The sequence below is a fragment of the Crocodylus siamensis genome, chromosome 1 (assembly GCF_052110815.1).
Source record: "Crocodylus siamensis isolate JL-2025a chromosome 1, ASM5211081v1, whole genome shotgun sequence".
Taxonomy (NCBI): Eukaryota; Metazoa; Chordata; order Crocodylia; family Crocodylidae; genus Crocodylus; species Crocodylus siamensis.
In genome coordinates, this window is record NC_143395.1 from 361,698,360 (window position 1) to 362,752,191 (window position 1,053,832).

General features: G+C 43.3%; 5 protein-coding genes and 1 pseudogene across 21 annotated transcripts; 3 read left to right on the forward strand and 3 right to left on the reverse strand.

Annotated features, from left to right (window-relative positions):
* Window positions 1-190,421: 190,421 nt before the first annotated feature.
* EPSTI1 (epithelial stromal interaction 1) lies at window positions 190,422-295,760 on the reverse strand. The gene is made up of 12 exons (XM_090025217.1): window positions 295,491-295,760; window positions 272,072-272,130; window positions 267,493-267,576; window positions 260,800-260,873; window positions 260,135-260,218; window positions 244,855-244,928; window positions 221,101-221,194; window positions 213,851-213,934; window positions 207,732-207,805; window positions 203,734-203,839; window positions 195,682-195,723; window positions 190,422-193,379 (listed from the first exon to the last, which is right to left on the reverse strand). The coding sequence occupies exons 1-11, from the start codon at window positions 295,682-295,684 to the stop codon at window positions 195,703-195,705; spliced, it is 948 nt and encodes a 315-aa protein (XP_089881343.1). The 5' UTR covers window positions 295,685-295,760; the 3' UTR covers window positions 190,422-193,379; window positions 195,682-195,702.
* Window positions 295,761-317,713: 21,953 nt separating this feature from the next.
* DNAJC15 (DnaJ heat shock protein family (Hsp40) member C15) lies at window positions 317,714-421,660 on the forward strand. 4 transcript variants are annotated; one of them, XM_090025337.1, is made up of 7 exons: window positions 317,714-318,034; window positions 329,981-330,032; window positions 331,792-331,865; window positions 341,405-341,481; window positions 343,757-343,827; window positions 421,054-421,130; window positions 421,532-421,660. In XM_090025337.1, the coding sequence occupies exons 1-6, from the start codon at window positions 317,942-317,944 to the stop codon at window positions 421,086-421,088; spliced, it is 402 nt and encodes a 133-aa protein (XP_089881463.1). In that variant the 5' UTR covers window positions 317,714-317,941; the 3' UTR covers window positions 421,089-421,130; window positions 421,532-421,660. The 4 variants fall into 4 exon arrangements, with proteins under 4 accessions (XP_089881463.1, XP_089881470.1, XP_089881453.1 ...); XM_090025344.1 differs by lacking the exons at window positions 421,054-421,130; window positions 421,532-421,660 and adding an exon at window positions 367,654-367,705; XM_090025327.1 differs by lacking the exons at window positions 421,054-421,130; window positions 421,532-421,660 and adding an exon at window positions 350,497-350,758 and having other exon boundaries at window positions 317,718-318,034.
* On the reverse strand, window positions 413,712-950,151 carry ENOX1 (ecto-NOX disulfide-thiol exchanger 1). Of its 11 annotated transcripts, XM_090025266.1 has the most exons (18): window positions 949,840-950,149; window positions 845,319-845,387; window positions 780,341-780,418; window positions 779,072-779,238; window positions 633,083-633,215; window positions 631,735-631,872; window positions 571,715-571,888; window positions 567,041-567,247; window positions 557,046-557,279; window positions 530,683-530,895; window positions 512,326-512,432; window positions 506,981-507,098; window positions 471,562-471,746; window positions 447,503-447,610; window positions 438,693-438,749; window positions 424,958-425,060; window positions 421,527-421,612; window positions 413,712-413,967 (listed from the first exon to the last, which is right to left on the reverse strand). In XM_090025266.1, exons 5-18 carry the CDS (start codon window positions 633,090-633,092, stop codon window positions 413,836-413,838), a joined length of 1,872 nt encoding a protein of 623 aa, XP_089881392.1. In that variant the 5' UTR covers window positions 633,093-633,215; window positions 779,072-779,238; window positions 780,341-780,418; window positions 845,319-845,387; window positions 949,840-950,149; the 3' UTR covers window positions 413,712-413,835. The 11 variants fall into 11 exon arrangements, 10 of the variants coding, with proteins under 10 accessions (XP_089881392.1, XP_089881357.1, XP_089881365.1 ...); XM_090025231.1 differs by lacking the exon at window positions 779,072-779,238; XM_090025239.1 differs by lacking the exons at window positions 779,072-779,238; window positions 949,840-950,149 and adding an exon at window positions 949,121-949,727.
* On the forward strand, window positions 605,357-612,861 carry LOC149874964 (uncharacterized; annotated as a pseudogene).
* Window positions 950,152-1,001,140: 50,989 nt separating the features above from the next.
* CCDC122 (coiled-coil domain containing 122) lies at window positions 1,001,141-1,044,235 on the reverse strand. Its single transcript, XM_090025406.1, has 6 exons — window positions 1,038,188-1,044,235; window positions 1,014,390-1,014,440; window positions 1,013,810-1,013,925; window positions 1,009,676-1,010,074; window positions 1,004,726-1,004,842; window positions 1,001,141-1,003,441 (listed from the first exon to the last, which is right to left on the reverse strand). Exons 3-6 carry the CDS (start codon window positions 1,013,921-1,013,923, stop codon window positions 1,003,289-1,003,291), a joined length of 783 nt encoding a protein of 260 aa, XP_089881532.1. The 5' UTR covers window positions 1,013,924-1,013,925; window positions 1,014,390-1,014,440; window positions 1,038,188-1,044,235; the 3' UTR covers window positions 1,001,141-1,003,288.
* Window positions 1,016,267-1,034,396, forward strand: LACC1 (laccase domain multifunctional purine nucleosidase 1). 4 transcript variants are annotated; one of them, XM_090025377.1, is made up of 6 exons: window positions 1,016,267-1,016,715; window positions 1,022,353-1,022,974; window positions 1,027,082-1,027,263; window positions 1,028,505-1,028,670; window positions 1,031,668-1,031,893; window positions 1,032,685-1,034,396. In XM_090025377.1, exons 2-6 carry the CDS (start codon window positions 1,022,404-1,022,406, stop codon window positions 1,032,857-1,032,859), a joined length of 1,320 nt encoding a protein of 439 aa, XP_089881503.1. In that variant the 5' UTR covers window positions 1,016,267-1,016,715; window positions 1,022,353-1,022,403; the 3' UTR covers window positions 1,032,860-1,034,396. The 4 variants fall into 4 exon arrangements, with proteins under 4 accessions (XP_089881503.1, XP_089881512.1, XP_089881492.1 ...); XM_090025386.1 differs by having other exon boundaries at window positions 1,016,267-1,016,616; XM_090025366.1 differs by having other exon boundaries at window positions 1,016,268-1,016,591.
* Window positions 1,044,236-1,053,832: the final 9,597 nt, after the last annotated feature.

A 1,053,832-nucleotide genomic window follows, 5' to 3' on the forward strand; every position in this document is an offset into this window, starting at 1 on the left:
ACCCTGCATTTTTTGGTGTTAAACACCATGAGGTTCTCGTCTGCCCATTTGCTGAGCTTGTCCAGGTCAGCCTGGATCACCCGCCTATCTTCTGGTGTGGAAGCTTTGCCCCAAAGTTTGGTGTCATAGGCGAACTTGGCCAGTCCACTCCTGACTCCAATGTCCACATCATTAATGAAGATGTTGAACAGTATGGGTCCAAGGACAGAGCCTTGAGGGACCCCACTGGTCACAGGGCACCACAATGAGTGACTGCCATCAATTACAACCCTCTGGGTCCGACCACGGAGCCAGTTTCCCAGCCAGCGGATCATGGTGGAGCCAAAGCCACAACTGGGCAGTTTGGCCAAGAGGTGATCATGGGATACCAGATCAAAAGCTTTTTTGAAGTCAAGATATATGACATCAATCTCTTCTCCCTTGTCCAGGTGATAGGTCACCTGGTCATAGAAGGAAATGAGATTGGTCAAACAAGACCTAACCACAACAAACCCATGCTGGCTATCCTTTAGAATGTTAGCCTGGGCCAGTCCATCAGGGATGGCCTCCTTAATAAACTTTTCTAAGATCTTCCCCAGGATAGAAGTCAGGCTAATGGGCCTGTAGTTAGCCGGATCCACTCTCCTCCCTTTCTTGAAGATCAGCACCACATTGGCCTTCTTCCAGTCTTTGGGCATTACACCAGAGCACCAGGAGTTTTCAAAGATTCTTGCCAGGGGCTGGGCTATGACGCTCGCCAGCTCCTTGAGTACCCTGGGGTGCAGATTGTCAGGGCCGGCTGACTTGAAGGTATCCAGCTTCTCAAGGTGTTCCTTCACGAGGTCAGCATTTATGGAGGGTAGGGGATCCCCATCACCCGGATCTCCCTGTCCCATAGCAGGCATGGGCGTCCCATGGGACTGATGAAAGACTGATGCAAAGTACCTATTTAATATGTTGGCTTTTTCCTGGGTGTCAGTTGTCAGATGTCCCATCTGGTTTAGCAGGGGTCCAACATTGCCCTTGCTTTTCCTCCGGCTCCCCACATATCTGAAAAAGGACTTTTTGTTGTCCTTGATGCTTGAAGCTAGTTTGAGTTCAGTTGCAGCCTTGGCTTTCCTGGTTTGCTCCCTGCTGGACCCGACCAGTGCAGAATAATTCTCCGTGGAGGTGAATCCCGTCCTCCAACCTTTGTAGGCTTTCCTTTTTAGCCGCAGGAGGTCCACTAGGTCCCTGGAGAGCCAGGGGGGCTGCTGTGCCTTCTTGCTGCCTTTCCTCCGTGTTGGAATAGATTTAGCTTGTGCATTGAGGATTGCTTCCTTGAGAAGCAACCACTCTTCTTGAACTCCCATCTCCCTGGGGTCATGGTCCCTGAGGGCCTGACCGACTAGCCTCTTGAGCTTGTCAAAGTCGGCTTTTCTGAAGTCAAGGACTTCTGTGTTGCTTACTGACTTGCCAGCTTTACGGCGGATGGTGAAGGTGATTAGCTCGTGGTCGCTGTCACCCAGCTTTCCATTGACCACTAGGTCGCCGATTAGGTCATCCCCCATAGCCAGTACCAGGTCAAGCAGTGCTTTGCCTCTCGTTGGCCCATAGACTTCTTGAGTCAGGTAGAGGTCATCCATGCACAAGAGAAAGCTTTGCAACCGCTCGGATTTTGCTGAGTGATCTTCCCATGAGATGTCCGGGTAATTGAAGTCACCCATGACAACCAAGGTCCTGGAGCAAGCGGCCTCAGTCAGTTCCCGGGCAAACTCCTGGTCAAGCTCAGGACTTTGAGTGGGAGGTCTGTAGTAGACTCCCACCATTGTGTCCGCTGTGCCGTTTTTCCCACGAATTTTTACCCAGAGAATTTTTTTTTACCCCAGAATTTTTACCCAACATCAGCTTGCAGGGACATGTAGCTTTCCTTCACATAGAGAGCTACACCCCCACCCCTTTTGTCAACACGATCCCTCCTGTACAGGGTATAGCCCTCTATACCCGTGGTCCAGTCATGGGTGGAGTCCCACCAGGTCTCTGTTATCCCAGTGACGTCATAATTCTTTGCACTGAGCAGGAGGACGAGCTCCTCCTGCTTGTTACCCAGGCTCCTGGCATTAGTGTACAGGCAGGCAAGTGTGCCCTTGGGGGCTCTTGCCTTGCCCACGGATTGTGCCAGGGCTGGGGCAAGGGTGGGCTCCCTTAAGTGCCTTGGTCTGCTGGCTTTGCAAGGGTCGCTCAGCGGGTCAGCAGTGGCAGTAGTCCCCCCATCCTCCAGCGGGCTTAGTTTAAAGCCCAGTGGAGCAGGTCAGCCAGCCTGGCTGAGAAGAGCCTCCTCCCCAGGGGGGAGAGGTGGAGGCCATCTCTTCCCAGCAGCTCGCTGCCTCTCTCGCCAAAGTGTTGGCTGTGGTCATCGAAGCCAAAGCCTTCCCGATAACACCAGCTCCGCAGTCTTTGGTTCACTGCATGGATCCTCCTCTCCCTCCTCAGCCCATAGCCTGAGACTGGGAGGATCGACGAAAACACCACCTGAGCTCCCAGACCCCTAAGCCCCGCTACCAACTCCCTGTAGTGCCTCATGACCTGGCTGGGGGTGCTCCGAACTGTGTCATTGTTGCCCACGTGAATAAGGAGCATGGGGTAGTGGTCTGTGGGCCAGAGGAGCCGCGGGATGCTCTCCGCAATGTCTCGGATGCGGGCCTCCGGGAAGCAGCAGACTTCCCGGGCTAAGGGGTCAGGGCAGCAGATTGCCCCCTCAGTGCCCCGCAGGATGGAGTCTCCCACAACAAATGCCTTTTGCTTTGACTTGGGGAGAGCGGGGCCAGTAGCTGTGGTTGAGCCTGGGTTGCCTGCGGGAGCTGGCAACTGCATGGGCTCTGCTGGGGCTGCAAGAGGTGCGAACCTGTTGCTAAGCTCCGGTGAGGGAGGGGCCTTGGTGCGGCGGGCCTTTGGGCCCTTGACCACCTTGGTCCATGCCCCTGACTGGGCAGAGCGGGAGGTCCCAGAGTCCTCCTTAGTCATGGAGGGAGATGGTGCTCTACCCTGTGGCTCCTGGGGAAGAAGGTCCTGGCAGTAGGAGTCTATCTCCTGCTCGCAGTCCCTGATGGCACACAGTCTCTGGACTGTGGCCTGGAGCTCCTGCAGCTGGCGCACCAGGGACCCCAGTAGGGAGCAGACCCCTCAAGGGGAGGTGGCCATGCTCCCGGGCCCTAGAGCCTGAAAAAAGGACAGGCAGCCCCCGCAGCCAAGAGCCAGGGGCTCCATCTGCGTGGAGCCCGGAACCATGGGCTCCGTCTGGGTGGCCGTCTCTGAGGTGCCCAATGGGGGGGGGCCGCAGAGCCCGAGGGGACCCTTGGGGTGCGGTGCGTGCCCATCTGTGTCGTGCCTCTGGTAGGCTGGCTACAGCTGGGACTGACTACTCTGGTGGGGTCACAGGCAGGGTCTCGTGCCCTCCTGCGCCCTCTCCTATGCGACCTCCGCGCTAACTCGAGTGCCTGTTTACGCAGCCTGTTCACACGGCTCTGGTTGCGTGGCTCCCTGGGGGGCTGGGCCAAGTAGGGTCCTGGGCGGGGGCTTGACCCGGCCTGGCAGCAGGCAGCAGCCTCCTCTCAGGGAGCGAGGAGTTAACCCCTTCCCACCACGAGCCCGCTTACCTCCGGCTGTGCTGGGGGTCGGCAGGGGGCTCTACGGCTGCTGAGGGAGTGTCGGGGGTGCTTCGGGGGAGCGGGGGCGCAGTGGGCTTCACCCGCGCATCTCTCACCGCTCCGGTGCCTAACTGAGCTGTTTTTTTTTTTCCCTGTTTGGTGGGCCCTTTTAAACTGCATGCATGCGCAGTGGGCCTGCTGTCGGGGAACACTGGTTTCTCAGGCCAGGGGGGCCCTGCCCTACAGGAGGGGGACTGGTGAGTACCCCACTCTTTCTCTTGTCACTCCCTGGGGGGCTGGGCCAAGTAGGGGCCTGGGTGGGGGCTTGACCCAGCCCGGCACCAGGCAGCGGCCTCCTCTCAGGGACCGAGGAGTTAACCCCTTCCCACCATGAGCCCGCTTACCTCCGGCTGTGCTGGGGGTCAGCAGGGGGCTCTGCAGCTGCTGAGGGGGTGTCTGGGGGTCTTCGGGGGAGTGGGGGCGCAGCGGGCTTCACCCACGTGTCTCTCACTGCTCCGGTGCCTAACTGAGCTTTTTTTTGATTGGTTAAACCAGTTTATGCCTAATGTCTATCCCATACCCCTTGTTTGGTTTAAGTTAAATCGGACTCCCCTAGCATCTCAGCATGCTCTCTGGGCTGGGAGGGTTTTCTGCTCCACAGCAGGGCTGGCCCTTCCCATCTGCTCCCTGGCTGGAGCTCCAGCAGTGACTGGAAGCATCTGCCTGGCTTCCCCCCCTCTCCCTCCCCGCTAAGGCAGATAGGACAGTGTCCACTTATAGCATTTTGGAGCTAATCAACAGGTAGCTGGTAATGTCCCTTTCTTCTTTCTCTGGAAAAAGTAGTTTAAGAGCTTGAACTAATGAGAGAGTCTATTGTTTTGGTTGATGGGCTGATGCATGCTAACAACTCCCTGTGTAACTCCCTGCTGTGTAACTAAATACTCTGTTATCAACCCCTCCCTAATCTGAGTGTCCTGTCAGGGCCTGGCCACACCCTGCCTCAGCTCAGCACTATGAAAGGGAAGGGAGGGCTGCTCTTGTGCTCACCCTCAGCTTCTAGCCTGAGCCACTGCAGATATGTGTTTGCAGGTTAATTTAACCTGGTTAGGCTAAACCAGTTTGTAACTGTGCAGACATCCCCCCTGGACTGAAGAAATGCGAAAATTGAATCAATTCAGGCTCAGGCTTTTTTAATGTCTGTCCCTACCCATATACAATAACTCCAACCATGCACACTATTTACGTATACCTTAATACAAAAACTAATACAGAGACCACCATTTATATACATACAGGCCCCTTACTCCACAAACACATTAAAGAAATAACTGTTTCCAGTCCTTCTTTCTCCAGACAAGATCCATTTTCTTTTCTCCCATTTTCTCACTATTACACTTGTTTTAGAAGTTCCTTGTTCAACAGTAGCAGTTTCAGCAGAAATTGCAAGAGGATCAATAACACTTCATGCTTGGATTCCTGGAACAGGTGAAGCCCACCATGCAGACACATATTTCTCCCTGAGTCCAGACAGAAGAGGATGATAGTCATAAAAATAGGGCCTGATGATAAGCCCTAAATGTTTCTTGAGGCTTTCAAGTAGGAGGCTTGGATATGCCAATAGCCTCAGGATCAGTGGGCTACCAAGCTATATCACCATCCCTAATCAGGGAAGCTCAGGTAGTCTACTGGGTCCTGAGAACTGAGGCCACACAATATTGATATTATCAAGGCTGCCATTTTGGACTGTAGGGGGCTTATGAAGGAGACATTGGCACCAGGCAGAGCTGTTTCCCCCAGACTCTTGGTCATAAGCAGTGGCACAGCATATTAAAAAATTATACACCCAATGGCTTACCATAGTATTTCACTCAGCCACAAAAATTATGGAGTTGGTAATGTTGGAACAGTTTAGGTAAATATTGCCTATGGGGGCCCTAGAATAGGTTTGCCAACACTGAGCTACAGACCTTTGTTGAAGCAAAATTTTAAGTATAGGTGCTGCCAATGCATGAACTCAGTTTGACTGAGAGTGGAAAATTCCATACAGGGCCTGGACTACCCTTTCTATGACCTCAGGAGCTGTCAATCAGCCCTGACCCACTTTCAGCTCTGAGCAGACTCAGTTGCTATGCAGATCTTAGTGCAGAGCATGCCCAGTGTACGACTGGAATGAGGTAATACCTCTAGAAATTTCTCTTAGCCAAGCAGCCTGATTGGCTATAGGGCTGCTATAAAAGGTCTGAGGACCCCTCCCTCTGGGGGGAGAAGATCGTGTCACTGGAGACCGAGGCTGGTGTTTCCAGGGACTGTCTGGCAGTCAGGCTCTTGGGCCTACTGGTCTCCTTCCCCAGATTGGCACTCTGTGCTGGTTAGAGCGATTGCTGTTTTGATCTCCTGGTTCCCGATTCAATTTGACTGATTGCTGACTATGATTTTGGACCATCCCACTACGACTTCACCTCAACATTCTGGCATCCTGACCTCGGCATTACTCTACGACTACTCGATCGTCCACCAATATTGGACTGGCGTCACATCTCGTTTTCATCATTCACCGCGTTACAGTTAGTTTGTTGTTCGTGTTATCCACTCCATGAGCTGTTGACCAGCCCTGGGACTAGGTCTATGGACTGAACCTCGTGGGCCAACAGACCCCTTTGTTGTTCTTGGTATTCGTAAGTTTGTAAACTGTAACTGAAGACATTGTTTTCCTACGCACCTAAGCGTAAGTCAAATAAATTTCCAACTTGTTTAAGAAACCGCTATGCTTCCCGTGCCTCAGTTCTCCATAGCCAATAGAACCCGGCCTGTTACCGTGTCTAATTGCCACCCCGGCCCACCGTGACTCTGGGGTTTGGTTCCCCACCCCGGGACAACCTTAAGGAGGCAGTTCACCTCACTGAAGATTTTATGGAGGCTGAATCAAAGTACAAGTTTTTTGTTGAGCCAAAGTACAGGCCCAGAAAAGTATAAATCTAAGGCAGGGAAAACTGACCATAGCTTGAGAGCCATTAGTCTAAGAATCCTTCCTTGCTCCCCAAAATGACAAGGCTCGGCCCAACAACTTGAGGCCATAGAGATGGGGCCCAAAGAGGATCCTCTCTGGGCGTTGGTACCAGGCATAGGAAAAGGGGAGCTCTCAGTTTGTTTTTGTGTGGCCAACCTGGGCACTGGCTCCAGGATTATCCACTTACATTTGAAATTAGGTACAGTCTGAGATCTCTAAGATCCCAGTAGAGACTCCAGGGCAAAGAGCCCACCTACTGCTTATGACAATAGATGATGTCCAGGTCTGGGCCTCATAGACTCTGGCTCTGGACAGACATTTGTTCATGGGCAGCTCAGCTGTCAATCATGAAGTGCATACATGCCACTTGAATACATGGGGACATTTGTTCTTACTCCACCATGAAGGCGTGACTCTTGATTGGTGACTGAACTTGTTATAGCAGTGGCCAGTCAACTTTCCTACCTGGGAGTGGGAGGTCAGAACTGGACCCTGCTGACCAAATTGCTATACCTGGCAGCCTGAAATAGGGGTGACCCAGAGTTGCAAAATCAGATTAGGGGAGATCTTCAGATCCTAAACTGTGCCATGCTGGGTGTACTGAAGTGTTAGGAGGAAGCCCTTGAGGCAGAGAAAAGTCTTGGTAGGAGGCCTGAAAAAAGGGTCAGGGTTCAATGTGAGCTAGGTGGGCCCAGAGAAGACTTCCCAGAACCAGGTTTCATAGGCAATTTACCTGAGAGTAAGGCTGGGCCCCTAAGAGAGGGGCCTAACTTCATATAGCGATAGAGAAAAGACTCAGACCAGGAACTCTCCAGGTTCTTCAGGCCTGGGATTTATCAAGACATTAAACATTACTGTGCCTAATGCCTTAAGTGCCAGCTGGTGGCACAATGCTAATTGGTGCCATTACCCTTGGTGGGTACCCCTTTTGAATAGGTAGGGAAGATTTTGTTGGGCCCTGGGAACCACGTACAAGTAGGAGCTGCTTTATCCTGGTGCTTGTGGACTACACTACCCAGTACCTGGAGGAAGTAGCAGTCTACCATGCCTTGGTCTAGGCAGTAGCCATGGAACTACTTAAAATCTTCTCGCAGGTAGGCCCCCTTCAGGTAATATTGAGAGACAAAGGCATCAACTTTCTGTCCAGGCTCCTTCAAGAGATGTGGGTGCTTCTGAAAGTCCACCTAGCCAGAACCTCCATTTATCACCTTCAGCCAGATAGTCTGGTAGACAGGTTCAACTAGACCCTGAAGGGGATGTTAAGAAAGTTTATGGCAGGGGAGCCCCAGAATTAGGATATGCTCTTAACCCAGTTGCTGTTCATGATTTGGGAGATTTTCTCATCCTCTATGGGGTTCTTTTGCTTTCTACTTCTGTATAGAAGGCAGCCCTATGGGTTGTTAAAACTACTTTAAGAGACTTGGCAAGCACTGGGTGTGAAGATGCAGAATATCATCCAACAAATGCTCAGGATATGGGAACAACTCGAGTCTGTAGGAGCATTTATGAAGAAGAATGACAAGGATAAATAGCACATGCAAGAACAATACTATATCAACAATGTATGGCTCTAAGTCTAGCAGTCCAGAAATTAAATCTTGCTGTTGCTCCCCTCATCAGAGAGAATATTGCTCAATAAATGGCAGGGACCTTATGGCTAGGGGCAGATATTCAAAAAGCCTGAATTGATTCAATCTTTGCAGGTTAGTCTAACCTGCCTAGGTTGAACCAGTTTGCAATTGCACATGCATTCCTTCTGGACTGAGGAAATGCCATCAGCAGCCCTCCCTTCCCCTCCATAGTGCTAAGCTGGGGTGGGGGGGGGCGTGGCAAAGCCTTGGAAGGGTACTCTGATTAGGAAGGGGTGTAAACCCCCACCCTGCCTGTACCATCCCAGGCTTTTCCCTCCTCACTGCTCAAGGGGCAGGAGTGTTGCCAAACCCCAGCCCTGGGCTAGCACTCTGAGGCAAAGGGGGAGTGTGGAGTACATGCATCTGTTAATGATACTGAGCTTTTAAATTTCCCTCTCCCTGCTTCTTCATACTGTCTGCAAACCTGACAGGTGAGGGAGGGGGCTGATAACAGAATTTATCAGCCCGTCAACAAAACAAAAAACTCCCTCATTAGTTCAAGCTCTTAAATAGTTTTTTCAAGGAAGGAACACAGGAACGTTACCAGATGACCTGTTGATTAGCTCCAAAAAGCCCTAAGCAGGCACTGTTTTGTCTGCATGTCCCAGAGACATTGGAGATACACACACACACACACACACACACAGGCACCTCTCAGCATTAGCTAACATATCACATGCCTAAGGTTGACTGGGCTGGGGTCTGTGCTGTGGGAGATGAGAGGGAGGGGGAAATCCCTGCTTGAGCAGTGAGCAGTGAGTGGGGGCAGGGGGAATCAAGGCAGACCCTACTGTGCCTGCAGACTCCACTGGAGCTCCAGCTAGGGAGCAGAAGGGTGGGGCCAGCTCTGCTGTGGAGCAGAAAGCCCCTCCCAGCTCAGAGAGCATGCTGAAATGCTGGGGGACTCTGATTTAACTTAATCCAACAAGGGGCATGAGATAGACATTGCATAAACTGGTTTGACCAAAATCAGTTAAGTCTGATTCAACCAGGTTTATCTTAAATCAGGTTTAGTCATTTTCAGACTGCTTTATGTGCACTGGCCATCTGTTCTGTTACAGGTTTAAACTAGTTTATGATCAGTTAAACTGATTTATGTGTAATGTTGGTGCCTAGTTCAGGAATCTTTTCCCTGACCTATGGCTTGCTGGCCTAAGTGAATGATACAATGATCCTAGCTACTGTGGACAGTGAAGCATGTCTTGTAACAACACAGTATGAGTCACATATATCATGCAAAACTGCTAGAATTCTAGCAGACCCAGGAAGCATGAAATGCCTCAAATGCTTTCTCAGTGAATACAGGAGATGTGGGAAGCCCAGTTCAACTCCCAACCAGTGCAGTTATTCTGGGAGAAATCTTATCTATATCTCAACAAGTGGAAAGTGGTTTAGTACTTGGTTATGCAAGTACAAAATGACTGAGCAGTAACTGGTGTTACTGTGTAGTATTGTCCCAGCACAGTTGCCTAGTGACGCTTACTGTATGCTTGTTACAACTGAGCAGTGGATCATTCCTACTGCACCTGGAGATGCTACTACACAGTAGTAACGAGCTACTGTGCAGTAAGTATCTCGTGTAGATATGGCCACTGTGTACTATCCCTGTAGTGTACAGACAGACCAGACATCGGCTGTAAATTCTATAGGTAGGTGCCTTGGAGCAAGGCCCAGGGGCCCTTTCTTCCCAGGACTTTGAAGTTGGGGACCTGATCCTATATTTAAGCCAGTCTCCTTTCCTAGGAGTAGAAATACTCAGTAATTGAGACAGAGGGTAGTTCTATAAAATGGGCAGATGAGGCTCTTTTATATTATCTCTTAGTCACAGACCATGGCCCCCTGATCATAGTATCACAGTACATAGGGTCAGAAAGGACCAAAACAGATCATCAGGACTGACCCTCTGCCCCAGGCAGGAACGGGTGCAGAGATCATATCACCCCAGCCAAATATCTGTCCAGCCTACTCTTGAGGACCCCCAAGGTAGGAGAGAGTACCACCTCCATTGGGAGTCCACCCCAGAGCCTGGCAGCCCTAACTGTAAAGTAATGTTTCCTGATGTCCAGCCTGCACCTTCTCTAACAATTTGTGGCTGTTATTCCTAGTAACCCTGGGTGGTGCCCAGGGAAACAGAGCCTCCCCCAGTTCCCACCGGTCTGCCCTGGTGAGTTTGTAAACAGCCACCAGATCCCCTCTCAGGCTTCACTAGTGGAGGCTGAATAGTTTCAGGCCCTTTAGCCTCTCTTCGTAGGGCCTGCCCTGCTGCCCTTTGGCCATGCGAGTGGCCCTCCTCTGGACCCTGTCATGTCTGAGTTTTACCTATCGGTTAGAGTGCCGATGCCAGCAAAGCAAAAGACCATAATAACTTAGTAAGGACACAGGCCATAAAGACCCCTTAGCACTAGTAGCCTTTATTTCTTTGCTGAAGGTAGCATTACAATTGGAGTTATTAAAAGTTGTTCTCCACACTTAGAAGCTTGTTGTCTGCAGTGATAAGTATTGCAGGTGCCAATCACAAGGTTGACATTTTGAACCCACTGAGGGCAGCCAGATGAATAATGTATCTAGGTCAAATGAATAGGTATCTAGGTCAGATGAATATGTATCTAGGTCACTGTGTAAGAATATAATTGGCGGTCAGTAAATATTCACAATTGGCATGAAGTGATTGGTCACTGCTGACTTTAACTAAGAGCAGATTCCCGCCATTAAGCGGAGAACTCCGAGCACACCAAGGAGACACAGTCAGCAGATTGGCCACCTGTAGACATCTCCCCGCCAGCCGTTCTTCATTTGGTGTATCTCGTTCACCGGTTCGTCTGATCATCTCGTCAAAGAGCTCTCGGAAGTTTACTGATCGAAAGCGCATTATAGTTTTTCCCTGTCCATGAGCTGTTGACCAGTTCTGGGACTATTGAGCCGGGCAGCCGCACCTAGCCTCCAGGTTAGAAAGCAAGGGCTCGGCTCAGGAACCCCGTGAACAAACAGACCCCTTTAGACTGTTCTGTTTTATGCACTGTAACTGAACAAGTCAGCTATCCTGCCTACGCTGAGACCATCGGTAGCATAAGTACAATAAACCTTTCATACAACCAATACGCTTCAAGCCGCCTGACTCCTACTTGCCACTACTCCCCACCTGTCCGGTCATCTATCCCTTCTGCGCCAAGCCGGTCATGCCGACCCAGGCTCGCAGGTCAAGGGTACACTGGTTACGAAGTGCAACAGACCCTCACAATGTTAGCCACATCCCTCTTGAAGTGCAGCATCCAGAACTGGACACAGTACTCCAACTGTGGCCTGATCAATGCTGCATAGAGGGGAAGGATCACCTCCCTGGACCTGCTTGTGATCCACCTGTAGATGCATGACAAGGTGCAGTTAACCTTACTGACCGCTTCCTCACATTGGCTGCTGATGTTCATTCTGGAGTAAACAATGACTCCAAGATCCCTTTCTGCCACTGTGTTCCCCAGCCTATAGGTGTGTTGCTGGTTCCTTCTCCCTAGATGCAGTACTTTGCACTTTTCTGTGTTGAATTCCATCCTGTTCTCATCTCTCCACCTCTGTAACCTGTCTAAGTCTAGCTGGATTCTGTCCCTCCCCTCCAGCATGCCCACCTCACACCACAACTTGGTGTTATCAGCGAATTTGGACAGTGTGCATTCCACACTTGCATCCAGTTTGCTGATAAAGATGTTGAACAGTAGAGGCCCCAAGACTGACCCCTGGGGGACTCCACTGCCCATACCCCTCCAGGTCGAAAATGACCCATCCATCACCACTGTCTGGGTGCAACCATCTAGCCAATTTGCCACCCACCTGACTGCAGGCATCAGTGCCACAGTCACCAAGTTTTTTTAAGAGAATGTGGTGGGAAACCATGTCAAAGGCCTTTTTAAAGTCCAGGAAGATGACATCCACCCCGACACCCTCATCCAGGGACTTTGTGACCTGACAATAAAAAGAAACCAGGTTAGCAGGCAGGATCTGCCCTCAGTGAACCTATGTTAGTTGCCCCTGAGCATTACCTCCCCTGCTGGGCCCTTGGAGATGTGTGCCTTGATAATTTTCTCAAAGGTCTTCCCAAGGACAGAGGTAAGACTGACTGTCCTATAATTGCCAGGGTCCTCTTTTCTCCCCTTTTTGTAAATGCGGACCACAATCGCCCTTTTCCAATCCTCTGGTATCACGAGTACTCATAGAGCTGTGCCAGGGGCCCCAATATGACTCCTGCCAATTCCCTTAGCACCCTCAAGTGAAGAGCATCTGGACTTACTGATTTAAACATGTCCAGCCCCTCCAAAATTCCCTAACTAGGCCGTCCCTGACCCTAGGCATGGTGGTGCCTCCCCTGGATCTGTCCTCAGTTCTAGTGGGGGAGATGTCCCAGCCCCTGTTCAGGAATATGTGGCTACACACAATAAAAGAAGCCAACTTCAGGCTGATACACTGGTATTTGGTATTGCAATCCAATATTGTCCAGAATCTGCACATGCCAGCCCAGACTTCTTATGGGAAGCAGAGGGAACTCAATATGCAAGAGTGGGTCTCAGACTACATTCCTGGAGGGGGAGATACAGGACAGAATAGTCTGGATCATTAAGAGGGATTGGCCCTCCTGAAGAAGTCCACCTGTTGGTAAGCATTTAGAAAGTAAGGGAGTAAACCGCTAGCTGCTTAGAGGAGAGAACGGGGAAAACTAAATTGGATGAAGGAACGGTTTTCAGGCAGGAGAATTACACTATAATATTCCCTAGTTTGGAGATTAGGACACTCTCCTGTGATGAGAGAGATATGGGCTCAAGTCTTTTTGGGCAAGATATGAGTTTAACATCAGGGTTCCCAGAACCCTTTAAGTAAAAGAGGATGCCATTAGAAACATGCCTTTTTCCCTATGTCCCAGTTCTTAATATAGCCTGAAAAAAATCAATCAACATTTTATTTAGTGAATTTAAGCCAAAGTTGCAAATAGTTTGGGATTAACCAAACCAGCATTTTTTGATGAGCAGACTGCACCAAAACAAATTTGCATAGGCCTCATAATGAGCAGTCATGCTATTAATGTTGCATGATATTTATTCTTCATTACTAACAAAATTGTTCCCTTTCTCAGAGAGGTGAGAGTATTAATTTTTTTGCTTGTTGAGCCAGATGATTCTATTACTGTACTTTATTTTAAAAACTTTTTTCAATTCAAAAATACAAGAAAAAGTCACAGGAATGTTATTTTATAGTCAGGGGACCAAATAGAGCATTAAAATCTATTGTACTGCACTGCGGCAAACAAAAGACTGTTATATGTAAGATAAAATAGAAGAAAGAGTGCTATTCACAATAATGACAGCTGAGATAAGGTAATACAGCTTCCTCTGAAACTAACATATTGAGGGATGTAAAGATAGTTGAATGATGGTATCGGTAGTGTTTGGCAAGCTGCTCTAAGACAAGCTTTTCTTGTCACATATTGAGTCCAGACTCATTCCTTCCCTGGGGTTTGCCTTTATTAGCCAATTCACAATAAATTAACAATAGTTGAGGCTTTTTCTCATGCTAGGCTGTTCTAATGTTCTTACCTCAGCCTGTGCACACTCTTTTTTTCTTCCAGAAAGCCATTCACACTTCCTTTCTGTCTCAGTGAGGTAATGAGCCAATTACATTAGTGAGTCAGCAGGATCTACACAATTCTTTCTCAGCCAGACTGCAAGCTTTCTGGGGTGCAGGCTTTTTTCATTTTTTTACTACATACACTTTGCATATGTGCATGATAGGGCTCTGATCCTTAACAGATGCGTTTATGGGCTACTGTAATTAAAAAAAAATATATCAAGTAAGTTGCAAAGGATATTCAAGAAGTCTGTTGTTGCAGAGGCAAGACTTGAATACAGCTTCTTTGACATCTAGATTCATTCTGTGTTATTTGGTCATTCCTCTCAATTACTGTCCACATCTTTCCGTGTGCCATGGTTGGTTCAGCTCCAGTTATATCAGTGAACTTGGTTTAGAGCCTATGGAAATTATTGAGGTAAGATGCAATAGCACAACTAGTTGGGGAAAAAAGCTTTAGAAAACAAACCTTCCCCTCTGCCTGTTAGCAAAAATCATTTTACATATATTTGATTAAAGGTGCTTTTTGGAAATCATCCCAATGTTGACATATTACAGACAAAAACTAATTATAGATATTAAGCAATTTATCTGTATATGCCTTCTGGATCACTATTGTGATCCAAAGCCTAGGTGTCTCTGTAAAGATGGGTGTGATGGGTCATTTAATATGTTATTTCACTCTTGTAATTACCATATAACTTTGGACAGGATTTTGATTAGGTTAGACTAGATTAAAGATCTCAAAATCACCTGTTGGATTTTGTCTGAAAGAAAAATAAAGTATCATGTCCCATACCTCACCCATCACAAAGTTTTTGTCTGAAAGAAAAATAAAATATCATTCTTCTATGTTTTGAACTATTGACTTGATTCTGTGTGTTGATTCATTTATAATTTTTAAAAGGTTCTGGAAATTTAAGACATAGTACATAGTGTATTCATCAGAAGAACTGTCCCCAGTTGTTTCATTCTGTTTTAATTCTCCTCAAAATCAATAGGCTAATGTGTAGTCTAAGGCAGGCAGAATAAGAAAGAGTTAGATATATCCCACTATAAGTGAATTGGTCACTTGTGTGCATGGAGGTACCCCATGTGAATTTAATGTGAATACCTACACCAATTAGGAAACCAGCTATTTTTAGAGTAGTTGGAAGTTTCCCTAGGCCCCGAATACCTAGTATTTGAAGTAAAGGCATATAAACACACAGCACACTTATGATAGCCAGGGACTGATCTAAATCTCCTTGAAAATCTTCATTGACAGGGATCCCTGTTCCTCAGACATAAAAAGGCAGGCATATTGTTCAGAATTCAAAGTTTGGCAATGCTGAAGTCTACAGTACTTTCATTCTGCCAGGAAAGCTTTTAATGAAGCCCCCATGGTGGCAGATCCCTCCACCCTGCTGAGCAAGTTCTGTATGCCTGCAAAGTGATGTGAGGCCTGGGCTACTATAAGAAGTAATGTGAATGAAGATGGTTCTGCATCATGAACTGGCTGCTACAGTCTGGTTGGGGTAACAACTTCCCCAGAGTTCACTTTACATCCTAACAGCGCAGGTGCTGGGCAGAGCTACACAGAGCCACCAAAAGCATGCAGATGTGTGCATGCTCTGACAGGTCCGGGTAGCAAGAACTTTAGGAGGTAGAAGCACGGGGGTATAAACTTCATCTGAGTAAAGCATAAAAACAAAATACCTGAGTCCCCGGCCTGTTAACCAGCAAAGCCCTACACCTCCTTTGTACCATCTCCAGACATGCATACATAGCAATGTATTCATTATTTCAACTAAGTCTATTATTAAGATTTGACCAAAGTAATCCACATATACTAAAATATGCTCAGCTGACGTGAACTGGTCTTCCAAAAACGACAGAGCCTCATTGGCCAAGTACTGAATAAACATGTAGGGGACAGAAAAAAAAATTGCTCCCAAAAGCTCACAGTCTGATTGTGAAAGGAATTAAGGGTGTGTGCAAGGGAGGTTGTGTGTGTGTGTGTGTGTGTGTGGGGGGGGGGGTTGGGGGAGGCATGCTTTCCTGAGGCCATCAGTCCACCCATTATGTTATTCAGGGAAAAAGGATGTGTAAGTGGCTCTCTGGAGAAAAAGGATCTTACATGTATGATGGACAGTGCTGAGGTAATAATGTAAGAGCAGCCCAGTTTGATAAAATGACTTAGCCAGAAATGTTGTTCATTTCTTATAAATTGATTAATAAAGACAAAGCTCAGGAAGGGAATAAGTCTTCTGTACATTTTTACACCTACGAGTCACTACTGTATAACAACTTACAACCCATTCTCCTCCACACACAGAGAAGTCTGGTACAAACCTGGTTCTTCAATTGTTAACATTAGAAGAAGAAAAATGTATTCAAAATGATCTCCATCAAGCTGTTTTTCTGAGTGCAACTATTATTATTTAAGTATTTGAAAGGTTCCATAGCTTTTCTATTTTTAATTTTTTTTCTCTCCTGTGTTGTTTTGTTTTGGGTCTTTTTTAGCTAATTATATCAAGCCACTGAGACTGAAACAGTAATGTTCTCATCCTGTAAGCTGTCATGTCTCTCTGACACCTCTCTGTAAAGTCCCTTGTGTTGAAACATTCCCTGTATATTGATCAAGGTTTTTCTTGTGCTCAGTGCAGTATTTTGGACATGTTGCCATATTTGGATGCAAATATAGAAACACCATCTTCCTGGGGGTTCTGAATGTCACTGGAAAGCATGGAGAGGTGAGCTGTATTAGTCTGAAGTCAGACAGCAACACAGAAAGCAAGAACATCCATTCTTTTTCAATCAAAGGTTGATGGTAGTTGCAGAAGACTACTGCACTTAGATAATGTGTTTTAAGGCTGTATTAGGTGAAGCCTTTCTCAGTAGAGTTTTGAACAGTGTGCTTAACAGTCATATGGTACAAATTTAGGGTGACAAATACAGATAATTTCCTGTCTATTTTTCCCTTTTATTTTCATTATCCAAACAAATGGTGAAGACCTCTGTCACCCTCTTCTCTTCATTTCTGAAGGGCACCTTAAGCAATTTGTACCCAATAAGCTGTAGTTTTCTTTTCAAATGTAGACTCAAGAGCATTAAGTAGGAACACATTTTTCACTGTATGGATACTTATAGCTGTTATTTAGTCATTTCTTCTGTTCAGTGAACAATCTCGTGTCAGCGTCAGTTAGGTGTTTTTTAGTTTCCTTAACTTTTCCTCTCTTTCTTCACTTACAATATTGAACAATGAACCCTTCAAATTTAAACGTTGAGAGTGAGGTACTTGAATATCTTTTATTAAATTGCTCTTTTTCCCCCACTCTGTTCAAAGTAAGATTGTTAGCATAAAAGAAGCTTCAGAATTTCTTATTAGGCTTGAGTCCTTCCATTGTAGTTGATTTTATGGTGTCATCATTGATTTGACCTTGCTGTTTTCTAAGTGCTGAGGTGAACTGAGATTGCTCAAGAATGAAGCTGATGTTGGAAGGCCTGTTAAAAGGATTTCAGTGATGGTTGCAGCTATTTTTTGATTACAACAATAGCATATAAAAAATTCTCAGTTGTAGTATCATCAAACTCATCAGCATTCTGCTCTCCTGTTTCAAGAGACAGAGTTTCATTCAATGGCACACTTTGCCCTGAAGATTTTGAAGAAATTGATTTCGTCCTTTTTTAAATGAGCACAAATCCTTTCTGTCTTTTGATGCAATAACTCTTGATAATGTTTACCTTTTACTTTTAGAATGATCAATTTTTTCTTGTTCTTGCTACTACACTCAGTTGCTTGCTTCCTGTTACTTCATCTCTGGGCATCTTGGCTGTGTCCACATGAATGTGGATGTTTGTTTCCCCAAGCACAACCAGCAGCTGCACAGTGGTACTTGTCCCTGGGGAACGCCTGTGCCACGTGCCCATTGGTGTGTGGCAGGTTACCTTGGGTGGGGTGGGGGGGAATGGTCCCAGCAGCCTTACTTGGCATCCTGAGGGCCTCCTGGGGCTGCAGCAGTGGCTATCCTGCCACTTGGACCCTAGCCAAAGAGCATGGAGAGCAGCTGAATGTGTGGTATGTGGCACCACAGATGTGTCTGCGCCACCACATACCGCACTGTCGCACTGTTCTGGATGGAGCCATTGAGTCTAATTCACAAACTAACTTTTAATCACTAAACATTAATCACTCACCTCTTTTAATATTGATCAGCAGCTTTCTTATTTACAACATTTAGAATGAGAAGGAAAAATCTATGTGATACCTAAAACCAGCATACTGAAAACTTTTACCACTTTCTAGAGGTCTGTAGAGTCCAGAAGGCCAAATCTTCTGATGTCTTACAACTTCATCCATTTCCCTCTTTTTATCTTACGATGACAGCCAGTTCCAACCACTTCTGGAGTTCTGTTTCCCACACCTCACCAGTCAAAAGGATTCTACCCATTTCCTTCTGTAGGCAGTTTTATTCCTGATTGCTTCCAAGCTGACATAACAAGTGGATGGGTATTCTTGTTACTTCCCTTTTAACTTTTTGGAACAGTAAAAAAAGTTTTAATTAACAGACTGAATTTAAAACTTAATATTTTAGTATAAAATGTTTCAAATGTATTGTATTTATTTAAATACTTCAGAGGAACCTAGATGTCAACAAAGAAAAGAAAAGAAAAGACAACCTCCCCTCCCCCCCACCTCAAAAAACAAAACAAAACTGTTAAACCCCAAAACCACCTAATGGCCAGACAGACTGTAACCATATCACATACTTCCTTTTTTTAAAAACATATTTGTGGCTTTGAATTTACAAATGGTCAAATAATTATAGCTTTGCCCTTCATTGGGATAGAAGAGCAAAATCAAAGGCATAGCTGCACCTGGCAGAGTTAGTGCCATGGACGGCTACAGTCTGGGACACAGGAGAGGGAGGCAAGAGGGCTCTAGGCTCTGACTGTGCGGAGAGGGGGAAGAAGAGAGGGGTTGGCACTAGAGGGAATGTAGGATCCTAGCAACTGTTAGGGAAAGTCCCCCTCCAGCCAAGGAATTAAGCCCCTCACAAGCTCCACTGAATGTCGTGCTGAGAGAAGATATAAAACTTCTAATTTGGCAGTCAGAGCCTATAGCTGCCAGAGTAGTAGTGTACCTGTGTCCCATTCTGGAGTTCCTCTGTGTCCATTCTGGTGCCCTTCCCTCTCATAGTCAGTGTCCAGGGCTCATGTTGCCTTCACCTAGGCCTAGTTACAGTACTCATCGATAGATGATCAGTTATGTGGAAATGGGCATCCCAGAAAATACGCAGTAAGAACAAAAAAAAGCATATTAAATGTAATAGGAATTTCACCCACCAATCTTAATGGGAGTAGGAGCAGGTCAAAAGTCAGGAAGGGGTAAGTTTGTGCATAAGCATATGATTCTTAGTAGCAACCTGTTGCATAGTTCAAAGTGAATGATGGTATTGTGGGGCTGCACTAAAAAGCGATGATGCTCAGCAGTATGGCTTCTTTTATGTTGTTTCATCAGAATTGAAATGTCAAGCCACATAACCATTTTAAAGCTTAAGCATTTAAGATAGGAAATACCAAAGACAAGAAAAAAGTATCTGTTGTCTACTGAACCATACTCTGTTTATGTACTCGGCACAGTTTTTTAAAGGGAAACTTTTAATTGTTTCTTGGATATCCAAATATTATTACTTCAGCAGCAGCTGTTTTTTGGGTAAGCTGTTTCAAAGTTGAATTAACCTGAATGTACTTCTTCCCAGTTTCTGTTTATAATCTAGTTTCTCAGTGACTTCCTGTGTTGTGGTGGGGAAAAAACTTTGCTTTGACATTGCCTCTAACATTTAAGGTTTCTTATATTTTAAATAGGACATCTGGCAGCTATATTGCTTCTATAATATGTTTTAGAGCTCCAGTGTTTACCCTTTCATCTTTGCAGCAAACTAATATCTTTATACAAAGCCCAATATGTTTACAACATAGTTCCAAAAATTGAATACATAAAAATCAACCAAAACCTTTCCTTTACTAGACTAAACACTTTGAGAACAAGTACAGTGCATTTACAGTGCAGACCTGACTAAAGGACGTTGCACAGTGCAGTTGGTCAGTCAGTCAGTCAGCATGTCTAGCTAACCAATGTTCACCCAGAAAGAAAATCAGGCACATTCAGCTTGTTGTCCTGATATCTATTCCAAGAACTGACTTGGAGAGAAATATTTCATGGTTAGACTACCAGCTTCTTGCTTACTTTCTTCTCTGCCCCAGTTTGGCAATTCCATAATTGCCAAATAATGTACTTGTGAATATAGCATAGAATGAGAGATACAGTTAATAACAGCCCCTTGCTATTATTTCCTCTTCATAGGTCCAGACAAAAGGCTGTAGAAGTTAATCATAGAATCACAGGAAATTAAGGTTGGAAGGGACCTCAGGGGGTCATCTAGTTCAGCCCCCTGCTCAAAGCAGGGCCATCCCCAACTAGATCCCAGCAAAAGCTTTGCCTAGCCAGGTCTTAAAAACCTCCAAGAATGGAGAGCCCACAATGTCTCTGGGTAACCTGTTCCAGTGTTTTACTACTCTCCTAGTGAGAATTTTTCTTCCTAATATCTAACCTAAATTCCTCTTGCTGCAGATTCAGACCAATGAATCCTTATTTTATCATCTGCCACTACTAGTCTAACTCCCTCTTCTTTTGAACCCCCTTTCAGGTAGTTGAAGGCTGCTAACAAATCCCCTCTTAATCTTCTCTTCTCTAGACTAAATAAGCCCAGTTCCCTCAGCCTGTCGTCGTAAGTCATGTGCACCAGCCCCCTCACCATTTTTGTTGCTCTCTGCTGGGCTCTCTTCAATTTGTCTACTTCCTTTCTGTAGTGGGGGACCCAAATCAGAACACAGTACTCCAGATGTGGCCTTATCAGTGCGGAATAGAGGCTAATAATCACTTCCCATGACCTGCTGACAACACACCTATCAATGCAGCCCAGTACGCCATTAGCCTTCGTTGTAACAAGGGCACACTGTTGGCTCATATTCAGCTTATTGTCCACTGTAATCCCCAGGTCTTCTTCTGCACAGCTGCTGCCCAGCCAGTCAGCCCCCAGACTGTACCAATGCATGGGATTGTTCTGTCTTAAGTGCAGAAATTTGCACTTGTCCTTGTTCAACCTCATGAGATTTCTTTTGGCCCAGTCTTCCAATTTGTCTAGGTCACTCTGAATCCTACCCCTACCCCGTATCTACTATTCCACCCAGCTTGATGTCATCCAGAGACTTGCTGAGGGTGCACGCTATGCCATCTTCCAGGTCATAGATGAAGACATTGAACAAAACTGGCTCCAGGGCTGACCCCTGGAGCACTCCACTTGATACCAGCTGCCAACTAGACATTGAGCCATTGATTACTACCCTTTGAGCCCGATGCTCCAGCCAATTTTCTATCCACCATACAGTCCATTCATTCAGCCTGTACTTCCTTAGCTTGCCTGAGAGAATGTTGTGGGAGATCATATCAAAAGCCTTGCTAATCACCTTCTCCTTCTCCAAGTGCTTAGAAATGGATTCATTGAGGATCTGTTCCATGATTTTTCCAGGCACTGAGGTGAGGCTGGCTGGTCTATAGTTCCCTGCATCCTCCTTTTCCCCTTTCTTAAATAATATGGGCACTATGTTTGCCCTTTTTCAATCTTCTGGGGCCTCCCCTGATCTCCATGAATTTTCAGAGATGATGGCCAGTGACTCTGCAATCTCATCAGCCAATTTCCTCAGCACCCTCAGTTGCATCACATCTGGCCCCATGGGCTTGTATATATTCAGCTTTTCTAAATAGTCCATAACCTGTATTTTTGCCAATGTTGGCTGCTCACCTCCCCCCCAAACTGTTTTGCTTGGTGCAGTAGCCCAGGAGCTGACCTTGCCTGTGAAGACTGAGGCAAAAATGGCATTGAACACTTCAAAGTTAATGGAAGGGCTTCAGTTGACATCAGTGGGCTTTCCTTTTGTGTCTTTATACATGCATACATAGGTTCTTTTCTGCTTTTTTGCTAATAGTTTACCAGGTCAGTAGTGGTACATAAAAAGTATGACATAGAACCTGGGAAGGGACCTCAAGAGATCTGATCCAAACAGCAGCTCAAGTTGGTTCTCATCTAAGTCACCACAGACAAATGTTTATTTGACCTGCACTTAAAAACTTCTAGTAATGGAGATTTTCACAATCTCTCCAGGTAATCTGTTCCAGTGCTTAACCACCCTCATCATTAGAAAGTTCTTCCTAATAGCTAACCTAAATCTCCCTTGTTGCAATTTAGGCCCATTACTTCTTTTCCTGTCCCATGGGGCATACAGAACAATTGATTGCCAGGCTTTTTATAAGGCCCCTTTTTGTATTTGAAGGCTGTTATCAAATTATACCTCAGTCTTCTTTTCTTCTAACTAAATAACTGTACTTCTTCCAGCGTTTCCTTGTATGTCATTGTTTCCTAGATGGATAATATTTTTTGTTCCTCTTCTCTGGACTCCTTCCAATTTGTCTGCATCTTTCTTGAACTGTGATGTCCTAAACTGGACATAGTACTCCACATGAGGCCTCAAATGCATTAAAGAATCACGTCCTGTAACTTGCATTTGAGATTCCTCTTAATACATAGCAGTATGCTATAACCTATTTTTACAACAGTTTTACATGGTTGATTTGTATTCTGCTTGTGAGCTCAGTTAACTCCCAGATCCTCTTCTTCAGTATTATGTGATTTGCCTTCTGTTAAAGTACATAAGGCAGCAGAGCTTTAAAAAGAGCTACAGTCAGGAGGACTGGGACTATTGGAAAAGCAGTGAAATGAGATAACAGCAGGGCAAGATAACCAGCCCAATTGGAGCCAGTGTATTCAGGGCCAGGCAGCTGAGTTAGCCCCTACTATCCAGACAGTTTTATACGATCCAGACAATTTATAAATCCATCAAAAGCAGTAGTGGTAATTGGATCAGGCCCTAAAGAAATGTTAGCAGTCAGTATCAGGTTACACAGGAATTTTGATGGCAACTCTCTTCCTTAGGCTCATCACTGACAACTCTGTCACAGAGTTCAAGGGACCCAGACTTGGGCTTCAACTTTAAAAAAAATCTAGGCTTGGAAAAGAAATGGTCACTACCCAATTGGTCCTAAAGCTTACCTGTTCAGTCAACAGAGGTCTGATTTTCAAAAGTTATTTTGGATGATCTTGGAACCTATTTCTTCTTACATTTAAAAACATCTTTTCCTTTTAAAGGAGATTAAAACTATTTCATACCATCAGAGAAATGAAGGGTAGGGGAGGAGTGGGAGGAAAGGAGTTCCAGAGATCATCCACTTCAATTGAGGCAGAAATAGGCCATTCTCTAGATGTTTGTCTAATCTGTTCTTAAACTCCAGTGTGGGAGATTTCAAAACGTTCCATCAAATCCAGTGCAGGTTTTTCCCATTCCTACTAAAAAGTAAGACCAAGAGACAAAGAAATTGCTGACTTCCAAGGAACAGAGAAATAGGGACAGGAAGCCTAAGGTAAAATTTGAAAAATTGGGATCCTGATAATGCTTCCAGTGCAATTAATGTAATTTTGCAATTGACTGTTATTAGAGCAAGATCAAGGTTTTAACTTCCCCCTCCCCAAATAGGCAACTGTAGACAAAGGAAGGAAAAAGTAGTTAGAAAGTGTGTTGGGCTGTTAGTTGTGCATATACAACAGCAGTTGCAGTACATAATAACTTTATTGAACTTACAAACTTATGAACAAGATGACACTGTTATTCTTATATGCCACTAGATGGAGATCTTTATATACACATGACAATCCCTGGTTAAGTTGTTCCACTGGTTAATTCACTGATAAAAATGTGTGCTTTATCTCTAGTCTGATTGGTTTGACTGAAGCTTCCAGCCATTCAATCTTAAATATTTGTCTGTTAAATTAAAGAGCCTCCTTCTATCTGAAATCTCCTCACAACGTAGTTTCATATACATCATGCTTCAGCCACCTCTCAACTTTCTCTGGGTTAAACCAAACAGACTGAGTTTCTTCAGTTTCTGCTGTAAAGCACAAGTTAAACACATCTGAAATCATTCCTGTGACACTTCATAACTTTTTTGCATTTGTCAACACCATTTAGAAAACAAGGATATCAGAACTGGACAATATTTCAGAAGTTCTCTTCTCATTGCTATGTACGGTGGTAGTAACATCTCTAATACGTAACAGGTTTATATTTGCTGCATTGCATTGGGAGCTCATTTAAAATAACAAGGGATATTCTATAGATACAACTGCTATATACAGCTCTCAAAATGGCATGAAAGCAAGTAATTCCTGAGTTCCAGTTTCATCTCAGCCATTGTGATACCCTGGGTGTCCAGGATCAAGCCATGTAGGACCAGATTGTGCCTGACTTTGATACAAGATGAATGAAACATGGTGCAAGCATCATCATGCTCCCAGTACAAGGAATAACGTGCATTCATGCACTTTGGAGCACAAGGACTCTGCAGAGCTAGCACCACTGTTGATTGTAGCCTCTGCAAAGGTGCGGGGGGGTGGGGAAGGGAAAGAATAAAAAACACATATCTCTCCCTTCCATCAGCTTCCTGTGTTGGTTTCAAATGAAGAGAGAAAGTGAAAGCACAATGGTTCTCTCCCCAGAGACACCAGTTACATACACTGGGAGTTTTTGCATACTGCAGCAGCCTCTGAAGACGGCACCTGCATAGATGCTAGGCCGCTCAAAGTCTTTTGGGAGCTTTGAGCCTGCATTAACACCAGGCTCATTGATAATCCCATCAGCTGAGTGCTGCTGCCCACTACCTAATTCATACTGGAGTCATACTGGAGGCTAAGTACAGATGTTTAAGCAGCCCAGAGCAGAAGTGTTCTAAGTTTTGAGCTTTATGCATGTGTCTATATGTGCATTAATGTAGGTATTAGGTATTAAATTTAATACCTCTGGGTACCTATACAAGTGATCCGGGGGGGGGGGACTTTAATCAGAGTGGCTCTGAGAGCTGCTCTAATTAAAGTGCTTGCAGTGTCATGTGTGTTCAGTGACAAAATGGCAATGGGGGTGCTTGAATTACACCTCGTTCCATAAACTTTAGCAAATGACCCCACCACCATTTTGAAGCATGGGGACGTTGAATTGATGTGATGTGGGGGCTGCTAGAGTACATTAATTAATAGGTGTGTGCAAAATGGGCTGTATTTAATTTGGATTTGGCCTGAATCAGGAACAGTGATTCGATTAGTTGATTCAGATAACTGTCCCTGATTCAGTTAGGCCAAATCCGAATCTGAAGATTCGATGCTGTTTTGGAGAATCGGCCATAGACACAGCTGTAAATGTTTTTTCTACATTCCTCAAGGTGCCAGGTGCGGCTCATGAATGCTGCAATCCTGGGGCGAATGGAGCATCCCACATGAGCACAGAGGGACCACCCAGTGCACAGCAGTGACACCAGAAGTGGACTGGAAGTACTTCTGGGTCTGCTGGGGAGCGTGCTGGAGGCTCTCCCCATGTCTCCCCCAGCTCAGTGATTGGCCATGGGGGGATCACGGGTGCCCCCCCAGACCCAGGAGGCACCAGTTGCTGAGCCAGGGGGAGGGTGCGGGGGGCCCCTGGAAATGCTTTTGGTCCATTTCCAGGTTTTCTGCTGAGCATGCTGGGGACTCGCCCCCAAGCTCCTGTTGGACACTCCATTGCAACATTCATGAGCCATATGGTACCGTGAGGTATGTAGAAAAAACATTTATATATGTGTCTATGTCCAAATCGATTTGTAGGGTTCCGAGTCAATTCGGAGAGATTAAAGGATCTCCTGATTCTATTCAGATTTAGAGATTTGGCTACTGAATCAGGCCGAATCTCCACCGAATCGAATCAGGGACTGAAGCTTTGCATAGCCCTATTAATGCTTCGGCAGGCTCAAGTAATCAAGTCTGCTCTGGCACGTGCTAATTAGCATGCCTAGCAGCAAACTTCTGGCACTTGTTTAGGTGCCCTCCATTGTGAGGTACTAGGAGAATGTGCATTGGCCTTTCTTAATGTGCATTAACTATAAAGTATGGCTTTAAAGTGATGCCTAATGTGCATTAGCCTATTTTAATGTGCATTAGCTAAATAGCATGTTTTCTTTAGTGATACTTTAATGCGCATTAAAATAGGTGAATAATAATTAAAACACATATGTAGATGTGCCCTAAGTATCCAAGGTTAGGTCTGGGCTAAATAGAACAGATGTTAGCCCTGGAGGGCAGGGAGAAGGCTCAGAGCCTGCCTGCCGTGGACGAGGCCAGGAGGTACAGGGGGTTCTTGCACACCTTCCAGTGTATCCTGCAGGCTCCCCAGGCTGCCAAAGACTCCCAAACAAAGCTGAGTGGGTGAGCCACCCCTGACTGGCCACTGGGTTTGGGCCACGACACCCCCAACATCTTGCTGTCATGACTTGCACGTACCTCTGTGTCCGGGTCTGTGTGCACTCATGGTATCCCACCACCTGTGCCCAAACAGAGACCCAAGAGATGTGATGGGTCCTGTTGGTCATCTTGTGTGAGTCTTGCTGGAGGCTGGAGGACATCAAGGCTGCCCACCTGGATCTGATGTGGCAGTGGCTCTCCATGGTATATGCCTTTATGCCCACAAGCCACCAGCCCACTGTTCTGCACATGGCCACCCAGTGCACCCTGCACCTGACAAGTGCCCTGGACTGGGCTACCAGCTTTCACACAGCTGATGAGGAGGAGGCCCATATCTTGCACAACTCTCCGCTTCCCAGGCTGATGGAAAGTGGGTGTTATGCTGCTACGGCCCCTAATTTCATTATCAGCAATGTCATCATTTCCCCATTCCTCAGGGACTCTATCAACTGCCTTCTGTCTTAGCTGATGAAACTCTGTGGAGGGCAGCTGGACTGCTAGAAGGAGCACTTTTGTGCCTTTAGCCACCTGAAGGTGCTCAAGCAGGCTCTCAGCATGTACCTCAAGGTGGACAAGGAGAACCAGGCATGACTGATTGTTGTTGAAAGCATTCTACACAACATCTTTGAGACCAGGGAGGAGGTGTTCCATAAAGCCTAGGCCAAGGAGGCATGGCATGTGGATTAGGCCTGGCACTATCCACAAATGTGATGCAGGAATAGGGGAGAGGGCAAGCCCGCCACCCATGTTGGTGGCCCTGGCCCTGTACAACAACAAGCTGACTGGACCCACAAAGCCCTGATCAACTACTACTTTGCATCAGTTTATCACCAGTCCCATGGGACACCCCTGCCCACTGTGGGTCAGGGATGCCCGGGTGAGGGAGATTCCTTACCTTCCATCAAAGCTGACCTCATGAAGGAACACCTTGACAGGATGGATACCTTCAAGTTAGCTGGCCCTGATGGTTTACACCCAAGGGTACTCAAGGAGCTGGCAAACATCATAGCTCAGCCCCTGGCGTGGACTGAGCAGAACTCCTGGTGCTCTGGTGAAGTGCCCGAAGATTGAAAGAAGGCCAGTGTCATGCCTATCTTCAAGAAAGGGTGGAAAGTAGATCCAGCAAACTATAGGCCCATCAACCTGACCTCTATCCTGGGGAAGGTCTTGGAAAAGGTTATCAAAGAGGCCATCCTTAACAGACTGGCTGACGGAAATATCCTGAGGGATTCCCAGCACAGGTTTATTGTGTGTAGGTCTTGCTTGACCAATCTCATTTCCTTTTATGACAGATGACCCATCACTTGGACAAGGGGGAAGAGATTGATGTCATATATCTTGACTTTAAAAACGCCTTCAATGTCGTATCCCATGATCACCTCTTGGCAAAATTGGCTAACTGTGGCCTCAACCTCACCACAATCTGCTGGCTGGGGAATTGGCTCCGTGGCGGGACCCAGAGGGTGGTGGTTGGCAGAAGTCAATCATCATGGTGCGTGGTGACCAGTGGGGTCCCTCAAAGCGCTGTCCTAGGACCTATACTTTTCATCTTCATCAATAATGTAGAGATTAGTGTTAGAAGTGGGATGGCCAAGCTCACCAACAACACCAAACTCGGGTAAAGCATCCACACCTGAGGACAGGAGGGCGATCCAGGCAGATCTTGACAGGTTCATGAAATGGGCAGATGAGAACCTGATGGTGTTTAACACTGAAAAATGCAAGGTTCTCCACCTTGGGAGAAGGTGCATCCTGAAAAATCTGTAGGACGCTTATAGGCTCGGCAGTGCTACGCTGGTTAGCACTACTAATTCAAGGGACTTGGGGGTCATGATTGGCCACAAGATGAACATGAGCCTTCAACGTGATGCTGAAGCTAGTAAAGCAAGCAAAATGCTGGCCTGCATTCATAGATGCTTCTCAAGCAGATCCCGGGATGTCATTCTCCCCTTGTACTCAGTCTTGGTGAGGCCGGAGCTGAAGTACTGCCTCCAGTTCTAGGCTCCACAATTCAAAAAGAATGTGGAGAATCTTGAGAGAGTGCAGAGGAGAACCATGCACAAAATCAGAGGTCAGGAAAACAGACCTTAAGATGAGAGGCTGAGAGCCATGGGACTCTTTAGCCTGGAAAAGCGCAGGCTCAGGTGTGAACTGGTGGCCACCTATAGGTTTATCAGGATGTGAGGGAACGTCTGTTCACCAGAGCACCCCAAGGGATGACAAGATCGAATGGTCACCAACTCCACCACGACCAATTCAGGCTGGACATAAGGAAGAACTTCTTTATTGTCTAAGCCTCCAAGGTTTGAAATAATCTGCCACCGGAGGTGGTTCTAGCATTCACTTTGAACGCCTTCAAGACACATTTGGATGTTTATTTTGCTGGGATCCTATGATCCCTGCTGACTTCCTGCCCCTGGGGTGGGGATGATCCTTCGGGGTCCCTTCCAGCTTGAATGTCTATGAAATCTATGAAACTACCTCCACACCCTTATGGTCTGGGAGTCCTCCCTGCATGCCTTACCCTGGAGGGCTTCAAGGGTCCTTGTGCTGGCCCTAGGCCATGAGTCTCCTGCCATGGGCTCTTCTGGCTGAATGAACCTGGTATGAAAGTACCTGGAAGGGGCAGTGTGTTCCTTTCCTGGACTGGGAGAGAGGGTTGGGGTATGGTTTGTAAGGAGGAATTTTTCTCATTTCTGTTATACCTCAACTGCAGCAGTTGTCATACATAATTGTATGCTCCTATCCCTGACCTTTGGGTGCTCTCTGCCAAAACTGCTTTTTACCATTTGCCTGCTGAGCTCAATAAATGCTATCATTGCCTTTCCATGAGTGTACTGGGGGGAAGCAGAGCTGTTTATGTACAAGTTCTTAAGGTAACTGTGCTAAGGCTCAATTATTTGCAGCATGGCCCTAAGAGATACAGCAAGGAGGTGTCAATTTTTGTTCCTATTGAATAGGATATGGTCTCATAAGTAGCCAAGACTTAGGGGAGAGAAACCAAACAGAGTGCGAATAAAGCATTACAGACGGACAGACGGACAGACAAAGACTTTTATAATATTAGAATACTGTGTCCCAGAGGGTTCTTGTGTGATTGTTAAGTGGCTATAAGAAAGCAACACTAGATTAAGACTAGCAAGATCATTGGATATTATTCTTCATATAGTCAGGAAAACCATCTACTATAAAATGGTAACTAGTAAAACAAACAATGTGAGAGCTTGACAAAAAAAGAGTTCCTGGATCTTCCTGGCCTCTGTATTTATCTATGGCACTCCAGGCAGCATACCTCAAACTCTGTAACAGACTGTCTGAAACAGCTTTCTTTCAAGTGCACATGGTTCCAAACCATTACAAGAGTAATAATTATTACAAATTGTCTTTAAGACATGATAGCAGAGAAATACTTTCTGCTTCTTTATGGACTATTGAAGGTGTCCAAGGTTTCTGGGACTCCAGGTCTATAAGTTGGACTCATAGGTGTCTGGTCCTGCTGAATAGGGCTGGAAGGGACCTCATAGAAGATCATTGAGTCCAGACCTCCCGAGTCCAGCCCCCTGACAAAGGGCAGGAAGTCAGCTGGGGTCATAGGATCCCAGCAAGATAAGCATCCAAATATCTCTTGAAGGTGTTCAATGTAGGTGCTTGAACCACCTCCGATGGCAGGCTGTTCCAGACCTTGGGGGCTCGGACAGTAAAGAAATTCTTCCTTATGTCCAGCCTGAAATAGTCTTGCAGGAGTTTATAACTGTTCGACCTCATCATCCCTTGGGATGCTCTGGTGAACAAACGTTCCCCCAGATACTGGTGGTCACCCTGATAAACTTATCAGTGGCCATCAGATCGCCCCTGAGCCTGCGCTTTTCCAGGCTAAAAAGCCCCATGGCTCTCAGCCTGTCATAGTAAGGTCTGTTTTCCTGACCTCTGATCATGTGTGTGGCTCTTCTCTGGACTCTCTCAAGCTTCTCCACATCCTTTTTGAATTGTGGAGCCCAAAACTGGATGCAGTACTCCAGCTGCGGCCTCACCAAGGCCAAGTACAAGGGGAGAATGACGTCCCGGGATTTGCTTGAGAAGCATCTATGGATGCAAGCAAGCGTTTTGGTCGCTTTACTAGCTGCAGCATCGCATTGAAGGCTCATGTTCATCTTGTGGTCAATGATGACCCCCAAGTCTCTTTCTTCCATAGTGCTAGCCAGCGTAGCACTGCCGAGCCTATAAGGATGCTGCAGGTTTTTCCTCCCAAGGTGGAGAACCTTGCATTTTTCAGTGTTAAACACCATCAGGTTCTTCATCCGCCCATTTGCTGAGCCTGTCCAGGTCAGCCTGGATCACCCTCCTGTCTTCAGGTGTGGATGCTTTGCCCCAAAGTTTGGTGTCATCGGCGAACTTGGCCAGTCCGCTTCTGACTCCAATGTCCACATCATTAATGAAGATGTTGAACAATATGGGTCCAAGGACAGAGCCTTGGGGGACCCCACTGGTCACAGGGCACCATGATGATTGACTTCCATCAATTACCACCCTCTGGGTCTGACCACAGAGCCAATTTCCCAGCCAGTGGATCGTGGTGGACCCAAGGCCACATTTGGCCAGTTTCACCAAGAGGTGATCATGGGATACCAGATCGAAGACTTTTTTGAAGTCAAGATATATGACATCAATCTCTTCTCCCTTGTCCAGGTGATAGGTCACCTGGTCGTAGAAGGAAATGAGATTGGTCAAGCAAGACCTACCCACAACAAACCTGTGCTGGCTATCCCTCAGGATGTTGGTGTCAGCCAGTCCATTAAGGATGGCCTCTTTAATAAACTTTTCTAAGATCTTCCCCGGGATAGAAGTCAGGCTGATGGGCCTATAGTTTGCTGGATCCACTTTCCTCCCTTTCTTGAAGATAGGCACCACATTGGCCTTCTTCCAGTCTTTAGGCACTACACCAGAGCACCAGGAGTTCTCAAAGATCCATGCCAGGGGCTGGGCTATGATGCTCGCCAGCTCCTTGAGTACCCTGGGGTGTAGATTGTCAGGGCCAGCTGACTTGAAGGTATCCAGCTTCTCAAGGTGTTCCTTCACGAGGTCAGCATTGATGGAGGGCAGGGGATCTCCCTCACCTGGACCTCCCTGTCCTGTAGTGGGCATGGGTGTCTCATGGGACTGATGAAAGACCAATGCAAAGTACCCATTTAATAGGTTGGCTTTTTCTGGGTGTCAGTTGTCAGATGTCCCATCTGGTTTAGCAGGGGTCCAATGTTGCCCGTGCTTTTCCTCTGGCTCCCCACATATCTGAAAAAGGACTTTTTATTGTCCTTGATGCTTGAAGCTAGTTGGAGTTCAGTTGCAGCCTTGGCTTTCCTGGTTTGCTCCCTGCAGGACCAGACCAGTGCAGAATATTCCTCCTTGGAGGTGAATCCCATCCTCCATCCTTTGTAGGCCTTTCTTTTTAGCCTCAGGAGGTCTGCTAGATTCCCTGGAGAGCCAGGGGGCCTGCTGTGCCCTCTTGCTGCCTTTCCTCCAAGATGGAATAGAATTAGCTTGTGCATTGAGGATCGCTCCCTTGAGGAGCAACCACTCTTCTTGAACTCCCCTCCCCCTGGGGTCGTGGTCCCTTAGGGCCTCACTGACAAGCCTCCTGAGCTTGTCAAAGTCAGCTTTCCTGAAGTCAAGGACTTCAGTGTTGCTGACTGACTTGCCAGCTTTACGGTGGATGGTGAAGGTGATCAGCTCATGGTCGCTGTCACCCAGCTTCCCATCGATCACTAGGTTGCCGATTAGGTCATCCCCAGTTGACAGTACCAGGTGAGCAGCACTTTACCTCTCATTGGCCCATAGACTTCTTGAGTCAGGTAGAGGTCATTCACGCACAAGAGGAAGCTTTGCAACCACTTGGATTTTGCTGAGTGAATCTCCCACGAGATGTCCGGGTAATTGAAGTCACCCATGACAACCATGGTCCTGGAGCATGTGGCCTCAGTCAGTTCCCAAGCGAACTCCTGGTAAAGCTCAGGACTTTGGGCCTGACTAATCTAGTCTCTTTTTATGACCATGTTACAAAACACCTGGATGCAGGTGTAGGGGTAGGTATTGTTTACTTAGACTTCAGGAAGGCCTTTGATACAGTATCCCACCCCATACTGGTGAACTAATTAAGAGGCTGTGACTTATATGATTACACAGTCCGGTAGGTGGCAAATTGGCCAGAGGGTCACACCCAGAGAGTGGACAGGTCGGTATCGACCTGGAAGGATGTGGGCATTGAGTCCTACAGGGTTTGGTTCTTGGACCGATACTCTTCAATGTCTTCATCAATGATTTGTACGAGGGAGTGAAATGTACTCGGTGCAAGTTTGTCGATGATACAAAACTGTGGGGAGAAGTGGACACACTGGAGGGCAGGGAACAACTACAGGCAGACCTGGACAGGTTGGAAAAATGGGCAGAAAACAATAGAATGCAATTTAATAAGAAGGAATGCAAGGTGCTGCACCTAGGGAGGAAAAATGTCCAACACATCTACTGCCTAGGAAATGACCTGCTCATCAGCACAGAAGTGGAAAGGGATCTCAGAGTCCTAGTGGACTCCAAGATGAACATGAGTTGTCAGTGTGACGAAGTCATCAGCAAAGCTAATGGCACTTTATCGTGCATCAGCAGATGCGTGACAAACAGAACCAAGGAGGTGATACTTCCCCTCTATTGGGCACTGGTCAGACTGCAGTTGGAATACTGCATCCAGTTTTGTGCACCACACTTTAAGAGGGATGTGGATAACCTGGAGAAGGGCCACTTGCATGGTTAAAGGCTTGCAGGCCAAGCCCTCTGAGGAGAGACTAGGGCATCTGGACCTCTTCAGTCTCCGCAAGAGAAGGTTAAGAGGCGACCTTATGGCTGCCTATAAAGTCATCATGGGGGTGCAGAAAGGAATAGGTGAAGCTCTAATCACCAAGGCGCCACTGGAGGTTATAAGAAATAATGGCCATAAGCAAGCAGAGAGCAGATATAGACTGGACATTAGGAAGAACTTCTTCACAGTTAGAGTGGCCAAAATCTGGAATTGGCTCCCAAGGGAGGTGGTGCTCTCCCCTACCCTGGGGGTCTTCAAGAGGAAGTTAGATAGGCATTTGGCTGGGGTCACCTGAACCCAGCACTCTTTCCTGCCTATGCAGGTGGTCAGACTCAATGATCTATTGAGGTCCCTTCCGACCCTAACATCTTTGAATCTACCCCCGCCCCTTTTATCTACTTGATCTCTCTTGTACAAGGTATAGCCATCTATACCCATGGTCCAGTCATGGGTGGAGTCCCACCAGGTCTCCATTATCCCTATGACATCATAATTATTTGTGTTAAGCAGGAAGACGAGTTCCTCCTGCTTATTCCCCAAGCTCCTGGCATTTGTATACAGACAGGCAAGTGTCCTCTTGGGGGCTCTTGGTTTGCCCACAGATTGTACCAGGGATGGGGCAGGGGTGGGCTCCCTTAAGTGCCTTGGCCTGCTGGTTTTGTAAGGGTTGCTCAGTGTGTCAGCAGTGGTGGTAGTCCCTCCGTCCCCCAGCGGGCTTAGTTTAAAGCCCGGTGGAGCAGGTCAGCTGGTCTGGCTGAGAAGAGCCTCCTCCCCAGGAGAGAGAGGTGGAGGTCATCTCTTCCCAGGAGCTCGCTGCCTCTCTCGCCAAAGAGTGGGCTGTGGTCATGGAATCCAAAGCCTTCCTGATGACACCAGTGCCGCAGTCTGTGGTTAACTACCTGGATCCTCCTCTCCCTCCTCAGCCCACACCCCAAGATTGGGAGGATCAAAGAGAACACCACCTGTGCCTCCAAAAGCCCCGCTCCCAAATCCCTGTAGCACCTCATGACCCGGCTGGGAGCGCTCCAAGCCATGTCACTGGTGCCCACATGAATAAGGAACATGGGATAGTGGTCTGTGGGCTGGAGGAACTTAGAGATCTTCTCCGTAATGTCTCAGATGCGGGCCCCTGGGAAGCAGCAGACTTTCTGGGCTAAGAGGTCAGGGTGGCAGATTACCTCCTCAGTCCCCCTCAGGATGGAGTCTCCCACAACAAACACTTTACATTTTGTCTTGGGGAGTGTGGGGGTGGTAGCTGCAGTTGAGCCTGTGTTGCCTGTGGGAGCTGGCAACTCAGCAGGCTCTGCTGGGGCTGCAAGAGCTTTGTACCTGTTGCTAAGCTCCGATGGGGCAGGGGCCTTGGTGCAGAGGGCCTTAGGGTGCTTGACCACCTTGGTCCATGCCCCTGACTGGACAGAATAGGAGGTCCTGGAGTCAGACTGTGGTCTACCCTCTGGCTCCTGGGGGAGAAGGGCCTGGCAGTAGGTGTCTTTCTCCTGCTCACAGTCCTTGATGAAACGCAGTCTCTGGACTGTGGCCTCGAGCTCCTCCAGCTGGCGAGCCAGAGACCCTGAAAGGGAGCAGACCCCACAAGGGGAGGTAGCCATGCTCCCAGGTCCCAGAGCCTGAAAAAGGGACAGGCAGCCCCCACAGCTGTGAGGTGCTGGGGGTCAGTAGGGGGCCCGTGGCTGCTGGGGGGTCTCTGGGGGGCCTTCATCCGCGCATCTCTCGCTGCTCCAGGAGCCTAACTGAGACTTTTTTGCTATTGGTGGGCTCTTTTAAACTGTGCACATGTGCAGTAGGCCTGCCATCAGTGAAGCTGCTCTCGGGTTAGGGGGTCCCTGCCCGGGATTTGGGGGACCATGCCCCACTGGAGAGGGACTGGTAAGTACTCCTCCTACCCCTAAGATCATTGAGTCCAGCCCCCTGCCCTGGGGCAGGAAATCATCTAGGGTCAATGGATCCTAGCAAGATAGACGCCCAAATATTTCTTAAAAGAATCCAGAGTAGGTGCTTGTACCACCTCTGGAGGCAGTCTATTCCAGGCCTTGGCAGCTTGGACAGTAAAGTTTTTCCTTATGTCCAGCCTGAAACAGTCTTGGAGGAGTTTGTGACTGTTTGACCTTGTCATCCCTTGGGATGCTCTGGTGAACAGGCATTCCCCCAGATCCTGACGTACACCTCTTATATTCTTATATGCTAAACCAGATGGGGCAACTGACAACTGACGCCCAGGAAAAAGCCAACATCTTAAATAGGTACTTTGCGTCAGTCTTTCATCAGTCACACGGGACGCCCATGCCTGCTATGAGACACGGAAATCTGGGTGAGGGGAATCCCCTACCCTCCATCAATGCTGACCTCGTGAAGGAACACCTTGAGAAGCTGGATACCTTCAAGTCAGCCGGCCCTGACAACCTGCACCCCAGGGTACTCAAGGAGCTGGCGAGCGTCATAGCCCAGCCCCTGGCACAGATCTTTGAAAACTCCTGGCACTCTGGTGTAGTGCCCGAAGACTGGAAGAAGGCCAATGTGGTGCCGATCTTCAAGAAAGGGAGGAGAGTGGATCTGGCTAACTACAGGCCCATTAGCCTGACTTCTATCCTGGGGAAGATCTTAGAAAATTAAGGAGGCCATCCTTGAGGGACTGGCCCAGGCTAACATTCTAAGGGACAGCCAGCACGGGTTTGTTGCGGGTAGGTCTTGTTTGACCAATCTCATTTCCTTCTATGACCAGGTGACCTATCACCTGGACAAGGGAGAAGAGATTGATGTCATATATCTTGACTTCAAAAAAGCTTTTGATCTGGTATCCCATGATCACCTCTTGGCCAAACTGCCCAGTTGTGGCCTTGGCTCCACCACGATCCGCTGGCTGGGAAATTGGCTTCGTGGTCGGACCCAGAGGGTTGTGATTGATGGCAGTCACTCATCATGGTGCCCTGTAACCAGTGGGGTCCCTCAAGGCTCTGTCCTGGGACCCATACTGTTCAACATCTTCATTAATGATGTGGACATTGGAGTTAGGAGTGGACTGGCCAAGTTCACCGATGACACCAAACTTTGGGGCAAAGCATCCACGCCAGAAGATAGGCGGGTGATCCAGGCTGACCTGGACAAGCTCAGCAAATGGGCAGACGAGAACCTCATGGTGTTTAACACTGAAAAATGCAAGGTTCTCCACCTTGGGAGGAAAAACCTGCAGCACCCTTATAGGCTCGGCAGTGCTACGTTGGTTAGCACTACAGAAGAAAAAGACTTGGGGGCCATCATTGACCACAAGATGAACATGAGCCTGCAATGCGATGCTGCGGCTAGTAAAGCGACCAAAATGCTGGCGTGCATCCATAGATGCTTCTCGAGCAAATCCCGGGACATCATTCTCCCCTTGTACTCAGCCTTGGTGAGGCCGCAGCTCGAGTACTGCGTCCAGTTTTGGGCTCCACAATTCAAAAAGGATGTGGAGAAGCTTGAGAAAGTCCAGAGGAGAGCCACGCGCATGATCAGAGGTCAGGAAAACAGATCTTACGATGACAGGCTGAGAGCCATGGGACTCTTTAGCCTGGAAAAGCATAGGCTCAGGGGTGATCTGATGGCCACTTATAAGTTTATCAGGGGTGACCACCAGTATCTGGGGGAACGTCTGTTCACCAGAGCGCCCCAAGGGATGACGAGGTCGAACAGTCACAAACTCCTGCAAGACCGTTTCAGGCTGGACATAAGGAAGAATTTCTTTACTGTCCGAGCCCCCAAGGTCTGGAACAGTCTGCCAGCGGAGGTGGTTCAAGCACCTACATTGAATACCTTCAAGAGTAAATTGGATGCTTATCTTGCTGGGATCCTATGACCCCAGCTGACTTCCGCCCTTTGGGCAGAGGGCTGGACTCGATGATCTCCCGAGGTCCCTTCCAGCCCTAATGTCTATGAAATCTATGAAACTTATAGGCAGCCACCAGGTCCCCCCTGAACCTATGTTTTTCCAGGCTAAAAAGTCCCATGGCTCTCAGCCTCTCATCATAGGGCCTGTTCTCCTGCCCTCTGATCATATGTGTGGTTCTCCTCTAGACTCTTTCAAGCTTTTCCACATCCTTTTTAAATTATGGAGCCCAGAATTGGATGCAGTACTCCAGCTGCAGCCTCATGAAGGCCGAGTACAGTGGAAGGATGAATCCTGGGATTTGCTTGAGAAGCATCTATGGATGAAAGCCAGAGTTTTGCTCACTTTACCAGCTGCAACATCACATCAGTAGCTCATATTCATCTTGCGGTCAATCATGACCCCCAAGTCCCTTTCAGTCATAGTGCTAGCCAGTGTAGCACTGCCAAGCCTATAAGGATGCTGTAGGTTTTTCCTCCCAAGGTGGAGAACCTTGCATTTTTCAGTGTTAAACACCATCAGATTCTCATCCGCCCATTTGCTGAGCCTGTCCAGGTCAGCCTGGATCACCTTCCTGTCTTCAGATGCTTTGCCCCAAAGTTTGGTGTCATCAGCGAACTTGGCCAGTCCGCTTCTGACTCCAATGTCCACATCATTAATGAAGATGTTGAATAATATGGGTCCAAGGACAGAGCCTTGGGGGACCCCACTGGTCACAGGGCACCATGATGATTGACTTTCATCAATTACCACCATCTGGTGGTATTCCCATCCAGCAGATCATGGTGGACCCAGGGCTACAGTTGGCCAGTTTTGCCAAGAGGTGATCATGGGATACCAGATCAAAGGCTTTTCTGAAGTCAAGATATATGATGTCAATCTCTTATCCCTTGTCCATGTGATGTCACCTGGTGATAGAAGGAGATATCAGCCAGTTTGTCAAGAATGGTCTCATTGATAATTTTTTCCAAGATCTTTCCCAGGATAGAGGTCGGGCTTATAGGCCTGTAGTTCCCTGTATCTATTTTCCTCCCTTTCTTGAAGATAGGCACCACATTGGTCTTCTTCCAATCTTCAGGCACTTCACCTGAGTATCATGAGTTCTCAAAGATCCATGCCAATGGCTGAGCTATGATGCCTGCTGGCTCCTTAAGTACCCTGGGGTGTAAACTGTCTGGGCCAGCTGACCTGAAGGTGTCCAGCCTCTCAAGGTGTTCCTTTACATGGTCTACAGTGATGTAGGGTAACAATTCTCCCTCAGCCTGGCCATCCCGTACTGTGTTCAGCAGGGTGGTCCCTTGGGGCTGGTGAAAAACCTGCACAAAATACCCACTAAACAAGTTGGCTTTTTCCTGGGCGTCGGTTGTCAGTTGTCCCATTTGGTCTAGCAGGGGTCCAATGTTACCCTTGCTTTTCTTCTGGCTCCCCACATATCTAAAGAAGGACTTTTTATTGTCTTTGATACGTGTAGCAAGTTGGAGTTCGGTCACAGCCTTGGCTTTCCTGGTTTGCTCCCTACAGGTGCAGAATACTCCTCCTTTGAGGTGATTTAAGTATATTCCATTTTTATAGGTCTTTCTTTTTGGACACAGGAGGTCCACAAGTTTCCTGTAGAGCCAAGGAGGCTGCTGTGCCTTTTTGTTACCTTTCCTCTGAGATTGGATAGACATTGCTTGTGCTTTCAGGATCGCACCCTTAAGGAGCAACCACTCAACCTGAACTCCCCTCCCCTTTAAGTCTTTGTCCCTTAGGGCTTTGCCAATAAGCCTCCTGAGCTTGTCAAAGTCAGCGTTCCTGAAGTCAAGGATTTCTACATTGCTGACTGACTTGCCAGCTTTGCAGTGGATAGTGAAACTGATCAACTCATGGTCACTATCTCCCAGCTTCCCTTTGATCATTAGGTCACTGACTAGATCATCCCCCATCGCCAGTACCAGGTCAAGCAGCACTTTGCCTCTTGTCGGTCCATAGACTTCTTGAGTCAGAGATCATCCACGTACATGAGAAAGATTTGCAACTGTTTGGATTTGGCTGCCTGCTTTTCCCATGAGATGTCTGGGTAGTTGAAGTCTCCCATGACAACCATGCACCAGGAGTGTGCAGCCTCAGCCAGTTGCTTGGCGAACTCCTGGTTGAGCTCTTGATCCTGATTAGAAGGTCTGTAGTAGACTGCTAGCATTGTGTCCCCTGTGTCATGTTCACCATGGAGTTTAACCCAGAGGGTCTCCAGTCATTTACCCTGGGAGCCAATGTCAGCTTGCAGGGATGTGTAGCTTTCCTTGACATAGAGAGCTCCCTTTTATCTGCACAATCCTTGACATAGAGAGCTATAGCCCCTTTTATCTGTACAATCCCTCCTGTACAGGGTATAGCCATCTATACCTATGGCCCAGTCATAGGTGGAGTCCCACCAGGTCTCCACTATCCCTATGAGATGGTAGTCAGCCAGTACCACTTGTTTGTTCCCCAAGCTCCTGGCATTGGTGCATGTAAGTGTCCCATTGGAGACCCCAATCTTCCACTAATCTGACACTCCCAGAAGGACAGCATTCCATGGCTGGGGTAGTGGTGGATTCCCCTGAGTGCTTTAACCTGCTGGTTTTGCAAAAGTTGCCCAGTGGGCTTGCTGTAACGGTAGTCTCCCCATCCCGTGACGGGCTTAGTTTAAAGCCCGGTCATGCAGATCAGCCATTCTGGCTGAGAAGAGCTTCCTCCCTAGTGCAGTGAGATGGAGGCCGTCTCTTCCCAGCATACCACTGTTAAGCCAGGGCAGTGCATCTCCAGCTGGCAGGGGGCCCAGCCAGCTGGCCTGGGGTGCTCTACCTGGTTTAATGTGCTGCAGAGGGGCTGGATGGGGCACAAGGGTGCTACAGTGCAGAGCTAACTGGCAGGCAGCCACTGCACTCTAGGACCCTTGTGCCCCAGCCAGCTGGATCACCATTTATATGCGTGTTGCAGAGGTGATATTTACTCCACCACGGGATAGTACTTCTATCTGGCAGTACTATCTTGCTGTGGAGTAAATTAGTTTATTCCAGCCTAATATCATTGCATGTGTAAGTAGTGCTGATATATAACTGCTGAGGTAATCGGTCTACTTTGTAGTAAACATCTCATGTAGACACACCCACTGACTCAGAGACCTGGTGAGAATCAGTGAAAGTTTTCTGGTTCCTTGTGGATGCTAAGGGCTAAGATACAGTGCTTTCAGGCTTTTGAATTTTTAAACTATGCTTTTAAGTAGTAGTAATTCCACACTCAGTGCAGTTTCCTGTTAAAATGTTCTGATCTTAATTTAACACGTTCCATGGAGAGTTCAATGCTGCCTGGTCTAATTTAAGCAAGGTTACCTCAAAACACTAATGTTTATGGCTATGTATACCTGCTTCAAAGAGAGAGCGAGAGAGAAAAAAAAAATCAAAGGACAATCAGATCCTTCCATCAGAATCCAAAGTAATGTTAAAAACCTTGCTCATATCTTTTTTAAAAGTCTCTGGGCTATTATTGATTTTTAGCATTATTTTCACAGGTCTGACATGAATCTATTTCCTACCCGATATAGTTGTTCCGTATAGCAGTGATGGATCATTAGAGTCTAATGGAGTTAAAACCCACAAATAATAGTCACAACTGATAGTACATCAATATATTGCTGGCTGCAGTGTCACCTGCTGCCTTTAAAAGGTGTTTCGGAGACTTACAGCTGCTTCAGATCTAGTAATTGCAGTGGAAGAAGTCACGGTATAGCTAGTAGAGACAGGAGAGACAGGTGCCTACTGTCTCTGTTCTTGCTTTTCCAGATTCAGCAATAAGTAGGAGTGAGTTGACCCTTGGGGGTAATATAGAGTAGTCAGAAGGAGTTTTGAGCCAGGAGGCTTGCAGGGAGGACTCACAGTGGCAGGACATTGACACTCATCTTCCTGCTTTACCTTCAGCAAGTTAAAGGGTGTTTTTGATGTTTCAGGTACTGTGCCTGGTAGTTATATGTGAAGTATGATTCATAGATTGATAGATTCATAGATGCTAGGATTGGAAGGGACCTCAACAAATCATTGAGTCTGACCCCCTGCCCTGGGCAGGAAAGAATTCTGGGGTCAGATGATCCCAGCCAGATGCCTATCCAGCCTTCTCTTGAAGACCCTCAAGGAACAGAAGAAACCCATTCCAAATTTTGGCCACCCTTACTGTGAAGAAGTTTTTTTCTGATTTGTAGTCTAAATCTGCTTTGTCAGTTTGTGACCATTGTTCCTTGTTACCCCAGGAGGTGCGCTAGTGAACAGAGCATCTTTGATCTCTTGCTGTGCCCACCTAATGAATTTGTAGGCAGCCACACGATCACCTCTCAGCCTTCTCTTGTGGAAGGCTGAAGAGATACAGGTCCCCTCAGTCTCTTCTCATAGGGCTTGTCCTATAAGCCCCTAACCATATGAGTGGCCCTCCTCTGAACCCTCTCGAGTCTATCAACATCCTTCTTGAAGTATGGCACCCAAAACTAGAGGCAGTACTCCAAGCATGGTCTGACCAATGCCACATAAAGGGGAAGTATCACCTCCTTGGCTCTATTTGTCATGCATCTGTTGATGCATGATAAAGTGTGGTTAGCTTTGCTGATCATTTCGTCACTGGCACCTCATATTCATCTTGGAGCCCACTATGACTCCAAGATCCCTTTCTGCCTCTGTGCTGCTGAGATGGTCTCTTCCCAGCCAGTAGATGTGCTGGATATTTATGCACCCTAGGTGTAGCATTCTGCACTTGTCCTTGTTGTACTGTATCCTATTGTGTACTGCCCACTTTTCTAACTTGTCCAGGTCTGCCTGCAATTGTTCTCTACCTTCCAGAGTGTGAACTTCATCCCACAATTTAGTATCATCTGCAAATTGGACAGAGTACACTTCACACCCACATCCAAGTCACTGATAAAGATATTGAAGAGTACAGGTCCAAGGACAGAACCCTGTGAGACTCCACTACTCCCATCCTTCCAGATAGATACCAACCTGTCTACTACCACTCTCTGGGTGCGACCACTAAGTCAATTTGGTGCCACCTGCTGGACTGTTTCATAGTTTCATAGTTTCTAGGGTCGGAAGGGACCTGCTTCCACTGCCTATATGCCTTCTTTTTTGCCCTTAGGCTCCCCTGGATTTTCCTGTTTAGCCAAGGAAGTATTTTGGCTCCTTTCCCCTTTTTCCCTTGTACTGGGATCATCTCCCCCTGCACCCAAAGAATCACTTTCTTTAGGAACGACCACCCTTCCTGGACTCCCATCTCACCAATACTCTTATCTTGCAGTGCATCATTGACTAGACTCCTAAGCATGCTGAAGTTAGACCTTCCTAAAGTCAAGCACTTCCACCCTACTAGTTATCTAACTCACCCTATGCCATATGGTAAATTCAATTGATTGGAGGTCACTGTCCCCAAGGTGACCACAAATCTTCAGCTCCCCTACCAGATCCTCCCCCGTAGCCAACGTCAAGTGTGGGGAATGAATATTGCTTGGTTATGCAGGGATTAAATCAGGAAGGCCAAAGCACAAGTGAAGTTGCACCTAGCAAAGGACATGAAGGGTAAGAAGAAGGGTTTCTATAAGTATGGCAGCAACAAGAGGAAGATGATGGAAACTGTGGTTCCCTTACTGAATGGGGGAGGCAACTTAGTAACAGATGATGTGGAAAAGGCTGAAGTACTACTCAATGCTTTTTTCACCTCAGTCTTCACAGGCAAGGTCAGGTTCCAGACTACTTCACCTGGCAGCACAGTTTGTGGAGGAAGTGAACAGCCAACAGTGGTGAAAGAACAGATTAGGGACTATTTAGAAAAGCTGGACTTGTACAAGTCCACGGTGCCGGATGCAATGCACCCGAGGGTGCTGAGGGAGTTGGCTGTTGGGATTTGGCTGAGGGAGTTGGCGAGAGAGGCAACGAGCTGCTGGGAAGAGATGGCCTCCACCTCTCTCCCCTGGGGAGGAGGCTCTTCTCAGCCAGGCTGGCTGACCTGCTCCACCGGGCTTTAAACTAAGCCTGCTGGAGGATGGGGGACTACTGCCACTGCTGGCCCACTGAGCTACCCTTGCAAAGCCAGCAGACGAAGGCACTTAAGGGAGCCCACCCCTGCCCCAGCCCTGGCACAATCTGTGGGCAAGGCAAGAGCCCACAAGGGGACACTTGCCTGCCTGTACACTAATGCCAGGAGCCTGGGCAACAAGCAGGAGGAGCTCATCCTCCTGCTCAGTGCAAAGAATTATGACGTCACTGGGATAACGGAGACCTGGTGGGACTCCACCCATGACTGGACCACGGGTATAGAGGGCTATACCCTGTACAGGAGGGATCGTGTTGACAAAAGGGGTGGGGGTGTAGCTGTCTATGTGAAGGAAAGCTACATGTCCCTGCAAGCTGATGTTTGTGACCAGCATGGACAGCTAGAGACCCTCTGGGTAAAAATTTGTGGGGAATACGGCACAGGGGACACAACGGTGGGAGTCTACTACAGACCTCCCACTCAAAGTCCTGAGCTTGACCAGGAGTTTGCCCGGGAACTGACTGAGGCCCCTTGCTCCAGGACCTTGGTTGTCATGGGTGACTTCAATTACCCAGATATCTCGTGGGAAGATCACTCAGCAAAATCTGAGCAGTTGCAAAGCTTTCTCTCATGCGTGGATGACCTCTACCTGACTCAAGAAGTCTATGGGCCAACGAGAGGCAAAGTGCTGCTCGACCTGGTGCTGGCTATGGGGGACGACCTAATTGGCGACCTAGTGATCGATGGAAAGCTGGGTGACAGCGACCACGAGCTGATCACCTTCACCATCCGCTGTAAAGCTGGCAAGTCAGTCAGCAACACAGAAGTCCTTGACTTCAGAAAAGCCGACTTTGACAAGCTCAAGAGGCTTGTCGGTCAGGGACCATGACCCCAGAGAGATGGGAGTTCAAGAAGAGTGGTTGCTTCTCAAAGAAGCAATCCTCAATGCACAAGCTAAATCTATTCCAACATGGAGGAAAGGCAGCAAGAAGGCACAGCAGCCCTCCTGGCTCTCCAGGGACATAGCAGACCTCCTGCGGCTAAAAAGGAAAGCCTACAAAGGATGGAGGATGGGATTCACCTCCAAGGAGGATTATTCTGCACTGGTCTGGTCCTGCAGGAAGCAAACCAGGAAAGCCAAGGCTGCAACTAAACTCAAACTAGCTTCAAGCATCAAGGACAACAAAAAGTCCTTTTTCAGATACGTGGGGAGCCGGAGGAAAAGCAAGAGCAATGTTGGACCCCTGCTAAACCAGATGGGGCAACTGACAGCTGACGCCCAGGAAAAAGCCAACCTATTAAATAGGTACTTTGCATCAGTCTTTCATCAGTCCCATGGGATGCCCATGCCTGCTATGGGACAGGGAGATCCGGGTGATGGGAATCCCCTGCCCTCCATAAATGCTGACCTCGTGAAGGAACACCTTGAGAAGCTGGATACCTTCAAGTCAGCCGGCCCTGACAATCTGCACCCCAGGGTACTCAAGGAGCTGGCGAGCGTCATAGCCCAGCCCCTGGCAAGAATCTTTGAAAACTCCTGGTGCTCTGGTGTAGTGCCCGAAGACTGGAAGAAGGCCAATGTGGTGCCGATCTTCAAGAAAGGGAGGAGAGTAGATCCGGCTAACTACAGGCCCATTAGCCTGACTTCTATCCTGGGGAAGATCTTAGAAAAGTTTATTAAGGAGGCCATCCTTGAGGGACTGGCCCAGGCTAACATTCTAAGGGACAGCCAGCACGGGTTTGTTGCGGGTAGGTCTTGTTTGACCAATCTCATTTCCTTCTATGACCAGGTGACCTATCACCTGGACAAGGGAGAAGAGATTGATGTCATATATCTTGACTTCAAAAAAGCTTTTGATCTGGTATCCCATGATCACCTCTTGGCCAAACTGCCCAGTTGTGGCCTTGGCTCCACCATGATCCGCTGACTGGGAAACTGGCTCCGTGGTCGGACCCAGAGGGTTGTAATTGGTGGCAGTCACTCATCGTGGTGCCCTGTGACCAGTGGGGTCCCTCAAGGCTCTGTCCTGGGACCCATACTGTTCAACATCTTCATTAATGATGTGGACATTGGAGTCAGGAGTGGACTGGCCAAGTTCACCGATGACACCAAACTTTGGGGCAAAGCATCCACGCCAGAAGATAGGCGGGTTATCCAGGCTGACCTGGACAAGCTCAGCAAATGGGCGGATGAGAACCTCATGGTGTTTAACACTGAAAAATGCAGGGTTCTCCACCTTGGGAGGAAAAACCTGCAGCATCCTTATAGGCTCGGCAGTGCTACGTTGGATAGCACTACAGAAGAAAGAGACTTGGGGTTCATCATTGACCACAAGATGAACATGAGCCTGCAATGCGATGATGCGGCTAGTAAAGCGACCAAAATGCTGGCGTGCATCCATAGATGCTTCTCGAGCAAATCCCGGGACGTCATTCTCCCCTTGTACTCGGCCTTGGTGAGGCTGCAACTGGAGTACTGCGTCCAGTTTTGGGCTCCACAATTCAAAAAGGATGTGGAGAAGCTTGAGAGAGTCCAGAGGAGAGCCACGCGCATGATCAGAGGTCAGGAAAATAGATCTTACGATGACAGGCTGAGAGCCATGGGACTCTTTAGCCTGGAAAAGTGTAGGCTCAGGGGTGATCTGATGGCCACCTATAAGTTTATCAGGGGTGACCACCAGGATCTGGGGGACTGTTTGTTCACCAGAGCGCCCCAAGGGATGACTAGGTCGAATGGTCACAAACTCCTGCAAGACCATTTCAGGCTGGACATAAGGAAGAATTTCTTTTCTGTCCGAGCCCCCAAGGTCTGGAACAGTCTGCCATCGGAGGTGGTTCAAGCACCTACATTGAACACCTTCAAGAGTAAATTGGATGCTTATCTTGCTGGGATCCTATGACCCCAGCTGACTTCCTGCCCTTTGGGCAGGGGGCTGGACTCGATGATCTCCCGAGGTCCCTTCCAGCCCTAATGTCTAGGAAATCTATGAAATCAAAGTTACCATATGCTAGGTTTTTCTGGATATGTGCTCTTTTTGGATCCTCTGATCTCTGTCCGGGTGGTTTTTTGAAATCTGAACTGATGTCTGAGATTTTCCCCATCTCCACTAGGGGGAGCAGGGGAAGGGTGATTGAAGGCAGGGTCATCATGTGCATCTGTGTACACACACACACACGTGGCTGGCATGCAGTCTAGCAGTATGGTGGGAGCAGCCCTGGCAGCTCCTTGTAGGTAAGTATATGGGGAGTGAGGGGTGTAAGGCCAGGGCTGGGAGACTGTCCAGGAGAACAGGGTGTAGGGGATGGGTGTGTGAGCAGGGTCGGTGCCTGCCTGGGCAGTGCTGGGGAACAGTGTCTAGTCACAAGGGCTGTGACAGGACATAGGGGCGGGGGGGTCTTCAGGCTGCATAGCCAGGCTAGTGGCACCAGGGTCCAGTGCCCATGCTCATAGGGGCAGGGCAGCTGGGAGATGCTGCCTGGGGAGGGGGGTGGGACACGTAGCCAGGCCACCTGGTGTGGTGGGGGAGTCCTAGCTTGGGGCTGGGGGTAATACAGGCATCCCCTCCTCCGCCCTCCAGCCGGCACTGGGGCTGGACTCACTCCACTGCTGCCTGCAGGAGCTGGAGCCACTGCAGCTGCTGTGTTCCAGCTTGGTCAGCTGGAGGCCCCTCTGGCAGGGATGGGAGTGAGGGGCAGCAGCAGGGACAGAGGTCTGTAGGTTGGGAGTGAAGGGCACTGGGAGGGCCAGGGGGCTGTGGGTTGGGAGTGAGGTGTCCCTGTGACAGGTATCCTGTTTTTTTGGAACTGGAAATAAGGTAACTAGGGCTGTGCAAAGCTTTGGTAGCCAATTCAATTTGGAGGAGATTTGGTGCAATTTGGCAGCCAAATTTCCAAATTTGAATCCAATTAGGATACCTATTAAAAGGCCTGAATTGAATTGGAAGCCTCTGAATTGATTCAAAGAGATTTGGAGAGTTTCAGAGATTCGGAAGGCTTGTAGCAAACAGAAACTGAGAAGAGGGAGGGGGATGGGGTGATCTTTCATATATGGAAAAGGCTGAGAGGGGGTGAAAGACTGCTCTGATATTGACATCTGTAGCTAGCCAGTGATTGTGATCTTTCTCTGAGTTCCCTTCCAATCACAGTGCTCTTGGGGAGGGACATAGAAAAAAATATAAAGCTGTGTCTGAAGTGATCTGTGCCTTTTGTGAGCTATGTCTTTCTTGGAGCATCAGTGTCTGAAAGGCTCTGGCTTGCTAGCTGTTCTCTTGCTAGCTAGTCTCTCTTTTTGTAAGTTGTATCCAATCCTTTCCTATTTACTCTTGCCTACAATCCCAATTGTTATCCCTATCTATTCCTTTCAACTTATTCTTCCCCAAAATCCTCTTATTTGTTCTTGTTAGTCTGTTTTGATTCTTTTCCCCCACAAAAAGAAATGTGTGTTTTTCCTGACAGTCATCACTATGCAGGAAATATATATTACACACAGACACACACACTTTGCAGCACACCAAACATTATGAAATGTGCTGGAAAGGCAGGTGCCAGGTCTTCTGGCATGGGAGGGAGAGCTGCAAGTTCCCCCCGGCCCAAACGCACCCTCTTTCCTGGCAGCAATGAGTCTTCTGCTGCAAGTGGGAGCAAGGAGGTGGTAGCAGTGCCTGCACCTTCACCACCACCACTAACACCACTAACCAACAACAGCAGGACATTCTCCACCCCAATTTCAGTTTCCAGTGTGAGCCTTCCAGTGCCAGAGGAGGAGCTGGATCTGGAAGCAGAGGAGCTGAGGCCCATAACAAAGAAAATTCTGGGGAAGGAGGGAGAATCTGAGTTTGTGTTCTACACCTCTCAAAGTTCCCCTAGAGGCAGGTCTCCTTCTCTGGAAGGAACTTCAGAGGAGATTGTGGGGGCAGGTAGCTCAGCTCCTTCCGTTGTTGTGCCTCTGCCTGGTGAGGAGGAGGATAAGTCAGGATCCCCACCCTCAATCCAGAAGAGGGTAGGTAGTGTAGTGTGGAATCATTTTGAGGAGGCAGATGATCCTAGGTATGCTACCTGCCAGCACTGCTGAAGGCAAATCAGCCAGGGCAAGGGGCAGCACCCCCTTGCCCTTGTTTCTCCTCAGCCTGGCACCAGTGGAAACATGTCCAAAAAGAAGGCCCCCTCTCTCCCCAAAACCCCCATCCCCAAGAAGCAGAGGCAGGCCACGCTGGATCAGCAGGGGAAAGGTAGAGACAAAGAGGGCACAAAGGTGAGTAAAGTCACCCAGAGCATTGGGGAGATGCTTGCTCTGGATGGCCAGCCCTTCTCCTTTGTTGAGCATCCAGGGTTCAGATGGTTCATGTTGCTTGTGGTCCTATTGGAACAAGTGCTCACATGCACCACCTTTAGGAGGACAGTGGTACCCTCCCTGTATGAGGCATGCAGGGAGTACTTGAGGGAGGAGCTGTGCACAACAGGGCTGCAGGTAGCCTTGCACTTCACCTCAGACATCTGGAGCAGCCAGGGTGGAGATCATGCCTATCTATCCCTCACAGGGCACTGGTACAATCAGTCAGGGAATCCGTGGGCTCTTCTTCAAGTGGAGGTGATGGATGAGTCTCACACGGCAAGGGAGATTATGGTGGCCATGAACCGTATGGTGCAGGAGTGGCTTGTTGGGCAAGGCGAGCTCACCTGTGGCTTCATGGTCACTGACAACGGGGCCAACATGGTCAAGGCGGTGTGTGATGCCAATTTTGCCAGCTCATTTTGAAATGCAGGAAGGTGGCAGGCTACTTTCACTGGAGTATCATGAGGGGCAAGATGCTGCAGGACAAACAGGCAGAGCTGAGCATTGCATAGCACAAAATTATGCAGGATATGGAGACTCGGTGGAACTCCACATACCTGATGCTGAAAAGGCTGTTCAAGCAAAAGAAAGCCATCCCTGAGATGGCCTTGGTCGGAGGAAATTTGGATCAGTGGCACCCTTAACAAAGTAGTGGGATACCATCCCCCCCGCTCCCCCGAAGCCCCCCAGACACCCCCTCAGCAGCCGCAGAGCCCCCTGCCGACCCCCAGCACAGCCGGTGGTAAGCGGGCTTGTGGTGGGAAGGGGTGAACTCCTCGCTCCCTGGGAGGAGGCCGCTGCCTGGTGCCGGCCCAGGTCAAGCCCCTGCCCAGGCCCCTACTTGGCCCAGCCCCACAGGGAGTGACAAGAGAAAGAGTGGAGTACTCACTAGTCCCCCTCCTGTAGGGCAGGGCCCCCCAAATCCCGGGCAGGGCCCCTCTGGCCTGAGAAACCAGCGTTCCCCGACGGCAGGCCCACTGCGCATGCGCGCAGTTTAAAAGGGCCTGCCAAACGGGGGGGGGAAAAAACCCGTTAGGCTCCGGAGCAGTGAGAGATGCGTGGGTGAAGCCCGCTGCGCCCCCGCTCCCCCAAAGCCCCCCAGACACCCCCTCAGCAGCCGCAGAGCCCCCTGCCAACCCCCAGCACAGCCGGAGGTAAGCGGGCTCGTGGTGGGAAGGGGTTAACTCCTCGCTCCCTGGGAGGAGGCCGCTGCCTGGTGCCGGGCTGGGTCAAGCCCCCGCCCAGGCCCCCAGGGAGCCCCGTGACCGGAGCTGCGCGAACAGGCTGCGTAAACAGGCGCTTGAGTTAGCGTGGAGTTCAAGGGGGAGAGGGCGCGGGAGGGCACGAGACCCTGCCTGCAACCCCCCAGAGTAGTCGGCCCCAGCCGTAGCCAGCCTACCAGAGGCATGACACGGATGGGCACGCGCCGCACCTCAAGGGTCCCCTCGGGCTCTGCAGCACCCCCATCGGGCACCTCAGAGACAGCCACCCAGACGGAGCCCATGGTTCCGGGCTCCACGCAGACGGAGCCTGTTCACCAGCACCTCTGTTGAGTGATTGAGGGTTTACCTGCTGCAGATGCTCTCCTTCACCCTTGGGTCACACATGCCCACCAGCATGTGGACCATACTGAACTGCAATGGATCCAGCCATTTTTTAATGCCCTCTTTCAGCTGCTTCACCAGTGCCTGCATCTCTGGTGAAAGCAGCTTGTCCCAGTCAGGAATATCAATCCCCTGGAACTTCTCCATTTCTTTCTCAAGCTCCTTTACTACAGGGATCACCTGGCTAAGGAGGGTATCACCAGCACTGAGGCTCTCAGTAGCCTCGAGGAATGGCTCCCACCAAGATCTGGAAGATTTTCATAGATTTCATAGACATTAGGGCTGGAAGGGACCTCGGGAGATCATCGAGTCCAGCCCTCTGCCCAAAGGGCAGGAAGTCAGCTGGGGTCATAGGATCCCAGCAAGATAAGCATCCAATTTACTCTTGAAGGTGTTCAATGTAGGTGCTTGAACCACCTCCGATGGCAGACTGTTCCAGACCTTGGGGGCTCGGACAGAAAAGAAATTCTTCCTTATGTCCAGCCTGAAACGGTCTTGCAGGAATTTGTGACCGTTCAACCTCGTCATCCCTTGGTGAACAGGGTCAGGGATGCAGAAGGGCAGAAGTGGGGGGGATCCAATTTCCCATGCCAGCACTCCAACCACGAGCCAATCTTCTCCACACCAGCTGCTGCCAATGTGTGCTATGGATATGGCTTCCATTTTGGGGTCCAGAGGCACCAGACCCAACCATCAGGCAGGTGCGGTGGCTACCTATTTTGCCAAGGATGTGGATCCACTTCACTGTGACCCCTTGGTCTATTAGGCAACTCTAGCCAGGTGTGTCAGTATTTGGCCACAGTTGCCCAGGAACACCTGTCCTGTGCACCATCCAGTGTTCCAAGCAAGAGGGTGTTCAGCATTGCTGGGGATGTTGTGACACCCTACCACACCTCCTTGGATCCTGGTTTGGTGGAGCAGCTGGTGTTCCTGAAGGTGAACCTCCTGCTGCTGGGGTTCCCCAAGCTCCACATGCAGATGGAGTGAATGCCACTCACTCTGCACCTATTTGCTTTTTTAATTTGCTTTTGGAAACTTGAGGTGCACTTTCACCGAAACCCCTTTACCTATCTCCTTGAAACTTGGCAGGTTTCATGCCCTTAGAATGGGCTACCATCCCTGCTATTTTCATTAGCATCTGCAAAAAAAAGATGAAGTTATAGGCATTTTAGTGGTTTCCCATTATCATCTATGGCTGAATCTCTGAATCGTTGGCATTGGCCAAATCCAATTGGGACAGTGATTTGAATCACCAAATAAAATCACTGTCCTTCCACATCAGCAGAATCCAAATCCAAAGCAAATACTTGCTACTTCACACAGGACTAATAGTAACCCTAAATGGGATTGCAGGAGCTGCTGGTCATTATCTTTGAAAACACATGGTGCTTGGGAGAGGTCCCAGAAGACTGGAAAAGGGCAAATATAGTGCCCATCTTTAAGAACAGGAAGCAGGAGGATCTGAGGAACTACTGTCCAGTCAGCCTCACCTCAGTCCTTGAAAAAAATATGGAGCAGATCCTCAAAGAATCCATTTCTAAGCACTTGGAGGAGAAGAAGGTGGTTAAGAATAATCAGCACGGATTCACCAAAGGCAAGTCATGCCATATGATTGCCTTGTATGATAAGATGACTGGCTCTGTAGATGTGGAGAGAGCAGTGGATATGATATACCTTGCCTTTAGAGCAAGGCTTTTGATATGGTCTCCCACAACATTCTTGCAAGCAAGCTAAGGAAGTATGGGTTGCATAAAGGGATGGCAAGGTGGACAGAAAACTGGCTGGACTGTTGGGTTAGAAGGGTAGTAAACAATGCCTCGAAGTTTAGTTGGCAATCAGTATCAAGTGCAGTACCCCAGGGGTCAGTTTTCGGGCTGGTTTTGTTCACTATCTGTATCAACAATCTGGAACGTGGGATAGAGTGCACTCTCAACACGTCTGCAGAAAACACCAAGCTGGGGGAGTGGTGGATATGCTAGAGGATAGAGCTAGGAAAGATCTCAATAAATTGGAGGATTGGATCAAAAGAGATCTCATGAAATTTAATAAGGACAAGTGCAAAATGCTGCACTTAAGGATGGAAGAATGCCAGGCACCGCTGTGGACTGGCTAAGCAGCAGCTCTGCAAAAAAGACCTCAGGGTTACAGTAGACAATAAGCTGAATATAAGACAGCAGGGTCCCCTTGCTACAGAGAAGGCTAATGGCATAGCGGGCTGCATTGGAAGAAGCATTGCCAGCAGATCAAAGGAAGTGCTTATTTGCCTCTATTCCACATTGTTGAGGCCACATCTGGAGTACTCCAGTTTTGGGCCTCCCACCAGAGAAAGGATGTAGACAAATTGGAGACAGTCCAACAGAGGGCAACAAAAATGGTTAGAGGGCTGGGGCACAGGACTTATGAGAACAGGCTGAGGGAACTGGGCTTATTTAGTCTGCAGAAGAGAAGACTGTGAGGGAATTTAATAACAGTCTTCAATTACCTGAAGGGAGGTCCCAAAGAGGATGGAGCTGGACTTTTCTCAGTGGTGGTAGATGATAGAACAAGGAGAAATGGTCTCATGTGGCAGCAAGGGAAGTTTAGATTAGATATTATGAAAAACTTTCTCACTAGGAGGGTAGTAAAACATTGGAACAGGCTACCCAGAGAGGTCGTGGAATCTCCATCCTTAGAGGTTTCAAGACCTGGGTAGACAAATCTTTGGCTGGGATGATATAGTTAGGGATGGTCCTGCTCTGAGCAGGGGTTTGGATTAGCGTCTTCCTGAGGTCCAACCCATATTTTCAATGACATATTATTCTAAGGTTTTCAAGAAGTGTTTTAAAACAGATTGGACGAACAGTTGTCTAGAATGGTTTAGACAGGGATGATCTTGCCTTAAGCAGAGGGTTAGATTATATCAGTGGTGTTCAACCTATAATTCACAGGCTGGATCTGGCCCACAAAACCTGTGCAAATGGTTCGGCACTGACCATGGTAGCAGTCAGTGTGGCTCCTGTTATAGTTCTGCCCATGCATTGAGCTGTTTGAGCTCACCAGTGGCTGGCATGGGCTTCATCTGGAGCCATTGCTTTCATGCAGCTGGAGCCCAGAGGGTGAACATTGTCACCACTCATCCTCTCTTTTTCAATGGGGTTATGCAAAAGCTGTGGTTACAGCCAAAGACTGTACTGGCAACTGTGGAACTCAGAGTGCTCAGTGAGCATGTGGAACCCTGCTAATGCTTTTTTATGGGGTCTTCAGCCCATTTCTGATTTCACAGTCTGATCTGCTTGTAAAAAGGGTTGAGCCCCACTGGACTTGATGATCTTCTGAGGTCCCTCCCAGCCCTATTTTTCTATGATTCTATGAAGAAGAAGGGATCATATTCTCAATTAAGTCAGATGGGAAAAACTTTAGGGGTTGATGATGGTCTGGGAGAAGATTAATAGGAAGAGGAGGGGGCCTCAGCTTAGAGGTGCATAAAAATGAATATGAGTAAGTAAATGTATTGGAGGTAGCTGAGAGTGGTGGGTGCTGAGGTGGGAAGGAGGAGCCATTTGGTAACACTTAGTGCAGGACATTGGGAATCAAAAGTGAATTAAGTTGTTGGAGAACTGGTGGTGTGTGTATCCACTGGGATATAGGGGTTGGATGCTGCAGTAAGAAAACTGGAGGGGAAGAGATTGGCATTAGGAGGAATGACATGGGACACATTATGTTTCTCCCATTCTGCCCCTATAGTAAAATCTATTGTTTGCTTATCTTCTCACTTCCCCATCACATCCATAGTGTTCCAGCATTTTATTTTGACAGTAAGATGCATCTGAAGGTGGAAATGCTAATTCCACTTCTCTTTCAGCCCAGCAATGGCTGCCGCGCCCACCCCAGCTCCTGGCACTTTGAAAAGAAAAAGCCCCAACTCACCGGGTGCTACCATGCAGGGGAGCAATCCTCACTGCCCCCCACTGCCCCACACTGTGTGGAGGGCCCTGGCCCCCTCCCTGCTGTTTCAGCTTCCCCCATGGATGCCTGCCCACCCCAGCTCTGGCCCTTTAAGAAAAAACAAAACAAAAACCCCGAACTCACTGTTGCTGCCAGGTGGGGGTGATCCCCACTGCCCCATGCCACATGGAGCCATAGGGGAGCTGGGGGAGTGGGGAGGAGTCAGGGGGCTCATGCAGAGCCCCCTACACAGTGTGGGGCAGTGGAGGGCACCGGAAATTGCACCCCCCCCACTTAGCAGCACCTGGTGAGTCAGGCTTTTTTTTAAAGCACTGGGAGCTGAGGCAGGTGGGGCAGCCATGGGGGGGCTGGCAGAGCAGGTTGGGGGAACAGACAGGGGATAGGGGCTAGCAGAGGTCCCACCATGGTCCTCTCCCCAAGCCTCTACTTTCCAGCATGGAGCCTGGCTCCAGCTAACTGCTACAGTGGGCAGGGACTGCCCGAATCATCTAAGCTCTCCAAATCTTTTCCGAAGATTCGGAGAGCTTTGAATCGATTCGGACCTATTAATTGGTCCCCTGCTTTGGTTCGGATTTGGAGATTCAGCCACTGAATTGGGCTGAATCTCCTCTGAATCAAATCAACACCTGAAGCTTCACACAGCCCTACTATTTACAACTACAGTCCAGGGTTTAAGTAAAGCATTCCCACCTTGAAGGCTGTGCTACAGGAAGGGGATAACTGTTTTATGTTGATTTCTACAAGGTAAGTCCTAATGAAGTCCTGCTGACTGAAATGATCATTGAAGGTGCTCAGGACATGCCAGGATTGTTTGATAGTTTTACAGGTCTGCAGAAAACATGCAACCTTCAAAGGTAGCATTTGAATCAGGCTGGGGGTTACATCAGGAGATGGATACAAAAATTTCATAGAACTCAGCTTGCTGTAAAATTCCATCAATATTTTAAAAAGTCTTGACAAAAAATGGAGGCACATTTTACATATGTAAGGACTTCACAGAACAGGGAGTGTCTGCAAGGCAATTAGGGGAGTAAGGGTTTAGTTAGGACTGGTGTACACAAAGGACAGCAAATGCCTGGAGCACACTTCATACAGTAATAGAAGTTGTAATTTAAAGATGCTCCCTAACTAAGGAGACTGAAGAAGTTAGTAATTGGGAGATGGTCTCTCAGGTTTCTCAGAGGGTCAGGCAGTTTGGCTAGGGACAGAAATTACACATAAACCAGTATAAATGATCAGAAAGTGGTTCAAATAGGTAACAACAGAAGTTCAGTGCACATAAACTGCGTTCAAAATTGCCAAAACCAGTTTAAGATAAACCTGAATGGAAGTAATATCAGACTTATTGAACTTTTGTCCCAGATCCCCTCCAGATTCAAGTTGACTCATAGTTTCCCAGCATCCCAGGATGCTTTGTATCTACTTCAAGAGCCCCCTCCCCCCCACCGCCCCTTTGCTGGGTAGGTGGGCTAGCCTTGGCCCAAGCAGCGAGGTGTGGTCTAGCATCCCCTGGCTTCTGGCCTGGGCCACTGATTTCCAGAATCAAAAGTAAATGTGTGTTCACTTGGATCATTTTTACACATGCTCCAGGATGCAGCACTGGGTGCCTTAAATAGAGGGCTGCGCTAATTAAAAGCATCTGTGTGTCATGTGTATCAGTCTCTGCACATCCCCGCGCTGAAAAAATGGCAGTGGGGTGATTTGAATTAAAGCTCATTGAACATGTTTTATTTCAAAGTGCCCTGCCATCATTTTTTCAGCACAGGGATGCACAGGGACATGGATACATGCGATGCAGAAGGCTGCCAGAGCCTTCCATGCTCCAGCAGACTTGGTTATTTGAGTCCACTGGAATGTGCTGGATTTCCAGTGTGTCAGAACAGGCTTCCCACACATCTGTAGGAGCCCTTGTTTATCAATTCAGTCTACGCAGCTTAGACTAACTTGTGAAGATTGAATCAATTAGTCTTAGGCTTTCTGACTGTCTGTACTTAGCCTTTGTCAGTCACAGAGGAAAGTGAAACCTCCAAAAAGACTTATAGAGATGTGATAAAGGAGCTGCAGTAAAGGTAAACTAGGAAAGTGGGTAGTAAAGATTCACTTCAGAGTGATATGCTAGTGTGTAGATGAGTGTTAATCTCCTCTGTAGATAGGTGTTAATTGATTTTGTGTTAATTGATTTTTGTACTTGTTAAGAGGGACAATGTAGTGATAGAAGTTGTAATTTAGAGATTCTCTCTAAAGAAGCAGACTGAGGAAGTTGGTAACTAGGAGATGGTCCCTCAGTTAAGTAGCTGATTAGGTAGATAGAGGTAAAGGGATCTGGGGATCTACTACGCCACAATAAAGTTCATTCTCACTCATTCATGCATGTGTTTATTGAACCTGGTGGTAACTACAGTCCAGGCAAGAGGTGACTGAAGCACAGTACTGAAGCCTTAGAGACAGCCAATTTTTTCAGGAAGAGGAAAGACCGAAGGGCATGATGAGAATTCTGGACAAGGGGATTAAACTGAACCCAAAGAATGGGGCATGCTGACCTTCATGGTTTTGTTCTGGTGACATTTTTTGATGTTCTTAATATGGCTACAGAAAATGCAACAGCAATGTATTCATCCTCCATCATAATCTTATCAACCCCCTAAAAAGAAAGTTAGACAGGCATCTGATATTTCTGAAGGCTGCCTTTTCATAACTGTTTCCCTTTAGGAGTTTGTGAAATTGAATTTGGTTTGATAACCCTGCTTTGTTCACCCAGCCTTACATCCCTGGAGAGCGGTAAGAAAAATGAAAAGATTTTAACAAAATGTAATCAGAGCAATTCAGTACAATGGCATGGAGAGAAAGATAAGATGAGAAAAAGGTACCATTCCTGTGCCTTCCTTGTTGTCTCATTTAAGTGATAATTTTCATACCTTCGCTTTGAAAGATATAATTAGAGTAATTGGAATCCGACTATTTCTGAGAATTATTCTCAGCCATTATTTTTCCCCTTGACATTTCTGCCTTTTGACTAATGTGAGATCTTTAATCTACTGAATAAATACAGGGGCCCTGGTTCTCTGCTGTGCATGGGCAGGTATACGTTCTTCCAGCAGACAAAAGCTGACCTAAAGACAGCACAGCCAGCCACACAAAGACTCTTCCTGCAAAGAAAAGTTACGTGCATCTCTCACAGTACTTCCAAGGCTAGATACTATTGGTTTTTGCTGAGGCCCCAGCTAATTGAATCATGTCATTACTTCAGAATTTCATATTTCATTTAGGAGAAAAAAATGACTGTGAAAAAACAACTGAAAATGAAAGACAAGTGTAAATGCTGTGACGAAATCTATTTAAGCCTTTGTGAGGAACAGTAGCTCTGCAAGGACAGAACTATCCCACATCTTACATGGGATCATAGGAAAGTAGGGCTGAAAGGGACCTTATGAGCACACCAACTCCCTGCTCAAGACAGTATCACCCATGACAAACCCATCCCAGCTAAGTCTCGCAAGAACATTTTCAAGGATGCAGATGGCACACCTTCTCAAGATAACCTGTTCCAATGCTTTAGCATTTTCATGGTCAGAAAGTTCTTCCTAATCTCCAGCCTAAATTTCCTCTGCTGCAGCTCAAAGCCATTGGTCCTAGTCCTGTTCTCTATGGCCACCACTTGTCCTTTATAATCTACCTTCAGGTATTTGAAGCCTATTAACAACCCCCACTCCCCTCAATATTCTCTTCTCCACATTCAGTAACCCTAGTTCTTTCACCCTTTCTTCATAAATCATGTTTTCCAGGCTTCTAATATTTTTTGTTGATTTGTGCTAGACTTTCCCAAATATCCACATCTTTCTTGAAGTGTGGGACCCAAAACTGGACACAGTGCTCCTGGTGAGGCCTCACCAGTACCGAACAGAATGGATGGATCACTTCCCTTGACTTGCAAGATACACTCCTATTAATATAACTCAGTCTGCTATTGGTTTATTTTGTAACAAGAATACAATCTTGGTTTATATTATGGTCCAGTATAACCCCAGGTCATTCTCTACAGCACTGCAGCCCAGTCAATCATTCCCCAGTCTGTATTTGTCCATGCAGTTTGTATATGCAGTTATTCTTTCCTAATCCACTACATGGGGAAATGATGGATTCTGCATCATTTAAAGTATTTACTGCAAGATTGGAGATACCTCAAAATAAGATACCTCAAATACAAGTTATGGGTTTGATACCAAAACTACTAGGTGCAGGTTTTGGTCTTGACTATAAGGGAGGTCAGTCTGGGTAAGCATAATGGCTTCTTCTGATCTTCTACTCTGTGGGGTATTATCTCCAAGACCTACTTCTCCTAGGGCTCCACCAATACTACCCTAGCAAAGAGTCTCCAATTTTGTTCGTAGTATGCAGCATGGAGTATGATGTTTACTAACCAAGTAGATATGCCCTGGTTGTTGAAATAAACTTGAGGCAGACTACCTCTACAGTCCTGGAGAACAAGGGGATCCTGGCTACTGTTCCTACTGGTGGGGGAGAAGTGGGTCCCATGCTTCTGTCCCTCTTTCTCTGGAAGCGGGGGAAGGGCCACTCTGAACGAGGGATAGAGCCAAAGTGAAGGAACAGATCCATAAGACCTTTGATACCATTGCACACCTGGGCTTCAGAACGCCTTAATCTGGCCTTCAGTAACTCAACCACCAGTTGTTGGCATACTGAGAGGGGAAAGGGGACATGACTCTGCCATGAAGCGTAGGTAGCTGATATAAATGAGAGCAGTTATAATTTGCTTTGGGTACTGTACTAACGTTGACCCGTTAACGTTGGCACCAATAAGGCACCATGTGGGAAGAACAAATTTCTGGATTGGAGCCTATATTTGCAGTTGGTGCCCTAATATAAAAGAGATGTGATTATTTTCCCGTTTATCTCCCTTGTCAAATAATTTTGCAATCACTTTCTGCCCCACACAATTACTTTCAGTTTTTAGGGCTAAAGGCAACCCTCTCCTCATCAGTTAGTGGTTAATATTTTGCATTAATGACCTTAAAAAGTTAAATTTTTCAACATGGGCTGCAATATTTGCAGCTGCTAATTATTCAGTCAAGGGGACAAAGAAGTGAAATGGACTCAGGTTTTCCATGTATGACTGCATAGTCCTATCCTTCTCTTTCGTGGTACAGGTTGGTAGACACTGGGGAGACAATACTTTTGAGGAGGTCAAAGGGCCATCACTAGGATCAAAGGAGAAGGAAGAATCCTGTCTTCTGAATGGTTTTCTGTCCTTTCTCACGTTGCTAAATTACTTTAGTTGCTTGCTTAAAACAATGACATTTGAGGAAAAGAGTTTCTGATTGCAAGTGTGAGTCACTGATTTTTTTAAATCAATGTAAAACCATCTTGCAAGGCCTTTCGTTATTATAGTGGGGTAGCCACAGTTCATCCTGTTTCAATACACTTTGCTCTTTCTCCTTACAAGAAGTGTAGGGGCGCCTCCAGACAAGGTGCATGTGCAGCATGTGGTGCTGCAGACCCGTCTGTAGCGCTGCATATCACACACACCCCACATGCAGATGTTCCCTGTTCCACTTATGCAGTGCAGGGTTTTTTTTGACACTGGGAGGTCCCAATGTCAAAAAAACCTGTGCTAGAAAAAGTGGAGTGGCACACATGGCGGCAGCATGCACCACCCAAAACTGGAGCCTGGCTGGCTGGAGCCACACTCCAGCTGCTGGGCAGGTCCCTGCTTCTGGATCACCACTGCTGGAGCCCTGGGAAGCCCCCTGGACTCCAAGTAACTCTGCTGGGGCCAGCCCAGGTGCAGATCCCAGCCTTCCCTACTCCACCCGGGGCAATTTGCTACACGCCAGAGCGCGCATGCACGAGTATTCCCCAGGGACAAATAGCAGCAGGATAACTATGTGCCCCTGCTGTTTGTCCCTAGGGAAACACATGTGTGTGCCTATTTGGATGTGCCCACATCATCCAGCTAGGGTTGAATACTGAATTAATTGTGATGCTAATGATTCCTAAGTCTCTCTGGGAAATGGGAATGCTTCAGAGTCACAAAATTGGTATTACAAAAAATGGTACAGTTTAATTTATTTGAAAGCATTTCTTTTTTGGTAGCACAAACCTAAGATATCTGGCTATGATTATTCCTTTGAGAAGGTAAGTGGTATGCCAGGAAGGTTCCCAGAGGTATTGCATGTACAGTGATTCAACGGTTAGCTTAGTCAGAGTGGGTATTTTTCAGTGATTCCTCTTTTTAAGTTAATTTGAACTAGGCTGACTGAAGCACAAGGAGGTGGAGTGGCTTCCTTACAATCACACACTGAGTCAGAGGCTCACCTCCTTTTGGTACCCAGTACTTTTATTCCAACCACCAGGACCACATGGCTTCCTTCTGGATTTTTATTTTCTTATGTCATAGGGTTTCACAGCTAAGAGGTGTAACCCGCATGGATTTCAGAACTATAAAGTGTTGGTTTTCAAGGGAGTCAAAAGGTGAGCAGCACCAACCTACACTCGTTTCTGATGATTAAAAAAACATTCATACAATTCACCTATTGTTATGAAGTTTCCTTTCAACAGATAGATAGCTTCTTAAAAATCTTGCAATACTTATTCATCATCAAGCCTTTCCTTACCATTGGAGACATGAAAATCACAGTGGTTTTGGTTCCCAGACCTTTATATGAACCTTCTGCAGTTTTGGCTTGTAAGATTTACATACCCCTATTTTTTTATAGTTTCAATTTTGAATGAACCTAAAAAACCCAAAGTGAAAATCAGCTGAAATAGCCATTCTTGCTAGTTTCATGGAAACCATGCAAAACCACTGAGTTTCGCCTGGTGTCTGCCAGAAAGTATAAATATGTGCAGTCCCGATTTACTCAAGCCACAGCTCAGGCTCATGAGGAAGATTATGAATGCTGGTGAAATGTTTTGGAAAGTCTTGCTGAGTTTGGTGTTTGTAACTAAATCATGCTGCTAAGGTACCTGCCTTTATGGTTTAATTGCAAGAATCACAGAAATTTACTTACTGGTACTTAATTGTTCTAAGCTTGTTTGTGAGTCTCTGTCAGGTTTCCTTCATGATGGTAAGACAGCTGGGACCAGCAAATAGGTCACAACTAGGGACCAGGAAGCATGTTCATTTCTAGGTCTGCTATTTGCTTATTGCATGACCTGAGCAGATTTCTTTCCTTTCTGGTGTTTCTGTTTTTCTATTTGTAAAGTTGCTTAACCAAATTTTGGAGTCCTTTGATATCTAGTGTTGAAAAGTGCATACAGCAGCAACACTATGGGCATTTAGGAATTGTAGGGGGTAGGGAATGAGGGGGCACTTTAATTAGAGCAGATCCAAGAGCTGCTCTAATTAAAGTGCCCAATGCTTCATGTGCTTCATGTGTATCAATATCATCATGCTGAAAAATGGCAGTGGGGGCACTTTAATTATAGTCATTAAAGTCCCCCCGCCACCATTTTCCAGTGTGGGGACACTGATACACAAGATGCTGAAGTCTGCTGGAGCACAATAATTACCAGGGGTGTGCGAAGTGGGCTCTATTCGATTCTGATTTGGATACGGCCCAAATCAAGGACAGAGATTCAATTCGTTGATTTGGATCACTGTCCCTGATTTGATTCAGCTAAATCTGAATCTGAAGATTTGATGTTGATTCAGAGAATCAGTGATTCGGACATAGACATCGTTTTAAATGTTTTTTCTACATATCTCGTGGTACCAGGCGGCTCGTCAGCGCTGCAATGCTGGGGCACATGGAGTGCGGGCAGGCACCTCTATGTGCTTGGTGGCTAACCCAGAAGTAGACTGGAAGTACTTCCACTCCACTTTTGAGTCTGTTGAGGAGTGCACTGGGGGAACCCTGCACCTCCCTGGCTTGGCCATTGGCCATGGGGATGCCCCAGGCCCGCCCCCCCCGACCCAGGAGGCACTAGTCACTGAGCTGAGAGTCATGGGGGGCCCCCAGTGTGCTCCTCAGCACTGGAAGTGCTTCTGGTCCACTTCTGGGTCTGCTGCCGAGTGTGCTGGGGGGCTCCCCGCACTTCTGTGGGACACTCCATGTGTCCCAGGATCACAACACTCACAAGCCACCTGGTACCTAGAGGTATGTCAAAAAAAATATTTAAAGAGGTGTCTATGTCTGAATCAAATCTTTCTGAATCTCTCTGAATCGATTCAGAGGGTTCCGATTCGATTTGGAGAGATTAAAGGGTCCTTTGATTTGATTTGGATTCAGAGATTTGGCCACTGAATTGGGCTGAATCTCTGCCATATTGAATCAGGGACCAAAGCTTTGCACAGCCCTAATAATTACCACACTCCAGCAGACTCAATTAATTGATTAATTGAGTCTGCTCCAACGCACTGTAATTATAGCACTTCAGAGCAGCCTCTCTGCACATATATAGGCATCCCATATTATTTACATGAGTGCTAACTGTGAACTAATGACTTGTATATTGTTCTATTTTTTATTTTAAATTGGGCCTGCCCTAGGGATCTATGTACAGCCCAAAGTTATTAGTGAAGGAAAACAGTGTCTTGCCTTTTCCTGTTTAAAAATAATATTTAGGTCTTTGTCTTACTGAAAAGAAAATACTCAATTTTATGCAGAGATTCTTGGAACTGAAGTCTGTTACCTAGGTTTTTTGATTTTTTGTTATTCTTTCATCGTTCAAGAGACAACTAACCACATCCAAGTTTTAGTCTCCAATTTATTTTGCAGAAAGGATAACAGAGTTTTTGCTGGATAACATCCATCTGGGGTATTTTCATGGCTGACTCATTAGACTTTCAGTCTATCCTGAAATAAAAATGTATGCTTGTATTAGTAGAACTGCCACAGTTCATCTGATTTTTCAGTTTATTCTTCAGTCTCTAGCTAGTCAATATATTTTAATAAATTCATCTGCATAGAGGGTGTCATTCACAGTGACCTTTTTTGCTTAAACAGATTTTATATTTAATCAGATCTGCTTTCAACCTGCAGGCAGCTGTAGGTCAACTCTATTCAGACCACTTGTAACATGGTGTAAGTCATCAGGCAGGAGGTCTCACCTGTCACACAAGTGCTCTAGAGAAATTAATGTCAAGTCCAATTAAATTTATTGTGCATAAGTCAGGGAATGTCATAATAGGACTAGACAAGGCTCCCTAAATCCCTGTGTGGTAAGGACCCTCTGCATGTGAACCCATCCCATGCAGAAATGAGCCAAAAGAAAGCTGCTGAAGAGCTGGAGATCTGTGGGGAGGTCAGTATCAGCAATATAAATTGTTAATCTCCTCATCCAAGCCTGAAGGGAATCTGCTGAAAAATGCTTATAGACTGAATTTGTATGAACTTCTTCATTGCCCCATACTGTGCTTTTCATGTCCCTTTAGGAAAAGCCATCAGTGGAGAGCAGACCATGGCCATGTGGTGCCAACATGGAGTCACGTGGAAGCCCTGTAGGTGGAATTGGCTTCTACTGAGCTGTTGGGGGACATCCCGTGTGTGTTCTTTAGGGTGAGACACACTTCCCCTCCACCTCACTTCTGTGGAATGATTTTCTGGAACTGAGGAGGATCTTACTAAGCCGTTCTTTCCATTGACTTTTCCAGGAAAGGCTAATCAGTAATGCTGAGTCCTAGTAATGCTGAAGTGGGAACTCAGATGCTCCTTGACTTTTTTTCCTTATTTTGATTTTTGGCACGAATGAAATTGTTTTTGTTCCTTCATATACACTTCATATACAGAGCACTCTGAAAACAGAACTCTATGCCCACATGAGCACACTCCTTACCAGAGTCTGGAATGGAGCCTGCAATTTCTGAGACCCATCGTTCCTCTGCTACCAGCAAATAGCTATGAAGCCCACTGACAAATGTCCAATCTGTTTCTAGTGCCATTCAAGGCAAAGGATACAAACTTCTCATCGTTACGGTTACAATATTAGCTGAAATCACAGAGGTCTGTGAAGTATATATAAAAATTGCCATCCACCCAATGAAACATGTGACTGCCAATATGACGTCCCTGTTCTTTTGCAACTTACATAAATCTATTGCAACTTAGGATCAAAAGTATCCACTAATTCTGGGTGCCCAATGTGGGAGACCAAGGACTTAATCTTTCAGAATACTCAGCGTTGTTCATATGTTCAAAGCACAGTTCCAGTTGAGTTTATATGAGTGTTCAGCACTTTTGCAAATCCAATTCCAGTATCTCAGGTTAGGTACCCAGAAAATGAGGAAGATGCCAAAGACTGAAATGATTTGCTGACTATCCTTATTCAAAGACAGGAGATATAATCTAATTTTCTAGGAACAGGAACATTCAACATTTCTTTTCCTGCAATTCCCTGCCTCAATTACTACTCACCAACTAAATGTGACAGGGGCCCTGAGCACAGACTCATTTAACTTCAAAGCAGACTTCAGCTTGTGTGCTGAATGAGACAGGAGTCTTGTAAAAATAGGATGCACATATAATTAAAGAAAGCATTGAAATGTATATGTTCAAGGCGGTTGAATTAATGTTGCACAGGCAGTCTTAATTTTGGCATTTCTTAACTTCTGAGTACTTGACTTTGCAATTTTAATAATGTTCTTTTAATATAGTTTTTTGTGTTTATAAACAGCTGAGCTACAATTCTTCAGCAATAACGTTTAACGGCTAAGATATGCAAAAGGCGAATGCTAAAATAATTTGAGTGAATTAAATGTGGGTGAAGTGACCTAGACAAAAGGAAGAATACAGTCATATCCAAATTATTTCTTTAGGGGCCTACACTTTAGCCACTGGAAACGCAAAATTTAGATGCTTCACTACAGTTCAATTTGACTAGCTCTAACTGATCTATATTAGTAAGTAGGTACCTCCAAAAGGAAATTCAGAAAACTCACACCTCCTAGGAGTTTATGCACATGACTTAGGCTGCATTTTAGGTGCCCCTGTTGCCATGAGATCCTGAACTCCTGGCCCCACTTCATACCATAGATGGTAGTTTTGGTGATGCTGGCATTTTCCACAATAGTTTACAGATCAGAACTCTCTCCCAGAAGGCCTGGGTTATTGTCATTATTCCCAGGTTTATTCCTGTTTTTTAAAGTAACAACTATCTAATTAAACCAGATAAAGAGTCCTGACATTGGACACAAGAGTCCAGGTTTCCCTTCTCTTACATGAATGTCTTATTCTCTAAGCTGCAAAGCAGGGCTCTCTCTTTTATACATTTCTTCCGGCCCTATGACTCTTGCAGTGATGGCTGCCTGGCAGCCCAAATTAAGATGGAGAGGTAGAGGGTAATCTTGTTTGCTTCATCTTATTGCCTTGTGGTCAGGGCACTCTCCTGTGAGGCTCAGGAAGGCCCACTACCCAGACATCCCAATTCCTGGGTGAATATTCTAACCTAATCACTAAACAATTGCACAGGAAGTGCCCACCAGCAGCAACAGCACTTTTAATTGAGTACCGTACTGATAGAAAGGCTTTAGCCACACCCTATAGAGGGTGCTGACACTTTTACATAAAGTGCCATGAGTTAGAGCAGCACCCTAACCCAAAAGATGTACACCTGATTATATACCTTGACATTAGCAAGACTTTTGATATGATCTCCCACAATATTCTGGCAAGCTAAGGAAGTACAGGTTGGATGATTAGCCCGTAAGGTGGATAGATACCTGGCTGGATCATCCAGCTCAGAGGGTAGTAATCAATGGCTTGATGTCTAACTGACATTTGGTGTCAAGTGGAGTGCCCTAGGGGTTGTTCCTGCAGCTAGTTTTGTTCACTATTTTCGTCAACAACCTCAAAGATTGGATGGAGTGCACCCTTAGAAAGTTTGCAGATGACACCAAGCTGGAGAGAGTAGTGGATAAGATGGAGTGTAGGGCTAAGATTCAAAGAGACCTCAACAAATTGGAGGACTGGAGCAAAACAAATGTCATCAGGTTCAATAAGACAGGTGCAAAGTCCTGCACTTGGGGAGAACAATCCCATTTATTGGTACAGGCTGGAGACTTAGGATTGACTGGCTAAGCAACAGCTCTGCAGAAAAGGACTTGAGGTTTACAGTGGACAATAAGCTGATTATGAGATAACATTGTGTCTGTGTTGCAAATAAGGCTAATGGCATAATGGGCTGCACTGCTAGCAGATTGAGGGAAGCTATTATTCCCTGTATTTCGCACTGGTGAGGTCACATCTGGAGTACTGTGTCCAGTTTTGGGTCCCCCACTACAGAAAGCATGTGGACACAGATGACCTCCTGAGGTCCCTTCCAACCCTAATGTTTTATGATTTTCTTCAAAATAACAGCAAAAGGTACATCACTGCTACAAATGTAACAGCCTGGATACATTTCGAGTCCCTGTTTCAAAGCCCAGAAACACTAGAACTGCTTAATAAAGCTGAAGTAAGAATCAGTTTTATTCTGGAGAAAGCAACATGTTTTCTCCAGCTTCATGCTTAGAAACAGCTGAAGCACTTTTGCTGAAGTGTTAAAAAAAATCCACCTGGAGCAGGCATTCAAAATGAACAGCAAGATTTGACAACTGAAAACAGGTTCTTTTAACAGGAAATATTAGACAACTCAAAGTGTAGGCAGCTCTTATGGCCACACCTATAAAATTAATCTCTTCTACACAAGATTCCCTTGTGTTATTTAATTCAATTTAACTGTCTAGACTAGTCTTTTCTGAACACAGCAACACAACTGAAAGGAAACCAAACTTTGAATGCATAATATTAAATACTGAAGGAAAAGGCACTGGTAAGCCAGATGCAGAAATTGGTGACTTCTTTTTTTTTGCATGATCCAATGGGTCCTATGCAACATATCTGGTAGAACCACAACTTTTCTCCTTTTTGTTTAAAAAAACCCTCTTAAAGGGACTGGGTCATATGATCGCTGCCCAATTGATTACCAACTTCCAACACTGAGTCATTATTTTGTCTGTAACATAAAACAAAAATACACAGTGGAAGCCTAACTCAGCCTTTTAGAGTAACTCCAGGGACTTATTTTTCCATTTGTGGTTTCGTTTTTTTCAATCTTCCTTCAAAACATGAAGCACAGTGCAGGATGGGCTTGTACTGTATGCATGTGCAACAGCAGAAGGAAAAGAAGCAATTTGCATCACCTTTCCTTTCAGTCTCTGACTCTAGTTTGGGGTTCTGTAACTGTATCCTAGTCCATGTGCCAAACCAATAAGGGTACCTTTTACTCATGTATACAAGTAGCTGTATTTATTTCAGTTGCAACTAGTTTAAGTATTAACTACTTGCCTGAGTAAAGGTTTGCAAAAGCAGACTTATTAAGTATACACACACACACGTATCTGTCATGATTTATGTCAAATATATATCAAAATTATACTTTGAGAACCAAATGTTTTGCAGAAAAATTGATTTGAAATACTCTCTCTACCTTTCCCATGAGTTTAATAATATATGAAGTATATGAGCAAAAAATCTTTTTTTGCAGCAAGGGAAGTTTAGGTTAGATATTTGGAAGCTCTTTCACTAGGGAGGTAGTAAAGCATTGGAACAGGTTAATCAGCACCATCTGTAGAGGTTTTTAAGACCTGGGTAGACAAAACCTTTGCTGGGATGATCTAATTGAGATGGTCCTGCTTTGTGCAGGAGATTGGATTAGATGACTGTCTGAGGTCCCTTCAAACCCTAATTTTCTACAGTTCTATGATTCTACTTTGATTAGATTAATTTACTATTTTTGAATGTATTTAAAACACAGTATTTTCTGCAGGACATAAACCATTGAAAAATCACTGTGTTCCTCAGAAAAAAACCCTATGTTTCTTTCAAGATACTTCTTTCCAATAAGGCTGCATGCCATTTAATTACCAAAATGTAGGACAAAAATGCTCCTTTTTTCCTTTCATTAATATGTGCCTTTCCTCTGTGGTAGTTATAACCCTTCCCCCCTTAAATTCCTTTTAATAGTTATCACAAATCTTTTTGGTGTACACTAAACATTTGAATGTGTCTTTCAGTATGGAGTGTCTGTTACAATAGGAAAAATATTGCTTGACAGATTAAAGAGATTTTCCAGCTCTGATCAACATGTTATGTCACTTGGAAGAGGAGAAGGCACAACAGAGTTGACATGAGGTGGCCTGTGTGCTGAATAGTACATTAATTCAGCCTTTCAGAAACAACAAAGGGTTAAGAAAGGTGTAATTGTAGGCTAAAATCAGATATTAGGAGTGAAAAATTCTTTTTTATACAAGTTTCAATGTGCTCCTCTGCTTGACTGGCTCACCTCACATACTGTTCATGTCTATTTCAATCTAATGAAGAAAGTTTTTAGTTGAGCTGCACCAGCGATCCCTTCCTCCTGGAAATTATATGTACTTTATAGTCTGTATGAGAAGCAGAGGACTAATAATTTTTAAGTTCATCTATTAAAATATTTATTCCCCAAGTCTTTTCCCCCCTTTTCTTCTTAGACAGAGCAGTGACTGATTAAAAGAATTGCTATACATAAAGGGCTTTTGCAGGAAATCCAGAAATCTACATTATAATAAAATATTGTTTCCTGTGGTGAGGGTTTCTGAAACTCAAAGTGAAACAGATCTTTTCAACTGCCACCGGTGTACATACAGAGTTGACTAATTAGACACTAACTGGCAATATTTTGCCTGAATCTATTAGCGCACAGTCTGAGTGTCTCCGCTAGCTGTCTCAATAATGTCTCCCCTGATTTGAAGTGAAGCTGATTGCAGTTACATAGATCTGAAATAATGACCCAGCTTTTTGTACTCAAAGGCCACTCATACTGATCAGCTTCTCTTGCTCGATAGACAGACCATGGTTTTAAGCCAATGTGCAACAATTTAGGTATTTAGGAAAAGGTGGTGCCAGGAAGCAGAGACTTGCACATCCTTGAGGTGATTTAGTTATTGATTAAAAAGGGAGATGATGGGTTGAGAGGAAAATAAAGATTGAAGGAGAGGCACAAATTGTGATTCAAGACGTGTTTTGCCTGCAGGTGCACTCAGTGTTTTTCTGCCAGCAGCCATGACACTTAGAATTATAATGCAGGCATTTCTCCTGAGTGGTAGTCCCTATTTAGATCACTTTGAACTATCCAAGGAAAGATTTGCAAGCAGTGTTCATGTGCTTTAAAGGTTCTTGCTGCCAGCACCCTACCAAGTGCTCATTTTGTACCCTTTCTCACTTCACTAATATCCAGACAGCCAGTGGCCAGGATCACTTATGCACCTTCCCCTTTCTAATCAATCTAGTGAATCCTTTTCTGCTATGGCCAGCAGTTATCTCAGTGCCTAGTTAATCTCCCCTTTTAATCTCTCAATTAAACCAACCATTTTGAGCCATCAGCATAATACTCTGTCCATTTTCACTCAACTGGCTAGCTCCTTTGTCCTGGTTCTGCAGTCCTATGTTTAATCAGTTACTTAGTATGAATTGACAGGATGAATACACAAGTAGTTTTGGCATGAGAACCTTGAAAATCCCTTTCTAGGAATCTCCCTGCCAAGAAATTGGCTCACTTAAGAACAAAATCCCTTCAGGACAGAGCCTTGCCTTGTTTCATGTGTTTGTACAGTGCCTAGCACAATGGAGATGATTTTGTTGGATTTACTTGGGTGCTATCATAATACAAATAATCAATCATATTAGTAACACTGTTGGGTATAAAGATAAAGAAATATAATTCATGTGAAAGTCTGAATTCACAGGAAATAGGTTTGCATTAGTCATCTACTTGCCCTTTCTAAGGGTGTGTGTGATTTTACAGCTTCCATCTCCAGTCTGGCTCTGATAAATTAAGCCCTACCCACTCACTCAAGCTAAGTGTACCATAGGATTGAGACCTGGCTATCCTATAGACAAGCCCTAAAACCCTTTTTTAAACCTTGTTTCTGTTGCTAACACTGACTTAACTGAACTGCTGCCTGCAAGGGAGGGAAAAAGAATGAATTTTATTAGTAGATGTTAAGAGTTATGAATCCAAATACAGATCACCCAAGCAAGGGACTAACATAGGACGGATGGGGGTGAGGAGGGGGACCCAACTAGGTTACAGGAAATACAATGTTAGCCAACTAAGCCCAGGGGGTAAAGTAGTAGAGTAAATCAATCTTTTGCTGTTAGCACTCTTTTAAACTAAGAGTGCTTAAGAATGGTAATTAACATTGTCCTGAAAGCAATGTCAGTAATCACTATCAGTGTTAGCATCATGTTAGAAAAAGCTTCCAAGGTTGCTTTGTGTAGATACCACCCTAGGCAGAGGTTGACAGCCTAGAGCCTGCAGTCTAGATCTGGTCCACAAGGAGGCCTGGTTGAGCCCTCAAAGGTCTGATTTGGCATGGGGGATTGATGGCATTGAGCATCTGTACCTATTCTCATTGCAAATGACTTGGCGTCAGTAGGGAGTGTAAGCTCAGGCAGCAGGCCATGCCCAGGCCCGGAGATTTGTGGTCCACAATGGGAAGCCCACCCCCTTCCCTCCCCAGCAAAATGTTGCTGACCCCTGCCCTAGGGCAGTGGTAAAGAGAAACACATTTACCATTTCTCTTTGGAACCTGTAATTATCAATTCCTGCTTTGGGTTAATAAACCAAACACAGATTTGAGCCATGGGAATTGAAAAATGTTTGGTTTCTATGCAATTGACCCTTCACTCAATGGTCTCTTTCTTTGGGCCTCTGTTTAATGTCTACTTTTTTGCTAGTGTACTGTCTTGCTTTAACACAGGTACCTTTCCACACACACAGAGCAGGTGTTCTGCTACCCCACTACTAATTACCAATTGGAAAGTGTTGCTTCCTACTGTCTTTGCTGCTTCCCAGTACACTACCTTTACAAACAAGATACTGACAAAAATTACACTTCAGGACTAGAAAAGCTCTTTTACTGGGAAAGCTGTTGGCAGCAGCTCCAACACCTTCCAGTAATAATGAATCCAGTCAGGGCTGTGTGCAAGGCTTAGGGTATTTTATTACCAGTATGTGTATTTGAGCTTGTGCATTAATCATTACCTAGAGGCAAAGAGATAATTGCAGAGTTTCTTGAGGTGAAGATTGTATCCAAGGCTGCTGAGGGCTCTGTGGTGTCTTGTAGTGGTCTGGAAATGGAATGAACCTGAATTCATGTTTCAGCATGACCAACAGCAGTCTTTAGAAATGAATTTTTTGTCCAAGAAAGAGAAGAGCAGGGTCTTGCATTTTTCCTGCCAGATCAAAGATGAATCAATTACTGGGGACATCTGACATCCCTGTGGCATAGTGCCATATGTTTAGGAATCTTTGATTGATGTCATTTGTGGAATCCTGGGAGAGTTTTTACTTAAAGCCTATGTCATTTCACTTACAGTATTGATGTGTATTTTGGATAGTAGAGGTCAAAGTACTGACCTGACAAAACAACGTATTTCATGCAATGATTTAGGGATGACAGTTATTCCTATGTGTTTGCAAATTTGCATCCAATTCATGCAACTGTACTTGAAACTGGGCACTTGCACATGCAAACAAACAGTTACTAGATCTAACTTCTGTGTATCGGAAAAAGGACAAGTTAAAAGGAAGGCTTACAGGTTGACAATTCAAGAGTAACCATATGCCCAAATATCTAGCTGTGCCAACCTAATTGCCCATTTGTTTGTATGCAGCAGCAGTTGCACTTGCAACGTAAGGACAAAATTGTCTGTGGAATTAGAAAACTGTATTGTGTTTTCTCAGAGAAAGCTTTCATCAAAACTGTAGGACAAAGGAAAACTAGCAATTTATCTTGCAGAAACAGCCACTGACCTAATGTCACTGACTGCTTGAGGGGAAAGAACCCACAAGTTAGTAGGCCAAACATGTAGGCTTACTGATTGACAACAAAAACTAGCATGGGACTACCGCAGAGATCAGATGGTTTGGCAGGGCCACCTCCAATTGTACTGTCTCGGATTTCTCTCCAAACTGTCTGCAGATAGTCTGACATAACTATCATCAACCCTACCCAAATGCGTCCTCTGTGGAGGGAAATGCCCCCACTCCCTCCCGTATCGTGCACTACCACACAAGAACAAACGATGAAGACATTTCAAAGCAGAGGCAGTGACCTTATAAGGAGGCATGGGAAAACACCATGGCAAATTAGGTCACAGCTTCAAAACAACCCATCTCCTTCATCAGCCCTGATGTTTTGCTCTGGAAGTAGGCTGTAAACTTTCAGGGCAGAAACTCTCTTTTCTAGTGGATTTGCATTGTACTGTATTTGCATTGTACTGTGACCTAGCCTTATTCCTGATTAATGAATTATACATAAAATCATAAGGGTTCACAGCCAGAGTCAATAGGCTAATTTGTATTATCATAAGAAACCAATAATAAATAAAAAAGGATGGGCATTTTCATCACATTAAGGGCTTAAGGGAAACACCGGGTTTACTGCCTGAAAACCTGAAGGCCTTCTTCTGTAGAAATGCTACAGCAAACAGGGAAGTTCCTGATGTGTCTAAGAGGAAAGTATTCAAAGGTATTTAGGTCCCTAAAGATGCAGATACAAATATCGGACTAGGTTCCTGCCTGCCCAAGTACTTTTGAAAATTGGCCCCTAAACACTGACCTGGAAGCAGTACGGTCTGATGGCATAAGCCATGGGCCTGGAAAGATATGAATACTTCCCAGCTCAGCCTGTGATTCACAGTTTTAACACAGATCTTAAGCACTGAATCTCCCACAGTGCATTTTCCCCACTTTCGTACAGTGCTCCAAGGGCAATAGATTAAAAGAGCTAAATGTTATTTAGTCTTGGGGTAAGCTTGTAGTTCACTGCCTGAGGCCTTCTAGTCTCTAATGAGCTTGCTTGCAAATGTGCTATATTATAACCTGTTGCTAATTAGGTTTCTAAGGCATGACAGTGCTTTCTATGATGTGAAAAAATATTCACTTAGAACTAAACTGAGGCAACTGCCTTTGTTTAGAAAACTCAGAAGTCCCCAAATGCATAAAGATTTGTTTTCACATCCCATCAATATTGCTCCTATTGGCACAGGACGCGTAGAGCTTCAGATTCTTTCTGAAATTGGTAAGCTATTCCCTCCCCACCTCCTTCATTCACCATGCTTTTAATGAAATCCTAAAGACACTTACTCCCCTTATAGAAAATGCTCACTGTATCTGAACTAACCACATTCTTCTGCATCAGGGCCCTAAAACCAGGAGGAAAGGAGAAAGAGGTTGCTGAAAAATAAAACCCAGGAGTTGGGCATGTTGTTGACCAAGAGAGGTGGTGCCCATTCTAGAACAAGGTGTCTAAATGGTCAGCTCATTTTTGAGTCTACAAGGATAAATCTACAAGGATAAATTTGCTGCGAGTCAGGAAGCTTCATTGTCTAGTGGGCTAAGCATGTGGAATGAGTATCAGAGGTTCCTGTATTCTGACCCCAGTACCAATTCTACCACTGAATTATCATGTAATCTTGGGCAAACAGTTTAATCTCTGTCTGTCTCCCTTTCCACACCTGTAAAATGCTTGCTGTGCCTATTTTGTTAAATTTTGTACAGCAGGTATCCAATATGGTAAACCAAGATATTATTGAAATCATCAAATGCTGTCAGGTCATTAAGTAAGTTCTCTGCTTATGAACCATTATACTATACCTCTCTAATTTAGTTAGTCTATATATAAGGTTCAAATTTGCCCTGCCTTCTGCCGGACTTCAGATTCACACGGCTTTACTACTTCTCATTGAAATACTGAAACACTTACCTTGAAAAAGTATCTTCTGCAAATATATAACTCTGTCTTAGTATTGCTGGCATTCCCTCAAATCATTATGGAGAATGGCACTGATGCTGAAGGAATATTACATATTCATCTAGGATAACATTTAAAACTTCTTTCACCATTGCTCCAACCGATGGTGCTCCTCTGTGTTTATCACTGTTAACACTTGGGAGTGAAAAGCCTTGTTGTAGATGAAGTAACACCAGCTGCCACTGTTTTCACCATCTCCTCTGAGCAGATAACACAATGGCAAGTTGACAGTTAACAACTGGCCTATGTTGAACTTCCTACTATTGCTACTTAGAGGGGTCTATACACCAAGCTGTTTTGTCATCACCTAAATGAACCAAATAGTGCTGTGTACTGTCTCTTGCTCTGTGAACCTTTGCCAGTTCTCTAGGAAAAAGACACAATTGCAAGAGGAACTTCTAACTAACCAATAAGTCAAAGTGGTAAAGTGGCTTATAATTAAGAAAAACAAAATGAAAATGTTTGTTTACAGTGCAAAGTAATGGTTAGTAATTTTAACATATATACCAGCATAACAAGTTTTGTTTCATTTAGCAAAATGCCACCCTGTGGCATTCACAAAGCTTTCTCATCTGTATGTGTAATGATATACACATGACTTTTCCATATGATTTGTAGTTCCTTTTATGGTTATATTACAGTTCATTGAACTAGCCATTTAGCTGCTTAAAAATTAAAAACATTCAATTAGGTTTTCTTGAATTTATCTGATACTAAGAAAGGAAAATTTCCATGATTTAAAATGTGTGATTTGGCATGATTAAATGGTGAAATGAATAATGTTTTAATGAGTGATTTGTAATTATTTAATAATTAAAGAGCCCTCATGAATATTCCTGAAACCCCTCTGGAAAAGCTCAGTGGCATACTTATTTCATCAAGCATTCAAATTCAAATTTATTTTTATAGCATCATTTTTATAAACAGCTCTCAATTCAGTCTACAAGCAAGGCACTGAAATAGTTTTTTTGTGTTGTATTTGTACCATATGTATTAACATTTTGGGTTTTTAAAAATAAGGTCTTGATTTTTCTATAGAAAGTTACCACTTGATTGTGGTTGAACCATGTTCTAACCACAGTGAAAGTCAATCAGATTTCATCAGCCACTCTGATTTCCTGGTGCACATTAAGAGGGAATCAGGTTAACTAATACTACAAATCAAAACAGAACAATTATAAGGGAGCTTTTTCCATTCCTGTCATGAGATCATTCACACTCAGTTCCTGGAAATACAATTTTTCTATAGTTTGTGCATTACCAAAATATGTAAATTGTACTAACCAAAAAGAAGATATTATAACTAACCCTAAAAAATCATATTCCACATGGGATGGTTGGAATCTATTGGTAGAGCACAGCTGAGCAAAACTCAAGATCAAACAAACATGGTGATTATGTTCCTGTTTCAGCCCAGAAGTCAATAACGTAAGGATCCACAGAGCACAGAGTGGTAGAGCTTTCTGTGTGCATGTATATGTATGTGTGTACATGCACGTGTGTGTACACTCACATATTTTGGACAAACTCAGGCCCTGATGATCAGGGAAACTATTATTTTGAAATAGATAACATCATATTGTGGGGCTGGTTCTTTAGACTTAAATTCTCTTGAGAGTAAGACTAGTTCATTCCTGGTTCTCTTTACCTTTGAAATTTAAGGCCAAGCAGATTCATATGCTTAAGAGAGTATTAAGTAATCCACAAATGGTATGGAGAAGGGAGCTAAGAGGCCTCTGGATGAAACTCGTTAGAGACCCATCAGTCCATTTCAGAGAAAAAGCCTGCAGAAAAATAATGTAGAAGTTTAATGAGAACTGCAGAGCTCTGCTGAGTTTATGAGGGCTTGTGTATTCTCATACCCTGCTGGGATTGAAAATGACTGAGCGATGGCTACCTTCCATAGTGATGTGTGTATACAGTTATTGCCTATGGTAATGTTATTGTCCTGTGGGGCTACATGAATAATTCATTTTGAATAGCATATTAGATTAACTTCACCTCATCTTCCTTTCAAGTATTGTCCCCAAATAAAAATGATAATTTTCTCCCATATATATCTTATTCAGAATAATTTTATAGTTCACATTGCGGGTATTTGACATTCCAAATTTGAGCTGTTTACAATGAACATACAGGTCAGGTGGTACATTTCTTTTTCCTTACTATGGCTCGTGGAATCAGGCTTCGAGTTCAGATATTCATAATTATAAACCTGAAATTCACTTGCATTGAATTTATAATTAGTATTGTGGAATATTCACTGTGTCAGCAGAAGAACCAACCAGTGAACTCATAGGCTAGAATATTCATGAACATTCACAGCCCAAGTGAATTCCCTGAAAAAAGTCTGAATGAATATATGGAATATATTCATGGAAACTTTTTGTAACATTAACTCAGCTCTATTGACTCGACTTCGGGTTGGCAGAGTTTAAACAGAGAACCCATTATCTGCCATCTGCTTAATTCTCTAGGTGATGAATGCACTCTCCCTCTTTTGGACAGTGCCATTGGAATGTAAGCCTGGTCAAAATGTGTTCCATCTTCTACAGCAAATTCTGAATTTACTTCAAAAAACAAAAACCCTACAATGGAAAAAAAAAATCCAGTTTTGGCAGCTGACAATGTTTGTGTCTTCAATGACAAAAAACCCATTCTTTTGGGTCCAAAACTGAAAATGTTAGGCTGAAAGCAAAACAAAATAAAATTGACAGCTTTTCTGTGAGTTTTTTTCCCCCCAGTGAATGATTACTTTCATTCCTTTTCTTGGTATGCTTGCCTCTTGGTAATTTCCACCTGTCCAGAACTGGGCTGTCCTTTGGTTTCATGATGAGAAAGTTTCACAGGAAAATCATTCTCATCTTCACTACTGATACGGGTTAGGTGAAATTCAAGTAAACTCTCTGAAATGTAAAGCAAATTAAATAAAAGGCATAAATAGAAGAGAATGTTGTGATTCAGAAATGGGTGAGCAAAAAATGGAGAATGCTTGGAAAGAAAGGGAAGGAAATATTAGAGAAAGTAGAAGGAAAAGGAGCTATAAAAAGGGCTGAGGAGGATTAAAGAGGAAAATACTAAGCAGCAGAGAAAGTTATAGAAAAGGAACAAGATGAGGGGCAGAGAGCAAGAAGAGCTTGGGACAAAGACATTATGATAAAGGCAATAACCAGGAAAATTAAAATGGAGACAAGGGTAGTAGACAGACAAAAGGGAGGATGGAAGGAGATAAAAACAGAAAAGCTAAAAGCAGTTTAAAAATATGATTTACATTGTTTTTTTCTTCTGTCCTCATCCATTACTAAAGGGGGGGCAGGTGGTCAGGAGGTGATTTCTCCCCTCTCTATTCTCCTTAGATTAATGGGATTGTGACTACATTCAGGTAAGAAGATCATCTGAATCGCCACACTGGCAGGAAAGTCCTTTTGTTTGAATGCGTAAGTAAGGGAATGTGTTCATTTGACCCTAAGAGCCAGGGAAACTCTGTGTTTTGTCAGTACACCTTGAAGATAAAGGCATTTGTTTTCCCATTTAAATGAAGTACCATTTGGTTATGAATAGCCATAACCAAGGAAGGAGGTTATCATTCAGGAAATGGCTATGGAAATATTTGCATTTTGGTTCTGAAAAATATAGGAAATAATTATGTAGAGCAGTATAGTGCATAAGGCTCATCTGGTATCATTTGAATAGAGAGCAAAGTGAAGTCAGAATATCTTTTAACAAGCATCTGCTATATGGTGGAAAAGGATTTGCCCTTCAAAAGTGTTCTTTCTGAGTCATTTGGTGTGTGTAGTCATGAGCTTTACTGTGCAATAGATTAATTTACTGCACAGTATAGTTTCACCATCAGCACGTGTCCAGCAATTGGACCTGTGTAGTTTAATTTACAGCATCATCAGATAGTCCTGTGCTTAAATGCATGTGTAGACAGTGACATTGGGATTAAATTACTCTGGCTCAAATTGCACTGGAGTTATTCAGTTGCATTAATTGTATGTGTAAATGCGCTGACAAACATAAACGTTATGCCTGGTAGGGATGATTTAGCACATCTGGAACAGGGGTGGGGCTGACTTCATTACAATCAAGGAAATATCCCCTTTATCTTGCTACCAGGGTTTTAACAAGGAGGTCCCAGGATCCCCCTCTGGCTATCCTGTATGAGGAAAGCATGTGCTTCTAGAAGCTCTTTGGTTTATTGCAGAGTTTAAGGGAAGCATACCCAATGTTCAAAAGCTTTCTGACAGATTCTGAATCCTGACAGATGTGGGAGAGAGATGGGATTGAATGAGAACAGTTTGTAGATTCTGAAAGGAGAGATGTAGGCTAGGTACAGATATTCAAAAAGCCTGATGCAGATTTGAATTAACTTACTTAGGTTTCTTTAAGTTGACTATGTTAGTTTGGGAGTGAACAGAACACTAGTTCCCCCTTTCCTGGTATGGGGGAAGGCACAAAGGCTGCCTGCATTGGCTGAGGTCAGGAGCTTGAGGTTGCTTCAGCATGCTTCCCAACATGCTGGAGACTGCCAAGGGCAGCTGAATGCAGCCAAGCAGTGGGCCACCCCTGACTGGCTGCCTGGCACACGCTTAACTTATTCATGTTTCTTTAAGTGGACTATGTTAGTTTGGGAGTGAACAGAACACCAGTTCCCCCTTTCATAGTGTGGAGGAAGGCACTAAGGCTTCCTGCACTGGCTGAAGCCAGGAGCTTGAGGGTGCTCCAGCATGCCTCCCAACATGCTGAAGACTGCCAAAGGCAGTTGACTGCAGCCAAGCAGTGGACCACCCCTGATTGGCTGCCTAGCACATGCTTCCCCCTGCTGCCCTGCATCTGTCAGGCAGCTGTTAGCTTCAGGCAACCATTGGAGGGAGGCATGCTTGCCCATGCTCACAGTGGCATGGGGGTCCCTGGTCTTTGTCCAGGATGGGGGGTTCGGGGGTCTGCCCCAAGCAGGACAGAGGTGTGGGAGTAGCAGAGCTAGTGAGTTGCTGGGGGGAACCAGTGCCAGGAATGCACCCTGTACTCCTGGACCAGGCTGGCAGGGTGTTTCTCTGCTGTCCAGGTTCTGTCTGAGCCCCAGGACCATGCACTGGAGTGGCTCCAGGAAGGCGCTGGAGGATTTACTCCCAGAGCCAGTGCCAAGTTTCTGGTTGATGCCCCTTCCCCTGCAGCTGCAAGGGGATGGCTGCCCACCCCTGCCCAGGGACTGGAGACCCATGACAGAAGGGTAAGGGGTTTCAGTCAGGAGTTTGCTGCTGGATCCCTCATTTAAAGAGAAAGAGATATACACACATAGACACAATGAGTTACAAAAACTAAGCCAGATAAAGGGGAAGAATCCATAATCCCTCTTTAAAACATACTTACACATATTGGTTAGTTTATAAGGTGCAAATGTACCCTGCTTTCTACATTTCTGAAAGGGCCAGGATCCAGTGGGTATTTGGTCACTGCTCTAGCCTAGTAAAACAGACTGCTGCTCTCTGGCTTCATATTCCAAGACTGACTTCATATTCAGGACCTTCCATCTGCATTAACACATTGGGAAAACCAGAAAGAGTGGGGTGGGAACACATACAGTAAAGATAAAAGAAGAAAGGAGAGGAAGGAAGAGAATATGGAGATTTGCAGGTCAGCAGTATAGTGCATTAGCAAAGTCTTGTTGGGGAAGGTCCAGGGGCTGATACAGCCGTGAGAATTGCAGGTCAGGGCTGAGGTGCATCAACAGAGCTTCAGGAGAGAGGGAAAAAAACTATAACAAAACAGATTTGTCTGGCCAGAATTAAGATAGATTTTGTGAAAGTTCTGGGGATTGATTTCTTCCTGATGTCCCACTCAGTCGATTGTCAGCCCAGTTGGGTTCAGCTTACAAAAAATAATTGATTTTCCCCCTGAACTACAGATGATTCACTTTGTAATTTCCTTTGCAATTAGAGCAGGTGTTCTTAGAAATTGGTTTTATCTACTTAGAGTGTCATCCTGTAGGAACCCCATTTCTCCATCCCAAGGCCCTACGTGCCTGGCTGTCTGGGAGCAAAGTGGGAGGAAGGAGAAATAAACATTCTCTTCTACCTGTTCCCCTTTTTTGTATTTCCTGCCAGGAGATGCATCAAATCAGTAGTGTAATGAAGAGGAGTGATTGCACCAGCCCCAGGTGCTGACCCTGCAGTTAACGCTACAAAAAGAAATGGACCGGGTCTCTATATCAGAGGAGGGAGCCATGTGACTTAAGGAGGTAGCCGATCAACTGGGAGTTGGCAATAGCAACCTTCAGGAGAAGAACCAGAAAGCAAGGGAAACATTAGCTCCAGCTGAGAAACCATGTGAAGGAAAGCTGCTGGCTGCTACCAGAGCAAAGGCAGAGTTTGAGCAGCAGCTTGGTGTAACTCAGGATCTCAGACAGCAGATACTGCTTTCTGCTTTGCCAAAGGTCACTGTTGCTGCACAGCAGACGTACAATGAATGGCTATGCAAATTTAAGGAGAAGGCTCTGGGGATGCTGGAGCAGTGGAGGGCAGAGACTGAAGTACTTGCTTCACCCCTTAAGTCACTAGAGACAGCAGAAGTTCAGAGCAGTTTACAGGTGCAATGTAAACAGTGCAGGGTCACGCTGGTTGAGACAGACAAAATGCTTCAAGCACTCCAGAAAAGTATAGAGAGGGAAGAAAGGAAGTGGAGAGCAAAGCTAGCAGCAATAGAAGGGAAGGTGGCAAGATCATGTGAGGAGCTGGACAGGAGGGGATTGTGGGAGACAATAACGGTGAGGTTGTAAAATGGTATAGATAATAGCCTGTGCCTGGGATGCTGGTGAGCAAGAACAAAGGGTGGTAAACTGTTAAAATCTTCCTGAAACTATATGGACTGAGTTGGATCAAGGAGGGCTGGATCAAGGAAGGCCGCTGGGGCTGAGTGGTGCCAGGTTCTGGGTGACTGCTGGAGCTGCCCCAGCTCCCAGACAGTTTGTGGCATCCTGCTGAGCTGCACTGCTGCTGATGGGTGTCAAGCGGTGGAGGGGGGAAGCAATCGTGCTCTGTGTGTGTGTGTGAGGGGCTCTGCCATGAGCCCTTAGAAGCCCTGGTCCCCACTGCTGCATCTGGTGAGTGAGGGGCTTTTTTTTTTTTTTTTAAAGTGCCAGGAGGCCATGGGAGTTTCTCCCACAGCTCCCCCAAACTGGGGAGAGGCAGGCACAGCCGGAGGAGCTGTGGGAGAACCTGCAGCCACCTGGCTATGCTTGCCTCTCCCCAGCCAATCCGAATCTCTGAATCTCTCCGAATCTTTTCCAAATCAATTCGGAGGCTTCAGATTCAATTTGAACCTTTTAATGGGTCTCCTGATTCAATACAGATTTGGTCACCAAATTGGGCCAAATCTCCTTCAAATCAAATCAGCGACCAAAGCTTTGCACAGCCCTACTAGATACAGCTAGAGTTCAACCCAGAGAGGGTAATTTCCCCAGGTAGTAGCCTACCTTACCTGTGCCAAGGTAGACAGGGAGGCAGCCCCTGAGTAAAGAGTTCCAGGCAGCTGAGCTAAGCCATAGCAGGGGGAGCAGGAGGGTAACCAGGCACAAAAAGGTGAACACTTGTGATTGACTGCAGATTCACATGATCAGATGGGGCAGGACTTAGGAGCTATGTAAAGCCAGTGCCTAAATCCAGTCAGTCAGTTGGGACCTGCCAGGGAATGAGCTCTGCACTGTGGTGACAGTGGCTTAGAGACCGCCAGGGACTCCACTGCCCTGCAGACTACAAGTGAGGAACTGAGGGATTGTAAAAATCCAAACTCTGTTATGCAGCCAGGATGGTTTTAGTTATAGCCTAAGGGCTTACCTTTTTCATTATAGTTTATGCTTGAGGACCAGATTAGGACTAGCAGGGGATACTGGAGGTCCCAGCAGTGCCTGAGAGCGTGTGATTGCCTGGAGCCCTGCCGGTGGCTAGGCCCTAGGAGCAGAAGGTGGTTCCCTGGAAGGTTGGAAGCCTGAGCCCATGAAGGGTGTGACCAGAGCCCTGTAGGGTTGAATCTTGAGGCCATGAGGGGAGAGACCAGAGTCATGGCAAGTGAGTAGCACAGCCAGAGCCCAAAATCAAGATGTGAGTGATGCACACCAGAGCCCAAAATCCAGGTACAGTGGTGAGGACTGGGAAGGCAGGGACCCCTGTAAGCATATGGAGGCCTGATATCAAACTGGGGCTGAGTGCCCACTGAAACGATCAACTGGTAACACCTGCAAGGCATAGGCTTAGCTGTAGTGGGGGGGACGGGGTTGGAGGCCATGAAATTAGCCCTTGATTAATGATTAATATAGCAGTAGATGAGAGTCTGTTCTGGCATCCTGGAGCAGCCTCCTTTTTTCCAAATTAACTAATTACATCAAGGCATGGCAGATGAGAGGAAAGGGGATCTAGAGAGTCGGAGCAAAGCACAGTCATTGGGGGGCACCACAGCCACTCCTGGGGCCAGACCTGCTACAGGGGGATATAAAAATAGTAGCACTGGCCTGGCCACTTCTACACCACTGGCAGCACAGTTACTGATGCTGCCCAGGACACTCGAGTGTCTGGTTAGGCCCCTACATAACATTGTGGACCCTACATTCTCTTGCTCGCTCTCAGCATGACTGGGGATTCAATCTATCCCAAAGAGCTTGGGGTTGTGGAAAGGGAGGATTGTGGCTTCCTTGTCTTCCTTCCACCCCCCCCAGCCAACAGAGCTGGCCAGGTGCAGAGAGGGAAGTATGATTCACAACCCACAGCGGCAGTACAGCCATGGCGTGGTGGTCATGCTTTCCTTGTGTTCTTTGGATGTTTATAAGAGATCCCACCTGGAACACTGCCAGGAGTGGTGAAGTGCCACACCCCTATAAAGCCAAGCCAAGCCAAGCCAAGCCAAGCCAATAGCACAATTAACTCTTCCATATGTTGGCCAACCAGCAAACATCTGTTTCTCTTCACATGCAGCCTAAACAACATACACACAGACTCTCCCTCCTCTTCCCACCTCCTTTATGCCACTTAACACAGCTTATTCTCATTTTGGGAGTCCCTGTCATTATAATTAAGGGTGTGGTGACAAAGTGGTTAAGACATCTTACTATAGCTCTAGAGGCATGCATTTAAGCTTTGCTCTGGTCTTGCTCTAGTGCCAAAAGCTACCTCTAATCAGCCCAGCTGTAAAAATGGGCATTTGGATTGAAGAGTAAAAGGCAACACTCACCACATGGCTCCTTTGCATGACTGGCTGCAGGAATTGGTATACCTTAACTGTGCTATCTATCCCTTTGGGATATTAGGTATTGGTAACATGGTCTATTGGTTTTTTGTTATTAGAACTGGAAGACCTGAAGTTGAGGGCTGGGCTTCTATCTTTAAGAATGGCTGAGGACCTTTTGTAGGACTCTGCATGTTTGCAAAGGAGTGGATCACACTGGGTCTGGCTTCATCACATGCTGTCAATCATTGCCTTTAGGAACTGTAAACATTACATCAAATTCATTCTGCATTAAAACAAAAGCCCAAAGTCTCTGACTTCCTATTTCTGTAATGTCACAGGAATCCTGCATTACTAATGATTGCACATAATAAAAGGTGAGGAGATTAACTAATAGCAGCATTAGGCAAATATTCTAGGCATTTTAGACAAAGCAAGGGGCATGTGTGCCCAATACTTTAAAGCGGGCTAAATGCTTTTGCTCCTCTTTAATGTCGGCACCATATTGCACATTAATTACAGCCACTGTAGCAAATGTGGTGGCGTAACGTGCCTTAAATGACTTGGGGCACAACAAACTAAAACTGCAAGGGGATTTAGCATGCTGCCCCTACAGCCGTGGAGTGAAGCACCAGGCTCTGTGCAGCTCAGGGGCTCTGCAGAATGCCCTGCAGGCAGTCTGGCAGCAGCCCAGGAAGGCAGGCTCTACCCAAGAAAAGTGGCGAGCCTGATTTTTCCCTCCCCTCAGAGCCTGCCTGCCTCCCTGAGCTGCACGGGGGCCTGGTGCTTCCCTCCGCGGCTGCAGTACCTGTAGGTGAGTGCTGCCTGTGGGGGGAGGCCACTGCTGCCCCAGAGGGCCCTAAATTGAAGTGGTGTTTTTAAAAATCACCCCATTCTGCCTGCACACACCCTTACACTCACCTGCTAAGCCTGGCAGAACCAGAGCTGCTAGGATTAGGAACACCAATGGAAGTGCCTTCATTGCTAGAAGACCTGGCAATGTGGCTGCATGCAACCTGTGAATATCAGACAAATTCTGTTCAACCAGGCAAATTAGTGCTGCTAGAGATTAGAAATGGAAAACAGCTGTCCTTATAGCTCCATTGGCTTACAGCAGAGAAATGGTTCCAATTGACTTGTTATATCATGTATATAGAGTCATAGAAAGTTAGGGTTGGAAGGGACCTCAGGAGGTCAGCTAGTCCAACCCCCTGCTCAAAGCAGGACCATTCCCAACTATATGACTTCCATAGATGGTTTTCTCATCAGTATGATTCATCAGACAGGGTTGCATGTTCAAAAGTGACTCAGGAAGCTAAATATTGTTTCCAAATATAATTCAGTTGCCCTGAGATCCCTATATCTCTCACTAAGTTCTCTAAACTTGTTTAAGTCCGTGTACTACTCCCTCTTTCTACTGTCATGCAATTACTATTCCTTTGCCTAGATTAAAATGTCCCAAGAAATGCTTTGGTCATCTCACTGAATGTTATTTCATGTGCCAGTGCTATGAATTTTTCCCTGTTGTTCAACCTAAGTTTGCTCCTTTCCAATTCTCACATATCATCAATGGTGGGAGTCTATTACAGACCTCCTACCCAGGATCAAGAGCTTGGCCAAGAGTTCACCAGGGAATTGGCTGAACCTGAGCACTCCTGATGCACGGTTGTCATGGGAGACTTCAACTACATCTTGTGGGAAGAGCGCTTGGACAAATCAGAGCAGTTGCAAAGCTTTCCCTCATGCGTGGATGAGCTCTACCTGACACAAGAAGGCAACGGGCCAATGAGAGGTAAAGCGCTGCTTGACCTGGTACTGGCTATGGGAGATGACCTAATCAGTGACCTAATGATTGAAGGGAAGCTGGATGACAGGGATCATGAGCTGATCACCTTCACCATCTGCCATAAAGCTGGCAAGTCAGTCAGCAAGAGAGAAGTCCTTGACTTCAGGAAAGCTGACTTTGACATGCTCAGAAGGCTTGTAGGTGAGGCCCTAAGGGACCACGACTCAAAGAGGAGGGGAGTTCAGGAAGAGTGATTGCTCCTCACGGGAGCAATCCTGGATTCATAAGCTAAGTCTATTCTGTCTGATGGTGTTTAACACCAAAAAATGCAAGGTTCTCCACCATGGGAGGAAAAACCCTCAGCATGCTTATAGGCTCGGCAGTGCTACGCTGGCTAGCACTATGGATGAAAAGGACTTGGGGGTCATGACTGAACACAAATGAACATAAGCCTTCAATGTGATGCTGTGGCTAGTAAAACGAGCAAAACGCTGGCTTGCATCCATAGATGCTTCTCAAGCAAATCCCAGGACATCATTCTCCTGTCGTACTTGGCCTTGGTGAGGCCATAACTGGAGTACTGTGCCCAGTTTTGGGCTCCACAATTCAAAAAAGGATGTGGAGAAACCTGAGAGAGTGCAGAGGAGAGTCACACGCATGATCAGGGGTCAGGAAAACAGACCTTATGATGAGAGACTGAGAGCTATGGGACTCTTCAGCCTGGAAAAGTGCAGGCTCGGGGGTGATCTGGTGGCCACCTATAAGTTTATCAGGGGTGCTCACCAGGATCTGGGGGAACAACTGTTCACCAGAGCCCCCCAAGGGATGACGAGGTCAAACAGTCACAAACTCCTTCAGGACCATTTCAGGCTGGACATAAGAAAGAACTTCTTTACAGTCTGAGCCAAGGTCTGGAATAAACTGCTGCCGGACCTGGTTCAAGCACCTACTTTGAACACCTACAAGAGAAATTTGGGTGTTTATCTTGCTGGGATCATATGACCCCAGCTGACTTCCTGCCCCTGGGGCAGGGGGCTGGACTCAATGATCTTCTGAGGTCCTTTCCAGCCCTAATGTCTATGAAAATATTAAATCATTTCTAGTTATACCCCACTTTCCTAAATAAGACTCTCTCCTTGATGTTTGCTTACATCAAATATGCAGAAACAATTATGGCCTCTTCTCTCACTTTACCTTCTAATGATGTAGCCAAATTGCACTTTTTTGTCTCTTTTAATCTTTCTTTGTAATCCAGTAACTTCAGATCTGATGAGGATATAGATGAATGAATAAAGAACAGCAGCAGCAACCTTCAGGAGTAGCTCAGCAAGAAGCTTCCTTACAATCAGGGAGGAGAAGCAAGGATGAGACTTCTATGCCCTTATCGCATATAGAAGTAATGATGGACTGAATAAATGGAAAGAGGTGCAGTGCTACAATCATGGCAGCAGAGAAGTGAAATGGATTAATTAGATGCTAAAGAAAGAAAGAAAAACAGACCCAGACAAAGGAAGATTGTTGGCATAATAAATAAAGAGTTCTCCATGGCACTCGAGTTAACTTGAATGTAAGTCACACAGCTAACTGCTATGCATAGCAGGGGCAGTTCTGGACTAGGGACAGACACTCAAAAAGCCTGAACTGATTCAACCTTTGCAGGTTAGTTTAATCTGCACAGGCTGAACCGGTTTGTAACAGGACAAACATGCTCTCTGGACTGAGACAATGTGGGGACATGCCTGCAGTTGCTCAGGCCAGGCGCAGAGGGCACTAGAGCAGGCCCTTGCCTGCAGGGAAGCTGTGCTAGGCGGGCATGGCCAGCCCAGGCTGAAGTGGCCAGAGTGGGGTTTAATTCCCCCTCTCTGTGCCACCGGCAGGGACCTGAGCCGGGTCTGCCTGCACTCCCGCTCTTGCTGCTGCAGCAGGGGGGCACCATGGCCCCTGAGGCAGAGGTAGGCAGGGAATAGAGTTTCCCCTCAACCCTATTGGCAGCTGGGTGGCTTCCTGCCTGGAATGAGTCCCTGGCAATCTCCTCTGCCAGAGGACGAAGGAATAACCCAATCCCTCTGCCCCACCCCAGGGGCCCTGCCTGGCCGTACCCTGTCCCCACTGCTGTGGGAGGAGGGGCAGAGCCTTTACAGAGGGGGGCAGCCCCTGTCACACTGTGAGGGAGAGCGAGCCCTTTCCCAGCAAGGGAGCTGTCCTTGAGCACAGGGCAGCAGCAGCTGGGCTGGGCAAACCCAGCCCTGGCAGGCCCAGCTGTGGTGTGAACAACCCCTCTGTGCGTGGAGTGCGCCCGCTCCTGGCAGGAAGGGCCTTATTCAACTGCTGGTCGCTTGCACTGGTGTGTGCCGGATGGGCAGGAGCCTGTCATGGCTTCCCAGCGGGGCTGGGCTGTGGGGGCAGCAGAGCAGCTGTGGAGCGCGATGACTCTGCAGGGACTTGCAGGGCTCTGCCCACTCCACACTGCAGTGCTGCTGTGTGCAGCCCGAGCCCAGCTCCTTGCCGGGAAGGGGCTCGCTCTCCCCCTCAGTGTGACAGGGGCTGCCACCCCCAGTAAGGGCTCTACCCCTCCTGCCACAGTGGCAGGGATGGAGCATGGCCAGGCAGGGCCCCTGAGGGGAGGCAGGGACAGAATTATTCCTCTCACCTCTGGGAGAGGAGACAACTGGGGCCCTGTTTTGGGCTGGGAGCCACCAGTGGGGTAGAGGGGGAACCAACTCTGCTCCCTGCCCCCCTCTGCCTCAGGGGCCATGGTGCACTCCTGCTACATCAGCGAGATGTGGCGGGTGCAAGCAGACCCAGCTCAGGTTCCTGCCAGTGGCACAGGGAGGGGGAATTAAACCCTTCTCTGGCCAGACGCCTGTCCCTGCCAGTCCCTGCTCGCGCTGCAGAGCAGAGAGGCAGGGACACCTTGGCTGGGCTGGAGCAGACAGCCCCTCCCAGCCCAGACAGCATGCCGGGATGCCGGGGAGCCGGATTGAACTTAAACCAACAAGGGGTCTGAGATAGACATTGCATAAACTGGCTTGACTCAAATCAGTTAAGTCTGATACTACATTCAGCTATACATCCATCTTTCCCAACACTTTTATTTACATTATTTTAAGCACCTTTTCCTTATTTAGTATCACATTTCTGAAAAATGTATGTTAAACTGAACATTTCACTGGAAAATGCTATGAGAAGATAGAACAAATTCCATTTGCACCATGGGTGGCCAACCTTCCAGTGTTATAAAAATATGGCATGTAGCATTCAGGTCAATTCATTGTAAACTACTGTAGTACTCTTTATTAAGTCTGACATGACCTTTTCATAAACAAACTGGAGAATTGTGGCCTACAAGGTGGATGGACAACTGGCTCAATAGCTACCAGCAAGAGGTAATTATAAATCGATCCATGTTAGAGTGACAGCAAGTTCTGAGTGGAGTCCCGCAGGGGTCTGTCATATTTGATTTTTATTTTTTTAATAATTTTGATGGATAATATCCATGTTTATTTTTAAGCCTTCATTTTGATTTTTATTGACATGATTTTTCAGGATTGTGCAAAATTAAGGGCATGGGAGGCAGGCAATTTATTAATGACAAACCTAACTACTATAGGACTCCTGCCGGCTGAGTGGCAGAACTGCCATCAGCTCTGGCTCTGCTCCCTTGTCTGCTTTGTCATTTTCTCTTCTTTTGTTCCCAGTCCCCTGGGATTTCTGGGAGTTGCAGTCCAAACTACAGTTAGCACGGTTCTGCAGGACCGTTCCCCCTGTTGTCACATATTCCACCAGCCATCGTTTTTCCTATGTCCTCATTTTATTTCACCTCATACTACAGACTGACAAAAACTATTGCCATTGTTAATAATCAAAATGTGTAGATGTTTATCAACATTTACTCATAAAAAGCAAATCCTGCCAAGTTAGTCATAAGGAGTGCTTTACTGGGTCAGACCAACGGTCCTTGTAGCCTAATATCTTGTCCCTGAGAGTGGCAGGAATGCATGTTTTATTGGGAGACCTTTAGTATATCTTTAGTATCAAGGGGTGTATCTAGAGTGACATATCCCTTGTTCATTACCCTCCCTAGCATCCACCATCATTGGTTTAGAGCTGTCAGAGGAAACCTCTCTGACTGTGCTGTTTGTCCATGAATTTGTTTCTCTTACTAACTTCAGCATGCGTCCCCTAGTACTAGTATTTTGGGACTTGCTGAGGAACAAGACACTATTCACTTTATTTACACACTTCATGATTTGTAACTCTCTATCATGTCCCCCCTTAGCCTTTTCCTTTCCTGACTGAAGGGTCTGAAACTAGCCTTTTTAGTTTCTCATGGTATGACAGCCACTTCATGCCCTTGATCATTTTGGTTGCCCTTCTGTGTACCATTTCTAATTCTATTACATCCTTTTTTGAGGTGCAGAAACTAGAACTGCATGCAACATTCAAGATGCAGGAGCACTATGGATTTGTATACTGGCATGAGGATGTTTTCTGTTTGTTTTCAATTCCCTTCTTAATGATGCCCAACATTTTATTGTCTTTTCTGGTCACTGATACACATTAAGCTGATGTTCTGAGAGAGCTATCTACAGTGACTCCAAGGTCTCTTCCTAAGTCATCACAGCTAGTTCAGAATCTGGCATTGTGTACATATAATTGAGGCTGTTTGTCCCAGGTTTATTAACTTGCATTTGTCAACATTGAAGTTCACCTGCCATCTTTTCCACCACTTAGCTTAGTAAAATCTTTTTGCAGCTCCTCTTTATCAGCTGTATCATCTGTAAATCTGCTGATTTCACTCTGCCCCCATTTCCTCAAGGTTGTTGATGAAAGTATTGAACAAAACTGGGCCCAGAACAGCCCCCTGACAAGGAGTGACTGGTGCCTCCTGTATCTGGGGGGGCACCTGGAGGAGCCGCTGATGGTGGTGGCCCTTTCAGGGGGGGAACCAGCCCTACCGACAGGCTGTCGAGGGGGTGCTACCCCATCGGGGGGGGGCACGTGCACCCCCATGCATCCCCTACCAGTCGCCTATGTCACTGAGGGACTCTACTTTTGACCTCCCTCCGTCCTGAGTAGTGACCAATTTAGCCCTATCCTTTGCTTGCTATCTTTTAAGCATCTCCCAGTCCATGAAAGAAACATCTTTCCAAATCCTGTAGCAGCTCTTTTTTTAAAAATTTCTTTCTTAGTTTTTTTAAACACTTTGATGACTGACCTTGTCAAAATCTTTTTGAAAATCCAAACATATTATGTTAACTGGATCCCCCTTGTCTATGTGCTCAATGAACTCTAGAAGATCAGTGGGGCAGGCTTTACTTTTCCAAAACCATAGTGACTCTTTCCCACCAGATCATATTTGTCCATGTGGCTGCTGGTGTGTTTTTTAACACTGTAGATTCGATCAACTTGCCAGGTGTGGAAGTGAGACTCACTGATCTGGAGTTCCCAGGATCACCTCTGGAGCCCTTCTCAAAGTACATCTTGTATAACTTGGTCACCTAATGTTCCCACTTATCCTCTCACTAGCTTCTTGCTTCTGATTCTTTAAACAAGTATTAATTGTTAACTTTAGCATGTTTTTCAAGACACTTCTCAAATTCTTTTTTGGCCTTCCTTATCTCACTTTTTACATTTGACCTATCAGAAGTTGTGAGCTTTCCTGGTTTCCTCACTGGGCCCTGCCTTCCATTTTTTTTTTTGAAGGATGCTTTTTTGCTTTGAATGGCACCCTTAACTCTCTTAAATGTTACAGGGGTTTTATTGGACTGCTCGCTTGGTATCCTTTTTGATTTGCAGTATGCACTTTTCCTGAGCCTCTAATACGGTATTTTTAAACAGCTTCCAATCTGCCTGCAGGCCTTTTGCATTTTTGATTGCTCCTTTTAACTTCTTTCTAACTGTAGTGAATGTACCAATACAGTCCAGCATGTCCAAGCTCAGAGAATCCTCTTTATGATTGGTGGAGCCCATCCACCAATCAGGTAACTGTTGGGAGGGGCTTGTCCCACCCCTGCTTGGGGCAAAGAGAAAAAAAAAAAGAAGGAAACCTCGGACCTGGTTGGAGACTGGCAGAAATTTGGGGGTGGAGCCTCCTGAAGAGAGTAAAAGGAGCTGCTTGTGGAGAGATGCGTCAGGGACAGAGAACAGAGAAGACCGGGGCTTGGAAGAGCTGAGGAGAGCTGCTCAGCAGGGAGAAGCAGTAGCCCAGAAGTGCCCCTGAAGACTTCCATCAGCAGGGAACAGTGGACGGCTCCAACAGCTAGGCTCTTGGCGTGCAGCACAGGGTCCAGACCCTGGGAGCTGTGTGAGGCGGCTTGGGTCTGCAACCTCTGGCGTGTGGCCAGAGACATGGTGCACATGCCAGTACAAGGAGCAGGATCTCTGGAGCCCTTTGGGTGGCTCAGGTCTCCAACCTCTGGCATGAGGCCAGGAGCTCGGTGCAGAAGGCACCGCACATAGGGTCCGGGAGTGGATCGAGCCCCGGTGCTGTATGAGGCAGCCCAGGCCTCCAACCCATAGCAAAATTTTGAGTCCAGGAAGCCAGGCAGTGTTTGGGCTACTGAGCCAGCAGGCAGGGCTGAGCAGGGGCCCCAGAAGCCCTGCAAAGCAGAGCCCTGTTCCAGGGGACAGCAACCCCACCCGAAGTACAGGCGAGAGAGAAGCTTGGCGTGGAGGATGAGGGCCACCCTCCAGGCCTGGGGAGCCGTGGGTTGCAGGGAAAAAGGGATTCCCACAGGGGAGGGGGAGTTAGGGCTCTGCTGGGACCCCCGTTTGCTATTATTCACCTTTTGTTTATTTGTATTGTGGCTTACTTATTGTTCACCTATACTTATCTATAGTTTATTTGTTGGTTATCTATGTTTATTTTGGGATTTACCTTTTCAGATCAGATACTTACCTGTGACTTACCTGTATCTGGAGCATTGGTATAAGGTTTTATAGCAATACCCAGAGGGTATTGTTTATGCTATTTGTTTGGATATCATATATATAAAAGTATGTATATAACTTATATATATTGTATATAAGCTTATGCTGTTTGTTTCCTTGTGATAAGTTAATGTAAATAAATTTGTATATACAGCCAAAGCTATGTTAACCGAGACTTTATTAGCTGGAAAGCTCTACTAACCGGCATCCAAGGGACGCAGGAAAAGCTAAACTGAAACTAACAGCCCTTGCTTTACCTGTGGCAAGTTAGGCTGCTATTGGTGTTTTGGGACAACATGCCTTGTAGTTGTGTGGCAGGGTTGACTGTGTAGATTTATGAGTAAGTTAGATAGGCACTTGTATAGGATGGTTTGGTAGGAATGAGCCTACCATGAATAAGGGGTTGGACTAGATGACCTCCTGGGGTGTATCTCCATGAGCACACATGTTCAGGTATGTGCATTTCTTGCGTATTTGTGCTGCTGCTATTTGTTCCCAGGCATGCCCGTGCACACTGCTCTAATGCATGGCAAATGGACCTGTGTGGGGTAAGGGAGTCTGGGGCCAGCAAAAGTGACCCCAGCAACCTAACCTAGGGTCTGACCTGGCTGGCCAGGCTCTGGTTTCTGGTGGTGTACACTGCTGTCATGTGTGCTACGCTGCTTTTGTTTTAGCAGCATTTTTTTGACAATGGTATCTCTTTGAGGTGCTGCAAACCTCACATGCACACTTGTGGGAACTTGCCCCTCAAGTCCCTTCCAGCTGTATTTTTTCTATAGTTTTATGAAACAAAAAATGAGGTCTTCTAGGGGATCAAAAGTTGGGGAAGGGAGGGAGGAGGAAATATGGGTGGTCCTATGCATATATTGCAGGGCACCAATCTAGAGTTGAATGAACTGGAAAACTGCATCACTTTGAAAGAAGCTATGCCTTGAAGCCAAAACCAGGGCCTGCTGATAATGCAGTGTTATGAGACAGAGCTAAGAATCTGTGCAAGCTCTATTAGCATATATAAGCTCCTCCATTCCATACCCTTTCCCTGAAACTTCTTCAAACATCCTTATGAACAGCAAACACTTCTTGACTCAATTAAAGAACACTGGCTCATGTTTTTATATAATTAGTATAGACGTTTGCATTGATGCAGCAATTGAAAATCCAAATATTTAGCAATGGGGTTGAAATGGTCATCTTCCTGTTTTCTGTATGCAAATATGGATTCATTGCTACCGAATCCCAAGGTATACTCCTTAAAGCAATACCTAGGTCTTTTTAATTTTAAAAAAGGCATAGGGGTTTATGCTTTAGTTTAGACACAGCTCAAGGGATGGATTCTTTGTCCATCAATTACTAGGTGATTGACTCTGTTAATGATTGAGAGTTGAGGTTATACATGTTTCTTATGTGAGCCGCTTAAAGGTTCAGTTCCTCATATGGTACAGCTGTAGGATACAGACCCTAGTGTTCAAATTTCTCTTCTTTTTTTTTCCTTACAAATAGCATATAAAGTCAAGACTGTTACCCTAGCCCACACTAGAAGCCTGGTCAGGTGAGCTATGATTACAGAATCAGAGCCTTAATTAGTAGATTGTTTTACCTCCACAGTAATATGGCATAAGGAAGGTTATTCCATAGATTTGTGTGGTGAACAGCAGTGTAACATTGTGAGAATTATATGCTAAACCTATAGAACAATGGTACATACAGTTAAATCCTCTGAGTATTTTATGCACTTGTCATGCTCACCATAATGTATTTGTAAAAGAACCAGTACTTACTGCATGCTACTTACAATAAATCAGTCTCTTTCCACTACAGCCTGAGACCTAAACTGTAGCAATATTGATTCTATTTAATCAAGGGACTCTTGGTGTTTGTTCTTTGCTGCTGTATAAATCCAGAGTACACCCACACCCTAAATACTGTGTGAAGTTCTTTCTCCCTCGTCCTCCACTGCACACATACACCTCCATAACACACATACACCTCCAAAAGAATACAGGAGAAGTAGAAAATACACAAAAGGCAACAAAGATGATCATGAGTATGAAAGGACTTCTATACAAGGAGAGACTAAATAGGCTAGGACTTTTCAGTTATAGAAATCCACAGGAGGGATCAAATAAGAGTCTATAAAATTGTGACTGGTGAAAAGAGGTAAATAAACACTTTGAATTTGCTATTTTTCAGTGTGCTAGGACTAGGGAGCATGGAATTAAATTATTAGAAAGCAGGTTTGAAACAAAGAAAAGGGAGGTATTTTTCAGACAAAGTGCAATTAACTTGTGGAATTCACTGCCACAAGATGGCAATTTAGCCAAGTTCATATTCATGCAGATCCATCAAAGATTATAGCAATGTGTGAAACCTACACATTAGAATGTATTAGACATCCAAATTATGCTGGAAACTAATGGAAGAGGGGCAAAGAACAGAAGAGTCTGCACAGATACTCTTCCCTGTTCCATCCACTGTCAGACCCAGGATACTGGCTTAGATGAGCCTATGGTTTGACGAATGTAGCACTTTTTATGGTTTCATGAATTAATCATGCTTCTTTCAAATGCATTGATTATTTTCAGTTATTTAGAAAATACTTTCTGCAAATAATTCTTGGCCTGTAGAATCTTTGCAATCAGTTTTTTGGGAAAATTAAAGTCACACAAGACATAAGCCACATTGTTTGCTTCCATTTTCTGGCTGGATGAAATTAACTCTCAGAAGTAAGATTCAAGGTTGTGAATTTAAAATTTGCTTTCTATGAATATCCTGCAACATTCAGTGGAAAGATGCTTTAGCACTAAACATTCCTGCCTGAAATTTTGTCCACTCGAATATTCACAACTAGAGATATTCCCTGGGAGAGATTTCAACTGACTTAAAAGCACCAAAAGTCAAAGGGATTTTTGCCATGTTGGCATGTTTTCAAGTCTCACCTGCTAGCAGAGCTAAGGAATATTTGCTGCTAAATATGAAAGAAAATTCATAGAACATTTTTGCCAGGTTGATTTGGGTCCCCATTCCTTCTACCTCTCTAGCTGCCCGTCAGCCATCTGTTTCTCATAATATAGAGATGCTCTATTTCTCAGCAACCCTGCATGGAGTAATTGCAGGTGTTCTTCAAAACTGATTCATGCTTCATCTCCCAAAAACCCCAGCTGCCTGTGCACAAGTGTTTTATGACGGGTGAGAAAAGTTTCATTTAGTTGTTCAGAGAGCAACCAGGCCGCCAGGAGAGTAGGAATGGTCAGGTGCATTGCTATACAGCGAAGATGTGGACACTCTTAAGAAACAGTGTGGCAGTACCTAGGGGTTGCTCAAGCCACCTAGGCAAATACCCAAAGTTCTCTGTAATTCTCTTTCCTTCTGTGTTGCTAGGATATTTGTCAACACAATGAAAATGGCACAGTTCCTGGGTAGTAACTGAATTTAATATTAATATTCTCTTCTGTGGAAAAGCAAGGCTGCATTTCAGGGGTGAGTCAGAGCTGAATAGAATTTGTTTTATATGTGAAGTCTTTTATACTCAAGGTATGTCGAAATACGGGACTATAAACTTAATGCCAACAGCTCCAGAGCTGTGTAGGTAGCCACAGTGGGCATTATGTATTAAGCAGCAGCATACACAGCTGTAGAAGCAGTTTTGCTGAAAAGGGGAGGGAGAGGGAGAGGAAGAGGGAGGGGGGAGAGGGAGAGGGAGGAATGTTGGTCAGGTTTATCTTCCATGGGCAGTATTTAACATGTGCCATGCTGTCTGTGTGTGTGCCATGGGCAGAGATGGCATTATATCAATTTGCTTTAAGAAGCCTATGCTTTTCCCCTGTACCTGACTCCATACACCAGGTAACTTTCTTTCTCTTCTCCTTCCTTCTCAAAATTCATCTGATCCTACAGTCTATCCAGCATTGACACCTATGCCCATGCTGCCTTCTCACTTTCTAGGTAAAAAGATGGAAAATGACACAAAACATAAAAGCAGCAATTTTATCAGCTTTGTGTGTAACACCCCTCCTTTCCCTTGTTCCTCATTTCACCTTTCCTTACATTATGTCATGCCAGTTTAATTTATGCTGATTTAACTCATGACTGCACTGGGACTTATTGTGGGGGAACTGCTATACAATGTAAGAAAGAGTGTCAATATCTGACCTTAGACTGCAAACCCTTTGGTACAGAGGGTAAATCTGTAAAACACTGTACACTTACCTATGGAAAATAAGGATGCATTTAGCAATTCAGACCACCCACACTTGCCTGTGGGTGAAGAGAATCTGGATAGAGAAAGAGAGAGGTTTCCATTAGCACAACAGAGTATGAGGTCTTCAGGCTGTCTAAGTCTATTCTGAAGCGATAGCAGTTTGCAGTTCAGTTAAGGGATCAAAGCATTTGCACCACAAAAAGACAGACAAACAAGAACTCTGCTTTTGGTTTTTCTCTTTCTAAGTACTACACTCTGAATCCATCCCAGGTGGGTGAAGCAGTCCAGTTCTAATTCTTTCTTTATGCTTTCTCCAGCTGGTTGTAGGCACTGAGCTCCAACCACCGGGGCATCTGAAAAGTCATGAGTGATAATTGACATAGAGCCTTCTTTTCTTTATGTGTTTAGGGAACCCTTCTTTTGAGCCTGAAGGCAAGGATGGGTGAGAACCAGAAGAGGAATCCTGGTCGCCACCGTTCTCCAAAAGTTCTAGGCATACAGGCTCCTCCATCTGCTCAGAATACCTACTTATTGAAGGTAACCAGACATGGATTATCTGTATTCCATTCACTGCCCTGTGGTCCACTCACTTTCTTTCCTAAGATGAAACAGAAATTTCCTTTTCACAGAGTTTAATCGTGACTCAATTTTACATAGCATATAAGAACCTATTCTTTCCTTAAATGAAAACTTCTTCAATGAAACTGTCACCTTGGCATTAATGTTGTCATTCATTAAACTTTCTGCTGGTAGTGCTGTTGTGTTAGCATTGAGGGAATGGAGGGGCACAATGAGTCAACGGCCTTAGCATAATCTTATCATAGAGTAATATTAACCTATTAGATAGGGTTTGGAGAGTAGTGCTCTCACCTTTCTTGGTTACCATGGCAAACACAATATGAAACTGTATAGAAATTTGGTAGCCAACACACAGAATAAAAAGACCCAAAACAAAACATTGCAATTAGGTAGTTATATAAAATAAACTTAATCAAAACTCATCAATGTCCCAGAGAGGAAATATTTGTTAGTTTCTTAGGGTAAGTCTACACTGTATAATTCAGTGCCGTGCAGAGATACCCCAGCTGACACCAAGTAAGCTAGTTTAGCTACTAGAAGCAGTCTGTGCTAGCTCTGCTCTTGGCCCAAGCTAATCTATTAAGATCTTCAGAAGGACTAATCAGCATAGCTGAATGCCACACTAGATTGTCTCCAGTATGTGAATTAGGGAGAGCTTGGGTTCCTCTGCATGACAATGCATTGTGATGTGTAGATCATACTTGTTTCTGCCAAGCAGTCCTTCTTAGTGTGCAGGAAAGTTCTGTTCTTCAGTTCTGAGAATAACAGTTGGACACCACTCAGATAAACAGACACAAAGGGAGAAAAGAGATGTAGAAAAAAATGAGGAAAAATGGCCTCATATTACTCTTCTCAAGATCCAGGGTCACTCTTGGATGATTACTACTGGCTGGCAAGTTGGCTAGAACAGCTATTACTCCAGCTATCTTTTCTGGTGTGAGATGTCAACCAAGAGCCTTAATGAGGTCCCTTCCGTTTACTGGCAGATCAGAGCCACATAAAATGGCTTACTTCAGCCTTCTGGCAGTGGGCAGTGTCGGGATCAGTTAAAAAATAAGAAGAGCAAGAGAAAGAATGATTTAAGGCAGTAGACAAATAGTGATAACAAAAAGAATGCATTGGGGAAGAGAAAATACAGTGGGGTCTTGCATATCAAGCCAGGGTCCTTGCTGATGGAGTCGTGAAGGCCAGGCTGCTAGACTGGTGTGCTGAGGTCAGAGTGTCATATGATGCCATGACCTTTATGGCATGCAAACAAAAGACAGAGCTGCCAAAGTGACACAGACACCTGACAGCCTTTCCCTCTTCCCCGTGAATCATTCAACCTTCATTCTTCTCTAGAATTTTTTAAGGCCCCAAAAAAGAGAGATGGGTAGAATAGCCCATTTTCTCATTATTTATTTGTACTAATTTGGTCCCTTTCTTTTCCATTTGCCCCTTTCCCATCAATTTTTGGTGTTACAGGTGATTGGAATATTTGACATATCTTTGGTAATTTTTCCACCATTGAACTTGCAATGGATGAAGAAGGCCTAATAGACCCCAATTATTACAGCAGAATGCTTCTCAGGAACCAGATTCAGTATGATAACTAGCAAGCTAGCGACATAATATGTGCACCAGGACCTAGCAAAGGGCTGAGCCATGAGAAAGCATCAGACTTAAGAAAAGGAGCATCTGACTTTAAAAGGTCAGGGAAACTACCCTAATAGCAGGCAGCTAGAGGGTCAGAGCCTTTCCCCAGCCCAAAAAAATGGTGGTATGCTCTACCTTGTCAATACTTTGACACTGTGCAGGGAGAAATGAAGTAACAGTATAACGCCCATGAGTCTTTAACATTGACAAGTGCAAGGTAACGTACCTGGTGAAGACTAACCTCAACTATATGTACATATTCCTTAGTTCTGAACTAGCTGTTATGAGTCATTGTAGATAGTTTTTTTTAAAACATCAGCTCAGTGTGCAATGGTGATCAAAAAAGCCAGTAAAATGTTGGGTATTGTTCAGAATGGAATTGGGAACAAAATGGAAAACATCCTTATGCCATTATACAAATCTACGGTGCACCCACATCTTGAATATCATGTGCAGTTCTCATCTTTGTGTCTCAGAAAAGATGTAGTAGAATTAGAAAAGGCACAGAGAAGAGCAATTGAAACCATCAGGGGTATGGAGCAGTTGCCACACGAGGAGAAACTAAAAAGGCTAGGACTCTTCAGTTTGGAAAAGGGAAGGCTAACAGGAGGATATGATAGAAGCTTATAAAAACATGAAGGAAGATCTAAACAAGAAACTGTTTTTCACCAGGTCCCAGAATACTAGGAGCAGGGGAGACCTGCTAAAATTAGTGGGTGACAGGTTTAAAACTAACAAGAGAAAGTACTTTTTAATGCACCACATAGTTAACTTATGAAATTCATTGCCACATGACATGGTGGAGGCACATAGTATAGCCAGGTTAAAAAAGGAACTGGATAAATTCATGGATGATAGATCTATTAATAAGCATTGAACAGAATGGTTGGAGAAGTTTCCTTTGGCATCTCTAAACCAGTAATGGTGGATACCAAGGTGGATACTGAAGAGGGAATAGATCACTATAGAGATTTCCAGTTCAGTGCTCACTCTCTGTAGCAGGGTTGGCCAACCTGCAGTTCTGACACCATATGCAGCTCTTTGGTAGTTAATATGCATCTCCTTGAATCTTTGCACAAGCACATGATGTGATGTAATGGCTATGGAAGCTGGTCAATGTGTGCTTGTGAAAAGATTCAAGGAGATGCATATTAACTTCTGAAGAGCTGCATGCAGCTCCAGAGCCGCAGGCTGGCCACCCCTGCTCTATAGCATCCATTTCTGTCAGTGTCAGAGACAGAGTACTGGACTAGATGGGCCACTAGTTTGACCCAGTACAACACTTCTTGATCTGGTACAGAAGTATTATAGATCAGTCTAACCTAAGTTGCTTAATTCTGATACTACATCCATCCAGGTCTATGTTAAACCATGCTCCACCATTTTTAAACCAGTCTATGTGGACTGAACTTCTGCTTGGCTAAAGGTGTAGACTTATTGAAAGACTCCTCACAGTACAGGATGGATCAGTTTTGAATCACAGATTCACAGAAGTTTAGGGCTGGAAGGGTCCTCATGAGAGCATCGTGTCCAGCCCCGCTGCTCTGGGCAGGAAAGACTGCTGGGGTCAAATAACTCCAGCAAAGTCTGCGTCCAATCTCCTTTAAGTCAGGTGTAAATGTAGCCTTACAGTTAACCAAGGGTAGCATGCTGCCTTGCTCTGACAGGACCCAAAGTGGGGACAGAAGTGTTACCTCTACAGCATCATGAGAGTTTATGACAACAGACCTATGAGGAAAATGCTGTACCATCAGTATGTGCTCAACCTCCAGCACCAGAACTTGCTGGGTAAGTGCCTGCTGGCATTGCTATGCATATCAACAGCTGAAAGAAATTGGAGCCTAGAGAATAAACCTGGGGCTGGAGTGGGTTATGATGAGATGTTTATGGGCCATGCAGTACATCAGAGACCCAAGCAGGAGCCTGGACTAGGTTGCAGGCAGAGTACAAGAGACTCTAGGTGGCTGAGCTCTATCCTACTCAGTGGGGATCACTGGAACAACAGGAAGCAAAATGATGTGGGGTTGATGTTATTTACCTTATTCAATCACAGAGTCCTGTCCCTTTTAAGCACTACTGATAAAAATGTTAAATGCATCCAGTCACAAAATAAAGATCTCCAGTATCGAAATAGGATATCAAATTTCCATCAGGTCATTGCCTTCAGTCAGCCATCATATTCTGCATCCTTGGCTCTTCTCAAAGACTCGGAAGATTAGTTGACCTTTGCAGCACATTGTGAAAGTCAGCAAAGCTAGGTTCTGATGGGCAGTGAAGCTGTCATGAAGTCCTTTTGTAGAAACAGACTAAAGCAGCAGCAGCACTGCTGGGTGCTAACACCCCCTTTCAGATCCAAACAACTGTGATAGCTGAAGCCTTTGGTCACAGGTCAGGCAGTATCAGGTTGGAGGCAGTTTGTTAGAAAGCTGTGTACCAAATGAATTAGGACTTTGCAGCTCATAATCAACATCTTAAATTCCACTCAGATTACCTGAAGGAAATGATGATCCATAAAAAGGAGAGATTTGAAATGTAGACATGGTTAAGCCAGTACCCCTAATGTTTCAGATTTCTTCACTTCTTTCAACCCTAGCCATGCCAGTCTCCATCACATCTCAGCTGAGACAACAGCTGTCATCAGAAGGTTCTGGAGCTCCAAATGTAATTACAGATGTTATCTTCTGACTTCATAGTTCATGCATGACATGAAGTGCTTCTCATCCCATCAGCTTTTATAGCCCCACACTGCTTCAACTAGTACTACTATATCATTGTTCAGCTAGTTTTCTGTGCAGCTTGATGCTTTTCAAGTGTGCAGTCTCCCATAGTTTCATAGTTTCATAGTAGCTAGAGTCGGAAGGGACCTAGGTAGATCATCCAGTCCGACCCCCTGCCTTAGCAGGAAAGAGCACCGGAGTCAGATGACCCCGGCAAGGTGCTCATCTAACTTCCTTTTAAAAATCCCCAGGCTAGGAGCCTGCACCACTTCCCCTGGAAGCTGGTTCCAGGCCCTAGCCGCCCTGACTGTGAAGTAGCGCCTCCTAATATCTAATCTAAACTTACCCTCCGCCAGTTTGTGACCGTTATTCCTGGTCACTCCTGGCAGCGCACGGGGGAACAGGGACTCCCCCAATACCTGCTGATCCCCCCTGACCAGTTTGTAGCAGGCCACAAGGTCCCCCCTTAACCTTCTCTTGTGGAGGCTAAACAGGTTCAGGTCCCGTAGCCTCTCCTCATAAGGCCTGCCCTGCTGACCCCTGATCATACGAGTGGCCCTCCTCTGGACTCTTTCCATATTGTCCACGTCCCTCTTGAAGTGTGGCGCCCAGAACTGGACGCAGTACTCCAGCTGCAGCCTGACCAGTGCCGCATAGAGGGGGAGGATCACCTCCCTGGACCTGCTCGAGATGCATCTGTGGATGCATGACAGGGTACGATTGGCCTTCTTGACTGCCTCCCCACACTGCCGGCCCATGTTCATCGTGGAGTCAATGACGACTCCAAGATCCTTTTCCGTCTCCGTGCTGGCAAGAGGGGAGTTCCCCAATCTGTAAGTGTGGTGCCGGTTCTTCCTCCCCATGTGCAACACCTTGCACTTATCAGTGTTAAACCCCATCCTATTCTCATCCGCCCACCGTTGCAACCTGTCAAGGTCAGCTTGTAGCCTCACCAGTGATTTCATTAGTATGCAGCCTCATTGGCTGTCAGCAATGTTGCAATTAATCAGGCATGTATGTATGTGTGTGTGTATGTGCATGTGTATGTATATGTATAAAACATTTGATTTCTTCCCATTCTCCTCACCCCCTTACCCAGGTCATATTACTCAGCAAGAAGCCAGATCTTATGTCTCCTTCCTGGATCCAGCTGAATTGATGCCCCTAAGGAAGGTCTCAGATAGGAATGTGCCTCTATGATGTCCAGTGTCAAGATGAGATGAGCAGGCTATCGTCAGATCTGGGCCAGAGGAGGCAGCATAGGCAGATGGCTCAGTGGGGAAAGAGGTCTGGTATTTATCCGGTCTTCATTGAACTTTTGTGTTAGAATTTGACACACTCCCTGGTAGAATAAACTATACTACACATGATCTTCACCTGAGTCTCCACCAATTCCACTGGTTTATAGGGAGTCTCAGTGACTGAGTCCAGCTAAATGAACTCTTACAAACTGGAGATCTATGTTTCTATACGAAAAATATATTTCAACTTTAAAAAGTTTGCCATTCACACTGATATTTTCAAGCAGCGTGTTGGTGGGAGAGAGATCAAAGGAGCAAGATCTGTGACAAACGTCTGGATAACACAGAACATGAAGGTTTTGGCTATGGTAAAAAGGTTAAGATACCTGATGTAGTGTCTGAATCCAAAACAAAACAAGTAAAAAAAGATATTTGGGATCCATTTCTTTGAGCCTTAGATGACCAGGTTTGACCATTTGATGACCAGGTTCTGACTGACTTTCCATATAGTGATTTTTGGGATTTGACTTAAAATTTGGGGATGGAGGGGTGGGGTTTGTTTTGTTTTGTTTTTAATCAAAAGTCATAATTTTTCTTTTAAGTAAAAGCCTGCATTCTTCTGAGCAGCTGTAGTTAATCTGTTAAACATGGAGATCTATTAAAGAAAAAGCAAGGGAGAAAATCCAAATGGTCATAAGCATACATAAGAGTGCCTTAAAACAGCAAACTAACCATCTTATACAATTCCTTACTTGCAATTCCTAATTTGATTTAATTAGTGATTAGTTCTAATTATGATGCAGAAATTAACAACCTTTTTATATAAGAGTTCAGATAAAATAAATGTAATTGCATTTAACTTTATTGTACTGAGTAATGCATAGGAGTCTGATCCTATGATGAACCAAGCACCCTATCTCCTCTGGTGAGACAGTAGGTTCCTCAGCATCACTGAGGATGAGGCCTTCAGAGAGATCACAGGTAATAGGTAGGGCGGGACAGGGGAGAGGAACGTGCTCCCCTCTCCGAGATTGGCCCCAACTCAGCACTGCTCAGGACAGGGCAGGTTTTTTTGTCACATGGGCTGGCAGCGTGTTGTGGGGGAAGGCCACTAAGCTGTGGCACAGAAGTATAGGAGTGGATATGGGGCTTTTGGCCTGCCTCCAGGCTCCCCCACAAATTGTGCCTCCCCAGACTGAGAAGGTACCAGTCACCCCTGACAGAGATGATTGTTTTATGGTTTCATCACAATTTTCAAGCCTTGGAAAGGACCACAACTTTGTGAAGAGCTAATGAATTCTGTGTCTATACAATTATAATGGATTACTAAATGCATCAGAGCTGATGTAAATAAATCATTATATCAGGTTCATTTAGCCTGATTCCTACCCTCAGTTGGCTTGTAATACAATCCCAACTCTGAAAGCCAGCCATTCCTTTACAATTAGCTTGATCACTAATCAAAAATGGAAGACATCCTGCCAGCTTTGAAATATGCCTTGACCTACTGAATTGGGCTACAGCCTCAAACCAATAGTTATTTGTTTATTTTAAAAAAAGCCACGTGCAAAGATCTAGAAGGGCCCTATAATTAATTTTAAATATACACGGACTAGCCAGTAATATTAAATATGCAGCAAGTGAATCATAGCAACAGAAAAGTCCTTGCTACCCCACGGTCTCCTGGCAACACGTCTTTATTTTCCTCAAGAACACTTTTCTGTCAAATAAGTGGTTTACAGTAATCATATATATATGCTGTCTCTCAGACAATGTCTGATTACAAAGTAGATTCAGATATATTATTGAGGTCCACGTTTACAGTACCTGGAATGAACTCTTGCAGGGCACAGCTCCATGACACAGGGGGGAAAGCCAAACCTCCATGCATTGGCTGCCATGCAGAGGAGCCACACTGCCTCCAATGTATGGCTTCTCCTACACAGTTGAAAAGAAAGGAGGCTTGGAATGGCAGACAGCTTTTCATTTCCTGAAAGATCTCAAAAGTGCTTGAAACTGAGGGCTAGAATTTGCTCTTTGTGAAGGCACACATGTGACCCCCTCCACCATTCCAACTGAAGAAACTGAGGATTTGCAAAGGTGTATAGGCAGACAGGATTTAGCACAATGTATTTTTGGGGTTTGGGTAAACAAACTGTTAGAGGGGCTTTTGTATGAGGACAGACTAAAGAAACTAGGCATATTAGGTTTAGAAAAAGAGATTTTTGAGGGGGGACATGATAAGACTTTACAAAATACTAAATGGCGAAGAGATAAATAGGGATTTATTGTTTGCTATTTCTAACAATACAAGAAGTAGTTTCATAAAATGAAACTAGTAGGTAATAAGTTTAAACCTAACTAAAGGAAGTTCTTTTCACACAGTGGGCGCATCTAAATGAATGCATTTACTGCTCAGTATGGGCGTGTGTCTACCTGTGAATGCCCATACCATGCAGTAAATATGGCAACTTATGTCACCTTGAGCATAAATTTGATACTTACATTATGCAGGCATCAAATTTATGCCCAATTAGTTATTGTACAGTTATGCACATGTAGAAGCCTTACTGCACAGTTACACTGTGTGTGTGGACTGACTTGGGACTAAAGTTGGTCCTAAGTCAGTCCACACATAACATTAATGCACTTTAATGCCTGCACATGTAGACGCCAGCCTGTTCCCACTTACTGCAGAGTGATTTACTGCACAGTAAATTTAAACCAGCATAAATGTATGTGTAGACACACCCAGTGTGTAATTAAAGTATGGAACTCGTTGTCGGAAGATGTTGTGGAAGCTGATAGTTTAACTTGATTCAAAAATGGAATTAAACAAATTATTGGAGGAAAGTTAGGGATATAGCTCCTGAATCAGAGCTTCCTACACTCTAAATGCTGGAGGCTGCAAGTGGGAGAGAAAAAGTAGAAACCCCTCCCCCCCGGGTCATACCCAATTCACTCTCCCATTCAGCATCCATTCTCTGCCCTGGGTGACACAAGGTATGGACAAGATGGACTGTGATCTGACCCAATAAATGTCAGTTCTTATGTTCTTACATGTATGGCTGAAATTCAACCACTTGGAGAGCATAAGAGAATACAGCAACATTTTCATATGCTATGGTCATAGATGCAATATCAAAACCTAAGTAGAATAGAATAGCAAAAGTTAGATGCCACTTGAATGTAGGAGGTAGAGAACTACAGGAGAAAACTGGGGAAATAGTTAGTAGTGGTAGCCAGAATGGGGTATAACTAGGAAACTGTCACTTAGTTGTTTAAATTCTTCACTACTTTTTAAGTGGATCGTAGTGGCAACAATATGGTTCCTTCTGGATTTCTGCTCACTGTGAAACATTTTGCTTTCCAACATACATGCATAGCTAAAAGATGTTAAAATAGTTTTTTACTGCTGAGTTTTTAAAGAGAAGGAAGAATATTTGTCTGTGTTAGGAAGTTAACAATAAAGTACACTACAACCCTCGTTCACTCCACCCAGGAAGCCGACCAGGCTCTACTTACTGATGTCCTCCAAGGATATTTCTTTAGGAAACTATAGCTCTTTAACAACTGGAGAGAGATTCACACTGGGGTAACAATTCAGAATTCCCTCTTTTTCTTCCTAGATAATAATCTATTACCAGAATGGTAACATATCACATGTTATAGATTATTTTCCACAAACATTTCCTCTCTCACTAACGGGATTATATAAAAGTCAATAAAAACCAAAACCATTAATAGAATCTCAATATGAATTGTTGTCAAGCATAACATATCATATCATTTCTGCAATATAATTTTACTTTATTACAACATATTCAATGTAGCCAAGTTATCCATTACTATTGCTCTTTGGTATATTCTACTAATCAACTACTTTAACAAGCAGATCCTATCATGATAGATTATGTCTGGTTTTTATAGCCATGTAAGGCTAGCCACTGGTTATCCATAGAAGGCCTACCCAGAGCACTGAGTCCAGGTTTGGTAGTGGGAGAGAGCCAAGAGTTATCCTATCTAGAATATTGCTCAGTGCAAGCCACTGGGAGGGCTTATGCCAGATTCAAGCCATGGAGTTGGTCTCTTTTTACATGTCAGTGAGCAAATCTGTCAGGAGAGGAAGAAGAGACTATATTGAATCTGGCAATAGGCTGAGAACGTACTGTATAGAAGAGGAGAAATCCTCAGTTCCTTCTAGGGCAGTTTCACCATGAAGAATCAAGGTCTGAGGGTAAATGTTTAGTTAAGCCTGGAGCTGGGAAAGGCGAGCTTCAACATTTTCCAGCAAGAGTGATGTTGTATCAGAAATGAAAGACAGTTCTAAATTGTACCTGACTGGATCACTGAAATGAAACATGTTGTATCTGTATAGAGATGAGAAGTATAGTACAAAAACCCAACACCATGTCATGCCTTTAGTTTAGGAACTTACCATCGATCTCCTGTGAGTTCTGCTTACATTTTGATGACAATAGGTATGTAAATAGATTTGACCTATGGGCTAGGGACAGACATTACACATATACCAGCTTAAGTGATCAGAAACTGGTTTAAACCTGTAACAGAAGAGATGTTCAGTGCACATAAACAATTTGAAAATGACTGAAACTGGTTTGAGCTAAAGCTGGTTGAATGTAGTATCAGACTTAACTGATTTGGCTCCAACCAGTTTGTACAATGTCTGTCCCAGACCCCTTGCTGGTTTAAATTAAACCAGACTCCCCTAGCATGCTTTCTGGGCTGGGTGGGGCTCTCTGCTCCACAGCAGAAATGGCTGCTCCCCTCTGCTCCCTGGCTGCAATTCCAGCAGTCTCTGTAGGCATCTGCCTATCTTCTGCTCCTCCACTCCTATCCCTACTCTCTGCTAAGCTGGCATTCCCCTGTCCCTCACAGACACCTCTCAGCATTAGCTAGCAGACCACACGCTGGCTACCTCCGAGCTGTGGCACAGGAGAAAAAGGCAGAATCAACAGGTAGCTCTGGTAATGTCCCTCTGTTGTTTTCTTAATGGGGTAATAAACAATGAGTTGGGGTGATAAACATTCCCTGCTGGGCTGCTGGGGGGTGGGGGTGGGTCCCTCCCTAATTATAGCATCATGCCCCCCCTGCCCCTCAACTCAGCACTGTAGAAGGGAAAAGAGGGCTTCTCTAGCACCACCCGGCTTCTAACCTGAGTCACTGCAGGCATGTATCTGCATTTCCTCAGTCCAGAGAGAATGTCTGTCTGGTTACAAATCGGTTCAGCCTATCCAGGTTAGACTAACCTGCAAAGATTGAATCAATTCAGGCTCAGGCTTTTTGAATGTCTGCCCCTAGCCACGGAGTCTGATTCTTTGCCCTCTTACCAATGTGACACCAATGTAACTGAGTGATAAACGAGACCCATCATATTTAAACCAAACCAACCGAATACATTGGAATTAAGCAATTAAACGGGATAATATATTTCAAGAAATCACTGACTGTTTTATCCACCAAGAACAGCAGGAAATCATTTTATTTTATTTTAAAAATCCACTTTTTTATGAAAAAAGAATGTTTTAAAAACCCATAACAATTTGAGCAAATGCAAAAGGAAGTCTTTAGTCAGTACTCAGTAAATGGGAAAATGACTGATTTAAGATGCAGAACACATAAACTTTGTCTCTTTAGAAGTTATCAAAGCCAACAAATGATCTGAGGATAAAAGGGGCAATTAAAAAAGTACAAGAATGCAGCAGAATAAAAGAGAAAAGGAAGCTGCACACATTAAAGCAGGAATGGTTCAACTTGTTGTAGTGAAACATTATTTCAGAACTAACTTTAAATGCAATTTTGCAAATTTAGCACAAGTGGGAAAACAGTTTTGAAATCTCTAAACCAAAGCGGTACCTTGCAACTGCAGACAGCTGCCTTTGATCTAGGCTTCTGTTTAAAAAGCTGAAATGCTGACTATTGGTCCAGAATGTTCCATGATTTCAACTTTAGATCCTTCAACCCAGTCTCACCACAGATGAGCAGTCTATATGGTAACATTATAGTCCTGGTATAAAAAGTGAAAAGCCCCCTGTTTGCTGATAAAGCCAAACTCTATATTGTAAACCCACTGGTGTTAAGGGCTGCATAGGGTATAAGTCAAAAACAGAATTTTGCAGACTCTTATGATGTAATTTATTTATTTCCAGCAGCTCCATAATGTGCTAACCATTTCAAATACAAAAGAAAGTTTGGCCCTTGCCTCAAGCTTTTCTGTGATTTTTTTGTACCAAGTGAAAGATGACCTCTCCTAACCACACCCCCGCCCTTTACCAAAGGATAATCTCTCAAGGAAAGCGGTGGCGACAAATGGTCTACCAAAAAGATATGGGGAGTAATTCTGCATCGCCAGAGGAATGAACCAGATGACTCAATAGTTTTGGTTTTTGTGATATGCAACAATGTTAAATTCATCAGGAGAAGAAACAGCTTGTACAGCAGTAAGAGCAGCTGGGTGTCCTGTTGCAAGAGATATGGGGTAATACAGGCAAAGCAAGTCAACAGTAAAGTGGACTAGAATCCTAGTCCACTTCACCCCGGAAGCCAACCAAGCTCCACATTTGCATGTCCCCCAAGGATATTTCTTTAGGAAACTATAGCTCTGGGATAGCATCTCAGCCCTGGGGGCTCCAAGATAATGCAGGCAGAGTAAGTAGAACACATGAAAGGCATGTTGTCATGCCTTGACCTTTCCTTTGAGGGGTCTGCACCATGATGAAAATGTGCTGGATTCCCCACCACTGGTCTGTGAGCCTTCACCTGTCTAGATGATAGAAGCATCAGAGCATATAGCAAGTGATAGGATTGCTGATGCAAGTACCTCTTGGACAGTCTCCTCTGGAAGTTGGAGCTGTCTGTGAAGTAAACATGAACTATTTTTTTTCTCAAGCTTCTCGGGTAAATTCTTCAGCAGAGTGCTTCCTGTCCATCATGCTGTTTGAATGGACACCATTTATGGGATCACAGGTCTCTCCTGGAAGTAGGAGGGTAGAAGAAGGGAAGCTGGGCACCAGCTCTGGGAACTGGGCATGGTATAAGATGGGGGCAGTTGTTGGGAATTGCAGGGTCATGCCCAAAGAGCCAGAGGCCAGTATCTGTGAGGACAGGTGAGACCCTGGGCCATAATTCTGATGGTTAAATCTGCAGCCCACTGCTCCCTTTGACATCTTTTGCTGCCTGTTCTCTGTGGCTATGCACATATGACATGGAGGAGAGTAGACACCTGCTCTACCCTCTTTGATGCCAAAGGTTCATAGCCAATGCCACCTGATCAAAGCTTCCCTGAGCCTTTTCCACCCCCTACTGGAGATGCATGTTGTCCCACTGCCCTTTCTTATGCATCTCAGTGGTCCAACTTTGGGTCCCAGAAAATTGATTTGCTTCTCCTGGTCACCCCACAGGTAGTCATACATCATCTTTCCTGCTAGTTCCCTTAGGTGCTGAGCCATGAAGTCATTAATGGCCTGCAAATTCAGGGGAGGGAGAAGTGAAAATGGCACTTGAATGCCATTGTTTCTCCCTCTGGCCTAATGCAATGCAACAGAATCAGCTGTGGCACTGGGCATGGAGGAGCCACTTTACCTCATCATCAGCTGTATGGGAAGCAATGTAGAAACCCATGGCTGGCCAGCTGCCCAGACCAGAGTTGGCCAAAGACTGTGATAGAGAGTTCCTGGCTGTTTTCACTACGCGCTGCCAAACAGAGGCTGCTATCTGTGATTAACTGCAGAGCTGTTATCTCTGCCTTGTCTGTTTGTAAGCTGCTTTTGGAGGCTTGTAGAAATAGATGGGCTGACTGGTGAGACAGGACTTTGCTATTGTACACCTCTCCCCTGTTTTCTTGGATCCAATTTTCCCCTGTCCCTCCCTCCCCTCCCTTCAGAGTGGCCAAGCTGTGAGGGGGGTCTCTGTAGCTCAGCACAGCTTCCCTTTGTCTGAGGCAAAGGTAACACATCTTTCTGTACATCAGCAGAGCCTCCCAGTGTGGATATATTCTTCAGAGCCAGTCTACTTGTATGTTTTGGGAGTGTATCATGTGGACCAGTGAGGTACCCTGGAGTGGCCTAGGTGATGGGATGCTAGGAGGAGGCATAGGTATTGCGGCACAGAGGCAGGAAAGTAAATGGTACTAGTGCCCCTCTACAAAGGTTAGGTACTCCTGGCAAGACACATCCCTCAGCACAGATACCTAGGACCTACCTCTAGTATTCCTCTGGGAGGACAAGGTAGTAGTCTAACAACAGGTCCTGATGGGCTAAGATTAGTTTGAGCGGGAAGGAAACCCTAGTTCCATCCACTCCCCATCACTGCATTTTCACTCTCTGAGGAAGTGACATCCTTTTCCTCCCCTCCCCTCCAAGACTGTCTGAGGAGGTGAGCTCTCACAAGCCTCTTGAAGAGCTCTAGGGCATAGACCCACCAGCCACCTGAAAGAGGGCATCTTTGATGCATTCTGAGATGATATGGAGTGGCACCTCTCCCAGAATATGTGCCGGCTGGGGAAGTGAGAGGGAGAAACAGGTGGCAGTACAATGTGTGGAGCAGATGCTCCTCTCCACCTTCCTTTGCACAATATGTCACCAAAACAGTCTTCCATTGGAAGGCATCTGTGTTCTTGCATGGATCACACAATAAGAATTCATGTTTCGATTCTTCCAGGCCTGCTCACAACATGTGCTGCTTTACTCTGCAATAGACACTGTGAAATCAGTGGGGCTTGATAAGGCTTGTGACTAAGGCCAGATTACATTTATTTATATTAACTCACACTGAACCTACTTGCACTAGTACCCTTGGTATCAAATGTGAAGTCCTAGTGAAAGATCATCATCCCTGCTCAGGTCTTCTTTATACTAAATACAGGTGCCACAGCGGAGTGAAATGATTATGAAAGCCCTGCAGCTGTTTGGAGGGTGAAGGAAATTTTTTTTCCATCATGGGCACTGTAGGTAATAACCATTATTAGTCTGCCTTCCACAAAACCTCAGTTGCATGCTCTGGTATAGGGGGGTAAACTGGAGCCAGAGAAAGGTATTACAGGCAAGGCCACAAACTCAGTATTTCAGAGATTCTAGGCACTACTACAATTGACCAGACCACCCTAGGGGGACTATTCTAACAAAGATAGTCCTTGAAACCTCCTGAGCTGCAACTCTTTGTCATGGCTCTTAGAAGTGAAGGACAGATTCTCATGCCTTATTCTCGGTGTGATTAAGAGTGTCAGAATCAGGTCCTGAGTAAGTCATTTACCAGCATGAGTCAGGCTTACAGAATAAGTCAGTTTACCCTCCACACACCCACACAATAGACCTGCAGCCTGGTAACAAGATTACACACACGCCTACTAACACCAGCTAAAATGAAAAACAAGAAGTAATGAGGTGATTTATTATCTCCTGTCCATCCTGAAGACCTCAACATATTATGCCTCTGTTCTGTATGCCTTAGCAACTGATTCATGAATGACAGTAGTCTATTAGCTTTTCACTCTCAAAAATGCAACCCCATTGCTGTGCACAAGGAATTGAGAGAACCAACCCAGTAACCAATGTATCCAAACCTTTCTCCATAGTATGTATGGCTTTTTTTTCTTGGATCCCAACAATTAGAAAGAAAAGAAAAGCAATTTGCACTGTTTTCTACAAAATGGAAACATATCAGCCAACCACTGCAATGAAGTCCATTTAAATATAAATGTTTCAGAACCTGACTGAGATTGCCTTGGTCACAGCAATGAGCAATGACCCCCAGGAGCAGCCTCCCTGAATTCAATATAATTTATCTATCCTGACTGGGAATGAAGTTTGATGGGTCTACTTCAGCCACCAACTTGTCATCAGTGTGAGTATGGCAGGAGGTTCACAATCTATTCTTAATTGTTATTAACCTGTAATGTTACTAGAGTACTCAAAGGCCTCATTCAGAATCTAGGGCTGTGCTAAGCTAAGCTGAATGCTTCCTTTCCTTTCCTTTCCTTTCCTTTCTTTGTGACAAGATATTCAGAAGGATTCACAGATTCATTGGAATCTGACATGGCCACCCTGTGAGCACTTCTGCTATGACCCATACAAATACAAATGAAGAAATGGTGTCTGCCCCAAAAAGATTATACGGATATCTATAGGTCCATACAAAAATACATTTCTGAATATGATCCAAGGAGAGATAAAAATATTAAAGAATGGATTATCAAGTGCTGATTCACAACAAGTCAGAACCAGAGGCCTTTATGTTAACATAGCTTATTCCATCAGGGTTACATTGACTTCAAGGAGACTAGTGGTAGAGCAACACACTGCTCAATGAAAGCAGGGATATCTGATTTAGGTCCATTGGCAAGCAATTACAAATACACCAACTGAAATTCAGAATCATAGTTAGAGGAACTGTCTTCGTTATTACCTACTTCCAAAATGAATAAAAGATACATCTTTTGTCTCAGTTTGTTCCAAGCCTAGTGAAAGCACCTCATCTGAGACAGAAAACAGTAGTCTGTCTACATGTGATCAGTTTGGTTGAGGGAGGTTTTAAGAGTCTATGTTCACTCAACTAGCTAGATGACAATATTATCAAGTCACTTGTCTGGCAGCTCCTTCAAGAGGCAACACTGCAGAGCATGTCCTGAAACCAGGAAAAATACTACAAATGTAATCTGGTGTCTATTTGGAACAATAGGGATGCATCCAGATGGGTGCACACGTATGTTTCCCCAGGGGCAAATAGCAGTGGCACATAACTGTGCCGCTGCTACTTGTCCCCAGGGAAGTCCTGTGCACACGTGCCCTGGTGTGCGGCAGGTTGCCCTGGATGGGGTGGGGGAGGCTGGGGCCAGCACTTGAGCTGGCCCCAGCAGCCTTACCTTGGATCCTAGGGGCTTCCTGGGGCTCCAGCAGCAGCAACCCAGTGCGCAGAGCCTGACCGGCAACTGGAGTGTGGCTCCTGCTAGCCAGGGTCCAGTCTTGGGCGTTGCACACTGACCCCATATACACCTTCCTGCTTTTTCAGACACATATTTTTTTTGACACCAGGATTTTCCAGAGTCACAAAACCCACCACACAGCAAATTAGCAGCACAGCAAATGCCTGCATACATAGCACGTGCAGTTGGTGCCACATACCACATGTGCATGTTTGCCTGGATTTGCCCTAGGAGTTCTGTTAGTGGATGCAAAAAGAATGGGATTTTACCTAAAGTTCTGTAAAACTGTCATGGATACTGAGACAAGCTCTGAAAAAGAGATATTTCAGGACCCATGGCCACCCAAGGGTGAGTAGGAATCACTGTTCCTCACCACTGAACTCAGTTGGAATTACATTCTACTTTGGTAAATGGACTACAAGTTACTGTAAGAGGTATCTCTTACTACAGATTTAAAAAGCTCCTGACATAATTTCCCATTCAACCTTGAAAAGGAATTTACAGCAGCAGTTTGCAGAAGTAAGGGCTAGGGAAGCACAGCATCAAAAGAAACAAAACTCATGAGGGCACGTGAGGGTCATGAGAGGAATTTTGTGACTATTCAAAATAGCTTGTTCAAAGGAATTTAAGTACAACAAAGAGGAACATAGAACAAGTGCTCAGAGACACAGTCAGCCACTACCTTCTCCTCATTAGATGTGACTAAAACTATAAAAGGCCAAAGAGATGAAATGAGGCAAAGCAGAATTTCCCTGACTCAAATGTAAAGTGAACTGGATCAGTACTGAGGTGATGACTATGCCATGCCATGTGACAAAACACATTTTACTGGCTGGAGATTTAGTTTTAGTTTTTCCACTGAATACATTTAGTTATATAACTAATAGCAGAGGAGTTGGATTCTAAGCATTAGAAATGCATTGGATCTATACATGCATTATGCAGCAGCCAACAGTTCCATCTTTAAGACGTAGTCAAATAGTGATTTTTGCATAATGTGTCAGTATGATTGTGAAGAAGAGCTCAGCTGGATATTGAAATGGGTAACATAAGATACTGTAGAAGCAAAATAAGGCGATCTTCAAATGGTAAAGACAAACACAAACAAAAGGAAGTTCAACACAGTGAGGAGGGACCCATTATATACTCAGTGCAGGAAAAAAAGTTAAAATAACTTTCTACAGCATTTAACATATCTATATATCTTTCCCATATAACATTCATATTACAGGTCTTAAATATTTTGAAATGCCTATTTCTCACCATATTATTGCTGCTGTTCCTGTGAAGACAAGATAATTTTGCCCTAACTCGCTCTGCCAAGAGATGAGTTTTACTTATTTTTATCTGGGTTTCTTACCCCTGCAGTATATGACCATCATAAAACCATTAACAAATATCAACTCACAACAAGGTGAGGGAGGGAAATATTAATATTGCCAGTTCAGGAATGGAAAACTAAGGTGCTAAAGGCATGTTCTGATTTTTAGCTTCATAGCACCTAACTATAAGGCATTCAGCTTTCAGAAAGGGGTATACAGTTCTGCATTAGGCAATACATGAGGAGATTCAGATGCCTCAGAATGGGCTTCAAAATAGGCAGCTCACTGAGTGGAAGATGCCTAACTAACCAATAGTAACTGCAAAAGGGAGCATATGTTAAAAACCAGTCCTTGCCAGTGGCTTAGGCAATGCCTTCTGGGCATCTGTGTCAAACCAAGATTCATAGCCTGAAAGCATCTCCTAAAATGAGACACCTAGGTAATCCCTTTCCAAAGGGAAGCAGGAGTCATATTGTTCTCTTAAAATATGCAGGTGGTAGTGATGATGATGATGATGAATTTTAAATTGGATAAAAAGTGTCAAGATTCCTTTGTGCAAATACTGGAACTCTGCTCACGTGTCCTAATCATTTAACTGAGAGCCATGTCCCCTTTTTCAGTGATCTTGAACTCGCCCGTTGCAAAGTGGATTTTCTGGAGGAGTGACCAGCTGGAAGAGTGGAAAGTGGCCCTGTGGCAAAAAAGCCTCCAGCCAAGAAATAAAGGCTCTCTCTTGGGCGGTGGGAGATGTTGAATACCCTTAGGCTGAGAAAAGCCTATAGCACAGACTGCCCACTTCCTGGCTGGCTGCGCTAATCAGTGAGCTATTGGATAAATGGGTGGAGTGGTACCACTATTACCTGCTCCTCCTTCGGATATATTTTCAAATGAAAGTAGTGAAAGGACCTTTGTGCTTAGTGCAGAGTTCAATCATGTCAGTGTGTACTCATAATGTTATGGGAGTACCTACTGGATCAGGCTGCTCAGGTGACTGAGGAGGAAGAACCTAGTTCAACGGTTCCCATCAGGGAGAGACTCCAAGCTGCTCTGTTCTGCCCAGACGGCAGAAGTTCTGGACACGTGTACAAGAAGAATGAGATGTCTAGGAAATCTTTCTGGTGAAAACTTGGTTGCCTGTGGACTTAAGGGGCTCCTATGCACGTGCAGGGAGCCGGATCCAAAATGTTGGAAATCCACTGATTAATTGAGTCTGCTGGAGCCCAGAAATTAATGTGCTCCAATATGTTCTAGTGTTATAAGTATCAGAGTCCCCACACTGAAAAATGGTGGTAGAGTTCTTTGAACTAAAGCTTGTTTGATGAGCTTTGGTTCAAAGCACCGCATCACAATTTTTCAGCGTGGGGGATGCTGATATACATGGCGCTCAGGTCTTTTTAATTAGCACAGCTCACTAATTAAAGCACCTCATGCCACCTGGAGGTGACTAAGGAGATGAGCAGGGCTTTTGAGGATCTGCTCTTGAATTGAAAGTAAATGTGAAGTCCCAATACAAGTTCCTCAGCTCTTTTGTGGATATGGGCCTAAATAATATCCAGCATTGCAGAGTAACATGGAGGTAAAGACATGTTATGATTTACTTGTGCTCCATAACTATAGGATCAATGAAAGAAGAAATGAATGGATTTTGCAGTGGCACATCTACGCAGCAAACTAAGCATACCTGACCAACAAGGAACAAGTCTAGTAAAAGCTGTGTTAATTGGCATTCTGCTATCCAGAATACTCTATTAACTGGAATTTCCAGCCAGCTGGCTGGACACAGGGTTTGGGGTGGGGGGAAACTTGCATGCGGCAGCTGCTGCTGCCACCCACCACCCTGTGCTGCCACCACTCGGCGTGCAGCCACCATCACACCCCCACCCCGACTCCGCATGTGGACACTGACCCCCAACCCATTGCTCCGTAGGGGTTTTCAAAAAGGTTGAACACCCCTGCCTCAGAGAACTGGAATTTTTAGATACCCAGCACCTCCCTTACCCCACTCATGCCGGTTAACACACCTTTTACAGTACCTCTAAAATGGACAGGGCTATTAAAAGATTCAGCAGTCATTAAATAGTTATTAATCAAGTGCCCTGCATACAAGCTATTTTTTAACTTACCCATCATTTTAACCTTTTACAGGTATGGTAAAACATTGCTATGTGGACAAGCCATATAATACCATGTCTGTCATTACAAGTTCTATGGGACAAAGTGATTCTATTCGTCTATATTTTCACATTCAGCTGTGGTACTCTAGAAATAAATGTAAGCATATCAAATACTACCAACCATCAAAGGATGCTGGGTCCACTCTTGGACTGCATAGATGTGTACAGAAGTTGAAGGTATTCAGCATTTCAAACTGGTGCCTGGCACCTTACAGGAGAAGGCCCATTATTTCATTCACTTTTCACTAAGAATAGTTCCTGTTCTGGCAAACCACAGCATTCATCACCGAGAAGAGAGAAGCATATCAGCCACAGCAGACTCTAAATGACTGTGTTGATGACCGAGGGTGCAGTGACATTTAAAAAAGAGCACTGACTTTTTAGTGATCTATACACCAAGACCCTGATCCCATGAGGCCTCCATGTGTAGAATTCGCATTGGACTTGTTCACTGGAGGTTTTGAGGGATCAAACACTGAATATTAAATGTTTAATAGTAATTCCTGCTGCTGCTGCTCAGACACAGCAGTGCATGCTGTTATGGACAGTGATTTTACAAGTTTTTCATACCCGGGACTTGACTAAATTGAGAAGGGAATAATATTTATAGAGCAATTATTTCAGGAAGGAAATCTATGGGTTTTTTTGTATTTCCCCAAAAATATAACCTGAAAAGAGAACTACACAGACATCTCTACAAAGAAAGCAGTTACTAAAACAAATAGTCAATATTAATAAGAATATGAGGCCATCCAAGAACACCTCATCCTTATTAGACAGTCTAGACAAGCCAGCTGTAATAAAGCTAAGAATTTAGTTTCCTCAGGCTACAATTTACTGTTCTCAGAAATGAGACTATTTATCAGACAAGAGAAACGTAAAGCCAATATTTAAATTGTCAGCATTTGTAATAAGCAATGGAATAAATAAAGCAAATATTACATTTAAAGAAGGTGTAAGATTTAGTCAATGTTCTTGAATACAATAAACACCAGACAGAAGACAGATGGGGAAAACAGGGTCTTTGCACCAAAAGCAAATACAAGGCTTTGTGGTATGTTTAGGGTGACCATACATCCTGGATTGGTCAGGACAATCCCAGCTTTCGGAGGCTGGCCCCAGCTGGCCAGTGAAAATTAAAAGGAGTAGCCCAGGCACAGGATGTGGAGGCAGATCAGCGAATGCTGTGAAATAAGAAACCCCTAACAGAAAGCAAAATTGCCTCTTAACAGTAATTGTTACTTCACAGGTGATTGTGAACACCTGTGAAGTAAAGAACAAGGGGTTAACGGGGGGGAGGGGGGTGGCACTGTGTCCCCAGTTTCATATTGTTCCATATGGTTGCCCAAGGTATATTACGCTTACAATATACCCCAGAGTGCCCTACAGCTTTAAGGTCCAAATCTCATTGAGCTCAATTCTTGCTGAAGTCAGCATTGTACAAGATTAAACCCTTCCCTACAAGATGTTACTTTAAGAGATTCCAGGCTTCTGGGATTCAAACAGAAAATATTCATTCTACAGCCTGTTTCTTCAGCAGGACCCACCTCCCTATAATTGATGAGGACAGCTACAATTTTCCTTTTTATATAAAGACAGAGTGTGGTCCTTAGATTTCTGGAAAGTATCCAATGTGCTTTTCAGCATAGGAAAAATTATTCTGCCCAAATGAAGAAAAAGAACTAAGAAAAAAAGGCAGGGATAAAGCAAATGCTAATTGCTAAAACACTGAATATTGCAAATGTAATCCACAACTTCAAATATCTAGATACAGTGAAAAATAAAGTACTGTACAGCATCAGAACACTCTTAGATAGCGTTTGATATTTCTAATAAATTGATCATTTTCCACTAAAGGCAGTTTATTAGTTTTGTAAACACAAGTAACCCACAAGGTAAATTCTAAGTGCAAATTTGATAGATAAAAGACAAATGCTCTATAAGTATAAGCTATCAAAGGGACTAAATGTCACTAAATAGCAGAGATCTTGGATAATATGGAGGATATTTTCAATTTGAACAAATAAAAGTCAAGGAAATTAACTAAATATAGTCATCATGTAATGATGTATAGGTAGGATTTCTCACTAGCTAAAGTCAATAAGAGTTTTGTTTTGTACATCCTGGGCATGTCTACATGTGTGCATTTACTATGCAGTAACAAATTACTGTACACTACCGGCACGCATCTACATGTATACACCAGTGTACTTACTGCGCAGTAAGTATGGCAACTTATGCTAACGTGTGTGTAGATTTTATATCTGAACCATGCAGTTTACAAATTGACTCCTGATTAGTTACTGTGCAGTAGCACATGTGTAGATACCTTACTGCACAGTGACACTATGTGTGTGGACTAGCTTATGACTAAAGTTAAATGCATTAAAATGGGAGACCATGCTGCTATGGTGAAGTAGCTGTTGGTCACTTGTAGACCCACATCACCCTATTTAATCTTGTACAATGCTGACTTCAGCAAGAATTGAGCTAAATGAGATTTGGACCTTAAAGCTGTAGGGCACTCTGCTGGTGTAGCAATGTGCTACAGCAACATAGTGTGTTGTTACAGCGACATAGGGTGACTTGTAGACATGACCATCGTGTCTTAAATTGAAGATGTGGCCAGGCATCAGCTGATTGCACCTGGGAGGTTGGGGTTGGGAGCTGGCAGTCCCAATCCAATGCACCTCTGAGCCTCGGAATTGTGTTCACCTGCTGTTCCTAGGTTCAGGGCCACACCAGAACCAAAAGCTTGGTGTATCCTTGGGGCTGGGAGCGGCAATCTTCTGATTCATACTCCCAGGTTTTAGGGTGCATTAGATTCAAAGACTCTGATGCTCCCCAAAGACTGGGAGCATAGATTAGATGGCTGCTACTCCTAGTCTCGGGGTAGACCAAAGCCCTTGGCTTCAATTCCCAGCTGATCAAGCCTCCAGATTCAGAAGCACATGGGAGTCAAGGGCTTTGATGCACCCATGGGTCTGTGAACGGCAGTCAGATGGTCAGTCATTCCAGCCTTGGGGACCTATTACAGCCCTTAACTATGTATTCCCAAGGCTGGGAATGCTAATCAGCTGATTGGCTTCATAGTTTTATAGTTGGTAGGGTTGGAAGGGACCTGAGCAAATCATCAACTCCAGCCCCCTGCCACGGGCAGGAAAGAGTGCTGGGGTCAAATGAACCTGGCTAGGTGATTATCTAGCCTCCTTTTGAAGACCCGCAGGGTAGGACTGAGTACCACTTCCCTTGGAAGTTGGTTCCAGATCCTAGCCGCCCTGATAGTGAAGTAGTGCCTCCTAATGTCTAGCCTGAATCTACTCTCAGTCAACTTATGGCCATTATTTCTTGTTACTCCCAGTAGTGCTCGGGAGAACAGGGAATCTCCCATTGCCTGCTGGTCCCCCTTGGCAAGTTTATAGATGGCCACCAGATCCCCTCTCAGCCTTGTCTTGTGGAGGCTGAACAAGTTCATGTCCCATAGCCTTTCCTTGTAGGGCCTGGCTTGCTGCCCCCTGATCATGCGAGTGGCCCTCCTCTGGACCCTCTCAATGCTGTCCACATCCCTCCTGAAGTGGGGTGCCCAGAACTGGATGCAGTACTCTAATGGCAGCCTGACCAATGTTGGATAGAGGAGCAAGATCACCTCCTTGGACCTGCTTGTAATGCATCTCTGGATGCATAACAAGGTATGGTTAGCCTTCCTGACCGAGTCCTCACATTAGTGGCCCATGTTCATCTTGGAATCAATAGTGACTCCAAGATCCTTTTCTGCCTCTGCACTGATGAGAAGGGAGTTCCCCAGCCTGCAGGTATGCTGCTGGTTCTTTCTCCCCAGGTGCAGTACCATGCACTTGCTGGTATTGAAACCCATTCAATTCTCATCCACCCACCCCTGTAAACTGTCCAGATGTAGTTGCAGCCTGTTCCTCTGTTCTAGCTTGCCCACTTCTCCCCACATCTTAGTGTCATTTTAGAATTTGAACAAGGTGCTTTTCACCCCCTTGTCCAAGTCACTGATGAAGATGTTGAACAGTGCAGGCCAGAGGACCAAGCCCTGGGGACCCCACTGCCCACATCCCTCCAGGTCAAAGAAGACCCATCCAACACCACTATCTGGGCACAGCCCGCCAGCCAATTTGTGACCCATCTGACTGTGTAGGCTTCGACACCACAGTTGACTAATTTTTTAATGAGAATGGGTTGAGAGGCAGTGTTGAAGGCCTTCCTAAAGTCCAGAAAGACTACGTCCACCTTAATACCTGCGTTCAAGGATTTTGTGACCTGATCGTAGAAGGCAACCAGGTTGGTCTGACAGGACCTGCCTCTAATGAATCCATGTTGATTGCTTCTAAACCTAATCTTCCCTGCTGGTCCCTTGCAGATGTGCTCCTGCATAATTTTCTCAAAGAGCTTTCCCAGGACCGAGGTAAGACTAATGGGCATATAGTTTCCTGGGTCCTCCTTCCTCCTTTTTTTGAAAATGAGGACCACATTGGCTTTTTTCTAGTCCTCTTGCACCTCACCAGAGCACCACAAGTGCTCATAAAGGTGTGCCGGGGTCCCACAATGACCTCTGCCAATTCCCTCAGCACTCTGGGAACTCATTAGCCTTCTGTTTTTAAAAGTAGATGCACTGTGGTCTAGTTGTTAGGTTACTGGGATTTGAGTTAGAAGACCAGAGTCTTCTTTCTAATTCTACCACTAACCTATTGTGTAACCCTGGGCAAGTCACTTTGCTTCTCTGTATCTTTATTTCCCTCCTGGCCTTTTTCTGTCTTGTCTATTTCAATTCTAAGGTCTTCAGGATGAAGACCTATGTGTTTGTACCGTGCCTCTCCCCACAAGTCCCCATTTTGGTGGGTATCACTAAGCAGCATTGCAATATTGATGGTACTGTGACCCTGCTTGTGTTATAAGATAGTAGGCCCAAAGCAAAATACAAAAGAAAGAGACCTCATGAGGTAATCTAGTCCAGCCCTCTGCTCAAGGTAGGATCATCCCAGCTAAGTGTCTGTCCAACCTGCGTTTGAAAACTTCCAAGGATGGAGAGTTCATAATTTCTCTAGAGAACCTGTTCCTACACTTGATCACACTCAGAGTCAGTAAGCTTCCTTCTACTCTCCAATATGGATTAGCCTGCTGCAGCTTGAGTCCTGTCGCCTTCAGCCACAAAAAAAGCTTATCTCCATCTTCTTTATAATAACTCTTTAGGTGCTGGAAGACTGTTATCAAATCTCTCCTCAGGCTTTCCTGTTCCAGACTAAGTAACCTGAGTTCTTTCAGCCTTTCCTTATTGCCTTCAGGGTTCCTAATCATTTTTGTTGCTTTGTGCTAGTCTTTCCAAACAATTTGCACCCTTCTTGAAGTGTAGGCCCAAAACTGGACACAAGATTTCACATATAGCCTCACCAATGTTGAATAGAACAGAATAATTACTTTCCTTGATCTACAAGAGACACTCCTGTTGATTCAACCTAATACGCTATCAGCTTTTTTTTGCAACAAGAGCGCATTGTCAGTTTATATTCAAATTAAGGTCTACTGTAACCTCTACGTCCTTCTCTGAAGTACTGCAGCCTAGCCAGTCTGTATTTGTGCATGCAGTTTGTGTATTTAATTTTTCCATCCCACTCTACCATATAGGGAAATGGTGTTATGCAGTTTTGCAACTCTCTCCTCCCTCTGACTTCTGCTCCACTACACAGTGGTCTACTTTTAGCCCTGCCCTCAGTAGTGTAGTGATGGGGGGAGGTGGGGGCAGAAGCGGGCCATAGCCCCTGGGTGCTGGCCTGGTGGGGGGCACCGACCGGGCCAAGAGGCTGCCGTGCCTCCTGCATTTGGTGTGTGGCCCACCCACCCGCCTGGAGAGTTGAGCATTTGTTTACCTGTTAAAGATGGAAATACTGGCTGCTGCCCCTCGCCTGGCATCCAGCATGCCATGGTGTCAATTTCCCCGTGGAAGTGCCATGGGGTGGGAGAGACAGCTCTGCACCCTGTTGGGATCATCCCTGGAGGCGTGCAAATACAGGTGTTGGCCCCTGGGTGCTGGAGACCCACAGTACACCATTGCTTGCCTCTCTCTTCCCTGTCTGACCTGTTGTGTATTTGAATCCCCTAGGACCAAAGCCACCCAGTACAGGTTCTGGACCCAGTACACCTTTACTGGACATGCTGAGGGGTGAACAGAGAAACATTACTAGGAGATAACAGACAAGATCATTTTAAAAGAAAGGCTAGCTTGATTAGAGGAAGGTCAAGGGTTGTTAATACCTATGGAGTGAAGAGATTACCAGAAATCACGTAGACGTTAATAAAACATGAAGACAGTTGAAACCCTCAGCTTCACCTGAATAGAAATGGACTGTCCTGGCTGGGCAGTTTGTTTTGAATTTTCAGTGGAACAGCAAGGAATGTGTGATTGCACCTCTAAGCCTCCCTTAGATTTACCCCTGCTTGCCTCTTTGACTAGGGTGGGTGGTAGAACACCTGTGGATGGTTGCGCTGTGTGAGTCTCTCTTCTCAGCAGACTGAGCTAAATGACAGCTGTCTTGGATTAGCTTGTCAGTGACTGGGTACATCTACACATTCATTAATGCATCATAATTAGGGCTCATGACAGATAGTGACAGGTATTAATTCAATGTGCTGTAATTGGTGCTACTGCAAATTAGCACAGATTAACATTTTTTTAGTGATGGTACTACGCATTAGACTAAATCTACTGTGCATTAGTGCATTAGCAGGGGTTTGCCCACTGATTAGTCTTCTGTGCATTAAGCATCTTGTGTAAACACACCCACAGAGTGTCTTACATTTCAGTTAATGTTCAATAGGTAAGATTTCTTTAAGTTCATGTATTTGTTCTCTTTTCTCCTGCAATAAACTCTGTCTGAATTTAAAGTTGTTTGTGAGTAAGTTTGTTCACTTTAGAACGCAAGTTAAAATTTCATTTCCCAGGTTTCTGTGTGGGGGCTCAAGCCAGAATAGAAAGTTGTGTTAAACCCCTAAATTTGAACCTGGCCTTTGTTATTGCAGTCCAGTACCTAGCAAAAGGGTTAGAGTATAACATCAATGCACAATGGACATTGCTTCAGAAGACTCAAATCCTTGCAGTCCAAATTCTGCATAAACCTTTGAACATAGGATGGTTAGGGACAGACATTCAAAAAGCCTGAGCCTGAATTGATTCAGTCTTTGCAGGTTAGTTTAACCTGACTAGGCTGAACTGGTGTGAAACTGGACAGATATTCTCTCTGGACTGAGGAAATTCAGGCACATGTCTGCAGTGGCTCAGGCTAGAAGCTGGAAGGCACCAGAGCAACCCTCCCTTCCCTTCTGCAGGGAGCTGAGCTGAGGGGGGCATGGCCAGGCCCCAGCAGGACTTTCTCATTAGGGATGTCTATCTGCATGGTGCTAGGCTTTTCCACAGTAGCTGCTCAAGGGGCAGAGTGTTGCCAGCCCCCAGCCCCTGGCTAGCACTCTGAGGTAAGGCGGGGTGTGCAGTGCATGCATCTGTTGATGATACAGAGCTTTTCAATCTCCCTCCCTGCTTTGTCATACTGTCTTCAGCAAACTGACAGGCTAGCAAGCCAGTTGGGGGGGTGGGGGGAGTGTTGCTGATAACAGTCTTTATCACCCGATTAGCAAAACAATAGCCTCTCTACACATTACTTCAAACTTCTTAAACAGCTTACCTGCTGACCTATTGATTAGCTCCAAATGCCCTAAGTGGTCAATGTTCTGTCTGCCTATCCCAGTGAAATTGGAGAGGCACACATGCACACAGACATCTCTTGGCATTAGCTAGCATACCACATGCTGGCTACGGTCTGTGCAGTGGCAGAGAGGAGGAAAGGACCTCTGCTTAAGCAGCTAGGTGGGGGTGTGGGGAGAGGGAGGCACGGGGAAGCCAGAAGTCAGTGCTGAGCTCCAGCCAGGGAGCAGAGGGGAGGGGCCAGCCCTGCTGTTAAGTGGACAGCCCTGCCTAGCCCAGAGAACATGCTGAGATGCTGAAGAACTCTGATTTAACGTAAACCAGCAAGGGGTCTGGGACAGACATTGCATAAACTGGTTTGAACCAAATCAGTTAATTCTGATACTACATTCAGATCTAGAGTACATATATGGGTGAAACCACTGTGTGGCTGGTAACTGTTTTGTGGCAATGCTAAGGCAGGATCCTATTTCACTTAGTGGACCATCATTCTGCAGACCACTTTCCAGATGTGAAGTTGTTTCTTTATTCCTGTAGTGGTGAACTTGCGTGCCCAGGGAGTTTAAGAATCACTCCCAATAAAAGGATGGGATAACTAAGAGTTAGTCTCAAGCTGTACTTTTGTTGTCCATTATGTGAAACAGAATTGAGCCTAAGAGTTCACTTTTATAAATTTTCAGAACAGCACCCATTGGATGCATTATATTTACTTTGATAAAAGAAAAAGTTCTTGCAGATGTTGACTAACCAGTCTTCCCAATAGTCTCTCAAGCAGTATGACAGGAGAATGAGACTTAATTACTGTGCACCATGCTGCAAATACCCTACTCCTCTTACCCTAGTCCTGCAAATACCCTAGGGTATCCCTAGTCCTCTTACCATGGTATTTGGTTAGAGCTAGAGTCAAGGTAAAGACAAACTTCTCTTTTGCAGTTTCCCCATCTACAGTCCTCAGACTGCTGGAATAATTACAGTTCTTGGTGCTTGTTTGGCAGATATCCATACAAAGGAATGCATAGTAAGTTATTTACTGAAAAAAATCTAAAGAAGAAACTGTCCTTTAAAATAAACTTTGCTGGTGCTAGGCAAATAGATTTAGAAACATTAGAGCCAATGCAGCCGCTTCTACATAAAAGGATTTTTTTTTTTACTTACCAACTAACAGCTGTGCTTGGTGGATAAGGCCCAGCAGAAGAAAATGTGTCTGTAGCTGTTACAGCTACTTTAAAAGACTGTTGCCAATATCTGTTTTTTTGCCACTTTCTTCTGAATGTTTTGTAACTTTAGCATAAATTTTAGGTCTTTTCTATATCCTCTCAACTGGAAAAGCATATCCTTTAGGATTATTTTTTGACAATTTTCTGTACAGAGCTAAGGTGAACAAGTATATTCTACTCCATTCTAAGAAAGAATATTTTAATTCATATATGTTTGGGTTTGATAATCACCATACAATATACTTCTGACTGAAACACAGACTTTGGTGGGCTGAGTTCTTCTGGTAAATGTGTATATTTTACCAGAACATAGCATGGAATTTCAGACTGTTTTGCTCAAAGAAGAGTGGAAGTGGGGGGAAGCTGCATTTGTAAAAGTTTAGAAATATATTTTGTATATACTTTGAAAGGCAGTATACTGAAGTTTTGTATGTACTGAATATTGCAGAACTGTCTGATATCAGTTTCAATGAAGATCTTTGGAAGGAGGCATATGTGGCTCAATCCAAGTCTAATTCCCAGTGGACAGGTGTTCACATCAGAGAAACAGACCACCTCAGTAAGCATTCATTAGCCTGATTGGTAGCTGTGCTACTAGAGGAGATAAGGATTGAATTGTTTAGTGAGACCAAACACCTTCTCAGCATGACAGCAGTCTTTTCAAGTCTGTTTTCAATTGAGTGGGGCCATTAGCATCCAGTATAAATTGTGGTATTTCTCAGGCTGCTGCAATTTATGGTATAAGACTGGCACTGCATAGTGTCCCAGGGATTTTACATGAGCCTAATACCAGATGTGCATGTCCCTGCCCTAGTCACATTCCAGTTGACCAGACCTTCTCAAACTGGGCTTGCATAAATTGATTTTTTTTAATGTAGATTTATTTCAGCTTGACAGTCTGATGTTGGCATGTGTCATACGTCACATAGATGCCTTTTTGATGGAAGGTCATGTAAAAGCCTTGCTCAAATGTCCTTATGAGCATTTATGGTAAGAGACATTAAAACTTACACACTGGTTATGTTTTAGTGATACAGTATGCTGGAAACTGCACTGATTAACTACCAGTGGTATATGATGCTTGTTTGTGGTTGGCTGCCTCATCAATTTTCATTTGGAAACTGAAATGGAATATAGAGGTGGATATGGTATTAATTAGGAAGGAAATTGCCTGCAATATGCCTAGAAGTAAAAAAACTTTTCTGGTGGGACTATGGTTTTGCATCCTGGCCAAACTCTAAAAGGATCATTTTACTGGGAAAAAAAAGTATGCAGTACCATTACCACTCTGAAGAGAAAGAGTGAATAAAACATGAATATTCTTGGATTGTAGGAAAAAAAAAACATACAGTGAGAAATATCACCAGCTACAGTAAACTCTGGAGAATAAATCTATTATCTTGTATAATGAACATTATACCAAACATGACTTCCTATTCATGCCTCTCTGGGTGCTCACCTTCATGATATCCTCAGTTTATTTTGCATTTTTAGCAGGGACCTGGTATTATTAAAGGCACCAACATAGCCTCCTAGGGCAATTGCTACCCTCTTAGGGCAATTGCTACCCTAAGTCCAAAGGAACTGTTTGAGTAGATTTCATATAATAATAATAATAATAATAATAATAATAATGCTATGCTAGTTATTCTAAAAATCAAAGAAGAGGCCAATTTGGAAATAAATTCAGATGCAAGGTACTGTACCCTGGATCAAACTGGGACACCAAAGAAGAACTCCTGCAAATTTGGGAAAAGCTTAAATACAGTTCCAATTCTAGATCTGAATTTCATGGGTTGGGAGCAGCTCTGCTCCACAGAGTCTAACACACAGATGAAAAATCACATGGCAATTGTACAGTGAACAGAGCCATTCACAGAGCTAAATTCTGGAATTACACCAAGAACGTCTTTCACCTTGGGGAACCTTTAAGAAAGATCTAAAAGAACAAAGGGAGGTAACTTATCAGAAGAGAGGCAAGACATCTTTCCAAGAGTAAGGACCAGCGTAAGAGAAATCACATAATGAGACTACAAAAAGGAGGCAATGATTGCAGTGTGAGGAGGGAAGAATGCAGGGAATGAAAGTGGTAATGTATAGAGGGTAATATTCTTGAGAATGAGAATGAGGAATTTAGATCTGAGGCCATAAAAGATCATTAGAAGAATATAACGGATGACCCATTGCCTCTTCTGGCCAGAATTTCCAGCTGCCACCTATCCCGCTGTGTCCAGTGTGGGGCTTTAACTCCCTGGGGTAAGTATGCTGTGGAATGGGGGCAGCACGCAGGCTGCTATTGGGATTGTCTCTGAGATGGTGGAATCAAAGTGGGTATTAGCATGAAAACTGGAGTTACCCATAACAATGGGAAGTACTAAGGAAAGGAAACAGAGAAAGGCATCAAAGTCCCAGGACAAAAAGAGGACAAAAAGTTAATTAGTGGCTACTTGAAAGGTGTAAAAAACCCCAAACAAATGATTTTCTAAATGACAGGAATGGAAAGAGGAGGGGAATGCAGGTGGAAGCAAAAAGAGTAGAAAGGAAGATAGTCACCTTCAAAAATGAGAAAATCAATATGTTTTTAGCGAGATAGTGGAGGCATACATAGCAGGTGACAAAAATCAAGACAAATTGACAAAAACTATATAAAGGGACCAATGTGATTGCAGCCTTTATCTTTGGTAATCTGGGAAAAATGAAAACACTCTTGAGACATGGAATTTGACATGGCAAAGGAATGAGCTGTGGTTAGCTCAGTTTAGAGAGACATTAGGGGAACAACTTTCCAACAGTTTTAGCAGCTCCTGACAGAGGACCCTATAGCTCAATACCAGGAGGAGCTAAATAAACTCTTAAAGCAGCTACCTCTGGAAACACAACAGAGGATTACTTCTTCATCTTCTGAGAACCTATGCCAAGAAAATTTTACTTATTACCCAAGATCCACAGACCTGGCAGCCCATTGTTTCTGGCATTGGCACCATCACAGAGGGAGTTTCTGGCTATATTGACTCTATCGTATTCCCAGATGCCACTGTAGATGCCAGGTATTTGAAAGCCACCACAGATTTCTTAAATAAACTGGGTTCTATTGAAAGCTTCCAGCAAATGTTATATTAGCTACTAGGGATGTCACAGCTCTGTACACCAACATCCCACATGAGGACATATTACAAGCCATAACAAACATAATTCCTGATGAGAAAACTGCTTCTGTTTCTATTAAGCTCTCCAACTTTGTTCTCACACACAACTGTTTTTGGTTTGGAGATTCTCTATACCTCAGAACAAATGGCACTGCCATGGCCACATCTATGCCTTCCCCCCCACCCTTTCTGACAGACCTTGAAGTTTGTTTTTTCTGTTGCTGCCCTCTCATCTCCCCAGTACAGCTCAGGTGTATCATTGACCTTGTCATAATATAGACACATGGGAAGGAATATCTAGAGAAATTTCACCAAGACTTTAACAACTCCCACCTGTCCATCAGACTAATTCTAGAATACTCCATGCTGCATATTCATTTCCTAGACACTACAATGAAAGTTTGCAGTGGCCATGTTGCATACAATACCAACATGTGTACTAACCACCACCATTATTTTCACACCATCAGCTTTCACCCTAAGCACAGCACTGGATCCATTGTCTACAGCCAAGTTCTGGTGGATCTGCTCTGATCCCACCAAGTAGAATGAACACCTTAAGGATTTTCACCAAAGATTCCTACAATTACAATACAATCCCAAAACTGTAGTCACTCAAATCAAAAAAGCCCGACTCACACCTCACTCTGACCTGCTACAATACCAACCCTGGGGTAAGGACAGCAATCCCTCTGCTTATGATCTACAGCCCCCAGCTTGAATACATTAATTATCATCGAGACCTCCTGGAAAAGGATGGCTGTCTCAAGGTAGCCTTTGGGGATAAACCTGTCTTGGTTTACAGAGAGCTTCCCAATTGGGCATCTTCTCCAGCAACAGACTAATGAATTCCCTTCCTCACCAAGGCACCAGGCCTTCCGATGGACTCAGATACCTACTGTGTCCCCACATCAACACAGACCATATCATCACTAAATGATGTTATTAGATTCTTCATGTGAGCTTCTGCTGCTGCAGCTTCTTCTCCTTCTTTTTCTTCTTCTTCTTCTCATGTCCTTGTCATAAACTAAATGTTTTTCCAGGATCGTGCAAAAGTGATGGCTCTTTGCTGCAGTGAGGTCTTCCTTCATACAGGTCTCATCAAGGAGTTGGCAAGTGAGCAGGTACTCCATAGTCTTCACTTTACCACACTCACATATATTTATGTCATTAGAGTAGACTCATGTCTTTTGTGCCATTTGATCATGTTTGTTTTTGATCTTTCAATTTGCATGCATAGGCAATTCAGGCATCACCATGTTTGCCAGTCTAGATCTGCCCCTCTGGAAAAGTCCTCCTGGGGTTTCAGGTCCATTTCAGAGTACCTCCTTACACATAATCTTTCCTTCCATAACATCAGTTGTGACCTATCAGCCATCATGTCCAATGGCTCAACATTGGTCACAAAACTCTTTCATGCTTTAAGCCTTTTAGTTACTTCTGTGTGATCATGGAGTGGATGCCTGGGGTCTTCCATCAGTCTTCATCTTTCTGTTTGACTTACTATCTTTCTTCTGATATCAGGTGATGCAATGCCAGCTAGTAAGTGCAGGCTATACCTTAGTATTGCCTTTAGACATCCTGTTATTTAATGACAACTGTCATTTAGGACTGGGTTTCTTGACATGAACTCATCATTTCCATACTGGACATGAATACTCTGCAGTACAGTAACACAAGGCAATAGCAGGGGTCCATAATGTAGCTGGGTTCATTCCCCAGTTTTAGGTGACCAGCTTTCAAAGTATGTTGTTGTGGGCACTGATTTTCCCTTTCATCTTCTCTACATGTACTTTAAAGTCAATGTTTTGTTCAATGTAACCCCCAAGTACACAGGATTTGGGTGATTAGTCAGTGGGATTCCACCCCGGTGATGTTTAAATTTCTGCTTGACTTCGCTATAGCATAGATGAAAAACTGTGATGTACATCTTGGTTAGGTTAGTGCAAACTTGGTTCTTATTATAGTAATCTGAGGGCTTGCTCAGTGCACATCATTGTCTTTTCTACACTGGTGAAGTCCTTCTCTTGTGATGTGATGCATAGATCATCAACATATATGAAGCTCCTCATATTACGCTGCATGGGTTGGTCATTGGCAGGGATCCTGGTTTTCTCTGATTTAAAAAAATCCCCAATTTTCAGTTAAAAAAGTAACCCCAAATCTAATTTTTCCTTGATTAAAATGAAACACCTCTCTCTCTCTCTCCCCGGCTATATATATATATATATATATATATATATATATATATATATATGGTGTTTCATTTAAATAATGGAAAAATATGAATTTGGGGTTATATTTTTAAACAAAAAATTGGGGATTTTTTTAAATCAGAGAAAACCAGGATCTATGTTCATTAGTATATAGGTTAAAAAGGATCAGTGCTAGCATACTACCCTGTGGGAGGCTGTTTCATTGTCATCTCCAGTGGCTCCATTTCTTGCACAGCTCTACATAAAATGTCTATTGTCCAAAAGAGGTCAGATGAGATGCACTAGGTGGTAGTCATGTGTCATATTGTAGACTTTGGCAAGCAGGTTTCAGTGGTTGACTGTGTTGTATGCCACTGATATGTCTACAGACACAATGCCTGTTATCATCCCTTTCTCAGATCCACCTTCTATATGCTAGATGATGTTCAGTATTTGTATTTAGTATTCCAACTGCCATAATGGCTATAGCAGAAGCATTCATACCGTGGCCCCTGTCCAATTCCAATGAATCTGCTAAATTCTACTAAATACTTTGTCATCAATAATCAAATTATCCCCTATATTTACTGTATTTACTTGTAACCTGGGTGCACCCAGTATGTGTTCCTCTCTCCAAATAGAAGTGATAGGTGGCTAGGCAGAAATGCTGTGAGAGGGATCTGCAAATGCAAACCAGTTCCCTCTGTTCCCTATAGAATGTTACAAAATATGAGGTGCTCTCTCACAAAATATAAGGTGCATAAACATCAAAAATAAACTTGACTCTACAAAAGTCCCCAAAGCCCAGGCTGTTCCTAAGGCCTTGGCTGCACTCCAGTGATGAGTGGGAGGGGAAATCCCTGATGCCCTTGGGCCTTCCACAAACCCTAATGAAGTCTATGAACTCAGAGGGGCCCTCTCCCCCTGGGACCTCCCCTCCAGGAGCCCCATACTAGCCAGGAGGAATTTCCGCTTCCTGGGGGGAATCTTTTTCCCCAGGAACTCATGACTCCAGGGTCCGGAGTAAGTGGTCCTTGGTGTTGCTCCTCACTTGCAGAAGCATCCTGGGTCTTTGACTTCTTCTGGGCCACTCTCCCAGCCCCTCCATACTGCGCTGTTCACATCGACTGCCTGGCCCTGAGCCAGGGGTTGCAGACCCAAGCTACTTTAATTGGCTCCCAGGGTCCTGCTCCATGCACCTGCTCCATGCACTGTGTTCCTGGCTGCACACCAGTGGTTGCAGACTCGAGCTGCCTTGAGCAGCTCCTAAGGTCTGGCTCTGTGCACTGAGCTGTGCACTGCTCGCTGCACTTCTCCGTGGTGAGGTGGGGGACGCGGCTGCTTGCCGCTCCTGTTCAGTGAGGGGGACTTCAGGGCTCTTCAGGGCAACAGGTCCACCTGCTGGCCAGCTTACACCAGCTTCTTCTTTGCTCATCCTCTTCTCCATCCCTCAATGCAGCCACCCTTGTGCTGGGCACGCTACTCTTTTATACCCTCAGAGGGCTCCATCCCCAGATTGCAAATGGATCAATCAGGTTGAAGCAAGGTGCAGGCTTCAACTAGGTCCAGGTTCTCTGCCTCACCCCCAGTAGGGGTGGGGCAAGCTCCTCCCAGCAATCACCTGATTGGTGGAAGAGCTCCACCAATCACATTGAAAATTCTTTGAGCCCAGCCGCACTAGGCAGCTATTAGTAAGCCCGCCACATACTCAAATCCAAGGTGAGGGTTTTTTCTTCAATCAGTAGGCAGAGGAGGGTTGCCTTCATCTTGGATTTGAGTACCAGCCTGGGGCAGGTGGTGACTCAGCTCTGACCCCAGCCTCAGGTCTGAAGTTGGAGCTGAGCCACCACCTGCCCTGGGAAAGAATGGCTCATGTGATGAGGAAAGTGGCTTGCTGCTGAGGGGGTTGTGTAGGAGACTGTGGGGGAAGAAGGTTCCCCACTCCTCCCACAGTCTCCTCTGCTGCTGAGTGTCCTGAGGTGGAGCAGATCTTCTGCAGAAAGAAAGGGAGCGCGGGCATAGGGGGGTGGGGAGTGAATGGAAAGGGTCCAGTGGATGGTGGAGGCAAGCTACAAGGGGAAGCAGGGGGTGGAAGGAGAAGGGAGTGGGGGGCAGGCACAGGCACAGTGGGCAAGGGGAAGGGGACAGGAACAGGCATGAAGGGGCAGGCAGCGAGGGGAAGGCATAGGAGGGACAAGGGGCAGGGGAGCAAGGGGTAGGGGTCTGGCCCCTCACCCCACACTGTGGCTTTCCCTGACACGGGGAGCGGGGGGGAGTGAATTTAAGGCAAACTTCCACTAATTAAATTCTACACATGGAAAACTGTAGCAAAACCCCCAGTTTTGGGGGGTTTGTTTAAATTTAAAAATGCATTCCCTCCCCTTCCCCAACTCTTTCTGACTTGTTCTCTCCCCTTCTATTCCATATAGATAAGTATAAGTGAGCTAAGACATAGGATAAGCTTCAGCATTTTATTTTGATAGCAAGTTGTATTTGTTTCATTTTTTATCCTTCTTTATATTGTATAATTATTATGTTTATATTGATTTTTACAGTTTTATATTACTGTTTTACTGGTACTATATGATTTAGTCCTACATATGTAACTTAGCATAAGTCATGTCAAGTTTCCATTTTGTTTGTCAAGTCTCCATGTTGTCCCCATGCCCTGTTGTGTAACCCATGACTCACACCTACCCCTCCTATGTAACTTGGTTCCTAAATGAATGGGGATAAATGAGGGTGCTTGAGAGACAATGGCAGTAGGTTTAAAAATAGCTCCCTCTGAATGACCAAACCATCAAAACCAGTACCTGGACCAACAACCCAGCCCTTGGAACCACCCTCAGCATTCAAGAAATAAAAGATGAGGCAACCCACCATTGTGCCAAGGCTGCACATGCTCAGTAAGAATACCTGGAGCCTTCTGGAACAGGACTGACCTTGCCTGGACAGGCCCTCCCCATAGGAGATCAGAGGTAGTCTGCCCCATAAAAAGGGGTAGTAAAGACTGACTCCTTGGGACACCCTCTCCATTTGGACCAGCATCATGCCACACCAGCTATATCCACCCAGAGGCCCTGTCGGTGACCCCCCTCTGGACAACACCTGCTGGACAAAGCCCCCTTTCCAGCCTGGATAAGTAGCCATCACCCCCACCTCCTCTTCAACTGAGGACTTGGACTCTGCTTCTCTTCTCTACATGGACTCCAGCCCTTCTCTTCCCTACATGGACTCCAGCCCTTCCACTGCTTCTCTTTCTCCAGCTGCCATTGTGTGTGTGTGTGTGTGTGTGTGTGTGTGTGTATGTGGGAGTGCTTGTGTGAGTGTATGTAGGAACCAAGCTGTACAGTACAGTGTTCATTTAATAAAACTGTTATTTGGACCCCTGAGTTGGGTTTTACTTTACTACGGTTCCAGCCCTGCTCCAATCTCTACTCCTTGGCCCTCTAACTCCTGTCTCATTTCTCCCTCTCCTGCTTCTGGCTTACTGTCACCTCTAACACCTGTCCCATGCTCCTGTGGCTCCAGCCATCCTCAGCTCCTCTCTGCCTGCAAACCCTTGTTTCTTTGCCACTGTCTCGTCCACACTGCCTTTTCCCCTGATTTCTGCCACTGTTATTGCCTTATCCCCTCATTGCTACCACTGCTATTGTCTCATCCCCACTGCCTTTTCTACTGATATCCCAGCTTTCTTAAGGGGAAGGGGCAATAGCATTGTTTTTGGAGTGGAAAACATGTTTAGAAGCTGGGACTTTCTATTACCCATGAATAGTGGACTGAAGTGGATCCATCCTTTATTTGCACAGCTTGGCTGGCATGCTTTGATTGCTTTTACCCATAATGTTAAAACTGGATGCCAGAATGTGAAGTCAAACTTTTGTTTTTATCTAAGTTATACATTTTTAAAATATACCTAAGGAGGTACTTTGAAAAGGTTCATGGTTGAAAACCCAGCATAAATACTTAGCAAATCTGCGACCCAGCTTTATTTATTCATACAGAAATCTTTACTCTGCCAAAGGAACTTCAGTGGGTTACATTAAATGCTCAAAGATGCAGTGCCACCTGTTGGACAATATGGGGTCTTGTAAGGTCACGCCTGAGGTTACAGACTGTAAAAACAAATTGCAGATGACATTCAGAATGGAAGCCAGAACCAGTCATCAGCTGTGTTCAGTTGCTAATGTATAGCAGAAAAATGTATGGTATTCATATATATCTGGTTGTTTTCATTCTTGGATATTTGCAAATGTCCTTTGATAATGATTTTGCAAATATATTTAAGCACAATAAAATCTATCATTGAAAAAGCAGCATGGGTCAGCTTTGTAGCTGCGAATTTGTAGTTTACTCATAAGACTGGGCCTTGTCTACTGTAAGGTTAGACAAGTACTAACGATTTCTCCAGTGACTACAAATCTACAGTACATGATCTTCATGATTTAAGGAAGAGCCTTTAAACAAATATATATGCTACAGTCTAGATCCAAGGGGACCATCCGTCTAGTCTTCAAAATTTAGAAGACTGACAGTAGAGAAACAGTGAGTAGTTATGAACCAGTGGAGGGACTGTTTAAATGATGCATCAGTCAACCTCAGTTAACTGTGAAGTTTACATATTACACGGACTGACCAAAGCAGTAGCTAACAAAACTTGCTAACCGCATTAAAAGGTGTGATGAACTTTCTAGAAATGATGTCCCTACCATGCTATTATAGCTATCTGCAACCAATAGGAAATTCCCATAAGTACATTGTTTAATGGAGAAAATCAAAGGATAGGCTATAAATAAGGCACCTTGTACATGGATGTGCAGGGGAGTAAAGGTATGGGCCAAATTCATTCTTAGTATAACTCCTCTGGTTTAGCCCTAAGATGAATCTGACCCAATGTGTCCACCATTAGACAAAACTCTGCATCTTTTCTCTCGCAATTGGCAGTGCAGTCATTGCAGTAGTTTCACTCATTTAGCATTGTTCAGAAAGACTTTTCTGAAACACCAGCAGTTGTCATAAATGTAATAACTAACATCAGAAGATTATGATGGTTATGGTGGCATAGCCCTTTCTGTAAATGTTGTACGAAAATCTGCAGTTTGAGGCAGTATATTGTTCTTTTACCAGCTCCATTTTTCTTGGCAGTGCTGGAAAATTAAGCCATTGAGAGAAAATGCAGAATGAAAACAATTCTTTCCCCTTCCCAGTTTCACTGGCTATGGCAACCTCCTGTAGCTGCAGCGATACCTCTTTTAATTATCATCATGTAACCCTTGTCAGCATGCTACCCTCATGCATCATGCCACTGATCTTTCAATATGTGAGTTTGTGATTCTGGAGCCAAGTAGGAGTTTAATACAAGTCCCTCCCATGGTAGGGTACCTTTTGTAATTCCCTCTGCTTCTTCAAAAGTTGAGAGCAAGCAGCACAGAGAGCAAAGGTAGGCAGTTGAGAGCAGGCAGCACTGAGGTGAGCAAAGGTAGGCAGCCTATAGAACATATAAGCATTGCTTCCTAATGAGGCAGGATGGTTTTAAGAATGACAAAGATAACTCTCCCTGGGCTAAATCATCTGGCTTCTCAGATTTATTGTATTTGTGAGGCCTGAGGGTCTATGGAACTACTTCCCTCACTGACAGCAGGTTGAAATACTGTCACATCTACAGCTGTGTAAACACTAGGGCCTTTCATTTCAGCAACCAAGATGAGCCCCGCACCCAAATAACAACCCCCGCCCCACCAAACAAACTGAAAATATTCTATGTGGTTTCTTATCCTTCTTAAAAACTCAGTTTAGCTAACCTGAGCCTTAAAACATTATTTCAGCCTGAAAAGTCCCAGTGTTTTGTTTCGTAATGTCAAAATGACATAGATGGACTTTTTCAAAGGAATTTTCCCATGTGTTTGAGGCTGACATTATTCATAAAATTTGGGGGGAAATGATGAACACTTTCACTCAACTTGAAACTGAAGTATTATTATTATTATTCTTGTTATTATTCTTGTTGTTGTCAGATAAACTTATCTACAAAATGTCCATCTGTAATCAGATCTTTCAGTTCAAAGTAATTATGCTATGCAAGAATATCAGGCTGTTGGCTGTCGCTGTTAGTCTAAGGGCATAGGCAGACAAGGTTCTTTGGGTGATGTGATGTCTTTTATTGGACCAAATAAATAACTGGAAAAATTGTTCTTTGCAAGATTTCTATTCTACCCAGGAGAGCATACAATGCACCAGCAGACTCCTTCTATGCCTGAAGAAGGGTGTTTGTATCTGAAAGCTTGCAAAAACAATTTTCCCAACTATTTAGTTTGTCTAATGCAAGAAGATAGTTTTGTCCAAAAACACCCCTAAACAAAGAAGCAAACAAGAACAACAGGTACCACTGGCGACACTTTGGGGGTGCACACTGGTGCACATGCACCCCCTGAGATTAGCAGTGCACCCCTGTGATCGGTCGCCACTGACGCTGCTGGCAGTGCCTGTGGGCAGTTGCCACTTCGCTGCTGACACCGGTGGCGGCATCTGCAGGCAGTTACTGATCGCTGCTGGCTGCCGCTGCCGGTGGAATCTGCAGGTCGTCACTGACCACCAGTTGGCACTCGCCACCCCTCCTGCTGCCACCACCACCATGGCCGCCTGCGGGAACTCCCCACTTGCAGCCGCCACACCTCTGCCACGGCCACTGCCACCACCACCACTGCCACCACCACCTGTGGGCAGTCGCCATGCCCCCTGGCCTCCAGAGGCACGTGTCATTCATAACAGGTACCTTCAGAGAAAACCCTGGTCACCCTGATCGTAAAGCACATTTGCGTGCTGCCGTTCTCACTCTTGCTTGGCCCAGTCACATGTCACTAATTTGCAAGCCTCTGCAAATTATATCCTCCTTATGTCCTCCTTATGTCCTCTATGTCCTCCTTCCTTGGCACTTGCCTCTCAGGATGCCATGTTGCCATGTGTTGTGTTGCAGTTTATTATAACATATGACATGTTTTTGGGATGTGATGCAACATGGCAATACCGTTAAAATGTTAAAGAAATGTGATGGTGTATAATTTTGTATGCAGAGCAGCTGTCATCTGTGTGAAAGATTCTGCTAAAGAATGTTGAGTGGGAAATGTTGAACCTGAATATTCTGTTACAGCAGATTTATGCAGGCTCCACTGAAGTCAAAGTGACATTATTGTAATCCAGTGTATTAAAATGGAGATGATGGCTACTATCTTTCCTAGTAGGAACAAGTAAATCTCAAGTGAAAATACAAGCAAGTCCAACTTCCACCTTGTCAAGGCATTCAAATTTAGAGGAACTGAGAGGCAACTTTTAAAATGTAATAAAAGGAAAGGTACATATTGAAAAGTAAGACTAGCAACTCTCTGTGTGAAAAATTTGGAGGCATATGGCAGTACAAGGCTGGACATTTAGGGTACTGAGACAGTGTGAAATGTGGTCTTATGCCAGGCCCCATTACCAAATCTTTGTCTTTAGAAAAAAGAGGTGTGACCCACTTTCACTGATAGAATAGCAGCCCACCGAGTGCTTATGAAGAAAATAAAAACAAAGGAAACAAGGATTAATACGTAAAGTAGGGGGGAAAGAACCAATTTAAATCTGAGGACACAGTTTTTACTTACAAATTATTTTCTATTCCATGTAGTAAGCATGCCACTTGTGGCACCTGCCCTACAGGTTGCCCAGTCCTGTTCTATTCTATTCTTGATTAAATGCCTGAAAACCTTTTAATAATAATCCCTGGAACCTTCTCCTCCTCCCCTGCAGCTTCTTGTGACTCAGTCTTAAGGATAAGATGGTGATTGTCATAAAAATAGATGCCTTAATGATTTTCAGGGACCTCAAGCAGGGTAAAACCAAATCTCAGTTAGGTGCCTACATTCATTTAACACACCTAATAGGTGGAACAGACTCTGACCTGTCTGCACATCATCATGATTAGGGGTTGGATAAACATTTGACAAGGATGATTTAGGAACTGTGCATCCTGCATTTGGGCCTGCAGTTAGACTAAATGACACTTGAGGTCCCTTCCAACCTTATGATTCTGTGTTCCTATATAGTATTCAAGTCAATTTACTGCATTTAGAAAGACAGTTTAAGTAGAAGTGTGGAGTGAGGGGACCAGGAAGTTAAAGCTGAAAATGCTTGCTGTCATATTCCCATAAGTTCCATAAGGCTTTCCATAGGAGGGGGAGTGGGGGGGTGGTTGGCGGGAGCCTGCCGCACAACTCTGGCCCAGGAGGTAGCACTGATGCACTCAGGGGTGTCATAGTTGGATCCCAAGTGGTCTTTGAGCCTGTGCATAAACTCCTTATCCTGGAAGTGTGACTCTCTCAGTTCCATTGTGGCATGTGTGGCTTCCCTCAGAGAGGGGCTAGAAATCCATAGACCTCCTTCCTGGACCTTCACAGTGCATCCTGGGCCTGGGTGGCTTGTTCAAGTGCTGCAGCACTATGTGTGCAAGCAGTCACCAACCTATCTATTCTAACCCCCACATTGAGGGTTCCCTTTTGCCAGTACCACCTACACACATATCTCTGGTTCTCTGTAGGTGTCTGGATGACCATCCTGGATCCAGCATCTTGGGCTTTATGACCAGACCTCCTGGACACAAATTCAGAACCTACAGACAAGGCAGACACTGAGGGACCTCTGGCGAGTCTCCCGTCTGGACCCTTTTCCCTGCCTGAGGCCAGAAGCCATTTATCTCCTCATGAGCTGGTGCTGACCATGGCACAAAACACCTGCATTCTGGGAAAACCTAGACGCTTGGGTTCCTTCTCCCTGCTGCAGGAGCCAGAAAGTTTGAAAAATCCAAGTGTCAAGGCCCAGAGGGATGAGTCTTCTCTGCTTCTCCGGGAGGAAAGGGAGGGATGGAGTGAGGGCAGGTTTGCTAGGGAGAATTACTGTTTCCTGCTGCACCTTACCTGCATCGGTGCTCATTTGTAGCTGCTTTGCCAAATGGCACCTGGAGGATTGCCAGCAAAGAAGCGCCGATTTGCCTTTTGGTTACACCTTGGCTGAGGGTCTCAAAAAAAGCTTTCAGTGTATATTGGGGTCTGTTTGGGTTAGAGTTTGTGTAAGGTGGATCTGCGTTAACACACTGGCCTCTCTTAGGAAAGCAATGCTACCTTGCAGGATGGGGCAGCTAGTTGTCAATTACCCAGATTTATGGTCCCACTCAATGTAACACAGACTGATAAGCCCACAACAACAGTAGTGTGTCCTGACCCTGGTGCCTCTGCTTTGTTCCAGGCCCATGGTGCACAGCTGGGGCAGGGAGTGTTTTCAAGGCATGAGTTCAGTGAGGAGTATCAATAAATTGGTATCATCACTCTTCCACCTGAACAATCATCAAGCCAAGAGCACACTGAATATCAGAGTAGGAAACCACATCCTTCCCTATGAGCATACCCCAAGCTACCAAGGAGTCACATTAGACTGTTTGCTCACCTATCAATGTCGATGGTGCCTTTTATTTTTGCTGCAGGGGGCCCTTAGATGAAGGACATGTTCCCCTGCCCCAGCCCCGCAGTGTGTGGAGAACAGGGTAGGTGTGTGAGGAAGGCAGGGTGTGGGTACAGGTACGTGGGGAGGGGAGTGGGAAAGCATGTGCCATCCCAGAGTCCTGTGCCCACAGCAGGGTGTGGGGCTGCAGCAGGGCTGGGCCAGCTCCATGCATGAGCCACTTCCATGGCCCAGTGGGCAGGACCCGGCATGGGAGGAAGCACCATGGCCACCAAGATGAGTTACCCTGTATCCATCCAGTAGCAGCAGGGCACAATGACACACTGCCACCATTGCTATACCTCACCTTGGCAGCCAGAGCAATGCAGTGCTCCCTCCCCACGTTAGGACTCACTCACTGGGCGGCAGAGGTGGCTCCTGCCTGAAGCTGGTGGGGCCTCACTGTAACTCTATGGGTACAGAAATCTTGGAGGGAATGTGCCACCCATGTCACCTTGGCCCCCCTGCCCTTCTCAGTTGCATTGGCTGTGCTCCCTCACTTCATAATGCACCACCTGTGCCCCCCGCCACCCCATGACATGTCACCTGTGCCCCCTCCCCTCCACCCTCTTAGATTTACTTGGAGGGAGCTGCTCTCCACTGCTGCTCAGCTGCCACATGCATGTGCCCATGCACGTGGCACCCTCGCCCTGCAATCACCCTCCCCACTCTCCCCAGCCCCAAGCAGCCCTTTGCAGGATGGAACTCTGCCAGCAAGGGAAAACCTTCAGTTTCTCACATCCTTTAAAGGAGAAAATCCACATCTTCTCTGTTAAAGGAAAAAAATCCCATGTTTTTCCACATTTTCCATCAGCGAACAGAAAACCCAGATCCCTGGTAATAGCTCAGGGTCTCAGTCATCATTCCTAAGCATGTCACCTTACATCTAACATGCCCAACATAACTGAATCTATCTTTTACAACATAAAATAATATAGAAATATTAAGTAATTTTCCTCAGGCCCTGACAGCCCTTGACTGAGTGGGGGGCAGGGCCCTTGAGCCCCCATGTATTTAGTGCCTATGCCTATAAACATCACATTCAGAAAGTCAGCAGTAAAGTCTGCACAGGGAGCTGCCTTAAGATGTTTACCAGCACCTGGTGTGCCAAATTCAAAGTGCTCAGAACTGCCGCACTTACACCCAGAAATTTACTGTCTAGCAGTTGTCATACTAAAGTTGGACACTGAACTTAACAGTGTGCAGAGACTCATAACAGGTTGCACAACTTGCACACACACAGATGTATTGCTTGCACTCTAGGGCATTAGACCAAGTGACATAAGAAGACAGATCCTAACCTCTCCCCTGCTGGCAGATTTCTAGGCCTGTGAAGAACCCAGCAGGCTGGGTACTGTGGCCTTGTGTGTTGTGCTAAATTTAGATAAGGTGTGGGATGAATGGAAATGAAACGATTGTTCAGAGTACTCTGGTCTGAAATCCATTCCTACAGTGTTTTATATCAACACCAAGTGAGTCCCCCATTGGGCATGACCTTGATAGAGAAATGTGGGTCAAGCTGAACAGACTGAGATCTGGAGATGGATGTGTCAAAACAGCACTCTACAGAATGAACACCTTGGACAGCCCCCTGTGTGACTGCAGTGTCCAGCAAACAGCACAGCACTTAATCAAAAGCTGCAATTTTTACCAATGCCCAAATGGGATAAATGGAATCTACACATTGAGTAATAATGCTAGACAGTGGCTTACAGCTGATTGGAGGGAACAAGGGGGAGGGGGTGGGAAACAGGGGTTTTGCTGCATTGGGTCACTGAGAGTTCAGGGGTGGAGCCAGCATGATGCGCAGGCAGACCACACACACTCTGGTTGAGGCTAGAGCCCTACCCTGAGAGCTGGGGGTGAGCGGGATCTACAATGACCCATGGGATGTCAGCAGAATGTGACCTATCATGAGTCACCATGGGAGCTAGTACAGATGTTCATTAAGGCACTCTAACTTGGAGTGCTAAAGTCTGATATCACATCCATCCAGGGTTATCTTAGGGTGTCTACACAAGATGCTATGGCACTGTAGCATCCATTGGCAAAAACTGTGATGTCGCCGCTTTGTCTCTGTAGTAACGTGCTTCCTCGTTATAGTGCATTGCTACAGCGAGGTAGCAGCCAAAAATAAACATGCGTGGCTGGCATTGTACAATACAGACTATTACTGCGCCATGTTTTAGTATTTCGAAAAGGAAGCACTAAATGACAGTGCAGTAACAAAGACACCATATGGCCATGTGTAGACATGCTCTTGGAGTGGGATCCACCATTTTTACAGCACTTCATGTAGGGCGCTTTCTGCATACCTACTATGCAACAGATGTGTCTTCTGTACCTGGCCAATCTGACCACAGCTATACCAACACAAAGATGCCTATACTGGTATACCTTGTTTCTAATGGGGATTGGGAATCAGTTGTTTGTTTAAAGCACTTTCCCATTGATATAACTTCATCCACAAGACAATTTGTATAGATATATTTATTTTGTTAAAAAGCACTGTGCTCATAATTATACTAGCTGTAATTAATCCACTGGGGATAGGACAAGTAGTAACAGGTTTAAATGAGCAATAGGCTTAAATTGAGGTATGGGGAATGTAGGTTAGACATTAGGAAAAAAATCTAACTTTCCATGAATAGTTTAAAAGATTCATCCCAGCTGTAAAGAGCTGAAATTTCATTTATGTTTGTGGAATTGTATCCACTTAGAGCTAGCAAGGGTTTGACCTCTTCTTTAAGTTTTTAATTATGTGTACTATTTTTATTCAAACAGTTTTCACAGATTCCATATGTGAAAATTTCCTTGAGGTAATGCCAATCAGAAAAATTCTTTGAGGGTCATTATAAAATGCAACAAACTCCAGGCTGCTAAAATCTTCTTGTCATGACCTTTGTGGTTACTTTGTTTATTATGCATTAGGAAATCGATGGATAGGTCAGTGACAGGGACAACTCAGCAAAAATCACAATTCATTGGAGAACATGAACCAAGTGCTTATAAATGGAAGTCTGAAAGCTAAGTATGAAGTTTAATGTGTAAATCTGTTGCATGCAAAAGCTTGTGGGATATTCACACTTGCAAAAAGTCTACAACAATTGGTATTGCTGTCCAGTTCCACCCACTTGGGTAGACAAATGCAAATAAGGGTGTGTTCTAATGAAATGCATAGCTCATTCGGTGGCTTGCATGTCTTCGTTCACATTTAATGCTCAGGGATAGAGCATGAAACTGAAGGCAAGCTGACAGTTGCTGAAATGGGTCTATTCCTCAGTGAAGACAAACCTTAAATATCTCTGGATACAAATAAGTACCTGCCTTGTACATATAGCTGTGGTATTTGTGAATGGAAAATGTGGCAAAAAATGTATGTCCTCCTACGACCAGCCTTATGCATGTAGACAGATTTCCCTCTAAAGTTCTATATTCAGTGGCCTGCAAGAGTGAGTCCTGTATGGAAACACAGTTTTAGATTATTTTATAATCTCTCTCAGTTGACATTTTTAAAAATAAATGTATCTGTGGTATTATGCAGCATTTATAATGCAACAGCGAATGTGTTTTGGCAATACCAATATCTTCTATAATTGGTAAGAACCCAAAAAGTATGTACTTGACTGAATTTTTGAGTGGCAAATATTTTAGTAGAAGTAAACAACAGAAGATCTTCATCATCAGAGAGGCATTCACAGGAGGCAGACCAAGTCAGTGAATGAGCAGCAGATGGGGCTTGAGATTCAAAAATAAAGAGCACAGGCGACTTCATCTTCTAAATCTATTATTGATTAAACCATGAGCAGTCAAAACTCTCATTTTACTGATGTCTAGTACAGCAGCTCTGAGCTGCCAAGCTTAAAGAGTGAGCAACATAACAGGAATTAGAAAAAGAGCTGGATTGCATAGTTTATGCAGATGAAATGCAATCATATCTCTGTTACTAATAATAATTTCATTCATTGCTGAATCCACTCATCCAAGACTGGGGAGGAGGTGGGGAAGGAAAGAAATCCTGTACTGTGCTTGATGTCAGTAAAAAATGATTAATAGGGGTTGGTACAGCTGAGAAAAATTCATGGACAATGAAATGTATGAACTCCCCTCCACTCCCAACACCGCCTTGCTTTCCTCTCCATTAATATTTTCTCTGTCCCTTCATTTCATTGTTCCTGCCTATAATCCACATTCTGTTCAGATCTATATAGTCTCTTCAGAGAGCTGCTCTCTCTTGATTCCCTTTCGTCTCTTAGAAAGTGGTCCAGTTTATTAGATTTTGCTCCCTATGTTGCTACCTTGTTTTTTGTATTTGAAGCTCTTACACACCTGCTAAACTCTGCTTCCAGTTTAAACTGCCCCACCTTAACCCTGACTCACTAAAGATTCCCTCTTTATCGTTCTCTGGCTCAGGACATGATTCTTCTCTCCTCTCTCCGACTGTTCCCACCTTAAAACATCTTCGGCTGTTTTACATCTGGGTTTTGCTCCAGCAATAGTGCACAGGCCACATATATAATCCTGCATGGATCACTGAATCCTCCTGGATGCTTCAATCAGTGCCATTACATCTGATTCATCTTGATTCCATTTCTGCCCCTCCTTTTGAAATAACGATAGGAGCTGGCTGAAGAAAGCCTTCAGTCAATATATAGGATGTTTATTTCACTTTTGGCCTCTCCTTAGGGGGGCATGGCAGCACAGGCAGCAGCGGCAGCAGCAGCAGCAGCAGCAATGGCAGTAGCAGCTATCCAGGGCAGCTACCTAAAGTGTGTTTCAGGTAAAGGTGAATGTGGGGCAGGCAAGGTGCCTTTAGGTGCTGTCAGTGGGGGCGGGGAAGGGCCCACAGGCAGTTCAGGCCCTTTCCCCAGGCTGTCCCCTGGCCATGGCTTGGCAATGGGCTGGGCAGCATGCCAGAACAAGAGTGCAGAAGCTGTGGTGGGGTGCTGGGGTGTGGTGCAGTGTGGTGGGGATGTGGTAGGCCCATCCCCCCGGGGGGGCAGCGGCATGCAGCGTGCGGCAGAGGACCCCCCAGTGTGGGGTGGCAACAGCAGCAGGAGCCTGGGGCAGGAAGGGGTGTAGCCAACTTCCCTTCAGAAGCTCCTGTCTATTAGTCCATCAGATTACTATGAGCAAGGTCCACTAGGCTAACTAGTAGTCCCTTTTTATGGGGGCTAATGGATGAAAGAAACAACTAAATTATTGGGACAACTAATGAAAAAGACAGGATAGGAGTGTTGTGCGGGTCAAAGGGTCAAAACATGAAAATAAGTGCACCTGAGGGGGACACTGAGCAGAGCCCTCTGGTCCTCAAAGGCATCCAAGGAGCTGGTAGACACCTCCCACTGGTGCTCTGCCTGGAAACGTGCACAGACAAATGAGAGAAAAGTGGCCCCACAGTTTCCGGGCACGTTCCCAGCCAAAGCCTCCTTCCTGGTCAAATACAAGGGCCACTTGGCCAGGGCCAAGAGGAGGTTGACCAGGAGGTCCCAGGACTTCTTTGGGCTGTGGATGAGGTGACCAAAAACAAAAAGATGGGGGGTGAAATTCAACCAGAACCTCAAGGAGGAGGTTCTGTAGGTGGAGGTGGAGGAGCTGCAGCCTGGCACACTCAAGAGTCATGTGCGCCAGGGTCTTCCTCTGCCCGCTGAAGGGGCAGGAGACTGGGGTGTCTGTGAAGCTCACCACATACATGCCCATGGTGATGGCTCTATGGAGAAGCTGCCAGATGAGATCCCCAGTGGTTTGTGGGATTAGGGTGGAGTACAGACTCAGCCACTGGGGTGCTCCAGCCATGCCATCACTGAGCAGGTCTCACCACTTGGTGTCTGGGCGGGAGACAAGGGTGGCATGATGGATTGTACAGGACATGAGCATGTAGAGGTAGTGGCAAAGGATAGTGGAAAAATGGACAAGTCTGGTGTCCTTCAGCCAGCTCAGGTGGTGGAGCAGGGATTGCTGTGAGGCCCCAGCCCCACAACAAACTACGGTGGGTTGAATGACATGGGGGTGGGGCAGGGACTGCCACCCCACAGGACCTGGTCAACAAAGGCAAGGGAATCGGGAGGTAGGGCAAATTTCACCTCCTGGATCAGATGGCAGGTTGCACGTGTCATGAGTAGACCCGTGCACCGGGCCAGTGCAGCAGGGTCCACCCACTTCCACCTATTGTAGTCCAGAAGGTCTCTGATATGGGTGACACCAGCCAGGATCAACCTCTGTCACAATGGGGGTGCCTCTGCAGTCAGCACCTCTAGCTGGGGATTCCAGAGGAGGGGCTCGACAAGCAGGTCAGTGCCCTGGGTGAGTGTTGCAGGGGGCCTGGAGGCAGAGACCAGCCTCCAGGCAAGAGGAGGTCCTGGTAGAACTCTGGCAGCCCTCTCAGGTCCTGCAGGGAGAAACCTTGCAGGCCAAGGAGCTAGCAGTTATGTCAGAGCCCCTGGAAGTGGTGGAGGAGGGTGCACCCCAGGTGGCCCCATGTCATGTGGCTACTGACATCACCTAGCAGTCGCTGCAGAACCTGAAGGTAGAATGTCAGGACCTGGCTGCAAAGGCAAACAAGGCCCTGGATGCCCTCCCACAAAGGGACACTCAGGACCTCTGAGGCAACCTAGTGCTGTCCTACCAGAAAAACTCCAGCGCCCATTTCTGGAGACCTGCCAGGACCTCAGGGGGCACAAGGTGTGTAAGCAGTTCCAGAGCATGGAAAGGATCATCTGATTCAGTACCAGCACTCTTCCATGCAGGGAGGGACACCTTAGGAGCCCTGCCTATGTCCAGAGCCACCCTTGCCTCCAGCTGGTGCCAGTTCTCCAGTGGGGAGGGGTTTGTGGGGGACAGATAGACCCCCAAGTAGAGCCGTGATTACACACTGAAGTGGATCCTGTGGAGTGTGGGTGGGACTGATCCCATCTGCCACCCATCACCCAGGCCGAAGCTCTTGATTCAGTTGACCTGGGCAGAGGAGACTGCTGAATACAACACCTGACAGGCCTCCACCTTTGCCAGGTCACCTGAGTCCTGGACCGCAAGGAGTATGTTGTCAGCGTGTGCTGAAAGGACCAGCCACACCACCGGCTCTTGGGGCATCAACCCTACCACCCACCTCCACAGGAGGATGAGGAAGGGCACCAGGGCCAAGTCATACAGCTGGCCTGACTACGGGCAGCCTCTATGCACCCCTCTCTTGTCTGGGATGGGTTCCATAAGGGTCCAGTTGAACTTGACCAAATACTCTGCAGAAGCATACAGTACCTGAAGAGCCTGCGTGAAGTGGGGCCCAAAGCCAAAGGCCTGCAGCATCCCTGTGAGGTACCAGGGATCCACTCTGTCAAATGCCTTCTCCTGGTCCAGGGATACGAGAGTGAAAGACAGGCCCTCCCAGGTTGCTAGGTCCGGGAGGTTCTGAACCAGGTACAGGTTGTTGAAAATGGAATGTCTGGGTACCGTGTACAACTAGTCGGGATGGATCATATCCATAGCATGGACTGCAGGGACAGTGTGATGGCCTTCACTGCCACCCTGTAGTCTGTGCACAGGAGGGACATGGGATGCCAGTTCCTCAGGTCATGGGGATCCCCCTTCTTCAGCAGGAGGGTCAGAACAACCCTCCAGCATGACAGAGGCAGTTCCCCACTTCCTTCAGATTCATAGATTTCATAGACATTAGGGCTGGAAGGGACCTCGGAAGTTCAGCAAGTCCAGCCCCCTGCCCAAAGGGCAGGAAGTCAACTGGGGTCATAGGATCCCAGCAAGATAAGCATCCAATTTGCTCTTGAAGGTGTTCAATGTAGGTGCTTGAACCACCTCTGATGGCAGACTATTCCAGAACTTGGGGGCTCGGACAGTAAAGAAATTCTTCCTTATGTCCAGTCTGAAATGATCTTGTAGTAGTTTATGACTGTTCGACCTCGTCATCCCTTAGGGCGCTCTGGTGAACAAACGTTCCCCCAGATACTGGTGGTCACCCCTGATAAAATTAAAGGTGGCCATCAGATCACCCCTGAGCCTGTGCTTTTCTAGGCTAAAGAGCCCCATAGCTCTCAGCTTGTCGTTGCAAGGTCTGTTTTCCTGATCTCTGATCATGTGTGTGACTCTTCTCTGGACTCTCTCAAGCTTCTCCACATCCTTTTTGAATTGTGGAGCCCAGAACTGGATGCAGTACACCAGCTGTGGCCTCCCCAAGGCTGAGTACAAGGGGAGAATGATGTCCCAGGATTTGCTTGAGAAGCATCTATGGATGCAAGCCAGCATTTTGGTCACTTCACTAGCCGCAGCATCGCATTGAAGGCTCATGTTCATCTTGTGGTCAATGATAACCCCCAAGTCTCTTTCTTCCATAATGCTAGCCAGCGTAGCACTGCCAAGGGTATAAGGATGCTGCAGGTTTTTCTTCCCAAGGTGGAGAACCTTGCATTTTTCGGTGTTAAACACCATCAGGTTCTCATCCACCCATTTGTTGAGCCTGTCCAGGTCAGCCTGGATCACCTGCCTGTCTTCTGGTGTGGATGCTTTGCCCCAAAGTTTGGTGTCATCGGAGAAATTGGCCAGTCCACTTCTGACTCCAATGTCTACATCATTAATGAAGATATTCAACAATATGGGTCCAAGGACAGAGCCTTGGGGGACCCCACTGGTCACAGGACACCATGATGAGTGACTTCCATCAATTACTATCCTCTGGATGTGACCACAGAGCCAGTTTCCCAGACAGCGGATCATGGTGGACCCAAGGCCACAATTGGCCAGTTTCACCAAGAGGTGATCATGGGATAACAGATCAAAGGCTTTTTTGAAGTCAAGATATATGACATCAATCTCTTCTCCCTTGTCCAGGTGATAGGTCACCTGGTCATAGAAGGAAATAAGTTGGTCAAGCAAGACCTTCCTGCAACAAACCCGTGCTGGCTATCCCTTAGGATGTTGGCATCAGCCAGTCCATTAAGGATGGCCTCTTTAATAAACTTTTCTAAGAACTTCCCCAGGCTGATGGGCCTATAGTTAGCCGGATCCACTTTACTCCCTTACTTGAAGATAGGCACCACATGGCCTTCTTCCAGTCTTCGGGCACTACACAAGAGTGCCAGGAGTTTTCAAAGCTCAGACTGCAGCAAAGTCCAGGCCGAGGATGTCCCAGAAGGCCCAGTAGAACTCCATGGTCAGCCCTTCAATGCCCAGAACCTTGTTGCCAGGCATCAGGAAGATGGTGGCCAAAAACATGCCAGAGTAAGAAGAACTTCCAGCCAGTCCCGGTCACACACACTGGCCTGCGGAAGTCCCTCCCACAGGGTCTGACAGTCTTCGGCATTGGTCGGATCCAGGGAGAACAGTTCTTCATAGAAGGCCCGCATGCACTGACATATCTCACTTGGATCCGTGATGGGGCTTCCGTCACCTGGCAGAAGGCAGTTCATGTATTTCTTGGCAACCCACCTTCTCTCCAGGGCTTAGAAGAAGCAGGAGCTGCAGTCCATCTCCTGAAGGAGATGGATGTGTGAGTGGACAAATGCACCATGATAAGGCGGTCATCCAGAGCCTGAAGCTCTTCCCACCTCTCCCAAGATTCTTTGCAGAGGGTTGAGTTGGTTGGGTCAGTGGCCAGTCTCCATCTCAAACACTTCCCACTCGAGCTGCTCCTGGACTGCTTCCCTTTGCCAGGAGTGCCCCTGAATGTAGCTGCAGCAAAAAAGCCAGACACACACCTTCCCCATGTCCAAGCCCAGGGGAAAGGTTCCTGTTGTTCCTTCCAGGATAGCCAGAACTCCTAGAAGGCCTCCCTGAAGCCCACATCCTCCACTGGATTGACACTGAAATGCCAGTAAACTGACCCTGGATGCCCAGGCACTAGCGTGGCCTGGGACCAGACAAGGTGGTGACTGCTGAAAGGGGTTGGCCAGATGCTAGAGGACTGGGCCCAGGCAAAGTGCAGCAAAGAGATATAAACCAAGTCCAACTGAGAGTGGCATGCCTGTTCCTCCCCCACCTTAACATAGGTGAAGGCAGGGGGGCTGGTAAGATGACAGGTATGCCGGATGTCCACCAGGGAGTAGTCCATCAGGATCTCCCCATGGATGCCCATGGTGGCCTGGTTTCACTCCCTGCCCAACTGGTCTTGTGCATCTAGGGTAATGTTAAAATCCCTGCCAAAGACCAGGCACTTGCAAGGGTTAAGGGTACTGATGTAAGTGGCCACTTGAAGGAAATAATCCACCAACTCTGGGTGTACACATTCAGAAGGTTCAGGACCAGCCCCTGCACTTGGACCAGGAGATGCAGCAGGCAGTCCGGCATCACCTGAACATCCTGGAGAACCTCCAGCTGCAGGTCTGGGGAGAACAGGGTGGCAACCCTGCAAGAGGTGGCTGAGAGGTGACTAAAAATGACCCTGCCTCCCCACTCCACCTGCCAATTAGTTTCATTGGCCAGAGTTGTCAGGTTCTCCTGCAAGAATATGAGGGGGTACCCCTCTGAAGACCCTTCCTGTAGCCATGGACATTGAGGGTTATGATCTTAAATGACCTTATGACTGGAGGGGTGGAATGGACAGTTCAACAGTGGCCTTGTGCATCTTAATGCCCAGTGTGGGGTCCTCAAGTTCGCACAATGCCCTCCCATAAGTATAGAGGGTGTCTATGAAACTGCAGGCCCACCTACAAATGGGCAGCTTTTAGGCCCCTTGTCTTCCCCTGCCATTGCCCTTGCAGTGGCAAGGACACTGTCAAAATCTCCCCAGCAGTCCATGGTGAGCTGTACCTTGCTTCCAGACCACTGGGGGTACTTGTGATCAAGAAATGCAAGTAGCTTACCTTTGGAGACTGCTGGGACCAAAAGGTCCTCAGACTCCATGGAGCCTGCCAGTTCTCAGGCATCCTCCTTCTGGTCCTGGGGCTCAGTGGGCTCTTTAGGCACTGTCTGAACCCCCTGCTTTGCTAAGACCCCGGACTGTGGTTATGATTGGGAGATCTCTGTATTCCCTTGGGAATAAGGATGGGGGTGGGGCTCCTTTACAATATGGTAGGGTAGAGTGGAGTCCCAGGAGGGCCTGTGCAGGGACCCAACAAAATTGGCCTGTTGATCAGGGGACCCCACCCTAACCCCTTCTGGTGTGGGGCATTGAGGCAGGCTGGAAGTAAGATTTTTCTGGGAGGGGGAGGGAAGAGACTTGTTGGGCACCAGGGTGGCTTCAGTGTCTGCCTCAGGGTCCTGGGAAAGGGGACCTCCCTCCTCAGGGCCTACCAGAGTGAGCCCCAAGGCCCCTGTCTCACCCAAATTGTGAGAAATGGAGGGCTTCACTTTTAGACCTTCTTTTGGGTTGGCCTCAGCCTCAGCACTCATAGTTCCAGGGAGCGGTCTCTGGCCAGTGGAGTGAGAGGCTTCGTCAATGGGCTCCTGTTCAGGACTGTCCAACAGCCCTGAAACCTCCTCACTGGGATAACCCATTTAATCTTTCCTGGGGGTGAGGTGTTGGGTGCAGCTGGGGAGGCTCCCAGAAGCTGGGCCACTTATTCTCCCCATGGTCTTGGGCAGGTGTCAGGGAGGGGTGAGGAGTGTTCTCCACATCAGAGGGCTCTAGCTGCACCTGGGCCTTCTTCTTGGCTTTGTGCCCAGAGGGGAACTGCACCCACTCAGCCATGAGGTTGTCTCCAGGTGAACAGGCTCCAGTAAAAGGTGAGGGTTGAGGGGGTGGGCAGTTATATCAGGGGCACAGCTAGGGGTGGGAGGTCTCACTCCCTCTTCTCTCTTGGCTGATGCACCCCTCCCTGGGACTCCATCATACTTGATTGGGAAGGCGGGGTCCGCTGAGCTCACAGGGGGGCTGGGACTTGTGGCTGGGTTGCCAGGGGGGCCTGAGGGGGAAGGGGCACCCCTCTTGCTAGTGGGACCCATGGATTCCTTCCTTACCTGGTCCATGGGGTACTTATGTTGCAAGTGCCCTGGGGCATGGCACTAGAAGCATTGCAGATTCCCCAGTGTATACAAAATCCTCACTAGGGCCCCTTGAAATGGAATCACAAGGCAGCCCGTGGCCTTCAGCTGCACTCCTGCTGCCAGTTCGGAGCTGCGCTCCCTTTGGACCCAATGAAAGAATGCATGAACATGGCAAAGGCCAGCGTCTTGGCACCCCAGTGAGAGGGCCATTACTGGGACGATAACTCTCCCTAGGATTTGGAGATGGGAGAGCAGGACCCAATTGGGGCTATAAGGTGGGACAGAGCTGAAGACCCCTCTGGTCCCCAGCTCTTCTAGGGGCTTAAGGGGGACATACTTGCTTCTCCAGCATAAGCCAACTTTCCATTGCTTTTGGTGTAGTGGTCTGAGGAAAGGAAAAAGATCCCATTGCCATGAAAGCAGGAGGCCACCATAATCTTGGGGGCCCCCACTACCCGACGCAGGGCCTGCACTCAGGTCTCAAAATGCAGGTTCTCCCACTTGGGTAGTTGGCACTTAACCCCGTGCCTGTGGGTGAGTGCCAGAAAGGGGGCCCTGTTGCCCAAGCTGGAAGGGCTGGTGGTGGAAAGTCCAGGCCCTGCAGGTATGGGGTGTCCCCCAGCTGCAGTTCCCCCACTGTGGGGCTGCATTGTGGGTCAGGGGCTTGGGTCAGTGACAGGCTGAGGGGTGTGGTGGTTGGTGTGGTGCACCTGGTCCCCTCAGGTGCTGGTAGTCTAGGCTTGGGGATGGGGCCCTCACCCTTCCCACCTCCAGATGTGGAGGAGGCTAAAGAGCCCTTCTCACTGCTCTTGTCCTTGGTCCCTGATGGTGGGGAAGGGGGCTTCTGAACCCCTCCTGGAGGGACCTGGCCAGGGGCCTGCCCCTGCTGACTCTCTGCTGGAGCCTTGCCTGTTCCCCTCTCTCCCCCCAGCAAATGTCTCAGGCTTCTCTACCCCTGGAGGAGGTCATTTGGACTCGGCCTCTGGGGTGGGGGCTGCAGGGGCATGCATCTCCTCATGGGCTTGGCAGGGATGTGCCCCCATTTGTGGGGGCTGAAGGAAGTTCTATGGGGGCATCTGCCCCCCCATAAGGTTCCTGCCCTGCCATTTCTTCACATAAGGGAAAGGGAAATCAATAAAGCAGCAGCAGCAGCCCAAGGCAAGAAGGGGTATGGCCAACTTACCCCCGAAAGCTCTGAGAATAAGCCAGCAGCTAGCAGTAGCCAGAGGCAGAGAAGGGTCTGGCCATCTTTTCCCCAGAAGCTCCTGAGACCAAGGTTGCAGCAACCAGCAGTAGCAGCAGCCTAGGACAGGAAGGGGTATGGCCAATTTCCTCCCAGCCTCCCAGGGGAGCTTTTTATATTGCTGGCCCCAGCCTTCAGCTCCCTCTGGCTGCAGATCTAGGAGGAGCTGAGCATGATCAATTTGCCCCTAAGTGGCACAACTTGCCCCACACTAAAGTGCATGCTCAGGCACATGTGTTGAAACAAAAATCCCTGGCACAAATTTGTGCCACTCTTATTTGAGCTGCTGCAAGTGTGGATGCACCCATAAAGCTTTCCTGATGCTTTCACACTGGCAGAAGGGGGTAGTGGTAAAAATCTCACTACTTTGTCCACAGCTAGGAGAACATATAATAGATGTATTATCATTAGGGGTGTGTGAAGCGGGCCCTGTTTGATTCGGATTTGGCCCAAATCGGGGACAGTGATTCAATTAATTGATTTGGATCACTGTCCTTGATGTGACTCAGCCAAATCTAAATCTGAAGATTTGATGCTGATTGGGAGAATCAGCAATTTGGACACAGACACTCTTTAAAAGTTTGTTCTATATACCTTAAGGTACCAGTGCAGCTCATGATCGCTGTGATGCTGGGGCGCATGGAGCATTCCACAGGAGTGTGGGGGCCACGATGTGCTTAGTGGTGAACCCGGAAGTGGACTGGAAGTATTGCAGATTTCTGGGTCTGCCAGGGAGCTCACTGGGGGTTTGGAGGGGTGGGGGGACCTGCACCTCCTTGGCTCAGTGATCAGTTGCAGAGGGACCCTGGGTGCCCCCCCCCAGACCCAGGAGGCATCAGTCACCAAGCCAGGTGGGCAGGGGGACCCCTCTGCATGCTCCCTGGCAGACCCAGAAGTGGAGCAGAAGCACTTCCGGTCCACTTCTGGGTCCGCTGCTGAGTGCACTGGGGAGCCCCACACACTTCTGTGGGGCTCCATTGCCCCACCATTTCAGCATTCATGAGCTGCCTGCTACCTAGAGGTATGTAGAAAAAACATTGAAAGCTGTGTCTATGTCCGAATCGCCGAATCTTTCTGAATCTCTCCAAATCAATTTGGAAGGATATGATTCAATTTGGAGAGATTAAAGTGTTCTCTGATTCAATTTGGATTTGGAGATTCAGTCACTGAATTGGGCCAAATCTCCGCTAAATCAAATCTGGGACTGAAGCTTCACATAGGCCTAGTAATCATGGTTCCTTCTAATGGTTGGTAAACAGAAACCAGACTACTTCTGTGGTTAAAATTATGCACACACGAGTGTTTTGCTGGATTGGGACCTATAGGAATTCTCTTTCAGTTCAAGTAGGAAAACCTTTTGCCTCACTAGTCTGAGATACTAGTCTGACACAGAAGAGACATGTGTTTTATCCAGTAGCTGTATCTAAAGCACCTAGATTTGTTACAGCTAACTCTCTAAGAGCTTTTCATATTGTGATTCAGCAGATGGTGAAGTCTCTTCTAAGCTTGTAACAGCATTTACCCCAAGTAGAGCATGACCTGATATTCCTGCTAACTGCTGCATTTGTACTTTGTGTTCTGTTCAGTCTCAGGGAGGCTGCATCCTGCTTCCTGCTAGATACACATGGACACACTTGATTCTGTTGCATTTCTTAGGAGGTCAGATCTTTAAGCAAGTAATGAGATTTGCCAGTGGTGTCTGGAGATTTACAAGTTTGTTCTATATCCTGTAGGCTTAATATCCTTTGCACTTCTCCAGAAACTCCTGGGATAGATGACTGAGCTACTTTGTTTTTTGCAATAGACTCTTTTTCTTCCTTTCTAAACTTATTAACATGAATTTCAATTATTTTTAGAACCCTACAAGTAATTTATTTTTAATTATCTACACTATGTAGTTGTACGTCGCTAAATATTCAGGTCAATTTAAGGTCTCTCTCTGAAAACAGGTACTATAATCCCGTAAAGGCTTTTGATCTAGTTCTATTATTGTTATTAATTATAATTAAAATACTGCCCAATGCTTATTTAGCAATTTTATGTTCAGAGAGTCTTACAAACATTAACCAATTGATTTTCACACCATCATTGTAAAGTGGGTAGGAAAATACATTTCCTTTTAGTGAAGTACAGGCAGTTCTTGGACTTACGACACAATTGGTTCCTGAAAACTGTCTTAAGTCAAAACATTGTAACTCGGAAACAATTTTCTCATAAGAAACAAAGTTATAAATGGGGGATTGGTTCCTGAACCAAGGCTCAATATCCTATTTTCACTAAAAATACCCCAGAATTTTGTACTTGATCAATTATAGATGAGTAATATAGCTACATTAATGTATTTATATTGTAAATAGCAATCATATTGATTTGGAAGGACTTCTTTGCGGTGACTTTGCTGGACTTTTTAAAAGGCTCTTGCCTGGAGTCTTCTCAGGAGTCTTGTCTGCAAGTTTTTCTGGAGTCTTGTCTGCTTTCTTAAAGAAAGTGTCCAAAGGAAGTTTGGACAGATGTTCTCCAGGGAGATGAGCAACAGAGAGAACTTGTTCACTGGTATGGCATTGCATCTGATCAAGCGTTGCAAAGTCAAACCTGATGTCATAAAGTTGAAACAGTGTGTCAATTGATAAATGTTGTAAGTTCAAAATGTTGTAACTTAAAACATTGTAAGTTGAGGACTGCCTGTACTCTAGACCACAAAGTAGAAAGAAGAAAGAGAAGTTACTTACCAACAGTAACTCAAGTTCTTCTAGGCATCCTGTCTGAGTGCATGTTCCACTATGAGTGCACATGTACCTCATTCAGTTGAACTTGGAGACCATTTGCCTAGCATTGCCTGCAGGATAGACATTCTCTCTGCCTCTTTTCATGCTTTAAGTCATGGGGCATACATTCCTCTTGCTCTACCGCTTCCTGTCCATTGCAGAATCCTAGGATGGAGTCTAGGAGTCTCAGAGGAGGAGGGGATGTATGTGGGCATCACAGGGGAATTGTATATAATCTCTCTGAATCTCCACAGCCTGGTGTGTCAAGCCCTGGTTCCATCCAACTCGGACACCTGGCCATTCAAACCCTGACCCTTCTTGGATACCCATGGTCCTCCCTCAGGGAACTGCCTTCCATACCACCTCTTGAGACAGGGACTTCACCTCTTTGAAGGGAAAAGTAGTGCCCTTGAAATCCCAAGCAGCAAAGCAGACAGGCCCTCTTCAACAAAAGGTCTTTTATTGGGCAAAGGCAGCACTGCAAGAAGTTCTTGCCCCCTCCAAAGGGTTAAGCAGTACCTCTGTTCCCAGTACAGCCTGCACATCCCCAGGCACCCCAAAGTTGTAGCTCATTGGCCATTTCCATTCCTCCCAGTCCTGAGCACCCTGTAACTAGCTTAACTATTCCTTTTCCAGTTTCTGGTCTGCACAGCACTGAGCATCACAAAGTTAGCCTGGCTGTTCCCTCTAGCCTCTCTAGTTACCAGCCAACTGCCTCCTTTTCAGCTGCTTAGTCCATTGTTTCATGATAATCTCCCTCTTTCCCTTGATGCCTCTGGGCAAATGGATTGCATCTGTTGAGGGATGGTTGTCAATCCAACCTGAGGTGTCAGTGTGGTTATACAATTCTTTGTTGCTGGAGGTAAATCTTACCTTGTCCAACAGTAGGCAGCTCTGGGGCTTCATAAGGATCCTATTAATCCTTCTTCCCCCTTGTACAAGTTAGTCATAGAAATGGAGATGTTTAACATTATTACAGAACTAACACAAAAAAACAGGCATATTACAAAAAATGGAGTCTGTCTCATGTTGATCACAGGATGAACATGAGAGGCCAGAGCAATGCTGTAGTCAACAGAGCTAATAGTCTACTGTGATGCATTAGCTGATGCATCGCAAGCAGGGCTAAGGAAGTGATACTTCCTCTCTACTAAGCTTTGATGAGACCCCCCCAGCTGAAGTACTGTGTCCAGTTCTGGATGGCGCACTTCAAAAAAGATGTGAAGAATTTTGAAATGGTCCAGAGAAGGGCCACAAGAATAATTAAAGGCCTGGAGGACTGCAAAGGATGCCAGGCCTTTAATCACTACAAGGATGCCATTCCTATTTTTGTACAGTCCTGGGGAATGAGGCCAATGGTGCAGATATTATAGTCTTGGTGCTGGCTCAGACAACAGTGCTGCCAAACCTGCAGCAACAGGTCCTCAGTCAACCAGTCATGATGGCATGCTTCCTACCACTCATACTCCAGTGCTACTCATACTCCAGTGACACTGTGATGGCATAGCATTAACCTGAGCCAGGGTATTATCTGTTTTATCACTGCCCTGGCTTGGATACAAGAAGATTTCCACATTTTCTAAATAATGGAAACTTCCCAACACTATTTTCTTACTCCCTACACACTAGTTCCAAACACATCTTTTTTCCCTTCCCATCCATTTTTTCCTTGGAACCGAACATTCCTGCCCCCCTGTGCATAAATGGGATATGTGTTTAGGGCAGGATTGTATAACTGACAGAATGATAAAGACCTCCCTGTGGACAAGACATTGCTGTAGAACACGGTGTAAGGTGTTATAGTAAGCACTGAAGAGAAAGTACTGTGCTGCAGTTATTGCTATTACATGCACAGCTACCAAACAGAAGAATCCCAGAGAACTTTGCTCAGCTAAGCAATAGGGGTGTGCAAAGCGGGCCCTATTCAATTCGGATTTGGATTTGGCCTGAATCAGGGACAGTGATTCAATTTGTTGATTCGAATCACTGTCCCTGATTTGATTTGGCCAAATCTGAACCTGAAGTTTCGATGCTGATTTGGAGAATCAGCAATTTGCACACAAACACAGCTTTAACAGTTTTTTTATATACCTCAAGGTACCAGTGTGGCTTGTGATCATTGCAATGCTGGGGCGCATAGAGTGCTCCACAGGAGTGCAGGAAGGGCCCTCAATGTGCTCAACAGTGAACCTGGAAGTGAAACGCAAGTACTTCCGGTCCACTTCTGTGTCTGCCAGGGAGTGCATTGTGCCCTCCCTGTGCCTCCCTGGCTCTGCAATCAGCCACAGGGGCACCAGTCACTGAGCTGGGGGGGTGCGGGGGTCCCCTTATACGCTCCCCGGTGCACCCGGAAGGGGACAGGAAGTGCTTCTGGTCCACTTCTGGGTCTGCTGTCAAATGTGCTGGGGAGCCCCCTGCACTCCCGTGGGACAGTCCATACACCCCACCATTGCATCATTCACAAGCTGCCTACTACCTAGCGGTATGTAGAAAAAACATTGGAAGCTGTGTCTATGTCTGAATTGCCAAATCTTTCCAAATCTCTCCAAAATGATTCGGATGGTTCCAATTTGATTTGGAGAGATTAAAAGGTCCTAAGATTCGATTCAGCTTTGGAGATTTGGCCACTGAATTGGGCTGAATCTTTGCTGAATCAAATTAGGGACCGAAGCTTCACACAGCCCTACTAAGCAAGAGTAAAAAAAAAAAAATAAGAGGACCCCTTTTTAAAACATCCCCTTTGTTTCCTGAAATATACCAATCCTATTATATTTCCATTAAAGGTCCAAAACACTGATAAACCACCACATTATCTCTCATCAAAACCACCGGCATACAAACGCTGAATGTATGCCCAGCCAGTGTTAGTGATACTGATTACTATTTTACATGTAGTTTAGCAAATCCATTGTGACATGAGAAAAAGAAAATGTTTGATAGTTTCCTGTCTAGTGAACATTGAACTTAAACCTCATAGAAAAATCTCAGAAATTGACCTACTTTTTTGAACCACAGAAACAGCCTTGTACACAGGTCTCCTTTGAGTCAAATATTAGCTATGCTAGCCAATCTACTGTAAAGATAGATTCAGTCCTTAAAAGATAATGAGTTTTCAGGGGGAAAAACAGGTTTTAAAAAGGGGTGTTTTTCAATTCAAAAGTGCTCTGAATTTTTGTTCCTGTACCCTTGAACATTTTTTTATCATTTCTAGTGAAGACAACCAATTCATGGCCAGTATTAAATAAATTTCACTTACTTTTTCCATGTAGAAAAGCTCTTCGCTGAACAGCAGCACTGTGGAATTCACTATGTCAGTGAACATCAAGATATATTACAATCCAGTATTTATTGAAGGTAATGGACAGAATCCTAGTGACAGAGCGGGCACCAGTGTGGTCCCAAAACAGGAAAACTAACTAGCAGCATAGTAGATCTTCTAAAGAAGAAAAAGTTATGTATCAGGGAAAAAAAATACTGAAATAGCTTCTAACAGTCTATAGGTGGACATTTAGCAACAACAGGTTTTTCATTAAAGTTATGTCATTCTTTATCATAACAATTTTCAACAATTTCTAAAGTTTCAGCCAAATGTAGCTTTCATTGAAGTGTTTCACCTGCCACCCTGAAAACATTCTCCTTCAGGACTGCAAAAGTAAAGATGGATGTACAAAAAATATTTATCTATCTGTTAGGGCTGTGAGAAGCTTCAGTTGCTGACTCAATTAGGAGGAGATTTGGCCCAATCTGGCAGCCAGATCTCCAAACCTGAATCACATCAGGAGACCCATTAATCTCTCTGAATTGGATCGAAAGTCTCCAATTCAATTCAGATTTGATGATCTGGCCATAGACACAGCTTTATATGTGTGATGGGATAGGTGGCAGTGACTTAGCCCAGGGGTTTTGAAAGGGTAAAAGATGATTGGAGGGCTTGGGATTCCCTTTCCTCACCAATCAGACCCCAGAGACTCTCCCTCTGGGTCACCTGGAGGGGGATAAAACGGGCAGCGCTGCTGACTCAGGAGAGACCAGCAAGGGACCACAAGGAAGGAGTTTCAAAGAGCTGGCAAAGAGCTGAGCCAGCAGGGTGGGAGCAGTTGCCCCAGAAGAGCCTGAAGGAGTGGGACCTGCAGTCAGCAATTGGACCCTCAGCAGCACAGCATGAGGCCTGCAGGAGAGGCTCCCCGCTGGGCTCCAGGATCCCTTATGAGAGGCTGTGGCCAGCAGGAGAGGCTCCCTAGCTCCAGCAAGGATCTGAGCAGTGACCTGAGAGGTTCCCAGCTCAGCTTTCAGCTCCTCTAATAAGAGGCCAGGCAGCCTGACATGAGGCCAGGGCTCCAACTATGAAACTACTTCCAGTCCACTGCCGAGCATGCAGGGGACCCCTCCGCACTTCCATGGAATGCTCCATCCTCTCCACCAGCTCAGCATTCACAAGCCACGCCTGGTACCTCAAGGTATATAGAAAAAACACGTAAAGCTGTGTCTTTGGCTAATCATTGATTCTCTGAATCAGAATCGAATCTTCAGATTCAGATTTGGCCAAATCGAATCGGGACAGTGATCCAAATCAGTTAATCGAATCACTGTCCCCTGAATTGGGCTGAATCCAAATCCAAATCAAATACTACCTGCTTAACACACCCTGCTATCTATCTATCTATCTATCTTGCAAGCTATTGCATGCTTGCAATAGCTATATATATTGCTATTGAAAGCTATATATTGAATTTTATTTTATGGATCTATATAACTTCATCTTTGCACTATAACTGGTTGCTTCAGTATAAAATTTGAAAATTAAGACTAATAAAATGATGATAGTATGGATTTGGTAATGCCTAGGTTCATCCTGGCAACAATTGTTAGCCACCCACTAAAATCATGAACTTTTAAAATAGTCTCTGATTGAGGGGAAATGTTCTGTGCTAGTTTTTAAACAATAAGGCCACACTGTTAATCATATGGTGCTAAACTAAAGAATATGGTTTTCAGACAGTCATAAAAGGAGGGACAAGAAGAAACTTAGTTCTTGTAGTGTGAAAGCATCTGGTAATACCATGATTCAACCCATGACTGATTGCCAACTAGGGCCAGGAAGGATATTTTTCCCTGTCATGAACACAGCTGGATTCTGAAATTTTTTCTCAACTTCCACTGAAGCATTGGGAAGTTGGCCACAGCTAAGGTTGGGGTGGGGGGTTAACCACGTTGTATTGATACCTCTGCAGGTAGTTAAAAAGCCGCTAGGTTCCATGCTATTTTTCACAGGGACATGTTGATTGCCAGTTTTCCGGTCAGAAAGGAATTTTAACCCTAGGTTGGATTGGCATGGACCTTGAAAGGGTATAGCCTTCCTCAGGAGCATGGGGCCTAGTCCTTTCCCTAGGGAAATGGTTCTCAATTTTTTTCTTTCACTGACCACTTGAAAATTGCTGTGGGTCTTGGCAGACCACTTAAACATTTTTTTGTTCTACAAATCAAAGCACACAACTCATATTTTAATATCAGTAGTCTTACCTTACAGGTACAGATATCTCGATTGTTCCACAACCTTTCTGTGGACCATCTGAGTGGAGCTTGTGGACCAGTGGTGGTCCACAGACCACAGTTTAAGAACCTCTGCTCTAGGGTCTTCTGCTTCCTTTTTGTTGTAGAGTCCAGTGCCCTTTTCTCCCCTGTTTTTACCCCCATGCTGGTATAACATGTTCTTGTTGGTTTGAATATTTTCCTTGTAGTTGCAGGTGAGGGTTTCCAGCTTGGGGATTCCTTCAGTTAATGGTTACCTGCACATACCAGGGACTAGACTCACTGACTCAGAAGGCCCCTTCCTGTCCTGTGTTCCTATGAAATGGTGTGTAAAGATGTCACCTGTTTAACCAAAGAATCACAGGCACATAGAAGCAACTAAGGACCTGGGCTTTCTTTTCCTTTTTATGAAATATTTCACGAGACATTACAATGGAATAGCAATGCAGGGTAAGGGCAGCTCTATGTGACATTTCATTTCATTTCTGGATACCTGGGGAGATGAATGTACTGAGACCCCAGCCTATGCATTTCTGTTCCCATTTATCCAAAAATGAAATGTCATGTTCAACAACTTATTCTTTATAGCTTAATTTCCATGTGCCCAGCCAGCCAATCAGAATAATATACAGACAATGGCTGTTGTGGAATAAATCTGTATGTATATTATATAACAATTATATTAGTCTGAACTTTTGCCCCAAGTTTTTATTAAAGGTTGATGGAAAACTGAAACACAGCAGCACTTTTTGTTTATTTCTTGAACAAACATGATCACCTGATTGGACAATAAAAATTGATAGGAAAGTTCCCCTGAACATACAAAATTGTATTGCTGCAATTAAGTATTGAATAAATAATAAATACCTCAAGACAAATCTTTAAAGCCAAATAAGGAAAGAAAACTATGAAGAGTAGCACACATGCAAAAACCTGTTTTATTATTGGTGGAAGTAGCATAAAGCCCAGTGGAGTGCATCTCATGGACCAAAAAATTTTCCATATTGAAGCAATATTTAATTAACCTGTAATAACATATGTATTTTGGGACTCTCCTCCATCTTTGCTCTGGAATTAAGAAGTGCTTTCAAGAACTGCTTAGGGAACACATAAATATCATAATTATTGGCACTTTCTAGGGAGTTAGAGCATATAATATTTCTAGAAAGATGTGGGCAAGGGATGTCTTATTATTACTGTAGTATCCTTTTTATCCAAAGGGCTTTAAAGAAATTCAAAATCTTCACATCATCAAGACAGTCATCAAAAAGCCAATTCCCATTATTTTATAAAAAAAAAATACTGCACTACTTTAAAGGACACACAATCCAATAACACCTCATAATGCCAACCGTCCACAAGTCTGGCATCCATCTTCCTAATTCTGGGGGCGTGAAACCAGGGAATATTAGCACTGATTTCAATGAGGGCAAGATTTCATCCCTAGAGTACACCCTGCTTACTTAGTACTGTCTAGCCTTGGGAAAGGTTGCTTTCTTAACAATGCTCTGCATTTGAGGAACTTAGGGTATGCATCTACATGAGATACCTAACTGCACAGTAGACAAATCTATTGCACAGTAAGTATCACCATCTACATGTGCATGGCAGTTACTGTGCAGTAAATTAGTCGACTGTGCAGTTATCTAGTACAGTTGGGGGCTTATCAGCAGCTGTCTTGCTTATGGGGCAGCTGCTGGCAAGCCCCCTGCTGGGTGGGGTTTTCCTGCCCAGCAGGGGGCTGGCTGAGAGCTGTTTCACTCCTGGGGCTGCCTGGGACCTGTCCTGCTCCTGGAGCTTTTATTATATATTGCATTAATAGTACATGTAGCTGCACCTACGGTAGAGCAAAAGGGTAAAACCCTGCTCTCAAGAATATAGTTGGTGCTCTGGACATCTTTGAAGTTACCGTACTGTTAGCTTTCCAAGTTCATGCTCCTGGTGTTTATTTCAGCTGCTATTTTGTTCTCAGATTGGCTGAGGTATATTATAGAAGGATACATACATAAACACACTGTGCTCTCCCATGGGTACTTTGCTTGCTTCTCTTCTGTTGTTTCTTTAACCCAGAATAAAAGGAATTTTGGGCTGTATGTATTTTTCTGTGCATTAACAAAGAGCTTTCGTTTGGCTGGGGTTTGCTTTTCAAGATTGTTTTGTATATTACTAATCAATAAAACAGACAAAGCTACATAATATAGAAATACATTGATTTTTGCAAACAGAAAAGACAGCTAGTAATGATTTTTAAGCCACCTGCAATTGCCACTGTAATGGAACATCCCAAGCAGCTGCTCTCAACGTCCCCATTTGCCATGTGCCTGAGAATAAGTATAGGGAACACGTTCTGAGCAGTTTCACTGTTGCATTTCTCATTTTGACACATATTAGCAGGACTTGGTAAAGAGCTAATGCTCATAAGCAAGTGATAGCACTCCCCAGAAATGCCAGGGACATAATATAGACATACCCCACAAGGCCATGTGGCTCCACTGTTCAGTCAAAGCCAGGTAGGGTGCATTTGCATCATCTGCAATCACAGCAAGCACTGTAGTCTAATCTGTTCAGGCTGCAGGATAAACTTTGGGTTTGCTAATAATAATAATAAAAATAATGACTACATCTTGAAGTGCTCTTCCTGGCATAGAGCTTGGAATGGTATTTTAAAAAAGGAGTTCAATGTAATTTTAACAGATAATGGAACTGAGATGCAGGGTAGACAGTAATCCTGTGCAAATAGGGAAGTTTTCAATTCGGATTTGGATTTGGCCGATTCAGAGGACAGTGATTCGATTCTGAGATTCAGATCACTTTACCAAATTGATTTGGCCAAATCAGCTTTGGAAGATTCAGTGCTGATTTGGAGAGATTCAGTGATTTGGATCGGCTGGAGAGTGCTCCTGCAGCTCCTCCGGCTGTGCCTGCCTCTCCTTCAGTGGGGGAATTGCAGGAGAAGCCCCCATGGCTGTCCTTCCCTGCCCCATCCTCTTCCCAGCCCCAGCCTAGTCCTGGCACTTTAAAAAAAAAGAAGCCCTGCATCCACTGACTGCAGCAGTGGTGACTGGGACTCCTGGGAGCTCATGGCAGACCCCCCCCTGCCGCCATGCAGCACGGGGCAGTGGGGAACAACGGGGATCACCTTCTCCCCCCACTTGGCACCCGTGCGGCAGCTGTCGCATTGCCTGGGTGCACTGCGGCTCAGCAGGGTGCTGCATGCTGTCTGGGAGCTGGGGCCACTGGGGCTGAGCAGTGCTGGGCTCTGGCTGACAGGTGGAGCTGCCCCAGCTCCCAGGCAGTGCGCAGCATATTGTTGAGCTGCACTGCACCCGCACCACGGGGCAGCTGCCATGTGAGTGCTAAGTGGGGGGGCAATCTCCACTGCCCCCCACTGCACTAAGCTGCATGGGGAGTGGTCTGCCACAAGCCCTCAGAGGCTTTGATCACTGCTGCCAGAGCTGGTGGGTGTGGGCTTTCTTTTTTTTTTTTAAGTGTCAGGAGGCTGGGACAGGGGCTGGGGCCAGGCAGGGCAGTCACGGGGGCTTCTTCCACGGCTCTTCTGGCTGTGCGTGACTCTGCTCTGGTGTGGGGAGCTGTGGGGGTTATGCCTTGCTGCTGCTTGCCCAGCTGGCACGGTGTGGCAGGGCACGATGCAGGCTCAGTTTGCTCTGGATGGCAGCAGGGCATGTGTTGCCATGCCCACATCAGTGCTGGGAGCAGGGGCTCTGCCCTGCCGCTGCTTGCCCCCTTCCACCTGGAGCAATCCATGCCCACACCCCATGCCCTCCCCCTGCCTCTCTTCTCCCGCCCTTGCTGAGCAAGTGGCAGCAGGGCAGAGTCCCTGCTCCAAGTGCTACTGAGCCCACATCCCATGCCCCCCATCCCCTTCCCCAAGTAATGTGCCCCCCCTCCCCAGCTGGGAAGCTTGTCCCAGCCCCAGCTCCAATACCTCCCTCCCCAAAACCCCTTTCCTCCTCCCTGCCCCAACCCCAACAGACTTAACAGTTGGAGGCAGCTGTGTCAGCTCCCTGTTTAGTCTATGGTTGAACGTCTGAAGCAGCTGAATCTTTTCTGAAGCTTTTCCGAATCGATTTTGAATTGATTCTGAGCTTTTATTTGGTCTCCCAATTCGATTCGGGTTCGGAAATTTTGAATTGGGCTGAATCTCCTCTGAATCAAATCAGCTACTGAAGCTTTGCACAGCCCTAGTAGACAGGGACTTATAGCAGAGCCCAGGATTGAGTTTAGGTTATTTTCACAATCCTCTATATGCTAGTCATTTGGCATCAGTCCCTTCAAGCCCCCTTTCTTTCTAGCTGCCTGAGTTGACCCATGAGAACAACTGCCTTTTAGTTAAATGAATGTACAACTGATCAGTAATTCTAAGAGTCAGTTCTGCAATTTGGGTAACCTGCTGGTTTATTTTCCTGAAGTGTGCCAGCTAATAATAAAACTCATACCAGGTAAATAGTGCAGGGTGTGGAAATTGCTACTTGGACTTGGTGATGTAGATCAGGTTAGTATCTGGGAAAAAATCAGAAAGGCCTTGATAATGCCTAGGTCTGCCATAGTCTTGCAGCATGGAAACAGATCCTTTTTCCTCCCATTTCCTGCAGAAATCAGACTTTTAGCTTCTTCTCCTGTGGCAACAGGTGCGCAGGGTGTCATGGGTATTTCAGGAAAATCACAGTGAGTTCACTAGTATCTTGAATGTACACTTACTTAATATGGTTGTGCACGGGTGGCCAACCTGCAGCTGCTGGCACTGATGCATAAGTGGATCGGATGCCTGTTAATCTAGAGATTGTTTTGATTACTTGCTACCACAAAACGTATTAAATTCACATACCTCTGCAACTGAGAAAAAAAAATGATGAAACTGGTATTAGCTTAAGTTTGAATTACAGATCTTGTGGGAAGAGATTTCAATTTAAGTGTTTCTCATTTCCCCCCCAAAATGTCCCTTTGACGGCTGTTTACACTGTATCACATGTGCAAATTAATTAATTAAAATAATAATAGTTACCTTTAGCAGTTATATCAGACTTTGCTTCTTCAATGCCTTGAACAAAGGTTAATGAATCAAGGCCAGTTTCTGTCAACTTCAGACAAGGTGAATAAATAGCCCCTACATACTTTATGTGTGCATGGCCCTGGGATTATACTATCTCATTTTGTTGTGGTGGTCAGCAGTGGATGCAGCTTTGAGCAGCCGTTATTGAACTGATACAGTGCTGAATATAATTGAGCTCTGTCTACACCATCAAGACCTGTGCTGCTACTGCCAGTTACTAAAAACAAAACCACCAAGCAAATAATGAGGACAGAATGTACCAGTGTGGACCAAGCTTATTTAGGTGCTCAGTGCATTCACCCTCATTCCATGGTTCATAGCCAGTGGGTTAAACTACCATCTCCCTTGCTTAGGATTTTTATTTGGCAGCAAGGTTACAGTGAAACACAGAAATCCAATATCCTTTCTATAAAATACAGGAGGAAGAAATTACATGAACTAAAATTATGACTTAATATCACATTTAGTGTGTCCTTTGCTGTGATTGGTGGACTGTGTTTCAGTGCTTTATAATTGATATTGCTCATAACACAAGGGAAAAAGAGAATGAGGGCAGGCTATAAAGCAAAGATCAGAGCTGTAAGACAAGCATATTGTAAAGTGACAGTAGGGAATGAGGTGGTTTAAGAGATCACTAGATGGCAGTCAGATCTACTGCATGGATTGCAGATGTGGGAAGAAGCATGCTGGTGGAGAGAGAAAAACAAAGTGATGAAATTACTGAGATGTTTTTAGAGTCAAATTCTGTTCACCTGACTCTCACCAGCTGTTAGGGTGCAAATGACCTGATAATACTAATCTAGAGTAGCCTTGTGTCCTGCCACACATTTCAGCTTTGCTACAGGACAGTAAAATAATCTGGGTCGAATTCAGATGCCAATAAATTTTTGTGAAGATTCTGCATACATTCATGTGGCTTAAACAGTACCTATGTTGCCATACTTTTTTCTAGCTATCTAGTACCCCCATACAACTGCCTACGGGAGTTGTTAATGCTAGTTATTATTTCAGCTGTAGTGACCATAAGACAACAGACCTCAGCTGGAGACAGCAGGTGTTCTTTAAGCCACTAGGGAAGTTTGAGAGAACATCCTGAAATGGGTACTATGGTACTTACCACATGAATTTGTGTTCTTCTCACGATTTCATTGGGATTGTCAGGGTCTAGGAAACCTGTTGAGAGAGAGCTATGAAGTTGAGGGGGTGAAGTATTCGGCCCAAATGGTAGCTAACATTTGGTCCCTTACTTATTTTTAAAATGAACTATTTTGATGCTTCTTCATAAAAGGTCTAGTGCTCCCCAAACAGTTTCCATGGTTGTTCACAGACTTTTAGGACAGAAGACTTTATAGTCACCTGACTTCCTGCATAACAATAAAACCATAGAGTTTCACCTAGTAATTTCCACATGAAGACCAATACCTTGTGGTGGACAGAATACTATTTCTCGACTTGTTGGACATGGTCACAAAAAGCAAGTAGAGGAGGAAGTTACAAGATGTTAAAAATGTTGATACGGTTCTAAAGGAAAGAAAATAACATTTGCAGACTGATTTTGTGTCAGCCAACACCTTCCAAGTTTGTGATGTCAACTGCAATAGTTTTCATGTATATGGTTTAGTATCATTATCCTTGACACATGAAATGAAGGAGAGGGACTCATGAACATATGTGGACTTCAGTTAAACAGCAGTTGATCTGAAACGGTTGGATCACTGAATTGGAGCTTACCTTTCGTAGAAAGAAATCTAGTCTTGATTAAGGCTTTAAGTGATAAAGAATAAACTGAAATGTTTGGTTCATCTATCCCAGTAAGTATATACTGTTATTTATAAAAATCTACACTCAGTCTTCAGTTTGTTTTTGTCTCATTTTGATTTCCAGCCATTGGGTCTTGTGTAGCCCTTATCTAATAAGTAGCTCTTGTGTTGAATTTACTTTCCATATCAGCTCTTGTAGACTGTGAACCATCTCCTAATCTTAGCCATCTCCTAATCTTCTGTTTAATAAATGAAGGAAACTGAAACTCCTTAATCAGCTCATAGTTAAGGGATATTTTTCAGATGTCAGATCATGATCATGATTTTTCTTTGAACCATTTCTCTCCACTATCCTTTATAACAATGGTTAACACTAGGAGTGGACAAGTTATTTTAGTACCATAATGCCCTTCCTAGTGCCACAGATAGTCCCATCTCTTCTTTCTCATATATGTGAGAAATGGATGCCTTGGAACTACAGTGCTGGGAGTTTTCTCACAGAACATTTTAATAGAAAATGTGGATTCACTGTAGTCAATATGTTCATTGCAAACATATTGATTTTAATGAGACTTCTGATAGAAACCTACCTGATTTCTGGCAGCTTTCCAGATTCCCAGGAAACCTGCTGAAGAGGGTGCCTAAGAGATGTCACACCCATGCCTTTTAGCCCTTGGTCTCCTGTGCAACTTATCAGGTAGGGAGGTTGGAAACTTAAGGCTCCCGGGGCTTCTAACCTCCTAGAGGTTTGGCAGTCCAAGCAATGAGCAAGCAAAGGAGTGTCAGCTTTCATAGTCTGTTTTATGAAGCCTGGGAGCATATTTCCTTGAAAAATAACAAAAAATTGTTCCTACAGTGGGAATGATTCAATGTTTTTATAATGAGATATTTTAAAATTTCACTTTTGCAAAAAATATTAACTTTTGGCTCTTCATTCTCAATAAGTTTCCAACACCTTGACATTTTCCACAGAAAATTCAGCTTTCTGGCTAGCTCTAATAAAAGCCTGTGTCTGAATGCAAATCCTTTACAAAATGTATCCTTATCCATTCTGTGTCAGCAACCTCTTCTCATTGTTATTGCTTAGATTTAAAACTGTATTCTGGCACTTCAGCTATTGATATGAAATGGATTTCTTGATTATAAAGAGTCAGCTTCTCTGGAGACCGATCCTACTGCTATGAAAATCAAGTAGAGTTTTTCTACTTTCCTCCCTGGGAAATAGCTCTTGTGGCTTTGGTTTGAAATAAGCAGATGTTTTGCACACTGCTGATACAAGTACTTTAGAAACCTGGCTTTTATAGGCTTAACACTCTGGTACTGGATAACAAGAGAATCAGGCTCTGGCAATAGGCAAGAGCTAGGTGGCACTTCTGAGGTGCACAGAAGGGAGGGATAATAGTGACTCAAAAGAAAATTAAATCTATTAATCACAAATGTTAATATTAAAATTTTAAATGGCAAGACTAATTAACAATATATCTGCTCCCAGTTGAGGGCAGGGATCTTGCTACTTACCTGGTATATCTTATCTGACATAAAGTATTATACAAAATCACAATATTCTCCTAGAATACTAGAAAAGTAGGGCTGGAAGGGACTTCAGTGGATTATCGAACCCAACCCCTTGCTCAAGACAGAATTGTTTCTATATAAATTATGCTATACAAGTGTTTGTCAATACTATTAATTACCTATAGTGATTGATCTGACCCCGAATGAAGGGACAAGATCCTTTAATCAGGAACCTCTTTTTTTTTAGTCCCAGCAAAAGCATTGGCATATCCCAGTCAAAATGTCCAGCCTTGCTGCAGCCAACACCCAGTGCTTCTCTGGAAGGAGAAGAAATAATTTAAAAGATACCTGTAACAACAGGAGGGGGGAAATTCTATTCCAGTCCCATGTGGCAACCGGCAAAGCCTGTAAGCATGTGATAACTTGACACCCTCAATTCTGTGTAATGTTATTAATATGATAAGCAAAAAGCAACAGTAAAGAACAGTTCCTCACACTTTCTCCAGCTCCAGCAGGAGAAAGTGCTGACGATGCTGTTGCTTAGCTTTGTTGCCTTAAGCCAAGCTTTATCACATACAGGCTGTGTATAGGCGATGAGTTCTTTTCTTATTGGTCTCCATGTCATGGTAAATGTCGTGCATTTGCTATTTGTTCTTCTTGTCGAGTATTAAATTTCTCACAGTCTAAAAGGAGAGGGAGTCCTTTCTTCTTGTTTGCTCTATGTGCCTATGTTGCTGTCTTTCCATATAAAAGTCATTTACTTTATTTAAGATTTTAACTTTTGTTCCATCTTCTTGAACCGGGGCTCATATTTCTGCTGTACAGAGCAATTGGGATGAGGTTACATATTACACTTAGACCATGCTAAGGTCTGAAAATGTGAATATCTGCACATTAATGCTTGTTAACTCATGCTAAGTGCCCTCCCCACATGCAGGTGCATGTACTTGCAGTGGCAAAAAAAAGTAGCAGCACAAATTTTTGCCACTACTTTTTGCCATGGTGCATGCCCCTGCACATGTATTTTAGTGTGGGGAAAAATGGCCCACTTTGAGGAAACTTCCACTTCCCCACTCCTTCTGGCTCCCAGCATGCTGGAGGAGCTTGGGTGGAACTAAAGGAAGAGAGACACTCCAGCAGGCAGCCAGAGCATTTCCCAGGTGGACTGAGCCTCCATATCTGCTGGTGCACACTGATGTGGTATATGCCTCACTGCTTTTTTTTAATCCCCCCTGCCCCCTTTTTTTTTGCTACCAGGATTTCCCAGTAGCAAATTTTGCCTCTGCACTGAGCATTTGCAGTGCAGGACGTGTTTTAGTATGCCAACTGTGCAAAGAGATTTGAGGCACCACAAACCACACGTGCTTGTATGTCTGGATCCACCCTGAATGTCTCAAAGATATGCCACTTAGGGAGAGGGTTAATTCTGGGCTATGCTACACAGCTTATGTTAAGGTAACCTCAGTCCACTCCACAGAGATAAAATGAGTAATTTACAGTCCTCCAGCATCCCAAGAGGCATCACCGCCAAAGCATCTCCTCCTCCCCTCCCCACAGCAAAGAAAGAGCCCAGTCTCCTAGTCACATCCTTTCTCATGAGCCATCTAGTGGTAAATCAGAGCAGTGCAGAAAAGAAATGGCATTAAGCCTTAATACGCAATTGCTCACAGCACGTTCTAACTTTAACACTATTCAACTTTCCACAGATTTAACATGGTCTAAGTGTAACATGTAAGCTCTGTAGTGAGGAAACAACAATCACTTATGATATGAGACCTTGGATTAGAAAAATTATTCCTGAGCCTGACTGCCTTTGTGATTGATTAAAGCCTAGTGGTTCTTCTTACAGTCTATTTCACTAGTGGCCTTCTGGTATATAGGCCAATAGATCTATACAACTGGATACAAATACCAATATTTCCCATATTATAAATTAATGCCTCTGTTGCACTGTTCCAATTTAGGAGCATATTTTCTTTATTTTCATATTGATCCTTTGCCTTCAAATACAATGTATATGGTGATTTAATCTCTTTGAAGTGTTTTTTTCCTCCCGTTTTCATTGTTCTTGTTGATCAATTGGATATTTTTTCCCTTGTGCTTTCAATTTTCTTATTTAAAAATCCTGTGGTATTTAATAAAAAATGTAATTCCTTCTCTAGAGTTTTTGAACTATACTGTGGACTTTAATAGAAAAATGCATTTCTACAATAGAATTCCATATGGGATGGTTAAGAAAGAGTCTCCATATAGGAGACAACACTTTGTTAAATTATGTGGGTTTTTAAAGGAATTTCTATAATCTTTCAGGATTCTAACCATAGAACATTTCCTTAAGGATTGTCTTGTGATGAAGGTTCATTTTCCATGTTTCTTGCTGAATCCAACCTGACATCCTTAATTCTGTTAATACTTCATGCCCTGTCTGTTCCTTCATTTCCAACTCCATCTAACAATCTGCTCAAATTGCATTCTCTTTTCTTCACCTTCCTTCTTATTGCTTTCAGCTCTTTGTTTCCTTCAGTGTCTCCTTGATAAATTCAATATGCCTTCCTCCAATTCCTTTCTCTCTCTCCTTTATTAGGTTGGAAAGATGCTAGTTTCTCGTAGAGACTTTATTTAGACCATTAACATTTAGAAAAATCTGAGCATTGGCCAAACTAGCCTCTGATTCTTTCATTGCTGCAGGCATTTTTACACAATGTTATGTGCTTTCATATAACTAATGAAGTCTTCTTGTATTGTTCCAAGTTGGTTGTTTTAAATACTGAAGCAAAAATGTTTGCAAGGACATAAAGCATTAAAAGCATTAAAAAAATAATAAAAGCCTTGCATCAAATTGAGAGTTTTGTGCCTGTATGGGGCTTGCTTGCATTTCTATTTTAGTAAACCACAGAGGTTCTAATGAGAACTTGGATCCTGAGCTAAACATATTAAAAGATATTCTCTGCCCCCAAATCATTTACACCCAAAATGTTTTGGGGTTTGGCTTTTTGGGGTTTTTTTGTTTTGTTTGTGTTTGGTTTCTTTTTTGTTCTTACCTTTTTGCAATGCTTGGCATTGAGATACTCTCTAATATTTTTAAACTGTTGTTATCTATGAGCTCTCTCTATATAACACACACACCATGACACTCTACTTTGTAGTAACTAATAATGAAACATTTCAATGTTAGTAAAGAGAAATTTATGAGCATAATAATAGTTGCATTATTACTATTAAATATTACTAAATGGAATTCATTTTATGACCTCTCTTAGCTGTGGTCCAGTCTCATTAGCCTTTATTTTCTTCACCTACTGGTTTCCAGTTTTATTGTCAGTTCAGGGCAGACAATGTTGAACCATTCATTTCAGTTGCATCACAACAAGAAACCAGCCCCCATGTTATTTACTAGAGGAACACTCAAGGTATTTTACATATATTGAAAACAGACTGTGTCTAACATACTGCTTTACCAGCTATAAAAGATATTAACTGTTCAGAGAGCATGCATTTACCACCCTCTTAACATTTAACACAGACTGAAATGTATGCCCTTTGATGACTCACAAGTCCCAGTGCTCAGATGTAATCATCACTCAGAGAGGAGTGGAAGAATCAAGGGTATACAACTAATGCTGCAGTGCAATCTAAGTGGCAGCGCAAAGTGGGTTAAATTTGTAAGTGGGCTGAAATTTTCTAGAGAGGTGTGAACAGGTCTGACCTTATCTGCCCACGTGCAAGATCAAATAATAACAAGGAAATACACTGCTGTGCAGAGACCTATTTAGAAGGCTAATGGGGGACTTACGTTGGTCTTCTTTACATAAAAGAGTTCAACTTTGATGAATAAATGATTCATTGTTTGATGCTTCTGGTGCCAAGCATTGAACAAAATTTCCACAGATTTTATTTGAACAAGGCCCTTGCATAGCTTACCCTTGCCAGGGAAACATGGTAGCAGAATGATTAAGATATCTTGCTATACCCTGCATTCAAGCTTTTCTCTGGATATGTGCCAAGGACTGTCACACTGCAATGCTAGCCACATCACTCCCTTTTGTACCATTAGCCTTTCTGTGCTAGCTTGATTTAGGATGACCTTTAAACCTTGCCAGGAGGAAGGACAGTCTATCCTAGCAAGAAGTGTGGCCTTGTGACAAGGAACAGCCTTACTACTACAAGAAATAACCCTCCCAGGTTCTATCTACAGTGCACCTGTGAAATGCCTGTGGAGAACGCTCAGTCAAGACTTGGAGAGGGGGAAAAGGCAGAATCACAGTGCCTTACTCTCCCTGCTTTGGCTTTTGCTTTCCTGGCAAATGGGTAGATTTAAAATGCCAGGCAGAGTTAAGCCTCTGCTTATTCTGCTGCTGCTGCTGTTGTTGTTATTATAGTCACCATCATCATCACTCCCAGCATCTTCATCATCAACATGTCTATTTACAATGAAATACAATAGGGGAGATTTTTCTCTCAGCCACACAGACCATGACTGAGACCAGATTCCAGCCATACATTTTTACTTGTGCATGCTTGAATTGCTCCATGTTTTTCACATTTAATTTTGAAGGGTCAGATTTCACTGGAGAAATACCAGTTTATACCAGCTGCCCCCCCACACGCACAAAGGGTCTATGCTCTGTCAAACAAGAACAGTGGGCTCTATGACATAAACCACATTATGGCGTGTTTATAATTGCTGTCCCTTGTTCCAAAAGAACGTCTAGCAAATACAGAGCTGGTGTAATGCAGGGTAACAGAAAGGCCAAGGAGAATATTTAAGAACACAAAATCACCACAATAATCTCCAGGACAGTTTTCATCCTGTGCAGATGTCTGCTAGCCTGGACCTCTGTCCCTGTGTGGAATCCCATTGATGGCAAAAAGCAGCCTGAGCAGCCTCTGGGGCAGGAAGAGCAGGAGGAGAAAAGCGGTTCAGAGTGGCCCTCTCTTCCTCCTAGTATTTTGAAATTCAAAACTGTGCAGTGGTGACTCCCACACTCTTCCCATGAGAGACTCCTCCCCTCCCCTCTCCCGCACAGTCATGTGTACTAATGGAGAAGGATCTTGGCTCCTATTGCAGATTGGTTGAGTAGACAGAGAAGTTGCCATAACACTGTTGGGAAATGCTGAAGTCACCAGACCACTTCTAGACTGGACTTTCTGTCCACTGTGTTGGATGGCTGCCAGGTCCAACTATTTTCCACCCCCTCCTTCACTATCTCTTCCCTTCAATCACATTCCACTTGTCCTCCAAGCTCTCCTCCTTCATTACTTCTCTCTTCTGCACTACACTAGGTCTCCTTTCCCTCCCTTTTCCTATCCTCACTTCCTCCTTTGGTCTTTTTATTTAGCTAATCTATCTCCTAAGCCTCAAAAAAATAATTTTTTTAAATTCTGAAATTAACATGCTATTTTCAAACCATCACTTTCCCCTACCTGTAGTCCTATTTTAATTGAAATATTTAATTGAAATATTTTGGGGCAGGGGTTCATTCATTTCATGTCCACCATAAGATTGGTGTCAGTGCTGTTAGAAGAATCACAGATCACAAGAAATCTGATGGAACTTGCAATAAGAATATTTCTTCCATGGTTCCCATAAATAAACTAAGTGACCTACTCAGGTTGACATGATATGGCAGTAGCAGGACAGCAAACAGAATGGGAGTCTACCAGGTTCTAAATTATCACCTGGCCATCCTTCTTTCTCCAGGCCAGTAGCTGTCCATGTGTATAGTGCTTAGCACAGTGATCCTCAGCCAAGGTGCCTAACCTGGGGATGCCATAAGATCATTAAGACCGATGCAGGGTGCTGCAAAATATTAGCACGGTCAGGTGTAGAAACAACTAAGCATGATTCACAAGATAAACCCAGAGATTTTGAATAGAAATCCCTAGCATCAAAAACATTCTGACCTGATGTGGCCTTTGAGTTCTTTGAAACAGAAGAATTCTCTATTATTTTCTGTAATCAAGAAATGAATGGAAGTTAAAAGCCAGCATTTTCTGACTGGTGCTCTATCAAGGGGTGCCCTGGCTCTTAAAACCACTAGCTTCTCACAATAGGTAAGATCAGGATAGCAGTTGTCCCTTGGGTACTATTGTAATAATAACACAAAAAAAATCTGACTCCAGTTGATAGCATGAGACTTTTCCAATCAGTACAGGATTGTGAATTACATTTTAAAATGTGATGCATATATTCTTTTAAAAAATAGTGAATGAAATCTAGCAGTTCTATAAAAAATACAGGGCCAGGACAGATAAGTGTCCAGGACTCTTAACCCATGGAAAACTGTGTTCACATAGGAAAGTAATGTAGGAAAAATTTTATCTTAAAATCTTTGTTTAAACAATCAGACACAGTAACCTATAAAACTAAATTAGAATATAAAATTATATAAATATGCCACTTTTTCCTGTCACTAAACAAAGAAGTGCAGGCATTCCTTAAAATGCAGACTACCCTGGCTCTTAACAACAAATTAAAAGTGAAAAAAGTCACTTATTTCACCATGTAAAGGTCTTATATGTGTAGCCTGGGTGTATACCGGTAGGTACTCCCTTCTCCAATTGAAGGGGATTGCTAGCTGGTAGGGGTGCTGTGAGCGAAACTGCAGACTACTCAGTTTCCCTCTGTCCCAAAGGAGCCAGGCCAAGACAATCTGGGACTTAAGTATATACATTTTTATTATTATTTACATAAATGGATAAAAAATAGGCATAAATATAAACATATGTACAGATATATATATATAGCAGTATATATTCATATATATATATAGAGAGAGAGATCCTCTGCCCAGCGCACAGCTCCTTTTATTCTCTTCAGAGGCTCTGCCCCCTGAAGTTGTCAGACCAGCAGAGTGCAGTCTCGAACCAGGTCTAAGGCTTTTCTTTTCTTTTTTTCCCCCTGCTCTCTCACCCCCAGCAAGCATGGGGCATGGCCCCGCCCAACAATTTCCTGATTGGTGGATGGGCTGCACGAATCACAAAGAAGATTCTTCAAGCCCCAGACATGCTGGGCTGTATCTGTAAGTCTGCCACATATGAAATTTACTTCAGTAAATTAACAATTTTTTCCTCTACATTCATAGTATATAGCAATACTGTAAATGGAGGGGGGGAAAGCAAAGGAGGGCTGGGACAGTCCCCATTGTAGTGGCTTGTATAAAAATAACCTATCAGCACCATGGCAGCCAGCTCTGCCCAGGAGCCAGAGCTGCCCTGTTACGCCTCTGTTATATAGTCCAAAATCTGATACATAAGCCAGGATCATTCTCTATTGATATTGAGTACTTGATGTAATTTATTCATCTCCATGATATACACAGCTCCTATAAAGCTTATTGTTCCCTCCTGTTAAACTGAAAAGATAATAGGCGAGAAAAATGACCAGCATATAGAGCTTTTTTTTACAATATGCTACAAAACTAGTATACTCACATATATACAGGCTCTTTCAGAACAATAGTCAACATTTTAAAAACCAGTCGTTCATCTCTGAAAACACAGGCCTGATTTTTAGGGTGGGTCTGTCCTCACAACTCCAGTGTAAGTCAATGGGAGCTGTTGATATGGAGTATTTCTAAAGATCACCCGTATATTATTTAAGCCATATGCTCAAGTGTGGAGACACCTAAGAGTCAGTGATCCTTTGTGCTTTTTTTTTTTTTTTTTGGTCTCTGCGGTTGTGTTAGGCTAAATGAATAGGAAACAATTTCAATTCCAGCGTCTCCCATTGCTTCCAGCCTAGAGACAGTTGCCAGGGCACAAAGAGCATAGCAATACATTCTACCACATTAAGCAGTTAAAATAGAATGAATCACTATTTTACACATTTTTTTAAGTGAGCCAAGAGAGACATTGATTTAAAGAGTAAAGTAATTGGCACCTGGAGTTTTGATCTCAGACATAGAAATATAGAAGTTCAAGAGAACAAAGAATTCATCAAAAGTGATGCAATGTGACAGGCTATCACAGAACATCGGAAAAGGCAAGTGCAATAAAGAACACCCCTCCCCCCGCTCCAAAAAACATTCTGCCTGCCTATTGTTCACCTTTTTTACTCTGGATAAAATTTAAAAGAAAAAAACAAAGGACAAAGACTTTTGTTTGGCCTTTTTGCATGGGGTGAAAAGGGATGAATTGGCTCCTGGGTGAAATTTACCTGAGAAATTGCCTTTCTGTTCATGTATTACAACTCAGCAATTCCAATTAACTTGCCCTAACCCCTATGTAACAGTACAATCCAATTCTCACTGAAGCTGTGGAGCTGGGTCAGGTGCATCAATAAAAGCGAATGGTGACAGGGTATTTTCAGTGAAAGGCTTCAGAATTGAAGATCTTATTCCCTGCCTTGCTCTGCCAGCATCCACAGTAGACCTTCAGGATGCGTTACAAGGTCATCTATTTTCCCAGATGTTCCATGTGGTGATCAGCAGAATCAAGATGCATATGAGAAGGAAAAGACCAATAGCTAGGAAGATTTTATATTAATAAATATTTACTATATTTATAATAGCCAATGTGACCTAGACTTTTGAAAGCTTACTCCATTCAATAAAGAGCCTAACAAGCCAAAATAAGATAGAAATAATAAAGTGTAATTATAATACATAATATATAATGTAATTATCAGGTATTAAATGTAAATTTATGTTCTGTTTGGAAAAGAATTATAAAATTTACAATGATAATGTGCTTGTTCCTAGTAGTCACTAGGCAAGTTGTTAAATAGCAACTGCTAGAGTCAAACCTGTTTAAATCCACAAGCCCAGGTAACTGACTGGGAGGCTCTCTGAGCCATTGAATTTTAAATCTTGGAACACTGAAAATTACAGGCAGTGAAGCAAGCGAGTTGGAGAACTAATGTTTCTATATTAAGAAATCAAGAGACCTATTAACCTAACTGTTCCTAGGCCAAATCATTGACAGGTAGCCCCAGATATAATCAGTACAAATTTAAGAGATGGTAACATATTAACATGAGTCATTGTGCTTTTATTATTAAGGAGGTCTTGACAATCAAACCTGATGCCCTTTTGAGTTTTTCAGTTTGCCTGACAAAAGTTACCATGTTAAAATAATATAATAAGATAAAGAATACAATTCATGTAAGACCATGTGACATTCCATTTTAAAGCGATTAATACTACACAAAATTAATGTAGTGCATAAAAATGGATTAGCAACATACTTGATAGAGTTCAGGAAAAAAAACTGTAGATGAGGAATCATCTTCAAGTGAGAGCATATCTACTAAGGTTCTTATGCTAAAGATATTTCAATATTTTCAGTAATCTGGAAGAAAATATAAACTAATTACTGGGAAAATGCATAATTGTCACAGTACTAGTGGCTCAACAAAAACAGCAGGTTAGTTCTATAGAGCAGTTTGGGCTGCATGGTAATATAGGTTACATTTTCAAAACGGGAGACTATATCTGAAAAGCAGTGATTCCGAAAAGGATGCCTTTCACAGTGGTTGACTTACTGCACGCAGCATTCCAGAGTAAGGAATGGCGAAGAAAGCCAACATGAGCCTTAGATACACAGAGCAAAGAAATATAGAACAGAAGCAAGAAGTATCAAAATCAGCGGGTGTCCTCACTTTTTAAAGGATATTGACAGCTTTAATTTATCCAAAGGAAGGATAGAAGTGAGATTTATTATTTGTAGAGGAAGGTAGCTGTGTTAGTCTGAAGTCAGTCAGAAGGTAGGGTAGCTTTAGGCTAGGTACAGCTATTCAAAAAGCCCAAGGCGGAATCTATCTAAGTTACATGGTTTTCTGTAAGTGGTGTAGTTTAGATCAGTAGTGAACAGAACGCACATTCACCCTTTGGTAGGGAGGTGGGGAGGGAATTCTAGAGTGGGTTCTCCCATTTTTATACCAGTCTGTGTATTCCTTACTTCTGTTTTGTTATGGCATAGATTGCTTTCTGATCACTTATACCAGGTGTAGAAAGAAGTGACAATTTTCACCCGATCTGGTCACATAAAACAGTCTATAGCCATGACCAAACACAAGTGCACGGCTACAGACAGATTAAAAAATGGCCAATCAAGTGAAAATCTGACCCCTTGTTGCATGGCATATCAGCTAAAGATGTTTCAAAGGGTGCGCCTACACATGCAAATAAGCATGATTAAATTTAATGCATTACACTAATGTGCATTAAGCCATTTTGGCAGGTGTCTATATGTCCCTCCAGTCCTGCCATGTGCCCCTGTGGCCGGTGGGAGGAGCTCCAACCTCTGGCCACATGGCTACCAGCACTTGGCAGCCATCCTGGAAACTCTGATCCCTGGCCAGTCCCTTCCCTGCCCAGGAGATATGTGCCCAGCACAGGCACAGCATGCGCTAGCTCCCTCCTTGCCTACCCTCCCTTCTCACACCAGGGCTGCTCCATCCCCATGCCCCTGCCAGCAATGCTTTGCTGCTCCAGCCCGGCCCCTGCCAGGGACAACTAGCGTCCTGTGCTCCTGCTGGCCATGGTGCTGGACCTGCTGGCCGCAGCAGCTCCCCACCCCACCCAGGCCCCAGGAGATCCATGCACCCACCAGCGGGGGCCAGGGAACCAGGTGCAGAAGACCATGGCTCTCCTCCTGTATTCACTGCTCCAGCCTGCCTGCCCCGCTGCCCACACACCCCTACTCTCTGCACAACTCCTAGGCCAGGCACATGTTGAAATAAAAAAACTTTATTATGCTCACAGCATCCACCCCAATCCCTTCCCCCTCAACAAGCAGAACCTCTCTCCCCTCCAACCCTCACCCTCAACCAACAGTGCCCCCCCACAACCCTCCCCACCCACCAACAATAAAAAACCCACTTACAAGTGAAAACCTGTATACAAGTGGGAAACTATATACATATGGAAACCTATTTACAATAATTTGGGTGTCCAAGCCGGGTGGGGGGGCATGGCATGGCCTAGGGGGCAGAACCCTGGGACACCCCAGCACCCCAGCCCCTGGACATTCCCCCATAGGTGCAGGGCCCATGGCGACCCCAGTGGGTGGAGGCCTCATGCACAGTCGGGTCTTCAGCCATGTGGTGTGGGGAGACAGTGGTGGGTCTTGGCCCAGGCAGGTGGCAGCAGGTCTGGGGTGGGGCCAGGCCAGGTAGTCTGGTAGGAAGTAGGCATCTAAGGACATCCTCCAAGGGCCAGGCAGGGACCACCTGTGAGGCAGTGTGAGGATCCCAGGGACCCTGTGGGGAGATAGGCAGGGGCTGGGCAGTGGGGGACATGTACATGACTGCCAGAGCCAGGAAGGTATCCATGGCCTGGCATTCAGCATCCCTCAGCTGCTGGGGCTGCTCCAGGTGCTCTCACTTCAGGGCCTCCGTGCAGGCCCATTGGATCTGCTGTGCCTGGTCCCGCATCTCCGCCCAGATGACATGCTCTGCCCACCAGTCCTTCTTCCATGCCTCCTGTGATGGTTCCCGTGCCTCCTGCTCCTCCACCACCACCAGCAGCCACTGGAGCAGGAGGGTCCAGTGCCTGATGCACTGCTGGCACAGCCAGTGCATCTAGGTGCCTCCAGCAGTGAGTGGCGGTGACCCAGAGCCCACATCCCCACTGGGGCTGGTGGCCTCTCCCCCACATCCAGATGTTGGCCCCACAGACACAAAAGACAGAAGACTTCTGTGAGAGTTTAAAACTTTTCAGAGATATGATCTGCACCAGGGGCCGAGCACTGCCCAGCCTCAGATCAGGAGTTGGCTGTGCGCAGGTGTACAGGTACCATGGTAAACTAGCTGGGCAGGCCTGAGCCCAAGCAGTGCTGCTTGAACCCCCAATTCCCATGCACTCCCCTGGGGCTGGCAGCTCACTAGGTGCTAGCCACAGGCAGCTTGCCTCCCTTGCCCTCTTCCCCCCATGCTGCTGCTGCGCCCTGCATGTGCCCCTGCTTTGTGTGCCCTGGGCACTGCACAATGAGCAGTTTGTGCAGCTGGAGGGGTACCCAAGCCACTATGCCCTGCTGATTATGATTCTCCTGGTGCCTCAGGCACACTTGCACTCCTGGTTCAGAACCCTGAGCTACAATGGTGTGGGTGGCAAACCTGGGCTGCCCTGCAACCTCTGCCACTGCCTGGAGGGCTACCTGTGGCCATGCTATACAGCCTTGCCCCTTGCTACCAAGAAGGACATTGCTGCCAGCATCGCCACCTTACTCAGTGTGTGAGAGGCCCATGCACACCCAGCTGCAGGGACATGTAGACACATGCCCGTACTGTGTATTAACTCAAGTTAAAGCACATTAACACACCTCACGTAGATGTGCCCATCATGTAACATATTCTGTAGCTTGTGTCTGAAGTCCTCCCAGCCTGTCACTGTTTTCAGAATGGGAGGAGAGAAAGGGAATGGTGAGAACTCAGTCTGGGTGGGTTTCAGCACCCCCCTGGACAGTGGGCCAGGTGTATTGAAGCCTCCTCGATGTGGGAGGCTCCAGTTCACCCACCCCACCCTTCGGCACCAGGTGGGGAGCCCCAAGGATGAGCTCCCTCAGGTGACTTTCCCCCTCCCATTCTGCAAATGGCAAGCACTGGAGAGGCCTGGCTGTTGCTATGGGAAACTGGCTGCAGGCTCCCAGCCTGCAGCTAGATTGCCCTTCCCCCCTGCAGCCAACAGTGAACTTCTGTTTGATCTGGGGTAAGGTTGTAACTCCAAACACTTTGCAGAAAATGTTCTGAATTACAGCTGGGAGCTGCACTTCTGTCTGCACCTACCAGTAAGTGTAATGTCTGTGCCTGGCCTTATAGACTAAGCTATGTATACATAGATCACCAGCTTTCATGAACCTAAGTTCACTTTATCAGCCCATGTGAAAGGGCATGCAGAAAGCAGAGTACAAGGGGGGAGAAATTAGAATGCAAATAGAAATGAGGGGGAAGAGAGAGAGAAAAATGGGGAGGGGGGAACAGTGCTAGGAGAGAAAAACAAACAAGCAGTAAACCCTTAGGAACAGGGTGGCTCACAAAAGTTAATCCAGGTAATGAGATGAGAATATGTAGTCCCTTCTTAAACCATACTTAGCATGGTGCAGTGTTCCATAGTTTTCTGCTCAAACTGGTTTTTAACTTTTTTTTTTGATTGCCAAAACTGATCTGTCTGACATCAGCTGCAGAAAAATACAAAAGCCTGTGGCAGAACACAACCTCCTTGGACACTCCATCACTGACCTCAGGATTGCTGCTCTCAGGCAACCCCTCCCCCCCCAATAAAACTTTAAACCAGTTTGAATGGGGACTGAGGAAAAAGAAATCACCCACAACTGGACAGTGTTAAGTATGGTTTAAACAGGAACCACAGATTCCTGTCGCATTATCTGGATTAGCTTTTGTGCTCCCCTATGATCAAATGTGTTTACTGCTCTTTTGTTTTTCTCTCCTAGCACTGCACCCCTTCCCCCTATTTCTCCCATCATTTCCTTGTCCTTTGAATTCTAATTTATTTTTCCTTATTATGCTCTGCTTTCTGTACGTCATTTCACAGCATCTGATAAAGTGCACTTTGAACTGAAAATCCCCAATTTTCAGTTAAAAAAAAGTAAAAAATGTATATATATTAGTGGTGTTTCATTTGGATCATGGAAAAATGTAGATTTTGGGTTACTTTTTTAAATCCAAAAATTGGGGATTTTTTTTTAATCAGAGAAAACCAAGATCCTGTTGATAAGCATTCTGCAGGCATTATGGCAAAGGGGAGAAAGCACAAAGGAGCTAGTTTGAAAATATAGCAAGCAGGTAATGGAAATGAGCATTTTAGGCCATGTGAAGAAATTGCCCTTTTCATCTGTCTCCCTGCTCTGAGTCTGCCCAGCCCCTTCTGTTGCAAACTCTGGCTGCTGGATCTATCTGGTCAAGCTGGGTGACCAGGTTGTGGCAGGGAAGGAGCTTGCTCTCCCTTTGTCTTGTGCTTCCCACAAAACAAACCTGAGTAACCCTGGTCCCTCCACACCTGAGGATGCTGATGACTGTTAAAAGGATTGGTCTGCATCCTGTAGCCCCAGTTTCTGGTTGGGGTGTAGTGATGAGGTCACAAAAGTTTTAAAAGGGGTTCACTCCATTTTGGAAGAGGTCAAACATCTTTTGGGATCAGTGGTGATGTGTAGGGGGTGCAAGAATGCTGGTGCACCCCCTGTTAGGCTGTACTCCCTGTTTAGGTGATGGGCAGAGGGGCAGGCAGGAGTGCCAGTGCACCCCCTGTGAGTGCCAGCTGGGGAGCTGGGTCACCAGCAAAAGCGGCTGTGACACTTCCAGAACTGGCCACGGGACTTCCAGAAGCAGCACAGCCGGTTTTTGGTAAGTGAGATCAGCCACTGGGGGACCCCCTCCAGTCACTGACTGGTGTCAGGGGGGGCATGTGCCCCTCCTGACTCAAGAGGCACCAGCCTCCTATATTTGGAATACTGAAGCAAGCAAAAGGGCCTCCAGAGCTCCATCAGCCTCTGGATGAATATGTGAATAACTTACCTGAAATTTAGCTAGTAATTTAGAATGAAGTAATCTAGATGTGTATCAAAAAGCCGACAAGCCTATTCTGTTTTGCTCAAGGTGTTTTTTTTCCTTTTGATATTCTTCTGTTTTATGCCCTTTCCCCAGGCCTCTGATCAATAAAGCTATCTGTTATATCGCTGTATGGATGCTTGAGAGATGTGAGGCAAGCCTTTTGAGCTCCCTTTTGCTTAACTGGCTAAGGTGGGCATGGCTTTTTACTCTCCTCCCATACAGGAGGCTACTTGTGAATGCTTAAGGCTAAAAGGAATCACTCCAAAGTAGCACAGTGGGTTAAGCATCCCCAAGATCTACAGGGTACATGTACTCCGGGCTGCACAGAGCTCTAACAATGGCCCAGGGACAGATAGTGGCAGCAGTTACCCCTGGCTTCCGGGTGTGCTCCGGGAAGGGGGTTGGCCAGATGTAGGTGCCCCAAGGAGGAGGCACTCAAAGCCTGGTTTTTGGTCAGGTGCAGTGAGGTAGGTGGCTCAGTGTAGGAGTGCTCCCTACTGGCCTGCCACAGGCCAACTGGAGGTATCAGTCTATCTCTTGAACCTGAACAATATTCTAGACAAAGATGGAGAATGACAAAGAGAAGGAGAAGTAACATGGGGAAAATGGAATCACAGTAGCAGCAGGTCCTTACTGGGACTGCCTGGGTTCTCTCTCATTTCCTCCTTAAACAGCCTTATGTTTGTATACATCTTCTAATTGGTCAGTGTAGCAGGGCACCAGGGTGCCTGCTACTAGCAGTAGGAATAGGGCTGCTGAAGCTCCCTGAAGCAGCACAGATGTGGGTTGCTGGGGCAACCAGGCTGGTCACATGACCAAAAGGGGCAGGGCCAGGCCCTTATAAACAGCTAGGCCAAAGCCTAGCTAGCAGTTCTCTTCTGGCTGCTGCAGGAGCAGGGGTTCTGTGGGGAAGCTGAGTAGCCTGAGTCAATGGTTGTGGCCTGACTGGTTGCAATGATGTGGGCAAGTGAACCCTATAAAAGACTGTGACTAAGGACCCGAGTGAGTGTTGTGTTATAAGCCGGTAGGCTTCTTGTTTGTGTTGCAGCTGCTTGGCTCATGGTTTTGTTATGGTCAAACCGGAGGACCGGGTTAGGCTGTAGGGGTGTGAGAAGGCCTCATGGGAGCTCCCCAATAATCTGGGGGTTCCTGGTGCCCAGCGGGGCAGAGCTGTTTGTGCCAGTAGTGCATGTGTTGAGGGGTGTTAACCCCTGCCCTGTGGGGTGAGATGAGAGAGAAGCCCTAGTAGGGCAAGGGACTGAGACGGTGGTCCTGGGGGCCAGGCACGGCTGCAGCCACCTGAGCCCCAACCGGGTGTAGGACCAGGAGAAAGTCCAGGATGGCTCCATAGTGCTGGGGACTCTAGTGCCACAGTGGGCATGGCGAGCGAGTGCCATAGAGGCGCTCGGTGTATAGGGGTTGAGCCCCAAGGTGTGAGAAGCGCAGCATAGGCCCCAGAGGGGGCAAGCCCAGTAGGGTGTATGACCTGGAGGAAGGGTCAGGAGGCCAGGCATGGCTATGGGCCCCAGAGGGGGCAATGGGCATGAGAAGTGTGGCACAGGCCCCAGGAGTGGGTGCATGTAACCGTCAGGCATCCAGTGGGGTGTGGACCGAAGGGTCAAGGGGGCCAGGTCTGGCTCAGGCCACCTGAGCCTGACTGGAAGAGTATTGCCAATGGGCCCGAGAGGGCCAGCAAGCACAAGGGCATCAAAGAAGGGGCACTGGGTGTGAGACAAGCCCAGGGGCACCAGAAGAGGATGCCGAAGGGCAAGGACCTAAGAACATCCAGGAACAGCTGCGAGGCTTGGGGCGTGCTGAAGGGGAGGCAGGAGGCACGCATAGCCCTTAAGGCTGGGGTATACCGAGTCACCCTATAAGAGATGGGGAATAGTGCCAACATACTACTGTGGACAAAGGAGTCATAGGCAGCCTCCCTTACAGAACCATAACAGCAAAGACGTGGTGGGTGAGACAAGAGGGTGCTAGGTCGCCCATGTGACACAGTAAGGCGGAGCAAGGGGGATCACGGCTGCCCCATGACAGTTAGTTTAGTTAGGTGTCAATTAGAAAGGTGTCAGTTAGAAAAAAAATTGTGGCCTCGTGAAATTGCAGGTTTTGGAAGGGAGGAACTTTTATCCCTCTCCTCCATTCCTGGCCTGGAAAAATTTCCTTTTTCTTCTCTTACTTCATAAGCAAGCTAACACTAGCACATGTACAGAGATGCTTCTACCCACCTGCCCTACAATTTTATAACAAAAACATAGCATAGGCCTATAGCTGTAAATATAAATCTATACAAATCACTGCTGGTAGCTAATATATTTTCATTTCAAAGCCCAAATAACAAGTCTTTGCCTATTTACCAACAGCTCTTTTTGCTAACTGCTTTTGATGCCTAGGTCTTTCTCTTGCTAAATTTAAATTGAAGAATTGGGCATTTGCTTAACCTGGAAGGTTGCTTGACTCAAACATTTTTCTGATATACCATCTAAAATGCTTATAAGATTCACACTGATTATTTGGTGTTTCAAGATGGCTTGAAGCCCTACAGACTTGCCCAGTGTTTTTGAAACTGTCAAGGTAAAAAGGCTGAGAGAAGGGTGGGTTTCTTGTATATGATGGTTTGTATTTCACCATTAGAATCCTAGAAAATTAGGGTTGAAAGGAACCTCAGGAGGTCATCTAGTCCAAACTGCTACTCCAGGCAGGACCATCCCCAACTAGATCATCCCAGCCAAAGCTTTGTCTAGCTGGGTCTAAAAAACCTCCAAGAATTGAGATTACACAACCTCTCTGGGTATACAGCCTCACTAATCCAGTGTTTTACTACCCTGCTAGTAAAAAAAAAAAAAATTCTTCCTAATACCTAATGTAAACTTCCCTTGCTGCAACTTGAGACCATTGCCCCTTGTTCTGTCATCTACCATCACTGAGAACGGTCTAGCTCCATCCTCTGTCCAACCCCACTTCATGTAGTTTAAGGCTGCTATTAAATCCCATCAGTCTCTTCTTCTTTAGGCTAAATAAGCCCAGTTCCCTCAGTCTTTCCACATAAGGCATGTCCCTCAATCCCTCACTACTTTTGTTGCCCTCCACTGGACTCTCTAATTTATCCATATATAGCTTAATTTCCACTGTAACCCTCAGGTCCTCTTCTGCAGAGCTGCTACCCAAATACTCAGCCCCCAGCCTGTACTAGTGCATGGGATTGTTCCATCCTAAATTCAGGACTTTGAACTTGTCCTTGTTGAACCTCATGAGATTCCTTTTGGTCAAATCCCCCAACTTATCTAGGTGACTCTGAATCCTAACCCTACCCTCCAGCATATGTACTACTACCCCCAGCTTGGTATCATCTGCAAACTTGCTGAGGGTGTCCTTTATGCCATATTCCAGGACATTGCTGAAGACAATGAACAAAATTGGCCCTAAGACTGAACCCTGAGGCACTCCACTTGATACCAGCTGCCAACTAGACATCATATCATTGATTACTACTCTCTGAGCCCAATGCTCTAGCCAGTTTTCTATTTAACTTACAGGCCATTCATCCAGCCCGTACTTCCTTAGCTTGCCTGTGAGAATGTTGTGGGAGACTGTACCAAAAGCCTTGCTAAAATCAAGGTATATCACTTCTACCAGTCTCCTTGCCATAGAAGGCAATCAGGTCAGTCAGGCATGAATTGTCCATGGTGAATCGATGCTGACTCTTCCTAATCACATTCTTCTTCTCCAAGTGCTTCGAGATGGATTCCTTGAGAATCTGTTCCATGACTTTTTCAGGGATTTTTTCAGTGATGCTGAATGATCTGTAGTTCCCTGGATTTTTGTGAAATGAGCAGTTCCCCATTTGACAAACTAATACATGTATTATAGTACTTACTCCTCACACAGGGGCCTGGTGGGGGCAGTGGAAGGGGACTGAGCACTTACCTTCTTCTGCAAAAGTTGGGCAGGAACAAACAAGTGCTCACCTCCTTGTACAGTGCAGTAGCTGGGCATGCACTCACCTACTTGCACAGCACAGGGCTGGGTGGTTGTGGGGCAAGGGGGAGGAGAAGTCCGGCAGGGTTGAGCATGTGCCTACCTCCTTGCACCCTAAGCACCCTGTAGCAGGGCACTAAGGTGCGTGCTACTCTTGGGGGCAATGAGAAAGGTGCTGGTAGCCAGTGACTCATACCTGTTTGCAGTCAGCTGACCAGAAGGGGTGGGGCCTAGCTCCCACTTGAAACCCCAGGACTGAGGCCAGGAAGGCAGTTCCCTGCTGTTGACTGCAGGGGAAGGAATTCTGCCAGAGCCTAAATGCATGAGCAATTTGGTACAGGTGAGGGATGGGACACCCTTTGGAGTGGCTCAAGTGATGTTTTAGCCATGTGGCAGAAGTTTGTTATAGCCTAGGGGCTTGAGTTTTTGTATTTGCTGTTTATGACTGGAGGTTTGGGTGAGGCTATTAGGGGACAGAGGAGGCCTCATTTTTGGGGACCCCAGCGCCAGCAAGGGCACAGCTTTTGGGTGGGGGGGCACAGACCCCAGCACCAGCGAGGGTGCTGCTTTTGGGGGCACAGACCCTGGCACCGGTAAGGGCACAGCTTTTTGGGGGGGGCACAGTCCTTGCACCAGTGAGGGCACATTTTGGGATGACACGAACCCTGGATGATCTTAAAGAGGCCAGGGATGCCTGGTGCATCTGTGGGGGGTGTGCAGATAGATGGATTAGATTAGATAGATATAGGGTTTTTTTGTGTTGTTGTTGGGACTGGCAAGTAACCCCTGGTTCTGAACCTGTGGCCCTCTTGTTGTGGGACCAGCACCTGTGACCCTAGGCCAGGGAGGGCCCTGCTCCAGAAGGGAGCAGTAAAGGGGGCCCTGAGCCTCCAGGCACTTGAAGGAAAAGCTAGAGCCTAGGAGTCAAACCCTGTGTGGTGGGTTTGGATGGGGAGGCCTAGCTAGAATAAAAAGGGGTCAGGCCATTTTAGGTGAGACCCCAGCATACCCAATCAAATAGGCAGTCTCCCACTCGCATAAAACGTTCCATCAAGATGTGGCAGGAGAGATTAGAGTGGGACAGAAGGATTCCAGGGGTGCCCCACGTAAGGTGTGGATGGCCAGGAAGATGGTGCCGGGGAGGGAGACCTGTTATACACCCTTAAAAGGATCTTGCAGTACCCTGGTAAAGAATCACTGCTCTAGAGGCATTAAGCAGCATTTTGGAAGTGAATAGATGATTGCAAAGATATTTTGGGTGTAAAAATTAAATGAATTAGCTACAGAGCAGTTAACTGGCTATGTGCCACTCAATAGCAAGGAAGCCATATTCAAATGCATATTTGCCATCTGTTAGACTGAAGCTTCAGTTATGGAAGCTTCAGTCTAACAGAATACAGATTTATTTTTTTTCCTCGAGCCTTACACATGTGTTCATTCACATGCACACATAACATGTCGGTTTCCTTTGCTACCATTTCAGATCTCTAACTGTTTGATGTCGTCATAAATCCTCTCGATACCAAGACAGTGCATATATGTGAACTAGGAAAAGAAACAAAGCAGGTCTTTTTCAACCCCCCCCCCACACCCTGCAAAACCCAGTTTCAGTTAAATTGCTCATACAGAAGCCCCCTTCCCCCCCCCCCCCCAACACACACCCTTCTTCCATGACCACTTAAGTCTTGAAAGATTATTCTACAAAAAGTGACACCAGCATGGTATAAAATGATATTTTACAGTGAAAACCAGTTCACATAGACAAGGGACCCATGACATAGAAATACAAGGTTAGAATTTGAGTTCAACTGTGTCTTTCTCCATAGATCCTCAAGGCATTTTCCCTAGTAGCCAGGCACAACCCTAATGGAGGGTATGTGGCAATGTCTCCACCAATGCTAGTCTTATCCCAAGCCTGAGGAAAAAGGATTAGCCTTGGACAAAAGGGTCTGCAGAATGAGCTGAGGAAGGCCTGGGGGAAGCAGCTAGAATTCTTCTTAAGAATTGTGCTACATCATAGGCCCTCCTTACCACATCTATTGCAAGCCAGGTTTCTGTGTATTGATTTGTGCCTTGGGAAAATAAATATATGGGACAATTCAGACGCACACAGCCATCATGACAATAGAAGCAATGACAGTGTATTGCAGTGGTTGTTTATCTCAGTGAGAACAGATAGGGGGCAGGTGGGTAACCATCTTTATTGAACTAACAAAAAACTCTGAAGGCTTCCAAAGCAAAACAGCAGGCAGAAATAGGAGATAAACATCATGCAGAATAATGCTACCTACTAGCAGGAACACATAACATAATACTTGGTACATAACAGAAGGTCTGCAGAATGCTGTAGGAATAAAAAGATAAGAGATGCTGAGTACGTGGAAGCACTTGCAAGAATGGGTAACTTCTTCCTCTGATCAGCAGTCAAGATCATGTACAGTCCTGTTAGATTTACTACTGCTTCTGGGTTTAGTATAGCAACTAAACAGACCCAGAAAGGGCTGGGCTTGCAGGATAAAAGCCCAGAGCCTGATCTGGGCAGGCAGTCTAGTCCGTGTCCTTGCACTAAAGGGATGTGGGGATGCTTTGACTAAAGCTCAAACGGGATTTGGTTGGAGCACCCCTGCTGCCATTTTTCGGCAGGAGATGCTGATGTACATGATGCTAGAGTCTGCTGGAGTGTGGTAATTGCCGCACTCCATCAGACTCACTTAAATGAATCTGCTTCAATGCGCTGTAATTACAGTGCATCAGAGCAGCCTCACTGCACGTGTATAGGTGCCCAAAGTGCTTAATTATTTTGTTGTGCAGAATTATTTTCTACTTTGTGGATGAGCACAAGCAGTGTACGTGAAGAATCTTTGATTATTTTGCTCTCATAATCATGTAATTCTTATCATAAAAGTTCAGAGTAGTCACCATATAAGAAATTGTACATTAAGCTTTTATCTGTATGTAGCAGGGAGCTTGGGGCTCCTGCTGCTTTAAGGGAAGACAAGCTGCAGGTGAGGAAGACAATCAAATGAACCACATGACCCAAAAAGGCTGGTCTTGCAGGATATAAGCCCAGGGCCTGAGCTGGGCAGGCAGTCTAGCCCAAGGAGAGCTACATGCATGATTAGAGGACAAGAGAGCAGGCCTAATGAGGAGAGGCTAAGAGCCATGAACTCTTCGGCCTGGAGAAGTGAAGGCTTAGGAGTGACTTGGTGGCAGCCTATAAGTATATAAGGGGTATGTGTGAGGAACTGGGAGTAGGTCTGTTCACCAAAGCACCCCAAGGGAAGACAAGTTACAAACTCCTGAAAGACCATTTTAGGCTGGACATAAGGAAAAACTTCTTTACTGTCTGAGTCTCCAGAGCCTGGAATAGACTCCCCCCAGAAGCAGTGCAAGCACCTACTCTGGATACTTTTAAGAAACACTTATATGCTTATCTTACTGGGATCATTTGACCCCAGCTGACTTCCTGCCACTTGGGCAGGGAGCTGGACCCACTGATCTTCCAAGGTCCCTAATAGGTCGAATATCTATGAAATCTATGTTTAAGCTACAACAAGAAGGCCTAGTTAATTATTTCCTAAATAATTCATGCAGACAGCTGAGTGCCCAGACCACTTAAAAAAAGAAGGTGGGGAGGAGACTTGTTACTTGTAGAATAATAGGTCTTAGTTTTGAAGACATACTCCAGTAAGAGACCAAGAAACACTCGCAACATGATGTCAGCCTGGGGGGATGTGGAGGAATTCTGCACAATCTTCTTCATGGCAGATGCTTAATCCCTGCATAGAGATGCTGAGATATTACAGTCAAGTCACTGAGGATACATCAGGTAATGCCAACTAAGTCCAGCTACCTACTATTATGAACAGTTGGAGTGATTCTCTGAGGCAGAATAATGAGCTATTACAAAGAGAGTAACTCAAGCAAGGGAATCAGTGTAAGAACATCCTTGCCCAGGGAAAAAACTGGTTGAAGCATGTGATATTATGCAAGTCCCATGACAGAACAGTGATGGAAAGTATCAAAGGCACTTCAGTGCACTGGGAAAATTGCTAAGAAAAATCTTCACCAATTCATACATCACAACTTTAAATATAGCAGATTGTGTATCTGTACATTATCTGCCATGTATTGTAAGTACCAATTATACATTAGATAGATTTATCTAATTCACCTGAGTTCTGGAAAACGTGTAGCTTTTTACTGAAATAATGATAGTATGAAGTTAATGCAATTAGAATGGAGGGAGAAAGCAAAGACAAGCTTACAATATTTTATAAGCAAGTTACAACAAAGAGGATGCATCTACACATGTGCCCCACTGTGCAGTTGGTACTGCTATAGCAAGTATTAAATGACTGTGCCTTACCCGCTTATTGCTACTGAGCAGTAGTGGCGACATCACGGTTAGTGCCCACCAATGCTACATCACCATAGCTTGTCATTATGGTGATGTCACATTTAATGGAAACACGCCCACTGAGGGGTAAAATATATCAGTATATTAAAGCACAGCAGATTCCCCATATTTTAGATTACACTAAAATTATTAGTCAAAATTTTATTTATACTTTTTACCTGTTTAAATATCCGTGAAAAGTAAAAGTGATATTTACAATATATGCACACACAGTACTGTGTGTGTACTACATCTGCTCCCTGAATCTCAGCTGCAAAGCACCAAGTAAAAATTAACAGAAGCCTCCCAAGATGCAAGATATCAGACTCTTGGTTAACTATATAGTAGAATACAGCGATGGATTATTCCTGCAGCTCTTGGAGCCGCAGAATCTGCTAACATTTCTTCCTTTGTAAGATCCCCACGACCAATATAATTACATCCTGCAAAAGACAAAATAAATTATGAAAAAAAATAATGACACATTTTGCCGTCATTAAAAATTAAATATGGCTTTCAAAATCAACTGCTTCAAATATGCATGAATATGACAATGAGAAATCGGTCACTGCAGATTGCTCGCTGAAGTGGGTGTGAAGATGAAGTCAGGGGGAAATCAGAATTATAAGAGAAAACATTCTAACAAAGCCAATTAGCCAAGGTCAGATAGAAGCAGCACACATTTCTGCACCCCCTATAATAAAAGAAAACAGAATTTAAAAAGTAATGTAAGTAGCAAAACAACAATCACTCCTAAAGTTGCAGAATTAAGTCTAAAAATAAAAAAAGCCCTTCTTTTACACTGACAGGTTTTAATTATGTAAAACATTAATGAAAGGATTTCATTTTCTATCTTATTGTAAATTTGTTTCACAAAATTGTTCTAATTACCTGCAGACATATTAATAGCTCTTTGAATGATATATTAGCATAGCAGTCTAAGATGTGCTCTCATAGCAATAATAAAATGAGACTTCCAAAAAGTATACCAGCACATAACTATGATGCAGTATGTATATAAATACAGTACAAATGTTGTTCACTGTGTGGGTAAAAGCTGTGAGTTCCAACTATCAGCTGCACACCATCTAGAAAACCTCAGTATATTGTATTCTGAAAAGTAAGTGTATGAAATTGCTGCTCCCTATCCCTAGTCCCATACAGCACTGCTGACTGTGTCCAGTCAGTCATTCTCAGCTGTGCTGGCATAAAGGTCACCACTTTTAATAAAGATTTATTTTTACTAAATTAGCACTCTAGTACCAATATGGCAACAGGGCCCAGTTTTATTCTGGCTTATATTGATAGAATGAGAAGGGTAGTTGGGATAATACATGAATGAAAGAGACCCCAGCCTGATTTTCAAGTTTGAGATTGTTTGCAGGATTGGAATTATATAGAAGTGTCATCACTGCACCATCTATTGATTGTCTTTTGATCTACCCCACATATACTCAACTTACAAGTAAAAAGCGGACATTTTAGCCTCAATTTTAATTGGACATATTTTAATTAAGGGTAATAAGAAGGAAGTAACATGATAAGTGAGTCTGCATGATGTGTCAGGAGAGAAGGGAGGGGCTATTAAAAAACAATTCTGCAGAATTTAATACAAAATGGGATTTCTTTACTCCCTGTCTACACATTCCAACACTTGAAGAGAATTTCTGATCCCATTCCCAAAGTCATTAACTGGCATCAATGCTGGATATCAGGTACCTCAAAACTCCAATTTAGAAATCCTTAGGTCCTACAGTTTTTCACAATTTAAGTGGGGGTTGTAAATCAGGTGAGAGTAAATCTAGAGAAATACCTGTCCTTAAAAAATACAACATAACTTTCATGTTACAGCCTTCAAACAGCATCACAATGTTTTACAGAGAGAGAAGTATAGTAGAGACTAAAAAAAGACTGTAAAGTGGAAGAGTTTACAGACTCGACTGCAGTAACATATACAGGCTGGGGAAAAAAATACCAGTAAGAAATGGATAAAGTGAAATGCAGAAGTCAGGTTTATGAAATGGTCACTTTAAAAACAGTAGCTTGATTCCCCAGTCAATTACACTTGCTTTAGACCAATGAACTCTACTGATGCCAGTGGTCTCTCTCCATATTTGTAAAGATTTAAGTAGATGGAAAAATATAAGCCAAAACTGTTTAAACTTTCCTGTTCTTCCTTTTTTCCTCCCTTCAAGGTAGTCGGTTAACAAAGGTTTTCAAAAATAAATCCTGGACAAAGCCCAGGATTGTGTGACCACCAGGAACCAGGTTTCCCAAAAGAGGGCTCTTTTGGGTTTTGAACCAATAGTATAGTCACAGAGATAATACTAGTTCAGATTAATGCATCACATTTACTCTACGGAATCTTTTCAAGGGCTTAATTTGAGAGAGATATTCCAGAGTCAATTACAGTAATGTCACTCGATATACTTCCATGGGGTCATGCGAATCAGATTTGGCTTTCAGGTATGCCTGTACAAATCCACTGAAGGGAATGATACCAGATGGTAATAAATGGTTTCAGAATTTGTAACTGTATTATATAACCACAGTTGTGTTATGTAACTGGGTATGCTAAAATGGAATAAATGTCACATGCTTAACCCATAATCACCTCTTGTTGTGACATTTTTCATTAAAAAGTCCAAACTCCAATAATTTAGCATTCTCTTAATCAGTTTCATTAACACTGATTTTACCATGAGACTGTTTTTAAAGATTACTAAAGTAATTTATTATTCTTACCTTTTCCAAACAATTAATTTTTTACTCGAAATATCTGGACTCCTAAAAAAAAAAAAAAATGCATATCTGGATTAGTTCAGCATGAACACATATACAATAAAGTATTTATGTAAAAGCTGTGTTAACCGGCATGAGTGGGGAACGCAGCGTGCCTGTAATACAAAAATCCCAGGTACCTGAGGCAGGGGTTTTTGCTGGCAGGGGGTGGGGAGGGGGATGGGGATTGGCAGCAGCAGGATATGGAGCAGCAGCAGCACAGGGTGTTGGGTGGTGGTGGTAGCTGCCACATGCAAGCTCTGTGTCCGCCGCCCCCTTCCCCCTCTCTCTCCCCCCCCCCCCAATGTCTGGTTGGTTAACACAGGTTAAATTCCAGTTAGACATGCTGGTTAACACTAGTTTTACTGTTTTAAACTGATTACTAATATTAGTTGAGGGAATTTTCAAAAACACAAATGGGAGTTGGGTATCCATTGCTATTTTCTGCCTTGGAAAAGCTCCCTCGATGATATCCAAAGCCATTATCAAACTTTTCTGCAATGTAAAGGGGTTCATATTAAAAGCTACAACAAAAATAGTAGTAGTAGGTTTGGGTGCTGTTGTAGCCATGGTGGTCCAGGAAGTTATATAAGAAGCAAGGACTTTTTTTATGTTATCTTTTATTGGATTAACTGCATAGCTAGGAGAACTAGCTATGCAGAGTTGGACACACTCTCAGACACCAAATGCCCTTCTTTAGGTCCTTCTATAAAAATGTTAGGCAAATTTTACTTCAGTACAAATAGGCAGGATGCATCAACTTAAAAATAGGTATTTTTACATGGCTGTAGACATCTTATTCAATGAAAGAAGTAAATACAGGCTTTGGTAAAATGCTTTAAGACAGAGTCAGCCGAGGAACTGGCCCAGAGTTTGGATGTACCCTGGAAAGGTCTGGCTCATACCAGGGTGGCACAGAGTTGCCACCTGTCCCCACCACAGATCCATCCTGAAAGGGAATAGAATTTAAGGTGTTTTAACACTTTTGATTAAATAAATTGTACCTTACCCGTTGCATGAGACAAACCCACAAAAAAACTATGTTCTTATCATTTGAACTCAGGGGCTGTGTCCACACAAGCAAGAATGTCTTTGGTGCCTCAGAGCCTTTTGAGGTGCCACAAAATGCATGCAGCGCATGTTAATCTGTTCGCTGTACTGCATATTTGCAGCTCGGTGGCAAAATTAGATTCTGGGAAATCCCAGTATCTAAAAACTCACCAAAAATAGCAGGGCAGTGCATGTGGCTGCAGTGTGTGCCACCTGAAACCAGAACCTGGCTGTCCAGAGCCATGCTCCAGCTCCCAACCAGGCTCTGAGCACCCAGATTGCTCATGCTGCAGCCCCAGGAGGCACCCAGGAATCCAGGTAAGTCTGCTGGGGTAATTTTTCACATGCCTGTGCACAGTCTCCTAACCTGACCAATCATAATTTTTCTTTGCTATGCAACAGTAAACTTTATGGCATATTGCTTCTCTTGAAAAATCAGTAGTAAAATAGCACAGTCTCATCATTGAATAAATGTCTAGAGGAATTATTCCAATGCAACATGCTACAAAACTATGTTGAAATTATCAATTTGGTTCTTTTAGGAACAGTTTCATTTCTACCACATTCTTGTTCTATATATGGCAAGAAAACAGATTGTAGTTTCCTGTCTCAATGCACCTGTGCATTCATTGTATAAGCTATTTCCCTCTTCTAAATATCTGTATTAAAATTATGCATCACCCAAAACAGTACAGTCAGCATTCAAAAGAACATTCCTTACTCTTATGCATGACATAGAATGTAATGGAGACATGAAGCCAGAGAATATAATGTGTCACATTGCTTTCTAGGTCCCAAGTTTATTATAGCTCAGGGGGTTTCAACAAGACAACTAATATTTCATTAGGGAAGACTCTACACATAAATTTCAGCAGTTTGCCATGTTCTCCATTAATGAAACAGAGGAAAGGCTCTTTGATGGTTCTGAATTTCCACACAAAAATAAGAGCTCTAAAGAGGTGCTGTGCATTTGTACTAGGCCTCAAGAGTGCCTCAGTTGTTCAAGTACAGACACATTTCATCTGGAAGTGTACATACAAGTATGCAAAATATCTATGGATGTTCTTTCATAAAGACACAAGTAATTATTAAACTGAAGTTGAATATACCCTTTTGATCAACTATTTGTGCTATTACAGTTGAGAGAAGCTCCATCTATTGTAAATCACGATTTTCCCTTGGGATTTTATACCCTATGAAGTTTTTAATAATACCAAGGTGACATCTTTCCATTTGTCCAAAATAATTAATTAACAGCAATGTGCTGCCAGTGTTTTGATAAGGGGCTCCAATAAGGTTTCCCCATCAGCCGATGATAGACCATGTTCCAAAGGTACAGTAGCTTGCAGAGACAAAAGGGGAATGTATTGGTTCTCCCAAACCACAACACCCATATAGCATAACCAACAGATACAAAAAACCTCACACCCGAAGCCAAACCAAAATAACCACCCCAACTCCCCTGCTGTCCTCCTCAAAAGGAATACTGACACTTCATGAACACACTTATAATAAACTCCATTTTTAGAAATATTTATACTTTATATTTAAAAACACACCAAGGATATGGGTAGTATACCAGTGTTCAATTTAGGTAACTTGAGGAGAAAAGAATGGTATACATCAAGGATTCAAGCACGTAAAATCCAACACACAGTGGTGTTTCCTCTTTTAAACAGTTCATAAAGTCCTTGTCTCAGGACTCTGGTTCAGAGCTCCTACTGCATGCTAACAAGTTTCTAACTTAGATGGGCAAGTACCAGGCAGCCAAAGAGAGAGATAACCACTCCTAATGGCTGGCCTTAGACAGTTTCTAATCTTTCACCTCTTGCTCAGCTTCCTCCTACTCTTTAAAGATTCTAGCCAAGTGGGAATGTGAATTTCCCCGGGGACAAATAGCAGTGGTATGTAGTTGTGCCGCCCCTGCGCATACACTCTGGTGCATGGCAAGTTGCCCCAGGTGAAGCCCAGCACCTGGGCTTACTCAGGCAGCCTTATCTGGAATCCTGGGTGCCTTCTGGGGCTGCAGCAGCAGTGATCCAGGTGCATGGAGCTTAGCTAGCAGCCAGAGCGGCTCTGGCTGACCAGACTCCAGTTTTGGGTGGTACAAGGTGCAGTGTGTGCCGCCTCACTTTTTTTTTCCTGATTTTTTTTAGATACCGGGATTTCCCAGTATTTAATTTTGGCTCCACACTGTAAATATGCAGAATGGAGAACCTTTCCATGTGCACCACATGCATTTTGCCATGCCCCAAAAGCCTCAAAACGTGCCATAAAGCAAACATTTTCGCTCATCTGGACACACCCCTGGGGGGCAGATGTGAAAAAGAAATCCTGGTGTATAAAAATAGTGGGGCAGAAAAAAGCAGGGCAGTGCACATGGCTGCAGCATGCGCAGCCTGAAACCAGAGCCTGGCCAACCAGACCCGCGCTCTGCCTGCCTACCAGGTTCTGTGTGCTCGAATTTCTGCCACTGCAGATGCTGGCCCCAGCCTCTCCTACCCCACCCCAGGCAATTGCTGCACACCAGAGCGCGCATGCCTGGGCATTCCTGGAGACAAGTAGCAATGGCCTAACTATCTACTGCTGCTGTTCGTCCCCAAGGAAATGCACGTTCCTGCTCGTCTGGACATGCCACTAGATTGTATCCAGGCAGTTTTATTAGTTGATATCTTGTAAAAGGGTTAAAAACTCGCATGGGAGTATCCTCAGCCACCTTTAGTTCTTTTTGCTAAAACGCCTAGATTTAGGGTATCAACTGAATCCATCCAAAGACAAAATATTGCACATTAGAAACATTTGAGCCCTCAACATCTGTCATTTCTGGCAGCAAGAAGATAGCAATACCCAAAGAGGGGATGAACTCCCTCAGGCAATAATGGTTGATAGACTATCAAGAGAGAGACATGAGAGCCCAGCAAGTCACTGAAGATTTTCTCTCTATACTTATTTTAAGCCCAACTTGAGTTTGACAGAGTTGTCAGCCTTGTTTTCCTGAACCTGTTTCATTGCTTTTTTGCCTCCCCGCATCTCAACACCTTGAAACACATGCTGTTTTTTCAAACTGGACTGTTCAGACAGTAAGCCTTGACTGTAACTGGACTAATTACTAACAATGTACAGGTTAGAAACTCCCCCTCTAGAGAAATTTCTAGCAGGGCCTGAACCCTCCTCAAGGACTTCATCTGAAGCTCTGCCCTACAAAGATTTAAGCATGTGAGCTATGAGTAGCAATCCCATCGGCTTTAATGGAACTTTACAGGTGTGCAAGTGTGAGCATATGCTTATGCCTTTGGGTTTTAATGTTGCAGAAGTTATTCTCCCTTGTCCTAGCGACTGTTGCAAGTCATCTTTTTTACTCTTGCTATTGAACTATCTTACAAAGTTGGCAGTTTTAATTCCTTCCCATGAGGTATCATTTTATATATCCATTTTTCTTGATATTTGTCTATGCAGCTTTTTCTTCCACCTATAGGTTACTTTTATAAAATCCTTGTGCAACTTTAAACTTTAATAACTTTGGATATACCCATGATAGTAGCAAATTGTAAGCGGTGATTGAAAGCATAATTTATTAAGTTTTTTAGCATAGTGTAAACTATGCATAGAGTAAGGATCACAAATGTAGTTCATGAAATCACTCAGAAGCAACTGGAAAATGTTTTCTACAGGTTGGAAAATCCAATTGAATGATGTATCACAAAAGATGGTGGTTATGCTGAAATCTATAAATTTCAGCTGTATTGTGTTAAAACTTAATGAATTTGTGCTTTCAATCACTATTTACAACTTCTATCATGTGTACATCCAAAGTTATTAAAGTTTAAAGTTGCAAAAGGCCTTTATAAACACCCGGTACATTGGAACAAAAATAATCCTTTTTTTTCCCTTAGAATGCAATTTTTACCCTGGGGTTTCACTTAAATACGTTTATTACTATTTCTTTATATTGTAGCTTTGATTTGATTGTTTTTGTAAGAGAGAGGATAAATACAGTGGCTGCATGCAACAATAATAGAGTATTAAATGAAGTATGATTCAAACTACTCTAGCTTGGGTAACATAAGGCGTAGACTATGACAAATGGTAACTACCTTTCAAAACAAAGTCCTGCTCCACTGAAGTCAATACCAAAATTCTCACCAACTAGGTATAATGATAATCATGGGATTAAGACCTTGAACTAGAGCTCAGGACATTTGTTTCAGGTCCTATCTCTTATCATGGATTCCTGGGGGATGCTGAGGAAAGTCACTGTGTGCCCCTGCCCACAAGCTGTAAAATGGGGATAGTGATTTTTCTTTCTACTCATGGCCTTGTCATTCTCAAGACCTCTAAATACTATTTTAACACCAACAATTTTTGTGGGGGAAGGATTGCATGCTGCAATCCTAGTATTGCAAAGACATACACACAATTATCTATACACATGGGCCATCCATCCCAGTGCTGCCAGTGGGTCTGCCCTTGCACAGAGTTAAACATGTACAAGCCTTTAAAGAATCAAGAGACATAGATGCTTGAAGCAGACTAATCAGAAGGCAAAACATCTAAAAAACACATCAAAATCGTTAAAAAATGTTATATATTATTGCTGGAGCTAGTGATATTTTTCCTCATAATGCCAATCCATTTACTCTTGTGTCCCTTTCTGAAAATGTTAAATCCCTCTGCTAGATTGCCACTTCTGCAGTATGATCCCTTTAGCAGTTGCATTTTTCCACAATGGAAATTTCTGTAATGGAATTCCTATAAATATTTTTGGATCACTTAAAGATGCCATTATCTAGAACTGAAGAACATTAGTAGTTTTGTAGTTTCATAGTTTCTAGGGTTGGAAGGGACCTGAGTAGATCATCAAGTCCAACCCCCTGCCATGGCAGGAAAGAGTACTGGAGTCAAATGACCCCATCAAGGTGGTCATCTAGCCTCCTTTTAAAGACCCCCAGGGTAGGAGTCAGCACCACTTCTCTTGGAAGTTGGTTCCAGACCCTAGCCACCCTGACCGTGAAGTAGCGCCTCCTGATATCTAACCTAAATCTACCCTCTGCCAACTTGTGACCGTTATTCCTGGTCACTCCTGGTAGTGCTTGGGGGAACAGGGACTCCCCCAATGCTTGCTGGTCCCCTCTGACTAGTTTGTAAATGGCCACTAGAACCCCCTTATCTTTCTCTTGTGGAGGCTGAACAGGTTCAGGTCCCATAGCCTTTCCTCTTAAGGCCTGCCCTGCTGCCCCCTGATCATGCGAGTGGCCCTCCTCTGGACCCTGTCCATGTTGAACACATCCCTCCTGAAGTGCAGCACCCAGAACTGGATGTAGTACTCTAGCATGAACAGTGTTGCATAGAGGGGGAGTATCACCTTCCTGGACCTGCTTGAGATGCTTGTGTGGATGCATGACAAGGTATGGTTGGCCTTCCTGACTGCATCCCCACACTGTTGACCCATGTTCTTTATGGCATCAATAATGACTCCAAGATCCCTTTTTGCCTCCACACTGACAAGAAGGGAGTTCCCCAGCCTGTAGGCATGCTGCTGGTTCTTCCTCCCCAGGTGCATCACCTTGCACTTGTCAGTGTTGAAACCCATCCTATTCTCATCCACCCACCCCTGTAACCTGTCTAGGTCCAATTGCAGCCTATTCCTCCCTTCTAGCTTCTCCCCACATCTTAGTGTCATCTGCGAATTTGAACAGGGTGCTTTTTACCCCCTCGTCCAAGTCACTGATGAAGATGTTGAACAGTGCGGGCCCGAGGACCGAGCCCTGGGGGACCCCACTGCCCACATCCACCACCACTCTCTGGGTGTGACGCTCCAGCCAGTTAGTGACCCACTTGATGCTGTAGGTGTTGACACCACAGTCCCCTAGTGTTTTAATGAGAATGGGGTGAGAAACGGTGTCGAAGGCCTTCCTAAAGTCCAGAAATACTACAGCCACTGCTACGTCCTGTGTCTAAGGATTTTGTGACTTCGTCATAGAAGGCCACCAGGTTGATCTGACAGGATCTGCCCCTGATGAACCCATGTTGGTTGCCCCTAAGCATAATCTCCTCTGCTGGCCCCTCGTAAACATGTGCCAGGATAATTCTCTCAAAAAGCTTCCCCAGGATCGAGGTAAGACTAACTGGCCTATAGTTTCCTGGGTCCTCCTTCTTCCCTTTTTTGAAAATGGGAACCACACTGGCCATTTTCCAATCCTCTGGCACCACACCAGAGCACCACGAGTGCTTGTACAGCCATGCCAGATGTCCCTCAATGATCTCAGCTAATTCCCTCAGCACTCTGGGGTGGAGATCGTCCGGACCAGCTGATTTAAATACGTCCAGTCCCTCCAGAAGTTCCCTGACCAGATCCTCACTGACCCTAGGCATAGACATTAATTAATGTCTTAATTAAGTTTGAATAAAGTCTGATATCTAATATTATAAGTTTAATAGAGTACAGTCAAGTTCCATGATTTTTCTTAAAAAACTTTAAAGAAAATGTTTCTTAATTTAAATTGAATATACTAGGTCTCTTTCTCATTTCAAGTTTATGTGGAATAAATGAACAGCTGTATCTCTGGTATGCTTCCCCCCACCCCCTTCAAGAATATTAAAATGTTTACAGGATTTTCAAACATCTTTCATTCAAAGCTTTTCAAAAAGTCCCTTAAAACCTAATTATTCCTGTTCTGAACTTAGAAAAGCTGTGATAAAGTCTTGTATTCAAGGCAATCAAGTTCTGCAGTAAGGGCAGCTGTCATTTTTTTTTTATTTTGGGAAGCTTGTCAGGATTTTTCCTTGAAAACTATTGTAGAACTGATCGTAATCACACTGGCTGACTGCCCATCATGTAAACTACACTGAATACTAAAAGGATGCTATTTGGGAAGAAAGCAGACTACTAATTCCTTCCCCCCCACCTTTTTTTAACATCTGATTGTTTTCATCTTCAGGACTTTGACAGATGTTTTTCTAACTTACCCAGCTGTCACCAACAAAATGATCCATGCTCCCAAAATACCCAGATTGGTAAGTGCCACGCACTTGATTTTGGTTTTGCAGTCGGTCCAGAAAAGCATTATTTACCCTTAAAAAAACATTGAAAAATGAACATTAATAGAAGGTTGCTAAAGAGTTCAGAGACTATGAGCTTCACCATTCTATGGATAAATTTTTGCTTTTCTTGCCTAAAAACATCTGTGAACTTTGTTGCTTATTTTAAAACCCCACAGTGACTAATCATATGACACAGGCTATGGTAGGCTACATTTTCAAATCCCTGCATGGGGATTCAGCCTAACAAACTCCTAGCAATTTTATTGAAAATCATGTGACAATTATTTATGGGCTACTTTGAAAAGTGAACCTCCAAAGCTATAAGAGATGCATTAAAGTGGTTCAGGAAAAATTAGGCTGCCAGTACACCAATTATATTACCCGTGTTGGCTGTAACTATTTAGGCGACTTATGTGGCCTTTTAGCACCTTTTACACAACAAGAATTTCTAGAAGGTGCCAATTTTCTATGCCTTTGTAAAGCTATTTTAGTTTGTTGCCAATAGAGACATTACAAGTAATGTAATCAACTTTTTCATACACACATGCAGCCTCCGTACCCTAGTAGAGAGAGTTCCTCTGCCATTTCCTTTATTTTATCCATCTGAAAAGCACTTTCCTTCCAAATCATCTTAAATAGCTTGAAAGCTGCTTTCTCATTTATGCTTACAACTGATGGGCATGCTTATGATTTACACCTATTTTAGAGTGGTTTATGTCATTTTTTTTTTTATACAAAGGATATAAAATGCAAATGCTGTATTATTTCTGTCTGGGGACGCAGGGAGATGGCCTCAGTGATCTAAAAGGTCTTTTACTTCATTAGCTTCTGTGGTTTATAATCTTTCTTCATCAGCATTTGGGTACGAGACACACAAAGATATTGAATAGCATTTTAAAAAGATGCGTAAGTGGTTATTTTTAAAAATATTTGATGGGACATTTATTATGGAGAAGAATGGGGTTTTTTTTTATTAGGAAGGAAGTGGAAAGTAGACAGAAAATTGAGGTAGTTGCTTTTTGCCAAAAATAAATGGAGGGGAAAAAGTTAATATACCAAGATAAATGAAGACTGTTAGACCCAGAATTAAGACTGGAACCATTCAGCAGAAAGAGAAGAAAAGCAAAAGGGGTCATGATAGAAAATATTTCGTGGTACTGAGATAAGGGTCAGATTTCAACTGTCTCGTTAGGTACATTGTGACAGGGGTCCTCTTAGGACCAGATCTCAATGTTGGCCCACCCCTCTGTCTGCCCTGTCTCATCTGCCATGACTTGTTGTAATAAACTTGATGTAAAATGCGGGAGGCTGCCCATTTAGTGTCCCAATGCCTAGGGCATTACACATGGCTGCGACCTTCCCTATACTGTGTCCTATGCCTTACAGATGGCATCACAAATTGGTAACAGCTCTGGCCCAAGGCCAGGCTAAACTCTGCCTCTTGTTGGGCCTCTAGCATTCTACCCCTGCATACTGCCCCCTCTCACAGGGCCTCATTCACGCTGCCCACTTTCACCAGGCCACATTCATACTGCTTCTCACTGAGCTACTCTCAACCTGCCATGGATCCTTGCAGCCCCTTCTGGTCCCTACTCTACACAGCCCTTCAGACTTTCCTACTCACTTTATGGACAGCCCACACTCAACCCTTCAGGCCCTGTGGCCACCAGCCTTATGCCTCACATTGGGCTGAACTCTGCCACTAGCCCCTCTCCAGGCAACTAGCTTATATTGTCACTCTTGTGCTGGTTAGCCCATATGTAGTTCTTCAGGTTGCCTGAACAACCCTACTCTACATGCCCCCTTCAGGCCCACCAGTGCAGACCCTACTCTACACCCCACACGCACAGCCCTTCAGGTGCCACCATGCAACCTTCTCAGTGTGGGCCTCTCTATCCACTCCCGCCCCCTCACCAGAGCCCTTTTCTGTCCCTTTACTGGGACCAACATTAAACCCCCTCACTGGGGCTCAAGGTCTGATACCCCACAGGCTCAGGTGTCCACAAACACGCCTGGCCCCATTGCTCTAAAATTATCTACTGGGTAGTGGAACTGGAGTTATAAGGTATCCCTGCCCATCTTTTACTGAGGAGGCAACTGGCCTGGCATTTCTGGAGAAATGCCCCACCATGGGCAGTCCCACCAGAACATCCTTCCCCAGCAGGGCTTAGTTTTCAGTCATGCCCCAGGACCAGAAGCCTCCTGCCATCCCCATAGCTCCTGCCCTTACCGCCAAGATGTTCCAAGCAGCTCCAGCCAGGCAGTCGTCATTCCCCACCTGTTTGCAGCAGCTGCTGCTGCCTCAGCCCTGAAGGCCTTAGCTAAAATGGAGGCTGCTCAGCCCTCTCCTCCAATCCCTTGGTCCTCCTGCAGTCATGTGACCACCTCATCAGGGCTGGCCTTCACTTGCTGGCTGCTCTCCTGCCTGCTCTCAGCCCTTAAAGCGGCAGGCACCAAAGGTGCTCTGCCACATACATAAAGGTGTTTTGTCCCCTAATCCAAAAGTACAATTCTTTGTCACTGTGTGACAGCACCCCACACCCCTATGAACATCTAAAGGCAACGTGTCTCCATTTTGGAACTCAAAATTCCAAAAGTGCCTCAGCTTGGATTCATACACATGCTCAGAAGAGACCTAAAACAGCCACTTTCCTAAACTCTCATCTAAACTGACTGGTTACTGAAAGCAGAGAAAAGCTACAACTCAGTAGCACCAAATTATTTTCAGAATAGTAGTGTTAGTGGTTCCCACCTCTTGTCAACTAGATCATCTTTCCAGGACACAGGAGTCTTGAATTCTGGGCCTCCTTTGACACTTGAAAGTACCATTTTTTTTGCATACAATATGCTCTGGAATATAATGCCTTGTTTTGGAGGCAGAATGAAGAGCAAAATATGTTTCTTTGTAATAAGTAACTAAGTAGAAACAGCTAGGGAGCTGAGCCTGGTCATTATTCTACTCCCTGTGGATTACAGATTTGCAGATTTTACTTCCCATTTCACCTGTAAATGGCAGAAACTGCTCTTACCATATTTCTCGCATATAACATGCGCTCCAATTTTCAGCTGCTGGGAAATTGGAGAGAAAGGTACATGCATGCAAGAAAATATAGTATCTGAAGCCAGGTATACTTCTGAAGAAAATGCCCTACACCAAGTCAAAGAGTAAGCTAGTAGAGGGTCTACTCCATCCTTCCTGCTGAAGTACGGCAAATGGGTAGCAATCATGGAAGACTCACAGGGCAGAGGGAAAGTAAGCACAAGGGAGCCTGTTTCCATAGCTTAGTGGGGGAGATAGGAGTCTTGTTTCTAGGCTTATTTCTATTTTTTAACCAATAGTTGTTTAATATACAATGCGTATGAACTTCTGAGAAGCAGACACTGTAGAGGCAGATTCCATTGCTCTTACATAATACATTCAAGATGCATTGTGAAACACTTTTTTATAGAAACCCAGTACACATCTCTTTCAGCAGTGGGATTATGAATTGTGAATTACAAGGGAATGGAGACATGTAATGGTTACATTGAAAGAGGAAACAGTTCATCCTCACCACTCTGCTTTAGGTTTCCCAACCATTACGTCTGAGATGTTGGGCTTCTGAGTGGCTTCAGTAAGTAGGTCTGGAAAGGACCTGGTTTACGTGTGCTTATGGTCTGCAGAGAGCAGCTATTCCCCATTCTCTGTGCAGATCCTAAAACAACAAACCCCACTTTTGGAAAATGGCTAGTGCACTTGTACTCACTGAGTATAGAGAACTTGTGAGAATCATTATTGGATTGTCTGAGCGCAAAGTTGGGCCTAAAGATGTGAGTTAGAACAATCTCATTGGAATAGTGTTCTCAACCACTAACAACTGCAATTGCAAGAAGCCTTCTAGATAGGAATGCAATTTCAACAAGTTCTGTTTTCTCAATTTTACCTTCTATGTTCTCTTTGATGCACTTTTGTTCTTTCTTCCTCTTCCTGCTTTCGTTTGACTTCTAGTAATTCACTCTGGAAACAATAAAAAGTATAAAATAATGCTATTTGTCATTAATGTAATTAGGCTGAAAAGACCACTGACTACACAATATTAACTTTAACAAGTACTATATGTCATCACCTCAAATTTTCTTAATTTTAGTTCTGCACCCGAAAGAATGTTTCCTCTTCAGGATGGAGGGGACATGCTCTCTAGCAAAAGAAGCAAGGTTAGAAACAGGATGGCTAAAATCATAGATCTAGAGATATCTGCCAGAGGCAAATGCCATCCACATGGAGGGCTTTTACTTCTATTCTGACTCCTGGTTCCCAGACCACTGCTGCATCTTGGTACAGTCTGCAGTAATTTGTACCACTGCAGCATATAGGATTAGGAGGGAAGGATAATTATGTAGAGTATGCCTTATAGTCCTGCTCCAGTTCCCATTTTTCTCCTCATCTATGGCTCTGGCTTCCAAATGAAATATTATGAGGAGCATCCATCTGATTTAATGGCGTCCACATCTGCACAGGTTTTGGTTCCCCTCTGCTTGCATGTATGGAGAAGGAACTGGAGTAATTTATGATGTAACTAACAGCATTTAAAAGTTATAGATTTTTACTATGAAGAAGAGTTTGAATTCATTTTATTTATGTAAATTTCCTTGCTCTTTAAACTTCAAAACATGAACTTTTTCAAGTTTTTAGAGTTGCGTTTACCATACACTCTTTCCACGGAATTTGGAATTTTAATGTCAGGGCCCAGGATAAAGCAATTAGTATGAATATGTTTAAAATCCATTTATTCTTATCTTGCCCCATACTTTGTGGAAACTTTTTATGCTAGACAAAATGAATTTATAGGGCTGGATCCTACAAATCTCACATTAAGTAGTTCTAAATCAGGGCTATTCAACTGGTGGCCAGGGGGCAGTAAGGGGTTATGACCCCTGGGCTCCCATCAAGCCAAAATTCATCCTATTGTCTGATTGCAATAGCAGCCAGAATCTCCAGATTCCCCTTCCTCTTCTGGTTTTGATGTTGGGGGCTGAGTGCTGCAGTAGGGCAGAAGGAAGTGTGCAATGGGTGTGGGTATCCATGCCGTGTGGAACTGGAGGCCCATGCCCCCAACAGCATAGTCCCTGCTAATGTGGCACACAAGCATGTGGCCTCTACCTGCTTAGAAGTTCTAAATTATGTAAGTAAGCTTGACTAAGGTGCTCCAATACTTCCACTGGGCACATCTACATGAGATGCTAACCACGCAATAGCCTAATAATATCACACAGTAGCATACTGAGCAAAAACTGTACTACTATGCTACTGCACAGTAGTATTAGGCTACTGCACAGCAAGTATCACTAAATAGCCATGCACTGGTGCTACTGCACAGTAGCACACATTACTGTGCATTGATTTAATACTTAGTTAACCAAGTACTAAACTTAATGCACAGTAACTACAACACATTAATGAACGTGTAGATGTGTCCACTGAGACTCAACCCTAGAGATTCCTGGCTAGATAGTCTTACCCCTCAACCAGGGTCAAACCAATCACCGTATTTGTAGTCAGGAAGGAATTGTTACTCAATAGTCACATTGGTACAGACTGTAGGGGGTGTGGCCCTCTTCCTTTGATCTCCTGAGCATATTTTAACAATCCTCACAGTAGCAGGATATTTACCATCATTGTCTCACTGCCTTATGTGTGGCAGGCTAGGGTGTTATGCCTTTTGGTTGTGTCAGGGTTGACTGTGTAGTTTGGCTAATAAGTTAGACAATGGATTTGTAAAGGATGGTTTGGATAGGGAACCAGCCTCTGCCCAAGGGATGAACTAGATGACCTCTGAAGGTCCCTGCTAGCCCTACTTTTGATTCTAAGTAGTGCTACTGAAGTCAATGGGACTGTTCTCAGGAATATAAGTTGCTTACATATGGATTGCAAGACTGGTCCCTAATTTTTTTTTTTTAATGTAGTGATAAAAGTGCTACTAGATACAAGGAAATTCTGATGGAGGTTTAGTTTATGCATATCTGGAGGGCAAAGTGGTTTGAAGAATTTGTAAATGTTCTAGGAAGTTCCACATCCTAGTGCCTATGAAGCTAGTACAAAGAAGGAATGCAACATTAGTACTATTTAAAATGTTTTAGCCAGCATTACAGCATAATGCCTTATTTTGCCTCAAAAATGTTTCCTGTCAACCCTCCATTTTTCCTTGCGACCTATTTGAGAGTCAGTCCCTTGCAGGTTTTAGTAGAAGAATTCTAATATAATAAAAGCTGTGACACTTCTGTCTGTAGGTCTGTCTGTTCGTAACACTCCCGCCCAACTGCGCATGTGCTACCCAGAACTTATGGACAGACAGACATGCAGACATACAGGTGGAGGTGGTTGGGGCCAGACTGTGCTCCCTGCTGTGGGAGGTGGTGTGGGGAGAGCTCTGGGGTATGGAGTGGAGCATGCCGCCTCATGGGGTGGGGGCGTGGCTTGTGGCCATGTGGGGGGCATGGCATGTGGTGCACTGGGGGGCATAGCACATGGTCACAGGGTGTTGCACAGGAAGCAGGTACGAGGGGCACGGGCAGGTATGAGTGACCCTGCGCCTGCTTCCTCTGCACCATTCTGCAGCCGCAAGGCCCACCCACAAGGCCTCAAATGACTGTGGGACATGTGATGGCTTGGAGGAGCATGGCATGCAGGGACGTGTGGCAAGGCGGCTACAGGATGCCACATGGAGAGCGAGCATGGGCAGTTCCTGCCAGCTGCAACATGCAGCTGCGAGGCAGGGGCAGGGAGCAGGGCAGGACCTGGAGCAGTTGTGGGGTGGGGAGTGGGGCTGGACCCAAAGTGGGGGGAAGGGTGCGGGGCCAGACATGGGTCCCCGTCCTCACTCCCCCCCCGCCCATCCTTCATGACAGGCATTTTGCTAGTGCCTCATAAAATCGTTAAGAGGCTAGAGTTTTTATGGGTGATAATCTTTTGTTGGACCAACTGAATAATTGAGATAAATTTTAGACAGGCCATCAGGTATCACACATACTTAGAATAGTACTCTGATACCCCAAAACTTGTCTAAATCTATTCCAACCATGCAGCTGGTCCAATAAAAGATATCATTCACAATAACTTTTGGCTCTCACAGATTTCCTGGACCATCACGGCTACATCACTTCAATACTACCTGAGCATTGTTATGCCTTATGCCGCCTTCCTATACATTTTAATGTTATGATTACAGTGATGTTTATGATTAAAGGTAGTTACATGAGGCAGGCATGTTCCATATCTTTTTGTTCTGACTCACAGGCAGGCATTCTGGTAAATATTTAGTGCTAACCAAAGAAACATTAGCTCCATGTAAGTTGTTTGAAGTGGCTGAATCACTATATTTCTATGCAGGATGACAAGTCGTCTCAGAGACCAGTTGAATTACTGACATACTAAAGATCTCATATTATTATAGGTACAGGCAACATAAACTGGAATTACAGACTTTTACCAGGAAAAGTGTTCTCCAGGGAAAAATGGACACATCCTGCATATTTTTAATAGAAACTGAGTAGTGGTAAGGATGGCTTTTAAAAATAAAATGATGCATTTATAGAAAGCTTCGGTAACTAAAAAGAACTCCAGAAATAAAAACAAATGAAATGGAACATTAATAAAACTACACAATCAATATAAATCAGTCAAAAAATAAGTGGGAAAATGTGTTCTGTATCAATATTTGTCTAGCCCTACAAGCAAAACAAGATTAAGAAATAAAAAAGCCAAGCTTAATTTTCACTGTTTTAAATAACTGTTCAACCTGAAAATTAAAATCCGCTATCTGATTTTCCAATATGTTGAGCCTTCTCTTGGTGTAACGCTCTAAAATATACTGCTCGTATATGATGCTGTGCTTGAAGTGCACTGAAAATTTTAAATCAAGCAGTGCATGCTAAAACCTGTTCCAAAAAAGTACAACTGACAAAACCTATAAATTTTATGGCTACGTTGCACTAAGAGGTGCATGCAAGACAGAATTTACAGCTGCATGAATAAACACTTGCTTGAAGTGGGAAAGAGCAAACATCAATCTGAGGGACAATTATTGCAGCTTTGAAAATATGTACAACTTACAGCAGATTTAGATTAATTTGTCCAGTAGGTAAAACAGCAATTATTAAGGCAGGGAGTACCTTGGTTCTACTTATCAACACAAAAATATCACACATAGTCACTGCACTCTTAAAGATCTATGGAAAGCAATAAATAGCCTGAAATTAAGAGTTACCTTATACATCAGAAAGGCCCCAGCCCTACAATAGACAGGAGTTCATTTTCCTAAATTATTGCAGGTGATGGCCTACAGCTATGTATGAGACATACCCACAACTGTTTCATTTATAGAAGAATATTTTTGGTTTTCAAATACAGAAGAAAGTGTGCATACCCTTTGGGAAAGTAGTAAGTTCTACAATATATATATAAACATAGTTTAATGAAGGCATTTTATCTTGATGAATTCATAATTCCAGGTACTAAAACAATGGAAGGTTTTATGTTTAATGAAACAAAAAGTAATGTTATGCTTAATGATTTGAAATGTTTGGGAGTCAGAGGACCTGAGTTATATGTCCAGCTCTCGCACAGTGGAAATGGATGATGCCTTTTGTCATCTTTGTGCCCCCATAAACAATATTAAGGCAGCACAAAGGCCATATCATGCCACAAATGCCCAAGAATTGTGGGCATGACAAAGGTAGTATTAATTTGTGCTGCTTTATTGCACTGGCTATCTATTTGCTTTGTGGTCAGACAGTGTGGGCAGCCTGGAGCTGCTCTCACTGTCCAGTCACCCCGGGCAGTTGCTATGTGGGGCTTAAGGGGCCTGATCCTGCACACCCCAGGCATTTCCACACAGGATCAGGCCCTGGGAACACCTGCCCACCCTTCCCTGCTTAAAGAAATGTGCCCCAGAGGTCCCAGGGGACTGTTTCTGTAAGAGCAGAAAGCCAGGCAGGTACTCCCAGACCTCCAGGGACCTGATCCTGTGCAGGAATTCCTGGTGAACATAGGATTAGGCCCCTCAGGTGCAGGAGAATATGTGACCCAATGTGTGTTTTGCCCAATGAAGCAGATCAGCTATGCTGGGACAAATCCTGGAACAGCTAATCTACTCCATCTGGCAATGTCTGTTTCTAGCATCAGACTCATTAAATGAGATTGGGCCTATTACATAAGGATCTAAGAAAATGTCTGTGGGTTAATCACTGCTGCAGTGACTTTAGATTGTGTGTGTGACTCAGCATTGGTTGGGTAACCAACCATCAGAATATTTACCCAGCTATACAGACTGTTTTTTCAGGCTGTACTGAACTCAATGCTGCCATGACCAAATTGTTCCCAATACCCAAGTGTCCTGGCTTAAAGTGACTTTAGTGCACACAAACCTGCCTGCTTATTTCACCAGAAACTATAAGCATCCCTACAGTGGACAGGAGGCATTTTAGACATACATCAGTGTTACATGTACAGATCTGATTCATACAGTACATGCTTTTTAGCCAATCTTTATCATATTTAAATGATGCAGTGTGTGTGTTTCAGCTAAAGAACAGAGTAGATATATTGGATAGGTAGTGTAATAGTTTTGAAGACATTTTGACTAAGCTTTCATTTACAACTCCAGTTTGTGGGGGATTGGCATTAGTTCTCTAGTCAGAATCACCTTCACAATCTGAGGTTAGCATGGGTTCCTGAAACTCTCAGTAAGATTACAGTATTTCAGCCTGCAGGAGAGGAGGTTGATTAGCTGGAGTGCAAAACTGGGCACTATCATCTAAAATATTTTACATGGTTGTTTGAATGCACAAACCCATCATACAGATCCAAACCCCATGATCTTTGTTGAGGTTTGAGTCCTTGCAGTTTGGCTCATTCTCTGTCATGTCTGAGACTGGTCCAGAGCATTTTCCTGAGGACAGATTGCATGTATATGTCCCAATGATCAATGTATTTAATTGATTACATAACATGATTTTATGCTGAAATGCTGCACATAAAAGTGTTATGCTATTATGGTATATTTACCTTGCACCGTTGTTCTTCCCTCATTTGTTGTAATCTTCTGTTTTCAATTTCCTTTTGGGTTTCCCTATAGCTGTGGCTTCTCCCCTATTGTTCATCAGAGAATATAAAATAGATAACTGATAGAGGATCCCATTCTATCTTTATACAATTAATTAACATAACAAAAGTGGTTTAAGGTTCACTTAAGGATCTATTTTAAAACCTGGATATGAGTTTCTTTTGCATATTCCACCCATTTAAATGTTTTTATGCACAGTTTCTTTAGAGCCACATATTAAAGCAAGGACAAAGGCTGCTCCTGGAAATGAAATACTACCATTAGAAAAAAAAGAACACTTTTCAGGAGTCAGATAAGTTAACTTCTACATTTTTCACAATGCCATTGCTGGAGTGGTTTATTTTCCAAAGAAACTGTGCCTGCAGTATGTTGTAGCTAAAACACATTTAGGGAATTTGAGTAGGGGAAACCTGTGAATTAGATCTGAAATCATTAACAAGGGGCTGGATTTGATTATTCTTACTCATTATGAGTAAGTGTTTCATAGAGCAGGTTCTTCTATAGCTCGCTTGCATCTTTCGTTATATACTATAACCTCCTAGAGAAGAAAATGTGACTTCCTTTGTGTGTATATTTTGCTTATTAGCACATTAAACAACAACAACTAACATAATAAATTACAAAAAGGGGTGGTTATTGCATAGTGTGGCTTTAATAAGGGCTTTGGTACAATTCCATGCAAGTCTCATGCCTTGATAAATGTGGATCAAATTAAGCTACCAAACGACCGATGCATAGTTTGCTAAAAGGCTGAATACAGAGAGCAATTATTTATGGTTCACTCTTCAGCTGGGAGGAATTGTTACATGTGTCCAGAGAGACCCAGTCTGGGTCCAATATTATTCATTACTTTCAGTAATGACTTGGAGAAGTGTAAAGAGTATGTTAATCTAGTTGGAAGACAATAAAAATCTAGACCAGATTGTTAACACTTCGAAAGACAAGATTAACATTAATTATGAGCTTGACTTAAAAGTGGGCCTAAAAAGCCACTAATAAAATAAGGAGATTCACTTAAAAGAAAGTGACATTTTCTATATATAGTAGTCTGGAATAGCTGAATACAAATTATACAACTGGGTGTTTATTACTAGATGCACTGGAAAGTAATACCAAAGAAAGGATCTGCAGAATTCAAGGGTGTAACTTTAACAAGAACTTTCTAAGATATACATCAAAATAAAATCTATTGTTATTCCTCTTGAGTAGATGTTATATTTTAGAATCTTATAAAATTGTATCCTAAATTTTTTTGTTTCAACATAGGCCAGGTAAGAGACCATATCAAATCAACAAAATTAGAGCACAACATTTTCCCTTTGCGATTACACTTTAATTCTTAAGCAATTTTATCTCAAGTACACCAAGTAGTAACACACTGGTTGTGTGTTTTAGGTCCCTTAAATGAGTGTAGCAGCTGATAGTTTATCTGCTGATTGCTTCCACTTCCACTTGCTTAATCAGCTTTCTTTCTAGTTGTGTAGCTGTGCTATAACTGAAAGATAAATTGACTAAGGGGCCACAGTGGGATAGTGGCACAAAACATTTATATATTCTAATAGGGTAGTAATAATAAAGATATTACATAAAAACAAGCATCATAGAAATGATTCCTGTGTATTTGGGCAGTGGTTAAAAGGTGAGCTACAATGTAAAATGTTACTTCCACTTTTTTTTTTAATTTGAGAAACAAAATTGTAGAGTTTAACACAAGTAGATGTTTCAGCTGGGAAATAAAGGTATTCTTTAAACCATTTCAGATTGAGGAGATACATCCCCATTCCATCTCTGCCTCATTGTGGGCTTTCATATCTATTTCTGAAATCACAGCCAATGACAAGAACTTGCCCATGTCTTACTACTAATACAAATTAGTGAAATTGACAGGACTGTTTCTGCCTCAGAAAAACTCATGAAACCCAACTCTCCATTGTTCAGCTGCTGGTCTACAACAAGTGGGAATGCAAGGGTGGTGGTAAGTCATCTTTCTACCTGCCATATTTCTGGCTGTCTCAGCGCCCCATAACATGGCCTCATAACTTGGTCCCATAACATAGAACACCCTGATGCCATCCTAACTCATAGTCTGTTTTAGCAACCCACAGTGGCAGGCAAAATCAGCCAAAAAGGCAGAGTACATTGTGCTTCAGACACTCCCTGTTCCTGCACACCAATAGACCTCTTTAATACCTGTGGAAAATGTCAAGGAAGCTACCAACAGCTGGGCATAAAGAATTAAAAAAAGAAAAATCTGTGCACCACTTTCTTTCATTTTTTTCTTTCCTGGGGTCAATAAAAAGACAAAAAAGCAAGGCACAAGAGGAAAACCTGATGCCTAAATATATTCTCTTTAACAAGGTGATTTTCAAACTGGATGGCTGCGGTATACTTCCTGGGAGCCTGAAGCAAGTCTAAAGGAAGGGAGAGGCATTCTTTTTCCACCATAATTGCTGGCATTTAAGTTTGGGCAAAAACTAAAGCCTCTGACTATATATAAAATAATTAATAAAGATGTCCAAGGTCTTGCCAACCTCAGGCTACAGCTACCAATTATAATTTCTGCACATAACAGCTGATCTGCTGATTGCCTCCCACCTGTAATCTCCCAGGCTAGGTATGGTTCTACAAACATTGTCTTAGTACCAATACTCCCTACTGCAAATACATCCAGCAGTGGGGCAGCCCAAGGAGATGACTGCAGTTTAGGAGACATAACTAGTGAAAAACAGAGAAGCCTTTGAGGACATCTTAGGGAAGATGTAAGGAGTTATCATTTTGTTCAGTCATCTGGGTCTGACAGAAAAGCAACGGGATTAGAGCAGTGGTAACTGGGTGATACTTTATCAGGCTACTTCAGGAATGGGACAGGCTATCAAGGTGGCAATTGAATCACTTTATAGGACATGCTGGGCATATCCACATGAGATGCATTAATGCGCAGTGGACCGTTCTACCATGCATTAGCATGTCACAGCAAAAACCATGCTAATGCACTAATGCACAGTAGAATTAGTCTACTGTGCATTAAGCATCATTAAAAGCATGCTGGGATGGGACGGGCTCCACCTTTCCCCTAAAGGTAAGCGTGTGTTCTCTTCTAGGTTGGTGGACCTCCTCCGGCGGGCTTTAAACTAGGCTCGTTGGGGGAAGGGGAAGATGAGGGCAGAGGAAACATCAGACTGCCAGACCAAACAGCACCCACAACTACAGCCCAGCCCAGCCCGACAAGTGAAGCAATCAAACAGGTAAGAGGGAGGGGCCAGGGTAACGCTGGGACTAGGGGGTCAGTACACACACCCACAGGAGGCCTCAAATGCCTCTACACAAATGCTCGTAGTATGGGCAACAAGCAGGAGGAACTCACCCTCCTGCTGGCTGACACCAGCCTGGACATAGTGGAGATTAAAGAAACGTGGTGGGACGAAACACATGATTGGGCGGTCAATGTCAAGGGCTATAGCCTGTACAGGAGGGACAGGATAGGAAAGAGAGGTGGGGGCATGGCACTCTATATTAAGGAGGAATACACATCCTCGTTAATTAGCAAAGAGTCAGGGGAGGGGCACTCTGAAGTGCTTTGCGTTAGAGTACAAGGCAGTCGAGGGGAAAGGGACTAAACGGTGGGAGTCTACTACAGACCTCCCAACCAGGGAGAAGAGCTTGACCAGGAATTCTTGGGTCAGCTCAGAGAGGTAGTGAGGGCTAAGGATGTGGTAGTCATGGGGAACCTGAACTTCCCGGACATCTTCTGGGAAGAGCAGTCAGCCAGGTCTGATCGCTCACGTAGGTTCTTGGCCAGCGTGCAGGGCCTCCATCTAACCCAGGAGGTGCACAGCCCCACCAGGGGGGGCGCCTTGTTGGACCTAGTGCTGGCCGTGGGTGATGACCTGGTGAGGGGGCTGCGGGTGCTCGACCACCTGGGCGACAGCGATCATCGCCTGCTGGAATTCACCATCCAGCACAAGGTGGCAAAGGCATGCAGTAAGGCAGCAGCCCTAGATTTTAGGAGGGCAAACTTCAACGAGCTAAGGAGGATAGTTGGAGAAGTGCTGAGGTCCCGGAGGGGAGGGGAGCCAGGTGCCCAAGGAGAGTGGTCGCTCCTTAAGGAGACGATCCTCCAAGCCCAAAGGAAGGTAATCCCAACGAGGATCAAAGGGAGCAGGAGAGCACACAAGCCTCCATGGCTCACCAAAAGCATCCGGGAATGTCTCCTTGCTAAAAAGGAGGCTTACACCCAATGGAAGGAAGGAGTCATCACCAGGGAGGACTATTCTGTAGTTGCTCGGGGATGTAGGGGGGTAGTTAGGAAGGCCAAGGCAGAGATGGAACTGGGGCTAGCTTCCCAGATTAAGGACAATAAGAAGTCCTTTTTTAAATACATAGGGGGTAAAAAGAAGGTCCCGGGTAATGTGGGGCCCTTGCAGGACGCGATGGGAAACTTGGTCATCACACCAGATGGCAAAGCTAACATGTTTAACGATTTCTTCGCCTCCGTCTTCCTAAGTAGGGACCAGAACAGCCACCTCCCTGCTGGGCCCCCCTCGGGCCCCGGGGGAGGCACACCTGGGCCACAGGTTAGTGAGGATTTAGTTAGGGAGCTTCTGGAGGGGTTGGACGTATTCAAGTCAGCCGGCCCCGATAATCTCCACCCTAGAGTTCTAAAGGAACTGCCCGAGGTCATTGCAAGTCCCCTGGCACAACTTTACGAGCACTCGTGGTGCTCTGGTGAGGTACCGGAGGACTGGAAGAGGGCCAACGTGGTCCCCATCTTCAAAAAAGGCAGGAAGGAGGACCCGGGAAACTATAGGCCGGTTAGTCTCACCTCGATCCTAGGCAAGCTGTTCGAGAAAATTATGCTGGCACACATCCAGGAGGGGCCAGCAGGGGACTGCATGCTTAGGGGCAACCAACACGGGTTCATCAGTGGCAGGTCCTGTCACACCAACCTGGTGGCCTTTTACGATCAGATCACCAGATCATTAGACGCAGGGGTAGCAGTGGATATAATCTTCCTGGACTTCTGGAAGGCTTTTGACACTGTCTCTCACCCTGTTCTCATTAAGAAACTGGGGGGCTGTGGTGTAGACACCCACACAGTCAAATGGGTTGCCAACTGGCTGGAGGGCCGCACCCAGAGGGTAGTAGTGGATGGGTCCTTCTCAACCTGGAGGGATGTGGGCAGTGGGGTTCCGCAGGGCTCGGTCCTCGGGCCCGCACTGTTCGACATCTTCATCAGTGATTTGGATGAGGGGGTAAAAAGCACCCTGTTCAAATTTGCTGATGACACTAAGATGTGGGGGGACGTGGGCACATTGGAAGGATGCAACAGGCTACAATCAGACCTAGACAGGTTACAAGGGTGGGCGGATGAGACTAGGATGGGCTTCAACACTGACAATTGCAAGGTGATGCACCCCGGCACCATACCTACAGGTTGGGGAACTCCCCTCTTGTCAGCACAGAGGCGGAAAGGGATCTGGGGGTCATCATTGACACCAAGATGAACATGGGCCAGCAGTGTGGAGAGGCAGTTAGGAAGGCCAACCGCACCTTGTCATGCATCCACAGATGCATCTCGAGCAGGTCCAAGGAGGTGATCCTCCCCCTCTATGTGGCACTGGTCAGGCCGCAGCTGGAGTACTGCGTCCAGTTCTGGGCGCCGCACTTCAAGAGGGATGTGGACAGCATGGAGAGGGTCCAGAGGAGAGCCACTCGTATGATCAGGGGGCAGCAGGGCAGGCCCTATGAGCAGAGGCTACGGGACCTGAACCTGTTCAGCCTCCACAAGAGAAGGCTGAGAGGGGATCTTGTGGCCTGTTATAAACTAGTCAGGGGGGATCAGCAGGCATTGGGGAAGTCACTGTTTCCCCGAGCACCGCCGGGAGTGACCAGGAATAACGGTCACAAGCTGGCAGAGGGTAGGTTTAGGTTAGATATCAGGAGGCGCTACTTCACAGTCAGGGCGGCTAGGGTCTGGAACCAGCTTCCAAGAGAAGTGGTGCAGGCTCCTACCCTGGGGGAGTTTAAGAGGAGGTTAGATGCACATCTTGCTGGGGTCATTTGACCCCAGTACTCTTTCCTGCCATGGCAGGGGTTCAGACTAGATGATCTGCTCAGGTCCCTTCCGACCCTAGAAACTATGAAACTATGAAAAAAAAGTCTGCCTTTGTAGCTACCGCACCTTTATCTAGTATCTCATATTAGAGGTATAGAGGCTATAGCTAGAGGCTAGAGGTACTAAACTTAATGCACAGTACCTAAGGCACATTCATAGATTCACAGATTGTCAGGTGCTGGAAGGGCCCTTGGAAGATTATTGGGTCCAGCCTCCTTTACCAGGCAGGAAAGATGACTGAGGTCAGGTGACCCCAGCAAGGTGACCGTCCAGTCTTCTCTTGAAGATTTCCAGGATAGGTGATTGCACCACCTCCGGAGGGAGTTTATTCCACAGTCTGGACACCCTGACCATGAAGAACTGTTTCCTAGTGTTAAGCCTGAAACAGTCTTTCAGGAGTTTCTGACCATTACTCCTGATTTTCCTCAAAGGTGCCCTTGTGAACAGTTGTTCATCGAGCCCTCAATGTATGCCCCTGATGTAGCAGTAAGCTGCTACCAAGTCCCCTCTCAGCCTTCTCTTTTTTAGGCTGAAGAGGCCCAAGTCCCTCAGCCGTTCCTCGTATGGCTTGCCTTGCAAGTCTCTGATCATACAGGTGGCTCTTCTCTGGACTCTCTCAAGCTTTACCACGTCCTTGTTAAAGTTTAGCACCCAGAACTGGACACAGTAGTCTGGCTGCGGTCTCACCAATGCTGAATAAACTGAAAGAATCACTTTCTTGGTTTTGCTTGAGATGCATTGGTTGATTAGATTTTGTGTGCCCACAAAAAAAGCGGACTTATGCCTATGGCCAGTTTTTCAAAGTAGTGCAATACCCTTTTATGAATCTATATGAAATGGGCACATTTTCAACAAGGCTTAACACCTATTAGGTCCAGCTGCTCTCCACAAAAACTGCTAACTATTGTGCATATCTGAAAATCTGACCCCAACTGATGGTGAAAATCTGGTACTTCATTATCAGGGATGGTTAATAAACTAATTTAAAATATTCTAATGTTTTACTACTGGGAGAGAGAAACTTTAATGCTGGCAGACCTATGCAGGAGATATTACATATTTCATGGTAGCACTTACCCAGGCTGTAGATTCTGGGCCACGATTAGCAATTTGACAGGAGTTTCTCTTTGGCAACCCTAAGTCCAATCTGTTCAATAATTCATTGGTTTTGCTACAGAGAAATCCAAATAGAATTGTTAGTGCTTTCATAAAAAATAAATACAGTCTTTTATTGCACCCCTGGAGTCTAGCCTAGACTTTTTTATCATGTGATGACTGAAAAGCATCACAGGTGGAACAAAAGGTTATGCGGAGAGACAGAACGAAGTAGGACATCAGAAATAGAAGTGATATTGTGGACATAGGGCATTTATTGGGAATGATTTCTTTGAGAAAGAAAAAACCAGTTATTTCCAAGTTATTTCTATCACTATTGTTTTCTCACTCTTATGCTATTAAAAGTTAGATGCACATTCTATCAGCTTTCACCATCACCACCATGTAATTGCTTAATGGAATCCTCAGTTTCAAATCTCCAAATATCAGCTAAGTGTCTTAAATAAAGGATTATTGTTCCCCTTTGTAAAGTGTACAATGTACCTTTAGAACAAATTACTTTGTCTTGCTATTGGCTTAAACAAAATCCAAGTTCCCTTTAGCTGAAACATAGATGTACAGAATCATTTCTTCTCTTTGGACACTCCACTGACCCCTTCCCTCCCCTTCCACTCCTCCCCCACTGGCCATTGCTGCTTCCCCACTGTCCCTGGGGGAAAGAGAAGCTCCAGAGCAATTTGTGTCTGCCCCAGTTGGGTGGCTCAGGGGCTGGGTGCAGATGGGGATGGAGTCTGGACAGTAGCAGGAATGGATGCAGGGGTTCCCCCTCCCCATGCCTGCTCCCAGGGAAGTGGGCAGGGAGGGGAAAACTATTCTCCCACTGCACTGTTGCCACTGTACCTGGTTGAGCCCAGCCCCTGCGCAGCCTTGCTGGGGTGGGCAGAGCAGTTCTGGAGCTTCCCTTCTCCCCAGGACAGTGATGAAAGCAGCAGAAACAGGCAAAGGAGAGGGGGTGGGGAGGGAGAGTTCACCTGCTTTAGTGACTTAAAATTTTTTAGAGGCTCCTGTAGTGCATTCCAATTCAAAAGGGAGGTGGGTGGGGAGGGGGGTACAGCTGCACCCCCTCTGAATCCTCCCTGGGGCAAAAGCAATGCTGGAATATTGCCTCCTGTTTGGGTGACTGCCTTTTTAAGAAGGATATGAATACATGGGTGAAAGCACAAAAAAGAAAAATGAAGAGGCATGATTTGAGAAAGTGCCTTATAGCAAGAAACTTAGGAAGCTCGATCTGTTTAGCTTGCCAAAAAGATGATGGAGGGAGGACTTGATTACAGTGCTGAAATAAATCCAGAAAGAAAATACCCAACACTAAAGGGCACTTTAATTTAGCAGAGAAAGGTGTGAAGAGAACCAATGGCTGGAAGCTAAAGCCAGACAAATCGGAAATTAGGCATGAATTTTTGACAGTGGAGGTGAAACAGACCACTGGAACTAACTACTAATTGTGGGGTTGTCACATTGGTGACTTCAAATCAAGAATAGACACTATGCTAGAAAATGTATAACCCACTTGTAAGGGTGGCTCACAAGTTATTTTATGGACCAGACAGTAGAAAATATAAATTGTTGCCAACTGTGCTTACAGTATAATGTAAACGTCATGCTTTTAAGCTCTGAACACTCCCACTTCAGTCGTCCACATACAGGCCAAGAGGGGGCTGTCCCACATTCTCTAGGCGTAGCAACGTTCTTGGGATCAACACAGGGATAACTGGGTGAAATGTAAGCATCTGTGATATATGTGTGGCCAGATTACATGATGTAATGGCCCTTTCTGACCTAAAATGCTATGAAAATAAATTATTGCATCAAAACCTGGTTGTGTGGTGAGAATTTGTGTGTTTGGGGACCTTTTAAGTTAAACCTTCTACTAAACTAAATTATTTTGTATTTTTCATGTGTATGTCTGGAGGAATTGAGAAATCCTTTTTTTAAAACAAATTGAACTAGATATGTTTTTTTGGGATATGCTCTGGAAGATTATAGCTCCATAAAGAAATATTTGGCACACAGTCTGCTCTCATATAGATTAAAAGGAGGGCATATGTGGAGGAAATCTCTCTCCTTCCCTCTCTCTGTCCATCACTTACATACACACACACACATACACACATGCACGCACGCTCAGATCAGCACACTAAAAATTCAAAATGCAACTCTCAGCTTGAATACTCAGAAATTCAAATGCAAATTTGACATCTTTCAAGTTTTCATGCATCTGAGTTAAAATAAAATGGGCACATTTTAAGATTATTGTTGTCTATTTTGTGGGGCTCAACGCAACTGATTAAAACAGGGGAATCAAGATGAGAGGCGGTTGCAGCATTTGGTGACCTGTCAGGGGTAGGGCTGGCAGCTGCATATTAATTGTTTCACCCAACAGTTTGGTTATGGATGGACCCAGTCCCTATTGAAGGAGTACTTATAATAGGAAGAAGTTCTTCCTGCCAAGTCCTGCCAATTTTACCAGTTCCTGCTAGATACTTCTTTCTCTTCCTATATCTTACCCTTAAATGGTGTTGTGTTCCCTATACAGGCAACCCCCGCTTAATGCTGTTTCACTTAGTGCTATTTCGCTATAACGCTCATTTGAGATTTCACTTAGCGCTCAGCAAGTTTCATTATAACACTCATGGTCACTATCTTGGGTCATTAAAAACAATTGCGGTCGCCATCTTGCGTTATCAAATACTTTCGATTTCGCTTAAGGCTCGTTTCACTTAACGCTCAGTTTTTCAAGAATAAATTAAGAGTGCTAAGTGAGGGTTGCCTGTAGTACTTTGAAGATCTTACTTTCTGACATTGCATTCTATGTGTAGTCGTTTCAAAACTGGAAATTACCTTAACTATAAATAAGAGGATCCTAATCCAACAGAAGGGAAAGAGAGGCCAGGAAGCACAAAAGCAGCATCATGGGTGGTGTTAGGACCAAGTTCTCTACTCAGCGGCTATGTCTATATGTGTGGTGGACTGCACAGTTGTCACTGGACAATCATTTAGTATTTTCATACGCATAGTACTAAATGACTGCGCAGTAACTGGCATTACTGCACAGTATGGTCACCACACAGTTTTTGCCCAATGCTACTGCACAGTCACTCATTACTACTACACAGTATCATCATCACATGGTTAGTGCCCAGCAATACTACTGTGCCATAGCATCTCATGTAGATGCACCCATATTTGTGCCACTGCTAGTTGTCCCCAGGTATGCCTCTGCACGTGCACTCTGGTGCTCAGCAAATCGCCCCAAGTGGGGCTGACCCCTTACTTGGGGTCCTAGGGGCCTCCTGGGGCTCCAGCAGTGGCTATCTGGGCATGTGGAGCCTGGTCAGCAGCCAGAGCATGGTTCTGGCCAGCCAGCCTCCAATTTTGGGCATCACATGCTGCAGCCATGTGCACCGCCACACTTTTTTCTGGCACAGGGATTTTAGATACCAGGATTTCCTGGTATCTAATTTTGGGAATTACAGATATAATTTTGTGAATAGAATCACAGCCTCTGCGTATATTTTGCGGCACCTTGAAAGGCTTTGAGCTTCCACAGACTGCACATTCCCGCTCATGGGGACATGCCCATTCTGTTTATTATATTATCTGTAAGAGGAACAACCTGAAATTTAAAAAAAAATCACATGAAGCATTAATAAAAGGATAATTTCCTTACTTTTGCAACCAATAGTATGTTAGATTATTAGAAGTGAAACAAATTTTATTGCTCAAGCTGAGAGAAATGCCAAAGCGAAATGTCCAAATGGTTTCTGCCCCCTTTCAATTTTACTTTCAGGGTCTCCAGTCTTTGCAGAATCCTGCATTGTTTGGGGTTACCAAAAACCTCCCCATGTACAAACACAGGAACCTCCTAGTCGAGGACTGCATCAAAATGGGAGCAAGTGAGCACAGCTGTTCTGCAAGGAGATAGACAGAGAAGACGGGAAGAAGATGGAGGAAGACACATGGAAAAGAAAAGAATGGTACAGACCTCTGGAGAAGATGACAATGAGGAAGAGGAGACTGATGATGACACAGAGGAAGAAAATGATGAGGAGGAAGAAGATTGTGAGGAACATGGGGACTTGGGGTGGACCCATGAAGAGGCGGGGGAGAGAGGCAGAGGGGTTAGAGGAGGAAGAGTGCAAGGGGGAAGGCAGATGTGGAAGCAGTTTGTGTGATTATAACAGTTAAAGAAGGAGATGGCAAAGGGCATGTGGGAGTGTAGGTGTATGGTTGCATTTATTGTAATGGGGATGATGACAGTCAACTGTAGACATGCTATAGACTGTCAAGTGAACTGTAACTGTGTTGGTCAAAAGACAGGATGGCAAAGGTTTAAGTTATATATATTTTGCAAAAAAAATGTTTGTACTATATATAAGTAATTAACAAAGTGCTGCTTAAAAGTGTGTTCATGAAGTAGCTGTGCTAAAATTGGCAGCAGTTTCAAAAAAAGGTAACATGCATCAATTCTGGATGAACTAAGTCTATAGGTACTATATGCAAATTACTACAGTTGTGTTTAATTTCAAGGTCAGCGTTTTCAAATTTGCCCCTCAATTCTATGTGCTTGGGGACAGCAGGGTCTGACAGCAAGGAGGGAGGGGGGAAGGGGCTGCAAAGGTAAAGAAGTGGAAGGAGGGAGGGAGGAGGAAGACAGAGGGCAAGGGGGCTACCTGGCCACCCAAATATCTTTTCCCTCCTGTAGTAGTAGGCAGAGAACAAATTCAAGGCAAACTTCAAATAATTAAATTCTATAGCTGTAAAATTCTAACAGGTATATACATTTTCCATACATAAAATCTAATTATTGGGGTTTCATCATATTCAAGTAAACTCAAGGAGGTAATCCTCCCCCTCTATGCGACATTGGTCAGGCTGCAGTTGGAGTACTGCATCCAGTTCTGGGCACTGCACTTCAGGAGGGAAGTGGACAGCATTGAGGGGGTCCAGAGGAGGGTCACTCACATGATCAGGGGGCAGCAGGGCAGGCTTTATGAGGAGAGGCTACGGGACCTGAACCTATTCAGCCTCCGCAAGAGAAGGCTGAGGGGGGATCTGGTGGCCGTCTATAAACTGACCAAGGGGGATAAGCAGGGAACAGGAGAGACCCTGTTCCCCCAAGCGTTACCAGGAGTAACTAGGAATAACGGCCATAAGCTGACTGAGAGTAGGTTCAGGCTAGATATCAGTAGGCACTACTTCACAGTCAGGGCAGCTAGGAGCTGGAACCAATTTCCAAGGGAAGTGGTGCTTGCCTCTACCCTGGGGGTCTTCAAAAAGAGGCTAGAGAGCCACCTAGTTGGGGTCATTTGACCCCAGCATCCTTTCCTACCATGGGAAGGGGTCGGACTTGATGATCTGCTTAGGTCCCTTCCGACCCTACCAACTATGAAACTATGAAACATGGCACATCATTACATGATTAGATCATTAAAGATTAGCACAGTAATTTACAAAAACATTTCTTGCTACAAAGAGCTAAAAAGACAGGACCCAGTCCTGAAAAACAGAGGATTCTGTGAAGAATGAATTCTTAAGGGGAGGAGTAAAGGATGTGGAATTGGGCTCCTTGCTGGTTGCAAATTAGCCTCGAAAAGCCATTGTTAAATTTTCAGCCCAGGCGTACACAGTTTTCCTACCTGCCCTTTATAATGATGATTTTAAAAGAGCTCTTCTGCCTATCAGTACAATAAAATTCTCCATGGGCAAACAGAGTTTTGCAGAGCAATGTTAAAATATTAGTCTCTTAAAAAAAAGCTTATTGCAGTTTTCATTACCGCTTCCCAATAAAACTAGTAGCAGTTAATTTTGTTGCTTTAATCAATGGAGATTGAAATACCAATAACTATTTTTTAAGAAACATGCCAGTATGTTTGTTCTGCACTTTTTAAAGCACAATAGCTTCACATCCATCATAAATCTATTTTTTTCTCCCTTCAATTTTCAATATTATCAACCTTTGTTTTATAAAGTCATTCATTTCTCATTACCCAAGAATGGAAATAAAACAGCTTCGAACCTATTGTTTTCTCAAGCTATGGGATCTGCAGAAATACAGCATTACTTTAACAATGCCCAGAGGTGTGCTAGATGACTTCCAAACAAATCAGGAATACACAACCCTTGACCAGATAAGATAGCATACAAATCCCAGACATGAGGCAACAGGAGGGTAACAAGACAGTAAGTAGTGATTGAGGAGGAAGAACAGGGGAATATCAGCTTACTCGGCTATTCATTGCCAGTTTACAATGCTTGTCCTAGTCATCCTACAGTATCTTTTCCAGTCCAATAGAACAATCATTAAAATCCCTCACCATTTAGACCAGTGTAACTATGAAATAAATACAATGTATAGAATATAAGACTTTTAAACCATATTAAAGCAGCCTGGAATAATTCAATAGCCTACTTGGATAATAAAGTATTCTTTTGAACCACTTGATAGCCCAGCGGTTCAGTGTTGTGTATAGATACCAAATGTTCCATGACCTGGGTCTTGTCACACTACCTTGCTTCTTACTACTGCACTGGCTGCTCTGACACAGAGCCAGAACTCTAGTGCCTCGTCTTCCCTTTATTTTTTGTTGTTGGTACTTTTGATCAATGACCTCCATTGCACTTGTTGCTCAGTAAAAGCTATTTTTCTATCAATCAGCTGTGTCCTCACTCCCTACTTGAGTGTGGCCCTCCATGATGCCCTTCAGGCCCTGGGAACCCAAAAGTATCAGTCCAAGTACTCCCCTTCTCCGGCCACCCCAAGTCAGGCAAGCACACTGCAGACCTTGGTGAAGTACAAGCTATTAAAGTGCACTGAACTCATACTTAGGAGAGAAGGAAAAGCAGAAATGTGAAAATGACCTCAGCCATATGTCACCACCCCGCCCCACCCCCAGCATGAATACAAGCATTCCTCCACTCCCACCTCACCCACTGCAAGGCATGCTGGGCTGGGTACTCACTCCTACCCCCTGATGTCAAGGCTACAGCACTTTAATATCTAAAAGTTGGCTGTTCTACCTAGAACACTAGGATGCTCTATATGTGAACATTTCTCAGAACCAGTTTATAAGTATTGCAAGCCGATCAGTGACGGAATCATAGAAAATTAGGATTGGAAGGGACCCCAGGAGGTCATATAATCCAACCCCCTGTTCAAAGCAGGACCATCTCCAAATAGATCATTCCAGCCATGGCTTTGTCAAGCCGGGCCTTAAAAACCTCCAAAGATGGAGATTCCACCACCTCTCTTAGGTTACTTGTTCCAGTGCTTCACTACCGTCCTAGTGAGAACATTTTTCCTAATTCCAACTTACACCTCCTTTGCTGCAATTGCTCCTTGTTCTGTCATCTGTCACCACCGAGAAGAGTCTAGCAGTTCAATTGTTACATGTTCCTGCAAGTGAACCATTATGCATGAACATTTTATAATTGGCCTTCACTGTGTAATGGGACCTACTATTTTCTGCAATCGTATTTTCATTTGAATATCATTCTAGATGGCCCAGTTATACCTCTGGTAAGGACTGTTTGAAACCATAACAGCAGTGGTACATGAGGCGGAAACTGTAGCTGGGCTTCCAGCAGTGGCAGCCAGGCCAGCAGCACACCTCCCCCCACCAAAACTGGCACCTGATTCTGGTGCTCCAGCTACCTCCCCTGCAAGCTATGCTACTGGTCCTTACCTTACTAACAAATGCAGGTATGCTGTTTCCTGCTTTGCTCCACAGTAAAAACATGCTTAGTCCAGTTCTTTTACAAGTGTTATTGGTTTAGTCTCAGGCAACGGAAAATCTACCAGCAATGAGCAATCTACTAGTGGAAGGAAAACCCAATTACAGTGAGATAACTGGAACTGGCCATTGCTGTAGCCCCATGCTCTAGGCAAAATCAGATCCAGATGGAGTAGAGTTGAGCCAGATGGAATATGTATTGACTCACTGACTTTCCCTGGGAGCCTATATAGGGAGAGATAGGGAAACCGGGCTCAACTGGAGCTACAGATGCATTTTAAGGTTGAGATTTTTCTGAATGTGAAGTGTTGCTTTAGTGCTTTTTCTATTGAAGCTAGTAGGAAGAAAACTAGGCCAGTGCTGGCTGCTTGTGAAAAATCCCACCCTAAAGGCACATCAGTTGGAAAATTAGCCCATCTAACAAGTTACAAGCACTCTCAGGTCCTTACACCTGACTAAAGCTTCCAACTAATTTGTAGTTTTCAAGCATCTATTTTTCCCTCTTTTGTTGCAATGTGTAAACGACTTACACAGAAAGCTGGCTAACTGACAAATGCATAAGTGTAAACAACATGACAAAAGAAAGGAGCATCTTTTCCCTTTTGATTTCTTTTCATTCCCAGTAATCTATACGGTGCTACAGCGTATAATGCAATTTTAATTGGGCTGTTCCCCTTTAAGAGCTGTCTTGGCAATGGATATTTCTCTAGGTCCAGAGAATATGGGCTTTACAGCAACTCTACCCTCACTCTCCCCACAGAAGTGAGTCTATCTCATAGACTGTCAGTGCTGGTTAAAAAAATTAAAATGTGCCCCCCTTTGCCCCACCCCCACTGTATGAAGTGATTTGGACTTTTACAGTCATCTAAAAATTTAGGCTTGAAGTCATTAGATGAAACTGGGTGAATGAAGAATGAAGCTTCTACATGAGACATTTTACTGAACAGTAAAGTGTCACCTTTTATGTGTGCAGGGCATTTACTGCAAAGTAAATTAAGCTGCTGCACAGTTAGCTAGTACCTGTAAATACAAGTACTAGATTAACTGTACAGCAGCTACTGGACAGTACCACACTTCTAGACACTGGCTGGGAGCAAATTTGCTCCTGGTCAGCCTAGGCAGCAGGAGATTTGCTCCAATGGAAGGTTTATTGCGCAGTAAGCCTAAAGTGCACTAATAGTGCACGTAGATGTACCCACAGACTAACAAAAACCCTACTCAGCCTAATAAGTTATTGCAAGTGCTCTTTCTAACTCCTTTAGTACAAAAGTGTTGTCAACAGTTCAGCACCTTTCAAGAACAAGCCCATTCAGGAACTCTACATGCAATTCTAACCACATTATTTATGAAGCACCCGTTGACATTACTGAGCATCACAAACAAGTATCCAAAGGCAAAAATCTGGCCTATCATCACAGTATGATCAGATCATAGCATAATATTCCTGTACGTAACCAACCATTGCACACATATTTAAAATTGGCAGGTTAGAAAAAAGGTTAGAAGAAAAGACATAAAAGAGTTAAAAAAATAAAACCAACCATTCTGGTAAATTACTTTTTCCACCTCCCATTTTTTTCCACGCAGCTATTTTTAGCATCAGCCCCTTGTGTTAGTTTAATTTCTTTTCCTGACTGGCTGAAATAGTTTTGTCAGGTTTTTTTCCCCTCCCTTACTAATCTGATATTCTTGAAAGTTATTTCAGGCATCGAGTTTTATTTATTATTTGAAACAGTAAACATAAATCCAGTTTTCAAGGCAAGTACAGTTTTGCAAAAGAATACTGCAGAGGTCTTTCCATTCCGTATTCTCCATCTGCGTGTGCAATCTGCTTCGATATTTTCAGCCAGCTTACACGGGCAGATTAATGTGTACAATTAGAAAGCAACCTCACAGGCGTTCAATAAACTGCCTTCATTATTACACTCAGGAGAGTCCCTTTGGATGTCTATAAAAGCCTAGTTTTCTGCCTGTTAGCTAAATAATTGACAATGCTTAAAATAATCAGGAGCAAATGAACAAAATGAAGAACACTGTGGTGAAAGAGAGCAAACAAAAGATTTTTAAGGCTGAAAACCCCTTTTGTGCAATTCCTGTGAGCTCTCTCTCCTTAGCAGATTTTATTTACAGTCCAGTCGAGTTTGTGTTTGCACTTCTGCAGGGAAAATTTGTTACTGGCCTGCTATTTGAACCACACATCATAGAGCAGTAAAAACTGGCAAGGACACTGCTATGCATCTTGTAACAATAAATAAATAAATAACTCCTGTTTTGATTCATGGGGGTTTTTTTTGTGCTTTACAACTTCTCAGTAGACTGCTTTGGCAGGTAAGTATGTATTAGCTTGTGTTGGTGAAAATCAGGCATGGTGGCTGGCATGTTCGCCAGATGGTATTCTAGATTTTTGCATTTCTAACTCTAAATTCTAAACAGAAAATATTGCAAATGAATATATTCAAGAGAGTTACAGTAGCAGGAATTTATATACAAATACAACTTATTTAAAAAAAATCCTCTTCATGTATTTTTTTCCACAAGTTTTTCTATTTGACTCAATATTTTGAAGCTGTTGTTCCATATGTAAACTGTACACTCAAGCAGGCATCTTTTTCATAGTACAAATAGGAAGAAATATGTAATGGATAATAGACTGGCATAACCATCCATTGCTATAGTATCCAGCACTGTAAAATCTGGGAATCAAATACAAAATTCAATAGAAGCAAAACATTTTGTCAAAGACATGGGCTCCATAAACTCCAAGAAAAGTTAGTAAGGCATTGACAGCATGCATGATGGCCATAACTAAAGATGACAACCAGCATAACAAATCACAATGGGTAGAAACAGAAGTCCTGTTTGTGGTGGAACAACCTGCTCTGTCCTGGGACAGTGCAGTTCCCATTCAGACATACCTCACAGGTGTCCTAGGACAAAGCCCAAAATCTGTTGCCACAGAAAACATGGTAATAGTTTATCCTGGGACATTGTAAAGTGAGTCTGAACCCTTTTCCCCAGCAACATGGCAAGGAGGAGAACCCAGATATCTCACAAGTCACTGTTTCTGCCCCAATCCTAGGGGCTGCCCTCTTCTCTTCAGGGTGCATGTCTGCAAGCATAGAGTAGGGAACCCTACAGGGTCCACCCTTGCAGAAGTGCATTGTAGGAACTCCTTTGCAAGGGATTCCAGAGCATTTCACACTGCAGAGAAAGTGAACCCCCTAGGGGTCTCCACTTCACATCTATAGATAGCCAGACTGTTTTGCTTGACAGTGTTCACATATTCTTCTTGTGATTCACAGAAAAGCTGAAATATACTCCCTTATTTTCTATTTAGGAATAAGGGTATCTGCAAAGCAAGCCTAAGAGGGGAGTAATATAAATAGGCCAGATTATTATCATTCTCTATACTGAGAAATGAAATGACTGATGAACACCCCCCAAATTTTACAGTTGCTTCAGAATACAGTGGTCTTTTTGTGCAATAGTACAAGCTACTAAGAACATGCCACCCTGGTCACTCCACTAGTTCTCCATTGAATAGCAGGTTACATTCAATGCCCCAGCCTCATCTTCAAAGCTGTTGTAGGAATTTGCTTTAGGTACCTTAGGTTCTGCCTAACATGCTATGATCATGACCTCCTCTAAAAAAATGACCTGTGATAAGGCAGCTGTCAGTCTCAATCGAGTGATCTATATATGCATGTGATAGTTTTCTCAACAGTGGGTCTGTCTGTGAACCTGGAACTCATTCCCAGAAAAGGTCAGAGTGTACCAGCACTTTCAAAATAAAAGCCCATTTTTTGTCAGTCCTTCTCACAGTACTAAACGAGTCAGTCAGGGAGAAAATGCTGGAAGGAGGAACTTGCATCCTGCTACTGGCGTCTACAGCTGAGCTGAACTCCCCAGACAATGGTTCCCTGAGGTGTGGGATAGGAGGCCAGGAGAGGCTCTGGGGTTGGTTCTCCCCGTGCCCAGATCAGTGAGGGACAACAGCAACAGGGGCAGGTGCATCTGCACCACACCTTGCTCTGGACTGGCCCCTGCCTGCAGTCAGAAGAGGAAGCAGAACATCGCAGGGAAGATGGAGGGATCCACTTGGCCAGGAAGGGGTGGCATAGAAGCACCCAGGAGCTCAGCACGTGGCAGCAAGGGGCCTGCCACAGCAGAAGCACATAGAGGCAAGGGACATGGCAGGGAGCAGGCAGCAGCAGGGAAAGCAGTGGGTTACAGTCCGTGACTGGCCAAAATATAAAAACATAGGAACTAACATCTTCAGGGCAAGCAGCAGCAGCCAATCCCTCAGTATTATCATGACAGATCACTTAGAAAAAAAGAGGAAGTAGTGGTGCAAATTAAAAGATACTGAAAGGAATGAGAAAAATACGAGAGCAATGAAGAGAGTGAGTGTGAGGTTGCATGTGAAAATGATCAGTCTTAAAGTTTCAGGATCTAAGACAAGGGTTGGCCTCACCAGGATTTTCTGGACAGAACCTAACATAGATTAAGGTAATGATTTAATTTATGAGTTATTAGTTTTCATCAGTAGGTCTGCTTATAATAAATAATTACACATGTAAAAACTGTCCATGTGTGGAATCTAAGTATTGGTGCAGTCTTGAACTGAAGGATCATAGAATCGTAGAAGTCGGGTTGGAAGGGAACTTGTAGATCTTCAAGTCTGACCCCCCGCCTGGGCAGGATTAAAAACCGGGGTCAAATGATCCCAGCTAGGTAGGCATCAAGCCTCCTCTTAAAGACCCCCAGGGTAGGAGCCAGCACCACTTCCCTTGGAAGTTGGTTCCAGATCCTAGCTGCCCTGACTGTGAAGTAGTTCTTACAGATGTCTAATCTAAACCTACTCTCCTACAACTTGTGGCTGTTATTCCTTGCTATGCCAGGGGGTGCTAGGGGAAACAAGGTCTCTCCCAAACCCTTCTGGTCCCCCCTAGTGAGCTTACAGATGGTCACCAGGTCCCCCCTCAGCCTTCTCTTATGAAGGCTGAACAGGTTTAGGTCCCGCAGTCTCTCATTGTAGGGTCTGCCCTGCTGTGCCCAGATCATGTGGGTGGCTCTCCTCTGGACCCTCTCAAAGTTGTCCACATCCCTCCTGAAGTGGGGCGCACAGAACTGGACGCAATACTCCAGCTGCGGCCTGACCAGTGTCACATAGAGTGGGAGGATCACCTCCCTGGCTCTACTTGAGATGCACCTGTGGATGCACGACAAGGTCCAGTTAGCCCTGCCAACTGTGACCTCGCATTGTCGGCCCATGTTCATCTTGGAGTCAGTAATGACTCCAAGATCCCTTTCTGCCTCCGTGCTCTCAAGAAAGGAGTTTCCCATCTTATAAGTGTGCAGCTGGTTACTACTGCCCAAGTGTAGCACCCTGCACTTGTCAGTATTGAAACGCATCCTGTTTATGTCAGCCCACCCCTGTAACCTATCCAGGTCTTGCTGCAGTCTTTCCCTCCCTGCTAGCGTGCTCACCTCACCCCAAATTTTGATATCATCAGCGAATTTAAACAGGTTGCTTTTCACCCCATTGTCCAAATGGCTGATAAAGAAATTGAACAGCGTGGGCCCAAGGACTGAGGCCTGGGGGACTCCGCTGCCCACTTCTCCCCAGGTCAAATATGACCCATCCATCACCACCCTCTGAGTATGACCCTTCAGCCAATCTGCAATCCATCTGACTGTGTAGGCATCAATGCCACAGTCACCCAATTTTTTAATGAGGATGGGGTGGGAGACCCTGGATTTGGGTAAATATGTTATATTTGGTAGTCAGCAGTAACATGTTCTGCTATGAACAGATGCAACTTGTAAGCCATAAGCCATATGCATCTTTTGGATCAAACAAAAGGCAGGATTCTTCAGATGTTTCATAAACAGAGATGCACCGCCTGGGCCAGACACTATGAAGGGAGGTAGATGGGATGAAGAACAAACTCTGACATAACATCCCAGTGTTAGCAATAGATGGTGGGGTAGGAAGGTTTTCATCAAAGATGGGAATGACCTCACTGCAGTTATACCTGCTTATGTCAGGGCTAGATAGAAAAGAACAGGCCAATCAGCAGCTTTTCTATTTGAAACAGTTACATGGGACTAGATTGTCAGAGAACATAATTCTGCATATAGCATGTGACATGAGGTACTGTTCCCATCAGCCAGGGGAAATGAAGAATATCAAACCTCCCCAGTGAATACTGCTATAGATCAGTGCCACCTCACAGTTGTTTCCTATTGCTCCTGATGATAAAAACACTCCAGTCATCTGTTACATACCAAATGCATGCAGGACTGAGCCCAACAAGAAGTATTTATCTAACCATCTGCCAAATGGCTGAGTAAAGGTGATACAATAACCTAAATTAATGTTATGCAACAAGATACGAGATGTTACACAGTAACTTTACATTGCTCTGTGGAGTTGTATGTGCCATACCACAGTAAAAAGTATCTTAAAAGATACATTCCTGCAGCAGCATCCAAGGGTATATTTATTCTTTTCCCAAGTTCCTTGCCCTCTACACAGTCGAGGATTCCTTTAACAGTTATGATCTTGGGAAAACACCAATGTCATACAGTAGACTATATTTTTTCATTAACTCAATAAATATATATTTGTTAGATATTATGTATATCTATCTCATTGGAAGCATCTACATATTCGTTAATGCACTTTGGCTACTGCGCATTAAATTTAGTATCTCTAATCTGAGGTACTAAATAAATAAGCATTAGGCTGCCCTAATGCACAGTAGCAAAAGCTTGTTAGTGATACTTAATGTGAAGTAGCTTATTTTTACTGTGCATTAGTGTATTAGCATGCTTTTTGATGTGACTCTTTAATGTGCAGTAAAATAAGCTATTGCACATTAAAGCACACATGTAGATGTGCCCATTGTGTATCATTTTCTGTCCACTTTCCCCAAGTACAATATTCAGTAAACCTTCCTGATACATGCTTGGTGTACAAAATCAACCTTTTTTTATCATCACACATAATCTTTACTGTAATAAATCTTGACAAAGTCTGAAAATTCTTCTTTAGATACATTTATCCAGTGCTCCCAGAGGGAACAGCATTTCTTAACAGCCTTTATTATGCTTTTTGTAAAAGAGAATGCAACAAGGAAAGAATCATAGAAAAATCAGGGTTGAAAAGGACCTCAGTAGGCCATCTAGTTTAACCTCCTGCTCAAAACAGGACCATTATCAACTAGATCCTCTCAGCCAAGGCTTTGTCTACCCCGATCTTAGAAACTTCCAAGGATGAAGATTCTACAACCTTTCTGGGTAACCTGTTCTAGTGCTTTACTACCCTCCTATTGAGAAAGTTTTTCCTAATATCTAACCTAAACTTCCCTTGCTGCAACTGGAGGCCATTGCTTCTGGTTCAGCCATCTGCCACCACTGAGAACAGTCTAGTTCCACCCTGTTTGGAAACACCCTTCAGGTAGTTGAAGGTTGTTATTAAATTCACCCTCAGTCTTCTCTTATCTAAACTAAATAAGTCCTATTCCCTCAGCCTCTTTTTAGAAGTCATGTGCCCCAGCCTTCTAACCATTTTTGTTGCCCTCTGCTGGACTCTGTCCAATATGTCCACATCCTTTCTGTAGTGGGGGGCCCAAAACTGGAGTACTGTGCCTCATGAGTGCCGAATAGAGGGGAAGAATCGTCATCCTCCTGCAGTACTCCAGCTGAGGCTTCACCAAGGCTGAATACAGCAGGAGGATGACATCCTGAGATTTACTTGAGAAGCATCTATTGATGCAAGCCAGAGTTTGGTTTGCTTTACCAGCTGTGACATCACATTGGTGGCTCATGTTCATCTTGCAGTCAATCACGACCCCCAAGTCTCTTTTGGCCGTGGTGCTAGTGAGGGTAGCATCACCAAGCCCATAAGCATGCTATAGGCTTTTTTCCCCAGGTGTAGTACCTTATATTTGTTGGTATTCAATATCATCAGGTTTTTATATGCCCACTTTTTCAGCCTATCCAAGTCAGCCTGGATCACCAGCCTACCCTCAGGTGTGGACGCTCTACCCCAAAGTTTAGTGTCATTAGCAAACTTGGCCAGTCCACTTCTGACACCAGCATCCACATCCTTGATAAAGACGTTAAAGAGAACAGGTCTAAGGACGGAGCCTTGGGGGACACCACTGGTCATGGAGTGCCATGAAGATTCACTTCCGTCGACCACCACTCTCTGAATCTGGCAATTCTCTCTGAGGTGAGAATCTTATTCATGGGCATGATGTTTACAAGAAAATACGGTGAGAAGGGATAGCATAAATAAAACAGAATCTAAGTCAAAATTACTTTAGAGAAAGATGATAAAAGAGGTAGCACTGAGATAGTGCCAGAAGTCTGCTACAGACCCTCAGGATTGGATCTGAATATAGTAAAATCTAGTAATTTAGAGAAAGGAATAATTTAGGGAACTGTATCTTTATGGGAGGCTAACTTCTCAACTATATATTAGAGAAAAAATGCTTATAATCATGGTAGCATCCAGTTATTTCTAGATGTCTTTGATTTCTTCAAACCACTGAACCAAGGAGGAGATGCTGTTTTAGACTTTGTTCTGGCAATAAGTGCAGACATTATAGAAGACCTGTTCATATAAAATTATGTTAGACTATAAGAGATCATTACTTGATTCACTTAAATATAAAGGGAAAGATAAATAAAAATACATCTAATAATTTAGATTTTACACTTCTAAAGGGAAAACTGAGAAGTGAAGAGAACTAGTTAGTAAAATTGACCAGAAGGAAGAGGTCAGTGACTTGAATGTGTAGAAGGCAGGGTAGAGATGTAGCGTAATGTATGAGTAGTGTAATGTAATGTACTGTGTACACTGACAATGTGATATGACTGTATGACAGAAGGGGAGCAGCCTGGTGACTGATCATGGACTTCAAATCCTAGAGGCACCTGGAAGCAGGAGAGGAAGCAACGAGAAACCCTGCAGAGCCCGGCTGCTGGACTGCAAATCCCAGAAGACCTGGGGGACAGGAGGACAAGGTGGCAGCCTCTCAGCCCTTGGCTGGGTAGGTGCCAGATTTTCCTGGGGGCTATTGTGCCTGTTGTTAGATGCACTGAAGGGGAGGGAAGCCTCTGCACAGTACAGATGAACCACAGACCAACTGTACATGGTCCCTGACCTACAGATCTACACAGAGCAATTCTGGATGAAAGGCTGGTTCTTGGGAACACCTCTGGAGGTAGGTGAGGGACTCTATGCACTCAATGTATGTATGCCAGTGGTACTCATCACTACCTGTTTACTTGCCCTCTAAGGGTGCAGCTACATATGCAGGCATATGCACTTACAGCAGTTCAAATAGAGGTGGTACAAACTTGAGCTGGCACTTTTTGCCTCAGCACACATATCCAGGCATGCACTTTGGGGCAAATTTAGTGCTTAGAGGGCAAGTAAACAGGTAGTGGTCAGTACCACTGGCATAATTACCCGGGCAGAATAACCCTGCCTGGCTCCTCCTAGATCTGCAGCCAGGAGAAGCTAGAGGCAGGGGCCAGCACCCTGCACCCCCCACCTCCAGCCCCCACCACATCCTACTTACCAGTCCTGGTCCCTGAAGCCTGCACACTGCTTGCCCTGCATGGGCACGCGGTGTGCTTCAGCATGGGGTCAAGGGCCAGCCATAGAGATGCTTTGGCTGGCTATCAGAATGTCTCTGTGGAGGACCGAGCCTCCATTTTCCTCAGGCCATGGTCTGGGAATTTGCCCTGCCCTGCTTTTTTCCCCTGGGTTTTATTTTGTTACATGGATATCTAAGCACCAAATTCTGCAATGCTTTTTTGTTCCCACACATGCGTCTTGCAGCATCTCAAAGGCATATGTGATTGATGCCTCCTGAGTCAAGGTGGGGGGGGGCATCTGACTCCCCAGCAGCCAGTCAGCAACTGGGGCTGTGAGGTAATCCCGCCCCCCCTGCAGTTGGCACGATTGGCCCTGGGGGACCATGGGGATTGCTTTTCCTGGCGCCCCCACTCCGTGGCTGGTGCTCTCAGAGAGGGCACCAGCCCTCTCACCTGCCCCCCTGCCCACTGCCTAGGCAAGGAACACTGCTGTCAAGGGGTGCACCAGCACTCTTAGGGGGTGCACATGCATCCCCATGCACCCCTTGTGTGCTGCCACAGCTCAAAGGGGTTTGAGACACTGCAAGAGGTACATGCATGCTCGTCTGGACGTGCCCTAAGTGTATGTTGTTATACTGTGAATGCCTATTTACCTATATTTGTCCTTTCCCATTGGCCTGTTGGCCTGTGACCCTAACCCCTAGGATACTCAATATAAAGTAATCCCTCATTGGCTGTAGTGATTGGCTGCAGGGATTTGTTACAGTAGCTTATAAACTAAGTGAAAGATGTCTAAGCTTTTGTGAGTCCAAGTTCACTTAATCAGATGTAGATGAATGTATAGATTCTATATTGTAGAACGCTTCCAATTTCTTCTGGTCAAAGATGCAGAAAGTCATATGGAACTTGTTCCCCATTCAAAGGGGAAACAGCTGTAGAAAAGGGCTCCTGAAAATGGTAGAATCATGGAATACTTTGACTGGAAAAAAATAGGCTTGTCAGGAAATATTGTCAGGCCCAGATTAAGCTCTTAAGTCAGTTGGAGGGGGAGAACAAAGTCTATGCAGCCCTTTGCAGCTACTAAATTTAGGGTCATGCCTATTTTTATTTTGTGCTAATGCTGTATTAAAGGACTCACTAGACCCAGATAAACTTTTTGATACACAGCCACTTGCATGAAAATATCCCTAGTGATTCAAATTAATATTTTTACAACAATGACATTGTCCTGCTATGCTTCTTTTGAAATAGTAACAACTGTTCATAAATTAGTATTTGAATATCCAAAAGGAATGCTTCCTTTTCAGATGTTGATCTTTTATCTTCAGTGGTCATGGCTACACACGTAACTAATGTAAAGCAATACAATCTGGAGACTATAGCTCCCAGGCATGCTATTTGAATGTGCACCCAGGAACAATAAACCCCGGAGTTTATTGCCATTTGAATATGCACCTGAGAGCACAGCACATTTATCTGGGTCAGAACAACCCAGGCTGGCAGGGGGCTCCAAGGTTCAACCTGCCATCCCAAGGCTGCTCCTCCCAACTCCACATGCTGTGGAGGGCTGGCTGAGGCACAAGGATGCTTCAGCGTGGGGCAAGCCAGGAGGCAGAAAAAAATTAGCATTCCTCTCTCAGTGCAATGAAAACTTCATCTGAGTCCACAAACAACAGCAATCCATTACTATGCGCAGGTTTGAAAGTAGAGTCCGGGGTTTCCAATGAGTTTTGCCTCTGAAGCTATAGTATTCCAGTTGTCTCTAAAATGCTGTATTTCCTATTTCAAGTCAGATATAATTTCAACCTAATGTCTGTTACCAACAAAATTTCAAGAATCAAGCTCCCCTCCTCAACATTCGGAAAGACTTCTACACCGTCCAGTGTAGTCAAAGACTTGAGGAAATCTTCCAGCCTCCTTGACTCTGACTGAGTCTCACTGTCTTGTTGAAGTAAATGACTGCAGCAAGTACACCAGTAATGCTCAGAAGATAGCATTCAACAGAACCAATAACTTGAATGTATGCACTTCACTTTACCTAGCTAACAACTTGTATAGGAAGAAGCCTATTTTTTTCCAGTCAAAGTATTCCATGATTCCAAACTTCTACTGAAGAGAATGTATAGGAGATTCGCACATCCAGAAAATGTATTCTTTAATCAGCAGTCTCCTTCACTTAAGGCCCAAACAAAAGTGCAGCTCCTGGGTGTAACTCATGGCAATTCATAGAAATGACCATGAGTTAGACTGATCCTCCTGATCCAACATATGTTAGCTGTTGGATCGGCAGCATGGAGGATTGGCTCCATTTGGAGCCAATACAGAGAGAGAAGCTACATCTTCCTATGGTTCCACCCCCTTTCCTCTCCAATATCCAAGAACCTATCCAACAGAATAATATACTGCTGCCTGAATTCATTTAAATTCACTATTGATACTTTGGCCACCAACAGGCCTCTAAATGTTTCTCCATTGCCAAGAATAATCTTTGTACTGACTACTTTGATATTCTGAAAGTCTTTCATAGATTTTTTATGACTTCTCACTTGATAGTGTGAACCCTGCCTTCTAGCAAAGAACACTACCTGATTTTCTTTTCTTTGCACATTGGTAATAGCAGACACTGTGCAGTGTAAAGCATTTTAATCCTGGCTCCACGTGAACTAAACTCTTTCTGATCCATGTGATAATTTGGAGTACAGGAGACTGAGAAAATTATGATCCCTTACCATCAACCAGCATTATTTTAACCATTTCAAACAGTTCACCCTCAGTTTTTAAACTGAATCTTATAATCATTTCCCATTCCAAGTCTCTGATACACATGCACATTCAGACTGAAGACTGTTTTCAGCTGTGAGGTTTTCCTACCATTTTGGTTTTTTTTGAGTTTCCATCATTTCTAGAAAATTCTGCATTCCGTATGTGTGCCATTTCCTTGCTCTTTACTTCAAAAGTTACTGCATTTTCTTTGTTACCCAAAATAATGTAGTTAAGTATTTAAAAATGGTTTTCTTCCATGGACCTTGCTCATTTTTCTTATTCTTTTCTTTCCATTTCTGCACCTCTAACTTATGATACATTTTTCTAGCTTTTGGATTCTCAGTTATTGGTGAGATACCAACATAGGCTGAATCAACTGGTAATGCACATCTCGTGTACAGTAGCATAACTGTAGGGGTGGGGCAGTAATCAGGGCAGCAGCCCTGGACACTACTTTTGCAGTGGGGGAGGGAAGGAAGGGAATGCAAAAATAGTCATGGCTGCAGCAGCAACCGAGTGTGCCACTATCATCAGCACAGCAGCAGACAGCTGTGCATCGTGGCTGTCCCAGATGCAGCATTATCCTGCTGTGCCTTAGCTCACATAGCACAAGTTTCTCTGATATGCATATCTACAATTCAGGGTTTTCTTTCACAACTATGACTATTTTTGCTTTGATTTCATCTTTTAAAGGAAGAGTTATTTAAATATTAATGATTTTAAAGTAAAAAAGTAGTAATTTTTATCTGTAAATCACTTGTGATTTATTAAAAGTGCACCGACAAGTGCAAAGTGATGCACTTGGGGAAGATCAACTGGCACCATACCTACAAGGTTGGGGAACTCAATTCTTGTCAGTACAGAGGCGGAAAGGGATCTTGGAGTCATCATTGACTCCAAGATGAACATGGGCCGGCAGTGTGGGGATGCAGTCAGGAAGGCCAACCTCACCCTGTCATGCATCCACAGATGCATCTCAAGCAGGTCCAAGGAGGTGATCCTCCCCCTCTATGCGACACTGGTCAGGCTGCAGCTGGAGTACTGTGTCCAGTTCTGGGAGCTGCACTTCAGGAGGGATGTGGACAGCATGGAGAGGGTCCAGAGGAGAGCCACTCGCATGATCGGGGGCAGCAGGACAGGCCTTATGAGGAGAGGCCTCGGGACCTGAACCTGTTCAGCCTCCACAAGAGAAGGCTGAGCAGGGATCTAGTTAGTGGCCTGTTACAAACTAGTCAGGGGGGATCATCAGGCACTGGGAAAGTCCCTGTTCCCCCGAGCACTACCAGGAGTGACCAGGAATAATGGTCACAAGCTGGCAGAGGGTAGATTTAGGCTAGATAACAGGATGCGCTATGTCACTATCAGGGTGGCTGGGGTCTGGAACCAACTTCCAAGCGAAGTGGTGCTGGCTCCTACCCTGGGGGTCTTTAAGAGGAGGCTAGATGTACACCTTGCTGGGGTCGTTTGACCCCAGTACTCTTTCTGCCATGGCAGGGGGTCGGACTAGATGATCTACTCAGGTCCCTTCTGACTCTAGAAACTATGAAACTATGAAAAAAGAAAGGGCCAACTTGGGGTCACTGGAAAAGCCAAGTCTGGGACAAACTTCCCAGTTGATACCTCCTCACCATTTATAGTGTTGGCTTTAGATCTTGTTGGATGAATAATTCCCTCAAAAAAAAAGATGAAATTATCAGAGAGCGTAAAATTAATGGGAAAAGAGATCGATCAAAGAAAGCTATGTCATACAGTTTAGGAAATGTAGGGATAGAAGGAAGAATTGCTAAAAAAAATCTAATCCTATTAGACTTTGCAATGAAAGGAAAACATTGAGGCAAGAGATTCCTCAACTATATACATGAAATCAAGGGACGTCATGGAGCTGCTCTGAAGTGCGGATGGGGTAAGAATTTAAGATTAATTCAGGCCCAAAAATAAGATACACTTTGCCCCAATTTTCAGTAAAGACATTGTATTAAAATGCTGGAATAATAGCACAATGGCTTATTGCCACCCAGTGCTACCACCTCAGTGGCTTCCTCAGAGAGTAGTATTTGAAGAAAACCCCATGAAGACAACTTTGTTTAATCCTCTTACCAGCCCCAACATTATTTCTGTTGGCGGTCAACATTTTTTCCTATATTAAAAATAAAAAAATCACATTTTTATATAATAGGCAAAAGTTACAAGGATTCTTAAGTACCAAGTGTAAAATTGTGAACAAAACCCATTATCCCAACATACGGAAAGAGTCTTTTCCATTGTCACATAAACAAGACAGCTACAGACAGTTTGAACTTTCAGAACAACAAAAGAATGAGCAATCCTGCACTAAAATCAGGGAGAAATCAAGGAGTAGGCACTGGGCAAGCTGTTGCAAATGAAAAAAGGAGTTAGAATAACAGCATTAATTTTTTAAGCTTTGCTGTTCCTATAATAAACCATTAAATTATGCTCTCCACTTAGCAATGCATTTGTAAGGCAACTAGCACCATGGTACCTCTATAATATTCTGTCATGAGATTTTGTCCACAAAGGAATAAAAAAGTGTTTCAATTCTTGCAGCTGTTTTTCTTGGTTACCTATTCTCCCCTTTCTTTCTTCCTTTTTTTTTTATAGAATTACCCAACAGCTTTTTCTTTTTGACTTTTTCTTATAAGTTCTTTATTCTATACTGATTTGGTGAGCTTCTAAGCAAAATGTATTTAGTTATTGAAACTAAGAATAGCATAAAGTCAAAACTATTTTCTCACAGCTCAAACACTGAAAATTCTAAGACTCAGAAATCAGAGGCAATCTCTTTAGAATAATGATTCTCAACTACGGTACTGTGGCATCCTGGGATGCCTTGAAATCCTGTTAAGGGTGCTGCAGGGTGCAATGAAATGTTAACTGTTAGGTGTGCAAACATGATTCATAAGATAAACTCAGAGGGCAAGTCTACATGTGCACTTTACTGCACAGCAAACTAATTTGTTGTACAGTAAAGCATCACTGTATACACGTGCATGGCAATGCAGACCAATTTATTGTGCCATTAGATAGTCCCATCAGACACAAGTACCATCTGCAGGTAGAGTAAGTTACTGTGATTTAAATATATATATAGATGGTGATATCCCGATTAGTTTACTGCTCCTCAGACTGTGCCAGAGTTTATTCAGTCTCATTAACTGCACATGTTGATATACCCAGAGATTCCAAATAACAATCCATAATGTTTAAAACATTTTTCCTTTTTGCAGTCTTTCTGAGTTCTTTGCAACAGAAAAAATGCTCTATTATTTTTCTTTAGTTGAAAAGTTAGTGAAAACTATGAGCTGGCATTTTCTGAGGGTGCCCTGGGCCTAATGAGATTGATAACTGATGCATTAGAAGGTAGAGGATATAATTATTCTAGCCCCTGAAGTCTGATCATCACCTGACAGCAAAGGGTCTATTTCAGAACGATAGCACAACAGCCTGGAGCCATGACCAGTTGTCATCACTGGAGGAATCTCCCTATCTGCTTGTCACCTATATTTGCAGATGCCACCTATGTTTATGAAATAACTGTGACCCCTTTCAGACTCTTAAGTAGTCAGATTTAAGTTTTACTTACAGACTCCGATCTTCATCAAACATTTCTCTTCTTTGTTGTTCTTCTTGCCTCCTTTTTTCTTCCAGTTTCTCAGCCTATAATATTAAAGTATCAAAAACTGAAACTTAAGATTTCATTAAATATTGTTATGAATGTTTGCTTTAAAATGCAAAAAAATGGCCAGTCTCATCTAACTTTAGTTCACCTAGGAGGTGAACTATGTAGATCAGGCTAACTTGTGCCTGATCTAACCACAGCAGCCCTAGACAGGCAGTCCCCCTCCCATCCCGCCACCCATGAACCTGTCAACTCTCCCCACTTCACAGACTTGCCAGCTTCTTCTTTCTCCCAGACCCACTAAATCCCCCACAGACCCTAATTTACTTAGACTGCATTCCTGATGTGGCTCCCCATTTCCCCAGACCCAACAACCCCTATGATCCTGCTAATCCCCCTTGTGGACCCACTGGGCCCTGATCCCCCTACTCCTCCCCCCAACCTGTCTTCACTCAGGCCCCCAATACCGGCGAATGTCCGTACAATACAATTGGCACCCAACCTACAATCGTGCTATTTAAAGCCACACGATTGAAGATCAGATCCTGGAAACTTCTGTATGTAGCCTTAAACTTCCATCTATGTTCTTACTGCAGCTCACATACTGTCCCCCAAGCAAAAGTCTACTGAAATTCTGGCACAGAAATCCCATAGTAAATTCAATACGCCACAATTAATAGTAGACCTTCAATCTAAAATTGCATACTACATTGAAAAGTCTCTAGTATGAAGCAGCCTGAGGAGAGCTGTAAAAATCAAGCAGTATAAAATTTTAAAATAAAAATCAATAATAGAACCTTGCAGCAGCAGAAAAGAAATATGCAGCTCAAATTTAATTCCAGTGAAAAGGTGTACTGCCTAGTTTTGTTCAGTGTGTCAGCTTTGTGTAAGTCCGGTGAGATGACCAGTCAAAAAGCACATATTCCAAGCACATATCAAAAGCATCAAACCTGGATTTTAATCCTGTCATATTTTGAAGTGTTTGGTATTTTACAATTCATTTTTCACACTGATGCTACAGTTTCCCTTACATATATTTTCTAATCTTCAAAGTGATGGATGTGCATTGACTAATAAAGCAATGAAGTCCAATCAGAGCTGAATTATGTTTTTAAGAAAGTAGCTAATAAGAGAGACAATTTGGAAAAAGTTGTTGAAACAAGCCATTGCAGTAGATTAATTTTTCTTCAGCCTACACCAGGTAGCAATTTAAAACCGCCATTAATAAAATGCTTTTTGAAGCAGTGAAATCGCTAAATAATAGGAAACTAACCCATGAATGTAGCTCAGTGGGAGATCTGAAGAAACAAAATGGAACTACTCTTTGAATAAGGCACCTGTTAGACCAGCTTAGCAGATTAGAATTCAATATTAATCAGTACAGTACTTAAATGAATAGAAATACTGGTGAAATTAAAAAGTAAATATATTGATGTAGATATCAGACTGGAGATCACATTGAAGTTATTTATGATTGCTGCCATTATAAAAATGAATCTAGTGCTCTTATGGCTGGGATGTAGGGGTGGGAAGGAGTATTTAAGCACAAATATCAGCTGTATTTGTGAAAACAAAATTAATGAAAACTCCCCTTCATGCCTCCATCTTAACAGTTTTCCCAACCAGTCTTACCCAACTGTTATTTGTCCTTTTCTCCAACCTAGACAAGGCCTTGCAGCAAGAATTGAAGGTTAGCAAATTTTAGTTCTGATTAATTTTACATAAAGTGGTGGTGAAATGTCTAGCTGAAGACACCCTTGAGAGATACCCTGCTTCCACCTTCCTCACAATTAAAATGGAGGGGCTATTACCTCAGCTAATATCAACTACACCAATATGACACAAGATTTTTATCTATTGATCCAGCTCTCATCAACACAAAGTCATTAGTCTCCATGCTGTACCTGGCACTAAGATAGATTGACCAGCATTGAAGGAAATCCATAAACCTTAGTTATTGCCAGAGAAACTTCAGATACCACCTATCACCAGAATGATAGTGATACTGACTCTCATTAACAAGGAAACTGGCACCTTGGCTTCCCACAGGGAGCCCTTGACAGTCCCCTTCAATAATGGATCACTGCATGAATTTTACAACCAGAAAACCTGAGAGTCCAAAGCTCCCCACCACTGCCAGGACCTTTATAGATAGTACTGGATGAAACTCCATCAGGGACAACTATATTTGTCCCCTCTATGGACAATTTTGTTTCCACAATTTTGTCTATATTATAGGATTATATTTTTTGCAAAATACAACAAGCACACACTGCAAGAAATATCAATGATTACTGGAAAATGCAGTAAGGATTCTCTAGTTATTCCACCATCCAGAATGGTACTTGGAAAAAAAGTCAAAATACAGGCCACCAGAGAAGAGATACGATGCAACAGTGCAGGCACTGATCATTGGGGCATCTGGAGTATGGAACCTGAACAATGAGCCTGCAGAGTACTTAGTCACTACATTAAATAGATGAGATGTCTCATGGTATCTGATACTATCCAATGGTCAAGGAAAATTTATGTTGAGCATGTCCAAGGCCAGTACCAGTGCAAAGACCACCCACTAGAAGAAAGAGTAAGATGATGGAATGAACCTCCTTCTTCCCTGCACTCACACTCCATGGACCTGCATTCATGCCCAATGACTGTCTATGCCTTTAAATTCCTCACACCACAGAAATTGTACACTGCATGCTGAAACCGTCGCCTTACCACATTACAACTCTTGTATCAGTGCAGTTAACATGTGCTGGGTCTTACCTCTCTTCTTATCAAAGTATGACATTGGAACTTCTTAACCCCTTTGCCCTAGGTTAATGTAGGCTGCATGACTATCTTCATGTTTTAGATCATTTCAACATATACCAGCTATGCACCCATCTAACTACCAAGACTGGGATCCTATATTCTCCTCCAACTCTACAAAGACATATAATAACCAAAATTTTAAATATTTTCTAATAAAGTTTTATTGACCCCTGCTTAGTGCATTAAGTCTGGCTTGAAATCCTTGCTTTGGACACAAGCAAAAGAGTTGGATCTTATCCCATTTCCCTTACTAGTGTCTATCAACATTACCAAAGCACTTCAAAAGAGAGCCACATACATGATTAGAGGTCAGGAAAACAGACCTTATGATGAGAGGCTGAGACCTATGGGACTCTTCAGCCGGGAAAAGCACAGACTCAGGGGTGATCTGGTGGCTGCCTGTAAGTTTATAACGGGTGCTCACCAGGATCTGGGGGAACACCTGTTCACCAAAGCGCCACAAGGGATGACAAGGTTGAATGGTCACAAACTCCTCCATGACCGTTTCAGGCTGAACTTAAGGAAGAACCTCTTTACTGTCCGAGCCCCCAATATCTGGAACAGCCTGCCATCGGAGGTGGTTCAAGAACCTACTTTGAACACCTTCAAGAGACATTTGGATGTTTATCTTGCTGCGATCCCATGACCCCAGCTAACTGGGGTCAAGCCCCCGCCCAGGCCCCTACTTGGCCCAGCCCCCCAGGGAGCCCCGCGACCGGAGCCGCGCGAACAGGCTGCGTAAACAGGCGCTTGAGTTAGTGCGGAGTTCGCGCAGGGGAGGGCGTGGGAGGGCACGAGACCCTGCCTGTGACCCCCGCCAGCCATAGCCAGCCCCAGCCGTAGCCAGCCTACGAGAGGCATGACACGGATGGGCACGCGCCACACCCCGAGGGTCCCCTCGGGCTCTGCGGCCCCTCCACTGGGCACCTCAGAGACGGCCACCCAGACGGAGCCCATGGTTCCGGGCTCCACGCAGACGGAGCCCCTGGCTCTTGGCTGCGGGGGCTGCCTGTCCCTTTTTCAGGCTCTGGGGCCCAGGAGCATGGCCCCCTCCCCTTGCAGGGTCTGCTCCCTACTGGGGTCTCTGGCGCGCCAGCTGGAGGAGTTCCAGGCCACAGTCCAGAGACTGCGTGCCATCAGGGACTGTGAGCAGGAGATAGACTCCTACTGCCAGGCCCTTCTCCCCCGGGAGCCTCAGGGGAGAGCTCCGTCTCCCTCCGCGACTAAGGAGGACTCTGGGACCTCCCGCTCTGCCCAGTCAGGGGCATGGACCAAGGTGGTCAAGGGCCCCAAGGCCCGCCGCACCAAGGCCACTGCCCCGCCAGAGCTTAGCAACAGGTTCGCACCTCTTGTAGCCCCAGCAGAGCCCACGCAGTTGCCAGCTCCCGCAGGCAACCCAGGCTCGACCACAGCTACTGGCCCCGCTCTCCCCAAGACAAAGCGTAAGGTGTTTGTTGTGGGAGACTCCATCCTGCAGGGCACTGAGGGGGCAATCTGCCGCCCCGACCCCTTAGCCCGGGAAGTCTGCTGCTTCCTGGGGGCCCGCATCCGAGACATTGTGGAGAGGATCCCGCAGCTCCTCTGGCCCACAGACCACTACCTCATGCTCCTTATTCATGTGGGCACCAATGACACGGCTCAGAGCACCCCCAGCCAGGTCATGAGGCGCTACAGGGAGTTGGGAGTGGGGCTTAGGGATCTGGGAGCTCAGGTGGTGTTTTCCTCGATCCTCCCAGTCTCGGGCTATGGGCTGAGGAGGGAGAGGAGGATCCACGCGATGAACCAAAGACTGCGGCGCTGGTGGTATCAGGAAGGCTTTGGCTTCCATGACCACAGCCCGCTCTTTGGAGAGAGAGGCAGCGAGCTGCTGGGAAGAGATGGCCTCCACCTCTCTCCCCTGGGGAGGAGGCTCTTCTCAGCCAGGCTGGCTGACCTGCTCCACCGGGCTTTAAACTAAGCCTGCTGGGGGATGGGGGGACTACTGCCCCTGCTGGCCCGCTGAACGGCCCTTGCAAAGCCAGTGGACCAAGGCACTTAAGGGGGCACTTAAGGGAGCTCACCCCTGCCCCAGCCCTGGCACAATCTGTGGGCAAGGCAAGAGCCCCCAAGGGCACACTTGCCTGCCTGTACACTAATGCCAGGAGCCTGGGCAACAAGCAGGACGAGCTCGTCCTCCTGCTCAGTGCAAAGAAATATGATGTCATTGGGATAACGGAGACCTGGTGGGACTCCACCCATGACTGGACCACGGGTATAGAGGGCTATACCCTGTACAGGAGGGATCGTGTTGACAAAAGGGGTGGGGGTGTAGCTCTCTATGTGAAGGAAAGCTACATGTCCCTGCAAGCTGATGTTGGCAACCGGCATGGACAGCTAGAGACCCTCTGGGTAAAAATTCGTGGGGAATTCGGCACAGGGGACACAACGGTGGGAGTCTACTACAGACCTCCCACTCAAAGTCCTGAGCTTGACCAGGAGTTTGCCCGGGAACTGACTGAGGCCTCTTGCTCCAGGACCTTGGTTGTCATGGGTGACTTCAATTACCTGGACATCTCGTGGGAAGATCACTCAGTTAAATCTGAGCGGGCGCAAAGCTTTCTCTCATGCGTGGATGACCTCTACCTGACTCAAGAAGTCTATGGGCCAACGAGAGGCAAAGCGCTGCTTGACCTGGTACTGGCTACGGGGGACGACCTAATCGGCGACCTAGTGATCGATGGGAAGTTGGGTGACAGCAACCACGAGCTGATCACCTTCACCATCCGCCGTAAAGCTGGCAAGTCAGTCAGCAACACAGAAGTCCTTGACTTCAGAAAAGCCGACTTTGACAAGCTCAAGAGGCTTGTCGGTCAGGCCCTCAGGGACCATGATCCCAGGGAGATGGGAGTTCAAGAAGAGTGGTTGCTTCTCAAGGAAGCGATCCTCAGTGCACAAGCTAAATCTATTCCAACATGGAGGAAAGGCAGCAAGAAGGCACAGCAGCCCCCCTGGCTCTCCAGAGACCTAGCGGACCTCCTGTGGCTAAAAAGGAAAGCCTACAAAGGATGGAGGACGGGATTCACCTCCAAGGAGGATTACTCCGCGCTGGTCCGGTCCTGCAGGGAGCAAACCAGGAAAGCCAAGGCTGCAACTGAACTCCAACTAGCTTCAGGCATCAAGGACAACAAAAAGTCCTTTTTCAGGTATGTGGGGAGCCAGAGGAAAAGCAAGGGCAATGTTGGACCCCTGCTAAACCAGATGGGGCAACTGACAACTGACGCCCAGGAAAAAGCCAACCTATTAAATAGGTACTTTGCGTCAGTCTTTCATCAGTCACACGGGATGCCCATGCCTGCTATGGGACAGGGAAATCTGGGTGAGGGGGATCCCCTACCCTCCATCAATGCTGACCTCGTGAAGGAACACCTTGAGAAGTTGGATACCTTCAAGTCAGCTGGCCCTGACAACCTGCACCCCAGGGTACTCAAGGAGCTGGCGAGCATCATAGCCCAGCCCCTGGCACGGGTCTTTGAAAACTCCTGGCGCTCTGGTGTAGTGCCCGAAGACTGGAAGAAGGCCAATGTGGTGCCGATCTTCAAGAAAGGGAGGAGAGTGGATCCGGCTAACTACAGGCCCATTAGCCTGACTTCTATCCTGGGGAAGATCTTAGAAAAGTTTATTAAGGAGGCCATCCTTGAGGGACTGGCCCAGGCTAACATTCTAAGGGACAGCCAGCACGGGTTTGTTGCGGGTAGGTCTTGTTTGAGCAATCTCATTTCCTTCTATGACCAGGTGACCTATCACCTGGACAAGGGAGAAGAGATTGATGTCATATATCTTGACTTCAAAAAAGCTTTTGATCTGGTATCCCATGATCACCTCTTGGCCAAACTGCCCAGTTGTGGCCTTGGCTCCACCACGATCCGCTGGCTGGGAAATTGGCTTCGTGGTCGGACCCAGAGGGTTGTGATTGATGGCAGTCACTCATCATGGTGCCCTGTAACCAGTGGGGTCCCTCAAGGCTCTGTCCTGGGACCCATACTGTTCAACATCTTCATTAATGATGTGGACATTGGAGTTAGGAGTGGACTGGCCAAGTTCGCCGATGACACCAAACTTTGGGGCAAAGCATCCACGCCAGAAGATAGGCGGGTGATCCAGGCTGACCTGGACAAGCTCAGCAAATGGGCAGACGAGAACCTCATGGTGTTTAACACCGAAAAATGCAAGGTTCTCCACCTTGGGAGGAAAAACCTGCAGCACCCTTATAGGCTCAGCAGTGCTACGTTGGTTAGCACTACAGAAGAAAGAGACTTGGGGGTCATCATTGACCACAAGATGAACATGAGCCTGCAATGCGATGCTGCGGCTAGTAAAGCGACCAAAATGCTGGCATGCATCCATAGATGCTTCTCGAGCAAATCCCAGGACGTCATTCTCCCCTTGTACTCAGCCTTGGTGAGGCCGCAGCTGGAGTACTGCGTCCAGTTTTGGGCTCCACAATTCAAAAAGGATGTGGAGAAGCTTGAGAAAGTCCAGAGGAGAGCCACGCGCATGATCAGAGGTCAGGAAAACAGATCTTATGATGACAGGCTGAGAGCCATGGGACTCTTTAGCCTGGAAAAGCGCAGGCTCAGGGGTGATCTGATGGCCACCTATAAGTTTATCAGGGGTGACCACCAGGATCTGGGGGAACATCTGTTCACCAGAGCGCCCCAAGGGATGACGAGGTCGAATGGTCACAAACTCCTGCAAGACCGTTTCAGGCTGGACATAAGGAAGAATTTCTTTACTGTCCGAGCCCCCAAGGTCTGGAACAGTCTGCCAGCAGAGGTGGTTCAAGCACCTACATTGAACACCTTCAAGAGTAAATTGGATGCTTATCTTGCTGGGTTCCTATGACCCCAGCTGACTTCCTGCCCTTTGGGCAGGGGGCTGGACTCGATGATCTCCCGAGGTCCCTTCCAGCCCTAGTGTCTGTGTGAAATCTGTGTGAAACTTCCTGTCCCTGGGGGAGGGGGCTGGACTTGAAGATCTTCCAAGGTCCCTTCTAGCCCTAATGTCTATGAAATGTCTACGAAAAACTGGCACTACCTTGAAGATAGGGCTAGAACTGAAACAGCTGTGGTAATGAAGGCACATATGTTGAAACACATTAGCAGAGAGGCATGAAGAAAATCTGTAAATTGCCTGGCTTTAGCTAATACTAAAACAACTTGCTCAAGCTAAAATATTCTAATAACACAACAAAATCACTGTCTACAAGGTTTTATCAGACAAAATTCCATTTTATTCTTTACATTAAAAAAAGAGTTCCTACCATGAAAAGTGGATTATATGCAAATAGCATTGTGTCATGTACTACCTTTTTACTTCAACTGTTTTCCATCGTTTTTACACTTAGCTAATTTTGAACTAGATGCTGAAGTACTAATGGAATGACTTTAAGACTAGGGGCCAGACAATGTCTGCACAAGAAGCTGGTTCTGTGAAAGACCATGGAGATCCTCCCTTCTCCTGATCAGAACCTGAAGAGGGATAGAGACAGGGACACCCTGTTCTTCCGTCCAATGGCAAAATCAGGAGAGAGGGGGGATTCTACTTTCCATCTCTGAATAAAGATTACTTTTTGCATTAATAGGAGGGAGAGGATGAAATTGAGTAATATCCCATGCAGAGGCTGTGTCCATAAATAGTAACATTGATTTATGAGGCATCATCCTTACATATCAAATTAAATGAGTTGTACATCTCAACACAGCTATCACATATTATTTTGTAGATCTTTGCGGTTCACATTTGTTGGGGAAGTAGCTTTCCAGCTGTGAAAGTTTCAGTACCCCTGCTGACAAAACTGACTAGCTATTATCTCCTTTCAAACTGTCATATGGTTTATTTTTTATTGAATGAATAATGCCTTTGATCAAAAGAAGGATGCCCATCAAACAGGAAAAAGGGCTTGTGATTTTTCAGGCAAAGACATGCACCTAGTTAATGTTCTGCAGGTGCAGTAGGCAATCAATCTAGCTTCTGGCTGGATTAGCTATCATTTGCAAAAAAAAACCCCACAAAAACTGTTCCATAGATAATCAGGGCCAAAACCTGGCCCTACTAAACTAGTCAAATTTCTGCAGAATTGGAAAGCTTGTTCCTTTCATTATTTCCCTCTCTATCCCTATGCCTCAATTTTCTTCAGCTCTGAGCAGTGATTTATTTGCAGCCAGGCTGAGGTTGCCAGGTGCAAAAAGCCAAATCAACACCTTTTGATGGCCTTGTTGAGTGCTGCAGATCTTTTCTACTAAACAACACTGGTTATTCAGTATGTTAATATGTTATTTCAATCAAAATCCCTGCTGGCTCCAAGGTCGCTACAAAAAACACAGATTAGTTCCAATTTTTTTAGAGATCCCTTTGATGCCTCTTTATAGATTTTCACTTGCTTTATAAATATAAATTTAATTCTAGTAAATAAACAAATTTGTATGGCTAAGATATTTGCCATGATACTGCATTTTCAAAAGAAACTGCTATTTAGACTTTACTGTCTACACCCCTATAAACATTTTATGCACTGTGGATTTGAAGGCAAGAAAATTTAAGAGTAGGAAAACAGAACTGCTACATCAATATCTTTTCTAGTCATAACTGTAATTATAGCAGTCTTGAAACAGTCCACTTGTCCAGTTACCATGGGCAAATAATATCTATTTAATGTGTAAATAAAGTATAATTAATTCTTGCCCTCCCTCCCCATTTTCATCCATGCTCATACTGTGCATGAGTGTTCACAACCACCTTTTAAGACTGTAGTGCCAGCTGTTTAAAGCTATCACGAGTTACTGCATGTGGGCAGTTCCCTGTCAGTGTCCACACCTCTAGCATAGTGGTTCGCAACCTTTTTCTTATTGTGTACCCCCTTCCAGATTTACCAGCTGCCCGCATAGCATACATTTTATATTTTGACCTCTTAAATGCGAATTATTATCATAATGAAAATTAAATTTTCCTTTATACAATTTCTCCCATGTACCCCCCAGAGATACCCCCGTATATGTACCACGGTTTGGGAACCCCTGCTCTACAGGGTTCTAGGCAGGGCTAAGCCCCAATAGACAGTTGTGGGATCAGGTAAAAGCCATGGTAAAAGTCAAAATAAGACGTGTTTACTGTGGGATATAAAAACAACCAATTAACACAAGAATTTCCAAAGCAGCCTTTAATCATTAGTGTTTTTAGTTTCTATGTGGGGGATTAGTCCATATAATTGCTCATCTTCATCACACAACTGTACCTCTATGAATTTCCTACTGTCAGGAGATCCCACGTCTTTATCTTATCTTCTGAACTAGTTGCTGCCTTGTCTCCAACAATAAAAAAGTATGAAAGTTCCCTCAGCTGCCATATGTTATCATCACAAAGACTAGAAGCATCTCAGAAGAAGAATCTATAGACAAGCAGTGTGTGTGAAATAAGTGGAGGATTTGGTAATGAACTCTTGTTGGTATCATGTGGGTGATGCTGAAAGAGAAGGTACAGTATTACTCTTTTTGGCTGACTTCATACAGAGGCTGTGCTAATCAAGTATTAATCTCTGAAACTGTAACATGGTTATATTAGAAGACAAAGGGGTCTGTAGCATCCATAGTTTTAGGGTGTCTTCATTCTTTGAGGAGAGGAGCGGCAAATTCAAAAGAGTTGGCAGGCTGGATTCAGATTACGGGACTTTTCTCAGGCCAGACAACCAACCTCTAAATCTGGTCCACAGCGCTTTTCCCTGAGACTGCCAGGACCTCTGCATCAGTGCTGACAACCAAAGAGTTACTCAAGCTCCGTTGCCACAGTTGCTGGAGCCACAGTGGGCACACCTACATGAGACACAACTTTGCACTAGCACAGTTTACTGTGAAGTAAGCATGTGCATCTACACATGCACATGCTTACTTCACAGTTAAACCTCCCTAATCCTGAGTTAATTTGCTACCTCAAAATGTAAGTAGCAAATTTACTTGGGGATTAATAAAAGCACTGTAGACTCATGTAGATGCCTGACCAGAAACAAAGGGCTTCACCAAAGGATCCTGGGTGGGGACTATGTTCCCCAGCCCGGGCAGCAGGTTGCTCCAAGCCCCCTGCTCCTGGATTGCAATTGAGGAGCAGAGGCTGGGGGACTCTTATCTGCCAGACTAAGCCCCACAGTCATGGGGCTCCAGCAGGAGACAGCCCCCCAGAGCCAGGAGACAGCTGTCTCCTGGCCCTGTGCTCCCAGCCAGCCCCTGAGCTAGCACCCGGGGGAGCCTGGAGCTCCCCCGGTGGTGGTAGGTGCCCATTACAGGGCTGCAGGGAATGGTGTAAATCTGCTTCTTAATCCCTGCATGTATAGATGCCTACCCAAAAACCCTTATTCCATAGTAAATGCATATGTAGATGCACCCAGTGTCAGGATATCCAGCACCCAGAGGGCAAATGCCACAATTTCAGTTACTAGTAGTGACCAAAATACACTGAATAAATTCTGTGGCAGTGTTCTTCTGGGTGCTGTCTACATTTACATTGCAACTTCAGCAGCCATAATGACACCTTCTCCTTGGCTACTGGCAGCCACAACAAAAAGTCTTGAGGACCACATGACCCACCTACATGGGATGGATTTGGTCCATGAGCTATATGTTTAACAGCTGTTTCAGGAAATAGCTGATAGACTGAGTATACAGTCAAGAGCAGGGGTTCCCAAATTGTGTTATAAATGTCTCTGGAGGTATGCAAGATATCTCTGAGGGTTACACAGGAGAAATTGTGTAATAGCGGATTTAATTTTCATTATTATAATAATTGGCATTTACAGGATCAAAATAAGATTGAAGGGGTATATGATAACAAAAAGTTTGGGAACCTCTGCTATAAAGGCCCAAGTCTTGATTCTAATCACTCTATGACCATTTTAGATGTTGGAGGTGAGACAAAGCAGCAACAAGAGGCCAGGGTGTATAGCCAGGGTGAGCAGCTTTAACTGTCCTCATTGTGGTTCATAGTACAGGGGCATGACAGGAACATGACCACTTTACAATCTAGCAGTTGTGGCTAGGAGAGAGGTTATTTGATGATCGAGTCACAGTAGTCTCCACAGCAAGCAAGTTCTTACGATCCTAAAAATGCAGCAGAAGCTCTGGACAACTACTTTGAAGATCTGCAAACCAAGAGCTTGTTACCATATAACAAGGTATACAATGCAATTATTCATGATTGAAGGAAAACAGAGGTAGGTTGAAAGGAGGATTTGCTATTTCCAAGCCAGACTTTCCATATGCAATAACATCAGTTCTGTTTTCTCTTTTATAAGTAGCCATTACATCCTGATTTGTACTATAATTTGAATGTTGTCATTTCATCTCCTAATTCCCTTAGTACTTAGTCTTTTGAAAAAAGCAGGTGGTAGCAAATGTTTCAGTCTATGTATAAGTTAAGGGCAAGTGAGAAAGCTAGTCTTTCTTCCACACCAGGGCCAAAGAAGGAGAAAAATTAGCCAAAATTTTCCAGGCTAGATACCTAAATATCTGGCAGAAGCTAAGGTTAAATTGGGAGGGTGGAAACAGGGGCTCATTTTTAATTTCAGCCCAAATGGCACAGCAGATTCAAAATGTTTCCCAGCTTTCCCACCAACACAAAGCCTTAATCTTTAACTTTCAGCAATTTATTGTTTGAAAAGTCCTACTGCTCCACTCTGTAGCAGAAACTTTACATTTTGCAGAGGGTAGTTTTTTGTCAGAAATGTTCATTTTTGTGTTCTCTGAAAAAAATCCACTCCAAAAATTCCAAATGATAAGCATTTGCATTTTTTGTTTGCATATGTTAAGTAGAAACTTGCTACAATTTAACCACTAACTTGCTTTAATGAGTCCATCATCACTGAGTATATTGGGGATATCACTATATTGCTATATGATGAACTTTGTACTTGGTTTGCTTTTTAAAAAATCTAGCAAGTTGCACAAAGAAAAGGTTGTATAGTCAAGCACTCAGAAGTTAGTGTGCCAGAATTAGAATTGCCTGTATAACTGTATTGTATTCTAATGGAGACATACAAGAGGTGCAGAGTCTTCAGTACCTCTATATAACACAATAAAGAAGGAATTCAGAGAAAAGCAACAGAGGATTATGAGATTGCAATTCAAGGAGTATACTTACACAATCTCATAACATTTTCCCACCCTGCTGCCTTGATGAACCTGGGTCATGTAGTTGAGGGGGCTACTGTCTGCATGACAAACATGTTATTTTTTGCAAAGTTGAGAAGTATTAAATGAATGAGGCTGGGAGACAGGAATAAAGGATAGTTTCAGGTGTTGGAGAGTTGGACACTGTCCTGGAAAACTGGATTCTATCCCTGCTTCTGCTTAGGAATCTAAGTGATACAAGAAAATGTCTTAAACTAAAATCTTGTTGACAGGTGGTTTCTAAGTTTTCTTTAATGTTTGTAAAATGGAGAATTATATCCCTTCAATTCACAGGGGTGGTATGAAAATAGATTCATTATTATCTGTGAAACCCAGAAACTGGAATAATAAAAGCTAATGAGGAAGTTAATGGTTGTGCTCCAGAACAAAATTTGACAAGCATGCAATAAATATGGCATAGGGTCACACATTCCACGTACTGATAACAACATGCTCATTAAGCAAGCTCTGGACATTTTGTGCACTGAATGGGGTGGAGGCCCTATGGAGAACAACGTAATCCTTACTTGTAGTTAAATATAGTAGTAGCTAATAAGCATAAAGGGGCCAAATTAAAATTGCATTAGCAACCTTCCAGCACTTGTTAAATTGACGTGCTTTACTTTTGCAACCTTAGTATTATTTTTAGCATTTCCCCCCATGTCGGTGTACAGATATATAAACTACAGTGGTTCTCTACACACCTTACATGGAACAATATTTTCAATATAGGTTTGCATCTCAAGTAATAAAGAAGTTGGAGCCATACCACCTTTTTCTTTTGTATGGCAACTTAAAAAGCAACACTAATGGTCAATTTCTGTTTCACTTTGACTCTGTGACTTCACTTTATGACTTCCTTTGACAAAGAAGGAATCAAGACAAATGGAGATGAATCATGAAGTGCAGCAATTCAGTAGATGCCCCATTGTTTGGGTATCTTTTTTATTTTTGCATATTGGGGCCCTCTTTCATTTATCATTTGTGTAGCCAGTGTTCACAACAAAGATTGTTGTGGTGGTGTTTGCTGTGATCCATACATAAAATGCCATGATGGAATCAGGTGGTTGATCTATAGGGTCTTTAATCAGGTCTTGATTCTTGACAACTTGTGAGGTCCCGTCCAGCCCCTAATGTCTATGGGAGTGTGTAGATAAAATGGGGGGCCTAAACTGAAGCAGTAGATTTTTAAAAACACTGCTGCAATTTAGAGCCAATTAAGCCCCTGTGTTATGCACACACCAGACTTACCTGCCTCTCTGTGGTGGAGCAGTCCCTGGACTGCAGTGCGGGGTTGGAGGAGCCGGTGCTTCCCTCTGCAGCAGTGGTGGACACCCCCCCAGGTGGCACCCACCCACAGGCACCCGGCTTGGGTGATCCCAGGGGGGGCACTGCAGCCATGGAGGGAAGCACTGGGCTCCTGTGCAGCTCAGGCGGGCAGGCAGGCTCTGGGGTTGGAGGCAGTGGGGGTGAGATCAGGCTTGCCACTTTTCTTGGGCAGAGCCTGCCTTCCTGGGCTACTGCCAGGCTGCCTGCAGGGCTGTGGAGGGCTGCCTGCAGGGCTGTGGAGCTGCACAGAGCCCAGTGCTATAGGGGCAGCAAACTAAAACTCCTCAGAGAAGTTTTAGTTTGCTGTACCCCAAGTCATTTAAGGCACATTATGCCACTGAATTTCCTACAGGGGCTGGAATTAATGCGCAATACACTGCTGAGGCATGCAAACACCGACACTGTTAAGCGGTGGAAAAGCATTTAGCCCAATTTAAAGTGTCTTGCACACAGGCCCCTCATTTCATCTACACATGGCCTATAGTTCTATGAATCTATGAATTGTTTTTGCTTGTAGTCCTTCATTTGTCTTGTGGGGACAATTCCAACATTTTGAGATTTTAAGGTGCTGACCTGTAAGGTTCCTAAATTGAAAGCTGTACCTTGGGAGATTTGCAGATTTACATCAATAGGCAAGTTTGAGTTTGTTATAACATCAGAGTCATAACAACAACACTCCACTCAGCACAGTCTACTTCCCTTCCACAGGCATAGCAAGCTTGCAAGCAAATGAGAACACCAAATGTCAGTCCACATTTCATCTCACGGCATATTTGAAACTTGAAGATGTAGTTTTTCATCTTATCTGGTATAAAAGTATGAGCAATGCCATGGATCTTTCCCATAGGACTCAGTGAGGTAAAGCACTGCTGTTCCAAGGAATTATTATGGTTATTCAGAAGTCTTACCTTTTCTCTTTGAATTGCTTTCTTTTTCTGGATTTCAGCTTCTTCAGCCTCTCTCTTGATTCGTGCATATTCTTCTCTCTTAAGCTATATAGAATTAAAACATCCACAGAGATGGCATTACAGCTTGTTTTTTGATAATGTATGTCTTTCAGCCCTAAGTCCTGGTCCTGATGAAAATTACATAGAAAAACAAAAACCCACTGCCTGTATCTTACTGTAATTAGACAACAATGCCATGGACTATATAATAGCTCTACCATTAATTAACAGTAAGTTACCCAAGAATCTACACTGCTGAATGACAGTTTACACAGGTCTATATATTTTATAATGGGAATAACACCTTGATCCCTCAAAGTCAGTTGTTATATTGATCGGTTCGTTAATGTTTATGCAGCATGTTGAAAAATACAGAAGAGTGCAATATACATGGCATTATTACTATCCTGGTTGCCATTTTATAAATGATCTGCAATATGATTTACTACATATTTATGGCTAAACTCCTCATTTTCTGTGTTTTCAAGCTTTCATTTGACTCCCTTCTCAAGTTTCATGCCTTTCTTTTGTCACACAGCTGAGAATTCATTTTATAGTCATAATGAAACAGTGACATGAAACAGTCTTTCCTGAATTACACTGAAATCAGATTCATTCTTCCTGACCTTTTGCTGATATTTAGATTGCATGAAGTTGATTTGTTGTTTTTGTCTTACTTCAGCCTCTGATATTCTTCCACCTAAAAATATAAATTACATTTTATATGTTAAAATATTTTAAACTCACAAGGTTTATCATTAAAGACACCATAATACAATAATTTAAATTATGCAAAAATAGGACCATTTTTATATTTATAACTGTTTAACATTAATTTATAGCTAAAAAGGTCTTTTTGACCATTTTGTACTGCTTCTACCAGCCCGGGTCTTATACAATACTGATAAATATCTCAAGTCCTGAGAGTTCATCATTTTATTTGGGTGATATTCTACCATCTAATAACATCTTGTCTTATAGATGAGTTTTCAGATGTTCAGCCCAGGTTTTCCTTTTGCTCAGTCAAAGTTATATATTAGCTTGGTCAAACAGCATCCATTTTATCTAGAAGTTTGTCACTGAGATTTTTCACTAGCTTTGTGTGAGCATTAACAAGGCATGCAAATCATTTAATACAAAACAGTTCTCTCCTTGTTAACAAAGGAGAAAAATCTCTATAATGAAATGCAATCAAAAGTTCAGTCAAGCTACCCTCATACAGCTCAGTAGAAGCAGGAGTTGTTTCCAGAGGTCTGGGCTTTTCAGTACCAATATCCAGCCTCAGGCTACGTAAAGCTTTGAGGACAGAGCACAGATCAGAAGCCCAACAGAACTTTACTCCTGCTGTACTATGAGAGAAGCAAAATAACTCATTTAATCCAATTGTTCTCAATTCTTCTTTTCCCTATCGAGTCCTCTATTTAGGAAAAGCAAACTTTTCTCCCCTAGTTCCTGTTTAGACACGTTAAGTATATATGAATTGTAATCCCATAATTATCTGTTGCTTTTCTCTGAATTTCATCTTTTCTATGGGCATGTCTACATGAGATGGCTACTGCACAGTTGTTACTGTGCAGTCATTTAGTACTTGCATAATAACCAAGCACTAAATGACTGAGCAGTAACCGGAATTACTGCACAGTAGTGTCCCAGCACAGTTGCCTGGTAATGTTTACTGAGGAGTAGTTCATTACTACTATGCAGTAGTGTTGCATCACTGTTCATGCCGGGCAACGCTACTGTGCAGTAGTAATGTGCTGCTACACAGTAAGCATCTCATCTAGATACACCCTGTGTGTCTACACAGAGGTATTCAGGCCTTCATGCAATATTCCAGAAGTAGTTGCCTATAAAACACTAACACAACCATTACCCCCCTAGTAGGGGTAGAGATGCTAAGTCTCTGAAACTAGAAGGAGATATAAATGCATTCAATTCCCAGCAAAAACTCAAGGTGGTTTACAATAAAAGACAGACAGAAGAAAAGAATACAGTGTGAAATAAAAGCACCTTAAGCAATATCCCAGCTTGGCTTGCTCAAATAGGAAAGTCTTCCAGTGAGGTCCAGGCCTCAGTGTTGGGGTCCTCAAAAGGGAGGGAATTCCAAAGCTGACGAGTAACTACTGAGAAACATCTCCCAAGTGATTTTATCAAGCAGTACTTCTGATGGTACTAGAAGTACAGGGATAGCAAACCCATGGCACATGTGGCACAGCTGCTTTGTTTACTTAGCACACAGCAGATCTGGCAGGGAGAATTATATCCCTCCCTGGCAGGGAGTACTTCTCAGATAAGGCAATGAAGAAGGAACGGGGCAGAGGGATGAAACTGGTACAGTAGCCAAAAAGGTTGGTCCTCACTGTAGTGGAAGGTTGCTCTTAGCAGATCTTAGTGATTTTGATGGAGCACAAGGGAGAGGTTGGTCCCTTAGGGCCCAAGCTGTTTAGGTCTTTTTAGTCAAAACCAGCAACTTGAAAACTATTGGGAGCCAGTGCAGACTCTGAACCACTGAAGTTATGTGCTCCTACAGACCTATCCCCATCTGAAGGCAGGCCACTACATTCTGCACCAGCTGCAGCTTCCAAGAGGTCATCAAGAGCTGCCCCAAATAGAGCACGCTGCAGTAGTCTAAACTCAAGGTTACAAAAGCATTGATGATGATGGCCAGCTCCAAGTCCCAAAAGAAACACACTCCTGGCCACTGCCATCATCTGAAATTCTATGTGCAACAGAGCATCCACAAGCACACCAAGGCTGCAAACTTGAGTCAGAAGGGGAGGCTGAACTCTATCAATGATGGATGTCCCAAACCCCCATCCTTGCTCCCATGCCTCCTCCCCCATCTCCCTACAAGCCAAGCAGTGTGCCCACCAGCACTACCACCTCTGTCTTGTCTGGATTCAGTTTCAGCTGGTTTACCCACTTCCAGCTGCCAACTGCAGTCAGGCCCTGGGAAAAGATCAAAACAGTTGGGCCTGGGGTAGATGAAAGAAAGTGATAGAATTAGGTGTCATCAGCATACTGATGAGATCTCATGCCAAATCTCTGCATTTTCTCACCCAGTATATTCATATACACATTAAACAAAAGAGGTGACAAGATGGAGCCATGGAGAATTCCACAGGAAGGATCCCAGGAGGGACAAGGAGCACTTGCCAAGTCACATAAAAGCTTTATCAGCCTGTCATGGTTTTCAGGAGTCAGAGCAGCAGTCAGACTAAATTGTCCTCAGCTGGCTCCTTGCTTGCATGGATGTGGCTGCCTGTTTATGCACTGTAGCCCTGTCAGTGCCTAGGATGCTCCAGGAAGATAGAGGACAGGTTCCTCTCTGTTTAGCTTTGGGCTACTGACTCAATGTTCTTCATTTCCCAGTTCCTAGTTTCCTTAGGTCCTGCTTAGGTCCTACTTAGGTCCCACCTTCTTTAGGTCCTGCTTCTTTGTTCCAAGTGTCTTAGGGCCTGATGATTTGTTCCTGGTTCCCTGTGCACTGGATCCTGCATCCTGGCTTCACCCTGGTCCCTGCTGACTCTCTGTTCCAGACTCTAGCCTTGAGCCTTTGTGTTCCAGACTGCCTTGCTGTGTCCTTGACTCTTTGTGCTCAAGACCCCATTCCAGACCCTTATTGTTTGACACCCATCTCCTAGTTTGTGACCTAGTTTGGCTATCATCTACATCCCAGCTCAGTGCAGGTATGGCTGCCTGCTCTATACTCCCTGCTAGTGACTGTAGTCTGGATCCCTGCTTCATATTCCTTATGCCCTTTGACTTGTGGATCTATCCAGGTTAACTACCTACAGACTTCACCCTCTTGACCCCCCTGTTCCTGCACCACTAGCTAATTGGGACCCTTGGTTCCCTTATCTTGCCTGCTTCTGATCTCCTGGATTATGACTGTCACATACATCCTGATGTATCCCTGGCAATGGTGAACTCTATCAATGGCTACTCAATGGTGCCCAATGGTGGCCACTATCTTGGGCACAGTTTCCTTTGTTCATCCAAGCAAAAATCATTGACCAATCCCACAAGTTCAGAGTGTGCTATACTCAGAATGAAAACCAACCTGACAAGTGACCAGGAATCCAGTCACATCCAGATGTATCTGGAGCTGTCAGAAAACCACCCATTCAAAAACCTTCCTCTAAAAAGGGAGCTTGGAAACAGGATAGATGCCTAGGTAGTCAATGTCAAGAAACTGTTTCTTGACTAGAGGCTGGACAATTTCAGATTTAAGAATGTTGGCACCTTACTCTCTTGGACAAAAGTATTAATAACCCTGCCAGCAATGGCGTTAGTCTATGGAGATACGTTCATACATAGGAATTTGAGAGACTCAAAAGCACACAAGCCAACATATTTATTGCATGTGAAAAGTAGTTGTCACATGAATGACCTACATAAACAGTTTTTTCCTCACTCTGAACATTTTACTGTTCTCTAACCATATTTCTAGCTTCTCTTGAGCCTTTTGTACAGGCAACCCCTGCTTAGTGCTCTTAATTGGTTCCTGAAAAACAGAGCATTAAGTGAAACAAGCATTAAGTGAAACCAAAAGTATTTGACAACCCAAGTTGGTGACACAATTGTTCTTAATGACCCAAGATGGTGACTGCAAGTGTTATAATGAAACTTGCTGAGTGTTAAGTGAAATCAGGTATCAATTTTAAATGAGCGTTATAGTGAAATAGCACTAAGTGAAACAGCATTAAGCGGGGCTTATGTTTTTCCACGTCCTTCCTTGACGTCACTAACTCCTTGTATTGTAGTGTTCTACGAATTTACACTTGCTCCCAGTTCTTTATGTTAAACATAACCACATGTATCGTCAATCTCCAAGGCAAACATTCTACTGGACATCAGCCACATCTCAATATATTACTGTTCATCATTACAGTTTGCTTAGAACCTTTCAACCAGTTTTCAATCTACTCAACAGTGCTCAGACCTAAGCCAGCTTGAATTAATTTTTCAAATAAGATTCTGTGGAACATTATATCAAAATGTTTTATTAATGTCAAAATATATTATGATTTGTGCATTTGCTTTATGTAATTTGATCAAAAAAGCAATCGAGTTTGTCAGGCACAATTTGTTCTTTGTACACCTGCTCTATTTATTGCTTAGAGTTCCATTATCTAAGGGTAAGGATGGAACTTCAATTATTTGTTCTTATCATCTCTCTACGGTACCTGAAATTACCTAGTACCTGAAAAGATTGGATTTCTGCCAGTCACACAAATATTGCTGATTTGAAATTCTCACAATATTTATTCAAAGTATAGGCAAAAAATGTTATAGAACTTCAGCTTAGAGAACTCTCCAGTGATTTGGGTATGGTATGGTCTCTTGAAAATGATTCACTCTCACAGAAAGATGCATTCAAAGAATTTTCATTACAACAAGCACCTACAGTTGTCACAGTAATGATACCGCTTGTATTCTCTCCTACCCTTAGCCTCTTCAGACTCAGTAAATTTAGAGCTAAAGTTTTTTGCCTTTTAAGATGTTGAATATAATATGTATTTCTCACTAATCCTCAGTTGTCATTGGCATTGCAATCTGGTAAGTACCAGACCAGGTTAGAAGGGCAATGGGTAGTCCTCTAATGTCCCTTTCTATCACCATTCTTTCATCTTTCGTATTAATTCAACCTTGGGTTACTAGAGTTAGCTATTAGATGAGTGGTCTTTTTTTTCAGACTCCACAGTCCATTTTTACTGTTCATTCCCTTCCTCACCCCTCTATTTTATTCATATCCAGTTTTCCAATTCTGAAAGATTCTGTTCCAGTTTCATGTGATATTTTCCAGTTAGGCGAGTGTTGTAAAAATATTCCATAAAGAAGGTTAGATTGTGAAAGAATTAAAAAAAAGCAACCAAAATGATCAGGGGCATGGAGCAGTTGCCATTCCAGGAAACTAAAAAAGTTACAACTCTTTAGTTTGTCAAGGAGAAGGCTCATGGGGGAGGTCTATAATGATAGAGTCATGAAGGGTGTGAACCAAGTGAACAGGAAACTGTTTTTCACCAAATCTCATAATACTTGAACTAGGGGCCACCCACTAAAATTAATAGGGGACAGGTTGAAAACTAAGATAATGTACTTATTTATGCAATGCTTATTTAACTTGTGGAATTCATTGCCACAGGAGGTGGTAGAAGCAGATAGCACAGACAGTTCAAAAGGGGACAGGATAAATTCATAATGGATAAATCTATTCATGGATATTGAACAGAATGGTTAGAGATGTTTTCTCTGGATACTAAACCAATAATGGTGGATGCTAGGGAGGGTATTGAATAAGGGATAGATCACTCCAGAGAGATCTTGTTCAGTACTCTTCCTCTATAGCAGTGGTCTCTAACCATTTTAAGTAGGAGATCACCTTTGGCATTTAAAGCAACTCAAGATCTACTATGCACTGCTATCACCTCCTGCCCCCCCCCCCAGGAAGTAAGTCTGTGGGGAGGAAAGAAGGGGGAGCAAATCAAAGCAGAGGGAGAAAAAATAATTTGAGGGCATGCCTCCCAAGCAAGTAAGTCCCACCAGGCTGGGACCCCACTCAACTTATGCCTGTTCCTGCCTCTGTGCCACTGTCCCACAATCTACCCCCCGCCCCTTCCCTCCCCCACAGACTGACCTGCTGGGCTGGGGTGCATGCATGCATGCATGTGGGCACTCATCCCCCCACCCCAGCCTCAGATCAACTCCAAGAGGCTCCAAGACCTACCACAAGAGGCTCTGAGATCTACCACTGCTCTATGTATCCACTTCATCCACTGTTAGAGACAGGATAATGAACTAGAAGGACCGTTGGTGTGACCCAGTATGGCACTTCGTATTGTCCACCTCCTCACCTACTACAATCTCTATACCAGGAGTCACCTTTAACATTCTTTGACACCTTAAACATAGGCTTCCCTCACGTGACTCACCAAGAACCAAAAAACAAATGGCTTCCTCAAATATTTTTATAGCCAAATAAGTTAGTTTTCTTTACAAATAAGTTTGTTTCATATTCCTCCCTCAAGGACAAACTGACAGAATCTGGTATTTGGAAGTCATAAGACATAGACACTTTTCATTTGTATTTTTTGAAAATAAGAGTTTCTGCAAGGCTCAGGAGAGATTTTACAAAGGAGAAAATGAAACCTTTGTACTTGATGAACCTCTGTATAGTCCAGCTTGTTAACCCACTAGGTATATATAATATCTCTTTAGTGATATTAACCTACAGCACATCTTAAAAAGCAGAGCACAAGATAATTCTTGTTTATTTTTTTGTAATCCACCACTTCAGTTCATATCTGTAGTCTTACCCAGTCTCTGTGGTGTCAAATTAATTGGTCCTGACCTGTGCTGTTCCTTCCACCTCTCCAGATCTTCTAGTTCTTTCTTAGCAACTGAAAAAGAGAAAGAAATAGTGGGCCTAGCCTACAGAACATAGGGTACTTCTAAAAAGTGTAAAACATTTAATACCCAGGGCAGAAACATGGTTAGCATACACTAATGGTTTGACCAGAAGTTAACCAGTACAAAACAGATATCAACTACTGAGCAGCTTTTCTTGCTGAAAGTCTTCAAGTTCAAACCCCATTAAAAATGGTTTAAATGGGCACAGTTATGATGCACTGGCTAGCATCACTATCCAAAGGTAAGTTTAAATAGGAAATTTACTCTGGACATAAATACATGCAAAGAACACACAAGTCACGTGTCACCCTTCATTGATCATTCATATTTCTTCCTGTGTTTGTTTAGTTCAAAAGTGGTGGGAAGAGGCATAACTAGCAAAGTTTGTTAGTCTGTGGAGGGGGGAGCGTCACTGAACACTGAAGGGAAGGAGTTGCTGAAGGCAGCGGTGTCTTAATTTTCTCCAGGGACCTATACATTCCCTGGATGCTGATGCTACTGGTCTGCCTACCCTGCCTGCCACCTCTGCAGCTGGCTGTTGCCACAGTAGAGACTCCCCATCTGGTGCCTGAGCTGGTATCCTGTCCCCCTCTATTCCCTCCCCCTCAATCCTATGTTAAGCTACTGACTGTGGGAATATCATGAGAAACCAAATCCATACTGAAGCAAGCTAGCTGTATGGATGGAAAGTGAATGCACACCCTGTAGCATGGCACATTGGTGTATAGTTTGCTTCACTATTTTTCTGAAGGGGTACAGATCAGAAGCAGACAGGAGAATATAGATCTGTGTTGTGGCAGTCCTGCAACTTGGGGTGTGGACAGAAGTGCAGCTCCCAGCTGTAACTTAGAATAATTTCTGCAAAGTGTTCTGAGTTGCACTGTTACCCCAGACCAAACAGAAATTCACTGTTGGTTCCAGGGAGGGGAGGGGGAATCTAGCTGCAGGCTGGGAGCCCGCAGCCAGGTTCCCATAGCAACACCTAGGCTCCCTGCCAGTGCTCGCTCTTTTCAGAATAGGAGGGAGTGCATTCTTGGGGCTCCCCAGCCAGTGCTGAAGGGTGGGGTGGGTGAACTGGAGCCCTCCCACCTTGAGAAGACTCCAATATACCTGCCCCACCCTCTGAAAGGTGATGAAAAACCCCAGACTGAACTCCCTCCCCTCTCTTTTTCCCCTCTGATTCTGAAAACAGTGACAGGCTGGGAGCTCTGGAGATGTAAGTTACAGAAGATGCTATATTCTGAAATGTCTTTATCTGATACTTCATGCAATGAGGGTTCATATTTTCACCTTATCGTCCATTTTTAAGCTGTTTGCGGCCATACACTTGTGCTTGGTCACAGCTACAAACTCTTTTCTGTGGCCGGATCATGGAAAAAGATTGTTGCTTTGGTCTGCACCCTTGGTGATTTCCCTTTGTAGTAAGGCCTATACGAGCTATGGTAACAGCACAATTTAGCACAGTATTTAGGTTCCTCTAAGACAGGGTGGGCAAAATATGGCCCACGGGCCATATCTGGCCCGCCAGTCCATTCCATCTGGCCCAATGGGTCCCAAAAAATTTAGAAAATTAATATTAATCTGCTGCCTGTCAAAGATAACAGGATACAAGAGCAGTAGGACCCAGGAGAAGCTGGCAGGACTCATCAGCAAGGCCAGTCTGGCCCTGATCTACCCCACCCCTCAGCCCCCTCCCATACTCACCCCCCTACAACTGGAAGTCTGCCACAGACTTCACTGCTTCCCTGCATGTCAGCCAAGCACTCCAGCACCATGTGGCCCCCAGCTGCATCTCCAAACTGTGATAGCATGGGGATCACGTGGTTACCCCAGGACCAAGAGTGGGAGGGTATGGGTGTGTGTGCATGTGTGCTTCCGTGTGTGTGTGCATGTGTTCCTGAAATGAGGGAAGGGGACAGAGAGACAGAGAGAGCAATGAGGGAGGGAGAAAGGGAGAGTGTGAGTATGTGTGTGTGTTCATAGGGCAATTCCCACACACCACCCCACCATACACATGCACCCACATGCCCCTCACACTGCTATGCATGCAGACCCCCATACCCACAACCCCTCATACAACCCAGCCACCCTCCCCCACACACTCCCCACAAACCCCATTCCCACAGCCCACATATCCACACACACCCCTACATGCTCCCTCATCCCCCATCCACATCCCTATCTATCCCCCACAGACACCCACCCCCACATACCCACAGCCCCCCACAAACCTATACCCATGCCCCCCACACCCTGCAATATACAAGAGTAAGACTTCATTTTAAGATATTGTGCAGTCACCTCTGTGTACACTACACAAACACATGTAAATCAGGACAAAAATAATTTTTGAAGTCAAATTAATGAATGTTGCAGATGTTTGATTTTTAGAATATAATTTGGTATTTTTCTGGTTCTGAGAAGGCAAAACCCCTTGCTGAAAGGTATATTTCTGGGGGCAAGGGAAGGGACTTCTGGTGGCAAAGGTCAGGAATTAGGGGCCAGGATTTCCAGTCACAAGATGGCAACCAGGGGGTGGGGCACCTGTCAAGGGTTGGGGCTACCAATGCAGCCCTCGGCAGTTTGCCAAAACTCAGTAAGCAGCCCTCCACTCAGAATAGTTGCCTGCCCCTGCTCTAAGATGTTCTGGGAGCCAGCTTTATCTTTGCCAGCCTCAGAAAAAAAAGAGTAAACGTCCCCCTCAGGTAATGTGTACACTAGTGTAGGGGGAAAAAGTATTCTAATTTACATGTGTAAAATATGTTTTTTTCCTAAGAGAGAAAAAAGCTTCAGTCACTGTGCAAGTCTCTGCATAGGTGCAGGGACAAATATCTTTCTTGACTGCTTGACTTGACTATCAAGTACTTAAACCCAAATCCACCAAAGTGCTTGTATCCAACATTGAATCCAACAAGACTACCTACATAAGCACTGATAAATTGAAGCCTAGTATCTTCTGGGCATAAGACAGAAATGCCATTTTATTATAGACTATGCTGCTACTATTAGACCTAGCTTTCATTCTCCTTGCCCTCAGCCCATTTATTTTCATCTTGGGCTGATCACAGATTGGTGCTGACAGGCCTTCTGGCTTTCTCCTTGCAACCAGAGGAAAACCAACCCCACATCAGCAAAACTGAAGGAAAGGAATTGAAACACCTTAGCCCAAACCCATGATCATCCACTAACTCTTAAGAGGCTGTTAAAAGCCATGAAATTAAACTTTAAATGTATTCCAAGTTTAAATGTATTTCAAACCTGCACACTGCTGATCTATAGTATGCAGCGATGGTAGTTCTGGGCTAATATGAAGATTATCAGTGTAGAATTACAGTGCATAGTTACTCTTGTTTTCACTGCTATTAAATTAAACTTCTTAGTGTATTTTTATTTCTTCTTGTGCATATTTTGTATGTATTATTTTGTATAGTTACTTCTATTAAGTCTTTTAGTTGAAGCCAAACAACACAAACTTTTTCAATCCAAGGATACACCACATTGCCATCTAGAAGAGTTTACTCCATGTATTCCTGTATACTCCAACGTCACTCTTCAGTTACATTTGTTTATGAAGTTTTATTGCAATTACTTGTGTTGCGAAGCTTATTACTAAATAAGCAGTTTTCATTGCTGGATTCTGTGCAGAGTTCTATCTTCTAATTCACCTGAGCTTTTCTTCATGCAAAACTTTCAGTAAAAAGGCAACCATGGTTCTTTAAGTGGTTAGTGCATTTTAGCTAATAAAGAATAAGATACCCTTGCTAAAACTGGTAGACTTGATTTGGTAAGGCAGCAAGTGCCTACAGCTTCTACTGAAGCTCCATGGAAGCTGTGCATGTTCTGTGTTGCTCAAAATCAGTCAGTGCACTGAAGGAATCTTAAACAGTAATGGAGAAGGTACTGGTAAGAATTTCCTGTACACATTTTCTAAGTGGACATACATTGTGTATGCAAATATACAACTTTCTGGAAGCACTACAGCCATATTTGAACAAGTATGAACTTTTCTAAGAGAACATTTTAACCATATAAACATACAGTATGCACGTGAGGTTTAGGGTGACATCTGAGAAAAATTAACCCATTATGGCTAAACAAGGTTCAAAATTGAATCCTCCAATCTAGATGCAAGACATCCATGTGGGAGAGACGAACCTGAAGAGAAGCATCAACCAAAGGTATGTTATGGAATTTAATTTGAACAGTCATCGCATTACTTTTACCAAAAGAACATCATTTAATAGTTAAATGATGTTCCTGTATTTTTTTGGTCAAATGCAAAATTAGTTCTAAGAAAAGCCTGCATGTTGATGGACAGTGGCTTTTATGCTGTGGTAGGTAGGTATATCATCATGGCTGCCCATCTGAAAGTAATGTAAAGGAAGTATAAAGACTCCAAAGGCCATGAAGCTCCCCAGATAAACGCTGAATTTTGTGAAATAAATCTATAAAAATATAAGGGAGTTCAGTAGATAATGCACTTACTTCTCTGTAACTCATTTCTTCTAGTTTCATTTGGTGGTACCAAGACATATGCATTGCAGCTGTAAAACAAGAAAAAGACTTTTCATATCATCATATGGGTCTATGAATACATGGGAACGTGGGAGTAGAAGGAACGGCTTTGGGTCACTGATTTTCCTGCTACCACACTTAACAATGTCATGTCAGTACTAACCTTTATTTCAGAATAGAACTTTAGATTTATTATAGAAATAGCACTGAGAGCACTTTGGATTTGATTTTGCCGTAGATATAGACATAGGGATATTTTTACCACAAGTCACCTGGTACATCATGAACATCAAGGATAAGATATTCAGAAAGGCATAGTCCTATCCTCACTTTGTTTCTGAAAGTTCCTTTATAAAATGCCAACATCTAATACCCTTAATTTCATATAGCAGGTAACTCAGCTATGAAAGTACAGTATGTCCTGTCCAGGAGCAGGTAAAGAATATTGTCTGCTGGTTGTGGCATGGAAGCTGACAGTTTTGTATGCTATTCCTATATCTAGCTTCCATCCTGGGTGCTTAGTGCCCATATTAATGAGTACTGAATCATAGAATCATAGAAAATTGGACCTCAGGAGGTCATGTAGTCAAACCTGCTGCTCAGAGCAGGACTGTCCCCAACTAGACCATCCCAGCCAAAGCTCTATCTAGCTGGGTATTAAAATCTTCCAAGAATGGAGATTCCACCACCCCTCTGGGTTACCTGTTCCAGTGTTTTACTACCCTTGTAATGAGGGGTCTAAGTTTCTCAGGACTGTTATGTAGTGTAGTAGTAAGTATACTTGAATCAAAACACTTTGAATATGTGAAGCATGAAAACTAGGGCTGTGCGAGGCTTCAGACCATGCTTTGGATCCAGAGAAGCTTTGGATGCTTCGGCATCCGAAGCAGCACGTCCAGATTGAAACGCTGACTTTGTTAGGCTTTCTGAAGTGGCCTGGAGCTTCCAAAGCGCTTTGGAAAAGCTTCAAAGCCACTTAGGAGATCCGGACATAGGGTATAATGGGGAATCAATTAAATAGCTATAACTTTGTGTTTTTTTTATCTGTTTTGGATGAAATTTGCAGGGTTGTAGCCTCTGCTGAGAGTGTGAAGCCTGCCAAGTTTCAAGAAGATTGGTGCAGGGGCTTGGGGGGAACTGCACCCCAAATTCATGAAAGCAAAACTCATTTCATGTCTAAGTGTTATGACACAGGATGATGAAAACTGCAGGGGCAGTAGCCTATGCTGTGGCCACAAAGCCTGCCAAGTTTCAAGAAGATCAGTGCAGGGATTTGGGGGAAACTGCACCTCAAGCTGCGGACAAACAAAACTTGTGACATGGGTGATACTGTATGTGTTAAGGCGCAGCAGGGTGAAAGCTGCAGGGATAGTAGCCCCTTCTGAGGCTATGAAGCCTGCCAGGTGTCAAGGAGATAGGTGCAGGAGGGTTCTGGGGCCCTGCACCCCTAGCTGTTGACAGACAAAACTCGTGACATGAGTGCTTGTGCACTGACTCTCTGTCTTGGGGCAGTTGATTGTCTGTATTGATTATTTCCTCTCCTTAGTGTATAGTTTTGTAGGTGTTCATTGATGCTAATTAACTGGCTGAAAATGGAGCCTTCTGCACCGCCAGCAGTGTCACTGGAGGGATTCTCTGCTCTAAGGGAGGAACTGTTGACATTTTTCCAGGCACATGCAGGGCTGCCGGCATTTACCTCCCCTGATCATGTGACCTAGAAAATCCGGCTGGTCCAACCCCCAAGGAAAGGGGCCACCATGGGGGCGGTAGCAGGCTGGGAACTGGTATCTAAAGTTAATATTGGCCTCTTAATTTGGATACCCATACAGATTCAATTGTGTAAAAGTGAAAAGTCAATCAATACGCTATTAAACACAGGCACCCTGTGTGCGATGGAACCACCCACTTGTCCACATCTTAGGGCATTCATGTAACTAAAAAGAAAGCACAAAAAATAGTTGATGCATGCATCACCTGCCGAGAGGTCAAGTTGAGACTACAGCCTTTCCCAACTGTCCCGTTGTCATTGCATAGGAGAAAGGTAGTGTGGCAAGTACAATTTTATAGGCCCCCTCCCTCAAATTTCCCATAAGCGACAATATGTGTTTGTAGCTGTAAAAGTTATCGCAGAAATAACCTTCGCCCATGCTTCAGTGAGAGTTACTGCCCAGGACACTTGTGCAGCACTGAAAACTCTGCTAGCTGTGTATCCACTACCCATAGAACTACAGAGCGATAATGGCCCTCACTTCCTCAATCATCTTATGTATGACTAGACTGCAAAACATGGCATGTTATGGACATATCATATCCCATAATATCCACAGTCTAACGGATTGGTAGAGTGAGCCAATGGCATCCTCAAATATAATTTGTGGTTGGCTGCTGGCCCAGCTCTTAAAGACTGAGACTTGCAACTGAATCAAACTACCAATTGGGCCAATAACTGACCTCATTCGGAAGGTAGCCCTATGCAACAGGCCTTTGGATTGGGTAGTCCCTGTGAGCCGGCAGTAAAGCGACCATGGGGTGGTGACACAGAAAAGCTCCAGGCAGGAGATCGGGTAGTAGTGAAGCATCCTCAGGAAGATTAATGGGAGGGGACACTATTAGCAAAAGGTATGTATAATACCTGGTGGGTATTTAAGTCAGATTCATCTAATGAGAGCCAAGCTCCTTGTTGTCTTGTTCCTACAGATTAGATCTGTCCACAAATGTGGCTGTAGTCATTCCTAATTGAGCCCACTATTGAAAACAAGTCCTGCTCTATCACCTGTCTAAATTGACTGGCACCGTGAAATGGTGGACTGTTATAATTGTATTCTTCTTACTAATGCCTTATTGTGTTTCCTTCTTCTTACCCAGATATTAATGAACTTACTCCTGAAGATCTAAAGGAATGGCCTGACCCAGAGGAGCATTCCCCCAAACCACGTATGCACTCAGATGACCTTCACAAAGTCCAACCACAGTATCCATACTGAAAAAACCCGCCACCCTGGAGCACGTAAAATCCTGGTCTCTAAGTAAAAGAAACAAAATAGGTGACTGGCAAGGTGGTAACTGTCAGTGCAACTGTGGCACCAGTTATTATCTTGGGTTCATTCCCTACCTGAAAGTTGAAATGGCTAACTGTGGGAGGGAAGGTAATTGTTGTAGCTCTGCTTGTTTATGGGTTTGTCGTTACATACTTCCTGAGGAAAACCCCACTAAGCTCAACACCCCTAAGTCTGTGCCCCCAATAGTGCATTCCGTATCTGTTCAGCCTCTCAAGCCACTGCATTTATGGGAAAATCCACCCCCTCCCATTCTTATGGCTAACAACACTCTCCAACAATTGTGTGAAGCCCACCAGGTGGGAGGGCATGCTACAGGATAAAACAAATTCATTACATGGCTTATAAATCATACATGCCAGAGGCGTGGTAGAATGGTATCCACTTTAATACAACTAAAAGGGATCTGCAAGTCTCTACCACTTATCCCCATCCTTTTATACCAGTGGGATTCCTAAAGCAAATTAGTGCTATGATTCTGCCAGGGCAATACTTTTTCACCAACCTGGTATCATATCATCCTCATGAGCGACAGTGGGAACTCTTCTGCTCTTCAGGAGGTGAAGTATGATTACGGGCTCCCAAGGAGGGAAGGATAAATGTAAGCTGTGAGAGAACGGGGTGTTCACTATTGTCTCTTGCTGCTCCCCCCGGGAGATCCCAATACCACCTGTGTATAACTCCACACCCTGGTGGCAGTCACAGGTTAAAATCCCAACCCTCCTAAATGCTTCATTGTTCACTGCCCGGGTATTGTTCAGACCAGAACAATGGTATGTCTGAGCTACCTTTCCAAACTGTTCAGCAGGAGCCTGCATAGCTGAAGGGTTACTTAGGTGGGAATGGCCAACCATTTTCTGTTCTACAAATACAATTAGGCCCTGCCATCGAAAAAATACTCCAGGTTATCTTTGGAGCAGACTTAACTCAGCTATGAATGTATGGAAATTAAATAAGTCCCAGAAAAATACTGAAGAAGTAGTCAATCTCCGACAGGTGGTAGGGCTGTTCACTAGGGGAGGCATGCTAGAGGGAAAAATTTTGGAGCACACTAAACAATTGCTAACTCATGTAGAACTGGAGATAGCCCATCTCGCCCACGCCATAACGGACACTGCTTTTAGAGCAGACAAAATTCAAACTTGGAGTACCGCTTGTGCACAAGTTCAGTTATCATTAAACATGCATTTTTCCCAAGTAATAAACAACATTAAAAGTAGGGAATGGCCCCCTGGCTTACAGCATCATAAAATGCCTGCAACATTTAAAAAAACATACCCCTATCAAAGTACCTGAATTACCACTTGGGAAGGCTGTAATAAAGGAAAGTGTTCATTGCTAGTGCAAGGGGTAAAAAATAAAAGCTGGGCCACTGCTTATTTGCTTAGCACAGTGCTAGGAGGAGGATGCCTTCGGAACTGGAATCTGCGCCGCCCCACATGGGAAACAGTTACCCCAGATGGCCCTCAGTATGTGGCACAACCCCACTTAGTTCAAATCAGTAACACCTTAATTGAATTAGGGACCTGTGACAGAAGTGCCTTTTCTGGAGTCCATCTATCGGTGACCCCACCCTCCTGTTATGCGCCAACTGCCTGCGTTCTCGCCTGCCATGCCTTGAACTTAATAAATTACTGGATGTTAATTAGTGGGAAGCTGCCCATTTATTGCCCCGGTGCCGGAGGCACTATCTGTGGCTCCTTTTCCTCCCCTACACCGCAGCCCAAGCCTCACAGAAGATACTGACATGGTTTGATCTGGACCTTTTTGTAATTTGGCCCTCCCCTTGTCCTCCCTGGGCTTTCCACAGCCCTATATTGCACTTGGGCTCACTGGCACTTGGGCTCTCTGCAGCCCTGTCTCACACTGAGCCCTCACTCGCACTCCGGCTCTCCGCAGCCCTGTCTTGTACTGCGCCCTCATTGCTGCTTGGACTCTCCGCCATCCCCTAATAGCCTCATGCACTGTGAGCTGTATGTTGCTGCTAAGAGTTTAATTAAAGTAAAAGATTAGTGAGGCCTTGTAAGTAGTGATGCAGTTAAAGTCAACCTGATCAGAAACATGCAAAGGCTTATACTGCGATTGGTCAGTCATAAGAAAAGTTTGTAATGTAAGAGTGTGAGTAGCTGTGAGTCAACAGCATAGCTCAAAAGTTATAAATTACCTAGCGCATCTGGAAATCAGCAGAAGGAAGACACAGCATTGTGAGAGAAGCTACTAATTTAAAAATTAGCTGCTGACATGGGTTCAGCGGGTCAGTGCATCTCGAGAAGCCTGAGGACTGAATACCAAGGTCTTTCCTGGTAACCCTCAGACAGCACAAATCGGGGATACCTGACTTCGCTGAGCTTTATAGAAGAGGAACTTGTCGTACATCAGGCATCAGAGGGGAATGCTGATAAGTTGCCAACGCAAATTGTTATTGTCTGTCATTGTTGTCTTGTTATACTATGCATAGTTGCATGTTTGTTAAGTCAATAAACCTTTCTTACCTCTTCCCTCCCCGCCCCGCCATCCAGCTGCTGCCACCAGAAGGGGTACACTTACTTTAAAAGGTTGAAAACCCCTGTCCTAGATCAGGCTTCCTGCACTCTCCCTGCTGGCATATGCCTTGAGTATGCCAGGTGGCAGCCCCTTCACTATCTCCTCAAATATCTTGCTGAGGTTCTGCCTGCAGTACTTTCCACACCTTTTCATTTATGCACTCCCATCCATGGCCCAACCAAGTCCCAGGACCCCCTGATCAACTTCCTCCTGGTCCTAGCTAAAGTTAGCCATTGATCTGACCAGGAAGGAGGCTCTGACTGAGAGGTCCTCTAATGATCGTGAAGCTATCTTGCTGTACCTCATCTGTTCACATCTCCAGGCACAGTTTCACTGGTATGTGTCCACAGGCTCCTTGGACTCATTTGAGGGCCAGTGAGCACTGACCCTCCATGCTCTGCTCCAGGTGGCCCCTTGGAACACTCATTATTAGCCTTTGACTCCCACTCCTGTCCCTGTTTTTGCATTAGTTGTCCCAAGAATTCTGTGGTACCCACTTAGTGATCCCCTCCCTCCCAGTACCAGAGAGGGCAAACAGTTTCAGTATGGGCCCATGCCTATGCTCTCTATATGTACCAAATGGGCCTGCTCTCTCTCCCTGCTTGGGCTTTAAATTACCAACTAGTTCCTCATAGCTGGGCTCCTACCCCAGGGTTGTATGCCTCCCTTCAAAGGTCAGACTGCCCTGTTACAGGCACTTTAAATTATAGAATGCCATTTGGGGTTGAAAAGTCCCTTGAGAGCCTAGACTTAGGCTTCTAAGCATGTTCAAAATTGATGCAATCACCTGGGAAAATAACCTGCGGTTAAATCACTCCCAGGAGAGCTTCTCTTGAGAGACCAAAGGTCTGTAGGTGCTGTAGGTTCTCTCAGAAGAGAACATAATCCTCCAGATCCCCCATTCCTCCCAGGAAGACAGTACATTACTCACTAGACTCTGCTGCTCCAGCAAAGAGTAAAACATGCTCACTCCACAATCCCCACATTTGCTGCAGGGAAATCCATGGGCTGTCTGGGTCAGCCAATCAGCCTGAAGTGGAATCGATCTAAATTCCACAGTTTTCTGGAAGCTGTATTGGGATGCACTATGCACTGCTGTTGTCTGTCACCTGGCAGACTAAGGGAGCCTGCAGGGCTCACTGAGATGTATGCACAGCCTGCTGCCCCCCTGGTTGTACAGCATCAGCACTGCAAACTATCCAGCCTTCAGGGCCTCAGCATTCAAATGTCTATAATCACAGCTCTGGGTAAGGTTTTCTACCAGAAGAAAAAACCTGAGATAATTCTCCCAATTATTTGAATGAATGCATGTACTCAGCCAAAGCCTCTTTAACTTTCTCTTACCATGGTGTAGTTGCAGCCACATAAACAGTTACTATGGATCAGTCAAAGTGTAGTAAGAGTCTGCCCCTGTTCACTGAAGATGCTGAAATAGTTTGCCCACTTACAATTACACTGCAGTAAGTGAAAACTAAACTGAGGCAACACAATCCTTTTTCTTTCCAGGGACTGAAACTGCTCTGGTTAGCTCTCATTATGGGAAACAGAAGACATACAAATAGCTACTATAGAGCAGCTGAGGTGCAGTAAATCCCCATGATAATTAAGGTCACAGGGACAGATAATGATTTTCATGTATCCTCAATTAGGAAAGAGTGGAACAGCAGCTCCATGGGAACTGTCCCCATGCTCACTTCTAAACTGTGATAAGGAAAAGCTAAATTAAGGTAATTTAGCCTTGTCTCATTCAGGGATAAACTGCCTGGCTTCAGCTTCCACCGCAAAAGTGGACCCATGGATAGTTATCACAGAGCAGCTGAGGCTTGGTAAGTCCCTACTCTATTAATATAGGGCACATGGTGTGCATCTACACATGTATTGACTCCAGTCTAGATTTACTGTGCAGTAAGCTACTGCACAGAGGGCAAATCTACTCATGTTCTGTGGTGCCATTGTTATGGAACTGTCATGTAGTACTTCTTTTTGGAAGTACTAAATGATGGTACAGTAACAGCCTGTACTGTGCCATGTCAGCAGCACACAGCTATTTTTAGCCACTAGGTCACCATAGCAGCACACTTTAGCAAGGGCACACATTGGTAACGTCTCATGTAGATGGACCCATTAAGGGTTTTTGGGTAGGTGTCTAGGGAGAAGATTTGCTCCCAGCTCCCTGCAGTGTACCCCCTGCCACCATCAGGGAGAGCTCCAGGCTCCTTCTGGGTGCTAGCCAGGGGCTGGCAGTGAGCTCCAGTCCAGGAGATGCTCATGGAGCTGGGCAGTCTACACAAGCACTATGGCACCATTACTAATTCCATGTAAATTTGCTACTTGCATTTGCAGATAGCAAATTTACTCAGGATTAGAGATTTACTGTAAAGTAAGTATGTGTATGTGTAAACACATGTGCTTACTTCACAGTAAACTATGCTAATTCACGATTAAGCATCTTGTGTAGATGCGCCCATGGAGTAACTGCATGCTTGGAGGAAGAATTAAGGACACCATGGGACTCATACTCTCACTGCTACATCTCCACTTGGGGTTGCAAACCTCAGTTAGCTTATGTGTTGTGGATCTCCCCTTGGATGTATTCACCTAGTGACATAACTAAGGGTGGGGGCGACTGGAGCACCAGCCTCAGCCACCAACTAATGGAGGGGAGGAAAGGGTGTAAAATAGCAGCTTCTGCCACTGCCCCATGTACCAGCACTGCTGCCTTTTCACTGGGAAATTTCCTCTTGCCAAGTAGTGTGATAATAATATGAACAGGATCACAAGTCTACTCATTACAAGCTAATACCAGGTGCCTTTGCACTTACCTCTTTCCATTGACTTATGCAGCATACAAGGTATCTAACTCTGTTGATTGGTCACGATCCTTCCTGATCTGTGTCGAGGAATTGTTCCTGACTCAGGAGGTGCATGGGCCAACCAGAGGTGATGCTCCACTAGACTTGGTCCTTGCCAAAGGAGGCAACCTGGTGACCAGCTTAAATATAGAAGGAAGTCAGGGTGACAGTGACCATGAAACCATCATGTTCACTGTCCAATGTAAGGTAGATAAATTGGATAGCAGGATTGAAGTCTTGGACTTCAAAAACGCAAATTTCAACAATCTTAGGTCACTAGTAGGGTAAGTATTGTGGGACCAGGGACTGAAGGCAAAAGGTGTGCATGAAGAGTGGTTGTTTCTTAAGGGTATGATCCTTGAAGCACAAAGGAGGTCTATTTCCATACAGACAAAAGGTAACAAAAGGGCTGGGTTTCCTTTGGCTAAACAAGGAAAATATGGTCATCTTAAGAAAGAAGAAAGAGGTTCATAAACAATATCCTTGCAAGGAAATTGAAAGATTGTGGAATTAGCTCCAACACAGTCAAGTGGATGAGAAATTGGCTGCAGGATAGAACCAAGAGAGTCGTAGTGAACGGATCTGTGTCTTCCTGGTGACAAGTAGACAACAATGTCCCACAGGGGTCAGTGCTCAGTCCAGTACTTTTCAACATCTTTATTAACGATTTGGATGTGGGGGTGAAGAGCTCACTGGCCAAGTCTGTGGGGGAGTGTGGTCACGCTTGAAGATAAGATACAAGCAGACCTAGACAGGCTAGCAAATTGGACAAATCATAATCTGATTAAGTTCAACATTGAGAAATGTAAAGTGCTCCACCTCGGGATGAGTAACCCTAACACACCTACAGGCTTTAATAAGGACATGGACAAACTTGAGAGAGTTCAAAAAAGGGACACCCATATGATCAGAGTCTTAAAAGGCAAGCCATACGAGGAAAAGTTGAAGGATCTGGGACTCTTCAATCTGAAGAAAAGAAGGCTGAGAGGGGACCTGGTAGCAGCTTAATAGGGACACTAGGGGACTACAAACTGCAGTTTGAATTTCCCGCCTCCGCTGTATCCGTCAATCAGGCACTCCGGACTTACCGGAAGTGTGGCGATACCGCCCCCTTGCACTCCCTCACTGGGGGGACCCGGCACCTCTGGAGCCCGCTCCCTGAGGGATACCCCTGGGGGTGATCCCTGGCTTGAGGGACAGTCCCCCCCCAGCCCACACCTGTTTGCGCACTCTTTTCACGCGGCTTGGGAGCGTGGCTCCCTACCGGCTCAGCTAAGAGGGATCCGGGGGGCTTCCCCTCTGGATCTGGCTCAGCTGCATCAGTCCCTCTGCCCCACTTACCTTAGGGGGATCAGCTGCTGCTGCCCCCACTGCTGCTTCATTCGCTTCTGCTGCTCTCGCCTCTGCTCCGGGTCAGGTAAGGGGGCACACGTGTGTGTAAGACGTGTGTCCTTCCTCTCCCTGCTGCTCCTAGCTCCTGAGGAGGAATCTGAGGAAGCCTCACCCTCCTGCTGGCTGACACCAGCCTGGACATAGTGGGGATTATGGAAACATGGTGGGACGCAATGCATGATTGGGAGGTGAATGTCAAGGGCTATAGGCTGTACAGGAGGGACAGGATAGGAAAGAGAGTGGGGGCATGGCGCTCTATATTAAGGAGGAATACACATCCTCATTAATTAGCAAGGAGTCAGGGGAGGGGCACTCTGAAGTGCTTTGGGTTAGAGTACAAGGCAGTCGAGGGGAAAGGACAGGGTGGGGAAAAAAAGGACAGGGTGGGGAAAAAGGGGGGAGGGGTTGCGCTCTATGTTAAAGAGCAATATACATCAACCCTCATCAAGACAGAATCAAAGGATGAGGAAGTAGAAGGACTGTGGGTTAGGCTACATGGGGGGCAAGGAGAAAAGGATTTGGTGGTAGGGGTCTGCTACAGACCCCCACATCAAGGGGAAGAAATAGATTTGGGGCTCCTGAGGCAACTCTCGGAGACCATAAAAGCTAAAGAGGCGGTGGTCATGGGGGACCTAAACTACCCGGACATCTGCTGGGAGACACAGACAGCAAAGTCCCACCGCTCACGCAGGTTTCTAACCTGTGTACAGGACCTCCACCTGACGCAGGAGGTACATGGTCCCACTAGGGGGAATGCCTTACTGGATCTGGTATTGGCAATGGGGGATGACATAGTAGGGGACCTACAGATCGGTAGCCATCTGGGGGACAGTGATCACCTAAAAATACAATTCAACATAAGGCGTCGAGTGGGTAAGGTAACTAGTAGGGTGAACGTGCTGGACTTTAGGAAAGCTGATTTCAGTGAACTCAGGCGATTAGTGAAGGACGCACTACAGAGTAGTAGTTTTGAAATGATGGGAGCCCAAGAAGGGTGGTTGTGCCTTAAGGAAACTATCCTTCGAGCACAAAGTGAGACGATCCCCGTGAGAGGTAAAAGAGGGAAAGGGGCCAGGAGGCTTCCCTGGCTGACCAGAGAAATCCAGGGCAGACTAAGGGCCAAAAGGGGAGCACATAAAAAGTGGAAACAGGGAGAGATCACCAAAGAGGAATATACCTCTTCTGCTCGTGCTTGTAGGGAGGCAGTTAGACAGGCCAAAGCTACCATGGAGCTGAGGATGGCAACCCAAGTAAAAGACAATAAGAAATTGTTTTTTAGATATATAGGGAGTAAAAGGAAGGCCCAGGGAGGAATAGGACCTCTGCTAAATGGGCAGAAACAATTGGTGACGGACAGAGGGGACAAGGCTGAACTCCTCAACGAGTTCTTCGCCTCAGTGTTCCTAAGCGAGAGGCATGACAAGTCTCTCACTGGGAGTGTAGGGAGGCAGCAGCAAGGCTCCAGACTTCCATGCGTGGACCCTGAGGTGGTGCAGGGTCACTTGGAAGAACTGGATGCCTTTAAGTCGGCAGGCCTGGATGAGCTCCATCCAAGGGTATTGAAGGCACTGGCCGACATCCTTGCAGAGCCACTGGTGGGAATATTTGAACGCTCGTGGCGCATGGGTCAAGTCCCAGAGGACTGGAAAAGGGCCAATGTGGTTCCCATTTTCAAGAAGGGGAGGAAGGAGGACCCGGGCAACTATAGGCCAGTTAGTCTCACCTCCATCCTTGGCAAAGTCTTTGAAAAAATTATCAAGGCTCACATTTGTGAGAGTCCGGCAGGGCAAGTTATGCTGAGGGGAAACCAGCATGGGTTCGTGGCAGGCAGATCGTGCCTGACCAATCTAGTCTTTTTTTATGACCAGGTTCCAAAACGCCTCGACGCAGGAGGAGGGGTGGATGTCATATACTTGGACTTCAGGAAGGCCTTTGATACGGTATCCCACCCCATACTGGTGAACAAGTTAAGGGGCTGTGACTTGGATGACTGCACAGTCCGGTGGGTGGAGAATTGGCTGAAGGGTCGCACCCAGAGAGTCGGTTTCGACCTGGAGGGGTGTGGGCAGTGGGGTCCCGCAGGGCTCGGTCCTTGGACCGATACTCTTTAATGTCTTCATCAGCGACTTGGATGAGGGAGTGAAATGTACTCTGTCCAAATTTGCAGATGACACTAAGCTATGGGGCGAAGTGGACACGCCGGAGGGCAGGGAGCAGCTGCAAGCAGACCTGGACAGGTTAGACAAGTGGGCAGAAAACAACAGAATGCAGTTCAACAAGGAGAAATGCAAAGTGCTGCATCTAGGGAGGAAAAATGTCCAGCACACCTACAGCCTAGGAAATGACCTGCTGGGTGGCACGGAAGTGGAAAGGGATCTTGGAGTCCTAGTGGACTCCAAGATGAACATGAGTCAGCAGTTTGACGAAACCATCAGAAAAGCCAATGGCACTTTATCGTGCATCAGCAGATGCATGACAAATAGGTCCAAGGAGGTGATACTTCCCCTCTATCGGGCGCTGGTCAGACCGTAGCTGGAGTACTGCATGCAATTCTGGGTGCCGCACTTCACGAAGGATGCAGATAATCTGGAGAGGGTCCAGAGAAGGGCCACTCGTATGGTTAAGGGCCTGCAGGCCAAGCCCTACGAGGAGAGACTAGAGAAACTGGACCTTTTCAGCCTCCGCAAGAGAAGGTTGAGAGGCGACCTGGTGGCTGCCTATAAGTTCATTGGGGGGGCACAGAAGGGAATTGGTGAGTATTTATTCACCAAGGCCCCCCCTGGGGGTTACAAGAAATAATGGCCACAAGCTAGAAGAGAGCAGATTTAGATTGGATATTAGGAGGAACTTGTTCACAGTTCGAGTGGCCAAGGTCTAGAACGGGCTCCCAAGGGAGGTGGTGCTCTCCCCTACCCTGGGGGTCTTCAAGCGAAGGCTAGATGTGTATCTAGCTGGGGTAATGTAGGCCCAACACTCTTTCCTGCTTATGCAGGGGGTCGGACTCGATGATCTATTGAGGTCCTTTCCGACCCTAGCATCTATGAATTTATGAATCTATGAGAGGGACTTAACGGTGGGAGTCTACTACTGACCTCACAACCAGGGAGAAGAGCTTGACCAGGAATTCTTGGATCAGCTCACAGAGGTAGTGAAGGCTAAGGATGTGGTAGTCATGGGGGACCTGAACTTCCCGGACATCTGCTGAGAAGAGCAGTCAGCCAGGTCTGAACACTCACATAGGTTCTTGCCAGAGTGCAGGACCTCCATCTAACCCAGGAGGTGCACAGCCCCACCAGGGGAGATGCCTTGTTGGACCTAGTGCTGGCCACGGGTGATGACCTGGTGAGGGGGCTGCGGGTGCTTGATCACCTGGGCGACAGCGATCATCGCCTGCTGGAATTCACCATCCAGCGCAAGGTGGCAAAGGCATGCAGTAAGGCAGCGGCCCTAGATTTTAGGAGGGCAGACTTCAACGAACTAAGGAGGATAGTTGGAGAAGCGCTGAGGTCCTGGAGAGGAGGGGAGCCAGGTGTCCAAGGAGAGTGGTCGCTCCTTAAGGAGACGATCCTCCAAGCCCAAAGGAAGGTAATCCCAATGAGGATCAAAGGGAGCAGGAGAGCACACAAGCCTCCATGGCTCACCAAAAGCATCTGGGAATGTCTCCTTGCTAAAAAGGAGGCTTACACCTAATGGAAAGAAGGGGTCATCACCAGGGAGGACTATTCTGTAGTTGCTCGGGTAGGTAGGGGGGTAGTTAGTGTCAAAGATCAAAGTCTTTGATTTCAGATGCCAATGGCAAAAGGTCAGATGGCATAAGGTCAGAAGCAACACAACAAACTCTGTAATTGTAATTTATCCCTCTGTATTAACAGTGTTGCATATACACACCCCATCTGTGCGTCATTTCAAATCGCTTGAGCTTCTCATACGAGAGAGAGAAACTGGCCTTGACAATTCAGCACAAGAGATATCTGTACCCATAGTGACCAGATAAAAATGAAACTAATTTAATGGAGTTGTAAAATTAAATATGCTACGCGCGCCATCCTGTGACCAAACAGAACCAGTACCACCCAAGTAAAAATAACCCCCCTTTTTTCTGAAACCTGAGCAAACAAAGAAAGCACAAGTGCCAGCTCATTAATTATTCATATTTGGCGTATAGTAATTGGTCACCTTCGCCCAGTATAGCTTTGAAAGAACTTCCGCCCAAAGGGGAGAACTGCGTATACACTCAAGAAGAACAGATCGTGCATGAATATTTCTCTCTGCCTACGTTATCTTTCTGGTGTATCCCCGGTTATCTCTCTATCTCTGTTGTAATCTTTCTTATCAGGAGCTCTCGGTAATCTGCAAACTGCAACGGCTTATGTGAATCGCTCGGAATCTGTAACAAGCAACTCTCTTACCCAGCCTGTAAATGCTGGGTAACATGATATCTGCATGCTGTAACTGAATAAATCAACTCCTCTGCCTACGCTGCAGCACATCAGTAGCGTAAGTAAAATAAACTTCCTCTATAACTAATACGCTGTGTTTAAATCCTCCTGACTCCTGCTCACCGTTATCACCCACCTCCCCGGTCATAAATCCCCCTCCTCGCGCCAAGCCGGTCGTGCCGACCCAGGCTCGCAGGTCAAGAGTGCACCAGCATTAGGGGCGCGACAGTTAGGAAGGCCAAGGCAGAGATGGAACTGGGACTAGTTTCCCAGATTAAGGACAATAAGAAGTCCAATTTTAAATACATAGGGGGTAAAAAGAAGGTCCTGGGTAATGTGGGGCCCTTGCAGGACGCGATGGGAAACTTGGTCGTCATGCCAGACGGCAAAGCTAACATGTTTAACAATTTCTTTGCCTCCATCTTCCTAAGTAGGGACCAGAACAGCCACCTCCCTGCTGGGCCCCCCTCGGGCCCCGGGGGAGGCACACCTGGGCCACGGGTTAGTGAGGATTTAGTTAGGGAGCTTCTGGAGGGGTTGGATGTATTCAAGTCAGCCGGCCCGGATGATCTCCACCCTAGAGTTCTAAAGGAACTGGCCAAGGTCATTGCAAGTCCCCTGGCACAACTTTACGAGCACTCGTGGTGCTCTGGTGAGGTACCGGAGGACTGGAAGAGGGCCAACGTGGTTCCCATCTTCAAAAAAGGCAGGAAGGAGGACCTGGGAAACTATAGGCCGGCCAGTCTTACCTCAATCCTAGGCAAGCTGTTCGAGAAAATTATGCTGGCACACATCCAGGAGGGGCCAGCAGGGTACTGCATGCTTAGGGGCAACCAACACGGGTTCATCAGTGGCAGGTCCTGTCAGACCAACCTGGTGGCCTTTTACGATCAGATCACCAGATCATTAGATGCAGGGGTAGCAGTGGATATAGTCTTCCTGGACTTCCGGAAGGCTTTTGACACGGTCTCTCACCCTGTTCTCATTAAGAAACTGGGGGGATGTGGTGTAGACACCCACACAGTCAAATGGGTCGCCAACTGGCTGGTGGGCCGCACCCAGAGGGTGGTAGTGGATGGGTCCTTCTCAACCTGGAAGGACGTGCACAGTGGGGTTCCGCAGGGCTCGGTCCTCGGGCCCGCACTGTTCAACATCTTCATCAGTGATTTGGACGAGGCGGTAAAAAGCACCCTGTTCAAATTTGCTGATGACACTAAGATGTGGGAGGACATGGGCACACTGGAAGGATGCAACAGGCTACAATCAGACCTAGACAGGTTACAAGGGTGGGCAGACGAGACTAGGATGGGTTTCAACACAGACAAGTGCAAGGTGCTGCACCTCGGGAGGAACAACCGGCACCATACCTACAGGTTGGGGAACTCCCCTCTTGTCAGCATGAAGGCGGAAAAGGATCTGGGGGTCATCATTGACTCCAAGATGAACATGGGCCGGCAGAGTGGAGAGGCAGTTAGGAAGGCCAACCACACCTTGGCATGCATCCACAGATGCATCTCTAGCAGGTCCAAAGAGGTGATCCTCCCCCTCTGGGCACCACACTTCAAGAGGGATGCCGACAGCATGGAGAGGGTCCAGAGGACGGCCACTCGTATGATCAGGGGACAACAGGGCAGGCCCTATGAGGAGAGGCTACGGGACCTGAACCTGTTCAGCCTCCAAAAGAGAAGGCTGAGGGGGGATCTAGTGGCCTGTTATAAACTAGTCAGGGGGGATCAGCAGGCATTGGGGGAGTCACTGTTCCCCCGAGCACCACCAGGAGTGACCAGGAATAACGGTCACAAGCTGGCAGAGGGTAGGTTTAGGTTAGATATCAGGAGGCGCTACTTCATGGTCAGGGTGGCTAGGGTCTGGAACCAACTTACAAGAAAAGTGGTGCAGGCTTCTACCCTGGGAGTTTTTAAGAGGAGGTTAGATGAACATCTTGCTGGGGTCGTTTGACCCCAGTACTCTTTCCTGCCATGGCAGGGGGTCGGACTAGATGATCTGCTCAGGCCCCTTCCCGCCCTAGAAACTATGAAACTATGAAACTACATCAAGGGCTCGGTGAGCAACTGTTCACCAGGGCACCTGAGGGGAAAACCAGGAGTAATGGCCACAAACTCCTGGAAGATCAATTCAGGCTCAACATTAGGAATACTTCTTCACAGTCAGGGTGTCCAGACTGTGGAATAAGCTCCCTCCAGGCATGGTGCAATCACCTACCCTGGAAATCTTCAAGAGGAGACTAGACAGCCACCTTGCTGGGGTCACGTGACCCCCAGTTGTCTTTCTTGCTTGGTGCAGGGGGCTAGACCTGATGATTTTCCAAGGTCCTTTCAGGACTTACCACCTATGGATCTATGAATTCCAGATCACTTATGGTACCAATTTCCAGTGCCAATTTTTAGACACTACCTATAAGGGACCTATTTGGATTTGGCTCACAGCTAGAAATTATGATTTTGTCCAACGTACATTTTTTTGCCCCAGAAGCAAAGTACATACACACACACACACACACACACACACACATCACCATTAAGTAACCTATACCACCATAGCTCTGCCATTCAGCAAGGCTCATGGGTGGGTACATAGGACCATGATGAGGTGGCTACATTATTCTAAGTGTGGGGTATAGCACACAGGGTATGGGCACGGAGTCTCAGTAATCTGCTGCCTAGAACCATACAGAAAGCCTTGTTGAATCTCCTAAAAATATGTTACCTTTGCATATACTATGAGAAAAGGACTACATGTAGTGGCAAGTAAAATATTTCAACTAGGAAAGGAAAGCAAACCATAAGAGAAATGAGGCTTTCAGTTTGAGATGTGAATTGCACCAACGATATGCTTAAAATTTATGTCCCAGTTTTGCAATTCTTAAACATATATGTAACTTTACTCATTTGATTTGTCCTGATTAACTTGCACTTGAATACTTCAAAGACCTGGAACAGAGTAACTGTAATTTTGCTCCCTATAAACATGAGTTGCAATAGGCCCTTTGATTATATAATTAAACAGGCTAAAACAATTATTTAGTTGCAGATGTCCTTTCTGCAGGGTTGTACCCATCAGTCATTTGCATAATTATGCAAAATTATTACTTTTGCACTTTCACTGGGAAATTTCCTCTTTCCAAGTAGTGTAATAATAATGTGAACAGGATCACAAGCCTACTTATACCAGCTAATGAAATAAGAGCTAATAGCCACTACTTCAAAATGCTATTAGTCATTTCCATAGCAATTATTTCCACTTTTACTGCATATACACCAATGCAAAAATGCTACATATGGCTGTAAGCTAATTGTTTCACTGCCTGGCAGTGGTAAGATTTCTCTTGGACTGTTGTGTTCAATATGGAGCGTGATATTTTTTAAAGAGATAGATGCTGGGGAGAGTTCAGTTGAAAGTAACACAAATTACTGAAGATCTGAACAGTAAAAGTGGGCAAGTTCAGATGAGAGGAGAGACTTGGGGGAGGCAAAAATGCTGAATGTGCAGAGTTCTTCTCCATAAAGAGGAAAAGGATCATTTATGTTCATTAGTCAATGAAGAGAGAAGTAGGAAAAATGGGCTTAGGCTTCAACAAGTAAAATATATTGAAGTATTGCGTTAAGAAAAATTTTAAGGCTTATTGACTTAAACAATGGAACAAACTTCCAAGGACAGTTGTAAAATCACTTTGAAAGACATTCAGGGTTCAATTTAAAATCTGGGTCTAAGGAACTGTTTAAGAATGGTCAGATCAATCCTACCACAAAAGCATTACACATGGCTACTTCACCATTCATTGTTAGGCACCATTCACATATAAAGCTGCCAAGTCAGATGTCTTCACTGTGCTGTGATGAACAACTCCCCTGTAGCTGTCTGTATTTCATAGTGGACATGAAGCCAGTTGCCAAGGATAACAAACAATCAAAAGTCAAGGCCTCAATCTGGCAATAAGGTCTTTGCCTCGCTAGAATGAAGTTCAAGAAGCTCTATAAGGATGCAGTGGTCAATTGGCATGAATCCAGTTCCAGATTTGGACCTCTCAAAGTTGACCATCTCTGAACTGATTCTGAGACCACTGCAAAAATTAAGGCCTGGCTACTCACTCCTACTCTGTAAGGGACGCATGCTAAAAAGATTTTGTACGATTACTTTTTGGAGTGTGCCCATGGACACTTCTAAGATTTCCATCTGGGAAATGTCCTTGAAAGTGATACTAAGTTCACCCACCACTGCTTTAACAGGTAATACACAACACTTTTTTGGCATTTTTTCCTGCTGGTAGTCTCAGGATTGCCCGGAGATGGTACAGATATACCCTTAGTTTATCCTCTGAATCCATGACCAAATGTTGCTGTCTTAAGCCTAAGAATGAACTGCAGGGTGCAGCCCTATGTGGAGAAGCCTTTTGCTCAGGAAAAAAGTCAGGGCACAAGCAACTACAGAGACAGAGATAAAGTAGACTAGGAGAAGTGGCCCTCTCATTATACTCACTCTTTATACTATTCTGCTACAAAGGTCAGTAAGACAGACACAAGGCACCTATGCACATTGAATTGGGGCTGAATGTCTGCCCCAATGTGTGCTAATTAGAACACATCAGAGCAGACTGGATTAATCAATTAATTGAGCCTGCTGAAGCGTGCTTATTAGTATGCTCCAGCAGGCTCTGCCTTACATCTATTCAGTATCCCCATGCTTCAAAATGACAGTGGAGGCACTTGAACTAAAGCTCCTTCAACATGACCTGGCTTGTTGTTTATGCCTTCCCACAACATTCTCCTGCACATTTAGTTCAAGTACCCATGCTGCCATTTTCAAGTGTGGGATGCTGAATACACATGACACTGTGGGCACTTTAATAATACTGGCTCTCAGAGGGGCTCTCAGAACCATTCTAATTAATGTTCCCCACCCCAGAACATGTGTATAGATGCCCCAAAAGCTTAGAGGTGTGCAAAACTGGAGATTGGCCCAGATCACACTGGGGCTCAGATATGAAGGTCTGGCTTAGATCCATTCCTAATAGTTTGGTTGCTACTCCATTAAACATTTTTGCTTCTCTTTTTTGGTCCTCTGTCCTTCACCTGGGCAGGTTTTTGAAATGCACATCTGGGATTTTGCTTTGCCTCTGCTTTTTCCTGGCACTTCTGGCTTAGCTGATTGGGACTGGGGGCAGCAGGGGGAGAGTGATCGAAGGCTGGGGGATCATGTGCTCTGTGCACAGTCCTCACAGCTGCAGGCAGGTAAGAGAGAGTGAGCTGCATGAGCAACAGGGCTGGCAATAGGGGGGAAAGGCGCTGCAGGTAGGGTATGAGGGGCACCGGGAGGGTTGTGGGGGACAGAGGGCTGCAGGTCAGGAGTGAGGGGTATCAGCAGGGACAAGGGAGCTGCGAGTTGTGAGTGAAGGGTACCAGCAGGGTCTGGGGGGCAGGGTACAGTGAGTCAGGAGTGAGAGGCAGCAGCAGGACTGGGGGGGATGTGGCTTAGGAGTAAGGGGAGAGGCAGGGCACGTGCATATCAGTGCCCCCTCCCAATCATAAACCTCTTCCCCCTCTCCTACCCCTCCCTTCTTTTCCCTTCTCTCCCCCACGGGTGTCCTCTTTTTTGAAACTGGAAATATAGTAACCCTAACTAAACTACAAATCAACTAAAAATAAGAAGAGAAGGGGAATTACCATATCTTGAAATTAATCTGGTAACTCAAGTTGTCTTCAGTTTCATACTAGTTATGCAAACAACAGTGATGAGGAAAAAATATTTACTTCTACCCTTCCATAAAACCGTGGGAAAACTGTCACAGGGAGCAGGTTAAATGATCCTCTAGATATTAACTGCTATGAATTTCATCCTGAAAATGTAATGGTAAGAGATTTTTCTTATTTAAATGAATACAGACTTATACCCTAAATAATTAGCTTGTAATTCATAGGATTCTCCAACCCACTGAATAGCATGCTGCAGGTAAAGAAGACAGTAGCCCGAAGAAACAATGTGATGAGTGTCTTGACTCCCATTTAATACACTGATTTTCAAGGCCTTTAAAATCTGAGATCAAACAGATAGAAAATCAGTTTGCAGTCCTCCTTCAAGCACACTTCTATCAGTAACAGACTGAAAAGTATAATAGCACTATAGATTTTTTTATTCTGGATGACGATAAAAAAAGTGTGATATATTTAGCAGCTACAGTTTAAGAATAAGGACTCTGAAAGCAAACGTTCCAGTGTTTCTTTTTCTTTTCAGTCTAGATGGCAAGGGACTTTTGTTCCCATTTGTACAGCAATCTATCCTTGGATTTTATGATAGCAAGTTTGATATTTTTTAAAAATTGATTTTGTTGGACACAATATTATACCTTGTCAGATTTTAAAAAGGCAAGGACAAGTTGCCAAACAGAAGAGGCCATCATAACCTTTTCTTTCTTTGTCACTTGACTACAGTGCAAACCATTCACTTCTCCCTGTCTTTTGATTTCTTTTCAGTATAAACTTTTGTTTCAGGTTAGTTCTGAATAGATGCAATTTGGGAATCAACTTTTACAAGTTAATTTAATGCCATGACATTTTACAGACTGGAAATGAAGAAACCTGAAAAGCTTGAACTACTTATAATAAGTGGTAGGTATTTTCAGGCTCTCGTCATCTGTTGATTTACCATTTCAGGCTATGAAAGGCATGCTCAAAGGACTTTGCCCACTCATTTGAGTTCATTTTGATAATGCATCCATAGGAACACTGTTGCTGGCAAGGTTCTTGAGAAATGATTCACTCCCATTACAAGGCATCCCAGTGGAACAGAAATCTCAAACTTTCCAGATTATTATGAACTTCTTAGGTCTGTTTCTTCATTTGCCAAAGTCCTTCTGTGCCATCCCAGTGGTACGAATGGATTGAAAACCTGTTCAATCTGCCTCTCCTTCCCTTGGCATTAAGGGAATTTTTTAGGAAAAGAACTGGAGGGTGTGTGTTTGGGGGGCAGGGGGAAGAGTACTAATTATTCCTAGTTACAAGAAAAGCTGCTTTAGGTCACAGTCACCTGTGTATTTCTTAATGGATGCTGAGCTCTTCTATGTCAGCTATGCTACTATCAAGTATTCAAACTGGCTAGTTTAAAGCCAGCTTGGGGACACTAACGTGTAGAAGTGAGTACAGCATAGGCATAGAGTGATAGATTCATAGATGTTAGGCTCAGAAGGGACCTTGATAGACCATCGAGTCCAACCCCCTGCATAGGCAGGAAAGAGCGCTGGGTTCAGATGACCCCAGCCAGATGCCTATCTAACCTCCTCCTGAAGATCCCCAGGGTAGGGGACAGCACCACCTCCCTTGGGAGTCCATTCCAGATTTTAGCCACTCTAACTGTGAAGAAGTTCTTTCAAATGTCCAGTCTAAATCTGTTCTCTGCTAGCTTATGGCCATTATTTCTTGTGACCCACAGGGGCGCCTTGGTGAGCAGAGCTTCACCAATTCCCTTCTGTGCCCCCATGATGAATTTATAGGCAGCCACAAGGTTGCCTCTCAACCTTCTCTTGAGAAGACTGAAGAGGTCCAGGTGCCCTAGCCTCTCCTCATAGGGCTTAGCTTGCAAGCTCTTAACTATATGAGTGGCCCTTTTCTGGACCCTCTCCAGGTTATCCACATCCCTGAAGTGTGGCGCCCAAAACTGGACTCAGTACTCCAACTGCGGTCTGACCAGTGCCTGATAGAGGAGAAGTATCACCTCCTTGGTTCTGTTTGTCATGCATCTGCTGATGCACCATAAAGTGCCGTTAGCTTTGCTGATGACTTTGTCACACATATGCTACAAGAATGGTGAAAGGCAAGGCAAAGGGTATTTGTTATGTTGGGAGGAGCAGGAAGTAGGTATTTCATCTGAAACATGACTGCTATTTTCCCCAAAAATAAAGGCATTAGGCAGTTAACGTATCTGAAACTATCCAGATCTAAACATCTATGCACTGTTACTATGAGAAGCTCTCTAGGTATCCAGTCATTTAAGGGTTAAAGTGTGAATCATCCAGTTAGTACTTTATCATCTCAAATTAGCTTTCCTGTTTTCTCCACCATTCCCCTGCCAACTTTGTCAGGCAAGAAAGGAAACTGAAAGAGATCATGGTGGGCGGAACTAGTTTACGTCAGCTGTGCTTTGTAGGAAACAGAAATTGCAATGTCAGTGATAGTTAACAACATGTTTAATACTGTTAAGAACAATTTGGAAACAAATTAAATTTGGAAGCAAAGAAGTGGCTAATATTTTTGTTCAGTTAAGCAAATATGTATTCTTTGCATGCATGCGCACACTTACAGCATAATCTGCTTATAGCATACCATTATTTATCTAGACCTAGTTACGGTGTATCCAAAAAAAGTAGCTAGAAAAGTTAAAAAAAAGACATGGTTAATATATGGATCCCAATTAGGTTTATACTCAAAGTTCAAGTCTATGCTTCTTGGAATTAGATTTTTCACTGTCAAGCTGTTCTCCAATTTCTGCCATCTTGGTTTGCATCAGGCCGGGTAGGAAAATTTATTTTAGATTCAAACCTAACCTGCGCATGGTGTTTTTAGATCTGAGGGTTGGCATCTTTGCTTATGATGAATATGGGGAAGGGGGAAGTGAAAACGAGCTGCATTGTCTTTGATATTCCAGCTCAAATACTATTTTAAAGTTAAAAATGCATATCCATGTCATTATAACATATGTAATACCATCCTCCTGGAAGCAGACAAATCAGACTCTGCTAAGATTTTGAATATAGCAAGGACATGTACTGTATCTCTAATAGACCTACACATAAATGTGTGCCCAGCAATCTTCTTTGAGCCATATGGCCAAATTCATTAGAAGAGTTCATCTCTTACTATTGGGACTATATTTACCAGTCATAATTTGGATGAACTAATCATATATTGATTAACAAGCACTTCTGAAAGTCTGGTCCCAGCTATGAACGATGAACATTTAAAGATCTGCTGCTTTACAGTTAGGTCTGGTATTCACAATGATTATATAAATACAAGTATGTAATATGCCCTCACAGAGGTTATGTGGAGTGTAGGAGTAAGTGTGTGTATAAATATATAGATTAGCTGCTACTTACTATTGTTCCTGCTGCTTTTGGCTGCATGACGTTTGGCCCCGCGGTTCTTCTGCAGAAGTTAACTGGCTCTGGGTTTCAGCTCCCCCTGTTTCCTTGTCAGTCTCCCACTCTTGGTAATCCCTAGAGAAGGAGTTGGCATTGAAGGCAGCTGCCCTGCGCTTACTGCCTTCACCCCTTCCTCCTGTGCCATACATAGCCTCAGGAGTGTGCAGTCTTGTCAGAGAAGAGTACAGACTGAGTCCTGTTGAAAATACCAGCAAGTTAGTTTCATTTCCTTGCTTCTAAGAAGACACTCCCTCTCTGACACACGCAGAAGTAATTAGCTTTCTTCCTGCCAAAGTCCATTGTCTAAGTTCAAGTTGTCAAAAAGTATCATGCAAATTTAGTGCTGGAGTTTATTGACAGATTAAGTTGTTTTGCTGCTTCCCATGCTAATGGCACAGATCTGATAGTCTCAATTCTTTTTTTAAATTAACACCCCTGAAAAAATAAATAGTCTAGATAAAAGCTAGAACCCTGCTGGTTTATAACCTAAGCAACCAAAATTATACCATCTGATTGAAAAAGTGTACCCTTTTTACTGCACTAACCCCCCCCCCCCACACACACACACAGACCTTGACAAATCCTGAAGCAAAAATACTGCACAACTTCTGATGTAGTGCCAGGATTTTTCTAGGTCCAAAAAAGAATTGGAAAAAGGCTTTCTAATTTTGCCATATAAACAGAGAGCAGATGTAGGCACTCCTCTTAAACAATAACTAACAATTAAAACAGAATCCAATGTTCCTAGCAGTATTGCAAATATGCACACCTGGCATCCTAGGATCCTACTTCACAAGTTTTACTGTTAAAGTAGAAAAGAAGTTGAGCCATTCTTAATCCAGTAAACACAAATGCACTTAAAAAACACTGGATATCAACACATCCTGATTCAACAGATCTGGGGAAACAGGCAGCTCTTGCCATTTTTTGGTCCCAGTTTATGAAAATACACTAGCTAAAGAATTAGCTTAGTTGCTCCTAGTCACCAGAAGATATCTGCACATTCAGTGAAACAGCACCACCAAAATCAAATCCCAACGTCTGGACTCTTCTTGACTGAGTCAGGTTTTGGTTCTAACCACCCAAGTTTCAGTACTTAGATAGGAAATGGATCATTTGGCCACTACTGTTGTATCTTCTAAGCCAAACCAGTGCAATAACATAAATGGAGACCTGGCATCTATCTAGATTCTGCAGAGTCTCACCAAGTCTGGGCCACAAACATAGCAACTCTATCATCAAGAACAGAACACAGGCTGCTTCTACATGCCTCCAAAACCTCGAAACACTAAAACATAGTGCTACAAAAAGCTACAATATCTCAAAGTTGGTACCTATATTCCATTGGATCCAGCAAATATTGTGGCTGCCTATTCATCATCCAGCTTCTCAGATCTAATGAAGAGTATCTTGCATTTGAAAGCTTGCCTTACTTTATGCCAACTATGCAGTTTGTTCAATAAAAGATATCACCCCCTCACCAAAAAAAAATCCTTGCCTCTCACACATCTAACATTTTTACATTTTAAATTTATGCACATATGTGGCTTCTTCTAATTCCCCAGACTAATCTAGATTCCTACACAAGGCACACAGCTTTGCAATAAAATGTTTTGGGTTGATGTGTTTGCTCTGTAAAGGCACCTGCCAGGAGTACAGAACACTTCTCTCTGTCAGGTGGCTATTCCTTTCCAATTTGTTTTTGCTACCATTTGGCACATCTTGCCTGCTTATGCAATGTATATGCTTATGAATAAATAAAATACAGGCACTTACTATGCCTTCTGAGTTCCAGCAGCAGTAGGATGCTTTGAGCTTTTTCTAATACCAGGACCCTTTCTGTATCCCAACCCTGTCTTGTAAGTGTGACAACAGCTTCTTTCTAGTTTCATGGCTTCTACCTGATAGCCAGCTTCTTCTATCTTCTTTTACTTGATTCTAACCACCACGTTTCTAGAATGTATGCTCCCATTCTCAGCTCTCTGTGACACCTCTTCCCAAGTGCTACTTCTCTCAAGATGTTCTTTCTCTTCACTACCATCTCCCGCTTGGCCTGGCTTATCGGTGCGATGCCCAAGTGCCTATAAGAAAATGACAAATTATTTAAAGCAGTTCTATCTATCTTCATTCACTTCAGGCCTGAGAATGGTATGCTGTTTTTGTTTTCGGTTGCAGATTAAAATATTTAGAACTATTTTGATCTTATCTGATACTAGTGCTCAAGGCATCTAAACAGGTCTTGCTGTGTAACTTGAAAGCACTAAGATTTAAGATAATTCCAGCCTCAAAGGGGACCATGAGTTGGCCCTCGTACAAATTCTGTTGCCTAATCTTCCATGTTTTATGTATTGTTACCATATTTTACATTACTATAGGGATATACATAATGTATGTTGGGCATCATATATAGTAGGGGTGCACGAAGCAAGCTCTACTCGGTTTGGATTTGGATTCGGCCCAGATCAGGGACAGTGATTCGATTCATTGGTTCAGATCACTGTCTCTGATTAGATTCAGCTGAATCCGAATCTGAAGATTCGATGCTGATTTGGAGAATCAGCAATTTGGCTATAGGCACATGTTTAAAAGATTTTTCTGCATACCTCAAGGTACCAGCAAGGCTTGTGAATGCTGCAATACACCCCCACCTTTCCTCCCTGTCCTGTCCCTCCCTGTCCCTGTACAGCCGATAACCCTTGATATTCACCACCCAGTCATGCAGAGGGTTCTAATTCGATTCAGAGAGATTAAAGGGTCCTCTGATTCAATTTAGATTTAGAGATTTGACCACTAAATCAGGCTGAATCTCTGCCAAATCAAATCAGGGACCGAAGCTTCACACAGACCTAATATATAGCAACATATATCTGCTTTACCTTTAGCTCCCCAAGCTGAATGAATGGCACAGGGCCAGTCTGCAGGCTGCATTGGGTCCCAGGAGCCAGGATCAGACCCCTGCCACCTCACCAGAAGTGGACCTGCACCCCCCCACACTCATCACTGCACTGTCTTCCCTGTACCCACACACCTGGATTGGGCCTATCGCCTAACTGGTCTCATGCTGCCTCTGCCCAACCGAGCTTACTGGGAGGGACCTGTGGCCCCTGCCCATACTGGTGTACCAGAATTGCGCCCCACACTGCCTCTGTCTGGCCCGATGTGTCTGATAGAGCATGCAGGGCCAATTTCATTAGAAGAGTTTCTCTCTTACTATTGGGACTATAGTAAGAGAAACAGACCCCCGGTGGGGTGTGACTTACCCCCTGCCAGGCAGCCAGCACAGGAGCAAGGACCGTGGCCACAGCCACGTGAGCCAGCGTTATGCCAGTTGTTTAATCAGCTGTTTCCCACGCGGGAAGCAGCTGGATCAATCGCAACAGCTGGTACAGCTGCCTCGGGAAAGTTTAAAAGCCCTGCCAGAACCAGGGCGGGGGGAGAGCTGGAGAGGGAAGACGCTGGTGCGCAGCACACCAGGGCTGCTGAGGCTCCAGTATGGGAGAGGAGCGGCACAGCAGATGCAGCTCACACATGCCATGCAGGGGAAACTTCCGAGCCCCCTGCAGGAGGCAGAGAAGGGGAAGCCTTTCAGCTCCCTGCAGAAGGCAAGCCAAGGGAAGCCCTTGAGCTCCTTATAGGGAGCAGGGCAGAGGAGGCATTCGAGCCCCCTGAACAAGGCTGGGATTAAGGAGGCAGTTCCACAGCTCACTCCTCCCCAAGGGAATATCTCTTTTGAGAAAGGAAGAAAGAGGAAAAGGGGAATCAAAGAGCCCGGAGAAGGTGGACCGTACTTTGTAGCCAGAGGGAGGAGAGCCATCAGCAGCCACACCAATGGGGAACCCCACCTGAAACAAGCTGCGGGCAACCCTGCAGGGGCCGAAATCCCTACTCTATGAACATCACATCCAGTTGGTGAGTGGACAGGATGTAGGGGAGGCAGAGCCCCGCAGAATATCATGCCAAGCAATCGTGAGTACTGGCATTTGTTGGGAGGCCCTCCCAGGAAGATCTGCACTGAACCCCCTCTCTTGATAAATCAACATCAAAGTTGTGGCAGGCGAGTTGAGGAGCAGGGCTACTCACCCGACAGGCTGTTCTACACGAGAGGCCCCAGACATGACCGATACCCAACCCCTCTGCAGCTAAGATAAACACAGTGGAGCAATAGGCTCCAGGTGCGGGGAAGTGATGCAGAGGAGATAAGCAGCACAGAACAGCTCTGTGACACCAATTCCTCTGTGCCAGATTGGACCTTGGTGGGCCAGGTTGGAACTCTTTGTTGACCAGATCCAGCCCATGGGCCATAGGTTGCCAATCCCTGCTCTAGCCTAGAGTCATCTAGGCACATTGTTGGAAGTACAACAAATACTAGAGGAAAAAGAGGGAGAAAGTTAAAATAACCTAGAAAGGAAGGAGAGAAATAGGAGGAATTAACCACCCCATTTACATTTTTCTACATCTTATGTAGCAAACAACTGCTAGGTTGGTGAAAGTGAAAAAAATGACTAGGAGACAAAGGGAGAAGAAGAAATGGAATAAGCAAGTAAACAAGGATAATGTGGACAGATTAAAAGAGGAACAAGAAAGAAAATAGAGCTTGAAATTGACTTAAAGATAAAATGACAAAACTAGAAATGGGCTTTGTGATTGAATGAGGTTAAAATGAATGCAGAACTGTGGTGCAAATAAAACAGAAAGGAGATGGCTTTAAACTCATCTACCGCTATAGGATGCACATATAACCCTCTGAACATCATCCAGACTGCTCCTCTGGTACCTATAAAACAGTGCAAATACTAGTGCCAAGGAACCTTTCACCAGGGATTCCCAGCCCTGCCCAGACAGAGCACTCTCTAGCCCCATGCCACATTTTCTTCTGGATTATAAAATCATAGAAAAGTGGCACTGGGGGAAACCTCATGAGGTTATCTAGTTTAGCCCCCTCACTAAAACATCCCAGCCAAGTGTGTGCCTAAGCTGCTCTTGAAAATTTCCAGGGATAGAAATTCTATAACTTCCCCAGGAGCCTATTCACCCGCATAATCAGAAAGCTTTTTCTGATGAACCTAAATTTCCTCTGCTGCAGCTTGAGGCCATTGCTTCTAGCCCTGCATGAGTGATTGGTGCCTCCTGAGTGTGTGTGTGGGGGGGGGGCACCAGATTGCTGACGGGAGAGTGGTTCCCCCAGCGGCTGATCACCAAGCCAGCAGCAAAACTGGTAAAACTGGAGGTGCACTTCCAGTGGCACTTCTGTTTTCTCCTCCGGCGCTTCCAGGGGGTGCATGGCTGATCTCAAAGGGTACACGTGCACCCATGTGCACCCCCTATTCATCGCCAATGTAGTCCTGGCCCCTACAGTGGGGGTTTTCAACCTTTTTAAATAAGTGCACCCCTGACAGCTACATGTGCAGTGGGGTGGCACACAGCAGCATGCAGAGCGGAAGCAGCATAGGATAGTGGGTGGCAGCGGCTGCCACTGCATGCAAGCTCCCCCGCTGCATCTGACTTGCCAGGCAGTGCCTGGGGAGCCTCCAGAGCAGCGCCACTACCTTTGCCTGACCCTGGCCTTGCTCCTGGGAGGTGAGAGTGCAGGGTGGTGGGTAGCGGCACTCCATCTCTGCCCACTTGTGGATACCCCCTAGGGCCTTTTCAAGTACCTCCAGGGGTATGTGTACCCCCAGTTGACAACCCCTACCCTACAACCATGGAGAAAAGTCTATCTCCATCCTCTTTAAACTCATCCTTAAAGGCTGTGCACTGCACCCTGCTCCCTTCTCCATGCTGCAGTCGCAGCTGCCGCTGCCCCAAGAGCCACACAATGCCACATCCATCCCACCATGGGCAGAAGGTGCAGCATAGCTCGGCTATGGCAGACATGTGGCACCACTTCACTCCTGGGCAGCTGCAGCTGGAAGCAAAGCACAACACACAGCAGCAGCCACCCTTGTCCTGCACACGGATGGGGGGCACACCCCCCCTTGGCCTCTAATGAGGTGCACACAGGTGGGAGCCCCCCACCCCATTGCCCCTGGACAGGCACTCAGACCCCAACCATCCCACCACCCAGCCTGGCCAGGGCCACACACACCCCAGCCCCCATCTCACTCCCTCCCCCAGCGCCAGGCCCTGATCTGTGCCCCCTCCCCCAGCCCCTTTCCCTTTCCACAGTAGAGTGATACTTGCCTGCTGTGCTGGGCAGCCAGTGATCCCCATGCTGGACTGTGATCCTGGCTGTGTGCGCACCCTTCCCCATCCCTGCTGCAGCTACCCGGAGCCCACAGCTGGGCTGTCTTCTGGCCCTATGCGCTGCCCCATGTTTGGGTGCCTGAGCCCCCTTAGCCCCAGACTTCCACCACTTATGTCTGGGAGAAAGAGCCTGGGGTGGGGGAAGGCCATGAGGCTAGGCAGCTCTGTTCCATTCCCCCTCACCATCTCAGTCCCGCAAAGCCCAGCCAACAGCTTCATGCTTCTCCCTTCCCCCTCCCTCTCCTACTGACAGCCCTGCTCCCACACAAAAAATTAACCCTCAAGGGAACACAAATTCCTTAAGGTGCTCTGCTTTAGAGCACCTTAATTTAATACCTGATTTGACAAGGGTTAATTTTTCATGCAATCAGCCATTTAAGAAGTGCTCTGCAGCTGTGCACATATGTTACATCATAGCTGTAGAGCACTTTCAGGGGCCCAACTGCACAAAAAATGTAACTTCTGTAAGCACTGTTTATTCGTGAAGTAAAGAAAAAAGCATTAAATGCTTTACCCTTTTCTGTGTCATCTAGAATTAGGTTCCTTTCTACCTGTACAAATGCAAGGAGTATGGGGAATAAACAAAATCATCTGGAAGTCTGAGTAGGTGGGACAGATAGACAGCATGCTATAACATGCATAACAGTACATAGCACAGTGTGCACTATGAATTATTGTGGAATATTGTTGTGTATTTTAAGACAATGACTAAGGATAATAAAATATGCCTAGGAGCATGACTATGATCAATTATGCAAATGATGGGGTTTTATACTGTGATTACAAACTGCACACAGTATTTTCCAAGATTTATTTGTGTGATTTTACTGTTCTTTTCCTCGTTCTGTGTACTGGAATCATGTACAGTTAGCCACAAACTGAACGCTTTATATTAAGTGAATATAGCAAAGTTTAGTCCTGTTTTTAAAAATACTTCATCCAAAAGAATATGTTACAGCTCCTGGAACATTTGTACTTTTAAAAATAGACCAATTATGCAAAACATTAATGTGAATTAATGCTCTAATATTTGTTTGGTTTTGGGGTGTTTTCAACTTTGTGCAGTTCAAATAGAATGTTCCATTATGCATAAGATTGTGCTCTTCTGGGGATAGAATATTTTCAGGAGCTGATAGCACCAATTTTAAGAGCTCATGATGCTGAAGAAAAGAAATTTCAGTACTCCCTGGGGAAGTGGCCCCAGAAGAAGGGTGAAATGTAACATTCAGCCAAGATTTATTCTTGTTTTTATTCACGACTGGAATTTGTCAGGCTCAGCAGAAAAAATGCCATTAGTTTTGACAAGTGTGTGTGTCTATGGTAGGTAATCTATTTAGGAGGTGAGAAATGCTGCACCCACTTTCTGTTTTGTGGCAAAAGTCTGAAATTGACAGCATCTGTCAAAAATCATCATCCTCCACTCTTTGAAAGGGAATTGACCCTCACTTTTTCTGCATTATGCCTCCATATTACAGCATGATCCATACTGTACTAGCTGTTAACACTCAGTTAACCAGGGGACTGAAAATTATGTTGACCTGAGGTCCAGGACTTGCTACATTCAGTCTTGAAATAGTACTGAAATAGCATTGCTATATGTAGCAAATACTATAGTCTTTTGAAGAAGAAAGAGTATTTCATACCTTGTACATTATAGAAATGATACAGTAGGCCTGCTTTAAAAGTATGAGGCTTTGAAAATGATCAGAACTAGAAATGACTGTTCTTCTCCATTAGAAAACCCTTGTGAGAGATGTGTTGGAAAATACTATTGCAAATCTAATTAGTACAATGAACAAATGCTTCAGGAGCAATGAATGTTCCCAACCACTAATCCTGGTACAGGGTTAGACAGGCCCTGAGGAACCTGTCAACATTAAAATCATGTATTTGAATAGATTTTTTTCTTTCTTTTTTAGAAACTTTGTTACTTCAGAAATTGAAATTTTTATGTTTAATTAGTTTTTCCTTCAGAGCTGAAATATTTTTTCTAAACACTTCTAAAACTGGTGGAGTTCTTTTGTACATACATTGTTATACACTCATTCTCATGCACACAGAAAGGTTGCATCTCATACTCATTCATCTATACACTCATTCCCTTCCATTCCCCAAAGAAATAATAGAACCACTGTAGTTCTTGAAGGCTGAATAAGCACTGGCTTTCTGGTTTAGGGTTTTGTGTAGTCATATTTTAAATAGATTAGAAACTAAAGATATATGTAGACAGTTATCAAGATAAACATCTCAAAACATCTAGGCAGAATAATGTCAGTTTTTAAAAAGAAATATTAAAAGTTGCATTATTTTTATTTTTTAAGTGTTTTAAGGAGTTATGAACTTCCCCATCACTAGTGCTGGTGCAATGGTCAGAAAAAATCTATGGGTTAATTTATATACATGCTATAATTAAGCAAGGCTCAAATTTTGACCCTGAAATTGTTAAATGCTGCACATTGGGTTAAAATGCTACATGTGCGCTTTACTGCACAGTAGGTTAATTTGCTGCATATTAAAGCATCACTGTTTACACGTGCGCAGCAATTAGGTCTGATAATTCCATCAGGCACAAGTAGTATCTGACAACAGAGTAAATTACTGCACTTAAATGGACGTGTAGATGGCAACATGTGGATTAGTTTATTCTGGCTCAAATTGTACCAGAGTGTATTCTCACATTAATTGCACATGAAGATGTACCCTCTATGATTTTCTCTACAATTTCTGATAACATTAAATTATACCTCCTTCTCTTACCAAAACCTTAGAAATGTTAAGTTTTCATGCCCAAATTCTAGTCTTCGTAACCTTAGATCCCCAATGCCCTGATACCCATCACCAGGGATCCTGGTTTTCTCTGATAAAAAATCCCTAGTTTTTGGATTTAAAAAGTAACCCAAAATCCACATTCTTCTGTGATTAAAATGAGAGAGGTGTGTGTGTGTGTATATATATATATATACATACATTTATATATATATGGGGGGGGAGAGAGAGGGGGAGGGGAGAGAGAAGGAAAGAGGGGAGAGAGAGAGAGTAGGGTTTCATTTTGATCATGGAAATGTGGATTTTGGTGGGTTTTTTAATCTGAAAATTGGAGGGGGGGCGGTTTATCAGAGAAAACCAGGAGCCCTGTCCGTCATGATGGGTCATGGACATTTTACAAATTCTTAGCAGTTGGCAGCAGTTCCTAACAGCTCTACTTATTGCTGTTAGGCAACTTCTGATCCTAGATTTTTCCTTTGCCTTTCCAAATCTTTCATAGATTTCATAGATTTCATAGACATTAGGGCTGGAAGGGACCTCGGGAGATCATCGAGTCCAGCCCCCTGCCCAAAGGGCAGGAAGTCAGCTGGGCTCATAGGATCCCAGCAAGATAAGCATCCAATTTACTCTTGAAGGTGTTCAATGTAGGTGCTTGAACCACCTCCGCTGGCAGACTGTTCCAGACCTTGGGGGCTCGGACAGTAAAGAAATTCTTCCTTATGTCCAGCCTGAAACGGTCTTGCAGGAGTTTGTGACCGTTCGACCTCGTCATCCCATGGGGCGCTCCGGTGAACAGATGTTCCCCCAGATCCTGGTGGTCACCCCTGATAAACTTATAGGTGGCCATCAGATCACCCCTGAGCCTGCGCTTTTCCAGGCTAAAGAGTCCCGTGGCTCTCAGCCTGTCATCGTAAGATCTGTTTTCCTGACCTCTGATCATGCGCGTGGCTCTCCTCTGGACTCTCTCAAGCTTCTCCACATCCTTTTTGAATTGTGGAGCCCAAAACTGGACGCAGTACTCCAGCTGCGGCCTCACTAAGGCCGAGTACAAGGGGAGAATGACGTCCCGGGATTTGCTCGAGATACAAGGGGAGAATGACGTCCCGGGATTTTCTTTCTTCTCTATCAGATCCCTATTCAAATACGGATCCCACCCCAATGTACTATAAAGTGTATAGCAGGAAATCTGTCATATATATGGAAAATAAAACCCTTGTACACATAAACTACACTATGATAAACTAAAAAGGAAAATACAATGCCTTACATCAGCATTTAGAATACTGTACTTTCTTGAATGCCACAAACCACCAAATAAGACATATACCTTGTTTTTGGAAGGGAGAATACAGGAGGAAAGATTTGTCTGGAGTAATGGCCTGGAGCTGGCTTTTTCCTCTGTGTTAGAAAACTCTGTGTTACAAAAAGGCCACCAGCTTCTTTCTCCCTGCCAGCAAGCAGGGTACAAGGTATAGGGCAGGGGCAGGCAAATATTTTGGGCAGAGGGCCACTTACTGAGTTTTGGCAAGCTGTCAAGGGCTGCATTAGTAGCCCCACCCCTTGACAGGTGCCCTGCCCCCGGTCGCCATCTTGTGACCAGAAATCCCGCCCCCTAACCCCTGATCTTTGCCACCAGAAGTCCCTCCCTTTGCTGGGGCTGCAGCGGGGTGGGACTGGGCCAGAATTGCTGCAGTGTCTGTTTAGTTCTGCTGCTGGCTCCACCTCAGTCCTACTGCCCTTGGCTCCTGCCATCTTTGACAGGCAGCCAGGGGCAAGTAAATATTAAATTTCTAAATTTTTTAGGGGCCACATGGGCCGGATAGAATACCCTGGCAGGCTGGATCTGGTCCACGGGCTGTATTTTGACCACCCCTGCTATACTGTATACTAGGGGTGGGAAAAATATTGGCCATGGGCCAGATGTGGCTTACCAGGTCACTCTATCTGGCCATGGGGTCCCTTCAAAATTAAGAAAATTAATATTTATCTGCCCTGTCTGCCTGTCAAAGATTACAGGAGCCAAGGACAGTAGGACCCAGGGGAAGCCAGCAGGACTCACCAGCAAGGTCAGCCTGGCCCTGCCCCACCCCACCCCACCCCACCCTATCCCCCAGCTCCCTCCCATCCTTCCCCCTACAACTGGAAGTTTCTGCCTGCTGCAGCTTTCACTGCTTCCTGGCATGCCAGCCTGCATGCCAGCCACCTGGCCCCAGCTGCATCACCAAACCGAGGGAGCATGGGGATCATGCAGGTACCCCAGGGCCAAGAGTGGGAGGTGGGTGGTGTTGTGTGTGTGTGTGTGTGTGTGTGCACATGCACACATGTGTTTGTGTGCATGTGTCCCTGCAAAGAGGGGGGGGGAGAGAGAGACAGACAGAGCAGTGAGGGAGGGAGAGACTGCGTGTGTGTATGTTCATAGGGTCCCACACCCCACCCCACCTCACCATACATATGTACCCACATGCCCCTCACACTGTCATACATGCAGATCCCCACACCCCCTCACACAACCCCGCCACCCTCCCTCCACACACAGCCTCCACAAGCCCCATACCCACCTACACCCCACATATCTACACACACACCCACAAGCTCCCTCACCCCACATCCATACTCCTATCCACCCCTCACAGACACACCCACCCTCATACACCCACAGTCCCCCACAAACCTATACCAATGCCCCACACCCCCCCACAATATACAAGAATAAGACTTCATTTTAAGCTATTGTGCAATCATCTCTAAGTACATTACACAAACACATGTAAATCAGGACAAGAATATTTTTAAAAATCAAATTAATGAATGTTGTAGATGTTTAATTTTTAGAATATAATTTGGTATTTTTCTGCTTCTGAGATGGCAAAACACCTTCCTGAAAGGAGTATTTCAGAAGACAAAGGGAGAAACTTCTGGTGGCAAAGGTCAGGTGTTAGGGAGCAGGACTTCTGGTCCCAAGATGGTGATTAGAGTTTGGGGCACCCATCAAGGGGTGGGGCTACTACCCATGTGGCCCTTGATGGCTTGCCAAAACTCGGTAAGCGGCCCTCTGCCCAAAATAATTGCCCACCCCTGGGATATAGGGTTAGGGCAAGAGTACAGTCCAGTGTTAACCCTATTACAGCTCCTTTCAAATAAATACCAGTGTTGGGCAAGTGTTATCCTATAACCAGGATAAAAGGGATATGTACCTATCTCTCATGCCCTTATTATGGGATAAAACTTGCCAAGAACTTGTCAATTTGAGAGCAGCACTGATACGGAGTACACTGAATTGTATCCCCTTCCTCTCAGCCTTGCTGGCAGGGAGAAAGAAGCTGACAGCCATCCATTAGCACAGTGTCTTTATGATTCTACACCTCCATGCAGTCAAGTTCTAGCTAAGAACAATCTGCTTACCTGCTTAAGAGATGCTCCCCCATTTTGGGGGGCTGAATTTGGGTAAACAGTGTGTGTGATCTACAAGTAAAAACAGTAAAAGAAAAACATTAAGAACTAGATTTTGGCCTTCAGTACTGTCCTGTGTAAGGAGGAACTCAAGGATAAGACAATGACCAAAGAAACACAATTCTTGTCGTCCTCCACCTCTTTTCAGGAAAAAATTCTGTTGTTTTCCATTCTTCACAGCAGATGTCTTCTCAGTTGGGTGGCCTGGCTGGTGCAATGGGGCTCTGTTTAAACTGCACTCCTCTTCACTCACTCCCTATCCTCCTGCATGTTTAGAGAGGGAGCACATTAGAAGAGGATGTTACATTTTAGCATGTATAGCGAGTTATATTGCCCCTAATACCTTTGTATGACTATATACAACTGGGCACTGTGTTTTTCAAGGTCAGTTTCTGCCACCCTTACTCACATTGAGTAATACTGTGTGCTATAACTGGGCCCTTCAGTGACCTATTTACAGAATAAGTTGTTTCCTATTCATGACAAAGGATTTTGGATTTGACTCAATGGAGCACTTACTCAGATGGTGTAAATTGGTATAACTCCATTCTCTTCAACTGAAGATCTGCCCCAGTGTGAGTGTGTGATCGACTCTGGCCCCAAACTATTAAAATGCATACATTAGAGAAAGGAAGAACTATCATGTATAAAGCATATAGTCAATAAAGATATTCTAGACTATTAAACAATAAAGAATCCCTGGCAGATGTTTCTCTAGGTGACTCTTAGACTAGTGTGGGTTATGAACAGTAATCCTTTACTACAATCTAATCTTCAATACTCATACAAAGGAGCACTTTGCTGTTTTTCTATAAGCTTCCCTCAACTTGATTTTGGTTCAAGTACTTTGGCAACCCAATAACTAAACTTATATTTTGACATAAAAATCAAAGACATGTTCTTGTCTGGCTCAGTTTCTTTTCTTCTGTTCCAGCCTACATTCCACACAGAGAATAAGGCTTTTTGCATGTGTAGCTAATATGGTGTATTTTGGTAGCCTTTTGTTAGAAGCACCGAATAAGAGACCTCAGGGGTCATTTAGTACTACTCCCTGAAGTGATGCAGGATTCCCTGTTCCTAAATCCTAATTTGTTGTCTACAGCTCAGATCTGCTTATCAAAATATACTGAGTTTTAATCCAATCCTCCAAACCGTTTGCAACTAGCTCCTACCTGCTTTTGTTTTGTCTGTATATTTGATAATTAGTTTTCTATTCCTGTATCCAACTCATTAACAAAAGTGTTAAACAAGGTTGGACCTAGGAAAGACCCCCATTTAACCACACTGAAGATGATCTTGTGTCTGACATGGTTATTGTTTATATCATTTATGGTAATGATATCTGTTACATAATTACATCTAGCCCTCTGGATCCTTCTTAACTGAGCCGGCAGGGGGCCATGCTCCCAAGCCATGTGTGAACACAGCGTGCAAGCAGGCGTGCTCTGTAAGGGCATGCCGGTGCTTGCGCTAGGCAAGCACATGGAAGTAAGCCAGGAGGGAGTCTCCAGCAGAAACAGAGGAAGACTCGGAGCTCCACGGACATGGTAAGGATGCAGCAAGCTGTTGCTAGGGACCCTACCCTGGTGGCATCACTTGGCCTGGGCTCCTCTGAGGCCTCCACCCAGATGGAGGCCATGGTGGGGTTGGTGGCCCCCAGCCCCTCTGTCTGTGGGGGCTGCCTGGCAGGGGCCTTGTGGTCAAGGGCAGGAGAAGGGTCTGGGGGCTCCCTCACCTGTCCCTCTTTTAGCCACTTACTGGCCCTGGAGGAGCAGGTGAGGGAGCTTCAGGCCAAGGTCAGCAGGCTGTGGGGGATCAGGGCTGCAGAGGACAAAACTGGCAATTATTTCCATTCTCTTCAGGGTCTGAAATCAAGTGGAAAGGCCCCCCAAGTAGGATGCACTGCAGAGGCATAGCAGAAGGTACTCACCAGAACAAGGCCTGCCCAGGCTAGCGCAGTGTCAGCTCCCCAGGTACAACTGGGGGGCAGATACGAACCTTAGGGGAGGGGGCTGATGTGGATGCCTCCGGAGGAGATGAAGCCACTCCAGGCAATGCATGGACCGAGCAAGGATGGAACGCCAAGAAGAGGAGATGCAGAGTCCTGGTCATCAGAGATTCTGTCCTGAGGGGAACAGAGGGACCCATCTTTCGCCCTAATCCCATGGTACTTGAGGTCTGCTGCCTGCCTGGGGCCCAGATTTGGGATGTCACAGAGATTATTCTAGACCTTATCTGACCCTCTGACCAGTACCCCGTGGTCCTCATACATGTGAGAACAAATAATGCATCCAAGAGCAGTCCAGACCATATCATTAAGGACTACAAGGCTCTGGGGGCCAAGCTCAAGGCCAGGGGGGCACAGGTGGTATTCTCCTCTATTCTCCCAGTGAGTAGACACAGATGGCGCCATGAGGTCTGCATCGGTGAGGTCAATCAGCAGCTTCAGAGCTGGTGTTACCAGGCAGCCTTTGGGTTCTTCGACAATGACCCGCATTTCCGCGCAAGGGCCATGCTCTGGTGGGATGGGCTTCATATTTCCCCAAAAGGTAAACTTATCTTTTCTTCCAGGTTGGCTGACCTCATATGGTGGGCTTTAAACTAGTCTCACTGGGGGACAGGGCCACAGAGACACAGGAAGACACTTCACCATCAAGCCAGGTGTCTTGACACAGGAAGTACCCAGGTAAATGACAGGGGCCACGATAGACTTAGGAACAAGGGAGTGGCACGAACACCCACAGGAGGTCTTAAATGCCTCTACACTAATGCTAGAAGTACGGGGAATAAACAGGAGCAGCTTGCTCTTCAGCTAGCTATCATAAATCCAAACATAGTAGGGCTTACAGAAATTTGGTGGGATTCCACCCAAGATTGGGCAGTAGATACTAAGGGCTACAGGCTGTACAGGTGGGACAGAGCAAGGAGAAAAGGAGGGGGTGTAGCACTCTATGTCAAGGAGCAATACACATCCTCAATGAGCAAGGTGGGGTCAGAAGAGGGGCTGACTGAGGTGCTGTGGGTAAGAATACAAGGGGGTCATGGGGAAAGGGACTTAACAGTGGGTGTCTATTATAGACCACCCAACCAGGGGGAAGAGCTGGACTGGGAATTTTTAGGACAGCTTGTGGAGGCTGTCAAGTCAAGAGATGTGGTAGTTATGGGTGACCTGAACTACCCAGACATCTGCTGGGAAGAGCAGTCAGCTAGGTCTTACTGCTCACGTAGATTCCTATCTGAGATACCTAACTCAGCCAAGGTACCTCCACCTAACTCAGGAGGTGCACAGTCTCACCAGGGGAAAATGCCCTGCTGGACCTGTTCTTTGCCTCAGGCAATGACCTGGTGGGGGAATTGCAGGTTCTCAGCCACCTGGGCAATAGCGATCATCCCCCCCTGGAATTCACTATCCAGCACAGGGTGTCAAGGGCTAGCAGTAAGGCTGAAGTCCTTGACTTCAGGATGCCCAACTTCAATGACTTAAGAAGACTAGTATGAGAGGCATTGGGATCCCAAAGTTTTGGGGAGATGGGAGTCCAAGACAGGTGGTCGTTGCTCAAGGAGACAATCCTCCGAGCCCAAAAGGAGTCAGTCCCAATGCATATCAAGGGGAGTAAGGGTGCTAAAAAGCCCCCATGGCTCAGCAAGGGCATTCAGGAATGCCTGAGGACTAAAAAGGACTAAAAAGTATACATCTGATGGAAGCAAGAAGCTATTACCAACGAGGATCACTCCTCTATTGCTCAAGGCTGTAGGGTGGCTGTTAGGAAGGCCAAGGCTGAGATGGAACTGGGGCTGGTGCCAAGATTAAGGATAACAAAAAGTCCTTTTTCAAATACATAGGGAACAGTAAGAAGGCACCAGATAATGTAGGGCCCCTGCAGGACATGACTGGCAATCTGGTGACTGCTGCAAACAAAAAAATGGACCTCTTTAACAAATTCTTTGCCTCTATTTTTCTGAGCAAGGACCAGGACATCTCCCCCACCAGGAGTATAGAAGGACTCAGGGGAGGCACCACCAGGCCCAAGGTTAGGGATAACATAGTTAGGGAACTTCTAGAGGGGCTGGATGTGGTCAAATCAGCAGGTCTGGATGCTCTACATCCAAAGGTGCTGAGGGAATTGGCAGGGGCCATTGCAGGACTCCTGGCACAGCTATACAAGCACTCATGGAGCTCTGGTCAGTTGCCAGATGACTGGCAAAAGGCCAATGTGGTCCCCATTTACAAGAAAGGGAGAAAGGAGGACCCAGGTAATTATAAGCCTGTCAGTCTTACCTTGGTCCTGGGGAAGATCTTTGAGAAAATTATCAAGGAGCACATCTGCGAGGGACCAGCAGGGGAGATTTGACCCCAGTACTCTTTCCTGCCTTGGCAGGGGGTTGGACTTGATGATCTGGTCAGGTCTCTTCCGACCCTACAAACTATGAAACTATGAGATCATGCTCAGGGGGAACCAACATGGGTTCATTAAGGGAAGATCCAGTCAGACTATCCTTATTTCCTTTTACGATCAGGTCACAAAGTCCTTGGATGAAGGCATGGGAGTGGATGTCATTTTCCTGGACTTTCAGAAGGCCTTTGACACTGTCTCTCACCCCATTCTCATAAAAAAAACTAGGTGACTGAAGCATCAACGCCTACACAGTCAGATGGGTAGCTAATTGGCTGGACAGTCACACACAGAGAGTTGTGGTGGATGGGTAGTTTTCAACCGGGGGGGATGTGGGCAGTGGGGTTCCCCAGGGCTTGGTCCTCGGGCCCGTACTGTTCAACATATTTATCAACGACTTGGACGAGGAGGTAGAAAACACATTGTCCAAGTTCGCTGATGACGCCAAGATATGGGGTGAGGTGGGCATGCCAGAAGGGAGGGACAGAATCCAGCTAGGTCTGCACAGGTTACGGAGATGGGCAGATAAGAATAGGATGGAATTCAATGCAGACAAGTGCAGGGTACTGCATCCAGAGAGAAGGAACCAGCAGCATACCTATAGGCTGGGGAACATCCTTCTTGTAAGCACAGAGGTGGAAAGTGATCTTGGAGTCATTGTTGACTACAGGTTGAACATGAGCTACCAATGTGAGGAAGCTGTCAGAAAGACTAACCGCAACTTGCCATGCATCTACAGATGCATCACAAACAGGCACAGGGAGGTGATCCTCCCCCTCTATGCAGCATTGGTCAGGCCACAGTACTGCATTCAGTTTTGGGTGCCACACTTCAAGAAAAATGTGGCTAGCGTTGAGAGGGTCCAGAGGAGGGCCACTTGCATGATCAGGGAGCAGCAGGGTAGGCCATACAAGGAGAAACTAGAGGACCTGAACCCATTCAGCCTCCACAAGAGAAGGCTGAGGGGGGATCTGGTGGCTGTCTACAAAATCACCAGGGGGAATCAGCAGGGAATAGGAGGTGCCCTGTTCCCCCAGCCACCACATGGGGTAACGAAGAATAACAGCCACAAGTTGATAGACAGCAGGTTCAGGCTAGACATTAGGAGGAATTCCTTTACCGGTTAGGGTGACTAGGACCTGGAACCAACTTCCAAGGGAAGTCGTGCTCGCTCCTACCTTGGGGGTCTTTAAGAGGAGGCTGGATAGACATCTGACTGGGGTCATACAACCCCAGGATCTGTTCCTGCCCAAGGCAGGGGGTCAGACTTGCTGATCTGTTTAGGTCCCTTCCAACCCCTGCTACTATTCTACTATGATATATCTCCAACTGGCTTTTGAGAATGGCCTGTGGACTGTATCAAAAGCCTTTCTAAAATCCAAGTGTACTATGCCCACTGTATCACTCCAACTTCACTCCTTTGAGGCTAGCTTCTTTTGGTAACACTTATGAAACACTTTTGAGTCATGCTTTGTCATCTTCAGGCAGTTTTTATTTTAAATATTTTTTTAAAATATTTAAAAAATATTAAGTAAAGCAGATAGACTTGCTTTAGAATTTCTCAATTTGAAAGCAACCAAATGATGTTAGCACAAAAAAACCAGCTAAAAAGAAGCAAATTTGAAATGTGAGTATAAAGGATAGGTGTTTTTACTGTGCATAATGCAGTAGTTAGCATAAGTATATCTAGCGTAATGAAGAAAAGCATGCTTACTGTCCAGACAGATGCACTTCATACCCAAGAAAAAATATAGCTGTAACACCTGTAGTTGAAGCAATACTACTTAGCTCAAAAATTACACTGAAAAGTCTTGCAGCATCAGGCTTCCTCACAAGATTTTTTATCCAGAACAGAAATATTTTGAAAATAACATTTTTTTAGAATATCTGTTCTTTCAGGAGGGAGAGAGTTCACTTCTGAATTCTGGTTTATTTGTCTGTGGGTACTATATGAGTGTGAGTATTAACCTGAGTGTCCTGAACAAAGTTATATTTAGATAATTATAGTTTTCAACCTGGAATTTCCTTTTCAGTGGGATACAGTATTTTTCTTTGCTTCTTATCCTAAACTGTAATTTAACAATGTCGTGGGCTGTTAGACAGCCTTCTTTCAGTTCAATAGATCTCTTTGGATCCCTTATCTGCTGTATTCCACAAGGATCTTGTAGTGTTTAATTAGGTAGTATTTATAAATTTATTTTGTATCCCTGGATTAATCCATGCAAATTGCTTTGGTATTTTGGAGCTACAGAAGCACAAAGAATTATTAAAATATTTTATTATGGAATGTTCCCAGAGCACTGATTTTTGTTTGACAAGTCTTACTAGTGCTTTAAAAGGAATGCAGCTGCTGTTGTTCATCCACAAGTATTTTAAAATTAGATTTTTTTGTAAATGTGCATTTGAATAAAACATAATGCAACATTCAATGTAACACTAATAATATATTCTGTAATCCTCACTCATGTAAAGCAGTAGGTACTTACATGAATGGCCCTAATGAACAAAATGCAGCTACTTGCATGAGTAGGCATTCTCATTGTGAGTAACACAACAATGACAGCAGAATCTGGACTTAAGCTGAAAAAATCAGTCAATGCAGCCTCTTTCATTGTGGAATTGTCCCTTGCATTCCTCTAATCTCACGTGTTTGGGTTTTTTCACTTCCCCACAGTCCAAGTTGTTTCTCCAAATACATACAGCTGCATCTTTCCTATTTTACCTTATCTGCTGTCCAAGAAGATCAGCAGTAGCTTCAGAAAATGTTTAAATTTCCTAAACGAATCATCATAAACTGGAAGAAGGCTAAGGTGTTTATACATTGTTAAAGATGCCAATACTTTTAATTTATCATTCGTGTTTTAATTTGGATTTACTAATTGAAAGAATAAGCAAACAACGTGCTCGTCTTCCTTATGTTTCTGTGAATCGATGAACAGAAAAATGATTAGGTAGGGACATTTTTATTGATTTTAAAATAGGTTTTACAATGACGAGTAATTATTTCTGTAGGTTTAACAATTAATCATATGTGTTCATATAGAGTAAGTAATTATAATATTGTCTAGATTTGCAATGGTATTATGGAACTTTGGTAGAAAATAGTGTTGTAAAATACATGGTATTTAAATAACTTGCCCATGTCCCCCTGGAAATCATGAGACATGAGGACAAAAGGCCTAGTAAAGCAAAGACAAGCAATACCTAGCACAAGGTATTTGCAAAGGAGTCTTCAGCTCAGCAATTAGGTTTCTTGTTTCGTGTGACACGCTCTGAGTGTATGAAGCTTCAGGGTCCAAGGCAAAGAGCACCCTCTTCTCTCAGGTTTAGCCAGAGGTGGGAAGATGTTTACATTGATCACTGCAGGGAGAAAGAGGGTGCAAGTCTTACTGGTCACGTCAGATAAAATGGTACACACATCTTATTTCCCAGTCTCATAATGTGACTGCAACACAGGTCAGTTTGAAGGACATGGGGACACGGAGAGTCTGTGTGAGGCTGACCAGTCAGAAAGCGATAGCAAGGGACTCTAAGAAGAGCTAAATTGTGGGGTGATAGCCATGATGGTCCAGGAATGATGCCAAAGACAGGGCTTTTTAGTGCAGTCTCTTTTATGTGACCAGCTGGGGTTGGGATAGAGTTATAGAAGTGTGATGGACTTACTGATAACAGCCAGGCATGTCTGGGCCCAAAGAATCTCCAGTGTGCTTGGTGGAGCCCTTCCACCAATAAGATAATGACAGGGAGGGATTTGCCCTGCCCCTACCCGTGGTAAGGTGAGGCAAAGAGCCCCAGACCTGGTTTAAGCCTGCACTCTGCAGGTCCAGCAGAATTTAAGGGGGGCAGAGCCTCCAAAGAATAAAAGGAGCTGTGTGCCCAGCACATGACAGATGCATCTGGGGATGGAGAAGGGAGTGGGGCAGAAGAGCTAGAAAGTGCTGCTCAGCAGGCAAAGCCCACGCCCAGAAGAGCCCCAAAGATTCCCCATGCCAGTCCAACACTCCAGTCCCAGCCGGTGTGCGGCGTGGTGTACGGGGCCCAGACTCTGGGAGGTGCTCAAGGCAGCTCGGGTCTACAACCCCGGCAGGCAGCCAGGAGCACACAGTGCATGGAGCCAGAACCCTGGGAGCTATTCTAGGTGGCCTGGGTCCCAATCCCCCCGGCAAGTAGCCAGGCTTTTCTGTGCATGGATGGTGCACAGTGGGTCTGAGGCCCTGGGAGCCTTTTGAGATGGCTCAATGTAGGCTTCCCCGCACAGCGGGTCTCCAAGACCCTTGGAGCCAAGACCCTTGGAGCCATCTGAGGTGGCTCCCGTCTGCTGCTGCTGGCATGGGGCCAGTGGCTTGGTGCAGATAACATTGCACAGAGGGTCCGGGAGCAGACTGAGCCCTGGTGCTGCAGCAGGCGGCCCAGGCTTCCAACCCCTATCAGAAGGTCGAGCTCCCCGGTGCAGGCATAGGTGCCCAGGGCCCCAGCAAGCAGCAGTCCATGGGGAGCCATTGGCCCTGGAGTCCTCGCAAGTGAGGAGCAATGGACCAAAGGGATGCCGTGATTTACCCAGGGAAAAGGGTCTTTTCCACAGGGGAGCGAACACCCCAGCCAGGCCCTCCCAGGTGAGCTATTTGGGGAGTGCATCCCTGCCAGGGCCCCAAGATCTGCCTGTGGCCTTGGGGTTTAAGGAGTTAAGTTTAGCCTGAGGCCGAAGCATCTTATATTGTGTGATATTTTGTAATATTGTACTTTGTATTTTGTGTACTTCTATATTTGCGTATTGGTAGTTTAAGAGTCTGTAACCCTGCCTGGGGGATCCTCTGGGATGCCTTGCTATCACTTACTGTGTTTACCTGTTACTTACCTGAAACCCCAGTGGTGTTGACCCATTGTAGAGAATAAGGTTTATAGTTTTATCTAGATCTGAAAATATACTGCTATAGATCTGTACATATGGTTATATTTATGTTTCTCCACTTATGTAAGTAATAATACATTTGTACATAGGTTAAGTTCCAGATTGCCCTGGCCTGGCTTTGTTTGGGACAGAGGGAAACTGTGAGTAGTCTGCAGTTTGGTCCACAGCACCCCTGCCAGCTAGCAATCCCCTTCAATTGGAGAAGCGAGTACAAACTGTGTACACAAACTTTCAAATACAAGACATTCTTCCTCAGGCCGAAATCCCCACGTAACAGGGGGAAGTGGGTGGACATAGGGCCTGTCTGTGCCAACAGCCCCTCTCTTCCCAGCATGGTGATTGGGGGCTGGCTCTACCCATGTCAGAGCAAGGTGCCCTCCTCCTCACTAAACGTGTGTGCGCGCGTGTAGGGTCAGACGCAGCCCTCCTCAGAGAGGGAGCGAGCGGACACGTTTCACTCCACACGTGCAGCCGCCTCCAGCACACGCGTCCCGAGCTCTCACTCGTGCCCGGCGCAGCCCCGCCCCCTGGGGCGCTCGGCTCGCGGTGACGTAGCGGCGCGGGTGGGGGAGGGGAGCGCGCTCGTCCGCGCTCGAGTGTTTTGGTCCCTCCTAGGCCGTCATCCGGCTTTTCGCGGCCCTGTCATGGCGGAGGCGGGGGCTTCGTCCGAGAGGCTGCGCTATGTCGAGTACGGCGGCAGGGGCCGCGCAGGGGAGCCCGACCTGGATCGCGGGCTGGTGAGTGACGCACGGCCCTGCCCGGGCTCGGAGGGGCTTGGGTAGCCAGCCAGTGCTGGGGGCGGGCTGGAGACAAGCGCGAGGGCCGGGGCGCAGCCGGTTCCCGACCGGATGGGAGCTCCCGCCCGCGCCCCACTTCAGCCTGGGAAAAGCCGCTCGTTTCGCTGCAGGGCGGTGCTGCCCGGCCCGCGGTACGGTCATTTCACCTCTTTTAGGATGTGCCATCAATAATAGCACAAGTGCTCAAGATGTAGGATCGTTTTTGAGGCAGCATACATGAGACCCAGGTCAGTCTCTCAGAGAGTTTTAACCTACTTTGGGGCTTTTAAAAAAATTAACATACTTCGTATTCCAGGTCAAATCGGCTCCAGATCGTAGGGATGGAACAGAAGTCAATGGGCATTTTATACACAGACCTTTTTGTCCTACAATGCGCTGGATATCTGGTGGGTTGGAGCAGCCCTTATTACTCGTGTCTGCTCCGCACACGAGCTCACGCACCGCGCTGCTTCGTGTGAGGTTGTATAAGCGGTGAAATGTGAGCCAGCACCCAGAAAATGGCAGTGGCGCGCTTTTGAACTAAAACGTCTCTGATGTGTTTTAGTTCCACAGTGCGCCACCGCCACTGTCAGCACTTTGCTGCTTGTACGACTGCATGTGCCGCAGCTCTGGGGACTTTTAAAAGCGCCCAGGGCTGTGGCACAGCCATGTGTACAAGTGCCCTGTGGTTCCAAAAATCATATTAGTTGAGCAGACAGAACTCAGTTGTTCTAAACACCATGGGGGCTGTTCTCAATAATCTTCCGAGGTCTCTTCCAGCCCTAATGTCCATAATGTATATGAAACCACGTGTGGTACTACAGCCAGCCAGCATCCTCCATCCCAGGCTCTCACCCTGGGACTTCAGATGCTCCCAAATCCATTGGCAGGCATCCTCTGGAGGTCCCTTCTGGCCCTAGTTCTACAGGACGGTGACTGTGATGTGCTGAGAACCTGGGATATTCATAACAGTGCACTGGGCTGCATTAGTAGGAGCGTTGCCAGCAGGTCGAGGGAAGTGATTGCTCCCCTCTGTTCGGCACTGGTGAGGCCACATCTGGAGTACTGTATTGTTTTGGGCCCCGCTATAGAAAGGATGTGGACAAATTGGAGAGAGTCCAGCAGAGGGCAACTAAAATGATTCAGGGGCTGGGGCACCTGACATCCGAGGAGGGCTGAAGGAACTGGGCTTATTTAGTCTGCATAAGAGAAGACTCAGAGGAGAGCTTTTAACTATGTGGGGGAGGGGGAGGTTCCAAAGAGAATGGAGCTAGACTGGTCTCAGTGGTGGCAGATGACAGAACAAGGAGCCATGGTCTCAAGTTCCAGCAAGGGATGTTTAGGTTAGATATTGGGAAAAAGTTTCTCACTAGGAGGGTAGGAAAGCACTGGGACAGGTTACCCAGAGAGATGGTGGAATCTCCATCCTTGCAGATTTTTAAGACCCAGCTAGAGAAAGCCTTGACTGGGATGATCTAGTTGGGGATAGTCCTGTTTCAAGGAGGGGATTAGGCTAGATGACCTCCTGAGGTCCCTTCCAACCCTCATTTCCTATGATTTCCAGGGTAGCAGGGCAGCCAGTGGTGCCTCCAGATCCCTATGAATGCTCCCACTCTGTGCACTTATTTTGAAACTCTGACCTTCACTCCCATCCCTGTTTTACCTTATTTGTTCCAAGCAATCAGGGATGTGTTCTTAGTGGCCCCCCTCATGAAGGGGACTTATAGCACTGCTTGGTGGGCTTTGGCCCAAGTTCTGGGTTGGCACCTCAAAAGCCAGGCCCTTTGAAGAGTGGACAAGGTGCAGGAACATAAGCAGAGAAAGACAGACCGTTCTTGAGTGTGTCCCTGGCCTCGCCAGTCCCCCAGGTCCACTGCCTGACCCCTCTGCAAGAAGGTCACCACTGTCATAGATCAACCTGGTTTTGAACTTGGGTGCTATTCAAGTCACAGAAGATACAGTGTGGGGAAGGAGTTTGTGTGGCTGGAGTCATCCCTGTTTGTGTGTTTTTGGTCCTTCCTTGCACACCATCCAACCCAGGAGGGAGCCTTGAGGCCATTGAGCCTGAAAAGGTAGAGAGCCACTGAAGTAAACAGGTGTCAAGCTTAAAACAAGCCAAAGAAAGTTTTTTTTTTCACATAGCATGACATTGAAGCATGGAACTCATTGCCACCAGATATTGTGGCAGCTGCCAGTTTAGCCAAATTCAGGAAGGGATGGGACAAATTCTTGGAGAGATTCTTGGGGGAAAGTTGCTTCAATTGCTAGTGAGTGTGGTAGTTAGGGATTCAGCCTCTGAATTAGAACTTCCTAGACCTATAAGCCCCCCTTGATGCGGGGGCCACTAAGGGCACATCACTGATTGCTTGAAGCAACTAAAGGACGAAATAGGGATTGGAGCAGAAGTCAGCAGTTCAAAATGAGTGTGCAGAGGGGAGGGCACCAAGCAGAGCACACAAGGGCTTGGATGCCCTTAAATGCATCCAAGGAGCCAGTGGACTGTATGAAACAGGCCTGTTTGTTGTGCCACTTAGCCCATCATGGGAAACGATGAACTTCCCTTAAGGGAGGCTACTGAGGACACATTAACTAAATACGTGGGACAACAAAAACAGGAACGGGGGTGAGGTCATAGGTTAATAATTAGGGCTTCAGAAGTGGACACCAAACAGAGCACACCGGACAGTGCCCACTGACCCTCAAACTCATCCAAGGAGCCAGGATACTGGGCCAGATGATGCAGGTCTATTTGATGTACCTTGACACGATCATGGGCTGTTGCCCATCACGGGAACTGTAAGCCTCCCTGAATAAGGGAGGCCACTGGGGACACATCAACAACAAAAAAGAAAATAGGAATGGGAGTGAGGTCATAGGTTAAAAAGTAGGGCATCGGAAGGGGACACCAAATGGAACACATTGGTCAGCACCTACTGGCCCTCAAACGCATCCAAGGAGCCAGGATACTGGGCCAGATGAACTTATGGTCTGACTCAGTAAGTGGCAATTCTTGTATTCGAATATGCCCTCTCATCTTTTGCTCCTATCATTTTTTATTTATGGAGGGAATACATTTTCTTATAATAAAGAGGAGAGTATTTTTTTTAAATTACTTTTCAGTGAAAGAGGCAAGGATTTCTTAGGGTGATGGTTTTGTTGGACCAGGTTAATATAACTTATTTATTCATCCATTGTTACAGGCTAAAATTAAATTAGCTTATTTTTCCCAACTCTTCATTTTGTGGTTTAGATAGTTTGAATGTAGTAAACATCACTGTTTGGTTGTTTTTTGTGTAAGCGTAAAGCTTTGTACTGCCTGGCAGTGGTATCAGAAGTTCTTAGTGAACTTAATGGGCATGCTCACACCACCTGCCCTGTTGAGCCCAGAAAATGAACCCCGACTTAACTCCCACTAACTGCAAGACCAGGTACTCAGTCTCAAGAGCCTAATTTTCTCCTGAACTTTATTCTTTAACTAGAGTCTCCCCTCAGCTGAGATTCTACATTTTTTCCTGGGTTTTGACTTGCACTATCAGTGCCCTCCTGTCAAAGGGATACAGAAGTCAAAATGTAATCTTTAATGGAGCTGGAAATTAGGACCCTAAACTGTCAAGGAGCCATCAAGGACTTGAGTAATAGCTTAATATCCTTGTGGGTAGCTGCATTTTGTACCAGATGCAACCTGGGAACTTTTTTCATATTTAAAATTCAGATATACTAAAATGTGGTAGTCCAGCCTGGAGGTCACAATGTCTAGATCCTCATGGGGGAGCAGCTTCTTAGACAGTAAGAGGTTTAAGATGACTTTTAGACACATGTTACCAGATCATCTAAGCTTCTAAATCTAGTGCTTTTTATATAGATGCTGAAGAGAAAAAGAGATAAAAAAGAGTCCTATGGGACTCCATAGGTGAGGCCCTGCAGAGAGGAAGATGTAGTTGTCACCACTCTCAAGAGTGCTGTTGAAGAGGAGCAGCTGTAAGGCCGTGCTACCTACTTTTATTGTGTCATGTTGGTAGCTAGTAAGGCCTTGTAGGGTACTGTACCAGAGAGATCCAGCGTTCTGAATATTGTGTGTATGCCCCTTTAGGAGCCATTAGGACTACCTCTGTAAACCCTGGTGTAAAGCATGCAGAATGTCATCTAGCTCCATATTATTTCAAAATTTTAGAGTTACCACTGTCTCTAATTCTAGAGTTATCACTGGGTAATAATTTGGGAGTTATTTAAGGTTGAATGGGGACTTGAGGACAAAGCCAGTTTTTGACTTTTCAAGGAGTTTAACAGAGGTGCTTTCCAAGAAAGGTACTTTATCAATCAGCAGGGATCCTGGTTTTCTGATAAAAAAATTCTCTTTTCAGATAGAAAAAAGTAACCCAAAATCCACATTTTTCCATGATTTAAATGAAACATCACTATATATAGGTCTTTATATTAGTGGTATTTCACTTCAATCATGGAAAAATGTGGATTTTGGGTTACTTAATCTGAAAATTGGAGGGGGTTATCAGAGAAAACCAGGATCCCTGTCAATCAGTTCCATTCGTTTTGGTGTGAAAGAAGCATACAAACATTAACAGTCTCTAAATAGGCAAGTGGGATTGTGAAACTATAAGAATTAGCATCGGAATTTAGAGGGTGCTTGAAATTATTTGTTTGCTTTTTGAAGCCTGTTGTATTCATAGGAATCTTAAATTGAGAAGAGACTTTCCCCTCTCTTCCCCATCATCAAGTATGATCCTCTGCTGTCACAAGCACCCACATCATATAATTCCACCCATAAATTTATCAATTTCTAATTTAAATTAATTAGGTTGCTCACCCATCACTTTTTTAGAAAAAGCTCTTCTAGAAATTCTCTCCTCTGATGGTTAGAAACCTTCTAATGTCCAGCCTAATTCATTCATTCCAAGATGATGTTCTTTTAACTTTTTTTAATAATTCAAGAATAGAATAATAATTTATACTTATGTTCAATTAGCTGGATTAAGATGATTTGGATTATACAAAAGTTACAAACTAGACTTTAATTTAGCAAAGAATTTAGGGCACATGGCTTCAATTTAAGCCAGTATTGTTTGTCTGTCAAAAAACAGGAAAAAGTGAGAGCTGCTTTTGGTTCTTGTTCCATTACATTGACACAAATTTGCCGTATGGGTTAATGGAACACTTCAAATGTAGTTGCATTTAAAGCCTGTATTTTATAAACTTATTTTTGAAAATGGAAACTTGTATGTATGCACACCACTGAAAATTGGTCCTTTATTGCTTTTCCACTGTGCTGCATGCAAAATTATTTTGAAACAATGAGAGTAAAAAATAGGTATAGTTGTGCTAGTCTAACACACGTGTACTTTTTTCTGTCTCTGCTGGTGAGTTGCTTTCCCTCTAGCTTATCCAACAAATCATGATGGATACAGAATTAACATCTGGAGTGACTGTTCATTCTTCTGAAGATTGCATGTTCAGTGATCTAGTCTTTCATTGTTGTGCATAGATGTCAATTCAGCTTGGATTATATGGAAAAATATAAAGTTGCTGATTTAGATAGTGTATTTTTATAGCCCAGAATCTTCAGTTTAGCAGTATACATATTGCATATATAAAAGGAAACCAAGGACTAAAGTAACAAATTAATTTATGGAAGATTTCAACGATATACTTCCTTTATTTACTTGAACCACTTCAACAGAATTACTTCCTAATTTTAATAACTAAATTACTAGGGCTGTACGAAATGCCTGTGTTTTGTTTTGTTTTGTATTTGGCGTTTCAGAGGGACAGTGGTTCATTTAGGTGTTTCAGTTCACTGTCCCATTTCGTTTCCGCCAAAACAGTTTCAGACCTGTCTAGGAATTTCAGCAGTGTTTCGGCCATAGGCTATAATAGGGAATCACAAAACTGCCTATAACTTTGTTATTTCTTGCCTGTTTTGGATGAAACTTTTGCCCCTTCTTAAGGCTAAGAAGCCTGCCAAGTTTCAAGGAGATAGGTGCAGAGGTTTCTAGGAAACTGCACCACAAACTGTTCAAAGCAAAACTGGTATCACTTGCCGGCAGCAAGACCCCGGGAAGAGTCTGGCATAGCCCCGCAGCCTTCCCCAGGAGGTGCAGACCCCTGGAACTGCGTGTGGGATGACAGCAGGCTGCCGCTGCTGGCTGGGCCTAGCATTAGCACTGGGTTCTTCACGGTGCTTGGCGTGGGCTGTGCCAGGCAGATTCAGGTGCTGGCTGTAGCCCCAGCCAGCAGCAGCAGCAGCAGCATGCTGTCATCTGCGTGCTCTGCACCTAGTGAGTGCGGAGCTTTAAAAAAACCCCCCAAAACCCTGCCTCACCAGCTCTGGCAGTGGCAATTGGGGCCTCTGAGGGCTCATGGCAGAGCCCCACCCCATGCAACCCAGGGCAGTGAGGGGCAGTGGGGATTGCCCCCCTTGCGTGGCACCCACACCATCGCAAATGTGCAGCGTAGATCGGCAGAGCACTGTGCGCTGCCTGGAAGCTGGGGTGGCTCTACCTGTCAGCAGCAGCTCCTGGTTTGATTTCCCAACGCTCTTATCATTTACCAGCTCTTCCCAGGGGGCACATATCTACGTGCAGGGTTTCAGCAGGATGCTGCTGCTGGCTGGAGAAATATCCCAGAGCTGCTGCCATCACCAGCTGGAAGGAGCAGCCTGCTGTCACCCGCATCATCTGGGGACCCAGGCACCCCAGAAAGAGCTGGGGAAAGTGATCAGAGAGCTGGGGGAAAGATTGGGGAGCTGGGGAATTGAAACTGGTTCAGTTCCCCAACACTGGGATTGGAAGGGACCTCGGGGACAGATCATTGTCCCTGGCCACCAGCTACAGATGTCATAGATTTCATAGACATCAGGGCTGGAAGGGACCTCGGGAGATCATCGAGTCCAGCCCCCTTCCCAAAGGGCAGGAAGTCAGCTGGGGTCGTAGGATCCCAGCAAGATAAGCATCCAATTTACTCTTGAAGGTGTTCAATGTAGGTGCTTGAACCACCTCCGCTGGCAGACTGTTCCAGACCTTGGGGGCTCGGACAGTAAAGAAATTCTTCCTTATGTCCAGCCTGAAACGGTCTTGCAGGAGTTTGTGACCGTTCGACCTCGTCATCCCTTGGGGCGCTCTGGTGAACAAACGTTCCCCTAGATCCTGGTGGTCACCCTTGATAAACTTATAGGTGGCCATCAGATCACCCCTGAGCCTGCGCTTTTCCAGGCTAAAGAGTCCCATGGCTCTCAGCCTGTCATCGTAAGATATGTTTTCCTGACCCCTGGTTATGCGCATGGCTCTTCTCTGGACTCTCTCAAACTTCTCCACATCCTTTTCGAATTGTGGAGCCCAAAACTGGACGCAGTACTCCAGCTGCGGCCTCACCAAGGCCGAGTACAAGGGGAGAATGACGTCCCGGGATTTGCTCGAGAAGCATCTATGGATGCACGCCAGCGTTTTGGTCGCCTTACTAGCCGCAGCATCGCATTGGAGGCTCATGTTCATCTTGTGGTCAATGATGACCCCCAAGTCTCTTTCTTCTGTAGTGCTATCCAACGTAGCACTGCTGAGCCTATAAGGAAGCTGCAGGTTTTTCCTCCCAAGGTGGAGAACCTTGCATTTTTCGGTGTTAAACACCATCAGGTTCTCGTCTGCCCATTTGCTGAGCTTGTCCAGGTCAGCCTGGATCACCCGCCTGTCTTCTGGCGTGGATGCTTTGCCCCAAAGTTTGGTGTCATCGGCGAACTTGGCCAGTCCACTCCTAACTCCAATGTCCACATCATTAATGAAGATGTTGAACAGTATGGGTCCCAGGACAGAGCCTTGAGGGACCCCACTGGTCACAGGGCACCACAATGACTGACTGCCATCAATTACAACCCTCTGGGTCCAACCACGGAGCCAGTTTCCCAGCCAGCGGATCGTGGTGGAGCCAAGGCCACAACTGGGCAGTTTGGCCAAGAGGTGATCATGGGTACCAGATCAAAAGCTTTTTTGAAGTCAAGATATATGACATCAATCTCTTCTCCCTTGTCCAGGTGATAGGTCACCTGGTCATAGAAGGAAATGAGATTGGTCAAACAAGACCTACCTGCAAAAAACCCGTGCTGGCTATCCCTTAGAATGTTAGCCTGGGCCAGTCCCTCAAGGATGGCCTCCTTAATAAACTTTTCTAAGATCTTCCCCAGGATAGAAGTCAGGCTAATGGGCCTGTAGTTAGCCGGATCCACTCTCCTCCCTTTCTTGAAGATCGGCACCACATTGGCCTTCTTCCAGTCTTCGGGCACTACACCAGAGCGCCAGGAGTTTTCAAAGATCCGTGCCAGGGGCTGGGCTATGACGCTCGCCAGCTCCTTGAGTACCCTGGGGTGCAGATTGTCAGGGCCGGCTGACTTGAAGGTATCCAGCTTCTCAAGGTGTTCCTTCCTTCACGAGGTCAATATCAGAGCAGTCCACCCCCTTCCTCTTTCCCTGCAAGCCCTCCTCCAAAATAGCTGTGAAATGTTTCAGAATTTTTCTGAAGTGTTTTGGATGGCCTGTTTCATTTTGGAGCTGTTTCAGAGCCCTGCGTCTTGTTTCGGATTCGGTGTTTCAACCATTGAAACATCCAAATACAAAATGAAACAGCTGCTGAAATTTTGCACAGCTCTGTAAATTATATTCTAAATAATGTAACAACTCTGCGTCTCTTTTGTCTTTTAAATATATGCCATGTGTTACATCTTCCAACACACTTGCAATTTGCTTTACTACAAAATAGACTTTCACAGATATTTTTATACCTTTCTTTCTAAAATTTCTGGAAAAATATTTGTAAAGTTTCACACTAAGACTGGTATTGTTTATTAATTAGACGTGGTAAAGGATAAAATAGAAACATTGCAGATGCCAGAAAAAATCGGTGTATTAAAGAGTAGCACAAACTCTAGATAGGCAAAAATTGTTGTAGGTAATCTCACTAGCTGCATGGTTGGGATAGACGTAGGCGAGTGTTTAGGTATCACAGAACACTGTGCTCTGGGCACAGCTGAGTAGCGTATGGAACAAAAGGTTATATAAAATTCATATGTAAATAAAAACAGTATATAAGAAAAATTAACAAATGGCCAACAAGCAGGAGAGAGGCAATAAAAACCTGATAATGGAAGAATAAGATTGTTTAGGTGCATTGTTATTACCTGATAACATTATCACCTGATAATCAGAACCAAAAACTTTAGGGGGACCTAGTAAAGCTGAAAAGTGGTCAGCACAATAGCAGGTTAAACTTAATTTTGATAAATAAAATATAATCAACATTATGAGAATTAATGTTAATCACTTCACACGTTGCTGCACTCCTAAGTACTGTGAGCACTCCAAACAAGATTTAGCTGTCATTCTGGACAGTTCAGTGAAATTTTTAGTGAATATGAAGCAGTGGTCACAAACCATGAAAAAAGGAGGAAAACAATCTGCAGGAATTATGAATCAGGTTTACAGTCTCACTTCAGTGTTCTTGTCACCCTATTTCACAATAGAAGAGACTCGGAGAAAGATGTCAAATAGTAAAGATTTGACAAGACTTTCATGTAAAGAGAAGTTAAAAAGATTTAGCTTAGGAGATATAAACATAATAAGGATACAGTGAAGTTAAGTTGGGCTCTCATATTTAATCTTTTTTATGGTCCAGGAACAAGAGGAAATTTTGTAAAACTGAAAGGCAACAAAATATAAAACTAATTAAAACGAACACTTTTCTAAACAGTTAATCTGCAGAAGTAAAAGCTGACATAAAAAATTTAATTTAACATAGGATCACAACCTCTCTACCATATAAACCCATTTGCTTCAGAGCAGAAGCATATCTTACTTTTTGATAGGGGCTAGGAACTAGCTTCTTTTAAGTTTTTTTTTTTTTAATTCATATCCCTCTGAAATACAGGCAACACTTGCTTAGCCCTCTTAATTGGTTTCTGAAAAACTGAGCATTAAGTGGAAATAGTGTTAAGCAGAACCAAAAGTTTTGATGAACCAAGGTGGTGCCTGTGAGTATTATAACGAAGTTCGCTGAGCACTAAATGGAATCGGGTATGAATGTAAAATAAATATTATAGTGAAATAGCACTAAACAAAACAGCGTTAAGCGGGGGTTGCCTGTATTTGCTACTGGACACTGTTAAAGGCAGGATGCTGAATTAGATGGGCCACTAATTCAGTATAGCCCTGAATTAATTCCCTTCCTCAGGGGAAGAAAAAATCCCTTCCCTTCCTCAGGGGGGGAATCCTATATGGCTGACAATAGAGAATAGGATTTCAAGGTTTGACACAGTGATGCACTTTACTAGCTGTTTCCTGCTGCTTCATGTGGCTAAGGGGTTGGTGGGAAGAAAAAACTGGCTGGGGGTTGGGTCTGTCTGGGGAGAAGCTGTAAGGCTCTAACATCCGTGTGGCCTCTGCTCCTGGCTTTACAGAAGGAATACCAAGTATGGCCGGGAGCTCTCTTGGTTATTGTAAGTCTAGGAACAGTGCTTGAGTTATCCTTGCTCCTTCTCAGGAAGTCTGTCACAATGAGATTCCCATATAGTGATTTGATGCAAACATTGATCCCCTTGTAATCCCAATCCAAATCTCCAGATTTTCTAGTTATTAATTCTGTGGTTGCTGTTTTCTCTGTTCTTTTAAACTGAATTAGAGTTCTCCTATATGAACTATTTCAGTTCATCTTAGCAAAATTGTTTTGTGTGTCATGTTATATTATCTGCTTAAAAAGTTTAGTTACAACTATGTGATTTGCTAAAGTGGCAGTAGGTAGCTTCAGAGTAATCATGAGGTTTTGTCATGGTTATTAATGGTATTGAACAATTAAAGGTATCTAATTTATCACATCAGGTGCAGAATTTCCCACTGCCTTCCAAATTCCTAATTTTGTGTTGTAAAATTTACCAAGGCTTTTAAAAAGGGCTAAGTGCTGCAAATTTAAAATACATGGAGAAATGGTTATGATTTGCTTTTATGAACAAGTCATAAAATATTGAATGCGTTAGGAGCTATCGTTAAAGCAGGGGCATCAAACACATGGCTCATGGGCCAGATTCAACATAGAGGTGTTTCCAGTGGTCTGTGTGGCTCCTGGCAGACCAGGGAATTCAAGAGTCAAAATAGCAGAATCTGGGGCACAGAATTGAGCTTCCTACTGAATTCATGGTGGAAGTGGGGTGCATTGTGGCTCCTTTAATCTGTATGTCCCTCTCCCCTCTTCTGATTGGTGGAGGGGCCCCACTTGCAGCTCACTCCTTATCAGCTGGGAGGTGAAAACTGTGGTTTTAAAGATGGTGTAATTTTTGCCTTCCGCCACTGATTGGCTGAGGGGGCCCAGATGGCCCTGCTGTTTGCTGCTGACTGGCAGGGTGGCAGAAACAGTGCCATGTTTAAAACTGTACTTTTAGTTTCCCTGCTGATCAGGAATAGCAGGGTCCTCCACTAATCAGCAGTGACAGGGGCAAGAGGCGACGTGTGTGCAGGGGAATGTGCAAGATTAAAGAAGCCACCACGCCCTATTTCTGTAAATTTGGTAGGTTCCTAGGAATGGCCATTGATAGCAGGAAGCTGAGTAAGGGCTGAGGCAACACAGACCTGCTCACTCCACAGCTGGTTGGCCTATTACTTGCCCCAATGTCTCTGCCACCTCAGCTGCTGCCACAGCCATTGGCCCTGCTGCCTCCACCACTTGCTGTTGCCACCAGGTCCAGATTCAGCCCACAAGAAACCTTACAGTCTGGATATGTCCTGGGGCAAAGGGAGAGTTGGACACCTCTGCTGTAGAGTATTTACAGAACTTGCACACTTGAGACTAAATCCATTGCTCATAGAATGGAATGTGACTATAATTAAAGTAAGTCTGATTTTAAGCTTTGTATTTCTGTTGTAGGCTGGAACTATGATAGCAGTTGGCCTGGGTGTTGCAGCTGTTGCATTTGCTGGTAAGATAAACAACAAAGTGAATATGATTTACCATGGTAAAGCTCTGTTTAAAAGGGCTAAACACAATCCTTGGCTGCATCCAGATGGGCACAGCCGTATGGTATGTGTCACCGCAAACAAGTCTGCCATGTCACACACAGCACATTCAGGTGTTCTCTGTGCTGTAAGGGAACGCTGCCTGTGTATGTGCTGTTCCACCATTTTTCCGTGGGTTTTTTTTGACCCCTGGATATCTGCGCAGCAGAATCACCACTGCTGCAGCTCCAGGAGGCCCCCAGGACCTCAGGTAAGGCTGCTGGAGCTAACCTAGTCCTGGCCCCAGCCTCCCCCACCCCACCGAGGTTAATTTGCCGCATGCTAAAGTGCAAGGTGCACCACTGCTACTTGTCCCTGGGGAACTAAACGTCCACACGTGAATGCAGTCCTTGGGTATATAAATAGGGGCAAATGTGATAGGAGTTGGAAGAATTTACATGCCCTTGATGAGACTGCTGCTGAAATATTGTGTCTAATTTTGGGGTTTACAATTCAAAGTAGATTTTGAAAACGGAGAGGATACAGAAAAATATTACAAGAACCATTTGTACTGTAAAACCTGTTATAAATTAAAAGATAAAGAAGTATCATCTATTTTACAAAAAGAATGAAAAAATACGACTTCATCCCTGTATACAAGGGTAAGATTTGAGAGAGTAAAGGCTCTGTACTCTAGCATAGAAAGCCATAACAATATCCTCTGACAGGAACCTGATGCTGTTAATCGAAATTGAAAAAATAGTGCAAAATTTGAATAGTTAAGAGCCATTGTATATGCCATATTAGTAGGACTTCTTTATAAACCAAAACATGTTCTGTTACAACTAAAATGACCTGTTTGGGCATGGCAGTTGTTAAAAATGAAAAAGCAAAATAGTATGTGACAAAGAGATTGTTTTATTTTTTAAAATAATAATAAGAATACATATCAGACATAATTATGATTTAAATTGCTAGTATATAATTAAAGTAACTTGGAGAAAATTTCTACTACATAGTATGTGATACAGGTTCTGTTCCTGAGCTTGGTAAACCTTCTCCACCTTCTTGGCCCATAATAGAATTCACTGGCTTGTGGAGGAAGCACTATCAAGCCTAACTTGACTACAAATAGAGTCTTTATTCATGGTAAGACTGCTTTTTTCCCCAAGCAAATAAAAATGCATAGTTATTCACCGAATGTGATACTGGAATGAAGCTGTAAGAACCCTGTAATAAACAGGTTAAAAAAGGGGAGGAAAAAAAGCTCTTGAGTAATATTTAGGGAGAACTGCATTGTGCTCTGAGTACGTTAGTGAATATAGCACTTCCAAGCTAAGATTGCATGTTGCTGTTTTTCCTAAAATTCATGAGGCAAATAACTCAGTTCATCCTACAAAATGTGTCTGAATACATTGAGCTTGTGAATAAGCACTGTAGGTCTTACAGTTCATGTGTTTCATTTTAGATAAAAAAAACCCCACAGCATTGTTCTTTTTCTTACTGTAAAGATTGAATTGTGTGAACCACTATAAACTCATCATCGAACTGTTGCCATGAGGTTAAGAAAATATGAGAATTTAAAAAATGAGATTAAGAGAATAAAACTGCAGAAGACCTTTTTTTTTTTTATACCAAAATTCCTATTATCTTATGATATTTTATTTAGCAAAAATGAGTCATTGAGGCGAGATTTAGGAATTAAGTAAGTAATGGTTGTTTTTTTATGACAATATTTTTCAGGTCGCTATGCATTCCAGCTCTGGAAACCACTGGAGCAAGTAATCTCAAAAACAGCAAAGAAGATTTCCACTTCTGTAAGTTAGAAGTTGTTTTATCTTAAGCATTAATTCTCTTTTATCTTTAAAATAATGACAAAACACTGATTCAAATAGAAGAGAATCTTACTTTTAGGGCAGGACTAAAACTTCTGAGTGGTCGAGGGTCACAAGCCCCCCAGTCATACACTACACAGACCGCACACACATTACACTGTGCTCTGAACGCCACACCACAACATGTGCTAGCCATCATTCCACCATGCTGCATCATGTGGTGGGTGCAGTGTACCCCCCGCTACTGTGCTGGCACTGCCCCACTGTCCTACACCACCCTTTCCACAAGCTGCCCAACTGGGGGCTCCCTCAGCCTCATTGTCCCTGCCTCTGCCTCTGCCCATGGAGTTTGGGTGGGTATGGAAGCCAGGTTTGGGGGAGGGGGAGCCCAGAGTAACAACAGCAGTAGTAGGGGGAGCAGACTAGAAATCTTAGGAGTTACAGTTTAACCTCTTGGAGTCCAATGTGCCAGTTGGACAGCCCTGTTTTAGGGTATATAGTTAACTTTTTCAGTGCAGGATTATTCCCTTCAGTTCATGCTCCAGTGCTTCTTTCAGTACATTTTTTTATGTCAGGAATAGGTTTGAATATATCTTTCATAGGATGGATAAGATATTTCCTATTCAGGATACTGAAGCAAAACTGGTATTTTTCTTTTTTTAAATTGTAGAAGAGTAAACAGTATGTTAGCATTTTCTCCTAGATCCAAAATTCCCATTGCCCAAAGTACATGATGTTGAGATAGTATGTGATTTTGGTGAGATGATTTTAAAAGCTGGAAAACAGTCCACAGAATATTGCATTCCAGTGCCTCTATTGCCCTGCCTATGGTATTATGCCATCCAGACCATGTTACCTCATTAATATCAAAGCAGATAATATTTCTGCTGGAGTGTGCCTTAAAAATGGATGCCAAGGGTTACTGTTGCTATAAGACAGTCACTTTTTGGGACCCTTCGGATATATGCTAGAGTTTGCTGGCATTCACCTTAGGTTCTTTATGATTGGAGGCCAATACCTCTGCCCTCCTACCTATGTGGAAAGCTGTGTCATTGGTTCATAATTCTAAGCTATCAGATTCCCCAGGTTTTGGGGTTGTTTTTTTTTCCTTTTTCTTTTTATAACAGTTTCCAGTTAATTGCATTCACGGAAAATAATCAATATGTTGTTTACTCTTTCTTCCAGATCACTAATAAAGACGTTAGGTAAAACTAAACTGAACTCATGCTGAGTGATTATTAAATGATCATTTAAGATGCCTTTATTTCTGTCTCTCATATCTCTGACGCCTTCTTTGTTATTGCTTATGTAAGCAAATAACATGTAGAGTCAACAATTCTGTTAATCTATTTTTTAATTAAAATGAGTAACTGAAATATATTAAATTTTACTTTAAAATTCTGCCTCCTATTTAACTTACGGCAGTTAAATATATAGTCTTTCTTAGTATAGTACTAGTGTAAATACTAGTACAGTTTAGCCTTTATGTTTCTACTGTAAAATGTTATTCCAGTGAAAGAATTAAATACCATGTTTTTATTTATTGCTACCTTCACTAGTTTTGTTTCCAGAGAAATATCTCTTTTCTGTTGGACCCAGCTTTTCAAAAAAGTTAGTGTGCTTATTTTATTCTGAGTCTGTTGTCACCAGAAAGAGTGATGATCTAAGTTTACCTTCCTCACATTGTAACGTAAGTGTGACAGCAGTATTAAAATGGGTAATTAGTAGAGGTGCTCTGATACATCAGTCCGATGTCAGATCGACACTGATATAAAGAAAATTGTCTATATTAGAAAGCAGCCTGAAGTGGCCGATAATTTGGCCAATAAATGGCCCGTGCACAGGCGTAGGCACAGCGCAGCACGTAGGCAGTGAGGAGCACAGCTGGCAGCATGGAGAGCTGTGTGCGGCTGATAAGTGTTGTGGTGGAAGGGGAGTGGTGTAGGGGGGCTGATCAAGGTCCCCATGGTGAGAAGGTTGTGCCCCCAGATCTGCATGGGGTGGGCAGCGACAGCACTGGGAGGTGGGCTGTGGGGTGTATACGATGATTTTTGGGGTGGTTGCAGCCCTCCCCCATAGCCCTCTCAAAGCACTGCTTGTCTGGTCCACCCCTGGTGTCAACCCCAGCCCGCAGCTGCAGCCCGCCCTGCCTGCACCCTGCGCAGATCGGGCACACCCCCTGTCACCTCATGGGATGTGCACAGCAGTGAGAACTGCCCCACCCCAGCTGGGCAGCGCTTGCCCAAGCCCCAGCCCCACTCCCTCCCTCACTGGGGGGGGCCTTGATCAGCGCCCCCACGGCCCAGCCCTTACCTCCCTAGGGAACCTGTTCCAATACTTCGCCACCCTCCTAGCGATAGAGTTTTTCATAATATTCAACCTAAGCCTCCCTTGAGAACATTGCTCCTTGTTCTGTCGTCTGTTACCACTAAGAACACTCTAGCTCCATCCTCTTTGGAACCACCCTTCAAGTAGTTAAAGGCCACTCTCAAATCCCGCCTTCTCTTCTGTGGACTAAATAAACCTAGTTCCCTCAGCCTTTCCTCATACGTCATGTACCCCAGCCCCCTCACCATTTTCATTGCCCTCCGTTGGACACTCTCCAATTATCCATATCCTTTCCATAGTGCGGGGGGCAGAACTGGACACAGTACTCCAGATGTGGCCTCACTAGTACAGTATAGAGGGGAATAGTTGCTTCCCTCAATCTGCTGGCAAGGCTCCTACCAATGCAGTCGAGTATACTGTTAGCGTTCTTGGCAACAAGGGCACACTACTGACTCACATCCATCTTATTGTTCACTGTAACCCCCAAGTCCTTTTTTTCAGAGCTGCTCCTTAGCCAGTCAGTCCCCAGTAAATGGGATTCTTCCATCCTAAGTGCAGGACTTTGCACTTGTCCTTGTTGAACCTCAGGAGATTTCTTTTGGCCCAATCCTCCAATTTGTCTAAGTCACTCTGAATCCTAGCCTTACCTTCCAGTGAATTTACTATACCCCGCAGTTTGGTGTCATTTGCAGGCTTGCTGAGGGTGTAATCCATCCCATCTTCCAGATTATTAATGAAGATATTGAACAAAACCAGGCCCAGGACTGACCCTTGAGGCACTCCACTTGATAGTGGGTGCCACCTAGACATTGAGCCATTGATTATTACCCGTTGAGCCCAACAATCCAGCCAGTTTTCTATTCAGCTTACAGTCCATTCATCCAAACCATCTTCCTTAGCTTGCTTGCAAGAATGCTATTGAAGAAGGTATCAAAAGCCTTGCTGAAGTCAAGGTATATTATCCCATATCCACAGAGCCAGGTATCTCATCATAGAAGGCAATTAGGTTGGTCAGGCATGACTTGCCCTTGGTGAATCCATGCTGACTGTACCTAATCACTTTCTTCTCCTCCATTTATTTAGAAATAGATTCTTTGAGGACCTGCTCCATTATTTTTCTGGGGATTGGGGTGAGGCTGACTGGTCTGTAGTTCCCTGGATTCTCCTTCCCTTTCTTAAAGATGGATACTATATTTGCCTTTTTTCAATCGGCCAGGGCCTCCCTCCAGGATCACCACGAGTTTTCAGAGATAATGACCAGTGTTTCTGCAATCACAGCAGCCAACTCCCTCAGCACCCTCGGATTCATTGCATCCAGCCCATAGGCTTGTACACGTCCAGCTTTTTTAAACAGTCCCTAACCTTTTCTTTCACCATTGATGGCTGCTGACCTTTTCCTCAAACTGTGCTGCCTACTGCAGTAGTCTGGGAGCTGACCGTGTCTATGAAGACCGAGGTAAAAGAGGTACTGAATACTTCAGCCTTTTCCTCATCTGTCACTAGGTTGCCTCCCCCATTCAGTTAAGAGACCCACACTTTTCCTGACCATCCTCTTGTTGCTAACATACTTGTAGAAACCCTTCTTGTTACCCTTCATAAACCTTGCTAGCTGCAACTCCAGATGAGCTTTGGCCTTCCCGACTTCATCCCTGCATGCCTGAACAATATTCTTATATTCCTCCCAAGTTCTTTATCCAAGCTTCTATTTCTGGTAAGCGCCCTTTTTGTGTTTAAGCTCACCAAAGAGTTCTGTCCTAAGCCAAGCTGGTTGCTTGCCACATTTGCTGTTCTTCCTATTCATCAGGATGGCTTGTTCCTGTGCCAGTAAAGCTTCTTTAAAATACAACCCACTCTCCTGGACCCCTTTCCTCCTAGACTGGCTTCCCAGGGGATCCCGCCCATCAGTTCCCTAAGGAAGTCAAAGTCTACTTTTCTAAAGTCTAGGGTCCATATTCTGCTGCTCATCTTTCTTCCTTTTGTCAAGATCCTGAACTCAATCATCTTGTGGTCACTGCTGGCCAAATTGCCATCCACTTCTATATTCCCCACCAAGTCTTCCCTGTTCATGAGGTCAAGAAGAGTACGACCCCTAGTTGGTGTCTTCAACACTTGCACCAGGCAGTTGTCTCCAACACTCTCCAGAAACTTCCTGGATTGCCAGTGCACTGCTGTATTGCCCTGCCAGCAGATGTCAGGGTGATGGAAGTCCCCCATGAGAACCAGGGAGTGTGATCTGGAAACTTCTTCAGGTTGTCTGAAAAGAAAGCCTCTACTTCATCCTCCAGTCTGCTGGTCTATAGCACACCCTCTAACCTTAACCCAGACAGTTTCAATAGGCCTATCTCTACTTTTATACTGGAGCTCTGAGCAATCATATGGCTCTTTTACATACAGCACAACTCCTCCTCCTTTTCTCCCCTGCCTGCTCTTCCTGAACAGTTTGTACCCGTCCATGACAGTGCTCCAGTCATGCAAGCTATCCCACCAAGTCTGTATTCCAGTCATGTCATAATTCCTTGACTCTGTGAGGACCTCCAGTTCTGCCTGCTTTTTTCCCAGGCTTTGTGCATTCATGTGCAGACACCTAAGGTGACTAGCCAATTGCCCTACTTTCTCAGGAAGAATGAGGCCTCCCCTGTTGCCCCCACTTGCTTCTGTTTCCTCCAGGTCCCCTACTTACTTCAGACATTTGTTCTCCACCCCCTGGCAAAAACTTTAAAGCCCTCCTCACTAGGTTAGTGAACCTGTCTGCAAAAATGCTCTTCCCTCTCTTCATCAGGTGGATCCTGTCTCTTTCTAGCAATCCTTCTTCTTGGAACAACATCCCATAGTCAAAGAAGCTGAATCCCTCCTGGCAACACCACCTGCAGAGCGATGCATTGATGTACAGGATGTGTCTGCTTCTGCCAGAGCCCTTCCCCTTGACCAGAAGGATTGCAGAGGGCACAACCTGTGCCCCCATCCCCTTCACCCTTGCACTCAGAGCCCTGTAGTCACTCTTGATCTGCTCAGTGTCACCCCTGGCAGAATCATTGGTGCCCAAATGGATAAGCAACATGGGGTGATAGCCAGAGGGTTGGGTGAGTCTCAGTAATCCTTCCATGACATCTCGGATCTGGGCTTCAAGCAAGCAGCAGACGTCCCAGGACGACAGTTCAGGCTGGTAGATGGATCTTTCCATCCCTTGCAGAAGGCAGTCTCCAACCGCCACCACCCGTCACTTCTTCTTCATGGCAGTTGTCTCAGTCTTCCCCACCTTGGGGATTCCTGCCCTGGCCTCTTCCACCGATGGAATGCACTCCTCCTCTGTTGCTAGTGCTCCATATCTGTTCTAAAAGGCCAACCACCGCATGTAGGGATGACAAATTCTTCTTTCTGCCAAAAGATACAAGCTTCCAACTTCCTGGATGTTCATGCCCTCTTACTTTTCAAGCACCACCTCTAGCAGTCCTTCCTTCACAGTCCTACAGGTCTCTTCCAGCATGGAATCAATGAAGTCCCCCCATGGCCAAGGGTGCTTCAAAGCCTTGCTGCCTCCTCTTGTAGGTCTCTTCCCTTCTCTCTGAGGGTTACCACTTATATTGCAGGCATTCCCCCAACTGACTGACACCAGAAGGAATCTGCAAGCCTCAGTCTGCACAGCACCAAATCAGGACCTGGGTGAAAGCATCAATGGTGTCTAATCCTTCCTGGACAGAGACCTCACAGGTGGAAGCAGAGGAACAGCTGGAAGCGGCAGTGGTTCTGGCATTGTGACATCCTCCAGCCATGCCTCTGGGTCTTCTAATCTGCTGCCTCACTTCTTGCCTTTCTTTCCAAGCAAACCTTCCCTAGCAAACTCCTCTGTAGCTGTCCTGTTGGCTGTTCCTTGATCTGAAGGGTTCCCTTTTCCCTGGAACCTCTGTCTTCTTAGCCACCTTAAAGTAAAGGAATGTGAGAGAGTTTCCAAGAAAACTCCCCCTCGCTCTGGACTCTGGTTAAACAAGAGGCTTAAATCTTGGTCTAGCTGCTGAGTTTTAGCTGCTAAAATAAAACTATGTAGTTAGTCAGTCCTAATTACATATATAAATAAAAGAATCTTACCTTTCAGGCTCCCCTTCAAAGAGAGGAGTGGAAACCTGACTAGGAAACTGCTGGCAAACTGTCCTGTCTGCTTTTCCCTATTTGCCACTCTCCTGGTCACTTGGACTGCCTCCTTATTTATCTCTCCTAGGCCTGGACTGGCTAGGGCCCTTTGTCACATTGGTCCACTCAGCTGCTCAGAGCACACACCCAAGCACACAAACCCACCAAACAGACCTCAACAAGCCAAGCACATAGGCAGCGCTGGCTCAGTTACCTTCCCAGAGCAGGATCTGGTGCCTGTTTCCTCTTCCCCTTCCTCTTCTTGCTTCCAGCAACCTGCTGGCTAACTGTCCTGTTTGCATCTCCTTGTTCGCTGCTGTTCTCTCAGAGTATCATAACACTGATGCTAAAAATCAGATTGGGGGTGAGGGGGAGGGTCAGATCATCTGTGGTTCAATGAAGTTAGAGTAATCAAGTTTGTAATGGGCTTCTCCGAGTGTCATAAGGTGAAGAAGGTGAAAAGTCTGTGAAGATGAAGGTGATCTTGGGATTCACAACTTGTACAGTACATTACAACTCTAATAACTAGCTGTTATATAATGTCTGTTTTGTGGCGTTTTCTTGTGTCATCTTTTCAATGAGAGTGTGTTTGGAGATGCTGAGACAACACTTAAAAAGAAACAGACACAATGAACGTGTCCAGACGAGCATGGACATTTGTTTCTCCAAGGACAAGAAGCAGCGGCTGATAGTTGTCTCTGGGAACACCCGTGCCACATGCCATCTGGTGTGCAGCGAGTTACTGTGTGTGGGGTAGGGGAGGCTGGGGCTGGTCCCAGTAGCCTCCTCCTTTTGTAGCTACTGGGCTGGTCCCAGTAGCCTTACCTGGGATCCTGGGAGCCTCCTAGGGCAGCAGCAGCAGTGATCCTGCCGCTTAGAATCAGGCTGGCAGTCAAAGTGTGACTCCATCTGGGCAGGCCCCTGTTTTGGGCGGTGTGTACTGTCCCCATGTGTGTCACCCTCCCTTTTTTTGCATGCTACCTTGCATCACAGAGAACACCTGAATTTGCGGTATGTGGCGCTACAGACATGTCTACAACGCCACATACTGCACAGCCGCACTCGTCTTGACGTGGCCAGTGTGATGCTTCGTCCACATACAGGGATATTTGGATATACATGTATAATACATATTTAGTCCACATACAGGGATAATAATAATACATGCATAGTCCACATACAGGGATGGATACATATATATACACACATACACACAGATACACATACATACACACACACACAGATACACATACATACACACACAGGTGTATATAGATAAATATAGGTAGATATATCTTAGTGGTGTGTCATTTTAATCACAGAAAAATGTGGATTTGGGTATATTTTTTAATCTGAAAATTGGGTTTTGTTTTTTTTTTAATCAGAGAAAACCAGGATCCCTTGTGATTACAGTGCTAGGGAAAGATTTTGTACGTATCATAGCCAAATTGGCAAGAGAAAGTACATGCTTCATAGACCAAATCAAAACTATTTAATGTTTTCTTTACACCCTTTAATAGGGCACATGCAAGAAACAGTTAACTTGCATGACTTATTAAACCACAACATATAAGGGACCCTGGTAATAAGGCTGCAGAACTTGAAGTATCAGCAGGTAGACAGCTTATTTATTCTACTATTAATAGCATGCGTAAAGCAAAATGTCTCTTCCTTAATGTTTCAAAAGCCGCCTATCAGCTCTTATTTTCCAGAATGCCTTGACCTCTATTAACCAAACCCTCATGTAGAAAAAACATGACTTTTATGTCCAATTTCCTTTTGCTGCCTATATATGTGCTCATTTGTGCTCTAGTTAGAATGCTCCAGTGTAACATCACTGTCATGTGTATGAAGTCTCCCACACATTTTAAAATGGCTGCAGGGGTACTTTAGCTGAACCTCGTTGAATGAGGTTTAGATAGTGTCCCATGGCCATTTTTAAATTTTAAAATGTAGGGGTTTAATACATATGACTTGAGTCATTTTAATTAGAGAAGCACTCTAATTAAAATGCTTCTTCCCCCATCCCCAAGCATGTGTATAGGCAGCCTTTGATTTTAAAAGTGCTGCTGCAAATGATGCTTAGAATCAAGGCTTTTGGTAAAGAGGTTCTCACCGTGCACTTCCCCAAGAAGAAACGCTTTCCTTAGTAACCAAATCTTAGTAAATTTCAAATTTCTCTCAAGGTAAAGCATTTTTTTCTTGAAATAACATCAAGAAGCATGTTTTAAAAAATAAAAAAGAATTTGTATTTGAGCCTGAAACCTTACAACTTCAGGCTGATAATTCAAGTAAATCTGCATTGGTCACTACTTCAAGTAAATTCTAGCAAAATTTGGGAAAATGTTCTATATTACGTAATGAAGGTAATTCAAGGAGGAAGCACTCTTTTCCCTCAGCACCAGCCTAGTACTGTACAATTCTATTAAAGGTGTGGGACAGAAATGTTGGGCATCACTTTTAAAAGCATGTAGGTATATAAGTCTCTTGAAAATGGAACACCAGCTTCTGAGTTGCTTAGGTGTTTTTGAAAAGGGCACCTATCACCCTTTGAACAATCCTGATATTTCGCTCCTTGCCAGTTGGTTTTGTTGTTGTTGTTGTTGTTTGAAGGTTTTTTCATAGTACTAAAGATGTTCTTGTCAGTTTTGAGGTAATAATACATACCAGATCAAAAGCTAGTCCCAAATGTCAGGGAGGATGAAATCATGAATCTGTATACCACATACATTAACACACTTTTTCTCTCTGTGCAACATCTAGACTGTAAGGTTCCCCTGATTAAGGGCAGGAACTCTCAGTCAACCAAACTAATGGCTGCAGCAATCACTGTCCTTTATCATTTTTCTAACATTATAAAATACAACTCTATAACTTCTGTGAGGTTCAGATTTTCTGTGAGTTAACACTATAGAATTCTTTTCCGCCCATATCTGTTTTTCAGTAGATTTATCACTTTAAAAGCTGTTCTAGTCAAATGCAGTACCTTAGCTAGGGTCAAATAATAGGACTGAGGTCATGACACATGCATGGAACTAATTATTTTCTGGCTTTTCTCTTCCCTGTAGAGTCTTTCATCCTACTATAAAGGTGGATTTGAACAGAAAATGAGTAGGCGAGAAGCTAGTCTCATTTTAGGCATAAGGTAGGTGTGCTCTATTAGTACCATTTTTGTTCTTTGACCAAACTTGAATGGAAAAATTCTTGGTGCAAGAATTTGTGGCAATATCTGGCCATAGTTATAACTTCTTTTTTGAAAACCATTTTAAGATTCTATTTAAGCTGTGAAGATGATGATGATGATAAAAAATAAACTATACAGTTTGTTGACACTCTTTCAGGCCAGGCACACTGCTGCAGAGAACTTAATGCTACTGATAAAATCAAAATAGCACGTGGTGTGCTAGCATGATTACCTACTCCAATCTCTCTAAAAAATGACATCTGCAACACTGTGGATCAGTGTTCCCAGACATTTATATACCAACAGAGCATTTTCAAAATCTCTAGCAGGCCATCAAGCACCCTTATCATCACAATTTTACTTGAAAATTGGAGAGACTGGGTGTGAACTGTGGACCAGTGTAGTAACACTGCTCTAGATTGTGTTAATATATCAAAAAAATGCATTAACAACTTTTATTGTCTTTCTTTCAGTGGATCCTTGATTTGCTTTTGTTTTATTCTGTTTGAAAGAGCCAAGGATACAGAACAGGCCCATGTGCCCATATCAGGCAGGACTAAAGATTGAGACTTGAGGCAGGACTTAAGTTACAGATATCTTAAGGGTTCATAACTTAAGGGTCAGGCACATTACAGGGATATTGTAATTATCCCTAAAACAAAGCATTGCAAATCCATGCAGTTGAAGACTTAGGTTACATTTCAAAGATAACACCATTCCTCTTCCTTAAGGTTGTGGGTATGTATCATCAACAAGTATATTTCAGTGTAATTTTTCATGTTAATATTTTAAATGTATGGAAATTCTAGCAGATATTTAAAATATGAAAATTAAGAAAGAGTCACAAAGGGAGTAATACCATCAAATATTTCTAATTACAGGTAGTTCATTGCCAACTTTAAATCACTTATTAAATTGTAATTTTAGGAGCAGATTCATTGACACAGTCACATTGCATGATGCAGAATTTACTGATGGTTTAACCTCATTTTGCACTGGCAGAATGTTTAAACAGTCAGTATATACTGGTGATTTTGATCTTTGAAATACTAGGGGGGCAAGAGAGCCCAAACGCCAGGTTTAAATATTTGTGCATGTCCTGATGCACAGTGGAGAAAAAGCAAGAGACCTCTAGGGTTGAAACTCTTGAAATTAAGAGTAGAATATAACTCTGCTTTAACTATAGAGCAGCTACTGCTGTCTCTACTGTAAGGGAGGGAAAATTGTTTCAGAGTAGTTTATTAAAAATTAATAATGGGTTTGGCCCTGCAACTGAGTGAGATAGCTTAGCTTAACTATAGGGGTTATTGCCAGATCTTCTGCAGATCTGTAGAACTCTTTTAAGAGACTGCTTACAGGTTGTTTACTTCATTAATATATTTAGGCTGAGACTTTGCATTCCAGCACAGACTAGGGTTAAATCCAGAAAGATAGTAAGTGATTAATTAGATTGTTGCTGATTAACCAGGCATCTCAAGAAATGAAAAACATTGCAAATGATAGCTGCATTATCCATGCTAACAAATTCAAACAACTAAATCATGCAGATTTAAATATAAACATTCTTCTGCACACCAGAGCCTGTATTGGTCCATTGCATCCATAAGTGGTTATTTGTCTGGTAAGGTACATATTTAATTTAGTTGAAGTGTATATTTTATCTACCTGTCATTGAATGGAACAACATTATGTAGCACTTGTAAATCAACATGTCCCCAAGTGTAACACATTGAGCACGTTTGCAAAAATAATAAATGCATGGTTTTCAGACCTCACCAGGATGAGGAATTATTTAATATTACTATATTTTATACACTTGTATATAAACATGAGACACTTAGTCATTAGTCATACAAATAACCATTTTCCAGGAAAGCAGTTTTACTGGCACTCTTAACAAATAAAAGGGAGGAAACAGGCCTTATATATGTTTCCTTTACATATTGTTAGTTATATACATTATATTGATTAACTTTAATAGGGGAGTAACTTTTTGAATTTTTGAAGAACCAAAAGCCATAAGTATTCCTACAGTCTCCTGGCTTTTTAAAAAACGCATATTTTCTCTCCACTGTTCTTTAAATATCTTATTACTTCCTTGAAGATGCAGTTATGTGTTTTGTCCACAAGATGGTGAAAATCTCTAGTTCTAATTTTGTGAAGCCCAGTACAAATTGTTAATTTTCAGTCAGAGTATGATACTATTTATGGTAATCACCTCAATTTATTTTTACAGTCCATCTGCTAGCAAGGCCAAGATTAGAACAGCTCACAGGAGAATCATGATTCTAAATCACCCTGATAAAGGTATGCCATTCTTATTTTTCTGACTATTGGGTGAAAATGAGCACACCATGAGGTCCTTTCAGTTTTTTAGTCTCATTCTAGCTAACCCTTCATATAATCATGAAATCTTATGCTATACATCTAATTCGTAAAAAATTGGGTTTATGTATGGTTGCCTCTTGTAAATAAAACCAACAAGCTTCATGAACTATAGCAGAGGTAGGTTACAACTCTTGTCATTCGGGTCATTATTTAGAACAACACTGTTCCAGTCATGAAATTTAGCTCATGGCCCAACAGTTAATGATGCAAGCAGTTGACCAGAAAAAGGGAAGATAGTAGGTTTGAAGGCCCCTTTAATGTTAATGCCATTGAGCTGCTTGAAGTGAGTTTGCACAGGGAAATATTTTGCAGTCACTAAGTATATCATGAATGGATTTTTGGTTTTGTAAACTCATTCTGGAAAACTATAAAGCTAGGCACAGTTGCTTTGCTGGCCAGGTTTTTTAATGTAAATTTATCTTACAGAAAGGCTATTATTATAACTTTAACTACACTACAGCTGGTTGAGAAAGAAAGCCCATATGTTCATTGCTGTTTCTACTTTAAAATAACAGATGGTAAAGAGTTGCACTGTATTTCAAAAGTCAAAAGGGGGAAGTGAAGGTTTTTATATCTTGTTGATGGATTTACAGGTTTTCACCCCTGTCTTAACAAAATAAACAAAAAAAAACCTGGGCCTGCTGGTAATGTTAGTGTTTATTTTAGCCCCATTGTTTCCTTAGTTTAATTCTTAAACAGTCTTACTAGACAACCCCTGTCATTCTGCTTTGTATGTTTTCTTTTTTAATGCTTTTTCAAATGTATAAACTCTGGAGCCCAAAATAAGGAAAATAATTTGATATTGTATATGTAGAGCATATATATGTATATGTATATGCCATATATTATGATGGTTCAAATGCTACATTTGCACCTTACAGACTAACTTAATTGCTGGAACACCATTTTAGACTGGCCATTAGGAAAAATTTCTTTACCGTCTGAGTCTCCGGAGTCTGAAATAGACTCCCCCCACCAGTGGTGCAAGCACCTACTATGGATACATTTAAGAAACACTTGGATGCTTATCTTGCTGGGTTGATCTGACCCCAGCTGACTTCCTGTCCCTTGGTCAGGGAGGTGGACCCAATTATCTCACAAGATCCCTTCCAGCCCTAATGTCTATGAATCTATAAATCAGAAATGCATAAGCTTTCATAAACAGCAGTTTACTTCACCATATAGCATCTGATGTTATATGGTGAACAGGGATCCTGGTTTTCTTTCATTAAAAAAATCCCCAATTTTCAGATTAGAAAAAGTAACCCAAAATCCACATTTTTCCATGATCAGAATGAAACACCGCTATAAGAGACACACATGTACATGGTATTTCATTTTAATCATGCAAAAATGTGGATTTCAAGTTGCTTTTTTTAATCTGAAAATTGGGGATTTTTTTTATCAGAGAAAACCAGCATCCCTGGTGATGAAGTCAGCTGCCATTTATGAAAGCTTATGCATCTCTGGTTTATTTTGTCTATGAGGTGCAAATCCAGCCTGCCTTCTTCCTGACTTCAGACAAACATGGCTAACTACCTTTCTGTGCTCAAGTTCCACATAGCATTCAGTATGTTAAAATTTAGAATAAAATAATATTATAATTTCTGTTGTGATAGCACCCAAAGACTCCAGTTAGGATCTAAGCTCCATTGTTCCTGGGGATGCACAAACACAAAGGCCTTGTGTATACACTGCCTCCACACTGTGCCTAAAAGCACCAATGAGAAGCATGCCATGCTCACTTACTCCCACTCACCATGTGCCAGTGCCCAAAAATTAGGCAATGTAGCAGATCTAATGCACATACCAGGAAGCATGCCTAAGGCAGAGGGCTTGAGAGCAGGTCTAGACCCTGCTAAATTACCTGCATTGCTTACTTTCCAAGCTTTGCCACGTGCTGAGTAGGAGTGAGGAGGTAGGGCATGCTTTTCAATAACACTCCCAAGCCCACCACAGGTGCTGTGACATACCCTAAAAAATATAGTCCTGCTCCCATAACTGGAAGTACAAGCATAGATATTAATTATTGCACTTCTAGGCTCAAGAACTCCCCTCTATGCTTTCAGTTTTAAAATGGGGCCATAGATCCTAAACTCATAACAGCATCTGCACAAGGAAAATTCATACGTCCATGTGACTTCTGTAGCATTCAAGTGTTAGGATCAGAACGTAAAGCAGTGTACAGTCACAGAAGCCAATTGGAACTAAAGGAAAAAAGGACAGTAATGGCTGAGTAAAACCTGTTACACATACTATTTATGAAAAAAAGAATGGGAATTTGAGGACATCAAGGGGAATTATTCTGGCACATGTCCACGAGGGGCCAGCAGGGGAGATTATGCTTAGGGGTAGCCAGCACTGGTTCATTAGAGGCTGGTCCTGTCAGACCAACCTGGTGGCCTTCTACAACCAGGTCACCAAATCCTTAGATGCAGGGGTAGCAGTGGACATAGTCTTTCTGGACTTCCGGAAGGCCTTCGACGCTGTCTCTCACTCCATTCTCATTAAGAAACTGGGGGACTGTGGAGTCAACACCCATACAGTCAAATGGGTCGCTAACTGGCTGGAGGGCCACACCTAGAGAGTGGTGGTGGATGGGTCATTTTCGACCTGGAGGGATGTGGGCAGTGGGGTCCCCCAGGGCTCGGTCCTCGGGCCCGCACTGTTCAACATCTTCATCAGTGACTTGGACAAGGGGGTAAAAAGCACCCTGTTCAAATTTGCTGATGACACTAAGATGTGGGGGGATGTGGGCACGCTAGAAGGAAGGAATAGGCTACAGTCGCACCTAGACAGATTACAGGGGTGAGCGGATGGGAATAGGATGGCATTCAGCACTGAAAAGTGCAAGGTGATGTGCCTGGGGAAGAAGAACCAGCACCATACCTACAGGCTGGGGAACTCTGTTCTCATCAGTGCAGAGGCAGAAAAGGATCTTGGAGTCATCATTGATGCCAAGATCAACACGGACTGGCAGTGTGGGGATGCAGTCAGAAAGGCCAACCACACCTTGTCGTGTGTCCACAGATGCATCTCAAGCAGGTCCAAGGAGGTGATACTCCCCCTCTATGCAGCACTGGTCAGGCCGCAGCTGGAGTACTGTATCCAGTTCTGGGCGCCGCACTTCAGGAGGGATGTGGACAGCATGGAGAGGGTCCAGAGGAGGGCCACTCGCATGATCAGGGGGCAGCTGGGCAGGCCCTATGAAGAGAGGCTACAGGACTTGAACCTGTTCAGCCTCCACAAGAGAAGGAGGAGGGGGGATCTAGTGGCCATTTACAGACTAGTCAGAGGGGATCAGCAGGCATTGGGGGAGTCCCTGTTCCCCTGAGCACTACCAGGAGTGCCTAGAAATAATGGTCACAAGCTGGCAGAGTGTAGATTCAGACTAGACATCAGGAAGCACTACTTCACTGTCAGGGCGGCTAGGATCTGAAACCAACTTCCGAGCAAAGTGGTGCTGGCTCCTACCCTGGGGGTCTTTAAGACAAGGCCAGACAGTCATCTTGCTGGGGTCGTTTGACCCCAGTACTCTTTGCTCCTGTGGCAGGGGGTCGGGGGTCGGACTTGATGATCTGCTCAGGTCCCTTTCTACCCTACCAACTATGAAACTATGAAAATTTAAAATAAAGAAATAACCTCCCCACCAAAGCTACCAAAATAGTGGATGCCAGGGAAGGTATTGAATGATCTTTCTAGAGCAGGGGTGCTCAATCTCTGGTCTGCAGACCAAATGCAGCCCGTGGAGCCTTAGCATTCAGCCCACAGACTGTCAGGACATTTGGCTGTGGAGGAGAAATGGCAGTTAATTTGGCCAGCCTCCCGTGGTCCAAATTCCCAAACCTCAAGCGGGCAGTAGGTTGGGGCCAGGCCAGGCCATCCCCTCCCCGAGCGTGGCTAGGCCACACTGTCTTCTGCCCACAGGGCTGGGCCACCTCTCCTTCCCCCGCCCCCACGGGTCTGGTTTAGGGCTGTCAAGCCCTCTTCCCCCTTCTCATCACCCACAGAGCCAGGTTTTGGGGCTGGGCAGTGCCCCTTCCCCGTACAGGGTTAGGCCATCCCCCTTTCCTCTGTAGGGCCAGGTTAGGGCCAGGCCACCCCTCTTCTCCCACCTCCACAGGGCTGGGTTTGGGTTGTGTCAACCCCCTTCCCACCTGTGGACTGACCAGGCACTGCCCATCTGGCCTGCCAGGCAAAAAATTTGAGCACTTCTGTTCTAGAGAGATCTGATTCAGTACTCTCCTCCTATGGCATCCCCTTCTGCCACTGTCGGAGACAGGATAACTGGGCTAGATAGACCATTAGTCTGAACCAGCATGGCACTTCTTAAATAGTTTTGTTTTTTTAAAGGAAAAGAGTTCAACATCTAAAGCATCAAAATTAAACTCACCTTGCCCCAGGGCCTGCTCCAGACCTCAGGACTCCTCTTGGGCTACATCCAGTGACAGAAGCGCAAGCAGGTGCTTAACGCAGCAATCATTTGCCCCTCCCTGCTACCTTCATGAATGCCCAATGGGGCTCCAGTCCCAGAATTTAGGCTACAAACCCTCTCCTCTAATTTTTATCCCTTCTACCATCTCTGCAGACTAAATTTTATTAGTAGATGTTTAGGATTGTGAATCCAAAAAGATGACAAAAGCCAGTAGGGAAATACAGATCGCCTGAGCAAGGGACTAGCATTAGAGGTGTGGAGGTGAGGAGGGGAACGCAACTAGGTTACAGAAAATACAAAGTTAGCCAACTAAGCCCAGGGGTAGGGGAGGGGGGAGAACAGATTGACTTTTATTAGTAGATATTTAGGATTGTGAATCCAAAAAGAAGACAATGGTTGTGGGCCATACATTTGACATATCAGATCTAAAGTATCATTTTTCTTTTATAAATACTTAACATTCCCACAAAGAGGAACTCATATTATCAAGAAATACAGACCTGCACCAGTATTAAATAATTCAGTTATGTGATTATGTGAGTGCTGCCCTCATTGATCTTGCATTTAAAGGTATTGCATGTTGTAAAAACACTTTCAAAAATGTTAATCTGCTTTGAGTAAAAGCACTCTTGGCATTTAAAAAAAACAAAGGCATAGTGAAAATGCCTCTGCTTTTGGTTTTTGCAGTCTGTCATCTTTTATTGTTCAATGCTCTTGTCTCTTCCTCTTTGAGAAAAACTTTAGTAAGTTTGCTAACAAGCCAAGTAGAAAAATATGATTTACCTTTCTGAACCAGGGCTGTGCAACTTCAAAGCTCCTGTGAGCCACACCAGTGAAAACTGCGTGTTGCATGGGCCAGCATACAAACACTCCTGCCCACTGCTGCACCATGCGAGTGTAATCACCACCCCCCAAGCATGGCCCCAGTTACTCTCAGCTCCTCACATTGCCCTGTCCTCCTGGGGCAAAAGCAGGAAGCGGCTAGAGGAGGAAGCAGCCAGAGCAATGCGAGGGAGCAGTGGTCAGTGAGAGCCCAGGGGCTACACATTAACGTCTCACGGGTTGCTAGTTTGACAGCCCTGATCTAAGCATTCCCATCCCACATATTTTACTAAATATGTTAAAACAAAATTAAAAGAAAAAACACTTCCATGACTTTACTCAGTTGTTACAGTTTTACATCTGGAAACATGTAAGTGGCGATTCAAATTTCTGATCTGAAAGTCCCAGTGAAGTTCTTAAGATTTGCAAGCTGCAGCTCTGTCTTCTTCTAAAACTGCTTTTACTTTAAAAGTGATACCTATAAGTGTCTCTAATTTTTTATTCATAATTTTTCATTCATCAGAACAAATGCATAGGACAGGGCTGTTTAGAGCATACTGCTGTTGAAACCATGTTTTTAGGTACAAGAATATAGGTGTGTTCTAGGGAGTGGTAAGTACTACTACAGACCTTTTAATGTTGTTTTCAGTGGCTGTAGGCAGATGGCTGGCACTCAAGGGGAGAGTAAAAAAACAAACACAAAAAGACTGCTGAACTGTAATCAAATTGTTAGATGGAGCGTAAAGCAATGACAGTGTTCAAGACTTGAAGTTAGAAGGCATACCGTGTTTAAATAGCTTTAATGTGACAGTTTTTGGCTGGTATTTCCATGTCTCTAGAACGGGATTGGCTTGGTGTGTGATCTTAATGATTCCATGTCAGAAACTTGTTTATAATTGTTTTTTTCACAGATAATTTTTTAAGGAAAAGAATCCTAGCTATTAGTATTAAATGTACTGTTCCAGATAGAGGGCCTTGCTTCATGTGGCTACCAATAATGCAACTCAAGTCTAAATCATGTAGGTTGATGCTAGTGTAAGATCATCTCAGAAGATAATTAAGACATTTTTTTAAGACTTCCATTTCTTTGAAATTACTGCTGTGCATTATTTTTCAGTGACTATGATTTTGTCTGTATATTTATCACACGTCTTCAGCCGGTATTTCAATTTATATTAGTGACATTTTAAAATTAAAGTAATCTTTTAAAGGATTTTTAGGGGGAGAGAACTAATAAAGACATCGCCAGTAATTAAAGGGATTCCTTAGACTGCATGATATCATCTTTCATTCTGACATATAAATCTTCTCCCCCATCCCTTTTCTTTCAGGTGGATCACCTTACTTAGCAACAAAAATAAATGAGGCCAAAGACTTGCTAGAAACCAGCACCAAAAATTGATGCTCAAGGACTTCTGTGATTAGGAAAAATGAAACCTTTTATATATTCTTTTCTACAGGAAATCCTGTGGAGATATTTTGGGACAACTATCAGCCACTCATTTTACACAATTGTGTACACTGGATCAGATGATCTGTTATTTATCTTCATAATTAAAGATCTAAGACTATTTAAAAAGTGAACTGAAATATTTCATAGCAGTCTCTGTCTTGCATATTTTCCTTCTATTTATTGTGACCAGTAAAAAGCTTAAGAGAGGTCTTGTTCAACAGTTGTTTAATACAGGCTGTTCAGTTGGACTGGGCTTCAGTCACTTTTGTGTTGCATTGAAAAACTTGTCTTGAATCTTGTATAGGTTTTCCATTTATTTCAGGGAACTTTGTAACAATAATAATGTGCAGGTCTTTCACTTGTAATATAGCAGATCCATAAGGTAAGACTTAAAAAGCTTGCTACACACTGCGTTCCTTTACCTTGTAAGCATTAGGATTTGCTTGTAGGTGTAATTTCAAAGCTGCTGCCAGGCTCAGAATGATTTAAAGGTGACTCCAAATGCAGTTTTCCTTCATTACTCACTCCTGAAGAGATGTACATTTTTTTTTTAATCTAGATTCTTTTCCATGTTAAAATACCTTTTGACAATGTAAACAAACTTTTGGGGACAAACTTGTAATATTGACCTTTTTTGCATCAGATGAGTCTTAATCTATCGCCTTGCTGCTGAGCTTTGGGAAATCTAGTACCACAGTCCCTGAGGAAACCAAATAAGTTTGCCATTAAGGAGAGTGGCACCTAAGGTACCATAAATGGTACTACTGCTGTCACAGGTTCCCTTCAGTGGCGGCAACTGAGTTAACTCTCCTGACCAGCCCACATCACTTCTTCTCAAGTGACAGAATTTCACAATTTATTAGTGCAGTGGATCTATTATAGGACTAAGTACAAAGGGGTGTTCTATGGTCCCTTTGTGACCACAGTCAGCTCACTTAACTGCTCTCCCTTAGGTTCTGTCTGTGAAATGGGATGATCCCTGTGATCTAGCCATAGAAAAACAGTGGGGAAAACATAGTAGGTAAGGTTTTGTAATACATTGTGCATTAGTATTCAGCAAAATGCATGCACATCCAGTGCAGAGTACTTAATAGTTCCTAAATCTCCAGCTCATTGATTTTTTTTTTTTGAGATGGGGGGAAGCCAAACATTTTTCTTCCAAAAAAAGTACTGGTAAACAGAATAACTCCCAACAACTTTCACGCTTTTGAAAAAAATCAACTCTTTCCATTCTTTCCTGTGCACACATTCCCAAGCATGAGTACAGACAGATATCACGTGCCTTTGTAGCACTACAAAAAGTTGAGCATACAAAGATGTATGCAGCCTATAGTGCTACAAAAATGTTCCTGGATGAAACAAGAAATTCTCTGGAGTGCTCCATTTTGTAGTAATAGCCACAGAGGTGTTATAGTGTACCACAGAGCTATTATGGGTCTCTAGGTCCCCCAGCATCCCAACATGTTCCACACTGGATGGTCACTGAGAGCAATACTGGTAGGGTACAGCCTGCCCGCTCACAGACTGGCAACATGCCAAGCCACCTTCCCCACAGTGAGGAAACGTGAGGGGGCAGCAGGCCTGGGATGCTGACAGTTGCTGACAGCCTGTGGTCCTGGCTGAGCTGCAGTTGTCAGTGACTGTGGGACTTCCCCCCACAACCTCATGAATCCAATTGAAACAGATGCTCTTACCACAAGTACTAGAAGTCCAGCCATGAGAGAGAATGCGGAACTTTTGCCAGTGTACCTCCCAAATGACAAGGCTAAGGCTAAAACTCCCAACGTGAAATCATCTAGTCACTCTTCCTGCCAATCCCAGATGTATGATGCATTGGCTCTGTTAGTCCCAAGATATGGTTAAAACTAGAATTGATAGTATGCTGAAGAGTATGTTCATAACACTTGGCATGAACACACTTAACAAATAGAATTCTGCCATTTAAAAGCAAGATGTGAGTGGATCTACAAAATCAGCTACATTTTAAAGAAATTGGCCTATATTTCATGCTTGAGTCTTTAAGCACTTGCTTTTAAAAGAATAGCAGCCAATTAATGCACATTTAAGATTAGATATTCTTTTCACTGATTTAGTGGTGTGCATTAGCAGAAAAATCAGTGAAGGTTTCGGGTTTTTTTGGGTCCCTGATTTTTATAGGTAGACTCTGTAAGTGATCTGGACGATTGCCCAAAAGCAAAATTGCTCTGCATGGTAGGCAGCAAAAATGTTCCCTCTAATGACTTTACGAGCTGACTAGCTATTGTTCCCAGATGAGTGCCTTTTCTTGTTGCTGTGCAGAAAGAAGAAAACCTCACATTTTAAAGTATCAATTGAAACATAAATACATTTAATACTGTTAATTTAAGGATAGAGCAAGGCTAACTTCCAGTTCCTTTGGTTCTATAAGAAGTACAAAATACTTCTGTATTTTTTAATTCATTTTAGCTTGAGTGATTTGAACCTCATAGGCACCAGGTCTGGCAGGAAATAGATTACTCTGGTGACAGCAATTTGGTCTTATTGTTCAAGTGAGAGGGAAGGAGTTTCCCCGTCTTTTCTTTTACCTCTTTCTTCAGAGTTCTGTTGTTTCTACTTTCTCTTCTTTTTTCTGGAGCCAAATGACTCTCATTCACTACGAGACACAAGTCTGGTACCTGGTCACTCACTGAAATCTCCCATTATTACATGCCCAGACCTGTGCAAGCTCTGTATGCAACAACAAAAGTGTGTAAAGTGAAGCAGCTACTTGGCAATAACTGCATATTGGGATGGACAGTAGAGGAAAATTAAAGCCTATGTTTTGTCTATTAAATCACATGAAAAGTAAGAGCAGGGAAGTGGAATGAAATGGTTTAGTTGAGGCTGTCACTTCAGCTACCAGTTTCTTATAGTTGATTTGCATGTAGGTAATTTTTCCTTGAAACTTTCTGGTCCCTGCATCCAGAAATGTTTCTGCATTTTATCCAAAGATGGCTTAATGCAAAAAGTATTCAATACTTAAATTGCTTCCTAAAATGAGTGTAGTTAAATACTTCAATGCTTTTGAAGCTTTTCTCATAATTGTGTTTGGAATAACCTCTTCAGAAGCAGAATGTCTCTTCTTTTGGGGGCTTTTCCTGTGTGCTTTTCCCCTATGGCTGCACAGAGTTTTCTGTTTTATTGCCAAGAAGAGGAGACTGAACTTGGCTTGCCCACTGTAGCCTCCAGAACTTTCAGTTTGAATGGAGATGAAATTAACATTGCTGTTCTTGGCTTAGTAACAAAAGCTTTGGTCTGTAAATTGCTAAGCCATCTTTGATTGTGAATCAGCACAATCATCGATGTCAATGCAACCCTGAGACTTGTTTTGTCATTTAACTGCTGCTGTCAACCAACAGAATCCAGAAATACATGACTATCCAGGACCCATGAAGAGTTTATTTGGTTCTAAAACAAATATCTATCTTGTTATCTTTAGCAGCATTAAATTTAAAAATACCAAAAACAAGTCCCTCCTCTGCCCCACACACACACACACACACATAGAGTTTTAGAATTCAGTTGGAGTCTCCAAATCAGATAATTACAGCATATAGGGAACAAAAATGTTGACATTAAGCCATAATTTCACAGGCATCTTCCTCGAGCCCCCAAATGCTGTTGAACTAGTTAAAAAACTCAGTAGCTCAGTAGCTAATGTGCAGTAAAATAGGCTATTGTCCTGTTTTTGTGTTTGTTTTTGTTTAAAAATGTATGCTAGCTTATGTGTCTATATAGAGAGATATAGGACTGGAAAGGTCCCTTACAAGGGACCTCATCTAGTCCCACCCACTGCTCAGTGCATGATCATCCCTGATTGAACCACCTCAGCCAAGTGTCTGTCCAGCTCACTCTTGAAGAATATCCATCCTTGGAAATTCTATAATTTCTCTAGGGAACCTGTTCCAATATTTGACAACCCTCAGAGTCAGAAAGTTCCTCTTAATCTCTAACATAAAATTACCCTGGCTAAAGCTTGAAGCCATTGCACCTAGTTCTGTCCCCTACAGCCACAGAGAGAAGCCCATCTCCATCCTCTCTATAATTGCCCCCCCAAACCTCCTCAGTCTTCTCTTCTCCAGACTAAATAACCCTGGATCCTTTGGGAATCTTTGTCCTAAAAATGACGTCTTGGGTAAGAGCATGGTGCTGCTGTCGGGGAAGTGGTGCATAGGAAGTTTGCTCTGCAGATTAACCACTGCCTTCCTTAGGAACTTTGGCTCCCAGTGCCACCCATCCCTATTCACTGCCAAACAACTGAATGAGCCAACACATCCTGATTTATGCGATGTAGCATTGGCATAGGCAGGTTTCACTAAGCCCTGCAGCCAGCCGGGTATTGATGCTCCATGGGAGGGCACTGTAGGCAGTGTGCACTAAGTACATACCAATGAGGCATGCCAACATCTACACCGTAAGCCACTCCTTCCAGCTGCCACACATCAGGCACAGGAGTGGGCACAAGACAAGCAGGTGTTAAGAACACAATCTCTACCATGCACTCTGCTTCACTGAACACCACCTTGGGCAGGTCAGCGGTGAGGAGCAGAATGTGTACAGGGGCCTCCACTCCACCCGCAGCCACATGTTTCAGCACATGGCCAGTGCCAGCAGCACGAATACGTCCAGTGCCAACACCAGCACCCATGGTTCCATGGAGCAAGACATGCTGGCAGAGGAGCAGAAGGCAGGGCAGGGCAACAGCAGCAGACATGGGCCTGCACAGCCTGTAGGTGTGGGGGGCAGCAGAGAATCCATTCCCAAGCCTCTGGCCACAGTGCTGCCTATGGGCAAGACAGACCTCCAGGAGCTAACCATTGCAATTGTAGCACTTCCTTCAAAACTAGGGAGATGCATAGTGGGTGCATCTACACGTTCATTAAGTGCTTCTGCTATTGCACATTAAATTTGGTACTTCCAATGTGAGGTACCAGCTAAATGTGCATTAGGCTGCCCTAACACACAGTAGAGAAAGCACACTTTTTTTTTTAGTAACGCTTAAATGTGCAGTAGCCTAATTTCACCATGCATTAGCGTATTAGCACGGTTTTTGAAGTGACACCCTAATGTGCAGTAAAATAGGCTATTGTCCATTAAATCACACATGTAGACATGCCCAGCAATACTTATTGTGGAAGACCAAAAAACCTAGTTTATCATTATAATAATCAACATTACTTCTAACATCCCAATATTGTAAGGAAGCTAGAAATTTATTGAACATTATGTATGTGCCATACTTTGTTACGATTTAAGAGATTAAGATAACGTTATATTACTGTAGCAATTCCTTGTCTCTTTCTATAGGAGTTAATATACAAATAAGACTGACTTTTTTAATGCTATATGTACATCTTAGCTTTTAAGCAGTTACAGTACCTCTCTCATAGAGCAGATTTTGTGTTTAGAAAATGTATAAAAGTAAGAGATGGCAGTTAATGGGAAGGCATGTATATGCTAGTAGTAATATAAATAATGCCTTTGGAGTGCATTACAGTGGTTATGGCCAGTGATACAATAAAGTAAAAGCCAGAGTTAAGACAGATATAGATAGTATAGCTAGCTGTTGCAGAATAACAGAGCCAATTTGCCTGGGAATAAAAATTCCATACAACTATATAAAGGCTTTGTTTTTGCTTTTTAAAGTTTTATGCTATAGTCTCCAAGATATCAGTTGAATTTGAACTACTGTTCTGAAAAGTCTAAAGGGTTTAGAAAAAAAAAAGAGAGAGAGAGATGAGAGTAGCTGAGATTTGATGGGTTGGTGCAATAATTGAGTTGTGTTTTAAGAGCCAGCAGACTCTGAATCAAGGCTTAGAACTGCTGGTCAGGTCAGTACTTTGTTTTCAATACCATGCGGTATGGAGGTTTCTTTTTTCCTAGCTTTGCTTAGAGAGAGGAAATCTTGCTTGTAAAGCTGCCATTGGCCTAAAATTAACAGAACGTTGGAGTCATGGGCACCTAGTTAGCGGAGTTCAGCAGCAGGCCAGCCAGTAATTGTTTCGCGCTTCCCTCATTGGTGTCGGTGGGAATTACTGCAGTATAAATTGCTTTAGGGGACAAATTGATCAACTAAGAGAGGTTTAAAGACCTCAGTGTTTTAAGTTACTGACAGCAATTCAGGATTTTAGAATCAAGTGGTGAAATGCAGTTCCCTCCTTTGAATTTTCTGTAGCTAGAATAGAGGGAGAGATAGTTGGAATCCCCCTTTTACAAGAGCCTTAAAATGAAAGCTTGCTAGTGTTTGTGCTGGTTTTTATATAATATTTAACCCCCAATTGACAATGTTCACAGCTCATAGAAACCATTTCAATAGAAGCATTAAATAGACTGTGAGCCAGGTGCTAAACCACAGGATAAAATTTGCAAGTTGCTTACATGCTCAGCTGGGATCTTCATATGGTGATTTTACGGTTAGGATTTTTCACTCTGCAGTGCCTTAGCCCAAGTCCTGTACTTCACCCACTTCGTTAAGAATACAGCTCTGCAGATGTTACTGGGACTCCTGCCTTCACTTCACCTATGTTCTTGCTAACTGCATAACTGTACTTCATAATCTAGTTCTCAATGCAGTTGCTTTACCTGTCAGCTTATGAGACTCAAGAATTCAAAATACTCCTTTTTAGGAAGTATACAGAAATTGCTTTAGCTCTTCCTAACTTTTTCAATTGAAGAATAATCTACAGATTATTTCTATGACTACAGAAGAAACTGGTCTGTTCATTTATTAGCTTTTCAGTCAAGCTTTCACTAAAGATATGCTACAATTATGTATTAAAATGGAAGTTCAGCTCCTGAAAAAATTACTATGTAAATAAGCACTTGTCATACCTGATTTTTGCCAGTCTTTTTCCCCCAAAACTTTCTCATACTATTTAACTGCACTAGTGTGACAAATTTAACCCTTAATGAGCTAAATCAGTGGTCTTCAAACTTTCTGAAGTCACAGAACCCTTTCATATCACTTTTTCTGCTGTGGCCCCCCTACCCATATCCTAAAGATTGATGTGGAGCCAGGTGACCTGTCCCAGCAATGACTGCACTACACCCTGGCCTACTCTGCCATTACCACCAATCTCTCAGTAGAGCCCCTGATGACTTAGCACAAAACCCCTGGGTTCCATAGAACACAGTTTAAAAACCACTGAGCTGGATTCAAGTCCTCCATATACCCCTTTGACAGAAAGGTTTACTTACCCATCAGTCATACCTGATAATTGTTGCTGAAGGACACCAGACGTCCTGGGACATAACTTTATAGAAAGAAGTATATGCAGGCATAGCTGAGGACATATTTTGACCTACAGAAGTGTACATAGCAGTATGGTATCTGGGAAGGAAATGATCTGCATGTTTTTCAGACTCCCCCCTCCATCCCCCAAGTAAGGTTTTGCAGCGAGTAAATAAAAAAAAAATAACTGTGAAATAACCAGGGGTCCTAATACCTTGAGCCCCAAATCTGTTCCCCATACTGCCTGGCCATTGGAAACAAGCTGAGATTTGCCACTGGTCCAGTTTCTTAGTCCAGCTGTCCCAGTCCAGACCTTGGCAGCTCTTGCAGAGGAAAGCTTGCCAACATAAAGGTCACAAAAATCTGGCTTGTGGAAAATTATGATAGGTCCTTGCTCTTAAAGGAGTGACCAGCCTGTATTTGTCAATTGCTCTGAAATCATAGCACAATTACCAAGGTGCAAGAAATAGCAAAAAGATATATGAACAAGAGAAATAATTAAAATGATAGCTGTATGTTGAAAGAGACAGAAATATATGGAAAATAATTGTAAAGAAACAGTTGAATTCTTGCCCTGCACTACTTTCTAGAATGCAGCATCTGGCTAACCAGTTCCTGCAAGCAGCTTGTCAGTTTCACCACCCAGCTGCAGTTATCTGAAGCCCATGAATCCTTAGACCAAAAAACTTGCTGTCATGGCAATTCTTATGTCCCCAACTTTATCTGCTCATCTACATTCTTCAGTCCTTAGGAAGCATATATCACGTAACTTCCTCCCCCCAAATACACATTCTCCTCCTGGATATGTATTCTTCCCCCAGATGTGTCTGGCAGGTCAGTTGTAATTCCTGATCCAATTATATCAAGGAAATAGTTACATCCTTTCAGACATGTAGGCCACTAATCCAATATCCTTAGCTATCCATTTTTCAAGATATAGATTCTATCTTATTCGGTTCAAAGGTTACAGATACTTATCTCTCAAGATACTTGTAACTAAAGGTTTCTTAAACCACATATGTTTGTAGATAGGTCTTGGCTTATGTACCTACCCTCTTGGCTAACTAATAAACTGTCACCTCCGACACAAATTCTCAGCGTTTACTCCTCGGATGTGTGAATAGTATTGTCTGGAGCAGAACACTTAATCTAACCAACGCTATGGCCTATTGCCAGTCAGACCTTATAAAAAGACAAAATTGCAGTCATACCCAAAACCAGGGTTCATACAAAAATAAAAGCGATAAAATTAAGCACAGCTTAACATTAGCTAAAAACAGAAACCAAACGCTATATTAGTATATCAAATTTGGAAAAAATATTGATTTATGATACTCCACAAATCCTAAAACAGTCCTGCTTCCAGGTGAGTTTGTGACAAGCATTTTGGGCTAAATGCAACAATTAGGGACAAGTTCTGAATAAGAATGTGCCTGTCCAAAATGGGTCTTAAGTGCCTAACAAGTTCTAAAACTAGGTCTAAAAAGCCTCTTCTTGGCTGCTGCCTATACCCAGAGTCATCTACGCTCATCAGGCATCTCCCTCCCCCCTTCTCCTCCCTCACTGAATCTGAAACGGCTCCTGCAGTCCTGTTTCCAAGCCATGCAGAACCACTCTAATCTAAGCTCATTCAGGACCCAGAAACCAAGTTCCACTTGAGTCTGCTGAAGTGGCATATCTGGTAAGTGTAGCCAGGACATCCTAGTGCAAGCTTACAGGAACAGGTCCCTCACAAAATAAGCTACTTTCATTTCAAATATAGTCAAAGGAGCAGGTACCATTGCCATCCACCATTTATCTATTGACACATTAACTGGAGCATTATCCCAGCATCTTCTTTCAGTGTTCAGGCTAAGCAGCCACATTCAGGCAAGCAGGGGCATGCAGTTGCAGTAGTACAGGTAGTAGCAGCACAAATTTGTGCCACTACTTTGTGCTTCAGCACATGTCCCTGCACACATGCTTTGTTGCAGGACACATTGTCCTGCTTTGGGTAAACTCCCTTTTTCCAGCTACTGGTTCCCAGCGCGCTGGAGCAGCCAGGGCACAAAGGGAGCAGTAGAGATGCTTTAACTAGCAACCAGAGCATCTCATTGGAGGACCAAGCCTCCATTTGTTCTGGCACACACTATTTTCATGTGGTCTGCACCACTTTTTGTCTCCCCTGTGTTTTTTGTTTGGGGGTTTTTTTTGCTGCCAGGCAATCCCAGGAGCAAATTTTGCTCCCGTGATGCAAATTTGCAGCACAGGGCACATTTTAATATTCCAGTGTGGTGCCACAAACTGCACATGCCTACATGTTTGGATGTAGCCAACAGATTCAAATCTACCTCACCCAGTTCCCAGAAGGTTGCTCTGATCATCAGACTAAAAGCTGCACTGGCACCTTTTACCCTCTTTGAAGTAGTGCCACTAAACAGCAAAAAAGGCAAGATTCATAGCACCAGAAAAAACCTGTAAGTGGGCTCCTTGAGATACTCCTCAGCTAGTCTTCCCAAGTAAAATGATCTTTAAGCAATAAACAAAAAAAGAATACCCCTCTGCCCTGTTCTGGGCACTAAGAGAGGAGCCCTTTGGCCTTGACCCCAACACAGTAGCCTGGCCTCCACCTGGTAGTAAGCTTGTTCTGCTCACAGCATACCTCCTAGCTGTAAACTGTTCCCTCACCCTATGCTTCTTTTCTGCTCTGCTCCCCTGGGGTTTTAAGCAGACACTCCCTCATCCAGCTGCCCTGCAGCTGGGCTCTCTGAACAGGTCTGACCATTCCCTCTTAAAGGGACAGACAGCCTAGTTACAGAATCCTAATTGTTAGGGCATCCAACTGGAAAGGAGAGAGGGACTTTGGCTTTCTGTCCTAAACCTGGGGCACTGAATCTACGCCTCCCATTTCCTTGCAAGTGCCATAAGCACTAAAACAGTAGGCAGTAGCACTGCTTCTGCTACACCACCACTGCAAAACAAAATAATGAACCCTGCTCAGACTTTTCAAAGACTAGATATAAACTCCTATCTCAGGGAGGATTTTAAGCTCTGGATCTGAAACACATGGTGGCCCCTGCCACAGCCCTGAGTCAGCTGCACTTTTTCATAAATTCATGCATTGTGGGGCTGGAAGGGACCTTGGAAGATCATCAGGTCCAGCTGCCTGCACCAGGCAGGAAAGACAGGTGGGGTCAGGTGACCCTAGCAAGGTGACTGTCTAGTCTCCTCTTGAAGATTTCCAGGCTAGGTGATTGCACCACCTCAAGAGGGAGCTTATTCATCGGTCTGGACACTCTAACTGTGAAGTTTTTCCTAATGTTGAACCTGAAATGGTCTTTACTCCTGATTTTCAGTAAAGACAGTTGTTCACCAAGCTCCTGATGTAGTGGTAAATTGCTACCAAGTCCCCTCTCAGCCTTTTCTTTTTCAGGTTGAAGTGTCCCAGGTCCCTCAGCCTTTCCTTGTATTGTGCAAGCCTGTAATCATATGGGTGGCTCTTTGGACTCTCTCAAGTTGTACCACGAACTGAATGCAGTACTCCAGTTGGGGTCTCACCAGTGTTGAGTACCCCGGAAGAATCATCTCCTTGGTCTTGCTGGAGATGCATCAATTAATGCATGCCAGAGTATTATTTGCCCTGCTGGCAACAGAGTTGCACTGCTGGCTCATATTCATGCTGTCATCTATTATTACCCCCAGGTCTCTTTCATTTGTAGTGCACGTCAGGTTGGTGTTGCCAAGCCTGTAGGTGTGCAGGGGATTGTTCATCCCTGGCTTTGCCCCAGCTCCTTGCAGTGGTGACAGCCTGTTTCCAAGCCATGGAAACAGAGCCATGGTCTAGAGCTAGAGCAGAGCTGCAATCCCTTGCTTGTGCACCTCTGCCCAGAGTGTGCAGGCTACAGGTCACAGCTCTGCCCTGGCTCCGGAGCAAGTTGCCCCCATCCCAAGTTCCCAACAGCTCTGGAGCAGCCCCCTACACTGCTTGGTACGCACGCTGCCAGTGCAGTGGAGGCTGGTCTAGTGCAGTGGAGGCTGGTCTCAATGGCAACCCCAGCCTGAACTTTCCCACGCAGGTGTGGCTGGGGTCTTCATGGAGACCAGCATAAGCCATGGGGGCAAGGGCAGCTGGGGAATGGAGTCCCTGGTCGACCGGATCCAGCCCGCAGGCTGAACTTTGCCAGTCCCTGCAGTAAGGCATAGCCTTACAACGCCCAGAACTGCACAGCCCTGCCAAGATGGCAGCACTTCTGCACATGAAGTCAAGAACTGAGGCATATACATAACGTAGGCAGCCACCACATAAAAGTTTTGAAGATAGAAATTTTGGATGTAGGTACTTAAGTAGCATTTAAGTTGCATTTTAGGGACCAACTGTTTTCTAATCTACACCCCACCCCTATTTGATATGGAAATCACTGAGTCAGTAAGCAACCCTATAATGCTTTTTTGCCCAAAGTGAGTTGTTAGCATAGTAACATGCTTTAGCATTTTTTAAAATCATTTAATTATGTCTAACATCAGAGACAGCTTTAATACATTATCAAGGTGGTCTAGCATTATGGGCACTCCACCACAGGATGTAGACAATGCAGTGAAGGTAACTTTAAGAAAAAAGTTACAGGTTTGGAGGGAGTAACACTCAAAGATCAAGACTTCTGCAAATTCACTCTTGCAAATCCTTCCTAGCAGGGGATTTCTTTCAGATCCTGGACACTTTATCCAGGTCTTGTTTTTGATGTTGGTGCTGTCTGGAATCAGTAAGAATGATGTCTTTTGGATTTTTTTAACCTGTAAGTCTCTGGCTGCTGCTACTCTAATTGCTTATGTTATATATGTGAAGCTAGATAGGGATTTAAAAGAGATGCTTTGTCAGAATTAAATGGGAAAGGGACCCCAAGTATAGCAATACTGCTTGTAATAAATATATTACCCATTTTCAGATCATGTCAGTACTTTCTGATCTAAACTGCAAGAGGAGTTATTCTCAGTCAGGGTACCAGAGTACCCTGGGATGCTGCCATATTCTTTGAAGGGTGTTTCAAGGTGGGAGAAAGCAAGCAGATAAGCTAAGCAGATAAACTAGGCTGGTCCCTGCCTAGACAGTCCCCTATCCTCACTGCCCAGCCCCTGAGTAAGGAGGTAAACACTTCAATATATAAATGAGTTTTTGGAATTAACAAAATTATGGAGGGTGCTTCAAGTTTACTGAGTGGTACCTCAAGTCCAAAGAAGACTGGGAGCCACTATACCAGAGCCTTAAAAGGCAGAAACATATTTAGGGCTTGATATGAAACCCATTGGAGTCATCAGTGGCTGCTTTCCTGTTGCGGCTGGGCACTTCGGAGCAGGCCCCTGGTGCCAGTTCACCTCTCTTCAGCTGGTATAGGATTGTTTTCCCTCCAGGCATTGCTTGTCTGTTTATACTGACTGCCACCTCTAAAGTGACAGTACTAGCGGCAGCACCTAAAGTCATGTGTGGAAGAGAATGAAGAATCTTTGAAAAGGCTAAGACAGGAGTAGGATGTGAGAACAGCAGTGCAGGCTAGATATTTGGAAACTTAAAAGGCAGGCTCATGCTATTCCAGTGCATTTAAGCAAGGTTTCCTGAAGTACATAGCACACCATCCTGAAAAGGAAGCAGGGGGAGAGGAGAGGCATGTCTCCATTATTCTCCAGTCAAATCAGTGTAGTATTGTCTGCCTGGGTTTGCAGAATCTGAAACAACAGCACACCGACATGAAACTGCCTTTTCCTTCAATGGGATCAAATTCAAAGGATGATTTAAATGTCAGCAGTGTTAATGATTCTGTAATTGCTCCTTCAAGATCTGCATGAAAGGTGCAGGGGTATCATAACAGGAAGAAATACTGGCTAGGAGTACCTAGACAAAAACCTCTACTCTCAGAAAATAGCACTGCAAGAGCTATGGAATGGAGATTTGCCCCATTGAAACCTGGCCAGAACTTATTACCTTATCCATTTAGCAACACAACAGAATATAGATTAGTTTATACAGCACAGCTGAGGCTTCTGAGTGGTCACTACTTTTGGAAATAAGGCTACCTAGTTTGGTGGCCACATGCAGATTTCTGAGCCTAATTAATGGTACCCAGTTAAGTCTTGCCGTATAAAGGTGAGGGTCTTACTTCAAAGCTCTCTGAAAATTCAGTTGCACAGTGCAACTTCCTCAGAAGAATAAAATGTTATGCTGGTCTTGCTGGCATTTGAAGTTGTGATGCCAAGGACATTTACAAGAGGGGAAATCTGATGTTAAGCCTGCTAGCAATGCTGAAATGGCTTTAGAACCACGGACACAGCAAGAGCTTTCTAACAGATGGCTAATGTTATCAACAATCCCTAATAAATGTGTGAATATAGCCGTCAGGTTCTGTGTATAAAATTTTAAAATACAAAAGTCATCAGCAATAGCAGTTGGCAGAAAACACAGTTCCAAAGCAAAGATGACACAACAGTGCATGTCCACAAAGAAGTTAGAAGAGCAAAACCATTTATTCACACATACCTTATTCCCTAAACAGACACGTGATGAGAAATATCCTCAAACCTTTTTAGTGATTCATTCTAAGGAATCAGTGACAAAAATATGAAGGAAAAAGAGAATCTCATAAAAGAGAGTGAGAGAGAGGAAAAAAAGAAATCATTTCAGTTACAGACCTAGTCTATACCAATAGTGCTATTCTCTGCATCACTTTTTCATCACATTCGTAATCCAGTGCTAAGTTAGCTTTTCTGGAGGTGGATAATGATTCTAATCACACATGATCTAATTTTCCTTTAATAGCTCTAAGTAGCAAGAGGAAGCTGCAGCTTGTCAGTGAATTGCCCATCTCCTTGTCCCCATTTGCAAAGAGACACTAATAGGCCTAAATACTTATCACTGCCAATCCCTAGTAGCCTTGTGCAAGAGAACTGTTTATTTTTGCTTCTATACAAAACACTAAGCTTTCATTTTTACTTTTCATGTGACCAGTGATTTGTTAACACCTTACGACTGCCAGTCAAGATAGCGTTTAGCTAATTGTTAAAGCTCTGTGGGCTTATACCAAGGTCTGAAGAGAATTCTCACACTCTGACTGATAGATGGGAATATTGTCAGATGTGGTTATGTTTTCACAGGATTTCCTGATTTACTTCCTTCAATGTTATATTGTTTCCTGGTTAGAGAAAAAAAATCTTGCATCTTTCTCAACACTTTTTTTCTCATCTTCAAGTAATACTTGAATATTACTCCTCTCAATACAGATTGGCATGGCAGAATTCTGTTTCAGTTGAAATGTCTATTCTGCTTTTCTTTTTCCATCAGCTTTCCACCTATTTCTTTCCCTGCATCTGCAGTCTTACTGAACCTCTGCTTTCAGGTTAAGCAGGAAAACATCAACAGAACACTTCTGACAGCCCTAAAAATCCACTGAAAATTAAATATGGTGAAATTCACAAAAAATTGTTTGGGAATTTAAAGTTGCGGACTTATTCCAATTTTCCATCATTTAAATATGAACTGTGAAAAGCAGTAATCAGTCCCTGCAAAATGAGAAGTATGTGTGAGAATGAAGGTACTAAAATAAGACATAGGGCTAAAGCCATCTTTGCCATAGCTCCCTTGATTTGCAGTTAGAGAAGGGATGAATTTGCCTTATAAATCATGAAGACTTAAGGGAAAACAGCATTAAAATCTTTCTGCCAGAAATTCCAACTGGGTTGTAAGGAGGAACAGGAATACTACCCAAAAACTCTGCTAATATTTGCTTAAATGTTGAAATGAACACACCTCATCTATGCTAGTTCATTTCTGGGATTCACTTTCCATTACCAGTTGGGAGGCCTAATTTTCCTGGCATAGAAGTTTTGGGGAAAGTGAACTTTTCAACTTAACATGCGTGTTAATTCTTTTTTCTTCTATTCCAGTAACAGAAATGCAAGGTGATTTATCTATCAATCATCAATTAACAGAAGCTTAACTATTCAGTACTGATTATCAGCACATTATGTAGTAAATCTAGAGATTTTTAAAAATGGCAAGTGAACAAATCGAACCAAGCATGCTACCATCTGCTCAGAGATATAGTCTGAGAGCAAACAGAAAAAAAACAAAAGAAATGAAATTTATCAGTTAAATTTGCAATTGCTGTTTCTTTACTTAGTGCCAGCGAGGACCTAGCCAATGTAACATTTCAAACATGACATATGTATGTAATATGACATGGCTGATACATGCTTTTATCCATTAGCATAAACTTAAAATATGAAGTATTTGAAATTCCTAACCACATTTTGAATTTTGCTAAAGCGAAAGATTAAAAAATGTGTGGCCTAGCAGCCTGGTGCTAAGAGACAACTAGGAAACCTTGATGATTGAGCTATTTGTGAATATAGTACAATAAATTATTCAACAAAACAGTTGCAACATCTTTAGAGGCACTAAGCTTTAGTTCCTGGCCTGATGCTGTGATAAACAAGATGCAATCTACTGTATTGTCCATCTCCTACAGATTCCTTTTTTCATGCCCATAATTGAAAAAATTACTGAGAATTGCTTCAGCATTATCTTTCTGGGATTGGGTTTTAACCAATCTGCTGAATAATTTAAATTGAAGTGAGTGGTTTTCTGTAAATGCTTTTGACCTTTAAGGTGAAATAACCCCATACATAATCTTCAATGCAAATGTTTATAGCTGCTAAACAATTTTCCCATGCAGCTGGCCATTTTTATATCTTGAAAAACTAGTAATGATACAAACGGTTGATTATGGTTTACAATGGCAATAAACCTCTCAGAATTGGTTGTTACCAAAATAAACTGCCATTCTGTTAAATGTTAAATAACAAGTCATAAACAGCTGAAAACAACCCATTTCTTGTGGATTATTGCCTGAGTAAATTTCAGTAGGAAGTGCAGATCATTAAACTCTGAACAGCAGATCAGGCCTAATGAAATTATATATTCACATATATGTATATTAAAAAAAGCTGAAGAATGAACAGAACAGCAAGACACATTTTAAACATGAGGTTGTCTGGTGTTTTATTCATGTAAAGACTACGGTTATCTCCCAACACAAGTTACTTTCCACTATTTCTATACCTGCAAAGAAAATATCAGTACTCAGATTAATCTCTTTATAAAGGTAGAAGACAGTGTACTCAGGTGGAAAACAGATCTTCAGCGGAACATGCAGGTTAGTGTCAGTATTAGAATAATTACTACTGCTAATCTCAACAGCTAGAAAGAAAAGGGAAACAATTCATAACAGAGGCACCATCTTCCCGACAGTGAGTGACAGAAAGTTTCCTCACCATAGCAACCAATGTTATCTCCTAAGAATAACATTAACCTCCTCCGTTACCAGTTTTATATTCTTTTACTATGAAAAGCAGTTACAAGGCTTGATTGTATTTTCATTACTTAATATGTATGGAGTACGTCCTAACTTAAATAACACTAAGAAGACACGAACAGAAACTAAAAACTTCTCTTCATGCATTAAAAAGCCAGGCCTGAAAGCAGGATCACAAATAGACAAGGAGAGGTTTCTTTTCTCCTTTCATGAAAGTTAGGCCTTTTTAGCTACTCCCAGTGGAACAGATGATCTTCGAATGGATTCTTAAAGGCTGCATGTCTGGAAGGAAATAACGGGAGACGGGGGCAGGCATCCCTTCTGAACTCAGATATTGCATTCCATCCCTCTCTACCCTGTCACCATCGTCTCAGGAAAGACTGAAATAAAGGCACTTGTACGAAATATTTAGGTATTTTAAAATAGAATGATTCTTTTTTTTTTTCAGAATGTCATCACAACTTAGCAAGTAAATGATCATCACAGCTCTATGGGATAAGGTAATGTCCTGGGAATATCATGAAGGTGCCATATAGGCTTAGTACAGACGTTCAAAAAGCCTGAGGAGGAATTGATCTAACTTACACAGTTTTCTGTAAGTGGCCTAGGTTAGATTGGTAGCAAACGGTATACACGTTCGTCCTTTGGAGGGGGTGGGGCATGCAGGCAGCCTGCACTGGCTGAGGTCAGCAGGTTGGGGGTGCTCCTGCACACCTTCCAGCATGCCCTGTGGGCTCCCCAGGCTGCCAAAGACTGATGAGCACCTGGGCTGCCCTCATTGGCTGCTGGGCACAGGCAAGCATGCCCCCAATGCCCTATCATGCCACCACAGGCCTCCCCTCACACCCAGCCCTAGGCTTCCAGAAAAGCCCCAAAGCAAGCACCCTCCATCATGAATTGCACATGCTTCCATGTCCCAGCTTGCCCACATCCCACCATGGTGTTCTGCCATCCACTCCCAAGCAGGGCGACCCAGGAGCTGCAGTATGTCCTGCTTGTTGCCCAGCACAACGCTCACTGGGGGTTGTGGGACATCACATATGCTCGTGGCTTTGTGCCCCTTAACCAAAAGCTGGATGGAGGAGGTCAACCCACCACACGCCGTTCCCATTGAGTGTCTTGGATTGGGCCACCAACTTTCATGAGGCCAATAAGGATGAACCTACCTAGGACTCCATAGACACTAAGGCTCCAGAACTACCTTCATCAACCTCCAGTTGTGGGTCTGTGCCACCAGCATCATCCTGGGCACCTGGGTCCAGACCTTCCATATTCTCTGGTGAACTTTCATGGACATTGTCCCCTAGCTGCCCCCCACCCCCTCGCATTCCGGTATGTCTGCATGTGGCCACCCCTCATTCCGAAAAAGTTGGTGGTCATCATGAAGCTGGCCACCCCTTGCAGGTTACTGCTGCTTCACCAGCCAGTTTGGTGGGAGCAAGACCATGGTCAGAGAAGGTCTGGGAGGTGTGCTATGTCATCCAGAACGTCCTGGCCAATCTCTTCATCTGCCTTGTCAATCCACAGAAGGTGGTCGCCGGCTTCTGCCACATGGGCTTCCCCAACTGTGGGGGCTGTGGACAACACCCAAATCCCAATCTTCTACCTGGTCTGGACAACCTAGGCATTCATCAGCAACAAGGGATACTTTTCCATCTTCCTGCAGGGCATCATTGCCCACCAGGGCAACTTCACCCACATATTTGCTGGTTGGGTAGGCAACAGAAGATGATGCCTGCATCTTTTGCAACTCCCCACTTCTTGGGCTGACAGAGAACAGTCACTATGCTCCTGGGGCCCCCATTTCATCATCAATTATGTCCTCATCCCTCCCCCTATCATTGAGGAGCCAGCTTACACCATCCTGCCTGGCTGATGAAGCCCTATGTGGAGCAGCTAGATCACTAAAGGGAGAACTTCAAGTACTGCCTGACAAGGTGCCACATGGTGTCATACTGGTGGGCTCTCAGTGTGCACCTAGAGGTTTCATAGTTTCATAGTTGGTAGGGTCTGAAGGGACCTGAGCAGATCATCAAGTCAGACTCCCTGCCATGGCAGGAAAGAGTACTGGGGTCAAACGACCCCAGCAAGGTGTTCATCCAGCCTCCTCTTAAAGACCCCCAGGGTAGGAGCCAGCACCACTTCTCTTGGAAGTTGGTTTCAGATCCTAGCCACCCTGACAGTGAAGTAACACCTCCTGATATCTAGTCTGAATCCACTCTCTGCCAGCTTGTGACCGTTATTTCTAGTCACACCTGGTGGTGCTCGGGGGAACAGGGACTCCCCCAATGCCTGCTGGTCCCCTCTGACTAGTTTGTAACAGGCCACTAGGCCCCCCCTCAGCCTTCTTGTGGAGGCTGAACAGGTTCAGGTCCCGTAGCCTCTCCTCATAGGGCCTGCCCTGCTGCCCCCTGATCATACGAGTGGCCCTTCTCTGGACCCTCTCCATATTGTCCACATCCCTCTTGAAGCGTGGCGCCCAGAACTGGATGCAGTACTCCAGGTGCGGCCTGACCAGTGCCGCATAGAGGGGGAGTATCACCTCCTTGGACCTGCTTGAGATGCATCTATGGATGCATGACAAGGTACGGTTGGCCTTCCTGACTGCATCCCCACACTGCCGGCCCATGTTCATCTTGGCATCAATGATGACTCCAAGATCCTTTTCTGCCTCTGCACTGATGAGAACAGAGTTCCCCAGCCTGCTGGTTCTTCCTCCCCAGGTGCATCACTTTGCACTTGTCAGTGTTGAAACCCATCCTGTTCTCATCCACCTACCCCTGTAACCTGTTTAGGTCCAATTGCAGCCTATTCCTCCCATCTAGTCTGCCTACATCCCCCCACATCTTAGTGTCATCAGCAAATTTGAACAGGGTGCTTTTTACCCCCTCGTCCAAGTTGCTGATGAAGATGTTGAACAGTGCAGGCCCGAGGACCGAGCCCTGTGGAACTCCACTGCCCACATCCCTCCAGGTTGAAAATGACCCATCCACCACCACTCTCTGGGTGCGGCCCTCCAGCCAGTTAGCAACCCAATTGACTGTGTAGGTGTCAACACCACAGTCCCCCAGTTTTTTAATGAGAATGGGGTGAGAGACAGCATCAAAGGCCTTCCGGAAGTCCAGAAAGACTATGTCCGCTGCTACCCCTGCATCTAAGTATTTTGTGACCTGGTCATAGAAGGCCACCAGGTTGGTCTGACAGGACCTAACTCTAATGAACCCATGTTAGTTGCTCCTAAGCATAATCTCCCCTGCTGGCCCCTCATGGACATATGCCAGGATAATTCTCTCAGAAAGTTTCCCCAGGATCGAGGTAAGACTAACTGGCCTATAGTTTCCTGGGTCTTCCTTCCTCCCTTTTTTGAAGATGGGAACTACGTTGGCCCTCTTCCAGTCCTCTGGTACCACACCAGAGCACCATAAGTGCTCGTAAAGCCGTGCCGGGGGTCCCGCAATTACCTCAACTAATTCCCTCAGCACTCTGGGGTGGAGATTGTCTGGACCAGCTGATTTAAATATGTCCAGTCCCTCCAGAAATGTCATGACTAGATCCTCACTGACCCTTGGCCTAGGTGCACCTCCCCTGGGGCCTGAGGGGGTCCCGGTGGGGGGACCTGATCCGGTCCCTGCTCAGGAAAATGGAGGCAAAGAAGTTGTTAAATAGGTTATCTTTGTCATCTGGTGTGACGATCAGGTTTTCTAGCGTGTCTTTCAGGGGCCCCATGGTATCCGGTACCTTCTTTTTGCCCCCCACGTATTTAAAAAAGGACTTCTTGTTGTCCTTGATCCGGGTGGCTAGTCCCAGTTCCTTCTCCGCCTTGGCCTTCCTGACTGCCCCCCCTGCAGCCCCGAGCAACTGCAGTATAGTCCTCCCTGGTGATGGCCTCTCCCTTCCATTGGGTGTATGCCTCCCTTTTAGCTAGGAGACATTCCCGGATGCTTTTGGTGAGCCATGGGGACTTTTGCACCCTTCATCCACCTTTGATCCATGTTGGGATTACCTCCCTTTGAGTGAGAAGAACCTACTGTGATTTATCATTGTCCCACATGTCGAGAACAAGCTCCCTGCTGATGTTGGGAGCCCCAGCTTTGCACAGTGGCAGGCAGCCCAGATCTGCGAAGCCCTGGCTGACTGCTTCCTCACACCTGGGGACCAAGAGCCCTCCCCAGATGAGTAGGGCTGCAGGGCTTTGAATGCCTGTGGCCCTCACCAGGCCCTGAGTCTCCAATCCCAGGCAATTCTGGTCCTGCATTCAGACAGCATTCCCCTTCCCCTCTCCCAGGGGGCACACACCAGGATGCGTGGGAATTCTGACATAAGCAAGAGACATGCCTCAATCTAAAATGTTGCAGCTGCCAAACTTTTCTCGTTTTGTATAAATAAAATCAGTTGAGCATTGCTTATTTCTCAGCTTGGTCCCTTTTCCCATTGACAAACCAGCAAACCTTTGGAGGGGTAAGGAAGGGTTGTGAAAAGGGTGAAATAACCTGGAAGGGGTGGTTAGGACAGAGAATAGGGAGGGGATTGTGGTCAGGGGAAATGCTACAGGGACTGAATTCAACAAACACAAAACCTTGTAGGGGAGGCATGGGACAGGGGAGCTTTTGGCACACTAATTCCTGGACTCAGGAGTGGAAACAAGGGCCTTCACCATGAAGGAGTTGGACAGGTACAATTATAGAATAATAGAAAATTAGAGTTGGAAGGGGCCTCAGGAGGTCATTAAATACAATCCCCTGCTCAACATAGGACCATCCCCACCTAGATCACCTCAGCCAAGGCTTTGTCTAGCTGGGACTAAAAACGTCCAATGATAGAGATTCCACAACCTTTCTGGATAACATGTTCCAATATTTTACTACCCTTCTCATGAGAAGGTTTTCCCTAATTATTTAACCTAAACTTGCTGCAAGTGGAGACCAGTTCTGTCATCTGCCACAACTGAGAACCATCCAGCTCCATCCTCTTTGGAACCTCCCTTCAAGTAGTTGCTGCTATTAAATCCCAATCTTTTCTTCTCTAGACTAACCTCTCCTCATAAGTCACATGCCCCAGCTCCCTAACCAATTTTGCTGCTCTCCACTGGACTCTCTCCAATTTGTCCACATCCCTTCTGCAGTGGGGATTAAAAAATGGGCATAATACTCCAGGTGTGACCTTACCTGTGCCAAACACAAGGAAAGAATCACTTCCCTGGATCTGCTGGCAATGCTTCTACTAATGCAGCCCAGTATGCCATTAGCCTTCTTTGCAACAAGGGCACACTTGGCTCATATTCAGCTTATTGTGTACTGTCACTCCCAGATCCTTTTCTGCAGAAATGCTGGTTAGCCAGTCGGTCCCCAGCCTGTACCTGTGCATGGGATTATTCTGTTCTAAGTGCAGGACTTTGCATTTGTCCTTACTGAACCTCATGAGATTTCTTTCAGTCAAATCTTCCAATTTGTCTAGGTCTCTCTAAATCCTAGCTCTCCCCTCCAGTGTAGCTCCTACTACCCCCAGCTTGGTGTCATATGCAAACTGACTGAGCATATACTCCATCTCATCTTCCAGATTGTTGATGAAGATACTAAACAAAACCAGCCCCAGGACTTGGGGCACTACACTTGATACCAGCTGCCAACTAGACATCGAGCCATTAATTACTACCCTTTGAGCCTGATGATCCAGCCAATTTTCTATCTGCTTTGCAGTCTATCCATCCAACCTGTACTTATTTAACTTGTTTGCAAGAATGGTGTGAGAAACCATATCAAAAGCCTTGTTAAAGTCAAGGTATACAGGTTTCCCTTGCCAACCACAGTTTTGAGTATCCACACTTCAGAGGAGGGGGGTACAGTCAGAAAATACCCCCCATGGGCCTCCTGGCCCTGCTCATATCTCTCGCTTTCCACTCCACTCCAGCCCCAACAGCTTTGCTGGTGGCCCTCACCTCACACCCACAGCCTCTGCTCCCCCAGCCCTGCCAGTTTTGCCAACCAAGGTTTTGCCAACCTTGAACTTTTAGGAACCTAATCCCCATGGTTGGTGAGGGGAATCTGTATCACACCTGCTGCTCTCCCCACATCCACAGAGCCAGTTATAGAAGGCTCAGGTTGGTCAGGTATGACTTGCCCTTGGTGAATCATATAAATCCCTAGTAAGAGTCAGCTGGGCCTGGAGGGACGAGCGTTACCACTACTGGGGGAACACCAGCTAATACATCAAGAACCTGCTACAAGACATGGTACCCCAGGAAGTGCTCAAGAGCTGGAGGGGGGCCACTTGCTTTGACGGTATACCGGGTCAATGTGAGAATCCACCTCATATGCTACCTATGGCTTCACTGTGATGAGCTGACACCCACAGATGAGTTTGTGATTGCCAGTGCTATTGATGCTCTGCTGAACCCATGACCTTACCCCGGGAGAGGTTCCCCAGACACTGGCTGCCTAAGAAGAGTTCTATTGTGCACTGCCCTTGACTTTCCAGCACAATTCTCCAACTGTCAATATACCAGGAAGGGGTGGGGGTTGCTTTGGTTTCAAGGGTTGGGGAAGTGGAGACTGTCCAGGACCAGGATAAGACTGGGATTACAGTGTGGGGAGGAGTTTGATTTGATGAGTTGGTAGAGTGACTGCCTGTGCCATGTGCAGCTCACATTGGCTCCCACTCAAGGGGTGGGGTCTCCATTTTGGGGTCCAGGTGGCAGGGTGCCTGGTGCTGGCTTCTGTCATACTACATCTCCTGCATTATGAGATGTAGTCTGCAGGAGCAAAGGTTGGGCTCCATGGGGCTGTAGTATGCTGTGTCCCTGTGCAGGGATGGTAGTCTTGGGCTGGATGTGTAGGAGTGAGCATCAAAGCCTGTGGGCCTGTGCCTGAACACAGGAACATGGGAGTCCCTGGCTGGGCATGCAGGAGCCAGGGCTGGGGGTCCATGGGACTATAACCAAGCACAGGAGTTCTCCTGGACTGACTGTCAGGTCTGTGTGCACATCGTGGGGTGCTTCATAATGGGGTGCAGGGACATAGCCTGGAGACTCGGGTGCCCAGGTCCTGGGGCTTGTGCAGATATAGACACCTCCCTTCACCTCACTACCTGCTTGCAGATGACAGATAGCCAGGGGCAGGAGGTGGAGCTGTGCTGGCTCAGGTCTGGGAGAGTTTGGGGCAGGGCCTGCTGGGCATTTGGCTGGAGCAGCTGAGTGCAAGGCCAAGTGCTAGCATGCCTCCCTGTGGAGGTAGCAGCAGGGCGAGGCTAAAAGGAGACTGGAGTGTTGTAGGACAGCAACTTAACTTGAATTGATAGGGGAACTGGTACAGAATTGCATGCAGCAGTTTAACCTAATTGTTCTGATCTGAGTGTTTCTGTTTCCTCCATTTTTAGGCTGGTCTCTGTGTGCCGAACTTCTGTACAGTTATGGGTTTAGATCGATTTCTGATTACTTAGACCAGTCTAAGTATAATGTCTGTACCTGGCCTGAAAGATGTTTCATTCTGGCCTTTGAAGCCTCTGCACTTATCTGTTTTGACTTAAAATAGGCAAGAGATGAACATGACACACAGGTTGTATTGAATGAATGCAGAGCAGGGAAGACAGATTGTAAATCAAGACTTGCTAGAGCTAAGTAATGCTCTTTCTCAATCTCTTATATGATAACTTTCATCCAACAGGTATTGGGGTAGCTAATTGTAACTGCTAAGATGAATCTTTAAAAAAATATCATTCTTCACAGCTTTTTCTTTAACCCTCCTCCCCTGCAGTTTTGAGGCTCCAGGCACAGTTATAGCTAGAATGTTCTGTTCCTGACACTCTCCGAAAAGAACAACACAGATGGAAAAAAAATGAGAGCTTCTCATGTGGAGGACTGAGGAATCGATACAACCAGAGGACTCAAAAAAAACCAGAGCAATATGCAAATCTTTGACTGGGAAAGCTTAACGTAAAAGTGAATACAAAAATAGTCTGTGGTTTTGTTACAAGACTGAAATAGCATGCAAAACTCCCAGATTATGGATAGGCATACATTTATGGTATAAACTGCACATTATCCTGATCAATCTCTGGGGATACAATGTGGAATGACTTCCACAAGCACTGCCTTGCAGAGGCAATTTTAGTTCTTAGAAGACAGCTCAGAGATGTAAAATGATCATGAGCCTTGAAACCACAAGCACCAGAGCTATAATAATGGTTCTGACATAATATACTATGACTTTGAAAAAAGTCACCAAACTTCTGTGTTTGCCATTATACTCAAGAGGGGACCTGTGATGAGAAGACTGTGTTTACACCAGACTTTGGACAGCCAAAGGGCAAGTACGACTCTCCTGAACTTGATGCCATAGCAGCACAATAACATGGTTTTACCCATAGCCAATGGATCTCAAAATATTATCAGGCCAACAGCTCAGTACTTATTGTTCCTTAAATTATAAGACTAATTAGAGTCTGGTAGCATACACATTTGTCAGCAAAACTAACTTCTGCAGCTGTTCGTAAAGATCAAGCTGTACCGTGAGTGGAAACAAAAATGGTTGCAGACAGTTCCTAGGGTAAAGAGACTATTGTGTAAGACAGGGGTGCTCAAATCCCAGTTCCCAGAGCCATACTATCCAGCTTACAGGGGTCCCCATGGGTTGAAAAATTGGCGGCAGGGAAGTGCTGGCAGTAGTTGCTGTTCCCCAGCTGTCAGATTTCCAGACCCATGGGGAGCCCCAGGGCCAGATAACACACACACAAGCTCAGTGTGCAGAGGTGGTTCGGATCCAATCCAGGCACATAATGGCTGGCTAGAGGCACCACAGGCCCCAGGGAGACAGCCTGCGGTCAAGGGAGGTGGCACAGGGCCTAACCCCGGCACGTGGAGCCCCATCTGGTCCATGGACCAACCCACACACTAAAAGGTTGAGCACCACTGCTGCAAGAGATCTATTCCCATAATACAGTGGAAATTGCAGGAGGCTGGCCCCGTGTGCTTTGAAGCCTACAAATGCCACAGTAGACTGCTGGTTTTGATTTTGGACTAGGGACTAGATCCCCAAAACTCAGACACCTAAAAATGGAGCTCATGTGGAATATAGGCATCTAAGTCCAACATTTTGAGCCTCAAAACCCCTACTTAGCTGCCTCTTAGGTCAGTGGGCAACTAATGTCCATAATGATTTAAATATTTCTCCTTAAAGTTTCTAAGGCATTTACAGCCTTATTCTGGGCACATTTTGATAGGTCTGCTAAGTATGTAGCTCCCACCTAAGCTTTATAAGATGCACAAGTCTGGTGTTCTTCGGCTTAACTTGCTTAAGAGGCCTGATCTGTTGATTGCAGAGCATGCTTGGCAGCTCAGTAGTCTTCACCTGTATGTAATAGTAAAGTCTTCACCTGTAGAAGTCCTAGTATGCTTGCAGTCCTCACTCATGTACATAAGGTACATGAGTGCATTTCTTTCACTGCCTCAGGGATTTCAAGCACTCCTAAATTTCCTGAGTCAGCACTTTAGATTCTGCTACACTGGCTAAATACTCAAAAATGTCCTGTACAGCAGCACTGAGCCTTGTAGCATGCAAGTCGCCTTGTGGATCCAACCTCAGGTCACCACACAGAAAAATAAAATAAGCTGAAGGCTTATCATTGGCTATGTGAAATGAGTTGGCCTCAGCACAGCTGGTAGTGTACAAATGACCCCAACTTCCAAGACACCATAGTGATTGCACATCACAACAATGGAATTTTGAACATTTAAATAAAATCACGTAAATTAACATCTTGTTGAATATTTCAGCAGAGAAGCTAGATCTGAATGGATGCGGAATTTAAACTCATTGGTTAGCACCTTTAAATCAAGTGTATTTCCTATTTATGACTGGCAGACAAAGGAAAAAGGCTCTGTTCTTAAATAAGAGGCATTCCCAGGGGTCGTAAATATCCCATCCCACTATTATTTATGGCTAGATGGCAAAAGGGACACTCTGAAACTTCTCTCTGGTGTCACTTAGAAGTATAGAAAAGACTGAGGAAGAACCACTGGCTTGGAAGATCCAACTTTAAATCTGTCTTTGGTTTGGTTTGTGAGCAAAACTACATTCCTATAATTGCACAAGCAAGTATCATAACTGGCCACCCACAGGCAGTTACACAAGTGTCTGTCTGTGTAACATACAAATCTCCATGTGCAGCTGTGATAATTTTTTATATATAAAAAGGACAAATAATTGCATGTTTTGATCTCAAGCTTGGATGTAGTGACTTACTCCTGTTTACAAACTGTGTTTGTGACCGAGTAGGAATTAAAATGTAGAAGTTTCCAGTGTCCAGTCTGATGGTGGAAATACTATGCAAGGCTGTCTAGTGGAGGCTGGGTCTGTGGGTCACTTGCTGTGGCAGTGGCTACAGTGGCTGGGCAAATAGGACTGTGCAGTACAACTCTTACTCATCCCTTGCCACCAATGGCCATGTCCAGCAGGGCCTCAAGGCCCTGGACTCAGCAGCAGGCCTCACCCCCAAATTCCTGCAGGCTGTACTTTTGACACCCCTGATCTGATGAATCAATCCTTCAAGGAGTGGGAAGTGGGATTTCCCTGCATGTCCATGTTCACTATTCATGTGACATTTTTAGTCTCAGCATACCTGACATAGTAACCAAGAAGCATTATGTTATTTCTGGATACCATCAGCAAACAGGAATTTTCACGTAAGGGGGAAAAAAGAAGTGCTGTTTTGCAATCCAAATAAGACAGCTAACTCAGCAAAAACAGCAAGTAGGAGAGAAGTGGGCAAAAAAGTTGCAGGTGGTATGAGAATAAACAATAATAGCTGGAAAGCATTCCTAAATGAAGACTGTAAAGTTCTCTTTTCATATTGTTTGGGTTAAAAAAACAAAACAAAAACAAGCAAGAGTGATGTAGGGACTGCCAAGTAAAGATTCATGGTGGAAAGCTGGCCAAAATGAGGGAGTTTTGCTTACAGGATCTTCATGTCCACACAATGTTTTGTTTGCTCATAGTCTCAAGAGCCGTTACAGGGCTGGGGTAATAGGTCAGTGCATAAATACAGGCTGTTTGTTTTGAAAATACTTATCTGTGAATATACTGCATAATTTGCCCTGACAATTTCTTTACACAAAATTAGCTGCAGTTTATTTTTTCTTTTTTATGTACACATGCAGCTAAGATGAAAATAGGATAAGCTGAATTAGAAAGACCTCAGACGCTTTCAGAGAGTTATACTGTCCCAGCAGTGCTGCTGGTAATCACAAACAAGTGTTTTTTTAAAGAAAGAATGCACAGTATGTCCAGTATCAAGGCAAAATATTTCGTCCACCTTTATTACACCCTGGACATGTCTACACAAGGCGCTTATTGCACATTAGCCTAATACCACTGCGCAGTAGCATGGCAGTTAAAAACCATGCTGATAAACAATTGCATAGTGTTATTAGGTTAATGTGCAGTTAAGGTATCACAAAATAACCATGTGCCAGCATTACTGTACAGTAACTCTAGTTAGTGTGCATTTAGTACTTTGTTAAACAAGTACTAAAACTAAATGCACAGTATCTAAGAGTACGTTAATGAACATTTAAACACGCCTCTATGAAGCATTAAGAAACAACTAGAACTTGGAAGTTTGGGGTGACACATTTTCCTTTATTTCCATTATCCTTTATCACTTTTTGCTGCATGTGTCTAAGTCAGGAATCAGGTTTCTTAGGGTCCTCAACAGTTTAAACCTTCACTAGAGTTAATCTTACCTTTTCCAATATGTACAAGAGCACCAAGCTGTTGCATTAATGTTCACCATATTGCTTATCTCATTGTTGCTTTGCGTTTGAGTGATAAAAGGTGGGATCTCTAAAAGCCATTTACATCCATTCTTCTCTATTATCACCCCATTCTTCCATGATCTCTGGAGAGATCTAGAGAGTTGAGGTAGCAATCACCATCAAAGATTTAGCCAGTATCCCTCTTATTTCAGCAGTGCCATCTTAACATAAGGGCTGAGGCCCTTGGTTTGAAAATGGGACTAAGATCTATAAGTCAGTGTCAAAATAAGGTATGTGTAGCATGTACCCACTACACAGGATATGTACCTTTAGGGCCGCAAAAAGAGAAAGCTAAAGCACAAGCACACCCAAGCCCCAAAACCCAAATAGGCAATCACATGAAATGCTGGAGGCATTGTCATGAACATCTAGCATACCTACCACCATACCTGTCATGCGATGGACTGTCTGTCGAGAGCTTTCAGTCAAAGCTCTGTCCAGAGCCTCCAAAATCTGTAGGACAGCCCTGGAACCTGTATCTAATAGCAGCAAGCAGTAAACATTAGAGAACCCTGGTACTGGACTTTTAAGGAATAATTTACCTAAAGGGGACCTTTTTTAGTATGCTAAACTACACAGACGACTGGTGCTTCCTGAGTCTGGGGGGGCACCAGATCGCCGATGGGGAGAGAGGGGTAGTGGGCAACCACCAACAGGGTGGGCAGGCACTTCCGATTTCATGGCTGGCACTTCCAGGGGGGACACGGCCAATCTCAGGGGGTGCACGTGCACCCCCTATGCGTCGCCAGTGCTAAACTATATCAAAGAGGCAGACCACAGATATAGAAGAGTTCTAACCAGCCCTCACCTCCCTTTGGAGGGGGGCAAAAAATATAGATCATCAAAATTAATCTGATTTTATTCAGATTTGTAACCAAGCTTCTTGCTAGAAGCTGCTGCTAGAAAGACGGAGCTTTCAACTAGTCTTTGGTATTTGGTTCTCCGTCAGTTACTGGTTTTACAATCTAATTCCCCTCCTCCTCTTCCCCCACTATACTGTGTCTTTCCACAACTGCATATGCTTCCTAGTCATCTTTACTGTTGTGGATTGCATTAGGATAGGGCTAGTAAGAAATGCTGTCTAAAATGAACCAGCCTACTCCATTAGAAATCTTCTGTGCATCTTCCAGCAAGTGAAAGTGTGTATGCTGATGGGGCAGGGTTTGAAATATTTTTTATGAACGAGATTTGTTGTCCATGTCCTATGGACATTGTGCATTTGAGAGTTACGGTGTCCTGCCATACAACATGTTTCATTTGTTCATCTCTGTTGTTGCTTATAAATATTGGTTCATTTTAAAATGTCCCTATAGCACTGTAAAGTAATAGCTCATATTAGCAGTCATTTAGCCATAGCTGGATCTAGATATTTTTAATCACCACAATAAATATAAAAACTCCAGCTGATTGGCAGAAAATCTTCAAGTACCTGAAGCTGTTAGCTTTCTCCCATCAGAGGATGTGCTGAAAGGAAGCAAGGTCAAATGAGCTCAGTTAGAAGCAATTGCCAGGGACAGCTATTTCGTGCAAATTAACATGCATCCTGGGATGCAGAAAGGTGGTGCCATTTTGATTACAAGAATGTTCTTATTATAGGTCTAATCATGCAAGAGGCAGAGTGTCTTCAGCTTCTGATCGTGTCAATGGGCACTAAGTGTACTTCAGGCAATTGGCAGGATTGGACCTTAAATCAGTATCTACTTTGTTTTTTTCCCCCTTAAAGTCACTTCACATAGGAAGTATGTTCTGCAGTGCAGGAACCTCAAGAGCATTCCCTTAATTATTGGTCTCCATATCCCTAGAAAGCCAACAGACCAGATGTTTTCCCTCCTAGAAAAAGCCTATGGGAAAAATTAAAACTCAGCTGCAAACTTTGCTGGATTCTTGCAGTGTTTCATCCAGGATACCATACTTCCATTATCAAAAGAGAGGACATCTGTGGGGGGGAAAGAAGTGGGGAGGGGTATCTGATTGTGAGGGGAGCAGTAAGATGCCCATGCCCTGCTGGTGCCCCTCCCTCCCAACCTGCAACCCTCTGCCCCCAGCCCTGCCAGTGCCACTTCACTCCCAACCCGCAGGACATGAGGACAGAGGGGCCAAAAAAGAGGACATGTCTGGAAAAACTCAGATATATGGTAACCCTGTCACCACAGTGAGGAGCACTTGCAGCCTGCACTGATTCCTGAAGTCAGTAGGTAGCTGCACGCAGCACCACGGCAAGGAAGTTTGGCTCCCAGGGTAAAGCCCACAGCAGCAGACTGCCCTTGCCGCGAACACAGATCTGTGGGACACTCCTCCACCCCATGCTTTCCCAGAAGTGCATGCAGCAGCAGGAGCCCCCCTTCCCCTGTCCCTGAATGCCCCCCCCCCCCCAAATGAGCCACTTATGGCTTTGTCCAGCACCCTGCAGCGGCTGGGCAGCACCTGTTGGCATCCCTTCACTTGGCACGCGGGGCAGTAGCCCTGCTCCCCCCCTCCTTGCTACAGTACTGGCTGCACAGACCAGGAACTGTCCCTGTTGGCTGAAGCTGTTCCCTCTTCCATGCTATTGCAACTTCTTAGAAATCACCTTGGAGCACTGACTCTACCAAACTGTCACCTTGAAGCACTGACAGTGGGTATTGTCCTGACAACTTAATCATGTTAGTTTTAAGACAAACAAGACAAAGACAGAGCATTTTGTTAGCAATATACCAACAATATTTACTAAGCATGGATTCTTATGATCCAAACTAAACTGTTTACATGGTGTGTGTATAAATCCTAAAAAGTAAGCAGGGCACTTATCAAATAGATTATTTTCCAAAAGCACCAGGAAAATTATAGTAATTACCTGCCCTCCTGCTATATTATCTATATTCCCAAGAAACGTTATAGCTTCATGCAGAAAAATAAATAAATATTTATGCAAGGGATTAGAATAGCTGAGCAAAGGTTCCAGTCACTTCTCATGGAATGAGCACTTCTCACAAACAGCAAATATTCCTCAGCAGTGTGAATATTTCATTTGAGGTAGTATGTTCCTGCAAATGAAAGCTATGTCAGTGAAGTTATCTAGATAGGTGCTACTAGGTTTAGAAGGACTCTAGGTTCTCTAGACTACTGCCACATTGTCATGCCTTTAGGCGAGGCAGGAAACTTTCTTAACCTTCTTAGTTTGGCAATAGGTTGCTTGGTCCAGTCTACTAAATAATTACAGCCTATTTTCTAGGAATAATCCATAAGGGTAGCACTCATCATGAGGGATCCTGGTTTTCTCCGATTAAAAAAACCCCCAATTTTCAGATATAAAACACCCCCCAAAATCCTAATTTTTCCATGATTAAAATGAAACACCACTAAGTGTTTCATTTTAAAATCACAGAAAAGTGAGCATTTTGGGTTAGTTTTTTTATCTGAAAATTGGGGATTTTTTTTTTAAATCACAGAAAACCAGGATCCCTGTTCATTGTTAATGTAGGTTAGGCTTTTATTACACTCTATCCCGCCACAGCATTCTTTACTTTTTAGGTCCCGCTCATGTAAATATGTTTGTTTATAACCTGTGAAACACAAAGAACAAATCTGTGTGACTGGCTTTAAAGTAAATCAGTTTAATCTGTAAGGCTTGGTTCAGTTGATCTTCTGGACCCCAAAATAATCAAACGGTATAGATCACAGGATAATTACAATACTAAGCATTTCTACAGCATCTCCAAGAGCTCTACGTACAAGTAACACTTTTAAGTCTCACAGCACGACTGTGATGCAAGCACTTTTATCCCTATTTTAATTAACCTTTTTACTTAAACATTTAAAAAGATATTTGTTTTAAATATGTATATGGCCCCCATTATCACAGTATGGGAGTGCCTCACAGTCTTTAATGGAATTATCCTCACTATATTCCCATAAACTCAAATAAAAGTACCTCTTTTATATGAGGGGGATGAGGTTAGAGGGATTCAAAGACAGGTATAAAAAGAGAATTAGGTCTGGCCATATTCAGCCCTGCCTTATTCTTAGACATCCACCTCTAACAGCACAATTCCCAAAACAATAGTATTTTGCTCTAACAACAAAATTCTCAAATCAAAAGTATACCCAGTGCTATGTCTAAACCCTTATTTACAGTCAACCATAAGGGTGCCTTCAACTAATGCAAGCCAAATTCCTTTCCCAGTATCTGCGGCTGGGAACAGAATTGAAATATACTGGAAGGAAGAGGGTGAGTTAGAAGGTGAGTGGTGGGAGGTAGACTTCATTTCTGGAAGTTCAGAAATGCTGCCAGGAGTTGAGCTAAAGGGTTTACGGCATAGATGGTTGTTGAGTATTGCATTAGGATTGTCTTAAGGTTGGCCGCACTGTCAGAGGACATGAAGCCTAAGTTTCCTATACAGCAAAGAGGAAGAATTTGGTGCAATTCACAATAGGAAGTAGGCCATGGTGCAGAGGGGAACACACTAAGTCTAACTGAGCAGAAATACTGAAGAGTGGGGTCTGCCTTTCTGTAAAATTGAGTTGGCTATGTGAAGCTGATTGTCATCCCAAAATCTAGTCCTGAAGTTACACACCTAAGTTATCTGTTTAGATATGGACAATTGGCTTATTCTTTTCGTTTAGAAGTTTCATGGATTACACTCCTGAACTGAGCTCCTAAATTCTGCCTAAGTTGCACTTGAGGCACTTATGTGTTTTTGTGGCCCTAGAGTGACTTCTTCCAGGGGCACAAGGGAAAGTCAGTGAGGAGCCATGAATGGAGTCCATCTCCCCAGCTAGAAGCCTATTCACTGAACCATTTTGCTTCTCATTTTTGCATTTGGAAAACTCAGTTACAGACAAGCTCAAATGTCTACTCAGTGAGAAAGCCAGACATGAGTCTAACTCTAATCACCATTCCAGTGTTTGTACCACCAAACTATCCTTCCTCCAATAAAATGACTGCATATATAGCAATAAAGGCATTGCCATCTAGATGTTTAGCAGTAAAACTGGGACCTGTTTCAGTGACTGCTGTCAAGCCCAAACACTAGATAGGGTTTAGATATGAAAAACTGGTCTCCACTTCTATCTAAGGTCCAGATTCAAACAGATTACATAGGAATGCAGATAACATAAAACTGGAAGAAACCTCCTGGGTCATCTAATGCAATGCCCATGTCATACAAATCCCTTTATAAGCTTATCTAGCTTAATTTGAAAAAGCAGGTGGGTTTTTTTTGTTTTCTCCTTTCCAATTTGAAGGTTATCCCCAAACCTCTCATAGGGTATTTTAAGGGTTTGCGGCGGGGGTGGGGAGGAGGGGGTTGTTTTGGTTTTGGTTTTTTTTAAGTTTTTAGCTCATGTTTATTTGTGGTCAGTTATACCCACTGGTTCTTGTTCTAGCATTGTTCTGTAGCTTAGCTTTTTTCTTACCTGGTGTTTATTCCTGCTTTGTATTTCTAGACAGAAATCATATCCTCTTTCAGCCTTCCCTGTGACAGACTAAAAAAACCAAGCTCTTCTAGTCTCATTTCATCTAGCAGGGTCACCATTCACCTCATCATGCTAGGTTTTTTTCCTAGATCTATTTAATTTATCTCTTTTGAACATGGGTGTACACAGTTCTCCAGCTGAGGGCTCCCCAGGGCTTTCTAGAACAATATTAATATTTCCCTATCTCTAAAACTACCTCTGCAACCCTCAGATGCAGCAACATTTGGCTTTTCAGAGCTAAATCACTTTGGCAACTTAGGTATCCTGTGATAATATCTGGATATTGAAAGCATCCGCACATTTAGGATAGAAGTAATTCTCACCAGGAATCCACTACTTTTTTATACCAAAGTCATCAATGAAAATATCAAACAAGACTGGCCCCCAAACTAATACTTGAGGATTCCCACTGATAATCTCCTTCCACTCCTTTCAAATTTACCTGTTGCCAGCTTCTTACTCCACCTTCCCATGTCTTGCCTAATCCTCATATTCACTAATAGTTTTCAGTGTGATGCCACTTAAAACTTTCCTGAAGTCCTGATAGATGAGATCTACTTCACTGCCATTGACTACAAAAATAGTTCTCTTATCAAAGAAGCTATAGGCACTATCCAGCACTATATACCTTTGATAGATTTGTGTTGCATTTTATCCTATTTTCCATTTACTTCCATGTCTTTAATGATCTTTCCCTTTAAGATATGTTCTGAAGCCTTGCATGCTATTGAGACTTGCATCCACCTCCTTGGCTCCTTTTTCAATGGAAGTTCTACATTAGCTAACCTCCCATACCCCTCATGCAATAGGTTTAAAAATACTTGCTGTGGGACCAAGGATGTCTATGTGCCAATTATTTCCAAAATTCTCAAACTGAGTTTATCTTCTCCCACCTGACTTGAGAACATTAAATTTATTGAGTATTGCTTCTCCCTGGATATGGGAGGTCCATTCCAATTATATATTTTACTTTTTGTCCCCATTCCCTTTATTGAAAACCAAGGCACAGATGTTCTTTTATTATCTGGGTCATGCCTACATTATCCTTAATCTCTTTTCTATCCTCACTTCATAGCCACACAACTTATCTACATGAAACTTTCTGCTATTTAACCTCCTTTGTCAAGGTCTAACTCAGTTTGAATTCTGGGCAATTCTCACTTCATTCCTATCCTTCCTGGAGGTTTCCCTTCCAGGTTCTCTTGTTCAGCAAAATGACTGCAATTCTTTATACTGTGCCTCCTCCCCCCTTCCCCCCCCCCCACAAAAAACCAAACACACAAAACAAAAAACCAAACAAACAAACAAAAACCCCTCTCCCAGTTATTGTCCTGTTCATGGGCAGGCAGTAGTGTTCAGCTGCTTCATTTTTTAAAACACTTTACTCAAGTCGGCCATCCCCCCTCAGTAGGTTCAGCTATCATCAAAAGCCGAAATGAGACCTATTGTAGAAAAGTATCTACTGCATTCATAATATGCATTGGATGTCGTAGATGGTGCACACCACACATCAGTAAGCAAGGGAATGCTTCTTCGTATATTAGGAAAGATCCATTAGAACATAATTCAGTATCACTCTCACAGAATACTGATGTTATTAGTATAAGGGGAAATGGGTGTACTTATTTAGCATGAATGAAGTAATCCGTGTTAGGAATACAGCGATCTACAGCTTGAACTCTGGTGCCTACCAGTTCAGGGAGTTGTACCAGAAGAAGGATGAAATGTTGGATGCTTGGTGAGATTCAAATGAATCTATTATTGTTATTATTAGTAGTATACACTTGTTGTATAATGGTCTTAAAGACCATTATACATAATGTATAGAACCCTGAGTATATTTTTTTACCTTCACATGCACGGGTGTGTATTAATATTTCCAACCCAGATAATTTAGCATTTCCCTTAAAAACCTAAAATCATGATGCAGGGGTAGCAGTGGACATAGTCTTCCTGGACTTTCGGAAGACCTTCGACACTGTCTCTCACCCTGTTCTCATTAAGAAACTGGGGGACTGTGGTGTCGACACCCACACAGTCAAATGGGTCGCTAACTGGCTGGAGGGCCGCACCTAGAGAGTGGTGGTGGATGGGTCATTTTCGGCCTGGAGGGATGTGGGCAGTGGGGTCCCCCAGGGCTCGGTCCTCGGGCCCGCACTGTTCAACATCTTCATCAGTGACTTGGACGAGGGGGTAAAAAGCACCCTGTTCAAATTTGCTGATGACACTAAGATGTGGGGGGATGTAGGCACGCTACAAGGCAGCAATAAGCTGCAATTGGACCTGGACAGGTTACATGTTACATGGGTGGGCAGATGAGAACCAGATGGGATTCAACACCGACAAGTGCAAAGTGATGCACCTGGGGAGGAACAACCAGTACCATACCTACAGGCTGGGGAACTCCCTTCTTGTTAGTACAGAGGCGGAAAAGGATCTTGGAGTCATCATTGACTCCAAGATGAACATGGGCCGGCAGTGTGGGGAGGCAGTCAGGAAGGCCAACCATACCTTGTCATGCATCCACAGATGCATCTCAATCAGGTCCAAGGAGGTGATCCTCCCCCTCTATGAGGCACTGGTCAGGCCGCAGCTGGAGTACTGCGTCCAGTTCTGGGCGCTGCATTTCAAGAGGGATGTGGACAACATGGAGAGAGTCTGGAGGAGAGCCCTCCGCATGATCGGGGGGCAGCAGGGCAGGCCCTATGAGGAGAGGCTACGGGACCTGAACCTGTTCAGCCTCCACAAGAGAAGGAGGAGGGGGGATCTAGTGGCCTGCTACAAACTAGTCGGGGGGATCAGCAGGCATTGGGGGAGTCCCTGTTCCCCCGAGTGCTGCCAGAAGTGACCAGGAATAACAGTCACAAGCTGGCAGAGGGTAGGTTTAGGTTAGATATCAGGAGGCGCTACTTCACAGTCAGGGCGGCTAGGGTCTGCAACCAGCTTCCAAGAAAAGTGGTGCAGGCTCCTACCCTGGGGGTGTTTAAGAGGAGGCTAGATGTACACCTTGCTGGGGTCGTTTGACCCCAGTACTCTTTCCTGCCATGGCAGGGGGTTGGACTAGATGATCTGCTCAGGTCCCTTCCAACCCTAGAAATTATGGAACTATGAGACTCAGCTTTCATAATAAAAGAGCAAAGCTGTAGTTTGAAAATATGACCCACTAGTTCCCTAAAGATTCAAAAACCAGAAAGGTATGTAAAAAAGAACCCCAAATAAGCTATTTTTTAAAAAAGGCAGGTAATGTTTTGGAAAGTGTGTTGAGGTTGGCAATAGAGACTCATCTTGTTAGGGCCTCTTGTTACTGGCATGTGTACAGGGGCACACTTTTTTGGCAAATCAAAGGAAAGATCCTAGAGGAATAATATTTTTTACAGCAATTTTGTGGAAAATCTATCTTCACTGAGGTATGCGGTGAAAGAAAATCCAGTGCTTTATGAACACTATGTTTCAGTCCAAAATATATATCAGGCCACTTAGATGTTTAGCTCCATTTTTTATAAAATAGTTGATTTCCCTTCTAATGCATTCTAGGATCCTCCAACTCTGAGGCTCCTAAACATATTTTTATCTCATTTCTAGTCACTTATGCTCCCAGTGAGAACAGTTCTCTTCTCTTCCACTTTTTCTCAGCAATTTATATTTCTGTTTCATGCTGCAGACAACTGAGGAGAAGCTGTTGCTTTGAAAATACCAGTTCTCCCCTTCCTACAATAACTTTCAAGCACTTAGTAAATTCACAGGAGTGAACGTGCATGTTAGAAGAACATTTTCAGGCAAGTAAAAAAATTGTCCCTTTAAACTTTAATTCTTTTCTCTAAGACTCTTGCTTATAAAAGAAAGAAACTTCTTTTTTCCACTAGTTAAAAAAATAATACAAACACAACAGGAAGGCAACATTTTCCTGCCATCCATCATGGATGGATGAACTTTCCTTCAATAGAAAGACTCAGAGGTGAGGCTGTGGGTAAATCAGTACTGATCTTTTGTTCAGTATATAGCCTGACCACAGTACCCTAAGAAACAAAGACATGACTAACATCAGTGACAGCAAACAAAAAGAAAGCACAGCCAAATTAAGCAAGCTTTCAGGAGAGGGTTGGCTTAATTCCTAAACCAAAAACTTCATTTGAATTTAACTCACAATACAGACTGGTCAGGCAGTTTCTCACTGTAGTCTGTTTCAAAATCTAGGCCAGAATGTAGAGAGGTCTTTTTGTGGTGAAAGTCAATTGTGATAATCAGAAAGCTAGAAAGTTCAAAAAAAACATGACGTTGCATTGGTGTAGCAATGTACTACAGCAATGTAGCAGGCACATGACCAGCAACTACTTCACCATAGCAGTGTGCTCCCCTGTTATAATGTGCCACTACAGCAAAGTACCTGTTAAAAATAATCGTGCATTGCACATAGGGCGCAGTAACAATGTCACTGTAGGGAAAGTGGAGATGGGCCCAAACAGTTCTAGATTTTCCCGAGTCAAATAGCTTCTGTAAAGAATGTTCTTCAGATTAATTATGTAGCAGGCTCACTTTTCAGAGCTTGGGTTGAGTTCCAGGCTTGAGATCCTGCTGTTTTGATTGGTGGAGCCCATCCACCAAACAGGAGGCAACGAGAGAAATAAAGTCATGCCCCTTTCCTGAGGGGAGGGGTAGAAGAGCTCCTCCAGACCTGATTGAAGACTGTAAACTGTCAGGTCTGGAAGACTTCAGGGGTGGAGTCCTGAAGCGTATAAAAGGACTTGCGTGCCCAGCATGAGGGGCAGATGCAGTGAGGGACTCAAAAAGAGCGGAGCCAAGAAAAGCTGGGGAGCTCCCCCCAGAGGGCAATAGGTCCAAGGCTCCTGAAGCTGCCACTGGAGGAGCAGGCTTGGGAGCGGTGCGAGACCTCTTGGCTGTTGACAGCATACAGAGACAGTGCACGGGCATGGGGAAATAGTAGTGTTTCAGGGTGAGGCCCAGCACCCAGGAGTCAGCAGCCGTGGTGCAGCAGCTGAGAGGAGCTGAGCCCTCGGTGCCCAGAGCAGGGCACAGGGTGGGGAGGAGCCCAGCAGTGCAGGAGAGGCTTGGAGAGGTGCTCCAGCAGAGGAGACTCCATTGAACTGCACGCTGACCACCACCGCCTAAGGGAGCGTGAGTCATTGGGCCCTTGGTTTCCACAGGGGAAAGACATATGGGGTGGGCAAACCCAGACAAGAGGGTGGGTGAGCAGCCCCTCCCCCTGCCTAGTCAAGGCTCTAAGGGGAGGGGCCCCTGGTGCTTCCTGGTCATCCCCCCCCAAGGGACCCCACTGGAAGGAGGACTCTCTCTTGCCATGGGTCAGGGACTATATTAAGGAATAAGTGTTATTAAGATTGTTCCTGTCTGCGCCTTATATTTTTGACATTAAAGTGTTTTATTGTGATGGGTAAATAGTATTCTTTAGGGTTTGACCTTGATTATTGGTTAATGTTCACTATGTAAATATATGTATATGATATTTACTTTTATGATTATGTATATTATAACTCAATAAATTGTATATAGTTAAAAACTTTGGGCTTGGGCTAACTCTATAGAGGAAAGAGGGATCTGCTTGAAATTCTGCCATCCTTCTCACAGCACCCCCTCCTACCTACCCATCCCATCCAATTGAGAATAGGGCACACCCTTGGGTGTACCTAGGTTACAATTATAATGGACTACATGAAAACACTTAGGTCCCTAGGATCCAGAGAGGGATAGCTGTTCACAGGCACCTTTGAGCTTGGTGATTTTCTATTGGCTAACTATAAAAGCCAAGATCTAAGTTTTGAATGCTACTCTATGGGTTGTTCACCTAAAAGATGGAAATTGCAGCATGTAACTTATAAGGGCCTAAGTCATGGCTATCAGCAAATATCTTTATCATAGAAAAAATAGGGTTGGAAGAGACCTCAGGAGGTTGTCTAGTCAACCCCCCTGCTCAAAGCAGGACCATCCCCAACTAGATCATACCAGCCAGGACTTTGTCGAGCCAGGACTTAAAAACCTCCAAAAATGGAGATTCCGCCACCTCTAGGTAACCTGTACCCGTGCTTCACCGCACTCCTAGTAAGATAGTTTTTCCTAATATCCAACCTAATATGCTTTGCTGCAACTAGAAACCATTGCTTCTTATCCTGTCACCCACTTAGAACCCTGAGTCTAAAGTCTTCTCCTGGGGGTAGTCACCTACAAGTCTTCTTGAAAGAAAGGAGCAGACATGCAAGTTTTCCACTGCTGGCAGTGATGGCACTACTAATGCCTACTTTTCATATAATAGTGAAATAGTTAGAATACTTTCCCAGCAAGCATGAGACCTGGATTTGAAGCCTTCTTCAGCCAAAGCCAGGGTCATAGTCACATCTCCCAGTTCTAGGACATTGCCCACATTACAAGGCTATAGGTTAGGCACTGTTTATCCACCTTTGGGAGATGTGCTATTGTTCAGAAAAAGAATGTAAACAGAGAGCATGAGAAAATGACTCCTCACTCTAAAGGTTAGGGTATTCAGCTGGAAAAAGAAACTTCTGGTCCTTTCTCCCTAAGCTGTTTATGTATTGTATAGTAACAAGTTATTGAATAAAATATCCAGCTGAGTGTCATAACCACAAGATTACAGCTACAGTCCCTCTTGTGCTTCTTACATTCCTTACTATACAATGACACCACTTGAACAAAAAGGGTTTAGAGCTCTTCTCTCCCCATCCCCTCTCTCTATCCCAAAACAAACCAGCCTAGCATATAATGTGGTGGTTAGGGTACTTCTATAGGGGAAAGGGTTTGGAATCTACTCAGGCTGATGAAGCCTAAAACCTAGATCTCCTACTTTCTGGAAGAGTGTGTCCTGGGAGCAGGCTCTTCTGTAAAAGTCAGCCTCTCCTCTTCTACCAGCAGGCCTTTTTAAAAATAAAGCATCTGTGATGGCATTTCATGGGGTATTTCATCCTGTTGCTATGTTAACAGTATCTTCAGGTCACATACAACAGTTTAGGTCTCTCAGGGGAGCAGATTTAGCTACATCACAAATAGGCACTCTTAGGCCCCTGGCAGATGTTACCTTTATTGTGTGATTAATGCAAGTTTTTGTGTTAGATAGTAATGTACCAAAGCATCAAGGGAAAAAGCCTGAATCCACTACAAAGAAGTGATTCAGTGAATGCAGAACTTTCTGTGGTAGGTGCACTTCGTGCATTAATTTGAATGTCAGGCATGTTATTTAGACATAATACCATCCCAAAATGCCCTGCTCTCCTTCTCCAGGGCAGCTGTAGCAGTGGATCCCTGCTAAGGGTCTGCATCTCCCAGCAGCTTCTGCCACTACTTGTGTCATTCTTGCCCGTCCTGGCAGAGGCTGACTGGGGCTGTGACCCAGGAATTTTAACAGGCTGATAGTGCTTGAACTTTAAAAGGTTCCCAAGCCCAATCTTGTACTTTAAAAGGCCTCAAATCACTGACAGGCACCTCTGGGGTGGGAGGAATGTTATGGGAAAGCTCTCTGGGTGGAAAATGTACCTTTGACACATCCTAGCCAGGGGGCTTTGACCATGTGGCTGTCCATAGTGCTCTATTTTCTGTGGAGATACAGATTTTGTAAGTTGACCAAAATAATATCTGCCAGGGGAACAAATAGAGTACAGCAAGTTAGAAGTGGCCAGGGACTTACTGCAGTAAGTCTCTTTGGCCACTTTTATATGTTACTAAATCTTGGCCAGTTAACTTTGTTTCTTTGGATGTGTCTACATGTTCAATTAATGTGCTTTAGGTAATGTGCATTAATTCTAATACCTCCATTGTGAGGTACTAGAAAAAATTGCATTAGCCTATTTTAATGTGCATTAAAGAGCACATTTTTTGTGATGCTTTAATGTGCATTAAAATAAGTTAATGCGCATTAAAGCACACATGTAGATGCACTCTTTGAGTACTAAGATGCCCCGGTTTAATTATCACTTACTTCATGGTAAAAGTAGGTAATGCAGAGAGCTGATATGAGGTAAACCCCTGCCCCACTTTGAATTCATTCTAACTTGTTTATTTGTGATGTGCTTAGTTTAGACATCCACATGGGGCACTAGTGCAGCATAACTTCATTCAGCATCAAGTATTCCTAGGCTTTTCCCCCACAACTGATAAGCCCCTAGAATGAGAGCCAATGAAAAGATTACATATGAAATTAAGGTACAGCCAAGCATTCTAGGCTATTGTCTTTAAAAGTTATAAGAAAGATATGATCCTGAGATATGGGCTAGATATACTCTGAGTTAGTCTTCACTGATTATTTGTGAAGTGTAGTCTTTTTGGCTTGGATTTTACCACATAATCCAGCCATTCGCAATAGATTTCTTCCCCTTTTAGTCTTTTGATCTCCAAGTTACTCTATATGGAAGAGATACAGGAAAAGATATCATTTCCATATCAACTAAACCAAGCTCCCTTTTATCTCCTAACCACTACATAATTATTTCCCAACTGTTGAAATTGCGGGTTAACACATGATTGTACAACTTAAAGCACGAGGCCACAAAGTGCTGGCATCTCTCTAGAATGATTCTAGTTTTAAATGAAGTTAAAGATCAAATAATATGCTTTAAAGATAGTACTCAGATGCACTTGACTGTGATGCTTAAACATTAAACAGACATTCTGACTGATATAACAAATACATACATTTTAAAAAACCAACATTTTACTTGTTGGACCCCAATTTCCTTATGTACAAGATAGACACCTATCAGAAGAGATAAAGTAATATGTGCAAAAAGGGGTTCTGGATGCATTATTTTTGCCCAGGTCTTTAAATTCATAGTTTGCTAGGGAGCAAGGGAATGACGTTAAAGGTTAAACCTGAATTCTATTCATGCCTTCGAAGAGGAGTGCAGTCTAATGAATGCAAAACAACATAGCCAAAGGGACTAAGTGAAGAATTAAAAAAAATCTGTTATATTAGAGAACTGGGATCACATGCTAGTCCAACAGTATATAGTGGAAGCTTGGGGTCAGTCCATGTGACGCTATGCTACTCCATTGGCAGTCTGTACTGCAGAAGAGCATATAGGGAGTTTGGTAAGTCTGCTTAAAATCACAGTGGCTTCTCAGGCTACTCTAACTCATAACTACTTCACCTCTAGAGTCTTGGTGGTGTGAAGATAATTTAACTAGTTTCATTCCTTTGCAGCTCCTCCCTTGGGCTTTGACTTCCATTGTGCTTCTCCTTACAGGACTGATGCAGAATCTGGTCCTATTCTTATTCTTTCAGAAGTGACCATCTGCAATCCCTGTTATTGCAAGAAAATTGATTGTGGCAGTTCTTATATGAGGCAGTAAGGACTCCAAGAAAATGTCAAGCTACAATTTGACCAACTGTGGGGAGCCCAGTGTCACCTTCATATGAGTCTAGGTCAACTGACTACTGGCTGCATACATGTAATAGGACTGGAGAGAAGGATGATCCTTTTGAAAGTGGACAGCTAAGAAGTGTAGTGGCAGTAGTATTGTTTTTGCCTTCATTACTCTTCAAGAATGTTCTTCAGAAAAATTAAAGCCACTTTAGTATATTCCCCTGGGCTTCTGCCATTTGTCTTTTGCTAGACCTCTCATGAGACAGTATGTTCCTGCAGCTATCCAGCCTTACGTAGTAGCCCTTTAGCCTACTATACACAATTGAGCATAAATGTCTCAACTTTTAGACAGGTCATTCACTTAAAGAATATTAGCTGTAAATCTAAGGGATGGGAGGGGCTGAGCATGACACAAGAATAAACAATGATTAGGGAACTGTTTTCAGACAATGATTGCCATATTTTTGGTATTATAATACCTACACAACTAGGTCAGAGAAGAAGCTGGCATTGTATACAATTTAATAGCATTTCTTTTTCAAAAGCCCCCATCAGGTTGTCCAGCCTTCTGAAAGAAAAGTAATTGAGCTATTTTTTTAAGTTTGATTCTTATAAACAATTCTGATCCCCATCAAAATTAATCTTTCCACCTCTCAGAAATTCTTAGATTCTATTGAGTTATTTGGGAAATTGGATTTTGTCAGCTTTCTTTCTGGTTGCCGTCTACCTTCTTTTTATAATTAAAACTAAAGATGTGTGTCTAATATGTATGAATCTAAGAAAAGCACAAAGATAATGTGTGTTTGAGCCTGCAGAACAAAAACAACAGCTTGATGAGTGTCAGTGTCACATCTGAGTGCAAAAAAAATCTAACTATTTTTGGCAAAGTGCTTGGAAAATGTCTGGGCCATCCAAGAGGACTCTCATGCATCTGAAAATTACCTTGAGAAGTTTTTGTAGCTGCAGTAGGTGTTGTGAAAACAGTCACATGTAAATCTGAATTACTGTGTCTTAGACACATGCTAAAATCCTTTGCTCATTGTTGCATCCTATATGCAACAATTTATTTTTATGCCTGGGGTGGCGGCAAGTCAGAGAAATCCCCTCCCAGATGCATCCTCTAAACTATATTTCCCCTGGCTCAAAAGGTTTAATCCATTTCAAGCCAGAGAAAAAATGCACCACCTTCTTTCTATGCCTTCCTTATAGTTTACAATGTCTTGCATTTGTTAAATATATTACAGCACTCTATTTACCTTGTCTTCAGCTCCAAGACCTTTATGTGACTTGCCTTTTCTGCAAGTGTCACAAATAAATCACTGCCTATAGATGTCAGCTGTTAGCAGTGTTCTCTGCTGTCTGATACCTTCAGGAGGCAGGATTAGTTCTAGGGGGAAGCAGCAGGGCGGAACTGTGCAGATTTAAGAACACCATGAGCCACAGCCATCATGATCCATGTTACTAGAAAACCCATTTAAAATGGCAACATTTACCAGATGTTCCCTTGTTTTACATTCAAAAGGCCTTAGGAAACCTGACAAGATGCAGCGCAACACTGTCCTGGGCTGCAACTAAAATGGTTCCATAAATTCAGTGGCCACTTGCAGCAAGTACAACACAGTGTGGAAGGCAGGGAGCTTGGCAGCGCACCCCTGAACTGAATACCAGCTTCTGAGAGAGTCTCCGATCAAACAGAAGACGCAGTTTCTGAACCAGCATGTGTTGCCCATCCATACTCTAGAGCTCTATGTTCTGGATCTCTGAGTTACTGACTGCATCAGTGATTGGGTTACTGTGACCTTGACACTTGGAGCCCTTTCAGAAGGGCAGCAGCTGGTGCCTTCTAATTGTTATGTATGAACAAGCTGAGAATAAGTCAAATGTGGTACAAACCAGTTCCAACTTTAACCCTGATGAAGGAGGGTTAAAGTTGGAGCAGGTTTTACTGCATTTGAATTATCCTCAGCTCCTTCACACAGACCAGCTGCTGCCCTTTTGAAACCTTTTGAAAGGGCTCCAAGCTTTCCTGTGTTCACACCCTTAGTGACCACACAAGTTGGAAATCAAGTTCTCCTTTCTGCATGACTGATGTGATGTGTCCACTGAGAAATAATGTACCAATTGATCCATATTTCTTGGAGAACGGTGAGTTATTTTCCTTCTCCAGCTAGTCTGGACTGTGAATGAGAGCTAGCCCCACATGAATTGTACTTGGCTACAGTAGCTCAAATAGGAGAAATCTGAACTAAGATTTAAATAGCTGTGAGGCTTTCATCTGTCAGGACAAAATAACTGTGAGCAAGTAGCCTTTCATCTTTCATGACTAATTCATATTGTGCATTTATATAAATCTTTATGGGTTCTCATTGTAATTTCTGGCTCCTTACTTCTTCGCAAATTAGATAGATTGTCATTTACATGTAAATTTGCCCTATGTGCAAGATTGTCATTATACATATTTTATTATGTGGATTGATAGATATTTTTCCTTTGCAATTCCCTCTACCCATATGACTTCCAGTAAAATAAACAGAAATTACATAATGAACAAATTTAAAGGCATGATGTGCTGATGAGACAAGAAGCCAGAATCTAGCTGATGGTCTTGCCAAGTCACAAATATAGCATGAAAACCATGTGCAAGAATGGGTTTGAGTAAAACTGGAAGAGGAATACCCCAGTGCCAATAGCTTTCAAAAGGCTCAGACTAAATTGCACTTTCTTTGTAAGCAAGATATTTGAATGCCTACTTTTTTCTTATGTTTCAGTTACTGAAAATGAAAAACAAATGTGTGACTACTAGAGTCTTCACACTATGTTCTGCTCTCAGTGACACACTGTGCTTCCCGCTAAGGTCAGAGTATTACTGAAAACCCAAAGAAGGATGTTTTTCATGGTTTCTTGCCTGCAAATAATTAAAAAGAAATACTTCAACATAATCTTGAAGTAATAACTTTAAGAAATACAATACAGCTACCCAGCATTCAGTTTGCTAATTGAAGTGAAAGAATTCGCTTTGCTTAGGGCACCTACTGATGTAGTTGGAATAAAGTGCACTCAGTTTTACAGGAAGTGAAATTTCACAATTGCTGACACTTCCTATTTGCTATCTACTATCTCATAATTGATAATCATGGAATGCAGCCTATAACTAAGTGTCTATAATGGGGGTATTCAAGCCCTAGTCTGCAGGCCAGGCCCAGCTCACAGAGCCATGTGATCCAGCCTACGAGTTTCTCCCAAGTCTGGAAAATTGGTGATGGGGGAGCAGTGGAATTAAAACTTTCACTACTGTCCCCCTTCTAGACTTCCAACCCCAACATGGCTGGTTTAGCTTGGCAAGGCTACCCCCCTGTGGAGGGATTGGACCATACCCCTAAACAGCTGGATTAAGCTGGGACCCTATGAAGCTGCATTGGCTTTGGTCAGGCTCTTTTGGCCCCTGGACATTTCCAAGCAGCTGGAACATGACCCATCTGGGCCAGCACAGCACAGCACACCAGATTAGGCCCACAGACTGGACCCAGCCTGCAGACAGACCTGACACCCTCATCTAGCCAATGGCCAAAAAGGTTGGGCGTCACTGGTCTAGGACATGGGGGCTTTGAGCCCAATCTTGCTATATTGACTGGAGTCAAGGTCCACAAAAAAGGCCTTAAATGCTCAAGTTCAAAATGTTGACCCTCACTCTCCCTGCCCAAACTGTTTCCTACCCATGGCTGTTAGGAGCTGGATGTGCCTAAATTTATAAGCGTCTAAGTACATGCCAGTAAAGTTCACTACGTGACCAGGTGTACATTATCTAGAGCATGGCTGGGCATGCCACATTAGCTCTCAACCTGGAAGCAGCACAGCCAGTTATTGGCCACATGTAGTGCAGCAATACCATGGTTATACTGTCTCTGATTATTCCTGGTCACTCCTGGCGGTGCTTGGGGGAACAGTGACTCCCCCAATGCCTGCTGATCCCCCCCCGACTAGTTTATAACAGGCCACAAGATCCCCTCTCAGCCTTCTCTTTTGGAGGCTGAACAGGTTCAGGTCCCGTAGCCTCTCCTCATAGGGCCTGCCCTGCTGTCCCCTGATCATACGAGTGGCCCTCCTCTGGACCCTCTCCATGCTGTCGACATCCCCCTTGAAGTGCGGCGCCCAGAACTGGACGCAGTACTCCAGCTGCGGCCTGACCAGTGCCGCATAGAGGGGGAGGATCACCTCCTTGGACCTGCTCGAGATGCATCTGTGGATGCATGACAAGGTGCGGTTGGCCTTCCTTACTGCCTCCCCACACTGCCGGCCCATGTTCATCTTGGAGTCAATGATGACCCCAAGATCCCTTTCCACCTCTGTGCTGACAAGAGGGGAGTTCCCTAACCTGTAGGTATGGTGCCAGTTCCTCCCAAGGTGCATCACCTTGTACTTGTCTGTGTTGAAATGCATCCTATTCTCATCCGCCCACTCTTGTAACCTGTCTAGGTCTGATTGTAGCCTGTTGCATCCTTCCAGTGTGCCCACGACCCCCCACATTTTAGTGTCATCAGCAAATTTGAACAGGATGCTTTTTACCCCCTCATCCAAATCACTGATGAAGATGTTGAACAGTGCGGGCCCGAGGACCGAGCCCTGCGGAACCCCACTGCCCACGTCCTTCCAGGCTGAGAAGGACCCATCCACTACCACCCTCTGGGTGCGGCCCTCCAGCCAGTTGGCGACCCATTTGACTGTGTGGGTGTCTACACCACAGCCCCCCAGTTTCTTAATGAGAACAGGGTGAGAGACCGTGTCAAAAGCCTTCCGGAAGTCCAGGAAGACTATATTCACTGCTACCCCTGCATCTAATGATCTGGTGATCTGATCGTAAAAGGCCACCAGGTTGGTCTGACAGGACCTGCCACTGATGAACCCGTGTTGGTTGCCCCTAAGCATGCAGTCCCTTGCTGGCCCCTCCTGGATGTGTGCCAGCATAATTTTCTCGAACAGCTTGCCTAGGATCGAGGTAAGACTAACTGGCCTATAGTTTCCCAGGTCCTCCTTCCTGCCTTTTTTGAAGATGGGAACCACGTTGGCCCTCTTCCAGTCCTCCGGTACCTCACCAGAGCACCACGAGTGCTCGTAAAGTTGTGCCAGGGGACTTGCAATGACCTCGGGCAGTTCCTTTAGAACTCTAGGGTGGAGATTATCGGGGCCGGCTGACTTGAATACGTCCAACCCCTCCAGAAGCTCCCTAACTAAATCCTCACTAACCTGTGGCCCAGGTGTGCCTCCCCCGGGGCCCAAGGGGGAGTGTTCAAGTTGTGACAGTGATGAGGTTAGTCACCAGGCTCATGTCAAAGCTTTGTCAGGCTTTGGCATCAACATATTTCTCCTACATGTTTCACCTGTTGCCCATACAACCCAACCAGGTAGATGCTCTCCAAACACGCCTGTCTCTTTTATCCAATAGTTGAGTGATTAGTATTCTCACCAGGGAAGTGGAGATAGACAGGAGGAAAAAACCTGTGCTCTATTCCCTGCTTCAATGAATATTTAAATATTTCATGCAGAGTCCACCAGCTTTAAGAGGAAAGACTGGGAGCATCAAACCCTAGCCAGGGAGACAAACTCTTTTTGTTTGTTTAGTCTTCTGTCTCTATTTGAGTTAAATTCCTGTTACTGGCAGCCTCAGGGAAAGCTTTGGCTGAATAAGGACTTTAAGATCAGGTTCTTGATGGGGAAACAAGGCAAAGCAGCCAAGTAATACATTCAACCAAGGAAAGAATTCTTCCTGGCTTCAGCAAGGAACCAGAAGCCCTGAAGTATGGGATTAATACAATAAAAACTAATGCAACAGGCTTCGTAAGCATGTTAAAAAAGTCAAGAGGGAGGAGGAACAAAAACAAAAAAACGCCCAAAAAACAAAAAAAAGGGAAGGAAACCTAATCCAGAAATGGCTGTGAGAGCTTGGTTTTCTTTGGCCTGCATGAGGTCCAGATTTCCTTGGAATATTCCATTTTACCCTGAAACCTCTTTCTTTAGCTTCAGCTTCTGCTACCAGATCCTGCCAGACGCAGAGTAGCTGTTTTCAAGATTTTTACATAGGAAAAAGGCCTGGAGCTCAGTTCTAACCGTAGAATTTTGTATCTGGTACGCAGCAATGCAGAGAGGAAGCACATTGACTATTGTCTTCATTTAGCTCTTCACAGCCTACACTTGGGCTGTGTCCTTGGAGGATTCTGTTTTATTTTGCTGTCAACATAGTTAGAATTCCTACCCAGTTTAGTTTACAATGCATCAAGTAATGAGAGTTAATGAAAACCTCACTTCAGATTAGTTACACAAAAAATGCTAGCACTGATCTTTGAATAGCTCTCACAAGGGACTCTTTCACAACCGTCCAAAGGCATTGTTTTATTTGCACTATTTAAAATTAAGTTTCTGACTAACATACATGGGTCATATTTCAGTTGAAGACCATGGCATCATGAGCCAGAAAGGTCACTGCCTTGATTGCCTCGATTGCTATTGGAAGTCTTGCTATAATTATCTAGAGAGATGTAGGGTGTCTATACACGAGTAGCAAGGCTGTTCTGATGTGCTGTAATTACCACGCTCCAGCTGCCTCCAGTGTCTTACATATCAGCATGCCCACACTTCAAAATGGCAGTGGGGGCACTTTAACTAAAGCTTGCCTTAATTAACGTGCTCCCATCGCCATTTTTCAGTGCAGGGATATTAATACACAAGATGCCCCAGGTGCTTTAATTAGAGAGGCTCTCACAGCCAATCTAAAGAGCCCCACTCCCACCCTCCCAGAGCACATGTATAAATGCCCATATATATAATTTGATTCTCCAATTACACCCAAACTGACAATCAAAGTTGTTTTGGAGCCTTCAGTAAGCCAAATACTCTGAGATCCTAATTATCCACTTATTTTGTGCCTCATCCACTCCCTGTTAGCCAATGTAAAAGCCTTTTACTGATGAATAAGATATGCTTTGATCCAAAGACTTTCAAATCACCTTGACCTTTACTGATGCCAAGAAGTTTTCACAGGTGTGCTGCATATTGCATCAAGCATGTTCTAGTCATTTTTAAAATATAAGCAGTCATTAGGAAACATTGCTAACTAATGAGTCTGGCCTTCCTCTCATTACCCAGTAATATTTCACTGAGCTATTTGTGATAAGCCATGCTTAAGTTTCATAAAAAGATCCTAAGACCAGTTCTGTTTTGCCCAAACCATCCTCCATTTGTGTTTTACCTCGATTGATTTTTCCAAGTTTTCTTTGACTTTATGAATTGAATGGTCCCTAAAACTCGAAATGATAGTCAGTAATGCCAAGATGTTTCTTGGTTTGGCTGTAGTCACGCCAAATCCTGGAGTTTGGCGTCTCAATAACCTATAGCTTGACTCTCACAGACAGGAAGCTGGGTCATGGTCAATGAAAACATTTGCCAGTATAAAAACTTAAAACTGATTGAGAGAGAAATGTAAATAATTTTTCTCTCTGCTTCTAAAGCTTTCACATACACAGAGCATTAACATTGTAACTCTACCTGAGAGAAAGTGAGTTGTAAGGAGACACAATTTGGGTGGTGGCGGTGATGATGCTAATTGTTACAATAACAATAATAATTAAGTTGAAGTGACCAATACGAAATAAGACTATAGTACTACTACTATTACTGTTACAACCTTATTGCTCACTGATCACCTCTGTTTTACAAAGTCTCTCTCAAGGATGAGCTATGGAGGTTTTCCTTTAGGTTATAGAAAGATTGTCAAAAAATGATATCATGTTCTTTTTTTCTTTTAATGAGGTGGCTTCTTTAGCAAGCCCGAGATGTCCAAAAAAATTGTAGTGTCGTTTTTGGGAGCACTTATGACTCTGCCTCCTCTCCTGACAATCTTGTGTTCAAAAAGAAATGGCTGCTGGCTGGCTTAGGGACTTAATAATAACATAGAAAGCCATGCATTTGTAGGTCACAGGTTCAAATCCAGCTCTGGTTGATAGTGACTAAATGTTCTAACTGACAGATGTTTTGAGGCCTCAGAGCAGGGCCAAGTGTATACGCTAAAAATGACTCTCTAGTCAGCCATATGTACAAATTGGACAAGGATTTAATGGGGATAGAAATGAAACTGCAAACGATTCCTATAGGTCTTGGCTAGGGTAGTATTTGAATCTTGTACTGTTGCTCGTCCTGCTCTGTGGACAAACAGAACTTCAGTTTCTGAGGCTGTCAAATGCAGTCCCTCTCCAGAGCAGTAAATTCACTTTAGTAAAAAAAAACAAAAAACCCCACTACTGAGCCACCATCTGGCTTCATTTTCATCAATATGTTTTGCTACATCAAATAGACTTTGCTGAATCTTCTCATTAAACAATTCCCACCTTGCTCTACAAATAAGTAATTAAACAGGAGACAAGCAAATCTAGGACTGGGGATGTGGTCAATCGATCAACTAGCCGCTCATCTCTGGAGAGAAGTTTAAATTCTGATCTGGTTAGAGAATTGTTTGGCTGTTTCCACTGTTATGTATGGGACCCGATAAAAAATCAGCAAGGGGACAGTAACTCATCATGGATGATCACTGGCAAAGCTGCAACATGCTTGTACATGCCCTATGTAAAGGTTTGGCTACTAGTCATTTATTCATGAGCAGTCATGTCATTTGCTAACCTTCAAAATACCCACCCACAATTTGATAAGCTAATAAGGCCTCACTCTATGCTGCTAGAGAATGACAAAAATCTTATTTTTTTCCTACAACAGCAGCAGCCACCTCTATTGTAAAGCATGCCCATAGGAAAAGTTTAATTACAGAGAAAATGCAGGGTAGAGATGCACCTTATAGGCTAATTCAGAAATACAGACATTTTCATGAGCCTGTTCTCACTTCATCAGATGACGTCATATAAAGGCCATGGTTTTTTAGCTAACTATAGTCCATGGATACTGCCTATGGAAGCTCCCACCCACTGGTGTATTCAGTTGCAGATATCTTTTTCTAGGACTAAGTAGGCAAAGCTAACTCTCCCCCTGCTTTTTAGTTTATGTCTGACTTTGGGGATGTCCTTGTTTGGCTGAGGTTTGGTTTCTTTGTGTTTTTTGGACAGCACACCAGGTTCGGACAAACTCCCTCAAGTTCGTATTTTTAATCCTGTTATCTGGTGTTTCACTGCTTTGCTCTCCTTTCTCTTATAAAAAGAGTGTTTTGTGCTCTCCCTTATGGCATGAGAGTTAACACTAATAGCTGCAGACTATGAGTTCCTCTTCTGCCTCCCCAAACAAAAAACAAAGATCAACTATATTCAGCGGGGATGGAGGGGAGTAGGGGGGGAGGTACAATTTGCAAAACTGTAGTGTGGCCAATTGCAAAAAATTATCAACAACGGGTTTCCCTTAGTAGGGAAGATGAAAGCTTTCTCTCACCCAGCTAACTACAACACCATATAGATGTATGCATGGCTTTCTTTAGAAAACAGTTAAAGATATATTGGTTAGAAATCTTTAGGCCTTGTGAACATGAGGAAACTGAGATGCCTACATATTTTGACATGACTCTGTCGGCAGTCTTATTTTGGAATAAGAGGATCTACACAGGGAGTTATTCTTGACTAGCAAGAGTACCTAAAATTCATGCCCTATCTTACTTTAGAGTAGGTCCCCTTTGTATACAAACCCTTAAATTGTCATTTGTGAGATTGAAGACCCCATGTAGATGAGGCAGGACAGACTAGTGTTTTTAGGGCTTACCTCAGCCAATTTATTTTAAAATTTATTTTAGCTAAAATGTTAGCTAAAATGCAAGTAACACTTTTTAAAATTTTGATGCAACCCACCTCTTGGCAACTAACACTGGAAAAAATGCCAGAAAATTATCCAGCCCTTTCTAATAAAGGAAGTGGAAGTCGCAAAGTTCACATATACTCCTCTCTGATGAAACTAATGACACAAATTCAAATGTGGGCTGCAGTGCATACCATGCAGAGAGATCTTGCATGGGCAGATGAATGAACTTGATGACCTCGAAGCTGTTTCTTTGAAATATTGTATTAATATTAGCAAGAAGGTTCTAGTTTCTTAAGAAGAAGAGGCAGAAGAGTCAAGGAGTGGGGATGTGATGTTTGCCTCTGGATACTAGCACTGGTTGAATCCATACTGGAATATTGCACACTATTGTAATTTTCAACAATAGGAAATTAGAAGATTGGAAAAGGTGCAATAAATAAATAAGCCTCTAAAAGGATTTGAGGACTGAAGAAAACACCTTACAGTGAGGGATTTTGACAGCTGTATCTATTTTCTTCATCAAAAAAGAAATGACTTGATTACTTCCTCAGAAGCTTCACAGTGACAAAATACTAGAGACTAAATAACTATTAAACGTAGTGGGAGAAAAAAAATCTAACCCCTCCACTTGCCTTCCAAGAATCCCTGGGTAGAAGTAAAAGCAAGACGGACTGTAGTTAAGAAGTTGATAAGTGTTTTCTTTTATGTTTTTAAAATGCTCAGTTATTGCAACAAATAATCATGAATGCATTAGCTCTTGATGCATTAGCTCTTGATGTTTTCATGTGGAAGCTAGATATTTGGGGAGCACACTAGTCACGTGTAAGCTACTCAGGACAAAGATAACTGCAAAATGTCATGGCATGTGGAAGAGCAAGTCAGAGTAAATGATCTAATGATCTCTTCTAGCCTTAAATGCTATGAATTAAGGTGGACATAAGGAAAAACTTCTTTTCCATAAGGGTATCTAGAATCTGGAACATGTTCCTAGCAGAGGTGGTACAGTTGCCATCCTTGGAGACGTTCAAGGAGAGGCTGGACAAGCATCTCTCTGAGCTCGTCTGAGCCTAATAACCACCTGCCTGTGGCAGGGGACCAGACTTGATGATCTTACAGGTCCCTGCTGGTCCTTTGATTCTATGGTTCTATGACTATGAAAACAAGTGAAAAGGACTTAACAGCTGAAAAATGTTGTAACCAAGTACAGAAGGACTGTATTCTATTTAAAAAGCTAGCCCCCTCCAAGACATGCTGGGGAAAAGTCATAGAAGAACCCAGTAGAAATGAGGTCATTATGAAAGCAGATTCACCTGCAGAAAGGGGCTACTGCATGTCTATCTCACAGAGACAAACAGGTGCTTTGAAATGTACAAGGGTTTTTTCAGAAACAAACGGCAATTTTAAAATAAAACCATTTTGTATACGTCTACCTGCTCATGTGAATGAGTGAAAGCTAACTCTGCATAATAATCAAATTAAATAAAATAAAGGGTTTACCCTTCTAACACTTGCTACCATGTGTATGGCTTATTATAGAATCAATGCAACCATTAGGGCTGTGCGAAGCTTCGGTTGCTGATTTGATTTGGGGGAGATACAGCCCAATTCAGCAGCTGAATCTCCAAATCAAAACTGCTTGATAGATTAGTTAAAAGATCTGAATCAATTTTGAAGTCTCTGAATCAATTTGGAGGTTCAGACAGTCCCTGCTTGCCGCCATAGGGAGCTGGACCTGGGCTCTGTGCTAGTAAGTGGGGGGGTGGCTGGGGGAGGTGACCATGGGGGGAATCCCACCAGGCCCCACCCCCTTTCTGCTCCCCCAGCTCCCCTAAGTGCTCCCCAACCCCCATCCACTCTCCCAATCCCCTCAATGGCTGCCCTGCCTGACCCCCGCCTCCCAGCACTTAAAAAAAACAAACCAAAAAAACCCACCTCTGCATTCACCAGCTGCTGTAGTGGCCATCGGGGCCTCTTGGAGTCATGGCAGAGTCCCCCCATGTAGTGGGGGACAGCAGGGATTATCCCCTTACCTGGCAGGAGCTGTTGAGTGTGGGGCTTTTTTTTTAAGCCGGGGATGCTGGGACTGGGTGAAGCAACCATTGACAGGGCTGGGAGAGTAGGTGGGGGGATGGGACCTGTTCAATCCGGAGATTTGGCCAATTTGGCAGCAGTGATTTGAATTGCCAAATCGAATCACTGTCCCTTGAATCAGCCAAATCTGAAGCAAATACTAGCCACTTTGCACAGGCCTAGTAGCTATGCTCCTTAGAAAAGGGTAACTTTGGGATGCTCCAGCCTTAACAGCAACCACAGAAAGTCTGTACTTGCCTAGTGCAACTTCCACTATTAGGCAAAGCCTTATCAAGAAAGTTGAACCAGGTAAGTGTATCACCTTGTGTAGATGCTCTTAAAGATAGCTTTAATTTGTTACATCCATTTAGTTTACTTCAGCACCTACATTGAACCTAAACGCACCTACATTCAACACCTTCAAGAGTAAATTGGATGCTTATCTTGCTGGGATCCTATGACCCCAGCTGACTTCCTGCCCTTTGGGGAGGGGGCTGGACTCGATGATCTTCCCAGGTCCCTTCCAGCCCTAATGTCTATGAAATCAGTAGAGAAGAAACTTTCCTCTGGACTTCCCAGTACATGGCATTGTCTGCCTGTTTATTTCATCAGCTCCCTGAAAACAAATATCTTCAGTCATGCCTGGTCTAACCACAAACCCATAATGATAATATATGAAGGAGGGTATTTTTCAGCATGTTCAGCAGCAGCTGTCTGAAGAGACTGATTGCAGAATTCTCTTGCAAGAAAGCAACCAGTTTTCTGCTAATTCCTCTGTGTTCTTTCAGGGGATACAATTAGGTTACTGTGCAAGTTCCACACAGGTTTTCAAAATGAAAGAGGAAAAGTGGCATTTTCCTTCAGATATGAAATAGCCTTGGAGTCTAAATCTAACTCCTCTTATTTAAAACCCTATCACAGGCAGCTCTGGTCCTGCAAAAGTGTATTTGTTTGTTTTTCCTATTTAATATGTAGAGTTCTGATAGGAAAATTTTCCATAGTAAAACTCTCCCGTATGATTTCCATTTTTTGTGCATACAGCAACGTTCCTGCTTCTGTCCTATTCTACCTTTCTACCACCTGAACTGGGAGCTTTGCAAATGCATCTAGTGGTTTGACCTTCCCCATTGGCCAGCTAAGTACAGACGGTCAAAAAGCCCAAGGCAGAATTGATCCAATCTACACAGGTTTCTCAAAGCTGCATAAATTAGACCATTAATGAACAGAAGTCACATTCACTCTTCCCTTTGGCCAAGGCCAAAAGATGGGAGATGCTCCCACATGCCTCCCAGCTCTGTATGGCAGTGAATGGCCCAGGCCTACCCCATTGCTTCCCCACCCCTACACACACCTCTCAGCCCTCCCCCTGCAGGGGGAAAGGAACCCCTGACCCCAAACCCCCCACCTGGGGCCTGCACAGGGGGTGGTGGGAAGCCCCTGAGGCAAGGGCTTTTCTGCAGGGTAATGAATGCCCCAGCCCTCCCCCTGTCACCACCAGCTGGCTGGGCTGGGGGGCAGGGGTTTTGCTGCCTTAGCTCTGTGATAGCCATGGGGCAGGGGTGCCTGGCTTGGCTGAAGCAGATGAGCTAGGATGGAAGCAAGCCCACCCTGCGAAGGAGTGTGAGGTGGCCACAATGCAATGCATCCTGGGATGCTGGGGGAACTGCGACTTAACTTGTGTCAAAAGGGATCTGGAACAGAAGTTCAATAGACCAGTCTAAACTAGTGATTCAATCTGATACTACATCCATCTATCTTAAACCACTTATACTGGTTTATATATAACTTCTGTCCCTAACACTTTTATGATATGAAACTAGAAATGCCACAGGTCAGCAGGCAGTGCTCCCTATACCTGAGCATAGCTATTCCTAAGTGAACATGATGGTTTGTGGAAGTCACAATGATGTCAGTTGGGCTTGAGATGCATATACTTCAGTGAAGAATCAGGTTCCAATGCAAGTGTCTAGACTGCTTCTAGGGCTCTCCCCAGAAGCATAGCCCTCATCTACTAGCTTTAGCTCTTGCTCTTCTCCTACTGAGCCTAGAAATGAGACAGTAAAGCTGCTTGTGGGCACCCCTTGCTGCCACTCTCAGGCCTACCAGTGCCATAGAGCTCAAGAGTGGTGGCAGAGGTGCTCCTAGGAAGACTTCTGAGTTTGGCAAGTGTGGTGCAGGAGTGGGTGACCAGGGTGTACTTAGCAGAACTCTTGGGAGTGCTGTGACAGTGGTACAGACAAGCCCAAGAGCAGACCCAGGGGGAGTGCAGTGGTGCAGCACCACCTCTCCTTCACTCAACCATGCTGTGGTTACAACACCTGAGGATGATTTTTTGTTTGGGTTTTTTTTTTTTTTGAGTCCCCAAAACAAGTAAGAACCACATCTCCCTTCTTTTTCATGCTCAGTGGTACCTCTCCTCCCCTCCTCCTCACTGTCCTCCCATGCTCACTGTTACCACTGCTGCTTTCTCCAGCTGCCTTGAGATAGAGATGCCAGAGCCACTCCTACTCACTTCATCTAGATGCTGCGAAGAGCTGGGCTCTTCAGGGGCAGTAGTAGCAGTGAGTGGGTTCCTCCTATGTGCCTGGTCCCCCTGGTGTTCCCTGCCAGCCTAGGAGTAAGTAAAAGGGAAGGAAATCTGCTTCCTGCTGCTGCCATCTCTAGCCAAGCCTGGCTTTACATGTAGCCCAGCTGGAGAAGAGAAGGAATAGTTTTGGAGCTACACACTCCCCCTGCCTCTGGGTCAGCTGGGGACTGCAGCAGTGATGGGTGAGGAGAGGAGGGATGAATGTACTGCTGAGCATGGAGGGGAAGAGACGGGGAAAGAGAGACTTAAAAAAGTCCCCTGCTGCTGCTCCTGTGGTGCAGTCGGCCCACCCTGATGTGGAGGGGTGGGAGGCTGGAAGCTGGGGTGCAGCCACCCCTGCAGCATAGGTGCTACTCCCACATCCCCTTTTCCAGAATCCTGGATCTGCCCATGGACAATCCCTTCCTGCAACAGGTCCTGAGCCTGCATCAGAGCTTTCTTTTTTTGTTACCAAACATAGCATTACACAAAGCTTATGCATCACCTAAGCCCTAACAGAGGCATTCAGTATTGTTTAGTTAATACAGGACTTATCCACACCATAACAATGCTGTCTCTGCTTGGCTGTTCCCAGCTACAGCTTGCCCTCCCATTGCTTCATGCCACTCCAAACCCAGAAATACATTGGTAAGGCTGCTTCGGATTCATCCCTATGTGGCTGCTCTTGAGTCCTCAGTCCGTAGCATACATGAGGGTGACCTTGGAGCATCTTCACCACCAAACTGCTATGTGTTGAGTGTGCTGTCAGGTTATTGTGATCTTGGTGTTAGTAATGTGCCCTTCAATTCCAACCTGTTCAAGAATCTGGACATTAGTCTTCCCTATATATCACTGGGTACAGACATTATACTTTTACTGGTATAAGCAAACAGAAACCAGTCTATACCCATGAAAAAAAGAAGATGGGCACACCAAACTGGTCTATATTCATAACAGAATTCAGACCTAGACAGGTTACAACAGACAGGTTACAAGGGTGGGCGGATGAGGACAGGATGGGTTTCAACACTGACAAGTGCAAGGTGATGCACCTCGGGAGGAACAACCGGCACCATACCTACAGGTTGGGGAACTCCCCTCTTATCAGCACGGAGGCGGAAAAGGATCTGGGGGTCATCACTGACTCCAAGATGAACGTGGGCCGGCAGTGTGGGGAGGCAGTCAGGAAAGCCAACCGTACCTTGTCATGCATCCACAGATGCATCTCGAGCAGGTCCAAGGAGGTGATCCTCCCCCTCTATGTGGCACTGGTCAGGCCGCAGTTGGAGTACTGCGTCCAGTTCTGGGCGCCGCACTTCAAGAGGGATGTGGACAGCATGGAGAGGGTCCAGAGGACGGCCACTCGCATGATCGGGGACAACAGAGCAGGCCCTATGAGGAGAGGCTACGGGACCTGAACCTGTTCAGCCTCCACAAGAGAAGGCTGAGGGGAGATCTTGTGGCCTGTTATAAACTAGTCAGGGGGGATCAGCAGGCATTGGGGGAGTCACTGTTCCCCTGAGCACCGCCAGGAGTGACCAGGAATAACGGTCACAAGCTGGCAGAGGGTAGGTTTAGGTTAGATATCAGGAGGCGCTACTTCACAGTCAGGGCGGCTAGGGTCTGGAACCAGCTTCCAAGAGAAGTGGTGCAGGCTCCTACCCTGGGGGTTTTTAAGAGGAGGTTAGATGAACATCTTGCTGGGGTCGTTTGACCCCAGTATTATTTCCTGCCATGGCAGGGGGTTGGACTTGATGATCTGCTCAGGTCCCTTCCGACCCTAGAAACTATGAAACTATGAATAGAAGTTTGGTGCACACAGGGTGTGTCTACATATACACATTTAATGCACCTTTGCAGTATTTAAGGTGCATTATGGGCACACACCTACATATGAAAATGCTTGATGCATCTTAAAATGGTGATTTCAAGCTATTCATGCCCAAATTTGATGTCTGCATAAAGCAGGCATCAAATTTAGGCGTGACTAGCTAAGTCGCATTAGCAAATATGTAGATGAGCTAATGTGAATTAATGTGGTGTGTGAATGGATAGACACCATGTTAATGCACGTCTCCATGTGCACTAATGCAACTTATCTATTTGTGCCTAAATTTAATGTGTCTTAATGCACATTAGCGTGTCCATGTGTAGATGCACACCTAAATCACTTTACGCAAAGGCACATTAAATTTAGGCACATGTAAATACATGTAGACATGCCCACAGACTGGTTAAAAAATGGCAGAGCTCAGTCTAAGATTTGATCCCCGCCACCACAAAGGGCAAATGTATGTTCTGTTTGCTACCAGTCTAAACCAGGCTGCTTACCAAAAAATGTGTAATTTACATCTATTCTGCCTTGGGCTTTTTGGTTGTCTGTACCTACTGTAAGTGAACAGCGTATTCTGGAGTGACTCCCTTTATGTATTCTCACTGATCCCTGGTGCAGGCCAATGTTTGTTCTCTACTGTAGTCCTGTCTGGTTTTGAATAGTAAATCTAAACATAGAGGTAAAAATGTTAAAAAAAGAGAATTGTATTGTATACACTTTATCATAGAATGTCAGCAATTTATCTATTATTAATTATGTGTACTATAGCAGTGTCTGAAGGCTGGCCAATACCCTATTGTATTTGACATTGTATGACTCAGAAAAGTAGGGAGTGCCCCCAAAGAAGTAAACAGCGAAAAAAGGATAAAATGTAGGGTGAAAAGGAAAAACACACAAGCACTCTGACAAATATGAGGGTTCATGCCATGATTTATTTATTTTTTGGTGGTGTTTTACTTAAGTGAAGAGAAGCTAAATGGAAAGGTAAGGGACGTTAGGAGAACAAAGAGGGTTGCGGGGCAGGTGAGAAACAAAGGTGAAGTGAAGACACTGTTAGGGTGCCCCCTAAAGCTGCCTGCTCAAATAGCAAGTACTTATTGTCTGGTATCCTATCCATACAAATTTGTATAAGAACTGACGCGTACAAACCTTCACATGCATTATTCAGGCACCTGTACATGTACACACTAGTGCAGAAAGAGGTGCTGCTTTTTGGATGGGCCTGATTAATTTTCGTTAGCATAACTAGCATAAAATTGCTAGAGTCACTGCCACTTGCTTTAACGTGGTTACTGTAGCAGCTGTAAGAGATGCAAATGGTTTCAAAACACAATTTTTGCCTGTTTCGGCTGAAACTATATATATTTTGCTCTGCTAATGTATTTGAAGATTCTGTTGTCTCCATTTTTACTACACAATTAATATTTCATTTGGTATTTATGTATTGTATATAGATCCCAGAGTAGATGCTGACCATTCAAAGTGGCAGTAGGCTAGCAGCCATATACGATCATTTCTTCCTGGTTGATATTTGACCCTAGCTATTCTTTAGTGGAAAGATAAGAAGAATTCCTCTACAGCCTATCTATAGAACTGGATACTTCCTGAGCCTGTTGTATTTTGTCACATTTGTTGTTGTAGATATATAGGGTTGGAGTAATACTTGGTTCTTTAAAGATTGATTTTTTGTCATAACCTCTTCTGCCCACTTAGTGACATGTCTTTGAGAGAGCTTTCCAACCACTTACACAGCTCTGTGTAAAAGTATATTTTGCAGTTGTAGAACTTCAGAGTGATTCTGCAGAGACGTGATTTTCTGCAGTGTTTTCCTGAGTCAGTTTTTCTGTGCATAAATGTTGTGTGTAGCCTATTGCTGGCTTCTAAGGGGATGCTGGAACACTATATACCATATTTTCACACATACAGCATGCCTCCACATATAGTATACATCTTGTTTTTGAAGGGCAGACTGAAGGGGGGGAAAAAGATCTTTCTTTGTGATAACTGAATAGCAGCACCTCGGGAGCCAAGTTAACTGCTAGCCCTGTATGCTGGATGGGGCACGCAGACCGACCTGGAATGTTGTTTCCAGTGCTGCACTGTGGGCTCCAGAGCCAGATGCCAGGTTGGATCTGGCACGCCAAGTCCAGGACCATGTGCTGGCTCCAGGGCCGTGAGACAGCTTGGACCTGGTGTACTAGGCCCGGTCACAGATTGACCCCCATGTACCAGCCTCATCCAGCATTTAGGGTCACGTCATCCGACCAAGGTCCAGAAATTTGGTGTGAGAGGAAAGGTGGCAATGTTAATTACTGTGGCACCCAGCGTCATGGGAATTAACACTGCCACTACTCCCCCACTGCCAAATTTCTGGACCTGTGAGGTGGGGGGGTCGGTTTTTCTTGAATATAATGCACACTGCTATTTCCACCACATGATTTTGGGGAAAAAGGTCTGGGTTATGTGTGAGAAAATATAATATTTTAAAACAAATACATATTCCAAAACTGTAGTCAGGACAGAGTCCTTACTTTTCTTGCAAAAAGTAAGAAGAGAGTTCTTACTTTTTGCACAATTAACAGGGCACTGCCAAATGTGAATTCTTTAATTCCTTATTTGACTCGCAGCACAAAAGGATTAGCTAGGAGTTAGGAGTAACTAATTGGCTGCATTGTAACTGCCAGCTGAACACTGAAAATGTGAAATTTATATACTTTTTAAACCTGGGTGCTTGTCTAGATATTTTTAAAATAAAGTAAAGTCTGTTTGGTTTAACACCATGAAATTTCTGGTGGCATCAGTTTTACTTCCTTTGATTCATGCTAATTCCATAGTATCTTCTTTGATATCCACTACCTTTCATCAACAAGTATGCAATTATCGGCATTGGCTCAAGAAGCAGTGACGGCCCCTGGCTGGACTGTAATAAGGTAAAACAGCCAAAGAACACCATGTAAAAACAATAAGGTAGAAGTCATATTTATTGAAAAAAATTAATATATTTGCTATAAAATCTGTAACAGTAATGCAACTGAATATTTATTTTGATGCATAAACCTGAATGTTACATACCAAATACAATACAGTAACACTGGTTTCCTCTTTATTTACATGTTTATGAAAATTGATATGCAATCCATGTCAAAAGAACTTATAATGGAGAATAGTTACATTAGAAAAATAATATTCTTGATAAAGCATTCTCAAGGAGTCCAATCACATTTTTAGGCCTCTTTCAATAAGGCAAAAATCCCTGGTACAGCATATAACTTAATTTACAAAATACAATAACTGTTCAGACACATCTTCAAGTTTTCTTTTGGTATGCTTTTCTTCACTGTAAAATTACTTAATTTTCTTACTAAACGGAAAGACTTTCAGCAACATAACTTAATGAGTTCTACTATATATTACATATACATTGCTGTAGCTTAGCAACCATACCTGGGCAATCTTGTTTCTTAACTGTTTGCTCAATGAGCTTTCCCTTGGATGTAGCACACATTAGTATCTTGACATTCTTACAATTGTGATCTCTTTCTTCAGTTTTCATAGGAAACAAATCTGTCACATCTTGAAACGCCTTTTAATTTTATTTTTAGGAACTGGTGCACAACTACATTTCCACTCACAAGAGAACGTCACAAATGTAACTAAAATAGGGTTGGATAACTCTGAAAATGTACTTCTATGTGCCAAAACCAAATTTCTTACTTTTAATACTTTGTACCCTGCCATGCTCTAGGATTTCTTTTTCTGCATAGCTCCATTACTACTAAGAGTCAAATTGTTTTAATTCCTTCAAAGGCACAAAACTTCCACCTTTTTTCCAGTGTTGCTCCTACACCAGTGAATTCTTGTTTAAACATGCGTGGCAGTCTCATCAAAAGCATTTCTATTTCATTTGCAGAGATCTGTGGAAGAGGGGAAAAGCAAAAATACAATGAAAGGTTACCCTGTACATAGAAAAAGAAATTTAGAAAGTATCATTAAAACTGTTTTCTAGGTAATTAAAAAAAATCCTCATATTTGTTAGTAACAGGTATTTATTTTTTCTTTGAGAGATCATAAAATGTTATGTCTATATACAGAAAGAGTCATGTTCCCACCATGCTATATAAGAACCTGCTATCCATTTTAGACACTGTTAGACAGATAGTCTGTTCTGGAAGAAAATGTTAATTTTCCAAAAGGCTGGGGTAGATGGGACTCCAAGTGCTTTTTGTACTGGAAAGAGTATGAAGGGAACTTACGCCATTCCTAGGGTCCCCTGGAAATTTCCACACAGTACAGTAGCATTGTTTAGACTCCTCCCATCTTCTGTTAGGAACCGAGCAGCCTCCAGGGTACTGGGTGGAGCTATCATCCCTAAAAGAGTTCTGGACAGTACCTTGTTTATGAGCATTAAATCTCCCCACATCTTACATGCCACCATAAAGCTGGCAAGTCAATCAGCAACATGGAAGTCCTTGACTTCAGGAAAGCCAACTTTGACACACTCAGGAGGCTTCAGTGAGGCCCTAAGGGACCATGACCTCAGGGGGAGGGGAGTTCAAGAAGAATGGTTGTTCCTCAAGGGAGCGATCCTCAATGCACAAGCTAAGTCTATTCCATCTCAGACGAAAGGCAGCAAGAGGGCACAGCAGTCCCCTGGCTCTTCACAGACCTAGCAGACCTCCTGAGGCTAAAAAGAAAGGCCTACAAAGGATGGAGGATGGGATTCACCTCCAAGGAGGATTATTCTGCACTGGTCTGGTCCTGCAGGGAGCAAACCAGGAAATCCAAGGCTGCAACTGAACTCCAACTAGCTTTGAGCATCAAGGACAATAAAAAGTCCTTTTTCAGATATGTGGGGAGCCAGAGGAAAAGCAAGGGCAACATTGTACCCCTTCTGAACCAGATGGGGCAACTGACAACTGACATCCAGGAAAAAGCCAACATATTAAATGGGTACTTTACATCGGTCTTTTATCAGTCCCATGGAAGGCCCATGCCCGCTACAGGACAGGGAGGTCCATGTGAGGGAGATCCCCTGCCCTCCATTAATCCTGACCTTGTGAAGGAACACCTTGAGAAGCTGGATATTTTCGCGTCAGCCGGCCCTGACAATCTACACCCCAGGGTACTCAAGGAGCTGGTGAGCATCATAGCCTAGCCTCTGGCATGGATTTTGAAAACTCCTGGCGCTCTGGTGTAGTGCCCAAAGACTGGAAGAAGGCCAATGTGGTGCCTATCTACAAGAAAGGGAGGATAGCGGATCCGGATAACTAAAGGCCCATCAGCCTGACTTCTATCCCAGGGAAGATCTTAGAAAAGTTTTATTAAAGAGGCCATCCTTAATGGACTGGCTGACACCAACATCCTAAGGGATAGCCAGCATGGGTTTGTTGCAGGTAGGTCTTGCTTGACCAATCTCATTTCCTTCTACAACCAGGTGACCTATCACCTGGACAAGGGAGAAGAGATTGATGTCATGTATCTTGACTTCAAAAAAGCCTTTGATCTGGTATCCCATGATCACCTCTTGGCCAAACTGGCCAGTTGTGGCCTTGGGTCCACCATGATCCACTGGCTGGAAAATTGGCTCTATGGTCGAATCCAGAGGGTAGTAATTGATGGCAGTCACTCATCGTGGTGCCCCGTGACCAGTGGGGTCCCCCAAGGCTCTGTCCTTGGACCCATATTGTTCAACATCTTCATTAATGATGTGGACATTGGAGTCAGGAGTGGACTGGCCAAGTTCACCGATGACACCAAAATTCGGGGCAAAGCATCCACGCCAGAAGACAGGCGGGTGATCCAGGCTGACCTGGACAGGCTCAGCAAATGGGTGGACAAGAACCTGATGGTGTTTAACACCAAAAAATGCAAGGTTCTCCACCGTGGGGAAAAAAACCTGCAGCATCCTTATAGGCTTGGCAGTGCTATGCTGGCTAGCACTATGGAAGAAAGAGACTTGGGGGTCATCATTGACCACAAGATGGACATAAGCCTGCAATGCGATGCTGCGGCTAGTAAAGTGACCAAAACGTTGGCTTGCATCCATAGATGCTTCTCAAGCAAATCCAGGGACGTCATTCTCCCCTTGTACTCGGCCTTGGTGAGGCCACAGCTGGAGTACTGCATCCAGTTTTGGGCTCCACAATTTAAAAAGGATGTGGAGAAGCTTGAGGGAATCCAGAGAAGAGCCACGCGCATGATCAGAGCTCAGGAAAACAGACCTTATGACGACAGGCTGAGAGCCATGGGGGTCTTTAGCTTGGAAAAGCACAGGCTCAGGGGTGATCTGATGGCCACCTATAAGTTTATCAGGGGTCACCACCAATATCTGGGGGAACATTTGTTCACCAGAGCACTCCAAAGGATGACAAGGTCGAATGGTCATAAACTACTGCGAGACCGTTTCAGGCTGGACATAAGGAAGAATTTCTTTACTGTCTGAGCCCCCAAGGTCTGGAACAGCCTGCCAGCGGAGGTGGTTCAAGCACCTATATTGAACACCTTCAAGAATAAATTGGAAGTTTATCTTGCTGGAAGCCTATGACCCCAGCTGACTTCCAGCCCATCAGGCTGGGGGCTGGACTTGATGATCTTCCAAGGTCCCTTCCAGCCCTAATGTCTATGAAATCTATGTGCGAGGTTACTCAGGCCACAGCAGGTTACCCAGGAGCCCTACCATTATCAGTTATGACACATCCACACCTTGGACCTAAGTATGAACTTGCTTGCACAGAAATTACATCAGTAACTCAGAGTTGTTCCTGATGTGAAATCAAAATCAGCATATTTTCAGATTTTTATTGAACTACTACAGTTCAAAAAATATCGCTTCTCGGCCTCTTGAAGGCTCAGATCAAGTATATGGGCTAACAAGAGAGCTTTATGGTCTTCCTATGTGACTGGCCTGGAAAAATATCCTCTAGCTTTGCATTGAACTACTGAGATATATTCAACTAGCAGGGCAACTTTTTGGTTAGCTTTAACATGGTACACCTGAATTTCCTGATGTTAAATAAGTGTAAATTCCTTGCAGAAATATTCTTGCATTTTTGGTAGCAAGACTCTTCCCACATAAGGAGTATACTATAATACTGCAAGACCACTATTTCTGGGCTGCTAAGTGCTCACCATGTATTTCAGTTTCTCTGAGAAGTGTATGTCCCTTAATGGTCTAAAGGTTCAGACTGTAACTGATTTGTAAGGAACTAAAATATTCACTTCATTTTTTGGTTTCCACATTTACAACAAAAAGAAAATGGATAAAGTCTCCCTTCGTACAGTCTGTCAGGTGCTTTTACAAAAGCTAAACTACTGAAGCAGTATTTAATGTAGTTTATTTCATTAACTGTAGTTTCAACACAGCAAGCAGCCATTAAAGGCCAGATTGCATGGGACCCTGTGTAGGCCTGTAAGCAGGGACAGCGCCAGCCTCTTCCCAGTGGAGGGCTGAGGTGGGCTAGACAGAAAATTGGTGGTGGTTGGGGGGGAAGGGAGGGATGACCGTGCAGACAAAGGCCCTGTGGGCCAGGCTGGGCCAGTACCATTCCGCTTCTACAAGCAGGAGTAGGGCAGGTGGCAACAGCCTGAGGGGGAGGGAGGTGCTTTGGCCAGGGGTGGCACTGGGAGGGGTGGCTACAGGGGGGCTAAGGCTAATTTTGAGGTGGCCATAGCCCCCCAAATCCCTCCCTAGTGTTGCTCCCATCTGTAAGAGACGGGAAAGGGCAGAGAGTCAGTCCAAGTCCCTTGGATTCCCCAAGTGAAAGGACTGTACAAAGCTAATGTTCAAAGGGCCTGTTCAACATTGGCAACAGGAGCTAATCTTTTGCAAATCAGAGGCAGCTAACACTCTCTCTGTATTTGGCAGCAGGTCCAGGGCTCCAGAAGGCATTACTCCTGCCTCAGAGTCTATCAGAATATTTGTGTGCCTTGGTGATCCCCATGGAGTGGTTGCTTCAGTCAAGTTCCCATTGGAAAGAAGTCCTTCTCACCAAGAATCAGTGTTACAAATGCATCTTTACTAGAATGATCAGTAAAGAGGACAGTAACTGAACCATCCTTTTTCTTCCACAGGCTCAAGTTCATTGTTAAGGCACATGGATGTTACGAAAGCAAAAGGAAAAAAAAAAGAAAGGAAATAAATGTAGGAGACAAAGAGTAATGCATGAGATATCTTTTTAAAAGGGAAAATGGACAAAATATATTGCAGGAACAATAGGCAAAGCCAAATATAAAGTAAGACCATCCATGCACTCTACCCCAAAGTATCACCAGAATTCACAGAAAATAACTGAGTTATAAAAACTTCTGTTTGCTTTTCCTTCAATCACTCCACTGGTATATTGTAGTTCTTCCTTCCACTGGGCACTGAGTCTGCCTTGCTATGCGTTTGTATGGTACTTAGCACAATGGGGCTCTATTGCTGACTGCGTCCTTTGAGCGCTCACTAAATACATGGAATACTGCAGACATCTGTGCTGTTGCCACCTGTATAACAGACTTGTTTATACAAAGCAGTATCTGGGGACTGCATGGATAGGAAAGTTATGGCAAATCTATTAATATTATTAGCATGCTCCTGTGGTAGTAGTTTTCGTTTTCAAAGCATCTCACAAATACGAAGCATGCTAATTTAAGCCTCACACCACCCTTGCGAGAAAGGGAAATAGCCATCCATCTTCCTTTTTTCTTCCCCGTGCCCAAAGGAGTTACTGTGGAGTTCTGAGGCAGGAAGATGAGGTGGTTTGCTAAAGGTGACGCAGAGGATCAGTATCAGAACCAGTCAATCCAGAGCCACAACACAATTAGTTCCACATCTTGCACGCTTTCTTGCGAATGGAGTGAACAGCAGGTTACTGTGGTGTCACGTGTGTGCGTTCCATGGAGACAGCTCAACAAGCATGGGTTTCCCTGAAACTATCATTCCTGTTTAGACAAGGGATAGCAGGGTTCCCATTGAAAGTAACTGAAATGAACCACTGAGATTACCTCTCAGGATTGCACTATCAATAAATACACAGTTACTAAAATCAGTTACTTCAACAGCTACACTGGTTAGGTCAAATTCTGCTGTTTGTACTCTGCAGCAGTTATGGAGCACTGCAAATGCATCTAGCACACTGCACAGAAACAAAAAGGGGCAGGGTCCCTTTCATGAGCAGTTTCCAAATTTAGGGTCTGATTCTGCAGCCCTGACCCATGGGAGTTGTCCCACTGAAGCCAATAGGATTTGTGTGACGAAAAGTTGCAGTCTCGGGCCCTACCTTAAACAAAGGAAGATACTGCAACTAAAAGTAGGAGAGCAAAGATATGGACAACTGTAATCTGAGTTGTATTACGTTGCACAGGCAGTCTGTATTTTAAATGTTTGCCAGTGTAAATTAAAGAGAGCAGAAGAGGAAGGGAAGCTGGAGAGAGAGTCAGCTGAAACCTAGCAAAAGACAGTGGGTTTAAGAAGGGGTTTGAAAGATGACCAGGGACCTACTGAATTCATGTTTTCACAGATTTCATGGAAACCATGAAATCCAGTATTGTCCATGAAATCAGCAATAAAAACAACCCTCCCAGGAGGGTCCCCACTGCCAGAAGGGGAAGGTGGCGGGGCAGCACAAAGGGCAGTAGGCAAGATGGCAGCTACCCCGTTGTCCCCCCCCAACCTGCCAGGGTCTCTCAGCCAATCAACACCAAGGGCCAGGGCTGCAAAAAGGGAAGCCAATAGTCAAGATGACAATTATCCCCTCATTTCCTTCCTCTCTCTATCCGGGCCGCTCTGCCAATCAGCACTGAGAAGCAGGATCTCTCTGCCAATCTGTGCCAAGGGGCAGGGCCGTCACAAGATGACTACAGAATTAGAGCTTTAAGCTGTGATCAACCTGCAAAAATTAGTAAGTTCCTCTGTGATTTAGGTGGACCTCTAAAGATGAGTGAGGGCACTGTGTAGTTCCATGAAGAGCATGAAAATAAAGTGTACAGGCATGAGTAGGAGAACACATGGGCCAACACAACACAGCATCAAGCTAAGGCATAGGAGGGGAATAGGGGCTGAGATCTCTGCAGGGGAAAGGGAGGGCAAAGAATTTGAACCATAGACACATATTTATTTGGATTTGTATGGTTCTGCAATGTAAACATTGTCTGACACTTTGGGCACCCCGGACAACCTTTCAAAAAGACCCAGGATGGCCAATTAACTTGACATCAGATAAACAAGCAATAACATAACAAAAATTCCCACATAATCTTCTCTAGAGTCCCACAACCATTGCTGCCTGACTCCACTTCGAAACATCTTGTTATGAGGAAAGGAAAATGATGCCTTGTGAGGTACTAACAAACTATGACAGGAAGTAAAATGCCAAAGGCTTGGGGTCCTTTCTGTTAGCAATGGGCTTCTAGCTCAGGAGTCGACACAGGTTTAATGACACCGGCAGGATCCTGAACGAAGACAGGAAAAGGATTCTAGGGAAGTGTCAGATACTCAAGTAGCAGGCAAGGCACATTCCCCTGGCTACTGTCTGAATGTCAGTCAGCTGAAGTAAACACGAGATCTGATCCACAGTATCCAACTAATAATTCATATTTTAACAACCATGTATGCAAATCACTGTTAAAGTATATAATGGCTACTTCCAAATTATGCCATTGCTGGTATTTATTTCCTTATTTTTGTAAAGCAATGGGAGATGCTATGAAGGAGGAGACATAATGCTGATTGTACCGACAAGATGTAGTGGTAATGGGAATATGCGTTTTCAGTTGGCTTTTTTTCAATTAACGATTTTCCTTGCATTGACACAAGTATCCCCATCTTTTCCCACCAAGCAAACAGAGAACTTTCTTTATAAAGAAAGAGGGAAGACACACAGTTCTTCATGGAACGCATTACAGTATGTTCCCCTGGCCTTCCTGCAGGTTATGCACTGCTGTGGTCAACTCTCTAACTCCCCATAGCAGGCCTCCAGCTCTGCTAATGCTTTATGCTCCATTCTGCCTTTTCTGCATAGATGTCACACTTCAAAGCAAGCAGGGGGACCACTGATGGAAGCATCAATTCTCAGCTATCCTGAGGGACAGCAGGAAGGTAAGGGGAATACAGTGCTTGGTTCAAGGAGCTCCAAAAGACACAGGTGCAACAAATGGGCTGTCTGCTCCTCCTACCACATCTTGGTGACAACAGTGAAACTTACCTTTAATTTTATTTCCTGAATCCTAGTCATTCAGGATTGTGCTTCATGTAATCAGTCTGTGCCATTTAAGACAACAGCATTCCTTGCCATGAAATACAGCAAAATAATACACGGCAAAAGACCTCAATATAAACACACATTATATAATTTCTGAATGAATAAAGGCTGCAAACCTCCAAGCCCCACATCCTATTATCTCTCTAATGAAAACTCATGAAGAGTTTAACCTGAAGTGAGGAATAATACAATATTTCTATAGAGAAAACAGATTTTGATTAAACTTTTTTTACCCTAGAGTCCAGCTGCTGCATATAAGACCAAAGATATTCTATATTGGCTCCAAAAGGATGGACGTGAAGAAACGTGGATATGATACCTGCATTAAAGCAAATGCATAGAGTCTTGAAATTACCTGAGACAATATATCAGACATCTTAATAAAATAATTCTGAATAAGTTTCTCTGCGTGTTTTTCCACCTGATTTATGATTCTCATTTTTCATACACAACCCAATAAACTAATGAAAACAGCACATTTTTTTAATACAGTCATAATAACAGGGTAAACACAATCCCTCATCTTCAGGAATGACAGCAGTTTGCAAGTAAGTGACCAAGATTATTAACTGATGAATAAAGGGATTTCTAAACAAAGACTTGCTGGAAGCATTTCAACTACCAATTTTATGCTTGATTTACCAATGTAAAATTGTGGATATTGCAATGGTAAAATTATGGTTTTTTCTCCTTCAGTGGATGTTCTGTTGTGAAAATGTTACATAAAACTGTGTCACAAAATGGACTCCCATGAATTTTCCAAATAATCACTGTGGGCACGTGCAGACGTGCAGCATGCAGCACTGCCGAACTGTCTGGGGTGCCACATACCACACACACTGCACATGCAGGTATTCCCTGCACTGCTACTTTGCAGCATGGGGGGAGGGGAGGATTGATCTTGGGAGATACCAGGGTCAAAAAACCCCATGCCTAAAAAAAGCGGGATGGTGCACATGGCAGCAGTGCATGCCACCCGAAACCATAGCCTGGCTGGCTGATGCCACGTTCCAGCTGCTGGCTAGGCTCCCTGCTGCAGGACCACTGTGGCTGCAGCTCCCAAAGGACCCCAGATAAGGCTGCTGGGGTCAGCATAGTTGCTGGGCCCATCCTCCCCTACCCCACCCGGGGTAACATGCCACATGCCAGAGCATGCATGGCCCGGGCATTCCCTGTGGACAAGTAATAGTGACACACAGTTTGCTACTATTGCTTCCATTCCCTTTCAGCCATTTTCTTTGTCACAGGCAGATGACAATACACTGTTCTATTCTATAAGCCCTTGTGCTGCTGTTACTTGTCCCTGGGGAAACGCACGTTCCCACTCATGGGGACGTGCCCAGTGTTGCTAGTTATGAAAAGCATTTAATCCATACTACACTCAATTGCTGTTTGAAAGAAACACAAATCCTTCCTGAGGCAGCCAAAGTTCTTTGGGTAAATGCAATATCTTTTATTAGACCAACTAAATAGTTGGAAAAATTGTTCTTTGCAAGCTTTTTGGTACAAACACCCTTTCTTCAGGCAGAGGAGGAGTGCCTGAAGAAGGGTGTTTGTACCTGAACACTTGCAAAGAACAATTTTTCCAACTATTTAGTTGGTCTAATAAAAGATATCGCATTTACCCAAAGAACCCTGTCTGCCTATGTCCTTAGACCAACGTGGCTACAACCAACACCCTCAAATCCTTTCTTATTTACTTATACTTTTTTCCTTAAAAATGGACAGGTCTGTCTGTCTTCATTGTAATTTACAAGATCATTTGAAGAGGTCTGGGAAAAAAGGGTTTGGAAGGAGTCAGATTCTAATTCTAGAGTTTTTCCCATAGTGAAAATCAAGTGTCAGCATAATAGCGATGAATAGAGAAAGCAGGATGTTGGATGTCAGCATTGCTATTAAAAGCATTAGCTTTAGCTGATTCCTCCCCATAAACAAATGGAATAGGAAGTGGTATATATAACATCAGTATATATATAACTATTTGCTCAAAGTTGAAGTAAAGGATCCAGGAACAATATTTTAACCCACTTTAGATGGGCTTCTTAACTAAGAAACCTAGGGGGAAGTTCCTTATATTTAAAAACCAAGATTTATGGTGTATATACATTAGAATAACAGGTTATTATATCTTGTATAATGTAAATCCCACTACTAGTGTTGAGAGTGAAGGAACCAAGATACATCTTGACTAAAACTTCTCCAAATATTGGCAACAGTACAAGAAGACAGGAAATCTTTTAATTTTGTATTAGCATTGCAAAGAGCATCTGTTCCACCTTCATACTTCCAGTTATGCTTGCATTATTATGCTCATGGTCTAGATCACGGCTGTTCAACTTCTGGGCAACCAGGAGTCCAAGCTGTGTGGGCCGCAGTCCCAGGGGCTGCATGAAGCTTGGGCCACAGATTGAAAGCCGCTCACTGTGCAGGCAGCTTAGCATACTCCCTACTACATGCTATTTCTTTGTGGGCTGCCATCTGGACAGCTCTGGTCTAGATCCTGAAAAAGAGTTACTTTATATGATGGGACTCAGAGAGATTTCCAGTGCACTGTGCTGAACATGAAGTACATCTCTAAGTCTTTGCTGGATCAAGGTCTTTTTCAATCTTCCTAGAGCTGATTCTGAACTAAAGCCCACCAAACCTTGGAAGGAAGATAATCCTATTTTTCTAGTGACACCATTTTAATACTAAATAAGCCAAAATGTCAAATCCAAACACCTCCATGTCGGGGTGTTCAAAAATTCAGATAACTTTTCCATGCTTTTTTAAGGCATCTTTAAGTAATGTGAATAAAATAAAAGCTTCCTTGAACATATGCTTATAATTACTGAGTGGGGTTACAAAGATGCTAACATATTAGGAACTCTGCTTTTGGGTTTTTTCTTGAGAAGTTTAATGCTTGTGAAATACTGAATGGCAATACCAATGGCAGCTTTACCTCATCACGTACTTTAGGGAGTGCATTCTCAGTAGGTGAATAGCCAACCCCCCCTGAGCTTAATGGTAAACCATGCAATGACTTCAGGAGACCCAGGTTTTCATCCACTATGTCATAGGTGAAGAATTGTACAACTAGAGATTTTTAGTTGAATAATGTCAGGGAACCTTAACTTTCCAACACCAGATCGTACCCTTAAACTATTTCCTTGAAGTACATTATTTTCATATCCTCATGCCAGCTATCTGGCACCTATTGTGAAATAGTAAATGCAACCTTCTTAAGGTATCCATTATACACAGTTTTTTTGTCAACAGTTTACTAATATTGCTTCCATTCTCTTTCAGGTATTTTTTTTGTCACAGGCAGGTGATAACATATGTTGTTCTAGTCTATAAGCCCTTGCTTAGTACAAGTACATTCTGCATCTATCTGTAATAATGATACGAGCAAAAGAGCAGATCCTGCAACTCTTTCTCATATGAGCAATCCTTATGCTAAATTCAGTAGGAATATCTGGCCGAATAAGGTTTAATTATGCAAGTGAGGATTATAGGAATGTTCCTACTACAACCACTATGCATCCAAGTGAAAAAATAAGTATTTCTGGTACAGTGAAGATAGAAGCAAATATACACGGATGACAAAACTTAGTTTCAGGTTGCTTACTCTCATAAGCTGGGTTGTCACAGGCAGTGCTGAACTAGCGCTGAGTTGTCTTACCTATTAGCAGTGCTTCCTTCTCTGATTTTAGACCTTGGTTTCGCTTCTCAGAATTTTTTTCTCTGTCTTGGTTGACCAATGCTACTGTCAATACATTGACTTCCTATAAAGTTTAAAAACAAAACAGATGCTTATGTAGATTTCATTCCTTTCAATTAAACCTGTCTGTTCCATTTAAACTCTATAAAAAGATCATTACTTAAATTTACACCTAAAGACAAGACAATTATAAATAACTGATTTGTTTGCAGAATATTAGTCTTCTGAAGCACTGTTTCTCTAGCAGAGACATTTCCTGTATGTCATAGGTGCCAACTTTGACTCTACTGATTCATTATTAGATAATACTGAAGAGAGTTACCTACTGTGAGAGAAGTTTAGAAGAGCCCAGTTTTTATCAAATAGAATTGGGACCTCAAACTCCTATGAAGATTTAATCTTAAGGAAAACATTCAGGTTTTACTGTTGGACTGTTTTTAGTTTTCTCAGGTGGCTTTGTGGCAGGAGAAGAGGAAAATTAGACCTGTGTAGTTGTTGGGGATTTCAGGGGATGTGAATAATCCATATTTTAAAAAGAAAAGTCACTCCTACCCGTCTGGTATCCTAGCAATTGTTTTACGACTGAAAGCTTGCCAGCAGGATAAAATGATTTTGAAAGTTCTTCTCTCTCTCTTTAAAAAAATTTAGGTTAGCTTCCATTTTTATAGTCCCCCAAATTGAGGAAAATTTATTACTACACTCTCTGTGAGATTCTCCAACTTGTCCAGATCCTTTCGGGGGGGCAAAACCAGACACAGTACTCCAGATGTGGCCTTACCAGTGCAGAATAGAGGGGAATAATTACTTCCCTCGATCTGCTAGCAACACTCCTACTAATGCATGTACAAGAATGAATAAACATGGATCTGACAGTCATAGAAGAACGCAAAAGCCTGTAACAGAACACATCAACCACCCTGGGCACTCAATTGCTGACCTCAGGATTACTGTTCTCAGGCAGAAAAAAAAAATTAAAAACAGTTTGAATGGGAAATTTCAAAACAAGAAATCATCCACAAACTGGACTGTGTTAAATATGCTTTAAACAGGGACTATGGTTTCTTACCTCATTACCCAGATGACCCCTTTGTTCCTATCAGTTCTTTGCTTGTATGTCTCCCACAGCATTCCCCCTCCTTATTTCTCCCTTCTCTCTCCTTCCTGCTTTCCTACCTATTGTTTTCTAATTACTCACTCCACTTTATATTCTGCTCTATGCTGCCCTTTCACAACAACTGATGAAGTGAACTTGGGTTCACTGAAGCTTATGCTCTATATTATATTATTTAGTTAGTCAGTAAAGGTGTGCATCTACCCTGCCTTATGACTGACTTCATACTAACATGGCTAATAATCTGTCTCTTATTTAAGGATCAGTGATAAGAGACCTGGCTTACAAACCAGCTACTGGGCTGAGAGGAAGATTAACAAGAATATAGGATGGGACCCAGGAGATCTTGTCTAGAATGCTTCTAAAAACAGTCAATTTGGAGAGAGGAATGAGTGACTATGGAGATGTGTTGTCCCCAAACACACCAGATTAGCAGTTATGGGTGGGACTGTAAAGTTTTGTCTAGTAGTGATGCAGGGAAAGTAACTATACCACCCTTGGGAACAGAGAGCAGATGGAGTTTCATTTAATGGCTAGATCTGAGAGTGTACAGAACACATTGCATAATTTAGAATTGTGTTAATGGACACTAAAGAAAGTCACATCAAAACTTCCCTGGCTACAAGGATTTTGGGGGTATAAAGCCTGGAAAAACTGGTGTTGGGAGGTGCTGAGGACCGCAGTGAAAAGGAAAGTGTAAGAGGGAGATTGCATGCAGTTAAGCAAATAAGAGCAAATGGATTTGAAGACAATTCTTTGGTACAAGACTAGTTGCTCTATGGAAGATGATAAAAGGGAGATATTGAGCCATTCCGAAGAGTTTGACAGCCAGTACAACAAGCCTGGCTTAAAAACTCAGGCTGTGGTAAAAATAAGAAGTGCTAAGAACTGTAAAAGACCAGAACGTTGGTAGGAATAAGAACGCTGGTAGGTAAAATATACCAGAGCTTTGGTAGGAATTAACCATGGAAGTCAAGGGAAATGAGCATATCTGCAGAAAACAAATCTTGAAATTTGTAATGTTAGTAGCTAATTATGCTGTACTTTAGGTGCATATCTGATAGAAATTATACCAGTAGGATTTACACCTGTGCAATATATTTGTGTTCAGGGGGAAAAGGTGTGGTTTTTATAGGTATAACATTTATGCTTAAATACAAAAAATAGGCCTCAGAGTAGTTGGGCAGTTAATTTAGGAGTGCTGGATGAGTCTACAACTTATAGGAAGTGCCACTGATTGAGACCTGTCGGGTATTTCATCCCTCTGACATGAGCACTGGTGTCTATTATTGGTGGTCCGTTGAACATAATTTGAAAACCACTGCATTTTAATAACACCTCCATTTTCCAACAGAGTTCTTTAACTCTTAGTAAGAGACCATCTCTGCTTGGCAAATGATATTCTCTGAGCCCTTAAGCAGTTCCTTTAACAAATTTCATTATAGAGGGAATTTTTTGCAACCAGCTGTCTGCTGCTTCAATAGAGGACAGAGGGTGGCTGAACAAGTGAGAGAGCAATATTCATTAGAAATGAAATGACCTTGAAAGGACTAAATGCACTACATGGATAGCAGAATCCAGATTAAACAGTGCTTGGAAGTCATTAGGGACTAGGTCCCCAGAGTACTCATTATGCACAAATAACATCCAGTGTGACAGAACAGGAAGGCATGATTAGAGTGATACAGTAAAGGTTAGACAATATAAGAGGGAAACCAAGAAGCATTGGGGAACTTTTCTTAGCATGGGTGGACTCATTTTTTAGGATTCTGTCACAAGTACCAGTCACAGAATTTCCATACAAATAGGACCAGATTATCACCTTGATTTTTTTCCCCTCAAATAGGTGATGACAAGTTATGAATCCCACACCCAAATTTTGTTAGAAAGATGTCACTGAGCCAATCAAAGAATGTCTGATTCTGCAGATGATGCTTTGGGTGACCTCTTCACATCTGGGGCTATGGCATCTGGATCAAAGAAGGAAAGGCCAGTGGAGTGTCTCTCTCTGGAGAAAATCTCCCTCCGGGGTTACTATGAAAGATAAGGCTGCCATGTGAATCCTTGTCTCTTACGGACTCCCTGCATTTTGGCTCTTGGTTTTGATATGGGTAGAGAACTACTATGATTCTGGCACTGCCAAAGGAAATATAGAGGGCCAGAAGAGGTTCTGGGTCTCCATACAGTTTCCGTGGAGGTCCTCTGAGAATGGTTGATTCCTCTGGAGCCCATGAGATTTCAGCAGGTTAGGAGGACCCATCTCTGTGGATAAGACAGAAGCTTTCATACCCCACTACAGGATGATTTTGAAGAAAACTGGAGAGTTTCCCAACTATCCTAGAGGAAAGCACAACATGGCCCTTTGAAACCAATTGCTAGACACCACATATCACTTACAGAGTTAGAATGTGGCCATCCTCTGTTCTTGTACAGGAAGGGTAGGTGCAATGTGAGAAGTCTTTTCTCTCTCCTGCTTGGCTTGGCAAAATCAGACCCTGTATGCTTCCATGAGCACAAGATGATCTCTGAACTAGCACCCACATGTTTCTTAACCGCTCCCCTGCAGTGAGGAGAGACTGGGCCACAACTCACTTTGCCCCCATACTCCCTTCCACACACACCAGCCAACAGAGCTGCACCCACCTAAAATAGGCACAGTTGCTCAGCTACCCTGGAGTGGCTCCTGTTGTGATGCAGGTCCAACTTTACCACTTGTTCAGGGCTGCGCTTGACAGGCACAACTGGGACCGTAATGCTTGTTGCTTTCAAGACTCTGCTACTGGTTGCGTGATCTGGATGCAAATTTCAATTATCCAGAGACTTTTAACATGCCTTCAATTATCTGGATAATCCAAAAGCCTGATAATTGCATGAAAACTATTGCTTGCTGAGTGTCTTAAAAATGCTTGTTTCCTTTGCTGCAGTGTGTGGGATTTTGCAGGATTCTGAGGGGTGCTGAGGATATTATGTTTTGTGACGCACCCAAAAATTACCACAATTTACATGAGTTCAGAGCTTGTGTTGCCACCGGCGCTATATACACGAAGTCCAATTAACAACTGCTTTGCACAATTATGCAAGCAGTGGCAGGAGGAAAGGAAGCAGAGTAGGAAGTTACTAGGTGTTGGGCACAGCAGGCACTTAAAGGAGCAACTGCAGAGTGCTGGCAGTGCATAAGCAATACACTACAATTTCTTATCAGCCCGAGGCCTTCTCAAAAGAAGGATGAGTAGGAGGTGAAAAGCTGTAAATCTGAAACATGAGCAAGAGGCACTCAGGTCATCAGAAGCAGGGTGAGAGATGGTATAGGCAGAGAAAGTAAAGGTGATTTATGCTTTGAAGGAGAAAAAACCATGGGGCTAAACTCAGCAGTTCTTGGTTGAGCAAAAGTACTTATATGTGGACTACAAAATGTAGTTACTTTAAACATATGGGCCAAATTTTACTTATTTATACTTGTGCATTGCTAGTTATTTTATGGTGAAGAGAATTTGATTTTCAGTGTTAACTTCCCCTCTTTTGTATAATAAACAACTCCTTTGGATTTGCAGACTGGTTAAATCTCTTTCTATAATCACCCACAATAATAATTTAAACTTGGTGTCCAGCTCATCTTGGGCCTAATTCAGTGCCTGCTGAAGTCCTTGGGGGTCGTTCCTCTAACTTCATTTTACAATGGTTCAGGGCCAAGTTCAGTGAACACCCAGTTGGAGCTCAAGGTCCAAACAATAAAAATATTTACACAGTTCTGCTTTTTAACTTGTTCTCTCTCTTGTTTTCTGATTCTATGATGGCCATTCTTCATAATTACTTGACTAAAGATACTCTGACACTTACAAAACCTCTATTATTATTAGTGTGCTCTTTTGGCAAAGTCTCAAGTATCGTTAGTTTTACTTTAGCAAGGGAGCTGTTTCAAAGTCTACTCCAGTCTGGTACCTGACATGGACAAAATGATCACTGCAAAGTTACATGGTCCTAGAACTGCAGGGCAAACCTTTGCTGTGTATCTGGAACATGGACGTCTATCTTTGCCTAAGACATCAGCTCCAGGTACTTATGGAAACAGCTTGGTTTCTTCCCAGTGTGTCAGACATAGGTACCTTTCAGAGATGTAAAAAAGAGGCAAGACAATAAACTCCAGAAGTCCAACCAACTTGAATGTAGCCAGAGCTTCTAACACAACAGCTGCTGCCAGCTGAACTAGTGATAGGTTGCACCACCCACCGCAGGAACATTGTTTCAATCTTACTCACTGTGCCTCTCCCAAATTTCTTCATCCATAATCAGCCAATTAGGAAGGAATAGCTCACTGCTTTGCTACTGGCCCATTTCATAATAGTGTCTACTACAGACTGATTTATCATTTGAAAATGTATAAAAATAGCACACTTTTATCTCAAATCAACCTATTATTGTTCAGTTCTTCTACCATGGCATACTTTAATTTCTTTTCTTGACTGCAGTAATATAGAAAATAATATTAAGTATATTAAATAAATTCATTGATACAAACCAACTGCTGATGACTGTTTGAAAAATTAACTGGTATTAAAAGTATATCAACAGCAAAGAAGAAAAGAAATTAAGCAGAAAAGAAAAGACCTTGAAAATGATACACTTTAAAATGTATGTCTATGTATGTAAGATTAGTCTGTTTGATTTATCCCACATGATAGAAATGTTTTCAAGAGTAGCGATTAATTGTATTATAGAACTCTTGACATGCTATTTTTCCAATCCATTTGCCAGAGAGACGCTGTCTATTTTTCTGTAGCAAAGCATTTATTATTATAACGTTCACCTGCTGAGTTTAGGCAACTAGCAATAATGTAAAAATGTCTGTCTAATGTAAGCTCTCTTTTTATATGGTCCCCATTATCCCTGTACTTGAAAACATACATCTCATGTCAATGTTCAGCCTGAAAACTGCATGGGATGACTAACTTTAAAAGTCACTTTGTATTTTTATTTTTAAGTATATGCATGGTCAGCTAGCACCATTTTCTTATGCTCTGAATGCAAGGATTGGGGTAAATTGATGAATTCCCAAATATTATTCTTCATGCAACCTTAAGGTGACGATATTAGTTTAAACTTGTTGAAACTATTTTAATTGGATTTGTTAGTATGCTACATGCAAGCATTGTGGCCTCAAGGGAGGAGGGAAGTCACTGTTGACGCCCATGGGTAAGAAGAGTGTTAAGGGTAGTCTGAACTCTACAGATGGATGGCTGTTCCACAGAGGACCCCTCATATGTTATCTGTTGGTGAGCAAAGGGAACTGACAGGCTAAGCCCGTTCTCAGCTGCATTTCTATTACATGGCAGTTTGAGCATATTTTTTTTTTGCAAATAAAACAGGGGAGGGGTAAGGGATACCACTATCCCTGTTGGATAAGAAAAGGACAACAGGACTATATCCAAAGTGCCTGGGGTGAGAAAAGGTCACCCTAGATGCTTTATAATTTGGTGCGGTGGAATGAAGGAGACCCACACAAGAAAGAGATAGAACAGCAAAAGAAAACTGTTGTGCAAAACCTAGCATTCCGAACCCTACGCAAAGGAGCAGCAATAAGCATCACCTTTTTCAAACAAAGGATTAGACTTACATTATGATACTACAAAAATATACACATACTTGTTCATTTTCTTTTATGACCTTCTGCTACTATCAAAAGGAAGAATGCAAACAAATTGCATAAATGAGTCGGACTTTGCCAAATGAATACTTGCTATCACTGAAGGCTGTGAGCTGTACAAACCATGTAAACCAGGAATCAGTTGCTCCTAAGGTACTGTCTATTCTCAACTCCCACTGACATCAGTTCAGATTGAGGGTGTTCAGCATGCTGTAAGAAGCGCTCAGTGTTGCACAGGTTCAGGACCTAATACTGTGCTCTCAGAACAGAGGCACAGTGATGCATTAAAAGGAAAAGAATGGGAATGAAAGGAAGCAATTCTATTTTAGAAATGGAACTACTAGGTTTGTGAGATGGTCCGATAGGCTTCCTTGAAGAAATAAAGAGAAGAAGTCATAAAGCCGCTTATGTATCATATTGTAAGAGGGTGAATGAGTTTTCATCAAGCATTTGGATTTCTAGAGATACCAGCTTTGGGGGCTTGAAAACTCTATAACCAAAAGCAACCTCCCCACTCACAGAATATAAGCTTTTAGCATTTCTGAGAGCTACCTGAAGCATCCTCCTCCTTCATAAGACCTGGACTAAAGCAATAACAACTTGCCAAACCTATGCCTCTCATGAACATCCACTTAGCTTACCTCCACTACCCCCACACACGTTACTGCCTGTTCCATTAGAAGGTAGTAGTATGATACACTGTAGGGCTATGGGACCTAGCAAACCTTTGCACTAACAGTCCTAATATGCTTCAAGCAGAAGCAAAAATATCCCATAATACTGGGGTAGGGAGCTCTAGCAACTCTTGAGAAGAATACAGAGTTGTGATAGAAGGGAGCCAGACTGTATAGCTTTCTATACAATTAACAGGATTTCCGTACCAATGCATGATTAAAAATGGCTCTATTTCAGTGATGGCAGATGTGACTTCAGTCTATGGGCTTACATATTTTGTACAGTTGCTTGGAATGAAATGGTAAACATAATTGTTAGGTATTACTAAAATGCCAGGTGTTAGAAATGTCTCCCTGCAGAGTTCATGAAATATGGAGTCAGAAACTTCCTTGCTTTGTTAAGAGTGGGTGGCTGAATGTGTTTTATTGTCTTTCTCCCTTCTCTGCTGAGGTTAGATGAATCTGTTTCAATAAAAAGCAGAGTTACTATACCATTGTGGCATTTGCAATTAGAGACAAGGGAAGTGATGTGATTTGTTGCACTATATCAACAAAACGGTAATTGCAAAACCCTTGAGTCTGATACAGACAACATAGTCAGTGTTAGTTCATGCTTCAGCCCACTGTGATAGAGATCTCCTTTGAATAGTTGGACTTCTGTGGAAGCAGTGTGGCCAAAACCACAGACTGTACTTCTGTGAGGAAAGAGGCCTAAATGTTTCACCGTAATGAACCTGCTCTTCTAATGGACAGCATCAGAACTGGGAGGATGAAGCTGTGAACTGTTCGAGTATTACAATCTAAAAACTTCTAAAAAGTGAGGAGGGCAACTGATAACACGGCGGTATAAAACCAGCAAGTATGTATTATTTTTCAGTCATGGTAGTGTTGAATTTATTACATTAGTAGTCTCCATTTTATGTCCATTTAAAAAAAAAATGGAGGAAGGAGCAGCTTTGAGGACTGTGTTTCACAACAGGAAGGATGGAGAATGACCCAACCCTCCAAAATAGCTTTTGATAAGGCAGTCCCCTGGGAGGTGAGGGTTTGAACCCCTTAGCTAGAGGAAAGAATTGGACTTGGGTCTCCCACATGCTGGGTGACTATTTTAACCACTATGCTCTGGAAGAGAAGGTGAGGATGGGACAACCCCCCCCCCCCCACCACCACCACTTTCTTCTCTTACTCATTCTTACAAGGACTTGGTGGTTGCCACAGTCCTCTTTGAAGAGTCTGATCTGCTATGTATGCTTTCAGAAAAATTACTGGATCAAACTCCTTGGGAAAGAAAAAGGGAGAAGTTGCTAGTCTGTAGCTCCTGAATGGCTCAGTTGTGAGCTAAGTGCCAATTGCTCAGATCTGTCAAAACCAGGATGCTTCTGGGCAAATGCGGAACAGAGCTTTAGGAACTTGAGGACCTGCAATATAAAAAAATGTGAGGCACTGGCCAGCAGTGGGGGCTTTCAAGACTGTAATTTTAGACTTAAGTATCTAAATTCTGCCTATGCTCCAATTCTTGGTATCTGAAGTCCCTTTCTGGACCTGACTTACAGTTCTGCTCAAGTGAAATGTAATCACAATGAAGAATTACCGAGCCATAACAAAACACTTATGTTAATTTTAAAAAATGCAGACAATCACTTTCTTTTGGTTCTTTTGCATCAACAGTAACTTTGTCAGGGGAAGTAGAAGAGCAGCCTCCTGATGAGTTTGATGATCCTGCACTGAAACAACTTGAATGGCATCATTATCCTTGAAATGCAGCTGGCATAATTTAAGCCCCTGTTAAGTCTTCCAACTAATCTTGAAAATCAGTTTAATTTAAGAAGCTGATTCTTTTAGTTTTGGACAAACCAAAAATGGCAAAGATCATCTGGTGTTTATGTCGTGAAAACATCTGCAATGTGAAGGCCTGCACTCTATAAGAGATTACATTGCCCCTGGCCTAGTAGTAACTATATGAGTTGTCAAAATGGTTGAAGTATTTCACTCTAAACTCAGCCTCAGATGGCTACACCCAAAAGTGGCAAATGTAATAAAGGGGACTGGAGGAGAGGGGTAGAATAAAAGTATCAGCATAAATGTTGGATACCTGGCTGAACATGAGATATGCCCCAACAATGGTTAGGTATCCATAGGAAAAATGTACTCTAACTTATAATTGTTGAATTTATATCTGAAGGAAAAAAAATACAGCATACTGTATCCAAGTGGCAGGAGATGCTAACCAAAAATAACGAAAACACAGACTATGGCAAGCTTTACTACTTGTTCAGACAATGAAACTAAAATATAACAAGATAATAGAAAGTCTCATCTCCAGTTGCTCAAACCTGCTGAGATGTGGATGATTAATATGTTGAACTGGGCTGAAAGAGACATAATTCTTAAAGTCCATTAGTGAAATCCCAGCCCCATTAAGGTCAATGGGAATTTTGCTACTAACTTCAGAGGCCAGGATTTCAACCCTGAAATATATTGTAGCTATTGAGAAATTCTTCTTCAACAATCATCGGTCTCATGGATGTTGTCTGAAATGGGAAGATCGATGCTCCAACTTCCCAGAAGTTGTGTCAAAACATTCACATCCAGCAGCCAAAGTTAATTAAGTTTTATAGTGGGCAACAGGATGAGGTTGTGGTGAACCACATAATCTATTTTTTTTTGTTTTTATTTCATAAAATATTTTATTTAAGAAAATATTCCTTGCCCCTCCACTTTTTCTCAGAAAAAGAAGTACTTTTTTACACGTTGAGACATTAAGATCAACAAGAGACCAGGAAAAGATAAAAGGATAAAATCTGAACATAAAACTGCCCATTGGCTAATATATTTCTCTTTAGTTAAGAAAGTGATATGAATTAAATATCGCTGTGACCAGCAATGAAGGGGAAATAAATAAGATTTTGTATGAATTGGTCAGAACTAAAGACAATGAACACTCTTTTCCTAGCTACTGGGCCCCTGAAAATGCACGTTGCACAACAGCTCTTCTGTCAGCCTTGGTTATGGGACTGTTGAAGTCACTGATAATTCAGATTTCCCACAGGGACAGGATTTTTGCTGGGGACAGTATACACATTATGCTGGTGCTTTTCTTCTACATAGTGTACCGGAGGGAAAAAATGGAACTCACAATGTATTAAAAACCACATCAGTCATCAACAGTAACAATTACTACTACATGCAACTAGAAAATCGTTTATGACATGCTCTCCTAGCTGTCTGCAGGGCCCAGCACATGTTACAAGGAACATGTGATTTGCTGACTAACTAGCTCCGCATCATCTACATGTGGGGTGCTTTTAGGCCACAGCAAATGAATTAGTAAACAAATTAATACTTTATATACAAGTGTATTTATTTATTGTTATAGTTAATAATTATATAAATTATATAGATTATATATTGTGTTATATAAACAAATTAGATAAAATATAAACAAATTATACTGAATTGTATAAACTTATAACAATATAATTTATAGTTTATTTATATTTAATATGTTTATTATTTAATAAACTAATTAATATTAGCTTACTGGGACACAAGTCCTATCCTACAGCAGAGTAGTACCATGCAGTGAAACACGTGTAGATGGTGACGGAGCTGGCTGGGGTACAAGGGTGCTACGGTATAGATGCTGCCGGTCAGCTAGCTCTGCATTATAGCATCCTTGTGCACAAGCCAGCCCTTCTCTAGCATGCTGAGCCATGAAGGAGCAGCTCTGGGCTGGCAGGCTGACCACCCTCAGTCAGCTGCATTGCCCCAGCTTAACATGCTGCGGTCCTGGGTTCATGTGTAAATGCTGTGTCTGTGAGCAATAAACTCTGGTGTGAATTTATTCTACATTAATGTTATCTACATTAATATAACATGTAGATACACCCAGTGAGCATAAGATTACTTTTGTCAAGCCTTTGATATGATTGTGGGGCATGCTCTGGGCAAAAGGAGGTGAAAATCCAATACTGGCTCAGTAGGTGTGTGTTAGTGATTGGGACCCTTTCATCAGTGGTGAGTATTCATTTCTAGAGATGTTTCAATTTCCAACATTACTTTTGGTATGTTCTGGCCATGAGAAATTCTATGACCCATCCCTGCCTATGGCCATATAAGACGTATAATATTTTTATCTGTTTTCTTCCCTGAGGAAAGATGTTTCAATCTTTTGTTTTAACAAACAACAATATTATTACATAAAATACATCTAAATTAGTGACAGGGCTTCATGACTTAGGAGAATTATTTTGGGGGGGACTGCAATATGGACAAGTCTTTTTGAAGTATAAGACTCCAGTAAATATGCAGAGACCGTAATAGAGGCTTCTGCAGCCCTTTTTAAGATGCTGGTTTTCACTAGCAAAAGATGTAAGTGGTTCAAGCTTAGTTGTAGAGAGATAGGTCATATTCTGTTCGGATAGCAAACAGATATTGTCATAGTTCCTTGCCAACAACTTTCAATCATACCTTCAATGTGAAGGTATTTCATTTGCTAAATTCAATCTGTCAACTGTATCAAATATGTACTAATCCTATTTTATGCATCACAGTCCACTAATAACCAAGTAGGAACCACCAAATCTTTTCCTCTTTGATCAGCTCAGATTTAGACACTGGCTAAGGGCAAAAACCATAGACTCCACTGGTAATGAAGGTCTGGATGCATTTTTCAAAGAGCAGCGCTTGGGTATTAGATATTCCACATAAAGTAAAATTGCACTGATATTTCCAACTTCCTTTCCAACATTCGTTGTTTCCATAAAGAAAATCACATTTCCTTTCACTATTCAGTCTTATAACATATTTCTCTGCTACCGTTTGTGTTAGCGCTTTTGTATCTCTTCCGGATTTTACCATGGAGTGATTTTTAAACTCATTGCTTCATTGCAGTGGTCTAGCTTCCTTTACTATCAGTATTTTAGGAATGGTGCTGATGCTGTTCCTTTTGAATTCAATCCTACAATCACACACAACTAGCCATAATATTCAATTTCCTTTACTGTAAAGTGCTCAACACACCACACCGAGTATGTGAAAAAGAAAATGGAATTTCCATTCTTTAGGAAGTTCAGACACTCTCAAATCTCATCTTGAATTAGAATAAAATGTAATTTTTGGAAAATGTACTTCAAAACAAAACTACTGAACTATTTTGTCTTTGATATTTCTAAGTGAAATTTTGTTCTGATAAAGTTGAAATATTTTGTCATCATTTTTTGACCTACTGTAGTGGGAAGGTGACAGTTCTCAGGCACCAGAGTGACAAATTCAGGTTCATCAACTTATCTCTTCCCCATTCTATTGTAAAAACAAAATGTTTCAAGGCTGCCCAAGTGCTACCTAGAGATAGCAATTTTTGCTTTTATGGAGCTTTTAAAGAATAATTAATTCCTCCTGCAAGGGGCTGAAGGCTCAGCAGTCCAATTGACTTCACTGATGAATCAGACCATAATGCATAAGGTTCAAAGAAAATTATAAAAAGGAAGAAAACCCCTTCTTTAGTCAAACTAAGTTAAAGAGTCCCACAGAGCTTTAAAGACACATTTAAGAGTTAAAATGAGTCCTTACCTGTCTAACTGATACTATTTTAGATCATTAAAACAGCAATAATTTTAAAAAATCATGCTGTTACTGTTTCGCTCTGCCAAGACAAAGATATTAGGCCAGCCACTTGTTTCAAGCCATTTTCATGTTCAGATGCTTACAATGAAGCACTGTATTGCAAAGTTTGGATTACAAAAATAGCAGGAAAATGTACCCATTAGTTCTCTTTACAATGAATAGCAACGAGACAATAGGACTATTTCTATTGGTCTTAATTTTTTATAAATTATGACCAGACACAGTCCCTTTAAGAAACTTAGTACTGGAAGGTAAAGTGACTCCATATGTGCCTATAAAGCCAAAATGCAGTCAAATCTGTGGTAGAAGGTAGCAGTCGTGATGACAGTGTAGCATGGTAGGATGGGCAATCTTGGCTACTAATATAAAGAAGTTTTCTTACAAACATTCCTGTGACATCTTTAATATCCATACAGAGCAAGCAGGACTTTGGCTGTTAAGATCACATCCAAATAATCCCAGAAAGGAAACTGAATGGAACTCAGTTCATCTATCTCAAAATGAACTTGGCAGGGATTTGAACCTGCACCTCTAGGAAGAATAGATGTTCCAAACCTGATTTTTAGACCATTTAGTCATTCTATCAACTTTTGAATGCAAAAAGCAAGCTTGGGAACATAAACATGCAAATACAGCTATACCTACATTTGCCTGAGATTCGTCATGGCCATTGATTTCTGCTAATTCCTTGGCACTTTTTAACTGCAAAGATTAAACAAAAAACAAAACAAAACAAAACAAAAAACAAGCACATTACTTGAGTATTTCACAGTTATCTTTGATTTATTTGAAGTAGCATTTTATAAAGCCTCCAATGAGAAAAACAGATGGAGCATATAATTCTAATGAGTTTTTGCTCAAACCATTTTGAAACCAACATGTTTAATGCTTGAAAGGTTGGCAAAAAAAAAAAAAAAGGAAAATAGTAAGGCTGGGTCATTTTTTAAAAAAATAATAAGATTAGAAAGTAGTTTCAAGGCATAAAAAGTATATAAAATTGGCTCTCAAGAATAATAAATGATTTCATTTCCCATCTTGTTTCTATTAATTTAAACTTTGCAGTGTTTGCAAGTTGCCAGTAGCTAAACAGTGTTTTGCTAATGATTACTTCTGAATGATGTATTTTGAGCTGCTTAAAATGCTGAAGTATTACTGTAGGTTTCCTTTGTGGGGATGTATCCAGAAAACTGACGTGGCTCCTGGGTATGATGGAGGAGGAGAAGGAGGAGCAGCTCATTTATTTGGCTTATGGGAGAAAGAGCTGAGAAGACATTGTCAATTTCATATGGAGGTTCTGAAACTTTTTTTTTTCAATAAGCTTTTTAATCGCAACTCAGGATTACTTCAGGGGAGGCTCTCAAATACCCATAATCAAAAGAATTAAAGAAATTACCCATCTGACATCTGGGGCCAAATTTTCAAAGGTTTGTGCACATACCACTTATGGCTGAACAAGCATACAAAAAGGTATATGCCACAATGTTCATGTGCCTGAATCAGATAACTTTACATGCAGAAAATTGTGCTCATGCTTTTAGTACACCCAGAGACAACTGCACCTGCCCACTTTGATTCTTGGTTCACCCAAAGTTTAAAATCAATTTCCTCCCAGTGGCAGCAGCATTTCTATTCAGGCAGCAGTGAAGGACTCAACTGACTCCATGGTTCATTATAATACACTTGATTCTTTCTAAATTCTCCATTTTGTAGGCATTAATGACCTCCTCTCCCTTTTAATGTCTTTAATGAAACTAATCAAACTATCCTTTGTTCTGCACTTCTTCTGTCTGTTACCTAATCTGGATGATGTATTTCCTATATCACAGTCCCGCAGATTGCTTTTAACTCTACACAGAAACATTAACTCACATGTGGAAATAACTTCAGTGATTCACTGGATGGACTGTCAAGATGTTTAAGAAGGCTAGATTTTGTTTTATAAACCTGAAAGAGATGTATATTCATTCTAATGACTACAGGATTAATTAAATGTCTTTTGATTATTTTTGGCCTTTTATTGTGGTTTTTTACATAATATATGATACAGCAAATTCATGCACATTCCAATGAAGTTATAGTTGGTTTTTTCCTTGGATCTTAAACTGACTAATACAGCCCTAGGCCCCTAAAGTTTCTAGGTTTTTTTTTAACTGCAGAAAAACATTTGTTGTGTTATATGTGATAATGCACCACACTCTGAACACTCCTTTTCAAAATACTAGATTTGCCCCAAAAAGTTGGACCTTTTTTCTTACCTAATTCAAAGGAGATATTTGAGAATGGTGATGACAATGATAGTAAAGAAAGTTTTCTGCTGGATGCCTTTGTTTCCACCTGTTTTTGCTATGAAGAAGAATTTTCTATAGGCATCACCTTTTATGCATGATACATATATACTTAATTATGTAAGGACAATTCTAAAAGTCTGATGAAACAGAACCTGCTCTGTTTGATTCAAAACATTTGATATTTATAGTGAAAGCAGTCCGAAATTTTTTATGTGAATGCTGTAACTTTTCAATGCAACGATAAGCAACTTTGTCAGTGAAAGCACAATAAAGCACAAATGAGCAGTAGGAGGTACTCAAGAATGGTGCAAATTGTTTTTCCCTCATGGAGACCAAGAATGTAATTTCCACAGAGCAACACTAGTTATGAATTTCTGTTTTCAATTGTATTTCATGGTAACTTAAATAACTAGCATATTTCAAAATGAATTTTCATCCTGTGTGCGCAAAATCTTAATTCCACAAGTCATCCTTACATAAGTAGGATACTGAATAAGGCAATAGACAGGACAACGCATTTCAAATCATCACTTACCTTTCCCCTCCCAGCCTTTTCTAGGTTCATAAAGTACAGTTACCCTATGACCACTAACTGCTCCCTGGAAGGTGCTCCATGTACATGTGTCTTGCCAGTGACTCCAAACTCACCACTGAATCACATTATCATTCTGTTAAAGGCTAGAATCTATTTCTAGGCACATATCTATCCTAGACACTTCCCCTTACACTTTTCTGCCATCATTAGAACTGATTCTATGTCAGCAATACCAGGAGTGGTAATGGATGCCAGGGAGGGCAATCAACAGGGGATAGATCTCTATAGATATACCCAGTTCAGTGTTCTCTCTCTCTAAAGCATCCATTCCTACACTGTTGGAGCAAGTATACTGGACTAGATATACCATTCATTGGTATGACCCAGAATAGCATGTCATATGTTCCTATGAAGATAATTAGAGTAGACAGTCACAGACATGAACAGCGTGTCCTCTAGACCTGCTCTAAGCAAGATTAAATACACAGAGACCGCTATACATGAGGGCGAATGTTTGGTTCCCCGGGGACAACTAGCAGTGGGACATCTTGTGTTGTCACTAGTTGTTCCCAGGGAATGCCTGTGCCACATGCCCTCTGGTGCATGGCAGGTCACCCCAGGTGGGGTGGGGGAGGGCAGGGCCAGTACAGGCAACCCCTACTTAACACTGTTTTGCTTAGCACTATTTCGCTCTAATGCTCATTTTAAATCAATAGCTGGTTTCACTTAGCACTCAGAAAGTTTTGCTATAATGCTCACAGTCGCCATCTTGAGTCATTAAAAACACTTGTGGTCACCATCTTGGGTCATCAAATACTTTTGGTTTCACTTAACGCTTGGTTTTTCAGGAACCAATTAAGAGCTCTAAGGAGGGGTTGCCTGTACTGGGCTGGCCCCAGCAGCCCTACCTGGGATCCTGGGGGGCCTCCTGGGGCTGCAGCAGCAGCAATTCTGCTGCTCAGAGCATGGCCAGCAGCCGAAGTGTGGCTCCTGTCAGCCAGGCTCTGGTTTTGAGCGGAGCATGTTTCCTGGCTTATTTTTTCCATGGGTTTTTTGACCTCTGACTATCTAGGGGTCAAAAAACACCCCTGCACTGCCCCCTTGCAGTACAGAGAACAGTTGAATGTGTAGTACGTGGCACTGCAGATGTGTCTGTGGCACTACATACCACACGGCCATGCTTGTCTGGATGTGGCCAGAGGGTGCTATGCTGGCAGCCAACAAGGCCTTATCTCTCACCACCACAACCGATAGTAGAGATTCATCAGTACCAACAATGGTAGAAAAATGTAAGGAAAAATATGTCTAACTCTAGACACAAAGACTAGGGGTAAAGTCCCTTTTTTCCAATATTGTGCTTTTTGGTTTAAATTAAAATGATCATCTCTTATATCCTAAATGGTATGAAAAAAAGAATAAAAGCCTTGGAAAACATACAATATTGGAAAAAATAGGACTTGCCTTACCCCAAAGGCAGGCTCCATCGCAGTTCAATGGCGAGTGTGATGTTACCAGCAGAGAGCATGGTGAGGCATCACACTGAACTAGAGCCAGCAATCACCCAGGGCCTACCCTTCATAGACCTGAAAGGAAAGGAGAAGGGTTAAGATTTCAGGACTTTGCCAAAATACCCATGTTTATCTGAGGTGCTTGTTCCTTAGGGACAGTTACAAGGGACAGGAACTGCACATGTAAAATATATGGGATTTACATGTACAACCAAGGACCTAAATTTAGCAGTTTGCAACATATACTTCTGCAGGCTTTCCAGGGCAGGCTGAAAATTTTGTGGCAGCTTTAAGTAAAAACAAAAAAAATGTGGGTATGTTGATTTTAATACAGAAATAAATAATGCAATCAATGCAGTAGCTTCAGTGCTATTTTGTTCTACATAAAATGTCTGCTTTCATGTGACTCTAACCGTGATTTTCAAAATCCAGGGCACAGGCAATCCAGAAGAATGTATAAACATGTCTGTACACTGTAGAAATTGTTGGAGGAAAACAACATGTTTTGTTTCTATTGAAAGATTATGGTTACCTAAACTATCATTTAGGGGCACATTTCAAGGATAATTCTTGTGATGAATAGGGATACATCCCACCTGTTTTTTTTATCCTTACGTTGTCTGAAAACTTGAGAAGACAGTACTGCACCAATTTACAATTAGTGGTCCTGCTAAGATGCAAAGGTCTATGTTAGTAGATGTTATTTCAGGTTTGAGATTGGATCTTTCTATGTGCTTTTATAATAGCAATTAATTATGATGACTATCCTAATGGTACTCCGATTTGGAAGGGATAGCTGAAGATATAGCAAGGTAGAAAGAAATTGCACAAGATAGGAGATGGTAGACAGTTATAGGCCCTCAAGGCTTGTGAGACCAGAGAAAGAGACACAGAGAGAAATGGTAATTGTAATAAGCATAAAGAATTGGAAGTCCTAATACAGTAAAAGCAGCATGATCCAACTGGGGTAACCGAGATTTTGTTGGATAGTTTCCATGACTGGAATATTAAAAGCAGTATTTCTTTATATAAAAATGAGACATACATTTGTTCTGAAGTCACTACAAGATGGGCAGGAGATCTGTTGAAAATATCTGGGTCAAGGTAAACTGGAAGAATTGAAAGAGAGATGTCATGATGGATAGGCCATCAAACCAGGAGAAAGGGTGGACAAGCTTTTTTTTCAAACAACTAATTGAAGAATCTAATTCACAGGGCCTCATGCTGAGGGAACTGGGCTTATTTAGCCTGGAGAAGAGAACACTGAGGAGGGGGATTTAATAGCAGCCTTCAACTACATGAAGGATGGTTCCAAAGAGCTAGACCATACTCTTGGTGGCAGATAACAGAACCAGGACCAACGGTCTCAAGTTGCACCAAGGACAGTTTAGCTTAGATATCAGAAAGAGCTTTCTTACTAGGAAAGCACTGGGACAGGTTACCCAAAGTAGTGGTGGAATCTCCATCCTAGGAGGCTTGTAAGACATGGCTAGACAAAGCCTTGGGTAGGATGATATAGCTGGGAATGGTCCTGCTTTGAACAAGGGGTTGGACTAGATGCCCTCATGAGATCTGTTCCAACCCTAATTTTCTTTGATTCTATGATCTGTTGGGAGGGTAACTCGGCCCTGCCTGGACAGTCCAGCAAGATTTTGGAGTATATCAGAGATAATCCTGGAGTGTGTCAAGGCAGCATGGCCTGTGGGAGAATGTAGCCAGACAGGTCAGGGTGACCCATGGGCAGCAGCACAGTATGGTGGGAGACGGAGAGTATGTGGCATCGTGGGCAGGGTGGTGGGTCAGTGTTCGGGGGGCCACACAGCGCAGCATGCTTGGCCTCAGGGTGCTGGCAAGGTACAGGGTGCTGCCCATCACAGACTGCGTGGTGTATGTCTGGGATGTCTGTGACCTCCAACCACTCAGAAGTTGGCCAGCCCTAATATGGAGAATGGGATTGAGTGTACAGTTAGCAAATTTGCTGGTCATGCCACACCATATGATGTTGTAGACACTTTGGATGATATAGTCACTTTGGAGGATAGGGTTAGGATTCAGTATGACTTTGATAAACCAGAAAACATCTGAAACTTACTGAACATAATTAAATAAGATTAGGTATAAAGTCCTACACTTAGGAAACAATAATCACATACACAAATACAGATTGGGAAATGACTGTCTAGGCCAGAGTACTGCACAAAAGGACCTAGAGGTTATAGTGGACAACCAGATGAATATGAGTCAACAGTCTATTCTTATTTCAATAGAAGCCAATAGCATACTGGGCTGTGCTAAAAGGAGCAACGCTTGCAAATCAAGGGAAGTATTTCTTTCACCCTATTCAGCACAAGGGAGGCCTGTAGTATGGAGCTGTAGTACTGTGTCTAGTTTTAGGAACCACACTTCAAGAAAAATGTGGGCAAATTAGAAACAGTACAGTGGAGAGCAAAACAAATGTTTGGTGTATGGGCAACATGATTTAAAGAGAAAAATTCTGGGATTATTTAACTGGGAGAAGAGATACTTGCGGAGAAGAGGAAAGTTTGATACCCGGTTTTCAAACACCTAAAGGGTGATTATAATAAGGATAGTGGCTGCCAGGTACAGAAGAAGAAATAATGGTGTTAAACTACAATAAGGGAAATTTAAAATAGAAATTTGGAAGAACTTTGTTACTACGAGGGTGGTTGAACACTGGACCAGATTACCTAGAGAGGCTGTGGAATCCCCATCCAGGAAAGTTTTTAAAGATAGGCTAGAAAAATAGTTTACGGGAATGTGTTAAATAGGGATGTTCCTGCCTGGAGCAGGAGGCTGGAATAGAAAACCTTCTGAGGTCCCTTCCAGCCCTATTTTTCTATGATTCTAATGTATGTTAAAAAATGTACTTTTCTATTCTTAAGGCAATATTTTATGATGCCATATTCTAATATTAAAATATGTTAAAATAATGTTTCAAATGGGAATGATAGAATCATACTATACAGGCGTATCTACACATCACCCTGTGGCAACGTAGCAATGTTGTATATCAACATATGGTGTGCAATGGCAATGTAGTGATCCTGTGGGTCTAAATATAATCACCAGCTACATCGCCACAGTGGCGCACTCCCAAGGTATAGCAGCACTCCTGAGCGACGCAGGGAGGAAATCCAAGCATGCGCTGCCCGCATGGTGCAGTAACCACCCCTACTGCACCATGCTTTAGTTCTTCCAAAATGAAGAATGAAAGTACGGCGCCATAGCAACATCACTGTAAGGCGCAACGTGTAGATGCACCCTACCTGTTCCATTTCTTTTATATTCTCTGTGTCCTTTAACTCATTCCATCATCTGAAATTGTATGTTTAAAAAATACTGTAAAAAAATCCATTCTTCCTCATATCCTTCTGCTTAAAACTATGTTACTTCAATTCACATTGATAACTGTAACCATAAATGCTAGAGAGATTTTTAACGTGAAAACTATTCTGAAAAATCCCAATTGTCAGACTGTAAAATACATTTGCCACTAAATGCACTTGATGACAAATGGCAGATATGCAACAAAGGCATAATTCTAAAAATAAACAGTAACAAAATTTTGGATTAAATACAACAATTCAATACATCAATATTTTTAATACATCTATAAATACTTTTTATACTTTATCAACACCTGGTATTGAGGCAGAATGGCTGAAAACTTATGAAAGGTGCTTTTTTAAACTAACCGTCTTAGTCTTTTTGAAACCTTGCTACGTAAACAACTGAGATTCTTCACTTCTACGAAGTGTTTAAGAAAAAAAAGGCTGGATGCTTAAAATAATAACCCCACTGTTTTGACTAAAAAGTTAGGGAATGTTAAAACAGAGGTCTTATAATAGGGCCACTCCCATGATCAGGGGGCAGCAGGGCAGGCCCGATGAGGAGAAGCTATGGGACCTGAACCTGTTAAGCCTCCACAAGAGAAGGCTGAGGGAGGATCTAGTGGCCTGTTACAAACTAGTCAGGGGGGACCAGCAGGCATTGGGGGAGTCCCTGTTCCCCAAGCACTACCAGGAGTGACTAGAAATAATGGTCACAGCTGGCAGAGGGTAAGTTCAGACTAGACATCAGGAGGCACTACTTCACTGTCAGTGCGGCTAGGATCTGGAACTAACTTCCAAGCAAAGTGGTGCCGGCTTTAAGACAAGGCTTGACAATCACCTTGCTGGGGTCGTTTGAACCCAGTACTCTTTCCTGCCATGGCAGGGGGTCAGACTTGATGATCTGCTCAGGTCTCTTCTGACCCTATTAACTATGAAACTATGAAATAGAAGAGATGTTGTAACTATGTAGTACAAGTATTGAGTTGTGACTGCTATCTTCACAACTATATAGCCTACACACCCAGCTCACATTTGCATACTCTATATGTGTGCACAGTATGGCACTTCATCTCTCAGCATAGGTTCAGATTTCTCTTTGCTGTGAAACAATCCATCTTGCCTTGCTTGTAAGACAATACTTTCAAATACACTTATCAATGCCACACAGCACTTTAGCATCAATGAAAGCTAAACTGAAACGATCAGATTTGCAAAGTATATAAGAGGTTCTCGTCTTCCCACTAGAAGAAGTGCTAGATAAGTGCACCAATGCACTGGGAGTTTTTTTTAGTGTCATCATTATTCAATCTTTTGTAAATTTGTGTCTGCATGAATAACACAGAAGATGTTAAACTCATTTTCCCTGCTTCTGGTCTTAAAAGAAATGGCTGCTTTCTTTGAAATATGTTTACTTTTCTGGCATATTTAACTATCCTAAAATTCATTTGTCTTCAGATAGAAAACACTCACACATCACTGGTATCTGTATAGAGGAACATAACAGAAAATGTTACACAAGTTGTGAAATTCAGTATTCTCAACTGCAAAACTGACAGATTTCAATCTCATTTTGACAGTGTTTTCATAAGCTATAGTATACATTACCTTCAACTAGCATTTGCGTATGCTAGATAGAATAGACACACAGGTCATATATATTGTTATACCCTGCTTATAATTCAGTCAATAGCCCACTTCCCACTCATTTATAAGTGACCAAAAGAACTATAATGCATTACTAGAGGATTATTCTATTAATATAAACACTCACCTGTTCCTGAAGAACTTTAAGCATTGCTTGTGTATGTGTTTGTTCTTCTTTCGCTTGTTCCAGTTCAGATTTCTTATTATTTAATTCTTCCTGTATACTCAGCAATTGCTGCATAAATAAAAGAAGTTTCTTATTAGTATTGTCTGAAGCTGATCAATTTTAAATATTATAAAGCAGCACTGCAAACAACATTTTTCAAGATACCTCTGTATTTATTGTTGTTTAGCCTATTTTGTCTAAGTCGATGTAAATTATTTCCACCTGCATTTCCTGCCACAGCTGTATTCCACAATGAAGGCATTTGTTAATGTGGGGTTAAACTATTTGTTAAAAACCCCTGGTGTACTATATCACCCATAGAAGAACTGTCACAGCTGTCTGAACCAAAATCTTAGTTACAGAGGTTTTAATAATACTAGGGTAAAACATTACAGTGCATAAATAATTTAAAAGCACAGCACTTTAATATAATTAGTCACTGGCCCAAAGCCATTTCATTCTACACAAAGCAATATTCTGGAAAGCACTGGCAGTTGCCAAGAAGACTAAAGATTTCTTTTTTCCTTGTTCTGTGATGGTGATGTTTTATTAGATCAGCAGGACTCAGGCCCTACAATCAATATATCAGCGAAGAAAACTGCTGATACGAACTGTCAAAACAAAAAAGCTATGACCAGAGAACTATTCTGATGCACAGAATTTCTGGGATGCAGGGACATTTTTAAGGGCTGGGTCTTCTGGTCTTAGCCAACTATAAATTATACACAGACTCACTAGATACAATTATTTCAGAAACTAAACCATATTTCTGAATAAAGGTGTCAAGTGCTACACACTGCTAAAGAGCATGAAAATGAAGGCAGGGTACTAAAAATAGCTCCCTTAGTAATCAGCTTAAGAAAGTTTGATTTGCTTTGGAAAGATGTTGCTCTAATTAGCTTTTGTATTAAAAAAAAGCTTCTGTAATGAACAACTGCTCCAACAGCAAGAAGACATGGTTATATCAGTGGGGACCAACCTTTTTGCCAGACATACTGAAACCTCTCCAAGTGCCACTTTGATCCCACGCTGCTCCATGCCCTACCTACTGCTCTGTTTCCTGCTTCCTGCCCTATATGTCACTGCGCTGGCTGTCCCCTCCCTGATCTGTCATATGAAGAGCTTCCCATACATTTTGTGGCATGCATGCTGCATGTTGGCTACCTGTGGGCTATATTATACTATGTATAATATTATATGCATAATATTATGCATGGTATAATAACTTGATATATTATACACAGTAAAAATTAAAGGTCTAATTTAACCAGCTGCTGAACACTCATAACTCTCTGACTATAGCTGATGCTGCAGGTGATCGTCACCTAGAAAAATCAGTCCTTCATGCGCTAATTAATTGAAACAAAATAGCAATATTTATGCTGTCATTGGCAGTCTCAAGTATCAAGGTATCTGCTTCAGAGCAGTGTCCAGACCACTTTCAGAGCTGCTGGGAAATGTGGGAGGCTTCAAGGCTTGACTAAATATTGACAGTGGATTTCTGATAAGGGCTGACGCAACTAAATGGAGTCAACTGATGCTTGAAAAATCCATAGCACTATCATGGGGGAGAGGGGGAAACTGTGTATGTGTGACTATATTTTACCTAAAGACCTTAGACAAATGTCCTGAATATCTTCCAATTAATTTTAGTCACTGTCCAGAGTACTCCCGAAACCCCAGGCCATCTCAGGAAAGACCGTCTCTGGAGATGGATGGATGCTATTTAAAGCAGGACTAGGTTACATTAATGGCCCTTTTAATGTGTACATGTTTTAAAAGCTTCCAATAACCCATCTCATCAGAAAAAGTTTCTGGGCCAACTATGTCGTTTCCTGCAACTAAGAAGGTTAGTATGAACCGACATAACAAGAACAAGGGAACTGTGTGCACTCAGTACTATTGTATAACTTTTATGTTTATCAGAGATGGCTGGAAACTTCGTATTAGCATGCATTTTTTTTGCTGGAAACTGCCCATACTGGAATACTTTATACAAGCAAAATTAAAAAAAATTCTGATGGACTGACAGGTAATCTCATGTGATAGATTTCCTGTCAGTTCATCTGCTTGGATGATAGTAGCTCATTCCAAGAGCTGGAACTCCTAAAACCCCTAAGGGCCTGGAGGCAAAATCTAGCAGGGCCCCAAGGCTTGAAAACTGGGGGGCTAAGCTGTCAGATGCCCAGAGGGACACAGGCACCAGTTCTCCAGCTGCCATCCGTTCCATAAAAAAATCCAATATTTTTTCTTTTTTTTCCACTATGATATGGAACAAAATTACATTTCCAAACCCTTCAGAATTTTAAATGGAGCAGAAAATCCCCTTCTGCTCTAGCTGTTACACAGTTATATATTGCCTTCAATTCTGGCATTTTCCTACTTTTCAGTGATGGATTTTGCAACCTGAGTGCTATTTTAATGTACTTTTGGGTGTAATTTCCTGGGCTTTTACATCACATGGAATCATGTTGGCACCCAAGATGTTCATCAGCTGACCTGGAACCTTCACCTAGCCTGACAAGGCCATTTTATCACAGTCCATAAATTTTCATCCAGGAATTCCTAGATTAAACCCTAAGACAATGACTTGCAGACCCCTAAAAAAATCTAAATGGAGGTGTGGACTGCTTTGGAAATTTTGAATGGAGGTGCAGATGCCCTTGAATTGTGAGTGTGAGTATTCACATACTTTCAATTGATCATAGTCATCTCTCCTGGACCCCTTAGACAGTTTGTGGACCACAGGCTGAAAACCACTGACTTAAGGCTTTAGTCATCAAGGGACCATTTTGTTTGCTCCAGACCAGCAGGAAAGACCAAAAGGCCAGCAATAATTGAATCCTCTTCAATGACAGGAAACTGCCCAAGTGAGATATTCCCAGATGTTCCCAGCAGATGAAGTGCACTCTGTGCTGCAGAAGAACATGAACTCCCCTGCCCCAAATTTCTACCCATTTGTCCCAGGCTAAAATTAATTCTCAAACCACAAATCTGGCCATCAGTTTGTTGCTGAGCAAGATTCATGTACCAAGAATTCAGGAAAAAAGATTATCTTCACCAGCAAAAGTGGTTGTTTTACCCTGCCCTATGAACAGGGGTGATCTGACCCCAGCTGATTTCCTGCCCCTTGGGCAGGGGGCTGGACCCAATGATCTTGCGAGGTCCCTTCCAGCCCTAATGTCAAAGGGCTAATCTGCGAAGCTTCATAGGCAGGATAAACAAACATGCAAACAAAAAAATAACCCACAGAATTACGTTCAAGCCAGCTGTGCACAAGGAAAAAATATTCCTTCCATCCTCCTGAAGTCAATCAGCTGAAATCTTGAATCATGAGATCTTATTACAATCAATGTCTCAGTCCACATCTGAAAGCACTATGATCAGGCTGAGGACACAATTGGCACTTCTCTTTTCTCCAGAGCCCATGAAGGAATGAGATGAGGGGGAGTATAGATATGCTAGAGGGTAGGGCTAGGATTCAGAGTGACTTAGACAAATTGGAGGATTGGGCCAAAAGAAATCTTATGAAGCTCAACAAGGGCAAGTGCAAAGTCCTGCACTTAGGACAGAACAATCCCATGCACCAGGCCAGTCTGGGGGCTGACTGGTTGGGCAGCAGCACTGCAGAAAAGGACCTGGGGATTATAGTGGACAATAAGCTGAATATGAGCCAGCAGTGTGCCCTTGTTGCGAAGAAGGCTAACGGCATACTGGGCTGCATTGGTAGGTGTGTTGCCAGCAGATTGAGGGAATTGATTTTTCCCCTCTTCAGCACTGGTGAGGTCACATCTGGAGTACTATGTTCAGTTCTGGGCCCCTCACTACAAAAAGGATGTGGACAAATTGGAGAGAGTCCAGCAGAGGGCAATAAAAATGGTGAGGTGGGCTGGGGCACATGACTTATGTGGAAAGACTGGGCTTATTTAGTCTAGAGAAGAGAAGATTGAGCAAGGATTTAATAGCAGCCTTCAACTATCTGAAGGCTCATTCCAAAGAGGATGGAGCTAGACTGTTCTCACTGGTGGCAGATGACAGAACAAGGAGCAATGGTGTCAAGCTGCAACAAGGGAAGTTTAGGTTAGACGTTAGAAAGAATTTTCTCACTAGGAGGGTAGTAAAACACTGAAACAGGTTAACCAGAAAGGTGCTGGAAGCTCCATCCTTGGAGTTTTTCAAAACCGGGCTAGACAAAGTTTTTGCTGGATTGATCTAGTTGGGGATGGTCCTGCTTTGAGCAGAGATTGGACTAGATGACCTCCTGAGGTCCCTTCCAACCCTAATTTTCTATGATTCTATGAGCAGTGGCACGTGGATCTAGAGAGTCCGACACCTGAATGGAAACCCAGCTCAATACCCCTCCCCACATCCACAAGGGCTGTAGGATTTCTCTCAGAAGTATGCATTTCAGAAAGGTATCTAATCCCATTCTAATAAGCAATAGTGAGTTCCTTCATCTCCCCTTGTAAACTCTTTCAATATGTAATTACCTCCAGAGATAGGAAACTGCATCTTATTTCCAGGATGAATTTGTCTAACTCCAATTTTCAGCCCTTGAATGTTGTCAGCAAGATTGAAAAACATCTCCCCACCCCCATTAGATCACTTTCCCAAATATAAGATCAAGTCACCTCTCTATCTTCAGCAGTTCACCAATCACAGTTTTTCTCTTTAATCACCACTCCTCTAAGTTTCAGTCTCATCATCATTATGATTATTTAGATTTACATCCCACCTTATCTAGAAAGGCTCAGAGCTGCTCAAAATAGATGAGACAAGCCACAGATGAGAAATAACAGATGACTCCCTAAATGACACCCTAGAACATGAAAACTCCCTCTTCCCCCATCACCCTCTGTTACTCTGCCTTTCTCCCAGGAGAACTCTGTCCCCATCTCATCCTCTTTTCCCCCCAGGCCCCACTTATCCACTCACTCCCACACCTCAAAACCAGAGGAGATCTTTCAACTCCTTGTCCCTTCTGTACCTGAAGCTTCCTCTGTCATACTTCTTGGACCTCAGAAGGGGAGGACACTGAGACACACAGGCACCAGTGACACAAGCTCCTTTGCTGGGAGTGCTGGTACCTGACTGCATCATCACCCAGAGCAGTAAGTAGTTTTAGCTTTAGGAAAAATCCACCTCATCTCTGTAGATCTGGGATGCAGCAAGCTGAGCTGTTCTCAAGGCTGCCCAGTCCAGTTTACCCTAAGAACTTAAGACAAACTCTTAAAGGTTTTAGAGGCTAGACCATAAAAAGTCTCTACTGAACATGACCAAACTGAGATCTTTTTTAAAGGCAGATGTATATTGGCTGCATTAGTTTTTCAAGAAAATGGATGACAACACAAGAGCTGGGAGGAGCTGGCTGCTAACCAGTTCCAATGGCACTGCAACCTCAGCCAAGTAGCAGCCTAGTTTGAGGTAAAGTTTCTTGCCCTTGAAGCACAGAAGAGAGAGTGGAGGAAAGAAAAGGAGAGAAATCCCAGCCTACAGCTTACCTTCCCCTGTGGAAAGATCTACAACTTCTGTGGACAGATCTATGGCTCAAGGACTGGACTCTTAAGTCACCTTAATATCCTGTAACCTCTTTCTAAAGGTGTGGCTTTAGTCACCATCCTTTTCTCTCCCTGGCTATCATCAGTATCTGAAGCATCTTCTCCCCTCATGTGGCTCAGGTCAGAGACTCTTCTTTTCTTCTTGTATCCAGCTAAAGAAACTTGGCATGTGTTATTCTTTTGCCAAACAACCTTTTTCTTCTATGGCTTTGTTTCTGGAAATGACCAAATCATTTGGGTTGAAGCCTCCCAACAAATCCAGCTTAAGGCAGACGCCTGGCATGAAAAGTTTCAGGCCAAACAGTTGAAGTTTTTCAAAGTCAACAGCAACTGAAACTGAAACATGACCATGCAACAGACAAAAATCAGGCACCCTTAATAACAGATGGTGCTACCTGCCTGCGACAAGGCAAGGTTACAGTCAGTGGTGCCAAGATTATTATAGAGAGTTATTCTGATTTTTTCCCTTTTGACATTATTGTGCTTATTCATGCCGATGACATAGATATATTTCTTCTCCCTCCCAATCACTTGTAAATTGCTCAATACAACAAATTCAAATACATATGTATTACTTTTTATGGTGATGCTTGCATTGCTATGCTTGTCCCTGCATCCCTTCATCTACCACAACTCCCTGCCACTGCCTTGGCTACCTCCCCGACTTATCAGCTCGTCTATTTTATACATATCATCTCTTCCTGCCTGTCTCAGTGTGCTTGCTAAGTTCTTTGTAGTATAACTACCCAACTGCCTCCTTGCTTGTGTAACTATCAAGCCCACTATACCTGAAGATTGGAAGAGGGCCAATGTGGTCCCTGTAAAAGGAAGGCAGTGACCCTGTTACAGAGCTGCGTGAGAACAGCTACCCATTCGTACAGAACCCGCAGTTCAACATAGGAGACGAGCTACAGATTTGTTAACTGCCAATAAAGGACTTCCTGCACAGGGGCAAGCCACCAGGAAGGTGTTAATTGCTTGTTAGAGACATTGTATAAAGAAGCTATAGTCTGAGTGAAGACCTCCCCCGGAAGGGGAACCAGAGCTGAGGTGAGTAACGAGCTGGAGCAATAGACAGTTTCCCTGCACAGAGGCACAGGCTGGGGGGAGAGATAGGAGAAGCCCCTCCCCAGGATGGTTAGCAGTGGTGCCACAGGAATGCCGAGAGAGATCGTTACAGTAGACTGAGGTTGGTGGCGGCTGGCAAAGACACTTTTTCTTTGATGTTGTGGAAAAGGGGCGGGATGTTGATTCAACGCCTGGGCAACTGCACCCCACCTGACAGCTTACCTTGGGCCCAGGAGAGGTAAGGCAAGAGAGAGAACCAGCTTCCAAGAGAAGTGGTGCTGGCCCCTATCCTGGGGGTGTTTAAGAGGAGGTCAGATGAACACCTTGCTGGGGTCATTTGACCCCAGTATTCTTTCCTGCCATGGCAGGGGGTCGGACTAGATGATCTGCTCGGGTCCCTTCCGACCCTAGAAACTATGAAACTATGACTAGCAAACAGATGTACATGGCAGTGAGCTTGCAGGCAGCTCTGGCAGCCGAGCGGGAAGCAATGTGTTGTAGTCCTCATTAAAATTGGTAAGCCTCCCCCTTGTTCAGTGTTACCTTATCCACCCCCAACAAGATATGGCAGGAGAGACAGACATGAGAATGGGGAGCAGGATTTAACACTTTGTTTTGATCAATTCAGAAATCTTGCCCACAGTGCCCATCTTTAAGAAAGGGAGGAAAGACAACCCAGGAAACTACAGGCCAATCAGTTTGACCTTAATCCCTGGGAAGATTTTGGAAAAAATTATCAAAGAGATCATTCTTGATGGGCTAACAGACGGCAACATTCTGAAGGACAGCCAGCACAGGTTTGTTGCGGGTAGGTCTTGCCTGACCAATCTCATTTCCTTCTATGACCAGGTGACGTATCACCTGGACAAAGGGGAAGAGGTTGATATCATATATTTGGACTTTAAAAAAGCCTGATGTCCCATGATGTACTCATGGAAAAATTGGGCAACTGCAGCCTTGACTACTCCATAGTCCAATGACTGGAGAACTGGCTCCGAGGTCGGACCCAGAGAGTGGTAGCTGACAGAAGCGAATCAACATGGCACCCAGTGACTAGTGGTGTCCCCAAGGCTCTGTTATCAGACCCGTACTCTTCAATGTTGTCATAAACCATCTGGACATTGGTGTCAGAAGCAGACTGGCTAAGTTCACTGACAACACTAAACTTTGGGACAGTGTCCACATTTGAGAATAGGCTGGTGATCCAGGTCAACCTCAATAGGTTTGCAAGGTGGGCAGATGAAAACCTGATGCCATTCAATACAGAGAAATTCAAAGTGCTTCACCTTGGGGGAAAAATCCCTCATCACACTTACAGACTCAGCAATGGCACACTCACCAGCATCATGACTGAAAGTGACTTGGGGGTCATGACTGACCACTACATGAATATGAGCCACCAGTGAGATACTGCAGTTGGCAAAGTGAACAAAACCCCGGCTTACATCTACCGATGCATCTCAAGCAAGATCCAGGATGTCATCTTCCCACTGTACTTGGCCTTGGTGAGGCCGCAGCTGGAGTAATGCATCCAATTCTGGGCTCCACAATTTAGGAAGGATGTAGAAAATCTTGAAAGAGTCCAGAGGAGAGCCATGTGCATGATCAGAGGGCAAAAGAACAGGCCTTATGAAGAGAGGCTGTTTGCTATGGGACTCTTCAGCCTGGAAAAGCATAGGCTCAGGGGTGACTTGGTGGCAGTCTATAAGTACATAAGGTGTGTGCATCAGGATCTGGGGGAATGCCTGTTCACCAGAGCACCCCAAGGGATGACAATGATCACAAACTACTGCAAGACCATTTTAGGCTGGACATAAGCAAAAACTTCTTTATTGTCTGAGCCCCTAAGGCCTGAAACAGACTCCCCCCAGAGGTGGTGCAAGCACCTATTTTGGACACTTAAGAAACACTTGGATGTTTGTTTATCTTGCTGGGATTCATTGACCCTAACTGACTTCCAGCCCCTTGGGCAGGGGGCTGGATCCAGTGATCTTATGAGGTCCCTTCCAGCCCTAATGTCTATGAAATCTATGAAACCATTCTATTTCCAGTGAGGCCATTTGCTCAGTCAATTTCCATAACTTTTTAATACATCTACTAAGTCTTTCTTCTCCCACAAATTGTGAAATTTTCTCTGTAGAAGTGGGCAGATTTTTACCAACAAGAATTCTTCATTGTAAATTCATGCGATTTATTGATTAGGCCTCTGTTATCTGCTAGATGTTTGCAGGGCATTTAAACACCCTAGTAACTAGTCTGAAAGCTGCATGAGTCAAGATGGAATCAAAATCATCTTCTGCAGATGGTTATTTGGTAGTCATAGAGAGATGAATTTGTGGAATAAGTCCAGGGGACTGCTGTCCAGATCACAGCAGGCTCCCATGCTGACAGTTTCAACAGAAAGACTGAAATGGAAATGGAAACTGACTAAATCAAAAGGTGGTCTCTCTCCAGATCACAGTTCAGGCACTTTGTGTGAACAGCATAAAGAAGCTTACTTATATTGACACTGACTCTCCTGTATCTGCTTTGCAGATAAATAGAAAACTTCAGTCTCCAGTGCTATTAATCTAGTATTAGTCATGAAGACTAAAATAGTTTTTAGAAAAGCATTCCTGCATATTGTAAAAGGTAAGCTGGGGGTTTTTTTTTTGGTGGGTTTTTTTTTAAATTCCCCATCTCCAGTGTAGAAATTCTTATAGCAAAAGTTCAATACCACCCATCTTGCATAGATTTCAAAAGTGCAGACAGAAAATTACCATCTTAAACCAATCTTCTCTGCTTCTGAAACATTAAATATAGAAGGCATTATTGAAGCCAGCTGAATTACTCAGACCGTGTGCAATGTGGTGCCAGCATGGCTGAGAATGCTAACAACCATATAACACAGGATGTCTCCAAATATGTGTAAATCCTCACAGGGAAAGCAATAGGCTTGCAGTTGAATATCACTATACAGCCATGAAATAGTCTCCCAAGATCCCTGCATTCCCCTCCCCAAATCAGTGTTACATGTACACATTTAAATATATCTTATGAACACGTATACATGCAAACAAGTGCATACATGACTACATGCACACCCAGGAACAACAAGCTTGCATAATGAATGGTTCCACCAAGAAAGCATCTTTTAGAATCAGCAATCTCATTATGCCAACAAACATGGGTTTAAACAATGTGGCCTAAGAAGCGATCACAATGCCAAGAGCTATGTATAGGGCTGTGAGTTGGTTTGAATAATAGAAAGTCAGTTGTTCCTACATATTTAGCAGTCATACTACTGAATGGCCTACCATCAGTATTTCGGTGATCACCTTGTTCAGTGCTGCTAAATGTCCAATGCAGGATAATAAAAAATAATTTAATTTTAAATAAAAAATAAGTAAATTACTCTTGCTATTTGGTACAGCAGCTTAGTTTTTCAAGGTATCCATTAGAGCAAACCTAGAAAATTCCATCATAAGGAAAAGGATACCAAGTCTCCTTTCAACTTCTGGGCTATGGGCAGGTATTCAAAAGGCCTGAGCCTGAACTGATTCAATCTTTGCAGGTTAGTCTAACTTGGCTGGGCTAAACCAGTTTGTAACTGTTCAGACATTCCTTCTGGACTGAAGAAATGTCAGAACATGCCTGCAGTGGCTCAGGCTAGAAGCTGGGGGCATTAGAGCAGCCCTGCCTTCCCTTCCACAGTGCTGAGCTGAGGGTGGGGCATGGCCAGGCCCCAGCAGGATGCTCTAATTAAGGAGGGGTTCCCTCCCTCCCCCCCCCCCGCTCTTGTTGTTGATAATAGAGCATTTAGTTACACAGCTGGGAGTTACACAGGGAGTTGTTAGCATTTATCAGCCCATCAAACATATCAAAGCCTCTCTCATTACTTCAAGCTCTTCTTAAACCACTTTTTCCAAGGAAGGAATGGAGGGACATTACCAGCTACCTGCTGATCAGCTCCAAAAAGCCCTAAGTCAACACTGTCCTGTCTGCCTTTGTTTGTCTCCCACAGCACAGACCATAGCCAGCATGTGGTATGCTAGCTAATGCTCAGAAATATCTGTATAAGGCAGAGGGGAGGAGGAATCACTGCTTGAGCAGGAAGTCATGGGGGGTGGGGAGCACAGGGGAGCTGAGCAGACATCTGCAGTCTCTGCAGGAGCTCCAGCCAGGGAGCCGAGGGGAGGAGCCAGCCCTCCTGGGCTGGAGCAGGGAGCAGAACCCTGCCTAGAGTTACAAAGGAACTGGGATGCTGGGGGACTCTGATTTAACTTAAACCAGGAAGGAGTCTGGGACAGACATTGCATAAACTGGTATGTCCCAAATCAGTTAAGTCTGATACTACATTCAACCAGATTTATCTCAAACTGGTTTCAGCCATTATCAAACTGGTTTATGTGTACTGAACATCTGTTCTGTTTCAGGTTTAAGTTTCTGGGGTGGGCTTAAACACTTAAAGTGGTTTATGTGTAATGTCTGTCCCTAGCCCTGGAGATCACAGAAGAGGGTATCCAGTGCACTTCAGTGAAATGACACTCCCAAACAGACCTCAGAGGGATCATTTTCAGTCCCTAACAACTTAGGGCCTGGACTCACAATGCTTGCTCATGTTAGCAGTTGAAACTCATGCATGGATGAAACCATTTCTCCTGGCTTAAGCGAAAAACCTACAGGTGCAAGTTTCTGTTACAAATTCCACAAGCTGTACAGCCTAGTGATTTCTTTTTGTTTTGTTAAAGCAAACCTAGTTGTGTCAAATTCAACTTCATTCTACAAAAACAAAGAGAAGTCAGAGTTTGCCATATAGCAAAGGACAAAATCAGCAAGGGAAAATGCTATTTACAAACAATGGAAGAAAAGAATGTAAACATCTCTTGGCAGAATTCTCCTTAGGTAAAAGGAAAAAAGAAAATGTAATCACTCACACACATACACACACACTTTACCTGCAAAATAAAGCACAAACGCCTCTCACATACAGACACCTTTCCCAGTAACATAATGGACTATTTGTGATATCACGCTTGTATACTACTATGGCAGACAAGATTTCATATCACAAATGGCCAGCACATGGCAGGCTTGAATAATGAGTGTGCAACTTCCCAGCTGAGCAAATATGCATTAGTAACAAGACACTGATGAGGCCAGACAAATCACCAAGGAAACAAGAAAATGTGAAAGACAAGTCAAAGGAGCTTTCAAAATGAGTCCTAAATAAAGCTAGCCACAGCGTAGTTTGTTAACAAACAACCAGTGTTAATATATAATTGGGGATGATACAGAAAAGGAGGATTGTTGAATTAAAAAAATAACAGTGAAGGGAAATGTGACATACCATCCATCTCAAGGCTGTGGCAGTTATCCTTTACTTCTCCTAGCCAGTTCCTGGGTCCATGGACGAAATTCTGATTGCAGTGATGGTTCACAGAATTTGTAGTGCAAGAAGCCTCTAAATTCTGACCTAGCTGGTACATTGTTCGTTAAAAGCCCTGCATATTCTTTCCCGAGTGCTGGTGTGCCACCCTGTGCAGTGAACTTTGACCAGGAGCCAGCTGCATAGTCACCATTTGCTGATTAGCTCTTGCTGCTAATAGCAACATGTTAATCAGTGAGCGGGGGGAAGCTGAGCATCCCCCCATCACCTCTGAGCTAGGGAGGAATTCTGTCTTGCTGTTTCCACAGGAAGATGGTTCCTATCCTTTCCTCCCCCTGTTATCACCTGTATAGAAGTCCCAATCCTGCACTGCAGAAGGGAGGACCGAGTCCAAGAAATACGAACATGTTATTTGTGTGAAATGAAAACAGACACACAAAGACTAACACCCCCTCGCCCAGCCCATGAAACAGCACCTGAGACAGCAATAATTAGACTTCAATCTCACATGTTTCTTTTAGAAGGGATGAAAATTTCAAAAGGAGTGTTTTTAATTGTATAAGCAAATGGCTCCAATTAGCACAGAGGCACGTTCCCTGTAAACATACCCTACTCACTTGTAAAGACCCAAAACAGATTTTAGATTTTGTTTCTTTTTTTCAAAGAGAAATATTTCATTGATTTTCTTCAAGGAAAGTTAATAAATAAAATCAGTAGCAGCAAGGCTAGATGAAGCACAAATATTGGTATAAAGCCGTGAAATAGGTCAATTTGGCATGAATTTTAATCTCACTGCTAAATTATAAAGAAAATAATATCTTGTGCTAGGATTGGGACTTTCAAAAACCACCCACTGGCTTAATTTATTTCTACTAATTTCTTTGGAGCTGAGTTAGGAAAGCACCACAATTCCATCCTGAAATGAAGAAGAATGTAATAACCAGGAGAGGTCCTATGCTTAGGTTTATGTTATGTTATTCTGATAAAAAAGTCAGACTGTAATCCTTATGAGAACTAGATTTTACTAGGACTACCCTGCAATTTTCGTATAGATATTAGTGCGTTTCTAAGGCAGCTCACATTCAGTGAAAGGTGTGATGGGATCTGAACTACAATCCCAAAAATTGTGCCAAATGCTGTGCTAGCATGGCAGGATGCCTGATTTGAGGATGACGGATCAAACCCCAACTGCACTCTACTTGTCAGTAAAGGGGGAGCCCAGGATTATGATCCCAGGCTCTTTCTGTGCTAGCAAAGTTGCTCAGCAATCAGGCGACTGTCAGCTGATTTTGGGAACGTATTAAAGTGGTTCAAACCCCAGACCCAGCCACTGATCACCTCTGGTATTAGTATAGGGACCACACCAGGGCTTGAAATGGGCATGGAGCACAGGGCAAGAAGCAGAAAGTAAAGCAGTAGATCAGGCAGGAAGCACAGTTCAGGGAGCAGAAAGCAGAGCAGCTGACTGGGCAGGGTGGGAGGATCAGAATGGCACGCAGGGAGGGCGTGGAGCTAATTTGTGGCATGCCATCCAAAAAGGCTAACCTCCTCCCTTGCTACCTTACAGATGCTTAATTTGGGAGACAACTTCAGTTTGCAACTCTGTGATAAAGACAGTCATGAGGTAATTGATTTTTTGGGGGGTAATATAATCATCAGCAGTTAACTTTTAGCTTTATCATCAAATAAGTAAACAAAAGTGCTTAAACATCTTTACTGGGCCACTTCCTCCCTGTCCTAGAAACAGGGATGTTTGGTCAAAATTCAAATGTCAATCAGAAGAAAACAAGAACATAAAACACAGAACCGAAGGGGACCACCCACATCATTGAGTCTGGTCCCTGCATCATGTAATCCCTCCCATAAATTTATCAATGATTATCAGTGCTGACAGTTTTTTGCCACTGCAGTTGCTCCAGGCAAATTTAAAGATCAAATTAGAATTCATACAGTGGAGAGCAATAAAAATATTTCCAACTTAATTACTCTAGTCTATTTATTCAGCAGGTAAAAAGGCAAATATAAAAGTAATATTTTTCCTCTCGTTTATTTACTCTGCTCTTTAATACTGCATTTTAAAAAGAAGCATTTTATAACTATTCATGTGTATGCTGGGCTACATGTTGAGTAACTGGTTGGTGAGTGCTGAGTAGGAAGATAAAACAGAACACGAAGCTTTTTTGTTGTCAAGATAAACTAATGAGTGCAATTCACAACGAGCTCCATGCAGCTGACAGTTAATGTGTATCTTGGTGCTTAGCTTCTGCTGAAACATCTAAACCCAAGGGGAAGCAGTTGTTATTGTCCATGGCAGTCCTATATTCTGTGTGTTTTCAGGCTTTTACCAAAGCATCCAGGACTTTTGCCATTTGGGTGATAGAAGGCAGGGTAGATTTGTACTTTATTTGGGTGATAAACAGCTTGCTTGCGGGTGAAGGATACAAAATGATGGAAACATATGAGCAGAGGGTAAAATCCTTCCTGATCCCAAATATGGCAATCTGTTTGACCCTAAGCAGAGGGGCAAGACCCTTTAGCAAGGAACCTCCAGGTTTTAATCTCAACAGTTGCACTGGTGCAGTTAAAATCCCCAGACTTGGCTTCAGCCAGCATGTAATGTTTCTGAGGAAGGTAAAAAAAATCCCTGGCATTTGTTACAACAGAAGGGAAAAAATATTCCTTTTTGCCACCATGGAAAACAAAATTCCAAGGCACATGAATGGCAACCAAGTAAGTATAATGCTAGCTTTTTGGAATATGAAATAAGTATATGCAAAGTTATGACAGTGTCCTCAGTCTTGTTCCAGATACATCTAAAGACATGGTCCATATTTCAAGTAACCTACACAATAAGGATATAATCTAACTCTAATGATCAAATCTGCATAATCCACATAAATTTACATAATCCACACAATCTATATAACTTCACATAAATGTACATGTTCTTATTTGAATAATAAGGGCATAATCCAACTCTTGCGAGACTCTGAAATCTAAGCAATGCTGAGCATTGCTAATTCCTATTGCCTTTGGTAGGAGATGTACATGCTCAGCACTGCTCAGTCCAAACAACCCAAATTAAACTGTCCTGACAAGCATGGGAAAAGTTCCCTCTAATACATGTATTCATAGTGCTGGCACAAGTGCTGTTTGAATGATTTCCATGAAAAATATCAGAAAAAAGGTAACTTCTGATGCAAAACATTTGAGTCTTCATATTTTTGTTACATTTTGCTTTTTTCAAATAACTTTCTTGTGGCTTTTCCTAAAAATGGCCAAGTCAAACTGTAATTTTTTCTTTTTAAGTTGTGCTACCAGCATAGTGTTTGGGCCAGCAGTCTCAGCCTGTTCAATATCTACAGACTGATGTACTGGCCAATTTTATTAATGATATGATAATATGACACCCAAGGGACTCCATACTCATCTGGTATTCATCGAAAGGAGAATTAAGTAAACTTCCACATCGTTCTCAGAATATATATATGATTACACACAACAATGAAGATAAAAAAACAATGAATAACTGCTTATTACCTGAGTACTGCGCCATGCAGTGCCCTGGGCAAGGCAGTGGTCTTATGGCAAACATAGCTTATATGTAATTAAAGACTGGATGATAATGCACAGGGCACCTTATATCTACTGCTTCCTAACTTCTGAGTACTTGGCTTTGTGATTCTAGAAACTTTTTTTCCCACTTTATCTCTGTGTATGTGTAGTTTCCTAGATCTCTAAAGAAAAGCAAATTGAAAAACTAGAAATTCTATCATGTGGCAACAAACTGACACTTGAACAGGTCATCCGCAGGGTTTGAATCTTAAGCACTGCATGGACCTCTGCCACTAGAACTAGAAGAGTAACTGATAGCACCAGGAGTGTCATTCTCTGTATCAATGGTTCTCAATTTTTTTGGACTCAGAACACCTCTTGCTAAATTTGAGCAAGCTGTCATTTTCACTTGCTTTTTGACTACAGAAAAATAATAGAGCAATTATTTTGTTGCAAAGAACTCAGAAAGATGACAATAAGGCAGAATGTTTTTAATACTATGGATTCCTATTTGAAACCTCTGGGTTTATTATGTGAATTGCGCTTGCACGCCTACCAGTGCTAACATTGCATGGCACCCCAGATATTTGCTGACAGCAGATGAATAGTGAGACTCGGAATCTTTGATTTGACTTCAGATTTTGGAGGGAAGTGCATTCTAGTGGGCACAAAGTCTTTTTGTGCATTTCCTTTAAGACTGACAAGCTCCTTGGGTTTCATCCCTACCCTGACCAGAAACAAACTGAATTTTATTAGTAAATGTCCAACCAAAGTCATGAACCAAAAAATGACAAGCCATAAAGGAAATACGGAGTGCCGGAGTGAGGGGCTAACATAAGAGGGATGGGGGTGAGGAAGGGAATGCAGTGAGATTACAGAAAATACAATGTGAGCCGATTAAGCCTGGGGGTAGGAAGGATGGGTGGGGAAAGGGGGGAGGGTGGGTTGTGATGCTGAGAGAGAAAGAAGATAGATGCATGCCGGGGTAGGTTGAAGAAGTTGCTCAGGTCTATAGAGTCCTATCGGAGGGGTCTTTGCCAGGTGCAGTGGAGTGGTCCATGGTTAGACAGTGGCTCTGAGAGTCCAACAGGTGCAGAGGGGGTTTCAGGCAGTCCCCTCTAGATCCAGTTCGGTGGTGGTTGGTCTGGTGGGGTTGGTGTACTGGCAATGGTCTGTGATGGGCTCAATGTAGGTGTCATGGGCCAATGGATGGTGTCGGACACCATGAGGTGGTGCATCAGCTTAACGTAGTGGCGGGAGATGCAGCAGGCACACAGGATGCTCTTGTTGCTGGGGTTCCAGGCTCTGAGCGTTCTCCTGATGAGTGTGTTGACTGTCACATCACAGTTTCAGTTTCTAGGGTCGGAAGGGACCTGAATAGATCATGAAGTCTGACCCCCTGCCCTGGGCAGGAACAAGTGCTGGGATCATAATAACACACCCAGATATCTATCCAACCTCCTATTGAAAACCCCCAAGGGAGGGGAGAGCGCCACCTTCCTTGGGAGCCCATTCCAGAGTCTGGCAATCCTAACTTTAAAGTAATGCCTCCTGACATCACACCTGAACCTGCTCTCAATCAATTTGTGGCTGTTATTCCTTATTATCCCAGTTGGTGCCCAGGGGAACAGAACCTCACCTATTTTCCACTGGCCCCCAGATCCTCTCTCAGTCTTCTCTTGTGAAGGCTGAACAGATTCAGGTCCTTCAGCTGTGGCCCCTCAGGATGTCGGCCAGTGAGGCATACTTCTCCCACTTGTAAGCCCGGAAATCAGTGAAGACTTGGCACCAGTTCTCGAAGGGGATTGTGACGTCCACAATCACAACTTTCTTGCCCCCCTCATGGGTGATGATTATGTCAGGGCACATCCGGCTCTCTCAGCCTGGGACGGTGCAGTTCATGGAGATCTCCCACACTGTGACCGGGATGGCCTTCACCAGGTGGTCCTGGACAGCATTGTGGTGGAGCTGCCAGGCTCTGGTATGCAGCCTGCAGCTGCACAGCACATGTGGGAGTGTCTCCATCATGTAGCTGCACTGCCAACTGAAGTGAACGGCCCCATTCAGAGGCAGGCAGTTGAGGTGGGCACGGTGGAGGAAGTTCCAGTCTGTGAAGCTTTTGAAGCTCCTGCTGGGCATGAAGTGGTTCCTGGAGTCCCACTTCGAGGCAACGTTGAAGACCTTGCTCTGGTCAGGTTTGGCCCTCAGGTCACTGGCGTACTTGTTATGGACAGTGTCCTTCAGGAACCATTCCAGGAAGGACCTCATGTGGTGCATCACAGTGATGCAGTTGGCATGTGGAGCTGGCTGCAGTGAGACTCCTAGCTCCTGGTGCTCCTTGGTCCAGGTCCAGGCACAGCCAATGCACTTCCTGAGGTGACATGTGGCATTGCAGGCTCAGCTCCGCAGTGAGGCAAAGTCCCTGCCGTCTCTGCTGAACTCACCCTCCAGCGAGCCACCGAGGAAGGTGGCCAGGTCATGTCTGGCAGGTTGCCTCATGATCCTCTTGCAGATGGTTTCCTCAAGGGTGCTGGCAGCGTACTACACTGAAGATCTTTCTGAACTTCTATAGCCCTAGGCTGTGCAGAACTTATTAAGACACTCTATGGCCATGATCTATTCAGAGGTTCTTAGGAATGGAGCTTGCTCCACTGGTTTGTGGGAATGGCACATACTCAGTCTGATCAGAACTAGGGATGCACCGATAGAGATTTTTTGAGCCAATATTGATGGCCAATTTTTAACAAGCCATATCAGCCAGTGTTGATCTGATATGCAGCCTCACAGTGTGGAGAGTGGCATCCAGTTGGTAAGTCTTTTGTGGGGGGGAAAGTGTGTGAGGTAGAGAAGGGGCATTGGGGGTGCAGATTGAGGCCCCCATGGTGAGAGAGGGAGTAGGGCTGGTGCTGAGGCTGGGACAGGGGAAGGTGCTGCCCCGCTGGGGTAGGGCAGGGCACCAGATGGAGCCGCGGACTGTCCAGGAGGCATGGGGAAGAGCAGCGCCTGCTGCTGTGAGCACCCTGGGAGGCCATTGGGGGCTTGTGTCCCCAGATCTGTGCATGGGGTGGGGTGGGCTGTAGCTACAGGCTGGGGCTGGGGCTGCACTGGCCTCTTCCTAGTGGGTGGTTGCACAGTGGCAGCACTGGGAGAGAGGATTGGGGAGCTACAGCAAATTTTGGGTTGGTTGCAGCCCCCCGAACCACCCTAGCCCAGCCCCCCACTGGGAAGAGCCCAGAGAAGCCCTGGCCCCAGCCCACAGTGGCAGCCTACCCTTGCCCTGCACAGATCTGGGAACACACGCCACCAACCCCATGCCCTCCCAGGGTGTGTGCAGTAGTGGGAACCCCCACTTCCTTGCGACCTCCCCGGACAAGCCATGGTTCTGTCCTGTGCCTCACCCCAGCTGGGCAGAGCTTGTCCCCACCCCAGCCCCAACTCCTCCCACTTCCTCTCTCACCATGGGGGCTTCAATCTACCCCCCTACGCCCCTTCCCTTCCCCCTTCCTCCACAACAGACTTACCAGCTGGACCTGGCTGTTCTCCATGCTGCTGGGCTATGCTTGTGGCCACCTGTGTGCTACACTGCATGCATGCACGGGGCATTTATCAGTCACATTATTGGCCTCATCAGACAAAAAAAGCCAATTGTCAATACTCTCAACTTTCCTCATATCAGTGCTGATTCAATATGGGACCGATTTATTGGTGTACCTCTAGTCAGAACTGTAAGTTAGAGGAAGGAATGTGCTTAGTACCTTAACTACTAAGCTCTAATAAATCTCTACTTATCTTATGTGAACATAAGTTTTTCAAAGCCTTACAACTTGCCCCAATTGAGTCCATTTTCAAAGCAATAGCACAACTGATGCCCTTGACACAAAGGCCACTTACTGCCAATTTTGATGTCTCCAACACAAAGCAGAAAAGAAAGAGTCACAACAATTTTCTTAAATGGGCAAAACAATGTCTCATTCTCTTCAGAATGGAATGGTTTCACTTGAGGCAGGGACTGAGTAAGGAAAATTTCAGCCCAAGTAGTTTAAGTTTGGCAAGCTGTAATCAACCTTAATAAGGCAGAGCTGCCAGTCCCACTTATAATAATGTACATGGTAGAAATAATTGTGCTGTTATGTGAACATTTTGAATCATTTCAGAAAGGAAGAAAGATTAAAAAATACTGAGTGATTAAAGGTGTATGCTAAAATAGCTAACCCTTTCCTATGATTACAGAGTTTTCTTACACAATTTCCAGCATTGCAAAAATACCAAGCCTTTTGAAACGTATATGCTTTAAGTGTATATCCTTATATAGAAATACACTGAAGCTCTGGAGCAGTGACAAGTTAATTTAATTTCCGTCTTAAAATCAGGTAAAGTCTATCTCATTTGTTACCATGGATACAAGACATTATTTCCATTTGTTTGGGATTTTATAGTGGCTATGAAATTAGGCTATGACACATTTTCATGGATGGAGTTGACTCAAAAACATATAACTTCAATGCCTGACCTGCCATTGTTCCAATGGATTTTCATTTTTAGACAATGCATGTTGGCAGATTGCTACTATTGTCCAATGCATGTACTTCAGGAGCAGATGTATATGTTTGCTGATGCTGCTTTTGAACAGTAGGAGTGAGAGGAGAGAAAAAAATCATTCATTTAATCACTATGATAAGAGCATGAAAGAATCCTGAAAAATGGCCGGATGTTTGGAGTACATTAAGAATATATCAATGTTGTGTTATTTGCTACAGTTTGGTAGCAAGTCCATTTACAGAAAATTCCTTGATTCGGTAAATGCATCCATTTTTCTCTGCAAGACCTGTTCTTCAGGCTGCAGCACCAATAATTATTCTTTAGTTTTCAAAGTGAGAGGAAGGAGGGGGTTAGAAGAGAGTGGGTGTGAATTGAGAGAAGGAATACATTTTTGTAATACAGACTTATATGTAGGACTCAGGAACTCAAAGGAATCTAGTTTATCTTGTTTTAAATTAACTTTAATATATGCAACAGGATAAAAGGGAATGAGAAATCTTTTTGTTAAATCATTACCAGCAAAGTCCTGGGTATATGTTTAATATTTCATATAGAACCTGATTTTCATAGATGCTGAGCACCTGCTATGCTGATGGATTTCAACTGAAGCTACCAGTCCTCAGCATTTCTATAAGCATAGCCCAGAGTTCTACAGGTTCTACATAAATCAAAGGCTGATCTTAAATCAAAGGCTGCTATTTACATATTCATGGATAAAGCACAGGGAAAGTGTAGATATCCAGGGATAGTATGAATGCTACTATTAAACGAAAACTGTCTATCCAAAGCCACCCCCATAATCCACCTGGTCATTGAATCTGCTCACAACTTTACAACAAATATCATGGACTCCACTTTAATAACACCCATGCTCTCCTTTAGCAGGCACTACCACTGGACTGCCAGCACCCTTTTTTCCAATTCCTTGACCCATCTACATTTAGAAAATGGGGGTGGAGGTGGTCTGCCATATCATCACATACCATATAACACATCTTTTTGCCCCAATTAAAGAGAAAGTAGATGCTTCACAAATATGCTAGCACTATATTATTAATCTTAAAAGCAAAGTAAAAGCAGATACAACTATTATAATGTGCACTAATTTGGTAGATAATATATGAAATCTAAAAAAGCACAACAAACTAGGAAAAAATAGTCAAAACAGTCAAAAGATATTGTGTCATTAGATCTGAAGTTATTACAGTTAAATGTACATCTCTTATTCAGATTTGTAAAACAAAATCTAGCCTTCTTGAACAGCTTGACAGTACCTCCAATACTTCACTGCTAGTCATTACTATGCCTGAGTTTAATATTACCACTTAAAGTTTTTAGCTGGAGCCTAAAACAGTCTGCAGGTCTGTGAAATATTAGAGTGACATTATTGGGAGTAACTAAAAGACAGCAAAATTGAGAAGAAAGGATAGTTTGAACAGTAGAACGTCAAGACCATTAGAAAGTATAGAGGGCTGTTAAGTATTGGTGGACGGAGAGAGGTTAGCAGGAATCAGGGAGATGATAATGATCCACAAAGTTAATTGACTCCCTCAGCACTGCCTGAATAGAAATGCCATTGCCCCTCCCAGGCAGCTGGTTTTCAAGTTTGGATGGAATAGGAATCAAGGGGGGCTCCATTGCACCCCAACCCCCAGGTCTACCCCTACCTGTTTGTATTCATGTACCATAGAAAATTGTTGGGTTAATTCCAAATTAGCAAAAATTCACTGCCAAGGACTTTAAAATCAAGGCAGGGATAAAATTCAGTGTCATGACTACATAAAACAGATAGAAAATGATAACGCACTGTATGGTTTTTCTTAATATTCTTGGTTAACAATATTAACATTTAATCAACTTTCCCACAGTGATTCACTTACAATTCTGAGGACCTGATCTCCTTTGCTTTGAATCTTAGGTAGGTTCAGAGCAAATACAACAATGCTGAATGAGTTGTAAAAGGCTTACCATTTTGATTTGGCAGCATTTTATATCCACTTTGTGTTGCTGTGAATGACTTGACAAAATTCAAGGCAACAGAGATCAGGCATCAAGTCCTACATATAGCAAAGCACGTGATTGATGTATGCTATTAATAAAGCATGAGATTACTGACATGCTTAAACTTTGTGCTTAAGTGCTTTGAAGTCAATTTTTGCTACCAATTTTATTCCTGAATTAGAAGAGCAGCTAATGCCAGATTTGCCAACTCTCAAGTATTTTGTTTAGAAGTAACATGTTTGCGCTTTAAATTATCCCAACTCAGAAAAGTTTTTGGACATAGCTGTAATCTGTGCGTTCACATATCTGCTACTGAAATTTTCTCTTGATCGGGAGCTATAAATCTGGAACCTCATAGCCATCCCCACAACTACCAGTTGCACTTTCACAAAGGCAGGATTTATGATTTCTAGTGGTGAAATCGGAAGTAGAAGACTGTTAATTTTTTGGACACAAATGCTTAGAAATAAATTCCCAGTTTCTAGCATTAAGTCACTGTCAAGAGTGGTGGAGGTGACACTGTGCTTGACACAGGCACATCAATAGCTCCATTGACTTCAAAGCAGTTTTTGGCACTGGAAAGGTGTGTGGTACTATTCCACAAAAAGCACTATACTACTTTTGTATAACTACTCTTTTCTAAATTTAAAAGCTACCTCCCTCTTCCCCTGCCCCAAAGAATCATAAAAATCTCACTTGACTTATATGCAGGGTTAATCTAAGGCAGGGCCTTCTAGAGTCCTGATTTTTGTACCTGCTGTATTTTTTTGCATGCAATAAATATACCAAGTGAGAAATAATTTTCAGCCCAGTTTTTAGCTTAGTATGTTTAGTCCATTTAACCCTTTGGATCCTTTCTTGGGTTAGTTGATTCTCCTGTGGGATTTTGTGAGAGCAAAAGCAGCTCAAAATCCTTTTTCATACTTATTAACTTATTAGCCAAGTGCCTGTCAAGAATGATGGGAGGTGGGGCTGGGGTGGGACAAAGGCCTGTGTCCGGCCCCACCCTGTGCTTTGGGTCTGGCCCTGCTCCCATCTCACTTCAGGGCCAGGGCTGCCGCTACTCCCCCACATCGCCACGCTCCAGGTCCATGTGGTCTGTATGCCGCTCCCTCCCCGCCTCTCCCCCCCCCCCGGTGGCTGTTGGCAGAGCCCGGCAGTGGTGGTGGAGTGCCATCACCATGCCCCCCTCCCCCTCCGTGGGGGCTTTTGGCACGGTAGGGTGGCAGCACCCCATCATTACGGTGGGTGGGGATGAAGCCCCGCATCTGGCCACAACCCCGCTTCTTGTCCAGTCAGGGAGGGGGTGAATGGGCCCGCTCCCCCCACCCTCACTGCCTCTCCTGCCTTCAGGGTGGTTGTCAGGGTGTGGTAGCAGTGGGCCACCACCACTATGTCCCCACTACCCCTCGCAGCCAGCTTGTGTTGGGGCTCAGCATTTCCTTGTCCCCCCCAAGTCTGTGCTCCGCCTGCCCCTCCCTGCCCCCCCCCCCTTGTCTGGTTGGGCAGGCCAGTTTTCCGCATCCTCCCCACCCACTGCTGTGTGGCCAGGGCTGGCCGATCTTCCCCTCCCCTGCTGCTTTAGGTCTGGGCCAGTTCTCCCCACTCCCCTCTATCACTGCTGCCTGCATGGGACAGGGGGCCCTGTGTCCTCACTGTCAGGGCAGTGCTCTGCTGCACTGTCTTCTGGCTGAACATTCATGGAGCACTCTAATTGGCTGTTTGTCAGCCAATCAGAGTGTGAATAAAGCATTATAGACAGATGGGCAGACAGACTAAGGCTTTTTATAATATTAGAATGTTCAGAGGAAAAGCTGTTTTTCCTAAAATTGAATTTGAAAACATGTAGGTAACTTTTAAGCAGGGTTGAATTATAATTGGAATAATATTGCATATTTCTGGGAAGTGACATTAAACACTTCTCATGATACCTGTTGCATGCCTTGCATTGTCTGCTGTAGAAATTGTAGCTGTTGGTCCTTTGTAAGGCTTTCTTCTGTACGAAAGAGTTGCCCTTTCTCTTGTTTTAGAAGCTCCACCTCATTTCTATAAGCATCCAACTGCCACCGGAGACTGTCATTTTCTTCCTTAAGTGCATAAGCTTGGGCAGCTAGAGCTAAAAGAAAATTAACACACCAAGAAGTCAGTAAAATGAATTATTGCTGATAACTTAGGTGGCACTGGACAGATAAAAGAGGACACAACATCAACATTTACAACATAAATACTCCACCCTTTTGCTTAGTCTACATTAGAAGAATTCAACTGGTAAAAGCCATTAGCACATTTGTAGAACATCTTGTGACCAAACAAAAAACATTTCAACTTGTCCACTAACGGTTAACAAAAAGTCTAATAAGCAGTTAGTATATGCAAGTCAAATAAATGTGTCAAGTTTAACCAGTTCAACTGCAACTAGTTTAATGTCACTGTAGACAGAGAATTGGTTCCCTGATTCCTTCTCACAAATACTGCTCCATAGTACACTCATAGCCTTTTGAAATGTGCTGCACCTGAGAGGTACTTGCAGACTGTTCAAGAGACAACCAGAGGATACTACAAAGGAAAGAGTTAAGGACAGCACAAGTGTGAACACAGAACAACCCTTTAAACTAATTCTAATGGCACAGTAGATCGCTTACACTTGAAGTGATTCAATACCAAATGGTTCAGTTCTCTGTCACTGACAAGCCCAGATAAATGGATGGCTTTTTCAACCTTGGGTAGGGCCAGAAGAGCAAGTATAAACAAAAGTTCAGGAGTTGTGGAAACCCTGCTCTTCGAATGTTACTTAATGGAAAGATGGTCCTGGGTTGGTGTGCAATGGCTAGAAGAAAAGTAGCAAAGGCATAGAGAGATTGAGGACTGCTGCCTTAGAGAAAGTACCTGAGAAACACCGTAGCAGAGTCAGTCTAATTTGGGAAAATGAACTATTACTACCCATGGATACCAGCACTGACTCTCTTCTATCCTGCCATCCAGAGCTGTGAAAAGAGTTCAGCTGGGAGTGTATGTAGAATAAAATGGCTTCCAACTGATTGGGGAAGAGGACTAGAGCTCTGGCCCAAAACGAAGCCAATTATGCTTTTGATTAGGGGTATGTACAGACATTCAGGGAGGCTGGGGTGTTGAGGTTAGATAGAGTTAAAAATGGCCACCCTATCTGAGGTAAGTAGAGACAGGGTGGCTGTTGGGGGCTTGGGAAAATCAGAGCAAGGCAAGCAGGCTCTGGTGGGGCAATTGGGGGAAAAGTGGGGTTCTCATGGGGGATCTGGGGGCAAGCTGGGTCTGCAAGGGGATCTGGGAGACTGGGGGGCAAGCAGGGTCTGTGGTGCAGATTGCAGGGGCTAGCACATTTTGCTGGGAGGGGAGGTTGGGTGCAAGTGGGGTTGGTGGGGTCCAAAAGAGTTTGGTGGGATCAGGGGGACTAGAGGGTGGGGGTGGGTGTTGTGGGGACTCTCTCTTCCCCCCCAGGCCCAGAGGCTATTTTTAGCTCCCCGACCACCCCTACCCCCAGAAGAAAAACCTCCCCCCACACTGAACCACCCCTCCCCCAACTCTGACCTACTTCCTTGGCTCCCAACACTGGTGAATGCCAGTAAAACCAGCTCCAGTAGCAGCTTATCAGGTGGGATATTTGGCAGGCTGGGGATGGGATAAGGGACCAGGGGCACTAAAAAGAGTCTGGGACCAGGAGGACAGATAGAAAAAGTGCAGCCCCAAAGCTGGGGCCAGTGGCTAGGGTTTCTTGGTCCCAGGGCTGTGCTGGGAATGGTATAGAAGTTCAGTTAGATTGGTCTCGCCAGACCCAAACTAAGTTCAATTACCTCAAAGTTACAATTAACTTAGATTGGATCAGCCATTTTTAGACTAATCTAAACTTCCTAAACTTCTGTAGAGTTTGCTTTTAGATCTACTTAGCCAGGGATCTAAGTGTAAGGTCTGCATCTGGGTGATCTAAGTTAGAGCAGGTGTCCATGTTTAATGTGATCTAACCTCTCCTCAACCTCCCTGAATGTCTGTATGTGACTTAGGTACATCTATACTTGGAAATGCATGGGTTTTCTCAGCAATGGTGCAGTTAGACTGGTGCAACTAGCTCCAGTGGAGTCAGGCTGCAGGCAGCTTTACTACCAAGTCATATATGGAGCTAATAAAGCTGGCATTTTGTCACCACTGGAAATTCATATTCCTGAAAACAAGCAAGACATTTCTGAGTAGAGGCAAGGCCTAACAGTGTTGAAAATGGTTTTGTTCTGGCAACCACTGTTAACAAGATGTTATCTCCCAGTGTAGGTGGAATTGCTAAGTGCTGCTGTAGATATCCATCCCTCCTCACAGTCTGGCTACTAAATTTAGGGTATATTTTAGGTAAGAAAATGACATTCAATCCAAGAGCAAAACTGTGAAGTTCTTACTCCATCCTTAAATTGGCAATGACTTCACAGCATTTCCCAGCATTATAATAACAGTAACTGAAGCTAGTGTCTGTTTAATATTTATACCATGGTAGCACCCATAGGTTCCAATTGCTTTTTAGACCTTTTTGTTTGAAGGAGTTTTGAGTCCTTGCAGATTCGGTTCCAAGAGAGAAGAAACATGGAACATCCACTCCTGCCCTCCCGCAAATTGCTTCATAACAATGGTTATAGGACTCATGTAGAGAGAAAAATGATGTAACAGAGCAAAACTATATAAAATGCAAATGTTCAAAAAAAGTGTTGGCACTACAAGAACATTAGTACATTAGTAGCATTGAAAGACACTTAAGTCATTTCCTTAGGAAGAAGCTCCATTTGGCCCCTTTTCAATTTAGAATGGCATTTTTATTATCATAACTGATAGCAGGTGTTTGTGAAGAAATCGATTAGTATGCAGGGATGGAAATTACATTTGCCAAATGACTTGCACAGTCTGCAATGTAAGCTGAAATTTGTGTAGCAAAAGGCAGAATGCTATAAAGCATGTACTAGGAACATTATTTAAATAAATTATCTGAACATAAATACATGTAGGGAAGTGTGGCATCCATTATTTTAGGGATGCTGTTATCATCCTATAGAACAACTTCGCTCTTGTCAGTATTTATACTTGGCAGCATCAGTGGTCATTTGGCATACCAAAGTGTATTACAATAATATTTTCATTCTTGGAATCTGATAACATAACATCATTATGAGACCACTGTAATTAAAAAAACAAAAAAACACCGTAGCCAATTCCATCACCATTTTGTAATTGGGGCACATAACTGATTTACATTCCTGATTAAGTGATTTCAAGCTTAATATTACAGAATTCTTATTTGTCCACCTACCATACCGAGGTGGGTAAATTCCAAATGATAAGAAATTATTCACTTGCCTCTGAACTTCAGGCTTTTTTTTAAAAGACCACTCTTCCATAGTGAGTCTCTGACCCCCTGTGCAACATGACTCACTAGTTAAACTATTTTGTTGCCTGGATATGAAGTCTTTCTATATCATTATAATAACAATAATCTACTTTTGATTAGAGAAATTGCTGACCCAATTTAGTTTTGTTATTCTGACATTTACTAATACATTATTGAAAAAAATTGCAATGGTTATTAAAATACACATATAAGTTCATTGTTGCATCCTTCTGGAAGATTAAACTGTAGCTATAGCATTGTTGCATCAAATTAAATTGTTTTGAAAAGCATGTAATCAACCTTCCATGAAAGAATTTACCCTCAAGAAACCTTTGTGATGAGTCCAATGGGCAAATAAGAGACTTAAATCTTTTTTTTCCCACAGCAGCCAACTAGCTATGTTAAAAAAAGCCGACTGAGCAAAAAACAAAACGAAAAACAAACAACGCCCCATCTCCACTCGAACAAAAAGTAGTTTTCAAACTTTGCTCTTCTAGTTCAAAGATGGACTAGAACCAACGGACATTATAGCTTGGGCATTCCTTCCAGTCTTCCAAGGAAAAATAAATGCACAAACTAGCATTTTCACATGGAGCCAAAGCATGTTTATTGTTAGCTAAAATCATTATATAAAGTTATATAGCGTACTACAGGATTGGCACTGAATTCCACTCAGACGTTTTAACTAAACTAGAGGCAAGTATTTGTACTCTCTTGATGCAGAAGGACGCAGATGAAGTAGAGTCAATACTTTTCCAAGGGGCTGGGAATGCAGGATGCAGACGTGCATCTTGTGGGTATCACTCCGCTTAACCTGAAGTGAATACTCTAAACACTGTGGAATGGAATAAGGCCTGTAAATCTGTTGGCCTTAGTCTCCAGTGGAATTAGGCATAATGCCTCTAATTGCCTGCCCTGGCTGCAATAACGGTTCTGGAATATTTCCCCTGCCCTTCTCTTCCCTGATTGAACAATTTCTTCCTCTCCATTTACTGTGCTGAGGCTTTGGGAGATGAGTTGGGGCCAAATAAGAAATGGAGCAAATAATAGAAATTGGACAAGAACATGTTACATATTTTAAGGTACCAGTCAGTTAGAAAAATGGTTTTCAATTGAAATGATGGGTAACATTTTAGAGCAGTGCCACCAAATCCTTTGAAGGGTTCCATGAGGTGTGAGGAGATAAGATAAGAAAAGCAGATAAACACAGTCTAAGGCTTGTTCCTCCCTGAATCATGGTTCACCTGCCACTGCCCAGCCTTTCTATAAGGAGGTAAGTACAGTAATAAATACACTGGCTTTTCAAAATGGGTGTCGCTCAATTGACAAAAGTTATGGAAAGGTGGTTTGAGTCCAATGAGGGGTGCCTCAAGTCCAAATAGGTGAGAACCACTGGTTTAGAATATCTGTCATCCTCAGCAAAGTTCAGATCTTTCAGGTTTATGAAGCAAAATCTAGCCTCCTTGTGCATCTTGACAGTGCATCCAGTGCTTTACTGAAAGTTATTTCCACACATGAATTAATAGTCACCTGAATTAATGTTTCTACATCTGAGTTAATATTTTTAGCTAGAGTTAAAAACAGTTTGCAGTGTGGTGAAATAGGAGCTATGTTACCAAGAGCAGCTAATAGCAGAATTTCAGAAGAAAGGGTAGCTTGATTAGTGCAACATCAAGACCATTAAAAATAAGTAAGTGTCATTAACACTGGTGGAATGAAGAGTTTAGACAGAATTAGGTAGATTATAATGAGCCATGAAGTCAATTGACTCCCTCACTGCTGCCTGAATAAAAATGCTGCTGCCACTACCAGAAAGTTGATTTTAAATTTTGGGTGGAGCAGGAATTAAAAGGGATGTGGTGCTACTGCACCACTGCATCCTACCCCCGGACCAACTCCTGAACACAAGCTATCCCATCAGATCCAAATTATTACAAATTAAGGAAGTTTGTTGTATGGTGCATGGTAGCAGTAAGTCTTGAGGAAGGATTCGAAGAAAGTAAAGTGACTTTACCGACTGATTAGGAGAGAGCATTCCAAGTATAAACAGTGACATGGCAGGAAGCGCAAAGGCACTCATGAAGATATAGAAAGATGGATGGGTGAAGAGGTTTTCATTGCTAAAGCAAGTGTGTGGATAAACAGAACTATAAGGTACAGGAGTGGATAACGGGAGAGCAAAGCTGTAAACATCCTTCATTTTTCCAGTTAGAAAATGTAATTGTAACACAAAAGAAGAATCTCTTGCAGGTGCACTTAGGTTAGTAATAAATTAAAAACACCCACCCAGTTAATTATTCTTAAACAAAAATAACACTGAATTTGGTGCACTAGAACTATCCTACACTAATCCAACAACTTGAATCATGCACTGTCAAGCAAATTATCTCCCCTTGCTGGAATTACATTAAACAAACACAAACTTTCTGAAAAAACAGATTTTAATACTAAGGTATTAATATTAATAATTTTTCTAAATTAATTACAATTCCTACAAATAATAAACTCTGTTTCCTTCCAAATATATAGACTTCAACATGAACCCTCTTCCTTCAAAGTAAGGAAGAGATTTTTTTCCCCAGATGCATCAGCAATAAGAAATGAAATTATTTTTATTTGCCTTTGGTGCAAATTATTGCAGGGCTAGACTTGATACCAACAGCCAGAATGAGCAGACACTAAATCCAACATATAAAGGAATATACTCAACTTTTGCACCCTGACTTCTCTCAGGGAATAGGAGGTCAGGAAATAAAATCTGGTCTCTTACCATCACTCCTCTGGGTTACAACTTTATTACTTTACATCTTGTTACTTGTATTGCTTGGGATCTCTAAGCAAACTACATCTTTGGCAAAAATGGCACTGGGGTGATTAGCATGACAGAATGATCTGGGAAACTGGAAATAATTGTCACAGAAATGTTGGTTCTGAATAACCTGGGTTTAACACTATCCATGGCTAATGAGAGAAGCCTTCTTTTAAAGTCTGCATATTATTTTGGAAGGAAACTTTATTATTTCCAGGCATCTGAATTCATCAGATAACATTTTTCAAATCTGTTTGGACCACTAACAATATTCTATGTAATAACTTTCTCTTATTACCTTTGCCCTCCTCTTCCCTCTTGTATTACCTCATACTGTGTGTGACGCATACCAGGAATAGTTTATTTTAAACTGTAAACTCATTGGGACTTGTACTTTATGTTCCTATGCCAGGGGCAGGCAAAATATAGCCCACCAGATCATTCTATCTAGCCCATGGGGCCCCTAAAAAATTTGTAAATTAATATTTATTTGTTCCTGGCTGCCTGTCAAAGATGACAGGAGCCAGGGACAGTAGGACCCAGGGGAGCCATCAGCAGGACCAAGCATCCCAGCCCTGCTCCATCCCCAGACATTTCCCTGCCTTCCTGCCCCTGCACAACGTGGCCATGGCTGCATCACCAGACTGGGGGGCACAGGGCCGCGCCAGTACCCTATGTGTGCGTCTGTGTGTATATGTAGTGGGGGGGAGAGTGTGTGTGTATATGTGTAAAGAGGGGCAGAGTGTCTGTGTGTGTGTGTGTGTGTGTGCGCGCATGTGTGTATTCATAGGGTGAACCCCACATATCCCCCCACCATATACATGTACACTTCCCCCCTTGCACTGTCATACACACAGACCCCCCACACCACCTCATACAACCCAGCCACCCCCTCACACAGGCCCCCACAAACCCCATACCCACCGACACCCCATGTATCCACACACTCACATGCTCCCTCACCCCACACACCGACAGCATCCCACAAACCTATACCTACACCCTCCACAATATACAAGAGTCAAACTTCATTTTAAGCTATTGTGCAATCACCTCTAAGTACACTATGCAAACACATGTAAATCAGGACAAAAATATTTTTTGAAATCCAATTCACAAATTTTGTAGATGTTCGCTTTTTAGAATATAATTTGGCATTTTTCTGGTTCTGAGATGGCAAAACCCCTTGCTGAAAGAAGTACTTCCAGGGGTAAAGGGAGGGTCTTCTGGTGGCAAAGGTCAGGGGTGAAGGGGCTGGGACTTCCAGTCACAAGATGGTGACCAGGGGGTGAGGCACCTGCCAAGGGGTGGGGCTACTCATGTGGCCCTTGAGAGCTTGCCCAAACTCGGTAAATGGCCCTCCAGCTGAAATAATTGCCCGCCTCTGTCCAACGCAGTGGTGTCCAACCCATCCAGCCCTGTGATCTGGATGAGTGGTGCAGAGCCAGGCCACAGCTGGACTGTGCCTGCAGACTGACTTTGGATGCTGAATCAAGCTGTGGACCAATCCTGTAGCCCAACCCTGTGCATTGGATTTGACTGTGGACTGGTTCCACACACTGCCCTGATCCTGTGCACAGGGCCATGTTATCTGGCCCACGGGGCTCCCCATCAGGATTGCTAACCCCAGTTGTTGTTTTTTACTGACAATCTGCCAACATTTTACTGAAAACCAAATGTTTTTTTACTTTGGTTGTTGTTAAACCCCTAAGTTTGAACCCAGCCCTTCTAACTGCTATCTGAGGCCTGGCAGAAGGGTTATGTTTACATTATGTAAAACATGCCAGTAAAAACAGTGGTCATTAGAAAAAATTTTGCAAATTGTCAGTAAAAAACTTTTATTGGGTTGGCAACCCTCAGCACCATGGTGTAAGAGAACTTTGGTGGTGGGGAGTAGAGGAAGGCAATCCTGGAAAGAGGGAGCACAGCCCCTTTGCAGAGACAGTAGATACTGGGCTGGGTGAGGTGGGGGGCGGTGAGCAGAAGCCAACACTGACCTGCAGGCACACCCTTGTGACCAAGGAGATTTTGAAGCAGAGACACCATTCCATACTTGTACTTCTCTCACTCCAGACTAAGTATTTGTGGTACTGTGCTCTGAAACAGTGCCTTGGGGAAGGGCTGGCACAGCTGGCTGAGGTGGAGCCCTGGAGTTCACAAGAACTGGGCACTGGCTTAATCCATCAGCTTCCTACCTGGCTGGGCTGGGCTGGGCCCTGTTACTGGAAACAGTGGAGTAAGGAGGATGGTGAGAGGTTGAGCCCTGACCCTGGCAGGGTCAAAGGGTGGCAGGAAACAACTTTGTGGTTCATACTAGAATCCACAGAGCTGGCAGCAGGAAGCAGGTACAGACTTCAGTGCAGCATAGCTCTTATAGGGAAAGAGGGTGGGAGCCACCATTCAGGCCATGTAGGCCGCCTCTCAGAGAAAGGTTCTCCCTACCACAAGACAGAATGACAATGGGTCCCTACGCCAGCCATGCTGCACTACACAACAGCTTAGGACTTGCCTCCCCAAGGTGGGGTGGGAAGTGGCTGGGTTCCCATGGGTAAAGCTTCTACAACATCCCCCTTAGGTACAGGGGACTCGCATTGCCACCTGACCCCGAACCTCTGTCCTTACCCCTAGAGGGGCCACTGCATTAGCGCAAGCAGAAATCAGCACTACATCTCCTACATTGTTGCTTCTCCCACTTGCACTGCACTAGACCCATGGCATCCCCCAGGGTATGCACAGACACCAGCCTTGGCATCATCCAGTCCCTGACCTGCCCTGCCACCTCTTGTCGCATTTCCCAGCCCTGTAGCTCTATGCCAGCTGCACAGCCTCCCATCCTGTCCTGCCCAGCCTGGGGCTGTGCAGCCCTGCATATTTTTGAGATGAGGACTGAGCAGCTGTTACAGAATGGGACACGCAGTGGGAGCACATAGCTGGCACACGAGGTTAAGATACTGGGCTACTAATGAATACAGAAATTTGGCGGCAGTAGAACAATGGAAGGGTTAATTGCCATGGCTTTCAGAGCCATGGCAATTAATGGGTGCAACTGCTTCTCTGCTAAAATTTCCAGACCCATGGGGATCCCCACAGGATGGATAACATGGTTAACAAAATCCACTAAGGACTCTGCTATTGCTATTGATATTACCTGAAAGGTGCACAGATACTGTAGTGATGGACGGAAGTATAAAGCCCTAAGATAAGGTCATACCCTATTCTAACTATTGTGTGCCTAAATGTGATCCTATTCCACCATGCTCAAGATCCTGAAAAAACATTAGCTGCAAAAGATGGTAGGTCCTTTGTCCTTTTGTGACTCACTGTTAAGGCTAAGATGATAGTGTGTTACAAAAGCAGATATATTGATGGTTTCTCATATACTTCAATGGGATAGAACAGCATCATACTTAGGTGCCTATTCACTTTTAGATGTCTAATACGTTTAGTAGGACCTGGCTTATAGATTTTAGTTGCTATAAGCTCATATAGATTGTAGCCTGTGCTGCATGATGGCATTTCCTTCCAAAACACTGACTAGAACACTTATGGAACTACACTCAGAAGAAACAGAACATGAAATTTTGATAAAAGAGGTGAAAAAAGATGTTTCTGAGCAGAAATCTGTCAAGGTTGAAACAGATCAGAAAATGATGGAAACCATATTGCAGAAACTGTTGTGCAAGCTATCGCACAGAATTCAGAAAATGATTACAAACATACAAAACTACTTATTAAATGTGAGACTCCAACCTTGGTTAGGTGCTTCTTATGCAGTCTGAACTTTCTGAGATGCATACAATTAGTGAAAGAAAAAATCTGAAGAAAAAGCAGCTTTAAGTAAAATACGACTCAAAATTCACTAATATCCAAATAATATTTGACTAGCTCAGAACAGAAACACAAAATGAGCCAACTTTCTGGATGGACGGGCAGCAGAAAAAGTACAGGCACTTCCAGTCATAAAAATATATTAGGACTAGAGACATGAAATTACTCAATATGACAGACTTTTGTCTAAAGATTTAAGGTCCAATGCAAAGTATACTGAAATCCTATTAACTTCAACGTGCTTTGAATCAGGCTCGTAGCACCATACTGCACAATATGAGATGGTCTAGAGTTCCAGCACAGGTACTAAATAATGTTCATGATTATCCTTAGGTACAAGTCTAGCAGATACCTATTCAAATTACGCATGGAAAATGACCCCTTATTAGTTGATTACAACTCAAATGTTCTTGAAATTGAGCTGCTGTACAACATGTACAATAGCAGCGTAATAGCACATTGTAAATTGCCAGGGGGTTCCAGCTGAACTAATTACAAATAACAGACCATTATTCATAAGTGGTCCATTTCGACAATTCTTTAGGTGTATTGTTCCAAGCACAACACATAAGATTCTTACAGTGTTTGGTCAAACAGGTTGGAAGAAAAATCATTGCAAATGGAAAAGAAATGGATTAAAAAGCCCCAACAGGCCCCAGGGAGATGTGTTTAGCATCATAGGAATATATCTTAATTAGCACTGTGTGACTAATTGATTTACATTTTTGGGGGCAATTTTAGTGAATAAAAAAATTAAAAAGTATTGTTTTGGTTTGCCCTACATGAAAACATATCAAGATGATTTTTGATGACCTGAAAAGTCAAAAGGAGTGCATTTCAGGTTAGACACAATGTTTCTTTTGGCAAAAAAATAAATAGATTGAAATAAATTCATTTAGATTTTCTATACTTTTACAAGTTTTCAATAAGACTGAACAAAAATGAAAACAAAAAGTTATTTTGATTTAAAATAATATAACATTTCAACTTTCCTCTTTTTTGGTTTGTCTCTGACTCAATCAAGTTAGCAAAACCAAGATGAATTTAGTAAAATATACAGTTTTGCTGGATCTCCATTTTTCACTGAAATAAGGAAATTTCATCTAACTGTAATTTAAGAGGAACTCACTGCCTGTTTTCTTAGCTCAGTAGCTGAGGACTTATGGACCAGAAATACCTTCATTACCAATTGCTAAAAAGCTTCCTAAGGCAACAAAAACTAATCCTGAAGCAGATAAAAAGACCTATATATGTAGAAACCAAATCAGAAGCTCAAACAATTACCCGTATTGCAAGCAGGAGAGGAATTTAGATTCTGCACAAGAAATGTCTTGCATCATGCCAGCGAAAACACTATACTATTTGCAGCAAAGGGATACATTCTAAATACCCTGGACAACAGTTGTAGAGGAGAAAGATTACAGATGTATACAAAGCCAAGGGGGAAATTGGCAATTTTAATGAATAAATAATAAAAAATATTGTTTTTTAGGTGAGACCTACACTTTCTCTGCTTCTATCCCATCCTTGCAATGCAACTCTCTGCAGCTCAACACTGTTTTACGAGGACATTAAAGGTATACCTAGAGGATGCAAAGCGTTGATGCTGACAGAAACCCAAGGTAGCTTTAGGAATAGTTTGGTTTCATTAATCTGAACACAACATCCCACTAACATGGCTACACTGCTTCTGATTTTAAAGCTAGCACATGCAGAGCTACCTGGACAGTACAACATACATAGCCTTGTACCATTCAGACTCTGGTTAGCTTGGGTATTTCTGCCTGGTACTACCTTTTATGGTAGACACACACCTTTTATACTACCGACTGTGCTTGTGTTCAGAGAGGAGTAGTGTGTACTCATCAAGGAAGAGACCAACAAAAAGCACAAGGCACAAACATAGGTTTGTGTGCAGCTCATAAAAGCATCTGAGTGGCTGAATGGGCCAATGTGGAAAGACATTTTTGAGAACCATAATGGACTGAGTAATCAGAAAGCCTCTGAGGTTCACAGACAGCACTTCCAGCCTGATGTCCAAAACGAGCTGAGAAAATTCCTACTTTTCTGTGGAATCTATCTGTTTATCTTAACATCCATGCCAGATGATATTGCTATGCGTTGGTTTTTATTAACAGAGGGCACGTTCACATATGCAAATAGTGCACATGAATAAACTCTGGAGCTTATTACTCTGGAGCTCATTACACTGGAGTTTTTTGCTTCCAGGCTCATGTTCAAACGGCATGCCTGGGAGCAAAATCTCTGGAGCAATCAGCTCTGGAGTTTATTCATGAGTAGCATGTGGAGCCCGGTCAGAGCAGCCCTGACTGGTAGGGGACTCTAGGAGTTAGCCTACCAGCCCAGGACTCCTCCAACCAACCTCAATGTGCTGTGGAGGGGCTGACTAGGACAGGAGGGTGCTTCAGCATGGGGCTAACCAGCAGGCAGCCCTTGCATGAAGCATCCTCGTGCCCCAGCCAGTTGAGTCAGTATCTACATGTGTGTTGCTGTGCACAAAAAAACTCTACAGCAAACGTCTTGTGAAGACATGCCCACTTCATACTAATTTGTACCTGTTATTCTTAGTTGGTATGTTTTTATTATATCCGACTTTAAAAATGTAATTTAGCCATTGAAATCAATATGTAATGGGCTCTGGCATGTGATAGGAATATAACCTTCTGCAACTCTGACATATTATGTGACTGTGGACAGGAAATATAATATTCATACCAGTGCTCCTGCACTCCCACCTATATTGAAGACTTAAAGGCAACTGCAAAAAAGGACAGGATTGTTGCCATGCAAACTGAACAGTTTTATGAGTTAACCCATTATGGTACTTTGCAAAGTCTTCTGGTAAATATATCTAAATCACAATTATGAAGCAGTTGACAAAAGGTCTAAGATATGTGTGCTAGGTGCATAAAATAAAAGGTTAAAGCAACACTTTGTCTCTGCCTGTCTCCCATCCTTGCAATCCAACCCTGTGCATCTCAACACTACATTTGTTGCTGACAGCAGTCTTTAGAATCAAAGTCAAAATACCACTAATGAGGCCTCTGTCTCTCACTGTTTTATCCTGGTCTCTTCTCTCATCCCCAGAACCTTTGGCTTATAGCTCTCAGAAAAGAGATGTCTGTTCACCTCAGACGTTGCGTCTGTTTTTATTCCCTCGGTCTCTTATCTGGTCTTTTCTAACTGTTAGACACTTGAAAACCATGAACCTTTTCAGTTATATATTTTTTCAATGTTGTATTTCTGACAAAAAACTGAAATCTTGGAAATCTGAACTTGGTCTACTAATCATACACTCTTGTCTTGCCAGGCTCATAAGAAACCCTTCAGCAAACCTGATACTAGTGCAAGGGTCTGGCACCATCATGGCTCTTTCAGCAGAAATGCCTTTTTCATGGTTGTTCTACATAGAGTTTGTAGCAATGTAGAGATCATATTTCAATGATAAAAGGTAAATCTGAGACCTCATTTTCCATATACTTTCCTACCAATGTTTCTTAATTTTTTTTTAAATATCTGTTTTAGAGAATTTGTCTGTTCTTAAGCTTCAAATATAAAGCATGCATATTTGTCTGTTTCAGAATTATGACCTTTATGCTTTATAATTTCTGAAGTCTTCAGAGCTTTAGCCAATGTGCTAAAACAGAGACACTGGTCAGAAAAGAAGAACAAGGAAGATTTTCATTCTGACAATGCTGGACAACAAGGAGATAATTCTTGAGCCTGTATGGCATGTGGATTCTGCTAATGTCCATGTCATATTATCCTGATTAAAAAATAATCAGAATTATATGCTTTGAAGGGGGGGAGGAAAGGAACCTGACAAAATCTAGCTGTTTGCTAAAGGAAGTCTTAAAAGAAAAGTTAGTCACTGATAGGCTATACATTTTAGTAAAGTTAAAGAAGTTAGAGTTAAAGATTTAGCTTAAATAAGGGCTTGACTAGGCCTGGAAATAGAAATAGAGGATAAGAGAAAATAGTATCAATTTAGCAGTGCTATGTAAAGCAAAAGTAGTGTAAAATAGAAAACAGAAATGTTTCAAGACTATCAGAATACAAAACTGATATGGGAGAGATGTTGAGAAATAAGCGATATAAAAAGCCCATGGGTATGAGGATACAGAATTGATGGACTCTGGGAAAAGACTACATTTTAGTTAAGATTGAACTGCAAAATATTCTAACTCTAGAAATCTGGGGATCATTCGCTGGTTACTATTAACGTGAGAGGTTGGAAGAGGATGGTGTCTATGAGTGAGCTTAATATGAAAAGCCCAGTAACTTAAGCACTGAGAATAGCATAGTATAATAAAGGGTGTGATTTTAAAATCAAGAAGTGCACTCTACCACTCACTTTAGAGTACACTCATTCCCATCTGAGCTAGCTGATTAACCAAGATTTGTATAATTGGTTAGCTAATGACTTTTACCATAACCATAGTCTTCACAGAATTTTTAAACTTAGCACCAGATGCATTATAATGAAGATTCTAAGAGTTTTACATATTAATGTTACTATTAAGTCTTTCAGGGTCTTCAATATAAACATGTTTTTAATCAAAAGTCAATTTGGAAGCTGAAACCAACCACTGAGATAGCAAGAATGTAAACAATTAAAAAGAAAGAAAAAGTAAATACTTTGGTAGCAGTTATTATATTATTTATTTATGTATATAAATGAACTTACAATGCCCAAAGTTCTGTCCACAGAAATGGGAGGACAGTCTCAGAATTAAAATTATTTAAAGCAGAGAACTGAGTTAATTACAGAAAAGAAGATAAAACACATAGGGTGCCTATACACATGTTCTGGAACGGGGGAAGGAGTGGGGAGAAGGGAGGGCATTTTAATTAGAGCGGCTCTTGGGAGTGTCTCATGTATTCAACATAGTGCATTTCAAAACGGCTATGGGTGTACTTTAACTAACAAATGTGCTTTAGTTAAAGCACCCCCATGGCCATTTTGAAGCACAGGGTGCTGAATACTTGGGCTGTGTGAAGCTTCGGGTGCTGATTCAATTTGGAGGAGATTTGGCCCAATTTGGCGGGAGACTCTCCAAATCCTAATTGAATCGGGAGACCAATAAAAAAGGTCTGAATCGATTTGAAGCTCTCTGAATTGATTTGGAAAAGACTCAGAGAGATTCAGAGATTTGGGCAGTCCCCACTTGCTGCTGCAGGGAGCTGGACCAGGACTCCATGCTGGTAAGCAGCAGGCAGGGGAGGGGACAATGGGGGACCAGCTGCCAGGCCCCATCCCCTGCCTGCTCCCCCAGCCACCCTGAGTGCCCCCCAACCCTTGCCCACTCTCCTAGCCCCGTCAATGGCTGCTCCGTCCAGCCCCAGCTCTTTAAAAAAAAAAAAAAATCCCCTGCTGCCCTCCACTGCCCCACACTGCATGGGGGGCTCTGCCATGCTCCCCCACCCCCTGTGCACTCGCCCAGACCCATCAATGGCTGCCCCATCCAACCCCAGTGTCCCGGCTCTTTAAAAAAAAAGCCACAAAGAAAAGCCCTGTACACATTGGCTGCTGCAGCAGCCATCAGGGCTTCTGAGAGCTTGTGGCAGAGACCCCCTACCATGCAGTGGGGGGCAATGGGAACACTGGGGATTATGCCCCCACCTGGCAGAAGCAAGTGCTGGGCTTTTTTTTTTTTTTTCAAAGAGCCGGGACGCTGGGGCTAGGCAGGGCAGCCACTGATGGGGCTGGGAGAGTGGGCAGGGGATGGGACCTGTTAGATTTGGAGATCTGGCTGATTCAGCAGCGGCCAAATCTCCAAATTGGATTTGGCTGAATTGATTTGGGACAGCAATTGGAATCACCAGATCGAATCACTGTCCCCTGAATCAGCCGAATCCAAAGCGAATACTAGCAGCTTTGCACAGGCCTACTGAATACATAAGACACTGCAGCATGCTGAAGCACTGTAATTAGAATGCACCGGAGCATGTGTGTAGGTACCCACAACATTGAAAACTGTAATACACCAACAACAGCCATTCCCTAACTGATCTTTATCTGACTAGCAGTGGTAAAATGGAGTGGGTGCTGGCCACATAATAAAAACAAATCATCAGGGAAGGGCAAAAATGTGAACAAAACTTGATGATGTAGAAAACGGAGTAACAGAATCAGTGTGATATGGGGATCAGGAAAGAAGACGATCTTAGAAAAAATGTTCTCTATTGACTTGAGAAGTGGGGGAATATGGTACCAGAGAGAAGGAAGTTGCAGTTCAAACAGGAGACCATTAGATTTTGTATGGGAATTTTGACTATCTGAATAGGAAGGTGATCTCAGAGTTTTTAAAGATTATGGGAAACGAAATTAGAAGATTTAGATGCAAGTTCAACATGTGGAAAAACAGAAAGGAAAGTCAAAGACAATGCCCCCAACATGTATGCCAAGAAGGAAGATGTATATTATTAAGAACAGCACAAAATAACGCTAGTGAGGAAAAACTGAGAGGAAAACTACTGAGTTCAGCTTCGTTTCTGTTGCATTTGAGTTGATAGGAAGCCATACAGGAGGAGATATGAAAGAAAGAGGCTGAGATTATGATTGCTTTTAGGGAGGCAGGTTTCACAGTGTTTAAAGCCAAAGAGACCATTAGATCATCTAGGTCTGATAACATACGCCATTAAATTTCCCTCATAAATACTTACGTTAAACGGAGGATTTAAGTTATACTAAAGCATTTCAGTCCTTAGGAAACCAAGTGGTGATTCACTCCAGAAACAGGAAGAACTGTGGATCCACCATTGTCCAGCATCACCACAATGGCAGGGAAATGATTCCATGAGATGAGATGGGAAGGTGAACAACACCTGACTGGGCGGGAAAAGGTTGATTTCTGGAATGGCAGTTTATAGATATTTTGTGCTGTGCGAGTAACTGAGTTTACTCAAAGAAAGGGCATGTAGTATAAAGAGCAATGGAGGAAGCCAGAGCCCCTGCCATTACCCTTCCTCTTTTGAGACTGGGAGAACGGAGGAAAAGGACCATCCCAAAAGTCACATTAACCTGTGTCAGGAAAATCAGGGAAGAACGATGCCATAGCTTCATGTGAAAGTAGAGCTGGAAGGGATCTCACAAGGTCACCTAGTCCAGCCCCATCCTCAATGCAGGATCCCCAACTAAACCATCCCAGACAAATATCTATCCAACCCTCTCGAAAATTTCCAAAGATGGAGACTCCACAACTTCTTTAAGTAGTCTGTACCAATGCTTGAGCATCCTTGTAGCCAGAAAGTTCCTCCTAATCTCCAACCTATATTTCCTGTGCTGCAGCTTGAGGCCATTGCCCTGTAGTCCTGTGCCTAGAGAAAAGCCCATTTCCATTCTTGTATTCACCCTTGAGGTATTTGAAGACTCTTAACCTCCTCCAAACTCCTCCTTAACCTTCTTTTCTCCAGACTGATTATCTCTAGTTCTGTTAGCTTTTCCTCATAAATTATGCTTCCCTAGCTGCAGCACTTCCCTTCACATCTGGCCACTCTCTCCATGCTCCTCCTGGAAAAGAAAGACACACAGGACCATTTCACCTCTCTCTGTTTCTGGGAGATGTTGTGCAGGGTACAGCACAAGGTGGTTCTCTCCTGCCTGCTTTCGGATGATCAGGGAACCCTAATGCGGAAGAAGCATGCATACATGCCACAGACCATCCTGGTCTGATCGTACAGCAGATGTGCAGGCCAGTTTTATCCAGTGCTACTGACACTCATTTCCGAACCATTGAGGTAAACTGAGCACAGCAGTTCTCAACTGGGGCTGCCACTACATTTGACATTGTGGAGGGGTGCCCTGACTCTGACACTGCTTTACACCCATCCCAAACACCACAACTCTGCTTCAGACCTTCAGCTGGATGCCAACTAAGTGCTGAATATCTGTTCTTCCTAGAGGCATCTATCTCAGAGATGATCTTTTCTAATACTTCACCTTAAACACTGAGCCCAGAAAGAAAGTTTCAGCTATATCTCCTTTGTGTAGATAAAGGGAGTTAGAGGTTGACATTTTTTAGGAACTGCTCGTGCCTCTGGAATTTGATTTCACAAGAAATAAGACTGAGCTCCATATGTAGACATCTCTTCATCCAGATTCTCTATGAATGTCAGGCTCCTGAATCCTTTGATAGCTGATATGAGTTGTCCTGAGTGCATCAGAAAAGCATAATCACCTCTGATCTCCCATCTAGGTTTTTTTCTCAGTATTGTAATATAAATGATGCCCAGAGGCCATGAGGATGGTCAGCTGATAAATGCTTCTAATAAAAATAAATAAATAACAGCAATATTATTTCTACACTTAATTCTCTGGCAAAGGCCTCTTCCAACTGTACAATTATGTTTCCATGGAAATAGATTGCACTACGCTCTATAAGTGAGTGATTTGGTGAAAGCTTGGAAAGGGCTAAGTAACTAGCTTGAACTAACTCTGAAAATATAATTAGCATGATAGTAAAAAAAAAGTCAACAAGCTAGTCTGGGGTCTTACAGACTATTCTAGCAATATGCAGTTCTTTTCCCTTCATCTTCAGACAAAATTTAATGAAAAAATGAAACAAATGAAATATTTTCTCTAAATTTATGCTCACTTAAGCCAAGTTGTCAACTCCATGGGAGTTAATTATTCTCTACATGTGTGGATGTAACTGTCATCAATGGGAGCAAAAGTTAGGCTTATATATTGAGAGAAGAATGTGCTCAAGCTCAGCACAGTTACATTCATGATCATGCCAGATGTTCACAGGGATTCTTCCTCATGGGAATTATTTTAGAAATTTCTATTTGCAGAAGAATAGGATGTTAAGGATCATCACACAGAAGCCCCTGGCAAATGTTAAATTTATAGTGTGATTAATGTATAAACATGTTAAGTGCAAGATAAATGGCCACATAGGCAAGATATTTAAGATGTGGTAACATACCAAACCAGCCACAAACATGTTTGATATATAATGGTTTGCGGCTGTTCTGTTTTATGTTTAATTTTCAATGCGTGACATGTAGGAACTGGCACGTTCACAGGACCAAGGTGCAGCTGGGGTGCACTGCACCTTTTAAAAATCCTAGGATGCTGTGACCCCAAGTCTCTCTCTGATGTTGTGTTCCTAGTGCACAGAGTCCTGCAGCTAGATCCTGAGTGTAAGGCCCTGGGACAGCTTGAGCCTAGCTGCACACCCACTTTTTAAAGGGACAGCACAAGTCCAAGATCAGGAGAAGTTTTCCAATGACAAGTTCATGGCTCCCTCAGACCTTTAAAAAGTGGGCAAGCAGCCTGGCATGGGGGAATTAGTTCTGCCAAGCCATGCTCCAGGCTGCATGGCTTCATTTTTAAGTTGCTGGCAGGCAGGAAGCTTGTATCAGGGACCAGGTCCCAATGCCAGGCTACCTGCACCAGCGGTCACACAGTTGGGATCAGAAAATTTTTATCTATGATCCCAAAATGTGTGCATCCTGCCATGCCTGTCTGGGATTTTGGGGGATAAAATTCCTCTGATCCTAACTGTGTGATAATATTAACCTCTTCTGGAGGGCAGAGGAATCAGCATATGCTTAAAAAAAACCTGTCTTCATTTTACATTTGATATCACCCATTGTTTACACATCTTGACCAATAAAAAAAGGAAGACTCAAGGAAGACTCAAAGCATTTGTCTAAAGAAATTCTTACAAATCTGCTTAGCAGCCCCTAAACAATGGGATTAATTAGCCTCTTCCTAGTTTTACTACACATCGTGTATTTCTGTAACTTCAGTAGTTTATGAAGGGGCATTGCTGCTTTTGTAGTAAGGACTCTTCACAAATCGCCGTGTTAAGGTAGAGGAATAGGAGAAAGAATAGGCTGGTGGTTGCAGTTGCTTGAGATCCAAAAGGTTCTACCACTAAATTAGTTATATATACCATTGCTAATGCTTGTAATCTTATCATGTGTCTTATAATATTTGCAGTTTTTTGTAAAGCCCTAGCTCCTGGAGACAAGTGATTAGGTGAGAATCACAGCTTTAAATTTCTAGCTTTCGCAGCTGCAAGGAAATGCTTGGAAATGTGACCTGCATGCTTGTAAGTTAGGAGGCAAACACAAAGCTGTAAAAACACATTTAGAAGAAACGATCTCATTATTTTAAAACTAATTTAGTGATATTACCAGACCTGACATGATTTTGGAACACTTGGGGTTGGCAAGAGACACACACAATATGATCAAACCAGGGAAAAAACTAAATTTATCATTGCCTTCTGTTTTTACTATTTTTCCCAGTAGTTGGCCCTTTCATTTTTCTCCCACCTTGTCTCTTTAGTTCTAACACTGTGGTAAGTGTCCCATTATAAACAAACACGCAGGGGCATACACAGCATTCATAAAAAGCAATGTAGAGATTTCCCAATGGAGATTGTTTTTAAAAACTTGGTGAAAAATAATTCCTTCTCTTCCCTTGCCATTAGAATAATTTGTTTTCTGTTTCTGATAAGGTTAATTTTTTAGCTGGTAATATTTTATTCTTACTAGTAACTGCCTGAAAAACCTCCGAAAGTGCTTAAAGCACCAGTTAAGTGCCATTAATCAAACACTAAAAGTCCTTAAACAGCTCTGCTTCTTTTCTAATTGAGAAACAGCTGTTTAGACAGTTCTATATGGTGACCTTGCTTGAATTAAAAATGCTGGCAAAGAACCAGGCTCTGGCAATAATCGATGTTTTTCAAGAAATTACTGTATTCCTGTAACATTAAAAATGATCAGGACATATTGAGAAGAGAAGATGTGAATTCACTGTGAGTAAGAAAAGCTGTTGAAATCCATTAAATGGCATTCATGATTTAGTTGAGAGCAATTCTTTCTGAGTCAGTATTAATATAAACATACCTGAATGGTAGGTGTGCTACCCTGTTACATAAGATCTCCTCTGGTCTGTATCAGTACATACAATTATTCTATCTCAAGGGCAGGACTTTGTAGCGCTCCTTGATAAACTTTACCTGCTTTATTGTGAACCATTTCTCTTGCCTGTCCAGTTTATTTTGGATCCTGGCCCTACTCTACACTTGCATCAATATAACTTAAATATATGTAAAGGAACAAGAATTTATATAATGTAAGGCATGACAGTATTGCCTTCTGCATTAAATTATTGCAATATTAAGGGCTATGACTGGCAGCCTCTCTAACACCTAAGTTCAGCTCCCAATTTTAAACAAAATAAAAGGAATTCAATATTCTTAAAGAGAAATTTGCAGATGTATTTCATATTTTACAAAACAAGGGAGCACATAGTACTCCTGGCATTAATGTCAGGAGCAATGCTAGGTCTACTAACAGTAAATGTAAAATTAGAAGCTGAAGAAGGTGTTAATGAGACCCCACCCCCACCCCCGGTGGCATTGCCACTCCATCTCTCCAAAGGCCATGTTCATTAGGGAATAAAAGAATGGCCATGTTCATTAGGGAATAAAAATTATATTTCAGTCTCTGATGTGACTGATGTTTTGGGTATTTCTGATTCCTAACAGAATAATTTATTTACAAAAATACAGTCCTTTCATCATGGCTAGTATGAATTGCTTTCTTTCAAAACTCTCAAACAGCAGGTATTTACAGTCATTCATCAAACTAATTTCATGACCTGACATTAGACTGGAGTGGAATGCTGATTATTAAAATTTGTTAATGAAGCTGAAATATATCCTCTGCTAGTTTGGGACTGGGTGAAAAAACAAAAAACTCAAATATGCAAAGAACTTGTGCACATACAGGAATAATATTTCCTTCCCTTTGAATGACACAGAGTTGACTGAATGTATCTTGGAGTTTCTTGAATTTTCACCAGTTCTGTCTGTCCCAGACCCTTTGCTGATTTAAGATAAATCAGACTCCCCCAGAATCCTGGCATGCTCTCTGGGCTGGGAGGGTCTCTCTGCTCCACAGCAGGGCTGGGAGCTCTGGCAGAGACTCCTCCCCCCTCCCCCCCCAATGCTTGCTGGACAATCAGGGATCCCCCCTCTCCTACCTCCCACAGCACAGACCCTAGCCCCACAGACCCTAGGCATGTGGTATGCTAGCTAATGCTGAGAGGTGTCTGTGTCTGAGTGTCTCCAATTTCACTGGGACAGGCAGGCAGAACAGTGCCTGCTTAGGGCTTTTTGCAGCTAATCAACAGATCAGCTATTAAGCCACTTAAGAAGAGTTTGAATTAATGGAGAAAGGCTATTGTTTTACTGATGGGGTGATAAACACTGTTATCACCTCCCTGCTGGCTTACTCACCTGTCAGTTTGCTGACAGTATAAAGAAGCAGGAAGAGGGAAATTGAAAATCTCTGCAACATCAACAGATGCATGTGCTGCACAACCCCCCTTACCCCAGAGTGCTAGCAGGGGGATGGGGTCTGGCAACACTACTGCCCCTTGAACAGCCAGCGGGGAAAAGACTGGGATGGTGCAGGGAGGGTTGGGGTTTATACCCCTCACTAATTAGAGTGTCCTGCCAGGGACTGGTCATGCCCCCCACCCCTCAGCTCAGTACTGTGGAAGGGAAGAGAGGGCTGCAATAGCGCCCCCTGGCTTCTAGCCACTGCAGGCCATGTGCCTGAATTTTCTCAGTCCAAAGAGAATATCTGTCCAGTTACAAACCAGTTCAGCCAAGTCAGGTTAGAGTAAGCTGAAAAGGCTTTCTGAAAGTCTGTCCCTAGCCCAGAAGTTCAGCGCACATAAACCACTTTCAAAATGGCTAAAACCAGTTTATCAGTGTCAGATTTATGTTAAATTGGATTATTGAACTTCTGTCCCAGGTCCCTTACAGATTCAAATTAACTTACAGTCTCCCAGCATCTCAAGATGCTTTGCACCTTCTCTATAAACCCCTGCTCACAGGGTGGACAGGGTAGCATTGGAAAAAGCTGTCTGCTCCAGCAGAGAAGGAAGGCATGCTCTAGCACCCCTCACCTTCTGTCCTGGTCCACTGCAGGCATGTGGCTGCATTCCCCTAATCAAAAGTGAGTATCTTTTCAGTTGCTTATTGGTTCAATCTACACAGCTTAGACTAACTTGTGAAGATTGAATTGATTAAGCCTCAGGCTTTTTGAGTGTCTGTACTTAGCCATCAAGTTGAAGAGGAGGAAAAAATATAGTATTCAATTCCATATGATTATACAGAAATCCAAGAAAGTCTGATGCTGTCCTACCCACCCCATGGTCAAAACAAGACACTGAACAGTCCTTTCTTAAGAGCTCAGTCAGCATAAGAGTCATGAAGAGCAGTCACAACCTCTGGGGCTGAGCATGGTGCTTCATTATTGCTAAAGCAACAAAGGGATCTAAGGCCCCTGACAGGTGCTCAATTAAAGGCGTCATGGACTCTGATTCGCAATCCCAGCAGATGAATGGTAGGGAGTGCAACTTTGGACCTGATTCTCAATCCCACATTGTGCCCTGCTACTGGTGCGGGGAGAACCCAGAATCATAATCCTGGGCTCCCTCTGCACTGATAAGTGGAAAGCCTGGTGCCTCGTGCGCTCTCACAGCCAGAGGCCCGTCAGCTGATCAGTGCTTTCAGCCTTGGAAAAACACCAGAGCCTTGAAGGGCTTCAGCATGCTCCCAAGGCTGGAACCACCCAGTACCTCAATCCCAGGACTGGGACTGTTGGCTAGTTCCCAGGAGCTCACCAGCCCCATGTTGAATTTAAGGCATGATAGGAACCAGACACAACATTATTACACATTTTGTATAATAACTTGTGGTTTATTCCCGATTTTATCACACCATTAACTTCACGAACGTGTGGCCTGGTTGCTACTTAAGACATGATTAGCAAGTTAAATCATGCCCTAAGTATAATACCTGCCAGGGTACACCTATAAGAAGGGGTACATGTTGCAGGTTGGTGATGGTGCAAATACTACTACCCATTATAATCACAAGAACTGAAGAGGTGGCTGGAAAGCAGAATATTTCTAAGGAATGTCATGAAACACTTTTGTCAGCTGATTTTCCCATTCTCACTTCTTTTCATAAGAGCACTTGCATGAGACACTTCTCCTAGCTGGAGGCAGAATAACTGAAAATCCTAACAACAGTCATTATGCACTCCTCCCTGAGTTATAATTGATATCTTTACTCCTTCCACATCTCACCTCATGTTCTCTTTTACAACTAACATTACCTAGTATGGATGCAGGATTTACTCACTTTGCTGAGTCCTGTGTGTATTTCTCAACACCACAGAACTATCTCTGCATGCAGACAGGAAGCAAAAGCTGAGTGCTAGTACATTGGCACGCTGTACTTCTTTCAACTGCATCCAGAAGCCCACAGGATCAAGCTCTATATTCCAAATCAATCAATAAAACACAAGAACAATGACAAGCTGCTGATAGAACAAAATGGAGCATCTACCACCCAGTACCTCATTCCCCACAACTACTAAAAAATGCCCATTTCCTGAGAATTGAAACATTCTGGAGGCAAAAACACAGCCATGTAGGATCTATAGCAAAGGACTAGTTTAGATGTAGGTGAGTTGGAACTGCAACTAGCCAGCACCTGCAAGTAGGAAGATCTTCATCAGAGGCATTTCAGGTAGATATCTGGCAGCTCTAAAAGTGATACAACAATTGCTGGAATATGAAAGTCACTGCAAAAACACAATGGAAATTGCATGCCATAAAAACTTCAAAAAATAATCACGTACTCTCCCATGGCAAAGTAAAAAATAAAAACTTGGCAGCAGTTAGAAGTCCAACTCTGAAACTCTGGAAATCCTACCTTCAAACGTTTAACAAATGCCTTTCTTTTAACAAAAAGAAAACTCTTAGCATCTTCAAAGGGCTCTAGAAACTGTGTATACAAACTGGAAAGAAGCAAAGTAAAATAGGATGTCCATTAGGTTTTTCCCCTCTGCCTCTTCTCTGTGTAGTCTCATAATCTTGAACAAACAAACAACTCACCTTAAAGTAATCACATCCTATCTTAATGATTTGAATTTAAGAACCAAATTCTTCAACGTACTGTTCACGGAAATGTTTAGTGGCACACATGGCAGCTGAATATAAGCAGGTTGTTCCAGATAGTTGTCAAGCTGACAGCAAAGAGTAGAAAATCCCATATCTCCTCAGTGTCCAAAGTTCATTTATCAAAGCAAACAGCAATACCACCCAGTCTCAGTAGCACTGGGAATTTCAAATACCATCCAATTTTGAATCCTGGCTGTGTTCATTAGGTTCTTAACTCTTATAATGTGAGTATTTCCCAGTCACCAGGCTGCTGAACGTGTAGGGAAGAGGAATCTGAAATCTTTGGAGGGGTAAGGTCTCAGGATTTTAGTCAGCTTGATACATCAGTGCTCTCAGTTCTCTCCGTCTGATTCTAAATCTTTGCATTAAGGTTGAAATCAATGTGTTTCTGATTGTTACCTTCCATGTTATCTTAAAAATGATCAGGCATTTAATGAACATGATCTATTTCTATTGTAGATTTAAATTTGAATGAGATTTTAAAATACAAGATCACATGTTAGGAAGTGTCCCTAAGGTCAAGAGAGGCGGTGCAGCATTATATAGCAGACAGTACTAGAGCTTAATTTAAGTACCGGAACTTAATTTAAAAAATAAAATGATAGAGCCATATAAATAAAATTGTATTGCCAACTCAAAAATGGAGAGTCAAAGAAGATGCTTGTTCTTTGTCCATATGTGATTTATGGCTCAAGCCAAGGATTTTCAGTGTTATAAATAGGCCTTATTCTCTTAAGGTTTAAATGAAGTTGGGAGTCAAGACAAAGCCCTGTATCTAAGAAAGCATTATAACAAAATGACTTTATACAGGGGGTGGGGTGTAATTGTGAGAATGATGCTAATAAAACCTACATCAGATTGTGAGGAAGGTGAAAACAGCATATGTTCAATATTGTCTTTCATTGATTTTGCTGCCAACATCCCACTTCAACAATGTTACAGCCACACTTCAAGATTCTTAATGGAGGGGCATGGAAGAAAAATCAATACACAGAACCTGCTTGTGCTCCTGTTGAAGTCAATTTGAGTTTTGCTATTAACTTCAGTGGGAGCGGGACAGGGTGTATACTGTCTCCTTTTATCTCCAACAAGACAACATTCACTGCTATTTTGCATTTTAGGGAGGTAAGATCATGCTATGTAAATAGCACAGTAAAGTACCAAGCTACAACTGTGCATTCAGATATGTTGCCCTGTTTTATGAAACCTAATGAAAAATTATAGGCTGTGTCCTGAACTATGAAAGCTGCAGTAAAAGGTATAGGATTTGAAATAAATTGTGATTACAAAATCATTTCTTTATAAAGAAATATTTTCATTTAGATATGAAGAAAATAAAAACATTTCAACTCAACACTGAGTCTCAGAAAATATTTTTGTTTTTTCTTTACTTTTAACTTGCAAAACTCGTTAGGATTACATATAACTTAAGGCTTAAAGATTAAAAGATTATGAAAGTGAAGACATAAATAATTAGAGCTTATATGGGGCACCTCCAAAACACACTTTTCACTGTTTTTAATAATAAAGTGAAACAAATCTAAAATTATCTTAGGAAATTATCTGAAATATTTAAATCCAACAACATACTGTTAATTTTGTTCAAGCATGAGCTCAAAACATATTTTAACATGCTGTCAAAATGAGATGCTAAGAGTGTCGATAAAATGACACTAAAATAAATGTAAATTTAGATTGCTGTCACAAGTGGCTGCTTGGTTTTGTGAAGATGTTAGGTTGCTATAGCATTTTCCATAGCAACTTTGCATCTTATTACATAAATAATCCCTCAGTGTCCTTAAAGCTTACTAAAAAACAGGATTAAATCTATTCTCATATGTAATGATCCTGCATAAAACCTTATCAGTATGAAATACCCAGGAAACATAATAAAATGTAATCTAGATAATAGCATTTCTAGCAGTTGAAAGGCATCAAAGCAACATGGGCTTTATGCTGCATCTTATAGTAAACTGGTCATTTTTGTATAATCCTTATTAGGTAAATATAACTGAAAATTCTGTTTTCTTTTAAAAACAAAAGTATAGCTCTTTACCCCTTCAGTGACGCGTACTTCTGTGGAAGGATGCTAAATTAACACCGCAGAGGAATGCACCTGATAAATAGCACAAGACTTCCATTTTATTTCCCAAAAGGGTTTGGAAGCATTGTCTAGCATTGATTTCGGAAGTGCAGATGTGACTAAATTCAGCCACATCACCACATCTACTCACAGGCTTTATATAAAGGTAGGCTTTTGTGCTTCCTAAAGCAGATACTGCTATTTGGATATGCTATGCAAAAATGCAGTGTACATTGCAGCATACAAACATGTCAAGAAACCCCAAGTTGGGGCCTGTCTTATGAGATCTCAGTTCCAGACTAGCTGCTGTGAAAGAAATTGGTACAGGACCTTCCCTAAGAGAAAGGAGCAAATATCTTTTGTTCCTCCCTAGTGATCATCTCTGGCTGGAGTTGCATCCTGACCTTTTCTAATCAAGGGAAAATTGTTTTAGTCTTTCATATTTAAAATAGTTTCTTAGCTATTGCTGACAAAACTTCCTAATTAAAGTGTGAGAAAAGCAGGATTTCTTCCAAAGGTATCTTCCTCTTCACATAATCATTAATTTATTATTGCAGGGATACTTACAAATTAAATGGCTAAATACATTTTTTTATGCATTTCTCCAAAGAAAAAAGGATGTGCACTATTCATTTTTAAGGGATATAAACTATAATATTTTATGTGACCTTTGTCAACTTTTTTTTTTCATTATCATCACCCAGATCTGGGGCCTGTTAACTAACAGTGTTGTTTTCACAACATGTAGTGGTAAAAATAATAAAACACATAAGTCAAAGTTCAGTGGTCCCAAGTAAAAACAAGATACCCGATTTAAAGAAAGGGGACAGAGAAATCTCCATTTGCCAGAGGCACACCGAAGAGTAAAAAGCCGTAAGTTTTAGATGAGATTTCAAAATAAAAAGAAAGAAAGAGCAGCATTAAGTTCTGAACAGTGGAAACAGACATTTATATTCAAAGTTGCACTGATGTATCCATACAAGGTTTTCTATCAGTTTGACTAATTCAGCTTAAAAACCACCTTTAGCTAAACTTGTGCAATTTCAGATCTTGATAAGACCTTTGAAATAAAAATAAAAGACTGCATTTTCTGAAGAAGTTTGTGAGAAGATAAATAAATATTAGCTGGATCACTTCTGCACTTATTTGGGCTTTCCATCCAAGTACTGACCAGGTCTGCAGCTCTTATATATGGATAGCATTAACCCTAGAAAATTATTATTATTTTCATAGAGGCATGATTTTCAAATGCTAACTAACTTTCAGCGGGATGGATACTCAATCACATAGATGCTTTGGAAAATCCCACAAAAAGGCCTAAGTTGCAGTAGTTTCATGGACTCATAGAAAAGTAGGCTCAGAAGGGACCTCTGAAGGTCATGTAGTTCAGAAACAGACTTGAGGGTCATCATTGACCACAAAATGAACATAAGTCTTCAATGTGATGTTGTGGCTAATAAAGGGAGCAAAACACTGACTTGCGTCCATAGATGATTCAAGCCAATCCCAGGACGACATTCTCCCCTTGTACTTGGCCTTGGTGAGGCCACAGCTGGAGTACTGCATCCAGTTTTGGGCCCCACAATTCAAAAACGATGTGGAGAAGCTTGAGAGAGTCCAGAGAAGAGCTACGTGCATGATCAGAGGTCAGGAAAACAGACCTTATGACGACAGGCTGTGAGCCATGGGGCTCTTTAGCTTGGAAAAGTGCAGGCTCAGGGTCGATCTGATGGCCACCTATAAGTTTATCAAGGGTGACCACCAGTATCTGGGAGAACGTTTGTTCACTAGAGCGCCCCAAGGGATGAGGAGATCGAACGGTTATAAACTACTGCAAGACCATTTCAGGCTGGACATAAGGAAGAACTTCTTTACTGTCTGAGCCCCACAAGGTCTGGAATAGCCTGCTATCGGAGGAGGTTCAAGCACCTACATTGAACACCTTCAAGAGAAATTTGGATGCTTATCTTGCTGGGATCCTATGACCCCAGCTGACTTCCTGCCCTTCGGGCGGGGGGCTGGACTCGATGATCTTCTGAGGTCCCTTCCAGCCCTAATGTCTATGAATCTATGAAACCCTCTGCTTATGGATCATCCCTACCTAAAACATCCCATAGAAATCCTTGTCAAACCTTTTCCTAAAAATACACAATCAATCCTGTCACACAACTACCAGAACTATTACTTAAAGACACCAAAAGCACCCAAACAAGAGGTAGAGCAGGGGGATAATGGGGTTCAGTGTGTTGTTGCCACAAGAGTTATTAAAACCTCTCAAGAGATCCAGAAGGCAAACCCCCCATAGTCTGTACCGATCTGACCATTCAGTATACTTTGTTCTTGATCCCATATGTGGTGATTAGGCTGACTGTGAGCAGAGGGGCAAGACCCCCTAGCCAGGATTCTCCAAGTTTTTATCTTCAGCAAGAGCATTGGCACATCCCATTCAAAATCTCCACCTATGGCTGTAACCAACACCCAGCGCTTTTGAGGAAGACAAACTCTGCCACCCCTCCCTTCCCTCTGCTCCCCACAATACCTCTAGCAACAGGATAGGTAAAAAATCCCTTCCTGGCCCCATGTGGCAACCAGAAAACCACAGAAGCATGAGAAATATCAAATACCTTCCAGTTTGCTCTGCACCCTCGAGACAGCTAGTATAACTCCACACATCGTAACTTCTTACTGGCCAGCCAGAATTCTCCATTCTGTATCCCCTCCATAAACTTATAACAGCTATTTCAGTGCTCTTTCATAATTAAGCGAGTTGTGGAGAAAGGTGTGTCTGTATTGTGCGCACAACTTGCAGTTCATTGATTTGGTAGTATGCATGCAATGGCCAGTGCTAGAGTATACACTGATAGAAGCCACAACTTCCTATTATTTGCATTACAGTAGTGACTAAAGACTTCAATGAAACCGGGGCCAGCCAAGTGCTGGGCACTGAACAAACATTATAGAAAAAAACAGCTCCTACATGGAACCCTAGATGGAGAAGAGAGAGAATGTTTCAAATAAAAGGAAACACCGTTGCCTCCATTTACAGGTAAGGATCTGAGACACTGAAAGATCAACTGAGTTGTTCGCTGTCACCCAGGATGTTTTTGACAGAGCTGGAATTTTCCCCCGATTTCCTGAATCCCTATCAAATGCCTTAACCACAGAAACCACCTGGTGGCCCTTGGCAAAGAAGTCTATTTCTTTCTTTTATGCACTACTTACAAAACTGTCAGCCACCACAGTTGCATTCACAAGAATTCACAGCACAGGAACTGCAAAAGGAAGAACAGCCCTCCCCTCCCACTTGAAAGGAGCTTATAGATAACTTCACAATGTAAAACAAGCCTTTTTGCTACTGCTAAAGCTAGTAGTTTCACTTCACTAATTTTTAAAATTACTATGAAGTCTTCTTTTGGGCGGATTTTTGCTCACGGTGCCATCACATGGAAGACCAAGCACCCAGAAATTCTGATCGTTCTAAAGATTTCCTGTATTCTCCAGGCCCCTGTGGAGGATGCCACTTTTTCTGAACTAATGCTTCAATAACTGTACCTTGACTTTCAAATATAATATCTAAGCCAGTTACCAATTTTTTAACAATCTTAGTTTTACATCAGAAAACTTCTCTTTTCCCTTCCAGCTCAAAAATCTGAAATGCAAATAAATCAAGGTTTAAATCTAAAGCTTGAGGTGTGGGAAATAAAATATACATGTAACAGTTGTATCCTTCAGGCCAGATTTAGTGGGTAGTTGGTGTCTGTTGTCTTTTGCTACCAGTCCCAGCTTTATAAAGAATGGAGGTCTGAGGGAATATATCATCCCTCCAGACATTTTTGTTCAGTTTGTTCAGAATGCTGTGTCTCTGCATTGCAGCACAGCCTGAAACAAGGGTCTGACAGGCCTAGTTTTGCTATGGTTAACAAATATGAGAAAAAGGATAGTTTTGCATGCAAAAGAAGTACATTTGAGTTGAAAAATGAGTTGATATACTTTGTGGTGAGTTATTATTAGGCTGTAATATTAAGGAATAACAGTATGCTTTGGTGGAATCTGGCTTGTATCTTAAGAGGGATTAGTACAATCTGTGATCTGCAACAAAATCATACCTGACTTGAAGACCAGGCCTCTACCCCATAAGAAAAGTACTCAGTAAAAAAAAAATCTAAGCACCTGCTTCAAAATGCCCAAATTCAAAGTGTACAAGAGATAATATTTAGCTTAGTGTTTTTCTGGGACTTGAATGTCACCAAGTTGTAGCTAATTCTCACATGTTAGGATGCCCGTGCATCCCTAGCCTGCAGGTCTGTTTAATGCAGATGGAAGTGATGGGGATGATATTCATTTGTCTTTATCTCAATAGACTGAAAGTTTTGGCTTCAAAGAACCTACCACATCTTTTTCATTCTATATGATCTAGCTGTTAGGTATGTTTGTCATACTCATCACCAGAGTATCTAAATGCTCTTGGATGTCAAGTTATTTTTGCACAGGAAAAAGAACAATAGCATTTGATTAGGAAAACAAATGGTTTCAGGAAACTAAAACTGTAACTTTAACAGTGTGAACTTTTAGGACAAAATCCAAGTAGCCAAACAGATTGGGAATTATCATTTCTTACAATAAGGCATGGTAATTGGGAATTATCATTTCTTACAATAAGGCATGGTATCTTTCTTCTTTGTGGTCATTCGCACCATTTTTCACACATGCAGAATCAGGTACTTATTCTATAAATGGGGGGAAACAATTAAAAAGTTTTAAGGATGAGGAATATGTAAATATCTGCCTTCTCAAAAAATATGCACCTTTACAATAAAGTTTTAAAAGGATATTTTTTCTGTGGAACAGATATAAGACAACATAAATAGATAATAAATCCAAGAATGAAAAAAGATGCGTCAGGAATGCAGATTCAAGTATTAGAATCCCTATGTTAGGGTTAAGAAGTAATTTTTTCCTCTCTCAGAAGTTTTCTGGTAATTCTATACTTTAGGGCTTTTTCTGGTCACCCCTAATGGTCAGCAAGAGATTTCTTCCCCCCATTGATGCTTTATTGCTTTCTGTTTTTTCTTTCCACCCTTCTTTAGAAGTGTTTGATGCTGGCCAAAGACTAATATGGGAGTTCTGACTGAGGTATACTGGCATTCAGAAACCTCTTGGTTATCTGTCTGGTAGACCTTGCTTTTCTGCTCTTGCTCAAAATGCTCACCAGATTCGGTCAGAAAGGAATTGTCCTTTCCAGAGATTAGCAAGGACTCAGGGGCTAGGTACAGACTGTCAAAGAGCCTGAGGCTGAATCGAGTCAGTCTTTGCAGGTTAGTCTAACATTCACAGGTTAAACTGAAACAGAATTGAACAGACATTTACCTTTGATTGAGGAAATGTAGCCACATGCCTGCAGTGGCTCAGACCAGAAGCCAGGGGGAACTAGAGCACAGCTCTCTGGCTGTGTGTTCACTTCCTCTTCCTGCTGCCCCTGAGGTCTCTGGTATTTGCAGTCCAGAATCACAGCAACTGGACTCTGCAGGGTTGCTCATCACTTCCTCTTCCTGCTTCCAGGTGCCTCTGGGATTTGTAGTCCACAGTTGCAGCCAGCAGTAAGTTTGAGTGGGGTATTTAAGCCAGGGGTTTGCCCCCATGGACTGGGATGAATCCCCACCTGGGCTCACCCCCACCCCACCACACCCCCTTGTCAGTCAGCCCTCGTTGCTCCAGGTAGGGAGCAAAGGGATGGGGCCAGCCCTGCTCTCTGTAGGAGACAGCCCAGCCCAGGGCTGGAAAGCATGTTGGGATGCTGGGGACTGTGATTTAACTTGAGCCAGGATGGGGCCTGGGGCAGAAGTTTCATAAACTGGATTGACCCAAATCAGTTAAGTCTGGTATTACATTCAACCAGGTTTATCTTAAACCAGTTTCAGCCATTCTGAAACTGGTTTATGTGCACTTAGCTTCTGTTCTGTTACAGGTTCAAACTAGTTTCTTATGACTTAAACCAGTTTATATGCAACTTCTGTCCCTAGCCTGGGGACCGTACATAGTCGTGTTTTCTCTGCAAATGTAACTAAAATTACTTCTCTGTCATTTCAGTGGCAAGGCACTGGTCCTTTCTCCTCTACCTTTTACCAATGGCATGTTGTAGTGTTCTTGGTTTTGTTTTCATAAGGTGCTTTGAGGCTCTGGTCTGTGAAGAGTTGAAGTACATGATTTCACCAACTCTTTGGATTAATGCCACTCCTTTAATGTATGTAAGTTAAAAAAAAGAAAAAGGTCAAGCAAAGTCATGTAGAGAAAAAATGAATCACCAAAGAGATGGTGAACTACACTAGTCAATAGAAAAGGGTCAAAAAATAATTATTGTCCACAGGCCCTGATTTTGCTTTCACTTTTACACTGGGGTACCTCCATTTGTTTCAGAGAAAGTATGCTTCGTTTACATCAGTGATGGTGAGGGAAGAATCAGATCAACAAAGCTTATTTGAGAGTTTGAGGCTAGAAGTAGAAAATGGTAAAGAACCATGTCTTTGGAGAATCACTCTATTAGAGTTATATTGTGAAGTACAGACTTTGTATGTGATGTATTAGCAGGGTTGTTCAGGTTATAACTAATGCAAATTATATGTCCAAGTTCATAGGTAAGTAGATGAAATTCAAATAAGCCAAAATAAGTTGAGAGAAAAAGCCACAGAAGTCATGGTTTTCTGTCAAAATGTGTCCCTCTTCACTTCAGGAAAAAAACAACCATATTTTCCCATTTGTAACATTATTAATTTGAAGCATAGTGCTTGAACTGTACCTTTGCTTAAGTAGCATTTATTAAACCCAGACAAAGTGTTAAGCATGACAGGTCAAAACTTAATTATTATTTTTCTTGAGTGTGGTGAGTAGGCATTTCTCACCGTATATTGTTATTGTTAATTATCATTATTTATCTCTGTGAGACTGGCCATGGCCAAAGCCAATGATTACATCTCCATAAATATCTGTCTTTGCCAGCAGTATTTTTCCTGAAGAGCCACTGTGTCAGTTCCAATCATTTTACTAATTAATTCTGGAAAACTCAAACCCATACTATTATTTTAGGCAAAAATTAAAGCTGCCACTAGCAGGGTTTATTGTGCAAACCTTTCTTTTTGAAAAATATTATATCTCCTTGAAGAAAAGTGGCCTATTCCTAGCACATTCCTGCTAACAATGAATGTGTTTATATATTTGAAGAATGGAAACCTGCTTCAACCTTTACTTCTGGAGATCTTAAGTCTCATAGCCACCATCGCCTGTGGTAAAAGAACTTTCTCTTGCATATATGTAAGAACACGTACAGTTACGCAGTCATAAAAATCCAGTCATTAAAAGAGTTATGGTCATGGAATATGGTGCTTGAGTCCAGTTCTAAGTCAAATTCTTAGCAATACTAACATTTAGTTTTTCTGCATATATCTTGTTTCATTTGTCCACATATCTAAACTCTTATTAGTAGGACCAAATTAAGTTTGGTCGAGAGCTTTTATAAGCTGTTTATTTATGAAGCTGAGGAACACAGGGGTAGACACTTGTTAACTCCTCACAACTCTCTATACCACAGTTATTTGGCAGACCCTGAAATCAAAGGAAAGATTGCAACCATATCTCTGTAAATAGTGCATGCCAGTTACCATGAGTCACCAAGCCAGTCCAATATCCACCTTCTGAATTGCTCACCTTGGCAGCTGACTGTTCTCCAAAAGCTGGAAAAGTTTTTTGCAAATGTACCAAATGTACTTGTTCTCTCTTTCAGAGTAGTTATTTAATTTACTCCGATTAATCTAACCTCTTTAGGAGTTAATTCCATGAACAACTCAGTTAATTAGCAGGGTCATACACTGTAATGTATTTGCTGAAAAGGTTCAGTGTATAGAAAGAAACAGAACTTTGGCTGCTTCCATATTTAAATAATATTACCATGGAATCAAATTCCATTTTGCAAGGTTGGAAAAACCCTTTTGAAAGAGCCATAACGGTTCCAACAGTGGAAAAAACTAGAGAGTTTTTCGACCATGACAGCTATCTAGACACAAGTAAAAGTAATTCAAAGAAAATACATACATGGATGATTCAAATGCAACAGATATCCCATGCTATATAGCCATTGCCTAGTTCTACCAATAATGTAAGATTTTAAAAGACAAGGGTGACATATTACAGGACACTGCAGGGGCTCTCTGCCTTACCTGATTCATCTACTCGCAGCTTTTTACTGGGATTGTCACCACTGTCATCATCAGACATTTCCATCTCCTCTTCCCGGCGGATTCCCATGAGCTGTTCGCTGTGAGCATTCCGGAGCTCCTAAAACCCAAGATGGCCTCTTATCAGTATGGACTTCCATGAGCTGATCTCGCTATTGCTTAACTATTTTAGGAGTACTCTAATTTAAGAACAGTATTAATGATCAACTTCAGTACTGAACCAGTGCATGTGTTAGAGTTAGAAGAGGGGAGTTCTTCAGGGTAAAATATTTAAAGAATTGTTTGTCAGCTACAACATGTGCAGGGGGAGGATGGGGGAAAAGAGTAGATGAATTCCCTTTGTTTAATGATTATTAGTCCTGCCTGGTGGCAGTCATAATGCCACACATGCAGTACTTCATAGATCATTTATCAATCAAAGAGTATATAAAGGTGTTATCAGGTTGGGCAAAACACAACCCTGCTCCTATATGCCACTTGGTTTCCCTGTCTGTATATCATAAACCCAATTTTCTCAAATTCTAAACACGTTATTGGTATCTTCTGCATCTTGATATGAAATACATGTCAGAGCTAATGGCCCATTCTTAGAGAAGTCTTTACAAGGGCAGAAGAAAGGCAGAAAGCCTGTATCTGTGTAACTAAGTAAACGATAAGCAAGCAGAAACCTAGACAGTCTTTGTTCGCAGACAAAAAGGACAGAGCTGGAATAATGGCTGGCTTTTTAATGGTAGCACAGAAAAGACTGAGAGAATTCCATTTTGTCCTAATAATACTGTCAGGTGTACATGGGGATGTTGCACAGTGATTAGTGTAGTGCTTTTCAGTTTGCAGACAGCTAATTTTTCTATCGACAAAGAGCCTAATTCCCAAAGAGGTGGTTTAAAATCTTTGAAACAAGAAGTAGCCACGTGGAAGGAAGAAATGGTGCTGAAGGTTCCCACTATTTATCCATGCAATTAACAACAAACTGTCATAGTGGGATTGAAAATAAAAGGAGGGTGTTTCCCTGAGGCTGCACCCTGAATTCATCAGTAAATCTGGAATACTATAATAAAAGTATATATAGCCATTAATCACTGCAGAGGCAAGGAGGCTAATTAATGGGTGTTTTGCACTGGAATAATTCAGAAAAAAAACACTAAAACGGTAAATAGCAAACCTGTATTTAATGAATTAAAAGCCATTTAAAGCAGAAAATTATTAACCACTTTGCAGTTCCATACTATAAAGGACCCACAAGCATCATTCACTGGGGAGGATTCTGTATCTACTTAGGTAGCCGCATGGGTAACTTATTTTTGGTCATTACTATCCCTGCAGCATCAATTTCCACATTATCTTTAACAGCCAAACTAATAATGTCTCATAGAATCATAGAAGTAGGGTCGGAAGAGACCCTGTAGATCTTCAAGTCCGACCCCCCGCCTGGGCAGGAGAACAAACTGGGCTCAAATGACTCCAGCCAGGTAGGCATCAAGCCTCCTCTTAAAGACCCCCAGGGTAGGAGCCAGCACCACTTCCCTAGGAAGTTGGTTCCAGATCCTAGCCGCCCTAACTGTGAAGTAGTTCTTAGGGATGTCTAATCTAAACCTACTCTCCAACAACTTATGGCCGTTATTCCTTGTTATGCCAGGGGGCGCTAGGGGAAACAAGGTCTCTCCCAAACCCTTCTGGTCCCCCCTAGTGAGTTTATCGACAGTCACCAGGTCCTCCCTCAGCCTTCTCTTGTGAAGGCTGAACAGGTTTAGGTCCCGCAGTCTTTCACTGTAGGGTCTGACCTGTTGTCCCCGGATCATGCGGGTGGCCCTCCTCTGGACCCTCTCAATGTTGTCCACATCCCTCCTGAAGTGGGGAGCACAGAACTGGACACAGTACTCCAGCTGTGGCCTGACCAGTGTTCCATAGAGGGGGAGGATCACCTCCTTGGCCTTGCTTGAGATGCATCTATGGATGCACGACAAGGTCCGGTTAGCCCTGCCAACCGTGACCTCGCATTGTTGGCCCATGTTCATCTTGGAGTCAGTAATGACTCCAAGATCCCTTTCTGCCTCCATGCTCTGCAGTCCCCTTCAAGGAAAACCTGTAATGGCCTAAAAGCGATCAACTAAAACACAAACACAACCCTAAGCATGTGCAAGATAAGAGCCTGTAAGTGATAAAGGACCGTTAAAAAGCTTTAACTACAGTACTAGTCTAGCCAAATTTAATCAGATCAGTGGTCCATCAAATCCAGGATTCTGTCTGACATTGGCCAATACCAGATTCTTCAACTGGCCACGCAAACATTTTTACAGTGGCCAATTAAGAAATAATATTCCCAAGGGGAGAAGATTTACTTGTAAAAAAAGCCTTTACAAATCAATCTACTCTTTCTGGATAAATTATTAACTTGTAGATGACTTTATTAATTCCCACACTCACTGCCTCGAATTATGTTTTCTAACTATGAGATCCACAAACTCACTCCCTTTTAACAAATTTGGGTTTGTAGTTAGCTGGTGTCATTTGAAGCATCTTGTAACGCAAAGTGACTGAGTGTTCAACTTCCTCCCACCTTACTGCTTATCATGTTGAACTACAAATCTTTTCAACTTCTTCATAATGCAAAGTTTGAAGAGGGACTGGTTGAACAAGGACTATAGTCCAACTTCATGAAGAGCAGATCTGCTGATCAAGACAAAGCTCCAGAGAACATTTTATGAAGTGGCATTAACAGATCGCTAAATACGTCAGCTGCAATTGCAGATAAGTAACAGGACTGCATCAAATGCCCTTCTATTTATGGTAACTGAGAAAAAACAATAACAATTTTTTTAGGACTCAGGCCAACGCTCAGAGTGAGAATACACTTTAAAACACAAAATAATTAGAAAGGAAGCAGAAATGTTCTCTTTAAGCCAGCAGATATTTCCATCAAATAGGAATGATCTGAATGGCAAATATATTCACAGAAAGGTATAGTTAGATGCAAGAGCAGTAAAGCACCCCACACCCTTTTTTAGGGATTTTTTTTCCCTACAGTTAACTAGCCAGAGCTCAGAACTGTGGAAATGCCCTTTAGTTCCTTTTTTCAGGCTGCAGCTCTTCTCTTGCAGTCCTGTTAACATGAGATCATGCTGGGATTCTCATTAAAATGACAACCCAGGGGATTAAGCAGCTGCCCAATGCATGTTCTGAAACATTCAGATGCCTTTTAACTATCAGTTGTCATTTTCTTGCATTGTTTCTTTTCTTCAAGTGTGTAGTTCAGCTTTCCCTACAGAACCTGCAAAGTACAGTTTTACGTGAATTTACCAAAAGCAGAATTGCCTGCCGGAACTTACACTTTAGCACCAAACAAGCTATTATTCAAGGTTCAACTACAGAAGTTGGCAACCACACAGGAAATTCAACTGTATAGAAAAGCAAGGCATTTAAGATGCAAAATGTGACAATCCAATTAAAAAGTTGGGATCATGAAATTTAATAGTACAGTCAATTTTTCAAATAATAAGACATCACGTTCAAGGTTCAAATAATAAGAACCTTAGTAAGGCCTTTCATTTGGCTTGCTTGCAAAGCTTACATAGTGAGAAGATGGGCAAAGGGAAGGTTTCAAGCGAATTAGCAAAGCATGGACTAGTCAAACAATATGATTTAAATTCAACAGAGCCATTTGTTGACATTTGCATAGCATTTTACACCTGTGACATAAGAGCTTTCTAAATAAATTGGTTCAACCCGAGGCTTCATATCCTTCTAAATTATTTTTATTGTTTCCTTTCTTTAGAAAGGACAACAAAATGCAATAATATTTAAAGAAGCAAAGATGTTTAGTGAATTAACATTTATGGAAAGTCCTGCTTTTATGCAATTCATTCTATTAAAGATTTAGAAGCTAGCAAATGAATGCTATGATACATCCCTTTATGAAAAGCTGATTTAAGAAGGGACACTTTTAATACAGTGAATGTAAATTAACAGAAAATGTTGTTTTCACACCTTTCTAAGAAAATAGATAGGTAACAGCCCCAATGTCTCGAACTTTCAGTTAAAGACTTTATTTGCCACTCATTTGAAGTATTAGTGAACAAAATGCAAAATATAGCTCTTACCAATAAATTATGCTAACATTTTATTTTAAGTGTCCCATTATTGTGAAGTCATTTGGTATTCACCATAATAGCAATGATAATAAAGAATTCATTTGGTATTCATGTGGATGTTACATCTAGTGCCATTGGTATTCAACTATAATTTAGCATTAGTTAATGGGCACTTAAAATGTTACCCACATGATTTATATCAAGGCACTTTAGTGTTTCTCAAATTAAGTGTACAACACTTATTTTACAAGTGTACTACAAAATAATTAAATAAGTGCATCTTACCTTCTAAAGTTTTTGTTTTGAGACAGGGAAAATCATTAAGAAGACTGCAATGTTAACAATTAACATACTGTACTACATGGAGATAAGCAACTTGATATAAATTACTCATATAAAGTAAGAAAGAAAACAAAGACAGTGGTACTTACTTTTTAAAATACAGGCTCATAGCGTATCTACTGAATTAAAAACGAAAGCTGGATGACCAAAAATGTAAAGTGGGGCTACTACTTCCTTTGCTACCAAACAGAAGTGGAATCTCAGACCCTTTTCCTTCATTTCTTATACTCGTGCATATGACAGATGCACAGGCATGATTTCATATAGCTACTGCAATGTCAACTATTGTTACATTTATTGTGTTTGTAAACCATGAATTTTAAGTTAATGTGAGTATTTACTTTTTAAAATAAGGACACTGAAGAGATGGGAATGACTACATCCCAGTTCTGGACTGAATAAACCTTAATAATATTTTTCAAGAAAATTTTATTTTATTCCCTAGCAAACTTATTATGTCCATATAATAATGCAACTAGAAAAAATAATCTGCATTATACCCTGCTTTTTCCCCACCAGATCTTCCTGTATTCTTAAAAAGCTATTTTTTCATATAAAAATGTAATTCTGTAGATATTTTAAAATATCTTGACTAATTTCACCACTTTAGTTCATTATGTTAGAGTAATTAACATATTCCTCCAATGAGTTCCCATTTCTTGTATGAAAAACATCAACACATTGCTCTCCATCCTAGTGTTATTTAACAAATTTTATTGTAATGGGAGCAATGGGAGCAATTCATACTGTAAATGAGACTGTATAATGGCTAGTTGATTAACTGCTAAAACTGGTCATAAATATTGTGGAATGCAGTATGTCCAGCTACAGTCACACTTGTTCTGTGTCAATCCAGCTGTGAGATGATGGGTAAAAAGTAATAATAAAACCACCAACCTCAGAATGCTTTCGCCAAATGTCTATGTTCTTTCGCTGAGCTTTCGAGAAATGGTCCCAAGCTTTTTGTCTGGTAGAAGCGTTGAAAACGGCCACAATCTGCTCAACTTTGGTGAACAAGGAAGTCAAACAAGACAAGCAATTTATGTTGTGATCACTATAGAGAAGCCAAGCAAAGACACTAGGAGTCTATGGATGATGTCATTACTGAAACAACATCATCAATATCCATCCAATGACGTGTCTTTTGTACTTACATTTTAGCAATGTTGGAGATGTCTCCCTTCAAGTCTGTCTCCATAACTTTAGTCTATACAATTTATAAATATATACTTAAGATTGAACATGCATTTGCCTCTCAATCAGATTAATTATAATTGTGTATACCTTTGTGTATGTGGGTATGTGAACATATATATGCATGTGTGTTTTTTTGTGTTTAGTGACTGGAGGGAGATGAACTACAGGCAGAGTAGGTTGGATCAGTATTTGAGTCTGAGGCTTCCCTCATACTTTTCTAACAGAATCATCCCAAAGAGGCCTCCTTTAAGCTAGAATCTGATATTTAGGGATCCTGGTTCTTCCTAAATATCCCCAATAAAAAAATCCCCAATTCTGGATTTTACCCCATACCCACATTTTTTTCATGATTAAAATGAAATGCCATTTCTAGATATATGTATATCACACACATGGTTTTTCATTTTGATCATGGACAAATGTAGATTTGGGGTTACTTTTTTTAATCTGAAAATTGAAGGATTTTTTTTTTATCAGAGAAAACCGGGATTCCTGCTGATATTTAATCCCAATTCCAAATTTAATAAATTTAACCAAATTTGCTCCTTGCTCAACAACTGCTTCATCTTACATTTCCATTTTATCTACATCTAATCCCATTCCTCTCTTTGTCTTAGCTTCATTCCATATGCAATATATTGTTAATGTGCACTAACCTATATAAAATGCTTCAGCAAATGTGTGATGCTCCCAAATCTTGACACTAGGGCTTGTGAGCAAACAAGATTGCTCACAAGCCCAATTTTTGACAAGTGAATGGGCTGATCTTCCAACTGAGCTTTTATGTTGGTCTATCTGTTCAACTGGAATGAGTTCCATTTCTGTTTCATGGTTCTTTGCTATTTATTCTGTTGAATTCTCTAGCTAAACTACCACTATCTGTTTCATAAAGTTACTGATCTTTGGCTGTCTAATCCTACTACACTTTGTGGGTGTCTACACGCGATGCTTCATTGCCATAGCAATGTGCTAAGGTGATGTAGCATCCATAGGTGTCTGCACATGGTCAGCAGCTACTTTGCTGTAGTAGTGCACTTCCCTGTTATAGTGTGCAGCTATAGCAAAGTAGCTGCTAAAAATAACCATGCACCACACGTATGGTGCAGTGCAGGCAGTTACTGTGCCATGCTTTACTCCTTCTAAAAGGAAGTAGTTAAACATGGTGCAGTAACAATGTTGCTGTAGGACAATGTGTAGATGCACCCTCTGAGAAAGAACGGAATGATCTATCTCCCTTTGAATGGGCCAAATGACCCTCTCTTGAACTACCAGAGAGAGACATGGATGCTTCTGTTTAAATGATCAGCAGTGAAATGGGTAAAAAGGGTGATATTTCATCTTTTGACTGAGGACTTAACATCAAAGACATAAATGGGGGTATATTTTTCTTTTTGCATTACTATTGCAGGCTTCTTTCAGTCCTAGGAAGACAGCATTAATTTGAGTCACATATGGAAACTTTCCTTTGCAACAATCAGGACTTGTTAATTAATTGCTAAAACTATAACATTAAATATATTTTAAATGATATTTTCAACTCTCCTTAAATTAAACAGGCTGCCTCAAAACTACTGCAACGATTACCTGTCCCATTCCTATTTAGTTCACACTCTGGCAGGAGATGCAATAATTTCACTGTGTTAACAACTGCTTGGCTCCTGGGGTGTATTGATAAAAGACAGAGTTATAGTGTATGTATATTAAATTAATTTGAAAAAAAATAATGAAAATACATAAGTACTTCTCATTTCAGATGTATATAAATTACTGATAGAATTGAATTATTATGTTGCATTAGTGATGCAGGTGCATGGACTATCTTGCCTAATTAACAATCTCTGTTTAGTTAGCAAATGGAAACTGAAGTATAAAAGGTTCACAAAGATAGGAAGAAGTGCTGGTTTACCATCCTCCACTAGAAATTAATTAATAAGATCATCTGAATTTTGTAGAAACCTTTGAACTTTCAAGTATTTAATTAAGAGTTTTTTCTGCAGGTGCTAATATTTATCAGAAGACTTTATCTGATAATTTTAGAAACTCGTTTCAGTGAAAGCAGAAGACAAGAAGAGGTCATTAAGTTTTTCTCCACATCTTTCACAGTGTGCTGAGGAGTGAAGTGTGCTGAGAAGACCTTCTTCAGTGATCAATTTCTCAGGTGTTCCAAAAAAGAAAATCTAAAATGTTAAGTGTGTAACATCACAAAAAGTTAAGCAGTTAGAAGAACTATTATCCAAACTACCTCTCCAGATACAGGAGAAAATGTTACATGCCTATTCCAATCAATGTTACTCGGCACATACACGGAGAGACACATCTACATATATGTCAAGCTAACATATATGACTTTTGAATTTCCTAACATATTTCTCTATTAGCTCTTGTTGTACTTTTTTCATTTAGAAAAAAAATAATTTCATATGAAACCCAGCTGAGTAGTCCTCACTTTGGCAGATACTCTATTGACTCATTTCCCTGAGTAAGGACCTTGAATCCATATTTTCCTTAGTGGAATTCTTTTATATCAAAGCTGATAAATTCAGGTGGAGTGATCTTCACCATATGTAAACTGCACAGTTTGCATACAGCTCCTTTGACTACACACCAAAGAATTATAGGTGGAATGATGGACTATGCAGCAATTTAGCTTAGGCGGGTCTTTAAAAGCAGAAAGCAGGGTAGAGTTAAACCTTGTAGACTCATAAATTCAGAGATACATACGCTTTTATAAGCAACATCTCACTTCATCAGATGCTATGAACAGATGCCCAAGGAGCAGGAAGTCCTTTCATAGCACCTGACAAAGTGAGCTGTTGCTTCTGAAAGGTTATGAATCTCTGAATTCATTAGTCTATAAGGTGGAACTGTACCCTGGTTCCTGCCTGACTTCAGACTAACCCAGCTAACTACCTCAATCTTTAGAAGCAGGGAAGATGATAATGGGGAAAAAAATCCACCCACAAAACTAAGTTAAAAGGCAACTGAATAGAGCTCTGAATTATACCTCCATTGCTCGAGATTGTAGGGGGGCTGTTAGGAAGGCTAAGGCAGAGATGGAACTGGGACTAGCGACCCAGATCAAAGATAACAAGAAGTCCTTTTTAAAATACATAGGAGGTAAAAAGAAGGTACCAAGTAATATGGTGCCTCTGCAGGACATGCTTGGTAATCTGGTGGTAGCACCAGATGACAAAGCTAATCTCTTTAACAGATTCTTTGCCTCCATTTTTCTGAGCAGGGACAGGGACATACCCCACACTGGGAATCTGGATGGTCCCAGGGGAAGAGCAGCCGGGCCCAGGGTCAGTGAGGACCTAGTCAGGGAACTTCTGGAGGGACTAGACTTGTTCAAATCAGCAGGTCCTGATGATCTCCACCCCAGAGTGCTGAGGGAATTGGCAGAGGTCATTGCAGGACCCCTGGCACAGCTTTATAAGCACTCGTGGTGCTCTGTTGAGGTGCCAGAGAACTGGAAAAAGGCCAATGTGGTCCCCATTTTAAAAAAAGGGAGGAAAGAGGACCCAGGAAACTATAGGCCCGTTAGTCTTACCTCAGTCCTGGGGAAGCTCTTTGAGAAAACTATCCAGGACCACATCTGCGAGAGACCAGCAGGGGAGATTATGCTTAAGGGCAATCAACATAGGTTCATTAGAGGCAGGTCCTGTCAGAGCAACCTGGTTGCCTTCTATGACCAGGTCACAAAAGCCTTGGATGCAGGGGTCGCGGTGGACGTAGTCTTTCTGGACTTTAGGAAGGCTTCGACTCTGTTTCTCACCCCATCCTCATTAAAAAATTAGGGAACTGTGGTGTCAACACCTACACAGTCAGATGGGTTGCAAATTGGCTGGAGGGCTGCACCCAGAGAGTGGTGGTGGATGGGTCTTTTTCAACCTGGAGGGATGTGGGCAGTGGGGTCCCCTGGGCTTGGTCCTCCAGCCCGCACTGTTCAAGATCTTCATCAGCGACTTGGACAAGGGAGTGAAAAGCACCTTGTTCAAAGTCCCAGATGACACTAAGATGTGGGGAGAAGAGGGCACACCAGAAGAGAGGGACAGGCTACAACTAGATCTGGACAGGTTACAGGGGTGGGCAGATGAGAACAGGATGGGTTTCAATATGGACAAATGCAAGGTGTTGCACCTGGGAAGGAAGAACCAGCAGCATGCCTACAGGCTGGGGAACTCCCTTCTTGTCAGCACAAAGGCAGAAAAGGATCTTGGAGTCACTACTGATTCCAAGATGAACATGGACCGCCAATGTGGGGACATGGTTAGGAAGGCTAACCACACTTTGTCATGCATCCATAGATGCATCATGAGCAGGTCCAAGGAGGTGATCCTCCTCCTCTATGTGACATTGTTCAGGCCACCTATAAACTTGCCAAGGGGGACCAGCAGGCAATGGAAGAGTCCCTGTTCCCCAAGCACTACCAGGAGTAACAAGGAATAATGGCCATAAGTTGACTGACAGTAGATTTAGGCTAGAGATCAGGAGGCACTATTTCACAGTCAGGGCGGCTAGGAGCTGGAACCAACTTTGAAGGGAAGTGGTGCTCGACCCTACCCTGGGGGTCTTCAAAAGGAGGCTAGATAGACACCTAGCCGGGGTTGTTTGACCATAGCATCCTTTCCTGCCCTTAGCAGGGGGTTGGACTTGATGATCTGTTTAGGTCCCTTCCAACCCTACCAACTATGAAACTATATGTTTATACCTGTTGAGGGTCATCTCCTCTGAGTTCCAGTTTCACTTGATTCATTTTTCCTTCAGGGAATGCAGAGACTTGGCCCAACACCAGACCACTTCTGATATTGGTTTGATGCCTACAAATACTGGGGAAATCTACAATGTTCTTTGTCTAGCTACTGACCCTGTCTCACCTACCACACAACACATGACAAGAACCCGAACTCTCAAAAACAGTTAATGATTGATACACATCTTTGTAAAAGTGCTTTGAGCTTTATGGGTGAGCTGTACTGTAGAATACAAGAGCTAAGTATTATTAAGTGTCATTAAATATTCATTGACAAGCATCTGTTGCTAAATACAATGTTCTATAAAATTTTCATTAGCCATATGCAAAGTTGTTTGCTTATAGAGAACATAGGGATTGGCCAAATTTTTTTTAAAAAAAAAAACCTGAAAGGGTGCACCCTCCACTCCAAATGTTTTTTTACCCATCAATACAATTCAGTTTGTTTGCAGTCTTCCTAGAAACTTACATTAAGGCTGATAATCAGCTGACCTGTTTCAGGCAAAGGATTATTAGCCTATTGTTTTTCTGCTGATTCATAAACTTGTACTATTGGATGTGTAAGTGTCAGCTAATCCTTAACAACTGCAGTGTTACTGTAACCTACTTTATTATAAGTGGAAGCTTGTATTAAACCTATTAAATGGATGCTTACAGCACTATTCCTCAAGACTGTGGCCATAAAATAAAGCAGCACCAGGTTGTCTTAAATGTAAATTTTAAAAACATCAAGCAGTAAATTTGAGGGGCTAGGCAAACAAAAAGGTGGATCAGGGGATGATCAGGGATACCAGCAGAGGAGAAGACAATGCAGAAGAATGGAAAGCATAGGGATTGAAAAGAAAAGAGATGGGGAGAATGAAAGACATACAGTTTTGTAGCTTGGTAGGCAATAGGAAAACATTTCCTTTCTGCTGTGTTCTTTTTAATAAATTATTTCAACTATATAACTAAGTTAAGGCATCTTGAGATTCTTGTGACAAGAACAAGCTACTTCAATTTTGCTTTACTTAATATTTCATCAATTGTTATGCATACATGAAGGCTTCTTATTCCTTTTCTCCAAAAGTGCATAGCTAACTGAATGCCTCATAATGCCTTTACAACAAAAAGGAATGATGAACAAAACAGAACAAAACACCAGACCATAACAGAATAAAATCCAGTGTGGACTAAACCTGAAAGACAAATCTTTACTACAATAAAAATTCAGAATTCATAACAATAATACCTGGATATTTACAAATAAGGGACACGGAATTAAAGATCCAAATACCCAAGTATTGTGGGTAGAATTAATAAGAATGTAGCAATTTAAGGTATGGACAAACAAGCATTTTAAAAACTTTAAAAGGGGAGGGTGAGATGCTGCTTAGGAGCACACACTCACTATTACAACATACCCCTTAAGTCTGCATGATCCTTTAGTGCAGGGCTCTCCAACTTTTCACTGGCTGTGGCCACATCCCACCCCACCCCACCCTTGCAAGCCACATGCAGAGAATTTAGAAAGATGACAGCAGGTCAGAATACCTTTGACATTATGAATTCCATTTTGAAATCACTCATGGGTAGGCATTTCCACACCTAATATTGCACAGTACCTAAAAAGGATCTCCTGGCACCCCAGATTCACTGCTCAAGTGATAAAAATGAACTAAATAACTCTAACTTTTATCCTGAATGAAACCAAAGTAAGGTTGCACAGGTTTCACTACATTTGTATCATTATATACCAGCATTCCCAACCAGAGTGCTGCTGGACACTGGTGTGCCATCAGGCACTTTCAGCTGTGCCACAGCATTTTGGCTGGAGCCAACCTCCCACCTGCTGTGGGCAGCCAGACATAGGGGGGGGCATGGCTCCAGCCAGTGCTTAAAATGCCACGCCACCTGCTTCCCACCACTCACTACCCCCATGTCTGTGGAGTTCAGCTGCTCGCCACCCAACCCCCTGCCTCTCCACACCATTTGGCCACTCACCATCCCAACCTCTGTCTGCAATGTTCAGCCGCTCGCTACCCCATCTCTCCCAGCGCTCGGCCGATGTGGCATGGGGTGGGGGAGGCCATGTAAGTGTGCCGTGGAGTGAAAAACATGCTGCTATAGGTTCATACAGACATAACATCATAACAGCTTCTACTGGTATCACTTAATACTGATACAATTGTTACATAGCTTAGAAAGGTTTGAAAAAAGCATTACAGGTGACACTATCAAAGGAGCCCACCCACAAGGAAAATTTTATGATCAGTGGACCATGTGATTTTGGAATAAGAACTTCAAGGCAGGAGGGATATGCCATTAGCTTGGTCCTGTTCAAAAGCTTGGCTCTTGAGTTCTGAATAAGCTAAAGTCTGCCAATCAATTTGGCAGGAAGCCCAAGAAACAAAGAAATAAGGTAGTCAAGGCTAGCTTTTATAAATGAATAGATTAGAGTCTCCAGGTCAGCTCTGGATAGAAAAGGGTGTATTTCTGGCAATACTCATGAAATGTATTTGGTGGCATAACTGAATAGATTCCAGCATTGAGTCCAAGTCAAAAAATTACACCCTGACCTCTAACATGCGAAATTGACACAGTATTTGAGTGAAGTGGCAGAGAAAATGAAAGCTGCGGAATTTTATAATTAATTGAGACTAAAAAAGTGGTGTTTAGTAATTAATGCAGAAACTGATTTACCTTCTACACATTTACATCTTGACGCTTGAGCCCTTTCTCTTTACCCAATACATATTACTGTACAGAGAGAGACAGATGCGATTGTCATCAGCTGAACAGGGAAGGCAACCATAAAAGTTAGAAATATCACCCTTGGGAAGCGTGTAGATAATGCAAAGTATGGAACCTAACGTAAAATATACTGGAGTTGGTTAATCAATTAGACAAACTGTAACATAAATTAATGTCATGGTACACATATACAGTGCAGACTTGCATCTTACTGGCAGTGCAACATAATGCATTTACCACAAGTCACCAGAAGTCTTGGTTTGCAGAAAACAGGGGAAAAAGACTAGTTGCTTCAACTCAGACTACCCTACCACTGCAAATTTATTACTTCATTCTTGATTCACAATCATTAAATTTCCTTTGGGATAAAGTCAATCCATGGGGAAGGGAATTGCCAGAGGAGTCTACTACCCTGTGAGAAACATGTGAGGGGCTAAATAAATGGAAATTCTTCCTGGAGCCATCTGTGGAGCTCTTCCCAAACTGTTTTGTCACTAGGTAAATAGATATATTTGCTCGTGGAAAGAATAAGCTATGGTTACCTATTTCCAAAGTTCCAGAAATCTCAAAGGATCAATAAGGGTGCTGTTACAGGTTACCATTAAACTGTGGAATGTTAGATGAGTTAGCAGAGTGTCACAGCAGTCACAGGTTGATAATGTCATCTCAGACTTACACAACTGTGACTTGACACTAGAGGACCTGGTGTGCATGGGCTTGGACTGGAGCCAGGTCTCTATCCCTCCTCTGGGGTGGGAGAGGAGAGGGAGAATAGCATATAACTCGGAGGTGGAGAAACGAAGCATGGGGTCTGTGGCTTCTTTCCTTGGCAATAGCAGGAGAAGAGCTGGAGCTATGGGTGGAAGGAAAGAAATCTTGAAAAACTGTTTGCAGTGAAGGGAGGTCGGGGTACTAGTAAAAAGAAAGGAGTGAGAGAATTAAAAAATTCAAGGATCAAAATCTTGCATGTGACTCAAAGAACTGGTGCTAGCTCCTACTCTGGTGGTCTTTAAGAGGAGGCTAGATGAATACCTTGCTGGGCTCATTTGACCCCCGTACTTTTTCCTGCCATAGCAGGGGGTCAGACTTGATGATCTGCTCAGGTCCCTTCTGACCCTACCAACTAGGACTGGGTCAGGGGAAGGGGGAACTAGATTAGGGGCAGCAGGGTTTGTGCTGACTGAGATGGGTGGTGGGCAGGGGCTGTCCAGGCCTACAGGGCTGGGAGAGAAGGCCTGCTCCAAGGAGCCTTGCAGAGCCACTTTCAGCTCCTCTGAACCTACTTTGGCATGGGGTCACCCATGTCATGCTCCTGCTCCAGACAGTAGTACATGTCAATTCACCCACTATGGAGGTTACAAGTGGTTAATTGAATTTCTCCCATGCTACCTCATTAGGATAGCTTGTCACATTTAGCTTTAGTTTCACCTGCTTGAGTGGTGAATTATACTATTATTTGAACTTTTCTTTTATATTCAGCCTTATTTAACCATTGTTTAACTTTTTGTATAGCCTCATTATTATTTGAACTGTTCTTTTGCATTTTGTGTCTGCACTATCAGCTAGCCTTGAGCTCACTTTCATAGGGAACTTATGGTCCAGTGTTATCAACATAGGCGGGTATAATGTAAGCCTAGCTACTAGCACAAATTAACTGACCTTGGCACTAACTGACTAAAATAGAAGAAAGAAATGATTGAATATGTTAATGAAAGGCTATGGGACAGTGGGACGGTGCCCAACTGCAGAGCCCTTAGAATTTCCAGAGTTGGTGGACAAACGGAATTAGGAGTCCAGGGCATGCCTAAATTCAGACACCAGTAAAAGACCAAATTAAGATGTGTGCACGTGGTGGCCTTGTTGGAACAAAAGAATATGCTGACAGAATAAAAACCATGAACACTATGATCATCACAGGGAAATCAATCAATGGTACCCAGAAATGAAGAGTCATCAGAGGACTAAAATTAAAGAAAAAACATAAAAGGGGGGCAACAAGGAAGTTCGATGTGTGTAATTCTTCAACATCTGCACTGAAAAACAGCCATTACACACAGATAACCACTCTCTACTTCCAGGAACCTATTCTGTGAAGTGGAGTAGCATCTGGGATTGGGTGAGACCACTTAACTGTTTTTCTCTCTCTTTATGTAGAAACTATTAATACATTTAATGTGTTAAATGAGTTAGGTTTTAATTAAGTTGAATAGTGTGAGGTGTATTTTATATTCACTCTGAGTTGATCCTTTAGCACCATGGGTACGTAACAATCTGGCTGCCAGTTCCATGCTCCATAGTAATCACACCAGGGCAGAGTTGAGAATCAGCACACTTGTTGCATGGTGCAGACCACAGCACTTACACCAGGGCTCAGAACTGAGAACCAGAATGCTGACAGCTCAGTACAGACCTCATCACTCACACCAGGGCAGAGCTGAGGACCAGCATGCTCACTGCATGGCACAGAACATACTGTTTGACTGGGCCAGTACTAACACCCCCAGGTGATAGAGGAGAGTTGAAAGTTCACTCATGGAGCAAGCATGCGGGGGTGGGGGGGAAAGAGGGGAGATGGGGATGGTTGGAAGGCCAGGAGTGGTACTACCTAGGATGCTGGAGGACTGCAAATTGAGTGCTTTATTTTTGCAGAGCAAACTATTAACATTTTACCTCAACCTGTGTAGAACAGATCAAAAATAACCCTCATTCCAAGTGGTGTAACTTTAAAATGCTTAGAGGCTACTTGGAATGAGTTACAACTTTTAATGCATGAATGCTTCTCTTCTAAGTGCCTTTAGAATGGTCTAAAGGTAACTTGTTAAATGCCACCTAAGAAACAAATGGCCTCTGCATAGAAGTCCTGGCCCCCTAGTGTCTATTGGTTTCCTGGAAGCAAAGCTTCAGTAGAAACCAGCAGACTACAGAAGCCCTCAAGACCACTCTTTAAAGGAAAATCTGCACCTCAGAAAGGGCTATCTGGGAAAGGACATATTAAACCAAGTTGTACTACATTTCTTGGCAATCTCTGAGGTGCCAACAAGAAATGATGTACATCTCTTAGACTGTCCTACACCTAATAGAAATCTGCCCACTTACTGCCATGAGCCTTACCAGTTTGCATCCCCAACCACAGGATAAAGTTCAGCTTTGCAGAGTTATTAGCAGGGTTCTGGGGAGAAGGATGCTGCCTTACAGCTACTAGTCCATCCACATTGTGCATGGGAAAGGTGAGAATTGAGCATGAATCCCTTGTCTCTGCATGGATCTAAGTGGACCTCATTAATCAGCTCTAATAAAATTGAGATTAGGACATTTTCTTGCAGACAACATACCGCCAAATAAGATAGTTTGTTTCTGGAAGGCCGAACGCAGAGAAAAAAATCTTTCCAGAGTCACGGCCTAGAGCTGGCTTTTTCATGAAGATAATATGCTGCCAGTGTTTACTCTTTCACAGCCATTGTGCTCAGTCAAAAACTGCTTCCAAATTAAGAGTGAAAAGGTTAACTCTGGACTGCTGCCTTCCTGCTTGCTGACACGGACAGAGAAGCTGGCAGCCAACTTGAACCTTCTTGCTTTTGCTTTAGCAAAGAAAATCTGATTCCATGCTTAAGATATGCACCCCACTTTTGGAGGGCTGTTTTTTTTTGGTGAAAAAAGTTGTGTGTGGTATGTGAGTAAATACAGCATTACAGGGTATCTCAGATCATTTAAATTGTTCCCATCCATTTTACACATGCACACACAAAAATCTAGATACTAAAAATCTGCCTCTCCCTACATCCCCCAGACTCACTGATTTCAGCTGTACTAGTCAAAGTTTTTTGATCAGTCAACAAGAGGTTGAGAGACAGGCAGTGGCATTACCAGAATTTTACAGGAGCATAGTTTCTTTTCCAGGTTATAATAAATAGATTAAATTCATATAAATGGAGGGGGAAAGGGGAAGAGCGAGGGACCCTATACACATTCCACAGCCATAAATTATAATCCCTCTCTTACCTCCAGAAAATCTTCTAGTTCACTATCTATGTGCCAACACTGTTTTTTTTTTTAATCTTGCTTTTCTTTTAATAAGAAACACGATGAGGAAAAGCGAAACAAGGAACATCATGGGGATACTGAAACTTCCACATGGCTCAGAATTTAGAAGACGACATGCACAATGCTTGTTCGAAGCATTTATATTAATAATTAATAACATATACTTCTAGAAATTTAAAAACTCTTCTTGTTATACTATGAAACTACAGAATGTACACAAATAAAACACAGCTCAATATGTCCTACAAGGGATTGCCAAAGAAATCTGTCTAAAAATAAACTTAGGAAATCTTTTAAGATGTGAAATGTGGTTTAATTCACAACAAAGGAACTGTCAGCCCAGTGTAACAACAGACTTTGGCACAATGCCCTGTGATAAATCACTTGAACTTAACAAGACCACTATACCTACATGTCATTTCTCAGCAAACAGGAATCTGACATCAGGCCAACATAATACAGTAGGGCAGATACAAATGTATAGTACTTTCTCTTTCAATGCTAGCATCTTGTATTAAGAAAAATACATCATGGACCATATACCAAGTCATGAAAAAAAATAAAGATTTGGTAGATGCCACTTACTTTACCATGTTGACTATATTATGGTTTGACTTCAATTAACTGCTCTCCTTAATAACTGAAAATAATGTTTTTTGGGTCAGTTTTAAGAATAGTTGTGAAGATACTGCAAGGAGGAACAATTATTTTTGTGTCCTTATCTCATAAGAGCTCCCTCATGAAGCCCTGTGTGGAAAAGGCATCAAAATGTATTTGGACTCTGTGTCTCAGTAAGTGAAGTAACTCTCAAAGGTAATATGCTCTAATATGTTCACCCCTGGAGGAAGTCTAGTGGTCTGAGGGCTGCTTTTGACCACCCGCATGCTCAGCAACAAGAGTCCTCCAACAGAGCAAATGCAAAAGTAAAATTTATTCAAATTCTCCAAATACAAATACTGGTAGCACATAATAACATATCTAGATAAGCCTGTAGGGCCTACCATGTATCAATTTAACAAAACATTTGATCAGAGTGAAACAAAAGCCACAAAGGCAATGTGGTTGGTCATAGTGTGGTCAAGCTAGAACATACTGGGCTTCACTAACCAAGATCGGATTGAGCTAGCCTCTCCTAGAATTTCTCACTTATGTCTTATTTAGTTGGATGGGCCCTGAGGGCATCTGTGATGTCCCCCTAGTGATCATCTTAATCCTGACCTGCTTGCCCATTCCAGCCTCTTAGGTTTTCACCATGCTGCCTCGCCTGTCATGCCTTGATGGTAACAATAAAGAGAGGAGGCTGCCCTCAGAGGCTGGTAAGCTCTGGATGCTCTTCCTATTCTCTTTTCTTCCTTAATTTTTACTTGGCCTGCCTGATTTTGGCCTCCACCCCCTGATGACCTCAGACTCTTGGCCTGGAACTCTGACCCCTCTAAACACTGGTCCTCCCTGTGGGGGTCTGATCCTTCTGGACACTGGCTCTTTTTGAGGGGCTCAGACCCTTCTTCATTGTCTTAAAGGGTTCAAATTGTGGCCTCCATTCACTCCTACAGCCGTGCACATGCTTCACAGATGTTATTCTGTCAGCGTTTTGGTCTTCCTGTAGAGACCCCATTCCTCTTGGTTTTAGCCCACTGTTATTATGGCTGCAGGTCTCCAGTCCTGGACCTCTTGTTCTGGCCCAGCTATTTTGGCTTTAGGCCTTCACTTTTGGTAATGCTAGGCTGAAGGCTGTCTGCACTTTTCACCTGCCAATGTTGTCCTCTCCAGCTCAGGCTCTGACCCTCTTGGCCTCAGCCTGTCTCTGTTCTATTCTCTGGGCCCTTGACCTGACAAGGCTGCTCTATACTGGGTGCCCCTCTGGTGCCCCTGTGGTCTCCTTACCACCCTGGTAGCCACAACCTGGTTCTCTGGCCTTCTTCCAGCTACAATTCACTCATAAGCCCCCTCCTGTGTCTCTCAGGGTTCCAGCAAACTTTTGCCCTTTAGCTGATGGCTTTTGCAGCTTCCTCAGCAATCTGTATTGCTGGGGTTTCCCTCCTGTTGCAACCCATGCCAGCAGTTGTGTTCTCAGCAGGAGTCAGGGCTGACTGAGCACTGTGGTTGAGAGGCTAGGCTTTTAGTAGGCTAGGCTCCACCTTTTTGAGCTTTTTCCTTGTCCAGCAGTTTCTAAATAGCCCAGTACTGGGCTTGTTCTCACATGTTGTAGTTAAAACCCTGAGCTGTTCTCTCCCCTGCTGCACTTTAACCCCTTGTGGCTTCCCCTTTCTTCATGTTGCTCAGTAGCTGGCCCTTGCTCAGCTGCCTACTTAACTGTAGCCCTCCATTGCTGGTTTCCTACTCTCTACGTAGCAAGGGTTATGGTTTTCTCCATCTCTCATTTCCTTTTATACTACTTCCCTGAGCCTCAGTTATGCTGACCTGGCCTATTTTAAACTTAATACAGCCTGAGGCCTACAAAAACTTCTACAATGCAAGTTAAAAGGATTCAAACTTAGGATTATAGAAAAGTAGGGCTGGAAGAGACTTCATGAAATCACCTTATCTAGCTCCTGCTCAAGACAGGACCATCCCTTGCTAAATATCCCAGCTAAATGTCTGTCTAACTTGCTCTTGAAAATTTCCAGGGATGGAAATTCCAAAGCCTCCGTGGTTAGCCTGTTTCAATGTTTCACCACCCTTATAGGAAATTCTTCCTAATCTCTGGCCTAGATCTCTTCTGCTGCAATTTGAGGCCATTGCTCCTTCTCCTGTGCATCGCAGCCACAGAGAAAAGTATATCCCCACTTAGACAAGCTATATATGTAGGGTCTGGCCCTCTATTTATAAAGAATAAGAAACACTGACTTTCAGGAGTGCAGGCATCATAATGTGGGTATAACCACTGAAACCTTGTTGAAGGTTATGGTCTAGTTCTGTACAGTATTCAGCATGTCCTTAACTCCATCCCTGGTCTACAAAACACTTAAGCATGTGCATTGACCTCAGTGGGACTTCAGCATATGCTCAAATGCTCTAAGGCTTGATTCAACCAGGTGTTAAGTGCCCTGAACTCCTAGCTGAGTCAACAACTTGCAGGATTCAGATGAATAGGGGCAATTTGGGGCCTTGGATTGAAAAACTTATAGGTCAGGCTTATCATTTACTGGAAGACATCATGCATATTTAGTAACCCACACTGAACAAAGCATAGAATAATAATGCAAAGTCTTTAGGTGATATCCAGATCCCAAAGAATCCAACAGTAAACCTCAACTGACTTCAGTGATGCTAGGATAACATAGTGTGCTAGAAAGAAAGGATCCCAAGGTTGATAAAAACACAAAGGAAGAAGCCATCAGAAACACAAGAGGTTGAGACTATAGATGACATTGTTATACAGCAGCATACAAACAAGGAAGGAGGAACAGTAAAATACAGAGCAAATGCATGGAATCTTTCATCTTACAAGACGGCAAAAATGTATTTAAAAATATGAGATGGAAAATGGGGAGGGCAAAAAACAAACAAACAAGCCAGAGCTCCAGTTGAGGCTTATTCAAAATTTATGAGTGAAAAACTGCCCAATAAAATCCAGAATAAATATGCTACTCAAACATGGCTAAATGGAGCATAAGGGTCCTTAAAAAATATATCAAGGTAAAAAAGAACCCCACCCCCCCAGAGAACAGTAAACTTAATGACTGTTTTTATTTGCATTATGGAGGCACTTCATGACAACAACTGATATCAGGGCCCCTTTGCGCTAACCCTGTACACTACATGAGACTGTCTTGGTGTTGTAAATAGCTTAAAATCTAAATAAGGCCACCTACAAAAGAAGTCTATGCTATAAGGAGCAAAACCATTGAAGCATTGGAGTGAACACAGCTCGTTAAATTCTCAATTTTTGTGTAGTTAAAAAATCCATTTTTTATTATCGCTCTAGCTATCATTTATTAAACACAAGTTTTAGGATTTATAGGCTTCAGGGAGGAAAGCATGGTTTTAGGAGGAGATAAAAGGGAGTGGGTAGAAAATTTAGAAGGGAGTGCCAGGTGCATCAGTCCAATGGAATGACACAAGTGTGCCTCCCAACACAAATCTCCAGGAAAAACCCTGTATTGTAAAAAGTGTTTTACATCTGGAAAAACTACTAATCTAAAATAAAAGCAAGCAAATAGCTATTTTTCTCTTGCTTTATCCTTTTAATAACTGAAAAAGTCACATGAAAAACTATGACCATCTGTAGTATATAAAGCAGGGGCAGTAAACTGGTGGAGTGACAGCTATTAAACAGTTTATTTTGATGATTTCACTGGCATAAGCAGTCAGATAATTAGTTCATGTACTAAGCACTTGACTCAAATTCTGGTAATCTTCTAAGTACATGAAGATAGAAATTTGTAGCAGGGACTTGAATACCTGTAGGCCTTTTGTAGCTGAGCCATAAGCTGAAATGTTCAGGTCACACTAAACCTCATTAATAGGACAGTATTTTATATTGAGACCCACATGTAGTCTGTGTGTGTTCTGAACATGTGCACTTTTAGCCATCTTTCCTTTCTTTACTGCATTACTCATTTTCCCCTCTTATGTTGATATTTTTAAGTAATCTTCAATTTGTTCTTTTATGCTTCTCTCTGTGGAAAGGGTAACTATTATACCTGAGGTTATTTCACATATGTGTGTGTACACACACACACACACACACACATATGGGATATGTATGTGTTTTTGTATATACGCACACAGAGTACATAGGCTGCACTTCACTTTATACGCATACATACATACATAAGAATGGCATTTTTATAGCTAAAAATGGCATATAAGTGAAATGCAGTTTATCTGTTCATAAGACACATTAATGCTAATATGGGGGGGCAGTCTGTGGTGTTGAGAAAGTAACACCTTGCAGCATATGGCAAGCACATACACTTTGTGTTTATTTATATAAGTATGGGGATTGTGACATCTTTTACCCAGACTCTCTCTTCACTGACTTTCCCCTGAGAAACAGACCTGCCAGGGGGATATCTCCCTCCAGGGCATTATTAAGAGTTTGTTGGTCTTGCCTAACTAAGTCTCACATTTGAGGGCCAGCCCTGGGTTTTGAAGATCACAACTCTATACATAATAAGAGCTAACCAGACAATAAGACTGAAAGACTGACCCAAAACTACAGGGCTCTCAGTTTCCAAGTGACAGATATTCCACAACAGTTGGTGTGAACTGGGATAATTTAAATGCATTTAACTGAGGTTCTAATTGCTGACAATAAGAGATTTTTTGACAGTGCTAAACAAGTCATTTTTAAGTATTAGACTTGGTTGTTATACACATAAGTACTGACACCCTGGTATGCACTGAACAGCAGGACCATTTGTGATACTCACATTCCTCCTCATACTGATTTTCAGTCACAGAGGTGAAAGAAGAATTTCCTATCCCAATATGAATATTAATTGACCTTGAAAACTTACCAATTGAACATGTGTCCTCAGATAACAAATCCCTTTGTCTTTTAGCATAGCTTTTTGGAGATAACCCACAGTGTTTACTAAGTTACATTTTAAACAGAGGTCTGCTATTAATTTTAACGTAAACATCAAAGGCACAAAAGGACACTAAAGTGAAACATGCAGATTGACCTCATTCTGGTAAAACGTCTTAATTTTTTTGCCTTGCCTGTTTATAAAGGGCCTACCCTTTTGACTATTATATGGCTCACTCTTTGGTTTGCATGTGGTAATTAGAAACTAGCCTCTTTTTCACCAGTTTGGGTGAGAGATTTAATGAATCAAACCAGGTTTGTAGAGATGTTAGACATATTAAAAGCCTGCATAAATGAAGCACATTATTTGGAGAAGAAAAAAAAAAAAGAAGAGCCTAGGCAATTATACTGATTATTGTTTTATGAGGAAACCCCATTAAGGTAACTTCATTGATTATACTTCTGTGCTAAGAAAAAATTGCCAACACTAAATATTTAAGGCACTTTATCTGCCAAATGAACACTGGCAGAATATCAGCCAAGCACTCATGCTGCCAGCAGTAGTGCAGTATGTTCTTTTACTGTGAGGGTGGCCTCAGAGCACTATTAATAACTCCCTAAAACTTGTTCATTTCTATAACTTACTTTTACTTAACCACTGCCCAAAAATGTATTTTAATTGTTCTCTAATTCTGTAATTACAAAAGGATGGTTAGAATTCCTTATATCTACCAGTCACAAATTAGAAATGACTGCTCTCCAGACAAAGTGTGATCTCTGTTCCAGATCATGGAGGCATTTGGTTCATTTCCTGAAGAGTTATGGAGCCTACAGTATGTCTTAGTCTAGAAATAAAAAAACTACTGAAACTTTGCTCACCTTGAGACATAAGCTCTTAGGAATGGTCCTTGTTCCTCCAAATTGCCATAGAGTATGAAATAGGATATGAAAGTAGGATGTGACATTATTGTATCTACTTACCCCCAAATAAACAAAAAACACTACCACCACTACCACCATCACTACAACACTGGACAGAAAAGGGGTTACTTACATTGTGTGAGGATCCCTGTTAAGGCATTTTTAAAACTCTCCTTGGCTTGTTCCATTTCTTGCTCATGGGCTGCTTTTTCATTCATGAGGCGGCGGACGTGACTATTTGCTGACTGCACCATTGAATAGAATTGGTTTGCAGAGCGACGATTCACCTCGCCTCGCTCAATCCAGGTAAGCAGTACTGTGATGGCCTCAGAAAATTTGCTATCATCTAAAACAGTCAAACCACAGGTTTAAACTGACGGCATAAATATCCTAGTACAAATACATTTTCTGCTTTATGTCACATTAAAATCACCATAAATAATGTTTACACTGTATCATATTGGGCTTCACTTTTTTTGGTCTGTTGCTCCATCAGGGGAATGGAGTTGAAGTTATCATGTGAAGCTCCATAAACTGCCTCTCTGATCCTTTCTTCTGTTTTTTTTAATGTTTTTCTCTTTCAAAAAAAAATGTGACTTGAATCCTTGCTTATGCTAAGGCCCCTTTATGCTGCACTGGCAACATAAAGTGATCTTGAAAATGGATTAAGCACATTTTAAGGGGCCTTCGCACTTCCAGGGCATGAGTATAAATGAAAACCTGGTCTTGTCTCTCTGTTAGTGGAAGGATCTGGTTTGGTCATACTTGTGTCAACTGATTTCATGAAAATAATATTCCTTTTAATCACACAATGACTGAACTCAAATGAAAACACACAGATTAATTAGGATAGCCATTTAAACAGTTGCCTTTTTAAGAGGAGCTCCAAGCCATTATTCTGATTATTGTTTTATGAGGCAACCCTATTAAGTAAATTAATTGATCATATTTCTGTCCAAGTTGTTCAGCAGAATTCCATGGCAAGATTCTGCAGAAACAGTTAATACTTGAATTACAAAACTCATCTATATACTGTTCCAACAGTGCAATACCTTCTGATTGAATAATGTTTTAACTTGCAAATTTTGTAGTTTAATTTGAACTGAAACTGAGATAAAATTTCAAATGTTCTTCTGTTCCCCAGTATTATATGAAACAAGCAATTTTTAGCTGCAGAGTAGCAAGAGAAATAATTTGCAGTTTGTATGCCCTTTATTCATCTCACAAAACCCAGTCTCAAAATTGTACAGTTTATTACAAAACACAAAATTAGGGGGAAAAGACTTTTGTTTCTATTTGGAGGAAATGAGGTGGGAATAAGGGTAATACTTAGTATTGAAAAACAGCTAGTAATATGTTATGATTACTTTTGTCACTGAAACCTTGTTTTTGACCAAAAGGGGGAAAAAAAGAGGAATTAGTACTGCAAAATATAAAATAACAGTAGAAACAATTTAAAGCATGTTAGTAGCATTCATATGTTCAAAACACTGTATACACGTTGCTAATTTCACTTCACCAATAACCCTAAATAGGACCTGACTGAATATTACTGTCCCTCTTTCAGAAGTCAAAAACACAGGTTGAAATGACTTGGCCAGGACCACATGGAGAGGCTCATATAGAGCCACAGGACCTGGATACCCATCCCTGTGCTTAGACCACACTGAAAACTATGGCAACATCTACTATTATGATAGAGAATGGAACACATCTTGCTGGGGACCCAACGATCTGTAAGGCCCCTTCCAGCCACTAATAAACTATGAAACTAGGAAATGCCATTCTCCTTTAAAGAGCCTAATATGATTGGATTATGTGTTACATCTTTCAGGAGGCTCATAGGAAGTGTGGTGTATGGCAAGACTTTTTTGTGATTTTTACTATTCATCCGTGCCTGAAAGTCCCAGCAGATCATTATAGATGACTGGTCATACTTTTTCTCCCCCAGGTTGCACACCAGGGAATGACATGTTATATACCACATTGATATGCATGATATGAAACATTCCTTCCAGACAAAGACTACCCTGTTTGAAAACATGTTCATTGGTTGTAGTTAACCCTACAGACCACCTGAGTGCATTTAGCATCATATTAGTGAACAGATGATAAACAGAATGCTACTGTGAAGTGCTGACCACCCTAAGAGCTTTCTTCTCTGGGTTACTGACAAAGTTAAATTGCACTGATTATCCTCAACCAATGTATATCTGAGGTCACAGAGAGTGACTGTGATAATGAAATAATTTAGGTTGCAAATTTACATCTCCATTTCATCAAACTGGATTCCTTGGTATCCCTTGTCATCTATGAGCTGTGATAGGAACCTTTATAAAACTAATATCTAACACTAAAACCAACTGGATGGAAGAGAGAACAGAAAGCAAGGAGGAAAGCATCCTGATGAAGGGAAAGGACCTTGTAATTATTTCAGACTTTCAAGTAACATACAACTTTCTGCAGTGGTTTGTAATTAGTTGTTACCTCACTTCTTTTGGATTCCCAGGTGACAACAGGGACCTGGAGTATTTTCTGTCATGCTGAGTTGTCCTACCATCATGATTCTTACTGCGGCACATGGGCTGAACCACAACAGTTCATGTCCTTGTTACTTCTGCATGATATACTGCACTATCTAGGCATTATCATGTACTACTGGAATTTAGGGGCCCAATTTTAGGCAATCAAGTTTCAAAATGATGGCCTCAATAACATCAAAGTCTTCTGACATTAGAAACCATCTATCTCTGTGCTGACTTGTAAAAACGAACATTTTTAGTTAAGTTGCCCTTATTCTGGAATTATCTATTTTTTCCTATGTACCACAGCCCATGTTTGGCAGAGTACAGGATATTATGTGTGATACAGAGATGCATCTGTGCACTATGGTATTTTAGTCAATGTGGTATTGATTAATAGTGGATGAAGAGTGAGAAGCAGTAGATTTATTAAAATGTATATGGAATTTAATGTTGGAGGTCAGTGAAAGTGTTTAGATAAAACTAGGGACTATTTTAGTTCTGTGGCTATATTGCTGAGTCTTTAGTATAGTTCATTTAAATGTCTGGTCATATTCCCAGAGACTGAGATATATACATAATAAACATTCTAATAAAAACTGACTTTAGATCTTTTCAAAGCACCAGACCAAATTCTACAGCTGTATTAATGCACCCAGAATCCTCCAGTGGCACAGCCCCTCATTGTGTCATTTGGACACTAAACCATCACACGCACTTAATCTTTATCAGGATACATGGAAAATGAAGACATATTGTAAGAACACAAGAAGTCAGATCCTGGAGACTGTACAAAATAAAAACTAACAAAAAAGAATTATAATCATGAGGGGCCTGTTTCCATCACTTGTTTAGTGTGAGTATTTACAAGTATGGTACTCACCATCAATAAACAGAAGAACTGGGTTACAGATTATAACTGGAAAATATCTGGTAGGCCACCTTGTCTATCACACTTTCCACTGCAAAATTTTGGCTTGCAGTTTATTTTTTAATACTTTACCTAATCTTATTTCCTGTGAGGATGCCAACATCTGTTCCTCAAGAGACTGTTGCAACAAAGTCAACTAAACTGTGGAATAGTGGCTGTCACGAACCCATCCTTGTGGTACCATGGAGCCCCCAGTTTTCCCCACTTTTCTGATGCCTGTCCCAAGTTTTGACCAAGGTTTGCCCTGTGATAACTCCTTGTCCCCACAAGCCTCAGTTCCACTGATTTTATACCAGATCTTATAGTTGTAGTAGAAAAATCTCTGCCAGCTCTAGGTGGCCTCCACTTGGACTGTGAGAGAAATTTTTGGTCCCCTTTACATAGAATGGGTTAGCTTGGAATATTACTTGCCCAGAGATCACTCTTTCCCCAGGAAGTCAGTAAGGAGACAAAACAACAAAAAGATGCATTATATAAGAGAAGAGAATAATACAAGAAGAACATCAGTTTGAAGTAGGGGTGTCAAATGACTAAAAAATCTGATCGCAATTAGTTATACAATTAAAAAAATTAGTTGCAATTAATTGTGATTTTATTCGCAGAGCTAAAAACTCAAAACTGTGTGCAGAAAAACTCAAAATTATACAAAATTATGCAAGGTACTTTGTATGGTTGAGGGTGTGGTGTGTGTGAGGGGTGGAATTTGTGAAGTTGTGGGGGGCTGTGGGTGTGTGGGGGGGTTTGGAGTCCCCACATGTCCTGGCAGAATGCAGGGTACTATGGGTCAGGAGTGACGCGCAGCAGCAGGGCTGGGAGGGCTGTGGCTTCTGAGTGAGGAGCAGAGGTAGGGCATGGGCATATCACTGCCCCCCCAAAAAAACATATTGCACCCCCCCACACAGGTGTCCTCTTTTTTTTTGAAACTGGAAGTATGATAACCCTACACAAATGCAGTCTAGAGGTGTGTAGAGCGCTGCCAAGCAGGTAAGTCTGTGGAGGGGAAGGTGTAGGGGGAGAGGAAAGGGACAGAGGGTAGATCGAGTTCCCCACAGTGATGGAGGGAGTGGGGCAGCAACTGGGGTGAATGGGGTCCTGAGGCCAGGGTGGGTCATGGGACTGAGCTGCAGAAGGCTCATCCAGGGAAGCCTGGGGGGCGGGGGAGGAGGGTGCAGCTCTCTGCCACTGCGTGTACCTTTGGGGGAGGCATGGGTGGCATGTGCCACCTAGATTTGTGCATGAGGCGCCCCCCACCTGCCCAGTGGCAGGAGGCACAACAAAGCACTGCACAGTTCCTGGAGCAAAGGCAGCAGGGCGCAGAGCCCCAGCCCACAGCAGACAGCCCACTTCCACCCTACACACAAATCTGGGGGGCACATACCCCACATGTCTCCTCCACGGGTGTGCGCAGCAGTGGGGAGCTGTGCCTCCCTGCACCCTTGGACAAGCTTCCCATGGCTCCATCCCACAACCCACCCTAGCCCGAGAGCCCCATTCACACCAGCTCCTGCCCCGCTCCTCACCATGGGGGGCCTTGATCTGCCCCCCCCCCACACTCTCGGAAACTGCAGGCTTTCTACTGGCTAATGGACCATTTCACTCAGCTGCCTTTGCTATTGTGAAGTTGTTTTTCCCATCACAAGTACATAAAAACTTGAGTGCTCATTCCACCACTGGCCCCTTCTGTCTGAGATTAGAAGTGGAAATGGTCCTCGTCCTAAAACATAACAGCAAGAGATACTTAGCAGTTTTGCCAACTAACTTTTCCTGAAGTATGCATCCCTTAGTTCCTTTGATTAAACCATTTCCAGAATCATAAAGATACATGCAGACAACATAACATAATCTATACAGCGATAAAAGCAACATAAATTGGTAAACCGTTAATATGGGGTTTTCAGTGAGACCATATATGCTATATCAATACAAAAAACCAAGAAAATGTGTATGGCACTCCATGTACCCACAAGATGTGTTGTGGTTTATGACAGTAGCTTAATTAGGATTAATAGGACAAACTTATACATCACTGCATCATGTGCATTTTTTATAAGCTTAAATGCAAGAAAACTTTCTTAAGAGGTCCATTAAACTGTGGAATACAAGTCTTGCAATTCAGTTTAAACGTGATTTTCTTTTTAAGTCATATATCCTGTTAAACTTCAGCGATTCATTCTATATAGTTCATTCTGATTTTTCATGTTACATCCTTTGAATATTTTGGATGATTAGAATGAAGATAACAACTTTCATACAGATAGGGATAGTTAGCCATGTTAGTTTGAAGTAAGGCAGAATGCAGGGTTGGGTAGCAGCTTAGGGCATTTTTATATGTGCTCTCAGTGCCACTCTAATTAAAGCATCCACAGCAGTTCATACCAGTATACTTGCTTTTCAAAAAGGTGGTGGAGGCACTTTAACTAAAGCTCGTTGAACCAGCTTTAAATAAAGCCCATCAAACAAGCTTTAGTTAAACCACCCCTACCACCATGTTGAAGCACAGGGACACTGATACATGAGACAAGGAAGCTGGCTGGATTGTGCTAAATAGCATACTCCAGCAGACTTGCTTAATCTAGTCTGCTCCAACATGCTGTAATTACAGTACTTCAGAGCAGCTTCCCTACATGTGTATAGCCATCCTTAAAGACTGAATCATTCAGAAAGGCATAAACTATAGCTTACTTCAACACATGTTGTGAATGCATTCATAGCATAGCATGTGACCAAATATGCTTTAGCCTATGAAAGCTTATGCCTTTGTGAACAAGCTGGTCTTTAAGATGCCATCTTGGCTTGCCTTCTTCATATAAATGATGATGCTAATGCACTGTTCTAGCTTGTAAACACTCAAAACGCAGGTGATGTTGAGCGTTAAGTAAACGGAATTGAATGGTTTCTTCTCCTTTTATTTGTAGATATCTTGATAGTTACAATTTAACATGTAGAAGAGACTCAATACCTAATTTCGGTAAAGAAACAGACGGAAGTTAAGAGATATGGTAGGTAGCTGCTGCTTACTCCAGATACGACCTCTGAATGTATAGTTTCATAGATTTCATAGACATTAGGGCTGGAAGGGACCTCAGAAGATCGAGTCCAGCCCCCCACCCAAAGGGGAGGAGGTCAGTTGGGGTCATAGGATCCCAGCAAGAAAAGCATCCAATTTGCTCTTCAATGTAGGTGCTTGAACCACCTCCGATAGCAGGCTGTTCCAGACCTTGGGGGCTCAGACAGTAAAGAAATTCTTCCTTATGTCCAGCCCGAAACAGTCTTGTAGTAGTTTATGACCGTTCAACCTCATCATCACTTGGAGCACTCTGGTGAACAAAGGTTCCCCCAGATACTGGTGGTCACCCCTGATAAACTTAGAGATGGCCATCAGATCACCCCTGAGCCTGCGCTTTTCCAGGCTAAAGAGCCCCATGGCTCTCAGCCTGCCATTGTAAGGTCTGTTTTCCTGACCTCTGATCATGCATGTGGCTCTTCTCTGGACTCTCTCAAGCTTCTCCACATCCTTTTTGAATTGTGGGGCCCAAAACTGAATGAAGTACTCCAGCTGTGGCCTCACCAAGGCCAAGCACAAGGGGAGAATGACGTCCCAGGATTTGCTTGAGAAGCATCTATGGATGCAAGCCAGCGTTTTGGTCACTTTACTAGCTGCAGCATCGCATTGCAGGCTCATGTTCATCTTGTGGTCAATGATGACCCCAAAGTCTCTTTCTTCCATAGTGTTAGCCAGTGTAGCACTGCTAAGCCTATAAGGATGCTGCAGATTTTTCTTCCCAAGGTGGAGAACCTTGCATTTTTTGGTGTCAAGCACCATCATGTTCTCATTCGCCCATTTCATGAGCCCGTCGAGGTCCCCCTGGATCACCCGCCTTTCTCTTTGCCCTAAAATTTGGTGTCATCAGCAAACTTGGCCAGTCCACTTCCGAATCCAATATCCACATCATTAATGAAGATGATGAACAATATGGGTCCGAGGACAGAGCCTTGGGCGATCCCACTGGTCACAGGAAACCATGATGATTAGCTTCCATCCATTACTACCCTCTGGGTCCGACCACAAAGCCAATTTCCCAGCCAGCGGTTCATGGTGGACCCAAGGCCACAACTGGCCAGTTTCGCCAAGGGGTGATCATGGGATACCAGATCGAAGGCTTTTTTGAAGTCAAGATACATGACATGAATCTCTTCTCCCTTGTCCAGGTGATAGGTCATCTGGCCATAGAAGGAAATGAGATTGGTCAAGCAAGACCTACCCACAACAAACCCGTGCTGGTTATCCCTTAGGAAGTTGGCGTTGGCCAGTCCATTAAGAATGGCCTCTTTAATAAACTTTTCTAAGATCTTCCCCAGGATAGAAGTCAGGCTGATGGGTCTATAGTTAGCTGAATCCACTTTCCTCCCTTTCTTGAAGATAGGCACCACATTGGCCTTCTTCCAGTCTTCGGGCACTATACCAGAGTGCCAGGAGTTTTCAAAGATCTATGCCAGAGACTGGGCTATGACGCTCGCCAGCTCCTTGAGTACCCTGGGGTATAGATTGCTAGGGCTAGCTGACTAGAAGGTATCCAGCCTCTCAAGATGTTCCTTCATGAGGTCAGCATTAATGGAGAGCAGGGGTTCTCCCTCACCTGGACCTCCCTGTCCTGTAGCGGGCATGGGCCTCCCATGGGACTGATGAAAAACTGACGCAAAGTACCCATTTAATAGGTTGGCTTTTTCCTGGGCGTCAGTTGTCAGTTGCCCCATCTGGTTCAGCAGGGGTCCAATGTTGCCCTTGCTTTTCCTTTGGCTCCCCACATATTTGAAAAAGGACGTTTTATTGTCCTTGATGCTCGAAGGTAGTTGGAATTCAGTTGCAGCCTTAGCTTTCCTGGTTTGCTCCCTGCAAGACCACACCAGTGCCGAATAATCCTCCTTGGAGGGGAATCCCATCCTCCATCCTTTGTAGGCCTTGCTTTTTAGCCTCAGGAGGTCTGCTAGATCCCTGGAGAGCCAGGGGGGCTGCTGTGCCCTCTTGCTGCCTTTCCTTCAAGATGGAATAGAATTAGCTTGTGCATTGAGGATCGCTCCCTTGAGGAACAACCACTCTTCTTGAACTCCCATCTCCCTGGGGTCATGGTCCCTGAGGGCCTGACTGACTAGCCTCCTGAACTTGTCAAAGTCGGCTTTCCTGAAGTCAAAGTCTTCCATGTTGCTGACTGACTTGCCAGCTTTATGGCAGATGGTGAAGGTGATCAGCTCGTGGTCGCTGTCACCCAGCTTCCCATCGATCACTAGGTCTCCGATTAGGTCATCTCCAGTAGCCAGTACCAGGTTGAGCAGCGCTTTACCTCTCATTGGCCCATAGACTTCTTGAGTTAGACAGAGGTCATCCACGCACAAGAGGAAGCTTTGTGACCACTCAGATTTTGCTGAGTGATCCTCCCACAAGATGTCTGGGTAATTCAAGTCACCCATGACAACCATGGTCCTGGAGCATGCAGCCTCAGACAGTTCCCGGGCGAACTCCTGGTCAAGCTCTTGACTTTGGGTGGGAGGTCTGTAGTAGACTCCCACCGTTGTGTCCCCTGTGCTGTGTTCCCCATGGATTTTAACCGAGAGGGTCTCCAGTCATCCACCCTGGTTGTCAATATCAGCTTGCAGGGATGCGTAGCTTTCCTTAACATAGAGAGCTACACCTGTGCCCCTTTTATCTAAACGATCCCTCCTGTACAGGTTATAGCCATCTATACCCGTGGTCCAGTCATGGGTGGAGTCCCACCAGGGCTCCACTATCCCTATGACATCATAATTATTTGCATTAAGCAAGAGGATGAGCTCCTCCTGCTTATTCCCCAAGCTCCTGGCATTTGTGTACAAGCAGGCAAGTGTTCCCCTGGGGGCTCTTGCCTTGCCCACAGATTGTACCAGGGCTGGGGCAGGGGTGGGCTCCCATAAGTGCCTTGGCCTGCTGGCTTTGCAAGGGTTGCTCAGCAGGCCAGCAGTGGCAGTAGCCGCCCGTCCCCCAGCCGGCTTAATTTAAAGCCCGGTGGAGCAGGTCAGCCAGTCTGGCTGAGAAGAGCCTCCTCCTCAGGGGAGAGAGGTTGAGGCCATCTCTGCCCAGCAGCTCGCTGCCTCTCTCGCTGAAGAGCAGGCTGTGGTCACAGAAGCCAAAGCCTTCCCTATGACACCAGCGCCACAGTCTTTGGTTGACTTTAGTCTGCAGAACAGAACTGCATATTTAGTTGAGATGCACTGAGATGCAGAACTACTTGTTCAAACTGAACAGCTCATTGATGCACATTATTTCTCAATAGAACCTACAGGAAATAAAAGCACCCCCTTTTGTTTTGGAGTTATTAAACAAAATTGATGTCTATAAGAGGTATAACTCATGAGAAAGAATATATTTATGAAAAAAAATATTAATATAGTACCCATCCAGTGAGCTGTCAGGACCTTTGGGCCGGTTATGTTTAATTGTTGGTTTTGTACACGGTAAAAATAGGTCTTAGATTAAAGACCAGACACGTTATTGGTTATGTAATTAGTAGATATGTTTTTCTAAAAAATTAACCAATGGTAAAGGGTTATACATACACATCAGAACAACATTACTTTATAAGAACACTTCTCTAAAATATTCTTCAATTTCATTTTCATTCTTAACAATTTAATTAATTTACCACCAGTGGCTGACATATAGCAACTCAAATTGAATTAATTTTCTTCATTCCCAAATACAGTGCAACACTTTCTAAGCAAGCACAGGCTGATCTGAAAAAACAGATTTCAATACTGGGTAATAAATTTAATTTTTATTGAGCAGAAAGATAGAAGAGAAAACAGAAACAATAGAATCTAATTTAAACAGGACTTGGACTGCAGCCTTTTTAAAGCCATTCATTTAGGAGGAAGCTAATTTTGCTCACAAGTATTGTTAGACCCTGATTCCATGTGGCACCCAACGACAAGGAAGATGACGATTCAATTGCCCATGGATCCTGGTACTCATTAGCCAGAGCAGAGCAGGGAGAAAACACCAACAAACATTGCTCGCAATAGCTTTAATCAGAATGGAGACAGCTCCAGACTAGCTCCCTGTAGCAGGATGGAGTCTTAGGATCGCCGTGCTGTCCCCTAGGGCTCTCCATACCATGCCAAACGTAAGCTAAGCACCCTCGGAATCTTGCCCGCCACATCTTTGATATTATGTAATTATTGTAGGGATGCTGCCCTTCATTCCCTTGGCTATGGTTCTGCTGCTACCCCGCGTCTCAGCTCTATAATGGGGTTCCAGGCACCCCAGCCTTGCTCCAACCACCCCTGTACCATGCCTCGCAGATGTACCAGACAGACATTGTTTGGTCAATTTCACTCTCCTGCGCCCCACCGGCGCTTCTGGCTTGCCTCACAACCGTGCCCTCTGGCACTCATCAACAATCTCCTCCCCCGCTCTGGGGCTTCTCGCGCCACCCGCTCTGGGGCCTTGGGGCTCAGGTGGTCGTAGCCATGCCTGGCCCCCACCCTCAAATCTCCTCCTCGGGTCTTAAACCTCCTGTAGGGCTCAGGCAGCCTCAGCCTTACCTGACCCCTCAAATCCTCTGCTCCCCTTATCAGGGCTGTGGTCACCACACCCCTGAATATCGTGCCCTCTCTAGAACCGGGGTCCCCATGCTACCATGGAGCCCCTATGAGCCTCCTCCAACCCCTAATAGCCTCACCCGATCCTCCAGTGTAACAACAACAAAAACAATAACACAAGCCCCTGGGCTATAATGCAAATCCATGCCTCATGGCTAAAACATCCTCCAAATCACACCGCAGGTGTTCCATCGCTCACCCGCGTCACTAGCTGCTTGCACATCTAGGCCTTTTCTCTTTCACACATTCAGGGCCGAGCTCCATCCTCCTTGGCCGCAGGCTTCCCTCTCCCTGGGCTTTGGCCTGCGATTTATATCTGAGACAGGCCCTGCCCCTTCCATTCAGCTGAGTAAACAGGTGCGTGTCCTTAAATCCCTCTGGTTGCCCCCTAGCAACCAGCCCCTGAGCCACTACTCTGGCTTTCCAAGTAGCAGGCATCTTAGTGTCCTGCTACACTCTCTCACTGATAGAATATGGAGAGCCACCCTGAACAACAGTTTTTTCTAATATTTATACACCTTGGTTCATACATATTAACATTTACCCTGCCTTGTTCCACCTCCAGTTTCCCCCTTTTCTCCTCCCATTTCAAGCTCCTCCTCTATTTACTGTTTACTTCATTAACATTGAATTGCCTATGCATTTCCTTCATTTACATGCCTCTCTGCTAAGAGCGCATGCATAAGACCATGTACTCGGGTACTCTCAGTCACTTGCTGGCTCTTTCTTGTTCTTTGCTGATTTCAGCACCATCTCCAAGGTTTGGCTTCTGTCTCATCTCCTGATGATAGCTGGTGGGCTGCATCTTGTTCTTCTTACACAATGGGCTCTAACACTACTTTGTTTAGAAAATTGCTTGCCTATGCATTTGCAAAGTTAGTTACTTTTAATATATCATCCAGCCTTGTGACCAGCAGCTTTTTGCTGAGACATGGGAAAAAGCCTTCATTCAGCTGCACACTCAGCACCCCCAGATTCCATATCATTCCCCCAACATCCAAAATCCATATCATTACCCTAACAAGTATCACTTCAGAGGTACAGCAAAAAAGATGCACAATCCTGTTTAAATACATTTTCTTAAGATAGGTTTCATTATATAATTGTTCCATTAGAGCAGGAGTGGGCAGAATATGACCTGTTGTAGACTCCATTTCCTGGCAGCCCCTGCAGTGCTGCCACTTTAAGACCCAGCCCTATTGCCCGTTTGCCCTAAACCCACCACTGAAGCGGGACCTGCATGGGCAGGGCACATGGTCAGGTGGCTGGAATGGGGCTGCAGCCAGGAGCAAGAGGGGTGGGCAGAGCTAGGAAGACCCCAGGATCTTGCGGTGGTTAAGGGGGGGTGGCGTCAGTGCATAGCCGCAATCTGCTGCCTGCATACCCCTGTGATGAGCACGGGTTCTGCAAGCACAGGCATGCAAGGAACACATCATGGTTCTGCCCTGGTCTCACACTGCCACTGCCCCAGGATCCTGGGATCTCCCCGCCCCCACCTGCCCATCTTACTCCCAGCTGCAACCCCATCCCAGCTACCCAGCCATGCACCCTGCCTCTGTGGGTCCTGCCCCTCTTGGTGGGAGCAAGGCAGACAGGCTTAGGTGCCCAGGCAGTGGAGATGGGTCTGGCAGCAGCAGCACAGCTGGGGCTGCTGGAAAATGGAGTCCAGCTGTGGGCTGGACCTGCCATTTTACCCATCCCTGCATTAGAGTGTACCATATATTCTTACACTCAGATAATTCCTTCTCCAAAGTTACAGTGTATTTTAGACAAATTATGCCTATGATGACAATGCATCAATTACACAAGCCTACACAGTACTTATGCACTGTCTGTTGGGCTTTCAGTTGTATTGAAAGCAGTGATGTATATCTTTTAAATACTATCAGTCTACTGATGACAGCAAGCTCCTATCTATTGCTTAAGATTTTAGGTGTCTTCTGGATTCAATCAAAGGTCTCCAGAGATAATATATTTTAAATTCTTTTTGTGTCAGTTGAAAATATTTGGCACTTACATCTTTGTTCAAAAGTGACATGAAGGGAAAAATAAAGAAAATACATCCTTAGGCATGAGTAGAAAAGTGTTGTCTGAGCTCTTCTGTGGAAAAGCAAGAAATAATTCTTGAATCATTTGCATTTTTCTTTTCTGAGACCTGAGTATGTCTAAGCAACCCAAACTGGCCACAGCTCTGGCTAAAGTTGCTTCAAAACACTAAGTGTGTGGGGGGAGGGAGGGAAGACAGCTTATGGAACTCTTGCAACTTGTAGCAGGAGGCAGAATTTGCTTCAGAGGAATCTGGAAGTTTGTGAGTACTCATCTCTTCAAAGTTTAACATGTACGTTGGTTTTTACAGAATCAGAGCAACAGTTCCTACAATCTGAGCCATTACAAAGAGATATGCCAACCCATTACTCCAAAGACAGGCAATGAAATCCTCTAGTATCACTAGCACTTCTAGTTATAAAACTATGTCAAACACTGCAACATGATACTTCTGTATTTTTATGATGAGATTATATTACTGTACCTCTACTAGGCACGACACAAGAATAGTAGAGTGGGAAGACAGGGGCTACATTGGCTTTAAGACACTTCCCAATCTGGACTGCATGGGTGCATCCACACATGCAGGCACATGCGCTTGCAACAGCTCAAATAGCTCGCAATAGCTCAAATAGAAGTGGTACAAATTTGATCTGGGGCTTTTTGCCTCAGTGCACATGCCCAGACATGCACTTTGGTGTGGGGCAAATTGTGCCACTTGGGGAAAAATAACCCTGCCTGGCTTCTCCCAGATCTGCAGCTAGGAGGAGCTAGTGCTTGGGATCAGCACCTATTTTGGCTCCAGCAATATAAAAACCTGCCCTGGTAATCAGCTCAGGGCTACTCACTCTCAGGAGCTTCTGGGGCCCAGCCAATTGATATCTGGGGACACTACCCCTTGTGCCAGCTGGACTGCTGCAGCAACATGCCAAATCCATTTTTTTAAATACCCCAAAATCCATGTTATTCCACAACTAAAACAGAGGACAATGCTACATATGCATACACACACACACACACACACACACACACAGATCAGTTGGGCAATGCTTTATTGATATATTTACAATGTTAAAGCAATTTAGAAGCCTACCAGTGTCTCTATCATCACGATAAAATAAATTCTAAATATCTATGTGTTGATGTGTGCTTTTGGTTTTCTTCTTACATGATGCGTATGTGATGGGGGGATGTGGGGTTTGCAGGAAGGGGGTGGGTGGGTGTGGAGGGATGTGGCTTGGTGTGTTGGTAGGTGTGGGACAACTTGGGGGAACTGTGGGTGTGGGAGGACCTTTTGGGGGGCTGCTCATTAGGGGCGACTCCCCTGGCCACCACAAGGTGCAGCCCTCCCACACAGCACATGGACTGCCCCATTCCCACAGGGCCCCAGCTCCGCCCTGGAGGGTTACATCCCCTATCCCCTGCAGGAGCCCAGGCAGCCTGCAGGGCCACAGCCCCCACCCAGAGGGTCTCAGTCACCCTGCAGGGCCACAGCCCCCCACATAGGGCCCACAACTTACCCCCTGCAGCAGCAGTGGAAGTGGGACACTCAGAGTGCACTGCTGCCAGCCTCCCCATGGCACAGAGTGGCTCCAAGTGGCTCAGAGCCACTGCTGCCTGTGTCACTCATAGGGGGCTTGCACCACTTGCAGGGACTGTGTGTCATGCTGAGCTGGATCCTGACAGGACTGGGGCCACTTGCACTGCCAGACTGGGCTGCTTCCATGGTGGCAGGACCCAGCACGATGGGACAGCTTGCACAGAAGCCGTGCCTCTCAGAGCTGCGCATCCCACTCTGATGCAAAGCCAGACTATGGAGCAACAACGGGCTGGGCTGGGTCAGGTCCTACCGCATGCCACCGGCTCTGCCATGGCCACCACACACCGCCAGCTTCACTGCAGCTACCGCACACCACCAGCTCTGTACTCTGGCCGCTCGCACCCTTCCTGCCTGCTCCCCCAACATGGGCTGATATGCCCCAGGCCCTGCACACCGCTAGGGATGGCTCTGGGGCTGCCACATGCCTGCTCCCACAACTGGTGGCTGTGGCACCAGCGGCATAAGGCAAGCTCTCCTAAAAGACCGACTCCCAGGTTGCCTCCAGGCACACTCCGGGACCATGCCTTGCTCTGCTGTTTCCTGGCATGTTTTTTTTTTTTTTGATGTCTGGATATCCAGGGGGTCTAATTTTGTCCCCATGCTGCAAAGTTGCAGTGCAGGGAATTTTTTTAATTCCCACATGTGCCTCTTGCAGCACCTCAAAGGGCTTTGAGATGCTGTAAGATGCATCAGCGTGCTTGTGTGGATGCACTCCATGAGGGCTAAAGAAGCTCATGGCATATAGAGTAGACACTCTGATAGGCCTGTCCATATCTGGCAGTCTCCTGAAGCTGTCCTCTAGGCAGCTAAATCAGATGCATAAGCTTTCATAAAATGCTACTGCTTACTAAGACTTAAACATCTCTGTTTTAGTTAGTCTGTAAGATGCATATTTACCAAGCCTTCTGAAAGACTCCAGACTAACTTTCCCTGCTCTGGACAGCTACCTTGTTTAAATGATCTGCAGTGCTGTAGGTATCTTTCATGGCCCTATTTTCCCCAGCTATGCACTCCCTAGACTTGGGCTCCTAACTACTCTTGGCTTGGGCTCTTGAGGAAGTCCTTCCAACTGCCCCAGTGCCTAATCCTCAGAAAACCTCAGAGACAGTTTATTTAGGACCTCTATTTCACTCTAGCCCTTCTATGTGGTGTAAAGGGACTGACAGAGGAGGTGGGGAACCTAACCCTGATTTTTATAATTCCTAATCTTTTGATCTTTATAATACCTAATATCTCATTAAAGTATACTCCCTGTTTATTTGTGTACTTAACCACAGATGTGTCACACTGTTTTCATAAAGCATGCATCAGTTTGCCACTGACCTAGAAATGTAAGTATTAAGTCTACTAATCATCCCTACTTCTCTTTCTTTTCCTGTTTAAATGCTGCATATTGTGTCATACTGAACACAAATCTCAGTACCAAGGGCTCCCTTTGAAGACCAATTAACATCCATCTTAGTTGTTCTTGAATTATCACAATGACATAACATATCCAAGACTCTTTTTGGGTTATAAACTAGAAGATTACTAATCAGTGTAAACTAATTTTAAGAAAAAAGGCATGCTTACAGAAAGGTATCCCAAAATGTAATCCCTCCAAACTGTCTAATCAATCACTTTCTTCCAGACTCAAATCACAGAGGATTCTTCCAGAGATGGGTGTTTAGTGTTAGACACAGAAATTCATTATCTTATCCTGCTGATGCCATTATTTCCAATAAAATGTAATTATGAGGTTATTGAGTTTCCTCCCTATTTCTGAAAGTTGTACTACAAACTTTTAGATCTGTGAGTTTCAATTTCCTAGTCAGCCATAATTAATTTGAATAATTTTTCAGTGCTGTACACTTAATCAAGTATGATTATATTAAAATTCATATGGATGTAATATGGATTACATGGATCAGGACCCTACTCAGAATATGCCTTACTGTGATTTCATTTCTTTTAAGGCTTGCTAGCTAAGCCAAGCAACCAAGTAATTGGGGTATCAGGCCACAGATGGCTGAATAGGCAACACTGCCTTCATAACAGTTTTTGCTAGTAACTTCTACATGAAGCTATCCCAGCTAGATGTATGGTGTTACAACAGATGACAACAACACATTAAAGAAGGAAGGGAAAAATTATGATCTAAAATTGGGAAGGGTAAGTAGACACTTGACATGAAAAGGCTGAAACATGTCTATTATGTGCCTGTGTCTTGAATCTGCTAATAAAAAAGTTGACAGAAATAGTATCAGAACCTTTTCATCAGCAACTGAATGAGGCAGTCCTCACTTTGATTAAAAGGGCCTCTATGCTGATTTCCCTTCTGATGCAAGTCTACATTAATTTGAGTCCCTACTACATTAGATTTGCCTTTCTGGATAACTGCACCTCTTCTGCAATGCTCAAAAGTCTGGCTGTAAGCACAGAGTAATAATGAAAGCAGAGTGGATTTCTTCTCAGTGAAATATCCTATTTCCTAAGCAATTAAATGTTGTTTATATTTCAACTCCATGCAAGAGTTGAGATTGTCAGGCTTGATGTTACCTGAATTCTGTACAAGATGCATCCCCAGTTAGTTCACTCTACTGTAACTGCCATCTATTTATTTAAATTTCCAATCTGTTCTCTCTTCAGGGGATAATACTGTGCCTGGCAAAGACGCAGCTTTTGAATTTTGCAAATTACATTTTTTTAAATGGAAAAGCATGTGAATAATTTTCCTGTGCTCATAAAAAGACAACACGTTTAAAAGGGAAGTAAATAACAGAGTATTGTATGAGATTTACAGATGTTTATTGTGCCCTTTCCCTAAAATATTTTTAAAACTGTTATTCAGATTTGATGAGATGCCTTTGTTAGACAGTAGAACTACTTGACTACCTGCAGAAAATAAGATAAATGCATTATTTCAAAAAAGCCTATTTGCAAGAAGTGATTTGTAAGGATGACAGCATTCAGTACAGATGTGCTTGAATTAGGAATATCATAGTATTCAAGGTTCCCCTTTGGAACCCAAATGCCATAAGCACACAGATTAAAAAGATTTGTTCCAGTGCACCTGATAGAACAGTATTAGAGTGGCATTCTGTATAAAGAAAGAAGGTCAACCTATTCACCCTATCTTTAGTTGTGCCTCTGTTGTCCTGGATACAAAATTGCAGTTACACATGCCCATAAAAGAAAATGCCAATGTGTAAACTGTAATCTCAAATATCTATCAATACATCTCAGAAACTTTTCAACAACAATGTATTTGATTACGAGAATTTGTTACTGCTTATTCCCACCTACAATATGCTAAGGTCTCAACATCTGAACACTGTAAAACAGACAAAAAAGAAAGGAAGGGAAGTTCAACAAACAAGTAGCCATTTTCATAATACCCCATCTTATGACAAGTATTTTTTCTTGTTGAATAAGATCTGCAGGCTACCTTCAGATGCCTACAATAACTACATTCTGCTGTAGAAAACCTTGATGACATAGGATTTCTAAACTACCTGCCAACTTGCTACCATGCTTCACAAAAATGAATAAGACTCTTACCACGTATATGTGATTGTCTCTCAGAAACAAGGTTGAACGCTTCATTAAACCAGTTCAAGGTAGGACCAGAGTTGGCCAAAATGTTTGGGTCTAATATTTTATTCATCAAAAAGTGAAAATTTTGGTTAACTAAAACTATTAAACTACTAACAAATTTGTGTGAAATTTGTCACAAACCCCACTTCAATGAAAAATAGTAAAAAACACTCCCTTCAAATCAAAACGAAATGCTACATGTTGAATTAAACCTTTTTATCTGAAATACATATTTATTTTGCGCTTTTTTTCTTGTTTTGTTTTGGTCAGCCAATGATTAGAAGAAAAATTGCCGTATTTACTAATATCCAAGACAACTTCAAATTTAAGGCAATCCAGTCCCCCACCAATTAGATTCCAGGCATGGAAAGTTTGTAAATTTATCTATTTCATGTAGAGAACCTAGGGGCGTGTGTAGATGAAACAGAGGCCCTAAATTGAAGTGGTGGGTTTTAAAAAACACCGCTTCTACTTAGGGCTAATTAAACCTCCACATCATGTACACACCCCATTGACTTACTTGCCTCTCCGGCAGAGAGGGGAGGGCGAGCTGCTGGCAAGCGGAGCGGTCCCAGGGGGAGGAGGGGGATGGTGATTATGTCCATGGCACAGGCAGTCCCGGGGGGCACTGTGGCCGTAGAGGGAAGCACCAGGCCCCTGCACAGCTCAGGCAGGCAGGCTCTGTGTGGGGGTGGCAGGGTGATCAGGCTCGCTGCTTTTGTTGGATGAAACCTGCTTTCCCAGGGCTTCCTGCAGAGCTGTGGAGCTGCACAGAGCCCCCCTGCAACCTGCCCCCTGGTGCCCCCCTGCAACCTGCCCACTTGGTGACTACCACCCTGATATCTCTACTCTCTAATACCTGCTCCCCTACCCCTGCCACTTACCTTCCTGTTGCAGCTTCAGCTCTGGCTCCAGTGGCCATTTAGCCACTCAGCAGCAGTTGTTACGGCAGTAGGTCCACCACTAACGTAGGGCCAGGCAGGGGCTGGAGCCAGTATGTGCTCCATGCTCTGTGCCCACAGACCTGCGGAGGTGGGGAAGAGAGGCTGCAGGGGGTAGATGGTAGGGGGAGCAGTAGTCTGGGGCCAAAATCAGAGCCCCAGCACTACCCCTCCTCTTATACTTGAATTCAAGGTAAGGGGTTTTTCTCCCATGTGGAATGGGAATGGTGGGGGGAAGACCTCATCCTGGATTTGAGTAAATATGGAATTTGCATTGCTCTGAACAGGCTATTTCACTACAATTTAGACTGAATGCTCTAGTGCAGGAACTGCCAACCTGCAGCACAGCTGCCACAAGTAGCACAAGCAGACTGTGTGGCACACAGAAGACTGAGAAGGGGACAAAGCAGCATAGTGGCAGACAGGGCAGGAACCAGGAAGCAGAGGAGCAGATCACCTGGCAGAATAGGGCAGAAAGCAAAAAAAACCAGATCAGGTAGGAGAAAGGGATCAGGGGGCACTTACAGAAGTGACATTTTGTTGCGTGAACGGCCTCCCAAAAGTGGTCTTCAGCCATGTCCTGACAGAAGTGCCTGGCTACGGAGTGCATTAAAAGTGCCCAATCATCTAACAAATGAACTCTCATTACATGAGGGTTCAAATGAAGGCACTCCAAAGTGGAGCACCTTCGTTAACTTCTGTCAGTCCCTGCTAGGAGTAGGGCTAGGCTGACATGCCCTACTCCTAGCGGGGGCTAGGGGGCTCCAATCCACCTGACCCCCACTTCCAACAAACCTTAGATAGAGCTCCCTCCCCTCCCTTCCCACCCTCCCATCCTGAAGAAAGCAGTGGAGCTGAGGGGTGGGGGGGCTCAGGGAGGGAGACTGCAGACACTCAGCCACCTCCAAAGTGGAGCTTGATCCCCCCCCACCTCCAAAGGAAAATATCTGTTGGGTTAGGGGGATTACTGCAACTCATGGGTCTTCCTGTGAAGTTCCATGAGTTAGAACAGGGAGCTGCACATCTGTCAGCACCCAGAGTGGCACCCTGCAAGGGTGCTGGGCTAATTTGTGGCATGCCTGCCAAGCAGATTGGCCCCCACTATTTTAGTGGCTATATATTAGAGGTCTGAGATTAGACCTGTGTTCCTCACTAATGAGGTGTTAGCAATGTGTCAGATACTCATTGCTGTCACATGGATACCACAGGGTGATTTAAAATAAAAATATGATAGGCAAACAGTGTTGGAAGCCACATACTCAGGCATTCAGAGACAAGAAACTCCATGAAGCTCTTGCTAATCAATACAATTACTGGTTAATGTCAGATATACTGCAGAAATAAAACACCCAGGCTTTGCCAGCCACAAAGAGTTTTACAGGGAAAAGAATGTGGAGAATACAATTTTTCAGAGTTGTGTAGAGCTCTGTGAAAGAAAAGAAAGTGGCATGCTTTGGCATGTAAATAAAAGCAGTGAAGGATTGAGCTAGTTCTTGGTGGTCTCTGGAGTGGGTCTCCATTGGCAGCCCTATCAGTTTATGTATTATTTAAACTTTCATTTTAAAAATAAAAAGTCAGACCATGGAATTGTAGCCTAATGGTTGACCTAAAATGATGCAGCTTCAAATGTGAACTAAAACTGGAAAGAAACTGGAAACTATTACTGTCTCCTCATGCTCTATGTTGTGCAGGAGCACGAGGCCTTAAATGTTGTGGAACTTACCTGTGTGAATTGCACCCGGTCCCATTCTTTACAATAGGTACAATCGTTCTAAAGATTACAGACATTAGTTTTGTTGTTGGCCATGATAACTATGTTATTGTGTTGCCATTTTAGCAGAAATAACCATTAATTCTTGGAATTCAAGAGAAATTTGGGACAGTGGGTGACATTTTCAAACTGTGAACAGAGCTTGTATCAATACTTTGGTCCAGCCAAAATATGATATTGATAGAATGTGACCACAATATTTCATGAAACCTAGGAGAGATATTGGTAATGGGGAAGCAGTGCAGAAAACCAATGTGTAGTTTCAGCAAACTTAAATCAAGCCATCCCTACAGCTCAGGAGTCCAATTCTCATTTATACTTAAGGCATTTAATACTGCTGCGGCAAAGTAAAGGGACTTTAACATGAGAGTAAATTACTTTTACAATGACTTTATCACCTCTATACACTGTTAGGATGGTGGAAAGGGACCTTAATGCAAAAGAGAATCGGGCCTTGTGCATTTAAAAGTTTTCATGGAGCTGTTTACTGTTTGGAATGCTTTAGAAGAAGATAAAACAGAGGACAAAAGCATAGTAGCAACTGCACTAGCCCGTTTCCTGAATACAAATCTGGATACTGTCTTAGAAAGAGCACACAGTGGTCATGGAAAAGTGTTTGCAGCTGTTTCAAGCTTCATCTAGCACGGCAGACAGATCTTGATTTTCAGCAGAGATTCATCCAAACAACAAAAGCATTGGTTACAGCAGTTCTTAAAACCTCACCACAACCTTTCCAATAGCAGTGGCTGATGTTCCTAAAAGCAGACGAAAAAGTGGCTGTACGGGCAACACCAGCAATAGCTCAGTTCCTAAAGTTCAAACAGCCCAAGCATTCTTTTCTTGATAAAGAAAAACAAAGAACACAAATTCAACCTCTAGTTATGCCTTGGGCATTGCCTGAGAATCCTGCCACCAACTGCTCTTTCAAGGCTCAGCCCGGGTCTTTGCTTAAGAATGGAACAAAGCAATCTATTGTATACACCATGTGCCAGCCAAGCATCCTTGAACCAGAAAGACATTTGTATCAGCAAAAATGGCATTTTCAATTCCATACGTTATGCTAAGATGTGAAAGTATTATCAATCCTCATGTTCCAGAGTATAAGATGAGCACCAGCTGGGGTCAAAAAAAATATATATCCCCCCATGGTACAGTAATGCACAACTATGTGAGTTATGAGATTTTTTGCCTTCCTCTGAAGCATCTGGCATTGGCTGCTGTCAGAAACAGGACAGCAGATGAGATGGACCATTGGTCTCTTCCATATGGCACTTTTGATGTTTTAAATGTTTAGCACAGCAAGAGAAGAGGTTGTTCCTTCTACTGCAGGCTAGACCTGCAGCATGATCAGTCCTTTGTGTTTATGAGATTATGTGTGCAGTTGCAAAATTTTAGTCTTTAAGCCTAAAAACAGGCATTATTGTCACCAAGGAAGGAAGAGAGAAAAGAAAACACAGTAACTGAAACAGACATGCTTACATACTGATTTAAGATTTTTTTTAATGTTAGCTCAGTTTAAAAGAATTCAACCCACAAAACCTGAGAAGTAAAAAGGAGATGAATGACTCCACTACATGCTGCTAGGGATGCAAAGCTTCAAGAGGGAAAGGAGAGTTGAAAAGAGCTCAGATCTTTTTGTGATGGGGAAACCAAATAATATTGTGTCAAGATTTAAGCATAATAAGAATAGGTTGAAATGTACAGTTTTAATCCATTGGTGTTGCTTGGTATTTTCTCTCACGAAGTGGGCATTGGACTAAAGTACATCCTGTATTTGTTCAAGGATTGGACTAGGTTACCCTTGAAATTCCTTCCAAACCTATGATTCTACAACAGGGATCATATTCTTCAGTTGATTCTGCAAGATCAATATATTATCAATAATCAAGTTCTCACCAACAATAATTAAATTAAGGATGAGGTCTCTGACCAAGATTTGTCGGATGGCACTACAAAGTCTATGATGGCACAGTTATTTCCAGATGGTTGACAATAGTTAGGCTGTTCTTGAGCTGTGACTATTGTCTATCACAGTAATATTGCTTCACTGTTTCTTTGTATTCCTCCATCTGTCTATTATTGATTTATAGTCTTTATCTTATGTTTAGACTGTACGCTCTCTGGGTACGGGACTGCTGTTTTGTACAAACCTTGCACTTTGGGATCTTGCTTCATAACTAGGGTTCCAAGACTGTATTAGAGCACAAATGATATTATTAAAATTCAGTTTGTTATAGTGTGCCCATTATATTTGTACCAGGCCTGTAAAGTCAGCGGTTCATTTTCCTCCAAAACTAGATCCTCTTGATCATATCCATTGCATGCGAATCCCAGGACGTAAATACGATGGAACCCATGCTAGCGTACAGAAAGCCACATTGCATCACCAACCACAATGATCCTCATTTGATCTGAGTTCTGTAGTGGTGACAAAATCTTTGATCCATGTCCATGATACCTTAATTCTTTGGGGTTAATTAAGGATCTTATGGTCACCTGACAAATTCTTCTCTTATCCTTTAATCTGCTATGTTGACTTCACTTCCAGATAAAGAGTTCCAACACTAAGTGCCATTTTATCCAGTGAGTATTCCAGCTGATTTCTGATAACTCTCACAGCTAAACAACTTCTGGATCTTGTGTTCACACAGGGCTTTATGACTCCTGAGCTGTATTAATCATCTAATTTATTATGAACATAAGTACCATACTGGGTTGACCAATTTAGCCTAGCATCCTGGCTTGGGCAATGGTAAGAGTAGATACTTAGAACACAGGGGCCACAGAAGGGTTAGCCTGCGGCTCGCAGGCTCCTGCCTGGCCCCTGCCCATTTGCATTTTGCTACAGCAGCTGGGAGGGGGCTGGACTGCCCAAGCTGTGTGCATGGCAAAAAAGGGAGCTTGCCTGCACTGAAGGCAGGTGATGCATAAGGCTGGAAGAGGCAGGGGTAGATGCTGCACGTATAGCACGGGAGAGCTCAGATGCCATTGCTGGGGAGGCATGTGAGAGAGGTGGGGATCCAGGCTGCCTACAATAAACCCAGTGGATGGGTGGCACTGGGTAGCCTGGGTCTCCACGCCTCCAGTCATGCATGCTGTGCAAGCAGCAGCCTCTCTCTCCCAGCTGTGTTCAAGGGCCTGGGTTGCCTGTGCTACAGAGTTGACCATGTAATGCACACAGTGAAGGGAGATGCTGGGCAGCACAGCTCCACTCCCCCCAGCTGTGTATGGCACATGTGCAGTAATGCCCTCCTCCTAGCTGCACACATTGTATGGGAAAGCCCAGGTTCCTGTGCTGGGGGCGGAGGGCAGGCTGTCCATGTTGTGTGTCCGTGTTGAGGGGGTGAAGTGGGCAGCTTGTACACAGTAGCAAAGAGTGTGTGGGGGGAGGGAAGGGCAGGTCTGTGGCCTGCATGGCATGCAGGCCCAGCTGCCAGGAAATTGGACTTCCCTGTTTTAGTTGGAGAGCATTGAACCAGGTATATCTACAGTAATCTCTCTCTCCCTGGCAGCCACCACCATTGGATTAGAGATGCCAGAGGGAACATCTCTGACTCTTCTATTTAATAGACAGTCATGGATTTATCACCCATGAGTTTGTCTAGTCGCTTTTTGAACTTGGCTGCTATATGCCTCTACAGCCTAGTGTGGCAATGAATCCCACAAGTTAAGTACACACTGCATAAAAAAGTACTTCCTCTTGTTAGTTTTAAACCTGGCTCCTGCTAATTTCACTGGGCCACCCCAAATTCTAATATTCTGGGGCTTGGTGAATAACAGCTCCCTATTCACTTTGTCTGCACCATTCATGATTTTTCAGACCTTTATTATAACCTCTGCTCAGCCTTTTTCTTCCCAAAGTGCACTTTAAGTGCTGATCATATCAATACATTTCAGGATGACTCAGAGGCAGAGTAACATTCCACTCTATCAGCTGCCTAGGATTATGCAATGTATTTTGTTTTCAGCCAGTATGAAGTAGCTCTTTATACCCTCTTCCCCATATTGTTTTGGAGTGCAGGAAATGAGTGGGAAGAAGTTTAAGATGCTGGAGGCAAAGTTTTTCTACCAGGTCCAAGAGGCTGCAGCAGTGATTTTTCTTTGAAGTCTTACATTACAGTTATGCAATAGGCAAAGAAAGTTTTTGACAGATCCACCACAGATTCTATAAGTACTTAAAGAGCAGAACTGTCCTGGGCTGTGGACAAGTCAGTAAGATTAGTTTGTAGCTACTCAGTTGTGATTTGAATTGTGCAACCGACAACCATTGTGATTTCATAGTGCCCTGCAATTAATTCCACATATATATTAGAATTGTATCTGCATACATTACAAATATACATGGCAGGCACCATATCTGCAGAGACAATAGAGTGCACTGTCCTTATCCTACTTTCTAAATATGTGTTTCATAGTTAGCACAATGTGTCAGTGTATTGACAGCAAGATAGTCCAAATCTAATCTGGATATTTGCAATTCTGAAACAGCAGCAAGAACCATATTTTCACATGACCTGGCACACAGCAGAGGCAAGATGCTCGGCTGCTGTTCAGGGGAAAGGATGCCAACCACAGCTGCTAAAAGCTTAATATTGAAAAACAAAAACAGAAACAAAGTTAAGAGGAAGGGATGAGCCATTTGCTTTACATTTTCCCATCTGATTCCAAGTCTGATTTATATGTTAACTATTAGGGGCTGAAATCTTCAAGCCTTACCTTGAGTAGTACTTACTCAGCATGTGTACACAGAACAACATCAAACAAGTAAGCAAGCAAGCAAACAAGACAAAACCCTACCAAAACAAAACACTTCCTTGAACATGCAATTCTTCCCCTCGGGAGAGGATGAAAGAATGAACTGCCTGCAATAGATGTAAGTCCCATCGCTAAATATAATAGCAAAAGATGTTCAGGTTCTAGTGATGCAAGAGGTACAAGGGCCTACATAAAGCAGAATATTCACATTGAATAATCCTACTAAATTCAATGGAAGTATACCGCTACTCAATGTGGTTGTAGAATTGGATCTTAAGTATAAAAGATGGCCTGTAACAAGTTGTCATGTTAATTACTCCAAGAGGGATAATTATGATTTTAAAGGATTGTCTTATTTGAGGTGGATTATATGTTCAAGTTGGGTATTTATTTACTATGTATTTTCATGTGTAACAAAGGAAAAGAAAGATGTGTAAAAAGTTTTGTAAGTTAAGACCCCATTGTTAAAATGAAAATGCAAGTATTGCTAGAAGGACAGCTATTAGATATAGCTGAAATGTACATGCCTACCATATCATACATAGCAGTAGCTGGGGGATGGAAGGGAAAAGGAGGAATAATAAATTATATTAAAGAGAAATTAGTAGTCTGTTTATGATGAGGTTGTCTTTATCAGTATTCTTATGACTGGATGGTTTCTGCTCTTATGAAATAATATAGTTAAAAATACAAGCCCCCCCACTCCAACAAATGTCCATTACCTTTCAATTTTTCAGCCAGCAAAGCAGCTTCGTGTTCAGAATAATGCATTATTGCTGGAGGAGATGGAGGCCGTAGCCTATCTTCTTCCATTTTGCGCCTATGACGTTCTTCTCTGGCCAGCATTCTTTGTTTGCATTCCCACTCGTAAAAGTCATCTCTTGCCTGAGCAAAATCGACATGAAGGCGACCTGAATCTTTTTTGTCCGTGCTAGATCCTAATCTCATGCGGTAACCTGAAACCAACAAGCAGAACCGTTGCAATTTTTATTTGCTGTTTTTAATGTAGTTAGGAAAAGATCTTGAACTACATTCACTTATTCCTACCTATTGTTGTAGTAACTCTCAGACTTTTTGCCTGCGTACAAAGATCCACATGCATCTGTACATTCATCCTTTGTAAATCACGTATCGCTGCAGTAGGTGAGTTGAAGGGCTAGGCCCAAAATTTAGGTCTAGACACACTCAAATTTTGGCCGTATTCTAAGCCAAGGTTCAAAAAACATATGAGCACAGAGGTCATTTGCAAAAATTTGGATCCAAATTAAATTTGGAGTTTGAAAGATCCCCTGACCCTATGAATGTTTGGATCAGGCTTGTATCTCCATTTTGGTACGATGATTTAGACAAAAGGTTGAAATCCCTGAAATCCCTTCCAACACAAATGAGCAAGCTGTGATATAAAAGTCAAAAGCCTTCTTTCATAGACAAAATGGCACCCCACCCTCCACTGAAACTGAACCTTTCATAACTGTAAACATAATATGATAACACCATGATAAATAAATATATGATTGATTTTGGTCCATGAAGGAAATAATTTGAATTATGTAAAATGGTTGTAAAGATATGCAGTGGTTTATTAGAAGCAAGCAATACTTTCTTATGGGTGAGTCTAACAGCTATGTCCCACTTTTGAAAACACCTTATGTATTCATAAATGGGTCAACACTGCACATGCTAAACCATAAGAGTTTGTAATTAGTTTTTTTTTCTTGTCAGGGCTGTCCAGTGCCTAGCACAACAGGGATCTGATCTTGATTGAAACTCCCAACTGCTATTATAATATGAATAAATAATGATAAACTAATAAAGGTAACCTACTGGGACAGTATAGTTTAACAGCATCACCTTGGCTGCTAGTGTATATCATCTTTTGTTCAGAATTATTTTCTCAAGGTATACTTTAATAGCTGAAAGAAAATCTTAACATAATCCGGACAGTTCTAAACCAATGATTCAAGAAAAATTTGAGTGAATGGTGTGTGGAAAGCTGTATATACTGGATAAAACCCCATGAGATACTAAAAATTGGAGAATTCTCTAATTTTCATGGGACATACACACATCTCTCTATACCAAACTACTGCAGAAACTCTGAAAATGAACAGCCCCATACAGCCCTCTGATACCCTTGTCCACACTGACTCGGGGCAAGCTGAAATGTGACAAGCTTAGCCCTTCAGGGTGGATCCAGTGCAAGGGGACATTGTGTTCAACTGTAGCCATACATCTATGAACATCCGTGGCTGGTTGTAAATGGCATGAAAAAGACTGCAGGAGGAAAAACAACTGCTAATTTAAACAGCAGCCACAGGGGAACTACCATTCAACTGTGCTGACTGTCTGTTCATGCCTTGAGCTTTGATCCTGTCCCTCCCAGCTATTCCAGGGGTCTGAGCTGACATTTGGGCTTTACAAAGTGAGGGGAAAAACTCAGATTTGAATGTGGAGGGATGAATGTTGTGTTGGGTTTGGAGTGCCTCTGTAAGAATTTATATTGGGAAGTGTTAATGTATGAGTACAAGGGCTGCACTTACAGAGAATAAGACACGACAGCTTCAGATAGCTATGCATTTACTGATGTGTAAAAATAATGAAAGCTGCTACTTGTTTTCAAGGTTTACCTTTAACACTCTGTTCAGTGGTCTAGCCTAGCAAATGGGAGTGGCAGGGGGTGGAGAGGGAGAGGTAGGTAGCTCAGCTTCCACAGTGGGCAGAGAAAGATACACCTAGATATGAGGGTGGGGGGAGGAGGGGAGGCTTAGGTGAGGAAAGACAGTAATGTTTTAGACAAGATATAAACTACTTATTGTTCTAAAACCCTGGTGGCTCAACCTTTGGGCCCCATGAGACAGATGTGTGGGGCCCATGTTACCCTGATCAGGCTCTGTGTAGGCTGGACTGGGCCCTGCACTCCTAGATTAGGCTCCATGCTGTCTTGGCTTGGCCCCATGCCACCCTAGCCCTGTACACCCAATCTAGCATGCTGGGCCACATTATCCAGCTCACTAGTATGTAAATCTGGCAGGAGGCAGCAGCAATTAACACTGCCACCACACTGACTGCCCAGTTTTTGGACCCATGGGGATCCCAGTGGATTGCATGACATGGTTCTGTGGTCAGACAGGAGATGAGCACCACTCTTCTAAAAAGCTCTCCTTTTATGCTTTGTCTTCTTCCAACTGTTATGATTAAACAATACTTTTCCTGAGAAGGCTGTTTGCAGTCACCACATTCAGTAATAGTCATGAGTTTATAGGATTATAAAGTAGGTTTGGAAAGGACCCTGTGAAGTCATCTAGTGCAGCCCTCAGCTCGAGCCAGGATCATCCCTGATGCTCTCAAAAAGGACCAACCAAACTTAATGGGATATATTAGGAACAGGGAACAGAGGATCTAGAAGGTGCTGAAGACTGGGACTGAGACAGTCCATCCCAGGAAGGCAAAGAAATGAGGCCCCATGCCTGAGGGAGTTTGGGAAGAAAGAAGAGTTGAGAAAAGAGGAGCAGAGGTACAGCTGTCCCTCATAACTGTGACAAATATCACCCCCAAGCTTATTCCTGGCACACATTCTTCTAATGACTAATTTTATAAACTAAAAGTATATTATCAGTAGTGCAAAGGGACATTGTCAATGTGCCAAGTCTCAGGAGCCTAAAATTAGATTTCCCAGCTGTGCTGTGTTTTTCAGTAGGACACAAACACATGGTACGAGTACAAGCATGCTTTCCTTCTGCTCTGCCTATTATAAGAACAGCGCAGAAATACAAAAAACCTTGCTCTTCAGAAAGGACTCCTGATCATTTCAAAATATCTTCCCAGTCTTAAGAACAAAAAAGAAAAAAAAGGATAGCTGGTAAAAGCGTACCCATCCAGCTTCAATGAGAAGCTGATTTTTTAATCAAAGTAACCGGGAGCTGACCTAGGATTTTGAAAATGGGCGTGCAGAACATATGGGAGCACTCACTGCAGTAGTAGATAGAGAGCTCAGTGTACACGTGCCGCATGGGCAAATGTGGCTGCACCACCACACACCCTGGGCCCACTGCTAAAAGCAGCCTTTGTTTTGGGAGAAGACAGAAAGAGTAGTGTAATCTGATCACAGAACTTGGAAGCAGAAATTCCTGAGTTTCATTCTGCAGTTTGGTGCCTGTTATGGCCATGGGCAGGAGGTTTTTCACAGGGCTTCCTCTGGAAAGCCACTTCTGAGTGTTCCAAAAATATATATAGACATTTTCAAAATTGCTTTAGGTCAGTGTTTCTCAACTTGTGGGTCACAACCCAAAAGTGGGCTGCGAGAATATATGAAAGGGTTGTGAGCAAGTCTTGGAAAAATGTAGGAAAGTGTAGGTTTCTTCCTGCAGGCTGGCAGCATTCCAGTCTACAATATGCTGCTTGGGATTACTGGAGGCAGTGGGTGCACATGTGTCTGCATATGCACACGTATGTCGCGGGCATGCAGCCAGGGAGGTCATGGGAGCAGCCCCAGCAGCTGAATGTAGTTAAGTGTATGGGGAGTAGGGGTTGGAGGGCCAGGGCTTGGGGACTGTCTGGGGGGGAGAGGGGGAGGTGTTTGTGGGTGTGGAGGGGATGGGTGTGTGGGGGGAGGTGGGTCCCTGCCAGCATTAGGGGAAGGTGGCTGGGCACTGAGGCTGCATCCAGGCAGGCGGGAGGAAATGAGGGGAAGAGCATGGAAGGGGTCTTTTGGGGGCAGTGGGGAGCTGCATGGCTGGGCTGCCAGCACCAGGGCCAGTGCCTGTATTCACGGGGCGAGGTGCCTGGAAGATGCTGCTTAGGGAGCACGTGGGGCCATGACCAGGCTGCAGGGGATACCACAGGCCTCCTCTCCTAATCCCTCCAACCAGAGCCAGGGCTGGATTCACTTTGCTGCTACCCGCATCAGCCAAAGCCACTACAGCCAACACACTCAGGCCTGAGTGGGATGGGGCACCCGGGGGCTCCCTCCCATAGAGCTGGGGGCTGCAGGTTGGGAGTAAGAGGCACCATCATGGTGTGGGTGGAAGGCAGGGCACTGTGGGTTGGGAGTGAGGGCACTGGCAGGGCCAGGGGGCTGCGAGTCAGGAGTGAGGAGCACTGGCAGGACCAAAGGGCTGGGGGTCAGGATTGGCCATTAATGTTTACAAATGGGTCCTGGTATAAAGAAGGTTGAGAACCACTGCTTTTGGTCATCCAGGAAAAACTGTAAAAAATCATATTTAATGTTTATCCCCTCAGAGTGCAGCTGGGTAACCAGCCAAGGGGATTTCATAAACATTTTATCTTAATGTCACAGCTAGTCCTCTTGGTTTTAAAATGCCACAAAACATCCCCCTTGGCCATGGTGAATCAAGTTATTTTAACACCTCTAATGTGGGATGCTGGGACAGGGTGGCACAATGGCCTTAGCAACAACCAGATTCAAAGTCTCATGAAGCAGGAAGAAGGGTGGTATGAACATTTGTGGGCTGCGTGTGTCTCTCAGACTCTGCTTTAACTATGGGGCCCTTCTGCAAATCAGCTAATATGGCAGCTATGAACCACAGAGAAGTCTCAATGGCTATTATTTTCCTGTATCCTATGATCAGATGTTCAATGGTATTTAAATGGTCAATAGCGCAAACTACCATTTCAGAACCATAAAGCCTGTGAAGTGCATTCCCTCTCTGCAAGGCCTATGAAGTCACTCACTCTCCCCACTGAAAGTCCTCACTAACTGAATCCAGCAAAAAGCAAAGGAAAGCATTCTGGTCACTTACCAGAAACCTAACCTTAAATGAACAGCATCAGGGAAGTGAACTGCCATGCCATACAAACAAAAGATGGTATTTCCACATTCCATATCCAGTATATGCACTATAACTTGACTTACCTTCTATGACCAGGAGCTGCTAAAAAGGGGGTTGGCTCAATGAATGTCCCCAGTTTGGGACATAGAGAAAAGGATGCTTAGATAGGAGGATCCAGGGACTTAGGTGCCCAATGAAAACTTAAGAAAGGGAGTTCAACCATGACTTGCGGAGCAAAATACAGACCTCAATTCAATTTCCCTTTTCTGCAATCAAAATCTAATACAGTTTCTCCCCTCTTCCTCTCACAAATATCTATGGGGGGGCAGAAGTGAAAGAACTAGTAATTAAACCACTTAATGGATTTTATAATTGCATAAAGTACTATGGTGATAAGCATGGGATAAATACCCAGATAGATGAAATTAGATTAGACAGACAGATAAAACCGATTAGATAGACAAACATCATTATATCACAGATGTCAAAGGCATGGTTTCCCCCTCCTATAACAAGTATACTGTAGTTATAATAAATTATACATTCTATTTTTATGTCTCTTTTGTGTTTGTAGGCAGGGGGAAATGCTTTAACAGTATGATTTTCTACCACCATTTCAGAATGCATTATGTTTCAAAACATTTATAATGTTCAGTTAGAAAAACATAGTAATTCAGTACAAATTAAAGCGTGCAGCAATCCAGTGCATGGCCTCCCTTCTCTGCAGTGCTGAAATACAGACTAGAGCTAGTTTATTCTGCAAAATCCCATAGAAATCAGAGCTGACAATACAACGTAGACCTGGCAGCAACATTCACCTGTTGTTCTTTTTCCTCCCTCCAAGCCCTCTGTCCCTTCCCTAATGTGGCTGGAAACAATAAGCAAAAATTCTCTTGCCTAAGAAAAACAGGAATGGGGAAAGAGAAATGTGAGACGAGAAAGAACTATGGAAGGAAGTGTGAATGCAAAATAAAAGGAAGTAGGGATGAGAGAGTAAAGAGGAGAGAGCTGTGGACAGCAGTACAGTGGAGAGGAATGAAGGAAAAGGGAGAGGGAAGGATAGGATGAAGAGTGTCAGAAAGAGAACAGGCAGGGGAATTAGGACATAAGCCTGAAGACACTGATGACCATTTACAGTGCTGCAGTACTGGGTCCTACAAGGAAAGGGCTAAAAATGCTCCACCCAGGTGTGCTTCAGATCAGGAATCCAACCAGTAAGGCTGTTCCAGCCTCTTTCACATTCACCAGACCTCTTGAGTGGGTGCTGGAGTCAACTCCAAATCAGCCTTACTGATGAACTTCTAAGTGTAGAAGTTATTAATGACCAAGTTTCCACTTCCTATAGGATTCCTTTTTTGGCATTTCAACTCATTGAAGAGATCGCTATTTAACCTGGTTGGTTTCCTACAGCACTTCCCATTCTTCTTTTGCATGAGGATAGTGGACTTCTGCACCTTTAAAAGCACAGGCAGCTATCCTGGACTCCTATTCCTCTTAGACTTGCATCCCAGGCTAAGTACAGAGAGTCAAAAGCCCAAGGAGAAATTGATTCAACCTTTGCAGGCCTCTCTAAGCTGCACAGATTGAACTGATAATTAACTGAACTCATGCTGAGTTTTCAGTCAGGAAAGGCAGCCAGATGCCTGCACTGGCCCAGGCCAGAAGGTGGGGGGTGGGGAGCTACAGCGCACCTCCCAGCCTACAGGCAATTGCTGAGGCAGGCTATCCCTGATTGGCTGTCCAGCACATGCCCCCAACCCCCTGCTGTCTCCCCCTGCAGGCGGGCAGTCCACCATCCTGGCACCAAGAGCGGCCCACATGGGCAGAGCTGCCTCAGGGGTTTTCCCCCAACATGCCCAGGGTTCCCCAAGCCCCAGCCTCCCCTGCTTTGGGAGCCTTGGGGATTTCTCCCCCAAAACCCTCCCCGGCATGGTGTGGTGGCTGCTTAGCCAGCCTCAAAGCCACAGGTGGGAGGAGGGGAACAGTCCCCTGTCCCAGTGCCAGGGGGTCCCTCTCCATGGGCAGCCCCCTGAGACGAGGACAGGGGACTGCTTCCCATCTCTCACCTGCGCGGGCGGGCCGAACGTGTGGGAGAGGGTGGGCAGCTGGGCAGGTCAAGACTCAGGGACGGGGAGAGGCTCTGTTCCCTACACCCTGCCCTGCCAGGCTGGCAGGCACAGCCAGGACACAGAGTAAGGAGCAGAGGCTTTGCTGCCTCAGCTGTGTGACAGCCCAGGTGCAGAGCCGGGTGCAGGCTCAGATCTAGGTCTAGAGCTGGTCTAAAGCAGACAGCATAACTGCAGAGAACAGCAGTATCCAGGTCTACAGCAGATGGCACAACTGAGGCTTGCCCACCCGCCCTGCAAGAAAAGGGCTGGGGGGGGAAGGGCACAAGGCCTCCTGGGATGTTGGAGGACTGTGACCTAACAGCCAGGAGGGGATCTGGGACAGAAGTTTGGTAGACTGGCTTAACCTAAATCAGTAAAATCTGATACTACATCCATCCAGGACTACATTAAACAATTTTGGCCATTTTGAAACTGGACTATGTGCACTAAACTTCTGTTCTGTTACAGGTTTAAACCAGTTTCACTTGTACTGTTTTATGTGTAATTTCTGTCCCGAAACCTAGTGGATCCTGCCCATCAGTTCACTGAGCTTGATAAAATCTGCTTTGCTGAAGTCCATTGTCTTTATTCTGCTGTTCTCTTTCCTTCCCCCTCTTAAGATCTTGAACTCTATCATATTGTGGTCACTGTCACTCAAGTCACCTTCACATTCTCAACCAATTCCTCCCTGAAACTTCTCCCCAGATACTGGAGCATATCAACAAACAATTGATTTGTAAACTCCAAGAGGATAACTAAGTGATAAGCAACAGCTGACCTGGCTTTCTCAAGGGTAAGCCAGGTCTAATGAATCCGATTTTCTTCTATGACAAGGTGATAGGCTTTGTAGATGGGAGGTGGAGCGATACACTCCGACTGATATCAGTGAAAGCCTTGAGTGCTTACCACCTCATGGGATCAGATTCCTATAATGTAATTTGTTCCAGGCTGGGAGATGTGCTGTTTTTATTTGTCTGTCAATGGCCACACTAAGCCCTCATGATATGGAAGTAATAAATCAGGAAACAGAAAGGAATAGGGGATAAGCAGATTGTGAATAAATGAATGAAAGTATGGTATAATGGTAACAGAAGAGAAGAGAAAAGGAAGGAATAAAAGGGAGAACAATACATACATTGTTTAAATATATTTAATTCTTCTAAAAATGAATTTCACTTGTCCCCAAGGCTCATGCAACTCTGGGGTGAGACAGTCACTTTGAAAATATTTGTATCATGAGTTTGCAAATCCAAATATATTCGACAGCTTAATAACTAAACATACAGAAACAGCTGTCTTATAAAGGAGATCTTTCAAAACAACAGTTCTGCAACTTACCAAGATTAAAGGTGTGAAACATGATTTTTTATTTTTAACAACAGTAGCTAGAGATGGTCTTGGGAACATATACTGTATTATACTGAATCAAGTTACTGACAATTTTACTCTGTGGGAAACTTCATGGAAATCAATGGAACTTTCAAGGGGAGGAGGGGGAGCCTGGTTGTTACTTTATATGAGTAAGGGTATCACAATCTGACCCACAATGAGGTAAGTAAATACTTGTGTGTATGGAGGTAGAACTCTTTAAGGCCAAACTACAGAAACTACAAAAATATGCCAATGAAACTGGAAACCCTGTCACAGAAACTGGCACTTACTGCAGCACTGCAGGCCCAGCACCCTTCCATAGTTTCATAGTCAGTAGGGTTGGAAGGGACCTGAGCAGATCATCGAGTCCGACCCCCTGCCATGGCAGGAAAGGGTACTGAGGTCAAACGACCCCAGCAAGGTGTACATCTAGCCTCCTCTTAAAGACCCCCAGGGTAGGAGCCAGCACCACTTCTCTTGGAAGTTGGTTCCAGATCCTAGCCGCCTTGCCTGGGAAGTAGCGCCTCCTGACACCTAGCCTGAATCTACCCTCTGCCAGGTTGTGACCATCATTTCTAGTCACCCCTAGTAGTGCTGGGGGAACAGGGACTCTCTCAGTGCCTGCTGGTCCCCTCTGACTAGTTTATAACAGGCCACTAGATCCCCCTCAGCCTTCTCTTGCGGAGGCTGAACAGGTTCAGGTCCTGTAGCCTCTCCTTGTAGGGCCTGCTCTGCTGCCCCCTGATCACGAGTGGCCCTCCTCTGGACCCTCTCCATGTTGTCCACATCCCTCTTGAAGTGCGGTGCCCAGAACTGGATGCAGTACTCCAGCTGCGGCCTGACCAGTGCCACATAGAGGGGGAGGATCACCTCCCTGGACCTGCTCGAGATGCATCTGTGGATGCACGACAAGGTGCGGTTGGCCTTCCTGACTGCCTCCCCACACAGCCGGCCCATGTTCATCTTGGCATCAATGATGACTCCAAGATCCTTTTCTGCCTCTGCACTGACGAGAAGGGAGTTCCCCAGCCTGTAGGTCTGAGTTCCCTAACCCGTACGTATTTCTGTGACAGGGTTTTCAGTTTCATTGGCATATTTTTGTAGGTTCTGTAGTTTGGCCTTAAAGAATTCTACCTCCAATCCGTGAGCAAAACCATTTAAACCTATATAAAACTTAAAAAGAAAAAAAAAACCTGTGCAGTAGTGAATTCTGAGTCTGCTGAATTGTTATGGGATGTTGAGAAATTTCTCTTGGGTAAGCAAAATTCTCAGAATCACATGAATCTTGGCAGGCACAGAAAAATGTGGAAATGAACCCTTATTGCTCCTACCCAAAGGTGCCGAGATAGAGAAATACTTGCTGAGGTAAAAGCTAAGAAAATAAACATCTATTAGCACCACAAAATACAAATGAGGAGCCCAGGAAATCCATGAAAGAATGTAAAATACCAGAAAGGAAAATGGCTTTATCAACCATGAACTCCTCTGCGAAACGAATGTGACAAAAATTCTTCTTGCTTTTTCGAATTGCTGTAATATCTCCACACTGCTCAAAGACCTCCTGAATAATTTCTTCTGTAGCATTTTCTGGTAATCCTCCAACAAATACAGTCTTACACCCAGGAGGTCTCTCTCTCGTTGAAGGTGGTGGAAGATCTAAGTAAAAACAAAAATCATGTCGGAACACAATGTTTTGTCTCGTTATACTTGTAAAGTATTCCCACAATCAATTTAAGCAACAGAAGTCATTTTTAAAAACATTTTTAGGAGGAAGGGAGAGAAATAATTACATATTTTAGACATTGACCGAAGCTGGAACCCCAAATCTAAACTGTTCCTGCATTTTGGGTACAAGTCCAAACTCCTGCTGTTGTGGCTTGCTGTCAGGCTAGATCCGGAGTGCAAAAGAGGTCATTTTTCTGCATGGATTCGGCTAAAATCTCACAAGAAAATACTGTAATTTTTTGGAGCACAAAATCCTTAGTAGTGGTCTGAGACTCCTTAGTGGTTCTCATGGGGGACTTCAGTCACTCTGGCATCTTCTGGGATAGTAATACAACAGTGTACAGGCAATCTAGGAAGCTTTTGGAGCCAACTTTGTGGTGTGAGTGTTGGAGAAGCCAGCTAGGGGCCATGCTCGTCTTGACATGCTGCTCACAAATAGGGAAGAATTGGCAGGGAATGCAGAAGTGAATGGCAAGTTGGGAAGCAGTGACCATGAGATGACTGAGTTCCAGATTGCAAGGAAAGGAAGGAAGGAGAGAAGCAGAGTAAGGACTGTGGTCTTCAGAAAAGCCAACTATGACTTACTCAGGGAACTGATGTGCAGTATCCCCTGGAAGGCCCACCTGATGGGAGAAAGGAGTCCAGGAGCACTGGCTGTATTTTAGCATAGGAAGGAACCATCCCAATGTGTAGCAAAACTAGCAAGTATAGCACAAGACCAGCTTGGCCTAACAGGAACTCTTCAGTGAGCTAAAACACAAAAAGGAAGCTTACAAGAAGTGGAAACTTGAACAGACAGCTAAGGAGGAGTATAAGAGTATTCTCCTCCTTAGTTGTATACTCAGCCATGTAGAGGTGAAATCAGGAAGGCCAAAGTGCAATTGGAGTTGCAGCTAGCAAGGACATGAAAGGTAACAAGAAGGATTTCTACAACTATAGCAACAAGAGGAAGTTCACGGAAAGTATGGGTTCCTGAATGAATGGGGGAGGCAACCTAGTGACAGATTACTTCACCTTCACAGGCAAGGTCAACTCCCAGATTACTGGGAGCATATTTTGGGGAGGAAGTAAGCAGCCAACAGTGGCAAAAGGACAGGTTAGTGACTACTTAGAAAAAATGGACATGTACTAGTCCATGTGGCTGGGCATGAAGCACCTCAGGGTACAGAGTGAGTTGGCCAGTGTGATTGCATAACTGCTGGCCATTATTTTTGAAATCTTTTGCTGATTAAGAGAATCCCCAGATGATTGGGAAAAGGCTAATATAGTGTCCATCTTACCTCAGTCCCTGGAAAAATCATGGAACAGTTCCCCAAGGACTAAGTACTTGGAGGAGACAAAATGATTAAAAACAGTCAGCATGAATTCACCAAGGGCAAGTAATGCCTGACCAACCTGACTGCCTTCTATGATGAGATGACTGACCCTTTGGATGCAGGAAAAGCAATGGACAGGCTATACCTGGACTTCAGCAAGGCTTTTGATACAGTCTCCCACACCATTTTTTCAAGCAAGGTAAGGAAGTATAGGTTGGATGAATGGACTGTAAGGTGGATACAAAACTGGTGGGATCACTAGGCTTGGAGGGTAGTAATCAATGGCTTGATGTCTAGCTGGTAGCTGGTACCAAGTGGAGTGCCCTAACAGTTGATCCTGGGGCCAGTTTTGTTCAATATCTTCATTAACAACCTGGAAGATGGGGTAGAGTGCACCCTCAGGAGGTTTGTGGATGCCATCAATCTAGGGGAAGTAATAGGCACACTGGAGAGTAGGGCTACGATTGAGAGAAACCTCAACAAATTGGAGGATTGGACCAAAAGAAATCTCATGAGGTTCAATAAGGACAAGTGCAAAATCCTGCACTTAGGACAGAAAAAAATCACATGGCACCGGTACAGGCTGGGGGCTGACTGGCTGAGGAGCAGCTCTGCAAAAAAAGGACCTGGGGGTTACAGTGGACAATAAGCTGAATATGAGCCAACAGTGTGCCCTCGTGGACAAGAAGACTAACAGCATAATGGGCTATATTAGTAGGAGCATTGCTAGCAGATTGAGGGAAGTGATTATTCCCCTCTATTTGGCACTGGAGAGACTCCACTGGGAATACAATGGACAAATTAAAAGGATGTGGAGAAACTGGAGAGTGTCCAGTGGAGGGCAATGAAAATGGTTAGGGGGCTGGGGCACATGACTTTTGAGTAGTGGCTGGGGCTTGGAGGGGAAAAGGAGGATTTAATAGCAGCCTTCAACTACCTGAAGGGTAGTTCCAAAGAGGATGGAGTGAAACTGTTCTTAGTAGTGGTACATGACAGAACAAGGACAAGTGGACTCAAGTTTCAGGAAGGGAAGTGTAGGGTAGATATTAGGAAAATGTTCTCATTCAAAAGATAGGAAACATAGGAACAGGTTACTCAGAGAGATTGCGAAGTCTCCATCCTTGTGGGTTTTTAAGACCCAACTAGACAAAGCCTTGGCTAGGATGATCTAGTTAGGGGTGGTCCTGCTTTGAGTAGGGGGTTGGACTAGATGACCTTCTGAAATCCAACCCTAATTTTCTGTGATTCTCTAATTTGATCTTAGACAGTAAGCCCTGGCTCTGGTGTAAATCTGATCTGAACTCAGCTACTTTGTCCCATCTTTAATTTTTGGACAACACTCACCAAAGACAAGGAGTTATGTGCCTTCAGCAGCTTTGGAAATCAGGTGCCTAAACTATGGTTCTAAATTCCTAAGCCTGGGCACTCCATTTTGAAAATTTTACTCAGTCTTAGCATAATTTCATTTTTCTTTCATCACACAAAAGCCCAGAAACAGAGTGGGAAACATGATGAAATGGCAATATAATGAAAATTCTCTGCTGGTTATCTACTTTGTCTTGTTGCCAGATAATAGAACAGAGGCCAGAACAGAGAAAGGCTAACTTAACCACATGCACAGTACTCATTTGGCTGTGAAACACCACTGGATGAACAGACTTTTTATATTTACATTTAAATGAGCAAAGTATTACATTTTTGGAGGCTGTATAAAATATGAAATGTACATTGTCATAACATTTCACCTCGTTAATATGTAGATTAATAGAGGATTCTTCTAAAAATAGCACTGTTAAAAACTAGCACTGATTAATATGAATTAGACATTAGTTACTTAAACACAGTGAGAGTAAAGTTACAGTTTTAAAATAATTTTTTTATATCTCACCTCTATGATTGTGAGTAAATAATGGTCTGAGTACATTGCAAATGCAAAACAATATATTTCTTTTTGTCTTGGTGAAAAAAGACACGTTGGTGAAAGTTGCTTTATCGATGGTCCTAGCAATCACGGTCCTCTCGCTTCTTTATAGAGAATAAGATTCTGCCTTGCAGGTGGCTCTGAGAAATACTTCTACTTGTCTGGGGCCATAATGAGGTCATGAGGTACTCAATCCCTATCCTTAAGAAACCACAGAACTACTCTTCCTATGGGCTCCCAGGAGGGTAGAGAGCAGGAGCTAGGGGCACTTACTTTGTCTTACATCAGAATTAGCCACCAATTTGCATTGGGTATGCTGACTACCATGAAGTTAGCCATGAATATAGATTCCTCCTGCACATGGGAAGCTCCTGAGCAATTCCTTTATGTGCAGCCAGCTCTTCACAGTCCCCTTCTATAGTTATTTGCACAATCTAGCCCCAAAGAGGCACACAATAGGAAGATCTTGTGCAAGCTTCTTGCCAGTGCCTCATCAACATGCCTTGCCCATGACTTAGCCAACATCTGCAGGAAATGAGAATACAGGCAGTTTTTCATGCTTACCTTAACTTAGGCCTTCTCCTAATGAAGTTTTCAATAACTAAGCCCATTTGTGGTGGTGTTTTGATGATGAAGATGCCTCATCAGGGAGTTAAACTACAAGCACCAAACTGAGTTCATATAGGTCAATGAATGACCATCAAATATTAACAATTTTCAATCGCTTCTGACTTGAACTAGATTTTTGTGATGCAGAGATAAAAAGGAAATCTACATACAAACACTACAAATAACTGAGATGGCTGCCTCCCTTTAGCTTCATTGTTTAAATTTACTTTCTTTCTTTTTAATTTAAAAATATACATCCCTGCTTCTTCTTTGCACTCGTAAAGATGAATGAACTTGTTCTAATACGCTACTGCACTTTATACACTCAAGCTGAAATATGTTTTGGTTGGAAACATTTTTGCTACCAACATGCATCTAAAAATGATTACCTTTATTAAATCAATTCTCTGTCTTGTGTGTATACACCACTGTGGTTCTTTCTGCATTTATAAGAGGACTGAACTCAAATATGGTTCTGCACCTAGGCCCATTTCATGCAAAAAAAATTAAGAAAATAAGATTACCAAGCCTACTTTTCTCAGAGCCACTTACTTGGGTTTGGAGGGAACAGTGTACAGCTTTTGCAGTGAATTATTTCTTTGACTACAGGCACATCAGTTGGTGGTGGCGGCGGTACTAACCCCATGCCTGGTATCATTGGGTTAATTGGAGTTATTCCAGTCATCATGCTAAGGCTTGGATCAAAGCCTGATACGCAGATTGAATCTGTAAATATGCAACATAAAATCTCAGTTTATAAATCTTGAAACTACTTCTTGTTACCATTCTCTTGCACAAACTGCTTTGCTTTGCACTTTTTCAGGCATCACTGTTAAGGTTGCATTTTGTTAAAAAAAATTAAACTATGCATAAATGTTATGTACTTTAAAATATTAATATGATTGAGTAGAATAATGCACATTAAAATAAAAAACCATGCACCATGAAGATGTGTTATTATTTGGAATGTAATTTTCTGTTTCATAATGCCACTGTGTTGTTTACACTGCCTTCTGACCCCGAATTTGTGAAGAATATCACTTAACACTGATTTGCCCTCTACAGCTAATTGTCAGACAGTTTTATCAAAACATAGCCTTCTCACATAAGTGACCTTGATTTATGAACACCACAGAAAAAGCTCCACTTCTAAATGTAGTTTATATAAATCTAGCATCAGAATTCCAAGCGTTTCTTCTTGGAAAATAAAGTTCCTGGTATACCTAATAAGGTCTTTGAAGCTGAAAATGTGCCATTCTGAAGGTGGTACTTAGGTGGCTGAGTCATTTCTCTTAAACAAAGTAATTATTAAGTGCATATTTATAGCCCCATAAAGAAATTCCAAATAAAATGCATACTTGGCAAATTGTGTTTGGGATTTTTGCCTCCCTGATTTCTTTGCCAGATCTTACATACATATTAACACTGATTTGTGTTGTATAGCACCAGAGTGACACCATCATGAATTATGATATGCAGATGTTTTAGACAAATATGAAGCCAACTTTTTGCATTCTCTCTTTTCTTTTTTTAAACATGGTTTGGGGTTTCCTGGGGCACGATAAATAAAATATTTGAGAGAGTGATCTATTTGTTGGCACAACACTGCTGCTATTTGATTTAATCAATTATTTAAAGACAACGTTCCACAGGTTTTCTGCAGAGCTTTCTAGATAGCAACTGAGAAGTATTTAATGATACATGTAAAGTCAGGAGTTAGCAGCTTGGGAGTTTGTTTTGCAAAAACAGAGAAAACAGCCTTTGAGTAAAGAGATTAGGAAATTTGAACTACATATTTCTATGAGGCAGCAAATAGACCCCAGCGTTGGAAATACCTTAAGTCTTAAAATTGCTACTAATGGATAAATCCACTGGAACAGAGGAACTTTGAACAGGAAGGGGCCCACTGGGCCATTGAGTCCAACCCCTGTGTTTGGACCATTTTTTTTATCCAAAAGGGCCAAAGAAAATATTCACTCTGGTCCCTCTTGCACACTACAGATACAAAGCACCCTCCAAAAAAACCCTGACAATACAAAGGGTAAAGAGGAGGAGAGGCAAGGGTACTGCCGATGCCCTGACCACTGCAGCGTCAATGTAATTTATTTATTTATTGGATTTATATGCAGCCCTTCCCAACAAAGGCTCAGGGTAGATTACAATACAAAAATAGAATAACTTAAAAACAGGAGAATGACAAGAGGGCCAAAACAAACTTAAAAGGGAACTAGAATATCAAGATAAAACAGAGACTCTCCCAAACAACACCTCATCCTAGTTTTGTTGGGTAAACGACTGCACAAATAAGAAGGTCTTGCAGCACTACTGTAATACGTCTAGGCTTGGGTCTGGCGAGCCTCAAGAAGAAAGGAGTACTAGCACGGAATAGCAACTGTGGAGGACTTCCTTCCACATGTTTTCACCAAGTGGACTTGGCATATGAATGGTACTTGTACACCAGCAGTGACTTCTCTGCATCTCAGCATTTGCATTTGTAAAACAAGAAGGATATTACACTTACCTTTGAATATAAGCACATAATGACTTGGCGTGTTGAGGGTCTGGAGCATATTGCTAGTGGTAAATACTATCACTGTGTTAATATTTTATTAATATTCACTGAAATATGAATAATTCTCTTCCACAAAAATCACATAAAGAAGATGTGCTGTGGCAGAGAACTGACATTTTCTGTGGCAGAGAGCTGACATTTTCTCTAGCTCTGCCTTATGCTCTCCATTCTCCTTATACTATGTTGCTTCATTGCTCCCAGGCAGTTCTGTATCATAGCAAGCACATGGCAAGCAAGGATTTGCTCTAGGCTTACTGAAGACTAGTATTAATGAAAACTCATGATACTACATTACTTTTTTAATAAGTGGGTTTATGAAGAAAGGATTTTCCTTTTCTTCCGATGTATGTGCATTGCTTTTTAGATTATCCTTTGAAATTCAGTCTGTCATTTGCTTCATGAGATGTGGTAGTTGCTGTATTAAAAATTCATGTTTAGTAAATGCTAAGAGAGAAAGTCAGAGGTGAAAGGGCAGGATGCAATTCATAGAAGTCCTTAGGTTATGCTAATTTGCTTACTCTTATTTTTAGAAGTCAGACTTCTGACAGTCACAGTAGGCCCATAATTTCCCACAGCTAGCCTGCTGTGGATGGAAGCCCATCATTAAAACTTGCTGCCAGACAGCTTGAATAGTTCCATTTTAAACAAAAATTAATGGCACACAGTATTGAATGTGATATGTCAGATCACATCATACCCAGACATGTAATTCTACAGTGTCCACAGCAGATTCAACACCTTCTGAAACAGGGGAGGGGCAGATAGAAATGTACAATAAAGTGGGAATAAGGCAGACTTCTTCCCATCTCTTAGTCACCTCTCAGGGCTATATGGAACCCAAAGGAAAGCATTGCCATTACTGTTATATTTTGTGTGCAACTCCTGTCTTTTTTAATGTAGTTGCAAGGAAGAGTTAACCTTGTTTATGGAATCAGACCGCTGAAACAGTAACAGCCTCATCTCAAAACACAGGCACACATCACCACCCAAAACAAAGGAACATTCAGGCAGAAGAGTTTCACTGGCTATGGCTTTATTAATATGTGCATGTCTGTGACAGACAATTGCAAAGACCCAAGAAACAGAGCGAATGCAAGAAGACACAGTACAGAAAACCTGGTGATGTGGCCCTTAGGAAAAAAAACAAAACAAAAACAATCATTAAAAGCAAGAGGTTTTTTGCGACTTAGTGCTGGCTGCAAGGATCTTGAAGCTGGGAGCAAAGAAACTATCCTCTGCTGGGTTCAGAAAATAAGACTTTGCACATTCTTTGTAAAACGTAGGACTGCATCAAAGAAACACTTGGCTCTGTCAGCAATTTCTCTTTCTCCTCAACCCATAACACTCAGATGTGGCTAACTGCTCTGGTCAAAACAAGATAAATAGTACACAAGAAAGCTTCCTGAAGAATGCATTGGGTCAACATTTTTGTGATGTCCTTTCACATGTATTAGAGAGAGAGGCGAATAATCAGACCATCTGATACAGGACTCAATCAAGAATTCCTAAATGATAACTCACTTTCCCACAGATGTGATCCAAAACCCGCTGAAGTTAATGGGAGGACTCCTAATGGGATTTTGATCAGGTCCATAATTACTGTCTCTGCACCTTGAGAAAGTTACTTAACTTTTAAACTTTGGTTTCCCAACCTGTTAAACTGGGAATGAAATTCTCACGTGCATTACATGAGCACTGTGAGCATATATCAGGCATGTTTGTAAAGGAGACTGAGAATGAAAAATGTTGTCTGAATGTTAAAAATGATAAGTAATGCCTGTAGTCTGCAAAGCTCTCCCAAACTTGTTATTTGCACTTATCTAAATGTGAACTAGGGTTTTATAATTAACCTCCTCTCAGTTTCTTACAAAAAATCTCAGTGGGTCCCAGAAATAATATGCCCCTATTACAATTACATATCCAAACAACACATATCTTATTGGTTTTTCCTAGTTGGCTTTGTGTCACTATAGGCAGTGAACAGTTTTGAGATATAACCAGCCAGTTAATTATTTGCATGCAGTGGGGGGGGGGGGGGGAGGGGGGTATTTTAATTAGAGTGGATTTTGGGAGCCGCTCTAATTAAAACACCTACAGCATCTCATGTATTCAGCATCCTGCTTTTCAAAGTGTCCGTGGGAGCGGTTTAACAAAAGCTGGTTTGATAAGCTTTAAAGTGTCCCTGCCACCATTTTGTAATGTGGGACACTGAATATGAGACACTGCAGCATTAATACATGAGACACTGCCTTAATCAAGTCTGCTCCAACTTGTTCTTATTAGACCACATCAGAGCACTTGTATAGACACCCAATGTGCCACACAACGTGAGAACTTGTCATTTTATTTTCCTTTTGGCTACTCCTTTCTATTTTGTGGGCCATTTCCCCTGCAAACCTCCACAATAGGCATACAGAGTCTCTTTATCACATGCTGTCACAGGCTTATTGTCATATTTGTTTTGCAGTCTATTTCTGAGAAATTAAAGTCTTCCAATCCACATATTATCAGATGGTAGTGTTTTTCTAATTGCATGTAACATTTTCTTTTACTCCTACCTGTCCAGGTTCCCAGACCTTTTCAAAACATGGATAACTGAGGGAAATGTTATATAGGCAGGGAGCTTTTTGTAGAATATCTCCCTTCAACAGAATCACTTCACTACTTCCTGGATCTGATTTCAGTTGGATGGTTTTCATATAGCTCCTGATCCTGCTCAGCCCCTTGGACAAGTTGTCACTGTTTTCTTCTAACGAGATGATGATGAATATTCCCTATGTATTGCTGAAAAATCCTTCTAAAATTCTACAAACGAGGTGCTGGAGCAAATGCCCATCATGATTCTTCAGCGCAGTTTGAAAGGAATTAATAAAGTCATTAATAAAGAGTAGTGCCCCTAACTCCTATCACAGCTCTGATGGGATCTAGAAACATCCCAAGTTTAACTGTATTAGTGTTGCTGAGGTGCCCAGCAACATGAGCCTGGAGATACAGTTCCTGTCTAGGGACTAGAGATGACCATCCATCAGTGCCACCAATGCAGTCTGTTTCATTTCCTAGAACAATGTCCATTTGGATTAGGTCCAGGATACTAAAGTTATCTAGATGGAGAATGACACTCTCGTTGAGCTATTCAGCTAACTTGTTTGCTCTTCAAAGGAGGACATACTGATAAAACTATCCAGAATAGGAAAGAAAATAAGAACTGACCCAAAACACATATCAGTTACTGGCAGATATATGTGGATGTGTAATCATTTAGGTATTACAGTCATGAGTACATTGGAATAGCTACAGATAGATAAATTATGTATATATATCACACCCTGTAAGAAGGAAAATATGATATATTATGTATCCATTGATTCTTAGATGTCTTAAAGGCAGGGAGGTACTCACGTTGAGATACAAAAATCTTTGGAAGTGTTGAAATGACAAATATTAACATTAACTGTGTTAAGAAGATACAATTTAAAATGCAAAAATAAACATGTCTGAAGATATAAAAGCATATTTTCAATGTATTTACACAAATTACCAAATCAGTTCATTAAAATGCAGAGTGTGTTGTGTTGATCCAGAACTTTAAGTTAAGCATGCACAAACTCAGCTTTACTTAGCTACAGGCATGTCTATACTGCTTCACTGTATTCCTTAGAGGGCTACTGAGGACCCCACCCACACACTCCCACTGCTATTGTCAAGTACATTATGGAAAAAACAGGGAGGATTGGAGAGAGGTACTTTTAGAGCATTTTCACAGTCCAGTTCCTACGTCTAAGGTTTGCTTCTTGGAGGTACTCTCAGGAGTGCCATAGAAGCAGTTTAGAGCTGTGCTTGGAGCCCATCTGGTCACCACCAGAAGGAACTGGCCACCAACGTTCCTGGGTCTGCTTGTGAGTTGAGAGAAACATCAAACACTAACATTTTCAGGCCCATGCTCTACCAATGGCTTGCAAAACAAAAGTACTCCCCTCTGACAGAGATCACTGAAAAGCTTTGAAGAACAAAGTGTTATCTGAAAACGGAGGCTAATGAGGCAGAGAAGAAAAACATTTAGAGCAACCCTGAAAGTTCCTCTCTTCTTTTCTATATGGGGACACAGAAACAAAACCCCAAGGCAATCCCCTTTCACATTAAACGTTAGGCCCTGAAAAATGCAGAGGGAAGATAAAGACTTTCTGGAAATGATGTAGTGCACAGTTTAGGTCAACCTTCTAACGTAGTCTGCTAGTCTAACATTCAGAGAAAGAGAGATTGCATTCTTCCATCCTTCGTGACAGATTCTTGGTGTGTTGCTGTCTATCCCTTCAAGCCAACTGTTGCTGTCCAAATGAATCTCAGCTCTGCCAAGTTAAATTTTTGCTTAAAATAACAAGGGCTCACAATTTTGTTAACTGTGGACTTTGGGGGACGTGCTTCCTTCCCTATATTGTGCTGCCACAGCTGCTGCTGCGCTGAGTTTTAACAAGTCCCAAGTTTGCTCAGTATAATTTTTAAAGGGAATAATGGTGTAGTTCCATTGCTAAGGTTAGTCATTTAAATGTGACGTTTGTTCTGCTTGTCATCACGGTGTTTTACAACAGCTGCCAAGTTATATATTTGTTTAATTAAGAAGAGCACCCATTTGTAACAACAACAACTCTTCCATGCATGCACATGAGCGGGCAGGGTCTTGTCTCAAATAGGTTTGTGCCAGCAGCACTTTGATATGCTGTGTTTTTATACTATGAGCATGTTAGTGGTGAAAACAATTAAACATCTCTTTTTTTCACCCTGTCCCTCCAAATGATGAGCAACCAAATTACATTGCTTATTAGTGCATGTGGTCCTAGCAGTGATACTTTTACATCTACTTTTGATTCAATACAAAGAAAAAATAAAATCCAGATTGAGGAACCATTTTTGAGCAATATGTACTGGGCTGATTAGGACAGTGTAGGCAGGAGCTGGTAAACGAATGCAATATCACACACATCACACTCATGTTTTTGCAGAAGAACAAATGAACTGCTCCTCATGAAGGGGGAAGTTCTGCAGCTAGTGCTCCAATAATCCAATGCAGTTACTATTGTTACTATACTGAGAATGAATGTGGAATCAATTTTTGAAAAGAGAAAATTAGTTACTTTGGAAAAAAGTCAAGTCTAGTAGCCTCTCTGTTGCTGCTCATGCCAAAGAAAATAACAGCAGTACTACATGCCATATGACAATGGCAGAGAATGACAGAAAGAGTAATTTTCTTTTAATGCTGAACAAGGAATTTTACAAGAATAAGTAAAACTTCCAAAAATTACTTTGTCTCTTCCTAAAATTCTTCCCTGTATCCCACAGAGCCAAGCCAGTAGTCCTGTCCTCATACCAGTCTTCTGTTTCTGCATAAGCAAAAAGAACAAATACTTGACCATTGGTTAAGTTCTAGATGAATCATTAGTTATAATGCTATCCAAATCCAGGCATTTTTTTTGGCCTTCCAGGATGCATCCAGATGAGCGTGGACGTTTGGCTGTCTGGGGACAACTAGCAGCTGCACACTGTGCACCACCACTATCTGTCCTCGGGGAATGCCCATGTCATGTGTGCTTTGGAGCATGGCAAGTTAACCTGGGTGGGGTAGGAGAGGCTGGGGCCAGGATTATGCTGGCCCCAGTACATGCACAGGCAGCGCTTCCTTGCAGCAGAGAACATCTAATGTGCTATATGTACCACTGCACATGTTTGTGGCACCACACACTGTACAACCACACTCATGCAGAAGTAGCCCAAGAGAGCTTTAAGTCACTTGCTGTCATCTCGTAGGTATACCAGTTGATTCATGATTAGTATGTTCAGGACTCTTCTCAATATGACTAACTCCCTTCACTAAAGAAATGGTGCATGCACCATTGACTTACGCGGCTAGTGTTATCCAAAGATCACATGCCAGTTTGACTAAATTTGGAACCAGCTGAAAAGGTAACATTTTTCTTTTGTATAGAGTGCTTTGATCAGCCTCAACCAGGTAGGCTGAGATGAGATGCAGTCATGTTCTGTGATAACATCTGGCACTCTTCCAATATATTTTCTCATCAAGTTTTTTATGGGCATTAGATTTTTTGGTAAGCTTCCAGAAACATTCCAATAAAAAACAGAAAAAAAGTCTGAGACCTCTTCTATTCAGGATCTCAGTCTCACCCTGAGACATACACTTGTCTTTAATGTTGGCAGCTAGTTCTGATCTATCTTCTGATAAGCAGCTGAGCTGAGTTTACTCCAGAGGCTGACTCAGTCAGCAGGGATAATCTGAGGTTTTTGTTTGTTTAGTTGTTTTGTTTTTAAGTAGAAGTACCTTTTCAAACTGTGCTGTTCTTTCCACCACTCCATTCCCAGATGGGAACTAGAAGTAAAATGCTCAATATGTTGTTTCTCAAAAATTTAGAATTAAGAATTGGTAAATTGTGGCCCCTACTATTTCTTCCAGAATGCTATAATGGAACAAATGTCTGAATTTTACAATAACCTGCTGACTTGTGCAGAAATATAATTTCTACAATAGTAGAAAAATAGCCACTGGTCACCAGACAGGTATGCCTTTTCCTTCACATAGTAATAATATAATCTTTTATTACAGCTATTTGGGTAATGCTCTGGATATGAAAAGTTCTTAGAAGTTATGCCAGGGGTGGGCAAAATGTGGCCTGGGGACCAGATGCAGCTCACCAGGCCATTCTATCTGGCCCGTGAGGCCCCTAAAAATTTAGAAAATTAATATTTATCTCCCCCGGCTGCCTATCATGTGGCCCTCAATGGCTTGCCAAAACTCAGGAAGCAGCCCTCCGCCCAAAATAATTGCCCACCCCTGAGTTGTGCCTTTCTCTTTTTTTTCCAGCACTCATCTGTTGAGGTTCAAAAATATATCAAACACCATAAACTCAAATCATGCAGTCACCAGGAAAGATCATAGAGATTTCATTACTAATATGTGCATCAGAGATTAGATTGTATTTTTAAATCTACAGCTACTCTTGTCATTTACAAGACCCCATGGACAATGGACCTAGTTTCATTTTTTTTACAATTTAGATCTTAGTCTGACACAAACAGTATATCAAAGTTCACTTATCTAAAGGTTTGGATGCCCTTGAAATATATTTTAAAACACAAGTAACTCTACTTAGCCAAGTTAAGAATTTAAACTGTGTTAGCAAGATGAGTTTAAATAAAAAAAATAATGAGTGCTTCTTGGTCGGCACAAAGACTTTGGAGGCAGTTTGCCAGGCAGGCCACTTACTGAGTCTTGGCAAGCCACCGAGGACCACATAACAGGCAGCCAGAGGCAGATAACTATTGTTTTCTATATTTTTTTAAGGGGCCCCGCAGGCCAGATAGAACGGCCTGGTGGGCTGCATCCGGCCCCTGGTCCGCATTTTGCCCACCCCTGGGGTATGCTGGTGATAAGAAATACATTATTAGCGGACATAGTGAAGGGGCTTTGCCTGCATTCAAGGTCTCACATCTCTCAGTTCATGAGCTGCCAGAAGGCAAATGGCAGGTATAGAACATGATGTCAGCTTGTCCCCCAGAACTGCAAATCATGTCCCCAAAGTCTTTGAATATTCTGGTCAGCTTTCAGAAAACAAAAATCTATTATGAAAACACAAAACCCCGACCCATGGTGTGCCTATACATTAAAATGTGTGTATTGGACAAAAGTAGTTATGTGTGAGTTTGGCTTAGCCTTAGAGGATAATCAAACTACCTTATTTCAGGGGAATGTGGGGAAAGTAGGGTTCTAGGGAAAGTTATATAATATCTTTAGCCATACTGAAACTGGCAGAAGTGGTACTCCTGCTTTAAGAGCCATCTTAAGTTATGTGATACTCCATTTAAAGCTTCCTGATCACTGAAAGGCTCTTGCAAGGATAGCAATTCAATAACTTAAAAGTATATGAAGCAAAAAGAAGATGATTTGCCAACAGTAAGGGTCAGCAAAGTTCAACTAATTGCAGAGTGATGAAACATACGATCAAACTTGCTTGCTTGCTTGCATTAAGATGCATATTGTATCATGACCCAAGAAGATTGAAGAGAGACTGATACACCCAATAACTACCTCACTGCAGAACCTGCAAATGCAGACCTTTCTAGAGGATGCACAGAGATAACTTCAGTGCAAACCTGGTAACAGCCTAAACAAACGATTCCCTTAACAGTGTGCTGTTACCTTGCACAAGGCTTTTAGAAAGCCTCTTGCCCTCCCACCCCCAATTTCTAAAACAGTGACCAATGGCTTTGAACTGATCAGTCCAGAATCATCAAACAGCAATGAGGTGCCTCTGTTTCTTTATGGACAGCTGTATAGAAACAGGCAAAGGAAGCACACTGAGCTCTCCCTTGTGTGAAAAACAGCCAAAAGCAAGAAAAGAATAAGGAAAACAAAACAGGCAGTGGAAGACAACTGAGGTGCTGGAAGATGGCCATTTGTGAATGTATACAGTATCCTGTCAAAGACCATTTGTGGAGCCCACAATTGTATTAAACATATGACATTGCCTGTTATTAGTCAGACAAGCATTCAGCAGTTCTGATTTCATATTCAGACCCCAATCTACACTGCAGTTTGAACTGCCTAAGCCAGGACTAGATCTAGATATTTACTTGCTACCAAGGCGGAGGTACAGTTGCTCAAGCCAGGGACAAAATCTCATGGATTTGTAAAAGTGTTTATAATGGGATTAGGCCCTGTGTAGGCTCAGAGCTAGCTTCTGGTGCCCAGGACGCCTGCAGTCCTTTTCTCCTGTTTTGGGACAACTTCAGTGCTAGCAATTGTCTTAACATTTATCACTTAAAAAATATTAAGGACCCTTTTTTGAGGCAAAGAGCTTTCACAACATAAAGTGGTTATCAGGGTGGAAAGTACATCACAGAGAATTTTCATTAAAATAACTAGCGCTTTGCAGGCCCTCATATCTTCCATTCAGGAATAGTCTTTGGGGAACATGGAGCTTGTGGCTGCGAGTCTGTAATTCCTAGTAAGTGGATTCCTGCCTGATTTGTGACTGTGCTGGAGCTGCCTGAGCTTCAGCTGCTACAAAATCCCCTCCAGTTGCCAGCCACCTCCTCTGAGCTGCCAATGTGGCCTCCAGCCACAGTGGGCGTGAATGTGAGAGTAAAGTAAGGGATCCAGCTAAATGGAGAAGCTAACTGAGCAATAGCCTTTTAGGATATAGGATGGCAGAGAAACTATGGCAATAAATAGAAAGATGATGTGAAACTGGAAGGACGGACAGACAGGTAGCGGAGAGGACAGGTAGGTAGCGGAGAGGATCTGGCTTTGCTGCCCGGTCTTGCCAACAGGAGACTCAGTTGCCTCTCTTCTCCCTGCTTCTCTGTGCAGTGGGAAGGAAGAATATGAGAATATAGAAAATTGATCTGGAGGGATCATAAATCCCAATGATGAAAGAAGGAAACAGGAGGATCTCTGGGGGTGGATGGGAATAAGAAAAAGGCAGAGAAACTCACGTGGGGTTTGAGGACAGTAAAGGAGGAAAAATGAAACAGAAGTGGAGGGGATGGTAGGGAAACAAAGGGAAGAGAGTAAATGAAGAGAGCTCTGGGCTGCAGGCATGTAGGAAAGAGAAATGTGAGAAGAACGGAGACACATGCCACAAAAATTGCACTGTCACAAAAAAAAATCCCCGCACTACAAGGGAAATGGAGTGGGTGATGTGGTAGGTGTTTTCCATCTGACACATGTGAGAGAAGAAAAAAATAAAGTGTAGAAAATAATAAAATGGAAATAACAGAGAAAATGCTGTGGTGATGAATCAGATTTGGATTAGGAGAAAAAGGAGGGGGACAGAGTGACATGGAAGAAGGGAAGAAGCAAAAAAATAAAAACCCAAAACAAAACAAAACACCTCACAAGTGCAGCTGGTAGATAGTTCAGTTTCAGATGATGTATCTGTGCTCCTATATTTTATTGTCTCTCCTGGCAGGTTTCCTGCATCTCTGAAAATCGCTAGAAAGGGATGGGAATAGGTCTCCTTTAAACACCTGTATCAACAACAGTGCTGACTCTGGATTCTCTATTTAAAGAGCTAAAGAAAAGGAAAGACAATAACAAACTCATGTACAAAAAAGTCATTGGTGAATGCTAGTCCAGCACCCCCTAGGTCCCTAATTTTTTTTTGAGAAACAACCATTAAGGAAATGTTCAGTAATTGGAAACTGCCTGTAGACAGCAGCACAAGCCAGCGGGGCTCCATGCAGGCATGGCTGTCTGCCTACATGGGGCTGTCCACAGGATGAGGAACTATGTCTGGAATACTGGAAGCTGCTGGTTGCAATTCTGGAGGAACTCCAAAACTGGGAGTGAGCAGACCAGCAATTCACCTCTTAGCTTTCACTCCTCAGGCTAGCTCTGCTGATACCAGGCTGGTGACCCATGTTAATATCCCATAATATGAAGTGTGTAATGAACACAAGTCTGTAAGGAGACTTTTTTCCTCCAAATTAAGGAAAAATCTAGATATAAACACAGGAATATTTCTCACTGACAATAAGCTACGTAATTCACACAAGCTCTACAATGCCCCTTACACTTGCTCTATAAATAAAGACATCATAGCCTCCTCAATAAAACACTTTGCACTTGAAAATTACATTTATGGGACATACATCACCAAACAAGGATTCAAGTTGAAGCCCTTAATCCTGGCTTTCTCTAGAAATGTTTCTGGGGAAATATTTTACAGCAGACTGTCCAAAAATTTCAGTTGCTCGCTGTATCTGGCTTTGTGGTAGCTGAGAATATACAAAAGCAAACCTGGCCTGCCCTTGATCTCAGCTCAAAGTCATACTGTGAGCATCACTATACGTGGCAAAGACTGAATTAAACACATTACTTCCCCTGGTTACAGAAAAATCATAGAGCAAATCATCCCTGGTTCACTAAACCCTGATAGCTAAAATGCTTAGCACAAGATCTCAGTCCTGCATGGGACTTCTCCCTCAGTACTGTACATGATAGCAGCAACAATAACACAACAATAAGCTACCACAACAGACCTTGTCCTTGGTATCTGACAGCAATTTTAACACTACTCTGGAAAAAAGCCTGGTTATTCCACCGTAACATTTATTATTTTACTCCTTATATAGTTATTGTTCACAAACAGTGCACAACTTGCCATCAAAGGGGCATGTGAAGCCAACTGCAAAGGGCAAACCTAATCAGTTTCCCTTTGCAACAGCCCCTGCAAAGCTGAACCTGACAGGGAAACCTGAACCTGAGATGGAAAACTCAAAGCTTGATGCTGAGGGAATCTGACTACAGTTTGTCAGTTTTTCATTGCTGACAGCCCCGAGCATTAGAAGTTTGACGGAGACAGAAACTGACTAGCGCTAGTTGGTTTTCCTCTACAATCTGCTGCTCTTCCATGTGTAAAAGCTGCACCTGCAGACATAAAAATTAAAAGGGGGAGAAGGAAGGGAAAAGAAAGAGACAAAAAAGGATACTAAAAAGGACAGAGATAAAAGTAAAAGAAAGAAGTCACAGAAATGCAGGGAAGAAGAAAGAGCTGGAGGTGAGGGGAAAGATACATAGAGAATAACTTGGCCTAGAAACCTTTGGGGTGTTTATAGCAGTGCCTCTGCTCATGCACCTTTTCAACCAATACTCAGGACTCTGGAGCACACTTGTGTGTAACTCAGGGGGTGCAGGACTATTTTGGCACAGGAAACTAATATCTCTAGTGCCATCCCTGTTCAAGAATCAAGCACTTCATGAGGTTTTGTGCTTCCTGTTTCCATGGGGAATACTCATGGAAAATTACAATGTCAGCCAAAGAATCAGTCAGAAAGCAACCACGAAACCACAAGCTTCATACACATTCACATGAATTTCATTTAAAAGTTGAAATCCTATATGTAAAAATATGAAAACAGAGAATATATAACATCCAATATAATATAATGGCCATAACATGCAAAATGCAGTTCTATTTCCTTCCTTATTTTTAAAGCACTTTTCACTTCACACTGATCTCAAGACATACATCTGCTTTTTTTCTGCCAACTCATCCTATTACTCCAGCTCTGGCTTCTTCACACACTGTGGGCAGACCTAACTTTGAATCGTAATTAATTTTTTTCAGTTTAACTTACCTCTGTCTGTTCCTGTAGCAAAAGAACAGTGGAACAAAACTATGGTAACTTTAACCCTTCTTCATTCACCTAAAGGTATAGCAATTTAGCTCAGTTACACTGCTATAATAATAGACAGCTCTAACAGTGAAATTAGAACAGTGGATGTGTGTTCCTGATTGGCGAATACCCTTACCACTTCTAGAACAGTTCTCTGGAATATCTATCCACAAAAATGGTTTACTTGCTGATGATTCACTTTATTTGCTGTACTTCTGTTCTTAGGCACTTATGGGCTGTCAAGCTTACTTAACATCATCTTTGTCTCTGTGTTATAAATTATTTTCTGTTTAAAGTTTGAAAGTGTCCAGAGTAGCTGCTTGCACCACCTCTGGGGGGAGTTTATTCCAGGCCTTGGGGCTCAGACAGTAAATAAGTTTTTCCTTATGTCCAGCCTAAAATGGTCTTCCAGGGGTTTGTGACGATTGATCCTTGTCATCCCCTGGGATGCTCTTGTGAACAGGTGTTCCTCCAGATCCTGATGCACACCTCTTATGTACCAAGTCACCCCTGATCCTGTGCTTTTCCAGACTGAAGAGTCCCAGAGCTCGCAGCCTCTCTTCATAATGCTTATTCTCATACCCTCTGATCATGCATGTGGCTCTCTTCTGGACTCTTTCAAGCTCCTCCACATCCTTCCTAAATTGTGAAGCCTAGAATTGGATGCAGTACCCCAGATGTGGCCTCACCGAGGCTGAGCACAGCAGGAGGATGACATCCTGGGTCATGCTTGAGTTTCACTGGCAGATGCAAGCCAGAGTTTTGTTCGCTTTGCCAGCTGCGATATCGCATTGGTGGTTCATGTTCATTTTATCGACAGTCATGACCCCCAAGTCTCTTTCGGTCATGGTGCTAGCAAGTGTAGCATTGCTGAGCCTGTAAGTGTGATGGGGGGGTTTATTCCCAAGGTGGGGCACCTGGCGTTTCTCCATATTGAATGCCATAAGGTTTTCATCCACCCACCTTGCAAGCCGGGTTTAGGCACCTACATGTTGGCTTCAATCACCAGCCTACCATCAAGTGTGGAGACTCTTCCCCAAAGTTTGGTGTCATCAGTGAACTTGGCCAGTCTACTTTTGACACCAGTGCCCAGATCGTTTATGAAGACATTAAAGAGTACAGGTCCAAGAACAGAGCCTTGTGGGGACACCACTAGTCACTGAGTGCCATGTTGATTCAGTTCCGTCAACTACCACTCTCTGGGTCCGACCTCAGAGCCAGTTCTCCAGCCACTGGACTATGGAGTAGTCAAGACTGCACATGCCCAATTTTTCCATGAACACATCGTGGGACACCAGGCTTTTTGAAGTCCAAATATATGACATCAACCTCTTCCCTCTTGTCCAGGCGATACATCACCTGGTCATAGAAGGAAACGAGATTGGTCAAGCAAGACCTACCCGCAACAAACTCATGCTGGTTATCCCTCAGAATGTTGTCTTCTGTTAGCCTGTCAAAAATGGTTTCTTTGATAATTTTTTCCAAAATTCTCCCAGGGATTGAGGTCAAACTGATTGGCCTGTAGTTTCCCAGGTCTTCTTTCCTCCTTTTCTTGAAGATGGGCACCACATTGGCTCACTTCCAATCTTTGGGTACGTCACCTGAGTGCCACGAGTTTTTGAATATCCTCCCAATGGCTGCGCTATGATGTCTGCCAGTTCCCTTAGCACTCTTGGGTGCAACTTATCCAGACCAGCTAATTTATAGGGGTCTAGCCTCTCAAGATGCTCCCTCACAAGATTCACACCAATGTCACACCAATGGTGGTGTGACAGGAGGCAGCTGGTGAGGCCAGGTCTCATGCCGGCCTGCCCACCTGTCTCTATGGGACACTCCACCCAGACTTGCCTGCCACAAATTTGCTGTTCCATAAACTGTTGGTATAATGTGGGAGACTGCCCATTACTGCCCCAATGCCACGGGGCATTAGCTGCAGCTCCAAACCTTCCCTACACTGCAGCCCATGCCTCGCAGATGGTATTCAGATTAATATTACCCCCTGGATTAAGACTGGAAGAAACCTAGTCCAAAGTTGGGCTTCATACAACCACTCATTCACGCTGCCTTCCCTCTCACAGGAGGCCCCTTCTACTTCACCCCCCTCTCACCAGGGCCTCTGGCATACCACCCATTACTGGGTCACACCCCACTGCCCTTGCTTCTCCTTTAGTGGCCCCCACTACTCCCACATGCTACCCACTCTGGGGTCTCCAGGATCTGCATCCCTGCCGGGTTTAGGCACCTACATGTGGGCATACCTGGCCCTCACTACTCCCCCAGATCTCCGAATTACCCATCAGATGGTAGGGCTGGGGTTAAGCGCCCCTACTCACCTTTCACCAGGGAGGTAACTGGCCTGACATTTCCTGGGGGCTCACATGCCACTAGGAGCCACAACAGACCACCCTTCCCCAGCAGGGTACAGTTTTAGGTCATGCCCACAAGCAAGAGCCTCATGCTCTCACCTCTAGATGTTCCATGCCGCTTGGCCAGGCAACGTTTGTTTCTGCCTGGGCTGGCAGCAGCAAACTGCAGCTTTTATATATATAGTGTTCCCAAAATGGCTGCCCCCATTAGGCACCTGGTAGCTGACTGTCTCTGCCCTTAAAGTGGCAGGCACCCAAAGGTGCCCTGCCACAGATGGGCATATATTCAATTTCACCCCACATCATGCTTGGCACAGTGGTCCCTTTGAGCTGGTGAAAAACTGATGCAAAGTAATCAGATGGGCTTTTTGCTGAGTGTTGGTAGTCAGCTGCCCAAGCTGGCTTAGCAGGGGTCCAATGTTGTCCTTATTTATCTTTTGACTCTCCACATATTTGAACAAGGACTTTTTATTGTCCTTGACTCGTGTAGCCAGACGGAGTTCAGCTGCAGCCTTGGCTTTTCTAGTTCACTCCCTGCAGGTACAGACCAGTGTAGTATACTACTCCTTATTGGTGTTTCCTGTCCTCCATCCATTATACATCTCTCTTTTCAGACATAGGAGGTCCATAAGTTCCCTGTTGAGTCAAGGGGGTTATTGAGCTATTTTACCACCTTTCCTACAGGTGGGGATGCACTGCCCTTGTGCTTCTAGGATCACTTTCTTAAGGAGCAACCAATCATCATGGATAGTGAAAGTTATCGACTCACATTCACTGTCACCCAGCTTTCCTTCAGTTCTTAGGTCACTGATTATAACATCCCCTTTGGCCAGTACCAGATCCAGCAGTGCCTTGCCTCTTGTCAGCCCATAAACTTACTGGGACAGGTAGAGCTCATCCATGCATGTAAGCAAGCTTTGTGACCAATCGGTTTTGGCCGAGCGCTCATCCCATGAGATGTCCAGGTAGTTGAAGTCTCCCATGATGACTGTGCACTAAGAGCGTGCAGCCTCAGCCTGTTTCCTGGAGAATACTTGGTCAAGCACTTGTTACTTGTTTGGAGATCTGTAGTAGACTCCTACCATTGTATCCCCTTTACTACATTCCCCTCATATACTAACCTAAAGGGTCTCCAGTCATCTTCCTTGGGTGCCAATCTCAGCTTGTAGGAATGTGTAGCTCTCCTTCACATAGGGAACTACACCCCCATCCCCTTTTTCAGCACAATCTCTCCTGTGCAGGGTATAGCCATTTATACTGGTAGTCCAGTCATAGGAGGAGTCCCACCAGGTCTCCGTGATGCCTATGAGATTGTCATTTCTGTTTATCAGAAGGATCAGCTCCTCCTGTTTATTCCCCAAACTCCTAGCATTAGTGTACAGGCATGTAAGTGTGCTGTTGGAGGCCCTAGACTTCCCTGTACTCATGGAGAAGCTCTGTTCCTTGGCTGGGGTAGGAGTGGGTTCCCTTGTGTGAGGGAGCGGCAACTAGGGGCGGCCGTGAGCTCCCTAGCGCTGCCTACCGTCACGTTAGGGTGACGTAGCACCCTCAGAACCTCGCCCGCCACAACTTTGATGTTAAGATATATGATGTGGAGGCTGCCAGTTTCCCTAATGGACGGTCTAGTTCTTCGTCCCTACTCCAGACTGGGGATTTAATAAGCGTCCTGCCTTAAGGGCAATGCGTGCCTCCAAGCCTCCCCCTTAGCACGCCCCAAGCCTCGCAGCTATTCCGGGGGACGCTTGTATGGTCCCTCGCCCCTCGGGTGCCCTTGTTCGCACTCTCGGGCACCGGGGCTCTTCGCCCACCTGGCGCCTCCTTGGGTCGGGCCCCAATCTCTGGCCCGTTCCCCACGCCCTGGGCCTATCACACTGGCGCCCAGCCACTTGCTGGCGCCTCCTGTGTCGGCTCCACCAGCGCCGCTCACTACCGGCCCCCCCTGGGCCGGGTTCTAGCCGGCGCCTGGCTAATCGCTGGCTCGGTCTGAGTCTGGAGCACTCTCGCCGCCCTAGCCTCAGCGCCCTTGGGCCGGCACGCTCCCTCTCCCGGATCTTGGCTCTCTCGCCGCCCTAGCCTCGGCGCCTTCGGGCCGGCTCACTCTCGCCGCCCTAGCCTCGGCGCCTTCGGGCCGGCTCACTCTCGCCGCCCTAGCCTCGGCGCCCTCGGGCCGGCTCACTCCCTGCGCCCGGATCTCTCGCCACCCTAGTCTCGGCGCCCTTGGGCAAGCACTACCGCCGCCCTCGTCTCGGCGCCCTCGGGTGGCTAGCTAGGCTGCTCTCGCCGCGCTAGCCTTGGCTCAATCGCCGCCCTAGTCTCGGCGCCCTTGGGCCGGCACTACCGCCGCCCTAATCTCGGCGCCCTCGGGTGGCTGGCACTATCGCCGCCCTGGCCTAAGCTCTATCGCCGCCCTGGCCTCGGCGCCCTCGGGCCGGCTCACTATCACCGCCCTAATCTCAGCGCCCTTGGGTGGCTAGCTAGGCCGCTCTCTGTCTCTGCCCTGCTGCGAGGGCCTTGCCCTCTCGGGCTGACTCTGCGCCTCCTGCGCTCTGTCACTGCTCCGCTCCAGGGTTAAACACCGCCCTTCTGGGCTGGGGTCTGTAACCCACACACTGCGCCTCCCTGGCGCAATACCATGCCCAGCCGCACTGACACTAGTGCCACCGGCACTGTGCCTCAACTGGGCCCTGGGAACCCCCAAGCTGTTGGGGAGCTCCCCTGAGGCCTCCTCACTCCCCTACAGCCTCCCCGGTCCTCCGGATGTAAACTATAACTAAACACTCAAGCCATCTGGCTATAACATAAATACAAAGGCTCCACACGCCTAACAACTCCAAGCCCCACCAGGGCTCTCAATCCTACCTCCAGTTAGGGCGATCCTGTTCCCTGCATCATTGCAGCCGGTTAGCACGATGAAGTAGTAGCCACTAACCCCGGCCGCTCAGCTCAGCCGCAGAGCTCCTGCTCCTGCGGCAGCCAGAAGGGAACTGTGTGTCAGGCTCTGGCCTGAGCTGGTTATAAAGGCCTGGCCCTGCCCCCTTCCGGTCATGTGACCACCTGGTTGCCCTGGTAACCCGGCACCTGAGCTGCCTGGGTGATTGGCAGCCCTGCCAATCAGCCTCAGAATCACGGGGCACCTCTGTGACTCCGTGACACCTTGAGCATCCTAACCTGCTCATTTTCCAGTTGATGCTTGGTGAGCTTGCTCCAATGGTTGTCCGCCCATCCCCCAGTGAACTTAGTTTAAAGCCCATTTGAAGAAGTCAGCCATTCTGGCTGAGAAGAGCCTCTTCCCCAGTGGAGTGAGGTGACCCTGGAGGGGTCACAAAGACCTGCAGAAAAAAAAATTGCAGCAGCGCATGCAGTGCACAGTATGCTTAACTGTACAGTATGTGGTCCTTCAGATGTGTTTGTGGAGCCACATATTGCACAGCCACACTCATCTGAACACGCTCATAGTGGTTAAGAGTCCAGTAGAAAATAAGATTGACAAATCCTGAAACAGTGTGCATGTGTATTAAAATGAGGTCACCATAGTATGGTATCCTGGAAATTTCTAAAGCTGCGTAGGCAATTTCTCCCATCCTCCAGGGTCAAAGAACTGAGAAGAATTTTGCTGAAACTATAAAAGAAGCTGTAGACTTGCTAACCCTTCCTTTGGTGTTAAAAGGCAGAAGCAGAACTGAGACTTAATTTTAGATTGTGGACGGGTCATATTCGACCTGGGGGGAAGTGGGCAGTGGAGTCCCCCAGAGCTCAGTCCTGGGGCCTGCGCTGTTCAATTTCTTCATCAGCGATTTGGATGACGGGGTGAAATGCAACCTGTTTAAATTCGCTGATGATACCAAAATTTGGGGTGAGGTGAGCACGCTAATAGGGAGGGAAAGACTGCAACAAGACCTGGATAGGTTAAGGAGCGAGCTGACATAAACAAGATGCGTTTCAATACTGGCAAGTGCAAGGTGCTGCACTTAGGCAGTAGAAACCAGCAGCACACTTATAAAATGGGAAACTCCCTTCTTGAGAGCACAGAGGCAGAAAGGGATCTCGTAGTCATTACTGACTCCAAGATGAACATGGGCCGACAATGCGAGGTCATGGCTGGCAGGGCTAACCGCACCTTGTTGTGCATCCACAGATGCATCTCAAGTACAGCCAGGGAGGTGATCCTCCCCCTCTGTGCGACGCTGGTCAGGCCACAGCTGGAGTACTGTGTCCAGTTCTGTGCACCCCATTTCAGGAGGGATGTGGACAACATTGAAAGGGTCCAGAGGAGGGCCACACGCATGATCCGGGGACTACAGGGCAGACCCTACATTGAAAGACTGCAGGACCTAAACCTGTTCAGCCTTCACAAGAGAAGGCTGAGGGGGGACCTGGTGACTGTCTATAAACTCACTAGGGGGGACCAGAAGGGTTTAGGGGAGACGCTGTTTCCCCTAGCGCCCCCTGGTATGACAAGGAACAATGGACACAAGTTATTAGAGAGTAGATTTAGATTAGACAGCCGCAAAAACTACTTCACAGTTAGGGCTACTAGGAGTTGGAACCAACTTCCTAGAGAAGTGGTGCTGGCTCCTACCCTGGGGATCTTTAAGAAGAGGCTTGATGACTACCTGGCTGGACTCATTTGAGTCCAGTCTTTTTCTCCCGCTCAGGCAGGGGGTCGGGCTTAAAGGTCTACAAGGTCCCTTCCAACCCTACTTCTATGATTCTATATATTTTTGTGTTCTTTAACACAGACAATTAAAATGGTATCTTGTTAAGTCTGTGTGTGAGATTTGGGATGTTTTACTTCATAATGGTATTGGCATGTTTCTCCTTAAAAGCCTTAGCAAATAGGCCTGAGTCACAGCGCGGGGGGCTGCAGGAGGGCTGTGATTTCCTGAAGGCCCCCTTCCTGTGCCAAGTTGACCCAAAGGGCACCCTCGATTCTCACCCGCCACGTCTTTGATGATAAAATATATAATAGGGAGGCTGCCTTTACATCATCTTGGACACGGTCTTGCTGTACTCTCTGACCCCATGGGCTCCTGGACCCCTTGTGGATCCCGCTTTGCAATGGGACACCCTAGCCTTATGGGCCATGCATGGCTCCAACCATCCCTTTACCACGCCCCAAGCCTCACAGATGGCACTGATGTTGTTCAGTTTGGGCCTTATTATAACCGGGCCCCCTGGTCCACCCTGGGCTCCCCGTGGCCCTGCCTCGATCTGCGCCTGCACTGGCGCTCAGGGTCCCTGCGGCCCTGCCTCGATCTGCGCCCGCACTGGTGCTCAGGGTCGGTGCACCCCAAAATGCTGCACCCTCTCTGGTGCTGGGGTCCCCATGCTGCCGTGGGTCCCCTATGAGGCCTCCTCTTTCCCCTAATAGCCTCACCCAAGCCACTGGTCTTAAACAGCAAACAAAACACAAGCCCCTGGGCTATAACATAAATTCTAACCACCCAGCTATAACATTATTCGGGCCACACCAGGGGTGCTCCGTCCTTCACCAGTCTTGGGGTTGTACCTACGGTCAGGCCTCTCCCCTTTGCTTGCTCTGGGAGAGCTCCTTCCCCCTTGGCTGCTGGCAGGGAACTGCCACCTTGGCCTCAGCCCTGGGGTTTATATGTGAGCGAGGCCCTGCCCCTTCCAGTCAGCTGACCGTTGGCAGGTGTGGGCCATTAGCTCACTCTGGTTGCCCTGGTAGCTGGGGCTCCTCACTTTAAAGGAGCAGAGCACCTAAATGCTCTGCAACACCAAGCAAGACTTAAACAATAATTTTAAGCCATTGCTCTTGATATTTTATGCTAGTTCCACTCATGCTAATAAATCAAATTGCAAGGACCATATTCTTAAAAAGTACCTTAGGACAACAGAATCTTTCCTGTTTGGGGTAATAAATTACTTATTGGAATTGTCATAAGTATGTCAGATTCTTTGATTACCAATTCTTAAATACCTCTAAGTAAATGTATTAGGAAATCTTGATAATTTGTATTGTTCTCTGGTATAAACTGGCTGACCTCAATACTTTATTTACTTATATCCCACACGAACCTTTCCCCAAAAAATCAACTCCCCAAAATTGGGGTGCACATCTTAATGTGGGGGAGACATTGATTTTTCTTTGCTGAAATAGAAGCAGGAAGGAACAGAAGCATGCAGACACTGTGCTCTAATGGCTGCCGAGATGGATGTTGCTTTTCTCTGGTCCCAACAAGCAGAAGGAACATAGTATGGTTAATCCCTTTATGGTTAATCCCTTTATAGTCACTAAGGACTTTTCAGTAGCTATTTGTTAAACACTATAGTATGTGCATTAAGTAGCCTTTGAGTTGCCTCAGGGCAAGTGAGGTGTCGCACGCAGTCTGTAGTACTTGAATGAGGTCTGTGGTGTGGAAACAACATTTTATTATTTAAAAGAACTTATATAAAGAATGATTTACTGTAAGAGAAGTAACACTCCTGCTACTGCCCATACAAGAGTCTGGAGCACAGTCTTGTTGCTGTTCTGCCATATCAGGAAGTACCTGTTGCCTCACCCAGGCTGTCTCCTGGGATGCCACACTTCTTCACCATTCTGTTTCCAGGGTGACTTACTCTACATCACAGTCACCCATGACTTTGGAATAATCCTTTTTTTTTCTTTTTTACCTTCTCCCTTCCAAAAACAAGGTATGTGTGGTATGAGAGAAAATATCGGTGCTGTTTATGACAATGACTTGCAAGATTATAAGCCATATTCTATATACACACAGTACATTGGCTCCATCTAAACATAACCGATGAAGAGCTGGTTAAATATTTATGTTGTCCTGAGTGAATTAAATAACTGATGTTTGGTGAAGAGTACAGATCCTATTCCACCTCAGATGACTAAGTGGTATTCAGGCATCTGAGTACAATCTTATTCCACTCCATTTGAGGCCCTGAGAAAATACTAGTGGAAAAGCTGGGTGGGTCCTCCTCACTATTCTTTGCAACTTAGTGTTGAGGTTAAGAGGAAAGTGCCTATGAAAGCTTTTCACAGAATCAAACAAAGTGGAACAGGATTGCCATTAGGGTATGGTCACACCATGGCAACAGTATGTCCTGGTAGAGGTGCTCCTACTTATGCCCTACAAACCCACTCCTGTTCATGGTGGTAAGGCTGCTCAGGGGTCATCCCCAGCAACCAAAGACAAGCTCCTGGCACAGCCTCACCAATGTATTTCTGGATTGGAGCATGTAAGCAGGAGCAGGTAGGTGGGGAATGCTCCAAAGACCTGCTTCTGCCATGGTCTAAACATACCCTTGGGCATTTACAGGGCAAAGAAGTGCAATCCTGTACTGTGTCCTGATTTGAGAAATACCATTCAAGGTAAAATTTGACCTTGAAAGAACTTAATGCTAAAAGCACTGAATGCCAGTAAAGGGGCCACTGGGATAGTGACATACCTGCTTTGTTAGATTCCAGCTTCAAAACCCAAATTGTACCTCAACAAAATCATGAAATTAATCTGTATTAGCACATTGTTGAAAATGCTAGGCATAACCATTGGACTTTGCTTGAGGTGGCTGTGAAAGTCATTAAGCTCCTTTATATACACCAGTATCTGAAATAATAACAGTCTCCAAATGGAAAGCATGGGCAACATACCTGTGCCCAAAACAGAGGGAGATGAGAGTTCACTGAGGCATTTAAATTGTGCATATGGAGAGGTTATGACTGGGTACTGTTATAGGGAGGGGAATACACATATATATGTGCAGAGGAGGGACAGCTCAGGTAGAGAGGCTATTGCACAACATAGAGAGATAGAGAAGGGCTAAAGCTTGACACAGCATGTGACCCTAAGAAAAAGCCTAAAGAAAGTTTTTAGGCTAGGAGAGTGCTCGCTGAAAGAAGCTTGGAGCTCTGAGCAAGGGAACTGTCTTCTTTTGTTTGATTCATCCTGTTGTTCAAGAGAACAGGATTTTGCTCATTCTTGTAAATAAATAAAATTGCACTGAAGGTACTGTAACAGCCACTAACCATTTCTCCTCCTATCTGGAACAAAAAGCAAGACCCCAGAGTTCTGACTTGCCATGGAGTCTGAAGGGGCAACAATATTTGCTATGATACAGGACAATGAAAAAGATGGGTTATTTTTTGTTTGGCTAAAATAGAAGTAAGTATTTTTCTTCACATTGCAGTTGTTACATTAGTGTTTTGTCTGCATTTTCCTTTCAAAAACAGAGAATAAAATCTGAACTGTTAAGTTTCCAGATGTTAGTGCTACCTTAAGCCACAGCTGGAAAGCTTATAAATTTAAGAATTTGTTTGAACTAAAGATATTTACTTTGATGTTTCCTGAACCCAATCTTCATTAAATGAAGCACCCTATGCCAATCCGTCTTTAACTGAGGTCTTTCCAAACTTCACATATGAAATTTCCATGGTGCAGTTGTTAAAGTCACCCCAGTTCCAGATGGTGTATGCTAACTTCTCTTTTAACCTAGGAAACCAATTTTCTTTACATTAGTCGGGTAGGAATGTGAAGAAAATCTCAACCATTTTGAAGTTCCCATTGTAAGCAGCTACATCAAACAATATAGGGAGCATTTTTCTGAACTGCTCTCCCAAAGGAAACTATAGAGAACCTAAAGAGATGCTAAACTGGGAAACCTCTCACCATGTATTGATCAGATCTTCATAAAAAAAATGTTCCTCTTCTTTCTTGAATTCCCTGCATACTGTGACATCATGTATCTGTCTTTGATCAGCTGTAGAACAGTGCTGGCCTTTAAATAAACACCAGGAGGATCCAGAGGTGAACAGGGGGAAATTTATACATTGTTCTTTCAGGCTTTCTGTAAACTCAAATTCAGAAGGCTATTTATGTCTCTATTCACATTCGAGTTACAATTTGTAAGCTTTCTAACACAACTCTTTCCACCACCCAAATAGCAGGACTCTCTTCTCATCTACCATCTGGGGACTTCTCTGGGGATTTCTTGGGAAGTACTTAGCAGATATAGATGCCAGAGTAGCCAGCTGTTATGCCAGCTCTAACCCCAGGCTTCAATGTAGGAGGTATACTGATAGCGTGGCCAGAGAACGATGTAAAGTCCATTGGGCAGCCAGCTCCTGTAGGCTAAAGCATTCAAAGAGTCTTCTAACCTCTACCGGAACTGATGTTCCTTGAGAACTAGGAAACTAATTGACTCCTAAAGGATTGTCCCAACTTTCCTATTCTTGCAGCAGAGGCGAATACAGGCCTCAATTTTAAATACACAATAAGTAAGAGTTTGAAAGAGTAAAAGGTTTATGGAGCTGCCATTAGCCAGCCCAGCTGGACCAGGTCTACAGTCTTTGTTGATTTGCACTAATAGTTTTCAATTAACAGGCAACTTTAGCAGGAGAACTAAATATACCATGAAGAAAAACAATATCAAAGCCAACAAAAAAACCCCTCAGAATTGTTACAAAAAAGATTATGGCTCATCAAGCAGTTTATTATGACAGTCACACAGCATTTTTTGTACAACAAACACACACCTCTCATCATCTTTACAAAATAAAAGACTAAAAGGCTGATAAATACTTGTAAGAGGGAGAAAGCATCTCTTTAAGTGCGCTTGTATGTTAGTGCCTCCAAAGATATTTAAAATATAGGCACTGCTTTTGGCTTTCAGGAGATATAAAGGCATATTTTTCGTTAAAATGGACCAATCAGTTTGACAGCATTCTTACAATGTAATATTTCATTATCCAGCTTAACTGAGGAAAGATCTTGTTTGAAAAGAAATCAGGAGTCTTTATAAGTGAATGACATACTTTAGGAAGCAGAGTGAGATACTGTGTTCTCAAAATTATTTAACTTCTCTGTCGATTAGGGCAGACACCAGGCTTTGTTGTTCATATATTACACATATTTTAATTTAGAGTACATCAGTGACGCTGTACAAAACTGTAATCTCAGAATGCTTGCTGCTAGAAAATTTCATCTATAATTTTTGGCAACTTGCAGCAAAGATCCATTTGTTAATATTTCAGAGTAGCAAACTAAAAGCATAATAATTTAACATGCATACACACAAAACCAACCACAAGCTTCAAAACTAAATTAGCCTTTCTTGCTGTTTGCAATTTACTATAAGAGTCTTTAACATGTGACTCACTTTGACAGTGCTTTCAACAATGAGGCAGATTTATAAATGCTGAGAACACAGCAGCCATTGGTTACTTTAAGAAGAATTCTTTTCTTTTTTTTTTTTTTGTAAATTAAAGATGAAACCAAATGGTGTCAGAGAGGCTTCTTTTGAAATTATAATGCAGCTTTTTCTCAGTTTTAAAGAGAAACTGTCTTTCTTTATGCCTTTTATGGACTTGAAAATGCTATCCACATGATGAGGCCTCTTTAGCCTCTCATCAGCATGGAGATGCATTTGTGCCGTTAAGGTTGTGTCAGGACTTCTATTATAAACCTCTTTTGTCAGAGATTTGTAACTCAACTGTAAATAGGTGCTCCAGACTGAAAATGGGTAGAGAGGTCTCGATTCAAGGATTTACAGTATTTTTAGCATTTTTCCCTCAATAGGGGAGAGGGTGGGATTGCTTTTTGCGATTTTTACTTACAGGAGTTTTAAAAAGAGAAGGGCTCAAATGCACCAGAGATAGTGCATTGGGAGGTTTAAATGGGTCAGAAAAAGTTGTAAGTAGCACAAACTCAAGTAATTTAGGATGCAGCATGAGTATAATTATTTAACCTGCCAAAAGGCCTTTGACCAAGTCCCTCCAAAAAGGTTATGAAAGACACTGTGCAGTCTTGGGCTGAGAGGCAAAGTATTGTCTATACTGTCATATATCAGAAACCAGCTAAGAGACAGGAAAGAAAGAAGACAAAAAATATCAGTTTTATTCCCAGCTAAAAGCTAACAGAGGAGTACTAAAAATGTAATGTGTTATTAATTATAATAAAAGAGTTAGGAATGAAAGTGGTAAAATCTTTGGATGAGGAAAAACTGTTTAGGACAATCCATATTAGGAAAACATGAGGCATTTCAAAGAGATCTCAAATGGTTTTGGGGAATGGGAACCTTGATGGCAAATTAAAATCAATGTTGACAAATGCAAGATCATTCACAATGGAAGTGCACAACTGAGGCACAACAATCCCCAACATACTTACAGGCACAGTGACTAGCACCATGACTGAAAGGGACCTAGGTGTAATGATAAGCCATAGTATGAACGTGAGCCATCAGTGCAATGTTGTAGCCCGCAGGGCAAACAATACTCTGGCATACATCAACTGATGCAACTCAAGCAAAACCAAGGCGGTGATTCGCCCACTTTACCCAGCACTAGCGAGACTGCAGCTGGAGTACTGGGTCCAGTTCTGGGCACTGCACTTCAACAAGGACATGGAAAAGCTTGAGAGAGTCCGGAGAAGAGCCACCCGTATGATCAGAGACTTGCAAGGCAAGCCATATGAGGAAAGGCTGAGGGACTTGGGTCTCTTCAGCCTAAAAAAGAGAAGGCTGAGAGAGGACTTGGTAGCAGCTTACCACTATATTAAGGGAATACATCAAGGGCTTGGCAAACAACTGTTCACCAGGGCACCCTTGGAGAAAACTAGGAGTAATGGCCACAAACTCCTGGAAGACCCTTTCAGGCTTAACACTACGAAAAACGTCTTCACAGTTAGCGTGTCCAGACTGTGGAATAAACTTCCTTCAGAGGTGGTGCAATCACCTATCCTGGAAATCTTCAAGAGGAGACTGGACAGTCACTTTGCTGGGGTCACCTGACCTCAGTCATCTTTCCTGCCTAGTTCAGGGGGCTGAACCCGATGATCTTGTGAGGTCCCTTCCAGCCCCTTACAATCTATCAATCTACAGGGCACCTTACCTTGCAGTGTTCTAAATTAATTGGTTCAGCAGAGAAAAAAGACCCATGAGTTACATGAGACAACTCAGTACTGAAAAGAAACAGCCTGTTAGCAGACCTAAGTAATGGGATGGAGAAAAGTGTCAGGAATATTATATAAATCAAAGATACATCCTCATTATGAATTCCGTAGTTTTAGTCATTCCACCACAAAAATAGATATGGCAGGTGTACTGGATTCAGAGAGGGGCAACGAGAATGATTAGAAGCACAGAATAAGTTCATATGAAAAGAAATTGAAAAGATCAGGATAGTTTATTTTAGAGAGGAGACAAAATGAAAAGATGCAAAATAATGAATCATATACAAAAGGTAGCGGGGAACTTCTAGTCACTCTATTTCTTAACACAAAAAACCTATGCACTATTTATTTAAATCTAAAGGTGTTCAATTTAGAACTGATAGATGGCCATATTTCTTTATACGACACACTAAGCCTGTGGCATGCACCATCATGCTTTAGAATATTACAGAAGTCAAGTCCTTTGCATATTTACAGAAATGGATTAGATATTTCTAAGTAGAACAAGAACATCCAGAGACAGAATTATAGGAGCGGGTCATGGTACTACCTATTATTACAACTGCAAGACACTTCCTATTAAAAAAACATTGCTGTCAGTTGCTTGTAACTTTGCCCAACATTAACTGTCAGCTAAAATTTTACATTGTGGGTGTCTGTTTAGGCTTTTCTTTTCTCCCTTTTTTTCTTCTTCTTTTTAAAATTTTAGTCTAAGCCCATCTGCTACCTCCTCCAAGAATGAATAAGGGGGAGACTATATTTCTTTGGTCACTTTACAAAACATTGTTGAACAATTCTAGCATACACATGCTTGGAAAGAGAGACTTGACTTCTGGGAGAAGTAGGCTGTATGTCACTTTTGTTTCCCAGTGAAAGTCTGCCTCAATTCAGCCTAATCACATGACTGAAAAATCCCCGCTTGCACATCTCCTCTTGTACTTCCCCACTTGCTGCTAAAATCTCTCTTCGTTGTACATGCTTGAGCCTCGCACAGCTACTAGCCCTGACCAGACTGTATATGTGTCATCTCCAAAGGGCAACTGATCTTGCTCCATCCAAATGCCAGGCACAAAGCCTGATCTTCCCTTTGATCGCTGGTACTAACCAGGGTGTGGCTGGGCACTGGAACAGAGAATAGGACTAGAGCTTTCATTGATCTGCCCTTTGCTAGCACTCAGGGCCTGTGGAGAAAGAACCTACCTAATTCATTTCCAGAGGGCACAACAGCTATATGAGGAAGAAGGAAAAAACTAGACTGGGATGAGAATCCTCATGAGATCAGGGTTAAATGCAAGGAAGAGAAAAATGGCACTGGTTGAAGAAGGAATGATATTACTTGACACTTCTGTATTTACTTCGGCCCAGTTCCCTTACACCTCAAGCAGGATCTTGAAATACTTAAAAAAAACAACCACAATTTCCTATCCTTCATGACCTTCATGCTGTAGGTAAGGGTCATGGATTCAAACATGGAGGAGGAAACAAAATCTTGAGTTAGTACTCATTAAACGTCATCCAGCCTCTCCATTGAATGAGACAACGGTTCTACATAAAAATATCACAAGACCACGTTAGTTAGAGTCTGTGTTATAATATATGTATAAAAGAAGGGGGGTTGTTCATGTGAGCAAGTCATTGTTACACAGGCAATTTTAATTCTGGTATTTCCGAACTTTTGAGTGATTGATTTTACAACATGAATAATCTTTAAATGGAGTATTGTTCATAATTTAATACAGTACTACACACACATTTTTAGAAGACAGATATACTGTCACAATTCAGAGCATAAGCCAACCTCTAAATATTAGAGTGAAAGGAAAATTGCTCCGAGGACAGGGTGTTCCATAACTGTATGTTGTTAAATCCCTTCTAGTTTCCACTAAAGTTTTTTGTACTAGCCACTGTTGGTGACAGGATGCTGAATTTGAGGGACCAGTTATCTGATGAGTTTAGTTATTCCTGATGTATATGTCAACATTGTATCCAAGTTAGAGAACCAGTCCCTTGTTTTGTTTGATCTGAGAAAGGCTGCCGGTACTGAGCATAGTACGAGTGAATTCTCTGTTGTACCAAAAAGTGGGATCTAAAGTTCTGAGCTTTGCTTCTGCACAAACCAGTATTGGTCAGTGCTGCATAGAAGACTAACTTCATGGTGAAAAACTTGCAGCATTTTAGCTCTTTTCTGGTGCAGGCTTTTATGCAAAGTCATAATACAGTGAGCGCATCTACACGAGAGGTTACTGTCTACATGTGTGGTCCTATTAGGTTGCAGTAGATTAATAAATGCCACTGCAAGGCAGTCCAGCAAAACACAAGTACTACTGTGTAGCAGTGTTGTTTTGTGTGCCCAGGGATGTGCAGATGGTGATGGGGCTGGCTGTAGCATGACAGTGTTTCAACGCAGGACTAGATGACAGGCAACTGGGGGTCAGCCTATGACCCAGGGCTGCTCTAACCAGGCCTCATGTGCTGCGGAGGGCTGGCTGAGGCATGAGCAGCCCCCACACTGAAACCCCCTGCCCCCTCCCTCCAGCATTTGGAACCTGATTGAAGCAGCCCTGGGCTGGCAAGGGGACTTGGGGGGACAAGGGGGGGGCTGCATCAACTGGGCCCCATGTGCAACGGGGAGGGAAAGGAGGGAGGCTGGCTGAGGCACAAGTGTGCTTCAGCATGGAGCTGCCAGCTAGCTAGACATGGGTTAAGTTGTAAGTTCTTGACCACTGCAGTGTCTTAAAGTATTCATTTCCATTTGTGCAGCCTAAAATTTAAGAGTCACTTTCTACTCCCCTTCCCTCTTCTTTCTGTTTAATACATTTCTGGAATCAGAGTAGCTAAATCTCTGCAGCTTGATCCTATTAAAAGTTTGCCAGGTCTGAAGTAGCTAATTGGGTCTTGGCCTATATGCTCTGTCTGTGATTTTTCTGTAACTGAACATGAATCATCCTAGCCAGAAGGTGGGTTTTTATCTTCTGTTATTCTTTTCTCTCCCTTGCCACTTGTGAGTGAAAAACTATTTCCCCCAACATGCAGCTGCGCTATACAAAGTTCTGAAATACTCTCCTTTTTAATGTACTTTAGTCATTTTATTTGTATCTGTCCATTATGCAAGAATTATATATTATAATGTACTGTTTATAAAAACATCCATATGGGGTTGGCAAACCGGTCAACAGACTGGTCAAATATTGTCAATTGGCTAGTCAGTTGACTGCATTTTTTTGACTGGTCAAAGATTATAGCAATTTTACCAAAAAACTCCTACACTTACGGGTTTTTTTTTTACACATTTCTTAATAGCAAATTTGTGCTTTTTCTGTGTATTATTTGGACCGATTGGCAATGTTTTACAATTTTTGACTGATATTCAATCAGTCAACTGACCAAACTTTATTTGACTGGTTAAATACCCAACCCTACATCCCCATTTAGACACTTCATATTATTGAATGGTACTATAATTAACCCAAGTTTTCATAAGAGTACAAACTGTGGGCCCCAATCTATGGGTCATATCCTCACCTGTGTCAGAGCTATATTTAAATGAAGCTAAGGAGAGGAAATCAGCTGTATCTTTAAATTAATGTTACAGAAATATAATCACCCAGGCTAGTGGAGACTGGTTTGCCTCCAGTGTAATTTAAATCAGCCTTAGGGCAGGTAATGTTTTGTTGGTTTATAGCACTTATTTAGTAGCTGTCACACTGGCCATGCTCACTTTCACCCTGACATTCCCAATATGGACAGTGAAGTGTCAATTAAAATGTCTGCCAGGCAGGTGGATCTTTAACTTTTGCAACAGGGCAACTTCATGACCCTTTATACAACCAAAATGACATAGAGGTGACAAAGTGACAGCCTTTCCTAAATCTAGATCTTATCTTTTCTTCTTAAAAACTATGTGTAGTCATGTAACAAGTTTACGATCTAGGCTTCTTTTGAACAGTTATTTTGGTCTCTGTATTACAACAATGACACTATTTGTAGTTCACTATTTGTAGTTCACTGTATTGTATGTAGTTGTACATATTTATATCAGGAATGTGTTATTTAAAGCTTCACAGAAAAGTATATACACTGTAAAAATTAAGGTCAGGAGCTCTATGCTTTGTTGTCACTTAAGAATTAAATAGCTGTAAGGTCCCCAATATAATACTCAAAAACACTTACGCTGCTGATATTACTTACACACTATTAAACGGGGTGTGTTCTTGAGAATGAAACTGCAGGGTAATAATGGTCTTTGGGCTAGTAATTCAAATCTACTGATTTTGAATTCACCTTTCTTAGCATTTCAGCAGCATTACAGATGAACATTAAGTATTGCCAAGGCTGCCATAACCCCCCAAAAATCAGAATCAATATCATTATGGATTACAACCAAGATGTAGCCCACCCAGGAATAAAAACACAGTGGCTTGAGTAATACAAACACCTCCTCACTTTAGCTGCCACTTCAAACAGCTGACTTTATTCTTCTGAAATTCTCTCTCTGAGGTTGGTTAAAATTGGTAAATGGAATATGAAAAGCAGAGCTACTAAACTGGTAGCATAGGAAATCTAAATCACACAACAATACTGTTTGAAAGCCAGATAAAACTGAACACTATTTTGTGATTTAAAAAGAGGGGGAGACAGGGAAAAATAACTTTTATACATTTAGATAAACAAGCTCACCTAAGGAAAAAGTCATCAGATACTCATTAAATACGCATCACACACTCATTAAAAAACAAAACACACACACACACACCTATGTAGGCCTCAGTGAAGTATGGTTAATACAACCATTGATCAGTGCATATGCAAGTCATATAAAGGCCCAGGTAATAGCACAAAATGAAGTAGGCTGGAGATCAGCACTACACATCTCATACATGGCTTAAGAAACAGGGTTGGTTTATAGATTCCTCAGAAGCCAAACAGATGGAAACCAATGAACCAAGCAGGATCAGAGTGACCTAGTAAATAGTGTGACCTTTTTACCAGGTTGGGGGACCTATCTCATAAGAACTGGATGTGAATGATGTCACTTAATGATGTGCTAATGATTTAGGATGCGTATGTTGTACATGAACTTGTTTTGATTGGTGTATAAAAAGGGGCCTGGGAACTCTGGGAGCACTTTGGGGCTATGTTTCAAGCTGGTACCATGTACACCAATAACCCAGCTGAATGGTCACAGATGCTGGTATTTTGGCTTGTTTGTAGACAATAAAACCTGGCTGAGCCGTTTGTATTCAGAACCAAAAACTGCAGTCAGTCTCTTGAGCATAACAATGAATTGTTAGGTGTAGTAGCACAATTGTGTGATGGTATCCTTACAGTACACCCACAGACCATCCAAACTGAGGGAGGCTCACTCACATGACTAGTAATACTCAACTCCTGACAGCACTTGACATGTTTACAACCTACTTCAAGGTTCCCTTTGAATGAACACTACCAACATGTCTTAGAGAGAACTATATTCCCAAATACATATTACCAAGTAAATTTTGTATTCAGTTCCATCAGTATAACTCCCCAGGATTTCATCAGTGTAACTGAGAACAGGATTTGTCCCATCCTGTATATTGTATATTGGCGCACAAAAAATGAGTGCCATACATAGTAAGAAAAACATTCACCTTGCTACTGAATGACAAGGAAGGAAAAAGCACGTTTGAATGATACTCTAGCCTTGATCCTCTCAGCAGGAGACAGTGAGGCATTTGGACAAACTTCAGCCACAGGTTAACATAATTTATACATGTGAGGAATGTAAAGTGCTCAATGAATGCTCTAAGCTCCTCAGTCACCACCAGATACACTTTTAAAGATTAATCTGCTCAAGAGACATAAAAAAGTCGATTTGTACTTTCAATTCCATACACCTGCCCACAAACCTTTGTTAGAGAAAAAAAAAGGTTTTATAGTTGCACCAGTGTTATAAGGAAAGAAAGTAACCAAAACAAAAAGGAAACTGTTGAAGTTCATGTGATTGAGGTGTTAAGGTGGCACTTCCCCCATAAGCCTGAGAATCAAACTCAGACTAGCAGCAGAAACTTAGCACTGTCACCAATGATTTGCAACACTACAGTATTATTCTCAGATTGAGAAAAATTGCACAAGGTTAATTTTTGTTTTTATTTCATCAATATTAATGTACAGTGCTTTTTCTTATAATTATGAACAAATCTTAACTAATAACCTTTATTTATAAACTGTAAAAGATCCATTTGCACCTGGTCAGTCACTTAGCGTCATCTCTGTATTTGGTTTGTGCAAATTCCAGAAGTGGTAATCATATATTATAACATTTCCTTGGGCCTGTCTTTCATATTTTATAGCGAAGGGACTTCCCAGCTCTCATTTTTACAGTTCATCTCAAGTAAATCCAAGAGCTTAGTTGAACATATTTAAATGAAAGAGCCACTTAAGAGAATGATGATGAAATTGTTGTCTTGATAGTAGGCCAATTGTCCAACTCCTGTGTATGAACATAGTCCAATTTTACATGCCATTACTAGAGAAATGGCATAATTACCCATTTCAATCTTCATGTGAGAGTTATCTCTACATTTATGTATGCAAGGCTTTCAGTCTTCTTGTATTATTAATGATGTAAAAGACCTTAAGAATCAATATAATTTCCTGTAATTTGCTGATTACCAAAATGCAAAGTTTCAACATCTGAACACCCAACTCCTAAAAAAGGAGCAGGGCTTGTGTGCTTTGAATTTAAAAGTTGGGTTTCCTCATGAGTTGAGTAATAGATAGAATAGATAAACCAGACGTGGATGTATGCACGGAAAGTGAATCTGTTCTGGAGTGCATTTTGATCTATACTGCAGCTGCTTTGCAAGAAGCCAAACTCCTACTGCTGAGTTACACACTTTACTGGTACTTCTTGATGCCCATTCAGAGTAACAGGTGATTATTTTTCCCTCCCTAATACCAGATTAAAGTGTTGGCTTTTGTTGCAAGGCAGACTGAAGACTGTGGTGAAGAGTTAAGAAAAACACAATAGCATGTGGTGCAAGTGTGACCTCATAACCTGGATCCCCTTCATTTCTAACTTCAGTTAAACACTCCAAACATCGATATGTGTCCCATCACCTTCATTTCAATGAACTGACATATGGGGCAGATGGCAAGGGAATTTCCTCACTTTGTTAAAAAAAAAATCTTAAATTTGCCTGACTGAAATGATGTCCCTGCAGATTCCACTGGGTTTGCAAGATGGAAACACAGATCTAGCAGGATAGTGATAGGGAACCAGGAATGGGTAAAAATGACAATAACATTCCCAAAGCTCTGGTTCCTCCTCAGATGGTTTCTGAAGTCGATTGCTGCCTACAGCAGATCATGCCCTTGAACCCACCTGGTCTTGAAGCATGGGAGGGGGAGGAAGAATCATGCCCTTCCTTCTGTCTGATTATTTCAAAATAACAGAGATTGCCACCTTTGTCTTCAGATGTTATGGACACCTGAATCTATACCCCATGCAAGTCTTAGGAGGGCATGGCTGGTAGCCCCCTGTATGCCCTACTCCCTAAATTTTACAAAAGCTCCTTCCCTCAGTAGTAGGCTGCAAATTTTCAGAAAAGTCCAAATTTTCTCAGCCACTTGCAAAGTGTCAAAAACAGAATTTTCAGCCTCTGAACAACTTTAATTAGTTTGTCACAGACTAACTAACCATCCTACAAAGGCTCATGGAGAATCAAGCAGGCTTGCTAGTCGCCTTTTAGTGCTTGATGAATGTAGGCCTCAATGCTTGAGGGGAAATGGAAGACCTTCAAAAAAGCCTCCTAGGTAGGCCAGTGGACCTTCTTAAGGTGTGGTAAGAGGTACTCTCCATCAGCAAACTTAGGGAGGGACGCTACACAGGGGATTCTGTTTTTATTTACACTTTTCTCCACACTGAAACAGCTGCTTCACCTTCTTCTTTTTCCTAACCACTAATTCCTCAGGTTCTTAAGAACAGTGTTCACTTTCCAAGAGTTGTAGGAGTTCAGGGGAGGGGATGGAGGGACAAAATGAGTTGGCAGTGGCAGCATGTTCTACATTCTCTATGTCTTGATCAACTCTCACACAGGAGACCCAGCAAGTGAAAAACATTTTTGGCCAACTACTTCCCACTGCTTCCATGGCACATTTCTGGAGATTCTGATGACCAATATAGCACACAGGAACCAAATTGCCACAGCAGTGTTCCCAATTCAAAAGCTGGCAACTTAAGAAATCTGCTACATTAGTCTAGCTCAGAGACAGGCAATTATTTTGGGCGGAGGGCCACTTAGCAAGTTTTGGCAAGCTGTCGAGGGCTGCATGGGTAACCCTGCAGCCCTTGACAGGTGCCCCACCCCCTGGTCACCACCTTGGGACTGGAAATCCCACCCCTGACCTCTGACCCCTGCCACTGGAAGTCCCTCCCCTGGCCCCGGAAGTACTCCTTCAGAGAAGAGGGTTTTTGCTATCTTAGAAACAGGAAAAAGAACCAAATTATGCACTAAAAATCAAATACCCATGATATTATATTTTAATTCAATTAAAACATATATTTTTGTCCTGATACCTGTGTGTTTGTGTTTTATATTTAGAACTGATTGCATAATAGCTCAAAAATGTAGTCGTACTTTTGTATAGTGTGTGGGGTGTGCAGTAGTATTGGGGAGGGTAGGGGTGGATGTGGAGAGCTGTGGATGTGTGTGTGGTATTTGTTGGATGTGTGACTGTGTCTGGAAGAGGGTGTGGCTGTGGGATTTGCAGGATGAGTTGCAAGGGGAGAGCCAGCCAGGTGCTTGCCCCAAGCCTCATGGCCGTGTTTGCACTCCAGCGGCTCCTGCTGCCGCCAAAAGGCTGGGGGCTGCCAGGGAAGGGCCTGTTAGGCTTGGGGGCAGTGTGGGGGGCTCCTGGAGCCACTGGAGGTGGCACAAGTTGGTGGACATGTGGTCCAGGACATGAGAAGCCCAAGGAGGTGGTGCAGAACTTGCATCGCATGCCTAAGGCTTGAGGTAGCAAAGGCTTGGCTTCCCAGGGGGAATGGGGGATGGCCCAGCTCCTCCCCACCCCTCAGGGGCCTGGCAGCCTAACAGCAGCTTGTCCCCTGGCCCTGGGACAGACAGGGAGGCTGTGCCAGGAGCTAGAGCAGAGCCGCAACTGCTTTTCTGCTTTAGATGCTCCTGCAAGTTCCAGGAGGCTGGAGGGGCCAGGAAAGCTCCTGGCCAGCCCTGGGGGCAGTGTGGGGGCCTTCTGAGGCCTCTGGGAGTGGCACATGGCCCAGGATGGAGAAAGTCCAGGGAAGCGGCACGGAAGTTGCATCCTGAGCCTGAGGCTTCGGATGGCAACCGCCTAGCTATCCCCGCTGGGTGTCCCCAGCGGGTGCCACCACCCTGGGGGGGAAGGCCTGGCCCCTTCCGCCCTACAGGGGCCCAGCAGCCTGGGAGCAGCTTGACCCACCAGCCTAAGGACGGGTGGGAGGCTGCGTCAGAAGCCAGAGTGGAGCCACAGCTGCTTTCTTCTGAAAGCTCCTGCGGCTTCCCTAAGCTTCTGGCACCCTGGGCCCGGACCCTGCCAGGTCGTGCCACTCCCAGCAGCCTTGGGAGGTGACCCATGCTGCGCCTGGGGCTGGCCAGGAGCTTCCCCAGGGCCCCTGGGCTCCTCATGGCCGCAGGAACTTCTGGAGCAGAAAGCAGCCGTGGATCCACTTCTGTTCCTGTTGAAGCCACCTGCTCATCCTGGGGCCATGAAGCAAGCTACTGCTGGTCCCCAGAGGGGCAGGGAGGCCTGGGCCTTCTCCCCAGGATGGCAGCACCCACCGGAGCCTCCCAGGATGAGGGCAGCTGAGCCGTTGCTGCCCTAAGCCTCAGGCACAGGATTGAAGTTCTGTGCTGCCTCCCCCCATGTCCCCACTGGGTCATGCCACCCCCACCAGCTCCAGGCACCCCCCCGTGCTGCCCCCAGGGCCAGACAGGGGGGTTGGGAGCCAGCAACAGCCATGTATTTTTGTCCTGATACCTGTGTGTTTGTGTTTTATATGTAGAACTGATTGCATAATAGCGCAAAAATGTAGTCTTACTTATGTATAGTGTGGGGTGTGCAGTAGTATTGGGGTGGGTATGGGTGGGTGGGTGGATGTGGAGAGCTGTGGTGGGGCCAGTGCCAGCGGGGCCCAGAGCAGGCTGGCAGGAACCCGGGGTGTAGCTGCCTGGGCCCTATGGAGCTGGGCTGGGCTGCCCCAGCAGGGAGAGAGGGGAGCCACCCTGCTCTGGGCCCCACCGGCGCTGGCTCCAGTGTGTCCCCTTGCTCCCAGCCCCAACCCTCTGGCCAGACAGGGACCAGCATGCTCCCCGACTCCCTCTTACCCGAGTTTCCCACTCCAGCACTGGGCGGGAACAGCCTCATGATCCCTCCAGCTGGGGGGGGGGACAGGGCCGGGTACGCCCTGCTCTTCCAGGGGCCTGCTCTGGCTTCTGCTGGGTCCTACTGTCCCTGGCTCCTGTCACTTTTGACTGGAGCCAGAGGCAAATAAATAATAATTTTTAAAAAATTTCTAGAGGCCCTGGGGGCTGGACAAAATGATCTCGCAGGCCAGATGTGGCCCGTGGGCTGTATTTTGCCCACCCCTGGTCTAGTTGCTAGCAAGTCACATTTTCATCTCTCCTATGACAGCAAATGGATAGAAGAAAAGCTAGAGGAGTTTTGAATTCTGGACACTTTCCTGGTTAGTTATAATTCAAAAACCCTTTCTCTAATTCACTTCTAGATCTGTGAAAGTTCCACCTCACTTCCCAGACTCCCCTGCTAATTTTGAGGTAGTTATTATATTTCTTTCCTTTGCATACAAAAAATTCATTTACACTGGAAGACAAGGTCCTTTTGGTAAATGTGATATCTTCTTTTTGATCAACTAAATAGTTGGAAAAATTGTTCTTTGCAAGCTTTTCATCACAAACACCCTTCTTCAGGCATAGGAAGAGTCTACTTGTGTTTGTGGCTAGAGACAGACATTACACATAAACTGATTTAAATGATCAGAATCTGGTTTAAACCTGTAACACATGTTCAGTGCACATAAACCAGTTTGAAAATGGCTGAAATCAGTTTGTGACAAACCTGGTTGAATGCAGTATCAGACTTAACTAATTTGGCTCTAACCGGTTTATGCAGACCCCTTCCTGGTTTAACTTAAGGAGGGCCAGAGTGCCTGACTGGCTGTTGAGGCAGCAGCTGGAAATTTAAAAGCCGCAGTTTGACATAGCCTGTGGCACTAGGGAGCCAGGAGCAGGGAGGAGAGAAGGGATCCAGGCACACATGTGTCCCGCAGGCGTTACCTGACCCGAGGCGGAGGTGGATGCAGCAGCAGCAGAACCAGCAGCGGGGGCAGCATCAGCTGATCCCCCTAAGGTAAGTGGGGCAGAGGGACTGGACACAGCTGAGCCGGATCTGGAGGGGAAGCCCCCTGGATCCCTTTTAGCTGAGCCGGTAGGGAACTGCGCTCCTGAGCAGCTCCGTGCGAACAGGGTGCACAAACAGGCATGCTCTGTAAAAGCACGCTGGCATTTGCACCAGCGGGCAAACAGAACAGGCCAGGAGGGATACTCCTGCTAGGGTAGGGTGGAGGCACCACACTAAGCTCTAAATAAACAGCAACTTATATGATGGTGTCGACTCGGAGTGCTGCTAGGGCCCCTGCCCGGGGGCGGGGGCACAGCCTACCCGGGGCTTGTCTGAGGCCTCCACCCAGACAGAGCCCATAGGGGAGCTAGCGTTCCCCCCCCCCCCCCCGGCCTGCAGGGGATGCCTAGCAAGGCCAGGGGGGCAGGGATTGGGGGCACCCACACCTGTCCTGCAGATGCCTGCCTTAGGGCCCTGGAGACACAGGTGAGGGAGCTCCAGAAGGAGGTTAGCAGGCTGAGGGGAATCAGGGACGTGAAGGATGAAATTGATGGTTATTTCCTTTCCCTCCAGGGCCATGCACCGAAGGAAGAAGCACCTCAGGAAGTGCCCTCCACTGCAGAGTGGCAGACAGTCACCTCCAGAACCACAGCTGCTCACAATGTAACAGTATCAGTTCCTCCAGTTCGGCTGGAGAACAGGTATGAGGCCCTGGCAACACTGGAGGAGAAGGAAGGAGAGGAGACAACCAGAAAGGAGGCAACTCCACACTCTCCACGCTCTGAACAGGCCAAAGGAGCTAAGCAGTCCTGGAGGAGGAAGTGTCAAGAGATCGTCATAGGCAACTCCATCCTGAGAGGTACAGAGGGCCCCATCTGTCGCCAGGACCCCTCAACACGTGAGGTCTACTGCCTGCCCAGAGCAAAGATTCAGGACGTGAGGGAGATGATCCAGGCCGTGATCCAGCCCACCGATTACTACCCCATGGTCCTAATCCATGTGGGTACCAATGATGTGACCAGGAGAAGTCCTGATAACCTGATGGTGGAGTACCATGCTCTGGGGGGCATGTTGAAGGAGATAGGTGCATAGCTGGTATTCTCTTTTGTCCTACCAGTGAGTGGACATGGAAGACGACATGAGACCTGCATCACAGAGACCAACTGGCGGCTTCAGGAATGGTGCATCGAGGCAGGCTTTGGCTTCCTAGACAATGACCCTCACATCATGACGAGAGACATGCTCGGGTGGGATGGGCTCCACCTTTCCCCTTAAGGTAAGCATGTGTCCTCTTTTAGGCTGGCAAATCTTCTCTGGTGGGCTTTAAACTAGGCTTGTCAGGAGAAGGGGAAGACGAGGGAAGAGGAAGCCTTGGACAGCTAAACCAACCAGCACTCACAAGTACAGCCCAGCCTAGACCGACAAGTGGAACATACACACAGGTAAGCAACAGGGGCCAGGGCAATGCTGTGATTAGGGGGCCAATGCACACATCCTCAGGAGGCCTCAAATGCCTCTACACAAACGCTCGTAGTATGGGAAACAAGCAAGAGGAACTTACCCTCCTGCTAGCTGACACCACCACAGACATAGTGGGGCTCACTGAAACATGGTGGGCCCAATGCACGACTGGCTGGGGAATATCAAGTGCTATAGGCTGTATAAGAGGGACAGGACAGGAAAGAAAGGTGGAGGTGTGGCGCTCTACATTAAGGAGGAATACACATCCTCATCAGGTAGCACAGTCAGAGGAGGGGCACACAGAAGTGCTCCGGGTTAGAATACAGGGCAGTCAAGGGGAAAGAGACTTAACGATGGGGGTCTACTACAGACCACACAACCAAGGGGAAGACCTAGACCAGGAATTCTTAAGTCAGCTAACGGAGGTAGTTAGGTCAAAGGACATGGTCATCATGGGTGACCTGAACTTTCCAGACATCTGTTGGGAAGAGCAGTCAGCCAGGTCTGATGGGTCACGTAGGTTCCTAGCCAAAATGCAGGACCTCCATCTAACCTGGGAGGTGCACAGCCCCACCAGGGGAGACACCTTGCTGGACCTGGTCCTGGCCACAGGCAACAACCTGGTGAGGGGGCTGCGGGTGCTCGACTACCTTGGCAACAGCGATCATTGCTTGCTGAAATTCACTATCCAGTGCAAGGTGGCAAAGGCCTACAGCAAGGCAGCAGCCCTAGATTTCAGGAGGGCGGACTTCAATGAGCTAAGGAGAATAGTCGGGGAGGCACTGAGGTCCCGGAGGGGAGGGGAGCCAGGTGTCCAAGAGGAGCGGTCAGTCCTTAAGGAGACGATCCTCCAAGCCCAAACGGAGGTAATCCCAACACAGATCAAAGGGAGCAGCAGGGCACAACACCCCCCATGGCTCACCAAAAGCATACAGGAATGTGTCCTAACTAAAAGGGAGGCATACTCTCAATGGAAGCGAGGGGCCATCATCAGGGAGGATTATACTGCGGTTGCTCGGGGATGCAGGGGGGCAGTCAGGAAGGCCAAGGCGGAGATGGAACTGGGACTAGCTACCTAGATCAAGGACAACAAGAAGTCCTTTTTTAAATACATGGGGGGGGAAGAAGGTTCCAGGTTATATGGGGCCCCTGCAAGACATGCTAGGATATCTGGTCATCACACCAGACAAGAAAGCTAACCTATTTAATGACTTCTTTGCCTCCATTTTCCTAAGCAGAGACCAGATCAGCGCCCTCCCCCCACCCCCCGGGCCCTCTTCAGGCCCCAAGGGAAGCGCACCTAGGCCAAGGGTCAGTGAGGATCTAGTCAGGGAACTTCTTGAGGGACTGGATGTATTTAAATCAGCTGGTCTGGATGATATCCACCCCAGAGTGCTGAGGGAAACAGCTGAGGTCATTGCGGGACCTCTGGCACGGCTTTACGACCACTCGTGGTGCTCTGGTGTGGTGCCAGAGGACTGGAAGAGGGCCAAAATTGTTCCCATCTTCAAAAAAGGGAGGACAGAGGACCCGGGAAACTACAGGCCAGTTAGTCTTACCTTGATCCTGGGGAAGCTTTCTGAGAAAATTATCCTGGCACATGTCCACGAGGGGCCAGCAGGGGAGGTTATGCTTAGGCGAAACTAACACATGTTCATTAGAGGCAGGTCCTGTCAGACCAACCTGGTGGCCTTCTATGACAAGGTCATCAAATCCTTAGATGCAGGGGTGGCAGTGGACATAGTCTTTTGGGACTTTAGGAAGACCTTCGACACTGTCTCTCACCCCATTCTCATTAAAAAACTGGGGGACTGTGGTGTTGACACCTACACAGTCAAATGGGTCACTAACTGGCTGGAGGGTCACACCCAGACAGTGGTGGTGAATGGGTCATTTTCGACCTGGAGGGACGTGGGCAGTGGGGTTCTGCAGGCCTCGGTCCTCGGGCCCGCACTGTTCAACATCTTCATCAGTGACTTGGATGAGGGGGTAAAAAGCACCCTGTTCAAATTTGCTGATGACACTAAGATGTGAGGGGATGTGGGAACGTAGAAGGGAGGCATAGGCTGCAATCAGACCTAGACAGGTTACAGGGGTGGGCGGATGAGAATAGGATGGGATTCAACACTGACAAGTGCAAGGTGATGCACCTTGGGAGGAAGAACCAGCAGCACACCTACAGGCTGGGGAACTCCCTTCTCATCAGTGCAGAGGCAGAAAAGGATCTTGGAGTCATCATTGATGCCAACATGAATATAGGCCAGCAGTGTGGGGATGCAGTCAGGAAGGCCAACCATAACTTGCATGGCATCCACAGATGCATCTCAAGCAGGGCAAAGGAGGCGATCCTCCCTCTCTATGTGACACTGGTCAGGCCACAGCTGGAGTACTGTGCCCAGTTCTGGGCACTGTGCTTTAAGAGGGATGTGGACAACATGGAGAGAGTCCAGAGGAGGGCCACTCGCATGATCGGGGGCAGCAGGGCAGGCCCTATGAGGAGAGGCTCAGGGACCTGAACCTGTTCAGTCTCCACAAGAGAAGACTGAGGGGGGATCTAATGGCCTGTTATAAACTAGTCAGAGGGGGCCAGCAGGCCCTGGCCCTGTTCCCTCAAGCGCCACCAGGAGTGACTAGAAATAATGGTCACAAGCTGGCTGAGGGTAGATTCATGCTAGATATCAGGAGGCGCTACTTCACTGTCAGGGCGGCTAGGATCTGGAACCAACTTCCAAGTGAAGTGGTGCTGGCTCCTACCCTGGGGGTCTTTAAGACAAGGCTGGACAAACACCTTGCTGGGGTCGTTTGATCCCAGTACCCTTTCCTGCCATGGCAGGGGGTCGGACTTGATGATCTGCTCAGGTCCCTTCTGACCCTACAGACTATGAAACTATGAGAGTCCCCCAGCATCCCAGATGCTTTACAGCCATGGGCAGTGCTCTCTACTTGAGTGAGCAGGGCTGTCCACTCCCCTCTGCTCCCTGCCTGGAGCTCTGGCGAAGACGGCAGACACAGCAGTGTCTGCCAGACTTTCTCCTGCCCACGCCCCGCTCACCACTCCCTGCTAAAGCAGGGATTCCCCCTTCCCTCTCCCACACCCACCATAGCCAGCATTTGGTATGCTAGCTAATGCTGAGTGGTGTCTGTGTAAGGCAGACAGAACGCAGGCAGAGAGAACAGTGCCTGCTTACTTCTTTTTGAAACTAATCAACAGGTAGCTGGTAATGTTCCTCCATCCCTTCGTTGGAAAGAACTGCTAAAGAAGATCTTGAACTAATGAGAGAGACTTTTGTTTTCTTAGTGGGCTGATAGACTCTGAGTTTGGGGTGTTAGACACTGTCTTATCAACTTCCTGCTAGGCTATCAAGAACAATGGGCTGGGGGGGACCCCCGCTCCTTAATCAGAGCATCCTGTTGGGGCCTGGCCATGCCCTTCACCCCCGCCCCCCACTCAGCACTTTGGAAGGGAAGGGAGGGCTGTTCTAGTGCCCCCCAGCTTCTATCCTGAGCCACTGCAGGCACGTGCCTGCATTTCTTCAGTCCAGAGGGGATGTCTTTAAGGTTACAAACCAGCTCAGCCTATCCAGGTTAGACTAACCTGCAAAGATTGACCCAATTTAGGCTCAGGCTTTTTGAATGTCTGGCTCTAGCTTGTGTGCACACAAACATCAGCACATAAACACCAGCATACTCTCCCTATGCCTGGTGAAGGGTGTTTGTGTCCAAAAGCTTGCAAAGAACAATTTTTCTAACTATTTAGTTGGTCTAATAAAAGATATCACATTTACCTGAAGAACCTTGTCTGCTAATGTCCTTAGACTAAAACGGCTATAACCAACACCCCTTTACTCTGGAAGCTCAGTTATGACTTTACAGATCAGTCCCAACTATGCCAAAATTAATTTAATTCCAGAGAAATAGTTCTTCGCCTTAACTGGATATTTGGGAAACTTCATAAAACAAAAAGAATGTTTGGCCTTGAATTCAGCTTCTATGGAAAATATACTGAAAAGAGATCAGGAAAACAATTTGGAATGATCAGTGTAATTTAGGCAGGTCATATTATAAAATAGTGGTGATATCTCCCCCACCTATTCCACATACAAATTCAAGTGAATGCATATGCCTATGATGCCAAGGGTAAAATGATCAAACATGCCTAAGCCTTAATTTAGGAGTTAAACTGACTGCAAGGCACAAGATGGGGAAAAACGGGCTTTAAGAAGTATAGAGGAAGGGACCCACAAAAGTCAAATTTGATTAAAGCTGAACAAGGAGGATTAAAAGGATGATGGGGAAGGGATGAGAAGTCAAGCTTAACTATTCTGCTGAAATTCTTTTTGAAGACAATATTGTTGAAAATGACAAGGGACGTAATTGTGGAAGCAGAACATTTGTTTAGGTTACCAAAAGCATTTTCAAGTTTTCACAGTAGAGATTAATGACTAAGAGTCATAGAAGAGGAAGCAGAGAGTACTGGGCATGAAACTAGCTCAAACAGTGACTCTACTCTGCAAAAGTGACTGTTAAAATGGTTCCTTCTGACTCATGAGATCTACTCCCTGTGGGCCCAATTCTGAAAGTAATGCACAGGCCTGAACTGAGAGCACTGCATTAACAGAAAGAATACCCTGCCTGAACCAGGAGTGTACAGAATTCACTTCCTTGCAGAGTGCATGCATGTGTGCACGACTAATAGAGGATCTGGCCATGATCCTGTCTCTTCTCTACTCCATTTAGGGTACCTGGAGCTTTTGCTCAAAGTAGTATTTGGATTTCAGCTGGGCTGAGCCCTGGGAAGGAAGGCAGCAGGGATATGGGCAAGAGCAGATTTGAAAGGTTTTTGTGCAAGAGCCAGCCCTCATCTGGCTTATGTGTTCACAGCCACTTCTGTTTATTTTAGTCACAAAAAATAAAAGTTTTTACAATGTTTTATTCCCATTGGCTCTGCAGAGGTAATATAGTTGAGAGAAGTAAAACTGGGTTCTATTCAGGTTCATGTGTCGCCAGCAGAATTGCAAACTCAGTCAATTGGCAGAATCAAAATCTCCTTTTATTTACACCTCTGGAACCCCAGGGGAGACTATGAGGTTTCCAAAAACAAAATGTTATTACTTGCTTTTTACTGATGAAGAAAACAGGCAGACAGAATACAGGTTACCCTTTAGCTCCCAAATAAGTTTGCTGTACTTGTAACCTGAAACCATTTTACATGGAGTCATTGGGACACAATAAAAATGGAGCCTCTGGCATTATTTTTATAACAGAATTACATTTTAACAGCAGTTTTGTCATTTTCCAATTGTAAATATATTATGAGGGAAGCAAAGTACTCCAGAAGACTTCTTTTGCTTCTAATTTACTGCATACAAATATGGATGCATCATAAAAACAAGAACTCAAAGGTTACAGATGAAACAAAAATGAGAATCTCAGCAAATAATAAGAAGCAATGTGATCAGGCTCCAAGACATTTGAATCACTTAGGGGACTGGACCTGCAGAAGTCCAATGCAATTCAGTGTAAAAAAATGTAAAGCAATTTACCTCATAGCAAGAAACCAACCTATGGAGCATCTGTTAAATCTAACAATTTTGCAGACTTCTAACAAGGAAAAGGATTTAGGAAACAGTGAAAAAATAAGGCAGTAACTCACTGTGAGCAGATACAAGAAAAGAGGACCAATATAATAAACGAACAGTAGGACAGAATATAAAATTAAGTGAGTCTCATACAATGTCTCTGTATGAGACTCTTAGAACAGTATAATGCTTTTTTTGTTACTATTCCCTGTAGCTGCAAGGTGCTAATTCTCCTTAGGAAATATATGCTGCACTGGAAAGTAAGATTGTATTCAAACCTTCCCTGTTGCTCTGTTGATAGGAAACTCAAGATCAGGGGAATGAAGTGGCAGTAAGCACTGCAGAAAGAACACAACTGTTAGTTAGTAGTTAAAGGAGTTACAGTAAAAAAGCCCTCTACTGAGAATTTCCAACCTCAATCCCCTAGATGCGCACTTCAAAGGACAGCAAGCTCAAATGTCCCAGCTGAGCTCAACTGCTGCTGAGGTAACACATGAGAAGAGAGGCAGTCTCAAAGGTACACTATGTGGTTATTACTTTGTTTTCCTTGCATTGCACCTTCATATTTCCAAAGTGTGTATTTGTATGTATGTAACACTGCCTGCCATCTTGTGAGGCATCACTGATGCAATTCGTTACACAAAAAAATGCACTGACCTTTCACGGAGATTCATATTCTTAGGGCCAGCTAGCAACTAGGTCACATGAGCTGTCTTTTGTACAACCTGGTATTTGACCAATAAGTGGCCATTTGACTGGTCATATTAAGTTCAGTCAATTGGCCAGATAATGGTCAAAAATTGTAAAAAAAAAATTGCCAATAGGTTCAAATAATATGCAGAAGAAAGCACAAATTTTCCATTAAGAAATGCGTCCAAAATAATTAAAAAAATCATATTTCTGTCAAGAAAACGACAAAAAAAATGGAGGGGTTTTTTTTTTGTAAAATCGCTATAGTCTTTGACTGGTCAAAAAATACGGAGTCAATTGGCAGGCTTGCCAGCCTTAGTCTTTTGTCATGTGAGCAGTCCCATTGGCTCCACTAGGACTGTTCATGTCATAAGTACTGGTCAAGAATCTTCTGCATGCTTAGGCTGGTCTGTTTTGCCCTAATTCTAAAATAAATTCCAATTTGATTTTAAAAAACCATGAAATATGTATATCTTGTATTTATTAAAAATATAACCTGTGTCTTCTATGATGTATTTTGATTCAAAACTCAGCACAAATACCTGGAACTATAGCCAGAAATGCTTTTAGTCTTGAGACTGAAAGTCTTTAGTTTGGGGAGTTGATAAATCAGTGGTGACATGCCTGAACTAGCTAAGGTTTATTATAAAATTAAGCTTTATTATCTGCTTGAGGTAATTAGAATGGAATGAAGGGACATAGAGTTAAAAGGCAACATATGTAGGCAAAACTGAAGTAGGTATTTTATTTTACACGGGGTACTGAGTAACGAGAATGAACTTTCCAGTCAAGACCATTTCATACACCGAGTTCTGGCTAATAGCAAGAAAGGACCCCACTCTAATTAAAATCAGCTATTCCAAGAGCTGTTCCAGCTGCAGCTTCCATTCTTAGCCATCTGCACACAACACTGACTTTCCAGGTGCATCCTTTAAGCTATTTGCTCCTGCAACCCAAAATGTTCCCTCCAGGTTCTAGATAGGCTGCTAAAAAGAGAAGTCTTTTTAGTTCAATTAAGGGAAAAATGGACAACTGCCTGGAATTTAGTCCACTGAAGAGCAGAAGTTAGTTTTTCATGTAGAAATAGGCATTATGGGCCACACTGAAAGGGGCATCTCAATCGCCTTCAGAATCTGGCCCTGGGTATCAGGAGTAATTTCAAACTGGCCATGGGTCTCTCTCCTGACCTCCTCATTTGGGGGTTTATTGTTTTTGTGATATTTGTTGTTTTCTTTCTACTGTTTCCCTCTTTGGAATAAGAAGCTTTAAATATTTTATATAAAAATTTTAAAGGTTAAAAAATAAGGCTTGAAATAGCATAAGTGTCAAATTTGTCCCCGACAAGAAGGTCCTGTGGACCACATCTATGTAAAGGCCCAATCCTGCAAATGCATAATTCATGCCTAAAACTCTAGCCCTATAAAATCTGAAAAGGATAAACAAAATTGATAAATACCTCTCTAATGAAATCTAAATATTAGGAAATGTATAGTGAACAGGGGAGCTGGCCATAATTATTTCATACTTTATTCTCTGGTGAAATAGGTTATAGAGCAGGAATATATTATTAATGCGACATGAAGCACGCCTAACATCACCTCACCTTCTCTGTGATGTCAAAATCTTAATCCCGATCTTTGTTTGGTAAATTATGCCTATCTTGATTACTCATTTAAAAGTTTTCCAACAGGCATGGTTGTGCTTTCTCCCAGGCTGCAAGGAGCTCCTTCTAAATACCTGCAAAGCATTTTTTTCTCTCTTATTGCCCTCCATCAAATCCCTCCTAACAACTATTTCATTCCTTAACACCTACAAAACAAAACAGAAAACACTTATGCAGCTTCTCTACTTAACTGCTGCTTTCCACAACTTGTCTCATTCTTTTCTTGTGTCCTTTCACCTTTTTTATCTCCTTGCTTACTGTCTTGAACTTAGATTGTTGTTAGTACTAGTACTTGGCCAAGGTCTGAGAGCTCCTCCAGACATGCAGGTAAAGGCATGATGGGATCTGATGAGCAACTGCACTTCCTGCCATGCCATACATGCATGGCAGAAGTGATTGTGGAATTGCACATCAGACCCCATCACACCTTATTGCCAGTGCAGGGGGAGCCCGGAATTGTGATTGTGTGGTGAGTAGCAAGCTTCATGGCTGGGAGTCCCTTTAGCTGATGTGGTTCCTAGCTGTGGCGGTGCACCAAGTGCTCCTGCAGCTGGGAGCCCCATCAGCTGACCCTGTCTCCAAGCTGCAGGGGTGCTTGGTGCATCCCCATGGATGGGAGCACAAGCCAGCTACAGGCTCCCCTCTGCATTGCTGGGAGTCAGGATCAGCTGCAGGCTCAGCTGATGGGGCTCCCCACTGTTGGAGAGCACAGTGTGCCCCCATGGCTGGAAGTCCCAGCCGCTAACAGGGCTACTAGCCAGTGGGCACACCCAAGCATAAGTTCAATTAATTGCATGACAGGACCTAGCCATAAAGTTATTACACATTTTTTTGGAATAATTGTGTGGCTTATTCCTCATTTTATCATGGCATGATTGAACATGTGGCCAGGTTAAAATTCAAAGAGTAATTAACTGGTTAATCACTCCTTAAGTGTAATGTGTAGCAGGGGCCTGACTCTTACATGTTTGTGCACTGCCTAGTATAAGGCACTGCCCTTAAAACAGTTTCCTAATACAAATGATACATAACATGGCGAGGAGAATAGGAAGATTAATTAAAAAGCATTTAGGTTCAAGATGGCTTTTTTTCCAGTAAAATTCCTTATGTTCCTTATCAGTCGAGAACAGTGACTCTGAGTTTGCCTGCCTCATTATTGTACAAGATATTATATCAAAGTTAATGAAACCATGGTAATACTGTAGCTTTTAATATTTTAGAACAAAATCTAAATACATGGTAGGGAGTATTTCAGTATAATTGATATGCTAAATTTTATTTTTTTCTCCATTGAATCCATTAAAAGCAGTCCTGGTGAATTCATGTTCACTAAAACACTATCTTTATGTACTCTGCTGGTGATGTAGGACATTTACTACCACAAAAGCATGGAAATTGGTAAGAAAGTGAGGTAAATCCATTATCTTTCTAAAACAAAACCATATTAGCAAAGCATTGGCTTAACCAGTACTTTATCTCACCATAAGGAGGCTAGAAAGCTACAGACTTCTTTCCTGTAATTAATCTGTATTCCGTTATGAATGTTTGGTATGAAGCTATCACAATCAGCATGCTATCTTATTTTATGCAGTGGTGGTGGTTAAGCTGGTGATTGGTTGGGGTGGGGGTTGTTAGTTTACTGTTTTTTTAAATTAAGAGTGTAAAAAACCTAGGATAAAAATTTAAATTGAAAGAGATATTTCCCCAAATGATGCTAAGAATGAAAAAAAATATTTATAAATCCTCAACATAAAATAGAAGTTTTTTTCTATATAACTTATTTTTCATTTTAGCAAAAAAAACCCAACCCAGAATTCTTGTGTTGTAAATAATAGCAGACTGGAATTTAAAAAATATTTTTATGTGGCATCATAAATGTACCTGATAGTTTACAATGAGAGACCTGTACCAAATATTTTCCTTCCCCCAAAAAGAGTTTAAACTGTCTTGACAGAAACTAGTAGAACAACAGCAGAAAAGTGTAGGGCAACATAGTTCAAAAATACACAGTTTGGGGCTTGGCGCTAAATTCCTCCCTTCAGCTGACAAATGTGCTGAGATGCCCTTGCTTGACCCTCTCATTTTGGTCTTTTGGGCCATTCAGCCCCTATTAACAAAGTTTCAATATAAAACAAACCACAAAGCTCATATTTGAGTGCTTGACTAATTTTAATCATTGTCTTTATCCTTCACCTCAATTAAGGACTAATATAGAGGACATACTTCACATGACCTAAGAGGTACACTTTACACTGAATACTGTGTCAAAGACACTTACTTTCTCAGCCACATTTTTCCTCCCTTTGGACCTCTCTCTTTGTGTAACCTAGCTGTGTTTGTTCTTAGTACTTTAAAGTCTCCTGGTGTGAAGCCTCCTTGAGTAACACTCACATGACAGAAACTGTGATTAACTCGGCAGGTGCTTTTCAGGTCAATGAAAAAACCAACCAGTTACACTAATACAGGACAATTTCTTTAGTGAGGTTCCCAGTGATTCTACATATTGGGATTATGTCAGTACCTCTTCTCTTTCATTCCTAGTGCTTTTTCAGTTCTTGACAATGTAAGAATAGTTTTAGTAGTATGGAGGCTTTATATTTCTATACTCCTTTAGGGTACATTTTGTGCCTCTTTCCTTTGATTATCCTCATCGGCTATTTGGGAAATAGACACTGTCAATCCTTGCTCTTCCTCCCCTTTAATAAAACTGAACGTTTCCAGAATAATGATTATAAAGGTGCAGAACTGGAATAGAAAAAGAAAACTATACTCATTTATTTTCTGTAGCGTTCCTTTGGGGTTTTCTGCTCTGTAACTTAGCTCATTTAAACGTGGTGTCAGTAGACTGCTGTATTCCTATCCAAATAAAGCTCACTGCAATCAGCAAGATATGAGCAGGAGGGTGCACAGTATTTTCATCAGATGTTTATCCTCTTAAAAACATACATCTGGTATGTGTTAAAGTATGGTTGCGAAACCTGGATGCTCAAACCATCTTTTGTAAAGAAAATTCAATGTTTTAAGTTATGATGCTACAAAAACAAAAAGAATTTGAAACCTCCTATGGATGGACCATGTAGCCAGTGAACAGATTGGATGTTAGTATTAAACAAGGACCTTATGAAAAGAAAAATGCCTTTTACCGAGAATGTTTCACTCATAGCAATACCTCTTTACAGGTAGTGGAAGACAAAGGTGACAGCAGAACAGCAAATGCAAACAGAAAAAGGAGATCTGGATTAACAATATAATACTGTGGGCTGAATAAAGGAACTGATCATCTGGAGAGAGAATAGCTGAGGAACATATACAGTGGCCACTGATGACCACAAACTTCAACTATGGAGATACCACATAAGAAAAAGAAGTGATTCCATTGGGATGAGGGATAGCATTCTGGCCAGCTGTGCAGGTCAAGTCACCTCCTCTCAGAGTCTTCAATAATGCTCACTCTATATTATCCTTCTCTGGGGGAATTGCTAGGCATGATCATTTTGCCATGATTATTAAATCCCTTTTTCTTTCTTTCACCCCCTTCATTCAATTTACAAAAATAGGACAATATCAAAATAAGGAGTTAATTGCTTCAATAACATGTAAATTAGTAAAACAGTATTACTTGACCTCACAAAAAATGCTTTGTGGTCCAGAATCAATTTAGTGGTCAAGCTTCGGCAACCACATTGTAGAAGAGGGGTGAGGCCTCATGGCCTCTTTGACATGGCAGAAGCCTGAGGGAATTTTTTAAGTCAGAGCCTAGCTGAGTCCACTTTTCATGTTTGCAAACAGCACTTGAATCTGCTTCTCATTTCTTCCAAAATAAATTTCTTGGATTAAGTGATCTTTAAGCCCATGGGGGTGTGGAGTGGGCAAACACATTTCTATGCCAGAATGGCAATGGTGATTCACATTATGTAGTAAAATATTTTATAACATTTGGAACCTGGAACACCAAGCTGCTTTCCTAGGCTAGGGACAGACATTACATATAAACTGGTATAAGTGATCAAAAACTGGTTTAAACCTGTAACACAACAGATGTTCAGTGCACATAAACCAATTCTGAAACTGACTGAAACTGGTTTGAGATACACCTGGTTCATTATAGTATCAGACTTAACTGATTTGGGTCAAACTGGTTTATGCAATGTCTGTCCCAGACGCCTTCCTGGTTTGAGTTAAATCAGAGTCCCTCAGCACGCTCTCTGCACTGGGCACTCTGCTCCACAGCAGAGCTGGCCCTGCACTTCTGCTCTCTGGCTAGAGCTCTGGCAGAGACTACAGGCATCTACCTGGCTTCCCCCTGCTCAAGCAGGGATTCCCCGCTCCCCTCTGCCTTACACAGGCACCTCTCAGAATTAGCTAGCATACCACATGCTGGCTACGGTCTGTGCTGTGGAAAAGTGGAAAAGGCAAACAGAACAGTGTTGGCTTAGGGCTTGTTGGAGCTAATCAACAGGTAGCTGGTACTGTCCCTCCATTCCTTCCTTGGAAAAGGGTGTTAAAGAAGAGCTTGAACTAATGAGAAAGGTTGTTGTTTTGTTTGATGTGGTAATAAATACTAACAACTCCCTGTGTAATTCCCTGCTGTGCAACTCAATGCTCTGTTATCAACAGCAGTGGGGGGAGGGGGAACACCTCCCTAATCTGAGCATCCTGCTGGGGCCAGGCCATGCCCCACCTGATCTTAGCTCTGTAGAAGGGAAGGCAGGGCTGCTCTAGCACCCCGCCCCCCTCCCCCAACTTCTAGCCTGAGCCACTGCAGGCATGTGCCTGCATTTCTTCAGTCCAGAGGGGATGCTTGTATGCTTACAAACCAATTTAGCCTAGCCAGGTTAGACTAACCTGCAAAGATTGAATCAATTCAGGCTCAGGCTTTTTGAATGTCTGTCCCTAGCCCTAGAGTTCTAGCCCTGGTTATGTATTCCACCGTTATTCGAAAGAATTGGAGAATGTGAGCTAATAAAATTTTGGAAAGCATAGTAAACCTTTTGCTTTATGATTCAGGGATGAAAAGGACCCCTGGTTATCCCATACATGGTTACTGTACAGAATGAACCTCTGAACACTATCAAAGGAAGGATACCAAAGTAGGTGGTCTGATTCACTATGACAGTTTCTATGTTCCTCTGAAATCTGGTCAGAAATCAAGTGTGGGACTAAAAAGAAAGAGGATAAATCAGAGACTTGCTTTTAGTATCTAATATTTCACAACCTATAGTGCCTAAAACACATGTCTTAAAACCAGCCTTTAAATGGCATAAGATATTTCTACACCTTTTGGTATACCAGATGCTAGGTTTCAAAACTGTCAGTGGTCTCTTGATTTACCACTGGTTCTATATCACTGGTCAAAGGCTGACTAAGGAAAAATCAAGACTGGGGACTGCAGTAAATGTCCATTTCTTGGTTTGAGGTTCACAGTGGGACTGATGTAGGGAAGCCTGCATTACTGTTACCCCACGTATTCATTATATTGATGATTAGAGGACATCAGTTTTCAGGCAGACAGTTTAACCAATAGTACAGCATGCAACAGAAGTCTTCAACTCTGAATCAAGCTCTCTTCAGAAATGTCTGAACTTGTGCTTTTTGCTTGTGCATGCTGTATGGTAAAGATTAGCTGAAAGAAGTTTAGAAGGCTTGTGACTTTTACACACCTGTAGCAATCCTCACTTTTATTTATATATCAAAACTTTTGCCTACCTGCCATCTTAGATTCACTTAATAGGAAATGTTTGTTAACCAAAAGTCTAAACCAGGGATGTCAAACATATTCCCCCCAGAGCTGTTCCATGTGGCCCATTGGGCTATTAGAGGACTACTAGAAGCTGGCGGCATGACTAGAGACAGCACGGCATGCTGCAGAATTTGGAGTTCCTGGGCCCTGCTGGACATGGCCATTGATGGCGGAGGGCATGAGCAAGGGCTGTGACACAGGCACACTCACCCTGCCACACTGGACCCCAATCTGCCAATGCTTGGCCCTGCCATTGCCAGATCCAGCTGCCTTTGCAGCCACTGCCCCTGCAGATCCAGCTTGGGAGGAGAACCACTGTCCAGATCCAGCCTGGTGCAGGTTTGATACCACTGGTCTAAACTTTCAAAATCACTTGTGATAAAAGAATTTCAAAACTACTTCATACTTTACTACATGATGACTCAGGGAAAAAAACAATCAGAAAGAAAAAAAAGTAAATTGATCATCAGGCAGCCTGTCTTCTTTCAAAAAACAGGGTGATCTGATGCCAAGTGCTGAGACAAATGTGAACATGAGGACAATATTTAGCTAAAATGACCCTGCAAAATTCCCACTACAAAACTAAGCTAAAACCCTCTCTGATTTGAGATTATTACCCCCTGTCCCAATATCCCTGTAAATATAACAAACAGTAAAATAAAAAAGAAAGAAAGAAAGAAAGAAATATTAAAGGATGTATTTCCCCAGAAAGTATTTCTCAAAGTCTCATAGCATGGAAAATACTAATTTTTACACTTGGATAATTCAAAAGCTGTTTAGCAGATTTCTCGAAACTTTCAAGAATTTCTTTACCTCTGGGCTCAGACTAAGCATGAGAAATTTCGCCCCAAAAGATAATTAATTTTATTTTTAAGTACATCATTTATTGGAAAGATGAGGTTTAAAATGAAAAGGCCTATTTAACCATTAGTATGCCACATCAAACTTGAACAATTGAACTAAAATGCATTATTAAACTATAGTTCATTGCATAAATTGTACACAAATAATGTCTGAATGGATACATTCACTCACGTGTAGTGTGGTTGCCAAATATTATCGAGGAAGCTTTGTGAGTAACATGACGTAGAAGCAAAGGATATAGGAAACATGAGACACTATACATTTATTAACAAGAATCCATCTTTACAAATGAAAGGCTCTGACATCTTCCCAGATCAAAAATCCAATTTTACAGCACTAGGAGATAAAGAATTAAATAGAGTATAGATAACATCTAAACTGGTATTAAAAGGTTAGCAGTGCTTAAAATTGATTAGTCACCAGGAACAGACAGCCTACATCCCTGACTGTTTTAAGAATATTGGCCAGATATTGCAGAAGCTTGAGCTGTCACTTCTACAAACTCAGTTCAGGGGAGAGCCCTGCAGACTGCAAGGTGGTCAGCACAATTCTACCACAGGCCAGAAGGTCCAAACTATTGCACTACATTTACATTAATACCAATGGAAGAAAAATGAGTAAAACACTTCAAAAACTTTTAGCAGATGAAATGTAGGAACAGCAGAGGGGGAACTCTGCTCTGAAGGCAAAATGAAGGGTACAGAAAGCAATATTTCAATGCTAAAGAAGTCTACTCTGTTTGTAGGATTAATAAAAACAATAAACAATAGAGTCAGGAAGGATTAAAGATTATTTCAACACTTAGGCCAATACAGTGGACGTAAATTGTAGTTCAATGCTGGTACAGCAAATGTACTATAATGAAATATGGCTGTAATTCTTTTCATGGTGAATTGTTGCAAAAATCATGGATCTGCCATGGTGAAAACTGTCAAAAATTTATAAATCATAGGGAAAAATGTAAGGGTGAAGTTACATGTTAACTTGCTATACTAAATCTGCTGAATGTTATGTGGTGGTAAAGTTAGAATGTGCTGTGAGCTGCTTTGCATTAAGGTCATGTACTGACATCAGGGGTGGTTATATCGATTCCAAATTGTTGCCTGATATCAGGTAAGTTGGGACAGAAGGGCTAGCAGTGGGGTATCTGGGGTCCACCAGGGGATGGGAAGGTATGTGCAACCCACGGGTGGTGTGGAGGGGCACATGCAACCCATGGGTGGGGTAGGGGGTCAGGTATGACCCACAGGTGGAGTGGGGGAGGGGCAGGCGTGACTCACGGATGGGATCGGGGGCAGACATGATCTGTGGGATGTTGCCAGGGTCTGGAAGTGTCTGATAGGATCAGGGTGCTTGCAGGAGCTTCAGGGCAGCTTGGGGGAATCACAGGCTATTTTGCACCCCCAATGACCCTGGTGAACCTACACCCTTGTTCATCCTCCCACTGTTATCATCCCCCCATACTTGTTCAGCTCTGGCAGTGGTGAACACTGATAAAAGCAGCTTGCAGAAATGGGAGGGGGGAAGGGGAGCAAGGGTCCAGGGGCCAAAAAACAGCCCAGTGCAGGAGAAGGGGGCATGAAAAGTACAGCCTCAGGGCTGAGGCCAGTGACTGGGTTTTCCCAGCCCCAAGGATGCAAAGGGAAGTGTATAATAGTTCCATGCACTGGTTTGACCTAAATCAAGTTAAGTTTTATACTACATCAATCCAAGTTTATCTTAAACCAGGTTCCACACTTTCTAGACTATTTGTACGCATGGAACTGCAGTTACAGGTTTAGATTGATTTCTGGGCACTGAGACTGGGTCTGTAAGTGTAAGGTCAGCACTGGGACGAGCTAAATTTAAATTGAGTGGTCATTTTGAACCCAATTTAACCTCCCCAAATGTCTGTATTTAGCCTACATTTTCAAAAAAGCGCTCTTGCCTACACAACTCTGACTTGCCACTAGAGGGCTGGCGAGCAGGGGCATAGCTAAGTGTTAGACACCTGGGCTCCAGCTCTGCTCTGGGTTGGGAGGGCTGCAAATTGCTTCTTTGATCTCCATGGAGCAAACTGAAGTTACACTAACTTGAGCATGGGCCAAAGTTAACCCTTGCCTGAAGTGGCATAAGTTTGAGATGCTTAGAGGACACTTAGCACAAGCTAACGAGCTTTAACCTGCAGACACTCACATTTTAAGTGCCCTTAGTACAGTCAAAAATAACATGCGACTTCACCCTAAAATGCCAAAGCACAAATTTACCACAGGATGTACATAATACAATGTTTTATACAGTGAAAAGCAAAGTGGATGAGAAAAGGGAACTGTTCTATTCCTAAACAGAAATAAGGAGATGTTCCTCTTAAGTCATAAATATTTTTTACTTATTTCACACTTACTCAGTAGTTAAGAAGGCAAACAGAATAACAATCAGGGTGACAGTGAAATCTCTGGGATCCTCCAACAAAGGAATTATACAAATTTCTGCCTGTGAAATATCTTTGCCTCAGTGATTCACTGACTGCATATGAGAAGCCGAGGGCAGAATCTGCACAGAACCTGGAGCCACAGAAAGAGGGGGCACATGAGTTGATGGGCTAAAGTACAACTAGAGAACTGATTAAAGGAAGCAGAAGAACATGCCTCTGAAGTCAAATCAAATCATTTCTAGATTTGGAGATAATTCTGTCACAGTTTAGTAAAATAAATCTAAAGGGTATTTTAATTGTTTGTTTTGGAGGGAAGAATATGTTTGAGGCCCTGTCCTCATCTTGATTGCATTTCTTTATTAGTCTTTTGGTCTGTCTGTCATGCAGTAGCTCTAAATCATCATATACAATTAATTCCAAAATTGCAGGATTGTTCTAGGTCCCATATAGGCAGAACCCTAAAAATCAGAAAAGTGGAAGAATGCAATTTCCATTGGCTTAGGGAGGGGAATCTATATGATGCACTCTGTTCCTGCCTATCCATTTCACAAGCATTAGTTTAATATGCTGCTCTCTCAAAGGATGTACTGCTCAGACTACCGTGTAACCCTCTGGCTTATCTACAGACCTCAGCACCAATGCAGTAAAAGGAGAAAGTGTCTGAAACAGGATACTGTTGTATACTGGAGATGTTGGATAGCTAATGGTGAGAACAAGGACTGGGAATCCACTCATGATCTGCACCAACTGTACTCCTGATCTGGACCAACTCACTGTCACCTTTCTGCACAAGAACTAATTCTGAGCCAGACTGTCAGCTGCCATACGCTGGCTTAATTCCATTCAGAAGGGAATGCATTTGACCAAATTTAAACTTCACAACTCCATGATGAGGCAGACCCAGAGCTCTGCTGAATTATGACAGCTGGGAACCTGGCTCACCATATCTACTTCGTGGGAGGGCTCTGAATCTTATTCAATGCCAGCCAGTCCAGCTCCTTGTAAAATCAATTGCAAAACGTATGTAGACTTTAGTGTGAGCAGGTTGAACCTGAAATATTTCTAATGTGCAAAGCATTCTGTGTATTATTGTTGGAAAGATTAAGGGATCCATTTCAGAGCTCTCATAAGCTGTAAATGAAATAAAGTCAAACGATATTAGCCCCTGAAAATTGATTTATGGAGGTATAAAACAGCAGAAGCATGATGGGAGGGCTTCTGTTTTACACTCAGCAAACGGTATCAGTTGACGTGGAGAGCAAGAGATTCACATTTTTTTCAGCATCTATTTTTATCTGCACTTTTCTTTTGTCAGCATAACAACAATCTTCCTCCAGTCAGGAGGTTGCAGCCAGTGCCCATGCTATTCCTTGGCAGAACCTCAAGAAAAGCTACTAGAAAAGACTATCAGCCCTTTTTTCTCAAGGACTAAATATATCCCATATGTGACCCTCCCCCAGGCCTTGACCCAGTACAGAGCCTGGAGATCGATGGTTTAGCACTCTAATTTCCCCAAAGAATTCTGGCTGTTTCACAAGGTTAAAATACAGTATGGATTACGTACATATTATACATGGAGACTAATACATAGCATGCAATATTAATCAGAGAAGCTTTGCTCCTCCAGAATTTGTTCTCAAAATATACAAATACATGTCTTCAGAAAGGTTTTCAGATGTTTTATAAAAGAGCATAAAAATCCAGAGACTTGCACAGCAAACCTTTACCAAAATCTTACCCGTCACAAGCTGTTGTCCTGCTAATCCTACTGGAACCATCCCCAGGTTATTCATAGCAGTAGCCCAAGCTGTTGGATCAGTGACTGACATGTTAAGTTGCGTGGTGTCTATAGCGATACTTCCCAAACCGTCAGCAGCTGTCGGAAAAGAATCCAAATCTGAGTTTAAAAATCAACATGTTGCAACGTTTTAAAAAAAAGAAAACCTCAATGAAAGCAAAAAACGATAAGATTTTTTGTTAGTGTGATTCATGTTACTTAAGCAGATGGAAGGCGAGGATCAGCAATAAACGAAGATATTGTTCTGTTCAATTGGGCTTATCATTTAATTCTGTCTAATCAGTAGCAAATACTCTGTGGAAGTAAAGACTCTGGGGGCCTTGTTACACCTTATGCTATAAGCTGCACAAATGCTAATAGGCTTCGTGTTGTTCGGCTTAGTGGAACAGTCACACCTTAAGATGCAAAACCATCTTCGACTGTCACTAGAGGCTGGGTGAGCTGGGGCAGAACGAGGAGCTAGGTGCAGGACTGGCTCACTGCTCCTACTGGGCAAAATGAGTGCTGCAGCCCTGGACACTTGGCAGCTGCAGTATCTCCTGCTGCTGCCCAAACTGCCTAAAACAAGGCACCTAAAATTACAGTGTAACAAGGCCCTAAGGATAATGGTGCTCACTGCTCAACCTCTGTTATTCAGGCTAGATCAGGCCCGTGGGTCTCTCCATGGGTCTGGAAATTTGGAGGTGGGGGAACAGTGGGAGCGTTGATTGCTGTCCCCCTGCTGCTAAATTCCTGGACCTGCAGGGTGCCCCATAGGCCAGATGATGTGACCCTGTGCACTAGATGCACCCACCAGCGTGCATTCTCAGGGTGGAGCAAGTATACCACCATATCTGGTATGCAGGGTTGGGCCATGTGCAGGGTCAAGCCAGCACACAGTCAGATCTGGTGTGTAGGGTTGGGCCAGCACATGAGATCACAACTGTAGATTAACCCCTCACATTGATCCTGGCTGGCAGACAAACAACATATGTGGGATCTGGCCAACAGACTAGTCCTGCAGTACTCATTTGGCTATTGGAACCAGATAGATTGAACACCTCTCCTCTAAGACTTCAAAGCAGACAAAAGCAGGACACATTTTTCATTAAATACAGTTTATGACAGAAATCTTAACATTACTTAGGTACTTAGATAAGAAGAGCTCAAATCAATCTGATTTCTCTCAGTGAATTATCATTAAGTTCCACCTGAACACAAACATCCATCAAAACTAATGCTTTCCAGGCAAACAATATTAGGTTATTAATGATATTTTTCATGAATATTGCAGAGTACAAATATTTACCTGCAGCCATTGTTTTATCAATCCTTTTGTTGCTCTTTGACTTCTTCAGCTAAGAATGTGTTAACTAATATATTAGTAACATCTTGAGACTCGATGTCATTGAATGTAGGGTCCACAAACAGTTCATTAAGTGCTGCAAGAGGGGGCAAAAAAGTCATTAAAGGTTTCTTTCAGAGCATTATCTCAAAACAACAGATGACAACTAAAATTTGCATGAAGGTCCTGTACACCTACAACTGGATCTCCAGTCCCGTTTTAGTTGCGCACCATTTCAACTAACCTGCATTCTTGTTGACTGAATTAACAGTGCCATGTATGAACCTGTCAGATGTGTTGCCTCTGGCTGAAAAACCTTCACAAAATAGGTCTTATCAGTGCCTACACAGCCTCCTCAGTATACAGGCATCAATTGAAAGAATACAGTTAAGACTGCGTAAGAATGTTTAAAAAACTTAAAAATTAATTGATGATGGGAGTTTTGAGGAAACAGCCTCCTGTTAAATTTATCCCTAGATGAAGGAAAAAAAATACTGAAGAACGGTTTAAAGAATGAGCACAAACTGGGAAATGAACAGAATTGAAAAGTTATGGATAACACCTTTGTTTTGAACAAAAGTGATATCCTGAGCACACTAGTATGGAAGTGAAGGTGGAGAGTCAGGCTCCACCTGTAATGTCTTTGATGCTGTTAAGTTGCTGTAACAACATTAAGTTTTATGCAAAGGTAGCATCTTTTGTTTGTGAATCTCACTGTGACCATGTACTGCAGATAGTAAAAACGATTTGGAAAAAAAAGCGGGTAACCCAATATGTAAGAGCTGTCATTGTATGACCCTTACAGTAAAGAAAGCATTTTTTTTGGTTGAGATAAAACACATATCTCAGGTTATTTTAGGTCTTTTATGAACATTTCTTATGTAACCAACGGCAGTGAGTTCTTTAGAGCCTTTTCAGTCTCACGTTTGTCTGGCAAACCAGTAGCTTGAAGGGCCCAATCCAGCACTCAGTAATGTCACCAAAAAATCATTATATATGTTCACTTTACCTTACTGAAAAAATCTTTATGAACAAGTTACTGACAGGTAGGTTAGGGTCTGAACTTTCAGTTTTAACTCTGTGGTAACTGCCTCTTTGCATCCTCTGATCTCACTGAGTTACCCCACAATAAAAGTAAAATATGGTGCCTTTCACTGGCATTGGAAAATGTGAACGCAGGCAGCTACTGCAGGGTAAGCCCATGCACTGTAAGGTCCCTTCCTTGCTTGTTCCCTGCCACCAACTAGCAACTGTCAGCAATGGCTGGGTGGGGAAGAGGGAGGGATGGAGCCCCCCTGCCACGTGACCACCCCCAACTTCCCCTGATGGGGTTTTGGGAAGAGGCAGGTCAGGCCTGTGAGACAGGGGGGCTCTATTGCCCTCCCCACCCCAGCTCCAGGCACAACAGCCAAGATGCCCACATGCAGTGGGAGAAGGGAGCCCCCTCCATCATGTATGCTCCCCCTCAGCTACCTCTGCTGGGGTGCCGTGGGGAGCCAGACTGGGCCTCCACAGTAGACCATTGAACCCAACCCAACCCAGCTATCCCCAAGATTGCAATCTGGGTAGTTGGGGGGGAGGGGAGGGGGCTCCCTTCCCCCATTGCACAGGGAGGAGACCAAGGCTCTGTCTCCTCTCTGTGACAGCCCCAAGGGCAGGGCTGGGATGGTGCCCACCAGAATGAACCCCAGCCCAGCCATGCAAAGCCACATGGGATGTGGGCATATCTGCCCAAATTTAACCCTCATAGGGAACCCATCTACATAGTTGCTAAGGTAGTCTGCTTTAGAGTGCCCCTGTCTGATACTTCTTCAGCAAGGACCCTGGTTTTCTCAGATTTTAAAAAAAACAAACCAATTTTTGGTTTAAAAATAGTAACCCCAAATCCACATTTTTTCTGTGATTTAAATGAAAACCACCAATATATATAATAGTGTTTCATTTAAATCATGGAAAAATGTGGTTTGGCATTAATTATTTTTTTAAACCAAAAATTGCGAATTTTTTTTTAATCTGAGAAAACCAGGATCTCTGCTCATCAGACAAGGGTTAAATTTTCATGTGATCGGCCATTTCAGTAGCTGCTCTGCAGCTGTAAATGTTTGTTACATTATATCTGTAGAGTTTTCAGGGGCCTCATCACATAAAAAAATGTAACTTCTGTAAATGCCCTCAGTTAACATGCTTTTGACTGGTTGAATTATTTGGTCCATAAGTTATCTAATATTTAGTACAGTCCTCTTCCTCTTCACTTATCATTCAGAAATTATTCCTGATTTTTGCATGTCTCATACACGAGCATATGTTCAGCCTATTGACAGCTTGCAGACCATTTGTTTTGACTATGTCTTTTACCAAAATGTCTGAAACTTTTCAGATATGTGATTATTTTCACGAATGAACCATGAGTTGTCAAAATTTCTGTGAACAACGAATAAAACAGTGAACCTATGGTTCTCTGTTAACTCATTAATTCATAAGTCAGCCACCTTTTTAAGCCGTGGGCTCTTGTGACCTAGTTCAGGTAGCTCCCCTCCCTCTCCCCCCCCCTTGCTGCCGTTATTTTTCCCTACAGCAGTACAGCAGCCCTGGCAAAGCATCCATTGCTACCAGTTTTCCCCATGGTGGAATGGGGAAGAGTGCCCATAGCTTGTTCTTTTCTACATGATGGTATAGGAAAGTGATAGCTGTTGATGTCCTCCCCCACCACCGCTGAATGCTGCCAAAGCTACATATCTGCAGACCAGATCAAATGGCTCTACAAGCTGGATATGTAGGTTGCTGACCCCTAAATTAATTCACCACAAATTACTAATGGTGGTAGTCTGCCAGTTTTATTCATAATGCTGTGGAAATCCTGTTTTTAAAATGTTCACTGATGTTCCCAGGTGTCTTTGGTCTGTTTTGCTTTCTTTCTGGCTAGGAGGACTGCAGACCATTAGAGGGAAGAGGCTGCAGGGCAAGCTGAACAGGATAAAGTCGCAAGCTGCTCAAGGTGAGCCAAAGCCTGAAGGAGAACTGGTCCTTTCTAACTAAGAGTTGCTGCAGGCTATTTTGTCAGTGAAACAGAGCTGAATAACAAACACGTGCACCTATGATGATCACTGAACATTCTGCAGAATAATGCACATAAAACTGGTGACAGCAGCAAAAGAGAAACACAGAATTAGGACTGGGGAAAATAGCAGCTTCTAGTTCGAGTTCAAACAGTAACAAACCTTAAGGAAAACTCTGATCGTCAAGATGCAAATTCCTTCCAAAAGTGATGTACTATATAATAATATCAAGGCTGTAGATACAGCACAGTAAGCAGCAGAGGCGCACCGATACATCGGTCCAATACTGGATCGGCACTGATATAAAGAAAATTTACTATATTGGAAATTGGTGATATCAGGCCAATAATTTGGCTGATAAATGGCCCATGCATGTGCGTGCAGCTGCAGCACAGCATAAGCGGGAGAAGCACAGCCCCACATCTTGGAGAGCTGCCTCCAGCTGGTAAGTCTGGTGTGGTGAAAAGGGAGCAGGGAGGGAAGGAACTGTGGGGGCAGATGAAGGCCCCCGCGATGAGGGAGGTGTGGGGTTGGGGCTGGGGCAGGTGCTGGGGAAAGTGCTGCCCAGTCAGGGCAGGGTGGGCATGGCACGGTGCTGCAGCTTGTCCAAGGGGGACAGCTCCCACTGCTGTGCGCTGCTTGTCCAGGAGCTGCTGATCCAGAGGCTCATCTGGCACTCACCTGCTTGTGCAGTGGCTCCTGCCACTGCTTACCCCACTCATCCAGGAGGCGGAGGGTGTGCGCCCCTGGATCTGCATGGTGTGGGCTGGGGCTGTGCCAAGCTGTTCCTGGCAAGGTATGGCTGTGCTGGGAAGGGGCTACAGCGAATTTGTGACTGCAGTACATGTCCCCCCACCCCGGCCCCTTCCCAGCGCAGCCCCGTCCCACCAGGAACAGCTTGGTGCAGCCCCAGCCCCAACCCAGCCTGCACAGTTCTGGTGGCACACGCCCACCCCCACCCCCTGACCTCCTAGATGGAGGCAGGAGCAGCAGCAGGAGCTGCCAGATGAGTGGACAAGTGCTGGACCAATGGTTCCTGGCTGAGCAGCATGCACTGGCAGAAGCCATGCCCCGCCCCCCACCTTACAGCTCTGTGCCATGTCTGCCTCACCGTGGCTAGCACTTGCCCCAGCCCCATGCCCTCCCTCACCGCAGAGGCCTTGATCTGCCTCCCCCAGCCCCTTCCCTCCCTCCTCCCTTTCCACCACACCAGACTTACCAGCTAGAGGCAGCTCTCCACTCTGCCAGGCTGGGTATTGGAAATCGGATTGGTATCAGCCAATACGCCTCCTTAAAAATCGGCTGTTGGTATAGGTCCCAAAATCTCTATCAGTGCACCCCTAGTAAGCAGTGCTGTTACAATAAAAGAAATCAATCTTTCTTATTCTTACTATGACTGGTTGTCAATACAGATTCTTGACATGAGAAAATTTCATAGATTAAACAAACATGGTGGAAAACTATATTGCTTAAAATCATCTTAAGAAGACACTCAACACTGCAGTTAGGCTCAACAAGATTTTGTCAGACGTTTTGAAAATCTTAACAGAAAAGGTTATGTTAATATTTTTAATGAAAGCAGCTTTGCGTAGATATAAACACTTCTCCGTAATTTTTGCAACCCAGAACTGTGCTTTGCATGAGTGCCAGAAAGAAAGATGGTAGAATTGCAAGGAAAGCAGACTACTTGTTTTCACCATTCACAGGTTGTGGGACAGGCAAACAGTTAAGACGTGATTAAAAGTATATTTGTCTTTAAGTGTACTGCCATTTCTTTTTTCTTTTTGTTATAAAAGGTGTTTCTGGTAAGATAGGTAATGACATTTATTTAAGTATATGCAAAGCCAGGACCTCAGTGTACAATGCCAGTGTAAAATGGCGTTGTTCCACTCCCTTCCAATGGACCTATGTAGGTCTAGATGCTAGCTGAAGATCTGGCCCATGACTTTAAGGCCATAAGAGTGCCGTTAAGTATTAGTAATAAGCAGGTATATAAATAAATAGTCCGGGTATGTAGACACTCTAGTATGTAGGTAATTTTACTCAGCTGTATGGGTTGTGTCTGGCTGTTATTAAAACACAAAGGAGAAAAATGGAGAACATCTTTTCCTTTCTTTAGCACATTTTTGTTAGGAGGTTTTTGATTAACACACGTTTAATGTCAAATGCAGTTAACAGCACTCCAAACAGGAGAGTCAGAAACCAGTTCTTTCAAGATTCCATTTTCTAGTCGCACAGAAAATACCAGTTGTCAGATGGTAGATTGTGGTAGGCATTCTGACTTTCCTCCGACAGGCTGTCAAGAAGATGAAGCGCCCTCAAGTCCATATGAATGAGCATTTCTCAGTCATAGCAGATTGCACTTAGTACACATATTTTATACCAGGCAATTAAATGCAGTTACCCAAATGAATACAGAACTTGGTTATATATTGTGCATCAATTATCACAGGCAATGAATGCCATGAGACAAAGAGATTAACACAACATAAAACTAATTCAATAACAGAGCTGATTGCCAAATTAAAATCCTACCCTTTAGATATCCGTAACACCACAGACGACTGAATTATGATGCAACCCAGCAGATTAAACTCCCTACTGCTAAGGACTTTAGCAGAACCCACAGGTCACTGTGGGTTTATTTATTTGCAGTTGTAGGGCTGCAGGACTGGCCTCAAATGAAAAGGTAGCTGGTGACACCTTTTCCCACACATAAACAGTATCTATTTGGCCAGCTTTGGAAGAGGGAACTTTGAGAAAGAGAAACTGCAACCGCAACGAACAACATGATAGTAATTTTTTCTCTTTCTCTTCCCCCATGTCTTTCATATCTACAAAAGACACATCTCACAGATGGCCTCTGCTCAAACTTTTGTGAGGGCAGCACCATGAGTGAAAGTGGTTTTCTATATTTTTTCATGTTTCAAGATGGGAAAAAATGTCCTGGTTCTGAAATACAAAAATCTGGAGAGGCTCCAAGTGAAAAAAAATTTTCTGGGACAATTTACTAACACATGCTCACTGCTTTCCCTCAGAGCTTGAATATATAAAATACCAAAATGAGAGACTGGAGCAATTTTTGAAAATAAGGCCATAAACAGCTAAAAGGTCCCAAATCCTTCAAAAAAAATTAGTCCTTACTTGTGGGTGCTGAACCCTAGAAAATCTGGATCTTATAGAAGTGTTGGGTTAAGCAAATTGCATTTTGTGTAAAATCCAGTCTTCAAACTAAGTCAATACAGACTGAATTATTTGTAGGTTGAGTTCATCAGTCTAACAGTATCTGTTACAGAGGGTGGCGGGTGTCCGAGAATACAAAGGAACTTTGGGACAAACCAGAGAAAGGAGAACTAACATATTCAATGTGTTCTGTACTATATATATGGAATCAAAATCATACAAATGAAATTAGTCTTCTGATTTCCAGTCATTTGGGATGAACTATGATACCGTTACTTACTCTGAACTCTGTAATTGAAAAACTATGATATCATGTTATAAATTCAGAAAAAATAAAGCATTGTTGTGCAATGTTTTACTTTATATCATACTGAACACTGCATGCATGTGTTTGTATATAATTTTTTGCATATGCACACACACAACCCTTTATTCATTGCAATGTAGTCAAACAACAAATCATAACTGTACCGATGGGCCTAAAAGAAGTCAGGGGGGGAAAAGTCACAATATACTTTCAGTTTGCTCTTAAATCTAATATAAAGCCAATTTGCAGAAAATGTATCTTCTGGAAGAACTCCGCATTCAAGATGCTGTGTTACTAAATCCTCTCTCCTGTCCATTTTTGAAAATGCTATGTGGAACACACAATGGGGAGATTTACTTCAGAAAACATTTTAGTCAGAAACAGGAAGATTTCAGGAGTGTGAGAATAAAACAAAGGTCTGTAAAATAAACAGGTGTTCTTTTGAGATGCTGTTTTAAAGGTCATCCAGTAATATTTTATACCAAAATCCAGAACTTCACTGGCAACCAATGGAAGGTCTTAAGAGGTTACAAATGTGATTGTTCTTTTGTGAGAATTCCAGCAGCTGCAGCCTGAATTCGCTGAAGTCTATAAATAACAGAATCTGGAGACACATTAAGCAAAGCATTATAGAAGTCCTGCATAGTGATAAAATAAGAGAGCGGGGGAGAAAAGCATAGGCAGTGCTAAAGTCATCTGGAAAAAAGCAGATTTCCAGACAAGCAATGCTGTCCATCCCTGCTAAAAGCCGATTTGATTATTGCTCAAATACAAAATGCCATTGTCAATCAATGATTATGTCTGTGTTTGTCACTTTGTCTAGGAGCTGATTTTAAACGGTGATGACTTGCTTTCCATTTCATAAGAAGAATGCTTCCTGAATAAATTACACTATTTCTTCAAATAGCAGCATTTTAAGAATTCCAGTATAACAATATACTGATAATTCCAAAGTCTTCAAATCTGCTTATAATAATTTATATATTTAAAAGCTCAATATAATGCTGATTTTTATCCAAGGCCTTCAAAATCCTTTAATAACACAACATTTCCCTAAGACGTGTTTCAAACAATAGAGGAAGCACATAGAATAACCCAATGTACAGCATAGAAATAAAATATATTAATGAAGGTGGCGATATTGTGTCAGAGCAGTAGCTTGTATACAATAGACACATTGGGAAAAGTTTTTTGTTATGTCAGTGTTCCCTTTTGGTCTTTTTTTTTTTCCCTCTCTCCTTCTTCAAAAAATAAATGAGAAACTTAAATTCTCTCTGTAGCAAAGAAATACAGAAAATAAATGGAAAAGGTCTGTTAGATCAGGCAGTCTTATTGAATGCTACTGGGCCAATCCAAACTCCCTAGACAGATGTCAAGAGTGCAGTTTCCATATCCATATCTCCATTTTTATCTAGCAAGGGTGTTCAGATATCACTGAGGTTCCTTTCTCTCACCTCTGGGCACCAACTTGCAGTCCATTAGAAGCTGAGACTTGTCAGGCCACTCATAGATACCACCTCCTCTTCTAACCTCATAGAAATTACTCAAAACATAATGCAGGCTAAAATTGTATCATCTTTGCTTCAGATCCTGCAAGAGGAAGGGGTGCACCCAAGGGACAAGGATGCCTAAGGAGAAGCCCTGGTTTACTGTGGGCCAAAGTACAGGCAATTTAAGATAAGGAATCTCACAGGGTTGCAGGGAGACCCTCAGAGATTTATCAATGTGGGAGGAGATAAATTGTATTAACCAGAGGGAATGAGGAAGGTGTTCTCTTTGAAGGAAACCTTACAAGAGAGATCTGCCCAGGGCCTCCTTCCACAAGGTTTTCTGCAGTACAGGATAATGTAGGCCAGGAGTCAGCCACCCTTTCCCAGTGCAGGCCACTCATCACAACCTGGCCTCTGCTGCATACTGCAAATCTCTCTCCCGCAGAGTGGCCAGCTGCTTGTGCTTACATTCACTACTGATGCCCATCTCTGCAGAGAGGGTAAGCACAGGTGCAGTGAAGCAGCAAGCTCCATTGTGAAGGAGAGCACTGTTGAGGAGATATAGGCAGCTTGGTGCAGCTCTACACCCGTTGTCAGATCAGACCTATGGGCTAAGTACAGACATTCAAAAAGCCCGAGCCTGAATCAATTCAATCCTTGCAGGTTAGTCTAACCCCATAGATTGAACTGGCGAGCAAGTGAATAGACATTCACTTTTGATTCCTGAAATGCAGGCACATGCTTGCAGTGGCTCAGGCTAGAAGCCGAGGGACACTAAAGTGAGCCCGGGGCTGGAGGGGGTGAGGCCAGGCCCCGGCAGACTGCGTATGACTGGGAAGGGATTTAAACCCCCACCCTGGCCTGCATGGTTCCTAGTTGGGGTGTGCCTGGAAGGGGAGTGGGAAGCAGCCCCTGCCAGGCATTTCCCCCCTGACCGCTCAACCAACAGGGCGGTGGTCAGCCCTGGCAGCAGCCTGAAGCAAATGGGGAGATGGAAGAGGGTTTAATTCCCCCCTGCCTCCCCTGTCCCACTGGCAGAGACCCAAGCCAGGGTCTGCCTGGCCAGGGCATATCAGAGCCCCCCACCTTGCTGCTGCAGCAGCAGGTGCAGAGGCATGGCCAGATGCCAGCCTGGCATGGCTTCCTGAAGCAAAGCATGGCCCCCAGCAGCAGCCTCAAATGAACGGGGGACAAAGGAGGGTTTAATTCCCCCATCCCTCCCCTGTTCCAACAGTACAGCCGGCAGCAGGGGGGGGCATGGCCTTTGCCTCAGGGATCTATGCTAGGCCAGCACCCAGCCACACCCCTGCTGCAGCGGCAAGGGCTCTGGGAAGGGGGAGGACCCTGACAGGGGCTGCTTTGCCCTGGCCAGGCAGACCCCAGCTTGGGTCTGTGCTGGTGGGACAAGGGATTTTGAAACTGGTTAATGTGCATTGAACTTCTGATCTGTCACATGTTTAAACCCATTTCTGATCACTTAAACCAGTTTATGTGCAACTTTTATCCTTAGCCTTGCAGGCTAGATTAAACCTCTTCATCTAGGGCTGGATCTGGTCCATGGGCCAATGTTGCCAATTCCTGGTTTAGCTTAATGTACAAGATTCCTTTGGAAGACTGAATATATTATGTTGAAGAGCTGAATTCAGAGTCCTCACTGATGCCACAGATTTTTATGGAAACTTTCTAGACCCATCTTCTTTTCTATCCACAGCTATAGGAACACCAATGTAATAATTGCATTTATCACATACCTTTGCCTTCCCTACAATACTGTGTCTATTAATCTATTTTTTCATAAGTTAGTCCAGATAGCTGGAGATGCCCATTAAAAAAAAAGTCCTGCAAGAGAATGTTTGCTACCTTGCTATTCCACCACAATATGAAATTCCTTCTGTATCCACCTACGATAAAACTAATGTAGTCCATCCTCTACCTATGACTGATATATGGTGCATAATCTCACAAGCTAGTAGGAGCTTTATCATTACTGAAAAAAGGAGGGATTCTAGTTTTCCAACTGGCCTTCCAACACAGCGCTTGCTCCTAGCCTTGGAAGATGAGGAGGTAGCTGAACCTTCCATAGCAACATTATAAATAGAAAAAGTTACGTTAAGCAATTTTTATAAGTTTCTAAAGTGTATTCATTATCATTTCCTTCTGCTTCTGAGTCCTGGATAATTGAAGTCTTGGATTTAAAACAGCCTGATTTAGCAGACAGATATGTATGAGAAACCATGCCAATCAAGTCATTTTGCATTTTATAAAATCCTTCTTTCCCCTACGAAATGGACCATACACAGAATATGTGATGGTGTCACACGATAGAAAGGTTTCCTGGTTCCTAGCTGGAATGATTCCCATTACTCATGTGTGCCTTCTTCACTGAGTAAAGCAACCATCATAGAGTCATATCAATCACAACTTCATACAACATCACTTATTCTCCGTATGCTGCTTGTTGAAAGAGATTCTGGAAGATATTTTTAAGTTAAGATTTCTCTCGATAATGTCACCTAAAAATAATAATAATAAAAAAACCTTCTCGATCTCTTGTTCACTCTGAATCCAACAACTGCTTTTTATCTTTTTATCATATCTTATTCAGGATCCTTGCCTCACTTCTTAGGACTCCAGATAGTCTCCCCCAACTATCTCCCTTGTCTCACACGCTCCTACATCTTCACCCCCTCTGCATATCTCCTATACACCCTCCCCTGATTTACCTTTAAACTTTTCTTTTTTCTATTACTCCTCACTTCATGCTTCCTCTAACACTACTTTCCTTGGCTGAATCTACCAGTCCACCTTCCTTCATTCAAGCGTTTCCTTTTAACTGGGAAACAATGTGGTCCAGTGTACAGTGCACTAGATAAAGATGAGTCTAATCACATTCTGCCACTACTCATTACTCCACTTCTCTAAGACTCTTTCCTCTCTCACTCCTTGGATCTGTCTAGTCCACTTGGATTGTAAGTTCGACATAGACAAGCTTAAGAGATCAAAAATCAAGAGTCAGGCCCCTGCAATATATATTCAAAGAAGATTTTTAGATATCTTCTGATGTTTTTGTGTCCATCCTCTTTGCATGTGCATAGAGACAGAGAGAGAGGACTGATATTGCTCACTCAGCCAAGTTTATTGGGAAAGCTAACCCTTCCCCTTTGGTACTGCATGAGCCCTCACTCCCATATATGCCTGTTCCTCTCTGAGCAATTTATTCATCTCTCCAAACAAGCAATCCTGTTCTCTCAGTCCTCAAAATAGTTTTGTCCCTGACCCCAGCAGTTCTGCTTTCCAGATCTGACCCAGAACAGCAGTTTTGACCCCAGGTTCCAACACACCTCCTAGGCTCCCAGAAGGTCTGCCCCTCCAACATCACCCCTGCTCTCCCTGCGTGTCTTGATCCCTCTCCCCCAACTATAACAGGAAAAGTTACCTTCTCTTCCCTCCCAGTTCAGGGAAAAGATCATTGGCCCTTCTTCCTTTCTCCCTTCCCAGGCTGTATCTCAAGGGGAGATAAAGTAAACTGTAAGCCTAACAGGAAGGGAGAAGAGAGCAGTGTCACCTTGAACTGCCAGCCTGCTTCATTCTCCTGCTTCAAGGTTGCCAAGAGGAGGTAGAGAGGGTCCAACCTACTTCCTGAGCAGCCTTGAGTGACTGCTTTCCCCTGAGAGATGGGCAAGTAGCTTCAGCAATGAATCAAAGTTGTTTTCCCCCAGTCAAAAGTCAAATTTCCAAGTGGGTCCATGTGTCTCATGTAATGGAGAAACTAGCTCCAGCACCAGTCAAAACCATATCTTCTCTTTGCTATGGAAGTCTAAGAATTGGCTATACTGTAAACCAGGGGTGGCCAACCTGCAGTACATGTGCTATAAGTGGCACAAGGAACTTCTGTGTGGCAGACAGCACATTAGGGAGAGGTCAGGCAGTATAGGAGGAGACAGGACAAAACACAGAAAGCAGAATAGGCTCTGTGCACAGGACAGGAAGCAGAAAAAAAGAGCAGCAGATTGGGCAGGGACCAAAGGGAAGGAAGCAACAAGCAGAGCAGCAAATCAGGCAGGTGAAGGGGATCAGAGTGTTACTCAGGGAGGCCACTAGGCCAATTTATGGCACAAGTCTCAAAGATTGGCCCCCGCTGTTATAAACTCTCTGGGATAAGGATTGTCACTCACAATATTTTTGTAGGCACCTGATGCAGTGCTACCCCCAGATGCATTTGAAATCTACAGAAGGCAACTACAATATAAAATTATTATCAGCTACAACCCCATTCTCCACAAGGAATCCCTCCTTCCCTTTTCCCACTGTTAATAATCTTTTTAGCCTCCTTTTCCTGAAGCGCAGTCTGGTGTGTTTGTCTCGTCTAATTTGAATTATAAGCTCTTCTGGGCAGGAAACATGTCTTTATCTGTGTTGGTAAAGTACAGTGTAAATTTACTGCACTATATAAATGTTTTGTAATAACACCAGCAATAACGAGAATGATTTATTTACTATAAATACAATATTTCCAGTCTTCAAAATACAATCAGAAACAACCCAGAATCAACAGCGAAGCCAAAAAGATTTGCAGAACCTTTCATCATAAAGTGTGAGCAACCAGCCTTGAAGTAGCAGGGTGAAACTTTGGTGAATTAATTACCAATATTCATAAATAGCATTTGTTACTGCAATAAAAATCAAGGGAAATCTTCCTGCTGGAAAACATAAAACAGAAAATAACCAGTGTAAACCAGCAGCACACTGCTTAACACATGTATTAGAAGGGTCATAAGCAGTATATTCGTTACTTTTTAAACAAACATGATGTTAATAATGCCACTGCAACATTATGAATAAAGAATTTGGCCTGTAGCTATGAATATGGTAACTCATAGCTTTTCACTTGTTTATTTGAATTGTCATCTAGCAAACTTCTTTACCAGTGTTCTCCTGAGACCAAATTCTTACTTCAGTCTATGAATATGCATGTGGCATAAATGGTACAATGAGGAAGGAAACTGTGAAGTGCAGTTATATTCACACGGCTTGCTGGCCCTCTGCTTGACCTCCATACATAAAGCAGCAGAGGATTATTCTGAGACACGGCTTTGATATCAAAGAGCAGAACTCATGCATTCAACCAGACCCACATCCATTTGCACTTTATTCTTCTCATACAGGGTGAGATTAGATTAGTAGAAGAATGGATTGTTATTACTTATGTATATCCAACATTGCACTAGCTGGTCATCTAAATATGCAATATGTAGACTGCAATGCTTTAGCTTAACTAAAATATCTGGGCTTAATGTAGCAGTGTCTGGGTGAAACTTAATGGCCTGTGATATGTAGAAGGTCAGCCTCCAGGATCTAATGGTGCCTTCTGCCTTGAAAGCCAGAGCAGCAGCAAGTACAGTAGTAGGATCGTCCACATGTATTACTCTTTTAATTGCCTGTTAACATTTCATGGATTGAGAAAGACTGGCTGCCTGCTTTCATGCTAACTGAACTCTATTCTGCCTGTAATGGACTCCCATTCTTCTTCTTTAGGAAATGTATGGGCAGTACTGAGTTAAGACACTTGACTGAGAGATAGATATTGAACCCACATCTCCTTGATCTGTCAAATTCCTGAGGAACCACAGGCAAGACATTTATGCCTCTGTACCCCATCTGTAAAATGGGGTAATGCTACTTCCCATTCTTTCTCTGCCTTGTCTAATTAGATTGCATTGCTTTTATGTACCATGCTCAACACAATAGGACCTCGATCTACACACACAAAGTAGACTGCAATGGATTATGTTGTGTGAATTCAGGTTTCAGTGAAAACCACATAAAACCAAGAAAAAAGGCACTTATAATTTTTCAAGATATGTGAGAGGGAAGGGAGGGAAAATTCAAGTTTCCTTTAAAGGGGCTTCCAATGAAATTCACACTCGGTTAGCTGCAATTTAAAGATTGTGTCTCAATACATGCATTCACTCTACACTTATTTCTTAGTCATGCATAACAGAAGTGATGTAAAATATTTTAGTATGTTATTTAAAAAGTGTGGGTTCATGAATGTGAGCAATAAAAAACAATGAAAAAGTCTCACTGGTATTTTTTTTTTAAACTTCTGTAAACTTTTATGACATTTCTGCTCAGGAGACAGAACTAGAGATGTGCCTTTTCCCTTTGGCATGATGATATTTAATATATTACTCTTAGTTGATGATCATTCAAGATACTAATATTTGCAGAAGCCTTCATTGTGTTTGCCTTATCTATGCCTATCTTTTAAATTGTAAGACCTTCAGAGCAGGGAAAATTTGCATCTTACACATTGCCAAGAGTACTATCTATGCCCAACTAATAAGTGACGTAGAAACAGTCACCAGATAGTACTATTATCCACCGTGTGGTGAGCATTTTCTTGAGTGTACAAGCAAGATGTCAGTCTTGATAGAAACCTAGTGTTGTTGGCTTTCTCTAACATAGTTTCTCTGGGAAAGCTGTAACAACCTGCTAAAAGAAGTTAACACTGTCTTTAATCTTTCCACATAGACTTAATTCTCAGGGCACAGTTACTCCATGGGAACAAGGCTGTGGTATTTTGGCTGAGACCTTTAAAGGAGTGCGCTGCCTGTAATTGTTTAAGGAATTACATATATATCAAATGTAAAATAAACACATTGTCAATTATTTCTCCTGCAACAAAACACTGCTCTGCAAGGTCCTGACATGTTCCACTGGCCAGCTGAGATACAACAATAACTTTCTGGAAATAAAGCTGATGATGCTAGTTAAAGAAAATTTAATCAAGAATCTCCTCTTTTTGTATCACTCTTTTTACAAACGTGTTTGTATGATTGCCTGGTACATTTCTAAGGAACTTTTTACCCCAGTCTCTGGGGTAAAAAGTAACTAGATTAAGATTTATGAAGAAATCTTTTTCTTCATAAAGTCTGATTTGCTAGATATTAACCAAGCAAAAAAAATCTTGTTTAGACTAGCAAATATCTGTTTAAGGTATGCTATCCTTACACAACACATTCATTGGCTTTCTTTTAATCTAAGCTGTTACAGTTGTGATAAATCATCGGTTATGTACTCTTTAATACAATTAAATGCTTTGGGCATAGAACTAAATTTAATTTTTTTTAACATGAAAAGCAAAACCACTCTCTTTAAATGCATTCCCATTCCCCATGATGAATTTTATCTCTGAGATTTGATCCAATGATTTAACTACCTCTCACTACTTCTCCCATGAATTGTTTATACAGCAACTTGGCAGCATGATTTGCATATCACAGAAATGATCCTGTTATGCATTCCCAGAGGTGCATTTTCACCAGCTTTATCACTTTCTGCCACCTATGCATATCCCCCCAAGAACAATGTCTAGCTAATATGAAAAGGCACTTCTTGGCTGCCAATGGCAATTAAACATTAATGGGGCAGTTGCAAAGATTTCAAGAGCTGAAAACTATCTCCCCTTTTGTCTTCCAAAAATATGCAAACATATACTTTCAGACATTTTTGTCATGGATCACTATGCATTGCATTTAACTGCATTCTATTCAATTTATTTCAACTATAGCATAAATAATTAAGCAAGGAACAAATGTATTGAAACACAAAAGTTGCAGTCAAAGAGAGAAATCATGTTTAGATATAGAATAGTACATTGGTATCATGGAAAGTTCACTGTATCCTGACAGTTCAGTGCTGGAAACTATATTTTGGTTTCATTATTATTACTTGTGGGACTGCCACTAAAGTTACAGTTAGGTTCTTGGTCTTGCAGAGTTAAAATTTGGAATGAAACGTTACATGCCATTCTGGATTATTCATTCAGACAAAATGCACACTAACTGTTGGCACTGGTTTAGCTTTCATTGTTAGGAACATTTAATCTAAAAACACTCCTAATAACATCAAGGAATGGAACAGTTAGGAAGGGACTGGAAATTAAAGGGGAAGTGAGAGTACATGTGTGTTAGAATGAAACAGAGAGAAATTTCCTTTCCATTAACATCTGTTGACATCAGATAGACTCGTAATGTATAAACTAATAACCTATAACAGGGGACTTGTAGCCCCTACTGATTTAAGAGAGGGTGAAGGCAGCATTATTTGGCTGCAAGACTGTTGGCAACTGAATTGGTGCCAGCTGCAAAGAGACAGGCAGCAGAAGGGAGTTAGGAGTCATAGCTGCAAGACAAAAACAAGCTGCAAACCACTTACCTGGAACAAGCAGGAATAAGATAGGGAGCTGAATTCCAGGCAGATATTTAAGTAGTGGCTGTGGTAGAGCTGAGGATCTAAGAAGAAACCCTTAGGCTCAGTTAAGAGATCTAGGGTCATGTGACCAAAAGTAGGTGGAACCCAGGGCTCTATGGCTAGGGACAGAAATTACACACAAACTTGTACAAGTGATCGGAAACTGGTTTAAATCTGTAACACAACAGAAGTATAGTGCACATAAACCGCTTTCAAAATGGCCAAAACCAGTTTATGATAAACCTGGAAGTATGCAGTATCAGACTTAACTGATTTAGATTAAAACATTTTATTACTTCTGTCCCAGATCCCCCCAGATTGAAATTAACTCACAGTCCCCCAGCATCCCAGAATACTTTGCACAACCCCTGAAAACCCCTCCTCTGTAGGTAGGCTAGACTTGGCCCAACCAGTCTGCTCCAGCTGAGCAGGGAGGTATGCACTAGCAGCCCCTGGCCTCTGGCTTGGGCCACTGTAGACATGTGACTGTGTTTTCAGAATCAAAAGTGAGTATCTGTTCACTTCCTTATGAGTTCAACCTACACATCTTAGACTAACCTACAAAGATTGCAATAATTCATCCTACAGCTTTTTGACTGTCTGTACTTAGCCATTAAGCCTGGCTCCTGTATTTGAGTGGGGGTATTCAAGCTCAGGATGCAGAAAAGAGAGGATCTCCCCAAAAGCTGCTCCAGTGCTGCCCTTGCAGCTTAGAGAAGGAGTCCCTAAGAGTGAGGGGGATCTTGTGAGCATCCCAGAAAGTGGGCTAGCACCAGTCAACAAGCAAGAAACTCTAAGGTACTGGTGCAAGTTGGAAGAGCATCTGGGAAAGGCAAACCACACAGAGTGGGTGAGAACCTACACAAATTGGAGGATTAGGCAAAAAGAAATCTCATGAGGTTTAACAAAGGCAAGTGCAAAGTCCTGCACTTAGGACAAAACAATCCCATGCACTGGTACAGGCTCAGGACCAACTGGCTAAGCAGCAGCTCTGCAGAAAAGGACTTGGGGGTTATGGTGGACAATAAGCTAGATATGAGTTAACAGTGTGCCCTTGTTGCCAAGAAACCTAACAGCATACTGGGTTGCATTAGTAGGAGAGTTGCCAGCAGATTGAGGGAAGTAATTATTCCATTCTATTCTGCATTGGTGAGGCCACATCTGGAGTACTGTATCCCGCTTCAGGCCCCCTCAGCACAGAAAGGATGTGGACAAGTTGCAGAGAGTCCAGTGGAGGGCAGTGAAAATAGTTAGGGAACTAAAACACATGACTTACGAGGAGAGGCTGAGGGAACTGGGCTTATTTAGTCTGTAGAAGAGAAGACTTGAGTGGAGATCTGATAAAAACCTTCAGCTACCTGAAGGGTTGTTCCGAAGAGGATAAAGCTGGACTGGTCTCAGTGGTGACAGATGACAGAACAAGGAGCAATGGTCTCAAGTTGCAGCAAGGGAGGTTCAGGTTGAATATTAGGAAAATCTCTCACTAGGATGGTGGTGAAGCATTGGAATGGGTTACTTAGAGAGGTGGTAGAAACTCCATCCTTGGAGATTTTTTAGGCCTGACTTGACAAAGCCCTAGCTGGTCCTGCTTAGAGCGGGGGGTTGGACTACATGACTTCCTGAGGTCCCTTCCAATCCTAATTTTCTATGATTTTATGACTCTATAAGAGAGAAGAGCCTTAGGGAAGGGCAAACCCCAGGATCCAAAGAAGCATTGATGAACAGGTGCAAGGCATGGGGTGGCTAGTAAGGTGCAAGTGGAGGGCACTAGGGGCTCACTGGTGAGGGTGCTGTTGAGTTTCTTCTGCAGAGAGTGGTAGCACTACAGAACCACTCCAAGCATCCAGCTGAGGGTGCTGCACTATACAGAACTGAGGGCAGTCATTAGTGGGCATCTGAGCCCCGGGGGCTGCAAGAGACAGCTGGGGTAAGACAAGAAGTCTGGTGAGCAGAGAAAACGCAGACAAGAAGAGGCCCAGAGGACTGCACAGAGGGGACAGCATGTCCTGGAGAAATTGCTGAAGGGGCGGCACACCCCATACAACTGAGCCTAAAGTGTAAGCTCAAAGCACTGTTTTGGGGGAAGGCATACTCTAGATAACTATGCTGAGGGCAAATAAGCCCAGACAACTGGGTAGAGGGCCTAACAAGCCTGGGTGACTGTGCCAAGGAGGAAAAGCACCTATGAGGGTGCTTTCACAGGCAGCTTCCCAAGTTTATCATAATATTTAACGCCCAAGGTCTGACAAGCAGGAACCAAGAGGTGCTATGGAGGCTGGAAAGCACAGCAGGCAGATCTGACCGCCAGGGATTGTCAGAGTCTGGGGTTGGATTTCCCAGCCTTCTGCGTACCCACACTGATTTGAATGACTGTAGGTAACTTTTTTTTAAGGGTCATCCTATACATTTAAAGTGTTTACCTTCCCTTTCCCAAACGTAACCTTCACTTGCACCCAATGCAACTCCCAGGAATAAAAAGGTCATACAGGTAAAATTTCAAGCCAGTTGATTCAGTTTGGGTAAAATGAACAGTGCCAGGTCCAAACTCAATTTAAAGAACTTTGACTAGTGCTTTGAAACCACCCAGCATCTATTCTCTCAGCATTCTGGAGGATTAGAATTGGTTAGCTCATTTGAAATATAAGGGGATATAGAGTAACTTGTAAGTTATAACTCAGAAACTCAACCCCAGAGAGTAGGGAGTGAATGCTGCTACCATCTAATGGCTAACACCATGGTAGCCATGTTAAATGGCACCCACATAGGTAGTCTCAGTGGGGCAGTGAAGGACAGAATAGGCCTAGTTGTCCCCTCATATCAGAGTTGAGAAACTTGTTCATGAATGTGCTTTTGCTACTGGGATGTATTTGGTAGTAAAAGATACATTTTTTGTGATTTATTAGTTGGTCTAATAAAAGGTCTCATCTCTGAACCAAGAGTTCTAGAGTTTTGCATTTCCTTTTGCTAATGTGCATTAAGTTTAGTACCTCTGTGCACTTTTACATGTGCTGCAGGGGTGAGGCAGCACTTTAATTAGAGAGGGTCCAAGAGTTGCTCTAATTAAAGCACCACCACCTCTCCTGTATCAGTCTCCAAGTTTAAAAATGGCAAGTGGGGGCACTCAAACTAAAGCTTGTTCAATGAGTTTTCTTTCAAGCGCCCCCACTGCCATTTTTAAGTGCAGGGATGCTGATACACGAGACACAGAAGGCTGCTGCAGCACGGTAATTGCCACGTTCCAGCAGACTCACTTAATCAAGTCTGCTCTGACGTGCTGGAATTCCAGTGCATCAGGGCCACCTCCATGCTCATGTACAGGCTGCCCTAATGCACAGTAGCAAAAGCCTTTTGTGACACTTAATGCTCAGTAAACTAATTCTGTGCATTAGCGTATTAGCACTGGTTTTGATGTGATGCTTTAATGAGCAATAGAATAGGCTACTGAGCATTAAAGTGGCATGTGTAGCTGCGCCCACTGATGATTATTATGGGAAGCTTGTACTAGTCCTCTGTGTCGTCCTTGTTCAGTGGAGATGATCATCTCAGAAACTATAGGCCTGATCTCTTCCCTAAGCATACATTCACAAATGCTTCACCCCAACATACAGAATTTGGAAAATAAAAGGTAGAATGAGGGTATAAAATAGAATACAAATAAAGAAGTTCTCAGCATATTGAAACAGTATTTCCTCAGAGCACTAGAGACTCAAAATGCAACAGCATGTGAACCAAAACCCAAAACTAACCCAAGTTTCATTTTTCAAGTGTGTGGTGCAGGAATTCAAAACTTGCATTAAAATAAAACAAAACTTTCAGTCCCTTGAAGTGAACACTTTTAACAAAATCTGGAACAGTTTAGTGAAACAGAACAGTGTTGAGGTCTATGTGTCTGACAAGAAGCAATGCTGCCTGGGGAAACTGAGCTAGTGACTGTTCATTATTAAGGGCACAGGCTAGAGACAGAATGTCTTTAAGTTCCTGTACTTAACACTTAACAGTAGATCTGCAGCAAGGTAGGAAATAAACAGCAGTGAGGTAGGGTTAACCAGAGACCTGCTGGTTAGAATCTAGGAGCATGGCAAAGGAAACAACAGCACTGAGAAGTCAGAGGTAGTTAAACTGTTCTCAATGTGGGATCTGCCACAGAATTATGAGCTGTAGACAATGACAGTTTTAAAGATCAAGACTTTTTTACTGCTCACATGGGTCAAACTACTACACATATTCTCCCTTTCCCAGCACAGAAAAAATGCCTCTCAGCATTTCCTGTTATATCCTCTTCACCTCTGCACATAGGAGCCAGAGTACCTACCAACCTAGTGCCAACAGCTGTGCAATGAGTAAGGGAAAACAGACAGAGGGGATGTATCTTGGGGCTTCAAGCAGCCAACTCTGAATGAATTCTTAATCAGAGTACCCAGGTACCATCAACCTCTTTAAAATGTACTATATTCTCTATCCCCTTCCCTCCACCCACAGTTCTCTCTCAACATAGAATTACCTTTTCTATTCAACCCCTGGAGAAATGTCCCTGTCCTGCACCCACCATAAGTGAAGATCTACCCCTTACCTTGCACCCTAAATGCAGAAAGCCCATGGTCACCATGAGCTGTGGTGGTAAAACTCACTGAGGTTTCCAACGGTCTTCCCTCATCCATCACAACTGTGCTGATAGATCGGAGAGAGGTAGTTGATGAAATAACTAGAACACTACCCACTGAGGGCTTTAAAAACATCCGGTCCCTACAGTGCATCTGAAATAGGATGGGGAGCTGAGCAGAGAGGGGGAGAGGATTGATTCCCACCTGGAACTCAATTAGTTTCATAGTTGGTAGGGTCGGAAGGGACCTGAGAAGATCATCAAGTCTGACCCCCTGCCATGGCAGGAAAGAGTACTGGGGTCAAATGAACCCAGCAAGGTGTTAATCTAGCCTCCTCTTAAAGACCCCCAGGGTAGGAGCCAGCACCACTTCTCTTGGAAGTTGGTTCCAGGTCCTAGCTGCCCTGACAGTGAAGTAGCGCCTCCTGATGTCTAGCCTGAATCTACCCTCTGCCAGCTTGTGACAGTTATTTCTAGTCACTCCTGGTAGTGCTTGGGGGAACAGGGACTCCCCCAATGCCTGCTGGCCCCCCCAACCAGTTTGTAAATGGCCACTAGATTCCCCCCTCAGCCTTCTCTTGTGGAGGCTGAACAGGCTCAGGTCCCTTAACCTCTCCTTGCAGGGCCTGCCCTGCTGCCCCCTGATGATGCAAGTAGCCCTCCTCTGGACCTCTCCATGTTGTCCACATCCCTTCTGAAGTGCAGCACCCAGAACTGGATGCAGTACTCCAGGTGCGGCTTGTCCAGGTTGCATAGAGGGGGAGTATCACTTTCTTGGACCTGCCTGAGATACATCTGTGGATACATGACAAGGTACAGTTGGCCTTCCTGACTGCTTCCCCACACCGTCGGCCCTTGTTCATTTTGGCATCAATAATGACTCCAAGATCCTTTTCTGCCTCTGCACTGATGAGAAGGGAGTTCCCCAGCCTGTAGATCTGCTGCTGCTTCTTCCTCCCCAGGTGCATCACCTTGCACTTGTCATTGTTGAAACCCTGGAGACATTCCTGTATGCTTCTGGTGAGCCGTGGGGCCTTTTGCACCCTCTTGCCCCCTTTGATCTGCATTGGGATTACCTCCCTTTGGGCTTGGAGGATCATCTCCTTCAGAAATGACCACTCTTTCTGGACACACAACTCTCCTCCCCTCCGGGACCTCAGTGCCTCCCTGACTATTCTCCTTACCTCATTGCAATCCACCCTGCTGAAGTCCAGAGCTGCTGCCTTGCTGCAGGTCTTTGCCACCTTGCGCTGGATGGTGAATTCCAACAGGTGATGATCACTGTTGCCCAGGTGGTCAAGCACCCGCAGGCCCCTCACTAGGTCATCACCCATGGCCAGGACCAGATCCAACAAGGCATCTCCCCTGGTGGGGCTGTGCAGCTCCTGGGTTAGATGGAGGTCCTGTATTTCGGCTAGGAACCTACATGAGCAGCCAGACCTGGTTGACTCCTTCTCCCAGCAGATGTCTGGAAAGTTCAGGTCATCCATGATGACCACGTCCTTTGACCTAACTACCTCTGTGAGCTGACTTAATAATTCCCAGTCGAGCTCTTCCTCTTGGTTGGGTGGCCTGTAGTAGATACCTACCATTAAGTCCCTTTCCCCTCAAATTCCTTCTATTCTAACAAGGTTGAATTAGGTTGGAACAACTTTCAGAGAGGGGAAGAGGGAGGTGAGGAGGGGAATTTTAAAAAACCATTGTAAGACTGGCAGATCTACAGGTCAGTGCATGGAGATCAGTCATAAGGAGACTGTAAAACAAAGATATTGGCAGGGATTCAAGGGAAGTGAAAGTCTGTTTGATACATCCCTGATTTTGCCCAAAGAAGGGACATGGGTATCACTGCAAACGATGAAAAAACCCTACTTACAGATGTAATGCTTGGAATATTTTGAGAAGAAACCCCATTCAGATTTGCTTCACTACAGTAGAGAAACAGTTTAATGTGTGCATAACATTGTAGCGCACTGTTGCATATTGAGGATTTGTAGACATGCTAATTCAAGCAATTTCAAATCTCCAGATATTTATTTTATGCTTACAAAATGAAAAGGTATTTTCATCCCATCTTGACTGGAGGAAAGAATGGAATCGAGTTATAAATTGGTTTGTATTACTTGTTAATGCTGACAGCTTTTCTATATCTGCTTGTTGAAGGGCCAACAAGGAGATGGGTAATGTTTTAAATATAAAATCAAAGAGTAGTGGAAACATGAAAAGCTTTATTTTCAACATGGCATTTATGTTTAAACTGTTCAAATTGCATGCATTGGTTACCTTGGAAACAATCAGCAGCTGTATGAAACCCTTCACCTGTCCAATATATGAAACATTTATTATCTGAGGCTGATCAGAGATCCACTGAGACTAAGAATAGGACAGGAAGGTGGGGTATACTTTGTCACTCCCAAGAATCTTGCAGTACTTGTGACAGAGTCAGATTAGATTTGGCCACAGAGTCCAGTTATGGAACAGGTTGTTAGGGGGAAAAAAATAAGAGTAACTGCCATTTGCCATTCTACAAAAGGCTTAGTCAGGATTATTCGGCACATCGATGAGCCTTCTAAATTGTGTGGAGGCTGCAAAATGCTAGTTTCCCACCCCTTCTTTCTTTACATAACTGCTTTTTCACAGTGCTGCTCTTGATCACCAGGGATCCTGGTTTTCTCTAACAAAAAGAAAGTCTCCCAGATTTTGGATTTAAAAAAGTAACCAAAAATCCACTTTTTTCTCGTGGTTAATATGAAACACCACCATGTATATACCTATATACTAGTGGTGTTTGATTTTAATCATGGAAAAATGTGGACTTTGGGTTAGTTTTTTAGGTCTGAAAACTGGGGATTTTTTTTTAATCAGCGAAAACCAGGATTCCTGTTGATCACTTATTTCTCAATAAATAATGCCTGATTTTTTCCCTTCTGTAATTCTAGTTTCTTTTCTTTTGTGGTTTCGAAGCAATTTATTAAGAGGATATAACTTGGAGGTGGTCCAGAGAAGATGCTCTTTTTGATTATTCTATTCTGAAACATATTTATATAAAAATGCTACTGTGTGATTCCGTGTTTATTGTAACTAAGTGGCTTCCAGGGAATTTGTTTCAGCAAACAGGGATTTAGTTTGTGTGCAACCTGGAATGTGATGCAGCCACTCTCCCACACTTGCTTGCAAGTAAAAATTAGCAAAATACTTTTTTCACCAGACTAAGCAGACAGGATATAAATGCACACACAAAACAGATCTGTTGTTTAAACAACATGTCATTTTGACATAGCCACATCAGAATAGAATTAGAATTTTCAATTAAATATTTTCCCTCTGCTGTGTTTCTCTCTCTCTCCCCTAAGTCTGGATATCAGAGGTCCCTGATGCTACTGTTTTATTATAAGCAGGTTATATGTCCATCTCCAAGAGGAGCTACAATTGTCAAATTATATTAAGTGGAGAAAATATCAGGCTTAGGTTGGAAAAAAAAATCCAATCCACCACAGCAGAGGTAAAAATTTTCACTCTCATTTCTTTGTAGAACGATAACAACATAAAAATGCACAAGTTCAGTTCAGGTTACTTTCTCCCCACACCCCACTTCACAATTTCATCAAGGTTTTAATAAAAAATACTGGGTCAGATGGCATTGCTAAATATGATTTGAAAGACACCACGGCAAGTTCTCAGATGATGCCTGCTAGGCCTGTGTGAACCAGCTAGTATTCACTTTGGATTTGGCTGATTTGGGGGACAGTGATTCGATTCAGTGATTTGAATCACTGTCCCAATTTGATTCAGCTGAAACTCCGAAATACCCAGGCCCGCCCCCTGCCCACTCTCCCAGCCTGGCAACAGCTGCCCTGTCCGCCCCAGCTCCTGGCACTTGAAAAAAGAAGCCCCAACTGAGCAGGTGATGCCAGGCAGGGGGATGATCCTTGCTGCGCCCCACTGCTCCACCCTGCATAGGGGGTTCTGCACAAGCCGCCCCCCGCCCCCGCCCCATGGCTGGCCTGCCTCCCATGCCTCCAGCCCTTTAAGAAAAAAAACAAACAAACCAGGAACCCCCCCACTCCAGACTCACCATTCCTGCTGACAGGGGAGCAATCCCTGCTGCCCCTCACCACCCCCCACCATACGGGGGGCTCTGCACAAGCCCCCTGAAGCCCCAAGGCTGCAGTAGGAGCAGTGACTTCAGGAGGTATTTCTCAGGTTTGTTTTTTTCCATAAAGGGCCAAAGCTGGGGTAGGCAGGGCAGTCATGGTGGGGAGCTGGGACAGTGGGCAGGGGGCTCATGCAGAGCCCCCCCACACAGTGTGGGGCAGTGGGAGGCCACAGGGATCACCCCTCCACCTGGCAGCACTAGTGAGTCGGGCTTTTTTTTAAAGTACCAGGAGCTGGGGCAGGCAGGGCAGCCATGGGGGATCTGGGGGAGCAGGTGGAGGTCAGAGGGGCTGGGGGAGTAGGGAGGGGATGGGGCCTGGCAGGGGTCCCCCATGGTCCCCTCCCCCTCCCCCAGCCCACCCTCTCCCACCACCTACTTACCAGATCTGAGTCTGGGTGCAGTTCCCTGCTGTAGCGGGTGGGGACTGTCTGAATGAATAAAGCTCTCTGAATCTTTTCCAAAGATATGGAGAGCTTCAAATCGATTTGGACCTTTTAATTGGTCCCCTGATTCAATTCAGATTCAGAAATTGGGCCATCAAATCGGGCCAAATCTCCAAATTGAATCACCACCCAAAGCTTCGCAAAGCCCTGATGCCTGCATCAGACTCAACTATAACCATTCTTGAGAGAGGGGCCTATAACATCAAGATGGAATCAAAGTGCAGATTTGGAGGAGGGAGGAGACATGGAAGAAGGCAAGATGGTATGATAATGAGACTACACAACAGAATGATGGCACTGTGTGAAGTCCCACCAAAGTTAGAAATTGCTGTATATGCTGTTTCAGAGTAGGGATTATTAGCAATGATGGGTAACACTTACCTCCATCACCAGCTACTCCCAATACAAGAAAACTTAAAATGGTAACTGGTCCTCTGTTGCTGCAATGGTCTTAATATCGTAAGTTTTAATATCATTTTTAATAATGCTATTAATATAGTAAGTCTTAATAATGTCTGGTATACGTGCCAATCCCTGAGGTATATTAGTTAGGTGTGAGCTCAGAAATACAGGATGTCCTAGGCTATATCTTCATTTTCATTCCTTCTGAGTGAATTATTCCTTTCAATTTAAATATAAGGTATTGTAGTAACTCTAGACTCTAATGGTTCATCATGCTTATACCTTTCCCAATTAGCTCACTTAGGGAGGTTGCTGTACTCCAAGTTCAACAAATGGTGCTAAATGCCAAAAGTGACTTCTCCCATGCTACTCCATATGCTTGAAATATCCTCCCTTCCTCCCAGTAGTGGTACATCAAGTACCTTTCATTTTCTTCAGAAAATTGAAACTCCATCTGTTCTGCAAAGCATCCCATCTGCAATGACAACACGTCCAGTGATATGCTGCCAATATTTTAACAAAAGGCTCCCACAAAAACATTCCCTTGGGCCTGAAATAAACTGCATGCCCCAAGGGAGGGAGGTGTGCTCAGAACTAAGAGGGACTGTGGAATCTATTAGTTGGGTTTTCCCATTTTGAGCATGTTTTCCCATAATCAAAGAAAAAGGTAGTAGTGATTGAAAAGCAAGTCACTGGTATAAGGAGTCCCTGAAAAAATATATTGAGTCTACTGATAGCATAGAAGAGCGTTCATCCTGAACAAAGTACAATGGATGAAAGCAGAGGGTTCCAAAATGAACACCTTTTAGAGTGTTGGATTGATGTCCTTTGGAAGTGTTTAGGAACCACAGAGATAAGTAATTGGCTGGGATGATCTAGTTGGGGATGGTTCTGCTTTGAGCAGGGGTTGCACTAGATGACCTCCTGAGGTCCCTTCCAACCCTAATTTTCCATGATTCCATATCTAAAACAATTTAGTTGCATCAGTGGTGGAAAGAGACCACAGTTACAGTTGTAAAGAGGGAAATGTGCAAATCCCCCTTTGTCACAACCAAGGTTGATCTCATTAAAGGCCAACATTTGTAAAAGTCATTAATGGTTTCTTGGTGCCCAAACTGGCTCTCAATTTTTAAGAAGGTCAATGCTCCATACTCTCTGCAATTTAGGCCCTTCTAAATTTCAAGTTGTTCATCATGAAATAGCTAATCATTCTCACATACTTTGGTCTCTGGATTTGTCTCATGCTGATCCTGCTACATTCCTTGAGTCTGATCATCAGGGATCCTGGTTTTCTCTGATTTAAAAAAATCCCCAATTTTCAGTTAAAAAAGTAATCCCAAATCCACATTTTTCTGTGATTTAAATGAAACACCACTAATACATAAATATGCATATAGTGGTGCTTTATTTAAACTATGGATTTGAGATTACCTTTTGAGCTGAAAATTAGGGATTTTCTTTTAAATCAGAGAAAACCAGGATTCTTGCTGATCATGAACTGTTCAAAAGCTAACTTTAATGCAGTGGGGTCTCCAACCTTTTTAAGTAAGAGATCACTTTTGGCATTTAAAAGCAACCTAAGATTTAGCATGCACCACCACCACCTCCCTGCCACCCAGCAGGTAAGTCCTTGGGGAGGGAAGGGGGGCAGATCAAGGCAGAGGGAGAAAAAATTATTTGAGGGTGCACCTCCCCAGCAGTAAGTCCAACCCGGCCAGGGCCCCACTCAGCTTACCCCTGCTCCTGCCTTTGTGGCACTGTCCCTCACTGCGGGGGCCTCAATCTAGCCCCCATCCCTTCCCTCCCCCACAGACTGACCTGTTGGCCTTGGTACGCACGTGCATACATATGGGCACTCAGCCCCCCACCCCAGCCTCAGATTGACTCCAAGAGGATCCAGGATCTACTGCAAGAGGCTCTGAGATGTACCAGTGTGTCAAAATCCACTAGTTGGTGACCACTACTTTAATGGGAGGTTCATGCATGCAGGATTGTAGAAATGGGTTTGCTGACTGACACCATAGGAGACTGGGAGGAGGTGCAGGAGGTGCATATGCCCCCCGATGGCCAACACTGATGCTGTCAATAGGGCTGGTTCCCCCCTGACAGGGCCGCCATCATCAGCTGCTTCTGCAAGTGCCCTCCCAGATTCAGGAGGCATCAGTCACCCATGACTGACACCATAGTGAGTCCCCACCGCTACTTTTCATGGCCCATTTACTGATTTAAAAGCATCATGTGAGTCTAAGCCACTCACTGAATAAACCACATAAATTGTGAAAATTACATCAGTCCTAAACATTTGCAGATGTAACAGTCTAAATTGTTATTTGCTGATACCTGATCCTTTAAAAAAGATGATTTTATTTCAGTGTCTTTCAGATCCATACACACTGTAATTCATAATCTTTACACTGTCAAACTTTTGTCTTTTGTATTTGTCACCCTCTCTCAATGCACATGTAAAACATAATCATTTGGACTCTCAGCTATTCAATTTAGCTCTAATGAAATGTATTGAGCAACTAAACAGCAGGTACTTCAGAATAAAAGCAGGCAGATTTAAAACTGGAAAATTTTGTTGTTGTTTTAGCACAACAGGGAACAAAATTAACCTCAAAGATTTCTCTTTACATATAAAAACTATATTACTCTTATCACACCTGTAAAAGTTCTAACAATTGCCAAATAAGCAATAATTACACAGCAGGGAATAATTTAAATAATATTTTTAGGTTTTTCTTGATTTAATTGCCACAGGAACAACAAAGCGTCAAGTGACTCAAAAATACAGGTAGCACTGACCCATACAGCTCTATAGAGACTTCTCCTGTAGAGAAACATTGATATAACTTCCTTTTTGGCCTCAGTTTAGCAGAGTACAAAAGAACATTCTTCAGTTTAGAGAGGAGTTAAAGTGCTTTACTGACCAGGTAGGGATTTTAGCATGCACTCAAAAAGTTTGCTGAAGTGGGGATTTGTTTCTTATGGTTTATACAAGGCAATCCAAGATACTTTCTTGAATAGAATATTTACTATGATGACACTTTCTTCACGCTGAGATAAGAGAACTTTCAGCAGAGTCCCCACTCATCCAAGCACAGTGTATGCCAAGGCTAGATTTTGAAAGATGTCTCCAGGTGTTCAGTGCTCAAATTCTAGTCTTGCTATTAGGAACACTGCCTGCTGAAACTAGTAAGAAAACCGTAAAGAAACTAATTTTAAAATATTTGAGGTTGAATCCCTACATCATTATGCTTCACAGCTCCTAGCAGGCCCAACCAAGATTGAGGCCTCACAGGGCAAAAGCTACAACCTAAACTATAACCTGGTGGTTAGAGCACTCTCCTGGAAGATGTGGTTCTGGCCCTAGTGGCTTCGCATGGAGAAGGACCTACATCCACTAAGCTATTACGTAAGCAGCAGCATCACCTTCCTGGCTGTGATTTTTAAATAAAAGTGACTGTGTCCTTGCCCTGTGCCAAACTGGATGCCTTTCGCATGTGGTTCCCCTTGGGAACTTGGAACACCTAGTTTGTAAATGATCTGATACGTGAGGAGGGTGTCATGATATTCACCACAGCTATGGCAGTAGCCACAAGCAGTAGCAAAAGTTTAGTAACCTATGAAATGTAACTTGCAAAAACTTTGGTGCCTACCCTTTTAAGCACCAGAGAGGCTACACAAGACAGAAAAACATCACAAAAATTAATGTAAAATTCCATTGCATGTTCCAGCCAAGGAATTCAAAGCAGTCTGAAAACACCTGTGAACTACCACATGGAAAAACTGAAGCATAAAGTATGTCACTTATCCAAAGTCACACAGAAAGTCTTGGGGGCATCTGCCTTTAGAAACCAGCTCTAAACCACTTACTCCTGCCCCTCATCAAGGTGAGAGTGTCCATATGTCTGCCATATCATAAAGAATATAGGAGGAAATAGGGAAGATCCAGGTGGCTCCACCCACAACTTCTGGTAAGGAAATCTCCTTCTTCACCTACTACTTCAGCCTGAGGAAATGAAGGCTGAGAGGGGACCTGGTAGCAGCTTACCGCTACACTAGGGGAGTACATCAAGGACTTGGTGAGCAACTGTACACCAGGGCACCTCAAAGGAAAACCAAGAGTAATGGCCACAAACACCTGGAATATCAATTCAGGCTCAACATTAGGAAAAACTTCTCCACAGTCAGGGTGTCCAGACTGTGGAATAAGCTCCTTCCAGAGGTGGTGCAATCACCCACCCTGGAAAACTTCAAGAGGACACTAGACAGTCACCTTGTTGGGGTCACCTGGCCCCACCTGTCTTTTCTGCTTGGTGCCGAGGGCTACCCTTAATGATCTTCCGAGGTCCCTTCCGGCCCCTTACAATCTATGAATCAATAAGTGAGCACCCAGTGCAGCAGCAAATGAAGAAAAATTGCGATGTCCTGAAATTTCTTCAGTCAATTTTAGAGAGGGATGATCTACTGAACATTGGGACAGTTTTGGAATACCTCCTGGTTTCTGCAACTTTAGATTTGGCAAGAGGGTTTAAATACACCCAGTATACAAGCAAAACACATAATCAGAGTTTATATCCATTTTTGTTCCACCTAAAAAACTAAGTCAGGGCAGGAAAAATATGACCCATGGGCCAGATCTGGCCTGCTAAGCACTTTCATCCAGCCTGTGGCACCCCCCAATGAACTGCATCCTGCCCAGCCCTTCTGCCCACGAGGGTGGAAGCAAGGTGCCCACATGTACACCACCCCCACATACTTTATTGTGCCTTGTTCCCACCCTCATGGGCAGAAAGGCCAGCAGCAGCTTCTAAGCTGGGCTGCTGCTTCCCCTGGTGCAGCTGCCCCCACGGGAACCTACTTGGCTTCTCCAGCTTCCAGTTCACTCTGGGCAGCAGGTAGGGAAGCAGCGGTGGCAGGGCTGGGGCCCAGTTGGGGGTGGTGGAGCTGCAGCTGGGTAGAAGCGCAGAGAGCAGTACAGAGTGTGCGCCCAGGGGTTTAGGCTGGGCAGGGTGTAAGGGAGGGTAAGGGGTGTGAGGACCCCTCACACTCCTCCACATGGCACGCAGGCCCCCTGCCCACAGCAGGAGCAGGCAGGGAGCTCAGGGTGCTCGTGCCAGGTGCAGGCATTGGCACCTACTGGGACAGGTTCCAGCCAGCATTGTGTGTGAGAGCAAGGAGCACAGCCTGCCTAGCAGCTCTGCTCCACACCATATACCTGGAGCTCTCGCACTCACAGTGGGGGAAGACACGTACTGGAGTCAACTGCCTTCCCTGCCCCTGTCATGCAGGTCCGCAGACTGGGAGTGGAGGGAGCCTCACCCCGTGTTTCCCTGGGAGTCTAGCACAGGGCTTCCTGGTGCAAGTGTGGGAGCCCTATGCGCAGCATTGGCTGGAGCCACACCCCACTGGGCAAGAGCACCCAGCCGCCTCTCTATCCCCCACCTTCCCTCATACCCCACACCCTTCCCCCACAACCCCCACTGAAATATACATACACCCCAACATACGCTATGCCCCCCACGCCCACCACCATACACACACACCTCCCAAACACATTCCCCAGCATACACCCCTGCACCACACGCATGCACACACACATACCATACATACGAGCATAAGACTTTATTTCTGAATTATTATGCAATCACTTCTATATACAGTACTCAAATACAAATCATGACAAAAACATTTTTTGTAATAAAATTAAAATACGTTATAGTCAGTGTTTGACATCTAGTGTACGATTTGATTTTCTTCTGGTTCTAAGATGGCAATCCTCCCTCCCAGAAGGAGTATTTGGGGGGGGGGCTGCAGAAGGGGGGCAAGGGAAGGGACATCCAGTGGCAAAGGTCAGGGGCAAGGGGGCAAGACTTCTAGTCCCAATATGGTGACCAGGGGTGCAGAGCAACTGTCAAGAGGCAAGGCTACCCATCCAGCCCTCGATAGCTCACCAAAACCTATTAAGCGGACCTCAAGTTGAAATAATTGCCTACCCCTGCACTAAGCTCTCAGATGTTACTCCCACCTTACCTTTAAGCTAAGACTCTCCATCACTCATGGTCTCCCTACCTCAGTAAAATCACTGTAGCCGGTCTCTGCTTATCACAGCCTTCAAGGTAAGAACCTAACCATCCACTTGGGTAAGAGTCCCTGGTATAGGCCCTACTGATATACTTCCCTCTATAAACAATGGTTTTTTAGCCTCACTACACAGTGGTTTCAACCAGGGTGATGCAGCATCTAGGGGCACCACCAGATCGTTTGAAAAGTGCATCAAGGTGTGAGGTCATAAGGGAAGTATGAGCAGATAAGAGTAGGCTCAAGCTTGTCCCTGCCTGGCCAATCCCCCACCTCCACTGCTTGACCCCTCTGGAAGGAGATAAGCACTGTAATATATAAATTCATTTATGAAACTGGGTGCCACTCAATTCACCAAAATCATTGAGGGTGCATCAAATTGACTGAAGGGTGCCTCAAATCCAAATCAAATCATACACTAGAAGTCAAACACTGACTATAACATATTTTAATTTTATTACAAAAAATGTTTTTGTCATGATTTGTATTTGAGTACTGTATATAGAAGTGATTGCATAATAATTCAAAAAAAAAGTCTTATGCTCAAATCCAACAAGGTGGAAAACCACTGCACTAGGGAATACTACCTCTACATACATACTAGGCACATCTACATGTGCAGTTGTTATTGCACAGTCATTTAGTACTTGCTTAAGGGAAGACCTCTATTAAAAGAGCCACTGGCTGCATCTACATGAGATGCTGGCTGTGCAGTAACTGTCACCGAATGGCTTTTACTGCTCCTAAGTAATGAGCTCCTGTACAGTCAGCATTGTGTGTAGACACAGCCACTGAGGATTTTAATACAGGATATTTTTCAGTGGACATGACTACACGAGACGCCATGTCTCTGCAGGAATGAGCTACTGCGCCATAGCAGTGCTGGGCACAAACCATGACAGCAACACTACTGCACAGTAGCATCTAACAATAGCCATGTGGCAACAGGACTGCACGGTAATGCCAGTCAGTTAAGCCAGTTGCTTAAGCAAGAGCTAAATGACTGTGCAGTCCATTGCCGCACGGTTTGTGCCTGGCGATGTTATGTCACTGTAATAACCAGCTAGGGTGCACAGTGATGTAGCCTCTTGTGTAGACACACCCGCTGAGAAATATCCTGTATTAAAATCCTCAGTGGGCATGTCTACACAAGACGCTGACTGCACAAAAGCCTGTTACAACTGAGCAGTAAAAGCCATTTGGTGATGCTGCTGCGCAGTAACTCCAGTTACTGTACAGTCAACATCTTGTGTAGATGTAGCCAGTGGCTCTTTTAATAGAGGTTTTCCTTTAAGATGATCACAGAGCTACAACTGGAAAACAAAGCATTTTGCCAACACTTGTTGCACTTGCTATGCTAACAAAGTCTCTTAACTAAATCAGTATAAACTCTCTCCTAGTACCTTTCTTTAACCCTTAATTTGCTGGTAGCGTGTGTTAAATAGCACTTTTACAAAAACCCATTTAAAACTCCCTCAAATTTTCCAACAACTTCCAATTGAATACCAATTGTTTTACGTTTTTTCATAAGACAATTCTGGGACTCAGTTGAGGTTTCACGTTAATCAGGCAAACTAGGAAGAAGTTTAAGACACTTCCGTAGCTTAGCTCACAATTATTCATTAAAGCAGGTCTCCAATATTATGACAATTCAAAGAGAAGATACTCTTTCTAGAGTTCCACAAAGAACAGATGATAGAAACTCGGAGACAGAACATTCTGATGGAGATAGCTGAGTATCACATTTACTATGATTAGAGTCAGATAAATAGCAAAAAGGGTTGGAAGCATTCAGCCCGATTTAAAAATGAATTTGCTGTGCCTTGACACATTCTCTTCTTCTGTTTACTTCCTCCAAAGATGTATGCAAAGCAAATCTGAAGCTTGCACGGTCCACAATTCACTTCCAGAACTGGCATGACTGCCATGTCATTACATGGTTTCACAAAGTAAGGGAAACAGGGTTCCCAAAAACCATTGGCAAAGACATCACACTTGGGTAATACAACAAGTGAGTCAAGAGCCTGACTTACTGCACTGTTCTTAGCTAGAACCACATACAGATACATATACACACATCTAATTACTGTTTGTCATTGACTGAAGTAATGACAGAAGTTTGCCATCAGGATATTCACAAACCCCATCCCTCCCCCCCTGCCCCCGCCGTGCAAAAAAAACACCTAAAGAAAACCATTCCATAAGCAGAACAAGAGACTTCATTTGATTTGTCAGGTAAATTATTCAGTTTGCTTTAATTGCTTCACACAGAGTATATGACACTGTGATATTTCAGTGACCAGATAAAAGGATGCCATCTTCTCTCCTCCCAGTGAACCATGAAGCACAGAGAACAGATGAGCCATCCCCCTTGACTGCATTAGAAGTGTGCAACTGAATGGGATTTCTTTGTTGGATTTGAATCAGGCAATTTAAAATCAACTCAAACTCAATCAGCTCTTTTGTGGGTGGCAAGACTGACAGCAGAAGTAACTGTTGAGTACTTACACGTTGCAAAATTATTGTATGCATTTTAGTTCACATATTGTTTCTTATTCTACTGTTCAGCTTAAATTAAAATGCTGTATTTTTCAGTACACTTCAACTATTATCTCATAACTAAGATAGTACAGTCACAGCTTATAATGTCCCGATTTATATCACCACTGTACAAAAGTTCACATTTGTGTTCATTGGCGGTACTTTTTATTATATACTTTTTGTTGCATATGATTTTCCACTATGAAGCCAACAGTCGCCCATAGACACTACACAACAACACCTCCTTGCGGCACTTAATTTCTGTACCAAATATGAATATTCCATGGTACCTTCAGGCTGAAACTCTGTTCTGCATATACTAAGGTGCACTGTGATAAACAGGGATCCTGATTTTGTCTGACACATATATACATACATATATACACATATACACACACACACACACACACACACACATATATGTACACACACACACACATACACACACACATTACACGGTGGTGTTTCATTTATCATGGAAAAATGTGGATTTGGGTTTACTTTTTTTAAATCGAAAATGGAGATTTTTTTTTTTAAATCAGAGAAAATCAGGGTCCGTGGTGATAAAGATGGAGGCTATGCATGAGTGCATACAAGATTAAGCTTTGGAGACAGTCCTCTGCACTGAGTGACAGTAAGCTCCAAGCCACTCAAGTACCAGTCCCACTCACTTCCCTAAGTCTAGGGAAAAGAAGGGATAAAGTGTGGATGGATAATGGGTGCACTCAGGAGACATGGGTTGAGGAAGTGGCACTGTCAACTTTAAACCTAGTCAATTAACAAGTAACTGTGAACAAGCATTCTGAGGTACAGCTATATGGAACTGAATGTAACTTTTCAAACGGATGTTACCTAATACTGACCTCTATACTAAGGTAACATTTGACATTTTTCCCAGGAACACTCCCTGAAAATGCTTTATGAACAAAGATACATTGCCCCATTCAATCTTTTGAAAAAATGTTATGATTGCTTGCAGGACAGTTACATTATACAAAAGGAAGTAGAAAACTACGTTTATTTAGTTTCCATGGGAAGTCAAAGCTTAAGTCCCTATCCTGTTACATAGCCAATCTCGCCAAAGTTCAGAAAGACAACAGGGGAACTTAAATAAGTGCATCTGGGGCACAGCTACATTTCCCCCTTATAAAACAGAGAAATATGTATTGTATATATGTGCTGATATACAATCCAGCTGATTAAGCAAACAGACTGACAAACTCCATTTGGTCTTCAGAGTACACATATGTCTTGTAAGAGTAATCTGTTTTCATAAGGATTTTTTACATCCTTCCAAACCCAGCATCCTTTCAATTAGACAGGACTGTTGGGCCTAGCCCAAAGAATAAAACTAATAGATATAAATAGTAGTTACAACAGAATTTGCAGCATGATGCATTAGATAGCTATAACCATGTATTACAGTATTTACCTCAAACCTATATGTAGGGACCTACTTAAATCGTGGTTTTGCAATTTTCGTAGAAACTGCAGAAAACGGCTGTTTCTGGAATCACCACAAAAAATAGTGTTTCCCCCAATTTTGTGAAAAATCATCTAGAAAAAAAAGCTTACTGGAATACAAAGAAAGGGTGAAAATCCCTGCAATCGTAGAGCATGTGTTTTGAGAAAAAGCTACTGGAGGCTGAGCTAGTGACAGACTCAGTGAAGGCATCAGTCAGGAAAGCAAAAGGGTTTTGGCACCAGCTTTTAAGAAGCCAGATGCAATGCTGCAAGATGACTGATTAGCCGCCTGGCCAATTGCTGACGAGGGGCTTGCCAAAAAAAGACTGTGAAATTGGCTCCATAAGCTGTGAATAGGCCATGAAAATCCCTTTGTCTCACCATGATTTAGGTAGGTCCCTACTTATATGGTTCTGCGCTTACTCCTACTCTATTTGTTACAGAAGAGCACAAGTGTGTATGCATATGCATACGGGCAAGGCTCTGTTGCAGAATTCTTCTTGTCCAGTTTTTATGAGCATGATTATCATTTGTTGATCAGATTATTCTGTATTTAAAAGTAATTACAAGGGTTGCATTTCCACATGGCTGAATTGCGTTTTAGTCTATTAAGATAACAAGGTAGCAAGATAGCAGCTTTCTTTTACTTGGGTCAGGCAAACTTTTCCTATGTCTATGTTTCTTTTACTAATATGGCTGTTGTGGACAGCGTCAGGAACATAACAGTTGCATCATTTTTCACTTATTCCACAAGGTAGGATATATACACACTGAAGAGTCTTGCTTCACACTGGCTTGTTTCTAAGGATCTTCCTTCTATGCCAAGGGTATTAAACATGAGGCTTGCAGACCAGTTCTAGTCTATAGAACAGTGATTCTCAACCAGGGTGTCAGGTGCCAGGACACCCTGGGTACCACCAAATCCTCTGAAGAGTGCCACAAGGGGAGAGATAAGCAAGGTATGAAGAGATAAGCAAAGGCTTGCCCAAGCCTGGATGAATCCTCACCCCATTTGTCAGCCTCTCTTGTCGGGAATATAATATATAACTGTAATATAACTGCATACATAACTGCATAGCACTGTATGATGTATAAATATTAATATAATATAAAACATACGGTATACATATGTATTATATAATGTGTAAATATATGAGATAATAAAAATATTACAGCACTATATCACTGTAATTGTTTTTTTTTAATTAGATGCCACTCAGTTCACAGAAGTGATGGAGGAGTTAAAGGTTGCGAACCCTTGCTGTAGAAGCCATTTCACCTAGACAACAGAGGGAATTCAGGGGTAGAGTAAGCAGGGACCAGGCCTGCCAGTAAATTTACAGGGACAGAGCCCCAGTGGGCACATGTGTCAGCAAGACCTTCCTGCAACAGCTACTTTGACCCCCATGCTTCCACTCATCCCACCAGATCCAGCCTAGGGGCACAGGTGAGTTTGACACCCCGTGCTAGATTTCTACATTTAAAGTTGAGCTCTGCCATCAGTTTATCAAGGAGATCATATAAAAAATCCATTAGCTATACAGCTGTCCATGCATTTTCAATAGCCCTGTATTAATTAGCCCTGTACTAATTATAAGCCAAATAACAGCATTGGCTGTGTACCGACCAGTCATCAAAAGTTTCAGTGGAAACAGGGTATAAAAATGGGCTCTAAACCTAATCCGGTATTCCCTAATAGTATTTTGTGGGGGGAGAGGTGGAGGAGAGGGAGAAAAAAAGAATCATATTCATATTTCAGCTGCAGATTTTATAAAATGCTGGAGTACACCTCAGTGCCTAGTGGTTTTCCCATTCCATAAGGGGATTTTTTTGAGATTTCAGGTTTTTTCCTGTTCCATGTTGGGACAAAAAGATGAAAACCTGAACGTGACTGAACTGAAAACTGATCCATCCTAATATTTCATTTTGAATGCATGCTTTTTTTTTTTACTTTATCAAATGGCTAATTAACATTCTAAAAAAAGTCATTTTAAAAACAGAAATAGCTGAGAAACATGTTGAAGGGGAAATTGTTTATCAAAATGGCAGATTAATTGAAACCAGCCCTTTCTCACATATGCTTGATGTCTGGAGCCTGTTTGAACTGGCATCTTGCAACAAATAATGTTTTGTCAAAAAATTCTCAACCATCTCTAACAGTAATAGTAGGATTTTTTTTTTGATTGATATGTAACACGCTTGGTGCAAATGGCCTGATGTACACAAGATCCATTAGGAAGCAGGAATCTGTGCACTAAATAAAAGCTGCTAAAAGCAGGTTTACTTTAGTTTTCTAAAGAGCAGTAGAACATTTTTTGTTTATTAAAGCCCCCTCACCCCCCCAACTATATTTTATTCATGGCCGTGGAAACCTCAGCCCATAAAAGCATTTTGCACTCAACATACACTTTCCACTGGGTACTGTAAACCAAATGTGCAAAATGTATAGTGAAGTAAATGATTTTACAACCCACTGAATTCTTTGTCTAATGACCTTTTCATTGGTTATTTGTGTAGGGAACTTGAGGACAAAGAAAGCAATGCCTCAAGCACACAAAGCATGCATTTATTATTTTTAAAGAGTTCAGTTTTCTTTCGGATGAACAAAATAACAAGAATAATAATATATATATAATAACAAATACCCTGCATTTAAGAAAAATGTAGAAATAAAAATTCATATAAAGTTGAGATAGTTAAGTATCATTACCATTTTAACCCTCCTCCCTCCCCCAAACAAATAATACTAGGTACTTTACGGAATAAATGTAAGATAAGACATGGTCCTTCCCCCAAAATGTTTAAAATCTAAGGGCCTGGTTCAAAACCCAGTCACATCCATCATCAGATTTCACAGCCTTGTGTCAAATCCTATTTTAAGATATCATATAATGATGTTGCATAATGAACAATCAGAGTGAAAGGAAAAGGATGAGGTTTGGAGTAATTAAATCATAGAGCTATTTTGTTCCATCTGTCTCCAGTTTACGTTAAATGCTGTTTTGTCTATACTTAAAGGTGATGTCCTTTAAACAAACCTTATTGTAGAAAGCTATGGATCTTCAGTTTATCTTGTTTCAGGGGCATGATGTAGCCATATCATCAGATAAAAATGGCACTAAAATTGTTGAACACTCATGCTAGTAATTCTGTTTTCACCTGAACCTAGCAATGAAACATGCAAACATATTTTACAGGAAGACACATTGCCCCATTCTCTCTGGATTTTGCATGCCAAGTGTATGGTATAAATCATCTATTCTTGGTGGTATGTCCAGTGACCCATACAGTGAGTACAAGTAGTAATTCACTGCCAAAAGAATGTGCTGGTAGAGGCTGGTGACTGACTGGCTAAGCAGCAGCTCTGCAGAAAAGGACCTAGGAGTTACAGTGGACAATAACTTGAATATGAGCCAGCAGTGTGCCCTTGTTGCAAAGAAGGCTAACAGCTTACTGGGATGCATTGGTAGGGGTGTTGCCAGCAGATTGAGGGAATTGATTCTTCCCGTCTATGCAGCAATGGTGAGGCCACATCTGGAGTACAGGCAGTCCTCGGACTTAAGACACAATTGGTTCCTGAAAACCACCTCTTAATTTGAAATGTTGTAACTTGGAGCCAATTTTCTTGTAAGAAACAATGTTATAAATGGGGGGGGGGGGTTCCTGAACAAGGCCCGACACCCTATTTTCATTGAAAATACCCCAGAATTTTGTACTCGATCAATTATAGATGAGTAATATAGCTACATTAATGTATTTATATTGTAAATAGCAATCATATTGATTTGGAAGGACTACTTTGAGGTGACTTTGCTTGACTTTCTTGAGTCTTCTCAGGAGTCTTGGCTGCAGGTTCTTCTGGAGTCTTGAATGCTTTCTTAAAGAAAGTGTCCAAGGAAGTCTGGACAGGTGTTCTCCAGGAACATGGGTGATGCAGTGACTTGTTCGCTGGCATGGTGTCGCATCGGATCAAGCACTGTAAACTCGAAACTGATGTTAAAAAGTTGAAACAGAGTATCAATGTATAAATGTTCTAAGTGTGAAATGTTGTAAGTTGAGGACTGCCTGTACTGTGCTCAGTTTTGCGCCCCCACTACAGAAAGGATGCAGACAAATTGGAGAGAGTCCAGTGGAGGGCAATAAAGATAGTTAGGAGACTGGGGCACATGACTTATGAGAAGAGGCTGAGGGAACTGGGCTTATTGATTCTGGAAAAGAGAAGACTGAGGGGGGATTTAATAGCAGCCTTCAACTACCTGAAGGGTGGTAAGAGAGAGGATGGAGCTAGACTGTTCTCAGTGGCAGGAAATGACGGAAAAAGGAGCAATGGTCTCAAGCTGCAGCAAAGGAATTTTAGGTTAGATATTATGAAAAACTCCTGCAGGGAGAGTAGTAAAGCACTGGAACAGGCTGCCCAAAGAGTCTGTGGAAGTTGGAGGTTTTTAAGACCTGGCTAGATAAAGTCTTTGCTGCGATGGTCTAGTTGGGGGTGGTTCTGCTTTGAGCAGGGGTTGGACTAGATGACATCCTAAGGACCCTTCCAACCCTAATTTTCTATGATTCTACAATTTTATGTAGTTGGCAACAACCTGTTTATCAAATGGTTAAGAAAACATAAAAAAGAGAAGTTTAACATCCTGACATTCAGCTCTTCAAGGGCAGGAACTCAGCAATATCTCTAGCTTTATGCTTTTGACATTATGTAACTTCCTTTCAGAAAATGGGAAGAGGAAAATTATTTACAGAAAAATGACAGGGGGGATGGAGAAATGTATAGTTAATATGATGGTAATGTAGCAAATGGTACAGTCTAACTTTAAAGTGATGTGAGACTTAGGCTAATAAGCTCAATAAAGCCAAAGGTCCAGAAGCTAGCGAAACTGGGCAGGGAAACCATTATTTAACTAGACTGGCATTTTATTTTGTGTCGAAAATGGGTAAACTTGCTCTGAGATGGAGCTGGCACCACAACTACAACACTGATATTCAACAAATTATTAGTAAACCAACCAGGGTGCAAGAAATTTTACAAATGTTTTTTCAGAGGTAGCATATCTTTCTTCCAGGAAGTACACTTGTGACTTCCATCATTCTCTTTTACTAAAGCAGGGATGACACTTGCTAGCTATTAAAACCAGCATGGCCCTTATCCCTGAATATTACACTCTGAAAGCAATCTCTTTATTTTTTGTTTGGTGTTTTCTCAACAGCTGGGCAACATCATTTACCATGTAATAGAGATGGGGAAAAAAACCCAAGAGTACACAGAAGTATGCCAATATTCAGGCAAACCACAATAAATTATCATTAACTTGTAAATGTCAGTGATCTGCTCACTGCAGTATTATTCACAAATAAAGACATTCCATGCTCTACACAGCTTAAAACAGACACAATTAAGATAAGGGACCATTATAAAGGGTAAGAGGTTTATTTACAGTAATTTCCATACAATTAGTAGTATTTCTCTATTTTGATATATTCTGTGCAGAGGCAATTGACTGACATGGGCAAGGAAGTCCCACAGAGAGAAAGAGTCTTTGTACAAATGCTTTGTCTGAAGAAAGAGAAAGTGGATTAATTTGAATGATGGGAGGTTGAAGGCTCGATGCACCAGAAAGGGAAAGCAGGAAACAAATGATTTGTTTAGCCTGGCATTGTTGCTGTGTGATGCAGTAATGAAATCAGACATGAAGCATGGAATTGAGCAAGGCTCCATGGGCATTTTCATGGGATGGTTAGGACAGTGAGTTCTGGATCTGTGCAGGAGGTAGGACTCAATAGACCTTGAGGTTCCTTTCAATCTTATGATAAAGAAGGAAAGTTTAGCTGTAATACTTTGGGCAAAAGGCAATGAGAGGAAGGATTCAAAGAAGGTGGTCACAGAGGGGTGAGGAACACAATTTTATTAGCTCTATTTTGGACATACTGAAGAAAAGATGTTTGGGCAACATGGTTTAGTCCCTTTTAAATCCTTCATGCCTCCCTCAAGTAGGGTAGAAAGGCCTTAAAGCTGCAGTTGAATGTATGCAAATTTTGAGCTAGCACCAGCACTATGGCAGCCCTTCTGTAAAAAGTATTTGTCAGAGGGAAAATGAGAAACATGGATAACAGGGCGCAAAGCCAGCATGTGTGAGTTAGAGCCACAGAGATTAGGGATGAATCTATGCAAACTGATGAAATCACCCAGGCAGGAGGAGCAAAGGGAGAATACAGCATCGTGCAGGACACCAACTGAAGAGATGGAGTGGGAGGAGGAGGAGGCATCTCAAAGGAAATGTAAGAGTGATGACAGAGGGAGGATGTAGCCATAAAAGCAAAGGGAGGAGACAGGGTCAATGAGGAGAGAGTGAAATTGATGTGAGGTGCACTTGAAAATTATTATGGCTATTACATAAATTACATACATTATTCACTACTTATATAGCTGTTTCAGGAACAAATGAGCTATTAAAATCAATAAATTAATGCCACAGGATCTCACGATGCTCTACAAAGACAAAGTTGGACCAGCTCCCTGCTCTGCAAAGTTTATCATCAAATTAAGCACCAGTAGTGAACACATGCAGGGAAAAAAAAAAAAAATCACCTCCTTTCAACTGTTCATGGTAACTGCTCAAGCTTTGAAGCATGATTTTTCCACCAAGCCAGCGCTGTTTATCTCCAAATATAGGCTATATTTATGCGTCAATAGGCTGACAGTTGACTAGGCTTAATTAAGGAAATCTCTCCAAAAAGACATAGCTTCATATCTACATGTTTCCTACATCCAAAAGGAAAAACACAAAAACAATTTGAAATGATTACCATCAGAGAGCTGCTGTACTCTAAAAAAGTTATTGTGAAATGGCAGATTTTATTCAGACGTGCTCTCTGCTTTTGTTCGATTGCTGACTATAGGAACTAAAATCATTTTTTCTACTTTTTGCTCCAGTTAGCACCACAAAACTCATATAGTGAGAGTGAGCCAAATGCCATTCCAACTTGTACATCTTCAACAGGACATTTTACTTAGACTTCTGAAGATTTTCACCTGAACAAATCCATTGATGGCCAAAGGGTTCAATAGATGTGTCCCTGAAATTATAATGAGAAGGCAGACAAAGGCAACCAAAATAAACAGCTATTAAATGAGGTTTATATTGTGGCCTGTACCACCCTTGGCATTGGCAAAGGTACCTGAGAAGAAAAAGATATAATAATGACTCTTATACCCTGGTTATGTTTGCAGGTTTTAGTTATTTAAAAAAAAAAAAAGATAAAAAAAAAGATATGGAAATCACTGGCACACAAATATAGAACCCCAAAATGACATTTTTACAATGCTACTTTTCAGAGTAAATCCCAAATGGAGATTTTTATAGTTTTGCCTTGGTAAGTAATTTGGGTAACTGATAATTAGATTCCCTAATCTAAGGGAAGGGAATACTGCAAATGTCACAGTAATTTTAATCACTCACAAAGGCACTTGTAAAGATTTTAATGTCATCTACTGTATTTATATGTTCCCATCCCATGCAGTTAGAGCTGGAAAGAACAGTTTTATTGTATGCTAATGCTAACCTCAGCTGATATAACCAGAATTCCTGAAATACTTCAGGTGTTAGTTAGTAAAAATGGACGGTTTTATACATTGTTCATCAAAACAAAATATATGGAGATAAAATGACTCCATAGGTCAAATTCTGTGCCAGGGGTGTCAAACTCATCTGGTCTATGGGCTGGACGAATGGCATGTGGCTGACCCCAAAAGCTGGACTGGGCCCATGGACCTGCCATCCTCATCCCAATATACATGCAGCGTTTGCTCTGGCCAGTGCAAACATCCCAGACCCTGTGCACAGGGACAATTCAGCATGTGCCATCTGCAGCATGTGCGCCAACTACAGATCCAGGGGCAGCATTGGGGCCAGATGATGGTAGGCTGCCATATCTTTGCCACCCCTATGCTGTGTCACCTATTAAGTGTGCAAATGAACTAATGTGAGGGGCAGGGATTTTTTTCAGGGTGACATCTTTTGTTGTCTTAAAGTTAGACAAGCTTTCAAATGCAAGGCACTCTTCCTCAGGTCTGACAATTTCTATTGTAAGGGATGGCTTTCCTTAGACCTGAGGAAGAATGCCTTACATTCAAAAGCTTGCCTAACTTTATTCCAACCAGGCAGTTGGCCCAGTAAAAGATATAACCCCCCCAAATCCTTGACTCCATCACTCTAAGATTACCATATGTTGACTTAAGTGCCTAAGTAAAATGCTGTTCCATTCTGTTCAAGTTTTCAAAATCCATTAATACATCTACTTTTGTAACACATCACCATCTATCTTACCCTTAAGACTGAGTCAACAAAAAGCAGCTAGGAGGAAGAGGACTCAGTTGCATTTTGAATTTGCTGTTCTTCACTGACTCAAGAAGGGTTGAAAAAAATTGCATTTAGGCACCTAAATCCACTTAAGCATCTACTAGATGTTACAGAACCTGGCTTTATATGAATTGTGGATACCCCCAGGATTCTGGATTCAATTAAAATATGAAAATGCTTATACTTCATTGTAATATGTGGCAGGTGAAGGAAAACTTCCTCAAACCAGCACATCACAATATCAAAAGACAAGCAGTGTGAAACTGTGTAATATACGCACACAGACCCACACAAACACAAACATGGTTACACAGGTAACTTCAAGGTAACCATGAAAACAGCAATTCATTAGGCAGCATATTTTGAAACTTTAGGACTAAGCAAAATGCTAACAATTTTCTGCTAAGTCTAGTAGCACACTGCAGGTCACCAAGTATCCCATGAAAACTGCTAGTATAAAAATGTGAAAGACTGGAACAGTTGTAGCACAAGCATCAATGACACAAAATGCTACATACCAGGTTTTTTGGCGTGACTTTCCGCAAGTAATCATTGTTGGGAACCAGTCTGATAAGAACATATATGACATAGCTAGTGCTTCACTGAACCACATGCTAAGGAAAGCTGCAAGCTGAAGTCCCTGCCAGGGTGTAGATCAGCAGCTCTGCTAGAGGGCTCATCTTTTTCACGCTTAGTAAGTGCCTGATAAATTTGAGGCTTTCACAGCCCCCATCTGGCTGCTAACAAGCAGCAGTTTCCTCTTGCTTTTCTTTTAATCCAGAGCCTCTTGGCTGCTGCAAAGCATATGGGGGAGAGTCCACTTCCTCTATCCTTTTTTACTACTCCAAGGTAACCCCCTAAGCAGGGATGAGAAGGCAAGCCTCTACTTTGCTACCTTCTCCACAGCTGTTATTTGGGACTTTCTCTATTAAAGTATTCTAGTACCTGCCTATCCTATTACAAGTAACTTTCTCTTAGCCAGCAACTGAGGGACAGTGATATAATTCTGGCCCTTTTTTCAGTATGGCCCAAAGCATTCTGAATAGCAGCAAATGGTTATTATCTAAGATAATCAGACTCTGAGTAATCTGGCACTAAAGTAAGGCATAATGACAGGACGAAGGCATCCAAGGTATCACTTCATAAACAGAGCTATATACCTCTGAATGATGATGATGTGTTTCTGAAGTGCTTGTGTAACCATCCCACAACCATCTCTATACACTGAAATCCATGCTGCAATACAAGGAAAACTTATTGCAAGTTCTGTTGTCCTAGCAGCCTTCAGAAATTCCCCCCAAACATTTAGCTCTTTTCTGCATATACAAATCCCAGGTATAAAAGGTAGCAATGAAGCAGACACACCCACATGAACAGGCAATAGGTAGCTTTCCAAAGTTACTAAGAGTACTAATTTATGACTCTTGCATTAGTGCTCTGAAAATCTGTTACTTCCTTGCTGTCTTGCTGGTACTATTTGAACTCTTAGACAAGAAGATGAGAAACATATTCCCATCACAGGCTACAATTAAAATAGTCCAAAAACTTGACAGCACTCCTAGTACCTGTGAAAATAGTCTTTAATTATCTAGTGCCATATCCTACTCTCAGTCATGATTTACACCCACTGCAGTAAGGGGAGCTATGTGCATATATTGATTGCACAATACTGAAGCAGTAGCTATGAAGTATTTATATAAAGGTGGGCTATATATGTGAGCCAAAGTAACATTACTTTTGGAGGCTAAGATGCTGTTTCTGTAAAACCTTTGAACATGCAGAGAGTGAAACAGATAGAACCAGAAGCCTTAGGAGAGTCCAACCAACCTGAGCACCTGGGTGGCATGAGTAATAGAAAAGTGCTAGGCATTCTCTCAAGAGACACCTGACTTACAAGTTATTATTAAACACCATCCCTATGGCCAAAGTTACTCTATATCAGCGCAGTTAAACAAAATAGTTCCCAACAAAGCATTACATATTGCACAGCCGGAAAATCTGAACATGTGGCTAGACTCATCTATGTTCATCATTAAACCATTAGGAGACTGCTGTAACTGGGAATGCAACCAGGTAGAAAGAGAACATGTCCTTGTACAGCTCCAAAATTCTGTTAATTAAAAATACTTTTACATTTAATAAGGTAGATGGTAGTGGCACCTATAATTGCCATTCCCCATTTAGGTCCCTGCTTTCAACTAGGTTACCACTTTAATGGCTGTGCTTGAAATTTTCCTAGGCTTGGTTTCCAAGTTAGGCTGTATTTTTTGTTAGTGATTTGACTGTTGTTACAGGAGGTTAATTTATTATAAAATTGGTCACTCAAATTAGTCACCAGTAATATTTCTTGGAAGATAAACCCTAACATAAATTTACTTAAAATGATATACAGTGAATATGATATATACCTAACAACAGCTTTAATATGAGTTAACCCTATTTAAATAACAACATGTTTGGAAAGTAAGCAAAATACACTGTGTTTTATTAACAGGGCATGAGCCAAAGTCTATTGAAGTCAATGAGGAGATTCCTATTAGACCACTTCTCTGGTGACAGCATGAAGTACTTCAAGACTTCTTAAAGGAAGGGCAGAAGTCAGGACAGGGTGGTACCTTCTAGACTAACTCATTCAAAGAGGCATGATCTTTCATTGGCTATAGCCTTTGTCAACAAAACAGACTTGGAAAACAATACATAGCTCTACATTGTTGTAAAACTTACATTAGAACAATGTTTAAAAACAACCATGAATCATGATGACAAGTATAGTTGGCAGCAAAGATAAGGAAGCAGCAGACAAACAACCTAGAGTAGTAGAAGAACATGTTAGGAATTACTTCGAGAAGCTAGATGCTTTTAAAGTGGCTAGGCTGCATGGGATGCACCACAGGGTACAGAAAGAATTGGCCAAGGTAATTTCAGAGCCATTAGCTATTCTCTTTGAGAACTTGTGGAGGTCAGGCAAGGCCCTAGATGATTGGAAAAGGGTAAATATAGTGCCCATCATTAAGAAGGGGATGGTGGAGAATCCTGAGAACTATAAACCAGTCAGTCTGACCTTTATACCTGGAAAAATCGTGGAGCAGATCCTGAAGGACTATATTGTAAAGCACCAAGAGGAGAACAGGGTGATCAAGAACTGCCAGCATGGATTCAACAAGCGCAAGTCAGGCCTGGCCAACTGAATTTCCTTCTGTGATACAGTGACACGCTCTGTGTATGAAAACAAAGCAGTGGGTGTCATCTACCTTGACTTTAGCAAGACTTTTGGCATAACATTCACATTAGCAACCTAGGGAAATATGCATTGGATCATCATGCTCAATGAGCAGTCATCAACTCAAAGAATAGTTGGAAGAAAGTGACAAGTGGAGTTCCCTAGGGTCTGTCTTGGGTTGAGTATTTTTAAAAATAACTTCATTAATTATTTGGATGGTGGGAGTGAGTGCACACTTAGGAAACTGACAAAATGACACCAAATTAGGAGGAGCTGCAGACAACTAAAGGGCAGGACAAGAATCCAGAATGACCTGGAGAGACTGGAGAAATAATCCACAATCAGTCAGATCAGATTCAGCAAGGGCAAGAATGAGTGTGAAGTCCTGCACTTGGGACAGAATAATTGCATGCACAAATACAGACTGGGGAATGACTGGTTAGGCTGCAGTGTGTTCTCACTGCAAAAAAGGCAGATGATATTGGGCTGTATGAAGTCTCACTTCCAAATCAAGGGAAGTGATTGTTCCACTCTATTCAGCACTGGTGAGGCCCCACCTGGAATACGTCCTCTTGTTTGGTGCCCCACACTTCATGAAGAATATGGACAGTTTGGGAAAAGTCCAGCACAGAGCAACAAAAATGATTAGGGGCTTGGGAAGCAAGACTTACAAGGAAAGGCTGAAAAAAATTAGGGTTATTAAGTCTAGACGAGAAGACTGAAGGGTGATTTGAAAACAGTTTTCATATATCTGAAGGGTGATTATAAAGAGGATGAAGATGGGATTTTCTTTGTGGTTGCAGGGAACAGGACTAGGAATAATGGCTTCAAGCTCCAGCAGAGGAAATTTAGGTTGAAAATTAGGAGGAACCTTCTGACTCTGAGGGTGGTGAAGCACTGGAACAGGCTTCCTACAGAAGTTGTGGAATCCCTATTCCTAGAAATTTTCAAGAGCAGGTCAGAGAGACACTCGGCTAGGATGGTTTTGTCAGGGACAATCCTGCCTTAAGCAAAGGCTGGACTAGATGACCGAGGTCCCTTCCCACTCAATTTCCTATGACCCTCTGTTAATGTTTTTCCTTCCAAGAAATGTATCCTGGATCTAGTATTTATCATAATAATTCTGAAATAAGTGCAACTATAATAAAAATAGCACCACAATATCAGTTTGAATTTAAAAGCGTTATAATATGAATTAATTGCCATTATATCCTGTTATGATAGGTACTTCTATTCAACGTGTATTCTGTCCCTTCTCGGTACGTGAAGCTCAACTCCAAATCTGGAGTTTTGGGGTTGGTACTACTCACGATTAGGCCAGCCAGTGCCTTTGGGAGGGACGGGGGACTAGGATTTCACTCCAGGTAGCAATTGTTCAGAGCTGTCCCATTACCATTGTTCCATCAATGGCACTATTTGGAAAGTAATGTTTTTCTGATGAGAAGTATTAGAATCTGGCCATGAATGATTTTACTCAAGCTAACACCAGTCAGAAGAGCAAAGATTAGAAATCAGAAATTCCCATTTCTCAGACTTGCCCTCTGGTTCCTTGACCATTCTCCATCTCCCTTTCACAAGCTGGACAGCTACAGACTATCTCTTAGCTTAATCCTATGGAGGTAAACCTCCAACTGTACCTTTTCATGTGATGGCACAGAAACAAGGCTAGGAAATGAAAAAAATCCCCATGCTATTTTTCAACCTTGATCTCTTTTTGCTTTCTCCTTCTTGCTGAACCTCGCACATTGTACAGTTATGCCAAAAGCCAACTATTTTTTCTGCAAATTAAAAAAAAAACAGCAAGCAAGCAGTGAGGTGTGTTCACTTATTATATTGTTCTTCCATCCAGATTTTTCCTTTTATTATCTGCATGACATCTCTGCTGGCACTTTTTCGTATTCATTTTAAGTTCAGCAAGCATTTTAAACCAGCTGAGACAAGTTCTCTCTTTCACTTAGACAATACATCAGCTCACCCTCTCTGAAAAGGGTAAAATATTTATTATGATTAATACAAAAGGCATTACAGATAAAGCATTTCATGAACATAAGAATGGATTAAAGTTTAAAATAATAACGTTCCTAATAGCTTTTTCTACCTGCAGAACTAGAGGGCTGTATCAAGTGTCTTGTACCATCTTAAAAATGAATATTAAAAGGTATTATTATAGAATTTGCATGCAGGACTAGCCTGGAGTTGAAGCAAAAGGCACACAGAATTCAAATTATAAATTAAAAATGTCAGTATCAGCAAGAAAATGTAACGGTGGGACTGATTTTAGCAAACACTGTGTCACCTCAGGTCTTAATTTTACCTTCCTTACGTGCAAGCAGAGGAATAACCCTCGTGCACTCAGTGCAGCTCATATTATGCCTGCTTAGCCTGCATTGTCACTACATTCCATTGTTAATTTCTAACAAATTATACTATTACCTTAAATGCAAGTGATTTTAACCCTTTTTGAGACTCCTCTCTAGCACTACTGTCATCTTTGAATGGCTATGACGACACAAGAAGTTTTACCACAGTGGCTGCAATATCTAGAATCATGACATTTGTCACTGAACTGAATCCAACACTAAGATTCTCTACATGAGGCAGAATCAACCTGAATGAATGTAAAAGAAGCACATTCTATACTCCTTTAATCTTTCAATAAGATTGTTCCACTTGTCAATCTGTTTCTTCCTCAATGAAGAAAACTTTGTTATTAATCTAACAGCTGGTAGAAGGCTGGCTAAGAGTAAGAAGCATTTTTTTCTTTTAATTGAACTGATTGTATAGCCAGAGTATAATCAAAACTAAGGGTTGATCTACAACTGTTTTCATTGAGTTTCTACAACTAACAAGTCAGCAGCATGCAATCTCTGCTTGTTTTCACTTAGTCTGAGAAGGCTGTGAAGGAGAGCAATGCTCAAGTGATCTCAGAAATCCTTCTGATCCTGTAAGCAAAGGGAGACAGATGGCAAAAGATTCTGGAAGCAAACCACTGGCTGGCTATGTTGTATAGGCAGAGGGTTTTTTGTTTTGTGCAACACTGGTTGACTTTCTATCAGGAAAAAGGGCTGTACAATTTGGATGGCCTCCAGCTCTGTAGAAGGGGAACAATTCGTCTAGGTGACAGGCTGGCTAGACTAGTCAAGAGGATATTAAACAAATAAAAGGTGGGGACTAATGAGCACTCATGGAGAACAAAATAAAGATGCTGTGAACAAAAGCAAGTCACCACAAGATGTGAAAAGAAGAAATCCTCAGTTGCCTCATAGAGTGGTACTCTGTCAAAAATGACATCGCCAGTTTCCAAGCTGCCAGCAACCCAAAAGCAAGTGATCTGGAGTATGTACGGAGCAGTGTTCTAACAAACAAAATGCAAGACGAGGTGCCAGCTGGTGACTCCAACAGATGGTCCAACCACACTAGGGCCGAGCAGTCAGCCTTCTCTAGCCCCTATTCATAACAGAAGTGGGGAGGAAATACATTACTGTTAAAGGCTTCAGTCTGAGTAACATGTATCCAAGGTCTCACGCTAACAGTAGTATTTTTTGTAATGTTTTTTAAAAGATACACATGACAATTATGTAATGTAAAAGTGACACCCTCCATTCCGGGGAGTCTGTACGAAATGTCATCTTGGCAGATAGAGTAATTTATTGCAGAACTAAAAAACGGATGGTTGCTTAAGTATAAATGATAGTAACTCAACTGCAGTCATAATGTGCTACCAGAATAAAGGCCAAAACAATATCATCTGCACTTCCTGTTTTAAAATAGCCAATTTAAAAGAGCACGAATGAATTCAGATAGAAGAAAGAATGAAAACAGAAAAAGTGTGAATGGTAACTGGGAACTATTTAAACCAGTTTTTCTCGGTCACCCTTGTTTTCCAGGTTTTCCAGGTAGTGCCCATGTCTCCACTTGACAAAGAACATGTGCTGATGGCATATTTAAAGTGCGCTCTAAATATGTCTATCATCAGCTTTCTGACAGGACTGATACTTTAGGTTGGTTTGCTTTACTTAGAATTTCTGATATAATTCATATCGTTGATAACAAAATACTTTTTGATGCCAACAGTAACTTAGGAGGAAGTTAAACACCAGCTATTAAAGGCAGACTTTTTAAATCAACAGGTCCGTGTGCTAACTTATGTGCTTAATTTTTAACAGATCTGGCTGAGGACTCTCTGTACCATTACTATCGATTTTCAATTACTCTGGGAGCAGTGGGGAAGTTCCCAAGAACTGAACAAAAGCTATCTTTATGCCAATATTTATAAAGGGTAAATGGGATGACGCAGGTTAATTGCAGCTCTGTCAGCCAAACAAGATCCCAGGCAAAATAATGAACTAGCTGATATGGGGCATACATGCTCTGATACTAGTATTAACACTGCCCAATTAAGCTTTTTGGATAGCTTGTCAAACACTATCCAAACAAGAAGTATGATGTACTGCCTCAATCTGATTGGAGCAAACTTTAGCATGCAACAAGCCTCAGCAGAACCAGCTCAGGACATGTACCAGTTTGCAACAGACTGAAAAGCAACTCAATTATTTCAAAATGAACAACACAAGCTCATCCATCCCAGGTGAGATTTTGTAGCTATTTAAAGGCTATAAGCGGGATCTCCGGTTAGATTTAGATTATTAAAATCAAAATGGAAAACAGTATGTACTATTTACAATAAAAAGTGTTCTTAAAAATAAAACAACTAAATAAATGAGATCTCATTTTGTATTATAAGTTTGTGTCTAGCAGGATTTTTCTTTAAAAACATTTTTAACAAAAGCCCAATCCTTTGTAGAACTCATATTTCTGTCATTTTATCACGTCAAAGAAGTCTAATTTTAAAAAATGACTGATAATACATGCTATTTCCCACCTCAGTGTATTTCTTCATGAAGTCCAGTGATTCAAAATCTAGGAGCCCCTACTATGTCTGGTCTTTATTTTTTTTTGTTTTTTTTTTTCAATACTTATATGAGCTGCAAATTCAACTAGCAAGTTAGAAATAAATACAAGAGGAGTGGAAGCTAAAAAGAAATTATAAAACTTTAAAAATGAAAGTTTTACTGCTGTTGTTTCTCTACAAAAGGCAGAATTCAAGGTCTGTTGCCAATATGAAACTACAGATATTTTATAGACTGTATCTCTAATTTGTTTGCAACATATGTCTATACTGTTATGAAATAATGCAACACAGGTAACTGCTGTATATGACATGTTTTCTCTTTCCTTTCTAATTCTTAGCCTCATGAAGATTATTTGGCTCCTTAGGTAAAATCATCCTGTTATCTTTTGTATCCTAATCATTTAGAAAAGTAGCTACAGAAATGTTCAAAGGCTGTGTTTAGAAAGTATTATTTGCCTATAACAGTCATAGAACATTAAGCAAATTTACAAACTGGTATATAAGTTATGCTTGCTAATCTTTACTTAGAAGTAAGTTTAGGCAGACACAATGGCTCAGCAGCCTTTGATATTCTGTTCAGTTTGGCACACACCACCTGCGATTCTCTGGCTTCACTGAGCAGAGTAACATTTCTTCTGTCAAATAACAACTTATTGGGATCTCAATCCAGCTAGTGTTAAAAAAAAAGAAAGAGGAAATGAAGGAAAGCAAGCAGCCAAAAAGTTTTCAGTGTCCTCTAAAGAGCAACAATTCCTTGCCATACTGCTGGCTCCCATGCTGAACTCAGCAGCAGAGAAGACTCAAAGCAAATAGCTCTCCTAAAGAGAACCTGAACTGAGAGTGCTTAAAATGTATTTTGTATAGAAATGGCTTTTGTAGATAATGGCACATAATAAATGTACTAATGGATATATTTTCAAAATACCCCAGAAATTGCCTTGCAAAAAGGGCAAAACTCACTACAAATTTATAGAGAAATTACTGACCAGTAATGGAAATTCTTTGAGATATGCTGCCCATATGCACACATTACTGCGGTGCATATGCGTCTCAACCACTTGAGCTGAGATACTTTTTTGCCTTGGCATTACTCGTACAGCATGCATATGCCCTGCCTCTCCTGCACGTCTTGGCCAAAAGGCAGCATGCATTTTCAGCCCCTCAGTTTCCTCTCAACAACAGAATCACAGAATCCAAGGATGAGGGGATGGAGGGCAGGATGTATGATATGGATGTGAAAAACATATTTGGAAGAATTCTGGTTACTATTAATTTCCTTTTTCCTTCCAAGTACGTTCCATGTGAACACTCCACTGATGACTCCAAATCAGTATCAGTTCATCTTCAGGCAGATCTCAGAGACTTATGCAAACAGCAACAGGAAGACTGCAGTGCAAAATGAAACATCCACACTGAAAGTTTCTATAATGGTACAGTTTTAGTGAAGGTGCTGCCTTGCCAGTGTCCAGAATAGAGGTGTTCTAAGGAAGGCTACAGAAATTGTTTGTTGCAGTGTCTTTTGATCTTTTAGTTATGGTAACAGTTCACACATGGGTCTCCTCATATCTAGTGTATGCAGAGAAGCCTCAGCTCTTGAGGAGAAGATTTTGGGAAGAAGACTGGTAGATGCCTCTGTCACAAAATGTAATCTTAGTTAAATCTCAGATACAAGCTTAGGGTGAGTTTAAAAGGACAGTTTGTCCAGATAAAATCTAGCATAGGGGACATATACCATCAACACTGGATCCTACCTCACCCTTCCTGCTGATCTGAAGGCCACCAAATAAGTCAGCTTCATGGACAGACACAGATAAGCAGGCTGACATAGGTTCAACTGGTAGTTCAATCAAGGTAATGAAAATTAGGTCAAGGCCTAATACAAGACCAGATCTCTCATTGGAGGGAACACTTTAGTCAGACCTTTGAGGAACTTGAGACTTACTTTTCATGGATGGAGAATGAGCTGATAGAGAAGCCTACTGCACCTTGGCAGAGATGAGGGACACCTGACTATGTTTCAACTCCAGCAGGTAAATGTAGAATTCCTGAAAAAGAGTTCTCATAACGAGAGAGATCTTACATAATGCCAGGCTGAAAATCTAATCCTTTTCTTCAGGTGTCTAGTACAGTCTTTCCTGCTACTGATGAGAATGCCTCTGCCTGGGAAGTGACAGTTCTATATGATAACCAGCCAGCATCCAGGCTGTGAGATAAAGAATATGTAGAAGAAAAGTATGGATATATACATATATACATATGTGTCCTCCCAACGTTCTGGGAGAGGAAGTATGCAGCAACAGCAGAACTGCTCACTAACTAGCAGGTCCCAACTGTTTTTGCCAACTGAGCCTCCACCTGCACAATGACATCTAGCAAGAGCCAAAATCGGTCTTGATGACGGTATGCTCTGGCTGATAAAAATCCAAGAGGAGGGGTAGACAATAATTTGTGCCCAAATTGCCCCCGCAATAGCTCACCAAAACTCCCCATGTGGGATGGGGCCATGGGTGGCAGCTACAGGATGGGTAGATCAGCTGGGGCCCCCGCCACCACCAGTGCCATCTCCAAGCGAGGGGCTTAAGCAAACACCCCAGTCACCAGTGGGAACCTGCTGGCTGTGTCCACAGATCATACCGGCACCCACCCAGTGCTGCTTCTGATATGCAGGCTGGGAGCTGGTGTAGTCTGTGGGGACATGCTGTAGGTGGGGGGACAGAAGGGACACAGGCAGAAAGATGGTCTTGCTCATGATATATGGTGGCAGCTGGTGCTAGGAAAAGACAGGACCTGACCGTGAGTGTGCACACTTGCTGCTGCCAGGGCCCTTCTGACTGCATCTGCCCAGAGCCCATGCTGGAGCTGCCCTGTACTTCTTCCCTGCCACCACAATCACCACCAGCACCACCTCTGGGTAACCCTGGGCCTGGGGGGTGGCAGCAATAGCAACCATAGTGCAGGCTCTGGGTGGCCACAGCCAGAAGGGCAGCAGCAAGAAGGTCCCGCCTTTCCCCTGCACCCAGTACCAGCTGCCGTCACTCAGTGCTTCCTCTCTCTGTCTCTGTTTCTCCCTCCCCCCATGTGAACTATCCCACATATACAGTACATCCTGCAGCTGACATTAGCTCTGGCCCAAACGCTGGAAACAGTGCTGCGCAGGCACTGGCATCAGCTGTGGACACAGCTGGCAGGTTCCCACTGCTCGGGGCATCTGCTCGGGTCCACAGATGCTGCTGCTGCATCAGCTGTGGTCCCATGCAGTCATTCTGGTACCTGCCAGCAGGATCTACAGCTGATGCTGGAGCGTGCCCAGGACTGCTTCCAGTGCACAGAGCGGGAACTGGTGTAATCTGCAGACAAGGCTGGGATCCACCCCACTGCCTGGCATGATGCAACAGCCAGAGCCACCAGCTCCCACGGGCCAGATCCCATACCTTTGTGGCCACCCACCAGCAGGCCAGATACAATCAGTTGGTGGGCCGGATCCAGCCTGCAGGCTGTACTTTGCCCACCCAAGGGCTAGAGGGGCCCCAAAAATGCCTGTTTCTGAATAATGATTGGGTTCTGAATGCAAGTGCTCCTCATACCCAGGCCGGGTCAAACTGGGTGCTAATGACCTGAGCTGACTGCAGTAAACACATACCCGAGCAGATAAAACCTGAGCAGATAAGAATGTGATTTGCCAATGCTATTCCTTTTTTGGGCCACATCAACATACTAGTTTACTAAGTTCCAATCAGTTACCTCCGTTCGATCATTCAGAAAGCAGTGGAGTTGCATGCGTTTCATTGAGGGCAAAACTGAAACAGTGCGACTGTGCAAGAGTGAACAAGGTATCTTTATAATAGTGGTGATAAATGTGATAGAAAGAACCTAAACTTGTCCCTCAGACCCTGACGGATGTTCCAACAGTTATGACAGTCCACAAAGAAATAGAGGCCCTCCCTGTGAGAGACCAGGGCACAAACTACTTATGCCTCCATGGATCAAATGAAACGTTCTTAAATGCACCTGGACACAAACTGTAACACTATATGCAGTTTGGAAAACAGTTGAAGATGTTCCCTGTGACTGACACTGTCAGCAACAGCATTCAGCCAACCAACTGTGAAGGAGATTATCAGTCACATCTATGATTGATGTGACAAGCAAGCTCCTACTAGATACGCCCTTATTAATATGTTGATTGCATATTCTGGACAAACAAAGGAATTTTTTGGCATCACTAATATTTTAGAACAAATACCTAGAAACCTCAAGGAAAGGATTTTATATTCAGTATCACTTGGATATTTACCACTGGAAACTTATACTCTAGACAGCACATTCATTCAGTTTCTGATTATATAATCATAAAATCACAGAAAAGTGGGGCTGGGACGGGCCCCCAGAGGTCATCTAGTCCAGCCCCCTAGAGAATCATCCTTATCCTAATCATCCCATACCAGCCCTTGTCTAATCTATTCCTAAAACTACACAATCAACCCTGTCACACTATGGGCATATTAAGACACTAAAAACACCATAACCTGCTAGAGGTAATGCAGGGAAACAACAGCACTCAGTGTCTTGCTGCTGCAAGGGCTGTTAAAATGTATCTGAGAGATCCAAGGATCTAATATAATGGATGTATATTCAAATATTCATTGCTGTGAAAACCAAATTCATCTCCTGTCAACTAGGATTTGATAGGCCTCCCAAGTTTAGTTTCTGAGTGAAGGTAAACCTTGAACTCAGAAGCATTGCACAATTTGGCTTGCTCCTGAACAACTGACCTATAAATGTGAGTTAGGGTGGGGGGGGAAGTGAACAATTGAGGTTGATCTACTTCATGTTATCACATGCCAGACAGGTCTGAATGGCAGAAGAGAATAACACAAAATAACAGGAAAAGAAATTATGTGGGACATACTTTACCTTTCACTCCAATCAAATATCATTGTTTTGGGTACATAGTCTGGCAGCATCTTGTACCTTTTCAACTCTGAAAAGATATAAGATCTGACAAATGAATAAAGTCATTTTTCTTACTGAAATTGAGACTGAAGATACTTATATCCAAAATTAATATAAAGGGATCATTTCCACCTTCTCTGCTACGAAAAAAGCCTCATAGTATTGGTCATTGCTAAATCCTGTCCATCTCAAACATTTCTTAAAACTAGGTGAAAAGTTACTTTTCTTTCACCTAACTTTCCTCAAGAGATGTTTTCTAAATAAACAAGATGTATGTATTGTTATCAACACACACAATTTTTTTTCATAAAAGGAGTGATTGTTAAATACTTCTTTTTTTTTTTTTTTAAATAATGAAAGATTTCTCCCTCCTGTCATTCTGAGTCACGAGTGACTAGGCCTGGGGCCAGGTGGGGATTGACATGCCGACTGAGGTTGAAAAGAGCAAACAGATTTTGAGAATACTGAAGTCAGGAATCCAGATGGTCAGTCCAAGAACAGGGTCTAGGAACAGGCCAAGTCAGGAAGCCGGGAGATCAGGCAGAGAGCAGAGCCAGAAAGCAAACCAGGTCAAAAACCAGAAGATCAAGCAGAAAGTAGAATCAAAACACAAGCCAGAGGGAACAGCAAGGCAGTCTAGGATCACACTAGGCACTTTGTGTTACCTGAACACTTCCTGTTTGGGGTCAAGAGCTTATATGGGGGAAATACTCCACTGCCAGTGAGTGGTCATAGGGGTAAGCCCTGCTGGAAGCTTCAGGACAGCCTTGACCAGGCTGGGTGATCAGCTGTAGGATGCAGGCTCAGATGAGTGGCTGTACTGGTCAGGCAGTGGCCCCAGGTTTAAGGCTGTAGCCTGACACTTCCCCATTTGGCAGTGCTTTTTGGTGAACCACTTGACTGTGACAGAGCACAGACTTTACAAAGCTGTATATGCCACCCTGCTCAATAGTAGAGGGATATGGCATATTTTTAACAGCACATTGAATGTTTTCTTTCTTTCTTCAACTTATTCCCATCACTCTGCCAATTAGACCACTGAAAGGAGTAAGACTAGGAGGGGAAAAAAGAATCACCGGGTCAATCATTTCTCATCATTGAGAAGGAACATAACATTTTCCCTTGAAGAAGCTGGGCTCCCCTTTCTCCTGAATTCTCTGTTCTTTATACTTTTGCTCCAGCTGCTCCATGCTCAATGTGAGACAAATCTAGGATCCCACCTCAAATACCATTTTTGTTGTTAACCAACTTACTGATAATTTTCTCACACACCTTTCTATTTAGTTTATTCCTTTGGACACTGCTCTGGGTATTACTTGTTGGAGTTTATTTCAGCAAGCATCTGTTTAAAACATTTTAAAATTAACAAAACAAATGTAGTGAAATTGAAAATGTATACATTGCCCTCAATGTATGTTATCAACCTATAGATACTATGTCACCATTAACAATACAGTAATTGTTTTTCTTTGTTCTTCAACAGAAAAAAACTTCCCCTTCCCACACACCTGCCTTATTAAACGTGCAGTCTTCATGTCCAAACAACATACTAACTACAGCGCAATGGATGAGCTGTATATGCACTAACTCAGGAAGTCATTTGGTAAAATTAACATTTAGAAGCAAGCACCACTGGTTATTTCACACATTATTAACTTATATTACAATTCAAATAAGCTTACAGCTGGCAAAAAAGTCTCTTCTGTAAAGTGATCTCAAACATAATAGGCTTAATCAGAGATAAATTAAATTAGGCAGTCATGCATACTACAGCATATTAGCACTGAGTAGTTATTAAATACATTTTCTGTTATCAGTTGCATGAGCAATATTGTAGGCAAACAAACTGTACTAGAAACTATTAAATAAAGTTTATGTTTGGGAGGCTACCTGCTTGACATTTCCAATTCTTTTATCAAAACGTTACATGATCTTTACCACTAATACTGACACCAGGTTAAGTCCCTATAAAAGCTTCAACTTCACTCCCAGGCAATTAGCCAAAGGCACAGCAGACAGGACTAATGAATACCTAGACAGCAGATGTTCAGCGTGGTTTTGTGTTTTTGAGGGGAACTTTTCCATGGAGATTTTTCACAAAAAGGCATGAATGAGTCAGAGCTGGTACTCGATCAACGAAGTGTAGTTAGTCAATATGTTGATTTGTTATTAAAACTAATCTCTATAGTTAGGGCTTTTCAAAGCATATATTTCCTCCTAAACTTCACAGTGCAACAGTTTGCAAAATGCCTTTTAAGTGTATGTAAATACAGAAAGAAAATCAGTTTCCTTTGATATGATGATAGCATTACCACTAATGCTGTGAGATGAGCCAGCAGTATCATCTTTGTGTTCAGCTAAAAAGTCTTGTGTGAAACAGAATGAGACATGAAATCACTCACACTCATTTTACAAGAGGAATTGCTACCTTCTGTGATAGGATTCTGGCACAATACCTTGTTCTTTCATCAATCTTTCAGAAACCTATCAGTACTGTACCCAGAAACATCGTAACTTACTGAGCATGACCCAAAAGTCTTTGGAACGCATCTGACATTCTCTTATATTCTGCACATTTAAAACTCAATGTAAGGTGACAAGAACATTAAGCTGCCCACAGAGCAAAATGTGAAACTAATCAGTATCTGTTCTGAGCCACAGGTACAATAATTGGAAAATTAAAGTGCCCGTGAACTGCTAGGCTGGCTGCATCAAAATGCAACACCTTGAAATGATTAATGAAGACAAATGTATGCAACTATTTCTATTGACAAGTACCTCAGACAATTGCAGACTAAAAGAATAACATTATAGTTCCCATTTATTTTCCTGTAAAGCCCACACCTTTCCAGGACTGCCTATTAGAAAACCTATAAATACACATCAGCTAAAAACAATTTAACTGCCAGCTTGTCTTGCCTGATGGAATATAAAATCTTGGTCCCTTGCTACATTGGTTAGTAAACAGAAGCCCTAACACATACTGAACATGAGATGTCAGATTCATGAGAATAAGAATGAACATCAGGTACCTCTCTTGAAAATGCTGAAGTGACCTGTAAAAGCAACTTTACTGAATACGTGCTGAGCATCCTCAGCCATACTCAAGAGGTTGCCTAAGAAGATCCTTCAGTATAATTTTACTTCAAAATGTAACTTTCCTCTTAAGTCCTTCTGCTCAACCCCATTACTGATAGGGTCAAACCATAGCACCCTGTGATACTGCTGCTACCACATGTGCACTAGAAAAAAAGGGGTCAATTTCTTGAAATGGTTTATGGTATGAGAAGGATCAGATGAGCCCCTTAAAGATGCATATAAAGCATTAGATACTTCAGTTATTTTGTTTAACTGTTTGGTTTTTTACAATAAGTCTTTTTAAAAATTTAGTTTGCTATGATCTGGTCACTTACTTTCCTGATTCAACAGGTGTTTTCACAGAACCTCTGTCAAATCATAGCTCATGCTGAATATCACAGTGCAATGAAAGTTAACCACATGGGAAAGGATTTCAGTGGGGTTTGAAAACCTTAGAAGGTAATTGCACCAAAAAACCCTGTATTAAGAGAATGTTCAGGCTGCATGGTTACATGCTCGAAAGCCAAGAAACATTATTAATAATTGTGGCTTTACACAAAAAACACGTCCGTCTTGACAGTCCATCTGCTTTATATTCCCCTCCTCAGATGGATTATTCATAATCTGTTTCAGTCAGGTCCTTCCTAGGCAGGATTTTTAACAAAAGCCATAAAATTAGTTTGTAACCAATTTGCAAAACTTTACTACATGTAAGTGTTTATTTCTATTTTTATTAGTGCTGGTGAAAATGCATTTATGATGTAGGTAGCTGAATGAATGATGTTATCACGTACAGGGCCTATCCATTCCTGTTCCACATGGAGGGAAAGTTAGTATATTAGAAATTATTCTCATATTTAAAAATCAGGTTTAAAATACAGAACATGATAGTAAAATTCCTCTGTGAAGATACAGATCCACTTGCTACCTCTGTTTAGTACCAATGGAAAAGAGAGAAAGGTTGAAATTATGCTTCAAGCACAGGATTGAGATTGTCAGGAACTCTGGATTTAGTCTGGCATAGACTTGCTCTGTGACCCTGAATAAATCAGAGACAAAGCATGCCAAAGTGGCCAGGGAGGAGGGAGTCACTAAAAGCCACCAAAGCTGGACAGTTTTTTAATAATAAAAAATGACTATATAAACAGATCTGGACAGATCATCAAACCTATACATACCATAAACAAGAAGGAATCTGAGTGCAGACACACAGGTTTTATTTTACAATCAGAACGTCTGCAAGTATGCTGTTTTCACAGATCACGATCATGGAAGTCACGGGGAGCCCTCGGTGCTTGGCACTTCTGAAAATCAGGTCTAGTTGCTGTAGGTGGGAATTGCATGAACCTGGCACTCAGAATCCCCTCTACATTGAAAGTGGGTGAATCTACACATTTGATTACTGCAGAGCTGCCTAGTTCCACAGTAAAGTGTCACTCAGTAAAGTGTGCCCGTACCAGGGCACAGTAAATTAACTAACTCTGCCGTAGGATAGTACTGTCCAGGATAAGTACTACCCTACAGTGGAGTCATTTAGTGTGCACAAGTAGACAGTGAATGGGGCTGGCCAAGACAAAGGTGCTACAGTGTAGGGGCTGCCTGCAGCTAGCCCCCACACTGTAGCATCCTTGTGCCCCAGCCAGCCCCTTTGTCGCCCACCTGTTACCACCACCTGGAGCATGGAGCTGACTCCCTCCACCCCGCACAGTCCGTGTCTACTCTGCCCTGGCTCAACACATAAAGATGCTGTTTCTGGGAGAAGCTGACTCCAGCACGAACTGCACCGGACTTTATTGTTACATGCTAATTGCACGTGTAGATGCACCCAGTGAAACTATAAAGTGCCTCCTACTACATTCTCCTTTGTCTGTCCCACTCCTTCTGGGATTCTTCTTCCTTCAGATGGCCTCATTTCCTTCTAGGGGATTTAAAAAGACGCTGAAGCCAACTACTTCTCACAGTCTGGGTGGTACAATGGAGAGTCTGACCTTCCCCCTTCCTGGAGGCAAAGTAAATTCCCCTTCATAAGCTGTTGCATATGCTGTATCTCCTTCTTACTGGCAGGGTTGGGGAAGGAGGCTATCGGACTTTTCTCCCTCACATATAAAATAAAAGCAATTATCATAATAAAATAAGAGAAATATCTTGTGCACACCCACTGGCACCCACACACAAACTCTAGCTAAAGATAGAGATAGAAAGTTAAAAAGCTAAAAATGAAAGGGAGGGAGTGGAAGGTGATAATGGAATTGGGTATGGAATGAGGAAGAAGGCAGAATGAATCACTTGGAGAGAGGGAATGAGTGAATGAAGGGTAGATGAAACAAGAGCAAAGATGGAGTAAAGGTGTGGATGCAGAGAATGGCAGGGGAAGAACTGGGCTCTTTAGGATTTTAACTTGAACGCTGCCATTTTTTCCACCCACAGAAAAAAATGAAAGAGCTGGGAGACTGGAGGATAGTTTTAAAAATAGTATCTTAACTTCTCCTTCTGCATGAGTTTCCTTATTTCATAGGATGATGTCTATTTAGGGGTCAATTCAGTGTTATGTGTAAGGTGCCTCATAGCTTCAAAATATTAAGACACAGAATTGAAATTAAGTTGTTTCCACACTGTTTTATAACATTTTGCTTTCCTACAGATTTGGGGGACACCTCCATCACTAGCATGCCATTTAGCATACTGTATGCTTAAGTCTGAAAACCATGACATGAATGGAAGACAGGGCCCCTCAGTGTAGTGGTCCTGAAACCTCTCGGACTATCATTGTTACAATACTGGCAGCCAGCTAGGAGTGGAATGAAAAATAAAGTATTTTAAAAGCCTTTAAGACTATCTTAATGGCCTTCCTATCCTTCCCTTTCTATTTATTCTTTCATGTTCATTTTGACATTTTACCCAAGCTTATTCTTAAAACTACACAGGCATACCTCTCTTTTTTCAGAATAAAATCTTTCTCCCCTACAGATACTGTAATCCAAACAACCTCATTTCCATAATTCAATTGACTCATCTCTTCTCCCTGAATCCTTCCTTGCTCAAACTTGCTTTTCTTACTGTGTCCTCTGAATGTAACTCTCTCATTATTCAAAAGTGTGTCATTGTCTTCACTTTGCACATAATATATTTTCCCTTTCTTGGCAAAACTAAAGAAAAACATCTTTAACTTCCCTGTCCTCATTTTTTCTTTGCTCTAGAGTGGCATTTGTTATTATTAACTATGATGTTTTTTTCTTACACACCTGGAACAGTCTTTAAAACCCTGCACTCCTCCTGTCCTTTCTAGAGATCCAGTAATTTCTGTTTTACAACAGACATACCTCTGCTTTTAGATATCGGAATTTAAGTATACCCGAGGGTTCAGAGATGAAGCATTCTGTGGAATATTGTATGAACAATACAGAATAAAAATTACTCTATAAACAGGTCTGGATAGATCATCAAACCTATAATAACCATAAACAAGAAGGAATCTGAGTGCAGACACACAGGTTTTATTTTACAATCAGAATGTCTGCAAGTATGTTGTTTTCACTACAAAATCAATATCACTGTTATTAATCTTAAAATAGCATTATCAAAGATTTTTTTAAAAACCTATCAAAATGAAGGAGCTAATAGATGAATGCACTGATTTTTAATACAAAGTTGTTTCATGATTTCCATAAAAACCCGTTTTTCAGTGTTTGAGAAACTGGCCCTAAATAAGCAATGCAGACTACACTTGGCATAGAAGATCTCAGCCTGGGAATACTTTCTTGTCACTAACAAATTTTCAAAACAAATGAAAGCTGAGCACTTTCCTGTGGCAAGGAGTGCAAAAGACATTTCTAATGCTTGTTAGGAGTGCTGTAGCAGAAATAGCTTTTGATTTTTAAAAATAAACAACTTGGCAAGTGATAAGTCAATAGTCCAGTTCCTTTGGGAACACTGAAAAATGTTAAACAAACAAGAATGTGAAGGAGCAACCTTCTCCTTTTTAAAATATCTTTTGATTTCATAAGCATAGAGTTATTTTTATTCATGGGATTTCAGTTATTTGCATTTTCCATTGGAGATTTAAGACAGTTTTAGCACACTACTTGCCACACTGTACCTAACATGTCCAAAATTTAAATATAGTTTGGAAGTGATGATATCTAGAATTAATGACTTGAACAATGATACACACAACCCTAATTGTTACCTTAATAAGCAACACAAATTACAACATGTATATGATGGATTTAACTAATAAACCATACTAAGTAAAGCTTTATGCGATAGCATATTTTTGGTCTTTGGGGGCATTTGTACATGATTGCACCACAGTGCCAGGCACTTCTAAAAGTGTTCGGTGCTGAGGCATATACAGTTGTATAAGAGCTGAGAAAATGGCGGCAGCATGCTTTTGAATGAAAACACAAAGGTTTTTTAGTTCAAAAGCACACCACCGCCATTTTCTGCATGCTGATGCACATTTCACCACTTATACAGCTGCATGTGATGCAGCTCAGCATGCATCAGCTCACGTGCAGAGCAGACTCGATTAATCAAGTCTACTTCAATGTACAGGTCAAAGCACAAAAATGTATGTGTATAAATGCCCTCAGTGACTTCATGACTTCAGGATATGGAAAATGGGAGTGAGAGGCATGTTATTTCCACATCTGAGGTGACGTTCACCTGAGTAAATGTTTCCACACCTGAGTTAATGATTTTAGCAATAATTAAAAAGTCTGCAGTGCTGTGAAAAAGGAACTGTGTTAAAAGGAGCAACTGACAGATAGCAGAATTTCAAAAGAAAGGCTAGCTTGATTAGTGGACCCTCAAGACTGTTAACAAAGAAGAAAAGGTAGTTAACGCCTGTGGAAGGCAGAGTTCGAAGGAATCAGGTAGACTATAACGAGACATGAAGTCAAGTGATTCCTTCACTGCTGCCTGAATAGAAATACTGCTGCCATAGCCAGGCAGGCAGTTTTAAACTTTGGATAGACCAGAAATCAAAGGGGGATGCAACTGCACCACAGCTCTTCCCCTGAACAGGTGTAAATGATTGAAATAATAAACAGCTCTGTTCCTACCCAAGAAGAAATGGAGTCCATCCCCCTCTTCCTTAACCAGGTTCCTTCTCTGAAACTAACCAGGGTATAAAGCACAACACTATTTTAGGGATATAGGTTGTAGCCATGTTGGTCTAAAAGGCAAAAGCAGTCAGAACTCTTGTGGTACAGGTGATATCATTTATTAGACCACCTAGACAGCTACAAAAAAAATGCTTCATTTGCAAGCTTTCAGGCTGAAATGCCCTTCCTCTGGCAAAGGAGAATGCAAAGACTGTAAAAATTTCTCCCAGGTAGAAATGATTGCACAAGAGAACTGGGGGATAGTATAAGTTCTCTTGGGTGGGAAAGTTCTTTTTAAAAAAAAAGCTGATCTGCAAGTATGCAAATTACCTTTGAGTAAGGGTTGGAACAGTCTATTTACCTCCAAGTTGTCTGATGGCAAGCAGGAGGTGAATTTCACTTCTTTCTTGTTAAGTTGGTTCATATTGTGCAGGAAAACCGGTCAATGTAATGGTTCTCCTGGGTAGGGAAGTTTACTTGTGGTGAAGCTGCTGTGTCAGTATGAAACATGGAAGATATCATAACTAGCCGCTTTGAAATGAAAACTTCACAATTTATCAAGAAACAAAATTCAACCCCCTGAGACCTGGAAGGAAACACCCTGCTTCAGTCCTTTGTTCGAGCCTAATCTGCACACAAACAGAGCAGATTCTCCAAAACTAAACTTCCCTTCCCAACTCTTACTCCAGCCTAATTTGCATACTCGCAGAACAGCTTTTTTTCAAAAAGGAACTTTCCCATCCAGAACAATTTATAACATCCTCCAGTCCTCCTGTGCAATATGAAGTTTCATTTCTACCCGGAAACAATTTTACAATCATTGCATTCTCCTTTGCCTGAGGAAGGGCATTTGAGCCTGAAAGCTTGCAAATAAAGAATTTTTTTTTGCAACTGCCTAGGTGGTCTAATAAAAGATATCACCTCTACCACAAGAGTGCTGAACATTATTTTAGATGCTTAGGTAAGCAGGTATGATTCTGGATAAACCCAAGATAGGAAATGCCATTTTTCAATGTCCAGCACAGAATTATGCTTTAGAAAATTTGAAAGTGGACCTCTGAGCTATATAGAACAATAATGGTCGTTCTTGAGGAAGTACAAAAATTCTACTGTGATAAAGAAATTCTGCAATCATCAGAGATGTGCAAAGATATTGTATGAAATCAGGAGGCACATTAGCAGCTGGACGCTCTTTGACTACTTAGTCTCTAGTCTTTGCGAAGGAAGTGAAAGTAGATGCTGATGAAATAAAGCTTAGAAGGATGTCCTTACTTATAAGAGTATATATGAACAAAGCAGGAGTTGACAGTTGTCCTAAGGAGCACTTCACCTTAGCCAGAAGCAAGAAATGGGAAAGCTTACTAGCAGCTGTAACACGAGTTACTGGTGGTTCAGAGAAAAGAATCAGTGGATGTGCTGGACAGAGAAAGGGACTGAAATGTTTTCAGACATTTGGGGAATAAGTTGAGGTGAGAAGTATCAGCAGAGTTTGAGTGGCTGGTGGATGTGTACTTTGAAACTTTTGTATCTTGGTAAAGGTGACTAAGCCTTTTTGGTTTGAGGTGCAACAGGCAAACTAAACTTTTAGACGAGGAGGCACTGTGTGCATTGGTCAGCATGAGTAGGGTTGTTTCCTTAGGCGTAATCAAGGCAGAAGTAGCATGGTGTCACAAATTCACCATACATTGGGGTGCTCATGGAAATGTCACACACATTTTTCTTGAGTTTGTTTCCTGAGTGTGCTTTACTGATATGGCATGTGTACGTCTTAATGTCAAGCTGTATTTAGTCTTATTTTCCTTGTTTATAGGAATTGTATTATTTGTTATAAATATTATTTTGATGACATTTTTATATGTTACCCAATGATAGTTAGTAGGGCAGTGATTAACTTAGACATTTCTCACCTATTCGCATATGGGAAAAGTAATTCTTGAGAATTAGCTCCTACCATGAATTTGTTTACTCATCAAATAGGCCGGTGTGGATGTGGTTAAGATATGTGAGCTAGACCCTTCCAGTCAAGGTTGAATTTGTATTTTAAAAGAAGAGACCTGTAACAATAACACCTGGTTATTCAGGCAAGGACATTTCTCTCACTGAGGAAATTAAGTGACAGAAACTATCCTTGGGATATTTCTGAAAGGATGCAACTATTCTCCTGGTCATAAACATATCAGAAAAGAAACTTGTAGTCTGGTAAAATGCACTTTAGGAGCAGGAAGTTATAGGCATAGTATGGGCTGCCCATGAATCCAGTAAATAATATAAACAGGCAGATAAAAAAACATACTTAAGCCTTGCCAAGAGAGCAGATCTTTGTCTTTAGTTTCCCTCAAGTTATGGGAAGGTTTTGGGCCTTCATCCACCGACATGAGTATTCTGGCTCACAAAGAAGTGGCAGGAGGCTCTGGCAGAAAGGATGGGGCAGAAGCTATAAAATGAAGGATAAATCCAGATTACTACTTGGATGTTTTCTTTTGTTGAAGCAAAAGCACCACTTGTCAGGGAAGTGACCTCTGGAGCAGCTCAGCCTTTTCTCAGGTCAACCAGCAAACAGCAGGAAGAGGTTTGCAGCTGAAGGGAATCCCTGAAGGTGCAAGAGGACTCCGGGATTACCTCAAAGACTCACCTGACTGCATCCAGGGCCAGGGTATGTTACACAAGGAATATTAACTGTTATAGTCTTGTGGGTATCCCCAAATTACTTTAGTAGCAATATGTCCAAGCTTTAGAAAAAAACTACTGAAAATGAAAAAAATTCTTTCTTAACATGTTTACAATAACAGAATTTAAAAGTCACTTTACATCTCCAGGCTATATTGAACCTTATTTAATATTTATATTATAGTAACACAGGGAAGCCACTCAAGATCATTATGTTTCATTATGTTAAGTGCTTTATGAAGCCACACTGTTTAGGGCTGCATGCAATCCAATATAGTAGCCACACTGTGAACTATATACAATCATACAGAAATCCCCACTATATTGTTTTAAGGTTATCTGTTTTTTTTTTAAATTACTGCGTGTTTGCATAGTGCCTCTCATCATTAATATGTGGTTTGGTCTTCGTACTAAGTGATTCACAGCTGAGTACACTGGTGGTAATCATGTTCACCAAATTTATAGGAAAAAAGAAGACAACTGGCCTGATCTTTATATCAGGACTTTCATCTCCCATGGACTTCGGTGGAAAACAGTGAACCTAACCACCTGGAAAAAGAAACCAGACAACAATCTCCCCCACTCTCCTCCTGTCCTTCCATAAAAACATATAAGCTGTGAAATCAGAATTGAAAACTAAAGATTTCAATATGGTACAGTGGCAAAAAAAAAAGCCTAAAATGTTTCTTCGGTGAGATTACTTTATAGTCATTTAAAATAAATAGGTAAAATGAAAAATGAAAATAGACTGAAGACAAGTAATACGCTATTATGCGTTTTTCCTAGCAAGCTGCTGCTATGCATAGATTATATATATGCCTACAAGGCGAGAGAAAAAAACCTGCCTATAATTGTAAATATAATACTCTTGTGTTTTTATTATATGCTATTTGTCAACTACTATTAAAATTCCCTCACACAAAACTAATATTTATTCTTCCATTATTTCTGAGTTGGCATCAAATGGCACTGCATCTTTGGAAAACAGAATATACAGCAAGACATTCATGTCTCGCCTCATGCACATGTGAAATGCGAGCTGTTCTCCATTTGTTGGGAATATAACCCAAGGATGGGGTCATTAGATTTTTATTTTTTTTAACTACAAGCTAATTTTCTATGCTTCTCTTCTACAGTAATGCAGTTCTGACATATGCAGGGGGTGCACTGCTTCATTCTTTGGTTATTTTATTTAAAAAGTCATCTTAGTATTGGTAATTTGTTAAGGAGAGGCAGAGTATACACAAGAAAATGAAACTGCACAACATTTGCCTGCCTTGTAATGAATCTCCAGGTCCTAGGCAATTGCAATTACAGTACCCTTCTACAGCAGGAGCTTCTGTTATTATTGATATATTTTACTGTTCACAACATTTAAAGAGGTGTGACAGTACAAGGGCAAGGTAGGTTGGATTGAAAGAGTGGGTGGAAAGCCTACAACTCCTGGTAGGCTTCACTGCTTCAAGGTCATAAAGGACTTCACAATGCAAGTTATGGGTCAGGATTAGTTAAGGTGTTGAACAGGCTGCCTTGAAATCTAGGCCCTTTTCTCACACCTCTAATTGCACTGAAAAGAAGCTATATATGGTATGTTATATGTGGAATGGATAGTGACAATTGTAGTTAAGATATCCTAACACCTCCTATTATAAGACTGTTTTAGGAACTTATAATTTTTCCAGGCTTTAACCATTTAGGCAGAATTTTTCCATCCTGAGTTTTTGCTGCAGGTTGGCTTCTTTTCTCGGCCTGTTTTTCTATTTTTAAAGCTCAGCAAAAATTTAAAAAACAGTTGAATCATTTCTGAGAACAAGGTTAGGGGAAAATGTTTTGGTGCAATTTATTAAAAGCATACTTTTTGTTGAGAGAGTCTAGAGCCTCCATGCTCTGGAGCAGAAAATTGACATTTCACAGAGTGCTTGCTCCAAAGTCAAAGTAGTCATCTGTTGCCTTTGTGAAAGTCCACCCAAATCTGCCTGCATCATGAGCCTCTGAAGATTCTCGTATCACATGCCCCATGAAGTGCTTTTAGAGCGTAGCAAAAAAATGTTTTGTGGATTCCACCCACAATGGGTATGCCTTGATTTTACCAAATTCCATGCCAAAACTTATGCTTCATCTCTTGACAATGAACTACCCAATGGCTGACAGGATAATATTTGCAATTGCTTTTTCTAACAACCATGGTGCTGAACACTAGAGATTGCTTCTCCCATGTAATCCTACTTAAGGTGTCATGGATGAAAAGAAGGAAGCATCGTGACTTGATTAAAAAGAAGTGATGATCAGGGGGATGCAGGCTGAGGTCATAGGTGATGGGAGGAGTAGATTAGAAGGGACATGGAAATTAAGGGAGGCATGCTGGGGTTTAAGACACAAATAAGGCAGGCTACAGAGAACAGAAGCAAAATGGTCTCCAGCTACTAGAGTACTCACAAGAATTCCTCAGTCCTAACACTGCTAGCAAATATCTGAGGAACTTACTAGCACAGAGTGGGCACATCTACATGTGCTATTAATGTGCAGCAATAAACACTGGCACATATTGCACCAGAATTTATTGCTCCCGGGCACCACATTTGAATATGCACCCAGGACCACAGCACAGTGAGTTGGGTCGGAGCGGCCCTGGCTGGAACAAGACCCAGGGGGTTAGCCTGCCAGCCCAGGGCTACTCTGACTCAGCTCAACATATGGCAGATGGGCTGGCTGGGGCATGAAGGTGCTCCCATGTGAGATTAGCTGGCAGGCAGCCCACACACTGAAGCACCTTGGTGCCCCAGCCAACCCCACCAGCATCTACATGTGCATTGCCACAGAGTAAAAAACTCCACTGTAGGATAGTACTCATGTTTACAAGTACTAACCTACTGCAGAGTTAATTAGTTTATTCTGTCCTAATAATATTGCACATGTAGACACTGAGACATTTACTGCACAGCTAACTGTGCACAGGTGACTTTTTAGTAAACTTCTCATGTAGACACGCTGCTTGTGTCTTATACTCCCCTGTCTGGCACTAATGGACAATTCCAGCTATCTGGTATACCATTAACTCAAAAGGAAGATACTTATACTGTGAATCTAAAGGTTCCACCTCTTCAGTTCATCTAGGTCTGCCTCTCCTAAAAAGTGTCTGAGACCTTGGGTAAGTTACATAAACAAAAATATTCACCCACATGGGTGGCTACTGTGTATTCCCTAATTTCTCAGTCCACATTAAGACTACCAGGATGAGATTTGCAGAAGTTCAGAGTACTCACTTCTGCAGCTTGGAATCAGTGGGCATAGTGCCTTGAACATGCTGCTAAAAAATGCCAAGTACTTAAAAATATCATAGCCCAAACTGAACTTCTAAATTAGCGACGATTCAGGCCTTAATCTCTCTGTGTCAAAGTTGCCTTTTCTGCAAAGTGGAAATAACAATGTTTCCTTTATTCCATCCTTTCTCTGCCTCATCTGTTTAGATGGTGAGTTTTAAGCAGGGAATTTATTAGTGTATAATGCCTAAGGCTAAAGCTAGTACTACAAGTCACTACTGTAAAAAAAAGATACTAAGACAGGCATTTTTAAAGTAGAGTCCAAAGTCAACCCTGGCATGACTATACTAAATTAAATGACATTATACCACGGTAAAATTTTCTCAATATATTTAGCTTTTATATCTATCTATCAATCTATCGATCTATCTACCTTCCTACCTAAACACACACACGTACATAAAAACCCTTTAAAATTTGCCATTCCTTTTCTTTCTGTAGCCCTTATCTTAGATTTAGAATATTGGACATGCACAGATAAGGCTTCCAAGCCTACATATTTAGACAAATACACAGATAAGAAAACATAGTTCTGGTGATTTAGCATTAGTGAAGTATTTAGCTAAATCTTTACAGGTGCTTCCAAAGTACTTCAGTGCCACTGAGGAATCATTAAAATCTTTGCATTTTTTTCCTTTTCTTAAAAAATTAAAAGCAGAGCAATTAGAAGAAAACCCAGACACCACCAATTCAAATCTAACAAATCAGAAACCAAGAACAGAAACATTAAGACATGATCCTTATTATTCTTTTGCACTCCATACACATTTTTTTTGTTGTTGAATGCAAATGTTCAATTTTTACTGTTTGTATTATTTTAGCTATGCCATAAAATATACAGGATATGCAACCATAGAAAATGTATGTGGCAAAATCTCTGAATCTTTTCTATTCCTTTGTTTCTGAGTGCTTGATGTCTCCCCCTTATATGCAAGGGTGTGCACAATCTTGAGGTCCTTTTACATATCAACTGCTAAAAAGAGACAGATTACAGTACCTATTATTGTGGCTACTTACTGGCCATTACCTTATTTAAATGAAAAACCCAGATGTGGACTGTGAAGGTCCTAAGGGAAAATGAAAACCTGTAGAAAGATTACATTGCCTTCTTTTCAAAACCTGCCTGTTTTACTTGTATTGCAGAAGGCTTGGGAACACGCATAAACTCATAAAAACTAGGGTATGTTAATTTACTCTCTTTTGTAAGGAAAGCTGTCTGTCATCTTTATTCAAGTCCTGGGCTTTTCATCAGAGACTTCTAATCCCACACAGGTGGGGACAATTTGGGAACATCTAGAACAATTTCTCTTAAGACATAGTAATGTATTCTACTTTTTAGAAGATAATATGGAACAATGCAAATACAAAAGGAAACTTTCTTTGATTGTTCATAACCAGATCAATATGGGTTTCCTGCTTCTCCCACTGCATGACCCCGCAAATAATTGCCACAAAGATAGCTGGGAAAACGTTTCTGAGACTCAAGTACAAAATACATTTTAAAGCAACAGTGCCCAACCTTTTCTGCCTGTAGCCTAGATGAGTGTGCCAGGTCTAACCATATCCTGGATCCAGAATGTTGTACTTCCCAGATGGGGCCCAATCCAGCTATGAGGAAATGGTGTAGCTATTGCAACAGAGTAGCAGCTGCATCCAGCCCTAGCCAGGCAATTCCTAGGCCCCCTCTCAACTCAGCCATGTGAGGCCATGGCTCCCACAGCCCAACTAGAGCTGATCCAGCTATGTGAGGCTTGAAAATCTGGTAGCAGTGTTAACTGCCACCACTCTCCCACTGCCAAATTTCAAGACCTGTGAGACAGATTACCTGAGCACCGCTGTTTTAAAGGCTGCCTGGTTGACTGAGGGGAATTTTCTTTTGGTATCATTTTCTAGTTCTCTTTGGTTATGAACCAATGTTGCATCTGTGCCAGGAGAATCCATTTTCTTGCAGAAAAAATTGCAATCATTCAGACATCCATTTCTGCAATCCCAGGACAAACCCCCAAAAGGTTTGTGGGATAAGATCTCCTAACAGTTTGTCCTGAGACATCATAAAGTGATTTGAATTGATGTCCTGGGATCAATGTGAAAAAGGCAACAGCCACTCACAAACCCCAACTAGAAGGGCAACATGTGTATACCCCAATCCCATGAAGCTTCTGTTCCAGGATAAACACAGGCATAACTGGTCCCAGGACAAATGCAATATCTGATTGTAGCTTTTGTGATGGAACCCATTTTCTGGATTAGGAATTGAATGTGTCTAAACAAACTGGTACAAGTACAGTGCCATTCATTTTGGGGAAGAAGATCAATCCCCGATGTGCCTCCTGCTCAAGAGAACAAGATGTGTTTGCAACAGAGATGTTGGGCCACATGAAAATTCCACCACCTGCCCAAGACAAGAATGAGAATCTTTCCCCTCAAACAGAACTGGAGTCAAACTTTTTTGGTTTGTTTTTTTAACAACATAGTGATACTTAAGTGTAAGGTAAGTGAGACAATGAAATAAGCTTCCTAGAGAAGTTGCCGAATTTCCTTTCATTAAAAGTTTTCAAGACGACAATGGATAGGCTGGTATAGGATGGTGCAGGAAGAATACATCCAGAACAGAATCAGGAGCTGTTAAGGGGCCATAGGAGCACTTTCAAATCTATGATTCTACAGATTTCTCTAGCTCACTACTTTATTTTATTCTACAAGAATTATTTAATTTTCTAATAACTTTGAACCATCTATTATTCTAGACAAGACATGGTTTCATTTGAAATAGTATCTTATAAAGCAACTGTTGTGCTGATGCGCGTGTATAAACTGTTACAATTATGGACACTGTACTTCTAATCCAACTACAGACCATGCCTTAACTAGAAGAGTCCCCCAGAATATGTAAAGACTTGAGTAATAAAAGCTAAAATCCTTCAAAAAATTTAGAAATGTTAGTCCCAGAGGTGCAAAATAAATCTTGTTGAGTATCATAAAGCTTCACTGTGCTAATTTATGACAATGCATACATAATACATTTGCAAAAAAGCCATCCACAAGAGAAAGGGATCTTCTGGCATCATTGGACACTTCTTACAAATGGGGGGATAGGACGGAAGGAAGGAGGGAGTGGGAGTTATATATACAAACTTCTAATATCATCAACATTTCTATGTTTCTTCATGATTCTTTAGTTACTGTTTCCCAATCGAACCTGTGTCCCTGTTGGTGTATCACTAAGAATATAAAAACAACAATGTTCTCACATGCATACAAATGAATTATTTCATTCACCCTGGAGGGCAGTACACAATTTTTTTTTAATGCCGGGAAAAACCTTCATACTTACTTACGATGGCACCATGTAGAAGGCTAATGCTTGCACAAAACATTTATGAAAATTACTACTGATACTGATCTTCTTATACGGTCTGCAACTGCTTTGTGATTCCTCTGCCTGCAAACTAAATTTATCTTCAAGCTAAAGGTTGCTACTGCAAAATCAGGAAAGGATTGCTACTAAAACTCATCATGGAAACCTGATTAGCATTTGCCACAAGGTGCTAATGAATATCAAACTGCAACAGTGGAGAAGGAAAATTAGTCCTACACAAACAGCAGGTGAAAACAACTCCAAAGACAATTAAAAGTGTCAGAAATTCCAGGTCCACAGCAGACCTAAGAGCAAGAAACTGTTATTTAGCTTTGTGGGAGTTGTAGTTCTTTAGTGTGAGTTGTGTATATGTGACTACACAGTTGGTAAGTTGCAGTGCTGAGTGCATTTGAGATAGATTTTCTGGCCAGCAGAGTCCACTGGGGCAGTGCCCATGCCCTGAATGTCCTTCCTAACCAAGAGCAGAACAGGTGGAGCAAACCCAATCTCCTCTTTGCCATATGGAATCCCTGTGGCAGTTGGCTTCACAGGAGAGGGAGGGTGAGATGTGTAATGTGTATCTGGATAACATCTTGCACAACCACAGGTAACACAGAGGAATGCAACCTTTTTTCCTTTGAAGCTTGACCACATAAGTGTCCCACTGTTGGTCACTCCTGAGCCGTGAGCCTTTTCTTCCAGTGTCTACAGAAACGGTGACTGTGGCACAGCCCTGCCCAAATTCCCACCCTCTCCAACAACAACAAGGAGACTGTTTAGCAAATATATGGATGGAAGGCCATGCTGCTACATCATAAATTCCCATGACTGTCAAGTCTCTAAAAACAACAACAACAAAACACTAAAAAACCTACTCAACCAGTTTGAGCCCTTGTTGTAATGGCCATTCACTCTTAATGATGGGACCATCCATACCAGCCAACACATAGCATAAATTGTTACAGATTAAAATTCCATTAGAGTTTATTTGGGTTGAAGCATAGTCTGGACTTTAATACATTCACCATACACTATGGGAAGTCTGGGAAACCTTCCAAAATGACTGAATAGAAGGGAAGCACTCTATGGCTGTTTTTCTTTGACTCACTTGTGCATAATTTTGGACAAAATACTGACAAATTTAATGATGAGATTGAAATGAGACTACTTTTAATAAGAATTTGAGTTGAGTTTTCAAGTGTACCAAAGTGATTGTAAAATGATCACATCTGATAAGGCTTTGATTTGTATCATTCTCATTGGGAAGCAGGCATATATACTCACACAAATCTGAGGGCTGGTCTTGAATCCTCAAAGCAGTACAATGCCTCACTTGCCACTGAACAAATTACACCCCTCAAAAGAAAAGCCTCCAACTGTTGTTTGTCCTTCCTTATGTATGATGTTCCTGGGTTATGGCTATTTATGTATTTTCTATTAAATAGTTACTAAATATGTTACAAATATAGCATTGGGACAGAGCACCATGACTCACTTCTTTCTTCGGGAGTATCCTGCTCAGCTTTCTATAGAGTTATATTCACACCTGCTTTCCTTTCCTCATGCCCCAGACATCTTGTGTGCTTTGTTGCCAGCATGCCAGCTTCAGCAAGAAGGTGGAAGGTGACCTCACCCCAAGTGCCCATTGTCTGCTATTAGGGGACTCTCCTGGGAAGTGGGAAATGCGAACTAAAAAACCTGTCTGGCTGAGTGGGACCTAGAGCCTAGGGGCATGTGTAGACGAAACAGGGGCCCTCAATTGAAGCGGTGGGTTTAAAAGACACCACTTCAATTTAGGGGTGATTAAACCCCCCCTGTGTCATGCACACACGCTGCTGACTTACTTGCCTCTTCGGCAGGGAGGGGAGGGTGAGCTGCCAGCAGGCAGAGAGGTCGCTGGGCTGTTGGGGGGAGCTGGTACTTCCCTCTATGGCAGTGATGCCCCCCCCTGGTGGCACCCATCTGCAGGCCCCTGGCTAGGGCAGTCCTGGGGGCCACTACAGCCACAGAGGGAAGCACTGGGCTGCCACGCTGCTCAGGCAGGCATGCTCCAGGGGGTGGAAAAACAAAAAAGATCAGGCTTGCTGCTTTTCTTGCATGGAGCTGCTTTCCTGGGCTGCTGTCAGCCTGCCTGCAGGGCTTTCTGCGGAGCCATTAAGCTGCGTGGCATCTGGTGCTTCTCTCCCTGGCTGTAGGGGCAGCAAACAAACTCCTCAGAGGAGTTTTAGTTTGTTGCGCCCCAAGTCATTTAAGGCGCATTACACTGCTGAATTTCCTACAGTGGCTGGAATTAATGTGCAATACGCCGCCGAGGCATGCAAACACTGACACCATTAAAGAAGTACAAAAGCACTTTAAAGCCCACTTTAAAGTGTCGTGCACGCACACCTCTTGTTTCATCTACACATGGCCTAAGGCTCCCACTTTCAGCATATGCATCCTAACAACCGAATTACTGGCTAAAAGGTGGGTGGGCTGTCCCCTCCTCCTCTGGCTTTCAGCAATGGAGCCTATGCAGAGTTTTCAGCTTATGAATCCACATAAAAATGCCTAACCCAGCACTTCAAGGAATACCACAAATGCTATTTTACCCCAGAAGTGGGGCAAGGTTTCAGATAGAAGTCTTTTTTGTATTTCCTGGGGGCTGACCCATACACCCTCTGCACTGCATGCTGCTATCTGTAAATCTCATTCAAAAGGACTGGGTCTCCTCTCAAAGTATGGCGACCTAGGATATAAAACTTGGTCTCTCTGAATTCTACTCATAGGTAAACATATCTACATTTCAAGTGAGATGATACACAGCATCACCCACACCTAGATGCCTTTTGGGATCTGGCCCCTGTTACACTTTGTATAAATAATTAAATATTTAGTGGAGCAGGAACTTGAAACTCAGGCACTCATATCCCAAGGGAGTTGTCTGACAAGTGGGCTGATGGACTCCCCGCCTTGCCATTCCCCAGAAAGCCCCTCTTTACCTTTGAAATCTTTCCTCTTCAAAACCAGTACATTCCTATGAAACATTTTGTTTGTGATGATTCAACGTTTCCTGATGAAAAAATTAAATTTCATTGGAAACTTTTGAGCAACTCTAAAACAAGTAAATACTAAATAGTAATGATAGCTTTAGCTTGTGTGACTCTTCCAGATTGTTTGCTTGTAATACAAATGAGGAAACCCCAAAAGCATTCTCTCACTTTTCCATCTGACAGGGATGAAAGTATAAAGCTTGCACTGTATTACTTATCTGATATGTCAAGTTCCATTTCCCTTTCATTTGCTTCCCAATGAAGCAATGGAACAAATAAAACTTCACAGATGACACTTCCTTGCTGCTTCCAATATATTGCTCATCTGGATTCTAAAATGCATTCATTGAATGGATGTCATTTCCTCTCGTAACACTGACTCCTGTCACACGTGTGCATATGTAAAGATATTCCTAAATTAGCCAGAAAGCCCTGATCCAGCTCACATTGTCTATGCTCCTAGACTCCTTGCTGCAAAGCTGGAAACAGCCCAGTTAGAGCCGGAGCTTGGATCCCATTTCAGCCCTGCCATGGGATAGCTGTTTCAGAGCCTCAAACCTGGAAAAATCTATGTCCCCAGCAGCCTGCCAGGATCAAAGCAGGGTTCGCCCTGCATTTGATTTGCCAGAAGTTCATCAAAACTTGTATTTTCCAGCCAGAACACATTGGGTGCAACAAATCAGCATTTTCTGACAAAACAGTTTTATCAGAAACATTCTGATCAGCCCTAGTTCTCAGCTGCAGCTGCATGAGTCTGTTGTGTTCATAGTTTGCCCTTAAGTAAACTTACACAACCATGGTCCCTTTAGTTCTCTCTGTTATAATTGTATTCTGAGACCCAGATGCTTTGCTAAAAACTACTAAATGAAGAGTTTGTCTCTGCAAGTAGAACTTAGGATATATACAGACATTTGGGCAGGTTAGATCACTTTAAAAATGGCCAGCCAAGCAAGGTACGTTGGGATGTGGGGATGGGGGCTTGATGGAATTTGGGGAGGCTAGCAGAGCCTGCAGGGGGCTTGGGAGGGATCAAAGGAGTTAGCAGGGTCTGCAGGGGAATTGATGGAGTCTGGGAGGGTTTGATGGGATCAGGGGTCTAGAGAGGTCCATGGCGGGGGCCATGAGGGGAGTGGGGAAGGGGAACCACCCCCTCCCCACCTCCAGCTTCCATCAAACTACCTCTCAACTCACAAAATGCTCCTGGGATTGGCTTTATCAGTATTCAGTGGTCCCAGAAGCCTGACTGAAGTAAGTCAGAGTGAGGGGAAGGGGCAGGCAGAATGGGGGGAGGAGTTGGCTGGTTCACATGGGGCCGGTATCTAGGGGTAAGACGAAGGGCTGAAGGGCCAAGCTGATGGGGAGGTGGCAGGAAAGGTGCAGGCCCAGGGCCTGTGTACAGAAGCCCAATTAGATCAGACTCACTGCCCCGCTCTAAGTTAGACTACCTCCAAGGTGCAGCTAATTTAAATCAGGTTGATTGTTTTTTTGACTGATCTAACCTACCAGGAACTTCTATACAGTTTACACTTAGATTGGTCTAACTAGGGATCCAAGTGTAAGAGCCACACCTGGGCAAACTAAGTTAGATTGGGTAGCCATTTTTTACTATCTAATCACCCCCTAACCTTCCTAAACGTCTGTATGTAGACTTAGATAACTGGATTGACACCTAAAAAGAAATGGAACTCACACTTCTAACTCTGGTTAGCTGCGAGCTTCAGTGCTAACACAAACAATACACAGATAATAAACTTATTTTTTTCACTAGTGTTGGAACACTGCATGTTGCATATGCACAGGGTTTAGGTCTGTTGAGTAGGATGATACCATATTTACAGACACTTTTCAGAGACAAGCTGCACATTATGTGACACATAGCAACATGTACCACACAGTCTGCAGCTTCAGTTAGCTTTGACAAGCTGAACACTGACTCTCCATTCCTAGTATAAGGCACACTGGAGGACAATTTTATTTATACTTTGAATGACAGTGTGGCCATTAGCCAGAAGAACCCCTGTTGTGGTTTGTCACGGTACTTAGAGAGATACCAGTCTCACCACCGCTATCTCAACACCATGGTTCCCGGCCACGCAGCTAAGGTTAGGCGTTATTATTTAGCTCTGCTAAATAATATCAGTGCTATCATATTGTTCACACGCTGTTCAGGAACAGATGGCTATAATGTTATATGACTGAGGATCAAACTATTACAGCCAACAGGAGCTCTAGCTGGAGAGGTGCTGACCACCCAGAAATCCCAAAGAAGTTGTGGCTGCTCAGAACCTTACAGGATAGAACCGCCATACTCTTTCTGTTTGACCTAAAAACCATTGGCTAATGGCAATGCCATGGCCCTGCCAAGGACTGAACAGCTTTATCTGCTGAGCTTATTAGAAATTGCAGGTGATCAGTACCTTGAAGGTACTGAGAACAATGCTGGCCTTAGCCATTAACAAGAAAGAAACCAAAAACTCAGCAGTAGGAGTAATTAGTTATCTCTGAGCTTTGAAGAGGCTGAGTAGAGACTAAAGTCCAATCCTGCTCTCACATTACTTTTATACTGGTCCAACAAAGCCAACTTCAATGCAATTGCTGAATATTTTCACAGATACGAGAGATAACAGAATCAGAGTCTAGAAAGGAATCAAAGAGAAACACTATGGCCACTGAGCAAAAGCGTTTCAATCCACAAGGAGTAATGGAAGAAAAGCAGAAGTCACTGCTAAACAGCAAAATCAAAGCTCTCTTTCAGAGACTAAAATCACAAATATTTTTGGTTTTCTTCCTCATCGTATAACAGAGATTTAGAGTTCAGTTATTAAGCAGTCTTCTTTCATTACAAGCAAAATACATTAGAAAGATTTTTTGGTCAGAAACACCCATCAAATAAGATTTGTTTGCACAATACTTTACCTAAATAGAGAATTCATGGGAAACCAAACTCTTTTATAATAATATATATTGGAAAGGTATGCAAGAAAAATCCATATGCATGTCTCAAGAAAGTAAAATTTCCCACTAAATTCTGTTCTCTTCAACTTAAATCCAAACTAGCACTGTAGATTTTAATGGCATTTGGCAACCTGCAGATGCATCATTTTCTCAAATCCTGTGATACAGATTTCCAGTGTGACCTTTCCAGGGGTTTGTTTAGGAATAAAAAGATTTGTTGCTATATAAAGAAAACTTACTTTATGGCCAAGAGATATTGTTGATGGTGAAGTGTTACAGTATTATTATTGCTTTGTTTCTTCAGAATTAAGGGAAAATAACTACTGGTGTGCATTTTGTTACTTCAATTTGACATAAAAAAGGTCTTTTTTCTATTTTTAGGGCTAATGGTGAGATTTACAAGAGGACTCTACGGTAACAATTTACAGAAGCCTTGCCTAATGCTTTAGGCACCTGAAAGTATTCAGTAGTTTTACATGTTCACCAGAAAAAAAAATGAGGCACCTAAAGTTCAACTAGTATGTAGGGCAAAGGCATAGATATTTTGATGGCTCAGAGCATTTACATACTCTGTCACGCATAAGATAAATTGGGCATTTCTGTGAATAAGTGTCTGGAACAGCCCATCTTGGTGGTCCCAGCTTCCAATAATGTATATATTTATTATCTAATGACTCTTTATAGAATATAAAACAGGGTAGGAGCAGGGATGAAAACCCTGGACCTCCGCTCTCCCTAAGAAGCCCCCTCATCTCCGGATAGGGAGTCATGCTTCCTCTTGTTACCTATTCTTTTAGCCCCACAACTCTCATACTCTTAGCTGTACAATATTCCAGCATCAAAAGGAGTAATAGACTGTGGTCCCAATCCAGCCAATAGCATGATGGATAGGTACTTTCCTAGGAAGTGAAAGATATGGATCCAAATCCCCCCAGGCTAAGAAGAACCCAGGTCCTTCTGCTACTTGGACAAGTGCTCTAACCATTAAAATATTACAGAAAATGTAGGGAGCCACTCTATTGTCACCTCTTTCCCCTCCTGCAGCTGTGGAAAAAAATAAAAGAGCAAGTCAGGTGTCCACACACAGAGAGAAAACTTAACCTTGGCAGGGGGCTTTGTGTTGTGCACCTTGGTCTGAGGGACGGGTAAGATTTCAGACAAACCCTTCTCTTCAACAGCTCCTACTGGCTGGATCAGGGGTGGTTCTGGATTGGGGCTGGGTCATGCCCTCTTCCCTCCCCACAGAGCTGAGCTGGGGCCTGGCCATGCCCCCTTCCCTCCTGTTGGGCCTGGGCCATACCCCTTCCCCACTGTGGGGCTGGATTGGGCCAAGCTACAACCCAGCCCCATGTTGTTGGGGGAGGAGCTCTAAGCTCCTTTCCCCTGTGGGGCTGGTCTGCCCCCTGCCTACCTGCATGTGGCTAGATAGTGCCCACCCAGGCACTGAATCGAGACCACCAACCATGAATGGACCAAGCACTGCCAATCCAACCCACTAGGCAAACTGGTTGGGTACCACTCACACAGATTAATCCTCCCTTCCTCAGTATGTCTGGCACTGTGCATCCCAACCTTAGACACAAGGGGCATTTATACATGTGCTCCAGGAGTTGGGGGGCGGAGAAGGGGCACTTTAAATTGAGCGGCTCTCAGAGCCACTCTAACTAAAGCACCTGGAGCATCTTGTATATCAGTGTCCTTGGGCTTAAAAATGGTAGTGGGGGCACTTTAAAGCTTGTCAAATGAGCTTTAGTTAAAGTGCCCCGCTGTCATTTTTAAGTGCAAGGACAGCAATACACGAGACACTGGAGGCTGCTGGAGCACTTCAATTACCATGCTCCAACAGACCCTATTAGTTGAGTTTGCTCTGACGTGCTGTAATTAAAGCATGTCAGAGCAGCCTCACTGCTCATATACAGGTGCCCAAAGGCTTTATTTAAGGAACGTAAGGACCTAACGTCTATGAATTCCATTTCTGAAGCTGGCGCACCTAACTTTTGAGTGTGGGAACTCTCAGCATCAGCACGCTGAAACCCCATTGTGAATTTCAATATAAAACAACTCAGGGACTTGGTTTTCTACATGCTAGAAAGGAGACACTAAAAATACATGGCAAGCAGAAGAGGCTGATATGTGTACCCTCCCAAGGTCTGATTTAATGAGAGCTGTGAATATCCAGCTTTTCCAAAAGTCCAGCACCACTTAGGATTTAGTCTTTTAATGAACATCTAAAATTTCAGGACTTTGGCATATGGTGATTACATTTTTTCTCTCTCCCTCAGTTCATAGGGCATGAGGAGAACATTTAGCCTGAAAAATCCAACATCTGGCTGTGCTGCCCTGTAAAACATATTGTAGCCATAGAATGTTCTTGCATCTTACTTCCTTTGTCCTCTAGTAAACAGTACAGACAGACAGGGCAGTTGAACTGAATAACTTTGCCATAAATACATTAAAAATTAACAACAAAACTTAACTGTAGATTTATATGCAAAAGATTAGACCAAGTGGGAAGGGGATGAAGATTTGCAATCTTTTGTCTAGTGCACCCAAAGCTATAAGGCAAAGAAAATGGATATACACAATAGGTAATTGTTTAAAATAGTTTCCTGATGCAATCCTTCTTTAAGAATATACTATAATCATCACATATTAGCTACTGTTCATGAAGGCTAGCACTAATCTGGGGGAGAAAGATTGTTATTGCTATATACCAGTTTATTTGATGAGAACTGGCCAGGATAACTCATTTTCATAATATAGCAGCACAGAAAAATAAATGGCTATTTCTTTAAATTAATTCTTTTCTCTTTTTGTCTCCATCTGTTTTATTTACGGATGCAACACTTCAACTCTGTGAAAGCAGACAATCTGAGAGAGTGTCCTAGTCCATAATACAAAATAAAGACAGCCTGTCAGACTTTTAATCCATAGGCGGAGGGGAGCAAACCGTGATGCATCTAGGGTGGGGAATAAGAAACGACTAGGCCAACTGCATATACTTTCTCCATTCCTAGGCGCCTGCAGCACGGCTCTGCCAGCACAATACAGAATTGAAGCCATGGATATGAAAGGAGGCAGTGCACTGAGGTTATTGATGAGCAGCAGCTGCTCTTCATGACATGTTTTCCTGGGGACTTGATGGACTCCAATCAGAGGGTTGAAAAGGCCCCTCTCATAAAGGCTTTGATGCCATAGTGGCACAGATCCCAGAACACACTGACAATCTTAACAATGATGCGTGATCTGTGGGGTTTGTAGGCTACTCTCCCACTGCATTCAGTAATGCTGGGAAACCCTTCTTTGGAATGGAAAATACAGCTCTAATTTTTACTCAGTGAATCTAACAGTCTTAATAGTAAATATTCCCACTCTATGGGGGTTTTATATGGGAAGGAAGAACTGAGGCAAGAGTTATATGATCTACCAAGGGAAATATACACTACATGATGCTCATTTAAATTATGGCAAAATTTGAAGAATAAATAATAGCCTCCAGTATGTGCTCTGAGTGGTGGAGAAATTAAGTATAATAGATGCGATGCCTGGAAAGATTCACTGTTGTCCTATTTAATGGATCATATTTAAATGAAGTGTATTCAAACATGACTTAAGGTTATTATACAGCTCTGAAATCATTTCAATCAACTGAATAATAGTAACATTTTATGTACCTTTTATTAATGCATAAACATGATTAATTTGCAATTTACTGATCTGAAATATTAAAACATTTAAATTAACATAAAAATCATAATTTACTGGACATTTTTGCCGCACAGTGAGACAAGCAGACATTAAAAGCCATGAGCAAACCATGACCTTTACCCATTAAACTAACACCTCTCATCTGCCATGACAATTCAGTGAAAAAAAGTCCTAACAAAACGGCCTGATCAATTGCAATCATCCCTTTAGAGCAATGCAACAATCATATGAGAAAAAAAGTGTTCCCTTAAAAGACTGCCCCAGCAAAGTGGCTGTCTTGATTATTTGTGTCCCACTTACATGACTTATGCTGCATCTGCTTTTACTTGATTATGGTTAGATTAAATTAAGATCTAATATGAGGTACATAGTGTACCACGTAGTCAATCCCAGCTGAGATTGTCTGCAGTATTATTAGAAATATTTGATTTTCTGAAAGATGCTGTGCAAAGACTAGCTTCTGACATTCTAATTCATCTGAAATGTATCTGAACCATTCCTGAGTTTGACAAAATGAATTCTGGTTCACACAGCAAGTTGAAAAGGAAGTTAGAGAATTTCTCTTTTCCCTTCCCAATTGAGTGTTTTCCAAACATGCTGGAAACAGGTGTTAAGCTAATCCTCTTCTGGACTGAAGTGCTTGAATTTAAAGAATGGGCAGTATGAACTCCAGGATTCTACTCCAAAATGTGAAAAAAAAAAACACAAGCTCTTGTAGCAGCAGGTTTAGTAACAGAGACACAAATGGCATGACATTACAACACATCTGAGTGTTGCCATGTTGGGAGTGTTTTTTCTGCTCCTTAGAGAGATGTACCCATACAAAAATAAGCAAGTTGTTCTGTCATCTAGCACCTGAAAAGCCTCTTCATCGCTGTAAGATTTTTTTTTTAATTAAAAAAAAGCATTCTGACTAAAACCAAGGCATTAGGCATGCCAAGACAGATCCAAGATCAAAACAGACAAAAGGTTTATTTTCTTTTGTTTGCAGATGACATCAAGCAGTATGACAAAGAAATTCTTAAGAATAAGAACAAGTTGAAAGCTTCCTGTATCTTCAAAATGGCCAATTCACTCTCTGCACTGTTCTGAGTCACTGAGTATTTACTCTCTCCTTCTTAGTGTTTTAGGAAGCTCCCTGTTTCTTCCCCAAACCAGGCAGTCCCTGGATTCAGGAAGAGGCAGAGGGCTTTGCTGGCTCCTTGCCACCTTACCTCTCAGCTAAGAGAAAGGGTAGCAATATAAAATCCAGTGGCCAGAAGCAGGGCTCCAGGAAAGTCTCCCTGACCCAGCTCTCCCTTGCTGACTTGACAGCTGGAGGCAAATATTAATGCTGCAAAGTCCCACACCAGCTGTTGCTTTTTAGTTCCTGTCCCACCACTCAGCTGGGCAGCAAAGGGAACTGGCAGGAGCTGGAAGATGGGCTAGAGAAAGTTTCTATGCACCCAGCTCCTGGCCTTTTTGGTTTTCAATTTGTCACACTGCTGCTAAGCTAAAGCTCTGGCCCCTCTGGATTTCCCTTGCCACCTGTACTGCCAAGCTGAGCAAAAGCAGGGCCAAGCGAGGCAGGCTGCTGTATTGCAACTCCCAAAGCCAAACTGAAATACCCCTGTGCCTCACCCCACACTGCTGTGCCCAGAGCTGGGGCCCAGGGTAGAGCCATGATCTGCTCCCCACATACCCCTGCCTGCAGAATTGGTGCCCGTCACAATGATATGTGGGCAGATCATGGCCCCAGCCCCATGCTGTCACTGCTTCATGATCTCAGTCCTGATCCTAGCCTGGCCAGGGCCCCAGCCCTGCCCAACAGCCCCAATCCCAGACACCGCTCCCCACCCAGCCACAACCTTATCCCATTTGCTCAGCCACATGCTCTGCCTGCACAGATCCTGAGCTGTTCTCTATAAAGACCTCACCCACTTGCTCAATCTGGTGCCGCTAGTGGTGGGTGTGGGGAGGACAGGCCAGAGTGCCCAGGCAATGGTGCCAGGTCCAGCAGCAGCTAGAAGGAGCTGCCACTGGGAAGCGAGTCCAGCCACTGAATCGCCTCAGCCTCTCTGCGTGCATGGGGGTGGCAGAACTGACTGTACGCACCATGGCCTGGGCTGCCCCCTCATATTGGGACAGATGGTGCCCTGCGGGACGGACGAAACCCCTTGGTGGACTGGATGCAGCCTGCAGGCCATATTTTGCCCTGTCCTGGGCTAAAAGAATGCCTGTAAAGTTTGGCTCCTGTGCTATTTTTCTACTGGACTGAATAAAAGATATTCATTTCTACTGAAAGAAATTTCTTCTGGTAGAAATGAATGTCTTTATGCACCCTTATGAACAACACTGGTATGCCAAGTACTGAACAAATTCAGAGACTGAGGTCATTGTCTCTTTACATATGAAGCATATATCACACCCTGTAAAAAGAGATCAACACTGTAGCACATGCACTCTAAATTCATCCCAAAAGTTTTTTGCTGCAGTGCCCCTCCAGTACTGGTTTTGGTTTTAAACTCATAATTAGGCCCCAAATTGGTGCAATAGTTAACTATTTTGGACCTTCACACTGTTCTGTACCTTATCTTATCCTGTGCTTTAAAAACCCATTTTTTTCCATTCTAACAACAAAATAAATGAAGTCAGCCTTTCATAACATTTAATAGTTATGAATATGCAACCAATCTATATTAATACAATTTGGATTGAAAAATGGCACATACCTCTGAAACTATTCAAAACCTTGCTGTAAGTTTTACAAGCAGACTGATAATAAGGGCTTAATTTATTAGTGGTCTCTCATACTAATAAATTGAAAAGCAGCTCAGTGTTATGGAATACAAACGTATTTTCATAAAAACATATTTCTTTAGTAGAATAAATATAATAGTTTTATTTGATTTTCTTCATATTCTGAATCTCTCTGACACTGAGAATTTTCAGGGACATGTATCTGAAAGTGTCTTCATACTAAACATAGTAGATTGCAATTTCAACTTGACTTCTTTACACTAAATTGTTAAAAATTGGACACATCAAGGGGTAGAGCATCGAAGTCTTGTTATGTTTATTAGGAGAAAAAAGAAAAGTATAAAATTGCTCAACGGGCTTGATGTACAAGTGGGAATGGATGGGTGTAATATATGGGCACAGTCAAACTGCCACCGGAAGTCAAACACAAGGTAGAGGTCTGTGAACTATTAAGAGGATTAAGTTTTTTAATAGCTAGAAATGTGTAGAAAGCAGAAGGAGCTCTGATATCATTGTCCTATATATAAAAGGGACTAGCATCACATACTATTCAGTGCTGATTCTTAACTATGGTTGTTTTTCATTCTAATGGTAGTAGATATAAAAACTACTGAAACAACTTCAGAAAGTTAAGTTAATATGTAATAATTACACATTGTCAGTTTATGCATTTATCTTACTGTGCAAGCCTAGAGTTGAAGGAAATGGCTGGAAATTTCTGGCTGAAAGTATGGAAATATTAGCAACATTTTTTTAAGAAGTGAAATGCTTTGTCAAGAATTCTTAAATATAAGCCAGATAAGATTAGTTTCCATCTCAAAAAGTGCAGAAAGTTGGCTTCTTCAGACCCAAAATCCAATGTGCCAATGAATGCGACTTTTTCTTCCTTGAAATTGTGGCCTTGGGTTCACCACAATCCACTGGCTGGGAAATTGGCTCCGTGGTCGGACCCAGAGGATAGTAACTGATGGAAGTCAATCAACATGGTGCCCTGTGACCAGTGGGGTCCCCCAAGGCTCTGTCCTTGGACCCATACTGTTCAACACCTTCATTAATGATGTAGACACTGGAGTCAGAAGCAGACTGACCAAGTTTGCCGATGACACCAAACTTGGGGGCAAAGCATCCATGCCAGAAGACAGACAGGTGATCCAGGCTAACCTGGACAGGCTCAGCAAATGGGCAGATGATAACCTGATGGTGTTAAACACCGAAAAATGCAAGGTTCTCCACATTGGGAGGAAAAACCTGCAGCATGCTTAAGGGCTCAGCAGTGCTATGCTGGCTGGCACTCTGAAAGAAAGAGACTTGGGGGTCATCATTGACCACAAGATGAATATGAGCCTGCAATGCGATGCTGCAGCTAGTAAAGTGAGCAAAGCACTGGCTTGCATCCATAGATGCTTCTCAAGCAAATCCCAGGATGTCATTCTCCCCTTGTACTCGGCCTTGGTGAGGCCGCAGCTGGAATACTGCGTCCAGTTTTGGGCTCCACAATTCAAAAAGGATGTGGAGAAGCTTGAGAGAGTCCAAAGAAGAGCCACGCGCATGATCAGAGGTCAGGAAAACAGACCTTATGACAACAGGCTGAGAGCCATGGGGCTCTTTAGCCTGGAAAAGCGTAGGCTCAGGGGTGATCTGATGGCCACTTACAAGTTTATCAGGGGTGACCACCAGTTTCTGGGGGAACATTTGTTCACCAGAGCGCCCCCAAGGGATGACGAGGTCGAACGGTTATAAACTCCTGCAAGACCGTTTCAGGCTGGACATAAGGAAGAATTTCTTTACTGTCCAAGCCCCCAAGGTCTGGAACAGCCTGCCATCAGAGGTGGTTCAAGCACCTACATTGAACACCTTCAAGAGCAAATTGGATGCTTATCTTGCTGGGATCCTATGACCCCAGCTGACTTCCTGCCCTTCAGGCAGGGGACTAGACTCGATCTTCTGAGGTCCCTTCCAGCCCTAATGTCTATGAAATCTATGAAATGGAAGGGCTGAATATTTAGGAATCTGACAATCCTGCAACTAAGGTTTTACATCATCACTATTAAAAGGTTGTTATGATAATTCAAATAATTTAAAATTAAGTTTTAAATTATCTGGCTTCTTACACGCTCTTCAATATTGGTTTCATTCAGGATTTGTTTGTCTTTCTTTTTCATCAAACCAAATATCTAAAATTATGCTAAAAACCACTGAATATTGATCTCAATGTTGAACTGTGATTTTTGCCTCAGTGTCTAGCAGCAAGACAACCCTAAATTTGAATTAATTCATTTCCCAAAAAGATCTTGCCTATTTTGGAGGGGGAAGGGCTCCTAAGTAACCAAGAAATAATGGTAGCAGCTTTTGTGCCACCCTTCTAACTAGGTATCAGTACAGGTGTGCCATTCCCCTCTCCCCTGCCAGCTTCCAGTTTTTGTGGGACCTTGGTTCCACTCTGTCCTTTTAATTTTCAGCTGCTTTAAAAGCTTCAGAGGGAACTATGGTATCTAGCAAAAATCAGAACAGCATTCAAGCTACTCTAATCTGAGGGTGGGAATTCTCTTGATACAGAATTGTCCCAAGATCAAGGGAGTAATTGTAGCTTCCTTCTAAAAGACAAGGAGTTACACCCTATTTCTGGGTTTAAGTTTAAGATCTGTCCAATCACAGCCAAGCTGCTGAAGATGTCTTCCAAAAATGAAAATTATGACCTGAAGGGCTTTGTGATTTGCTTCGAAAACAAAAATAAAATGGATTAATCTAATTACTAAAGAACCGGAACATATGGACAAAATTACAAAATAATTCACAGAAGCTATGGAACTTTTCCATCACTTAATTAATGTGATTCATTGCAAAAACAAAAACCATAAACTGACTCCAGAACAGGAAGAAGGTTGAAAAGTAAGACTCAGATTTCTAATTGAAATTTGTTTGCAAAAAAGAGGTTACATCATACTGCACCACATCATAGTGGCAGGAAGTAGTAGTAAAATCGGAAAATAACTTCTTGCAAATTCAGAATTTTGTCAGTTTTTTAAAATATATATGCTTCATATCAAGCAAGCATTTTTTGCATATTCATACTGACTGACTTAATTTTTTTCACAGCTGATGAAAAATGAACACATCCAAAACTATACTGAAAATAGCATACAAACAGGTAAGGTAGACTGAGGAATTATTTATCATATTCTTGTGCATGTCATAAGGAACTGCAAGCTCTTAATTTTGGACAATGTGTGTGCCTCTTTATGCATAGTGAAAACATATTCTGATTAAGTCAAAAACATCATATTAGTTCTGTTTCTGGTTTAGATGCCTTTGGAAAGAGATAAACACTTCACTGTTTTTTGTTTGCACTTTCTCATGTCTCTTCCACAATCTGAGCCAAAAGGAAGGGTAGAGCGATATGGGCAAGAGAGGAAAACCACAGTTTTTGAAAATCATGCAGCAATTTCTCCCATATAACTTTTTTCTAAATTATCTATTCCTGGTCTCCTCTGCTCAGAGCTTCTATATATATACACACACATACCCCCCCCCCCATATACATATATTTGCATTTGGCATCAGGAACAGACTAGTATCAAAAAAACTTGGTCACAGTATTTTACAAACTTCAGGAATTTTAAGCTTTTTAGTAGAATCAAGAATGACTGCACATGTTGGCAGGGCATCGCTAATGATAATAACAAGTGCTCTCAGCTGCCTTTTCTTTAAATACAGTTTAAACAAGATGAACTGAGGCTGCCACTGTTTGGCTTTGATGTGTTACTAGGATAATAATTTATGACCTGATTAATTGTGGACAGAATTGCTTTACTCAACAACTGCCATGTATAAAGCAGTAAACTGTAATTACAATTATGATTGCCTTGATAAAAAAAATACTCTTGGCAGCAAATATATACTTTTAGCAGGCTGGGATCTGTCATTTTCTTTTGCTTTCCCTACTCACTGCAAAAGCCCAACTGAATTTTTTAGGTTTATTTAGTCATTATAACAGCCAGGTACCTGTTTTCTTAGGAACTAAATATACGCCTCACACTTCATTATGATAAAATAAGCCACACAACAAAAAATGATTACTCCTTCACATGAACTCACAGGTGCTGCCTCTGATTTTTACTGGTGCATGCTTGTAGATGAAAAAAACAACACCCCAAAACCGATGCTTTTCTTTAAACTCAGCACATTCCTGCACTGAACCCAATGCATGCCCAGAAGCAGCACATTGCTTCAGCCCAGCTCACCCAAAGTCTGTAAAGATCAAGCGCATTTAGTAAAGCTGTTTTGGTGCTTTTATCTAACAGCTGATTGAATCAGCTTTAGCTAAAGTCACCAAAAAGCCTGCTGTAGCCCCCAATCTTCCAATAAACTGTGTTTTTTGATCATTTAAAAATAATAATAATTTTTTTTAAGTTTACAAGCAGCCCAGTGCATGCTGAGCACCCACTACTTTTTTTCAGTGGGTGGTTGAGCCCCAGAGTACCCACAGAGTCTGTGTCTATTCATGAACTGGCAAATTGTAGAACCTGAGTATAAATTCATCACTTAATAAATGAAAGAGTTTGAAAGTAATCAAAATCAAGATTTTTGGTCAGAAAGGCCCAAAATTCTGTTCTCTTTTACCTAATCCAAAAATTTCAAGCAACAGAAAAATGCCATTTTTTTTGAAGCTGAAGGAAATACTCCATTTCTAAAAAAATGAGGAAATACAAGGTTTAGAAATGCAGTTATACTCCAAAAAGTGACATTAAAAATGGCATTGTTTGACTCCATGTTTGTTATCTCGCAGCAGCTTTTTCTGACCTAGGAAATTAACGTGTTGCTGACAAGGAACAGTTGCTGACAATGGGGTGCCTGAATGCATGTTGTATATAATTTAATTTCAGAACAAATGTGGACAGGATCAGTATCCCAGGTTCTATTTGTGACAATCATTGTGACAATGGGTATCTTTTTTCCACTTCAATAAAAAATGTGGTTTATTTTACACGGAAAAAAATCATGTTATTGTTTGGTTTTTTTTAATTTAGGATTTGAAGGTCAAACTGAGCCCCTGCCTACTTGCAAATCACTCCCAGTAGTAAAGATTCTGCAGGCTAAATTATACTCCCAGATTAACCTGTGCAACCCCAAGCATTTAGAACTTATTTAACAATTCTTCTGATAATGTGCGAGGAAGAAGTCAATCCATTTCACTCTCTCTGAGAGTACAACGTGTTAAAAGAGCAGAACAGGGGTAAAAGACCAGCTAGGTCTTGTAAATACTGTATCATCTCTCTCTCAATCTGCTCTTCATAGGTTGGACAAGCTCTTAAAAATTCTTAGGAACTAGAACTAAATCTGCCTCTGTCACCTCAGTCCTCATCAGGCAGAAACAGATACAATGATGTCTCAAAAAACAATTCAGCGGCAACTATAAGCAAGCACTGACATATTAATAGTAACCATTTAATTAAATGTAGATAACCATTCATTTTTGGGGCCCCTATTCTATTTATGTCTATTGAAGTTTCTTCCCCTGATGACTACTAAGACAATTTTCCCACATCAACTTCAGTTTTTTTTTCTTGGCTTGTTTTAGTCTGAATAATAAAACATACTAATTGAGCTGAAAAATTCCAATCCAATTAATGGACAGAGTGTTAGCTCATATTAGACCCAGTTCACAGGCATTCCCAGCTAGTCACCCTGCTTCCCCGTTTACTGTTGAAGTTCTCTGCCCAAGAAAGCAGAGGAAAAGTCCATGTAGTAGACTTGGTTCTTGGCACACCAGATTAGCAAGAGCCAGAAAAGAAGTACAAGCTGTACACTCAGCCTCTGGGAAAGAAAGGTTCTCCCACTGGTCTTTGGCCAAAAACATGCTGCCATTCATACCTGTAAACTCAACTATCATGACACAGATATTTTAAATGGTGTCAAAATTAAACATAGGCTAGTGCCAAAGGAAGTAAGAAGTTACTGTTTTCTGGTCAATTGCTGTTAGTCACTTATCTCTATTCCAGACCCATCCCATCTGGCTACACTGATTCTGGATATTACATCAACTCTCAAAAAATAGTGATGAATATCTGCTTAACATTATCTTTATCTTTTTACGCTTGCTGTTCTGTTATATATCTCTGTTTCCATTTCCTCTGACTCCAATTCTTGCCTCTTGGTTTGTTCCACAGAGTGTTATTTGTTGTTTGGCATAATCTATTTTACCAAATATTTGAAGACATCTCATAGCTTAAGGCTGTTGCTATTACAGAGAGAGACTCTAATACATCTACATTTATTTTGGTAAGGCTACTTCATAACCTGCAGAACAATGTTCACTAGATACAAGCCAAGAATCCCACTATTGCAACTTGGTCAACTCCAGGAGCTCTGATTCCACAGGCAGTGATAAAGGGCCATAACTAGAAAAATTCAAAAGGTAAGGGCCAGGAGTTCTGATAAGTCTTGAATTAATACCATCTCTTACTTACGCAAAGGGAAGAGAGTGTTAAATATTTTCCTTGATGCCGGTTAAACACTGGATTATATATTACTGCTTCGAGAACAATGCATCCCAGTTCTGAATTTCAGTAAAAGCTGCGTTAGCCGGCATTCTACTATCCTCTACTAACCAGAATTTCTGACTAGCTGGCCAGATGTGGGGAGGAAGGGTGGGGGGAGGAAAGCTTGCACACAGTGGCCGCCGCACCCCACCCTGCGCTACCACTGCTCTGCATGAGGCTGCCACCACCACCCCCGGGTTTTCAAAAAGGCTGAAAACCCCTGCCTCAGATAACCTGTCTTTTTAGATACCCAGCACCCCCCTGTGCCGCTTAACACAGCGTTTACTGTATTTCAGTATGTGCATCCATGCTTTCTCAACAATCTTCACTAATACTAACCACATCTGAATGGTCTAAAGCCTCAATACAAGAACTGAAATGGTAGCTGCCCATAGCGCTAACTTTTGTCATTTCCTTATCAACAGCAAGTAGAATAAAGCAGCTGAGATATTCTATTTCAATGAAACCAGACCTGCTTAGTGCTTACAACTTTGCACTTTGGAGGAAGATAGTAAAAGTCTGTATTTCATACCTGATACAGTCAGCTTGTATTAGGGATATAAATACTGTTTTTAAAAACTGTTTAAACTTACCTAATTACAACAGTTAAATTGTTAACTGATAACATTGCAGCTCTGATACAGCTGCTGCTGGGAGCCACTCTCAGGGCATTGGGGGGGGGGAAGGATGGGGGGAGGTGGCAGTGGCAAGCCCAAGACAGTACAGCCTACATGAAGCCCTCTGAGACAGAGCACCTGTGAAAGAGCAACTAATGCTTAATTAATGAGTCATTAGGCCACCTGTTGTTTTCCTCTTTAACCTCATAGGCTAGGATACTAGTCCCCCTTGCCTCTCCCCTCCTTCCTGCCCTGTAACCTTCCTGCTGAAGCACTGGCAGCTTCCCTTTCTGCCTTCCCTGTCAGACTGTGCCCGGCCCTACACTAAACAAAAACTGGTAAGATAACTGACTGGGATTTTTGGTTAAACGATTAATCCTTTAAACTTTCACATCCCTATTAGTCATGTTTTTCTGTCATTTCAATATTCAGCCATGTTCCACCACTTTATCAATGACATCTACAGGGACATATTCAACCAATCTGTTGTAATGTATCCTGATGACATTCTGATCTTCTCTGGAAGCCAAATGTTTCCATGAATAACATATCATCTTGGTGCATAAATGCTGCAAAGAACATGACCCATACAGAGAACCAAAGAAAGATAAACTTTATTGGATAACAGATGATTTACTTGGTTTGATCATCTCTGCCACTATGAAAAGAGTAGTTCAAAAAAAAAAAAAAGAAAGAAAGAAAGAAAATAAAAGAAATCAAAAAACACCCCACCCTCCAGCATTTCTTTGGTTACACTAATTTCTACAGCCACTTTATCAAGCACTTTCAAAGATGGCATTTGTAATCATAGGTGCTGACTCTGTGGGTGCTCCGGGGCTCAAGCATCCACCAGAAAAAAACAGTGGGGCTCAGCACCCATGGAGCCATGTTTGCAGATGTTAAAAAAAAACAAAAACAAAAAACCCTGGTACACTTTACCGGGAAAAACAGTGTGTTATTTCAACCTGGCTCTACAATGTTTGTAAAGATCAGGCACTTTAGCAGTACTTATTGGTGTTTTTAGCTAAAGCAGATTTAATCAGCTATTAGATGGAAGTGCCAGAAAAGCCCCACTAAACACCTGATCTTTACAGTTGTAGGGTGAGCTGGGTTGAAGTAACGTCTGCCTCTTCTGGACATGTGCAGAGCTCAGCACGGGAGTGCACCAAGTTAAAACTAAAGCATGGGGGCAGGGGGGCGTGTTTGTTTTTTAAGACCACAAGCACCCAACCAAATAAAACAAAGTTGGCACCTATGCTTGCAATTACTCAGCTGGTGCAAAAAAATACTAAAAGCATCTGCATTTAGGAAACCCAGTCTGCTTGACCAAATAGACTAAGCGTAGTCAAAAAAACCCAAGGAGGAATCTATTCAATCTACACAGGTTTTTATAAGCTGTGTAGATTGTATCAATACTGAACTGAAATAATGTCCAGCCTTCCTTTGGCCAAGCCAGGCAAATACCTGCACTGGCCACTTCTAGAAGGAGGGGGATGCTCACAAACACCTTCCAGCTCCCCCAGGCTGGGAACACAAGGACCCCACCTCTTTGCCAGCTGCAGGCCCATCAGGCTGAGGTAGTGGGCAGAAGGGGAACGGACCCTGCTCCAACACCTCCCCCCCAGCTGGGCTCTGACAGTCGGCTGGGGTGGAAGACCCTAGGTGCAGTTCCTTCCCCCCCTCCCCTCACAGCCTGGCTCTACCACCTAGGAATGGGAGGGCCCTGTCCACTCACCAGCCCCTGCCAGGGGGTGGTTGGAGTGGGGAATGGACCTCCTCTGGGACCAGGGCCAGAGAAGGGGTCATTTCCCCCCCACTCCCACTTGCCATGCTACCCACAGGCCTATCTGGGGAGCAGAAGCTTTGCTGCCTCTGCTGTGTGACAGCTGTGGGCAGGCTGCGCAGCTCAGCTGGAGCTGACCACTGGGATCACAAAGCATGCTGACATGCTGGAGGACTACAACTTAACTTGATTCACTATGGGATCCGGGACAGAAGTTGGATAGACCGGTTTACCCTAAAATCAGTTAACGCTTATACTACATCCATCCAGGTTTAATCTTAAACTGGTTTCAGCCACTTTCAAAGTGGCTTATGTACACTGAACTCCTCTTCTGTTACAGATCTGAACTGGTTTCTGATCACTTATACTGGTTTATGTGTAATTTCTGTCCCTAGCCATAAAGATGAAGTTCACATCAGCTCTTGAGCTAAAGCACCCACAAACCTACAAGACCCTTCACTATCAAGACACACATATCTACTTCTGCCATCAGAACTATTCCTACAATAATTATGGGCCCCAAAATGAATGTTATCTATGCACTTTCCACTCTTGTAAGGTCACACCATGGAAGAAGAATTACAAGACAAGTAACAAAGAATTCTTGGTCATAGAGATGTCTTCAAACAATGTCACCAGGTCAAGGGTGTACAATATCCATTCTTCGTATCCACAGATCACAGACATTTGCATTTCTATGTTCCACAAAGCTACAAATTGACAATTCCAGTAATCCTTGTTCTTCAGTTGCAACTTTACTATGACATACTAAATACGGTAAACCTAACGTTTTATTCTGTCTCAGTGAATTACCTTGATCTTGGATCAACATTCAAGAACTCTCCACAATTTTGCAATCCTGTTGCTTCATCAATATTATCTTCAACAGCAATTCAACGAGTGACATCACATTCAGCCTACGACAAAATTCATACACTACCAAAATCTTATCTGGCGATTATAATTTGAGTCCTAAACCAAACTCCAAATCAAAAATGGATTTTTGTGTTTCAAGTATCAGATCAGTGCTCCATATGGTCAAGCATGACTTGATGTGCTAAAGTTATGTCATGTTTCACCATTAGCTGATAACTTTGATCATTTTAAAATATGTTCAGGTTTGCCTTCCGGAACTTCGGTGACCAAAGATGCAGTCATACATTTTGTCTCAGTTGAAGAACTGTGGTACAAAACCCTTTGGCATAGCCATCATATGCCACTGCTGATCCCATCTCATCAGTGATCACCCATTTCCACTGATTTCAGGATAACAATTTTCAGGAAGTTGATCAGTTCATAAAAATGTTACATTCCATCCCATGTCTAAAAATCTCCACTGCCAAGGAAGCAGCACATGTGCTTTTAGGTCACATTTTCAAGCTTTAAGATTTACCATCCAGAGTTATTGCAGACTGTAGATCCAAACTGGCCTCTCATTTCCAGTAAGAATTGTTCAAACTATTGACAGGGAATCAACATTTCATCTGTCTGTTGTCAGAAGATGGACAGTCAAGCTGAACCATGTCAAACAGTCGCTTATTCCATCAGTTACCATGAAGACAACTGAATTTCACTCCTCTTTGCTGATTCTGAGAATGTGCCTACAAATCAGAGGTCATTTAATGCCAATTATGATTTAATCTGAAATTTCAGGCTGCTTTGCCAAACATTTCTCACATGCCAGCTTCTTAAAGCTTTATAGTTTAGTGGGGGCCTTCACACTGTCCACACAAAACTAATAGAAATACCCCAAGGTTACAAAATAAGCCTACAACCTAAACTGATTAACACTATCCACAGGTTTCCACTATCACTGTCAGAAATAAAGTCTAATTATCAACACAAAATCTGGATTGAAATTATCCTGTGTGGTTCATCAACATTTAGAGCCATTGTAGGTCATTCAACAAAATTAACTCTGTAACTGTCCAAGTGGACTTCCCAAAACTGATGAAAATCCTTTCCAAGTTTTGTGTGCTGCTAATGAAAAACTTTGCCAACCCAACCTTCCAGCAAATCATATTCTCAACTGTTATGGCCGACAGACATGGGGAGTTTCTTGTCGAATGCAGTGTGGATGCTCTGGTCAACTGGGAAGGGTATGGACTGCCAAAACATTTTTGGAATCAGCTCAGAACATTCAAGTGCCCGATATACTTTCAAGAGATTCCACCTATCCTATACTTTTAACCTGACCCCAAGGTGCCTAGAATTCACCCTTTGCAGATTGGGGGATAACGTAGGGACCTAGTGTTTTCTGACCAGTTTCTTTTAGCAACCCATCCCTGCTCATGATAATCACTGTTTAGACCCATATTTACTGTGGACAGCATACATAAATCCTCAGCAGATGTCAATGAATGTCTGCTCGGCACCATCAGTTACCTGTGTTGTTCCATTACATGAGTCTGTTCATCATCTCTGGTTCCATCTCCCTTGACTCTAATCGTGCCCCTCGGTTTATTTTTCACTCACTGCTGATCAGTGTTTGGTATGATCAGTTTCAAGAAGCAGCTGAAGAAATCTCAAACAAAGGGTCAGCCGCAGTCTAGTGTAATGTGCTTGTAACTAAGAGCTAGGAGATCTGGATTAACTCACACTAGTAAATTCTCTGTGCTGCATTTCAACACTTCAGTAGAAGCAGGTATAATGATAGTTAACACGGTGGGGATAAGTGCTTAGAGACCTGTTGTTGCCCTTATATTGTAAGACAGGAAAAGCATCAGTAACATATTACATTTATTAGCAAAATCTCATGTACTCCTCAGCAAGATATACTTGAATTCAAAGTCAAAGGCCCTGAATTTGGCAGCAGTTTGGTGCAGCAGACCACAGGTTCTATGGCTGTACATAATTGTCCAGCTTCATTATACATTTGTTTCAGGGGATTTTGCCTTTCTCTGAGGTAATAAAAATAGGTCCTGAATGAAAGCCACACATTATCCTATTCACAGAGTTTGGAACAGCAAATGCATTATTTTATTTGGAAATTAGGAACTGCATCTCAGAGATAATCAAAACCAAGGCAGGAAAACACAGAAACAGAATCTTTTCAGACAGAGCTGTATAGTTCCTTTAAAACTGAACCATTCAGTTGCAGAGAATTCATTGTTAATACATCTGAGGTCTAAAATATACCCACTACTTAAATTTCATAAAAAAAGGATTTGGAGTTTTGTTCACATCAAAGGAATTATAACAAAGAAATAAGAGACTGAATTTGTGATTAAAAAAAGATGACACATTCATTTTCCTTTCCAAAGGAAAACACCATGAAAAACCAAGGCTAAAGCTGCTAAAGTTATTCAGCGATGGAAAGTTCAGATTAGCATGCAAGCAAGAAAATGTTTTTAGTACCATGACTATATTTTATGCAGAAACTAGTTATAAAATTCCCTGTATAAATTATTCTTGTGGGGATAATTTAAACAAAATAGTTTGAGATATTTACGTACCTGACAAACACAGACGACTATGAGAGATTTTCTCATTGCTAGTATGCCATATTGACTTAGACTGTTAGTTAGCAAAAGTGTTGAATATTTTAAGTGAAGACATTGCATTTTTTCATGTCCTCTTCCTTTGCCTCATTCACCGTTAGAGTGGACAACTTTCATTTTTTAAACATTTTTTCATAAAATTAAGGACAGAAGGTACATTTACTGGTCATCAGAGGTAAGTACTAAAATGAAAATATTAAAACTAGACTGCTGTTTTTTGGGGGAAAAAACTACTGTTTTTTGGCCCAGTATAAGCTGCTACAAGGCAGCATCAGATCAGTTCAGGTTATCCAACACTTTCCTGACAACACACATCTTTCCTAACCTGAGGAACACTACAATAAAATTCAGAGATTTGTGGGGAGAGGGAGGTGTGAAAAGGGGAATGAATGTAGTGTAGGCAGGAATCAGCATTTACTAGTCCTTTCCTCACCATTTTATTTCCTCTCAAATACAAAGAAGGAAAACTATGGCAAATCTCAGGTATTTTGTCAGTCATTGGCTATTTAAGTGTAGCCATTATTATCCATCACCATATTTTGGTATTTCTACCAAAAAAATTGACAGTTAGCATCAACTATGTTAGTGTTTTATAGGGTAGGGTTCACTTCCAACACAAGCTTGACTGAGACCACTAAAAGATCACCTAAATTGCCCTCAAAAGGCAATGACATTTTATAAACCAGCTTGGGCAGGCTTGGAACTTGTCACCTAGGTCTTGTGTAGATTAAATGAGGGGCGTTTCTGCACAACACTTTAAAGAGGGCTAAATGTTTTAATGGCGTCAGTGTTTGCATGCCTCGGCAGTGTATTGCACATTAATTCCAGCCGCTGTAGGAAATTCGGCAGTGTAATGCACCTTAAATGACTTGGGGCGCAGCAAAATAAAACTCATTCGAGGAGTTTTAGTTTGCTGCCCCTACAGCTGCAGAGTGAAGCACTGGGCTCCGTGCAGCTCTGCGGCTCTGCAAGAAGCCCTGCTGGTAGCAGCCTGGGAAAGCAGGCTCTGTCGAAGAAAAGCGGCAAGCCTGATCTTTTTTTTTCCCCCACTGGAGCCTGCCCGCCTGTCTGAGCTGCATGGGGTCCGGTGCTTCCCTCCACGGCTGTGGTGCCCCCCAGGACCACCCAAGGCAGATGTCTGCAGGTGGGTGCCGCCTGTGGGGGGCCTGTTGCTGCTGCGGAGGGAAGCCCAGGCCCCCCCCACCCCAGCCCAGGGACCGTGTCACTCCCTGGCAGCTCGCTCTCCCCTCCCCACTGGAGAGGCAGGTAAGTCAGGTGTGCACACAACACATAGGGTTTAATCAGCCCTAAATTGAAGCTGTGTTTTTTAAAACCCACCACTTCCATTTATGGTCCCCGCTTTGTCTACACATGCCCTAGAAACAAAACACTACATACCTCATTTCAAACCTACACAATTCCCCCCTAAGATCCACCACAAACAGCCCAATCCATCACCACAGTACATGAGGACAGATTTGTAATAACAACAGCAAGTGAGTTTATGTTTAAGGTGCAGGTTTTAACATAAAAATTATTTAAGTCTAAAATGTAGCCTTACACTGATAGTGCACCTGTTCTCTGCAGGTCTACTACAATGACAAGCTTTACTACTGAGTGATGGCGTGATCAGCTCTCTTGCATGCAACATCATCCATATCCTGATCACAATCACAATGACATTCTATATTTACAGTAGAAGTCAACATGGGAATAAATGTTTATTTTGAATGTTGGATGAGACCCATTTGGCACGTCTGAATTGTTAAAGGATCCCACTGGGGAACAGGACAGTGTAGCATCATGTACCTGCTCCACACATGCCACACAGTTGGCATTAAGGCATCATTTTTGGGAGTCTCAGCAAAAAAAGCCCCAGCACTAAAAATGTGTTGATATCTCGCTATTCTCTAGAAGTAGTTCCCTCAAGATGCATTTGAAGCACAAATGAGGCAGTGGTAGATGTAACCTGCTCCCCTCCTCTCAAGTTACTTTTTCTATGGCTCAGCAAAAGGCTTTCAAGTGTGTATAAAATTACAATGTCCTACACCAATTTCACAAACTTTTATATTCCCTTATTAACTATGATGTCTGAACTACTACTCTTCCATCAGAATTATTCACCTAACATTAGTCAGCTGAGTATCCAAGAAGGTTTAATTGTTTTTCAACAAAATGTGTTTATGCACATTTTGTTAATCTACTGGCATACAAAAAACAACTGATTGTTCAAAGTCACTGGTTTGAAGGTAGTTTCAACTAGCTATTCAGGTAATTTTATATTTTTTCAGCAGGAAAACAGACCAATCCTATGTGCCTTCCCTTACAACCATATTTGGTGCCACAAAATTTAATGACTATGATATCAGACAGCTTCCATAAGATTGGGCTACAATGCAAGGATACTTTAAGGACAAGCTATTAATGAGAAAATTGCAGATAGTTCTGATTTAAGCTCTTTGGAGTGTGGGGACCATTTTTTTGTTCTAGATTTATGATGAAAATGGAATCTGGTCCATGACTAGAGCTATCACAGTGCAAACAGAACAAAACACAACTTCCCTGTTTTTCAAAACAATACTGCTGTAGCGGGATTTCTAAATGCAATAGTGATCAATATAGAAAATGAATGCAGCACATTGCTGAGCCTTGGTGACAAACCTACTCTCCACAACAACCACCAACATTTATTGTGGCAGGCAGGTGCAACAAGCAGGATAGGAAACCACAATGGCCTGTACAAGACATTATAAAATACATACATATGCCATTATTGCTCTCTCTCTCTTTCATATATATATATATTGCATTTACACACATTATCAAGACAAGTGCATTAGTCTAAAGTGTCTGAAGCCATTCTATAGCTGAGAGTGTACAAAACCAATTTCCTACTACCCAGACGTAACTGTAATGCTGGCTCACCTTCAGGGGAGAGGAAAATTGATGCAATTACAGCAACTTTACTCTGATAGCAGGGGGATGAGCAACTGATTGGTAGTACCATTGATTGGTTTTCTTTGTTTGTTTTTTAATTATCTTCCTTTAGGTGCTTGATTATGGTTTAATGTCAAAGTACTCAGAAATTAATGTGATGATCATGTCCTGCAGTCACTCATATCACTGTGAACATTCAGAATGGGTTTTAGGAGGAGAAATAAAAAAAGAAAAAGAGAAAAAACAAAGTGTTTGTATATGAGAAACAGGTAAAGGCCTGATCCTGAAATCTGTTAAACATTCTCAGGTCCCTCTATCCCACAGAATTAAACCCTAAATGAAAAAGAGAATGAAAATATTTCTATTGTCAGCTATTTATGAGGAACTATGAGGGACCCCGCATCCCCAAGTGATATATACTGTATTCAAAAAAGTACGTTTGTCACAAACTAATGCAAATGCATATTGGCTTCCATTTTTTTAAAAAATATGATTAAAATACCATAGTAGCACAGTGAATTTTAATCCCAGAAATAGCCAATAATCCCCTGAAAACTGGGGTTTATAATAAAAAATATTCTCTGACCCTCAGACAAATCAAACTGCAGTTTATACTATCACTTCTCTTTTATGGAGCTTGACAAATTGGAATACAATTGTTAATTAAAGGCACTGAACACCACATGATTATGAATAAAATATTCCAGTTGACTGGAGCATAATTCCAATAGCAGTTGTGGGGAATTAACTAGCATTATTAAAGACACTGAAGGCTATGCACTTTTGTATCATGATATAATTAAAATTTCTGACGCAGGCACTCAGAAATGTTCTTAATTTTTATTTAGCAGTATATTGAATGATGGCCCTAAAGGGACATCTTGTGGGAGGGAATCTTTTAGAAGCCAACTACCCCACTGTGATAATCAGAAGAATAGCTGAAGACTAAACACAATATTGGCTAGGGACAGAAGTTACACATAAACTGGTTTAACTCATCAAAAACTGTTTAAACCTATAAGAGAATAGATGTTCAGTGCACACGAACCAGTTTTAAAATAGCTGAAAATGTACTAAATAAGCTGGCTGAATGTAGTATCAGACCTAAATGATTTGGGTCAAACCAGTTTATGAAACTTCTGTCCCAGACCCCTTCCTGGTTCAAATTAAATCAGAGTCCCCCAGCATGCCAATATGCTCTGCAGCCCTGGGCTGTGCTGTCTGCTCCAGAGAGCAGGCCAGGACCCACCCTCTGCTCCCTAGCTGCAGCAGTGAGGACTGACTGACCGGGGAGAAACCCAGTTGGGGATGCAGCCCAGTCTCCAGGGGGGCAAACCTTAGCTAGGGTCTGGGGCCAGGGAGGGGGGTTAAACACCCTTTTCCCCAAACTTACTACTGGCTACAACTGTGGATTACAAATCCAAGAGGCACCTGGAAGCAGGAAAAGGAAGTGATGAGCAACCCTGCAGAGTCCTGCAGCTATGTTTGTGGACTGCAATACCTAGAGACCTCAGGGGCAGCAGGAAGAGGAAGCAAATACACAACTCATACTGGATAAATACCAGAGAGCTGTGTTCTAGCACCCTCTGGCTTCCGGCCTGAGCCACTACAGGCATGTGGCTGCATTTCCTGAATCAAAGGTAAATGTCTGTTCACTTCTGTTTCAATTTCATCTGTGCCACTTAGACTAACCTGCACAGACTGAATCAATTCAGTCTCAGGCTTTTTGACTGTCTGTACTTATCCAATGACATACTTTCTTACTAAAAACTATGGGAATCCATCCTTAAAGTTCTTTCTTATCACTAGCATTGCATAGGGATTGCTTCCTCTCACTGGAGTTGCACCAGGGTTGTATATGCCTACCACTGACATTTCTTTTCCCAAAATAACTGAGGGAAAGGTCAGAGACATTCCCAATGATATTAGTGGTTAGCATGTAAGCAGCTCATTTATATGGAGTTCTTCATTCCCTTGAATAGGAGACGTGCAGAGAGCAGCTGTACTGCCCCCTCCTCCACACCTTACATATCAAACCAACATTCTCTGAATATACAGGCTCTGTGCATAGGCTTCACTTCATGTAGCCATTTATGTTCCTTGCACTTCTATATTCACTGTGATTCAGCTCTATACTAGATGCTGTAGAACTGTACACAAGGCATTACTACAATAAGACAGACTACCCCAATAAGAGTGGGATACTGCAGAGACAGCTTAAAACATAATAAAATTACAGACTTTCAAAAAAACCATCAGACAGTGGATATAATCATTTAAAGGACAAACACTGCAATATCATTGTGAAAGGGCAGCAAAAGAGAGCCTTTACAGAGGTAAGAATGACTGAAGTAAAAAGCAATTCAGAAATTATTGTTGCTATAGGTTTAATAGAAAGGAATTTAGCGTGATGGGTGTCCAAGGATGTAAAATTGTCAGGAAATCTCTTTTCTACAATCTTTTTTTTAACTATTATTTGCTTTTTCGAGCTCCAAGTCTATAGTACACACAAAACAAATGACAGTTATGTAGAAATACAGAGAGTTTGCAGAAACCAAAATCTGTCCTCAGGTTTGACACACAATTCTTTTAAGCTATGTTGCTCATAAATATATTCTACAATCATTGTGAATATTTTAATAAATTGGACATGGACTTCAAAAATGTAAAAAAGACTCATAGTCTACTGGTCAAAGGACAAGACTAAACCACAACTCTCCATGCTAAGCCTAGTTCCTTCTATAGCCCTGGGCATATCACTTAAAATTCACAGCTCCTCCATTTAATGGAAAAAAATGTGGATAATAATACTTGCTCATACTGCAGGACTCTTGTAAGGACTAGCTAATATTTGCAAAACACTTTAAACAGTGCAATGTAAATGAGTACCATCATCATGATCACAATTGTGCCTGAAATGTATATGCTACATATTACCAAGCAGCAAAACTGACTCTACTAACTAAACATTTGCAAATAGAACAGATAAAAATAAGCTGCTTAAATACAGTCCAATCTTAAAGAACTTTATATTCAATAAAGCTAATGGTTTTAGTTTAGGCTCAAGATATAATCCAACAGAGTAAGGCTAAGCTCATCAGTGGACAGAAGTATTTTAATATTCAGCTAAATACTTTGTGACCTAGAGACAACTGCAAACGATCCACACAGCACTTCCCTTTGCAGTACATGTTACATATGATATTGTCCCAATCAATGTCAAAGCAATAGGGGCAACACAGTACAGTGAAGTGAAACATATACAAAAATATGACAGGAGATTTTGAGATAAACAGAAATATTGGAAATTCCCCCTAAAAAAAAATCTTCAAAAAATCAAAAACACAGAGTCCGATGTACAATTTCCACATAGTCACTACTGTTCATAGAAGTCCATTATGACAATATTAAGGTAATCTTTTACTAGTGCCAGAAGGAGCTCAACAGTAGATTTTCAGGTGCTCAGCAGCTCAGAAGCCAGGTATTTCAAGAGAAGTCAGTCCCAATTAGGTACCTAAATGAAGGATGAATTTTCCAAAGGGCATAACAAAGACCAGGTCAAAGTGATCCATATGTGTAGGTTCTCAAAAAAGCTCAAAATGCTATGTGCTAAAGGTCCCAGGCACTTATTTAGTATGCCAAGACCGAAACAGAGGACTTCTGAAATCTTATCATTATGGACAGTGAGTCCTTTTCAAAATAAGACCATAGATGACACAGTAGCTGGGTAATGGGGACTTAGTTCCATATTCTAGGGGGCAAAGGAGGTTCTGCCATTCATTTAAATTTACATCAAATCTCAGGAAAATCTTCCTAATGTTAAAAACAGTGCAATGATGGAGGAAGGTGCTTAGAAAAATTCTGTAAGGTCTTTTGTTGGAGGTTTTCAAGAACAGGTCAGATAGGCATCTTTCTCAAATGGTTTGGGAACATTAAGTCTGAATATGTACATGATCCCTGAGGTACTTTCCAACCATAGGGAGATTACATAATGAACATTTCAACTGGCAAACATTTTTCTTCTAAAAAATGAAAAAAAAAAGAAACCCTTAGTTTTCACGGTCTGCAACCAGCTGTGACAAAAATTCAACTGCAACTCCATTTGATACCATATATAATTTATTAGACATATATTCTGAATTATTTATCATTCCTTGTATGGTAGACAGAGTACTAGAGATACTAGAGACAGGAACATAACTAAACAATGGGTTTCTTGAGACAAGAACGTAACTGAACAATGGGTTTCTTAGAAGGACATGATGGAAGAGGGCACCTAAGCTTGACATACAGGATGAGAACAGTGTAGAAAAAGGCTAGAAGATACAAGTGGGAGAAAAACAAAGATGAAACAAGTCACCAGAGCAATACACAGTAATACTCTAGTTGAAAATCCAGGCAGATTTATGTGAATAGGTAAGAAAAACTCTAGATGCTGATAAATCTTGATTTATCTATTTTTTGCATAAGAAGTCTTAATTACTAAAATTAATTGGCTCTGTTTTGTAAATACAATAACTGTTCAGTTTGTCCCAGAGCTAAATCACTATGTGGTTCATCCATGCAATGCGACATTGGCAAGTGTTAATGAGTAGCCTGGAAAACAATGTTGTGAGCATAGAAGCACAGATTCAGAGTGATTCATACATTCTGTACATGAGCGACTGCCCAGCCCACACTTTTAACTTCTATTTTGCATTAAAAAGAAAATAAAAATGTTGTTAGCATTATATCTGAGGAATTTACTTTGTTGAACTTCACAGAGTTTTTTAATCCCCAAATAAATAAAAACACACAGCCCTGAAGAATTCTCAGCACTATGCGTAAATGTTTATTATAAAGAGTCAAGCTGTCTCTGCCTCAGCTCATTTTTCATCATAATTTTTACAGGCTGTGTGAAATGTTTCTTCTGTTTGCATCAAATCCTGGATGGTATTTTCAAGCTTCTTAAAAGTGAATGTAAAAGCTCCTCATTTTCCTCACCCAACCAGGCTAGAAAAGGATATTAAAAAATAAAAAAAATATATATAAAAGTAAATCCAAATTCTAGAAAAGCCAATTTTTCCCCACTCACAATAAATAAACCAGCAACAACAAAAATCAATAACAGCCCACTAATCAATGTGTTCCCAAGAACTGATCACATGGCATGTTTTGTCATTTCCATCCCCCCTCCTCACCCCCATCAGACTCCTTGATCTTGAGTTTTTCGGCTCACTCTTTTCTCAACAAACAGACTTGTCCTTCTCAATGCAAGTCTGATGCCAAGGTTTCTTTACAAGACAGGGTCCTCCAGATCATGAGGATTTTTTACAGCACCCCTATTTGACAACCACTGAAATTAGAGAATGAACTGACCTCCCACTCCTTGCCAGTGTCAGTGCATTCTCTAGATATTGTTCCCCATTGCTTTGTCCAGACTAGCTTTAAAGAACTTTACAGATGGGAATTTTACCTTTCCTTGGATGATTATTCTACAGGCTAACAGATCTCACCATTGAGAAATTCTTATGCTTCTCAGTTTATTTATTCTCCTTTGATTAACTGTATCCTTGTTACATACTGCAATACCTCAGTGTTCAACCTATTCAAGCCCTCTCCCTGTTACTCCATCTTTCTCAAATATACGCATCACTGTGAGACCTGAGCTTTCTTTGGTTTAAAAGAGGAAATAACAGTTTCAAAAGATATTACCATTTCTTACTGCAGAAATAGTTGTGATATCACATTCAGCAGAATTATGACCTCTAGAAAGAAAAAAAAGATAGGAGGAAGGTCTGCTTTATATAAATATGCCTAAGATCAGCAGTTTGGGGATGAGAATTTGCAGTCTATGCTGTATAGTATGATATACATTCCAAGAGCTACAAAAATGTATTCCAAGTTACAGAAAAATAAGAATTAAGAGATAACATTTTGAAATACATGATGTATATTTTTCTTTGATCTAAACAGAACTCAGATCATTTTAAGTTAACACAGATCCACTGTAGAAAAATGAATCATGTTTTAATCGCCATAATATTGCATCATTTACTAAAACTGCAAATGATTGGTAAATCAGGTTTTGTGCATCTCCTGAACAAGCCAGTTAGTACTCAGAGTAACTCTTGCAATCACTCTCTAGCCAATTGCTTCCTATAATTTTTTCATAAAAATTGTCTGCACTCATATTTCTTAATGAAGCAGGTAACTAGTTTTGCATCTCAATAATTCAGTTCCTTCAGCTAGAAAAGTTTACAGCACTTGCACTCATCCAGGCTCCTGCTGATTTACTTCCATGCAAATCAAAATATAAATTTTACTAAATTGTCTCTAATGTCAGCAGAATAGGTACTTAATATGCACGTAGGATTTAGACATTAGTGGAAAGTGTATCACTACTTAGAAGATAGTGTCAAGAAACCTCTAGCTTTTAACTGAACGCTGTTGTAACAGCCCAATCATTAAACTTGTGAATATGCTTTTTCACTAGAATACATGTTTTCCCATTTTGCTCTCAACTAAGTAACTATGGGCCAAACCCTCCACTTCTCACAGGAAATAAACTGAATAAGTAAGTATGCACATAACTATTTCAACTTGTATATACATCTGTTTTGACTAAGTTCAGAATCCTTTTGGGTTGACTTTATCCCAAAGCTGTAACAAACAAACGTACTGGCCAGAATGTTTGTCAAAATAGTGACTTCGAAATTAAATTTTGCTGAAATTTCACCAAAAGCAGCTTTGCAAATTTAAACATATGCATTTCAGAAACCTGATATTCTCATGCAGTTAGGAGAAAAAAAATATTCCACGTGTCCAATTTAAAACATCTCAAGCTGTAAACATTGAATACTCAAAGGAATAAGTCATTAAAGTTCATGAGACATTTATAGGCTGAAATATATTGTTATAAAACCTTTGTTAAATTCTGAACAACAAATAAGACTACGGAAATCATCTGACCACACACAATTCACAGACAGGAAATGGGACTGAACTGATGAATGCACTGTTCATTGTAAAGTCACTGTATTCTACTGCTTGCTCAGGCAAATTCCCCATTTCCTGCAGTCCATGCAACAGCTGGGAAACTGCTCCCTTGCTTTCAGAGAGGCTAACTATAGTGAAAAAAAAGACTGCAGGAATTTGTCTCAAAGAAGGGAAAATAAGTTAGTGCCATGCTCTTCAGAGAATCCTGATTTCATGTTAATAAACCACAATAAATCACATTTTCTTTGCATGGTGGACCTTTAATTTGTGATGTGCCCCATTTAACATTGTTATTAAAATAGGCTTCAAGGCTTTTAATTGGTTTCCTTATCAGAAACAGAAAAACAGTTTATTATAACTAGGAAAGGAATAACTTGTTTTGCTTAATTTCAAATCCATTCAAACATCATGGCTTTGAGAGTAAGACTTAAATATTTGGATTCTTTTAGCTTGGGCAAGAATGTGGAAGAAAAACTGACATGCAAGGAAGAGAAGAAAAATAAATGAGACTAGAGGAAAAGTCTGGTGAAAATGAAAAGAAAGAAATGTTACTATAATATTAACCTGCCTATATACCCTATATAGCCAGGGCAGGCAATTATTTCAGGCGGAGGGCCACTTATCCAGTTCTGGCAGGCTGTCGAGGGCCACATGGGTAGCCCTGCCCCTTGACAGGTGCCCTGCCCCCTGGTCACCATCTTGGGACCAATGTCCCAATGTCTTGGGACCAATGTCCCAGGACCAGCACTGGTGGGGCCCAAAGCAGGGCACAGGCTGGCAGGGGTCTGTGGAGCCGGGCTGGGCTGGACCAGCAGAGAGAGTGGGGAGCTGGCCTGGCTCCATAGAGCCACTGCCACTCAGGACCCCTGTACTCCTGCCGCCCTGCTTTGGGCCCCACCTGCACTGGCCCCAGGACACTGGTGCAGGCACCGTGCTCCCGCTGGCTCCTGCACCTGCTCACTCCCAGTGCCCCCCAGCCCCGCAGTACAGGTGGGGGGCAGCACACAGCCCCGACCCCCTGCTCGCCAGCAGTGAAGAAACTGGTGCTGAGTGTGGGGAAAAGTGGCCCCTCACCCACTACATGGCTAGTGCTCCCTGCTGCAGGCGCTCACAGCTCATGAGGGGCTGTCTGGAACAGGCACAGGCACAGGCATCCCCATCTGGGCTGTGAGCACCTGCAGTATGGGGTGTTGGCCACAGGGCAGGGGAGTGGCCGCTTTCCCCCCTACCCCATGCTCAGCTTTTCCCTGGGCCACTTTTCCCCAGGCTTCTTCCCTGCCTGGGGTCCTCCCCTGTCCTTTCCCACCTCTCCCCTTACCTGATGTTCCACCTGGGTGGGCCCTGCTGTTATGGAGCCCGCCAGGCTTCCCCTGGGTCCTACTGCCCTCAGGCAGATAAATATTAATTTTCTAAATTTTTTAGGGGCCCTGTAGGCTGGATAGAGTGGCCTCGTAGGCCAGATCCAACCCATGGGCCGTATTTTGCCCACTCCTGCCTGCTATATAGGGTACCAGATTGCCCATGGTAGACAAAAATGAGTGGCACGTCTTAGCAACTTGAGGATAGCGAATCATGGTGAGGTACAGTGAGGAAGCCTGTTCATCACAACCACAAAGGGCTTTAGATCACGTTACCTATTTGGTAGCATTAATAGATAAACAGAGAAGAGCTGGAGAAGAAGTCCAGCTGTTTTGGAAGAAGCAGGAACAAAAGAGCTGTGGTTGTCAGACCTATCAGGCCAACAAAACAGAGCACACCTTTCACATATCACCAGTGCAGGTAACTCACTGATTATATTGGGACAAGGCTTCAATCTTACCATCAGGCAAAAAATATCCTTTGTGGGATTATTGAGAGTTGTGATTTTGCTAGACTTAGTTTCTGTTCTTGCCTGTACTACAAGCAACCCATATCATCTCCCAGAATAATTTCCACAAATTCTGGCATGGCAGGTCTGCACACAGAGGCTCCAGGACAGGTAGTCTTAGTGCAGTTGCATTGCATTCCTTTGGGGGTGCAGCTCCCTTCCCAGCTCCACTAGCCAGCACTTGGGAGAGAGGCTAAACCACTGCCACTTTTGGTAGGGAACTAGGGAGCAGAGCAGACAATTCTGTTGAGTTTATAAACCAGTTCTGCAACATAGGGCAGGCTCCTTACACCATCTTCTTGGGCTGCATGTTATGGTAAAGCAAGGCAGAATCTGGCCCTCAATGAACAGCTAGCTTCTCCAGCAGCAAATATACAAAGGCAAATACAACCCTTGTTAAGCAAGTTATTATACTAGAATAAAACTGACAGAATTAAGCTTTTCCTAGATATTTAATAACAACACTGCTAATGCAATAAGATATTGCATTGTTTTAGATGATTTGAAAAACATACTAAAAAAAATCCATTCATTATGAGCAACTTTGAGGTCTATAGAAAAAAGTAAAATATTACATGTTCTTTTAGGGGCATGATGACAGACTAAAAGGAGAAGCACTACTCACTTTGAAAAATTCAAAATTTAGATTTTGGGTTTTTTTATGTATCAGAATTTTGTATTTTTTGCCCTCTCTAGAAAGTGAACCCACACTAGTGACATTGAAAGCTTTATCCAAATGGTTGCATTGGTTTGTCTATATCTAAAGCATTTAATTATTCTGAAAGCTAAGGGTGCAGAAGAATTTGCAAATCCCAGAATTCTGATGGGCAAAGAACTTCCATGTTAAAAAAAAGGACTTGAATGAGACCCTCGTTCCAGCTCTGTCCCCCATACACCAGAAAGAGGAACTGGTGTAGCATCACGGAGGGGCTCTGTAACACCATATCCAGCCAGGGGGCGATTTCCCCAAAGCAGAGACTAAGAAAAACAGCACAGACTATCTTCTGAGAACTCTTGGCTCCAGCCTATGAAGGATGTCAGGATAAGGCCAAAGCCCTTATCAGGATATTGCTTTCCCCCATTTATGTGCAGACATGATGCTGCTATTTAGGTGACCCTCCAAAGCCCAAGTTACATCAAAGCGTAACATTCTGGATTGCCCCTGGTGCAACCCAGAATTGGGACAATATACCACTACCTTCCTTAGCTGCAAGTTATGTGCTGTGCCTCCCCCAGCAGTCTCTCACTCCACATTTTCCTGGTAATTTATAGCCAGTACACCAGACTACAACTGCTACTTGAACCATATCCCCAGTATCATTTAGCATTAGCTTTTTTGCGCCTTCACAGCCACTGACATCAACCAAAACCTTCCAAAGCACGTAATTAAATTAAATACAGGATTGCTCAGAATGAGCATGGCAAAGGCATGGCAACAACCAATCATCAAAACGTATACATGTATCTGTACAGACCAATTCATTACAGATACATAGTTCCTTTCACTAGTACACACAGACCTGAAACTAAATGAAATTGCCTAAGACAACTCCAGCAGAATGAAATTTAATTTTTCTGTGACATATAAAACTGCCAGAGATTTCAAAACAAATAATCCCACTTGGTGATGTTTGACCTCTATGTTTGGAATGATACATTGCAAATAATTTATCAGACTTGATCTTGCATTCAGTTTTGAGATTTTGAGACTTGGGGCAAAAACAAATGCTGCCATGACTTAGCTCTAAAAAATTGAAAATGTCAGCTTTGGGTGTGAAGTCCAAGACTATTGCCAAACCTATCAAAACTGGAGGGCAGAGAGCAAATTTAGAAAGAGTGCCTTGAAGTGAAAGCCCTGTATACCTAGCATTGACAAGCAGCACTAGAAAAGCGGCAATATCTCTACTTAAAGCAGAAGGTCCCACCATTCAATACAAATAATATATCTGTGAAATTTATGATAATAGATATAAGTTATCAACTGAAATTGCCTGACTCCTGGGGAATGGATAGTGTGGATGGATCAGAGAGTAGTAATAGCTTACATAGCTTGTTTCTTATGGGACAAGTTTCCAGCTTCTAGTTGACAAATACCTGCGCAGTGAAAAATGCCATGACCACAAACAGGCAGTCTCAATAGAAAAGCTAAGAATTGAATAGGCATAGAAGTTATATTAGGCTCTAATTTGAACGTGATGGTTTTAAAAAAGGTCTTGAATGAGACCCTTGTTCCAGCTCTGTCCCCCATACACCAGAAAGAGGAACTGAAGCATCACCAAGGGGCTTTGTAACACCAAATCCAGCCAGGGGGCAATTTCAGCAAAGCAGAGACTAAGAAAAACAGGCACAGACTGTCTTCATAGAATGCTTGGCTCCAGCCTATGAAGGACGCCAGAATGAAGCTAAAGCCCTAAGCACTATATAGATTCTTGTCAGGATATTGCTCTCCCCCATTCAACTGCAGACATGCTGCAGATGCTGCTATTTAGGTGGCCCTCCAAGGCCTAAGTTACACCAACGGGTAACATTCTGGGTTCCTTATGAATATTCCCTCCTTTATCACATTCCTGGACTTTCCAAAAAGGTAGCTTGTACAGCTCAGTGTGAAAACAACACAGAAGCAAAATACTTACACTTTCTTGGTCCCAATCCTATGCCATGTAGGAAGGAAAAAAATATTTTCTACCTAGTCATATTTATGTTTTGTAATAAAATAAGCTTTGTCCTTAAATGGAAACTGCTAGGGTTACATCCTACCACTAAGAGGAAAATGTTGAACATTTGAACCTTTAGCAGCATTTAAGCCTTCAAAACCTACTCTACATATCTTGAAAACCAATTTTAAAAGTCCCATGGACTTCAGTGTGAATAGGTTATCACCCCTAGGTAAAGCTACCTAGACTATGAAAAAGCAAGAAATACACCCTAGGAGAGAGCACATGGCAACCTTTAAATAGTGCAATGACTTGGAAATATTATTCGGAGCTAAACCAAAGAGCCATTAAAGAAGAACAAGTGTCTAATTCCCATGTCAACCAGGTTTCATAGATTTCATAGACGTTTGGGCTGGAAGGGACCTCAGAAGATCATCGAGTCCAGCCCCCCACCCAAAGGGCAGAACGTCAGCTGGCGTCATAGGATCCCAGCAAGATGAGCATCCAAATTTCTCTTGAAGGTGTTCAATGTAGGTGCTTGAACCACCTCTGATGGCAGGCTGTTCCAGACCTCGGGGGCTCGGACAGTAAAGAAATTCTTCCTTATGTCCAGCCTGAAATGGTCTTGCAGTAGTTTATGACGGTTCGACCGCGTCATCCCTAGTTAAATGATCTTTTTCAAACCTACCACCCTTTAGGACTGTTATCAGTTACTCTGCCTTGGCCCTGTCTTAAGAATTGTTTACCACATCCTTTTTTTCCATTTTCCCTCTCATACCTTTTCAACTGCTCCCAGAAGGAAAAAAGTTCCTAACTTTTTATACTTTTCTTTATTTACCCAAATTGTAAGATTGTGAATATATTAGTTGGGCTATGCTACTGACCTCAAGACCATGCAAAATAAGATGAGTGCACAATACTGAGAGATATCAAAGAAGCAAAGTTTAACAAAATGATAATAATTTCAACCACCCAATTATACACACGTCAAACAGCTCAATAGGAGAATTTAAAAGAATTTTTCAATAAGTGATTGCTTCTTGGAACAGCTAGTTCTAGAGCACACAAAAGGAAAAGGCCATTCCTGACTCAGTCTTAAATAACTTCCACAACCTAATTCAAGAAGCAGCAGCATCTCTGCCAGTAAGTGGGTGAGTCTACATGTGCATTTATATTGCATTAATTTACTGCGCAGTAAGTGGGAATAGGCCGGTATCTACATGTACAGGCAACCTGAGACTGGATTTAGTCCCCTGTGGTCACCAAGGGGAGCTCCAGACCCTGGACACATGGCTGCCAGCACTTGGCAGCCATGCTAAGGCCAGAGGCAGCTGCAAATGGCAGCCATCTTAAAGGCTCATCCCTACCCACACAGCCCTGCTCAGCCCCTCCACTCCCTAGGAGTCACATGTTCAGCACAAGGCCAGCATATGGCAGCTCACTCCCTGCCCCCCCCCTCTGCGCCACCCCTGCCCCTTTCCCTGGTGACCAGCATCCCACACTGCTGCTGCCCATGGTGCTGGTCCTGCTGGCCCCACAGCATCCCTCCTCCTCCCCCCTGTCGAGGCCCCAGGGCAGCTGTGCACCTGCTAACCAGACCCAGGGCACCAGCTGTGGGAGACTCTGGCTGACCCCCTCCTGTGCTCCCCACTCCAGCCCACCTGCCCCACTGCCCACACAATGCTGAGCCCCTGCCCATCCCTAGCACCACTCCAGGACATATGAGAAACAGTACAAATTTTATTAACAAACCCCCTTCCCTCCCCCTCAACAAACAAAGCCCCCTCCACATACAGTGCCCCTTCACCAACAATAAAAAGCCCATTCCCCAAACTGCAAAGACACTTCAGGTGTCCGACTTTCCCCAAATCCACCTGCAAGGGGCTCAAGGCTGAGGCTGCCCAAGGCAGAGGGTCCAGCCACAGGAACATGAGGGTCTAGGGTTTGTGGTGGAGCCTGGAGATGCCTGCGGCTGGCAGGCGCTGCACTAGCTCCTCAACAAATGCAGTCTTGCCCTACTGATATCCTTCCAGAATCTGCAAAAAGATAATTTTCTAAACCTTTTGCTTTGACCGCAGGACTTCTCTTTATGCATATTGCTGCTGATTTCCCACACAACAGTTTCTCACTCCCATAAAATCCACGGCAAATAATCCACATGCATGAATTAGTAGATTATGAAGGCAGGCAAGGTTTTTTGGATAGATGTGATATCTTTACTAGATCAGCTGAGTAGATTATGAAGGGAAACTGCTGAATATTACTACTTCACAACAACACTGCATGCTACTGACAGTCTAGCAACTATCCACTACTTAACTTTTCGTGTAATCAACTAATTCCTAACATTTTTGTAGCAGAGCAGATCACCAAAACAGCACACTGATGTTCTATATACAACAGTCAGGATGGAAAACTGATCTCAGGGAAGTGATTAAGCGGTCATTAAGTTGGTGTTTGCACTTACACAGGCCAGGCAGTTTTAGGAATCCCTAAATCTGTTTGTGCTCAACATACATAACCTTGACATGATTTTTCTCTTTTGGCAATCAACACACTTCCCTAACAATGCCAGCATGGCAACCTGCTTCGAGTCCCCAAAGCCGCTAAGAAATTTATCAGCATGCAGTCTCCCACACTATATCTGAATTTCCATTCCATTTAAAGTGACTTGCCAGACTGCATCATTTGATCTGAAGGGATGCTAGAGGATCAAGGAAGTTTGCCTGACTCATTTATCCTTTCAGAGGCACTAATACAGTGCCAACAATTCACTCCCTAGCAATGGCCATGGTCAGTCTCTAGAAAGTTTTCCTGCAATAGTGAATTCGTAAATGCAGGTGCACCTACGGGACTACTAATATAGCTAAAATTACTTGGAAAAATGAGTCTCAGGTTGTGCTATAGATTTTTGTCTTCTCTTTCATTCAATATATAAAATAGTTTGATACGAAACTAATAACCGTCACCTCACTGATTGGTCCTCAACCTTTTCTTTTTTCTAAATGGTTAATTACTGTCTCATCCTTCTGGAATTCTTCTGTATTGCTGAGCCTTATTCCCTGGACACAGAACAATGGATAAGGGGTGTCTATCGGATATAATTTTCCATGCTGATTGTAGCTCCCAAGATTAACTACTACAAAGAAAATCAAAAGTTCGGGTGGGGGGAGGCTCTTACACTAGGAAAATAGGATTGGATGCTCCAGAGTTACCTCTCTGCTACTCTTAAAACAATAATGGAGCAGTCCTTTTTCTTAAATGACTATCCTGTGCTACTGCTCTTTCAGTGACATCTTCTGTCATTTCTGTCTATAAATCTCACCCTCAGAAACAATCTTTCTATTGAGTTTTTTCTCACTTTCCACTCTTCTCTACTTTTCTGTGAGGTCAGAGGAGGGGACAGAAGATGGTTATTATAGTTATTGCAATGAGAAAGTGATTGCTTCTCTATTCACATTGAGCAAACCTGAGGCCAGTCTCTGTAGACAATGCAGGGCTAAAATTAGATCTCATCAAGGAAAATTAAGCATTGCCATCATTTCCTGAGAAAGGGATTTTGAAAGTAGCACTTCACACAATGTTTTTTGGTGGTTCAAAGGATAAGAATTGACAAGAAACTACAGTATTTTAGAATTAATGTCCACGATGTATACGGATGTGAAGGGATGTTACAAATGAGAAAAAGAGCAATTCAGAAAAGAAGCTTCCTCCAACAGAACAATATATTTCTTAACTGCTGACATCCATTGACCTCCTCCTCTTCAGACTATAAATCTTGCCAACTAACCTGACCCGCAAAGACCCTTGATGGAAATACAGTAATTTCAATCAGTCGCAATCCATTCTTTAATGATACAGCACACAGAATGAGCTTAGTTGGGTTTGGCTGTACATGTAATTAGTAGATCAGGAGCAAAAATGAATTTCTATTTGAACTTTGACCGATTCATAGAGATGAATACTTCTTTAATCCAAATTAAAATCTCCCCTTTCCTAAGTGATGATATATTGCTTGTTGCTCCTGCCCAAGTACTAACAATGACACAAAATTAGAGCTAACAGGGAACCCAAAAAACTGTGAGATTCCCCACTCCCCCCGCCCCTCCCCCCCAACTGCTACCAGGATAAAACCAAGACCTTTGTTTATTTCAGAAGAAATCTTGAAAGAAAGACTACCCATACTAGAGTTTAGGGCATACAACTGTGACGCCAGAGACTCAGATTCAAGTTTCTACTCTGCCCTTAGCCAGTAGTCTATAAAGGCAGTGTGAGGTACGTGTTGTTGTTTTCATTTACTCACACTCTGGTTTTGACCCGAAATTATATCCAGGATCTACAATTACATTTTCATTAAAACTGTCTCAGTACCATGACAAAAATACGTTTTGAAAAACTGGCACGTTCCATTGGCAGGGAGGAAAGGAATTAATTTTTTAAAAAAATTATTGACCAGATCTACAAAAGTCAAGCATCAGAACGATGAGTTTGGGAGCTACATTTGCTTCATTTCACATAATTTTCAAATTTATTTTTTAATTTGAAGATGAGATGGAATTGCCACGGCAAGGATTAACACACTCTATCATTTCCATGCCGCGCATCTGCATAGGTGTTCTTAACTAGTATGAATGAGAGAGCAGAGACGTTTGGACAGAAATGATTCTGACGGCAGAATGTGTTTTTTAAAAAAACAGCGTTATCTTAATGCACAGAACCAGATGAATGCAAAATGGGTTTGAGGGGGAGCTAGGTACAGAAAGTGCCATTATTCTGGCTCCCTAGGAATACAGTGAAAAGCAGTATCTTCCCGGTACTTTTTGGGCAGCAGTTGACAGGTAGGATTTCCTGTAAAAAGGCATGACAACACTGACCTTTAGAAAATTATCACCAGATAGCAGAGAAAAGCTTTTCTCTGTTTATCCTCGTGGGACTAAAGGAATCACTTACAGACAAGATACCAAAACAAAACAAAAAACCCTCCTGCATTTCTGAGTGTGTTAGTGGAGCTACATTGTGAGGTTGCCAGCTTCAGAATGAAACTCCACAAAAACAGGAAAATAGTCTCATTAAATTTATAGGCTATGCAACCACTACACCTTGCAGAAGAATGCTATTTCTAAAGCATATCTATGTAATGGGGCCTCCACTAATCCGTGCTAATATCTCTCTCTCTCTCTCTCTGCCCCCTCCCTCCCCACCCTTGGAGGTGACTGACAGATAAGATGACAAATCAGAAGGGAGAAGGGGGTCTTGGCTGCTTATGCATACAGAAACCAAGGGAAAGACATGCCTAGAATTAACAAGCTAACAAAACCCATTAATGTCATACAGCTACATTGCAAATAATTGACTGTTAAGCTACTGCAGAAGTTATACTTCTTACCAGTACAGCCAGCCCATTTTACAGACAGGTTAACAATTCCTTTGTATGCAGTCGAGTTCCAGCAGTCCTCCAAGCTCTTTGGCAGGCAAGGCTCAAATGCCCACTATACAAATGTAACCTCAAGCAGTTTAGGCATACAGCACCTTCATTATCAGGGTGCTGACCACTAGTAAAAACCCTCCTATTTCTCCATTTTCACTATTTCTTCTGAAAAAGAACAGCTCTTCTGAGGAGTTATAACCCAGAATCTGCTCCTTAATGAAACAGGGTACAGATGAGTCCATATTTCCACTAGCAGCCGTGACCCTTTGTGAGAGGAGTTTCCTCCTGATTCGTAAATCTGCCTCTCTCCACATGTGGCTGAGAGGACACCTCATCGATATGGATTACCAAAGCTACAGGCAAGAAATAAACTTGCAGCCAGGTAAATTAAAAAAAATAAATAAAACAGAAAATTCCTCTGGGATGTGACAATTCCTTAATCCCAGTCTCAGATCAAAATATAACCCTGAAATGGAGAAAAACAAATTGGACGACTGAGATACTGAGAGGAGAGACATGTCATAAGAGAAAAAGCGTCTTAGCAACAATGCTTGATCCATTCTAATTCAGAAGAGAGTTTTACTTTGTAGCTCATTTTTATGACAGTAACCATGCTAAAATTGTACATTTCAAGGTTGCCTCTACATTCCAATTTACAAATCCCTAAACTTAAGGGTTTTCTAATTCCAGTATAAAATCTTGGTCAATATGACCACAGACCAAGAGCAGTTTTCTCCCTCACTGCAATCAATAGTGAAAAAGTTTGATCCTGGCATTGATCATCACAAGAGTGTTAAAAAGAATTTAAAAAAACAAGCCAGGAGTTTGACATCGCCAAAGGCTTTTTAAAACCTAAACAATTCAAAACTATTAATTCACATATTTCTTTGTAAAAAGCTCTGTTCCACTATGTGGGGTGGTGCCTAAAGGTGGATATTAGAGATGTCAAGTTAGAAAAGCTTTTTTTTTTGTTCCTGAACATCAATGTTTTTCAAATTAGATTTGTTAGCACACAGCTGTACTGCTCTAAAGGGGAATTCTATCCAGTCTGGCTCAATTCAGTGGCCTGTATGAGAAGCACTGATGGCAGCAGGATTACAGGAAAGAAGCATTCTCCAAGGCCCATCTATACATTACAGGCAGTGCGCAATTAACTAGATAATTGTGCAATTACATGGAGACCAGCTACACATGCAAAGGAGCTATCACACAATAAAAAGCTCCAACCAGCCATAAAGTTAGACCTTGAAAATGTGTATTAACTTTATAGCAGGTTGCTATTGAGCTTAATTTGTACATGTAGCAGAGTCTCCCCTCCAGCTAGGAGCTCCTCAGTTGACAGGGATCCCAACAGCAGGGGTGCACCCTTTTCAGCATGAAACCCCAGGGCCTTAGGGATCACAGCTGCCACAATCCCTAAGGTTCAGGGTGAAGGATACCCCTGAGGTCAGAGAACTGCTGCAAAGGCAATCCTCTCCTCTGCCCTGAGGGTTTCAGTCCCCCCACCCCAGGGGCATATGGGGTGTCCCTATGCCTGAGAGCCCTCAACTGGGGGGAGTGGGACTCCCAGCTGCAGGAGTTTGCTATTTGCTAGTGAAGGTAATTAGGCACAAGGAGATCTAATGCGCAATCCCACAATCGCACCTCCTAGCTTGCACACATGGCATGGCAGGAGGCACGATTGTGTGAATTACACATTAGATCCCATTGCACATTTACCTGCATGTGCAGAGGGCCCCAGGTAAAAGAGAAGAAGATTGATTAATTTTTTTTAAAAAATTGGTGAAGTCCTGATATAACTGAACGATCTCTGATTAGAACATTATAAAAATCTTTGATTGATCTGACAGTATACCAACCAAAGTATGTTAAAGGGGCAGCAGAGGAAACCTTGGAATATTTTGCTTCATAAATTATCTATTCAGCTGTTAAAAAGGAGAACAGCTTCCCTGTCTGTCCAGGTGGTAACCCTTCTCTGCAGACAGCATCCTAAAATATCATTTTGTATAAAGAAAGATTAGTTTTTAAAAAGTCTAACTTTAATTTATTCACAAAGGCTGGATTGACAAAGCCATTTAGGCAGCTAACTCCCACTGATTATGCTGAGAGTTAGGCAGTTAAATATCTTTGTGGATCTGGGCCAAAGTGCTTTTCACTTTCAAAAAAAAAAAAAAAATCAATCTACCCTTAAACTTTGCTTCATAGTTTCATAGTAGCTAGGGTCAGGAGGGATCTGAACAGATCATCTAGCCTGACCCCCTGCCACAGGCAGGAATGAAAGCTGGGTTCACACAACCCCAGATAGGTGATCATCCAACCTCCTCTTGAATTTTCCCAAGGTAGGGGCGAGAACCATTTCCCTGCAAAGTTGGTTCAAGATTTTGGCCACCCTAACTGTAAAATATTGCCTTCTGATCTCTAACCTAAACCTGTTCTCCATCAGCTTATTACCATTGTTCCTTGTCACCCCAGGTGGTGCTGGGGAGAAAAAGGCTCTACCTATTTCCTGTTGATCTCCCCTGATGAGTTTGTAGGCAGCCACCAGGTCCCCCCTCAGCCTCCTCTTGCTGAGGCTGAACAGGTTCAGGTCCCCCAGTCTCTCCCCATAGGGCCTGTCCTGCTGCCCTCTCACCAAGCAGGTAGCCCTCCTCTGAACCCTCTCCAGGCTGGCCACATCCCTCCTGAAGTGCAGCGCCAAGTACTGGACACAGTACTCCAGTTGAGGCCTGACCAATGTCGCATAGAGCGGGAGTATCATCTCTCGACCGGCTTGAGATGCATCTTTGGATGCGTGACAAGGTATGGCTGGCCTTGCTGGCTGCTGTCTGGCATTGGCGGCTTGTGTTCATCTTGGAGTCAATAATGACTCCAAGATCCCTTTCCGCCTCTGTGCTTTCAAGAAAGGAACTCCCCAGCCTGTATGTATTCTGTGGATTCCTTCTCCCAAGGTGCAGCACCCTGCATTTAGCTACGTTGAAACTCATCCTATTCTCATCTACCCACTTTTGTAGTCTGTCTAAGTCTATTTGCAGCCTTTCTCTCCCTTCAAGTGTGTCTACCTTGCCCCACATCTTAGTGTCATCAGCAAACTTGGACAGCGTGCTTTCCACCCCCTCGTCCAAGTCGCTGATGAAGATGTTAAACAGTGCGGGCCTGAGGACCAAGCCCTCGGGTACCCCACTGCTTACATCTCACCAGGTTGAGTACAACCTGGCCACCACTACTCTCTGGGTGTGCCCCCTCAGCCAATTTTTTACCCATCCAACTGTGTAGGCATCAATGCCACAGTCGCTTAATTTATTGATGAGGATGGGGTGAGAGACAGTGTCAAAGGCCTTTTTAAAGTCTAGAAAGATTACGTCCACAGTGACACCATCAGCCAAGGATTTAGTTACTTGGTCATAAAAGGCAATCAGGTTGGTCAGGCAGGACCTGCCTTTGATGAACCCATGCTGATTGCTCCTGAGCATGATGTCCCCTGCTGGCCCACCACAGATGTGCTCCTTGATGATTCTGCTCAACCTTTCTTTTTTCTTTTCTTTTCTTTTTTTTTTAACAAGACAGACACATTTTAAAATCATAAATGGGCCAAGGGCTGCACACAGAAGCATTGCCAAAGCTCTGCATACATAGCTCTGAGCTCACCAGTTGCCAGCACAGGGTCTGATCCAGAGCCCAGAAGCTGAATGCTGTCACCATTATACTCTTTTCCCCTACTATTGAATTCACTTAGTGGAGACTGCATTCAGCATCAGGGGAAAAAACTAAGCAGTGCGGCAGTGGGTCCAGAAATTCCAGTCAAATTGATGGATCTGACCACAGCCTTCATGGACATGAGGTGAGCTCAGAGTGCTCACTGTACTTATTGATCTTCAGCAAGGGCCAGGCTGACATGCTGATGACCTCAGACAGGGATGTGGTGCTAGTTGAAGGGCCATTAAAAAGAGCTTTGTAGGCAGCATCTAGCTCACAGGCCATATGTTTAATACCACTGCTTTAAACCTTTATGACTTTTTCCTCCATAAAGTATGAAAATTTAATATGAACACCAGAGCCTTAGCTGTAGCCAGCATGGATCCATTGCCTTCAATAGGTTATGCCACCTCACATCAGCTGAGGGTCTGGTCCAAGACCTTGCAAATATTGAATATTTTGACTTTTCAGTTTGTGCACCAGTGCTAACATAAATGTAAAGATACCAACATTTCTTTTTCTTCTCAGAAGCACTTTTCTCTTTGAATCACAACAGTCTGAATCACAGGAGAAATGGAAGATTTCTAAATCAGCACAGGAAAAAGACAGATAAGAACAACTGGAGATATTCAGGGATACCAGCTATGTATCTAAAGAAAGCATTTAGCTCCTAGTACTGGTGAAGGACAGTAATCTTAAAGCCTATACAACAGTGATGTCACCCATTCTCTTCTTGGCAAATTTAAAAACTTCCCAAATTAAAGGTTTGAAAAATGTTTCTCTGATTATGATAAGTGACTCCATCCAATACTCACGAACTAGTTTGTAACATTAATTCATTAATGTTCACTAGAAGCCTCAGTTGGTAGCTATTACTTTTCTTCATTTTACAGATAGGAAAATTGTGGCACAGGGATAGACTTGCAAAAGGCTACACATCAAAACAATATATTGAAAAGTGCAATAAAATGCCAGAAAAGTCTAAGTCCTTGTATTTTCTGTGCTACTGAAAAGTATTATAAAAGTTTCAAATGACATAAACTACCAATCAGTACTTTAAATGGTACTGGCAATTACTCAGTAATGTTAACTATTTACTATTTAAACAATATAAATGCCTTATTTCAAATGTTCTATTTTTACACGTCAACTTAATACAATCCTGCACTTGGTGTTATTTCACCAGCTTATTTCTTCACGTCTTAAATGAAATCCAGGTCAAGCCAAAAATCAAATAGCTCTGAACTCTTGTGTTACATTTTGATCAAGTTTTCACATGAGAAAGTGAACATATATGGCTATGGCAGCAAAACAGAACACAACGTGTCCCAGGCTTTGAAAGTTTAAACATTACTGTATTAAGGCACAGTTTTCTCTATAAGCTTATCTGAAAAATCGTTGTTTTTAAATTATCTGACTTTATGAGCCCTTCTCATGCAAACAGCTTGATGAACGCACTGAAAGAGCTTGCAGCTATAAAGATTATTCATGTAAGAATAGGATCAACAAGTGACATGTAGTTCACATAGTGAAGCAGATCAGCTGTGCTGGCACAATACAGCTGATCCACTTCATTTGGTGAAGTTTGTTTATAACCTGAGAGACAGGGCCTATGCATTTGTGTGTAAATAATTTTATATAAAAATCATTTCAACCTATAAGTTCAGCACTTCTCACTATATGTATGATTTACCTGAATTCCTAAACTATTACCATCCAAGTAACATAGGCAAACAAACCAAGAAGAACAAGATCTATACTGACATAGTTCAAATCCAGAGCCTCTCATTAAAGGGTCATATTCCAGTAGCATTATTCACAATGATTAGCCTTTATCTCCATGAAAAGTCTTGTTCATCCCAGTGTAAAACAAGGCACTACCTAATATGACCAAAGGTATCAGAATCTGGCTCCAAGTTAGAATATTCAGCACATTAAGTGAAAATCATATCTGGGATCAAGTTGTGATTAATGCATTAGAAGCCAGTGTTGATGGCCCACAGGCCAAAATGCACTAGTTGCTGCCTAAAAGACTTCATGGCTGCCTGATCCCATTTAAAAAATGCCAGAGAAAAATAGGCATAGCAACCACCTTTTCACTTATAGGGGAGACAAAGCAATCTCTCTAGGTCATCTGTGAATGACAAAGAACCGTCTAATTTTACCTCAGGACAAAAAAGGACTCAACCTTCAAGGAAGCATTCTCCTCATTACATATTTTATATATATATATATAAAGAGTTATTTAACTGGAGAGTTAATATTTGGGGCTTTTATTCGTCACTGTTTTCAAAAACTAGCAAATGTTTGTTAATGATATTTAGACATCATAATATATAGCACACTCGCTTTAGACACCACAACCTCAGCAATTATTTGTATTTCCTTTAGCAACCTGTTTATATTGTGAGAGAGAAATTTCAGACAACTTTATTTTTTAAATTAAAAGCATGTGTTTATGAATTTCACTCTTTACAGCACTGCTACATTTGAACACTATCTTCACACGGAACAGTATTTCTTCAAATCCTCAACACACACAGACAGAAAGCAGCTGACATTTGTTCATACTTAAAGATGGAGCAATAAAACTGAGTCATATGGGTTGCTATCTTCACAGAATTACATGGCATATTTTTTCCCTTTGAGGTGAATGACCTTTGTTAAACACCAAATCAGCTATATTCAATCAAAATCTGTTTTCTAAAATTAAACTTAATCACATTTGTTTTACACATGTAACAAGGTCTGAGGACTGCATGTTATGTACACTATAATGTGTACAAACAAAGACTGCATCAAGTATCATAAACAAAATTTCTATTTTATCTAAACTTCCTGATGTAACAATTACAGTATATTGTTCTGCAATTCATTAGCATTCCCTTTCTCTTTTTATAGTTATAATACATAATATTTGCAGAGAAACACCCATATAGGCAGCAGACAAATGTTATTGGAATACATAATGAATATCAAATAATTTGAGCTAAACATAAAATACACATCATAACCTTAGTCCTGAAAAAACTTACAGATGGATACCTCTATACATAGTGTTAGAATGATGTTGCAGTCAAGATGGTCCAGGAATTGTGTGAAAGGCAAGGATTTTTTGGATGATATCTTTCTATGGACCAAGTGCATAGTTGGGATAAAGTTAGACAAGTTTTTGAATGCTCTTGAAAGCTTGTCTAATTTTATTCCAGTTGTGCAGCTGGTCCAATAAAATATATCTCTATCTTTTAGATCACTTAGTCCCAATGAGTTCAATGGGAATAAATCTAATTATTCAAGTATGTAAATATTTGGAACACTAAAACCAATACGTATATTTTTGTTGCTCTCAGTTAAACTAAAATTGGATCTATGACTACTTCACCTTAAACTGTGACAAGGTAGAGCCATTTAAACACTGACTTAAATATTGTGAACTACATTATAGAAGACACTCTACATAAATAAAGAAAAATAATAAAATCCCATTTATAATTGGAAAATGTCCATTAACAATCCTGATGATGAGCCCACTAAAATCAATGGGGGAGGGGTTGGCTTCTGCATGTCTGTATCCAGCCATATGATGAGAATATGGTATCACAGTATGATCCCACTGGGTGTAGTATGTATTACACAACTCATAGCTTCTAGCTATGTTGAAAGAAGCCCCAAACTGTAGTCCACCAATCACAATTCAAAATATCCCAGAAAACTATTCCTATGTCCATATCTTTGTGTTCAAGGATTCTCTCTCTTTCTGGTTTTATAGGCTCCCACCTATCTCTTCCCCCTCCTTATACTCATTCCCTCTGCTTTCTCAGGTCTGATTTCTTCTTAATTTCTCACCTTCCTACCCTCCCCTTCTTCAATTTTGTTGCCACTGAAATAGTTACAAATACCAGTTACAGCATAAACAAATCCCTTAAACAGATTTTGTATGCCCCAATTTTGACATTAAAATTCACTTGGGATGTAGAATTAGGTATAATTCAGCTTTAAAATTGTTTCCATCCAATGGGTCAGATCTTCTGCTGAGACACAACTGTACAGGCCTATTGACACTGTTAGATGAAGAAAACTTACACCCACTCAAGCCTCAGATATTTTAAATTAGGTTTAAATCAGACAGGGCCATGAAAACTTCTTCACATATCAGATACTCCATGTCATAACTTAAAATGATTTGGTGATCTATAATCCAGTTCCTACCTGACTGGCGAGCATATTATGAATAATAGCCTCAGAGCAAACATTAACTTCAATGGCAATAAAACTGAAAATACTGAAAACAATGTAATCTGAAGTCCAAATATTCAATGAAAGCCGATTCTGAACAATACAAAACAGAATCGCAACCCTCCACAGCCCTGCCCAAATAAGACACACATCTTGATTTTGGAAGACAGCATGTACAAGAGAAGTCATGGCCTAGAATTGGTTTGGTTTTTTTTTCATGAAGACATTGTGCTACAACATGGCTGCCAGCTTCAATCTCCCTGCCAGGCAGCTGGAGGGGGCATAGTCCAATGTAATGGGTACCACCTCAGTACTACATATATCCCCCATATACTTGTTATGGGATCAAACTTGCTGAAATGGGTACCAATTTAAAAATGGTTGTGAAAGAGTTAACACAGTCTAGTATCCTCTCCTGCTTCCTGGCAGGAAGAGAAAGCAGCTAATAGCCATCTTGTAGCACAGTGTCTTTATTCTTCTCTACCTGCATGCACTGAAGTTCTGGCACAGAAAATCAGCTTCCCACTTACATATGCACCCCAATTTCAGAGGGCTAATTCTGGGAGACAGCATGCATGTCATATGCAAGCAAATGCACTCATACTTGTAAAATCAAATTGGCGAAATGTTGCTAACCTACCAAAACCATCCAATTCCGCAACAAACCAACACAGCACACAGTGCGCTTATTCACAAATTACAAGAAAATCATTGCCTGAGCACGCTTATAAATAGCAGCTGCATCTGAGACTTCACGATGAGTCTTCACTAGGAAATAGGAAAAATGGAAATATATGTTTAGAGGCACTATGCTGCACTTAGTTCCTGTGATCAGACCTGATAAAGAATATCTTGCATTCAAAAGTTTGTCTAACTTTATCCCAACTACATATTTGATCAATAAATTATACTACATATTTGATCAATAAATGATATCACCCAAAGAAATCCTTGCTGTTCATAAATTCTGGAGCATCATGGGTACAGCCTCATTCTTACACTTCAGTATCTCTTTAAAAAGTTATTTATTGTTCATCATTTCTTTAGAAGAGGTCAAAGATTGAATGATTTGCATCAGAGGTAAGCCCCAGTGTTGAAGCAGTACAAGAAGCATTGGTGCACATTAACTTTCACGTGTGTTAAGGGCTCTTAAAATGGGAGTGTCCACATGTTAAGGCAGAAAAATATGAGCTAAGTATCCTCTCCTCGTCTTAGAGAGTTCTCTTCAGGCGAATATTATCTTTAACCAGTGTTACGGAGCTCATGTTACAGTTGCATCAAAGTCCTCTACATGGCTAATTTGAGTTGGGAGTGGACCTCCAGTATCCCACAAGATACCACTCCCAGTTCTTCTTCTTCTCCTCGTGTCTTTGTCATAAACTAGATTTTTTTTCCCCAGAATCTTTCACATCTGAAATTGTTGATAACAAGGTATTTAGCAGAATATAGCAGATGTGTTGGAACCCAACAGGGGCCTCAATGTGAACTCTTCTGCTATGGCTATTATGGGCTGGTAGGGCCCAATCTGGGCCAGGGGGGCACTGGCAAAGTCCTAATCATGGAGCCTATACTGCCCTACAGAGCCAGCAAGAAGAACAGACTTGGAGCATACTGACAGCTCCTAGCTAGGGTTCTGCTCACCAACCGTCTAAGGGCAGATCAGTGCAGTCCACATCACAGAGGGTATTAACCCTTAACATGCGACTGCTCACAGCATGTGCTAATATTACCAGTTTTACACAGTCTAAAATTCCTTAGAATAAGCATATACTAATTGCAATGTGCAGCAACACCCTTAATTGCAGCCTCTCCCATTGTGCCCATTCTTTGGGTGAAGGATCTTACTTTTCTGTGCTGCTAACTTGGCACCTTTCACAGGCATTACATTTGCTATTAACGAAGAAGGAATTGTACCATATGGTATTTAAATTAGGCAATAAAGTGAGTTTATAAACAGAAGTCTCAACTGGGACAACAATACAACTTTGCATTTCCATAATACCTTACATCCAAAGCTATTTTATAATATGAAAATTGCCATGCAAAATCAGTCTCAAAGTTCATCTTGCCCAGGATCCTAGGTGCTTCAGAGGAAGATTGGTAGAAAGCAGATGTGGGCAATCTGTAGGCCTGCGAGAAGTGGCTAGTATTCGTTTCAGATTTGGCCAATTCGTGGGACAGTGATTCAATTCACTTGAGGGGCTGGCGGCGTGGGCAGGGGGCTGGAGCCTCCCCCCATGGTCCCCTCTCCCTTCCCTGCCCTCTGCTTACAGGAATGGGGTCCAGCTCCAGCTCCCTGCTGCAGTGGGTGAGGACTGTCCAAATCATCAAAGCTCTCTAAATCTTTACAAAGATTTGGAGAGCTTCGAATCAATTTGTACATTTTAATTGATCCCCTGATTCGATTCGGATTTGGAGATTCAGCTACTGAATCAGGCCGAATCTCCTCTGAACTGAATCAGCACCTGAAGCTTTGCACAGCCCTAATAATCTGCTCCCCCTTTCCCCATACACTAGTACCCTTCCTACCCGTTAACATTCAGAATAGCTTAAAAATCAAAGCATGAGGCTGAATCTCTCTTCTGGATGCATTTTCATTAGCTGTTATAACTCGGGTATCCTGATTATCCATATAACCAACCATCCAATCCTTTTATAACCTTGTTGAATTCTCAGCCTCACCATCCTGAGGCAATTACTTCCACAGTCTAATCACACATCTCATGACAATTTTTCAGTTTTTAAAGAAATCAATAATTAAGCCTCACCAAAACCCTGTCTGACAGTTAATTCCATGTCCAAATTACTGGAAGAGAATTTGAAGCAAAAAAGGTTGGTTAAAACTAAATCAATTCAAACAATTGTCTATACATTTTTAATTGTGAGCCCACAAACTGACAGACCATGGGTTAGGTTTTCAAAGACAGAGCATATATGGAGACTAGTTTCACTTCACTTCAGTGAATAGAAGTGTGTGAAATGTTGTCCTTTAAAACCTTTGTTGTGTATTTTTCAGACAACTGCCCTCTATTTCCTTGCAATGTTGGTGGTTACCATAAAAATAATGCACTTTCCAAGGTGAATAATCAAAACTGTAATAAAAATGAGCTCCAGACCAACATTGATGCCTGCACCATCTTCTTATAGGCAATAACACTAGAAAGCTTTTTCAAGATGGAGGATGCAGGAGGAAGAACTAAAAGGCAAATAGCAATATAGGGTAAGCATAAATGCCATCAATGAATCATAGTCATAGTGCATTACTTCACCTAATAACCCTGAAAATACAAGCCTAATCAACAATATAAGTCTTCTGACTCTGTCCACTTGCTTTTAAGTTTTATACAACCACTCCTAATTTCACTGCGCTATCCAGTGATTCCTTGTATTATGTAAAGTACATTATTTGGACATGTTGACTTCTCTAATTAGTCTATAAATACTTGACTTTTACCCACTGCTTTGGTAAGTGTGATAATTGCTGGGGAAAGGCCAAAGCATTTATGGTCAATCAGAGAATGGGAGAAGGAATGTGGCCCTTTCAGCTAAGTAAAATGTAAAGCATTATGTAGCAAGGCAGACGCTATTAGCAGGATCAATATTTCTCCTAGTACCTTAATAAATCATTATATCAAAGAACACTTGCAGAATGAAAAAAACCTCATTCAACCAATAAGGATGCTTCCAAATCAGCAAATAAAACAGCATTTAAATTATGAAGACATAATTGGTGTACAAAAGGAAGTTGTAAGCTCAGAATACAGCCCTCTGATGCTAGACAAGTAAGCATTTTGAATCATTAGAGAAGGAAGAAAAGCAGAAAGACAAAGAACAGCTATTCTCAGAGCTGCCTATGCATAATTTGCAAGTTGGTAAATATGTATGAACCTGCATCACTAGTTAACTGATGACACTGTGGTTGGTATAGATATCATGGATGGCAGAACTGAAGGGAGAACTGGGAAGGAATGGTGGTCTGTGGCATCTTAACTACTGTACCAAAAGGAATCCATTTCCTACTAATCATAACACCTTTTCTTTTTTCTTCTCTTCGTCTAGCTCTATAGTTACCTTTAAAAACACAAGAGGTTTTCTAATAGCTGTTGAGTACTAGAGCAGAGGAAGGGAAAAATATTCTAAAGCCTTATTTTAGGGTAAGAATTTTTTTCAAACATACCTGTCAAATTTGCAAAAAATAAACATGACAGTTTTCCCAGTACAGATACCATAATGACTTCTAGCTGTGTAATTCCTATGAAACAAACTCCTAGTAAAGCTAGTGGGAGTTTTGCCTAAATAAAGACTGAAAGATCATGATCTACTGTTCATTACCATAGCTGACACACTGACAACATACAGATACAGGTCCCAGAGGTAGTTGTAGCATATCCATGTCTGGATCATTTGGATCATTATTTTATAATATTATAAGATGAAGTATTACTAGTAGCCACAATAGAGCACAGCTGGTGAACTGTAACTGCAGTTTTGGGGTGTCTATTTAAAATATTTAGATACTGTGGTACGATATTTTAATCCACAACTACAGCATTAAATCACCTGAGTCTGCTGGAAAAAAAGGTTTTAATTATAAGAGAAGAGGAACATCATCTTACTGAATAAGGGACAAAATATGATACCTGGTTGCAACCAATATTCTAGAGTAGACCACTGTTTTTGTTGGGCTGGGATTTAGCTCAACTGAAAAGATGTTTACAGAAGAATTTACTTAGCTACTTAGAAACTACTTTCAATCCCTATCACAGGCTTAGAAACTTGTTCTTCGTTCATGTATTGTACAGTTAAAATATATTATAGAAGTCAAAGTGGGTACTTCCTGACTCTTCTATTCATATTTATAGGGTTTAATTCCATATAGCTGATGCTTAGAAGTTCAGCAGCCATATGGTTAGAAAGCTGACACCTCAAGAAAGTAAATGCTGCCTAAAAGGGAGAGGAAAGTTAGCATCATGTTGCTAGGTGACAGCTTCTCTCCTCATTCTCCCTGCTAGCTTTCCAGGGATGCAGGCTTTTGGCCATATGGTTGTCGACCTTACAGGCTGTTGACCAGATGGGTTTCAAACATATGTTTGGATCCCCGAAACAAATGCATACATAAAAGTGAACAATGCCTAAATGTTTCATACTCTAAACTCTTTCTATAGATGTATTTTCCCAAACTGTAATTTATTCCAGAAGTAAAGCACATCAGCTTGTCCGTAAATTATGCTTCGTATCAGTTTGCTGGCTGAATCCTTGCGTTGTACAAAACAAATCAATCCTGCTTTATAGAGCATAATATGACAACTTTGATAATAAAAAGCATTTGTGTATACACTTAACTGTTTGCATAGCTCCCAAGGGCTCCTCCTCCTTTCCTAGGAAGAGATATATTCCTTGCCTGTCACGTCAGGCTCGTTAGCTCACATCAAAATATCATCACTACCATCCCCAACCTTGCATTTTAAAAGGCAATCAGATACCATAGTTTTCCAGATTCCATGGTAGACTTTCATATTATATTTGTCTTGACTAGAAACAAAAAGGCGGCAGGAACCACCTTTGGGATCACTTTTGATCTTCTAACTTGTTGCTGACCATGCTATCAACAATTGACAAAGACTAGGTAGCAAACCAGAAAGGCTCACTGAGTATGACCTAAAACCTATGGATCATGTCCATGTTATCAACAGAGGCAAGATCAACAGCAAACAGACTGGTTATTATTACCATGAACCTCATTCTTCCAGTCAGAGGGCCAGCCTTTCAAGAAATACACTAACTGACTCTTCAAACAAATAATCAAATGCAATTGAGAAAATATTAAATGCTTCAGTAAAGATTTAGGGTTTTCTTATTCTAGTCAGTCTGAACAATTACCCAACAGCTTCTCTGTTTGTCATTAATTTTGGTTGCCATAGTAGCCTTTTTAAATGGTCTTTAACAGAGAAGAATTATCTTCTAACTCCAAATCGATCAGAAAATGAATGATTTTACATTTATTTGTGTTTCATTATTGCAAGTAAAGCATAACGGATCATTACAATAAGGATTTCTGAGAAGGATAAGATGTCATTTTAAAACACAAAGGCAATTTTAAAAAGAGGACACAAAGATTAAAATGACAATGTAAATTCAATTTACATGAACATTTAGGGTTTTATATATTTTTTTTTATCTTTTAGACCTAAGATCAATGAAAGTGTTTTGTAATTTTTTTTAAATTCTACTGAAAACAATATCTGGCTTAGATTTAAAAAGTCTTACACAGTACTTGCAGTCTACACCTTATAGCATTGTGTTAGTGCATTACAGTCAGAAGGTGAAACAAACTAATAGAACTGCCTACAATCAAAGTGAAACCAACCAGTGAAACTTATCTACTTCTGACAAGGCTGCTCAATTTGGAAAGGGACCATTGGCCTACATGTGGATATGAGTATCAGGGACTGAATGTAGAGTCTTCTTTAAGTTTTAGTCATTGTTACACTCTGAAGTTTTAGATGTGCCTGGGGAGCTTCAGGCTGTAACCTGCAAACTAGATCAATATGTTTCTTGACCAATAAATTTCAGGAGGGAGATACTAAGTCTGTTATTGGAAAAGATTACCATTATCTTCTTTGTGGAAGACAAGGTGACAACATCCCTTAAAGTAATTGCCCTGTATTTGCTCAAGCATCTATGTCCTGAAAATTAGAATGAGTCCAATTACTGTTTTAACATCTCTCATTCTGGAGGAGAAAAGGAGGACTTGGGAAAAGATGAGGCAATCCTGAGAGCTGGTAGCAAAGGAATTCCTGCTCTATCAAGACTACTCTGATTTCTTGACACTTATCAAGTCCTAATCTAATCTTCTTGGTGAACCACCTCCTTTTGACCACACAAACATACTGAAAAAAGTCAAAAGGACTTGAGCTCCAAATCATACCCTGAAAGTCCATGTTGATAAATATCTTCAATACCACTAATTTCAAGGTATCAAATCCTACCCTGAAAGTCCATGTAGACATATATCTCCAATACCACTAGTTTCAAGGTACCAATGATGTAGCTCAAGGCTGTCATGGGGACAGATAGAATGAAGCTCAGTTTTAATTTTTTTTTCTTTGTGAAGATCAAAACACCAGTATTTAGCAGTCTCTCATGTAGTCTGAAGGTTACCGTATTACCCGTGAGATACTGAAAGTTTTAATTCTAGCCCCTCCTATTTAATGCAAGTTTAAAGATGCTGTAGCAAGAATGAAGCAGTACAGACTGTGCCACTGTCTATATGGAGAGAGGTAGAGAACATGGGACAGGGGTTTAGGTAGGAGTCATGTAGATGGTAAGCATAATTTTGTTTTGAATAAACAATCAAGGACTGACAACCTTGAGCTACAGTGGAAGACTAGCAACTAGATATTAACTTTCAGTATCGTGCATCAATGGAGATAGAACGTATCAAAACAATGGGACTCGGGTTTAAGACAAAGACTGAAGCGTCAGGACTCTGGTAAAATCACCTGCTGCCCAGTGCAGCAAGAGAAATAAAATTCTGGGGCATTTATACATGTACTCTGGAAGGCAGGAGAGGCACTTTAATTAGCACAGCTCCAAGAGCCATGCTAATTAAAAGCACCTGAAACATCATGTGCATCAACATCCCTGCACTGCAAAATGGCAGCAGGGCATTCTGAACTAAAGCTCAACCAATAAGCTTTAGCTTAAAGTGCCCTGCCACCATTGTGCAGCATGGGGATGCTGATACACATGACACTGGAGTCTGCTGGAGTACGGTAATTGCTACGCTCAATTAATCGAGTCTGCTCCAACGCGCTGTAACTACACTGCATTGGAGCAGCCTCCCTACATGTGTATAGGAGCCCCTGACACTGCTGGGCAGAGAGACCATAATGATTTGTAGAGTCTTTCAGTAGAATTTAGGAATTCTACCTGAAATCATGAGCTCTGTACGTAATCAGACTGCAAATTCCATTTTGATTATAAGGCTGGTCCCTGGTTACCTACTGTTTTTCACCCTCCACCTTGGAGTATAATTTCAAAAGGGGCTGGCAGAGAGCTAAGAATAGAGGGTCATTGACTTAAGTGCTATACCACTGAAATGTAATCAGCCTAGACAATAAGCTAACTCCCGCTGTGGAGAACTGGTTTGTCAGTGGGAAAAGGTCGCCTTGGCAACAAAGTCTTTGGGCAAAAGTGTGTTACTACCTGATGGAAGCTGATATGGAAGTCAGCTGATGGAGGGGCTGGGAAGGTATCAAAGGGCAAGCCTAAGCCATTTCCCTCTCAGTCCAAGGTCAAGATAAGGGGAGTGGGTAGGAAGACACTTAGGGATTTTCCAAGGAAACGGTAACCTACAGTAAGGAGATTGTGTTTAGGAAGTTCATTGCATTCTTTGAAGATTTGTAAACTGCTGTGGTTAGTTTTAAGGATAGATGTGATCAGAAACTGTGCAAAGTCTACCTATATGTGCATGTCCATGTGCTCAAACCTCTCACCCTAGTCTTAAAGAGTTAAGATGCAAGCCAGAGGACTCAAACATTTGGACGGAGTCTGGGAAGAGGTCTATTTAACTTCTAATGGGAATCCAGACTAAAGCCAGGAGCTGGATTCCAGCTCTCAAGAAGAGCTGTTCGAGGATATTACACCAAGAATGTGCCTGGAAGACACAACACTGAAGGGCTTAGATTTGGTTTAGATTTCAGAGGCTTAAAAACACCTATGGATCTAGCAGTTGGGTCTCTTGACAGCAATCTGGTAAGTAGCTAAGAAGTCACTTTGCCAGATGACATTCCAGAAGCAAAATGCTGTCGACTTGAACAAAATGCTGCCAATGTGTTTTCCATTACTAGTTTGGTCTAAAGACCCTACAATTCTGGCTGACTAATATATGCTGACTTGTTTTGAAAAAGCTACTCCATGTTCCTGCAAAACATCTACTTGTTATTCAACTTACAAGAAGTGTAAACTTTTGACAGAGATCTAAACTAATTTGGCCTACAAAAAGAATTGTAAAGAAAAGAAGTGCTGAAACCAGGGACCCACACTTAGGGTACTGTGGGTCTATCGGGCCCTAACGTTTTAAGAAGTAAAGGCTAAAAGCTTGCTCTCAAGATGTAATCTCAGTGGAAAAATAGAAAGGATACAGGCCTGGCATTCCCTATGGAACCATGACAGGGTTCCCGCTCTCGAGCTCTCTCACTGCATCCAGAGAGTGTCTTTGGCTGACTTTACTAATGTCTGCTGAAGATAAAACCTTGATAAGCAACTGATCTTTACAGAACCTCAACAAAAATAAGAAAAAGTATGCTGTCAGGCCATAGAAAACAACTGAAAAAAATGAAGGTTATAACAAGCCACTTCATTAAAGAAGCTCTTGTAAGAAGTCCCTTCAACCACTGCCTCCAAAAAACACCAAGTTGTAGGAGGGGGAAGGAAAATAAAAAGAAGACTCTTGAAGGTTTCATGAAGTGATTAAACACAAAATACTGTGATTCACTTCATAAGCATACCTGGTAGCCCTGAAACAGAAAAAGAAACACTTTTTTAATAGAAATGAAAAAATTGCAGTTCTCCAAGTAAAATTCCAAAAATCCAGTTTATAAATAAGTAGCCACATTTCAGGTTTGTCCTGCTATTGGATTATGACCTTTGTATTTAAGACCAGAAATAGTTCCATGGTTTCTCCGAAACATTCTTCAATGTTGTTTGATTCCAGTGTTTTGTTATTTAATTAGGTCAAGTCAGATTTCCACTGAGATTGTAACTATAGTGTCAGCCTGTTATCTGTCAAGACCTTCCAAAACTGTTTTCAATTGCTTTGATGCATTCACAACCTCTGTGTAGTCCTTTGGCATGAAAATTGTGTGCCTTATTTCAATCAAAATCCACTCCCATTCAGTTAAACATTTCAGCATCCTGAAGGCAAACATGTAAATGTAGAGGATCTTCCGAAGAGTTCTCCCACGCATCACTGGGAAACATCCTGTGACTGGGGGCTGTGGAAGAATGTTGCAAATTCCAGGAGATGCTTTTGGGCTGTTGCATAGTTTTGTTGTAGAGCAAAGTTTTAGAATGACTACACCTGGAAAGTTCTTCCCCCTTTTTATTTTATTTTTATTGTCTGAGCCAATGGCAAAATCCTCTTGTCATACTTTTTGCTATACTCTAATAACACCTCTTGGAAACAATATTCTGCCATCATTTCTCAAGGGTAGAATCAATAACATTAAGTAGGAACACATTACTCCTTGAATGGTTGCCTATAGCCATTATTGAATCATTTTTTCCTATACGATCAATCAGTTTACATTAAAGTTGATGTACACTCTTTTTACTTCTGCTTTTGTCTTCATTTGCAGCAATAATTAAGCCAACAAATCTAAGTCTGTCTGGACTGCCATATCCCTGGAGTGACATATCCTATGAGCTTCAAAAGTCTCTCTGAAATGACCACTTTATGCCATGCAGACAGTGATGATAGTGGTCTAGAAGCTGGATGCAACTTTCCTTCCAAATTCAAGTCTTTGTTTTTCTTGACTGTATTTTGCTGGTTTTTGCATAGCAGATATATTGCTCCTGAATAAAACTGAAACCAAGAAGTTGCTGGGAGGCCTGAAAAAAGATTTAAGTTGAAGCTAAGTTTTAATAACAACAGTAGTACTGCAAATGTATCTATTTGATTCAGTTTTTATCCTGCAATGCTCCATGTTGTCTTCTTCCTCTTTAGTGCATAAAGTTCCTTTCAAAGACATTTAATGTTAAAACTACCAAATGTGTGTGTGTAGGGGAGGGAGGGTCAGATAAACTGCAAGAGAGAAAGGATTCGTACTTTCCAACATAGTTTCTAGGAGCAGGAAAGGATAAAAGATTTTACATAGCTCTGCTGTTTTGAGAGAACCTAACCATCTTTAACTCAGTAAGACCCTTGAGTTACACAGCTGCTTTTAGACATGCTGGACAATAGCACTGACCAAGAGAAATTATTCTCCTCTCACCTGGATGAGGTGCCACCATCACATTTGAGACTCACCCCACTAATCCAGGACTTTCTTGCCTCTATTTTGATTTATTGCATCACACTCCCAGTGGAGCTATATTTGAAGATATGTGATCTTGGTGGAAAACCTGATTTGCCTGAGTGAATGGCTGATCACTTCTTGGCAGTGGATGAAGATCAGGTGTCAAAGCAAATATTATTAAAGGCCAGCAGCTATCTTTCATATCCTAACTCATGACGTAGTGTTGATTAGCCTGGGGATCCTGGCAATAGCGGACATAGCTGTTCATTCATTTTTCAGAAGAGCTCTGTAGTGTGTAGAGTACTACGGAAGTACAGTTCTGTGCCCATTCCTGTTCAAACATGTGATGGGACTCTTAGGACAAATACAAAAAAGACACGAGTTGTGGTGTTTTCAATATTCAATTGACAACCAACTGTATGTTTCTATCACATCACACTCAGACAACGCAGTTTAGCACCTCATATGATATCTAGGTGTGACAAGAGAAGAATGAGACGGTCAAGGCTCCACCCAAAGAAAACTGAGGTGATTATAATGAGTTGGAGGAAGCTGTCAGAGGTGAAAATGGCACCACCACTTCTTTTGGTTGAAAGTATACCTTTACCATTAGTAACCAGCTTCACAACTTAGAATTGATTCTAGACCTCTGCCTTCTACTTGACAAAATTTTAAATTGGTAATTTTGTACCACAGACACTTGGCTAGGAGGCTACCACACATAGCAAGATGAAGGCCAAGCCAAGACAGCCCTGAGAATAAGAACAAGAATAATTTTATAGAAGCCAAAACCGATGGAGAAAGGCTGAAGAAAAAGTGTTTGTTTAGCCCAAACAAAAGAAGGGAATCCATGATAATCATACCTTCCAGTGCTATTATAGCAGCTATAAAAGGCTGCTATAAAGAAGACAGTGATTTCCATGTCCACTGGGGTTAGGACAAGAAGAAACTGGCTTAGTTTGCAGCAAAGAAGATTTAGGTTTGATATTAGAAAAAAATGTTTCTAACCACTAAGGCAATAAAATACTGGAACAGGCTACCTAGTGAACTTGAAGAGCTCTATCACCACAAGCTTTTAAGCATTGATTAGAAAAACATTTTATAGGGATGGCCACAGTATACTTAATCCTGCCTAAGTGCAGGGAATTGAATTAGATCTGTGATTCTCATCCAGAGTCCAACAGCAGCTTCTGAAGGGTGCTGCTAGAAGAAAGGAGATAAGTAAAATAAACGCAAGCTCTCGTGAGGAAATAAGTGCCGGCTCTACCCTCCCAGCCATTCTTCCTATCCTCTCTCACTGCAGTACAGGCTCTTCCCTGCCAGCTGCTCCTCTTCCTTCCTGGCCCCTTTTCAAGCTGGAAAGCACTATCATAAATAAATTCGTTTTTGAAAGAGGGTACCACTCAATTTACAAAAGTTAATGGGATGCCCCATGTTTAAAATGGTTGAGAGGTACTGACCTAATTATCTTTTATGATCCTTTCCAGTCCTACAATTTATGATTCGCTTTTGAAAGTGGCCTTCATCACCATTTTGCTTGTTACCTCAAGATTATAATTTTGCAGTACATTTTATAAATGGCTATACCTTAAAAATGTTTGGAGGCCAAGACTGGTGCAGAATGTAACTTCTTGTTGACCGAGGAAAGCCTATTATAATACTTGGCAGGACATCTCAGTATCCCCAGAGCGTAGAAGTCTTAAATGGCCTCAGTTTGGCTTACCTAAGCCCACCTATTTCCCCATGTCATTCTGACACAACTGCAGCCAGAAGAAGTTCTTGAAATGAATCACTCCTCCCCACCCCCAGTATAAAAAAGAGAAGAGACCTGAAAGTGATCTCTGCAAGGCACAAGTACTCTGGTACAATCCAAAATCACATACGTAATAGCGGGTTCATTCTAGAGCAGTGGTTCTCAGCCTTTTTAGACTCAAGTTACCCCTGGATAGACTGTGAAAATGCAGGTTTTGGTTTTCATTCTTTTTTTTTTATTACAGACAAATAATGGAGCGACTTTTCTGTTGCAAAGTACTCAGAAAGACTGCAACTATAGGCTTCCATTTGAAATCTCTGGGTTTATCTTGTGAATCATGTTTGCAAACCTAATCATGCCAGCATTGTGTGGCACCACACAGCATCCTTGAAAGGATCTTGAGACACCCTGGCTCTGTGGTATTCTGGCTCAGAATAATTAGAGCAATGAAAATGAGAGAGAAGGAACTCCTTGTAAAGAGCTTGCTTAAAAGATTCTTTTCTGGCTGATTATTTTAAGAATGGTAGGTTTATATAGTAATAATTAATTTTCACGGCACCAGCAGCCTTTTTGTTATTTTTAAGAAAATCTTTAACTGTCTTGTGAGCTAACTACATTAAAGACAACTTCTCCTTCATGAGTTGCCATGACAATATCAGCCAGAGCGCTTGGACATGACAAAGACCACTGGAAGATGGGATGGACTGCAACCTCGGCAAGTTCACGGAAGACACAAAGCAGGGTGGAATAGCAGATACACTGGAAAGTAGAGTTAGGATTCAGAGTGACCTAGACAAATTGGAGGATTAGGCCAAAAGAAATCTCATGAGGTTCATCAAGGACAAATCCAAAGGCCTGCACTTTGGACAGAACAATCCCATGTATAGGCTGGTGGCTGACTGGTTGGTTGGACAGCAGCTCTGCAGCAAAGGACCTGGCGGTTACAATGGATGATAAGCTGGATGTGAGTGAACAGTGTGCCCTTGTTGCCAAGAAGGCTAACAGCATACTGGGCTGCATCAGTAGGAGTGTTGCTAAAAGATTGAGGGAAATAATTATTTCACTCAGTTCTGCACTGGTGAGACCACTTCTAGAGTACTGTGTCCAGTTTTGGACCTCCACTACAGAAAGGACCTGGACAAGATGGAGACAGTCTAGTGAAGAACAATGAAAATGGTTAGGGGGCTGGGGTACATGACTGATGAGGAGGGGCTGAGAGAACTGGGCTTATTTAGTCTGTAGAAGAGACGACTGAGGGGGGATTTGATAGCAGCCTTTAACTACCTGAAGGATTGTTCCAAAGAGAATGGACCTAGACTGTTTTCAGTGGTGGCAGATGACAGAACAAGGAGCAATGGTCTCAAGTTGCAGCAAAGGAAGTTTAGGTTGGATATTAGGAAAAACTCCCTTACCAGGACAGTAGTGAAGCACTAGAACTAGTCATCCAGAGAGGTGGCAGAATCTCCATCCTTGAAAGTTTTGTTGAGCCAGGCCTTAAAAGCCCTGGCTGGAATGATCTAGTTGGGGATGGTCCTGCTTTGAACTGAGGGTTGGACTACATGACCTCCTGAGGTCCCCTCCAACCCTAACTTTCCATGATTCTAAGATGGAGGTACAAGTTTATTTTGGGGGAACTGAGATGTACAAAGGCTGTTTTCCCAGCCTTTGAGTCATTTTCAGGGCAAAGTTTTAATTGCCAACCTAAAACTTCAAGAAAATGCTGAAACTAAACAGTTCCTTTACTCACCATGGGTTACAGGTACCCATTTTTTTCTCTGGCCTCTCATATGCCTGCATAGCGTATGTTAGCATAACCTAAATCCAGAACCAACAGTAGCTAATTAGCCCAGTGAGTGCCATGCTGATGCAGTTATACTACTTCTGGGACCTGAGCTAGTATCTCTGCATAGTACTGCACTGTACCAGTATATCCAGAGATAGCATGAGCATTTATGCACAGCGCTGCACTGTGGAAACATCATCCCTTTACCCGCTCCCAAATTCCCTCCTTCGGGAAGTAATTTGCTTCGTCCACCCCCCCTTCACCCCATACTCACTTGTTTTCTTTTAGCTTTGTGTGATGACTGAACTAACTGGAGCAGCTGACCCCAGAACCCCTAACCCTTAAAGGAGAAAGCAACTCTGTTACAAGATGCCTTAAAGGCTGGCTTTCTTTAATTCAAATATTTCCTGTTCAATTTTTAAGAGTTAGATCATGCAATGAGTTAGCACTCTGGAAAGGTCCAGTTTTATGATGTGACAAAGTCTATTTTTACTGCCCATACTACTGAAATGCAATTGTCCTTTTCAAAGAAATTTAAAAAAAAAAAAAAAAAAAAAAAAATCAGAGAACCTGGTTTTCTGAGGGGATTTCTGGTTTTCACTTTCTTCTGTGCCACATTTCCTTTGAGCATCTGGTTTATAGATTTTCTTCAGCAAAGATGCTGCTTGGTTTCCATCTGTTCAATAATGTAAATACATCTATCTATCTGTCTGTCTGTCTATACCTCAAATGCACACACTCTATGGGAAGTCACATATACCTTTTCCTCTTCTTTAGTAGATGGGTAATTTCAATGTAAGGCAAAAGTAGATAATATGCTCACATTTCCCTCCATGATGATTCTGTTTAGTGCCATGCTTTCCCCTGTTTTTTATTTGCACACTTATTCATATCTTGCATGAGAAGCCATTCCATCATTCCTGAAGCCTCTAGTAGGAGAGCTGAGCTGTGAGCAGCCATCCTGAAAAATCCCTGAAGTTTCCAGTGAGGGAAGAGACTGGCTGCTCTGAATGTCTCGCATTTAAAGTAGCCTTGTACACAGCAAGCATGCACATGTATACTTGTATATAGTTGTAACAGCAGAAGAGTGCTTCAGATAAATCTGTGGTTCTGACAGATACAAGGTAGTCAACTGCCCTGAATTTATATTTCTTGGAAGAAACCTGTTCTCCCCAGATTCTTTCTTCCAACTTTTGAGAAGGCAATATTGTTGCTCTTCCACAATGAAGGAAGGTTTGCTGCACAGTAACTCCACCCTTGAGTTCACAAACAACTGAAATACATTGGACAGACTCTAACTTCTATTTTAGAGCAGGATTATAATCAATCTTGGTTAACTGCTAGCACATACAGAATGAAACACCAGGGGAAGGCAATGAGAGAGAGTGGGAGATGCACAGCACAAGCAGAAGTGAAGCAGAAAGAAATGCAAGTCAGAGAAATGGGAGGAAAGGTAAATTAAAAGAATTTCCAATCATAGCCCTGTAATGAGTTTCTTGACTCTGAATTATGTTCAATGCCTATACCTTTCCCACTCCCCCTAAAAATTAAAATACACCTTTTATTATACAGATACCAGACAGAGGTAAGCCAATTCGCAAGACAGTTGGAGAGATGTGTATTATTTGCACACAGCACTCATCAGAAACTTAGGAAACTCGCTCACTCGATAAACAGTAAAATGTAAAAATAAAAACAGAATAAAATGAAAGTAGAGAGTAAAAGGGGTTTAAGAAGGAGGACCATGAAAAAGATTGCATGCAGGACTTCAAAATAAAGAGGGGAAGAAAAATTAGGACTGTAGAAACGGAGGGAAGATATTCACAGAAAAAGTTCAAAGTCTGCAAGAAAACATTAAAACAACAAAAAGCTGGAGGAACTGGCTTTGGTCTGTCTGTTCTCTCCCATCATTCTCATTACCAGATGCCTCAGAAAACGGTGTAATGGGCAGTTAAACAACAACATATCTATGACAGAAGCTGTTTACTAAACCTAGGACAGTCAGTGGTTGAATGTGTAGGCTGATATCACTTGTAAATGTTTAATGTAGATAGTGTAACTGTGGACAGAACTCATACCTGTGATAAAAGCATCTATTCCTTTTAAAGACTGTAGTACACACCTTACCTCAGTTATACCATGGGGTCACACATTCCACAGATAAATTATACACTGTGTAAAGATGTACTTCTATAATGTTCAAATGTCTTGCCTTTTAATGTAACTGCTTTCCCCTTGTTCTTGTATTACAATAATGGAGTAAATAGGAGTATCCAAATCACATCATACCACTTATACACATATTAAAATAATGTAATTTCTTATTTTTTGTCTCTAAATGAAATGCTCATTTATATATTATTTATGATATATGTGTGTATAAATGTATGTATATACATGTGTGTATATTATGATTTTTACATAAAAATTATAAAATCATTACTTTTTAGTAACCAGACTTCTGAACAAGTAGCTTTCTTAGAATGTGGTTTTAGACAGACAAAGGGATAGTTTGCTCCATTTTCATAGTCATTGCCTTAGTTTTGCATCAAATGTGTTAGATACACAATCCTAATCACATTTTGCTTAAGTAGATTTAGCAATTACTCTTGGAAGACTTTAGTGAATTATGACCTAAATACCACTCATAGGCAAGTCTGGAATATGAGATTTTACAAAATCACCATTAAAAGAAATGCCAAGTTTCCTTCTTTTATCTCCAGTTGTTTACAACATCCCTACTTTTTGCCCCTCCGCCCTCAAAAAGTATAAACATAAGATTTGCCCAAGGGGATATCAGGGTCACAGCTTGCAAAAAAGCAGCAGAGACTTTGTAGAGCCTGAGAATGACACGAGTCACTGGTCATTAGGCAATTTTCCATAACTCTGAGTAATCACAAGCTCAAAACATGCAACCTTGCATGACATATGGGTCTAGGGCACAACATTCAAATCTGGGTCTAAGGAATCTCAAGTGCATTTGGTTTGGGGGGGGGGGGGTTCATGCTGTTATACATGTAAGAGTCACATTTGATATTCAGATCCAGATCTGAGCTGCCTCTCAAGTGTTTTAAGTCTTGAGTCTCATTTACTTAACCTAGTTAATTTCCAAAAAAAGAACAAAAAAAGTAGTTTCAGAAACTAATTTCCAACTAAGTCCCCCATCTAACGTTTGTAGTCTATAAGCCTGGTTCCCTATGAAATTCGTACATAGAAATGGCAAACCTGACTATACAGAGGAAACACTGAAAATGACTTGTACCAACAGTGTATTTGGTAATGCATAATAAACTGAATAAATATAACACATTTTGATTGTAAACTTTCACTTGCAAATCGTGCTCATTAAAGTCCATCACGCTCAGGTGCTTGAGATGGACGGTCCAATGTCTAAGCCCCTGGGGACCGTATCAGTGGGGCTATCACATGCCACACAGGCCACACCAGCTGACCTACAAACAACTGTGCCACATAGATGCTCCCGCACCACTGCTCTGCACCTTCACACCACTGTACTGAGTGCCCCTCCCAAATGGTGCACTGCAGGCATCCCTTCCCCCACTGTTGCACTGTGCGGTGCAATTCCTTCACCCCGTTGCAGATTGCACCCATATGGGCATCCCCCACCATCACTTCCTTACATACATGCAATTCCCCCCCTGCTTTTATGTGTGACCCAAACTCACCCTCAACTCCCCACATGGCACCATGCTGCCTTGCCCTTTGGGGTGAGGGCAGAAAATGGCAGCACGAAGGAGGGGGAACCTTGGGCACTTACACACGTGACGAGCCTGCCCCGATGCACTGGAAATCCAGTGCATTGGAGCAGACTTGATTAATCAAGTCTGCTGAAGCACGTAACTTGAGATGTTCTGGCGGCCTCGTGTGTCAAGTGCATCAGCGGCACAGCGCACCTTCATGCTGAAAAAATGGCAGTGGCGAACTCTGAAATAAAACACACGCTTCAGTTGAAAGTGCCCCACCACTGTTTTCTTAGTGCAGGGACACCCTGCGCCACTAATACATGTAATGTGTGGGCACTTTTAATTAGTGTGGCTTGTTAATTAAAAGCACCCAGCGCCACATCAGGAACACATGTAAAAACACCCTTAAAGACTAGCTGCTGCTGCAGCCCGAGCAATGAGGGGGTGTGACAGTCAGGTGAGAGTCCAGGGTTGCAACTCAACCCCACCAACTGGGCAGCCCTAACTAAATAGCTAAATTCCCAATCAATTCTTCAGCCAAACAAAAACATTTTCACTAAGAATGGTATTTTACACTACCTTAGAAAACAACTTGGAAATGTGTTTTCTCATTATATACTTGCATATAAAAATGCATTGGGAAGAGGCTGGTGTTTTCATTCCCTTAAATAATTTTGATCTTAGGCTATAGTAATTTATAACACTAGAATTGCATCTGACACGAATAAACTGTTAAGCAGTAGGGTCTTCCACATCCCTTAGCGCACCTATCATCGCAGGAGTCAAACCACCATTGCTATCATAATTCACCACCAAGAAGCTTCTCTTTTGACAGTCTCTTAAAGGATCAACAAAAAAGATTTCATAAACCAGAGCTCACCATGACACCTTGCTAACCTCATTTCTAGCAGCATCTGCATTTTTAACTACAGAACAATTACTCACACATTAGCCACATGGATGGGAGAAGAGAGCAACTAATTGTGATATCTTAAAAAATAATGCATTTTTACCACGTACTCAAAGATACACTGATGAGGTGAAAATTACTTGTAGGGCCAATTATGCTCTCTGCTGCAATGTGTAAATCTGGAGTTACAATTTAAAGGGCAAATGAATGGAGCGGCTTCAGATTTACCCTAGTGTAACAGGGTACTGTCACATCCTAAATATTTTGCAAGACAAAAACTATTCTGTCCCACAACACCTAACCTTTCTGAATAGCACTATAATTTTACTCAGCTTGTATGTATTAAAGATCTGAAAGTAATAAGCAGGTAATGTACAAGTTAGTACAGTAATATATATGCTGAAATAAACAGGATGCAATTCAATTTACAAACCGTTACAAAAGAAGATTGCTTATCAGCAGCCCCATTAATGTACTTCTGAAGGAAGGTTACACGTTCTCATGACGAATCCTAAAGAAGAGAAAACAAAAATTAAAAACAGTGATTTCCTCAAGAAGGGAAAAAGATGTCTCTCCATTTGGGGACACAGTGCTAAAAAGCAACCTTAGCATTAGTTTAGAAGTTGCTCAGCGTCTTAAACTATGGATGCAGCAAGATCATTACAATTATTTAAATATAACAAAGTCCAAGTTCACTATGATTCAGCAAGGAAAAAAGAATATGAAATAACAATAAACCATTTTAAAAGAAATGTTACTGAAAACAGTTTTGATAAAATTGCAGTGGATACATGAAACTGGAGTTGAAAAGAAAGAGTAAGAATGCTGCACCAATTTAAATTCTGTTTGAAACATCTATAATACAAACCTTAAAGTGCATTTTCAAACATACAGCAAATCAAAGCAGCAGACATTTATTTCCAGCCATGGCACTTCCAGGCTCTTAGTTAAATGAAACCAGAAAGAGTCTAGTGGAGCTGTGCTATGTGATAAAGAATGTACTGATGGGTCCTGCCCTACATCAGTAAACAATTGTTTTCTTCTTTTAACTAAAGGAAAGAATTTCAGTGGTAAACAAATGCCTAAGCCTTGCATGAATTCTTCAACACAGTTCTGGCAAACCTGCGTCTTTACACCTCCTGTGTATACTATTCGGAGTCAAAATACAAATTCTATTCCCCAAGATGCATCAGTTGCTATGCTTTCCATTATGACAACTATGATACACAAGGGTAAATCCAATACACTATAGCTTTCAGCTATAATCCCCCTGGAATTCACACCCGCTGTTGTGAAGATAATTATCTGGGTATCCCTGAGGCCAATTCTTGCAGTTTTCATATAAAAATCACCTCTTGCATAAGAAATGAAATTTAAAATCATCCCCTTTGCAGATATCATTGAGTCACTCCATTACCTCTGGGACAGATATAAATTATGCATTCTTTGATTCTCTTTAAATTTTTTAGATGCACTAGGGGACAGAGAAGCATCTAAATGGTACTAAAAATATAAAGCATTCAAGAAAGAAACAATAACTTGTATGGTATTAAGTGCTACAGTGCTCCAAAATCTCCCTGCCTGGTCAAGAAAAGCACATAAAGCACTGAAACATAACAGCAGGCTTGCATACTAATGGCTGCTAGTGACAAGGACTCATTGAATGTCACTGCTTCACATACTGCGTACTGTTCATTTTTCTTATCTATGTGACCTCTCCTTTGAAATGACTGATGAAACTCCTGTGAATTAGCATCTCCGCTTCTGGGCATTTGCCACCAAGAAGGCACTCTGTAACATCTATACCACTAAAGCACAAAAATAGCCAGTACAAATGGTAAAGGATACTTATCTATACTGTAAAAGGACGGCTTTATGGAGCTTCAGCCTAGCTAGGAAAGCTGTTACCTCCATGCCCTTTAAAAGCATTGGCTTGTCACAATACATACATTCATATTTCAGACTTGGCTAACATTTTCATAATTGGTGAGAATAAAAAGGAATAGCTGCTCCTGCAAGAAAAAAGAAATTTCTCTGTTCTAATGCCCTGCTGCTATGTTGACCTATTTCACACTAGCATCTGTTCTGTTCTTATGAACCACTCCAGATGTAAGCTGGCAAAATAGCACCGCTAGTATGTTATCCAGCCGTCCACTGAGTACTGCAGATGCTCTATTCTACAATTTGCATCTAATGTGTACCTGATTAATCTTTTTCTTTATTTTTCCAAATATTCACCTCTGAGAACTTCCTGAGAAGTTTTGAAAACCTGGGATCTGCTCTGCAACCACAAGGACCTCACTATAAGAAACTGGTTTTGCATTAACAGGTTCGTTAATATGTCCAGAATAACGAGCCAAGCCATCTCCGCTTGAGTTGCTGAAAGTTGCCAGTTAATTACAAATTCCAAAAGGAATGTAAACTTCAATAAACCATTACGCCTTTATATTATTTGCCTGCAGATTAAATACAATACTCGTTTCAGCTTTAAAATTACAGGCATCTGCAATACTCAGATGCATCAGTATGACCAAAAATGTTATGCCGGCTCTCTGCCTCAAGCCCCTGACCTAATGAGGTTAGTGACAGGGATATGAATGACTCGACCAGAAAACAAAACACAAAAGTAGTTTTATCCTGAAGTACAATATTTCTTCTGTCATTTAACCAATTTTTTTCCTCTCAAAATTACAGGGTAGACTGCAAATCTTCAAGGCTAGCAGCAGCTCCAACAGCCTAAGTGCTATTTAAAAGAATAATAATTTATGAGTTGCCTTGGTAGAATAGCAGAAGTCACATGGGAGATTCCTCAGGGAGGTGAGGATGACAAAGGTTACAGAAATGACTAAGGGCTTGCCGACATGTGGGAATTTATTTTGAAGTGTGATGCTTTGCTGTAACTGCTTCAGACTAACTGGCACGCAGCAGCTGTGTCCAAACCAAGTCGGGTTCTGGTTCACTATGAGTCACTGCTTCCACCCAGGAGGAATTTCCTCCTTAATATGTGGTCAGCGTTGTGGCTGGCTATCCCATGCTCCTTTGTTCAGTTGCCAGACTGTGTGCATTCTGGGATTGTTCCCATAGGAAATGGGGTCATGTCTAGAGGAAGTTAGCTGGGAGACAGTATGTTCCACATCCAAGAGTCACCATCTAAAAGTCCTATGTTCCTTCTCTCACTGTACCACAATCCACTTCCTTTGGGTCAGCTGAAGCCATTTTTAAACTCCTAACAAACTATTTTACAAGTATATAGGTTGTAGCCGTGTTGGTCCAAGACCATAGGCCGACAAGGTTCTTTAGGTAAATCTGATATCTTTTATTAGATCAAATCAAATAGTTGGAAAAATTCTTCTTTGCAAGCTTTCGGGTATAGATATCCTTCATCAAACTGTTTTGGAGGCCAAAACAACCCATGCTGTAATGCTAGCTGTTGACCTCACCAAAGGGCTGCAGCTTTGTAATCCTACCACTGCGCTACCACACAGTTTTCACTGCCAGCAGCTACACCTAGAAAAAAAAAATGAATGCTGACAAAGATGGGGATGGAGACAAGGACAAGACTGGGCAGCTGCTCAAGAGGAAACTTATCTTGGAACAGCTTAACTCTGGGCAGCACCATTTCCAGGCTTGCAAAACAGACATCAACAATTGCAAGAGGTTTGTGCTGCAGAAGTGGGGTGACTCAGCAGTGGCTGCAGAATTCCTGGATGATAAAGGCACTTTTCTAAACAGCTTATCACAGAGTGGCAGAGTGAGCATGCCCATATAAGAGCTTCCTTTTCCTGGAAGCCACAAACCCCTAATTGTTACCTGCCCATTCCTAGCCAATTTGGCTAGGGCACTATGACTCTGAAGCTGTTGTGCTGATGGCACACACCACTATTAAAAAGGCAGTCTCGTGTCATAAGCAGGGATCCTAGTTTTCTCTGATAAAAAAAAATCCCCAATTTTTGGATTTAAAAAAGCAACCCCAAATCCACATTTTTCTCTGATTAGAATGAAACACCACTCTCTCTATATATAAGAGAGTGGCATTTCATTTTAATCAGAGAAAAATGTGGATTTGGGGTTGCTTTTTAAATCCAAAAATTGGGGATTTTTTATCAGAATATATATATGTGTATAAATAAAATGGTGTTTCATTTTGATCACAGAAAAAATATACTAGCCAACTGTCCATCAAAAATGATGGGGGGAGGGGCGAATGGTGATGGAGCACCGCCACACACCACCCCACGCTATCACCAGTCTGCCACCAGCCCCATGCACCCACCCTCACCCCCCACTGATCCACCCTGTGTCCCCACTGCCTCCCAGGTTCGGGGGAAGAGGGGAAGCTTGCACTCAGCAGTTGTAGCCATAGCCACCACCCAGTGCCCCACACTGCCACTGCTGCACATCTGGCCATGCACAACCCCCTCCCCACCCGCTCCCCTCCCTCCCAGCTGTTCTCAGGGCCCAGTAGCAGCAGGCCACTGCCAATATGCGCCCCCTCCACTTCCTGCTTCCTTCCTCCCCGCTGCCTCCCTCTCTCTGCCGGCTTTTATTGGGGCCCTGCGGCAGCAGCAAATCCAGAGCAGGGTGTGAGGCCAGCACCGCACCACCAGCACCCAGTGCTGCGACCTCCAAGAAGCAGGGCCAGGTGAGGGGGGTTACCGGCAGTGCTCCACCATCCCAGTCCATCCCCACTGTCGCCCATCGTGACTGACAGGGGCTGGGCTGGGATGGAGTGCCACCACCCAGTTCTCCAGAGTGCCGTCGCACTGCCTCTGGCCCTGTATGCCTCCCCCCACCCCCCATGTCTGGCCCTGTGCACCAGAGAGGGGGGGAGGGGGTACGTCAGTGCTGTGCTGCCAGCACCCCACGCTGCTGCCTTCCGGGAGCAGGGTGGGGGGGACAAGGCCAGCACCGCTGGGTTCGTCTGCTCCGTCCCCTCCATCTCTGCTGTCATAACAGCACTCCGCCGTCCCAGTCCATCCCCATCATGCCCCTATGCCTCCAAGGAACAGGGCTGCTGGCCTCGCTCCTGCGCTCCAGCCTCTCAATCCCCTTTCTCATGGCAGCACTCCACCATGTGCATCTTCCTGTGCAGAGCACTTTGATTGGTTGTTTCAGTGAGCATTATGATTGACTGCTGAGACAACCAATCAGAGTGCAAATAAAGTGTTACAGACAGACAGACTAGGCTTTTATTACATTACAACAATGGTGTTTCATTTTAATTACACACACATATCTAGATCTAGATCTGGTGTTTCATTTTAATCACAGAAAAATGTGGATTTTGGTTTACACTTCCAAAAATTGGGGATTTTTTTTTTAATCAGAGAAAACCAGGATTCCTGGTCATAAGGCTTACCCTTGCCTTAGGATATCAGAGATGACTGTATGCATGGGGTTCCCCATTTACACTGGGGCATTTATGTACTTTTCATGACCAACAAGGGAGATTCATCTTATTGATGCCCTTACACCAAACTTCAGAGTTCATAAATACAAAAGGGCAATTTTCTGTTGCGCTCCAAGGCCCTACCATCATGACTAGCTAAACAAATGTTAATGTGGATTGTCCTAGACTAGTTCTGGACACTGGAATTTTCAGGCATTCTTGGCTGTTTTCCTTACTGAAAAAGGGGAGATTTGCTAGTACATTAAATACTGTGGATATTAATGATGTCAGTGTTCCTCCTTTTATTCTAAGAGACCTCTACCACCAGGACAGATGAAGACTTTTAATGGATACTTAGATGGTAAAAAGAATGACTGAACCACCTCAATTATCTGAAGGATGACAGTGAAGATAGGCCTCTCTGGGAGGCTGATGGGTAGAGGGTGGATGCTAACTGGACAGCCTGAAGCTGTCATACAATACCTGCTTGAAATTAAAACTGGTAGTGCTTCACAACGTCTGCAGGATAATGGAAGACAGCAACACCAAAGACAAAGGTTTGGAAATTTTCAGGACACTTTAATCAGCTGCAAAGCTTACTTACCTAAATGACATTATCTGGGATGTTTTGCAGACTTATGCTAAGGAAGAAGCACAAGAGTTTAGATATGTGCCTTGCCTAGCACTTGAAAAATAGCTTATTGTAGCATGTGGAGCACGGTAACTCTAGCACAGAGCTGCAGCCTGCTGGGCACCTTGTAGTACATTCTGCTCTGAGGTGTTGGTTTTGCACGCTCTGTGTGCTTCTTTAATATTAAAAAGAATAGTAGATGCTAGTTCACTGTTGGGAATATGCCAGTATTCATTAAATAGGCTCAGTATACATTAATTACCTCTGTGAATTCCTGAAAGTGGGGAATCTCTGCTCTCAGTATATGGGCAAATTCAGTGCCACAACCTACTAGCCTGGAGGGGTTCATTGTTTCAGGACTGGTTATACAATTTATATATCCTGTTTATATCTCTGTGAATTTAAAAAACTCTAAAAGATATGGGCATTCACTGTACAGAACACCTTGTTTATGGCGGAAAATAAATTTGTAAAAATATTTTCCTAAAAGTGCAAACAGTAAAGGTTTGAATGTATCTATTTATTCAGATTTATATCCTATCCTACTCAAGAGGTATTTCAGTTCATAAGTTTTGAGTACACTGCAAAAAAGCTCATGGTCACTGTAACTAGCCTATCGTCATGCTGGCTGCTCAGGAACCTTGAGTGGCACCAAACCCAAGTTTAGGCTGAAGGGATCAAAGGAACTTGGCTCAATAGACGGTTCTCACTTCCATCCTGCCACCAGGGGGTGGCAAACTATTGCTCCTAATAAGAGGAGTTCTCGAGAGTTTGTAAAATCAATCAAATCTGATTTATCTCAAGTAAAGATACCAAGGAGGAAGGAAGCAGAAGGTAAGCTGCAGTTTTGATGGAGAATGCTTTCTAACAGTAATGTCAGAAGTTCACCGTTTTGTCAACTACCACTGTATCACCTTGTCCATTGCCAGTCTCCTGAGTTATTGCACAACTTCCCTCTGTCACCACAAACCCTTTTTTATTTCAGATCATAACAAACTCCTTCTCCACCTTATAGCTTTTTCCCATCTCTTCACCTCTTTTTTCATTTGCTTCTCATTCTTTTGAAATGCCCTCCACTTGTAAGCCTCGACCCCATGTTTTCTTTTTCACTCTCAAGTTTGCCATATATTGGGAGGTGATTAACTGTGACATCCTTGAGAGTTTGGATACTTCAAATATGAACCATCCAGCATAAAAAAAATCTTACAAGAAGTTATCATTTATTGCTCAGTTTTCCTGGTAGCAAAAACAGAGTATTTTCTATCCCACAATTTTGAGTTAGTATCAGAAGATATTAACTCATCTTCCACTTTTCTCCCACCTGTTTTCAAACTGCAGCACAAAGAATCTCCAGAGCTCAGAGGCCACATCTAGACTGCGCAAGAGCAGCAACCTCAAAAATCATGTAGCTCTATGCGTACTATCTCCTAGACTGGAAGCATTGTAGCTCAGTGCCGTGTAGGTCTGAGAATGATCTAATGGGCACTGACCTTCACCAGTACTAAGTAGCCTGCTCCATGTGATGCTTGGACTTGGCTATCTTACTTCAAATCCAAGAGCCACATGGCATCTAAGGGCACTGCTGTCTGGCATAGTAAGTTGGCACTGTAGAAATGGCCAAAGATTGTTTACTGCCCATGGCATGCTGGATTGTGATTCTCCTGTACAAAGTTTGTACTTGAGGAGACCAGCATGGGGCAAGAGGCCATGAGGCTAGGATTCTAACAAAAAGCAATTCCAAGGCATTGCACTGGGGTCAAGGGACCTGGTAAGGCCGCCTTCTGAGTCTGCATTTCTCTCAGCAACACTAAAGTTAGAGGACACGTCCCTGATCCACCTCACCAAACAGCAAAGGACCTGTTTACAAAGATTAAAGAGATTATGTTCATGGATGAAAAGGTTCCACTTTTCTGGAAACATGGTGGAAGCTTGCCCTGTTGTAATACTGAATCCCTAACTAAAGCACTTTCTGCATCTAAAATTCCATTTCATATCTCCTGCAAACATCCTCAGGAGGTCAGCATGCCATTCCTGCTACTTTGCAATGAATCTGGGACATAATGGGAGCTAACAGTGTTGGTACCTTGTTAATAGTACTGTGAGATGTGTTTCCTACCTGGAGTTTGCCTATTGCTACAATGTTCTTTCTCTCAGTACATCTGTACTGATTTTTAAACATGCATGTTGTGAGAGTTTTAGTAGTGTAAAATGCCCATGTAAGACCTGTACTGATAAATAAAAAGACTTTCTAGGATTTATACTGATAAAAAAATGCCTCACTAAGATTAGTTCTTATAACAAACTTGCACTAGTAGAACTGAATTAATTGCCTGCTTCATCCAAACATACTATGTACTTGAAAACTGACTTTTGAATGCTCAGCTCTTACCGAACACATACACAATAAAGGTATTCTTCTTCAAAACTGGTGTAGTAGCATGTATTGTGTGGTAGACAGGTAGGGTAGAGAGACCCTGCACTAGGACAGGAAGGGTGGCCTGAAAATAAGATGACTGCTGGAGGAGTCACCATTTTGAGTACCCAGCAGGGTTGGCAATGACTCAATTGGGAAAGGAGAAGAGAGAATTAACGAAGAAATGAAGGGTGGGGGCAAGACAGGAACTATGGATGTCAGAATACACTTGCATTTTAGGTATGTAACTCAGAGGGAGGGAGGGAGGGAGAGCTGGACTTGGAAAAGGTACTAGCTCACAATGCCCACACAGCTCTAGAACAAAATATTTTTAGTAAAAACTGTGATCGTCTTGCTGCCTTAGCACGTGCTGCCTTAGCCTTGACAGTGTAGTAGCGCCTCCTGATGTCTAGCCTGAATCTACCCTCTGGCCAGCCTGTACCCATTACTTCTCACCACTCCTGGTAGCGCTGGGGGGAACAGGGTGGCTAGGATCTAGAACCAACTTCCAAGTGAATTGGTGCAGGCTCCTATCCTGGGGGTCTTTAAAAGGAGGATAGATGAACACCTTGCTGGGGTCATTTGACCCCAGTACTCTTTCCTGCCATGGCAGGGGGTTGGACTTGATGTTCTGCTCAGGTCCCTTCCGACCCTACTAACTATGAAACTATGAAAGAGGGACTCTCCGAATGCCTGCTGGTCCCCCCTAACTAATGTGTAAATGGCCACTAGATCCCCTCTCAGCCTTCTCTTGTGGAGGCTGAACAGGTTCAGGTCCCGTAGCCTTTCCTTGTAGGGCCTGCCCTGCTGCTCCCTGATCATGTGTGTGGTTCCTCCTCTGGACCCTCTCCATGTTGTCCACATCCCTCCTGAAGTGCAGCACCCAGAACTGGATGCAGTACTCCAACTGCGGCCTGACCAGTGCTGCATAGAGTGGGAGAATCACTTCCTTGGACCTGCTTGAGATGCACCTGTGGATACATGACAAGGTACGGTTGGCCTTCCTGATTGCATCCCCACACTGTCGGTCCATGTTAATTTTGGCATCAATAATGACTCCAAGATCCTTTTCTGCCTCTGCACTGATGAGAAGGGAGTTCCCCAGCCTGTAGGTATGCTGCTGGTTCTTCCTCCCCAGGTGCATCACCTTGCACTTGTCAGTGTTGAAACCCATCCTGTTCCCATCTGCCCACCCCTGTAACCTGTCTAGGTCCAATTGCAGCCTATTCCTCCCCTCTAGCATGCCCCCTTCTCCCCACATCTTAGTGTCATCCGCGAATTTGAACAGGGTGCTTTTTACCACCATCCTAACCAAGTTGCTGATGAAGATATTGAACAGTGCAGGACCGAGGAACCCCACTGCCCTCATCCCTCCAGGTCGAATAAGACCTGTCCACCACCACTCTCTGGGTGTGGCCCTCCAGCCAACTACTGACCCATTTGGCTGTAGGTATCAATGCCAGTCTCCTAGCTTTTTAATGAGAATGGGGTGAGAGACAGTGTCGAGGGCCTTCCTAAAGTTCAAAAAGACTACGTCCACTGCGACACCTGCATCTAAGGATTTTGTGACCTGGTCATAGAAGGCCACCAGGTTGGTCTGACAGGACCTGCCTCTAATGAATCCATGTTGGTTGCCCCTAAGCATAATCTCCCCTGCTGGCCCCTCACAGACATGTGCCAGGATAATTCTCTCAAAAAGCTTACTGAGGACCGAAGTAAGACTAACTGGCCTATAGTTTCCTGGGCCCTCCTTCTCCTTCGTCCCTTTTTTGAAAATGGGAAACACATTGGCCCTTTTCCAGTCCTCTGGACTGGATTTGGCAAATTGCTCTGATGCTCCTGGCAAACTGCGCCGGCTCCAGCTGTATATAAGTGCAACTCATGAACCGCATGGGGTCTGCTCTTTGTTCCTTCAGTGTCCAGCGTTGTGTGACAGGTAAATAGTTTCCTTTTCCGGGGTTTTTTTCCCACAAGGTGTGTAGCCCCTGCCCTGGGGTCCCCTGCGGAAGGGTATCTAGCTCCCCTGTGGTTGTGCCCCAGGGACAAAAACAAATACAGCAATGCTTAACTGGTCCCCTCTGTGGTACTGCTGGCAACCTGAATGCCTTCAAGGACAAGAGGGTGACTGGCAGTGGGGTGTCAGATCCATCTCTACAAATCTTGGTTGTATCCCTGTGTCAAATGGCTCCTGGCTGTCCAGCACGTCTTAGTGTAAAGCGTCGCTAGAGTCATAGTGTTTAGCATTCTTTTGTATATCAGCCATGTCCTAGACAAATGTGCAGGTAGATATTGACATCCCATGTCAAAATCCTATTCATCTCTTCATGATATGGACAGGTGCTGGAGCACTGATGGAGATCCAAAGTCTTCCTTTGTTGTCTTATAAGGCATCTTCAGATGCTTTGTTTTAAAATCAGCATTACATGTAGTTCTACTTGTGGCCTTATCAGACATTGCCCCGATTACTCCCTCAAACATGCTTCTTTCTATGTCTGGAACTCAACAGGCTCCCTGCACTTCCACTGTTCCCCAGTAAGCAGATCCAGAACCCCAGCATGACTCCAGCTGGAGCACAAAAAGGAAAGCCAGGCGCCGGACTAAAACAAAATACTAGGTGCATTTATTTGGTATACTGACACTTAGTATGTGTAAGCACAAGCTGACAGAACCTGGATACATGTCAGTATTTAAACATGGGAGGTGATTCCAGAGCAGCAGAGGTAGATAGACTGGCTGGTCAGGGCAAGGTGCAAAGGAATATAGAAAGGTAGCTGGGAAGCTGCCAAAACAAACCAGAACAGAGATGTGACCACATGGCCATTACTACAATGTAAATTACTCTGAGGTTAACTTCCTACCATTCCCAAAAGGAATAGACATCACAGCAATTTTCTAGTTACAGGATATCAAAGAATTGTATCCTGTAGACACAGAGCTTTTTTACATCTACACAACCTGGTTTACAAATGGTATATACTGCCCATGTTGACAAGTCCAAAATGAGACAAAAATGGTAAATCCAGTGATTTCAATAGCTATTCAAAGCATTACAAGGCTGTCAGAGAGAAGTACAGTATTGTCCAATCATATGATAAAATTCTTCTCTTTTATCCAAATGGAAGAGGAGGAATTTGTCATGTGCTTAAGACAAAGTGATTATGCTTGTCCTCCCAACTTGACTTCCCACATATAGAATAGCAACCTGTCCAGAACCTGAGTGTAGGAACATACAGATGGGAAGAAGTAAGAATTTCAAAGAGGTACCAGAAAGCCAGACTGCATACAGATATCCGTAATGCTAGCTACAGTTGCACTGGCTTTGTAAATAATTCTCATAACAGCTATTTTCATTTCTGTAAAATGGTGTTCTCTCATATTATTGCCCAGCATGTAAAACATGAAACATGCTACAGCAGATTGTTTACTACTACCAAGCCTTGGGAAGAGAAAGGAAGTGCACTAAGGAGGCAACACGACACAACCTTTATGCTACAGGTAAGAAACCTGTAGCATAACAGGTTGTGGACTGTAGCATAACAGGTTGTGGATCCACAAGGACTCTGACAAACATGAAAAAGCAAGAACCGAAGAGGACACAGAGTCGCTCATGTGGGGGTTAAACATAAGGGGAAAACATAAGAGTTTTTTGTTGGTTGTTTTTTTTTTTGGGGGGGGGTCTGTTTTGTTGCGGGGGGGGTTGCTGTGTTTTTGCAGAAAAATGAGAAGTGAATGAAACACTGCTTACAGGAATTATGACTCCAGAATGGAACAGCTACTAGAAGTGCTTGATGACTGTGATGATTTGGGGAATTATGTAGGATAAAGAAAGTCTGGTTAATATTATGAAAATATTACAGAATTGTTACAGTTGCGTTATCTCTGTTAATATATATCCACTTCTGTGGACAGGACCTCAGTCATTTCCCATGTAAGTACTGTACATGTCCCATGTAAGTACTGATTGGATCACCATACTCAATGAGTAGGCATCAACAACTCAATGTCTAATTGAGTGGAGTTATGAATACTTAACATCTTCATTAATGATTTGGACTATGGGAGTAAGTCTAGGCTTAGCAAATTGGTGGATGGCACCAAGTTGAGTGGAGTTGCAGACAAATGGATGGTAGGCCTAGGATCCAGAATGGCCTAGATAAACTGGAGAAAGGGTCAGCAATCAATCAGATTAACTTCAGCAAGGACAAGTGCAAAGTCCTTTGCTTGGGACAGAATAACTGCATGTGCAAATAAAGATGGGAATAACTAGCTAGGCTGTGGTACTGCACAGAAGGACCTGGAGCTTGCAGTGGACCAAGAGCTGAATAAGAGTCCACAGTGTGTTCTTGTTATTAAAAAAAGCCAACAGGATAATGGGTTTATTTAACAGGAATATCTCTTGCAAATCAAGGAAAATTATTCTTCCATTCTACGTGGAACTGATGAGGCCTTACCTAGGGTACTATGTCCAGTTCTGGGCCTCACACTTTGCAAAAGTTATAGACACATTGGAATGAATGTGAGAGCAACAAACACACTGAGAGGCCTGAGAACCATGGCTCATGAGGAGAGGTTGGAAGAAGTAGAATTATTTTGTCTGGAGAAGAGAAGACCAAGGTGGAACTGGATAACACTCTTCAACAGTCTTCTGAAGGGTAAGGATGGAAGTGGGCTTTTCACGGTGGCCATAGGGAACTGGGCTAGGAGCAATAACCTCAACCTCAAGCAGAGGCAATTTAGGTTGAAAATTAGGAGGAACCTTCTGGCGGGGGGGGGCAAGCATTGGAAAAGGCTCCATAGAGAAGTTGCAGAATCTCCACCATTGGAAAATTTCAAGAGCAAGTTAAACAGATACTTGGCTGGGATGATTTAGTCAGGGATGAACCTACCCTGACTAAAGGCTGGACCAGATGGTCCCTTCAGCCCTACTTTCCCATGTCACTCCTAGATTAGGGACAATAGTTGTTAAAATGTAGTAGCAGACTGTTAAGGGAGAGAAAGCTTTGAGCAATGAGGTCTGCATAACTAAGTTAGATTCGGATTGCTAGGTTTGCCAGAATTTAAAGCTACAGAAAGTTATCAAAGCCTGAAAAAAGGAGTCAGAGTTTATAATGGAAACATACATGGGGAACCTCACAGAAACACAGAAAACATTAGGCAGATGAGGAATTGATAGCCATTCACAGTATGGAAAATCTTGGTTAGCAGTGGGACCAGCCAATGTCAGAGAAGATAAACAACCACCTGTCAGGAAATAAACAGTCCCCAACAATGGTCAAGGAAAGGGCAAGGTAAAGTAAAGGGCACTATGTCAATATAACTGTTGATTTCTAAAATGGCCTGTACCCTTTTCTGCTTTAAGTACAGAGGAATGCTGTGTTCAGAAGCTTTAGAAAAAGCCTCTCCTTGACTGCCTATTTGCTTACACTGATCATATGGCCCTTGGAAAAGAAAAAAGAAAAACTGTGAACTGTAAGGTTCAAGTCTTCAGCCAGATTCAGCCGGATTCTGGGCAAGGGTATGCTCAAGGATATGCTCAGCCGGGAACCAGCTGAGGCCGCATGTTGCACGACCATGGTTGTCATGGGTGACTTCAACTACCGAGACATCTCATGGGAGCATCACTCAGCAAAATGCAAGTGGTTGCAAAGCTTCATATCATGCGTGGATGACCTCTACCTGACCCAAGAAGACTATGGGCCAATGAGAGGTAAAGCACTGCTTGACCTGGTACTGGCAACTGGGGAGGACCTAATCAGTGACCTAGTGATTGATGGGAAGCTGGATGACAGCGACCACGAGCTGATTACCTTCACCATCTGCCATAAAGCTGGCAAGTCAGTCAGCAACACTGAAGTCTTTGACTTCAGGAAAGCTGACTTTGACAAGCTCAGGAGGCTTGTCAGTCAGGCCCTAAGGGACCATGACCCCAGGGGGAAGGGAGTTCAGGAAGAGTGGTTGCTCCTCAAGGGAATGATCCTCAATGCACAAGCTAATTCTATTCCATCTCGGGGGAAAGGCAGCAAGAGGGCACAGCAGCCCCCCTGGCTCTCCAGGGAACTAGCAGACCTCCTGAGGCTAAAAAGAAAGGGCTACAAAGGATGGAGGATGGGATTCACCTCCAAGGAGGATTATTCTGCACTGGTCCGGTCCTGCAGGGAGCAAACCAGGAAAGCCAAGCTTGCAACTGAACTCCAGCTAGCTTCAAGTATCAAGGACAATAAAAAGTCCTTTTTTAGTTATGTGGGGAGACGGAGGAAAAGCAAGGGCAACATTGGACCCCTGCTAAACCAGATGGGACATCTAAAAACTGACACCCAGGAAAAAGCCAATCTATTACATGGGTACTTTGCGTCGGTCTTTCATCAGTCCCACGGGACACCCATGCCCACTATGGGACAGGGAGGTCCAGATGAGGGAGATCCCCTGCCCTCCATCAATGCTGACCTTGTGAAGGAACACCTTGAGAGGCTGGATACCTTCAAGTCAGCCGACCCTGACAATCTACACCCCAGGGTACTCAAGGAGCTGGTGAGCATCATAGCCCAGCCTCTGGCACAGATCTTTGAGAACTCCTGGCACTCTGGTGAAATGCCCAAATACTGGAAAAAGGCCAGTGTGGTGCCTATCTTCAGTAAAGGGAGGAAAGTGGATCTAGCAAACTACAGGTCCATCAGCCTGACCTCTGTCCCGGGGAAGATCTTAGAAAAGTTTATTAAAGGGGCCATCCTTAATGGACTGGCCGATGCCAACATCCTGAGGGATAGCCAGCATGGGTTTGTTGCAGGTAGGTCTTGCTTGACCAATCTCATTTCCTTTTACAACCAGGTGACCTATCACCTGGACAAGGGAGAAGAGATTGATGTCATATATCTAGACTCCAAAAAATCCTTCCACCTGGTATCCCACAATCACCTCTTGGCAAAACTGGCCAATTGTGGCCTTGGGTCCACCATGATCTGCTGGCTGGGAAATTGGCTGTGGTCGAACCCAGAGGGTGGTAACTGACAGAAGTCAATCATCATGGTGCCTTGTGACCAGTGGGGTCCCCCAAGGCTCTGTCCTTGGACCCATATTGTTCAACATCTCCATTAATGATGTGGACATTGGAGTCAGAAGTTGACTGGCCAAGTTCACCAATAACACCAAAGTCTGGGGCAAAGCATCCACACCTGAAGACAGGGGGGCGATCCAGGCTGACCTGGACAGGCTCAAAAAATGGGCAGACAAGAACCTGATGGTGTTTAACACTGAAAAATACAAGGTTCTCCACCTTGGGAGGAAAAGCCTGCAGCATCCGTATAGGCTCGGCAGTGTTACACTGGCTAGAAAGAGACTTGGGGGTCGTCACTGACCACAAGATGAACATGAGCCTTCAATGCAATGCTGCAGCTAGTACTACTAGCTACAACTAGAAACACTGGGCTTACTGGCTCAGTTCTCTTCATACTGTAGAGGTTGAAAATACATCAGATATGCCCAGTATACAACAGTATGGAAGTGTGCAAACTTAGGATGGTAAGCGAGGAAGATAAGCGTCTCACAAAATAAGCTCTATGAGCTGTCATAGCTCAAAACTAGACAAATTATGACATTTCTCTGAAACACATAGCTTATATTTTCATATATTCTAATCAATTACATATTTTTTAGACTTATTTAGTTTATAACTATTCTCAGAGTGAGAAATGACAGTGAAAATTAGAAAGGAGAGAGGGGGGGAGAGAGAGAAGATTACGGATCTGCTAATGACTTTTATACAGGAAGCATAGAAGTGAATTGGGCAGATACAGGACAAAGTTTTTCTTATATCAACTTTTGAGGAGTCCCTGGGGAATAAAAATAAGCATACTAGAAACATCCAATTGCTTATATATCTTTCACACCAGAAAAAACAAATAACACAGCCCTTCAAAGATCATTTCAAATATGGCCTGAAATTCATGTAGTTTATTTAGATGTCCAATCCAAAAAGGAGGGGAGGCTAAGGAGGGTAAGTGGGGGAGTGTGGGAAATGGGAGGATAGCAGTCTGCCTTTTTTGGCATCTGTCATGTTTAAAATCTCTTCGTTAAAACTGCTTTTGTGGCTGCTCACTACATACAGGCTGGACCCATGCCTCAAGGAAATGGCTAGTTGCCGTTTCAATTTTCCTCTCATGCTCCCTACACTATTCTTGGAGGGGAGTGATTGCCAGGGAGGTGTGGGGATGGGAGAAGGAGTCTGCCTTCCTCTGAAGCCTGGGGTTTTTGACTAAGACAAGCTGATGCCTCTGTCAGTAATTAGAAAGTGGAAAACCCAGAAGTTCCTGGCAGAATGGTGTCTTGCTCAAAATACCAACCACCAAAATTGGAGTCAGGAAGGAATTTTTCCTCTAGGTCAGATTGATATGAACCACAGGGGTTTCTGCCTTCCTTTGTAGCAGGAAGCATGGACCTTTACCCAAGATCTACCAAGCATGTGTTAACCAATCATACCGTTGTCATGACAGAGACAAAGCATTGCCAGGGCCCTCGTCCTGCTTTTACATATGGAACATCATAGGGTGCTGTTCATGTTTCAGACACTGTTTGCAGGAGCTGTATGTGAGGTCAAAGTGGTAATTTTGGGGGCTCCTTTGGTTAACAATCACCTGTGAATGCAGAAGTCTGGGCTCAGAGGCTCAGGAGTCCCCTCTTCCAAGCCTACATTTCTGTGTATTTCAAACACAAAATGACAACAAAAGGGTACAGCAATCCATACATGAGTCCACACCGCCCTGTTAGCAACTAAAGTAAAAGGAGCACTCAGGCATAACCTGATCCCAGGCCAACAAATCAATAGCAGGAGTCAGGTTAGGGACAGCAGCTGAATCAAAACCAGAGTTAATTTCGCAGTGAAAGCCAGGCCCTGATCTCTGAAGCATGGTAGGATGCTGCTCTCAGCAGAAACCAGTAGTTTTAAAATACCGTCTTTAAATCTTTTACTCACAGTCAGGCCGTAAGAGGATTTAAGTATAAGACACAAAAAGCAGTTCCAAAATTTGCACTCCCAATTCTAAGAACAATTACTCACGGATACAAATAATAGAAAGTGTACATGAAGGCCCAGCCCTGCAAAATGTTCTACATGGAAACTGTCCTGTTAATTTTCGTACAGCTACCAACATGAGGAAGGGCTGTTTCCAAGGGCCACACTACAATATTAAGCCAGAACTACATGACCTCTGTGAACTAATTTCCACCCAGGCAATCAGATAATTAGAAATGCACATTCTATTCTTCACAACCAAAAACAACCATGTGGGGAAAAAATGGACACACGTAATTATCAACTCAGATTTGTAGCCAAGCTTGAGGAACCCCTTTGAAAATTGGTCCTTTTAAGTCTTCCCCTCGCCGGCCCTCATCAAACTGCTCAGAAAAAACTCTCCCTACAAAGGCCCGTAAGGAGCCAAAACATTGATTATTTGTTCTCTTTTGCTCTTTACAAATGGAACAAAATACAGTTAATGTATTATGCATTCGTGTAAGCATGTTTTTGTTTAGCCTATTTTTTGCTTATTGTGCCTTGGGAACTTTGGGGGGGTTTATTTATTTATTTTTGCTCAGTTTTTTTCTGTTTAATAGCACAACTGAAATATTTGGGCAGAACATAAGCCAATGTTCAGCACATGGGATTTCCATAGCCCTTTTTTACCATCAGAGAATGGGTCTCCCAACATCCCTTTTCCATTTTTTTTGTCTTAACGGGCACTAAAATATTCTCAACTATGTGGTTCATCACAACACTGAGACTGGTCAGTTGCCATTAGTCACATTGGGCATTTATACACATTAGGCATTTATATACACCAAAGATCCGCCACTTCAGAGCTGCAGTGTGCACAGTTGTATAAGCAGCGAAATGAACATCAGCACTAAGAAAACGGCAGCACCACACTTTTGAACTAAGACACCCAAAGGCGCCTGGTGCTGTGACGACTGCATATGTAAAATGTCCTTTGTTTCCTATTATCTATTGTTTCACCAATACAAGGCAGACTTCTGCAATAATAAGGTGCAGATGCTACATGGAGACTAGTTCATGTAAACAGTCTTGAATGATGGGAATTACCATCAATATGGCATTTAGCGTATGTACATATGTGGTTCACATAAACAAAAGACAGCTTTTCTGCCCCAAAGAGTTTACAATCTAATTCTAAAAGTGATGTAATAAGAGAGAAAAACAGGGAGAAAGCAAAAAAAGGACCAAGATTGGATTCCATGGTTAATTAGTTCCATTTTATATGTATCTTGATATTATGGGGGGAGCTTTTCCATTTAGCAGCAGTATGCATTACAGTAAAAATTGAAAAGGAAAAAGAAGGATGAGAGGGAGTAAAGCAGAGTGTCAGAAGCAGGAATGAAGGTGGGACTTATCAAGGATGTTGAAGAGCTTTTGATCATGCCCATACTAGGAACAGACTTGACAGACATCAACAGTGACCAAGGATGAGTTACTAAAAGAAAAGCTATGGCAAGATGAAAATTTGTGAGAATAAGGTTTCCCAGAAAAACTCCACCCTCTTAGAAATGATAAAGGAGGATATTTTTAAATTTGAAAATTAAATATCATTCCTCCCCCCACCCCGCCCCCCCAACACACAGGTAAATATCAACATTTCCTGCTCCTTGGCATTAGCACAACAGGTAAACAGTGCCACTTCAGTTTACATAGGGCTGCTCAGCTCTCACTCCTCATACTACTGCTGTCCAATCGCAACCCTGTTCCTGAACCTGTTCTCTGACCTGTAATCCAATCAGGCAAGAAGCAAATAACAATCTATTTACTACCTACAGCTAAAGCAACTAAACTACATTGGACCAAGCAAAGAATTATATTCTCATCAAGCAGAATGGGGAAGAGGAAGGTGGTACTTAAGCCCAGACCTCTGTTCTATATAAGCAAAATGCTTCTATTGGGATGAAGATAAGTCAACTTGTTCAGGAACAACAGACAGAGGAAATAAAGACACGGTGGCTTTCTACGCCAGTGGTTCCCAACCTTTTTTATACTGTGGACTGGAAAACTCACTGCAGACCAACAATCTAATTTACATATTTGAATTTAATATAAAGCGTTGCTGTTGGCACCTGCTGCACACCAGGGTGGCCTCACGCACAGGCCAAGCACCCGGCCGGATCTCCCCCTCCCCCTGACCCTTGTGCCATGACCCAGCAGCCAACACTTCACAGCCCAATACCAGGCCACAGACCAGTGGTTGGGAACCTCTGTTCTATACATAGCAGATATGCCCAGAGATATAGTATGAAATAGGACAAAAACCCATTGACAGTCTCTCATCAAGGTAAAAGGGGAGAACAGAAAGGGTGATATCATAGTGGGTATCTGCTATAGACTACCAAACCCAGAGGAAGATCTGGATGGGGCTTTTTTCAAATAATTAACTTAAGTATTAAAAACAGGAGAGGTGCTAATGGGAAATGTTAATCACCATGCATTTGTTGGGCAGGTAACTCAGTACAGTCCAGCAGGATTTTGGCAAGTCAGAGATTTCTGGTATAAATGTCTGAGAACCTAACTAGGAGGGAAGTTCTTCTTGATTTGCTGTTCACAGATAGGGAAGAATTGGTTGAGAATGTGAAGGTGGAAGGCAACTAATGTGACAGTCACCTTGAAATGACAGAGTTCAAGACCCTAACGAAAGGAAAGAAGGAGAGCATCAGAATAAAGACACCAAACCCTGGAAAAGCAGACTTAGCAAACCCTGTGAACTGATGGACTGGATCCCAAATTGAAATCTAACAGAAAAAGGAGTTCAGGAAACCTGGTTGAACCATAAAGGAGGCCATATTAAAGGCTCAAGAGCAATGTATTCCAATATAAATGAATTACAGGAAGGGCAGCAAGAGACCAACCTAGTTAAACAACTCTTTAAAGAGTTGACACTCAAGCAGGAATCTCACAAAATGTAGAAACTTGGCTCTATTACTAGAAAGGAGCATAATGGTATAGCACAAGAATGCAGAGAGAAAAATCAAGAAGGCCAAGGCACAGATTCAATTAGCATGAGACATAAAAGGCAATAAACAAAGCATTATATGAGCATATTATTATACATATTATTATTACATTTTACAAGTACGGGAAAGACCAAGGAATGAATAATACATGATGTGAAGATGACTGAAGATGACATAAGTATTCCATGTCTTTTTTCACTTCAGCCGTCACAAATCATTTCAGATATCAGATGACAACAAAGATAGGGAAGGAGATAATCAACCTAGAGTAAAGGAAGAACGTATTCAAGATTACTTAGAGAAGCCAGATATTTTCAAGTCAACAGACTTTAGCACTGTAGTCTGACATATTCCTTCCAAATGGTTGGAGTGATGATGACTTGGATGACAGCTAACACTGGCACTTGTTTTATCTGGTGTTGGGTGTCTTGAGAATCTATTCTGGAATCTGTCACTTGTTGATTCCTTTTAAGGTGTTGCTGATCATTTCTCAGTAGGGTGACTATTTCATTGTCCTCCTCATCCATGTTTTTGGACATATGCCTTGTTTTTCTGGAGCGGGTATATGCACTGGCAGATTTGGCGAAACATATGCCCAGCCACTGTTTATGTTACATTAATGGGAATTTCTGTTTAGTGTACACATCTTGTTTCCAAGTGCATAATTTGTCCCTGGAGAAAGAAAAAAAAAGATTGATCTTGACAGGGTCTCACAGTTGTACTACTGGGGAGTCTTTAGCCTATTGGTCATGGTAAGCTTTGTTCTTTGCATGCATCTGTCATTTTTCTCCATTACTCCTTTCACCACGGCCAATGCGGAGGCTGTCAGTGGCAAGGTATCTTTGAATTTCAACATCAAGTATGCTCCTGGGATGCTATTTAGTCATCCTTGAGTGTTTATTCATTCACAAATATTTTCATTCTTCTTTCTAGCTCTGCCTCTTTTAGCATCTGAGAATATTAGCATCCAATTCTGGTTTGTTTTTTGACTTGCTGCGGTTCAGCAATGATGGGATGGAACTGCACAAAAATCAAAATGCTTTTCAGTATTTTACATTTACTTTATAATGAAATGGCTTCCCATCCTTGACATCAAAGATCACACTTTTCATATGCGAATGGTACTACAAAACACAGCTTTTCAATTTGCATGCATCTTGTTCCACTGATTATTCCAGCTGTTGTTTTTTTGTTGTTTTTTTTTTAAGAAAGTCCCAGACCAAGCCTCAACTCAGTGACAACGATAGATAACTGCCTTCTCATTCACATGATGGTAGTCCAGATGCAATGGGTATAGCTCGGTCTTTAGCTCCCTGTGGAGGTAATAGTGTCTATGCTACATCTTCGTTCTATAGTTGTCTCACTCACCTGAAGGACTTGAAAGAAATGTTCTCTTGTCTACAAAGTCTCCAAATGCCTTAATATCTTTAGGTTTGGTCATATGCGATACTGTTTTTACTGTTGCAGGGGCAGGTTACTGCCCTTAGGAGCCCTGCAGTGCATGATACTGCTGTATGCCAATGGGTTAAAAAAACTGTAATTAATTTATGGGTTAAGTCAACAATAGGGGGTATGAATATAGTATGTATGACCAACAAAGAAGAAGCACATAACATGAAGAACACGAACAAAGAAGAAGTTGTGATGTCAACAACCAGAAGCCGCCCGTTGAAGGCAAAAAGTCTGTGCAACAGCCTGGATAAGAAGACCAGCTTCAACTGGTGAGATAAGGGGGAGCTCGTTATGAGCCGGCAGAGCAGCGCATGCCTGAAGAAGCATCCAGAAATCCTGCCCAGCACCATAAACTGTATAAAAAGGGGTGAGAGAGAGAATGATGTGAGGAAGAACCTGCCTCACCACCAGACTGTGCCTGCCAAGTCGGATACCCCCGCTCCATCAACGGATAGGGACTGGCCATCCCTATCTGCAATGCCCTTGGGATTAATTATGTAAGTGTGTCATCTGCGAGAATGTATGTATGTATGTATGTATGTATGTGTAAATGTGTATGGCAGGGTAACACAATTTCTAATAAGTTAATGGTCTCTAATAAGTGTATAACTTCCCAGTACCCTTAGCAATAAACTAGCCCGCTGAAAAGAAACCAACTTTTGTCAATAGTCTAATTTTTAGGTAACACTGCAGTCAACTGCAATTTCAACTTTTGTTTAAATTTCATTTTATATTTACTTCACTTGTTTTTTTCAGCAGATAAACAATTGTGTTGTTGTGGATATTGCATGCCATCTCTGAGCACAGAATTTTATCAGCTCTAATTCTGACCTCTAGAAAGATAGTTAACAGTTGGTGGATATTGCTGATATTCTTGCATTGTAAGTCTGGTCCCAAAATAGCACTCTCAGCCAATTTATCTGCCCAGAATGTAGTGAGATACCTGCTTTTCCAATCCAGAAGCAGTTGCTAATATGAATCTCTAGCATGAAATAGTAAAAATTTGTTTTGGTTTGGTTTATTGTGTTTTTTTGTTTTGGTTTGTTTGGGTTTTTTGCTATGGAGGGTTATATTTCTTCTATTGTAGGCATCTGATAGTGAACACCTTTTAGTGATTTGTTTAATTTCCTTGGGTCCATACAAATGTGTTACTTGCCTGGATTCCCAATGACTGCAGTTCTGGTTAACCAGCTTTCCTTAATTGTATCCAGTATTTTTTCTCTTAATGCAACTTTGCAAGATAGCTGTTGAACTGACTCAATTGCTTTGTCTGTTTTCAGGTATTACATCTAAAAGACATCCCAATCGTTAAAGCATGTTGTGGTAATTTTTTTAGCAGCTTTCTTGTAGACACTGTCTGTTCTGTCTAGGCTTTTGTTTTCTTTGAGTGCCTCTACACGAGATGCTGATTGTGCAGTAACCAAATAATACTGCGCTGTAGCACCTCACAGCACTAACAGAGCTAATATGCTACTGCACAGTATTATTAGCAGTGCTACTGCTTAGTAGCTCTGGTTACTGAGCATTTATTTAGTACTTGATTACACAAATACTAAATAAATGCACAGTAACCACTGTACAGTTGTGTCTAGTGTAGACATGCCCTTTGTGTTTCTATTGCACAAATTATTTGTCCCTGGTTTAGAGTTGCTAGGCTAGCTTCACATACTCTGTTGTTTTAGCTGACAGTACTAGCTCCTGCATTGTCGGCACTACTTGAAATGTTAGTTTGCATACTTTCCTTGGTATTCTTGTTATAATTTATATTGTTTTATTGGTATTATAATCGTGTCACTATATAATTTTCATTTGGCTTTGCTTGGTTGTAATTTTGCTTCCTTCTCTTGCATAATGCTGAGATAGCCTTTGCAGCTGACATTCAATGAACCTATATTGGCAATTTGGCATTCAATTTCCTGTTGTCTGCATGCTGCTGCTTGTCTTTGCATCTGGTGCTACGGTGAACTTTACAATTTATTTTTTGTTGTTTCAGGCTGCCTTAAAATGTCATAAACATGCAAAATCCAATTTTCTTCAATATGGTGCAATTCTTCCCATTTTTCTTGCCTGAAAACTTTGACATAATGATTCCTGATAGGTCACAATAAGTAGTTAACTTGATTCTCCCCTACCCAAACAATCCTACTTTTTGATTTCATCTACCTTTAAGACCGAACTCATCCTTTGACATCATGGTCAACATTCAAGCACAAAAAGAGACTTCCCAGACAGTGCAAAACAATACTGGTTTTATACCTGTTTTCATACATATTATTGAGGAACTGCTTGATATGACACAAAGAGGGGCATTTGAAGTTTCTAGTCATAACCACACCATAGCATCCCTACCGGGAAGCTATTTAATGTAGACAAAGGCTAGGTACAGATGTTACATTTATTGCACAGTAAAAGGTCTACCGCTGTAATCAAACAAAGTTAGAGCAGAGAGAGCACTGTAAAATAAGATAACCCTGGATGGATGTGGTAGTAGACTTTAGCGCTACAGGTTACACAGCACTGTACCGAACATCTGTACCAGATCCCTTCACAACTCAGTTTAGGTTGCATTCTTCTGGCAACCCATGGGGCTTTGCAACACCCCATTTACCACCCCACCCTCCCAGGGAGGTACTCTAGCCTTGACCAGAGCTCGTGTTGTCTGCCTGAGTGCCAGCCATCCCCACTCACAGGCTGTCACTAGCAAGAGTCAGTGAAGTCGCTGTCCCCAGGCCTGCCCATGTCCTCTCTCCAATTAGCATAGATCCATCTACACGAAGAAAACTGCTTATTGCTGAATTTCTCCTACTGCATATTGTCATGGGTCCAGTTAAGCAAGTGCAGAATGTGGTTCAGCTTCTATTTTAGGCTCAAAAAACCTAGGGCTGCTTCCGCTCACCGTTAACCTGTCTTAAGAATTGATTCATCTGTACTGATTTCTGGCAAGGGGCAAGTTCTCTAATGGACATGAAGCTTTTGACATAAAATCATGTTTAACTCCTGGCTATTTTAACATGGTTCAGCATGGCATCAAGATAAGTCTGGTGATGAAAACACCCTCTAACCCCAGCCTCTACCAAAGTACTTAATAATTCTGTTATGCTGTCAAAATGTACTGAGGCTTTCAACTGCTGTTACAGAGTCACTGGTGTAGAAAGGAACCCCAACTCCTATTATAGTATAAATTCATAAATACAGAATTCTCAAAAATCCAGCGCTTTTTAAACTTCCCCCTCTGCTTCCCCAGACATGGAGGGGGAAGCCTGCACATAGCAGCTACCGCTGCCATCCACCACCTCATGCTGCCGCTCTGTGTGGGGCTGCTGCTCCGAGACTGGATGCCACTCCCCCTTGCCCCACCCCGGACACGAAGGAGGAAGCTTGCATGCAGCAGCTAACACCACCATCCACTACCCCGCAAAAAAATGGAATATTCAAATTTCTAGGAGGTGCTTGGTCCTGAGCATGCCAGATGTATGAGGTTATACTGTACCATAAAAAAAATACCTGAGCATGCCCAAATGTATAGTAGCACACTTACACATACTAATATGTAGCATTGCTATTTCCCAACTTGTCTTGGAAAACCAAATGTATTGTAAAATGTAGATTGTGAGAAGCGTTTAGACTGCTTATGCTCAGAACAGGATACAGGACCAGAAACTCATGAGTCCAGCTCATAGAAAAAGTTCCAGAAACTATGGATCCTTTGTACACTTGCTCACAAAATATCCTTAGCTCAACCTAAATTTAACTTTGTTGCACACAAGGCACATGTGACAGACTCTGCATTCATTCATGTATTGTATTCAGATCATGGCCAGCCATAACATGCAGCCTGGCAAAGTGGGGAAAGCAGGGTAAAGGGGTCTCTGTCCACACACCTGACCCAGCAATGGGCCACCCTTGTATCCAGGCCATGCGCCTTCCCCCTCCCCTACCCCATCATGAGTCGCCCCACAGACCCGATGCAGAGTCCCTGAGAAGCCCTGGTGCGCTGGCACAAGCCTGCAGAATCCTGGCCCTGGCATCCAGAAAAGTATTCTAGGGAGCCCCAGGGGCAGCCATCCTGCCATCCAGACCACAGCATAGCCTCCCTTCACCCCCCTGCTGAACAGAAGGCAGATGGCAGGGTCCAGGAGATTAGGACTGGGTCTGCACTGGGCCTACACAGAGGCCTGTGAGCTCAGCAGCTTGGGCAATGCCACCAGGCACGTGGGCTACACGCAGATGGCATGCTAAATGTTTTTTGGCCACAACTACAGATTCCTTTACTGCAAGAGTGCATGGGGGGATGTGGTTCATGGGGCACTAAACCTCCAAGCCAGGGCGAACACACAGATACCCCTGGAACCTTCAGAACCACGTGGGGCATGGCCAGCCTCCTCCTTGGTTGGAGATCAAGGACCCTTGAATTTTACAATCCAGGCAGGGCATGTGGCATTGCCATAATCACAGGGCATCTGCTGAATGCCCTAAGAATTTTGAGATTGTGGAGGTGACCTGAGCAGCAGAGCCCAGGTTCTGTGGGAGCAGGGGCCACAAGCCTCTGAAGTGAGAGCGAGAGCCACACACCCCGAACAGCAACTTCACATCTCTGCTACTGCCTCCATCCACCCTCTCACAGCCAGACCCTCACCTACCCATGGACATTAAGACCCCATGGGCACTGCTACGGATCATGAACAAGCCTGCTCTGTCCACTGCCACCAGCCAAACCTGGGCAAAGAGGAAACCTGGACTACAGGGAAATAAAGGATCTCACTGCCCATCTGGGGTGAGAAAGATATTGAGCACCAGCTGCAGACAGACATCAAATCAGAGAAGTCTACAAGTGCATCACCCAGAAGATATGTATATCGAGGCACAATGGAGACTGATTGTAGTGTCTTGCCAAGATCACATTGATGAAGAGGCATTATCACTGTGTATTTGGTGCTACAAAGCATGCTGGATGCTAGAGACAAAGCATGCCATTCTACAAGGACTTGTGCTGCTTCCTCACCAAGAACAGGCCAGTCAACACCCTCCACTTCCACAGGACCATGGGTGATCTGGAGGAGTTGTCCACAGGGACCCCACCAGAGGAGGAGGTACAGGGAGGCCCTGAGATGCCATTCCCCATGGCTGTTCTGGAACAAGCACATGCCACTGTACCCCTCCCAGAGGTGCAGAGCACATATCAGCCTACCCCCACCCCTCCCCTGGTACACAAACCACAGGACCTGGCAACACTCCCCCTAACACTTCTCCTAACAAGTCAGGCCCTGAGTGAGGATGCCGTGCAACCCATGATGGCAAGATTCACCCCAGGTCCATGCGACCGTAACAGGGACCCAGGCCCCAGGAGAAATGCAGAGCCCCATGGCAGGAAGCAGGGCTAACCAAAGGCACCACAGGCCATCCCCTGTGGTCATAGCCCTCTCAGACCATTATGGCCGAGAAGCCAAAGGGGGTGAAGCCAGGGGGAAGAGGGCCAGGAATGCTAAGATGTAGGGGATGGTGAATCACCCTCCCCTGAATCCTGGAGCCCAGCGAAGGTACCTAGTTCTCCCACCACCCCACCCTGGCTCTTGGTCACTTAAGAGAACATGTCTCATTCAGTGGGATCATAAATCTGCATAACTGACACATCTTTGTTGTATCTCTCAAAGCCATGATGTGGTCCATTGGAGACTGAAGCCTAAGCACAGATACCCCAGACACTTGCACATAAACAGCTCTCCCCCTCCCCAACACTAGTGAGGGGCTCACCCTCTCCCCTATCCATGCGCCATGCATACTTACAATGCCAAGCCCAGTCTGTAATTGAAGTGCTCCTTCTGGCGGTCCAGCTGCCCCCCATGGGGCTTCATAAGACAGGTTAGAATGGGGTAGGCTGGACCCCCAGAGACTAGTGGGAAGATGATGTCACTAATGATGAAAATCGAGGACCCCAGGAGTGTAGCACTCACTCTCTATCACCCTGGAGAACGAGGAGCTATGAGACATGCGGGTATCATCCTCATTGGCCATGTGAAACTTGGTGGCCCAGTCATGCCCTGTACACCTGTTTTCTGCCTGTGTGCATGTGTATGTGTGCGCGCCCATACACACATATGCACACACACCAGGCATCCAGGACACACACATACCCCCCAAAACTCAGGCTTCCACAAGGTGCACACACACCTGGGAGACACACATAGACGACTGGAATCATGCTCCCTCACCACAGAACCCAGGTGTTTGAGATGCACTCACACATGCAAAGCCCAGGCATCTCACACACACACACACACACACACACACACAGAACCCAGGTGTCTGAGGTGCATGCATGCACACACGCACAACTCAGGCATCCAAGACACATACATGTGCATGCACACACACTCATGGGGCACCCTGGGCATCATGCAAGAACCCCACCTACCAGCTGGGCTCAGCCCATGCAAGCAGGCTCCAAGACCTGCTCCACCAGCATCTGTTCTATTTGTTCTCGACCTAACATTGAAAGCTTAGATAGAAGTGCTTTAACTTTTGAGCTTTAATCTCAGGCTATTTGAACGTCTGTACTTAGCCAAAACACCCACAGGGCCTGTTCACCACTTCAGTCTCGTCTACAATTCAAGTCTCACCTTCAGGCATGGACAGAAGCAGGCGCAATGCCTATGGGTGAATTTACTTATAAATACATGGAATGCTAGAAGTAAAGTAATTTTGAAACGTGGCAGAATATTACAGTGAACCAAATAAGGCAGACATATTCCCCTGTAATCATCATGAAGAAGCAAACTCAAAAAATTGCCATTCTGACAGCCTGTATATTAAAATGTGCACCTGTACCTGGGTATCAATCACCAAAGGGAAAAAAAATTCTCACCAACAAAGAAAAGAAAACCAAGTTAATGCAACAACTTCAACCTTTTATTCAATGCACTAGAGATTTCCCCTGCTATCTAGCAGACGTGGCAACAACTGTCTACCTACATTTTCAAAACAATCACACATCAGTTCTTTATACCATATTTCATTTCAATGCTGGGATATACCCTATTCAGAGTTATACAGGAAGAATAAAAATTCAGACTGCTTATGAAACTACTTAGTATGTCTGAGAGCTAACACTTTCCAACTTAATGCATTATTATTGGGAACATTAGTTTCAATATGCAATTTTCAAGGGACATGAAATGTTACTAGACATGCAAACCCAAGTGGAAGGGGAATTAAATTAGGGAAAACACTCAGAAATGTGATTCAAAACAACCGTCTTCCAGTTGTATTTTTATTAATCACCAGTGCATAGTTTCTTGACTCTAAGACATAAATATCCCCTTTTTACCATTCACATTATTAGTCACTCCTCTCTAGATAAACTGACCAGTTTGGGAAAGAAAAACTTTTTATGCAATTTATATATACTCTTTATACACACACTTTAGCTCACTGTGAGTACTGTAGTTCCATAAGGGCTAAACTTTTCTGTATATACAATATGAAGTCTTAACAGTATATTTCCTCAAATTCCTCATGTTTTGCTTTCTGCTGGAACCTTCCTTAAGTAAACCACAATTTTCCCCATATAAAGATACAATACAAAGAGAAAGAACAAAAGGAATATGAGTTGCTAGCTTTATAACACTGCAGTACTGCTTCATACAGGGAATTTTACATTTTTCTCTAGACAGCTGTCAGAAGAAAAACAGATGCACCGCTGGCACCAGCCCAGTCTGCACTGGGCCTGCCAGTGGTGCCATTTCACCTTTTTACGCTAGCAGAGATTCTGACTAAAGAGTAGATGATTCTAACTAGAGAGCTGGTCAGTCATACTAGTGCTGCTATTTCAGTGCAACGTTTGGTTTTTTACATTATCAGTTACTACGACACCAGAATGTAATGCATTACAAGGAAAAACGGATAGATATTATCTGCTTATAATATACAATGTTTATCTCTGTGACTTCTCACAATCTTGCGAATGGCTGGCACCATCTAATGGCTGCAGCCAACAGAAGATACGAGACCTACTATTCCTACCTAAGGGTGAAGATGTCAGGAATTTCTTCTAGTTAATAAATAAACCATCACAAAGACCAGGTTGATCAGCGCTGCCTTTGGGAATGTATGGTTATATTAAAAAACAGGATACCTATCAATTCACAGGTGAAGTGATAATAACCATCGTCTCCTGGCACCCATGCTTCATAAAGGAGATTGAAAGCCTATTTATACTGCTTTCAAATCTTAAATTGTTTCTGAAGAAAACCACAGAGGGCAGTTAGGAAACCTTGACCCATTTAAATAAAGGCAGCTTACTTCTTGCCTTGGTGCATACAGGAACAAATGCTTGAGCATAACAAGAGTAATTAGATGTATCATTTTTTTTCACCAGTTTTGTCTAGGGCAAATTCATACTCTAGTAGGTAAAGGCAACTGTTGGGAAAAATTCTAAAAAATTCTAGAAGGTATTCAAAAATCACATCTTTGCCTGGTAAACATGTCAAATATCCAAATAATTGTGATCAACTTTTGCTTCATGGTGTACATCTGACTTCATAATCTCTAGCTAGGTCTTTGATGTTCTAAAAAATACCAGTAGCTATCATAATTAAATCCTCTATAGCTATTCAGCTGCACAGCTCAAGTAATATTTCACACAATACCAGCAAAATGAAAGCTTGCTAATTCCCAGGCCTGCTAGCGTAATTGGATTAAAATTCCTAATAATTATTATTTTTAAAAGGGAACTACAGATTGAAGTTTGTTTCATTGCAGGAGCCACCATTTCCCTCCTGTCACTGCAATAGCCCTCATGTACAAGAAGTGTGAAGGTCTCACTCATAATATAAATATACAAATCATACCCAGATTAAAGTGTTTGATGGGTATATCATCTAATATTAGATACATTACTTCATTTCTTCAGAGCAATTAATTTAAATGGATACAAAACCACAAAACAATATTAAGAACCATTTACTAAGTGGCATCCTCTTTCTATGTGCTTGTTCTTTTTTACAGAATAACATCAACAACTCCGGTGCTTTTTTCCATATCCATAATGGGGTTCTTGTAGTATTACTAAGCCAGGGCATTTGTGTGCATGTGTTTTTAGTAGCCAACAGTGCATATCTTACTGATTTGCATTACATGTTTTCAAGTGTCAGCACTACCTATTAGCCTCCCCAAAACTTCACATAACACACAAATATTCCTGTGGAAATATATTTAAATTTAGCTCCAACATCCATGGAAATGCAACTTAACATTTGAAAAGCTCTTTGGTCAAGCCTACATGGTAAAAATAATATGGGTTTGGCTAACTGACACAGCTGAGTGACAGAGCCAATTAGCCTCCCATCATGCTAATGAACCCGTCTAGGATGTCATATGGATGGCAGCTACATTGCTTTTGGGTTTAAGCAACAGCCCATGTGAACCAGTACTACTGTAAATTTGCCATGCACATATGGCCTTTAAATCCTCTCATGACAAGCAATCGCAGGACCACATTTTTAACATGTGAACAACAAAACTACAATATTTAACAATATGCTGATAGTGGGAGTATAGTTTTCATAAGTAATTGTATCACTTGGGAAAGATGTCAGGAAGGTTTTTAAGTCCCTGAAGAAAGGGCACTGATGCCCAAAATCTAAACAGCCAATATAAGCACACAAAATTATTCATGATAGAAAGAATTAACATGCAATAAGGAGCATCTAGAAGTTAGAAAAGTACATTTACTACATCAATGTCTGTTGGACCGGCATCCTTCCAGTTCAGGTCACATTAGTTCAAAACATCCTATACAATGCAACTTCATCTCGAAGAATTTAGAAGCACTTTTACACATGCACCTCTATACAGGTGGAGTGGAGGCACTTTAACTAGAAGAGCTCCAACAGCGGCTTTAATTAAAGTGCCGCAGTGTCTCAGGTATTAGCGTCCCCACGCTTCAAAATGGCAGCAGGGGCACCTGAACTAAAGCTCATTCGACAAGCTTTTGTTCAAGCACACCCACCATTATTTTGAAGCACAAGGATGCTGACACATGAGATGTGGAGGCTGGAGCGTGTTAATTACCATGCTCCAGCAGACTCGATTAATTCAATCTGCTCTGACACTGTAACTACAGCACATCGAGCAGCCGAGCAGCATGTCTACAGGCACCTTCAAGTAATTTGCAATCATAACAACTCTTACAGTATCTTTGAGTTGTCCTATCCCTCCCATCATTCCTGAAGAAATATCATATTTTTCTCTGTCAGTAACGATAGGAGTAAACTGTTATTAAAAATAACAGAGGAAAACATGAATCATGTACACAGTAGGTAAATCATTGGGAAGCCTGGTCTCATCCTTGCTCTATTTTTTATATTATTCCTAAATCAGGCCACCTTAATGAAGTCTTTACCAGCAAAGTTGGTGTTTGCCTTCTAACTCACCTTGCTTATTTTAATACGCTCATTTCAAACTTCTGATTTATTTTTAAAATGTTTTACTGAAGGACAGTCCTTTATGGGGTAACTTGCTGTTTGGTAAAGAACCATTAAGATTTAAGTGTCATAGCTGGATGACAGCACCAGCCTACGCTCTGCGATTTACACGGCAGCGTTCAGTAATGGTGCAGGTGAAAAACGATGAACGATGGTTATGCCATCTGAGTTAGGAGAAGGAACAGAGTTAGTATCCAAATATGAATTCTGATTTTGTCTATACAAATTGGGTAATTAGCTGCCTATCTGCTTATCTAAACAAAAGTGGCAATTATCCTATAAGCTGTGTATACCATTGAGAAGCTGGATTGTAGCCAGAGTGAGAATTTGATCAAAAAAGTCTTCACTACTGCAGATTTTTGTAGGAGGCTCTTCTATACTATCATGAACAAAGAAAAGTAGCCTTATGATACTGGGTCTCCTTACACTGTAATTCCATGCATGACTGCAGCACAAAGCAGGCATATCCAAGTTAGCTTTTATCTAGTGTGGGTAACAACAAAAGCAAAGATATAGCAACACAACAGTATGGGCTAGAAACCCAACTAAATACTGAAATCCCTGACAAGTTTTGCTGATCCCTCCTTCACAGGCTAATCCAGTGTCTGACAGGATATTTACTCTGGGTTTTTCCTCCATGTGCTGATGGCAGCCCTCTGTCTCTTACCCATCCCCTCACTATTTCTTCACTTGCAACTCACACCACCTGTTGTTCTCCATGCTTTTTATCTTTCCCCACTTATCTAATTATTTTTATCCTCTTCCCTTCACTGTCACTTTGGTCTTCTTTTATCCATCTCTTCAGCTAATCTTCACTCAAAATACAAAAACTGTGGCATTCAAGATCTCATTTGCAGGACTTCCCATTTTTTCACTCCGTCTCTAAAGTCAGATTGCAACCCCTTACCCCCAAACATTGAGTTTTCTCTCTTTAGTCTGTAAGGTCTTTAGGTCAAGAACTTTCTCCAACACATAGTACAACAAGTCCTGATCAAGCCAGGTTCTCTCAATACTATTAGAAAGAAATAAATGATACTAACAAATCAAGCATAAGTGTACTTAAACTGATTTCAGAAAAGGAAAGTAAATATTTCTTGATTTTTTTTTCAATATTATTGCAATATACATTTATTTTAGTTCAACAAAAACAAGCCCAGTAGATAAATGCATCTGAAATAACACAATGTTTAGGCCCTTTCTGCCTGGAGAAATACATACCTAATTCTCACTGAGATTGGTGAAGAATTTTAAAATATGGATGAGGTTATTATTTGGCTCAAGTTTCAACAGTATGTAATACTCTGCAAAGAAAATCTAATGACTATTTAGGATTCTATTCTTGATGATCCCCTCCCAGAGAAAGACCACAAAAAATCCACTGAAAATTCAACAAGATTCTGTTTATTCTACATCCACCCCACGGAGGCCTCTTGAGACTTTTGCAAAGTGTACACTAAAGACAGACCTTGCTGGAGATAGATTATTTGTGGCCACAGGGTACAGGCCAAGGAGAAATGGCCTTAAATTGCAGTACATTTAGGTTGTATATTAAAAAGATGTTTCTCACTTTGAAGGTGGTTAGGCACTGAATAAAGCTACACAGAGAGGTTATGGAATCTCCATCCTCAGAAGTTTTTAAGAGAGGTTATATTGGACTGGGATGGTTCAGTCAGGAAGGATCCTGCCTTGAGCAGGGGTTTATACAGTTTGACCCCAAGGGGTCCCCCTCCAGCCCTACTTTTCTATGATGCAGAAGATCTGCAAAGCAAGACGCTTACAAGAAAAGACAATGACTAGAGCTGTCCATCTGTGATCACTTCAAGTTCAAAAATACTCAAGCCTGCTTTCTTCTATATATTCTCCTACTTTTCAAACAGTTTCTCAGTCACCGGGCATGACTACTGTACATCCTGTTGCATCTGAACTTCACTTATTCCTCAAAAATATATTTACCACCCACACAAAGGAAACCTTGACTCTAGATTTACATTCAGTTCTTTTAGAAAGCAACCACAAAGCAAGGAAATAGCCTTAAGATGACTCCTCCATTAGTTTGAGTCCTCTTACATCCTGTTTTTACCATCCCAAGGCATCGATAAATTGCAGAATCTCGTTCCAACCTTGTGATACCTCCCTCTACCACATACACAATCTACCTTCAATTCTGCTATGCTTGTGGGGAGATGGAAAAAAATACTTTCATATACATTTCTCTTGTGGACTGAAACCTGGTCTCTTCTTTTTGGCATGCAAAAACTACATGTCACCCTTTGACCCATTGAAAGACTGTGCCAGAACTCTAATTGCAGAGGGCATTGTGGTAGCAACTCCCCAAACAGTGCAAGTTATATTAGCAGGAACATAGTGCTGAGGCAATTTGCAAGAGCTATTATGAAGCCAACATGTTCTTGGCTTTGTTGCACCGTTTAAAAGATATTTTGTACTGATGAATATTACACTCACCACACTAGGCCTTGCATTACTGCAAACCACAGTACAAGGAGACAATTCCAGTTATATTCAACATTAAATATACAGTTCCTTAAAGAAAGGGTCAGTAATGTTTGGCCTGTAGGCCAGATTGGGCCTGAGGGATGGAGGAAGGGGGGCAAGGTGAAAATTACTGACACATGACTGTGCACACATCAGCCCCTTAAATGGATGCAATTTAAACTGCCTGCTGTCACGCTAGCACACACTGCTCTGTACCAATGGCTGGTCTCTCTTGCCCTCCTGCAACTCCACTCACACTTGCCACTAAATTAGCCATTTTCCATTTGCATTGGCCACACTTTCTGGTGCCATGTGGTATGCAAAGAGGTCAGTAGGAGAAAGTGGCACGGAGCAGGAAGGGCTGGGGTGCTACAGAGGGATTAAATGGCCTGTGGCACCTGCCAGAACACAAGCACTGCCCTGCCATTCAAAATGGTTGTTGGTCTCCATCTGAAAGTAAATAATTACACCTCTGTTTCTACAGGACTTGTTGTTGAATAATTCATTCAGACTCACTGTTTAAAATTTCCCTGTGCTTAGGTTTCAAATACATACTCAGAGAGCTCTGTGTCTGGCCAAGTCTCTCCACACTGCTGGGACACACCAAAGTATTTCTTGGATTTCTTTAGGATGGAAATAAATATGCAGGTTACACACCCAGAACCAAAGAGCACTTTTATAAACATGCTATCACCATTCCTTGTGGGCTAAAGACTAGGTGGGGGAAAAGGGAGGAGGGCTGCTGCTTTGTTTGTTCTCTTTTTCCTTTTCTTTATCTATGGAATCCATATATTTGGCAACCTTGGCAAAACAATGTTGCTGTACACAGGTTACTGCACAGAAGGCATTTCCTGGTTAAAAGGTAACTTTTAGCATATTTCATTTAATATTTTTAGCCATTCTGTAAAGTAGTGACATCACCACAAAACAAAGTATAACAAGCAATTACTTGGCAAAAAAGGCTGGTCTCCAGTAATATGAAACTTGGCCCAGGATCTTTGAGAATCTCAACCTCTGGCACAGTAATAATCTACTCCTCCCCTTTAGTAGCAGCAATGTAATGCACCCTTATAACTACTGCTGTCCACAGTAAGAATACCAACAAAATGGGACATGGATATAATCCAGCCAAGGGGCCTTCCAACTATGGGAAGTTCCTTGTCCACATCCAAATCTGTGTATGTCACATCCATTAACTACTACTCCTTCATAGCATTAATGATACTGGATCAGGGATGGGCAAAATATGGCCCAGGGGTCAGCTCTGGCCCACAGAGGAATTTTGCCCAGGCTGCAACAGGTCTCGTGGCCCAGGCATGGAAGCAGCCCAGGCCATGGTGCATGTAGCTGGTCCTGCCCTGCCCAAACACTGCTGTTCAGTCTCCATGCAAACCAGCCCCTGGTCCTCCCTGGACACAGCATCCTCACTGAGGCTCCCGCCACTGCCACTGCTCCTACACCAATCCGCTCTGTATCACTATGCCCCGCACTGAGCTGTCAGGGCTGGGAGCTACTGCTGCCACAAAATCCCAGGCCAAGGGGCTGACAGGACAGTGGTGCCCCAGCACTGCCTCTCTCTCTTGCCCCTGGCTACCACTTCAAAGTGTGTGGCAGGGCGAACATCAAGCGATGTGGAGTTGTCACCAAGTCTACCCCCTTCTTCCCCCACCTGCAGGCTACACACCCAGGGGCAAGGGGAGGGAGGCTCCATTCCCCCCATTTGGTGGGTTCAGTGGTAATATGTGGCCGTTCCCTGCCTCTGCCTCGCCCCGCTTGGCCTCCTAAGCTCCCTCCACAGGGGTTGCAGCCCTCCTTTCCCCTTCATGGGTGCTGTGGCTCCTTAATGAGACCCAGCTGCAGCTTCCAGTTCCAGTTCCAACCCCATGCTGTCACCGTCCTGAGATTCTGGCCCCAGATGCAGCTCCCCACCCAGCTGCATGCTGGGCAGGAAGCCACACAGACAGGATGCAGAGGCTGGCAGGGAGTTGCAGCTGGGGCCAGGGCTGGGGCCAGGATTGTGGGGCAGTGACTGCATTAGGCCAGGGCAGGGCAGAGCTGTGATCTGCTCCCTGCAGGCCCCTGCCCGCAGAACCTGCACCCATTGCAGGGGCAACCTGGCTCTGGGTCTGAACTGTCAATGGCCCATGACCCTGCCCTATGCTCCTGGCCTCACCTGCCCATCCCGCTCCTGAACACCACTGTCCACATAGGCCGTTTTGGTGAGTTGTTGTGTGGGGATGGGGCAGGGGTGCTGACAGAGCCCACAACAGCTCACCAAAATTCCCTATGTGGCCCTTGGGCCCAAATAATTGCCCATTCTTGTTCTGGATGCTCTTTTCTGATGCCCCAACATCAGCTTCTTCAACTCAAGGTCTGCGGGTCCATGAATTTCCAAGACCTCAATCTTCCTTTAACCCACCTGTGCTCACTCCATTAAAAATATCAGTGTTTCTACAATCAAATCAACATACATGGGAAAGCCATTATTTAAATGAATCTGAATTCAACAATGGCAATAAAAATTATTATACATTTAACACTGTATAAAGCCTAAGTGTAAGACCTGGACCAGTTTTCATTTAATCTAATAATTAGTATTCAGTCAAGACTTTCTATGCAACAATTATTGCTAAGAAACAGCCAAAAAAACTTGAATGTACACATCACTTAAATTATTCTATTTTAATAGTCATTATATTATAAATATAATATTTCTTTAGTGACGAAAATATACACAAAGCTAATCACACCACTAGAAAAAATAATATTGCACTCTGGGATAAAAGAAAAACACTGTTATTGGAAAGAAGTTTCTTCTGCAGCTTGCCAAACAGCAACCAGCATTCCACACAGCAGAAATAGCTTAGTAGGGTTGCTATACAACATAATCAGTGGGACTTTGAGAATTGCTCTGCTGTTTCCAAATATATAATGATATATAAAATGCCCATGGTTTGCATCAAGATATTTTGAAGGGAATCAGGTTACTGATGAAAGCAAACAGGGCTGTCATTAGGAAAAAGTCAGGATGAGGACAGTCTACTAATAACAGAGCATTTCAGTTTCTCTTGACAATGTTAGAGAAAGACATATAATACACAGGCAGAAAGGCAGTGTGGCTATGATCAGATTGTTTCTCTGCTGAAATTTTAATCTCAAAAGGATCTTACCTCTTAGAATTATAGTAATAGTTACCTAACCAGGAAAGATTTCTTTGCTTTCTTAATTTTTCTGTAATAAATTTTCACATATAGCACTGGCATGTGGGCAGACTGACTTGGGGTCTTGCAGGAACCCACTATTAAAAATTCAGCCAGTGCAAGAACTTTGGGATGATTTATCTAATACAGAAAGGATTTGGTCATGTTCTGGATACTATTAAACCACACCTCCCAGAGACCCTTTCCTTAAAGCTCATCAAAACATTTTTACCTGTGGAATGAACCATATTGCACCAGATGGCATGTAATTTCAAAACCATTCTTGACCTTCACACAGAAGTCTTGGCTTCTACAAGTCCCATATTGAAATGTAATCTGGGCGGTACTCCAAGAGGTACCCCTCTCCAACTGAAGGGATCAAAGCAGGGGCACAAGCACTGTGGGAGGTGTAGGGACTCTCCTCCCCCTATAGAGCAGAGCCAGACCACCAATGGGGACTTAACCATATACCTTTTAATGAAAGAACAGTACTGGGAACGTAACAGGCATAAATCAGGGGGTATAGGGGACACTACAACGCCCCAAGGGGCAGGATTCACCAAAGGTTAGACACTTACAAGCATTGACAAAAGACACAGGTTCAATATTTCTAGCAAAGAACACTTTAACATATTTCCTAAGGAGAGCCACTTTTAATCCTGGCTAAGGTTAGCAGAAAGCACATACATTTAAATGACAAAATATCTTAGTACATGTGCATTCTCCTCCTTCTACAAGCCAATGCACCCCCAGTACACATTTTTTTAAGAGTTGAAGAGGGTTTTGAGAAGAACATTTTGTTAAACTATTAGCTGTTCAGTCCAGACATATACTAATTTCCTCACATTGCTTCTACTAGGAAGTAACGTTTTTAAACTATTTTGTCAGGCAGCTCCTGAACTGAGGATGTTTTCTTTGGCCACGAGCACACTAGAAACCTAATTGTTAAAGGCCCTGAATGAACACAAAGTGGCAGAACTACAGCCCACGTTGTGGAGAAAACAGAAAAAAGTTTCACGAGGTATACCAAAGTGTAGCTCAGAGTATCTAACGTAATATAGCACAAACCTTGAAAAGTGTGAAGTTCCCTCAACTTACAAAAATTTCAATGGGAGTTAAGGCTGTTCTTCCCTTTGCAGGACCATGCATTAAAAAGGATCTTATTTCAGGATTTTGAGGAACTAACTGGTACCTACCTTAATAATGGTCCCAATGAATCTTGCAAAACTGTTCTATATGAAAAGATCTATATGAGCACTAATATTTTATAATACTACTACTTTTCAGGTACTATTCTTACATTATCAATGATTATTGCCATTATCCTCATAATATAGGTTAGGAAATGAGCACAGACAATATTTGTGACTGGTAAAAAGCTGATGGCTAGAAAATGCTATTTAGAGATTTGCTTTTGGGAGCTGGCTTGTAGGTAAAGTAGATATGCATTAGAACAATGGTCCAGGGCAATGGCAAGGGTCAACTGGTTTCTAAAAGCCTGTTTGTGACAAGTCTCCTTTAAGACCCACTGTGTCCGACACAGGCAAGAAGCAAACAGACACACAGACAGGAAAATTGAGGACATATACCACATTGTTCCATAACAGAGATAAAGGACTCTGCCACACTGACCAAGTCAGTGCCCAACTGCAGGGCCTTTAAGAGTGCCGGTTTTTGTAGATGGACCAAATTAGGGGGACACTGGAAAAACCCAAATTAAGATGTATGCATGTGATGGGTTTGTGAAACAAAGGAATATGCTGACAGGACAGAATGTGGACCATATGACAATCACAAGGAGACCAATCAATGATGCCCAATATGAAGAGTCATCACAGAGGGAAAAGGATATAAAAGGAGAGATTTTAGAGCAGCAAAAGGTCCCCAAGAGGGGAACCTGAGGCCACCATGGACAGAAGGCACACCAAAAGTCCGTCTCATCCACCCCACTGGGAAGACAGGGGGGTGGTTCTTGGTCTTCAACATCCAGGCTGCTGACATCTGACCTCAGGGTGAAGCCAACCAGACATATCTAGACTGGTAGATATAGAATTGTTTGCATTATTCTTATCTGCTATCACTATGTATCATTAAAATTTGCAAGGAATTGTAGTCATTCTGAGGGTTTGGGTCCACCCAGAACAAGGTATCTGGGTCTTAAATCCAGTGCCGGCAAAAGTCTCAGAATGAATTAATGGTAGAGCAAAGAACAGAGTCCAAAGTGTCTTACTCCAAGTGCTCTAGCTACTAAGCTATGGTTCCTCCAGTTTCAGATATAAGGCAAGACTGGAGGCCTTTCATAATTTTCCTTTATGCTGTTAGGCAAATCAGATCACCTGACATGAGAAAAGGAATGACATGAAACAAAGTGTGAAAAATCATCTCAGAAGACTGAGATAAATGGTAGCATTCAAGGGTTTCACAATCCTTTATTTGAAGGACATAATATGGTATTTGATCTGGCAATGACTGCAATAAATGAAGTCCACTGATCAGTAATGGTGTAAGTGACTTCAATTATTATTTAACACCTCAGACAACTTGTAAACATTCTGATACAGTTAATATGTATGTTGTTCACTTCCAGTTTTTCAATTGATTGGTCTGTTCTTTCCTCCTTTTAAACTGCATGTTCCCATTCTGCACAGCATTTAGACCTTCCTTATGCATTAAGAGGACAAAAAGACTAACGCATCTCAAAATAAGTCATTAAATAAAGCACACAAGCCAGGCACACTTTGTGTTAAACATAGAGAAATTTGTTGTCTGATGAAAAATAAAACAGGCTCTTGAACTTTAAAATCAATTACAAAAACTCAGATGATTTTTAGTAGTAAAAATCTTGCTCTGGAGTCAGTAATTTTTCAGAAAGATTAACACAGTATATGCAGTAATGCCCATAATTAGCTATGGAGAGTATGGAAAGCACAATAACTTACATGCCGTTTGGATTCAGTTGCTTATACTGTTGATACTTAACCTGGCACACTTGTGACAAGTAGAGGTAGAGGCCCTACACGCCTTTCAAAAATTAATATGACTAGGAAAAAAAAGCAAACTCCACCATCCTTATTCCATCAAGGGACATCTAAACCATTCTATGGTGATGGTGTTTTGGAAGTCTAATTTTTTTTTTTTTTTTTATCGTCAGGTCACAGAAAGTCTGCTGAAAAAGAGATCAGGTTAACTTTTTGAGTTAGGTCTATCTCCTCAATAGATTCAGCCAGGAATTTAATGCCAAAAAGAATATAGTAGGTAAGCATGAAAGCTGAAGTAATTTATCACCGCTATCTTTTCAACAGATAAGCATTTCTTTGTTTGAACAAATACACATTATAGTACATGAAACCAAAAATGTTTTTAACAGCACTGTTTCCAAACTGGGGGAATTTCTGTGTATTCAAACTTTAAAAAATACTAAGCATAGAGGCTGTGATGAATATAGTTTATTATTAATTTTGATTCAAAGTGACAAATGATAAATAACTGTGCTAAACATATTTTCGAGTTTTCCTTTAAATACAAAAGTACTGTTCAGGTTTGAATTTTTGCAATACTTGAAAAATGTGAAAAGGCATATTTAAACAATCAAATTTCTCTATAGAAAAAGTGAAAAACTGTCCAAATGGAAATTAATGTGGTTTACAAGTTTTAAAAAAAAACCACCTTCTTCTTGAACTTCCAGCCTGACACATTCAAAGTCAACTCAGAGTCTAGCTGAGTTCTTTCCATATTATGCATCATTAACAGTTATAAAATCCTCCAGACCCACAGCTGCTTACCTCTGCAACCTCATTGTCCTGCATTTGTCCTCTCAATAGTCCCTCCATAACCAAGCCCCTCTTTCATTACCGGAGTTAGAGGAGTGGAATTTAGTTTTAAAAAAAAATTCAGTGACAATATATCACCACCCACCACTAATGAAAAGAAGACTAAATAGAATATTATTAGTCACACTACCCAAACTGTATTGGATTAGCAGGGCTGACAGAAAGAAAACACAACAGAACATCCTCACCATCCTTAGTGTAAAATAAGAAAAGATACAGGATCATAGGAAAGTAGGTCTGGAAGGAATCTTACATGGTCATCTAGTCCAGCTCCTTGCTCAACACAGGACCAGCCCTGGCTAAACTATCCCAGCCAAGTGTCTGTCTAATCTGCTCTTGAAGATTTCAGGAATGGAGATTCCACAACTGTTCTAGAGAGCCTGATTCAATGTTTGACCAACCTCACAGTCAGAAAGTTCCTCTTAATCTCTAACCTAATTTCCTCTGCTGCAGCACTACTCTTAATCCTATCCCCTACAGCCACAAGGAAAAACCCATCTCCATCCTCTCTATAATCACCTTTCAGATACCTGAAGACTTTTATCAACCCCCTCCCACACCCTTATCAGTCTTTTCTCCACACTGGAGTAACCCTAACTCTCTTTTGATCTCTCTTCATAAGCCAGACCTCTAGGCTAGGGACAGGCATTACACATAAACCAGTTAAGTGATCAGAAGCTGGTTTAAACTTATAACAGAACAGACGTTCAGTGCACATAAACCAGTTTGAAAATGGCTGAATCCAATTTGAGATAAACAACCTAGTTGAATGTACTATCACACTTAACTGATTTGGGTCCAACCAGTTTATACAATGTCAATGTCTATCCCAGACCCCTTCCTGGTTTAAGATAAACCAAAAGCCCCCCAGCATCCTAACATGCTCTCTGGGCTGGGTGGGTCTCTCTGCTCCAAGGACTTGGGCTGGCCCCTCCCCTCTGCTCCCTCACTGCAGCTCCAGCAGAAACTTCATGTACATCAGGGTCTGTCTGGCTTCCTCCTGCTCCCTCCTCCCCCTAGCCACTCCATACTGAACCAGGGATTCTCCCCTCTCACTTACACAAACACCTATCAGTTTTAGCTAGCATACCACATGCTGGCTACAGTCCATGCTATGGCAGACAGGACTGTGGCACTTAGAGCTCTTTGGAGCCAATCCACGGGTAGCTGGTAATGTCCCTCCATTCCTTCCTTGGAAAAAGTTGTTTAAGAAAAGCCTGAACTAATGAGCTGGACCAGGACTTCTCCAGTCAGCTTATGGAGGCGGTTGGGGTCAAGGGATGTTATTGTCATGGGTGACCTAAACTACCCAGACATTTGCTGGGAGGAGCAGACAGCCAGGTCTGACTGCTTGTGTAGGTTCCTGGCTGTATTATAGGACCTTCGCCTTATCCAGGAAGTGCATAGCCCCACTAGGGGTAACGCCTTGCTGGACCTGGTCCTGGGGGATGACGTGGTGAGGGGACTGCAGGTCCTTGACCACCTGGGCAATAGCGATCATCACCAGCTGGATTTCACTATCCAACGCAGGGCATCAAGGGATCACACCAAGGCTAAAGCCCTTGACTTCAGAAGGGCCAACTTCAATGAACTTAGCAGACTAGCGGGGGAGGCACTGAGGGCCCAGAAGGTAGAGAAGATGCGAGTCCACGAGGGATGGTTGTACCTTAAGGGGGTGATCCTCCAGGCCCAAAGGATAACAGTCCCTGAGAGAAGCAAGTGGGGTAAGAGCACTCAGAAACTCCCTTGGCTCAGCAAGGGCATTCAGCAATGCCTGAGGACTAAAAGGGAGGCATACAAGCAGTGGAAGGGAGGAGCTATCACCAAGGAGGAGTACTCCTCCTTGGCCCGGGAGTGTAGGAGGGCTATTAGGAAGGCCAAGGCAGAGATGGAACTCAGGCTAGAGTCCAGGATTAAGGACAACAAGAAGTCCTTTTTCAAGCACACTGGGTGCAAGAAGAGGGCACCAGGCAATGTAGGGCCCCTGCAAAATGCAAACAGTAATCTTGTGGCAACGCCAGACAAGAAAGCTGATATTTTTAACAGTTTCTTTGCCTCCGTTTTCTTGAACAGGGACCGGTATATCCCACCTACCAGAGGTAGGGACAATCTTGGGGATAGCTCTGTCAGGCCTTCAGTAAGTGCAGATGTAGTTAGGGATCTTCTGGAAGGGCTAGACATTTTTAAATCTGAAGGTTCAGATGCCCTCCACCCAAGAGTGTTGAGGGAGCTGGCAGGGGTCATCACAGAGCTCTTGGCCCAGCTGTATGAGCATTCATGGTCATCTGGCCAGGTGCTGAGGGAATGGAAACTGGCTAATGTGGTCCCAATTTTCAAGAAAGGGAGGAAGGAGGACCCAAGTAACTATAGGCCTGTAAGCCTCACCTCAGTACTCGGGAAGATCTTGGAGAGAATCATCAAGGAGCACATCTGTGGGGGGCCAGCAGGGGACATCATGCTCAGGAGCAATCAGCATGGGTTCATCAAAGGCAGGTCCTGCCTGACCAACTGGTTGCCTTCTATGGCCAGGTTACTAAATCCTTGGCTGATGGTATCACCATGGACGTAGTCTTTCTAGACTTTAAGAAGGCCTTTGACGCTGTCTCTCACCCCATCCTCATCAATAAATTAAGCGACTCTGGCATTGATGCCTACACAGTTGGATGGGTAAAAAATTGGCTGAGGGGGCGCACCCAGAGAGTAGTGGTGGCCAGGTTGTACTCAGCCTGGTGAGATGTAAGCAGTGGGGTACCCGAGGGCTTGGTCCTCAGGCCCGCACTGTTTAACATCTTCATCAGCGACTTGGACGAGGGGGTGGAAAGCACGCTGTCCAAGTTTGCTGATGACACTAAGATGTGGGGCAAGGTAGACACACTTGAAGGGAGAGAAAGGCTGCAACTAGATTTAGACAGACTACAAAAGTGGGCAGATGAGAATAGGATGGGGTTCAACGTAGACAAATGCAGGGTGCTGCACCTTGGGAGAAGGAATCCACAGAATACATACAGGCTGGGGAGTTTCTCTCTTGAAAGAACAGAGGCGGAAAGGGATCTTGGAGTCATTATTGACTCCAAGATGAACACAAGCCGCCAATGCCAGACAGCAGCCAGCAAGGCCAGCCATACCTTGTCATGCATCTAAAGATGCATCTCAAGCCGGTCCAGAGAGGTGAAACTCCCGCTCTATGTGACACTGGTCAGGCTGCAGTTGGAATACTCTGTCCAGTACTGGGCACCGCACTTCAAGAGGGATGTGGCCAGCCTGGAGAGGGTTCAGAGAAGGTCCACCCACTTGGTGAGAAGGCAGCAGGACAGACCCTATGAGGAGAGACTGAGGGACATGTATGTGTTCAGCCTCAGCAAGAGGAGGCTGAGGGGGGACCTGGTGGCTGTCTACAAACTCATCAGCGGAGATCAACAGCAAATAGGTACCTGGGGTGACAAGGAACAACGGTAATAAGTTGATGGAGAACAGGTTTAGGTTAGAGATCAGAAGGCAATATTTTACAGTTAGGGTGGCCAAAATCTGGAACCAACTTCCCAGGGAAGTGGTCCTCACCCCTACCTTGAGCAAATTCAAAAGGAGTTTGAAAGATCACCTGTCTGGGGTCTTGTGAACCCAGCTTTCATTCCTGCCTGTGACAAGGGGTCAGGCTAGATGATCTGTTCAGGTAACCCTAGCTACTATGAAACTATGAGAGATCCCTTTGTTTTGCTGATGGGGTGATAAATGGTCCCTGCTGTATAAATCCCTGGCTTCCTTGATGACCAGCAAGGAAGGACCTCTCTCTAATAAGAGCATCCTGCCATGCCCTGGCCACACCCCCCTCAGCTCAGCGCTGTAGAAGGGAAGAGAGGGATACTCTAGCACCCTCAAGCTTCTAGCCTGAGCCACTGCAGGCATGTGCTTGCATTTTTTCAGTCCAGAGGGGATGTCTGTACAGTTACAAACTGAGTCAGCCTAGGCAGGTTAAACTAGCCTACAAAGACTGAATCAATTCAGGCTCAAGCTTCTTGAATGTCTGTCCCTAGGCCTAATCATTTGTGTTATTCTGCACTGGACTGTCTCTAGCCTGTCCGCATCTTTCTTCAAGGTATCGGACCCAAAACTGGACACAGTACTCCAGATGAGGCCTCATCAGTGCTGAACAGAGCAAAAGAATCACTTCCCTTGATTTGGAAGTGACACTCTTGCTAAAAAAAACCCAACAGCATACTGGACTGTATTTTTTTTTTTTTTTTGCAACAAGAGGACACACACACATGGTTACAAATGAAATATAAAATGAAAATCTCTCTGTTATAAAGAATACCAAGAACAAAAAAATACAAAGCAAGTTGGATCAGATGGGTCCCAATCAGAAAGAATGTATGGGATATTAACTTTTTAAAACTCTGTTGTGTATTCAAGTTGTAGCAAGGGAAATTTAAGTTTTTCCTAATATCTAACTTGCTCGCTAGGAGGGTAGTAAAGCACTAGAATAGGTTACCCAAAAAGGTTGTGAAATCTCCATCCTTGGAAGTTTTTAAGACAAAGCCTTGGCCGGTACAATATAGTTGGGTATGGTCCTACTTTGAGCAGGGGGTTGAAATAGATGACCTTCCAAGGTCCCTTCAAACCTTAATTTTCTGTGATTCTGTTAATCCGTTTTATTAAGTCATACGTATTAGGAATCTATATAGTATTAGTGTGAGAAAAAGTGAGCAAAATGTTTTCCCCCACCATACAACGTCTTTTTCAACACGAGTGATAAAACTGGGCCATGTATCCGTCATATTTTGACACTAATGTCAGCAGGTCTGACTGCTGATATACACAAGGGTCAGTGGTCTGTTGCATTAGAGTTTCATTTTTAAAGTAGAACTGCAGCTTACAACAAATCAAAATTGTTCCTGTGTGAAAACTTTACCTGACCTATTCTGATTTATCAAACAAGGCTGCACAAATTTTTTCTAGTCAGAATGAGATTGGCATCACTGGTCTGTTTGTCTGACCTTCTGTAGCTAGTAGCCATCTGAATGGGGAGGAGGCAGAAAAGCAGACATAAGGAAAAGGAATTGAGATGGACTTGACAGTCATCAGGGAAAGGAGACAGCCTAATAAAAAAGGATCCAAGAAGGTGAGGATTTGGTCTTAAGGTTTTGGTGAGTCTTCAGGAAAGACAGGAAGTTTATAGGAGCGGGCAGGAAAACTCCAACACCAAATGTGGTGCTCCTGGAAAAGAGGCAGAACGCATCACAGGCAATATGCTTGAGGAGGAAGACACTGGGCAGTCTCTGGGGAAGAGAAAATTGCAGAAAGTGAACTACATGAGTTTCACTTTTTCTTCAGTGATTGCAAAAGCTACATGACAACTAAGGTTGGATTAAAAAATACAAGTGCCTGCTCCAGGCTGTTTAGTAACCCATGCCCATCTCCTGTGATAGGGGTAACAAACTGGTCTGGCCCCTTGGGCCAAAGGAGAGGCATGGGGCCAGTCCATGGGCCCACAAACCAGCCCTGTATGCCACATGCACCACATTGCCAAGACAGGCCCTCTGCAGCATGCTTTGACCAGCTCCATGCACAGCACGTGGGCCAGGCCAGGGTCCTCCACTAATCAAATGCAAGGAGGGGGCAAGGGGCAAGGTGTGCGCAGAGGAACATGCAAGAAAAAAGGAGCCACCACACACTCTACTTCTGCTGTGAATTTAGGTCCCTACCCATGGCATTACAGATACTATGCCAATTCCTGCCATTGTATATATTACACAGTATACATGAAAACATGCTGGAGTTCAAGCTGTGGAGTAGAAATGCATCATTTAAAAGATCATCTTGCTTCCAGTCCCTTCAAACCTTTTAGCCAAAGGTCATCCTCACTGTGCCCTTACAGTTCTTTACAGCTTCATGATTATTTACTATTCATTTACTGAAAGAAGAACAACAAGCAGGAGTCAAAATGTGGTGTTAGAAACGAGCCAGAGTTTGTAAGATGCTTATTGGGTATCACACTAGCAACAATGCCAGACAACATATGCATACCCTCATGGATGATAAACCCTTCTGCCCACTGCTAAATCAATGGAAAATAGATATGCCTGAAGTGGTCAGAGCCCTACAAACCTGAACAGGCCAAATGCGGCAAAGCTGCAACCCAGTCTGGAGTGAGGGTGGAGCAGCATTGAAGAGGCCTTTGACTAGGTTCAAAACGACAGACAGGTGGAGAGTCACTAGTGGGGCACATTTACTACTAAAATCAAGAAGCCTTCAACCATTTCTTTTTCTCTTTTCCCTTGAGATTTTCATACAGAGAATTCAAAATTAATGACTGCAGGAAGTGAAGAAAGTCAGAGAGTTGCAGGAAAGATGATGATTTGGTATAATGAGGTTATACATTGTAACTTAAAGCAAAGACAACAGTATGTCTGCAACATCTACAGCAGCAGTTCTCAACTGGAGTGCCATGAGCCCCTTCCAGGGGTACCAGCACATAGGTGCTGCCACAGCCAGGTTGAAATATCTCATGCACCTGCCACAGAGGCAGATCAGAAAGCATAGAGCCTGAAACTCTTACTGCAGAGGCAGGTGGGATTGCCTGTGTCCCTCTGTTTCCAGGAAAGGCTTGCAGGTTCAGGCCAGGAAGGACTGTGACAAGACCTGAAGCCCTTTGTACTGCCTGTCCAAGCTGGGCTGAAGCAGCCCTTTGTGCTGCCTGCCTGGAGGATCTGGGTGCAGGACACCCAGGACGGGTAAGACCACTCACCTTCCCTCCTCCCCATCACACTCCAGGGACACAGGGGAGTTCTGCACAGAGCACAACACTTAATAGTTATCCCTCTGGTCCTGCCTGCTTTAGAGTTATCAGAAAACCCTAATACAGGGAGGAGCACACAGCATCACCCTGGCTGAGAACCACTGAGGTAAGTGAAGGCAAGATAACAGTGGTTCTGAGCTAGGGGTGCCAACAAATTCAAAAGGTGTGGAGGGATGCCCTGACTCTGGGAAGATTAGGAACCACTTGTCTACAGCAGCAAAGGCGCACAATCATTTTGTCTATTTTTTTAAACTTTAACACAAGGACATTTATTTCCTGTTGGTATACAGTATTGCTGCAAGCCCCCTCAACAATTTAGGATGGTAGTGTTTACCTTTCCCCATGAGCAGGCAGAGAAACAATAGTATATTGTGTAAATATAGGGGGGACATGCATTAATTTCCAACCCATCACGTAATCTGATGAGATTTCCCATGAGATCTCCTAACAGGTTGCAGCACTGTGAGCCATTATTTCCATATTTATTGGAAATAACGTCTGAGCCAAGCAACGCACAATATTCCCACTGTGAGGTCTCATGACAAGAATGAAATTAACTCTTCTTGTTGCTGTATGCGCCAAGGGTCTTTTTTTGGAATCTTACAGCATTTACCCAAAATAACTAAACATTCCCTTCATGTTGTTGTGATCCAGCATGTTACACACAACCATAATCTGAGGCTTATTGAAAAGCTGACTTTTGACCTAAATTCCCCCCTGCATTTATTGGACTCATCTGCTATCACATACAGTGGTATAAAACTGTTGCAATTGTATTGCTTTCAAGTGCTGGTATTTCTGATTTATGCCAGTGTAGAATCTGAACCACATTTTGATTGTTCAAGGATCTTTTAAGATGCAAATTATTGACAAGACAGACCTTAATTAAAATGAACCTGTGATGTACACTACAGGATACTAGTGATGAGCTAAGAAAGCTTTGTCATTTTTTATTAATAATATTACAGCAGCATTAAGAAGCCCTACTGTGCTAGGCTCTGTAAAAGAACAAAGACACCATTCCCGCTCCAAAGAGTTTTCAGCCACATTATGCTGGGGGGGGAAAAAAACCCTATATGCTCAGATATAGTAAATTATACCACCTAGGGTCCACTATAGTTCCACTGAGGATCTGGACTTTTCTACATGCCTGTTAGGTCAATGCATTGGTCATCCCATGATTTTGAAAAGGCGGGTACATATGGCAAGGTACATCATCATATATAAAAGAACCAATATTTTTCTCCAGTTAAAAACAAACGAGAAGCTTTACTAATAAGCTAGGAGCCTAGGGCTGTATTACTCAGTTTAAAGTCTAAGCAAAAATAAATGTAACTTCATTGGAATAAGATTCAGACAATCTGTCGGGCTATGAAATAGGAGCTTCATTACCAGGAGCAGCTAGCAGAATTGCACAAAAGATAGTCTGACTGGTGGAAAATCAAGACCATTAAAAAGAGGAGAGAATGCAGAAGTCTGAAGTGCTCAATGCCTTTTTTGCCTCAGTCTTCACAGGCAAGGTCAGCTCCCAGATTACTGCATAGGCAGCACAGTTTCAGGTGGAGGCAAGCAGCCAACAGTGGTGAAAGAACAGGTTAGGGACTATTTAGAAAAGCTTTATACAAGTCCATGGGTCTGAATAGGATGCACCCAAGGGTGCTGAGGGAGTTGGCTGGTGAGATTGCAGAGCCACTGGCCATAATCTTTGAAAAATCATGGCAATCAGGAAAGGTTCTGGATGATTGGAGAACTGCAAATATAGTGCCTATGGCAGGCCAGTAGGGGGTGTTCCTGTGCCAAGCCACCTTCCAGGCTCTGAGTGCCACCTTCCCTGAGCCCGACTACCTTCCAGGCTCTGAGTGCCTCCCTGGCAGTGCCTCAAGTCTGGCTGACCCCCTTCCTGGAGCACACCCGCTAGCCTGGGTGTAGAGCTGCCACCACCCAGGGATGGGCTTAATTTTGGCACTGCACCCCCTGGGAAACACAGGCCTAGTAGCCCTCAAGGGTGCTTGATTTATTTCAATAACTTGGGGTGCTTCCCTCAGCCAGAAGCACAAGTAGTGGTCTCCCTTAGTCAGCCAAACCAAGGGGACCCCAAGGCATAATCTAGATCCACTCCAAATAAGTCTCCCACACTAGGTACAAAGGAGAACTTTATTGGTTACAAGGAGTAGGGTTGGAATAGGGTACAAAGTTGAGTAGTATCAGAGAAATCCCATAGAGCAAACAAGGTGGCTGGAGTAGCTTTTGATCATGCATCTGAGTTACTGCAAGCTATATATCTCAGATAGCTTACTCACAAGTATCATCCAGAGACAGGTGAATGTTCCCTCTGGAGGCAGGCAGTTCCTTGATCATGAGTTTTGAGAGTGAGATCAAGTTTCAGGTGGTCCAACTCTTCTCTCTCTCTGAGTTTTCCTCATGGCTGCTGCCCCCTCCTCCTGGGCAGTCCTTAACTTATATAGCCCTGATGACCTCATTAACCTGGTCCAATGGAGGTCAGCACCTGTTGGCTGTGAGCCAACCAATTTGAAATGCATCACTTGTTGCGGGACAGACTGGCAGTTTCTAGCCCACCAGGGTGCCCAAGCCCCTCACCCAAGTATGTGATGCCAGTCACGCAGGCAGAGGGAGCAGGTTTCCCCCCCTCCCTCGGGAATGTATCCAGCTCAGGTTACCTGAAGAGATAGTGTACCCTTTGCAGGGCTCAAATTGTCACACAGCAGAGTTTTTGGGGAGAAACAGAGGTGGCCTTCTGCCACAATGCCCACATTTAAGAAAGGGAAAAAGGAGGATCCAGGGAACTACAGACCAGTCAGCTTCACCTCAGTCCCTGGAAAAACCATGGGACTGAGGTGAAGCTCAAGGAATAAAATGCAAAGCCCGTGGAGGAGGAGAAGGTGATTAGGAACAGTCACCAGTGGTACGTCATGCCTGACTAACCAAATTGCCATTGGTGATGAGATGACTGGCTCTATGGACAAGGGGAGACCAGTGGATGTGCTATACCTTAATTTTAGCAAGGCTTTTGATATAGTCTCCCACAACATTCTCACAAGCAAGCTAAGGAAGCACAGGCTGGATAAATGGACTGTAAAGTGGATAGAAAACTGTCTGGAGCATCAGGCTCAGGGGGTAGTAATCAATGGCTCAATGTCTAGTTGGTAGCTGGTATCAAGTGGAGTGCCCCAGGGGTGAATCCTGCAGCTGGTTTTGTTCAATGTCTTCATCAATGGCCTGGAATATGGCATAGCATGCACCCTCAGCGAGTCTGCAGATGACACCAAGCTGGGGGGAGCAGCAGATATGCTGGAGGGCAGGGCTAGCATTCAGTGTGACCTAGACAAATTGGATGATTGGAATCTCATGAGGTTCAACGAGGACAAGTCCAAAGTCCTGCACTTTGGACAGAACAATCCCCCATGTATAGGCTGGGGGCTGACTGGATGCTTGGACAGCAGCTCTGCAGAAAAGGATCTGGGGGTTACAGTGAACAATAAGCTGGATGTGAGTGAACAGTGTGCCCTTGTTGCCAAGAAGGCTAACAGCATACTGGGCTGCATCAGTAGGAGTGTTGCTAAAAGATTGAGGGAAATAATTATTTCACTCAATTCAGCACTGGTGAGACCACATCTAGAGTACTATGTCCAGTTTTGGACCTCCGCTGTAGGAAGGACCTGGACAAGTTGGAGACAGTCTAGTGAAGACAATGAAAATGCTTAGGGAGCTGGGGCACATGACTGATGAGGAGGGACTGAGGGAACTGGGCTTATTTAATCTGTAGAAGAGAAGACTGAGGGGAGATTTGATAGCAGCCTTTAACTACCTGAAGAGGGTTTTGAAAGAGGATGGAGCTAAACTGTTCTCAGTGGTGGCAGATGACAGAACGAGGAGTAATGGTCTCAAGTTACAGCAAGGGCAGTTTAGGTTTGATATTAAGTAGAGGTGCACTGATACATCAGTCCGATACTGGATTGGTACAAATATGAAGAAAATGGTCTATATCAGATATTGGCCCTATGGGGCCAATAATTTGGCTGATAAATGCCCGTGCTGTGCACAGCCGCAGTGTAGCAAAGAACAGAGATGGCAACATGGAGAGCTGCCTCCAGCTGGTAAGTTGGAAAGGGAGGGGAGGAGGGAAGGGGCAAGGGGGCAGATCAACGCCTCCCCACAGTGAGAGAGGGAGGGGGCAGGGATAGGCGCTGCCCAGCCGGGGGGGTAGAGCCGTGGAACAGCCATGGCTCATGGGATGGGGGCAGCTCCCACCACTGCTTGCACCCCGGGAGGTGGGAGATTTGCCCCCAGATCTTCATGGTGCGAGGCAGGCAGCAGCTGCAGGGTGGAGCTGATGCTGTGTGGGGCTCTTCTTGCTGGTGGCTGGGCTCGGAGCGGGCCCCAGAGGCACTGGGAGAAGGCTGCATCCACCCCAAATTTTGCTGCAGCTCCACTCCTAGCTCTGGCTGAATGCCCCACCTCCACCCAAGCACTGGGAAAAGCCATGGCTGCACTGGGGGCGGGGCAGTGTGGGGCTGAGAGCAGAATGGCAGTGAAATCTGAAGTGGCTGCAACCTCCTCCCAGTGCTGCCAAAGTCCACTCCGAGCCCAGCCCCTGGCAAGAAAAGCCCTGCGCGGCACTGGGTACAGCTACAGCCCGCACCTGCCACCCGCCTCATACAGATCTGGGGACATACGCTCCCCCCCACCCCCTGCCCTCCCAAGGTGCAAGCAGTGGCAGGAGCTGCCCCCACCCCATGAGCTGTGCCTCTGTCCCACACCCCTCCCCCTGCCACACCTCTTCCCTCCTTCCTCCCCTTCCACCACACTGGACATACCACCTAGAGGCAGCTGTATCAGATATCAGATCAGTATCAGCCAATATGCCTCCTTAAATATTGGTTATTGGTATTGACCCCTAAAATCTCTATTGGTGCACCCCTAATATTAGGAAGAATTTTCTCACTAGAAGGGTAGTAAAACACTGGAACAGTTACCCAGAGAGGTTTTGTAATCTCCATCCTTAGAGGTTTTCAATACCTGGCTAGACAAAGCTTTGGCTGGGATAATCCAGTTGGGGATGGTCCCATGGAGCATGGGGTTAGACTAGAAGATCTCTAGAGGTCCCTTCCACCCTAATTTTTTATGATTCTATGATTAACACCTATGGAATGAAGAATTAGAAATGATCAGGTAGATTATAATAAGACATGAAGTTAAGTGACTAGAAACACTGTTGCCTGTGCTAGGAAGGTTTTAATTTTGGGTGGACCAGAAATCAAAATGGGGAATTGGGAATCAAATCCACCAATGAGCACACACCCCCACTGCCGTATCCACCCCTGGGACAGCGGTGCTCAAAGTCATAAGGCCAGATAATCAGGCCCATAGGTATCCTGAAAGGTCCAAAAATTTGACTGCAGGGGAGAGGTGGCAGCATTAATTGCATTTCCCTTGCCGCCTTGTTTTCAAACTCATGGCAAGCCCTGCAGACTGAATGAGACATCCCTGAACGCTAAATCATGCTGGTATATGGAGGTCACTATACGGCCAGATCCAATTTGTGGGGCCAGTCCAGTGTACCAGATGACCTCAGTGCATTGACCCCATAGCAGTGTATTAGGTGATTCCAGGTGCTCAGAGTTTCATGATGCAAACAAGTATCCTTGCGATTAAATAATTTAAAGACAGTGTGTCCCTAGGAACCACTATAAGTTCTGGCTCTATTACAGTAATATTTTATTAAAGATCTAGGCCACTCTCATACAGTTTACAGTTTATTTGCTCTCATAAATATCGATTAATTTTTACAAGTAGAAACATTTCTCCATTTTTTTTGATCAACCTTTTCTTTCCACCTGGATCATTCAATTATGCCTCTAAGCTATGCTTAAAAAACTGCATTTTTAGGTTTAGGCCAGTACGGTTTGTGTCACTAACAGAATGATTTTACACAGTGGTGCTCACACTTTTGGCCCCAGTGGCCAGATGAGTGGTATCAGGCCAGAATGCGAGTCAGATTGAAACCTGCACACCAGGATCATGACCCAGGGGCCTGAAGCCGCCCCATTCCCAACCCTCACACACAGAGATTAGGCCCTGGGACCTAGCACAATCTCCACATGGCCGACCCTGTATGCTGTATCCAATCCAGTGTGTAGGGACCAGGGCTCCCCATGCATCTAGAAATTTGGCATCAGGGAAGTGGTGCTATCATTTTCTTACTGCCAAATTTCCAGGTCCAAGGGGAGCCCTGCAGGCCTGAAGACAAAGTACTGTGGGATGGATCAGCCCTGGGGGCTTGAGGTAGAACACCCCTGAGATAAGAGGATTGCAGTAATTATGTTAAAAAAGAGAAAAACCTCTTATTTGCAAAAACAGTATCTTATTAATTAGGAAAGATGAGCAAAGAAATACAAAAATACCTGAAAAGGAAATTTGGGCTTTCAAAACCTTTGTTTGCTTTTAACATTTGCCTGTGGGTGGCAGTGACTGAATACAATCCAATCAGCTGGGTTTTAGAAGCCATATCACAAGATCATACACGGAGCCATACTGCAAGATGAGACAGCCATGGCATCAGATCCACAGCTGCCAAAATTTTCATGGGAAGCTGAGGCACTGGCAATCTTCTCCCTGAGGGCTGCTGAGATTTGACTTGTCCACTTAATTAACCACTTAACCGTGTTATCCGAAAGGGTTGAATATGCAGCTGTCTGCACATAGCTTGCCATTGCCTAACAGATTTTATTTTTCAAAAGTATCCATTTTCATGAGTAAAACAGCCTTCAGCCAAAACTCTCTTCAGTTGGACGGTGCTCCCTGCTCCTGTTGCTCCCAGCTATGTCCGTCTTATGGGTCAAAGTGGATTCTTACCCAGGGCTAACTTCCTGTTGTAAATATTTGTCATTAATATGGGCAGCTACTGGATGCATATGGCTAAAAATGTTTATTAATAATTGACTCTAAACCTAAAAATAGTCATCATAGTCATCACATACCCAAAGTATTTTAAGCTAGTGTTATAATACTTTACGGAAAAAATTCTCTCTCAGAGTCCTTTCTTAAATACTATAATCAACAATCGTTTAGAAAAAGCCATCATCTTTGCCACAACGATGTTTTTGGCCTCCTCTGTCTCTTAGGGATTAAAGTTTAGAATACCAGCTTGCAAAAATACAGTGGCATTTTTATAGTCTAACTAATTAAACATAATTAAATTAATGGTAACCTGGAATTGAATGTATTAAAAAAACCAAAAGCATTTTGCTTTACATGTATAAACAGTACAGTAATTATTTCCTTTTAAGGAAAATGCCAAGGTAATAATGTAGGTGACAGTGAAATACTTCACAATGGGTCAATTTAGTTTGTCATGATTCATCAGCATGTGTGTGACTAGTAAATAATTGAGTTAATTTTAAGCTGAGTGACATATTTAGAAAACTACAAAGCACCTTATTTTGTGAATTTAATCAACCTTTGCTCTTCCCTTGGTAGTTCAACATACATCTACAATATTAATCTAGAACACTTCTTTACCTTAAAGCCATGATGAATGCCCAATGGCTTTAAAATTTTTAGACGTAACTGCTTTTTTAAATGATAGCTTTAAATAAGGAGCACTTAAAAATAAATACACACAATTTTTTTTTTTTACTGTAGCAGGATAATTTCAGAAAAGCGCAACCTCTCCTTAACTGAAGTTGTAACCACGTTACTGCAAGCTAAATTTTTAGATGTCTTTATTTTCACCAGTGAAAATGCTTTTGGTCTCAAACCACAAAGGTAAAACTCACATCACACAGTGAAAAATTTCCTCAGAATTACTGTCTAATGTTTCCTTGTCTCCCTCTGTTGGCCCAATTAAATCATATTACAAAAAAAAATTTACAATGCAGATAGATTTCCAGAAGCCGGAAGAAAGTAAATTAATTTTAAAAGTTACCATTGTTGTGTAATTAAATGTGGTTCTGCATCATTGAAGTAGACTAAGAATATTTTTTCCAACCAAAGCTCCTCTGGTGGCTTAGCTACATATCACAGAGCTTCTCTCGTCTGTGGTAAGAAATTTAACTAGGAGTAATACAGTATTAGTTGCAGGAGTAACAGTAATTTGGTAGTGCAAATGTATTTTGCTACCAAAATGCTGGCTTGCATCCATAGATGCTTCTCAAGCAAATCCCAGAACATCATTCTCCCCTTGTACTCGGCCTTGGTGAGGCCGCAGCTGGAGTACTGCATCCAGTTTTGGGCCCCACAATTCAAAAAAGATGTGGAGAAGCTTGAGAGAGTCCAGAGGAGAGCCATGCGCATGATCAGAGGGCAGGAAAACAGACCTTATGACAACAGGCTGAGAGCAATGGGGCTCTTTAGCCTGGAAAAGCACAGGCTCAGGGGTGAGCTGATGGCCACCTATAAGTTTATCAGGGGTGACCACCAACATCTGGGGAAACATTTGTTCACCAGAGCGCCCCAAAGGATGATGAGGTCGAACAGTCATAAACTACTGCAAGACCGCTTCAGGCTGGACATAAGGAAGAATTTCTTTACTGTCCGAGCCCCCAAGGTCTGGAACAGTCTGCCAGCGGAGGTGGTTCAAACACCTACATTGAACACCTTCAAGAGCAAATTGGATGCTTATCTTGCTGGGATCCTACGACCCCAGCTGACTTCCTGCCCTTTGGGCGTGGGGGCTGGACTCGATGATCTTCCGAGGTCCCTTCCAGCCCTAATGTTTATGAAATCTATGAAATTTTCAAATGCCAGGTACAACCATAACTGACTTTAAATAAAAAAACCCTTATTTTTGTAAAAGGGAATTCAAGTTATTTTTCCAATAGTGTTCAAAAGTCCATGTATAATCTTTTGGTATATAAAAACCTCTATTAGTCATTACTATCATTTTGTAAAATGCCTGAGGAAGGGCACTGTAATACTTGCTTATGTCTATACCAACCATACGCTGGTCCAATAAAAACTACCACAAGACTTCTTGCCAGTTGTAAAACACATAAGAGTTGCCAAGTAGTCATTTTGAGTGTGTACATGCATAGCACATAAGATAATTGGTACAGGTTACGGCACTTGCATAATAAATCCTGAGTTTTCAAAACAATAATTCACATGATACAGACAAAAAATAATAATTTTAAAGATTATGTCACTTAGCTATTCGAGAGTAAATTTCTTTGTTAGCTACACTGAAGTGTAAATTGTTGCAAATCATTTAATACAATTAGAACATGCACAGATTCACAGTGCTACAATATATCTTTTGGGTCTCACTGCAAAACCAATGTATGACACTATGCTCAGTATCCTGTCTTCCCACAGAATAATGTGTTTCTCATTTCATATGTTGCTACATTGTCTAGAATATTACAGACATCATCATAACATAATGAATTAAATATTAAGATATATCATTCAGATATACAAGGGAACAAAAAACAGACTCATATCTTTACAGAAATTAAGTAAAGCATAATTCTGTATAGTTGCATTCAGTCCTAAGACGATGCCCCAAAATATCCCTGAAGAGACAAAATACAAAGTTGTAACCAAATTATCAGAAGATTGACCATTAGACTCACTGCATATGTTGAGTGTAAATACTGTAATACCTTCACAACCATGCATACCTAGATGGCAGGCAGTTAACTTGGTCTGGGATCAGAGATGGTCACTAAGGCCACCGACACAAGTGATATTTGTCACATGATCAACCCCCTGAAGTGCTCTACACCCATGCCCTTACAGAAGCACATGGCTACAGAGTGCTTTAAAAGGACCTGATCCTACAGCAATCTGAACCCTCATTACACGAGAGTTCAGATGAAGGCACTCTAAAGTGGAGTGCCTTCATTAACTTGTGTCCACGCATGCCAGGAGCAGGGCTGGGCTGATGTAGCCTGCACTAGAGGACGGCGCAGGTGGATTGGCGGTCCCGCTTCCACCTGGGGGAGGGCTCCAATCAACCCACCCCACTCTCCAGCACAGGCTGGGCAACTCCCAGACCAAGCTCCCTCCACACTCCCTTCCCCGACTCCCATTCTGAAAACAAGGCCAGGGCTTGGAGAGGAAGGGACGGGACTAGAGGAAAGTGGCTGCAGACTCACAGCTGCTCCAAAATGCAGCTTGTTCCCCCACCCAACAGCGAACATTTGTTGTGTCTGGGGGATCACTGTAACTCATGGCGCATTTACATGGATGCTAGAAATTTAAAAAGCCCACTTGCCCTGGCACTGATCCATACTCAGCTCATTCCTAAATAATCAAGGCAGGGAAGCAAAAAAAGCTATCCTCATTTTCCTTTGGTGTCCTTAACTCAGAATTAAATTTGTGCATGGATTTACTAGATCTATAAATGGTAACCAAGATTAACAAAGATAATTTCAAAGTTCCTTTGCTTTAAGTCTCAAAGCTGTATAATGCAGTACTGACATCTTCAATTTATAATACAGTATGTTACTTGGTAACTGTTTAACAATGTGACTCGCCCACAACTGTTCCAGTGAATTACAGGGAAACATTACTTTCAAATTCCCACGTACCAAAGTATTGTAGATGGTAATCACCTACCATAAAAATACATATTTTCCAGCACTACTGAGGGAGACAAATATTTGCAACACCTAATCCAAACCAATTTAAAATGATAAACAACAATATTTTAACATTTAGCATTTTGCAAAACTTTGTTAAATATAGGCAACATTACAGCAGAAAACACACACACTTGCACAAAGCACATAACTTATCATAGAAAGCAAAGGGTAAACTACAAATAATGGGAGTATTGCAGAAGCTGAAGCTGTGTCTAAACAAATAAACTTTCAAAATTATTATTGCCTGTAGCTATTAGCAAATAGACAATGTTTCCTCAACTCCCCACAGCACAAAGCTGGACCCAAAGCTCAATGAAATCCACAGAAGTCCTTTGAATGAGGCCTCACATAAGTGCAGGGTGCAGCTGAGTAGCGAAAGGAACAAAGCAGCTGTTATCAGCTCCTCTAACCTTAGCTGACTAAGGGCTTTTACAAACTTTGTCATGATTTTAAACTATCCTTGAGGCTGGTCCAAACAAGTCTGTTGGCTGTGGTCCAAAGGAGCTGATGGGCCAGCTAGAGTTTTATGTTTTGGCCATACCTGTCCATTCCTTTACTTCATCAATGGAACCCCCTTTCTTCAGAGACCTGACAGTAGTGTGGGGAGAGGGATAGCCATAAGTGACACATAGGAGGGACACGGGGGGTCATGTGCCCCCCCTGATTTTGGGCACCACCGGGTTCTATGGATGGTCACCACTCACCACCTGCCCCCCCTAACCTGGTACCACCACCTGCAGGCAGTCCCCATTCACCACCACCCCTCTTACCACCAACGCCACTGCTGGCGTCTGCAGGTGGTCACTGCTCACCGCCAACTGCAGGCAACCTCTGCTTGCCACCCCCCCAGCTGCTGACACCATCTGCGGGTGGTTCCCCGCTCACCAACCCCCACCTCTGCTACCGATAACAACTACAAATGGTGCCCCCCCCCCCAGTCTCGGGAGGCACCAGTTGTTCATGGTAAGAGCCACCCTTTCACATACACTGTACACTGCTATCTTTCTGGCAAAACTGCACTGCTGGAAAGAGCAAAATGGTCACAGGGAGGCTCAGAATCAAGTCTTGGGATTTCAGTGCATACCAGTTGGACTTTGCTCAATAAACAGGACAAACAGAGAAAATTAAAATATGTTGTAACTATGAAATGGCAAGTAGTCCCAGTCAGCTGAGGACATTACTATCATCTCTTTAAAAGCTGAAATTAGGTTTTGGCCATCCCTGGTGCCAACAGAAGGTGAGTTCTAAGCTTTTTGTCAAATTGTCACAGTGTAACAATGGTTTTTGCACTTAGCATTTAAGAACATTTAAAAGATATGCCAGTTATTTCTCCAAGGTTAATAAAAGCCAACTAAGCGTTTCTTTGTTTTCCACAAACTTCCACAGATGGAAGATGGATTTTACTCCATCTCCTTCAAAATAGCTTGGTTATATATATAATTTTTGCAATCTAACATTCCAACTGTACAAAAAGCCAAACACACTTCTTTCTTCAATAACATTTATGAACAAACAAGATTTCTCTCTATTTTTTTTTTTTAGATAAACAAGAAGTCTGGAAATCAGAGTTTATTTTCCTGATTAGCTTTTAAAAACAACAATCCAAGTTCCACCAATTTGTCCTTGAAGATGAAAGATATAAAGATGTATGGAGCTTGTCCTGCTGAATGGAAGGAAGATAATGTTACCCAATATTCAATTAACACCAAGGTCTGCCACTCTGCCAATGGGAGTCTCTCAGGGAAACTGCTAAATCAGTGCATTCTGTATCCAAAATGGCTGAGCCAACTCCAAATCATTCCCATAAGCACCTATGCATGGCTTACGTGGAATGATGTTGTCTAAGTCAAAAAGAAAAAGTCCAAATCAACCCTGTTTCAGTGGGGGGGGAAGAGAATGAAAGGAGTGGAGAGGAAGCTTTAGTTAAAATTCCCCCACCACTTTTTTAAAGCACAGGGCTGCTGTCACATGAGACGTGGAAGCTGCTGGAGCACTCTAATTAGCATGCTGCTCTGACGTACTGTAATTACACCAGGTTGGAGCAGCCTCTCTGCAGTCTACAGGCACCCACAGGTCTCAAGTCTTCTAAATATGATCAGAAGCAATCCAGTTCAAGTAGGAAGGCATCTAAAATCTTGGCTAAGCCCAACTGGAGAAAGCCTAAAATCTACCCTGACCCCTTTAGATGCCCACAGAGAACATCTAACTTACCCTGACATCACCCAGTTCAGTACAAAGTGCTTTTCTATCAATCAATCTCACTTAGGAACCCTGGAAGGTAGAAAGGGTAACATCTACCTTTTGCACAATACCTTACTGGTTAGAGCACTTTCCAGACATCAAGAAGGATAAAATGACACCATGTGCCCAGTAATATGAACAAGTCAATGGAAAGGAGGAAACTTGGGTTCTAGTCCTTCTTGCCAGGATTATTTTTGCTTTTTAACTAGTGACTGCCTAACATAAAAATCCAGAAATAGTCCTGGCAGCAGGAATGCACTCTCCTGAGAGAAGGGAGAAAAAAACTTGAATCCCCTCAATAGGAAGAGGACCTAAAAGAGAGCCCCCTTTACAGGCAAATGCTCACATTGCTAGGCTATTACACAAAAGATGGGCACCACTATCACTACCGGTCAATTAGATGCCTCCACTCTGAGCACCCTGAATCTGAGATGAAAGAAGCACCTAATGTTTTAGAAAGTAGCCTAACCCCTTAAGAAAGGCAGGGATTCAGACATAGCTCTGTGCCTACCACTTCTTATTGACTATCTTTAGGCACCTCCCAACTCAGTATCTGAGCTCTCAGAATCACCCTTACTCTCTTTCTACTGCAGGAGCATAGGTAATTATAGGGTGTCCATCATACAGGACATTCTGGTTTTCTGCTACTCTGTCCTCTATTGATACAAAACCTGACACCTTTATGTCCTCTATTTTTAAATAAAGGCATCCAGTTTTGTACCAATAGAGGACAGGGGACAACCAGACTGTCCTCTGTGGTGGCCATGCTATGCTTACCTTTATCAGTTTGGATCAACCACCTATGGCAAAAAACACCGCAGCCCCTTGGTGGAGATGCCTACAAGGTTGACCTGAGTCCCTTTTCAAAGGGGCAGAACTGCCAGTTTAGACCTGCATTGGCTCCCCATGACTTTCCACCACCTTAAGGGGCCACCCAATCTCCACTACCATAATATGAATCCTTGCTAGAGTCTTTCCACCTCAGACTCCACCCAAGATTACAGTGACCTAAACTAAGGTCAACCTGACCTATTCCATTTGTGCTTTTCTTTCATCTTTCTTACCAACTCATGTTACAGTGCTGCCAACCATTTGTGAAACATTTCAGGCGAATAACCAGTCAAATGGGAATGCACTTTTACATAACCACTATTCATAAAAACATACTCAGAACCATGTATCCATTTGAGGTTACATTTACAAATACATTACGCTCAATGACCTGCCTGAAAGACTATCCAAAAATGTGCACATATGTAAATCATTCCTTCCTGGAATCCTGGGCAAAGTGACAGGAACAAAGAATGTGGTTACCTCATCAGTGTTTGGCACTCCATATACTACAGTTTAAATGCTTGCAGGTTTATGAGCCATCTGTCTACGGAGAACCATTGGGTGGTGCCTGCATGGTTTGATGCATGTGGTCACTAGTTCCTAGGACCAGTAGAAAGTGAACTGTGCCATAAAAAAAAAAAAACATACACTACTTCTGCCTGTCCGCCCAGGGAACTATATCTTTGTAAAGAGATTACATCTCAGGAACTGAATTGTGTTGGACAGTGCTTCAGGAAAACAGAGTAACTTATATCCCCATAGAAAGGGGAATTGTGAGTAGAGAAAGGAGCAGAAGAACCATTTTACTCCTGACCAGGAGTATAGGTAATGGCAGCCTGTTTTGGAAACAGCAGGACCTTTCAGCTTGGAGCTCCCAGGAATTCTGCTAATATCTGAGCACCAGACATGATGCAGAAAAGAACACCAGCCAGAAAGCAGCAATCCTATTAACCCAATCTCTACTTGGATGTGTACAGACATATGGTTCAATATTGATGCAACTGAAGGGCATTTAAGGCACTGAAACACATGCAGGGTGCCTGCTCTGGTGCACTGGAAATCCAGCACATCAGAGCAGACTTGGTTAATCAAGTCCACTGGAGCATATAAATTGATGCGCTCCGGCAGCCTTGGTGTCATGCGCAGTGGGGCAGCGCGCCTTCATGCTGAGAAAATGGCAGCAGTGTGCTTTGAATTAAAACATGTTCAACGTGCTTTAGTTAAAACCATACCGCCACCGTTTTCTAAGTGCGCAGGTGTGCTGCGCCACTGATACATGTGACGTGCAGACACTTTTCGTTAGCCCGGCTCGCTAATTAAAAGCACCTGGCACCGCGTAGGGAACACATGTAAAAATGCTCTTACGTTCCTCCAAGGAGAACAAGTTTAGGTCACAAACAGATTGAGACGATCATTAAATAAAAGTTTGAGTCCAGTTTAAGAACAAGGTTTAGGCTTATTCTTCAACTGGGTGTAGGTATTAATTACAAGGCAGATGCTCACAGGTCTTAAAACTACAGGGAACAAACATGGGAGCTAGCCACAAAAGTAAAACTTACAGGATGGCTAACACATTTCCTTTTAGCGCGGGCTCTGAATTGGTGATAAAAAGGGGAATTTAATTCTACTAAGCTTCTTTTTAAAGACTATACTCTTTCCACATATAAGACGATGCTACTGCTGCCAATCCCACAGAGACTCTAAACAAATTGAAAAGGGAAGGGGAAAACCCAAAGATGTAAAAAAGGCAAAAATGAAAGGCAAAAAAAGAAAGAAAGAAGAATGAACAAATTAGAGAACAAAAGCACTAAAGGAAGAGCAGAATAAAGCTAAAGGAGAGAAATAAAGAAGGAAATCCCTGATATGTGAGGGAGACAAGATCAGAAAAACTTGTCCCCCCAAGTCCTTTGCACGAGTTGCTACTGTTTGCTCTATGAGGCCCTGCTCTGCTAGAACTGTGGTGGTGCAGGAGAGGGTCTATCACTAACGATGTAGATGTCCTCTCTCTCTCTCAGCATCCTCACCCATAAGGAAATAACACTCTGGGGTCTCCAGATAAAAATACAGCTATATAAATATATTGTATTTTCATTAGGGAACAGCCAGGTTAATGTCAAATTCTGTCCTTTATCAGGGGTACCACTACATCAAGAGCTGGTCCTCATTTTTATTTCATAAGAACAATTCATTCTTTGCCATTCAAAATCTCCTTTAAGCTCCCTGTACAGATCAAATAAAAGTTTGTTTGCCAAATCCATCCATTCAAAAAACCTGCTTCTCTTTAGATCTAAAATGGAAAGATTGCCTAGATCAATAAATCCTTTTGAGAATCTCTTAATTTCTTTCTCTCCATCAACAGTAGTTCAGCAGCAGTTTCAAGTGCCACAGCTGTTAAGACCTAATTTGAGTGACTCCCAATGAGCTGATAACTATTTACCTATACATGTAACCTTATTCTTTAACACCTGTACATCCACATAATGTCTCAGGTGACATCCCAGCCTCAACAGCATCCAATTTTAACATAAACTTTAAAAGACAGCTAGATTTTGTCTACTGGGGGCCTGATCCTGCAAAATATTTTTTTACATACTTAACTTTACCGCTATGAGTAGTCACAACTGAAGTCAGTGAGAATAAGCACAGCAGCAAAGTTACGTATATATGACAAAGTGTTTGGAGAAGCAGGACTCAAATGGAGAGCCGTATCAGCCTTACTGATTCTCCATCCTTTTTTGCCTTCCCAAATTCCATAACACGACATGCACAAACACATTTGCACTTGATTTGAAAAAAAAACTTGCACATTTAGTATGCATCTCTCTCTAAACAACAAATTTTTATTATGCATTTCTAAGTTTTGCCATACAAATGACACATACATTACTGAACATTCAATCCCAGCAAGAACTAACTTTTTACCTTGTTCATGACAACAGATTTATCAGGAGATTTAAGAAATGCAACATTAAACTGACATTAAAGCATATATCCCTCTCCAAATCATTTAACACAACGTATAGATTTATCCTATATGGTACCTTTGTATTGTAGATCTTCTCCAAGTTTGTTGGAGCATACAATCAAGCTTCAAGTTCAATGTCCAACAGCTGAAAAGGTAAATCAAATATATTAAAAATATCTTGCTAAAAGTAAGTGGTTTAAGCACATAAAAGAAAAAGTAAATTCAATGTACAAAATTACCATTTGGAAATAAGTTTCAAATATACCAGTCATTTACCATCATGCCAAGTGCAATATATTTTATGCATGATAAGAATGATGCACTATTTAATAATTTGCTGAATATCAGAAAAACTATATACATCTTTAAAGTAAACTTGGACACAAAACTCAAAAATAGCACAAGACAGCTTCTGGAAACATGTTTCAGACTACTAATTTCGTAACAACCATCCATAATGACAGAACAAAAACAAAACAAAGCAAAAACCCTACATTTAATATGCAAAACTGTTAGTGACATACCAGGGGAAAAATCTGTTATTAAACCACACACACTGCTATATATACACATATTTGAGCCTTAAACAACCTTGTATTTGCAGTAGAATAAGGGCACAAATAAAAGAACCATGTACAAATGAGGATCATCATTATATTTTGTCATTTTAGTCTCATGAAAAGCTAAAAAGGGCAATTCTATGACAGATTCTAAATGTTGGCTGCATACAATTTTGCAGGCACATGCATAGCACCTAGCCACAAGTATTCCCTAGAGCCTCTATAAATTCTCCTAGTGATTCTGACACACTGATACATAGATGGAATAATCTATTTGATAAATCTAATGCAGTGAAGAAGGCACGGGGGTGGGGGGAGACAGTTAACTCAGAAAGATGTAGCACAAAAAGAAAACAAAACAAACAAACAAAAAATCAACAGACCAGGGAAAGAGAGAAAAGAAAACACAGAAAGAACTGGCAACAGTTTAAGTATCTGGCTATGCTTCAGCCTTGTTTCTGTAGCACCACTTCACTGATATCCCCATCAGTTTTTGTTTACCAATTTACCTTGAATATTTCTTAGACACCTATCCCATCACCATCTATGAATTATGGAGAAAATGATGTTAGACAATAATAGCCTTACAAGTGAGTCTGCACTAGTTTCTTGCCCAGATTTCACCTGCAAACTACACCTTTGCTGCCACTAGTATGAACTCTCATGTAGATGGAGTGAAGGCACCCCAGAAAGATTAGACGATCCAGTAGTCAGGAAACCTATGCCCACCAGCCATTCATACTTTTGGTCACGTAACTGCCCTTTTTATGAAAAACAGGTATTTCTTAGTGTGAATGTGCAGTTAGAGAAATATAAAGTGCTTCCATTCCTCCTAATGTGCTGCTTACTCTAAAGCCCAAAGATAATTAACAGAGCTGATATTTTAAATTTATTTCCCTTGTTATCATTCCTGCAGAAACAAACAGGCATAAAGTTCAGGGTGTTTCTGAGAATCAGAACCAGAAGAAAAACTTCAAATCAAGAGTTTGTGAGGATTTTACCAATTCTTTTTATCAAAGATACAGCACATCAACTTGAAGTTACTATTTTATTAAAAACAAAAAACCCCAAATATCCCACATGACTCTATGTTTCATATATTCCAGGAAATCTTTATCAATATGACAGTTTCCAAGACTGTTTACTCCATATGCTCATTTATGGCCCCTACTGTTTCTGTCACATGTATGACTTGAAAAGTTTGGAATCCACACTAAAGGTGTATGAACAACAGGGCTCTCTGTCTGCATACCGTTTGATCCCCAAAAGTGTCAGTGCCTCCAAGAAGAGAAACACATGAATCACACAGAGAATCCCATTAAAACTAAAATGAAAATTAGCCAAACATCTATAAAAGCAATAGAGCTACTTAGTAAGTTATACCGTCAGGAACAATACAAAGAATTGTTGTGTAAACCCTACCACTATCTGTTTCTTTTTCTTTGCTTTCGTCCTAGTCCATCACTTAGCCTTGTGATGTTCTTTTCTTCAGATGATGTAAAATCTCTAATCTACCCTTTCCCCTCTTGTGTTTCCGTCTCATCCCTTACCCTTTTTTCTGCCAATATCTTCTGCCTCCAGTCCCAGTTACCTGCTGCAGTGTTTATCGCACATTAACATCATCACACACAGGTTGAACTTGGCTAGCCTGGAAAGGCAGTGCTTTTCCTACAAGTTGTCATTTGGATTCCATAGGCTTGTCTACATCACAAAGTTCTGCCAGCAGATCTGACCGATAAGGATGTGAAAAGACTCTCCCTATATCCAACACGGGTCTGCTGGGAAAACCCCCGGTGTGGACAAGGATTTGTTAGCAGCAAAATCTTTCAAAATTTGTGGAAACTGGCATAGGTCTGACAAAAAACCTCCTTCTGCTGATATTTCTGGGACCCAAATAGTAAGTGGGGGAACAAGGGGAATGATCCTTTTCTTCTAACACCATTCAAAATAGGAATGAAGTATCAAATGCCATCACAATGTCAGATGCCACTGACTGAGCTGGTAGGCAGTCTGAAACAAAAATGTCTGATACATGAACTACTCTGATTTGTCTAAAAGGGGTGTTAACCTAAAGCTTCATTAAAATAATGTAGTTGTAGTCATCATTCAGCTATTTCAGCAGTGCAGTAACTTACTACCCAAAATTCACAGGAAAGGTCTGGGATATCACACACAATATGCTGTGTGAAGGATCTAGTAGAGGGAAAGGATCTAGTAGGGGAAATATGGTTCACAGGTATGGCTTAAGAAAGTGCCACAGTATCTGCCTGGCAAATCAGCTATTACACTGCACTGTGGTGCTGCTTTTAAATACTTGCCTGCAAAAGTGACACAGGAAACTATCTGCTCACACTATTCTTTAACCGGAACAGACCTGCACTCTTGTCACTACCATTTCATTTCTAAAACCCTGCATCCAAGTAGCATTCATTTTAGAAGTGGACATTCTGAAAAGCACATATAGATGTGAAACCAATCAGAAATCATATTTATGTATACTATTCTTCTTTCTTTAACACTATGGGCTGCATCTTAGAAAAAAAGTATGCCTTCCAAAGTTATCCTACATTTAAATACCAAAAAAACCTACCAAAGTTACTTGCATCTTCATTTTCCAGTACTGACAAACTGACAGACTAAAGGACAAAGGCATAATTTAACAGACTGCTCTGTGTAAAGACACAATACAGTGCACAAAAAAAATTCATCAAATGCCCCTGTCAGTACGCCTTACAAAGTACAGCTTAATGAATGTATGCAAATTGCTATAATATATAAAATGTCTGGTACCTCTTCAACTAGTAATGCGCTTATGAAGAAATCTATAGAGGATGGTAAGATACATCAATCTAATTTGTCTTTGAAATAAAACGATTTGGTTTCCTCAAGATAATTTCAATCTCTTTTTTTAATGCCCAATGGCACGACAGCAACACATTACATGCAACGAACCACCACTCTAGACCCTGGAAGACAGGATTATTAAATAAAAAAAGCATTTGGCTACAGACAAATTGAAGGCATGCTGCTACATACTGGTATAACTTGAATATTTTCCTCAGTTGTTTTGATGTCTTGGCATTTATTGTTATTTCCAAGCCTGCTGAAAAGCACTTTTTTTTTTTTTCACAATTTCAACCTGAAGTGAGATTTCCCAGCAACTCCCAGATTTAAAAGTAAGAATCCTAGTCACATTCTCCAGCACTGACCACAACTGAAGGAAACATCAAAAGATGTGTAAGGAGCCCCAGGTCTTTTCAGCTGCTGTATTTTTAACACCATCCTATTGGAGCTGATCTACCTTCTTTATCAAACCATTTATTTCAACAACATATACCTTCTGAAATAAAATTATTTTTTTTTAAACCCTGTAATTTTGGTTGATAGTTTCCAGATTTTTAGGAATAAAAAACTAGAAATCAAATATTGAAACTATCATAAACTTGTCATTGAGAAGAGGCTTGATGCCTACCTGGCTGGACTCATTTGAGTCCAGTTTTTCCCTTCCGACCCTACTTTTATGATTCTATGATTGTTTTTCCAAAACTGGTGGTTTTTCTTAAAAGTGGGGTTTTTTGTTTAAAAAAAAACAAAAAAAACAACAACAACTTTTTTCCAGTTTGACAAAGAAAGAAAAACTATGGAATGTTGGGTGGGTGGAGAAGCTTAAAATTATTTGAAATTTTCCATGAAAATTAATTTCCTTTGACAACCACCTATGCTATCTATGCAACTGAACATTTATACAAGATTCTTCCTCTTAATTTGTAACCACCATTAGTGATATATAAGAGAAATAAAAATAGATATACCAGCATCCATTCATCAGTTGCAGCAGCATTACTACTGAATGCTGAAACCTCTAGCCTCTGCAGGACACTTCTCAGCCAGGTAAAGACATTACACTTTTACTGTTATAAGTTATCAGAAACTGGTCTATACCCATAACAGAACAGAAGTTCAGCACACAAAACCAGTCTATACCTGCTAATAGAACAGAAGTTTGGCGCACTGGTTAAAAATGGCAAAACCCAGTCTAAGATTTGCTCCCTCTCCCACAGACAAGAATGAATTTGTGTTGTTTGCTACTGATCTAAACTACACCACTTACAGGAAACTGCGCAAGTTGGATCAATTCCACCTCAGGCTTTTTGAATGTCTGTACCTAGCCCTCTATAATAAAGAAAGGGTTAGTTGTGCGTCACATAGCAGAACCCTATGGAATGTGTTTGGCCAATAGCTAAGCTTTAAATTAAATTACTAGGATAAAAGATTGTCATTTACAACCAGACTTCTCCTGTTGGAAGAAATAGTATCTTATTTTGGGGAAAGCATAAAAAGAATAATGCAGCAAAGTAAACCAAGCAAAAACTGAAAGAGAGATACAGATTTCCTGCATCCTCGTCTTTCTGTTTTTAGACCTGGGTATGGCACAGAAAAACGCTGTTGGTGTCTGCTGAGGATCTCTCAATGACGAGCAAGCCAAAAAGTATCTATTCCAATTCTTTTAGACAACATGCACTAGACCTCCAAAAATCCACTCACTTGGAGGGAGCCACATTTATGCAGAACATAAGTTTTCATATTAGAGAAAAAGGTTTCTAATCCTAGCATGGTAAAAACAAAAGCTAAAAATAATACAATGAGTAATTATCTATTAATCTATATGAGAAGAGAATTCCACTGTCACCGACTGTCTCACAACCTGAAAATAAAAACAAGATACAGATTTTGTCTAATAAATGATCTCACCCCAAGTCTTAGATCATCCCTTACCCACTTCATATTATTACTGAAGTAATTACTGCAGCTATCAAACAGATACATTTTACTCATCCATTAGAAAACATGACTAAGTTGGATGGTCTACAGTACAGAATTTTTGCATTTTTGAATCAGAGGGCAACAACTTCAGCATCAAGTAAAGAAATACTAACTAGCATGGCTTGTTTCTTTGCAACATTATTCTCAAATGATTATTTTAGCATTCCAGATTTAGAATTATTTTAGAATTTTAGCATTTTGATTATTTTCACCATTAATATTTTCTCAGTTACCAATCAAACAATAACTCCTTCAATAAATACGATGTATTTTAAGATGTAACTTTTTAATAAGGTAGTTAACCCTATTAGTTTGAAAACAGGAAGAAGGTAGTGCATGGTGGCACATGAAAAAGTAGGTTGCTCCCTATAAAAACTCATGCCACTCTGAACCAGTTAGGAAACAGACAGCCGTTAGGTTTGTAGGATTAAAATAGCTGATTGGACAGAACTGCCCATCCCCTATAGTGCTACAAAATGGAAGACGTTCCACAAAAAAATAAGAAACAGGAAATGTAATGCTAAATATAACATCTGTACAATGTACTGTAATGCTACAGGGAATCTCTTGGTCCCCCAGCACGGTGCAGTGCTCTGTCCCTCTCCTCCAAGGGCAGAGGGAGGGAGAGTAGGGAGGGCAGTCCCTGATTATTCTTAGTCTTCTAATTCCCTGAAGGGGAGAGAAGGGATCAAGGGAGCAAGCAGCAGCCCCGCCAAGAGTGTCTAGTGGCAGCAGCCCATGCACTGACAGCTTGCCACCCCCATGGACAGACAGTCAGGGCACAGAACTGCAATCCCTACCATGCACCCTACCTGGAGAGTATTACAGCACTTCTTTGTTTCAAAGTTCTGTGACACAACTAGCACTATAAAAGTAACATCCGCCCGTGATCAGTCTTTAAGGTGCCACCCTGCTCTACTTTGTTCATCATAATTTTACTTTCAGATAGGCATGTTCGTGGCTCTAGTTCATTTCCAAAAGCCCCATGCACATAAACTAAAATAAGGGAATAAACAAATGTGAAGTATTCCGTTATCATACTTCCTTTAATCGAGACTTCCACTTTTACTTCCATCATCATCATCACCAGTATTTTAAAATAACTTCTCATTTTAAATTTAGTTCGTCAGCATTTTCCACCTTTGACTCTACATCAAGGCCCTAAAGTTTGTGCCTGGCGTACTTAATAAAGGCAAATTAAGGAAACAAAATACATCCCACCTCCTCTCTTATCTCCAGAACCCATATGAAATTATACTAATTACCATAAGTCAAATTAAACATTCTAACTTTTCCGTGGAAGAGAAAGGAAAAGATTATACCTGGGAGTCAATCTTCTTACAGCTCCCCTAAGATGCAACGTCTAATACGTTTAAGAAAAGTATTGTATAGAGGACTTCGGCTTCAGTATATCAAAATAGCTTTGCTAAAATATATTAGCGTGTGTATCATTGATAAAGTTAACTTCACACACAGTGTGCAATGAAGTGTGCTACACGATAATGAAATAAGACTTTTTAACCTGTTAAGTCATTTTCTCTATCAAGACACACTGGCATGTAAAGTCTGGGTTCACATCCTTAAGCGTATGTGCATGGAAGACACAATCACTGGCCGGGCATTTTTGGGTCCACATTCATTAACTGATTCCCAGTGACCCTTGGTAGGACCAAATGAATGCTTTGGCTACCACAGAAACTGGGAAGATCCCAGAATCACCCATCCTAGCCTTTAAACAAGCAACAAACCTCACCAACTTCATCACCAGGGATCCTGGTTTTCTCTGATTTAAAACAATCCCCAATTTTCAATTTAAAAAAAATTAATGCCAAATCCAATTTTTTTCTGTGATTACATGAAACCAATGTGGATTTGGGGTTACTTTTTTTAAAACCGAAAATGGGGGATTTTTTTTTTACATCAGAGAAAACCAGGATCCCTGCTCATCACCAGAAGTAAACTTCCTATGGACCCAAACACAGCAAATGGATCAAGACCATACAATGACAAGAAATGTAAAACCTGCCAAGACATCTCCACCACCCCACAATTACTGCACCAAACAACAGAACCATCAGCATTTCTGGAATTCACAACTGCCCCTCCAGAAATGTTATACATTTCATCCAGTGTATCAAATGCCCTGACGGAAAATATGTAGGAAAAAAACAAACAACTGTGCACCAGAATTACCACACATGGGAAATCTATCAAAGACAAGAATACCCAGTTAGCTATGGGGGAACATTTCTCACAAGAAAACCATTCTCTCGCCAATCTCTCAGTTTTAATCCTCAAAGGGAATTTACAAAACACCTTTCACAGACAAGCCTATGAACTTCAATTCACTTCATCAACCTACTGGATACAAAAATCATGTACTAAATATAGACATTGGATTTATGACACATTAATAACCTGCCTAACATCTGACTCCCCAGGTAAACCCTCCACTTTTTACCAGCTATTCTCATTCCCTCTCGCCTCCCTCTCAACCATTTACTACAGATGCATCTGTACAGATGCATCCTTCCCCTCCTCACCACCTCAATTTACATTTTAACTGACTGGCTTTCTTGCATATGTACTGGCCTCTGGCTGCTTTTCTATTCTGTCCAGGAAGAGCATAGACTATCTGCAGACGCTTCCTCAACCCGACAAAGGACATTATACCTGAAAACTTGCAAAGAAGAATTTTTCCAACTATTTGAGTTGGTCTAATAACAGATTTTGGATTTACCCCAAAGAACCTTGTCTGCCTATGTCCTTACACCAGCATGGCTACAACTTACACCCCATTCTACCTGTGTGACATTTGGACAAATCTTAGGCACCAAAAACCATGATCCTATTCCACCTCACACACCAGTCACAAAACTACCAAAATGATTTTTATACGCCTCTATTTTGTCTTAATAGATCCATAAGCAACTAAATTTGGCCTACTATACATGCCAAGAAGCAATCCAGAATGGCCATCTCAGTTCTCATCTCAGGAATGCATGAATTCTGCATCAATCCTCAAGTCCTTAAAAAGAAAAGGGCAGAAAAAGTACTGAATGCCTGTCTGAAGCTAGAATCAGTGTGGCTATCAAGTTAGATGCATTGGTTCATGGAAAAGTATTTCCTCTGAATATTGGCAAAATTAGAAATTGACTTCACAGAGTAGAAAGGAGAAAAAGCACCAGAACTAGTCTGCCTTCCACAGCAGGAGACAAAAAACTGGGGCTGTGAAGGGGAACAGCAGGAGGATAAAGCGAGAGAGTCCAAGAAGTCTGGTTAAGTGACCGCCTCTGCCAACAAATGAAAAGGGAAGAGAGGTACCCAAATGTTACAGAAACATTAAAAAAAAATAGCTTGTCCAGGGAAAGTCAAGAGGCTTCTGGAAAAGTAAGATCAGTACAGTGATAAATAAAGAAATGTCAGGCTAGCAGAGCATTCTTAAACAAATTTCTTAAAATCTACCGTAGGGCCATTCTCATCTCTAATAAGGAGATTGATACCTAGAGGAATATGTCCCAGCAGACAACTTGGCAACTTGTCTGTCAAGATAAAGCATTGTGTACTATGGTAGAACCTGTAGTCTCTGAGACCCACATGTCTGTGCGAATGACGAAAACAGCTGTACTTTGTTCCATCTAATATAAATTAAGTGCAGAGCTCAGACTCCAGGCAAATTTACAACATAGACCTCAACTGAGCAAAGACTGGTTACTGTGCTTAGGTTGTGACCTCCTGACTATTAGTTTCTTCTTAGCTGTTTAGAAGTTACAGAGGGTAGAGGCTGAACACACTGAGTCATGAGATAGGTAACAAACTATCCCTCAACATATTTGGATGTTATATTTGGATGAGTTTATCTTAATTTCTTTATTCATGTTCTAGAAGAAGTAGGGCTATTAGTTTCAGCTGTAAATGCACTTACACTAAAAAGTAATGATACATGCTAGTGAGGAGAGAATTCTAACACAATAAAGGGCTTAATCTGTCTATATAATGCTTTTGGCTAACAATACATGTGCCACCAAGAGGGCAGGCAGCAATTGGCTGCACAGGCCCAAGTTTGAGCTGCTGCTGGGGAAGTCTGTGGTGGCGATGAATACACCCCGGCCATCCAAGCAGCAGGGCTTCCCCATGCCTCCCTGCCTGAGGGCAAGGGGGGCGGGGGGGTCACAGTGGCAGCACCCCCCCACCCATCCCCAACGTCCCCCAGAACAGCCAGCAGGGAGGGGGAGGCAGTGGGCAGGGAGGGAGGGAGGGGAGCAGGGCAGGGGGAGGCAAAGGGGAGGGGTCACAGTGGTGGCTCTTGTCAGGGCCAGGTAGAAGAGAAGGAAGGAGAGAGGGGAACAGGAAGGGGGTCCTGACAACAGCCAGCAGGGAAGGGGAGGCAGTGGGGAGGGAGGCTGCTTGGATCCGAGCAAGTGCAGGGCAGGAGGAGGTAAGGGGGGGGCGGTCATGGAGCAGGCTGTTGTTGGGGCTGGATGACAGGGAAGAAAGGAAGGAAGGAAGGGAGGGAAGTGGGGAGGGGAGAAAAAGGGAAGAAAGGTGGGGAGTCATGGTGGCAATGCCCCCCTGCCATCTGGCCCCAACAACAACCGGCAGGGAGGGGAGTCCCACTGTGAGGCAGAGGTGGGCAGGGGGAGAGAGTCCCCACACCAGAGACTGGAGGAGGACACAGCAGCAGTGGAGGGAGTCTTTACATGGCTGGTCCCGAAGGGTGAGTGGGGGGTAAGGGAGAGCCATGTAAACATTCCCTGAAATCCATCCTTCTTGACAGGCAATTACCTAGTAATAATATAAAAGGACCTAGGAAAGCTTTGAGACTCAATTCATCTCCCAGTTACACCAGTATAAATTAAGTGCAACTACACTGAAGTCAATATAAAACATACAGCTGAAAAACAACATGAGAAAAATCTGATCGTGACTAAAAAACCCCCACAAATCAAGTATAAGTTAGAGATGTATAAGCTAATAATTACAAAGGTGTAGTGTCAACAAGCAACAGTAGTACAACTAAGGGGGGGACAGGGGTGGAGGGCAGGCAGACCAAGACACTAGCTCTAGGAGTCAACTTGGGAGGAAAAGGGAAAGGGAATGCAAAAAATAGTCACTGCCACTGGTTTCTCAGCTTCTGTAGCTTAGTAGCGGTCTCTGCCCCATGTACCACCACAACCCAGGGCACAGAACTACCCAGTTATGCCAGTACTTAAAGGAGTTAATAAGACAGTCACAGAAACAGCCAACGCACATGATATAATGAAGAACATTGTATAAAAGAAAGCATTAAAAATAGTAGCCCTTATTGATTCTTTGCAGATAAAGTTCTTTGGGTAAATCTGATATCCCTTATTAGAGCAACTCAAATAGTTGGAAAAGTTCTTTTTTGCAAGCTTTCAGGTACAAATACCCTTCATCAGGCTGAGGAAGTGTCTGCAGTTGGTCTGTGCTCTTCCTGGATGGAATACTAAAGAAGCCAGAAGCCAGTATGCATGTGATAAAGTCAGCCAGTGAAAATGTACATTGAGGTAGTCAATCTTCAACACTTATCAACATGTTGATCTCAATATGCTTTCCAAAAACTGGATTCTACAGATGGGAAAATTAAACAAGCTGAAAGTTCAAGCAACTTCGGCAAGAGCACACTATCAAATAATGGCAGAACAGGAAACAGAGTTTCCCACCGAACCATATATCACAGAGCAAAGGAGTGTCATCCATTTTGTACACCCTGCAAGATCATACCTCTTGCATGGGGAATTGATATATACCTCAATAAAGTTACAGGAAAGGTTTTAAAAAAACCCTCCAAATAATTTTACAAATCCTTAAATCCTTACTCAGGCAAAGTTTTCATTGCAGAGTATAAAACTGAAGAATTCAAAATTTGACACAATAATATAATAATACTAAAAGTTAAAATTAACCTAGAAGACCTGACTTAAGAGAAAATATTAAATACATACGAGCTTGACTAAACTACAATCAGAAGGAAAATGTGATAATCATCTGTAAGCATTAGGAAGATGCATACACTAAAGAAAGGGTTCCTTTAGATTTTTTTTTAGTAGGGATTTTCAAGAAAATATAACAGGGATTAATGTGTCTGCACTGAGCAGGAAAAATTTACACTGACAGGAAAAGTTTCCTAATAATGGAATGTAATAATCTTCCAAGGAAACTGGACAAAGTCCAATAACATTTGAAGCCAAACTGGACAAAGATCCTCAGAGAACAATCCAGCAATAGCTGGGATATGGACTAGATGACTCAACAGCTTTTTTTCATTTTTGAATTCTTACCATTCCACTGTATGAAATAATCCAATAAAACCAGCATGCAAGAGAAATAAGTTTAGCAGCAACTGCACACTTCTCTGCTGAGAAGATTGAAGAGTGCAACCAGGGCATCTTGTAAAAGGGAAAAAGCATCCCCTATATCTCTTCAGACCAGAAGTGGGCAATTATTTGGGCCAGATTAGCACCCCTGCCCCCCCTCCCCCCCCCCACACACACACACCACAACTCACCAAAACTCCCTATGGGGCTTTGGGCTGGTGGGGAGTAGTTTTTGGGAATGGGATGGCTGGACAAGACCAGGATCATTGGGCCAGGAGGAAGGGCAGTGATAGCTCGGGGCCAGAGCCTGGGCTGAGCCACAATCTGCTTCCTGCACACCCTCTCCCTGTGGGGGGATGGAGGGTGTGTATGGGGATGTGTGTGGCACTAGGTCCCAGGAGCCAGCTAGGGGTGAGGTGAAGGAGGCAGGGGGGACACTGCCTGGGGGCACTCCACATGGGACTGAGTCCCGCCTGGGGCAGCCTGCACTGCACTCCTGCCCATGCCCACCAGCCCAGCCTCAACACTGGCTCTGTCCTGTGCACAGCTTCTGGCAGGGCTGTTCCCAGTGTGGCTGCAGATGGCTGGGTGCTGCTCTGCTACCCTCACCCCCAGCGGAAGCAGCCCAGCTGAAGCTCCCCACCAGCCCACCTGGAGCGAAACAGGAAAGGCAGAAGTGAGAAGAGGAGCCATCACTGGAGGCGAGGGGAACAGAGCAGCAACCAGCTGCCCCAGGCCCCGGCCAGCACACACAGCTTCTGCGAGGGTTATTCCTGGAGTGGCTGCAGCCAGCCAGGTGCTGCTCTGGCTGCCTTTGTCTACAGCAGTGGCTCCTCCTTTTGCTCTTGCCCCTGATACCCCACTCTGGCAGGTGGGCGGGAAGCTCCAGCCAGGCAGCTCCAGCTAGAGGTGAGGGGGGCAGAGTAGCAGCAGAAACAGCCCCGCCAGAAGCTGCATGCACTGGTCAGGGCCCCCAGCCAGCAGGATCACAGCATGGGCTGCCCTAGTGGGAGCTGCTGGGGCTCCGCACCACGTGGAGCACCACAGGGGCAGTCATGGGCCAGATCCAGTCAGCTGGCAGGCTAGATCTGGCCTGCAGGCAGTATTTTGTAGGGGTGTGCAAAATGGGCTGTATTCAATTCAGATTCGGATTCAGCCCAAATCAGGGACAATGATTCAATTCGTTGATTCGGATCACTGTCGATTCAGTTGAATCCATATCTGAAGATTCGATGTTGATTCAGAGAATCAGCAATTCAGCCATAGACACAGCTTTAAATGTTTTTTCTATAGACCTTGAGGTACCAGGCATGACACGTGAATGCTTCCAAGTACTTCCGGTCCACTTCCGGATCTGCTGCCAAGTGTACGGGGGAGGCCCCTTGTGCCCCTCCCCCCAGCTCAGTGATCAGCCACAGCAGGACCCCAGGTGCCCCCCCAGACCCAGGAAGCACCAGCCAGAGCCAGGGGGGACTCAGGGGAACTCAGGGGGACTCTACTGCATGCTTCCCAGTGGATCCAGAAGTGGACCAGAAGTGCTTCTGGGTCTGCTGCTGAGCATGCTGGGGACCCCCCGTGCTCCTGTTGGACACTTCATCTGCCCCACCATCTCAGCATTCACAAGCCGCCTGGTACCTTGAGGTATGTAGAAAAAAAATGTTTTAATAAACATTTAAAGCTATGTGTCTATATCCAAACCACCGAATCTTACCAAATCTCTTGAAATCAATTCACAGCGTTCCGATTAGATTCATAGAAATTAAAGGGTCTCCTGATTTGATTTGCATTCAGAGATTTGGCTGCCAAATTGCTCTGCATTTCCACCAAATTGAATCAGGGACCAAAGCTTCGCACCGCCCTAGTATTTTGCCCACCCCTGCTTTAGATGCACAGATAACAATTGTACAGTGTTTTAAAAACGTACATTTATTGCTTCTTCCTTCCTCTATGTCCTTAATAATATAACATTACAAGAAAAAAAAACGACCTTGTGTTGTAAACATATTGATCTTGATTTCTGCTGTGCCAGCTGTTCATAATTGGTTTTAAGCTGATCTAAGATGCCAACTCCTGTCAAGCCAAAAAAAATCCCCAAACGAAAATACATCCATTAAGTACATATTTCCACTTAATTGCATGCCACACATTGACTGTGAAAAAAGTTTCATAAACTATTTATATTAGTTTTTATAACTATATTTTAAAATGAATTTGTAAAGGTTTATAGTTTAATTGTTTAGAAGTGTCAGAGAGCCACAGAGTTAATGTACCCTCTGCTGTCTGTTAGGCAATAGCAGCAAAATATACAAGTTCTCTTAAAGAATCACTATTCAATTCAAAGGATCATGATTTCCCTCAGCAGGGAATATTAGATGTTCTCAATAATGCATATATAAAAATATTTTCTGAGGGATTTCCTTTCAAGTATAATACTTGTCTTCTATCAGTCCACTGTAATTCCACTGTACCCATAGCATTGTGACTTTTCAAATGCAAAACAAATGTCCCACCCTTTGCCAGAGAACCCAAGTTGGACAGGCCTACATTTCCAGAGTTCACATAGGTGTAATAGCATAGAACATACTTTTCTATAAAGCAATGTATGAATTTAATACCTCTACAGAAATGGAATGGATCTGCATACTGTTTTGAACCTCAACATATTTGATTAGTCATGGAACTAGAAAAGTAGCTTTTCTGTTTTTAAAAACATTTATGAAATCTAAGCTTGACTTGCTAAACACTAATCAGTGCCAACTTTGTATCAGATGACTAGAATTCAGCCTCCTTTTCTCCTAATGAACTCATAGCAGGCATGAGTTTTCCTGCCACCTCCCTCCCTTTTTTGATAAGAAGGCAAAAGTGTTAAATTCAAATACAAATTTGTTATCCTTCAGAATTACTTTTAATGACTTACCTCTCTGATAACTTTCTGTTAACAAGACTAAAATGAAAACAACAAAGGACAGCACTACACTCAATTCCCACAAGGGTTCACAATGTGATCCATGACCCACTGGGATGGAGACACAACCAGAAGAAAGGCTTTGAGTGACAAGCTCTCTGAAAGACTCCAACATAGGAAGTGACCCACTACCTAGAGAAGCCCAAATTGTGAGATGTTCACAGTTTCAGGAATAGTCCTTAGAGTGTTACAAAAAGCTTCTCTGCCCCTGCCACCTAGGTACACAGGAGGTTAGCAGACCTAGGTACACAGGAGGTTTGCAGTGAGAACAGAAAGCAAAACTAGGAAAGAAGAAACCCGGAGGGTGGGAGATTTGGGAAAGTGCTGGTAGGGCTTTTAGCGGAAGATAAGTGGACACCGATTAAAATAAAATGAATTAGTAATAGGTTAATTAGTTATCAATTAGTTAATTACATAGTTGACTAAAATTAAAGAAATTGTTTTTATGTTCTGAATGTATGGGGACTGACTAAAAATTATCATATTTTAAGGTTCTAAATGTAATTACTGCACTAAGTCGTGAAAACTGCTTCTGATACCATTTTCCAGCAGTTTAGGATGTTGTTAATGCTGTAAAATCGCCATTTATATATATATAATGATGTATGCAACTCAATATTTTACTGAAAATTTGGAAAATGTGATACATAAGAGTGATCTATGATACATAAGGCGCCATGGTTTATTTTCTGACTGCAATTTATAGTTTAGGTAATGGTCAGGGATGCCAACTGTCCATTTATTTGGAGACACTGTTTAAAAAAAAAGATGTCCATAAAAATCCATAAAACAAATAGAACCATCCATAAAAACACTAAGTAACTAGAGCCTGCCAATTTTGCCACAACTGCCAATTTTATTCAGGCAATACAGACATATCCTATTCTAACTCAGTTAGAGAATGCCCTCTCTCCACATAGTAAGCCATTCAACCTTTAAGGGAACAAATCTTCCCAGCTTTCCACCAGACCCCAGGTGGCTTGGATTTTCAGCTTAAGCCGTCCTAATACACGGCGGGCTAGATATTGAAAGCATTATTTAGAATTTACGATTTATAAAGTGGGGTTTTAAAAGGTACAAATCTTCACAATCTACCCAAGAGGAAAGGATTAGATGTGCAATAAAAACCACCAAAATCTTAAACCAAACATAACCCAAGGGGAGGGTTAGAGTCCTGTACTTACAAGGTAGGAAAAGACACTAGCCATACAAGTTAAATATCTAATGACCCATTTCCCTCTTAAATTATTGTGTATGCCAAGTTAAAAATTGCAACTGTAATCTTGCTACTATATAATAAAAAGCATGAATGACTAAGCAATTAGCTTCAATATATTATGCCCATCCTAGAGAGGTACCCAGATGTTCTGGCCCTACTTGAAAGAACAGATAACCTAGGAAAGATGACACCTATTTTCTAAAGAAAATACTGTTCTGTGTTGCCCTCTCTTTAGTTCACTGATTTTAACTTTTTTACCTCCCCCTCTCGAAGATGTAGATTTGAATACACACAACACCATCTTCTATGCCAGAATGATTTAAATTCTTATTCTACAAACCTATGAATAGTAGTTATTTACTCTGCAGATACAGTAACGTCACTGAAATACACAGCATGACATTTGGCACTACTCTCCATGACAGTCCAGAGGAGAGCCACACACATAATCAGAAGTCAGGAAAACAGACCTTATGACGAGAGGCTGAGAGCTATGGGACTCTTCACCCTGGAAAAGCGAAGGCTCAGGGGTGATCTGGTAGCCACCTATAAGTTTATCGGGGTGCTTACCAGGATCTGAGAGAACATCTGTTCGCCAAAGCGCCCCAAGGGATGACAAGGTCAAATGGTCACAAATTCCTCCATGACTGTTTCAGGCTGGACATAAGAACTTCTTTACTGTCCAAGCCCCTATGGTTTGGAATAGACTGCCACATAAGTGGTTCAAGCACCTACAATGAACACCTTCAAGAGACATTTGGATGTTTATCTGGCTGGGATCCTATGATCCCTGCTAACTTCCTGCCCCTGGGGTGGGGGCTAGACTCGAAGATGTTCTGAGGTACCTTCCAGCCCTAATGTCTATGAAATCTATCAATCTCAGCTCTTTGAGCAGCATCAGTTTATCTCTATTGAAGAGGCCTCCATGAATACTGAGAATTAAGCTAAGGTCATCAAATAGTTTTTCAGCCAAAACTATTTGTCACATTTGCAGGTAGCAGTGGTTGCCCTGAAACTGCATTTTTTATTGAATTTTTTTTTTTGTCAAAGAAAAATCATTGCTGAACCCACTTCTTTAACATCTGTGAAGAAAGCCACAGTGTCTATAGATTACCAACAAAGTAAGGTGTGTCCTGCAGAAAATGTGGCAGAGCTGAAAGTTGTGAGAAAGTTAGTCAGTGGTTTAAAGCTCAGAAGCCCTCACACCCCCTGGCAACAGGGCCTTTCACACCATTGTAAGAGATTCTCTAGCCAAACTTCACAGTGATATTCTAAGAAAAAAAATTAACCTGGTTCATTTCCCATATAATGTTGTCTGCAGTAACAGTAAGAAGGTATCTTCTATGAGGTGGAACAATTTCCAGCTATTTTGGGAACTACCCATTGACTCACACCACAGACCTTCACAGTATTATGAGAACAAATGAGGGCAAAGTAATGTGTCAAATGTCAGGTCCTGGAATATGGTAGGCAAGTACCCAGGACCATATTATGAAGTACTACATACAGAATCAGTAAGTCCTGCATTACTTCTTTGAGTGTGAGAAAGTCCCTGACAGGTGGTTAATTGCTAATAAGGTATAATATTCCCACCCCTTACTCTACTCATCTTGTATGTCAGACACCTAGTGAGGACACAACCTTGATTTTCACTGTCCCTAAGCTAACAGGGGTCTATCACTTAACAACTCTCATCCTAAATTCATTGATCCCCTGCAAAGTCAGTCTTACAAGAAAACTGCAGCAGCTTCATGGTGGGAATAAGACATTCTAAAACTACAGTTCAGACACTACTGGAGATGGAAGATTATTCCAAAGCCCTCCCAAATTCCTAGTTCTTCACATCACGGGCATCAACTGGTCACCGATGAATATCAAGGAGAAATTAATTTCTCAAATCCAAATGAAAAGGAGGTGCAAGCATCTCCTACATCACATTTAGAATCACTGAAACAAGAGAAACATGGAAAAGACTAATGGCACATAGTTTTACTGGTAGGTTCTTACCACAATATTTATTCAGCAGCATGAATGTGGACTTTGCTTAGTTACAACAACAAGACATGGGGAAGCCAGAGCAGATAACAAAACCAAATCTGTAAAACACAAGCCTGTACTAGGGATCATATTTATTGACACAACCATCTAACAATTTTGTTCTTACTGCAAGAACCACAGTAAACAGAACAAACCCAACTGTCACAATAAGACTGATTTAACAACAAGTTCAGCTGCATCTCAAGAAAAACACTGTGTCCCTAAATCTCGGTACAGTAGGCACTCAATACAGGCTTAGCAGAAAAATAGGCTCTCCATCATTTATTCGTACATCCATGAAATGACTGCCAGTGGCCAGAAAAGATGAGTACCATGGCAGATAAATTCTTACTCATGTCACTCAGATTTTAGCTTATATCTCATTTAGTAATTTTTTTTAAATAAAGCACTCTGCTTTTATAACATCAGGAATTTAGCTTAATGCAACTCTAAACACACCCATTTAAATTGGAGAGGTCTTTCACCTCACAACCCTATAACAAAAAACTGTTTCACAACTTTGCCCCGACATGTGCTAATTGTGTTTTTTTCCAATGTAGGCCTGCTTTTACTGCATGCTGGGCTCCCTTTCACACACCTTCACCTGGTTACTGAGAAGATCTTTCTGAACATTGTTTAAAACAAAGGGAAAAAAAGGAACTCATCCTTCACAAGTGACCCTCAGCTCTAGAAGGTATAAACAGATATATACTGTATTTGGAACATTTTCTAGCAGAGACTAGGCATGAGCCAGAATATTTGGATCCAGATTCTGAAACACCTCCCCTTCCAAGGAAACTGCTGGTGTTCAAAAATTAAATGCCTGTCCTGAACCCTCTCTATCTCCACTGCCAGTTTTTCAACACTTTCCTCTCACTGTTGACTTGAAGATATGTGGGCACGTGCATCCTAAAGTGGAACGTTTATTATTTGAACATAGTGGTAAAATGCTGATGTCACTGAACTAGAACTCCATCACCTGCTTTTTTGATTATGAACTATATAATAAGATCTTTCTCCGAGTCATGAGGCCTGGTAATCTATAACCCTCTCTCTTTCCTTTTAAAGCTCTCATCTGCTATTTTCTCTCTCAATGGAGGGAATCCTGCTTCATCAACCTGATTTCCCAAGATCTCTGTAATTAATCTCATGGGAACATATTTTATCCATTACTTTGTGACAAAGCACCATATTCTCATATGGGTCCATGTGATATGACATTTCCCTGAACAGTTTACATTCCTATCCCATTACCTCCTCCACCAGCTTCCCCCCTCCCTGCTAGGAAGAGGTTATTACTTTGGTTATTTGACACTTTCCTCTAGTATATTAACTTGTTTCCTCCAAGACTCCCTATGTCACATAATGCAAATATCCTAGAAGCGATAAGGTTCTGTGTGTGCTAACAAAAGACTGATTAGACAGTGACTGCTAATGGAACAGGTGTTGAACCCCAAATTGCTGTAGGGCACACTGACTGACGATCAAGCCAGAACTGGTACACACAGGTAGCAACTGCACAGTAAAGAGGCACTTGTGCACCTTGCCATTAGCCTTTAACAGATTTTCCAACATCTGAGCAGTGACCTGTTAATAGCTTACATAATGAAAAACAGCAGAGAAATGAGTCAGTGTGCTTGGCAAATTCAGATCATTAACCAGGAGAGCTTCAAGTAGAACAAGAGAGAAACGCAAACTGGAGAGAACATTAAAGAGACGTTTTATTAGTGAACAGAAGCAGGTGCATCATTCCATCAGAAATGATGCAATGAGCTCTCTCATTTGAAAACGGTTCTGTGAGCATCCTCACATTTCAGAAGGGAATAAAATCTGGATTCTGACATCATAACCATGTTGGCCAGAGATTCTGTGGGGAAAAAAGCATAGCTCACACAACTCTAGGCTTCCTTAGTGTAACTACTGCAGAAGTAGGCAGAGATAGAGAACCATATCCATCCTTGGCATCATAAGAAGTATGTATGTACAGCCAACTGGAAGCTGCTCCAGTTGATCTATATGCCAACAAGAACGACTAAGCTACAGACACTGTTTCTTTCCTCACAGACAGTAAAGAAGTGGGTTTGGCAATGATTTTTCTCTGGCCAAAAAAGAATTCAATAAAAAATGCAGTTTCAAGGAAACCAATACTACCTGCAAACATGACAAATAGTTTTGGCTGAAAAACTATTTGATGACCTTAGCTTAATTCTCAGTATTCATGGAGGCCTCTTCAATAGAGATGAACTGATGCTGCTGGAAGAGCTGAGGTTGATAGATTTCATAGACTTTAGGGCTGGAAGGGACCTCGGAAGATCATCAAGTCCAGCCCCCTACCCCAGGGGCAGGAAGTCAGCTGGGGTCATAGGATCCCAGCAAGATGAGCATCCAAATTTCTCTTGAAGGCGTTCAATGTAGGTGCTTGAACCACCTCCAATGGCAGGCTGTTCCAGACCATAGGGGCTTGGACAGTAAAGAAGTTCTTCCTTATGTCCAGCCTGAAATGGTCTTGCAGGAGTTTATAACCATTCGACCCTGTCATCCCATGGGGTGCTCTGGTGAACAAATGTTCTTCCAGATACTGGTGGTCACCCCTGATAAACTTATAGGTGGCCATCAGATTACCCCTAAGCTTCTGCTTTTCCAGGCTAAAGAGCCCCACCATGGCTCTCAGCCTGTCGTCGTAAGGTCGGTTTTCCTGACCTCTGATCATGCGCGTGGCTCTTCTCTGGACTCTCTCAAGCTTCTCCACAACCTTTTTGAATTGTGGAGCCCAAAACTGGACCCAGTACTCCAGCTGCAGCCTCACCAAGGCCGAGTACAAGGGGAGAATGACGTCCTGGGATTTGCTTGAGAAGCATCTACGGATGCAAGCCAGCGTTTTGGTCGATGAAGGCTCATGTTCATCTTGTGGCCAGTCATGACCCCTTCCCCCCCCCCCCCAAGTCCCTTTCATCCATAGTGCTAGCCAGCATAGCACCGCTGAGCCTATAAGCATGCTGCAGGTTTCTCCTCCCAAGGTGGAGAAACTTGCATTTTTCGGTGTTAAACACCATCAGGTTCTTGTCCGCCCATTTCCTGAGCCTGTCAAGGTCAGCCTGGATCACCTGCCTGTCCTCAGGTGTGGATGCTTTACGCCAAAGTTTGGTGTCCTCGGCAAACTTGCCAGTCTGCTTCTGATGCCAATGTCCACATCACTAATGAAGATGTTGAATAGCGTTGGCCCAAGGACAGAGTCTTGAGGGACCCCACTGGTCTCAGCACACCATGATGATTGACTTCTGTCAAACACCACCCTCTTGGTCCAACCACGGAGCCAATTCCCAAGCCAGCAGATTGTGGTGAAGCCAAGGCCACAGTTGGCCAGTTTTGCTAAGAGGTGATCGTGGGATACCAGATCAAAGGCTTTTTTCAAGTCAAGATATATGACATCAATCACTCTTGTCCAGGTGATAGGTCACCTGGTCATAAAAGGAAATAAGATTGGTCAAGCAGGAGCGACCCACAACAAACTCGTGCTAGCTATCCCCCAGGATTTTGCCATTGGCCAGTCTGTTGAGAATGGTCTCTTTGATAATCTTTTCTAGGAACTTCCCCAGGACAGAGGTCAGGCTGATGGGCCTGTATTTTGCACTTAGAACAATCTAAAAGGACAGTCACATAGACAGGATTCTACCCTGGATAAGATTCTAATGAAATTACATACAACACCTACCAATACATTGCAGGAATCTATGCACTTATTGGTGCCAGAAATCTATTGCTTTTGAACCAAATAGTTACCATTTTATTATGCCATCTCCATTTGCAACCATTCAGTGGTTTATTTTAGATATGCTGGAAGGCCAGTGCACCAAGCTTCCAATCTGGTGCCAAGAACAAATGGCACACAGAACAACTTACTGTGGCTCACTTGTTATTCCAAACCCTAGATCTATTCCTTGTTAGCCAATTCTCTCTCACTGGGCACATCTACACATTCATTAATGAGCTGATTGAGGCTCATTAAGTTAATACTTGCACAGTACTGCCAGCGCACACTTTTTGTGATACTAATGCATAGACTAATTCTACTGCACATTAGCACAGTTTTTGCCTGCTGCACTAATATGCAGTAGTATTAGTCTACTCAGCATTTAGCATCTTGTGTAGACGAGCTCACTGTCCACAACTTTTAACTTCTGTTTGTCTCAGACAACAAATCTAGGGGAGTGCTGTCTAGTCCAACTTCTCTGCATAGCAAATTCCAGGCAGAGCCACTGACAAAAGCAAACATAGGTTTATTTTCAGATTTCCTAGTACCACTTACTTTCCCTATGACCAACTGGAGCTGTCTGCAGGCTGAAAATTTAGCAGATGTTAACAAAGGGCAAAAGTAATAACAGTATAAGAATATGGAGTAGTGTCTATGGAGAACTGGTAGTTTTTTTCCCCCTTGTGAAATCCGTTGACAACATATAGGCATGCATAGTAACAACAGTACAAATCACATGGGAAACCTCTGATGCCCATTTAGAAACTTGCTACTAATTACACGTATGATTCAGACAAATTATGTTCTTTCAAACAGCACAAACAATTAGATATTTTCCTTAAAGAAATTAGGCCAGCCTAACTACAGAAAATAAAAATAAAGAGACATTTTTCCTTTGAATTCTTTGATCAGTTTTATAACCACTAGCAAGTCTTTATTACTGTCAATTCTGTACAATTATTATCCAAAGTCTGTTTACTTCAAATATCATCACTTGTAGAGTACTTATTGAAATTTCCTCATCACAAACAACATATTAAACAAGAACACTACAAACAGTTTTCATAGGTTTACTTAAACTTGTAGCATCAACTAAAAGCAAAGAAAAACAAGATAGTAATGAGTTTTAAATTCTAGTAAAGAGAATTATACCAAAGAAAAAGGCAAATTCTAATAAGGAAAATATGTATGGCAATATTTTTAGAAATTATCTTTGCAACATCACAGCTATATCAGCAAATTGCATCTGTTTATAAATATAAAATAATTCTTTTAAGCAGTGTTTACTAGTCATAGGAAAAAAACTACAATGAGTCACTGCAGTCCTTCTAGGAACAATTAAGCTACACCACTATTTATAGTGACCTTTCCAGTTTACATTACAGCTAGTGATCAGATGTACAGTGTCTCCCCATGGACATGGATAATCAACTTTATTTCCTATACTAATTGAGAAAAGAAGCTGTTAATGTCAAGAAACATTAAAAAGAAGTTGCTCTATGGATTTTGCTCAGTATAACTACTGGCAAGTTCTCTGGAAAGAGAAGCAGTATTCAACATGGACAAGCTCAGTAACAGATCCACAAACAGGGCAAGGCTCTCACTTTGGTTGTGCCACACATGCACAGTGAGCACTGAGCTTACTGTCAGTGTGGGCTCCTGCAGGAGCATCAAGCTCTGAGCTCACCAGTTGATCAAGGCAGGTCTAGCTGGAGCCCTGCTTTCCCACAGCTCTGAAGCCTAGAGGTGAACACTACTGCTGTTTGTCCTTCCCCTCCTTGCTGAATTCATTAGGAAGAGAAAGGCGAGAAGACCAGTGGCAGTGGTGTTCACCCTCTGGGCTCTGGAACCACACAAAAGCAAGGCTCTTTGCTGACACAGTGAAAGGAGGGTGTGAACATGATGCCACACCCACTCTGGATCCCTCCCAGAACAAGCTAACATTTGAAAAGGAAATCATGTGATCTAAATTGGCAATTCCAAGCCTGCTGGTGATGGTCATGATCCCATTCATAGTAGCTGTAGCACAGAGATAAGTACATCGGGAAAAACTGTCAGGGCACTTTCCAACTTGATTTAGCATTAGTTTTACACACAGAAAAATATATGTATTAGTAGGTCGTCAAAAACATCTCGTGTGGACAGTGACTTCTATCACAGTCTCTGAACTTCTTTACCATGCACGCACACATACATAAGGGAACACTGTCAGCTCTGGGAAAGAATGACAGTGCAAGTTTTAGACTAGTGCAGTTCACTGAAACCACAACTTATAATATGGTTATGATTTAGTTAAAAATATGTCTTCCTTACAGCATATACAAACAAAAACTATTTCATATCTCCATAGCCCTAAAAACTATATTGAGTGCTTCACAAACTTTAACCTCATAACCACAAATATTCACCCTCACAATACCTGTACAAAGGTGGTGAAGTTCATGGAAAGTTAAGAAATATAGACTCAAACCCACATCCACCTAAGGACTGAGGCAGAATGTAAGCCTCCAATTCCAAAAAAAAAAAAAAAAAAAAAATATGATCCTCACCTAATGTGATACACACATGCAGTTTGCAGGTGCCTCAGTTTTCAACTGGCATCCACATATCTGTTCCCATGCATGCCATAAAGTATCTTGATCTTTTCTGTGCTGAGCCTTTGTTGTCCATCATGTCTAAGATCAGTCAGAATTCAGAGGCTAGGCATTCCCAAACACGTCTCCACTGCTGCACCCAGTCTCATGTGTGTGCACAGAGCACGTACTATACAACTACAGAACTGGCTCTACACTGAATGCAGCAACAGCCACTGATCATCACTGAAAACATGGCTGGCTTCAAAGGCTGTTTCTGTATTTTATCCACTGACTGCTTCACGTAAAAGTACATAAAGAGTCCCTAGAGAAAAGTTTAGAAACCAGGTCTCCCACACTATCCGCTGGGCTATATATATTTGCTCTCTCTTCCTGACCAATGAATCTTGATTTCTTTTCTTTTTAGCTCAATGAGTTCCATGAGATGGCCTGAAAGGCTTTATCCCAGAACAATATATAGTCCTGTAAATAGGGCACTTTTGGGCTGGGTGGAAGACTGAAAATGTGTGCTTTGAACCTCCTCAAATTAAGCAGGTCACAATAGATCCTGGGCCCTCTGCTTCCTGGACAAATTCTCCAACCACTATAGTATATAGGCTATAGAATAAAAGGGGTGTACTACCACCACTTCCCCTTTCCCGAGTTTTAAAGAAAAGAGAGACCTCTGCCCTATTTCTGAAAAAAAAAAAAACACCCCAAAAACTGCAGCAGAGCAATGAATACCAAAAGTAAGTCAGTACCACCCCTCAGTTTTCAATCAAATTTCGAAACTCTAGGTAGGAGAGGAATATACCCCTGTGAACAGCATTCCCTACCAACAGCTTTAGGTGGCTTCCCTACTCAGCAACCTGGCTCACATGAATCAAGCTCTAAAGTAGTAGCATCCAGCAGGGGTGACCAAGATGGAGCCCGTGTGGGAGCAATGGACACATTAATGTTGCTGCCACTTGTCCTGCCACTAAATTTCCAGACCTGTGCAAAGCCCCCATGAGCTAGAGAAGTTGAGCACCACAGGTATACAAGGAACCAAGGCATCTAACTCAAGACCATGGATTCTACTCCAGAGGTCAGGCACCTAAAATTAGGCATTATGATCAGAGCACAACAACCCCAAGTGCCTTTGTGGATCCAGTCATAAGTGACCTTATAAATACTTGCCCAAAGCCCTACAAAAAGTCTGCCATAAAACAGAAAATTGAACTCAAGTCCCTACTGGATCAGTTAGACTTCATCTTCTCTGCAGAATGTAGCTTTTGATTAACAAAATGAAACAACACGGACTATTAGCTAAGTCAGAAAGTGAACAAAGGGTACTGTGTTTGATCCATACAGCCCAGGAAAGTTAGGTATCAATAATTTTCAGTAATTACCCAAACTGGCATTTGGCAATGGCCCAGGGAATAACATTCCCTCTCTTATTAAATGTGCAACTATTACTTTTTAAAAAAGTAATTGGGGCTTAATATTTATGGATCATCCAAACCAAGGATGGCCAACCTGCTGCACAGGTGCCACAAGTGGCATGGGCAGCCTCATTATGTGGCATGTGACAGACTGGGGGAAGGACGGGCAGCCCAGTGGCAGATAGGACAGGAAGCAGAAAGCAAAGTAGCAAATTAGGCAGGAAGCACAGGGAAGAAAGCAGAAAGTAGAACAGTAGATTAAGTAGGGAGCACAGGGCTGCAAACAGAAAAGCAGAGCAGCAGATTTGGCAAGGGAAGGGAATCAGAGCGGCACTCAAGGAGCAGGTGGGCTTCATTTATGGCATGCCTACCAAAAAAACCAGCCTAATCCAAAAGGCAGTCTGATCTTTATCTTCAAAATTTTATACTGATCTAACTTCAGTTAATTCAGCTTAGACCAGGGGTGGGCAAACCGTGGCCCACAAGCTACATGCAGCCCGCCAGACCACACTATCCAGCCCAAGGGGCTCCTAAAAAATTCAGGAAATTAATATTTATCTGCCCCTGGCTGCCTGTCATGTGGCTCTCGATGGCTTCCCAAAACTGAGTAAGCGGCCCTCCGCCCAAAATTATTGTCCACTCCTGGCTTAGACCAACACCAGACCCCAGACCTCAGGCTCCAAGCCCCAAACCCCAAGCCTCAGGCAGCAGCAGTGCCACAAAGCACAATGCTGGTGCACAACTGGTACTTCACTAACTTAAAACAAAAGCTCGCCACCCAATGAAGAACCAACATGTCAGACAAATTCTTTCCTTTTAAAAATCCCATGGCAAACAACTGAGGGAATCCAGTCACTGGCTTTAATGCTTTGTATTTCCACTCTATGATAAAAGTCCTTTCAGCACTCATGCAGAATCCAAAGCACTTAACACCGCCTCCCCTCCCCCCCCCCCCCCCCCCCGTAACAACTAGAAGATATTCTCACACCACTGAAAAACAACCACCTCACCTGAATGCTGAAGAGCTCTATACAGACATCATGAATTAGCGGAAAACTAGTTTTGAAAGATAAGATGTTAAACAATTTCTACAGGGAATAAGAACATTGGAGATTATTTACTTTGCTTTAATTACTTTGGCACATTGCTAGATTAGTTTTTGTATGCTAGGTTTTCATACCAAGATTTTACAAATGAAAAGAAGTGAGTTCATCTTCTGAATATTTAAAAATTTGCATATCTGTATTATCTAGTTCTGTCCTGGAGTTTGTCAGTCAATTCAAAAATATCAAAATAAGGTTATATTTTTCCCCTTTTCTTTTTTTAATGTGATACAAACTCTAACCTCTATTTCTATGAGCAAAGAGAGATAGCTAACTATGTTAGCCGTAAGTCAAGCAGAAGGCAGGGCAGAGTGGCACCTTTATAGACTATTAACAAACAAGAGAGCTTTGAAAGAATTTCAGGCAAAAGGCAGGACAGAGTGGCACCTTTATAGACTATTAGGGTGTCACTCTGCTCTGCTTTCTGCAAGAATTTTTATGTTGATCTTTCTTGCTTTCTCTGTGTATGTAAGTACTGTCAAGGACCTACTGATACACCATTTGCAAATGTCAGATCAAAAACAAGTCACATGCCAGATTTTCACTGTAGGTCATGTTAAGTTATCGTTCTACTCTTGCAAAATTTTTACTTTGGCAGGAAACTAATAATAAATAACAATAATAATAAAATAATAACAAACCTATCAATATCTGAGGGATCCTAAATTATAAAAAAGCCCACTGTAACATTTCAAAAAAGGTTTCCCTGGAGGCTTTATAGAGTTATGAACCATGTTACTGCACAACGCTAATAAACAGTAGTGGTTTTATACTTCCGATTAAACAAAGCATATAGAAAACAAAGCTATTCAAAGAAAAACCTCTTCTGTTGTTTTGATACTTAAATGAGATTTATAAAACCAGTACAGAAGACGTAACTATATAACAAGATGACAGTAGTCTTCTCCTTGGTATTATTTCTGTAGCCTGTTTCAAGAGATGTCATTTAGCAGTGAGACTGGAAATTCAAATTCCTTGCAGTTGTGTATGTACTGGAGGAAAAGCAAACAACGTCTCAACCCATCTTAAACAAAAGACTGTTATTATCCAGGAACCAAAGCTCCAACTGACCATAGGAGGATGACCTGAAAGTTCCCGAATCAATCTGTTGCATTTCCTTCCATGTTTCCTGGCGTCAAACCAGCTCCTGCTAAAGAGCTCATGACTTGCTGTTTTTGCTCTCTGGAGCAGGGACTGTTTTTGTTCTCTGTTTGTACAGACCTAATACAACGCAGGCAAGCTACAATTATGGCTCCTGTGCATCACAACAACCCAAAATAAGGTTGTAAATATTTATAGAACATTGAATAAATGCAAATCTATAAAAATCATACTAAAAAATTAAAAAATTACTTTAGAGTTATTTTTTCTCATTAGGCTGTTAAGAAAGATGTGCTGTTAAGAAAGACATGCAGGCAAAAGAGAAAACATTATTAGGTTCTAGCTGTGATAGAAAGAAAACAAAGGGCATGGCAAAGAATCGGACTGCAAAGAGTACTTCAGCAGACGATAGCAATTCTGACTACTGTCTTCCCTCAGCAAGCTCAAGCAGGGCATCAATTCTTCCCTGGGATGGCATGACTGCCACCTTGCAGGAACATTGAAATGTGGCCTAAACTTCTAAATTACTTTCAAAGTTGTGTGTCCTCAGTCTTTACGAGCACTTGGCGAATTTATTTAGATGATCAAGTATAACATTTAGATTCCTTACTTTTGACCTGAGCATGCAAATTTGGACCTAAAGTGTCTAATGTGGCTTCTTGTCCAGGCTTTTTGAGAAAATATCTTACTCAGTGGTATTCTAACCTATTCTATCCAGCTGGATGATGTGACACTCCTATGTCACCTTGGAGAGCTGCACGTAGATTACTGGACTTCGGAGTTATGGTAAATGACTACATAGTAGGTGTGTCATGCCAGGTCATGGGTGGCCAGGTCTGGGTCTACTTGGGGATCATAGTGCTGACTGGGGTCAGGAGATATAAGCACAATCCAGCAACAAGTCAAGTTATGAAGCCAGAAGGTCAGTCTGAGGGCAGGGTCTAGGAACAAGCCAAGTCAGGAAGCCAGATCAAGCAGAGAGCAGAGTCGGAAAACAAGACAGGTCAAGAAGCCAAGATGATCAAGCAAAGAGAAGAGGCAAAATGCAAACTGGTTCAAGAAGGCAGGAAAATCAAGCAGAAAGCAGAATCAGAGCACAAGGCAAAAGGAACAGCAAGGTAGTTTGGGCTGATACCCAGACACTCCTGTTCCAGGTAGGGGCTTATATAGAGGAAAGGGAGGGTCAGCTGACCCTGACCAGTGACTCCAGGGCCAATGAGTGGGTGGAGAGCTAGGAACAGCTAGGAGCTTTGAAAAAGCCTTGACTAGCCTGGGTGACCAGCTCTACAGTGACAGGCTGGGAGGAGCACTGCAGCCATGTTGGTCAGGCCAAGGCTCGAGGTTTGGTTTAATTGGAGTCCAGCAAGGAAATCTACACACACAGCAGTCCCTCCGGGCTAATCCAAGCAACAGCATTTAGCTCTCAGAAGAGTTAGTTAAAGAACTTATTTTCCAGTTGAAGGGAAGAAACCATGGTAATTTTATAGTTTTAGCAAAAAATTTAAAAGGTGCTTCCTTCCCCCCACCTAAATTTCATACTTTGAGAAGTATGCGAATGGAATGGCAATACAGTCATGCTACACTTACATGCCCATGCAGTAATGTAAAAAATAATTTTAGAAAGGAGCAAGGGGTTATCAAGTTCCTTTTGTGATAAATCAATAACAATCACTATGTCCCACAAAGAAACTACAAACATATCACTAAAAATTATGCTGAATTCTGAGAGAATCCACACATTCAAAACAATTTCTCAAAACAAATCCATTTACATATATTTCAAAGCTTTTTCTTGAATTTTTAATAAAGCCTGGAAATAAGATTGTCCTGTAGAGTATGTTCATTTCAGGACACATCTATACCATTTCTACAGCACACCATCTTGCTGTACATGCCAAACCCTGTACATTCCACATCAAACACATAAGGCACCCCGCAAGCCACAGCTATCAACAACGTCAGGGACAAAGATCTCAAGGGCAACAGTTTTACCACTTCATTCCTGGGTTTGTCACAAGTGGGCAGGGAGCTCCTGAAAGCATGAAGAAAGTAATATAGACATACCCTAAAGAAAAAAAATGCAAACTTGCATTGCAGAAGAATATAGGTAGGTAGATGGCCCTCCATTTCTCATCAGAAAAAACCCTGTTGAAATATATGCTCCCCCTACCGTGAACCAATTTTATAGGATATGTCCTCTTATCATTCACATCATCTTATATTTCAAATCACAGTATACTATTTGTAACATCCCTCTCTGCACCAAATATAATAGCAATACGTTCACATTGCATAAATCATGTATGACAGCACATTAGGCCCTTTAAATAATGTTGTGAACACCAGGAGACCATGCAGAGAACCCATTTTTCATGTTGTTTTTAATACAACTCAAGTTACAGTACTTATCCTCCCACTAATTCCATTTGATTAGACATGTCATAAGCATAGACAAGACCTCTCAGCCATGAAGGGTAGAGCATTAACACTGCAATGGGGAAGGCCCACCGCTCGGATCTTTTGCTGGCACGACTGAGTTCAGTCATTCAAAGTGAGAGAGAGAAAAATTAACATTTTGTGATGACATCCTCTTGGGCACACCTGGGGGACTAAACGGCAAAGTTTAAAAAGAAGCTGCTATAACTTGAACTGAAAAGCTAGAGGCTGGAGCACCATCTATCCATATATACACAAGGAGGGGGACTCTTGACAAACATTTGCTGGTGGGTTACCTCTGTTTTACCCAGAATTTCAATTTCCCCTTCTCCATACAATCCATAAAATTACAGATTGCACAGGATGGTTTGGATAGGAATGATCCTGCCTCAGGCAGGGAGTTGGACTAGATGGCCTATGGAGGTCCCTTCCAGCCCTACTCTGTATGACTATGATTTCCCCGTTCACACTAGGGGCAAGAACCAGTATACTAATCTGGGAGTCTATGGCTGGAGGGCTTGGGGAACGTGGCACCCACACCAGTGCCATGCAGCAAGAATCACCTACCATAAGAGATGAGGGAGGACAGTATGCTCCAGCATGTCTATGTGGCAAGGGAGGGAATAGGGAAAGGCTGCATGGCACATTTGGATGGTGGGGTGGGGAACTGTACCATGCATCATAGTACATCCATGCTGCACACAGAGGGGCGGTAGGTATTGTGTGGCATGTCTCTGGGGTTGGGGGGGGAGCAGGGTAGAAGCTTGTGGCTTGGTCACACACAGAATACATCAGCAGTCCATGTGGTGTGGTGGGGGAGGGATGGGATATATACACATAAATACACAGATTGATGTAGTAAATAATATTAAATTAAAACCCAGTATTTTGTAACACTTAAAATAAGGCAGGCTTTCCAGTCTGACACCTCAGAATACCGCTGAGTCCAGGATTTCTGATGCAAAAATCAAGATCTAGCTTGCTGCCAAGGATGCTGAGTCTTGGTTATCATTTGCTCTGAGCAAATGAGGCTCTGATTTGCTTGGTCAGAAATGCTGAGAGAAATTACATGTTACTGAATGGAACTGAAAGGGCAAAGTAACAAGCTCTATGGATAGGGTCAGAAAGCAGTCACTCCAATGCCCATGTGAGCGAGTGCTATATTTACAGGCCAAGAGGAATGATAATACGCCTTTCAGTACACTCAAGCTTCATCCTTGAGGCCAATGGTTTCTATGATCCTGTGGAAAAGATATGTCAAAGATCCTGGAAGGAGATGATATGGGGCATGATCAGGAAGGGGAGGAGCACTCCTATGATAACTGCTAACACACTTACTGTAGCAAGTCACACAAAGCTCTGTATATAGACTTATCTGACAGGAATCTAATTCTTCCTTTTCTATGTATGCCTTGTATGTGATAATCAGCTCCCTTTAAAATGAGTGGACATGAAAGTGCTTGACAGCATCCATCAGGGTCAGGTATTTCAGTGTGATGTACCAGAGTCGAGTACTTCTCATGATCAGAATAGACTGGTAACCCTTCTTCTTTTACTTATAAAAGCCCATATGCAGCCTAGCTACAGCAGTGCCACAGGACCTGTTTTCATACAACTTGCTCCCAGCCCCCATCTTGTCCACCTCCTTTATATCCCTGTGCATCACAGGTAATAGCACATGAGAGGAATCCTGCTCCACAGAGCTCCTATGTGCTCCTCATGCAGAGGAAAATGAGGTATGGACTCCTCAGAGCCCTGGCCTCAATACACTGCACTACACTGCCTCTTACTTTGAGCTCATGGCAAAGTTGGGACTGAAGCCATAGGGCACTGACAGATGTGTAAGATCCCCCCCAAATAAATAAATAAATAAATTAGCGCTTTACCAGAAAAGGAAGCACATTCGTTTTACCTCCCGACTAGGTGGAAAGATCTGGCACTTCAGAAGGGCTTTTTCACACTTGTATCTAATAGCTGATTTAATTAGCTGTTAGATATAAGAGCCAAAAAGCCCCGCTGAAGCACACAATCTATACACACATTGGGAGAGCTGGGTCAAACTGACTCGGTGCCTCTTCTGGGCATGTGCTGTGCTCAGCATGGAGACATCTTGAACTGAAAGTAATGCACTGGCTTTGGGTTTTTCTTTTCACATCTGCGAGCAGCCATAATGCTTAGATGCTCTGCTGGCATTATTCCACTACTTTCAATGGAGCTACGAGACTGAAGAATCTGGCCCTGTTTTTCTAATGGGAAAATTACTCCAAGTTCAGTAGTAAAGGTGGCCTTTGAAATACTTTCCATGAGAGGGCATAACAAGGAAGACAGAAAAAAAGTTTAACTACTATTCAAATATTCTACAAAAATGATTTATACAATTTTTTTTTCCCCCTCCCAGAGGTCAAAAATCCTTGGCTAGGGATGTACACATTGTATGCATGCAGGCAGGCATACAGAGACATTATTTACTATAATCAGCATAAAAATGCAGCATTAGTTGGTCAATAGTTTAGAAGCACAGAAATCAGAAACTTCTGAGTAGCACTCATATCAACCCTGCCTCATCTGGCACATACAGCAGAGAATGTCGAGTCAAACTTTATCAACTATTCCCATAGTTACTACGGTTATTAGCTTCTCCAATTATGGGACAATATGCCACTTGCTATCTGCAAGTGCAATCTCTTTTATCATATCCACTATAAGTTGCTTTAATTCGACTCAGTGCCCAAGGTCTGCGTGGACAGCCAACAAATATTACTAGAAGAAATCAAGTATTATTGACCATAGCTGCTAGAGATACCAAATGCTACTCCTGAACAAAAACAGTGTAGCAAACTGACATTCTTAATAGACAAGGATGAAAACAAATCAGCATAAAAGTTTATCAAGTGCCTAAGGCTAAAGCCAAGATCACAGCAAGAAAAGAACAGTTTTAATGATGTTTTAAACAGATGTCACATTTTACAGATTGCCTGCCAACAAATCTTTCCTAACAAAACTCACCTGGTCTCAATAAACCAGTTTGAAGATATTTAGTTCAAATTTTTTGGAAGACCTTTTGCAAAAGTAATCAGTTAAAGATTTACATAATACGGAGGAATGTCTACTCAGACAGCTCGACCAAAAAGATTCTTATGATAACAGGAGAAATACTTCACCCAACTGGTTATAAATGTTCACAGGGGACCCATTGCTCATCATGTTTATTGGGTTTGCAGGGCCAGCTTTGAGAGTGGGGTGGAGAGGGTTGATCTGGGCTAAAAGCTTTAATGGCCTCCAGGATTTACCTCTCAAAACTGGCAAACAGCCACCTTTATCATCATCATTATTTATTCTAAATTGTTCACTGCACTTCAAAAGGTCCAGGATGGTCATTCTTGAGTTAAGTAGATGAAATGTATATGACTTGATATAAAAATATAGAAATGCCTCATTAAATCTTTCACCTCCCCAGGAATGATCTCTCCAGCTGCTACATATATTGTTGAGAATGCCTTTTTGGCTTTCTTAGACTTAGTTCAGTTTATTAACTACACTCTTGTCTTCTCCCCAGTTGAAATTCTCTCATCGAAACAAGTATGATCTATGTAAGCTTTTATGTAAGCCCCGTTTAAGCACTCAACATGCAGCACAAGAGACACAGAAAGGCCTTGGAAGAATACTTTGTTTTTGTTCCAATAGTTTTTTTAAGCTGAGAAATCTTTTCTTGCAACGCTTCATGAATCTTCCTTACTTTGCTAATTTTGCCAGAAAAAAAAACACCAGAATCCTCTCTTTCCTCCTTCATAGGAGAAAGGAAGAGGACTTCCAAGTCATGCAGTTCATCAACCAACTTCTTCACATACAGTTATGTAACCTGGGTACACCCAAGGGTGTGCCGTATTCTCAGTCGGATCAGATGGGTAGGCAGGAGGGGGTGCTGCGAGGAGAATGCCAGAATTTTGGGTGGATCCCTCTTTCCTCTATAGCAGTGGTTCTGAATCAGAGATACACGAGATACATTTCATACATTGTCTAACACAGGTCAAGGGGCCTAAAAAAAGTCTTGACATTTGAAATTGCCAGGGTTTTACTGCCGAAAAAAACGCACGCAGATGGAAACCAGATATCATGCTCCTGCTCCATGCCTCAACCTCACACTGGAAACATCACTCTGAACACCCATCACTCAGTCATGTAAAGTCAATCTTTGAACATAGTTGTATGTTCAAAGTTGTTGCGTTTGTATTTGAGTTTTTTACATGGGTTTTTTTTTATACATGTGGTGGTTCCACACAAGTAACTGTATATCTACTTTTTCCTTTCATTTTGGTAAGTACCTATGTTCAATTTTACATTATTACCAACCTATGATGTACATTATAATTTTATTTATTTTTTTTTTTTTTACTTTCTACTATTTTTCCAAGGATTGAATTTTTGCTTCGCCTATCAATTTATCCTATCAAAGAAGCGTTATTACAGGATTTATATGTATAGTATGGCTTTATGTTCATGCTTGATACAGATGGTTTGCAAAAGCCACAACACTTCCTTTGCTCAAAGGTACCTTGCAATGGATATATGAAGCCATCTAGACTTAAAGAGCACCTTCAGACTGTCCACCTTGAGAATGCTAAAGATCCAGAAGCTTTATTAAAAAAATCAAGCAAAAATGATTTGAAACAAGAGGCACACTCTCCAATCATGGATTTACTCCCCAGATGGAGCCAGCACTGGAGGCAAATTATCACCACTGAAGGAATTATCCTGACTATTCAGGTAGCCAACATTTGTGTAAGGAGCCCCTTTACTGTTTCTCTTGAACAAAACAGTGATGCCCACCTGGCAATAGACAAGCTACCTGATTTGCTCAATAATCAGAAGCTTTGTGCTGATTTTGAATCAATGAAATTGGATCGATTCTGATGCAGACTTGGGGAGGCATTTCCCATTCTGACCAAGCAACCTTACCAAGTTCTAGTTCCGTTTGTCACAGCCTAGCTCTGCAAGTCAGGATTTTCTGTGCTTTTTACAATAAAAAACAAAGCGAGGAACTAACTGAAAGCTGAACATGACTTGCGTCTGGCTCTCTTGAAAACGTTGCCTAGAATTAAAATGTCGGTTGATACTAAGCAGCAGTTGTGCTTGCACTAAGAAGTTTTGGTATGTTTTGGCATTTGACACCAAGTGGGGGGGGGGGGGAGGGGGGGGGTTCCACAACTTTTTCTGTGTATGGAATAAATAAAGTTGATTTAAAATGAAAAAGTCTTTGTATGAGTATCTTGCTGTTTTTACAATACATGATTACACATAGCTTGACATAAAAATTAATTTCCCATTGAAAGGGGGTATGTGAAGCCTTACTCTGAGACCAAGGGGTACGTTGACTGGAAAAAGTTCAGAACCGCAAAGTTCTGAACTCTATACAACTGATTGAGTTACCAACGTTTATATATAAAACTCTCTAAGATAGATATAATTACAGATGTAGAAACAAAGAGACATATAAAGGTCTGTTAGCAAGAGGAAGTCTGCCCTAGGGAGGGCATTCAGGTAAGTACCCATGCCTCAGGCCCAGAAGAGGGGTGGATGCCAGAACAGTTAATCCAGCAAGTTTATACCACAAGTGGGTTAGCTAATAAAGACATCCTTACAGAGTCCATTATACAGAATTAATACACCCAACTATTTATAACACCAACAACAACAATAGATAGCAAATAGGAAACATAACTATACCAGATATTACACACCCTATCTGGGTTCCAACCACTTGCTCCCTCAAATGGGATACGGTCTTCTCCCCTTAGGCCCCCTGGGGGTTCCACAGAACCCTCCCCAGTGTATATCTGGGGTCTCCTCCCCTCCATCAGTGGAGAGTATGTGGGGCCTTCCCCCTTGCCCACTCCCCACAGGGTCCCTTGCCCGGGGGCACCTCCTCTGCAGGACCCGGGTTCCTGGTAGCTCATGGTCCTTCCTCTGGGGGCTGTTGATCTGGCCTCTGGGTCCCCACACCATCTCAGGCCTCCTGGAGCCATTGGCCTCGAGTTGAGGGTCCTTTCGTCCGGGCCCTATGCCCCACGTTGAGCACCCAGGGAGCTCCGATGAGAGCCGAGCCCTCACTGGCTCCAGTTCCCCAGCATCACTCTGTGGGTCTTTCCCCCTCCTGGGCCTTTCTCTGGGCACCAGGGCTCTTTTAGTATAATGCTGAGCCACACAGCAGGGCTCTGGTTATCCAGCCTAGAGCCAGGGCTAACTTGAGCAGCCTCAAGCTGCTCCCAGGGCTGGTTCTCCATGTACCAACCTGCGCATCGTGTGGGGCCCAAGCAGCATCGAACTGCTCCCAGGGCCAGCTCTCCATGTGCCGATCCATGCACCACCTCACCCAGCCGCTTGCCAGATTTGCAGGCTCAAGTCGCCTCGAGGGCCTCCCAGAGACTGGGCACCATGCACTGATCCGCACACCATCAAGACTCAGATGGGGTCCTGATGATGGTCTTCTCTGGAGCTCCTCTCTCCTCACCATCCTTCACCACATCTGCCCAGCATGCTAAGCACACTAGGCTTTTATTTACACCAGAGGCCCCGCCCCTGAAGTCTACCAGACCTGCAAAGTGCAGTCTTCAATCGGGCCCAGGAGCTCCTCGAATCCCCCCACGCTCCATGCAGGGGCAGGGCAAGCCTCTCCCAGCTGTTGCCAGATTGGTGGAAATGTTCCACCAATCCAAAGTTTCCTTCTCCAAGCCCGGCACGCTGGGTAAAAGGAGCAAGCCTGCCACAGTTAAATAAACCTAGCTGAATTGGAGCAGACTTCAGTTTGACTGAATGGACAGAAGAGACATTGGTAGCGAAAGCCATCTTTCCATCCCTAACCCCAAGTCCTAAAGCTAGCTACAGGCTGTACCCACCTCTAGTACAAATTGGAATGACATGGAGCCTCATCTTGAATAGTGCATCCAGTTTTGGGGCCCATACGTCAAGAAAACCGTGGACTAATTTCACTGGATAGAGTCCAGTGGAATGCAACAAAAATGACTAGAAGCCTGAGAAGTATGGCTTACAAAAAAAGAAAGAAAGGCTGAAAGAACTAGGGTTATTTAGTATAGAGAAGAGAAGACCATGGGGGGAATTAATAATAGTCTTCAAATATCTGAAGGGCAATTATAGATAGGATGGAAATAGCCTGTTTTAGTGTTTCTCCACCTTGACAGTCAGAAAAGTTCTTCCTAATCTCCAACCTAAATTTCCTTTACTGCAGAGTGAAACTATTGCTCCCAGTCCTGTCCCCTACAGCTACAGAGAAAAGGGTATCTACACAGAAGTTGTGGAATCTCTACCTCTGAGAATTTTCAAAAGCAGGTTAGACAAACACTTGGCTGGAATGGTTTAGTCAGACGTGATCAGTCTTGCCTTGAGCACAGGGCTGGACAAGACCTCATGAGGTTCCTGATTCTAAGGGCAGCTCTAACTACTGGAAGCTTCAACAGGTCTTAAGGCCATCAACACTGTACCCCAGACTTGCCACATACAAGCTCTCATCACCATAGTATCCGGCCACCTTCTAATAATCCATTGAGTAATGCAACCAAATCTCTGTCACATATTTGTTCCCTCCTCTGCTCTCCAGGTGGAAAAGTACATACAGTGAAGCAGTTTGTTTTGGTAAGGATCTTTTTTTAATATATATTAGAGCCCAGTACACTGGCAGAAGGAAAGGAACAAGAAAAGCCGGTGCAAAGCCAATAAAGTCAGATGTACAACAGCTGATTCCTCCCCCACACTGTGGATATCTCCAGTTGTCCATTCAGAGCATGTTCAAAATGTCTCTCTACTGCATTGCTCAAGCCGCAAAAGGGGACCTTAGTGCTTCCAGGAAAGTAGCTCATAACCTTTACAATGTTCTCTACCAAGCCTAAGGATTCAAGATACAATCTAGTAGGCACTATGCATGACAGAAGAACCTTGTTAATTCCAATTTCAATGCATAAAATGAAAAAATTCTTTTACACAGCATCACCTCTTGTAGATTTAACATAAGAAGGATGAAGCAAGGACACTAGTCATTAAAACATTGTTAGATGTGTCTTACAGTACGTTTACTAGAATACTATGAAGCACCCTAAAAACAACACTTGTCAAAATAAACGAGTGAAGGGCATTCTGAGATGTAGCAGCCTTTATTTTTCTTAAAAACATGATTTTGTTCTACTCATTAACTTAAAATCAGTTTAATTTGTAGCCAATACTCTTAAGAATAGTATCATTTGAAACATAAACCAAGTACTCTAAACATACTTGAATTTGTAAAGTCTAGTATAAACAGAACTTATTTATTTACATATTTATTTTAAATCTGCACACATGCAGAGATCTGCACAAGGGCTCTGGAACATGTTCACTTAATGGCACAACAGGATCTATTCCCTCATCCCAACAACCATGCATCCTGCCACACCACACGTTCATGGCAAGACTCATGATTATGGGATCAGAATCAGATCACAGCCACACCATTACTATTTGTCGGTGCAAGGTGAGCCCACGATCGTGATCCTGGGCTCCCCCCAACTTCAACAAGTAGAAAGCTGCGTACCCGGTGAACCAGTGTGATCCTAGGTTTAGGACCAACAATCAACTGTCATAAAGCTAACATTATTGGCTCTACACTAACCATCCTTGTTCTTCCTTCTTCCTACCAGTATAATGGACTCTAACATATCTTTTTTTTTAAATCCCTGCTAAAACAAACTGCTTCACTATACACACTTCTTCCCACAGAAACCAGAGGAGGGAACAAACATCAGTTGATTGTTGATCTCAGGTCCAGGACCATATTGGACTCAGTTGGAGATGCTGCTGGGTGTGGGGCCACATAAGGGCTGGTCCCAGAGCTCCACCATGCCGCTAGCATCAGGTTGCATGACAGGAACCCTGCCACACGTTCGATTCAAAGCATGGTAGAAACCAGGCACAAAACAGTTACACATATTTTATGGAACCAAGTTGCAGCTTATTTCCTGAACATGTGGCCAGGTTACTATTTAAGATGCAATTAACTGGTTAATTACATCTTAAGTATAAAGCCTTCCAGGGACCTAAGATTACATTATGATGCATCAAATAGTTCACAGGGTAGTCTTGTACTCAGATTTGTGCTAAACATTATTTTCAATTTCAGGAGCTGTTTGGAAAGTTCTACTTGGGGGGCAGCAGGGGAATAGCTCTTTACAACTGAATTGGTCACAACAGCAAGTCTCATTCAGGTTTGCCAATTTATCTAATAGTGTATTTTTTCATGTAAATTCTGACATGAATACAGATCTTTTGTAGATGTCAGGCCATCTTCTGTATAGACTGGCCTCACCATTTACTTAAAGGGAGCCAGTTTATATTGGCTAAGGATCTAGTACCTGGGTAAAATCTGAAATTGAACTCATAGGCCCTTTCTTCACCTTAAAGAACCTCTTGAAATCCCAACCCCCTCACCTCCCAATCCTTTTTTTTTTTAAATCTATTTCAAAGCTAGCATGGCAGCAATCCCCATTCATGTCAAGGAATACAAAGGACATTTCTGCTGAGTCCTAGCAGCTCTGCTTCAGATATGGAGACATCATTTAGGGTAAAATGACACATTACACATAAACCATACTAAAACCATGTAATGTTAATTGGTGTTAAAGTTAGAACATTCTGTGAGTTAACACATTAAGGGTTAATACCATTTCTTGCCTATACAACTAACTTGGCACTAGAAAGCTAGAGAACAGGGGCATGGCTAGGAGCCAGAACACCAGGGCTCTATCCCTGCTCTGGGAGAGGTGGTGGGAGGTTTGAGAGCAGTGCATTCAGGGAGGCCAGGGGACTGCAAATTGCTCATTTTATCTCTGTGGAGGAAGCTGAAATTACCTCAACATGAGCTAGGTAGCAGAGCTCAGAGTTAACTTTCACCTAAAGCAGCATAACTTTGAGACACTCAGAAAGCACATGGCACAAAGTAATGAGCTTTACTGTATGGATGCTTGCATTTTAAAGTGCCTTTAGTATAGTCTAAGTGTAACATGTAACTTCACCCTTACAGGCTGAATATGAAAGAGGCTTCTTCCTGCTATTGTAGTACTTGTACTCCCCTATTAAAAACAAAAAAAACAAAAAAACCCCCCCAAAAACTTACCAACATTAAACGGTCCATCCAGCATCATGAAAGACTATGAAGCCCTGGGGGCCAAGCTCAAGGAGACGGGGGTGCAGGTGGTATTCTCCTCTATTCACTCAGTAAGTAGAAGTGGATGGCACCACAAGGCCTACATCAGAGCAGTCAACCGGTGGCTTTGGAGTTGGTGCTACCAGGCAGGTCTCAGGTTCCTTGACAATGACCCACATTTGCATGCAGGGGGCATGCTCAGGTGGCATGGGCTTCACCTCTCACCTAAAGGCAAGCGTGTCTTTTCTTTCAGGTTGGCTGATCTCGTACAGCATGCTTTAAACTAGTTTCACCAGGGGATGGGGCCACAGAAGGAAATGACAACACTTCTCAGCCAAGACTGGCAACGAGCACAAGGAGTACCCAGGTAAGTAAGTGGCAGAGGTCTGGATAGTCCTGGGATCAGGGGGGTGGTGCATACACCCACAGGAGGCCTTAAATGTCTCTACAGCAATGTTCATAGTATTCGGAACAAGCAGGATGAACTTGCACTCCTGTTAGCTAACACAAACCCACACATAGTGGGGCTCAGTGAAACTTGGTGGGACTCAGTGTACGATTGGGTGGTAAGCATCAAGGGCTATCAGCCATACAGGTGGGATAGACTGGGGAGGAAAGGTGGCGGTGTGACGCTCTACGTCAAAGAGCAATACATGTCCTCAGCAAACAGCACTGGGTCAGAGGAGGGGCAGGCTGAAGTGCTCTGGGTTAGAATACACATGGGTAGGGGGAAAGGGACTTAACTGTGGGTGTCTACTACAGACCACCCAACCAGGAGGAAGAGCTGGACCAGGAATTCTCAGGTCAGCTCACAGAGGTAGTTAAGTCAAGGGACATGGTCATCAGGGGTGACCTAAACTACCCAGACATCTGCTGGTAGAAGCACTCAGCCAGGTCTGACCACTCACGTAGGTTCCTAGCCAAGATTCAAGACCTCCACCTAACCCAGGAGGTGCACAGTCCCACCAAAGGAAATGCCTTGTTGGACCTGGTCCTGGCCACAGGCTACAACCTGGTGAGGGGACTGCAGGTGCTCAACCACCTGGGCGATAGCAATCATCGCCTACTGGAATTCACCATCCGGCACAGGGTGTCAAAAGCCTGAAGCAAGGCAGCAGCCCTGGACTTCAGGAGGGCCGATTTCAATGTGTCAAGGAGATTAGTTGGTGAGGCACTGAGTTGGAAGCCCAAGAAGAGTGGTCGTTCCTGAAGGAGGCAATCCTCCGAGCCCAAAGGGTGACAGTCCCAATGTGAATCAAAGGGGCAAGAGTGCTCAAAAGCCCCCATGGCTCAAAGGCATTCAGGAATGTCTGAAAGCTAAAAAGGAGGCAAACACCCAATGGAAGGGAGGGACCATCACCAAGGAGGATTATACCTCCATTCCTCGAGACTGTACAGGGGCTGTTAGGAAGGCTAAGGCAAGACAGAACTGGGACTAGCGACCCAAATCAAAGATAACAAGAAGTCCCTTTTTAAATACATAGGGAGTAAAAAGGCGGCATCAGGTAATGTGGGGCCCCTGCAGGACACGCTTGGAAAGCTGGTGGTCGCACCCAGTGATAAAGCTGACATCTTTAACAAATTCTTTGCCTTCATTTTTCTGAGCAGGGAACAGGACATCACCCCCACCAGGATTCTGGACGGAGCCAGGAGAGGCACAGCCAGGCCCAGGGTCAGTGAAGACCTAGTCAGGAAACTTCTGGAGGGACTGAACATGTTCAAATCAGGAGGTCCAGATGATCTCCACCCCAGAGTGCTGAGGGAAATGGCAGAGGTCATTGAGGGACCCCTGGCATAGCTTTACGAGCACTCGTGGTGCACTGGCAAGGTGCCAGAGGACTGGAAAAGGGCCAATGTGGTCAGTTTTCAAAAAAGGGAGGAAGGAGGACCCAGGAAACTATAGGTCTGTTAGTCTTACCTCGATCCTGTGGAAGGTCTTTGAGAAAGTTATCCAGAACCACATCTGCAAGGGACCAGCAGGTGAGATTATGCTTAGGGGCAACCAACATGGGTTCATTAGGGGCAGGTCCCATCAGACCAACCCAGTTGTCTTCTATGACGAGGTCACAAAATCCTTGGATCCATGTGTCACGGTGGATGTAGTGTTTCTGGACTTCAAGAAGTCCTTCGACATTGTCTCTCACCCCATTCTCATTAAAAAATTAGGCGACTGTGGTGTCAATGCCTATGCAGTCAGATGAGTCGCAAATTGGCTGGAGGGCTGCACCTAGAGAGTGGTGGTGGACGAGTCATTATAGAGCTGGAGGGAGGTTGCCAGTGTGGTTCCCCAGGGCTCGGTCCCTCAGGCCCACACTGTTCAACATCTTCATCAGCAACTTGGACGAGGGGGCAAAAAGCATCTTGTTCAAATTCGCAGATAACACTAAGATGTGTGGAGAGGTGGGCACACTAGAAGGGAGGGACAGCCTACAACTAGATCTGGACAGGTTACAGGGATGGGTGGATAAGAATAGGATGGGTTTCAACACTGAAAAGTTCCAGAAAGGTTCTAGAAAAGTTCCCCAATCACCACACATTGACCAGAGTACTATCCAGACCTTTTTTTGAAACTGGCCCACTGGACAGCCATGAGTAAAAGTTAGAGAACCCATGGGGAAGAAGTTATCCTACTGCTTTTATCCACTTCATCCAACAAACATTAAATGCAAGGTGCAGCAAAGCCTTTGAGCGCAAAAGCAGTGGCCAGAACTCAGGCAAGGGTGAAACCTCTTCTGCATGAAAGAGGGTTAGAACCTGGGTCTCCAAACTCAGAGTAGGTGCTATAATTACTAGACTACTGATCTGAAACATGGGAAAGCTGTCCAACTCCTCCCACCATCAGTCACTAGCCATGTTTTTTTCTCCAACTAAAGTTGTAGGGACTTGCACAGAATTACACACATACTCGGGCAATCTTATTCCACTCCAAAGCACACATGGCCATAGTCCAGTCTTCTAAGCATGTTCATAAAACTAGCACAGAACAAATGTAGGTATGCAGGTGGAAAGCTCAAATATGAACGAGTGCCAAAAGTTGCACATAAGCAACTACATACACACCACTTAGACACATAAAAATGAAGCGCAATTTGGAAGTTAGGAAGATCTGCCTCTAATGTACACCCTCTTCTCCAGTATCATTCCCTCCAATAATGTACTCTCCCAGTTATGGACAACCCCATTATCCTCAACTCTGATTTCTCCCCAAGTTCTCACAGCCAAATTTTGTCTAAGGCTCATAGATTATTTCTGCAAAACATCTCTAAGATATGACCTTTCATATCCACCCACACAGCTAAATATCTCAGCCAAGCACTCATCGTGATCTTTCACTGCTGGCCCTGACAAATGTAGTCCTGACTGCCCACATCAATTCAGAACACTGCTACAAAGATGTTTTTCCCAACTTATTAGTGTAACCATGTTACCCTTCTCTTTATATTCCACCCATGGTCTTTTTTTCACTGTCATGCCAAAGGGAAGTTACTTCACCTCACTTCCAAGGCCTTTCACAGCCTATCCTCATTTTACCTATCATCTCTCCTTCTGTATGGAGAAGTCAGCTCCTCTCATTAGTTCATGATGCCTGCTTGTTAAAATTTCAAGCAAACACCTTTATGTTTTTTCTCTGTGTAGACTCTCATGCCTAGGAGAAAGGTCTCAAATATCTGCAAAGCTGCATCATTATGCTTCGAACCTTTCTGAAAATCTCCTTTGCTCCAATGCTTAAAAAAAAAAAAAAGCTTGACAACAGATTACTAACGTGTTGACACTGCTGCCCAATGCTGTCATTTTTTCCATATACTACCCCATCCATCTGTATCCATCTTTTGCCTTGTGCCTCAAACTTTAAGCAATTTGGTTTAGAGATAGTCTCTTTGCTTTTGTGTTTTACTCATGGTCTAGTGGAGTGGGGTCCTGGCTCACAACTAGTACTTTTGAGCATTATGATAATATAAATATCCTCATAATAGTATATGCAGTTCATACATGAAGGTGGTTGGCAGTACCCTCCACAATGGAAAGCAAGAAAGCAGCAGTAACATTTATATCACTAAGAAATTATCACAGGATAACATATCAAATTGAGAGACACTGCCATTGCTGTTACTGTTGCTGCCACCGTCAACTAAGAAGGTATAATCAGGGGGTTTGGGGGCGGGGGGGTTAGTAAATGAGTAAATAAGAGTGCACCTCAGAAATTCAGATAGGTATTTTACAATTTACAAGTATACATATTCTAGTAGGTACCACACAGATACAGGTTTATATAAATTACATATGTACAGTTATCTACATGCCAAAAATCTCCAGAAAATAAAAACCAGTGAATAATACACAAACCCATTTCTGCATTACATTTGTACCATTCCTTTTAAAAATGCCAAACATTTTCCAAAAATATGCACAAAATAGGAAGCAAGTTTCCTATTTCTAGAACCATTTCAGATTAATTCACCTGCAGCTCACTGACAGATTCCCAATGCTTAAACACTTTAAAAAGAAGCAGCAGAAAACCGGGGACAATAGTTTCATACACTATAAATTTAAAAACATTCCTTCCTGGATTAATTCTCATTAATTGTCAGCTTGGCAGGTCTTTCTTAAACCATATCATTTATTAGCTGGTCAAGGGCCTTACAAAGAACTAGCCTGTATCTCAGGATTGAAATTTTTTCTGCCTACAAATGATGAGAAGACAATACAATCTTTAACTTAACCTTGCTATCCCAGTTTTAACAATCCCATCTTATGCATAAGTATAGATGTAGATCTCCTTCTTTCATGGTCAAATTGCACTGAATGTGAAACAGCCCAAGTCCAGGTCACTAAACAAGGACAGCATACATTGCATTTAACTGTGAAAGGATATGCATACAAAATAAAAAGACAGCATACATTTAATTGCCTGTACTGGCTAAGTACATTTTTCAGTTTGTCTCATAAAACACAGTAAAAACAGCATGGAGCAACAACTGATATGAAAACAGTGAAAACAGGAGAAAGAACCTTACACATTTCTATTCTCTCCAGGTTATCATAACAAACCAAACTACCTAGCACAGAGCCCACGCATTTGAAATGATAGGCTAAATTCTATACTAAATGTCAGTTGGGTTGCAAAGAATGTAAATCATGTCCAATTTAACCTGCCTCTAACACCATACACACAAAGTCTGTGCCATTCTGAAATATTCACTGCACGATGCATTTCGATTAAAAAAATGCATGAACATATAAAACATTCAAATGTGTCTGACTGGACACATGTATCACCCAGCATTTACAGACCTACTAAAACAAGTAGAGCTTGTTTTATTCCTCTCCCTTTTGTTTGGAAGCTCTAGAGATGATCTGAAAACATATTTTTCTCCCACACAGCAGTGTTTCCCTCTGGGAAATTATTTTCTTTATGTTAAGCACTTATTTTAGGTAGCAAATATGTGAGCCAGATTTACAACACAAAACAAATGGACATCAGTTTTATATGTTTCCATAACGGACTAATATTTTTGAAGTAGCAAATTGTGTTAGGGGAAAAGAAACTAAGGGTCAATTTATTCTTTAATTGAAATTTGTCAGTCTCAGACATACATTTAACAAAATGGCTAAGCTGCACAGGGTAAATCTAGCTAAGGAGTAGTGAAATATTGGCAATCATGACATTTAAGACTGTCTAGGAAAAAGATGACAGTTGTGTGGATAAACAGTAGATACATAAAACACCAAAAAATACTTTTGTAATTCATAAAAATATATAAACCAATAGTCTACAGTACAGTATTCATCAAAGTGGAACAAACACTAAAATGTATATTCTTCAGTTTAGCATCTAAAGTATTTTCTTAAGGTAAAGAAGAATAAAAACAAGACACTTGATTTCTGCTTAACAGCAGAAAGCCAAACTATCAAAAATTAATGGGACAAAAGCATAGCTAGGCATTTTTAAAGCATCAGACCAGAGAAGAAGTCAACTTTAAAGTATTAACAGTTTGACACAAATCCACAACAGCAAGCAAAGAGCAAATTCAGAGCTCAGGATGAAAATCATCCTGACATTCTGTCCTCAACTCATCTTCCTGTGCCAAAGGACTACAGGCACTTGGAAAAGGTAAGATCACACATTATTCTTTTATATACCATCATGATATATCCACCAGGATGATGCCTAATTATCAGCCACAATTTTCAACTTTAATCCTGTGTCCTTAATTTGTGTTCAAAGAGAGATAGTATTTAAAGTGAATTTAAAAACTTTAATTTAAAAATTGTAACTCCAACAAGTAGGCGTGTGGGCGTGTTAATAAATGTGATCAAATTTACAACAGATACATACTAAGGCCCCCAGTGCAGATGTTACACTTAAGGTACAATTAGCCTGTTAATCAGGTCATAAATAGTAATCTGGCCACATGTTCAGGGAATTAACGGCACCACAAAAAGGGAAACCAACCACAAAAATATTACACAAAAAACGTGTAATGATTTTATGGATAGTTTCCATTATGATTTAAACTGAACATGTAGCAGAGCAAGGTCTGCAACAGGGTCTCTAACTGGCCCCTGGTGCAGTCCCCACCAGCTGACAATCCACTGACTGTCAGCTGGCCCTGGGACCACACAGGGGCTCAAGATGGCCCTGGTGTGGTCCCTACCAAGTGACAATCTGCTAATCACTGACCAGCTCTAGGGATCACACTGCCGCCAGTTTGAGCCCTAGCATGATTCCAGAGTTCGCTGAAAATCAGTACATAGTTGGTCACCCAGTTTTCAACTTGCCTGTGCAGGGAATCTTGAGATCAGGATCCTGGGTTCCCACTACATTGATAAATAAGGCACAATTGGGATCTGACCTGAACCCCAAAAATCACGTCCTGCCATGCATGCGGCATGAAAGGCAGGGCAATTGTGTGATGGGATCTGATCCCTAATCCCAACCTTTAAGAACTTCTGTTAACAGCTAGGGAGAAAGAAAAAATAAATATTGGAGACTTCGGTAATGCATGGACATGATTTTATCAGTGACAAATTACACCAAGAATTATCACTGATATCCTATAGGGCTTTTTTTCCCCTCTATTTTGACCACAGCAATAGTTCTGTACTCAATACCATTTTTACACAAAGATACAGAAAGTCTGATCTGCAGCTGACTCTTAGCCAAGACTGAGAGAGATCATCGTCTGAAACTTGAGGAAATAATCTGGAGGAAGAGAAATTGTCACTCTCATACCTACTTTGACCCCAGAACTCCTCACTAGTAACTCACAGGGGAAGTCAGGTTGTTCCTCTCAAGGTTGTTGATAAAAACACATCTCCAGGGCATGGTTAAAACTGTTCATCACTGCTTGAGCAGCTTTCCTGGTACACCATTAGATGACAAAGTCATCCAGAAAAATAGCTGTGTGCTAGCAGCATGGGTAAAAATGGATGATAATGCCTAAAAGACCTTCGTGAACCTTCTCTGGGTAGCAGGCAAACTGAAAAGAAACGCTTTTACTGGTAATGCTTCAGAACATGGCCCCAATCCAGCAACATAGAGCACATGGACAAACTATGGGGAATTTAGGCAGGCACTTAAGTGCTCTACTGGACAGAGTCCCGAGTTATGCCTTGGAGAAGTAGGTGGCAAAGATCAGATCCTAGGAATGCTGTCTAGCACCTTAGAAGAAAAAAATTTAGGAGGTCCCCCCATGTATGTATTTGGTAGCTTTCAGGGAAAAGTTACTCCAGTTCACTGACCTTACCAGTTATTTTCCATGAAGCAACAATGACACTAATACTGGGGATTGTGCTAAAGTTTTGAGAGGTATAAAATTGTATAACTTTTGAAAAGAATAAAATATGAACCATCCACAGCCTATGCTTCTGACTTTACTCTTTTGATCCAAACAACAGAAAGTCTCAGATTATCTCTCAATAACAGTATGGAAATATTTTCCTACATGTGGAACTATTTCTCCTTACTCCTGCTGCAGGTAAGGGCAAGATAAACTTCACGGTGACAGAATGTACCCAGCATACTTAAAAGCCATGATTTGTTTGGGTGGAGACAGGAAATAATTTTCCTCTGGCTCCTCGCATCTGATTTTTGGATTCCAGCACTAAGACCTGGGATTTTATGGTTTTTGCACACAAACTGCTGCAGAACAAATACTCTAAAAATAACTGTGTCCACACAACCGGTTTTTAATCTGCTTTCTTTGGAATCAGTGTCTACATACAATACTGCCTCCTTCTGAAAGAAGTACTCTGTGGGCACGTCCAACATGTGCAATTAAGTTGAAGCAATAAACTCCAACACTCATTGCACCAGCTTATTGCTCTCAGGCATACTGTTTGAACGTGCGCCCAGTACCACAGCATCTTGAGCTGGGTTGGAGCAGGAGGTGGGGGGGCAGTCAGTTTGCCAGCCAAGGCTGCTCTGACCCAGCTCAACATGCTGCAGAGGGACTGGCTCAGGCATCAGGGTGCTTCAGTGTGGAACTAGTCAGCAGGCAGCCCCCCCCCATTGAAGTGCCCTCATGCCCCAGCCAGCCGCATCAGCGTCTACATGTGCACTGCTGCGGAGTAAAAATCTCAGCAGCAGGATAGTATTTGTATTTACGAGTACTATCCTGCTGAGGAGTTTATTAGTTCACTGCAACTTAATAGGGTTGCATGCGTAGATGATGAGATGTTTACTGCAGAACTAATTAGGCAGCTCTGCAGTAAATGTTTCGTGTAGACACACCCTGTATTTTAGAGCCTGGTACTTTCTCCTGCTGCTGGGTTCTATACATTCTGGGAATTTTCCCCTTCAAACCACAATTTAGGATACTTACCCAGCAATTATTTGACTTCTGGAACATGAGATCAAATGAGCAAGTCCCCATGTTTCTTCTACTGATTTATCTGGCCAGGGTTGGTTTTTCGTTTTTTTGCAAGGCAGCGCCATTTTCAAACTTCTGTCAGCCAGCATAGAGGGAACACTGCTGTGCGTAACAGTCTTGACAGTCATTAACGCATGAGGTTGCTTCATATGTAGGTGCAATCACACAGTCGGGTAGCTTTGGCAGCCAGCCACCATGCTGCAGAACCCATCTGGACACAGAAGGAAGGGGAAGTGGGGGAGGGTGAGATGAAATCGAGCAGCGACTTATAGATGAGCCTTTCCTCTAACAGCTTCACTCAGCAGACTGCCATCTCTGGGCTCAGGAAACTAGCACTGATTGGCACGAAAGGATAGTGCTGTGACTGGAATGATCAGCAATGGCAGCAGAATTTCAGGGAGGCAAAGGCCACTTTCCCAGAGATCTACTTAGCGATCACGTCTGAGGCTGTGGCACACCAACAAGGAAGTTTCTCCATGTCAAGGGGAACATGTGTCCATTGCAACATGGAAACCTGCCACTACAGCACCCCAGATTACTACCCGTCAGTAGCTAACAAGTTTGGGGTTAGTAGATCAACCTGTCAGGGTTACCATCATGGAGGTAAGCGCTGCTATTTAAAAAAAAAAAAACAAAGGTGGGGGAGAAAGATGTACTGGAGGCAATGCACAGGAAGTTACTCATGATTTTGAACACTGGAGGACCCTGAACTATACTGAGGACCTGATATGCCATGTATGTGTTCTCTATCTTTAATATTAGAACAGAAGGAGATAGCTCTCCCTGGTGGTCTTCTCCATGGCACAGCTGCTATTATTATTCTTCAGGGGCGATGCTAATGTTTTGCAAAACTCACACATTACTTTTTTTGCTCCCAGGAGTACCATTGATATTAATACCATCAGGATTATCCTTACCATTCAGGGACCTAAGTTTACCCTCTTCTCCATGGCTTACAAAGTCTTTTAGTGGTCATTTGAGTAAAAGAAAGGACTTGTTCAATTTTACCACATGTAGGAGACTGAAATTTGTTTGGAAGGCTGAAAGGTAAATGGCACTGAGTAATTGTGAGACTAGAAGCAGCTAAACAATACCTGCCTCCTTGTTGTATTTTGCACAGCCATCTGTAAAAACAATATAGGAAGCCTCACCAGAAGGGTGGGAGACAAAGGTGCAGATACTTTCAGAACATTGTGCACAGCTAAAGTTGTCTGAGCAAACAAGCAGTCTGTGGGCTGAAAGCAATGAAATAAGAAGTCTATGAATCTGATAAGGCAAAAACTGAACCCTGCAGTTACTGGGACAAACCACAAAATTTAATAGATGCCAAGAGTCTGATTACAGTTAGCAAAAGTATATCTGTACCACAGCACTCCTGAGAACACTACAAAAAGAAGCATACCTTGCCCATCTGCTCCCTCTCCTATTTCACACGCACCAACACTGGAAATACCACATTTACTAAAATATAAGACAAGGTGTGCTTTCCCCCCAACTGGCATGGGGAAAAAGGCTCTCGTCTTATAACCGCATACTCACTATGAATATGAAATCTCATACCCATGCTAATCAAACCCATCTAATACCCATGCTGCTATTCATAATCACTATGAATTTAGGAAATCTCACTAAATACATTGTCTATCATGAGCTCAGGAAATTAGCAAGTGAGGTACCCAGAAACAGGAACATTGGTGAGATGGGAGTACACATAGGGTGGCTGTTTCTCAAGGAAACAATCCTTAGGGCACCAAAGAGGACTATCCCACTGCACATCAAGGTTGGTAAAGGGGCCAAGAAACCCTCTTGGCTGAACAGGGAAATCCAGAAAAGCCTAGGGTTGAAAAAAAAGGCATACAAACTGTGGAAGCAGGGGATACCCACCCAAAGAGGAATATACCTACTTGGCTCATACTTGCAGGGAGTCAGTTAGAAAGGCCAAAGCATCAATAGAACTCAGGCTAGCAACAAAAATTACAGAGAACAAAAAGTCCTTCTTTAGGTATACAGGAAGCAAAAACAAGGTGCATGGCAACACAGGACCCCTACAGGACAGACCAGAGCAATTGGTGACAGATGGGAGGAACAAAGCTGAGCTCTTCAATGAGTTTTTTGCATCTGTATTCCTGAACGTGGATAAGGACATCTCTCCTATTTGGACTATAGACAGGCACAAGGGGCACATCAGCCCACCAACAGTTAGCACCAACCTAGTGAAGGGGCGCTTGGAGGGGCTGGATGTGTTCAAAATCAGCAGGCCCAGATGATCTTCATCCAAGGGTGGTGAAGGAATTGGACACTGTCATAGATGAACCACTGGCACGACTGTTTGAGCACTCATGGCACTCAGGACAGGTCCCAGAGGACTGGAAAAGGGCCAGTGTCATTCAATTTTCAAGAAGGGGACAAAAAAGGAGCTGGGTAAGTATAGGCCAGTTAGTCTCACCTCAATCCTCAGAAAAACCTTTGAAAAAATTAAGGACCACATTTGTGGGAGTCCAGCAGGAAAAATAATACTGAAGAGCAACCACCCACATGGATTCCTAGCAGGTAGATCCTGCCTGACTATCCTTGTTTATTTTTATGATCAGGTCACCAAATGCTTAGACAAAGGAATCAAAGTAGATGCCATTTACTTGGATTTCAAAAAGGCCTTCAATACCTCATCCCATTCTTATAAATAAACTAAGTGGCTGTGTCATAGATGATTACAAGGTCCGGTGGGTAGCAAATTGGCTTATGGGATGCACCCAGAGAGTGGTGGTGAACGTGTCGGTATCGACTGGAAAGATGTGGGCAGTGGTGTCCCCCAAGATTCAAGCCTTGGACCAGCGCTGTTCAATATCTTCACCAGTGACTTGTATGAGGGTGTGGAGAGCACGCTGTCCAAATTCACAGATGACACAAAATTATGAGGCAAAGTAAACCCACTGCAGGGAAGGGAACAGATTCAGGCAGATTTGGACAGGTTGGAAAAGTGGGCAGAAAAGAACAGGATGAAGTTTAACAAAGGTAAGTGTCAAGTGCTGCACCTACAGAGAAAGAATCAACAATACACTTACAGACTGGGGGGATGACTCTCTAAGCCAGAGGTGGGCAATTATTTTGGGTGGAGGGCCGCTTACTGAGTTTTGGCAAACTATCAAGGGCCACATGACAGGCAGCCAGGGGCATATCAATATTAAATTTCAAATTTTTTAGGGGCCCCATGGGCTAGATAGACTGGCCTGGTGGGTAGCATCCAGCCCGTGGCCATGTTTTGCCCACCCCTGCCTAAGCAGCGCAGCAGCAGAAAGGGATCTCGGAGTCATGGTAGACTCCAAGATGAACATGAGTCATCAATGTGACGAAGTGATAGGTAAAGCTAACCGCATTCCGTCATGCATTAGCAGGTGCATCACGAGCAGATCTAAGGAGGTGATAATTCCCCTCTACTCAGTATTGGTGAGGCCGCAGTTGCAGTACTGCATCCAGTTTTGGGCACTGTACTTCAAGAGGGATGCAGATAACCTTGAGAGGGTCCACAGGAGGTCCACTCGCATGATTAAGGGCCTGCAGGTAAGGTCCTTTGAGGAGAAATTGAGAGACCTGGACCTCTTCAGCCTCTGCAAGAGAAGGCTGAGAGGTGATCTTGTGGCTGCCTATAAATTCATTTGGGGGTGGAGGTGGCAGGAGCAAGAAATAGAAGATACTCTGTTTACCAGAGTACCCCTTGAGGTAACTAGAAACAATGTCCACAAACTGACAGAGAGAAGATTTAGATTAGATATCAGGAAAAACTTCTTTAGGGTAAGGGTGACCATAATCTGGAATGGGCTTCCAAGGGATGTGGTGCTCTCCCCTACCTTGGAGGTCTTTAAGAGGAGACTAGAAAAGCACCCAGCTGGGGTCATCTGACCCCAGTGCTCTTTCCTACCTAGGGCAGGGGGTCGGTTTCGATGATCTACTGAGGTCCCTTCTGACCCTAGAAATCTATGAAATTAAACTTCTCCCAGAAGCAACATGTGCTCAGCAATGGGAACTAAATATGAAGTAGGTTACATGCAGCCAGCACTGAGCAGAACTATAAAACACAGTCCATGTTGGGGAAACATGCTGATGGAAACTGTTTTGGGGTTTTTTTGGCTCTTAAAAAAAAAGGAAAAAAAAAAAAAAAGCAGGCATTCCCTCTAGAAGGAACTGGCACCAGGCCTGGAGGTACTATAATACCAGCCTGGCACCCTCCCCTTGGTGCCAAAAATGCTACATTTGATATGCTGATTTTATTTATTTGCAAAAAAAACCAAAAACACCCCCCCCCCCAACAACCTGTCAAATGACCACTACAATTCACTTGGCAGATCAAAATATACTTTGACAGTTAAGCTATTATAGTCCCACTGCACACACACACCTATCACCTTTCCAGTGCTATCGCACATTGTTCTTTCAGAACTGACCTCTGAACATGTCTATGCCAGTCGCCTCTCTGCCATATGAGGTCTGCCATTTCTTTCCCATCAATCTCTTCTGTCTCTCTGTAGTACCAGTACATTTCATTCAGCCCTGTTTTAATAGTCCTCGACTGTGCTATGAGCAGGACATGCTAATGGGAGCCTACAACAAGGACAAGCCAGTACAGCCCCTCTGAATAAACTGCACAGTTAATGCTGTCCCCTGCAGCACCAACCCTTTTTCAAGTTATAGTGAGCCATGACACTGCATACTTTTTCACTGCCTCTTCACTCCCACAAATGAGCTGTGCCTTTTCTGTCCCATTTCCAATGAGTCAGGTTTCTTCACTACCCTTAAATGCCTGGCAAACATCAAATGGGACCCCAAACAGTTCACGTAGAATCCCTCTATCACCCCCTCTCTCAGTCTCATGCATATGATTAGTGTGGCTCCATCCTCCACGAAGTGAAGCCAGACCAGGTTGCCCTGCACCTCATCTGACAACAAATTTTTGGAGCATCCGAGGAACCAAGACAAGAACACCTGGTTCCAGGCATGAACGGGGTCTAATTAGCACATGGCTCCTTTATGGAGGGTATCTCGAGTACGTATACATACTGAGCAGTGCCGAGTTATGAGGTCACAATGGCTAGAAATGCTGTTAACTCTACTGGGGCCCACCCCAATGAACTATATTTGGCTTTGGACTAACAACATGCATAGTTCTGCTCAGTCAATAGGATTTGGAACTAATTTGGCTAATTCAACCTGGAACACAAAAAAACAATAGTTAAAAAAAAAAAAGTCTGTGCTATACATAAGTAGGTACAAAAGTGCTCCTTGAAAGTGTGTTTATAGAGTACCTGTGCTAAAACTTGCAGCCTGTGACCCCTGGCACATCAGAGACCTGTGTCACACACAGGCAGAGTGGAGGATGAAAAGAAGAATGAACAGGGTACGACCAGGGTTTTATTTCCCCACTGCTCCTCTCTCACTTGCAAGCTCCAGCATTTAAGGTCTAGAAACTTCTGATTCAGAGGCTGCATCCCCAATTCCTCTGCTCTATAACTACTGATGCTCCTTTTGTCCAAGAATTTGTCCAATCCATTTTTGAATGAGGCTAACCTGTCAGTTTTCACAATATCTGGGCTAGGGTCAGAAGTTACACATAAACTGGTTTAAGCAATCAGAAACTGGTTTAAACCTGTAACAGAACACAAGGTCAGTGCACATAAACCAGTTTCAAAATGGCTGAAACTGGTTTAAGATCAACCTGGCTGAATATAGTAGCAGACTTAACTGATCTGGGTCAAACCAGTTTATGAAACTTCTGTTCTAGACCTCTTCCTGGTTCAAGTTAAATCACAGTCCCCCAGCATCCCAACATGCTTTCCAGCCCCGGGCTGGGCTGTGCTCTCTGCTCCAAAGAGCAGGGCTGGCCCCACCCCTCTGCTTCCTAGCTGGAGCGGTGAGGACTGACTGGCAAGGGGGCAGGGGGGCAAGCCTAGTTAAGGATTCTGCACCAGTCTGCACCAAGGGGACTAACCACCCCCCAGGCAAACCCCCGCTGGGGTCTGGGGCCAGGGAGGGAGGTTAAACACCTCTAGCCCCGCTCAAACTTACTGCTGGCTGCAACTGTGGACTACAAATCCTAGAGACACCTGGAAGCAGGAAGAGGAAGTTATAAACAACGCTGCAGAGTCCTGCTGCTGTAAATCCAGACTGCAAATCCCAGAAACCTTGGGAGCAGTAGGAAGAAGTAATGAACACAGCCAGAAAGCCATGCTCTAGCACCCCCTGGCTTCTGGCCTTAGCCACTGCAGGCATGTAGCTAAATTACTTGAATCAAAGGTAAATGACTGCTCACTTCTGTTTCAATTTAATCTGTGCAGTTTAGACTAACCTGCAAAGACTGAATCGATTCAGCCTCAGGCTCTTTGACTGTCTGTAACTAGCCTTGGTGACAATGAGTTCCACACTTTAATTACACACGTTATAGAACAGAACTTCTCTTTGTTAGTTTTAAAATTACTACCTACTAGTTTCATTTTTTAACCCCTAGCTCTTGTATTGTGAGAGATAGTAAATAAGGAATCCCTATTTACTTTCTCTTTGGCATTTAGTATTTTGTAAACCCTTATGTCCATCCTCCCCAAGTGTCTCTTTTCTAAACTGAATAGGCCAAGCCTTTTTAGTCTCACCTTATACAGAAGCACCTCCATACAAGGAACTGACACCATCTTTGCTGCCCTTATCTGTAACTTCTATAGTGCTTCTACATCTTTTCTGAGGTGTGAGAACCAGAACTGGTGACATTATTCAAGGTATGGATGCACCATGGATTTATAAAAGGGGCATAACGATACTTTCAGTTGTGTTTACAATTCACTTCTTAATCCCCAACATTTTGTTTGCCTTTTTACAGCTGCTGAGCACTGAGATGATTTTAGCAAACTGTCCACAATGACTCCCAAAACTTTCTTTTGTGGTAACAGTTAATGTAGAGCCCATCATAGTGTAGGTATAGTTTTGGGTTATTTTTGCTCAGGTATATCACTTTACACTTATCTACACTGAATTTCATCTGCCATTTAGTTGCCCATTTGCTCAATAACACCAGTGGTTTGTTAAACCACTACACCAAACATCTGGTATTGTACATTTTGGGGAAAAGATGAACACATCAACCCAAAGGAAACAGAAACATTCAAAGAAGTTGGAAAGCAGGGGTTGGGATTGGTTCTGGTATGCCTAGGGCCCTGGTATCGTTAAGTTTTTGTAGAAATAAGTAGTGCCAAGCCGATAAGGGTGTAGAAGTTGGAAAAGATTCTCAATTTATATCTGTCCAAAACAGCAGTAACTATCAAGCCCTAGGAACAAATATTTGTTAAACCAGCCCTACAGCTGTACAGTAATAGAGATTATAATACTATCACAAAAGCTCAGTTCCCATTACAACCAGGCTGGTTGCCTGCTTGGCTATCAGGAGCAGTCTGTTTCTTTAGTTCCTTCCTTGGACTCTTGAGAAAAAACACCTTTCTTTCTAAAGGCATCTCCTGTTAGAGGAGGTTCTGGGACTACAGTATCTTTGATGCCTTCAGTAAGGTCCACAGCATACTGAGGTTTAGTAGTCTCCACCCTGGCAAAAGTTCTGTCCAGCTGTGCAAAGACAATTAGGCCACTGCCAAGTCTTGTGTCAGTACTTTTTTTTTTTTTTTTTTAATTCTGTCAAAGCAATTTCCTTTTGCTCCAGCATTGAACGGTGTTCTGGGAGCAGCACTGAGTAGCATCCTAAGACAGATGCCTGCTTATACTCACATTAAAGTGACTGCTACTAAGGAAATTTCCTGCCCAGCAGCTGAAAGGAAATGCAGGACCTCTGCTTAGTTCTATGTACATGCACAAGACGTGGCTGCTCTGACACTGCCAGAATGTTAATTCAAGTAAATGATTCCAGACAAGCTTAACTGCAAATGTAGCATTGCTGCCAGTATCTGAATGAGATGATATCTAGCCAACTGTACCCCAGAGAAGTAAAGAGCTAACAAGTAAACAGCAGGTAATTCCTAGTGAACATGTCTACATGTGCAATTAATGAGACTGAATAAACTCTGGACCAATCTGCTCCAGAGTAAACTACTCCTGGGTGCAGCATCTACACATGCACCTGGGTTAGCAGCAACCAGGGTTTGAACCATGGAGCAATTCAGACCAGGGCTGCTTCTGCTTTGCTCTGCCCCCTACAGCAGCCAGCAGGAGGTCCAGGCTCTGGCTGCAGCTGCCTAAGTGCCAGCCACAATCTTTAAAGGCTGCCCTGCCCTTTGTTCCCTGGCCACACACTTCTCTGACCCACTGACACCCCTCCAGGATGCAGTCCCAAGCGCCTGTGCCTAACATGCCATGGACTCTCCTTACCCTCCTTCCAGCAGCGGAAGCCCACACCATGGCCTTCTGCTCACCACCACACTAGCCATTCTCCAGAACCAAAACGATGGCCACCTGGCCCCGATGGCTCTCAACCCTGTCCTCCCCACCATGGCCCTGGCCCAGCCCGTGGTCCCACACACCCACCAACCTGGGCTACCTGCCTCAAGGGATGCTGGAGCACCTTCACAGGCCACCTTAAGTTCACAGAGCCATCATCACAGCCTGCACACTGCACAACATCTGTGAGGCCCAGGGAAAACTCTTCTGAGAGACCTGGGTGGAGGAAGCATGACAACAAGGACTTTTGGCAGCAGGAGTGCGAGTTGTGGTGCCAGTGATGATGGCCCAGCTCCCCTGAAGACCTGGGTGAGCCATACATCCAACAGCGGCAGCCAGGACACAGTATCCACAAGGTGCTCACAGACTGCCTCCTCCAACCCCTACAGTAGGGCATCTGAGCGACTGCCCACACACCCTGAGTCCACATGCAACCCCAAGAACATGCACGCTACAGACAGCTGTCAAACCCTAAACTTTATCTCCCTCCCCAGCACAACAGATGCCCCCTACCCTCCCAACAAGATACCCCTCTCACTATCCCCAATACACACCACTAATAAAGAACCCTCATCCCCGTGAAACTACATACAGTGTTTATTGAAAAGTGTCAGGGGAGGAACAGTGGGAAGGAGGCACTAACGGCGCAGGGCCTGGAGGGAAGTGCCTAGCACCCTGGCTTTCAAGGTCTAGATGCTGTGGCAAGGCTGGTAAGCCAGAGGCTGGCCCAGGACCAGGTTGGGCACTGTCCAGCCCACTGAGTCCACTCCCCTTCCTCCTCCATGGGGCTGGGGCCAGCAGACCCCATATAGGGAGCTGGTCCCACCGTAGGCACCTCCTACTCAGAGGCCACATTAAGCCAGGGCAGGTGGTGGACAGTGGGTGGCCAAGGCGCCAGGGGGCTAGGATCTGCAGCAGGGCTGGGGACCCTGCCTGCTGCAGGTGGCATAGCACCTTCTGCCATGCCCACTGGGAAGCCTGCGGCAGGCCCACAGGTGGCTGCCAGGGGAAGGCCAGGGCCTGGATGCCAGGCATGGCAACAGACACTGCCAAGGCCGGAACCATACTAAGAACACAGTAACTCTCCTCACTGATGGCTGCTGCCCAGCACACCACCTTGTATTGCTACTCCTAAGTCTCGAGCCTCTACAGGAGGGCGAGGTACACCCTGCAGTCCTGTAGTCCACCTAGTCCATCTCACAGAGCTCTCAGCACCAGGTCCAACTCTCTTCCCTCAAGGAAGACTGTCTAATCCAGGCTCTGGCAGAGGCAGTGCATGTGAGGAACACACCTGCAGAGGCTGGAGTCATCCTTGGGGGTCCATCTCCTGTGCTGCCAGGGGGTTCTGCCCTGCATGCAACAGCTGGTTCTGCAGAGCAAGGGCAGAAAGGGGCATTGTGAGAGTTTACAAAATTTCAAAGATAACCCCTAAACCAAGGGCAGGTAACGCACAACCCCTATGGACAGTGTGGGTTATGTGCAGACAGGTACCCAGGGGCCATGGTAAGTTGCCCAGGCAGCCCCTTCAATGGGTGGCTGTGACAGGAGTATCACTATCAGAGCCTTTCCGGGAGTGGCTCCACCCTCCTGTAATGGGCCAACAGCCTGCTTACTCCTGCGGCTCCTCGCTGCCCCCCCCTCTCACTCTGGGGCTGGGACCAATGCACCCCGCAAATGCTACACCCTCTCCGATGCCAGGAACCCCCATGCTACTGGGGAGTCCCTATGAGGCCTCCTCCAACCCCTAATAGCCTCACCCAGTCCTCCAGTTAAAAACAGTGAACATAAAAACACAAAGCCCCTGGGCTACAACATAAAAAATAGACTGTCCGATCAAACCAGATTCACTCCCTACTACAGGGTAAGGGGGGGGGGGGGTGAGGGGGAAGGTAGTCTCCCCAGCCCCAGCAGCAACCAGGGAATGTTCACACCACCAGAGTTCTCCCCTCTGTCTATCCTAGCTGAGTTCCTAGTCCCACAGCTGCTGGAGAGGAACTGCTCTCCTGGCCTCCTACTTGGGCTTAAGAAGGGCTAAGCCCTGCCCCTTCCTGTCAGCTGGTTTTACTGGTTGCCCCTGGCAACCAGCACCTGTGCAGCCCTGGTGACTGGCAGCACAGCCTCCCCCTTCCTGCCACTAGGGGTCTCTCCTGAGCCATCTCCACTTTCAGGCACAGGGCACCTGAGTGCACTGTGACAGTGGCCACCAGAACAGCCTTTCCTCCCTGCTTCTGCAGTGGGGGCAGGGAAGCCACTTGCCACAGGCAGCTCCAAACCTGCCACAGTGGCACCAAAGTGATTCTTCCCCCCACAACTTCTACTCCCTATAGGTTAGACACTTTGCTCCCATGCTGCCAGGCCTGTGGCACCCCTGTTCTGAGTCAGGGGCTCCTGGCCAGCTAGGATGCAGACTTGGCAATGGCCCTTTCCTCTCCCCTCCCCTCCCCCAGACAGGCTTCTCTGGAGAGGCACCCCAGGCTAGGGGCCCCACTGCACGCAGGATGCCACTGCATGCAGACTGTGCCCCAAGCTTGCCCCTGGTCAGAATTGCCCAAGCATGCTACAACAAGTTATTTGAGCGCTCTGAGGGCTGCCCAACCCACTATGCCCTGCTGCTACTGATTGCAATGGTTCTCGCTAAGGGGCAACTGAGAACCTGGCACAGGGTCCTGAGCTTCAATGGTGCCCCAAGACAAGTCCAAACTTCCCTGTAATGTGTGCCACCTGGAGGGGTATCTCTACCTAACCCTAGAGCCAAGGAGATGCTGCTGCTATCAACGAGTTTCTCCACGTGTGACAGGCTACTGGCTGCCTAGCTTGAAGACAGGTACATGCTCAATAAAATTTTGAAATGTTTGGGGGAGGAAAACTCTGGCAGGGGGGTGGGGCAGCAGAGCTCAGCCACGCAGGACAAGGAGGGAAAGGAAGGGCCCCCAACCAAGAGCCAGCAGGGGAGATCATGCTCAGGGGCAATCAGCATAGGTTCAAAGGCAGGTCCTGCCTGACCAACCTGGTTGCCTTTTATGGCCAGGTGACTAAATCCTTGGATGATGGTGTCGCCATGGATGTAGTCTTTCTAGACTTTAAGAAGGCCTTTGACACTGTCTCTCACCCCATTCTCATCAATAAAATTAAGCAACTGTGCCATTGATGTCTACACATTTGGATGAGTAAAAAATTGGCTGAGGGGGCGCACCCAGAGAGTAGTGGTGGATGGGTTGTACTCAACCTGGTGAGATATGAGCAGCGGGGTCTCCCAGGGTTCCGTCCTTGGGCCCACACTGTTTAAAAATCAGTGACTTGGACAAGGGGGTGGAAAGCATGCTGTCCAAGTTTGCTGATGACACTAAGATGTGGGGCAAGGTGGACACATTTGAAGGGAAAGAAAGGCTGCAAATAGACAGACTACAAAAGTGAGCAGATGAGAATAGGATGAGTTTCAAAGTAGCCAAATGCAGGGTGCTGCACCTTGGGAGAAGGAATCCACAGAATACATACAGGCTGGGGAGTTCCCTTCTTGAAAGCACAGAGACAGAATGGGATCTTGGAGTCATTATGGACTCCAAGATGAACATGAGCTGCCAATGCCAGACAGCAGCCAGCAAGGCCAGCCATACCTTGTTGTGTATCCAGAGATGCATCTCAAGCCAGTTGAGAGATGATACTCCCCCTCTATGCGACTTTGGTCAGGCCGCAGTTGGAGTACTGCGTCCAGTACTGGTCACTGCACTTCAAAAGGGATGTGGCCAGCCTGGAGAGGGTTCAGAGAAGGGCTACCCGCTTGGTGAGAAGGCAGCAGGACAGGCCTTATGAGGAGAGACTGAGGGACCTGAACCTGTTCAACCACAGTAAGAGGAGGCTGAGGGGGGACCTGGTGGCTGCCTACAAACTTATCAGGGGAGATCAACAGGAAATAGGTAGAGCCTTTTTCTCCCCAGCACCACCTGGGGTGACGAGGAAAAATGGTAATAAGCTGATGGAGAACAGGTTTAGGTTAGAGATCAGGAGGCAATATTTTACAGTTAGGGTGGCCAAAATCTGGAACCAACTTCCCAGGGAAGTGGTCCTTGTCCCTACCTTGCCCAAATTCAAGAGGAGGTTGGATGATCACCTGTCTGGGGACTTGTAAATCCAGCATTCATTCCTGCCTCTGGCAGGGGGTCAGGCTAGATGATCTGTTCAGGTCCCTCCTGACCCTAGCTACTATGAAACCTCCCATGAGGGGCCCCTAGCTCCAGGCATGCAGCCTGGGGATGGGTTGGTGAGCTGGCATGGGAACAGGTGACTATGGCATCTCCTGCCCCCCACACCTCCTCCCTATGTGCAGCTTACCGGGCAGGTGTGGCAGCCACTGCTGATGGTTAGATAATATCCCTAGCCATGGAGATCAGGTCCAGCTGGCCAATGTGTCCCAGGGTGCCTAAGTGCGGCACTTGGCCACTCAGGCAATGACCCCCTCCAGCAACAAGCTGCAGCTGGTATCAGCAGGGCACATCCCTGTGATGCAATGCCATATGGGACAGAGGTGGGAGGACTCTCAAGTTTGTCCAGTAGGACTAAGCTAATACAGATGCTTGCATAAAAATCTTATTTTACAGTCATCCAGAAATTAATTCAATCTGTTCACAAACTGGATTATCCAATCCACAAGAAGTGCTTGTGAATGTAGGGCATTTTAATTCAAAACACAGACACACACACATTTAGACAAGCTGTATTAGGGGAGAAGGGAATTCCAAATTAAAGTACATGAATAAAGGAGTCTACTGAAACTTAGTTAATTATTTCTTAAGGGTCACACAAATTTCACCCAAACTTCTTAAGGGTTTGCTTCAGTGAAGAGACTCGATTAATTATGGATTAAGAAATCTTCCTTGGCTTTTCCAGGATACCCATTCCACTGGTGGCCTAGCCCCTTGCAAAACTGTAAAGTGAATACCACTATCTGCTATCCTCCAACGTAGCAGAGACCAAATCTGTACACAGGCATAATTGTGAAAAGGCTAGATCAAAAATTAGTGCTAGCATTTTGCTATAAATGCAGCACAAATCTGTTCTTATCTTTTCCACCTGTCCTGGATGAAAGTTTTATATTCATGGGCCAGTTTCTAAGAGAACTGTATTGCCATTAATTGCTATTAAAGTTTCAATACAAGCTTGACTGTTCCACTTTTTGAAGTGAAATACATGGGTGATGATGAATCATGATCATACAAAGTGATACCATAGTCCAGAAAGAATCTAAAGGTAAAATCCTAAGCAAAATGTACTTGGAAAGAACTGAGGGGAAAAAAGCCAAGACAGTAAAAATCAAAGCTTTATCCAGCACATGAAAAATTATGCTTCCATGGGCATTACTAAGAGCTTTGTATACAAATCTTTGCACTGCAAAAAGCAGGTTACTTTATTTTATACCTCTTACATTATAGTCCTTTTCTTCCTGCTTCACATACCCACATTTTCCCCTCTTCCACATTCACTGGAATCTATTAAATCATCCTCCTTTGCTTCCAACTTTCTCATTTGATGTTTTCCTTTCCATCCCTACTCCCATCTGTTTTTTAATGTCCTTGCCGCCAGGAACACCCAACACCACACTGCAAGGACTCTTCATTCAGTTTATAAAATGAAATGAACGACACAAGCAATCTTCTGTTGAAGCTAATAGCACTTCCCTGAGGGCAAAGGGGGGGGGGTGTAAATCACCTTTTCAGAACCAAATTTGCAGCAATTAATAAGAAAGTTTAATGGCCAATACTGTAATTTAATAGTTACAACAGATAGCTGCTAAAATATAGCATCACATATTAAAACATCTTATTAGTCTCTGCAAATTTACTAACCAAAAAGATGATTGCTAAGGTGCGAGTTTTTACTGCTGTGTTCCTACTCCATTAGCTAAAAACACATGGAATAATGGGAATATATGCTGCAAAAGGACTGTGTGGGGCATCTCTTCCAAAAATTACTTGCATGCCATCAGTATACCATGGTTCTTTCCTGCTTTCTTTCCAGTATATTCAAAGATATACTCCCAATTCAGGAAGTCATACTGTAGGTATACTGTTCTTTGCCTAAAAGACTGCATATTCATAATTAAGGAGTCGGACTTATGTTTTCAGGTCCAGGACCTAATCACACTTAGGAGGATCTTGTGCAGTCCAACAGGAAGTTAGACTACAGGAAGTCTTTTTAATATTTAAGATAGAACTCCAAGGGAAAATAAACAAAAATAAATAAATAAAATTATGGAGCCCCAGTAATAACAATAAATGTAGTACTAGAAATTGGTCATTAAAACTATAACATATTATTAAATGCATAGGATTTAGGGGAATATTCCTACAGATTTAGAAAAAAAATACTTTAATTACAGTTTATTTAAATTCCTTCATGTTGAATATACATTACAACTGAAAATAGCTAACAAATTACCAACTTAAGAAATATGCATCAAAAGATGCTTACCATCTCTGTTTAATGACCCATATTCAATGACATTTAGGGCAATGTTTGTGTTAACTCATTTTCAAGCAGAAGCTTCATTAAAATAATAATCTTTTAATTATGCACATTAGTAAGTTTTCAGAAATATTAAATAGATGCACAGAAGATGTATATTCTGTGTCCAAGCATGAACGCTCACATCAAGGCCCCCGCTTCTTGAATACTGGAAAGTAAAAAGTACACATTATGGGCAGAACCCAAAGAACACTGAAGGTGGTGGGAGTTGCCAATTGGAGTCTTTCTATAGATTTCACCAGATTGTGAACTAGACCCCACATCCTTAGGTGCAAGCTCAAACTTACATCTTAGTTCTTGGGCACTTTAGATGGAGGCAGTGGCCAAAAAATAATCTTTTCTTCATTACTATTTGGCAGGATTTCACCTGTTCCTCTCAGTGGCAGACCTGACCACAGCAATCCATTCTTTTAATCACTTCCACAGTGAACTACCATAATGTTTTCTACTTACAGCTAACAGTGGAAGATACAGCTCATAAAATGTGCAGCCATATGTCTCCAAAATGGAGCCAGCAGATGAGAGGTAGGAAAAAAATACGATCGTACTAGTGCTGCTTGCATTAAGCTAGCTCTGCATCCTGTAATGGATGCAGTTTTAGGGCTCGAGTCTCATTGCCTTAAAAAAGAAACAGCCTACTTTGTCTTCACGCTGATCTAAGAATACCAACGTTAACAAGAAAAATGCAGCTTGGTGTATTTCTGCTGCTTAGCCCAGGCATGTCTACACCAGAAGTCAGGAGGAATGAGTGCATGTATTCCATTCTTCAATATACAGTGAAAGAGAACCATTTGCAGAGGTCTTCCTGCAGAAGAAAAAACAGCAACAACTACCCTGGCAGATTCTCTTCCTTCTGCAACAGGTCTGGGGACACCAGAAAACATAGTCCTTCCAGGACACAAGGACAGACTTTAGTTCTCATACACAATATTCAGACACTGCATTGACCGGCATAATAAAAAACCAAACTTCACAGAAAGAGACCTCAGTTGCTGCAAAAATGCATAGGACAGAGGCAGTCTGAGGTATTTATAGCCTGAACCATATGTACAGCTGCAATGTTCAGTACAATGTGTCTTGAAAAGAAATCAGAAAAATATGAGCATAATAAAACCTATTGTTCACTGTCACAAATGTGTTCCTTACAACCTATCCCACTATTTAATTACTTAACTGGCTTGTCATAGTCTACATCAGATGAAGCTTCCAATTGGACTACGAGAGCCCCATTAACCACCTATTGCAGCAAAACAATCTGGACACAACAGAAAAAAAAATGTAGTTCTGGCAAAGACCTCCTCCAAGGGAAACAGTCAATCATTGCAAAATCAGAAATGAAAAGAGCCACTATATTATCAGACCCACCTACAACTAAGAGGGACCCAAAAGCACTCCTAGAGCACCCACCCCTTAAATAAAGGGTGTCAAACTTCTCAAAAGATGGGAATGGTGGGTACAAAAGGACAGAAGCTATCTGTAAAATCCTTTATTTGGTTCTACAAGCTAAACATTAACATTTCCCCATGAGGAGAGACTTTGGGATCTGAGACTGTTTAACCTGAGCAAAAGAAGGCTAAGAGGCAACTTGACAGTCACCTACAAATATGTTGAGAACACCAGGCCCCAGGTGGACAACTTTTCAGAAAAGACACAGCCCCCTCACCACCTCCCCAGGATGACACGGATCAATGGGCACAAGCCAGTAGAGGAAAAGTTTCAGCTGGACATAAGAAAAAAACTTCTTTTCTGTACAGGTAACTAGAAGCTGGTGCACACCTCCAGCAGAGGTGGTGCAGTCACCATCTCTGACAGTGTTTAAGAGGAAGCTGGATAAATACCTCGTTGAGCTGGTTCAAGTCCAGTTAACTCCTGTTCATGGCAGGGGATTGGACGTGATGATTTTATAGGTCCCTTGCGGTCCTTCTCTCTATGATTCTGTGATGTCCAAATACAGTAAAATCCCTGTTATCTGACCTTCTACAAGCAGGAACACTCTATTAACTGGAATTTCTGGCTGGCCAGCTGGACACAAGCCAGGGGCAGGGAAAGCTCACACGCAGTGGTTGCTGCCACGACCCACCACCCTGCATTGCTGCTGCTCTGCATTATCTGCCTGAAATAACTGGAATTTTTACATACCTGGCACCCAGCATTTCCCACACATGCCGGATAACAGGGATTTTACTGTAATATGGTTTGAGCTTTGGCCAGTTTGCATTCAGCCAAGTCTGCATGTCAGCCAAGCATCTGGAAATTACTGTCTGACGCAAAGAAGGGTGATCTACAAGTCAACATTACAACACTAGCATCACAGCCCAAACTACACTCTCCACCAGCACCCTTACACATGCATTAAGTAGACAATGATGGCAAAAAGACTCTCCCAAGCAGAACTGCTCAAGGTACTATGAAAATAGATACACCCCCACTTCCCCTCACATTGCGTGAATTATTATTCAATTTCACCTTCTTGGAACGCTCTGAAAAGAAAGAATATTGCTACTCAGAAATAGCCCTCTCTATCCAGGCTTAGGTCACAATCTATTCAGCAAGGAATAGTCTATAAAGGTATCATTCAAAGCCTGCTGACAGGTTTAAATCAGTAGGGCCACCCGATCTTGTTCATTTCTAGGAGAGGGTCATCACCCATAAGAACTATTTGGGCTCCATACTATCACTTACCTAATCCAGGTTGATAGGGAATAAATAAATACAGTTTCCAGATACTGTCAATTGTCTCAATGTCACCTTCTCAGTAATCTTGTCCAAAAAAGGCAGGTTAAAGCCAGGGGACATTTAACTCTGACATTTGATGACTGGCATGTTTGGTTCACTAAGAAACATCAGCAGTAGAAAAAAAAACTGTCAAAGACCCTGAATGCAAGGAAGATTCTGAAAGTTTCTCAAGCTTATCCTAACATTAAGATGGATCCCATGCACAGTTAGCTTTTTCGCCTTTGGTAAGACCTCAGACTAATTCTGAAAGTATTAGTAAAAGTAAAACATGACGCAGACTAAAATGTCTGAAAAAAATATGAAGTCTGATAATTTCTTCTATTTCAAGAAGGTGAGAAAAAACAAACAGAAGGCTTGAATACTACGCACAGGGCACTGAAAACCTCATAACCAGCAACTGAAAACCTCAAAATTCCAAAATATCATTAGTATTCATCAGCAAAGGATCATACGTTATACTGCTATAGCACTATTATTCTATGTAACAACACAGTTTAGCATATAAGGGTAGTAATGAGTGTTGCAGAAGCATTTCAGAGCAAACAAAAAGAGTGCTAAGTCCCTTCAGCTGATATTGGATCATCATTGACTGGCTTGGAGAAGGACCCTCAGCCGGAAGATTAAGTACAACAGCAGATAGGTGCATCTAGGGGACTAGTGCGGAGATGAACATTAAAAGTTTTTAAAGATTCAGACTCTTTGATTCAAGTACTGGAGCTAACATGCTTAAAGTATGCAATTCTTTTACCACGACTGAAGTAAAAAGTATACGACCCAGGGAAAGAAGTAATGAGGAATACTTACCAGCAGCAGGAGATGCAGCACAGCAGGGGGGGAAGGAAGAGCACGTGTGGCTCATCAGCCACCTCTTTATTCAATTAAGGCCGACCAGGGATGTCAGCCTCAAACACCAGCCAGCGGAAATAAAAATGGCAGACAATGCCACGGAGAAGGGGAAGGAGAGCAGCAAGAGAGGGGAGCTGTAGCCACCTGAGGGAGAGAAGAGGATCCTCTCCACAGGACCTGTGGAGCCTGATGAGCCGGGGGCAGAGGTCAGCAGTGCGGGGCAGAGTGCCCCGACAGGAGCACGCATGGGATGGCGAGGGAGCAACAGGCACTCCGGACCCAGGGACAGAACTAGAGCTGCACCCATAGCCTGAGCAGATCCCAGGTGGGAGTACTGGGACAACCGGGGTGAGGAGGAAGCCACGCCAGAGGGAGAAGACCCTAGGAGAGCCCCGAGGGGTTTACAATCAGGGTGGGTATCACCGCTGGTCCCAGCAGGGTTGATGGGAGAACGGGAGTGAATCCTCAAGGTGACAGGCGAGGAGTAAAGCGTCCCCCAAGCTAGAGCAAGGGGAAGAATAGTAAGGGAGCAAGGTGTAGCTACGTCAGGAAGCAGATCATCATTTTGTGTTTTGTTAACGCGTTTTATTTAGTTGCCCCATGCGAAGAGGGAGAGTGGAAAGTATGGGGTATCCCCGAGGAACAGGGCTGAGGAGGAGCCTCGGAAGGTTTTTTTGCGTTTCCCCGAAAGAAGGGGTGGAGGCAAGGAAGGTCAAGGTGGCGGGCCCACATGGGCGAACTTGGCCATAGGCAACGAGCATCCAGATGCCAAGCCATGGAGGTGCTATCCCCCCAGAGGGGACGCAGCTGACGGAAGGACAATGCACCTGAGGATGCATGAGGCCAGGGCGTAAGGGTGGTGGAGCCCTGTAAATGGCCACCAGGTGAACCACGGGCCAGCTGGGTGGGGCTTGGGTCCTGGGGCTTCAGGGCCCCAGCAGGGAGCAGGACAGGGCCATGGGTGGCTCATCTGGTGGAGGGAGAGGGCTGCTGCCCTCAATGCAGGCAAGGAGACACCCACACAGATCTCTTATCCCTGTCACACTGGGTCATGGGGAAGGGAAGCAGCGCAATAGCAAGCAAGCCTGCCAGTCCCTGCTGCATGACTCTACACAAGGAGCAGTGATCTGTGCCTGGAGACTCCTCACCACCACTGCCCACTCCGCACTGCCCTGGATCTCAGCTCCCTGCAGAGCCAGGTTGCACAGCAGGGACCAGCACTGCCCTGCCATTCAACCTGGCTCTACAGGGACCAGAGATCCATGCTGGGGGGTCTCCTCGCTGCCAATCCCTAGCCCGTGCAGCCCTGCATCGGAGCTGAGTTGCATAGCAGCTGTTTCCCTGCAAGCCAGACTCCAAAATTTTTCTGAAACATTTCCAAAACATTTTGGAAGTCTCATTTTGTTTGGGAGATTTTTCAGATTCAGATGCCTCATTTCAATTTGGACTCAGCATTTCAGGTGCTGAAACACCTCTGAAATGAAACACCTGCCGAAATTTCGCACAGCCCTAGTTTCTGCCACTCATAGCAGATTAAGGGAGGCATGGTACACTGAGCCCAGGAGAGACTGTCACTCCTGCCATTGGATCCATACCTGCTGCTAGATCCACATGGCAAGCTGGATCTCTGCCACTGCCAGTTGTGAACTGGCACCAGTGTGGTGCCAGGGCTGAGACCAGTATTCAGCCGATTGTCAGTCCCAGCCCGCAAACTGCACTGGAATCTTAAACTCTTATCATCTCTAGAGTAGTCTGACAAAAGCCGAATGCACGTTCCTTATTAGAATCTGGAGACACTCCTCCCACAAAACGTCATAATTTTGCTATGATTCAGTCACACTTAGTATGCATCTTACTACTTGAACATGTGGACACTTAAGAAAGCAGAACATACAACATGGCCCAAAGAAATCCAGTTCTGACCTAGAACCCAAACTGAGGCAAGTAAGTACTCCTTTCCTTGGTGCTGAACTGTTTAAGGAATGCAATATATCAGCTTTTTCAACTCTAACCATAGCATAAAAGTAGCATGTAAGAATTACAAAGAAAATAAACTAGCCACAAAGAAGGTGGTATCCTCCTAATGGACACAGAAAAATAAATGGGAAAGAGCTGGCTCAACATTATGTTGGAGTTGGGTTTAATTCTCATTTTTGCACAATATTTTTAAAGAATTCTCTCAAATTTTAATCTTCATGGGTCCATGGAAATTTTTTGTGCTGGATTAAACCAGTATCCTGTCTCTAACAAAAGGTCAGCATTAAATGTCAGAAGGAAGCAGAAGACAGACTTAAGGGCAATTATGGAATAACTTGTCCCTAGCATAAATTTTTCCTAATTTGCAATACTCAGAAGTTGGCATAGGCCCTCAAGCATGACAGCTAATATCCTTTCTAATGCTGTTAGTGGCCACATACAGGAATTCAGTTTCTACTGGGAGAATGGCAATTCTCCCAGTAGAAACCAGAAGTGTACAGATGTTTTCGCTCTCTCCCCCAGACCAAAGACAGCAACTCAGAGAGAAAAAATAAGCTTATCCAACCAGGAAGAAGTCAGTCGTAGGAAAGTTTCTTGTGGGAAAATGAAAGTTTGTACACTTTCCATAGTTTAACTCCTCCTGAGGACCAGGAAGAGTGGAGCTCTGGGAAAAGCTCCTGTGCCTTCCAAGATTGGGGTCACCCCAGTCTGGAGAAGCCATGTGGGGCACCTGCACTAGCCAATCCCACAGACTAGGAGTGGAGAGGAGAAACAGAGCACCAGGGTCACCAGTGTGAGAAGTGGTTAGGGGGCTTGACCCTGCTGCTCTAGTCCCCCAGGAATGAGATGACTAGGGCAGCCCATGCTTTCCCCAAACTGAGACCACCCCAGTCTGGGGGAAGGCACAAGGAGCAGGGGAGAAGATACAGCTGTAGACTCGACATCTGTACTATTCCCTCCAGTGGCAGAAATTATTTTGGGAAAAAGTTTCTACTGCTAGAAATTAATGTTTGTATATGGCCAGTATTTACCATAGGATTTCTGGAGATTCTTACTTACCCCTATATAAAGGAATCAACCATTTCCAAATCCTGTTAGGCTTTTAGCCTTCATGGTATCAATTGACAAAGAGGTCAACAAGGTAATTTTGTGCTACATTAAAACAATAATTTTTGATTAGCTTCAAATTTATCACCTTCAAATTGTATCAAATGGTCCCTTGTTCTTGTGTTACAAAAGAGTTTAAATAGAAGCTGCTAATCTACCTTATATCTATATTGTTTACTTTGATCACACTGGGTCTTATTTATCTGTTCTCTAAGGGCTAAGAGTCCATCTTGTCAAGCATCAATCTTCATATAATTTTTTTCATACCCCAAATTAGCACTGCTTATCCCTAGGCTCTTTCTAATACTTCAATATATCCACAATCAGTACAAGAAGAATACAAAACTGTTTCAGATAAAACTTCAAGTGCAAAGTGAGGTAAATCAGATTTTTATCTATATGACTGCATCTATAATCCCAGGAGAGACTGATTTATCCATTTCTGTTGGAGGTCAGGTCAGGTCAGGGTGAGCTAGAGAATCCTAGATTGATAATCTGTAAATGAATTATTGGAAAGGAATCACGGGGATTAAGAGAGGGACAAATAGCTGGTTCTCTCAACAATAAGATCTACCTCTAGACAGAAGTTGGTGGGAGATGATTCCTAAAACAAAGAATCTTCCTTGTAGGTTCAAAAGGGCATTTTGCTACCAAAAAAACAAAAACAAAAAACCAAAAGCCAAAGGGGAGTAGGGCTGGAAGACACCACATCAACTCATCTAGTCCAGCCCCCTGCTCTAGGCCTGACTAAACTACCCCAGGTCTGCTCAACCTGCTTTTGAAAATTTCCAGAGACAATGATTCCACAACTTCCATAGGTAACCTGTTTTAGTGCTTTCCCACCCATGTAGTTAGAAAATTCTTCCTAATCTCCAAATTGTATTCCCTCTGATGCATCTTGAGACCATTGGTCCTAGTCCTATCCCCTATAGCTCCAGAGAAAAGGCTAATCTCCATCCTCTTAATAATTGTCTGTATTTGAAAACCTTTATCAAATCCCCCCATGGTCTTCTTTAAGTCTTTACTCATAAAGCATGGTTAGAGGTCTGGGAAACATTTTTGTCACTTTCCATTGGATTTTCCAATCTGTCCACAATTTTCTTGAAGCTTGGGCCCCAAAACTGGACAGAGTACTCCAGGTGAGGCTTCATCAGTGCCAAACATGGTGGAAGAATTACTTCCCTTGATTGGGAAGAGACACTCCTGTTAATAAACTCCAATATGTCTTTTCTCTGCTTTATTTCCCACTCCTGATAAAAGCACACTGCTGGCTCCTGGTCCAGTTTACAGTCTGCTGCAATCCCCAGGTCCTTCTCTTGTTGGACTCTAACCTCAAATAGTTTTCTATGGCTTAAAATCCTGAACACAGGATCCTAAATTGAGAGCTTTGAAGAGATGACAGAGAAACTTAAAGCCAGAAGCCAAATGAAAGGACTTCTTAGAGATGTAAAGGCTTTCTGTGCATCTTGCTTAACTGGAATACAATTATTTAAACTTAGCTCCTACCTACCTACTTTGAACTAGGCCAATTTTCTGCTTAACTTCCTTTGGTTATGATTTTCATCTAATGAACGCTGAATTATTGAAAATAAACTTGAATGGATTTAGGTCCTGTTACTGAAGACAAGTTCTATCAATCACTCCAGAGAAAAAAAAAAAACAACTGTATTCTTGCCTCAGAGAAGGCTGCGTCACCACCAGGTCTGAATTTGTGATCAGAGGTGAGGGCACCACGGGAAATCGCCTTAAAATGAGTTTGGAAGTTATATTCAGCGTGGACTTCAAGACAGCAGAGGGTGTTAGGCCTGGTTACAGGTTTTTAAAAAAATTAAGCGCACAAATGCATGTGCACACATACTTTCAGTCTTTGTTTACAACATTGGGGGGGGGGAATAAAGTTTAAAGGAGAAATGATTGAGCCTAATGTTAGTATTGCACAGCCATTACTGAGTTTAGTTTACTTGCTAAGAAATGTTCACTTTGTGTTATAAAGCGGAGTGAGATTAAGTCTGATTTATTCCTGAATATTACACTCTCCCAAATGTTTACATTTGAGAAAACTGTATTCCAGAAAAATATGAAGTTACATACTGAAAACAATTTACATACACTACCCCCAAAATGAATGTTTACTTATAAATTCCAAACCACCAAATTATTTGCAAGCTACAATTCTTCTATAAACACAACATTCAGCACCTTTGCAAGGCACACACAACAAAAAGTGCCAGCTAATGTGGCTCCTTGTAGGATGCTGACTAAGGCTTTAGGTTTTTTAAATCCTAGAACTCTTGTCTCAAATTCCTCTCCTTTCATTCACTTAAAATGCCCCTCTCCCTGGGCTTCAAGTTTTGGATCTGCTCATCATCAGAACAGGCACACTCTTCCATCTCCAAAGACTTTCCATAAAATCCCCTAATTGCCTTTATGGGGAAGCTGGTCCTGGGTTTTTCTCTATTCTTGCCCCTTATTGCAGCTTCATACCCCCCAGTTTGCCATTTTACTGGCAGCAGAAAAGACTGCCAGACAGGCAAAAGATAGTCGTCACCACCACCACCACCACCAGTCTCTTCACTACTATTTAAAAACTGTGTTCCTGGAAGTCTAACATTTTTCTTCTGGACTCCAGACTCTCTTCTCCTTCTCCTGCTATCATGATCAGTGGCCTACATTATACAAGCCAGAGAGTTTATCAGCTTATGTTACCATGTAAGCAGCTTTCTTTTTGGTTTGAGGAGGCTAGAAGGAATCTGATCTTCCTCACTGTTCTGAAGTGCCATGCTGTCCCCAAAACCAGAGCTTCTCCTACTCCCACACTAAATAATATCACATTAAATAATATAATACATTACTGTTTTTAAGCCATACTACCTGTAGACCATGTAAGAAACTGACACCTAGAACAGTCTTTTTGTCAGGATGAGAGCTATGATGGCTTCCTATATACATAAGTTCTCATTAAATGCACGGTCTCTCTTTGCCACCGCCTGCGATTCCAAGAAATGACAGTCCAGATTTTCATCCCGTGTTGGCTCTGCTGCTTACTGCAGATACACAAGTATATGATTGATGGATTCAGTGCTATGGAAGGACTATTTATTGGCAAATGCACAATGGCTAAGGGATTCCACAGCTCACAGCCAGAGTGGGAATTAACAAGGACTAGAGAACACTAAATTTAAATCTAAAGCAAGTATCTGACAAATCCACATATACATTTATCTGGTGTTTTGAGCAAAAGTAGTAGATTCATGCCACAATTTATTACAAACAAAGTACTAATTCCTGGTTTACCCACCATTCAGAATACATAAAATACTCAAATAAAATGTATACACACACACACACACACACGAATATGTATCAGTTCAGGTGAAGGAAAAAAGAACAGTTGAAAAGCAGATTGAGCCCCAGTGAGCATATTTCTGCTCTTGGACACAGCCCCAGTATAGCTCTCCCACATGGACACTCACCAGGCCACCATGTTTGGGTCCTATATATATGGACCTACTTAATTCACGATTTTGTGGAAATCATTTAATCAGGCATTGTCCACAAAAATCAACCAACGTCCACAAAATTTGTGGGGAAAAAAACAACTTACAAAAAATAAAATGCTAACTCCCCATTGGGAGCCAGCAGTCCGCCTGGCTGCTGCGATCTAGCTGCGCAGCCTGCTGGGGGAGACCCAGCAGCAGCATGAGGTGGGGCTGCACAAGGGACATCATTCTCAGCCAAACGGTGACAACGGTTGGGGTCACATAATGGACAGCCCTCTCGACCAATCAGAGGTAAGAGCGAGGCCACCAGGGCTCCTTGTCCAGAAGTGTGGGGGCCCCCCACCATGATAAGCCTGAGAAAATGGCAATCAGCACGATGATCTGCCCTCAAACATTGACAGCCTACCTCCTCAATTTGGGCAGTCCCTACTTATAACTGCACCCACTACTCTAAAACTACTATATTTTCAGAGTATGTGCTCTTATGTATCCTTTGGTCTGCAATAGGCTCCCTCTTCCCTTGGCTTCTCTGGTGTTTCTTCTTGGGCTGAGGCACTTTGTCCATTTAGTATCCTTTCATAGACCCTCAGAGCCCAGCTGTCTTAGACCTTCCTCTGCCCAGCCTCCCCACTAGCTTAAACATTGCTTTTCTCAGAGGCCCAACCTTGTGAGCACTGTGGGTTTAGTTTACCTCTCAAGAGACAGACAGAGACTATGTAAGAGTTTCAAAAGCCAATCATTCTCTACTTCACAGCCACATGCATTTTACTCTCTGTTTCTCCATCAATCTCGAAGCATTTTTTCAAGAACTGAATCTTAAGTCAGAATCCTTTAAGGAGTCCAGAATCTCTCCTCTCCGTAGACAGCTTCTCTGAATCATGAAATCTCTCTACCACCCATCCATAGTGTTTCCTTCTTCCTCTGCCGGTCTTTCAGCTAAGCCAGACCTTTATGCTAAAAATTTACACCCTTGTGCTACAAATACCCAAGGTTTCCATGTCTCTGTGTCCCTCAAACTCCCCCTGAAGTCACCAGGCTCTGGGTTCTCTATAAGATCCACCACTAATCCAATAGCTTGGCTTTGATAGCAGACAAGGCCTTTGACAGATAATAAAGGAAAAAATAAAATATGGAAGTAAACAAGACACGAGACAAAAGACAAGGTGTTTTTTTCCAAGAAAAACTATATTTAATTAGTTTAATAAACTTTTATGAAAAGATGACTGACTTCTCAGATAACAACCATGCAGTAGGCTTAATTTAAACCAAGTGTTTGTTTGATACTGCGCCTCATTGGAAAATACTTAGCAGCACAGAGAAGATGGGCTTAATACCAATAATTGTAAGATAAATATGGAGTTGGCTGAAAAGGAGGCTACTTCAGGTTACACTGAGAGATGAGTTTCACTAACTGGAGTTTAATAGTAAAAAAGTGCAGAGGCATGCACTTAGGGACCAGAAACAATTACTTTAGCTATACGATGGGGCGTGTCCAGACTGGAGATAACTGATAAAGAGAGGGACCTAGGTATATTAATCAATCATAGGATGACCATGAACTGCTAGTGTGATGTTGCTGTGAAAAAGGCTAATACAATTCTGGGGTCTGTTAGGCAGCATATATGGAGTAGAAACAAGTACTAGTACCACTGGGGAAGGTACCATGCCTTTTAGAATACTGTGAGTGTGTCTACATGTGTGCATTAGCATAATATGCATTAGCCTGTTTTAATGTGCATTAAAGCATCACAAAAACATCATGCACTTCTGCTAATGCGCAATAAAATAACCTAATGCACCTTCTTCTAGTACCTCACAGTGGAGATACTAAATTTAATGTGCATTAGCTAAAGCACCTTAATGAACACATAGATGTGCCCAGCATCACCAAAGTTAAAAATATATTTTTTTTTAATTTGTTTAAAAGAAAGAGGCAGTAAATTAACTGAACAAGTACAAAGAAGGTCCACTCAGATAGTTAAGAGAATGGGGACCTTATCTTAAAAAAGATTAAAGGCATTTGGCTTGTTTAACTTAAATAAATGCAGACTGAAAGAGGGTATGAGGGGTTTTTTTTAGGGGGGGGTTGGGTTTTTTTTTGTTTTGTTTTGTTTTACAAATGCATTAATGGAGTGAATATTAGAGAGGAAGGAATTTTAGGCTAAAAAAATAAATACCTGCACAAGATCTAACACTACAAACCAGTTGTGAAAAAAACTGGGCTGGAAATTAGAAGAATTTCAACTCTCGAGAAGTGAAATGTTACAATGTGGTGCAGAGAATCTGAACTAGTGGTGCAGAGAATCTGAACCACTTTCAGATTGAACTCAATTACTTTATAGACAGCATAGTATGATACAATAGGAGGGCAGGGATTCAATCAGTATATGAGATATGTGGAATCAAGTATTTGCAATGCCCATGTTAGCATGCAGAGATACATACACTCTTGCAGTGTGGCGGGTATGTGGAAATTCCACAGTTGAAGGCTGTTGCCTATAGGGGCCAGGAAAGAATTTTCTTCCCCTTCATGAATGCCACTGGCTTCTGGAGGGCATGAAGTGAGATCCACATTCCTCTAAATCGTTGGCTACAGCTAAGGCTGGGGTTTTTGACTATTGTGTACAGGTGTTACTGCCAGTACTTAGAACTAAGAGCTCCTGAGTGTAAGAGTCTCTCTTTTGCTCAGGGTCACTGAATTTGAAATCATGAAGAACTGTTCCCCCAGGTCAGAATGGCAAGGACTGCACTGGTTTTGGCCTTCCTCTGTACTATGGTCCACTTCCTAAGATCCTCTGAGTATATACTAACCAATTACTTTTTTATCACTCTAATGGCAGGGAATTAACTGGCAATGACCCTGTATTCCATGCTTTTACCCAGGGCATGTTGTGGGGTGTTTCTGCTATATACAGCTTTATGCCTAATAGCTATGTTCAAGGGTTTGAATTTGTGATTTATAGTCCTATATTCCTCTCAGCTTCTCACCTCTTTGCTCTGCTTCTTGTGAGAAGTCCAGTACCTCAAGCCCACCCTTCCCTTCGGACACTCTTGGAGCAGCTGGTTTCTAGAGGGTTCAACCACCCCCTTGGATGGGAGCTATCAAGATTTTGCAGCCTTTCATCATGTGGTCTGATAGCCTGCTATAAGCTGTCAAGGTTTATGTACACCTTCAATGATACAGCAGTTTTATAAGTTTAACTAGAATTCATAATCTGTATATTGGGAGACTCTACAAATCCCCATACCAACTGTCTCCAAATTAACTTTTGAAACAAGTCTATTCACCACTCCTGAAATGATAAAAATAATTACTAGTCCTCCTTTATATGATTATATCAAATACATCATGTTCAAGGCAAAAATGCAGCTATACACCATTAAGACTGGTTTTTCACAGGTGAATGGAAATGAATGTCTATTGAATGGATTACTACAGAATGAAGTACCCACAGAAATGCACTGCTGGTTTTAATAGTGATACACTAATTATGTCAATAGAGCAGCAGATTAAGAACACATCTCCTTCCCACTGTGGAACTAGACTTCTCCTTACTTGAAAAAAAATTAAAAAAAAGAGATTTTCCCCTTAACTTATGAAGACAAAATTTGTTCTTTTCACTTCACCCATGCAATCCTATGGGAATACACATATAAAACTGCAAAACTTGTCCTGCTACAGCAAGTATTCAATTGTTTATAAGTAAGTTATTTCTTATTTTCTAACCTTAGTCTCTAAGGGCATTTTTATACATGCTGCAGGACACAGAGCCAGGCGCTTTAATTAGTGAGCTGCGCTAATTAAAAGCACCCGTGCATCAGCAGCGCAGCATGTTCCCATGCTGAAAAAACAGCAGCAGGGCACCCTGAATTAAAGCTCACTGAATATGTTTTTTTTCAAAAGTGCCCTACCGCCGTTTTTTCAGCACAGAAATTCACTGCACTGCTGATACACGTGATGTGGAAGGCTGCCAGACTATGTCAGTTTCCATCCTCCAGAAGACTCAATTAATCAAGTCTGCTCCGACATGCTGGATTTCCACCATGTTAAAGCAGGCTTCGCGCACATGTATAGGAGCCCTAATGTAAATTTCAAGCAAACAGTATGACTAGACAAAACGATTTCAGCTAATGGAGGAAGAAAGGGAGAACTGTCCATATCAGCTGTTCCACAGTAACTGTTACTGAATCCTTATCTATTCTGCAGTAAGTGGAAGTTAAACTGAAGTGGTTTATTCCTGAACTAAACTGCTAAATTACAGTAATTTAGCTTCCACTTACTGAGACAAAGCAGACATAAATCAGTTTCACAGGATCAGTTTTACACATACAGTAAGGACCCATCATTTTAAGTACAGTAAAAAGTTTTTCTTGTTTGTCCAGGATTTTGACATCACAATATAAATCAGTTGTAAACATTAGCACATTTTTGGTTCTCATCTGAAGGGTTATCATCGCAGAAGAAAGAATGCCAAAATTCTGCACTTTTCTAATGTTTTTATGTTGAATCTCAAGGAACCTCTGCCAAAAATACTGATCAATTCAAAAATGAAAATACTTGGACTGGTGGAGACCCCAGACTCTGTGTTTTATGGATGAGCTATTAAAAGAGTATTATCCAGACTTCCTCAGACAAGAAAGATTCACCTTAATCTATAGCCTTAAAATTGTCATGGAGAAGAAGCTGCAATGCAAGGAAATTTCCTACACCCCATAATGAAAACTCCATATTTCCAGATAATATGCTCCTATTATACATACTTTTCATGCCATTGTGGAAGTTTCCCCACACACAAATCTACACTCAGGGACAAATTTGAACAAATCTCCAAAATGATAAGCAGTAATTATAAGTGACCTTTCTAGAGATGCAGATCAACACTGATATCCACTGGGATAATTCTCCCATTTATATTATTTAAGGGAATTGAAGACTGCACACAGCAAACAAAAGTGAAGGCTTTTCTCTGCAGCCATAACTATCACCCAGCTGATGTGGTGATTCTGTTAATGTTCTCATCCTGATCATGTTACCTTTGAAAACCAAGTTGAAATGAGGAACCAAGGCCATCATTTTCACATGCCTGAATTACTTCCTTAGCTGTACCTGTCTTTACTTTAGCTCCATGATAAAAGTAAAGGGGAAAAAATACCCTCAGAGACATCAAACAAGGTTTCACAAAACAGACAGATAAAATTGACAAAAGGCAGCTTTGTCATTCCTAGAAGAAAGGGAGGAGGAAAAAATCATTTACAAAAGAAAAAATCCTGTGGTTTCTAGATTCTGAGATCATACTGTGAATCTTTTAGAGACAGGCAGAGAAGACAAACCCATCTGAAAATAAATGAGCACCCCTTCAGGATCAATAAGTCTATTCTAGATGCATCTGTACTGAACTGCTTGAGAAACCTTATTTGGAAATAATCAGCTTGCCCTCTAGATAGGCTGAGCTCTGAAGACACTAAAGGGGGACCTCAAAGGCCAACATTTATGTTCCTCTCAGCCTGAGGCTGGATGGGGGCCAAGGGATTCTCCAGTTCAGTTCACTGCAGCTTCACAGCTACTCTAATACCAGCAACCAGTTAACTGTTCTGAAGAAGCCATTGTGTCTTCCAGAGACTACTAGAGGGCAGCAATGGCCTTGCCACATCCCTTTTGAGTCATGCTTCAAATTGCTTTTTATGTTGCTTCCCAGTTTTCTGATGGGAGAAGACCCAAAGTCCCCATCCAAAGAGAATCCATAACTGGACACCTATCTTGTTTTACATCCCTTTTATATGGCTTGTCTGTACCTTGAGCTAGCCTGGCCCATTCTGTTTGCATACATCCAGTATTTTGTCCATTAGTGCTACGAACAGTTACAAATGCGTGCACCAGATGTCCCAGGGTAAGATTGTACTCAAGGGTCCTTGCAAAATCCTTATGTTTTATGGATATATTTCAACTTCAGTAGAATGTTCTAAAACATGCATTAGACAAGAAGAGTATGTAGGAAGAGATCACCTCCAGTCACCTGAGAGACACTGCTCTGCCAGGGAATTATAGACCCAAAATAATCAGCCTGTTTTCCCAAGAGTCACCCCACCTGTCTCCAACCCTCTCTCTCTCTCAGATTATTTCCTGACAATGTGATTGTGGGCATAGAATATAGCCAAGTAATGTGTGAATCTTTCAAAGTCTTTCAACACTAAAGAGTAAATTATGTGTTTTTATATACTGCTGCACAGAGGCGCCAGGGACCAAGCAATGAGCTTTTATAAATCAAAAGATAAATAATATGTGAAAGCAGGGTATTATGGCAAATTACGTTTCAGAAGGCTGACTGTGTCATTATAGCAGAATACTACAGAACTCTAATACTCCCTCTACCCTATTTGGATTACGCAAAAATTTAGTACCTCCCACACAAGCAGGAAATGGGCTGGGTTTTAAAAACCAAAGCAGAAGATACTTCTAAAGATTTCACTTTTTCTCCTTTTTTGTCCTACCCCTAACTCTTTTATCCCCCAATGTTCCATCTGAGTTGGAATAAATTCATATTTGTTGAACTCATGGGCATACTGCAAAGACCATCTCTCTGAGTAATCACTGGCAGAGGACTGAAGCAAAGGAGGATGGAATTTGTCAGAGGGAAAGTACAATGGGGATTTTGTGCTATATTGGTCACACAAGTGGGATCAAATGATAAAACAGCAATACTCCATCCTACTGGCTGCTGTGGTCCCTTTTTTAAAATTTCTCTTGCTTTTCTTCTTGTTTAAAAAAACAAACCAAAGAAACCAACTGACTTCCAAACTAAATGGTAAAAAGAAGACATTAATCTGTAAGACTAAAATCAAAATTAAAAAAGAAAACCAAACACGTTACTCTGATGCCTCTCTCACTGAAAAAAATACATATTTGTATCACTTTGAAATACCTGGATTAAAAATCATATAACAATGCAAGGAGTTATCAGCCTGAATAATGTCTGGGTGTACACACATTTTTTTGTGTGCACCTGACATGTGTATTTAAATTTCCACTGCACATATCTCCAATTTGCTCAAATATAAGCCTGAACTGTGTAAACCGATATAAGGAACTGGTATGCCTAAGCTAGGCAAAATAGTGCCCTTACATTTGTTTGTACTTAAAAACCTAAATCCGTTGTTATTTTTTTTTTTTAATTAAGTAATAGCCATAATAAAGCTTACAAGATTTATTTTTAAATGTAGATTTACTAGTGACAGAAACTATTCATTCTATTTTACAGATTTTTCCAGACCAGACTTCTCATAGGCCCAAAAAGCTTGGTGGAAAACCTAACATGATATATTTATACGTATTCAGGGAAGTACAAATAAGCTGTCAGACTGAATAATTCCCAAACAGCACCTAGCACGCTTGACAGACAAAATGAGTTAACTATCTTATAGAGCATGTAGAGCAGTGGTCTCCAAGCTTTTTAAGTAGGAGATCACCTTTGGCAGTTAAAAGCAACCTCAAGATAACCATGTGCCACCCCCGTCCTCCCACCCTACAGCAGGTAAGTCTGTGGGGAGAGGGCAGATCAAGGCAGAGGGATATCAAGGCCCCAGCCCTAGCCCCACTTCCTCCCTCCTCACTGGGGCCTCAAGCTGCCCCCCGCCCCAAAACGACAAGGATGGAGGAAGGGGGGCTGCAGCAGGCACAGGCTCTGCAGAGCGGGGACAGTGGAACAAGCCACGCACAGCTTGCCCAGGGCCACCGGGGGGATGGGGGAAGAGGCACACAGACCGGCAGGGCATTGAGGGGCCCCCAGATCTGCATGCTGGCCGGGCTGGCTACTGCTGCTGCAGGCTGGGGCCAGAGCTGCAGGCACCTGAAAATTCACCATAGGCCCTGCTCCAGCTCGCACAAATGCACATGGCCACTAGACAGCCTAGAAAGCAGCTTCTGCAGGTAAGTCGGGGGTGAGGGGGAACTGAGGCCCCCATAGTGAAGGAGGGAGTTGGGTGGGGCTGGGGCTGCTGCTCAGCCTGGGCAGTATGTGGGGCTTGAGGCCCAGGGCCATCCATGGTCACAGGCCCCAAGCAGGGTACAGGACAGGGCCACGATTGGCTCATCCAGGGGAGTAGAGGGGGCTGTGAACCTCCTGCTATGCATCGTGCTGGAACTGCATGGGGGGGCACGTGCCCCACAGATTTGTGCATGGGGCAGAGGCAGGCTGCTCACTGGAAGCTCAGGGCTCTCCAGCCTGCTGTCCCCTCTCCTCCAAGGCCTACATGGCCTGGTGCGCAGGACCTGGCACAGCAGGGCAGAGCAGACCAAGGCGGGGAAGCTTGATGCTGCTGCCATGAGCCATGTGTCACCATGGCAAGGCATTCCCTTCTTGCCCAGCAGCAGCAGAGGCCTTGCAGCAGGAGCATCAAGTTCACCCACCCCACGCTGTCCTACCACACCAGGTCTCACTCGCTGGGCTGCAGAGGCCCCAGGAGGATGGCAGCAGGAGCAGGGCAGGGATCCCCGAGAAGAACTCAATAGAAGGTTCTTCTACTGCAGCCTGCCCCTGCCCCACATGCAATTCTGGGGGGGCCAAGAGGCCTAAGGGGCTGTGGTTGCAGAATAAGGGGCACCAGCAGTGAGACTGCAGGTCAGGAATGAGGGGCAATGGCATGGGCTGGGCACTGGCATATCAGGGCTGCTCAGCACCACAAAACAGTGGTGAGAGACAGCTGCAGCTGGACCTAGGTCCTGGTGAGAAGAGGGGACAGGGAGAGCTCTGATCATCCATGATAAAAAAAACCCAAATCAAATGCCAAAATGTATAGGTACGTAGCATTTATTTTATCATCATGATTGCAGCACTGGTGGGCTTCTAAATTGCTTTAAAATTATAAATATCTCAGTAAAACATTGTGTTCAACTGATGCATACAAACACATGCACACACACAGTGGCATTTCATTTTAATCATGATTTGGGGGGGTTAATAAGAGAATTTGCAAAATTTTAAATCAGAGAATTATTTTTGAATGGAGAAAGCCAGGATCCCTGACAATACTTTCCAATTAACATTATTGGGATTTGGCATGAATGGTCCATTGAGATTTATACAGCCAGCTAGACTAGTAATGCTTCTCAAAAGTTATAGTTGTAGACCCTTTTCAGACTTCTGCAGACATTTTGCAAGGTCAATTGAAAGATCCACATCATTAACTTCAACAGGCTTTGAACCTGGGTATATGAATTACTGGTCTAGGAGAGTTCTCAAAAGTCTCCACCTCCTTCAAAAAAACCTCAAAAGCCAAATCCTGCTTCTAACAGTATTTCCATGAAACTCAAAAGGAAGTCTACTAGACATAGTATTAAGAGAAGAGTTTCTCAGCATTTTCCTGGAATGTGGCCAAGTTAATCAAAATATGTTTCCTCCCTTCTTAAATCCCTCCAAAAATAACTAACAACTAAAACTGGATTTAACATTTGGATTTAAAACTGGATTTAACATCATGCAGGGGAAAAGGATAAAAAAAAATAACATGCACAGATAATCTTGTGATGGATATGACTAGTGAGTGATGTCTACAGGGATTGCTCAACACTAATGAAAATATGAAGAATTCAACTGGAAACATCCCTTGTAAGTAAGAAACACGTACATTAATACTGCCCAGAGGCACTTAACCTAGGCAACTAAATTACTTGTGTTTGCTCAAAGAGGAGACTACGCACATTGTTCAATGCATCTATTTCCATACCTTTGGGAGTTTCTTGATCCCTTTTTAGATAGGCAGTGCAGTGCGTACCTCATGAACAACACAGGAATAGCCCTTGGAGATGTGCACAATGACATTTCAATTCAGAGCCCCAAGAATCAAACACATTAAACTATACGCTATGTTGTGACCAAAGAGTGTTTTTAAACAAAGTAAAAGGGGTCTTTATGCATATTGTAGAACTCATTTTTTTCCTTTGTCAGACAAAGGAATAAAATGTTTTCATTTTATCTTAGCAGATGACACACCAAGCTTCTATCTAGTGAAAATTAAGCCATCCAACTCCTCTCATAAATGCAATTTATAATGGAAACAACTATAAGCATCCTTAACTTCAGCAGCACTACCAAAAACCATTGCAATTAGGCTAGAAATGCTTTGCATCATGAAAGGAGTGCACTGAGTTTTATTTGTTATACAGGACCATGCCATCCAAGTGCAGGCGGCAGCAACATTTACTGTGAAATTCATGGGAAGATAACAGCTGATTTAAAAGAGGATCATGTAAGTCTAGTTAAGGAGCAACTTTAGAAGATTATTTTCAATTACTGAGATAACATCATGGCTCCTCTCAGGGAAAAAAAAAAGAAAGGTATGTTTTATACACCACACACAGCATATGAAAGCTTTAAAAACAGTCTGCTTTCACCAGCAACATCAACCTCCTACTAATACTCTTTAACTCTGCTTTTCCTTCCCTCAAGTCATTTTTCCAATTATTTTCAGCATTTTCTTTGGCAGATTAATAAAAAGCTGCTTTTGACCACAAATAACAGGCCACAGAATGCCCTTTTACAGAGAATGTGTTTAACTTGTGCTAAAGAATATGGTACCTACTAATGGCTCCCTTCATTCACCAAATCTACAGGGCCGGAGCTAGGAATCAACTTTTTGGAAAGAACTCCTCAGTGATTTCAGAGAGCATGAGAACAACCATTGTGTGTAACAGCTGAGTTCACATCCTCCTAGACTAGTGTTGGGACTTGGGAGAAATACTCTCTCAGACTACAAGAAATTCTGGTGCAACAGCTTCCTTAATGTATATGGAAATGCTGTAAACCCAGAATAAAGCCCTACCTCTGACTTCACTCAGCAAACTAATTCATGCTTAGATCTGTATGCCTGATCTTTTAATAAGATAAGCAGCATCTCTACTGGTGTAGAGATGCAGACAAAGAGTCAAAATAATCATGCAGGATGTATACTGAACACTAGGAATTAAATGGTCCCATACTATTTCAGCACTATTGCTGCCCACCAATACTTTTCTGTGGGCAAGAGAAACTACATTTTACAGAAACAGTGTTCTTTGGACAGCAGAAAAACTAAGGACCTAACAGAAAATAAATAAATAGATTTGAGATTTATTTTATTCTGCATAGCAAACCAGAGACATATCATGAACATACATTAGTCCTCTTAAGATAGCTACAAGAGATATTGAAGGAGCTGACAGTGCTATCTTGTAACATTCCCTTCAGACCACCATCAAACAAATGCAATACAATACTACAGCTCTTCAGTACTTTAGTTAAACTAAAACATGTAGCACATAAAATGGATGTATTTCATAGATGGAAAAAAAACAAACAAAACTAATCTATATCGTCCAAGCACACATTTATCCCAGGTAAAACAGATAAAAAGGATGTGCATGTGATAGCATAATTAAGTGCTGTAGAGAAGAAAGACATCCTGGTAGAGAGAGAAATACTTCCCCTATCCTTGCATTTAAGATTTAAAAACCTGCCCTGTCACAACTTAGAGCAAGATTGTTGGCTCATCACCTACTCCAGTGTACACATGTCAAGACTGTTTTGTACAGCAGGATTTGTTCACTCATATTGACAAAATGAATGCCTCTCTTTTTTTTTGTTGTTTTTTAAAGAGAGAGAGAAAAAAAATCAACCCATTGAAAATAACTCCCTAATCTACTATCCTTTCAATAGAACTGAAGTGCACTTCACATTCACACAGTACACAAGCATCTTGAATTAGCAGGGAACTATTTTTAAACACATGAAGGATAAGATATGAAATTAGTTTCATGGGGAACAGAGAACCTTGGAGATTATTTACTTTCCCTTAATTACTTTGACTCACCACTAATTTAGCTTTCCTATGGTACTAAATATTTCACATTATAGTGTTGAACCAAAGGACGTAGGAGTATAGTTCTTAAGCATTTAGGATTAGTGACATTTTTAAAACACATAAAGAACACTTATCCTATTGACTTACCCAATGATAAAAGGGGTAAGAGATACTGTACTATACCAATAATTCTCTCTGTATTACCTCAAAAGTCAGGATCCTTATTGTTCACAGGCAGGGAGCTTTGTTTGGCAAGATCAAAATCTAAACTGGCTAATGCTACTGTACACATGCATACAACTATCTACAGGGTAGGACTAGAAATAATGAAGAAAAGTGGATCACTAAGGGGGAAGATTACAATTAATAGAAACATAGTTCAGACAGTAAAAGAAATTAAGTAAAAAAAAAAAAAAAAAAAAAAAATCAATATTCTGCTAAGGGAGAAAGCCAAGGTACCGTGTCTGAAGATCTACAATTAGCGATACATACACTACTGAAAATATATAGTATATGGTTTGATGGCATACATCAATCTTCATCACACAGGACATAAAATACAAATCAGCAACATATAAATACCCATCAGCATACAATACAACACCAAACAACAGGATCAAGTAAGACAACATTCCAAAAAAAGAACCTGTCACACTTGAAACTTGCTCCAGTTAGAAGAGTTAGATCTTGCAGCCTAGTCATTTTCCTGCTAAACAGATTTGCACTCAAAAGAACCATTGCAGAAAGGCAGAGAAAAAAAGAAAATTAAAAAAAAAAAAAAAAGAACAGAAGCAGGAAAAACAGTAAGTACTAGAGAGAGGATGGAACAAGAAAACGCAGAAAATGAGATGGAAGAAAATGAGCAACAAAAACCAAAGCATGGAAGGAGAAAAGTTAGGAAGGCTGAAGGCAGGCAGAACATTACAGAAAGAAAAAAACACAGAGAAGAGAGAATGAGAGAGAACACTAAAGCAAGACTAAGAATTAACCATATTTACTCAAATGTAAGACAACCCTGACTATAAGATGATTCCCTCCCCCCCCCCCCACAATAATTAGATTCTATAGAAAATATATACATTTGTTATACTTTTCCAGGTATAGAATCCAAGTATTGGAGGGTTGTCTTGAATTCCCCCCCACTTCCCCCAGTACACACTGCTACATCTGAGAAACCAGTGGCTAGAGGTAGGGAGGGAAGTCAGGCAGCCCTCTTGGCTTCTGCCCTGCCCACTTCTTCTCCCAGCAACCTTCCTATCCCTCTACCCCCTGGCCCCCACAGCCTCTGCCTCTTATCCCCATCCCCAGTCTCTGCCTCTTCCCCCCCCACTCTGGCTCCAGGTCAGGCCGAGTTCTCTCCTAGGCCTTCTCCTGCCCAGCCAATGAGCAGCATGGAGACTGCTGCATGGCCAGACAAGGGCTGAGCTTCCACAGGCTGTGCTCCAGGATGGAGCAGCCTTGCAGCATCTGCCAAAGGGAAGTGAAAGTCATAGGCAGGAGAGAAGCTGCAGACAAGCAGGGTTAGGAGGCTGCTGTGAGTCTGATTCTGGCTCTGACCCAGGCTCAGGGCCAGTAAGAGCCACAGCAGCCACCCATTCCCCCCCGCCTCCACTTTATATGCAAAATATAAGACAAAGGGCTCCCCTCCTCCCCCGCCCCCGCTGATGGGGGGGAGGACATCTTATAGTTGAGTAAATACAGTAACAGAAATAAAGGTAGACCAGGTAATAGAAAGAGGAAAAATCACAGGAAAAAGAATACAGATGGGCCAGATGCAACAGTAAGTATCTGACATGGCAGCTCAACATCATATTTCTTCTGAAAATTACATGGAAAACCAACAGCTTTTTTTTAAAAGGGAAGCACATGAAATATGTATTTCTTTGGACTGACAAAGTTTCCATTCAAGGCATATGGCTTAGGGGTTGGTCCCATCTGCAGGCAGAGCAAAGCAAACAGGGCTTCCATACAGCCCTCTTTAACCCCTATACATAATAATAGGACTAAATAAAAAGAGGCAACTCCTAACTGACTTTTTCTGCCTAAAAATCTGGCACAACACAGAGTTGATAATTTTTTATGTTGACCAGTCTTCCCTGGACAAGAAAAAGTAAAAACACTTGATTCTGTCAAAATATCCCATGTAGCAGTATGTATTACTGTTACCGTACACTTGTAATTATAAGGGCTCTCATTAAGCAGAGTTATCAAAACATTCATTATGGCACAGAACTTAATTCTTCTATCACTTGTCAATAACTGATTTATCAAAATAAATTATTAAACCAATTAGCCAAGCAATCTCTATGAAACTACTTTTAAATATCTTCAAGGTCTTCATGTGAGATTTTGTTATGGAAGAAGCCTTTTATTTGGGTGGCATTGTACATTTATTGTGGCACTGCAGTAAAATGGATGTTACAATTGAATGAGAGAAAGAGACTTCAAAAGTCCAAAGAGGCCGTTACAAAAATATTTATCACAATTTTATTTAAGTCTTTTGAAGCAGCATGGATTTTTTTTATATATAAAAAACTAACCCAAGCATCATGTTGGTAATTACAATTCAAGGTACTATGTTAAAAAAAATACTCACAAATATTCAGACCATAAGGAAACACACAGCTAAGGTCCCCAAAAACCAAGATTATACTAAATACTTCACAAACCAAGTGAGAAACAGTCCTTCTCCTAAATAACAAGTGAAGGTATTGACATTTTTGTGATGACAAAAAGATTAAACTAACAGATGGACATTACCTCTGGGTTTGTTTGTTTTTTGTCTCAGGGATAATATTTAGGGCAGTTAAGACCAGAGACATTTCTTTGTAGTCACCTGTAGTTATATATGCTTTTGTTTTCTATAAAGTAAAATCTTACTTAAAAGAACATTCTTTTTCATTTTGTGAGAAAACAGCAGTGTTCCCTTACAGGGTTTCTTTTTCTTGCTGTTCTTCAAATGGGAGATTCTTTCAACCTTAATCACATGCTAACCAAGCTTTTGACAAGAAATTCCATTAAATATTTGTGAGTTGTTCAGTGAAAGGACTTCTTTCATGCCTTGCAAGCCAAACAGGTGCCCCAATCAACATTTGTTTTACACATACTAGGGACAGCACAATAATTTCATTTTATTATAATGCTTAAAACAGTATATATACACTCTACATAAAGGGAAATATTTTCCTTCAGAATATAAGCAGCACCTACTGCACTGAGTTTAATGAGAGACATAAATGGGTACTAGTAAATGATAACACATTGCACAGTGAAGCAGATACAGTATATTTTCTAAAATATCTGCCCAGAAAAGTACTTGATAAACACCAGTCCATCCATTTTTATCTCTCCTTCATAATACAAATAATTAGGAGTTACACAACACCCTTAAATGAGCATTCCTTAAATGAGATACTTTACAAACAACTGTTTCATTGACAACTACAGTGAATACTGATCTTAACCACAGTATTGTGCTAATAAACTGACCCTCAGCCTCAGGGTCCCTGTTCTTATATAACCAACCTATTGTAGGTCACCTTGGATCTTCTACAAGACATAACAAGCACAGAGGTTATATGAGTTAATTGCACAGTTACTGCACAATAATGGGCTTTATAATAATATGGTCTCTTTCTACTGAAAAAAATTGTCCTCACACTGTAACTCAAGTTTACAATAGCGTTATAGTTTCATAGTTTTTGGGGCGGAAGACCATATAGTTATGTCACTTGATAACTATACAATTAGTTAAGATAATGCATTAGCTATATGGGTTTTGACAATAAAATGCAATTTAAGAACCTCACTCCAAAATAAAGACAACTTTGGATAAATTAGATAGCTAGAGAAATATAAAGCTAAATATTCCTCCTTGGACCATATCAGAAACCTAAGAATGAAGAACCAGACTGTAGGTACTTCCCAACTGTTAATCAAGGCAGACTCCCATAATCTGTGAAATGACTCCAGATTTAAAGCACTGCAATTCAGAATCTGGCCCTATAGATTTAATTCAAATGGACACTTGAGACAGTACACACTTAAAAAGGAGCAATTCCATTGGGGTGCCTGAGAACTAAGTCTGTTGCACAGGAGAGTCCAGAAGATATTTTAAAAAGGGATACATGTTTGTACTGAAGCTTGCAATATTGCCGGATTCACTGCTCTAGTTCCCTCAAAAAGGAGGTGAATGTTACTGATCATGTTACAAAGGTAAGAAATGAGGTCTTATGGCCCCTCCCCACCACCAACTTATCTCCCTACCCACTCCCCCTTGGAAAAAGATATATATGACACTTGCAAAGTCAATCCACAATCTGGTAGCATACATCTATAAAAACCCAAGAAAAACTGTACTTGTTTTTCACTTCCACGTATAATTCTCCTTTTCCTTCTCATCTTCCTTGCATACTCTCTGGCATACTCTTTAGAAATTCACCACATATCCCATTTGGAGAAACTGTGCTAAAAGAATGGCTGGAAAAATAGAGCAGATCATTTCAAAACTGAAAGATATCCAAATTCAATCATTAATATCTCTGTGGTTCTACTTTCATTATTTTCCACCATTTTGGTGTAATGAATTGTGAACATTTCCCTACAAAACAGATTTAGGATAGGAATCTCAAGTTTCAAGTGTTAGGTTATATAAAAGAAGGTTCTCTCACCGTTTTATTCCAGCTACCATATAATCAGGCTTTTTCCTCTCAGTCTTTGATCATTTTATTCAAGATCAGACCTGTTCTTAAGTTTCTACAGCTTCTCAGAAATATCTTATTTTTTAGTTTGTGTGGTACTTTGGTCACTAATTAGACTGACCCAGATTTCCACTGGGAGAGTGCACACATCAGCCTGTAATCTGTCATAGTCCATCTGAAATCATAAAACTAACTTCCTCTGCTTTGCTAAGTTTAGTCATTCTGTGGAGCCTCTTGATGTTTAAGATTCATGCTATATTTTCATCAGTCCCATAAGGTCATGCTCACTATACAATTTAAGCGTGCTTATAGTACTTGGATCAAAAGGTAGACACAATCTTCTTGAGTGTCACTAAGTATCATTAGAAAACTGGGATATAAATCTCCATGCAACAACGAAGTTGACAGCAGTTTGTAAATAATTACTGAAATTCCAGATTTCCGGTGTGTTCTTCATTCTTCATGACATGCAGGGTATTGAACAGCCAAACATCAGAAGGTCAAACTGACTGAACTTCATGAATTCTCTCACCATTTTGTCCTTCAAGCATCTGAAGAGCACCTCTTTACCATACTTTTTATAGCATTGTTGGCTGGCCTCATTGTTAACTTGGATACAATGTTCTGTGGTCTTCTTTACAGAGGCATAAATGATACATTAAGTGGGGCTGCATTTATTTTTGCACAGATGTTTGCAGGCAGGATCACATCATTTCTTACATTTAGCCAGCCACCTTGCATTAACATCCACGTTCAGTTTTAGTTGTTCTTCCTAGATTTCCTCATCTGCTGTGTTCAGTAGTGGACTGAGAGATTAAATAGAGAAGGAAGCATGTTCAAGATAAAGTACTTCAGTCACACCTTTAAAATGCATACTTTGTACTACCCAAAGGCGAAGGGGGGGGGGGGCGGGGGGACAGCACCAAAATAAAGCCTCTACCTTTTATTGTTTTTAACAAGCAGTTTAACATTTTGGTAGCGATTAATCCAGAATTAGGCTGATGTCAAAGAGTCACGGGATGGCTGGAACAGGGACTTCAATTATCATCACAGCTATTTTTCAATGTGGATAATGATGGTATCAAAGGTTCTCATGTGCAGAATTTGACAATTTTGCATATGAGACACTTGCACATGTAATGCTCAGTATTCTGCTCCTTCACTTCAACGTTCATTTTTATTCAATAGCCCACTTGATCTTGAAGGACCAAAGAGACTGATTTTCTGAATTTTTTTTTGTGTCAAAAAATCTTGTCTATCCTGCTGCTTAATTTTTGGCAACACACATATTTTAGATCTGTAATGAAAAGAAACAATTCTTCTTTCAAACCATTCACTACTTTGCTTCCTACTACTACTATCACCTTTAGGTATGTTAAGCTAGATCAGGGCTGCTCAACCCCTTGGCCCTTGAGGCTTTCCCACAGATCCTGTGGCAAGCCCCATGGGCCATGGCTCTGTGTGCTAGATCAGGCATGAAGAACAGTGTTTGGGGGCTGCACAAAGCTCCCAGAGCCTGATCCCAGCCAGACAGGAGCAGCATGGAGACCCTGGAACTCAATACCAGCCGGACAGGAGCTGGCCAACTGCAGCCTTGGGTCCACCACAATCCAATGGCTGGGGAATTGGCTCCATGGTCAGACCCAGAGGGTGGTGGTTGATGGAAGTCAATCGTCATGGTGCCCTGTGACCAGTGGGGTCCCTCAAGGCTCTGTCCTTGGACCTATATTGTTCAACATCTTCATTAATGATGCGGACATGGGAGTCAGAAGCGGACTGGCCAAGTTCACCAATGAGACCAAACTTTGGGGTAAAGCATCCACACCTGATGACAAGAGGGAGATTCAGCTTACCTCAACAGGCTCAGCAAATGGGCAGACGAGAACCTGATGGTGTCTAACACCGAAAAATGCAAGGCTCTCCACCTTGGGAGGAAAAACCTGCAGCATCCTTATAGGCTGGCTAGCACTATGGATGAAAGGGACTTGGGGGTGATGATTGACCTGCAATATGATGCTGCGGATAGTAAAGCAAGCAAAATGCTGGCTTGAGTCCATAGATGCTTCTCAAGCAAATCCCAGGACGTCATTCTCCCCTTGTACTCAGCCTTGGTGAGGCCACAGCTGGAGTACTGCGTCCAGTTTTGGGCTCCACAATTCAAAAAGGATGTGGAAAAGCTTGAGAAAGTCCGGAGAAGAGCCACGCGCATGATCAGAGATCAGGAAAACAGACCTTATGACCACAGGCTGAGAGCTATGGGACTCTTCAGCCTGGAAAAGTGCAGGCTCAGGGGTGATCTGATAGCCACCTATAAGTTTATCAGGGGTGTTCACCACGATCTGGGGGAAAGTTTGTTCACCAGAGAGCTCCAAGGGATGACAAGCTCAAACGGTTATAAACTCCTCCAAAACCATTTCAGGCTGGATATAAGGAAGAACTTTTTTTCACTGCCCAAGCCCCCAAGGTCTGGAACAGCCTGCCATCGGAGGTGATTCAAGCACCTACTTTGAACGCCTTCAAGAGAAATTTGGATGCTCATCTTGCTGGGATCCTCTGATGCCAACTGACTTCCTGCCCCTGGGGCAGGGGGCTGGACTCGATCTTCCAAGGTCCGTTCCAGTCCTAATGTCTATGAAATCTATGAAACACAAAGTCCTAGAGCCCAATCCTTGCTGAGCAGGACACAGAGCCCCATGCTGCCTCCACCTGGCCAAAACAGGGTCCAAGGTCCCGCATCGCCCCTGCCTAGCCCTTGTGTGTTGGAATCAGGTTCTAGCTAGGTGTAGTCGGCACAAGCCTCCACGGGCTCATCCAACCCATGGATGGGCACCCCACCACTCATTTGGCCAGCAGTGCCAAAAGTGTGACCACCACTCTAAACTAGATAGTGCTTTCTTAAGTTATCACCTATGTATAGCACCATGAACAATGCATGCCCCCGGAGGCTGGGAGCGGGGGGGGGCACGATGGCTGCCCGCAGGCGGCGGTGGTAAGCTTCTGCAGCCATGCCAGTGGCCGAGGCAGGCTGAGCAGGGTGCTCCTGCAGGCAGTCATGGGGGATGGGAGGGCAGGGGGATGAGCAGTGACAGCTCACAGGCACTGCCAGCTGTGCTTTTCCACAGGGGGTGCACCCCTGTGCATCACCAGTGTGTAGCACCAAATTCTTTTCACATAAGTATAACTTCACCACTGGGAAGACTGAAAAGGAAAAATAGGATTAACCAGCTCAGGGCTGTATAACATTTGGGTGCCTACCCTCCCCCTGCACAATGAACAAACTACCCATCTCAACCCCAGCCTCGCAGCTGTGGGCTTCTCAATTGCATCCCAATAGTGATCTATATAATTTATGAACAGTTAATTACACCAAGTACCCAGGCCCCTCTCTTGAAATTATCCATCTCTACAGTGCTTCCCTTTTCTTTCAGATTTTACATAGTTCTTTTTCCTTATTTATTGTTTAATAGGAAACAAGACCTTTCATTTTTCCTTTTCTAGTAATTTTGTGTCCATCCACAGACAGAAATCAGAACTTACATTTAACTTTACATTTTTCTAAAGACCTTACTTATTTCTGAGTAAAGACATTAAAAAGATGGGGGGGGAAATCCCAACCCCCCTTCCCCCAGAAAATAAGACACGAAAACCAAATTAGTTATAATTAAAACCTGAGTTTTTCACCACCCTTCAGGTAACAGCATTAAACATGCAGTATGCCTTATACTTACAAGCTTGATGAGCAACTGGATAGCCCAGCACACATTGGCAGAGTACCAAGACTCTCACCTGCAGGTTGGCAGTTTAAATTTAAAGCCCAGTTCTCTGGTCATTGAAAATTTATGCCATCCATGCCACTGTACCAAGCCATTGCTCACTGGTACAATAAAAGGGGCTGTTTCCATCTACTTAAGAGACAAGTATTCACAGAAAACTCACTGGCAAACAAGTACCTTCTTCACACCTTTCGAATGTGTACCTTGCAATTACATACTGGCAGAATGGCCTTTCATTTGTTGAGAAGGAATCACTAGAAGAGGAAACTTCAGAAACAGCTAAAATCAGAATTATTTTTCTCTTTTACGCATAATAATTTCTAATTCTTAAGACATGAAACAAACAAATCTGTCCACCACACTTTGTTTACATTTTCACTGTATGCACTGTGAAAAAAATCAGATGGGAGGCAGGAGCAAGCAGAGAGAGACAGGCTCTTTGAAGCTAGCAGAACTGTTCAGAGTGCTTGCTTATACGTGTGCCCGTCCACCACATTTTGTTTACATTTTCACTGTGTGCACTGTGAAAAATCAGATGGGAGACGAGAGCAAGCATGGACAGGCAGACTTTCTGAAGCTGGCAGATCTGTAGCCGATCTGCTTATATACATTTGCCCATCTCCCAGAGGACTGTAAACATAAGCTTCTATCATGTAACTATAACTGTACCACCTTGGGCTGTGATCTCATATGTAGGGGTCTACTTAACCCATGGTAAGACAAAGCAGTTTTCACGGCATGAAGAATTGATTGGTGGGCATTTCCCAGGGGCCCAGCCCCTTGCCACTGATGAGGCATACACCATATAATTTAATAGCAAACCCCATGGAAAGTAAGTTATATCATATACTTTATCATACTGTTATAAATCTAAATATTAAAATTTAAACCTAAAGTTAAATATAGTATACATATAAATTTATATCTAGCATGAATTATAATGTATCATCATAATTTATTCTACGCTGCATTCTACAAAAAAGTTAGACATACTAATTAACGCTAACTTAATAGAAATAATTTTAGTTGTTAAACCCTAGCATGCAGCATCCATCAGTAGTTGCAGCTGACATCCTCTGTCTCGGCAGCACGAAGACTTCACCATACACTGAGCTTGCACGTTCTGCATCCACTGAATTGGTTGACATTGTAAGACGATCAATTGTGTTGGCTTTGTATCACGGTAAGCACTGGGACATCTAAAACAACTAATTACATAAATAAAAAGCTTCAGGTTGTTTTCACAGGAAATCCCAGCCAGCAAGAGATTTCCTGGAGATTGCAGACAATGCCATTTTTCACAATTTCTGCAAAAAAAAATGCAAATTAAGTAGACCACTACTCATAAGGTCTCAAAGCTAAGCAACGTCACAACTCCAAGGAAAATTCTCAGTAAATTAAGTGGATCACTTATTTGGTAAATTTCTTTTGAGTTAGCATTGAAGTGAATCCAGCACTATTAATCCTACTGTGGGGCATCAGCAGGGAATAACCCAAGTATCTCCATCACCAAAGCACAGGCCTCTATCACCAAGAAGGGGCAATTCTTTTAGTTTATGACAGTTAGAAGCTTTTATTTCATATGCAGAATACGTGACTGATTAGGAGACACCTTTTGCTAGCATTTCATACCAACATAGTACTTTACTATTTGCAATGAAGAATAAAGCAATTTACCACAATTAAAGACCCCTCAGCAATTTTCCTACCAGTCTGGATGTTCACATCTTTTCTAGACACATGATTTAATGTAGTTTTCATGTTCTCTCTCTCTAAATTCACTGTGCCATTTTAAGTGGGATATCTGACAGTTTGCTATCTTCTTCACTTCCCACCCATAGAGATTTTTGTGTACCACACTAATAGGTGTATTAGAAATGTCTAAATAGAGTTACTATCATGCTCAAGTCCAGAAATGGCTGCTCTTCATTAGTAGGAGGCACTCCCACGTATTACTTGAACAACTTAAGCATTTTACAGGATAAGACTCTCTATCAACATAAGATTTTTACTATAATCACATGCAAGTACAGGCTTTTTCTCCTTAAAAAGAGATAGGTTATGAGAATTAGAAAAGGAAGAGGATAACTCTTCTCTCCTATTCCCTATAGAACATTTTTCTTTCTTGGAAGGATGTTAACACTGATAATCCTGGCTAAAGTCCAACTCCAGCAGTACATTCTGAGTATCTAAATTTCTTCTACTGTTTGTTGAACACTCTTCTGAAACTGCACACAAAAAATTGTGGAACTAAATATTTTTAATTCAACAACTTCATTCTCTTAACTGTACTGAGCAGAACCAGAGATCTGCTCAGAAGACACCGGGTCTCCCTTATTATCTATCCATACAATCAAGTATACCCACACCATGAGGTATGGGCTGTATTACAACTGTATACTTAAATATTATTGAAAGGCATTTTGTTATCCTTATTTTTAAAGCTAAAAATAAAGATGCTAAAAAAGACCTTTCCAAAGAGGAAGCTAGGTAACAGACAGAATCTCAGTCCAGCTTCAAAATGAAATGGTCAATAAGCCCTGGCTCTACAAACACTTGTCCATATGAAAGACTTTGGGACCAACCATGCATTTATCAAGCCAATAAATCGTACACCATCTCTAATCTGACCAACTCTCTTCCCTACTCATTACTAGACCCAGGAGTTCAAAAACCCAAAGTCAGACCACACACAGGATGCAATTGGCTTAAAGCACAGGATTTGTTTTTAAAGGATAAGCTATTGGCTATTGTCACTGTCCTGGATTCCAGGTCTGTAGTTGCCATTCATCATATTTTTAATCTTTGGCTGGAGGGCAAAAAACATACTTGTTTCTTAATATGCTACCAGAGTCTTACATAAATACATCATTCCAGCTTCAAAAACATACATTGTGAGAGCTGGAAACATTGCACCTTACCTACAGTATATTCTCAGGCATGGAGCTGGGAGACATGTCACACGAGCACATTTTCTGATTCCTTGGGCTTTCAGTGCAAGTAGACCCACTCTCCATCCACCACCACTAGTAAGGCAAGAAGACAGGAGACCCTGATAAGCAGCTGCTTAAAGACCACCCAGCTCACAGGAGCCAGCTGCTGTGAGTGAAGGACATAATACAGGGGAGGCAGGAAGGTAGAGAAGAGAAGGCAGCTGTATATCACACTGACCTATTGACTTAATATTTAGGTTAAAAAAAGAAAAAGAAAAAAAAGACAACATAGTTTCCTACACTGGCGTTCTTTGCCTGTCCCTTCTCCAAGTACTAACTCAGATGAACCCTGTGGCACTGAGTAAGACCACAATATAAATTTATAAAACACAAAGACAGTTTTTCTTACACCATGAATTACATTATGGCCAAGTAAACACTGTAGGCTGAGAGAGGCTGGTCGGCCAAAAATGTGACCTGCTTTCTATCTTATCTTGAATGAGAATGAAACTTAAATATGGAAAGGACCAATTAGATTATCCACTCCATCTCTATGAAAATGGAGAATTGCTTCCTGCAGCAAGGCTATTAGCAATGTATCCAAGCTCACTTTAAATGTCACAATCAACAGAGTCCTAATCCATCAATCCACTGCAAGTTTTTACCTGAGTCTGCCTCAGTTTTTTCTTGTCACATTATTTCCAGATAGCCTCCCAAAACCACGTTAAACATTCCTCCTTTGGTGTTAAAACTCTTCAGATATCTGTGCACTATTAATCCACTGCCCCCTGTATTCAAGGCCAAATCTATACATTTAGCTATTATTTTTTCCTCCTAAGATAACTCCTCCAGGCCCCTAGGTTTTTGTTGCTCTTCTTTGAACTCTGTTCAGTTTGTCAATAAAATAATTGTAATGCTATGTTCAGAAAGTCCAGGGATACTCACTGAAGAGTCTTACAGAAAGGGTCTTCAAATTCCTTGTTCTGTAATGCTGTGTAATCAACTAAAAATGAAACAATCTTTTCTGTAACCAGATTGACCTCATGTGTGATCTGCTGTCCGGTAACATTCCTAGGTCTCTTCTAGCATTACTGCTTCCAAGGTTTCTCCTTCCATTAAAGCATTTTATATTTCAGATTCTTTCACCAGTTGGGCTTGCATTGTTCCAAATTTTGTCCTCTCTACAACACCATCTAATCTAGCATTCCTAAGAATTTCATTCATCTTCTGTTTACTCCCCATCCTAGATTTCCAAAGAATCTGTTAAATTTAAAATAATTTTTGCTTTAGGCCTCAATCCAGCAAAGCACTTAATTGAACACCTAACTTTAAATACATGCTAAGCTTAAGTCACATTGATCTTGCTGGACAAAGATGAATTTAAGCATATGGTTTAAGTTAAACCATTAAGTGCTTTGCTGAATCAGAGCCTTAGTTTCCTGCCTCTCACCCTCAATAAAACATGCAACACCACCAAAAGACAACTGAATGCTACAAAACAAACACTTTCTAACAACTCTACAATTAAAAAAAAAATCAAATTTATGTTTCTGTCCACACCACAATGGTAGAGGTCTCAATAAGCTGCTGAGGAAATAACTTCCATCTACCCATTCCTACTCAGAGAGTCAAATAAGTTCCACTCAATCCCGGAAGTGAGGTCATGAGGACTCCCTGGGGACACTCCTGGAACTGTACTCAAAACCTAGGTTTCTACAGTGCTCAAAAATGGTGGCTTCAGGCGTCCCGGAAGCTGCCTCACTACCTCATTTTCCAAGATGAAGGATGCACAGAGCTGAAGGAAGTAGGCAGGACAGCCACGTCCAGACAAGTGCAGATGTTTGGTTCCCTGGGGACAACCAGCAGCAGAGCACCTTGTGCCACCGCTAGCTGTCCCTGGGGAACACCTGTGCCATGCACCCTCTGGTGCACAGCAGGTTACCCCCGGTGAGGTAGGGGTGGCTGGGGCCAGCACTAGGCTAGCTCCAGGAGCCTTACCTAGGATCCTGGGGGCCTCCTGGGGCTGCAGCAGCAGTGATCCTGCCATTTAGAGCCTGGCTGACAGCTGGAGTGTAGCTCCAGCCAACCCAACTCTGATTTCGAGTGACACATGCTGCCCCCGCATGTGCCGCTGCTTCCGCCCTACCTGTGGGTATTTTTTGCTCCCTGGATATCCAGGAGTCAACCTCCCCCTCCACACCTCCGTGCTGCTCCCTTGCAGTGTGGAGAACACCTGAACGTGTGGTATGTGTCCACATACTGCACAACCATGCGCATCTGGATGTGGCCAACTTGTTTTCTCAACAGTATGACTGAGTACTCTGTCATGGTCACGTAGACAATACCCTAAATGGCCTTGGGTCTGCCTACTCAAGGGAAACTCTCTCTCTCTCCCTCTGTGAAATATGCTTAGGTGATATCAGTGAAGGAATCTGTAAAATCCCCTCAGTTTAAAGAGATAAGACTGCTAGCAGGTAACTCTTTCTGAAGGACCCTTAGCTTTGGAACTCTTTCCCCACATCCTAGCCCCAAACTTATCATACTTTAGGATGCCCGGGGGTACAGATGCATAAGGAAAATGGGATACATCCAGGTTTTTCAGTTCATAATTGCTTAGCTAGTTCATTTTTGGTGAGGACTCCTAGGTTTCTTTCTGTTGGTATACTTTAAAGAAAGGCATCAATGAAAATCATAGGCCAAGTCCACCGTACGTAAATCCCACATAAAGCCTTAAAATGAGCACATAGTAATCTGGACCTTCCTTTCATAAACAAATAAAGGGGATGTGGAAGAGAGATCTGACAAATGTTTAATCTGAGCATATCAAACATCTTCCAAAACAGAGGGGTAGATTTTTGTCCACTGAATGGGATGGGGTTAAGGAGTGGGAAGGGAAAAAAGAATGCACCAGACTTCGGGGGGGGGGGGGAAGAAAAGATGCAACAAAGAGTAAAATCACACAGCAGTTCTAATCCACGGTTTTGTATTTACCACTGTACCTGCAGCAGCAGCAGTTGGCATAACAGGAGTTTCATGGAGAGTATTCAAAAATCACTTCTAACCGTCTTTAACGGTTTAGGGACAGAAGCACTGCACTACATCTTCTTCCCTCTAGGTCCTTTCTTCACACATTTTTCTTTTTTCAATGCCGTTTCATTTTCTGCTGCATAAACTTGGAGAGGTCAAAATGGTCAGGAGGCTAAAGCACAATTAGATTAGTCTGTGGCCATTCTAGCTACAAGGTTCTAACTTCAGAGGAATTGCCATCTAAGAAAAACAGTGAAGAAATATTTTGAAAATTGCTATTTCCTTTAAACTCGCAAGGGCTACCAAAGCTCAAATGCTTTGTTATAAAAGTAAATTGTGTATACTTACTATGCTACTAAAATACATGTTTTGAAATATGTATAAGAAAACAGCTACTCACTGGTACTTGACAGAATTATAATATTCTCTGACCACTCAACTTCAACCATGTTTATTCAAATTGTATGCATGTTATAACACTACAAAATCTTACTGTTTACAATGAATTAGACACACCTTCATATTATAAATAAGTAATACATAACAGCATATTCGATTTTAAAAATAATGTTGTGAATCCCAAGGAGCCACTCAGGGAATCCAGTACCCATGCCAAACAATGTCATTGTTTAATAATGCATGGATGGTAAATATACTGCTGTCCCAAATTAAATTTCCTTCTGATTTCATAGTTTACAAATACATACAAGATCTTTTAATTCTACTGAATGTATCAAACATCTATATTTCCCTAATCTCAAATGTGAAAGTGATCTATCAGCTTGATAACCAATTACAAAATATCTTCTATTTATGATACTAAAGACTGACACATACACAATTTTTGTAACTTTCTACTACACAGGGGAAAAAATAAGAACTTGTTAAAAAGGATAATCCAAAAGTACCTCAGCCCGTTAAACATGTTACCATACATTTCCTTTTTTCCACCACAGTAAAATATCACTGCCAGAATTTTGAGAACCAAAGCCTGCTAAAATAAAAGCTGAAAACTGATAGGCAGTAACTACAGATCCAGGGTTTATGTCCACAGCATGCACTAATGGATTTTTTCAGATAGATGGCAGTACATGTAATGCATCCAAGATTAAAATATGGTCCAACGTCAAGATTTCATTTCAGTGCCGAGAAACGCAAACTAGGAAAATTACTGCATTATCAAGATAACTTTAAAAGATTAATAATTAAGAAACTAGTCCTGCTCCCACTGTAGCAGGTTTTTCCATTTATTTCAACAGGAGCAGGTTGGGCCACAAGAATTTCAGCTAAGCAGAGCAAAACCCTAGGTTTTACTTACCATTTCTATGAATGCCAAAAATTGTTTTAAGTTCTTATAAATATAACATACTGAAGATACAACAATGAAAAAGAGTAATTTCCAATAAATACCGCATAATAGTTAGAGTCAGTGATAAACAGAAAAACAGGTTCTCACAGGCCCAGTAATCACTTCTTTTTTAAAAGATAAATATTTTGAACTGTTATTATTTATCAAAGCTCTACAAATATTATTAATCGCATGTCATCTTACTCTAAAAGAAAGAAACATCGAGCTATGAGGAGCACATGAAATTGTAACCGTTTCACTGCAACCCACAAACCCCATGCTCACAAGAGTGAAATATTTTAAAGGGAAATTAAAATAAACCAAACAGGAGCAAGCCTCACTTCATACTTGGTAGTTCCTCATCTGCTTTAGGGTTTCAATGTATGGCTGTCATGATGTAGAAGCATCCTCTATCGTTTTGTTTTCTATTCACAGTGGGTGGTTGCTAGGGAACAAAATACTATTGTCTGATTTTGTGATCTATTGCCCAGTTTGCCTTGTAATAATGCCTTTGAAAATTTAAATGGAGAAGGTATTTTTGTTTTTATAAATTTATCATTTAAAATACAAAGATGAAAGAGTCAAATATGTACAGGGAGGAAAGAGGGGGAAGAATAATAGTCTATAGAAATCTTGCTAAAGCAATTTAAGAGAAAGGGTGGAAATACCCCAGGACAATGAAAACAAACTATCCTGACAACAAATGGACTTGAGTACTCTACCAGCACATACATACACATGTGCAAAATCATTCTGCCACAATATCGACAGTTTCCCCTAACTTGTCAAAGAACATAATATACCCCGCTTTCTAGTGGTACAAGATTTCATTTACTACTTTAGAGTTATTGTATACAGTAAGTTCCATACATGCTATACATAACAGAATGTGTGCTACAAGCAAAGCATGCAACACTCAGATTAGAGCCGGGTAGGTGTTATTCATACTGTAGTTATTTTTGGATCTCAGTTTATTTACTTAATCATTTCTGCTCCCTGGGAGAGACAGAAAAGTCTAAGTAATATGCTCCTCTGTTCAGTGTAAAAATACAAACTGCAAGAGAGCAGACATGAAAGCTGCAGAGACAACCAAGAATTCCACACGTGTCTTACACTGACAACGCTTCCTAAAACAAAGGATTAGAAGATTATTAAAACCAGACAATTTGGAGACCTGTGACGACATCTCCAAGAAGACAACGGCATCAGACTCTAGCAGCAAAAGGCAAGATACTTAGACCCGGAGACAGAAGAGCATATGTACGAAAGGATGCCACCACAAAAAAAAGATTTGAAATAAAGCCCAAGCCTGTGGGGCAGTCGCTATTCTTTCCCGTGTACCTGGAATTTCACACTGGGCACCACAAGTGCTATTTCAAACTCCTTTCAACCTGTCATCTCCGAAACCCTGGACTCACCCCCCTCCCTACCCTCTCCCCCCCCGCTCCCCACCCCCGTTGCCTTTCAAATTGGAGAGAAAACAAGTAATATACCTTCCACAACAGGCATCAAAGCCATGACGTCCTGGCAGAACTTAGGGAGCAAGGCAAGTGATACATAAAACACACTGCTCACTGGGATGACCGCAGAGCTCCTTCCTTCCTCTGGCCCGGAGACAAGTCACCTCTGTGTCCCCTTGCAAGATGCAACTCTCAGAGGGTTTGAAAGAAAGAGCGAGCGTGCCAGAGGCAAGTTGGCTCTCTCCGTGCCACACACGCCACAGCAAACCACCCTCACAGCCAGGAGCAACCGGAGGCAGGTATCACACTTACCATCAAGTCTCTTGCCTTGGCAGGATAAGATGTAGTCCCCACCACACACACACACACACACACACACAACTCACCTACTTCTCTGAGTCTGAGTGCACACACATACACATGCAAAACCCACCTACTTCTGAGTCTACACACACACAAAAAACCCACCTACTTCTCTACGAGTCTGAGTCTACACACACAGATACATACAAAACTCACCTACTTCTCTGAATCTGAGTCTACGCACACACCCCCTCCCCTACTTCTGTGAGTCTGAGTGCACCCACCCACCTACTTCTCCATGGGGCTATCCCCTCCCCCCAGCCAGGAGCCTACAGGTGAGAGTCCTCTGGCTCCTGCGGGGGGGCCGCCACCCAACAAGGTCCCTCAGGGCAGCCCGGTGGGAGCAGCCCACCCAGCGCCCGGGGGGGGAAGGGCGGCAGGGGCTGGACCAGCGCCGTGCCCCGGCCGAGCCACCCCCCCGGGGTGCCTGCCGGGCGCTGGGGCCGGCAGACAAACTCTCGGCGCCCCCCGCAGCCAATCAGCGCGAGGGAGCCCCCGTGCCCGCCCCACGGGCCCAGGTGCCCGGCGCGGGGCCGGGCGGGCGGAATGAATGGGCCGCCGCGGGTTCGAGACCCGCCGCCGCTCGGGGCCGGGCGAGCGCAGCCCGGGGCTGCCGCAGCCGCGCGCGGGGAGCGGGGTTGGGACGCAGCCCAGATGCTGGCGCCTACCTGCCGCCGGTGCCCAGCCGCCAGCAACAGCAGCGGCCGCCGCCTGGCCTGGCCGGGCCGGGGCGCGGCGCGGCGCTTGCGAGCCCCCCCTGTCCCGGGCGGAGCGCGGTGGCGACCGCGCCGGAGATGCTGCAGACAGAGGACGCCCCGTGGCGGCGGAAAGCCTGTGCGAGGCGGCGGCTGCAGCTGGAGCCGGGGGTGGCGCGGAGACACGGCCGCCTCGGATCCACAACGTGCGTGTGTCGGTGTCGGGGTGTGTGTGTGTGCGTGCGCGCGCGTGCAAGGGCTGCTGCCGCTGCTGCTGCAAGGGACCGAGGGAAAATTCTCCCTCCCGGGGAAAGGCGGAGGCGAGCGGCGAGAGCAGGTGCGCGGCCCGGCGGGGACGGGAAGGGAGGGGGCCCCGGCGAGTTGCGGCCCCCGCGACCTTGGGAGGGGCGGGGGTCGCCGGGGGTACACACACCACACCCTCCACAACACGCGCGCGTGCTCACACAGCATGCACGCGCACGTGCACAACACTTGTGAGGGGACACCCACCCCACATGCGTGCCGAGCGTGTGAGGGGACACCCACCCCACATGCGTGTGGTTGCACATGCCCGTGCGTGTATATGCTACACGCGTGTGCACGTCCATATGGAACATGCACAAACCACACGCATGCACACACACCACACGTGTGCACCCACACACAACATGCACATGCGTGTGCATGCACAGTGTGGACACAAGCCACACACTTATGCACCCACTCAACACACGTGCTTGCACGTTACACACGTGCACCCACACAACACCCATGCATACCCACACAACATGCACGCATACGACATGCGCATGCACACACAACACACATGCATGTATACATGCAAACCATGTACACATGCCACATATGTGCACGCACACGCACACAGAGGATTGAGCACCCAGCCCAGCGTTCTGTCTTGAATTCGGGCCACCCAGCCCCAAGCACACAGGGCCCTGCAGGGTGTGGGGGTGGGTTCCCTGGCACTGGGAGCCACCCAAAGGCTGCAGGGAGTGCTACACGCAGCTGAGAGAGGTTCCCCACAGAGCGCCCTCTCCTCCCCCACCCCCCAATTAACAGCCTTCTGCTTAGTTCAAGGGGGAGCCCCAGGCCTCCCGTGAGCCCTGTGGTGTGTTGCTCAGTTTGCCAAACTGCACCCAATTCCTGCTGGCTTCCTCCAAAGTGCAGGAAGGAAGCTCAGGGCAGGGCTTCTCAGCCAGAGAGCCCCAGGTTCCTTGCAAGGGTGCTGCACAGTGTTAGGGGTGTGAGGTGTGCCAGACACAATCTGCAAGATACATCCGGAGATTTTGAATGGGAATCCTCACGGTGGTCCTTCAGAGTTCTTTGCAACCAAAAAACTGCTCTATAATTTTTCTGTAGGCAAAAAAACAGGAGACAAAACAAAGAGCTGGCATTTCCAGAGGGTGCTTTGAGTCCATCAGGGGGTGCCTTAAGTCTAAAAAAAGGTAGAGAATCACTGTGGACTCCAACCTTAGAGTTCTCTCTGATTTCAAACTATGCTAATCCAGCATTCAAGCGCTCCTGCTGGAGGAGCTGTTTTCAAATGGGACATGAAATCCACAGCAGGTCCTGATTGTTTATGGCAGTATAATCCAGTGGGTAGAGCCCTGCCCTTTATCCAGACCACTTTGCCTTCTATTCCCCCAGGCTGCCAGTGACCCACTGTGTGACCTTGGGCTTATTCACATTGCTTTTCTGCACTTCCCTTACCCTTCTGCAAAAATGCCTGGATGTAATGAGCCAGAGAAGAAAAGGGCTCTTAGAGAGCCAAACATTATTTATTATTGAGACTTCCTTGGCCTTCTGTGAGCAGAGGGGTTAATGCTATTTTTGTGGCTGAATTCCAACTTAGGCAGAAGGTATATGCTGCTCTAAATTTATCCTCCAGTTTCAATTAGAAAAGTGAACTTCCCTGCCTTAAGCTGTGGTATACTGTCCTATGCCACTCTCAAGATTTTTGTTTAAATATTATTTTCCTGGTGGAGAAGGCAATGCCATTGTGTAATTTGTATAGCAGCTGACAACGTGCCTTAGCATACCTTTAAGTGAGGATAATTTTGGCGAAGGAAAAAAAAAAATTTTTAAAAAGAATTAAAACTATATATTAGATATGTCTCATACCCTTCATTTCTAGTGATAGAAAGATATTGGACTTTTAATTTAAATTTTCTCTTTTCTGTGGAGTTTCTTTCACTAGAGTATTACAGAGCTTTTACTGTATTATACTATACCTAAAGTAAATACTTCAATATGAGTGCTCCCACTAATGTCAACTGCAAGGAATGAACCAGTCATGTTTTCAGTTTTGCACACATACAAGTGTTTGCAGGATCCAGCCTTAGTTAATAAATGCTCCCTAAACTCGAGATCCTGAAAGTAATTCTCAAGTGGAGGCTGATATAGCAACATCTCTGATAACACAAGTTTTTAAATTTACCTGACTGCCAGTTTCAAAAAAAAATGTTTTATAGGGTATTTTTTTCACCCTAACAATTGTTATCGCTTTAGTTGTCTTAAACTCAGGGTGTGTTTACACATGCATTTATGCCAGCTTAAATTTACTGTACAGTAAGTGGGAATAGGCTGGCGTCTACACATCCAGGCATTAAAGCATATGCTGCAGGTATCAAATTTATGCTCAAAATTGGCGTAAGTCACCATGTAGGCGTGCATCTACATGTGCAATGCAGGCATGCACATGTAGACACATGCCTATACTGTGAAGTCATTTAAAACTGGTTTAGAACTTACTGGGTTAGAGATCTAGGTTACTGCGCAATAAATGCGCATGTGTAGACTCACCCTCACAGAACTATTTGCAAGAGAAATGGGAAGTTCTTTATCATGATTTTTCACTGCAGCAAAGCCATTTCAGCATTGTTTCTATGATTTGTTATGTGAACTTCAGGAGAGTTTAAAAGCCGTAATGAAGATCAGTACTTCAGTGCACCTAACACATACTCAGAAACCATCAGGCTGTTCCCTGGAGATGTTATAATCCAAACTTTGTGGGGCTGGGTAGTATCTGAATATTATCTCTTTAAAATGGACTTGTATAAGCCATCATATATATACACACTAGATCCACTGACTTCAATGGGAGTTACATAGACATATCTGAGAGCCCAATGAGACCCTCTGGACCTTTTAAAGCTTCAAAAATTGTCGTGTGTAATTCCTCCTTCTGCAGCTATTGCAAGCTTTAAGAGATTTTTTTGAAAGCTGTAAATTCCTATTTATCCACTAAGAGGCTCATAGGCAATCTTCCCCTAATGGAAATGGAACTGTAAAGCTGAACCATTAATATACACAATATGATACATTACCTTGGAATGGAATTGTCTCAGCCAATCAGAGCGCAAAGATGCTGTACACTTGCACAGGCATAACCAAGCAGTTTTGTTCCACTTACACAGCTTCCTGCACTCTGGCTTTGGGTATCTGATTTATATCATTACTGTATTTCTTAGTAACTATATACTGTTTGAATGCCCAAACTGCAATTGGCTGACAGTTGTTATTAGCCAATCATATTGCAGGATTGTGTATAATTACTTTACAGCTATTTTTCAATATCTGTGCTCTGAATATGCAAATCTCACTACTTTGGCTACTGTAATCCCTCTGCTTGGGTTGGCTTTTGTGCTCTGAATAGTCAAGGTATTAGCCTGCAGCCAAAAAATACCCTCTTTAGGTTTTCCCTTAAAATGAAGAAACAGTAGGCCTCCAACAATGAAAAAAGTAACAACAAGCAAAAGAAAATGGGGTTATAAAACTGATGGAAGGGAATGTTTTATGTTTAAAAATATTTCTGATTCCTTTCCCTTTTTTCTCATTTTATGCTACTGACATTAAAGGCAATGGGCTTGTATAGAAACAGGACTGAGCCTTCTTTCTCATCTCTTTTCCATCCTATCCTTGCCACACAGATCATCAAGAAACTCATTCGTACAATAATTACCATATATTGTATTTATGATATTTCTGATACTGGAGGAAAACTATACATCTGATAACATGGATCATCTTTGCTAACCTGCAGGAAGAAAGCTGAGAGAAAGTAGAATGGGAGTGGATGGGTCAAAAAACTTTTTAGCAATCTCATAATCCATTCAATTCATTGCAAAATCACATTCAAAATCAGAACTATGTTGGTAATCTCATCAGAGGGGCCTGAGACTGAATGACTATTGAAGACTGAACTACCTTACAAGGACTTCTTCAGTAACAGGACTGGACCACATTGGTGAAGCTGTAGAGCAAAATTGATTGTACTGTATGAGCTCGAGAAAGAATTTCTCTTTCCATTAAGAAGTAGTCATTTGGGCATTTCATAATAATAGATGGATAAATTATGTTCTCAGCTGTATTGTGTAAATATGGAGAAACTCCACAGGTGTCAGTTAAATTCCTCAGAGTCCAGGGCAAAAACTGGCCTGGAATATGCAAATTTGACATATAATGCCATCATTCAGTTATTCTCTTTCTTGCTTCATTTTGCACATTTCATTTCATCTTCATAATTTTACTTTCCCAACATAAAGTCTTCAAACAGCACCACTCTTACTGCTGGTTCTTCAGATGACACTTTGTCTGCAGTTGAGATCAGCCAAGTTGCCCAAGCTTAACTGTCTCTAGATTTAAACATCTGGGCTGAAATCCAGGCCCCATTGAAGTCAATGGGCGTTTTTTCATTGACTTCAGCAGGGCTGGGATTTCACCCTTGGCGATTGGCAGCAGAATATTCTTAACAGACAGCTGTTGACTGGTACTGACCTTTCCACACTAGACTAACAGAGCCTAACTGCAGGCCCATCTTTTTCTTCTTCTTTTTTTCCTGTGCGAGTCAGAGCTGGATAAAGTACATTTAGATTATTTGGGGTGAGTTATTGTTGCCTTCATCAATAGAGCTGAATTTCTTTTTAACCTTGTACATGCCTCTCTGGAGGCTGTAATTCAGTTCATTTTGAAGTAGATAAGTAAATATACAGGAGTTGACCAGCCCTTCCCATAAAGAAACCTGCAGGAAGGAGATTATGGGGCTGGCTTACCATGGCTTGACAGTAACCTTGCTGGTCGTTTGACCCCAGTACTCTTTCCTGCCATGGCAGGCGGTCGGACTTGATGATCTGCTCAGGTCCCTTCCAACCCTACAAACTATGAAACTATAAGGCTGAGATTACAAGAAAACATCCCCTCATTGGAAGGGTTTAAGTAGCATGGAGTTGGTGCAGAAAGCGGTCCACAAAGAAAAGCTCGAAAAAGGGAACTACATAAAGACATAGGCTTACATGTTGCTGCTCTGCGTCCTTTTTCTCCCTTTCTGCTACTATCATTTCAGATGCTGTGGTAATGGGCACAGTACAAAAAAATCCCACAAACAATCTAGACAGAATAGAATTGAAACAGCGTGGTTCTGACAAGAGTCACGTAGCCACTGGATGACTTCCTCACACAGCAGCAGCTGTCGAAGGGACTCCATAGGAATTAATGGTACCGGGGAGGAACTTTTATATTTAATTCCTCAATAATGAGTTTGAAAAATGCAAAATGCACTCATTTGTCCTGCTATTTTTAGGTGGTGTCAGCTGCCCTTTTACATATACTTCGGACTTCTTCCTTGATAAATAACAACAAGGCTAATTAATAATAACGCCAAAATGTATTCTCCCTTATCCAAAAACAAAAAAATCCACAGCAGATAATTGACACAATAGTTGAACCAGTGCAATGTTTCAAGCTTCCTCAAATCATCCAAGTTTAGAAAGCATGTAACTTAATTGGATTGCTATTGCACTGACAGCTCCCCATGTACTGTATGCTGAAGGACTGCATCTTTGCTATATGACTGGGTACAAAACCTAATGCTGTCAGTAATGCAGATCATTAGGCACTGTGATCAGCATCACAACTCCTGTTTAACCACCATTAGAAAGTGAAAACAACAAGCTTCTTTATGATGAATTGCATTTATGAAAGAAAAAAAAAACATAAAACACTTTACCCCTAAAATATTTTGAATGGAGGTGTGGGCCCCTTTGAAAGTAAATGTGGCTATTCATATACTTTTGGTTGATCATATTCATTTTTTCATGGACCCCTTAGACATAGCCTTCTATGATCCCAGAGTCTGCAGACCACAGGTTGAAAAACACTGGTTTACAGGATTTTGGCCTAATCCTGTAAGTCTTTTCCACATGTAATTCTCACACACAATAGTTCTAGTGAAGCTCAGATTAATTCATCACAACAGAAAAGAAAGGGTTTCTCTGTTAAGTAAGCGTTTTCTGGATCAAGCCCTCTGTTTGCTAATAAAAGGAGTTACAGAATTCCCCAAAGAAAAATATATGACAGCAATCTATGAAGAAATGTGAAGCAAAATAAATATAGAAGTAAAAACAGTGCAGAGAACATAACAGAATATAAATTTTAAACATTTTAAAGCACAGTTTCATATTTTTGCAGGGAGGGAGCTTAGTTACTACTATTCCAACACACTGTATGTTAAGTGATCTCCTGTGTTCAGTGAAGAGGTAAATTTTTCAAGGCACAAATGACAGGTAGGTTGCCTGATTTTCATTGAAAGTCCCTGGGAATTAAGTCTCCCACTGCCATTTGTTCTACAGAAAAATCTCCCCCTACTTGCAAAGCAGGAGCTCTTTTGAAAGAGAAGATTGCTGTTTTGACCTTTTTGCTGTCTCCTTTCTGCTGATTGCCCGAGTGCCAGTTGTACCTTATCATTATCTTTTCTGGCTTGTAACATGGGCTTTATTTCATTTAGAAATCATTCAAAGTAAGATTCTGGAAGGGAATGAATAATTCTTGTTGTTAATTATTACACATATTGCTGAGGCACCTATCGCTGAATTATCGGAGTCCCTGAGTGGGATTTTAAAGCGGAGTTTTCAAAGGCTGAGCTATGTGGTGTGCCTTTCCTCATTCTGAACCCAATGGGTGTTGACTTAAGTCAATGCTGAGTGATTTGGGAACAAGGGTTGAAAAATGCACTGAGTGCTTTTGGAATAGCATTTCCTCCCTTTTTTTTTAAAGCGTAGATAAAGCTAGGTATTTTGAGAGAATGCATTCCTGAATCAGCTTTAGACCCTTGGTTCATTGTTGGGTTTTTTTGTATTTGCTAAATCAATAAGAACCAACAGAGAGCATGTGCTTATTCTAGGAACTACTAATTAGCCATTGCATTCAAGAACCATTGCCATAATCTTTTCTAACCCACACCTCAAATGGCTTTTCTTCTTCCATCTTCAAATGATCCCTTAGTATTTGCACACAAGCCTAAAGGGAAGATTCTCAACACATAGCCCTTCTCTAGAGTTATTACTCTCATTTCATAGCCATAGTTGTGGCCCACCTAACCTGTGAAGATCTTTCTGAGGAGTCCTACAGTTCTTCGCAGCAACAGCACCGCAATAAAACATCCTTCAAAACGTAACAACAGACAAAGAAGTCATGCACGGTACAATCTCATATTTCCACCTAACAATGAACCACCAACTGACGTGCCTTCACTTCAACTGCTATTCTGTTCAATGTCATTGTCATTTTCCAGTAAGCAAGAATTTTCTTTTGGGAGGTAGGACCTCACTTATCCCTATGCCATCACTTCATGAACTAAGGTGCAGCCACCCACCTCTGGGCTAGAAATAGGCTCTTGAGAAATGGATAGCAGTTCCAGGTAAGACTTAAGAGAAGGAAATGGAGACTAATGTATTCTGTTAAAACTGCAGGTGGAGTTTCTACAAGCAGAACATAATTACCTGAATTGGTATTGTGCCAGGACACTGGAGCTAACATAATACTTTTACAATGCTCCTATTTGTGTGCAATACAACTAAGAAGTAACAACAGGCAATCTGAAGTGAACTAGTGTGAACTGAACTACTGTAGGTTGCAGTCCAATTAAAATTGACAAGCAAGTGAAGCAAATACACATAGCATACAGATAAATATAGAAAACCCCAAAAAATCCAAGTTGCATTCTTTTATCTTTGTTTTCTTCCCTCAGTATTCCTTTCTCTACATATTTCAGTTCATTTGCTTAATATTTTGATGCCAGGAAGCTGTTGTTGACTAGAAACACTTGCTAACTTTTGCAGACAGTTTTCATAACTTAAAATAAAGATGGAAAAATATATCCTGTTAAATGTTTCAGCAATGCATTTCTCTCCACTTCTAAGGCCTATAATATTAAAGTTGCATTGGCTGTACAGCAGAAGATTAGAGAGAGCAACTGCTTTTAACCTTAAATAGTAAATGATGCTGAAACCACCGTCTGCTTTTGAAGAAAGCACAGAGCAAATGTTAAAGGCTTGAAGCTTGTAGCTAAAAGACACAAAGCCTGAACCTCTGACAAAAATATTTTGCTGTGGTTAATTTCTAGAAGACAAAAACAAGTACTGCCCTCTTTTTTCCAGAATAAATGCACCTGAAATAGCACGAAATATATTACCATGTTTTCTCCTGCTCCAGCAGGCATTACTCACATGAGTAACCCTTACTCATAAAAGTAGAGCCATCCAAATCCCAATGAGGTCAATAGGACCACTACAGCATTAATACTGCCTGTCTCACAGAGGTGTGTAAAGGTCATAATTCATAGTGCTTCTGAAAAACTTTGAGAGCCCTAGATAAGAGCTGGTATATATTGTAGGAGCACTGTCCTTTTTACTATTATAGAATTTATACAAGGATGTTTGCAACTAAATCTTTTCCAAGCCATTTTGATTTGGGGAGATATGCTGTGTAGCAGATCTGTCATTTAACAGAGGAAGGAAAGAAAAGAAGCAACTGGGCTTTTTATAGACCAGAACAGTAGAAAACTCCCCTGGGCAGTGTCCTATTGACCTCCAGTTCCATTATTGGTCTAAAATGTATTTCCATTTAAGGCATTGCCACTGAATCTTTCACAGGAAGCTCTGGGAAGAGACTTAAAGTAAAGGCTATGTAAGTAAGCTTGTAAGTAACATCTCTTAAAATGGAGGTTTGATTTATGTTATACTAACCAGGTTTAAAGGGGAAAAAACCCTCTAGGTTTTAGTTAAGAATCTTCTATAATATAATAAATGGTGCCATCTACTGGTTCCTTTTTTCTTTTGATCAATGTAAAATTTTGATAATACACTGCAAATAATATTAAAATACACAAAAATATTGACCAAATATCATTTTATAAACTGTGTTTCATGCGCATTTTATCCCAGAATACTTTACAGGAGTTTCTGTAAAGCAAATAATTCCAGAGTTAAATATTACTGGCAAACAATAGCACCCGGAAAAAGAAACACAATTCTAGTTGAAATCTGAAACTCAATAAAGGGCCATTTATAAAGAAAGAGACAGTTAAGTTGAAGCAGATGACAAGAGCCTCAAAGAAGAAAGCTCTTGAAATAGCTGTGATTAGATTGTATAGTATTAGATTGATGGTAGGACAGAAGATGATCAACCCTCTTAATGACATCCATTTAAATTTTTTCAAAGAAAACAGTTGGAAATCATGCTGTTTTTTATCCAATATTACTTGTTATATACAAGGCAGAAAATGTAAACAGTACTGAGAGAATCTATATTTTATTTCTATATGTATATTTAGGTTGTATGTGAATATATACATATATAAATTAGTTTCAGGATCTCTGTACTTTGAAACCTTACAACAACAATAGAAAATAGAAAAGTGGAAGTGGCAGAAACAGCATGTCATGAACCAAATCAAGAATCCAGAACCACCTCCATGGAAACACATGCCTGAGTTGTAGCAGAACCTGGTGATCCCAGATCAGTCTTGTCAGCCATCTTCAGACCCAAAGATAAGACAGTAATGAAAGACAATGGGATTGACGGTGAGGGATTGCCAAAGATATACATTAGAGAAAGAAATTATAGGTCGGCTTCTGTTCCCAACTCTAAGTCTGATACTTCCTTATTTACAGTGGGGTGACTGGGAGAATTTCCCCAACGATATTGTCCCAGAAGGGGCAGATGCAGGACTATATTCTAATTTTGGTTATACCAAACAATCTCATGGACCCTGAGGAACCTGAATGGTTGTAACTGAGGCCAGAACATAATAATCTTTTTTAATTTAAAAAATATCTTTAAATTGTATTAATGAGCCCTCTTGAACAAATTACACCAATGTATATGTCCACTTTTTTGTAATAATGGTTGTAGTCTATGGGGAGGCAGTCTAGCAGAAGACTGGGAAGAGAGTTCAGTATTCTCAGGTATTAAGCTACAGTACTTGAACCTATTAGTTGTATTGTGCTATGGGACAAGTTGCGGTAATGCCAACCCCACCACATGAAAAATCAAGAGACGAACTCTTAAACAATCAAGAGATTGGCATGTAGATCATGAGATGCTATTCGAAGTGTGTGGGGGGGGGGTGTTATTTGTTAGGGTGTGGGGGGCTGTGGGGGAGTACGTGGGATTTGGACCCCAGGGAGGGAGGGTCCCTGCACACCCTGGCAAGATGCGGGGTACTGTGAGTCAGGAATGGGAGGCAGCAGCAGGGCTGGGGGGCCTGTGGCTTGGGAGTGAGGAGCAGACACACAGAGGCAGACAGCACCCAGCTGCTAAATGGAGGGGGAGGGGTGGGGAGAGAGGGAAGGGACAGGAGAGATCGAGGCCCCCATGGTTGGGCTGGTTGGGCTGGGCTGAATGGGGCCCTGGGGCTAGGGCAGGTCATCCAGAGTCACGGGGGGGCACACTCCTGGAGGAGGCATGTGCCTCCGGTGGGGCAGAGGCAGGCTGCCCACTGCAGGCTCAGGGTTCTGCACTCTGCTGCCTTTGCCCCAAGAGCTCAGCTGTGCGACACCTTTGCCACCTGTTGGGCAGGCAGGGGTTGCACTGACCACACAGCATGTCCCCTGCCTGCCTGGTGACAGGAAGCACATTAGTGCTGAGTGGCTGAGCTCCCAGGGCAAAGGCAGCATGGCACAGAGCCCAAAGCCCACAGCAGGCAGCGTACCTGTGCCCTGCAAAGCGTACATGCCCCCTAAACCTCTGGATGGCCCACCCCAGCCCCGGGGCCCCATTCACCCCAGCCCTTACTCCTGCCCCACTCCCTCCTTCACTGTGGGGGTCTTGATCCCCCTGCCCCTTTCCCTCCACAGACTTACCAGCTGGGAAAATCTGGAGATTTGAGAGTTCAGTCGGGAGCTCACGAGTCAGTTATTTTGATTTAGAAATCCTGAGTCTCACAATGTTTTTGCAACAGTCGGCAGTACTGAAGTTGAAATCTCTTATGTCTGAGCTTCACCAGCTTCAAGATGAGGATCCCACTTAAGCTCCTTGGGTAAAAACATAGCACACATTTGAGGCAATTCTGGGCAAAGCCTGGTGGGCAAATAGCCCTTTTCACATGTAGCATGTCCCTGAAATGAATGGCAATTAACTTGATTTAGCCATGATTATACTGTGTTATCTTGGTGTTATCTTGGATACTTCACAGGCACATAAAATTGGACAGTGGGCTTGCACATCTGCAGGATCCCTGGATAACAAGATTTGTCCCAGGAGAAATCCAACACCCAGTCCCTGGTCTGGACTCTGTTAGTTAAGAATATGTTACAGATTTAAATCTTTAAACCTTTGTTTGGTAATGCATAGTATGTGGTTTCTTCTGCAGATGTGAATGCATACACTCTCCAAGTAACATTAATTTCCTTTATTTTTTTAAATGTATATCTTTCCCAGAGATGACCTTCAGAAAAGGAAAAGAAATACAAATTAGGCTTCTACCTTAGCTTGCTTCTTTCCAAAGTATAAAGAAGATCAGAAATATTTGTCAGGATTTTATTTCCAGCTCTTTTATTAACCTTAGCAATATCAGAAATGAAAAATCAAGTCTTCCCCAGCATTGCTGGAAGCTCTCTTGACTGTCTCAGAGCTTGTTTATTTTGGGATTCAACACTTCCAGGTGACTGGGATAGTGACTCACTAACAAAAATCTTTGCTAAAAAAGATGCATTAGCTACTAATATTAAGTGGGGGTTAAAATCTCACCCATCTCAGTTATCTTTCACTCTTCTGACTCATACTATCACAATTAGCCTAGTTCTCTGGTCTTCACAATACCAGGGGGCTCAATAATGACTTATTGATCTTTCTGCCTGAACATAAATGCTAGGGTTCAGCTGTCCTCATGACATAGCTTCTTCTCTCAGGCCTGGAGTTAAATTTCCTTGTAGCCCCTTGCACTATAGTTCTGACAGGCAGCAAAAGAATGAGAAATCTTTAGCAGCTCACCTCCATTTTTAAACAACACTGCTGAGAAACTGAAAAAGACAAGGAGGCCTGGACAGTGGAGGCAAGTGGATTCTAGGCAGATGTAGCAAAGGTCTAGAGTTAGTAGTGGTCTTTTTTCCATTTTTTTTTTGTTTTTGTTTTGCAAATATATTGAAAGTGTCACACAATTATGCCCCAGTCATATGCATTCTGTGATTGCCTTTGGTACAAATAATATATGGATTCCATCTGCCTGGGTTTGCTTTCATATTAATAGAAATGGAATAAATATCCAATATTTTTTCACTCTTCCTCCAATTAACCCAATGCTGAAAGTGTCAGTCCCCTGATCTTCCTGTGATTAGGCCTCTATAAATGAGATAAACTACTAATCTGAATCTTGGGAGCCAGGAGCAGTGGGGAGAGGAGGGATCCAGGCACACGTGTGTCCCGCATGCACGTGTGCTCCCTTACCAAACCCAAGGCGGAGGCAGACACAGCAGCAGCGGAGCAGCAGGAGCTGATCCCCCTAAGGTAAGTGGGCAGAGGGACCGGACACAGCTGAGCCAGATCTGGAGGGGAAGCCCCACAGATCCCTCTTAGCTGAGCCAGTAGGGAACCATGCTCCCAAGCAGTGCCGCGCAAACAGAGCACGCAAACAGGCGCGCTCTGTAAGAGCGCACAGGCATTTGTGTCAGCGTTCACGCCAGCGGGCGAGCAGGAAGGGCCAGGAGGGAGACTCCTACTAGGGCAGGGCAAAGGCCCTGCACTAAGCTAAAAACAAGCAGCAACTCATATGATGGTGTTGACTTGGAGTGCTACCAGGGCCCCTGCCCAGGGGGGAGCAGCCTCCTCTGAGCTTGTCTGAGGCCTCCACCCAGACAGAGCCCATGGGGGGAGCTGACGTCCCCCCACCCCCTGGCCTGCAGGCATTGCCCAGCAAGGCCCAGGGGGGCAGGGATTGGGGACCCCACACCTGTCCTGCAGGCACCTGCCTTAGGGCCCTGGAGGCGCAGGTGAGGGAGCTCCAGGAGGACGTTAGCAGACTGAGGGGAATCAGGGAGGTGGAAGAAAAAATTGACGGCTATTTCCTTTCCCTGCAGGGCCACACACCCAAGGAAGAAGCACCTCAGGAAGTGCCCTCCACTGCAGAGTAGCAGACGGTCCTCTCCAGAACCAGGGCTGCTCGTAACACAGCAGTACCAGTTCCTCCAGTCCGCCTGGAGAACAGGTGTGAGGCCCTGGCAACACTGGAGGAGAAGGAGGGAGAGGAGGCAACTCCACACTCTCCATGCTCCAAACAGGCCGAAGGAGCTAAGCAGTCCTGGAGGAGAAAGCGTTGAGTGATCATTATAGGCGACTCCATCCTGAGAGGTACAGAGGGCCCCATCTGTTGCCAGGACCCCTCGACACGCGAGGTCAACTGCCTATCCAGCGCAAAGACTCATGACGTGACGGGGATGATCCAGGCCATGATCCAGCCCACCAATTACTACCACATGGTCGTAATCCCCATGGTAATAATGCGGCCAGGAGAAGCCCTGATCACCTGATGGCAGACTACCATGCTCTGGGGGGAGTGCTGAAGGAGATAGCTGCACAGGTGGTATTCTCTTCTGTTCTACCAGTGAGCGGACGTGGTAGACGGCATGAGACGTGCATCGCAGAGACCAACTGGCAGCTTTGGAAATGGTGTCTTGAGGTGGGCTTTGGCTTCCTTGACAACGACCCGCACATCACGACAAGAAACATGCAAGAAACATGGGCTTCACCTTTCCCCTAAAGGTAAGCGTGTGTTCTCTTCTAGGTTGGTGGATCTCCTCTGGCAGGCTTTAAACTAGGCTCATTGGGGGAAGGGGAAGACGAGGGAAGAGGAAGCCTTGGACCACTAAACCAATCCGCACTCACAAGTACAGCCCAGCCTGGACCGACAAGTGGAACATACACACAGGTAAGCAACAGGGGCCAGGGCAATGCTGTGATTAGGGGGCCAGTGCACAAATCCTCAGGAGGCCTCAAATGCCTCTACACAAACGCTCATAGTATGGGAAACAAGGAGGAAGAACTTACCCTCCTGCTAGCTGACACCAACCTAGTCATAGTGGGGCTCACTGAAATGTGGTGGGACCCAACGCGTGACTGGGCAGTGACTATCAAGGGCTATAAGCTGTACAGGAGGGACAGGACAGGGAGGAAAGGCGGGAGTGTAGCGCTCTACATTAAGGAGGAATACACATCCTCATCAGGTAGCACAGTCAGAGGAGAAGCACACAAAAGTGCTCTGGGTTAGAATACAAGGCAGTCGAGGGGAAAGAGACTTAACAGTGGGGGTCTACTACAGCCCACCCAACCAAGGGGAAGAGCTAGACCAGGAATTCTTAAGTCAGCTCACGGAGGTAGTTAGGTCAAAGGACGTGGTCATCATGGGTGACCTGAACTTTCCAGACATCTGTTGGGAAGAGGAGTCAGACAGGTCTCACCACTTAAGTAGGTTCCTAGCCAAAATGTAGGACCTCCATCTAACCTGGGAGGTGCACAACCCCACCAGGGTAGATGCCTTGTTGGACCTGGTCCTAGCCATGGGCGATGACCTGGTGAGGGGCTGCGGGTGCTCAACTACCTAGGTGACACCGATCATTGCCTGCTGGAATTCACCATCCAGCGCAAGGTGGCAAAGGCCTGCAGCAAGGCAGCAGCCCTGGATTTCAGGAGGGAAGACTTCAATGAGTTAAGGAAAATAGTCGGGGAAGCACTGAGGTCATGGAGGGGAGGGGAGGGGAGCCAGGTGTCCAAGAAGAGTGGTCACTCCTTAAGGAGAAGATCCTCCAAGCCCAAAGGGAGATAATGCCAACACGGATCAAAGGGAGCAGGAGGGCACAAAAGCCCCCATGGCTCACCAAAAGCATACAGGAATGTCTCCTAGCTAAAAGGGAGGCGTACACCCAATGGAAGGGAGGGGCCATCACCAGGGAAGATTATACTGTGGTTCCTCAGGGATGCAGGGGGGCAGTCAGGAAGGCCAAGGCAGAGATGGAACTGAGACTAGCTTCCCAGATCAAGGAAAACAAGAACTACTTTTTTAAATACATAGGTGGCAAAAAGAAGGTACAGGGTAATGTGGGGCCCCTGCAAGACACGCTAGGAAATTTGCTCGTCACACAAGACAACAAAGCTAACCTATTTAATGACTTCTTTGCCTCCATTTTCCCAAGCAGGGACGAGATCAGCACCCCCACCGGGGCCCCCTCAGGCTCCAGGGGAGGCGCACCTAGGCCATGGATCAGGGAGGATCTGGAGGGACTGGATGTATTTAAATCAGCTGGTCTGGACGATCTCCACTTCAGAGTGCTGAGGGAATTAGCTGAGGTCATTGCGGGACCCCTGGCATGGCTGTATGAGCACTCGTGGTGCTCTGGTGTGGTACCAGAGAACCGGAAGAGGGCCAATGTAGTTCCCATCTTCAAAAAAGGGAGGAAGGAGGACCCGGGGAACTATAGGCCAGTTAGTCTTACCTCAATCCTGGGGAAGCTTTTTGAGAGAATTATTCTGGCACATGTTGACGAGGGGCCAGCAGGGGAGATTATGCTTAGGGGCAATCAAGCATAATCATTAGTGGCAGGTCCTGTCAGACCAACCTGGTGGCCTTCTACAACCAGGTCACAAAATCCTTAGATGCAGGGGTAGCAGTGGACATAGTCTTTCTAGACTTTCAGAAGGACTTTAACACTGTCTCTCACCCCATTCTCAGTAAGAAACTGGGGGACTGTGGTGTCAAATGGGTCACCAACTGGCTGGAAGGCCACACCCAGAGAGTGGTGGTGGATGGGTCATTGTCAGCCTGGAGGGATGTGGACAATGGGGTTCTGCAGGACTCAGTCCTCGGGCCCGCACAGTTCAACATCTTCATCAGCGACTTGGACCAGGGGGTAAAATGCACCCTGTTCAAATTTGATGATGATACTAAGATGTGGGGGGATGTGGACACATTAGAAAGAAGGAATAGGCTATAATCAGACCTAGTCAGGTTACAGGGGTGGGCAGATGAGAGTAGGATGGTATTCAACACTGACAAGTGCAAGGTGATGCACCTCAGGAGGAAGAACCAGCACCATACCTACAGGTTGGGGAACTTCCTTCTCATCAGTGCAGAGGCAGAAAAGGATCTTGGAGTCGTCATTGATGCCGAGATGAACATGGGCCGGCAGTGTGGGGAGGCAGTTAGGAAGGCCAACCGCACCTTGTCACGCATCCACAGGTGCATCTCAAGCAGGTCCAAAGAGCTGATCCTCCCCCTCTATGCGGCACTGGTCAGGCTGCAGCTGGAGTACTGCATCCAGTTCTGGGCGCCGCATTACAAGAGGGATGTGGACAACATGGAGAGGGTCCAGAGGAGAGCCACTCGCATGATCAGGAAGCAGAAGGGCAGGCCCTATGAGGAAAAGCTACGGGACCTGAACCTGTTCAGCCTCTACAAGAGAAGGCTGCGGGGGGATCTAGTGGCCTGTTACAAACTAGTCAGAGGGGACCAGCAGGCACTGGGGGAGTCCCTGTTCCCCCGAGCACTACCAGGAGTGACAAGAAATAACGGTCACAGGCTGGCAAAAAACAGAAAAACAGGATGCATTTCAATACTGACAAGTGCAGGGTGCTACACTTGGGCAGTAGTGACCAGCAGCACACTTATAGAATGGGAAACTCCCTTCTTGAGAGCATGGAGGCAGAAAGGGATCTTGGAGTCATTATTGACTCCAAGATGAACGTGGGCCGACAATGCAAGGTCACGGTTGGCAGGGCTAACCGGACCTTGTCATACATCCACAGGTGCATCTCAAGTACGGCCAAGGAGGTGATCCTCACACTTTTCCTTGTGTGCCCCCTTCCAGATTTACCAGCTGCATGCATACCCCTACCAGCATGTGTTTTGTATTTTAACCCCTTAATGCCAATTATTATTATAATGAAAATTAAATCCACCATTACACCATTTCTCCCACATACCACCTCCAGAGTTGTCTTGCGTACCTCCAGGGGCGTGTGTACCACAATTTGGAAACCCCTCCCCTACATGTTCCCACCAAGCAGGATCCAAGTTTATCATGGTACTGCCCTGGAAGACAAGGTGAATTCAAAGCTCTCTTAATAAATTCTATCTAGGACTTAAGTTGTGAGATGGAGGTCCATACAAAAGCTTTCACAGGATGTATCTTGTCTAAAATAAAAATCTTAACCATCAGCAGGAGAAGCACTGCAGATATTTTCATTCTGTGACCCAAATGAGAATCATTGTGAACAATGTGGCATGCTGGAGCAATCTAGCTACAGATGCCATTTATGAACCCTGAGGCTGTTGGTTCAAGTCTTGGCTCTTGTAACACACAGAAAGCAAACACAAGTCTAGGCACCAGATGGGGGTATTGCTAATGGATCTGTTTTGATGTGTGGCCCTCAACTGGCAGAGATACCATATTTCCCCCTTAACAGCTATTTACCATGTCAGAGAGTTATATATATCTGAAAAATAACAAAACAAAATTAAAGCAAGAGAGATGTCTGCTAAAAATCATTTTATGCAGCTGTACAAACCAAGTTTTCTATGGTGTGTACAGCATCTTAGGCAAGTTCTTAATGGACCAAATGATGCATGCTAGTCATCTTCTATCTTTGCACAATGTCAAGTGAAAGAGGCATTATGTATATATTATGGCACAAATGAACCTTTCTCACATCTCTTGAAAATCCTGGTAGCCATTACAGCTGAAGATTTCTGAATCATCTGACACCCATGAATATCATTCTGAGTGGAAAAAGGAAAACATTAAACTAAGGAAATCATCACACAGGATTCGGAAGTGCAGGAGGGTCACTTAAAGCTATTTTTGCACTGTTCCCTGCTCCTGAGCTACACTGTGTGGTGCAGTCCTTAGTCATAGGATGGGTCAAAAATCTCCCTGACCCTCAGCTGAGGATTTAGGCTCTAGAATGTGAAGCTTGAGGGAAGGGCTACATGCGTGTCTTCTGCAGAGTTGCTCCCATGTTTCTGTTGTTATAAAATAATAAATGACACTGAGTAATGCTTAGGAAATGGAGCAATTTCAGAGACTTGACATATTCCTGTGTTCCTAGTTAAGGGAAAAGGGAGGAAGCACACATTACTGAGTATCCACTTACAATTTAGAGAAACATGCAAAAAGCTTTTAAGTTATACAGTTATGTAAAATGCCATTTTAACACACTAAGATCTAGGAAGGAGACTGCTCATGGATATGCTTAATTATCTAAAATGAGAAAGGTCACACTGAGTCTGGGATCTTGAGTGCTAAGTTCCACATTTTTGTGATAGAGCTCTATATTTCTAAAAATAGTAGTTCATGATGAGAGAGGCTGGCAGAGCCATCAGCACAGTACATCAACGCAAATGGCAATGCTGCAATAAATCAAAGAGAACAACTTTTCTGCCCTGGCTCTCTTGAATGTCACCATCTCAATCCCAACAAAAAGCAGAAGAAAGATTATTCTTAGTGATATTTTAACAGGAAGTGCCCTGAGGGTTTCATTCAGTGCAGTGAATCCAAGAATTACTTAGGGACAGACTATGATGCTTTTACTCATGTTGAATAGGACGTTAGACAGTGGGCACATCAACATGCTGGTGCTATGGCACATAAAGTTTAGTACCTCTAATATGAGGTACTCCATAATTGTGTGATAGCTGGTGCTAATGCGCAGTAGCAACAGTGCACAGTCTTTTCATGATGCCTAATGTGCAGCAGACCAATTCTACTGTGCATTAGCACATTAGCACAGTTTTCGCTGTGATGAGTAAATGCGCAGTAGAATTAATCTACTGCACATTAAGCAGTATCTCATGTAGATGCACCCAATGAGTAGTACTACTGAAATCAATGGGAAAACTTGTGGAGTCAGTTACTACTCAGAGGGAGCATCTACATGTGCATTAATGGGCTTTTCCTAACGCGCATTAAATTTAGTACCTCCAAGGTGAAATACTAAATTAACGTACATTAGGCTGCCCTAATGCACAGTAATGCAAGTGGATGCTTTTTACGTGATGCTTAATGTGCAGGAGCCTACTTTATAGCATATTAACATAATAGCGTAGTTTTTTATGCACCCAGAGTGAGACTTGTATATGATATATAAAGTGGGACAAATAAATATACCTTACAGAAAATGTTTGTGTATGCTGGAGAAGGAACAATTGGGAACAAAGTGGACTGTGAAGTACTCTAGTGATATCTCACTTGTTATTGTTTCTGTGGCTCTATTCTATGGTTTTCTTATCAAGAACACAAACCACAGTATATATTTATATACATACAATTTGCACTTGTTCTACATGCAGATCTCCCTCTGGAAGTTCATGAAACAAGTACAGTGTATTTAATAAGCCACAGATCCAGATACTAGACTCTATCCCAAATGGTCAAGATTGGGGCTGAGCTTATACCAGTATGTGTTGGGGGCAAATAAGGATAAATGGAGCTAGCACCCATGCCAAGAAGCAGGACAGAACTGATCAGTAGCAGCTCTCCAAGAGCATTGGCTAAAATAGCCATGCAAGGGGTCAGCTTCCCTCCTTATTCCCACTTAGTCATGGGACAGCAGGATCCTCACAGCCTCTGCTCTGGGATCATAAAGGGCACAGGTATCAGCAGGTTTCTCCACATACAGGTTCTTTTACTTGCCAAGTGGAAGGGCATCAGTTCTGGTGCCAAAGTAATGACTTGCAGGGGAAGAAGTAGCAATTCTTTCAGAGAGAAATAATTTTGAATTCCATCATAGAAAAATTGAAGAGTATTCATTTATTTTTCCAATAATGTACTTCACTCTGAACATGAATTCATTAAGTACATCTGCAAAAATATAATACAAACAGCCATAAATCAGACCATTCCTTTCACTACCTCCTAATCCCTACTGAAAATAAATTCCCACCTGGTTAGTCACTTGAAGCAATGTTTTACTGGACAGAGGGTGCAGTACATGTTAAAGACTGTCGCTAGATCTAGACACTGGAGGCTCCAACTACATGCAAAATTTAGATTACCTGCATGGTCCACACTGCAGGATTTTGTTTACTCACTTTATCACACATCCCTGGCCTCCCATTTTAGAAGCCTATAAATCTTGAAAAATATCTTTCAGATCAGGCATTTCATCAGGATTTTCTGTTGCAGTATTACACATCACTGAACTTTCACATTTTAATACATTCTGTTATGTTTGTGTTAACAGCTCTTCTTTTTCTTATTTATACATGGCCCTTTATGTTTCAGTAATTAAAGTTGTTAGCATCGCAATATGCTTTTTATGTATTCCATGGCTTTTAAAACAATATTGCCACTACTGTTTTTCTTATCAGCTGCTCTTTTATGCCTTTATATGACAGCCTTTTTTTGTTTCCTAATGTACATTATTTCCACACTTATGTATTAAAAGCAAACATAATTATACTAAATGGTATCAGAAAATTAAAGCATCTGGGAAATATCCTAATGAAAGCTCAAAACTCTCTTTGTACAAGAAAATTAGCACTCTCACAGGTCTAATAAGCATGGTTAAGGATGTCTGATGCCAACAGCCTAAAAAGTATTCAAAATCCCCCGTGCCATCAGCTAACTAAAATAACGTAATTCTAAGGGAAAAAATAGCAAAAGCTAAGAATATTCACAAAGCTGTTAAAAGGATGGCAACTGAACAAGCAGTATGAGGGGAAAGAGTTAGCTGTTATTTAAAAGTGATGACTAATCTTTGCAAGTAAAATTACTTAAGCTAAACACCTGATTCATCAGTGGGTTACCCTAGGTTTTGCCTGATCTAGCCTCCATTAAAATCAATGGTATTGCACTCTGTAAGACTGGCTAGTCCTGCAGTAAATCTACCAATATATGCTTTTCAATACTCTGAAAAAAGAGCTCTGAAATGGTTAAAAATATACTTTTGAAAACACAGCAAGCATGCTCTGGAGCTTCTTTTTAAGTATTATGGTTGAGGACCGAAGAATTCAAACACACTGAAATGCTATGGTCATCCTTAGAGGAAATCAGGCACCATTAGGAGGTTTGTAATGAGTTACCTTTGATTTACTACTTTGATCCAGCTTTTTGTACAAATACTTTGAGTTGTGATTTATTTCTTTGTTGTCTTGCGAGTGCTAATTGCCCTTGTGCTATGTTAGATGATTGTTATGCTGGTTTTCTTAAGCAGCAGGAGGGATAATTGAATAATTATAAAGGAGTAGTTCATTAAGACATGGGTGGGGGTATAAAAAAAAGAATTTTCCAGCTATTAAGAGGGGTTGGTTGTGTATAACTATACACACAAACTAGTTAAATTTTCTTTTTTTCTTACCTGTAAAATGATACTGCTTTGGTGGACTGATTGATGGTAGTTTTAGAAATACAAAAACAAATGACATTGTTTTCAGTGGGTCTGGATCTCTTCTCTACATGCCTAGTCCCAAACAACACATGCACTCCTAACACTGATATTATTCAGAGCTTTTCCATAAACTTCCTCTGTGACCATAAGTATTTCAGAGAAATTCTCCATGCTTCAGGTCTTAATTTGTCAAACAAGGATAACAGAAGTGCAAGGATAATGTTTGCAAAGGAGTCTGGCACTGCAGCAATGAACACCTCAGACTAGTCTGTCAAATAAACAAACACATATTCTGATCCATTTGGCAAGCACACTCTGGTAGGCTAAGCTGCTTGTGCCCTTCATGCAACATGAATGATAAAAGCTCTCATCCATTTTATTGCAGCTTAACTTCATGGCCAGACATCTAGGGCTAGGGACAGAAGTTACACAAACTGGTTTAAGTGATCAGAACAGAAACTGTGTTAAAACTATAACAGAACAGAAGCTCAGTGCACATAAATCAGTTTCAAAATGGCTGAAACTGGTTTAAGACTAACCTGGTTGAACGTAATAGAAGACTTAACTGATTTGGGTCAAACTAGTTTATGAAACTTCTGCCCCAAACCGCTTCCTAGTTCAAGTTAAATCTCAGTCCCTCAGCATGCTTTGCAGTCCTGGGCTGTTTGTTTGTTCCCTTGCTGGAGCAGTGAAGACTGGGTGATAAGGAGATCAGAGGGGAAGCCTGGCTGAGGCCCAGTCTGCAGGCGAGGGAATTGCCCCCTCCCCCTGGCAAATCCTGTCTGGGGCCAGGGAGGGGGGTTAAACTTCCCTTACCACACTCAAACTTATTGCTGGCTACAGCTGCAGACTATACATCCCAGAGACACCTGGAAGTCACAAATAACTCTGCAGAGTCCTGCTACTGTGATTTTAGACTGCAAATCCCAGACCTATCCAGACCTTGAAGACAGCAGGAAGAGGAAGGAAATACACAACCCAGACTGGCTATGTACCAGAGAGCCAAACTCTAGTACCGCCCTGCTTCTAGCCTGAGTCACTGCATTTCCTGAATCCAAGGTTTAAGTCTGTTCACATTTGTTTCAATTTAATCTCTACAGCTTAGACTAACCTGCAAATACTGAATCAATTCAGCTTGGACTTTTTGACTGTTTGTAATTAGCCCTAAGGACTGGTGCTGGCTCCCAGCCTTTCTGGAAAATGGAGAGTACATTGAAGACAGGTTAGCCACCTGATCTGAATGGAATTTAGAATGTTGCTGAGCAACTGTGAAGGCAAAAGTGGAAAAATATGAGATTTTTGTTAGCAGTCATCATACAGGTATGCAAAAGATTTCCTGAATCTTTCTGCACGTCTGTGTCTGGGCCAGGAAAACTGCTGGCCTCTGATAGGAAACACCAGGGAAGGTAGCTTGTATTACAAAGTTGCCATTTCCCATAACCACTGAGCAGAGACGATAGCTACTAGGAAAAGGAGAAAAAGTAGAAAAAGATTATGGTAACATCCTGTAAGGCCTCAAAGGAAAAACTGAAACAAGATTTCAGGCACCAGTTCCAGCCTCTGTATAGCAGAAGAAATATTATTCTTATCATAGAAAATGTTTTGTACTTCTGCTGAGTAGTTACTCTATCAACCCATATCTTAGTGAATGTTTTATTTATATATATATATATATATATATATAAATAAAATAGTGCTTAGTCCATCTGTCTCTGTCTGTCTGTCCACAATGCTCTTTAAGGATGCTGGGAGCCCAGCACAGTGGGAGGGCAAAGGGAGGTGCCAGTTGAGGAAAAGCACGAGGCAAGCTCCCAGCTACTATGAGGCTAGTGTGATAAGACAATTACCCAGATACTGTAAGCTCTGGCGTTATTTGAAATTCATCCATCATTCTTGATGGGCAATTCACTAGTATAGAGATACTTTCATTGGGAAAAAGAAACGTAAGATTTCTTCGGACAGCATTTTTACTATTCTTAAGAGACTTTTCTTCCTACATTATTATTAATAATAAGAAGACAATTCTCACACCTAACAATTGGCAAGAGATATGAAAGAACCTTCAGACTTGATGAACATTTCAATAACTATTAGTGGTTTACTTGCTATATAGTTAAATACTTCTATTTTAGTGCTTCAGCCATGTAGTTTGAAGTCCAGGTAAGTCCTCTATAGGTGATTAGCTTGCAACCAAGAACAGCTGAACCTGAATGCCATTTCTTTTTCCTGGCCTGTTCAAATAGGTTGGTATCACTGAATTGTAACTTTTCCTGCTAGAACTTTCCAGACCTTTCAGAGTAGGACTATATTCCAATAGATTTCTATCATCAACAAAACAGCCCAATAAAAAGACCCCTTTAGAATATTTGAATCCTGGAACCACCACATAAGGGAGAAGAATATTTCTCAATGACCATATCTACATGAGACACTGACTATGCAGAAGCCTGATATTACTGCACAGTAGCATTGTGTGGCAAAAACTGTGACATTCCACTACTGCATAGTAGTATTAAGCTGCTGTGCAGCAGCATCCAAAAAAGTCACTTTTTGGCACTACTGCACAGTAACTTGGGTTGCAAAATGGGCCGTATTCAATTCAGATTCAGATTTGGTCCGAATTAGGGACAGTGATTTGATTTGTTGATTCAAATCGCTGTCCTAATTCAATTTGGCTGAATCCTAATCTGAAGTTTCTATGCTGGATCAGAGAATCAGTGATTTGGCTATAGACACAGCTTTAAAAGTTTTTTCTACATAACTCATAGTTTCATAGTTGGTAGGGTTGGAAGGGACCTAAGCAGATCATCTAGTCCAGCCCCCTGCCATGGGCAAGAAAGGATGCTGGGGTCAAATGACTCCAGCTAGGTTGCTGTCCAGCCTCCTTTTGAAGACTCCCAGGGTAGGGGCGAGCATCACTTCCCTTGGAAGTTGGTTCCAGCTCCTAGCCATCCTAACAATGAAGTGCCTCCTGATTTCTAGCCTGAATCTACTCTCGGTCATCTTATGGCTATTGTTCCTTGTTACCCCCAGTAGTACTCAGGGGAAGAGGGACTCTCCCACTGCCTACTGGTCCCCCTTGACAAGTTTATAGGTGGCCACCAGGTCACCTCTCAGCCTTCTTTTGTGGAGGCTGAACAGGTTCAGGTCCCATAGCCTCTCCTCATAGGGCCTGCCCTGCTGCCCCCTGATCATGCGAATGGCTCTCCTGTGGACCCTCTCCATGTTGTCCACATCCCTCCTGGAGTGCAGCACCCAGAACTGGACACAGTACTCCAACTATGGTTTGACCGATGTCGCATAGAGGGGGAGGATCACCTCCTTGGACCTGCTCGTGATGCATCTATGGATGCATGACAAAGTGCAGCTAGCCTTCCTGACCGTGTCCTTACATTGGTGACCCATGTTCATCTTGGAATCAATAGTGATTCCAAGATCCTTTTCTGCCTCTGCACTGATGAGAAGGGAGTTCCCCAGCCTGTAGGTATGCTGCTGGTTCTTCCTTCCCAGGTGCAACACCTTGCACTTGTCAGTATTGAAACCCATCCTATTCTCATCCACCCACCTCTGTAACCTGTCCAGATCTAGTTGTAGCCTGTCCCTCTTTTCTAGCGTGCCCACTTTTCCCCACATCTTAGTGTCATCTGCAAAATTGAACCAGGTGCTTTTCACCCCCTCGTCCAAATCGGCAATGAAGATATTGAGCAGTGCAGGCCTGAGGACCAAGCCCTGGGAAATCCCACTGACCACATCTCTCCAGGTCAAAAATGACCCGTCCACCACCACTCTCTGGGTGCAGCCCTCCAGCCAATTTGCAATCCATCTGACTGTGTAGGCATTGACACCTCAAACACCTAATTTTTTAATGAGGATGGGGTGAGAGACAGTGTCGAAGGCCTTCCTTAAGTCCTGGAAGACTACGTCCACCATCACACCTGCATCCAAGGCTTTTGTGACCTGGTCATAGAAGGCAACCAGGTTGCTCTGACAGGACCTGCCTCTAATGAACCTGTGTTGATTACCCCTAAGCATAACCTCCCTTGCTGGCCCCTTGCAGATGTGCTCCTGGATAGTTTTCTCAAAGACCTTCCTCAGGACTGAGGTAAGACTAATGGGCCTATAGTTTCCTGGGTCCTCCTTCCTCCCTTTTTCGAAAATGGGGACCACATTGGCCCTTCCCAGTTGTCAGGCACCTCACCAAAGCACCATGAGTGCTCGTAAATCTGTGCCAGGAGCCCTACAATGACCCCTGCCAGTTCCCTAAGCACTCTGGGGTGGAGATTGTCAGGACCTGCTGATTTGAACACATCTAGTCCCTCCAGAAGTTCCCTGATAAGGTCCTCACTGACCCTAGACCTGGTTGTGCCTCCCCTGGGTTGGTCCAGAATCCCAGTGTGGGGGGATGTCCCTGTCTCTGCTCAGAAAAATGGAAGCAAAGAATCTGTTAAAGACATTAGCTTTGTCATCTGATGTGACCACCAGATTACCAAGCATGTCCTGCAGAGGCCTCACATTATTTGGTACTTTCTTTTAACCCCCTATGTATTTAAAAAAGGACTTCTTTGATCTGGGTCACTAGTCCCAGTTCCATCTCTGCCTTAGCCTTCCTTACAGCTTCACTACAATCTTGAGCCAAGGAGGTATAATCCTCCTTGGTGATGGCCCCTCCCTTCCATTGGATATACACCTCTGTTGCAGAGCACGCAGGTGCCCTGTGCCTGAAAGCAGAAATGGCTCAGGAGAGACCCCTAGTGGTGTGAAGGGGGAGGCTCAACTGCCAGTCACCAGGGCAGCACAGGTGCTGGTTGCTAGGGCAACCAATGGAACCAGCTGACAGGAAGGGGCAGGGCTTGGCCCTTAAGCCCAGGCATGAGGCCAGGAGGGCAGTTCTCCTTTGGTGGCCAAGGAGGGGGGAGCTCGACCGGGGGGGGGGGGGGGAAGAGAGAGAGAGAGAGAGAGAGAGAGAGAGAGAGATCAACTGCATGAGCATCCCCTGGTTGCTGCCATGGGTTGAAGTATTTTTCTGGTAGGGATCAAATGTTGTTTTGACCAGACAGTTCAGTGTTATGTTATAGCCCAGGGGCTTTGTGTTTTTGTGCTTACTGTTTTAACTAGAGGACCGGGTGAGACTATTAGGGGTTGGAGGAGGCCTCATAGGGACTCCATGGTAGTGTGGGGATCCTGGTGCCAGAGAGGGCGCAGCATTTGGGGTGCATTGGCCCCAGCCCCAGAGCAAGAGGGGCAGTAAGAAGCCCAGAAAGAGGGCTGCGAGGGGTGAGAAGCCTGTCTAAGGGGGGCAGCGAGAAGGCCCCCAGAGTCTAAGGGGGGCAGTAAGGAGGCCCTGAGAGAGAAGGCAAGGACCATGTTAGTACTATCTGCAAGGCTTGGGCTGCGGTGTAGGGGTGGAAAAGGAGTGGCAGCTAGCGCCCCCTGGCACCAGGGTGCATAAAGTGGGCAGCCTCCCACTAATTACATCAGTCAATTAATCAATTAAGATCAAGGCATGGCAGGAGAGTAAGCAGGCAGTTGGCCCATAACAGGAGGGCGGAGCCACTAATAGAAAGGCTCCAGTAGAGATACTCCTGTCACAGCCTTCTTTTTGGCTCTGAGGCGTTCATGGATGCTTTTGGTGAGCCATGGGGACTTTTGAGCACTCTTGCCCCATTTGATCCATGTGGGGATTATCACGCTTTGGGCTTGGAGGATCATCTCCTTAACGAATCTCCTTGCACTCCCAACTCCTCTCCCCTCAGGAACCTCAGTGCCTCACAGACTAATCTTAACTCATTGAAATCAGCCCTTCTGAAGTCCAGGGCTCCTGCCTTTCTGCAGGCTTTTGAAACTCTGTGCTGGATGGTAAATTCCAGTAGGCAATGATTGCTATCACCCAGGTGGTCAAGAACCTGCAGGCCTTCACCAGGTCATCACCTGTGGCCAGGATCAGGTCTCACAAGGCATTCCCCTGGTGGGACTGCGCACCTCCTGGGTTAGGTGGAGGTCCTGTGACTCAACTAGGAACCTACATAAGCAGTCAGAGCTGGCTGACTGCTCTTCCCAGCAGATGTCCGGGTAGTTTAGGTCACCCATGATGACCACATCCCTTGACTTTACTGCCTCCGCGAGCTGACCTGAGAATTCCCGGTTCAGCTCTTCTCTCTGGCTAGATGGCCTGTAGTAGACCCCCCCTGTTGTGTCCCTTTCCCCCCAATCCCCTTGTCTTCTGACCCAGAGCATGTCAGTCTGCCCTACCTCTGACCCAGTGCTGTTTCCAGAGGATGTGTATTGCTCTTTGACATAGAGAGCCACATCCCCACCTTTCCTCTGTGTTCTATACAGCCTATAGCCCTTGATGTTTACCACCCAATTGTGCATTGGATCCCACTAAGTTTCAGTGAGCCCCACTATATCTAGGTTTGTGTTAGCTAGCAAAAGGGCAAGTTCCTCCTGCTTGTTCCCCATACTGCGAGGATTAGTGTAGAGGCATTTAAGACCTTCTGAGGGTGTATGCACCTCCCCCCCAACTCAAGGTACCAGGCATGGCTCGTGAATGCTGTGATGGTGGGGCAGATGAAGTGTCCCACAGGAGTGTGGGGGCGCCCCCTGTGTGCTCAATGGCAAATCTAGAAGTGGTCTGGAAGTAGTTCCAGTCCACTTCTGGGTCTGCTGCCGAATGCATGGGGGAACCGCCCCCCTCGTATCCTCCAGCTTCGTGATCAGCCATGGGGGGGACCCTGGGTGCCCCCCCAGACCCAGGAGGCACCAGTCACCAAGCCAGGGGGTGGGGTCCCCCGCATGCTCCCTAGCAGACCCAGAAGTGGACCAGAAGTGCTTCTAGTCTGCTTCCAGGTCCACTGCCAAACACCCTGGGGACCCCCTATGCTCCTGTGAGATACTCCATCTGCCCCACCATCTCAGCATTCATGAGCCACCTGGTACCTTGAGCTATGTAGAAAAAACATTTAAGACTGTGTCTACATCCAAATCATTGAATCTTTCTGAATCTCTCCAAGTTGATTTGGAGGGTTCTGATTTGATTTGGAGAGATTAAAGAGTCTCCTGATTCGATTTGGATTTGGAGATTTGGCTGCCGTATCAAGCTGAATCTCTGTCAGATCAAATTGGTGACCAAAGCTTTGCACAGCCCTACTGTGCAGTCATTTAGTACTTGCTCATACAAGTACTACATGACTTCACAGTAACACAGTCAGCATCTTGTGTAGACATGGCCAGAGAGAGTGTCTACATGTACAATTAATGCAAAGCAATAAACTCCAGAGTTTATTGCTCCCCGGTACTCTGTTTGAATCTGCGTCTAGGACTGCAGCACATTGAGCCAGTTGGAACAGCCCCAGCTGACAGAGCCCCCCTCCCTGGGTGATGTCATTGCACAGCCACTGGCAAGAATATCTGAGCACTCGTGGCACACTGGACAGGTCCCGGAGGACTGGAAAAGGACCAATGTGGTCCCTATTTTCAAGAACAGGAGGAAGGAGGATCCAAGCAACTAATAGGCCAGTCAGTCTCACCTCCATCCTTGGCAAAGTCTTTGAAAAGATTATTAAGGCTCATATATGTGAGAGCCCAGCAGGAAAAACTTATGCTGAGGGGAAACCAGCACAGGTTCATAGCAGGTAGATCATGCCTGACTAATCTAGTCTCTCTTTATGACCAGGTTACAATACACTGCAACACAGGAGTAGGGGTTGATATCATTTACTTAGACTTCAGGAAGGCCTTTAATATGGTATCCCACCCCATACTGATGAACAAGTTAAGAGGCTGTGACTTGGATGATTACACAGTCCGGTGGGTGGCAAATTGGCTAGAGGGTCATACCCAGAAAGTGGTAGCGGACGGTCGGTATCAACCTGGAACAGCGTGGGTAGTGGGATCCTGCAGGGCTTGGTCCTTGGACTGATACTCTTCAATGTCTTCATCAGTGACTTGGATGAGGGAGTGAAGTGTACTCTGTCCAAATTTGTGGATGATGCAAAACTGTGGGGAGAAGTGGATACACCGGAGGGCAGGGAACAGATACAGGCAGACCTGGACAGGTTGGACAAATGGGCAGAAAACAATAGAATGCAATTTACAAGGAGAAATGCAAGGTGCTGCACCTAGGGAGGAAAAATGTCCAGCACACCTACTGCATAGGAAATGACCTGCTCGGTAGCACAGAAGCAGAAAGGGATCTTGGAGTCCTAGTGGACTCCAAGATGAACATAAGTCATCAGTGTGACAAAGTCATCAGAAAAGCTAACCACACTTTATCATGCATCAGCAGATGCATAACAAACAGAACCAAGGAGGTGATACTTCCCCTCTATTGGACGCTGGTCAGACTGCAGTTGGAGTACTGCGTGCAGTTTTGGGCGTCACACTTCAAGAGGGATGTGGATAACCTGGAGAAGGTCCAGAGAAGGGCCACTCGTATGGTTAAGGGCTTGCAGGCTACTAGGAGAGACCAGGGCACCTGGACCTCTTCAGCTTCCGCAAGAGAAGGTTGAGAGGTGACCTTGTGGCCGCCTATAAATTCATCATGGGGGTGCAGAAGGGAATTGGTGAGACTCTACTCACCAAGGTGCCCCTGTGGGTCACAAGAAATAATGGCCATAAGCTAACAGAGAGCAGATTTAGACTGGACATTAGGAGAAACTTCTTCACAGTTCGAGTGGGCAAGGTCTGGAATGGGCTCCCAAGGGAGGTGGTGCTCTCCCCTACCCTGGGGGTCTTCAAGAGAAGGTTGGATGGGCATCTGGCTGGGGTCATCTGAACCCAGCACTCTTTCCTGTCTATGCAGGGGGTCAGACTCGATGATCTGTTGAGGTCCCTTCCAACCCTAACATCTATGAATCTAGGTCAGCTCTCCAGCCTGGGGTTGCTTTCCCCAGCTCAATGTGCTGTAGAGGGGCTGGTTGGGTCATAAGAGTACTTCAGTGTAGGACTAGCTGGCAGACACCACCTGCACTGAAGCACCCTGATGCCCCAGGCACCCAGGGCAGCATCTACACATGTGCTGCTGTGGAGTACAAAACTCTGCAACAGGGTAGTACTTGTCACATAGACACACCTGTATCATGTAGACCAGAGGTGGGCAAAATACAGCCTGTGGGCCGGATCTGGCCTGCGATACCATTCTGTCTGGCCCTCGGGGAGCCCCTAGAAAATTTAGAAAATGAGTATGCATCTGTCTTTGGTTCCTGTCAAAAATGGCAGGACCCAGGGGAAGCCCGGTGGACTCCTGCAACAGCAGGACCACCCCTGGCCCCACAGCCAGAAGCCACAGCAGGGGCTGCTGGCCTGGGACCACGTGGCTCCACTGGCGCAGAAAACTCGGGTTGGGGGGGAGGACCACAGGCAGGGAAGGAGCCCAGGGAAAAGTGGCCCTTCCCCTGCCCCGTGGCTGGCGCTCCCTGCTGCAGCCACTCACAGCCTGCGCAGGGCTGTCCTGAGCAGGTACAGGTAGCTCCACATAGACTGCGAGTGGCTGCAGCACAGGGTGCCAGGCATGGGATGGGCAAGGGGCTGCTTTTCCCCCTGCACTCAGCACCAGCTTGTAACTCACTGCCAGCCGGGGCCCTGTGCGGTTTCAGGCTCGCCCACTGGGGCTGCGCTGCAGCAGCAAGAGCTGTGCCCCTCCTGCTTGCCACACCAGGCAGTGTTTGCTGCTGCTGCCCACCCAGAGCTCGCACACTGGGCAGCACAGAGGCAGTGGGGGCAAACACTGCCCAACGCGGCAAGCAGGGGTGCTGCACCTGCTGCCGCCATGGAGCAGCCCCGACAGGCGAGCCTAGAGCCAGTGAGGGGCCCAGATTGGCAGTGGAGGTGGGTTACAAGCTGGTGCTGAGCACAGGAAAAGTGGCCCCTCACCCGCCCTGTGGCCGGTGCCCTATGCTGCAGCTACTCACAGCCTGCATGGGGCTGCCTGTGCCTGCTCCAGTCAGTCCCGTGCAGGCTACGAGCAGCTGCAACAAGAAGTGCTGGCCACAGGGAGGGGGAGGGGCTGCTTTTCCCTGCACTCAGTACCAGCTCCTTCCCTGCTGCAGAGCAGGGGGTTAGGGCTGCACACTGCTCCCTGCCTGTACCATGGGGCTGAGGGGGCACTGGGAGTGAGCGGGTGCAGAGGGACCACACCAGTGTCCCAGGGCCAGCACCAGCGGGGCCCAGAGCAGGGCAGCAGGAGCACAGGGTCCCAGCTGGTGGGGGCTCTATGGAGCCAGGCCAGCTCCCCCTCTCCCTGCTGGTGCAGCCCAGCCCAGCTCCACAGACCCCTGCCAGCCTGCACCCCATTTTGGGCCCCACCAGTGCTGGCCCTGAGACTTTGGTCTGAAGACATTGGGACACTGGTCCCAAGATGGTGATAATGGCACCTGTCAAGGTGCGCGGCTACCCATGCTGCTCTTGACAGCTTGACAAAACTGGGTAAGCAGCCCTCCACCTGAAATAATTGCCCACCCCGATGTAGACATACTTGTATCTTGTTTCTTGCTGCATTCTGCAAATAGAAGGAACAACTGAATGACACAAAACCAGAAACAGGAGATGACTATGAGAGAGAATACAAGATATAAGCAGCTACAATGCTTGGAGAAACTCACAGTGATAGAGACTGGAATTGTCAAATGGCTGACCTTACTTTGGTTATCTTTTTCTGCAAGAAGAGTGAGGAAAAACATACAAAAAGAGAACCTGGGAAGAAGTTGGAAAATGAGTATCAAGATACACAGTAAAACTCAAGATCCAGAGTGTAATTGATTCACACAGTTTGTAGAAGAAACTTCTTAGGAATAGCCACTCATGAAGACTCTGCTTCTGTTCTTCTGTTGCCATGGTCATGGAGGAAATAAAACTAATGGACAGAGAGCCCGATCTGCTAATGGAGACACTGGAGGTAGAGGTAGGGTCAGAGATAACCGGTGATAGTTTACAGATCATTTCTTGGTGCAGCAACTAGGTTTACCAACTGAGGCAACTCCTTTTGAGCAGTCAGTGATATAACCATTTCATATGCATTAGGAGGGGATTTTGTATTTCAGCTCATGAGTAATACATTTAATGAATAGAATCCTAAGAATCATTATGTTGGAAGTAATGGCCTTTTGGTGTGGAAGTGACAGACTAAGATTGTTTTCTGAGAGTTCAGAGATGTCATGGGGAAGAGCATTTTATGAGGTGAAGGGGAAAGCTGTAAAAAATTTAAAAGTAACCATTTAAATAAATGTTACCCTGTGACTAGATATAATGATGAGGCTTCACTGAAGATGAAGCTAGGACAGTTAGTCCTGATGGACAGTGGTTTGAGAAGTGTCTCCAGAAATACTCTGAGAGACTGTGTAAGAATACACCATACACCTCTGCCATATACCACCTCCAGCCTTGTAACAGTGGTAGGTTTTGCTTTTATGCTCAGGATATAAATTCAAATTGAATAACTAAGGTTAGATTTGGATTTAGGGTACTCCTGAGCTTGCAGGTCTTCCCTTTCATGCTCAGAGAACTTTGCATTGATTGAGCTAGTACCTATATCCTTTTTTATGTTCTGAGTACTAAATAGCATTATATAACAGTAATACTAAATATTAATATTGGAGACCTTGTTCTTAGCCAGATCTTCTGGAGTCCAATGCAGCCAGAGGAAAGGGTTGTTTGCTTAGGGCACTCTGCTTAAATTCTTGATGTAGAGGAAAACCTTTTTAGGTTTTGAGATAGTCAATCAGTCATTGGCTAAATATATCCCAGGTCATAAACATTTCAAATATGTCTCGTAATTACTTTGACACAATAGCCAGCAAAGTACAAATCTTCTGAGATAACTTGGGGGGCAGAGAAATATATTAAATGGAGGAAAAAAGCTCCGTATGATATTTCATAGGGTTATGGCAATGAATAGACATACCTTGAATTGTGCTCCTGGTTATCTTTTTAGCAGATTATTTATACTTAAATCTAGAGCTGTGACTCTTATTTTCAGTAAGCAGCCTACATAACTGCTTAAAAAAAAAAAATCTCAGCACCCACCATGTCCCATTTGTATACAGTATTTTAAGTCATTTTGAGACATACTCCTTTTTTCACTAGAAGCCATGTAATCATGTAATTAAAACACACTTCATAATGCCTAAACACAAAGAATGGCCAATGTAAAAGCAATTTTCATGGTAGTGTTTTCCAGTGTTTTAGGGGTGGACTTCACAATTTAATGTTCTTTTGATGTAATTTTAATGTAACTTCCTACGTTAAGAAAAAAGCTGAATGAACAGAACATCTATTATGTGAAATCATATTGAATAAATAAATGCAGCATCAGCAGGACTAGAATTTGAGTACCACTGCACAGATCTCTGCCACTTGAACTAAAGGAGTAATCAAGAGTTATAAGAGGGTGTCATCTACTATGTGGGCAGAGTCACACTCTGCCAATGAGTTTCATGAATATTTGCTGACAAAAAAAAATGTTGAGTTAGAAACCTTAAATTTTATTCTATGCTCTGAAGGGGAGACTTCTCTAGCTGTTATTGACTCATCTGCCTTTGTTTCATTCTGCCCTCATCTCCCATGATTCACCATTACTCTCATCCACCACTCTCCTCACCTAGCAAGTCCTAGTCTCCAGTACCAGCACCAGCATATGCCTCAGCTCCAGCCCCACCTTCACCCTCATTAACTACTCAGCAGGTAGATCTACAGGAGACATTTACTGTGCAGTTAATTAGTCAACTGCACAGTAAATGTCACAGCATCTACATGTATGCCCCTATTAGGGTGCATAAAACTAAAACTCTGTAGCAGGGGAGTACTTGTATTAAACAACTGCGCCTGCTGCAGTTTTTTTGTGTGAAGTGGCGCATGTGTAGATGCTGCCTCAACTGGCTGGGATACAGGGTGCTTCAGAGCAGGGCTAGCTGGCAGGCAGTCTCCATATTGAAGCATCCTTGTGCCTCAGTCACCCACTCCACAGCACATGGAGCCTGGTTGGAGCAGCCCAAGCTGGCAAGGGACCTGGGACCTGGTGGCTAGCCCCACGCTAAAGCACACTCATGGCTCAGCCTGCCCCTCCACAGCACCTGGAGCCTGTGTTCAGAGCACCCCTGGCCTGGCTGCTCTGACCAGATTCCCTGTCAACCTGGGCTGCTCTGACCGGGCTCCACATGGTGTGCACAAATAAACTCCGGAGTAATATGCTCCAGAGTTTTTCTTTCTAGGCACACGTTCAAATGGCGTGCCTGGTAATTTATTCACGCATATTAATGGCATGTGTAAATGAGCCCAGAATTTTTCAGTTGCTTAAAAAATAATGCTGGGAGTTTGGGTAGCAAGCAACAGAAACTGGAAATTCTAACTGATGAGAAACTGTGATATTACTGGTATTACTAAAAACCAGTGAGACAATGTAGATGACTAGAATGATAATGTCACTGGTGGTGACTTATTTAGGAAGTATAGGGTAGATAACAAAGTTTATGAGGGGATGACACTGCATATAAGACAGTTCTATTTCAGAGTTAATTCAAAAGCACAGGATCTTGAATGCATATGGGTCAATGTGCTAACTAACAAAACCCATCTCGGACTACTGCAAAGGCAGGCAATTATTTTGGCTGGAGGGCCACTTCATGACTTCTGGTGAGCTGTTGAGAGCTGTAAATGTATCCCCACCCTCCTGGTTGCCATTTTGGGACCCAAAGTCCCATCTCTAACCCCTGACCTTTGTCTTCAGAAGTGCCTCCCTTTGCCTCTGAAAGTACTCCTTTTGGGATAAGGGTTTGCCATCTTGGACCTGGAAAAAAAACAAATCATATACTAAACATAAAACATTTTAACATATTTTATTTAAAATGTATATATTTGTCCTTATTTACATGTGTTTGTGTCATGTATATAGAGGTGATCACAAAATAGCTCAAAATAAAGTCTTACTCTTGTATATTGTGTGTGGGGTGTGGTTGTATCTGTGTGTGTGGAGGGGTTTGTGGGGGGTGTTTGGGGAGGAGTGGGGGGTTTGTAGAGGGCTGTGGGCAGGGCGTGGGTGGGTGTGGTGTTTGTGGGAGGTGTAATTGTGTATGGGGGAGGATGTGTGGGTATGGTGGGGTGTGGATGGGGGACACATGCATGCCCCAGGATGACAGCCCTCCCTGTGCACAGGGCAGGGCAGATGAGCCTACTGAGTCTGTGCCTTCCCTTAGTGACTGGGGATGCCTAGCCCAGGCCTACCACACTCCCCTCCCCACCATTGCTATGGAAGCTAATGGACCCCCATGGCAATGGTGGTGGCTGCTGCAGGGCTTAGGTTGGGGGGTGCAGTATGCATGAACTCCTGGGGCTGCTGTTTCCAAGCGCCAGGATTAGTGTGGTTTTATCATGCAGGGGAGAAGGAATGGTTGCAAAGCAGTTCATCCACGGGAGGTCACATGCTTGCAAGCAAGCCAGCAGGCATGCCCCCTGAGCTGGTCAGCACCAGACTAGCTGGAAACTGTAACGGGCAAACTGAATTATGCTCAGGCTCTTAGCATAACTTTAGGCCTTCACGGAACTAAGCAATTAAATTGTACAGAGTGCCTTATAAGGCACCATGAAAAATGAGTGCTGTGATTGGTACAGTGGGCTAACCAGGTACAGCAGTTTCCCTAGAAGGAAAGAAAACCAAAAATGGAATAGGATTCTAGTACCTTATCTAAAAATGAGGTAAGAAACTTGAAGATTGGACAGTTTGAGATGAGAAAGTTATAAAAGTAGTGGGTAACCAAAGAGACAGTGTGTGTTTGTGTTGCCACCCTGGAGAGACGGAGCAGCCTTGTATTTTTGCTTTGAGTAACAAGGAATCCAGAAACTAACATCCCACACACCCAGCAGAGGATCTGAGACCAGTATCACAAAAGGTTGCTGTTGTAAGGTCTAAGGAACCATTTACCAGGTCATATTACAAGGATAATTATCTTGTAATAAGCCTAGCGGTTACTAATAAAGTTCACTTGATACCAAACTGGACAAGGGGCCATGTCAATCCTTGGGGGTCTCTGGTTAAAGGAATCCTAGGGCAACAGAACCCATGTGCACAGCCCCAATCCCAGCCTGCCCCATGCCTACCCTTCGCCGCCTGCCCATGCTGAGAAGCTGCTGCTGGTATGGTAGAAAAGCAGCCCCTTCCTCTTACTGTGTCTGGGCTGTTCTTTGTGCAGCTGCCCAGAGCCTGTGCCCGGGCTAGGCAAATATGGGCAAAATATTTTGCCCACCCCGGTCTACTGCCAGTAGAAAGTCTCTTGTGGACCACCATATCATATCAGAAAGCAGAGGAGATATTTCTTCAGTCCTTGTTTTTTTATGTATGGTAGAATAAAACATAAAGTCATGGAGGAATTCAATTTGGGAGACATATCCTGGGTATCTCATACAGCAAATTATCATTACAGTTTCCAGAATTATTAACTGATGTTTTTCTAAGACCAACTGTGAAGTAGCTCTACTTTGGATTTCTTCATGATGGAGAAGGCTGAAGTGATCCCAGTCCCTAGACTAGAAATTGGTGATTGCCTGGTGTATGATACTTTTCTATATGGGCAAATGGAATAAGTCTTACCCAGTAATGTTATATGTATGCACATGCAAACACACATACACACATACCTGGTGCTTCAAAAGGTTGATTCTTCAAAGTAGGAGAAAATTATGAGTGAAAATGACTTGGAGGCAAAAATCAAATAGTCAAATGTGAATGCAAACTGGGAGTTCTTTAGGAGCTAATTACAGTACAGTTGCAATTTACGCATATTTAACTTACGCAAATTCGGCTTTACGTGCGCCGCTGCTGGGGCTGGCCACTGGCCGGGAAACAGCACAGTGTGGCGCTGCGTGGTGCCGCATGGTATTGCCTGCATGCATGGCTGGAGGGCTGGGGGATTCACGCTTAGCTTGCCGCCTTGTCTGGGCCCGGTGGTGGCGGCAGTGGCAGCGGCTGCTCAGCTCCAAGCCCAGCAATTTCAGCTATACGCGATTTCAACTATACACGCTGACCTGGGAAAGTAACCCCCACGTTAGTTGCAATTGTACTGTACATAGTTAAAAGCCCAAAGGTCCACAGTCAAGAAAAATAAAATCTTTAGTTAAAACCCCATTCTGGTTTGCTGGCAAAGTAGAAAAAAAAGCTTAGAAATGCAAAACCATGATATGACAAAGATATGTAAGGAGAGCTACAGTTATCTATTCAAACCAATACAATGCAGACCATTGATAAAGGAAGTGAAAGAAATTGGAGGAAAATGCATGGCTGGTGCAACCAGGAACAATAGTAAAGAACTTCAAGAACAAAAGAAACTACAGCAATGATATAGGCCAGGGCTATCCAGCTGGCACACTCCGGGCTCCCTCCCAGCTGCTGCTCCCACTATTGCTTTGGCTGCAGCAGGAGCCAGGGGCTCTGGGCTTTCCCTCTGGCTTCTGCTTTCTGCTCCTTTCCCAAGAGCAGCCTGTGGTACTGTGGAAAATGGGAACCCATGGCTCAGTGCAGTGGGGGAGCCTGCAGCTCACAGTTTGGGGGCCTGCAGGTATTCGGCTCCTGTGGGGGTGCAAACCATGGCCACCCAAAAGTTGGACAACCCTAGATAAGGCATAGAATCAGAGGGAGACAACATGCACTTTAATAAAGATGCAGAAAAGACTGAGATGTTCAAAACATATTTATGTTCTACATGCGGAAAGAAGGAGGAAGTAGAATTTTATCATATCAGGATAATGAAGTAATGTCATTATCCTTCTGCAGTGAGGAGGATGATAGACATCTTCTGTTGATAAATATTTTTAAATCCATGAGCCCTTATACTTGTATCCAGGATTCCTAAAACAGGTGTCTGACACCAATGTTAATTTTTAATAGATATTGTAATACAGGGGTCCAGAAGATTGGAGAAGTGTTAAAGTGGGTAACTGTAACTACAGGGTGGGTGGCTCAACATCAGTCCTGGGCAAAATAAATGAAAATTGCTATTGAATTCAATTGATAAAGAATTATGGGATAGGAACATAATTAATTTGAGCCAACATGGGTTTATGGACAATTGGTCTTATCAAACTAACAGAGCTCCAGTGTTTCCTTTGTCCTCAGTCCCAGTCTCTTTCCCTTTGTTTCTCAACACAATGTATTAGCCCAGACTATATTTATAGATACTCTCAGTCTCCCTATAATTCTCCACTGATCTCAGTCTTCCCTTTCCCTATAGCCCCCCTTCTCTTTTTCACTCTGTCTCCCAGTCCCAGGTCTCTCTGCCCAGATATTCTTTGCATCTCCCTTTGCTCATAAACCAGTCTTTTCTCCCCAGTTCCCTTGTTCTAATATAATCCCTTTGCTACCTCGCCATCGGGTCTGGTTTTTCTCATACCTGAATTCAAATTGGACAGTTTCCTCCCCCACCTTGGCTAGAAGCCAGGCACTGAGAAACAAGCGTGAGAAATCAGAAGAGAGCTGCTCCTCTGAGTTCTGGTGGCTTCGGAAGTCATGAGTAATCAGGGGCAGTGATTCTGGAACCAAAACCCTACCACTAAGGCCTGGATTATGATCCTATCAGTACAGATAGAATCATTAAGAAATTTAGCTGCCGCACTCGTTGCAGCATGTGCAAATAGGGATTTTTCAAAATTAGCTGCATTTGGATAATTTTACATGGGAACAGTGAAAGACACCGACCTGACGGCAAAGCCAGCCCACTTTGAAATTTCAAGTCCCTACCTCAAAACATGGATACATGAAATGTTAGCAAAGAAAGATTTTAACATGACTAAAACCATGTATTTTCCCCTAATCTTGTTCTTAAAAATGGCTGAACTGTTTATGCTGAAATTAAAAAAAAAAGAAAAACAGCTTGCAATATGCATCTAATGTCAACCCAAATGTTAAAGGTAGACAAATTTATAAGCAACTGAGAACATTCATCTTTGTAGATACTATTATAAAACCTTAACTATAGGTGGCATCGTCAGATTTATTCAGCTGGTTTGTTTTTTAACTGTAGGTTCAAACTATTGGAAATATAGCATATTTTTCAACATACAGCAGAGAGTGAATGATCTTAAGACCATCACAGCTATTAAAAATGTGAGCTGAACATTTCCCATTCAAGAATGTTTCTCTAAGGAACTGCTAAGAGAAGAAAAGCTTTTATTAGTCTCACTGCACTTCAAATCATAGCAATATTATTAGTGGAATAGAAAGTTTTAGAGAGCTTTTCAGAGAATGTTTCTTTCTCCTCATGATATGAAGAGGTTTAAATAGAAGATGTAGCAGCTTGGACTTAGAAGACTGCTTAAACAATGCAGAATAATTGAGAAAAAAAAAATCCCTAGCCCCAGGATGTTGTCATGTAGTTACAAGAGTTTGTTTCAACTAAAGTTCTGGTCTAGTGTTCCCTGAATCTTTTACCACTTTATTATGGAAAATAATGTGTGTAAAAGGACATGCTATACTTTTACACAATTAACACTGTTTCCCCACAAACTCAAAATGAAGAGCAGAATCCTTCATGTTAATAGATGTAAAGACAAGTCCTTCATCTCAAAAAAGGCCTACACAATACCTTAAGAATAAAAACCTAGGAGCAGAAATTCATAACTTCACTGGACACAAAAACCCCATGGATTTAACACAGATACTGGTTTTATGGCTTTTGTAATTTACCTCACCCCTCTGCTAACTTTGCTTTCCTCCACAGGTGATAACTATCCATTTCTCATTCAAATAATCTAATTATTTAACATAATTAGAAAGACAGCAGAGCACAGTGGCACCATAACTCTCTGGATGAGTTAACCCATAAGGTCCCATGCTGCCCTGTCTGCTGCATAAATTCAAATTAACAAGGATAACATAACTAGGTTAAACTACACTAACACAATTGCTGTTACTTACATTAGCTTGGGCTGTGCCTGCTTCTTTTCCCAGGCAGGATGAAGGGTGCTCAAGCCCAAGAATTGGTCATCCATCTCTGCTGGTTATACAATTTGGGTAATAAAAGCTATTACCTTGCAAATCTTGCTTCTCATATCCTTGAACCATTAGACCTACATCATCACTACCACTATATGTAAAAAGCAACATTTGACCACTAGAGGGGACCATGAGACTGAATATTGGATGAAAGAGAAATTCTGAAGAAAGCAAACACATTTCAATTACCATGCATGTTCAACTTTGCTGAGAAGCATTTTAAGCAATATATGAATACAAATACATTTAACACATAGCATTTTTAATCAAAACACAACAGCTTTGCATTCACATGTAATTGGTAAATATCGGTTGGACACAGGGTGGGATTTCTGTAAAACAGGGACTTTGTAAAATAATAAATTTGTTTAGCTTGGTAAGAAGGAAAATTAGAAGGGATTTAAATGAAATAAGACTGGACAGCATTCAATGACAAATAAGGAACCACTCAATTAAACTAATGACAGGGAAAAGATTCTATTCAATAAAGCTTCTTGGACTGCACTCATTACCGTGGTATCTGGATGTCTTCCTGTAGCACAGTAAGCCACATGAATAATATCTGTCATGTGTTTGTTGTATCATCTTCGCCCAGGGTGGGGAAGTGTGTGCAGTTGAGTGTTTGTTTTGATAAGGTGCTTGAGGGATTTTTCTTGTCTGTTGGCTTTGCTTTGCATTGTTCTCTTTGGTTTTCTGGATTCTGCTAAAACGCTATTAACATATTTTCATTAAATATTCAAAATGCATGGAAATAGGGTCTAGAACCCAGGACTGGCTGGCTCCTTCTGTGGAGAGTGCCAGCTCACAAGGATACAATCAAACTTTCTTTTTCTTGCTGTCCCTCCAGCCCTGTAATTCTTTCTGCCCAATTGCTCCTTTAGCTGGACACATGAAGGGTCCACTCATTTTTGTGTAGTCCACAGTCTGGTGGTGAAGGCATTTTCCTAGGAAGTAAGTTAAAATCTCCTCTAGCTGTCCCAAGAAATGGGGTCTGCCAACAGGCTATAAGGTAAAAGGTAGGTGGGTTCTCTCCCCCATTGCTTTTTAAGTCTTACATTCTTATGACCAGGGATCCTGGTTTTCTCTGATTTAAAAAAATCCCCAAGTTTCAGTTTTAAAAAAGTAACCTAAAATCCACTTTGTTCCATGATTGAAATAAAACACCACTACTATAGAGATACTGATATATCTACATATTATAGTGGTGTTTCATTTTAATCATGGAACAATGTGGACTTTGGGTTACTTCTATAAAACCAAAAATTAGGGATTTTTTTTTAATCTGAGAAAACCAGGATCCATGCTTATGAAAGCATGTTACAAAACTGAATTGTTAAGAGCTTTTCAGGGACTCGAGGAGGGTGAAATAGAATGCCTGTGTACCACTTAGATGACTAGTAAGTGGAGTAGGGGCTGACCTCTCTTACAAAAGGGCTGAAGAGTTGTATGACCAGCAGTATAACCCTGGAAATTGTGCAAGAAAGAAATACAGTACATTCTGATGTTTCAGAAACTAAAGGGTTCAGAGATAATGTATCCCCTCCCCAGTATGACACAACTCACTGTGTGCATGAGGCTATTGTTTTATTCCCTTCTTTCTTGTAAAGTAAGGCACATGAGCAGTAGCTAAATGTCACAGCTAAGTGACTGTCAGGATGCTGAGATTCTTTTCCAGGATTCCAGCCCACTGCTGGCCGTGACAGGAAGGACAGGTAAGGATTTCTCCCACATGATGCAGAGCTATACTATCATCAGGAATCCTGGTTGTCTCTGATTTTTAAAAAATCCCCAATTTTGGGGTTAAAAAAGTAGTCCAAAATCCACATTTTTCTGTGATTCAAATGAATCATCAGTAATACATACATATACGCACACACACATATATACATAAACATACATACATATTCTGATCATTGAGTCCAGCCCCCTACCCCAAGGGCAGGAAGTCAGCTGGGGTCAAATGCTTCTTAAAGGAGTCCAGAGGAGGTGCTTGTACCACCTCTGGAGGGAGCCTATTCCAGGCCTTGGGGGGTCGGACAGTGAAGACATTTTTCCTTATGGCCAACCTAAAATGGCACTGGAGGAGTTTGGGGCCTTTGGTCCTTGTCAGCCTTTTAAGCACTCTGGTAAACAGACAATCCCCCAGATCCTAATGCACACCCCTGATGTACTTATAGGCTGCCACCAGGTCTGAGCCTGCACTTTTCCAGGTTGAAGAATCCCATGCCTCTCTGCCTCTTTTCATAAGGCCTATTTTCTCACCCTCTGATAATGCACGTGGCTCTCCTCTGGACTCTCTCAAGCTTCTCCACATCCTTCCTGAATTATGGAGCCCAGAATTGAATGCAGTACTCCAGCTGCAGCCTCACCAAGGCTGAGTAGAGCAAGAGGATGACATCATGAGATTTACTTGAGAAGCATGTATGCATGCAAGCCAGAGTTTGGTTTGCTTTACCAGCTGTGACATCACATTGGTGGCTCATGTTCATCTTGTGGTCAATCATGACCCCCCAGTCTCTTTCAGTTGTGGTGCTAGCTGGCGTAGCACTGCCAAGCCTATAAATGTGCTGCAGGGGTGGTTTCCCAAGGTGGAGTACCTTACATTTCTCAGAATTGAAAGTCATCAGGTTTGTATCTACCCACTTTTTCAGCCTATCCAACTCGGCCTGAATCACCAGCCTATCATCCGGTGTGGATGCTCTACCCCAAATTTTGGTGTCATTGGCACACTTGGCCAGTCCACCTCTGACACCTGTATCCATGTCTTTGATAAAGACATTGAAGAAAACAGGTCCAAGGACAGAGTCTTGGGGGACACCACTGGTCACAGAGTACCATGATGATTTGCTTCCGTCAACCACCACTCTCTGAATCCAGCCTTGGAGCCAATTCTCCAGCCATCAGACTGTGATGTAGCTGAGACCACAGTTGGCCAATTTTTCCAAGAGAAGATCAGGGGACACCAGATCAAAGGCTTTTTTGAAGTCCAGATATATGACATCAATCTCTCCTCCCTTGTCCAGGTGATATGTCACGTGGTTGTAGAAGGAGATGAGATTGGTCAGGCAAGACCTACCTGCAACAAACCCATGCTGGCTGTCCCTCAGGATGTTGCCATCAGTCAGCTTGTCAAGAATGGACTCTTTGATTTTTTTTCCAGAATCTTACCAGGGACTGAGGTCAAGCTGATTGGCCTGTAATTCCCTGGATCTACTTTCCTCCCTTTCTTGAAGATGGGCATCACATTGGCCTTCTTCCAATCTTCAGGTACTTCACCTGAGTGCCAAGAGTTTTTGAAAATCTTGGCCAGTGGTTGGGCTATGACTCCTGCCAATTCCTTAAGTACCTGGGGTGCAATCCATCAGGACCCTCTGATTTGAAGGTGTCCAGCCTCTCGAGGTGTTCCTGTGCTGGGTATAGACCTTACCCTGGCCATCCCGTATCTTGCTAGGCAAAGTGGACCCTTGGGGTTGATGAAAAACCAATGCAAAGTACCCATTAAGCAGGTTAGCTTTTTCCTGGGGGTCAGTTGTCAGCTGTCCCATTTGGTTTAGCAGAGGTCCAGTGTTACCCTTGATTTTCTTCCGACACCCCATATATCTAAAAAATGACTTTTTATTGTCTTTGATATGTGTAGCCCGGCGGAGTTCAGCTGCAGCCTTGGCTTTCCTGGTTCACTCCCCGCAGGTATGGATCAGTGCAGAGTTATCCTCCTTTCTGGTGATTCCTGTCTTCCATCCTTTAATAAACCTCTCTTTTTTGGCTTAGGGGGTCCACAAGTTCCCTGCTGAGCCAAGGGGGTTGCTGTGCCCTTTTGCTACATTTCCTCCGAGATGGGATGGACGTCCCTTGTGCCTCCAGGATCACTCCCTTAAGAAGCGACCACTCCTCTTGGACTCCTCTCCCTGCCAAGTCTTGGTCCCTTAGTGCCTCGACAACAAGCTTATCAAAGTAAGATCTCCTAAAGTTGAGGACTTCTGCATTGCTGACTGACTTGCCAATTTTGCAATGGATACAGCTTGTGATCACTGTCTCCCAGTTTTCCTTCGACCTTTAGGTTGCTGACTAGGTCATCCCCTTTAGCCAGTACCAGGTCCAGCAGCGCTTTACCTCTTGTGGGTCCACAGACTTGTTGGGTCAGGTAGAGTTCTTAAGCTCATACACTTAGTGAATTTAATATCAATTTCTTTCTAGTTAAAATATTTAGAAGTTGGTCAACATGGAATCTGTGATTTTTTTTTTTGGTTTGATATGCTTTACCTACATTGTTTTATTGTTCATTTACCATTTGTACTTCAATATTAAAATTACTATTCAAATGTATTTAAACTTATTCTCCTGAGTACTTGATTTTGACAGGGCAGGGTTCCAGAACTGTCCTTAGTTTACCTCTGAGGGGTAATGAGTTTGCATGTTTCCCAAGCCAGTCTAAGCTTTTTATTGCATATAGGGAACCCTGAAGATAATAGTATTACACTCATAAGGATTTCACTACAGAATCAGCACCCTGGAACAGAATGTGTAATTAGAATTAATTGGACTGTCCTTGAGAGAGAGGCTCATTCACTTAGTGACAGGGACAGGAGGGACCAGGAAGAGGCCCATTTCAATTTGATGTATTAGGATAATGTCATACACTGAATCCCTTAAATATCTGTGTTACCATCTGATTCATTTCTTGGCATCATTCCTTAGAACATTATATCAAAAAGATAAGACATTAGATGTGAGGCCCTCTACATGCCTGGTTAATTTTAAAAGTAAAACCCTGATGTCTGCTCAGTTTTTTTTGAAAACTTCCAAAAAATGTTCCAAAACAAAACAAAGTAAAAGCCTTCCCAGATTGAAGGCTGCTGAATCATTGTAAATTCTTCAAGAAAGTGAAATGTACTTTATATCTTAATTATCTCCCATAATATTGAGCAAACAATTGTGTTAGAATAGCATTAACTATCAGCTTCTGACCGTATTTAACCCCTACGGCGGCTGGATCCAGATGGGCAAGCACATGCGGATGGTGGTGCTGCAGACCTCTTTGCAGCACCATAAGCTGCACACCTGGCATGTTAAAGCATGCCCTGTGCAAATTTGGAAAATCCTAGTAGCACAAAAAAAAATGCCACAAAAAAAATCAGTGCAGCGCATGCCGCAGGAACATGCATCGGCAGACATGGAGGTTCAGTCCTCTCAGGAGATACTCTGGCTGCTGGCCAGAGTGTCTCCTTTCCTCTAGTTCCACCCCAGCTCCTTCAGCACACCAGGAAGAATGGGGCCTTTTGCCCTACACAAATTTGTGCCGCTACTATTTTTGCCACTGCAAATGCACACCCCTGCATGTGGGGATGTGCCCTATGCCCATGTCCAGACAAGCACAGCTATGTGGTATGTGGCACTGCAGACCTGTCTGCAGCACCACACAGTGCACATGCAGGCGCTCCCTGTGGTGCTACCTTACAGTGCCGGGGTGGGCTTTTGACCCTGGGAGATCCCAGAGTCAAACAAACATGTGTAGAAAAGAAGCAAGATGGCACACATGGCAGCAACATGCAAAGCCCAACACTGGAGCCTGGCTACCAGCCGGTTCCCAGCTGCAGGTGCATTGTGGCTGCAGCTTTCCTGGCCCTCAGGACCTCAGGTAAGGCACAGTTGCTAGCCCCAGTCTCCCCTACCCCACCTGGGGTAACCTGCCATGTACCAGAGCGTGCATAACATGAGTATTCCTTGGAGATGAGTAGCAGTGGCACACACAGCAGCTACTTGTTCCTGAGGAATCAAATGTCCACGCTTGTCTGGGCACAGCATATGTGTCAAGATGTGAACAGGAGAAAAACAGCTCTCTAAAAAGTCTAGGGTAACTGTTTATCCTAAATTTTTTACTTTTTAATCTAGCCAGAGTAACTTTACTTAAATTTTAATTGTTTTGCACATGCTTAAGTACTTTGCTGAATCAGGGTATATTATGGAATCAGTGAAACAGATCATTGCAATCAACTATATTCAAAAAGGCCTTGAAACTGGAAACAATGAATTCTACTGTAAGAAGACAAGCAATCCCTGTGTGAGCCATGTTTTTTTCCTTGAAAAATTAAACGGAAGTGTTTTTTCAAGTATTTTTTCTTTGCTAGTTGTTATTGGCCCTTATGTAGCTCTGCTACTTTCCCCTAGCCCTTTAATGCTGATGATCTTCAGGGACACTATGTGAAAAATTAATATATATAATATACAACTGATGCAAGTAGGATTAATAACTTTTAAAGGTATGAAACCAGGGAAAAATTTATGTGAGAATAGAAAGTAAGAGTGCATTTGTGCATACATTAGATTCTTTTGGTTTGTTATAAACCATTTCCCTACTGTATATGTTTGTTCATCAAATCGCTACTATCTTAAATACTATACTAGGAAATAACTCATCCATTTAGTGGGGCCTGTCAGCATTTCCTGAGAGCACCAGGAAACACTTTTTAAAATATTAGGAAACTTTTTCTTTTCAGAGCATGTACTGAATGTTGATAGGCTCATAAGAAGACAATAATTTATATTCACTTGCTTCAGACAATGCCACCTCCTGACTAACTAGATTCATTGATAAAGCTTATATCTTTTTGTTTTCTTATATATGCTGGGGGAAGGGAGGTTTGAATATTAAACTTCTGATCATGCAGTTCTATGAATTTCCACATACGGGAAAATTTTAAAATATTGTGTAAATCAGAGTCTTGCTTAATAAGAAGATAATTACTGGTCTCTGCAATGAGGATCTAATCCTGTGAGATGCCAAGCACCTCCTTTGAGGTACTGATCACAATGAACTGCTGTTGAATGCAAATTTCAGTCAGTGTAATGACTGAGCTCTTTCTTATGGCTTTGATCGGAAGACAGCACTTTGCAGAAATCAAAAGAAATAAATGGGGTTACTCAAAATAGTACAGTTAAGCAAGTGCACAAGTGTTTGCAAGATCAGAGCTTATAATAACAGCATTTAGCTAGGAGCAATAGAGAAGAATCCCAATAACAAAGAATAGTAGAGCCTGTATGATGTGATAAAGGTAACTGTGCAGATGTAATAGACTTTTGTAAGTTGTTTGTCTTGGTTCTACACAATATTCAGATTAAAAAGTTATTTCTATACAATATCAATAAAAGACAGTGGATTAAGAACTATCTTACCTGAGAATCATCAAGTGGGGTGGTGAATTACTACTTATTTGGCTACCAAATCTTTTTGTGATGTGAGCAGTGTACTCAAATGTCTGGATTATTTGGTAACCTGGGCCCATTCAAATAGGTTGTTTTAATACCGCCTAATGCCATTATATACCTAGGAACAAAGAATACAGACCAACCCCAGAAAATGGAGGAATGGTAGCTAGGAAGCAGGGACTCTGAAAAGAAGTGATGAAACTGAAAGTAATCTAAGAGTTAGATGGACAGTTTACCAAACAGGAGTTGTGAGGGTTGTACTGAAAATGAACGAGTTCACCTGTTCATACAGAAGCAGTGTAAGGAGGCCTGAGCAACTGGCACCAAGGGGATGCAAAAACAGCAGCTCGTCCAACACATGGACCTGCCATGTGTCCAAACACAGCTGGTCCAACACATACTACTGCCATCCAGGACAGAGACCCTGATGCCTCTGACACTGTGTGGGGGTGGCGGGGACTATGTATGTGGGTGGGTCCCCTGCCTCTACCCTCTGCAGCAGCAGCAGTCAGCAGGGCACTGATGGCCACTCCTGGCAGAGCCCCCTGACAGCTACATGTGGCAAAGGGTGCCAGCCTGCACTCATTAGCATGCACCCCCCAGACAGCACCAGGCTGCTCTTGCTGTCACCTGCAGCTCCTGGCACTGTTTGCAAGAGCTACATGCTCTTAGGCTGGACTGGCTCCATGGAGGCAGGGCCCCCGCCTGGCCTAAGGGTGTGCTGCTCCGGTGTATGATGCCGGAAGCTGCGGGTGACAGCAAAAGCAGCCTGGTCCTGCTCAAGGGCACATGCTAGTGGGTCCGGGCTGGTACCCTGCGCAGCCACTGGGGGGCTCTTCCTGGAGCGGCCACAAGTGCCTCATCAGCCACTGTTAGTGCTACTATTGCGGGGACTGTGCACCATGCAGGGGGCAGGTGGAAGACCCACTCCTCCCACATAGTTCTCCCTGCCCTCACACAGTCCTCCCTCCCACTGCCCCCACATCCCTAATTACCAAGGACAGAACCTAGGTTGATCTGCTGCTGCAGCCTTGCCTTGCTTGCATTTGCTCCAGCATGCTGAGGCAGCCTGCTGGGGCAGCAGGGGCATGGGGCAACCATAGAGACGCTCTGTCTAGGGCTTTTTTTCAACATTTTTTTTTAATATACTGGGATTTCCTCGTATCAAAATTAAAGTCCGTGCTGCAGACATGCAGTGCGAGGAACATTTTTTCATTCCCAGCTTGCCTCTTGCTGTGTCTCAAACTGCTTTGCTGCAACAGGCATGCGCTCACTCATCTGGACACAGCCAGTGAGACCAATCCCAGAACACTGCATATAGTTCTAGGTAAAAGGATGTTGAAAAAGTGGAGTATGTGCAGAAAAGCCTTTAAAATGATATCAAGGCTGGAGAAAATGTCTTACTATGAGAGCGATTTAAAAAGCTCAATATAGTTAGTTTATATAAAATAAAATAAAGTAACAAGGTAGCTTGATTACCATGTATGTCAGTGCCTTCATGGAGAGAAAATATTGGGTATAAAAGAGCACTTTAATGTAGCAGAAAACATGGGCAACAGGTGCCCCCCCCGCCCCAGGCAGCGACTAGGGGTGGGGGGGTGTCCCCATGGCTGATCTCACCAACCGGAGGGTGCCCCTGTGGCCAGCTGGGAAGTGGATGTGACACTCCCAAAAGTGGCACTCCCACTCCCCAGCCAGCACTTCTGGGGGGGACACTGGCGCTTCTGCCTGCCCCCCTGCCTGTCAGGGGGTGCACTGGCATTCTCAAGGGGTGCACATGCACCCCTGTGCACCCCCTACACGATGCCACTGGCAGAAAAAGAAGCAATGGTTCTGATATAACAAAAAGCAGTAGCTAGAGTTAGACGCAGATACATTCAAATAAGAAACAAGGCAACAAAAAAAAAATACTGTAAGGGTAAGGGTGATTAACTCTTGGAACAAACCTTCTAGAGCAGTGATCTATTCTCCATCTCTAATAGTCTTCAAATAAAGGTTGGTTGCTTTTCTCCATGATATGCTTTAATCAAATGTAAGTTATTTAGTTCAGTACAGGTGATGCAAAATATTGCGGTTCGTTTCTTTTGGAGGCTCGCAAATAATAATTCTCAGGCACACACTATTAGCAGCACAAAAGGTGTATTTGCAAATAGGGTCAGAGCAGAGACAGAAAATCTCAAATTGCTCCGCCCACTGAGGAAATCTGCAGCAGGTACTATATGCTCTCCCTCCTGGGCACGTGTGCAGAAACAGGAACTCTTACAGCTCATTTCCGGTTCTTACAAACATATATGTGACTACGTCACTTCATTCGTCGCATGTATATTATAATTAACTACTTAAGTATGCGGGGCGGATAGGCATATATGCATCAGCTAATTACGCACGCTCAGAAAGCTCTCTAGGTCACCAAGAGTTGAAATCCCCCCCACCTTTAAAGGACACAGTCAGTTGAATTCCAGCTTCTGTAATCTGCATGAGAAAAACCAGTAGGAGTGTGGGGGTAGAGAGTAATTTAGCATTAGAAAAGCTAGCAATGGCCAAGGGGGGAGAAATGTCCTTGGCAGTGTTTCTTCTTATCAGGTACGAGATGCAAACTGCAGTTCTAACAATATTTCTAACACAGGGATCACTAGGTGAGATTTTATTGCAATGTTATATATTAGGACAGACTAGATGCACTGGAATTTCCTTACGGCCTTAGAAAGTTATGAATCTGTGGATTACTTCCAGAGGCATAATGAGCTCATTTAGTTCCTGGGACAGGGGAGGGGGTATACCGAACACTGTAGATAGTGTTGGAGAGGGCCCGCCTAGTGCTGGTGACTCCACACCACCACCACTGCTGGCTTCACATCTGGCCACTCGCCACCCCTCCCTGCCACTGCTGCCTGCTTCTTCGCATCTGAGCCCTGCGCAAACTGATTTGCCCCGGGCCCTGTATCCTGCTAGGGTAGTCTCTGCAAAGACTCCTGGGAGTGATTCTGGCACCCCTCATATAGTCAGTGCCTGGGGCTCGTGTCCTGCTCACCTCCTACTTACATTAGCCTAGAAAGGTGGTTAAGACTGAGCAAATATTGATGTTAAGTAACGTTTCTTTGGCTTCCTTTAAAATCAGCTTTATTTTTAACCAGCAACTGCAATTCCTCTCAGACAATTGCCAGTAGGATATAGTTTATAATTTATATTTCTAGGTTACTGTATTTAAACACATGATTCTGTTTGTTTTTGCTGCCTGTGTATTTACTTCTGTGCAAGGCAAGCCCATTTTATGAACTAAACAAATTGACAGCATCCCTTTAAAAGCCATTATGCTGGTCCAAAACCATTGCATATGAAGAAAAACTTCTACTCAAAAAGTATATCTTTTATTAATTTGCTCACATTGAATTAATAAAATAAGAACATTAATAATAATGTACATTACCTTTTTGCTTTCTAATAACAAACAATGCCTCTCAGTAGTTTAATAAGAAAAGCCTGTAAATGCAACATTATATATCAAACTGACAAAAATCCACATACGCATTTCTAAACAAGACTGTAAAGGAATTAAGTATATACCTCATCTAGCCCATCTTTAAATACTTTAAAGAATACATATAAATATTACTGATTCTATCCAGATTAACTTGTCACACAAAGTACAAGAATTAACAATATAAAATTCCTGAAGAGTGGAGTACATAACACTATAAAAACGCAGAAGAAAAGTTCTGGTATTCACTCAGTTTCTAAGGAGTCTTAAATGGAAGGTTATGGTGGTCATTATTATCTATGAAGTGCCACAAATAATGTATGACAGTCCTGTCAGTATTGTGATCAAGAAGTAATGTGCAATGCTCTCCTAAAACTGAGCCTGAGCACAGCAGGTTAAATTGAGGAAGTCTAGACAAAAAACTGTTTACTTCTGCAAAAAATATCTCCCTACATAGAAAAGAAAAAAATGACTTGAGCAAACTTTGTTTTGAATTGTCACATAATGCAAATCTTCTGGCTGAGAGGGAAATGGAGCCTGAAACTAAAATGACTTTTAAAAAAAAAAATTACAGTTTAAATCGTATGCCTTTTTTGCCTGGAAAAAAAAGCATGAGATTTCCCTTGTTTCACTGTGACAGAGAACAATAGCACACATAAGGACTTATCCTAATCCATCTAAATGCAGGAAGATTTTTCTTCATTGCTCTGGACAAGAACATAATCAGGCCTAATATAGGAACTGCGCCATAAAAATGGAAGTAGTTTGCATTACAATTTTACTTTTTAAATTTCTTGTATCACCCTTTAATGCTGAAAACATACAGCTGCATGCTTCAAACAAAACTGGACTCTAGAAAGTGATCTTTATTGGCGAGATTTAATCCATCCCTCTGAACTTCAGCCACTGCTAATATAAGGCATGTCCCCACAAGTAGGAACGTATTTCCCCAAGAACAAACAGTAGCATCACAATATGTGCCACTGCTACTTGTCCCTAGGGAACACCTGTAAATGGGTGCTCTGGCACGTAGCACATTGCCCCAGGTGGGGTAGGGGAGGCTGAGACCAGTATCTGGGCTGACCCCAGCAGCCTTACCTGGGGTCCCGGGGGCCTCCAGAGGCCACAGCTGTGGCAATCCTGCAGCAGGAAGCATGACCATCAGCTAAGTTCCAGTTTAGGCAGTGCAAGCTGCTGCCACATACACCATCCTGGGTTTTTTAGGTGTGGGTTTTTTGACACTGCTCATGCATGCTTGTCTGGACACGCCCATGGAGTTGGACTGTGGGTTGTTACCCACAACTCTCAAGTCTATGTACCAGTGCACCTCCACAGCAATGCACCTGAGAGTTCTGGAGCAACTGTTCCAGAGATCCCAGGAGCATCCTCTCTGCTCATTTTGGGGTGGGCTGTATTCTTAGAGGCACAGATGGTATCATGGCACTAGAGCTGCAATTGTCTCTGATCCTTTTATAATAAGAACCCTTCTTAAATTCTCTTTCTTATCCACACACTCATGCTAGTGCCAAGGAAAACCTGGTACCTGAAACACAGGAAAACTGTTGTGCCTCATATAAATATTCTTTTCACAGGGCAAAATACCATGCTACAAAGTTAGATCCCAAAGTTACTTAGCATATTGTCCTTATTAGGCCTGTGCACGAAAGATCAGGAGGTTTTCTATCCCTATAAATGCGATTATATGCTGCGCACACATTCTTCTGGATGTTATACACTGCAGACCTTTTTCATCTTTAAAAAAATCCAATCAAACCAAAAGGAAGTTCCCAAACTTAAACTGGGTGTGTGAGGCTCTCAAGTATTTAAATAAAATTGGTTGATGCTTTGGAGACAGCCTGGAAACTTCAATTAATTCCTTCCTAGGCATGAACAAAAGGGAAGAGTGTTCCAGGTTACTAAAGGGTGAGTATGGAATACAAAGTATTCTAGGGCATGCAACAGGAAGGAGAAAACCTTGGAAAAGGAAAAAGACACAAAAAACAAAACCTTATCTTTGACCTAAGGTTCAATGGATTATGTCCCGCAACCATCTGTTACTTATAAAGGATGACCCATGTTATAAATTAATGTGATTTTTTTGTGCACTAGCACTCTGGTATTCCCAGACGTTTTCTTAGTTCAGCCGCCCTTTTTTCCATCTGTTGAATGTTCCAGTGCCGCTGTCTTTTATTCGACTGGAGTTTGTTCAGTTGACAATGCAAACGTTTTAGAATAGCATCACATCTTTTATTCTGTACCTAATAAAACAGGGAAAAAAATCATTTGAAAGCTGCTAGCAGGCAAATCAATACGAAACACAAAGAATGAGACTTGTGTAGTTAGCTGGGATCTACTGTAGGGAAGGCTTCTCTACAGTGGCAAACATTGATTTGTACAAAAAAAAAAGATTATAAACTATACAAAGAGCAGGGGGTTCAGACCATTTTTCATTCCTAAAAACCTGGACTTGCCTGTTACCAAGGTTAGTGATGGAATAATTTAGATGACCTTGTTATAGTCTTCAGTATTTACACCACACAAACAACCATTTAGCTTCTTCATAAAATGGCAATATTGAAACATAACAGCACTGTAGCACTTCTGCCGTCAGCCACATTTGTTGAGAATAGCTGCTACTGAGGTTTATTTGAGGGTTACACAACAGAGGTGTTTTATTTAAAGGTAAAAACCACATGCATGTGACTAATACTGCATTATTAAAACTTGTTTTAATGGCATATATTATCAATCTTGTTATTTACTAAAACATTATGACTGGCATACATTTAACGTATATTTTAAAATATACATTTACCCCCACATGCACAGGATTTAAGTTTCACTGCCCCACCTTTAACATGCACTGAAATCAAACAGACACTTCTACATGCTCTTCATCATCATCTTGTAAAGGGGATAGGTTGATTGCACTCACCATGATTGGCCACTTCATTTTGATTCTTATCCATCACAACTTTTCTAGTGAACCGTCAGAATCAGACTCAGCACTGGCTATGTACAACTACATTTGATTAGCATTTAAAATGTATAATCAGCACCATCTTTGAGAAAATCTTTTGGTGAATGTGTATCTTTGCTTCTCTTGTTGGTGAAACTTCAGGAATGTGAACCTGTACAAAGGTGTCCTCTACACAGAAATACTTTCAGTGAGTAGGAAGATAGAACAGCGCCCTTCTGGTTTCTGCTTCCTACTGTACCTACAAATCACCTGGTTTCTGTTAGAGGGGAATAATGTCACTCCAGCACAAAAACAACACATGAGTGTTAGATGACCCAATTCTTATTGGAAAGGTGGGCTGCCAGTATAAAACAAAGAGAGGAAATTATCAATTTTCTCAAATATCAGCTCTCAAGGTTACAAGGATTTTAGCAACACTGACAGTATTGCTGCTATGACTGGTTATTATATATATTTGGTAAGGTAGGGCTAGCAGCCTCTTTGCAAAACATTTTAAAACTTCAGGTACAGTACTAACATTCTTTCACTAGACTGTAATTATATTCTATTCAAAAGACTTTACCTCAATCTCTTTTCTAAGCTTAACATGCATTTTTTTCTCTTCTTCAAGGTGTTTTGTCTTTTCATTGATAGACTCTTTCACAACACTAATTTTCTCTTTTAAGTGTGTAATTTGTTCCTGCAGAAAAAGTGGTTATAAAAAAAATTGTTTGTAAAACAAAATTACAGTGCAATTGTTTACCTTGTTATAGGTGTCATCTTTTAACAATTTCTGTATAAAGAGTTACTGTAGCTTAAGAAATACGTTCAGCACTTTAAATGGGTTGACTTCAATACCGTTCCTGATTACCTGAACATATTTGGTATTTAAAAACAGCAGACAGAAAAACATTACTCAGGAATATGGAAATAGCTGCAGCACTGAAGTACCTTGAATTTGCCTAACACACTACTACACATGCAGCTGTTTTTATTTTTTTAAGTATCTGAAAAATGTGTGCATGAGTAGATAACAACCTGGAGTCATTATCTTGCCCTTCATATTCTCACCAAACTTGCTTTTTGTCAATAGTGACCTGGGAATATATTTCCTTATGGGTTAATTACCTCAAAAAGCTATAGAAGTTGGAGTGCATCTTCAACACAGTAGCTGTCCATCATACTGCCTGTGTAATTGTCCCTTGATAACTCACTAAACCACCTGCAGTTGGCCACAAAAGCATATCGGGCTAATTGTCTACTGTAGCAACCTGCATTTTCAACACATACAGTGATGGCACGACTTATAATTCACCTTGTGGCTCCATGGCCATTCACACTAAGTGTATGCTCAATCAATCATAATGACCTACATTCACCACACCCAAATCCACAAGGCCTGATGGCCAAGTGAGAAGAATCACACTGGCACTTGTATAGCTGTAAACCAGACATACTAGACATAGGCATCTCAACACGTGTGAGAAAAGAGATTTTACTTAAATAGTAAACAAAGGGGAGAAATCTATGTTTTTCATACAAATAATTCTGTGACAACACAATAAATAAACTTGTTCACCCCTGACTTCCACTACAAAATTAGTCATCACAAATAAGTAAAAGTGCCAGATTATAAAAACCCTGTAACTTTTGTGGACTGTGAAAAACTGGACGCATCTACATGTGCAGTGGCAATACACTGGGGGTGGACGTGCACCCCCTGAGAGTCCTGGTGCACCCTCTGACAGGCCACATTCCCTGCTTAGGTAATGGGCAGGGGGGGCAGGCGGGAGTGCTGGAGACTAAGAGCACTGCGGTCACTTCCAGGAGTGCTGCAGCCACTTTGGCCATGGGGGGGGACCCCCAGATTGGCCACGGGGGGACCCCACCAGTTGCTGACTAAGGTGGCACCAGTCACCCATGTACACATGCACTTTAACTCACAGTAGCCTATTCTACTGCACATTAAGGCTTCACAGCAAAAACAATGGTAATATGCCAACGTGCAAGAGAATGTAACGTACCGTGTGTTGTGTCACTAAAAAGGTGTTTGCTATTGCTACTGCGCATCAGGGCAGTCTAATGTGTTTTATGTAGTATCTCATATTAGAAGTACTAAACCTAATGCGCAGTAGCAAAAGCACACTAATGAACTTGTAGACATGCCCACCATGATCTAAAAGTACTGCATTTGTGACTTGGTCAATGCTAGGTTATAGACTATGGGCATCTATACACATGCTCTGGGGGGGGGCACTTTAATTAGAGTGGCTCTCTGAGAGCTGCTCTAATTAAAAAGTGCCCACAGCATCACATGTATTCAGGTTCCTGTGCTTCAAAATGGCAGTGAGGGCACTTTCACTAAAGCCTGTTTGCCATTTTGAAATGCTGGGACACAGAATACATGTGACACAGAGGCTGCTGGAGTGCACTAATTAGCATGGTTCAGCAGACTCAATTAATCAAGTCTGCTCTGATGTGTGCTAATTAGCATACATTGGAGCAGAGGTTGTCATGTGTATAGGTGCCCATTGTGATTACAAAACACAATCTTATGCAAGAAAGCAAAGTTATTCAGTGCAGAACTCAGTGTTGCAGTTTTTCAATATTCTGACAACTGGCTTCAAAGCCTCAAGGCTAGAGGTAGCATTGCGTATCAGATGACTGGTGATAGAAGTGAAGGTATTAATCCAAACATGATCAACAGTGGGTTAGAGCAGTGAATCTAGGTCTGCTCGCTGCACATTTACAATTTAGACAATATGGCCTGTCTTTGCAGTTATGTATCACTGAGAAAGTTGGATAAAACAAATAGAAGTCAAAAAGCAGAGGAAGCAGATATTTCCCAGGCTATGTACACAGACAGGAAAGATGAACTTAATATTGTTATCATCAGAATCTACATTGCTTCAAGCAGTTCAATTCAGTTTTACCGTGATTACATATCAAGCAAGGAGAAAACAGTGGATGGTGAATGGGATTCTGCAATAATTGCTATGATCTTGGAATCAAAGATAGGAAATGGAAAATGTACCCAGCCACATCATCCTGAAAACCCATCAAACATCCAAATAGAGCTTCTCTTGGTGACAAGCACCAACCAATTGTAATGATCAGAGCCTAAAAAAGTTCTCTTCTCAATATCTCTTGTGAGACTTCATGTTGAGTGACTGGTTTCAGCCAGCACCAATCCACTGACCAAAGTGTGGGGATGAAGCAACTCCAATGGATATCAATAGCTATAAGTGCCACCCTGGAATTTAGTTACGCAAGCAGCTGTTGAGGATATATAAGCTTTGGGTAGTAGCATGGCCCTGGTGGTGACAACACTGTCACTGTGAACTAACTTTGGAAACGCATTTGAGTGGCTGATGATTCTGGCAGAACTACTGATGATCTGTTGAGTATCTAGTAGTAGACTGGCAGCTAATGACAAGAAAACTAGTTAGAGATGAGATATACTCTCCTCTTACATGGAAAACTAATCATAATGGATTTATGTGTATGTGTTATTCAGATATATATACAGAGTTGTATGTTCTAAATAAATTCCCACCTATTGTAATTGTCTATGATATTATTCATACAAAAATATCTCCTACATAACTAAATGGCTTTAATAAAAAGCCTATCTAGTGATACAGTTCATCCTCTGATAAGAAAAAGGAAATTTAAACAAGGTAAACCATGCATCCCACATAGCCTTTACTATAGAACAGCCATACCAGATTTATACTATTTTTATAACCACATACAGCAGAAAGTAAGCAGAACACTGAAGAGAGTTTATAGGCAGTAAAAAGATAGCATATGTTCCTTTGTATAGGATCAGATGCAAATATAGATGCGTTTTACATAAACCACATTCTAAAATTTAGTGCAATTGATTTCTCGGCCACCCAAGTAATAAATACTTCTGGCATTACATATATAGAAAAACATACAGGTTACAAAAAAGTTTCCCAGATGAAAACAGTGTCATTTATATTTAGAAGAGACATTAAGAGTTTGAATTTCACAAATAGCTGCATAAAATGTCATAAGCAACTATAACTCCCTCTACAATAGCAACGAGAAACAACCTTTCCATGTTCTATGAGTTAAGTCTCTGATAGAAACATAATAGGATAGCTCCGTGCCATGGCCAGCTTCAGAGAGAGCTCAGTCTCACCACCAACACAGCTGGGCTGCTGACCTGGGAGTTCCCTCACAGGGTGCATCTACATGTGCTTTTGAAGGTGGTGCAAAAAATTCTAGCTTAATGCGCTGGAATTGCACCCAGGTACCACATCTACATACATGCCTGGGACCACAGCACATTGAGCTGAGTTGGAGCAGCCCCAACTGGCAGAGGGCCTGGAGGGTCAGCCTGCCAGCCTGGGGGTGCTCTTCCCAGCAATGTGCTGCAGAGTGGCTGGCTGACCCTTGTGAACCTTATGCCTCAGCAATCCATTTCAGCTGCTACACATGCACTGCTGCAGAGTAAAAAACTGTGCAGTAGGGTAGTACTTGTATTTACAAGTACTACTACCCTGCTGCAGAGTTAATTAGTTCACCCAGGCCTAATAGGGCCTGCGTGTATAGAAGCAAGATGTGGAGCTAACTAATCTACTCTATAGTAAATATCTTGTGTAGTCTCTAAAGATGCCACCCTGCCCTCTCTTCTGCCTGACTTCAGACTAACACAAGTGACTAATTCTCACAGATTTCCTTAAAGCTGTCATTGTCCATTAACATTGCTGAAAGACATAGTTATGTTAATTAGGCCTTTCAGTCTGAAAGCAACAGATTTGATTCGAATCTCAGTTCTACTTAACATTGCTCTTTGATTCCATTTTTTTCACTAGGGTTATTCCTGCTTGACACCAGCGCAGGTTATGTGGACCCTGTGATCTTAAGATTATTTCTCATATGCAGTTACTAAATTTTCCCTTGGAAGTTTCCCTTCAAAAGCATTTAGGTTAAAGACATATACAAACACAGAAGTGCTATAAATGCAGAAAACAAAGATGATAAAACGGGTATTTTTTTCCTTCTCCTTTCTTTCTGTTCTTTCTCTTTTCTCATTAACACAAACTTCTCTTGGTAAACAGCTCAACTACAACTCATTACCGACCAAGAGAGTTAAACCAGTATTGTGCTGTTAGCTGAAATATCATTTACAAGGATCTACACTGGGGGGGTTGGCATAGTGCTTATATAGGTTTATATAAGACCCAGCAGGATTTCACAAATAGCGCTAAAGGTAACTGGTAGGTTTTAGCTAGTAGCATGGTTTTGTTACAACCATGTTAATATCATTACACTAAGCAATAATGTAGGTACAAGCAACTGAACTAGAATATCAAGAATAACATATGGCACAATTTTTGTCATGGATTAAGATCATTATATTGCTTCAATTAATTTCATTCGGATGAAGAGGTATACCACAGAGATAACCATTGTGAGGAAGTTGACCTGTTTATTATTTAATAATGTAAGAAAAAAAAAAGTACACAATTGGAAATTTATCCAAAAAGCCACGTCATACCTGCACTTGTTTTATAACATGTCCTTCAGGATTCTGGAGCTCATGCATTAATTGTTCCTTCTTTGTTTTCAGCTCTTTAACTATGGACTGTTTTTTAGCAAGCTCAATCATAACTGGCATTTTGCTTTCAATCTCCCAAAATAGTGCTTTATGGACCAATATTTTCTCACGATATGCATTGTTATTTGCAAGCATTGTCTCAAATTCTTCTTCAGCTGTTTCTGTGTCAAGTTTAAGCTTTATGTTTTCAGCATACAGGGATCTGACTTGGGCCTCCAGACTTTTACAGTTACATTCTGTCATTTCTATAGCATCATCTTGCTGATAAATTTGCCTTTCTGTTGCTTTTGTGTCTAATAAAATAGTGTCCCTTTGTCTTTCAAGGTCCTGAAGCTCAAACTGTAAAATATTGCAATAACCAACTTTCAATTGAAAGTGATGTTTGAGACAATCATAGGGAGCTATTTAAACAATATGGCCTACATTTAATTAGGTGGGGCATTTATTTGTGGAACACAAAATAAACCATCTATAAGCCTTAAAAATAAATCTTTTGAATGGAAGAGCATTATTGTTCCATTTTCTAAAATCATCACCTAAGAGACATAACACATGAGCAGTGTCCTAGGCTTCATTCATTTGACCTCAAAGGTGAGTAGGCATAAAATGTACTGTCTTTCAGATGAGTTCAGCTTCCTCATATTCACCTGGTGTGTAGTGGGATGTGTCAGGCTCATCCTTGTCAAGCTCCCTAATGATTTGCCTAACAAGGAAAACTGGTTTATTTTGTGTCAGACTAAACCTAAATACTTACCTGCATCTGACCTGAGAAAACAACCATAGTTCAAGTAGAGCTGCTAAAATTGAACTAAAGGTGTGTCAGCCTACACCATAACAAGAATGCAGTTGAGTTAAGACTGGGTAGCTAACTCCATTCTATTCTGTCAGGGTCATATAGGGAATATCCACAACACAGCAGAGTACTCAGTCTTGTCCCAGCCATGTTCCCTGCAATTCAGACCCAAAAATGAAACAGTAAGATGCCCAGAAACACCCCAGCCTCCACTCTTGGGAATGCAGAAACCCAAATCTTGAATGCAGTGCCAGGGGTGCTCCCAAGACATCTCATTTCCAGGGTTGCTGTGTGTGGTGCAGGAACCAATTGGTGGGACTAGCTTTAGTAATAATAAGCAGGGATCCTGGTTTTCTCTGATTTTAAAAAAATCCCCAATTTTCAGTTAAAGAAGTGTGACCCCAAATCCACATCTTTCCATACTTTAAATTAAACATCACTTTATATATGGTGGGGTGTGTGTATGTGTATACACACACACCCCACCATCTATATCTGTGCGTGTTACACACACACGTATACATACATACATAGAGAGAGAGTGGTCTTTCATTTTAATCATGAAAAAATGTAGATTTGGGGTTACTTTTTTTTTTTTTTTAACTGAACATTGGGGATTTTTTTAAACCAGAAAAAAACAGGAACCCCTGTAGTAAGACTGATCTTTCTGCTGCCATGATCTCAACCAGGTCCATCTAACTGTTGGGTGCCCAGGGAACTTATGCCCCTGAGGCCAGACAGCAAATGGACTGCATATGGCCTCCAGGCTACATGCCAGATAGCATGCCCCCTCCACTACACCATGTGAAGCTTCCCCACCAGGGCCAGGGAGGAGAGAAGGAGGCAAGGGGAGCCTGGACACCCCAGGGCAGCAGCTGGAAGGTGACAGGGAGAGCAGTGCCCAGGCCAGTAGCTAGGTGGTTGCGACTTAACCCCCACACAGGACACATGCAGCCTGCAGGCCACCAGTTAGAGAGCCCTGATCTAGACTTATCCTTTTCTCATGACTGTGATAGCTGAGTGTCTCACACCATACTAATTCCTTAAGCAATGTGGCTACATCAGTTGCATATGGTTTGTTCCAGTTCTCAACCTTTCAACCAGGGAAGAATTGTACATCCAGTGAAAGTTTTGCTATTGTCTTAAACACTTAGATTGTAAGAGAGGCTTTTTAGTATCATTTGTGTCAGCTAGGCCTTATCCACTAGTCATCCTGGGCAGGCAAGCAAAAAATCTGAATAGCAATGATCTAAATTTGAAGAAGTTATTGTTTTGCATATAGATAAGGGGACAATGTTAAAAAGGCAACAGCTATCTTGCCTTTTGTGTTTCATGAGTTTTGAGTACCAAATGATTTAACCATAACATTCTTCTAACTCTGATTTTTGTAGGGAATTTCCAAGGATTTTTATAAAGAAAGAAAGAGAAGATAGCATAAGAAAGCAAATAAATTAGCCTAATTGTCCAGGATTTTGAAGCTCTAGAGCAGGGGTGGGCAATTCTTTTGGCTGGAGGGACACTTAAAGAGATTTGGTGAACTGTTGTGGGTGGTAGGGGCATTTATCCTATCTAGCCCTGGGCCTGTCCACCCCAAACCCACCCCCAGGGGCCCCAGGCAGAGCAAGCAGGGTCTCCATGGCAGGACCACTGTGGCAGGACTCACTGGGCTGGGTAAATGGAATGGGATGGGGCCATGGGAAGCCAGAGAGCAGTGGCCCAGAGTGGGATTGGTAGGTGGGGCTGGGGCTGAGGCTGAAATTGCAGGGCAGTGACAGCAGGGGACTGGGGCTGGGGCAGAGCTGCAATCTGCTCCACACATGTCCCCATGATGGGCACTGGTTCCACAAGCAGGGATATGAGGACAGTAGACTGTGACTCTGCCCAGGGCCCTGGCCCTGTGCTGTCACCACACTGCAATCCTGGCCCTGGCCCCAACCATCCCATTCTGGATGCATCTCCCCAGCTGCACTGGTTAGAATCCCTTGGTGGCTTGGATCCAATCTGTAGGCCATATTTTGCCCACCCCTGCTCTAGAAGTGTTAAAAAACTGCAAATCTGTGCAAATTTTATGCTTTATTTGGAGCATCTATGTCAGACTGTACTGTTGTGTTACCCTGGCAGGAAAGAGAGGTTCTAAAGGAAGAAGGTCAAAGTAGGATGCCTCTTGGGCATCTTAAAGGCTCCAGAAGGAAGGAAGATGCTGCTGTACTATTACAGTGCACTTCAGATTTTTAAGGTACCCAGGGGCCCTCAGAATGATGTGCGAGCCCTTTGCCCAGTCCCAGTTCTCCTTATTGATTTAGGTAGTTGACTATGAAACCAGCATACTTGCACATAAATGATCAAAAAGAATCCTTCCTCAGGTATATATGACATGAACTCAGCAAAAAAAATCTACAGCACATACTTGGTATGTAACTTTCTGATGAATGAAACTCAGATAAATCAAATCAGGAAGAAGAGTGTGCACTGCTCCCCCTTCAGAGAAATTAACTTCATGCAGAATTTCAAACCTCAGCTGTTACAAACATAGAACTATTAAAATTATTATAGGAATTATTCGTATAATAATTTTTCTTTGCAATTCTGACCATATTAAACATGGCTGATTTTTTTTTTTAACGTGAAACTTTAAAAAAAAAAAAATCAGTTTTAGGCAGAAGTCAAGGCTGAATATATCAGTCCAAAAGATGAAAGTTTCAGAAGTGTCCGTAAGCAGTTAGAACAGAAACAATTATACAAATTTAGCTATAACTAGATACATCTGGAGCTCTGCTGCGAAATATTAGCAAATAAAAGCTGCATTTAGTGGCAGTTAAGGTAGAAACAAGAAATATGTTATATACCCAAAAGCCATAAGTACAGGATGATTTTAAAAAAACCTTGCAGAAAGAGTACAAGGAGAACTGAAACAATTCAATGGAAAACTGCCAAAAGGAGTGATTTTAAAGTCTCATTCTTTCTTTATCCATACATTTTTACAAAGCATTCTAAAAATTCAGGATGTCTATATTTCTATGTTACGTTTTTGTTTTTGCCATTTCAACAGGATTTTCACAAAACATGGAATTAAACCATCCGCTAAAAATGAACTCTAACCAGTCTTAGCTCTTGAACAGCCATATGTATAATGATACAAACATAAGAAGTCCTGGCAATGCTTAAGCCTTAGAGGGCAATTGAAAATAGCAAAGCCTAGAAATGTCATCTCTCTTTTACTCACAACACTACTTTCTTGCTTAGTACAAAACACGAATAAGATCTATATAAGATCTAATTACCTGCAACTGGGCAAGGACTGTTTTGCTCTTTTCTACCTCTGATGCTTGTATATGTTGCTGCTCTGCTACTTCTTTTACCACTTCAGCCAATGACAGCGAATTTTGCTTAGCCATTTCTAGAGAAAAAGACAGCAGCATAAAAACATAAAATAAAAATGCTGTACATATACTGTTTTCACATAGTTGAGTTCAGTGCTATGTTAAATGACTCTTTAAAAGAACAATACTTTCTGACTTATTCCTCCCATATGAGGTCAGATTAATCAGTTATTACTCCTGGGTCATATTTGTTCACCAAAGAAAATTTAGGAATGGTTAGAAACTCAAAGGAAATGATAATGATGACGCAAAAATCTCTTCTTTGGAGTCTCTTTTATAAATTATAAATCATTCCTTTGTTTCATACTATAAATATTCCTACTACTATTCTATTGAGCAGATCCCGTTATAAACCAGGCATGTGGCAGAAGCATGTGTTGAGGCCTTGTTCTCTTTGTTTTTGGCTGGATAACTTAAACACTGCAGCTACAATAGCAACACGTATCTGAGCTGAGGCAAGTTAATCACTAAACTCTGTTACCTCATTGATGTACTTGATGTCTCTTAAATGAACAGCATAGAACAGGAAAAACTGGAAAGAATAAGACACAGGATTGAAACAATGGTAGCACACACAATGTGTTTGGTAAACTGATTGACAGCAATCAAAAAACTTACATAAAATTTATCACTGCTATATTTATATAATTTTAAGTAAAATTTTATTAAGTCTAGGAAATCAAGTGATACTGGTTAAATATTCAGGAAATGTGCGTGGAAAACAGTGCCATAACAAGGGAAGGAGTGAGTGGGGCGACCACCCTAGGCGCTGAAGCAAAGGGGCACCAACAGAAGCTGCCCAGCCAGCGTGGGGTGCAGGATGGAGCCGCAAGCAGTTCGTTTTGGGGAGCACAGGGATGGCGGGGGGAGGCTTTCACCACTGCGTGCACATCCCGACAAGCATGTGGGGGCGTATGCCCCCCGGATCTGTGTGCAGGGTGAGGGAGGGCTGCTGCTGTAGGCTTTGCCCCAGGCACCAAAATTTCTTGCCATGGTACTGCACGTGAAATATATCTTCAAGATCAAAATGTGGTAGTCAACACACAGTTGAGCTATGAGCTGGAATTATGTTGAACACAGAATGTGATCATTTGCTTTTTTTTCTCTGCAGGTTTGGCTAGACAGAGACACATTGTAGAAGAACATATTTCAATTAGAAAAGCCACAGTGGCTGCAAATCAAAGTATACATTCACGTCCACAAGAAGAAAATAAAGAGATTTTTCATATACTGTCCAATGCAGGTGGAAAATAGTTATCAAATACACTGATAGTGTTGGAGTGATGTCATAGCCATGATGTCTCAGAGAAGCTGCAAGAGGCAAGGATTTTTGTGGGTGATAACTTTTATTGAGCTGAATATAAAAAAGATACCACCCACAAAAATCTGTGCCTGAGTCGAATACATTTCAATTGCATTTTAAATCAGGAAAATATTAACTGCAGCATTAAAATATTAACTGTAGTATTTAAATATTAATTTTATGTTAAGATTAAAGTAAGGAAAATAATTATGCTTCTTTTTTAGATGAACACAACCAGTGTGACTCTAAGAAGTCCTGAATTCTTGGATGGACGTTAGACCTTCAATTCTGATCAATACCACTAACAGCTGTGGTGTCTGGAAATGTGGTATTTGTGGCAACCCAAGCAACATCATGTCCAGAAAGTCCAGCTATGGGAGTTCAGTATTAAGGCCACTCATGATTTTCCCCAATATTTGGTGTGCTCCTCGAACCCAAGCTTCTGAGGCCTGGCTATAATATATGAATTTAAAAAAGGAGGAAGATTTCACAGCTGAAAAATGTGACACCTAAGGGCTCAGAAATCAGAAGTCAAATACCCAACCATTTTCTAATTGAAAAAGCCTCACGATTTCACACTCAAACTCCTGGTTCTTTGAGACTGGATTCATGAGGCATTTTGGCCTGTAGGGCTAATACCACGGACCTAAAAAACCCTCACCAAACCCTACAGCACTTGGCAAGAGCCAGTGGTCAGCCAAGTCTGTAAGAAGAGAAAAAGGGAGGCCGTAAAGGCACTGGGTTTTATACCGATAGAGCACAGCCAGCCTGTCCTCTATGATGACCAGGCCACCCCAGGTGGAGGAGAGCAGGTACTAGGCCTAGTTCGGTGGCACCCAAAGGCAAATACAAGTCAGGCGGGAAGCTGAGGGGGGACAGTGGGACCTCACACACACACACCAGTAGCCTAGGGAGCATCTGCAGAGAGGGAGAGGCTGGAGAGAGCGAAGCGTGCCCCCGCGGCAGCGCGGAACTCTGGCCGAACTGACACCCAAAGACAAAAGCGTGCAGCAGAGGAATGGCGCATGCGCCGTTCGCAAATGAAAGCTAGAGCTGTGGGCTCGTTTCGCCCCCGTTCGGGCCCTGCTCACGAGGCTTGGTTTTATTTACAGTTGCAGGTGCACCCCGCGCGCGGGCCAAGTTCACATTTGCAGGCTTCTGCATGGCCGGAGTTAAAGACCAAGCCACCCCCTTGCCTGGGAATAACAGCTCCGAGGAGCTGAGCAGAGGAAATGCAACTTTCTCAGGGCGCTGCAGGAAAGACCAGTCTCCCTCTCCCCCTCCCCCTGCACGGGGGTGAGGCACTTCCTGGTGACAGTGCCGCCTTTTCAGGGCGATTGCAGCTCTGCTGGGAATGGCGGGTCCCTTCCAGCTGTGGAGGTGAGCCGCTTGTACCTCCGCCTGGGTAATCCGACTTCACTTCATTCGTCTCAGGCTCTGGGGCAGAGACGGCTCCTGCCCCCCCTGTCTTAGCCCCCCTCTTGCATGTCTTGCCTTATCGCAGGTATGTCTGAAGCTGCGTGCTCCTGAGCGAGTCTCAGAGCAGCACACGCATAACGGCTGGGTGCTGATTTAAGCGAGCCCATGGGTGCTTCCAGCCTCATCGTGACCCTAGGCTTTACTCTTGTGCAAACGCCTCTCAGGATTTCCTGCGGACAGCGAGAGCTGCCGCCCAGGGGCCTGGGGAGCGAGGCAGGCTCTCCCCGTTCACAACTCACCTGGGAAGGGAATTTCCACCTTGGAGAAATCAGCTGCTTGGATTGGCAATTAGGATGAGGCTATATAATAAGGCTGCTAATAGTTCTTTTTATAGGATCCCCTTCTGAGGCACTGGCCATTTCTGTAAGTAAATGCCTGCCGTTCTTCACTCCCCGTTAATGTTTATTTCTGCAATTTCAGATCTGCTTCCTATTTTAAGTGCTAAATACTAACTTTTGGGTCTTTCCATTTCATAAATTAAGATTAACAATGAATTTTTGGGGGTTTGCCCTGGTTGGCATGTAGTGCTTTATTCATAAGAGTTTTCTCTTCCGTGTTCGTTTAAAATACTAAATGCTTTGTATCTTTTTTCTGCTGTTTGTGTATGTCCGTATTTATCTAGCATAACATGTTAAATAATCCTTGTACCTTTTTTTATTTAAAAAACTATCTATTAAAAAACAAAACAAACTGAGCACTGCCTTAATTTAAAAAAAAATGAGGCTGAGTGATAAGATGCAAAGAAAATCAATGTGGGGAAAAGGGAATAACATCTTTTTAATATTTTAGTTTTAAAACACTTTCAAATTTTAGGAACCTTTCTTCTGAAAAATGTTTCTGTTCTAGTTTGGCTTTTTTTTTTTTTCTATGTAGTTTTCCTCTTTAACTTCCTTCCATATCCCCACTTTACTCTTTTGCCTTCTGTCCCAAAGCTAGTAGAAGTGTGTGTGCACTTTAAAAATATTTAAATGGGTTTTAAAATTGTATACTTAAATTGTTATGGCTTTCTTCTTAAAAACAAGCACAGCTACATTAAATCTGATTCACATATTCTGTATGGAAAGACCTAAGACCTTTTTTTAATCTCTTAAAACATTTAAATAAAAAGGTGTATAGGATCCATGAACCTCTAATCAAAAACTTTGCTTCACAGTCTGCACGCTTTTTCTGTCTGTCTTGAAGTAGGGACAGAAGTTGCACACAAAGTAGTTTAAGTGAGTGGAAACTGGTTTAAACCTGTAACAGAACAGAAGTTCGATGCACATGAGCCAGTTTCAAAATGGCTAAAACCAGTTTGAAATCAGCCTGGTTGAATGTAGTATCAGACACTTAACTGACTGAGCTCAAGCCGGTTTAGGGAATGTCTGTCCCACCCCCTTCCTGGTTTAAGTTAAACCAGTCCGCTAGCATGCTTTGCAGCCCTGGGCAGGGCTGTGCTCTCTACTTCAGTGGAGCAGGGCTGGCCCTGCCCTTCTGGTCCCTAGCTGGAGCAGGGGTGGGCAGGGACGTGGCCAGATGCCAGGCCCCATAAGGCAAACGGGGCAGGGAAGAGGTTTATTCCCCCGCTCCCTCCCTTGTTCCACCAACACGGCTCTGCCAGCATTTTTCTGCTTGCTGCTCCAGTGGTGGGGGCATGGCCAACCCCAGCAGTAGCCTCAAGTGAACTGGCCAGGGAGGGAGTCTAATTTCCCCCTCACTGTCCCACTAGCATAGACCCAGCTCCCCCTTTGCTGCCACAGTGGCGGGGGCATGGCCAAGCACCACCTAGCATAGGCTCCCGGAGGCAGAGGGGGTAGGGAGGGGTTGGTCATTCTCCACCCACCACCCCAGGGGATTGCAGTGGGGTCTGCCAACCCCAGCCATTCCTGATTTTGCTTCTTGCATGGGGTGAGCAGTAGGATAAGTTCCCTCACTGCCCACTGTGCTAAGCACTGCAGGTAAAATAACCCACCTCCATGCCCTGGTGCCTGACGAGGCCATGTCAGCTGGCCTCTGGCTGCACCCCCACCCCTGCTGCTGGAGTAGTGAGGGGACAGGGACCATGACAGAGGCAGCACCCCCTCTCATGGTGTCCCAGAGCGCAAGCCTCCTCCTGGCAGGGGGCCATGCTGCAGGCAAGGATGGGGTGGTCAGAGCTGCCGCAGACTGCACGGGGCGAGTAGTGGCAGCGCTAGCAGAGGTCTGGGGGACTGGTGACCCCTCTGAGCCCCAGTGCTGCTGCTTACCCTGTGCAGTCTGCAGCAGCTCTGCCCACCTCCACAGCACAGCCCCACTTCTGGGAAGAGGCTTGCACTCTGGGACACCATGAGAGGGGGTGCTGCCCCTATCACGGTCCCTGTTCCCCTGCCAGTTCAGGGGCATGGTCAGAGACCAGCTGATATGGCCCCTCTAGGCAGTGGGGCATGGAGGGGGAGGTATTTCCCCCTCCCTTCAGTGTCTGGCAACAGGAAGGCTGAGGGGCCTTATTTTGCTGCTCACCCGGCACAGGGAGAGATTGGTGGTAGCAGCCAGGGCTGGCAGATCCTAGCTGTGGTTCCCTGAGGACAGAGTGGGGAATAAACCCCCCTCTGCCTCAGGGGGCCAAGCCCCCACCCCTGCAGCTGTGGCAGCAAGGGGGGGAGCACCAGGTGGACCTTGGCTCAGGTTCATGTTGGTGAAACAGAGCAGGGAATTAACACTGTTCTCCCCAGCACCATTTCCCTGCAGCTGACAGTGCAGTCTAGAGCCCCCTCAGCTCCTGGCCTGAGTGACTGCAGGCATGTACTTGCATTTTCTCAGTCTGATGGGAATGTCTAGTCCCTTAATTGGTTCAATCTAGGCAAGTTAGGTCACCTGCAAAGATTGAATCAATTCAGGCTCTGGCTTTTTAAATGTCTGTTCCTAGCCCTAGAGGGATAATCATCCTATTTAGGGAATCATGGTTTAGAAATATGGCAATGTAGGTCCTGTACCAGGAACTAGGACTCTACACTAGCTACAAGAAACTGGCAGTCACTTCAGACATTGGGACCTGGCCTCTGACTGCAAAGAAGACCATCACATTTTGCCTGAGGATACATTTTCAAGTTACCATCCTAATGCAACAGCTTGACACACACAAGCACCCCATATCTGGTAAATAGATAAGATGTCTATCAGACAAATGTAAAATGGATAAGAGTATGAAGCGAAGAGATATTTGAAACTAGTAAGCATGGCGCACTTGCATAAGCCAACACATGGGTTTGCTTGGCATATACCGTATTTTCAATAGTAGCCTTTTTAATGGCTCGGATAGAGGTCATAAAACTTAATAACATTCTACTTTGCAAATACATTTTGTTTACAGTCAACACCATTTTGTCCATGGAGAGAGATGATGCAAAACTGGAAAGATGCAGTAGTGAATCGGCCAATTATTCCTGTGTGCGCCTCCTAGCCATTTCCCCACTTGGTTTCTTTCCATGTATGCACATCATAACTGTGCAAGTAATCATCTCTCCCACAGCACACATTCTTTTTTCTCTTGTTAGACTGAGCTTTTGATAAATGCCTGCCAACTCCATGGGGAATAAAGAGATGAGGCAGCCTAACCTCTTGAGCTCTCTAGTTTAAAGCCTTTGGGCCTGTGTCTGTGGTCTACATCACACTGCTTACCTAACAAGCAAATTTTCCTACTTGGCATTTTCCATTATATGTAAATAGTACTCTGAGGGAGACTGGAAGTCATTAATTCCTTGACAGACCTAGCCATCTGCAATCAGGTTTTGATGGACAGTTCTTTATATATTTTAAGTGGGTTAGTAGATTCATTTGCATTGAGGCAGATTAAGTCCTTTGTGTGTTACATGCAAAAAGAGGAAGAAAAAACCAGTTGTCGTTACTTTTTTATTTTCAGTAAACGGCCACCACAGCTTTTTATGAGAGTGCTGTATGTTTCTTTGTAACCCCATACTGAGTAAATAGAACGTGAAAACATGTAATCAGCTGGACTCATCTTGGTTTTGGAGTCTCTTAGGTTCCACTGTCCACAGCAGAAGACAATTGCCAGTGGGCACATCTATATGGGTGCATTTACTGCACAGTAACTGAAATTACTGTGCAGTATGGGTGCATGTCTACACGTGCACCCTGTACTATGCAGTAAATATGGCAACTTGCACAGGCTTGAACATGAGTTCTGATACCTGTGTCGTGCAGGTATTAAATGTACTTCCAATTAGTTACTGCATGGTAATGCACATGTAGATGCCTTGCCATGCAGTAACAGTGTGTGTGAGAACTGACTTGAGACTAACTTTAGTCCCAAGTCAATCAACACACAATGTTAATGTACTTTAGTGACTGCACATGCAGATGCTGGCCTGTTCCCACTAGTGCACCATAAATTTAAGTCAGTGTAAATGCATGTGTAAACATGTCCAGTTGCACTGTACTGCCTTGTGCAGGTAAGCCTTGGGTTCATTGTAGAAGCTGTACTTCTGCTTGTATGGGACAGCTGATCATTTTAGTGCCAGAACAGAGAGAAGGAGGCCTTCTGTATAGCAGGAAGAAGGATAACAGAAGGGCACATGCAGATTTTGAGAATCTGGGATTATAAATTGGAGATACTGTTATAGTAGAGGCCTGGCCTCAATGACCCTTAAGGCCCCATCCAGTTCTAGGTTTTCTGTGAATGTGTCTGTATGATTTATGAATTAAAGAGAGCAAGATGGTATTATGAGAAACTATTATATGCTGGAATACTGCTATGCAGCTATGAAATCCACCATTTACAAGGACTGTGTTGCATACCTTGGACTAGGGAGGGAGTTAACCATTGAATCTGAATGGTCACTGATTCAGGAGAAAATGCCTTGGGCTTTACCTGAGAGCTAGGAGAACCCAGCTGTTCCATACCTGTCTGCAAAGGGCTGGCAGATGGAGTAGTGGAAAACTACCAAAGATATGAAGGGGTGGGAGGTGGGGGTGGGGAAGAAGACAAAAGTGACAATAAGAAAGGCAAAGACGGCATTAGTTTAAAACTATTGGGTAAGGGGTTTCCCACTGATATCAGGGGTGCACCCAGATGAGCAGGAATGCATGTTTCCCTGAGGATGGGTAACAGCAGTGCTGCTGCTGCTGCTCCTTGTCTCTGGGGAACACTCATGTCATGTGTGCTTTGGCATGCAGCAGGCTATCCCAGGTGGGGTAGAGGAGGCTGGGACCACCAACTGCTGACCTGGCAGCCTTGCATGGAGTCCTGGGGACTTCCAGGAGCTGTAGCTGCAGCTGGAATGTGGCTCCAGTCAGCCAGGCTCTGGTTTTGGGCAGTGCATGCTGCCCCACTTTTTTGGCATGGGTGTTTGTTTGACCCCAGGATTCTGTTCAATATGGGGAGCTTGACAACCAGATCTGTGATATTAAAAATGCATTTATGAATACTAGATAATTTTTTACTATCTCTAGTATGGAAAATGGCAATAATATAGCAGGGAGACTTAAGCAAAGGCAGAATAATTACCAATTTGTCTAGTTTCCTTTTTTGCTCCTAACACTGGATGCAATTGAAAATTATATTTCAAATGACATTATTTTTTGCTGTGTCACTTTCTGTAACTGCATTTAAAAAAAACAAAACAAAACCCTTGTAATGTGTTATAACTTTGTTTGTTTAGACTGATTTTGTTTTTGTTTTCTGTAGGTTTTTCATTCAATAACTGGTACCTTTAGGCATCTTTAAATCATTTGGAATATGGCAGAAGCAGTGCTGATTGATCTACTTGGGCTAGAAATGAATTCACAGGATAGCAGCTTTCAAAAATTACTACATAACATGCTAGAAGCTGTTGAAAAGCACTATTCAGTCAGTGCCCCATCTGTTTACATAATGTGCTGCCAGACTCAGCAAAGTGGAAGGAATGGTGTGCAAGATTGGTTACTTAAAGCAATGAGTGGCTCTCAAATTCTGAAGAGAAGTTTTGAAGTTATCTGCGCAGCAAATACAACTGCTGCTTTGTACACAATTAAACAAAAACTTGATAAAAAGGACCTAAGCATCATTAAAATCATTTTGCCAGCACAAAGGAAAGCCTTAATGAGAGTATTTATAGACCACCTATTCACATCTGTCTACCAGTTTGAATTTGAAGAATTACAGGTGGACTGTGAACCCAACCACCTTCAAGAAGCTGAAACACAGAATGAAATGCAAACGCTCCCTGCGCAGGAGACAGAACTCATCATGAATGAGATTCAGACATACCTAGAAAGGCTGCCAAGCCTGAGAGGGGAGCTCACCATTCTCAAATCTGTCTTGATCCCAGGTAAAGTGGGAAATGGATTTTGTCTGTTTTTGGCTCTTGAACCCTACAAAGCTTATTGATCCATATAATCTCTTTTATTTATGATTTGGAAATTTGAGGCCTGAAGGAGTTTTCCACTCCCAAACTGACAATATATGCTGCTGTAATAATGTACAGAGACCATAAAAGGCAATCGGGAGAGAGAAGTCCTGAGTATAGACATATCTTAGGACAGCCAAAGTCTGTCTCTGCTCAGGCACTCTTGTAAGACCAGGAGTACCACTGGGCCAGATTTAACTTGGAACATCACCAGAGGACACCTAAATTATGCTGGAACAGCCCAGAATCAGGTCACTTAGCCAGGGATCCTGGCTTTCTCTTTTAAAAGGAAAAAAAAATCTCTAATTTCTGGATTTTAAAAAAGTGTGGATTTTTTAGTTACTTTTTCATGATCAAAATGAAATGCCACTATATCCATCTAATCTAGCCTAGTGTTTTATTTTAATCATGAAAAAATGTATATTTAGGGTTACCTTTTTTTTTTAAAGCTGGAAATTGGAGGGGAGGGGGTTTATTGGAGAAAACTAGGATACCTGCTTATAGCTAATTTTGTCCTTCTTTTTTCATGAGTAAGTTTTTTTTTTGTGCAGTGACTTCAGGAGGAGAAGCATAGACTCTAACCCTATGTGTTTTTATTTTAGTGCTGATAGAGTAGGCAAGAAATGCTATCTTGAGAGAGGGTTGGTAGTGCCCATTTTTAAGAAAAAGCCATTCCAGAGTGAGCCATGGGGTACAATGCCATGCACACAGGCACACTTAAACTAATTGTTCCCTTTCTAAAGCTTGAAGACTTCAGCCAGTCAGAGGTGCATCTCTACTGTTGAAGGTGCTGGGTAGGAAGGAGCCTAAAGGGACTCCTAGCACGTTCTGTTGGATGCTGGCATTGATCCCTTGGATATTGTACTGTAGCAATGGGAAGGTGAAAACAACCTTGTTCAGATTTAAAACTACCTGCTTATTCATGTTCTGACTACTTGAAATTATACTCCCCAAATAAAATAATTGAATTATAGGGATTTTTTTTTTTTTCAATTTGGCGCACTTGCTCAGATATTAAGATAACAATTATGGTCTCCTGCAACTGTTCTCAAAACATCCTTAGACATTCAGAAAATCTTTTCTACCATAAAAGTACTAATTTAACATTTTGCTACCTTGCTTTCCTCCTATGGGCATGTCCAGACGAGCCTGCATGTGCCTCTTGCTGCATCTTAAAGCAATATGAGATGTGGTAAGAGGCACACTGGGACCAAAAAAAGTTCCCTGCACTGCATATCTATTGTAGGCTCAAAATTTGATACCTGGATATCCAGGTATCCAAAAAAACCCAAAACGAAAACAAAAACCCTGCAGAAAAAAGCTTTAAACTTGTAAATGTATCAATAAAACATTGTCCAACTGATCTCTCTCCTTATAGCGGCATGTCATTTTAATAGTGAAAGAACATTATTTTGGGTATTTTAATGAGAGAATTTGGGTTTCTTATTGGAGAATTTGCGATTTTTAAACGAGAAACACCTGATGTCTGCTGGTGAGACAAGTGCCAATACCTGGGCCAGCACTTGGGACCCAGTTAGAAGGCAGACGAGGTGGCTGACTTCTTGGCCATTTTGGGGCCAAGAGGATACACTTGGACAGTTCAAAGCAGGCCAACACAAGGAGCACATCTGGGTCATAGCTGCCCAGATGACAGAGTGGGGGCACCCCATCAGGGCATGGGAGGAGTGCAGCCATGGAGCCGCAGGTCCAAGGGGATTGATGTGGTCACAGGAGGCATCAGGTCAGAGCTAGGCAGCCGCCCCCACTACCAGACTACTGCGGTGAGTAGAGGGAGCAGGGGCCACTCCAGCTTAGGGCTGCTTCAGCAGTCCAGCTGGCACAAGGGGTACTGTACTGTCCCCAGATACCAACTGGCTGGGCCTTGGAACCTACTGAGGGCAAGTAGCTGTGAGCTGCTTGCCAGGGCAGGCTTTTATCCTGCTGGTTTTTATACAGGCTGTAGCTCCCCCTGGCTGCAGATCTGGGAGGAGCTGGGCAGGGTTATTTTGCCCCAAGTGGCACAGTATGCTCCCATACCAAAGTGCGTGTCTGGGCACATGCACTGAGGCAAATATCCCTGGCTGATATTTGTGCCATTCTTATGAGTTGATTTCCAAGGCAGAAAGAAGGATTTTTCTGTATGAGTTGTGCAGAACTTTACATCAGAGCCAGGAGTCGGGGGATTAAGACATCTCTTGTATCGGAGAAGAGACAACTTGCTTAAATGCAATGAATGCATAGGCAATAGAACTGTAGAGACTGTATCTGGCTCACATGCATGCAGTCACCACCTACGTCCGGGCCTGGTGACACAATCGCAGAATGGATTTTCAGCACACTATTGGGTGTGGGTTTTGCCTGCACATGCCCACATAGCAGAGGCCTCCAGGAGGTTCAGCTCCTTGCTTCAGATTTCAAAGAAATAGCAGACTTATCTGGAGTCATTCAGTGGAGGGAGGAGCCACTTGTTCAAAAATCCCTTGCCTCTATACGTTCTCAACCAGGTGCTGTGGCACCCCAGATCCTTTTAAGGGCTCTGGGTGACATTAGAACTATAGGTGCTTGCTCACCTTTGATTCACAAGTTTAAACCCAGAGATGTTGAAGACTAATCCATAGGAATTTTGATATGCTTCAGTGTTTTCTGAGTTCTCTGCAACAGATGAATTGCTCTGTTTTTTCCAGAGTGTGTTTTTTGTTTTTTGTTTTTGTTTGTTTTTTAAAAAGAGTGAAAGCAAAGAGCTGGCACTTTGTTTTACCATGTTGAGAACCATTGCTCTGTACTGTGAATACCTGGGTGCTGTTTCACCTGCTGTAACTTCCTTTCCAGAAGCCCTTTTAGAGAAGGAGGGGAACTATAAAACATAAAGCAGACTTGGCTTGTAGTGATGTCCTTGGATTTTCCCTGCATGTTTGAAAGGGGTTGTGTTGGACTGAGTAAAGATCCTGCTGCCTTGCATCCCTCAGCCTGGAGCTCTATGGAGTTCCAAGGTTAATGTTCTGTAAAGAACAACAATTGGAAGTCCAGGACCCGTCTCCTCTCCCCTTCCCAAATGGAGTACTGGGAAATGGGAAGAGCTCTGCAGCCTAGAGTAAACTGATTTTGGAGAGGACCAGGCTTGGCAACAAGAGAACAAAGCAGATCTCTACGACCATCTAAGTTGGGAAATGAGATCCAAGTAGTGGGGGTAAGCTTATGGACGGGATGCAGAAATGGGAGGTCTGGTTCAGTTAAAAGATACAATATGTGAATTTTATGCTTTCTGTCCTCGGGCTGCAGAGCAGAATGGAGGCTGTTCTTTTCCCTGTGTTTCTGAGCTGTACTAACTGACACGTTGAGCAGGAAGGAATATATAATATATATTTTCCCTCCCCTCCCCCCCCCCCCATCCTATTGCTACAGGGGTTGAGCACTTTTGTTTTGGGTTGGGTTTTTTTGCGTTTCTGAGAAGCATTGGGTGCTGGCTTCAGCCAAGGCTGGAGATTTTGCCTGGGATGTGCTGGAACTCCAACCTGGAGCCCCAGTTAGTGTCTTGCCCCTCTGCTCAGAGTTGGACCAGTTGCCACACTTGGTATCAGGAAGGAATCGTACCCTGCAGTCAGATCAGTAGGGGCTCATGGCTAAGGGAGGAAGAGTTCCTCTAGTGGGGATTGGGAGCACATGTAAAAATGCCCAGTGCCTTGTAGTGGTACGAGATGATTGTGTAGCTTTAGGAACAGGTCAGACACTCATACATAATGATTTAGATGGAGTTGATCCTGTCTCAGGAAAGCAGTTGGATTAGATGACCTCTGGAGATCCCTTCCAGGCTACTTTTTCTGGGATTCTAATGCTGTACCCCTGAGACCATCCTTATTCCATGCTTCCTCACTCCATGCTTTCCCCTGGCAAAGGCTACCACTTCCCTTGTTTCATCTCTCAGATGCCATTTTCAAAACTCCTTATTACCTGTGCTATAATCTGATTGGGCAATACTAGTGCAGAACACTTCCCAGGATTGTCAGTTGTTTCAAACTTGCTTTTTACTAGGTGACATCTTCCTTCATGGGTTCACCACACGGACAGGTGGCATCTCCTACATACCAACACTTAGCTCCTTCAACCTGTTCAGCAATCCCATGCGGAGAGATCCAAAAATCGTGGTCAGAGAAAACCTACGCAGGTTATCCAATGCTGCAGGCTTTGACCCAAAGACATATCGCAGTGTGAAGGTATGGTATCGGACAACCATGGGTTTCTGTATAAACTAACTGGATCTTTCCTCTTGTGTACCAGTGAAAGTTTACGTTTTTCTTGTGTGTTTTACTCTTGCCTTCTCACCAAGAACTTGGAAGTTTGGGGGCAAAATTAAGGCATTTACTGTTGGTAAGTGGGAGGACATGAATGGGGACAAGTCGCTGTATACATGCTCTATTTTTCATATTCTTCCTTTACAACACTTACTACTGATCCAGGTCTTATGACAGTTCATCCTAGGAAAATATAACTGAAGTTTCTCTGTACGAAGAAGAAGGCCCAGTGCCTTCTCCTAAGCATATTCTAATGTGGGGTGGCCAACTTGTGGCACACATGCCACTCAACCTCCGTGTGGCACACAACAGATGGGGGAGGAGCAGGGAACAAAGTGGCAAAAAGGCATGGAGCAGAAAGATCAACTGTCAGTCATGGAGCACAGGACAGGAAGCATAAAATGGAGCAGCAGTTTAGGCAGGGGACAGGAAGTAGAGTGGTATGCAGGAAGGGTGTGGGGCCTAGCTTGTCACAAGCCTACAAGAAAAGTTGGCCCCCACTGTTCTAATATCAGTTTTCTATCTTGAAGTTTGCGCCTAAAAGTAGTAAATAGTTTGTTAGGGTATGAATGAACATTACATTTGCACCCAGGAAAAAAAACTTTTATCCTAGGACTACATATACATACATATACATCCAGTATTCAGCCTCAAGTCTCTGAAGTATGACCAATAAAATTTTTTTTTCCCCTGGGATATCCTGTTGTATATGTGTATGACTACTGCAGTTCGGTCCAGGGAGAAGCATGTCCAGCTGTGTGCTCACACTGGCCACCTACTGGTGAAGGACCAGTATGGCATCGTGGAAAGGTGATGTGCACAGGACTGTGCTACACCAGTTTTAATCTGGGTCATATCCCAGGACAAGTAATCCTGGCTCAAGTAAACCATTTTATTTACAACTTTAAAGGCCCACAGTCAGTGATGCATAGATCTCTTTGTAGAAAAATGCAGTTCTTCGGTGGTTTAATGTTATGTATCAAGTAGAAGATAATCTGTTTTTAAAAAGGGATTTGAAGGCAAGGAAAATGGGCGTTTGAAGGAAAAAAGGTCTCGACCATAAGTATTCATATGAAACAGAATGTGAACAAGCTGGAAAATGACCAAAAGACCACTCGGCATAGTAAGAACTGTTCTTTTCTTTCCATGTCTTATACTGACAGGTCAACCATGCCAATGATGTTTGGATAATGGGAAAGACTGAACCTAAGAGTTATGATGGAATAACAACAAACCAGAAAGGGGTTACAATAGCAGCTCCAGGTGCTGACTGCATACCTGTACTTTTTGCTGATCCTGTCAAAAAAGCCTGTGGTGCTGCCCATTCAGGTAATAGTTTTACTCCAGAAATATGTACCAATAAAATACAGCTTGGAAACTGTTGGATAGTGACCACTTACCTAGTAAATGGGGCCTAATAGTTTGACTTAGGGGGTGAGCAATTATTTTAGCTGGAGGGCTGCTTAATGAGACTTGGTGAGCTGTTGAGGGCAGCAGAGGTAGGCCCCCCCCCCCCCCCCCAACAAGTGCCCTACCCCACTGGTCACCATCTTGGGACCAGATATCCAGGTATCCACCAGAAATCCCTCCCCTTGGCTCCTGAAGTACTCCTTTTGGGAGGGGGAATTTGCAATCTTGGAACCAGGATAAAAAGAAATTATATACTAAAAGTCAAACATCTACTATAATACACTTCTTAAAAACAAAATTTAAAATATTTTGTCATGTTTTCATAGGGTGTGAATATAGAGGATTGCATAACAGCTCTAAAATTTAAAGTCTTAATCTTGTATATTAAGACTGTGGGGGGGGGTGTAGTATATGTTGCAGGGTGTATGTGGGGAGTGGGGACTACCCCACCCCACCCTGGCGCATAGCCCTCATTGCCAAGGGCAGCAGCAGCAGCAAGGGGCAGGTCTTCGGGGTGCTTGTAGCCCAAGCAGGCACTGCTGCCTGGTGCTGTGCAGCTCCAGCCAGTTCTGGGAGCTGCCTGAGGCAGCAAGGAGCAGAGCCAGGGCAGTCTGGCTCTGTGTTGGGCTCCCCACAGCACACATCCAAGCTTCTGGCACTCCTGTATGCCACGGGGGGTGGGGGGGAAGCCCCACATAATGGAGCTGGCAGCCTTCTTCACTCGCTGCTGCCAGCTCCTGGGACTCCTATGGAAATGGAGGGAAACCACCTTCCCTGCTTCCTGGTGGAGTCCCAGCATCTCTGTGTGGCTGCAGGGAGTGGGGCTAGGCCACCAGGTTCATTGTGCGGGGCTTCCCTCTGGTAGCACATCAGTGCCAGAAGCTGCACATGCACTGTGAGGAGCCCAGTGCGATAGATGGGGCTGGCCTGGCTCCCTCTGCTCCTTGCCATCACATGCAGCTCCCAGAACTGGCTAGAGCTAAACAGCACTAGGCAGCAGCAGCACAGGCCCTGAGGGCCCCCACCTGGTGCTGCTGGCAGGGGCTGTGTACCTGTACTCCCACCTAGCTACAGCTGCCGTGCTACTTCCCAACACGCTGCCTAGAGCGAATGTTGCAACAGGGACAGGAGGAGGAGCAGCTGGAGGCTGGGGAAACAGCAGGTCCCCTAGTGGCAGCAGCAGCCCCTCCCAGGAACTGCATGTGCTGGCTGGGGCAGACCCTTCCACACACAAGGGTAGGAGTGAGGTGTCCGGGCTGGGTGTGGTACAGTTAATTTGTGGGCACCCATGAGCTGGATGAAGCTACCTGGCAGGCCACATTTTGCCTACCCCTGGCTTAACTGGTGATGTTAAATTGGGTGAGAGTGGACAAAGTTAACTATGTCTTGGCACTTTTTTTATTTCCAGGCATGCTAACATCTTGGAGAAATCTTGTAATGCATGCATCTGAGGCTGGATGAATACTTTTTATAATGTATTATGTTTTTTTTGGCCAAATTTTAAAATAATTTTTTTTTTTTTTTTTTTTTTAAATGAGTCAAATTCATTTGGGGTCATAGTTTCATAAGGTCAAATAAGACAATTCATTTGACCCGAAACAAACTATTCTGGGATAGTTTTAAGCAAAGCAAAACTGAGAAGCATATTTGGTATGCTTTTCTTCAGTGTGTCCCACTTCCTAGGAATGTGCCTTAACCATTAATTGATTTTGAGGATGTTGTAGGGTGTTTGTCTCTGTCTGGGTGGAGCAGGAATCCAAGGGGAGTGCAAGTGCACTCTCCACCCACCCAAAGTTTAAAAACAACCAACTGCCTGGCAGTGGCAGCAGCATTTGTAGTCAGGCAGCGGTGAGGGACTTGGTTGACTTTATGGCTCATTTATGATCTACCCAGTCTCTTCTAAACTCTCTTTTTTCAGCAGGTATTAATGATCCTATCTTCCTTGTAATGGCTGTGATATTCCACTAATCAAGCTATCCTTTTCTTCTGCAATTCTGTTTTCTATTAGATGCTTCTGGTAATGAAGTGCTCATTTCACAGCCCTGCATACTGGTTTCGATTAATTCTAATGAAATTATACTTCAGGTGGTTTGAATTTTTTTGCTTCAACTTATTAAAACTGAATAATACAGCCCTAAGTCACTAGCATACCAGTGAAGCTTCTAGTTTATTTTTTAACAGGAGAAAAATGTCTTGCTGTGTATGTGGTGATGGACCTCACCCTTTTTACCCCCTTTTCAAAATTCTGTGTCTGCCTGACTCTGTCTTTTCTGTTGAATATTCGTTTAACCCATAGAGTGAGTGTATATGTTTCTATAACTTGGTGGTGGGAGCCAAGTTCTAGCTGTTCCAGTTACTAATTACTTTGTATAAAGTGGAAAAGCTTCAAAAAGATGCTTGCATTGGAATCCCTTATAGCAGAGGTTCCACAATTGTAGACCACTCCTTTAATTTTTTTGGTGAATAAAGTATTCATCAAAAAGTTTTTGTCCTGCCCTATGTGTACCATAGCTTTTAACATTGTTTTGTGAGTGGGGGGGGTGGAGGATTGTTTTTCGTTTTTTAAAAGATTTCTGTCTGAATTGTCCAGGCTCCTTTTATGAATATCAAGTGGTCACTTAGTTCTATGCAGTATGTCTACACAGGGTAGGATATGTTCTAATGATCCAAACCCATAGAGGAGGGAATTCTTGAGTTTTTTTAATCTCACCTTTCAGGGTGACTTCTTGCCTTGAACTAATTATTGCACCTGTCTTCAGTATCCATACTGTATGATACTGCTACATCATAAGAATGCTCAGAGCATCGTTTCTTTGTTAGCGATGAATTATTTTTGTTCCCTGTATTTCATGCCAAGAAGGAAGCCATGAAATTGAAAAAATAAACTGACAAGACTTTTTTTTTCCTTTCCCTCAGGATGGAGAGGTACTTTAATGGGAGTTGCTATGGCTACAGTAAGTGCTATGATTGCAGAATACGGATGCAATGTACGGGATATACTGGTGGTGCTAGGCCCATCTGTTGGACCTTGTTGCTATACCCTTCCTCAAGAGTCAGCAAAGGAATTTCACCAAATTGATCCAAAGTGTGTAAGATCATTTGACTCTCCAACTCCTTACATTGATATTAGAAGAGCAACACGGTAAGTCTGATGCATTTTTATTTCATGTGATGCAGCTTTATTATTCTAAGTAACTTAGAGGCAAGGTGAAAAGACTGTGACGTAGAAGGAATTATGATGGCAGTTCCAGTTGAATTGCTGATATAGGGAGGATCCTGGCAGATGGGGGTTGATGGTCCTCAGCACCTTACAGGCCCAAGCCCAGAACAACACTTGCTCACCTTCTTGCTATATTGCAGCTTTTATTTTACTTTCATAAGTACAAGTAGTTCTCTTTTCTGTATTGCTATTTTAAAATTAAATTTGTCTAGAATAAAAGTTTTGTTTGTAATTTTCATTTAGCCCAGACAAAATATTGGCATACTTCATCTTACAGTGATAATATAAATTGAAGGTACCAAACTTACTGGCTTCACAGGCATATGAGATGTTCAGAATTGTGGTCTGAATCGACCCCACAGACTAGGCTCCTGAACCTCATGTAGTATGTGGGGCTGGTCTTGGGTACATGCTGCATGAGGTGAGAAGGGATAGTCCTTAGGCTCTATGCAGACTGGCCGCGGATCCAGCATGCAGGGGTGGACCAGTTCCACAGGCAGCGTGCATGTCAGACTGGCCCTGCATGCCACATGTAGCACGCAGAGCCAGTCTGCAATCTGTAACTTGTAGTAGGGCATCATGGGCCAGATCTTTGACACCCCAGCAATAAATGGCACTGTTGTTGCAGTGTCATTAAGATCAGACCTTAAGAATTGCACCTGTTCAAAAAATCCAAAATTGATCATTTTATATTTTGTTTGTTTTCCTTCAAGAGCTCTTCTGGAGAGCGGAGGGATTCTTCCTCAGAACATACAGGACGATTCCGTTGCTGACCAGAACCAAAACATCACTTTCTGTACAGCCTGCCACCCTGATAAGTTTTACTCTCATGTTCGTGATGGCAGTAACTTTGGGACCCAGATTGGTTTCATATCAATCAGAAACTGAGGCAGTTTGGCTTATTCTTGGGTAGTAATTAGGCTGTATCTCTTGGGATGGTAGACCCTTAACATCACATGGAGGGGAGGACATCTCAAGAAGAATGGATTTACCACAGCTCTTGGGATTCTGGTGCTACCCTGCAATGTTCCTCTGGGAAGCAAGACCAGCCACAGAATAAAATGGGGCCACAGGCTTTTATGAGAACCATTAATCAGTGAGGACGATGCCATTCATAAACTGTGTCTCCAAGGCTCACATGGGTCCTGTTGCCCAACTCCCACTTCCATATGCTCAGGTAGCTGTTTTATAGTGTGGTAAACCTCTGAAGTGAGTTACTGCTACTCCAGACCAACTGCTTTCAGTGTAAGCTGCATCCTAGATTTCTGGCTTGAAAACAGAGTGCTTCATAAAACGGTGTTTCTTTAACCCTTCTTCCTGGCCATGCTTCATGGAGCTAAGCTCACATGCTGCAACCACTGATCCTTACACTGGGAAGCTATTTTCATATCCCATGTTCTGCTCTTTCTATCCTCACTGATTCCAGAGGCCATCATATGCTACTTGGTACCTAGAAACTGAACTACTATCAAGAGGCTGGTAAAGAACAGTGCCAGCAATGTAAATAATAAACCATTTTTAAAAGACTGGGAATTGAAGAAGAGCAAGAAATTAGAAATGGGATGTTTCTTTTCCTATCTGACATACTTCTAGAAACTTTCTATCCTTTGTGCTGTGTGGATTGAAATGACTGGGCTCATTTTGTTTGCCAAAGAGGTAACTAGAAATGCACACTAGTCAAAGGTTTTTTGTTTTTTCTCAAGTGTGTGTGTTTGTTTGTTTGTTTGTTTGTTTGTTTGTTTGTAAAGGTTAATATCCAAATCATGAGTTAAGCTCTCTGTGTGGACAAGGCTTATTTTCTGCTGTGCTGAATTTTCACTAGCATTGTATCTAAGTGGCTTTAATTAATTAGTAGACCTTCAGATTTTTTTTTTTTAATTTCCTTCTAGATTAACTTTAAAATCCTGACAGTAGCCATTGTTTCAGTGTGTTACAGAGACTAGCCAAAAATGGATCTCACTTTCCTATCTCAAATCTTCCTTGACTCGCTTTTCCCATTTAGGACTTTTCAGCTTTGCATGAGCTTTAAAACTGGAGAGAGTTAAATGAGGGGCTGAGGAAAACTTATTTTTGTGATGCATTAGTCCAGCCTGGGTTTGGATGGGTCTTTTTTTCATACCACACTACCAAACTACTCTTGGCAGCAGTATTAGAGATAAAGAGCATCTGCAGCCAGCACACGCAGACCATCGTCCAGATGTCTGAACTGGGCAAGCTGTGGGGATATTGAGTTAGACACAGCTCCTGTAATGTTTAGAAACTCTATTTTAGGTGATGTCGCCTTTCCTTCCTTGGTACTTTGCACACTTCCTACCTAATAACCAATGTTCTCATAGCAGATTGAACACAGCTAGACCCTTATGTCCTCTGCTTTTGTTTAAGAAGCCATACAGAAAAATAAACCTGTTTTTAACATTCTAGTCTATCCTGCCACTGAAACTAAATTCATTCCCAGCTTTTGCTTCTGTGGAAAATGTCTCTGGATGGTATGGTTCACAGATCATTGTATACCAACAATACGGTCTTTCCCAGTGCTTCAGGTATTCATTTGCTGGGACTGTTACAAAGCTGACTGCAGCTTGCAGGGTCCTTTGGCTTAAGTCTCGGGAAAAACATCTGTGGAAAATTTTTTATTTTCTGTTTTTCTAACCCAGTGGCTTTTTCAACCTGTTTTGTACCAGGACCCATCTTGAAAACATGGGCCAGTTCCACCCCAGCCCCCCAGTGGGTGAGGTGGGGGGCAGTATGTTGGGTATAGGGAGCCCTAAACAGCCTCTTTGTAGGCTGCAAGTCTGCCAGCCTGCAAAGGAAAGCCATGGTTTCCCATATATTTCTCCTTTAAAGGAAAATCCATTTAAAAAAAAAAAAAAAAATGGATCAAACTTTAAGTTGGTTTGTGACCCTTTTGTTTTCTTGTGACCAACTTTTGGGTTGTTACCCATGGGTTGAGAAACACTGTTTTAACTACATGGGGCTTGCAGCTTCCAAGGTAAAGATTTTGCCCACTAGGGGTCAGTGCTTGCTCACGCAGCACTTCTTTAGCCAGGCTATGCTTCCTTGAAGTAGATTATAGAGCTGCAGCTTGATCCTCCAAACACTGTTTTTACAAAACCCTGGGCGCATCTACATGAAACACTTGCTTACAGTAAACATGCATAGGTGCCCCTATTAAGCTGCAGTAAACTACCTCAGCAGCAGTTACACACATAGGTGATACCCTGGCTGGCTGTTGCACAAGGGTGCTTCATGGCAGAGGCTACCTGCCCACTAGCCCCACACTGAAGCACCTCATGCCCCAGCCAGCCCTTCTGCAGCACAACTGAGTGGGGGGGGGCGGCAGCTCCAGGCTGGCAGGGCCCCCTGCTAGCTGAGGCTACTCCAACTTGGCTCAGTGTGCTATGGTCTCAGGGCAAACAGCACGTGCCCAGGAGGAGTAAACTCCAGAGTAATATGTTCCAGATTTTATTGTTTTGCATTAATTGCATGTGTAGATGGCCCCCATGTAAAGCAGAAGCTTCCCTCTGCTAAGGCAGTCTTTTTGCCAAGTTTCTCTGAAAGTCATTCTTGAAAAATAATGCATTCCAGTTTTGTCAGGCGGCTATATGTAACCCAGGTAGTACTCTGAGACATGCCCCTTCTCCAGTTGAAGGTATCAGAGCACATGGAGGAACACTGTGGGAGGGGTGGCAGCCCTCCTTTCCCTATAGAGCAGAGTGGGATCTTAAACATACCCTTTAATGGAGGGACAGGGTTTAAGATATGACATAGATACCAGAGGGTATAGTGTACACTCAAGTACCTTGGAGGGGGGTGGGCAACAGAAAAAAACTCAACAATATTTAGGCATACCCGTTCAATTGACAAAATATAAGATGCAAGTTAACAACATATGTGAGAGGGCTAACTAAATATGAGACCCTGGTTAACCAAATATGGGATGCAGGTTAACAAAAAATAGTAAAAGTGGATTAACAAAATATGGAATGCAAACACCTCCACCCCCCAACGGGGCAAGAAAAAAATAGATAGAACCCACCTCCCCCAGTGGGGGTTCCCCTTTTCTAAAATTCACCCCTGGGTTACCTTGACTGAGAGTCAAACCTTGAACCTATCTCCCAGGTGGGGATTCCCTCTTCAGTCAACTCATTCCTCCATTGCTAGGTCTCCTGTGTGGTGGACTCCTCACCTACCACTGAGCTGTCCAAGCCTGAGCAGCTGGATGCAGCTTTGGCTTTTGTTTTTCAGGGAGCCTCCCTGCAACTGCTGCATGCCATGCTACCCAGCCTCCTGCCAGGGGGAATCAGGTGGCAAAAGGGTGGGGGAAGATAGGAAGCTGTGCGTATACTTTTGAATAATGGCTTCCCTTTTTCTTTCCAGTCCGTTCCACTGGTCCTTTCTGTTCTGCCTCCATCCTCTCCTATGTTGTCTCTCTGTCTTTTAACACAATGTCTTAACTAAGTCCTCTGCCTTGCTTGGCCCAGTTCCACCATCATATAAGTACAGAACAACAATCCTATCCAGCCTGCATCTTTGCACATGTGACTTTAGTCTCCTGAGACGCACAAACTGAGAGCCCAGAACTTTCAAGAAGCGAGAGCTGGTACTTGGGCTGGACAGAGAGACTAGAGCTGTTTTCATGAGATGGAAAAACTGAAATGAATACCCACATTTGATTGGTAGGTAACTCAATGTGTGAGAGTTTGACGGAGCCATTAATTCATTTTTATGAGATTGTAAGCTTAGCATGTTTGTGATGAGATTTACTTGTAACTTATTTTTTAAATGGGAGACAGATTTAGTATTTTATTGATGATTTTTAAAAAAAAAAATCCCTTTTTTTTTTTTTTAATTGATTTTTATCCACCCTGCCCTGCTGCCCAGCCACATGCCGGGAGCCTGGTGCCAAGCCACCACCTGCAGCTTAGGGAAGTCTGATGCCTGCTGGGACCTCCTGAACACCACTGGTATGCCAGAGAAGCTTTAGTCCTGCCAAGACCCTGCTCCTTGGCTGCTCACCAGGAACCTGGTGCCAAGCCACCACTTGTGGCTTGGGGAAGTCTGCCAGGGCCCTTTGCATGCCACCTGTGTGCTGCGAAGGTCGGAGCTGAGCCACCTTCTGTGGCTCCCAGGCTTCGGTCCATTGCTCCACGCAGCGTCCCATGTGTCAGGCTCCTTCAGGGCTCTTCTGGAGCAACTCTTCTGCCCTCTGGCCAGCTCTTTCCAGTTCTTCAATGCCCCTCTTCTCTCTCCTGAAGCCAGGTATACTGCCCCTTTTATCCCCCGCAGGGACTCAACAGGGGAGCCAGAAAGGTGATTCTTCTTTCAGGTCTGGTGTCCCTATCTGGCCCCTGGGTGAGGGAAGGGACAAGCCTTTTCCTTTTCTGGCTTTGATTGGTGGGGAACAGGAAATCCCCCTCCACCAATCATTTTTTAACTTTACAAAACTCTCATGCCAAGCTGCCTCAGCAAGTCCATCACATATACATGCTATAAAACCAGAGATTTTTTTACTTGTCCACTTGGAAAATAGTTTTGTCTGTGTTTTAATTGCATTTTATTTGTAAATGGTATTTCTTTAGCCAGATTCAAAAAGGGATTAACTAAATTCTTGGAGGAACGAGGCATCAGTAGCTATTGAGCATGGGAGTTAGGGATACAGCCTCTGAATTGGAACTTCCTAGACCTTAAGTCCTGGAGGCTGCAAGTAAGAGAGAAACAATGGAAAAAACCCTGGTTATATCCAGTTCACTCCCCCTTTCAGCTTCCACTCTGTGCCACCGTGACACAGGATAGTGAGCAAAATGGGCCTATGGTCTGACCCAGCAGATGGCAATTCTTATGTCTTATGGCATAGGTTTGTTTCTTATGGTACTACCTTTCAGCTGTAATCTCCCAATATTTTTTTTTTAACTCTGTCTGTCTCTGTCATTGCAGTCTCTTTGGATAAAATTCTTTCACTTTCAGTTATCCTTCTCTAACCTTTTAATTTTCCCCAGGGTTCTGTTCCCTCTCAGCTTGCATATGTAGTGTTAGCACTCACAGCAAGGAGGTAACTGAAGGTTTAAGTTCATTCTGCCTTTCTACCCTGTCTATTCAAATAGGCCATTTAAAGGTTTATATTGCCTGTTAGGAAAATGTATCATTAACCTGTAAGAAATTGTCCCAGCCATGAAATAAGGGCAGAATGAGCAGGTACAAATGTAAAAATCCACTCACCCAGGCTTGTAGGAGACTGGCCATTACTTTTTTTTCCCTCATCGTTTCTGCTTATAACTGTTGCTTAAGTTGTAGATTCTTAGGGAAAGGCATCAGCATCTCGCTATATGTTCATATAGATCCACAGCAGTAAGTGCTAGCACAATAAAAGAAGCAAATAATAATTTTTTTAGAGGATCAGCTTGGTCAGCATCCCACCAGGCTAAGTCCTCTTAATGCATAATATACATAATAAAATAGGCTTTCCTTCTAAAGGATTCTACTTTAAGACAAACTGCAGAAAGTGCAGGAAGGGATAGATAACCATAATACAAGTGTGGTGATTTTTTTAAAATTATTTTTGGTTTTTGTTTTATTTTTGGTCCCCACAGCATGAGTAAAATTCCCAGAAATACAGGTCCCTCTGCTGTTTTGCAAGTGGAGACCAGTAAGCAGATCAGTAACAGCAATCTTGGCTCTCCAGCTCTATGGGAGCTTCCGGCATGTATCATAAATTACTCTGCTATACTTGCTTAATGATGCTTTATTCCCCCTCCAAGCCTCACTTGTGAATTTATTGCCTCTTTTTTTTTTCCTAGATGGTTATTAAATATTATTATTAATTATTACTGTGAATGCCCTGAGCAAAGCACAAGTGTATTATCACACTGAATGCTGTTTTCAGTAAATATTCAGCATAATTAACATTCACTGCTGTTGTAAATTCTGTACAGAGCTTTTAATTTGAATTTTATGTATTCAAATTAATTGAACAAGCCTTGAGAAACATATTAACAAATATTCTATTAAAACAGAACAAGTCCAGTATTGGGTGATCACCTTGCTCAGCTGCCTGAAGGTTTGTATATTTTCAAATACACAGAGCTCTCTGGCTTGGCTCAAACAGACACATGTCTTCCCTGGATTGGTTACAAAGTGGAACACATGCAGACTGGTAGATTACACATGTACCCCAAAATGGCAACCATTAAATGCCAAGAAGACCTCACCAGTCACAGCTAGCAATATAATTAGCAAAAGGTATTTCACCTGTCATTGCTGCTTCTCCCACTTGTTTTATCTTGCTGTCCTTTTTCCATCATGAAAGGCCATGTTAGGCTCCCATGTATTGCATGACTATGGCTCACATGGCTGTTCTGTGCTGGAGATTAGGGAGATGGTACATCCTGTAGGAATTCAGTCCTGCCCTTGTGTGATCTCCATCTTTATATGCAGGGGTCCCAGATATGGTGCTTGTAAGTGCCAGACTAGTTGCCCTTTTCCACATTATCCCCAGCAGGCTCCTCTAAGTTGATATATTTAAAGCCTGTCTCCATAGCCGAGCAGCTTTTTGAAGGTCCCCCAACTTATACCTGCATGTAACAGTTCCACTGGGTTGCCTCTTGTCAGTCTCTTTATAGCAGGGGCAGGCAATTATTTCAGGCAGAGGGCCACTTACTGAGTTTTTGGCAAGCCGTCAAGGGCCACATGACAGGCAGCCAGGGGCAGATAACTATTATTTTTCTAAATTTTTAGGGGCCCCACGGGCTGGATAGAATGGCCTTGCAGGCCACATCTTGCCCACCCCCACTCTATAGCAAAGTCAAAGTTCCTGTATCTTGTCTCTTGTCCTCATTTCACTCCATGGCACGCTTGCTCTTGGGTAATGCAGGAAAAGGTTAAATGCATCCAGTTGTCCAGAGGCTGCATGTGTTAGTATCAAGTGTGCCCCACTCTCGTTCTTTGAATTCTAAAATCCTTCCTGAGCTGGGGTGTTTTATACCATGATGTAGAAGCACACTGCACTGATGGACACACTAAATTCTGTCTGAGGCAGGGAAAATTATGCATCCATTTGCTGGAAGTTATGCCTCCGAAGAACTGGCAGCTTCAGTGCAATGCAGTTTAACTCAATCATTCTACTTCTCATTTTCAATAACTAATTGTCAAGGTTTTCAGAATGATTAAGCTGGGTATTTACTTGAAGTATTTAAGAACTTAGTTTAAGGTGTATTAAATGTTCAGAATGTTATCAGTTTATACAAAGGTTCTCACATTTTTGTTCTGTTAAGAGGCTTTCCTGGATTGCTTTCTTTTTTTTTAATATAATAAGAAGTACATATTTCTTGATACTGCTAGAAGCATTCATGTGTTTCCCAATGGCAGCCTGGGAATAGAAAGCTAGGCTCTGACCTTTCATTACAAAACACTTGAACTACAGTAGCATCTTGAATTACAGTTGTTTTTCTAGATCTGTGTGTTTTATGTGTGAGTTCTCTTCTTGTAAGTCACTTAGACTCCAAGAAGAATTTCAGCAGCTGGAGCCCTTGAGGGCAGTATGGCTGAAGTATCTGTATTCCATTTTTCTAAAATCTGAGGTCTTATCTCCTGGACAGCTGTATTCTGGCAATCCTGGGAACAAGGACACTGCATGAATTTCCATTTGATTCCTGCAACATAAAAGAGATCCCAGACAAAATCAATATGGATGGTGCTAAACTCAGGATTCTTTTTCACAATTAATTATACCTATGGGATCTTTTTTTCTTTTCCTTTTTTTTTTTCTTCATGCTTCTTACAGTCTGCACTTTAAAGATTCGTAATTCATCTAGTCTCGTGTGTTACAATGCCTGTGGGCAGTGATGCAAAATTGTGTCCTGGTGTTTAGTTAAATTTGACTCTGTCATTGCCAAAGAAACAATAGTTATGTGAAATACGTGAGTATGAACTTCCCTCGGAGGCACATAGCTCCTTCTTAAAGGAAAGCTCTTGCATGCTATCATTACTGCTGTCTAATGAAAGCATTTTTCTCAAGTCTGTATCTTGCCTGAAAGCCCTGGGCCCAATTCTTCTGTGCTAATGTAAATCATGAACAACTCGGTGGAAGTCACACTGTTGTTTTTGTTTACAACAGCGTGACAGGAGATTTGAGCCCAATGAAGATTTTTGGTTACAGTGCTTTATCTTTAATTCCAGTGATATAAAAGCACTAAAATATGAATAATCTAAATGATGTAATCCTGCATGACTGTGCCGCCTTCATGTAATCTGGTAGCTGCAGGGAGGCAGTTTGAACCTGTGGTAGGCAGGCCATTTCACACTCACAGATACTTTGTCTAATTCCACACATCTTATGCATGCCCTTTTGGCTACATAGCATCTCCTCAATGTCTTACAGCATTGTACTGTTGCAGTTGTATCTAGCAGTGGTAGAAATGCAAACATAGAATTGCAAGTGGTGTGTATATCACCATCTCATCAACCTGCTTGGAGCAGGGGTACTCAGACTTCCCCACACAGGCCAAATGCAGCTGCAGAGCCATCGCATCTGGTCTGTGGGGCTCCACCTGGGGCAGGGAATTTGGTGGCAGGGGAGTGGTGGCTATTAATACAGTCACCCTACCCCTACAAAATTCCCACACCTTGCCACATGTACCACACCTTCCCCCACATCTGGATCAGGGCCAGGCCATGTTCCCTTTCCCCCTACTCCACATGTGCATGAGGCTGCTTTTTAGCCAGGCTATGCCTTTCCCTCACAAGGCTAACCCATGCCCTCTTTCCCCCACTCCTCTCCTCCCCCGCCATGGGGCTGGGCCTTGCTCCTTTCCCCTGCAGGGCTGGGCACCTACTGGACACCTCCCACTGTGCCCACCCTGGTGCCAGATTAGGACCATCAGCAGGATCCAGCTAGCAGACTGACAGGGCATTGCCCATCCAGCCTACAGGGGGAAACATTGAGTGCCATTGGCTTAAAGTGAAACCCTGTTACAGTATCTGTGTTCTGTTTGAAAGCTTCTCTGTGATGCTTACCTGCATACCACCACTAGCATGCAGGGTGGGATTGCTGAGATCTATGTCCCTTATCTGTACATCCCCACTGGTATATAAAGGGCCAGGTAGTCACATCTGTGTGCACTGGTCCTGCCTTCTAAAATTGTAAAGTTTAGAAGTACTGATGCTGTAATAGAAAATTGGGTAACAGTTGGGGTCAGCATTCACTATGACTTGTGTGGAGGTCAAAGGTGGAGGCACCCTCCGCTCAGGCGTGGCAGAGGAGGCTGACCGGAGGTTCCAAAGAAGAGCTTTCCTTGTGGAGGGGTTTTGTATTCTTGGTCTTTTGGCTAAGATCAAGGTAGACAGGGGCAACTGAATCCCAAGGCTTCCAGACCTGGAGCTTGCACGTGGGATGCCTGCCTATATTTGGGGAGGACTGAGTTCTGCTCAGTTGAATTTTGGAACTTTACAATTGGGCTATGCCCAAATGAATTTGGAGCTGATTGGCTTTGATAAAGATTAAAACAAAGAAAAAGGTGGTATTGTACTTCACCCTGCAATGTTATCGGGAGAAGTACTGATGATGTAAAAATCTCTCTGGTGTGTTTAGATCATGATTTGTCACCCACTCATTTTTAAGAAGCTGAAATCCTTTGAGTATTAGTGGGTAAGATTGAAGCCTGTGTCTGCTAGAGTCTACAAACTCAAAGATTTCAGCTCTTTACACTTTTTAGACCGTGAGCAGCAGAGCAGTGCCTTCCCTCTATCCTCCCCCTCTCCCAAGTGGTAGTGGGCAGCAATGCAGAAGCACCTCCCAGTGGTGGTGAGGAAGAGCAATGCCACTTTCTTTGGCAGTGAGCAACAGTGGGGCAGCATCTCTAATACAAGGAAGGAGCAACAACAGCATTGCTGGAGCAGTGCCACTCTTTTTTTTCATCCCTGCCCCTCCTCTTCACCCCAGTGGCGGCAAAAAGCAATGGCAGCAGTAGATTGGCACCCCTACTGGTGGTGAGACAGGAAAGCTTAGGCTAGCATCTAGACAGCCTGTATTGACTACTAAGTTCATCTTCTATGGGAGTAAGAGAGGATTTGAAGATTTGAGAGGCTTCTGAATATTAGGGGTTTCTCAAGTTTATTTGTTATCCCATTTTTCTTCCCCCTTCAATAAATCCTGTTATAGTTTAATACTGCTTGCAGGTGGAGAAATTTGTTCATGTTGGAACACGCTGGCAGAATTTATTTTCCTATGTTTCTGGGCCTGTGCTCAAGCCAAGATAATAAATTTGTGTAAAACCCCTAAATTGAACTCAGCCTTTGCTACTGCCTTTCTGTGCCTGGCAGAAAGTTACACAAGCGTAAATGATGTGGTAGTAAAAGTACTTTACAGCACTGGGCAATGTTGAGAAAAACCTTCCCGCTGGGAGTAACTCACTTGAGGGGGATTGCAGCCTGACCCAGGGCTGCTCCCTCCCCATCTACACACCCATCCCTGGGTACTGCTAATGAGGGCTGTTGTTACAGCAAGTCCCTGTCTCTGCTAAATGGGGAAGGAGAAGTTGGGATCAGAGACGGCCTCCGGCTGCCTGCCACATTCAGTCCAGGCTCTGGGCAGCTGCTGCCTGCCACAGAGCCTGAACTGCTCGCAGCAGGGCTTGCAGCCTTCCTGCTGCCTGATGTGAGCAGCCTGGGGTCTGTGACCAGTAGCAGCTGCCAAGAACCCAGGCCAGATGTGGCATGCCGAGCAAAATGGTTTTGCATGCCATGCTCTGACACACGTGCCAGGGGTTGCTGACCCCTGATTTAAACTCCTGTTTTTAACTGTTATGATTTTGTTAGAAAAAGCTACTGGGCTGTCTTTATCTAATGCACTTCTTTCCCAACATACCATGATTCATGTTTTAGTATTGTATCTAGTCTTATATTTATGTTCTAAAATAGCAAGCTTCCATCAACTCCTTCTCGGAGCATTCCAGAGTATTAAAGTGTCCCTCTAGCTAGAACAAGTTCCAACAGAACAGAAGGTACACTTTGCAAAATCATGTTGATTTCTTAGAATGTTGTTTCAGAGGAAAAGACATGGAAAAAGTCCCAGCATTGTTTAATGTCTTCTCTCAACATTTTCAAAATGAAACTTTATGATTTTGCCTTCCAAACCAAAACCTGTTTTGCATTTTGTTTAGTTTGCAGTACTAGCTATTTTAATATAACCTAAGATTAAATACTGAAATCATGTGGAATTACAAAACTTTGGTGTTTCATTCCAAATTTTGAAATCCCAGAGCTCTTTGTGAAACAGGATTTCTTTGTGCCACACCTCTAATTATCCCTTGGCCATACCCCCAGGTATGACCCTAGATGTGACCCTAAATAACCCATCCCCTTTAATTTAGAAGACAAAAATCCAGTGTTTGAAAGTTGACAGTGGGGGGTGGAAGGGAAGCTGCGTGGCTCCTGCCCAAGAGCATAGGTCTCCAGCTCCAGCTTCCACCCGCTCTGTCCTCCTGGCACAATGAGTAACCACCTGTGGGGGGCGAGTAGGTGGAAGGCAGCTGGAGCTGGAGCCCCCCCATGAGCTGTCGCAGAAGATGCCTGGCTGCAGCTTCCCCACCACTTCGAGCAGCATAGCAGGGACAAGAGCAGGAGGAGGAAGAGCTACTGGAGGTGGAGGGAGGTGAGCAGTACGGGTGTGTGAAACCAGCCCTATTCAATTTGGATTCAGCCCAAATCGGGGACAGTGATTCAATTCGTTGATTTTGGATAACTGTCCCCAATTTGATTCGGTCAAATCCAAATCTGAAAATTAGATGCTGATTTGACCAATCAGCGATTCAGCCATAGGCACAGCTTTAAATGCTTTTTCTACATACCTCAAGGTAGCAGTGCAGTTCATGAACGCTGCGATGGGGGGGCGAGTGGAACGTCACACAGGAGTGCAGGGGGGCCCCCACATGCTCAGTGGTGAACCCAGAAGTGGACCAGAAGCTGGGGTGTGCGAAGGGCCATCTCCTCAAATTTGCACCACTTCTATTTGAGCTTCTGCAAGTGCACATACTTGCATGTATGGAAGCGCCCGGGGGGGAGGGGTGTAGCCCACAGGCAACCAGTTGGACAGGCCTGAAGTAAACTAAGAGAGGCAAAGGAACCAGACCTGGTATTTGGGCTAGGGCAGACATTCATAGATTTCATAGACATTAGGGCTGGAAGGGACCTCGGAAGATCATCGAGTCCAGCCCCCCGTCTGAAGGGCAGGAAGTCAGCTGGGGTCATAGGATCCCAGCAAGATAAGCATCCAATTTGCTCTTGAAGGTGTTCAATGTAGGTGCTTGAACCACCTCTGATGGCAGGCTGTTCCAGACCCTGGGGGCTCGGACAGTAAAGAAATTCTTCTTTATGTCCAGCCTGAAATGGTCTTGTAGTAGTTTATGACCATTCGACCTTGTCATCACTTGGGACACTCTGGTGAACAAATGTTCCCCCAGACACTGGTGGTCACCCCGATAAACTTATAGGTGGCCATCAGATCACCTCTGAGCCTGCACTTTTCCAGGCTAAAAAGCCCCATGGCTCTCAGCCTGTCGTCTGAGGTCTGTTCTCCTGACCTCTGATCATGTGTTTAGCTTTTCTCTGGACTCTCTCAAGCTTCTCCACATCCTTTTTGAATTGTGGGGCCCAAAACTGGACACAGTACTCCAGCTGCGGCCTCACCAAGGCCGAGTACAAGGGGAGAATGACATCCCGGGATTTGCTTGAGAAGCATCTGTGGATGCAAGCCAGCATTTTGGTTGCTTTACTAGCCGCAGCATCGCGTTGCAGGCTCATGTTTATCTTCTGGTCAATGATGACCCCCCAAGTCTCTTTCTTCCATAGTGCTAGCCAGCATAGCACTGCCAAGCCTATAAGGATGCTGCAGGTTTTTCCTCCCAAGGTGGAGAACTTTGCATTTTTCGGTGTTAAACACGATCAGGTTCTCATCCGCCCATTTGCTGAGCCTGTCGAGGTCCCCCTGGATCACCTGCCTGTCTTCTGGTGTGGATGCTTTGCTCCAGAGTTTGGTGTCATCGGCGAACTTGGCCAGTCCGCTTCTGACTCCATTGTCCACATCATTAATGAAGATGTTGAACAATATGGGTCCAAGGACAGAGCCTTGGGGGACCCCACCGGTCGCAGGATACTTCCATCAATTTCTACCCTCTGGGTCTGACCACGGAGCCAATTTCCCAGCCAGCAGATCATGGTGGACCCAGGGCCACAATTGGCCAGTTTTGCCAAGAGGTGATCATGGGATACCAGATCAAAGGCTTTTCTGAAGTCAAGATATATGACATCAATCTCTTCTCCCTTGTCCAGGTGATAGGTCACCTGGTTGTAGAAGGAAATGAGATTGGTCAAGCAAGACGTACCCGCAACAAACCCGTGCTGGCTATCCTTCAGAATGTTGGCATCGGCCAGTCCACTAAAGGATGGCCTCTTTAATAAACTTTTTGAAAATCTTCCCCAGGATAGAAGTCAGGCTGATGGGCCTATAGTTAGCCGGATCCACTTTCCTCCCTTTCTTGAAGATAGGCACCACATTAGCCTTCTTCCAGTCTTTGGGCACTACACCAGAGCGCCAGGAGTTTTCAAAGATCCGTGCCAGGGGCTGGGCTATGACGCTTGCCAGCTCCTTGAGTTTCCTGGGGTGTAGATTGTCAGGGCCGGCTGACTTGAAGGTATCCAGATTCTCAAGGTGTTCCTTCACGAGGTAAGCATTAATGGAGGGCAGGGAATCTCCCTCACCTGGACCTCCCTGTCCTGTAGCGGGCATGGGCATCCCATGGGACTGATGAAAGACCAATGCAAAGTACCCATTTAATAGGTTGGCTTTTTCCTGGGTGTCAGTTGCCCCATCTGGTTCAGCAGGGTTCCAATGTTGCCCTTGCTTTTCCTCTGGCTCCCCACATATCTGAAAAAGGACTTTGTATTGTCCTTGATGCTCGAAGCTAGTTGGAGTTCAGTTGCAGCCTTGGATTTCCTGGTTTGCTCCCTGCAGGACCAGACTAGTGTAGAATAATCCTCCCTGGAGGTGAATCCCATCCTCCATCCTTTGTAGGCCTTTCTTTTAGCCTCAGGAGGTCTGCTAGGTCCCTGGAGAGCCAGGGGGGCTGCTGTGCCCTCTTGCTGCCTTTCCTCCGAGATGGAATAGACTTAGCTTGTGCATTGAGGATCACTCGCATGAGGAGCAACCACTCTTCTTGAACTCCCCTCTCCTCGCTGACAAGCCTCCTGAGCTTGTCAAAGTCAGCTTTCCTGAAAAAGCCTGAGCCTGAATTGATTCACTCTTCACATGTTAGTCTAAGTTGCCCAGCTTAAACTGATTAATAACTGGACAGATGTTCTCTGTTAAATCAGGGCATGCAGGCACATGCAGTGGCTCAAGCCAGAAGCCGGGGGGCACTAGAGTGTGCCTGCCAGCCACTGCCAAAGGGGAGGGAAGAGAGATGCCCTCCAAGGGTCTCACCCCCCTCTCTCCTGGAGTGGAAGGGGCAAGACCAGGCACCAGCCAGGGCTAGCAGGACACACAGGATGCCAGCCACCAGCTTGGGGGAGGGGGAGTGGGGACTGCCGGGCTGATGAGTGGGGCTGGAAAAACAGTTGTTTCTATGATGCAAGCACATATTAAACACAGCAATTTGGAACGCATACAACAGGGAACTACCAAAATCTTCATCTATGCTAAGATACAGCCCAGTAAAATATAGCATAAACAACTTAGTTAACTTAAAATGTGAAACAGAAAGACAAGATAAATACTTGCATAAGTCTTACTAACCCTGAGGGCAGAGAGTCTCCTTACAGGCAGGCATTCAGAAAGGCTTTGTTAAGGTTTTACAGGTTCTGCTTTATAATGTAAATGTAGCTCTCTGCATTCTTTGGTCTGAAACTTCCAGCCAGAAGCTATCTGCAACTTCCCTTAACTTCCCTTAGTCCCCAAGGTCTGGAACAGCCTGCCATCGGAGGTGGTTCAAGCACCTACATTGAACACCTTCAAAAGCAAATTGGATGCTTATCTTGCTGGGATCCTATGACCCCAGCTGACTTCCTGCCCTTCGGGCGGGGGGCTGGACTCGATCTTCCGAGGTCCCTTCCAGCCCTGATGTTTATGAAATCTATAAAACTCCATCTCCAGAACATATGTGTGATGATTGTCAGGTCTTTGCCAACATTTCCCACCCCTGGTTCTGCAGGTCTTAGCTCTGGGCCCACAGGTGCAGGTCTTGCCTCTCTCTCTCACTCCAGGACCACTGTGGAATTAATCCTCTCCCTGGCTGCAGGCAAGCTGGACAGAGGGAGGGATTAACTCCATCTCCGCATGGTTGCAGGAAAGCTGTGGGATTTGCCAGCTCTAGCTGCACCTCCAGCTGTGGTCCACAGGGTTTGCCAGAGGGGATGGAGGGAGGAATTTGCCTCAGAGATCATGGCAGATGAGCATCTGACCACGTCCCACCCCTGCTCCAGCTATGAGAGTACATGGGAAGGGCCAGCCCTGTTGTGGAGCAGAGAGTCCTGCCCAGCCCAGAGAGCATGCTGGGATGCAGGGGGTCTCTGATTTAACTTAAACCAGCAAGAGATCTGGGACAGACATTGCATAAACTGATTTGAGCCAAATCAGTTAAGTTTGATATACTACATTGAACCAGGTTTATATCAAACAGATCTCAGCCATTTTCAGACTGGTTTATATGCACTGAATGTCTGTTCTGTTACAGGTTTAAACCAGTTTCTGATCACTTAAGCTGGTTTATCTGTAATGTCTGTCCTTAGCCTTGATATTCTTATTCACTAACAGAGTAAAATTTCTCTGGAAATCTAAAGGAGGCTTTTCGCTCCAATGTGTGTATCATCAGGGAGGAATATAGAGGTTTTCAACTTCATTTGAAAAACTCAGTCTCCAGATGCACAAATCTGACACCTCAGTGGTTCTCCAAGAATTGTAGTGACTGCAGAGAAAGTACTTCATGAGCTTCTGCCCTTCCCATCTACTTCAGTGTTTCCAAACTAAAAATATTAAAAAAGAAACTGCTTTCATAAAATTGTGTTCAGCTTGACTAACATCCTGGTTCTGCAGACTTGGAAGATTTTCTACTCTAATATTTCTCTGCAGCCAGCTGTGATAGCAATGGGCACTGGCTCTAAAGCTGAGATTTTAGAAATTTTTTAGATGCTTTTCATGTTTATTATGGACAAAATCCCAAATATCTTACTCAGGGGCCCATGCTGTCCACTACTACAGGACCTGACTCCAGCAGCTTGACTAGCATGAAGAAGCACTGTACTGTATGAATAGTTGGATTGAAAACATCAGGTTTACTCACAGGATTGGTGGCTGAACTTCCTACCTACACCCTGTGGATTTCTGTCTCTGTAGCAGTAGGAGGAGGAACATCAGGCAGGCTTGATATCACTGGGTGGTCGTTGGAAGAACGTAAAGAGGGCTCAACTCAGCATCTCTCTCAGGATTAGGGTTTGGTGGCTGATCTGTCCACCATTGCCGCCTCACTAATGAAGAAATTAAGGGGTGTAGGTGGCGAAAGAGACTACCAGAGTGTGAACTCCCAAAGAAAACTTATCCACTATCTCATAAGGTAATGCCATTAGTAAAGTGCAGCATCTGGCCTTCAGCGCACGCTGCCCATCAGAACCCATGTGCTGGTGATCTGTTGACCTGACTCAGATTCTTAACTGGTGTTATGGGGCGCTGCTGAATGCAGGGGCTACAACCCTGCTGATGGATAAACCAGTCTTGTGGACAACACAAGTCCAATAAACAGACACTGCATGCCCCCCAGTAGGATTTGGGACAAGAATCACTGATCAGGCCAAGTGGGCTGTGTATAATAGTAGCAAATAGTGAGGCTCACCTAGGATGCCCCAGTGGTGTCAGCCTAGCTCTAACCAACCACATTAGTGTAACAAGGCTTTTTGTGAGTCATACTTTTTTAGGAACAAGAGTGTCAGGACACATTTTTGTCAGAAAAAAAACGTAACATACCTCTTATGCACATGACAGACAATCCCAGACATAAGTAAGGACCTTATATTTCAATAGGTATTGATATGGCTGTAATAATTTCAATGAGAGCTATTGTTAATACGAATAATCTGGTTTAGTGGACAAAACAAAAATAGTATTGACCATTTTGCTCTTAAATTTCAGCTGAGTATGTAGTTTTCATAAACCACCTGCTTCCTATCTCTCATCCTATCTAGTAGTAGACTACATTTTTCATTATTATTAAGGGGAGAGCTGAGAGAACAATTTGATCATATGACCAAATTAACAGACAAATTTAAACTTTCTCTGCTTGCAGGCTGTGGTATTTATGCTATAATTCTTTATTTGGAGAATATGCAATATAATTCTTTTATTTTTGTCAGTAGATTGCACAGTTCTCACACTACATTCACTTTTGTAATGTGTCAATTGCAATTGGTCAAATGAATCATACACTGTATAATTTATGTTTGCTAACTGGATAAACATGAAGGCATGTGCATTACTCTCTTCAGCTCTGAAAACCTTATTCCTTTACATTACCTCAGTTGTTACCATACTCTTATTTTTTTACTCAGATTTCTAGTTGTATCATGATGTCAAAAACTAGTAGATGAAAGCTCTATAGAAGAAATACTTCAAAGGAAGAATTGAAAGTTTTGGGGCATAGAGAAATATAAAATAAACAGTTTAGATTTGGGTACTTCCCTTACATTACTGTTCTTAATCGAATCCAATGTCTTTAGGTATAATTGATTGCCCTCCAGGAGGGACATGGACTTCTCAAATTCCATTCAAAGTTGCCATGATTTCTATGCTTTCCTGGCATTCTTAGGTATCCTTGTTCCACATTAAATCTTATTAGTAAACCTCAAATTAGTTTGTTACGTTGTAATGGGGCCCATGCCCCATTATTCAGTATAGCCCCTACTGGTCAGATGAGCCCCCAGGTACAGACTTAAGGTTGGAAAAGACTCGAGTAAACACTTACCACAGAGACAAGTGGTAACAACAACTTCAGGGGCTGGAGGCTTGCACAGGATTGCAGGGTCCAGCAGCAAGGGACCTCCCTGATGCTGCTCCAGCAAGCCAAATCAGAAAGCACCTCTGTCAGCTCAGGGAGGCAGGTGACTTGCAGGGGACACGGCTGAGGAGGCATAAAAACACAGATCCTGAGCCAGCAGGGAAGACGGGGGGCAGTCTGGCCCTGCAAACTACTGGGGAAAGAGCTCCTGGCTAGGAAAGCTGCAAGAGAGCGCCTGGTGGACCACTGAGCTGCCTCGGGACTATCAGTAAGACTAAGAGCTTACAGGGATATAACCCAGACTTGGGGGTTATTTTGGTACCCAGTGAGGGCTGTCCCAAATTTTTGTTTGCCTACCCCAAGGTGGAAGAAGGTTTTCCCTTTTTAAATGGCAGTGTGCCATTTTCCCTTTTGCAGTTTTTTTTTGCCCAGAAGAGAAGGTTTGTGCTAAGCGGCTGCTTGCCATTTGCATCTCAAGTTATCTTTGGTTGTTTGAAGCTTGCGTGTCTCCCCTTCCCATGGGGGCATGACCGCAGGCCATAAGGCACTGGGCAAACTTTTATAGTTAGTACCTAGTTTTGTCCCTGTGTGGGCTTTGGGGAGGGGGAAATGAATAGTGCAGTGGGAGGGGTGCCCTCTGCAGGGATGGGAGATGCACAAGCCCATCTTTGAAGGCTCATATTTAATCTTGCACCCTATAGTGGGGAACAAGAGTGAGACATCTGGCATGCACAATTTGAACTGGCAGCTAAGGTAAATGGATGGGATGAGGCTGGCAAGCTAGACTTTCTAGGTCTGCTACTTAGAGGGAAGGCTGAGGCAGTCTACCATGGTCTCAGCAGTGAAAGCAATCAGACCTCCACAAGGCTGGTGCCCTTCTGTCACACACTCATATCACATATTCAGTGCACATGATGCACACAATGCATTATATTATCTAGTGCATACATTACATAGCCAAGAAAGAGGGGCCTGAGCCCAGGAAGATCTAGTCCTGACAAACATATAAAAAGCTGAGGCAGCCTGGTGTTGGGTTTGGGCCAAGTGCCCCAAAACGTAACTAGCCCCAGGAGCCAGAGTGTGAGACTAGGCTTGGGAAGCCCTGGGAAAACCTCCCTTTCTTTTAAAGTCTGGGCATTTTTACACATGGAAGCACCACAGTGCTGGGTACTTTGAAAAGTACCTGGCACTGTGACACCTGCAGTTGAATAAGTGGCAAAATGCATGTCAGCGCTGGGAAAATGGCAGTAGCATGCTTTTGAACTGAAACATGTAGAAGGTGCTTTAGTTCAAAAGTGCACTTCTGCCACTTTCTGTGCACTAATGCTCATTTTGTCACTTAAACAATTGCATGTGACAGTGTAATGCATGTCAGCTTTCCTAATCAAGTTTGCTCTAAAGCAGTGGATCTCTGGCACATCATGAGACCAAAAAGTATGTGTATAAATGCCCTATAATATCAAGGCATGGCGGGAAAGTGAACTGAAGCAAACCAGGCAAGGGCTGAGCTGCCACCAGAGGTGTTGAGACCACCCCCTGGGATGAGCAGCTTGTTATATATGTCTTGTCACATTTAATCTGAGGCATACATTTTCCCATATAGCACTGAAGGCCTTGGCCCTACAAAGATTTAAACTTCTGCTTAACTCTGGCCAGCGAATGCACCTATTGAAATTAAGTGTGCACACAAGTTTTTGCAGGGTCAGGGTGTAAATTGCCGCAACTATTAAGTTAAAGGTCTTCAAAGCCATTTGGTTTGTGCTCAGGGAACATGCAAACAAGTAACTATGCGTACAGCATGAACATTTGAATTTAGAAATAAGTCAGTGTGTGGTGTCTCTGTGTATTGGAGTCAGAATGCATAAATCAGAAATGACTACCCATTCTGTGCGCACAAAGGTATTTTTTCTTGCTTATTTGAACATACATTATGCTGCCACAAATTATGCTTCAGTGTTTAAAATTGTATCCAAGAGACTTACAAATCTCTTAGCTTGATTTTTATTTTATATTTTAGGCCAGCAGGCAAATAATAATTCTCTGCTTTGTTCATTCTTCGATTTCTTTCCTACATCTGCAACAGTGCTTTTGTTCTCCAAATAAAATTCCAGCAAATGTTCAGCCCAGTCTTCCAGTCAGACAAACCACTGTGTTTGTGAGTTTTCAGTGAACTGTAGCCATCTCTGTTTCATAACTCTGAACTCTCCTAGATGTGGAGTCATTCATCTCTGGTTCACTCCAATAAAAGCACTGATGCTTCTTGTGTGCACTCAAATGAAAAACAATTGATATATTTATGTTTGAACTATGCCTACAGGTTTCATGATAATATACTTATCAAGTATAAACAATTCCATATTTTGTTGATTTACTCAATTTAATTCATTGTTTTTGGTTTATTTTTATTAAGTTGCTATTTTGGCATTTAACAAGAATGTAACACCCCCCCCCAAAAAAAAAATCAACAAAAACTAACACAGAACAAAGCAACTGAATAAATCAAAATGAACCACAACTTTAAAATTGTATTGGAAAATGCATGTTACTCACTGAGGGCCTTGTTACACATTAATTTTATGTGGCTCCTGGAGCTCTTAACTCCTGGATTGTTCATACATTAACACCTAAAACTAGTTTTAAGCACTCTTTAGACAACTTAAAGTTATACCACTCCAGGGCAGGTATATCTCTGATCCATGTTACTCAGCTTGTGTTCCATTAATATGTGGCCACTCTCCATAGATGAGCTGCTCAAGTTACAGTCCTTCAGCATCTCCTCCCCTACCCTCTTAATCTCTGTGGACAAACTTCCTATCCCCTGAACTCTACTACC

Coding starts and splice junctions, on each gene's coding strand:
- EPSTI1 (XM_090025217.1), bottom strand. CDS start 295,684: ATGTATGGCACAGGAGGAAGGGGTGAAGGCAGTAAGCGCAGGGCAGCT. Junction 244,929..260,134: donor AAGCAATTCAAAGAGAAAAG/GTAAGACTTCTG, acceptor TTAATATTATAG/GCTGAGAAACTGGAAGAAAA. Junction 203,840..207,731: donor CATCAAAGAGAACATAGAAG/GTAAAATTGAGA, acceptor TGTTTTTTTAAG/GGTAAATAATGCTTTTCTGG.
- DNAJC15 (XM_090025327.1), top strand. CDS start 317,942: ATGGCGGAGGCGGGGGCTTCGTCCGAGAGGCTGCGCTATGTCGAGTAC. Junction 330,033..331,791: donor TGCAGCTGTTGCATTTGCTG/GTAAGATAAACA, acceptor AATATTTTTCAG/GTCGCTATGCATTCCAGCTC. Junction 341,482..343,756: donor AGTCTCATTTTAGGCATAAG/GTAGGTGTGCTC, acceptor TTATTTTTACAG/TCCATCTGCTAGCAAGGCCA.
- ENOX1 (XM_090025275.1), bottom strand. Junction 507,099..512,325: donor TTTGGCGAAAGCATTCTGAG/GTTGGTGGTTTT, acceptor CTTGGGTTTTAG/GAGCTCCGGAATGCTCACAG. Junction 447,611..471,561: donor CAATGCAAGGCATGCAACAG/GTATCATGAGAA, acceptor TTATTTATGCAG/CAATTGCTGAGTATACAGGA.
- CCDC122 (XM_090025406.1), bottom strand. CDS start 1,013,923: ATGGCTAAGCAAAATTCGCTGTCATTGGCTGAAGTGGTAAAAGAAGTA. Junction 1,004,843..1,009,675: donor ATGTTATAAAACAAGTGCAG/GTATGACGTGGC, acceptor CTTTTTCTGCAG/GAACAAATTACACACTTAAA. Junction 1,003,442..1,004,725: donor AGCTTAGAAAAGAGATTGAG/GTAAAGTCTTTT, acceptor CTGTTTTATTAG/GTACAGAATAAAAGATGTGA.
- LACC1 (XM_090025377.1), top strand. CDS start 1,022,404: ATGGCAGAAGCAGTGCTGATTGATCTACTTGGGCTAGAAATGAATTCA. Junction 1,027,264..1,028,504: donor AGACATATCGCAGTGTGAAG/GTATGGTATCGG, acceptor TTATACTGACAG/GTCAACCATGCCAATGATGT. Junction 1,028,671..1,031,667: donor CTGTGGTGCTGCCCATTCAG/GTAATAGTTTTA, acceptor CCTTTCCCTCAG/GATGGAGAGGTACTTTAATG.